General features: G+C 45.4%; 7 protein-coding genes, 6 long non-coding RNA genes and 2 pseudogenes across 23 annotated transcripts; 9 read left to right on the top strand and 6 right to left on the bottom strand.

Annotated features, from left to right (window-relative positions):
* Positions 1 to 5,040: 5,040 nt before the first annotated feature.
* On the top strand, positions 5,041 to 6,717 carry LOC105476442 (apolipoprotein A1). Its single transcript, XM_011732414.3, has 3 exons — positions 5,041 to 5,138; positions 5,311 to 5,467; positions 6,057 to 6,717. The coding sequence occupies exons 1-3, from the start codon at positions 5,096 to 5,098 to the stop codon at positions 6,658 to 6,660; spliced, it is 804 nt and encodes a 267-aa protein (XP_011730716.1). The 5' UTR covers positions 5,041 to 5,095; the 3' UTR covers positions 6,661 to 6,717.
* A 2,458-nt stretch (positions 6,718 to 9,175) lies between these two features.
* LOC105476443 (apolipoprotein C3) lies at positions 9,176 to 12,201 on the bottom strand. Of its 2 annotated transcripts, none has more exons than XM_011732415.3 (4): positions 12,123 to 12,201; positions 11,440 to 11,507; positions 11,181 to 11,304; positions 9,176 to 9,484 (listed from the first exon to the last, which is right to left on the bottom strand). In XM_011732415.3, the coding sequence occupies exons 2-4, from the start codon at positions 11,492 to 11,494 to the stop codon at positions 9,364 to 9,366; spliced, it is 300 nt and encodes a 99-aa protein (XP_011730717.1). In that variant the 5' UTR covers positions 11,495 to 11,507; positions 12,123 to 12,201; the 3' UTR covers positions 9,176 to 9,363. The 2 variants fall into 2 exon arrangements, with proteins under 2 accessions (XP_011730717.1, XP_011730718.1); XM_011732416.3 differs by having other exon boundaries at positions 11,181 to 11,301.
* A 4,377-nt stretch (positions 12,202 to 16,578) lies between these two features.
* LOC105476444 (apolipoprotein A4) lies at positions 16,579 to 21,133 on the top strand. Of its 2 annotated transcripts, XM_071075626.1 has the most exons (4): positions 16,579 to 16,708; positions 18,491 to 18,589; positions 18,942 to 19,068; positions 19,842 to 21,133. In XM_071075626.1, exons 2-4 carry the CDS (start codon positions 18,541 to 18,543, stop codon positions 20,971 to 20,973), a joined length of 1,308 nt encoding a protein of 435 aa, XP_070931727.1. In that variant the 5' UTR covers positions 16,579 to 16,708; positions 18,491 to 18,540; the 3' UTR covers positions 20,974 to 21,133. The 2 variants fall into 2 exon arrangements, with proteins under 2 accessions (XP_070931727.1, XP_011730719.2); XM_011732417.2 differs by lacking the exon at positions 16,579 to 16,708 and having other exon boundaries at positions 18,392 to 18,589.
* A 27,338-nt stretch (positions 21,134 to 48,471) lies between these two features.
* On the top strand, positions 48,472 to 51,717 carry LOC105476445 (apolipoprotein A5). 2 transcript variants are annotated; one of them, XM_011732418.3, is made up of 4 exons: positions 48,472 to 48,562; positions 49,187 to 49,267; positions 49,381 to 49,492; positions 50,014 to 51,717. In XM_011732418.3, the coding sequence occupies exons 2-4, from the start codon at positions 49,219 to 49,221 to the stop codon at positions 50,951 to 50,953; spliced, it is 1,101 nt and encodes a 366-aa protein (XP_011730720.2). In that variant the 5' UTR covers positions 48,472 to 48,562; positions 49,187 to 49,218; the 3' UTR covers positions 50,954 to 51,717. The 2 variants fall into 2 exon arrangements, with proteins under 2 accessions (XP_011730720.2, XP_011730721.2); XM_011732419.3 differs by lacking the exon at positions 48,472 to 48,562 and adding an exon at positions 48,606 to 48,698.
* Positions 51,718 to 53,079: 1,362 nt separating this feature from the next.
* LOC105476447 (ZPR1 zinc finger) lies at positions 53,080 to 63,213 on the top strand. Its single transcript, XM_011732420.3, has 14 exons — positions 53,080 to 53,274; positions 53,431 to 53,592; positions 54,013 to 54,103; positions 54,490 to 54,560; positions 55,217 to 55,303; positions 55,463 to 55,585; positions 55,945 to 55,992; positions 56,170 to 56,236; positions 56,643 to 56,713; positions 57,459 to 57,548; positions 58,045 to 58,155; positions 58,854 to 58,940; positions 60,818 to 60,883; positions 61,904 to 63,213. Exons 1-14 carry the CDS (start codon positions 53,104 to 53,106, stop codon positions 62,036 to 62,038), a joined length of 1,380 nt encoding a protein of 459 aa, XP_011730722.1. The 5' UTR covers positions 53,080 to 53,103; the 3' UTR covers positions 62,039 to 63,213.
* Positions 63,214 to 68,009: 4,796 nt separating this feature from the next.
* On the top strand, positions 68,010 to 93,218 carry LOC105476497 (BUD13 homolog). Of its 4 annotated transcripts, none has more exons than XM_071075623.1 (10): positions 68,010 to 68,184; positions 71,097 to 71,190; positions 75,831 to 75,915; positions 78,343 to 79,041; positions 80,619 to 80,836; positions 82,357 to 82,462; positions 83,108 to 83,246; positions 83,569 to 83,753; positions 84,290 to 84,371; positions 92,814 to 93,218. In XM_071075623.1, exons 1-10 carry the CDS (start codon positions 68,042 to 68,044, stop codon positions 92,905 to 92,907), a joined length of 1,845 nt encoding a protein of 614 aa, XP_070931724.1. In that variant the 5' UTR covers positions 68,010 to 68,041; the 3' UTR covers positions 92,908 to 93,218. The 4 variants fall into 4 exon arrangements, with proteins under 4 accessions (XP_070931724.1, XP_070931723.1, XP_070931725.1 ...); XM_071075622.1 differs by having other exon boundaries at positions 68,011 to 68,184; positions 78,292 to 79,041; XM_071075624.1 differs by lacking the exon at positions 68,010 to 68,184 and adding an exon at positions 68,330 to 69,022 and having other exon boundaries at positions 78,292 to 79,041.
* Positions 93,219 to 151,668: 58,450 nt separating this feature from the next.
* Positions 151,669 to 739,993, top strand: LOC105476451 (uncharacterized). Its single transcript, XR_011611091.1, has 15 exons — positions 151,669 to 151,750; positions 346,093 to 346,239; positions 508,653 to 508,859; positions 691,691 to 691,848; positions 705,765 to 706,204; positions 709,649 to 709,789; positions 709,907 to 710,009; positions 714,022 to 714,104; positions 727,634 to 727,868; positions 728,184 to 731,619; positions 732,648 to 732,766; positions 733,968 to 734,061; positions 735,938 to 736,089; positions 736,430 to 736,497; positions 737,770 to 739,993. It is a non-coding gene; the product is annotated as an uncharacterized lncRNA (long non-coding RNA).
* Positions 303,424 to 320,155, bottom strand: LOC105476448 (uncharacterized). Of its 2 annotated transcripts, none has more exons than XR_984083.2 (3): positions 319,958 to 320,155; positions 307,012 to 307,262; positions 303,424 to 303,639 (listed from the first exon to the last, which is right to left on the bottom strand). It is a non-coding gene; the product is annotated as an uncharacterized lncRNA (long non-coding RNA). The 2 variants fall into 2 exon arrangements; XR_984082.2 differs by lacking the exon at positions 303,424 to 303,639 and adding an exon at positions 303,894 to 304,196.
* LOC112425696 (small nucleolar RNA U13) lies at positions 508,647 to 508,736 on the bottom strand (annotated as a pseudogene).
* An 83,872-nt stretch (positions 739,994 to 823,865) lies between the features above and the next one.
* LOC139357600 (uncharacterized) lies at positions 823,866 to 848,393 on the top strand. 2 transcript variants are annotated; one of them, XR_011611087.1, is made up of 2 exons: positions 823,866 to 824,770; positions 847,009 to 848,393. XR_011611087.1 is itself a non-coding variant. In XM_071075621.1 (2 exons), exons 1-2 carry the CDS (start codon positions 838,015 to 838,017, stop codon positions 847,657 to 847,659), a joined length of 867 nt encoding a protein of 288 aa, XP_070931722.1. In that variant the 5' UTR covers positions 837,688 to 838,014; the 3' UTR covers positions 847,660 to 848,393. The 2 variants fall into 2 exon arrangements, 1 of the variants encoding a protein (XP_070931722.1); XM_071075621.1 differs by lacking the exon at positions 823,866 to 824,770 and adding an exon at positions 837,688 to 838,230.
* Positions 840,245 to 841,565, bottom strand: LOC139357601 (uncharacterized). Its single transcript, XR_011611090.1, has 3 exons — positions 841,394 to 841,565; positions 840,440 to 840,587; positions 840,245 to 840,328 (listed from the first exon to the last, which is right to left on the bottom strand). It is a non-coding gene; the product is annotated as an uncharacterized lncRNA (long non-coding RNA).
* A 22,737-nt stretch (positions 848,394 to 871,130) lies between the features above and the next one.
* On the top strand, positions 871,131 to 871,741 carry LOC105476498 (large ribosomal subunit protein eL15-like; annotated as a pseudogene).
* A 6,810-nt stretch (positions 871,742 to 878,551) lies between these two features.
* On the bottom strand, positions 878,552 to 899,525 carry LOC105481655 (uncharacterized). Of its 2 annotated transcripts, XR_011611086.1 has the most exons (4): positions 888,186 to 899,525; positions 887,894 to 887,962; positions 880,257 to 880,426; positions 878,552 to 879,731 (listed from the first exon to the last, which is right to left on the bottom strand). It is a non-coding gene; the product is annotated as an uncharacterized lncRNA (long non-coding RNA). The 2 variants fall into 2 exon arrangements; XR_011611085.1 differs by lacking the exon at positions 888,186 to 899,525 and having other exon boundaries at positions 887,894 to 888,177.
* A 136-nt stretch (positions 899,526 to 899,661) lies between these two features.
* LOC105476452 (uncharacterized) lies at positions 899,662 to 1,101,407 on the bottom strand. 2 transcript variants are annotated; one of them, XR_011611089.1, is made up of 5 exons: positions 1,101,329 to 1,101,407; positions 1,082,973 to 1,083,053; positions 1,025,525 to 1,026,502; positions 901,207 to 901,417; positions 899,662 to 899,987 (listed from the first exon to the last, which is right to left on the bottom strand). It is a non-coding gene; the product is annotated as an uncharacterized lncRNA (long non-coding RNA). The 2 variants fall into 2 exon arrangements; XR_011611088.1 differs by having other exon boundaries at positions 899,662 to 901,417.
* Positions 1,082,932 to 1,085,733, top strand: LOC105476454 (uncharacterized). The gene is made up of 2 exons (XR_984097.3): positions 1,082,932 to 1,084,129; positions 1,084,494 to 1,085,733. It is a non-coding gene; the product is annotated as an uncharacterized lncRNA (long non-coding RNA).
* Positions 1,101,408 to 1,102,975: the final 1,568 nt, after the last annotated feature.

The following is a 1,102,975-nucleotide window of genomic DNA, read 5'->3' as shown; positions in this document are numbered from 1 at the left end:
TGTAAATCCAGTACTTTTGGAGGCCGAGGTGGGTGGATCACCCGAGGTCAGGAGTTCGAGACCAGCCTGGCCAATGTGGCGAAATCCCGTCTTTACTAAAAATACAAAAATTAGCCAGGTGTAGTGGCGGGCACCGGTAGTCCCAGCTACTCGGGATGCTGAGGCAGAAGAATGGCTTGAACCCAGGAGGCAGAGGTTGCTGCAGCAAGCCAAGATTGCACCACTACACTCCAGCCTGGGTGACAGCAGGATACTCCATCTCAAAAAAAAAAAGGCAGGGCAGGGGTGGGATTTTCCTATAGTTTTCCCCTTTATCCATACGTGAACTTCCAAGGGCAGGATAGAGTTTCCAGCAAGTTTCCAGGCATGGCTAAGAGACAGGTGGTTGAAGGCTTCTATGAAGAAAGCTTACTGAAGCTGGAAACACCATCTGAGTTCACAGAAGGAAGAATGAGAGGTGGGAATTTAGAAAGCCTTCCAAACTGGGCATGGTGTCACGCGCCTGTAACCCCAGCTGCTCAGGAGACTGAGGCAGGAGAATGACGTAAGCCCAGGAGTTCGAGTCCAGCCTGGGCAACATAGCAAGACCTCACCTCTATAAAAAATAAACTTAACCAGGCTTAGTGGCAGATGCTTGTAGTCCCAGCTGCTCAGGAGGCTGAGGCTGAAGGATCATGTGAGCCCAGGAGTTTGAGGCTGCAGTGAGCCATGATCGCACCACTGCATTCCTGGAAAGAAAAGAAAGACTACAAGTCTGTGGAGGGGCTAGAAAGTTGCTGTAGGGCCATTTAGAGAAGAAAACAGCCTTCTCAAGAAGGGTCTTCTAAAACTCCTGAGTCTGTGTATGCTCTCAGGGAGGACTAGGTGAGTCTCTAGAACCAAACAGTGATAATACCCAGATCCCTTCCAGCAAATTGTAGCACCTATTGTAATAGATGCCACTCCCTCCTAAAATCAGCCAGGGTGCCTTTGGACCAGAGGGAGGGTGAGCTTTTGGAGGAAGCAGGGCACTGGCTCCTGGATACAGACTGGAGAGCTCAGCTCCAGAAAACAGGAGCCATGCTGACAGAAAACCATGTAGAGCATGATTTTCTTTCTGACTTTGTGCCAGCCTCACCCCACACCAACTGCAAAGATCAAGAATTCACAGGGCTACTGTGCTTCCCTCCTGCTGATCAAAGATGAGCTCTGTCCTGGCCTTAGTCTTTTCTAAGCAGGAGGGCAGGAGAGAATCTTGCATAGTTGGCTGCAGTGCCCCACCCACGGGTCTAACTTGGGGCTGCAGCAAAATTGCCAAATAGTGGGGGTGGGGGTCCTGTCTCCCCTGCTCAGTCGGCACCTCCCCTCCCTAACTCTCATTCTGGCTGACACCACATGCTCCCAGAAGAAATGTTCTGAGCAGGGGCTGGTATGAGACTGCCTCCCCTCCCAGGACCCACTCCTCCGTATGACCAGGCTGGTGACCCTCCCTTTAGCGTGCCAGTGCCATTCACTGAGAAAATAGGTGCCAGACCTAGCAGGGGACAGAGTCCTCCCGATACAGACGGACCAGTATGCTGGGACATAAATTGTGAAAGGAGTTGCTAATCTTTCTGTGCAAAATCCACTCCTGCAGTCACTGCCAACACTTTCGCACATGTCAGGGCATCCAGGGCCAGGACTTGGTAACCCTGTTCAGGAGCAGTCGCTCTGGAGGCTCCCAAGATGAGAGAGAGAAGTGGGTGGAAACAGGGGCCTACTTTGTGGGCCCCGCAGCCACTGAACAGTCCAACCCATGGCCACTGAGCACCTTGAACAATGCCTGGCTGGACCCTGAGTCTGAGTGTGTCATCAACCCAGTTTGTTGTTGTGAGTTTTTCCATCAGCTCTGTCCAGAAAGACTTCCTTCCTTTCCAAAACATTAGTAAAGGGGCCTTGGACGAGTTTAAGCCAAATACCTTGCAATAAAATGGAGTAGCCGCCCTGGTGAATAAGTATATTTAAAAAAGGAAACTGCCTGCTTGGTAAGATGCTGTTCAACAGCACCCCCTATCCTGACGCCTTGCAGTCCCCGAGCCAGGAAACTGAGAAGTCCCTGATCAGACTGCAAAGGCTGCAGGCTCCGCAAGGGTGCAAGGCCACCCTCAAAAAACTAGAAGCCAGGCCTCCCGATTCCCACCCCTGCCAGTGCTACATAGTTAACAGCTGAAGGATGCAGGGCAGCTCTGAGCTGCAGTTTTCCCACAGGCAAAAATCACAAGGGTAAAATCTGGCCTCCAGCCTTATAGGGACATTCTAAGTTGTGAAAGTGCTTTGGCCACTAAAGAACTGTGCAAATGTTAAATACTAGGTTTAGCCATAACAATCCTTTTAGTAACAAACCAAAGAGAAGGGTCAAACACTGGCAAGTATCTTGGAGTACAACCACAGGAGTTCCCCCATGTGCTGACTGGGGCAAACTCTACCCTCCAAAAGAAAAGATGCTCTCTTGGCCTGAGACACCTGTGAGCCGTCCCAGCAGGGGACCAGCCACCTTCCCACTTTCTAGAGCTACAGACAGCTGGGATGGCTAAGTAGGCAGTCCAGGCTGACGGCTCACCAAGGCCACCTCCCTGTCTACACAGTCCCACAGACATCTGGGGCCCCTTCAGTCCTGGGAAAGACCCATATCTCAGCAACTGCAAGTTAAGGTCAAGCAGAGAAATGTGGGATTGCTGCCTTCACGCCTGCTGCAGAAGCTGAGGTCTCAGGTCTGATACAGCAAGTGTACTGGGAATAAGGGAATACAATACCAGAAACTGGGATTCTAGAAAACACAATAGTTACTGTTTACTAAGTGCGAGGTACCTTTCTAACAGTTTTGCATATATGTTCAAATTTCATGCTTAAAACGATACAAATTTATTACCTTACAGTTAGGGAGGACAGAAGTCCAAAATGGGTCACACTGGGCTAAAATCATGGTGCCAGAAGAGCTGTGCTCCTTCTGGAGGCTACAGGGGAAAATCCTTTGCCTTCTCCAGCTTCTAGGGAAGGGCTGGCCATGCCCCTCAGCTCATGGCCCCCTTCCAGCAGTCACATGAGTCTGACCTCTGCTGCCATCCTCACATCTCCTTCTCTGACTCTGAGGCCCCGCCTCCCTCTTGTATAACTAAGGACCCCTGTGATGACAATGGGCCCACCTGGAGAATCCAGGCCAACCACCCCATCTCCAGGTCCTTAATCACACTGGCAAAATCTTTTTTTGCCATGGAAGGTAGCAAAGCCACAGGTTCCAGGGATGAGTATGTGGACATCTTTGGGGAGCGTTATTCTGCTTGCCACACAGTAACCCCTGCCGTAACTCTGGGCGATGGCATGTTCTATCATTATCTTCAATCAGAAACTGATGTGTGGGGAGGTGACGCATCATAACTCATCCAGGGTCACACAGCTAGTAAGTGGCAGAGCTGGGATTCAAATCTAAGGTTTTCTGGCTCCAGAATCTTCTCTGAAGTGAAAGGCATGAGGCCGACCACTCCCTGATCTGGTAAACAGAGATGTCAGGCTGGTTTGTAGTGTTAGGGAGTTTCCTGGGGTGATGGTACAGGGCACATGTCTGCCCTGCATCCTAAGTCCAGAGACTGGGTTCTAGGTCCAGCCTTGCGTCTAACTCCCTGAGAGATGAGAGCCTTTGGGCAAAGTCCCTCCGTGCTCTTCAGTCTGTTCATCTGTGAGATGGTGGCGTGGGAAGGGGCTGGAGTGATCTCACAGTTCTTCTCAGCCTGCATCACGGGCTCTAGGACTCAGGTCCTGTCAGTAACCTGCTGGGGGAGGTCTGGGCCTTCCAGGAGAAACCTGACAAGATGATGCTGCAAACACGAACGGACACACTGCACTTTACGTTCACAGGCTGTCTCAGGGGCCTCCAAAAACCCTGACCATTCTTGCCCCATTTTGCAGATAAAAAACTGAGGCTCAGAGAGATTACATAACTTGCCCACAATCTTCCTCCAGCAAGATGGAGGCCAAGTGAAATGAGAAAGGTGGTCTCCTGCCACTTCCTTACCCGAGGGTCTTCTCCCCACACCAGGGCTTCCCGAGGGCTGAGATCCAGTCTCACCTGTGCGTGATCAAATGTAAGTGTGAACAATGCGAAGGGAGACGTCTTCAATCTAAGGGGCTTCAATTCTGTAATGTAATTCTGATATTATGCCCTTTTTTTGTTCAAGTCTTTCCTTTTTGAAGTGATGGTCTTTACAATATCTTTACAAGACAGAATTAAAAGTTGGCAGCTCTGAATTAGTCTCAAGAGTGTTTTGATGCAAGAGGTCTCCGAAACCTCAGTCTGGGAGCCACAGAGCGCTCTCCCCTCTCCCCAGGTTTACCAGTTTGGGAGGCTTGGAGAGAGGCCTGGAGGACCTGCTGGGGACTAAAGAAGCGCACTGGTGGGAGGACAGGACGGGGGGGAAGGGGAAGGGGAGTGAAGTAGTCTCCCTGGAATGCAGGATGGTGGGGGAGGAGGTCTCCTGGGTGGAGGAGTCCCAGCGTCCCTCCACCCCCTCCTCTGCCAACACAATGGACAATGGCAACCGCCCACACACTCCCATGGAGGGGAAGGGATGAGTGCAGGGAACCCCGACCCCACCCCAGGGACCTGCAAGCCTGCAGACACTCCCCTCCCGCCCCCACTGAACCCTTGACCCCTGCCCTGCAGCCCCCGCAGCTTGCTGTTTGCCCACTCTATTTGCCCAGCCCCAAGGACAGAGCTGATCCTTGAACTCTTAAGTTCCACATTGCCAGGACCCGTGAGCAGCAACAGGGCTGGGGCTGGGCTTATCTGCCTCCCAGCCCAGCCCCTGGCTGGAGACATAAATAGGCCCCGCAAGGGCTGGCTGCTTAGAGACTGCGAGAAGGAGGTGAGTCCTGCTCCCTGCTCCGGGTGACTCTGGCTCCCCAGCTGGAGGGGCAGGCCCTGCTCCAGGCCGGGCTTCTGGGTACCTGGGGTCTTCTCCCACTCTGCGCCCTTCTCCTCACCTTGCTGCAATGAGTGGGGGAGCACAGGGCTTCCGCATGCTAGAGGCCCCCCACTCAACCAGCCCCTTCTTCTCCTCCAGGTCCCCCACGGCCCTTCAGGATGAAAGCTACGGTGCTGACCTTGGCCGTGCTCTTCCTGACGGGTAGGTGTCCCCCAGCCTAGGGAGCCAACCATCGGGGGGCTTTCTCCCCAAACCCCTGTGGCCCACCCTCCTGGGCAGAGGCAGCGCCCTCTCCCCCACCTCCAAGCTTGGCCTTTCGGCTCAGATCTCAGCCCACAGCTGGCCTGATCTGGGTCTCCCCTCCCACCCTCAGGGAGCCAGGCTCGGCATTTCTGGCAGCAAGATGAACCCCCACAGACCCCCTGGGATCGAGTGAAGGACCTGGTCGCTGTGTACGTGGAAGCACTCAAAGACAGCGGCAAAGACTACGTGTCCCAGTTTGAAGGCTCCGCCTTGGGAAAACAGCTAAAGTAAGGACCCAGCCTGGGGTTGAGGGCAGGGGCAGGGGCCAGAGGCCTGTGGGAAGATGTTGAAGCCAGACTGGCCGAGTCCTCACCTACTATCTGATGAGCTGGGTCCCACAGATGGTCTGGATGGAGAAACCGGAATGGGATCCCTATGCAGGGTCACAGCCCATGCCCCCTTGCAAAGGACAGACCAGGGCTGCCCGATCTGTGATCACAGTGCCACATTGTGCCTGCAAGTGTAGCAGACCCCTTTCCCTTCTTCACCACCTCCTCTACCCCTGCCCAGCAAGAGTTTGGGCTGTCTTCGGAGAGGCGAATGTGCTGGAGGCATAGAAGCGAGGTCCTTCAAGGGCCCACTTTGGAGACCGACGTAACTGGGCACCAGTCCCAGCTCTGTCTCCTTCTTAGCTCCTCTCTGTGCCTCGGTCCAGCTGCACAAAGGGGCATGGCCTGGCGGGGCAGGGGTTTTGGTTGAGCGTGTACTGGAAACGCAAGGCCACTGCACCTCCGCGAACAGGTGTTGCCCAGGGCTCACCCCGGTAGGCTGGGGCGCTAGGAGGCCAGCCCTCAACCCTTCTGTCTCACACCCCAGCCTAAAGCTCCTGGACAACTGGGATAGCGTGACCTCCACCGTCAGCAAGCTGCGAGAACAGCTCGGCCCGGTGACCCAGGAGTTCTGGGATAACCTGGAAAAGGAGACAGAGGGCCTGAGGCAGGAGATGAGCAAGGATCTGGAGGAGGTGAAGGCCAAGGTGCAGCCCTACCTGGACGACTTCCAGAAGAAGTGGCAGGAGGAGATGGAGCTCTACCGCCAGAAGGTGGAGCCTCTGCGCGCGGAGCTCCACGAGGGCACGCGCCAGAAGCTGCACGAGCTGCACGAGAAACTGAGCCCGCTGGGCGAGGAGTTGCGCGACCGCGCGCGCGCCCACGTGGACGCGCTGCGCACGCATTTGGCCCCCTACAGCGATGAGCTGCGCCAGCGCCTGGCCGCGCGCCTTGAGGTGATCAAGGAGAACGGCGGCGCCCGCCTGGCCGAGTACCACGCCAAGGCCAGCGAGCATCTGAGCACGCTCAGCGAGAAGGCCAAGCCCGCGCTCGAGGACCTCCGCCAGGGCCTGCTGCCCGTGCTGGAGAGCTTCAAGGTCAGCTTCCTGAGCGCTCTCGAGGAGTACACTAAGAAGCTCAGCACCCAGTGAGGCGCCCGCCGCCGCCCCCCTTCCCGGTGCTCAGAATAAACGTTTCCGAAGTGGGAAGCCGCTTCTTTCTTTTGGGAGAATAGAGGGGGGTGCGGGGACATCGGGGGAGCCCGGATGGGGCCTTTGGCCCTGGAGCAGGGACTTCCAGCCGGAGTTCAACAACTCCGTGCCCAGACTGGGCGTCTTAGGGCCAAGATCGACGTTGGAGGACCTGCTGGACGCCTGGCTGCTTACCAGTGAGGGAGTAGAGTCTGCCTTACCAAGGCTCAAGTAGAAAGGAAGTCACAGTGGACCAGGCAAAGCCACAGACAACCCGAGGCCAGCTGCCCTGAAAGGGACTCAGACAAGGCCTGCAGCCCTGTCTGGGGCAGGACAGGAAACAGGGTTGCTTTAGTTGGCAGCAGTGGGTTCCCCGTCCCCAGAGGTGTTCCGTACAGAGCCTTCTCCAGCCCAGTCGCTGTCAGCGGGGCGGGACGGAGCGGGGCGGCCTCAGGGAGTCACTGGGATTGGGGTGTGGCCCCGGGTGCAAGTGAAGTGCTTGGAGTTTGAGCGCCTCCTCCTTTATGAATTCAAAAACTTCTCGAACACTTCCCTTTTCTTCTCACAAGGCCAGTATCCCCCTCCCACTACTCCCATCCCACCCAGAAACAGCCACCGCTTCCTCAGGCACGGCAGTGTAAGCCAGCCCTCCACCCGCTGCGGCTCCATGCCATGCCACCGGCTCCATGCCATGCCACCCCCTCTTTCCGCTAGCCCTGGCAGAAGCTGGCCTGAGTCAGAAAAATCACCACCACCTCTTGCAGGTACATTTTTATTTCCGAGATGCTCTCATATCTGTGATCTCACTGCATCCTTCCTTCCTCCCATCCTGGCTAGATTGCCATCAGAGGCACAGCATGGATGAGGATGCTGAAACCTGGAGATGTGACGTCGCTTGCCCAGTGAACAGCAGGATGGGCTAGGCAGTGCTTTTTAGACCCTGCACCCCTGGCCATCCATGATTATTAAAAAGAGTGTGTGGGTCAGGCACGGTGGGCCTGGGCAACACAGCAAGACTCCAGGTAAAAAAAAAAAAAAAAAAAAAAAGAGTGTGTGGCCTGGCACTCAAGTTCACATGGGTGTGCAGGCATGCCTATGTATTGTCACGTGACCTCCCTGGTCACAGTACCTCCTTGCACTCATGTCTGAATGTCCCCACATGCATGCATGTGGCTTCACAGATCTGGGCAGTGCGCTTGTACAGCCTTCCCTACCCTCTCTCTGCAGGGCCTTTCGCCCACTCATGCAGGCCCTGGATAATCTGCCCATATCCATGTCCCCATCTCCAGTGTATCTTAACTACCCCCTGGGTAAAGGAGTGGGCGTTTTAGTTCCTAACCTTCCAGAGCTACAACAGCAGTCATCCAGCCAGGTCTGGGTGGGAACATTTTCCAGATACGGGTGCTGAGATCTCGGCCCAGAGAGAAGCCCTGGGGAATTTCCAGAAGAAAGCAGTCTCCAGGTGGGGCTGGATACACCGATGCCACTGAGATCTGTAAAGGAGTCCCTAACACCTGACACAGGAGCGACAAAACTGTTTTCTGCACCAACTGAGCAGAATACTCGCAGCTGACCTGGGCTCAAGGTCTGGCCCTGCCACGTGCTGGCTCTGTGATGCTGGCCAAGTGCCTTTGCCTCTCTGGGCCACAGTTTTTTCATCTGAAGAGTGGAGCCCTACTCAAGCCATCTGCAGCTCTGGGGCTCTCTGACCTAACATCTTTTGGGTGGTGGGGACACAAAGGAAGCAGCCTCTGTTGGGGGAGATCTTGTGCTCCTTTTTGGATCCCAGGACACCGCCCCCCGCCACTCCAGTCCAGGTCCCAAGGGCCCAGTCAGCTCAACTGTAATGATGACAACATTGATCAGGCATCTTTACACGCAGGTGCTGTGCCAAACGGTTCGAACGCTCTCTCATTTCAATCTCATGGCAGGCCTACAGTGGAGGGGATATGGTTGTATCCACTTTACATGTAAGAAACTGAGGCTGATACCAAGGGGTGGAGCTAAGACTAGCGCCTCGTTGCATCTTACTCTAACCTCTAGCGCATCCGGCCTCCTCCCCTCCCCTGTGCCTAAGAGGGCCAGGTGGCCTGGATAGGGGAGGTCAGCTCCACGGTTTTAAGTGAACACACACAGTCTCAACTCTGATGATGACTTAAGTACCAGGCATAGTGGCTGGCATACGGCACACACTCAGGTCATGTTGTGCAGCACCTAACAGTTTATCAAAGTATCAGCAAGCTTATTGTCTGGTTTGACCTTCCGCACAAACCTGTCAAGGAAGGCAGGGTACGGAAGGTGATTCCTACCTTAGAGATGGAGAAACTGAGGCCCAGAGACTGCCCAGCTACCAGAAGGTGGATAGAGCGCTGGACCCCAGGCCTGCCTGACCTGTAGTCCGTCCAGTGCCTACCCACAGAACAGCCTCGGCCCTTTCCCATACCCAGACACAGATGGCACACTTGTGACGGCCCACTCATAGCAGCTTCTTGTCCAGCTTTATTGGGAGGACACCCTGCCTGGAGGGGGGCCAGGCATGAGGTGCGGTAGGAGGGCACTGAGAATACTGTCCCTTTTAAGCAACCTACAGGGGCAGCCCTGGAGGCTGCAGGACCCAAGGAGCTGGCAGGATGGACAGGCAGGTGGACTTGGGGTATTGAGGTCTCAGGCAGCCTCAGCCAGAGTGGGTTTGGCCTCAGGGTTCAAATCCCAGAACCCAGATAACTTGTCCTTAACGGTGCTCCAGTAGTCTTTCAGGGAACTGAAGCCATCGGTCACCCAGCCTCTAAATCAGTAAGGGGAAGCAACAGAGCAGGGCATGAGAACTCCTTTGGAGGCAACTATGGGACCCACACCCATGTCCCCACTGGCTCTCCCTGCCACCCTCTCAACTTCACTGGACAACAGCCCTGAGACCTCAGGCAGGACTGCCCACAGCTGCCACCCTGGGAGAAGAGATGCCCTTACAGGAACCCCAGCACAAGTCGAACCCTGCCGTCTCCAGGTCACCTCAGATGTTTTTGCCCCTGGGCTTGAGGCACAGAGTGACAGGGTGGGGAGATGTGAAAGGTCAAGGCTGTCATTGTTTTCTGTGCAGACAGTATCCCCTGGAGTTGTACATCCTGGTTCTGAGCAGGGTAGGACAGAGGGAGGCAACCTCTCATTTGGAAAGTCATTGGAGGATTGATTAGTTGTGTGATCTGGGGCAGGTCACCTAATCGCTCTGAGCCTCAATTTTCTCATCTGCAAAGTGGGAAAATAACACCTACCCCAAAGCCGGTTCTGAGGATTAAGAATGCTTATAAACAACCTCTGCTATGCCAGCCAATGCCAGTCAGGGTGAGGTGGGGAAGGGAGTAGGGAGAGGAGAGGACCGATGGGCAGGGGCAGGATGGGAGAGGAAGGACACACTTCTGCTCACCCTGGCCCCAGGTCTTGGAACAAAGCAGAAGCACTCTCATACCCAGGCTAGAATTGGGCCAGGTGGGGCCTCCCAAGGCAAACCCCTAGCCCAGGGGTCCCCAGCCCCCAAGTCACAGATGGGTACTGGTCCATGGCCAGTTAGGAGCCAGGCTGCACAGCACAAAGTGAGTGATGGGTGACAGAGGAATACCGCCCGAGCCCCGCCTTCTGTCAGGTTAGGCAGCATTAGATTCTCACAGGAGTGTGAAACCTGTTGTGAACTGCGCATGCCAGGGGTCGGGGTGGAGGGCTTCTTATGAGAATCCAATGCCTGGTGATCTGAGGTGGAGCAGTTTCATCCCCAAGCCATCCCCGCTGACCCATGGAAAAACTGTCTACCACAAAACTGGTCCCTGGTGCCAAAAAGGTTGAGGACCACTGCTCTAGCCAGACCTTCAGAAAAGGAAAATGGGGTCAGGCGCAGTGGCTCATGCCTGTAATCCCAGCAATTGGGGAGGCCGAGGTAGGCAGATCACCTGAGGTCAGGAGTTCAAGACCAGCCTGTCCAACATGGGGAAACCCCGTCTCTGAGAAAAATACAAAAAGTAGCTGGATGTGGTGGCACGCCTGTAATCCCAGCTACTTGGGAGGCTGAGGCAGGAGAATGGGGTGAACCTGGGAGGCAGAGGTTGCAGTGAGCCGAGATCGCTGAGATCGCACCACTGCACTCTAGCCTGGGTGACAGAGGGAGACTCCATCTCAAAAAAAAAAAAGAAAGAAAGAAAAGAAAAGAAAAGAAAAAGAAAGAAAAGGAAAGGAAAATGGAAATGAGGGCTAAAATGGCCCACCCTAGAACTGCTCTGGGGAGAAAGGAGGCACCCGGGAGGAACGCAGTCTCAACTCTGTCGTCTCTCCCACAGCAGCCTGACAAAGGCCCTGTGAGGAAAGAGGAGGCCAAAGAGGCACAGGACCAGGGGAGGCTGGCACCTCCATTCCATTGCTGGGATCTCACCAGGGCAGGGCGGGTGGGAATGGAGGGAGCTGGCATGAGGGATGGGGAGGGAGGCCAGCGGGTGTACCTGGCCTGCTGGGCCACCTGGGACTCCTGGACGCTGGTCAGTGCATCCTTGGCGGTCTTGGTGGCATGCTGCATGTAGCCCTGCATGAAGCCAAGAAGGGAGGTGTCCTCGGCCTCTGAAGCTTCTGAGGAAACAGCAGGGCTGAGTGTGGTGGATCGGCCTCTAGGCGAGCCCTGAGCTCCTGCTGGACCACCCATTAGGACTGGGATCCCCAAGCCACCTCCATCCTGCCCCCAGCCCAGTCCCACCAAGTGCTTACTGGCAGAGGCCAGGAGTGACAGCAGGGCAGCAACGAGGAGTACCCGGGGCTGCATGGCGCCTCTGTTCCTGCAAGGAATTGTCCTGTGAGGGGCACCCCAGGCCCCCATGCCTCTGGACCCCTCCCTGGACAGGTGGCATGGCCCCTAAGGTGGGACCTGAGCTGGGTCTGCCAGAGGGAGTAGGGGCCTGCTTCCTGCTAATACGGGCTCTCAGAAGGGGGACTAGTGAGGGGCCCAAAGGGAGGTAGGTGGGATGGAGCAGAAAACCCACCAGACTGGACATCAAGGCACCTGCGGTCTGGACTGGTCTCTGTCCAGTGCAGCCAACATGCTGTGTGACTTTGGGGGCTTTCTGGCCCTCTCCAGGCCTCAGTTTCCCTGTCTGGGTAGGACTGGGCTGTCTAAGGCTTCCTCCAGCCCTAAGCCTGCAGAATGACGGGGAAGCCTGCACTTGGAACCATTTCCAGCCCCACCCCCTGTGTAGCTTTGGGCAAGTGACACCCCTCCCGGGCCTCCATTTTCTTCAGGTTATGATGAGGGGTGGGGGGCACCCGTCCAGCTCCGAGGCTTCCTTAGCTTTAGCAAGTGTTTCTCCAGGCTTGCTGGCTGGGCTGGGCAGGGAGCTCCTCTTGCTCCTCTTCATCCTCCTCCCCTCCTCTTTCCCCTCCCCAGAGGGCATTACCTGGAGCAGCTGCCTCTAGGGATGAACAGAGCAGGCAGGCAGGAGGGTTCTGACCTGTTTTATATTGTCTCCAGGGCAGCAGGCACTGAGGACCCAGGGCACTGGGCAAAGGTCACCTGCTGATCAGAGACCAGGGCCTGAGGCAGGGCGGCCAGAGGCAGCAAGCTGGCGGGAGAGTTGGGAAATCCCCAGGAGACTGTGTCCATGCTGCTGTCCCGCCAGCCCTGCAGCCCAGATGAGCTCAGGAACTAGGGGTGGGCCTGGGGTACCCCCATTCCTTCCTAGCTGACTGGCTCCCCAGGGAGAGACTGGTGAGAGGGGGAACGGCTTGGACATAGGCCAGGGGCCTCGGGCCCATCTCGGCCCTTCACACTGGAATTTTAGGCCCCTGCCTCCGCCAGCCCCAAGCCCTGAACACAGCCTGGAGTAGAGGGGTGAGGAACTTCTTCAGATTTAAGAACAAGTGGGTGGGTTGGGCTGGGGGGTGCCTGGAGTAAAGGCACGGAAGACCAGGCAGCAGTGGCTCCGGCAGGCCTGGAGACAGGGCTGAGCCCTCACAGCTCCTCCCAGCACATCCATCTGTGGTTTCAATCCGGGCAGGTGAGCACTGCTCACCCAGCAGCCCCCACTCGCCCCCACCCCTGTGTGCCCCACCACTGCCTCCTCCTGAGTGCAGGGCAGGGGTCGGTGGGGAAGGGCCAAGGTCACTCAGAGCCCAAGGCCTTTGTCCCTCCCTCCACCAGGTTCCCTATTTTGCCCTCTGGACCCACTGATAACATCCCCTGGGGGAGGAGCTGGTCTCATGGCTCGGGCCCTCCCCAGCCTCCACCAGGATTGATTCTCTCGTTCACCTTCCTGGGTTCCTCAGTGGGGTTGGGGGAAGAGCAGCCCTCACTGCCCCCTGGCTGTGGGAGCAACTGGGAGGAACAAGGTCTGGTGAGGAGAGGGCACAGAGGAGTTCTGTCGGGCGTCAGTGGTCCAGGAGGGGCGGGTGACCCTTCTCGGGGCTGAGATGTCCCCTGGGCCCACAGTGAAGCCGCAGCAGGGATGGCAGGATGAGGGGGCCTGTCTTCCACATGCTGAGACCTTGAAGCCAGGACATCTTAGGCTTAAATGATGCCTTTGGCACTTAATATGACCCAGGCCACAAAGATAACATCTCAGAACCTCAATTTTCTGAGGATAAAATGGGGCTAAAATACTGATTTCCCAGAGTGGCGCTGAAAAGGAAATGAGACAGAGAAGTACAAAGCAGCGGGACCACGGAGGGACTCACACCTCCCTCTCCCTCCCAATGTTGTGCCCTTCCCAGACAGCAGTCTGCAGGCGGCAGGAGCCTCTAACATAAAAAATAGAGCTCTGGCAGCAAGTCGTCCTCTCAGAAGTAACTAACACCACAGTATGAAATCAGAGGCCTGAGAAAGTGGCCCGGCTCTGCCCTCAGAATTCTTTATCGGTGGGTGAGACCTGGAATTACTCTGGTAGGGATTCACTCCTGGCTGCACACAGTGGCTCATGCCTGTAATCCCAGCAATTTGGGAGGCTGAGATGGGCGGATACTTGAGGCGAGGAGTTTCAGACCAGCCTGGGCAACATGGCCAAACCCAGTCTCTACTAAAAATACAAAAAATTAGCTGGGCATGGTGACACCTGTAGTCCCAGCTACTCAGGAGGCTGAGGCACGAGAATTGCTTGAACCCCGGAGGTGGAGGTTGCAGTGAGCCAAGATCGCGCCATTGCACTCCAATGACAGAGCTAGACTTGGTCTAAAAAAAGAGAGAGAGATTCATTCCTTTGACTTAAGACTTTGTTTTCTGTTAAAATGCAAATAGAATCCTGTGAAGTAGACATTAACTCCATTTTATAGGTTGTAAATCTAAGGCTCTAAGGGCTCCAAGTGCACAGCCCATTAGTAGTAAGGCTGGGAGCCTTAATCCAGGTCTTCACACACACCAGGCAAATACCAGACGGCCTAGAGCACTGAGACCCCTATAGACGCATCAGTCACATGCCCTGAACAAATCCGTCTCAAGTCTCCTGAAGACTTTGATGATGGGGTAGAAGGCGAGGAGGTGGTCACTGAAGGCTGCAGGCTTTGGTGATGGGGTAGAAGGCGAGGAGGTGGTCACTGGAGGATTTGGTATTGGGGACGCCCTTTCCTGTTCTGCTGTGGCCTGCTCCGTAGCCCCAGAGGCAAAGGCACAGTGGGGACCCAGATCCAGGCAGGGGCGGGCAACAAGGTCCATGGGCCCGGGCAGGCTAAAATGGGCTGGCAGGGTCCCGTGGCCCCAGATCCTCCAAGCCCTTCCACCTGTGCAGAGGGTATGGAGGAGCCTGGCCTCTCTCTCTTGCATGGCAATGGACCCAGGGAGGTCAGGACATGTGGGCAGAGAGACCTGGCAGCGTGCTGAGCTAGATGCAGCACACCTCCAGGAAGCCTGGTGCCTTGTCTCTTTCCAAGGGCTTGGTACCTGTGAACACCTGTGGCCCCTCACCAGCAGTCCAGCCTGCACCTCGGTGGGGGCTCTTTTGGTGGTCAGCCTAAGCTGCCCCTCTCTCTCATCATGGCACTCCTGGAATTAAGACTGGTTCGGGGAGAAGCCAGTGGTAGATGGGAGGAAAAGGGGATTTGACCATCTGGGGCCACAAATGGTCCTCTGGGGTTGGGCTGTTTCACCCTGTGTCCAGGTGAGGTTTAGTACTCAAGCCCCCGTGATCCGTGCCCTTCCTGCCAGTCTGGGCTGGGCAACCCTGATTCAGACCTGTTGGCCAGAGGCCCTTGTTCATCACACATCATCATGCTGGCAGTTCCTCCTAGTATCTCACCCAGATCCCTCCTATGGCAACAGGAGCTGTCCTTTAGTTCTGCCCGGGGGAGGGCCCCTTGAAGCATACGTGAGGCACATGTCTGTGTGACCTGCCTGTCCCTGGCTGAGTCTGTCCCTGGCTGGATCTGAGTTGTCTGCTCCTGACTCTGACCTCTGGACTGACCCCTGGTTTGATCCCTGTGTGACTGGCCAGGAGGGGTGGCCATAGCTAATGCTGAGCAATCAGCCTCATTGCCTCACCAATCATTACGTCTGTCAGTTGTACAGATAAGGAGAGGCTCGGAGAGGCCATGTCTCCCTTGAGATCACACAGGCCTTTCACGCCCACTAAGGTGGAGGCCCCTGACTCACAGGACCAGGCCCGGCTGAAAGGCAATCTGCTCTTCCCATCAGCTACTCGCACCCTGTAAGACTGGGCACAGGGGGCCCTCATTCTCTCCCTGCTCCCCAAAACAAATCCATCTACAGATCGATGCAAAACATGCCCACAGACTCTGGGAAGTAAATACATTCATTAACAGGTCACATCCCTGCCACGCTGAGAGGCAGCAGGCCCCCTCGTGAGTGTGGGTGCACGTATGGGCTGTGCCAGTCCCTGGATTCTTAGTGATTTGCATACTTCTGTGAATCCGCACACACTCTGGCGGATGCTATCGGAGATGCTCAAATGGTGCAGGCGCTCCCAGCATGGGTGCACCCAGGCGGGTGGACGAGACAGAAGAGCTCTGGACCTCTCACATGCTGGTGGCACCTGCTGCTCAGACTGTGAGTCCCGGAGGTCAAACTGCAGCTGAGGTGTCTTTTGTGACTCAGTCTCCTCCTCAACTCTGGCCTGAGGAAGGGACAGGAGCACTGAGTACTGATCTTTGCTCCCGTGGCAAGCTGGACTGTGCCTGATTCAGGAGCAGGGTTGGGACCAATGGGTTCCAGGGAGGTAAGCCTTGCAGGGGTAAGATGTGGCTAACATTCAGTGATCATTTTTACTATGTGCCAGACATTGTTGCAAGCATTATATAATTATCTCAGTGAATCCTCACAGCCTGGGAGGCAGGTACAGTGGTTATGTCTCACCAAGGCAACCGAGGCCCAGAGAGGTTATGAGACTTGCCCAAGGACACACAGGCAGTACGTGTTGGAGGCTGGATGCAAAGCCAGGGAGTGGACTCCAGCATCTGACCCCAACAGTCACTGAGAGATGGCACAGGCTACATCAAAAAGGAGGCAGCATGGTAGCATGGGGACCACTGCAGGGCAGCGGGTACCCAGCAGAAGAGGTGCCAGAGTCAGAAGGTCATTTGGCTGCCTTCAACCCTGTGAGACATCAAGCCACTTCAGGAAACTGAAAGAAATGCACACAAAGCAAATTTGAGTTAGCACAATTGTGGTCTACTCTGATGGCATTCATTTTTACAAATAAATGTAGCTCACTGTTGTCAGGCACTGCACTCACCGATAGGAGCCAATAGTGCAATGTGCTGGACATCACCTCACAGTCACTGGGAGTGGTGTGGTCTGGCAGAGGGACCCACACTGACGTGGTGTGTCACATTCTCAGTGGATGTCTGTATGTGATTATGCATGCAGCCTCATTTAGAGATCCGCTAGACATCTAAGTAGAAGACTTCCTGTGCACCACCACCGTTGCCCTCCATCCCCCAATGGGAGGTCCCCTGAGAGCCTCAGGTCCCGAGATTCTGCTCAAGCCAGCTGCTCCTGCCCAGGGAGTGTGACCGGAAGCTGCGGAGGGCAGGAGCTAAGGTTGGTCCCACCTATCACCCTGCCTCTGTCCCACCTGGTGCCCCTCAGAGGGCTGAGTCTCACTCTGCCACTCTCACTAGAAGAGGGAGCACTCTGCTACACTCCCTGCTTTACTCCAAATCAGGAACACAGTATGATTATCATAATAACAGTAACTATTTTTCAGAACTTACTCTGTGCCAGGAACTCTATAGGCAGCCCTCTGTATCCTTGGTTTCTGTGTCCATGGATTCAACCAGACTTGGATTGAAAATATTTTTTTAAAAATTGCATTTGTGGGCCAGGCACAGTGGCTCACACCTGTAAGCCCAGCACTTTGAGAGGCCGAGATGGGAGGATCACTTGAGGCCAGGAGTTGGAGACCAGCCCAAGCAACATAGCAAAAGCCCATCTCCATTAAAAACAATGTTTTAAAAAAAAGTTGCATCTGGGCAGGGTGCAGTGGCTCATGCCTGTAAGCCCAGCACTTTGGGAGGCCAAGATGGGAGGACTGCTTGAGGCCAGGAGTTGGAGACCAGCCTGAGTAACATGGTGAAGCCCCGTCTCTACTAAAAAATACAAAAATCAGCTGGGCCTGGTGGCAGGTGCCTGTAGTCCCAGCTACTTAGGAGGCTGAGGCAGGAGAATTGCTTGAACCTGGGAGGCAGAGATTGCAGTGAGCCAAGATCGCACCACTGCACTCCAGCCTGGGTGACAGAGTGAGACTCCGTCTCAAAAAAAAAAAAAAAAAGAAAAAGAAAATTGCACCTATACTGAACATATACAGACTTTTTTGGTGATTGTCTCCTAAACAATACAGTATAACCACCATTCACACAGCATTTCTGTTGTATTAGCTATTATAAGTAGTCTAGAGATTTAAAGTACATGGGAGGTTGTGCTTAGGTTATATGCAAATACTATGCCATTTTATATCAAGGACTTGAGCATCCATGGATTTTTTGTCCTGGAATCAATTTCCCATGGAGACTGAGGGAGGACCCTACTACCCACTTTGCAAGCAATGTCTTCTTTAATGTACTGAACCATCACATTGCTCAGAGGAGAGACTGAGGCTGAGGGCTTTGAATAACTAGACCAAGGAGGCACAGCTTGGGAGTGGGACATGAAGCACACTACAATTAACCCTTTCAGGATAAGGCCCTGTCCCCTGCACCCATCTGCCCAAAGGCTCTCCAGCGCCCCCTCCTCTTGGGTGTACCTTGACAAGAGACCTAGATTTTAGCTCCCTATGCTATCTGCTGCCCTGGATGGTCCCACTCTAGTGTCTGGTGCTCTGAGATGGAGTCAGCATTAGTGGCAGATGTGGAGATTGGGGGGAACTCTCTTCACTGGGGCAGACAGAGGAGATGTGGACTTTGCCCCCCATGAGCCTGGCACAAACCCAGAGCCGCCAGCAGAGCCTCGAGGCATCAGTCCCGGGCTCAGGGGCTCCTCAAGGTGTTTCTCTCACCGTTTTCCGCTCCCCTCCTCCTTTCCACGCTGAGGTTGGTAGTGGGGGTGCCTATGCACAGAACAGCCACTACTTCTAACTATCGCCTAAGCCCCGGTCTGCTGTCAGCTTCCACGTAGTCTCAGGGTCACAAAAGTCCAAGAGGCCTCTTCGGAATGTGTCACCTTCCAGCGTGGAGTCACACTGGGGAAGGAGGTGGGGAGGGCAGCCGGGAGGGCAGTGGTAGGGAGAGAGTTTAAATGTCTGGCTGGCTCTGAGCTTCAGTCAGTTCCCACAGCAGAGCAGGTGAGCTCTCCTGAGGATCTCTTCATCAGCTCCCCTGATTGTAGGGAGGATCCAGGGTGGCAGGAAACTCCTCCAGCCCAGCAAGGAGCTCAGGATGTTCCTGAAGGCCGTGGTCCTGACCCTGGCCCTGGTGGCTGTCACCGGTGAGTACAAGCTATCTTCGGATGGGGCTTTTAGGCGGCTGCTCTGAGTGGTGCAGGATGGAAGTTGGGCCAAAGCAAAAGGACACTTCTGAGTGCCCATCAGCCCCCAGCTGGACATGAGGTCTGCCTGGCTGCCAAGTGGCTCACGGGAGAGCTGGCCCAGTCCCAGTGGTGGGCCCACTGGCATTGGTGCTATACCAGTTTCACATAACCCTGTGGCTTCCAAAAAGCTAAGCCCAGACAGGGAAAATTGCAGATTGGGCACCCCCGCCATCATCCAGTCTGCAGCTCAGAGCTGGAGCAGAGGGGCCACAAAGAGACAGGGTCTCATGAATTCTCTGTTACCACCCAGGAGCCCGGGCTGAGGTCAGTGCTGACCAGGTGGCCACGGTGATGTGGGACTACTTCAGCCAGCTGAGCAGCAATGCCAAGGAGGCCGTGGAACATCTCCAGAAATCTGAACTCACCCAGCAACTCAAGTAAGAGGGAGTACAGTGTGCGGTGGTGACAAGGAGTTCTTAAAGACCATGCAATGTATTGGCAAGGGTTGAGCTTAGAGTCAGGAGCCCTGAGCTTAGGATACCCACTGCCCTGCCACTAACTGGCTGGGCCTCTGAACCTAGGATCCACATATGTAAACTGGAAGGTTGGATCGAATCATCCCTGCGATGTCCTTTTGCTTTGATGTTCTAGAGTTTGACGAATGGCCACATCCTATCATTTGGGCTCACGGAAGAAAGGGAGGGAGGAAAATGTCATGTGAGCTGATTTCTAATACGTTTCAGAAAGACAGGCCCCACTGGAATCAAGGGGAGGGAGCTGGGAATATTTGGGAGGCCCCTGGGCACAGGCAAGGAAAGCAGCACCTTGTGTCGCTGGAAGACCCCGGCAGAGGTCAGGAAGACAACATTCTGTTACATAACGTGATCCTATGTTGCAGCACACCCCCTCAGGGAAGGAACCCAAAGTCCCACCCTCTGCAGACAAGGAGGGGAAAGCAAACTGCTGGAGGTGACATGATGGGTAGATTCTGAGACAAAGTCTGTGGGAGATACCGAGATAGAAATTCAGTGTCATAACTTAGTCTGTGACAGCCATCCTCTCCAATCTGAACCGCCATAGGGAGGGTGAATTTGGTATCCCTGAGCACTCACCTGTCCTAGCAAGTGTGCATAAGGTGAGTGGTATACAAGCAAAGTCTTGCCACGTGAGTGCCAAGTGTAACGTGGCCTCCTTGTGCCCTTCCCCACAGTGCCCTCTTCCAGGACAAACTTGGAGAAGTGAACACTTACGCAGGTGACCTGCAGAAGAAGCTGGTGCCCTTTGCCACCGAGCTGCATGAACGCCTGGCCAAGGACTCGGAGAAACTGAAGGAGGAGATTCGGAAGGAGCTGGAGGAGGTGAGGGCCCGGCTGCTGCCCCATGCCAATGAGGTGAGCCAGAAGATCGGGGAAAATGTGCGAGAGCTGCAGCAGCGCCTGGAGCCCTACACGGACCAGCTGCGCACCCAGGTCAACACGCAGACTGAGCAGCTGCGGCGCCAGCTGACCCCCTACGCACAGCGCATGGAGAGAGTGCTGCGGGAGAACGCCGACAGCCTGCAGACCTCGCTGAGGCCCCACGCAGACCAGCTCAAGGCCAAGATCGACCAGAACGTGGAGGAGCTCAAGGAGCGCCTCACGCCCTACGCCGACGAGTTCAAAGTCAAGATCGACCAGACCGTGGAGGAGCTGCGCCGCAGCCTGGCTCCCTATGCTCAGGACGCACAGGAGAAGCTCAACCACCAGCTCGAGGGCCTGGCCTTCCAGATGAAGAAGAACGCCGAGGAGCTCAAGGCCAGGATCTCGGCCAGTGCGGAGGAGCTGCGGCAGAGGCTGGCGCCCTTGGCCGAGGACATGCGTGGCAACCTGAGGGGCAACACCGAGGGGCTGCAGAAGTCGCTGGCAGAGCTGGGCGGGCACTTGGACCGGCATGTGGAGGAGTTCCGGCTCCGGGTGGAGCCCTACGGGGAGAACTTCAACAAAGCTCTGGTGCAGCAGATGGAACAGCTCAGGCAGAAGCTGGGCCCCCATGCGGGGGACGTGGAAGGCCACTTGAGCTTCCTGGAGAAGGACCTGAGGGACAAGGTCAACTCCTTCTTCAGCACCTTCAAGGAGAAAGAGAGCCAGGACAACACCCTCTCCCTCCCGGAGCCCGAGCAGCAGCGGGAGCAGCAGCAGGAGCAGCAGCGGGAGCAGGAGCAGGAGCAGCAGCAGGAGCAGCAGCAGGAGCAGCAGCAGGAGCAGCAGCAGCAGCAGGAGCAGCAGCGGGAGCAGCAGCAGCAGGAGCAGCAGCAGGAGCAGCAGCAGGAGCAGGTGCAGATGCTGGCCCCTTTGGAGAGCTGAGCTGCCCCTGGTGCACTGACCCCACCCTCGCAGACACCTGCCCTGCCCTGCCACCTGTCTGTCTGTCTGTCCCAAAGCAGTTCTGGTATGAACTTGAGGACACATGTCCAGTGGGAGGTGACACCACCTCTCGATATTCAATAAAGCTGCTGAGAATCTAGCCTCAACTGGTTGCCAGATGACTCCTCCTTGCAGCTGGGAAGGTGGGGAGGTAACCATGACTGGGCAGAGCTTAGCAGCAGCCTGGCAGGAGACACCCAGGATTGGGGAGATGAGACTGCAGGAGAGGTAAGGGCAGGGTGTGCTGGAGGCGAGTGTACGGGGAGTCTTCTAAGGGGAGGCAGAAAAAGATATCACAAATTATCCCAAGTCAAAATATGCAACCCACTTATATTCATTTAGCCAACAAATATACATTGAATGCCTCCGATGCGCCAGTCATTGTTCTAGGCACCCGACAACCAGCAAACAGCGTTTTTGGAGCCGTGTGCCCAACTCTGCCTCACACTGAGGGGGACACCTGGAGGCAAGCAGGACAGGGTTCCTGGCCTTGGAGAGCTCACGGTACACCGAGAGAGATGGTTCCTCCTTGCATGAGATCTTCAGTGCCTTTACCTTATTTATGTGGTTTCATTGAACCCACCCCACCCCAGTTCCATTATAAAAGCAGTAAGGTTTATTTCAGAAATGTCTTGACTGCTAAACCTGTGGTCTCCATCCAGAATTGAGGAATGAGGCTTGGGGACCGAGACGAGTCCAGGGAGGAGAGGAGGAGTAGGTGCTGGAGCCTGCAGGGCCCTGCTCTGCTCTGTCCAGGGGCCTCCTGCCAGGTGGCCTGCCAGTTTGGGACCGAGTTTGTAGCCACTGGGGTTAGGGGCAGAGAGTCAGGGGGCCTGAGCAGTCTCATCAGCACAGCCAGCTGTGGGCAGCTGTGGGCAGCTGCAGCCTTGGCGCGGTCTCTCACCCCACCCTTAGAGACTCAAAAACCTCCCCAAGGGAAGAGCCAGTTCGAGCCTTTGTCTCAAAGGACTCCACATCCTGGCTGTTACCTCTGGACCCCAGCCCTGCGAGTCTAGCCACCTCTCTTTCCTCTCCACAGGGGGATGCAGGCCCTTCAGGGTTTTCCTGGAAGAGGCCTGGAACATGCTAAGGAGGAGGGGGACGGGCCCTGGGAGGGTGTCCTGGGGCCTCCTCCTTCCCTCTCAAGGTGCCCTCAGGGTGGTGGCCCCCTGCATGGTCTGGCCCAGGCCTATACCCCTCTGGCCTCTGGTGCTGGCCTGGTGGGAGGGATGGATGCTTGGGAATCAAACAAGCCTGGGTTTGAATCCTGGCTTTTTGACTGACTGCTGGGCGATGTGGGGCAGATAACTGAGCTTCTTTGGAAGACGTGGGTAATGACAATCCCCGGTTCACAGAGGAGTTGTGCTGAAGGTTTGATGGAGCAACGGAGTCAAGCACTTAACCTCAGGCACGGAGTAAATGTGCAATAGCTGGTGCTGCAGTAAACGCGACTTCCTCCTCCCGCTCACCTCCAGGCCACACTCTATTGATGAGGCCGCCAGAGCTGGCCAAGGGCAGACCCCTGGGTCTCCCCTGCCCCAGCTGCTCTGGCTCCTGCATACCAGGCCGGTAAGGCTGCTGCTGCCACTTTGATACCTACCCCCACTAGAAGCACAGGAACCTATGGGGAAACACCTTGACAAACCCACCAGGCGCCTGGAGGTTTACTGGATGCCTTTAGGAAAGGGCCAATGAGGCCAAACAGAGCAACGAGGCACCAAAAGGAAGTGAGATGCAGGGTGAGCTGGGTTTCAAGAGGGTCTGGAAGCTTCTGAGATGCTCTCAGACATCACCTGAGGGCTGCCTGGTTTAGGGCTGACTCCAGAACCCCTGGGGGCCTCAGTGTCTCCCAGAACTTGGTTCTTAATATGAACCCTTGGCCGTGCGCGGTGGCTCATGCCTGTAATCCCAGCACTTTGGGAGGCTGAGGCGGGCGGATCACGAGGTCAAGAGATTGAGGCCATCCTGGCCAACATGGTGAATCCCAGTCTCTACTAAAAATACAAAACAATTAGCCAGGTGTGATGGCGGGCTCCTGTAATTCCAGCTACTTGGGAGGCTGAGGCAGGAGAATTGCTTGAACTTGGGAGGCAGAGGTGGCAGTGAGCTGAGATCGCACCATTGCACCACTCCAGCCTGGGCAAAAAGAGCAAAACTCTGTCTCAAAAAAAAAAAAAAAAAGTGTGTGTGTGTGTATATATATATATTTATGAACCCTGGATGAGACCTGTGCACCTCTCCCACCACCCCCAGGGCCATCCTGCAGGTCTCTGAGGGTCCTGCCACAGTCCTCGTCCTCCTGGATAAGGAATGCCTTCTCTTTCCTGTACCAAGATGTCTCATCAGTCCCCTGGGTCACTGACCTGGCAGATGTCTCTTGGTAGTAACTTTTCTTTTGGCTGCTGCAAAGAACTGAATGTTTGTGTCCCCCTAAATTCCTATGTTGCAATCCTAACCTGTAAGGTGACGGCATTAGGAGAGAAGACATGTGGGAGGTGATCAGGTCATGAGGGGGAGAGACCTCAGGAATGAGATTAGCGTCCTTACAGAAGAGGCCAGCAGAGATCCCTTGCCCCTTCCACATGAGAGGACACAGCTAGAAGGTGCCATTTATGAACCAGGAAGTGGGCCCTCACCAGACACAGGGTATGTCGGTGCCTTGCTCTTAGACTTCCCAGCCTCCAGGACTATGAGGAATAAATGTCTGTTGTTTATAATCCACCCAGTTTTTGGTGTCTCGTTATAGTAGCCCAAAAGATCTAAGACACCCTCCCAGCCTCTGAAGCCCTCCTGTTTTGTTTGGGAAGTGTCTCGCTGATGAGTTTTGGTGGGAGTCAGAGGCTACCTCCATTACAGACACGAACAACTCCAGTTGCCTGCCTTCCAGCCTCCTTTACCTCCAGCATGGGACACAGGACCTACGATCAGCAAATCAGATGTAATTGCCCCAGACTGGTGCAAAGAAACAGGGGCAGTGGAGAATCTTTTCTGGGGTGGGCAGGAACAGTGTGGCAGCAACAGGCAGCTTGCAGCCAGGCTAGAGCCTCAGGCCAGGGACCAGGCGTGGCAGTGGCTGCTGGGCAAACTGGGCTGTCCCCATCCTGGCTCAGTGGTGACAGCACAGCCGTCCCCATCACTCTAGTTCTGTGGCATGAGCGTGGCCATGTTTCTCCCTCAGCTCCCCTTTTTCTTGTTTATTTTCCAAACCAAGTACTCCAGCTTTCCTAGACCTTTTCTCGAAATTCCTGGAAATGTTGACACATTTCATCTTCTGATTATATCTTCCAGAGGAGATTCCTGTGGCTAGCAATTAAGAACCTTGATTGAGGCCAGGCACGATGGATCACACCTGTAATCCCAGTTATTCAGGAGGCTGAGGCAGGAAAATCGCTTGAACCCAGGAGGTGGAGGTTGCATTCAGCCGAGATTGCACCATTGCACTCTAGCCCGGGTGAAAGAGCAAGACTCAGTCTCAAAAACAAACAAACAAAATTTAAAAACCACTTTGATCCACACACCCCTTCCCTCTTGGGGATGTTTCTCTTGCTTTGGGCCTTGGAAGACACACCCTCATCTCTGCCCTGTTCCAGTTGGTCAGTTGGTTTGTCTGAGGTACCCTTATTAGTCCTCATTAGGGTTGGTCCCATCTTCCTAGGAAAGCAGGCTTCCTCCTGTTCTGAGTTAGCAAGTGGACTTAGTCCCCTGTGGCCAGTCAGTCCCCTCTCCTCTCCAGTGGCTGAGCCGACTGCGGACCTGGGCAACAGGCTCTACCTACCCGCCTCAGAGATTCTCTAACAGCTGGTCTCAGATCTCCCATGAGGGCCTGAGTTCAAGCAAAACACTCTGGTTTGGTTTGGGGAATCTGTTTATTTATGGGAAGATGTCCAAGATATTTTATGAAAAAAAAAAAAAAAAAACAAGGTTTCAACTATTATGTACTTACAACCCCGTCAAGGAACACATGTGCAAATTTGTATGTGAATGGGTAAGGAAGTGAAAATCCTGTTAGTTCAACAGTTAGACCCAGAATACCTCCGAGAGAGGAAATGTCACTGACGGCGCACGCCAGCTGTTGACGAGGACACCCAGAGGAACTGGCTGGAAAGAGACCACAAGACAGAGAGATGAGGCCGAGACAGGCGGATCGCAAGGTCAGGAGATCGAGACCATCCTGGCTAACATGGTGAAACCCCGTCTCTACTAAAAAATACAAAAAAATAGCTGGGCGAGGTGGCGGGCGCCTGTAATCCCAGCTACTCGGGAGGCTGAGGCAGGAGAATGGTGTAAACCCGGGAGGCGGAGCTTGCAGTGAGCTGAGATCCGGCCACTGCACTCCAGCCTGGGCGACAGAGCGAGACTCCGTCTCAAAAAAAAAAAAAAAAAAAGACAGAGAGATGGAGTCAATTGTTCCGTGCATTCCCTGCACTGGCATTTGAGGTGGTAATGAAAAGTAGGAAAGGAGGGGAGGTCACAGAAGGGAAAATAGGGAATATATGAGGAGGTGAAAGCCCCCTGCAAATCATGGCCAATAAGAAATGCCTAGTGGCAACGGTTGTGGAGCTTTTCAACACAAGGATGGCAATGAAGCTGACTGCAATGCTGGTAGTGTGAGATGCTTTTAAAAACCGCCTCATATTACCATATTGACTCATGTAATTCTCATGATCAACCATGGCATCAAAGACACAATAGATGAGGAAGAGGCACTTCAGAATGGTGAGGTACATTACCTAGCAAGCGGTGGAATGGGATTTTTTTTTAACCAGCACTTTGGGAGGCCGAGGTGGGTGGATCACTTGAGGTCAGGAGTTCAAGACCAGCCTGGCCAACATGGTGAAACCCCCTCCTCTATTAAAAATACAAAAGTTGGCTGGGCTTGGTGGTGTGTGCCTGTAATCTCAGCTGCTCGGGAGGCTGAGGCAGGAGAATCGCTTGAACTCGGGAGGTGGATATTTCAGTGAGCCGAGATCATGCCACTGCATTCCAGCCTGGGTGACAGAGTAAGACTCTGTCTCAAAAAAAAAAAAAAAAAAAAAAAAAAAAAAAAAAAAAAAAAGAAAAGAAAAGAAAAAGAAAAAGAAAAAAGAGAAGAAAAGAAAAAGAAAAAAAGATTCATTTTAGGCTGCGTGTGGTGGTTCACACCTGTAATCCCAGCACTTTGGGAGGCTGAGACAGGTGGATTGCTTGAGCCTAGGAGTTCGAGACCAGCCTGGGCAACATGGCAAAACCCTGTCTCTACAAAAAATACAAAAATTAGCCAAGTGTGGTGGTACAAACCTGTGGCCCAAGCTACTCGAGAGGCTGAGGTGGGAGGATTGCTTGAGCCCAGGAGGTTGAGGCTAGGGTGAGTTGAGATCATGCCACAGCACTCAAGCCTGGGCAACAGAAAGATACCCTGTCTCAAAAAAAAAAAAAAAGAAAGAAAAAGAAAAAGAAAAAGAAAAAAAAAAAACCCCACCATTTTAGTATTACTTTTATAACATAAAATTTACCATCTAAACTATTTATAGGTGTTCAATTCAGTGGCATTAATTACCTTTACAATGTTGTGCAACCACCACCACTACTATTTCTGAAAATTTTTTCATCAACCCAAACAGAAAACTCTATCCATTAAACAATTGTGTAAACTGCTGCTATGAATGTGGGTGTACACATATCTGTTCCAGTCCTTGCTCTCAATTCTTCTGAGCATATATCCAGAAGTGGAATCGCTGGGTCACACGGGAATTCTATATTTAAATTTTGGAGGAACGACCAAACTGTTTTTTATAGTAGCGACACCGTTTCACATTCCCACTGGTGACACCCAGGGTTCCAATTTCTTCATAGTCTCTCCAACGCCTGTTATTTTCTGTTATTTTTTGGTTTTGTTTTATTTTGTTTTTAACAATAGTCATCCTGAGAGTAGTATTTTTAAAACCAGAAATAAGTAAGAAAAGAAATATTCCCCAGAGCTTCTCCAGGCTACAGTCTATGCCACCAGGAAAGACTGAATCATTGACACCCATAGGACAGCGTGGGCTGGGAGGTCCCTGTGGGCACCAGGGAGGGAGGTGTGTTTAAACTCCAGCCCGGCCAGCATCAGCTTACCCAACAGTCCCCCAGAGTCAGCACAGTGTCAGGCCATGATCTCCCTGGTCACCACTGGCTCCTCAGGTGACTTGGAAGTAGAGGACTCCCCTGTGGGTCTGGATTAGTGCCCCAAAGGCATGCTGACCAGCACTGGTGTGGGCCAGACTGAGATGCCAGCCACACTCCTATGCCCATCCCCAAGTTCAAAGGTCAGAAGTCCCCTGAGAACATCCAGGGTCACTACCCCTGAGGTCTCTGGTATACTACGTGGCCCTGATTAGGGCAAAGGGAAGCAATCTGAGGGCCACTCTCTTCCTGTACATACAGGGCCTTGCTGTTCTTGAGGGATTGTCCTGGCAGGATCAAAAGCAGCTCCTGCATGGGGACGCCGTGTCCTCCTGCTGTTATCATAGCACACCCTGTGCTCCCAGGAGGAGGCCATGGCATGTCCTGGGGACAGAAACAACAAGCTTACAGTTATCTGGGCACTCCCTTGTCTCCCATCTGAAAGAGTGCAGGGTGGAGTCATGGCTATCTTGCTGTGTGATGACAAGCAGCTGACAATGCAGGGACATAGTAGAAACCCCCGAATGGCCCATGTCTGAGGAGTGAGGGTTTGGTGAGCTGCTGGTTCTGAGATAATGGATTAGTGACATGGGGACAAAAGACCTAGGACCTGGAATCATAAGATCACAGGACATTAGGGTTGGAGGGAACAACCTTGTCTCTCAGCCCTAATTCCTTTGATATCATTTAACAAATGATCATAACTCTTGGCTAACAGCTCTCGAGCTCAGGCAGGCCATTTGTTTGTTCATCATTGTATTTGCAGGGTGTGGTAGCTAGCCCTCACGATGGTGGCTGATGTGTGATGAATAGGCTATTGTCATGGTATTTCACTTCCAAGTCTAGATCACAAAGGACATTGTGGCACCTACCTTGATTTCTCTTGGATCACTCATTCTGAGGGAAGATAGCTGCCATGTTGTGAGGACACGCAAGCAGCCCTGTGGAGAGGTCAACACAGGGAGGAACTGAAGCCCCTTCCTAACAGCTAGCACCAACTTGCCAGCCATGTAAAGTGACCCACCTTGGAAACAGATCCTCCAGCCTCAGCCAAGCCTTCAGATACAACCTCATGACAGACCCTGAACCAGAAACACACAGCCAAGCTGCTGACCCACAGACATTGTGAGAGATCATAAATGTTTACTGTTGTTCTAAGACACTGTTTAGGGTGCTCTGTTGTACAACAATAGCTTACTGAAAATACAGAGAGCCTAGCACAGCGCCTGCACATGGTCGTCACTCAACTGTATTGAACACTTCCACTGACAGCTAACTGTATCATCTCTCAAAACAATTCATTCCATCTTTGGGCAACTCTGTTAAAGATTATTAGAATTAAATTGGATCTTTCTCAATACAGCTTCCACATTTTAGTCTTATTTTTACTGCTCTTTTCAAAAATCATTAAACTGGAATTTTCTTAACATAGCTTCTATACTTTAATCTTACTTCTACTTCTCTTTCAAACCATAGAATAATTATTCCTTTATACATGCATTCTATGTACAGGAAATCTTCCCACAGACTCATTCATGAAATCCCAAACCGTATGGAGAAAATTGAGCCAGAGATGTGTTATACTTCACAGCTGCCTTGGGTTGAAGAATCTTGGTTGGTTTCTGAGAGGGCAGAAGTCTTGTCTATGCTTATTCTTGAATAGTCAGTGCCTAGCATGATGACTAGAACTTAGTAGGTGCTCAATAAATATTTGTTGACTGAATGAATTTAGCAGATCTTTTTGTCTTGCTGAGTTGTATGGTGTGTGTATATATCTTTGCCAGATAATGCTGAATTGTTTTTCAAGGTGATTGTACCACTTTATCTCTTCCAATCAAAGGACCTTCCTGGATGGAGCCTCTCATTTTCTTTTTTTTTTTTGAGATGAAGTTTTTGCTCTTGTTGCCCAGGCTGGAACGCAATGGCGTGATCTCAGCTCACTGCAACCTCCGTCTCCGGGGTTCAAGCAATTCTCCTGCCCCAGCCTCCTGAGTAGCTGGGATTACAGGCGACTGCCACCATGTCTGGCTAATTTTTGTATATTTAGTAGAGAGGGGGTTTCACCATGTGGACCAGGCTAGTCTTGAACTTCTGACCTCAGGTGATCCACCCGCCTCGGCCTCCCAAAGTGCTGGGATTACAGGCGTGAGTCACTGGGCCGGGCCTGGATCCTCTCATTTTCTTATCTTTGTTCTTCAATCTCTACATGCTCTCCCTTTCTGAACTATTTCTTTACTCTCTATGTAGTTTTTATTTCTGCTATCTACCTTTTTTTTATTTCTAAGAGTTTTTATTATTGTTATTCTGTGAATGTCTTTTTGTACTATCCTGTTCTTGCTTGATCAATTTAATCTTTTCATTCTCTGATGTTATTAATGGCATTTTTCAATGTTCTTCTTTCTGTATATTCTCCGTTTTCTCTAACTTCCTTTTTTAATATTTGTTTGTTTTGGGTCTCTATCTTTCATGTTAGAATCTCTCCTCAAATGACTGGTAATCTTTGGTTGCTTAAATTTAAGAGTGGGAGATTTAAGCTGGGCGCGGTGGCTCACACCTGTAATCCCAGCACTTTGGGAGGCTGAGGCGGGTGGATCACGAGGTCAGGAGATCCAGACCATCCTGGCTAACATGGTGAAACCCCTTCTCTACTAAATATTCAAAAAATTAGCCGGGCGTGGTGGCGGGCGCCTATAGTCCCAGCTACTCGGGAGGCTGAGGCAGGAGAATGGTGTGAACCCGGGAGGCGGAGCTTGCAGTGAGCTGAGATGGCACCACTGAACTCCCGCCTGGGTGACAGAGTGAGACTCCCTCTCAAAAAAAAAAAAAAAGAGTGGGAGATTTTAAAGGTGATTTGAAGCTCCAATACATGGGTAGTACTTATTGACTATGACTGTCACTGTAGGGTGATCCACTGAGATGTTTAGCTGGGGAACCCCCAATGTGAAAATTTTGGGGTCTTACCTCTTGAGCTGGTCATATTCCCCTAAAAAATGTCTTTCATTCTTCTGCCTGGAGGGTAAAGGCCTGGATAGCAGTGTCCCTGGGGCCAAGTAGAAGAAGCAGGAGGGGGATTCAACATGTCAGAGGGCATACTTTGATTTAACCCTGTTGCTAGTACAGGTCCCCTGCCCTCAACTCTGCCTGACGTTCAAGAGAATAAACTTCCAATCTTCCACTAAGGTGAGACAGGGAAGCTAAATCTCTAACTGCTCCTTAAATGGTTTCAACCAATCTTGCATGTTTTACGACAGCCTCCTCCATCACCTCTACTTTCAGTAGAAACTGGCGCCCCAGTTCAGGACAGTCATATATGGCTGTGTGAGCTGTGCACTGCATCATTCTGAGGCCACCTCTCTCACAGGGTAAACATGACAGATCTGTATATTTACTATGTCAAATTTCTGGCAGATGGCTGTAGAGTGTCTTGAGAAAGGGGAGGCTGTTTCTATTGCACACACAGGGGCGGTGTGGGCTAGCAGCAACCCTACTCTCATCTCTCCGCCTTTTGAGAATCCCAGCAGGGTAAATCAGGCTGGAACTCATCTCTTCTCACTGCCAGTTCATGTCCAGCATTCCCAAGGCCTGCTAAATCAGTTACAACTGATCCATTTGCTTTCTAACATCCAAAATTGTGCTGTGGTCTTTTCTTCCTCTCCCCAGTCCCATCTCTATGGATCTACATTTTCACCTTTTTTTTTTTTTTTTTTTGAGACAGGGTCTCACTCTGTCGCCCAGGCTGGAGTTCAGTGGCATAATCAGGGCTCATTGCAGCCTCTACCTCCCAGGCTCAAGTGATCCTCACACCTCAGCCCTCTGAGCAGCTGGAACTACAGGTCTGCCATATCTGGCTGATTTTTTGTATTTTTTCAGTAGAGACTTACCCAGGCTAGTCTCAAACTCCTGGACTCAAGCGATCTGCCCACCTTGGCCTCCCAAAGTGCTGGGATTACAGGTGTGAGTCACAGTGCCTGGCTACATCTTTTCCCAAAAATTTATTCATTATAATGTCAGGAGGATTTCAGGAAAAAAAAAGTGAAATAGATGCATGCATTCAATCTTCAATGTTTGTCTGGAAGTCTATACAAGTAGCATCGACAGAAGATTGCTGAAAGCTTTACAGTACATTCATTCCTTTGGAGTCCAACCTCCCCGGGAAGTCTTCAGTGTTATGGCAAAAGGTTTGTGAATAGGAATGTACTTGGCCAGAAAATGTTCTTCCCTCTAAAAATGTATCTTAAGGCCGGGAGAGGTGGCTCACACCTGTAATCCCAGCACTTTGGGAGACCCAGGCAGGCGATGGCCTGAGGTCAGGAGTTGGTGACCAGCCTGGCCAACATGGTGAAACTCCGTGTCTACTAAAAATACAAAAATTAGCCGGGCTTGGTGGCTTGTGCCTGTATCCCAGCTACTTAAGGGGCTGAGGTAGGAAAATTGCTTGAACCTGGGAGGTGGAGGTTGCAGTGAGCCAAGATTGTGCCACTGCATTCTTGCCTGGGTGACAGAGTGAGACTCCGTCTCAAAAATAAATAAATAAATACATAAATAATAAGAAAAAAATTATCTTAAGAAAATAATCATGGAATGCATGCTTTAGCTATGTGGATGTTCATCATGGTATTGTTTATAATAAAAAACTAAAAACAAGCTGGACACGGTGGCTCATGCCTATAATTCCAGGGCTTTGGGAGGCTGCGGTGGGTGGGTCACTTGAGGTCAGTAGTTCGAGAGCCTGGCAAACATGGTAAAACCCTGTCTCACGTGTGACAGTCTCTACTAAAAATACAAAAATTAGCCAGGCGTGGTGGTTCACGCCTGTAGTCCCAGCTACTCAGGAAGCTGAATCAGGAGAATGGCTTGAACCTCAGGAGGTGAAGGTTGAAGTGAGCCAAGATTGCACCACTGCACTCCAGCCTTGGCGATGGAACGAGACTCCATTTCAAGAAAAAATAAAAAATAAAAAATAAAAAAGAAAGAAAGAAAGAAAGAAAATATGTAATTGACTGAATCCCTCTCTTCACGGGTTTTCAGGAAACCCGAAACCAATGGTGAAGATCAACTCTGGCAACCTTGTCATCTCCTAGTGCTTCGATTGTGCTCTTCATCAGGTCATGATTTTCTGTGATTATTTCTATTGTGCTCTTCATCAGGTCATGATTTTCTGTGATTATTTCTATTTCCCCATCCTGTGGTCCTCTCTGCAACCCCCTCTCTTTTATCACCATTTCAATTTTCATTTTCAGTAGCCTCAAATCTTTGGTGATGAAGAGGAGTACATATAAACAAAACCCAAACAAATAAATAATGAAAATCTTTATCTGGGGTTGGCACACCATCACTATGTTGACTCAAGAATGTGTTCGGTACATTTTGTGGCACTCGAGTCCACGTCACTGGTCCCACCCCCAGCTGTTGCACCACCGGCAGGCATTTTTGACACAAACATCTAGCAGTGGGGCATTTCTCAGACCTGATGGATCATGCTCTGCACAGGGTAAATAGGTCGTAGTGGCAAGCCTGAGGACCCAAGGATGTGCTGTCCTGGCTATCACTCAGAGCTGGTTCTGCCTAGGCAGAAGACAGAAGAGGGAAACTGAGGGGGGTATGTTCATGGTGGGACAAGGCATGGTGGGACAGGAAGGAGAGGTGATGACTTGGCAGCTGTGCCTGGGCTTGGCTGTTCTTTCCCTGGCTGACCCTGAGCTACTGTTCTTGTACCCAGATCAGTTAACACATGGACCTGGTCCCCCTATATTTCATCAGGCCTCTTTCTCCCAAATCCTAAACCCCCTGGGGTGAGGGGAAGGGCACCTGGCTTTTTACCTAGGGTGGTGTTTTCTCCCAGCAGTAAGTGTTGAGGCTCTTTGTGGTATGGGTCTGGTCTTAGGAGCAAAGTCCTCTCTTTGCTCCCAAGCAGAAGATAGTGTACTGAGCATGGACTTTGGAGTCAGATAGACCTGGAATTGGCCCAGGGCAAGACCTTGGGCAAGAATCTCTCTGAACTCCAGTTTCTCTGTAAATAAAATGAGGATAACAATTCCAACCTTAGAGTACTGACTTGAGCATTACAGATAAGAAAGGTAAACACTGGGCACAAGGTAGGTCCATCGAGAGCTCATTGTCATTAAATCTTTCCAAACCCAGTTGGGCCGGATTGTGGAAGGCAGAGATCCTTGTAGGGGTGCCCAGGCTGCTTCCCACCCCCACGCGCTAGCCACACTGAACCCTGCATCATTTCCCCAACCCACTAGATGAGGGTTTGTGTCTTATTCTCTCCAAGATGTGGCAGGGTGCCTGACACACAATATGTGTCCCACCTCTCTGAGTCCCAGCCAGGTTGGCCTCAGTGCCAATTGCTGCCTTCATCAGCTTTAGAGGTGTGCGATGCATCATTGCTCTCTCTTCTGAACCCGCCATGCCTCACACCTCTGTCAGCCCTGGTCATAGCCCGAAACATAAGGCTCTCTAGCAAGGTCACTGCCTCCTACCCCACTCATCCTTCTGCACTGTTCTTTGCTTATTCTCTCTATCCAATATCCTGAGAACTATTCCCTCCCAGTTTTCCCACTGCCTCTGGAACACACTCCTCTGCATCTTCAGCCTTCCTAGGCGCCTCCTTCCACTTCCTGTCCTCAACTGGGCTTGGCCTTGGCTCAGGCTGCCCTGCTCCCTGGCTTCCCCTCAGTCCTCCTGCATGGAGGCTGCTGACTCTCAGGCAGGGATGCTGTTCTTTCCATATCAAGTTTGCTGACTGTTGTTCTTATTATTTTTGTTTTCTGCGATTCTAACAATTTTAAGGAAATGGTATTAAAATCTCCCACCAAATTTGTCAAGTTCTCTTTGGACTCAATGGCTTTTTGCTTTGTATATTTTGAGACTATGTTGTCAGGTTCAGAATTGTTTTTATCTTCCCAGTGAATTTCTTCTTCTTCTCCTTCTTCTCCTTCCTCTCCTTCTCTTTCTCCTTCACCTCCTTCTTCTTCTTTCTTTGACAGAGTCTTGCTCTGTCACCCAGGCTGGAGTGCAGTGGTGCGATCTCAGCTCACTGCAACCTCTGCCTCTCCGGTTCAAGCGATCTTCCTGCCTCAGTCTCCTGAGTAGCTGGGACTACAGGCATGCACCACCACACTCTGATAATTTGTGTATTTTTAGTAGAGACAGGGTTTCACCATGTTGGTCAGGCTGGTCTCAAACTCCTGACCTTGTGATCCGCCCCCCTCGGCCTCCCAAAGTGCTGGGATTACAGGTGCGAGCCACCATGCCCGGCCAAATTTTTTCTTTTATCGTTAAATAATGATCTTTATCCCTATCAATCCTCTCTATCCCTATCTATCCCAATTCTATCTATCCCTAGCAAAGCAAATAAGCTTTGCTTATTTGTTCTGATGTTACACTGCATACCTGCTTTCTTTTAATTACTATTTGTCTGGTATGTCTTTTTAAATTCCTTCCCTGGCTCCGCTTTTTAACCTTTCTCTGACATTATATTTTGGGTATGCCTCTTATAAATTGCAAATAAGTAGAGTTTTTATAAAATCCAATCCGAAAACAACAACAATAGTAAACTGATGTAGCACCTACTGTGTCAAGCATGTTTGTGTGCTTTTTAACCTAGAGTAATAAAGCATTATTTCCCACAGGTCCTATGAGGTAAGTATTATCATTATTTGCCTTTTACAGAGTTTGAGGCTGGGTGCAATGGCTCATGCCTGTAATCCCAGCACTTTGGGAGGCCAAGGTGGGAGGATCGCTTGAGCTCAGGAGTCTGAGACCAGCCTGGGCAATATAGTGAGACCCAATCTCTACAAAACATTAGAAAATTAGTTTGGCAGGGTGACACATGTCTGTGTTCCCAGGTACTCAGGAGACAAGGTGAGAGGATCGCGTGGGCCTGGGAGGTGGAGGCCGCAGTGAGTTGTGACTGGTGATTGCACCACTGCACCCAGCCTGAGTGACAGAGTGAGACTCTGTCTCAAAAAAAAAAGAGATAAATAAATAAATAAATAAATAAATAAATAAATAAATTGAAGCACAGAGAAGTTAAATAACTTGCTAAAGGTCACAGAACTAATAAGTGGCAGGACTTTGACCCAGCGGACTAGCCCCAGAGACAATGCTTTGTGGGCTCACTTAATCCATTTAATTTGATAGTGATTACTGTTTTATTATGCCATATTATTTTGTATTTTCATTTTACTATGATATTTCTTTGCTTCTTGTATCTTCCTGCTTGCTTCTCTGTTGGTTTTGTGTTCCTTTAAAGGCTAATTTCTTTTTCTTTTTTTTTGAGACGGAGTCTCGCTCTGCCGCCCAGGCTGGAGTGTGGTGGTGCAATCTCGGCTCACTGCAAGCTCCGCCTCACGGGTTCACGCCATTCTCCTGCCTCGGCCTCCTGAGTAGCTGGGACTACAGGCGGCCACTACCATGCCTGGCTAATTTTTTGTATTTATAGTAGAGATGGAGTTTCACCTGTGTTAGCCAGGATGGTCTCAATCTCCTGACCTCATGATCCACCCGCCTCGGCCTCCCAAAATACTGCGATTACAGGCATGAGCCACCAGTACCCGGCCTAAAATCTAATTTCATACCTTTTTAAAAATTCAGTTAAAAAGTTCAAACTGCACATAAAGAGTCAAACAGAGTCAGGTGCGGTGGCTCATGTCTGTAACCCCAGCACTTTGGGAGGTCGAGACCGGATCACTTGAGGCCAGGGGTTTGAGAGCAGCCTGGGCAACATAGCAAGGCTCCATCTCTCCAAAAAATTGTTTTTTAAAAAAGAGTCAAACAGATCTACAAGTTAGTTTAAAAAAGCAACAGTATCTCAACCCCATCTCTATTTTTCACTCTGCAAAAACAACTCCTTTCAGCTCTTTTTTTTTTTTTTTTTGAGACAGTCTCACTCTGTCACCCAGGCTGGAGTGCAGTGGCGCGATCTTAGCTCACTGAAACCTCTGCCTTTCAGGTTCAAGCAATTCTTCTGCCTCAGCCTCCCATGTAGCTGGGATTACAGGCATGTGCCACCACGCCCGGCTAATCTTTGTATTTTTTTTTTTTTTTGAGATGGAGTCTTGCTCTGTTACCCAGGTTGGAGTGCAGTGGCAGGATCTCGGCTTACTGCAACCTCTGCCTCCCAGGTTCTAGCACTTATCCTGCCTCAGCCTCCCAAGTAGCTAGGATTACAGATATCTGCCACCACACTCAGCTAATTTTTTGTATTTTTAGTATTTTGTAATTTTTGTGTTTTGTAGTTCACTACGTTGGCCAGGCTGGTCTCGAACTCTTGACCTCAGGCAATCCACCCGCCTCAGCCTCCCAGAGTGTTGGGATTACAGGCGTGAGCCACCGTGCCCGGCCTAATTTTTGTATTGTAAGTAGAGACAGGGTTTTACCATGTTGGCCAGGCTGGTCTTGAACTCCTGACCTCAGGTGATCCACTCGCCTCGGCCTCCCAAAGTGCTGGAATTACAGTCATGAGCCCCCTGCCCACCTGACATTGCCTCTTTAGAAAGAAGGGCAGTTCATCTTCACTGATTAGGGAGCTTTCTGTTATAGAATAACATCAGCTGAAATATATAAAAGAAATAGGAGAATTAGAACATCCTCATTCTGCAACTCTTCCAGTTGAAGTAATAATTAATTCAGGCAAAGATTTTGAATGTATACCACGTTCATCAGGTTGCCAAGGTATCTTAAGATGCCAAGGGATCCCAATTCTGTTACTTGCTCATTACAAAGGGAAATAGCCTATCTTTCCAACCAAGAGGTCTGCTAGTGACCACCTCACAAAGTGAAAAAACTAAGGATTGCTAATAGTGGGACAAGTAGCCACTGTGTACCTCCTGATATGACGTCATGTGAACTTCTCACTTCACCTTTAAGTATTTTGGCCAGGTGCAGTGGCATATGCTTGATATCCCAGCACTTTGGGAGGCTGAGGCAGGGGGATCACTTGAGGCCAGGATTTCAAGACCAGCCTGAGCAACATATCAAGACCCCCATCTCTACAAAAAATTAACAAGTTAGCCAGGTGTGGTGGTGCATGCCTGTAGCCCCAGCTACTCAGGAAGCTGAGGTGGGAGGATCACTTGAGCCCAGGAGTTTGAGGCTGCAGTGAGCTATGATCACACCACTGTACTCCAGCTGGGTGACAGGGCAAGACCCTGTCTCAAAAAACTAAAAAACCCCAACAAAACAAAACCAAACCCCAAAACCCCACAGCAAATTAGAAGAAAGCTGCGTAAATTAGAAGATGCTGATGTGAAATCCTGAGTCCATGGGTCAATTTAGGAGGGACCATCTGGAACGCAGGGAACCCCCAAAAGTCAGTTTCTTTAGGCCTATTTCCTTGGGCCAGCCAAATTTCTCAGGGAGAACGTTCCATTTTCAATAACGGGAAAGATGGTGAATTGAGGAGTCTTTAAAAAAAATTTATTTTTGAGATGGGGTCTCATTCTGTCACCCAGGCTAGAGAGCAGTGGCACGATCATGGCTCACTGCAGTCTCTAACTCCTGGGCTCAAGCAATCCTTCTGGCTCAGCCTCCTGAGTAGCTAGGACCACAGGTGCCACCATACCTGGCTAATTTTTGTAGTGTTTGCAGAGACAGGGTCTTGCTACATTGCCCAGGCTGGTCTCGAACTCCTGGGCTCAAGCAATCCTCCTGCCTTGACTTCTTGAAGCGTTGGGATTACAGGCGTGAGCCACTGCACCCAGCCTCAAAATTTAATGTCTAAAGTTTTCCTTAATTTTTCTTAGCACAAAAACTCTCAGCCCCAACAATACCTAGTTTTCTCCAAGCCAGAGTCCCACTCTTTTACCCTTTTCAGAGAGAATAAGTATCTGGCTTTCTGCTGCCTTGGGGGTACCCAGTCAAGTAGAGTTGAAGAGAGCAGCTGCTTCTCAAACAGACTCTCGACCAACTGCCATATGTCTAGTCCCATTGCCACCCACTCTTCCAGAAGAATGTTGACGCTAATGTCAGAGCGTTTGGAGAGTGTAGTAGTGAAAATCAGGGGCCTTCTTGGCTTTCTCCACTGCTGATTCAAAATTCACCTCAGGTGTGCCCGTCACCACTGTTTGACCATCTGGAAGCTTTCCAGCTTCCAAAATGTTGTTATTTTTGTCTCCTTTTCTATTTTCCCTGTGGGTTTATGCATTTTGTAAAAAGTGCACTTCAATGCCATGTTATTGAGATTTCAGAGAACAGCAGAGGATAATGCATGCAATCAATCCACCATCCTTTACTAGAAGTCAATGGGATGCTCTTTAGTGTCTTTTCCCCATATACTAGTTTAAAAGTTATCCATTCTTTCTATTCGTTTTATGGGTTATCCTTAAAATTTTAATATTCTTGTCTGATCTAACAAAGTCTAAAGATAATCAATATCCCTATCTTTCTCCTGAATAATGCAAAGGGTGCTGAATGCTTTAATTTTGATCTCTCCTTTCCCATTTCCAGGTTGCTTCCGTCTGATATTTTAGTTCCTCATTACTTTTAATACCTCCCCCAAAGTAGTCCCTTCATCAATAGATGTTTTTGAGCCCTCCCTACCAGGTGATAAGCACTGGTCGAGGCACTGGGAATAGAGTAGAAAATGAGATAAACTTGGCCAGGTGTGGGGTGGCTCACGCCTGTAATCCCAGCACTTTGGAGGCCAAGGCGGGCAGATCGCTTGAGCCCAGGAGTTCAAGACCAGCCTGGGAAACGTAGTGAGATCCTGTCTCTACAAAAAAAATACAAAAATTAGCTGGGCATTGTGGTGTATGCCTGTGGTCCTAGCTACTCGGGAGGCTGAGGTGGGAGGATCACCTGAGCCCAGGGTGGTCGAGGCTGTGGTGATTGCACCACTGCACTCCATCCTGGGCGACAGTGAGACCCTGTCTTGAAACAAAAACAAAACAAAACAAAAAATAAAAACCCCACAAACTAAACTATGTATAAATACATTTTTGTTAGGTAGAACTATATGAAATTGCCACTATTTGACCAACTTTTAGTGAAAACTAATCGCATAAGCATGTGTGTGTATTTTCATTAATGTTTTTTGGATTTACCTAAACATTTGCTAATTTAATTGCTCCCCATGTCTCCTTCTATCCCATTCCTTTTTTCTGGGCTCCGTTTCCTTTTCAGATTTTTAGTAGTTCTTTTCAGTGAGGATCTGTGAGTGGTAAACTCTCTTTCTCTGAAATTAACTTCTTCCTCTCAAATAATAGTTCACCTGAATGTAAGTCTTGGTTGGCCATTAATTTCCATTCAGTCTTTGGAAGGCACATTGATGCTAAATCAGTTGCCAGTTTAATCATGATTCGTGTGTAGATCATTAGTCTTTCTCTTTGGTTGATTTTAAGATATCCATTGCCTTCAGTGTTCTGCAGATTCACTGTGGTGTGTCCTCATTTGGTTGTGTGTTACTTTTTCCTACCAAGACTCAGGATGCTTCCTGCACCTGAGGATTCGGGTCACTCTTTCTTCAATTTTTGAAATTCCTCAGCCATCATCTTTTGAATATCGTCTCTTCCACAGTCCCTGTGTTCCCTTCACGGAAATCCTACAGGCATATATTGGACCTCCCATTCTGTCCTCCATGTCTCCTACCATCTATCCATACCCTCCTTTTTATATTCATTTTTTTTGAGACAGAGTTTTGCTCTGTGGCCCAGGCTGGAGTGCAATTGCATGATCTTGGCTCACTACAACCTCCGCCTCCCAGGTTCAAGTGATTCTCCTGCCTCAGTCTCCCAAGTAGCTGGGATTATAGACATGCACCATGACGCCTGGCTAATTTTTGTATTTTTAGTAGAGATGGGGTTTCACCATGTTGGCCAGGCTGGTCTGAAACTCCTGACTTCAGGTGATCCACCCGCCTCGGCCTCCCAAAGTGCTGGGATTACAGGCATGAGCCACCGTGCATGGCCAATATCCTCCTTTTTATTTCTCTGATTCTTTCTGTGTGATTTTCTCAGATCTACCTTCTAGTTTACTAATTCTCTCTCCAACTGTAGCTAAATGTGTTTTATATTATAATGACTATACTTTTTTTACTTCTAGATGTTCTATTTAATTCTTTTTCTTTTTGACAAATAGAACTTCTTTCAAAACAAACAAAAGGCCAGGCATGGTGGTTCATGCCTGTAATCCCAGTGCTTTGGGAGGCTGAGGCAGGAGGATTGCTTGAGCCCAGGAGTTCAAGACCAGGCTGGGCAACATAGTGAGATCCTTTCTCTACCAAAAAAAAAAAAAAAAAATTCAGCTGGGTGCTGTGGGACCACTCCTGTAGTCCCAGAAACTGCAGATTCTTGGGAGGTAGGGGCTGGAGGATTGCTTGAGCCTGGGAGATTGAGGCTGCAGTGAACTGTGATCATGCCACTGCACTCCAGCCTGGGTGACAAGGCCAGACCCTGTCTCAAAAGCAAATAAACAAACAAAGAAACAAACAAAAAAATGCTTATGCAGGTGACTACTTTCTTGCTGGGATAGTTTGAACACTGCATTCAGCATAAACACCTTTCTTTCTGAAATGTATTTGAGATATATATAGATTTAAAAAAAACCCATACCTCCATTAAGGCCTGGTGATAGCGGTAGAAACAATGTAAGTGGGTCCACAATCATATAGATGCCTTTGGTGTGTTCTGAGATGGAGTTCAGGAACACCAAGTAAAGACTGCTACCTCACAGTTTGCATCTGAGTTCTTAGAAGACAAGACTGAAGGAGAACAATTTGTAACAAGATTTACTTGGCCTGGGTGTGGTGGCTCATGCCTGTAATCCCAGTACTTAGGGAGACTGAGGTGGGTGGATCACCTCAGGTCAGGAGTTCGAGACCAGCCTGGCCAACATGGAACAAACCCCACCTCTACTAAAAATACAAAAATTAGCCAGGCGTGGCAGCATACACCTGTAATCCCAGCTACTCAGGAGACTGAGGCAGGAGAATCGCTTGAACCCAGTGGGTGGAGGTTGCAGTGAGCCGAGATCGTGCCACTGCACTCTAGCCTGGGTGACAAAGTGAGACTCTGCCTTAAAAAAAAAAAAAAAAAAAAAGACTTACTGTTCAGAAGAAGAAGTCACTAATGTTGTTTTAAAGAACAGGTCACAAGAGAAAGACTCTAGAAGATCTCACTTGGTGCATATCAAGTGACTATTTGAGACCCATATACTTGCTTAATCCAGGTGTTTAAGGCAAAGCTGCCGCTGCTGAACAGGAAGGAGTAAGGTACCCGCTAACCTTTACCAGTCTACATTTTAAAATCCTCCTTACTCCACATCCAGATTGAGTCAGCAATTCTTGGATAGTAAAAAACAAAAACACAAAACAAAGTAAAGGGGCAACTCTCTTGAAAATGCAGCTGTCCACAAACACTGTGATACGAAATGACAGTCAAGGAAAGAGCAGCACAAACAAGTTCACGTGGAAGGAATCTGTTCAAAGTCTTTGGATTTAAGCACAAGTTCCCTAAAAGCCCTTACTCACAGAAGAAATTAGATAATAAATATGATGGAATTCTTTAAGCTTTCATTTTGTTTTGGGTAACTCTGTTGCCCAGGCTGGAGTGCAGTGGCGTGATCACGGCTCACTGCAGCCTCCACCTCCCAGGTTCAGGTGGTCCTTCCACCTCAGCCTCCTGAGTGGCTGGGACTACAAGCATGTGCCACCATGCTAGGCTAATTTTTGTAATTTATTTTAGTTTTCTTTTTTTTGCTTTTGTTTTTGTTTGTTTGTTTGTAGAGACAGAGTTTTGCCATGTTGCCCAGGCTGGTCTCAAATTCCTGGGCTCAAGTGATCCTCCCACCTTAGCCTTCCAAAGAGCTGGGATTACAGGCATGAGCTACTGCACCTGGCCAAGAATTTTTTAAAAATCACTATCTGGCAAATCTCAGGATAATATTTGACTCAGGCAAAGATCATCAATGAATGATAAAACCATTGGGTGAAACATTGTTGCAGAATGGGATGCTCACAGGGCTTCAAAGTATTGCTCCACAAATTACTTATCAATAACTTGAAAAACCAGGCCGGGCGCAGTGGCTCATGCCTGTAATCCCAGCACTTTGGGAGGCTGAGGCGGGCGGATCACAAGGTCAGGAGATCAAGACCATCCTGGCTAACACAGTGAAACCCCGTCTCTACTAAAAATACAAAAAAATTAGCCGGGCGAGGTGGCCGGCGCCTGTAGTCCCAGCTACTCAGGAGGCTGAGGCAGGAGAATGGCGTGAACCCAGGTGGCGGAGCTTGCAGTGAGCAGATATCATGTCACTGCACTCCAGCCTGGGTGACAGAGCGAGACTCCGTCTCAATAAAAAAAACTTAAAAAACCAAACTGTACTAACCATGGAGAAATCTGGTTGTTATCACTTTAACTGAGTGACCAAACTTAGCATCACTAAATAGAGTGCAACCTAATGGTTCATGCCTCCAGCTAGGATGCAGTAATAAGGGCCAGATATCACTGAGTAAGTATTTTTGCCAAAAATGTTTAACCTTAATCTAATCATGAGAAAATAATCACTCAAATCCAGAATGTGGGACATTTTACAATATATCCTCCTTGCACTCTTCCAAAAAAAAAAAAAAATTAATGTCATGAAAACAAACAAATGGTAGGGTTGGGAAGAACTGTTCTAAATTTAAAAACTAAAGAGGGATAACAACCAGATGAGATGTATTAGAGCTTGAATTTAAAGAGACAGAAAAACAACTATAAAAGCATTTAGGGGAAAATTGGAATATGTAGCATATGTTAGATGACATTAAGGAATTATGCTAATTTTCAAAGGTATGATTTTTTTTCTTCTGTAAAAGAGTCCTTATTTTTCACTAGGTATGTTGAAGTATTTAGGGTGAAGTGTCATGTTGGCTATAATTATTTCAAATGGTTTCATACACAAAGCACATACCACATACACATATACATATACCTCTGACCAACCCAAATCATGTTCAACACTGAAACTGTAAGATGCCACCAAACAGGGAAGCATGAATGTGTCTTGCGTCTACCCATTGTATCAATCTAGGTTCAGTCAGAAAAACAAAAGCCACTCCATGTATTTCAGGTATGAAAGGCTTTAAAGAAAAAAATTAAAGGTTTATCCAACTCTTGGAAGGGCTGGAGGAGTGACCATCTTGGTTTGCAGTTCAGAAGGAGTGACTCTCAAATGCTCATTGGTAAGTGGCTACAAATGGGAAGCTCACCTTATTATGCCTGCAATATCAATGCATGCGATTCCTAGGAAGGTCATGCAGAAGCGCTTTAAACTCCAAGCCTGTCCATGCTCCTGTCTGCAACTGGCATTGAAACATAACGGCCTCTCCTTTTCCGTCTCACACTGGCTGACTTTAACCTAGGCTCATAGAGAGAAGGGATAGAAAATGGATTAATAGTTTCAAGTGTCCCCTCTGCATCTCATAAAAGACCTTAGAAAGGGCAGTGATAATGCCGATTTGCAAAAAGACAATCCAACGCAGTTGTATTTTACAGCACAGGCTCTTTAAGTTTGGGTTATCAGCAAAAACCCATTAGAGTATGAGAAATTTCTTTTTAAATTGTGGCAAAATATATGTAATATAAAAATTACCATTGCAGCTATTGTACATTGTAGCTAAGTATACAGTCCAGTCGCATTAAGTACATTTACACTGTTGTGTACCACTATCTAGCTCCAAAAATCTTTAATCTTCCCAAACAGAAACTTGTACCCATTAACCAATACCTTCTCCTTCCTCATTTCTCCTAGAAACCAGAATTATACTTTGTGTCTCTATAAATTTGACTACTCTGGGTACTTCATATAAGTGGAATCACAGTATGTGTCCTTCTGTGACTGGCTTCTTTCAGTTAGAATCATGTCTTCAGCCAGGTGCAGTGGCTCACGTCTGTAAACCCAGCACTTTGGGACGCCAAGGTGGGTGGATCACGAGGTCAGGAGATCGAGATCACCCTGGCTAACACACTGAAACCCCGTCTCTATGAAACATACAAAAAATTAGCCGGCTAAAAAATTAGCCGGCGGGCTCCTGTGGTCCCAGCTGCTCAGGAGGCTGAGGCAGGAGAATGGTGTGAACCCAGGAGGCGGAACTTGCAGTGAGCCAAGATCGTGCCACTACACTCCAGCCTGGGCAACAGAGCAAGACTCCGTCTCAAAAAAAAAAAAAAAAAAGAATCATGTCTTCAAGATTCATCCATGTTATAGCATGTGTCAGATTTTTTCTTTTCTTTTTTTTTTTTTTTGAGACAGAGTCTCTCTCTGCCACCCAGACTGGAGGGCAGTAGCACAATCTCAGCTCGCTGCAGTGTCTGCCTTCTGGGTTCAAGCAATTCTTGTGCCTCAACCTCCCGAGTAGCTGGAATTACAGGCATGCACCACCACACCTGGCTAATTTTTGTATTTTTAGTAGAGACGGGGTTTTACCATGTTGACCAGGCTGGTCTTGAACTTCTGGCCTCAAGTGATCTGCCTGCCTCGGCCTCCCAAAGTGTTGGGATTACAGGCGTGAGCCACTACGCCTGGCCCCTAATTGTCATTATTTAAGGCTAAGTGATATTCTGCTGTCTGTATACACCACATTTTGTTTATTCATTCATCTGTCAATGGACATTTGGGTTGTTTCCACGCCTTGGTTATTGTGGATAATACCACTGTGAACATGAGCATACAAATATCTGCTCCAGTCCCTGCTTTTAACTCTTTTGGGTATATGCCCAGAGGTGGAATTGCTGGGTCACAAGGTAATTCTAGGTTTAATTTATTGAGGGACTGTTGTACTGTTCTCCACCGTAGCTGCACCATTTTACCTTCCCAGCAGCAGCATCCAGCGGACAAGCGGTCCAGTTTCTCCACATCTTCACCCACACTTGTTACTTTTGGCTTTTATATTATTTTTTAAAAATAACATTCTAATGGGTGTTAAGTGGTCAGAACTGGTTCTTTTAGGAGAAGAGATAGAGGTCAGGGGGATGGCTCACACCTGTAATCCCAGCACTTTGGGAGGCTTAGGTGGGCGGATCACTTGAGGTCAGGAGTTTAAGATCAGCCTGGCCAACATGGTGAAACCCCATCTCTATTAAAAATACAAAAATTAGCTGGGTGTGGTGGTGTGCACCTGTAATCCCAGCTACTTGGGGGAGCTGAGGGATGAGAATCGCTTGAACCCGGGAGGTAGAAGTTGCAGTGAGCTGAGATTGCACCACTGCATGGCCTGGTGACACAGCAAGACTCTATCTCAAAAAAAAAAAAAAAAAAGAGTAGAGATAGAAAAGCATTGAGAACACAGCCTCAGCTCAGCTCAGTCTGCCATGGTGGGAAGCCATTAATTCTTCACTCTTGAAACCTTTTCTTCCTTGGTGTAGCAGAGGCTGCAAGTCACCTCTGCAACTTTATTCTTCCCTTCTTTCTCAGTTATAAAATCCCTGATTTTAGAAACATCTTTATTGAGATGTAATTCACATACCGTAACATTCACTACAATTGAATGGTTTTTAGTATATTCACAGATTTGTACAACTATCATCACAATCTAAGTTTAGAACTGTTTTCATCATCCCACAAAGAAACCCCACACCCATTAGCAGTTATTCACTATTTCCTCCCAACCAACCTCCCCTCCTCCCAATAGCCCTAGGGAAACACTAGTCTACTTTCTGTCTCTACCGATTTGTCTTTTCTGGACATTTCATACAAATAAGATTTTACAACATGTGGTCTTTTGTGACCGGCTTTTTCCCCCTAGCATAATGTTTTGCAGGTTCGTCTGTGTTGTAGCAGGTATCAGTACTTCAACCCCTTTTATTGCCAAGTAATATTCCATTATATGGATAGCTCATATTTTGTTTATCCATTCATCAGTTGATGGACATTTGGGTTGTTTCCGTTTTCTTGACTATTATGAATAATGTTGCCATGAATATTAATGCACAAGTTTTTGTGCAGATGTGTATTTTCATGTGTCTTGGTTTTATACCTAGGAGTAGAATTGCTGAGTCATAGGAGAGCTCCTCCATGTTTAACCATTAACGAACTGCCAGACTGTTTTCCAAAGAAACGGCACCATTGTACAATCCCACCAGCAAGGTATGAGGGTAGAATCCCTGATTTTTAACTGATCATTGAGCTCAGGCCCATTGAAAACAAAGATGACATTTCCTAACCTTCCTTACAAGTAGTTCTGACCAGTGGGATGGGAGAAGAAGTTAGGTTTTGTCTTTAAAAGAAAGAGTGGCCAGGCGCCGTGGCTCACGCCTGTAATCCCAGCACTTTGGGAGGCTGAGGTGGGCGGATCATCTGAGGCCAGGAGTTCGGGACCAGCTTGACCAACATGGAGAAACCCTGCTCTACTAAAAATACAAAATTAGCTGGGCGTGGTGGTGCATGCCTGTAATCCCAGCTACTCGGGAGGCTGAGGTGGGAGAATCGCTTGAACCCGGGAGGCGGAGGTTTCAATGAGCCAAGATTGTGCCATTGCACTCCAGCCTGGGCAACAAGAGTGAAACTCCATCTCAAACAAAAAAAGAAAGAAAAGAGGGTACACTCTACACTCTCTTCTCCTCCACCCTGCCCCCTTTCCAGTGGCTGGATGTGGACATGGTGGTAAGCTATCTTAGATCATGTGGACAAGGGAAACACATAGGGATATTAGAGCCTCTAGACAGAAGGAACTTAGGACCCTGGACAGCTTTGTGGAGCAGTGCTTCCATACCAGTGAAGTTTTGTATGGGAGAAAATACACATTTTTAACTTCTGTAAGCCACTGTTACTTTGGGTCTCTCAGAGCAGCCATATATAATTTAACTAATATATTTTCTTTCTGTGATTCTTCTTTATTTTGATTATACTTCTACTTCTTTGCCCCTCTTTTAGGAGGGAGGTGCTGCTCCAAGCACTAACTCAGAATATAGACCCTCTCCCTCTTGCAATTGTGCCAGCTTGGAGTTCTTTGCTTCCACTGTAGGTGAAGGAAGGAAAAAGTATGGAGAACTCACATCCACTCTTCATTATCCTCAAACAGAAGTAACCCATTTTCTTCTGCTCACAGCCCATTGGCCAGAACTAACTGTATGACCCCAATCTAATTGCAAAGGAGTCTGGGAAGTAGAGCACAGTACATGGATCTTTGGAAAGCGTTAATTTTCTCTGCCAAAGGTTTCTTTTTTTGTTGTTTTTTTTGAAATAGAGTCTTGCTCTGTCACCCAGGGTGGAGTCCAGTGGCCCAATCTTAGCTCACTGCAACCTCCCCCTCCCAGGTTCAAGCACTCCTCCAGCCTCGGCCTCCCGAGTAGCTAGGATTACAGGTGTGTGCCATCACACCTGGCTAATTTTTTTTTTGTATATATGCATACAAAAAATATGCTAATTTTTTGTATATATGCATACATATACATACATACACATATACATATATGTATGCAAGAATGTAACATATATGTGTGTATACATATACACACATATATATGTCCCTTGCAGCCAAGTCTAATTCTAACTAATACAAACTAACTCTAAAAATTAATATACATTCACCAGGGGATAGGCTATTTCAAGCAGAGGGAAGAGCCTGTATAAAGGCTCAGGGAATGCTGTGGTTTTATGTGGCAGCGGACGAGACTGGAAATAAGTCAGGATGATCCACAGTGGAGGATGAATTAAATGGGCAGGAGTGTGGCAGAAAGACCTGTTGGAGGCTATGAATGTAATCAAAGTGACAGACAACTGGTGCAATGATTGTAGTGGAAATGGAGGTGAGGAGATTGATTCAAGATGCATTTAGGACCAAGAATTGGGAGCTTGTGAACGTGTGTGTATGAGTACAGTAGATGGAGTGGGTGTGTCATCAGAGAAGATCTGAGCATTTGGGCTTGCTCTCCTCAGAGGCCCTGCTGGTGGAGTTCAGCCTTTCCCCATGGGGCAAATCCTACTTTCACTCCAGTTCCTGGGGCTCAGAGTCCCTGGCCCAGATGTCTCTTGCCATCTCATCTTCACCCTGCCTGGCTTCCCTTGCTTGTTCCAGGATTATTTCACAAAGAGGGACGTGGTTGGGTCTTTAACCCTGTGAATGCCAGCTCTCCCCAGGATGCCTGAGGAGCCTGTAGTGGAGCTGTCAGGGGCTGCTCAGGTTCTGGCTGGCAGCTGGACACTGTCCGTCTTGCCAGCTGGGACACAGTGCCTCTGGGTAGTTGTGTAAGAGAGGGGCCCTTGGCAGACATACAGGTTCTTCTCTATTGGTGGGCCAGCCAGCAGGTCAGTGGGAAGGTTAAAGGTCATGGGGTTTGGGGGAAACTGGGTGAGGAGTTCAGACCCATTCCCAGTAAAGCCTCTGGGAAGCACTTCTCTACTGAGGTAGCCCCTGATACCAGGGCACTCATTAACCCTCTGGGTGCCAGGGAAAAGGCAGGAGGTGAGTGCTGGGAGGCAGCTGAGGTCAACTTCTTTTGAACTTCCACGTGGTATTTACTCAGAGCAATTGGTGCCAGAGGCTCAGGGCCCTGGAGTATAAAGCAGAATGTCTGCTCTCTGGGCCCAGACGTGAGCAGGTGAGCAGCTGGGGCAGAGGGATGGGGGTCACAGTCCTAAGGCAGGGTATCGCAGGTGGCCTCAGGGGCGAGCCTGGGGTGGCCCCTAAGACGTCCTCTTGGAACACTTTGGCAGAGTTGTATCTTTGCCCTCGTTATGGCTCAGCGTTTCCCACCATGAAATGGGAGGGAGGGAGACAGGTGGGCAGGGGAGAGGTGGTAGAAGTGGCCTAGGGAGCTGCTCCTGGGGTCTGGGACCTTTGCAAAGGGGTTAGAGCAGCACGCTCCCTGCTACCTGACTGAGGTGGCAGGGGCACGCCCTCTCCCCATGTCTGAGGAAGACACCCCAGCCTCCTTGACTCACCTAGGTCAGTCCTCTTGAGCCCCAACAGCTCTGTACTCCCCAGCCCAAGGAAGGGTTAACAGGATTTCGGGCAGTTGCCCCTGGAGAGGTCCCCTGGGCAAGTCACCTGCACCATGTCCCTTCCTCTGCTTCTTCCCCTAACCAGGCCTCCCTCCACCTGTCTTCTCAGAGCAGATAATGGCAAGCATGGCTGCCGTGCTCACCTGGGCTCTGGCTCTTCTTTCAGGTGGGTCTCCGACCCTGACTTCAACGTGGGGGTGTGGGTGGAGGCTGGCCTGAGGGCCCTGTCCACCCTGGGGAGGAGAGCCCAGGCTCTGATTACCTAGTTCCTCTCCGCAGCGTTTTCGGCCACCCAGGCACGGAAAGGCTTCTGGGACTACTTCAGTCAGACAAGCGGGGACAAAGGCAGGGTGGAGCAGATCCATCAGCAGAAGATGGCCCGCGAGCCCGCGTGAGTGTCCAGGGGAAGGGGAGTAGGCGAAGGGAGGAGACAGCTGGACCATGCCATGATGCCCTGCCTCTGCTGCCTCAACCTCTGTGGCCGCTGCTGGGACAGAGGAAAGGAGCGGTGCTAGCTCTGCCCGCAGATCCCGGCCATCCTGGGCTCTTCAGCGCCCTCTGCCTGCAGCCCCCATCTTGACAACTCCATAGCTGTTGCCCCATTGCCCACTGAGGCGCGGGACTTGGGATCAACCGGGAAGACGCCCACTGCAGTCCCCAGAATCAAAGGATGATGTGGCGCATCTATGTTTATTTGTAGAGTGTTGTAGATCTGGATTTGCATGTGCGATGTGTTTGTGCTTCGTGCGTGAGGAGTTGTGACTGGCCAGGGTTAGGACAACAGCCCTCGACTCTGGGGCCAACGCCCTGAGTCCTTGGTTCCCCCAGAGGATCAGTGACCGATGACTTGGGGATAAAGGAGATAATGGGGGCTAGCAGTCTGATGACCTGGATATCTGTCCCCTTCCCCAGGAGCCTGAAAGACAGCCTTGAGCAAGACCTCAACAATATGAACAAGTTCCTGGAAAAGCTCAGGCCTCTGAGTGGGAGCGAGGCTCCTCGGCTCCCACAGGACCCGGTGGGCATGCGGCAGCAGCTGCAGGAGGAGTTGGAGGAGGTGAAGGCGCGCCTCCAGCCCTACATGGCAGAAGCGCACGAGCTGGTGGGCTGGAATTTGGAAGGCTTGCGGCAGCAACTGAAGCCCTACACGATGGATCTGATGGAGCAGGTGGCCCTGCGCGTGCAGGAGCTGCAGGAGCAGTTGCGCGTGGTGGGAGAAGACACCAAGGCCCAGCTGCTGGGGGGCGTGGACGAGGCGCGGGCTTTGCTGCAGGAACTACAGAGCCGTGTGGTGAACCACACTGGCCGCTTCAGAGAGTTCTTCCACCCCTACGCCGAGAGCCTGGTGAGCGGCATCGGGCGCCACGTGCAGGAGCTGCACCGCAGGGTGGCTTCACACGCCCCAGCCAGTCCCGCGCGCCTCAGTCGCTGCGTGCAGGTGCTCTCCCGGAAGCTCACGCTCAAGGCCAAGGCCCTGCACACACGCATCCAGCAGAACCTGGACCAGCTGCGCGAGGAGCTCAGCAGGGCCTTTGCAGGCACTGGGCCTGAGGAGGGGGCCGGCCCAGATCCCCAGATGCTCTCGGAAGAGGTGCGCCAGCGACTCCAGGCTTTCCGCCAGGACACCTACCTGCAGATCGCTGCCTTCACTCAGGCCATCGACCAGGAGACTGAGGAAGTCCAGCAGCAGCTGGCGCCACCTCCACCAGGCCACAGCGCCTTCACCCCAGAGTTTCAACAAACGGACAGTGGCAAGGTTCTGAGCAAGCTGCAGGCCCGTCTGGATGACCTGTGGGAAGACATCACTCACAGCCTTCATGACCAAGGCCACAGCCACCTGGGGGAGCCCTGAGGGTCTACCTGCCCAGGGCCATTCCCAGCTCCTTGTCTGGGGAGCCCTGGCTCTGAGCCTCTAGCATGGTTCAGTCCTTGAAAGCGGCCTGTTGGGCGGAGGGCGGAAGGTCCTGTGCAGGACAGGGAGGCCACCAAAGGGGCTGCTGTCTCCCGCATATCCAGCCTCCTGCGGCTCCCCCATCTGGATGCATTACACTCACCAGGCTTTGCAAACCCAGCCTTCCAGTGCTCATTTGGGAATGCTCATGAGTTGCTCCATTCAAGGGTGAGGGAGTAGGGAGGGAGAGGCACCATGCGTGTGGGTGATTATCTGCAAGCCTGTTTGCTGTGATGCTGGAAGCCTGTGCCACTGCGTCCTGGAGTTTGGCTCTGGTCACTTCTGGCTGCCTGGTGGCCACTGCTACAGCTGGTCCACAGAGAGGAGCACTTGTCTCCCCAGGGCTGCCATGGCAGCTATCAGGGGAATAGAAGGGAGAAAGAGGAGAATATCATGGGGACAACATGTGATGGTGTGTGAATATCCCTGCTGGCTCTGATGCTGGTGGGTATGAAAAGTGGGGGCCGTGATAGGAGAGGGCAGAGCCCATGTTTCCTGACATAGCTCTACACCTAAATAAGGGGCTGAACCCTCCAAACTGTGGGAGCTCCTTAAACCCTCTGGGGAGCATAATGTGTGCTCTCCCCATCTCCAGCCCCTCCCTCTGGACTCCCAAGCTGAAGCCTAGACTTCTGGCTCAAATGAAATAGATGTTTATGATAGAAGTTTGCCTGGTGTGACTCTCATTTGGACCATGTCTGAAAGCAGTGGCCTCACCACTCTCCCCAAAGCACACCCATCACCCACTCCATTCCCTTGCTGCTCTTTCTCATCGACCCCCTCCCAGTCCAGGTCTGTCAAAGGGGTTCTGACTGGGCTCTGCTTCAGGGATCCTGGCTAGACAACGCTATCTGTCACACCTGGTGGGAGGGCCTGAGTTACGGACCCTTCCTCCGCACCTGCACTATTCACTAGCCTGCTCCCCACAGGACAGTGTGCATGGAATGCAGGCTGTGTCTGGAAGACCTGTGGCCCTGGGGGACCTGAAATTCCTGAGGTGGGCTGCCTGCTTCCTTTGTTCCTGCTGTTCTAGAGTTTAAATGGCCTCTTTTTATGCTGGACTCTCTTCTTGGGACTCTCAAACTCTTTCACTCAGCAGCATCAATGCTCCCTATAGATCCCCTGGGAACTGAAACTGCGGTGTGGTGGAGGAAGTGGAAAGGGTAAACACAGTCTCTTGTCTTTGGACTGCCCTGTCCGGCCCCCTTTCCTCCCAGTTCAGCCTACTGTCCCAGGGTTCTCAGCACCTGCCTGTTCCCCAACCCCGTAGCACAGACCCCACACATATGTAGGCTCATCATGCCTGCAGGCTGGTCTTCCCTGACACCCTGGATGTTGACAATAGAACTGGGTTGTGGACCCAGCACCTGGAGAGAAGAAGTGCTAGAAAGGTAGAAATAATAAAAGGTGTTTTTGTTGTTGTTAGGAAACTGGAAAAGCATGGGTCAAGGGGGTGGGCTATGGTGGGGATGGGAGGAGGTGGGAGTGAAAATGAGGGCTGTGTACTTGAGGCTGGGATTGGGGAAGGTAGTGATGAGGACAGAATAGGGAGTGGGAAGGACAGAAAAGGACAGCCGGCTTCAGGGATTGAGAGAGGGGAAAAAGCTGAGCCACCCGGAGGGGGGACCTAGCACGCAAGCAGCATGTGGCCCAACACTGGAACCAAGCATCCCGGCTCCGGGCGCACCGTCTCAGGATTCCCCAGGGACAAGTCCGGCCCCTTGTCCACAAGGCTCTACCGACGTAAGGACCAATAGAACCCGGTGCGGTGGAGCTATTGTGAAGGAGCAAAAAACTGTCCTGGTTCTAAGAGGACGTCTTGGGGGAAGTGACGGCTGAGTTGAGGTGGATCTGGCTGGCGATGGAAGGTTCGAGCCATATAAACCTGGGAACCCGGAGCCTTTGACGACGTTGTTCCCCGAAGGCCCGGAGTCTGCGGACTCTTTAAGAAGGGAGGCGGGGGTGGTGGCAGCTGGCGGAAGTGACGGTAGGGGTGGGGCCGCTAGAGCGGCGGAAGTCGGAAGCAGAGGTCCAAATTGCGCGTGGTGGCCATGGCGGCGAGCGGGGCTGTGGAACCCGGGCCCCCGGGGGCTGCTGTCGCCCCCTCGTCCGCCCTGGCCCCGCCGCCCGCCGCTGATCACTTGTTCCGGCCCATCAGCGCCGAGGACGAGGAGCAGCAGCCCACCGAGATCGAATCGCTATGCATGAACTGTTACTGCAATGTGAGGCGGGGGGGTAGGGCTTGGGCCGGGACGAGCCGGGGGTCGGACCCAGCCAGGTGGGCCTTGCCGGGGACCCCGAGACGCACCCGGAGATAGTAGGGCGGGGAACGGGAGTTTCATTGATTTTTTTTCCTTCGCTGCTTTCTGCTTCACCAGGGCATGACGCGCCTCCTGCTCACCAAGATTCCCTTCTTCAGAGAAATAATCGTGAGCTCCTTTTCCTGCGAGCACTGTGGCTGGAACAACACGGAGATTCAGTCGGCAGGCAGGGTCCAGGACCAGGGAGTACGATACACTTTGACCGTCAGGGCTCCGGAGGTGAGAGGACCTTGGAGCAGGTACCTCAGTATTCTAGAGGGAGATTGGGGACTGGGGTCAGAGCTCGGGTCCAGGCGGTCTGATCTTAAATAAATCCCCCTATGTCTCCTAGCCTTAGTTTCTTTTGTAAAATGGTACTGGTGTTGTCATCAGCTCAGGTGAGATAAGATTTGTGAAAATGCTTCGTAAATGTCTGAGCGTATGAAATGAGCAGTAGTTGTTATGAATAGTATTCTCACCATTTGGACAGCCTGGCTCACACCACCTGTACTATTTGAAAGGAGCAGTCTGGACCCTGTGGAGCGGTGAGAGGGAGAGACAGCTGGGCTGGGGTCTGATGGAAAGGGGACAGTCTGGTTATTACTTGAGGAGAAGCTGTTCTGCAGCCTCTTTGTACTGAACGTATTCCTTTCTGCCCAGGACATGAATAGAGAAGTGGTGAAGACTGACTCTGCTACCACAAGGATTCCTGAGCTAGATTTTGAAATTCCTGCCTTTAGCCAGAAAGGAGGTAAGTTTAAAATCAGAGTATTTGGGCTATTCACATGTAGCCAGAATCTTACCCTCTTTCTTGCAAACCCCCTGGTGCCAGGTCTAATGGTTTGTGTATGGATTCTACCATGTAATCATTGTGATTTTCATTGGTTTATCATGAGTAGAAAGCTTAGGTCAAACAGCTCGAGATGGTAGAAAGTAATGGTAATACCATAGTGTGTTTATTATAGAATTTTAGCATCACTGTTATCAGGCATGAATGGAACCTTGCACCTGGCCTTCTCATTTTATGGATGAGGAAATTAAGACCCAGAGAGTTCAAGTGAATTGCCCAGGGTCATACAGGCACTTGATAGCAGAGCTAAGGCTAAGTCACACTTGTCTTTTGTTGTTGTTCACAAGCTCTGACCACTGTTGAAGGATTGATCACCCGTGCTATCTCTGGCCTGGAGCAGGACCAGCCTGCACGAAGGGTAAGCTGGGGTTTTCTGATTGTAGCGGCTCAAGGAATAATTGCTCATATGTGTCTGACTATAGAGTGTCCCATGTGTCTGAATAGTCTCTGACTAAATTTTGGAAACTTGCTGGGTAAGCATATGGTGGTGCTGGAGCTGCTAGGATGTTGCATATGTTGTAATTATTGTCTTTTCCACTTCCCTCTCTCAGTATATATTCAGGCCTCATCAGACAGACGATATAACGTTACCTCTGAAGAGCTTTTCCTAATCCCCTTGGGTTATCTGTGTTTCCTGAGTATTCTGTTGCATTCTTATATTTATTATGACAAGTAATATACTTGCATACTATAACTGCATACTATAACTGCATCTTTAGTTATTTGTCTCCTTAATTGACTGGGGAGTCCCATGAGAGGACTAATATATTTACTATTATATCTCTAACATGGCATGAATGGCTGGGCTAAATGGTTGAATGAATGAGAAAAATGAGGCTTGCATGTCACCACCCGTCAACTTCAGGCTTGTTTGCTACATCTCATTATGAAGCCTGAAGTTTCCACTCACACTGAGACAGGTGGTGACTTCCTAATGGAAGTAACATGGGCATGACGAGGGGCAGGGCATAAGTACACCACCAGGGCTGATGCTTTACTCTCTGTTCACGGCAGGCAAACAAAGATGCTACAGCTGAAAGAATTGATGAGTTCATTGTCAAACTGAAGGAGCTAAAGCAAGTAGCCTCCCCTTTCACTCTGGTGAGTATTGAGAGACTGGAGTTGCCCTCGATTAGGGGAGGAAGGACTATTAAGACTGCTGGGATTTTCCACTGTGGTGCCTGAGTGGTCTGATAGTAGGTGATGTAGGATTGTTTATGATTTCCTTTTGCAATGACTCTCTCTTCACCCATTTGTTAGATCATTGATGATCCCTCAGGGAACAGCTTTGTGGAAAACCCACATGCTCCTCAGAAAGATGATTCCCTGGTGATCACACACTACAACCGGACCCAACATCAGAAAGAGATGCTGGGGCTCCAAGTAAGTGGACTAAAGGATCCAGAAGAATGCTCTGGAATTATCGCACACTCTGGATTGCTTGGAGTCAGTGGAACTTATTTTGCTGCTGCTGCTCTGTGTGCCCTATCTCAGCTTGTTTGTGCTTCTCATCTTGCTCATGTCCAGGACTTGGGTAAACTTCACAGAAAGGATGGCAGTGGCTGTGATCCTATCTTAAGCCCTGTTCTTCCCTTGGTTGGGGCTTTACTTTGTGGTTTCTCTAACTGATGAGGTGGCACCTGACATAAGTGAGCCAGAGCATTTTCTTCCACTCCAGGGCAGGGTGTTGGGGACACTGAGTTATACCTGCCAACTTGCGATGTGCATCTTTGCCATTTTAGGAAGAAGCACCAGCAGAGAAGCCAGAAGAGGAAGATCTCAGAAATGAAGTGAGTCACATTGGCTACTGGTGAGGAAGGAGCAGAGCTGTGGGCTGAGACTGATGCTGTTCAGCATCTGTCTTCCTTGTCACCAACATAGATGACCACCAGCATACCAACTGAGTGTCTTTAGCCTGAACATCCCATCGGGGAGGGCTCAGCCTTTGTCCCAATGTTGTGTTCCAGGTGCTCCAGTTCAACACAAACTGCCCAGAATGCAATGCCCCTGCTCAGACCAACATGAAGCTAGTACGTATCTTTTGCCAAGCAGTTGGGTTGCTCTTCCTCTGACTCAGGCATGAAGATTATAATTAGGCTGGGAGCATCCCTTTCAAGGAAAGCACATACGTTATACCCAGTAATAAGGAGGATATTATCTTTGATTAGACTGTGTACCTTGGGTTTTATGTTCAAAGAGAAAATTAGGCCATGGTCACTAGACTGTGTGTATGTGGTCTGAGCCATGCCTTCAAATGTGTGAACAGGGATCGCCATGGGTTGGGAACTTGCCCTCTTCTGGAGCACTCTGTGGGCTGCCTCTTGTGAATATTTCCTGCAGTTCTGGGACCAGCATATGTTTGTGTGGGGTTTGGCTTTGTTTTTCCCCAGATGGTGGTCCTGTTCACCTGGATGTAGATTTCCTTAACTCCGTTTTCCAGAAATCCCTCACTTTAAGGAGGTTATCATCATGGCTACCAACTGCGAGGACTGTGGGCATCGGACCAATGAGGTGGGTGGGCACCATTATTTGGGAAGAAGACTAGCTTAAGGTTAACCCCCTTTTAACTATCATTCTTCCTAAATACTTCAGGACTTGGGGGCAGGGGGTGTAGAGCAGCTTGGGTCTTTTTCTTAGGTCTAGTGTAGGGTAAAGAGCCCTTGAAGGAACGGGAAGTAGCCTAGAAAAGAAAAGTTAGAGATTCTATAACTTGTTTAAGACATATTAAAGGTTGATGATATAAGAGAAAAGTCTTTTGACCCACTCCTCAGAGGTGTGGAAGTTCAGTGAGGCAGACTTAAGACTTCACAATGAAGAACCCAATAGAGCTGTCTGAAAATAGAATGAGCTGCCTTGGAGAATTATAAATTCCCTTCTCCTGAGTGTATCTGAGTATAAGCTAATTCAGTTCTTTAACCAGAATATTATAAAGGAGACACTCATTGGATGCAGTGGATGAAAGGACTGCAATAAATGCTTAAAAGTCTCTTTCAACCCCAAGAGTCAGGTTTTTTAAAGGTAAATTCAGAGTTTGTTGGCAGTTTGGGAGAGGTTTTGGCATGTTACCAGGGTTGGGCACTGCTCCTGGCCAGCTCTTGGTGTTTTTGGTTTGGGTGACTGCTGTTTAGAAGGCTCTTTCTTTGGTAGCTATTAGTGGGCCTAACTGATTGGAGGTCTAAGCCTACACTCCACGTCTCCTGGGTACCAAGATAGGCTCAGGTCTTCTCTCTGTTTCTCCTGACTGTTATCTATGCAGGTGAAATCTGGAGGAGCAGTAGAACCCTTGGGCACCAGGATCACCCTCCACATCACAGATCCCTCAGATATGACCAGAGACCTCCTCAAGGTAACAGTCAGCGTGGGAAAGTCAGTGTCCTCCTCCTAAGTTAGATAAGCTGTCTCTATCTAGGTGAAGCTGTCTTTTAGGAATAATGTTCAGGGCCATGAGGCATCTCCTACTTCCCTGGCTTTGAGGACCCCTGAGCAGAGGGGATTAATCCAAGATTGGAATTGCAGATGTAGAAGGTGACCTGTTAGCTCTTTCTGATGACTGGGTAGCTTTTTGGCCTCCAGTGTTTCTCTGGGTCCTCTTCTCTGTCCCCTAATGACAGGATACCCGACAGCTTGAAACTATGACTGAGTTTCCCTTTATTAAGTTGGATCCATTCCCATGGTTCAGATGGACAGGAGTGAGTCTCAAGCTTTAACAAGTGAGTCAGAGAAAACTGGGACAGCTGCCCTTGTCCCCAGTCTATCACTACTGGTATTAATTGAGCAGGAGGCCTCTGGTTGGCTTTCTTTGCTTCTGACTTAAAGCTTAAAACTGACCTCTCATCTCACAGTCTGAGACTTGCAGTGTGGAAATCCCAGAGCTAGAATTTGAACTGGGAATGGCCGTCCTTGGGGGCAAGTTCACCACCCTGGAAGGGCTGCTGAAAGACATCCGAGAACTGGTGAGTCACCTGAGTAGCGTGTAAACCATCTTTGAGCAATTTGGCTGTGTGAAAAAGGACTGGAAAACTTCAAACATCCTAGTTTTCGGTGGTGGTAACTGTGGGTTTCTTTGCCTTAAAGCTGGTTTAAGAGACTTAAATATTATTTTGGATTGTGAAGAGACAAATATTATTTTGGATTGTGAAGATAAGTTTATGGGAAATGTTAAATGGAAATTCCAGGCCTAACTTTGGGACTTCATAGTTATTTTGCGGTCTTGGAGAAGTCATTTATTTTACTGGAAAGTTAGGTGATGAGGGTCCTTCTAAGCACCTAAAACTTCCCAACATAAAAAACATACATGTGTTGACTTAGCCCAAATATTTATCTTCTTGATGAATTATTTCACTTGATTCTCTGTTGGGCATTTTGTATTTGTAAATTGTACTTTTTCTTTGCATTTCTTCTCCAAATTAGTATTAGAGATCACATTCTAAGAACATGTTTCGGTTTTTGTTTTACATTGCCAGTTTTGTTATCTTGGCACATTATCCCATAGACTCCTAGTAGCGACTGCCTTGGTTAGAAAGGTGGTGTGGTCTAAATGGAAACCAAGTTTCCCTGACTGGGCACCCACTGCCACCCCCTGCGTAGTTTATGGTCAGGCCTAACAAATATAAAGCCAGTATTCACACAATTTGGATATCATTTATTGCAGGTGACCAAAAATCCTTTCACACTGGGTGACAGTTCCAATCCTTGCCAGAAAGAGAGACTGCAGGAGTTTAGCCAGAAGATGGACCAGGTAAGAGGTCACTGGCCAGTCAGTACTTAGGGTCCAGTGAACAAGAGGCTGCATGCTCATGTCTTGCCACTTTTTGAACATCTAACCATCGTGTTGGGCATTCTTCTGGTTTTCTTTTTCTTTTTTTGTTTTTGGAAACAGTCTTGTTCTGTTGCCCAGGCTGGAGTGCAGTGGCGCAATCTTGGCTCACTGCAACCTCTGCCTCCCGGGTTCACACAATTCTCCTGCCTCAGCCTCCCGAGTAGCTGGGATTACAGGCGCACACTACCACGTGTGGCTAATTTTTTGTATTTTTAGTAGAGACAGGGTTTCACTATGTTGGCCAGACTGGTCTCGAACTCCTGACCTCGTGATCCACCTGCCTCGGCCTCCCAAAGTGCTGGGATTACAGGCATGAGCCACCGCGCCCGGCCCTGTTCTGGTTTTCTGTATTCCATGTCTTCTTTCTTGTTTTTCTCCCTTATTTTGTTAGAGCATCTCCTCCACTAGCTTCCTGGGACAAAGCACATGGGAAATAAAATTTCTGGGACCTTCCACGTCTGAACATTTCTTTATTCTGTTATCACACTAAAGTGATTATTGGCTGGGAATACGATTCTAGGATAGAAATAATTTTCAAAGACCCTGCACTACGGTCTTCCAGTTTGGCAAAGACATTGCATTACAGTCTTCCAGTTTGGCTGTTGAGAAGTCTGAAGCCATTTTGATTTCTGGTCTTTTATATGTGACCTAGTCTTGTAATCTCTTTGTCTTCTTTGATGTGAAAAAATTTCAGGATGTGCCTTGGAGTGGGTCAATTTTTACCCACTGGGCTAAGCACTTGGTGGATCTGTGGATCTTTTCAGTCTGGAAAACTCATGTGTTCAGTTTTAAGAAGCTTTCATGAATGATTCTATTGAAGATTATCTTTTTTCTGATTTTTTTTTCTGTCCTTTCTGAGAACTCCTGGATTTTAGATATTAGACTTACTTGTCTGGTCTTCTATAATTTACTTTTTTTTTTTTTTTGTTCTATTTTTGGTTTCTTGGTCTTTTTGTTCACTTTGGGAGATTCCCTCAACTTTATTTTTCAACCTTTCAATTGACGTTTTCATTTCCACGAAAACTTTTATTTTCCAAGGAGCTTTTTAAAAAATAGCATCCTGTCTTAAGGATGTAATATTTTTTTCTTCTTGAAGATTATTATTATTTTTTAAATTTTTTGAGCATGTAATTTATATAGCGCTTCTTGATACTGATGTTGGATCTTTTTTGACATTTTATTCTCCTTGCATCCTCTTTTTTCCCATTTGATTTCCCATCTTTCAATGTTAAGGGCTTTGCTCAGATGTCTGATAATCATTGTCTTCTTACAAGTAGCTGACTAAAGACCTGAGTAGGGGGTGAGCCTTGTTGACATGGGGCTTATTACAGGGGAATTTAGCTTAGTTGTTTTGTTGAGGTGGCCTCCAATGACAGAATTGTTAGGTCTTTCCTCTTGGGCTAGTCAGATTCCACTCCGTGGTTGTTGCATTTCCTGGCCTGAGGGTAAAGGCTTGGCTGGCAGTGTTCTGAGAGCTGTGGAAAGGGGGCTAGGGTGTGTATGTATTCTGTTTCCCATAAGCTTACATTCATTTAACCTCATTGTTCTTGATTCCTTTCCCTCTAGCTTCAACTGGGCCAGCACCCCCCAGTCCACAGCTTGCTGATGTTGGCTTTTCTAACAGTCCTTGTTTTAGATCCTTTCCCCTCTACTTTCAGAGCTACCTAATTTCACCAATTCTTAAAACTTTTGGGGATTCTGTAATATAAATTGGGTTGGCTCTTGTCTGGCAGACATAGCCCCTTTTTACCAGAGGTTATGTAAAATTTACTTGCTGTGTTCTCTCTCTCCTTTAGATCATCGAAGGTAACATGAAGGCCCACTTTATTATGGATGATCCAGCAGGAAACAGTTACTTGCAGGTATAGTAGACCTTCCCTGATGTTTCATAGAGATACATTTTCTGATCTTCCTTGAATATGTATCATTTCCCTAGAAACTGAAAGACTTGATTCTAAAAGGACTGCTTTTTACCAAGGAGGCGAAGTTAGAAGATACATAAGGGAGAAAAGAGGGGGGTGGGGGAGAGGATTTTTTTTTTTTAAGTGTATGTAAAGAAGGAAAAAAAGGGCCGGGCGCGGTGGCTCAAGCCTGTAATCCCAGCACTTTGGGAGGCCGAGACGGGTGGATCACGAGGTCAGGAGATCGAGACCATCCTGGCTAACACAGTGAAACCCCCTCTCTACTAAAAAAAAAAAAAAAAACTAGCCGGGTGAGGTGGTGGGCACCTGTAGTCCCAGCTACTCGGGAGGCTGAGGCAGGAGAATGGCGTAAACCCAGGAGGCAGAGCTTGCAGTGAGCTGAGATCCGGCCACTGCACTTCAGCCTGGGCGACAGAGCGAGACTCCGTCTCAAAAAAAAAAAAAGGGGAAGAAAAGGATACTCTGAGGCTCCTTTTTTACTGTATTCTAGCTCTTGTCCCAGTTCTGGAGTTTTCATTTTGCACATCTGATTATGGAGTGAGGAGAAATGGTGCCTCGTCCAGAGGCCAAGATAGGAAACTGATAGGCTTTAAGTTGACTGAGGAGATAGTCCGGTGATTGATGTGCCTTTAACATTGATTGAATGCTTACCATGGGTCAGGCAAAACTTCTAAGTTCTTTCCAAGATTAAGACCATTGCTATACTTTTTATAAGAAGGTGCAGATATTACAAAATAGGTGGATCGTTCCCTGATTCTGGGGCTGGGGTCTTCCATGCCTGGCGCATGTGGGCTCTGTTGCTACCCACTAGTTCAGTCTAGCCGTGGGAAATTGGAGGCCAATAAAAATAAGAAGAAAAACCCAAAACTCATGATGTTCTTGGGAAAGTGGGAATTGGAAGCTGCCTGCAGGGAGGGGGAGTGGCACGGTGGCACTGATTGTCTGTCCTTGACCTTGCAGAATGTGTATGCACCTGAAGATGATCCTGAGATGAAGGTGGAGCGTTACAAGCGCACCTTTGACCAAAATGAGGAGCTAGGGCTCAATGACATGAAGACAGAGGGCTATGAGGCAGGCCTGGCTTCACAACGGTAGCAGTGGGGGGCTCAAGGGCCAGCGTCCAGTGCTGCTGTTTCTGTAGGTTATTTATTAGTATCAGAAGAAGGCTGGGAGTGTCCTCCCCACCAGCCCTTGCCCATGGTGGGGAGGACATCTGGTCTGGGTCAGACTTTCTAAACAGCTTGTGATGTAAGTGTGAGCCTCTTGTGTTACTTAACCTTATTTTGGAAGTTTTGAATTGGCCTCGGAGGAAACCCAGAAATGAACCAGGGGTATGTCATTATCACTTTTTTCATAGCAAGTCCTTACCCTCCCTCCACTTAATGCTCTGTCCTCTAAGGTTAGAACTCTGAAGTTGGAGAAGGTGGAATAAAGTTACACCTGGAGTTTGGTTGTTGGTTTCGAGTATATAAAATACTGACTTTCAACAGGAAAGGAGTCTCCTGAGGGGAGACCAAGTCCAGCACAAGTGAAGGAGTTACCATTGAAATGATGACTTTCAAACAGCACTGGCCTCTGTATTGACCCTATCCTTGTTGATATGCTGTTAGAATTCAGCCTCCCAAAGAAAATTTTCCCGCGTATCCACTGTAATTTGGGGATTGCAGCTGGCATTTAATTCATTCCTGCAACAGATGCTTGCTTATCTATGTTATGCCAAGCACACCACAGAACAGAGGACAAAATAAATCTCTTTCATGGAACTTAAAGTCTAGTGGGAAAAACGACAGTAAACAGATGAGGAAAACAGTACATCAAATGGTGACTAGTGTCATGGAGGAATGTAAAGCAGGGAAGGGGCTGGGTTGTGCAAGGAAAGCGGGAGTAGGGAAGATCTTCTGAACAAGAAGGTGATAATTTGACATTTGGGCAAAGCTGAGGAGGTCAGGGAGTGAGCTGTGTGGGTAGCTGGGGAAAGAGATTTCCTGGCAGAGGGAACTGCAAATGCTAGAGCTGTGAGGTTAGAACCAGTGGGGGTGTCAGTTAGCCCCACTCTCAGTTACAAATGTTGAAACACATTCATTCAGAGACAGGAGGCTATCTGCAGTTGTTCCGAAAGTTAAGGACCAGTGAGCACTCTGCTGCTCGGGCCCTGGACTTCCCAGCCAGTGCTCTTTGCACTGTAGTCTCCTGCCTCTCATAAACAAAAGGTGACTCCTGCGGTGCAGACTGCAGGGTATTTGTTCAATAAAGACCAGTTCATTGATTAAGATGTTATCACAAACCTTACTGCTTTGTGTTGCAAACTTCGGGTTTTTTTTTTTTGGTAGAGACAGTCTTGCTCTGTTGCCCAGGCTGGAGTGCAGTGGTGTGATCTCGGCTCACTGCAACCTCTGCCTCCCAGGTTCAAGCAATTCTCCTGCCTCAGCCTCCCGAGTAGCTAGGACTACATGCGCACACCACTACGCCCAGCTAATTTTTTTTGTATTTTAGTAGAGACAGGGTTTCACTGTGTTGCCCAGGCTGGTCTCGAACTCCTGAGCTCAGGCAATCCGCCCGCCTCAGCCTCCCAAAGTGCTAGGATTACAGGCATGAGCCACTGTGCCCAGCCTATTGCAAACTTAACTCTGAAGAATGAGTTAGAGATGACTTAGCAATCAGACATCTACTCTCATTGCTCTGTTAAACTATTCTCATAGGTCACAAGTGATTTTCCAGTTGGAAAATGTTATCTCTTTCTGTCACTTTTGATAGTGGACCATCTCTTCTTAACCCTTCTCTTGGCTCTCCAGATACTGTACCTTTGGCTTTCCCTTCACTTTGAATCTTTCTTATTTGCACACTTTGCCTCCTCCCTTTTTATTAAATTTGTTTCTGAGAGTTCTGCTTTCAGACATCTCCCTGTATCAGATTCTTTGGCATCTTACTATCATGTGGGACTAACTTCCATACCTGTATCTCTAATTTTCTGTGAGGGTGAGAGTAAGGTGTTTGGAGACTCAGGTTAGCAAATGACTCATTCAAACTATAAAGCTTCAGTACTTTGAGCAAACTTCTCACAGGCAACTATTCTACCCTAAGAGATTATCTCTAGATATGTTTCCAGCTGGCTTGGGAATCTAAGTTTACCAGACAACCCTCTGATCTATCGTTTGGTCTCTAGACTTCCCCATAGTGTAGGTGTGCTCTGTTAAGATAAACTGCAGTATCAGGTTCATTTTCCATTGTGAAGGAAAAAAAATGGCACTCTGGCTTACTACTGAATCTCTTGTGAGTTTGATTGATGTGAGGCATTCTCCCAGAATCCACCTAGGAAATGATGACCTGAGTTTCTGAACTTGCAAAGACTGAGGACCAGATGCCAGACCGGGATAACCCAGCTAAGGTACTTCCTGCCCTTTGATGACAAGGCATTATTCAGTTTCATACCCTTCTCTTGAAGTATCTCTCAGCTCCTTTCTCATTTCATAAAGTGTGTCAGGATGGGAGCTTACATATAGTTAACTGAGTCTTGCTCCACAGGCCCTAGCATATGACACATGGTTAATAAAATCTGTTAAAATCCTCCATCCTAGATCAAACCCTATTAGGACACTAGGGGTAACATCTATAGGTAATAAGATAGGGAAAGGGTCTTGCTTTAAAGCCAGGGTAGGTGAGTCAAAGTGCCAAGAACATGTGGATTCAGTTTCACAGCCACGAGTAAAATCTAGGTGGAAAAGTTTTGTGATTGTGTTAAAAAAGGAAAGAGGTTCGTGCGTGAGGGCATGCCTCCTGCTTTCATGGGTCAAGTATGTGAAATGCAGCCATGTTCAGTCATTAGACCTGTGGACGAACATATAGGTAGGTACTGAATGTACGTCTGTGTCGTGATGAGTAAGTGGAGGAGCGAGGTGAGTGTTGGGAGCAAGTATGAAGGGCAGTTGACTTGGCCAACTGAAAGCTTTAATGATGGCAACACTTTCATTCTAACATCAGTCTATTTCCTTCTTTGTATACCTGGGGTATGTGCCTGATGCACACTGCAGAAAATGGTGCCTCTGCTTACATTTAGGGCAGTGGTGGTTAAGACTACTTGGCTTTATTCCTATTAAAAATTTTTTTTGGCCGGGCACAGTGGCTCACGCCTGTAATCCCAGCACTTTGGGAGGCCGATGTGGGCGGATCACGAGCTCAGGAGATTGAGACCATCCTGGCTAACATGGTGAAACCCTGTCTCTACTAAAAAATACAAAAAATTAGCTGGTTATGGTGGTGGGTGCTTGTAGTCCCAGCTACTCGGGAGGCTGAGACAGGAGAATGGTGTGAACTCGGGAGGCGGAGCTTGCAATGAGCCGGGATCCCGCCATTGCACTCCAGTCTGGGAGACAAAGTGAGACTCCGTCTCAAAAAAAAAAAAAACGAAAAAACACTTTTTTTTAAGCACTTCTTTTTAAGGCAAATGGCAGTGTTTCCAACTGTGAAGAGAAAAAAACTGCTTATTTTGTGTGTTCACCTCAGTTTAGTATTGGCACTTCCAATGCTTGTTTTCCTAGTCTGTAAAATGGGGATAATTAAGATAAATAAAATTATCCCCATTTTACAGGTGACAGAGCAGCGTCACAGAGGCTAGGTAACTTCCAGAAGGAAGCAGAGCTTTTTTTTTTTTTTTAGAGACGGAGTCTCACTCTGTTGCCCAGACTGGAGTGCAGTGGCATGATCTCGGCTCCCTACAACCTCTGCCTCCCAGGTTCAAGCGATTCTCCTGCCTCAGCCTCCTGAGTAGCTGGGACTACAGGTGCGTGCCACCATGCCTGGCTACTTTCTGTATTTTTAGTAGAGATGGGGTTTCACTATGTTGGCCAGGCTGGTCTCGAACTCCTGACCTCGTGATCTACCCACCTCGGCCTCCCAAAGTGCAAGGATTACAGGTGTGAGCCACCATGCCTGGCCAGAAGTAGAGTTTCTAAGAGGCAGGTGTCAAACCCAGGCCAGACTCTGAAACCTGAGCTCTGAATATTTTGAGCTCAACTCCACAGTGACTGTATTTGTTCTATTAGAGACAACTGCAGAGAGAGGCCAAAGCTCAGAGCAGGCCACTGGCACTGGCATCTGATCCTGCTTAACTGCCCTGCAGCGTAGGATGGAGACACTTGGGTCTTGTCAGGCTAAGGGATGGGGTAGGATGGCTAGTGGTGGAATTGAAGAAAACAAATGGGCAGAAGGTGGCTGGGTGGAAGTTGAGAGGGCTATCCTGGCAGTGTTCACTGGAGAAGTGTGAGGCTTTCTGAATGCCTGCTGACACCAGGGTGGGGCAGGGCTGTGCAGTGCAGTGCAGTGTGAGATACACCAAATTGGACTAGAAGCCAAGGCAGGGTTGTGTAGGGGGTACCCCTGGGGCCCTCCACCTAGTGAAGCCCTATCAGCCCAGTGTCCTCTCACCAGCCCTCAGAGCCCCAGCCAGTTTTCCTTTCTGGGCCTGTACTGCAACCCCCTCAACATGGCCCACTGGGTAAAAATTCATGCTTCAAGACTGATCCCCAAGCCTGTTTTATATTATATGAGTAAAGAATTTTTAAACACTTATCCCCAGATAATGTGTATTTATGAAGTATAGCCCTATCTGCTTGACTAATGTATTAAAACTGTCCTTTTTGACTCCTGGTCCAAGAAACTATTGTCTGCACTTCTGTGTAGTTGTGTATAGCATCCTGCAAATTCTGTCAGAAGTCTGTGTTTTCAGTAACACTAAAACTTCTCTCTCAAATGATACAAATTTTCAGCTTTAAGACAAGTTATGGGGAATGAATGTACAACATATTGACTATAGCTAATAATTCTGTATTGTTTACTTGAAGCTTGCTAAGACAAATTTAAGTGCCCCCCACCAAACTAGTACATAAATAAGTCTAGTGAAGGATGTTTTAATTAATTTGATTTTGGTAATCATTACACAATGTATAATTATATCCAATCATCACATTGTACACCTTGAATATATATAATTTTTGTCAAATAACCTTAATAAAGCTGGGAAGAAAACGATAAAAAAGTGACAATCTAACATATGATAAGGTAAAAAGATATTTCAAGAAATTTGGATGACCTCTTGCACCCCACTTTGCTAGCCTCTACTCCCAAGAGTCATGTTCTGGCTATGTGAAGTTGAGCAACTTCTTAATCTTGCCAAGCTTCAGTTCTTATCTGTAAAATGTGATATTGAAACGATTTGAGAATTGTGAGGGTTAAATGAGATAATTCAGGTAAAGCTCTAAAACCCCTGCCAAGAATAAAGTCTTTTCTTCCCCCCCAAAACTTGAGTATTAGAATTCATTCTCTCTGGTTTCTCTCTTTTGCTATGCTAAAAATAGATCCAGGTCCTTTTCATTGTCAAGATTTTAGTTTCCTTCAAAAGATAACTGCGAGTTACTTGTAATATAACACCAGAAGAGTTATACAGGTCTTAGAAACTACGTTTTTCATAGTAATTATGTTGGTTTGCACTTCCTGGCTTCCCTTCTCAGACGGTAGGTACCTGGAAGCCTAGTGGAGCAGATTCTCCCCACTTGAAGATACTTATAAAAATAACGAACATAGTTCCGATGACCATATGCCCACCATATGCCCAACACTGCTCTGCGCACTTCACACAGTAGTGTCATCTCAGCCTGTGACCATTCCGAGTTAGGTGCCGGGATTCTCCCCGCTTTGTGATAACTTGCCCGAGGTCGTACAGCTAGCCAGCTATGGAACCAGTATTCAAACTCGGCTACGCTGCAGCCTGTGGCCCTCCACTTTCTTGCCCGTGCTCTGCAGTTTAGGTAACCTCTGGGGGCGGGGTCTTTTGGGTCAGGTTGTGGCCTCACAGAACAGCGCTTGCTGCGGTTGGATGGATGGGTGGGTGGGTGGATGAAGAGAAGAAACCTGGTGGCGTCGTCCCAGGGCTGTGGAGCGCCCCGAAGGTGAGCGCATCCCCCGCGAGGGCACCTGCCAGCCGCGCAGTTCTCAGCACTCTCCGCCACTTCCGGCCCTGGCCCCGCCCCCTCGGGTGGCTGGCGTCCGTTACGCGTTGAGGAATTTTGTCCCCAGCGCCGACCCGTCTCTGCCCTCGCCGCTGCCATGGCGGCAGCTCCGCCGCTTTCCAAGGCCGAGTATCTGAAGCGTTACTTGTCCGGGGCAGATGCCGGCGTCGACCGGGGGTCTGAGTCCGGTCGCAAGCGTCGCAAAAAGCGGCCGAAGCCTGGCGGGGCCGGCGGCAAGGGGTGAGTTGGTACCGGCCGGGGCGGGGCCTGCAACGACTCGCCACCCCTCACCCTTCCCAACTCCGCCCTCGGTCGCCTGGCGACTCCTTCCCTCTTGGCGGGTCTCCCGGCTTCTCCGCCGACCCCTGCTCATGCCCAGGGCCCCACTCACATCGCTTGAGGCCCCGCATTGCCTCTGCCGCCCCGCTTACACCTCGAGCCTCTGAGCAGTAGCGTCAGTGCGTTAGAGCCGGGCTGTAACTTTGATTACTCTTTTCCCGCCTTGGTAGACTTCCGTCCTCTCCCATGGAGAATGAATATTGCGCCCCGAGAATAATGGAGCGGATTCAAAGCCTCTGTGCTTGAATCTTTAGGGCCCGGTACCTGCCTGTGGGGATTCCCAAATCCCAAGGACTTGGTTCTGAATCAGAGACCTTGGATCACCTCCTGTTACTCTTAGTAATAGTCCTACTAACAAGAGAAGTTAACATTTACATAATTATACTTTTCTTGCCAGGCAACATTATAAGAAATTTAAACATAAGTTTGTTTAAGCCTTACAACAGTACCATGAACTGGGTATTATTTTCAAATGGGAAAACTTTGTGGCCCAATATAGTGGGCCCTACCAAATCGTTTTCCACCCAGAACCACAGAATGTGACATTTAGAAATAGGGTCTTTGGAGATGTAATCAGTTAAGATGAAGTCATACTTGATTAAGGTGGGTGCCAAATACAAAATGACTGTTTTCCTTTTAAAAAGAGGGAAGTATGGATACAGACACAGCAACAAAGGAAAAACGACCATGTCTAGATGAAGGCTGAGATTGGATTGGATTTATGTTGCCAAAAGCCAAGGTATGCCTGGGGCTACCAGAAGCTGGGAGAGGCAAGGAAAGATCCTTCCCTACCGACTTTGCAGGGAGGATGGCCTTGCAGACACCTGGATTTCAGATTGCTAGCTTCCAGAACTGTGAGAGTTTCTGTTGTTTTATGCCACGCAATTTTGTGGTACTTTGTTACAGTAACCCTAAGGCACTAAGATACCCAGTGAAGTCACATTGTTCTAAAGAACTAGTCCATGTTGTTTTCTGGTTTGGTGCTTGCCTTATTATTGTCCTCGTCTTTCTGCTTCGCTGACTTGTGTGGATCCTTTGGAGGCAGTGCCATGTGATGAAAGTAGCTTGAGTGTTGGAGCAGCACTGGTCAGAGTTCGAATCCTAGCTGTGCCACTTTATAGGCTGTGTACCCTTGGGCAAAGTGTTTCATCTCACTGAACTGCAGTTTCCTTATCTTTAAAATGGGAATAATACTGAATAATAATGCTTTTATGAAGTGGTGGTTGTGATTAGAGGGATTGCATTAAGTGACCCTGGCTTTTTGAATAACTTCACATCATGGCAGTCATGGTTATTATTGGGGCTCAACTATAGTTTATCCATGTAACAAGCATTTATTGAATACACTGTATTCCAGTTACTGAGGATGCCTCTGTGAACAAAAAGAAACATAGTCCCTGTTCTTGTGGAGCTTATAGTTTAGTGGGAATACAGGCTTTAAGCAACTAATTACACAACTAATTGGTGTATTTTCTTTATGATAAATGCAATGAAAGTATTCCAAGAGTTTTTAACAAGAGTTCTTAGTCTTTTTTTTTTTTTTTTTTTTTTTTTTTTAAAGACAGAGTCTCACTCTGTCCCCCAGGCTGGAGCGCAGTGGCATGATCTCAGCTCACTGCAAGTTCCAACTACAGGGTTCACGCCATTCTCCTGCCTCAGCCTCCCAAGTAGCTGGGACTACAGGCACCCGCCACCACACCTGGCTAATTTTTTGTATTTTTAGTAGAGACAGGGTTTCACCATGTTAGCCAGGTTGGTCTCGATCTCCTGACCTCATGATCCACCTGCCTCAGCCTCCAAGTGTTGGGATTACAGGCGTGAGCCACTGGGCCCGGCCGGGTCCGTGGTCTTGAGTGAGTGTGAGATAGTGGGGGAATCCGGGAAGCAGTCAAGAAAAGTTTGCCAGACTGGGTGCGATGGCTCTCGCCTGTAATCCCAGCACTTTGGGAGGCCGAGGCGGGCGGATCATGAGGTCAGGAGATCAAGACCATCCTGGCTAACACAGTGAAACCCCATCTGTACTAAAAAAATACAAAAAATTAGCCGGGCATAGTGGCAGGCGCCTGTAGTCCCAGCTACTCGGGAGGCTGAGGCAGGAGAATGGCACGATCCCGGGAGGCGGAGCTTGCAGTGAGCTGAGATTGTGCCACTGCACTCCAACCTGGGCGACAGAGCAAGACTCCGTCTCAAAAAAAAAAAAAAAGTTTGCCAAAGGAAGTTAAATTTGTGTTAGGACCTGAAAAATGAGGAAGAGTTTCCTGGAATGAGGAAGAGTTTCCTAGCACTTTGGGAGGCCAAGGCGGGTGGATTGCTTGCATATAGGAGTTTGGGACCAGTCTGGGCAACATGGTTAAACCCTGTTTCTACAAAAAATTAAAAAAAAAAAAGTCAGGCACAGTGGCACATGCCTGTAGTCTCAGCTACTTGGGAGACTGAGTGGAGAGAATAACTTAACCCCAGGAAGTCAAAGCTGCAGGGAGCCATGATGGTGCCCCTGCACTCCAGCCTGGGCAACAGTGTGAAACCCTGTCTCAAAAAAGAAAAAGATTGAGAAGTGTAGATCAGGCAGAGGGAAGGAACTGCATATGTGAAAACTGATGTGGTAGTAACTTGGCTCCTTCCTAGGCACCAAAGGATGACCCAGGGAGGTGTTCAACCAAGGAAGTAGCAGTAGGAGATTAAGATGACCTTGAAGACAAAGACTGGACCATGCAGGATCCTGTAGGATTTTGAACTTTTATTTTAAAACCAATAGATAAGTGTTTTTAGGCTGGTATCCTAGAATGACTCTTTTTGATCTTCTTCTCATTTAGAATGCGGATTGTGGATGATGATGTGAGCTGGACCGCTATCTCCACAAGTAAACCAGAAAAGGAGGAAGAGGAAGATGATGGAGATTTGCCTGTGGTATGTATCTTTGGGGCTCTCAGGATTTTGAAATGAAGCAAGCTTCTCAATTTTTTTTTTTTTTTTCAGACGGAGTCTCACTCTGTCTCCTGGGCTGGAGTGCAATGGCGTGATCTTGGCTCACTGCAACCTCCACCTCCTGGGTTCAGGCGATTCTCCTGCCTCAGCCTCCTGAGTAGCTGGGACTACAGGCACCCGTCGTCATGCCCGGCTAATTTTTTTTTTTTGTATTTTTGTGGAGACGGGGTTTCACCATGTTGGCCAGGCTGGTCTTGAACTCCTGACCTCAGGTGATCCACCTACCTTGGCCTCCCAAAGTGCTGGGATTACAGGTGTGAGCCACTGTGCCAGGCCAGGCTTCTCAATTTCTTTTCCCAGCTCAGGGTAGATTTGTAGGGGGTTAGTTGAGAACAGAAAAGAGGTGACAGTTTCCAAAGAGCTGTTTAAAATAGTTTTCTTTGCTGATGCCTATACACCAACTCCTCTCTTTATGGAGGGCCCATCAGCCTAGAAATGAGACGGATCACAGAGAGAGGACTTCTCAACATCAGTGATAGAGTAATGATGTGAATTGGCTGTGGTTCAGTTTGTTGGAATCTTCCTTAAAAACAATGCTGAGGTTTGGCCGGGCGCGGTGGCTCAAGCCTGTAATCCCAGCACTTTGGGAGGCCGAGGCGGGTGGATCACGAGGTCAGGAGATCGAGACTATCCTGGCGAACATGGTGAAACCCCGTCTCTACTAAAAATACAAAAAACTAGCCGGGCGTGGTGGCGGGCGCCTGTAGTCTCAGCTACTTGGGAGGCTGAGGCGGGAGAATGGCGTGAACCCGGGAGGCGGAGCTTGCAGTTAGCCGAGATGACACCACTGCACTCCAGCCTGGGAGACACAGCGAGACTCCGTCTCAAAAAAAAAAAAAAAAAAAACAATGCTGAGGTTCAATTATAGGGAACTTTTTATTTGCTCCTTTTTTTCATTGATTTAACCAAACTTTCAAATTATATATTCTTGCCTAAGTACTGGAGATATGTAGATTAATAGAACATAGCTATATTTTAGAGTTTATACCCTGGAATGGAAAACAATTTCAAATAAATTTCAACAGTATGGTAAATGTTGGGGATATTTCACATATGTACCAAGTACCACTAGAGCCCAGGGGAGGTAGCATACTTTGTATTCTGTTGGGAGATCTCCTGAAAGATGTAAATACTGAGTTTTGAAGGATAAATAAGAGCCAGGTGGACAAAATCATAGGCAAATGACCTTCCAGTGGTTCATGAAACCATTGCTGAGAATTTCTGAGAAACAAAGTGGAAAGGAGAGCTGTTGATAGGCTGAATTCCACTAAAGGTGGTAAAGATGGATTCCAGATGAGTATTTAACATGAATTCCCAGCAAAATTTTAAAATAGATTATTTAAAAGAGGGCTTGCTAGTAATTAGAAGGGAAATAGTGATCTTAGGGAGCCAATTTAGTTTTGGTCAGAACAAATAAATATTAACAATGTTTGTTGTTATTTTTTAATTTTATGAAAGCAATGCATGTTTATTACAGAATATTTGGGAATTGTAAAAAGTTTAAAGTTTTTAAAAGAATAACCACTTATATTGTGACCATCCAAAGGTAACTGCTGATATTTGGATGCATATCTCTTCAGGTTTTTCTCTTTAGAGATTATACATGCTTGTGTTTTATTTTTTTGAACATAATTGGGATCATACTGTACATATGGTTTTGGAGTCTACTCTTCTGCTAAATAATATGTTTTGGATACTTTGGTAAGACCTTAAAATATTCTTTGAGTGTATGATTTTTATTGGTTATGTAGTAGTTTACTATATATATTTAATCTGTTCTATTACTGGATACATGAACTGTTTCCACTTTTAAAATATCATACATCATTGTACATAAATCATTTGTAGAAATCAGTTACTTTCTTTATTCCCATAATATGAAATGAATGGATCAAAGGGTATGGTTCTTTTTAGTTATATTCCCATATTGCTTTCCAAAAGGTGCTACCAGTTTACACTCCCACTAGAGGTAATGAGAATGCCAGTTTGCCTACGTCGTCAATATTATTATTATTATTTTTGAGACAGGGTCTTGCTCTGTTGCCCAGGCTGAAGTACAGTGGTGTGATCATGGCCCATTGTGGTGTGATCATGGCCCATTGTAGCCTCTGCGTCCCAGGTGCAAGCAGTCCTCCTACCGTAGCCCCACAACTAGCTGATACCAAAGGTGCGCACCTCAATGCCTGGCTAATTTTGTGTATTTTTTGTAGAGATGAGGTCTCTGTGTTGCCCAGTCTGGTCTTGAACGCCTGGGCTCAAGTGATCCTCCCGCCTAGGCCTCCGAAAGTGTTGGGATTACAGGTGTTAGCCACATGCCTGGCTGATATTAAAGAATTATTAACAAAACAAAACCAATAGCAAACCTATGCCGATTTAGCAAGTGAGTAATGGTATCCATTTCTTTTTTTTTTTTTTCCTGAGACGGAGTCTTCCTCTGTCGCCCAGGCTGAAGTGCAGTGGTGCAATCTCGGCTCACTGCAAGCTCCGCCTCCCGTGTTCACGCCATTCTCCTGCCTCAGCCTCCGGAGTAACTGAAACTACAGGCTCCTGCCACCATGCCCGGCTAATTTTTTGTATTTTTAGTAGAGATGGGGTTTCACCATGTTAGCCAGGATGATCTCGATCTCCTGACCTCGTGATCCACCTGCCTCGGACTTCCAAAGTGCTGGGATTACAGACGTGAGCCACCGTGCCTGGCCCAGTTTCTTCGAACACTAGTGAAATGAATCATTTTTTATATGTTCATTAGGCTTATGTTGTAGGTGTATTTTATCATTTGCCTTTTCACTTACTTCATAATAGTTTTTATTTATTATTTATTTTTTTTTCAGACAGATTCTCGCACTGTCACCAATGCTGGAGTGCAGTGGCTCGATCTTGGCTCACTGCAGCCTCTGCCTCCTGGGTTCAAGCGAACCTCCTGCCTCAGCCTCCCGAATAGCTGGGATTATAGGCGCCTGCCACCATGCCCAGATAATTTTCGTGTTTTTAGTAGAGACGGGGTTTTTCCATGTTGCCCAGGCTGGTCATGAACTCCTGGGCTGAAGCGATCCACCCGCCTCAGCCTCCCAAAGTGCTGGGATTACAGGAATGAGCCACTGCACCTGGCCATTTTCTTTTATGATATTGTCTTGCTTTTATCATGGCCCAAAAACCTAAACAAAGGAGACTTTAGTGCCACTGCTCTCTGCATTGGTTAAAACAGATCTTGATTATTGAATTCATTTTTGTAACTGCAAGATCACCACCACCACCACTAGTAATAATGGCAAAATGATTATGATGATTATGATAGCAGTGACAGCACAGGAATAACTAATAGGTGTAATTTATTGAGCATTTATCATTTACCACGCAGGGCTAAGCTTACATGAATTATCTCATTCGATCCTTATAGCAATCCTTTGAATCCCACTTTTACAAATGAGGAAATTGAGGCTTAGAATAATTTACCAAAGGTTACACAGATGCTAAGTGGCAGAACTGGGGTTTAGATCTTAATTCATCTTGCCTGAAACCTGTGCTTTTAATGCTCAGTGAGAGATCTCAAAACTGGGTTATATGAAGAATGATGGTAGGATTTTCGGAGAAGTAGAGGGCTGTTACGACCTGGATTTAAATTCCAGTTCTGCCACTTGTTAGCTTGTGATATTGAGAAAGTTACTTAACTTCTCTGAGTCAGTTTGCTATTCAGTAGTGTGGAGCCTTTCTTTGCAGGGTTATTGTGAGAATCGAGTTAGATTATATGAGTAAAACACAAAACACAGTACCTTGCACATAGTTGCTACTCTGTAACTAGGATTTATTATGCCATCATTCTTTGAAAATTTGTCATGTGGAAAAGGGATCAGTTGCATCAGAGGTCAGAACTAGAATCAATTCAAAGAAGTTATAGGAAGGTAGAGATGAGACCAGTAAAACTAAGAACTTTCTAACATTTTTGAAAAATGCAGTGGACTGCGTTGTAAGATAATGAGGTCCTTGTCAGGAAGGGATTGGGTGAGTGACCATTTATTAGGAATACTATAGAGAAGATTCTGATTCGTTCGGAAATTTGGAAGATAAGAAATGTGGTTTTAGCTCTTAAAGATTAATGATTCTGTGTACATCTCAGTGGCTGTTTTTGGTTGTATTCAAGAAAACCTATTATTGTGACTACCTACAACAAGAAAGGTTTCATAGAAACCCAAAGTCCTTGATTAGTGCTAGGCATGATGGGGGGCCACCTATGTTTTCACTCTTAATGTAGAAGTAAAAGTGTATAGGAATTTAGTGTTAGCTTACAAGTGGCTGTTGTGTACCTAGCAGGTTAATAAAAAGGTTTGTAATGAAAGAAATTAACCTTTGCGGGGAAATTGAATTATCCAACTAATACAGTGACAATCAGGTGCTTATGGAGCTAGCATAACTGAAGACCCCTACTTATTTCTTCATGACCATGTTGGATATGTGTGCGCCCTTAGGTTAGGAATCGGAATGGTTGTAACTTCAGGTTCTTGAGACAGTGCTTCTTGGCTGGATCCTGTGGATTTCCTCAGCATAGGAAATCTTTACTCCCACAGGTGGCAGAGTTTGTGGATGAGCGGCCGGAAGAGGTAAAGCAGATGGAGGCCTTTCGTTCCAGTGCCAAATGGAAGCTTCTGGGAGGTGAGTTCCAACAGTAGATAAATCTAAATCTCCATTAGTAGGGGAGGTCTTTTTTTCTTTTCTACACTTTTCTTTTAGAGGAATGCATAGTTTTTTTTAGCATGTCATTGATCCTGAAAAATAAAGCAGGAAAAAGGAAGCTGGACTTCTTCAGAAGTAGTAAGACATAGGAACTTAGAGACCAGATATTCCTCTTTCTCTTGTATTTTGGCATTAGGGTTACTGAGGTTGGTGACTAATTTGGAGGCCTGTGAGCACCCATTCCTCTTTGACTCAGAATAGGAGAGCCCTTGGTATATAGGCAAGACTTTGGGAGGAGTTTACAAGAAACAGGAACAGAATTTGGGGACTTTAGCTACCACTGTCCTCTTCCACAATGAAGCAACTCATTTCTGGGGGGGTCAAGGACCAATGTTTTTTGTTCTGTTTGTGTTAGTAAATTTCTCTCTTCTTTCCTTAAATATTGGTATTTTATAGTGCATTACCCTCCACCTGCCCACTTTAGACTCTTCCTAAGCTAATTTATAACTTAACTCTCTTGAAAAAAATTTGAGTCCTTGAGACTTGGATAAAAAGTGTTTGTGTGTCACATCTGTTTGAGCATAGACTGGTCTTATTTGCCATGATAGTCCCCTGTCTGGCACAAGGAGCTGCCTTTAATAAATATCTGTAGAATTGCTTAATTGCTAGTAGGCATTTGATTTTTGTAGCCTAACCAGAATTCTTTTCCAAAGAGAGTCTTGGCCGGGCGCGGTGGCTCAAGCCTGTAATCCCAGCACTTTGGGAGGCCGAGACGGGCGGATCACGAGGTCAGGAGATCGAGACCATCCTGGCTAACACAGTGAAACCCCGTCTCTACTAAAAATACAAAAACTTAGCTGGGCGAGGTGGCAGGCGCCTGTAGTCCCAGCTACTCGGGAGGCTGAGGCAGGAGAATGGCATGAACCCGGGAGGTGGAGCTTGCAGTGAGCTGAGATCCGGCCAATGCACTCCAGCCTGGGTGACAGAGCGAGACTCCGTCTCAAAAAAAAAAAAAAAACCAAAGAGAGTCTTTTGGTCTCCATATCTTGTTTGTCTAGGAAGACATACAGACACACACACACAGTGCTTTTCGGTATCTGAATGTTTAGAAAGTCAGTCACACACACTCACTCACTCACTCACTCACTTACTCCTTTTCTTCTGCCTTGCTTTCACTTCCTCATCCCAATCTGTTACTGGAAATACGTTTACCAATCTCTGACCCTTACTTCCTTCAGATTTACTGTTAGGCCCCCCACAGACATCATACTTTTCTCTGTGGAGTGGATTCCAATCAGATAGGCCTGTTCCCCAAAGTAAAGGAGTTGACTTGGTTTAATTCATTCATTTAGCAAGTATTCATTGGTTCCTGCCCAGCCTTTATTTTTATTTGGGCTATGGGGCTCAATGACAAGAGATAGAGGTAGAGGAAGAACTGGATTTTGAAACCGTTCCAGATGCTATAGATATTTCATTCTATGGTGCCTTTGAAAATGGAAGGTCTCAAACTTGTATTTTAACTTTAAAGATTTACGTATTTTAAAGATTGCATATGGACTCTGGAGTCAAATAGAGCTGAATTTAAATATTCCTCCACCACTTATTAGCAATATGACTTTGGGAAGTTAATCTTTCTGAGTATTAACTTCCTCATCTATAAAATGGAAATGACAATATTTATGTCCTAGGCTTATGAGAATTGAATCAGGTAATCTCTATAAAACATTGGCACACAGGAGGTGATTGGTAATTACTTGCTCCTTTCTTTTTTTGTGATTTTTTCCGCTCTCTAACAAAGAGCACAGTGAAATGGATTAAATAGTTAACAGCATTTGATTTTGATACTCACCGTTTTAGTCAATTTACCTTTTGAAAGAGGAGTGAGTACAAACTATAAAGTATCTAGGCAAAATATCAGTAGGAGCCACTAGCTGGGAACTCTGCACAAATGAGGTGTTAGAAAGAACATTGGACTGGGAGTTAGAAGACTTGGATTCTAGCCTGTGTCTTCATCTTAGTAGCTGTGACCTTGGGTAAGAAATCGCTCAGCTCCTCAGCTGAAAACAGAGGCTCTGTTCATAATACAAGGCTGCCCTGCTTACCTTAAAGGGTATAATATGAAAAATGTACTGAAAATGCTTTGCAAATTTATGACTTGGTAGGTGGAGGGGTTATTCTTAAGATATTCATGAGTGGTGATTTGCTGCCGCTAAGCAAGAAAACTGTGCAGGCCTTTTGGGCTTTTTGAGCAGTTCTGAGGTATGTGCTGCTGGAGCATGTCTTGAAACTGGGTGTGGGGGTGGACAGAGGGACAGAGCATTTGTGGGAATCTGACTCTTTGTTTTTTGTGTTTAGGCCACAATGAAGACCTACCCTCACACAGGCATTTTCTTCACGATACCCTAGATTCATCTCCTAGGAGAGTCCGTCATGATACCCCGGATTCATCTCCTAGGAGAGTCCGTCATGATACCCCGGATTCATCTCCTAGGAGAGTCCGTCATGATACCCCGGATTCATCTCCTAAGAGGGCCCGTCATGACACCCCAGATCCTTCTCCCCTCAGAGGGGCTCGTCATGACTCAGACACATCTCCTCCCAGGAGGATCCGTCATGACTCCTCAGACACTTCACCTCCAAGGAGGGCCCGTCATGATTCTCCAGATCCTTCTCCTCCCAGGAGGCCTCAGCATAATTCTTCAGGTGCATCTCCTAGGAGAGTCCGTCATGATTCACCAGATCCCTCTCCTCCTAGGCGAGCCCGTCGTGATTCCTCAGATATCTCTACCACCAGAAGGGTCCATAACAACTCCCCTGACACATCTAAGAGGACTCTTGGCTCTTCAGACACACAGCAACTCAGAAGGGCCCATCATGACTCCCCTGATTTGGCTCCTACTGTCACTCATTCCCTACCCAGAACCAAAAGTGGTAAAGCCCCAGAAAGAGCCTCTAGCAAGACTTCTCCACCTTGGAAGGAGTCAGGAGCCTCCCATTCGTCACTCCCAAAGAACAGCAAATATGAGTATGACCCTGACCTCTCTCCTCCACGAAAAAAGCAAACAAAATCCCATTTTGGAGACAAGAAGCAGTTTGATTCCAAAGGTGAGCATATGACTGTCCATGAGAGGGACATATGTATCCCTGGGAGCTTTCTTTTGGCCCTTTACTTGTTTTATTAGGTATGAGAATGGAGTTTCTTTGGGAAAGTTTTGAAAAGTGAGAGGCTGGGTTTGGGAGAGTTAAAGGATTATGGTGGCAGGAGGAAGGTTTTCATGTATCTTTTTATGTACTCACCCCACCCCATAGAAAAGTACAATTTATTTGTTGCAGAAGCTTTAGAATGTACAGAAGTGTATAAAGATAAAATGTGACACAAAATTCTGTCATTCAGAGGCAATTAGTGTTGTAGCCAGGGCCATCTTAGTCTTTTTTGGTTTGCCTTTTTTATATAGTTGAGTTCTGGCTATGTAGAACATTTGTATTGCATGTGCAATCTTGCCTGCTCTCCTTTCTTAACAGTCTTCCTCAGGCCATAAAAACATCTTTATGTTAGTATTTTTAATAGTGTTTCATTACATAAATTTAACCATTTTCCTAATAAAGAATGTTTTTGGTTATTTCTAAGTTTTTGCTTCTGTAATTCTATAATGAACATCCTTGTACATAAACTGTTGTCCCCATTTTGGATTATTTCCTTATCTACTTCTAGATAGATTTCCTGGAAATTCAACTACTTCTATATAGGTTTCTCAGAAAGCTGAGAAGTTGATGTACTGGGTCAGAAGATGTGGCCATTTTAAAGACTGTCGATACATATTGCAGAATGCTCTTTGGGAGGTGACTTGTGATGCTTATACAGTCACTAGAATTTAGGCCTGTGCAGTTAAATTTTTTATTCCCTCTTTTGTTCCCAGGAACTATTTTAATTTTAAATTAAAGCACTTTGTTATCCTTTAGTCCGAGGATATCAGAATATAATTCTAGGTATTTCTGACTTTTGCCACACTATGGAGAGCTGTCTTTCCATGAGTGGGGTTACTGACATAGAGGAGCGTGTGGAGATCTTACACACCAGTTACAGTCAGTGGTCACTTGGGAATAGAATGCCATCTTCTACCTATTGGTCTTAAAAGTTGTTTCTGACTTTGCTCTTCTCCTATGTCATCCATAGTTATGTTTAGGTTAATGATAATTCTTCATAGAAAAACTAAATAAATATTGTACATTAGCTTGGTAAGTTATTTTCTTAGATTCTTCCAAGGGGATTAAAGAACTCTTTGGCCAGGCATGGTGGCTCAAGCCTGTAATCCTAGCACTTTGGAGGCCGAGGCAGGCGAATCACCTCAGGTCAGGAGTTCAAGACCAGCCTGGCCAACATTGGCGAAACCCCATCTCTACTAAAAACACAAAAATTAGCTGGGCGTGGTGGCACACACCTGTAATTCCAGCTGCTTGGGAGGCAGAGGCACAAGAATTGCTTGAACCCAGGAGGCGGAGATTGCAGTGAGCTGAGATCACGCCACTGCACTCCAGCCTGAGACTCTGTCTCAAAAAATAAAATAAAACAAAATAGAAGGAATTCTTTAATTTCTAGGTTCTTCTCCCAGCCATAGGAGATTTCATGTAAGTTCTTCACCTAGGGGACATCAGAGTCACACAGATTCTTTGCTCCTATCCAGGTGACTGCCAGAAAACAACTGATTCAGACCTTTCTTCTCCACGGCATAAACAAAGTCCAGGGCACCAGGATTCCGATTCAGATCTATCACCTCCACGGAATAGACCTAGACACCGGAGCTCTGATTCTGACCTCTCTCCACCAAGGAGGAGACAGAGGACCAAATCTTCTGATTCTGATCTGTCCCCGCCTCGAAGGAGTCAGCCTCCTGGAAAGAAGGTCAGGATTTTCAGGAGCCATGTCCTTCTTTTTGTGTGACTCTTCTCTCTCAGTTTTATATATGTCCCAGATAAGCCAAGAAGAAGGATGTAGCTCTTAGAAGTGTAGTAAATCTTAGTTAAAAGGACCTTTGGAGGTCTTTCTTTCTGAAGGCAAACTGGCTATAACCCATCCCGGATGGACTTACAGATACCAGATTTCCCAAGTAGCTTCTGCTTTTATAGCCTCTTAATTCTACAATCTCATTTTAACAGGTCCAGAAAAGCTTCCTATTTTCTTAGGAATAAACTGGGGACTGTAATTTGCAGAGTGGAGTTTGGAGCACAAACATTGTGTCAAACGGATCATATGGCAAGATGCTTAATATCTCTAAACCTCAGTTTCTTTATCTGTAAATTGTGGATAATAGTAGTACCTACTGTGTAAGGTTGTTATGATAATTAAGCCAGTGTAAGTAAAACTCTTAGCACAGTGTCTGGGACAAAGTAAGTATCTAGTGTTAGTGATTTACTACTATAAATTGGACTATAGGTCTCTGTATCCAGAACTTAAGAACAGACACTTAAAATATGAAACCACTTCTTAGAAATCATGTTGTCCGAAAGGTCAGTGTTTTGTTTTGAATTCATGATAAAGCTTGATGAATTAGCCAAAAAACCCAAAAATCCATATGAACCCTGAGTAATTATATTGTAAAGAACATTGGTAGTAGTAAAGGAATCTTATTTGTGAATGGTTAAGAAACAGAATGATAGAGGCTGTGATGTGCATTTTTCTCCCCAGTGCAGACTTATCGGGTAAATCTTGTCTGTAGAAAACTCTGAGAAGACTGGTCCTGGCAGGGTAGACCAGCTTGTTCTTTACCCAGGGAGTGAAATTCTCCTCTTTTAGGGAAAAAAGAGGTCTCTGTTTCAGCTGGACCCCTTGACATTTTATATATCTGTTTAGTTCATGGACAACTTAATATTAGTCCAATTTGGTTGCTTAAGGATATCAGGATATACTGTGTGCTTCATTCGTGGGCTGGTTTGCTATCTTGATACTAAGTGGAAATTAGCAAAAAGTTTTCATTTGGTTAGATCTTTTGTTATTACCCTGAAATATATCCACAATTTAAGGATCTTAGGTTTGCTTGAGTTTGTACTGTAAATGGAATATTTTATCAGTGTTGGTCTCTAATGGAAGGCTTAGTGCTTTATACTGGTTTCTGATCAGATGACCTGAGAGAATCTTCATGTGTGCAGTTTATATTCTGAAAAGTCAGAAATGCAAATGTGTAGCTCTCCCTTTAATATATTGTTAGTTTGTGTTTCTGCTTACTCTTAAACTTGATGGTTTTGATGAAATTTGATTTTCTTTTATAGTTTTTGAATCCTATGGTAATTAATGAGAATATAAAGCTAGAGTTTGAGGTTTAATTATTGCTGGTCATCAGACACAAATGCAACTAACTGTGTACCCATGGAGCCTACTGCCACATCATCTCATTAATGTTGGATGCTCCCTTTTCCATTGCATAGGCTGCACACATGTATTCTGGGGCTAAAACTGGGTTGGTGTTAACTGACATACAGCGAGAACAGCAGGAGCTCAAGAAACAGGATCAAGAAACCATGGCATTTGAAGGTAAAAATATGAAAGTGCAGAGACCAATCCAGGCTCATTTTTTTTTTTTAATTTAGCTTATTGTACCTGGTATTTTAAACTTTTAATTGCTATCAAATTTCAGCTCTGGTTTTATGCATGGTTGTAATTTCTCAGTGAGTCCCAGTGTTTCTTTCCTTCTTGAAAAATGCCATTTCGCCCAGGCGTGGTGACTCATTGTAATTCCAGCAATTTGGTAGTCCGAGGCGGGTGGATCAGCTGAGGTCTGTAGTTCGAGACCAGCCTGGCTAACATGATGAAACCCCGTCTCTACTAAAAATAGAAAAAAACTAGCCAGACGTGGTGTTGCATGCCTGTAATCCCAGCTACTCAGGACGCTGAGACAGGAGAATCGCTTGAACCCGGGAGATGGAGGTTGCGGTGAGCCAAGATCGCGCCACTGCACTCCAGCCTTGGCAACAGAGCGAGACTCCATATCAGAAAAAAAAAAGAAAAATGCCATTTCTCAGGCCCAGTGCCAATATGCACCTAGATGTTGGTAGGAACTACTTTGGTCTGGCTGCAGAAGTTCTTATCCAGCATTAGAATCCCAAGTGGTTGATTTGATCTCTTAGAATGTTATTTCTGATTTTGATCCTGATATTTGAGTATAATTTTCCTTTGCAGCTGAATTTCAATATGCTGAAACCGTATTTCGAGATAAGTCTGGTCGTAAGAGGAATTTGAAACTGGAACGTTTAGAGCAAAGGAGGAAAGCAGAAAAGGACTCAGAGAGAGATGAGCTGTATGCCCAGTGGGGAAAAGGGTAAGGGAACCACTGAAAGGGTAAACAAGATGGCAGTGACTGGAACAAGTCATTTCTCTGCTCTTCTTGATCACTCACTTTCTTATTATGCCTTCAGAGCTGTTATCAGTAATGGGAAATTTGGTGTGCTGAATCTTCTTCCTAGGATATTGATATATTCCACACTTCCAGTGGATATTCTGGGAATTTTACCCTGCTCAGTATTTGCCCTAGGGTACTACTAGAAAGAGGAGAGTCTCCAAATTTAGCAGTATGGTCCATCTTGTGTAGAAGTGGAAATGTAATACAGGATAGCAAACACTCTTGGTTCTTTTTTGCCCAGGCTTGCCCAGAGCCGGCAACAGCAACAAAATGTGGAGGATGCAGTGAAAGAGATGCAAAAGCCTCTGGCCCGCTATATTGATGACGAAGATCTGGATAGGATGCTAAGAGAACAAGAAAGAGAGGGGGACCCCATGGCCGACTTCATCAAGAAGAATAAGGCCAAGGAGAACAAGAATAAAAAAGGTGGGACTTCTGGGAGGTGACTTGTGAAGAGAGAGAATCATTAGGATTCTGATACATAGCTGTATGCAAGGAAGGATTTCCCAAATAATTTAAATTCATTGTATTTGTGAGTTTAGATTCAACTCAACTGGTCTTTCTATGTGAAAATTTTTCCGGGCCAGGCACGGTGGCTCATGCTTGTAATCCCAGCACTTTGGGAGGCTGAGGTGGGTGAATCACCTGAGGTCAGGAGTTGGAGACCAGCCTGGCCATTGTGAAACCCCATCTCTACTAAAAATACAAAAAAAAATTAGCTGGACGTGGTGGTGCACGCTTGTAATCCCAGCTACTTAGGAGGCTAAGGTACGAGAATCGCTTGAACCCAGGAGGCAGAGGTTGCAGTAAGCCGAGATTGTGCCACTGTACTCCAGCCTGGGCAACACAGTGAGACTCTATTAAAAAAATAATAATAATAAAAAAAAATTCCCACATTGCCATCCAGCTCTGAATTAAATTATGTCATTAACTAAATACTTTTTTCTTACTCCTCTCTTTAGTGAGACCTCGCTACAGTGGTCCAGCACCTCCTCCCAACAGATTTAATATCTGGCCCGGATATCGCTGGGATGGAGTGGACAGGTAAGCCTGGGTATTTCTTAGGTTTTTATTTTCTCTTCTACCTGACTGTAACCTTCCCTAACCACTCGTAAGTTGCTCCACACTTTATTTCATTCTCTGCTTTAATCACAAGGTGAAAAATATGCACTTTGCTTGCTTCTATTTCTGAGGTCCACAAATCCTATTTTTCATGCTTGGAACACTCCTCTTTCTGTTTCCTTTTCATAACACTTTTTAAAGCTCTGTACAGACAACTCAGGTGGTTCAGATAAGACACCCTTTGTTTTGGACATTGGTTACTTTTAATGATATTTTCTAAGGTTTAGAGGGGTCGAGTGATGAGTCGTAGTCTGGAGCCTTCTATGTGATATGTCTTTAAAATGTAGCCTCTGAATCTTTATTCACTTTACGGTCTTAGGAGGCAGTCACTTTTAATGTCTCACGGTCCTCTACCACCTCATCTGTCTACCTACCAGCATCTGTACCCACATGCTCTAACTTCCTGTCTGTTATGATGGATGAACTATATTTGCTTCCATCCAGAGTCAGTTCGTGTACTTACGTATTAGATTCTATCTCCTCTTGCCTACCAAAGGACATTGTTTTAGTATCTAGCACAATAATTCTCAAACTTTTTAATTTCAGGATCCTTTTACACTCTTTTTTTTTTCTTTTGAGATGGAGTCTCGCCCTGTTGCCTGGGCTGGAATGCAGTGGCGCAATCTCAGCTCACTGCAACCTCTGCCTCCCGGGTTCGAGCGATTCTCCTGCCCCAGCCTCCCGAGTAGTTGGGATTACAGGCGCGTGCTGCCATGCCCAGCTATTTTTTATATCTTTAGTAGAGACAGGTTTTCACTATGTTGCCAGGCTGGTCTCGAACTCCTGACCTTAGGTGATACGTCCACCTTGGCCTCCCAGAGTACTGGGATTCCAGGTTTACAGGATTACAGGATTACAGGTGAGCCACCATGCCCAACCACTCTTGTTTTTTGTTGTTGTTGAGGCAGAGTCTTGCTCTGTTGCCCAGGCTGGAGTGCAGTGGTGCGATCTCCACTTCCCGGGTTCAAGCAATTCTCATGCTTCTGCGGCCTGAGTAGTTGGGATTACAGGTGTGCATCACCATACCCAGCTAATTTTTGTATTTTTAGTAGAGACGGGGTTTTTGCCACGTTGGCCAGGCTGGTCTTCAATTCCTGGGCTCATATGATCGTCTGCCTCAACTTCCCAAAGTGCTGGGATTACAGGCTTGAGCCACCATGCCTGGCCTACACTCTTAAAAATTACTGATGACCTCAAAAAGCTTTTGTTGATGTGGATTATATATATTGATACTTACCATGTTATAAATTAAAACTCAGACATTTAAAAAGTGTTCATTCTAAAAAATAATAAACTAATTACATTAACATAGTAACTTTTTTTATTATTATACTTTATGTTCTAGGGTACGTATGCACAACATGCAGGTTTGTTACATATGTATACATGTGCCATGTTGGTGTGCTGCACCCATAATTACTATATTTTTAAATGAAAAATAATTACATTTTCCAAGTGAAAAAATAGAAGGATGGCATTGATTTACATTTTTGCAAATCTCATTAATGTCTGACTTAATAGTAGGTAACTTGACTGCATTTGTCTGCTGTGATATGTTGTTCAGTTGAAGTATAGGAAGAAAATTTAGCCTCACACATAGGTAGTTAGAAAGAGAAGGCATATTATATTTCTTAATGTTAACACAAAAACTCAACAAGTGCTGGTTTCTTAAAGGTGAGCTATGTGGAACCTGAAACCAGATCAAAGAACTTTCATTACTGTTATATTAATTTTTTTAATACTTTGAGTGGATCTTTTACCCATGCATGATTTTATAACATCATGCATTGGTCATTTGTAAAATATTGGTTTGCTGAGTTTTTCAGACCTTCCAAATGTTGACATATTTCCACTATACAATATCAGAAAGTCACTTTTGTTAACATCATTTCTGGTCTCATCACAAAAATCTTTAAATAATGGGAAGTTAAAGAGTTCACAGTTTTTCAGAATTCTAATTTACACTTGAAAGTTTAAATGTTATCACTGGCATTTCCATTGCTTGAGCTGTTTCCATTTAATAGCTTAATTTCTCTGCTGAGATTTCCCATCTGTTCATTATGAGATATTTTCCTCTTCTTGAAAATATTTATGATATATAATTGGTGCTTTGAAGTCCTTCCTGTCTGCTAATTGCAACATTTGATTCACTACAGGATTGGTTTCTATATTGGCAGCTTTTTCTTAAGTGTGGATTACATTGCCCTGTTTATTTGCCTGTCTGGTCACTTTTTTAAATTGTTACTAGACATCATGAATGATACACTGTAGAGACTTTGAGTTCTGTTACACTGTAATGTCAGTTGTTTTCCTTCTGGTAAAGCTCACTTTGTACAATAGCTTTTTTAGAGATTCCATCAGATTTTGTACCTAGAGGGTCGTTCCATTTTTGCATGCAGTTTGATTTCTTACTTTCCAATCTAGATGCTTTTTGCTTCTTTTTCTTGCCCTGTTCCATTAGCTAGCACTTCAGTGCAGATGTCGAATAGAAGTAGTGAGAGCAGACATCTTTGCTTTGTTCCTAATCTGAGGAGGAAAACATTTAGTTTTTTACCATTAAGTGTGTTGTAAGCTGTAGGTTTTTTGTAGATACCCTTTACCGAGTTAAAGTTCCCTTCTATTCCTGTTTTGCTGAGAGTTTTGTTTTCAGGAATGTATATTGGATTTTGTTCAAAATATTTTCTAATTATCCTTTTGGTTTATTCTTTGCTCCATAGGTTATTTAGGAGTGCATTAATTCCAAATATTTGGACTTTTCTAGATATCTTACTGGTATTTACTTGTAATTTAATTCAATTTTGGTCAGATAGTATACTGTAATATTTTGATCTTTTGAAATTTGTTGGTCAGGCGCGGTGGCTCATGCCTGTAATCCCAACACTTTGGGAGCCCAAGGCAGATGAAATTGCTTGAGCCTCGGAATTTGAGACCAGCCTGGGCAACATGGCAAAACCCTGTCTCTACAAAAAAATATAAAAATTAGTTGGGCATAGTGGCACACGGCTGTAGTCCCAGCTACTCTGGAGGCTGAGGTATGAGGATCACCGAGCCCAGGGAGGTCGAGGCTGCAATGCGCTGTGATTGCACCACTGCACTCCAGCCTGGATGACAGAGTGAGACCCTGTCTCAAAAAACAGTAATACAAATGAAATTTGTTAGATGTGTTTTATGGCCCAGTATATAGTCTGTCTTCTGAATGTTTCGTTTGCACTTGAAGAGAACGTATATTCTGTAGTTATAAAAGGTAGTGTTTTATAAATGTCAATGAGGTCAAGGTGGTTAATAGTGTTTAGATCTTAGATCACCTATGTTCTGGGTTTTTTTGTGTCTATTTTTCTGTCAGTTACTATCAATTGTGGATTTTTTGTTTTAGCTGGTTTATTTTGTTTTTCAACTAAAATTTCCATTTAATAGCTTACATTTCTCTGCTGAGATTTCCCATCTGTTCATTATGAGACATTTTCCTCTTCTTGAAAATATTTATGATACATAATTGGTGCTTTGAAGTCCTGTCTGCTAATTGCAACGTTTGATTCACCACAGAATTGCTCTCAATTGACTGCTTTTTCTTCAATGTGTATTGCATTTTCCTGTTTATTTACCTGTCTGGTCACTTTTTAAAATTGTTACTAGGCATCATGAATGATTCACTGTAGAGACTTTGAGTACTGTTACACTGAACTTAAGTGTAACACATTCCTCTTAAGTGTGTTGGTTTTTATTCTAGCAGGTAGCTAACATGGCTGAACTCCAAACTGTCTCCTTTGCAGTGGACCGCAGCTACAATCTCTGCTCAGTTCTTTTAGTTTCTAGCTGCCATTTTTTTTTATTGGCCTGATGGTATTTTCTCTGCACATGTGTTGTTTAACAGTCAGCCAAGGATTTGAGTAGGGTTTCTATGTAGATTTTGAGGTTCATCCCTTTTGTAGTTCCTTCTCTTTCAAGATTTCCCTCCTAATTTCCTAGCTGTTCTGCCTACTTTGCACTAACTCCTCAAGCCAGTAAGCCTGTGACTTTCTGCCTTCATGAGCTGTACTGTTTGGGAAGTTGCCCTCTAGCAAATCTCTTCTCATATATAGACTTCATCCAGTTTATACTTACTTTTGGTCACTCTTCCACATGTACAAATACCTGTATTTCTTTACTTCGTCTAGGTTTCATAGTTGCTAACTGAGGATAGGTTAGTCTGCTCAGGTTACTCTGCAGTGTCTAGAATCTAACTCCCCACCTTATATGGGCCTAAGGCATTGTCTTCTGTCCCTCATGGTGCCGTCAAAATCCAACAGCCAGGTGTGGTGGCATGTGTCTGTAGTACCAGCTACTTGGGAGGCTGAGGCAGGAAGATCCCTTGAACCCAGGAGTTAAAGTCCAGGCTAGGCAACTTAGTGAGACCCCATCTCTAGAATAAAAAATTGTAAGGCTCTTTTTTCTGATATTGGCAGATGTCTATAAGATGACTATAGTTCCTCATCTTGTTAGATATCTTTACGGTAGCTGTGGTTACAGGCTAGCTTACTAGTTCCGTTTGCGGTTCACTACATGAACTGTAAAAAGTATGTCGGCTTTTGGTAGAAGGAGGATTTTTCAGAATACTCATTTGCCATACATATGGCCAGAAGTAGATCTTTTTATAGCACAACCCTACAGATGTTCCCTGCTACCGAGTTTTTGTTTTTTGTTTTTTAATTTTTAGACCCAAAACTTAGAATTCTCCCTGACCTAGTTTTTTACTAGTGTTTAATTTGTCTTCATCTTTCTCAGTTGCTTTTTTCCACTTCTTGTTCTGATTTTATCCTAGATTTCTCCTCTTATTTCCCTTTGTCACCCTTGCTTTCTTTCTGTTATTCATCTTTCATCATCTTTCCTAGTTTTGTCTCTATTCGGCCCACTGCAAGGGGATATTTCCAGAACAGATATATAGTATGTTACAGTTGGAAAAACCCGTGAGGTAATTACCCAGCCCCTATTAATTAAAAGAGAAACTGAAGCCCAATAAATAAGCAGTTTGCCTAGAGGCATGCAGTTTCCCTGAGAAAGCTGGAATTAGAATTCTGTTCCTGATTCTCTGGTCCAAAGCTCTTTCCACTGTGAGTTCTCCTGCAATTTGTTTTCTGATTCTGCTTAGGATTTGGTGTTTGTTATTCATATGTCCTTTGTATTATCATATTAGTATAAATCTCTTAAGACCTTATTACCAAGGTAAAAAACAGTGGTTTCCTTGGTGCTTTGGAGTACCATCCATGTTTCTATGGTTGGAGAGGATGCCATTTATAATAAACTTCCCTTCTTCTTCTTCTTTTTTTTTTTTTTTTTTTTGAGATAGAATTTCGCTCTTGTCGCTCAGGCTGGAGTGCAGTGGCATGATCTTGGCTCACTGGAACCTCCATCTCCTGGGTTCAAGCGATTCTTCTGCCTCAGCCTCCCGAGTAGCTGGGATTACAGGCGTGTGCACCACACCCAGCTAATTTTTGTATTTTTTTAGTAGAGACAGGGTTTCACCATGTTGGCCAGGCTGGTCTCAAACTTCTCACCTCAGGTGATCCACCTGCCTTGGCCTCCCAAAGTGCTGGGATTACAGGCGTGAGCTGCCATGTCCGGCCAAGTTTCCCTTCTTAAAGCCCTCCATTACTCCACTCATTCCTTAAGGGAGAGTCTTAGCATACATGTTATAAGTGTAAGTAGCTAGGTACTAGGTACTAGGGATTCCATGATTAATGAGAGATAGCCCCTGAGCCCAGGAGCTCACTTTCAGTCTAGAATAGAAGACAGACAATTTCAATGCTGTTTAGTTAATGTTACTATAGAAGATTTTCAAGATGTTTTGGGAGCACAAAGGAAGAGTAAGTTGAGCCTTAGGAGGATGTGATCAGGAAGTGCTTCCTAACGGATGAAATATGGGAGCTGAGTTTTAAGGGATATTGATAAACCAGCCAAGATAAGAAGGAAAGGAAAGATGTTAAAGGAAGAGGGTCCTATATGTGCAGAGTCATAAGGCTATGAGACACCATGGTGATACCAGGTGGTGGGGGTCCATAAGTAATTTGCTGTTGTTGGATAGCATGAAGTTTGAGATGGATGAGAGAGGTTGGCAGACCCTGATCACAGAAGGCTCTGGAAGCCTTTCTGAGGAGCTTGGTCTTCACTCTAGAGGTAAAGGGGAGCCACGGAAGGATTAAAAACAGCTCTGCAATTTAGATAGACAAATCCATTATAGCAGTAATGCGAAGGATTTGAAAGGCACAAGATTGGAAGTAGAACAGATACAAGGCTTTTGCAGTAGCTCAGGCTAAAGGTAATGAATGTCTGAACTATGACCTTCAGGCAGTGGTAGTAAGGATGGTTAGTAAGAGAATAGGAAGTGGGAATGTGGTTGGGGTGAGCTGGAGGGACCTGTTTGCTGATTTGGGGAAGAGGAAGGAGGAGTCACTGGATTTGGCAAGAAGGAATATCATTGATGACTTGAAAGGGCTAGTTCCATGGTATAGTGAAACAATGGCCAGATTCTAATGTATTAAGGAGTGAATGAAAAGTGAGGAAACAAATAGTGAATACAGGCTGTTTCAAGAAATTTAGATAAGAAGACCAAGAGAATGCATGGTAATTAGAAGGGGTTTGAGGACCACTCATTACCTCCTTGAAATTCACCCCTGTATTGTTTTCCATGACACCCTACTCCTGGTTCTTTTCTCTGATCATTCTTGGGCCACCTTTGCAAACTCCTCTTCCTCTGTGCGCCTCTTAAATCTTTCCCAGGGCCCCATCGTAATTTTTAGCTGTTCTCACTCTATGTGCTCCCTCTGGCTGATTCTTACCTAGTCATGTTTTCAACTATGAGCTATATGTACATGATTTCCAAATCAGTATTTGCATCTTGGTCTGGTGTATTTAGCTATGTGTTGGATTTCTCTATTGCTTTGGACTTGAGAGATTTCAAATGCATCGTATTTAAAGCTGAACTCATCATCTTCTGCTGTAGCCTGCTGCTACTCTTGTGCTCTCTAATTTGCCTCCTCCTTCTTTGTCCTTGTGTACCTAATCAATTAGTCCCACTAATTAGTCTTACTAATTTTGCCTGCTGTATCTTCTCTCTTCCATCCCTCTTTATCATTGTCTTCATCATCTGTTGCCTGGACCATTGCAGTGATTTTCCTGCCCCAGATCTCCTCCAGAGTGATCTCTTCGAAATGCAGTTTAAGTTCTTGCTTTAAACCTATCCTTTCTGGATGAAATCTAAGCTTTTTACCATGGCCTACAAAGCTCAATATGCATTGGCCTCTGCCTACCTTTCCAACTTTGACTCATGGCTGTTCCCTTTGTCATACTTCAGGCTCCAGCCATACCAGTTTGCCTTTGGTTTGCTGCACATACCAGGCCACTTCTTATTTCTGTGCCTTTGTTCTTGTTGCTCATTCTGTTCGAAATGACCTCCAGACCCTTCTGACCCTTCCCATCCCCAGCGCTGTAGTTAACACAAAGCCTTTACTGATCATTCTTGCCCAACCCTCATGTCACCTTTTTATCATACCTCCCCAAAGCTGATTAAGATACCCATTCTGTTTCCATGATACCCCATACGTATTTCTGCCAGAGTTTAAGCGGTTCTTTTAATTTATTTGTTTAAATGTCTGTCTCTTCCACTAGTCTGGGAGTTCATCAGGACAAGTGCTGTGTGATACTCATTTTCATGCAGTGCCTACCATGGTACCTAGTATATAAACAAAATTCAATAAATGTTTTTGTAATGAATGGATAAAATACAAGATGTGGACATCAGCTGAAAGAGAACTGGGCTTTTAAAGAGTGGCAAATGTTTGAAATAGCTGTCAGAGTGGGGGAAGGGTCTGAACAAGGACCAAGAAAAGGATGAATGAATGATATATTTTGTTCCTTTGATTCATTGCATATGCCTTAAATATTTTCTTTTCTTTTCTTTTCTTTTTTTTTTTTTTTTTTTTGAGACAGAGTCTCACTATGTCACCCAGGCTGGAGTGCAGTGGCACGATCTCAGCTCACTGCAGCCTCCGCCGCCCACGTTCAAGCGATTCTCCTGCTTCAGCCTCCTGAATAGCTGGATTACAGGCACCTGCCACTGCATCCAGCTAGTTTTTGTATTTTTAGTAGAGACAGGGTTTCGCCATATTGGTCAGGCTGGTCATGAACTCCTGACCTCGTGATCCACCCGCCTCAGCCTCCCAAAGTGCTGGGATTACAGGCGTGAGCCACCATGCCCTGCCATGCCTTAAATATTTTCATATGACTCCTTACTTTCCCCCCATTTCATTATATTATGAACTCTTCCCTTTCTTTTAAAATAAATGTCTCTTTCAGGGTTCTGGCTGAATAGTATATCTCTTTTGATTGCAGATCCAATGGATTTGAACAGAAGCGCTTTGCCAGGCTTGCCAGCAAGAAGGCAGTGGAGGAACTTGCCTACAAATGGAGTGTTGAGGATATGTAACTTTCCTGAGGCTGTGGGGGTGGCTGGGCTGTGGTAGTGGGCATAGGCAGCGAGATATCCAGTGGTAACCGTTGTCTGTGCTAATAATTGGAGCCCACAAATACCAGCAACTTGTTGAATGCCAGTTTTGACCACAGAAGAATATTTGAGACCTGATGTTTGGACTGAGGTACCTGTACTTCTTGGGTATGACAACCCCGGCTGTTGCTGGCTTTCAGAGGAAGCATTGATTTCTCAGTGTACCAGGGGTTGTTCTTGGTTAGGGTTTTTCTTTTCCTTTTTTAAATAAACATATATTTATTTTTTTTAAATTATTTTCTTAACTGGGTATTCTGTTTTGGGAAGAATACAGGCTAATATTGAACCTGTGGGGATTTGGGGGGTGGTGGTTGAATTTTTCACTAATCTAGAAAGCAGTGTGAGTAAAAACTTTTCTTAGTGATAGATCCTTCCTTTGAGAAAACAGGAATTAGTACTAAACTAGGCTCAGGAATAGACACACAGATATTTGGAGACATGGTGTATGATAAAGGTAGTGTCACAAGTTAGTAGAGAAGAGATGGATAATAGTGCTCAGAAAATTGACTTATTATATGGACAAAAATTAAGTTGAACCCTCATACCATATAAAACAAAAATCCCAAAGTGATTAAAGACCTAAATGAAAGATACCATGATATACAGCTAGTAGGAACAATTGGCAAATATTTTTGTGCCTTGGGGTAAAGATAAATTTCTTAAATAAGATCCCAAAGCACAATGCATAAGATTTGATAGCTTTGATTACTTTGTAATTAAAGGTTTCTATTTGGCAAAGCATCCCATAGGCAAAGCTAAAAATGGATATGGATTAGGAGAAAATATTTTCAGTGTCTAAAACTGACAAGGATTGCATATACAAAGGATAGAATATAGAAAGAGCTTCTGCAAATCATGAAGAAAAAGACAAATAAAAATATGCAAAAATATGAATAGGTAAAATCTAAAGAGAAAAACCAGAGTGGCTCATAAGTATATTACCTCACTAGTAATTAGAGATATGCTAATTAAAACACTGAGTTTCTACCTTACATCTTAGTTTGGCAAAAATAAGCAAGAGACTGATCTGATGGGGAATCAGAACTCATGGAATATTTTCTCTTCTCTTCTCTTTTCTCCTCTTCTTCTTTTCTTTCCTTTTCTCTTTTTTTTTTTTTTTTTTTTTAAAGACAGAATCTCACTCTGTCGCCCAGGCTGGAATGCAGTGGTGCCTCCACTTCCCAGATTCAAGCAATCCTCCTACCTCAGTCTCCTGAGTAGCCGGGACTGTAGGCATGCGCTATACAGTTTTTATTTTTTTAGTAGAGATGGGGTTTCACCGTGTTGGCCAGGCTGGTTTTGTACTCCTGACCTCAGATGATCCGCCCGCCTTGGCCTCCCAAAGTGCTGGGATGACAGGCGTGAACCACTGTGCCCGTCTACATGGAATATTTCAGCTGGTGTATTCATTTTGGAGAACAAATGAATGAAACTTACTGAAATTAATATCTAGGGAGCAATATTGCAGTTTTTAATAGTGTGGCTCTGAAGCTGTACTGCTTGAATTTGAATCCCAGCTATGTCATTTGCTAGCTGTGTAGCCTTTGGTAAGCCAGTTAACTTCTCTTGCCTTAGTTTTTTCATCTGTGAAATAGACATAATAGTACCTACCTCATAGGTTTATTGGAAGCTTCGAACAATGCCTGGCATATAGTAGTATCACAAAATTATGAGCTGTTATTATCACCGTCATCATTTTATCATCAAGTGGCGTAGCCAGCTTCCAAGATGGCCCCTAATGATCTCTGCCCTGTGGTATATAAGCCCTCGTATAGTCCCCTCCCACAATAAATAAGGTTGACCTGTGTAACCAATAGGATGTACTAGAAATGTGTGACTTAGGAAGGTAGGTCATAAAAGGTATTAAAACATCTGCCTTGTGCTATCTTGGATCCTTGCTCTGGAGGATGCCAGCTTCCATATCATGAGGACACTCAAGCAGCCCTCTGGAGAGGCCCAGGTAGAGAGGCACTGAGGCCTCACCAACAGCCAGCACCAAATTGCTGACTGTAGGAGTGAATCACCTTGGAAGTGCATCCGCCAGCTCTACTCAAGCCTGCCCTCAGGCTTACAGCCCTGATCGACCTCGTAAGAGATCCTGACCCAGAACACCCAGCTCCAGATTCTTGAGCCAAAGAAACTCTGAGATAATAAATGTTTAGTAGTTATTTATTTATTTATTTATTTATTTGAGATGGAGTCTCACTCTGTTGCCCAGGCTGGAGTTCAGTGGCATGATCTTGGCTCACCACAGCCTCTGCCTCCCGGGTTCAAGTAATTCTCCTGCCTTAGCCTCCTGAGTAGCTGGGACTACAGGTGTGCACCACTATGCCCGGCTAATTTTTGTGTTTTTAGTAGAGGTGGGGTGTCACTATGTTGGCCAGGCTGGTCTTGAACTCCTGACCTTGTGATCCGCCCACCTCAGCCTCCCAGAGTGCTGGGATTATAGGCATGAGCCACTGCGCCCAGCCATGTTTAGTATTTTTTAAAAACAGCTTTATTGAAATACAACTTATATACTACACAATTCATCCACTTAAGGTGTATTATTCAGTCAGTGGCTTGTAATATATCACAGAGTTGTGCAACCATCACCACAATTTTAAAACATTTTTATCATCTTATGAGTACAAGAAACCTTGTACCCATTAGCAGTCACTCCCCACTTTCCCCTAACTTTTCCAGCCTTAGGCAAACACTAATCTACTTTCTGCCTGTATAGTTTGCCCGTTCTGGACTTTCATAGTAAGATATGAATGGGACTCTCATATAATATTTGGCCTTTTGTGTCTGGCTTTTTGTGCTTAGCATAATGTTTTCAAGGTTCATCCATGTTGTAATATATATCAGCACTTCATGCCTTTTTAAGGCTGAATAATACTCCCTTGCACGGATATACCACATTTTATTTATGTGTCATTTGATGAACATTCAAGTTGTTTCCACTTTTTGGGTATTATGAATAATGCTGCTGTGAAAATTCATGTATAAGTTTTTGTATGGATGTATATTTTCCTTTTTCTATTCCTAGGAGAGTGAAATTGCTGGGTCATATGTAACTCCATCTTTAACTTTTTGAGGCACTGCCAAACTTATTCCAAAGAAATGTATGGGCGTTCCAAGTTCTCCACATGCTTGCCAACACTTATTATTTGTCTTTTTGATTATAGCCATCCTAGTGGGTGGGAGGTGGTATATCTCATTATGGTTTTGATTTGCACTTTCCTGGTGGCTGGTGATGTTGAGCATCTTTATATATCTTTTGGAGAAATCTTTATTCAAACCCTTTGCCCGTTTTTCATTTGGGTTATTGGTTATATATACACATACACAGGCACTCTCTTATGTAAAGGGTTCTTTATATATATCTTGGTTATAAGTCCTTTACTAGATATGCAAATACTTTCCTCATTCTGTGAGTTGTTATTGTTTTAAGCTGCTCAAGCATTTAGGGAAGGAAATTTGCATTTAGGGTGGGTAAGCAACAGCAGGTACAGTTATAAGCATAACAATTGTTACACAGCAACAGATAACTAATACTTTAAATATGTACATACTTCAAAGTAGTTCCACTCCTGGCTATATCCTTCAGAGAAATTTGCATAAATCCTTGAGGAGTAGATACAAGGATGTTTTTCTATGTATAGTTTGGGTGGCAAGAATTTGGAAAAAACTTAGATGTCCATCACTAAGGAAATTGATAAGTAAAATGTGGTATATACATATAATGGAGTATTTTTTTTTAAGTCAAATGCAAGCTGTTAGGAATTTAGTGAAATGATAGACTTCAAGTGAAAAAAAAAATGAGGAACAATGAAATTTAAAGCAAAAATCAGCTATGTAAATTAAACACATGAAGTGATATTATTTTATAAGGAGGATATATACCTTAATCAGTAGAATAGGTCTGTGGGAGGGAACAGAATGAGACTAGAATGGAGAATGAAGCAGGGAAAGGGAAGCGAAGAGGGCTTTGCATGGATGAAAGTGATCGTGTGTCATGAACTCAGGCCTGTGATAACTCAGTTCTGTGCACCTGAGTGCAGAAGCCCTGAGTGCAGCTCCAGAAGCAAGGTCTGCTTTCATGGAATTGACATTTAGTACCCATATTAGTTAGGGTAGACTAAACTGCTAAAGCAGACTCCAGATAGACATGTTTTTCCCCCCTGCTCACTCATGTAACATCCAGGTCGTTTCAGGTTGAGAAAGTAGGAGTGGGATACTCCATGAAGATGTTTAGGGATGAGGCTGATGCCAACTTCACTATGGCTTCCAAGGTTGCGTTGGGCATTACCATTTTAGTGAGTTGAGCAGAACTTGAAGGATTGCTTGGCAGATGTATGGGCCAGCTCTAGAAGCAGCACACACTTCTATTCATATTCTGTTGGTAAGAACCTAGTTACAAGGCTCCCTCTTAATGCAAAGGAGCCCCAGGAATATAATACGCATTAGGAAGAAGAGATAGATGGATGTTGTTGGACTCATAACATATTATCTTTGCCACATTATATACTTCTGAGACTCCTAAAGAAAGGCTGTCCATCCCCCAGCCATTTGAGACATACATGGATTTTTAAATAGTTTTGAGACCTGAAAATTCCGAAGGGAGTATCAGCTGGGGTCACTACCAAGTTAGGGATGTCTCTTCCCTGACTCTGGCCAGTGATTGTCTGAGAAGGGCTTAGGTAGGGAGATAAAGGGTAAACTGGAATTGTGTCGAGAGTCAGCGTTTATGAGATGGAAGTACTTTATTTTTACAGCTCAGGTCTTGCTATGTTGCCCAGGCTGGAGTGCTATGGCATGCTCATTGCAGCCTCAAACTTGTGGGCCGTGATCCTACTGTCACCTTCCCAAGGTGGCAGATGAGGCATTCAACTCCTAGCTCATTGTCACACCCCTTCTGCACAGCTAGGTTTTGTTTCCATATGGGTTCGGGTTTTAACTTCATTTTTGTGGAACCCCCACACTGTTTCTTAGGAACACCTCACTCTAAGAGGCTCAGAGGCTTTAGAAATCTTAAATCACTTTTTTTCCCTTAACAAAGGAATATATTATTTATTTATTTATTTATTTTTGAGGTGGAGTCTCGCCCTGTCGCTCAGGCTGGAGTGCAGTGGCACGATCTCGGCTCAGTGCAACCTCCGCCTCCCGGGTTCACGCAATTCTGCCTCAGTCTTCCGAGTAGCTGGGATTACCGGCACGTGCAGGAATGTATTATTTATTTTTAAGCAGAGATTGAGGTGTAGGGAAAGCAGTTAGATTCTATTTCAGGTGAGCTCTGTGTTTATTTAGAAGGCATTAGTGAACATTTAAAAACTCCACTCCCTCCAATTTCTCTGCCTTTAAGTGTGAGAACACAGCACATCTTGTAGGGCAGAGATCCCAAGCCTGTCCAGACCCTAAATGACTGTCATTTCCTAGGCTGTCTACTAGAGGGCAGTGTGATATGCCTTTTCTAGACTGGTGAAAACAGGGCCCTGTGTCTATACACACTTCATAATAATAGGCCTTAGATCTAGAACATAATCCTGTTTCCAATACGGAAAAGATTTTCAAGAGAGAGACCTAGTATTTAGGTTTTGATCAGAATCTCCCTTACTTGGGCTTTGGAAACCTTTCTCTACGTGGAAGATTTTTTTTTTTCCTTTTAATCAAATCAGACCCCTTTGCTCTCCTTTCTTACGCCTCTTCCACTTTCAAGTTTAGACTTAAGAAGCCATGAGCAATGTGAAAAACCTCTGGATTGTACACTTTAATAGGGTGAACTTTATGGTATGATAATTATATCTGAATTCAAAAATATTAAAACAGGCCAGGAATGGTAGTGCATTCCTGTAATTCCAGCTACTCAAGAGGTCAAGGTGGGAGGATCACTTAAGCACAGCAGTTCAGGACCAGCCTGGACAATGAGACCCCATCTCAGTGAAATAAATAAAATCAAAAAAATGTAAAAACAAAAAAGAAGAACCACTGAGCAGACACTCTGGCTCAGATAGAATATAATAGTAGTAATTGACTGGAATGACTCAGTCTCTCCTTTGTACCTGGATGATTCAGACTTCATGGTGTTGATCTTGGCCTTTCACAGCTTCACCCTTTCAGAAAACAAGGGCATGTGGGCGATCTTGGTGGTACGTTGATACTCAGGCGGTACCTGTGAGCCCACCCCCTTGGGAGGGGACAGAGAGCAGTCCGCTGAAAAAGGAGTCAGTCTTTCCCTCTCTGCATATCACATCCAGCGCCCTCTGTCAGCTAAGGAATTACAAGGTGTGTAACTTTATCCTGTCACGCGTAAAAATGCAATCTCTAGTGCTTAGTAAACAGGGCCTGTTTTCTTTATTTTCCTTTTAATAGGAGAGGAAGCATTTGTGCAGAGAGGTTAACATGCTCAAAATCGCTCTGAGTTGGGAAAGAGTCAGAATTTAAACAACAGATTCCTCTCCCTGCAGTTGTCACCCCCACCTATCTTTACCCCAGTAGCAAGGTAAGAGGTGAGGGGGCAGTCCAAGGGACTGTTTCCTGCCCAGAGCAGTTCGTAAGGGCTTCTCATAGCCTCTGCAAGGAGGTCCATAGCATACTTGAGGCTGAGTTCCCCAGTCCTGGAAGAATTGGTTGCTAGTAGTTTCAGTTTGGAAGTTGGCTTTGAAGATCCCAAGTGTGATAGAGGGGCACTCGCCCTTGACGCTTTTGTGTGTGTGTGTGTGTGTGTGTGTGTGTGTTTTCTTTTTTTTAATTTGGACAGAGTTTCATTCTGTCACCCAGGCTGGAGTACAGTGGCATGATGTCAGCTCACTGCAACCTCTGCCTCCTGGGTTCAAACAATTCTGCCTCAGCCTCCTGAGTAGCTGGGATTACAGGTGTGTGCCACACAGCCAGCTAATTTTTGTATTTTTAGTAGAGACCAGGTTTCACCATGTTGACCAGGCTGGTCTCGAACTCCTGATCTCAGGTGATCTGCCCACCTCACCTCCCAAAGTGTTGGGATTACAGGCGTGAGCTGCCATGCCCGGTCCCTTGACTCTTTTTACCAGAGGCTTGGGAGGAGGTAGACAAGACCTCTGAGAAGAGAGGAATGCCTGTTGGGGGAAAAAAATTATCATTTTAATTGCTCTGTTTCATTAAGTACTTACTGTGTGTCAAACATATATGTCTAGTGTGTACTTACATTACCTCTGTTGTCAGGGAGAGATCAGTCTGTGAATGGTTGCAGGTTAGGGAAAGCCGTATATCTGGGTCTCCCAAGAAAAGCGGGGTTGGGATATCCCAGCAGGATAAACTCTTCCTTGTTCTCCCCCATATACCCTGAAGTAATAGTTAGGACCTTCATGCTGATTACTTGTTGACAGAGAGCTTGGGCACTTTACCCTGGTCACTGTGTCCCCGTCAAACTTGACAGTACTATTGCCACCCAGGATGGCTGTCTCCTGCTTTGGCCGGCTCAGGTCTTCATGCAGGTAAGTAGTGGGCTGCCAGCCAGGGGCAGTTTCCTTCTGCACACGCTGGATATGTTTGCTGCATGGGGAAAAATTAATGCTGCAGGATGGAGCCATGCGAAGGGGCTTCAGGTGGTATTTAACATCTCCTGGGGCTGTTTCCTCCTGGGCTTCCAACTGCTGAAAAGCAACTAGCTTCTGCCGCTTCCCCTAGTGGGAAGTTCAGTTTGTTGGGGGTCAAGCGGGGGTGGGGGATCCTTCTGACCTTCCCTTCATTAATGGGGCTTAGTAGGGGAAGTCAGTGGTGATCAGTCTCCTAGAGTGAGAGGTCATCAAAAAGTAACTATCAAGTTACTTAACTTCTCTGAGCCACAGTTGCCTTATTTGGTTTTATTTTTGTTTTTTGTTTTTGATACAAAGTCTCGCTGTTGTCCCTCAGGCTGGAATGTAGTGGCACAATCTCGGCTCATTGCAACCTCTGCCTCCTGGGTCAAGTGATTTCCTGCCTCAGCCTCCCAAGTAGCTGGGATTACAGGCTCCTGCCACCACGCCCGGCTAATTTTTGTATTTTTAGTAGAGACGGGGTTTCACTATGTTGGCCAGGCTGGTCTCGAACTCCTGACCTCAGGTGATCCACCTGCCTCGGCCTCCCAAAGTGCTGGGATTACAGGTGTGAGCCACCACACCTGGCCACACAATTTCCTTATTTGTAAAATCAGGATAATGCATCCCTTTCTGGTTCTTGAGAGGATCTGAAATAAAGTTATCTAGCATAGTGTCTGGCATGTAGTAGGTGCTTAATAAATAATATCTTCTCTTAAAATAGATACTTAAAAAGCATGTCTGCTGCCTCAGTGGCACATGTCCCAGTCTCTGTTGACCCCTCTCTCATCTCATTCCTGGCCTTACCTGAACACCAGGGTTACTGTTCTCTGGCTGGGTTTGGAAAGCCAGTGTCTCTTGCTGGGTGGGACTGAGAGATGTACTATTTGAAGAAGAGTAGTCAAACAGGTGGGGATCTTCTGTCCCCTGGAGAGGGGGTGTCTAGAAGCGGGGGAGAAGTGATTGACTTGTTCCAGGGATTCTTGCCTATCTCATGGTAGCCTTCTCATGGTATCCCATTGCCCCCTGTCAGGGAAGAGGTGGGTGCTGGTGGTGGTGTCCAGACAAGACCTAGTTTGAATTAATTTGAAACTAGGTACATAAGAACTAGTGGTGGGGGTGGGGAGGGGTGGGGACTTCTCTGCATTTAACATTTAAGGGCATGTGGAATTTCAAAAGCAGTTTTCACCAGCATTTCATGTTTGGTGGTTTCTTTTGGCTTTGAGCATAGTGCTGGTTGGGGGCAGGGTGGCTTACAGTGAAGATGGTCAATGGTGGACTCCTGCATAGGTGGGTGGAACTCCATGTAGGAAAACACATTACCCCTGGGCTTAGTGCGGTTGCCACGGTGTCTATGTCTCCTAAGGGGCAGGAAAAAGAATAGTCTTTAGGAGCAAAAAAGGAAGATAATTGAGTCAGGGGTTTTGTTCTCTCTCTGCTTCCAAAGCTGCAAGGCTATATCCATAAGACCTTGAGGAAGCCCCTCCAGTTCCTCAGTGGGAGGGAAGAAGTTTGGCCCTCTGCACTGGCTGCATTTTGACAGAAGTAAAACTCTTGACTCAGCCTTCAAAGTTCAAGGGTGGGATACTGGGAGAGGATGGGCAGCTTTTTGGCTGTTAAGAAAGTCCCATTTTTGGCCAGTATAAAGTAGAGGAGGCAGAGTGGGGTGAGGTATGTGGGAGTCCTGTGGGATGGAGAAAGCAGGCTGCCAAGGGCCATGTTACCTGTGGGTGATGCGGAGAGGCTGTGGTGGTAATGGGGAGCAGATAGTGAGAACTCTGTGGGGAGGGCTATGTTTGAACCACTGAGGTCTGAGCAGGGCGAGGGCAGGAAGCACCCTGTGTTCTTTGCCTATCCACCCTGGATTAGAGGGAGGGGAGCAGAGAGCAGGAGCTCTGGGACAGGGAGGGGAGTGAGAGGGGCATGCCAGGTAGTGGGTGAGTAGAGGACTCTTATCCGCAGTCTCAGAGCGCACAGAGATGGCTGAAGGTGCCACTTTAAGTGATGCCTCCTGGTCATGCTGGGAGTAGCTTCTGTGCTCAGCCCCGTCTTCTGTCCCCCAGCTTTTGAGTGGGCACCTATGCTTTGGCAAATGGACTTTGGTTCAGAGGTTTGGTGTCTTAGGTTGCCTCGAGCCTGCACTGGCTTTGGGAGAGGAGGTAGAGGCAGCTGTGTCCCCAGCAATGGATGACTGTGGCCAGCAGTTAAGGGAAGGGTCCAACTCTGAATCTCCACTGTGTGTGCATGTGTGTGTGTGTGTGCATGCGTGCACGTGCCCAATCTCTGGCCCTCATCTCTGCTTCCCACACTCACCCCCCACCCACGTGCACACAGCAGGTGTTGTCCTGAAACCTGAGACAGAGGGGTGAGCTACATCTTGTCAGTTGTGTAGATCTGCCAGTAGCTCTACAGTGGCTCCCTTTCAGAACCTGGAATCACAAAATAAGAATCTCAGAGTTGGAAGATACCTTAAAGGGCTTCTAGTTATTCCACCTTCCCCATACCAATTAGTGTGAAAGTATTTCCATCAGTTCACTAGCTCAACTGCTGTTCCCCTCTAGTACCATGGAAATGCAGTGTTTATTCGATTAATCCTAGAATCAAAGTTGGAAAGTGCCTTCGACAAGAGCTAATCCTCACACTCACCCCAGTGCCAGGATCCCCTGGCAAAACACATTTATGTGACGTGCCGTTCCACTCACATTTGAATACTTTCTTCTCTGTCTCCCCTCCTGGGACATATGGATTCCATTCCTGAGCAACTCTAGCTTTTTTCCAGTTGTCTTTTCCCATGGCTTCACCATTTGTCTGAATTATCCAACTTGGGGCTTATAAAAAAAAAGACAAACTCTTTTCTATCTGACACAATTTTAGATGCGTTGGGATAAATTTTTCTCCCTGTGCTCTACCTGTTTCCCTTCCTGGGGCCACAGCATTAAGCTAATAGGAGGAGAGCCTTGCATTAAAACTTATACAGGAAAGGAAGCAGACAATCTTTTAAATAATAAGATAGTAGGAAATTTATCTTCATACACACAGTTTTTTTTTTTTTTTTTTTGAGATGGAGTCTCGCTGTGTCTCCCAGGCTGGAGTGCAGTGGCGTGATCTCGGCTCACTGCAAGCTCCGCCTCCCGGGTTCACGCCATTCTCCGGCCTCAGCCTCCCAAGTAGCTGAGACTACAGGCGCCCGCCACCACGCCCAGCTAGTTTTTTGTATTTTCAGTAGAGACGGGGTTTCACCACGTTAGCCAGGATAGTCTCGATCTCCTGACCTCGTGATCCACCTGCCTCGGCCTCCCAAAGTGCTGGGATTACAGGCTTGAGCCACCGCACCCGGCCCATACACACAGTTTTATTTTTGAAATTATTGTATTCTTATTTGTATAAATGTATGGAATACAGGGGCAATTTTGTTCCATGCACAGCTTGTGTCCTGGTGAATTCAGGGCTTTTAGTGTATCCATCACCTGAATAATGTACATAACGCTAATTAAGTAATTTCTCATCATTCACCCCCCTCCCTCCCTCTCACCCTTCCAAGTCTCCATTGTCTATCATTCCATGCTCTTATGTCCATGTCTACACATTATTATTATTATTATTATTATTATTATTATTATTATTGAGACGGAGTCTCGTTGTGTCACCTAGGCTGGAGTGCAGTGGCGCGATCTCGGCTTACTGCAAGCTCCGCCTCCCGGGTTCACACCATTCTCCTGCCTCAGCCTTTCAAGTAGCCAAGTAGCTGGAACTACAGGCGCCCGCCACCACGCCTGGCTAAGTTTTTGTATTTTTAGTAGAGATGGGGTTTCACCGTGTTAGCCAGGAGGGTCTCTTTCTCCTGACATCGTGATCTGCCCATCTCGGCCTCCCAAAGTGCTGGGATTACAGGCATGAGCCGCCACGCCCGGCCTACATTATTATTATTTTTGAGACGGAGTCCCACTTAGTCACCCAGGCTGGAGTGCAATCGTGCAATCTCGGCTCACTGCACCCTCTGCCTCCTGGGTTCAAACAATTCTCTTGCCTCAGCCTCCCGAGTAGCTGGGATTACAGGCAAACATCACCATGCCTACGTAATTTTTTTTCTTCTTTGTACTTTTAGTAGAGACAGGGTTTTGCCTTGTTGGCCAATCTGGTCTTGAACTCCTGACCTCAGGTGATCCACCCGCCTCAGCCTCCCAAAGTGCTGGGATTACAGGCGTGAGCCACCGTGCCCAGTGTGTACACATTATTTAGCCCCCACTTACAAGAGAGGACATGCAATATATGTCTTTCTGTGTCTGATTTTGTTTCACTTAAGATAATGGCTTCCAGTTCCATCCATGTTGCTGCAAAAGACCATGATTTCATTCTTTTTTTTATGACCGAGTAGTATTCCATTGTGTATATATACTACAGTTTCTTTATCCAATCATCCATTGATGGCCACTTAGATTGAGGTTGATTCTATATTTTTGCTATTGTGAACAGTGCTGTGATAGACATATGAGCACACACAGAAGATTTAATGGCGTTCATGGATACTTCTCCTGGAGGGCCTCGTCCCTCTCCTCTACCCTCACTTCAACAGCAGAACCAAGTGTGACAACCTGTGCCAGAGGCTGACACCAGAGGGAGAGGCAGGAGGAGAAAAGGATGCAGGACCCTAGGAGAGCCATAATATTGCCATTAGAAGAAAGCTGTTGGGCCCATTTGACTTTTTTTCCCCCCCAGTTTCTTCAACCATCCTTTTTAATGCATGATTTTGAGTCTGACACTGACTTCTCTGAACTCATTCCAGTTGGAGTGAGCTGGGCCATAATGTTCAAAGTGTGCTGATCACAGTACAATCGGTATCACTTCCCTCAGTGTAGACATTATGCGTGTATGTGTATATATGTATAGTGTAACCTCAAACTCCTGGGCTCAAGGGATCCTTCTTGCCTCAGCCTCCTGAGTAGCTGAGACCATAGGTGTGCACCACCATACCTGGCTAAATTTTAAATATTTTGTAGAGATGGGGTATCGGTATGTTGCCCAGGCTGGTCTCCAACTCCTGGGCTCAAGTGATCCTCTTGCCTCAGACTCCCAAAATGTTGGGATTACAGGCATGAGCCACCACACTCAGCTAGATATTCTATTTTATTTTATTAATTAATTTTTTTAGTGGGTTAAGGAGTGGAAAGTTTAATAGAAGAAAGCAGAGAGGAGAGCAGCTCCTTGCAAAAGAGAGAGAGATGTCTGAAAAAAGCCTAGATATCCTATTTTAATCAGTGTATTTAAGATTGGATTAGCTTTTTTTTTTTTTTTTTTTTTTTGAGATGGAGTCTCATTCTTTTTGCCCAGGCTGGAGTGCAGTGGCATAATCTCAGCTCACTGCAACCTCTGCCTCCCAGGTTCAAGCCATTCTCTTGGCTCAGCCTCCCGAGTAGCTGGGATTACAGGCACCCACCACCATGCCTGGCTAATTTTTGTATTTTTTAGTAGAGATGGGGTTTCACCATGTTGGCCAGACTGGTCTCAAACTTCTGACCTGAGGTGATCCACCTGCCTGCCTCGGCCTCCCAGAGTGCTGGGATTACAGGTGTGAGCCACCCTGCCCGGCCTAGATTAGCTTTCATATGACCACATCACACCATGGATTCCCACTGCACTATTTTCAGAAGCTCCTGTGTCTCCTTTACACTTATTGTGAGAAAGGAGATGGAGCCATGTTGCACCCATGTCTTTATTTGTGCAGTTGGTGTTTTGGAATCAGTATAGTTACCGTTAGCCTCTAGAAATCCTACTTTCTTGTTCTTCTATGCTTTCTCAGCATGAAAGTGGTAGGATGCTAAGCCTTGTCCTAGTTTGTCTTGGTGCAGGAGAGGAGGAGGCCGGAATGGGGGTTACTTGGGCCCAGTTACACTCCTGAGGCTCAGATGAGCCCGGCCAACATGGCCTCATGCTGGAGAGGACTTAGCTTCTGAGTCAATTTGAAAAGTCTTTTGATATGAATTAAAGAGAAAATGTGGGCTGGGGGCAGTGGCGCATGCCTGTAATCCTGGTGCTTTGGGAGGCTGAGGTGGGTAGACTGCTTGAGCCCGGGAGTTTGAGACCAGCCTGGGCAACATAGTGAGACCTTGTCTCTACAGTAAGTTAAAAGTTAGCTGGGCGTGGTGGCACCCACCTGTCGTCCCAGCTACGTGACAGACTTGAGGTGGAAGGATCACTTGAGTCTGGGAGGTTGAGGCTGCAGTGAGCTGTGATTGAGCCACTGCAGCCAGGGTGATGGAGTGAGACTCTGTCTCAAAAAAAAAAAAAAGTTGTTGCAAAGACAAAGCTACTATTCAAGCACTCATCTGAGGTGCTAGGAGACCCCCAGGCTTTGTGGCAGGGGCCAGGAGGGCCCTGTCTGCCCAGTTATACTTAGGAACGCAGAATTCAAACTCTTGCTACTGCTCCCAGGGCAGGATCTGCTTACCAATTCAGCCATTTTCTGAGTTTTCATGGCACTTTGAGGACAGTATTTATCATACTGTTTTGTGCGTTGGGAGTTCCTATGGCCAAAAACTGTTTCTTATTCATTTTCAAATCTCTAGCTCCTAACCCAAGGCATTACACCCCAGAACTAATAGCTATCATTTATTGAGTACTAACTTAGGCACTAAAAACAGGTACTCTCCATATATTAATCTCACAATGACCCAACAAGGTTAATGCTAATATTTCCATTTTGTAGGTAAGGAAACTGAGGCTAAAGACCACAGCTCTACCAAAGCCTCTGCTCTTTCTTCAAATGAATGAGTGAGTCTGGGGCGATTGCTCTGAGTGAGAGTAGGCTAGAGTGGGTTCAGGGCATGCAGGAGCCCCCACACAGCTCATTCGTGGAGGTGTCTAATCATCTAATCAGCTATGCTAATTGATTGTCATGTTTGCAATATCAGATGCATGCTTAATTAGCACATGAACCCTCCTGTCAGATATTCCTGGAGGGGCTCTGCGAGCCAACCCAGGCCCAGCCGTAGGAGCCTGCTGCTTTCATGGAAACAGGGTGGGGAAGCATGATGATCCCAGTATTGACAGGGATCCTGAGAACAGGAACGTCCACTGCTTCGTAGTGTGGGAAGCAGATTCAGGATGAAGCCCTCTCTAGAGGATGTGTCCAGTATCCTCTGCCTCAAGGCCCTTGGTTCATCGACCTCTTCCCTACAGCCTTTGGATTTTGCACCACTCTTTGAGGCCTCTGTGCTTTTTTCCAAGCTCCTGCTTCTGCCCTGGTCTTCCTCTCCCTAGCAAATCCTTACTCACCCTTAAGGGCCCAGCTCAAATGTCACTTCCTTTGTGGAGTTCTCCCTGGCTCCCTTGCTACTGGAAGAGTGGCAGGATCAAATGCTTCCTCTTCAGGCTTGCTCCTATAGTACTTGTACCTATCTGACTCTAATGTGAGTCTCTTCAAATTACAGTGTTTTTGATGTGTTTTTCTCCCCCTGCCAGACTTAGGGCTTATTCAAGGCAGAGACCACAGTCTTCAGCATCCGGCACAAAGCGCGGCCTGTACGAGACACTCAATACATTTAATTTGTTGAATTAAACTGAATGCTAGGTTGAGGTTTCATTGCAGGTGAGAACTGGGCAAGTGTAAACTTCTAGAACTCAGCAGCTATTTTATTAGTGATATGCAAAAATAGGTATGGCATCTTTGAAATCTTCCCAAGGATTCTGTGATCCTTATTTTTCCTTTTCACAATAATCCCCTCCTACATGGGGAAAGGGGGGATAAAATCCCAGTTTGGCCCCAGCCTGGGGAGAATCTTGGCATTAGGCTGGGGGGTCATGGTGGGAGGAGGCATGGGACTGAGGCCTAAAGGCCATCAACCAGACTGCAAGCTGCCTGAGTGCAGGGTGTGACTTCCGCTGTCTCCCACGCATCTGGCCACTGCTTCGCCTGGAGTTACTCAGGACTGGGGAATCAGGGGTGGGCAGCAGTGCAGAAAAACCCATCTGCGCCAGCCTGGGGCTCACTCTTCTCACTACCTCATGAGGCCATGTGGAGTGTGGACTGTTGCTGCTGTCCTGGTCCCCCAAATGCCACAACTGCTGACTTCTGATGTAAATAGTGTACATTTGTTTATTACTTTGCAGCGAATTTGCATTAACTTCTCTGAATGACAGACATATAGAAATTCCTTGCTATGACCTCACTTCCACACCCCAAAAAACCACAGTGGTCCCTATACCTCTGCACTCAGGGACTCCCAACCCAGGTGGGCAGAGAAAAGGGGGTTTCTGAGGAGCCTTGGATCAACCAGGCACCAGCCTAGGAGAAAGGGATCCAGGAATCCCACTACCCTGGAGCCCACTGCTCTGGCTTCTCTTCCTTGTCTCTGGGGATTGTGCGGGGTGAGGGCATGGGGGTTTGTGAAATGTCTTACTGATTTTGCAATTCAGGCTAGGGAGTCATTTGGAGAAAATCGGATGAAGAGTAGGGTAAAGGGGAAAGAGGGGCTTTGTGACTTAGGTGGGCTTTACGGGACAGGAAGCCACACCCCGAGCCTTACAAGGCAAGCTGGAAGGGGCTGCCCAGCTGCAATGGGGATGGACCCATGCAGACTGCTCAGTGTAGCCACCTGCTGGACACATGGAGCCATAGCGTTCCGCTCCATGCTTCTTACCCTGCTGCTGCGCCTGCTCTTCTTTCTTCCTTCTTTCTCTTCCTTCCACCTAGTTCCACCCCCGCCCCCACACCTGCTTTCCCTCTTCCCTCAGGTGTGACTACCAAGATGCATCTGTCTTGGCCCAGCGCTGGGGACTCTGAATTTCCTCCTTTGGTGATGACTGAAAGGGAGCAGCCACCTCTGGTTGAGGCCAGAGGGAAGGCTTTTCATCTCCATGCTCAGTCTCTCCACCTTCTCGCTTGGCTTGCTGGGACCCTGCACTTAGCTGCGATCAGAGACCATTGAATTTATTGTCCAAACTGGGATACTTCTGAGAGTGAAGGGTGTGTGTGCTTGCTATTAGTAATTATGCAGAGACAACAGGTGTAGACCAGAATTGTCCCAGGCCAGCGGGGACTCATGGTAAGCATAGTTTCCAGGGTCCCCCGGCCTCTTCGTCCCCGCATCAGGTGTGGAAGGCTAAGGCGGCCAGCAGAGGCTGCTGCGGCACTTGTTATGTGCCTTACTATCTAAAAAGCTCCTTTTGCCATGCTGGGACTGTGGTGGGTGAAGTTGGTTGTCATACAGGGCTAAGGTCCCCTGAGTAGTGATTGTACCAGAGAATGAAGCTTTGCTCACCTGGGCCTGGTGCACAATGGGATAGGAAAGCTGCCTGCTTCCTCTAGTTTGGGTCGGGTACACAGCCCAAAGTCCCTCGGCCTAGCTTCTCAGAAACTCCCCATCATCCTGGATTGGACTGTGCCTTTCCTGAATTCTGACACTTCTTGTTCCTGCCCCTTCAGGCAAAGACTGGACAAGCAGTTTCCTAGCACTGCCAGCTCTGAGGCTGGTGCCTTTCTGGGGGGATTATTGGCCTTCCTGGATACATTGGCGAGAGGGCTCATGGGTCGGCCAGAGGATGCCCTTGCCAGAGGGGACCGAAGGAATGCCTGACAGTTTTTCTGCCTTTCAGGGGGGAATTCAGACCAGCCTTGGAGTCCTGTGAAGGAGAAGTGCTCCTGGAATCTTCTAGCCCTTCCTCTTCCCACCCAGTTCTAACTGGCAGAAAGACCTCATTTCCTCTTCCCCATGTGGGATCCCTTGACCCCTCTTGCAGTTGGGAGACCTTGATCCTTGCGGGAGGAAGGGGTTGCTGTACCAGGATGGGGTCCCTCACTCCCCTGGCCAGGGGAAGCATGACCTGCTGAGCTGGAGTCTGGCCCCCCGAGCTGTTGTGGCCTGACAACCTGTGGTTGCTTGCCCAGTACCAGCCCCTCACTCCCATCTTCTCTCCCTGCTCACCGGAAGGGAGAGGCCAGTATCAGGCTTTCCAGGCTCCGTACTGGTGATCATACCATGGCAAAGGGCGGTGTCTCACACGTGCTGTGGGAGAGCTGCCCTGCCTAAGCAGAGAATTCTGGAGCAGCAGTGGGTATCCCAGGCAGCCACAGGGATTGCCATGGCAACATGCAAGGCAGCAGCAGCAGGAGACTGGATGGAGCAGGCCCTCTTCTAGGCTGGAGCTGAATTCCTGGGGTGGTCAGGAGAGGGCTGGAGGGCAAGAAAGAGATCCATAAACCCACAGGTGCCCCTGACCCAGGGCAGTGTACCTTTGCTCATGGCCCCTTGTCAGCGGAAATCCCACACTCCCTGGTACATGTCTGTTAGGCGACCAGCCTGGGCAGAGGGCCTGTTGGTGTGTGGAGAGGGGGAAGGGGAATCAAACTGAATGGCAGAGATTTGTTTTCTCAGTACCTCTGAAGAATAGAAATGGGTTTTAGGCTGTGCCAGCCTGCGTTTCTACCTGGGGGACTCTGAGCCATCAAAGTTAACCTAGACTAGTAACTGGAGATCAATTACTGACCTGTAATATGCTTTCCAACTTCCCATTGTAAAAAGCAGCCTATTTGGAAAAAAAATAAATGGAAGATAAATGGAAGTGCTTTCCTTGGTCTCTGGTGCCACCGAGTCAGTGTGATTCCCTCCCTCCCCAGTTGCCTTTGCCCACTCCTCACTCATTACCTCTACTCAATTAGCCAAGGTTGGGGTAACCCCTCAAGAGCCAGGATTTGGGTGAGAGGGGACTGCTGTCACCTTCTATAGGCACGTCCTCCTCCCAGCATGGTTCTCGGGAGTGCAGAGCAGGCCAAGTCCAGAGCCTGCCAACCTCCTCCCCACCCTCTCTCTCGCTGCCAAATCTGACTTTGATTAGCGTGTGGAGGGGGAGGAAAGCAGGAAAATAGAATATTAAAATCTTAATTCAATTTAAAACACTGTCATTCACAGGCATGCCAAACAGTGAGATGACTAATTATTATGCAAATGAGGCAGATAGAAAAGTGATTAATAATTGCACAAATTAAAAATTATTGTAAACATCCTGTGACGAGTGATAAGTCCGATGGAAAGGCGAGAGCGGTGGGCCGGGGAGGCCATGGCGGAGCTGGCTCCTGCATCCTTATTCTCTCATTAGAGGGATTTAATTAGTGCCTGATGATGGGGCTGCGTGCTGCCAGGGGTGGAGGAGTTGGTGGCCAGAGCCTGGGCAGTCTGTGCTGGATCCTTGGTTTCTCTCTGGTTCCTCCTCATTGCTCTGTGGCTGGGGCTGGAGCTGGCTGCACAGGAGGAGGGGTGGGTTGGGGCTGGGGAAAGGCTGGCCACCATAGAGGAGCAGGTGCTGTGCAAAGCTTCTCTGCCCCCTTCCACTGGCCTTTTGCCCGCTGCTACCTCTGTCATGCAAGTCCTCAGGTGTGGGTCAGGGATGACAGTGAGGAGGCCCCTGGGTGGGGAGCTGTGGGCACATCCTGATTCAGCTGGGCAGATTCTTTGGGGTTTAGTGAAGGGACACACGGGGCATGCCCCCGGTGCTGCCAGGTCCCAGGGAGGATGGACAGGTACATGATGCTGCCTGGGGCCTCACGGTTGCCTTGGGTCCAAGTTTCCCTGACTCTGCTGGGCACACAGAAACTAAATCACTGTCCTGAGCCAAGTAACTTGCCCTTACCCATGTTCAACCTGCATCCAAGTGCTTCGCAGCAGGGAATGCTTAGGAGCCACTTTGGCTTGGGTGGGCATGGCTGCTGCAAGGCAGGGGACAGAGGAGGCCGAGCTCCTCGGGCCCAGCAGCACCAGGTGCTTTCCAGGGCATGCAGTCCTCCTGGACTTCTCCCAACCAAATAGGGCAGCAGCTGACATATTCTTGACAAAACATACTGGCCAGCCACAGTACAGCTTCCCCCTGCCAGTCCCCAAGCCCTGGACTCTGAGCAGGAGGGGATGGGACTGGGTCAAGGCTCAAGGAGAGGTGGCTGATGATGGGAGATCCATCTCCCTGCTCTACCCCCAGTCACCATGGACCTTAGGGAGATGGTATTCCTTGTCCAGAGAGGACCACAGAGTAAGCTGGGAGGTCAAGAGCCTGGTGAAGAGCTTTTGCTATTCAGAGGAGCAGTGGATGCTGGAAATTATGGCAGTTGGGAGGACTTCTGGATAAGGTGAAGGTGGGGATCTGACCTTTGAAAGATGTAGAGGACTCAGAAAAGAGGGTTGGAGGTGAGAAACAGAGAGAATAGGGTTATCCAAGCCTGTATCTTCTCCCTAAGAGCCCAGATTTTCCTAACAGGGCTAAGAAGCTGTTTTCACAGGCCAAAGGCCCAGCCTGTGTGTCCCAGAATTTCTCTTCCTGACACTGTGGTGCACAATTAATTTTTTTTTCCTGGTGAGGGTTTGGAGGTGAGAAAGGTTTATATTGTTTCAGGACTCACACAGTTATCCCAGGGTTAATAGCCTGCACACAGCCTTGTCACCACAGTCACTAGTGCCCTTCTAGTCCCTTTCTGATTCCTGGAGGAGGAAAGTTCTTTCCTACTGGGACTGCAAGTCCGCCCCTCTGACTTCTGACTGACGCTTCCTGGACTCTGAAGGCTCTCCCTTCGCTGTGAACTGTTTAGCCATAGCTGCCAACCTTCAACAAACTGCCTTCTCCATCTCCTCTCTTGGCCCACTCCTGACTCCTGCCCTATACTACCCTGAGTCCCTCCCCGCTCCTGGCTTCTTATTCTGTTTTTCTTTTGTTTTGGTTCTTCTGGGGCTCTGCTGAGGCAGCAAACGGTGATGGGGTGTGGTACTGATTCTGTGTTTACCTTGGACAAGTTACGCCACCTCTCTGTTTCCTCATTGTTATAACTGGGAAAATACTACAACCTCATGGAGTTTTTCACTTACCCTTTCCCATCTTCATCCGTTCATTTATTCAATCAAGACTTCACTTCTACGCATCCAGTGCTGGGGATGCAAAGCTGCAGACGGTCTAAGGAACGCGAGCCCTGTTGGGAAGCGGATAAAGGAACAGCACGCGCAGAGGCCCGGAGGAGGGAGGACAATAGAAGGGTGGGGATTGGCAAGGGATTTGGGGTGGCAGGAGGACAGGCTGCACTGGGCAGTGATGGAGATGGAGGCCTTTTGTTTCCCGGAATTTCAATACAATTTTGTGGGCTCTGAGCAGGTAAGAAAGGACTGTGTTGGGGGGCGGCAGGCAGGACTAATGCTGTGTTTTAGAAAGACCATTTTGGCAGCAGTGTGGAGATGGGCAAGGCTGGAGGCAGGGTCCCCACCCAGAGGCAGCTGCTGCTGTCTGCAGAAAGACGATGAACTGCGGCCATCAGGTGTGGCTCAAGAGTCCCAGGAAGAGGAGAGAGGTTTGTCACGAGTCAGAAAAGGCAGGATGCAGCGTCTGAGTGACTGTGAGGGTGACCGAGGAGTCGTCTCGGGTGACACCTGGGTTTCTGGCATGGAGCAGTGCTCTTCTTTGAGAAGAAGGATCCAGGGAAGAAGAAGCGTTGATGATGGTGTTGCTTTGGGAATCTTGGGAATGACCACTGTGGATTTAGTTGCCCGGGATGGAGCGGGAATTGAATATCTGCTATTGAATATTTGATATTGAACATGCTGAGTTTGGCGCTGCATCTGCCCTGCCTGTTTTATTTCTCACTCTGACCGTACCTAGATCTTGAAAGGGGGCTTGACCCTATCCTGAAGCTTGGCCCTGACCTTCTGCCTTTCAACATTTTGGTTCCTGGGCACCTGCTTGCAGACTTTCTGAGATGAACTCCTGAGTTACTCAGCTGTGTCTACATTCATTCCCACAGGCTCCTGGTAGATTGGAAGAAGCCCCCTTTGACCCTATGGCATTGGACTTGGGTTGTTGTTACCTCTGTTCTGTGCCATGGGGAAGAAGGCTCTTCTCTGCTGAGTCCTAACAGGGAGATACTGGCTGTAAATCCTTTCTAGATCCCTCCCAGGTACCCATGCTCTGAGGCTACTCAGAAGGGGGTGTTGTTGCTGAGACCCCTGAGTCTCACTACTTCAGGTCTGTGCGGGCCCTTCTGACAACAGCCCTGCCTTCTATGTGCCCAGGCTGTCCCCTCACCTCGGGGGTGGAGATAAGGCCTGGGGTCTGAGTTTGAGGGGACTGACGCCTGGCAGGGCTCCTAGCAGTAAGGCGGAACTGCTTCCCTCCTCAGAGCGATTTTCCAAACCAGCTTCCCAGTCTTCTGAGGCCCCCACCACCCCTGGGAAGCACACATTTGTGGTTGCCAAACAGTCGAAGGGCAGTGGCTGTCTCTTCCAGGGCAGTGTGGGCCTGCTTCTGGCTCCCCAGGGAGGGCTGCACCCCCACCCACCTGTGCCCGTCATTAAGAGTAAGCAGTCCAGAGTGCAGTGCATGGTGGGACCCGTGAGGACCCCACCCAGAGCCCCTAGTGGTCCAGTGTCTCCTTTATGCCCTCCGCAGTTCTCACGGTGCCCTGGGAAAGTCCAGGTGTGTGCTTTTGCTCTCTGGAGAGCTCCTGGTCACTTTCTAATATGTCTCCAGCAAGTCAGCACTATCAGTGTTGCCCCAATATCTCTTCGGCAGAAACCCTGTCAGGCTTCTGGCATTCATAACTACTTCCCACAGAAGCCCAGGAACACTCCAGTCGTTCCCAGTGAGCTCCCAGCAGTGCCAGGTTGCTCCCAGACCTCACAGTGGGCTTTTAGTGATACCACATTGTGTACCCAGGAGCCCCTGGTGTTCCCCCAAGAATGTTCCAGCATGTTCCCGAGAATGCGCCAACACATGGCGTCAACATTCCACTGCTCCTGCAAGATTTCCAGTAGATTCCATTACTTCTCAAGCTATCTCCACCAATGCCACCGAAGTACCTAGAGGAGAATCCGCTGTCCTGCCCACCAGGAAGGAAGAGAGGTTCTTTGCCCACTCCTCCTGCAAGACGCCTGGGCTTTCCTGCTGTGGGAGGCTGGTAGGGAAGGGAAAGGAGTGGGAATAACATTTGTCGAGTAACGGCCGTGGTGCAATAAGCTGCAAGGTGGGTGGTATCCCCGTTTTATAGATTCAGAAACTGTTACCCAGAGAGTGGAGTAATTTTTTCCAAAGGCAGTAAATGGCAGGGAGCAATCAGAGGGCAGCTCTGTCAGGTCTGACTACATCCCTGCCTGTCCAGAGCCTGCAGAGACCCAGAAAGAAGGCAAATCCCAGGGCCAGAGACACACACAGTGGGGGCTGGGGAGGGTGGGCAGTGGGCTCTAGGCTCCTTCCTTCCCTCCCTACTTTGTTTTCTCCTTTGGATTGCAGGTATATTCGTTCCTGAGAAAGAAAGGAAAGGGGTTAGGACTGGTAGAGCCGTCCTGGTTTCTTTAGAGAGAAGCTATGGTTCCCAGGAACGTCTTGGCTCTCAGGGGACTGCAGGGGTCAGATCCATCCTCTCCAGTTTCACACGCCTACTCAGCTTCCACATTCCACATCCAGTGGCCCACCAGACCCACCCATCGGCCCAGATGACCCAGTTCCAGGGCTGGTCTCAGGGTTCTGGGCTCCCTCCTTGACCTCCCCTCAGCCCTGGGCATGGCCTCAGACTCCATCCAGGCCCTGGGTTGTGCATCTGCCTTCCTGCCCCTTGCCCACACTCGCTGCTGCTCTCCCACTAGCTGCCTTCCCTGGCATGGGCGACCTTGCTAGTGCCAGGGGACTCTGAACAGCACCGACTCAGCAGGTGGGGCGATGGAGCCGCTTTGCAGGTGGGGGAACGGGAGCAAGGCTGGTTCTTTCCCTTCCCTGACCCAGCGGGGTCCCTTTGCCCTTGGGAGTGTGGATAGAAGGGTAGGGAACTGGACAGGGAGGATGAGGTCCAGCGCCCTGGGTGAGGGCCCTGGTGGGGGGTGCTGTGCCAGGTGGCTTGGCCTCCCCAGCAAGGACTCTGCCCCTTGTTCCAGCCTGGTGAGGGGAAGAGGAAGAAGGGCTCTGGTGCTGTGTCGGGCAGCAGCCTCCCACATGGAGTCGGGAGGGGAAAGTTGAAATGCATCTTGGCTCCTGACCATCTCCTCCCCACCCCCACCACCACCCCCACCACGGCAGACATTGTTGGAAGGCATATTAATGGAGGGGTCAGGCAGTTTGGAGACAGACTGCCTAGGTTCATGTCTTCTATCTCGTTCTGGGTGACCTTGGACATATCACTTAGGGTATCTGAACCCCGATTTCTCCATTTACAAAATGTGGCTAATAATGTTACTTACCTGTCACATGGTAAATACTCAATTGAAAAGGCTAATGTGAGAATGCCATTTTCTATATGTACATGATGCTTCATACAGTCACACTGGTGCACATATGTGATTATGTGTGGACTTTCTCTGTGCTTTGCCCTTCTCCAGCTTTGCTGTCTGTCCTTGTTGCTTCCAGAAGGTTGAGAGGGAAGTGAGGGGTCTGCTCCTGACAACGCTGACTACTCAGGGGCTGAGTGCTGCCCACGAAAGTAGGTAGCAGAGGAGAGAGGACTTGGCCTAAGCAAGGGAGCCAGGGCCTTGCAGGGGAAAGGAAAAGGGGGCAGGGGGAAGGAGGACAGGGAGGGTGGCCGGGTATGGCAGGAGTCAGGGCATCTCAGAGGCATGAAGGAGCTGGGGTGCTGCCTTCCCGCTCGGGCTCACCTGTCCAGCCCCGACACTGTCCTCCACACCAGAGACCCAGCAGTGCTTCTGCTAAGGCCCCTGGCTAGGGGGTGTGGGCTACCTGCACCTACTGCTTGCCTTTGGGGGAGATTTTTTTTGGGGGGGGATTCTTGGCTGTCTTGGGTTATGCTCCTCCTTCTGGTGTACCCTAGGCAGGGAACAGTTCGGGGAGGATGGGAGGCTGCCGTGAGGGTTATAGATGGGTTATTTCCCAAACTCCGTGAGTCTGGGCCTCCTTCTGTGAAATCTTAGTGACAGGACACGAACCCAAGAACTGTTGGCATGTGGCATCCTTGCCTCAGGAACTCTTCAGCAAGTGCTGGAGTTCACATGGCCAGCCTGAGGGAGGGGCCTCTCCTTCTGTGTTCTCTCTGAGCCCCTACCCCTCCCTGCAGCCCCGTGTCCTGGCAGGAGTGGGTGGTAGTGTGGAGGAGGGAGGGGAGATGGTTCGCAATCTCTGGCTGCAGTGAATTTGGGACTAAGCATCATTAATGCTGACAGATGCCAGCCATACTTAATTGTAGAATAACAGGACAGTCTAGGGAAAAAAATCACTAAAAACATTGACTAGAGGCTTCAGATTTGTGCCTCCTCCCTGCACACCCCAATATGAGATAAATCTCTCTGCATTTATGGACTCTGAGCGTGTCTCAGCATCCCTGAAATGCTGGCAGGGCGGGTGGCTTGCTCTCCTTGCGTCTGGTTCCCTCTCCTCAATATCCCTGTAAAGTCAGGGCAGGTGGAGGAACATGGAGAAAGAAAGGACAATGATGTGCGCAGGGCCCTATTGTGGGGAGGGGGGCCGGAATCACCCCCACCACCGCAGGGATGGTGAAGAGAAAGGGTTGGGTTTATGAGCCTCTCTTCTCTCTTTTTCTTTTCAATTACAATGATACCTCAGGTAATTAACTGCTAATAACCTTGTTAATTTAAAATGGATGCTCTCCCTTCTGGCTCTCTCAGGGAAAGCTAAAGCCGCCAGGGGTCAGCAGGTTTAGGGGAGCAGGACGGGGTGGGCAGGAGAGGAGAGGATGCTGGGGGGAGGCCCTTGTGGTGGGCAGGCAGGGCTGTGGCCGGCTGTGTGGCATGCTCTAAGGGGCCCGGCTGATGTGGAAGTCCGGAGGTACTGGGATCCCTTCAGCCCCTCCATATGCCTGGACAATACCTGGATGGGTCATCTGGGCCCCCCCACCTGGGGAAGAGAGCCTGTGGCTCTCTCCAGCAAGGCTTTGCCATGGAGCAGCAGCTGCTCAGCCCAAGGCACCTCCCTGTTACGAACCACCCGGGGCCTTTGGGCTGACAAGCCTAGAAACCCAGCCTGCTGAGGGTCACTTCTCCCATCCCCACTGCTTCCCAGTCACAGGGATTGGAGATATAGTCAGGAAGGGAATAAACATCTCGTTCTGAACAGTTTAGACATGTGTCAAGAGTCAGGCATCTAGACAAGGTATCTGTGATCTTTTTAGTTCAAATATGTATTCGTTTGATGAACTTTTAAAGTCTAGCCCAGGTCTTAGTGATACAAAGCTGAAGAAAGATATGGTTCCTGCCTTCAAGGAGCTCATCGTCTCAGTGAAGTAAACAAATAATTACAACACAAACTGTGCAGAGGATAGGGGTAAAAAAACCCAATCTTGTAGGGTGTGGGAAGGCAGGAAGGGCGGCAGTCAGGGCGGCTTTCCAGAGGAGGGGTATTTAAACTGGGCACCGATGGAACAGGAGGAGCTCCCTAGGCTGCTAAGATGGAGTGGAGGAAGGCCCTTCCACCTGGAGGGACGGCAGGAAGCAAGAGAGGCCATGGCTGCCGGGAAATGGGCAGTAACTTGATAGGGATGAAACACAGGGAGAATGAGAAGGCAGCTGGAAAGAGAAGTGGAGCCAAGTCATGAAGGGTTGATAGGATTTTTTCCAAGAGGTGACCTCCCTTGCCCATGGGATCTTATCCCAGGCAGCTGGGGGGCCACTTCCTATGGCCTGGTGCCCAAGGAGGCTCCAACCTTGTGGGATTAGCTCCTAGAAGGTGTGGCAAGGAGATCCCTGTTCCCCTGCCCCTTTTTTTTAGAGGACAAGGGATTTTAGAGTAAAAGAATGAGTGTTGGGGTGGGAAGGGGAGGAGAACTGGAGATTTAGAGATAAATAGATCCCTGGTTTGGTTTTTCCAAGTGGCTTCTCTCTGTTCCACAGTGCTTTGAGACCATTTTGGAGCCTGAGTGCATGAGTCTTGGAGTGTGTCTAGGGTGTCTCCACCCTCCCAGGGCAAGCCACTGTTCAAAGTCGGGAATTTCTGTTCCCAGTGAGCTCCCACTCTGCTGCTATGGGTCCCTGAGCTCCGCCTGGCAGTGCCCACCATCCTTCCCCAAACCTCAGCTCCCGGAGGAGGCCTGGATGGAGGTGCCAGGAGGGACAAGAGGATCTCCAGAAAGCCCACATCTAAGATTTGGGGACTGAGACCACCCTCGCCACCCTCAGTGGTTAGAATCGTTCACTTCTGAGTTAGGTCCAGGCGGTCGGAGCCTCCATTCTCTTGTCCCATTCCTGTTGTTTCAATTTTTTTTTTTTTCAAGACAAACAGCCGCACAACTCCATCTCTTAATGAAACTGTTTGATGTTAATTAATTATGCAGCAGCCTCATTTGCATTCACAGGCTGTGGCTTCCCAGCTTCTCACCCACTCTCCTCTGCCAGGAGCCCTGTATGTGCCTCAGGCAAAACAGAGACTTGATAGCGCTAGTGTCTGCCCACTCGCAGGCAACCCTCCCAGTCATTCTGCCACATCTGGAGCAGGACACAGAGGCTGGCCCCCAGGCTGGCCGCTACGCTGGGGGCATGTTGTGAACCCTTGCATCAACCAGAGAAGCCAGGGCACTTGAGTATTATCTAGTTCCTCCCCTTTACTTACCAGCTGCTGCCCTTAGACAGGCATTAACCTTAACCTGGCTTCAGTTGCCTCTTCTGTAAAACAGGAATAACACTAATTTCATCTCAGTGGACCATGCCTTGCCTATCTTTGTGTCTCCAGTGTTAGGTACATGGAAGGGGCTAAAGAAGTGATTTTTTTTTTTAATCAGATGACCTCTTTGGATCTCTTTCAGAGGTTAACTCCAGGATTCTACAGGATCCCCACTTTTAGCAGGGTCCCCAGTTCCATCTGCTGTAACCATAGGCTCTCTGTGATGGTTAATGCTGAGTGTCAACTTGATTGGCTTGAAGGATACAAAGTATTGATCCTATGTGTGTCTGTAGCTGTGTTGCCAAAGGAGATTAACATTTGAGTCAGTGGCTGGGAAAGGCAGACCCACCCTTCCTCTGGGTGGGCACCATCTAAGCAGCTGCCAGTGCAACTAGAATATAAGCAGGCAGAAAAGTGTGAAAAGAGAGACTGGCCTTGCCTCCCGGCCTACATCTTTCTCCCGTGCTGGATGCTTCCTGCCCTCGAACACTAGACTCCACGTTCTTCAGTTTTGGAACTCAGACTGGCTCTCCTTACTCCTCAGCCTCCAGATGGCCTATTGGGGGACCTTGTGATTGTGTGAGTTAATATGTAATACTCAATAAACTCTCCTTTATATATATCTATTCCATTAGATCTATCCCTCTAGAGAACCCTGACTAATACACCCTCTAACTCTAAGTGGCCACAGTATTGACGCAGCATCCACTGTGTACAGAATCTAGTTCTCATCAAGGATACCCACGAGGGCCGTGCAGGGCACACCGCGAAGGCTCTGGAGGAGCCTTCCAGAGACATGGTGGGAAGGATGGTGGCCGCTTATGGCTTGAACACTAAGCACGTGGTGGAGCGATAAGGTCATGTCCTGTGCTGAGGACCACGGTCGGGGGAATGGACAGTGGTTGTTGAGGCAATTTAAGTGGCAGAGCCGTATGCCCTTGAAATCTCCGTAGGTGTCAGGCCAGGTGGGAGGAATCATGTTAAGAAGGCACCTGAAAGGGCAAAATGCACACTGAGTTACAGTGGATGGAACCTGAGCTGTCCTTCATGGCAGAGTAGAAGGTGGGAGGGGGTCGCCAGGCAGTGAATCTCAAGCTTTCTGGGGAGGTGCTCTTTAGCTACAGATCCCTTTCCTGGAAAATGTGCATGTGCACCTCCGAACCCCAAGTGCAATGAGGTCTGCTTCAGGCTCCTGGGTCTGAGGTAGAGGATTCCTGCCTGGTCTGGGCAAAGACATGTGGGCTTTAGAAAAACCAGACAGGAAGAGAGGGCCACAGGGACAGTGGGAGCCAGATGGCCTGCCCAGGGTCTGTGTGGGAAATCCGAGGGGACCTCCTAGGAAGACAGAACTCGCTGTGGGAGAGGTTTTGTCTGGAGATGGAGCACTGATCCTGGGACCGCGAGGGTAAGCAGGCTGCGACCTCAGAACACAGGAGCCAAAGGGGAGAGGGTCCTGACATGGCACTGGGGGCAGAGGTAGGAACAGCACCAGGCACGAAGAACTTCCAGCCCTTAGGGTGGTGGGTGGGGCCAGGCGGTGGGGCAGGGAGGCTGCTGTGAGAAAATCGCCAGACTCTGGTGTGAGAGGACCCATCACCTCCTTGAATTCAACCTTCAGAGGAATGTGTGTGAGAGCCATTATGACTCCATGCTATCAATAAGGAGACTGGGCTTGGAGAGGTTGGGAGTGAGGGGCATGGAGTTGGAGGAAAGAAAGGAAGATGTTACAGAGGCAGGTGCTTGTGGAAGGGCAAGTGCTGGGGCTCTGAACCGGCGTCTGTGTGATTCCTAGTGCTGTGCTGCTCACCTGGGGCCATCGGTGCCAGCTCTTCCATGGGCACTTGCACTCTGGCTGCCATTGTCTACCTTTACCTCACCAGTTGGCAGCCAGATTCCTCCAGACCAGTGATCAGAAAGGGCCTCTGTGTCTCTAGTCCCTGTTCACTAGGCTCTCGGGATCCTGCTCTTTCTATAGGAGCTGAGTTGGCAGGAGCTTGGCTTCTGACCAGCTGCTGGAGGAAAGATGGGAGTCAGATCTTCAGAAGGGTGGACCTTTCTTGGTGGATCGTGTTCAAGAAACCAAAGAAGAGAGGCAGTTTGAGTATTGGAAGCAGGTCCGATGGGGAGGCTGGGAACTGGGACTGGGTGCTGCTCTGTCACTCGCTGTCTGATTAGTCTTGGGTAAGTCACTTTTTCTCTCTGGTCAGTTTCTTAATTTGTAAAATGGGATAATTCATCATTCATCCACCTGCCTTTCTGTCCATCCATTATTCCATCTATCCATCCTTCCATCCATCCACCTACCCACCCAGCAACTATTTATTGAATGTCACCTCTATGCTGGGTACTGTATGTGGCATTGAGGATACATAGCGTAACAAGGTTGACATGATCCCTGCCCCTTGTGGATCTCAGATTGACCAAGGAAGAAAGATATTAAGTAATAATAACAATAATAATGATAATATAATACTAATGCCTGTCTTCTATGGCTGTTTGGGGACTAAACTAATGAGACAGTGTAGGAGAGGGGTTTTATGAGCATTTTCTTGCTAGGAGTTCTTATTGTCAGAAGTCCTGCCCAAGCAGGAGCTAGAGAGGCCTTCAGCTCTTTGAGCCTATGACAATGTTTAGTCCAAACAAACGTCCATTCCCTCTCTATTATCCACCTCAGCCAACTCCTGGAGCTGCTTTTCCTTCCTTTTGCCCCCTGCCTCTAGCTTCCTGCTGTGTCTTGCCTGCAGGAGAGAAAGGAAACCTCAGTGATCAGTCACGTCCCTGCCCTGGTGGAGGGGTGGGATGGGGGAGCTGAGCTAGCTGCTGCTAATTAGCACCACTGAACCTTGGCCAAGCTGGAGAGGCAGATAAAGGGAGGTGGAAGAACGGGGGCGGTACATGCATGGTCCTGTTGAGGGTGTCCTAGGCCCAAGATTCTCTAGGGACAGGCCCTGAGGTAACCCCTCTTCCATGCCATCCCTTGGCTGTGCCCAGCTAACATCACCCATGAACACACAGTGGAGAGGGTAGGGCTATATGGCAGTGCAGGAAGTGGATGACCCAGAAGAGAGGACCCTTCCAACTGCTGCCTTCCTTCTCCGGATTCAGGGGAGGTAGTCTCCCCGCCTTCTTAGTATTCTCATCTCCAGATCTCAGTGTGGGCTGTTGCCTCTGTATGGAATGCCCTACCTTCTTCATCACTACATTTCACCTGTCCTTCCAGACCAGAGAAGATGCCTCCTCCACCCAGTCTGCCCTACCCACTAGCTGGAAGCAATACCTTCTTTCCCTAAATGCCCACAGCACTTGGTTCATGCCTTGCTTATGCATGTATCCCACTCTCCTTTGCATCATGCATGTTGGGCATGGGTCTGCTCTCCCCACCATTCTTAGGGAGACCTCCACCTAAGTCCTCGCTTCCTACACAGTGCTTTACACAGTGCCTGATACTTAGTAAGTGCTCGGTGAAGTGAATCAGACAACGTAAGAGTGTCTCTGGGCCTCCTGGGTGTTCACGGGCCAGTTCTGAAGGTGCATGGAGGTATATTTCCATTTTATAGATGAAGGAATTGAGGGTCAGGGAGGCCAACTGGTTTTGCTCAAAGCCAAATAGCCAGTAAGAAGTGGAGACATCAGCGTGGGTAACATGGCAAAACCTTTTCTCCACTAAAAATACAAAAATTAGAGGCTGGGCGTAGTGGCTCACGCCTATAATACCAGCACGCCTATAAAACCAGCACTTTGGGAGGCCGAGGTGAGCAGGTCACGAGGTCAGGAGTTTGAGACCAGCTTGGCCAATATGGTGAAACCTCATCTGTACTAAAAAAATACAAAAATTAGCCAGGCGTGGTGGCATGCACCTGTAGTCCTAGCTACTTGGGGAGCTGTGGCAGGAGAATCTCTTGAACTTGGGAGGCGGAGGTTGCAGTGAGCTGAGATAGCACCACTGCACTCCAGCCAGGGTGACAGAGCGAAACTCTGTGTCAAAAAACAAACAAACAAACAAACAAACAAACAAAACCCAAAAATTAGCCGGGCATGGTGATGCGCACCTGTAGTCTTAGCTACTCGGGACTCCAGCCTGGGCGACGGAGCGAGACTCTGTCTCAAAAACAAACAAACAAAAAAAGAAAACCCAAAAATGAGCCGGGCATGGTGGTGCGCACCTGTGGTCTTAGCTACTCGGAGACTGAGATGAGAGGACAGCCTGAGCCTAGGCGGTCGAGGCTGCAGTGAGCTGTGATCAGGCCACCGCACTCCGTCTTAAAGTAAAAATAGAGACAGACTTCAAAGTCAGGTCTATGGGGGCAGTTTATTAATTGGGGAGACTTCTGCAGATAACAGGTTCAAACTACGAAATAATAATAAGTGGTAGAAACAACCAAACCAGCACCCCTTAAGAGAAGGATGTTCTGAGCACACTTCCGATCTATTGATTGGACGAGCCATAAGCATGCTGACTCTGTGGGACCACGGGGAGGTCATTCTGCCCAAGGGCTCAGTATTCTGGAAATGTTGTCTTGACTGGATTTCCTTGAGGTCTTGGGGCCCCTGGAACATTTCCTCTGTAGAGAAATTGCTCTCCACTGCTCTGCTTACTCTCATTGCACTATGGCTATGAACATCTTCTAGATCGACACTTTGGTTTTCTGTGCAGAATAATCTGGAATGGGTTGGAGGAATCACCAATGTGTTCTGCTGTCACAGACAGGCCCTCTGATAGTCAGCTCAACTAATGAGTTTGCTGAGAACTTACCATTGGTACCTCATTGCTTTGGTTAGTGTAATGCAACTTTCTTCTATGTGCATCCTGGGAGATTTGCATGGGCAAAATGGTCTCTGACATTTCGTGGTGGCTCAGTGTTTGACCCAGGAGCTCCCAAGACTTTCTTCTTCTTAATTTTCCAGGTGTAGTGGATGTCTGTGGTCTTTGTCTGCCTGAGATCCCTTACCCCTGTTTTTCAATGACCATATCCCTGCCTCCTCTAGGGCGCACTGACTGTTGCCCTATTCTAGTGGGGCAGAAGGACAGAGCTGTTACCTTATCCCAGGAGTAATCCTATGACTCAGACCTGGCTAACATGCCAATCCCACGGTGATTGGCCTTAGAATGTATATATGGCCCAAGGTGAGACAGTTGGAGCCCTGCCCTGAACTTTACCATGGGTGTGGAGGGAGAACAAAGCTCTCTCTCCTCTGAGATCTTAAGCAGTGACAATGTACGCCCAGAGCAACCTTTGGCCATGCTGGCCCAGGGGTCATTCTTTCCATGACCCTGCCCCAGGGAGGAAGCTCAAATTTAGTAAGACATAAGAAGGACACTGCAAAGAGAGCTGGAGAAAGGGAGAGAGGCCTGACAATACCATCTGACTTCTGCTTTACCCATGTTCTTTCTAGTTATGTGAACCCATACAGCTCCAATTTTACAATATCATTTTAAATCCATCCCCTGCAGCTGAATGAGTCCTGAGTAATGACCAGATAACACACACACACACACACACACACACATATGTATGGATATAAAACCACAAACAAAATAGGAAGGACAATTTCAGAATTAAGAACATCTATATACTATCACACCACTCTCTAAGTACAAAAAAGAACATCTAGGCCGGGCACGGTGGCTCATGCCTGTAATCCCAGCATTTTGGGAGGTCGAGATGAGTGGATCACTTGAGTTCAGGAGTCCAAGATCAGCCTGGCCAACATGGTGAAACCCTATCTTCACTAAAAATACAAAAATTAGCCTGGCATGGTGGTGCACACCTGTAATCCCAGCTACTCAGGAGGCTGAGGCAGGAGAATCACTTGAACCCATGAGGCAGAGGTTTTAGTGAGCTGAGACTGTGCCACTACACTCCAGCCTGGGTGACAGAGCGCGGAGGTTGTAGTGAGCTGAGACTGTGCCTCTACACTCCAGCCTGGATGACAGAGCGAGACTCCGTCTCAAAAAAAAAGAAAGTAAAAGAAAAAAAAAAGAACATCTATAAAATTGAGTAGATTTAGCTTTGTGAAAAATGTACTCTATTGCCCTTCTTTTTACTAGTGGAAACTTCATCAAGGGCAGACTCTGGTTGCACACCTGTGTTTGGGAACCACAGATTTAGTTAACCCTTTCTAGAGAGCAGGTTCACAAGGGGGAAGAGCTCAAGAGAAAATTGGGACGGTTGGACCTCCCAGGCAAACCTGGCTTCATACTTTGTTTCATGGGGCTATCTCTGCCCTAGTGACTACACTGGTGTGTGTGTGTGTGTGTGTGTGTGTGTGTGTGTGTGTGTGTGTAGAGAGAGAGAGAGAGGTCCAAGATCTCCCACCCCAGGCCCAGCCCCTGTCCCACCCACCCTCAGTGTTTGTCTCCTGCCTGCAGGCCTCCTGATTCCTGGGGTGCTCAGAAGAGCGCCCCCTGGACAACGAGTGTGCGGCCCCGGGAGCAGGGAACCTGCAGGAGGTTGATTCGGCTCAGCCTGGAGGGAGCCATGGGGGCTTTATCTTGCCATTAATGGTTTTCTAAATTGGTGGCAGTGGAGCACAAAACCCAATTTGCGCCTGGAGCACGCATGATTACTATTGTAATAACCTCAGCTAATAAGAATATGATGTGGGGCTAGGCTGGGAGAGAAAACACGTTTCTCATTAGCTTTTGATTAATTACTGTACATAATTTCGTAGTTGTGGTGGCCCGGGGGGTGGGGCGTTGCCATCTTCTCACCTCACCTTAACCCTGGTGGGCTAGAAGTCCTCTAGGGATTGTGGTATTTCCACAGTAGCTGTCAAGGGAGAAATCCCCGCCTCTCCTCTCCTCCCCATACCCTTTCTCTGTCTTCTCTCACCCTCCTGCCTCCAGCCCTCCCTTTCCCTGCCTTCTTAATCTCTTCTCTCTTCGCTCCCTCTCACCCCCGCTTAGCCTTGCCCTCACCCTCATGGGTGTCTCTGGCTTTGTGTGAGAGCCCACACTGTCCCTCTCGTTGCCAGGTAGGCAGGCTGACCTGCCCTGCTCTCTGAGCGCAGTTTGCCTGTTTCCATCAGCTTCTGTCTGCTCCTGCTCTGAACTTCCTGTGTCTGACCTGGATGTGCTCTCCTTGGCCCGCTGCTCCTGGCTCAGGTTGGTTTCTGGCCTGGTTCAGAGGCCCCTTACCCTTCTCAGGGAGCTGCTGTATGGTTTGAAATTGTTCTTGCCCCTTTCCCCCTCTCCACACTCAGTGAAGCCTCCTGGCCTGAGGCCTCTGCCTTCTCTCCTGGCCTCTGGCAGCCAGGCCCTGGCCGGAGGGGGGCCCTCAGATTGTCACATCTGGGACCCAGTGCTCCACAGGGCACTGGCTGGAAGCAGGTTCATTTTATTTGTGACTCAACCCCTTTCTGTTGCTCTCCTGCCCCTGCTCTGTATCCAGAACTGTGCTATGTCGTGGAGGACATAAGAGAAATGAATGCTGTGGATCTTGCCATTAGGCTGTTTTGAGGAGAAACAGAATGTAACACAAAGCTGTGTGCACTGAGAGCTAAGTGAGGGAGGCATTGAGACCAGAGGGGAGAGAGGCCTCTGCAGGCTGGAGGGCTCAAGGGGGGCTTCTGGGAGGAGGGGGCTTGCAGGAGGCTTTGACAGAGGGCAGATTTGGATTGACGGAGAGGTGTCGGGGGGTGGGTGGGAAGGAGAAGGCATTCCAGATGAGAGAGTAGCATGAGCACAGACCTGGAGGTGGGACGCTGGAGGCAATTCGGGAGGATGTGAAGGTGGCCAGTGCATTTTAAGTGGCGGTTTCTGGGGCAGATAAGCTAAAAAGAAAATCTGGAGTCTGACTCCCTTGAATGCCAGGCTGAGTGTTTGGGACATACATGGTATGCAGCTGGGAGTTCTGACAGGTCCGGGGGTGCAAGGTGATCTTATAGCAGCAGTTTGCTGAATGGATGATGGTAAGGTCTGTTATGGTCTGAGTGTGGGTGTCTCCAGATTTCATATGTTGGAACTTAACTCCCAAGGTAATGGTGTGAAGAGGTGGGGCCTTTGGGAGGTGATTAGCTCAGGAGGGCTCTGCCATCATAAATGGGATTCATGCCCTTAGAAAAAGGCCTGATGGATCCCATTTGCCCTTTGCCCCTTCTGCCATGTGAGGACACAGAGAAGCTGCCATCTATGAGGAACAGGCCTTCGCCAGACACCAGATCTGTTGGTGCCTTGATCTTCAATTTCCTAGCCTCCAGGACTACTGTGAGCAATACATTTCTGTTGTTTATAAATGACCCAGTCTGCAATGGAGGAATTGGTTAAAAAAAAAAAAAAAAAAAATTACTCAGCAAGGCATTTTTGTTGCAGCAGCAGGAATGAACTGAGACAATTCGTGTTCTATTGCTGCTGCAACAAATGACCACAAAATCAGTAGATGAGAACAACACAAATGTACTATCTGACTGTTCTGCAGGTCAGAAGTCCAGGTTTGCTTGACTGGTTTCTCCACTCTATACAAGACAGAAATGAGGGTGTCAGCTGGCTGGGCTCTTATGAGAAGGCTTTGGGAAGAATCTGCTTCCAAATTCATTCAGATTCCTTGTGGTTGTAGGACTGAGATCCCATTTTCTTGCTGGCCATAAGCTGGGGCCACCCTTATTGCCTAGAGGCCTCTTCTACTTCTTGCATGTGGGCCCCTACATCTCAGAGCCAGTATCAGTGCATCAAATTCTTCTCATGCTTGCAAGTTCTCTGGCTTTCCCTTCTGCCACATTTCTTTCTCTTTCTTTTCTTTTCTTTCTTTTCTTTTCTTTCTTTCTTTTCTTTTCTTTCTTTCTTTCTTTCTTTCTTTCTTTCTTTCTTTCTTTCTTTCTTTCTTTCTTTCTTTCCTTCTTTCTCTCTCTTTCTTCTTTCTTTTCTTCTCTTCTCTTTCTCTTTCTTTCTCTTTCTTTCTCTCCTCTTTCTCTCTTTCTTCTCTTTTTTTTTTTTTTGATGGAGTTTCGTTCTTGTTGCCCAGGCCAGAGTGCAATGGTGCGATCTCGGCTCACCACAACCTCCGCCTTCAGAGTTTAAGCTATTCTCCTGCCTTAGCCTCCCGAGTAGCTGGGATTACAGGCATGTGCCACCATACCCAGCTAATTTTTATATTTTTAGTAGAGATGGGGTTTCTCCATGTTGGTCAGGCTGATCTCGAACTTCCGACCTCAGGTAATCTGCCCACCTCGGCCTCCCAAAGTGCTGGGATTACAGTTGTGAGCTACCGCGCCTGGCCTCTGCCACATTTCTTTTGCTACTTTGTCTTTTGCTTCTCTCTCTGACTTCAGCTGGAGAAAGTTCTCTGCTTTTAAGGGCTCATGTGATTAGATGTTCCCACCTGGATAATCCAGGCTAAGTTCTGTATTTTAAGGTTGGTAACCTTAATTACATCTGTAAAACCCTCTTTGCCATATCATGTAACGTATTCACAGGTTCCAGGATTAGGGCATGGACTTTTGCGGGAGAGGCAGTATTGCCTACCGTATGAGGCAGGGCAGATTAGGCGGCACCTGCCATAGTCCTGATGAATGGAAATAAGGGCTAGAACCTGGGGTGTACTGAGAATGGAATGGCTTGGGCAGGTGCTGAGTCATTTCAAAGACAACTAGAGGATGATGATGATTGGTTGTGTGGGTGTGTGGGTGGGGGCAGGAGAGTGAGGGGAAAGGAGGAGTAAACCTAGAATCCAGCGAGGAAACGAGAAAAAACCTCACTGGTCACTCTAGGAGGAGGAGCTGGTTATTTATTTATTTATTTTTATTATTTTTTGAGATGGAGTCTTGCTCTGTCACCCAGGCTGGAGTGCAGTGGCGCAATCTTAGCTCACTGTAACCTCCACCTCCCGGTTTCAAATGATTCTCCTATCTCAACCTCCCAAGTAGGTGGGATTACAGGTGCCCACCACCATGTCCAGCTAATTATTTTATATTTTTAGTAGAGATGAGGTTTCACTACATTGGCCAGCCTGGTTTTGAACTCTTGACCTCAAGTGATCCACCCTCCTCGGCCTCCCAAAGTGTTAGCATTATAGGTGTGAGCCACCGTGCCCAGCCAAGGAGCTGGTTATTGAGGGTAGATGATGCATTTGTTACAGACAGGATGACTTAGGGATAACAGGAGAGTTCCTGCCAACCTGGAACTATCTTAGGAGCAGTTGAGGACACCAGAAATATCAGACCTGGTGATACAAATGTGTGAGCTATTCACATGGCAGCAATGATTTAAGGCTTGGGGAGAGAGGGTAGAAAGAAAATTGGGCAAGAGCCATAGGGGATGACCAAAGAAAAGGTAGAAAGAGGAAGAAGAGCTAAAGAGAGAGAGAGAAAGAGCAGGCCTAGGAAGGAGAGGAGCCAGGTGAGGTCCCGCCTGTGAGGCCAGGGAGAGCTGAAGATCAGATGCCTGGCAGGAGGGTGTACAAAGGCCATGAGCTGGTGATGGGATGGTTGGTGGTGATGGGAATGTGCATTTCTGAGTGCAGGGGCCAAGGGAGGGAAGGACAAAGAACGCATAAAAGGCTCAACAGGGCCCACAGGTGATATTTAGACAGAAAAAGTCCCTTCCCTTTCTTTTTATCTTTCTTCCTTCTCCTTCTCCTTCTCCTTCTTCTCCTTCTCCTTCTCCTTCTTCTCCTTCTTCTTCTTCTCCTTCTTCTCCTTCTTCTTCTTCTTTCTTCCTCGTCCTCTTCTCTTTCTTCCTCCTCCTCCTCCTCCTGTGTGTCAGCATGTAGGGAGAGAAGGGGCAGGCCTGAGGCATTGGAAAGCAGGGTAGAGGAAGAGACTGGCACAGCGGAGGGAGAGAGAGGCAATACAATTTCAGGGACAAGGCTCTCACAGGGGAAGGGGCCGATGAGGCTGAGAATGGAACCGGAAGCTTCACAAGGAAGAGACCAAGGGTGGATCCATGATCACTGGTGTGTAGTGCTGAGCCCATGGAGGACCTGCTGGTCTGGCTGGGAGGTGGAGGTTTGTACCCTGGCCCAATGCTACTTTCTGGCTGGAAGTCTGTCCCCAGGGCTTGGGAACTTGGGCAGGACTGGCTGGGTCTGGACCTCTGGGCATCTTAGAAACAGAACCCTTTGGAGATGGAGGCCGGCTTGTGGGGAAGGGGCAGGGACAGAGCCAGGCTGGGCAGCAGATGTAGTCGCTGTGCGGTCATTCCTATCCTGGGACTATCTTCTCTTCCCTAATTATCTTGGGGGGGCTGGGCCTCCACAGCACAGAGCTTCCGGTGGTGAGGGGATTTTTTTCAAGGGGACTTCGGAAAAGGAAGCATAAGAGTGCCCAGCCTGCCAGAGGCTCTGGGGGGAGCGGGAAAGTACCATCTCCAGGGCTCTTGGCTCCATCAGCACATGGTCATCCCTGTGCCCTTCCATGTGCTCCTCCATATGCCCAAGGCGTCAGTGAATTCCAGCCTTCCTGCCACTTCTGACATTCATGGGCCATTCTCTGGGGCCTAATTGCCTGCCAGAGCACCCTGCTTGGCACTCCCACCAGCCATTTCTCCTCTGGCACAGCTCAGAGCTGGCTCCTACTGTTTGCAGTGGCTCCACAGGTAGGTCCAGGATGAACTGGGGCAGTGGGCAGGCCCTCTCAATCTTTGTGAGCATGTGGTGGGGACCCTCCAGTGTGTACGTTTGTGTGTGTCCACACTTGTGTGTGTCCATGCCCAGCACTTGTCCACAGTTCAGCCCAGGCCTCAGCCCCCTAAGGGGACTTCAGGCTTGGGAGTCATGGAGGTGGCTGGGGGCTTTGGGTGGGTGGAGGGGGCGCAGAGGGGCCAGTGCAGTGATGGAGGCTCAGGCAGGCTGGCCCCATTGCTCAGCAGAAGGGCCGAGGGAGGATGCTGCAGGTGGAGGAAGCCCAGGGCTCTGCACCAGCCCCTCCCCACCCCCCCCGCCCCGTGTCCCCATGGCCACCACCACTGCCAGCCCTCAGGCTCCCTCAGCGGCCTCCTACCCTGTGAGGAAAGAGGAAATCTCGCCAGAGATCCATGTAAAAATAGATGTATCTCTGGATAAGCAGCGAGCCTGAAAAACAGCTGAGCCGGAGTCTGCTCCGCTGACAGAAGATCTATGTACCAAATTCCTCTTCAAAATCTATTTCTCCAGAGATTTATTCTTGTGGGGCTCTGCCAAGCGGGGGAAGTTCGTGGCATCGGGCAGCTGGGAAGCCCTGTGGGACCGCCCCCACCCTTTCCCTGGTGGCGATCTCCCAGCGTGAGCCGTGGTCAAATTAGGCAGGGCTGAGGGGCACTGGCCGGAGCAGAAGAGTCAATGCTGAAATGCAAGAGGGATTTGAATGGCAAAAAGGACATTCTCATGCATTAGCCCGGCTGGGTGGGAAGCGGAGTGATGCAGCAGGACACCCATCTTGGCGGCTGGAAGAATAAGTGATGGCTATATTTATGTTTCCATCTAAATGCATGGATCAAAGCAGACACTTTAATCTATTCAACAACAGCCCGAGGATTAAAAAGTTGCAGGCAAATCACACTCTTAAATTGGTAATATATTTTTGCTTGTCACTTGACAAATCATTTTAGAGAGTGACTCCAGGCCAGGTGGGGAACCTGGAAGCTTGAACCTGGCTCCCTAACCTGGAAGGGGCCCGAGCCTCATAGGGTGCGGCATGAATCTCATTTGCCCTAGCTCCTGTGAGCCAGTTGGGAGGGGAAATGGGAGCTAATGTGGAGTACCAGTCATGAGGTCACGTAGACATGCGTCCTAGCCTCCAAAACAGCCTGGAAGGTGACACTATAATAATCCCCATTTCACAGACCAGGAGACTGAGACATGTGGCTTGCCTGGGTCACACAACAATAAATGGACAGTGGGGGCTGGGTGTGCCTATAATAATAAATGGCACAGTGGGGGCTGGGCGTCTGTAATCCCAGCACTTTGGGAGGCCGAGGTGGGCAGATCATTTGAGGTCAGGAGTTTGAGACCAGCCTGACCAACATGGTGAAACTCCGTCTCTACTAAAATACAAAAATTAGCCCAGCTTGATGGTGGGTACCTGTAATCTCAGCTACTCGGGAAGCTGAGGCAGGAAATAACTTGAACCCAAGAGATGGAGGTTGCAGTGAGCTGAGATTGTGCAGCTGGACTCTAGCCTGGGTGACAGAGTGAGACTCTATCTCAAAATAAATAAATATAAATAAATAAATGGCACAGTAGGGTGCAAAGCCAGATGTTTTGACTCCAAGCGCAGTGACCTTGTCTCTCGATAAAACTGCTGGGTGAGAGAACAGTTCTCCTCACGGATCACAAGGCACAGCAGGGAGAAGCAGCAGCGGCTCTGCTGCTTGCTACGTAACTCCTACCAAGTTCCTCCACTTCTCAGCCTCCTCATCTGTAAAATAGGGCTAACGGTAGTGTCCGCCTCTGGAGGTGGTTGTCAGGAGGCCGTGCACCGCACACTGCGTGACACATGGTCAAAACCCGGGTTTGTGCTGAGCTCTGAAGGACATGAGCAGACAGAGAAAGGAACTGGCAAGCATGGCTTCCGAGGAATGGGTGAAGGAAGGTCCTTGATTGGGAAGAGACAGAGCTGCCTTCGAACACAGGCTGGGTGGTGCAGAGAAAGTCAGAGTGGATTTGTTGTGTGGCTCCAGTAGGGATGACTGGGTCCTTCAGGAGACCGATGGATTTCAGTGAAAGAGAAGCAAGGGGTTTCTAATTGCCAGCATAGGTGATTACAGGCTGCAAAGAAGATATAGCAGCCTGACCCGGGGGTGACATTTAGACAGCAGAAGTCCCTTCCCTTTCAAGCAGGAGAACCTAACATTCCCTGAGCAGTAGGGTCAGCTCCCCACAATTCCTGGTAGGGAACAAGAAGAGTTGGGTAGTTCAATGGAACTGAAGAATCTACTTTTTAAAAAAGGTGTTCTTTTGCCGGGCACAGTGGCTCACGCCTGTAATCCCAGCACTTTGGGAGGCCAAGGCGGGCGGATCACGAGGTTAGGAGATCGAGACCATCCTGGCTAACACAGTGAAACGCCGTCTCTACTAAAAATACAAAAAATTAGCCGGGCGTGGTGGCGGGCACCTGTAGTGCCAGCTACTGGGGAGGCTGAGGCAGGAGAATGGCGGGAACTCGGTAGGCGGAGCTTGCAGTGAGCCCAGATGGCGCCACTGCAGTACAGCCTGGGCGACAGACGAAGACTCCGCCTCAAAAAAACAAAAAAAACAAAAAAAGTGTTCGTTGAGTGTGTATGTCATGATTTAATCCTACAGGTTTATGCTTGGCTCAGATCCCCACTAACCTTAGGGTATGTGAGATGGGCATGGTGTTTGGGAGGGGGTCGAGTGGCAGAGGAGTGGCAAGGCCACGGGGTGGAAGGAGGCAAAGCCAGCCCTGGGCAAAAGGAAGAATTCCACCGCTGCCCAAGATTAGCCAACTGTGCAGCCAGAGCAGTGCCAGCCCAGGGAGGAATGGTGGACCTGGAGCTGGAGACTTGGGCTTCCATCTGACCCCATCTCTTAATATGTGTGTGTCCATCTGTAGGCCACATCGTCTCTCTGAGCCCGTCTCTCCATGTGGAACGCAGGGAGCTAATACCTGCTCCCTGCTCTCCTTTCAGAGGGGTTGTGAGAATCAGGGAGAAGCTGGCCTTGTTCCCTTGGACTTGAGAGGGGTGCCTTGGGCATCCCATGGCCTGGTCCCCGCCCCCACTCCCCGCCGCGCGGGTTCCCACCGGCTGCAGTCGCAGCGTCCCGGACCAGCCTGCACACCGACACCTGGCGCGAGCGCTGTCACGGCAAGGCCGCGGGTGGGGTGCGGGAGGGTGCGGCGCGGCCAGATTGCACCATCTGCCTGTGCGGAAGTGGAGCGCAGGTGTTGTGTTCGGGGCGCAGGTAATTGCTGACGGCTGAGCCAGCTCTCCCGGCTTACGGTCTCCAGCGGGCGCGGGAGGTGGCAGCCCGAGTGGCTCCCTGCCTGGACAGCGCTCTGCGCCTTTCTTACGCCTTCAGCCTCTAGTGAGCCTCACCCCTGCTGAGCAAGGGCGGTCAGGGCGGTATCAGATTCATTTTGCCAGCGTGGAAATCGAGAAGCCCAGAGGTTAAATCCCGGGCTCAAGGTCCTGGAGCCAGTCAATAGTGCGCCCGAACCAGCCCTCTGTGTCAGCGAACTCTTAATTCCATTTTCCTCTCGTGACCCAGCAGCGCAGGGCAGTTCGGGAAACATTTATGGAGAACCTTCTACGGGTCAGGGCCTGAGCTAGGTGTAGGGGTTCGGACGGGGGCTCTGGCTTTGTTCCCAAGAGGGTGCAATCTTAACTCTCCTGTGTGGACCTGAGGCTCCCAGGTGTACCCCACGCCACCATGCCCACCACCAGGGCAGAGAAGCAAGAAGTTTCTAATCACCAGCGTTGAGCAAAGAGGACACAGCAGCCTTACCCAGGGGTGACATTTAGACAGAAAAAGTCCCTTCCCTTTCTTTTTTCTTTTTCTTTTCTTTTCTTTTCTTTTCTTTTTTTTTTTTTTTTTTTTTTTTTTTGAGACGGAGTTTCGCTTTTGTTGCCCAGACTGGAGTGCAGTGGCGCCATCTCGGCTCACTGCAACCTCCACCTCCTGGGTTCAAGTGATTCTCCTGCCTCAGCCTCCCAAGTAGCTGTGATTTCAGGCGCCCACCACCATGCCCGGCTAATTTTTTGTATTATTAGTAGAGATGGGGTTTCACTATGTTGGCCAGGCTGGTCTGGAACTCCTGACCTCAGGTTATCCACCTGCCTCGGCCTCCCAAAGTTCTGGAGTCATGAGCCACTGCGCCTGGCCGTCCCTTCCCTTTCAAGCAGGAGAATCTAAAATTCCATGAGCAGTAGATCAGCTACCCACAGGTCCTGGTAGGGGCAAGAAGAGTTGGGTAGTTCTATGGGATCAAAGAATATAGTTAAAAAAAGAAAAAGGTGTTCTCTGTGTGTATGTCATGATTTAATCCTACTGGTTTCTGCTTGGGTTAGATCCCCACTAACCTTAGGGTATGTGAGGTGTTTCTCTGGAGCACAAGACTGGCTGGTTCAAACACCTGGTCATTAGCTGGGGCCAGATGCTTTGGATTCTGGTGCAAGGCCTTTCTGAATCCCGCCTCAGTCTACCTTCACAGCTTTATTTCCCCCTGCTCCTGCCCCAGCCCCTCAAGTCAGGCTACCTAGGCCCGTCAACTTCTGTTCTGCAGCTGTGCCTGGGACCACAGCGCCCTTTGCCAGCCCAGAATTTGGCTTGCCTCTATCTACTTACGCTTCTAGGCCTGGCTCCAGTGGGACTTCTTCCGTGAAGCTTTCTTTGATTCTCTAACCCTTCCTGATTCTTCCCGAGCAACAAATGACTGCCTTTCCTGTGCTTCACTGCTTTTGGCAGGTCCTTTGTGACAACCTGAGGCCTCATGGTATGGTTTCAAAGCTGCTCCTGGAATGCATCCTCACTAGCTTGTGGGCTCTTGAATGCCTGGGTCTGGGTCTTCCTCATCTATGACCTGCTGCCTCCCCCAGCATCATTCCCTCACCCAGGAGCTGCTCCAGGATTGAAAGGAGATTGTGTATGTGAAATTGTTTTGTAAAATACAGCGCAATGCAATATTGTTACCGTTAAAACTGAAAAGTGTTTATTGAATCAAAACCCTAGGAAATAAAGGAAGCTCATCTCAACAACACCCTATTTCTGCATTATTTTCATTAACCATGTAAAAGTACAATAATAATAATAGCTAACATGTATTGACCTTTTGTGCCCAATAAATATTATCTTTATTATAATAAGCATACAGACTTGTGTACGTGCTACACACACCTTTCAGTTTCTGCACATTAAGAAGTGATTGGCTGGGCACAGTGGCTCATGCCTGTAATCCCAGCACTTTGGGAGGCCAAGGTGGGCATATCACCTGAGGTCAGGAGTTTGAGACCAGCCTGGCCAATGTGGTGAAACCCCTTCTCTACTAAAAATACAAAAATGAGCCAGGCATGGTAGTGGGTGCCTGTAATCCCAGCTACTTGGGAGGCTGAGGCAGGAGAATTGCTTGAGCTGGAGAGATGGAGGTTGCAATGAGCCAAGACTGTGCCACTGCACTCTAGCCTGGGTGACAAGAGCGAGACTCCGTCTCAAAAAAAAAAAAAAAAAGAAGTGATCATTAAGACAATATTGAAAATAATGTCACGAATCTTCAAATGTGCTTCAAGAGAGTCTCAACCAAATGTCCTCCACAGTGTCTCTGTGACCTCCTGTTCTCAAGGGCCTATGTGGATGGAGTCTGTGGCTGTGAGGTGTCCCGGCCAGGTCAGGAGCTGACCCCCGGCCTAGCAAGATACTCCGTGCTTCTTACAACATTTCCTGCCTTCCTAGAGCAGTACGCAGCAGGCCTCTTGTCCTTGTCTTGCGGGGTGGTGGGTGGTGCACCCTCTGGGGCATGCTCAGTGGTGGGCACCACGGATGGGTATCTTAAAGAGGAGTGTGTGTCTCTGTACGTCTGTCATCAGCGTTTTTATTTCAAGTCTGAGCGACACATTTTTGTCCTTCTGGCATTTATGGAGGACACAAAAAAGAACGGCTCTGAGTCAATAAACAGAGAGGAAGTAAGGCCTCCCTCCATGATGGGCCTGGTTTACCAGGTAACAAGCCTCGGGGGTCATTGCTAGGGTTTTGTGATTTGGTTCCAGCACTGAATGGAACCACAGTCTTGTTTTTGAGTTGCTTCAGAAAGCTTGGGGTCCTCAGCTTCTGAGTTTTAGCATTTGGAGGTTGTGATCTGCATTTTGGGTGTGTGTCTGGGGGTGTCCCTGTGAGTACATAGGTGGGCATAGGTGTGTCAGGGAGATTTGGGTCTGTGCATGCGTACAGTGAATGGAGTACATGCCCCACCTGCACAGTGTTGGTACAATAGGGGGGTGCGTATAGATAAGGTGATTGGGGTGAATGCGGATCTTTCTGGGTGTCAATCTTATATGCTATGTGTGAATAAGCATTTATATGCAAGAGTCTGTTTTTTTTTGAGACAGAGTCTTGCTCTGTCACCCAGGCTGGAGTATATGGTACGATCTCGGCTCACTGCAAGCTCCGCCTCCCAGGTTCAAGCAATTCTACTGCCTCAGCCTCTCGAGTAGCTGGGACTACAGGCTCAAGCCATCATGCCCAGCTAATTTTTGTAATTTTAGTAGAGACAGGGTTTCACTATGTTGGCCAGGCTGGTCTCGAACTCCTGACCTCAAGTGATTCCCCGACCTCAGCCTCCCAAACTGCTGGGGTTATAGGCATGAGCCACGGCGCCCAGCCCCAGGGGTCTGTATGTTTGTTGTCGAATGTTATTAGTGCCTTGGAAGCTCCCTGTGCCACCCCAACCCCAAACTGTGACCCTTCCTTCATTGCCCCGGAGTTAACCACTCTCCTAACTTTTGTGTGAATCATTCCCCTGCTTTGTGTTATGGCTGTGCCACTTTCCTGTGTCTCCTCGGTGAAAATGGGTCCGGATGTGAAGCTGGGATGTGTTTGGTGTGAATGCGGGTCTGAGTTGTGTTCACAGTGGAGCCTGGATGTGCTCTGCTCAGCATGTGCCTCTGTTTGTGTGGATGGGTGGCAGAGGGATGGGGACGAGCGGCTGGGCTCTTCAGACAGGCCCCTGCGGACTTCGCATGCTCAGCTCCTGTGGCTCCTTCTGGCTTGGTTGCCACCTCTGGTCCCTGGTGGTTCTGCCTTGCTGGTCTGCAGAGAGATCAACACCCTTCAAACCAGCTGCCTTGTTGGCTGCGGCGCACTCCTGCAGTTACCATGGAAACCAAAGTAGGTCTGCTTCTGCCTGCCACCGGGTCCCTGGGCTAGGGCAGCTGTGGGCCAAAGCCACTGTGGTGAAAGCTGACTGGGGCGGGGGGAAGGGAAGAGGGACCTGGGGGACCCTTTGAGCCTGTTTCTCCTCACATGCTCCTGGGGGCTCTTTTCTGCATCCAAACACGGGGGCAGGTCCCCGTTGTCAGACAACTGGGATCAAAACAATCCGTGTGTAAAGGGCCTGAGCAGTTGACTTTTCCACACACATACAAAATCTCTTCCTGAAACAAATTCAAGACATATGCTAATTCCACATCACTGTGCATGTCATTTGTATACCATTAATTCTGTGCCTAAAATAAAGTGGCTTTTAGGAGAGAGTGCGTGAGATCTGATGGGAAGACTCAGTACATGTGTTTGTGGCCTGGTTTTATAATAGGCATCTGCTCAGAGTTCACTGCACTGGGAAAACTTAAACGTAACAGTGTTAAGCACTGCAGCGATCACAGATCCTGTGTGGTTTTGAAAAACAGAATAGCAAGCACAAACCTAGCTGTGTAAGCAAAGGGTGATACATTGTTAGGGAGACACATGAAAGTGGCACAGCCATAAAGCAAAGCACGGAACGATTCACACACAAGTTAGGAGAGTGGTTAACTCCAGGGCAACACAGGAGGGGCACAGCGGGGGAGCGGGGGCACACCGGGAGCTTCCCTGACACCAGTAACATTCCATGTCTTAACCAGGTGGTGGAGACACAGATGGGTGACTGATTGTTATCTTTTTTGTTTGTTTTTTTGAGACAGAGTCTCATTCTGTGGCCTAGGCTGGAGTGCAATGACATGATCTCCGCTCACTGCAACCTCCACCTCCTGGGTTCAAGGCATTCTCCTGGCTCAGCCTCCTGAGTAGCTGGGATTACAGGCACCCACCACCACACCCGGCTAATTTTTGTATTTTTAGTAGAGACGGGGTTTCACCATGTTGGCCAGGCTAGTCTTGAACTCCTGACCTCAGGTGATCTACCTGCCTCGGCCTCCCGAAGTGCTGGGATTACAGGCATGAGTCACCGCACCTGGCCCTGATTGTTGTCCTTTTAACTGTACTTACATGTTTGTATCCTCTTGTGTGTGTGTGATACATATGGCAATTAAAAATCACTGATTCTGAGCTTGTGACCTCTGGCTCAATGCGGGTGGTAAGAGGAGTTATGGGGTCAGGGAAAGAAGACAGGGTGGGATCTCATTGTTATGAGTTTTGGAGCTGCCTCTGGCACTGACTAGCTATGGGACCTTGGGGAAGCCACTCAGCTTCTTCCAGCTGCAGTTTCCTCATCTGTAACATGATGAGTATGTTGGAGTTATTTATTCAATTAAAAACTAATTTTGAGCTTTCTTTGTGGCAGGCACTGGGTTAGGAAAAAGACATTTACAAATGTCACCGCAGCACAAGCTAGAAAATGATGTGTGGGCCTGGAGGGGCCGGAGGCTCTGGGCTGGGAGAGAGACTGCCCACAGGGACAGTGGAGGAGGGCAGCTTTGAAATCGGTCTTAAAAGGTGGGCCACATTTCAACAGGCTGAGACAGGGCAGGAGGAAATGACAGAAGAGATGGCACAATGTTGTCAAAAAGTAAGCTAATTGGGAAGAGCAAAAATCTCATTATGGCTGGAGGACTTGAAGAACAGGTCTGGCTTAATCATTGGAGAGGCTCCTTTCAACTCTTTAACAGGAGAAACGTCCCCCAGCCTGGGCTAGGGAGGAGGACAACTGGCTCTACTGGGAGCAGGGTTGGAGAGAAGAAGAGGGGAGGTGTCAGGATGCTGTTGCGCCCCCTTGTCCTGGGTGCAGGAGACAACTTGCTCCCCAGGGCTCTGATGTTCAAGACCTCGGGCCCTCCAGACAAGCTAGGCTGTTTCCACCCTCCTGGCCTCTACGCTGGCCTGGCTGTAGAGATGGAACCCTTCCTTCAGACAAAGACCCTGTGGTCCTGGGTGCATGAGGACCCCCCAACACCCACAACAGATCCAGACAAGCCCAAAGCCAGTTAGCTGCCAGCATGGGTGTGTAGGGAAGCAACATTCTCTTGCAATTTCCTTGAAGTTTCCTGCCAGGGTGCCTTGGTAGCTGCTATACTATTACTTGACATCAGGCCTGGTGCCACCCTACTCTGCCCCACCACCTGCACTGACCTGACCCTGTCACATCGAGCATGTGGTGATAGGGGAAGGGGCCCTTGACATGGGACCAGAAAAGTGGGTCCACATCCCAGCTCCATCTGTTAGGAGGTGGGATGAGTCCCTAACCTTTTCTGACAAGTTTCAGGTGTCCTTGTTTGTAAAGTGAGAGGGTAGGCCAGTAATCACTTAGGAACTTTCAGAAAGTAGAATCATTTGCCCCTTTCGGGTGGAATGATGTGTTCATCTCTGACCCATGCCTGCTGGACACTTCTGTTAGGACACCATGCTGCTTTGCTTGGAGGAGATGGTGTTTCTCGCTGTTAAAGTGTGTGAAGTGGTTTATGTTGCAAGAGTGTAGTGTTAGGGCCCCACAACACCTTCTTCAAGGGGAACTCTTGAGTGATGGCTTGTCAGAGAGCCCTCCAGGAAGCAAGGTTACCTGTGTTTGATTGTTCTTAGAGCAAAAGACCTGTTGGGCAGGTCAGCTCTGCAAGCAAGCTGAAAACTACAGGCCACCTTAGCCCGTGGCCAGGAAAACCAAAGGAGAGGGGATTTTCCTAGACTGATGGACACACTGCAGCATTAGGGATGGAAGGGCCCCTGTCAGGACCAGAGAACCCAAGCAAAGGCGATGTCTACCACAAGGACCATGACTACTCCAAGGCAAGGATCTGATGGCCACCATTTATACATCCACTGAACACGTGGTCAGTACTCAGGATTTATTGAATGACTGTCTTTGGGGCAAGTGCAAATTCAATGTCATGGAAATTCTTGAATGTGGTGCTTCATGAAGACCTTAAAAGGAGTCTTGGTGGGTGTCAGAGGTCCACCATCACTCTTAGTGATAGACGGCATGGGTTTTGGAAATAGTTAATGGTCTGGGTCTTGTACATACTGGTGTGTAACCTTGAGCCTCTCTCATCCTAGTTTCTTTGTCTCTAAAATTGGTGCAATCTTCATTTTATATTTATTTATTTATTTATTTGGAGACGGAGTTTCACTCTTGTTGCCCAGGCTAGAGTACAATGGTGCCATCTCGGCTCACTGCAACCTCTGCCTCCCAGATACAAGCAATTCTCCTGTCTCAGCCTCCCGAGTAGCTTGGATTACAGGCATGTGCCACCACGCCCAGCTAATTTTTTCTTGTATTCAGTAGAGACAGGGTTTCACCATGTTAGTCAGGCTGGTCGCCAACTCCTGACCTCAGGTGATCCACCTGCCTCGGCCTCCCAAAGTGCTGGGATGACAGGTGTGCACCGCCACACCTGGCCTATATATATATATATATATATATATATTTTTTTTTGAGATGGAATTTCACTCTTGTTGCCCAGCCTGGAGTGCAATGGCGCAATCTCGGCTCACTGCAGCCTCCGCCTCCTGGGTTCAAGTGATTTTCCTGCCTCAGCCTCCCAAGTAGCTGGGATTACAGGTAACCTCCTTCACACCTGGCTAATTTTTTGTATTTAGTGGAGAAGGGGTTTCACCGTGTTGGTCAGGCTGGTCTTGAATTCCTGACCTCAGGTGATCCACCCACCTCTGCCTCCTAAATGCTGGGATTACAGGCATGAGCCACCATGCCTGGCCAATGGGTGCAAGGTTAGTACCTGCGTACAGCACTGTGAAGATTGCATGAGATGATTCCTATACAGTGCTTAGCACACTTTGTAGATTCCACAAAAAGAGTGCTTCCTCTGTGCCTGGTATCCAGGAGGTGGCAGTTGTCATTTAGGATGGCAGCAAGTGCTGGTATGGTTGGTGTGGTCAGTAGGCTGGAAGGGGTGTGATGTAGAGTGGGGGGGGGGTGAGAGAGGAATCTGCAAAGGAAGGAGGGTGGGTTTGAGGTGGGGCTTGTTTGTAAGTCATACTGAGGGCAGCAGGGAGTCCTGTGGCCTCATCAGGTTGGAGATGTGTAGAGCTGAAAATGAGAGAAATGAGCTTTGGTGAAGGAGAGAGCCATGTTTAGCACCAAGCAGGGCAGGTATTCTTTCCATCCATCCCCCATTTTTTTTTTTTTTTTTTTTTGAGATGGAGTCTGGCTCTGTCACCCAGGCTGGAGTGCAGTGGCACCATCTTAGCTCACTGCAGCCTCCACCTCCTGGGTTTAAGTGATTCTCATGCCTCAGCCTCCCGAGTAGCTGGGATGATAGGCACCTGCCACCATACCCAGCTAATTTTTGTATTTTTAGTAGAGATGAGGTTTCACCATGTTGGCCAGGCTGGTCTTGAACTCCTGACCTCAAGTGATTTGCCTGTCTTGGCTTCCCAAAGTGTTCGGATTACAGGCATAAGCCACCAGAACTGGCCACATCCATTCCTTCTTTATTAATTTATTCATTCAGCAAAGATGTATTGAGCATCTACTATGTGGCAGGCACTTTTCTAGGCACCAGGGATACAGATGCATACAAAAAGTCAAAACTCCTGCCTCCGAGAACTTACTCTAGTGAAATCCAGTGGAATAATCGTATCATTTGACAAATGTGTTTGGGATACCTGTCCATTGCATGTTTTTGCGTTTATCTGCCCTTTGTTTTTAATAAGACTCATTTCTAACCTCACCTGAGCAGGCTATGAAGAAAAGGGAAGATCTGTCCATATCTAGATGAGGAGATGGGAGTATAGGGACATTCATATCATGAGACTGGAAAGAGGGGACTTCTGAGATTGATACTAATGAGAAATTCAGGCCAGGAATTTAGCTGAGTAAGGGAATCCCTTCCTCCCTCAGACTCTCCTTTACCCAACTGGAAGCCCGTGTCTTATGGCCAACATGGTTATGGTGTGGCTTACTCCAGAGATTTTGTCCAGTTCTTGACCGTCACTAAACTTCCCTCAAGCCTGTGGGCCCTGCCTTGAGCCTTCTGCCTAAACCATCCTTACTTAGAAAAGAGCAGTAACATCAGAACAAGAGAGAACCACACGCAGCCTCTTGGAGACGGTCCCTCTCTCAAGGGTCAAGAAATAATCAAGGAAAGAGGGAAAGGAAGGGAAAAGAAAAGGAAGGAGAAAAGAAAGGCGGGCAGGCCAGTAGAATTGGCAATCATGATGCTATGGTTCAGTGTGATGTTTTGGTGCATTCTTGGTTCTTGTCTGCAAGGATGCTTTACTATGTGACTCAGAAGATCCTCCCAAGTTGTGGTACATTGGTCATTGACCACCGTGAGTGTGAAGCCCTGTCCTTGGGCTGCCAGAGTGTGCTGGAGACATGCTGAGCCTCACCTCTAGCCTGGCTGGTGGCCTGGTTTCTGGAACTCACTCAATTTATTCTTACATCTGGGCTTTGTCTTCCCATCCTGCCTTCCCTGGGGATCTTCCTTGTTCTCAGCCTTGCCAAATCTTACCTGCAGGAGCCCTGCCTTAGAGAGAACACAGGCTGACCGGGCGTGGTGGCTCATGGCTATAATCCCAGCACTTTGGGAGGCCGAGGCAGGCTGATCACAAGGTCAGGAGATCGAGACTATCCTGGCCAACATGGTGAAACTCTGTCTCTACTAAAAATACACAAATTAGCCGGGCATGGCAGTGTGCGCTTGTAGTCCCAGGTACTCAGGAGGCTGAGGCAGGAAAACTGCTTGAACCCGGGAGGCGGAGGCTGCAGTGAGCCAAGATCACACCACTGCACTCCAGCCTGGGTGACAAAGCGAGATTTTGTCTCAAACAAGACAAGACAAAACAAAACAAAACAAAACACAGGCTTCGGAATCAGAGGGACCCAGGTGTAAATCCCAGTCCTGCCCTTTTCTAGCTATATGGATTTGGGTGAGTCACTTACCTCCCCATCTCCCACTCAGCCTCTTGGTGCCTCTCACCTCTCTGCAAGTGAGAGAACCTTGCAGGCTGATGAGGTAAGGATCATAGGCCATGTGGGTTGTGCCTCCAGCACCTGGTAAGGTACTCAGCAGATAGCAGGATCCAGCCGCTTTGTTTCCTTTTAGGAAAAAGGCAGGATATGCGACCTTATTTTAAATGTAGCTACTGAAAGACCACCTTCTCCATGAAGTCTCCTGGCCCTCATCTGCCTCCATCCTCTCTAGCCCTGTGCTCTTCCTTAGGCCCCAGGGCCTTGGCGCACATCTTCCTGGAAGGTCAACTCCTGGAAGGGTTTACTCCAGTCCTGGGGCAGGTGCTTGGGAAATGTGTGCCAACTGGTGGATGGGGGCAGAGGTTGTGTGGGGGTGTGCAGGATGAGGGCAGATCTTGGGCAGTGGGCAGTCAGGACGGAATCCAGGCTGGCTGCAGGGTGGGGATGATGGGGGCCCTGCTGCTGCCTTCCTGACTCGCCCTCCCCCAGCCCATCTCATCTGGGGCTCCCACCTCTTCTCTCTGACCTTGTTTCTCGTTGGCTCAGCCCTGTACTGCTAACGAGCTGAGCCAGCTTGACACCCGCCTCTCTGATGTGCTGACTCAGTTCTGTGGCTCCCGCTTCCTCTGCCCTTGTTTGAAAATGCCAAGTTAATTGCTCTCCGGCTTTAGGCTACACTGGCAGGGGGCATGCCCCCCTTTTCCTCTCCCCTTCCCCATGCCTTGGGAGGGGCTAGGCCAGTGCCCCGCAGCCTCCTCCAGCCCTGGGGCCTGCCCTCCATGGACAGGGCAGCCAACAGGGTTGGGGAGAGGGACAGGAGGCAGAGAGGGGAATGGGCTATCAGTGTCCATTAGTGAGCAGTGGAGAGGAAGGGGAGGTGGGGAGAAGCTGGCACTCTTGAAGCCTGGTCTCCATGTTTCCTGGCCCTCAGGATCCAGAGATGGCTGCATGTGGGAGGGAGGGGGACTGTGGGCACTGACAGGTGGTCTCTCAGATCTGTGCCCAGAGCTGAAGGTCTAGAGAGGGTAAGGTAGCTAAGAGGGAGAGCCTGGGCCTCAAACAGGAGGGAAGGGAGGAAGGGAAAGAAAGGAGGGAGAGAAGGAGGGAGGGGAGGAAGAGGACGGAAGGGAGGAAGAGAAGTGGGGAGACAAGGAGGGAAGGAGGGAGAGAATGAAGGGAGGAAAGGAAGGAGGGAGAAAAAGAAGGAAGGGAGGAAGGGAAGGAGGGAGAAAAGGAAGGGAGGAAGGGAAGGAGGGAGAGAAAGAAGGAAGGGAAGAAGGGAGAGAAGGAGGAAGTGAGGAAAGGAAGAAGGGAGAGAAGGTGGAAGAGAAGGAGGGAAGGAGGGAGAGAAGGCGGAAGAGAAGGGGGGAAAGAGGGAGAGAAGGCAGAAGAGAAGGAGAGAAGGAGGGAGAGAAGGCGGAAGAGAAGGAGAGAAGGAGGGAGAGAAGGCGGAAGAGAAGGAGAGAAGGAGGGAGAGAAGGCGGAAGAGAAGGAGGGAAGGAGGGAGAGAAGGCAGAAGAGAAGGTGAAAGAGAAGGAGGGAAGGAGGGAGAGAAAGAAGGAAGGGAGGAAGGGAAGGAAAGAAGGAGGGAGAGAAGGAGGGAAGGGAGGAGGGGAAGGAGGGAAGGAGGAAGAGAAGGGGAAGGAATGAAGGTAGAAGGAAAAGAGGGAGAGACGGAAAGCAGAAAGAAAAGAAAGGGAAAGAAGGAAAGAGAAAGATGTAGAGAAAGATGGAAGGAAGGAAGGAAAGAAGGGAGGAATGGAAAAGGCAAGTATGGAAGGAGAGAAGGAAGGAAGGAGGGGAAGAGGGAATGAAGGAAGGAGGGGAAGAGGGAATGAAGGAAGGAGAGAAAGGAGGAAAGGAAGGGAGGAGGGGAAGAGGGCAGGAAGGAGGAAAGGAAGGGAGGAGGGGAAGAGGGCAGGAAGGAGGAAAGGAAGGGAGGAAGCCAATGGTGACTGTTGCACAGAGAAACTCTCATTTAATTCTTGCAAGATGGGCTGCAGATGTGCCACACAGGGGTGAGAGTCAAAATCTTTAACAGCAGTGTGGCGCCAGGGCTGGCTCATCAGGATGGACACCAGGCATGGAGCTGGGCAGGGTCCTAGAAGCCCCCTGAGCTGTGACAGGAGTTCACCTTTAGGTGCCGGGCGGTGGGGAGGTAGGGGCAAGAAGTGCTGGGTGGGATAGGTGTTTAGCAATCAGCGTGGAAGTATTTCAGCATTCTAACAATATCAGCTCCACAGCGGCAGGCTCCTCATCTGTTGTGTTCACAGGCATGTCCCCAGTGCCAAGAATGAGCCTGGCGCGTACTAGGGGCTCCATCCTTTGTTGAATGAATGGGTACAGGAGGATGCTGAATGCCAGTTTGGCACCAGTCCAGGTGAGGGAGTTACTGTTAGCGGCGAGCGGTGGAACACAGAGCTGGGTGCTGGTTCCATGAGTCAGATGCCACACCGAGGCCCTGGGGGTGAGGGTGCAGCTGGGAAGATGCCTGTCCTGGGCCTGCAGGACGGGAAGCATGAGGAGGGGCAGGGTCTGGAGGTGGCTCCTGAGGAGGCTCATTGGGGACCCTTCCTTCAAGACCTTGATTTTGGGGTTCCCCTTCTGGGGACTGGTCCCTGGCTGTACCCAGGCTGGCTGGCGGGCTTGGGATGCAGGGGCTGAGGGACAGGCAGAACTCCAGGGGGAGGCCCGGGAGGGTGCACACAAACTCGAGGTTTCTTATTATGAGGCAGAGAAGGGGTTAGAAAGGAAGCCTCATCCCCTGGGTGATCACGAAGGCAGAGACAGATGAGGAGTCTTCTCTGGTGAGGGGGTGGGCCCGGCCCCTCTGTACGTCTGTGGCAGGTGGAGCCTCCTGTGGGCACTCTGTTTCCAAGAGGGTTTTCTGCCTTCAGTGTCTTTGAAATGACCTGGGCAAGGTGAATGGGCCCTCCTGCCTTCTTTCTTTCTCTCCCCCATTCTGCCTAGGAGGACTGGGGTATGGGAGTGTGGGGGGAGGGAGGCGGTGGGGGAGCAGAGTGGGGCATAGATGAGGAGAAGATGGCCCAGGTAGGAGCTGCCCTCTTGGCTCTGCCCTCTTGGAGCTGTCCTCTTGGCAGGGCATAGATGAGAAGAAGATGGCCAAGGTAGGAGCTGCCCTCTTGGCTCTGCCCTCTTGGAGCTGTCCTCTTGGCGGGGCATAGATGAGAAGAAGATGGCCGAGGTAGGAGCTGCCCTCTTGGCTCTGCCCTCTTGGAGCTGCCCTCTTGGCGGGGCATACATGAGAAGAAGATGGCGGAGGTAGGAGCTGCCATGTTGGCTCTGCCCTCTTGGAGCTGCCCTCTTGGCAGGGCATAGATGAGAAGAAGATGGCCGAGGTAGGAGCTGCCATCTTGGCTCTGTTCTGCCTGAAGAGCAGCTTCTGTTGACCTCTCCAGAAAGGGTGGTGTTTTCTGATCACCTTTCAGCTTCTCAAACCGGGTGGGCTTTGCACAGACGGTGCAGCAGGAAGGAAGGAAGAGTGGATGAGAGAAGGAGCACGCAAGAGAACAGTGAAATTCCTAAACAGGTGGGACGCCTCCTGTGAATTCCAGACCCAAAAGTGCCCTGGAGGAGCGCTGGGAGTCAGGGAGCCCTGCTGGGCAGGGCCCGTTTCAGTGTCTTCCAGGGGTCTGGTGTTCCCACCTGTGGGTCCCTTGAAGGCCAGAGGGCCACACCAGCTGCCTGGGCGGCTGCCCCGTCACATGCAGCTCCTCTCTCCTCCCTCCCTGGGTCTCCAGCCAGCCCGCCGGCTTGATGAATTAGCCCCATAGATATTCCGTCGGGAAAGCAAACACATATCATATATATCTTTGACAAGTTATTATTCTCCCTTATCAGGATTCGGGTGCATCCCTCGCCCGCCATTACTCACGCTGCACACCCGCCCTGCCTGGTACTGGGCACTGAGCTCGCCAAGGTAGCGCCTGGCCAGGCTGGTTGCGTGCCCTGCCCTGCATCTGGGTTGGGCCGTGAGAGTGTGTGTCTGTGTGTGTGTGTGCATGCGTGAGCACATGTGGTTCCAGGCTGGAACCAGAGCAGGAACCACCCTATCCCTGCTTTGGCCCACTGGACTGACCAAATGCTTCTCCAGGCAGGGACTGGTGTGCCTCAAGATGAAACTGATGGTGTTCTGGGCCTTTCGCTCTCTCACTGGAGCCAGGACTGGAAGTTTTGTACCAGGGAATGCTCTGGTTTGGGCCTCACCCATATCCACTTACTGGGTTCCCCCTTGCCGCTAGGCCCTCTCCCGGCCTCCTGGCAGGACAGATCCCCCTGCCACCACCCACCAATGCCTGCGCTTCTTGGAGCCCACAGTGGCTCCTTCAGGGCTGTCCCCTTGGCCCATGTGGTAGGGGGCTCAGGGGCTGATGAATGAGATGTAGGTGAGTACCAGTGCTCTCAGCCGGGCTGTTGGGCTGTGATTTGTCATCGCTCACCCAGGACATTCCCATTTCCCCAGAGGCAGGCTCCATATTAACAAGTCCTCTACTTAGGAATATAAATGGGGCACTTGGAATTGCTCCTGACAGCCGGAAGACACGAATGCATTCAGGCCTTGGAGGTGGGAGCCGGAGGGGAGCAGGGGGAGAGCTTCATGCAGAGGTGCCCCCAGACCAGCTGGGAGGGCAGCACCCCATCAGCCTGATTCTGAGGTGTGGACCTCGGAGGAAGGGAGGTCCCTGCTGCCTGGCCTGGGGCTGGGCCGGGGATGGCTGCTCCTCAGGGCTGATGGACCTGTCCCCCTGCTCTTTCAGGCAGGACCTTCCACCAGAGGGACCTCAGCTGCTGTGCCCTGAGAGGCTGCTCCCCCAGCAGGAGTTTTCGTGCCATCACAGCGACTGCTGACGGGTCACTTCTACCAGCCCTGTTAGCTGTCCCGTCTCCAGCTCCAGGCTGTGCATTCCTGGGAACCTTCCCTACCCTCCCTTGGGCCACCTGCCTGGACCCTCATGGTGCCTTGGGTGAAGCAGCAGTGCTGGGAGAAGAGAGGCAGCTTCGCCGGGGCCGGCGTTGCTCTGGCTTCCAAGGCTGAGTCCTCAGGTGGACTTGCTGCAGCCAGTTGAGTAGGTTCCGGTGCCCTGACCCGGGTGACACTCTGAGGGGGTGGGCCCCAGAGATATGATGGTGTAATCCCTGCCTTCAGAGGCTCCAGTTCACTGGGGGGACGGCTGGGGAGGGGAGAACCGATGGTCTTGAAAGGTGTGGTGGGCGCTGAGAGGTGACCTTGGTACCCCTGGCAGGAGATCAGGAAAGGGAGAAACTGTGGACTGAGTGCCATAGTGCGGAGAGAGGGCTCAGTGAAAGCTTCCTGGAGAGGCAGAGTGCTGGGGCGTGCAGGATGGAGAGGAGTGGGCGAGAGCCTTGGAGGAAGGCCACCCGCCCAGTGTGGGGAAGTGTTCTGGTTATTGTCCCAGGGCCAGAATCCTGCTTCCTGGGGGCAGCTTCCTGCTGACTTCTAATGCCGCCTTCAGCTGGGGAGGGATGGGAGGCGGATGAGGTGAAAAGGATGAGATGGAGTCGGGTATGGCTTGGCCTTTTGGGGCCGCAGCATTCTGGCCCCTCAACTCCAGTACCTGGATAAAGTCTCCAAGCCTAGGGGCCTGCTGCCGTCTCAGTGGGTGTGGGTGTGCCCATCGGGCGCAGCTTTCCACTTCACCTGGGGCTCAGGCCCCCGGCACCTGGCTGGCCTGGGTGGGTGTGGAGGTGTCTGGTGCAGTTAGCTTCCTGGCCACTAGAGGGGAGTCCAGGCCCGTGTTTCTCTCCTTCCAGCGACAGTGGGCCCAGGCAGGGAAGAGGAGATCGGGGTGCGGGGTGCTGGTGCTGGTGTCCACGTTGGCGTTCTTTGTGCTGGGAATGAGGGTGCCTGTTCTGCTTCCTGTTAATGCCTGAACTGTCCAGTTCCAAGTTAGGGATGAAAAATCTCTGGAAATCTGGGAGCCCTGGAAAAAAAAGCATTATTTAAACATTTAATATCTACAATATTTTTCTTCTTCTTTTAGATACAGGGTCTTGCTCTGTCATTCAGGCTGGAGTGCAGCAGCGCGATTATAGCATACTGCATCCTGGAACTCCCGGGTTCAAGCCATCCTCCTGCTTCAGCCTCCCAAGTAGCTGGGACTACAGGCATGTGCAACCACACCCAGCTAATTTTGTTTTTGTTTTTGCTTTTTTTTTTTTTTCTTGTGGAGATGGGGTTTTGCTATGTTACACAGGCTGGTCTTGAGCTCCTGGCCTCAAGCAATCCTCCCGCCTTAGCCTCCCATAGCACTGGGATTACAGGTGTGAGCCACTGTGCCTGGTGACAATTCTTATTTTAGTCTCTTTTACAAAAATGGGTTCTGAATGTAGAGGACCCTGTAACGGGTGGTCAAAGTCACAGGCTTTGGTGTAGTGTAGACTGCCTGGGTGGAATTCCAGCTTCACTGCCTAGTGGCTGGGTGACCTTGGGCAGGTCAAATAACATCTCTAAGCCTTGGTTGTTCCCACTGGAAAATGTGGGTTATAATGCCTACCTCATAGGCATAAACCACAAGGGTCATTTAGCACACGCCTGCCATATAGTAAGTGCTCCAGTGTAGCTTTTTACTTTTCCTGATAAGCAATCACATTTGATTAAGATATGATGTGGTTTGGCTGCGTCTGAGTCCCCACCTGAATCTCATCTCGAATTGTAGTTCCCATAATCCCCGTGTGTCGTGGGAGGGACCAGGTGGAGATAATTGAATCATGGGCGCGGTTTCCCTCATCCTGTTCTCGTGATAGTGAGTTAGTTCTCACGAGATCTGATGGTTTTATAAGGGGCTCCGCGGCTTTTCTGGGCCCTCATTCTTCGCCTCCCTCCAGCTGTGTGAGGAGAGATGTGTTTGGTTTCCCTTCTGCCATGATTGTACGTTTCCTCCCGGCCCCGCAGAACTGTGAGTCAATTAAACCTCTTTTCTTTATAAATTGCGCCGTCTTGGGCAGTTCCTTTTTTTTTTTTTTTTTTTTTTTTTTGAGACAGAGTCTCCCTCTGTTGTCCAGGCTGGAGTGCAGTGGTGAAATCTCAGCTCACTGCAACCTCTGCCTCCCGGGTTCAAGTGATTCTTCTGCCTCAGCCTCCTGAGTAGCTGGGATTACAGGCATGCGCCACCACGCCTAAGTTTTGTATTTTTAGTAGAGATGGGGTTTCACATGTGGCCAGGCCGGTCTTGAACTCCTGACCTCAGGTGATCTGCCTGCCTCAGCCTCCCAAAGTGCTGGGATTACAGGCGTGAGCCACCATGTTTGGGCAGTTCTTTATAGCAGCGTGAGAACAAACTAATACAAGATGAAAGAGTAAAGGCCCAAATTTAAAGAAAAACACTGCTTTCCCTTCCATTAGCATTTTAAAGATACCCCCCCCCCCACTCCCTGCTACCCCCGGCCATGAATAAATTAGAAAAACTTCCTTCAACCCTGACATTTTCTAGGTCTTAATATAAAAATGAATGACTGCCAATTTGCACCTTCATTTATGTCTCACATTTCCTGAGGTGTGATTGTCTGCTGGGCACCCCAGGCCCCTCTGCAACTGAGTAGGGGCACTCAGGCCGCGGCTGCATCATAGGATGCTGGCACCAGGGAGCCCTCCAGCTCCCGGCTCTCCTCCCCAGCTTCACATTAGGATCATCTGGGCACCGTAGAAAAGACCAGTGCCTGAGCCCCACCCCCAGAGGTGCTTATTCACTTGGTCTGGGGTGGCGCCCAGGTGCTGGACTGATTTGAAGCTGCCTGGGTGATTCACAGAGCATCCAGGGTTCAGGACCTTTGCTTGGAAGTTTTCCTCTGGTGGCGGGAGATGCCCCAGCGTCTCCTTGCTGTGGGCTCACAGAATTCTGTACACATTCAGGAGGAGAAATTTGGCTTGGTGTAGGAAGGCCCACTGGGTCATTCGTAAGGGGGCCTTGGTTCTGGTCCTGGCTTAGTTGTTGACTCTGGAGAGCCTCTTGGTAAGCACCCTGTCCCCCGGGCCTCAGTGTCCTCATCTATCAAAGGGGATGAACAGCACCTGTTGCGCCTAAGGGTCATGTGACCTGGGGATCAGCTGCAGCAATACGACTGCTTCAGAAGGGTGTGAAGCCGAGATATCCACAAGTGGTTTCTCCTACCTGCCCTTTCAGAGAGGGGGGTGGGTTCGTTTGCGAGAGCTGCTATAACAGATCCCTCCGCACGGGGTGGCTTGAATGACAGAAATGCATGGCCTCATCGTTCTGGAGGCTAGAATCCAAGATTTCGGAATGAAGGCAGAGTTAGTGTCTTCTCTGGGTGGTGAGGGGAGGATCGGGTCCAGGCCCCTCTGCTTGGCTGTGGATGGTCTTCCCTCGGAGCATATCTCTGTGTCCACATTTCCCCTTTCTATAAGGACGCCAGTCATGTTGGATTAGGGCTCACCCTAACGACCTTTTTAAGTCATGACCTGAGTTTTAATAACCGGATTTTTGTTTTGTTTTGAAGACAGCATCTCGCTCTGTCACCCTGCCTGGAATGCAGTGGCACAGTCATGGCTCACTGCAGCCTCCACTTCCCACCTCGGCCTCCCAAGTAGCTGGGACTACAGGCATGGGCCACCACACTTGGCTAATTTTTTTTTTTTTTTTTTTTTTTTTTTTTTAAATAGAGATGGGGTTTTGCCTTCTTGCCCAGACTGATCTTGAACTCCTGGGCTTAAGTAATCCACTTACCTTGGCCTCCCAAAGTGCTGGGATCACACGCATGAGCCACTGCACCCAGCCTTAATGACCTGATTTTGATTTGATTACCTCTGTAAAGATAATCAAGGCTCTGTCTCCAGTGAAATCTGAAACCACATTCCTGAGGTGCTGGGGGTTGGGACTTCTGTGCAGCAATTTTAGAGGACACACTTCAACCCATTGCAGGGAGCAGGAGAGTGCCTGAGTGCTTAGCTCAGAAAAGAGCAATGCAAACAACCAGCAAAAGACACTGCTGGGGGTCGGCCCAGCTTCCCTCTCTCCCAGAGAAACCCTCCCTTACCACTCCATCTCCTCACTTGGGCCTCCCCGACTGACTTGCCTTCTAAGTATTGGGAGGGTGATGGGAGGTGTCAAAGTGTCATGTGACCCCGCTGCAGGGGCACCAGGCACCTCCCAGTCTACCTGGGTGGTACTTCCTGAGCACCGCTCCTGCACCGCATGGCAGTCAGTGGAGGGGCAGTCCTGAGGAGAGGGAGTGGGGTCTGCATGGTGGTGCCCTCAGTTACAAAACGGGTGGCCTGCTGGAGTCTGGGCAAGCTCTCGTCCTCGTGGTGGGTGGGGAAGAGGAGGGGCGGGAGCACCAAAGAGAAAAGGCCTCATGGAATACGCAGGCCAGGTGGATGGAGCCTTGTTCCTGTAATTGACAAGAGCAGGGGCTGCCTCCCTCCTGCCCCTGCCCATGCCCAGGGATCCACCAGGTAGATTGGCTGTGTGAGTGTGTGTGTGAGAGAGTGCGAGTGAATGTGTCTGAGTGTGTGTGTGTGTGTGCACTTTGTGTGTGTGTGGAGGAGGGCAGGGGGTTCAGGCCTGCTGCTGGCCAGGTGTGCATCCATATTTATCAGGGGAGAGTCCCTGGAAAGCAGCCGGATGCTGAGCACGTGAGGCAATCTGCTTGGACCAGCTGCTCTGCTCTGGCCAGCCACTGGGAGGAGGAGATTTGGGATGTCAGCCTAAACAGCGGTACCCTGGTCTGTAGTGTTTGCTGATTTCTAAGGTGTAAATACCTCTACCATGGCTAAGTTCAAGCTGCCAACATGAAGCTAACAGGAATTTCAGGAATTCCCTTGGTGTAGGGAAGAAACTGGCCCAGAGGTGGAAGGGCCCATGGTCACATAGCAGGTTGATGAGGGGCTCAGCTGGACGATGTTGCCAGATTGCACTAGAGTGTCTGTCTTCCTGGTGTCACCATTGATAATAGACGCTCTGTGACTGGGGGCAGGATGATGAGGGGTCACTGTGGGTGCCATCCAGCCTGTGCCAATAATGACACCTAAGGACACTACAGAGCACTGTGTAGTTTAGGAAGTGCTTTCTTACCTGCTCTTTCTAAATGTAATTTTCACAGCCACACAGCCAAGCATCTATTGTTACATTTTGCAGATGAGGAGACTGAGGTTCAGAGCAATGATATGATTTCCCTAGGGTCATATGACCAGTACATGGCTGTGCATTCACCCAAACCTAGGTCTTCTGAGGCCAGTCTTGTTCTTACCACTGGCCCAGGATGCTGAGGTCATCATGCCCTCCCCTCAGTGCGGCCTCTCCAGGGGCCCAATGACCCTCCATCTATAAGACCTAGAGGTGGAGGTGGGGGTGTGTGTGCCCTGTGCCTTCTACTCTATCAGGCATGGGAGGGTCTCATAAGTACCTGCTGCTGGGTGATCTGGTGATCTGACCCTTGGGCTGAGACTCCCCCCCACACTCCCAACAGCTGTCCCCACCACTCAGCCTTAACCCCTCCACCCCCACAACCTCCCCAAGCCTTTCTCTTCCAACTGCCCCTGGACCACACAGGTGAGGGAGATGTACATGCGTGTAGGGGTGGTGGTGGTGGTGTGTGTGTTTTTTTTTTTTTTTTTTTTTTTAATACTGTGGCTCCATTCCTGGAACAAGATCTCTTCTCTATCCAGGATGAGATACACATGGAGGTCTCAGAACTGTCTGAGTCTCCCAGGCATGGCCCAATGTGTGGAAGGGGACTACAGCTGGTTTGGGAGATAGGCCAACAGACAGACCAACAGAGGGTGGAAAAGAAAGACAGTGAGGAAAAGAGACATCAAGACAGAACGTATTAGAGAAATAGTAAAAAGCAGATAACCAGCGCTCATATGTGCCAGACATTGTGCTAAGTCTTTACTCTGTAACCCTCTGAGGTATATACTACTTTACCTCCATTTTACAGTCGATCCAGAGACGTTAAGTATCTTGCCCAAGGTCACACAGCTAGTGGGTGGTTAAGAGTATAACTCAGGCCGGGCGCGGTGGCTCAAGCCTGTAATCCCAGCACTTTGGGAGGCCGAGACGGGTGGATCACGAGGTCAGGAGATCGAGACCATCCTGGCTAACATGGTGAAACCCCGTCTCTACTAAAAAATACAAAAAACTAGCCGGGCGAGGTGGCAGGCGCCTGTAGTCCCAGTTACTCGGGAGGCTGAGGCGGGAGAATGGCGTGAACCCGGAAGGCAGAGCTTGCTGTGAGCTGAGATCCGGCCACTGCACTCCAGCCCGGGCGACAGAGCGAGACTCCGTCTCAAAAAAAAAAAGAGTATAACTCAAACCCATTATGTCTGTTCTCACCCATTACACTGCCAGGCCTTGCTGCTAAGGACAGGGAAGCCAGAGTGAGTAAGACAAGGAAATGGAGAGGCAGGAGATTGAGAAGCCAGGTGTCCATTCCAGCACTCTTATATGCCTGGGAGGCAGTTTAGGGTGCCATGCTTGAGAGGCAGTGCAATATACAAGGAGGAAAAGGACCTGGCAAGGAGTAGGATAGTTCTTGTCAGCTGTGTGACCTTGGGCAAATCACTGTACCTCTCTGGGCCTTGGATTCTTCAGCTGAAAGAGAATAATAATTCTGCCCTGTCTTCCTCTCAGGCTGGTCCTAATGGTAATAAGAAATGATGGATGTGATTATATAATTGTTTAATATTATATAATCCACCACTTGTCAGACACTGGGAATAAGAATGAGAACAGGTCAGACACCATCCCAGTTCTTTGTGGGGCTTCCAGTCTAGAGAGTGATACAGGCCCCTGCAATAGAGAGTGGTAGGTGCTAAGTCCAGGAAGTGACAGAAGTTGAAAGAGGGGCACTTAACCCAGTTTAGGGGGTCAGAAAAGGCTTCCTGGAGGAAGTGACACTGCAGCTGAGACAGGATGATAAGTAGGAGTTGGTTATGGCAAAGGTTTGGTTGGGGAACAAGGAGGGTGTTCCAGGAAAGAGCAGTGAGGATGGGAAAGGAATTGGATTCAGCTGTATAATGAAGCTCCTCCTCTTATTTGCCTAAAACACACCTTGGTCAAATTTTAAAGGTGGTCTTGAGCTCTAGTACTTGGATTTATGTCCAAAGACTTCTTTGCCTAACTGAAGGTGGTAAAACTCTTTTTCCTCTTCTAGAAGTTTAGAGTTTTAGCTCTTACATTTAGGTCTGTGATTCATTTCAAGTTAAATTTGTATAAGGTGTAAGATCTTTGTTGAGGTTCTGTCTTCTTTCCTTTTCTTTTTGTATATAATGTCAAATTGTCCATCACAATTTGTTAAAAAGGCTTTCCTTTCCCATTGAATTACCTTGGTACCTTTGTCAAAAATCAGTTGACCATATATGTTGGGTATATTTCTGGACTCTTCTATTTCATTGATTTATATGTCTATCATCACCCCGATACACTGACATAATTACTGTAGCTTTATAGTAAGTCTTGAAATTAAGTAGTCCAAGGCTTGAAAAAAAGACAGTTTTACCATCTCTTTCAAATCTATTATTCCTTTTTCTTGCCTTATTTCACTGGCTAAGGTTACCTGTACTATATTAAATAGAAGTGAGGAGAGCAGATATCCTTACTTTGTTCCCAATTTAAATAAAAGCACTCAGTCTTTCACCATTAAGTATGATGTTAGCTGCAGGGTTTTAAAAATGCCCTTTATGGATTTAAGAATGTTCTCTTCTATTCCTAGTTTGCTGATAATTTTTTTTTATATCACACATAGGTGTTAAATTTTTTCAAAAGATTTTTCTTTATCTATTGAGATGATTATATGTTGTATTTGTTTTTAGTTTGTTAATGATATGGTTTGGCTATGTCCCCACTCAAATCTGGTCTTCAATTCACCCACATGTTGTGGGAGGAACCTGGTGGGAGGTAATTGAATCAAAAGGGCAGGTCTTACCCATGCTTTTCTTGTGATAGTAAGTCTCATGAGATCTGATGGTTACTATAAGGGGGAGTTTTCCTGCACAAGCTTTTTTTGCTTGCTGCCATCCATGTAAGATGTTGCTTCTCCTTGCCTTCTGCCATGATTTTGAAGCTTTCCCAGACACGTGGAACTGTAAGTCCAATTAAACCTCTTTCTTTTGTAAATTGCCCAGTCTTGGGTATGTCTTTATCAGTAGCATGAAAACAAACCATCAGAAATCCCGTTATTAGGTGCACACACATTTATGATTGTTTTCTTGAGTAATTTACCTCTTTATGAAATGTCCCTCTTTATCCAGGTAATATTCCTCATCCTACAAACTACACTTTGATAATAATATATCAGTACTTTCTTTTGAACAATGCTTACATGGGTATGTGTTTTCCATCATTTTACTTATAATCTAGCTGTGCCTTTTTCTTCCAAGTGTTGAGTCTTGCTTTTTAATCCAGTTTAATCTGTCTTAATTTGGGAGTTTAGATCATTTATGTTTAGTGTAATTATGTACATAGTTGGGTTTAAATTTACCTCCTTGCTCTGTTATTTTGGCCATATCTGTTGTTTGTTCTCAGTTTTCTGTCTTCTTTTGGATTGAATTTTTTAAAAATTTCACTCATTTTATCTATCTGCACTACTGAAAACCAGTACTTTTAATTATTATCTCTTTCTGTTTCTTTCCCTCCCTCCCTCCCTCCTTCCCTCCCTCATATAAAGACCTTCTAACAGAGCTTTAGGGGATGAAGTGGGCTGCCTGGGGATGTGGTAAGGAAAATAATGCTTTAAAGTATGTCTCAACTCTTGAGATAAATAGCTACTTTCTGGACTCAAATGCCTGGCACAATTTATATAGCTCCTTCCTCTGTCTTCCTCTTTTCTGAGGTGTATTGCCACCTCAGCTTCTGGGAATCTTTAAGATGGCATAGGCTGTGTCTTTAAAGCCAGAGAAAGAGACCTAAATGTAAGATTTCTAGAGCTCTTGGACCCTCCCTCCATTCTGAGGGACAAATGTCTTTTACAGTGATTGCCAGGGAAGTGGGCTGTAGCATAGTGAAAAGATTCACCCTCTTTTCTTTGAAACAGGATGTAATTCTATCACCCAGGCTGGAGTGCAGTGTTGTGATCACAGCTCACTGCAACTTCGATCTCCTGGGCTCAAGTGATCCTCCCACCTCAGCCTCCTGAGTAGCTAGGACTACAGGTATACATCATCACACTTGGCTAATTTTTGAATTTTTTGTAGAGACAGGGTCTCCCTATGTTGTCTAGGTTGGACTTGAGCTCCTGGGCTCATGCAGTTCTCTTCCTTAGCCTCCCAGAGTTCTGGGATTACAGGCGTGAGCCACTGCACCCAGCCAGGACTCACCCTGTTGATAGCCACCCACTACTGGAGAATTATGAGACATTTATTACTACCCCAGTTACTTTCATCCCTGGAAGTAGAATGGGCCAGTACAGTCTCACAGTATCTCTGTACTTTTACTATGCAATGTTTATAACTGATATAAGAATTAGGACTATAAAGAAATAGGAGGTGAAATTTCACGTAGTGAATTCTCTATTGTGGTGATAGTCAAGTCATAGTTGGACAATTACTCATCAGTGGATGTTGCAGAGGAGTTTCTAATGATGGATGGGAATGTGAACTGGCCTAGGGGTTCCTAAATTTGAGCATCAGAATCACTTAGGAAATTTTTTTGTTTTATTTCCTTGAAGGTATTATATGCAAATGGTTTTAAGAAATCAAATAATGCCAAAAGGCTTATGACAAAATACAGTGGTTTTCTGTCTCAGCACTCCTCTCTCCCCAGTCTTCCTTCTCAGAGGAAATATCTTTAACTCTTTATCCTAATATTTATACACATTTTTATTTTTCTTCTTTTTTGTTTTTTGTTTTTGAGATGGATTCTCACTCTGTCACCCAGGCTGGAGTGCAATGGTACAGTCTTGGCTCACTGCAACCTCCGCTTCCCAGGTTCAAGAGATTCTCCTGCCTCAGCCTTCTGAGTAGCTGGGACTACAAGTGTGAGCCACCACACCAGGCTACTTTTTGTATTTTTAGTAGAGATGGAGTTTCACCATGTTGGCCAGGCTGGTCCTGAACTCCTGACCTCATGATCCACTGACCTTGACTCCCAAAGTGCTGGGATTACAGGCGTGAGCCACTGTGCCCAGCCACATTTTTCTAAATAAATATTGATCCCTTTTGATTCACAATTTCAAGATATCATTGACTTCTATTTATTATCAATAAATAGTTATAAGCCCCTATATAGCTATATTACCATTTATAATATACCAATATTCAGTATTTACATTGTTATACTTATGTAAATATTAATAACTGAACATTATAGTATACTTTATTTCTCCTGAAGTTAATAATTGCCCTGATTTTTAATTTGCTTGGTTTTATGTGTACCCATTTCCAATTCTTCCTATCTCCTAACAGGTTCTCAGTATGATTTACCACAAGGCCAGTTTCTCAGATAATCTGTTAGCTGCATTATGTAAAAAAATTAGAGCCATCCCTCCTGAAGACCTCCATTTTTTTTTTCAACCTGTGTTAATTACTCTCAAGGCTTGTTGCACCCCTATCATCTGGGTCTTTTCTTTGCTGTCAGTCTTGGGTTTCCTTCACCTCTCTCCTGGGTTGAATTCCTTGTTTCCAAATCTCACGTCTTTGTCTGTCTTATCAGATTAATGGTATAAATGCAAAGGTATGGTGATGATATTCCTATCTCTTGAGTCATAGTGCTCCAATATGAGTTGATTTTCTTTCCTGCGTTGTGAACAGTTGTCACTCTGGAGTCTTTTCTCACCCTTGTCCAGGGGATTCTCTTTGCTTCTCTCTATGCCTTCCCCTTTCTTGGCTTACTCTTTTGTTTTGGTAAGAGACAAGCTCTGTAGCGTCATGAAAATTATGGAAGAGAGAGAAATCTTTTGAGATCTTGCAAAATTGAAAAATCCAATTATTCTACTTTATAGTAGGTGATAGTTTGTATAGGTATAGCATTTATGGTAGCATTTAGTATTATTCACCAATATTTCTAGTTTTTCCTTTTCTGAACATATGACAGGATTATATACCCTCAGTTTCTTGAAGTTAGGCGTCGTGATGTGATTTGCTTTAGACAAAATGTGAGTAAAAGTGGAAGGTATTACTTGACTTTAAGAGATGATGTGTAATTCACCATGTTTTCTCTCCACTACTAACACACTTGAGATGCTGGAGGCTCTGTCAGCCTGGGTTCCTGAGCGAGAATAACAGGACATTTTTCTCCCAACCAAGTAGCTGAGCAAGAAACTTTCATTATTTTAAGACATTAAGACTTAGGGGTTATTTGTTGTCACAACATAATCTAATTCATCCTGACAGATATTAAGATAGACTTCCAGGCTGGACATAGTGGCTCACACCTGTAATCCCAGCACTTTGGGAGGCCAAGGTGGATCACTTGAGCCTGGGAGGAGGAAGTTGCAGTGAGCCGAGATTGTGCCACTGCACTCCAACCTGAAGGACAGATGGAGGCCCTGTCTCAAAAAAAAAAAAAAAAAAAGAAAAAAGAGAGAGAAAAAGATAGACTCCTAGAAATGGAATACAGTACTGATGAAACAGAAAGCTTAAAATAGATCTGTCCTGGCCGGGCGCGGTGGCTCAAGCCTGTAATCCCAGCACTTTGGGAGGCCGAGACGGGTGGATCACGAGGTCAGGAGATCGAGACCATCCTGGCTAACACGGTGAAACCCCGTCTCTACTAAAAAATACAAAAATCTAGCCGGGCGAGGTGGCGAGCGCCTGTAGTCCCAGCTACTCAGGAGGCTGAGGCAGGAGAATGGCGTGAACCCGGGAGGCGGAGGTTGCAGTGAGCTGAGATCCGGCCACTGCAGTCCAGCCTGGGTAACAGAGCGAGACTCCGTCTCAAAAAAAAAAAAAATAGATCTGTCCTAGGGGCTGTGCAGTGAACTGCAGGAAAATTTTATTGGTGCTTAGAAGATGGAAATTTATATTATGCAGTGGGAAATATTTATTACAATTGTGTGGACGTCAGATCACATTCTGAGAAAATTGTAACTGAAGATGAAGATATGGGAAAACAGTATGTTAGCAAATGTTTAGTTATTATTGACTGTGCTTGGCAAAGTATTATAGTAATAAAGAATGTGCTCAGAAAAGAATTGGCCAATATGCAAGCAGAAATAAAAGTGAATAGAAAGTTTCCAAAATCTGGAGGCCTTGAAATATTTGGGAGAGCCAAATATTGGGTTTGAGAAAAGAGGGGAGTCACATCTGGATCTAGTGTATACATCATGACACATTAGTCAGGGGTCCTGGACTTTGCGTTTGTTGCTATGACTAGATGGAACTTTTGGGTTGTTTTCCTAGGGGAGAGGGTGAGTGCATGTTGCTTGGTAAGGTGAGTGAGCCAAATATTTGGTGGCCAGAGGATGGAATGGTAATTCATTCATTCTCATCATTCATTCATCTTCATTCTCTCTCTCTCTCTTTCTCTCTCTCTCTCTCTCCCCACCCCCCCGTCTCTCTCTCTCACTTACTCACTCACTCATCAATCATCTATCTATCTATATCTAATTCTCTGTCTGGGTACATGGTGGAGTTACTCTTCTCTGATTCCTTGAAGTTACCTAAGTCTGTATAACTGACTATAGCCAAGGAATGTGAGCAGAAATGATGTGTGCCACTTCCTGTCAGAATTTTAAAAAATGGTTACATAGTAGTACTTATTTTGGGGGTACCTGTGATATTTTGATATATGAATATAACGTGTAATGATCAAATCAGGGTAATTGGGATATTCTTCACCTCAAATATTTTTTATTTGGGAACATTCAAATTCTTCAATTATTTTGAACCATACATTATTGTTAATGATAGTCACTTTATTGTACTATTGAACACTAGATCTTATTCCTTCTATCTAGCTGTATATTTTTTAAGCCAAAAATCAACCTGTCTTCAATTCTCCCTCTCTCCTCCCCTTCCTAGCCTCTGGTAACCACCATCAACTCTTTACCTCCATGAGATCCACTTTTGCTTACCCTTATGAGTGAGAACATGTATTTGTCTTTCTGTGACTGGCTATTTCACTTAACATAATGTCTTCCACTTCTATCCATGTTGCTGCAAATGACAGGGTTTCATTTTTTAAGTCTAATATTCCATTGTGTATATATACCACATCTTTATCCATTCATCTACTGATGGATCCTTAGGTTGATTCCATATCTTCACTGTTGTGAATAGTGCTGTGAGAACATGGGAGTGCAGATGTTTCTTTGATATACTTATTTTCTTTCTTTTGGTTGTATACCCAGCAGTGGAACTGCTGGATCTTGTGGTAGTTCTATTTTTAGTTTTTTGAGAAACCTCCATATTGTTTTCCATAATGGTTGTACTAAGTGACATTCCCACCAACAGTATACGTGTTCCCCTTTCTCCAATCTTTGCCAGCATTCTTATTTCCTACCTTTTTGATAATAACCATCCTCTCTGGAATGAGATGATACTCCGTGCTAGGAGAACCACTGCTCTCTTCAGAGCTGTCAGACAGGGACGTTTAAGACTTCAGAAGTTTCTGCTGCCTTTTGTTCAGCTATGCCCTGCCCCCAGAGGTGGAGTCTACAGAGGCAGGCAGGCCTCACTGAGCTGCAGTGGGCTTCACCCAATTTGAGCTTCCCAGCTGCTTTGTTTAGCTACGCAAGCCTCAGCAATGGCAGACACCCCTTTCCCAGTCAGGCTGCCACCTCGCAGTTTGATCTTGGACTGCTGCACTAGCAGTGACCAAGGCTCCATGGGCATGAGACCCGCTGAGACAGGCATGGGGTATAATCTCCTGGTGTGCCATTTGCTAAGACTGTTGGAAAAGTCAGTATTAGGGCGGGAGTGTCCCAGTTTTCCAGGTACAGTCTGTCACGGCTTCCCTTGGCTAGGACAGGGAAATGCCCTGACCCGTTGCACTTCCTGGGTGAGGCGATACCCTGCCCTGCTTTGGCTTACCCTCCATGGGCTGCACCCACTGTCCAGCCAGTCCCAATGAGATGAACCAGGCATCTCAGCTGGAAATGCAGAAATCACCCGTCTTCTGCATCAGTCACGCTGGGAGCTGCAGACCGGAGCTGTTCCTATTTGGCCATCTTGGAACGGATCTCCTCTGGTAGTATGTTTTAATTCATTGCTTTTTGTTTGTAGTGTGTTTATAGATTTTTGCTTTGTGGTTACTAGGAGGCTTACAAGTTATTTTAAACAGACAGCAACTTAAATTTGATCACAAAAATAAGAAAAGAAACAAAGGAAAAACTTAACAAAACTCTACACTTTAACTCTACCCTTGCTACATTTTGACTTTTGTTGTCTCAATTTACATCTTTCTATTTTGCCTGCCTCTTAACAGGTTACTGTAGTTATTATTTCTGATAGTTTTGTCTTTTAGTCTTCATACTAGAGATATGAGTGGATTACACACCACAATTACAGTGTTATTCTGAATTTGTTCACTTTTACTAGTGAGTTTTATAACTTCAAATGCTTGCTTTTTGCATCCTTTTCTTTCAGATTGAAGAACTCTCTTTAGCATTTCTTGTATGACGAATCTAGTGATGAATTCCCTCAGCATTTGTCTGTCTGGGAAAGACTTTCTTTCCTTTATGTTTGAAGGAAAGCTTTGCCAGGTACCATGTCCTCAGCAGTTTTCTTTAAAAACTTTAAACATGTTGTCCTCCTCCCTCCTGGCCTCTGTTTCTGGTGAGAAGTATGTTGCTAGAAAAATTGGAGCTCTTTTATGTATTATTTGCTGCTTTTCTCTTGCTGTTTTCAGGATCCTCTGTCTTTGACTTTTGAGAGTTTGATTATTATATGCCTTGGGGTATCTTATTTGAGTTGAATCTGTTTGGTGGTCCCTGAGCCTGGGTATTTACATCTTTCTTTAGGTTTGGAAAATTTTCTTATTGTTTCTTTGAATAAACTTCTTACCCTTGCTGTTTCTCAACTCCCTCCTGAATGACAATGACTTACATTTGCTTTTTGGCAATTATTTTCTGTATCTTGTAGGCATTTTAAATTCCTTTTCATTTTGTTTGTGTATTTTCCAGTAAACTGTCTTCGAGCTGACTGATTCTTCTGCTTGATCTTCATTCCGCTGTTGAGAGTCTCTACTGTATTTTTCAGTTCAGTAAATGTATTTCTCAGTTCCAGGATTTTTGTTTGATTAAAAAAAAATTATTTCAATCTTTTTGTGAAATTTCTGATAATTTTCTGAATTGATTTTTCTGTATTACCTTGGAATTCACTGAGTTTCCTTAGAATTGCTATTTTGAATTCTTTATCCGAGAGTTCATATATCACCATCTTGTTAGGGTTGATCACTGGCTCTTTGCTTTGTCCATCTGGGGAGGTCATGATTCCCTGTTTGCTGTTGTTTCTTGTGTATGTACATTTATGGATTTTCATTGAAAGATTACTTATTCTAGTCTTCACTGTCTCGCATGTTCTGGTCTTTCTAGTGTATATTTGCTTAAAGGTTCTTTGTAGATGCCTGCAAGTCTCCTTAATCCTATATTGTTGCCTCTTTTTGGCACTAGGTAGTGCCTTAAGCTCAGGTTTGCCTTAGCTCTCACAAAAGTTCAGAGCACTGCCCATTCAAATGTTCAGAGCACTGCTTCTCCTGAATGGGGAATATTCTGGCTTTGTGGGAAGGCTGGCAAGGAGTATATGCCCAGTAGGCCCATGGAGCGTGCCTTCTATAGCATGATGCTATTAAACAGCTACTCTGATTTGGCATCTCCTTTGGCTGAGATAAAAAGCAGAGTTTTGTGGGCTGGGGTTTCTAGTCCTGCCTGCCCTCTTTGTCTCTAGGTACCCTCAGGGTTTTCTCTCCCTGTGGGCACTTGTGGTGCTTCTGGTGGCTGAGGCAGGAACAGTTTTTGTGCAAGGGAACCCAAGGAAGTGAGGAAGCTGGCTGTCTGCCTTGCTTTCACTTTTTCTAGTGTAGAAAATGTGAGTCTGGAAGAAACGACCCATGCGTGGTGCCTGGCAGATTGAAGGAGGGGCATTGTGGATAGAGAAGTCTGTTTCTCTTGCCATCTACTCAGAGTGTTTCACTTCTCTGTCGTTCCGGGGATTGTCTGTCTCAGAATTGAATTCTGGGATAATGCTGGTGATAATCTTCATGCTGGATTTTATTTTATATATTTTTCGTAGGGGAGAATAAAGCCAGGTTGCATTGACTTTACCAATTTGGTGATATCACCTTGACAGAATTTTTAAGAGAGCCATTTGTCATGTTTCCTTTTCTACTGTGGAAATAGGTGAAAACTCCAACAGCCTGGGTCCCTGCTGAACTGAGATGCATGTGTAATGTCTGAGATTTTGGATTTGTCTGTTACTGTAGCATAACCAAGCCCATCCTGACTGATACAGAATTCTAATTTGTAAATTGTTTTTCTTCAGAATGTTAAACATATCACTCCTTTGCCTTCTTTAGTATGACTGTTGAAAAGTTTAAAACCCTTCTGATTCTTGATTCTTTGACTCTTTTTTTTTCTATTTGAATTTTATCTTTAACCTTGAAATTTCACAATGATGTGTCTTAGTGTTCATTTATTTTCATCAACTGTGCTTAACACATGATGCCCTTTCAGCTTGGAAATTCATGCTGTTTTGTTTTTGGGAAATCTCATGAGTTATTTCATCGATTTATTTTTCTCTATTTTTTCTTTTTCTTTTGTTATTGATGTTGAATTTCCTGAACTAGTGTTCTAAGTTTTTTACTTTTTTTTTTAAGAGGTGGGGTCTCTCATGTTGTCCAGGTTAAAGTGCAGTGGCTATTCACAGGAGCGATCATAGTGCACTGCAGCCTTGAACTCCTGGGCTCAAGTGATCCTCCTGCCTCAGCCTACCAAGCAGCTCACACTACAGGCACATGCTACTGCACCTGTGGCACACTTTTGGCTGCCATAAAAATATACTGGCTACTTTTTAATCTTATTTTCCACCTTTTTGCTCTATTTTTAAGGGTATTTCCCCAAATTTATCTTCTGTCTTTTGCATTTTTTGTTTTTGCTATCAGAAATTTCCAAGAGCTCTTTTCTGTTCTTTCAGTGTTCTTTTCTTATAGCATTCCATTCTTATTTTGTGGATGCAGTATCTTCTCTTATCTCTCTGAGGACATTGATTTTAACTTCTAAGTTTTCTTTCCTCTGCCTAGTTTTCTCCTCCAAGTTATTTTTTTTTTTTCTGTTTATTTGCTTTGGCCTCTATCTTTCGTATTAGAAGCTTTCTTCCCTCAAGTATCTGATAATCCTTGGCTGTCAGCTCACAAGTTACTCAGCAGGCTGAAGAGCTGATTATAAGCTCTGAACTTAAGGGGTGCTTGCCACCTTCAATGGGCTGTTGGTTGGAGAACAATGTCGGTGTTTTGGGTCCCTCTTCTTGGGCTGGCTGTATTTCCCAGATGGTACTTTACCAAACTCCTGCCTAAAGGATAAAGGTCTGATTGCCAGCATTCTGGAACCAAGTAGATGATCAGGGCTGAAGTCTCTGGCTCCCATATTTAGTGTTACACGCTAACTGGTTTCCATTGTTTATGGTCTGGTGCTCGCCCCCTCATTTGTGCTGTTTGGCCTGTAGAGTCCTTTTCTAGAGAATAAACTTCGAGTGTTCAGCCATGGGTTGGGTGGGGGGCAGTTGCCCAGCAGCATGGAATGGGGGAGGGAAGAATCAGCGAAGGAGACTGAGAAGGAGAGGCCAGTGAAGGAGAGGGACAGACGGGACAGAGTAGTGTCCCTGAAGCAAGTCATGCAGAGGTTTTGGGAAAGAGGGAGTGATCGCCTGTGCCCAACAGTCTGATGAATAAGATGGGGATGGAGAAGTAACCATTGGGCCTGGCAGCACAGAGGTCATTGGTGATCTCAACGAGTGATGTCTCCTGGAGCTCTGGGGATGAAAGCCTGGTCAGAATGAGTTCTAGCAAAAATGACAGGAGAGGAAGTTACGGCAGTGAGTGTGGAGATCTTTTTCCATTTGATTTATTTCTGTTTCAAAATAACCCTGTGAGATGGGCAGTCATCCCCATTTTATAGATTTGTAGTTCAAGAAACAAAGTCTGAGAGGTTTAAGTGAATGGCCTCATTGCTAGGTGCTTCTCAAAAAGGTTTTCCTCCAGTCCTTTTTATTTTAGCCACGCCCTCCCCAACCCTCATTCCAGAGGTGTCTGGAGCTGTCAGTTCCTGAGGCTTTTGTGGATTTTTACAGTCTAAATTGGGCTAATTCTCAGCTTTTCCTGTTGCTAGCTGTGGATTCAGCATTCTTAGGTCCACAAAGTCATTTATCACTTGTCTTGTCCCTTAGCTTTTCAGCTTCCATAATTTTGTGATTATTGTCTGAGCTGCCAAGAGTGATTTCAGGCCCCGGGAAGCTCTCCTGGACTTTGGACTCCCCTTCTTATCTCCTCTGCTGATTATTGCTCGTCTCTTCAAATTCTGAGGGCTCAGTCCTTGTACTTGTTCTCTTCTCTCTCCTCCTAGACAATTTCATCCAGTCCCATGGCTTTAAATATCTCCAAGTCTGCAGGACCCCAAAGTCTCTGCTCCTCACCATGTGGCTCTGCTGCTAGCCTTGAAAATGTTTGCCTAGGCCAGGCTACAAAATAGGCCACCTATCCCACTCCCATTTTTTTCTATCAGCCTCCACTGACATCCCCCCACCCTGCCCCAGACCCCCTCATCCTTTTCACTTCCTTTTCCCTGGGGCCAGGAAGGAAGAGTGTCTGCACAGAAAGCCTGTTGTCTCATTCTCAGAGTCCTGCTCTGATCACCTCCCTGGGGAAGCCTTCCGGGATGGCAAAGGTGCATTCCTGTGTGCACGCTTGCCGGGGTTCCTTGCACACCTGCTTCCCTGGCATCTGGTGAGGTTTGTGCCTGTGTGAGCTACTGCTTGGCCCTCCCCCTGGGGACAGACCCCATACAGTGTCACTGACAGTCCCCTCTTTTTCCCTCTAGTTCCTTGGACTCTTAACCCTATGGGTATTTGATAACAGGCATGGATTCTCTCCCCAGAAGTGTTTATAAACTCATTTTGCATCTAATTTCTGGGTTCAAGGACTCTCTGAAACCCCTCCATAAACCCCCTCATGATCTCTGGGTAAGAACCCTCAAGCTAAGTGAGACAAGTGTGGATCATGAGCACGTATGCTCCATTCCCAGTGCTTGCCAGGACTTGACTTGTAATAGGTGTTAGGTCAGTAAATGCGTATCCTGCGTCTACTATGTGGCAGGTGCTGCTCTACATACTGTGGACATAGCAGTGAGGACTGCAATGTTCTTGCCCCAGGGAGCTGGCATTCTAGTGGGGAGACCAACATAAATGCACAGGTACGTATGTTAGTGTCAGGAGTGCTAAGATGTGGGCAGAAGCCAGATCACTTAGGAACTTGTAGCTCACAGTAAGGACTTCAGACTTTGTCCGGAGCATGATAGGACACTGCTGAGCAGGGAGTGATAAGATCAGATTTTGAAAGACCATTCTGGCTGCTGTGTGCAGAGTGGGCTGTGGGGAATGGTGGAACTGCTGCAGTGGTGAATATTCAGAAGTCAAGCTGACTCACCTGGCTCAAAGGCTGGACACAGGCTGCCCTGCACACCCTGGGCCTTTGAGCAGCAAGGCAGTCAGGGGAAGGGGGCCTCCTGGCTCTGCTATAGCTCCCAGAATCCCCTATCACCTTCTCTCCCCTTACCAGACTCCTCCCTTCTCAGGCAAATGTCGCCAGGGTACCCAGACTGTTTCCTGCTTCCTCTCCCCACAATTTTTCTTCCTGCTTTGGATCTTGCTGTCCTGCCCTGGGCCTGTACTTTATGGATCTAGCTCTGTGCCAGGAATGCAGCAAGGGCCCAATCTGTAGTACTTCTTGATTGAATGAAGCATGAGGAGGAAAGTGAACTGGAAGCAATGGCTTTGGCCCCAGGCAAGTGGCCAGATGGCATTTCTTCCCATAAATGTATCTGCCTCAGTACATGCTGTCTATACCTATGGGGTTATGTATCTGTACTGGATACGTGTGTGTGTGTGTGTGTGTAGGGGCAATACTATGCACCTGCATGGCTCTGGTGAGTTCACCTTGGTGGGTCCCTAAGCCTCCCGCCCTGAGGTTAGGAAGGGGACACCCCCATCTCCCTGGCTGGGTACAGGCTCTGGACTCCCTTGCGCTGGGAAGGCAGTCTGAGAATCCCACTGTAGGTGGTGGTGGGACTGGCTTTGAGTCTAGGCTGCCACCTCACCCTGGGGAGACATTCCCAGAATCTGGTGGCACAGGGATCGTTACGAATGCTGATGAGCAGTTCTGAGGGACAGCACGGATCAGCAGGTGAGGGGAAGGATGTCTTGTTTGCCACTGGCCCCTTCTCATCTCCCAGGAGGAGGAGGACGCTGTATAGGCCATCTGCCTCTCCTGCCCCCTTGGCCCCTCATCAGCGTGCAGGGCCTGCTGCCTCAGAGAGGGCTCTTGCTGGCTTTGTGCCTTCAAGGCTGGGGGCAAGTCAGCTTTGGCAGAGAAGCAGAGAGGGGTGCTGGCCAGGTCCCTGCAGCCTTTCTGGGGAGAGTGTCAGGGTGGGAACGTGGGCCTCCCAGCGCCTCCCAGTATGTGTGCCTCTCCGCGGTGCCCTGGCCTGAGGAGGGGCAGGGAGGAGGACCTAGTGTTCTTTTATAGAACTTGTGTACCTTTACAAGTGTCAGCCCCCGTGCTAGGTCCCCCAAAGCTCACCATCCAGTAGGAGTGTTAGACCGGAAATAAATGAGTGGAACAAGGGAGAATGGCTTCGAGGGAGAAAAAGTATTGGGGGCCAAGAGGTGGGGGCACTTTGCCCTTGTTTCCTCAGGAGGCAGGGGAAGGGGAAAAGGAGTGTTCTTGGGGAAGATGGATAGACTTTTTCCAGGTAAAAAGAGAATTTCACCTGCACTGACCCAGAGGTGTGAATGCAGGTAGGGGGCTCAGGACTAAGAAGGTCTTGGGCTTGGTGGGGCTGGGACAGGGTGTGGTGGAGGGTGCAGTTAGGAGAAGGGGAGGAGCAGTTGGGGTGAGTTAGAGTGGAGGGCTTGTCCAGGTGTGACATGTATTTCCTGACAGACTAGGCAGTTTGGCCTATCTCTTGAGGACCCCACATCTTGCATGTTTGGAAGGAGTGACATGGCGAAATTTGTGTTTTTAGGATGAGCATGTTGGCTTCTTTGGGGAGAGGAGGCTAGAGGGGTATAATTGGAGGAAAGGAGACCAGGAGAAATGTCTCTTGAGTGGTCCAGGTAAGAGATGGTGGGGGACAGGGTGGAGGTTGAGCTACTGAAGAAATAACGCCCAGACAAACCTGGGAACTGGATGTGGCATGGCTTGTTGCCACCTTGCTGTGGGGCCAGACAGAGCTGGACTCTAGGGACCTTCTGGGATTGTCCCTGGGTGACGAGGTGGATGGTGGACTTATTCACTAAGAGGGAGGATGAGAGATTCCAGGAAGATGACGGTGAGCCCAGCTTTGGACAAGATAAATGGAAACACGCAGGTGCATGTGACCAGCAGGCAGTTGGCAATGTCCAGACCTAAGAGACAGGTCTGCAACTGTGGTGAAAGGGGCATCTGAGGTAGGGTGCAGATGAGAGTCCCAGGGAGGTAGAGGGTGGAGATGAGAAGAAAGAAGCAGAGGGTGGAAGTGGCTGCCTGGGAAACAACACCATTAGGAGTAAGGAAAGGAGCCCTCACAGGGGGCAGAGGAGGTAAAGTCGGAAGTAGGAGGGAAGCCTGGGGAGCACCAGGTCATGCGGCCTGGACAGCGACCTTGAGAAGGTGTCGCTGCCGTCCAACACCTCAGAAAAGCTAAATGAGAAAGGCCCAAATGAAGTCACTGTTTCTGGCGACCTGCAGTCCTTGGCAACCTCTAGAATTTCAAAGTGTTTGGACTATGGGAGACTGAGGGGGATATTTTATTTGGTTCTTCTCAGCAGGTGGTTTTAGAAGCCACTGTGTTCCCAGTGAGCTGTTGTGTCCTTGGCTGATAACACCCCCCACCCCCATGCCTACAACAGGGCTGTGTCTCTGGGTTCCAGGGAAAAATAAAAAGGATGAGAAAGAGCTGCTTCATGAGAAACTCTGCATGGCATTGGGGTGTGAGGCTGCACTGCTGAGAGGCCTCCAAGAGGGTCACCCAGTAAGTGGGGAGAGAGGAGGGGACAGAACCTGATGATGTTCCCCAAAGCAACATGGCCTCCTCTCCTCCCTGGCTACACATACTGGACTACACTTCCCAGCCTCCCTTGCAGTTAGATGTGGCCATGTGACTGAGTCTTGGCCAATGGGATGTGAGCAGATGCTGTCGCCCGGCCTTGTATAAGGAACCTCCCTTGTGCAATTCTAGCTCTTCCTCCATTTGCCAGCAGAAGGGAGAGGATTCTGGGGTCCTGGAGAAGGATGGAAGCCACAAGATAGAAGGAGACTGGGTTTATATGAATGACTGTGTGGGGCTGACTTCCTGCTGGGCGGTGCTGTGAGCACTAGATACACTTTTATTGCCTTCAGCCAAGTGAGATGTAAGTGTTTATCCATACAGCAGCTAGGGTCACCTGAACGGTTAAAGATTTTTCTCCCTTTTGCTGGCAACTGCCGTGCAGATGTGACACTTCAAGGCTTAAGAGCAGTGCTGGCCCTGTAGCGGTGGAGGAGACCGGAGGGGAGGTATCCCAGAGAAGTATTAGCGCCACCAGCAGATGGGGTGGTAGCTGATGCCTAGACCTGCACTTGTACTTGAGCACCTGCAGCACCTTTCTTGGGTATGGCCAGAAATACCACCATCCTCTAGGGACAATCCTGCAGTTACAGTGGGGCAGAAATGCAGGTTATTACTCTGTGCAATCCCTTTGCATTTAGTGTGTAATGTAGTAGTGCCTGGCACATAGTGAACGCCTATTCAGTGATATTTACGGCTCTGAGGCTAGTTGAACAGAGGGAACAGGTTACACTGGATGAAGTTCTGCTGAGTTTGTACCTTCTTTTTCCCTGTCTTTCTCTCTCAACTGTGGTTCAGGATACACTGTAGAACTATAAAATGGAAGCTGGGTGCAACCTTACAGGTGGCCTGATTTCTCTTACATGTTGTATGTAGATCAGGAAGTTGACACAGGTGATATTCATGACTCCAGATCTGGCTTTGGAGTTAGGCCAGGAGATGGCATTGTATCAGTGTCACCGCTGGGGCACAACCCAGGTCTTCTGCCTCTACAGCCAGAGTTTTCAAAATCAGAAAACTAACAAAATAATGATTTTTTAAAAAGAAAAAAGAAAGGCTGGGCACGGTGGCTCACGCCTGTAATCCCAGCACTTTGGAAGGCAGAGGTGGGCGGATCACGAGGTCAGGAGTTCGAGACCAGCCTGGCCAATATAGTAAAACCTCATCTCTACTAAAAATACAAAAAAAAAAAAAAAAAAATTAGCTGAGGGTGGTGGCGGGTGCCTGTAATTCCCAGCTACTCAGGAGGCTGAGGCAGAAGAATCGCTTGAACCTGGGAACCAGAGGTTGCAGTGAGCCAAGATCACACCACTGCACTCCAACCGAGGAGACAGAGTGAGACTCCATCTCCCCCCAAAAAAAGAAGGATATCAGTTATATTCAGTTATATTCTTAATGCCTAGAGAGACCACCATTGTTAACATTTTAATTTATATCCTTCCAGGCTTTTTTTCTTATGCGTGAATGCACCCAACACAATACATATCTAGAGTAATGTATATGCAATATTTATACTACATTTAGACTATACAATATATTCTGCATATTCTATATGCAGTATAAATATAGAATATACTACCTATAAAATGACAATGTTCTGCAGATACATGTAGTATACTACATAAAAAACAATAGTATATTACACATATACACATTAATAGTATATAATGTTAATAGTATACTACACAAACAATATATAATACATGTAGAATATGATATATTCTGTGTACACACATAAAATATAAAAGAAATTCATGCTGTATGTATTGCATTATAACCTGCTTTTTCCACTAAGATCACAAAATTATTTTCCACATTATTAAATACTATTTTTTAATGTTTTATATGGCTGTATCATTTAATCCTTGTTGTTGAACAATAAATGTTTCCCTGTTTTTGCTGTTATAAAGAGTTCCAAGGTAAATGTTTGCTATTGCACATTGATTTTTTTTTTTTTTCCCAGGGGCCTAAAGTCCTATACGTGGACTTCTTTGATCCAAAAGTAAGAAAGATGCTAACACTGTTGATATGCATAGACAAACTGATCTCTGCAAAGGCTGTGCTAATTTAAGTTCCCATCAGTGGTGAAGGAAGTGGCCCATTTCCTCATACCCTTGGCCAGGACTGGGTGGTGTCTTTTTTCCAAGGGTCCCTCTCATTCCTGAGTGGTACCAGGAGAAGGGAAGCAAGCCTTGTTCTGGGCCCTCATGTCTGTGCCTCCCTGGGGTGGGCAAGCATTGGTGGGAGGCCCAGGCTCAGCTGGAGGGCTGGCAGAGGAAGTAGAAAGTAAAGATGGCGAAGGTGGTGCTTGGAAGAAGGTGGGCTGGGAAGTCTCCCTGGGAATCTGGCCACCCTACTGGAGTTCTGGCTGTGGAGCCCGGGGATGTGGCCACATGAGCCTTGCTTTTGGCAGATGGGTTGGGCCAACTGAGTGCCAGAGATGGGACTGGGAGACAAGGTGGATGAGTGTGGAGAAAGACGGACACTACCAGTTGTTGGCTCCAGGAGCTGTAACAAAAGTAAATATTTGGAGGCTAGGATTGCTTAGCTTTCTCCTTGGAATCAGCAGACTCTCAGAGGCTGGGATTAATTTGAAGAAATTTACTAGCAGAGTTTGTGGCAGATAAAACAGTTTGCTTATTTCACACTTGTATGGCCACCTGCTAGGAACTGTTTGTTCAGTTTCGAATTCTTTAATTAAAATCAACATAAAACAGATTGAAAACATCCCAAGAAGGGGATGCTTGATTTGCTGGAGGATATTGCAGAAAGATGGAGCAAAGTGGCTCAAAAAGCGCTTCGTCACCAAGCAAGCGGGCGGCAGGGAAGTGCAGCCTGGCTAACTGTGGGATTCAAGTGTGTGAGTGTGTGTGCCAGAGGTCGGCAGGAAGTGCAGAGAACTTACGTGAGTTTTCTTCCCATTTTGGGCATTTTTCATGATGGTAGTGGGCTGAGGTGGAAAAGTGAGAGTTCCTCTTTGCTTCTACCCCTTAGAAAAGGCCACTTCCACGTTCAATCCCTCAACAAATAGTCATTGAATTCCTCTGTCAGAAATTGTGAATAACATGCAACCCTTGACCTCAAGAAGCTCAGGATTGGTGAGGGGGACAGGAAAGTGAAATAGCAATTTTAACCCAATACATGCTATGTGCTGCAGGAAGGGTTAATGCTGGGTGCGATGGGAGCCCCCAGTGCTGACCTGTGGAAGAGGCGAGGAACTCAGGTTAGATTTCTAAGAAGACATGACATCTACCTCAGCTGAGATCCAATGAGTGGATAGAATTTATTCAATTTAAAATGATGTATCAGTTAGCTACTGCTACAATATGCTGTGTAACAAACACCTACCATCTCTCAGTGGCAAATAACAATACCATTTATCTGGTTCATGTGTCTGTGTTGGTTGAGGGTCTGCTGATGTTGGCTGGGCCTGATCAGGCAACTCTGCTCCATGAGCCTCTTATCCTCCTCTGGGACCACCAGTCTAGCCTGGCATGATTCTCTAATGGTGACAGAAAAAGGAGAAGAGAGAAAGTCCAATCACACTTCTTCTAACATTCCATTGGCCAAAGTAAGTCATATGTCTGCACCCAAGGTTAAGGGGCAGGGAAACATATTCCATATATTTCACCTCTTTGGTGGGATAACACACACATACCCAGCTCTTCGGAATGGTGACCATTAATGCAACCTATCACATGTGGGATGGATGCAGTGGTGGTGGTGGGACGTTATAGGATGAGGGACAGCATAAGCAGTATGGGACTGGGCATGCTGGGCACTGTCTGTAGGAGCTTTGCATATGAGGAGGGGCTTGCAAGACTCCTGGAAGGGCATGCAGGAGGAAAAGAGAAAGGTCTTATGTGTTAGCACGATCTTTGGATTTTGTCCCCAGGGCAGTGAGGAAGCACTGGTGGGTTTTTAGTGGGGAGTGACATGGTCAGATTTTGCCATAGAGTCATCTCTCTGGATAGCTTCAGAGTGGAGAACAGAGTGGGTAGGACAGAGGTTTAGGGTGAGAAGACCAGTTAGGAGCCTTTCAGTAACCCAGGCTTCCACGGGACCTGATTTCATGATCAGGAGACTCAACTTGTGACCTCTTGTTTTTATAAAGCATTTTTCCTGGATGCTTGTTAAACTATAACTCATGGTATACTAGCTCATAGCAAAAAGCCCTGCTGCTGTTATAGCAAATGGAATCAGTGAAGACGGTTAAGGAGTAGGAGGCTTGCTGGTCCTAACACATCCCATTCACCTTGGCCTTGACTCAGTAACTGGTCCCCTGAACCTCACCATCATCTTTTCTCAGGCCCCACAGCTCTTGAGCAGGCGGAAACTAGAGGCTGGTATCCCGGGTAGAAATTGCTTCGCTTGGCCGGGCGTGGTGGCTCATGCCTGTAATCCCAGCACTTTGGCAGGCCGAGGCGGATGGACCACTTGAGGTCAGGAGACCAGCCTGGCCAACAGGGTGAAACCTCATCTCTACTAAAAATACAAAAAACTAGCCAGGCATGGTGACACACATCTGTAATCCCAGCTACTCGGGAGGCTGAGGCAGGAGAATTGCTTGAACCCAGAAGACGGAGGTTGTAGTGAGCTGAGATCACACCACTGCACTCCAGCCTGGGCAACAACAGAGTGAGACTCCGTCTCAAAAAAAAAAAAAAAAAAAAGAAATTGCTCCTCTCACTCTGAGATGATCTGTCTACACTCCCTCCCTTCCCCAAGCCCCACTCCCTTTGGGTCCAAGTGTTGCAGATGGTCTGCATACACTGCTGGGCACAGGGACTGCCTGTTGGAGATCTTGGGCCCTGGTGCCCTGTGGGGAAGGCCAGCCCCGTGGGCTCTCCCCAGTCCGCATTTCCTGACACCTGCTTTTAACGCCTGATTTTGAGCTAGCCACTTTATATTTTGCATCCATCTCCTACTGGCTTGGCATAGTGGGAAAGACACTGTAGTCAGAGTCCAAAGACCTGGGTTTGGATCCGACTTCAGCTCCCTGCAGGTCCTGGGATCTTGAACAAGTCACCGGAGCTCTCTGGGCCTCGGTTTCCTTGTTGTTGGTTGATCTCAGCTGGTAAAGTCGCCAAATGTGGCCATGGGTGTGAAAGATCCTGGAACCCTCTCACTCCTCAATTCCCTGCCCAGATACCCCCATGCATCCTGGAAATGGCAGCTGAAACCTACCTTCTCTTCCTGGAGGCCCCAAGCAGACCTCTGCCAAAGCTCCCCTGGCTTTAGACAACTCCCGTGGAAATGAAAGCCTCTCGTCCATGTGTTCTCTGTCTCTGAGCCCGCAAGCCCTGGCACAGAACTGGCAGCTCACAGGTAAATATATGTTGAATATGGAGGATAAACTCTCTCTAGCCTAATCTGGCCTGACAAATTCGCCCACTCCTCCTTTCTCTTCTGAAGATACTTCCTTCCCATGCCTGTTTCTCAGGACCAGGATTCATTCCCCAGGTGCTAGGCAGGCATGTGTTTAGATTTCCCTTCCTCCTAACCTGCAAGGACCTTCGTAAAGCACTGGCCCATGGGAGCACAGAGGACTGGTTATGGCTTTGCAGCTGAGGCCCAAGATTCAAGACATCTTGACGTCACTGCTCACTGGCTGTGGCTGGAGGAACTCACTGAAATCCTCTGAGCTCCAATATATGCATCTGGAAAACAGGGATGCTAATAATTTTTTTTTTTTTTTTTTTGAGACAGAGTTTCACTCTTATTGCCCAGGCTGGTGTGCAATGATGCGATCTCACCTCACCACAACCCCCTGCCTCCCAGGTTCAAGCAATTCTCCCGCCTCAGCCTCCTGAGTAGCTGGGATTACAGGCATGCGCCACCACGCCTGGCTAATTTTGCATTTTTAGTAGAGACGGGGTTTCTCCATGTTGAGGCTGGTCTCGAACTCCTGACCTTAGGTGATCTGCCTGCCTCGGCCTCCCAAAGTGCTGGGATTACAGGCGTGAGCCACTGTGCCCGGCCATGCTAATGATTTATGGCTATTGTTAACTGTCTCTTTTGAGCAGTTCTTGTGTGCTGGGTATGAAAACCGTCACCACCATTATCACAGTGCTGGGGCTGCCAGCTCTTGAGAGTTTGTTACGGTCCTGGCAGAGTTGATTTTATGAAGAATAGCTCATTAACTCACACAAACTCCCCCAAGACCCCCTTTCTTGTTTTTGGGTGCCTACCTGCCTGCTTTGGTTGCTGTGAGGAGCAAAGGAAATGATGTGTGTGTGTGCGCGCGCACACATGCGGAGGTAAAGGACGGAAAGTGGGGAGATAGTTATGAGGGGTCTGGATGGGCCCTCCTACCTTGTTTTAGGAGAAGCATCTCAAGTAACAGAAAACTGTTTGGATTCTGGAGTTGAAGAGAGCAGGGTTTGAATCCCAGCTCTGCCATTTTCTACTGTGAAGTTTTGAGCCAGACACTTAGGCACTTTGAGCCTCAGTTGCCCTATATGCAAAATGGGCTAAGATTCCCCACCTTGAAGATGAATGAGATGAGGACCATTACAAAGCAGTCAGCGGAAGGCAGGAAGCACATCAGACGTGCTACACGAAGCCACTTGTAAAGTGGTTAGCAGGTAGCCTAGTTTGTAGGACATACTCAAAAATGAAACTCACTTTCTGTGCTTTTATTTTTATTTGATCATCATCAAATGGCTTTTGAGACTAGGTAAAGAGGATTACAGTCATCCAGAGGAGAAACTGAGGCTCAGCAATGTCAAGTGACTTGCCCAAGGCCACACAGTGAGCAAATCACCAGGTAGATCCTGATCCCAGGCTTGTCTGACTCTGGGTCCTGTTCACCTCCAGCCTTGCTGACTTTCCTGACCCAGCCACCTGCCTCCCTGACACCTCTGTGCCTGCCTCTGGGCCTGAGGCAGTGGCTGGGACCATGGTGTCCGGTGGCTAGCCTGGACCCTCTGTCCTTGCCCGGCCCCCTGCACCCCATGCCCCCCATCACCAGCTCCCCAGACTCTGCTCCTCGGCCGAGGGGCACACTGCAGGGAATCAGCCTCCTTTGTGGCGTTGATTAGAGGCCTCCTCCTACAAACATCAAAGCTTCAATTAACGTGGGCCGCTTGCAACCCTCTTGCAAAACTCTGATAAGAATAGAATTTTCTCTTGGAAAATGGATTTTTATTTAGTTGTGTGTACTGTTGGTTAAATGACCTACTCTATACACTGGCACTGAGATTCTGCGGACAATTAGGGGGCTCGTCAGGAGCTGGTTATCTGAAGGAAACAGGCGCTGGGCTGTTTAGCTGTCTAATATCCTGACGGGGTGGGGGGCAGAGGCAAATTAAAAAAAAAGGCTTCACTCCTTCTCTAGACATGGGGAGTGGAGGGTGGTGTGCTGAGTAGGGGCTTTGTGGGGTGGGAAGGTGGTCCCTGCTCTCCTGGGAGTGTGGCTGGGTTGGTGGGCCCCAGCCTTGTTTTGCTGAGTGTGACAGTGTGTATGTGTGTGTGAGTGTGTGTGCAGGGTGTGCAGGAGTCTCAGATGCTGCTCAGAGCATAGCCTGGCCTCAAAGAGGACCCGGGGAGCTGGCTTGGCTGGGTGTGGAGGGGGCAGGATTGAAGAACACAGCAGAGCTGGGAGTACCTGAGCTGGAGGCATGGGAGGCTAAGGCTGGTAGGCCCCTGACTTTTTTCATAATCACTCCTCTTATTAAACTTGGCCTTCTTCAAGAGATGGGATGGGTTAATGTTCAGAAAATGCTGTCTCCTCAATCTCATGGCTTCCAGGGGAGGAAAAGAAGCACTCTTCCCCTGTCCAGGATCCCTGAGAGGCCACTGACTTAGGCCCCCATCAGGCTGCAATCTTTTTGGTTCCAAAGACCCTTCCAAAAAGGGAAGCCCTCAATTCCTTCCAACTCTCCTTGAGCTTCCATTCACCGACAGAAAAGTTCTTCCTGTTGTCTAACCATATTTCTCCAGCTGCACTTTAAGTCTGTCCTGAATGCAGATACACTGGACAGAGTGAGAGACTTAGGGTTAGGGGAGTGACCTGCTTGGGAGAAGGAGAGTTTGGGGTGGGTACGAGGGTGGACAGCTGGCTGGGGAAGGCAGAGTGCAGAAGAGCTGGTCGGCAAACTGCTCTTCTTCCTTGAGCTGGGGAAGTCTGGTGTAGCATGACTGTATTGATTCAATTATTCCCTACAATGTAATACTCTGCATTTGTGTGATAGCAACAAACAGAGTTGAAAGACATACAAAAATAAATGATCTGAAAGTTAATATGGCTGAATGGGCATCTATGAATTCGAGGAGAGAGGTTTTGTTTTACATTGTAAAATCAATAGCGTGCAGAACAATGTCCTAACTTCCCCTGGGGACCCCAGCGAACCCGCCCGTATCGATTGCCATGCAAATTAATTGAATTCATGAAATCCACATTGTTGAGTAATTGATGCTTCTTATAATTACCTCCAAGTTATGAGCTTTTAGGGGATTGCATTGATTCCTGGGCAGTGGGGAGGATGAGGGGAAGAGGCAGCTGCCTGGAACTGCAGCCAGTGGCTGTCCAGGTGGGCAGTGGGCAGGTAGAGGTTGACCAAGGCTTGAATCAGGGTCATTTGCCTGGTGGTGGTGGGAGGTAGGGGCGGGTGGGATCCTTATCTCATAGTTTGCTCACCCAGCCCAGGTGAGGCTGGGAGTTTAGGGAGACGAGCAGGTATCCCTGGACATTTGAAAGGCCCCCTGGTAGGAAGGCTGCCCTGGCATCTGGGGCTCCGTGGGGGTGCCAAGACTGTCTTCAGGGAGTAATAATAGCAAACATTTATTCAGCATTTATTATGTGCCAAGCATTGTTCCAAGTATGTTGCAGACTCATTAAATCCTATAAACAACCACGAGGCATGTACTATTGTTCCCTTTAGTTGTTGAAGAAATGAGGCACAGAGAGTTAGGTAAGTTGTCCAAGTGACAGAGCTGGAATCCTTGATCACAGGCTAATCCACGAATGGGCTTCAGGAGCCAAACCCTCATATCACATGAGCAGGCTGCACATTGACACATGCGTGTTTCTCAGAGGGAGAGTATGTAACTTTTATCAGATAATCACTGATTTAAATATCTGTTATATAAACATTGTTCCTGTTAATTCCTTATATTCGTACAGTGATGAGTGTTTTAATTCACATTCTTGCAGGACATACTGCGTGACCTTGGAAAAGTCACCTAACTTATCTGAGCCTCTTCTACAACTGCAAAAGCCAGAGGTTGGGATGGATGTTGTCCAGGTCTCTTTGAAGCTCTGGCATCTACGGGTGATGCAGGGCATTTACTCATATGGACCTCCCAAAAAGCCCTGAGCCAAGGAGATTGCTGGGCAAATGAGGAACCGTAGACACATTGGGGCTAGGTCTCTTAGGGAAGCTCATGCGGCAGGTTAGTGGCAGGGATGTGATGAGGACAGGCGAAGCCAGTCTCCAAGCCAGGTGTACCTCAGGCCTCTGTCTCTTGTCTTCCTAGAGACCTTCCATGGGGGTCAGCCAAACCCAAGGAGGAGTCTGGTGCTGGGTCCTGGAGCCTGCAGTGCCATCCCTCTACCTTGGAGCCACAGGGCAGCACAGCCGGGAAGAGCTCCCCCTCTCTATTGCTGCTGCGTGGGAAAGTTGTCTCCCCTTCCGTGCTCAGTGCTTTGACTTGCAGAATGAGTTGACTTTGGGAGTTGTGGCTGGAGCCAGGGGCCAGGGATGCTCTTGGCCACAGGGTGGGCAGGCTGGGTTGGAACCCAGAGGGAGGCAAAGGCTCCTAACAGATACTGTCTCCAGCAAAGTACTTGTGTAATGCCGGCCCTCTTCTTCCCTGGGCTTGGCAGAAGGTGAGGGCTGGCTATTCATGTCACCCTTCCTTCTTCCCAGGCTCAGCTTTGGAGCAGTTGAGGCCGAGCTCCAGAGAGACCGGTCTCCTGATTGGTGGAGTCTGGCCTGACTGAGCTGAAGCACCATGAATTACCATCCACACTAGAGACCTGGCCTTGTTCCATGTCCTTGCCAGGGCAGCCTGGGCTGGCCAGGTGGCACGCACAGCAGGGAGGCTGGGGCTCAGAATTCAAGGTGGCGGCTGGAGCATGGGGTAGGAAGCTTGGTCCTGTCTGTGGCTGGAGCTTATACCTGGCTCTTGAGGACTTGGTGCAGGGTGGATGAGGCCGTGAGCCCCTCGTTGGGCACTAGGCGTGGTTCTGGCTCTCCATCTCCTGGAAGCTTTGGGACTAGAAGGGCACTGACTCCCTACAGGGTAGCTGCCTCTGCAGAGGATAAGGTGTGTGGCATGCTCAGAGGTTTCTGTCACTGCTACAGCCTTCTTGCCAACCCCAGCCCATGGTGTGGAGGCTCCAGGCTCTGCTAGGGTGTCCTTCCTGGCAACAGTCATAGTCTTGAGAGGGGACACCTGGGAGGTTCCCTGACTCATCCAGGCCAACAGGTAGCCAGCTAATAGGCAGGACTCTCCTGCCTTGATCCCCGTGTCCAGATCAGGGGTTCCTGAATGACCTGGATGCTGATCTTCTGGACCCAATGACTCTTGAGAGATGGTAGGGATCTTACAGGATCATCGACCCTAACCTCCTCACCAAAATGAGGTTCAAAGAGGTCATCTGGCTTGTCCAAGGTCACATGGTCAGTAGGTATCAGAGCTGAATCTTCAGTCCAAGCTTTCTAACTTAAGTACAGGACTTTCTATGACATCAAAATAATCTCCCAGCCGCTAGCCAGCCATCTCTCTGGGCATCTCTGGTGTGGGGTGTTTATGTTGGTGGTGGGAAAGGTCCTCTCTATCCGCCAAGAGAATCCTAAGACTTCACAGGGGTCAGGACATGGTAGAAGGCTCCTGTCTTGCTGGCTGTGTCTTTGCTCCTGGCTGCTGGATCTCCTGAACCCTGAAGAACACAGGCTTCTAGACCTAGCTAGGACGCCTCTCTCCCTTTCTTCTTGGGAGAACAGCCCATTCTCCCTCTGCACACCCTAGGGCAGAGATGGTGCTATGGCAGCCTTAATAGGGGAAGTTGATGAATGCATCAGAAATGTGTATAATTAAGATTGAAAACTAATTGTGGGATGGTTGATGTTCTTCTCTCTTCTCTCTCCCTGCAGGAGAGGAATTCTGTCTGTATATACTGAGCCCCAAGGAAGGAATAGGGTGAGGTCTGGCATGGGGCCTGGAGTGAAAGAGAGCTGAAATCTTCCTTCCTTCCTTCCTTAACTCACCTACCCACCCACCCACCTACTCACCCATCTGTTCACCCATCCATCTATCCACATCCACTTATCTACTGACATATTCATCCACACACTCAGGCACCCATTTATCTACCCATCTATCCATCTACTAACCCGTCCATCCATTCATCCATCCATCCCATAGGTTCTTCCCCTATATGCAGTGGGCACTGATGTGGAAGGGGTACTAGTGGGTACAGAGGTGAACACTGGACAGAATGATGCAGCAAGTGATCAGGGAGGAAGACAGATTCTTGCCTTATGTCAGAACTTCCTGGGGTTTCCAGCAGTTAATTATTCAAGGAGAAGGCCTCAAAAAGAGCATAGACTTCCTTCTATAAAAGAAGTCAGGATTCCCATGTTGTTTACATTTTGTGCTACATGAGCATATTTAGTGTTGCAGGCCCTGGTGAAACTGTCATTGCCATAGTTATCCTAAGAATTTGAGGAGAGCCTACTGGGCCCATTTCCCTGAGACCTTATTTAACCCAACCCAACACAACCAAATGGATCCAGTACAGTTACTAGCCCTGTTTCACAGATGAGGAGACTTTGAGGCTTAGGTAAGCAAAGCAAACATGCCTCAGTGAGCAACCAGGGTTGTGATGAGAATGGAATGAGGTCAAGGCCAAGATTTAATATGCAAACAAGTTGGAAGATTGATATGAATCAGAAATAACCAGTGTGCTTTTAAAAATATTTCCTCTTAAGCTTCAGTAAAAATGGATTCTGCCTTTAGGGATGTGGGCCACATAGGAGTCAGAAGGCAAAGAAAAACAGGAGATTCACAACTGAACCTGCTTTCTTGACTCCAAGGGCTGGGTGGTACCACAACTTAAGGAGCTCTGACTTTGTGTGATGCTGCATGTTTATTTCATCATCTGACTTTTGTGTAATGAGGCTCTGCCACACTGTGAGAGTATTACCCCTCAAAGTTGGGTTTATTATCACCATTTCACAGATGAGAAATTGAGGCAAAGAGAGTCAAAGTCACTTGTGTTGGATAAACCAGATAAGTGGAAGACAGGAGTTAGAGGCCAGGTGAGGTAAATGCCTCCTTGTGCTTACTTCTACCCTGACCTGCCTGCTGGCCTAGGTGAGCCACATAGCTGTGTCTATGGGGGTAGAGCCAGGAACAAGGATGACCAACTCAATCTCACTGCCTTTCCTGGAAATAACTGAACAACTCAGAACCTGCCCATGCCCTACACAGCCAGGCCTGCTCTGAGTGTCATTCTGAGCTCTGGCTGTGGCAGGACCTGTTGATGCCCTGCCTGGGTCCCTATGTCTCATTTCCTCACCCCACCCCACCCACTGCCATGGGCACTGACTGGGCCACTGCTGTGGGTTTGATGCCCTATTGGGGGTTGTGACTCCAAACCTAGTCACAGGCCCCCGTATTAGCTATCCACTGTAACAAATGATCCCAGAACTCAGCAGCTTAAGACAACAATAAACATGAATGATCTCATCTAGTTTCTGTGGATCAGGAACTTGAGAGTGGCTTAGCTAGATGTTTTTGGCATGAAGTCTTTTGTGAAGTTGCAGTCAAGATGTTGGCTGGGGCTGCCATCTCATCTGAAGGCTTGACTGTGGCTGTGGGATCCACTTCCAAGATGATTGACTTGCCTGGCTCACAAGGCTTCCTGGCTACTGGCAGGAAGCCGCTGTTCCTTGCCCTGTGGACCTCTCCATAGGACTACTTGAGTGTCTCTAGGGCATGGCTTTCCCTAGAATAGGTGATCTGAGAGTGCAAGACAGAGCCCAAGAAGAAAGCAGCAATGTCTTTTATGGCCTAGTTTCAGAAGTCACTCTGTAACTTCTAGCACATTCTTTTTATTAGAAATGAGTCACTAAGTCTGGCCACATTCAAGTGGAGGGGAATTAGGGTTTTTTTGTTTGTTTGTTTTGGAAGGAACACTAAGAAAAATTGTGGACACATCTTAAAACCAGCATACTCTCAACTGTTCTTTTTGGCTGGTAATGGTAAGCCACCCAACTCTTAACTAGACACCAATCAGAGCTCCACCAAAGGCTCTTTGGGGACAGTTCCTCCTGACCGTGGCTCACAGCTGCTTCTGATCATGGGAGGTAAGGGTGTCTTAAAACCCCCTTTCTAGTCCATTTCTAGCCACTTCCTCTATTCTAGCTCACTGTTTTCTATTTATTCTTCATAACAATGATAGCTACCCTTAATTGAGTACCTGCTACATGCCAGGCATTGTACAGATATTATCCATAATCCTTAAATTCTGCAAGGTGGAGAAAGGAAGGTTCAGAAAAGTTAGGTGACTTGTGCTGGGCCACACACTAGTCCCTGGCAGACCCAGGGTCACCCTGGGCTTCCCTGGCCTGCCTGCTGCAGGCTTCTACTGCCCCCTACCTGATGAGCCTTCCCCTTGTCTCAGTCCTGACCTGTCGTCAGGACCTGGCTCAGGCATGGCTCCTTAAGGGAGGCTCCCTCTGATGGGCCCCTGGCTGGCAGTGAGTGATCCAGGAGTCGCTCTGTGTCACCATCTTGTTGTTTGTGTACACACCTCGTTTCTCCCACTAACCCATCAGTGTCTTAAGAGTACATGTTTGTCAATGGTCCCCATGTCCCCCAGAGTGCCCAGCAAAGCACCTGGCACATAACAGGACTCAGGATTTGGGACATGAGTGATTGGAATGGTCCCCCCGGCCAGTAGCTGAGATTCATTGCCTTTAGCAGGTCTCAGGGAAAGGATCAGAAACCCAGGCTCCCCACACCAGTCTGCTGTGACTGTTTCCTGCCTGTGCCCCGCTGTCCATAGCCAATGGCCCAGCCCCCCTCACTTCAGCATGGCCACGTGGGCTGGCTATTCCTGGCTGCATTGCTGCTGCTTGCCCCACTTCACCCCCCTTTCTCCTATTATAGCTCCCAACTCCCTGCTCTTTCTTCCCTAAATTGATTCTCAGTAAACTCTCTTTATTCTGACTTCTCAGGCCTCTTTAGGTTTGTTCCTGGAATCTTTTGTCCCTCTCCCTCTCACAGCTCATCCGGGTCACTCTCCTTGGCCTCTGTTCCCACCTGCCCCTCCCCGGATTGTGGGACCTGTTGCCACTCTCCTGCTTGTGTCCCCACCCCCTGCCATGCCCCTCCCTGTACCCATCTCCTTGACTTTTGTCTCCAAGGTTACCTGGCGACTTTGTCTATCTCCGCTCCCTCTTCTCGCCTCCCATTTCTGAGCAGTTCCTCCACGGAAGGTTGAGGGGGGGCCGGGGGTGGGCAGTGGGGAAAGATAGTCTTCTGCCTTCCCCCTTCTCCCTGGCCCTGTAACTGCTGGTCCATCCTTTGTCCCTCTCTCCTCCCCTCCCTGCTTTGTAACCTTCTCTTCGGGTTTTTCTGTTTGTCTCTTTTTCTCCTCTTCCCCATCTTTCTTTTTCTCTGTCTCAATTTCTACCTCTCTCTGAGTCTTTTTCTGATGTGCTTGATATCATTCTGTCTTTGCCCTCTTCCTCTCCAAATTCTTGTTTCACACTCACAATAAAGAATTATCCCAGCTCCAGTTCCCTGGGGGGCCCTCATCAACATCCCATCCTGTTCTCTTTAGGTATGGGTGCTGAACGGTTTTGCAGGAAGAAACTGAAAGTCTGAAGCCCAGTGCGGGGCTGAGTTCTGTTTAGGGCCAGGCATGAAGTGCTTCGGGAAGGGAAAGGACCCCACACAAGCATGTGTACCCCACTTTCCAAATATATGCCAGGCCAAAGGCAGACCGGAACCCCTCCTGCCTTCTGTGTGGCCAGGCAAGCCTGCACAGGCAGAGGCTGAGGCTGTGAGACACCCCCAGGTGTCAGGCAGAATGCCGTCGGTCTATGGAGGGCTCCCGTGGGCTGCCTGCCCTTGCAGTCTACAGGTGGACCTATTTCTATCACACCAGACAATGCTCAGAAAGAGCCCAGCCCGGAGCCTGGCATACAGCAGGTGCTGAGTAAGTGCATGTCTCCTTTCTGACTGGGGTCAGAGGGAGGTGCACAGGGCTTCTGGCCTCCTTGTCAGACATGATGCACCATTCTGGGAGAAATAAACCTTTTTTTCCAAGAACCTTTTGATGGACTTTTCCAGAAAAATTAAGAGAAGAATTTTTTTTTTCTTTTCAGAAATGTTCATTCCCCCTGCTGAAATTTTTCATTTTTCTGACTTTCATATCTGTACCTAAACATAGTAAATGGCTTCCATATTTTAACGTGATCATTACATCTTAATGCATCTTTATGTTCCTAAAGTAACAATGATTTCATAAAAGACCCTAGAAACAAGACCGTGCATAAATTTGGACCCCCTCACATTTTCCCCTTGGCCTCTATGTTTCTGCCCCACCCGCTTATGTCTCTAGACTACAGCCCTGGGAGATCAGGCTGATATGACAGGTACTACAGTCTCCTAAATATGGGAGTAAGAAGGGGATTCTCAGCTATGACCCAGCCCAGTCGGGTCCCATCTGTCCACCCAGGATGGTCAGGTCCAACCAGGCCCAGCCAGACCTCATCAGATCCAGTTAGGCTGATGGAGGCTTCAGCTCTTAGTGTCTTTCCTGGCCCCATAGAGGGATTCTTTCTGGCTTCTTCCCAGATTCCCAGGACAAGGTAAGGAATCAGGGTCAGGGATGGGATCCTAGCTCAGGTCCCTACAGGCATAGAAGGACAATCTGTACTACTCTGCCATTCTCCCCTCCCCTACAAATATTTGGGAACATATCTTTACTGTGTGCCAGGTTTAGGCCATCCTCCAGCTCCTAGGAATGCTTCTTATCTTCTCTGTTGATCTGTTACAAGTGCCTTTTCAAAAATGGATGTATAACTCACCTCTTCCTGGAAGCCTTCCCTGATTAACTCCATGCATCCATTCAACATGCATTTATGGTGTCTGCCACATGCCCTGGACTATAATGGACAGAGGGAATGCCTTGGTGAACAAGATGGATAAAGTTCCTGCCCCTATGAAGCTTGCATGGGAGAGACGGAGTAAACAGAAAAACAGGTACCATGGGTGACAAATAGGGGATCTTACCCTAGCTAGAGGGTCAGGGAAGGGCCCATCTCACTCTCAAAGGAGAAAAATGCTGTCTTGAGAAGGAAGGTCTAGTCCATCTTGGCCACAAACTAGTGGTGTGACCTTGGGCAAGTCACCTGTCTCTGAGCTTATTTTCCTCAACTGTGAAAGGGTCCCTTTCTGCTCTAGAATTATGTGTTTACTTAAAAGCAAATTTGCGAGGCGGAGCTTGCAGTGAGCCGAGATCGCGCCACTGCACTCCAGCCTGGGCAACAGCGTGAGACTCCGTCTCAAAAAAAAAAAAAAAAAAAAGCAAATTTGCTTTCAGACAAGTTTATAAAAAAATTATTTCTTGAGACTTGGGCATTGTAGAAAAATGTGAAATTCCAATTAAGCGTAAAGAAAAAATAATAGAATAATCACAATGAAACAGTCAACCTAACAAAATCATTCCCATTACCCACAGTTCCGCCTCTCAGACAACTGCTCCTGGCATCTTGGAAATCTCAGCTCATGCGGAAGCAGGTAGCAAACAGTCCGCTGAGGTCCCTGGAGGTGCGCCCTCTCCCACTCACCCACCTCCTTTGTCTCTGCTCTGACTCATTGCACACACCACGGGATGGAGTGGGGGACCCCGGCCAGCCCTGGGGCCCCTCGCCCATGGTTTCTTTGCAAGGGCAGAAGGTGCCTCTGTGGCTGCGAGACTGCTTTGACATCTTGTGCCACATTTGATGGAGAGGCCGCCCTGCCAGAGCATGCTGGGTAGACCCTCTCCAGGCTCAGAGACGCTGTAGCACCGGAGAATGGGCAGCTGGAGCGCCTGGGGCCCTGTCTCTAGCCAGGTCCACTCAACTGGGCGGGTGGGGATGCAGTGCAGCATGCGGTCAAAAGATGGCAGCACTGCACTACCTCAGGCCCGTGCTGCCGCGGGCAAAAGGAGGGTTCTGCCAGGCAGGTGTATGTGCTAGGGTCTGGTCACAGGGCTGGCCCTTTGTCATCCAAGGCTCTGGATGGGAACCAACGCTTTGGCTGGGCCTCCTGGAAGTCGGCGCTTGAGTGGCCTTACCCAGAGCAACAGGCAGATCACTGCATTCCAGAGGCCTTGGGCCCTGACCTCCACCCACCACTGAATTGCTCCCTAAGCCCCTAAGGTCATTTGCTGTTTCAGTGTGGAACGATCTGGGAGTGGGAGATGAAGACCCTGCCTCATCTTGGGCCAGCCCCTCCTGCATCTTTCCCCAGCAGATCTTCATTTGTGATACCCGAATGGGCTGGAAGAGGGGAGGAGAGGGGGAAGGGGCAAGGACGGCCAAGATCTCAGGCTGCAGTCTCACTTGCTGGGCTTCCAAGCCAAGTTCCACCACTTGTTTGCTGGGCTACCTCGAGCAAGTGACTTAACATCTCTGAGTTATCTCTTTTTTTTTTTTTTTTTTGAGAAGGAGTCTGGCTTTGTCGCCCGGGCTGGAGTGCAGTGGCCGGATCTCAGCTCACTGCAAGCTCCGCCTTCTGGGTTTACACCATTCTCCTGCCTCAGCCTCCCGAGTAGCTGGGAACACAGACGCCCGCCACCTCGCCTGGCTAGTTTTTTGTATTTTTTAGTAGAGACGGGGTTTCACCGTGTTAGCCAGGATGGTCTCGATTTCCTGACCTCGTGATCCGCCCGTCTCGGCCTCCCAAAGTGCTGGGATTACAGGCGTGAGCCACCGTGCCCGGCCATCATCTCTGAGTTATCTCTAAAAGAGGGTACAATGAAAATATTAGACTTTATTATTAGCTGTTTTATTGGCAACTCTAAAAGACCTAACCTCCCCTAGTATATTAGGTCGATCCAGAAGCATTTCTCTGTGGTCTTATTTTCTAATAGTCCCTGTGCTTGTCCTGTGTCCTCCTCTTAGGACCCCCACCCTCTGCCCATCTCTATTTTGTAATAACTCAGGGATACCTACCATTTATTGGGCATGGACACCGTGCTTGGCACTATGCTTGCCTTCCAAGGAACTCTTTGAGGTACCACCTTTTACAGATGGGGAGCTGGGGCTTGGAAAGATGGAGTTTGTTACTCAAGGCCTCACAGTAGAGCTAGGATCCAACCAGGTGTCCCAGTCCTGATTCTCTTCCTTCAGACCCCTTGGTCCCTACTCTGCCAAGCCAGGCTGTTTTCTCCTCTTCGGATACCAGTCAGGGCCCTGAGCCCCCTTCTCTGAGATTCTGATCCTGCTGTAAACCTTGGGTGCTGTTGATACAGCCGCTAAGCTCCAGAGGCAGGTCAGAACCTCGGCTGCCCTTGGGTGTGTGCCCTCCGTGTGGGGCAGGAGGGGGATGGAATAACTCGTAGAAGGCTGGTGCCCAGTCCTGCCTGGTGCTCTCCCACCCCCCGGCTAGTGCTGACTTGTTAGGCCGAGGGAGCTGACATCCTAACAGCGCCTGTCAGACTCCAATGAGTTGATGATGTGGAAACTGGTTATTAAGTGTAATAACAGTGGTTTGGTTTTTCCACGGTTCTGCCTGTAAGTGCCTAAGTGACAGCTGGCTTGTGCCAGGGTGCTGCATGCTAAGTGGCCTGAGGATGGGGCACAGGGGAGGGTGCGAGGGGCTCTTCTAAGGTTTTGGTTGGAGGGAGGCCAGGAGGTGCTGTTGCCCGTGCCTCTTCTGTAGGTGAGGCCTTTCAGCCCATATAGGACAATGGGCCCTGGCTTCTTGGCCCAGGCCTGGACTGGATGGAATGTGTGGATTCAGGACGGCAAACTAGGTGGTGATGTGTCCCCAAATCTAACTGGTCCTCATATACACAGTCCCCCTCACTGACCTTGTCCCCTGGACCAACAGTTTAAGAACTGCATTGGAAATCTGGAAACTTGGAGTTTAAACTTTACCCCTCATTGCTTGTAACCTTAGGCACATGGCTTAACTCTTCCAGTTGCCCAATGTTCACAATGAAGGGTTCGAACAGGGTTAATTTATTCATTTAACTACAAGTGTCAAACCAATGGACAATGGATAGAAACTTTCTGTTAGATGGATAAAGAAAACCTGGTAGATACATACAGTGGAATATTATTTAGCCTTGAAAGAGAGGGAAATCCTGTCATTTGCAACAGCACAATGAACCTGGAGGACATTATGCTAAGTGAAATAAGCCAGTCACATGTATATGACATATTAGAAATTGATTCCATGTATGTGACATATCAGAAATGGTTAAACTAATAGCAGCAAAGAAAACAGTTGGCTGTACCAACAGCACCCAGGGCTTGGAGCAAATTGTCAGGGGCTAGGGGAAGAGGAAAATGGGGAATTGTTATTCCATGCAAGTTTCAGTTCTGTGGGGTGAATAAGTTCTAGAGATCTGCTGTACAACATAGTGCTTATAATTAAGAATCTGATATTGTGCACTTCAGAATTCCTTAAGATCTCATGTTAAATGTTTTTACCGCAAAAACCAAACAAACCCAAAAGAACATGAGAAATTTTGGGAGGTGTTGGATATGCCTATTACCTTGATTGTGGTGATGGTCTCATGGGTGTTTGCATATGTCCAACTTCACCAAATTGTACACATTAAATAGGTAGAGTTAGTTGTATATCAACTATACCTCAACAAAGCTGGTAAAAGAAACTTGCTGTTAGACATATTTTGTTTGGCCTACACAGTGCTTTAAATTTAAGTGTCCACATTTAATAATCTAAAATTTCTAATAGAGATCCACACTTCTGACCTTCTTTCAAAACTGTAAGAATTGGTAACACTGGGCCTGCATGTCCACGTGGCAACAATTGGCCGTAACCTTTCTCCCCTCACACAGGGTTTATACTTTCCTAACTTGCCAGAGTCCCCACCACTCCCTATTGTATCCCCCACACAGGGGCTGAGTGCCAATGGCTATTGACTCACTGCATCTGATCCTCCCCACTCTCTTGCATTCAGTGCCTGGCCCTGCATTGGATATTCACTGAGGGCCCATTTTGTGCATGACATCATGCTTTTTACATCAGAAATTATGATGATAAAGAGCTTAGAAGAGGGCACTGGGACCTGGGTATAATGAGATCATAGACATCTCCAACATCATTTTCAGCTGAGAATTCTAGAATTCTGTAATACAAGAAGTCTCTGGCCCCTCTCTCCCTGAACTGTAAAAATGAACATTTTTACTAAGGGTGATCTCCATCTCCATGCTCAGGTTGGGAAGGGAGACTGTTCCCTTCCCCCTGTCCGCATGCCTTCATCCTGACTCTACAAATAATTTAGCCCCCTGGATGTGTGGGTGGGGAGCTCTCATAAGCTAGCCCTGTACTTTCTCTCTCTCTCTCTGTCTGTCTCTGTCTCTGTCTCTCTGTTAGTTTCCTCATCTGGAAAAAACACCATTGGGTTGTTGAAAAATTTGGAGTTTGGAGCTTGAGTTTTCCAGGCTACATACTCTATGACTGACCTTGGACAAGTCATTTCACTTCTGAGTCTCCTCTGCAACATGGGAATAAATACTATCATTCTTGTGTAGGAAAATGTGTTCTGGAAACAGGAAAGTACTTTACAAATGAACAACTGTTATTACTTTTATACATACAAACAGCAGAAGATATTTCCTCCTCCTCTGTATCAAGGGGATGGCAGAAGAATAAAGTGAAATGATATGCATGTCACTGCCTTGGAAGGGAAATTGTTCCAGTTCACAAGGGATTCTTGTATTGTGATTATTAATATAGTTCACCAAATGGTCTTGGCTGGGAGCCTGAAGGTATAGCAGCTGCAGGGACTCGAAGCTCTCCACCACTGTGGCTCCTGCCTGCCTTCTCAAGACAATATCCACGTTTTCCCCTTCTCTAGGCTGGCTTTCCTCTGTCCCCCAGAACCCAGCTCTGATAGTCCTTTTCCCATGAGTTCTCCTGGATGAACCCCACTCTTCCTGCACCCTCTACCACCCTTACTTTCTGGGTGCAGATGTCAAGGACTATTGAGTGCCATCCTGGAGGAGTTTTAATGATCACCTCATGATTTTGCTGATGGACATACTATTTTTTTGAGCCCCCATGTGCCATGTACTGAATTTGTGTGAAAGAGGAATAAGACATATGAAACTCTTGATCTTGGAGATAACAGTGGGGAGGAGACAGAGATAACACACAAGGGAGCAAGTGAGTACAAATGCAGAGATAATTAAGCAGTGGTAAGTTCCATGAAGAAAATAAGAGAGGCGATGTGCTCCAGAGTGCTTGGGTGGTGGGGAGTGGTGGTAACAGAGGGTGGTTATCTCTTCTTGGAGGAGCTGACATGTGAGCTGAGATGTGAAAGATGGAAAGGAGCAGCCATGGGGAAACGGAAGGAGATGCATTCCAGGTAGAGGGAATGAGGTTGGCTTGTCCAGGCTTCTTAACCGATGAAGACAGCAGGGAAGTGTCTTGCACGAGGCTGTGCAGCTAGTCATCAGCAGCAGAGCAGGACTAAAATCCTGTTCTTTGGGCATCCAGGCCCGTGGTATACTAATGCAACCCTTATTTCTTCTTTGCAAGCCAGGCCTCTATGGAACTCCTCGCCTGTCAGTCAGCTTTCCACACCCTAGCCAGGGTCCTCCCTGTGCCCCCATCCTCTGTCCAGGGTAGCTTCAAGCCTGCTCTTCCCCTGTTCTCCAGAGGTAAATGGTACAAGACAGGAACAGAGAGAAAGCAGAGTGGCTGAGTGGTTTCTGCCATTCACTGCTAAGCACAATAAACCCAGTGGAATCCCAGTCTTAGAATGGCCTCGTTTAATTAATGCTAAATGACTGTGGGACCCGTATGGATTTATACATTAGATCCACATTAACACCAAATCGTTTGATCACAAATAACTGTTAAAATAATGAACACAGGCGCTTTACAACTAGATTAGAAAGATGGCACTCAGCCTCCTGCCCAGCCTGGGGGGTCAAAGCTCCCTTCCCAGGATTCTGCCTCCTTCTCCTCCCTCTTGTTTGGTAAGCTGTGATTTCCAAAGAGCATTTATTGAGCCGTCCCCATGCCCAGCGCTGTGTGATGGGGGTGGGATGGGGCACAAACCCCCCTCTGGAGCTTGCAGTGTCAGTGAGGAGGTGAGCTGTACGCTTGAAAATGAAGCATATTACTAGAGAAGTATGTTCTGGGAATTTACAAATATCTCATTTAATCCCCTTGATATTGGGAGGTAGGTACTATAATCAAGTCTCAATTGGCAGATGAAAAACCTGTTTGTTACAGATGAGGACCCTGCCCCAGGTCACCCACTTAGAGGAGGCATAACTGGAAACAAAATCTACACTTAGACTCCCGACCCCTTGTTAATTCCACAGCATAGCCTTGCTTCCTAAAACAATGGACTAGAGAGCCTGGTCCTCGCCCTTGGGTAGACTTCAGGCTATTATGGCTGGGGCAGGCTGGCAGGCGGGTGGAGGAGGAGGGCTTTGAAGGGTGCCTGTAGGCATGTGGTAGGAGTGTAGGGGGCAGTGGATGGAACTGCTGGGTAGAAAGAGGAAAGGGGGTTTCTTCCCTCCCCTCCCTCACGCAGCCCCCTCTGTCCCTCTTACTCTCTGTGCTCAAACTTTGTCCCCACAGAGTATCCAAGTCCTTCTGAGTGGCTTCTCTGACACTCCTTCCTGAGAATCGGGTTATTCAGTTCGGCTCACGGGAGAAAGGTGTGCCCCAGCCACAGTGAGCGTGCTGCGTGCGCAGTCTCACGGCCCCGCTGTTTGCTCGGTCACACACGCATCCCGGGCTTCAGCAGGAGCAGGCAGTAGTGGGTGAAGGATGGCGAGCCTCACAGGAAGGAGGCACGATCAACCCCTCGCCGCGCATTCCCGCATTTCCGGAGAGGGAGGAGTGGAGCCCAGCTGCCCTGCTCATTTCTCTGTCTCCTCCAATCTCTGGAAACCTCACTTCCTACTGTTTCACCTGCCATGATTTTCCCCACAGGGGTCCTCTCTGGACAAGGGATGTTAGGAATGTCCCTGGGAAGGTTTGACAGTGGTCCATAGGAAGCTGTTGGAGCAGACTGGAAATGCTGCACGGTTGGGGAAGGCAGAGCAAAGATTGCCACCCCCTGTCCCTAAGCGATGGAAATGAGGTCATGGCCTGGAGGACACACAGGCCCGGTCCTGGGGTTTTGAGCTCCAGGAGGGGCTTGATAATCTGTCCAGTTTATTCCTGCCTCTATCCTTTGGCACAGGATTTTCCGTTTTTTGCAGCTCTGTTAGGCTAACTCTTATTTATGCCTTAAGACCCACGTCAGTCACCTCCTCCAAGAAGCCTCCATACTTCACTCTAAAGAATCAATCACTTCTTTTCTGCGTCTTTCTGGCACTTTGCCCAAGCAGAGCACAAATCTTGTATTGCGTTCATACATACCTGCCTTCCCCACCTGCCTTTTGGGTGGCTGTGTGTTGCTGCTCACCCAGATGGAGAGGAAGGACATCTCTTCTGGAGTCTTTCTGACCAGAGGCCAGCTCTGGCAAAGCCCAGACATTACCATTTGGGTGAAAAGATGCTGGGAAAGAAGAAAAACTGGGGACTAGGAAGATTTTTCCATTCAGTAACTCATGAACTGTTAGGGGTGTGTGTGTGTGTGTGTGTCTTGGACTCAGAAAGCCCTGGGGGCTTCCAAGGGGCATTGGGTTGGCATTTCCATGGGTTCATAGTCTGGGCTTTGTCCTCTTGGCTGGGCTGACCTGCCTGGCCACCTGCCAAATCCAGCTGCCTCCAGCAGGTGCCAGAAGAGCTGAGAGGACCAGGCCAGTTGGCAGGCGAGAGGTGACCCTGTTTAACCATCCACAGCTTGAACAAATGGGTACAATATTTTTGGTTCCTTTTCCCTTAGCTGGGGCATAAATCAACTCTCTGGAGTGGGATCAGATCAATGTTTTGTAATTGGATTCCAAAAATGGAGATGAACCCCGGGGAGCCTGAGGACTGACCACCTTCATAGGAGCTTGGCCCTGGTGGACCTGAGAGTGACGTGACCACCACAAGTGACCGTGCTGCTTCCAGCACAGTGCGGCTTGTTTCAGTGTGTCTCTGCTTTGCTTATTCTGGAACTTAGGCTGAACATTTTAGAATTGATTCCCTAGGAAACAGGACCATTGTAGGATGAGACTAGATTATGGAGGGTCTGGAATGCCAGGGTACACAGTTTAGATTCACTTAAGGCAAATAAATACCTGACATGCGTATCACGATTGTCCTCTTTCTTGCTGCTATAGGCTGCATGTTTATGTCCCCTCACTCTTCCTATGTTGAAATCCTAACCTTCAAGGTGATGGTGGGGTGGGGACTTTGGGAGGCGATTAGGTCATGAGGGTGGAGCCTTTATGAATGGGATTAGTGCCCTTAGAAAAGAGGCCCTGGAGAACTTCCTTGCCCCTTCCACCATGTGAGGTCACAGCAAGAAAGCATTGTCTGTGAACTGTGAAGTGAGTCCTCACCTGACACTAAATCTACAAGTGCTATGATCTAGGACTTCCCAGCCTGCAGAACTGTGGGAAATAACCATTGCTTAGGTCATCTAGTAGTCTGTATTAGTTTGTTATAGCAGTTACATAGTTTGTTTTGAGACAGGGTCTCACTCTGTTGCCTAGGCTGGAGTGCAGTGGTACAATCTCAGCTCACTGCACCCTCTACCTCCCAGGTTCAAGCAATTCTCCTGCCTCAACTTCCTGAGTAGCTGGGAGTATAGGTGTGTACCACCACACCCAGCTAATTTTTATATTTTTAGTAGAGAGAGGGTTTCACCATGTTGGCCAGGCTGGTCTTGAACTCCTGACCTCAAGTAATCCACCTGCCTCAGCCTCCCAAAGTGCTGGGATTACAGTTGTGAGTCACCGTACATGGTCGATACCTTTGTACAGTAAATCTGTACTTGTCCTCGGAGACCTATTTCAACTCAGGGCTTGAGCTAGTTATAACTGCCTGGAGTTGGCATTCAAAGGAAACCTCTGGGTCCAGGTTTCTCACATTCTTATAAAGAAACTGAGGGCTGGGCGTGGTGGCTCACGCCTGTAATCCCAGCACTTTGGGAGGCCAAGGTGGGTGGACCATGAGGTCAGGAGATCAAGACCACGGTGAAACCCCGTCTCTACTAAAAATACCAAAAAAAAAAAAAAAAAAAAAAAAGCCTGGCGTGGTGGCAGGCGCCTGTAGTCCCAGCTACTCGGGAGGCTGAGGTAGGAGAATGGCGTGAACCCGGGAGGCAGAGGTTGCAGTGAGCCGAGATCACAACACTGCACTCTAGCCTGGGTGACAGAGCGAGACTCCATCTCAAAAAAAAAAAAAGTGAGGTGGAGGGAGTTGCGTGTCCACCCCGGGGCCATCCTTAATTTAGTAGGCAGATGGGACACCAGTAAATCCTTGGACAGGGGAGGGCCATGATGGAAGCAAGAAGAAGAATTTGGCAACATGGAGCCACGTGTGCTGAAGGGAAAAGTGGGAAGCTGGGGGCAGGCTGGGACTAGGCTGAGGCAGGGATAATGTAAAGAAGCATCACTGTCAGGGACTGATCTTGAATTTACAAGATCCTGAGGGTGATGATTCCTTACACTTTGCCCCCTAGGTGCCGTACTTGTCTCACCCTAGTCCTGGCCCTGGCTGAAAGACCAGTTAGATGCTAACTTTTGCTGAATTCAGGCATCAGACGGAGCAGCGACAGCAGAAACACAGGAAACTGGTCAGAGCTGACAGGAATTGTGTAGGAAGAGTCATCAGGACTTGATGACATACTAGCCATCAAGGATAAGGGCAAGGGTCAACTTTGAGCCATGAGGTGACCGTGAGGATGGTGACGCCCTGACAGGAACAAGGTTAGGGCTTATCACTTGGGTTGTGATTTTGGCTTTTGGTTGAGGGTGCAATATTGGCCTATTCTTTTACTTTTTCATTAAATTTTTTTTAATTGGAGTCTAACATATGTATAGGAAAGTGTACAGATTGTACAATTGCACATTTCTGATTTCCAGAAGGTAAACTGAGTCACATAACTTATATCCAGATGCAAAAACAAAACACTAGAATCTCCCATTGTGTCCCTTCTAGTCACTACCCCACCTTCCAAGGGTAACTTCTGTCCTGACTTTTAACATCATAAATTAGTTCTGTACTTTGTATAAATAGAATCTTACAGTATATAAGGCCAGGCACAATGGCTCAGGCCTGTAATCCCAGCACTTTGGGAGGCTGAGGCAGGAGGATGGCTCAAGCCCAGGAGTTTGAGAGCAGCCTGAGCAACATGATGAAACTTTGTCTCTACAAAATAATGATAATAAAAAAAAAAATAGCTGGACATGTTGGGAAATCCCTGTAGTCCCAGCTACTTGGGAGGCTGAGGTGGGAGGATTGTTTGAGCCTGAGGAAGTAGAGGTTGCAGTGAGTCGAGATTGAGCCACTGCATTCCAGTTGGGTAACAGAGTGAGACCCTGCCCTGCCCCTCCCCTCCCCGCCCCCCAAAAAGAGAAAAGAGTATCTGACAGTATATATTCTTTTGCATCTGGCATATTTCACTCAGTGTTTGTGAGATTCATTCATATTCTTGTAATTGTAGATTGTTCATTGTCTTTGCTGTATAACATTTTATTTTGTGAAAAACTACCATGTAGCTACTCATTCAACTATTGATAGGTCTTTGAGTAATTTACAGTTTGGGGCTATTATGAATAGTGCTGCTCTGAAGGTTATTGTCCTTTTGGTTTTTTTTTTTTTTTTTTTTTTTTTTTTTTTTTTTGAGACAGGGTCTTGCTTTGTCACCCAGGCTGGAGTGCAGTGGCGTGATCTCGGCTCACTACAACCTCTGCCTCCCAGGTTCAAGCGATCCTCTCACCTCAGTCCCCTGAGTAGGTGGGACCATAGGCACTCCCCATCATGCCCAGATAATTTTTGTATTTTTTAGTAGAGATGAGGTTTCGTCATGTTGCCCAGGCTAGTCTTCAACTCCTAGCTCAAGCAATCCACCAGCCTTGGCATCCCAAAGTGCTGAGATTACAGGTGTGAGCCACTGTGCCTGTCCTGTCCTTTTGTAACAACATGTCTACATTTCAGTTGAGTATATGTATAGAAATGGAATTGTTGGGTCCTGGGAATGTGTGTGCCCAGCTTTAGCATGTGCTGTGCTGGCTGACTCCTGAGTGTCATGAGGTATATTAGAGCTGGACATCCAAGGAGGAGAGGCCAAGCTGGGCTTAGGGGCACAAGAGCTTCACTGTGGGAAGGATATCTATAAAGGACAAAGAGGGAGCGGGCAGGAGAAGGCAGGGACAGCCTCAGACCTCAACACTGGTCTGACCCTGAGAAAGGACAAAGGAAGGAGAATGGGATAGGAAGAATCTCAGGCCCAGTGCAGGTCTCAGAAGGTGTTGGCCAGGCTGATGGGTAGCATCAAGACAAAGTTGCCACTAGAAGAGGCCTGAACTAGTACCAACTGTGCTTAGCCCTTGGCTGAGAGCAGCCTGAGGGAAGCATGGCCTTAGCACTAATGTCGTGGTGGATCTAGAAGAATGGTAACCACACTCCCTGCAGCAGGAGATCTCAGCTGTTCATGTGCATGACTGCTGTGTGAGAACTGTGAACTCTGTGGGTGATTGACAGAGTACAGTGTAGTGCGAGGGTCTGAAATTTTGAATCAACCAGGCTGGGCTCAAGTCTCAGATCAATCATTTGTTAGCTGTGTGATCTCCACTAGTTGCCTAACCCTTCTGAGCCTCAGTCTCCACGTCAGTATAATGGAATTAATAATGACTAACTCATATGGTCATAAGAATCAAATGAAATAGTACAACTAAAGCACTCAATGTATAATAATCAATAAACAGTAGGACTTCATTATTCACATTTACTGAGCACCTTATTTCATTGAGTTCTTTGCTCAAATGTCACCTGTTTTAAGGAACAGTTCTAGGCTTGGAGGATGCTGCAGTGAGCAAAACTGAATGTACATTCTAGTAGAGGAAGATAGACAAAGCAAAATCTAAAATGTTTTGGAGAATTATAACTGTGATGGAGAAAAACCAGGAAAGAGGGAAGGTTCTATCCTGTGTTACTAGAGTGATTAATGAAGACTCCTTAAAAAGGTGACATCTGAGAGGAGAACTCAATGAAATAAGAGACCAAGCCATTCAGATGAATGGAGTGTGCATTCCAGGCAGAGGAAACTGCAAGTGCCAAAGCCCTGGGGTCAAAGCATGCTTGGCCTGTTAGAAGAACAGCACAGAGGCTGGTGGGCTGCAGCAGAGAGAGGGAAGGAGAGGGTGGCTGGAGATGAAGTTGGAGCTGTAGTGGGACCAGGAATTGCAGACTCTTGTGGGTTAGAGTATAGACATTGGATTTACACTGAGCAGCAGGAGAAGTCAGTGTAGCTTATGTAGGGTTTCCATTTCTACACATTCTTCTAACACTTGTGTTATCTGACTTAATTTTTCATGCCAATGTTATGGCCATAAAGTAGGATTTCCTTGTTTTAATTTGGATTTCTCTTATGAAGTGAGGCCAAATAGCTCTTACAAAAGTTTTATTCATTTGAGTTTCTGCTTCCATGAATTCCCTATTCATCTCCTTTGACTACTTTTCTGTAGGATTTCCTGTCTTGTTGATTTGTGTTTCTTGCATGTTATATATCGTAATCTTTAATGATTTTAGACTTTGAAATATTTTCTATCAGTTGTCACTTGTTTGTTAATTTTGTCCATAGTATCTGTAATAGGTTAAATAGTGTCTCCCAAGAATTCATGTCCACCTGGAACCTCGGAATGTGACCTTATTTGTAAATAGGGTCCTTGCAAATGTAACTAGTTAAGGATCTCAAGATGATGTCCTCCTAGATGTAGGGTGGGCCCTAAATCCCATGACTGGTGTCCATATAAGAGGAGGAGAGAACACACAGAGACACACAAGAAGGCCATGTGAAGATGGTGGCAGAGATTAAAGTTATGATGCCATAAGCCAGGGAATGCCTGGGGCCCTCAGAAGCTGAAAGAGGCAAGGAAGGATTCCTTCTTAAATGCTTCAGGGGAAGCATGGCCTGCTGACACCTCGATTTCAGTCTTCTAGCCTCCAGAACTGTGAGAGGATACATTTCTGTCGTTCTAAGCCACCCAGTTTGTGGTACTTTGGTATGGCAGCCCTAAGAAATGAATATAGACTTTGTTACTGCGAAGTGAGTGCTGCTGTAATACATACTTTTGAATTTCCTGATAGAAAAAGCCTAGTAGCATTGAAGAAGAGATTGTTGCTAGAAATATGGATGTTAAAAGCCATTGTAGTGAAGGCTTAGATGGAAGTGATGAGAATGGTTGAGAAAGCTTCTATCATCTTAGAGAATATATATAATCATATATATAGAAAGAATGTTGCTAGAAATAGGAACATTAAAGGTACTTCTGGTGAGACAGTAGAAGGAAATGAGGAACATGTTATTGGAAACTGAGCAAAGGTGATTCTTACAAGGTATCAGATAACTTGGCTGATTTATGTTCTGCTGCTGGGCGAAAAGCAGAATTCAACTTGGATATTTAGCTGAGGAGATATCTAAGCAAAATGTGGAGGGTGCAGCCTGGTTTCTCCTTATTGTTTATAGTGAAGTGTAAGAGGAAAGAGATAAATTGAGGAAGGAATTGTTAAGCATAAAGGAACTAGTACTTAATGATTTGGGAGGTTCTTGGTTTCTCTGTTGAGAAAGCACACTGTGGAGAGAGCTCCAAGGCAGTGGCTGTACAACATTTTGCAAAGAGATTAGGTATGAGACTCATGATTCCAATCAGCCATCACAGTAGAAGCCAGGAATAGAGGTGGGGTTAATTAGGAAGTATCTATGGATAATGCTTCTGTCTAATGACATGTATCCCCTTGGCATACACAGGAGACCCACAAAATTTTTCAGAATATTATACCAATAGGAACACGGCCAGCCTGGACTGACAGAGACTGTGAAATGAAGAAAAGCTGTCAGACTACTGGGATTCTATAGGCAGGAAACTAGTTGATAGAGCTGCTCAGCTGTAAACATGTGCTACTGTTAAAGGAAAAGGATGAATGACTGAGGACAGACCCACAGATGTGGAGGTAGAGGCCAGAGATGCAGGCACAGAGAACATAGAGGATTATTCTCAGAGCTTGAACCTATTGACATTTTTGCTGCTGGGTTTTGAACTTGGCTGGGAATGGTGACCCCTGTATTTCTTTCAATTCCTCCCTTTTGGGATGGGAATATCCATGCCATGCCTGTCCACCATTGTATTTTGGAAGCAGAAAACTTATTTTCTAGTTTCACAGGTCCACAGATGGAAGGGAACTTTTTCCCCAGGATGGATCATATTCAGAGTCTCACCCATACCTGATTTAGATAATTTGAGTTATGAGATTTGAGACTCGTTCAGTTGATAATATTTAAATGCCATTTTAGACTTGGAATTGCTGTTGGATTGGGTTAAGAATTTTGTGAATGTTGGGATGAGGTGAATGTATTTTGCACATGGAAAGGACGTAAATTTTGAGAGGTCAGAGGGCTGATTGTAGTGGGCTGAGTGCCGTCTCCCAATAACTTATGTTCACTTGGAACCACAGAATGTGGCCTTATTTGGAAATATGGTTTTGCAGATGTGATTTTAAAGGATTCTAATATAGTTTGGATGTTTGTCCCCTCCAAATCTCATGTCAAAATGTGATACCTAATTTTGGAGGTATGGCCTGATGGGGGAGGTGTTTGGGTCACGGGGGAAGATCCCTCACAAATGGCTTAGTGCCCTTCCTGAGGTAATGAGTGAGTTCTTGCTCTTAGTTCTTATGAGAGCTGGTTGTTTAAAAGAGCCTGGCATCTTCTTGCTCTTGCTCTGGCCATGTAACACACCTGTTCACCCTTCACCTTCTGCCATGATTGTAAGCGCCCTGAGGCCTCACCAGAAGCTGAGCAGATGCTGGTGTCATGCTTATATAGCCTGCAGAAAAGAGACAAAAGCCTCTTTTCCTTATAAATTACCCACTCTTGGTATTTCTTAATAGCAATGCAAAATGGACCAAACCATATTCATAACATGGTGATACGGTTTGGCTGTGTCCCCACCCAAATCTCATCTTGAATTTTAGCTCCCATAATTCCCACATGTAGTGGGAGGGACACAGTGGGAGATAATTGAATCATGGGGGCAGTTTACCCATACTGTTCTTGTGGCAGTAAGTAAGTCTTACAAGATCTGATGGTTTTATAATGGGAAACCCCTTTCACTTGGTTCTCAATTTCTCTCTTGCCTGCTACCATGTAAGACATGCCTTTTGCCTTCCACCGTGATTGTGAGGCCTCCCCAACCACATGGAACTGTGAGTCCATTAAACCTCTTTTTCTTTATAAATTACCCATCTTGGGTATATCTTTATCAGCGGCATGAAAACAGACTAATACACATGGATCCCAAGATGAAATCAGCTAGACCCTAAATCCAATCCTGGTATCCTTATAGGAAGAGAAGAGGACAGAAAGAAAAGAAGGCCATATAAAGGTGAAGGCAGAAATTGAAGTTATGCTGTCTGTTAGGGTTTGAATGTCTCCCCACGGGGTATTTTCAAGTCCTAACCCCTGGTACCTTTGAATGTGACTTTACTTGGAAATGTAGATGGTCTTTGTAGATGTAATCAAGTTAAAATGTGGTCTTTAAGGTGGGCCCTAATCCAATATGACTGATGTCCTTAAAGAGGAACAGAGGTACAGGGAGAAGAGGGCCATGCGGTGATGCGGTGATGGAGGCAGAGACGGCAACAATGAAGCTACAAACCAAGCAAAGCCAAGGGTCAGCAGCAGACACCAAAGGCTGGAAGAGGCGAGGAAGGGTTCCTCCTTAGAGGTTTCTGAGATAGCCTGGTGGCTGGCAGCAAACACCAGAGGCTGGAAGAAGTGAGGAAGGTGAGGCAGGATTCCTCCTTAGAGGTTTCTGAGACAGGCTGGTGGTCGGTGGCAAACACTGGAGGCTAGAAGAGGTGAGGAAAGGTTCCTCCTTACAGGTTTCTGAGACAGCCTGGCCCTGCTGGCACCTGGATTTCAGAATTCTAGCCTTCAGAACTGTGAGACCATAAGTTTCTGCTCTTTTAAGCCACCAGTTTGTGGTACTTTGTTACAAAAGCCCTAGAAAACGAATACAGCATCCTTTCAATTAATAGAAATCTTTATTTTTGATATAGTCAAATTAATCAATTTTTATCTATGGTTTTGGCTATTTTTGTTTTGTTTGTGAAGTCCATCCCTGCCCAAGAACATGATGAGAGCTTTATTCATTGTCATTCAATTAGGTATAGCATTTTACTTTCAGTTTTATGTCTTTAATCTATCTGGAATTCACTTTTGTATATGGTATGAGGTGGAGATTTAATACTTTTTTTTGGTGAACCCTCAACTAAATAAATTATCCTTCCTCTACTAATTTGTGACAATCATAAGTCAAATTCCTACATATACACAGGTCTATTTATATATTTTAAGTTCTGTTCCATTGGATTTATATGTCTGTTCTTGAGTTAATACCAAACTTTATAAAATCATATAGTTCTTCAGTATGTTTTAATATCTGATATAGCAAATCATCATAGTTTGTGCTTTTTAAGAAATTGCTTTAGCTATTTGTGAACTTTGAAACTTCATTTTTCTATATGGTAATTTTGGAATCAATTATCAACTTAGAGATGAGTAAAATTTCATTGAATTATGTGCAGATTTACAATTGGCTTGACCAAATTTAGGATCTAAATCTATACCTATCTGTCAATCTAGATTGATAGAAATATAGATATACAATTTTGACAAGACTATCTCACAAGCGGGTTATGTTCATCCTTCAAGAGGAATATAATGGCAATGTCTGATTGGCTCTCCTTTAATGATTTTAGTAGTCATTGATGATCAATGTCTAGATCAATTATTAGGAGTTGCAAAAAGGTGATTTTAATTTAATGTACTTTTATTATTGATTTTATTGATTTCTACCCCTTCTTTTCTGTGATCTTTTTTCAAATTCCTAAGTCAAATACTTAGCTCCTTTCTCCCCATCATTGCTGTTTTTTAAATATATGTAACTATAGTTAAAGCCATTAATTTTCCTTAAGTCTTGCTTTAGCTGTATCCCACGTATTTTGACATGTGGTGTTTTTACTGTCATTCAGTACTAAGTATTTTGTAATTTTCCCTATTATTTCCTCTTTAACACAAGTGTTATTAAGTAGCTTGGTTTTTCAGTTTTTCTACCTCTAGTATTAATAAAAACCTGTCTTTTTGTTATTGATTCCCATTTTTATTACAGTGTTCAGAAATAGTTGAATAATCCTTTGTAACCTAGTTCATGGAGGATTTTTTTGAATGTTTCGGGTGAGTTAAAAAATAACATACTCTTCATGTCTTAAGTCTAGTCCTTTATTACATTTCAGTTTAAGGTTATTAGTAGTATTGCTTAAATCTTCTATTTTGGCTCATTTTTGTCTCCTTGATCTGTTAGTCGCTGAGAGGGGTATGCTAAATTCCTTAACTATGGTTTTTTATGTATCTCTTTCCCCCCATAATACTGTCAGCTGTTGCTTTATAGTCTTTGAGGCCATATTATTATTAAACACATAAATATTCATGATCCTTATATCTGCCTGATCTATAGTTCTTTTACAGTTTATGACATCCTTCTTTGTCCCTTGTAGTTTTCTTCTTGGCCTGGAATTCTACCTGGCCTGATAACAAAATTGTAGTTTGATTTTTGCAAGGAATATCTTTTTCTTTTTTTTTTTTTTTTGAGACGGAGTCTCGCTCTGTGGCCCAGGCTGGAGTGCAGTGGCCGGATCTCAGCTCACTGCAAGCTCCGCCTCCCGGGTTCACGCCATTCTCCGGCCTCAGCCTCCCGAGTAGCTGGGACTACAGGCGCCCGCCACCTCGCCCGGCTAGTTTTTTGTATTTCTTAATAGAGACGGGGTTTCACCGTGTTAGCCAGGATGGTTTCGATCTCCTGACCTCGTGATCCGCCCGTCTCGGCCTCCCAAAGTGCTGGGATTACAGGCTTGAGCCACCGCGCCCGGCCGGAATATCTTTTTCTTTTTGCACTAGTAAAGTTTGAATTTAGTTTCAGTCAAAGAAAACCCAAATATCAATTCCCCAAATAAGGTGGAAGTTATTTCATAGAAGTCCAGAAGAAACCTAGCATTCGTGCAGCTTTAACATGACTGATAGAAGTTTCTTAATGAAATACAGGCAGGCATGAGCTGTTGTGGTGGCCCCATAAAAGTCCTTAGGGATCCAGGGTCCTTCCACCTTATCTTTCCATAATCTCAAGGTTATGTCTCTTGTCCTCATGATTTAGGGAGAAGGAAGGAAGAAGGGGAGGTAGAAAGGCATGTCCCATTTAAGAACAGTACCTGGAAGTTTAATAAAGTCATTACTGGCTGGGCACGGTGGCTCACGCCTGTAATCCCAGCACTTTGGGAGGCTGAAGCAGGTGGATCACCTGAGGTCAGGAGTTCGAGACCAGCCTGGCCAACTTGGTGAAACCCCGTCTCTACTAAAAATACAAAAATTAGCCAGGCATAGTGGTGGGCGCCTGTAATCCCAGCTACTCAAGAGGCTGAGGCAGGAGAATGTTGTGAACCCGGGAGGTGGAGCTTGCAGTGAGCCGAGATCTCGCCACTACACTCCAGCCTGGGTGACAGAGCGAGACTCCGTCTCAAAAAAAGTAAAAAATAAAAAATAAAAAAATAAAAAATAAAAATAAAGTCATTATCACTTCCATTGTTTAGAACTTAAGTCATAGGCCACTCCTAGCTGCAAAGAAGGATGGGAAATGTAATGTTTATTCTAGGAAGCCATGTGCCCAGCTAAAAGTTGTGTTCTATGGAAGAAGGGAAGAATGAGAATGTTAATAATTGACAGTTATCCATCTCTGCCATATCATCCCTTTATTTTTCAACTTTCCTGTAGATTTGTTTTTTTATTGAAATTTTTATTAATGTAACTGTAGATTCACATGCATTATAAGAAATAATATGGGGAGATCTCATGTACACTTGAACCAGTTTCCCCAGTAGCAACATTGTTGCAAAACTCTAATATAATATCACAATCAAAATGCTGACATTGAGACAACACATCAATCTCATTCCTTACCCAGATTTCCTCACAGTAATATGTGTGTGTGTGTGTGCACATTTAGGTGTTTTTTTTTTTTGTTTGTTTGTTTTTGAGACAGAGTTTCACTCTGTTGCCCAGGCTGGAGTGCAGTGTTGCAATTTTGGGTCTCTGATTCTCGTGCCTCAGCCTCCCGAGTAGCTGAGATTACAGGCGCTCGCCACTATTTTCGTATTTTTAGTAGAGATGGGGTTTCAACCATGCTGGTCTCTAACTCCTGACCTCAAGTGATCTGCCTACCTCAGCCTCCCAACACATTTAGTTCTTTATGATTTTGTCACATGTATAAGTTTGTGTATCCCACAACAGTCAAGACTTCGAATATTTCCATTACCACAAGGATCCTGTTCTTCTCCTGTGGCCATGCCCACTTTCTTTTTTTAAACTCTTTTCTTTTTGAGATGGAGTCTTGCTCTGTCGCCAGGCTGGAGTGTAGTGGCGACATCTTGACTCACTGCAACCTCCGCTCCCAGGTACAAGTGATTCTCCTGCTTTAGCCTCCTGAGTAGCTGGGACTTACAGGTGTGCACCACCACACCCAGCTGATTTTTGTGTTTTTATTTATTTATTTATTTATTAGTAGAGGCGGGGTTTCACCATATTGGCCAGGATGGTCTTGATCTCTTGATCTCGTGACCTGCCTGCCTTGGCCTCCCAAAGTGCTCGGATTACAGGCGTAAGCCATCGCACCTGGCCGTCACACTTTCATCCTCCCTCCCCAACCATCCCTAACCTGGGCATCCACTAGTCTGTCATTTAAAAAATATTATAACAATGGGATTGGATAGTGTGTAACATTTTGAGACTGACTTTTTCCACTCAGTGTCATTCCCTGGAGATTTATTCAAGTTGTTGTGTGTATCAGTTATTTATTCTTTCTTATTACTGAGTAGTACTCCATGGTACGAATGTACTGTTGTTTAACCATTCACCTGTTGAAGGACATCTGGGTTGATTCCAGGTTTCGGCTACTGTGATTAATGCTTTTGTGAACATCTGTGTACAAGCTCTTGTGGTGAATAGAAATTTCCATTTCTCTGGGATTATACCCCAAGAATGTAATTGCTGGGTTGTATAGCAATTATACATTTAGTTTTATCAGAAACTGTTTTACAAAGTGGCTGTACTATTTTACATTCCCACTGGCAATGCATGAGTAACCCAGTTCTCCACATCCTCGTTAGCATTTGGTGTTGTCTTTGTTTTCTCTTTTTAATCATTGAGAGGTATATGGTGATATCTCATTGTGGTTTAAATTGGCATTTCCCTGGTAGCTAATGATGTGGAACATCTTTTCCTGGGCTTATTTATCATCTGCCTGTCCTCTGGTGAAATGTTTGTGCATGTTGTTTGCCCATTTACTTTTTTAAAAAAACTGTTCGAGAGTTCTTTATATGTTCTAGATACTAGTCCTTTGTTGGATTGTGGTTTGCAAATATTTCTCCTGACCTGTAGCTTATCTTTTCGTACTCTTCACTTATGTTTTCACACAGCAAAAGTTTTTAGTTTTTATGAAGTACAATTTATGACATTTTCCTTTTAGGGACTGTGCTTTAGATGTCAAAACTAAGAACTCTTTACCCAGCCCTAGAATTAGAAGATGTGCTCCTTTTTCTTTTTTAACCTAAAAATTTTATAGTTTTACACTTATATTCTTGATCTGTTTTTAATTTTCTTTCTTTCCTTTTTTTTGGCGGGGGGCGGAGGGTGGTGGTGGAGATGGAGTCTTGCTCTGTTGCCCAGGCTGGAGTGCAGTAGTGTGATCTTGGCTCACTGCAACCTCTGCCTCCTGGGTTCACACCATTCTCCTGCCTCAGCCTCCTGAGTAGCTGGGACTACAGGTGTATGCCACCACACCTGGCTAATTTTGTATTTTTATTAGAGACAGGGTTTCACCATGTTGGTCAGGCTGGTCTCGAACTCCTGACCTCAAGTCATCCACCTGCCTTGCCCTCCCAAAGTGCTGGGATTACAGGCATAAGCCACCGTGCCTGGCCTCTTGAGTTAATTTTTGTATGATCAAGGTTCATTTTTGACTTGGAGATGTCCAATTGCTCCAGCATCATTTGTTGAGACGGCTGTTCCTCCTCCATTGAATTTTCACCTTTGTCAAAAATCAGGTGAGCATATTTGTGTATGTTTATTTCTGGGATCTCTATTCTTTTTCATTGATCTATGTCTTTATTCTTATGCCAATACTGCATTGTCTTGATTACTATGGCTATATTTGTATACAAATCCTTAGTATCAGATAGTGATTTCTCCTACTTTGTTCTTCGTCATAATTATTTCAGCTATTGAAGGGCCTGTACCTTTCTGTATAATTTTTATAATAGACTTGTCTATTGTGATGATTAATTTCTACATCTCAAATTGACTGGGCCATGGGGTGCCCACATATTTGGTTAAAAATAATTCTGGATATGTCTGTGAGGGTTTTTCTGGATGAAATTGACTTTTGAGTCACTAGGCTGATTGTCTTCACCAGTATGGGTGGACGTCTGATCCACCGAGAGCCTGAATAGAACAAAAAAGCTAAGTGAGGGAGAATTTGCCCTCTATGGCCGACTGTCTTCAAGCTGGGACATCAGTCTTTCCCTGCCTTCAGATTCAGACTTGGATTCAGATTGGAACTTATATTATCAGCTTTCCTGATTCTCAGGCCTTCAGATTCAAACTGGAATTTATAGCACTGGCTCTCATTCTCAGGCCTTTGGACTAGGACTGGAACAATGCTGTTGGCTCTCCTGGGTCTCCAGCTTGCTGACTGCAGATCTTGGTACTTCTCAGCATCCATAATCATATGAGCCAATTCTTTATAATAAATATCTGGTTTATTATAACTAGAGATTATATTAGCTCTGTTGCTCTGGAGAATTTTAATTAATACATCTATATTTAGAAAAACCTTGATGGGATTTTGATAGGAATTGCATTAAGCTTATAGATCAAATTTGGAAGAATTGACATCTTTACTATGTTGCATCTCCCAACCCATGAACACCGTATATCTCTCCAGTTATTTAGGTCATCTTCGATTTATTTCATCAGCATTTTGTAATTCTCAGCATACAGATTCTATACATAAGCTTACATAATTATTTCATTTTCTTTGGAGTGATTATAAATGGTATTGTGCTTTTAATTTGTTTCTGCATATTTGTTAGTATATAGAAATATGATTGATTTTGTGAGTTTTATCTTTTTATTTTTTTGGAGACAGAATTTCTCTCTTGTCACCCAGGCTGGAGTGCAATGGCTTGATCTCGGCTCACTGCAACCTCTGCCTCCCGGGTTCAAGCAATTTGCCTGCCTCAGCCTCCCAAGTAGCTGGGATTACAGGTGCTTGCCACCATGCCTAGCTAATTTTTGAATTTTTAGTAGGGATGGGGTTTCACTATGTTGGCCAGGCTGGTCTTGAACTCCTGACTTCAGGTGATCTGCCTGCCTCAGCCTTCCAAAGTGCTGGGATTACAGACATGAGCCACTGTGCCTAACCGTGTGTTTTATCTTTTATCAGTTTTGCTGAACTCACTTATTAGTTGTAGAAATTTTTCTTCTGTAGATACCTTGGGATTTTCTACATAAACAATCATGTCTTCTGTAAATAGAGATAGAAGTTTTATTTCTTCCATTTAAATCTGTATGCCATTTTTTTTTCTCTTGCCTAATTGCAATGGTTAGAATTTCCAGTATTATGTTGAGTAAGCATGATGATAGTGGACATCTTTGTCTTGTTTTGCTCTTAGGGGAAAAGCATTCAGTCATTCTCCATTAAGGATGGTGTCAGCTGTAGGTGTTTTGCAGATGCTTGTTATCAAGTTGAGTAATTGCCCTCTACTTCTAACTTGCTGAGTGTTTTTATATTAAATGGGTGTTGGATTTTGTTGAATGCTTTTTCAGCATCAATTGATGTGATCAAATGCTTTTTTCTTTTAGCTTATTAATATGGTGGACTACACTGGTTGATTTTTGAATGTTGGACTAGCCTTATATGGCTAGAATAAATCCCATTAAGTCATGATATATAATTCATTATATACATTGCTGAATTCAGTTTGCTATTTTGTTGAGGATTTTTTCAACAAATTTCATGAGAGATACTGGTCTGAAGTTTTCTTTTTTTGTACCATCTTTATTTAGTTATGTTATAGGATAATACTAGCCTCATAAAAATGAGTTGGGAAATTTTTCCTTCTCTTCTGTTTTTGGAAGAGGTTGCATAAAAGAAGTGTTAATTATTTCTTAAATGTTTGAATAAATTTTCCAAATTTTGGGTGTTTGAGTATCAGATGATGTTATGATTTTTTGTTTCAATCATTGAATATGACATGAAGCTCATGAAGAAAAGAATAGTCTTTTTGTATGTACTAATATTTCTGTCCTTTTGATGGTTCTTCCTTCCTGATGCTCCAAGATTCTTTTATCATTTCCTTTCCATTGAAAGACCTTCTTCAGTAAATATCTAAGTGTAGGTCTGGGGTCTGGTAGCAACAAATTATTTTAGTTTTCCTTTGTCTCAGAATGTCTTCATTTCACCTTCATTTCTGAAGGATACTTTCACTGGATATAGAATTTGCAGTTGATAGTTCATTTCTTTCAGCACTTCAAAAATGTCGTGCTGCATTCTTCTAGCCTCCAGGATTTCACACGAAAAATCCACTGTAATTTGGAATTGGTTTTCTCCTATTGGTAATGCATTGCTTCTCTCTGGCTGCTTTCAAGATTTTTTCTTTGTCTTTGATTTTCATAAGTTTAATTGTGATGTTTCTTGACATGGATTTCTTTGTGTTTATCCTGTTTTGGCCTTGCTTGGATTCTTGAATCTGTAGGTTTGTGTCCTTGACCACATTTGAAGAGATTTTAGTGTTACTTCTTTGAATGCCTTTCCAGCTTCACTCTCCTCCTTCTCCTATTCTGCAACTCTGATGATGTGAATATTAGACCTTTTGTTGCTGTCTCCCAGATTCCTGAGGTTCTGTTCATTTTTATTTTCTGTCTGTTTTCTCTGTGCATTTAGATTGGATGGGTGATATTTACTTATCTGTCCTCACATCCACTGATTTTATCTTCTGTTATCTCCACTTTATTGTTGAGCTCATCCAAGGAGTTTTTTTTTTTTTTTTTTTTGTTGAGACAGAGTCTCGCTTTGTCGCCCAGACTGGAGTGCAGTGGCCGGATCTCAGCTCACTGCAAGCTCCGCCTCCCGGGTTCACGCCATTCTCCTGCCTCAGCCTCCCGAGTAGCTGGGACTACAGACGCCCGCCACCTCGCCTGGCTAGGTTTTTGTATTTTTTAGTAGAGACGGGGTTTCACCGTGTTAGCCAGGATGGTCTCGATCTCCTGACCTTGTGATCCGCCCATCTCGGCCTCCCAAAGTGCTGGGATTACAGGCTTGAGCCACCGCGCCCGGCCCCAAGGAGTTTTTAAAAAATCCTATTCTTATGTTTTTTAAAACCTCAGTGTTATAGTCTGTATTATTATATTTTTAAGTTCTATAATGTCCATTGGTTCTTTTAATATATTTATACATATCTATGAATACATTTATTGTAAAGCTTCAGTCTTGGCTAAGAGTCTCTTTTTCCATTTGTTTCAAGAAAATTTGAGGCTGGGCACAGTGGTTTACACCTGTAATCCCAGCACTTTGAGAGGCCAAAGTGGGCAGATCACCTGAGGTCAGGAGTTTGAGACCAACCTGACTAACATGGTGAAACCCCATCTCTACTAAAAATCCAAAAATTAGCCAAGTGTGATGGTGCATGCCTATAATTCCAGCTACTCAGGAGGCTGAGGCAGGAGAATCACTTGAACTCATGAGGTGGAGGTTGTAGTGAGCTGAGATCATGCCACTGCACTCTAGCCTGGGCGACAGAGGGAGACTCTGTCTAAAAAAAAAAAAAAAAAAAAAAAGTAATGGATTGTTGAAGCATTTACAAAAATTGTTTTGTCAGGAAATCAACTCAAGATGGATCAAAGACTTAAACATAAGAACTAGGACCATAAAAATCCTAGAAGAAAACCTGGGCAATACCATTCAGGACATAGGCATGGACAAAGACTTCATGTCTAAAACACAAAAAGCAATGGCAACAAAAGCCAAAATTGACAAATGGGGTCTAATTAAACTATCTTTTGCACAGCAAAAGAAACTACCATCAGAGTGAACAGGCAACCTACAGAAGGGGAGAAAATTTTTGCAATCTACTCATCTGAGAAAGGGCTAATACCCAGAATCTACAAAGAACTTAAACAAATTTACAAGAAAAAAGCAAACAACCCCATCAAAAAAATGGGCAAATTATATGAATAGACACTTCTCAAAAGACATTTATGCAGCCAACAGACATATAAAAAATGCTCATCATCACTGGTCATTAGAGGAATACAAATTAAAACCACAATGAGATACCATCTCATGCCAGTTAGAATGGTGGTCATTAAAAAGTCAGGAAACAACAGATGCTGGAGAGGTTGTGGAAAAATAGAAACGCTTTTACACTGCTGGTGGGACTGTAAACTAGTTCAATCATTGTGAAAGACAGTGTGGCGATTCCTCAAGGATCTAGAACCAGAAATACCATTTGACCTTGCAATCCCATTACTGGACATTTACCCAAAGAATTATAAATCACTCTATGATAAAGACACATGCACACGTATGTTTACTGCAGCACTATTCACAATAGCAAAGACTTGGAACCAACCCAAATATCCATCAATGATAGACTGGATTAAGAAAATGTGGCACATATACACCATGGAATACTATGCAACCATAAAAAAGGATGAGTTCATGTCCTTTGCAGGCACATGGAGGAAGCTGGAAGCCATCATTCTCAGCAAACTATCACAAGATCAGAAAACCAACCACCACATCTTCTCACTCATAAGTGGGAGTTGAACAGTAAGAACACATGGACACAGGGAGGGGAACATCACACACCAGGACCTGTTGGGGGTGGGGGGCTAGGGGAGGGATAGCATTAGGATAAATACCTAATGTAGGTGACGGGTTGATGGGTGCAGCAAACCACCGTGGCACGTGTATGCCTATGTAACAAACCTGCACGTTCTGCACATGTAACCCAGAACTTAAAGTATAATAATAATTTAAAAAAATGTTTTGTCAGATATTCCCAACATCTGATTCATCTTAGGGTTGGTATTGTGGATTGCCTTTTGTCATTTGAGTTATGATTTTTCTTGATATGAAGGGTAATTTTTAAATAATTGTAACCTGGAATTATAGAAGACTCAGGGTCTTATTTAAACTTTTTCATTTTAGCAGGTGGTCACTCTGTTTAGGTTTCTCACACAGGCCTTGGTCTCTATCTGTGGGTGATTATTCCAATGGCAGGTGGATTTTCAGCACTTTCCTAGTGTTGTTTTGGTCCATTTGGTTTATCTGGTGCTGCTGGGGATTCTGCTGGTCCCTGCTCATGCTGCCTGAGGGGTAGAAGGAGTTTTGCAGGGCTGGGTCACAGGAGGGCTCTCCCGAGAGAAGGGGAGCCTCAGGTCTAGGAGGGAAGGAGAGTGCTTTCCCAGGGGTGTGTCTGTGCCACCCATCAATCACAAATTGGTGCTGACCTTACCTGTTGTTGTCAGAGGAATTCTGTTTGATGTTGGGGAGGAATGAGTCTACTTCCCTTCTTTGCTAGGTTGGGATTTGGGAAATGGTGGGTCTGATAACCTTCTCTTAGATGGGGAACATGAGATACGTTGCTACTTGTGATCTCCAGTCCTAGGTCATAGACCCATTTGCCTTCTCACCCCCTTTCAGAGTTCTCTTTTGGTTGCTTCTGGCATCATTTCCAAGGTTTATAGTTACATTTGGTGGGGACAAGGAAGGAAACGGTTCTACATCATGTTCTCCAGACTGAAGTCTGGATTTTGTTTTAAATAGGACTCTTACAGAAAATATATTGCTGGGTTTTGCTTTTTAAGATAATTAAATATACATATGATTTCCCATCTTTGTTATAATTTTGATTTATTTTAGTACTCCTTTCTGTCATCTTATTTCATGTCTCATAATTTTTTACCCATTCTCTTTTATGACTTTCATTAATTAGAGTCTGTTTCCTTTTTCTGGTTTCAAGGATGTTCCATCATCCCCACAGGATGATGACACAATCCTGCCTATTTTCCTGTGACTTGCAGCACTTCCCTATGGGTTGATGATACTTTCCTACCCCAGTAATGTCATGCATGGCCTAAGACTTGCTTGGCGAGTGGAATATGAATCAAAAAGATCTGTCCATGACATCTGAGTAGCCTTAAGTACCATCATGTGGTTCCTGCATTGCGCTGAGACAAGGCCTGTTCCTTTTTTTTTTTTTTGAGACGTAGTCTTGCTCTGTGCCCCAGGCTGGAGTGCAGTGGCGCGATCTCGGCCCACTGCAAGCTCCGCCCCCCTGGGTTCACGCCATTCTCCTGCCTCAGCCTCCCGAGTAGCTGGGACTACAGGCGCCCACCACCTCGCCCGGCTAATTTTCTTGTATTTTTAGTAGAGACGGGCGCGGTGGCTCAAGCCTGTAATCCCAGCACTTTGGGAGGCCGAGACGGGTGGATCACGAGGTCAGGAGATCGAGACCATCCTGGCTAACACGGCCTGTTCCTTTAATCCGGTCCTAGAATGAGAAGATACATGAGACACTCCGGCAGTGGCTGGCCTGCAGCCAACATCTGGATGAGAAGTAAACATTTACCATTGCAAGCCACTGAGATAGGGCAGCTTGTTACTGTAGCATGACTTCACAAAAGCGGACTGGTCAAAGTAATTCATTCTGTTTTTAATTTTTCTGGTGGCTGCCCTAGGAAGACCTCTAATTATATTTATTTTTCTTTATTAAGTTCTGAAGTAATTTTCCTCACCTGAATAAGGCAGAGACCTGTTGCCTTCATGGTGACTCTCACCTTGTCCCACCATGTTAGATTTGTTTAAAATCTTAGTTCTAGATTGTTGTGGATGCACTGTTGTTTTTGGTGCTTACATTTTTCTGGTTTACCTATATATTTTCCAGCACAATCCTTAATTTATTGATCTTCTTGCCAGAGTACTTCCTCCAAGACTTTTTCATAGAGAGTATTTTGAGATATCATCTGCCTGATACTAACCATTATTTTTGGACTTATTTTTAAAATGTAAGTTACTTGGATTAAAAAATCCTAGGTTTAAAGTTTTTTGCCTTGCAACACTGAAAATATTACTCTATTTCCTTTTTTTGTGTGTGTGTGTTCAGGATCAATGTTGAAAAGTCTGATGTAGATTTGCCGCTTGTTCATATGTAGTTTATCTGCTTTTTTGGGGGCAGGACAGAGTCTCACTGTGTTGCCCAGGCTGATCTTGAACTCCTGGGCTCAAGTGATCTTCCTGCATTAGCTTTCCAAAGTGCTAGGATTACAGGCATGAGCCGCCATGCCTGGTGAATCTGCTATTTCTTTTGGAAGTATTTAAAAATGTTACTTTTGCTTTTGATCTTAAGTTATTTAATAATATAGTTTAAAAAATTCATCCTGTTTGGTACATTTAAACATTTTCAATCTGAGCCCTTTCAACTTTCTCTCAAGGATGCACTGCCCAACACTGAGATGTTGTCACTCATTATTCATTAAAATATTTCCTTCCCTCTGTTCATTTTTCTCTCCTTCTAGGACTCTTACTAAACACATACTGATATTTTTACTTCTATGCATCATATCTCAACTGTTCTATTTTACAACTCTTATTCCTCTTAAAACACTGTTTAGCATCAACCCCATCTTCCACTTTACCTGTTTGTTCTTTAGCTGTGTCTATTTTGCTATTTAATCCATCTGCAGAATTCTTTATTCCAATTCTTTATTCTGTTTTCCACACTGGAATTTCCAATTGCTTCTTCTTTATAACTGCATGTTCCCACTGCAGGCCACCAATATCCTCCCTTATCTCTGATAATAACTATTATAAAATTATTTTAAATTCTTGTTCTGTTTAGTTTTTTACTTCCTTTTTTTGCTATAGTTTCTTAGGGTTTTTTTTTTGTTTTTTTTTTTTTGTTTGTTTGTTTGTTTGTTTGTTTTTAAAGTATGAATTGTCCTCCTCAGTTCATTATTTCCCCCATGCATGCATGTTTCCCAGAGTTATCTGCCACTTTGGCTGTTGCAGATACTAAAGGGCATTAAATGGATCCTGGGTCCCTGCTTGTGCCTCTCCAGGTGACTTTAGAGAATATGGGGTGGGGTGGAGTGGTTAAATACACCTCAATGTGCAGAACTGTGTAGTGTCCAGTCATTGACCATGAACCACCGTCATCCTCTTCCCCCTGCTAGGTGACCCTAGCCCCCAGGGGCACTGCCTTCAGTTTTAATCGTAGTCTTTATGGGGTGTGTGTGTGTGTGTGTGTGTGTGTGTGTGTGTGTGTGTGTGTGTTGGGTTGGAGGGAGCACTCAAGTTCTGACTTGCCTGCTGTACCTATTGTCAACTTCTCCCTCTACCTGGGCTTCTCCCTCTACCTGGGCTCCAGTACCACCTGGCTGTGACTCTACTGACTTGGCCTACTTGGGGCTTGAGCTGCTGTTTTCTGCCCCGTGGTGATAATACGCTGAGCAGAGGTCTCCTTCCCAAGGTGGTGTGGTTTCTACTGCAGCCATTTCTACCCATTCTCATGTCCTTGCTTTCACATTCTTGCCTGCACTTCTTTCTCTTGCTTCTGCAGTGACCACAAGGCTGGGCAAGGGGAGGGAGCTGCTGGCCCCTGACGTTCACTCCCTTTCTGCCGATGGGAAGTTGGCCTCTGACTTTGCGCTCCATCTCTGCTCAGCTGTGATTTTCAAGGGCTCCTTTGTCTCAAGTGGGATGTCCTTTCATAGGTGTGGGCAAAATCTTGGTGTGGACTCACTCTGAATCCAGAGTGCCCCACGTGGAAGAGTGGGGGTAGCTAGAGCAGGAAGGGGGCCTGTGTATTGTTGCCAGGCTAGGGCATCCCTGAGGACCAGCACAAACGCTGCGAGCATAAGCATCCTCCCCTTCACATGTCCAGTCACTTAGCCCTGAGGGAGTGGGACTCTGGACGCCCCCTGCTTTTCTACACTGGTGGGTGAGGCATGGGAGAAAGTGGATCTGAGGAGGGCAGGGGGCTGAGGAGACAGGTGCAGCTTCAGAGCTAGACCCACTTGAGCCCTACCCCCGCTCCTGCTTTACACTCAGTTTGGACGGGGTCATGGAGGCAGCCTTAGTGATGCTGGGGAGGTGAGAGGGCAGCAAGGAGCCTCCAAGACCCCAAAGGCAGGTGACACACACAGCGGGGTGGTTCTGTACATTCATTTCATTTATCTACTCACTGATAGGCTTGTTTGATCAATCTTTATTGAATGCCCACTAGGCACTGTTTTCAATTCAGGGATACTGCCATGAAGGGATAGCTGCAAGACCCTGCCCAGTGGAACCGGCAGTCTGTGAGGGGGTTGGGGGGTCCTGCAGTGCTGGGGGACCGAGGAGCAGTATCCTATTCCTCAGGGAGAGGCTAGTGAGAATCTTGATGTGGTGCTGAAGGTCGTGGGAAGGGAGACGCCTTGAACTGTTTTATAAGGGCACGGTGTATGTCTGACCTGTTTGTCCGCACCTCACTGTATGACAGCTGTTCGGACATGGAACCCTGACTGGCTGACCAAACCCTGAGGCAGAAGTACCTTAGCCCTGACTGAGAGAGCAGGAAGCTGTAGGCTTGGTGGGCACATGGAGGCGCTGGATCTCATCAGCACCTCCCCACCCGGGTCTGCCTCTGCCCAGAAACTAGACAGCACAGAGCCTTCAAAGAAGGGCATCAGTGGTTCCAACCTGGAGAGGAGGGGGCCCCAAGGAGGCAGAGCCTGACCCCCAGCCCTACTCCTCATGAGACCAGAGGGTCTGTGTGGGTTCTAGCCCTACCCAGATACTTCTCAGGTAGGGAGCCTCTGTGTGTCCTTGGAAAGTCTTTTAACCTCTTTCACCCTCAGTTTTCTCCTTGAGCCTCAAACGGGATGATCCCTGTATGATGCCCCATTCCTGAGATTCCCAAGTACAGTGAGAGACCCCCATTCTCATTCCTTCCCCCTCCCCTCCCCATGTTGGAGCCCCAGATGAAGCTGTATCACACTTTGGGGTGACAAACGATGGGCAGTGCAGTGTGAAGCCTCAGCTTTTCCATGCACCCTTCCTGCTGTTGATTTGCAGCTTGCAGTGGGTTGGCTGCCAAGTCAAGTAATCAGGAGGTAATCACCTGGTATCAGATGAATCCCCAGAGCTGGCAGCCAGGGCTGGAAAACCCCATTCCCGTGCCGCCTGCACCGTTCACAACCAGCAAAATAATCGTGTAAAGCAGGCTCGGATCAAACCCAGCCTGACATGGTGCAGTGTAAGAAGAGCTGGCACCCTAGTCTGATGTGGTTATTAGTGTCTTGCTTGGGGGCAAAGTTGCCCAGAGTGCCCAGCGTGCTGCGATTCACTTGCCTGTACAGATCCAGTGCCGTTCCTGAACCTGCGGGGACATCTCTGTCCTGCTTCCTTGCCCAGCAACCCCTGGTTTCCCTCTGGTTCTCCCCCATCGTCTGCTCCGCTGCCTCTTGCCTTCTCCCGTCTGTCCATCGTTGCTGAAATTCTCGCAAAGTGCTGATTTTATTGAGTGCGACAAGTGGCAGTTCATTAAAAAGTGGGAGCAGATGGGGAACGGATTGTGGAAGAAGATTAATGATGCACACAGACCACTAAATAGGGCCAGGTTTGGGAGTAAACACAATCACTTCGGCTCCCTCCGAGTGGGTAATCCTGCTCTGTCAGATCCGTTCTCGTTAGCTTGCTAACGTTGCAGGGCCCAGGAGAGTTAAGGAGAAGCACACTAGCCTGCTCCGGTGGAGGGGTTGTGCTCTGGGCCAGGATGGGGTAGGGAAGGGGTACAGAGAAGTTCCGTGAAGCAGAGGAGCAGCGCCCTTGGGGTTAAGGGGCCTGTCTGTGTATCTGTTATGAGAGTTGCGGGGGAACTGGCCATCTCTTTTAATGGCTCTGTCAGACCTGTACCTGGGCATAGGAGTTGGTGTATCCCACAAGGCGGGGTTTTCTTGTGAATCCCTAAGATTTGCCTGACTCCACCTAGAGATTCAGGGAACAGAGGCCTATCACTACCCCTCCTGTGAAAATCCTTCTCGTCCTCAGTTGTCCACCAGCTTGGCATGGAAATCTGGTCCAAGGCATCAGAGCCTTGGTTGCAGGAAGGAAACCTCCCAGAGAGGCAAAGGTGAGCTGCCTACCAAGAATCCTGTACTTAGAGTCCAAAAATTCCTTCTAGAGATTATGTTGTCTAGACACTTGCCTGGGTGGTTTGGGACAGAACAATATGTCACCATTCTATTCCAGGATGGGGGGATGTAGTTACAGAGAGAGGACAACACTTCCTTTGAATGGCCTCCTGGAGCTCGTGCATTAATATAATAGACACTTTTTGAGTACATATTATCTGATAAACTAGGGATGGCAATTAGCTGATATCTGTTTCACTGTCCTTCCACGCTTTCCCATGGCAGACATCACAAATTGATTGCAACGTTCTTTTCCATACAGCCAAGAGGAGTCCTCAGAATCCTTCTCAACTCAGCATTTAATAAGAATGAGAATTGAAGAAGGGTCACCTTCATGACACACATTTGTACACAAGGAAAACACTTGCTAGAAGATGTTCAACCTCTGGACCCCTCATCCTTTGCTGGAGGTGAGGGTGGGGAGAGGAGATTGGGAACAGCTACTCAGGCCTTGCCTTCCCTGTCTCCAGCTCTCCCCACAAGGATGGCACATGGAGTATGGCCAAGACCAGAAGCTGAGCTGGGAAAGCCTACTTGATGTCCTGGGATGGGAGAATTTGTCTCACCTCCTGTCTTTTCAGCCAGGGGAGCCCCTGCAGTGTTCTTCAGGGAAGGCTTCCTGGAGGTAGTGTGGGGATGTCTGACCTTAACCTCCTATCCTGTGCACCATCAGTGACTCTGGGCCTAGGGTCCCATTTGCCTGGTCTCTTCTTCTTGCTGGGTGTCTCCTGATGTGCAGTGTCAGCCTGTACCACTCTTCATTCCTCCACGCATGTGATAGACAGAGCCTGTTCTCTTCCCCTTTCACCCCTGGCTCAGGGGTTCTGGTCTCCAAATCCTCTTTCCCGTCCCCTCATTCCACTCACCCTCTGGAGCTGGGGGTTATCTCCAAAGCTTGACTCCAATACACTGGGAGGTGGGATTCCCTGGCTGTTGGAGGAGCAGGGTCCCCAGCAGCAGATATCTTTCTCTGGTTTTAGAACCAGGCTTCATCTTTACCCCAAAACCTCCTCTTTTCGGACTTCCTGAATTTTGCTCCTGGACTATTTATTGGCTCAGGCTCCTGTACTCAGTCTCAGAATTGTCTCTGATTCCCTGTGCTAGAGACTACTAGCTGCTCTTCAATACCCATCCCTCCTTTCTCCTTAGTAACAAATCCTGAATGTACTCAGGACATGGCGGGTCCATCCGAAAGACTACATTTCCCACCCTCCCTTGCAGCCAGTGCTGGCCATGTGCCTAAATTCTGGTCAGTGAGATGTAAGAGGGAGTGTTCTGAGAGAAAATGTGAGGGTTCCTTAATTGGAGCTGTCTCAGAGGGAGACTTTTGCCTCCTGCCCCCTTTCTTCCTCCTGCTGCCTAAGGTGTAGAAATGATGGCAGGAGCTCCAGCAACTGTCTTGGTCCATGAAGTGACCTTGGGAATGGAAGCCATACACTGGAGTGATAGGACAGAAAGTAAAAGAACCAGGGTCCATGTTAAGTCTGGACCCATCATATCAGTCCTGGCCTGGCTTTCTCCAGACTTTTTAGGCATGAGACGCTATCTTGGGTTTCTGTTATATTCAACCATACCTAATCCCAGCTGATATGCTCCTCTTTCTGCTTCGTGCACCCCTGTCTAGAGAGTAGTAAAGCCCAGCGAGCTCTTTCTCCAATACACCTAGTGCACTCTCCTGGCCATTCTCTCAGTTTTGATCGTGTCATTACCCAAATCAAATACCTTTCCTAGAGCCCCATTATCTTCTAAATATCAAGTTACTTCCTTTGGCAGCCAAGACCTTTCATCACTGGGTCTCAGCTTATCTTCCCAGTCATATCTCCTGCATCCTGTAGCTCAGCCAAGTGGATTTCCACCATCCCAGACACCCCTGCTTTTCTACCTCTCCTCCTTCGCTCTGTTCCCCAGCTTGGGTGCCTACTTCCTCAGTCTTGTCTACAAAATTCTACCCATAGTTCAAGGCTTATCTTAAAGTTTCTTTTTCATGAAGCCTTCCCAGAGCCTCCAGGCCAGGAGTGATAGTTCTCCCCTCTGAACTCCCATAGTAAATTATTTCTAGCTCTCAGGATCTACCTGACATTATTGTCTATGTGGTTGTTTTGATGTTTTACCAGACTGGAGTCCCTGTAGGCTGAGTTGAGTCTTGTTCATTTCCATATTCCCCAGACAGCCTGGCCCTGGGCCCACAAGCGGTAGATCTTTGGTAAATATTGGCTAACCAAAGTGATACTTACTTCCTATCTCTTGTCTCCGTCATGGGCAGGGCCCATGCCGCTATGCAGAAGTCCCTTCCTGAGGTGGTGGGGCTGGCCCAACTCCAGCTGCCACTCTCCTCTGCTCACCCTTCACTGTCACCAGGTGCCTGTTTATCACTGGCTGCCAGGAAGGGGGTGGGGGAGTAGGACCTGGACTGGCAGACAGACAGGTACTGCTGCCAGGGAAAACAGAGATGTCAGGTTAGCGTCAGGGAGCTGGGCTGCTCATTAGATCTGGTAGCTTCTGTCACAGGCTTGTTCCCCTGCGGTGACACGGCTCACCTCTCCCGACCTGGGCCCCACGTGCACATGCCGCCCCTGCCCCGTCTCTTGACAGCACTGACCTATCTGGTCGCTTCTTTCACTCACTAAGCCAAAGGCCACTGAGCATCAGGACCGTCTCCATGGAATACAAGGCCATTTGTCTTTTAGGAGGGATGGCTCCTCCCTGGTGGACAGCTTGTAGCTTTTTGTCATTCTGTGGCTGCAGTTGCAGTTGGAGGAGCCAGGGGAGAGATTACTGGCTTGTGCCAACCTTGGCCCTGGATTCCAGGGGTTTGGACCCCCTCGTGTTTGCAGCAATGAGTTATACCTAAGTGAAGTTTCAATTAAAACAATAAATCATTATCAGGATAAAGAGTAGTGGGGCCACAGGGGATTGAATCCAAGTTTGAATATGATAGGCCTATAAATTACAGCAATGAACAAAGCTGCTCATCAGGGCTGTGGGGACTAATGAGCGTGCACATGGACAGGGGTTTGCGTGGCCACAGTTGGAGGCTAGAACTTTTCTACTCTTAAGAGTGCAGTAATACAGCAGTTAAAGCACAGCCTTTGAAGTAGAACTGTCAGGGTTCAAATACCTGCTGGGCTAAGCAATAACTGTACTTGGGCTTCCTTAACTTTTCTGGATTTCAGTTGTCTTATCTGTAAAATGAGCATTCCTAGATTTCTCGTGCAGGTTGTATAATACAGGTAAAGACCTTAGCAGAGTTTCCAGCACATGGCAAATGCTTAATAAGCTGTGATTACCCACTGGAATGTAAGCTCCCAGAAGACAGGGATCTCATCCATACAGACCTTCTCAACATCCCCAGTACAACAAGCTGGGCCTACCACCTGGGAGAGTCAATTACTAGTTATGAGATGAATAAATGTGCATCTGGAGTGTCAGCTTTGCAAGGAATGGACAATGTTTCTTTTTTTTTTTCTTGTCTCCTATCTCCCTTAATATCTGCTACAGCACATTCATACAATGGATGCTTCATAATTAGTGATAAACTTAAGTACAAAGTATCCTTGCAATTTTGGAAGGTATCTTATCTATAATAAAGAGTGATAAAAAGATATCAACCAAATGCTGCCCCATGAGGATTTCTTGATCTTCCCAAGTTTCTTCTAGGTCTACAGCTAAGTCACCAGATGGTATCATGGGAAGGGTCCAGGACTGGATATTGGGAGATCTGGGTCCTATTCCCAGATCTTTAATTGTTTTACCATTTGGCCCTGGGCAAGCTGCTCCCAACTCTGAGCCTCGGTTTCCACACCTGTAATGGGAGGGGGTTCGTCTGGATACTTTCCCAGGTTTCTTTCAGTTTCAGCCTATGGGATTCTCATTTTAAGCTGCCAGGCTCCCGTCAGACCTAACTCTGGGCCATGTATGTTTCTGTTCGTGCTTTCGCTGGAACAGTGACCCAGGAGTGTCCTTTTACTTTGTGTCTCTCAGGGACAAACCAACTGTGCAGGTTGGAGAGGCGCTATGGAGGCGGGGCCTGGCTCCTCCTGAGCTGGATCTGGGGAAGACAGCTGCCATGGCAGGGCTGAAGGGGCACTGTTGGTGGTGACGGTGGGTTGTAGTGAGGGTCTCATGTTTCTAAACCACTCAGACCTGACCCCTGGGGCACCAGGGTAGGAAATCCACAACCAGACCTGTTGGCCCCTCCTTGCTCCCAGTGCTAGGGCACAGAGGGTGCATGTGTATAGTGGAAGGCAGGGGGAAGAAATCAAGAGCCAGCATTGTCATCGTGTTTGCCCCAGCCATCAGGACTGTTTTCTGTGCAGAAGTCTCATTGGAAAGTATCTAGGCTGGCCCCATTGAAAATCCCTCCTCTGTAACAACATGGCCCAACATACTATTCATGTTGCATGCTTTCCTTCTGCCAGCTCTGACCTTACCCTGTCGCTGGAGTCTGCAAACCCAAGGACACTTTCTTTGTGGAGTCCAGGGTTTTGCTGCCTGTGAATTCTACAGAAAGGATGTCTTATTTTCTCAAGTCTCATGGAATCACCTGTCCTAACTCAGTTATGCATACCAGAGGATGGGTGTGTGGCTGCGTCTCAACCCTCCCAGTTCCTGGAGATTTTGTGTGCCATGTGATGGAGCAGCTGTGAGCCTGGATGGGGCAGGGAGTGACAGAGAGCACCCTGAATGTCCAGGATCAAGCTGTGGCTCTGCTGTGTGACTTTGGGCAAGTCACCTGCTCCCTAAGCCTCTGTTTTATAATTGATAAAATAGGCATAGTGATAGATGCTTTGTAGTGTCCTCTTAAGAGCAGATGAGATAACGAGGATGAAGAGGATGTTGCAAGCTGTAAAGTGCTGGGCATGCGTTAGAGGTGGCATGGGGCTGATGTAAATTAGGGTCCTGCCTCCTGGGGATGGACAGCCCCCTTTGGAGAGATCAGCTCATTCCCACAGAGCTTGCTGTCCCCCAGGCAGATCGTTCCCCACCCCTAGAGCTCTCTGTTAACAGTTTAATCCACCTAATTGAAAGACTGCTGGATCAGGCAAGGAATTTATCAAAGGGAAGGAGAGAAGAGACTGGTGCCATTTGGCTCCCTGCACATTTGTCCTTTCAAATCCTTATAGATAATTCCATTTCTGCATTAGGATCAAGACTGGGAATTTGGATGAGAAGGAGAGGGAGGAACAGGAGAAGGAAAAGGCGGGGAGGAAGGGATGGAGGCTAGAGACTAGCAGAAGCTTATCAAGGCTTATGAGTGTGCTGGTTTGGGGCTGTCTTGGGTAGAGGGGCAGTGACAATGCAGGAAGAAGTGGGGGTGTAAGCAGGAAGCCTGCAGGGCATTGCTCAGCCCATATGGGACCTTGCTGAGAAGGCAAGTGGGGGTAACGCCGGGCAATTGCAGCTCCTCTGCCTCCCAGAGATGAGAAGGCTCGAACTGCCCTGGAGCCAGCTTTCGGAGATGCTACTTCCTGCACAGAAGTCAGTGTAACCCTGGGCACCTGCTATGTTCTTCTATGTATGTGCCTCCCTCAAATTTATAAGTGTCATATGTTGATACTTAAGCCCCAGTGTGATGGTATCAATAGGCAAGGTCTTTGAGAGGCAATGAGGTCATGAGGGTCCTACCCTCATGAATGGATGAGTGCATTTATAAAAGAGGCCTGACGGAGTTTGTTCATCCATTTCCCTTGCCACTTCTGCCACATAAAGACACAGCAAGAAGGCACCATTTCTCAGGACTGAATCTACTGGTGTCTTGATCTTGGACTTCTCAGCCTCCAGAACTATGAGCAATACATTTCTGTTGTGTATGTGTGAATGACCCAGTGTAAGGCATTTTATTATAGCAGCAGGAAGGGACTAAGACTCTGCCATATTCGTGGGGGAAGAGAAAGGCATGGTGGCAGAGGCCTGACAAGACATTCCTCTAGAAGGGCCCAGCCTCACATAGTGAATGAAGAGTGTCTGCCTTCACTGGGAAAGGAGTGAGGGGTATGGGCATTGGGAAAGGAACAGGATGAAGGGGAAATGGCAGGGAGGGAAAAGGTGGGGTCATACCACAATATGGTGGATGCTATTCGTAAAGTGGAAAATTCCATCCCCAAGCAACCCCAAGATAAGGTTATTTTTATATTTTATGATGGAAAAAACTGTGACTTGGAGAAATTTAGTACAAGCAAGTTGGGGTAGGCTGAGCCTTCGAGAGTGGGAGATGAGCGGGCCCAGCACAGACAGGACTGGGGCAGTCAGGGGCAGGGTGGGTGGAGTAGGACAGAGAGACAGTGGGGCTGGATGGGAAATTCTGGGAGGCTGGACTCATGTGTCCATGCATCCGTTATGCATCTGGAGGAACAGGCATGTAGGAAACAGGGAACAGCACTTTTCCTAGGGATCTTGCAGTCCAGGGAGAAAGGCAGATTGCACTCTGATAAACAGAATGTAGCATGTGAGTTAGCACTGGAGGGGGATGCACGAGTATGCACTGGGGGAATCCCGGGGGAAACTACTGATTAGTTTCCTGATGAGGGGTCAGGGCCAGGAAAGGTTTCACAGAGGAGGTGGCACTGCTCCTATTGAGAATGAAGAAATTGGTTCTCAGGGTGTTGATACAGGTCAATGATTTTCTAGGAGGAAGGAGTAACTGCCCTGTGATTCAATATATTATCACATATTCTCATAACAGCCAAGTCTTTATCCTGCCCACTTCACAGGGAAGTATTGAGGTTTAAATGATGTAACGTGGTTTGTGTCTCCCACTGGGAGGACTCCGTTTGAATGGGCCCTCTTGCAGGGGCATTGGTGCCCTCTAAGGGACTGTGGCAAACAAGAAAAGCATCACCACCTTGGACAGGGCCCAGGGGCTGGGGAAGGTCCAAGTCTCAGGTAAGACGTTGGAATCCAGGGCGATAGTCAGTGAAGCTCCTTTCCAAAACCCAGGGCCCCTGGAGTACACCATTATTTGTAAGATGATATAATTTGAGGTGCAAATGAACTTGAGCTGACAGACCACTGGGCTGATCCGTGACTGCTGTATTTGGAGACAGGTCTATAGCACAGGGGATTAATGTGCTACTATGTATGTGTGTGGGGTTGGGGGACTGCATTTTGTCCCTGTGCTCCCAAAGTTGTATTACCTTTGAGGGGCTGGGACAAGCTTAAGAGACCCTGTAACATGCAAATATATTAGCTAAGAGGAGATGTAGCACAGGTCAGCATGTTTTGATGGAGGGTTGATGAAAGGTCTGGATAAAGGGCCACTGTCCAGGGGGAGTGGGCTGGGGGGTGTTCCAGAGTAAGGGGCCCCATGGCATCCAAGGAACAGCAAGACGGAGCCAAGAGTGGGTGAGGGTGGAGGGCTCACTGAAGATAGACATGATAATGTTGCTTCCATGATCTGTGCCAGAGGTCAGGGTGGAATGGAAATCTTGGTCAATGAATTCTCCATTCCTGAAAAATTTATAAATGAGAAAGGTCACACAAAGACACATACATCCGAGGAGACCCCAGGAGAGAGGAATGAATGCACAGCTACGTACATATCACTAACTGCACAGGAATGAATGAAAGGCCTGTTTGCACTGTTATCTGCACATGTGCTGTTGACCAGACATCACAAGGTGGCATCTGAAGCTTGAGAATGATGATGATGGTGAGGATGATGAGGATGCTGGTTTTCAGCTTGCTGAGTCTTCTGTACTCTCATTTAATACCTCCCAAAATCATGTTAAGTAGAAAATATTCTTTCCATTTCTCAAGTGAGAAAACAGAAGCGCAGTGTAGATTAAACAACTTACCCCAGGTCATACTGTAAAGTAGGACCAGAGCTACTGCTTGAAGACCCCAGGTCTTCCAATTTCAGGTCAAGAGCTACTTTTACTGTACCTCAGAAAGAGCCAAGAATCTCAACAACTCCTGCTTCTATGGCCCAGAACCGCTTCTGCAGGTCATGTGGAGAGTCTGCCAATGCATTTGGGAGGGTTCCTCTAAAGGCACAGACATTGGAGAAGGATACACCTGGGTTTGAATTTTGGCCCCTCCTCTCAACGCTGTGTGATCTTGAGTAAACTAGTCAGCTTCTCTGAGCCTATATTTCATCAGCTGCAAAATGGGGATAGCAAAATTGATACTGCAAATTGTATAGAATAAAAGAGGAAATGACATATGAATGAGAGTGCTTAGAGTTACGGAGAATTCTATTTACTCTAAATGTCCAGAATATGCCCCATTCCAGTGGGAAGAGATTGACCTGGCAGTGGAGTGTCCTTCTTTGGAGGAACGCCACTGGAGGGGAAGTGGCAAGGGGAATTTGGTAGGGCTTTCCTGACGTGGGAGCCCGACCTCTTTCTGACCCAGGGGACCTCAACCCTGGAGATGCAAAGCAGGGCCTTATGGAGACATCCCATCTGGGCTGAGGCAAACTCCCACAGGCAGCAGCCAGGGCCTTCAGGAGGCAGTCTGATGAGGTTTTGTGCCTAGAACCCCAGGGTGGGGGAAGAGCCCCTCCCCGCCCTCCAGGTTCTACTTGGGGCTCTGCCTGCAGTTCCCTGTTGTCAGCAGGCAAGACATGGGGCAGCCGTGTGGGCACCGGTGCGTGCGAGGTGATTGCCCCTTTAATGTTTAATGTGCTGAAAAACCATTAGACCCCGAAATGGACAAGTTCTCAGTTGGTAACTTTAATTATTGTTAAGACTCGGTCACGCCTGCTTATTAGCAATTATGCATGGCGTCTCCCAGGGTGCTCTGGGCCATCTTCCCCTTCTTCCTTCTCCTGGGGACGGCAGGTTTACAGACCACTGCCTTCAGGAGGCTGGAACGGCAGTGCCAAGCACACAGGTGGTTCCCGTCACTTCCCTCTGTAGCTTGGGTTTGCTTAGGGCCAAAGAGGACCATCAGCATCTTCTGAGAGGAGAGGAGAGAGAAAGACCTTCCCACGCAAATTAGGAGGGTCAGAGGGATCATTGGATAGCACGATGCCCTTCACAAAGTATTTTGCTTCCATTATGTCATTCCTTCTATCACCCCATTTTTTAAAGACATTCTTGCCCTGTTGCCCAAGCTGGAGTGCAGTGGTATGATCTCAGCTCACTGCAACCTCTGCCCCCCAGGTTTGAGCAATTTTCCTGCTTCAGCCTCCTGAATAGCTGGGATTACAGGTGCCTGCCACCATGCCTAGCACATTTTTATATTTTTAGTAGAGATTAGGTGTTTCACTATGTTGCCAGGCTGATCTCAAACTCTTGAGCTCAAGTGATCCACCCACCTTGGCCTCCCAAAGTGCTGGGATTACAGGCATGATCCATTATACCTAGCCAACACCACCTCAATTTTATAGATAAGGAAACCGAGCCTTAGAAGCTTAAGTCATAGCAGTCACCTCTTAGAGGGGCTGCCTGGCCTACACCCTGTTCTTGCACAACTGGCCACCAAAGCCTTGGGTCTACCTACCATGAAAATCCTATGTGATTTCAAATCCTCGCCTGCCCTCGCTCTATTTTCGTAGCTCCCTGGACCAGGGATGGAGCTGGCCAGAGCTGGCCACTCAGAGGCTCTTTCCTGGAAATAGGGAGTTGGGACACTGTGAATTGGATGGTAGACCTGTGAAAGGATGTAGAAAAAGGAACACATCTGAGATCAATGCACAGAGGAAGAAAAAGAGAGGTTAGGGAATGGGGAAGGGTGGAGAGAAAGAGACAGAGAGAATGTGAAGGCCCAGAAAGACACAGAAAGCAGCCTTGGATCCCAACTCTCCACTCCCTTGTAAGGGCTGGCTGTACTCCCTACTCTCAGGTTCCAAGAGATACTCCCTTATCCTTCTGATAACCCCCACCCCCCACTCTTGCTTGAGATACTTTCCTATCCCAAGTCCCTTAGTAGAGCTCAGACCTAACGATGCTGAGGCCAGCCCTGGGGGTCAGCCGGAGATTAGTGGGCTCTGGTGTCCCCTCAGACTTCAGGGACCAGCTGGGCCCCAGGAGAACAGTGGGTGCAGATCTAGGATTGCAGTCTGAAAACAGCAGAATGGAGGCAGCCCCTCCCCACAGACCACCAGCAATGTCTGCATTCTGCAGAATCTTCCTGAAGGACCGCCTGTCTCCTACCACCGCTCGCCCAATCCCTGACACCCTAACACTGGGTTGTGTGCAGGTGAACTGCAGAGAAATGCCGTGTGCTGGCAGCCTGTCTCTCTCTCGACCTGATTTTTAAGGAGGGGAGGGGAAGAAAAAAAGCAGAAAGAAAAAAGTGAACATGAGTAATGGGCCTGGAATGAGGCATGCAAGATAACATTGAATAATAACACGTCAAAAACTACAAGATGTATTTTTTTTATTTCCCGGTGGAGTTTCCATTGCGCTAATCCATCACTGTAGAGCAGGCAAGATTATGTGTCCCCAAAAAAAACTCTGGGAGATAAATGTGAGTAAATTAGGGTTTATTATATTATTTGGGGTGATATAATTTCCAAGCGGGCCCTTATTAAATTACTTCCTCTGGTGCTGACACCTCCTGCCTCACGGTCTCTGCACCTCCGCTCCACTTTTCCTGTCTGAAGCTGCTTTGTATTTTAATGTCTCTCATCGTTTTTTGGTGGGGGTGGGTTGCCAGGGGGAGAGAGCTGGGAGGAAGTGCTGAGTCACTGTTGTCAGGCTGAGTTTCTTCCTTGCCAGGTTCTCTATGGTCACAGAGCCACGGGCTCACACATCCATGCTGGCAAAACATGGAGATACCCAGTCTGTACCCTCATAGATGGGGAAACTGAGACTAAAGGGAGAAATGCGGCTTAAGTCATGCAACTGGGTAGAGACAGAGTCAAGACTGGTACCCACGTGCTAACTTCCAGGCCAGTGCTCAGTCTCTGTGTGGGATCTTGTTTTGTCCGTCAGCCTTGGCTTCAGAGCACTTCAAGTCTAACAGCAGAGGCCCATGTAATTTTGGGGTCTTAGTCATCTATGAAATATGCACAGTGACCCAAAGAAAGATGTGAGAGAAGACCTCATATAGTCTAGGTTTGGCTCGATCAGAAAAGGCTGTACAACTCCAGGCAAGGGACTTGACCTGTCTGAGCCTTTATAGTAGGTACACCACATTTACAGTAGAAGGGCTTGGAGCAGATGAGCAATTTGCAGACTATGCTTTTAGCAGTGGAACCTCTTAAAAATGAAATTTTATGAAATGAACTATAACATATACAATATTTAAATAAGGAGTTACTCTGATTGAAGAAGGGGACTGTGGGGTGGCGAGGGGGCACTGATCCATCCCAACCCTCAGGATTCCTTCTTGCTTCTTACCCAGTTTGAAGCTACAGGCCCCAGTTTCAGCATCTGACCCTGATTTCACTGTGCAATGCTCTCCTTGCTTCCTCACTGAGACTGTGCAGTTTCTGGAGATGAGCTACCAGCATATCCTCCAGCCCTGACAGTCTCGGCAAATGCCATGTGACGCATCCACACAGCCCTGTTCTCTTGATCTCAGGAAGTGCAATCCAATTGAGCTGAACAATGGTTAAGGACATAGTTTTGCCATTTATTAGCCGAGTGACCTTGGGCCAGTTATTATTACTATTATTATTTTAGATAGAATCTCATTCTGTCTCCCAGGCTGGTGTGCAGTGCTGCAATCTTGGCTCACTGCAACCTCTGCTGGATTTAAGGGATTCTCCTGCCTCAGCCTCCTAGAAGCTGGAATTACAGGTGCCTGTTACCATGCCCAGCTAAGTTTTGTATTTTTAGTAGAGATGGAGTTTCACCATGCTGGCTGGGCTAATCTTGAACTACTGACCTCATGTGATCCACCTGCCTCAGTCTCCCAAAGTGCTGGGATTATAGGCATGAGCCACCATTCCTGGCCAAGTTATTATTAATCTCCCTGACTGTCTTATTTTTAAAGTGGGATAATCACAACTTTGACTTCATAAAATAGGTTTAAATGAGAAAATACATGTGAACAGGTAGCATGGTACCTCACATGCTGTAAGTTGTAGTTATTATCTTCATGAATTCTACCACATAGTTATTTTTTGGTGAGGCTCATATGAGATAAAGGCTTTTCAGTACACAATAGATGCTTAACATATTACTTTTTTATTGTTGCACAACTTACTATAAATTTACCAGTTTAAAACAATGCATACAAATTCATAGACACAGAAAGTAGAATGGTGGTTGCCAGGGACCGAGGAGAAGGAGACATGAAGAGTCATTTACTGGGTACAGGGTTTCCATTTGTAAGACAAAAAATGCTCTGGGGACAGATGGTGGTGATGGTTGCACAGCAGTGTGGACACTGAAGACTGTTGAACAGCGTATTTAAAAACGGTAAAGATGGTAAATTTTAGTTAGGTATATTTTACCACAGTGAAGAAAAAGAGGACAAAATGAAAACAGCATCAACAAAAAGTTACACGCCAATGTATGATGTCCCAGTTCTGTAACTTAGAAGTGTGGTATGGCTGAGAGTATCCATGAGGCTGAACTCAAGATGTGGGGCTGAGTTCCCATCTGGAGGCTCTGGAAAATAATCCACTTCTAACCTCATTTATGGTGTTAGAAGTCGTAGGACTGAAGTCCCCATTTCCTTGCTGGCTGTTGGCTGGTTGTCACTTTCAACTCCCAGAGGCCACTCTAGGTCCTGTCCACGCAACTCCCTCCACCTTCACGCCAGCAAGGTGTGTTGAATCCTTCTCATGCCTCCTGTCTCTCTGGCTTCCCTTCTGTGGCCAGCAGAATAAGCTCTGCATTCATTCATTCATTCGTTCATTCATTCATTTATTGAGACAAAGTCTCACTCTGTCACCCAGGGTGGAATGCAGTGGTACAATCTTGGTTCACTGCAACCTCCACCTCCCAGCTTCAAGCAGTTCTTGTGCCTCAGCCTCCTGAGAAACTGAGATTACAGGCACGTGCCACCATGCCTGGCAAATTTTTGTAGTTTTAGTAGAGACAGGGTTTCACCATATTGGCTAGGCCGGTCTAGAACTCCTGACCTTAAGTGATCCACCCATCTTGGCCTCCCAAAGTGCTGAGATTACAGGTGTGAGCCACTGTGCTTGCCAAGCTTTGCTTTTAAGGGGTTCAGCGATTGGTCAGTCCCATCTGGACAATCCCTGTCTCTTAAGGTGAACTGATTTGGGAGGTTTTATCTGCAAAATTCCTTACTGCAGCTCTGAGGTTCGTGTTTGATGATATACCCAGGGGTTGAGGAATCTTGGGGACTGACCTGGGTGTGTGTGGGGTGGGTGTGCTGTGCGAGCGGGAGCAGAGCTGGTGGACGTGGGAGATGCTGGAGCTCCCCACTGAGGGAGGAGCTGCTGAAGGTGTGTAGGAATAGGAGTGGCCTCTTGGGGCAGTTTAGGAAGAGAGGGAATAGGAGCCCTTTGGACCAGAGTAGCCTGAGAAAAGCAGAAATATACTTCTCCTTTTGCCTGCAAAAGAGGAGAATAGTTCCCTTCTCCCTTCACTCCATTACTCTTCATCCATAGTAGGTATTATGGAGTGCCTACGACGAGCCAGGCCTTCACTGGATTCCGAGGACAGAGTGGGGAACAACATGGACGGGACCCATCTCTTCCTGCTGCTAAGAGTTCCCGAGGGGAGAGATGAAGCAGAGGAGCTTCCTACACAGAGGGGAATGCAGTGATAGGGGAGTCATTGGGTGCTATGGGAGGTGGGGAGGGTCCCGTCCCCAGGTCCTGGTTTCAAGTGGATAGAGCGGGAGCTCCTCATCCTCGTTCAGGGGGCTGGAAGGTGGAGGAGTGACAGAGGTCCTGTGAAGGGCTTCTGAGGGCTCTCACGCAGGCCCCTTCTCCCTTTCATGCAGGAGGAAGGCCGGGCTGGCGCTGGGAGGAACCCGAGATAGCCCAAAGATCACAATTCTGGGAGATGGGAGCAGGGGGTGGCAGAAGGAAGTACAAAACTGTGTGATCCTCAGAGTCTGGCCCCTGGTGAAGAGCTAAGTGTCTTTTTGCTGACAGCTGCAGCAAAAGGTACAATCATTAGAAGGTGGCATTTTGCATTAAAATTGTCCCCATCAGCCAGTGACATTTTCTTGTTCCTTCTGGTCAGGAGACCTTTCAGTGCCACAGATTCAAATGACTCAGATGTCAGAATTTCTTCCCCTCTGGGAAAGAAACCCAGTGTAGCCACCCTGGGGTGGATGTACGCATTAGCCAAGGTTAAAAAAGCAGGTGAACCGGTGAGCATAGCAAGGACCACAGGCTGTGTGTGAGAGCGTGGAAGGAAGCATCAGCGCACATCTGTGTTTTGTGAAGCTGAACCATTTGTGCCTATAAGGATGACAAGCCTGGAGTATCAGTCCCAGCAGGCATGTGCCCTGCCAGTGCACTCATTCTGTGGAAAGAAAGACACACTCAGAGGCTCACGTGTGAGTATGTGTGTCAAAGAGAGGAATGAGCAAGCGTGCACAAGAGTGTGTGCACATGCGAGTGCAGGCGGGTACCTACTAGCGTCCGGGCACATGTGAGCTGCCTAGCTCACAGCAGTGGTTAGGTGCTCCACCTGAAGGGCAGTGGCTATCTACCCCTGTCCTTCCCTACTTCCATATCCTTCCCTGTCTCAGTAAAGGGCACCACACACACCCAGTTGTCAAGAGAAACCCAGGAGTCCTCCTTCCTTTCTTTCATCTAAAGTTCAAATGTCTCCTCTCCAGATAGGCCTTCTCTGCCCACATCAATGAAAACAGCTCCCTGTCCTCTTTGTATTTCCCATCACTGCACAAGCTTCCTTTCCTGGACACATTATCTCTATGGCGAATTATCTTGCTATGCGGGTGTGTGTGTGTTCATATCCTCCTGCCTCCTCCGGAATGCAGCTCCCTGAGGGCTGGGCTGTCTTTCCTGTTCACTTCTGTACACTCAGTACTAGCATGACTCGTTTCCTTGTGTTGCCCCAGGCTGACTTGGGGGAGTGGGCTAAGCATCCTTTGGTGCTAAGGATGCCATGACACAGAACAAATTGGCTTATGAGCAAGGGAGCTCCTTGTCACAGAAAGCGTTCAAATAGAGACAGAACGAACACTGTTACATCTCACACCTACAGTGCCATATTGTGGGACACAATGATCATCAAGACTGGTCCCATTTGGCCTCTCTGGCTTCACTGTTTTCTGATTGTGTCCTGTTCGTTCATGCCTCCCTGTCTGCTTGTGCTGTTATTATGCCTGGAAAGCCCTCCCTTTTCCCCTTGCTTGGAAACTCATTCTCACTTGTATTTGAAAAGTCATGCTCTATGAGGTCAGCTTCTACCCGTCAGACAGAACCAAGTCCTCCTTTGTCCTGCTCTTGGGTTTCTTTTGGTATGCTTGGCTGTAGCTCTCACCACTGTGGATATGTTTCCTTGTGTGTTCCTGGCAATAGGCCCAAACCTTCTATGGCCAAGGCCATTAGCTCAGCATCCCCAGGCCTAGCAAGGGGCTGTTATGGTACCCAAGGGATGCTTGGCAGTTGTTTGCAGCAGAAGCACGATGCGAGTTTTGGCAGGCAGATAAGATATACAGCTCACCTGGTAGACTCTTCTGCCCCTGGCCCATGCCTCTCAGCTCCTCTGATTTTGCAATCACCTGTTGGTCCTTTCTGGTGACTCTGGGCTCAGCTTGAGAGCCTCTCAGGTGTCGTCTCAGAAAAGATGTTGAACAGGTTACTGTCCAGATCCCAGATGAGCCTGAGTCCCAGCTCAGGCTACTGACTGAGAGCCAGTGCCTGGTGAGGAGCCCCAAGCCCGAGTCCCCCTCACAGGGCCCAGATGGATTGTTCTGGGGAGACCCCCGACAAAGAGATAACATCTTCTGAGAGGCTGGGGCTGGCTGAGGATAAAAAGGGTGAGCCCTAAAGATCCTCACTCTTGGTCTACACCAGAGATACAGAGAACAGAAGCAGGAGCAAGTGGGGGAGGGTAAGGGAGGGGTGTTCTAGGGGTGAATCAGCCTGGGCTCGTCCATGCTGAGCGTTTAGGGGAACTTGGGCCACCTGAGGCAGAGTGCCAGTGTTGGGGCAGGCTGGGTTCATGGGGTGCATGTCTGCAGCAGACAGCACTGGAGGGACGCTATGGAACAGCACCCTGAACCTGCAGTCGGGAGCCACGGGTTCCAGTCTGGCTCTACCACTTCCTAAGCATATAGCCTTGGGCAAGAGTCTCAAATTCATTCCAGCCTCAGTTTTCTCATCTGCAAAAGAGGATCCTAGGAATTTAGCACTATGTTGTGCACTAATGATTTAATCTTCATGGTGTCTCTGTGAGGTAAGCAGTATTATATTTCCCAGATGAGGAAACTGAGGCTTAGGTCACCTAATCTGCACCGAGCCACACAATTGCCCAGTGCTGGGATTTGAACCTGAACCGTCTAGCTGTGAAGCCCAGTTTTCAGCCACTGCTCCACATTGCCTTGCAATGCCTGTGGGGCCTCACTCCCAGGGTTGCTGTGACCAGCTGAAGAGATGATAGCTGATTACGGCTGAGGGGCCCAGCATAGTTCAAGTGCAGGACCCCTACTGTGTGGCCTTGGGCTGGGGACACCCACTTCTCCCTGGCACTGCTCCCCACCTCCTCCCAGCTCATGCTGGGCCACCCCTGGGGGCAGGTGCAGGCTGGTGCCCTCTCTGCCTGCTTCTGCTGCTGCTAAACTTTACACTGGGCTCTGTCATTAGCCCGACAACAAGCTCCCTGTTTGACTAGCCCTGTCCAAATTTGCTCGGTACGAGCAGGAGCCCATGGTAAGTAAACGGTTTTCTGTTGATATTTGAGCACTAATGAAGAGGCAGCGAGCAGGGCCCATTAATAACTGAGGAGATGATTGTGTTTGCAGAAGGCCCGTATACAGCGTGTCAGCCTGCCAGGCAGGGCCCGCCTCCTTATTGATTTCCCAATAAGCCGAAGCGGAGCTCTTGTTCTCATCCCAGGCGGGAGGCGTCTCTGTGCAGCCCCTGGGTTGGATCTCCTTTCCCTGGGTGCTGGAACCCTGGAGAGGCACTCAGCCTAGGTTTCAGGTAAGGGTAGGGTTTTCATTCATTCATTCATTCATTCAACATGCATGGATTGAGTATCTTTTATGTTTGGCCACTTTACCAACAGCCAAGTCCCTATCCTTACCTAGAAGCACAGCCTGCCTTTGACCTCAGTGGGGGGCTTGGTCCCTGTTACCTCTGGGCAGACACGTGGGCAAAAGCTGAGTCCTTGTCTGCTTGGACTTCGGATCACGCACCAGGTGGTACCTGTCGTCATATGTTGCCCATCAGGGTCCCCTGCAATCATTTTGAACTGACCAACTGCCTGGCCTGTGACAGGAGATGGCCCTCTGAATGGCCCTACGGGATGGCATCTTCTTCCTCATGTTGTCCCTTAACCCTGAGATCCAGCAGGCTCGGCTTGGGAATTTCTGGCTTTAGGTTGGGAAAAGGGCTGCCGGGCAGAGCGGAGGCCCACTTGTCCTCCCTGTTGGGAAACTTCCAGGTCCTGAGCCATGCAGGGAGATGCCACAGCAGGTCCAGGTCCAGGGCTCCAGGAGGGCTGCCAGGACCCCCAACCTGAGCCTGGTTGGGTGGGTAATTTCTGGTCTGTCTTGTGGAGGACATCAGGATGATCAAGGCCAATATCCTAGCTGATGAGCTGGTAGTCTGATAGAGGAGGCTGAACTGTAAGCAAATGATTGGAGAAAAAAATATGTTGAGAGGCATGAATCCAGGGATGTGGGAGCAGAGAGGGTGAAAGAAGGCAGGAAAGACTTCCCAGAGGAGGGGACATTTGAGCAGGTCCTTTAAGGCTGGCTGGAGGCTTATAGAAGCCACAGTGACTGCTCCCACTGGTGGAGGAGGAACAGGATAGTCTGCCATTGGCTGCAGTCTTGCAGCAAAGAGACCTAGACTTGTGTCTCCTGGCCAGGGTAGGTTTGTTGGGTAGGTTTTTTAACCCTGAGATCCAACAGGCTCAGCTTGGGAATTTCCAGCTTTAGATTGAGAGAAGGGCTGCTGGGCAGAGCGGAGGCCCACTTGTCCTCCCCATTGGGAAACTTCCAGGTCCTGAGCTCTGCAGGGAGATGCCACAGCAGGTCCAGGTCCAGGGCTCTTTCCTGTCTTCTACCACCCTCTTTGCTCCCATAGCCCTGGATTCATGCCTCTCAATATACGATTTTTTTTCTCCAATCATTTGCTTACAAGTCAGCCTCCTATATCAGCCTACGAACTCATCAGATAGGATATTGGCCTTGATCGTCCTGGTGTCCTCTGCAAGGAGACTTGTGTCTCCCGGCCAGGGTAGGTTTTTTCCTGAGAAAGCCCTCTCAGGAAGGTCCTTGAGTTGGGATTGGGGTCTCCGGATTGAGGCTGGGGTGAGATACTCCTGGAAACAAATCCTCCTGGACTGGGTGTTAGTGTTCACATCTCTTCATCTCTTCCCCCATTAGAGAACACATGGAAAAGATGAAGGAAGGTGTGGGGTAGAAGTCAGGAGACTCAGACGCTCATCCTAGTCCTGCCATTAACTGGGAGAGTGACTCCCTTCTCGGAGCCTCTGTTTCCTTGTCTGTAGAATGGAGCTGATAATACCTACCTCAAGGCATTCTGGGGAGAACCGACTGGAGTAATAAGTGACAAAAGCCATGCTGCTCTAAGAAGCTGTCAGTGCACTGAGAAATGCAACCTGAGCATCTGTATTTAACTTTGGTCCCTAAATAGAGACACATGCATTCCACACACTCTGTACCAATCCCCCCTCGCTACAGCCTTGGGCTCAGGGTGCATCGCTAGATAACAGAAGGGACTGTACTGCTGGAGCCCAGGGCCAGAATATAATGCTGGGGTCCAAGGAAGTGAGTGAGGAGGACTGAGGCAGATGCTGAGCTAGTCCTAAGGAAGCCTGGCTTGCATGGTGTCCTCTCTTATGGGACACAGAGGCAAGGCTGCTGGCTCGAGTATCCTCTACCAGAGGGCCCCTAGTGCTTGGGATCAAGGGGGCAATCCAGAGCCTCCTTGGGGACCTAAAAGAATTTCAAGAATAAGTGTCTACACTGGGTCTGCTCCCTTAGCCTTTTCTTCTAGCCCGGAAACTACCCACTATTTTTCTTACCCATTTTCAAGTTCCAGGAAGTCCAGCCAAGGGCTGTAGAGAGGCAGGCCTTCTGCTGGGCTGAAATCTCCAGATCAATGGGCATCTCTTTAGCCTATTTATTCTAAGGCAGAAGATGGGGTCCTGGCAGTAGAGACCTCCTTTCTACCATCCTCACGGCTACACTGCTTTGCACGCGCTACTTACTGTTTGTCACTGAGAGATGAAAAACACCAACCCCAGTGCCACCACCAATTCCTATCCCCCAGGCCCAGGACAGTAAGGAAGTTTGAAATGGAAGGCTGCTCAATTATGCATCTGGACCCCTTTCCCAGGATGGGGACCTGTCTCTCTCCTGGGAATCTGGTCTATACCCAGCAGAAGAACATCTTTGGTAAGAGGGAGAAAGTGACATTCAGTTACACTCGTGGTTCCCAACCCTGATTGTACTTCAGAATCACCTGGAGATTGCAGGAGATGCCCGGACCCCACTCCAGACCAACTGAATCAGTATCTGTGGGGTGGAGCCCAGGCATCTTTATTCTAAAATGTGGCCCGCAGCTGGGCATGATGGCTCATGTCTGTAATTCCAGCACTTTAGGAGGCCAAGGTGGGAGGATCACTTGAGCCTACGAGTTCAAGACCAGCCTGGGCAACATAGTGGGACTCCATTTCTACAAAAAATCAAAGATCAGTCAGGCGTGGTGGTGCATGCCTGTAATCCCAGCTACTCAGCAGGCTGAGTTGGGAGGATTGCTTGAGTCTGGGGGGTAGAGGCTTCAGTGAGTTACAATTGTGCCACTGCGCTTCAGCCTGGGTGACAGAGTGAGACTCTGTCTCAAAAAAAAAAAAAAAAAAAAAATGCCTAGATGGTTTTGATGCATAGTGAGGGCAGAGAACTTCTGAGTTGGAGAAGGTTTATCTTTTGGGTATTGTCTCTCCCGTCCTGCGGGTAGGACTTGCAGGATCTGAAGTCCCCTTTGATTTCCATCAAGGGGAAAATGGGATGAAACCTACTGCCTGAGTGCCTGAGACAGAGGTCAGGAGGAAGAAGCACCTGGACCCCGGGAGGGAAGAAGAGAGGACCCAAGATCTAAGAGGGGATGAGGGAGCAGAAGGATGAACCCCCAGATATCAGTCGAGGGGACTTGGTAGGGAGAGAGGTAGAGAGCTGCTTTGTACTCTCTTCTGGTCTGTGTGCGTGCTTGACTGTGATGAGAAGATTTATTTCTGAGAATGGGCCGACCTTCTTGTGCTTCCAGCTGCTAAGAGCACAGTTAGGGGTACATTTGGGGAGTTACCCTTTGGAATTTTGGATCTAACATCCAGGGCCCTGCTGCACTGCAGATGAACACTATTTATGCTGAGATTCTGTTCTCACACTGTCTAATTGCTGGACTCAGGGTACAGAGATGGAGGGAGAGTCAGTATAAGTTATGGAATGCCACCAGAAATCCCTAGGGACGTGGGGACAACCACACTGAGATGGGAGTTGTAATTTGAGAAAGAATTTCCACGTGAAGAGCCAGACTCCTAGGGCACTCAGAGCACTGAAAAAAAGGACTAACAAATTCCTGTGTGAAATTATCAGCTGGAAATTAAAAAAAAACATATAGCCTTAATGGACAAATGGACATCTAATTCCTGAAGAAGTTCATCTTTTTTTTTTTTTTTCTTTTTTCTTTTTAAAGGTTGGAGGAAGTCAGGGCAGAAATGCAGGAACTCATTCCTGGCTTTTGCCCTGCACCATGATCTGAGGCCGGACCTCCTGGGGTCCTGGCTGCTGATGTGGAACTGGATTTTGAGGGTCAAGTCAGCTCTGGAATCACTGGTACTAACTGCCAGTTAGTGAGAACCACTAGTTCTTCCAGAGACTGGAGGAGGGTACTAGGAGCATACTGCTGAGAATGAAAGAAAAATGGTTTGAGTCATAGAATCTGCATAGAAATGACACAGGGTGGCCAAGCTTATGTGTAGGGAGATGCCGCTGTTCAGGGCACACAAAGAGTAACTAATATGCCCCCTCACAGGAGCTGTTGGTGGACCCAGAGGCATGTAGACTCACGTGTTTGCGCAGTGCTGGTCCCCTGCCCGGAATGAACACATGGCCATGTGGGAGGAATGGCTTTCTCCTCCCTCAGCTTTTTACCGTGGCCCATTATAGAGGAACTCCAGCCCTTTTGGAAACAGTGATCAGAGCTGCTTCTGCTTATCCCTCCATGCTGTCAATTGCTCTCTCTCTCCCAGTGGGTAATGTGATAAGAAGGGGGGCCTGCACAGGGGTGGCACAGGCACCCTTCCTTGCTCTGCTGTCAGGGCTGCCCTGCCTTCAGGGAGCCTGCATTCTACCCATCCTCACTGGAGCAAGGTCTACCCCTGCACAGAAAAGACGTGCAGTTCTGAGTGCAACCGAGAGTATCAAAAGCCCAGCTGTGGATGGGGACCCAAGCTATGCTTGCCAATCCAGCCTTCTGGGTAACAAAGTCGATGATGGCTCCTGTTCCCATGAAAGGGACTGATATTTCATCCAAGCAGCAAAGAATGGCCCACTTGGGTTAGTGGAGAGAAAGCATTGAAGGAAAGGAAGGTGGCATGAGTGAAGCGGTGGAGGGGCCCAGAGAAGAGTACTAGCAAACAAGGCAGAAGGAGGGGCAGGAGGCTGGCCACCATGGGCCTTGGGTGCCATGCTGAGAAGTTCAAGCTCATTGGACAGAAATACGAGAGCCATGAAAGTTTGTTTATGACAAAAATCAGAATCTAAGATTCTGACAACCTGGCCACTGACTAGAAGGAAGGAGTAGGAGAGGTCATGGGGGCTGAAGGGTCATGGGGAAGTCGGTTTCAAGTGTGGTGGCCTGAAAGCTGCAGATGGCATTCTGAGAAGCTCGGGGGTGAGAAGGAGGAGGGTGGGGAAACGACAATGACCTTGGTGGCAGACATTTGGGGACTGAGCTGGTGTAGGACAGCCAGAGAGGAGGGTCCAGCAGAAGCCTTAGGAGGGAGGTTGGAGCCCTCTCATGAGGTGGAGAAGCCTGGGGTTTAGATAGGAGAGCCATCATCATTACGTGAGAATGGAGCTGTGGAGGGAGAGACGGCATGGTGGGAGGGGGCATCTGGAGATACGGTGATGAGAACACACTCACATGGGGCTCAAAGACAGAAAGAGGTGGTGAAAGGGGCAGACAGGGACGGCCAGAGGGGCAGGAAGCAGGAAAGCAGCCATGGAATACTGCCCAGATCAAGGCCTGGGAGGGCTCCAGACTCTGAGTTGAACTTAAGAAGAAGAATGCTGTTCAAAGTGAGAAATGCCACTCAGAAGTCAGAGAGGATGGGGTCTCAGATGGCTCTTAGAAATGGTCACTGGGGGGGTCATTGGTGTCCTCAGCTGTATCAATAGTCAGACTGCAGGGGCTTGAGGTACCAACAGGTGGGGAGGAAATAAATGGGCCAGGTCAGACCCCACTTGGAAGCTGGTAAGGGAAGGGGAGAGGGAACCAGAGCTCAGAAGTTCAAGGGAGAAGCAAATGTGTGTGTAGAAGAGTCTGGGAATGGAAGGATGTGTAGGTCATGGTTTCCTCACTGGACTCCCTCCTGGGAACTGGATGTTTCCCTTCCTCCTGGCAGGGGTTGAGACAGCAGCCACCTTACCAGGGCTCGATGGCTGGCCAGGCTGCTGATTGCACAGTGAGTGTGGGGATGATGCGATTCACCAGGAAGTGATTGGGCCTGCTCCAAGCCTGCTTCTCTTTATGCCCATGGCTGGTGGCTTCATTCTGAGCTCCTGGGAGGGGACCGGGTTCATTCCCTCCTATCTATGAACCTCTGTCCTTGCTACCTGGCCCACAGAGAGGCAGTAGTCCTAGCTCCTCACCTGCTGCTGCTGCTGCAGACACCACCTATGGCTCTGAGAGTGCTCAGGAAACCTGGTGGGGCCATGGTGGGTTTGAAAGGCACACAGCAATGCTCCTAATTAGAAGTACTCCAACTCACTCCCACGTATACTAGGACATTCCCACGTCCTCAAAATCATCCTTATACAAACTAGACTCCCCTGTTTCCCACTGATTAAGGTTCAAGCTCCTTAGCACAGCCAATGAGGGCCGGCACCATGTTAGCCCTGCAAATTTTTTTTCAGCCAGACTTGGATTTCTTATGTCCCTTGTGTCCCCAACTCTCCAGTCCTGTCAAATGTTTCCTGGTCCTTTGAACATCTTGCTATGCTTTTTCAGATGCTGAGCCCAGTGCCTGGGATCACCTTCTCCCTCTTGTCTCACAGATAACTCCTGCCGGTTGTTGAAGACTGATACGGTTTGACTGTGTCCCCATCCAAATCTCATCTTGAATTGCTCCCATAATTCCCACATGTTGTGCGGGGGACCCAGTGGGAGATAATTGAATCATGGGGGCAGTTTCCCCCATACTGTTCTCATGGTGGTGAATAGGTCTCACGAGACCTGATGGTTCTATAAGGGGAAACCCCTTTCACTTGGCTTGCTTTCTCTTGTTTGCCACCATGTAAGACATGCCTTTTGGCTTCCACCATGATTGTGAGGCCTCCCCAGCCACGTGGAACTGTGAGTCCATTAAACCTTTTTTTCTTTATAAATTACCCAGTCTCAGGTATGTCTTTATCAGCAATGTAAGAACAGACTCATACAAAGACCCAGCTCATAGGCCACCTCCTCTGGAGAGCTTTCCTGTTGCCCCCCTTTCCTTTGGAGATCCTATCATGGACGCTGTTGATAGTTTACCAAGTTCCAATTTCTTTTTTCTTTTTCTTTTTTTTGTAGAGGTGGGGTCTCACTATGTTGCCCAAATTGGTCTGGAACTCCAGGCTCAAGCAATCCTCCCACCTTGGCCTCCCAAAGTATTGGGATTACAGACATGAGCCACTATGCCCAGCCCTCATTTCTACTTCTAAAAATTCACAACAAACCCTGATTTGGTGTGGGTGCTCTCCACTCTCCCACACAGCCAGTGGCTTTAGGGGAACGTAGACTCCCCACGACTCCCGAGCTTCAGAGGTGAGTCTGATTGGTCCAAAATAAACCCAGTCCCCTTGCCAGTGACTGGTTCAGGAAGTGGGAATGTATCCTATATTTGGGCCAATAAGATGCACAAAATGTAGACTAGGGAGCTTTATGAAAAAAATCTTATTGCGTCTAGAAGAGAGCTATGGGAAGAAAAAAAAATCAACCTTCTTCTTTTAGGCTGTACCCTGTTAGGTCTGGAAGGCATGCCTCGCCAAACTGAAGGTGAAGCCAAAATCTGGAGGAAGGATCGAGGAAAGACAGAAGCCAGGTGTGGTGGCTCACACCTGTAATCCCAGCACTGTGGGAGGCCACAGCAGGTGGATCACGAGGTCAGGAGTTCCAAGCCAGCCTGGCCAACATGGTGAAACCCCATACCTACTAAAGATACAAAAACTTAGCAGTGCATGGTGGCATGGGCCTGTAATCCCAGCTACTCGGGAGGCTGAGGCAGGAGAATTGCTTGAACTCGGGAGGCGGAGGTTGCAGTGAGCTGAGATCGCGCCATTGCACTTCAGCCTGGGTGACAGGGCGAGACTTCATCTCAAAAAAAAGAAAGAAAAAAAAAACTAGGAAGGACTGGGGTTTCCATTCACATTGTCAAGCCCACGAATCAGTTACTCCTGCATCCTGTCTGACCCCTGGACTTCCTATTACATTAAATAACACATTTTCCTTATTATTTAAGTCAGTTTTGTTTTTTGTTGCTTGCAACCAAAAGCTTGCTAACTGATACAGTTCCAATAGTAGTTTTTTTCATTTTTTTTTCTTTCTTTTTTTTTTGAGATGGAGTTTCACTCTTGTTGCCCAGGCTGGAGTGCAATGGCATGATCTTGGCTCACCACGACCTCTGCCTCCCAGGTTCAAGCGATTCTCCTGCCTCAGCCTCCTGAGTAGCTGGGATTACAGGCACATGCCACTGCACCTGGCTAATTTTTGTATTTTTAGTAGAGATGGGGTTTCTCCATGTTGGTCAGGCTGGTCTTGAACTCCCGACCTCAGGTGATCTGCCTGCCTTGGCCTCCCAAAGTACTGAGATTACAGGTGTGAGCCACCATGCCCGGCCGCCAGTAGTAGTTTTTACATGCTCAGTGAGATCATGTCATATTCCAGACTGGGAGATTCTCACTGGGTCACATCATGTCTCTGTCCCTGGATCTTGGAATGCAGGTCAAATGTGAATTGAATAAGTGAGTGGATGGGCTCAGGCATTAGGGAGTTCTGCCCTGAGTCCGCGGTAGCACCAGTTCCCTCCCTCTTCAAGAAGTTTCAAATCCTTCACCAGCATTCTGTCCTTGCTCCCTTCTTGGTATGGCTGGCCTGAGATAGAGAAAAAACAGGCTTCAGGGGCTTTCTTGATGCCATGCTGTGGGCAGGCATCAGAGCTGGGGGCACAGGTTGGGATTTTTGGGTCCTGGACTGATACTTAGAATGTGCCAGGAACTGTGCTAAGGAGGTAGAGATAAATGGCATACAGTCCCCGCTTCACAGATTCAGTCTCCAGTCAAACAAGTCAGTAAGGAAACACAGGCAGAAGCGCGATACAGTTGCAACTGGTGTGAACCACTGTACAAACCTGCAGCATAAGCGCAACCACATTCTGAAATGTGGTTGCCTGCAACACCACCTTCCTGATTAGCAGCTAGCCTGGGATCTCCCTCTTGAGGCTCCCTCCTCCAGGCCTCTTGAACTCTTCATTGACCCTGGTAGCATACTTGGTCCAAATGGGGTTGCCTTCTTCCAAAGCCAAGTGCAGAGATAGCAGCAGCCTAATGGCCCAGCATGACTGGGACTTGCTGCAGTGCTCTGTACAGCCCATGGGCTCCAGTTCTCAGACCCTAAGACCTCTGTCAGACCACAGTGGGGTGCCAGGGGCTTCAAACCTTCAGTACTCATGGATCTCACTCATACCCTCAGGGGTTATTTCCAAAGTACAAACTCCATCCAGTGGTCTCTGGGCGTGGAGGATCTTCTGCGCCACACACATGGTTTGCCCAAACCAGTACCCTCCCATGAACTTCTATGGCCCTCTTTCGGGCCCAGATCACTCACCTGGACATCCTTTTTCCTTAAGATAACTGAGGGTCCTGAATTTTACAGGACATTCATTCAGCAACAGATCTCCCTGACCTCAAGTCTTAGAGAGCTCAGGAAGTTAGGCCATTCATCTCTTTCCTCCCAAAAGTCTCTGGGCTTTTTATGTAAATTGGGCTTCTGCTCCAGCCATAAAAAGGTAAGGTAAATATTGTTAAACTACTTAAAACAAAAAACAAAAACAACAATAGAATACTCAAAGCACAGATTTTGTTACATCTTGATCCTTTCAACCATGAATGCTTTCTAGCCTCATCTTTGCCTATGTAAGAGGGTTCGTCAGTTGACACTTGGCAGGACAAAGAAGATCAGCTTCACAAGGCAAGAGCCTATATAAGTGACCACTTATTATACGGAAGCGAGAGGTGAATTGTTTCCAAGATGGGCATGTAGAGTAAGGGGAAGGCAAAGGAGAAAGGCGTCAGAAAAGTGAGGCTGTAACAAGAACCCCCCATCCCCCGACATTTTATTATGAATATTCTTAAGCATACAGAGAAGTTGAAAGAATTTTTCAGTGAATACTCAACCCACTGCTTAGGTTCTACTGTTATCATTGTATGACACTTAATTCATCAAAACTATCCCCATCTGTCAATTAGCTTTACTGATTAACGGCTTTACTGCTAATTTTATTCATACCATAAAATTCACCCATTGTAAGTATACAGTTCAATGATTTTTAGTAAGTTTATACCTTTATGCAACTATCACCACAATCGAGTTGTAGAATACTTATTAATACTTCCATCACTCCCAAAGACTCCCTTCACGCCCGTATGCTGTCAATTACTACTCCTACTCCAGGCTCAGGGCAACCACTGACCTGCCTCCAGCCTCTATGTGTTTAACTTTTCTGGAAATTTCATGTAAATGGAATATGTAATACAGCGGTCCCCAACCTTTTTGGCACCAGAGACCGGTTTTGTGGAAGACATTTTTTCCACAGACCAGGGTGGGGATGGTTTCGGGATGATTCAAGCACATTACACTTATTGTGCACTCTATTATTACATTGTAATATATAAATTCTATAGCTCACCATAATGTGGAATCAGAGGGAGCTCTGAGCTTGTTTTCCTGTAATTAGACAGTTTGATCTGGGGGTGATGGGAGACAGTGACAGTGTTAGATCAACAGGGCATTGGATTCTTATATGCATGCAACCTAGATCCCTTACATGTACAGTTCACAATAGGGTTCACGCTCCCATGAGAATCTAATGCCCTACCGATCCAACAAGCAGGCAGAGCTCAGGTGGCAATGTGAGCCATGGGGAGTGGCTGTAAATACGGATGAAGCTTCACTCACAGTAGGTGCCAGCCCCTGACCACCTACTGTGTAGCCAGGTTCCTAACAGGTCATGGACCAGTAGGGGACCTCCGATATAATACATAATCTTGTGTGTCTGCTTTCACTTAGCATAACGTGTTTGTGGTCCATTCTCGTTGTTGCATGTAACAATAGTTTGTTTCTTCTGGTTGGTTGCTGAGTTCTATTCCATTGTATGGCTGTGCCACAGTTTATCCATTCACCAGTAAATGGGCATTTGGATTTTTTCCAGTTTGGGGCTAGTATGAATTATGCCGCCATGAACCTTCCTGTAAAAGTTTTTGTGTGGACATATGTTTTCTTTGCAAGATTTTAAAGGCTAAGTAGGAGCTGACCAGGTTTGTTAAAACCAGAGGGAAGCATTCCTGGTGGGATGCATGTGCAAAGACTCAGAAAATTAAATCCCTTTGTGTGTGCGGGGGATGGCAGGAGTTCAGTGTCAGGAGTGGGATAAAGAGGTAGCAGGGGCTGGACCACAAAGCCTGGGGCACTGTGCTCAGGGGAGGCAGGTGTGGATTATGTCTTAAAGGCTCTAAGGAACTTTGAGGAGTTTTATTGGAACCAACATGGTCAGAAGTGCTCTGTAGAAAGATCATTGAGTTGTAGCTTAGAGAATGGGCGAGTTAGAAAAGTATCGTAATTGTTAGGTGAGAGACACAAGGTTCTAAACCTGGTCCTGGTTTGGGGGCATGGGGGTTGGTGGGTGGATTAGATGGATTGAGACTGTGTGTATGTATGTGTCATCAGGCAGGGGAAGACATGGGGTGTTGCGGGGGCAGCTGAGTGATCCAGCCTTTCTCAGTTCCACGAACACCCCTTCTCCAGCAAGGAGGCAGCCCCAGTTCTCTTCTCACCAACCTGTGTGTGGCTCTCAAGGTTAGCGCCATGGGGGTCAGTGCTGTTTAAATGTTGATTACAGAGACGGTGGGAGCTGCTCAGATTCCTAATTAAGATTAAAGAATGTACCCGGCTTATAAATGGTTCTAGGAATGTATAATTTGATTAGCCTGTTTTCTCCGGGCACTTTAATTTCTGGATCAGTGAACGTGGCCTGTGACTGCGGTAGGGCTGCTTACCCACCACACGCAAAGTTTGGGGCCTTACAGGGCATTGGGAGCTGGGTGAAGAAGGGGAGATGGTAGGGCAAGACGAAGAGTGAGCTCTGGGGAAATAGGCCAGGCCAGAGTGGTACTTCCCTTTCTTCTCCTCTTTTTTCCCCACTTATAGAGAAGAATGAAGGATGTGCAGCTTCAGATCAAAAAGGACCCAAAATATTTACTATAAAATAAATGTGCTCACCTGGACCTCACTTACATTCATTTACTGCTACCCAAAGGCACAGAGACCAGGTCCTCCCACTCCTGCATCCAGTCCTCCTCCTTCCCCCTTTCTCATTTTGAGCGCAGCCTGCCAACGTTCCCTGCAGGACCCAGCCTGTAGGGCAGCGGTCATTTTAGGGATCATTGCTGGCATTCACAGGATGCTCCATTGTCAATCATAATTGCCATGACAACTCTAGGGCCCATTCAGCAGCTGCCCCTTTCCATTGGACCCTGGGCACTGCCAGTGAGGGGCCTGGTTGACAGCAAGCTCTGGTTGCCACGGGAAGTCATCTCTGCCCTGTGGGAAGCCTCCCAGGTGTCAGGGCAGTCACCTGCCACCCTCCTCACATCCCTTGTCCTCCTGCCCCAGGCCATATTATGATTTTTGTGGCCCCTTAGGCACTTTGGCTTTCATGGGTTCCTTTCTCCATTAAAAAAAAAAAAATCTCACTATGACTGCATTAGTAGACAGATGAGTAAGTTAATATTGTCTATTAAGACACTTTATTCTCTCTGAAAGCTCACTTATTTTCTTCTGATATTAAAAGAAATCAAAACATTTCCACAGGCTCCTAAAAGTGTTGTGGGCCCTTGGCCCTGAGCCTCCTGCAACTAGTGGATAAGGGGGTCTTGTTGTGTACTCCAAAGCTCCTGACAGGCAGCACACCTGTCTGCCCACTGGCCCAGTGACAGGTGGCACATCCTCCGGGGCTGGCAAGCCATGTGTGGCCCCTCCCTGCAGAAGTCCTCAGAGGAAGGCTGTCCGAGTTCTGCCCTCGGGCTGGACCTGCGGAAGAACAGGGTGCTTGCCACGCCACACAGAGTGGGCCATCAGCTCCCTAGCCTCTCTTCACCCACGCTCTGAGACCAAGGCACTCCTGTAGAGAGGACCAAACGTTCCCCCTCCACCAGTCCTGCCAGATGGCCCTGCTTCCCTGAGCTCCGCCTGCACTTTTACCTGGCTGACTACTGAGAGTTTCTGTGCAGTGCTCAGCTCTTGGTGGGCAGGGGTTCTCAAGGAGGGATTGGAGGAATGCCCTTTATCCAGACTGCCTGAGGAGTGGGAGTGTGTGTAGGTGTGTGTGTGTGAAGAGTGTGTTTAAACAGATTCCAGGGGCTCTAACCCAGGCTGTTATATCAGAATCTCTGACTGGGCCAGAAATCTGCCCTTTAAAGGGCTGCCCCAGTGATTTCTTGCTCTCTCGGGCTCATGAAAAGTTGAGAAGCCTGGTGTCAGCAAAGGGCATGAACTCAGCCTCCTAGCCTCTGCTTCCTTCTTGGAGACCTCCACTACTTGCTTCTCCAGTTCACCTTTGCCCGGAGTTCAGCACACATGATTGAACACCATATTAGGCATTACAAGGGTGAAAGAGGTTGGTGGGGTCCTACTCCTTGCTTTGTGGAGCTTATAAACTCTTTTCCCAGGAGGTGGGGCGTACCCTCCCCCAACTCCACTCTGCCTCATTCAAGAGGCTGGTCTTTGCATGCCTCTGAGGATGATGTCTGGACACGCAGCTCTGCCCACCAGCTTCTGAAGACAACAGGAAATGTCACTGGTTATGCGTGTTGTTGGATAAATGCCCAATTTCAGGAAAGCGGTGGTGAGCAACAGAGTATGGGAGGATTACATGTGTGTAAAGAACTACAGCTGCAGCCTCTCTGAGAAAAGTGGGCTTGGAGACATCGCAAGGAGTCTGGAAATAGCAAACCTGGGCTCTGGCCCTAGTCCTGCTAACATCTCTGAGCCTCAGTTGCTCATTAGGACCTGATCGGATGATACATATAAATGCACTTTGTAGATTGTCAATTCCACATCATTCATGGTTGTTTTTCACTGGGATGTGTTCTAAGTATTGCAGGAGTTATTCGAAGGGTATGTGCCCTCCAGCGCTGAGGGAGGAGCTGGATACCAATTGGGCTCTGCTTCCCACGGTAGTGGTGTGGGGACCCCTCAGGATCTGGGCTGTGTATTCATCATGCCTAATAAAGGCGGGAGAAGGGAATACTGTCTTGGTTTTACAAATTCTAGGGCAGTCTTCCTCTGAGGGCAAGGCCAAGATCTGCCAGAAGTACAGCCTGGCACAGCCACAACAAACTCTGAGCTTGGGTGTCTGTCTCCACAGTCCTTCAGCCCTGGCCCGGGCCTTACAAGAGACCTGGACTGGGCAATAGGGTCTTTGGTCGATGGAGGCTGCCTGGGGCAAACCCTGAGAAATTTAGGACGACACAGTGCTTAGGGAAGTCCACGCCCCGGAAGACTCGCCCGGGTCGCTGCGTGGGCTCCACTCCTTCCCCAACACCTGGGGGCCCTCCTGAGTGAGGCCTTCCCAGACGTCCCCTCTCCCTTACCTGGAGGGAAACGGATACACCTGCAGTTAGTTGTGTCTCGTGCCCAGCTGCTCTCCCTACCCCTTTCTGCCCTGGTGTCCCAGTTTTTGGAGGGCCTGGGAAAGGGATCTGAGTCAGCAGGGGTGGGTGGCGTGGTCTGGCTGCGGTCCAGGTGCTCTGCCCGGCCGCCGGCTGGCGAGGGGACACTAGTGGCTCCCCGCACCGCTCGGGAAGCGTGTTGGGACGGGGCTAATGATAATTAACACTTGGGGCGCGTTTTGTCTTCCAAGTGCTTTACAAACACGACCTAATTAGCCTGCGGGGAGGAGCGGCGCCATCGAAACGCTGTCTTTATTATTCAATTCCGTACCGTCTGGAGCAGGGCGGCCAGGCGCGTGAGTGCTGGCGGGGAGGAGGCGCTTGAGGAAGGCTCCGCAGCGTTGAGACTCGCCTTGCAGTTCGGCCCATTCTTACGCATGCCATTAAATCTTTGCTGCACAGGAGAATCGCTTGAACCCTGGAGGCGGAGGTTGCAGTGAGCCGAAATCGCGCCACTGCACTCCAGCCTGGGCGACAGAGCAAGACTCCATCTCAAAAAATAAACAAACAAAACAAACAAAATAAAAATCTTTGCCGCAATCTAGAGAGATGGGTAGGCCCTGGTGCTCAGAGACATTAACTGACACGTCCAAGACCACACAGCCGATACGGGGGTGCGGCCACTCCAACCTGGGTCCCGGACCGCAAAGTACCAGGTCTTGGTTACTTTTCCGGGGACTTCGCGGGCCCTACGCGGGGAGGTTCGGGGCAAACGCCCGGCTCGTGGCCTTCGGACGCAGGGACGAAGGTGGGCGGCGGCGGCGGCGGCGGCGAAGGCTGGCGGCGGAGCGGCGCGCTCCCGGGCGGGCGGATACTGTTGCCAGCGCAAAGCTCCCCTCTACACCTGAGAGGGGGGACAGATGTGCATCAATATTTATTCGGAACTCCCAGGAAACCTGGATGAAGTGTAATTATCTCAGCTCAATCAGCTCGGATTAGCATAACATCAAGTCACCCATCAGACGGAGGGTTTGATTTCGGGGATCAAAGCGACGGCTGTAGCCGCTGATTAATCGGGGAGAAGGGAGCGGCGAGAAGAAAGCGGCGCCGGCTCCGCGAGCCACAGCTGCAACGCTTTGAAGCGCCGGTGGTGCCAAGTTAGCTTTCCCGGCCGCCCCCGCCGCTCCCCGGACCCACTGCGCCAGCCGGGTCCGCGGGTTTTAGCGCCCCTCCCCGGGCTACGAGTCGCCGGCTCTAAAATAAACCGTGTCCTCTGCCCACCCGAGGATGTGTTGGGCGACTGTTTTTCCTCGGTCTAGGATCTGCTCCGAGGTGGAGGGGCGCTGCGGCGCTTGCCCGGCCTGGGGAGCTGGGCTGGACGCTCACGAGAAAGGACGATCCTTGGAGGTGTGCATTGAAGGCTGCCTGAGGCTGGAGTGGAGAAGTGAAATGATCGAGCGCAAGGCCTTCCCCAAGCTGGTCTCAGCTGACCTTTCCTGCCTCACCTGCCCCATCCCTTTACACCACACACAAGTGACTTACTTTCTTAACTCGTCAGGCTTTCTTGGTTCTGTACCTTTGTACAATCTGTTTCCCCAACTGGGATGCACTTCTGTCTCCTTCTGTTCCCAACCCACTCTGACATCCATAATAATCAACCCAAGCGGCATTTTACCCTGGTGAAGCCCGACCTCATGCTTCCAGTGGTTGGTGGTTTCCCAGGACTAGGGGAGCTGGAGGAGCCTTTGCTTTGGTGGGATGGATGGCATGGTGCTGTTGTGATTTGAATAATAGTCCTTTCTTCCCCTGTAGACTTTGCACTGCAGGCTGGGAGGGGCCCAGGGTTCCCGGAACCCTGGTTGGGCCCTGGAGAAAAGCACTTTCTGGGGTTTGGGGGTGGTGAGGAAGGACAGCTGGTTGTTTGCATTGTAATCAGTGTGGCTGTCCCGCTGACTTCCAGCTCTCCTTCCTAATTTGGGCTGGCTTCCCCCATCCTCTGGGCCGAGGGCAGGAACCCTGCCTTGCTTATGTTTGAGCCACCTTAGATGCTGCCCTTGGCACAAGGTGCATGTGGATTCCAACTCTTGGCCTCTGCTAACTCTGTTCACTAGGCCAAGGTACTGGACCTCCCAGGAACTCAGGCTGCTGCTTTGCAAAGGTCTTTGTGGCTGCTCAGTTAAGCTGCTCCCAGGGGAGAGTGCACCATCAATGTCAGAGCATCCTAGAACCTTAGGGTAAAAGGGAAGCTCACAGACCCCTTCCTCATCCACCTGAAAACCCATCTCCATCCTCTGCTTAAGGGGCTGCAGCTAGCCCACTTGAGAGCTTGCCCAGCATGGTGGGCACAGGAGGACTGTGAAGGCCCCACATGGCCACTCTCCAAGGCTTTCTCTGACTGATGGGATGACGGCACCAGAGTTCCCTTGCCAGCCCTTGCCAGCCCTTCCCATCCTCCTGTCTCACTCAGGAAACCAGACAATTGAATGTCCACACAGATGTGTAAATGAGACAGTAACAGCAATTCATAGTGCCCCTGCCAAAATTCACTGGCCAAAATATAAACAAAAATAAATTTGAATTTCAAAGCTTCTGCTTTGCAGATGATTTTCTCAATTTCACAGCTCAAATTTTCTGTAAATTACTATAAAAATGTCTACCCCTAAAACTTCAGTGATCTTTATCATAGCCCCTTGAAGTACCATAAAATCACTACACACGTGTACAGCATGTGACTATTACAGAGCCTCTCCCAGCCATTGTCTTGTCTGATCCTCCCAGCAACCTTTGAGAGCTAGAGTGATGTGCCCAAGTCCAGAGAGCCAGGTGAAACCAGGAGAGAATAGGTCTTCTGGTGGCTCAGGCTGGGATTCTTTCCATGATGCTGTGGAGCTGAGTAGTTTCTGTTTTACAGAAGATTGAACAAGGCCCCAAGAGGTGAAGAGACTCATCCAGGGTCTCAGACAAGTCACTGCCCATTTGAGCGTAGGATGGTGTTCTGCCAGTTCCTTCTCTCCTCCATACCATGGCATTGCCTTACGGGCTGGGGGGCAGGATCTCAAAGCTGATGCTTTCGTATCCATTGCTATTCTTCTTTGGAATGTAATCTCCTTGAGGTCAGGGACCGTTTCTATTTTGTTCCTTACCGTGTCCCAGAATCAAAGCTGAATGCCTGGTACACAATAGGTTCTCAATAAATAGATGTAGAGTAAGTGTAAGAAGGAGGTAATGAAAGACGAAGGAAAGAAGAAATGGAGGGAGGGAGTGAGGGAGGGAGGAAAGGAAGGAGGGAGGAAGGAAGGGAGGGAAGATTAAAGGATTGCCAGCCCTGGCGGGCGGCTGTGTCTTGAGAGTGGGTGGGCATGTGCCCAGTATACTGGCAGAAAGATGATTTATCTCTATTCCAAATCTCAGATCTGCAACATCGTGGGTTTTTCTCTCCCCTTTAATTAAGAACTAAATATAGATCTTAATTAAGACACTGATGAATTTAATTTAGAGTGGCATTAGGGCCCTAACTTGCAGAGCTCAGTGCCATGTTTGTATAATGTGGGATATAAGCTAAATGAGTGCTTGCTTGGTACCACCATAAATAATTCCCTGGCAAATCCCTTTTGAAGCATGGCTAAGGCGAGCCCGCTCTCGTCCAGAGGATGTTCTTGGATTCCCACTGCCTAGCCCCTTTTCATGTGTCCACATCACAAGTGGTCCTGTCTTGCCCCACATGCTCTGACTAATCTAGAACCTCCTTCCCCCATCATAGCTGCTTTGCTCAGCTCTGCATCTTTGTTCACACTGGTTCCTCCCTTGGGAAGTCCTTTTTCTGCACTTCTCATTCCAAGCCTGTCAGGAGAACTTTTTCCCTCCCTTTCAGTTTCAGCCCAAGTGCTTGGGTTTGGTGAGACCCTCTCTCCTCCTCTCTCCCTGTCTCCTGATCTCTAAGCATACAAGGCGTGAGCCCTAAATTGCCCCAGTTGTGTGGTTTCTGGCACTCTCTCTGCCACATTGCTGATAGTATTTATACCTGTCTTTTCTCCTGGGCACTAATCGGGGACTGAGTGCCAAGCATAGGGCCTGAACAGAGTAGGTGATCAGGAAGAGGCTGTCACTTCGGCTTCCATCCATGGAGCTCAAGGAACCAACCTTCTCATTTCAGTTCACTTCAAAAAATGTGTGTTGAGCACCTGTTGTATGCCAGACACTGTGGTGGAGCCTGGGAGACCCTTACAATTTATGCAGCGGGTCAGGGGCTGAATGAAGACACGTGGCAAGGGCAGGCAGGCCGTCTAATCATGCCGTGAGGAGGGGCAGAGGATGGTGTGGGCCTATTTCATCCATTGCCCACTCTCCCATCTGATGCCAAGAGAGCAAGCACAGCATGGTGGTTAAAAGCTGGTGCTCTAGAGTCTGGCAGTCTGGGGCTAGCCATGGTTATTTGGGAAAGAGGGTGGTTATGAGGCTAAATGAGATTTTACCCTCAGTGCAGTACCTGACACAGAGTCAGTGCTCAGTAAACAGTAGTGATGTTGATGATGGCATCCTATTGGAGACTGGGCAACTTTCCATCAAATGGAGGAGCAGGCTGTGTCATTCATGCTTTGTACAAAACTGGGGTCCAGAGAGTGCTTGGCCTCTCCAGGAGCTCCATGCTTTTGATCCACATTGTCTCTGGCTCTGGGCCCTTCCTCCACCTCTGTGCTTCTCACTTGTGAAAAGGTGAGTGATTTCACCCCTTCCTTTTGTCATCTCAGGTGACTCAGCCCCCTGGCACCTCCCCCTCTCTTTCCTAATCTTGAATTGGTGCAATTTCATCACAAGTGTCTCCAGAGCGGGGACTCTTTTTCAAGCACCTCCCCCTGCCCTCTGCAGTGCCAGCATATAGCTCTTTCATGTGGCAAATGGTAACTCTCTGTGATTTCTGTCTAGGAGGCTCTAGACCAGAGTTTTTCAACCTCAGCACTGTTAACTTCTGGAGCTGGATAATTCTTTGCTGGGGAGCGTTCTGAGCACTGTAGGATGCTTAGCAGCTTCCCTGGCCTCTATGCACTAGATACCAGTAGCACCCACCCCTAGTTGTGAAATCTGGGCATTCACCTCACCTCCTTAGCCTCAGTTTCTCACCTTCAATATGTTGATGATCATAACTCTAAGAGTTATTGTCAAGTTCTTAACACAGTGCTTGACACTTGGCAAATATTCAATAAGTATTAGCAAATATTCTTTGTAGATGCACGTTCAAACTCAACAAACATTTTTGCCTGCTTGCTATGTACTGTTAATAATTACTGAATACTCACTCTGTGCCAGGCACCATTTCAATGTATTGACTCTTTTATTTGACCTTAATAGGAATCCATGTGGTAAATACTATTCTTGTTATCCAGATGAGGAACAGAAGCACAGAGGGTTAAAACATTTGCTGGCAACTTGGATTCGAACCCCAGACCATGTGGCTCCAGAACCCATGCTCATAGTTGCTGTCCAGTGCCGCGACACCAAGCTGTTATTAGAAGCTTTCATGTTCATTTCATTTACAAGTTGCCAGCCCCCTCTCCAGAGGTGGCTTTTTTTTTTTTTTAGAACTATGCTGTCCAGTTTGGTAGCTACCAGCTACATGTAGCTATTTAATTGGAAATTCACTAAAATTTAAAAATTCAGTTCCTTAGTCACACTAGCCACTCTTCAGGTTCTCAACAGCCCTGTGTTCTTAGTGGCTAGGTATTGGACAGAGCAGATATAGGACATTCCCCTCATCACAGAGTTCTCCTGCACAGCTCTGTTCTGCAGGCTGTGGGAAATGAATTTCCTTCTCCCGAGAGTGTTTTGATGTCCCTTTAGATAATTGGTGTCAGCCAGTCAACGTCGTGCCCAGAGTTGTATAGCCACCAGAGTGTTCTGTTCATTTAACATTTATTAAGTCCCAACTATGTGTCTGGAATAGTATTTGGGACTGAAGAAATAAAGATAGATAAATGTGGTCCCTGCTCATAAATGTAGTTTATAATAGCATTAGGGCATTAACTCACAGAGCTCAGTCCGCATTTGTGTCATGTGGCTTAGGGGCTAAGTGAATGTGATAGGTGCTAAATTTGTGCAAGAGCACAAATGTCACGGTAGCCAGGGCAGGGGGCAATTAATTCAGAGTTGGGCCAGGGGTTTCCTGAAGGAAGGACCTGGGAGCGCTGCCTTGAAGGATGTATGGCAATCCTTGTGCCGTCAAATATTGGGCAACATCTTTGTGGTCCTAGAGATACTCTAACTCTCACTGCCTGGAATTTCTGCTGTAGAAACTGCAGGAAAGAGAGTTGAGATATTAGAGCAGGTCATCATTTTTTAAAGGAGAGCAATTGGTAAAGAAGTTACATCCCAGGTGAACCCAGGGATGAGCCCAGTGAGTGGGGCAGGAAGCCCAGAGACAGGAAATATCAGGGTATCACCTCTGCTTATACCTCTGGAGACTCCAGCATCCTTCTTTCCTAATCCCAATCTAAGCCCTTCCTCCCCACTCCCTGAAGCCCTCCAGACCCACTCCCTATCGTGTCAGCTGACCCTGCCCAATTGCCCATCTTCCTGCTCCAATTCAGCACTCCCCTAGCTCAGAAATTGCTTGGCGATATTGGGAACAATGAGGCCTGACTCTCTTAGTTCAGAGCAAAATGGCTTTTTTTTTTTTTTTTTAAAAATAAAAGGGTATTGCATTCCTCATGATGTATGGACAAGTCAGGAGAGCAGAGAAGGGCAAGGGCGGGAGGGGAAGGTGAAGAGTTGGACTCTAGGGTGGCTGGAGCCTTGTCAGGCAGGGAAGGTGGCAGATTCCGCTGACGCTTGGACTCTTGGTCCCACAGAGCCGGGCCCAGGCTGAAATGGGCTAGAGAAAAAGCCCTGGGTGTTTATTGGCTGGGAGGGGTAAGTCATCAGGACTGCCAGTGAGCTAGGGGCTGTGGAGAGCTTATTCTTTCTAGGGAAGCAAGAAAGGTGTGGAACTTAGCTTCTGTCTTGTCCTGTTGGACAAGAGTGAGGCAGTGAGATGGGCTGGAGTGAGAAGGTTTCCCTGGGAGCCACATTCAAGCCCAGAAACTGCAAGTGATTTGCCTAGGATCATACAGCACATCAGTGAGTGGCTCTGTTACTAGAATCCAGGAGCGTGTGTGTGTTTGTGTAAACGGTGTGAATGGTTCACTCGTTTTTATTGCTGAGTAGTAGTCCACGCTATACCTGTAACACAATTTATTTTAACCATTCACTGGTTGGAGGACATTTGGATTGTTTCTAAGTTTTGGCTATAAATGTTTATTTGTTTTTATTAACAGACTTCATTATTATTTGAAACGGAGTCGCACTGTCTTGCTCAGGCTGGAGTGCAGTGGTGTGATCTTGGCTCACTGCAGCCTCCACCTCCTGGGTTCAAGCTATTCTTGTGCCTCAGCCTCCTGAGTAGCTGGGATTACAGGCATGCACCACAATGCCTGGCAAATTTTTGTATTTTTAGTAGAGACAGGGTTTCACCATGTTGGCCAGGCTGGCCTTGAACTCCTGACCTTAAGTGATCCAGCTGCCTTAGCCCCCAAAGTACTGGGATTACAGGTGTGAGTCACTGCGCCCGCCCAACAGACTTTGTTTTTTCTTTTTAAGAGCAGTTTTAGGTTTATAGTACAGCTGAGTGAAAAGGACAGAGTTTCCATATGACTCCCTCCTGTCCTGCTCACAGGGCACAATCATTTTGCTGCCCTGAACATCCCCTGTGCTCCATCCCTCCCTCCAGAACCCCTGACAACCACAGATCTTTTTACTGTTTCTACAGTTTTGCCAGAGCTTTTTTGTTTGTATCTCTTTAGAATTTTCTGAGGGTTCCCTCTTGGATCTCTAGGCCCAACCATGCCTTACTACAGAGACTAGTTGGAACACAGGCCCCATGAGGAGTTAGTTGCAGGGGTGTGTGAGCAGCCTGCAGACGAACTCGAATTGCTTTCTTTCTAGGACGAACTCAAATTGCTGGAATAGGCTGATTCAGCCCCATTCCACTGGTTGAGCTGTGGCCTCAAGAGGGCTCGGTGCTCCAGGCCCTGTTTGGGGGTGAAGGAGAGCAGAGGCGAGGAAGAGTGGCCCTGTCAACTGAGAGCTCAGCTCTGGGGTCCTTTTCCAACCCCAGGCCCTGGGAGACCCCAAGCACTCAGCTCCTTTACAACCCAGCTCCGAAGCCAGCTGCCTGGTCTTCTCCCTCCTGATGCCTCTGGCTCAGCCTGGGGCTGCCTCCTGGCCTGCAGGCTCCCCTCTGAGTCCCACTTTTATGTCTAAGCAGACAGGAAAATAAGCAATTGGTTTTTGGATATTACATGAGCCGGCGAGAGAAACTTTAGTAAGGAAAAAAGCAGAGGGAGGGGTCTGAAGCTCTTAAATGGAAAACTACAAAAAGCCCACCATTTCCAACTCAAATGGAGACAGCTGCAAATCTGCTATGATCAGAGAGATAGTGCAGGTGACCCCAGGCCTTTGGGAGAACACTGGCCCAGCCAGCCAGGGCTCTGCCATGTCCCACTGGAGGGGTGAGACCAGGCAGGATTCTTCTCCTTCCCTCCCACCCCGGCTTCTGCGGACATCCTCTTTGTTCACAGACTTTTCTGCACCTCCACATTCACACTTTCAGGTGACTCTCAAACAACCTTGGAGGCAGGGCAGGCTGGGACTTCAGACCGTCAGGGGGCACACAGGATGTAGAGTGGGAGGGACTGCAGGGGGGAAAGTCAGCTACCTTCTTTTGCAGATAAAGGAACTTGGGGTGAAACGTGCTGTTTATGCAGAACAGGGGCCGCAGCTCCGTTTCACAGTGCCCAGGGCAGTGCCCCTTCCGGCGCTCGGGGAGATGGGGAGATGATTATGCATAGTGTTTTGCAGGGCATCCGGGTGAGGAAACTGGCATTTGGAGAAGGGGCTCTTCCTTGCCCAGGCCTTTGGACTCCTGGTTTGGCATTCTTGACTGTTCTGTGTTTTCTTTGTGGTTCTACCCATCCATCCCATTTCAGGTTGAGTAGACTGTCCAGATGAGGCCATTGGTGTGTGTGTGTGTGTGTGTGTGTCTGTGTGTGTTTGTGTGTGTGCGTGTGTGTGTGTGGTGTTTTTAGGGTGGGGAAGGACACGGGTTGTGGGCATGAATGACAGGGAGGAATAACTGTGACTTGGCAGGAGGAGGTGGAAGGTTAGGAAGGGCCTCATGGATCCTGCCATATGCTTGATCATGTGCCAGCTGCCCAGGCTTAGAAAATTCTCATTCAGAACATATGGCCCTGAGCAGCCACATGGATGCTGTTGTAGCCTCTGTCCTGCCTTTTCTTAGCCCCCTTCAGCTCTAGAGTCCAAGGAATGCTGGCAGATAGGCCCATGAGTCCCCATCTCCCCACAAACCTGGTATCCTATGAACAGGAGCCCCAGAGGGCTGAGAAAGGAGGATAGGTGACCCTATTTCTTTGACCCATTGCTGACCTGCTTTGAGGTCCGTGGTGGGGTTGGGACTTGAAGCTAGCAACTAAGAGGCACTCCTCCTCCCGCTGACCACAGAGAGGGGACATCTGTCCTGCATCTGATGGCACTGTACTTTTCCCAGTGACTAATTCCTGACCCAGTCTCTTGGATTCTCTTTAAGAAAATATTGGGAAATGTGAGAAAGCAGGAAAGGCTTAGGGTTATGGACAGAATGTTTGTATCCCCCAAAATTCATGTGTTGAAGCCCTTAGACGCCCACCCCTGCACCCCCAATGTAAAGGTATTTGATGATGGGGCCTTTCTTTGGGAGGTAATTAGGTTTAGATGGGGTCATGAGGGTGGGGCCCCCATGATGGGATTAGTGTCCTTACAAGAAGAGGAGAGATCCGAGCTCTCTCTTTCTCCACTATTTGAAGATAGAGTGAGAAAGCAGCCATCTGTAAGCCAAGAGGGCTGTTACCAAGAACTGAATCTTTTGACACCTGGAGTGTGCAGTTCCCAGTCTCTAGAACTGTGAGGAATAAATGTTGGTTGTTGACACCATCCAGTCTATGGTATTTTGTCATAGCATCCCGAGCTGACTAAGACACTTGGTGACCTCCTTTTGCTGGATTGTGGAGATACAGGATAGTCCTTGTCCCAGTTGTTTACACTCATAAAAGGATGTACACAAGTGCATAGGAATGCCATGTGAAAAGAAGCAGGCCACGGTTCAACACCCTAAAGAAGGTACCAAGAGGAGCATAGGTTTAGGGTGAGAGCAACCTTCTCTCGGCATGGACCTGAGTGGGGGCAGTTTGTGTCTCAATCCAATCTCAAACTATAGGTAAGAAATTTATAACTGGCAGTGGCAGGAAAGACTGTTCCAGGTGGCAAGAATGGCATGAGGAAGGCCACCAGACAAGAAATGGTGTTATATCTGGGAACTGGGTGAGGTATCAGTATATTTGATGCATGGAGTGTAGGCAGAAGAGGGATGATAGAGAAACCTTGGGCAGAGCTTGTGCCATGTCATGGAGGACCTGGAATTCTAAGTTTGGGCTTTGCTGAATTATCAGTGAGGAGCCGCAGATGGATTTTGAGCTGGAGATGGAATGATGAGAGCGTTGCTTGAGGACGATTATTGAGCAGAGTTGCACAGGATGGATTGGAGCGGCATCACAGGATGGATTGGAGCAGCATCGCATGATGATGGTAGTCTGGGCAGAGGTGGGTGGCCATGTGAAGAGGTGCAGGCTGTGTGCTGGGGAATCTTGGGTAAGAAAAAGGCTCCCTACCATCAGCCTGGCTGGAGACATGACCCACAATGTATATGAAAAAATGGGGAAAAGGTATAAGAAAAGTATGTAATGAATTGCCAGATGGGATATGGTCAAGTGCCAAAATACATGTTTTGGGCTGATAGAAAAGGATGAATCAACAGTGACTGGAGGGAAGAAATGGGCCTCTTGGACCAGGTGGGGCTTGAGCTGATTCTTGAACATGGGAGGATTTGAGAGTAAAAGGAGTATTGGTAAAGGAGAGAGGGAACAGCTCTGGCAGGGAACAGTGTGGCGGGAGTAAGGGTATATGATTAGACCCTGAAGACAGGGACCGAGGCTAGACTAGGCTGAGCTAATCATATTATTCCCGGATACAGTGTGTTATTAAACTCGGGACTCCTGGGGCTTGAAGGTTGGGGTCTTTAGGAAGGCCCAGGTGAGGGTCTCCAGCTCCTGCCCTCTGCAAAGCTCCAGATCTCTAGGCCCATCCAGCCAGGACCTCCACAAAGTCTTGAATAGGCTAGCCTCATCTCTTCTGGCCAGTCAGAAGCCAGAATTCTCACCTCAACCTCTGTGCTGAGACCGGGCCTTTCTGTGGGAAGCACAGAAGAGAGCCAGGGAAGGAACGCGGCCCGGGAGGCAGGTTCTGAGAAAGCCTGGGCTGGAGGAGTCAACGAAAAAGTCACACTTTTGACATCTTGTCTGATCCCCTCACCTGGTCCTAGGTCTCCTGGGGCCACAGGGGCCCCCAGATTTCTATGAGGAAATCTATATTTTGAGATCCAAAGGTGCAGTTATCCCTGGCACCCTGCCTTCCCTCCACTCTGCCCTTGGTGGCTTCACCAGGAGACTTTTTTTTTTTTTTTTTGAGACGGAGTCTTGCTCTGTCACCCAGGCTGGAGTGCAGTGGCGCGAGAGACTTCTGTAACATTCCCTTTGGTTGTTTCTGAAATGGGTCTTTGTAGATGAGAGACAAAAACTCAGTTCATGGCTGCAGTCCTGTCCTGATTCTGAAGCGCTGGGTGCAGGGGCAGGAGAGATGATGGGGAGCCATCCCTGCTAGGGGCACATCTATCCTGCACCCTCCCCTGTCTGAGGCAGTGGGGAGCCCATGGCAGTTACCATTCCACTTGCCTGGGAGGCAGCCCAGGCTGGCCCCATCTCCTCATCCTGGCCCAGGAATCTAACTCTAGACTGCTGGAGATGTGTGTTGACGGCTCCAGTTTTGATCTTGTGGGAGGGTCAAAGCTGTGGGGAAATGATCCAAGACAGGCAAAGGGATAAGGAGTATTTGGGGTCTGGTAATTTGACCCTATATCTCTCCTCTCCCTCAATCCTGGCATTTGTTCTGGTGACTGAAAGCTAAGTTTCTGGTCAGTACCTCTTAGCAGGGGCACTTGAGTGACTAAAGAGGAACTTGCAGCCTGGGAGGGAAGAAGTGCAATGTCACAGCTCCATATGCATGCCCCATGATACATGGCACCATTAGAGGGACCTGTGCCTCCTGACCCCCTGCCACACAGCCCACGGAATCAGGGCTACACAAACACTGAGCGGGTTCCCGTGTTGACTTTAAAGTGGGCACGTATCTTGGCACCTTTTCAGGAGGGATCTTTCCTCCTCTGCCTTTGCAAAGGCTTCTCTGCTGCCTTCAGTCCAAAGCTCATTCTTGGGTGACTCGCATGCTATTTACAGAATAGTCAGATCTGGCCACTCACTGCTTGTAAAGAGCTGGCACTTGGACTTCAACATGCTGGGATGAAATCGCAGCTCCACTGCCACTTAGAAGCAGGGATGGGGCATCGGTGGGTAGAGGGGTGGCTCCCCAGGGTGGGGATCAGAGCCCCCACCCTGCTCTGTCTGTGGTGTACAGAGGGACATGCTCTGGCAGTGGGGTAATTCCAGTGGGCACAGTCTTGTGACGGTTGGGCCCTGGAGCATATAGCATGAGGGCTCCCACAGACCCAGGACTGAGAGCCTCCTGTTGGCATCTTGGACACCAGCCCAGCGTTTCTGCATTCCTCACACAACCTGGGAGATGAAAGAACGAACAAACTGCCAACCCTCTGGCCCTAGGGCCTCTGAACTGAGGAAATGGTTGAATAATGAATGAGGCCAGAGCACTTCAGAGAGGTGGCCCTGGGGACTGAGTGGGCAGCAGGAGAGGCACGGACAGGTTGAGGGAGTGGCTGGCATGTGCAGAGATGCTGGGAGCCCGATGAGGTCGTGGCTGTGGCTTCCACTGCAGGTTAGGGCTATTGACTTGCACGGAGGAACGTGGCCCACGGATTGTGTTGCAAACCCTCAGACTGTCGCACATCTGACCTCCTGGTGCTGTTCCTATTGTACTTCATACCTTGATAGTTTGCGGAGCTGGATTTAGGCTGGATTCAGGGAGCTCCGCCCCCCCCGCCCTGCCCAGGATGAGGGCTGCAGAACAGGAAACTTACTCCAGGGCATCTGGGTGGTGGTATATACATGTGACTTCCAGCAGGTGTTGGACAAGGGCAGCTTGCATGGCAGTACCCAGAGGGAACTGAGGGTTCTCAGGACATCCTTGCCAGATAGTTGCTTGCTTTTGGTGATGAGACACTGTCTTCTCTTGAGGCTGCACTTTTCATTAAGCAGTTCAATATGAGGGTATTCAAACCTGTGACCTGGAGTCCCTGTGCCTCTTGTTTTGTCCATTGTTTTTATGCTTTCGGCATGGCCTAAAAGGGGCAGCATCTCCTACAACTCAGCAAGCAGGAATAAAGGAACACACCTGTGTTGAGGGCTTGCTGTGAGTCCGGGGGTTTTCTTGTTGAATTTGTATGATAGTTTGCCTGAGTTCTGGTATCACCCCTTTTGAAGAGGAGTAGACTGAAGTACAGAGAGGCCGTGTAACTTGACCTGAATCACACAGCTAACAATGGGTGAGCTGGATCCAGATTTATGTGGCTGAGCTAAGATTTGAATCTTGGTCCCTTTTCCTGCCAGTCTGCAGCTTGTGGAGGTTCTCAGCCTTCTATTGGGCATTTTGAGGGCCTTTCAGTCAGGTTCACTATTGGGGCAGCTTTTCAGGGCTTACCACTCCAGTCCCCCAGCTCTCTTAAGCCCTTCAGGGTATAAAGCAGGTACTACAGCATGTGCCAGACCGGGAGACTGCCTGGTCCTGGATCCCCTTCACAGGAATTCCTTCTCCCCTTTCCTTGCAAAGGCTGGTTGGTGCATGGGGAGGTTCTGTATTTGCCAGCTTGTTCCCAACCACCTTATAGCCCTTGTGTCTTGTCCTATGCAGGGGCACTTTCCTGGGCTTTCTCTCTCTGCTAACAGCAAGCATGCCACCGTAGCAAGCAGCAGATCCTTTCCACCTCCTCTCAGCTCAAAGCATTGAAGACAACATCCCTGGACTCTGATTGGCCCAGGGCCCTCCTGTGCACATTCTTCTAGGTGGCAATCCACCCTGCCATATAAGCAGAGCTCTCCCAGGCCTGCCCTGGCTGGTTGTAATAAATACTGGCCAGATCAAGGCCCAGCCAGAGCCCCTTTGCATAGAGTCCATTGCCTTGCCTGCTTTGCCAAGCACCTGCATTCCTAACTTGAAGAGCCAGAGTCAGGAGCACCAATTCTGGCCCCAGAAAGATGGTTTGGAGAAAAGGTTTGCAGCTTTAGTGTCAGCTAGCCTGGATCAACATGGGGCTGGGAAAGTCCTGGGAAATACTTCCGTGCACACACTGCATAGGAGCCTGGAGATAGAGGGAGAATGGGGCAGGCAGGGGGTAGACCCCTCCTCAAGGGAGCTTTGCTGAAAGTTTGAGGCCACTCTAGCCCCACTCGGGGGTTTTCCAGAAGTATAGTTCCCTGTTGCCCAGCCAGGCCCCTCTTCAGGGCTCCTTCTCCAGGCTGGTCCCTTGGGCTTCTTGCCTCCATCAGTTCTGACATCCTGCCTCCCTTGGGCTGGGCTGGGCTCCAGGCTGGACTGCACAGAGCAGAAACACCTCTGGGCAAGGCCATGTTAGAACAACTCTCTAAGCCTGGAGATTCCCTTCAACCCAAACGCACATGTCATTGCATCTCACAACAAATTTCACTGTCGTTCATGTTTTATTAGTATAAGTGCCTTAAAAGCAGATCAGAGATTCAACTAATTTGCTCATTAGTAAAAGGAAATTAGCCATTTGAGATCTGTTCTAATAAAATTAGCTTGGTGACAGCGCTTTGTTGCTGTGTTTATTAGATTGCCATACTCCCTGCATTTTAAAGGCCAGAGCAGTCATCAGCAACTCTTCAGGGCATTCTCCTAGTTTCTCTCTTCCTCTTTTTTGTTCTCCCTCTCAGGCCTGTGGAGATTGTTTTTCCCTTTCAAGGCTAATTGGGAAGGCCTGACCCAAATCTGCGCTCTATTCACACAATCCCAGGAGCCCCAGGAGTGCCCGTTCCCTCCCCTCCCCCTCTGCTCCCCCCTTCCCAGCCTCTCCCTGCCCCAGCCCCAGCTGCATCCTTTTAGGTTTTCCATGTTGCTGGTCCTTTAAATGAAGCCAGCACCTCCTTGCCATCCATCATCTCCCAGGCCAGTGACAGACCCTCAGCAGCAGCCCTCCCCACTCCTCTGGGTCTCCTTGCCTCATGGAACCTTCTGGATTATCCTCCAGGTGAAGAGCACCCTCTGAATTCACGCTTTGGCTTCACCCAGTTGCTCGTTCCCATCCACTGGAAGTGGCCCGCTGTCAGTGCGGTCAGATTCCGCATTTGCCTCCACCTTGCACATGTGTGCTGGCTGTCTGGACCTTGAATGGCATGGCCAGGAAGCTCATGAGGCATCCATCATGCAGCGAGCTGTCTGGGGTCCCGCCTGTGTCTGAGGCTGGGCAAGGAATGTGTGATCATGGGAAGCACCTAGTAAACACAGGAGTATATGATTCGCAGCATGTGCTGTCTATATCACTATGGAGATGATGGCTGGCACCTCTTGTGGAAGCATTTCATCCCACCTGATGTGTCCTCTTCACACCTACCATGGGCATTTACTCTGTGCCAGGCACTGGGGGTGGCCGCACTTTATTTGCCCTCCTCCGTGGAATCTTCTGGATGATATTAGAAACATGTTGTTCTCATTTTAAAGAGACAGGACTGACATTTGCAAAGTTCCCCAAGGGTTACCCTGGTTGTAAGCTGCAGATTAAGTTTTTTTTTGTGGGGGCGTGGGGAGGGACGGAGTCTCATTCTGTCACCCAGGCTGGAGTGCAGTGGCGCGATCTCCACTCACTGCAGCCTCTGCCTCCCGGGTTCAAGGAATTCTCCCGCCTCAGCCTCCTGAATAGCTGGGATTATAGGTGCATGCCACCATGTCCAGCTAATTTTTGTATTTTTATTTTTAGTAGAGACAGGGGCTTTGCCATATTGGCCAGGCTGGTCTTGAACTCCTGACCTCAGGTGATCCACCCACCTTGGCCTCCCAAAGTGCCGGGATTAAAGGCGCAAGCCACTGCACCCAGCCTGCAGAGTAAAAATTTGAACCCAGGCTGTGTGTCTTCAAAGCCCCTGACTTTCACCACTACGCTACATGGTGTGCCTGGCTGAATGTCTGCTGCCTGCCCTCACTGGTGTGTGACATGGGAGCTTCCTGAACATGGGTCTCTGCCTCATCATCTCTGTATTCCTCACAGTGCCTGGCACCGACGTGACATGTAGTGAGTGCTCAGAAACATCTGCTGAGTGAAGGTAGCTTGGGGAGAGATGATTAGACAGCCCAAACTAATCTGGGGTTGGAGGCTTGTTGCAGGGCATCCAGGATGGTCCAGTAGAACCTGGGCACTCTTCCTTCTCTCCCTTAGCTGTCAGCAGCCCCCTGCCCTAGCCCCAGCCCCTCTTTGCCCCTTCTAGATTCCTTCTATCCTGATACAAATCATTGGCTCAGACAACAGCGATGTGTTTATCCCACAGGATGTGACTCTGAATATTAGAATGTCAGAAGTGGCTGCCTTGGCAATAAGTTGCTGTCAGAGAGGAAATAAAGGGGGAGTTGCAGTTATTTAATTTGGAGCGTGCTGGCGACAGGCTGGGCCTGAGGATGCACTGCTATTTCCCCAGCAGCTGGGACACCTGCCCTGATTCTCATACTCCCTCGGGCCTGGGCAGGGACTGGTCTCACCTCCCTCCAGCCCCTGGGTTCTAAGTAGGTTCCTGGCAAGATCTCCCCTCCCTCTAGGGCTCTGTCCCCTCCTCTGCCTCTGCAACCCTAACCTGCCTCGGTGGCTTCAAGTCTTTCTCAGCCCTTCCAGTCCTCCGTGAGCCCTATGTTGTCACCCCTGCTCTCTGTCCTCCACCTCCCTGCCCAACCTCCTGTCTCCTGGCTCCCTTACGTTATTTCCTCACTCATTTATCCCTACCACTCCTGTGAGGTTCTTAAAGAACAAGGAAGTGGGGGCTCAGAAAGGCTGGGCATCTGGGTCTTCTGATTCCATAGGATGAGACTCTAAAGGAGGCCAGGAAGAAGGGTTCAACTGTCCCTGAGTGCCTCCCATGGGCTAAACTCTGGGATAGCAAGATGAGTGAGATGCTTGGTTTGTGTCCTGAGTGGGGGTGGGGTGGGGAGTGTGCTCTTGCTCACAGCGGTGGGGTGGGATTGGGGTGGCCAAAGAAGGGATGGGCACTGGCCAGAGGAGGCTGTAGATGGGGCCTTCCTGAGTGGTAAATACTTGGAATCTGAATCTCCTTTCCTCTAATGGCAGGTGAGTCTCCCTTCTTTTGTTTTGTTTTATAGCAACATATTTGAACTTAATCTGAGGAATCTGTCTCCCTAGTGTTGCATAGCTGCTGATGTCTCCACTCAGTTTTTTAAAAATCTTTTTATTTTTATCCTGACTTCTTAAAATTTGTCTCTATGTCTGATTAGCTTGGTGGTCATCCAGCAATTGGTCAGAGATGTGTGCAAATATATTGAGCCATCAATGTCCCATTCTCTGACTGGGGGAGCACCTTAAAAGTTCGGGCAATTTTCTAGTCTTCCTTCTTTTTACTTCCCACCAGGCCATTTCAGGTCTTCCTGTGTGTCAACCTTCCAGTTTGTCAGGAAGAGATACTTCTTCAGCTGCTCTGTGGCTCTCATCCAGGAGCTACCTGCTAAATTTCTGGTTGTTGTTGTTGTTGTTGTTTTCTCTGCTGTTTGTCTCAGTTGGGACTGTAACCTCAGTCCAGCAGAGCTACGGGCCCTGCCCATTTGCTTTCCTGCCGAGCCAGCAGTTTTTACTGTCGACCCCGGGTACCTACAAGCTTGAGGTCTTCTACTCCAAATCAAGTCAGCCCTCCTGCCGTCAAGATGCCCCCTGCCCTTTTTTTTTTTTTTTCCCCCAGTGGTTAGCCCCACCCAAGAAGAGCCACAAAAAGGTGGGGGTGGGGATGGGAACAGCAACAGGCTAGAACTTTGTGGACTCCTACTTTTCTTATCCAAAGTTCAATTTTTTTATGAACAAAATGAACAAATGCTTCTAGATGTTCTGCTTTGCCTTTGGTTGATTTCTGGATCCTCAAATTTTTTATATTTTTAATTCTTTTCTATTCTGTCCGGTTTTGTTTTGTTTTAAACAGTCTTGCTCTGTCACCAAGGCTGGAGTGCAGTGGTGTGATCTTGGCTTACTGCAACCCCTGCCTCCTGGATTCAAGCAATTCTTCTGCCTGAGCCTCCCAAGTAGCTGAGATCACAGGCACGTGCCACCACACCTGGCTAATTTTTGTATTTTTAGTAGAGATAGGGTTTCATCATGTTGGCCAGGCTAGTCTTGAATGCGTGACCTCAGGTAATCCACCCGCCTCGGCCTCCCAAAGAGCTGGGATTACAGGGGTGAGCCACTGCGCCCGGCCTATTCTGTCCAGTTTTATAGTTGATTTTGAGAAGAAGATTTGCTGACCTTTTCATTCCACCATTGCTGGAAATCCTGTTTTGATTCTCAAGACCTGGGTTTATAAACAGGTAACTCGAGTTTTATTTGCAAGTGATGAAGAACCCTCTCTACCTGTTCAGAGCCCACAGGCTTCTTGAAGCTTTTGATGACCTGACCTTTCCTTAAGGCAAAGCTAATGGAGAATTGCATGCTGTCTTGAGTCCTGACTGCTTCACCCAAGGACCTCTCCACCTCTGCCCCTTCCAGAGGGGGAACCAGGCCCTGCACCCCATTCGAAGACCTAGAAACCCTCCCTGCTAAGTCTGTCTGTTTACCCATCAGTCCTACCTATTCCATGCCACTGATTGAAATAGAGGGAAGTGATTTCTATCCAGGACCCCTGAAAGTGTGACCTTATGCAGCTTATCTCATGAGCTTTTCCTTTTGAAGAAGGACGTCAGTCCAACCCCTCCCTAGTGGAGGGGATGCTGCTTTCTGAGGAATCTCTTGTCCTCACTGCCGCCAGGACTCTCTGTAGTCTTTGGAGCAGCAGGCTCTGTTCTCCCTATCCTTCTTTCTAACATGGATTTAACTTCTCACTTTCTTGGTTATCATCCCTCTTTGCTCAGCTCTTGCTATTGGATAGCATCTAAATCTTCTAGCTTGGCATTCGAAAGCCTCATCATCTGGCCCAACTTACTTTCTAGCTGCAGCTCCCTTCACTACTCACCTTGCTTCAGCCCAGTGGAATTGCTTGCTGTTCTTTGGACTTGCCATGTTTTCATACCTCTGCACTTTTGCATATGCTGTTCTCTCTGCCTGGAATGCTTTGTCCCCTCCCTATCTGGTAAACTCCTCCCTTCATGGGCCACCCTAGTTGTCGCCTCATCTGCTAAGCCCCCTTCGATTCCCTGGGACAGAGGTGCTGTTCCCTCCTTCGTCCTTCTATTGCACTTTGGTTTGGTCTGGGCGATCGCATTGCACGGCCACCACCTGTTTACATGTCTGCTTCTCCCTTTTGTCTGCAAGGAATTTGGGGACAGGGCTGCCAAAGTCTGACCGTGCTTGACACATAGTAGGCTCCTCTTAAATGTGTGCTGAATGTCAGAATGACTGTCTATAACCTTTCCTGCCAGAAGTTCTCTCGATGGCTCTCTGTAGGCTTTGAAGTCTTTGGAGTATGATTTATAATCTGATTATATTCAAATATAGGATCTACATGACAACATTCAATTAAATTCAACTTTTAAAAACCATTTTGAGTGGCTTTTGACTTATGTATTATTCATTGTCAGTAGCATTGGAAGCCCCCTGCCGGTCCCCCCACCTGACTCTATATTCAGGCTCTAGAATTGCTTAATTTAGTTTTGTCCTCCTGTTGTGAATAGCTGTCTTTGGCACCTAAAGAAACAACCTCTCTACCTTGACCTCCACCTGTGCCCTTTGAGGCAGGGGTCCTGGTGCTCACTGCTGTCACCATGAACTTTTCTGGGGCAGGTGACATGCGTATGATGCACACACAAGTGTGTAAGAATGTTTGTATTTGGGAGGGGAGAACCTCATCAAATGGTATGGGATCAATTTGTTATTTTATTATTTCTTCTTTTTAATAACCAAATTACTGATGCTGGCAAGTATTAAAGATTAATCCTGTAAATTCCTCCCTGAGCCGTAGAGATCCCTTAAACAGGCCCATTCCTTGATGGAATACATTCCAGGAAAGAGGCTCCAGAATGAATTCTGCCCTGGTTAGTAGGGATACCTGTGACTTTGAACTCTTACACTGACACTTGTCCTGTCTGGTAGCTGAAGGGTGACAGCCTGGGAGGGAGCAGTGGGATATTGGTTGGGACCCTGTTCCCCTCCCGCTCCTCGAAGCCAGTGACCCCCAAGAGAAATGGTGAAGCTGCTGCTGACCAAAGCTATGACCTGAAGGAAAGAAAGCCAAGGGGATGCTCACTGAGTTGGGTGGGGGACTCCTGGGATTATAGCTCCATGAGGGCTCAGATACGTCATCCAGGCCACCCCCAACTTCCAGACAGGTCTAAATCCAAAGAGTTCCTAACTGAGAAAATTTATCTCTAGGTGTACAGATGGGTTAAATAGAAGACATCTTGGCCGGGCGCGGTGGCTCACGCCTGTAATCCCAGCACTTTGGGAGGCTGAGGCGGGCGGATCACGAGGTCAGGAGATCGAGACCATCCTGGCTAATACGGTGAAACCCCGTCTCTACTAAAAATACAAAAAATTAGCCGGGTGTGGTGGTGGGCGCCTGTAGTCCCAGCTACTTGGGAGGCTGAGGCAGGAGAATGGCGTGAACCCGGGAGGCAGAGCTTGCAGCGAGCCGAGATTGTGCCACTGCACTCTAGCCTGGGTGACAGAGCGAAACTCCGTCTCAAAAAAAAAAAAAAAAAGACATCTTAGCTGGTTCCCAGTTCTCAGAGAGAGCTGGATGGTGCCACGGTGCCCTGCAATGACCCACGCCATGACAGCTCTGGTGCTATGTCTGGCTCCTACTTGATTGTGAGCTCCTTAGGGCCAGAACTGTGTCTTATTTATTTTTATATTTCAGAACCTAGCACTGTGCCTGGAATGTAGAGGGGTTCACTGGAGATGTACTGAATGGAAGAAAGAATGTGTGGGTTGGGGGAGACAGTTCTGGTTGGAGGTAGGGACCAGACCAGAAGACTTTGACTCTATAACACAAGTGGGCACTGGCCTTCATATGTGCATGGTGACCCTTTCACTTGTGAGGGCACCAGGTGTGCACCCTAAATCCCCTCAAACACTGCTGCTCAGCATGTCCCATCATCCTCACAGCAGGTTAGAGCTGAGAATAGGGTCCCTGACTGGTCTAGAACGAGAAACAGGCCCAGTCTGGGTCCCAGCAGGAAGCAGATGGCCCATTCCAAAGGCTAATTAAAGGGTTCTGATGGCGATTATTCACAGAGGTGTAGGCAGGGCTAAGGAAAACCAGAGAGGATGGTAAAGCACCCCAGGGCATAGCAGTAGGGTACAGGCAGTAGGGAATATTATCCCCCAGGCCTGAAAGGCACAGGGAGAGAGCAATGACCTCCAGGTGATGGCTGTAGCTATAGGGGTTATGGCCTTAGGGGAATGTCTGGGGGAAAGAAGGGGAAGGATAGCCCTGCCTCTGTCTCCTTCCTCCCTCCAGTCTCTTACCATGTCTCCCCTGGAGAACTCACATGAATGCCTGGGAGCAAGGGATCTGGGGTGCTGGCATCCATTGAGGTGGGTGCCTGGGACACACAGTAGGGTGAAGAGGGTGCAGGTGGGATGGGAAGGGAACTGATCATATCTACCACACAAAACATGGTACAAGTTGAGAGTGTCCAGCTCAGTGAGTGTGTGTGAATCCACAGGCCTCATCTCACCTAGTGGCTGAGCAAGGGTGAAGGTGGGCAGGTGTGACTCTTGAATCTGCCTCAGAAATGCAGAACTACAAATGCAACTCCTTGACCACCCAGCTAACACCTGACCAGCCTTCCTGGTTTCTGATCCCACAACCCAATAGACATTTTCCCTTCCTTTTCTGTCTTATTAAAGACCATCTATCCCAGGCAAGACAGCCAGCTGGCTGTCAGTGAAACACCAATAGCCTCCTACTCTCCTAATCAATATTGGAGTGGAGAGAAAAACAATTAGTGGCTTTTTATCTTCCAAGAAGTGGGCTGTCTTTAGTACAGGGCAGAGGTAGAAAGCATCCGGCGAGGGACACCAAAGTGCTTCATAAATCAAAAGCTAGTGATTTCTGGGTCTTGTGGGATTCCAGGCCAGGGGTATTGATGGACGTTTGCATGGCTGTCTGGGTTTGATTGGAGTTAAGGAGTGGGACAGGAGATGATTTGAGGTCCTTGTTCTAAGGGAGTGAGTTGAGAGAGGGAGAGAGGCATTGGGTTCCAGGGACTGGCTTCACAGTTCCTGAGGGCGGCTTTTCTTGGCCCACCCCAGGCTTGGCCACAAGCTCCCAAATCTTAGAGTGTAGGCTCTTGGGCTTGAAGAATCTTAGAGATCTTATGGGCAAACCACCTCATTTTACAGAAGGAAACACTGGGGCTTCATGAATGCAGTGACTTTCCCAAGGTCACATAGGGTGTCTATCACAACATCACACACTCGCTAAAGAAATCCTTTCCATAAGCCTATGAGGTGGGCTGTATCCATCCTTTTCTACAGCTGAGAAGGTACAGACTCAGAGAAGCCAAGTAACTGGCTCAGGGCCACACAGCCAATTCGTGGAGAAGCCCAGGTCTGCCTGACTCTACAGTCCATGCCCTTCCACCAGACATGCTGAGATAGTCCTGTAGGGTCAATCTGGGGCCATCTTCTTATCTCACATCCTGTGGGCAGAACATAGATGCTTTATTTTGACAACGTCCAAATCCCATAGCACTAATTGCTATTGTCTGCCTGAAGTGGCATAGCTTTGTGTTTGGGTTGATGCATGAGGGTCAGCCTAAGGATAATTAATGGGATCCATTCTCCTTTCTGCTGCTCAATTGAACTCAATTTGGGTAATTTTCATTAGTCCAGCTGGAGGCCTTATCCCCTGCAGGGGTGGGAGGCTAATAGGGTAGTTGTACGGTGGAGTCACCTGGATCTCCCACAGCAGGGCAAGTGGGCTCATGTAGGTCATCCTTATGAGGGGCTGGCTAAGGCCGAAGTCCCCTGTTCTCTAAGGAACAGAAGGACCACCCTGATGGCTCCTGCTCTGTACACACACGTGAGTGTGCAGCAGCTGTGCCTCTCCCGTCTGCTCCTCCCTGGAGGCCTAGAGTCTTGGAAGTTCTGAGATGAAAGAGATCAACTTGCTTTCTATTATTTGAACCTTTTCTGCAGCTCTCTTTCTCCCCCAAACCCTCACCCAGTCTTTACTTGCACACCTCCAGGGACAGGATGCTCACAACTCCTACCCCAGAGCTTCTCTGGTATGCTCCCAGGTGCATTTCATGAATTCTTCCCAGCCTTAGAACTGCCGTGTCAGAGGGTCAGTGTCCCATTGCTGGTAACCTATGGCTGTGGGCAACTTCCTCCATTCCCTTTCCCCAGTGGACTGCACAGATCAGATCAACTTCTGTGTGAGCCATGATGTGGAAATTGTCAGGGAGCACTGCTGTATATCTTTCAGCCCCATCTTCTATGTCCTCAAACAAGACCCGAATCATTTTTTTTTCTACAGTTCCCAACAACAATCTGAGTGGCAGCCTTTAAGGGCAAAATGGTCAAGTCCATCCCATAGCAGCTCTTTAAATATTGAATTGTTGGTTCTTGTAAGTTTTCTACAGGCTAGATAAGCCCAATTCTTTAACACTTCTCCTAAGACATGATTTGAAGTCTGTCCCATTCCGCTCACTTGCCTCTGTCAAAATTTCTCCAAAGCCAACACTCAACACTAAACCCCATTCCTGGGAGGGGGAGAGGAAGGAAAAAAAGAAAGAGAAAAAAATAAACTCCATTCCCACAGAGTCAGACAGGACTGTTACCATCTTCATTTTGGACCTTCTATCTCCATGAAAGCAGCCCACGCTCTGTTAGCTTGGCTGGCAACCTCTTCACAATGGTAACTTAATGCTGTCTAGAGCCCCTAAGTCCTTTTCTCAAGGACCAGATGAGACCTTAGCCCAGGACATGCCCTTGGAGATACCTGTGGCCTTGGAGATACCTGTCAGAGGCTGTTACCACCCTCCACTCTGCTCCTAGTTCAGAAAAGCCAACTGGCAAAACTTTTCTGAGTGGTCCTCAGCCTTTTTCATCTGCTCCCAAGAAGAGAGAGAGAGATGCCACAAGGGCACTGTGGTCATGTCATATCCTGCAAGGACAGAGCTGTCTCACCTAGTTCCTGGTCTCTTGGTCTGTCCTTACTTACCCCTGCTCTTCCTGAGGTCCTGTCCTCTGCTCCTGTAGGTTCGTGCTCACTCTCCTTCCTGCTTCACCCCTGCTGGATGGATTCTTGCTTAGCTTTGGTGCTGCAGGGTTGAAGAGTTGGGGCGTGGGGGAGGATGCTGAGGTTTATCTACCCAGTGCTTGTCCTCCGTCCTTGAGTCAGGTCAAGTTGTCCAGCCTTCCACCTCTAGTTGGGGTGAATTGGTTCCTCCCAAGCTGGTAGTCAGATGCTAGGGAGATCGAGCCATCCTTACCAGCCTTCAGAGGATGCTCATGGCCCTGGTCAGGTGCTCTGCTGGATCTGATGGCTGTATGCTGGGTGCTCCCCGTCAGCTCATGTAATACCAGGGACTGGAGTCAGACAGACCTGGGGTGTAACCCAGGCTTCATGCTTGTTAGCAGTGTGTCCTTGGGAAAGCTACTTAACATGCCTGAGCCTCAGTGTTAAAATCTGTAATTTGGTATGTAATTTTCATCTGCCAGAGTTGATGTTAAACTTTAAAGAACTTGTCACTTGGCCCAGTGCTCACACAGGGCCATGCATGCTGTAAAGGCTCAATTGTTTTTATATTGAAATTTTTCTGCTAATAGTGAAATTAGCACTTTCCAGAGTGAGGAGAGCAAAGTGGGGATGACTTGGGAGGTGGGATGGTTGAGGCATGGTGTCCCCAGGGCTGTCTCTCTCTGAGAGTTGGCTCCCTTCCAGGGCCAGGCCTCCATAGCTGCTGCTGCTGCTGCCACTGCCACTGCCACCAGCGCTTCAGGTCCTGTAGAAGGGTCGACTCTTCCCCTGGCTCTAGTGACACTGCAAGTAAACAGCAGTTGTCAGAGTCGATTTAACGTTGATATTTTTATCACATATCAGGGCCTGGCGCCATGGCAAGGAATGACAGAAGCAGAATGCTAAATAATTTGCTAAATAATGTACACTCCCTGGGCTGCCTGAATGGAGCAGCTGAGGGAGAGTGGAGACTCTGGTTTGGCGTGCATTATTTGTGCAAGGGACACCTTTAGTCCCTCGTTCCTGGTGTCCCGTGCTGACAGCCTCCTGTGGGCTGGGTCCTGGGCAAGTGGAGCTTACCACAGAGCAGCAGATGAGACAAAGCCAGGGGTGTGCAGAGAAGGAGAGAAAGAGAGAGAGAGAGAGAGAGTGAGTGAGAGAGAGAGAGATAGATAAATAGAGGCTCAGGGTCAATAAATACTTGATTTGATTTGATTTGAAAGGAGGGAGGAGGGAAGCAAGGGAAGACAAAGAACCAGAGGAAGCAGTTGAATTAGAGACAGAGGCAGGAGGGAGAAAAGAAGGAGGCACAGATGGAGGGAGGTGAAAGGAGCAGGGAAACCAGGGGAAAGAGAACGAGGGAGAGGGGAAGTGGAGAAGAGAGAGATGGGCAGGGGGAACCATGGGAGAGCAGTGAAAGAGGCTTGGCCAGGGGTCCAGGGAGAGAGGGAGGGGGTGGGCAGAGATGAAGCAGAAGGGCAGGTTGGGGACCCCAGAGAGCTACAGCAGCAGTGTCAGGCCAGGCCAGGGCCCACAGGGTGAAAACACTGCCATTTTCAAACCTCCCCACTTTGCTCCCCATATCTGCTGATTTGTAGCCTCCTTCTGGGCACAGAGTTACTCCTCTGGGCTTTGGGAGAGATGGGGTGTTAAGGCTGTACAGGTTCAAAGCCCTCCCAGGTAGACTGGGCTCAGTCCACCTGGGAGCCAGGGAGGAAGAAAGTCCCACCTCTTCTCACCCTTACCCTGCCTGGGAGAGACCAGAGAAGGGGACACTACCCCAGAGTAGGGCCCCACTGGCTGCTGCGAACTCCAGGCCAACACAGGCCAGTGCCTGAGAGCACTAGCAGCACAACTTCCAAGGACATTGCATGTCACCAAGATACTTCCAGTCCTCAGTCTCTCTCTGGAAAGCTGCATTGGTCTCTGGACAGGTAGAGTGTCTTAGTCTCTCTAATTTCAGCATCTAGTGAGGTCCTTGGAATGCAGTAGGTGGTCAATGCGTGTTCATGGAATGAGTGAAAGTGTAAATGAACTGTCTTTCGGTGAAAGAAAGGAGACATCAGAGACAGAGAGAGGTTGAATGACCCAGTCCCACAGCACATTGGTGACAGGCACAGGACCCATAATCTCTCAGACTGGGGAGAAGGTCATCCAATGTCTCCATAACTACCTCTGGAGGCTGGAGGAAACTTGGACCCTAGCCCCTGTTTATAAATAAGATAGAAGAAGTTGGAACCCTGATCAATCCAATGTGTGGCTGAGCCCTTCTAGAAAGGTCTGAGTCTTTCTGCCTTCTCACTTTTTCTTTCTTCTCTCAACCATTTTCCCACATCTTCCTCTGCCAACCCAATCTACCAAGGAAATACTGTGACTGATTCTCATGGAAATCTTTGGCCAGGTCATTGCCATCGCAGTGCTCCTTCATGTCATCCTTGGCCACCACACAGACCAGGCTATGCTGCAGGCACAGTCAACCCTCAAATCCCAGTGGCTTAGCACAGCCAAGGGGGATTTCTTGTTGCATCACAGTCTGCAGCATGTTGGGGTGGCTCTTCTTGGATAAACTTCTTCAAGGGATGAATGATGCAGGGATCCTTGCCCCTTCTGTTTTCTGATGCTGCCATATTAACATGTGCTCTCTAAAGGAGCCTTTGAAGGGGAAGAGAGAGTAAAAACAAGCACACCTGGGGACTTATGCCAAGCTAGGAAGTGGCCTACCACTTCTGTTCACACACCATTAGCCAGGACTCTCTCAGATATCCCTTGTGTAGGTACAAGGAAGGCTTGGAAATGTAGCTTTCCTGTGTACCCAGAAACAGGCAGATGGTGTGGGATCTGGTGAACACATTGTACAGCTGACCCTTGAGCATTGCAGGGGTTGGAAGCATCAACTGCCCCTGAGTAGTTGAAAGTCTGTGTATAATTTTGACTCCCCCAAAACTTAACTACCAATAGCCTACTGTTGATTGAAAGCTTTATTGATAACACAGTTAACAGATATTTTGTATGCATGTGTATTATATACTGTATTCTTTCAAGGAAGTAAGCTAGAGGAAATAAAATGTTATTAAAGCTTGTAATCCCAGCACTTTGGGAGGGCGAGGAGGGCGGATTGCTTGAGCCCAAGAGTTCGAGACTAGCCTGGGCAACATAGTGAAACCCTGTCTCTACAAAAAATAACAAACAAACAAAATTAGCTGGGTGTGGTGGCATGCACCTGTAGTCCCACCTACTTGGGAGGCTAGGGTGGGAGGATTGATTGAACCCGGGGGTGAAGGCTGCAGTGAGCTGTTATAGCACCACTGCACTCCAGCCTGGGTAAAAGAGCGAGACCCTGTCTCAAAAATTCAATGCAATCAATTCAATTTAATTTTAAATATGTATTAAGAAAAATCAGAAGGAAGAGAAAATATATTTGCTATTCATTAAGTGTAAGTGGATCTTCATAAGGGTCTTCTCATCGTCTTCACATCGAGTAGGCTGAGGAAGAGGTGGGGGGTGTTGCTGTCTCAGGGATGGTGGTTCATCTGCAAGTTGTTTTCAAATGGTCACAAATCTCCGAAGTTGTGTGTGTGTGTGTGTGTGTGTGTGTGTGTGTGTGTGTTTCTTTTCTTTTCTTTTTTTTTTTTTGAGATAGCGTCTTGCTTTATTGCCCAGGCTGGAGTGCAGTGCCATGATCAACCTGCACCTCCCAGGTTCAGGCAATTCTCCTGCCTCAGCCTCCTGAGTAGCTGGGACTACAGGCACATGCCACCATGACCTGCTAATTTTTGTATTTTTAGTAGAGATGGGATTTCCCTATGTTGGCCAGGCAGGTCTCGAACTCCTGACCTTGTGATCCACCTGCCTTGGCCTCCCAAAGTGCTGAGATTACAAGCGTGAGCCACTGTGCCCAGCCCAAAAATTTTAAATATACTTATTGAAAAAAATCTGTGTACAAGTGGACCCACACAGTTCAAATCCATGTCGTTCAAAGGTCAACTGTATTGTCTCTGCCATCCTACATGAGACGTCATCTCTGCTGCCATCTTTCCTCTCCCCTACCTGACCTATACGTCTCTGTGGGGACTCTCCCTAAACTCTTCCCTCTTCTCCCCTGCCTCCCTAACCATTCCCTCTGTCCTCTGGTATCCCACCCCATGGTCCATAAATCCTCCTGCCTCTTCGACATTTCCTCTGAAAGTTCCCTCCACCTCCTGGTCCTAACTGGAAACTGGCTCTTCTGAGGACACTGTGTTTCACATTCACATGCCTCGGGGTTGAGAAGTGGGGCTGGCATCCTCCTCACATGCCAAAGCCAGGTCTGGGCCTTCACTCGCTCATAAGAAGCTTGGCTCCAGAAGGCTGGTGTCATCTCGTCTGGCTTTCTCTTTCCCTCTTACTGTGGTTGTCCACTGGCCTCTCAGTCAGTGCCTCATTCATGAAACACGTGGCATCTGCTCAGTCTTCACCATGTGCCAAGGCCTTCCTAGGTCCTGGGGACTTCAGTGCCCACATAGAGGATTCACCCAAATCCTGGCGAATCCGTCCTCATCTCTTCACAGATATATTGATCTCTCTCTTTTCTCTACTTCAGGCAGCCACTTCCACAGTGACATCTGGATCATATGGTCCAGAATTGCTTCCCCCTCTGAGATCCTACATTGGAACATCCTGCACATTGGCCACAATTTCCTATCAACCAAGTTCTCCTGCTCAGCTTCTTCACCTAAGTGTTTTTCTCACTGTCATGGAACATGCCTTGATTTCTTTACCTTCCCTGTCTTTACTTCTTTTCCCATCCAGTTTAAATTCTCTGGCCCATCATTTAGCCACTGTATTAGAGTTCTCCATAACCAAACTAATATATATATATATATATGTGTGTGTGTGTGTGTGTGTAACATACATATTCCTTATATATATGGTAAGGAATGGGCTCACACAAGAGGCTTATAGAGGCTGAGAAGTTCCCAGATCTGTAGTTGGCAAGCTGGAGACCCAAGGGAGCTTATGGGGTAGTTCCAGACTGAAAGCTGGCAGCCTCAGCTCCCTGAAAGAGTCAGTGTTTCAATTCGAGTCCAAAAGCTAGAAATAACCAATGTCTCATTTTGAAGGCCATCCATCAGGCAAGAATTTTCCTCTACTCATGGGAAGATTGCTTTTTTTGTTCTCTTCGAACTTTCAATTGATTGAATGGGCCCTGCCCGTATTAGAGAAGACCATGTGCCTTACTCAGCCTACCCACTCAAATGTTAATCTCATTCAGAAATGCCCTCACAGACACACCCAGGATAGTGTTTGACCAAGTGTCTTGGCACCCAATAGCCCACTCAAGTTGAGACATAAAATTAACCATCACTGCCACCCTCTTGCAATATCCTCAGGTACTGCACTCCACTGCTTCTGTCTTATGACCTGGAAAAACTCTAAACTCTGGATCAATTCAATGTTCCACTTTTTCTGCTGCTCAGTTTGGGCTGTTGAGTGCTGCTGGAGATACACATGTGCACATGGGTGTTTGTGCATGCACGTGCATGTGCACACGCGCATGCACACACACACACCCCCCACACTGTTGAGTACACTGGCTTCCTCAAATTCATGGCCTCTGGCTTCTCCTGAGCCTTCGATGCTCTAATAGTTTTTCTTTGATTCCCTAGGTAGCCATTTCTGCAAGAAGTTATCTTAAACTTTCTTTATTCTCCTTGAACTTTCTCAACACTCTATCCCGTTCCCCATCTTACCCCATCGCTGGGATCTTTGACACAATAGCAACCCTTAGATGAAAATACCTTAAACATACTTACCCCTACACCAGTTTCCCTGCACATGTACCAGGCCTTCTCCTGCTGCTTTCCTGTTCCAGTGGTCTCCTGCCTGAGACTGAGTTTTCTGATCCTTGCTCAGGGATTTTACCTCACACATCAATGAACTCATTCCTCTGCTGAAACTTCAAGCACTCCCTCCTCTTTCTGAATCCATCCACACATTGTTTAAGCATGATGTACATGCATGTACATCTCCATGCCATAGCCAAATGCACACCCTTCTCTGATTTTACACCCCCACCCCAGGTTATTGCCTCATCTCTCTTTGTTCCTTTACAGCCAGACATGTTGAAATGTTGTCATAATTTTCTATTTTTCTTTGCATTGAAATAATTTTCTTTCACACACTACTCTGTTGAGGTCACAGTGACCTGCACATGTCACCTGCCTGTTGCATTTAGTGACATGTAGAGGTCACAGGTGACCTCAACAGAGTGGTGTGTGAAAGATGATTCCAATGCTCTTGTCCTGCTTGACTTCTCTAGATCTGGTCAAACACCCCTTCTGGAAACGTTCTATTTTCCTTGCTTTTCATGATGCAGTTTTCTTCATTTTTTCTTCCTACCTCTCCCTAACTGCTTCTTCATGGTCTGTATTATAGGCCCCTTCTCCTCTCCCTTTCCTTACCTTTTTGATGTTTCTTAGTGTTTAGTTCTCTGCCTCCTTCACATTTACTCTGTGTTTGAATCTAATCCTGTGGATTTGATGATGATCTGTCAGGTGATGGTGCCGGCATCTTTCCTCTCCCCAGACCTCCTGCATGTCCTACTGTTTGCTGCTGCATATCTCCAAAACGTATCGTTCCCCTACCTCCCGATAAAGCTGTCCCTCCTGTGTTCCTTCCCTTGGTGAATTCATTCATTCAACACATACATACTGCATGCCAGGTGGTGAGCTAGGCTCTGGAACCCTCTACCTGGCTGCCAAGCCAAAAACTCTGAAGTCAGCTTCGACTCCTCTTTCTCTTCTTCTTCTTCTTTCTTCTTTCTTCTTTCTTCTTTCTTCTTTCTTCTTTCTTCTTCTTCTCCTCCTCCTCCTCCTCCTCCTCCTCCTCCTCCTCCTCCTTCTCCTCCTCCTCCTTCTCCTCCTCCTCCTCCTCCTCCTCCTCCCCTCCCTTCCTTCCTTCCTTCCTTCCTTCCTTCCTTCCTTCCTTCCTTCCTTCCTTCCTTCCTTCCTTCCTTCCTTCCTTCCTTCCTCCCTCCCTCCCTTCCTCCCTCCCTCCCTCCCTCCTTCCTTCTTCTTTCTTCTTTTTTTTTTTTTTTTTTGAGATGGCGTCTTGCTCTATCACCCAGGCTGCAGTGCAAGGGCATGATCTTGGCTCACTGCAACCTCCACTCCTGTGCTCAAGCAATTCTCCTACCTCAGCCTGCCGAGTAGCTGGGACTACAGGAGTGCACCACCATGCCTGGCTACTTTTAGTAGAGACAAGGTTTCTTCATGTTAGCCAGGCTGGTCTCAAGCTCCTGACCTCAAGTGATCTGCTCACCTCAGTCTCCCAAAGTGCTGGGATTACAGGCGTGAGCCACTGTGCCCAGCTGGACTCCTCTTTCACTCTCCATTTTCTAAAAACACCAAATCCTGCCAGAGTTACCTCTGCAGCATCTTTTAAGTTCTTCCCTGTTTCTCCACTTTTACTGCTTTCTGGACTACTATCTTAACTCCCAAATTGATCTCCCTGTTTCCAGTTTCCTCCCCTCCTGTCTCTTATCTCTGCGAAGGCCAGATGACCTCATCACTTTCCTGTCTATAATCTTTAGTAGATCTCCATTGCTCTGTGCTACCAGGTACCTACATACTCACCTGCCTTTGTAGGACTTCACCTCTGCTGTTTCTCCAGCCTCATCTCTCATGGTTTGTCCCTATCATGTCTATTCAACATCCGGGATGAGATATTTGGAGTCTCAGGCATGCCATGCTGTCCCCTCTGCCTGGAATTCCCTACCTTCCCCACTTTGCCTGCCAAAACTTTTATAGCTCAGATAACATCTTAGAGGTCTCTTTCCTCAGGAAGCCTTTTACCTTTTAAGACTGGCCCAGGTGTTCCGACCTAAGATCTCTGAAGCAACCTATGCTTGCTTTGTTATGAAAACCACCTCAATGTAATTTCACAACTGCTTTACTCACAGTTTCCTACCCCCATCATGAAGTTCCTTCTGGAAAGACACTGTGTGTTGGTCACCATTTGCATTCCCAGCACTTCACATAGTGCCTGGTGCCTAGCAGGTGTTCAATGTATGTATGTTAAGTGAAAGAGTGAGTAAGGCCATAAGAGAGGCAATGCACTAATTGAGCTAGAGCCCAGGCAGAACCACAGTAGACAAGGGCATCTATGGATAACGAAGGACTCTGAGGGCATGGCATGCAAATAAGACCATCACCACAATAGATGACTGCCTGGTACTTGTTGGGCATTATTGATGGTAGTGGAAGTAGTGCTGAGCTCCCGGTCGGAGAACCTGGATTCAAGTTATGTTTCTGCCATTTCTTAGCTACTGATGACTCATGGCAATTCCATTAATGTTTCCAAGCCCTTGGCTTTCTCATTCATTAAACGGGGACATTAATGCCAACTTAATAATATTATTCTCAGAATTAAATGGGGTGAGAGTTGTGGGAAGTGCTATATATTCTGCAAGTGTGATGAAGGTGTCCTGGGCATCTGTGAGAGACTTGAGCAAGCAATAACCTTAGGCTTGGCTTGGTCAGACACAGAAAGGAAGCAGCTGCCTCAGGGCAGCTGCTCTCTGGGGCCTGGGGATTGAGTCTCAGCAGGACAGAGTGTCAGCTGTTCTGAAGTGCCTGGGAGCACCACAGTAGGGAGAGGGCCACCCTGGACTCAGCTCCAGCCTAGACCCAAGCCTCCTGCCTGGGAATATGCCCCAGGGTATATCCCTGGGGAACGGGACAGCCAGATCAAGGTCCAGGTGGGAAGCCCTACCCCTCCGGGCCTGGCAGGCTCCCAGCCCCCTCCCCTGTGCTGCTTCTTCCTTCTTCGTGGGACCACATCTGTCTTTCCTTAATAATGTGCCCAGGACCCCAATTAGACCACCTCTGGGCCTAGAGAAGTACCCGAGCCTGGGCTGAGAGGTAGCTGGACATGGCAGGAAGGCTGTGAGCAGGAAAGCTGTGAAGAAGTGAAAAGACTTGGGTTCCAGCCAGGCGCGGGGCTCACGCCTGTAATCCCAGCACTTTGGGAGGCCGAGGCGGGCAGATCACGAGGTCAGGAGATTGAGACCATCCTGGCTAACATGGTGAAACCCCGTCTCTACTAAAAATACAAAAAATTAGCCAGGCGTGGTGGTGGACGCCTGTAGTCCCAGCTACTCAGGAGGCTGAGGCAGGAGAATGGCGTGAACCCAGGAGGCGGAGCTTGCAGTGAGCTGAGATCGCACCACTGTGCTCCAGCCTGGGCAACAGAGTGAGACTCCATCTCAGAATAAAAAAAAAAAAAAAAAAGACTTGGGTTCCTGTCCCAGCTCTGCTACATGTCAGCTTTGTGGCCTGGGAAGTTGCTTCTGGGCCTTTTCTCCATCTCAAGAATGATGTTATAAGCCCACCACGCAGGCTGTTGTGAGGACCAGTGGGGTACCAGGTCTGTAACAACTCCATGGATCATAAATGCTATGCAAAGAGGAAGGATGATCAGAGAGACCAGGCTTTGTAAAGGCCTCCATGGATTTAGTGCACTCGTCCAAAGATGAGTCCTGCTCATCCTGTTTCATCCTCAGCCCTCTACTGGCATGTGTGTGATGAGGGTTTCATGAGAAAGGATTTTAAAAAAGGGAACTTTCTGTCCTGTGTGTCCTCCAGTGTTGGGAATTCCTGAGCTGTGTCTGTGGAGGAAGAGGGATTGCTGCCTGGCTTCAGGAGGAGGGTGAGGAAGGGTGAAGCCAGAGGAGAGGGTGATTATGATCAAGGGGAGCCCAGGAGGGTGAGAGGATTGGGGTCCCTGTGAAACTGACCAGGTTGATGCCAGGGCTCAGCTGTGCCAGAGCTTTAAACTGATTGCTTATAGTTGAGTGTTTAAAGCAGTTTACTCATAGTGCCAACTGTTCTTGGATGATTTTCCCTAAATGTTTTCTGTTTTGTACTTGTGCCCGGAGGCAATTTTATCTGGTGGGGGCACTTCTGTCAATCTGTCACCATGAATGATTAGAAGAAAGGAGGAGAGAGTGGGCAGAGAACAAGGGGAGGAGGAGCCCATGTCCTCCTGGGGGCCTGGGGGACGTCTGTGCACACAGTCATGCAGATTGGCCATTGGTCAGTCCACCTGCTGGACTAAGAGTCCTTAAACTCCTTGATTGTGGCTGGATGAGAGTGCCCGAGAAATTGGGGCTGGAGTCTTTGCCCTCAGGGCACTTGCGATTGATGTGTACACACACACACACACATACACACCCCAAGAAGCTTGGGCACAAGCTAGCCTTACCAGCGATTTCCTACAGGGCACGATTTAGAGCAGTCTGGGAAGATTCGACATCAAGAAATTGCTCTTCCATTCTATTACCTGGAATTCCTTTTTCTGCAAGGAGCCACTTTGACTTTCCTTATATCTTAGTCAGGGTAGGTACTGACAGAGCAAGCCGCCTAGTCTGGGAGGTGGGCAGGCTACCAGCCTAGCTTCTCCCTCTTGGGTTCCTGACATAGCTGCTTAGATGCCGAGTGTCTGGCCACTCAGGGCTCAGAGCCAGGCCCAGCACAGCCTCTGGGCCAACTGGAGGACCTGCCATCAAAGGCTGGAATACAAGCTCCCGGAGGCACAGGCTCATATCGAGTTTGTTTAGTGCCTAGAACTGTGTCTGGCACACCATTGACACTTTGTGAATATTTGTTGGATGGATAAATGGATGAATGAAGAGCTTTCAGAACTCCCGAGTCAAGGTTTTACTTTATGAATGGGCTCTTTTAAAATGCAGATGCCTGGGTGAGAGGCAGGGCAATAAGTGGTCCGAAGTCATGAGAAGTGGCCAGGCTTTGGGTCAGACAGATCCGGGTTAGAATCTTAATTAACTTAGTTAGCCACAAAGTGTGTGACCTCAGTTTCTTCATCTGCAAAATGGGATAATGACATGTACCTCTTAGAGTTGTGGCATGGATTAAATGTGTGGGAACATGTAAGCTGAGAGTGAGAGGAGAAGGCACATGAGAAGCTCGAGCAGAAGGGAGACTAAAGAAAAGCAGCTTAATTTTGGGAAACTCTTGCTGCAAGCTGGTTTGGCAGGGAATCCCTGAAGTGGGACACTCACATCCTTGGCTGTCTCGGGGAGCCAAATCCAGCTCTTGTGTTCCAATCCTGAAGTAGTGGCGGGGGCGGGGTCTGGTCCTCACCAGGCATGGGGGCAGAAGGGACCAGCAAATCCTTAATTGGGACTGTTTATTCCTCCCCATTATGAGTCAGTTCCACCTTACTGCGGATGAGTTTGGGAGAGCCTGCTTTTTCTTTCTGACTAAAGGAATACAAGTTTTGATGAAGTAATGAGGACAACAGAGGATTATTTTGGGGCTTGGAGGTGAAGCCTAAGGAGGCTTAACCAGGGTGCCTCAAACCTGGGGAAAAGTATAAAAAGCAGATCATTGAGGATCTATTTTTCGCTAGACATACTTGCGTGGGAACTAGAAAATCAAAACTTAATAACTGCACAAAGTGCTTTGTAAACCTACACTATTTAATCTAATTACTACAAAACTCAGAGAGATTTTCATGGAAGACATTATTTTCCCAATTTGAAGATGGTGAGACTGCAGACCAGAGAATGGAGGGAGATCAGGATACAAGCTTGCTTTGAGGACACTCTCCAGTCCTTGGAAAATATATTTCTTGGCTGATGTGACTGTTAAAGCTAAAAGAACCAACTGGTTATTTCAGAGCTTTGGTCACTGAGATCCTTCCAAGATTGGTAAGGTTAAAACGGTTGTAAACAGTGGGGGCAGGTTCACCTCCAACTCTGCCAGCCACAGTGGAGGCAGCAAGAGATTGCGGTGGGGCGGAAGCTGGATCCTGCAAGATGTGGTGAGGGGCTGGAGCCAGATACTCCTGGTGCTATTACCAGGTCTGACTGTCCCCATGCTTGGGATGGCCTTGTGACTGTGTCACCTGCGATGGCAGGGTTGTCATTCAGACTCTGGGGTTCAGGACCTGGGATAAAGTCTGCGTGCTACTACCTGTTGCTGTACAGCCTTAGGGCACAGGCATCCGGGTCCTCACAGGAAGATGGCAAACTCTCTGGGTGAGTTTGTGTCAGGAAGTGAAGCTGGACAGGCAGAAAGGGCCAGACCAGGAAGGGCCTCTTCTGATCACAAAGATGTGTGGATGTTAGCTTGTAAGTGAACAGCCCAGGGTGTGCACCGTGTCATACAGGTGCTGAAGCCCGTGCATGTGGAATTGAAGTGAATAATAATGGACAGGAACAGCTGCATAATTTGTGCTTTCCTCTAGTGCAAAATGAAAGTGCAGGACCTCTTGTTCAGAAAGTGTTAAGAATTTCAGTACAGCCAGGCGCGGTGGCTCAAGCCTGTAATCCCAGCACTTTGGGAGGCCGAGACGGGCGGATCACAAGGTCAGGAGATCGAGACCAGCCTGGCTAATATGGTGAAACCCCGTCTCTACTAAAAAATACAAAAAACTAGCCGGGTGAGGTGGCGGGCGCCTGTAGTCCCAGCTACTCGGGAGGCTGAGGCAGGAGAATGGCATAGACCCGGGAGGCGGAGCTTGCAGTGAGCTGAAATGCGGCCACTGCACTCCAGCCTGGGTGACAGAGCGAGACTCCGTCTCAAAAAAAAAAAAAAATTTCAGTGCAGTGATAGTGGACCATTAATCAAAACGCAGCACTCTCTGAGTGTGTGCCCAGAGTGACTGCCCAGGTTAGACACCCATGAAGCCAGACCTGATCCTAGGGACGAGGGCTGTTGGGGCGAGGGCGGCTTCTCTCCTTCTGTTATTGCAGGCTTGGATTTGCCTGCAAGCCTTTTAGTTTGTTCTGGGGCTACAGAAGGCTAGAAAACATCTTCCTTGCAGACTTCCTTCCCTGAAAGGTCTGGGGCCTGGAGTCCGGGCAGAGGAACATGGGTGTTGGGGGACGAGGGCTGCCTGTGATAGAGCAGGCACAGAGGGAAGTCTCCCCACCTCCCACCCGGCACCGTTTCCTCCCCACCCCAAAGCCAGAGCAAGGTAATAGTTTTCGACACATTTCATTGAAATATAATAAAATATTTGCATGACGTTATTAGATAAATAAGGGTTGACTTGAGGCAGTGCTTATTGGGAAGTGCGATATGAAAATTCATTTAATATGAAAGAAAGCTTAAGGTTATGGTAATGGATTGATTGCAGATAGTATCTAATAACTCCATACAAATATATTTCAATCACAATATCTGTCGGGTTGGTCCTTGGCTCCAGAGGCATAAGGGGGTGATTGTATCCCCGACCTCTCTTCCAGGCCAGATTAGAATTAATTAATTGCTAATATTGTGACATTACTTTTGTAATTAAGAAGCCCCACCATTTCCAGTGGCAGCGAGAATGAAAAGTGTTCATTATTGTCTCAGATGAGGCAGTGGGGAGGAAGAGAAGCAGAAAAGTCATAGAGAGGGGGGAATCCAGAAAGGGAGAAGGTATTATTTCACTCTCTGGGTCTTGAGATTTTCTGTCTTGCCTGCAGAGTGGAGCCCTGGATAAGAGGCAGGGTCTCAGGGCTGGGCCACAGGCAGAGCTTTGGGCACCTGCACACAAGGTGTGCAAAGAGGCTATGCCTCTTGCAGATGTGCTGATCCCAGGAGGCCTGGCCCAGGAGCCAGCTGAGTGAGGGGGCTTGGGCAGGAGGGAAGCTGTGGCTATGACCAGGGTGGGGAAAGCAGAGACCATAGGTGGGTCATGGCTCATGAGCCAGCGACATGCCCCTTCCTCCCCAAATGTGAAATCCATTTGTCCTTGGGCAAGATGAGCTGGGTGAGGTGGTTGCTGTCACTTCTGGGTATCTGTAGAGGGGCTGGAGGAGGAGGAGAGGTGTCTGTCCAAGGCCCATATGCTGGCTGGTCTCCCAACGCATGACCCTGGGAGTTTGCTTGTCTTTTTGCCTTTTCCCTTCCTGGGGAGAAAATGGAAATAATTTCCTTTGAAACGTGACATTTCCTAATCCAGCGCCCAGCTTGGCTGACAGCAGGATTAGCGCGCACGGGCTGCCAAGCCTGGCTGGCCATATGCAGGCGCCTCCCATGGGGCTGCAGTGGCCAGCGCCAGCCCCTCCCCTAGCTCTTCTCCCATTCCAGTCTGATCTCAGCTGCCCGCTCCATCTGTGCATTGGGAACTGGTGGGCTGCAAGCCGTTCAGGCCCTTTCCTGAGCCTTGGATGGGATACAGGTTGTGGTGGGCTCTTTTACCCACCAGAAGCTGTCAGTGTTGTTAGCTCAAGGGAGAGTGATGAAGGCAGTAACCTGGAAAGCGGGTTCAAGACTTGGTTCTGCATAGATCAGCTGTGTGAACTGAGGCTATTCACACCCTCTCTGGGTGTTAGTCTTGTTATCTTCCAAATGAGAGTTTTGCAGTACGTTGTTGCTACCCCATTGGCTCCCAGCAGTCTCTGATTCTAGAGTCTTCCTCAAAGCACTTTTAGTAATAAGCACCAACCCAAATAATAAGAAACCAGTAGCTATTCATGGGGGGAGGCATTATTCTGGCTCTGCTCTCCTTCTCTGTTCCCGTCTCCTCAGGTGCCCGGGACTGGGGGCTTTTCCTGTGTGGTCTCTCCATCCATGTACCCGACAGCTAGCACTTCAAACCCTCTTGCCATCATGTTCCCAGCCGATTAGAGTACATGATAGTGAAACCCACAACGGTGTGACAGGTAGATCCTCTTTTCCTGCTTTTTACAGAGGAAGAAACTGAGCATCGGACAAGTTAGGTGACTTTCTCCAGTGATTAGCTCAAGCAAATTTGAACCCAGAGTGGCCCAGCTCCAAACCCCCTGCCCTTCCAGGCTGCATCTCATGTGTATGAACCATCCTCCCCCAGATCCCCACCTGAGGCCAAGTCCATGAAATCTGGGAGTTGGGCTATCAGCCCTAGTCTATCCTGGCTGTGTGTGTAATTTTTATTTTTATTTTTGTAGTGGGGATTGGTGTACTTCCTGTGGGGCATCCTAGCGTGCCCCTCAGCACCATAGCCGGGATCAGGCATTGTGATCTCCAAGACTGGGACCTTCGGCGGTGTCCCCAGATGCAGAATGCCTGAGCCCCAGGCTGTGTCCACAGATGGAAATGAGGGCTGAAAATTCAGATTGGACAGCTCATCAGGGAGAACCCCACAAGGAGATCTGAATAATTTTGCTGGGATGGAATTTTCTAGAGCAGATGCTCATCTCTTTTCTGACCCTGGGGACCAAGAGAAGGACCCAAGGGAGCCCAGGCTTTGGGTGATGAATAAGTGAGAAGAGGAAGATCTGTGAACTCTGGCCAGGACAGCTGGACCCTGGGAGGCCCTGGCCACCAGGGGCATGGAATTTCTTCCTTCCTCTGGCCTCAGTTTCTCATCTGTCCATCAGAGACTTGGCTTGGCTCTGAGAGTCTAGGGTCTTTCTGAAGCACTTCGAGGCCAGTGGAGGCCAGAGAGGTGCGGAGATCCTGCTCCCGCCCCTTCCCATGCCTCCTCACCCTGCCTTCTCTGCTGTGTGCCAATGTTGTAATGTGACTTAAAAGTTGAAGAACGTTTTCTTTAGGAGGCTGGAGTGTTTGTGGTGGAAATGAGGGAGGGGAGTTGAAGGGTAATTGTTGCTTTAATGGCAGGAGGAAAGAAGCGTACACAGCAAAGGGAATCTCAGCCCGCCCTTCCCGGTCTCTAACACAAACAGCCCACAATCCAGCTCCTTCACTGTGTTCAGAGTTACAGATGGGAGGGAACGCTTCTAGCGCAGGGCCCTGTGGTGGAAGGAAGACAGCTTCCTCATAGAATGCTTGTCTTGGGGGTGGGGGGGGAAGGTCCAAACTCCATGGGCTGCGAGAACGGGGTCCACTTCTGTGAGGTAGGTGTGGTCCACTAGGAACATCCATCCCTTCTCCTGAGGTGGACGTTTAACTGGCCTGCCTCTTTTGGAGGCCAGGGATCTTTGTCCCACTCCACAATCCTGTCTCTTTCACATTTGTCTGTCTCTCACCTTGTCCTTTCTTCTGTGTTGGTATCTCTTTTTTGGTGTCTCTGCCCCTCCCATTTTCCTCTCTCATTCTCTCCCTCCCCATCATCAATCTCCCCACCTCTGCATTAGCATTCACAACCTCCGGCACCAGCCACTTAGGCCAGAAAGACAGCTCCTTGGAAACACAATTGAAATATTTTTATAAATGACCAGCAGAGTTTGAGTGACATGCCCTTCTTAGGCTAAATAAAATTAAAGTTAAACCTTCTAAAATATACATGAGCCAAACATCCTCTGCACATTTCATTATGCAAATGCAGCTGTCCGGCCCTGCACAAATTAGCCCTCCTTTTGAAATTCACTGCTGCTCCTTCCCTTCCCTTTGCTTTCCTCCTTTTTTTCCCCTCTCTCTCTGGGTTTTGAGCGAAAAGGCTTTGTAATTTTAGGCCGGCAGCTGAAGTCTGGGGGAGAGGCAGGAGGCTGGAGGGTGGGAGGACCAATGAACTCCTTCTGATTTTCTCTTTGTCCCCTTTCTTCCCTCTCTTTCAAAGGAAGGCGATAGAAAAACAATGAGCACAGAATGATGCCAGGCTCACCCTTTCTCCTTCCAAACTGCTTTGCGGGGTCTGGCCGGGAGAGGTCAGTCTGGGGTTGGGAATAGGGGCTCCCGGGAGTGGGGGCTCCGCCCTCCCTCAGTTTGGGGGCCCTGGTTGCCGGCAGCCCTGAGGGAATGGAAGGATGAACAGACCACAGACCCACCTCCACCCCAGGTCCAGGCGCTCAGGCCCAGGGCCTGCATAATAAAGCATGTCTTTTCTCTACGGCCTGAATCCCAATGGCAACTGGAAAATTGAGCCATGTTTCAGATGTGTCCTTTCCTCTGTGCCCGGGCTGCAGTGTCAGGGAGAAGTTGGCTTTCTTGCAGGATTTGGCTTTCATGGGAGAGTCACAGACCTTGTCAGGGGACTGTGGAAAGGGAGGTGTGATTGGGATCGACTGGAGACAGCTACCCTCCCCAGGCCAGTGGACCACGTCACTGAGGGAGGACTGTGGTCCTTGTCACCTTCCCTGCCCATGAGCTGCCACAGAGTGAATTATCTCCATGAGAATAATTTACTGGCCCCCAACCCCTTAACAAGAAGATACATCAGGGAAAGGAACCAAAATAAGTTACATGCAAGTATAAATTACCTCCTAGAATCTCAGCATTTAGGTGTGTTTTAGAGGGTTTTTGGTTTCACGCTGTCAGTATAGGGGCTAAGATCAAGATTGATGTGGTAACTTGGCCAAGGCCACAGGCCTGACGAGAACAGGCTCCTGGTATAATGCTGTCTGAGTTCCTTCAGGCTGGTGTCACAGGACACCATAGATGAGGTGATGTCTAAACAACAAAATTGTATTTTTCACAATCTGGAGGCTAGAAAGTGCAAGGTCAAGGTGCTGACAGATTCGATGTCTGACAAGGGCCCCTTTCTGGTTCTGCTTTCTGTGTCTTCAGATGGTGAAAGGGGCTAGCTAACTCTCTGGGGTCTCTTTTATAAGGAAATGAATCCCATTCATAAGGATGGAGCCCTCATGACCTCATCACCTCCCAAGGACCCCATTCCTGATACCATCCCCCTGGGAATTCCGACACATGAAACTTGGGGTGGGGGGAACACAAACATTCCATCTATTGTTCATTCTCTTCTTTAAGCAGAAGCACCAACGACCAGGCACAGACAGAAGAAGGTGCGGGGGCAGAATGAGCTTCTGGGACAAATGTCAAGTGACCTTTCCCTGTCCCCAGATATGGTCCTGCCCTTCTTCCCATGGGTGTGGCCTTGCTTCCATCCAGCTTGTTCTTCACCCATTCCTGGTTATCCACCCTGAACCTCTGGGACTGAGTGTTGATTCCAGATGATTCCTCCCCCATCACATCTCCCAGTGATTCCAGGCGAGTCCATGGAGTGGAGGTTAGTCTTGCCCTTGCTGTCCTACTGCTTGCCTCCTCTTCCTGAGCTCGGTCCACCTGGAGGATCAGGCGTGGGGAAAGGACGGGGGCAGAGAAAGTGGTAGATGGAAGTAACTCCGTGTACTAAGTGTGTCACAACGTGGGAGACTGACAGCAGCCTTCCCTCCCATTCCAGGCTTCCTAGTCCAGACCCTCCTCTTTCATAAGCTTCCTTTACTCCCATTCTGAGCCATGCTTCCCTGTTGCTGGGGAGATTCCTCTTCAGGCTCTCTGATTCTTATCAGCCCTTTCTTACTCAAGAGCTTTAAATGTTCAGCCTGGCATCAACATATATTTACTGAGTCTCTACTATACGCTAGGCATTACATCAGGCAGAGGGAGCACAACTGATCCCTGTCCTTGCATAGTTTATAATCTAGTAGGGAAGAGGGATATAGGCATGTGGAAGGAGACAGTGTCGGGGATGGAAGCCTCTCGGGAAGGGGGGATGTGACAGTGTGGCAGACATTGGCTAGTTGTGTCAAAACCTTTCTTCTTCCTGGGACAGATCAGACTACGTGTCCCAGTCTCCCTTGCGGTGAGGTATGATTTTGTGACTGGTGTCTAGTTCTGTGCTGGTTAAGGTATTTTTCCTAGGACAGCAGCATCAGTATTGCCTGGGAGCTTGCTAGGAGTGCAAAGTCTCAGGCTCCATGTTAGACCCACTGAATCGGAATCTCTGGGAGTAGGGCCCAGGAATCTGTAGGCAAAAGTGTGAGAAGCTGTTTCAGCCAATGGAATAGGAGTAGAAGTGCGACTCTTATGTGGCCCAGTGGTTCTGAGGGGTTGCATTCTTTTTCCTTCTGTTTATTGGAAGGCAGGTGCGTAGAATTGAGCTAATCATTCCTGGTAGTACTTGGAAACTGTCATCATTCCTCTATGAAGGTCCCTATTTGTTTTATTTTGTGTCATTATTTCTTTCCATTTCACTCCCACCCCTATCTCCCTATCTCCAACTGCATCTCCATCTCTTGTAAGAAACAGACATATACATGTATATATATTTTGGTCTGTTTCTTACCTTTTCCACTCCACCCTGTTTTAAGTACTGATTCATGCTGCTGAACAAACATCTATTTCACTGCTTCTAGCTTGCTACATAGTATTTCAGCTTATGCATCCACTAAATACTGCTTTTGATTCCTCTCAGTTCTGACAGACACCCAGGTTGCCTCAAATTCCTGGCAGTGATGCACAGTTTCAAGCATGTTCTTGCGTGAATCTTGTGGAAGTTTATCTGAGGTTTGTCCCCAGGAGAGGGCTCGCTGGGCTGTGCTCAGTTTCCCTTAGAACTGCCAGTAGTCCTTTCAGTGGACTCCCCCAGCCCCCAACTCCCTGTGCCTGTTTCCTCACATTTTTTTCCAACACTTGGTGTTATCTGGCTTTCTAACTGTTGCCAGGCTGATGGGTTTAAAAGGGTACTTCACTGTGTTTTAAAAATTTCTTTCATTACTATGTGGTTGTGTATCTCTTCACATACCTGTTGTAGGGAAGGACTTCTTCAGATTTTACCATATGTGAATTGTCTGGTCATACTTCTGCCATGCCTCAGTTGTCTATTTCTTGTAGATTTGAAGGAGTTCCTAATATATGCTAGCTATGCACGTATTCTTTATCTTAGTTGTTGCAATACTTTTTCCTAGTTGGTCACCTGCCTGTTAAGTCTGTAGTACCCTTCAGTGAACAGAAATCCCCAATTTTATTCTAGTCAAATGCATTATTTCTTTTTTGTCTTATGGTGTGTACCTCTTGAGGTCTTATTACAGAAATCTTTCCACACCAAGGTCACAAAGATATTCTTTTTACATTTTCCTCCATTACCTTTAGAGTTTTACGTATCACATTTAGGGCCTTCATCTTCTGGGGTTAGTTTAGGTTTTATATAGCAGAAAGAGAAATGTAAAGTTTTTTATTTTATTTGTATGTTAAGCCAATCTTCTCAACACTATACACTAGGCAAAGCCTTTTCCTCCAGGGCTTTGTGATTTCACCTATGTCATATACTTGGTCTAAATATATACACACACATACACACACACACACCCCATCTATATATTTTGCTTCTAAGTTCTCTCTTCTGTTCTATTGGTTTGTCAGTTCACAGTTTCTGTGATCATTCTGTAGTTTTCTTTTAAAAAAGTTATTGTGGTAGTTATTAGAATGGTTCACAAACAGTTTAATTATTCTTTCAGGAAAATGGTAGGTTTGCACTTTCCTGTTCACTTGGAGTTAGATGTAACTATGTGACTTGATTTGGACAACGAAATGTGAGTCTAAGTGACACATGTCACTTCTGGGAGGAAGCTTTTAGAGCCAGTGTGTAATTCTCTTCCCCTGCCATGACAAACTCCATGCTCCAGGTTGGGCAGGTGCCGTCTGCCTGGATTGTGGAGTGAGGAGAAGCAGAGCAGATCCTTCAGGCAACCCACTGGGGACATTCAACAAGAGCAAGGAACAAATCTTTGCTTTTTGAAATGATTGTGCTTGGAGGTTTTGTTTCTGTACCATCTAGCCTGTCCCGACTGAAACAATTGCCATGGTTTGCACTATTAGCTGAGAGGGAACATCACTCCTCCTTGTTCTTCTTTTAAAAATTCTTTGTGGCTTTTGTTCTTCCATTTGATAACTTGTTTGTCAATCTTCTAAAAAATTCCAGCTGAAAAAAAATCCACGCATCCAAGCAGTTTTGAGCAAGAGCATGACAGAGGTGGGAGGGGTTTAATTGCTGAAATACAGAGAGATTTCATCTTCACAGAAAGCATCACCTTTTAAAGTACATATGAGGTGCCATATCCCCAGTGTCTTCACTGCCCTCGATTTATTCCAGCCTCCTGCTGCTTTTCTGGCTCATGTTTCCCCATCTTCCTTCTTCTTGATTTTGATTCTCTCTCACACTTCCTTTTACATGAACAATAAATTCCTCCTGGGTGTCTTGCAGGGAGCCTTTCCCCTTCATCCAAAGGTTTGGTGCTTTTGGTGGGGTGGAGGTGGGGTGGATTGGTGAGTGGGCTTCACCTTTTATCCCACATTTATCAAGAGAACCTTCCCAATAGTGACAGTTCTTCCCTAAGAGGAATTCTGATGCCAGCTGTTAAGATAATACAAAATTACCCACTTTATTACAAATAAAAGATGCAGGGAAAAATTACATAGCTATTAGGGGTGGGGAGAGGGGAAGGAAGACATACCTTCAGATAACATATATTATAAAAGAATACACTTCATGTAGATAAAGAAGTTAACTTTAAAAGGAATGACACATGTGAACTATGTATTTTAGTTACACAATTTTATGTACGTAAAAATGAAGTTATAGGAAAAAAAGAAATATCTAACCCATTTCTTTTTTAATTTTTTAAAATTATTTTTTGAGATAGAATCTCACCCTGTAACCCAGGCTGGAGTGCAGTGATGTGACCTTGGCTCACTGCAAGGTTCAAGAAGTTCACTTGCCAGGCTCAAGAAGTTCTCCTGCCTCAGCCTCCTGAGTAGCGGGGCCTACAGGCGTGTGCCAGCATGCCCAGCTAATTTTTGTATTTTTAGTTAAGACGGGGTTTCACCATGTCGGTCAGGCTGGTCTTGAACACCTGGCCTCAAGTGATCTGCCTGCCTCGGCCTCCCAAAGTGCCGGGATTACAGGTGTGAGCCACCGCACCCAACCCTAGCCCATTTCTAATCTTAAAAGTAATGCTAGAAATCATATACAAGCAAACGGACAGGCTTTTTTTTTTTTTTTTTTTTTTTTTGAGACAGGGTCTTGCTCTGCCAGCCAGGCTGGAGTGCAGTTGTTATGGGATCTCTGGGGTGTCGATTTTTCTGGTCAGATACCTCTGTGGCTGTGGTGTCAGTTGCCCAAGTTCTTGTCCTGTGTCCAGAAAGAATGAGTTATGCAGACAAGTGAAGGGTGAAGAAGAAGAATTTTATTTAGTGTTAGAACAGCTCAGAGGAGTGAGTAGCTCCTCTCTGTAGGCAGGTCATCCAGTGGAGTGTTCAGCTCTCTGCAGACAGGAGGCCCTAGAGACGATAGCTCTCTGCAGACAGGTCCTTCAGACATTTCCACAGATCTCTGAAGCTCTCGGTGGCGAGGGTAGCTCCTCTCTGCAGGCAGGTGTCTCTGCAGTAGAGGAGTATCCTCTCTGCAGCTGGTCTTCCCATTCTCTCTCTGCCCTCTTCATCCTCTGGTCGTCCTCTGCTCTGGCTGAGCCCATGGCTTTTATGGACCTCAGAGAGGAGGGAGTGATTGCTGATTGGTCCATGGGCGGCCATGGACTGCCTGGAAAAGGTACCACAAGTCCCCACGCTGGTGGCAGGACTGGCAGCCCGGACCCCAGCCTTCAGGCCCTTCCTGGTCTGAAGGTGGGGCCTTACTGGGGACTCATCCTCTTCCGTCCAGGAATCAATCTCTCACCTGCTATCATTCATGGCCCCAGGGGTGCCCGCGCTCCCAGATCAGAGCAGGCCCCAGGAGCGGAGAGAGGCCAAACAGTGGGAGCAAACATCCCTGAACCTATAGGGACGGGGATGGGGTGCGGAGGTCCTTCCTGTGGCCCCTGAGGGTGCAGGCTGCCGAGACACCTGGCTCCTGTGCCTGGGAGGGTGTGATGGCAAATCCTGCCTGCTTGTGGCTCTCCTGTAAGAGCACAGGTAGGCTTCAATCCACAGCTGCAGCTTGGGTGTCTGTAGTCCCGCTCAGGAGGGTGAGACTCCTGCCTACTCCGCAGAGCAGCAGGCCTGGGTCTGCAGGTGTGGTTTTGGCAGCTGCGGGGGCGCACGGAGCTCCTGTCCCGACTCAGAAGGGGCAGAGCTCCCGCTGGCTCCATGAAATGTGCAGACCCAGCCGCGCTTCCCACTGTGTCCTGCGATCACACCGGCATGATCATGGCTCACAGCAGTCTCAACCTCCCAGGCTTAAGTGGTCCTCCCACTCTGGCCTCCCAAGTAGCTGGGACTACAGGCATGCATCACCACGCCCAGCTAATTTTAAATTTTTTTGTAGGGATGGGGTCCCCCTCTGTTGCCCAGGCTGGTCTTGAACTCCCGGGCTCAGGTGATCCTCCCATCTTCACCTCCCAAAGTGTTGGGATTATAGGCGTGAGCCAGTACACCCAGCCTGGACAGGCTTAACTACTTAAAAAGGTAAAACTTCTATATGTCCAAACAATATAAGCAGGATTTAAGGGCAATCAATAAACTTGGAGACATTTTTTTTTTAATAAACATGACATGAAAAAGTCTGTATCTTTAATAAATAAAGCATTCATCAAATCAAGAAAACCCAGTAACACTCTTCAGAAAAAAAAAGCAATCAGATGAATAGGTAATTCCCCAAGGAGGAAATGGAATAACTAAATAACTAACATACAGGAAAAATATTCAGATTCATTCATAATAAACGAAAAACTCATTTTAGAAATCCTGCTGGAATTTTGTTTGAAATTGTATTGAGTGTATAGATTAATTTGGGGATAATTTTCTCTATTAATTTGGGTCTTCTGTTTTGCCGTTTGATAGTGTATAATTTTTCTTCATAAAGGTTCTTTGCATGTTTAAGTAGGTTAATTTAAAGTATTTTATATTTTCTATTGGTCTGCACTGTGACTAACACCTCATTTCTAGTTGAATATTGAAGTCGGGGGTTGTGGGGGGGTCCAGCCGTCTGCCTTGGAGCAGAAGATGAGCTTGGTGTCTTTTTGTTTTCCAGTTCACCACCTCCTGGCTGCCACAGGCTCTCACTGACCACTTTGGTGTTGGAGTACTAGGAGGGGGGAGAAGAGGGAGAGTTCTTACCTGAATGGTGCTGTCAAAGGATGGCCTTGGTGATTTTGTGCTGTATCAGCTTAGCCAGAATTAAGTTGCCGGGCATTTCTTTCCCTGGCTGATTCCCTGCAATCTCCCACCTGGGAGGGCACCAGAGAGTTCAGTCAGCCCCTGTTTCATGGAGCTGGGGCTGGGGACAAGAAGCTGGGGATCTGGGCCAGCGAGGGGGCGTCAGCTCCTCACTCTGCAGCAGTTGGGCTGCTCTGCTCCTGGTTTGCAGGTGTGCCCACTGCATGTAGCTATGAGGCTCAAGTCCCTGCACCCTTCACCCAGCCAGCGGGCCAAACTGGGCTGAGGCTTGCTGGGGAGGCTAAGCCTGGTCTTGGCTGAATGTTAGGACACTGGGCTTCTGTCACCCTCAGGCATAGCTGGGTCTCTGAGATAGAGCAATTCCCTCCTCCAGCTTGCAGAGGAAGAAAGCCCTCTCCCCAGAGAGCAGAGCCTCTGAACAACCTTGGCTGTGGATAGAACATTCTGTTGGAGTCACAAGGGCAGTGGTGCTTGACCACACTGTGAGGAGCATCAGTATCTCCTGTGCTGGTTTACATAGCTCGTTCTTTCTAATTATGAGAACAATCCTAAGAGATAGTGCTATTGAGACTTAGGGTGAGACACTTGTCCAGGGTCAAATAGCCAGCTAGTAAGTAACAACCCCACGGAAGTCATATCAAATCACATACCCACCAGCAAAAAGAAATCCTGGGTCTCCATACTTTGGCCTACACAGGAGTATTGAACTTACTGACTCTTGATCATCTGTTAGATGTAAAACGGTGTCATAATGTTAGCATTTCTCTTATTGTGGGAGAGGTCCAGCATCTCTTCTGGGGTTCAAGAGCAATCTCCTTTTAGGTGAAGGTCTGTTTGTACCCTTTATCCAACCTCTCACTGATGTATAGATGTTCTTTCTTCTTTCAGAAAATTAACTCTTTGTGATACGGTTTTCAAAGAATATTCTTCCATTTTGTCATTTCTTTTTTGGTTTTATTTATGCTGTTGACCACCTCATCAGGCCCCAACCAGGCAAATTCGATTTTCATGTGGGCAAATTAATAAACTTTTTTTTTTTTTTTTCCTGGCTCTGGGTTTTGTATCAGAATCAGAAAGATCTACCTCATTCCAACATTGTATTTGTAAAGTGATCTTATTTTTCCAGAATTTTATGGTTTTATTTTTATAAAAATGTCTATCTTTGATTCTTAAGATGATTTTGGTATAAAGTGTGTGATAGGGATCCAACTTTCCTTTTGTGCCTTCCTCTCAGCTGGCTACCCACTTGTCGGAATGCTATTTATGAAAAAATTCTGTCTTCTACTCTTTTGAAACCATGTGTCTTCGGGTCTCTTCTGTTTCATCAGTTTGTGCCTCCAATCATGTCATGTAGTGTTTTAAATATAGCTCTGTCACTTTCTAATATGCTTTACTATCTGGTAAGACTAGTCTTGATTCTACCAACTGTTAATTTTCTTCAGAAAATACTTTGCTAGTAATTCTTGCTTATTTCTAGAGGTTATTATTTATTTCAGAATCATCTTTTTAGTTCTCTTCCCAAAACATCCAAGCAAACAAAAACAAATAATTTTTTAAAAAAATCATCATCTTGTTGGTATTTGGGAGGCAGGACTACATAAAATCTATATACTAACATAAGGGGAGTTTGACCTGTTTTTGGTGTTGAATCTTCATAGGCAAGCGTTCTATTGGTGCTTAGTTGTGTTTTCAGTTTTTTTCACTCCTAGGTTTTCTGTGTTTCTTGGCTTGCATCTGTTGCTATTCTAAATGTACTTTTTTCTTCCATTATGTATTCTAACTGCTTGTTGTTTATATATATATTTCAGTATGTTAATTTTATAACCAGCCAACTTAATAAACATTCTTGTTGTTTGTAACTTTTTTTAGTTGATTATCTTGACTTTTCCAAGTAAGCAATCATATCAACTTAAAATGATGACATTTTTTACCTTCTCCTTTCCAATTTTCACACCACTGGAACAATGTTAAATAATAATGGCAATATTGTACCTCCTGGTCTTGTTTCTGGCTTTAATAAGAATGTTCACAGTGTTTCCCCAGTAATATTATTGTGATTATTGCACAAACTTATCTTTTATTATATTTTTCTTTTACTATATTTTTATTGTTTATTTTTTTAGAGACAGGGTCTCACTATGTTGCTCACGCTGAACTTGAATTCTGGGGCTCAAGCGATGCTCCTGCCTTGGCTTCCCAAAATCTTTTATCATATTAAGGAAGTATCCATTCATTACTATTTTATGAGGCCTTACAAAATCAAGGATGGGTATAAATTTTTCAAGTGTTTTTCCAGCATCTATGAGGATAATCTATGTGGTCTTTCTTTCTTGATCTATTAATAAAGTGAATTTACAAAATAATTTTTCAGTATACAATCATTCTTGAATTCCTAGAATAGTCTACTTGGCCATTATTTTTTTAATGTGCCACCAATTTCTGTTTTCTAATATCTTAGTTTTTTGCTGTTGTGATATTGTGATATTGTGATATCACACTTATGAAGTATGTGCTTTGTCACTTTTTGATGTCACTGTTATGCTATTTCATAAAAAATAATTGTAAGTTTTTTCTTCTTTTGAGATGGACATTCGCTCCTGTTGTCCAGGCTGGAGTGCAGTGGCACAATCTCGGCTCACTGCAACCTCTGCCTCCCAGGTTCAAGCAATTCTCCTGCCCCAGCCTCCCGAGTAGCTGGGATTACAAGTGCCCGCCACCATGCCCAGCTAATGTTTGTATTTTTAGTAGAGACGGGGTTTCACCATGTTGACCAGGCTGGTCTCGAACTCCTGACCTCAGGTGATCCACCCACCTTGGCCTCCCAAAGTGCTGCAGTTACAGGTGTAAGCCACCACCCCCCATCATAAGTTTTTTTCTCTTTGTGTACTCTGAAGGAGCTTACATAGCATCAGGACAACTGTCCTTAGTTTTCCATAGAAATTAATCTGTTAGACTGTTTAACTTTGCTATAGTTTTGGCAATTTACATTCTGTAAATATTTCCTTTTATCCAGGTTCTCAAATTATTCTGCATATAAGTAAGCAAAGGAATGTCACATTATGTTTTAAATGTTATCAGTTTCTATGGTTACTTTTTCATTAAAATTCTTTATTTGGGTTGTTTCTGTTTTCTGTATTTAGCTTGATAAGGTTACCTAATGATTTATCTATTTTATTAGTTTTAAAAAATAGAATCAGCTTTTGGATTTATATATTAATTCTTCAGTTCTTTAATTCATTTTATTTTGCTTTCAAATAACTAATGTCTTCTTTCTGCTTTCCTTAGCTTGACTTTGTTGTCTGTTTCTCTAACTTCTTGAGTTGGACGCTTAATTATTTTCATTTACTTCATGCTTGCTTATTTTCATTTTTACTCTTCTGACATAAATATCTTCATTAGGATTATTTTAACGGTATTTTTCAACTTTAGTTTTGACCTCCTCTTTGTCCCAAGTACTATTTGAGAGAAAAAATAAAAATTTCTGAGTGAAAAGGATTTTACTTTAAAATTCTAATTTTTGTTACATTATAATCCCAGAGTATTGTTTGTATAGTTTCTACTTTCCAGAGTTTATCGAGGTTGTCTTTTCAGCTAAAGATTTTCAGTGTCTTAATTTTCTGTTTTCAGGGTATTGAGCTGAATATATGTCAGAATGACCTTATGAATTAGATTATTTGGTTCTCTATATCCTTAATTATTTTGTGTTTACTTCTGTCATGGACTGGGTGGTCAACAGTAACCTCAGACTACTTATGCGCTTCTAATTCTTGTATTTCGTATGGTTTTACTTTAAGGAAGTTGATGTGATGGTATTTGAAGAATACATATTCTTGACTGTTAGACGCTCATTGGAGATGGCACTCATCATTATCAAGTTTTTATTTTTCTAATTTAATGCTCCTCTGCATCCTCACTTCCTCCCCCACGTTCCATCTTGTCAGCACTAAAATTGGTTCCTTGCTTTCTTTTTGTGTTTGCATGTTGTATCTTTGCCCAGTCTTCTGTTGTCAACCTAAGTAATTGTGTTGTAAAATATAGAAATGGGGGCTTTATTTTCTGATCCAGTCTGAGAGTAAATATTTTTAGTAGGTAAAATGATTCCATTCACATAAATTAATATGACAGACGTGCCTGGTCTTAACTATTTTTTCTTTTAAATCAAGTTTTATGTTATACTTTCTGGTTTTATTGCTGCTTTGGTTTTTTTTTTTTTGTAATCTTTTACTTCATATTCTGTTTTTATTTGGTTGATTTTTATGTATGTATTTCTTCTAATAATTTGGAAGGCTTGCATTCCCCCTTCCCCAGTGGTTATGATATCTAGCTCTATATTTATATCCACATCTGTCTATATGAAGATATAAATATATCTTTTTCCTCAATATCTGTTGACTACTTTCTATGAGAATGAATTACTATATTTCTACTTACTGTAATCTCCCCACCACCGCTTTTAGCTTATATTATTACCATTTTTCTTGAAGTTTCCCTTTTATATCTCTAAATACACGTGTATGTCTATCAATTTATTAGCTTTAAGTGAGCTCTCTAACAGCTATAAACAACAAAGTTATCAGCACATTGATACTACTTTCTACCTCCTCTTTTCTTCTCCCATTCACATTTTGTGAGTTATAGAATTGTTTACATTATTGAGGTTTCTTCATTCATTCATTCATTCGTTTATTCTGAGACAGGATCTCACTCTGTCACCCAGGCTGGGGTGCATGGCATAATCTCAGCTCACTGCAACCTCCACCTTCTGGGTTCAAGAGATTCTCCTGCCTCAGCCTCCCGAATAGCAGGGACTACAGGCACATGCCACCACGCCTGGCTAATTTTTTGTATTTTTAGTAGGGATGGTGTTTCACCATGTTAGCCAGGATGGTCTCGATCTCCTGACCTCATCATCCGCCTGCTTTGGCCTCCCAAAGTGCTGGGATTACAGGCGTGAGCCCCCGGCGCCCGGCCTATTGAGGTTTCTAACCTTTACATTTGGTTCTGTTAGTATAATCTCCACGTGGTTTTAGTCTTGGTCTTACTCTCATAATCATTGAATATTGATTCAATGTCATCCTCATTTCTTCTGTTGTGGTTTCTTCCATTAATCTTTTTTTTTTTTTTTTTTGAGACGGAGTCTCGCCCTGTAGCCCAGGCTGGAGTGCAATGGCACAATCTCAGCTCACTGCAACCTCCGCCTCCTGGGTTCAAGCGATTCTTCTGCCTCAGCCTCCCAAGTAGTTGGGATTACAGGCATGCACCATCATGCCAGGCTATTTTTTTTTTTTTTTTGTATTTAGTCAAGAAGGGGTTTCACTATGTTGGTCAGGCTGGTCTTGAACTCCTGACCTCAGGTGATTCGCCCACCTCAGCCTCCCAAAGTGCTGGGATTACAGGTGTGAACCACCATGCCTGGACTTCCATTCATCTTTTGATGGCCTTGAAATTATTCTCTTCTTTCTTCATGCTCATGAGATGAGTGTTTTATGTTTTTGCAAATTCATTAATGCTGCCTTTATACTTAATTGGTGGTTTGCCTGGATACAGCATTCTTATATTACACTTTTAATTTCTTTGCATTAAATAATGTGGAGTCATCTGAGGTTACCTTAGTTTTTTCTTTCGCTTAAAGGTAACTTGATCTTTTGGGCTGGATGCTCCAAAAGATTCTTTGTCTTTGAAGTCCACTATCTTTTACTAGACTTGATTATTCTATCCCATGATTTTCCTGGAATACAATAGACCATTTCAATCTGTAGATTCAGTTCTTTTTATTTTTGGAGAGTTCTTACAAATCATATTTTTAAGTATCTGTTCTCTTCACAGGGACATGAATTATGTATATGTTTGTTTGTCTTTCATGCCTATCATTTTATCTTTCATGCTTTTTTTAACTTGTTCATTTCTACTAATTTCTCTTGCTTTTTTCAGTTTTGTCCTGTATATTCCTCCCTATGCTGTCAGCAGTGTCTCAGTTGGTTTTACATTTTTCTTCTACTTATTTTCTGAACAATAGCATCTCATGATTTATATCACTTGCTTGTTTTGCCATATTGATTTTTTTTTTCTTTTTGTAAATAAGATGTGGTCTTGCTATATTGCCCAGGCTGGCCTTGAACTCCTGGGCTCAAGTGATCCTCCCATCTCGCCCTCCCAAAGTGCTGGGATTATAGGCATGAGCCACTGTGCCTGGCCATGAATACTTGTACCACTTATACCTCTTTTTTGCCCTTGTGGTTTATGGAGATAATTGCTTCATTGGGTTTTGAAATGTTCCGTGGTGATGTTTGTTCATCTTCTCCATGACACCATTTTTCTGGTGGGTGTGCATCTATGATTTATTTTCCTCTGTCTCTCCTTTTTTTTTTTTTTTTTTTTTGTAATATCTTTATTGTATAGATCCTATAGTTCCTTTTTGATCATGAATTTGTCTTGGACTGAAAGGCCTTCTTCCCTGGCCAGCTGTTTGCATGAAGTTCGGGAGGAAGGGGGCCGGGACATGTCCTTATTCTAGGCTACCAGGAATTCTCCTGTAGGGACATTGGTGTGCGTAAGGTCTTTTAAGCCTTGCTTCTCCTTGGCCAACTAGCGATGACAGTTTCAGATGAGCTCATGATGCAGAGCCTCTCTCCTCTATCCCACTTTATGGGTTGGCTGCTTCCTGCAGATGTGACTCTCTGTATGACTCATGATTCCGCCTCACCTTCTCTGTTTCTACTTTATATGAAAACAAGTTCAAGAAGGTCCCCACTGCCAGTCCACATGCCTGTTCTCATTATTCTTAACAAGCGAATGTTACTTTTTTGACCCTGGGGTATGGCACTTACCTTGGAGAGCCGTGTGCGGCCAGCTTTAGCTGAACTCTGTGCCGCAGCTGTCTTCTCCTAGCATCTTTCTGTGCCCCAGCTGAACTTCACTGAACTTCCCCATGTATTGTAGCCTGGGTTTATAGATCTTTGCTAGCTTTGTCTGAGATAGAGTTTGTTTCTTGGTCTCCTTGTTGCTTTTAGGTGATTTTCAAGAGAAGTGTTTTTCTTCTGGTGGAAACATCAATTTCTCAAAATTCTTCTTACCCAAACTACAATAAAAGCACTGTTACCTCAATGCCTAGCTCTATGTATCTTTTTAGTCTTTACTTTTACAAACAACTGACTAGTGTTCTTCCCATATTTATTATTCAAACTTCTGAGCCAATTTGGTTTATCTAACTAATAATAATCTTCCTTATGTGTATAGAACCTTTTGCCCTCATAGACCCTGGGCAGCGCTTGGACCAGATTTCTTCCACTGGTCAATTAGTTGTAGATGAGGGGTCTTCCGTTAACACTAGAGAATATAGCAGTTTTAGAGTGTCTTCTTAGCATGGGGCTATGGGTAAGGGTTTTTTTCCTATTTTAGGCAAAAATAGTCCAGGCAATGACTTGAGGTAAGAATTGAGTTTGGGGAGTTTGGGTTGGCTTGGGGGCTCCCAAGCCAAGCCTGGATGGAGTGGAACCTGCTGAGGAGTGGTGGGAGATGAGTTGAATGTGTAGAGGAAGTTTTGCCCTCTATATTCCTTCCTATGTAAAACCAAAAGAGACACTGCTGACAGCATAGGAAAGAATATAGAGGACAAAACTTCCTTTACATGGAAGACCTTGAATTCAATGCTGAGGAGTTTGGACTTAAGGTCATAGGCTGTTGAGAGTACGGGAAACTGGAGAGAAGTGACATGAAAAAAAGAGGGTTTTAGAAAGAGCTGCATGGTCACCTGTAGTCCCTCTGCTACAAGCTGAACTGTGTCCCTGCCATCCCAAATTCGTGTTTGCTTGTTTTGTCATATTTTAAATGAACATTTGCGCCTCAGAATGCAACTGTATTTGAGGATAGGGTCTTTATAGAGGTGATTAAGTTAAAGGAGGCCCTACGAAAGGCACCTAGTCCAATATGACTGGTGGCCTTATAAGCAGAGGAAATTAAGTCACAGACATGTACAGAGGGAAGACCACATGAAGACACAGAAGACAGCCATCTCCAAGCCAAGAAGAGAGGCCTCAGAAGAAACCAACCAAGACGGGGCGCTGTGGCTCATGCCTGCAATCCCAGCACTTTGGGAGGCTGAGGTGGGCAGATCACTTGAAATCAGGAGTTCAAACTGGCCAACATGATGAAACCCCATCTCTACTAAAAAAGTACAAAAAAATTAGCTGGGCATGGAGGCGGATGCCTGTAATCCCAGCTACTCAGGAGGTTGAGGCAAGGGAATTGCTTGAATCTGGGAGGTGGAGGTTGCAGTGAGCCGAGATCACACCACTGCACTCCAGTCTGGGTGACAGAGCAAGACTCCATTTAAAAAAAAAAAAAAAAAAAAGTATGACAACAACCATGTTGATGCCTTGATATCAGACTTCTGGCCTTAAGAATGGTGAGAAAGTAAATTTTTGTTCTTTAGGCCGCCCAGTCTGTAGTCCTTTGTTATAGCAGCCCAGCCCAACCAAACGAATATGCCCTCTTTCCCCCTTCAGCCAGAGTGAGTTTCCAAAGTGCAAAGCTGACCCCTGCTCTTCCCCACTAGGAGATAAGGCCCAGTGTGGTCTGCAGGCCTTTCATCATCTGGGCCCTGCCACCTCTCTGGCCTCATCTGTCACTGACACGCCAAACCCAACCTCATGCATTAAGCTCCAGAGATATCCAGCAGATCACATTTCCCTGGACAGAGCGTGCCTCTTTGCATCCCCTTCATTTCTGCGACGAGGGCCCTGTGGCTGACTCTTGGTCAGCTGTAAAGCCTGCTCAGACTTCAGCCCTCTGTACAGCCTTTTCTCACTCCTTCCTCCCCCTTACATTCTGTGCCTGGGTCATCTGTTCTGCCAGGCTCACTGATAGACTCACCCCTGTTTATATCCCTCTGTTAGAGAGTGAGTCTCTCTGAGCTTAGGCTGGACAAGAAGGTACCCAATAAACTTTGGTTGAATTGAGTTGTATTTTGGATCTATAGGGCCAAAATACAATACCTGTACACTAAAGAGAAAACAAAGGAGATGGACCTGGTTGCAATCTGGCTCTTGCTAAAGCGTTGCATGAGCAAGTATGTCTCCTGAAAGTGATTCTCTGCTCTCCTGACGTGCAGCTGGGTGTGTTTGTTGGCAGTGTACACAGCACAGCTGGTTGCTCAGCATCTCATTTCTACAGGACAAGGACATCTCTGATCCCTAGTCATGATTGCCCCAGGCCCGGCATAGTTCAGTGAAAGGCACTAAGGAGGCTTAAAGCATGCTTTGGGGCAGAGAACAGAGACTAAGTGTATTGTCTCTTACCTCTAAGAGGTGTGGGTTTGAATCATGACGCTGCCATTTAGCAGGTATGTGACTTAGGGGTAAGCTGCTTAACCTTACTGAGTCCTATTTTCCTCATCTGTCAAACGAGGATAATAATATCTACCCCGTAGTTGTGTTGAGAGGATTAAATGCAATTCTCTATCTTCCTGCCCATCTGCTTTTCTCCCTCTTTCTATCATCTCTACCTATCTATGTATTTTTCCATCTCTCCATCTATCATTCATCTATTACCTATCTGTAATCTATCTTTATCTATCATCTATCCTTCAATCATTCTATTTATCTATTATCTACCTACCTACCTTTTTTTTTTTTTTTTTTTTTTTTTTTTTTTTTTTTTTTTTTTTTTGAGACAGAGTCCCACTCTCTCACCCTGGCTGGAGTGCAGTGGCGTGATCTTGGCTTACTGCAACCTCCACTTCCTGGGTTCAGGTGGATCTTGTACCTCAGTCTCCTGAGTAGCTGGGACTATAGGTGCACACCCCCATGCCTGGCTAATTTTTGTATTATTATTTTTTTTTTAGTAGAGACAGGGTTTTGCCATGTTGACCAGTCTGGGTTTGAACTCCAGGCCACAAGTGATCTACCTGCTTCTGCCTCCCAAAGTGCTGGGATTACCGATGGGAGCCAACATACCTGGCCCCTATCTTCTATCTATCATCTATCCATCTATCACCTATTGTTTATCACTGATCTATCTATCTAGCTAGCTGTCTGTCTGTCTGTCTATCTATCTATCTATCTATCTATCTATCTATGCATCTATCAGAGTCTTTCCCTGTTCTTGGCACATACCGGTGTTTGGTAGATGTTAGTTTTATAAGTTGCAAATGGAATATTGTCTTCATTTCCCTAAGCTTAAATGACAGGGTTCAGAGAGAGAAGGACCTTTTCCAAGGCTATTTAGATTTTTGACCTGTGCCTCTACATCACCCACAGGCCCAGAGTAGCATCAACAATAATAATAGCAATTGCACACTTCATGGAGCACTTGGTAGCTCATAAAATGCTTCTCAGCCTACCATTCCATGATATGCACTCAGAAAGTCACTCAACCTCATGGCAGGAAGAGATGATGAGAGCAGTGGCAGCAGCTGCCACCATGCCATCCCAGGGCCCAGCTGCTGCCCATCTTGTCCATCACATTCAACTCTCCCTTGCCAGGAGGCCCGAATAGAGAAAACTCTCCCAGAGGCCAACTGAGCTTTCAAAGGTGTTTGACCTTGAGGGTCCTTTTCCAGGGCTTGCAGAGAAAGTGGAGGTGGCTGGGGCCTGGGTGTCCTCTCTCCACCTGCCTGAGACAGCACCTGCCTGCTTTGCAGATGTCGGTTCTCCCTGGCAGCCATCCCAGGCAGCTGGCCCCTCCCACGTGCCATCTCAGAGGCCCATGTCCTCGTTCACGGACCATTGGGTGCAGGCTGCTGCTCTCTCCTGCCTAATTGCCAGTGTCCTTGTTAACACTCTCCCTCTGCCTTTGTGCCTCACACTCACCCAGTCCTCCTGGTGCCCCCCATGAGTGACTCCCACTTGATGAACAAGATGTAAGTATACTAGTTATTAATCTTTCTACCAAGGCAATTACAGCCTCACAACATTCCTCCTTGGCCACATTGGCTCTTCTATGACAACCTTATCAGGTTAGCAATTTCAGATCTGCATTAAGTGTTCAGAAATCAATTTTCAGCTTATTTTGTGTTGCAAAGTTTGCCATGCCTGAAACCGCAATGCTAATTGAACAAGAGCAATTGATGTTTTAGCAGTAATTAAAGATGGTAATTATGACCAAATCTCCCCCATGGCCCTGCTGTGTTTGCTTTTGGACCTGTCAGAAGAGAGGGCGGGCCAAATCAATCTTAATACAGTTGGCGCTTCAGAAGTCCCCCAAGAAATGGTGTTGCACTCAGGGTGGGACAAGGAAGCCATGAGGGAAAAAGGGAATGGCATGTTTGGGGCTGTGAGGTGCCTGGTCATTTGGATAGTCAGGTAGTCATCAGTGGTGGCCAGTGTGGTCCTCTGAGTGCCTGGCCAGCACTGAGCTGGAAGTGGGGGTGGGTGGAAGGAGCATTCCAAAGACATAACAAGAAAATTCTTGCCGTTGGGATGCTTACAACATATCTAAGGAGAAAGGAAGTACGTGCATCCATGAAATAATTTCCAGATATTTGTTTTCGTTCATAAACATTGCAGAGGGCCTGCTATGTGCTGGGTGCTAGGGGAACAAAAATAAAAGGGCATCATCTCAAATGCAACCACAAACAAGCACAAATGACTATGATGTTTCTATCTTTTATCCAGGAATTGTTGCCCACCTATGCTGTGTCCTTTGAGACTGTTCAGCCTCAGGGAGGCAGCTAAAAATATAGGCAGATCTCTGGACAGGGGTCCGAGGGCTCCAGGCCTGATGCTACTGCTCCAAGCTGTGACCTTCCCAGTGGGGCCATCCATGGCTCCGTTCAACGTTGAGAGCAGAGTCTGCAGTGAGATGAGGGGCTCACCCGTCCCATACAAAACATCATAATCAGATCTGTACTGACCCTTTAAGTTCGTGTACCACGAAGTTGTTCCTGTTTATTTACTTCATATGTCAGGAGCAGACCTTCGTGCTTGGGGATGTAAAGATGGCTTTTGAGCAAAAGTCTTGGGTAAATACCAGCCAGGGCTGTACTTGTAGGCAGAAGGTTAATGTATTGAGGACCCATGTGATCCTCAGTCTCCCAGTGTAGCATAGAGAAGTACGCTTTGGGTTGGGTGCAGTGATTCACACCTGTAATGCCACATTTTGGGAGGCTGAGGTGGGTGGATCCCTTGAGGCTAGGAGTTCAAGGCCAGCCTGGGCAACATGGCAAAACCCTATCTCTACTAAAAATACAAAAATTCACTGGGCATGGTGGTCCCAGCTACTTGGGGGGCTGAGGCACAATAATTGCTTGAACCCAGGAGGTAGAGTTTGCAGTGAGCTGAGGTTGCGCCATAGCACTCCAGCTGGCACGACAGAGTGAGACTCTGTCTCAAAATTAAACAAACAAACAATAAAAAGACATACTTAATGCAAGCTTGGGCTGGGCAAGCGGGTGCACCGTGGGTTGTATTCCAGGAGAGGACTGCCGCCCCCTGCTGTCGTTCAGCAGTTTTACAGGGAGAACTGGAGAACTACTTTGCAAAACAATCTGAAGGCGGGTGCCAGCTCTTCAGGGGAAAATTATTCCAGAGCTGAGAGTGCCGGCTGCCCAGTGTTATAGCACTGGAAACCACAGGGAGCCACCAACCTCAGCCAGATCATTGCCAGGCCATCTAGAGGGAGCCACCAGGTCATCCAGTGGGTGTTCCTGTCTGCACTTCCACAATGGCTAGGATGTGGTGCCTGGCCACAGGAGCTTTACAGTCTAGTGGGGAGAAAGCCCAGTACAATGTCATGATGCAGCTATGTGGTTTAAAGGTGCAGTGGAGGAGGGCCTGGGTGGGTGAGAGGATTCTTGGAAGCTGTGTCTTTAAGGCTAAGTAGAAGTTGAGTCGGTTAAGGCTGGGAGGAATCCCATTCTCTCAGAAGGGCACAGCATAAGCATGGGCATGGAGGGCTAAAGCATCGTGTCATGTTGTGGGAGCCACTCAAGTGCAGAGGCTGAGGCAGGAGGTGTGAGAGAAGAGTCTGGAGAGGGAGACAGGGATCTCATCAGGGCATGTGAGACATGCCAAGCCATCTGGAGACGACGAATGGGGAGTCACTCTGGGGGTCACGTGGAAGGGGTCAGGTGTGCTTTTGAGATAGTTCATCCTGACAGTTGTGTGGGTGGCAGGGCAGGGACACACTGCCTGGCAGCTGCTCATAGCATGATTCTTGCTTCTTTATAGAAAGGCTAGAAAGATTCCCCGGACAAACGCTCTCCCAGCCTTTATACCTGGTCATATGCAGAGGGTTGAGGCAATTGAGCAGAGAGCCTGGCCCATGGCCCAGTGATCCCCATTGCTCCCATACTCAGAACTGCTGTGTTCAAGCCTCTGTTGGTGAGTTAGGAAGGGGCAGATACAGGGTGACGGCCACCTGCATAGCAGCGATGTTCAGCAATGTTGTGAAATAGAGTTTTCCAGAGATGAGAGAAAGATGAACAAGATTTCTGAACACAGAAATACCCACCAGATGGCCGGGCGCAGTGGCTCAAGCCTGTAATCCCAGCACTTTGGGAGGCCGAGGCGGGCGGATCACAAGGTCAGGAGATCGAGACCACAGTGAAACCCCGTCTCTACTAAAAATACAAAAAATTAGCCGGGCGCGGTGGCGGGCGCCTGTAGTCCCAGCTACTCAGGAGGCTGAGGCAGGAGAATGGCGGGAACCCGGGAGGCGGAGCTTGCAGTGAGCCGAGATCGCGCCACTGCACTCCAGCCTGGGCAACAGCGTGAGACTCCGTCTCAAAAAAAAAAAAAAAAAAGAAATACCCACCAGCCCTTGCCTGGCATGTGGCCTGTGTTGGCCACAGGTGTGTTTCAAAGCATGGCTATCATGCACCATTCACATACTCACATAGACCCACCAAAATGTGCATGCATGTAGATGACCTGCCTGAGTCTTCACACACTGAGCAACAGAGGCCCATACATTTATACACACAGCAATGTGCACAGAGAGGCCTAAAGTCATGCATTTCTGCATGCTCATGAACCACGACTCATGTGTATGCCATTTGCATCCATACCCAGGTACACAGGGTGGATATGTGTGCATGCTCTCAGCCCTGATGGGAATGTTTGCCCTCTGGTGCAGGTGGCATCAGTTTAAAATATGAGGTTATTTGGGGGCCAGACAGGTCTTCAATCAGAGGGCATACCTCTTCCAGGGGAGGAGATTGGGATGAGAATTGGGAGTGAGTGCAGAGGACGAGGGTGGGAGAGAAGCTGGGGTTGGAGCCTTTGGCTTCCTCTGTGGATCTGCACCATTCTTCCCATAGCCTGGGTTTGTGGGGGTGTTTATGCCCCTCAGATGGGTCTACCTGGTTTTCAGGGTAAGACCAACCTATGCTGACAGCCAAGAAAGGGCTGGCAGCTGTAATGGGAAGACATTGGTTCTATCCCCACAGTGATGGGGAGAGTGAGTCAGAGAGTTTTCAAGTTTAGAATTCATTTTGCCCAATCCCTGCTTGCACTGTCTAATGAGTAGACAGAAGCCTAGAGGCGAAAGTGACTTACCCAAGGTCCCACTGAAAGCCATGTGAGGATGCACCTTACTATAACCCTGAGGCACCCTCATTAGCAAACCATACATCATGGGCTGCAGGAGGCTCTGTGGGGTCTATGCAGCCCAGGCTTAGAGATTTTATCTGCCAGCCTGAGCTCAGATTCTGTTGGCAAGAATCATGTCACTCATAGCACACCTTGGTACAAGTTGAGAATCTGTGACCATGTGGCCCAGCCCCCTTACCATCAGTCACCCCAGTCTTGCTCATCTGATACATTATATGTTTGAGCTCCTATTTTATTGATCGATTGATTGACTGACTGAGATAGAGTCTTACTCTGTCACCCAGGCTGGAGTACAGTGGCGCGATCTCAGATCACTGCAACCTCTGCCTCCCATGTTCAAGCGATTCTTATGCCTCAGCCTCCCAAGCAGCTGGAATAACAGGCATGTGTCACTACGCCCAGCTAATTTTTGTATTCTTAGTAGAGATGGAGTTTTGCCATGTTGGCCAGGCTGGTCTTGAACTCCTGACGTCAAGCGATCTATCCACCTTGGCCTCCCAAAGTGCTGGGATTATAAGGCATGAGTCACTGCTCCCAGCTGCACTCCTGCTTTAAAAGCTCCTGACTCCAGTAGCCCTCTTCTCTCTCCCCTCCATCCTGTCCCCAGAGTCATATTTACTTTCCTAGTCAGGACCCTTTCCAAGAGAGACCTGCCCCCACCCCATCCCAATGCCCCGCCCAGCTGCCTGTGACAGCGTAAGCCTCTTTCCTTTGGTACCCTTTCAGGAATAGAGAGAACAGCTGGTCATTTCTTCCTGACGTTTTCTGATGCTAATCCTCCAGCCTGGTCCAACTTACAGACGTAAACCTTGCAAATACTTTCTAATCTCTGACTCTCTGGAAAATAGTATCAGTGGAGAAGAAATTGGGGATAGTGGGAGTTCCAACCGGAGGGCTGGCTTCCTCAATCTTAGCCCTAAAGCTGATTTTGTCTGTACCTCACTGGGACCCTGTTGCCCTTTCCTGACTGGGGCTGCTGTGGCAAGACCATGTGGAGCCCATTTAGGCAGAGTCAGGAGGGTGGGAGGCCAGGTGAGACCAGACGCCCCAGACTGGAGGTGGAGCTGGCTGCCCACGATGTGCCCAGAACCCCTGAGTTCAGTGCCTGCGGAGCCTCTTCTGTCACTGCAGACCCCACATTCTCCCCACCTCCCACTCAGCCAGCCTGTCTGTGTTCCTGAAGCTCCTTCCCTGGATGGGTGATTGATTAATTGATTTACATATTTATTAAAATGTATTTTAGTAGCATCTTTGCCTTTGATGCCAAATCTCATTTCCTATTGTGGGGCCGCTGACAGCCGGCATTGTAAATGCAAAGACACTTTACAAAACAATTTAAATAGCAATTGCCACCAGCTTAAAAATGAGCAAAACAGACAAATAAAATACTGATGAGGAAATTGGCAGCTTCAGGACAAGGAGGGCCAGGGGTTTCTAAGCAGCCAGCAGCTCCGGGTGCAGGGACAGTAAAGACCGTGTAATTGTCTCTTTGGCATGGCCCAGATTTTAGGTGTGGATGAAGTGAGGTTAACAGTCGCTGCTCTTAGAGCAAAAGAGGCCTTGCCCTTAAAGGAGACCTGTCCTTGGGGAACTTTTCTGAGCAGAGGTTTATGGATGAGGGGAGCAGTCAGGGTGTGGGCCCTAGATCTTTGCCCTGCAGTCTTGACTTGCGAGCTTGCATCTGCCTGGTCTGAGGAGCACTGTGGGCACTAAGTCTGGCCTGAGGAGCTGGGACACCAGCAGGCAGTCGGGGAAGAGTGTGGTCTGGAAATCCGGTCTTTGGATTCTGGCCCCAGCCTGGCCCAGGTATGAATCTTGGACAGGACATATTTTCCCTCTGGGTCTCTGCTTCCTCGTCGAATGCACTGGGTGGAAACGTAGAAGCACTAGCCTGGGCCACTGGAGACCTGACATCTAGTTCTGCTTGCTGCTTCCTAGCTGTGTGACTTCCAGCAGGTTAAACTCCCTCTCTGGGCCTTATCTGTAGCATGAGAGTGAGGGATGTGATGCTTCACGAGTCATTGTTTTTTCTTAAAATCTATGATATGGTAGGGGCCCATGATACTGTGTGGTCCACTGGTGGCCTGATTGTAGGGAGGGAGAGCAGGGAAGATGAGTGGGTATGCAGTGGCGGAGGAACCTGCCGAACAGGAGTCCAGAGCCAAGCCAGGTTTTGAAGCAGGGTCTGATCACACTGTTCCTGAGAAAGAGCGGAGCTGAAAGCTGTCAGAAGATGGGAGAAATCCCACAAGCAAGCAGGAGTTTGCTTATCCTCCTCGACTTCATGTGCACACTGTCCTCCGGTTGCCTTCCACCTCCCTGGCTGTGCCTTCCGAGTCTCTTTGGCTGCACTTCTGCTCCCATCCTGGGTCTGTCCCTCAAGATCCCTGCTGGTGCTGCCTTCCTGCTGCTAGATTCACTTCCTGCATGAGTTCATTTGTAGCTCTTCTTTTTTTTTTTTCCAAGTCACTCAAATTTTCATTCCAGCCTTGACCTCTTACCAGAATTGTAGTCTCATGAATCCAGCACCCTGCAGGACATCTCTCCTTAAATGTCTTGCTGTCACCATAAAATGTCTAGAACCAAATTCAGCATCTTCTCCCACAAACCACTGCTCCCCGCTCCACCCCCAACATTCTGTTTTTCAGGCATTCTTCTCTCTTTAGTTTCCTGTATCCAGACGGTTATCACAAGAAACCTTTATATGCTGTTTACAGTGGTTGAGGTGGCTTTCTTCGCATGACTACATTTCTTTTTGCAAGTATGTTCTCAGCACCTGTTATATGCCAGGCACAGGACAGAGGAGTGGACCAGGCAGACACAGACCCCTCCCTCATGGGGCTTGGGCTGCAGAGGTCGCTCTCCTTGCCTCAGGCCTCCAACTGGGCTGCATCGTCCCTACTTGCAGAAACATGGCTTGGCTTCTCTTGGGAAGCTTCTCGGGACTTCGAGTACAAGACTTAGTTCAAACCACATGATCCAGATTTTTTGGTCAAAAAGGTGGGGAACACCTGTGTAACTATAGCACTGTGCTAAATGCTGAGGATATGAAGATAGGCACCTGCCCTTAGGGAACTTGCAAACTGGAGGAACAATATTTCCACGGGGGTTACACAGCAAACCAAAACCACAATGTGAGATATTCACAAGGTAGTATTTCATTTGTTTGTCCATTCATTTAACAAACATTTGTTGAAGACCCAGACTGTGTTAGACATGTGCTGGGTGCACTGAATGGAGGGATCGGGGAAATAGGCCATGCCTTTGAGGAGCCCATGCTCTGGTGCAGGAGAAAGAGGCGTGAGCAGGGATGTTCATGCGGTGTGGATGTTGGAAGCATGGAATGATGTAGGGCCAGAGACGACAGGCCTAGGATGCGGAGGGCTTCCTGGAGCTCACCCCTGAGGATGGGCAGGCAGAAGTAAGCAAGTAGGAGATGGATGGGAGAGGGAGGGAGGAGCCATGGTCAAATGCTGGGGAGAGCAGGAGCTTGCTGTCCTGGTGACAGTGGTTCTGCCAGGCTGGCACCTGGAAGGACTTAAATTCTTCAAGTCCAGTGAGTGGTGTTGACTGTAAGTACAGAGGAGCTTAGCAGAGAACAGAGCCTTCCTGGAGAGATCAGGAAAGGCTTCCTGGAGGAAGTGGGCTTTCAACTGCACATTGGAGGGCAAGGAGGATTAGACAGGTGAAGATGAAGGAGAAAGGCACTTGGTTCTGAGGGGCTCCCTTTGCATTGTGACATCCAAGCCCTCTGTGTCCTGGCCCAGCCCACCACTGGTGTTCTTTCCTACTGACCCCCTTGCCACACCCTGCCTGGAGCAAACTGAGTGGTTTGTCACTCCTGTTCTTTTCAGCATCCATGCTTAGGCTCAGGTGGTCCCTTTGCTTGGAAAGTCCTTCTTTATGTTTCTGAATATGGGGACTATTGACAGGCTTCTTCCATGAAGCCTTTCCTCTCGCCTCCATCAGAACAAAAGTCTCTTGCCCTGCTGAGTGTCCACAGCACTTTTCTCTATGGTTGTGGCTCTCCTCTGCAGCTGCCACCTGCTACCTGTGTCATAGTTATCTGGGGCATAGTTCACCTCTTCTGTTGGTCTGCAGGCCAGGGCTTTTGCTGACCAGCCCAAGGCTCCCTGGGTCTGGCACAAGGTCCACGTGCAACCAGTGGTGGTTGAAAGAGAGCCCCAGATGCTGGGGGCCAGAGTGAGCCAAGATGTTGGGGGTGGGAGCCTGAAGGGACTTGATGGGTCTGGACATCCTGATGTAGATCCCGAGAGGACAGTAACTAGGGATGAATGGCTAGGAGTCTGTGTGAATTCTTCTTATGCACATGGGATGGCTTCTGCATGGGTAAGTATTATACTGGGTGACTTTCATGAGGAACGCCACCCCTGAGTGTTGAGAGGGGTCTCACCTGACAGGTGAGAGCTTTTCTGGTGTGCAAATCAAGCACCTGCCATTCTATCTGTTAGACTGGGGCAGTTGGCCTCTTACACTGGAATCCAGCCCCGAGTGGACAGCCCCAGTTGTGTAGAAAAGCTTAGCAGTGCCTTTTTTTTTTTTTTTTTTTTGTTTTTTTTTTTTTTTGAGACGGAGTCTCACGCTGTTGCCCAGGCTGGAGTGCAGTGGCGCGATCTCGGCTCACTGCAAGCTCCGCCTCCCGGGTTCACGCCATTCTCCTGCCTCAGCCTCCTGAGTAGCTAGGACTACAGGCGCCTGCCACCGCGCCCGGCTAATTTTTTGTATTTTTAGTAGAGACGGGGTTTCACTGTGGTCTCGATCTCCTGACCTTGTGATCCGCCCGCCTCGGCCTCCCAAAGTGCTGGGATTACAGGCTTGAGCCACCGCGCCCGGCCAGCAGTGCCTTTTTTGCTTTGGCTAGGAAGCAAGTAAGCTCTTCATTCATTCACTCATGCATTCATTTACTCATTCCTCAAAAATTACGGATAACGCGCAGGTGCACTGGTGCAGTGGGAGATAAGTTGGTGCCTGATGTTTGTTTTTCCTGTCTTTATGTTTTGTTTTCCTTAAACATTAAAAAAGTCTTTTTTAAATGCCAGCTTGCCTCAGCTGCATCAAGGGGAAGGGATGGAGTTTTAAGGGCAGGAGTATGCCCTGAGGACCAGCAGAGGGGAGTCAGGGGAGTCCCAGCGAGCGGGGAAACCTGGGCGGGGTGACTCTCGGACGGACAGAGTGGAACTGCGTCATCAGTCAGTCTTCTCACCTGAGATGCCTTCCTTAGCTCTTCTCCGTAGAGCCTCTGGGCACTGTGACTTTGTCCTACACAAGGGTCCCCTCTTTCCATGAGGGAGGGTGGTGCAGTGGTTAAAACCCAGGCTCTGGAGCTGGTACTCCTGGGCTTGCCTCTTCCCATGAACCAATTCGCTAACTTCTCTGAGATGGTCTCCCCAGGAGTGGGAGTAAGAATCATAGAGATGGTGTGTGTTTTGCCCTGACCTGGTGCACACCTCATAGTGGGCCTTTGATGAGTGATGGCAGTCATTGTCATTACACAGAGATGACAAAGACAGGAGGCCCTCTGTTGTCCAGAAAGGGAGAAAAGCAAAAATGCAAAGCTAAGCAGTATGGCCTCTCAGTCATAGGGGATGGTGGGTTTGCAAGTCCTCTTTTGCCTCCTGGACCATCCCCCGTGCCCTTAGTCACACACAGCTCAGCCAGGGCGGAGCCCTGAACATAAGGAGGGAGTTGTGTGGCCCATGGGAGATTTGAACCCACAGCCTTCACTTTGTTAAAACCGTAGCACATGGAGCTTGAGGGCAGCACTGGATGCCAGCCATCCCCTGCCCTCTCCCTGAGTGTGAGGTGCCCATGAGGATGTCTGGGATAGAGGATGCACCACTGGCCTCCTGCTGCCCCACTCCAGCTTCCTTGGGTGGGAGCTCCCTTCTGTTCTCTCCCTGGGACCATCATCCATGGCCATCCCCATGGAAACTGCCAGGGACCCTGTGGGGGAGGAAGAGAAAGATGAGGAGGGAGAATAATCAAGAATTATTTGTTTGGAGAAACAGAAAAAGGAATGGCAACGGAGAGTGGGAGGGAAGAAAGAGAGGAAGGCAAGGAGAAACAGAGGGGAGAGAGAAAGAGGAGGGAGAAAGAGGAGAGAGAGAGAGGGAGAGAGAGAAGAGTCTTTTCTTTGGGGAAAAATGGAAATTTAATCAGATCAGTTTTTATAGTGCAAATAGAAAATCAGTTTTAATAAAGCCAAAAGGAAATGCAAAACAGCCGCTTGAGATGGAGATTGTGTTAAACAGACAGCTCTTTAGGAGTAGCCGAGTCTGGGATGTTTATTGTGCACAGACAGAGCAAGGAGGGGGATTTCTGGCTGAATTTCAAATAGGCATCTGATTTGGCTTTGGGGGTGGGGAAGAGCCTCTCCTCGCCCCTCCTCTCCACCCATAGGCCCATCTGTCCAGGGAAGGAAGGCTCCCAAAGTGAGAGGAGGAGAGAAGGGGACAGTGGTACCACAGGGGACATCTCCCTGACCTGGAGCAAGAGCAGTCGCCTTCCTCTTCCTGTGGGGTGTTGCCCCCAGCACCCCCTTGTCATGATCCCAGGACTTCCGGCCGGTCTAGCCCACTCCCTCCTGCCCAAAGACAGGACTCTGCCCTCCATTGACACACCACTGTTTTTAGCTTCTGATTCTTAATTATAGTTCTGGCCCAGCTCTTGGCTTTATTGCTTTCATTTATTATAAAAAGACCAGTGTCTGTTTTTTGAAATGGCTATCTGGTCAAATCACAGTTGATAAGCAACACTGAGCTGTCTTTTTAAGACAGGCCAAATTTATCACACTTTAAAAAAAAAAAAAAAGGAAGCCTTCGATGGCCTATTAGAAAACTTCCCCCCCCTTTCCCAGAGTGACATTTTAGTAAAAGGCTTTATTTTCCCCCTCAGCTTTCACAAAGCCATCGCCTTGAAAGGGAGAGAGAGGGAGGGAGGGAGAGCGAGAGAGAGCAAGACACAGAGTACTTTTGAGGCTGTTCCATAAAATATATGGAGAGGGCATGGAAGATAACAGGATCTGCCCTAATGGGGCTGTTAGCTTAGGAGGAAAAGAGGGGGCCTCTGGCATGTGTTTGTCAGCTGTTATTTTTGTAATTAGAAGAGAAACTGCACTTTACATTTCAGAAACGCAGCTATTCGAGGCTACAAAGAAGATACGGGGGTCTGGGCCAGAAAGATAGGTTGGGAGGAGCAGGGGATGAGGGAGAACAGGTGGGACCGGGCTGGTGGCTCCTGAGGTTAATAAGCTCATCTGTCACCTTTGAGGCTGGCTCAAAACTAGACAGGAACCCTGCAGGGCCCCTTCAGGAGGTTCCCCAGTCCTGGCTGGGCAGCTGATGCCACCCTGTATTCCAAGAAGGGGCCGGGGTCAAGCTGTGGGCTAGCCAGGCTGCTGGGGGACAGGTAGCAGGGTCTTCTTGTGGCTGTGGAAGCCTCTGACCATCTGCTGGGACTGGGACAGGAACCGGGGCAAAGCCATTTCATGGACTCAGCTAGAAGCAAATGTTCAGCCCTTGCTCTTGTAGGTTTGACTTTAGAAAGAATGGGGGTCTAAGAAACGAGGGTAGTGCTGCCCCTCCTAGAGCGGGTGGCGGTGTCCGCAGAGCAGAGCCTGTGTCTGATTCATCTGCAGACACACAGCACCCCGGATAGTAGAGTGTTGCAAGGACATTGGCTGGTGGAAATTGGAGGTGGCAGGAGGCTCCTCCCCCGGCCACCCATGACTCGCTCCTTTCTGCCCCAACTCCTTTTATCAGCTGCAAAGACCATTCATTCCTCCTTTGCATCTTCCTTTCATGCTTTCTGTCCCCAGCAATATTTCCCTTCACTTCTTTCTGAACAAGATAGCTTTAATTGTTAAACAGCTCCTTCCTTTTTTTCCCACTGAAGTCTGGGTTTCAGAGGAGCATTGTGGACAGTGGCCTCCTGCCTGCTCTGCCCACGCCCTTCTCTGTCCTAGGGTGGACACCCACAGCCTGGTGCCACTTGAGATCTCCTTCCTCTCCCTGATGCTGAGCGTCTGATTCAGCAACAACGGGGCACCTGACATCTGGCTACTCTGGGACCCCAAGAAAGCTGGATTTGCAGGAACAATCGAGGGCCTGGTGGTGTAGTGGAAAGGGCTGGGGCTGAGTTAGAAACCCAGCACTACCACCAGCTGGTTGAGCTTAGAAAAATCATTTGACTTCTCTGAGCCTTGGTTTTCTCATCTGTAAAACGGCACAGTGTTGTTGGGAGGATTCAATAAAATAATGAGTGGAGAGCTCCTGCCACAGAGTGGAGGATTCATTAACGGCTAGTTCCCCTAGCCCTGCCTGGATGGAGGCAGGTGGGCTACATCTGCTCAGTGTGTTCTTCTTCTCAGGGGTGAAGGCAGCTTGTGTCATGATGGAGCTGGGCCTATAAGTCCTGGGACTCCCAGTCTAGTGTCCTTTCTGTCACTCTATGTGTCTTTCCGTCTTCCAGTGCCATCATGGGTAGGCCATTTTCCATTTGCCCAGGCCTTAGTTTCCTATCCCAAGTGGCTTCCCAAGTGTTCCATTTCTGAAAAAGTCTGAGTCACATAAATCCATTCTGGAATTCTCTGGATGCTCCGGCCTGTATGGTGGAAACCATGCCTGGAGGTGCTTCACCCTGTCCCAAAGTCATCATAGACTTGGATAACACAGCCTTGCAGACAGGTCTCACATTACTTGAGGACTGCGACTCTCAGCTCCAAGTGACGGGCACAGAGGAGGGGCACCAATTATCCTAGTTTGCCAGAGACTGAGGGGTTTCCCAGGATGTAGGACTTTCAGTGCTAAAAGTGAGGGAGTCCCAGGCAAACCAGGCTGAGTTGGTCACCCCAGGACAGGGCTTTGGGTCTGTGAATGTTAGTTCACAGATGGGACTGGTAAGTGAATAGACCCTACTGTGTGTGAGGTGCTGTAGCAGGTATTAGGGATGTAGTAATGACAGAAACAGGCTTTCCTTGAAGGCAGTGACAGCACAGGGGAGGAGCAGGTGTGTAGACAGATGACTTGCCCTGCAATTCACGGTAGGGAAACTGACTGAATGAAGCTTGTGCAAGACACCCAGGATGCCCAGAGGAGGCAGAGATGAACTCTGGTTTGGTAATGGTGGCGGGATAGTCAGGAGGGCTTCTCAGAGGAGGTGATAACTGAAGTGGGTTTTAAAGGCAGGGCTGGAGATGGAGCATAAGAGGCAGGGCTTGGAGAGGTATAAAAGGACAAAGTTAAATGTGGGAGCAAAATGGTGTGAAAGGAGGCCAAGAGGTCAGGAGGTAGCAGAAGCTGAAGGGTAAGCTTCCCCTGTCCTTGTGGGACCAGGCATGGGGCTGGGACAGGTGGTGGTGTGGCATGTAGTTTGGAAGGAAGGCCGCAGGGCCAGGAAATGGCCGGGAGGCCTTCCCCACCTAAGGATGGAGACATAATTTCGACTGTGTCCTGTTTCCATCTCTGCCTTCCAAGACCTACGAGAATGTTACAGAGTTGTCCATGCCAGGGCCGCTTGGCTCCCTGGCATGGCTGGGTGCCTGGCCCATGGCTGGAGGCCAGTGGCCTAGAGCCCAGGGAAGCCAGCTGGTGACAGGATAGAGTTGTCCTGGCTTTGGCCAGGCAGACCGGTGGGCTCTGACCCAGGCTGTGATCCCTGCAGGACCTCCTCTCAGAGATACTTAGCTCTGCAGAAAGAGGTGAAGATCATGATCTGGCTCTGCTGTGTCCCCTAGCTCTGTGCTTCCTTGCCTGGGTCACTAGCTCAGAGACTCTGAGGACCCAGCCTCTTTGCAGTGAGGCTGAGCTAAGTGACCTGGCCAAGGTTAATTCTACCCCCGCTTAGACCCTGTGGGCAGAGGGTCCAGGGTGATTAAGAAGCCATAGACCTGACTGAGTGAGACTGCGAACACTGGGCCTCCATTCGTAGACTAAACCTGGGGATGGGACTGGTAAGTGAACAGAGCAATGATTGATAGGTGGGCAAACCACGTTTATCCGTCTGACTCCTCTAGGAGAGAATGCATACTCTTGGTCCACCTTGAATCCTTTTTGGAATAAAACAGAGTATTATAAACAACAAATAGGTCAACCAACCAACCAATCAACCATGAAAACTTAACCAGAATTTTCAAAGCAAAATGCCAGGAAGGAACCTCAGGTGCCAGGTGCGCAAGGAGGACCCAGGCATCTGGTGCTTGCGCGCACCCCTCATCTCCCTTTACACAGTGGGAATACACTTGGCCTTGAGAGATTTGTTGGTGTCAGAGGCTCCCAAACTTTTCTCTCCTGACCTACAACTGTTTACCCATGAGTATGTATTTTTGGCTAGAAATGAATTTATGTGGGTACTTTTAAAAAAAAGATGAGATGAAGACAATGGTGACAACATAATAACGTAGATGGAAAGCGCATACTTAGAGCCATATGCAGCAAATGTGGGGGCCGATCTGGCCCTGTCACTCACAGCTGTGGTCAGCTTGCTGGGCCCCTCCGAGCCTCCTGTCCCTCGCCTGTGAAGTGGAACCGTTTGTCCCTAGGCCTCCCTTAGTAGGCTCTCCCCAACAGACTGCAAATCCTTGAGGAAGGAGGCCTCCTTTTTTCTTGTCTTTATATCCCCAGGGCCTGGCATAAAGTAGAAACTCAATAAATGTTAGTCAAATGAATGAATAAACGTTTGAATAACAAGAATACCTGCTCTACCGACCTCTCTCAGGATTATTGGGAGGATCAAATGAGATAATGCACATGAAAGCACTTTGTAAATTGCAGAGCACCATACAAATGCAAATCATTCACAGCTTTGGTGGAAATTATTATTCAAATTATTATTATTATTTTCACAGTAAAGGAGGACAGGAAGGAGAGGGCAATGGAATCAGTCCCTGATGGTGGAAGCTGGGGTTCCAGCCCTGGGTGCGGGGTGGCACTCAGGCTTGCTTGGGCCCCTCTGAAGCATCCTCCATTCTGATGCCCCACAGCGAGGTGGGCTGGGCTGCAGCTGCTTGGGTGGGGGCAGTCGTTGCTACCGGAATCCTGCCCAGTATGGGGACTGAAGCCACCAGCCCATCTTACCCTGAACAAAATGAATTAAACGCCAAGCTCTAAATGAAAAAGGGGCTTCTTTTCTCTGCTGCTGTTTATTGTTACTATTTTTTGTTAAAGGAAGTGCCAAAGGTGGCGTGTCAGGAAGGAGGTGGTGACAGAGAGAGAGAGAAACCGGGCACCTCGAAACCTGGGGTTCTTTCCCCTCTCCCCGGCTGAGCTTCTGTTTCCAAGGCTATTATCCCGCCTCTTCAACCCCTGGCCTGCGAGAAGGGAGGGCGAGACGGCTGGGCAGCCAAGAGACGCGGAGCAAAGGCGTGATTGATAATTGGCGACTGTAATTCTATAATTCATCTCCCTGCACCGCGGTGAAATTAAAAGAGTTTAGGTTCCCAAGCATAATGATCATCAATTAAACGCCGGGGAGATTTAGTGTCCTCATTTGAATTTTGTTTTATTTATTTAAATGTGTCTGTTTTATAGGGAGGGGTGCATGGGGAGTGGGAGCGGGTGCGCGCGGGGCCGGGGCCTTCTGGGAGGCTGATGCGGGCCCGGGCGCCTCCAGGAGCTGGGTCGCGCCGGCTGCCTGGGGGCGGCTGAGGGTGGGGCGCGGCCCGCGGGGCGGCGGGCTTTGTGAGACAGGGGATCCATCATCCCGGGCCTAATCAGTTAATACTGATAAACTGCCAGCAATAACTGCCAATTGCGCCGCGGTTTTGGAGCTGCCAGTTCATTCATTTAGGGAGTGCGGCGGCGCGTGGGGGGAGCGCTCCTGGCCCCGCGTGTTTCTGTCTGCTCTGGAGGGAGGGCCACTGCCGACTTCTGCGGGTGAGAGAAAGTGAGCACTGGGCAGCTCAAGGGTGGCCCGGAGTTTGTGGGGATGACTGTGGCCTGCGCCGGGCTGGGCTGGGCTGCGAGAGAGGCGGGTCTGGGTCTTGGCGTTCAGGACGGTACGGAGGTGACACCCGCTTTGAGGAGGAGTCGGGGGAAATGCTCCCAGCCAAGCTGTAGGACCTCCTTGTGCAGAACCACAAAAAGACGCCTTAGGAATCAGGGCACCTCTTGTGGCCCCGCCACTCACTGCCCAGCTGCGTGACTCAGTTTCCTCCTCTGGAAAGGAGCGGGCTGGGCTAGGAGGCCTCTAGAGGGCCTTCCAGCTCTGTGGCCTTCCTCCAGCCCCCTTTCCCTGCTGGCCTGGAGAAGGATGGAGAACACGCCCGGGTCCTCCCTGTGCACCTGTGAGTTTGGGGCTGGAGGCTCTCGGGGTGCCACGGCTCCCCATCCCATGGGCGCCCCTGCTCCCTCCCCAAGCTTCTGTCCATTTCTCAGGGTTGGTTCCTGCTGCATTTTCCTGACATTCTCTGATTCCGACTTCTCACTTGCAATCAAGAAACTAAAAATAGAGCATAAAGGAGCTCTCCAAGGGGGGTGGGTGGGGGTGGCAGAGAAGGAGGAAAGTGCTCTGGTTCCCCGTGGGAATGAGACCTCATCAGCTCTACACAGGGAGTTGGAAATCCAATCCAGACCATTGGCAAGGGGCGGGGTGTGAGGTGAGGAGCCTTCCAGATCAACCAAGTGGAAAGCTTGAAAGAAAATAGTGTGTGCGTGCACAGGAAGGGAGGATGGGGAGACAGCCCTGGGGTGGCTTTCTGGGCGTTTCTGGTGCTTGGGGGTGAAGCCCCTTGCATGCCCTGCACAGGGCCCGCCCCTGGGTTGGGAGAAAGTCCCTAGACCTGAGGGGTGCACAGCCAGCTCGAGGGCCTTGCCTTCTAGTTCATCTGCCAGGAGGGGGCGCCCTGTTCTAATGTTCACAAAGGCATCTTTTGTTCAAGCTGAGGCGCGGAGAAGGCTCGTGCGGGTTATGTAGGTATCCTCTTTGGCTTGTAGGCAGACAGGAACCCCGTCAGGGATTTCTTCTTGAGGACCTCAGAACCGTGTCTTTTGTTTTTATTTTTTTTTTTTTGAGACAGGGTCTCGGTCTGTCTCCAAGGCTGGAGTGCAGCAGTGCGATCTCTGCTCACTGCAACTTCTACCTCCTGGGCTCAAGGATCCTCCGACCTCAGCTTCCTGAGTAGCTGGGGCCACAGGCACAAGCTACCATGCCCGGCTTAATTTTGTATTTTTTTGTAGAGACAGGGTCCGCTATGTTGCCTAATCTGGTTGTGAGCTCCTGGCCTCGTGCAGTCCACCCACCTCGGTCTCCCAAAGCGCTGGGATTACAGGTGTGAGTCACCTTGCCTGGCCAACCACGTCTTTCAGATTGTAAGGAGTGGATTTGTTCAAACTTGATGACATAAGATGGGCAACTTGGAGATATTGGGGCTAGGAGTGAAAGCAGAGAGAATCTGGGCTCTCAGACAACTGTCTCTAGAACATAGGCACCCCATTCCCTGGGCAGAATCCCCTGGAGCTCAGAAAGGTGAGTGGATGTGTGTAAATTACTCAGCTGGTCTTGAGAAAGCAGCCTGATTCAGGAGTCTGGAGCCCCAGGCTGCAGTCCTGGCTGTCTATGCCCTTGGATATGCTGCCTTTTTCCCTCTGAACCTCAGTTTCCCCCCCGTCTAATAGGATGAGGTACATAAAAGCTCTTAGAGAGCAGGGAAGGTGCTCTATAAATGCCCAGGATTATGGTATAATGTGCAGCTTTTATGCATAAACCAGCAGCAGCCCACCTTATCTTCTAAGGGGCAGTGCAGAGGGAGGACTTTATCTCTATCCTCGCCTCGTGCTGCCTCGAAGGCCCCTTTTCTCCTACGAGGCTATCTTTAGGACCCATGATGTTTCCCCTCCTGGGGTAGGAAGGGAAATGGCTGATGTTAGAATCCCAGACTTGCTGGTTTTTATACCACCGATTCAAATCAAGATACTGTCTTTCAGCCTTCTCTCTAACTTGCTAAACTCATTCCGGTTCCCTTACCAAGCTGATTTCTATCGAAAGAGTCAGTCCTTGAAAATGTGGGGATTTCTCCAGCAAGGAATGACCATGAGGAGCCAGGCCATGCTGGGGTGGCCACCTACGCACCCTGATGAGCCCACACTGGGCTCCTCTCAGCCTCATCTGCAAGGCTGGCCCCTTCTAGTTTCTAATCGCTGTCCCATCCAAAAGGCTGAGGGCTTTCTGGATTGACTCGAGAAGAGATGAAGGTGACCCCAGGTCCCCAGGAATGCCCACCTCCCTTTCTGGCTCCATCCCTTTTCACCCTGTGCCTGGTCCCTCCACTCCAGGCTGTTTTGTTTGCCCTGAGGGGTTAGGTGTGAAGGGCTGCTCTGTGGCCCCCCCAGGACTGTCTCTGGAACCTTCAGGCAGAGTAGCAGGTGTATTTGGGATGAGAAACTCTGAGGGTCAAGGACCCTCCAATTTTCTGTGTGGAATCCACAAGGACACCAAGCCCAAGTGAGCATAAAGCCCAACAAAGGCTTTTTAAAAATTACCATGTGCTGTCCTTTTCTCTGATTACAAAAGTAATACATATTCATGTTCAAAAATTTGGAAAATACAGAAAAGCATAAAGAACAAAAGTTCATCCATATTCCACTACCTAGAAGCAGTCACTATATTTGAGGTGTATCACCTCCCTGTCCTTCCCCTTCTCACTGTCTCTTTATCTCTGTTTTTTAATAGGAGTCTCATGCATTAATACTGTTTTGTGGCTTAGTTGGTGACAGTGTATCAGGAGCATTTCCCCACCCAACAAAAGCCATTTGATGAGTGTCACTAGGTGTTTGGTGTGGGAAACATGGGACAGCAGGCTCTCAGAAGAGATCTCAGCATTGACAGACCTGGACTCTCTCCTGCTTCCAGTGGAGACAGAGGCCCATAAAATCCACTGGCTGGAGGGGTGGCCCTCGAGTCAGAGCAGTGTGCGACCCAGCCTCTCAAGGATGTGGCAGGACGTGTGCCAGGCTGATCTTGCCCCATCACCTGAGGCCCTGTCACTGCATCAGCCCTGTTACCCTCTAGGCTCTTGCCCTGGCCGTAGCAGGCCAGTAGGAGGTAGGGAGAGGGCTGAGGTGCCAGTCACTTGGAGGTTATAAAAAGATAACTCCAGAAGACAAACTAGAAATAACAGTAGAAATATAAAGGACTTCCCCATCAGTCACTTGGGGTGACAGTGGAGGCCAAGACCCCCCTCCCTCTAAAGGATAGGCTTAAGTAGTGATGGTAACAAGGAAACCAAGTCTGCTTTAACTGCAGAAGTTTAGTTTAGCTAAGCTGGGTATCCAAGTCTGGGGCCCTTGGCCTCTCCAAATCCTCAACAAGGAGCCAGAGATTCTTGGTTTGAAGACCTTGCCTGCACTCATTGCCCATCTTATCAACACAGCACACCAGATTCACCTTCCTTAATGCCTTCTGACTGGGTCATTTGACTCCTGGCTCAACAAGAGCCTGTCTCTACCTATCCAGACTTTTTTCTGTCTTCAAATTCAGCTCAAGGTATATTTTCCTTCAACAACAAAACATCAAATAACTGGATTTAAAAATTGGCAAAGGACTTGAATAGACATTTCTCCAAAGAGGATACACAATTGGTCACCAGGCATATGAAAAGATGTTCAACGTCACAAATCATTAGAGAAGTGCAAATCAAATCCACAGTGAGATTCCACCTTACGCCCACTAGGATGGCTACTGTCAAAAAATAAATAAATAAATAGCAAGTGTTGGTGGCGATGTGAAGAAATCAGAATCTTTATGCACTTTGGTGGGAATGTAAAATGGTACAGCCACTGTAGAAAACAGTGGCAATTCCTCAAAAAGTTAAAAATAGAATTACCATATGATCCATTAAGTCTGCTTCTGGTTATACATCCAAAAGCATTGAGAGCAAGGTATTTGAAAGATATTTGCATACCCACTTAGCAGCAGCGTTCACGACAGCCAAGAAGTGGAAACAATCCACATATCCATCGGTGGGTGAACGGGTAAACAAAATGTGGCCTACACAAACAATGGAATATTATCAGCCTGAAAAAGGAGGGAAATCCTGCCACATGGTGCAGCAGGGATAAACCTTGAGGGACATTATCCTAAGTGAAACAAACCAGTCAGGAAAAGACAAATGCCATATGGTTCCACTTATATGAGATACTTAGAGGAGTCAGATTCATAGGAACAGAAAGTAGAATCGTGGTTGCCAGGGGTTTGAGGGAGGGGGTCACGGGGAGGAGTATAGAGTTCCAGATTTGCAAGATGAAAAATTTCTGGAGATATGTGGCACAACAATGAGAAGATACTTAACACTGTTGGACTGTATGCTCAAAAATGGTGAAGACAGTACATTTTGTGCATTGTGTGTGTGTATGTGTGTGTGTGTGTAACCACAATTAGGAGAAAAAAAGATGCTCTTTTTACCTTCTCTGGCCAGCCCAGCAAGGAAAGAGCTTTCCCTTTCCAGAACCCCTAAAGTGCTTGCACTCTTTACTGCTGGGCCTATAAACTAACACACTACCTCTTCATGTATTCACATGTGGTCTTCCTTTGGGGCAAGTTGTTTGAAGTCAGAAATAAAATTTTTGCCTTTTATTTTCCCCATGGTACCTAACACAGTGATTTACATAAATTCAGCCAATTCAGTCTATCAGCTCAATTAATATTTGCTGATTGACTGAATTCACACTTCCCTTGATAAACTTTGGACGGTGGAGGGTGATGGATGATGATGCAGCAAATACAGAGAAAGGTAGGAGGTGTTAGTCCAAACTGCACCATTTTGTAAGCTCCCTGCTATTTTGCAGACTGTGGTCAAAGTGAAACATTTCACAGGGGTTTGGACTGGGAGAAACATCCTGCCTAACCACCTGACCACAAGGCAGACAAAGGCCCAGCTAAAGAAACATCCCTATCATATCTGGCTGGGCAAAGGTCCAAGGAACACCATGATGACATCTCCCCAGAACAAGAGCTAGAACTGCCTCATCATGGGAACATCTTACCAATATCCTGCAGGGTAGCAAGCCATGCTGCCCAGACCCCTCCAGCCCATACCTATAAATACCCCCAGTCTGTAAGTAGCGGTGGGCTCTGGCATCAGCCTGCATTTACTGTTGAGCCACCCTCTTTCCGTGTGTATGTGTGTGTGTGTCTGTCTGTCTGTCTTTAGCCCTTGCCTTCCCTTCAAAACCTTATAGGAGGCAGTGGGCCTGGGTATGAGTATTTTTCCATGCATTGCCCCTGAATTGTTTAGGCAGCTGCAGTCTACTTATGGTTGAATACACACACACACACACACACACATTTTGCCTGTACACAAAGACCAGATAGGGGAGTTGAGGAGACTTTGGATTCCTAATCTTGAGTTAGAGTTAGACCTGAGAAAATGATGTTGTGGACTCTTGAAGGTTTTAGACGGAAAAATGTTGGAAGGCATTAACCTGGACCACCCGGGACGTGTACCTAATTTTACTTTTCTTTAGAATTCCTAGAGAAACCCATCCACAACTCTCTTCAGGAACACAGATCAGTGTCTTACAATTCTTCTGCTGGCAAAGTTTCTTCTGACCTCTCACCTCCATCCCTCCCGCTGCCATGTAAACTTCTCTGCTGAAATGGAGAACATTCTCTTGCCACCTTATCCCTTGTAGGCTCTTTTAAAAATTGGACTTTAACAGAATAAAGATCCCTCACATTAGGTATCTGTAATGTTCTCTTTGTAGGGAGGATCCTCTGCTAAATTAATTGTCTGGTTCTCTTGAAAAGCAATCTTTTCCCCCAGTTCATGTTCCGTTTTTGACCTAACATGGCCATTCTTGGCCTTTTGAATGGGATTTGCTTCTAGTCGGGAATTAAATTTCCATAGCAACGCTAGCAGCCATCTTAAAAGTCCTCTCCCTGGCCCTATTTTAGTACTATGCCATCTTTCTCATACAGGCAGGTGGTTTGCTTGGTTATAAGCCATGTGTATATTTATTCTCATTTTAGTCAGGGCGGACGACGGCAATGGCAACTCAAACTACGAACAGGATGAACAAAAAATACACAAAGGAGTCTGCCTGCTTTTAGTTCCTGAGGGGCCTGGGCTCCTGAGGAAACATGGGTATTTACTTTTTAGCTTCAGAGCATTTTTTTCCATAAAACTGGGGATTGGAGGTTTTCATCTTATTTCTAAATCACCTGGGCCTTTTTCTCTAAGCGGGACACCCTGCTAAGCCCGACGCAGGAAAAAGGCCTGCATCTTAGCTTTTGGGATTTATCTGTTTGTTTAAAGTTTATTATTTATGGTGGTTTTTAAGTAAACCATAAGAAGTGTGAGTTTTTTTTTTCCCCCCGGAGCTTACCACTCAGCTCCCTTTCAGTAACTAGATGGATCTTTGTTGACTATGGAATCAAATCCAAACTCTAGAACATGACCCTCAAGGCCCTCAATGTGCTTGCCTCAACTTACTTACTCAGTCTTAACTCTGTTACTTTCTGAGGTTCCCCTGCCCCCACTGCCAAACAGGATAATAGCATGTTTTCAGAATACCCCTGACACTGTCAGCTCTCCGCCTTGTGCACCTGAACCTGTAGTACCCTTTCTCCCAACACACCTGTGGAAGTTCTTCCCGCTCTTTAAGGCAGGGCTTCCAAACTGGTGTGTTGTGAAGGGGGTTACAGCAGGATTCATTCCCTTTATCCCTGAGGGTAGCCAGATGGCGGGAGCCACCACGGAACCCCTCCTGGCCAGTGCTCCCATCCATGGCAGCATTATCCATGTGTCTGTCCCAGTGAGCCACCCAGCTGTTACCATTTTCTAGGAGTGCCATGTGATGAAAAGGGTGGGATGCCCTGCTTTTATTTATTTTTTTTTTTTGAGACGGAGTCTCGCTCTGTCACCAGGCTGGAGTACAGTGATGCGATCTTGGCTCACTGCAACCTCTGCCTCCCTGTTCAAGCGATTCTCCTGCCTCAGCCTCCTGAGTAGCTAGGATTACAGGCGCCTGCCACTGCTCCCAGCTAATTTTTGTATTTTTAGTGGAGATGGGGTTTCACCACGTTGGCCAGGCTGATCTTGAACTCCTGACCTCGTGATCCACCCGCCTCAGCCTCCCAAAGTGCTGGGATTACAGGTGTGAGCCATTGCACTCAGCCTGAAGCCCTGCTTCAAGGCTCAGCTCAATGCGGTCTCCTCCACAAAGTCTCTCCTAGACCCTCCAGCCAGGAGATTCTATCCCTGTCTTGGACACCTCCCCCAGTCCTTCTGGAGTGTCTATGTTCTGCTTTGTTTCAAGGGTATTCATTGCTTTTCTAGGCATCTTGCCTCCTTCCTCCCCCACTAGGGATTGGCAGCGCTGAAAATTCTGTTCTTGTTTAGCTACATGAAGCAGTGTCTAGAACTGTGTCTTGCATGGAATTGGGACTCCTTACATGTCCGTTTATTTGAAATCTAGAGCTTGTGTAACTGTAGGTTGTCTTCCAACAGCAACTCCCTTAGATGTACTGCTCTTATTCCAATGACCCCACAACTGTTCAAAATATCTCTGGAATTTCTTTTCTGGAAGTATTTTCAGAGAAGGCTTATGAGCCAAAGAATAAAACTAGTCTCTTTAGAATCAAACAACGTGTATTTCATTTTCATTTTGTTGTCATTATGAATCAACAATTTATTTATTTATTTATATTTTTGTTTGAATGATTGATTGATTGATTGAAATGGACGTCTTACTCTGTCACCCAGGCTGGAGTTCAGTGGTACAATCTCTGCTCACTGCAACCTCTGCCTCCCAGGTTCAAGTGATTCTCATGCCTCAGCCTCCTGAGTAGCTGGGATTACAAGTGCACACACCACCACGCCCTGCTAATTTTTGTATTTTTAATAGAGACAGGGTTTCACCCTCTTGGCCAGCTTGGTTGTGAACTCCTGGCCTCAAGTGATCCACCCCACCTCCAAATATTTGTTGCCCCTGGGCAAGAAGTATTTATTGAGCCCCAGGTACAAGGTGTTTTTTGTTTTTTTTTAATTAATGTAAACTACTTGTCTACCTTACTGGCAAGATTCGGTTCCAAATAAGTTGGGTCTTTTTCCAGAAATTGAATCTATCCTCAAAACATTACAGGTTTAGCATCTTTGAGCAGGTTTGCAAGGAATAAAAAACTGCAACAACAAAAAAAAACCAAACAGCAACAACAACAACAGTGGCCATGGCAACATCACTGGAACGTGAGGAGCCTTCCCAGGTGCCACCTTAAAAAGACAACATTAACTTGGATACATAAACTCTGGAGTGCTTATTAAAAAAACTGTCTCCCTGGCTTATGTCACTCTTTGTACAGATATGTATCATTCAGAGACCTAAGGGACATTGAGTGTGGATTGTTTTTTTAAGGAGCTTATATTCTAAAAGAGGATACATAATTCAAACACTCTTATGACAAATCTCACTAGAATTGTGTTGACACCTGAGAGAACCTCCAAACTCATAAGTCAATATGGTATGTTGTTAACATTATGTTATTTGGAGCCAACAGATGCAATTTATGTTGTGGCTGTGTCGCCCAGTTGGGATAGCTTGGATAGTTACTTAAAATCTCTGGAGCTCAGTATCCTTGCCTGTATAATGGGAGGATGATGTCTACTTTATAGGGCTGTTGAATATTGACTCTGGCACACAGCTATTCTGATTTCAAAGAAAACATCTACAAACATTTGGATTATTATTATTATTTTTCCCAGCCAGTAGAGGGCTAAGGAATAAATTGTTGTCCTCAAGCTTTTGGAGACTTACTTTATAGACTGAGTTTTAAGATGTTATCTGGTTCCTGTGAAGAGAATATTAAAGATTTGGCAATTGTTTGCTATAGAAACGATGGGAACTGGATCTCATGAAGAACTTCCTCTGAAGATGGTTAGGTGGAGGAATGGACGAATGGAGAAGACTGAGGAATTATTTATGGAGAAGCGGGGAGCCTCGTTTGTAGAGTGTATTAAAGCTATTCCTAATTTCTTCGGTTGGGACCTTCTTCTAAGCTGTGGGTTCTGCTTTAGAATACACTGTCACTCCTTCCCCAGGCATGGGCGCTAGAGCCTGCTGGTACAAGTTCAACTTCTCTAGAAAGCTTTCCCAGAGAAACATGATTACACTAATAGATATGGGCACTTTCTAAGTGCTAGGCACTGTTGTGGGAACTTCACATACATTTATTTAGCCCCAGGAGGTAGGTTTCTTAATGATCTCTGTTTTATGAACGAGGAAACAAAGGCCCAGAGAGGTGAGCAAAGTGACGAAGGTCCCATGGCTAGTTAGTGATCAAGCTTGGATTTGAGCCCAGGCAGTTGGGCTGCAAAGCACGCTGCCTAGTACCACCCAACATCCCAGCAGCCTCCACGCTGCTCAACCCCACCCACTTTAAGAATTAACAAGTGGGGCGTGGTGGTTCATGCCTGTAGTCTCAGCACTCTGGGAGGCGGAGGTAGGTGGATCACTGACCAGCACTGGCAACATGTCAAAACCCCATCTCTACTTAAAAAAACAAAAAACAAAACAAAAAAAACAACAACTGGGCATGGTAGTGTGTGTGCACCTATAGTCCCAGCTGCTAGGAAGGCTGAGGTGGGAGGATCACCTGAGACCAGGAGGCAGAGGTTGCAGTGAGCCAAGACTGCACCACTGCATTCCAGCCTGGGTGACAGAGCGAGATGCAGTCTCAAAAAAAAAAAGAAAAAAATTTACAGATTAGTCCAAATGAATTAATTACTTATCATGTTTATTGTTTGTCCTCCTTCCACAAATATCTAGGCTCCATGAAGTCAAGAATTTTTGTCTTTTAAAATCAACTGTTGAATCTCAAGTACCAAGAACAGTGGAAGCATATGAGATGCTTAATAAATATTTGTGGAATAAATAAAGTTGTTAATACATTGCTTTTTAAAAACTTTTTTGTTTTTTTTTTAAGCACATTGCTTTTTAGGAGTTCTGATCTATGTGTCTCTGGGCCTTCTGATGGTCCTGTTTTGTACAGGCGAATTTCAACCAGTGTTACTAATCAAAATACCAGCTCTTTTCCAGGGAAAAGCATATTCCCAGTCTGAAGCCTGTTTCCTGTGGGCACTTTTCTCAGTTAGAGACAATCACAAGCCTTGGAAATCAACTGGTCTTGGGGTTGTCATGGTAAATAGGGCCCGTAGATGTGATTTTTCTGGTGTGTGTTTAATGTTTTTGTAGTTGAGTGTCTATGGGTGGGATGTATGCTTCTCTTAGCCACAGTCCCCTATTCTTCCCGGTGAGAACAGACAGCTGTCCACTCATCCATTTCCCCTCCTAGCTCCTAAATGGGGCTGGATGATTCTAGTCCCACTCCATTATTTTTAGTTGAAGAAACTGATGCCCAGAGGTGGGGGTGACTTGCCTGTGGTCATGTAGCTGGCAGAGCCTGGCATTCAGCTCCCATCTGCCTCCCGGTCCAGTGTGCTTTCTCCTACACCATGTGCCGGGGCAGGAATACTCTGTCTAATTAGGAATGAAAGTGGATGTCGTTGTTCCAGAGGATAGGGAGTTTGGGGTGAAGGGACAAAGAAGAGTTGAATGGTGACTAGCACCTCTCCTTGTTCTCTGCCACCACACTGCCACTGTGCACATTGGCAACCCCTTCCAATGATGGCATTTTCAGCAAATGGGAGGGGAATAGTAGGTCTCTCTTTTTCCCCCCACCTCCATTGTAATTAGTTGTCAAAAAATTTTAGATGGAAGGGGGAGTGCTCAGGTCCTGATGAGATGATACAGCAAAGATTTCATTTCATCTTGAATTTGACATTAAACTTTAATAGTCTCAAGGACAAGAAGCCAAGAGATATCAGATGTAATGAGATAAAGCAAAGTTTCTCTGACAGCAAATTTGATCACAAATGGGCTCCGAGATTGCTTCTTTGATATAAATGAAACATAATTCATCTTCCAGTGCCCCGAATGGGCTTTCAGGCTGGGGACGAAGCTGGCATCTCTCTTGCCTGGCGCTGACAAGTGGCAGCACAGGGAGGAGGTGGAGGCTTGGCTGGACCCTGCAGGGCAGTTCTGCAGCTGGGTCTGGAAGAGATGAGACAAGTAGTGCTGGGAGCTGGAGAGCATCCGGAGGCTCAGCTAGGGGCAGGGAAGGGAGATGCCTTCCTCTCTGAGCTGACGTTTTGGCTCAGGAGGCTGTCCTCAAACTCAGAATGGCCATGAGGGTGTCAAACAGTGGGAGTCCCCTCACAGGGATGAACTCTGTGGGAAACTATTCTCCTGACAATTTCCTGGTTCGGGCATGATGGGGCACAGCCATTTATTCTTGAATGCACTGTTCACTCTTTTCTGGCATGTCTTCTTGAAACAGCACCTTCCTCTCCAAGAGTCCTGTGCCCGATGCCCACATTCACACCAGCAGGGTGCTGAGGTGCGGGTGGTGTCAGGAGGTCCAGGCTCCCAGCCTCCAGCAGCTCCCCTGTGTCTTCTCACTCATGCAGAAATGACCGTGTGAATGCCTACAAAGCCTGCTCACCACCTTTCTACAAGATTGCTGCCCTCAAGTCAGCCTTTTGCAGAAGTTCAGCTGGCACTGCTGGTTAGGTTCCTCAGGTTCTAAGGTCCCCGATTCCTCCTCCTTGGGTCATTATGATCCCTCCTCCTCAGGTCACAAACCTGTAGAGAGTTTAGGACAGATGCCTTAACCTGATGCCCCAAGCCCTCTACCAGTTGGTGCCTTCTGTCCCGCCTTCCGTTCCCCCTCCTGGGCATCATTATCATGGCCACAGCAGCAGGAAAGTGGCCTCAGGGCCAACCACACCCTACTCTGTGCTTTTGCTCTTGCAGTCCCGGCAGGAAACCCTTCATCCTGGTCACATTTTACTCACCCTCCTTCAACCTCTAAGGTTACATCTTCTGAGAAGCCATCCCTCCCCAGCTCTGCCAGCAGACAGCTCGTCTCCTCAGGGTTCCCAGACCCGTTTGTGGCTCTGAGTCTGTCATTACTGTCTCACTGCTATTCCTGCATATATGTGTCTCCTTCGCCAGAGCATGAGCTCCTTCAGCCATGCCTTATTGATTTCTGTACCTCCCTGGGTATGTCATGGTGCCCGGCGTGGAACATGTGTCTACTGAGGATGCATTCGATGAAATTGAATCCTGGCCGGTGACACTACCTTCTGTGCCAGGCTCAGTTTAGCAGATAGTCGTCCCCTGGGGTTGAGAGGATCAGAACACGTGCAAATACAGTAGTTTAAAATTAATAACTTTGTCCAAGTTTTTCGTCGTCGTCTTGTTCTTTTTTTTTTTTTTTTTTTTTTTTCGGAGACAGGGTCTTGCTCTGTCACTCAGGCTGAAGTAAAGTGGCACAGTCATAGCTCACTGCAGCCTTGGACTCCTGGGCTCAAGAGATTCTCCTGCGTCAGCCTCCTGAGTAATTGGGACTACAGGCATTGCCACCACACCTGGCTAATATTTTATTTATTTATTTTTGTAGAGACAGGGTCTCTCTATGTTGCTCAGGCTAGTCTTAAGCTCCTGGCCTCAAGTGATCCTCCCACCTCAGCCTCCCAAAGTGCTGGGATTACAGGTGTGAGCCACCACACTTGGCCCCAAATTCTTCTGGATTGAGTTTGGGATTGTGAACTCGAGACCAAATTTGAAACAGAAGATCTGCTGACATCGTCGTCTTCTTCCTGAGGGTGAATTTGAGAACTCTGGTTAAAGTATCTTTACGTTTCTCACCTGAAGACAGCCTGAACACCCTGGTGGGGAGGGAGCTCTCCTTGGAGAGGGGGTATTGAGTTTGGCATTACTTAGGCTGAACGAAGATGTGGCTGGGGAAGCTGGGCTAGAGTAGGGTATGCATGAGAGATAGGCTATGTCCAACCTGGGAGGCAGAATCAGAGCTGGGAAGCAAGACCTGGTATACTAATTCATGGGGAAGCTGAATGTGAGAGCTTTGGGTCCATTCAGAGCATAGATTCAACCCAAATGCCCATCAACAGAGACATGGATAAACAAATTGTGGTCTATACATACAATGAAATATTTACTCAGACATAAAAAGGAACAGGAAATGAAAGCATGCTACAACGTGAATGAACCTTGGAAATATTATGTTAAATGAAAGAAACCAAATGCAGAGTTTACATATTGTATGATTCCATTTAGATAAAATGTTCAGAATTGGGAAATCCACAGAGACAGTGGATTGGTATTTTTCAGGGGCTGGGAGGTGGGAGAAATGGGAGTAACTTCTTAATGGGTATGGGGTTTTCCTTTTGGGGTGATAAAAGTGTTTTTGAAAGTAGACAGAGGTGGTTATACAACATTGTGAACATACTAAATGTCACTAAATTTTTAATTTGAAATGATTAATTTTATATTATGTGAATTTCATCATAATAAAACAACAAATTTTTAAAATAACAAAAGGGAAATGCAGGTGTTGTCCTGGGGCATCTGGGTAAATTCTCCTGGATGCCTTTCTTGTCATCCTATGCCATTCTATGAAGCCACCCACACATGTGTGGGTGTCTACCAGGGTCGCCACTCTGCACATCTCCAGGGCACACCACTGGCATGATGGTCCATGTGGATGGAGCTTGGGGGCCCTGTGTTCACCCTGGGGTGCCACTGGGCCTCTTGCTGGGAGAGGGGTATGGTAGAAGCTCTGGGCCTGCCTCCTCTATTCATTTCTCCTCCCATAGTCATGATATGATTCATTTTCCTCCCTACAGCTGCCAACCAAGGGGGCTGACCACTGATAATTAAGATCTGGTGGGTGGAAGGATGGCCTCCCCCTCTATGGCATCAGTCTCTATCCCTGCTGTCCTTCCTGTCTCCCACCACAGTGGTCATTGCCAGCACTCTGGAGATATAGTGGGCAAGGGGGGGGAGAAGACCCTAGGTGATGACAGAAGGGACCCAAAGTCATTATTTTAATGGAGTCATTGGCTGTGCTTCCACATCTCCTTATCAATGTCATTAGAATTAATTTGATTGCATACTCTCCCTCTTCTGCCTCTCTCCTTTCTCATCACAAATGACTTTCCTATGCATATGTTACTCAAGGGGATGACAAGGTTCCACATGGCGGGCCTTCGAGGCAGTAATGGCAACTCATGGGAGCTCCTGCTCACACATGGCTGCTTACAGAGGCCTCCTCCTTCTGGTCATCAGCCTCTCTTGCTCCCAGGGTACTGGGATTGAAGAGGATCCTAAAGGACCTCTAGCCTTTGCCGGCTGGTATTTCCCAAGGGAACTGAGAAATCCTGCGTCTGCCTCCCATCAGTCACAACAAAATCTAGGGACAAGAGCTCTAAAGAATATTGCTTTGCTGTTTTATGCAGAATTCCTCAGCCACATGGAATTCTCCATCCTGGTATTAGACTTTTCTTCCCACCCAATGCAGGCCTTATGGATTAGAAGCTTGTGAAGCAATTTATAATGGTTGTGGCATAACCTGCCTGCTGTGTAAGGGTAGAGGTAAATACCATGAGTGTCAGAGGCTTTGGACTTTACCAGAGGCTGGCCTCGGAGGGAAGGAACTGTGAGTGGGGATGAGGATGGTTTGCACTAACAGGTTGCTGTCAAGTGGGTGGGGTCTCTAGTGGTTCTTGTCACTGTCTCCTTGGAGCTGGCTTCACTGACGCTACAAGGTGAAAGGGAAGCTTTCTGGATTCTGAAATAACTCCCGCTTTCCCTCACAAATGCAGTCTTCCCTGGGCAGCCTGAGAAGCCTGCCCCGTGTTGCCTTTCTGAAGCAGCTCATAAAAGGTCTCTGGTGTGTTTGTTGACTGCCAGTTTGGACTTCAATAGGGTTGGAAGCAAAGAGTACGTGGCAGCTGCAAACAGCACCCACATTTAGCCCTTTGGCTGCTGCACTGTTGTCGTTTGCCTGGCCTGATGGTCTTTGCAAAATCTGATGAATTTTGGAGTCTGTGGGTTGGACACTGCGAGACTGTACCTCTCTAGCAGGGCACCCTCTTGTTTGTGCATGTGGAGGAATGCTTTGGAGATGGCCACCTCCTCTGCCTTTCTAAAGGGATTGGTGTCATTCCTTGAGAGATGAAAGAGACTTAGACCATAAAACAGCGTGGCTGCGTGAATGGAACTCAAGAGAGTCAGGAACTTGTCTAAACCCTGCCTTGGTGTCTGTCTAGCTGTATGGACTTGGCCAAGCCATGTTTCCTTTATGGCTGTATTAGTTGGCTAGGGCTACAGTAAAAAAAATACCACAAATTGGGTGGTTTAGAACAACAGAGATGTATTGTTCCACAGTTCTGGAGGCTAGACATCTGCAATCAAGGTGTTTGGGAGGGCCATGTTCTCTGAAACCTGTAGGGGAGGGTTTTTCCTTGCTTCTTCTGGTAGTCCCCACATTCCTTGGCTTGTGACAGCATCACTCCAATCTGTCCATGGCATTCGCCATGCCTCTGTTCACATTGTTTTCCCTCTGTGCATGTCTGTCTCTGTGTCCAAATTTTCCCTTTTTATAAGGACACCTATGATATTGGATGAAGGCCCATCCTAATAATCTCATTTTAATTCGATTACGCTGTAATCAAATAGGGTCCCATTCTGAGGTGCTGGAGGTTTTCACTTTAACATATCTTTTAGAGGGGAAGGAAATTCACCTGAAACATGGGCCTTGTCTCCTTACCTGAAGAATGAGGGTTGACTTAGGGTCCTTTCTGTCATAGAACTTCTGTGACCCTGTGCCATTTGCCAGGCACTGCCCCCAACCTTTTTTTTTTCCAATGTTAAAAAAAAAAAAAAAAAAAGAAAAAAAAATCTAAATTCCCAAGCAGAGGAAAAGACAGGTTTTTCATCAGTGACTGTCAAACTGTAAGAATCTCCCAGGGAGCAGGTTACAACTGCAACATTCTGATCCTACTCCCAGAGATCCAGATCCAAGGGGACTGTGCAGGGCGGGAGGATCTGCATGTTCACAAGCTTCCCATGATTTTGTGCAGATGGTTCTCAGACCTCCGTGTGAGAAATACCACTGTAACTCTTGGTCCTTAGACTCAGATTCTGTCCTCCCTTGAGAGGTGGAGGGCTGGAGGAATGTAGCCCTTAGCGCTTTGGACCTACTGCTTCAGCCTTGGTCACTGCCTCATACAGAGACAGCTGTGGCAGGCGAGGACCTGGCATGGCTGCTGTCTGGGGCCTTCTTTCAGGTCCTAGGGAGAGAATTAAGGCTGTGTGAACAGGGCAGGGGCTGGAGGAGAGGTGGGCAGCCCCCATCACCTTAAGGCCTGTGACAAATACCTTTCATTATCACCGAGAGGAATAAGTCACGTTTTGCAGTCCCAGGTATCTTTTCTTAATTGGTGAGACGGGGCTGATTTATTTGTTAATTAACAGATGGAGCCGCATGCAGTAACGTGGTTTGTTTTATTTATACTTGACAGGGGTAGGGCTTCTAGAGAAGCTCCTGAGGAGGTAGGATCTGCCTGAAGGAGGGGCTGGGAGGGTGTTTGTGATGGAAAGGTATCATCCTCCTAGTGGGGGCACTTATGACTCTATCCGTCCCCCAGGTGTACCTCATATTCCTTTCCTGACCAGAAAATCAGTGCCACTTCCCCATGGGGTTGGCAAATTTGTTTGGTCAGGTGAAAAACCAAAGGTATTATTTATTAAAAAGCTCAACATGTTCATTCTTCCTTCCATTCCTTCTTTCTTTTTTTTTTAGAAAAAGGGAGAGAGAGAGAGAGAGAGAATGAGAGGGAGCTCTTCCATCATTTCTTTATTCCTTTCTTCCACAGAGACTGCATGTCTGCTCTATATCAGGCACTGTGCTATGTGCCGGGGAACCGTGGGGAACACCGCAGACACAGCCCTTGCTCTCAGAAATCTGTTGCTCTCCTCCAGACAGTGGGGTGACCCTAAGAGGCTGCTTTGTTTACCTTATTCCTCCATGCTCAGAGTGAGGGAAACGAGAGCCCATGACCAGAAGATGCTTTGTAGCCACCTGGCACCAAGGCAGACCCGGCCACACTGGATGAACATTTGGTAGGTGCCTCCTCTAGGCTAGGCAGGCTAGCTGGGGATAGTGAGGCAGTTCTGGGACAGTTGCAGTATAATTGGGAGGCTTTCCTTTCCCTCGGGGAGCTTCTGTGGGGCAGAAGCCTGAGCCTGCCTCTAACAGGTGTTTGCAGGCACCTGCCCTGATGTGGGCACTCCTGAGACATGCCTTCCCCCTAGCCCCATGACTCCAAATTCCAAAGGTCAGTACCAGGCTTCCAAGGTGTCCCTGCCGTTTGATCCATAGCTCAAATCCCCTTTAAAAGACTGGCCTGTCCATGGCCATGTCTGGGGTGAGTATCAGATACTGGTTTTACTTGTTTTATAATTATAATTTATAATTTAAGGTGTTTGTTGGTTTTCCAATTACGTTGCACCTGAGCACATTTAATTCTCTTAACAAGCCTTTGAGGTAGGTACTGTAATTACTTTCATTTTATAGATGAGAAAATGGAAGTATAAAGAGATGAAGGTCTCTGGGGTCCTCCAGTTGGTGAAGGGCAGAGCTAGGATCTGCTTCTGGAGCTGGTACCCTAAACCACATCCATGGTCCTCCTCCCAGCATCGTGTAAGCCTTGTCTACTGCCGTTCATCCATCCACCCATCTTCTATTCATGTTTTCTTCATCTACCTATCTATACATCTTTCCACTGTCCGTCCATGTATCTTTCCTGTCTCTGCCTCTGTCCCTCTCTCTCTGTAGCAAAATCTACCTTGTACCATACACTATGATGAGGTCTGTGGATCCAGAGAAGAAATGATACGTAACTGAGTGATCATTGCCTTCAAGGAACACACAGTACAGGATGATAGGCCTCTAGGGGGCTATGCTCAGGTTTTTAGGAAAGAAGGTTGGTTCTAAGTATGACTAAGCTGGAAATTAGAGATGATTTTCTCTAAGTTCTGGCTTCTAGTAATATTAATCTATTTTCATCTTATCCATGTACCACAATATCCACAAACTCTGCACAAAATTCTCTACACAGGAAGGCAAAAGTCTCATCTGAATACATATTTTTTTAGTACCTGGCACAGTGTCTGTCTTCTGAAAGCTCCTGGTAGAAATTATAGAGGAGGTGGGAGGCATGAAACTGGAATTATCATTATATTGCTCCTTTAGCAAAAGATGACCCTGGTAGAAAATCACAAGGGAAAATACGTGATGAAATTATTTTTCTATTTATGTGCAATCCCTAAAGCTGAAGCTTAGTTTTTTGGTCTTGATCAGTGAAGTGTCCATCTGGAGGGAAAATTGAACCTGGTTTCCTAGTATGAGATGCAGATTTTGTGCAATAGTTTCCTACTAGTGAAATGTAAACACAACTTTATTTGTTAATAATAATATGATGATGATTACTTCTAGCAAAAATAGTTAACATTTGTTGAGCATTAACACCATGCCAGACTTGTGCTAAGTGCTTTACATACATGATTTGACTTAATGATCACTAAACCCCCAATGGGTAGGTAATATCAGATCTATTTTATATAGATGGAAACAGACTTAAAGAGAGTAATAATGTGTTCCATCTAGCCCAATGCCTGCAATATAGTGGATGCTCAAACAATGTTAGTCCCCTTCTTGGCTACTCTCCTTAATAGTACATTATGGTTGTAGAAGCCTTGAACTTTCCTAGACACACCTGGAGTCCATTAGTATTTGCTGCCTATACCACCTCTTGGGTTAATGAGTTTTATAAGCTGACAACCAGCTGTGCAAAGCAGTAGTTCTTCCTTTCATTTGTTTTAAACTACCTATTTCAGGCTTCAAGTGGTGCCTCTGTAGATCCAGTGATTCAGGAGTTGATGAGCACATTCATGTTCATCTTTGATAGCCTTTAATCTTGCAACCATTTATTGTGCACCTGCTATGTGCCAGGCGTTGTGCTACTCTCTGTGGACACAAAGAAGAAATCTTCCCTGACCTTAAGGGGCATTTACTTAAAAGACTTTGATTACTGGACTTGGTAATATGGTTGTGAGGAAAATGGACTTTGGAATCAAGCAGGCAGAGATGATATATTTAAGCACACAGGTTGTGCACGGCACAACTCCAGGTGGTGCCATTCACATTGAGTACAGTTATGCACTGTGGGGTTGTGCAGTGCACGGCTTGCATATAGGCACATGGTGACCTTGCAGCTAGGGGTGGGGGTTGGGGGTCACAAGCAGGTTACTAATATTTTCTTTAAGCTTCTGTCTCCTTAAATGTAATATGGTAATCCTACTACCTTCCTCACAGGGTTGCCTTGAGGATTAAATGAGATCATGCATGCCGAGAGAAGATTACAGCGGCTGGCACATGGGAGCTGCTGAGTAAATAGGAGCCTTTATCATCTTGTCTTTCCAGATTCAAGAGTGTGCTTTGCTGTGCAGTGAGCTCTAAACAAGTCTGATCTTATCTGGGAAGGCTCAGGCCCATCTGAGAACATACACGTGGCTTATTGAGACCTTGGCGCTGATCAATAGAAATGGTGTTCTCAACGGCTGCTGGAAGGTTAGTAACCTCCTCTGAGATTCTGCTGCTGAAGTGGCTACACAGAGGTCTCCCCATCTCTTTCTTGCAAAGATCAGACATAATAACAATAGAAATTCTTTATTATTATCATGCAATAAATATTTGACATTTGTGCTTTGCCAATATCTTTGAACATCCTTCTTAGGCTTGGATAATTCATACAGATTTTGATAATCTTCCTAAGGTAGGGGCCAGAAGACTTGCATCTCAGCTCCCTTGCAGCTGCAGCTGGCTTGTGGCTGACGTTTGGCCAATTAGACTCATCTGTAGAGACTTGTTTAGAAGGTGGACAGTATCGGGAGCTTTAGGCAGAGGGGGATCATTTTTCTGGACAGTGCAGCTGTGGAGGAGTTTGGTTCTTTGAAGACAGTTGTGGCTTCTGACATCGAGTCCTGAGCATCATAGAAGGCAAATGGAGGGGGATGAATTCCCAAAAGAGCACCCCCAGTGAGATTGGGCATGAGTCCTGACTGTGTGGCTTTGGATGTAGCCTCTGAATTGCTGGGAGCTACCTATAGCCTTCAATAAATAGGGTTTTTTTTTTTTTTTTCCCACAAGAACTAGTAGATTGGATTATTTATAGCTAAGAAGGTTGACCGAGACTGTAGTAATAATAATAATATTTATAATATAACTAGAAGCCCCTCCACATCAGCTTTGGCAAAAGTGATTGGGGATCCCAGAACTCCTGGTGCCCCGGAAAGAATACCACTGCCCCACCCACCCTGCTATGCTCCCCCAGCAGTGGAACTTAAGTCATCAGGTGACGTAGTTATCTAATGACCCCTGGTGACTTCTGATTCCTTCAGGATTTTAGCCCCTGGCTTACTGTCTCTTTGCTCCGACCTCTCTCATATTTCTTGGTGATTTCAGTATCGATGATGCTGCCAGGACCCTGACGTCTCAGTTCTTTGACCTTCTTCTCCAATGTGCCTGTTCTCCATCCTGCCCCAGCCACTCACCTCATGGTCATGCCCTGGACCTTGTCATTGTCAGGAACTTCCCTCTTCCAAGAGATGCATATTAAGGAGTCTACTCTCTGACCCCTACTTTTATCCTTCTGGCTCACAAGCTCTGGTACCCTGACTCTAACAATCCTTCCTCCATTGACACGTACAATCCTTCCATCCAAATACCCTTGGGTGCTTTCTGCCCTTCTCCAGTCCCGCCTTTTATCCTTATCCAGCTTAAAGTCCATCGTTGTAACCACTCTTTTACATCCCCCTCAGTTCCTTTGCTCCTCCTGTCTTTATGTTCAAGGAACAAAACCCCAATCCTGATAATGCCCGACTGTCTGTTGACTCGGAGCTTATACTCGTGCAGCTGAATGGCTGGGGGAAAGTACATCATAATCTGTCTGATTTCATTTCAGCTCGGGCAGGTTCTGTTTGCTGCACCCACCCTCCCATACTTTCCCAGTCCTTCCTCTCTCCCTTTTTTCTCCATGGCTGCTTCATTCCTTTTGCCCTCCCCAGAGCCTCAGTGCCTCCTCCCTCTCCTCACTCTCAGTGACTTCACCTCCTGTGTCACCACCACCACATCTACCCCCTCCCTCCCATGCACCGGTGCCTGTTTTCTGACCTCTCTCTTGTCACCAAGGGTAAACTACCCATGCTTCTGGGCAAGGTGGGCTCCTCCATGAGTGTACCTGATCCCACCCCTGCCAGATTCCCAAGGGCATCGCTCTGCCATTCTCCCTGCTCTCTCCTGTATCATCAGTTTCCCCCTCTCTGCTGCATCGTTTCTCTCAGCATCAAACATACTGTTATTTCCCCTACCTTTAAAAAAGTTCTCTTGGCCAGGTGCGGTGGCTCACACCTATAATCCCAGCACTTTGGGAGGCCAAGGCGGGCGGATCATGAGGTCAGGAGATCAAGACCATCCCGGCTAACACGGTGAAATCCTGTCTTTACTAAAAACACAGAAAAATTAGCTGGGCGTGGTGTCGGGCATCTGTAGCCCTAGCTTCTAGGGAGGCTGAGGCAGGAGAATGGTGTGAACCCAGAAGGCGGAGCTTGCAGTGAGCCGAGATAGCGCCACTGCACTCCAGCCTGGGCTACAGAGCGAGACTCCGTCTCAAAAAAAAAAAAAAAAGGTCTCTCGACCCCACATCTCCCTTTAGCAAAACTCCTCAAAAGAGTTGTCCACATCTGTGCCTCCAATTCCTCTCCTCCCATTCTGTCTTCAACCCATTCTAATTACACTTCCCTCCCACCTCTGAAACTGCCATTGCCAAGAGCTCCAAATTGCTTCATCTAGTGGTGAATTTTTTGTCTTCATCCAACTTGACTCATGGCTGACATTGGACAGAGCTGATGACTGTTTACTTCTCAAAACATTTTCCTCACTCACTTTGCAGAACTTGACCTCTCCTGGTTTCCTTCTTTCCTCACCAACTGCTTTTAACTCCCTGTTCTCTTAATGGTGGAATGCCCCTGAGCCCAATTCTTGGACACGTTTTCTAAGTGATCTCATCCAGTTTCATGGTCATAAGTTCATAGCAGATAAGATGATTCTCAAACGTGTGTCTCCGGCCCTGAACTCCAGACTCATACTCAGTTGTTATTTGACATTTCTACCTGGATGCCTAAAAATGAAGTGCCCATCTGTCCCCAAACCTGCTAGTTTGCTAGGGCTGCTGTAACAGTGTTACAAATTGAGCAGCTTGAAAAAACAAAAACTTATTGTCTTATAGTTCTAGAAGCTAAAAGATCAAGGTGTCAGCAGGGCCGTGCTCCCTCTGAAGGTGCTAGAGAGGCACCCACTCCAGGCCTCTTCCAGCTCCTGATAGCTCTTGGACTGATGGCAGCAGCACACCAGTCCTTACCCGGTGCTGTCCCTGTCTGTGGGTCTCTGTGTCCAAACTTCCCATTTTTAAAAGGATATCAGTCATATTGGATTAGGGTCCACCCTAATGACCTGATTTTAACTTGTCTACCTCTACAAAGACCCAGTTTCCAAATAAGATCACATTCTGAAGTATTGGGGGATAAGACTTCAACGTATCTTTTTTGGGGGGTAAAATTCAAAGCATAACACTGCTCCTCCCACTTGATCTCATTTTGGTAAATGGCAACTCCAATCTTCCACCTGCTCAGGTCAAAAACCTTGGAGTCATCAGTGACTCCTCCTTTTCTTATACCTAAATATCCAACCAGTCAGCAATCTTCTTGGTTCTGCCTTCAAAATGTATTCAGAATCCAAACACATCTCATCACCTTCACAGCCACCTCCCTGGTCCAAACTACTAACTTTTATCATCTGGATGAATGGCAACAGCCTCCTATCTGGTCTCCTTGCTTCTGCTCTTACCACCTATAGCAGCCAGAGTGACCCTTTATAAATGTTATACAGTGTCTCTGCTCTGCTCAAAATCATTCCATGGCCCTCTGTGGTGTGTAGATTAAAGACCAATGGCCTGCAATGTGTTACGTGGTTCACGCGCGTCTTTGCTTCTCTGGACTCATCTTTTACCATTTCCTATTCCCTCCCTGTGTTCCATCCACTCTGGCCTCCTTGCTGGTTCAGCCTCAGGGCCTTGGCACTTGCTTAAAATGCTCTTTCCCTGGATAAGTATTTGGTTTGCTTCCTCACTTCCTTAGACTTTTGTCCAAGTATTCTCTTCTCTATGAGGTCTTCCTTGACCAACAAATGTAAAATTGCAACCCTTCCATCATCGCTTCTCTCGCTTTATTTCCTCTATAGCACTAAGCTTCATCTGACATACTATATATTTTTCCTTATTTCTTGTCTGTGTTCCCAACTTGAATGTATGCTCCTTGGGTACAGGGATATTTATCTATTTGGACCACGTTTGTATTGCCAGGCCTAGATCAAAGGCTAGATCACATAGTAGGTGATAGGAAATATTTGTATAGGTAATTGATTAATTGAATTAATAATAATTACTATAATAATGATGAACTAACAGTAATTAGTAGCATTTGAAGTATGGTCTCCATTTAGTTTATCCTCCCAGGAGCATGGTGGGGGAGATCTTATCCTCATTTTGCAGATGAGAACACTAAGGCTTGATATGATGATTCCTAGCAGGTAACATTACTGTTAGGTTGGTGCAAAAGTAATTACGGTTTTGCATTAATGGCAAAAAACTGCAATTACTTTTGCACCAACCTAATTGTATCAAAGCAAGACTTGGCTTTGGAATCAGACCATCCAGGTTCAGCTGTTCACCCTGCCTCTATGTGTGTCTTTAAGCATTTCCATAATTTCCTGAAGCCTCAGTTTCTTCTTTTATAACATAGGGATAATTCTCATGCCATAAAAGTGTCAGGAAAATTAAATGAGTTAATCCTTGAGTGGTGACTGGGAAGCACTTGATAAATGTTAGTTTTATTGTTATTATTCTCCTTATTTATTATTATTATTATATCCCACTGATGAAGCAAGAAATAAAATTGAGGGGAAGAGATTCTCTTTTGGAATCTTTATTTTATTTTGACATCAGCTCAGGATCCAACTACAGCCTTCTTTGGAGATTTGGGAGTTTAGGATTTTTGTTTTTAAAAGGCTCAATCTGGTCCAAATCTCAACAACTGGATGTTTAGTGTTAGTGTGTATATGTGTGTGTGTGTGTGTGTGTGTGTGTGTGTATGTTGCTTGTGCATGTGTATCTTTATTTTCCATTTACCTCGAAATTGATAGATTTCCAATTTAGAGCAAGGGGGGATCAGGAGGGAGAAGGAAAATGGAGCTGCCCATCAAAATTAGCAGGGAAGTGGGTAAAGGTCATTTGATCACAGCTTGGCTGTGCTCTGAATTAACCTGCATAACAGAGACTTGTTGAGTTTGCAGCTCTTTAAGGCGCATATTAACACCAGGAGGAAGGCAAGGAGACACCCTGAGAGAAGGTCAATTTGTGGCTGCTCAAATCAGCAGGGCTCCTGGAGAAACTTGGCTGGAGAAGCCAGCTCTGGGCCCTTGGGGTGAGGAGCAAGAGAGGAAAGTCCAGTTTATGGAGGAGGGGAGGCCCGGGTGCTTCTTGAGGGCAGCTTCTGTAGTCTGGCTAACCTATGAGAACCCTGAAAGTGCAGCTGGGAGGGACTTCATCCAGAGCTGGAGCTGCAACAGAGAACTGAAGAGAGGTAAGCACCACATCCAGCGGCAATTGCAGTCATTAATTGTCTGTGAGGAAAAGAATGGGAGGCATTTATATGATAAAGATGCTGGGAAATTAGAGGGAGCAGCAGTGCTGTTTACTGTTTTTATTTTATTTTTATTATCATTAAATTGCTTCAAGTCACCTGTAATTTTCTTAGGCTGTCACAATTACAAATCTTTGAGGATTATATAAGACATACACAGTCAAAAAGGTATAATTTAAACTTGCAGAGGTCTGAGGGCCTCAGCTCTTTTTCATTACCTCCCTGGCAGTTGGCACTAATGGGCTGAATTAAGTGACCCCCCAAGGCAGGTTCCAGTTTCCAAGCTTTGCAGTTTTGCCATGAACTTGGGCCATGGTGGACATCTGTGCCCTGGAGGAAGGAGGTATTACCTAACTGCATAATCCTGCTTTGCCCCAGAGTGGCTCTCTGTGGGTAAGTCGTTTGTCCTCCCTGTTTCTCAGTCTCCCCAGTTGTCCTGTGGGGATATTAGTCCATAACTTACAAGAGTGTGGTTTGGCTTATATAAGACTATGAATTCTGCGTTCTGGCAACAATTCTCTGACAACAGCTGGGTGTCCTGCAATTCTACTGGAGTCTGACACTAACTAGTGGGAGTCAGTGTCAGATCCCACAAGTTAAAGGGCCAGGTCACCAACGAAACCATCCTTACCTCAGATATCACTTGCAAATGGGGTCCCCAGTGCAGGGGAGATAAAAGTAACATCCTTTCCTCACTCATTGCAAGGTTCATGGCGGAGATCCTGTAACAAAAGACAGGTTGCTGAGAAAGAAGAGCATGCAAATAATTCAATACAAGTTTTTGCATGACATGGGAGCCTTCAATAATGAAGGTCCAAAGACCCAGGGAAAACTGTGTATTTTTATGGACAGTCATGCGGAAGTGTGATTGGAGAACAAAACGATGTGCTCCAATGGTAATAAACTAGGGGAAGCTTAGCGAGGCCTGTTCAGATTCTTCTTGGCATCCCTCTGTGATAATTCTTTCCTTTGAGTATAGGCCAGGGTGCCTGTCATGTGAGGGTCTTCAGGCAAGGAGGGAGGGAGAAGGTCAGAGAGTGACCTTCTCAGGTTTTATGGCCTGCTTCAGAGAAGAACAAGTGAGGAGCATTTCGTTTTCTGTGATCTGTTTCAGGAGGGAGGGGGTGGAGAAGGACAGAGAAACCTTCCTGCTTCTGCAGTTTTCTCAGTTTCTTTTAGCTTAAAATACTCAGTATGCCAAGATGCCATATTTTGGAGTAGTGTCTCCTGCACTCCATCCCAGCCTACCTGCACTTCTGTCTGACTTGGCTACAAATTCAGGTATCTGCATGAGTCTCCTTCAGGTTCAATAATTCTCTAGAACAACTCTCAGGAATCACTGAAAGGGTTGTGCTCACCATTACAGTTTTATCTTAAAGGATATAGCTCAGGAAAAACCAAATGGTCAAGGTAGGGGGATGGTGCACAGAACTCCCATGCCCTTTCCTTGTGAAATCGCCCTTCTAGCACATTAATATATTCACCAACCAGGAAGGTCCACTGAGCTTTGGTGTCCAGAGTCTTTATATGAGTTTCATTATGTGGGCATGATTGATTGAATCAACGGCCATGTGATTGAACTCAATCTCCAGTCTTTCTCCCCTCCCTAGAGCTGGGGGCTGGGGCTGAAAGTTCCAACTCTCTAATGCCACGCTTGGTCTTTCGAGCATGGCCAGCCTCTCCCTTGAAACTGTCTAAGGGCTCACCATTAGCATTTATAAACTTTACTATGGTCAAAAGGGGCTTGTTATGAATAACAAAATACATTCCTATCAGGAAATTCCAAGAGTTTTTGAAGCTCTGTGCCAGCAACTGGGGACAAAATTATCACAGCTTCCAAGTTGTGGTTTTCTTCAGAATCACTACAGAGCATGTTAAAAGTTCAGCTTCCAGGGTTCTGGTCCTCCAGGTGGTTTTGATACAGTAGGGCTGGGCTGGGACCCACAGGTCTCCATTTCTATCATTCCACCAGGTGATGTTGGTATGGGTGGGCTATGCGTCACTCATTGAGGAATGTTGACATGTAATGTACAGTAATATGCATGGAATTGCTCTGAAAGCTGTGCTGTTTTCCACAAACATTAAGCATTATCACTAGGACTCTCTCCTACTTTGAACAGATTTGATTGTTGGATATGTTTTAAGTGTAATCGTAATTAAATACTAGAGCTGAAGGATACTTGGAAGCCTTAGGTAATCTAGTTCCCTGGGATTCTTAGAAGTATTTTTAGGGGTTAGGCAAGATTGGAAGATGAAGTCAGAAATGGGGATGTGCAAAGCGTAATGGAGACTAGAGTTGGGCCATTCATAATGCTCCCTTAGCGATTCCTGCAATACTCCCCCTCATTTTCCCTCATTCCCTCCTTTTTCATCCCAATGATGGGTGAGCCCCACTTACTGCCTCCTCCCCATCTCCTAGGCTGATTATAAAGTGTGAAGCCTGGGTCCTCTACAAATCTGGGACCTCAGCTGTGACCTCAAAACTCTTGCAAGTTTCTAAATTGATTTCTTGAATTGTGGTTTTAAGACACTTCCCAGAGAATCACCTGGAGAGTGATAGTGAATTGGTATCTTTGCAGGATGAGCAAAGAAATTGGCATTTTATTTTGTTTTATTTTAATTTTTTTGAGATAGAGTCCTGCTCTGTCACCCAGGCTGGAGTGCAGTGGTGCAATCTCAGCTCACTGCAACCTCTGCCTCCCGGGTTCAAGCGATTTTCCTGCCTCAACCTCCTGAGTAGCTGGGATAACAGGTGTGTGCCACCATGTCTGGAGAATTTTCATATTTTTAATAGAGATGAGGGTTCACCATGTTGGCCAGGCTGGTCTTGAACTCCTGACCTCAAGTGATCCACTCGCCTTGGCTGGGATTACAGGCATGAGCCACTGTGCCCAACTGGAATTGGTATTTTAAACAAATTTTTAAGAACCCCCAACCCCTTTCCCTTAGCAGGCAGCCTTGCTTCTAACTTGTAGACAGTCCAGTGCAAGCTGGCAAGGGTTAGTGTACTGTCTGGCAGGTGGTGGGCTGTCGTGGAAGCTGATGGAATGAATGAGAGTATCAGTAAATTCAAGCTTCCTTGTCTCCAACGTTAAGTTCTTCTGTGTCTTCATTTGTGTTTCTACTCCGCATTCCATGTCCTGACCAAGGCCCCAGTGGGGCTTCTGGCCTTGTCCAAGATCCTGCTCTCAGTTACCCTCTCTCCTGTATTTTCAGTGTCTTTCTTTCCACTCGTCTCTCCACATGGACAGGTGTCCCCAGGCCTCCTTTCAAGATACCCTTCTGTTCTCTCTTTCTCTGTCTCTTTTTTTTTTTTTTTTTTTTGAGGTGGAGTTTCACGCTTGTTGCCCAGGCTGGAGTGCAATGGCACGATCTCGGCTCACCACAACCTCCGCCTCCCAGGCTCAAGCAATTCTCCTGCCTCAGCCTCCCTAGTAGCTGGGATTATAGGCATGCGCCACCACGCCCAGCTAATTTTGTATTTTTAGTAGAGACGGGGTTTCTCCATGTTGGTCAGGCTGGTCTCGAACTCCCGACCTCAGGTGATCCACCCGCCTCGGCCTCCCAAAGTGCTGGGATTACAGGCGTGAGCCACTGCGCCCGGCCATGTGTCTCTAATCAACATTGGTTTCTTTCCCTCTTAGATCAGTGGTATCACCATTCTCTCAACTTCCTGCATGCCTCACCTCTCTCCCTCTTTGCTACATCAGTCTGTGGCTGAGTCCTCCTGTTTTACCCCTGCTCTTTGTGTTGTATCCAGTTTCTTCTTTCCCTCCCCAGGTTCCTCCCTACACTGGGCCTTCCTTTGCTCACTTGAAGTCTTAGCTCTTTTCATACCATTACCTTGTTCAAGATGCTTCTATGACTCCCTACTCCCAGCAGAATTAGATCCCCAATCTTTTGTTGCCACAATTTGACTCCTGCTTCTCTCTCTTTCCTTCCTTCTTTCCTTCCTTCCTTCCTTCCTTCCTTCCTTCCTTCCTTCCTTCCTTCCTTCCTTCCTTCCTTCCTTCCTTCCTTCCTTCCTTCCTTCCTTCCTTCCTTCCTTCCTTCTTCTTCTTCTTCTTTCTTTCTTTCTTTCTTTCTTTCTTTCTTTCTTTCTTTCTTTCTTTCTTTCTTTCTTTCTTTCTTTCTTTCCCTCCTCTCCTCTCCTCCTCTCCTCTCCTCTCCTCTCCTCCTCTCCTCTCCTCTCCTCTCCTCTCCTCTCCTCTCCTCTCCTCTCTCTCTCTCTTTCCTTCTTTCTTTCTTTCTTTCTTTCTTTCTTTCTTTCTTTCTTTCTTTCTTTCTTTCTTTCTTTCTTTCTTTCTTTTTCTTTCTTTCTTTCTTGCCTTCCTGCCTTCCTGCCTGCCTTTCTTTTTCTTTCTTTCTCTTTCTTTTTCCTCCCTTCCCTTCCCTTCCCTTGCCTTCCTGCCTTCCTCTCTCTCTTTTTCTCTTTCTCTCTCTTTCCTTTCTTTCCTTTCTTTCTTTCCCTCCCTTCCTTCCTTCCTTCCTTTCTTTCTTTTTCTTTCCTTTCCTTTCCCTTCCTTCCTTCCTTCCTTCCTCCCTCCCTCCCTCCCTCCCTCCCTCCCTCTCTCTCTCTTTCTCTCTCTCTCTTCCTTCCTTCCTTCCCCTTCCTTCCTTCCTTCCTTCCTTCCTTCCTTCCTTCCTTCCTTCCTTCCTTCCTTCCTTCCTTTCTTTCTTTCTTTCTTTCTTTCTTTCTTTCTTTCTTTCTTTCTTCTTTCATTTGTTTATTTATTTTTTGAGATAGAGTCTTGCTCTGTTGCCCAGGCTGGAGTGCAGTGGCACGATCCCAGCTCACTGCAACCTCCGCTTCCTGGGTTCAAGTGATTCTCCTGCCTCAGCTTCCTGAGTAGCTGGGATTACAGGCACGCACCATGATGCCTGGCTAATTTTTGTATTTTTGGTAGAGACAGGGGTTCACTATGTTGGTCAGGCTGGTCTCGAACTCCTGACCTTGTGATCCACCTGCCTTGGCCTCCCAAAATGCCAGGATTATAGGCATGAGCCACCACCCCGGTCTCCTGCTTATCTCTCAAAATGTATCATCCACCACTCCCCTGAACTTTCAGTTTTCCAAAAATCCTAGATTCCTTCCCTCCTGGACCTGAGTGCTTGCTGCACCTTTTGCCTCCTCACCTGTAGCCTTGCTGTTTGCATCCCTGCTCCCTTTCATGTCAATCAGTTCAATTACATGGCCCCTGTTCCAGGAAGCCTTCCATCATCCCCGGGCATAAGATTATCCCAGGAACCTCCCTAGCTCACCCCTGCTCTTTCCTGTGATTTGTACCACAGTCTGCTTTCTTTGTGATTATTCAGATATGTGTCAGCTTCTGAGACTGTCAGCTCCTTGAAGACAGTAACAATATCAATAACACCAGGTCCAATGACACCTACTAAGAGTACCAGGTTCTTTTCATACAGTAACTTTGAAACTTATAACTGTACTCCAACTTAGTTGTAATCTCCATTTTAGAGATATAGAAACTGGGGCTTAGGAAGGTAAAGGCCAAAAAGCTGACAAGGATGAGATTCAAACCCAGACTGACTCCAAAACCCAATCTCTTTCAACTCCATAACATGGCTCCCAAGGCAAAGAAGACAAAATCCACATTTATTGAGCACCCTCTGTATGCCACTGCTGGTAGGGACCCAAAACTGGGCAAGATCATCCCATGAAACTATACACACACACACACACACACACACACACACACACACACACACACACACACACACACACACACAGTAGGTGCTCAGTAAATGCTAATTGAGAAATGGATGAACTCAGAGTCCACTCCATGCCAGTGCTTGCTTCCAGAGTAGAGGCTGAGACCTCCCACAGAATTGTGGAAGGGGCCTGAAATCTCATTCTGGCTCAGCCAAATGCAGTTCTGATGACCTGGAACAAGTCTCACAGCCTCTTCAAACCTCATTTCCTTGCAGTAAAATGAAGAAGCCAGATGACTTTTTTCTAAGGTCCTTCCAACTGGAATAGGTGAGGTGATGCAGGGGTCAGTGAGTTGTAAACAGGCAAGGCAAATACAAGCAGAAGTCATGATTTTAATACTTGAAATCCTTTCAGCAGCAAAGGCATTCCTCTGGTTTTCAGGAAGGTAGCATAGTTTCCTTTTAGAGGCCAAAGTTCCCAGCTTGCCTGGGCCATCAGGGACACAGGAGCAGAGGACAAATGGCCACTGCTTTCTGTTGCATATGTTGGGGGTGTGCTGCTCTGAGAACCCTCCTGTCTCATGGGGCACTGACTTCCGTGGTATCTGGCCATGCTTGGCAGAGAGTTAATTAATGTCTGCAGGGCGAGTTAGCAGAAATAACAATTGCTTTGATTAAGGGGGAGAAATGACTATGAGCTTTGCTTTAAGTAAAATGGACAAAGACAGGATAAGAAATCGTCCACTTCACCTCGAGTACTGGGGCCCACTGGCCTGGCCTTCTGTCCTGGCTCTGACCCATCCGGCTTCCCCCAGGAAATGAGGACCCCTTCCAGTTGTGCCTTATTTTTATTGTTATCCTAGATGCAAGGATCAACACTGCTGTGGACTTGGTGAATATGAATTTGGAGAGGAGCCCAAGATGACCAGGAGGCAGTGAATTAGGGCAGAGCTGATGCACCTGGGTGCAGCATCGGGAAAGACACACAGCACACCATGGAGAGTTAGTGTGGCTTACCCTCCCGAGGGCTGCTGTGTGCAGACTCTGCCCTCAGCTCTTCCCTGCATTTTCTCATTTGATTTGCGCACACATCCAAGGAAGAAGCATGAACCCTCTGGTTCAGGTTGCTCGGCTTGTGAGTAATTAAGCCACAATTCTAAGGCAGGTCTGTTTGTCGTGGGTGATAAAATGATTACCCATTACAATATTACCCAAATGATTACCCAAGACAACCTCCTCCAGGGCCAGTAGAATGCAAGGAGGCTGGAAAATATTGAGAACGAAAGAACAAAGAGGAGCCAAGAGCAATGAGCTTAAGAGGGGGAAAGGACTGAGTCCCAGGGGTGCTCACACTTGCCAGGCTGTCTGCTGGAAGCTTCTAAGGCTATTATTTGTCAGGCCCCTACTGTGTGAGAGGCATTGTGCTGAGAAGGATTGCAGGTGCCAGCTCATTTAATCATCACGGTAACTGTGCATAGTAGTTGTTCATGATGGTTGACTTTGTCAGTTTGACTGGGCTAAGGGAAGCCCAGATAGCTGGTAAACATGATTTCTGGATGTGTCTGTGAGGGTGTTTCTGAAAGAGTTAGCATTCAAATCAGTAGACTGAGTAAAGAAGATCACCTTCACCCAAGTGAATGGGCATCGTCTAATCCCTTGAGAGGCTGAACAGAACAGAAGGCGGAAGAAGGGGAAGTTCTCTTAGTCTCTGCTTGAGCTGGAACATCCATCTTCTGCCCTTGGACATTGGTGCTCCTGGTTCTCAGGCCTTCAGGCTTGGACTAAATCGCACCACCATTTTTCATGGTTCTCCACTTTGCATACAGCATATCAAGGGTCTTCTCAGCTTCCACAATCACGTGAGCCAATTCTCATAATAAATCTTCTCTTATATTTCTCTCTGTATATATGTAGATATCCTATTGGCTCTGTTTCTCTGGAGAACCAAAGTAATACAGTGTTATCTTGCACAGAAGGCGATTAAAGCTTGGAGAGCATAAATGCTTTGTACAAAGTCATGTCACCAGTGAGAGCTGCTAGAATTTGAACCCAGGTCTGTCCTACTCTGAAGTACATGCTGCTTCCACCATCCAGCACTGCCTCCCTCTTTGCAGAACATCGCAAAATGCTGCTAAGTCAAGCGTTGGCATAAAGCACATTCCTCACGTCCAAGGGGAGGGAGAAGGGAAAAGAGTGGGAGTGGAAACAGGAAGAGAGAATACTTGTTGAGTACTTCAAAGCATCTGCCACTTGGCTAGGTACTACACATGTGTTTAATCTCATTTAATTCTCACAACACCCGGTGGGAGGGGCATAATTGCCCACATTTTGCAGATGAGTGTACTGAGGCTCAGAAACAGCAATGGATTTGCCTAAGGTCACAGAGCTAGTAAATGGTGGACCAAGGATTTCTATCCAGATGGGCCCAACTTCAAAGCCCAGGCTAATTAAAAATATAATTTTGTGCTAAATCAAATAGCAGTTCATACTAGATTCTATTAGAGCCAAGCCATAGCAGAGGCCAATAATTAAAAGTAAGTTTATAGTTGAAAAATTTACAATTAAGGCAATCGTCAATTAACTTATTTTTCTGGGAACAGAGAAAGGTTTGCTGTTACTGAATTTTTGCTGCAGCAGAATCAGTAGCCTTGTTTCCAAACCATGGAGTGTGTTCAATAAAGCAAGTGTTAGAGAGAGCTGCTCAGGGAAGCTGACCCAGGCCGCATGCCCAGAAAGGGGACTGTTCGAGAGCCTTCTGGGCATGAAGAGCAGGCGGGAAGCACAGCCAGGTTAGGGGCTGCCTGGGAGAGTAGTTTTGGCTTCAGTCTCGACTATGCACAGTATCTGCCAGAAAAGATCATATGCTCTCAAAAAACAGAGACCAAGAGCAAACTAATGTGATCATTTCTCTTCCTTGCTCAGTAACCTTCAATGGCTCCCCGTTGTATCCCGAATAAACCCCACAAGCCTTACCGTGACATGCAAAGCTCAGCACAACCTGGTCCCAATTTACTTTTCTAATTTTATCTCCCAGTAATCTCCTCACATAAACTTCATGCTTAAGTTAAACTGGTCCACTTTTTATTCCATGAACCCAGTTCTCGGTCTTGGGTCTTGGGCTGTATCTTTTCTCTTTCCTTCCTTTCCTCTCCAAATCTACCTAGTAGATTCCTGCTCATTCTTCAAGTTCCTTTCCAAGGTACCCTCCTCCATGAAGTCTTCTCTGATTGCCCATCTAGAAGCAAACTCTCCCTCGGGTCATTACATGTACATGTGGCACTTATCGCATGATGCCTTGAATCGAGATTTTTTGTGTGTATATATCTCATTTTTCCTAGTAGGTTCGTTCTCCTTGTGGGCAGACCCTAAAGCTCACACCTGCAAGTGTAAGCATTAAACAATATCTAATGAACTAAAAGGTTAATGTCTTATCTATGACATCCTTGTATGTAATTAATGGTCAATATTTAAATTCAACAATTTAAAAAGTACCTTGAACTTGCTTAAAAGTTAGAGACTTGAAACATTTTGATAACTAGGCTGCTTGGAGTTCATAAGTGATATTTACTCACTCATTCATTCATTTACTCATTCAAAATCTTCAGTGTGGATTGATATATTTTGTTCTGAAGCTGTTGTCTGAGAGCCTGAGGATACAAGTCCTCCACGAGGTTGGGTCTATTAGGAACTGCAAATGCCACTGGTCCTCATTCAACCTACGGCTACAGAAAGTGGCCTTCGGAGCAAGATTCATGGCTTGCCAGGTATTCATCTCCTCCTGGGGTTGGGTCAAGCCACAGGAGAGAAATTGAAGGATGCTGCTATTAAAAATTCTTGGTAACAAGCCAGGTAATTTCTCTCATGTTTGGCTCCCACATTGTACTTTGTTCATGCCTGGAAGAAATAGAAACTCCCAACCCACTTGCCAGTTTGCCCAGCAGCACTGACACCTACCTTGTCTCTAGTATACTTGTACATTTGCAAAATTAAGTCAGCACCGGGGCAACTTGGATCAGTCACAGTCAGGTAGAAAGACGAGCCTACCAACTCTGGCCAAAAGCCAAATGCTGCTCAGCTTCATCATTCTCTGACAAATGTGGACTTACCTGGATTTTTTTTAAAAATCATCATTCTTTATTGGCCCTCACCTTTTGTGAAAGTTGGAGAAAAATCTCATTTTGAATAGCAAGCAAGAAGACATTCGTGCTGCGTGCTACATCTCTAGGCAGTATACACAGCGACTAAGAATGTGGGGCTTTAAGGGTTTGTTTGAATCAGCCCGTTATTAGCTGTGGGTTTTGTGGGATGTTTTTTGGCATGGTGGGGGTGGTGGCGGTTCAAGATTTTTGATCTTGCTGTGCCTTTGTTTTCTCATCTGTAAAGCAGGATTAATAATAGTACTGTATTATACTTCATAGCTGGCCTGAGAATTAGATGAGGTAAACAGCACCAGACAACGGGGAAGCACTCAATGAGTATTATCTGTTATTAGAATTACAACTGCCAATGGAAATGTAACAGGCTCAGAACATCTGCTATAACTGCCTTACACCCCCCATATTAGTCAGGGTTCTCTGAAGAAACAGAATCAATAGGATATATAGAGAAAGAGATTTATTATAAGGGATTATAGAGGCCAAGAAGTCCCACGATCTGCCATATGCAAGCTGGAGAACCAAGAAAGCCAGTGGAGTAGTTCTAGTCCAAGCCTGCAGCCAGAGGACCAGGGGAACTGATGGTATCTAAGGCCCTGACTGAGTCCAAAGGCCAGAGAACCAGGAGCACTGATATTCCAGGGCAGGAGAAGATGAATGTCCCAGCTAAAGCAGAAAGCAAACTCACCCTTCCTCCAGCTTTTGCTCTACTCAGGCCCTCAATGGATTGCATGAGGCCCACACACATTGGTCTGTACTCAGTCTCCTGAGTTAAAGGCTAATTTCTTCTGGAAACATCTTCACAGACACACCTAGAAGGAATGTTTTACCAGCTCTCTAGGCATCCCTTAGCCCAGTTATGTTGACATAGAATTAACTATCACACCCCCAAAGATATAAGCCTTGGTTCCTTTCTTCTTTTCCCTGAATGATTGCTCAACCAAAGCTCAACCCTGAACATGAAGATTTTTGGCACTTTTGGTTGAATGCAATCCTAATTCAAGCTTCCTTTGTTATTCAGGTGTATGCAATACACCTCATTTACTGTTTTCTTTCAGCAAGGTGCTGTGCTGGTCTGTGGGAAGTGTTAAGAATAGCAAGATAGTGGAGATAAGTCTTTGACCCCAGGGAGCTTGTAGTGTGGTTGGACTGAAAGAAAGGTGCCTGGTTTCTGTAAAACACCACCAAGTGTGAGCACTATTGAAAATCAGGTGCAAACCCAATGGCTGGATTATTGGCACAGAACCGGTATCACTGTCCTGCCTTATTTAATTATGGTTTCCTTTTTTGCTAACATCAAATTAAAAAATCCTTGCCATGGTAGTCTAGCAACGTTGTTATATTGTCATTCTGCAAATTATGTGAAAAGAATGAATAGTTTTGAGGGTAAGCTTCAAGTAAATTTATGAGCTTATGAACAAATTGCCCATTATTGCTTTCAAAAAAATTTAAATACTCAGTCAATTGACTAATTTCCAACCTTCAAAAAGGAATACCATCTCATGCATTTCTGGAGCTTTAAGGTTTATAAATCTTGCTGCCATGAGCGTTCCCTCTGAATGCTTCTAACCATGATGCTGTGAAGGTGGGAAGGGAGGAATATGCTCAGCCTCAGAGTAGAGATGTGGACAGAAGCTTGCAAGGTTCAATGTCTTGCCTATGTTCATGCACTGGGGGAACTGGTGAGGTTTTGGAACCCAGGACCCTTGACTTCAAATTCACTGTTCTTTTTGCTACGTTACTCTATAGTCATCAACTAGTTATGCACCATTTAACGAACGTTTAATTTGCCGAAAGTGGAAACAGATAACCTTGAAATTAATTCAAGTTAATGTTAAATGTTGCTAACTTTTTATTAGTTGAATGTTTCCATTAGCTTTTCCAATGGCTGCTTTTTTGTACCCCTTCACAGCGGTGAACAAAATTGAGTAAGTGCTCAATAAGTATTTATCGAATAAACAAATAGCTTAGCTGGCCCAGTTTGGCTGCAGGGTGGGGTTAGAAGGTTGAATCACTGAAGACAAAGTTGAGCATTTAATTCACTGTTTCATTTGTCAAGTATTTATTAATTCTCTATGTACTGCACTCTATAGAGTAGACTATTGCACACATGTGGCCCTTGGCAAGTATTTTTAACCTCTCTGAGCCTCAGTTGACTTGGCTTTTAAAATAAGGAATAATAATAGCACCTAACTCACAGGATTGCTATTAGGATCAACTAAGATGATGTATTTAAAGAGCTTGGTATAGAGCACGTGGTGGTGGATGCTCTGTAAATGGTAAAGATACTAATTATCCATCTCCGTGCTATATACTTATGTGTGGTTCATACCCCGTGGTTCCAGGGCCTGCAGTGAAGTAGTTTCTTGCACTCTGAATAGCAGGGAGGGAAAGCCACAGTTGACTTGTTTTACAGAGGAGGAGGGGAACAGAGACAAACTGTGGAGGCAGCGCTGAGTTCCCAAGGTCCCGACTGGAAAGGGCTCTCCTTCCTAGTTTTAGGGACAATGGGGAAAGGGACCCAGGTAGCCTGGTTGTTGGTCACATGCTACACTCCACGTGGGCCCCCCCACTCAGCATCCTTGGGGAATTCTGGGTGCTTGGGCCCTATATCAGATGTGTGTGCAGGGATGCAGGCACAGGAGCTGTGATACAGGGACACGCTAGGTTGGTGTCACTGAAAGACAAAGCTGACACGGAAAGGGTGCAGAGAGATTCCGTCTTCTTCTGCGGGTCCTCTGTCCCCTCTCTACAGTGGAAAGAAAGAGACCTGCCTGGGGCCCTGCAGGGCTCCTGCCTCTACCCTCTTCGACAGGACACTCCTGAAGCTGAGCACTGGGAGGGAAGGAGAAAGGCCAGAGTGCTTGCCTCATCTCCTGACAGATGGAGAAGGGGCAAGTGTAGCCACAGAGAGACCTTCCATTATCAGTCAGCCTAGCACAGGCTGCAGCCTGGGTGGGAAGCACTGGATGGAGTCACTCTAATGAATGAAGCTGCTGGTGCGCTCATTTACAGTCTGACAATCGTGCTGGCCCCACAGCAGCAGCTGCCGCCCACCCCTGTGGGTGGAAGCCACTTAGGAAGACAGCAAAGCAACCTGCCACCAATCTATCAGCATTGGCTTCCATTAGGGATAGGATGGCCAGGGAAGTAGGAGAAGGCCAGGGTGGCAGGGGTAAAAGAGACACAGCTCTGGTGACAGTTTCATTTTAACAGGTTTCCAAATCCCAGAGGGATTCTTGGGCAGACTTAATGGCCTGAGAAAATGGCTGATCACCTTCTGATAGTGGCAGCAGTCTTCAGCCCTCTCTCCTATGGAGAGAAAGAGCAAAGTGCTAGTATTCTGGTTGAATCTTATAGGAGTGTGTGACATGTATCATAAATTGTCCTGGCTATTCCCGAGGTTTATTTTCTTTTCCCCATTTCTGTGTGTTGGATGTATCCTATCTGTGTATTCCCAGCCTCTGTGTCTCCTGATCTTTCATGTCTATACCTAGGTTTTTCTTCCCTAGTTGTTTGAGCAGTGGCTCCCCACTAGGAAGGTGGTGTTACACACTGGAACAGTGATACTTGGAAGTCTGTGGGATTTTGATGGTCTCAGTGACAAAGGGCAGTTACTGGCTAACAAAAATCAATGTATAGGGACCAGGGATGTTAACATTCTACAGTGAATAAGACAGGCCACTCAACAAACACTCATCCCACCCCAAATGATAATAGTGGCCTTGTTAAAATATAGGGAGGGAGAGATGAGGATACACAGGTGATTGGGCTCAAGGGGAGTGACTCATGTTAATCAGATTCACAAAAGACTGATGAAAAATTGCAGAGGAGGCTGGATGTGGTGGCTTACACCTGTAATCCCAGCACTTTGGGAGGCCAAGGCAGGTGGATCACCTGAGGTCAGGAGTTCAAGACCAGCCTGGCCGACAAGATGAAACTCCCTTTCTACTAAAAATAAAAAAAAATTAGCTGGGCGTGGTGGTGCAGGCCTATAATCCCAGCTACTCAGGAGGCCGAGGCAGGAGAATTTCTTGAATCCAGGAGGTGGAGGCTTCAGTGAGCTGAGATTGCGCCATTGCACTCCAGCCTGGGCGACAAGAGCAAAACTCTGCATCCCCCCGCCCCCCCCACCCCAAAAAGAAAGAAAAATTGCAGAGGAGTAATTTACAAAGAAGCTGTTCCTTTTCAGTAGACAGAAATCTTCTGTCTGCTGTCTGGAGCACTCTTTAAACAAAGACATTAAGAAGAGTGAATGAGCAGTCCAAAGGTGAGCATGGATTAGGGGCTGTTTTTTTGAGGTGCAAGGTGAGGCCCCCATGAACTGATGACTCCCTTCTTACTGCTGCAAATACAGAATACCACTGTCAGTCTATGTCTCTCCCCATTTGCCAGTGCTGGATGAAAGCCAGTAAACACCTGCTCTTTAGGCTGCTCTCACTCGAAGACCTAGGTCACAGGGTCCTTGCTCTGGGGTTGTTCTTTAGAGGCCCCACTTTGGCCTTGGGACTTGGAATTCCCTGCTGGAACAGCCCCAAGCCCACTCCCAAGGCCTGTTTCCCAGATCTATCGAAGGTGTGTATATCCCAAGGCCCCAAGATGGCTAAAGATCGGCTGTTTTGCAGGGAGTAGGAAGACAGAACATAAACACATGGCCTGAGCTCTGGGATAAAGCCAGATCATTACAGCCTTTTCCCCAGGGAATCCCAGGATCTTAATTATGGTCACATCCAGTCTTCCTGGGAAAATGCCTGTGTTACCTTGATTGAATCTGGGGGCCATTCACTCACTAGACCTTGAGTTTCTCTCCAGCGACTTCTCAGAAGGTTAATCACATACATTTTGTTGACTTTTACAAATGTCCTTATCCCTTCTAAGGGTTCCCTGTGGCAGATGAGGGGTGGGGTGGGACTGAGTTCATGACAACTTCCCACAGTTAATACTACAAACCCCTGTGGTGGTAGCCACACTATTACAGCTCTGTTCTTATTATGTCTGTTCTTATGTCTATTGGCCCCAGTGTGGTGTTTCTTTTGTTTTCTTAAAATGTCTCTCCCTTTTGGGGACCAGGGGACACAACCATAAACTTATCCCATCAAGTTGTAAATTTGCAGGGTTGGTATAGCTTCCATATAAACATTAGAGGTGTTGATGTTTCAGGCTGCAGTTCTCGCAGTTTCTTTGATCTTTTACTGACCAGTAAATTATTTATTGGGTCCGTCATAAAGATAAACCAAAGCCTATAAACTGTATTTATAGTATCACAAAAGTCTCCCCTCCTACCTGGCATCTTCAGATGTAGATCATGGTCCTGATGAGAATGCAGCAGCCAGGGTATTTTTGTACCCTTTCTTCTTTCCTTTCAGCTCTTTGCCTTCTTTCCATGATTTTGCTTCATTTTTTTTCCCTTCCTTCTGTTTTTTTAAGGTCCAAGGTAAGGTTTTTGTGAGGCTTGTTGTGAACGCCTCAACACTCCTCCCTGGCCTCTGGGTGGCCACATCTCACCCCGGCCTGCATCCCAGGCGGTTCTCAGCTCCTCCTTCCAGAAACCTGGCATTCCCCAGGCCCCAGCCCATGGCTCCAGGCCCAACGGCAGATCCATTCCCCTGCAATCCATCTGCCTTGAAGGCCTAGACCACCTGTCAACCCCTGGGAAAATGAACTGTGCCTAAATCAATGGCCAGTTCCAACTGACACTTCGGGTTGTCAGGAAGGGAGTTTACTGCAGAGTGTGTGCGGGCGTGTGCGCCTGATTGCGTGTGCTCGGCAGCAGCGAGTGCCAGCCATTAAGCACCTCCTTTCATTTTATTTTTCCTTTAGCTGTTAACTAGCACCTTCTTCAATTAAAGTGGCAAGGCAGAGCAGACAAGGAAATCAGTGGATCTCTTCCCAAACATCAATAAAACAAATTTCTCTCCAGGACACCTATTTGTTATTTGGATATCAGACTGACTGTAATCTGTTTCCATTTTCCTTCTACGTGTTACCCGCCAGAAGCTAGAGGCTCAGCCGTGGAGATCCTGCTGTTTCCATTTGGCTGAATGAGGGGGTAGATTAGATTCCTATTTGCTATGCGGACGCTCCCATGTGATATCCATTAGATGTGTCAGGAGAGCCCTGAAAATGTGTCTCCCCTATTTATTTTGGGTGTACTGGGGTGGGATAGTGGTTGCAGGAGAGCCTTGGAAGATGCTGCCAGTTTCCTCGAAGATACCAACATGGCTTTCTTTCTCTCTCTGCTTGGTAATAAATCATGGCCCAAGTCATTTGTATTCCAGGAGATAAGGATGTCAGGAGCTGCTCCCTGCTGCTACACGAGGAGAAGAGGCTAAACCCTGGTCAAAGGTGAGCAGAGTGCCTTTGAGGCAGCACCCTAGAAAGTCTAGAGTATAAGGTTCTCTATTGTACAGATGAGGAAACTGAGGTCCTGAGAAATAAGGTAGATTGTTTCCATTCTTTCTTCTGTCTTCTTTTCTGCTGCAAATTCTCTTGAGGATTCTTCCAGCCTAGCCACCTCCTGCCCACCCACTCCCCACAAAAGCCAGGCATGGTTATGTCATTCCCATATGGATTTCAGCCAATCAGGAAGGCTGGCGCCTTCTGCCATTTGCATGGTTCTCCCCCACCCCTGGCCCCCCACCAGCTGCTGTGTTTCAGGTGTCCCCCACTTCAGGGGGATGACTTTTTTTTTTTTGAGACGGAGTCTCGCTCTGTCACCCAGGCTGGAGTGCAGTGGTGCGATCTTGGCTCACTGCAAGCTCCGCCTCCCGGGTTCACGCCATTCTCCTGCCTCAGCCTCTTGAGTAGCTGGGACTACAGGCGCCCGCCACCATGCCTGGCTAATTTTTTGTATTTTTTAAGTAGAGACGGGGTGTCACCATGTTAGCCAGGATGGTCTCGATCTCCTGACCTCGTGATCCGCCTGCCTCGGCCTCCCAAAGTGCTGGGATTACAGGTGTGAGCCACCGTGCCCAGTCTGGGAAGACTTCTTTTTAAAAAGACTGTTGTTTCCGGTGACACTGACAATCCTTCAGAATTGACAAGACCTGTCTCTGCATCTCCCCACCTGCCACTGGGCTCTCAACCTGGGGCCTAAGTGACTTGTCATCTTCTCTTGTCAGTCGCTGGCTCAGCTGGTGCTCCTGCTCATCCCTCCCCACCAGAGCCATAATCCTCTCCCTTTGATAACACAATCGTCTCCATGGCACTGAACAGCCCTCACGGCACTGCAGGGGCTCTTGGCCCATGGAGGAAGGTAGAAAATAACAGCAACAAAGACCTTCTTTAGAAAAGAATAAAGTCCATCTCCAGGTCTGCACCCACTCCCCTGCCTCTTCACCTTCCTCAGGAGAAAAACTGCTAGCAGAGAAGATACACAGAAACCAGGGAAAGGGTGGAAGGCCCTTAGACAGAGGGCTCTGTTTGCCACTGCTGTTCCTTCTGAGTGAGATTACTTTTTTTCCTATCTAAGCAGCATGCCAGAGAGAGCTGGCTCCTGCCCTGGCTCCTCAGCAGGACAGGCCCAGCTTCCAGAAGCTGGTGAGGAGCTGCTGGGCCTTGGGCTGGCCTCATCATTACCCCTTCTTAGGAGGCCATGGGACTTGGCTCTAGGAGGCAGGGAGCCGGGCAGGGATGGGAAGACAGTGCAGGGTTTGGAATTCCCAGCGATCTCTCTGCAGGGCTTATGACTCGGCCTGGAATATGTGCTCAGCTCACTCAAGTCAGTCCTTAGAGTTTTGTATGTTTTGAGGGTTCTATTTGATCCCCCAAGCCTCCCCCAAGCAGGGCTGCTTCTGAGGGTCTCTCTCTCCAGCTGTGTGGCCTGCCATGCCAAGAGTGCTGGGCCAGCTCTCAGGGCCTCAGGGTTGGCTCCTCCTCCTGCGCAGGGAGCAAAGTGGGGTGGAAATCCACCTGGATCTGTGTGGTCACTCACTGGCAAGAGAGTGCTCTGTAAGTTTCCTAAGCTTAGGTTTCCTCACCTGTAAAACTCATGAATAGTCTTACTTAATCTACATGATGATCACATTTGTTCCAGGACCACTCTACCCCCACCACAGATATTAAAATTCATGGATGCTCAAGTCTTGCCATGAGTCTTGCAGAACCCACAGATAAGAGAATTTCGCCCTTGGTATCCATGGGTTTTGCGTCCTGAGAATACCATATTTTCAATCCACAGTTGGTTGGATCCGACGATGAAACTCGCAGATACAGAGAACTGACTGCATAAGGAAACTAGAAAGCTCTCTGTGGAACCGTGTTTATGATGCTGTTGCTAATGAGTCTTTTGCCTCCTTGGGTCTCAGTTTCCTCATCTGTAAGGTGGAGGGTGACTCTGCTGACCTCCGTGTTATGATAGTGTCACTTGAGGAGGTGGACATGAAAACCCTTTTGCAGTGTGAAGTTTATGAGACACAGTCTCACTCTGTCACCCAGGCTGGAGTGCAGTGGTGTGATCTTGGCTCACTGCAACCTCCATCTCCCAGGTTCAAGCAATTCCCCTGCCTCAGCCTCACAAGTAGCTGGGATTACAAGCGTGCTCCACCACGCCGGCTAATTTTTTGTATTTTTGGTAGAGATAGGGTTTCACCATGTTAGCCAGGATGGTCTCGATCTCCTGACTTCGTGATCTGCCTGCCTCAGCCTCCCAAGGTGCTGGGATTACAGATGTGAGCCACTGCACCAGCCCTGTAACCTTCTTTTATACCCATGTGCCTATCCCTTAGGGGAGACCGAATAAGATAGAATTTGTTTTAAATGCTCAGAAATGGTTTCCAGGATGCCCAAATCCTTATTATTCCTTGCTAATCCCCAACCCCTACTTGCTTTGGCCTCACATATTCCCCAAACTCTGTTGTTGCATCCCTGCTTAACCCTCTGTCCCCAGGACAAAGTGTGAAAGTCATGCATAGCTGACAACATGACTCTTGGAGACCAGCCTCCCTCCATCCTCCTCTTTTGCCATTCTCCCATTCACAGCTCTAATGAACCTGAATTTTGACTTGTTAGAAAGTACCAGGCTTTCTCTGGCCTCTGGGCTTTTGCACATGCTGGTTCTCCTGCCTGCTAACTCCTACTAATCCTTCAAATCTCAGTTTAATGGCCACTTCCTCCAGGAATCCTTTTGCATTAGACTGCGTGTCCCTGATCCAAGCCCTAGCAGTGCATTTATTTCCCATTGCTGCAGTTGACTCCTTGCTTATTTATGTCTCCCACTTGACTGAACTCCACGAGGGTAGGGCCATGCCTTTTTTGTTCTTTGGTGTATTCCCAGCACCCAACACTGCCTGATGTGTAGTGCGTGCCCAAAAAGCATTTGCTGAAGCAAGGAATAGTAGGTGGGTTTAGGACAAATAAAAATGAGTGGGACTCTGCCTTAATCATGTTGCTTAGAGCTGTTCTATTCATTGAGTGTTTATTAAGTCCCCTTGTGATCCAGACTGTCCACTAAGCCCCGCAGCTCCTGGGCTGCAGACCTGCCCGCAGAGGTGTAGACACTGTGAGGCACACATCGTATCAAGCAGAGTAGGTAAGAGTGGGATGAGGCAGCTCTGGGTGCCTCAGCTCTGCTCTTGAGGCCTGACCTTAGACCCCTGCCACCCCCAGCTTTTTTTCCGAAGCCTAGACTCTCTCACGGCCAGGTTGACCTTGGTCATCCCCAGCAGAGGTGTCTCTGCCATAGCCCAGGCCTTTGCCTGGTTTCTGTCTTATCTGTGGATTTCTTGAGCTGAGCAGCATTGGTGTGGGAGGAGACAGACGGGACCACACCCAGCTAATCCTGCAAGGAGCTCCAGCCTGGCTCTGGGAAGTCCTATTGGAATATTAATATTCTGAGGAGAAAGCCAGTGATTACATTTTAGACTTGCAAATGGGCTTGGTAAATAGGCTTTGCTGAGAGGTGGGACAGACAGCTGGACCAGCAAGCAGTAACAGTGAGCAGCAGCACGTGGTGATTAAGGAAGAGATTTGCTCCCCAGAAAGAGGACTCTCCAGGGGCTGCTTCCTGGTGGGAGATCTTTTCAGTGAATTCATTTAGGCAGTTCTTGCCTTCCTTCAGAGGTAGAAGTCCCTGGGTATTGTTTTTTACTGTCTCTCTCTCTCTCTGTCTCTCTCTCTCTCTGAAGACCAGAGAAGAATAATATATCCAATGACAGGAGAGCACATACTCATAGGTGGGTGTCTGTTGAATAATTCATTCATCCATCCATCCATCCATCCATCCATCCATCCATCCATCCATCCACCCACCCACCCACCCACCCATCCATCCATTCGTTCCCTCAATAATATATATCATTGTACCCTTTCTGTTGGGTTCTGGGGACACAGCAGTGAGGAAGACATTCATTTGTCTCTCCACTCTTTCCTCCACACCGGGAGGTAGTCTGGGTCCAGAATATAAGTTAAAACACTTGCAGCTGCTCAGTTTGCCTTTATCAGACCCAGGTCACTTTCTTTGCCAAAGTCTGGCTAGCATAGTGGATATGTTGCATGGACACAGGTTGGGATGGCCTGGCACTCTGATCATCTTTGTGTTCCCAGCACCATATCACTAAAGGAAAGAACCCAAAGTGACACAGGGGCACCAGGCCCTCTGGATATTGCAGCACTCTTCCCAGCTCCTGAGGTGCCTGGTGCAAATGAGAAACCAGAACTCCTTCCTGGAGACACATCACTGCCACCTGCTGGAAAATGTTCACCGCAAATATTCGACTCTGCATGGTCACAGCGCAAATGGTGCCCCTTAGGTTTGCCCATTGCGTCTACTGCCTATCTGTGTGGCCTTGGTCCACTACTTAGAGTGATCAACTCTGCAGTCCCACAGGGCAGTGGCTGCTGCCAAATATCTCGAGAGAAAGGTGCACTGTTATGCCAAGCCCCAAATACCTGACAAGCCAATATCCATCTGTTTGCTATTAGCATGTATTTCAATAGTTCTATTAGATGAAAGATAATGGAGGGTAGAAATTTATATGATTCCAAGCTACATGTGAAAATCTGACAAATGCAAAGGTGGAAAGTGCTCTAAAAAAGTCTCATTTTCCTTCTTTCTTTTCTTTTCTTTTTTTTTTTTTTAATTTTGAGATAGAGTCTCACTCTGTTGCCCAGGCTGGAGTGCAATGGTGCGATCTCAGCTCACTGCAACCTCTGCCTCCTGGGTTCAAGCAATTCTCCTGCTTTAGCTTCCCAAGTAGCTGGGATTACAGGCGCGTGCCACCATGCCCAGCTAATTTTTGTATTTATAGTAGGGACATGGTTTTGCTGTGTTGGCCAGACTGATCTTGAACTCCTGACCTCAAGTGATCCACCCACCTCAGCCTCCCAAAGTGCTGGGATTACAGGCGTGAGCTACCACGCCTGGCACTTTCCTTCTTTCTTATCTATATCTCTCCTCTACTCCAAGCTGGGGACAGATGGCATCACCACTCAGACAAATGCAAAACCCTTGGCCAAAAACAATGCCCTACTCCTTTGGCCCCCAGTACTCACACATTCTTTGGAGAAACTTTTCAAATATTTTCATTTGAGGTTCATTGCCTTATAGTTTAAAGGATTAAATCCATTGCTTTGCTGACCACCTCCTCTGTGGACAAAGGCCTGAAACCCCTTTGTCCACAGAGGAGGTGGTCACCAAAGCAATGGATTTAATCAATAGGAAATGGAAACCTAGGTTTGCCTTAATGAATACTGAGGACCTCTATTTTCAACCCTACATGTGCTACAGTGTGTGCAAAGGTGTACACACATTCATAAGTGCATTCACACACTTGTTTGCACTTGTGTGTGTAGGTGTTGGGAGTAGGTGAGCCAGAGCCTAGCCTGGTGCCTCTTTCCCACTACATCAATAAATGTGGGTTGATGAAAATGGTGACTGGGACCTTCCCCTCCCTGAGTTTTGCAGGTAAAATAAAGGTGTCAGCGCTGCATGATTTCACTGGCTACCCTGAACCCAGTGGTTTTGTAAAGTGATCGGCGAGTGTCCAGGAGCATGTCTCCAGGGGTGGGTGGCTCCAGCTGCAAAGGCAAACAGCAGGCCCCCACATGGCAGGAAAGGGCTGGCCCAGGAGCTTGAAACAGTCAGAAACAACACATTCCCAGGCTGAGCATCCTTGCTGTGTTCTCCTTGGCCATGGGAGGCAGGGACTGGATCCCTTCAGCTGTGAAAGCTCTCGCCTGCTTTCTGCCTTCCCTTACATACATCATCTGTTCAATGCAGCTCAAGCTCCAAGTCAAAGCAGCTCTTGCAAACATGCTGAGCCTGGTGGTGGGCATCAGATAGAGTCAAAACTGCTCGGGGGCAGTGCTGGCCACCTTGGCAGTGAGACATGCCAGGCCACAGGCACAGAGGGCTCTGGGGAGGACCAGTGTGTTGTGATGCTGAGAGGCAGAGGATGCTTCACCTGGTCCTGGCTTGTGTCCATCTATTGATCCACTCAGGTGCTGAATAAATGCTCATTAAGTCCCCTGTGTGTGGGCTCTGCGTTGTGGGCTGTGGGGGATACATAGATGAATGACACATGATTCCAACCTGGAGAGCTTACGCAAGCCACCCCAGCACAAAGCCAAATGTGCTACCCAAATGCCACGGGGGTCTCAGGTAGCAGAGAGCACTCCCAGCTAGAGATTAGGAAAGGCTTCACAGGGAGCTGGCATTTAAGCTTGGAGAATGGCTAGGATATCAGGAGGTCTTAAGGATCTGCTGAGGACAAGAAGGAGGCATTTCAGCATTGGGCAACCACCGGGAGGAAGACAGGGAGAAAGCACATGGCATATGACAGGTCTTGAGGTCTGGCCACAGTGTAAAACTGGGGAGGGGAGTGAGAGAAGATGGGACAGGGAGGGTGACTGGGGACTGATTAGCAATCAAAGGAGTCATGTCAGCCAGGGTTGGTGTGGTAGGTAGAATAAGGACCCCAAAGAAGTCTGCGTCCTAATCTCCAGAACCTGTGACGATGTTACTCCCCATGGTCAAATGTACTTTGCAGATGTGATTAAATTGAGCATTTGAGGTTAGGGTTGGGGGCAGGTGTGTAACCCTGAATTATCCAGGTGAACCCTATATAATCACAGGGGTCCTCATGAAAGGGAGTTAAAGGAAGGAGAAGACCATGTGATGACAAAAGCAGAAATTGGAGTGATGTAGCCACAAGCTAAGGAATGCTGGCAGCCCATAGAAACTTGAAGAAGTAAGGAGTGGATGCTCTCCTAGAGCCTTCAGAAGGGACACAGTGCTGCCCACTCCTTAATTTTGACCCTATAAGAGTCATTTTGGACTTCTGACCTCTAGAAATATGAGAGGATAAATTTGTGTTGTTTAAGCCACTAAATTAGTGGTAATCAGTTACAGCAACGATAGGAAACATACAGTTTGAAACACTCTTCCAGCTGTTGTAATTTCTAACATAAGGTATTTCAGTTTTCTATCAGATCTTAGTCTCCTATATTTTAAGGGGTTTAAGAGTAGTGCTTACCTCTTAGGGTTTTAAGGATGAATCAAGATCACATATGTAAAGCACTGCATAGGCAATTTATTGTAGCCACTAGGACTATTATTATATTATTTCTGCAGGCCATGTGGGGCCCACCACCTCATTCTCTCCTTCCCCACTTTGCCCAGCCTAGCCTCCTTCCAGTACACTTTTCCCTTTTCTTACTCCTCCTGCAGCTCTCAGTGACTAGGCTGCTGGAGCCTCGCTGGGCTGTATATTTCAGGTGAAGGATACCACCAAGACTACCTACACATCATTTAAAATACAACGTGCAGGATTAGATACCTACTGATGGACCTGCCACAGGTTCACAGATCTTGATACTGATGGAATATTAACATTTTAAAAAGCTAAGCCTGGGCACAGTGGCTCATGCCTGTAATCCCAACACTTTGGGAGGCTGAGGCGGGCAGATCACTTGAGCCCAGGAGTTCGAGACCAGCCTGACCAACATGGTGAAAGCCCATGTCTACTAAAAGTACAAAAATTAGCCAGGTGTAGTGGTGCGCATCTGTAATCCCAGCTACTCAGGAGGCTGAGACATGAGAATCACTTGAGCACGGGAGGCAGAGGTTGCAGTGAGCTGAGATCATGCCACTGCACTCTAGCTTGGGTGACAGAGGGATACTGTGTTTCAAAAAAATAAAAAAAAATTAGTTGTATATTTTGTGGTAATCACAGATAATAAAACAGGTTCATTTTAAGTACGACATTTAATGAGTATAACAACCGAATCCTTGAGAGGTCTACACGTAGCTGGTGTGTCTAATTTCAAGTTTGGAAAGGTAGGCAGATTGTGTTAGAAGTTTGTCTCTGTAGCCGACCCAGAAACACATGTAGTTTTTATACACACATCTTTTTAACAGCTTTATTGCAGTATAATTGATGTGCAATAAGTGATATGTATTTAAAATATACAATTTGGTGGGTTTTGACATATTTATATACCTATGAAATTATCATCATAATTAAGTAATAAACATATTCATCATCCCCACAAAATTCCCCATGTCTCTGCAATCCATCACTTCTCCCTGTTCTTTACCGCTTCTTGCCCATTCTCCCCACAGGCAATCACTGATCTTCTTTCTGTCACTATAGGTTACTTTACACTTTCTAGAATTTCATATAAATGTAATTACACAGTATGTATTCTTTTTCATCTGGCATCTTTCACTTAGTGTAAGTGATTTATCCTGTGTTATTAGGTTGGATCAATAGTCTGTTCCTTTTAATTACTGAGTAGTATTCCATTGTATGGATACAGCACAGTTTGTTTATCTATTCTCCAGTTGATGACCATTTGGATTGTTTCCAGTTTGGACCTATTTCAAATAAAGCTGTTATGAACATTCATGGAAAAGTCTTTGTATGGATATATGCTTTTATTTTTCTTGGGGAAATACCTAAGAAAGAAATGGCTGAACCACATGGTAGGTGTATGATATTGGTTTGGCTCCGTGTCCCCACCCAAATCTCACCTTGAATTGTAATCTCTATAATCCCCATGTGTCAAGGGTGAGGCCATGTGGAGGTAATTGGATCATGGGGGCAGTTTGTCCCATGCTGTTTTCATGATAGTGAGTGAGTCTCACAAGATCTGATGGTTTTATAAGCTTCTAGCATTTCCCTTGCTTGGACTCACTCCACCCTGCGGCCCTGTGAAGAAAATCCTGGCTTCTCTGCCACGATTGTAGGTTTCCTAAGGCTTCCCCAGCAATGTGGAACTGTGAGTCAATTGAACCTCTTTCCTGTATAAATTATCCAGTCTCAGGTATTTCTTCATAGCAGTGTGAGAACTGACTAATACAATGTATGTTTAACTTTATGAGAAACTGTCAAACTGTTCTCCAAAGTGGTTTTTTACAGCCCCACCAGCAGTTTATGAGAATTTCTTACCAACACTTCACATGGTCAACTTTTCTCGTGTTATTCATTCTAATAGATATGAAGTGGTATCTCATTGTGGTTTTGATTTACATTTTTGTAATGCTTAATGATGTTGATCATTAATTTTTATTGCTTGTTTTCCATCCATATATCTCCTTTGGTAAATGTCTTCAAATCTTTTACTCATTAAAAAAAATTGTGTTATTTGTTTTATTATTAAGTTTTTAAAGCTCTATATTTATCCTGGATAAGTCTTTTACAGTTATATTCTAAGATTTTCTCCCCATCCAGGGCATATCTTTTCATTCAATAGTGTCTTTCAAAGAGCAGGAGTTTTTAATTTTGATGAAGGCCAATTAATTAACTTGTTCTTTTATGGGTTGTGTTTTTTGATGTCATATCTGAGAAATCTTTGCCTAACCCCAGGTCACAAAGATCTTCTTTTATGTTTTCTTTTAGAAGTTTTATTGTTTTAGATTTTACATTTAGGACTGTGACTCATTCTGAATTAATTTTTGTGTATGGTGGGATGTGTGGATTGAAGTTACATTTTTGGCTATGGACATCCAATTGTTCCAGTACCATTTGTTGAAGACTACTCCACTGAATTTCTTTTGCACATTTGTCAATGTCAGGGGGAAAATAATCTTTTCTTCACCCATTAGAAGGTTCACAGCTGAGGTACCTATAATAGCAGATTAACAAGAGAAAGCATAACGAGGTTTCTTTTATGATTTAATATGTTTTATGTGATATGGGAATCTTCAGAAATAAAGAGCCAAATGTCAGGCCTCTGAGCCAAAGCTAAGCAAGCCATCATATCCCCTGTGACCTGCACGTACACATCCAGATGGCCGGTTCCTGCCTTAACTGATGACATTCTACCACAAAAGGAGTGAAAATGGCCTGTTCCTGCCTTAACTGATGACATTACCTTGTGAAATTCCTTTTCCTGGCTCATCCTGGCTCAAAAGGTCCCCCACTGATCACCTTGTGACCCCCCACCCCAGTCCACCAGAGAACAACCCCCTTTGACTGTAATTTTCCTTTATTTTTCATTTCCTTTCCTTTACCTTTACCCAAATCCTGTAAAACAGCCCCACCCCATCTCCCTTTGCTGACTCTCTTTTCCGACTCAGCCCACCTGCACCCAGGTGATTAAAAAGCTTTATTGCTTACACAAATCCTGTTTGGTGATCTCTTCACACAGATGCACATGACACCAAAGAAATGGGAAACCTGTGTACTTTTATGCTTAGGTTTGGTGAAGAGCGGACAGTTATGCAGAAGTGTGATTGGATAAAGTGGGTATGATCTAATGATAATAAATTATGGACAATTTATCAAGACCTGCTTGTTCAGATTCTCCTCTGTGTCCCTGTGTGCTCAGAGATAAGGACATTGAGGCTCCTATGACCTAATTCAGAGAAAGGTCAGCTAACTTTTATGGCTGGCTTCAGGGGAGAAGGGGCAAGAAGAAGGTAAGAGTGACCTTCCTGCTTCTGCTGTTTTCTCAAATGCCAAGGTGCCATATTTTGGGAAAGCATGTTCTGCATGCCGTCATCAAAATTGTTGTCCACTGAGAAAGACTCTTAGCATGGCCAAACTTAGGCTTCTGAAACTTCTCCTAGGACCATGTGTGCCCTTCCTTGTAAAATTCAGTTTTAGCAAATAAAGCTGCCAAGGCAATTTAGCAAAAATCTCCCACCCTCTATACCTGATCACAATTCTTCACTCCCCACCCTTGTTATCTGATCACACTGTCCTGCCTTCAGCAGAAATCCTGTTAGGTTGGTTCAGCCGAAAATTCTCCTGAACTTTGTGTCTCTTCTTAGCAATTTTCCATCCACTGGCCCACTTTCTCACTGGCTATAAATCCCTATGTATTGTTATGCCCAGACCGTTTGTTCCCCAAGGAAGACCACCAGAGTCCAGAGTCAAAGCCAAGCGGCAAGGATCTTTACTACAAGTTTGAACTTGGTCCCTCCATTCCATAGCATACAGGAGGGCCTCGAACAATGCGAGTGCTTGCTTTTTATAGCCCGATGTAAACAGGATATGTAAAGTTACAGGGAACAAGGTAATTCTCTCGGTTACAGCATTACAATTGGTTAACATTATACATTTAGCATTCCTTATCGGAGATCTCCCAGGTGATGTTTTTCTGAAGTTTGAAAGAAATATGGAGGAATGTGTTTGTGCTGGACTCAGGAAGTTGGGAGATATATGGGGGATGTGCCTCATTCCTTTCAGTATCACTGGTGTATTCAGAATAGATCCCAGTGTTATACCAGGGTCTCTCTTCCCCTATTGCAATAGTGCTAAATAAAACTCATCTTCACCACTTTCACTTTTGTCCTGTTCTGGTTTTATTTTTTGGCACCATTGTTGGGGCACAGAGAACGATATCCCAAAGTGTGATACTTTGGCTTGCTGAGCACTTTTGAATTAAAGGAAACTGGAAGGCCTTAGAAGCTGCCTCAGAACCAAGGATTTTCTCGCCTTCTCTTGTTTCTCTCCTCCCACTTTACTAAATGTAGGGAGGGGTTAACTCTGGGAGTTCCCTTATCTGACTGAGGAAAACTTTTCCCAAAATAAATGCAATAGGTGGGCCATGGTGGATTACAACTGTAATCCCAACACTTTGGAGACTGAGGCAGGTGGATCACTTGAGCTCAGGGGTTTGAGACCAGCCTGGGCAACATGGCAAATCCTCATCTCTACCAAAAATATAAAAATTAGCTGGGTGTGGTGGTTCATGTCTGTAGTTCCATCTACTTGGAAGGCTGAGGTGGGAGGATTGCTTGAACCTGGGAGGTTGAGGCTGAGACTGCAGAGAGCTGTGATCATGCCACTGCACTCTAGCCTGGGTGACAGAACAAGACTCTGTTAATAAATAAATAAATAAATAAATAAATAAATAAATAAAAAGAAAAAAGAAATGCAATTGTCTTAAGATCCCCTCCCTGGGAATCTCATCAAATAACCAGGAAAAACTAACCACTGGAGAAGAGAAAAGACTAAAAATTGTCACCATACCCAGACAGATTTATCATCAATTCTTCTGAGAGATTACCTGGGAGACTCTATTAGCATAATAAGACGACCTTTGTTCATAGTGAAGTTCTACCCCTCACCCTCTCACCACCTCCTCCAGAGCTCAGAACTTTGTCCCAAGCCGTTGTCTGTTCTTTGTGCTCATTCAATTTCTCTGAAAATTCATTTACTATTCCTCAAAATTTCCTCCATCCCCAGTTTCCATCTTTCCTATGAAGAGAGTATTTAAGCCTCAACCACCTGGCCCTTCTTTGAATCTCATACTATGTATGGCTTCTGTTCTTATGCACGTTAACACATTTGTGTGTCTTTTCACTTGATAATCTGTCTATTGTTCATTTCAGCAGGCTTGAACTTTCAGAGGGGGAGGGAAAAATTACCTTTGCCCTAGTACCATATATGTGTGGATGTTAGAAATACTTTTATGTACTCTTTCAATTATAAAACAAGTAATGTATTTAAAACTGCACATTGCAGAAATTCTTAGATAATTTTAAAAAAGTTTTAGTCAACAAATGCTCATAAATAAACATAATAAACTTACCTGTCAACTATTTGTGTCAATATTTATAAAGGCACGATTGCTTTGTTTTTATTAATACTTTGGCTGGAATGAGTCATGAAAACCACACCTAGTTGAGCCTTGGGGAAACATACCTCAGCATTTTATAAATGCTGCACAGTAAAATTTTGATATTAAGCTCAGCACCTTTCCAATTCCTTTAACCCTCTCACTTCTCCGCCTCACTATTTGAATTATAGCTAGGGCTTTCTCTATGCATTGCCCTTAGGGTAGGGGACCATGCAGAGAGAACAAAGAGTCCCTTTCCTGGCTTTTGAGCTCTTAAGTAGCCTTTTGTAAATCTATTGTAGAGGCAATGGTATTGAGAGCCATGGATTTCAATTCTAAGGGCAAGGTGCTTGAGAGAAAAAAGGGTATTTTTGAATTTCAAAAGCTTGGCTTTAAATATCAAAAGCAAAAGCCAGAGGGCTCGGTGCATAGGTTTTATGTCACAAACCAGACTGTGAAGAACAGTCTCTTTCCCAGCCCAAAAAGAGATAAGATTTCAACTAAGGGGTGAGGTGGGGGTAGAGCAGGGAGAATTGAGCCTGGTTCAAGTTTAAACTGGTAGATCCCTGGGAAGAGGCTTAGGGTTCCATCCCACTGGGCCATGGCCTGGAGCGTAGACAGCAGCTCAGACAGGCTGGAGGGGAAGGGGATTCTCAAGGAGAAGAGCTATTGTCTTAGCACCCAGAGCATAGCCTTGTGTACATAAGGACCACACTTAAGCAGTGTGGAAAGAGAGGTCAGAGGTGTCTAGGCCTGATGAGTCCTTGGCAGCCTCTTAGAATCCTTATACCCGGCCGGGCGCGGTGGCTCAAGCCTGTAATCCCAGCACTTTGGGAGGCCGAGACGGGCGGATCACGAGGTCAGGAGATTGAGACCATCCTGGCTAACACAGTGAAACCCTGTCTCTACTAAAAATACAAAAACTTAGCCGGGCGAGGTGGCAGGCGCCTGTAGTCCCAGCTACTCGGGAGGCTGAGGCAGGAGAATGGCGTGAACCCGGGAGGCGGAGCTTGCAGTGAGCTGAGATCCGGCCACTGCACTCCAGCCTGGGTGACAGAGCGAGACTCCGTCTCAAAAAAAAAAAAAAAAAAAAAGAATCCTTATACCCTAGTATGGGGTTCGGAAAGAGCCTGGAATTCTTGTACTCCCCAAAAAGGGTCTGGTGGTGTCCATGAGGGCTGGTGACCTGGAAATGGCATTCTGATTGGGATGACAATGATGCAGAGTCCAGAGCTGACAGCAGGGTGTGATTGCCGAAACACAAGAAAGAGAGAACTTTGCCCCCTTCTCCCAATGCCAGCAGCCCAGAGGTAGCAGGATCCTGTTAGAGGTAGGAAAATTTTCAATACTAAAGAAAATGAAGAGTTGTGATTTTTGCTGAATGTTCCACAGTTCTGACGGGAAACTGTGTTTACAACTTAAAATGCCAGTAGGCCAGGCAGGGTGGTTCATGCCTGTAATCCCAGCACTTTGGGAAGCTGAGGCAGGTGGATCACCTGAGGTCAGGAGTTCAAGACCAGCCTGGCCAACATGGTGAAACCCCATCTCTACTAAAAATACAAGAATTAGCTGGGCATGGTGACTCATGCCTGTAATCCCAGCTACTTGGGAGACTGTGAGGTAGGAGAATCGCTTGAACCCGGGAGGCAGAGGTTGTAGTGAGCTGAGATCACTCCACTGTACTCCAGCCTGGGTGACAGAGTGAGACACCATCACACACACACACACACACACACACACACACACAAAAAAAAAAAAAAGAAAAAAGAAAAGAAAAAAAGAAAAAGTGCCGGTAGGATTTTCTATATATTTATTTATTTTTTGAGATGAAGTCTCCCTCTGTTGCCCAGGCTGGAGTGCAGTGGCACTATCTCAGCTCACTGCAACCTCTGTCTCCCGGGTTCAAGCGATTCTCATGCTTCAGACTTCCCAGTAGCTGGGATTACAGGCATGAGTCACCATGCCCAGCTAATTCTTGTAGTTTTAGTAGAGATGGGGTTTCACCAAGTTGGTCAGGCTGGTCTCGAGCTCCTGACCTCAGGTGATCTGCCTGCCTCAGCCTCCCAACACGCTGAAATTACAGTTGTGAACCACCGCACCTGGCCCCTATTTAGAGAGCTTCTTGACAGGTGGGACTAGAGATTGATCCCTTCAGTCCTTGTGGTGGTAGAGTGGGATCTGGCGGATGTTGGAGCCCCCATAGCAGCACCCCCAGCCTTGGGTAGCTTTGTCCATTTATCTCATTGTAGTATATAAATATTATCGTTTTCTCTTTGTGTTTTGATAGAAAGAATGTGGGGAAGTGACTTGATTACAATAGTCCTTCCTTCTCTGCGGAGGATCAAGTCCAAGCCCCCCAGTTCCAAGCCTGAAACCACGGATAGTACCAAACCTGATTGTATCAATTGGAACGTGTTTTCATTCATGTCTTCCACCTACAAACTTAATGCCTTTTCCATCTTAACTAAGAACTTATCATGCTCCATGGCCGTAACTTTTGCAATTTGAGGTGTGATATCAAAACTAGCATGAATTTCTTTTTCATTCTTCACAATTTCTTGGACAGCAGATTCACTCTTGCCATAGATCTTAGCAACTTCAGCATACATTTTTTTTCTTTCCTTATTAGATTGAGAACCCACAGGTTTTCACTTAAAGGAAGCACTTTATGGCTACTCTTTGGCATATCCAAATGGCCAGCATCACTACTTTTATGCTGTGGGGCCAGTATTAAGTAAAATGAGGGTGACTTGAACATTAGCACTGTGATACGATGACAGTTGATCTGAAAACTGAGACAGCTGCTGAGTGACTAACAGGCAGGTAGTGTAGACAGTGTGAATACATGACTGTATCCACCATATCTATCCAGACAGGACAAAGGGATGATTCACATCCTAGGCAGAATGGTGCAAGGTTTCATCATGCTCCTCAAGTCAGAATGATGTGCAATTTAAAACTTATGAATTGTTTATTTCTGGTATTTTCCATTTAATATGTTCAGATCTCAGTTGACGGTCAGTAATTGAAACCATGGAAAGTGAAACCATGGATAAGGGGGGGACTACTGTAGTTTTCTACTGCTGTGTAACAAATTACCACAAACTTAGGGACTTAGAACAATATCTCTTTTGTTTTTCCTTACATCTTCTATAGAATTGGAGTCAGGGCATGAACATTTGACCTTCGACTGGGTTCTCTGCTCAGGATCTCACAAGGCTGAGGTTAAGGTGTCTACTACACAGTGTTCTCATCTGAAGCTTGGCATCTCCTTCCAAGATGTTAACAGCATTTAGTTCCTCGTGGTTGTAGGACTGACATCCCCATTTTCTTGCTGATAGTTGGTCCAGGGTCCTTCTCAGCTCCTAGAGGCCACCCTCAAGTCTTAGTTATGTGGCCCTTTCACCACACAATAATTTCCTAGCTAAACCAGCACCAGAATCCATATTCAGTCTGCTTGTCACGAAAGAGTCTTATGTAATGTATCTTACTCAAGGGAGTGACTACCCCATCATATTTATAGGTCTTGCCCATTATATAAGGTGTACTTCAGGAGGCAGAATCTTGGGGGCTGTCTTAGAACTCTACCTTTCACAACCATCAAGCCATGGGATGTCTTTAGGGCCTAGATTATATCCATGGGCAAAGGGAAAACTGCCCCTGTGAAATAAATTATAAACGGACAGTGAGAAACAAAAATAAGTTATGATTATATCCTATGAATTATTCTTGTTCAGTGATCCAGTTACTTGCAAACTAAATGTTTTCACTTGGGGGTTGGTTTTCATGAGATTGCTAGAGCCAGTGAATTGTAAGTATCTAGTGATTCAATGAAAACAGGGAGGGCTGCAGAATTTCTCTACTGGATGGACTGCAGGGAGGCAATTTGGAGAGAATGGACAGGGAACTTTTCTTAAATCACAGTCTGTTTTCACTTGCAAGGTATGAGATCAGCAGCACTTGTTTTTCAAGCAGCAGTCATGACCCTGCTAATCAAAACAGGATGTAGCAGATACCAGCTAGGACTAGGAATTAAAATGCATTTGCGTAAGGAACTCCCATCAGCACCATGACAGTTTACAAATGCCATGGCAACAACCCAGAAGTTACCTTATATGGTTCTGGGAACTCCCCACCCATTTTCCAGAAAGTGTGTGAATAACTCATGCCTTAATTAACATATAATTAAGAGTGGGTATAAATATAGCTAGCCAGCAACCCACTAGTGCTACTCTGGTCCACTTTGCCTATGGGATAGCCCTTCTCTGTCTATGGAGTAGACATTTTGCTGTATACTGTTGTTCAAATAAACTTGCTTTGTTTCACTGTCAGCTTGCTCTTGAATTCTTTCCTAAGTGAAGCCAAGAACCCTCCTGGGCTAAGCCCCAAGTTTTGGGTTTGCCTGCATCACTTGGAGTTCATGCTTATTTGGCATGCCTTTGAAAGTCACTGTAGGAGCAGGTTTTAAAGCCATCCCTAAGTCGCCTTTTGGATAATCTATCAGTGTATATATCAGCTGAACTTTGGGGAAATATGCCTAACTCTTCTAGATGTGTAGATTAAGTTCTGGCCATTCTGGTATAGGACACTACTGAGGTTTACACACAGCATAGTGAAAAACATATCAGAATCACAAGTCTAAAGCTGTGGCTTCTAGTTCCAGATCTATCTGCCTGTGGCTGATTGCGTGACTTTGAACAAATTACTGTCCCTCTCTGAGTCTCTGTAAAATAAGAAGTGAAGACATAATGTTCTCCAAGGGCTCTGCCATGCCCTTGGTACCAAGGGCATCCTGGATTTTCCAAAGATCTGAAATAAGTGATACCCCGTACTGTCAGAACATTCTGAAGAGTACTTGTCTCTAGACAAATAAATGCTCATCCTAACACAGGCAGATTTGGCTCTTCTGTTTATGAGTTCTCTATAAAAAGATGCCATAGTCGTTTCCTCCTATCTACTCTTGTGCTCCACTGTCACCCATCTCACTCTCATCTCAAAGATGATTTCCCATTATCCCACCAATGCCACCTGGCCATCTTATGACACTGTGATAGGATGCAGTTGTACTACCATCTAAATTGGTACCTGGCAATGCAATCAAATTGGTAGCTGCCTAAGTTGGTTGGGCAAGTTCGAATAGGGGAGATTACTTATTTGACAAAGACAGTATTTTTCTAACCAACATTCCCTGAGTATCTTTTATACAAGGAACACTAGCTTAGGTTCTGATAGATACAAATATAAAATCCTGGTCTTTATTCTTAAGGAGCTTCTCATCTCAGAGAACAGTGAAGCAGAGCATCAGAATGAGCTTTCATGGCTCCCCAGACATATTTAACTCCACAGAGAGGACCATTCTCAGGAATTGCCATCCATTCTGAGGTTTATGGGAGCTCATGGTTAGCAAGATGGGCAGAGAACCTGGTCTTTAGTGAGTCACCTTTATTCCTGTGATGGCCTCTTTGATATGCCAACTTGACTAGGCTATAGTTCTCAGTTATTCAAACACTAATCTAGGTGTTGCTGTGAAGGTATTTTGTAGGTATGACTAAAATCCATAATTAGGTAACTTTAAATTAAGGAAATTATTTTAGATAATCTGGGTAGGCCTGGTTCAATTAGTTGAAAGGCCTTAAAGGCTGGGCTGCAGCCTCTCTGAGAGAAGAAAAAATTCTGCCTGTGGACTACAGCCTCAGCCCATACCCCGAGAGTTCTAGGCTGCCCTTCCTGATGGTCTGTCCTACAGTTTCCAGACTTGCCTAGCCAGACATCACTTATATATTATTATAGGACAATTCCTTGCAACATATCTTTTAATATATATCTCCTACTGGCTCTGCTTATTTAGTTGAACTGTGAGAAATGTAGATATTGGTACCAAGAGTGGGGTAAATGTATTTTCATTTTGCTTGTAGGATGGAGTGTGACTTTGGGGATCAGAGAAAAGACTGGTAGGCAGAGTGATGCTCCCTTCAAAGATGTCCACATCCTAATCACTGAGGCCTGTGAATATGTTATCTTATATAGCAAAGGGGAATGAAGCTTGCACATGGAATTAAGGCTGCTAATCAGCTGACCTTAAAATAGGGAGATTATCCTGGGTTCTTCAGATGGACCCAATATAATCACAAGGACCTTTAAAGGTAAAAGAAGGAGGCAGAAGAGAGGGAACCAGAGAGATGGTAGTGGGAGCAGGACTCGGTCCAATGTTGCTGCTGGCTTTGAAGATAAAGGAGCTGAGAGAAGTGGACAGCTTTTGGGAGCTTCAAAAGTCCAGGGAACAAATTCTCCCCTAGAACTTGCAGAAGGGAGCATAGTCCACATTTTAGTCCAGTAAAATGCATTTTGAACTGTAAGATAATAAATTTGCGTTGTTTTAAGCCACCAAATTTGTGGTAATTTGCACAGCAGCCACAGAAAGCTAATACAACCCCTAGTCTCCATCTCTTCCAGGAGTGGGTCATCAACTGCTGAGCCACTGATATGGTTTTGCTGTGTCCCCACCCAAATCTCATGTTGAATTGTAGCTCCCACAATTCCCGTGTTGTGGGAAGGACCTGGTGGGATGTAACTGAATCATGGGGGTGGGTCTTTCCTGTGCTATTCTTGTGATAGTAAGTCTCTTCTCTTGTTCGCCACTATGTGAGATGTGCCTTTTACCTTCTGCCATGATTGTGAGGCCTCCCCAGTCATGTGGAACTGTGAGTCCATTAAACCTCTTTCTTTTGTAAATTGCCCAGACTCGGGTATGTCTTTAGCAGCAGTGTGAAAACTGACTAATACAGCCACCAACATGCAGACCAGAGATTTGTTCTTTCCTTGCTGCCTCATAGGTCAGCAAGCCTGCCATCCACCTTGGCCTCATCCACCCCAGCATCTTCGGTCCCAGGCACTCAGTGCAGCCCTCAGCAATTGATGCAGCCCCATCCCACCCCACCCCCACAGTCTGGACAAATCTGGAAAGACTCAGAGTCTGCAGCCTGTCTGTGAGTGGCACCCTGTTCTTTACCCTCCCCCACAAGACAGTTTCCACACCAGATGCTCTGTCTATTTATAGTTTATTGATGCCCACAAGACAGTTAGAGAAATTATACAATGCTGCCTTTATAATTTTTTTAAAAGTGTTTCATTCTCTCTCCAAGTTTATGAGTCCATAGGGATAGCCTAGCTTTATAACCTCATATTATTATTTTGTCAATTGGTTATCTGAAGAAAATGTTTCCTCAGCTTTATCCACTTCCTCTTTTAGAAGAATGCATCAAATACAAGTTTACAATATTCTTTGGAAGAAATGTCTTCCTATACCCAGGGCCTAAAGAAAACCTGGCAACTGTCTGGAAGGAGATCAAGCAGGGGCAAAAGGCAATTTCATTTTCTTCCTTTTCCTCTTTCTTTCTTCATTCCTCTCTTCCTCCTTCCTACCTTCTCTCCCTCCCTCTCCCACTCCCTCCCTTCCTCCCCCTCCCTCCTTTTTTTTCTTTCTTTTTTCCTTTCTTCCTTCTCCTCCTCCTTTAACAAATATTGGTAAACTTCCAGCTTTTCTGACACTGTTGTAGGAATTGGTACTTGTATTAGTTTCCTAAGACTGCCATAACAAGTACCACAAACCAGGTGGCTTAAAACAGCAGAAATGTATTCTCTCACAGTTTTGGAGACCAGAAGTCCAAAATCAAGGCGTTGGCAAGGCCATGCTGCCTCTGAGATCTGGGTAGACTCTTTCCTTGCATCTTCTTAGCTCCTGGTGGTGGCTGGCAATCCTCAGCTGGCAGCTCTGTCACTGCAATCTCCGCCTCCACCATCACATGTCCTTCTCCTGTGTGTGTGTGTGCACGAGAGTGAGTGTCCGTCTTTGCATTGTCTTTTATCTGTGCAAGTCTGTGCCCAAATTTCTCTCTTCTAATAAGCATACCAATCATATTGGATTAGGGATTCACTCTACTCCAGTAAGACAACATCTTAACTTCCTATATCTGCAAAGATATGGAAATGTTGGTGGCTTGGATTAAGGGATAAGAGTGAGGCAGTAGGGAGAAATGGAAGTGGACAGGTTTGAAACCATGAAGGAGGTGGTGTGCCCAGAATTTGGTGGTTACTTAGATGAGGAGGTAAAAGAGGAGAAAAGTCAAGGGTGCCCAGGTTTCTAGCTTAGACAACTGGGCAGAAGCCAAAGCAGGAGGAGGCAGCTCCTCTCTTTCCTCTTCTTTCACCTACTGTACTTCAAGCATGATACTGAACATGTACATAGGGTATATCATTTAATCCTCATTTCTTTCTTAGTGGTGAATAAAAAAAGGGCGGATATTACAATCAATGGTATCTTAGATTTAATAAAATATAAAATTACCCCTTTTTGCAGATAATGAAGCTGCAGTTCAGAGAGATTTGTTACTATAGGTTGTCTCATTTAATCCTTGTTACACAGATTGTCTCATTTAATCCTTGCAACAACCCTATGAGGTGGTTTTATTAGCCCTTCTTCACAGACAAGGAACCATCCTGGCAGAATAACAATAGTGACAGTTACGATCCATTGAGCTTCTAGTTAGGCACTGGGCAATGCACTTTATGTATGAACCTCACAACCACCCAGCTAGGTATGTGCCCACCCCACTAGAGAGGTTCAGAAATGCCTCCCAGGTACATGGCTACAATCCCCCTTGGATCTCTTTGCTTCCATCACTTACAGGACAAAGCCCAGTCTCCTGGGCCTGGCACACAGGCCTCTCCAGGGCCGCCTCCAACTCTACTCATTGCTCAGTCATCTTTGCTTTGTATCTTTTCGTCCAGCAACACTGAGTCACTGATTCCTCAGAAACACTGTGGGCAGGATTAGGACTGGGAGGAGATAGACGAGGTCCCTAGAGTACAAAATTTAAGGAGGCACTCACTCATCAGGGTTGGCCCCTGAGGAGGAGAGCATCTTCTTGCCTCCCTTGGTTTCCAGCCCTGCCACATGGCTTCTCCACACTTTGGCTCTTATTTCTCCTCTTAGGAGAATCCTCTTCTTTCCCTCTTTCCAACGTCAATTTAGCTCATGCTCACCCTTCATAGTCAGCTAAGAGACGACCTCTTCCAGGAAGCCTTCCTTCCCTGACCACCTCCCACCTCTTGGGCTAGGATGAGTGTCCTTGCTTACCACTCCTATAATATCAGGTTTATGTATCTGTCATTGCCCTTCCACAAAAGAGGACAGTTATCTGTTGCTGTGTCTGTTTCCCCCACCAGACTGTGATCCTTAAGGGCAGTCTTATTTATCTATGTGTTCCCATCACTTAGCAAGTGCTTGGTATACAGTAGGTGATTATTACATTTTTTTTGTATAATTAACTCTTACCGGCTGAATTGTGTATCCACCAAACTCATGTTGAAGTCCCATCACCCAGTACCTCAGAATGTGACTGTGTTTGGAGACAGGGCTTTGAAAGAAGTGACTGAAGTAAAATGAGGGCTTTAGGGTGGTTCTAATCCAATTCGACTGGTATCCTTATAACAAGCAGAGGCTGAGTGCATTGGCTCACACCTATAATCCCAGCACTTTGGGAGTCCAAGGTGGGGCAGATCAGGAGTTTGAGACCAGCCTGGCCAACATGATGAAACCTTGTCTCTACTAAAAATACAAAAATTAGCCCAGCATGGTGGTGCACTAGTCCCAGTTACTCAGGAGGGTGAGGCAGGGAGGCGGAGGTTGCAGTGAGCCAAGATAGTGCCATTGCACTACAGCCTGGACAACAGGGTGAGACTCAGTCTCAAAAAAACAAACACACAAACAAACAAACACAGAGATTTGGACACAGACACACACAAAGGAAAGACCATGTAAAGCTGTAGGGAAACAATGGCCACTTACAAGCAAAAGAGAAAGGCCTCCAAAGAAATCAACCCTGCTGACACCTGGAATTTTAGACTCCAGAACTGTGAAAAAATAAATTTCTGTTGTTTCAACTACTCAGCTGGTGATATTTTGTTGTGGCAACCCTAGCAAACAAAGCGACTAACCAACTAACCAACTAACAGGTCTCCAATGTCATGCACAAACCTCATGTTGCTTAGATTGTTTCTATTTATTTCTTACCAGTATCTCTCTCCCTAATTGGTTGTCAACTCTAGAGGAAAGAAGTACATATTTGTATCTCTCCCACGCAGGACTCAGCCTCGGGTTGTTCATACAGTTGTTGCTCAAAATATGCTTCCAATTTCTGCATTGTTCAGAAGTGGGGATGGTTCCCGTCTGGCCACTGGGATAGTGTTCCAGCCTTATTGCATGAAAATCTAGCCAACCTGTGGGAGATGGTACCTGCGAGTCTCAAGGAGCCCTGACCTTGCGTCTGTCCAGGCTCTCACATTGTACTCATGCAAGGGGTCCGGAAGAGGGTCTGACCCTGGACTCAACACCATCCCATCGCCTGGCAGCATGGACTATACCTGTTACAGGGGTGAGACTGTTATGTCTGGGAACTTCTCAGCTTGTTCATTATTCACTTATTCAGAGATATTCATTGCAAACCTATTATGTGCTGCACTCTTCCAGGCACCTGGGATGTGTTGGTGAAGGAGACAGACTAGCTATCTTTGGGCTTCCTCCTGACGCTCACATTCCAGTGCAGTCAAGATCTTTAACACCACCGACATTCTAACAATAAACACAATTCCTGCTTTCACAGAGCTTCAGAGTTTACAGAGTGTGTTGATGCTCATCAGCCTACTTGATCCTCTCCAAAACCGTGGGCAGTAAGAATTATTATTATTATCTTTCACAAATGCTCACAATGACTTTTTTTCTCATTTTAACATTTCTGTCATCAGGGTGGGTCTTACAGGGGGTGGCATGCTGTAATTAAATTGGTGGCCCTTATTTTCTTTCTTAGTGTTAAATAAAAGAATGGTAGGTCTTACAGTCCGTGGTGTCTTAGATTTAATAAAATACAAAACTATCCCTGTTTTGTAGATGATGAAACTTTAGTTCAGAGAGATTTGGAGGCTTTTTAAAGTCATATGGCTATGTTGTCTTCTATGCAGGTAGAGGAGCCCTGGAAAGGTCGGTACTATGCACAAAGCTGCAGTGTCCCTGGTAGTGAGGCTCTCAGGGGATCCCTTTCCCAGGCACACCACAGCTGGCTGTTCACATTTTACTACAGGGAAAGGAAGCTCTACTTTGTCCCAGGATGAACTTCAAAGGGAGCTGTCCTTCCCTCACTCCATCCCACTCCAGGGGAGCAGCAGGAGCGTGACTAAGACCAGAGTCAAGCATGTCTGGGATCAAAAGAGCCCCCTTCTCTCCAGAGCACCCAGGGGGCTTGTGTGAGCTCCCTTTCTGGTCTGGTTTGAGTGATTAGTTGACAAAATACATCTGGGGTAGGAGGAGGCCTCTGTGATCAGTTGTCATCTCCTCTAAACACCTCTGATGCATTTTCTCTCTTCATAACCCACGAGGTGTCAACCCTTTGCCTGCATGATCTGTAAGCAAGGAAGGCATCCTATCTGGAGACAGAGACATCAAGAGGAGGCAAAAAAGAAGGAGGCTGCTGGAGGGAAAGTGGGAACTGGAAGTTGGCATTGACTTGTCTTTATCCCATGTCTGATTTTCAGAGCTGAACCCCTGACCCCAAAGCTAGGTACAGGGTGACCCCAGCAAGCACAATGAAAGCATTGCTCAGTCTCCAGCATTTTGTCCTACACACACACACATGGGTGTTTGGGTGAATCTCTTTCCTCCCTAGCTGGAACTCTCTGCCTGGTTAGCAACAACCATGATGAGATTTGCAACTTTCTCCTCGGATTTCCCATAGATGATATGACACCTCAAGAGGTTACCTTATTCATATCCATTCCTTCACTTCCATGTTATCTCTAGCCCATCATTGGCTCTAGAGTTCCTCCAGAAGAATTCACAAATTCCGTGTTCTGGTATTCAACTCCCCTTAAAATCTAGCCCTGATCCATATCCCCAAATGTAATAAGTGGTATTGTTTAATCTGAATATGATACTCCAGCAGAATACATTTTCTAACCGGACCAGAGACATGGCATGGAAAATTCTGCCTCTGTATCTTTTCTCACTTCATGCCCCTGCCAACAGTGCTTCCCTCCCACTGCAGCCTTTAGAGTTCAACTCAAGTTCCACCTGCTCCCTGAAGCCCCTTCCTGGGCTCAGCCTCCTGCTGGCCCTGCCCATGGCCACTGCTTGCCCCTCATGGGATGGGGAGCCACATCCTGCATGCAGGGCCAGAGCGAATCAATAAGTGAGGCGTGCTGCTCCAAGGAACCCCGAGGAGAGCCGCTGTGCCCTCTTTGCTAATTCCCCCTTGATGGCATGTGCCTGTGCTGATGACTTTGGTTATGTGCTTCAATTCCTGTTCCTGAAAGGGGGCTTAGAGCCTTGGCCCTTGCTTCCACCAATCCCCATTCTAGGGATGCATCCCAGTCCTTCAACATGAGCCTCCCAAGGACCACTTCCTCTCCATCTTCTTGGAACTATCACCTGGACTAAGGCTGGAGACAGCCATATACCACTGGTACCTACTGGTACCTGCTTGTTCACCAGACTAAGACTCCGCTGCCATTGCCTTCAGCTAGGTCAGCTTCCATAGCACCTACCCCACTGCTGGGCAGAAAATGTCAGCTCTCAGTCCCTTCCTACCATCCCCACCCAGCTCTCAGTGACTTGATCTGCTCTGCCAAACCCTGAGAGCCCATGAGGTTCTCTGACTGCTGCAGTTGACAGGGCTTCCTCTGTACCATTCTCTTGCATCTTAAGTGATGATTTTAGGAAGACCCTCTCATTTATCTGTGAATTACCTGGCTTATATATATTGGAAACAATACTTACTGACAGTGCAAATAATTGAAATCCTCAGGAAGTCCTTGCTGCTATTTCACTTGAAGTCCTCCTGTTACAATGACTCACTCCACTCTCTACTCTAGCTGCCACTTGTCCTTTTCTTTCTTGGGATTTTTCTTCTTGTCCCTCCAGTTATCCAAAATGAAATGTTAGTGGGTCAGGTGGGTTATTTCTCTGGGGCAGGAACTGAGATTTGTTCGTGTTTATGTCCCTAGTGTCTAGCATGGTGCCTGCTATGGTGCCTTCTAGTAGATAACTAGAAAGTAGCTGACTAAAATTGTGAAAATGAACTCAATAAACATTTCTTGAGCTCCTAATGTGTGCGACGCACTGTGCTAAGTATCTTAAGTTTCAGAAAAAAAAAAAAAAAAGCAAATGAAGTGTCTTTCAGGAAACTGGGCCAGGAGAAGGCATTAATGGGTACTCCCAATTAATTGCAAATGGGTGCCACATGGGTAGAAGTTTCAGTCTAGATGAGGGCTTATCAACTAGTGAGATAGAGACGGTAGTCTCAGAAGAACATGGGGTTTCTTAATGATCATTAAGACATAAATATAATATGCCCATTCTCTATGAGCATATAATTCTATGGAATTATATGGAAGATGGAAGCAACAAACCCTATGCTTCCATCTTGGAGAAGCTCGAAGTCTTCAATATTGGGACTGGTAGGACTGGGTTAGGAAAAGGCCAAGAGCTCTGAGCCTTGGAGGACTCCTGCTCCTGCCGGCCCCTAGAGGGACTGAGCTCCCAGCTTGTCGTCTTCCCTCAGGTGAGGAATGAGGGCTCTGATGGGGGAAGACAGCCTGCCAGAGGCTGCCTGAGTGGCAGCAGGCAGTCTTGTCAGCCATTAGCTTGCTGGAGTAATCCTCCAACCCTCGCGTCCTCTCCATTTGATCTGCCTGAGACCGCAGGAGATAGTCAAATGCTTTTGGCTAATATCATATGCACGCATAATTAGATGGCAGCAATTACCATCTGGGTTCCTAGCACTTGTTCCAACATCCAGGCCCTGGGCGAGGAGCTGGTGGGAGCGAGGCAAGGAGGCCTCCCCCAGCCCACCCGTCCTCTGTCAGACTCCTGGAGAGCAGATTGGAAGCCTGGAGCCTGGGAGCACAGCCCTGTGGAAGGCCAATGACGCTCAATGAAGAGCGACAACAGGCAGGTGGTAGAGGGAGTTGAGCCGTGACAGTGTTGCTGCCAACTCATGGGTTGGCATGCCATTGCGGGCCGGGTGGGTTGCCATGGGCATGGGGGATGAAGACTCATGGGCAGCCCTTGTTTCAGAGAAGAAGCCAAGAGAAGGTTTGAGAGTTCTCAGAGCAGTGATGGGGCTGATGAGACACCATCTGCCCCGCCCCTGGCACTGGGTTCTTCCACCTCCTCACTGTTGGCACTCCCTGTGGGTGCCAATGACACAGGCATATGCTTGGCCAGGTCTGGCTGACATTTTCCTGAGGCTGGTGCTCAGACTTCTTGGCTGGGAAGTAGAGATCGGGCGAATTGATGTGGCCTGGGAGGTGGGTCTTCGGGTGCAGAGGAGGCTGAAGAGAGTGGACAAGCATGGACCCCAAACCTTCAGATATTTCATTCTCTCACATCCTGTGGCTTAGGGAGGGTCCTGGGAGCAGCAGGGTTGGCACTGTCCCTTCAGCACGTGCTACCTGCTGTGCCTGCAGTTCAATCAGTCATTCATGTGCACGTCTAGCAGGTTCTGGCTGGCAGAGGGGAGGCAGCGTGGGGGCAAAGATCATCCTCTCAAAGGCTTTGGAGTGGGTGGGGCTGGATTTAAAACCCAGCTCTGCATTTCTCAGCAGAATGACTGAGGTCAAGCTCCCTAACCAATCTGTTACTCCTTCCGCAAAATGCAGTTGTGAAGGGGTGCCTGGCACATAGGAGATGCTTAGAATATGTCAGGTTGGATTTTTCTTTCCCTCTAGGTAAGGCTGAATATGTCAGGGAGTCTGCACTCTCTATAGTTTCTGTTCTTTCCTGATTGGCAAAGGGGTAAAGTGAGCCTGGAGAAGGTGGGTAGGGTGGGGTGGGGGCAGTGCTCTAGGACCAGCTGTTTGGTAACAGGAGACTGCGTGTGGTCCATTTTGGTTGAAAAACCTCCCTGCACGTCCAATGCCCTATTCTCTGCTACCTGTCCCAAGGCAGAACCTGAGCTCCTTCTTGTGCATATATATTTGTCTGTCCTGGCACCCAGGACTTGGTCCTGTTTGTATCGCACTTGCATTGCAATACAATCTCTTGCACAATTCCTGGCAAATATTACAACTTTAAGAAATGTTTGTTGAGTGACTAATTGTGGCCTAATTCAGGTCATCTCAGTATAGACCCACCTTGGGCTGTCAGGCGCAGATTAAGGGAAAATGGGAAGAAACCAAGAAGAGGCTAGAAGGAAACCAAGAGATATCTGAAGCCCAACACCTCACAGTAGAAAGAACATGAATTTTGGACTCACCTGGCCAGGGCTTTGAACCTAGCTCTGCCATGTAACAGCTGTGTGTTGTGTGATCTTGGAGGCAGTTACTTAATCACTGTGAACCTCAGTGACTGCATCACTAAGATTGATAATGATCACAGGGTTATTATGAGCATTAAATAAACAAACAATACAGTCTGCCACATAGGAGATGGTCCATAAGACGGTGGCCATAGTGACTGTAATTTAAGATATGAACAGAGACCTTGACCTTTAAAGATCTATCAAACCTCAATTCTTTGATGTTTGGAGACACGGACCTCCGCTGTGATTTTTTTGAGCTCCTTCACTTATCTTTCATGCTTCTGATGCCCCACTCCAGGCCTGTCTCTATCTTCTCTTTCACTGGTCTCCATGCCATCTGATCATGTCTGGCCTTTGGGGGTTTTGTAGACTTACTGAAGATTTAGGCATGGCGGGAATCAAAGAGATGGTTCCATTCAGTTATTGAAACCCAACCTCTGACCATCTGGCCAGCTCTTTCTCTCTTCTCTCTCTTTTCTTCCCTCTTCAGAGTATCAAGCAATTGCTAACCCTTGCCTTATGTAGAATAGTTCTATTCACTTCTAGAATTCTTGAGGGACTAATCTTTCATAACAGCTCTTAGGATGTTTGTCTTCAGGATAATTCTGGAGAATGAAGAGCTCCTCATCTGACTATTTTATGATTACGTGACTCAGCCATGTGGCTGGCTCCTGGTGAGGGCTGTGAGACACCCCATTTATAGGTTTCAAAAAGACTTGGGATGATGTTGGCTTTATTCATGTTGCTGTCAGTAGCTACAGTGAGCTGGGCATGGCACAGCAGTAGGGTGCAGTCAGGAATTAGTGCAGGAAGTCAGGTAGGTATTCACGTTGTGGGTGCAGTTGGTCCACCTAGGGATGCTGCCAGGAGATAAGAGTTCCAGGGAAGAGCATCAAAACTACTGGACACTATCAGCAGGGGTTGGCAAGGGCTAGGCAGGGGTACATGCAGGGCAGGGCCTTATTACCAAAGGGAACTGGAGGGGTAGGCAGGAAACCTAGGCTGAGGACCAAGTCTTCAAGTGAGCTTGGCCCATTTGAACCAGAAAAATAGCCCATTGCATTTGAACATGTGTATTTCTTGCACAAGTGTGAGTCTGTGGGGTTGCATTCTGATATTCTCATGATTTGAAGCTCCGCATGGTCATATGATTCCTTCTGAAGGATATCTGGTAGATATTCCCTACCTTAATTTTTTTTTTTCTTTTTTGAGATGAAGTCTCGCTCTTGTCCCCCAGGCTGGAGTGCGATGGCACGACCTCAGCTCACTGCAACCTCTGTCTCCCGGGTTCAAGTGATTCTCCTGCCTTGGTCCCCCGAGTAGCTGGGATTACAGGTGCCTGCCACCACGCCTGGCTAACTTTTGTATTTTTAGTTGAGATGGGGTTTCACCATGTTGGCCAGGCTGGTCTCCAACTCCTGACCTCATGTGATCCGCCTGCCTTGGCCTCCCAAAGTGCTGGGATTACAGGTGTGAGCCACCGTGCCCAGCAAAAAAATTTTTTTTTTTTGAGACAGTCTTGCTCTGTCACCCAGGCTGGAATGCAGTGTGCGATCTCGGCTCATTGTAACCTCCGCCTCCTGGGTGCAAGATACTGCTCCCAAGTAGCTGAGATTACAGGCACACACCACCACACCTGGCTAATTTTTGTATTTTTAGTAGACATGGGGTTTCACCATGTTGGCCAGGCTGGTCTCGAACTCCTGACCTCAAATGATCTGCCTGCCTCAGGCTTCTAAAGTGTTGGATTACAGACGTGAGCCACTGCGCCCGGCCTCCCTACCTTAATTATACAGCAAGAGGTAGGTTCTAGACAGAACCTAGGAGTTAGAAGGCAGGTCTTAGGTAAGTTGGAGGGTAACTCCATCTCTCTTCCTTGGATATGAACTTCCAGCATCCTGGATGAGCTGGAGAAAGCTTGCCTCTGGCAAGGGAGACAAGTTGGGGATCCATCCTGGTGGGGAGGTAACTTGTGAGGGCTCCAAGTTGAACATGAGCCAACTATAGGTCTTAAACCTGATGATGATCTGAATTTGTATTACTCTGTTTTCTTGTTTGTTTCTCCTGGGCATTTAGTAAGGTTTTATTGAAACATTCCAGTTTGATCTCAGTTACACTGTGAGAAAGAAAGAAAATGATCCCACACTTGGGACAGCAGGGTAAAGTGGGGGAGCATCCTGAACCCTGGGCCTCAGTTATTTCCAAAGGTAAGGGCAACCCAGGGTGCCATGGGATCTGGCTTCTCTTTCACCCAGAGTTTTCTCCATTGGAAGCTGTGAAGAATCCATTTTCCTTTGCTGAGGAAGATGGCCATTTCTTAACCTTTGGTGGACTCAGTCCATAACTGAGGGTCTGGGGATCCTGGGCACAATATTTATGAGTCTATGGCAGTTTGACCTAATTAATTCAGACCTGTCCCTTTGTGGACTGAGGCCTTAAAGCTCTCTGTGCTCACCGAGGTCCATCTTCGGAACCCGGAGTGGGGGCTGGGGGTAGCAGAGGCCACAGAAGCAGCCCTCATCTTCTCCCTGGCCACTCACCTTCAGTTCCCGGCATGGACTGGCAGCCTGCCCTTCTCTGGATTCTGGGTCTGTGCTCTCCGCCTGCACTGAGGGCCCTCAGAAAGGTCCTTCTCTTATCTCTCTGCCAGCAACGTGCCCCAGAGGCCCACACCAGCCCAGCCTGAGCTGACCTCGAGTGTCAGGGGGCCAAAGCAATGACATCTCTGCAGCGTGGAGCCCTTTTCCAAATAATTCATCACTACTCTGCATCCAATTAGGGAGAGCAGGCTGGATGAGACAATGGCCCAAACCCCTTGTTAAGTAACATCCTTAATTGATGACAGGGATGGTGGAACAGGGGTTTGGAAGCCAGCTCAGATTGTGTTTTTAAAATCCTCCTTTCTCCCGGGCTGCCTGCCAGAACTCAATGGCATGGCCCTCCAGGAGAACAAAGGGAGCTTTGAAAATCTTTCTCCCCCTCCTTCAAATGCTTATCTGAAAGGACATCTTTTTCCCCTTAGTTGCTACAATCATAAAAGCACAGGTGATAAACCGCTTCATAATCATCAATTGTGAAAGCTCCCCCCACTCCTCAAAATAAAAAGCAGGAATTGCAGCAGCAGCAGCAGCAGTGGAAAGCGAGAGAGACCATCTCAGTGCCCACTCTGACGCCTATCGAGGCTCCAGGAAGGGAGAGGGAAAGGGGGATGAACTTTGTTCAGTGACAACTTTCATCTCTGCGTCTCCGGCTGTTGAAATGTCAAGCCAGGGCTAGATAGGATCTCCTGACAGCAGCTGCTGCCTAGCTCTGGGGGACAGAGGGCTGGTAGTGGGTGGGAGGAGAACCTGGAAGTGAACTGAACATATCTTGAATTCTTGCAGCTGGTCTTGGTGGGACTTTGCGCCTAGAGAGGAAAGCAGAGGCTGTAGGGAGGGGCCTTGAGAGCCCGGGTTTCCAATGACCTTGAGAAGCGCTCTCTGAAAGGACAGGGGCTAGGCCATTTCAGAGGAGATGACTCTGTCCAGCTTTTAGGCTCCCATGCTATGACATTGTAGAAGTGAGGGGTAGTTAGGCCTGGGGTTTAGATAGGATTCTAGACCCCTGGGATCCCACATTAACTCGAGGTGAAACCTTTCTACTTCAGAGGCCATGCCCTGATCCCTCCACTTAGTTCATGTCACTCTGCTGTCATTCTTCCTTGTAATGCCAATACCACGAAAGACCATTTACAGCACCATAAGCTCAGCTTAATTCAGGAACATTTCAGATTTTTAAAGCTAGAGGAGATGATTTCTGAGCTGACCATTTTATTTTTATTTAATTTTTTTGAGACAGAGTCTCACTCTGTCACCCAGGCTGGAGTGCAGTGGCATGGTCTTGGCTCACTGCAACCTCCGTCCCCTGGGCTCAAGCAATTCTCCTACCTCAGCCTCCCAAGTAGCTGGGACTACAGGTGTGTACCACCACGCCTGGCTACTTTTTGTATTTTTTTGTAGAGACATGGTTTCATCATGTTGCCCAGGCTGGTCTCGAACTCCTGAGCTCAAGCGATCTGCCTGCCTCAGCCTCCCAAAGTGCTGAGATTACAGGCCTCTGAGTCACGATGCCTGGCCTCATTTTTTAAAAAATTCACATAGCACCCACTGTGAAGTAGCTACTGGTCCAAATTGCATACTTCTTAACTCATTTTATCCTCATGACAATTGAATGAAATGGGAGGAAAATGAGGTACAGAGAGGTTAAGTCATTTACCTAAGATCACACAGAAATTGGTAGAATCAGAATTCAAACCCAAGAACACTGGACGAAAAGCTTGTACTTCTTTGTTTGTTTTTTTGTTTGTTTTTTGTTTTTTTTTTTTGAGACGGAGTCTCGCTCTGTCTCCCAGGCTGAAGTGCAGTGACCGGATCTCGGCTCACTGTAAGCTCCGCCTCCCAGGTTCACGCCATTTTCCTGCCTCAGCCTCCCGAGTAGCTGGGACTACAGGCGCCCGCCACAGCGCCCGGCTGGTTTTTTGTCTTTTTTTAGTAGTTTTTTTTTTTTTTTTTTTAGTAGAGACAGGGTTTCACTGTGTTAGCCAGGATGGTCTCGATCTCCTGACCTCATGATCTGCCCGTCTCGGCCTCCCAAAGTGCTGGGATTACAGGCTTGAGCCACCGCGTCCAGCCAAGCTTGTACTTCTTAACTGCTACTCTGTGCGGGCCTTTGCTATGCTATGCTGGGCATTCAAGGATGAATAGAAGTTGCCAGGGTAGGCAATGAAAAGGAGAAGATTATCTTGCTGGTAGAAGAACAGGAGTAAAGGCAGAAAGGTATAAAAACCAGTTTGGAAATAGAAGAAAAGAACTAATTTCTGCTGAGTACCTATCTTGAGTCAGGCACTATGCAAAGCAGTTTAGATGTTTATTGTTTTATTTTCAGATTAGCCCTGTCAGTAAACATCATTTTCCTTTTTTACAAGTAAGGGAGTTGAGGCTCAGAGAGGTTGAATAGATTGCTCAAAGTCACATAACAACCAGGCGTGGTAGCTCACACCTGTAATCCCAGCATTTTGGGAGGCTGAAGTGGAAGCATCATTTGAGCACAGAAATTTGAAATCAGCTTGGGCAACATAGCAAGACCCGCTCTCTACAAAAATAAAAAATTAGCCTGGCATGGTGGCACGGTGGCTGTGGTCCCAGCTACTCGGGAAACTGAGATGGTGTGTCCAGAATTGGTGGGTTCTTGGTCTCACTGACTTCAACAATGAAGCTGCGGACCCTCGCGGTGAGTGTTACAGTTCTTAAAGATGGTGTGTCTAGAGTTTGTTCCTTCAGACGTTCAGATGTGTCTGGAGGTTGTTCCTTCTGGTGGGTTTGTGGTCTCGCTGTCAGGAGCAAAGCTGCAGACCTTCATGGTCAGTGTTACAGCTCTTAAAGGCAGCGCGTCTGGACTTGTTTGTTCTTCCTGGTGAGTTCGTGATCTCACTGGCTTCAGGAGTGAAACTACAAACCTTCGCGGTGAGTGTTACAGCTCACAAAGGCAGCGTGGACCCAAAGAGTAAGCAATACCAAGATTTATTGCAAAAAAAACCCCGAGCTAGACACAGAGTGCTGATTGGTATATTTACAAACCCTGAGCTAGACACAGAGTGCTGATTGGTGTATTTACAAACCCTGAGCTAGACACAGAGTGCTGATTGGTGCATTTACAAACCCTGAGCTAGACACAGAGTGCTGATTGGTGCACATACGATCCTCCAGCTAGATATAAAAGTTCTCCAAGTCCCCATCCAGTTCAGGAGTCCAGCTGACTTCACCCAGTGGATCCTGTACCTGGGCTGCAGGCAGAGCTGCCTGCCAGTCCCGAGCCAAGCCTGTGCCTGCACTCCTCAGCCCTTGGGCTGTCGATGGGACCCAGCGCCAAGGAGCAGGGGGCAGTGCCTGTCAGGGAGGCTCAGGCCACGTGGGACCCACCCACCGCAGGGGGCGGAGCTCAGACATGGTGGGCTGCAGGTCCCCAGTCCTGCCCCGCTGGGAGGCAGCTAAGGCCCCACGAGAATTTGAGTGCAGTGCCGGTGGGTCGACACTGCTGGGCGACCCAGTGCAACCTCCTCAGCAGCTGCTGGCCTGACTGCTAAGCCCCTCACTGCCCTGGGCCGGCAGTGCCAGCTGGCGGCTCCGTGTGTGGGGCGGCAGAGCCCATACCCGCCGGAACTCACACTGGCAGGCAAGCGCAGCCCGTGTTCCCGCCCATGCCTCTCCCTCCACACCTCCCTGCAAGTAGAGGGTCCGGTCTCAGCCAGCCCAGAGAGGGGCTCCCACGGTGCCATAGCGGGCTGAAGGGCTCCTCAAGCGCCACCAGAGTGGATGCCAAGGCCGGAGGCTGAGGAGGCACTGAGAGTGAGGGCTGCTAGCACATTGTCACCTCTCAATGGGAGGATCACTTGAGCCCAAGAGGTCAAGGCTGCAGTGAGCTGTGATCACACCACTGTTCTTTAGCCTGAGCAACTAGGTGATCATCTTCTATATAGAATTGATTTGATTTGAATATGGAACCAATAAAGATTTCATCTGACAAGGCCCAGCCCCTGTGTTTTCTGAATGTTCCAACACTAGTGTTTCCTTGTTGAGAACATGATTTGACTTTTAAGTGATGTTCAATTTTTCTAATGGTCTATGAACTCCATGAGGACAGGGTTGGTGTCTATGTCATTTGCCAATGTTTCTCCAATACTAGCATTATGCTAGGCACACTGTAGACTTGAAAATATTTATAAAATCAATGAATAGAAAATGCAAATTGTGTTGTAAACAGCTATTTAACACTTCATTTTCCCCCTATCCAATGTATATGTTATATTTTGCTAAGCCCAGGTCTCATTTAAGTGGCTGATCTCCACATCAGTACACATGAATGCTCCAGGGTCACCATTAGATGATTAAGGGGGACTCTTACTGAAAGAGGGGAGGGCTGCGTGGAATAGCTATAGCCAGGCTGATCAATGTCTCTGTTTGCCTGGGACAGTCCAAAGTGTGCACCGTTGCCCTGTTGAATAATTAACAGTGCCTCCTTCACTCTTGAAAGAGCCCCAGTTTGGAGGATAAATTATATGAAGACCGTAGGCCGGTGACTCCCCACATAGAGGTTGCTGTGTTTCCAGCACTATGAAAGTCTACTGGGGGAAGAGCAGATTCCAAACGAAGCCTGGTGGGTAGGAACACAAAGAAAATTCCAGAAATAGTCTCTTGCCTTTTCCCTAAACCCTCCACCTTCTCCCCTCAGGCTGGCTCTCCTTGGGATGGATGAGCACCTCCTGCTGATGGAAGGCAGGTGGCTTAGAAGACCTGGCTACTGTCCAGCCCTGTGGCTTTGGGCAATTCACTTCTGTGCTCTGGGGTTCAGAGTCTCTCTCTGAATCTGAAGATGAGAGGACTGGAGTTTGGTGGTTTTATACATGTACTCTGTGCAACCGCCTGTGTCCCCATGGGAAGGAATGAAAATAATATGTGAAACACCATGCTAGAGAATCAGATGTCTGGATGATCAAGAAGGTGGCATCTGCTGCCCAAGTTCTCAGAGCCTGCAGGGAGCAGAGGCCAGGATTGGGGCTCCTGGTTAGGCAGGCTCTGCAGAGTTGGGAAAATGTGCCCATCAGGGGAGCCCCTGCACCCTCTCCATCCAGGTGGCTTTTGGACCACCTGAGTGGCTCTGTGGGGAGATGATTACAGGCCTGGGGAGGGGGAAGAATTCACTGGCTGTGAAGTCTCCAACTATAATGAATGAAATAATGAGTCAATCAATTCACATATTCATTTATCACGATTTTGTTAAGTGAACTGGGGGGCCCAGCTTTGAACTCAAGGGGTCCCTGTCAGACAGTGCGTCTGAGTACGTGAGCATCAGGACTCCAAGTCTCATGTATCCCCTGCCCTGTCTCCCTGCTGTGCCCGCCTGGTGACCTGAGTCTTGGGGTTGGGGCTGACCGCAGGGAAGGGCAGAGCCAGGAGTGCTGAGAGCAGGAAGGGGAAAAGTGGGCTCCAATGCCTGTCAGGGCTGGGAGACACGGGAGGAGGCTAACTCTTCCTCTGAGAGCCTAGTGCTTTGTGGTTGGTACTCTTGAGGAGTAGCTACAGACTGTAGTCCATGTTTCCATCCAACTGTACCTTGCCCTCCCTACCTGCTTCTCCTCCTCCCCAGCTTCCAGCTTTTAAGGAGGCTCAGCCAACTCCCCTTTGCCCTCTGGAAGTCCTTTCTGGCATCTCAAGCCTGTGGAAGCTCTGGGAAGGGCCAGTTCCCTTTGACAAGTGACACTCTTCCCTCCTATTTCGTCACTTCCTCCCTTCTGATATTCCCAGACCCCAGCTAGGGACTCCCAGCATCCCAGGGGGTGAAGGCCCTGATCTAGGAGTGTCTGAGGAACAGGTGGGGGAAAGGGGACCTTATTGGTGGGGTGCCATGGACTGTGAGGAGTCTGCAGGTTGAGCCGCCCCATGAGGACCCACCTCTTGGGTGGCCTCAGAGGGAAATTCTGCCCTCACTAAAGGATGGCAAGAGAGATCAGGGGCAGACATTGAGCTGGAGAGGGCAGTGGGTGAATCTCAGATCCCTGAGGTCTAGGCCTGGTTCTGGCACAAAAGTGCTGTGTGGCCTTGGCCAGATCCTCTATGGTGAAATGGGAAAGACGATGATACCAGGGTTCCCCCTTCACTAGACTTCTATGGTGCTGTGAATTACCAGTCTCGGTGCAGCTTTGCCCCTTACCCAACTGGCTTGTGTAGAACAAAGAAAGAGGAGTCTCTGGGGCAGGTGGTGCTGGGTGCCCATGTGGCCCTAGTGGGCCAGGGACCTGGTTTTGAGTAGCTGGGGCAGGTCCGCAATGCAGCGGAATGTCTCTGAGGAGAGGTCACTCTGATGTCCCTGGCAGCTGAGATTAACTGCTATTCTCTTAGCCAAAATGCTGGGTGCCTCTTTTCAAAAGTCCAAGAGGCTCATTTGCATGTCATTTGCATCTCATTTGAACACCAACTCATTTAATGTTCAGCAACCACTGAGATTTCTTCCAAGCCCCTGCTTCTTGCTTTCCCCAGGTTGTCTCTCCCCCTCTCCCTCCCCGCCCACATTCTGCAGCTAGTCTAGCTGGGCAGGCCTGGTCCTTGTGGTCTGGGCCTCACTGGGTCCAGCCTTGTCCAAGGAGCCCATCCATTGGCTGTGGAAGGGAGAGGAGGCAATGGGGACCTCAGGGTGGGCAAATGTCCAACTGTTGCCAGGAAGGGTCGGCCTTCCCCTGCCCCTCCAGGACCCTTCCCAGGGCTTGGGCTTTCCAGAGCTTTCCCCTCAAATGCCTGAGACCGTAGCTGCTTGCAGCAACAGAGAGAGAGAGAGAGAGAGAGGAGAGCAGGCAGTATATGTTAACTGAGAGTGGGTTTATTATGCCCCAGGGAGAAAAAAGAAAACAATTAAAGAATTGATAGTTTTGTTTTATTTTGCAACCTGCGGGGCTCCTATGGAGGTCTGCTGGGGAAATCCTTGTGTGGGAGCTGGGGAGAGATCTTCTCTTCCAGGGAACTGCAAAGCACTGTAGGAGCTGCTGGGAGAATCAACATTGTATTAATGTAAGAGGGAAGCTCCTTCCACTCCCATTCCTCATCCCTGGCTGGGCTAGAAGCCAGCGCCATGGAAGACAAGACTGCAGACAGGCCTGAACTGCACCGTTGCAACTGCTGTCTCCTGAGTTCAAAGAGCAGCCTTACACCCAGAGCCACAGAAAATGGCTCTGACCGAAACCCCTCTGTGTACTAGGAGCTGCTGCAGAGGAGGTTAAGGGGTTTGCTCAAGGCCACACAGCTGGGACTGGAACCCACAGCTCCTGACTCTACCCCAACGCTTGTAGAAAGTCTCTAAGAATTTAGAATCCTGGTTCCCCATCTAACTGCTCCCCTTGTCTTGCCTCTTCTAAATGGAGCAGAAGCCAGTTAAAAGAGATGATATGGGTGACCCTGGCTGGCCCTCCTGACAACCGGAGCAGGTACCAACTGTTCAGATGCTCTCCTCCATCTCCTGATATCACCTAACACCTGCTGGCCAAGTCCTGTCTCTCCTCCAAAGCCCAGTGTAACTTCTCTCCTCCCTGAAGCCTCCACTGAGGTCTTAGTCCTCCCTGACAATTTGGCACTTTAAGGCACGCTTCCTAAAATAAGTGTGTTGTTCATCAGGCATCGTATGATTAGCATGCTTTTATCTGTCTGACCACAAGCTCATGGAGATCAAAATTCTATAGACTCTCTCACGTGCACACGCACGCGTGCACACACACACGTGCACACACACACGTGTCTCACAGAAGCCAATCCTTTACACCTCCTGGCTGATGGACCAGGGTGCCTCAGTTTCTACGTATGTGAGACCAGGAGGCGTGAGATACTAGGCTATGTGGCTCTGCCCATTTCCACAGCGAGGTCGGCCTCCCGCCTTGTGGGTGGTTTTGTTTCCTGCCTGTTCATCAAGCTGGCGACTGGGGGAGGGGACACTGGTGCAGCCTCAGACTATCAGTGGGTAGAGGACTGAAACCCCAAGTGGCCTCCTCTGGGCTCCCTGCAACAGTCTGAGCCCTGAGAGCAGCTGTCGGGCAGAGCTCATTATGGGGGATAATGCAAGCAGAGTGACAGGGAATATCTGTTCTCTCCCCACTATTACACTTGTCGCTCACGCTCTTCCTCTCGCAGGTGAGCTAAGGGGTTTGATTGCCTGTGTGTCAAATCTCTCCATAACAACCAGGCAAACGAGACAATCCGAGTGCTCAGAGCGATTTGGCTGGAAGCGACTTCCTAGCAAACCCCAGGGGTGGATATGGGGCAGGTCTCGGTGGGTGGCTCTGTGGTATGGCCCCCTTCCCCTTCCCAACAAGAGTGCATGACAGTAAGGCCACTTTCCTTTATCCCAGAGAACAAGGAGGAAGCCATTACACTCAGGCAATCTTGTTGCTGAGACAGAACAGACACTGGAAATGACTTAAAATGCTCCAGAGAGCCTGGTGCTAGAATGCCCCCTGCCTCTTCCTCAAGAGGTGTTTGTATCCAGCTGGGCCTCATCGATAAAGGGCTGGGAGTCATCAGGTTCACCTGTGGCTCAGGGTTTTTTTTTTTTGAAAGATTGAAGTTAGATCTGGAAGGGCTAGGGCTCCTGAGCTGGCCACACACAGAATTCCCTATGGGCTTGCTAATAACACAGAGCCTGGGCTCAGAGCTTCAATCACTTCTCTGTGGGTGAGACCCGAAAGCCTGCATCTGAACAGTCCATAGGTCAGGGGTCCCCAACCCCTGGGCCACAGACCAACCAGTAGTGGCCTGTAAGAAACCTGGGCTGCAGAGCAGGAGGTGAGCACATCAGGAGGGGAGTGGCAGGTGAGCAAGAGAATAAGGGAAGCTTCATGTGTATTTACAGCCACTCCTTATCAGTCACGTTACCACCTGAGCCCCGCCTTCTGTCAAATCAGCTGCGGCATTAGAGGCATTAGATCGCTGTAGGAGCGCAAACCCTATTGTGAACTGTGCGTGCCAGGGATCTAGGTTGCGAGCTCCTTAAGAGAATCTAATGCCTGATGATCTGTCACTGTCTCTAGTCACCCCCAGATGGGACCATCTAGTTGCAGGAAAACAAGCTCAGGGCTCCCACTGAGTCTACTTTATGGTGAGTTGTATAATTATTTCATTACATATGACAACAACCCTCCCCCAACAACACTCACCCTGGTAAAATCCTTTTGCCTTTGAATAGGGATGGAACCCTTGAATGTAATTTCACATATGAATATGCTCTGGCACAGATGGCCTTAAGACAGAAAAATTACTGGGGTGGGCCTCATTTAATTACATGAGCTGGGTCAAAATAGAGTTTTCTCCCACTGGTGGCTGGAGAGGACATGAGGGAGAGGCATGAGCAGAACTGATGAGCCCTTGCTGGCCTGCAGATGGAGGGACCCCCTTGACATGGGGTAAGGACAGCCTGTGGGAGTGGAGAGCAGCCCCCACTGACAGCAGCAAGGGAATCGAGATCTCAGTCCTACAACTGCAGGAGCTGAGTTCTGAATGACCCTGGAGGGGCACTCTTCCCCAGGGCCTCCAGGGAAGGGCTCAGCCTGGTTGACACTTGGATTTCACCCTCTGAGACCCTAAGCAGAGAATTCACTGGAACCTGCCCCAGCTCTGACTCATGAACTGTGAGATTAAAGATGGGTGTTGTTTTAAGCCACTAAATGTGTGGCAATTTGTTATGCAGCAATAAAAAATGAACACACTAAATCTAACATCTAGTCACCTGGCTTGGAATTTATCCTTCTTAATTTCTGGCTTCACTTGGCAGACACAATCTCCTTTCTTATCACTGGGGAGCAAGTCAGCCAAGTGCCCATCCTCTTTTCTTTTCAAATCTTTCAGGCTTTCAGAGACTTCCTACGCCACGAGTGAGATCCCACCTGTGGGCTGAGGGTCAACTACCTCTAGTTCTCAAGTAACTGCAAGAACAGTGATGACAGGTCAGGTGGTGTGGCTCACACCTGTAATCCCAGTACTTTGAGAGACCGAGGTGGAAGGATCACTTGAACTCAGGTGTTTGAGAGCAGCCTGGGCAACACAGACCTCATCTCTACTAAAAATAGAAAAAAAGCAGTCATCTGTGGTGGTGTGCACCTGTAGTTCCAGTTACTTGGGAGGCAGAGGCAGGAGGATTGCTTGAGCCCAGGAGATCGAGGCTGCAGTGAGCTATGATCATGCTTCTGCACTCCAGCCTGGGCTACAGAGCAAAATCCTATCTCAAAACAAAAACAAAAACAAAAAAAGAGGTCGAGGTGGACGGATCACTTGAGATCAGAAGTTTGAGACCACCCTGGCTAACATGGTGAAACCCCCGTCTCTACTAAAAATACAAAAATTAGCCAGGTGTGGTAGCGGGCACCTGTAATCCCAGCTACTCGGAAGACTGAGGCAGGATAATTGCTTGAACTCTGGAGGCAGAGGTTGCAGTGAGCTGAGATTGCACCACTGTACTCCAGTCTGGGTGACGAAGCAAGACTCCGTCTCAAAAAAATAAAAGCGTAGTGATGACTAGAACTTCCAGAATGATCTAGTATAGTGGTTCTCAACTTTTTCACCCCTAACTAATGATAAGAGTGGTGATAGTGATTAGGATGGTAAGAGCAGATATTTAATGCTTGTGTCCTATGTACCAGACAATGAGCTAGGTGGTTTCTCCATGTTATCTCATTTAATCTCACAGTGACCCCATGAGACAGATATTATTATGACTCCATTTTGTAGATGAAGAAACTGAGGCTTAGATAGTTAAGAGACTTGTACAACTTACTGTGAGTAGGTGGTTGAGCCAGGATTTGAGATTTGGTGCCAGAGCCTGTGGTCTTAGCAGACACGTAATCTCTCTGTCTTTCTCAGCACGATGTGCTCTATATTTTTAAAGATTTTGTCTACCAAACAAACTGCATTTATCAAGAAATAATTTGTTTTCCCATTTTTTATTAATCAAAGCCATGTAAGACTGCCAATCAGGGGTTCAGATCAGAGTGAGATTAGTAGTATTATCACACTGAGTTGATATAATTCCAGCCAAAAGCAGAGAAATGATGTCTCAGTTAGTAGTCTGTGCAGCCTTATCTTTGGTAAATGTGTCATTTCTGCTAGGCATACAGAAATATTAAAATAGCTCACAAGGCCCCATTACAACCTGTGGGAACCTGTAGGGGGTCTGAGGACTGAAGATTGGGACCACTGGTCTAGATCAACTGGACCCTCGTTATCTGCTCTGCTCAGGCCTCTGCGTCCCTGTGACCTGCCCAGATACTATTCCTCCTCAAAGAGAGGGCTGCATAATGCCCCTTCCCCCAAACCACCATCACTGCCAGAGACAGAGTAGATAGTGCGATACCTGCCCCCAGCCCTCCTCCCATGCACATAGGCACATACACACACACATGCACACATGCCCATGTGCAAACACACACATACACGCACATACAGCCAAGGACATCATTCTCTCTTCTAATAGTGTAGTTCAGTCTTAGTCTAGAAAATCGAGCTTTCTAATCTCACCTCATCCTAGATGCACAGAGATATGAACATATGTAAGAAAGGAGGGTTGTTCCTTACGTCCTGACTAGATATAATCTGAGTTGTTTCTTATACCATGAGTCTAGTACAGTGAGCCATTAAGTGTCATTCATTCACTCAAAATATATTTGTTTAACACCTAGGATGTGCCAGGCATCGTTAGGTATTGGGATTTATTGCAAACAAGGGAGACAAGGCCACTGTTCTCATGGAGCTCACAGCCTAGGAGGAAGCTGCATTAAGCAGTTATAGATAAGTGCAATGAAGCTTTCTGGAGAGGTGCAGATTCTGGGGGCATGAAGGCTGGAGGATTATAGCCTGTAGGTGGTCTAGGGAAGATTGCCTGGAGCTGAGACCTTAGAGTAGGAGAAGTCAGGTGGGGAGAATGGAGGGGTAGTGTGCAAGGCAGGGGACCCCAAGGTGGGAAGGAGCTGAGGCTGGAGGCATCGGGGCCTTGTGGGAGGAATAGTGCGACTGACTGAGACCCTGCAGTAGTGTTGTGTCTGAAAGGTGAGCCCTGCCTGAGGAGCAGGGTTCCAGGCAGCACCAAGAGGAGCACTGCTTAGGGCTGGCAGGGAGGAGTCCCTTGTTAGGGTTCAATCTTGTAGCTTGCCAATGCACATCATCACCCTTCTTCCATTCTTTCCCATCCCGGACAGGGAGCTAGTATCATATTCTGAGCCAGAAATGGTTATGGAAAATGACAGGAGTCTCTCTGGTGAGAGATTTAGCATATAGGAGAGTGAGAGTTGTGGGTGGGGTGTGCCTTTTGGTGGCTCCATAACAGAATGCACCCCTGGTGGGAAAGAGTCCTCCTGCACCTTGGAGAGAACCACATGAGCTTGGAGAAGCCAGGAGGATGGTCCAGGCAGGACTGTGGCTAGGAGAGTGGGCAGGCCAGCTCAGGCAGTGAAGACAGGCAGCCTCCCAGATGCACAGAAGTCACACCGAGCCACAGGAAGCTACAGCTGAGGGGAGGAGAGCCTCATGCCATGCAGGAAGGAAGGAGGCACGCTGGGCCTCCAGGTGAGCATCAGCATCATCGAGGCAGAAGAGTAGAAATACCTTGGTGGCTGGGCCGAGGTCTCTGTGGGCTTCATGCAGGCCTTTCAGGCTATGGCCCTGGGTTCCTCCCCTTTTCATCCTCTGAGCCTCCCCAGTTAGCCAGAATTCCAGAGGTTTCATTAGATGGTTTTCACCTGGTGTTCCCAGGTAACTGACCACCACAAGTATCTATGCACTGGGCAACAGTTGCCCAGGGGTGTGGGTAGAAGAGCCCTATCAGGGATGCCAACAGGACAGGAGAGCCAGAGGCTATGAGCCAGGGGCCCAGCTTGGGTGGGAGAAGTCCTTTACCTGCTCTTAACTGTGGGTGGCGGTCCAGATCTCTAGGCACAAGGGAAATGAGAAACATGAGTCCTTTTTCTGTGTCATCATAATGAAAATAAGCACTATTGGCTACATGTGTAGTCTGCTGTAAAGATGATAAGGTATTTCATAGACAGAATCAAATGTAAATTTATCTGCAAGTCTGCAAGTCTGTGAAGCAGACTGAACAGGCATCATTGTTCCCATTTGACAGATGTGGCTCAAAGAGGGTAAGCAACTCACTTAAGGGCACACAGCCAGTGAGTTCAGAGAGGAAGCTGGGACCTGGTCATGTCAGTTGACGTGAGGCAGAGGCTGTTTTTGAGACCTGAGGAGACACACATTACTACCAATCAGTGTCTGAGGGCTTGTGTTCATTTCCTGGGGCTGCTGTAACAAATTGCCATAAACTGGGAGGCTTAAAACAGAAATCTATTCACTCACCATTCTGGAGAGCAGAAAACGGAGATCTGGGCTTTGGTGGGGATGGTTCCCTTTGTGGGTATGCCTCTCCCTGCTTCTGGTGATTGCCGCTGTCTTGTTGCCTTGGCTGTGGCAGGATCACTCCATCTCTGCCTCCATCATCACGTAGCATTCTCCTAGTGTGTGTCTTTGTCCAAATTTCCCTCTTCTTATAAGGATACCAGTCATTGGATTGGAGTAGGTCTACCTAACCCAGTGTGACCTCATTTTAACTTGATTTGTGTCTGTAAATATCCTATTTCCGAGCAAGGTCATATTCACAAGGTGGACATAAATTTTAGGAGACTTTCAACCCAGTACAGGGCTAATCAGGGCAGACTTTGTGGGGAGGGAGATCTGGCCATTTAGGTGCAGGATGGTGGCATGCCAGAGAAGAGTGGGACTACAGGGACCCAGGGTTAACTTTGACACAGAGGCTCACGCTGTTCTCAGGAGCACAGGACAGAAGAAGGAAATTGGAAACCTATCCCCTCATTCCTGCACACACCTTGCCCAGCCGCAGTTCTGTTTTCCTGCCCCTCCCTCGACAATCCTGACTTGTATCCACAAACAAGGATGTGTTAGGATGGTTGATAATGTAATTATTATGGAACAACTCTGATTTATTGAGTGCTTACTATATGCCAGGTGCTGTACAAAGAACTTTACATGCATATTTCATTTAACCCTCCTAATAAGTCTGTGAAATAAGACCTGTTCTTACCCTTATTTGGCACTTGAAGAAACAAAGCCTTTGGAAGGCCAAGTCATGTGCCTGAGGTCATTGATGCAGCATGTGGTGTGAATAGGATTTTAGACCAGCTCAGCAGAGAACTGGGGGCCCAAGTCCTTAGATAGCCCTGACCCCTCCACCCACCCAACTCTGACCTATGCCCTAGAGAATAGAGGGTGACCTGTGGGGACCCAGAATGGGAGGAGTAGGGAATAGGGAAACTCTAAGGGACACAAAAGGGGAATGATGAGGTGAGATCCTCCATGCTAGAAGGCTTTGATCTATTTCTACCCAAGCAAACTGGCACCTCCCTTCTCCCCTTCCTCTGGGGCTGCCTGGAAACAGTGAGAGAAGGAAATGAGGCTTCTACCTCCCTGCTGTTTCCATGGGGCCTGGAGTGGTTCCCCACCCTATTTGCAAGGCCATAAATAATCGAGATGTATTACTCAGGGATTGCCATGGTAACATCTTCAGGTTACCAGGGATGCAAGATCCAAACAAAAGTATTCGATTAAATATTTCTGGCCACTAGAGGAATCCAGCCATGTAACGCTGGGATGTGGGGAGAGGAGGCGCAGCATGAAGGGCTTATTCCTTCTTTCTCCTTTCTTTTCTCAGCTTCCTCCTCAGATAATTACGACTCTGCTGGGTGGGCCCTCTCTCTCTCCTCTCTTATTCTGGGGGCCTTTCCCTGCTCTTGTGATAGAGGGTCCCCCTACATCCCATATCTCTAACAGAAACAAGGATCCTGAAGCCAGCTGTAAAAGAGAGGCCCTCGGCTCTCATAAACACACCCTCTTGTAATTGGCTTAGGATTGAGTTGAATGTCCAACTAAAGAGCATTCCCACATACATCATCCTTCCAAGTGGAATTAGCAGGCCTGAGAGTTGGTTTCGCCCCTGACACCAGGAGCATGATATAGGCCTGGCATTATGGTAGCTGCAGAGAGGAGAAACAGCAGTATGATTGATCTGGGTGCGGGGGCTCCTGTCCTGGTTCTGGGGGCTGGGAAGAGTGCACAGCAGGCATGATCCTCCCTGGAGCCCCGACCGGGAATGGCTCTGTCTCCATCCAGAGCTGCACAACCCCTATAAATATGTTTCTAATAACCGAGTGTGTTTGTTTAATATAAACTTGCTCTGCCCTCTAAGGTAGCCCGAGAAAGTGCCGAGTGAGGCAGAGTTTAGGAGGTGTAATTTAAAGTCATGCTGGCAGGCCTCGGTGTACAGCCAGGGAGAGGATAAATCTCTCTGAGTAGCCAAGTCGCCCTTTCTGTGGCTTCACTTCTAAGAGGTCATAACGGGAAGGGATCTCAAGAGTCACCTAGTTCAAGACCTTCCTTTGCAAGAAAGGTTGCTGAGCGGGAGGTAAGAGGACTTCCCAAAAACGTCACCCGACCAGTAAGCAAGCTCCTTTCTGTCTAAAACTCAATTTCCTAAACCAATGATTCTTCCCCTATTCCCCTATACAGGGTCCCAGCCCTGGAGGAGACTATCTGGTATGCACACAGTGTGAGAATCCGGAGGAAGGCGGAGGGCTGGGGAGCAAAGATACTCAGGGAGCCTCCAGGCCTACTGGGGACACACCTCAGCCCACCCAGCCTGACTGGTGCCTTGAGCCCTACTAGCCAGGTAAACAAGCCCTTCCTGCTCTCTGATATCTCCAGTGGATCGATAGGTACTCCTTGGGCAGGCTGGGCCTTGTAGACTGCTGATTAGCTTTCCCTTTCACAGAACAAGATTTCCCTTCTGGGGACCACTGTTCCATCCAAACACAGACTGGCTTTGCAACCAGACTCTTCCCCAGGCAGGATGTAGGAGGGGAACCTGGCCTGGGGCCAGATGATGGCCACCTCCCCAGCCACCTGCAGGTTCCTACCCAACGAGGGGTTAGCATCTCATACATTGTTTATGAAGCTTTTGTCTTGGGCTCAAGGTGAGCCAGGGAATCAGAGAGAGAAATAAATAAATAAATAATTCTAAGCAGAGCTGAGCTTAGGGACAGGAGGGAGGGCTGCAGGGGTTGTTTATCTTGGGGGCTTGCATATTTTATCACCCTGCAGTCTCATGACCCCTTTTCCCTCCCCTCCCCTCTCTCCTGATGTTGCTGTGATGAGAGTTTATATTATCCAGCACACACTGGTTTGTAAGTCTATTTACAACCCAGGCGTTGTTGGTTTGCATGAGAGAGAGAGATGGCCCATCCCCAGATTAGTGAAATTGGAAATAAATTGGTTGTTAAATAAAAGCCCTCTGTGGGATGTGACAGTGATGAATGAGGGATGGATGTGCCTGGGGAAGGGAGTGGTGGCTTTCTGGATTGAGACTGTTTGAAGCTGAAGTGGCCCAGGAGGCTTGGGTGGGAGCCTGGGAAGGGTTTGGGGCCTGAGGACAGAGAATGGTCAGGCAGTGGTGGGCCCTGAAATACATTTATAGAGGGAAATTGAAGGCTGAAGACTTGAGCACCCTCTAGAACTATATTTTATTTTCTTGTGGCTCAAATAGCACTTTTGTGTCTTTGATTTTAGAATTTTGCAACATATTTTTCTTACTTTACAGATGGAGGAAACTGTAGTGAAATCACTTGCCTGTGGTCATTGTCAAATAAAAACCAAATCTGGACTTAGTAAGGAAGGATTTTATTTAAAAGGATTGTTGCAGGGTGGGGAAAGTGATTATTGCAGTAGGGAGCTTCTCTGACCCTAAGATCTGCAGGCATCCCAAGAGTTAGGCGAACAGGGGTTTTTTTCATAGACAGGAGTAAACAGGCAAGAATAAATGAGGTGTGAGAAGGGGGATGAATGGGTGGCATGATCCCACAGGAATCTGAAGACTGTTTCTCTGAGGCCAGACTATTTTGCAGGCTCGGGCTGAGGGCGGGCCAGAGTTCAGAACCTGGAGGAAGGAGAGAAGTTTCACCAGAGTTTGGTTAACAAGCATTTTGTTCTTATTAGTCAGTGGGGATAAGCATTCAACTAATCATTTATGTGGCAAAGAAAGGGACTGCGGAGGGTCTGTGTCTGGCCTTGGCATAAGTAAACAAGACGGGGGTGGGGGGTGGGGCACGCATCTGTGAGTCCTATCTAAGTTACATGGAAAGCGTTTTTGTTTTTATAGGTACACTGTTTTCCAGAATAAAAAGTTGAGTGCATTTCCTAACCTTCACTGTTTTCTAGGATTACAGGGCTCAGATAAAAGTCAACATTGTCATCATGCAGTTGCACATTGCAGTGTTAGGGTAACTGAGTCCAAAGCTCACCTCACAGCAGTCAATAAGTCACGAGACAAGGTGTTGGGGCAGGAAAGTGACTTTATCTCAGAGAGCCAGCAAGCCAAGAAGATGGTGGAATAATGCCCTAAAGAACCATCTTGAAAGGCATAGACCTTGAGCTTTTTTTCATATGGGGAAGGGGGAGCAAGGAGGGTTGGAGGTCAGGAGGTGACAGGTGACCACAGATATCTGGGCATCAACAGGAGTCCAAGGGGTTTGCATCACTTCTTTGTCCTTGGTCAGGTCACAGTGCTCCTATAAATCTTATTTATTTATTTATTTATTCATTTATTTATTTATTTTTGAGACAGGGTCTCGCTCTGTCACCCAGGCTCACTGCAACTTCCACCTCCTGGTCTCAAGCAATTCTCCCATCTCAGCCTCCTGAGTAGCTGGGACTACACGTGTGCGCCACCGTCCTCAGTTAATTTTTTGTATTTTTATGTAGAGATGGGAGTATCATCGTATTGTCCAGGCTGGTCTTCACTGTTGGATTCAAGCAATTCTCCTACTCTAGCCTCCCAAAGTGCTAGGATTATAGGTGTGAGCCACTGCCTCTGCCCAGCCTCACCTAGAAATCTTTAGTGTAACATTATTACTTGCGTGTGTGCACTTCTTTTTTTTTTTTTTTTTTTTTTTTTTTGAGACGGAGTCTCACGCTGTTGCCCAGGCTGGAGTGCAGTGGCGCGATCTCGGCTCACTGCAAGCTCCGCCTCCCGGGTTCCCGCCATTCTCCTGCCTCAGCCTCCTGAGTAGCTGGGACTACAGGCGCCCGCCACCGCGCCCGGCTAATTTTTTGTATTTTTAGTAGAGACGGGGTTTCACTGTGGTCTCGATCTCCTGACCTTGTGATCCGCCCGCCTCGGCCTCCCAAAGTGCTGGGATTACAGGCTTGAGCCACCGCGCCCGGCCTGCGTGTGTGCACTTCTTAATCTCTTTGGAGGTTAGTTTTAGGAAAGAGCTATTATCATCCTTACTTTAAAGTTAAACTATAAAGTAAATTCCTCCCATTTTGACTACCAGCAGAAATGAGCAAAGACAACCTGTGAGTTTAGAAGCAAGATGGAGTCAACTGTGTTAGAGTTCTCTCACTGTTATATTCGGCCTGGAATTCAGACTCTGGCCTCCCAGAGACTTATATGGTTCTTCATCCTCTTACCTCTTTCATATCTAAACAGTCGTCTTTCTCTCCATTCTCCTCCTATTAAAACCTGCTGTCAAGAATAAAGAAGCCGGCAGCAGCCTAAACTGTCACCCTGCCCAGGGAAATTTGTGTTTAACTAGGGACCAGAGCTTTAACTTTTAGAATTGAGAAAGAGAGTCCTTTCCAGGATTAACTTGTCCTGACTTTCCTTTTCTTTCATCACTATCACAGGGTCACTTCTGCCTGAACTTGGGAGGGATAATAGATGATAAGGAGTTGGTTGATAACAGGTCACTGAAGCAAAGAATCTCAGGGCTGAATGGGAGGAAACTTAGAATATCTGGCACAATCTCCCACTATGCAGATGGGAAAAGTGAGGACCAAATAGGAGAAGGGACAGTAGCCAGGCTTGATACTAAACAAGGATCTTCCTATCTGTTCATGTTATGGAGGGAACAAAGGGGGCACACGACTCTCCTCCTCTCCCATGAGCACCAAGTCCTCCCTTTCCTAACACCCCACCTTCCCGCACAGAGTTCCTGGGTGAACCAGTGGTTATCAAATTTTAGCAGGAGTAACAATCACTCGGTGTGCCGGATGTGGATGCCTGCATATCTGCTGTCCTCCTAGATTATGTAGGAATGGATCCCAGTTATCTGCATTTTGCCTAGATTCTGATGAGGCTGTTTGAGAACCACACATTTTGGAAACACTGGCAGAGGACAGTGTGAGTCCAAGAAAGGTGAACAGGCCAGGTGCGGTGGCTCACGCCTGTAATTCCACACTTTGGGAGGCCAAGGTGAGCGGATCACCTGAGGTCAGCAGTTTGAGACCAGCCTGGCCAACATGGTGAAACCCATTTCTACTAAAAATACAAAAATTAGCCAGGGTGTGGTGGCGCACACCTGTAGTCCTGGCTACTTGGGAGGCTGAGACAGGAGAATTGCTTGAACTCAGGAGGTGGAGGTTGTGGTGAGCCAAGATCATGCCACTGCATTCCAGCCTGGGCCACAGAGTGAGACTCCGTCTCCAAAAACAAAACAAAACAAAACAAACAACAACAAAAAAACTAAATGTAGATAGAATGTCCTGGAGGCTCGGCCAGCCTGGGCAATCAAGGACTCTGTGGATTGAGCAGGGAGCCAGGCAAGCTTGGAGGTTGGTGGGATGGCGACCTGTATTTCCCACCTCTAGAAGCTGTTGATGGGTAGGGCAGCCCTCCTTTCTCCCCTTATTTCCTCCTCGTACCATCACAGAGATGGAGCCTCGGGGAGGGGAGCTGTTCTTCAGAGGAATTAAAGACTCTTCCCTGAAAGGTAACAAATTCCTCACTAATTATGCCATTATTTTATTATGCAGCCTTAATGAAAAAAAATACACAAACCACTCAAAGCCTAAAAAGAAGGCTGTATCCAGGACTTATCCAATTTAATAAATCCTCTCCATCCAGTAATTATTTCCTGGATTCTTTTTAATACAAGTGTGCAGTCGTGGGGAACGGTCTCTCTCTGGCTGTGGCAGGGAAGGGGGACAGGCCCTTGAGAGAGTGAGCTGCCCTTCCCAGCGCCCCCCCATGCCTGCCCTCTCCAAGTGGGTGCCAAACATGTATACCAGTCTTTCTAAATCATACCTGTCACCTTCCTCCTCCAGCCTGTCATATTCCTGACAGAAAGGGTATGAGGGAGGAGGACAGGTTAAATTCTGACCCTCTTCGTTGAAGTTTGGGGCTCATCCCTAAAAAGTTCCCAGGACTCTCCGTGTGGCCTGGCTCTGCCCCAGCTTTTATTCCATGTCCTCAGCCTTGCTCTCAACTAGCAGTTATAAGCCCCAATCCCCAAAGGTTTTGATGATACAATGTGGATGTGTTACCCCTTCAGAGTCACATATTTCGAATCAGACAGATCTGTGCTCACATTTCGGCTTGACTAAGCCCTGGTGTGTGCTTCATCTCTCTGAGTCTCTGCTGTCTTTGTCCATATAATGGGCATGCTGATACCTTCCTCATGAGGGATATTGTGTGGATCAAAGGAGGCGGCGGACCTAAAGGATGTAATGCAATGCTTGACACACAGCTGGTGACCATCAGGGAACCTTTCCCTCCATGCCTCCTCCCTCCCCCAGCTCCTTGAAGCCTTAGGTTGAATATCTTCAGGTGGCATTCATAATGGTGAATGAGACATTTGGGGCCATGGAGGCTTTCTTGGCTCCCCTGAATTTCCCTCAGTTACTTTGTCCCCCCACCCCAGTCTTGTGATGGAGCAGCTATACGGAGGGCTTAGACTCTAGAGGTTACTGGTCAGGAAGCACCTGGGAGATCTTGTTTTTCTGTCCCTAGCAGAAGGGCTGGGCCAGGAAGAGCTCACTGCATCCCTTCTCCATTACCATTGCCATGGAGACTGCCTGCAGCTGAATTCCTCAGCATCCTGACTAAGGCACAGTCAAATGTGCTCCCTCATGCAGGATGCTGGCCACAGCTTTGTCCTGCTAGCTGTGTACCCTGGTTGCACTAGGGTGGTGGTCAGTGTGAGAAGGCTGCTCCCACCCAGAGCCCCTGTGTCTCTGTGCTCATCTATTGATTTTAACCCCCTTAGTTGAATTTTGGGGCTTGCCCCTTGCAAGTTCCCATTATTCTACCTAAGACTTAAGACAGCATCTTCACAGGCATCACTTCTGGGCACTGCTTTGATGCCATATGGTCCTGGCCAGACAACCTGGACTTTGAAGTCATATGGACTCCATTAGAAGGCTGCTTCTGGGTTGGGCAAGGTGGCCCATGCCTGTAATCCCAGCACTTTGGGATGCCAAGGTGGGAGGATCACTTGAGGTCAGAAGTTCAAGACCAGCCTGGGCAACATAACGAGATCTCATCCGTACAAAAAACTAAAACAAACAAACAAACAAAACCCCAAAGAAACTTATCCAGGTGTGGTGGTGCATGTCTGTTGTCCCAACTACTCAGGAGGGTCATTTGAATTCAGGAGTTCAAGGCTGCAGTGAGCCATAGTTGTGCCACTGGACTCCAGCCTGGGTGACAGAGTGGGACCCTACATCTCCCTGTTGGGCGGGGGACGGCGGGGGGAAGAAGGCTGTTTCTGGGATTCACTAATGGGGTAGTTTTGGGCTAGAGTTACATGAACTCCCAGACCTCAGTTTCTTCACCTGTAAAACAGGCATACTAATAGAATATACCTCAGTGGGTTGCTGCGAGGCTCATCTAAGATGACATACAGGAAAGAGTTTTGTCAAACGGAAAGCACTGAATAAACGTGGGGGTGGGTAGGATGAGGCTAGCACTGCCTGAGCACCTGTTCTGTGCCCATGGTCATGTGAAACCTTTAACATACATTATTTCATTGGGTTTAAAACACCATGAGGTAGGGCTCAATTTCTGCACTGTATCTGTGAGAAAACAGAGGCTTAGAAAAGCTAAATAAATTGCCTGAGCTCACAAAGAAGAAAAGAGCCGGAACTTGAACTGTTACCAGCTCTTTCTTGATAAGAGCCTGTAAGAGATCACTGTTCTTATTGATACTGATTCATAAAGAAGTTTTTATTGAGCATTGTGTTAGTCAGGGCTCTCCAGAGAAACAAAACCAATAGGATATATTTGTGTATCTATGAAGAGATTGATTATGGGAATTGGCTCACATGATTATAGAGGCTGAGAAATCCTGAAATCTGCCTTCTGCAAGCTGGCGACCTGGAAAAGCTGGTGTCATTTAGTCTGAGTCTGAGGGCTCAAAAACCAGGAGTTCTCATGTTCAAGGGCAGGAGAAGATGATTATCACAGGCTCAAGAAGAAAGTACAAATTAGGCCAGGCTCGGTGGCTCATGTCTATAATCCCAGCACTATGGGAGGTTGAGGCGGGTGGATCATCTGAGGTCAGGAGTTCGAGACCAGCTTGGCCAACATCGTGAAACCCTGTCTCTACTAAAAATACAAAAAATTAGCTGGGTGTGGTGGCAGATGCCTGCAATCCCACCTACTTGTGAGGCTGAGGCAGGAGAATCGCTTGAACCTGGGAGGCGGAGGTTGCAGTGAGCTGAGATCACACCAGTGCACTCCAGCCTGGGCAACAAGAGTGAAACTCTGTCACAAAAAAAAAAAAAAAAAAAGAAAGAGAAAAAAGAAAGTACAAATTAGCCTTTCCAGGGCCTTTTTGTTCTATTTGAGCCCTCAATGGATTGGATGGTGCCTGCCCATGTTGGAGAGGGTAGGCCTTCTTTACTCAGTCTACCCATTCATCTCTTCCAGAAACACCCCCACAGACACACCCATAAAAATGTTTTGCCAGCTATCTGGGCATCCCCTAACCCAATCAAGTTGATCTATAAAACTACTATAAGCACTTGCTTACAGGAGGCTGTAAAGGACACTAGAACAGTATATGACAGGGTCTTCCTTGACTGTAAAGAGCTTACACTCTATTTGTGATATGGGAAAAATGAACCAGCTTTAGACAGGGCGGCTCATGACAAAGCCATGGATGGAGACAGGCAACATGAGTCTTACAAGGTCAGGAGGGTTTGCTCCTCCTGGGCTGGGGTCTTTAGAGAAGGCTTCACGGTAGGTGGGGACTTGGGCTAGGCTTTCAAGAGTGGCAAGAATTTGAAGAGGCAGAGAAGTTGGGTCAGCAATCCTGGTGGGGACTTGGATCGTCTGGAGAGAGCCCTAGAAATGTGCTGAATGGTGGGGAAGGAGAGGTGCTCTTAGAAACTGGCCATAGATTATTTTCCACATGGAGTTGCAGAGAGTTGGCTATTACTTACATGAATCAATCCGTAGCAGATGCAAGTGTGTACCCAGACCTGTCTCCCTATAGCACCTGCCTGCCTCCCAGGCAGCCTCACCTTCTTTTCACTGGAAGCCTGCAGCAGAGTGGGCACCAAACCACTTCTGTGTATTGCTCAGCTCCTGTTGTGTCTGCTTCTTTTCTTTGAAGCTGCCTATCCAATGGCTTCCAACCTGGCCCTCTTGCTCTTCAAACGTCAGGCTCTGATTGATCAAACTGGATATCCTCCAATGCAGGGGTCACAGGAGATGGTGTGTGCACCGCTGGGTCCTGGCCCAGCTCAACCGGGCTCCTGAGGGTCCTTGAAGCAGACTCTGGGACTGGACTATTCCCTGATGTCTGAAGCCCCGTGGTGGGGATGAGCAGAGTCAGACTTGGGTGTTGTTGGTGAAATGAGAGTAGATTTGGATAATTTGAGGGCTGGGATAGGGGTGAGGGTGCAGATAATGTGGACAAACTGAGAGTAGCCAGGAGTGGGGAGGGGTGGGGGGCATGCATTGCACATGTGCCTGCTTGGGAAAACAGATCTCCAGGCCTTCAACTTCTTCCTTTGCACTCATTTCTGTGCCACTTCAGGTGATGAAACAGGCTAAGGATCCCCATGGGGTAAACTTCTGCCCACTTTCATGAGTACTTAGTCTCAACTCCTAGGAGGGCATCCATGCTTCCTGAGCCAGATCCATCAGTTGTCATATAAGGAAGTTCTGAGTGTAGAATATGTACCTGTTGGCAAGTTCCATAATCACAACCTGGTCACTTAATTTGATGTGACTCAGACGAGTACATTAGTCAGGCTGGCTGACTTATTCCTTATGCCCTGATGTTTGGGCTACTCAGCCCTCATGCCTTTCTGTCTCCTGGGCAAATTCATTTTCAAAACACTCTCTTCCTTCTGGTTCTTTCTTTGGGCATCTCCCTGAAGCTTTGGCTTTTGATGCTTCCCTGCTTTCCATTCCAGACTCTCCAGTTAAGCATCAAGGCCTATCGTGGCCCCTGCAACCAAATATATTCCAGCAGGCCCTGCTTCTGCTTGCTCTCCCACTCCTGCGTTTAGAGCCTTTGTCGTTGGTGAAATAAGTTTCTTTGTTTCTCCTCCCTCCACCACTTTCTTGAGCTCATCCCTCTTTCTTTCTTCCCACTGGCCTTTTGTCCGGGTTTTCTCCTCTCTCTTTATGGGGGTCCAGCCAGACCTGCTTCTCTCCTTTGTACTCTGCAACTTCTTCTAGATTATCTCACCCTCCAAACCCCCATCAAATTTTCTTTATCTGGAGACTTCTTCCATGAGAGCGCTCCTCTCGTAGAGAGAAAGATTCATAAACTATCCGCTACCAGAATGGGACTATGTCAAAGTAACCATAACATACTTGGAATTTGGCATGGCCCTCCTGGAGTTGTATCTTAACCTAAGGAAATGGTGACCATTCTGGGCCAAAGTTTAGAGCCATAGATTGAAATCCTTGGGGAGGACATCTTCTGAGACTCATATTTCAGGTGGTCTTAATTTCAGAAAGGGTTCAAGATTAGGCCTATCTATTTGGTCAGAGTCTGTTTCTCCTTTTGTCTACCTTTGCCCTCCAATTTGGCCCTAAACCCTGGACTAGAAACCAGAGTGTGGCACACATTGATCTTCCCATAAGAGGGGCAGCCAGAATTCCTGGTACATTCAGTTCTTCCTCATCTTCTCTTCTCTTTTTTTTTTTTTTTTTTTTTTTTTTGAGACGGAGTCTGGCTCTGTCGCCCAGGCTGGAGTGCAGTGGCCGGATCTCAGCTCACTGCAAGCTCCGCCTCCCGGGTTTACGCCATTCTCCTGCCTCAGCCTCCGGAGTAGCTGGGACTACAGGCGCCCGCCACCTCGCCCGGCTAGTTTTTTGTATTTTTTTTTAGTAGAGACGGGGTTTCACCGTGTTAGCCAGGATGGTCTCGATCTCCTGACCTCGCGATCCGCCCGTCTTGGCCTCCCAAAGTGCTAGGATTACAGGCTTGAGCCACCGCGCCCGGCATCTTCTCTTCTCTTTACCACAGTCCTTCTCGGGTGCTCTTGGCATGGAGAAGGGATGGCTCTTCACTCTTTGAATCACCAAACAAACATTTAAAGTTGGATTCATGTGGCCCAGACTCCTCTTGACCTCCAACGTTCTCAGCCCCTTCTTTCTAAGCTCTTATCAATTTATCATTCTGTGAGTCCCACTATGATAGAAACCAAAGCCCCTCTTTTTCCGGGAAAGCCATTTGCATGTTTACAGACATTCTGTTATAGTTTCCAGTAAATTTGAAAGACATAAAAAAACTGCAAGAGTATTGTTGGGAGCCTATTTTATTGCCATGGCTTTAAAAAAAAAAAAAAAACAAAAAAAACCCCAAAGATAGTGATTCCATTAGTAGTTGAAAATCATAGTAGTACTATATTATTGCGTACACATTTTACTGCAACGGTAACTGTGTGCCACAGAGACAATAAACACACAATTGAAGAGCGGTTATTGGCAGGCCGGGTGGACAGGAGACAACACATCACACCTGCAGGGTCACGTGGGAATTGAGGTAGATGATTTTTTAGTGTTCTGAGAACTATGCTTTCTTTTACATGGGGAGGGATGTGGGGCATAGAACAAGCTTGAGACCAGAGAGATCTGGGTAGAAAGCCCTGCCTTGCCTGTTTCTAGCTGTAGGAAGCTGGGTGGTTCACTTAGCCTCATCAGCAGAATGGGGCTGATCCTACCAAGTTGTGAGGATTAAATGTGACACTAGATGTAAGGGTTCTTGTAAATAGCTCAACTGTAAATTCCACGGAGGCAGGGCCCCTGTCCATCTTGTTCTCCTCTTTCTTCCTAGCGCCACCTCAGTGCCTGGCATGTAATAGGTTTATTAATGTAGCTATTAGTATACTATTTTTGTTGTTGTTATGCTTCTTTCTTTTTTTTACATCACCGGAAGATAATCAAAGGCCTTTGATCTAGTTAATCCCCTGCCTCTTCTGCTAGCTGAACCAGCAACCCATCCTCCCCAATCCAGTGCCCTCGAGCCTGAGAGAACTATGGGGTAGCCAGATGGGAAACTGAAAGAAGACTTGAATAATAAAGAGAAAACCAAAAGGGCTTTCCCACCAACCCATGAGATTGACGAGCTCTGAGTCTGTGGATTTCAACCTTTCAGCAGAACATTTCTGAAGCAAATTACAATACTTGATTTAATAGTGAGGCTCCCAGATACAGAGCATGTCTCAGATAGGCCGGGGATTTGTTACTTGATTTATAGAAAAATGCTTTTGATGCAAATGTTTATTAGAGTCAAGTTCTCTTGAAAGGTGATATATGGCATTGTTACACATTAGCGTGAAAAGCGGTGTCTCTGGAGGGCCCAGATTGCACAGGGTCAGAGCTTCACATCTTCCATGGCTGGGAACATTGCTTCCTATTGTTCTTACCTGGCAGCTCTCAGGGTTCTTTATCAACTTTATGTCTCAATTGTCACACCTGCAGGGCTCCCGTCAAGCATTAAAGGTTCTTGGTTTGCAAGTGAGAAGGCGACTTTTGGCGTTGTAGGTGACTTTATGCTTTTTAGGTTGTTTGTTCTATTTATTGGAGAGAGATGAGCAAAGGTAGCCAACCTCAGTTTCCCAATCTGTAAAATGAGGAATGAAGATGGCATGCTCCATGCAACCACCTGGACTCTTAAAAACCAGGCACCCTGTTTGATTTTCCTTTCTGTCTCCAGTGCTATGCAGAATGCCTGGCACCTGGTAATGCCTACTCCACAGACTTGGATGAAATGAACGAATGAATGATACCATCTATGGGAGATTTTGGATAATGAAGGCCTGTATAATTTGTTTTCTACACGTTCAAAAAAGAGGATTCTATGAAATCTCAATGAAACTTCCTTCTTTCTTTCTTTCCCTTACTTGGCCCTTTTATCTTTGGATATGCCCAATGGATTAAGCTTCTAAACCTCGATGCTGCTGTGAGTTTTGAGCTCCTGCCCCACACCTCCCTACTCTGCCCCTCATTGTCTGTTTTTGAACCCCATCCCTTGTGGATGGAGTTGGCAAACACTATATAATTATATTGGAAATCACAGGTTCCCAGAGACTGGGGAGTAATTATGCCTAATAGAAATAAAATGAATTCCCAGTTGCCCTCTTTGGGGTGGATGACAGTCCGACCCTATATTTACCCTCTAATGATATGGCAATTACCATGTAATAATTACCCTGGTACTGGCTGGCACATGCCCAGTTATTAATTGGTTAATGGCCATTGTGCCATGCAGGGAATTGAGGAATGTGCCTGCTCCTTAATTTCCATAACTTAAACATCTTCAGCTTTTAGGGAGGATCTCAGGAGATAGTCACGTGGGGAGCTGGAAGGCACCGTGCCACCTGCAAAAGCATTAGGGTTCCCAGCTGAAGGTCTTTTCTCTAGGAATGCAAACCCAGCCCTCTGGGGAGTGGTGGCAGGAGGGAGCTACGCATTGGAGAAGCCCACTAGGGTCAGAATGAGCCTTTACTCCCTTCCTATGACAAGGGAAGGACTAGAGGTATTGGGGCAAGTCATAATTAAAGCCCAAATGAAATCCCATCTCATCCCTAGGTGTTAATTAAATCATTTATTCATCCAGTCTGTTTATTGAGCACACTCATAAAACAGTGCATGCACCTCCAGCCTCCTTGGTGCACATTGATTTTTTTCCTTCTCTGAACCTCTCCCTGGAGATCTTATTTGTCAACTCTGTTTTGTATGATCTCTTCATTGGCCCTGGGATCTTAGTCTTGCCTCAGAAAGCAGACTGGCAGCTTTTTGAGGGCAACGTTTGTCTAAACAACCTTTTCCTCTTCGTGATAAGCCCAGAGAAAGCACTTAACATACATGTTAAATGAATGATAGTTAGCAAGATAGTAGTGGAAAAGTGCATGAGTTTTGGGGTTAGTTAGACCTGGGTTCAAATTCCAGCTTTGTCACTAATAAGTGGTGTAACCTTGGACAAATGAATCACTTACCTTCTCTAAGACTGTTTCCTCACCCGAAAAATGGGAATAATAATAGCTAGTACATAGTGCTTGTCATATAATATGCAGGAGTCACCAAAATAGTTTCTAATATTATAGTAGGTACTATGTATTATATTTGCATATTAATGCATATCATATGGATATGTATGAAAAAATATGCATATAAATATATATATGCATAGAGAGAGATATATGGATATATATGTAATAAAAATAGGGTATGTATTTTCCTCTACTCTTTTTCTTTTCATTTTTTTTTTTTTTGAGATGGAGTTTCCTTCTTGTCCAGACTGGAGTGCAGTGGCATGATTTTGGCTCACTGCAACCTCTACCTCCCAGGTTACAGCAATTCTTGTGACTCAGCCTCCTAAGTAGCTGGAACTACAGGCACCTGCCACCACACCCAGCTAATTTTTGTGTTTTTAGTAGAGATGGAGTCTCACCATGTTGGCCAGGCTAGTCTTGAACTCCTGACCCTCAAGTGATCCACCCTCCTCGGCCTCACAAAGTGCTGGGATTACAGCCACTGCACTTGGCCCCTCTCCTTTTTTTCATGGGAGCAGAGGTAATGGGGGTTTGGAATCCTGAGTAACCATTATTATGTTTTTGGTTAATTTTTCTGTGACCTGTGAGTGGACAAATATTCTGCCTCAATCTAGAGAATCATTGGAGATCATTCAAATCCCATCGAGGGAAAATTACATTGAAGGTGCTGCACAATACAATTTTCAGACATGTTATTTCACTTAATCCTCATATTAAGTCTGCAAGGGGAAAAAATATTGTGAAAGATGGAATGCACCAGTTAATTAAGAAGATGATTTTATTAAGGCTATTTGCAATGGGGAGAGTGCTCATTAATGAGGAGTGTCTAAAAGAGAAGGAGGGGGACCAGGATTTTATAGGGGCAGGTAAGCAAGGGACCTATCAGTGAGTCTTATGGGAGTCATGAGAAAGGTAGCAGAGGGTCCTGTCTGAGTTGCTGAGGACTGGTGAGGTGGGTGTTATCTGGGAATATAGGAGCTGCAGCTTAGGCATTTTGGAGAACACAAGAGGGTTGGAGGGGTTTGTCAACCTTTGGGAACGCAGGGCTCAGATCAAGTTCAATGTCGTTGGTATCATTCTGAGGTTTGTAACTGAGCAAACTAAAGATAAGAAGAGAGGTTAAGTAACTTGTCCAACATCCCATGGCCAGTTTGAGGTGGAGCTATCTCAGAACCCCAGCCTGTCTGGCCCCAGAGCTTCCATCTTGTTGCAGATGCAATGGCTTTTTTTTTTTTTTTTTTTTTTGCATTCATTGATTCATTCAACATTGCATTCATTCATTGATTCATTCATTCATTTGCATTCATTGATTCATTCAACTTTGCATTCATTGATTCATTCATTCATTTGCATTCATTGATTCATTCATCGTTCACTGAGATGCGACTACATGCCGAGAACTGTTCTTAGTGCTGGGCAAACTTCAATGAAAAGATAGCAAGGGCCCTGATTGCATGGAAGTCACATCTGAGTGCAAGAGAGACAGACACTGAACAACTTAACATGTAAATAAAACAGATCACTTGAGATAGGGATTAAATGCTACAAAGGAAATACAACCGAGTGATGTGTTGGAGAGTGACTGGAGTGGGGAGTATTCTCTGAGGAGGTGACAGATGAGCGGAGGCCTGAGTGGTGAGAAGGAACCAGCCATGCACACAGCTCAGGGTGTGGATGCGGGGGGACTGTTCTGGGAGAAGGGAACATCAAGTGGGAAGGTCCTGTGTGAAGGAATGAGTGTGGCTTGTCCGAGGAACAAGCAGAAGTCCCTGCAACCGTGTAGATGGGGAGGAGAGGACTGGGCTGAGGTCAGAAAGTTTGGAAGTACCTGATCAGGGAGAACTTTGTGGGTCCTGATGAGGTGTTTAGATTTTATTCCAAGTACAGGGGATGAAGCCATCAGCAAAACAACCCAAAGGTTGACAAACCCCTCCAACCCTCTTGTGTTCTCCAAAATGCCTAAGCTGTGCTCCTATATTCCCAGATAACAGGTGGTGTGAGGAGAACGTTCTGATTGTGAGCATTTGTGAACTTCCAGAAAAGATATCCCTGGCCGATCAGCAGTTGGGCTAGCCTGTCAGCCACATGCTGTCCCTGCCCCCTGTGGTGCCCTGCTGACTGTGGAGGTGCCCTGCTGACTGTGAGGTTGAAAAACACAGTTATCCTCTCTGCCTACGAACCAGGGCCAATGGTCAGCCTCCTGCGGCTGGGCTTTCGCCAGCTTTGCTGGCCTTTTGACTCCTGCATCAACCTGTGAAATGTCAAAATGTGCTTACCCTATTGTAGATCCTCATTTTGCCTTCCGGTGTGGGTAGAGCTGGGATTATGATCCATCCCCTTCCTTAGTGATGAGGCATCCTAGGGTTTCATGGTGGACCTGAGATCCTACACCTAGTTAAAGAAGGACATTAAACTGGAAACAAGGTTTTGTGACTACTGGGCTGAGTGTCCCCCACCCCAGCCACTTTGGGTTCTGGAAACTTCAGGACAGGCTCACACAGGATTGTCCAAGTGTGTCTTTCAGCCATTTAGAATAATAGATGGAACTAGGAGATGCTCTGTATTTAGTGGTCTTTTAGGCCATTACCTATGAGCTATCAGCTATGATCTACAGTCAGTACTATTACCTGCTATAGCACTGCCCTCTATTAGCAACTATTATCACTACCAACTATTAGCCACCATTAGCTACTATTATCACCTAGCTCCTATTATCCATTATTAGCCACTCTTATCAACGATCTACTATTATCTACTATCAGCTTCTATTATCCTTAACCATTATCCAGTGTCTTCCATTTGTTATCTGTGATCTACTATTCGCTACCATCTATTACCTGCCATGTGCGACCATCTGTCAGCTACTTTTTATTCTCTACTGTCTGTAGTTACCTACTATCTACCAGCTACTATCTATTATTTAACATCCATCAACTGCCATCTAGCCATCATTCTCTATCTTTCCTCTCTACCTAAGCTCATGCACGATAATTAATAGAAATCTCAAGCCAGGACTTTGCTTACAGATGTCCTTCTAGGACAAGAGCCTCATGTCTGCCACCGAAAGTTTTGAGTGGCACTACCCATGGTGGCTTCCTGCATTCACAGCTAGAACCCTCACTACCCTGCCCAGTGTGCCTGGCTCATGCGTTCATGAGACTCTTGGCTACCACATCACAGATCTAGAGGGAGCTTTGACAGAAAGAATTAAAGTTCCACACTTGGGACTAGAAGAGAAACACCTTAATGACACATAGTTGGTTTGTCCAATTAAAAGTTGCACGAGGTAGAAGGCCGGGCGTGGTGGCTCACGCCTGTAATCCCAGCACTTTGGGAGGCTGAGACGGGCGGATCACGAGGTCAGGAGATCGAGACCATCCTGGCTAACACAGTGAAACCCCGTCTCTACTAAAAATACAAAAAACTAGCCGGGCGAGGTGGCGGGCGCCTGTAGTCCCAGCTACTCGGGAGGCTGAGGCAGGAGAATGGCGTAAACCTGGGAGGTGGAGCTTGCAGTGAGCTGAGATCCGGCCACTGCACTCCAGCCTGGGGCACAGAGCGAGACTCCGTCTCAAAAAAAAAAAAAAAAAAAAAAAAAAGTTGCACGAGGTAGAACGTCTGCTCCCACAGGAAGAAGAACTCAGAAAGATGTCCATGGATCTTGATGTTGTCCCATGGACAAGACAGATCAAAATAGAACTGATGAACCTGTTTCTCATTCCCAAACACACATGACCCAGCTGTATCCAAGCAGACATCAGGGACAGGCTTGGGAAGGTGTGGTTGCGCTGAAGCCAGCACAAAGGTGAGGGGTGCTGGATGCAGAAGGGCAAGAGGAAGAGCTCTGCTCCTGCAGGGAGCCTAATGGCCTGCAGGCCAGTGTGGGGGAGGGTATTCTCCCCGGGAGGCCTGGGTGCTGCCTGAGCACTGTCTGAGGAGGTAGATGGTGGTGTGGAAAACTCTGGACTTGCAGCCAGGTTGTGCAGGCTAAAGTCCTTGCTCCAGCAGCCAGTCGTGTGACCTTGAGCAAGTCATTTAACCTCGGGGTTTTCATGAAGGTAAGTGTGCACACCTGTGAAACAGGCTGCCAGGAGATGCATTCTGGGGATACAGAGGGAACAGAGCAGTGGCAGGCACGCAGGAACTCACCAGCTCTGAGATAACCCTCTGCAGGAGGAGAAGGCTGGGGAAAAATCCACCATGTGTCATAGCTGGAATAGTCATTAAAGAACATCTACAATGGGGCCTTTCAGGGTCAGGTGCAGTGGCTCACGCCTGTAATCCCAGCCCTTTCAGAGGTGGAGGTAAGAGGTTTGCTTGAGTCTAGTAGTTTGAGACCAGCCTAGGCAACATAGCAATACCCCATCTCTAAGAAAAAATTAATTAATTTAAAAGTAAAAAATAAAGTAAAAAGAAAAAAAGATTGGCCCTGTGCAGTGGCTCACACCTGTAATCCCAGCCCTTTGGAAGGCTGAGGTGGGCAGATCACTTGAGGCAAGGAGTTTGAAATCAGTTTGGCCAACATGGTGAAATGCCATCTCTACTAAAAATATAAAAATTAGGCCGGGCGCGGTGGCTCAAGCCTGTAATCCCAGCACTTTGGGAGGCCGAGACGGGCGGATCATGAGGTCAGGAGATCGAGACCATCCTGGCTAACACAATGAAACCCCGTCTCCACTAAAAATACAAAAAAATTAGCCAGGCGTTGTGGCGGCGCCTGTAGTCCCAGCTACTCGGGAGGCTGAGGCAGGAGAATGGCGGGAACCCGGGAGGCGGAGCTTGCAGTGAGCCGAGATCACTGCACTCCAGCCTGGGCAACAGAGCGAGACTCCGCCTCAAAAAAAAAAAAAAAAAATTAGCTGGGTGTAGTAGCACATCTGTAGTTCCATTTATGCAGGAGGCCAAGGCACGAGAATTGCTTGAACCCAGGAAGTGGAGATTGCAGTGAGCCTAGATCATGCCACTGCATTCCAGCCTGGGCAACAGAGAGAGACCCTGTGTCAATAAATAAATAAATTAATTAATTAATTAATTAAAAAAGTAAAAATACAATAGGGTGTTTCAGACTGCAGGTATGACCTCTTAGGGTAATAAAATCAATGAGTGAGCTGTGGTCAGCATTAAAACAAACAAAAGAGAATAAAACAGAAAAATTGTACAGTGCATCACATATAGTAAGGATAGGCTTTGTTTTGTGGAAAAAATATATTTACATGTGAACCAAGTTTGAAAACCGTCAACCTGGTTCGATTTTGGATTTTGGAGCTCAAGGCTTAGAGAGTGTAAAGTGCTGAACCAGGACAAGATTAGGCCTGAAGGAAGGAAATGGTGGCTGGGCCAAGGGCAAGACCTCCCTTGCTGTCTCCAGGGGAGGTGGCCATTTGAGAGCATTGACTCAGGGACTTCCTCACTTAAAGAGGGGAAGGCGAGTTCAAGGAGATTTCTAAATGATGAAATCAGAGATGCTAGGACTGCTTTGATGGGTTTAGAGAGTGTTCCTGTGTCCCAAGCAGCCTGTGTCCCAGGCAGCACGGGGGTTTACCTGAGGCTCCAGAGAATGAGCCCAGCCCCACCCCTGGCCCCAGGGGCCCTTCCAGTCTAACAGCATCCAGGACCAGCCTTCAGGACCAGCCTGGACTTAGAGTCATGCAGACTTGGGGTTTGAATCCTGCCCTGACACTTACAACTGGGTCAGATGTGCCATGTAATTCCTGAGCCTCAGTTTCTCTCTCTGTTAGTGGAAATACCTATCTTATGATTTTTTAAAATAGAATGTAATGAAAGAATCTAAAGGAAAGTGCTTAGCCCTTAAATGTTTTCAATAAATACTTTTTCTGGCCATGTCTCCTGCATCTCCCCCACGCTGTGCTCCCCGATTCTCAAAGGCTTCCATATTCATGATCTCATTGACTGTCTCAGCTAGCAAAGCCAGTTCTTACACAAATGGGTCAGTAAAGCAAATACATTTAGTATTTACATTTATGCAGGCAACAAGGCCAAAGTCCCTCACCGAGACAGCGATGACATATAGTGATCCCAGCAGACTTAGAAGCAGAAGCTTCTTCCAGAAATTTCCAGTACCCCTGAGGCCATGAGCAGTGTATGCCCTTGGGCCATCCTCCAAGAAGCTCTGAGGTTGGGCAGAAATGAAGGCCAAGTTTGGGGGGTGCTGATGTCTTTCTCCCTCCCTCCCTCCCTCCCTCCTCAACTTGGCTTGTATTAAAACCACTGACCAGGCAGATCCACTTCCCTCCCTGTCTCATGGACCTAAGATGAATCGGGCTAGGAGACCCATTAATGAGAAACATGATCTAAACCTGGAAAGGCTTTAATACTCTGGGGGAAAATATTGTTTTTTCCACATTTTAAAGAAGTGCTTCTATTATCTCCCTCAAGATAAATTCCAGCTATTTACTCACCGTTTCCTCTATGAAAAAAGCATCTGCATTCACTCGGGGCGTCTTTCTTGCTTGATAACCTCATAACCAGATTGTAGATGCATATATATCAAGATGCTTGTTACAGCACCTTCTCTCTCTCAGGTGTGAAGATAGATGGATGAGGATGAGTTTCATGTATTCAGAACACAGGCAACCTAGGGCCTTGCTTTAACAACAGGCTGATTCCCACATGAGTTTCCTGCCTGCTTGTATGATGCCATTTATTATAAAGTGACTGCACCCCCCGCATCCTGGCCTGGGAGCCAAGCTCTTTTAGAACCAGGTCAGCCACAAGACCTAGATTTTCTTCTTTGAACCCTCCGGGAACAGAGTGCAGACAGAGGTTAATATGGCTGTACCCATCTGGCCAGACCTGGTTTCATGTAATTTGTCACATTGTTCTTCGAATGTATTTGCATGTGCCCTATTTTCTGGTTGGCAATCATGGATACCGTAGCCGTATCCTTTCCTCTTGCCAAGTTCGTTCCTTATTCTCATCTTCTTTTTCTCTCTGGGAAGCTCCGACTTATCTTGCCCAATGTTATAGGCTACTGAAATCAAATCAAATTGTATATTTAATCAGTACAACTAGGAACCCAACTAGGTCTATGCAAATGGGAGTTTTCAATCCCTGGGCTCCTGAGGCTGAAGGTTCACCTCCTGTCTCCAGGAAGGCTTCACTTGAAAGGTTTGATAATTCCACAATGCAGAGTTCTGCTCATTCTTCTCCTCTTCCTTAGCTTTATTGAGGTATAATTTACATACCATAAAGTTCACTCATCTTGAGTGTACAATTCAATGATTTTTAGTATATTTACAGAGTTTTGCCACTATCACCACGATTTAACTTTAGAACATTTTATTGCACCATAAAGAAACTCTGTACTCTTAGCCATCAATCACACCCCAGCACTTCCCCTACTCCAGCTCTAGGAAACCACCAGTCTGCTCTCTGTCTCCATAGACTTTCTGATTCAGGACATTTTGTTTAAATGGAATCATGCAATATGTGGTCCTTATAACTGGCTTCTTTCACTTAGAATAATGTTTTTGAGGTTCATTTGTGTTGTAGCATTATTAGTACTTTGTTTCTTCATATTATTTATATATTTTTATTTAATATTTTGTTTGTCCATTCACCAGTTGATGAACTAATGAGTTATTTCCACTTTTTGGCTATTATGAATAATGATGCTATAAATTTATTATTATTATTATTATTTTTAGACAGGATCTCTGTCACCCAGGCAGGAGTGCAGTGGTGTGATCAAGGCTTACCGCAGCCTCAACCCCCTGGGTTCAATCGATACCCCCACATTAACCTTCCCAGTGGTTGGGCCTACAGGCACATGCCACCACACTCAGCTAAATTTTTCTTTCTTTTTTTTTTTTTTTTCAAGACGGAGTCTTGCTCTGTCACACAGGCTGGAGTGTAGTGACATGATCTTGGCTCACTGCAACCTCCACCTCCTGGGTTCAAGGGATTCTCCTGCCTCAGCATCCCGAGTAGTGGTATTACAGGCACCCACAACCACACCCAACTAATTTTTGTATTCTTAATGGAGATGGGGTTTCACCATGTTGGCCAGGGTAGTCTCAAACTCTTGACCTTGTGATCGGCCTGCCTCGCCCTCCCAAAGTTCTGGGATTACAAGTGTGAGCCACCGTGCCTGGCCCTCAGCTAAATTTTTAAAAAGTTTTTATAGAGATGGGATCTCCCTATGTTGCCCGAGCTGGATGCCGCTATAAATAGTCCCATACAGGCTGGGCATGGAGCTCATTCCTGTAATCCCAGCACTTTGGGAGGCCAAGGTGGGCAGATCACTTGAGCCCAGGAGTTTGTGACCAGCCTGGGCAACATGATGAGATCCTGTGTCTACAAAAACTCATAAAAAATTAGCTGGGTGTAGTGGCTCACACCTGTGGTCCCCGTTACTTGGGAGGCTGAGGTGGCAGGATCACATGAGCCCAGGAGGTCAAGGCTGCAGTGACCCATGATCACGCCACTGCACTCCAGCCTGGGTGACAGAGCAAGACCCTGTCTCAAAAACAAAAACAAAAACAAAAAAATTCCCGTTCAGGTCTTCATGTGGACATATGCTTTTGTTTCTTTCAGGCAGATACCTAGGAGTGGAACTGATAGGTCACATGTTTGCATACTCTGTATTCATTATAGTCTCTATATTTAACATTTTAAGAAGGTGCCAAGCTATTTTCCAAAATGGCTGCACTTTTTAAAGTCTCACTAGAAATGCATGAGTTTTTCCAATTTCTTCACATCCTCACCAACACTTGTTACTGTATGTCTTTCTTTTTTGAGACAGGGTGTTGCTCTGTCACCCAGGCTGGAGTACTGTGGTGCCATCATGTCTCACTGCAGCCTCAGCCTCCTGGGCTCAAGTGCTTCACATCTCAGCCTACCAAGTAACTGGGATTACAGGTGTGTATGCCACTACACCCAAGCTTTTTTTTTTTTCTTTTGTAGAGATAGGGGTCTCTCTTTGTTGCCCAGGCTGACCTGGAACTGCTGGGCTCAAGTGATCCTCCCTCCTTGGTCTCTCAAAGTACTGGGATTACTGGTGTGGGCTACCACACCCAGCCTGTATATCTTTTTGATGACAGTCAAAAAGCTGAAGGAAGAGGCCACAAGCCAAGCAATGCAGATGGCTTCTAGAAACTGGAAAAGGCAAGGAAACAGCTCCTCCCCTAGAGGCTGCCAACACTTTGGTATTAGCTCAGTGAGACCTGTGTGGAACTTGAAATGTTTAGAAATAAACACTTTTCTTCATATGTATAGTAGGTTTTAGGTGTGTCTTTACTAGTGTCTGTATATGTGAAACACTCCACAGTGACAGGCCATGGTGCATTGTTTCTGCTGAGCAAGATTCCTAAAAGAATGAGACCCTACCGAGAGTTTTGTCCCTGTGGTCTACTGTGAGGTCTCAGAAGTACATCGGACTTCGGGTGTCACAGTCATTTCTTTTCATGTTATTTAGCTTTGATGTCCAGCTCCAGCTCTAGGAAAATGCAGAGAGGGGTCACGGGGCATTGCAAGATGAATGGAGTCAGTAAAAGCCTAATTAAACCCAGGACCATCACGTGGTTTTTCATTCAAATCCTATCCGATAGCAACCTCTCTGAGCTTGGTAGCAGAGGTGAAAGGGGGATCTTTTTCCTTGCTCTATTACCCACTTTTTGTCCTGAACTGGACATCTAATGGCTGGATCTAAAGATCAAAGCGTCTGGCCTGTGAGCAAATGGCTGGCTTACGCCCTGGGGGCTCCTGTTAGATTGCCTGGGTGTACATGCAGGCAAGCCAGGACATGCTTCTCATCTCAAGGTCCTTAACTTTAATCATATCTGCAAAGTTCCTGTTGCCATGTGAGGTAACACAGACACAGGTTCTAGGGATTGGGGCACAGGTATAAAGTGGTATCTCATTGTGGTTTTGATTTGCATTTCCCTAGTGGCCAATGATGTTGAACATCTTTTCCTGGGCTTTTTGGCTATTCATGCACTTGTGAAATGGCTATTTAAACCTTTTTCCCACTTTTATATTGGGTTATGTCTTTTTATTAAATAATAACAATTCTTTATTCGGGGTATTAGTTTTTATTGCTGCTGTGACAAATTGCTACACATTTCGTGGTTTAAAACAACATAAATTTATTATCTGACCGTTCTGTAGGTTAGAAGTTTGACACAGGTCTCACTGAGCTAAAAAGTTAAGTGTTGTCAGGCTGTAACGGAGAATCTGTCTCTTTGCCTGCTCCAGTTTCTAGACATCGTCTGCATTCCTTGGCTTGTGGCCCCTTCCTCTAGCTTCAAAGCTAGCAATGTAGCACCTCCCTGATGCTGCTTCTGGGGTCGTGTCTTTTTCTGGCCATAACCTGGAAAGGTTCTCCAATTGTAAGGACTCAGTTGATTAGAATGAGCCCACCTGGATAAACCAGGATAATCTCTACATCTCAAGGTCCTTTAATCACATCTGCAAAGTTTCTTTTTTCTATTTTTTTTCTTTTTTTTTTTTTTTTTTTGAGACGGAGTCTCGCTCTGTCGCCCAGGCTGGAGTGCAATGGCCGGATCTCAGCTCACTGCAAGCTCCGCCTCCCAGGTTTACGCCATTCTCCTGCCTCAGCCTCCCGAGTAGCTGGGACTACAGGCGCCTGCCACCTCGCCCGGCTAGTTTTTTGTATTTTTTAGTAGAGACGGGGTTTCACGGTGTTCGCCAGGATGGTCTCGATCTCCTGACCTCGTGATCTGCCCGTCTCGGCCTCCCAAAGTGCTGGGATTACAGGCTTGAGCCACCGCGCCCGGCCTTCTTTTTTCTTTTGTTTTTTTGAGACAGAGTCTCGCTCTGTTGCCCAAGCTGGAATGCAGCTGCTTGTGATCTCAGCTCACTGCAACCTCTGCCTCCTGGGTTCAAGCGATTCTCCTGCCTCAGCCTCCCAAGTAGCTGGGATTACAGGTGCACGCCACCACGCCCTAGCTAATTTTTGTATTTTTAGTAGAGACGGGGTTTCACCATATTGGCCAGGCTGGGCTTGATCTCCTGACCTCAAGTGATCCGCGTGCCTCGGCCTCCCAAAGTGCTAGGATTACAGGTGTGAGCCACCATGCCTGGCCACATCTGCAAAGTTTCTTTTGCCATGTAAGGTAATATTGGCCAGGTTGTAGGACTTATAACATGGGCATCTTTGGGGGCTCATATTTTGTCTACCACATATGGATGTAAGTCCCTTGTCAGACGTATGATTTGTAAATATATTTACATATTTTCTTCCCATCTGTGGCTTGTCTTTTCATTTCCTTGGTGTCTTTTGAAGAGAGAAAGGTTTCAACTTCGATGAAGTCTAACTTATCAATTTTTTTCTTTTATCATTTGCACTTTTGGTGTTGTAACTAGGAAATCATTGCTTACTTCTAGGTCACAAAGACTTATTTCTATATTTTCTTGTAAGAATTTTGTAGTTTTTATTCTTACATTTAGACCTATGATTGCTTTTGCATTAATTTTTATGTATGGTGTGAGTTAAGGGTAGAGAGCCATCCTTTTAAACGTGAATGTCCAACTGTCCCAGCATTTGCTGAAAAGGCTATTCTCTCCCTCATTAAATTGTCTTGGCACCTTTGCCAAAATCAATTGGCCATAAATGTAGGGTTTGTTTCTGGACTCTCAGTTCTATTCCATAGATGTTTATGTCTGTCTTTATGCCTGTGCCATACTAGTTTTGTTTGTTTTTTTTTTTTTTTTTTTTTCTTTTTTTTTTTTGAGACAGAGTCTTGTTCTGTCGCCCAGGCTGGAGTGCAGTGGCCGGATCTCAGCTCACTGCAAGCTCCGCCTCCCGGGTTTACACCATTCTCCTGCCTCAGCCTCCCGAGTAGCTGGGACTACAGGTGCCCACCACCGCGCCCGGCTAGTTTTTTGTATTTTTTAGTAGAGACGGGGTTTCACCATGTTAGCCAGGATGGTCTGGATCTCCTGACCTCGTGATCCGCCTGTCTCGGCCTCCCAAAGTGCCGGGATTACAGGCTTGAGCCACCGCACCCGGCCTGTTTGGTTGTTTTGACACAGGGTCTGGCACTGTCTCCCAGGCTGGAGTGCAAGAGTGCAATCTCTGCTTACTCAACTTCTGCCTTTCTGGCTAAACTCTCCTCCCACCTCAGCCTCCTGAGTAGCTGGGATTATAGGTGCATGCCACCATGCTGGCTAATTTTTGTATTTTTGGTAGGGATGAGGTTTTGCCATGTCTTCCAGGTTGGTCTTGAACTCCTGGGCTCAAGCAATCCTTCTGCCCCCTAAAAGTGCTGGGATTACAGGTGTGAGCCACTGCACCTGGCCCCACACTGTTTCGATTACTGTAGTATACAGTAAGTTCTGAAATTGGTAAGTACAAATCCTCCAACTTTGTTCTTATTTTTCAAGAATGCCATGGCTATTCTGGATTCTTTGCATTTCCAAATGAATTAGATACACTGTGTCCATGGTTCCCTTGTCTATTACATCTTTATCATAGAGAACAATTTTGGATGTATCCATCTTGTCCATTACCCAACACATTAAAGGTTCCCAGGGAATAGTAGTCTAGTAGACTGAAGAGTCTATAAACCTCCAGGGAGGACACTGAGGACCCTCAGTACTATGTTTGCTGCTGGGCAAAGTGGAGATCTATCTAAGATATGAAGAGGCAGCTCAGGTCTAAGCTTAAGGCTCAGATCTCTCACCATAGATCCCTCTTTCCCAGCCCAAACTGAGGAACTGTACTCTCACTGTCTATCCCTTTGCTTTACTTTGAGCTATATAATTGATAATGATTGGGGCTGGCTTCATTCACTCATTTGTCCATCATGTGCCAGACATTTCCTCAATGCCTAAGATACATCTTTTCTTTTGAAGGTGGGAGGAAAAGGAAACACATATTATGGAGACGCCACTATACTTAGGCTCCTGTAGAGGCAACCAAATTCAATTCTAACAAGTCCATTAGCCCATGGGTCTAGTTCCTTTAGGCCTTTGGCTATTGGACAAAGCTGCAGAATTCATTTTTAAAGCTAGAACAGGGTCTGGATAATTCTATCTCCAGGCAACTAGTCAGGCCTCAATGTACTACTTTTCCTCTGTCTCTCAATGGACTATACTTTGGGGCAATTAGAAACCTCAGACTTGGTGAGGATGTGTATTAGTCCATTCTCACACTACTAATAAAGATATATCCAAGACTGGGTAATTTATAAAGAAAAAGAGGTTTAATGGACTCACAATCATGGTGGAAGGTGAAGCAGGAGCAAAGTCACGTCTTACAGGGTGGCAGGCAATAGAGCATGTGCAGGGAAACTTCCCTTTATAAAATCATCAGATCTCATGAGACTTACCATCACGAGAACAGCACAGGAAAGACCTGCTCCTGTGATTCAATTACCTCCCACCAGGTCCCTCCCACAACACATGGGAATTAGGGACTACAGTTTGAGATGAGATTTGGGTGGGAACACAGCCAAACCATATCAGGATGCATTTCTAAGTCTTCTTGCTCACAGCTACATTTTTGTCAGAGGATACATCCTTGTCTTGGGCAGATGATAATTAACAGACATACTTGAGAAATACCTGGAGGATTAGACTTTTCCTGGGTCCTGATCTGTTCTCTGTTGAGATTCTTACTTTTTGCCTCCACTTGCAGAAAATTGAGTTGGAGGTGGAGAATGTGGCTTTTCCAACTCTGCAAGCGTAATTATGTATAGCCAGACCCCTGGCAATTATATTGCAGATAACAAGCTAAAAGGGTCACCTCTTAGCAAATTCTCATTTTCGTCTCCAGCTGTGTTCAGGTGAGCCAGTTTTCAACCTTACTAAAAGCTGCAGAAAGTAGCCTTCACCCTCAAACACCTTGAATTTTTGCTAACAAATTCTGGGATGCTGAAGTCTTGGCAGATACACAATATGACTCTTAAGATTAAAAAAAGTCTATAGGAGGAGCCAGGTGCAGTGGTGTACACCTATAGTCCCAACTACTTAAGAGGCTGAAGTGGGAGGATTGCTTGAACCCAGGAGTTTGAGACCATGGCAAGACCCTGCCACTAACAACAACAATAAAAAAGGCTATATAGTTTAATCAACTGTTTTGCTACCTCAGAACAAGAGTGACCAACCTCCTGGCCCAAGATGCTTGATGTGGTTTGGCTCTGTGTCCCCACCCAAATCTCATCTTGAATTGTAATCCTCACGTGTTGAGGGAGGAAACTGTAGTCCCCCATGTCAAGGAAGGAAAGTGATTGGATTATGGTGGCAGTTTCTCCCATGCTGTTCTCGTGATAGTGAGCGAATTCTCACAAGATCTGATGGCTTTATAAATGGTAGTTTCTCCTGCACACTCCCTCTGCCACCTTGTGAAGAAAGTGTCTGCTTCCCCTTCTGCCATGATTGTAAGTTTCCTGAGGCCTTCCCTGTCATGTGGAGCTGTGAGTCAATTAAACCTCCTTTGTTTATAAATTGCCCAGTCTCAGGTAGTATCATTATAGCAGTGTGAGAACGGACTAATACAGTAAATTGGTACTGCAGTGAGTGGGGTGCTGCTATAAGGATACCTGAAAATGTGAAAGCGACTTTGGAACTGGGTAACGGGCAGAGGTTGAAACTGTTTGGAGGCTCAGAAGAAGACAGGAAGATGTGGGAAACTGGTCTCAGATGGAGATGAGGAAGTTATTGGGAATTGGAGCAAAGGTCACTTTTGCTCCAATTTTAATGAAATCTGGCATTTTAGTGAAATCTTCATTGCCTTCACCAGCATTTTAGTGAAATCTTCATTGCCTTCCCCTTTACCTCCTCATCTCCATCAATTGATGAGATCACATTCTATGTGGGTTTTGGGTAACAGAAAACACAAGCTGAACCAGCTCAATCAGTAAAGAAGATGTATTGCTTACCAAACTAAAGTCCAGAGATAATGGAGGGTATCACATATGGCTCAATCCAGAAAATCTTTTCCATTTCTCTGAACCACTGACCATTGTGTTGGCTTTTCCAGAAACTTGGATTCCTGGGATGCAAGGCAGCTGTAGTTATCTTAAGGGGTTGTAGGCCTGTGCCTGGAGAGCTTGAAAAACTACTGATGGCTGAATCCTATTCCCAGAGATTCTGGGGTGTGCAGCCAACGTTGAAAATCAATACTAATCTTGATTAGTGAAAATACTAATTAATAGAAATATTAATCTTGAGAAATGAAAAAGTATAAGAAGCATTATTCTAAAGCAACTGGTACTGAAAGGTAAAATTAAAAGAGTTTAAGATCTACCATATTTTATCAAGTCTAAGATGCCATTGATTGAAAGATGCACCATTACTTTATGTACCACTAAAAACGAAAAAATGTTTATTAGACTACAATCCTCTACCAGTCATTACCTGCATCCTGATTTCAGAGATAAAAATATGAAAAAAAGTGTGGTTTCTGAATCCATGAAATAAGATATATATCTCAAGGAGGATTGCCCTTTAAAGTAGTCACCCAGAAGGAGTAATTGTATAAAGATTCCCTTGAAGTTACTTCATTGAAAACACCTGTAGATTGTTTTTCCTTTGCCTTCAGAATCCGTTTTCTATTTATACAAGAAAATCATAGCATGTTGAAGCTGGAGGACACATTATAGACCATCCAGACCAACCCCCAGATCGATTTAATTATAGTTACACCTTGTTTTAGACTAAAAGTGGTATTTCCCAGCCTTAATCTCTTACTCTAGTCACCATTCTTGGCTCTGGATGGCTTTGGGTTGTTTCCAACAATCAAAACCACCCTCCAAGGTTGAAGATTTGCTACCAATGAGGCTATTTAAAGTCATGTGCAACAAGTTCTGCTGGCAGTTCCTAGAGTGGGAGCTGAGGAGGAGGGTAAGTAATGAAGCCGCTTTTGGAAACAGCCCATATTCTCACTTTGATGTTTATGTTATGTTATGTCATGATCAGTCACATGGCTGAGCTTTATTCCCCAGAGGAACGCTGCTAGGGCACCAGGTGGGCACACTGTGAATGAGACATGTGTGATGCCCACCCCTCGTTACTGGTTCTTCTTCAAATACAGGAAATCCAGTAGTGACTGGAGGGGAAGAACCTCAAATAAAGGACAATCTAATGTATATGAGATAGCTTGCAAGCCCATCTGAGGAAAGCCAGAGAGGCTTCGTTTTTTTGTTTTGCAGAGAAATTAAGATCCAGAGAGAGTAGGTGGCTGGGCCAGGGTCATACTAAGTTGGATTGGAGCCCAAGGCAGCACTGAGGCTCTTGCTTCCCAGCTGGCCTGTCCTATCTCCTATCTTCTTAATGCCTCATAGCATTTATGCAGCTCAGGGTTTGAGGGGATGCTGCAGCTATAAATTAGGCAGCAGGCCAAGGAAGGGGTTGGTCTTCCAAGCCAAGAGCACTTGAGGCCAGGGCTTACACAGCACGCTTAGCCAGCCAGCTTGTCCATGTGATTAAGCCTGTCTACAGCTACAGTATGGAGCACAGATCCAGGATCAAAGGTGAATCAACCATTTTCCTGAGGTCTCCAGGAAGTCACTCAAATCATATATTCTTTTTCATTTATAATACAGGTAGGTGATGAACTTGGCAATGATGGATTATGGTTGGGGGGTTAGAGGCTGAGCCAGTAATTTATGCCAAAGTGGGCTGGAGGAGTGCTCATGAAAACTTTTCACAGTAGTCTGAAAAGGCAAGGGGAGAGAACAGATCTGAGCGGCAACTGTGATTGGGCTTAACAGCCTCTCCTGCTCCCATCTCATTCACACACCAATGCAGTGGTGACTCTGACTGGCTTCTCTCTTCTCTCACTTGAGCTTCCTCTCCTTTACCTCCCTGCAACTCCTTTCCTCGTCCTCATCATCCTTTTCTCCAGTCTGTAATAAGACACCTTAATTTGCATTTCTAGCAAGCTTCCAGGTGATCTGTTGCTGCCACATTGAGGATCATGCTTTGAGTGGCCTTGGTCTAGGGTAGTGTGGTCCAAGTTCTCCAAGCATGGTCCTTAGACCAGCAACATAAGCATCATTGGAGAACTTGTTAAAAATTCAAATTCTCAGGCCAGGCACAGTGGCTCATGCCTGTAATTCCAGCACTTTGGGAGGCTTAGGTGGGTGGATCACTTGAGGTCAGGGGTTTGAGACCAGCCTGGCCAACATGGTGAAATCTCATCCCCACTAAAAATACAAAAATTAGCCAGCCGTAGTGACACATGCCTGTAATCCCAGCTACTTGGGAGGCTGAGGCAGGAGAAGCACTTGAACCTGGAAGGCAGAAGTTGCAGGGAGCCAAGATTGCACCGCTGCACTCCAGCCTGGGCAACAGAGTGAGACTTTGTCTCAAAAAAAAAGAAATAAAAAAATAAAAAAAATCAAATTCTCAGATTCCCCAGATCTACTGGGTCAGAAATCCCAAGGACAGAGTCAGAAATCTGCTTTTCCAAGCCCTCCAGGATGTTCTCATATAAGCTAAGTGATTGTCAACCCATTGAGCTCTAGTAGTAGTGTTCTTCAGACATGGTTAAACTCCAGAATCGCTGTTCTAAAAATTACTGGTGGCCTCACCCACCACCAGTTAACTAAGTATCTCTGGGCTTGTTTGGGCAAGTATCCTTTAAAAAGCTTTCCAAGTGATTCTGATGCACAATGAAGATTCAAACACAGGTATCTAGCCTAACAGCTTGCAGGTTCCGAACAGGTTCCGAGAAGGAAAGTGGCTTACCAGGGCCGCACAACTGCTGCAGCCTTCTGGAGCCCCTGGTTCCCTTGCCCTGAAGTTGCTATGTTTCTGGGCATGCGTGGGCTCTGTGGCTCCTGTGCAGGCCTTTGTTCTACCCTGAATTATGCCTCAGAGCACTGAGCCCCGACCTGCGTGCTCTGTCAGGTGGGGCCTAACCTTGCCGACAACCCAGGACCTGTTTTTCCGGACTCTGTGCTCTTCAGCTCTGCCCACCTATCTGTGGAGCACACCCTCCAGAAGGGGATTATCACTTCTGGGACATCATTTCTTTTCCTGCCTTCCCCAAGCCCACAGGTGAGATCCTGGGAAGGGGAACTTTCAGGGCAGACATGTTGGTGATCATTCCTAAGTTCTTTAAAGCCAGTGCTTCCTCTGAGGGTTTGGCTGGGACATCCTCCCCATTTCTCTGATGAAAGCTCTGAGGTGGGGAGAGGCTCACTCCGCTCAGCCATCTCTCCCTCACCTGCCTTCAGGGTGCTCTGAGGTGGGCCCTGTTGTGGCTTTACTTGTGTCCAATAGCCTCTGTCTCAGCAGGCCTTCCATAGGGCTGCAGCCGGACAGCAGAGGACCGGGGGCGGGGGCGGGAGTGGGAGTGGGGATGCGTGGGTCCCTGGAGAAGCAACTCTTGATTGTCTGAGGTTCATCTCCAAAGTCAAAAGTGCTCCGAAATTGATTCTGTTCAGATTTAAAGTGAGTTACAGTGTTGTTTGGTATTTTTCCCAAACCGTAAGCCAGTTAGGCTTCTTAATTGCCTTGAATTTCGTCTAAAATTCAAATAGTTTTCCTGAACTTACCCAGGGGACAAGGATGATGTTTGTGGATGTGAAGCCGACACGGGGACTCACATTTGCCATGGGTCATGGCAGTGAGGGAGGTACACAGAGCCTGCCCGGTCAATCCTGGGCCTAAGGTGTGTATGCTCATGTGCATGGGTGTGTCGCAGGCCGGGACACCAGGGGTGATTCCTTGGTCTGTCCACCTGCCCCTCGCTAATGTTTGGTGCTCGTGCCATGAAGGCAGCTGGCTTCCTGGCACCTGCTGCCTGGCAGATGGGCCTTGACCTTTGTAGCAACTAGCATGGTGTTAGGTAAACAAGACCCCCTGTCCCTTATACTCTCTTGCTCCTGCTGCCAAGGAGTTCTATTTTTGACAGGTTTGGGCCAGGGAGACTGGGAGAGTTGATGGCAGGGGCAGAAGAGTGGACACCTGCTGAATTGGAGGGGAGAGGCAGATGGCGGCTAGAAATACAGCCTCTCACCCCAGTCAGATTTGGTCTGTCCGCAGGAACCAGGGAGACTCTTGCCACCCCCAAGCAAGCCGTTCTGAAGATGCAATGGGGACAGCCGAGGTTGGCAGGAGAAAGGGGTAAGACCAGGGAGGTCAGTTCCACAGGCCCATCCTCCGTCCTGTGATTGTGAGAAGTGGGAGCGAGGCATCTCCTGACCACAGGGCCAGCTGCTTACAGCAGGGCCGGGCTGTCCCAGGCCCCCTATTAGTCTGATGGATGGCTCTTGTGCTGCTAATGTGGTTAGGGCAGGCAACAGCCTGGGGGGCTGGGAGCTCAGAGACCGGCCAGTGCAGGTCCTGCTGTAATCACATTTGCCTGTACACAGAAGGGGCACAGATTACCCACCCAGAAGCCCAGAGGACATTAGTGAAAGTCATTTAGAAATATTTTTTTGCATCAAGCTTTTCTTACATTATTATTATTATTATTATTTTAAACAATCAGTTTCCTGCCCAGGGCACACATGGAAAGGAGCAGCTCTAAGAATGGATTATGAAAGAATGGCCAGGGCAGGTTAACTCCCTGAAGCCCTGAGTCTCCTGGAGTTGGGGGGCTCAGCTCTGCAGTGGAGGGAGCACCCCATGCTTCCTGGCTGGTAAAACACTGAGCTCTTTTCTTCTACTTCCCAGGCCCGAATTGCCCCTCTTTTTTTTTTTTTTTAATAAACTTTTAATTTTAAAATAGCTTTAGTTTTACAAAAAATTGTGAGGATAGTAGAGTCCCTACATATTCCCATCTCCAGGTTCCTCTGTGGTTAACCTCCTACCAGAGTAGGGTAGGTTTGTCATAATTAATGAACTAATATTGACACATTATTATCCACTAAAGTCCATACTTAACTCAGATTTCCTTCGTTTTTACCCAGCTTCCATTTTCTGTCCGGGATGGCACATGACATTTAGTTATCTTGTCTCCTTTTGTTTTTTGAGACAGAGTCTTGCTCTGTTGCCCAGGCTGGATGCAGTGGGGTGATCTTGGCTCACTGCAACCTCTGCCTCCCAGGTTCAAGTGGTTCTCCTGCCTCAGCCTCCTGAGTGACTGGGATTACAGGCGCCCACCACCACGCCTGGCTAACTTTTGTATTTTTAGTAGAGATGGGGTTTCACCATGTTAGCCAGGCTGGTCTCGAACTCCTGACCTCAAGTGATTTGCCTGCCTCGGCCTCGCAAAGTGCTGGGATTACAGGTGTGAGCCACTGTGCTCTGGCCTATCTTGTCTTCTTGGGTTCCTCTTGGCTGTGAGAGTTTGTCTGTTGGGGTCTACGTGTTTCCTAAACAAAGGAATGAACACACAAGACAACATAAGACAAGACAAACATGGCGGCCGCCTCGAATGGCACGCTCTGCTTTATTTTATACAGTCGTTTGTGGAATGTTGCCAAGTCACAAGACACATTGTTGTTTTTCTGACCTTTCCCTGACTTTCTGGATTTTCAAGATGTTTACATATAAACAAGCCCCCAGGGTCTGCTGTTTGCAGCTGGCTCCTTTGTCCTCCCTGTTTACAGGGAAGGAACCCCTGCTTCGTTTGCAAGAGCAGGATTTATCGGGAACGTCTGGTTTGCGAGCACGTAGTCCTTTACATTGTCACTTATGATTTTTTTCTTTTTAAAGAAATTAATATATAGTTTACATATTATAAAATGTACCCTTTTAGAGTGTGCAGTTCAGTGGTTTTTAGTAGTCACAAAGTTGTGCAACCGTCCCCATTGTCTGATTCCAGAACATTGTCAACACCCCAAAAAGAAACTTTGTACCCTTTAGTAGTCATGTCTCATTCCTGTCTCCCCCTAGCCCCTGGCAACCACTAATCTACTTTCTGTCTCTATGGATTTGCCTTTTCTGGACATTTTATATAAATGGAATCCTACAAGATGTGGTCTCTTGCGTCTGGCTGAGCCAGCCACTCTTACACATGCTTTAATAACTTTCATTCTTGTCCTTAGAGTGAAGACAGGCTTCTACAGAAAACACATTCCAGGGACATAGGCACTACTTAACCATGGAATACTGAGACCAAATTCAGTTGTTTTGACCCTAAGACCAAAGCATTTTTCTGTTATCCATCTATCCAAGCCTTCATTCATTCAGCATTCACCCAGTATCCTGCAGGTGATAGATCGTGGGGATACAGAGATATCCCCAATATGTAATATAATAAACCCCAATCCTAGGCCAAACCGTCTCTCAAATTATTTTTTAAAGTTATTATTATTATTGACATTTTTAAGAGACAAGGTCTTGGTCTGTTGCCCATGCTGAAGTACGTGGTATGATCCTAGCTTATTGTAGCCTCAAACTGCCAGGCTCAAGTGATCCTCCCGCCTCAGGCTTCTTAGTAGCAGAGACCATAGGCACATGCCACCATGCCTGGCTTTCATCTCTCAGATTATTGCCATGTCTTTCTTGCTGATCTGCTCTGCCCTTGCTCTTCTGCAGTTTAGACTAACCCTGCCAGCAAGGTGATCGGGCCTTGTTTCAAACTGCTCAAAAACATTTAGGGGTTTGTGTTCGCGTGTGTGTGTGTGTGTGTGTGTGTCCTCTACGTTTTATTCAGAGTAAGAACCAAGGTCCTTCCAATGACTACAAGGCTCCCCTGACCAGCTGACTCTCTCTTATTGCTGTCTCTTGCTTACTCTGACTTAGGCATGCTGGCCTCCACACTTCTCCATATTCTGCTGGACATGCTTCCTAATCAGGACTTTTCCATTTGCTACTTTTTCTGCTTGGATCATTCTTCCCCCGCAAATATCTGCTTGGCTTGCTGCCTCACCATCTTCAGGTCTATGTGAAAATGTCATTTCAAAAAATCCTTCCCCTACCACCCTATTTAAAATAGCAACCTTCCTTTCAGGTTCCTCATTCTCTCTTCCTGCTTTATTTTTCTCCAATGCACTTATTCCTCTCTGATGTACTATATATTTTGCTTGTTATCTCTATCCTCTTGTGACAGGATAAACTCCATGAATAAAGGGATTTTTTTTGGAGACTCTTATACCTACTGCTGTAGTCTCAGTATCTACAAATGCACTTGGTATATAACACGTGCTCAATAAATAATAGTTATACAAATTATAAATTCTTCACTCTCCATCCTTTATCTCTCCATCCTTTATCTCCTTCAATCAGAAATCTCCCGGGAGTTAGCTCTAGTAACAAATATGTGGAGATGGTCCAGGGTGGAGACTCATTCAGTGGGACCCTCTCCAAGAGATAGAATTAGTATCATTTGGGAGAGAGAAAGTTTAGAAAGGCAAATACTGTCCTCTGTTCTTTTTTTTTTTTTTTTTTTTTTTTTTACTAAGGGTGTTAATCTTTGTTAAGTCCTATATAAGACTGTTAAAAATAATTTGTTCATCTATCTAGTCAATACATATTTATTGAATACTTATTCATTTACTAGTGTACTAGGTACTGAAGATACAATAGTGAACAAAAAGTGTAAAGGGTGCAACCTCTGCTCTTACGATGTTCTCAGTGTGGTGTAGGGGACTGACATTGAACAACTTATTCCACAAATAGCTTTTAAATTGTAATATATAATACATCCTCTGAAGGAAAAGGATAGAGTGCTATGAGAAGCTGACAACTAGGGAAACCGACCTAGTCTGGGGGTTAGAGAAGATAAGTAAGAGCTTTCTCAGAGTCAGAGCTGTCCAAAATGGAAAACAGGTTGCTTTACCGCTGAGTTTCCTTTGACTAGAGGGTTTAGGTGGAGTCTGGGAGACTCTTGATGGGATGTTGTAAAGTGCATTAAGCAAGCATTGGGTGGAGTAGAGGGAGAGCTTTGTATTAAAATAATAAAGGAATTCAATTGAATTTCCTGGTCAAATATGAAAAAGTCAGTTTCAAGTTCTCCCTTGGAAGTGAATTAATTCTACCAGTATTTTTGTGGACCCAAATAAGCATCCTTAGCTATCTGGTTTCATTTCAATCGAGTATACATGGTCCATGGCAAGAGACTGTGGGTGTACTAGGATGTTGGAGAGACTTATGAATACCAGCCCCTAATAATAATACCCTGTTATCTCTGTGCTGCTGGTTAATTCACTGCTGTGCTTTCCTATCCTTATTTCAGTTTAGACTAATAATGACCTTTTTGAACTAGGTGGTCCAGAAATTTCTATCTGAACTTTAACATGTGGGAGAAGTTAAGGCACAGAGAGGGATGCTGACCTTCATAAACCATGGTCTTCTGATTAAAAAAAAAAAATCCCTGTGTGTTTTTCTCTATGTATATGGTTAGCTATTGTGAAAATAATGCTGTGTAGCAAATCAACTCTCAGATTCAGTGGCTTAAAACAATAATTGTTTATTTTCACTCAAGGTTCTGCAGTTCAGCTGAGACACAGCCCATTTAGATTGGGTTCAGCTGGTTGGTTTTGCTTCTCACTTTAGATCTGCAAGTAGCTGGAGTGGCTCTGCTCACATGACTCTCATCCTCCTTTTGGGATCATGGTCAGTCCAGGGTGTATTCTTTGCATAATGAAGCCAGAGAGTCAAGGCTTCTTAGGCTTAGAGCTGGGACACTGTCACTTCTGCTTCATTATATGCCCAAAGAAACTCACATAGTCAACCCAAAGTCAAGGGGAGGGAGAATATACTCCACTCCTTCAGTGGGAAGAATTGCAGAGACACATGGAAAACTGTGTGTGGATGCAGAGAGGGGGTGAAAGATTGAGGTAAAAAATTGCAACCCACCCAATTTAATTCATTCTTTTATTCACTAATTTATTTTTCCACTCAGGTCCAAACAATGTGCCTGGCATTCTGTAAGTTGTTGAGGACACAAAGGTAAATATAAAATGTTTATTAGCAGACAGTTTTGGCAGAGCATGAGATGTGCTATGAGAGAGGCAAGCACAGAAAATCTTGAGAGCAGATACTTTCAAGGTCCATAATTTTTTTAAAAATAGGGAGCCAAGAGATGAATCGATGAAGGAAAAAAATGAAAACTGAAAAAATGTTGGTGTTAGTTTCACTTGTATTTTAACCAGTGAATCCAGTTATAGCAGACATTTAAGCTGGTTTATAGGTTGCAACAGCCCCCTGCTAGTTGTTTTGTTAACTCCTGTTTCCCTTTTAATATTACAGCAAAAAACAAAAAAACAAACAAACAAGAAAAACCCTCCTAGAACACTTGGTTAATTTTAAAGCAAAGTGTGGGGAGGAAGATGTGTGGCATCATTTATCCAAGTACATTTAGCAATGAATTTAAGAGGAAAGAATGTGTCTGGGAAGTGGCAGTGAATAAAAAGGAGATGTGGGGCAGGTCCTGGGAATAGTAGAATAATAGCATAATAATAAATACTACCACATATTGAGCTCTTTGTGCCAGGCATGATGCTAAGTGCTTTGCATGAGGTAAGTAGTATTAATAATCCTATTTTAAAGATGAGTGGAGTGGGGTCTCAGAGTAGAGCGAAGTGATCCAATTTCCTGGCTGAATGGTGAGCAGAAAAACGATGAAGCCATAGCCTCCCAGGTCAGCACCATGGACAGCAGACTCTCCTGCCTGAGAACCCGCGGGTAAGATTCTGCAGGGTGAATTTCCATAAGCAGAATAATAGAAATGTTTTGGAGCAGATTATTTATAACATACCCACCCTTTTCCCTAGAATGAGCTTTGATAACTAAGAACCACTTTTTTTGCTAAAGGCTTGATAGTGTTTGTTGGGTGGGAACTGGGGAGGGGGCAGTTTGGGATGTGAAAATTTGAAGACAGGATCTGGGAAAGAGCCATGTTCTTCTGCATAATAAATCAGCAGTGAGAGATTTGGAAGCAAAATTGGAGAAGGCAGTGAGAAACTCCCAGGGAATATGTGGATAGTTAGGAAGGAATAGTCCCAAGAGGAGACAGGGAATAGAGGGGACTTGGGGCTAAAAGAGAGAGAACTAGGGAAGTGTTAAAAGAAGAGTCCAACGGGGCATGTAAAGCAAATCTTCATCTTCTTTACCAAATGTTCAGTAAACCCCAGGCCACTGACTCACATGCAACTGGATTTATTTGGGATCTTGAAGCAGAGCCTGAAAGGGACAGTAAGATCTGTGTCCCACATGTGAAGCATGCAAATTAAGATTGACTGGCTGGAGAGTTTTTTCACTGGGTGTGGTATTGAAGACCTAGAGTTTCAGTTCCTGTGTTTCAGCTTGGTCTCCCTAGTCACCTTGTCTTTTGGAGGGCAGGAATGGTGCCTCTTCTACCTTCCTCCCTTCCATGGACTGGGACATTGGTGGGTACATATTACTACTCCAGACATACTGAAGAGTTTTTTTCCTCTGACTGAGTCCCATTCAGAAAAGAACCATGAGTTTTCCTTTGCTTATAGCAGTCAGAGTTCCAACAGTTTCCAAGTCATCAGCTTTTTATTTATTTATTTATTTTTTTGATGAAGTCTCACTCTATTACCCAGGCTGGAGTGCAGTGGCATGATCTTGGCTCACTGCAACCTCTGCCTCCTGGGTTCAAGCGATTCTCCTGCCTCAGCCTCCTGAGTAGCTGGGACTACAGGTGCATGCCACCATGCCAGGCTAATTTTCGTATTTTTAGTAGAGATGGCATTTCACCATGTTGGCCGGGATGGTCTCAATCTGACCTTGTGATCCACCTGCCTTGGTCTCCCAAAGTGTTGGGATTACAGGCATGAGCCACCGCACCTGGCCGTCATTGGCAATTTTAAGTAATCTTTCCCCTTGTTATCATAAGTGCACCTCAACTGGTCAGACCATGGATTTGAATTTCAGGCTCAGACACAATGGTTACAATGCTTATAGAATCAATATAGAAATACACTAATACCCAGAATGTCAGTTCTGCTTGTCCTAGGTCACAAGCAAACTCCCAACCTACCAACAATTTGACCTAGCAAGGGAAACATGGGATACACAGGGACGTCTGAGTGTGGAGTTCCCCATTCCTGTGGAGACAACTGCTTTTTTATCCCAATTCAGAGTCCTTAGGGAGCAATTGACCAAGAAGCCTCCACATCTACAGAAGCATCTTCTTTTACTTGGGTCTAGAAATGTGGTGCAAAACTGCTGGGTGTGAGGCAGTGGTAGTGAGATGTTCTCAAAGTCAGATGTGGAATCTCAATCATTGTCCTATAGAAACCACTATGAACAATGGCTAAGGGTAGTTGAAAAATGCATGGGGTATTTTATTGATCAAATAGACTTTTGTCACTAGCCTAGAAAGCTAGCCACCAATTTTGGTAGGCAGCATGGAAAAGTTACTAGCTTTGGAGTCAGACGTACTTGAGTTTGAATCTTGGCTCTACCTCTTACTCGCTATGTAACCTTGGGCATGTCCTGCTACCTCTCTGAGCCTCAGTTTCCTCACTTGTAAAATGGGGCAGTTGATATGTACTGATACTTAATAGTTTGTATGTACTGATACTTAATAAGTTTGTTAAAATAGGGGAACTTCAGGAACAAAACCCAGCAAATCTCAGTGACTTAACACAATAAAATTTTATTTCTTACTCATGTCACAGTTCAATGCAAGTCAGTAGAGGGACCTGGTCTGGCTCTATGCAGGCATTCGGGGACCCTGTATCCTTCTATTTAGTGGATGTAATTCCCTGGAGCTTGGGAGCCTTCTACTAGAGCCTCTGCATCAGGCAGGCAGATGGAGGAGAGAGGGCATGAAGGATTGAGCAGTAGGCATTTTTACGGGCTAGATTAGGAGGTGGTGCATATGATTTCCATCTATCTTCCATGCTCACATGGATGCACCTAATATTAGGAAGGCTGAGAAATGACTGTGTACCTAAGAGGAAAAGGTTACTGACTTGGTGAACAGCAAACCAGTGTCTGCCACTTCTACATTGTGAGGTTGTAATCAGGTGAGGTTGTAATAATAATAATAACAATAAATACAGATGGCGTGTCTTGATTCCATCAAGCACATCGCAGGACTCAATAAATGTTCTAGCAACATTGTTTATACGGGAATGTGAGTTTTGCATTTCAAACAAGCAGCTTTAGAAAGGACTTTCAAATCTCAAGTCATTTGTTTGGCGCGTGCTGCCTTTTTTGTCCTTGGCTCCTCAGGAATTCTGATTACTAGGCCATGAGGGGTTAAACTACCCTGCTCTCCACAGATACTCAACAGCTGGATATCTTTCCAAGGGCCTTCAGCACTCTCCCTCACTGCAGTAAATACATCTGGCATTCCCTATTCTGAAAATACAAGCAACTAGTCAATTGGAAAAGGCGTCTGCTGATGGTAGCATGACAAGCAATATCCAGAACTGCTTGTAATCTCCTTCAGACATCCGCTTGCTCCTACCCAGCCCCACTGAGCACAAAGGGGCTCCCATTATCTCCACAGCCTTCTGTTGCCAAAAATGCAGATGAACCCTGACCTGATAATTCCACTCAACATGCCCTCTGAGCAAAGAGCCTTCCTTATGTGTTTACCCTGCCAGAATAGCAGATACGTGGGGGCACAGGGAGCAGGCTTCCAGGAGGTGGGCAGCTGCAGCACAGTGGAAGACATCACAGATTTTGTCTTTGGGAACTGAAAGATTCAGATCTGCAACTCACTAGCTACATGGCCTTAGAAAAGTCACTTTACCTCTCTTGCCACAGTTCCTTCTTGGTGTAAAGAGCATGAGCCCATCCCTTCTTTATCTATGTCACAAGAGGTATTGGGACTTGAAATATGTACCTAAAATACATCTACACTGCTGACATAATTTACCTAACAAGGGGAGGGAGCAGCATGTTCCCAGACAGGTGGGTTGGGATACAGAGGTGAAAAGATAATCATCACATCTTAGGCCAAAAGGATCTGGTCTCTCTCCCATTTATGGGCAAGAGGTGACAGGAAGGACCTTATCTCTAAGTTCTCTAGCCTTATTATGGGATACCCTGGATTAACTTTTGTGGGAGAAGGCAGGAATGCACGGGGTCATAGCCTGGTAGGGAATAGTGATTCCTCCTTTCCCAGAACAGGATTTATGAGGGAGAAATGAGAGGATCACCCATTGAGGCCAAGAGACCTCAATCCCATATCACTGGGATCACGAGGATAATGACAGTTCTTGACATTTGTACCACATTTTATCATTTACAAAGCCTTCTTCCAGGCAACATAATATCACATTCACTGCACACAATAATCTTCATAAAACTGAGGTTCAGAGATGTTGAGTACTTTGCCCAAGATTCCAGAACAAGATCTGTATGATTCTAGGCCAGGCGTGGTAGCTCACATCTGTAATCCCAGCACTTTGGGAGGCCAAGGTGGGTGGATCACTTGAGGTCAGGAGTTCTAGGCCAGCCTGGCAAACATGGCAAAATCTTGTCTCTACAAAAATACAAAAATTATCCGGGCATTGTGGTGTGTGCCTGTAGTCTCAGCTACTCAGGAGGCTGAGGCAGGAGAATCACTTGAACCCATGAGGCAGAGGTTGCAGTGAGCTGAGATCATTTCACTGCCCTCCAGCCTGGGTGATAGAGAAACTCTGTCTCAAAAAAAAAAAAAAAAAAAAAAGAGAAAGAAAGAAAAAAAAAGATACGTGTGATTCTAAATTCTAAAGTTGTAGTTCTTCCCACCCATCCTTGTGCTGTTTTGCCTCTTTGTTCCTAGGCACACCTAACAGTAAAGTTTTTCTTCTACAGACTGGACATGGACAGATGCAAACTCTCAGATCTTTTTTGGATGAGAAAATAAGAATACCTCTCTGATTCTCTGTATTCCTAACTGTGCCTTGTACATGGTAAAGTGCCCTCTAATGGTTATAAGATAGAAGATTGAGAGAGCAAATGGGCAGGAAGTAGAGAAAGACTTGGGTGTTGACAAAAGTTCAGAAATGAATAACCACTGGTATGGTGCTGTGTGAGCTGAAGGAGGAGGAATTAAGAAAGTGGCAGACAAAGGCCAGGTGTGGTAGCTCATGTCTGTAAACCCAGTACTTTGGGAGGCTGAGGTGGATGGATCACTTGAGCCCAGGAGTTCGTGACCAGCCTAGGTAACATGGTGAAACCCCATCTCTCCAAAAACAAGCAAGCAAGCAAGCAAACAAACAAACAAAAACCAACCAACCAAACAAAAACCATACCAAAAAAAATTACAAAAATTAGCTAGGTGTGATGGCATGCACCTGTATTCCCAGCTATTTAGGAGGTGGGAGGATTGCTTGAGCCAGGGAGGTAAAGATTGCAGTGAGCTGAGGTCATGCCACTGCATTCCAGCTGGGGTGACAGAGTGAGACTGTCTCAAAAAAAAAAAAAAAAAAAAAAAAAAAAAGGCTCTCTCATATGCTGTCTGACATTCAGGAAAGTGAAATGTTAAACATGGGCCTTCCTTTTCCAAAGGGTAGAGTACCCAAATGGGCCATAGAGAAACTTAGAGGAGCTCCTAGTAAAGCAAACTCTCTGAGGGCCACAGGGTAGGATTAAAGCTTCACTCAAATGGGTCTGGGGCAGCTGGGTTCCTACTCTGTATAGAAAGGCTGATTAGACTCTGGACTCAGCCAGGGCAGGATGGGAGCCCAGGAGTCTTCTGTTGCAGTAAGTGGGACACAGGTTAGAAATTTCATGTGGGGCATGTGGAGCATCAACAGGGCAGTGATTCAGGAGAAAAAGCTCAGACCTGCTTCTCCTGGGATGGGGAGGAAGTCTGGCTCTGAGAATACAACATAGGGGCAGACCTGGGGGGCCTGAGGTCATTGCAAATGTAGGCAGCAACTACAGGGCCAACATCCACCCTGGTGATAGAAGGATGGTTGAGTCACAGCACGAAGACCCAGCCCATCAGCGGCACTGAGGGGAAGGGAGGACGGAGCTGTGATGGTTAATTTCGTGTGTTAACTTGACTGGGCTAAGGGATACCCAGGTGGCTGGTAAAACATTATTTCTGAGTGTGTCTGTGAGAGTGTTTCTGGAAGAGATTAGCATTTGAATGGTCAGGTTGAGTAAAGAAGATTGCCCTACTGATGTGGGCACCTAATTCACTGGGAGCCTGAAAAAAAAGTGGAGAAAGGGTGAATATACCATCAGCCCCCCGGTTCTCAGACCTTCAGGTTTGGACCAGAATGACACCACTGGCTTTCCTGAGTTTGCCAATGGCAGATCGTGGGACTTCTCTGCTTCCGTAACTGCATGAACCAAGCCCTCATGATAAATCTCATTCTGTATATCTACGTAGATCTTATTGGTTCTGTTTGTCTGGAGAACCCTGATGAATACAGAAGCCTTTGAAGAATGCAGAGAGCAGAGGGTTTTCTGAGTTGGCCGAATGGGAAGATAAATTTTCTGGCAGGTACTGTATGTGTGAGAGATGGAGAGACTTCCTTCCTGAGTCCACCGCAGGAATGAAGCATTGAGGGTGCTTCAGCTAAGTTGGGAGTGACTCACCTGCCGAGGACATGGAGTACCAGCCCCATGGTTCCGCCAAGGAGGAGACACAGGGCAAAGCTCCATGCAGGCTCTTCCTGCCTTGCTGCTTCCTTTGGAGGCCCTCCTGGAGGTGGGGTGTGTTGCAGGCAGCAGCCACTGCACAGCCACCTTGCCCTTCGGGATTCACAGCCCAGCCCATCCTCCCTGATGAATGTGACCCACCACCAAAACCCCATCAGCCGCCAAGACAGAGGAGGTCAGGCCCAGTGGCTGCAGACAATGGCCTTATCGGCTGCTGCTAGTGAGGGTATAAGCAGGGGATTGGATGGTATCATTCTAATTTACACGGGATTTTGTTTCTTTCCAGGTACTTAGCATGTGGATCTAGGTGATATCAAAGGCAGAGCATTATACAATAAGTAGGCTTAACCTCCATCTCACCCCCTCTCATCCTTCTGTCTCTTCATTGAGGCCACGAGGAGCTGCAGCTGGGGTTGCCATGGTGACCAATTAGGATTACTGAGATGTTCTAGCAGAGAAAAAAGGGAGTATCGATTTAGCTTTGACAGTGGGGCATCTGGGGACCAGGGGAGCCCAGGGTTTTCAGCATTAATAGGGGGCAGAGTGTGTCACCCTCAAGGCTGTCCTGGGGTTGTGTTGCTTGTGGGTTGGACAACATGTGTAGTAGAGGCCTCTGAATGACTGGAGCTTATGCAAAAGTGCTGAGAGGTGGGTGGGGGTATCAGGAGTGAGGTGGGAGTGATCCCATTCCAGTCGTAGGAGTGACTGATCCTTAAGGGAAATGAAATTCCTTGGCTCAGTTAGTGGGAAGCTTAGGTGCCCAGACAGGTTCACCCCAGCAGTAAGTTTCCTGTCAATTAAATATTTCCAGGTGGTCTGATGCACTGCCCTGCACTGGGGGTGTAGAAACTAGAGAGGAGTGCACAACATGGACCTTGACTCTCAGGAGCTTTGAATGGGGCAAAACACATGGTACTATCACATGTAAAATCAGGATCCTCAGATGATTATGAAACCTGAAGCCACGAGGACACGCAGGGTCCAGGAAGCCTTAGGGGGCAGATGGGGCTTGAGGCTGAAATAATACAGCTGTGTGGCTGTGGACAAGTCTGGGAACATGACTGAACCTGTTTACCCCCCTGTAAATAAAGGCTAATGATACACTGAATAGGAGGGTGTATTAGTCTGTTCTCACACTGCTATAAAGAACTGCCCAAGACTGGGTAATTTATAAAGGAAAGAGGCTTAATTGACTCACAGCTCAGCATGGCTAGGGAGGCCTCAGGAAACTTAGAATCAGGGTGGAAGGGGAAGCAAACATGTCTGTCTTCACGTGACAGCAGGAAGGAGAAGTGCTGAGTGAAAGAGGAAAAGCTCCCCTTATAAAGCCATCAGATCTCATAAGACTCACGGTCATGAGAACAGCATGGCAGAAACTGCCCCCCATGATTCAATTATCTCTATCTGGTCTCACCCTTGACATGTGGGGATTATGGGAGCTACAATTCAAGGTGAGATTTGGGTGGGGACACAGCCAAACCATATCAGAGGGTTATAAAGATTGGAGCATACACTGGTGAAGTGCTTGGTACATTCTAAGTGTAGGGAGCTGAGCTGAGAAGACCTGGGGAGAGAGAATGGGCAATTGGACAAGTATGGGGAAGAGGATTTGGAGACACAAGGGGGGAAGTGAGGCAGCTTCTGGATAGAGGAGGTCTCTAGTTGGGGACTAGACAGCACATGGTCAGAGTGAGAGGCAGAGAAGAGTGTTGGTGGCCACGGAGGGGGCTAGAGGAAGAGGGAGCAGAGAGGCAGAAGGACAGTTTGAAGCATGGAGAGGCAGACATCCCCAATATCATGAGAGGAGACTTTTTTCCTTTTATTCATCCCAAAATTCAGAGAAGTAGATTTGTCTACAGTTCCTGGGAAGTAAAAAGGGAGTGAGAGGAATTCACCAGCAGTTACCTCATCTCTAGGGAGAAAGGTGGTCCTGTCCCAGGGCTGGGTAGGCCCATGCTGAGTCTGAATTAGCTGGTCTTCTTGTCTGGTCTATGGGGCATCTTCTGGAATGGGCCTCCCTTTTGCCCTCTCAGGAACCAGGGCTAAACTAACCGAGTCCGAGCCTCTCAGGGGCTATTCTAGCCAGACCACACTCAGAGCAATCCCTGCTTCTGCTCCCGTCCTGCACCCCACAGATGCCCCAGGGCTCTTAATTAGAGCAGAGCAATGAAGAGGACCCAGGCAGAGCAGCTTCTTCCTCCTCCCTGCCCCCATCCCCTGCCTCTGTGGGATTTAATAACTGCCCTCCTTAAAGATCAGGAGACATGATTAATTCTGACTCAAGGATTATTAAAATGCTTCCAGCAAGCATCTGGCATTAAAAGTTTTAAATCAATTAATCTGTTGTTTGGGAAAGAGCGTTCTGGTTAGCACAGCTGCAAGAGGTCATTCAAGTTGCTGTTGGGTTGGGAGAGGCTGTGCTGAGGGAGAGCTTTGCCTCCCCTGGGAGTCAATGACACCCACTGGGCTCCTGGCACTTCCCCTGGCGCCCAAGCCCGGCTTCTCCCACCCAAATCATGTGTGTCCAATTTTTAAATGATTCTCTCTCCCATGCCCAGATAAAATACTCAATACCCAGTTAAATTTGAATTTCAGACGATAGTGTTTTTGTTGTTGTTGTTTTGTTTTTTTCAGTGTAGGTTTGTCTGAAGTTCACATTTAACTGGGTATTCTGTATTTTTATTTGCAGAATCTGGCAACCCTGCACCCACACCATGTTTTAAGTGATTGGTACATTCTAAGTGTAAGAGGATGAATTGAGAGGCATGACCTCCTAATTGGGGCAGGACCCTTAGACCTGCTTTTCACATATCAGATGTCCCAGGAAGGGTTGCTCCCTTTTTTCAGGTCAAGTGAGAAATTAGCAACATTGAATTCTGGGGCAACTAAGCATTTGTGGTTGGCAAAATCTCCATTGGATGGATAAATCATATGAGAAAACTATATTCTCAACCTATAATCCCAAGAGCATATATCTGGCATTGTTTTTAGCAGGTAGTTGCTCTGCCTTGCGGTCAGGGTACCCATAGCACCTTCCATTTGTCCTTGTTGTGATTATCTAACCATGAGCTCCTTGATGGCACACAAATATGTGTCTGGGCCATATTTGTGTCTTCAGTACCCAGCCCAGAGCTGGCACATGGCAGACACCTCAATATGAGTTGATAAAATAAATTCATGAGTAAATGAACCTTCCTTGTATTCTGACCAAGGTCCCTGAGTAACCAGAGTTGTCATTTATAAACCACAAAGTGTTAAATGTACAGAAAATGACCAGGGTTAGAATCAATTCTGAACCCAGTGCACCAGGCATTTGGACCATGGTCCAGGATCTGGAGGCTCAAATCTGGTGTAAATTCAGGTTTTTTTGCTAGTATTATGTACCTCAGCTAAGTCCCTCCACCTCTCTGGGCTTTGGTTTCCTCGTCTATAAATTGAGGGACTCATGCTTGGAGGTCTACAGCCTAGACATTCTGAGACAATTCCATCTGTGCCAAACTCTGCAGCCCAGCTTTGAGTGGATCAAGTTGAATGCTGCATCTTGGATCTAATCTGAGTCCCATCGCCTGGTAAGGTTATGCATGGTAATGTCCCGTCTTAGAAGTCCAGGAGAAGGCTCAACTGATTGCATGATGTCTGCTGGTCCACTCTTGCCATTGTCTGTTTTGGGTTTCAGTTGCCACTCTGTAAACAAGGACCAGGCTTGGCTGTCTAGTTCCCTAAGCAGGAGGGCAGAGGAGGGAAGCCCCACCCTTCCGGACTTTGCTTGCCATCCAGGTTTCCTTTGACCCTTGGCTGCACCTCAGATATTTCTTTTCCGATGCTGCAGTCAGCCCAGATTTATCCCGCCTCGTGTGTCTCATGTAAAATGCATCTCCCGACACTTTGCCAGGTTAAATGATTTAACAGCCGAGGCAGAGAGAATTAGGGGTCCAGGAGCAGGAGGCAATGCCTGCTTTTCAGATGAGATTGGAAAGGAGATGGAGATTGGTGGTGATGATAATCTCTTATTTTAATAATATAAAATAACTGTCCCACTGAATCAGAGTGAGCGATGAATTCTGTGGCCTGGGGTTAGAGACAGCCCAGCCTGGAGAAGAGAGCTGGGGGGATGTGGAGATGCCTTTCTGTGGCTCCCTCTCTCTTGTCTTTCTCTTTTGAAGATTTGTGCCAGCATCATCCTGTGATGGTCCCTGAACTGCCATCAATAAAAATGTGGGTAGCCAGGAAGACTGAAGGGGAGAGTGATGGATTTGGGGTGTGTGTGTGTGTGTGTGTGTGTGTGTGAGAGAGAGAGAGAGACAGAGAATGAATGAATAAATGAATGAGTGAATGAATGAATACAAATCTAGGGAAGCTGATCACCACTGTGGTCATTTTCCTTTATGATCTATTGCTAGGAGATACTCCAATCTGTGACCCTGGAAAGGGGTCCAAAGGTGAGGGTCTAGATCAAATGACCCCTAGGAGATGGGAGACTGCTAGCAGGGGCACTCAGTCACAGGAGGCTTGGTCTCATTCCAGAAAACCTCAGCAGGAGTGACCCACTCCTTAATTTGTGCCTTAATGGGCAAACACATGTTGAATCCCTATCGTGTGCTAATCTTCCTGAGGTTGACTGGGCCAGACCAGGGAGGTTCCACAAAGAGCCAGGTGGTGGGGAACAAACTCCGTGGCACATGTCAGCTCAGCAGGGCTCCCCTGCACAGTGGGCTGCTAATAGCTGAGGAGCTGCAGACCTGTCTTCTTCCCTGGGATTAATTCATTACTCCAGCCCTACTCGGATTCCGTCAGGTTCAAACGTCAGAATTTAATATGAAGCTAATGAGTCAAATGCTCTCTCTATCTCTCCCTGTCTGGGGTTCGCTCTCTTTCCCTCTTCTCTCTCTGCAAATCATTGCAGATGCCAGGGGTCATGTGGGGTGGAGAGGGGCCTTCCTCCCCTTCTTTAGTGAACGGAAAGCCTGGTCTCTTTACTGCACTTGTTTATTGTGAAGACCAAAGTGCTAGGATGATGGAAGCCCACTCCCGCCGGGGCTCCCTGAGTCAAAATCATGGGAGTACATGGAGAAGTGAGGAGAACTGATAACAGGGAGAGCCTGATTCCTTGCACTTGGAATCACTGCTCCTCATTAACCAACAACAGTTTCTGAGAACTCATTATGTGTTGGGTCCATGCTAGGCACTAAGGATACAAAGTTGAATGGGTTGATTGGTTCATTTTTTATAATAACTGTTTAGTGACTATGTAAAGAGGCAGTGGGGTATGGTTGTTCGAGTAGAACGCTCTGGAACAAGACTTCTTAGGTTTGGATCTGCTGCTCACTGGTTGCATTAACTTAGGCAAGTGTTTTAGCCTCTTTGCCTCTATTGTCTCATCTGCAAAATACAGATAAGAAAACCGCATTTTTGTGCAGTTATTATGAACATTAAATTGGTTGATACTAGTAAAGCTAGCAAATACTAAATAAATTTAGTTATTCTTCCTATGTGGTAAGAACTTAGGGTTCCAGTTTCTTATCTGTTTTTTTTTTTTTTCTGAGACAGAGTTTTGCTCTGGTTGCCCAGGCTGGAGTGCAGTGGTGCGATCTTGGCTCACTGCAACCTCCACCTACTGGGTTCAAGTGATTCTCCTGCCCCAGCCTCCTGAGTAGCTGGGATTACAGGTGTGCACCGCCTGGTCAGGCTGATTTTTGTATTTTTAGTAGAGACGGGGTTTCACCATGTTGATCAGGCTGGTCTCAAACTCCTGACCTCAGATGATCTACATGCCTTAGCCTCCCAAAGTCCCGGGATTATAGGCGTGAGCCACTGTGCCCAGCCGGGTTTCGGTTTCTAAAATAGAATGAGCCAACACTGAATAGCAGCTTACCTTATACCAGGCAATGTGATTTATATGCATTAACTTATTTAATCCTCACAACAACCTTATAAGGTAGGTCTCCTTATCTTTATTACCATTTTACACAAGAGAAAGCTGAGACTAAGGTCTGCTCTTGCTCAAGGGCACCCAGCTAGAAAATGAAGGAGCTGGAATTTGATCTTTGCTCTGTTGGACTCTGAGTCTGAGCTTTTGGCCATGATTTGATGTCTTGGGGAGACAGAACATCCATAATTACAGAAATAATATTATCTTGTAACACAGGTCCAAATACAGCACTGTGGGACCCACAGAGAATGATGTGGCCATCTCTGTTTAGGGAGGTCAAAGAGGGTTTCCTGGTAGAGGCTGAGTAAACATCCCTTCGGTGTATGGGGTAGGGCAGGCAGGAGGCAGAGGGGCCGGTGAAAAGCAGGGTGCATTTTGGACCCTCTAACTAGAATGGCTGGAGGGAAGGTGAATGATGGGGAGTGCCCAGGAATGAGCCTGGGAAGGCAGGTGGGGAATGCATCACACAGGGTGCTGTTGGCTGTAAATCAGACACAGGTATTCCGTGGGAACAACGGGAGGCCAGGAGTGTGAGGCTGGGGAAGTTGCACAAGACATGCACTGTGGAAAGCTCTTCCCTGCTGAACTGTGGAATACAGATGAGGGCCCGGGAGGCCTGAGGTGCGGAGGATGCTTAGGGCATTGCTGCAATTGCCAACTTGTTGCTATAAACAGGATGACTCCACTGTCCATCCAGGATACCTGAGGGTGGGTGTAAAAGGAAGAATGGGATTTACAGGTAAAAATGGAGGTCGTATCTGTTTCTGATCCTGGGAAGGGGACAGTATGACCCAGACAGGGAAAGAGGGTGTCAGCTCTCAAGACTGCCTGGAAGTAGATGAGTGAGAGGTGGATGCACAAGGGATGCAGAGCAAGTTTCTCTGGGAAGAGTATGTGTTAACTGACACTTAATGGTCAGCAAGCCAAGCATGCATAGCCAGGGGGCAGGCAGGTGAGAGGACTATTCCAGGTTCAAGTCAGGAGGGTCTTGAGCTGGAAGCAAAGAAAGCCTCTGTTGGGTTAATGCAGGAGGCACAGGCAGGGGCACAAGCAGAGGGCAGCATCCCAGGCAAAATGTGCTCTGCTGAACAGAGCTGGCAGTGTCAGAGTAGCAGCTTCAGTCAATGGGGGTAACTAGGGACCCACATGGGAGACCAGACAGGTTCAAGAAGGCACTGAGGATCCCATGGCACCCAGGAGAGGGCTAGCCTTTATCTGCTTGGAGAGAAATTCAAATATCTCTTAAGTATTCAGCAAAGAAAATCTTGAAATAGCAAGAGACCACCGCCTGGGGCCCTCACAGGCCGTGCCCAGCAAGTCAATATTTTACTAAGTGCTCAGTTTGCAACCAGAAACAATCACTCTGCAAACATATTTCTTTTTATAATTCTTGGTATTTTTCTCTTGTTTTCCTTGAAAAGTTTTTTTTTTTTTTTTTCACCCATCTTCAATCCCATTGTGGGCATATTTGCAGATCTAAGAGGGAGAGCTATGCCTCCATGGCTGGCTGGGGTAGCAGCCGAAGACTCAGTCAAGAAGAGTCAAAGCAAGTATCTGGAGCATGCAGAGAGGTGACAGCAGGGGTTGTTGGGCCAAGTGAGGAGGGATGTTGGCCATTTTCCATGGTGGCTGTGCCTTTGTGATAGGTGGGGTGCAGCTCTGATGGAAATAGTCAGATGGCCCAAATAAATGGAGACCCATGAAGGCTTCCCTGATCCTTTCTTTTTAGAACAGCCATAGCTGTTTAGTTAGAGCTATTCTAAAAAGCTCTGTGACTCATGCTTGGCCTTATGTTATAGTCATTCTTGCACATGGCTTGCCCTCTGTACTAGGTTGCAAGCTCCCTGAAGGCTGTTCTACTGTCATACTGCTGTTTTCAACATGGTGAGTTAGATCAGGGGTGGGTGGGTCCCAAGTTCAGGGTTCAGTCCCCAGTAAGGCAACACTTAAGAATGATCTCAACCAGAGATTCAAACCTTTTTACAAGTCAGCCCATCAAAATGAGAATCTTAGAATAGGGTTCACCACAGAGACCCAGTGATTCTACCTGGGGCACTCAGGGTGAGGATGGGAGGGGGACCTGGAGATTGGGCAGAAGGCAGGGGCACCTTGCTAGAGCCAAGAAAGAGATGATTTACTTTCCATCTCTATTACCCAGGTCACTGCAATAACCTCCAAATTGTATCTACTCTTCAGTCCTGTGGTCCCCAACCTTTTTGGCACCAGGGACTGGCCTTGTGGAAGACAGTTTTTCCATAGACCAAGGCAAGAGAATGGTTTCTGGATGATTCAAGTGCATTACATTTATTGTGTACTTTATTTCTCTTATTATTATATTGTAATAAATAATGAAATAATTATACAACTCACCATAATGTGGAATCAATGGGAGCCCTGAGCTTGTTTTCCAGCAACTAGATGGTCCCATTGGGGGTGATAGGAGACAGTCAGATCATTAGGCATTAGGTTCTCATAAGGAGTTCGCAACCTAGATCCCTCGCATGTGCAGTTCACAATAGCGTTCCCACTCCTATGAGAATCTAATGCCGCCACTGATCTCACAGGAGGTGGAGCTCAGGTGGTAATGCAAGCAATGGGGAGTGGCTGTAAATACAGATGAAGCTTTGCTTGCTCACCCGCCGCTCACCTCCTGTTGTGTGGCCTGGTTCCTAACAGGCTAAGGACTGGTACCGGTCCCCCAGGGGTTGGGGTCCCCTGCTTTAGTCTGTTCCTGATTCCAGTTATCAGCCAGTTGACTATCACTCTGTATCCCTCTCCATTTCAAAGTCCTTCAGTGACTTCTCATGGCCTCAGAGAAAAGCCCAGACTTCAAAGCCCTAGTTGACTCAATTTCCCCCTCTCTGCTCCCTCCACCCGTGCAACATTTACTGTTCAAGACTGTAGCTTATTTATAACTTTTCCCCAACTTATCGTACTTTACGATTTCCTGCCTGGACACCTTTTCAGAGGCCTCATCCTGTTTTTTTGCATATGCTCACCTACAGCCACTCCCTGAGCCCAATTGAAATCTTATCTCTCCCAGGAAGACTTTTTTTTTTTTTTTTTTTTTTTTTTTTTGTGGCTTCCCTGGCCCACATTCCTTTTTGGGCTAACATCTGGTGAGTGTGTACCATGTGCCAAGCACTTTATGTGTGTTATCTCATTTAGCCCTCTCTGTGGCTTGAGGACTTCAGCTCTGCCATTAATTCCAAAGGAGAAGTACCTTGTTCAAAGTTACATAGCTGGCAAATAGCAGAGTCAGTAGTGAACCCTGGTGCTTTGAAATCCCAAGTATTGTTCTTAATCCTGTCACATACAAAGTAATCTGTTGATCCTTTCACTTGCTATGTGAAGAATATATACCCTCCCCTCCCCTCTGTCACCTTCTGGTCACCAAGGACCATGGGTACTATGTGAAAATGTAGAGTTTGGGATTTCTAGTTTGGAGGCAGTGTGATACTGTAGAAGAATACTGAACTACAACACAGGAAGCCTTTTGGCTCTGGTACTGAGCAAGTCACCTAACCTTTCTGAGGCTGTTTTTTTCTTTGTTAAAAGCAAAGGATAGGCTGGGCACGGTGGCTCATGCCTGTAATCCCAGCACTTTGGGAGGCCGAAGCTGGAGGATCACCTGAGGTCAGAAGTTCAAGACTAGCCTGGTCCACATGGTGAAACCCCATCTCTACTAAAAATACAAAAAATTAGCTGGGCGTGGTGGTATGCACCTGTAATCCCAGCTACTCAGGAGGCTGAGGCAGGAGAATTGCTTGAACCCAGGAGATGGAGGTTGCAGTGAGTGAGCTGAGATTGCGCTATTGCACTCCAGCGTGGGGAACAAGAGTGAAACTCTCCCCCCTCCCCCTGCCCCCCAAAAAAGCAAAAGATAACTTTTATGACCTGGCCCAGTGAGGGTCAAATTAAGTCAAGTTTATGATAACACTCTGTAAACTGCAAAAGTAAGATGGAATTATTATTATTATCATTTTTATTATTACTTTTCAAAGGTGAATTATGTCTTGAATAGAATAATAAGCAGTTTGCAGACAGGGTGTCCTGAATAGCAAAGGACACAAGAGGAAGGTCTGCAAGCAGACAGTTAGAAAACTCTCGAAAGTCTATTGGAGTTGGCTAGATTTAGTCAACACCAGCAATCAGATCAAGAATACCTCCACTAGGATATCACACAGACAAGAATGAAATAAACTTCAAGGTATTTGTGAAGCTTCTAGTATTGGGCTATTCTGGGGAGACCCATCAATTTCATTAGAAAACTCAGTGGCATCCATGGTCCCAGGAGAGGTTAGAAAGCAGTGGCCTAAGGAAAGGGGTTTGGCCATGGAATGTGGCAATAGCTAATAGCTGAGAAGAGTGTTGCTTTGTTTCAGAAATGTAGGCATAGATGGGGAATCCTAGGGGTGACCGGGAATGGGGTCCCATGGCCAGCCTATTTGGAGCCCACCTGGCAGGGTCCTGGACAAGTTGTGCCCCAAGCTAGTGGGGCGTTTTCTAAAGAGGCAGCCTTATATCTACATATGGGGTCAGAACTGCCCAGAGACAAGACGGATATCCAGGGAGCAGCAAGTTCCCTGTCATAAGTGTTCAGGCACTGGATGAGCCCATCACGGGCTTCGTGGAAAGATTTTAGCATTATATATACTGCTGCCTGCATTTTCTTACACCTTTGAATTGGTTGTTTCTCTGATTAATGGGTTGAGCAGTGTGAAGCAGGCAGCATTACTTAGGTGAGTACGGGACCCCCAATTCCTCAACCTGTTGTGAATCCAATTTTGTATTTCTTAGATGGCTGCACATGTGATTGTTCCAGAGCTCACACTGAAGAGATCAACATGGAAGAGAACAGGTTTGAGCTGGGTCTTTGAGGCCATGTCTAGGGAGGAGAAAGTGGTCTTTGTGGAACTGTCAGAGCCAAGAGCAGACTGTGTTCCACAGAGCAGTGGACAGACCCAGACATAAGATGTTTTGACAAAAAGGGCTTTGCTGTCAAATATGTTTGGAAAATTCTGGGCGAGACAAAGTTAAACAGTTATTTTTGTTGTTGTTGTTGTTTATTTGCTTGTTTGTTTTACTTCTTTGCACCTGTGACTTTCCAAGATGGGAGCATGATATGCAGTATCTCCTGGTTTTGTTTTTTGTGTGCATGGAACCTTTTCTTCCTCCAAGGGGCATTCTCAGGGCTAATGCTCCAAAGAATATGCTAACATTGTCCAAGACAACTTGTCAGATGCTTTCTGTCTTTTCCACTCCCAGTCTGTCTCTCCTTTCATTTCCCCAACCCTTCTCTGCAGCCAGGATTCTGTAGGGAGACATCTGGAGCCTCAAGAAGACCCTTCCTCAGCCCCGTAGGATTTCTGCAAGTGGTATAGGTTTAGGCGTGTAATGAATTTAGATTTAATTTGCAAGTGAAAAAGCTTGCTTTCTTTTGTAGCTTACACCAAAGCTCAAACGTCTAAGCTTCCAGGGTTTAAGTCTAATTAACTGTATTTCACAGCTTATTTAAAGAAAAGAATGGAGGCATTAAAATTGTAAAATCTAATTTTTGAGTAAATCTTTCAGTGCAAAATTAATGTCGCAGTATTAGCGCCGCCTTGGCAATATATCTCTTGTCTTCGAATTTCAAAATGAGCTTTTACAAACATGAAATTATTCATTAGACTGTCTGGTAAAGAGATAAATAAGTGTCTCTTCAAATCCTCGATCTTCTCTTCTCTATTTAGCCAAAGACGGAGTTATTTGGTTTGAGGGGCCAAGAGGGTTGATCAGATTTCTGAATTTCGACAGGTAAGGAGAGAAGCAAAAAAGCAGGAGCTTTTGTCTGTCAAGGGAGTTGGGACACAGACAGTCCCTTCTCTGTTTCTTAGTCTACTGCTGAGGGATCGGTTGGCTTTGGGGATCAATGAAATATCTCAGCAGTCACACTGGAGCCAGGGGCAGGGGTCTGTTTGGGCAGCCGATTGGCTGAAACATTCAGATTCTCTAGTACCTTCAGGTGAGCATTTTCCCGTTCATTCTCATAAGTAAGTGATCAGCGTCCTGTCAGGCCCATCACTGAGGCATCTTTAACTTCTGAATTCTTTTCTTTGTCCCCATTGTTATGGTCCCAAGTCAGGTTCTCATTCTCATCTGCCACCTCTTTCCCTCCTGGGCCCCATGCCCTGGCCTCACTAGATGTGCCCAGTGTGTCCACAGTTCTGAGCTTTGCACAAGCTCTTACAGAACCCAAACCCCTTCTTCAACCACTCCCCCTCCCCACTAAACTACTGGAGTTCCTCCAGGACAGGGAAGGTATCCAGTTCTTTGTGCCCTTATTATCTAGCACAGCACTTGGTATACAGAAGGTGCTCACTAAATGTTTGTTGATGATGATGAAGATGATTAATGAAATATATCCAAAATGGATATTCAGGAACTTCAGGTTAGTGCTTTCCAACCTTTCATTTCACTTGGTAGCTGTTCCCTTTCAGCTGCAGTATGAGGCTGGTGGGGACCGGAATGGAGGAGCTGGGTGTAGGGGCGCCTCAACCTGGAAGAGGTCATTCCTGAGGGCTCACGAGGTATGGAAAGAACACCCTGGGTGAGAATTCAGCACCGCTCCCTACTCCCCAGGTGAATGTGAGCAAGCTGCTTCACTTTTCTGTTTGCTGACCTGCAAAATAGGAATAGAAATGCCTGGGCCACAGGAGTTCTGCAGAGGCGACGTGGAGATCGTCCATATGAAGTACCTCGTACTCTTGCCTGGTCCAAGCAGGCCTTCACAAATGGGTAGCCACTGTTTATGAACATTGTACAAGGATGGGATGAGGTTTAAGCATGCTAACATTTACATATCAGTACTAGCTTATTTGTGTGTTTATTAGGTCTTCTGTTCATTTATTGAGTCATTCAATAAATATGCGTTATCCTTTTGTACTGAGTATCAGGAAGCAAGCTAAGTGCTAGGGATGTGGTGCTGAATTAGGCACCCCCTCTGGCCTCCATTTCCTGCATGTCATTAGAATCAAGTATCATTTCTCATTTCCCTTGGCAGTGACCAGCCCAAGCTGCCAGGGTCTCTTGTCCAATCTATCTCAATAGCCTCCTAATCTGCACACCTCTATTTTGCCTTGTCCAATCCATTTCCCACAGAACAGACAGATGAACATTTAAAAATACAAATTGACCACATGACTGTCCTGCTAACACCCTCAGTGCCTCCTGGTTGCCCGCTGGATATGGTCCACAGGCTGTCACATAGCTCATGAGGCCTGGCAGTGTCCCTGCCGGCCCTTCAGCTCCATTTCTCCGCGCATCCCTACCGCATGCATACAGATGGTCCCGCCAGCCTAAATTTACTGCTTCCAGATCCTGGAGTCTGCCTTCCCAGAAGTTGCGCCCCCTGCCTGGAATACACTTTGCTCCCTTCTCTCACCACCTTCTGCCTCGTGTTCGCCTAACATCTACTCATCCATGTTTTGGTTTGATCAGTTCCTCCCTGGAGGCCTTTCATGACTCTGGATCAGGAGGTGCTCTTCTCAGGAGCCACCCCTGCACCCTGCACCTCTCCATCATGGCACTGCCTATGTTTTATTTATCTTCTCTCCCCACACCCATCCCACACTGTTATATTCAAAAGAAGCAGAAGGCAGACATCCAAAAAGTATTGAGAAATAATTTAAATCTTTTATGAAGTTGCTTGGAAAATGCCAAAGGGGCATTCATTCCTAACATACAGCAAGACTTTTAAAAACCTCTTTTCTCCCTCCCCCTGCTCTCTCTCAATACCCCACACAGTATGGCAGCATTGCTGCATTCTCTTTCCCCCAGTAAACTCTCCCAAAGCCATCCCGAACACAGTCTTTCCTGCTTTGATTTCTCTCACTCCGTTCATGCTTCTAGATTTTCACTCATAGATAACTCTTTACTTTCATTCTCGTTTTTAAATTTAAAAGTGAAAAATTCAGCCGGGTGCGGTGGCTCACGCCTCTAATCCCAACACTTTGGGAGGCTGAGGCAGGCAAATCACCTGAGGTCGGGAGTTTGAGACCATCCTGGCCGACATGGAGAAACCCCGTCTCTACTAAAAATACAAAATTAGCTGGGCGTGGTGGCGCATGCCTGTAATCCCAGCTACTCGAGAGGCTGAGGCAGGGGAATCACTTGAACCTGGTAGGTGGAGGTTGCAGTGAGGTGAGATGGCGACATTGTACTCCAGCCTGGGCAGCAAGAGCAAAACTCCATCTCAAAAGGAAAAAAGAAAAATTCAAATATTCATACAAAAACAAAACATAGTTTAAGACGAACACTCATGTACCTGCCACAGACTAAAGAGAGGTGAGCGTTTTGTACACTGGCTTAGCTCTCTGCCCTTTCTCAGCAGCCGGTCTGGTGGAGGTGGTTATAAACAGTGGTCATGCAAAGATCACAAACAAGGGAAGTGGTTGGTCTATGTGATAATAGGGAATGGTGGAGACTGTGGCAGACTAGACTGAATATGCCCTGCACAGAGGCTCCTTGAAGAGATGCCTCTCAAAAACAGGGGACTTGATTGTCCTGTTCACCTTGGTATTACAGCACTTGGGATGGGACCAGCCCCATGGTTAAACGAAAGCACGAATGAATGAAGAAATAGGGTCCTGGTATGACCAGATTTCCTAGTTCACCATGAGAGGCCAGGAATCTGAATCTGAATGAGAAATCTGAGATTTCTGAGAAATTCTGAGAAATCTGAGTCCAAACTGTTGGACGTTATCTCAAACATCTTTTAAAAACTCACTACGGGGCAGGTGCCCATGTTGGCAGGCATGATCTCTGACCCAAGCTTGCTGGGCTTCTTGAATTCCCTCTTTAGCCTCCCCGATTTCAACACTTCAGAAAGGGCAGGCCCAGAGATTGCCCAAACATCCATGGCTCCTTCCTCTTCCAAGGCAGAGGAGGTGGGGAGGAAGGCCAGGAATGCTCATAAGCAGATATACTTTGTCACTGCAACACTGTAAGTGTCAGGGGCGCCAGGGGCAGTCTCCTTTTTACTGGGAACCCCCAGTAATAGAAGGGTCTAGAACATTTTAGGTGTTGAGCACACATGTGCACAACGGGAGGGAGGCTGGGGTTAGCCTCCGTGAGCTCTCCAGCAAGTTCCCTCGGCAGGGGCCCCCGCTTGCTACCTGAAGAGCACCGTCCACCTGCGCCTTACCGGTGGGCATGGGTCCCGTGTTGCCAGGGACAACAGCTAGCTGAGTATAGAGCGACCCAGGGCAGGGTGGGGCGGAGTATGGAGTCTTGACGGTTCTAGTCCCAGCTCTGGTAACACTGGCTGTGCGACTCTAAAGAGGGTACATCCCCTTTCTGGCCTTGCTTGCCTGTGGGGTTTGCGCTTTCCAGCTCAAACGCCTCTGATTCCAGGCGGGGCGACAGCAGAGGGAACGCAGCAGGCGGGGTGTGGTCCTGCAGCGCCGCGTGTCTCGGCAGCGCCGCCTACAGGCAGGCAGAAAACCCATCTCTGGGGCGGGTGGCTCCCCAGACAGGGTGCGCGCTGTTTGTTTTTTTCCGAGAAATCTTGGTCCGATGGGAACTTCTTTGAAGTAATCACTTCTCAGAGCCAATTAGTGTCTGACTGCACTCTGAAATGAGCCAGAGGGGAGGCGGAGTGGGCTGATTGTCTTGCTGCGGCAAAGGCGGTGGGCGGAGAGTGCCTCTGCAGTCCTGGGAAGGGGCGCACATTGCGCGGGGTAAACAGGTGGCCTCTTTGCCTCGCTCAGTCCTTCACGCTTCTTCAGCAGAGTGTGAGCCTAGGAGCGGCTTCCAGGAGCATGGGCCTAGCAGGCCACCGGGCGGAGGAGAGCAAGAGAAGGCCTTGGAAGGCAGGGCCACTTTGGGGAGTGGGACTCTGCCCCACCCCAGCTCCGCTCCTTGTGAGCTGTGACCTTGGCAAGCTGCTTCGCCCTTCTCAGCTCCATTTCCTTCATGCTAAAATGGGAATACCTAACTGTCCACTTGACAGGCTCGTTGTGAGGATGACATGGGTGCCAAGACCCTTTGCGAAGGCAACAGGAGGGCAAGTTATGCATCTTCTCAAGCTTCGGGGTTCTCTCCTCTGTAGAAAGGGCTGCGGAGCAGGAGAGTGTGTATAAACACTTGATGTGTGGCATGGACTGAAGGACGATTAGCCTGTCTTGGCATTACTATTAACTATGCATACGGCACACAAGTACATAGACTGTGGCCCCCAGGGCAGGTTTCAAGTCTCTATAATGCGGGAAAACATCTCAGGGTACCACAGTGAAGTTTTCAGAGGGACGACTGAGTCGTGGGTAGGGGTGCACTGACGGCTGAGAGGGAGCAGGGCCGTTGCAGAGTGGAGTCCGGATGGGCTGGGCTTGGGGCAGGATGGGGAGGAGAGGGTCAGGAAGAAGCCAGGGAACCTATGGTAGAACCACCTGCTTGAAGAGTGATGGAATCAACATAGGGCTCAGAGGAACCTCAGAGAGGACCTTTTATGAAGATGCGAAGTGGGATAGAGACTTGGCATGGGACAATTTAGCAGCAGATCCAGGCTCAGGCTTGTACTCCAGACTTGTGGTCCAGGACTCTGTTCTCAGTCCCCACGAAGGGCACCTTCACTCCTTGGCCCCACTGAGGCTTCCCAGTCAGCTTCTCACAGTCACCTGTACCTTGTGGTTCTCCCTTTACGTGGAGTTGCCTCCCTCCTCTGCACACTCCCAAGGGTGGGCTCCAGCTTGATGCGCTCCCACCCTGTGCCTTGCTTCTTGCCCTGGCAGAAATCCTCCAGGGAGCTGATGTGGCTGTGCCTTTTCTGGCGCCAGGCGAACAGGAGCCTTCAGGCCCACTGTAGCCTGGTCTGGGATTCCAGAAACATTTAGAAGCCTTTGAAACCATCAACCTTGTAAGTTCGGATTCCCGAGAAGCAGGATAAACAAACCTGAGCCCAAGAGGAAACTCATTCTTCTTTCTTTCCTCTGCCTTTCAAACTCATCAAAGTCAAGTTCTCAAAGCTCTACTGTCTCACAAGTGCCTTCAAATGGGTCTCATTGTTTTATTTATTGTGCTTATCACAAGTGCAGGCAGTCTGGAGATTTCTGGGCCAGTGGAGACCTCTTTCAAGGAGTGTTGACATTTCTGGGGATCTGAATGGTCTTCAGTGTCTTTCTTTCCCTGGGCAGACCTGATTGAGAGAGGCGGTTGCTAATGGGGGTTCCCAGGTGGGTTGTTCCTGTAGGGCTTTCAGAGCCTGGCAGGCCTGGGACACTTCATCTGTATTCCTCTGACCAGAGCAGCCAGATCTGTGACCAGTCCAGATTGACATCCTGGTTCTACCCTCAGACCATCCAGGTGGGAGCATGTCCTGCAATGTAAGGCTCAGCAGCTGTACTGATGAGAGTTACTGTGATCTTTTACATGAAACAACATTAAATAAATATGAACCAAATAACTACTGTGTGTGTATTGGGGGTGGGAAAGGGAGTGAGCAGGACTGCCCCATGGTTTTCTATGGCCCACAGTCCACTATCGGAGGAGGAAGAATTTACCCATTGCTCTGCGACCTGGCAGGCTGGGAGAGGTGCAGTACTGAGGCAGAGAGAAAGTGCTGGCGGACGAGAGATGGATGCTGATGTGGATGGGAAGAGGAAGACCTCATGAAGGAGACAAAGTCTGAAGGTCAGCAGAAAGGCAAGCGAAGGATGTGTAAGGTGGAGGGGACTGAAAAGCAAAGGCAGAGAGGTGGGGAGTGCAGGTGAGTTTGGTGGGTGAATGGTGAGCATCCTGCTATTGTGGAAGAAATAGAGGGATAAGGAGGGGTAGGGGGAGATCAGGTTGGGCCAGGTTGTGGAAGGCTCACTTGCTTTGTAGGCAACTGGGATCCCCTTGCCAGTTTTGGTGGAGCATCCTTGGGATGGCTGTGTCCCTGCTGGGTGCACAGCATGACGCTGTGAAGGGATAGAATTAGATATGGGAATCTGGGCTTGGCCTTCTGGCCATGACTTTGCTGGACATCTGACCCCTCCCAACCTTCTGGATGTTTAGTAGAAGGGTGCACTGTGGTGAGATTAATCCTCAGAGCACACACCTGTGCCCTCTAGAATGGGCTCAAAGCAGGCCCACGCGTGCCCTCCCAGGCACAGTTGTAGGGCAGTAGTGGAGCCGAGGCCAGCGGTGTGATCTTGGCTAACCCCCACTTCTCTGAGTCTGGCTATCATCTTTGAATGTGGTCGATATTACTTTTCTTGCAAACATGAGATAATGTATATAAAAGTGCTTTGAAAGCTATAAAGCATTATACAGATGCAAAGTATTATCTCTTTTATTATCTTCTCATCTATTCTCAGCCTGCCCTGTAATTGAGCCAGGACCAAAGACCTCTCTCCTACCATATCACAGTGGATCTGCTGTGGAGGGCAGACTGGACATGTCTATGTTTCAGAAATTCCAGGAAGCAGAAGCCAGAGAGGTTAGGGAGTCTGGACTTGGTCAGGCAGCAGGGAGCAGAGTGGCTGAGTTTGCCCCAGGAAAAGATGCTAGAGGGAGATGACAACATTTTTTCATTGTCATCCTTGATGTTTATCATTGCTGTTGTCGTCATGATCATCATCATCATCTTGAAGGTCATCTTCATAATTCCCTGGACCCAAAATGCCCTGTACCCATCTTCTCCTTTTGAATCCTTTATTTCCCTTATTTTTTTTTTAAAGATGGAATCTCACTCTGTTGCCCAGGCTGGAGTGTAGTGGCACAATCTCAGCTCACTGCAACCTCTGCCTCCCAGGTTCAAGCGATTCTTGTGCCTCAGCTTCTGAAGTAGCTGGGACTACAGGTATGCACCACCATGCCTGGCTAATTTTTCTATTTTGAGTAGAGATGGGGTTTCCCCATGTTGGCCAGGCTGGTCTTGAGCTCCTGGCCTCAAGTGATCCACCCGTCTCAGTCTCCCAAAGTGCTGGAATTACAGGTGTGAGCCACCGTGCTGGCTCTATTTCTTAATTTTTAATGGCCTCTTCTGGGAAGTGTTTTTCAGTTTCCCTCGGTGGCGGTGGTCTCATCTTCCATAGAACTTGTTGGCCTTTTTTTTTTTTTTTTCATGGTGCTTTTTCTTCGTGCTCTGTATTTCAGTCATCTGTGGACATTTCCTCTCCTTCCTGTTGGATTTAAGCCCCTCAAGGGAAAAGACCAGGCCTTCTGGACTTTTGTGTCCCCTTAAATGTCCCTGCGAATGCTGGAGGGATTAAGAATTTATCTGTCTTCAGAAGCATCGGTGAGACCAGAGTGCTAGGCTGGGTGCTGAGGCATGTCCTGTAGGAGATACTTTCTAAGGCAGCCTCACGCTCACTCCGCTCTGCAAAATGTATGTCCTGCTGAGTTCAAGTCCATGGGCAGAGGGCTGGCAAGTCCAGGTCTTCCCTGTCAGCTGTTCCTGTACTTCTGCCTTGAGCCTTGGGCTGTTTCTTGGTGCCTGATCCGGTTCATTCCCTCTGCAGGACTGGGAAGTAAGGGCTGTCTGGACGCTTGGGCAAGGGAGAGAAAGGAGGCAGGAGAGGATGGAAGGATGGGGATGGGGAGGAGACGGAGGCTGTGACAGAGCGAGGGCGCCTGCTTTGCTCTGAGGAGTCCCCAGATTCCGCCAAACCCAGAGATGTAAAGGAGTCATTCTTCCAGCCTTCTTATTTCTGGCCCTTGGAGTCCCCTGAGCTCCTTCTTTGTTCTGGTGAAATAATGGCTTGTCAGGGAGACACGATTATTACTAATTACTAGATTGCTTTGTGCCTGTTGTTCTCAGACAGGCGAGGCGGGGCCTGTCTCTGGAGGGGCCTCTGGGTGACCTCTCCTGGAGAGGGAGAAGCCAGCACAAGGAGAGTGAAGGAGCAAGGAAGAGGGGCCGTCGTGCTCTTGTAACTCCTTGTTTATAGCCGGTGGCCTTTCAGGATGATGGCTGGGGAGTCTGGGTCGGGGGCGATGACTCACATTCACACACAAAGACAGCACATGCTGACAAGTACAGGCACCCAGGAAATCATTCACCCTCCCATTAAAACACCTGTGTGTGTAGCCATTACATGCTCAGCGATGCACACACATAAGTACAGTTTCTCAGCAAGCAGTGTACACAAACAGTAACCCACAGATGGACAGACACTGCAGGCCTGGCTAAAAGAGTTGGATACACACAGATACCCCTGTATACAGGTACGTGCAAATGTATAGCAATTTGGGGGTGATCACTGTATTTCTCTTCCCAACAGTTTCTGAACCAAGTGAAAAATAGACACATCAGGCAGACAGGGATCAAGATATTCCTCTATCTCATCACTTTTTTATGACACATATTTTCACATTTCTGAAATTGGGGTTTGTTTTACAATCAGCAGCTTGTGGGTTATAAAATGCACCCCAATTAGATTTGTCAGCATGTTAGCTTTATCATTAACGAAGTTGATTTAAAGACTTAAAGCTCCCATGGACTTCCTACCCTTGCCTTCTGCTTTGAGGTTGCCCAGAGTTGCAAGCCGATAATCCAGACACCTGCAGGCCTCCTTGCTCTCAGGCAGAGCCTGCCGTGGCCAGCTTACCTGTGGCTGAGGAGGAGAGAACATGAGCATTGTACCACTGATGCCAGCTGTGCAGGTGCCGTGACCCCGTCTTTTCCCAATCTTACCAATTAGGTAAGGAGAGAGCCAGGGAAGGGAGGCAGATAGAGAAGAGGGCAGAGGATTTCTTCCTACCTTGTACGAGCCAGGCAAGGACACAGGAAATGGTTTATGTCTGGGTACTGGTGAATGGGTAAAAAATATGTACAAAGACATTTACACACGATTTGCATATTTATGTGTATATTACCCAAAAGGACCAGGTGAGCAGGATGCACTTGTAAACAGTTAGACCTATGTAGTGTAGACAGTCAGGCATGCGCCTAGAGACCAAGGAAACAGACACACGCAGCCTCACACATATACACACATATACAGATCGTCATGTTTGGACACGTGTATTCAGGTGCCCATACTATGTATACACTCACCTCCTGGATGTTGGTCAGCATTATCCTGCAGGGAGCCATGAGCCACTTGACAGCAGAAGAAAGAGTACACAGATCTATCCTGGGGCCACTTTATGGAGTTTCCTAAGCCAGAGGACTGCGGTGGCTTCATGTTGGCAGGGTGATCAGCATCTAGCCTGTCACCAAGGCTGTTTCTTATAGCTCACAGCATGTGGCCAGTCTGGGCCTCCTAGCATGGTGCTGGCCTTCTGGGGGACCCCTGGACAGATTTGCCTGTCCCCTATGGTCCCAAAGCTTGAGAGATAGCCCCCCGCATTCCTTCCTACCTAAATCCCCCTTAAAACCTGGCCTCCGCAGGCTACTCTGGCAGGAAGGGATGCAAGCCATCTGGCTCACATCATCACCCAGTTGAGGAAGCCAAGTTGGCTCTAAGGGAAGCTCTGGTGCCATCTTTATTCTAATTCCTCAGACCCTGCCTATCTGCATAGATGGTACCATTAAGTAACTCACATATTGATTGCTGTCTATGTGCCTTCCTGTCATTTCTGCACTGTGTCTGTCCACTTATTAGACTGGAAGCACCCCAGGGACAGGGGCCACATCTCCTAATTTAATTGTCAACATTTATCAGTTGGTTCAGAACTGGCATTTAGAGGCCTCCTAGCCCCACCCCCATATTTTACTGATGAGGATAATGAAGCCCAAAGAGAGGAAATAATTTGCCTAGGGTTGACATAGCTGACCAGGGATGAGGACTAGCTTCCAGCTTCACATCTCTGTGCGTCCTCGGATTATGTGGTTGCCAGTGAGGCGTTCACCTGTGTGTGCTCTGTGTACATGTGTGGATAGTCCCATGATCTTAGGTATGGGTGGCTGCGTCCATGTGTTCCTGTGTATGTATTCCTGGGTGGGTTTCTATCTGTGTATATCCATGAGAATGCTATGCATTCTGTGTGTGTAAATGAGCTGATGTATCCATTTACATATACCTGATTGTATATCCACCATGGGTCCTGGTGCAATATCCAAATGCCCCTCTGTGTATATAAGTGTGTATGCCCATTCACAGACAACTGTAAGTGTATCTACAAGTCCACCCTTGTCTGCCCCAAGCAAGTATGTACTGACTGTGTACCCATCTATGTGCACTTACGTATGTATGTACATCCCTGTGTGTGCATTTACAATGTATACCTGACTGTGGATATGTAAATGCCATGTAAATGCTGTGTGTGTTTGTGGTAACAGATGGGTTGAGTGTCTGTTTCCTTATAGCTCCGGCATTTCCCACACACACGCAGTGTGCTCACCTTTGTGACTCTGGCAGAATGAGCCCTCCTACTCCATCCTTGTGGTCCCTGGGGGTAGTTCAGCTCCTGGTGCTGTCTGACTTATTAGTCACTCAACCGGCAGCCTGTGTCTTTCCACTCAAGGAAAGGTCACTTGGACCCCCGTGTGGGCTCGAATCATGTAACCTTTCATGTTTCCTCTCCTGTGGGGACCATTCAATTTCCAGCCTCTCTGGGGCCCCATTTATATGATGTCAGGTTGGGAGTGAGACTGTGGCCTGGTGCAGTCTTCCCGAAGCAGTGTGACTCCATGCCTAGGAGGTGGCTTGCTGGGTGGAAGCTTCTTTGGGCTTGGGTAACTCTTTCTTTCCCACAGTACAGCCTGAACCTCAGCATTATGGTCAAAGGCTTCCAGAGACTATTAAATCCACCCCCCACCATTATAGGGATGAAGGCACTAAGGCCCAGAAGGAAAGGGACTTAGAGATTACACATTTTGATGGCGAGAGAGCTTAGAGTGGACATGGCACTCTTGGACTCTCAACCCAGTTCTCTTTCCCTCATTTACATTGGGCTTCCTGGGGCAGATGGCTGGCTGTCTAGCAAGACTGAGGTTTCGCTTCTACAGTATGGAGCCCCAGGATAGGGCCTTCCATCATTCCCTGCACCTACATGGGCCGTGTGACTGAGCTCTGAACATAGAATGTTGAGGATGGAGGAGGAGGTGTTTGACCTATACCAGTTCTAGGCCTCATTCATGATGCCCTCCCAGGCATGGATTTCCTGCCTTCCCCTGCTTGCTGGCTGGAAGTTAGTGCCCAGGGTGATCATGGGGTAACCACATGTTGATGGCAGCAAAGTTTTATCAGTCTGGGTCCTTAATTGATTCCTTGAAGCATAGCACTTTCCTGTGAGAGGAAGAAATAAAACTTCAATTGGGTAGAACCACTGAGATTTTACGTTTATTTGCGTCAGCAGCTAGCATTATCTTAATTAATACACTGCCTCTTTCTTTGTCAGGAAATAATTCTCATGAAAAAACTCCCAAGTCCCTTCTCGCCGACCTTGTCTTCAAATCACAGGATGCCAAAGATTGGGGTCCCTCTTGATCCCCAGGAGCAGCTCAACCCTGGCGGGAAAGCCTGAGTCGTCATGGTGACTATTCCTGCAGTGTAGAATAAAATTAATGGATGTGCTCATTACAGCAATTCTGGCTGTCCTTTTAGCAAATTTCACTCTTCAGAAGGATCACTGGCTTTTACTCACAATGCCTGAGAATCATCATTTAAGATCGTGGATAGAGACAGCTTTCCCTGCACACATCATCTCTTCAGGCCAATGGCTTTGCCCCTTGGAGGATTGATCTATGTGACATTTGCTGACCAGGAGCTCATATTTGACTTTCTCTCATCAAGCTCCCTCCCAGCTTGGGACCCTTTCCTCTTCCCAAATGGTCCTGATAAGAGGTCTTCTAGACCCCAGCCCCATGAGCTGCAGCAGGGAGTAGGTTCTGTTACTGCAACCTGGGTTAGGCTAATGGTCTCATTAAGTGCTTCTGAGGATTTCCCCCAAGCTAAGCCCTCTAAGTTGGTATCTGTGACATTCTTGGAATTTCAGCTCTTCCAGAAGCAGAGGTGGGGTAGAGCCTATGAAACAACATGGTAATATGAGGAGGCCATGGGTCAGAAGGTCACCAAGATGTATTCAGTTAACAGAAGTCCTAAGCCACCAAGTAGGCTACATGCATGCATAGAAGTCATGCTATGCTTCTGCTCAAATACCTTCCATGACTCCCTGTTGCGAGGGCCAAAGTCTTAACTCTGTAGCTTATCATTCAGGTTGTTCACAACCAGGCTCCATTGTATCCCTTGTCATTTTCCCAATACAACCCCTCATGACAGCACCTGGGACCATTGCAGCTCCTCAATATGGTTGACTTTCTGCACCTGGGTTTGTTTATGCTTTTCCCTCCGCCTGGAATACCCCCTCTTCTTGGCTTGTTAGTTGTCTTTTAAGTTTTCTCTTTATATTTCTAGACGTAGCCTGTTGTCACTCCTGTGACATCTTTCCTGACTTTCACCCCAGCCTCAACCAGAGTTAGCAGCTCCCTCATTTAGGTCATGCCCCATCATAGAGAACTTACACATGTTTAGAGTTGGCAACTGTCTAGACTTATATAGGATGCGTGAGGTCAGCGAGCAAGTCTTAGCTACCATTGTGCCCCCAGCATTCAGCTCAGTGTTTGGCATTTAGTATGCATGTTCCTGTGAATACTGCCTGAGTGGTGGTGGCTCCTGCCAGTGCATCATGCTGGAGACAAAGGCTGCTCCAATGGGGCTTTGTCTGGGACAAAAGGACCTTTCCCTTTGCAAATATTCTCCCACACGCTTTGACCCCTTGGGCCCTTGGACCCAGCCTTCCCTGGTTTCAAGGTTTTCACCAGACCAGCTCTTCAGTATGGAGAAGGTTGAGGGGATTGAGAGCAGGAATACTTTTCTTCTTCTCTTTTTAGCCAACAGCTAGAGGGAGTCAGGAATTTCAGAGTGAGGGGAAACTAGAGGCCTGAGGTGGGTCAGCCTCAGAGAAGCAGCTGATGAACATCAGATACATGATGGGGGCAAGAGGTTGGGGGACAAGAGGTGGAATCAGTGAGTGGAATTTGTGTTTCATCAATTCTACATTGGTTCACATTTTAGCATCCCTGAAGTCGAAATGCATCTTACTATCAATGCCATCTCACAGTTTATTTGACAACATGCTTTTCTTTCTTAGTGATACATAGCGTGATGATGCATTTTACAAATGATGGCACCTTATATTTGATGAAAGAGGTCGCCACCTGTTAGCAAAGGTTGGGTCTGACGCATGGATGACTGAATAAAGTCAACACTAGAGTCATATTTGAATATTAGAAAGAGGAAGAGGCAGGGCCAGGACAAGGGTGAGGCAGGCAAGATGTCTAAAAGGGGAAACAGGAAGCAGGGGCTTAGTTGGTGCCTCCCTGCAGCTGTGTTGCTGTTAGAAGGAGGAGGAGAGCTTCCTTCTTCCTCTGTGAGTGCCCCCTAGGAAGTGAAACTTCAGAGGGGGGTGGATTATCTTCCCAAGGTCCGTCTTCAGTCTCCCAAATTCTAGGACTCATCTCCTTTACACTTCTCTTCCCAAAGACCCACTTTGGGTGAAAAAAATGAGGAAAGAAAGCAGGTGAAGGGGAGTTTATTCCTGGACCAAGGGGATAGATAGCTGATGGCTCCATAAAAATGTGAAAGTCAAGTACAAATCATTGGTTCTCAACCCTGGCTGAAAATTTGCATTACCTGGGGACTTTCTTTTTTTTTTTTTTTTTTTTTTTTTTTGAGACGGAGTCTTGCTGTGTCACCCAGGCTGGAGTGCAATGGCCAGATCTCGGCTCACTGCAAGCTCCGCCTCCCGGGTTCACGCCATTCTCCTGCCCCAGCCTCCCGAGTAGCTGGGACTACAGGCACCCGCCACCTCGCCCGGCTAGTTTTTTTTTTTTTTTTTTGTATTTTTTAGTAGAGACGGGGTTTCACCGTGTTAGCCAGGATGGTCTCGATCTCCTGACCTCGTGATCCGCCCGTCTCTGCCTGGGGACTTTCAAAAATCCTTTGCTCAAGTCTCAACCCAGAACAATGGAATCACTATTTTTCATCTAGGGTTGAGAATCACTGGCCAAAAGTATTTCTTAAATATTTAATAACTAAGGATTGCTTTCAAAACGCAAATTATATTGTGAATCCCTGAATTGGAGACATAATGCAGCTTACATTTGAGTAGCCCTTTCGGTTTGCAAAGCACTTACATGGTGTGATTATATCTGATCCTCTGTGGTGAATAGGCAGGTTGTTATCATCACCTCATTTTACAGAGGAGGATCTAGGATAAAAGGTCAGGAAATCTTGTAAAGGGAGATGATGTTCAAGCCCTGACTGATGGAGAAGATCCTATACTCGGCCAGTTGTCCAGGGGATTAATGGAGCAGGGCTGGGAAAAGCTAGTGGTTGGTGTTTGGTAAAAGAGAGGCAAGAGGAAAGAGTTTCAGGTAAGAAAAGGGACAGGAGGCAGGAGGGTGGATGACGGCAGAACTCATGTGCAAGGATGGGGACACAGCCTGCTAGACTAAATCGCTCAATAATAAGCTAGAAAACTGCCAAATGATTCCAGTGGATAGGAAACCATTTTCAGAATCAGCTGAGGGGCCTGGCTTTTGTCAAGGGCTGAAAAGACGGGACAGAGAAATGTCAAAATTTTTTCTAGCAAATCCATGTTGGTGAGAAAGGTGAAGTCAAGACTGGAAGCCAGAAGGAATACATCGTGATCCCAAATAGAAAGGACCTGGCTTTCCCAGGGACCTAGAGGAGTAAGAAGTAGCAGTAGGATGAGAGAGAAGAGGGGAGAAGCTCCAGGACCACAGGCAGGGTGTGCGGTGAGAGGGAGTGAAGCTTAGCAAAGCTCTCTGAGGAACGGACTGCTAGGCCAGGGCAGCATTCAGTTGGGCATCCTTGTCATCAGAAGCCCCTGTTCTTTATCTGGCCCCAGACTCAGCTGTGCAATCGCTCTTCAGGGGAAGAGGGAGGAACAGTAGAGGGGTACCTCGGCTGGAGTGTGGTCTCTCCAACTGGGAGATGGAAGCAACACAGAAACTGTCCCAACCAGCCCATGTGATGGGGTCATGTCCCAGGGGTCTATGCCTCTTTGCAGAGTACACAGACTATATGTCCTGTGGCAGCAACAGGCAGATCACTAGTTCCTTGGCGTAATAATAGGGTCATCTCGCAGGGCAGGTCCCAGGCCAGGTGTGGGTCCCCAACAGCAGGCATTCGCCACAGCACGTCCTTGCTCCACTGCCTTCCTGTCTTTGCTTTTTTTTTTTTTAAACAAATTCTGAATTATAATGGAAAATTTCCTTGGATGTAGTGTATGCCTGACAATCAAATCACTACAAAATCAATTCTTTGCAATCAATGTTTGTCTAATGAATTTTGCATTTCTAATGGCAGGACCTGACACTATCTGCTTATTTTCTCTTTTGCCCTTGGCTCCCTCCCTTGCCTCTGTGTTTTAAACAAACTGCACATCGGGCTGCAGGAGCTGAATGGCAGGTCTGTGGTGGTTTTTCTTGTTCAGCCTCTCCTTAATTTCTCCTCGCCCTTTTCCTCGGCATCCCTCACTGGGAAACTTAATGGGGTGTTTCTGGAGTAATTAGAATGATTTAAATAGACCTCTAACAAAGTTTGTCAGGAAAATCCCCACAACCTACTAGGGCTCACCCCATACATCTGTTATATCCTGGCCAAGGAAGGAGTGGAGAAGATGCTAGGAAAATGTAGGGGACCAGTCCCGTCTCCACCCCATCCCACTCCCCACACCCTCCTGCACCTCCCACACCTCCCGGAGCACACAGTGGTTTAGACGCAAAATCCTTTTTCATTTCAGACATTCTGCAGGCTTTCTGGGCAAAATAACACATCCACAAAATAAAATAAACATTGTAGGGGAGGCGGGAAAACAACTTCCAGACCAAGGCTGGTTCCTAAAGCCCAGACTCCAGGATGAATGAATGAAGACAATAAGGACTTGCAAATTAGTGCACTGGACGTGTGACTTGTGCGGGCTATGAGTTACATATTTAGACTCATTTTGGAAGGCAGAATAATATCAACCCTTTTGTCTCTCTTCTGAACCTGTGAGCATAATGAAGGGATTATCTGGTTGGGCCCAATGTAATTATAAGGATCCTTAAAAAAAGAAGAAGGAGGTAGAAGAGGTCAGAGAGGTTCCATGCAAAAGGGACTCAGCCTGCATTGCTTACTCTGAAGATGGAGGAAGGGGCCATGAGCCAAGAGATGCAGGCAGCCTCTGGAAGTAGGAAAAGTTAAGGAAATAGGCTTTTCCCTGGAGCCTCTGGAAGGGAACAAAGCCCTATCAACACCTTGATTTTAGACAGTAAGACCTGTGTCAGACTTCTGACCTCCATAACTGTAAGATAATACATTTGTGGCCAGGCACAGTGGCTCACACCTGTAATCCCAACACTTTGGGAGGCCAAGGTGAGTGGATCACCTGACCAACATGGTGAAACCCCGTCTCTACTAAAAAATACAAAAATTAGCGGGGCATGGTGGTGCATGCCTGTAATCCCAGTTACTCTGGAGGCTGAGGCAGGAGGATTGCTTGAACCTGGGAGGTAGAGGTTGTGGTGAACTGAGATAGTGCCACTGCACTCCAGCCTGGGCAACAAGAACGAAACTCCATCTCAAGAAAAAAAAAAGAAAAGAATACATTTGTGGTGTTCCAAGCTACTAAGTTGGTGGTGATTTGTTTTAGCAACAACAGTAAATGAATGCAGAAATACCCTTGTTTCTCAGATATCCTGCATCTGGCTGACATGGTCGAGGGAAGGCTGAGGCACATGGTAACGGAGTCTAATAGACCATGAGAAGTGCTGTATTTAATTAAGATATGTGTAAAACATGGTGAGAGCCCCCAAAAGGGACCTGGCAGGTGTGGGGAACATCTGAGCAACTCACTGACTAAGTCATTCATTCACAGGTCTTTGAGGCAGTCAAGCCGGTCCCCTCCTTCTGGCCCATCACCACCTTGGGGCAGGGCAAGTTTCTTCTCTCCACGCACCTCTCTTGCTTCTGCCCTCCACTCCCACCCCAGCTAAGAGCACAGGCTTTGCAGTGAATCAGGCTGGTGTTTGAATCTTGGCTCTAGCCTTATCAGCCAGATGATCAAGGGCAATTTGCTTAATCATTTGGAGCTTCATTTCTCCATCTTTAAAGGGTATATAATGACTAAAATCTGGAGATTGTTGTGAAGATGCTGTGTGTCAAGAGCTAAGTATGTGGCAGGGAGCAAAACTTGATAAATATATGTGTGAACACCCTATTAATGATGGCAGCATGCCTTAAGGTTTCTCATAGGACACCTCTCCTACGCTTCCTACTTCATTGAGAAAATGCAAACAGTCAAAGGAGGACTTCCACAAACTTGTACCACTGCATCTACCAACTACCAGCATCTGCCCATTCATGCGCTGCGCTTCCCGCATGATACTGTGGATGAACAGTCGGTGCTGCTCTCTGAAGCCAACTCCTCCCCCAGTGTGTGCATTCCCCCCGGCTCTCACCTCCAGTGGTTCTTTCCTCTCTTATACATCATCAGCTTTTAGCATTATATGGGACCATTTCAGTCTGATATAAACCTGCTGCTATTATGCTCCAATGGGAAGAAAATCCTTCTCTTGATCCCATTTCTCTTTTAACCTCTTGCCATATCTTTGCTTCTTTTTTCAGCAAAAGTCCTCAAGAGTTGGCACCAGCCAATAAGGCCTTCTCCCCACCACTGTGCTGAAACCATTCTTGTCAAGGTCGCCAGTGACCCCCTCATGGCTAGATCTAGTGGACAGTGTTCAGCCTGCATCTTGCTTGACCTATCAGCAATGTTTTGATTCAGGTGGTGCCACCTGCTCTCCCAGATGATCTGCCCAGATGATTCTCCCTCACCTCCTTTGCTTTCTCATCTCTTTTGTTAGGCCTCCTAATGGTGGCTTTGGTCATCTTCTCTATATGATCTCACTGAGTCTTGTGACTTGAAATATCAGCTGTATACTGATGACTGCAATGTTTACCTCTCTCCTGAACTTGAGATTTGCATATCCAATAGCTTCAGTGAGCCTTCTCTGACCTATTTAGAAGTGCACAACCTTCCTGCATTTGCCTGAATTCTGATAGACTTCTCAGGCTCAACCTGCCCCAAACAGAACCACTGACCCGCCCCCCGGCAAACCCATTCCAAATCTGCTCTAGCTACGGCCTTTTCTATCTCTGCTGATGACAACTCCAACCTTCTAGTTGCTCCTTAGGTCAAAAAATGTAGTCATCTTTGTCTCCTTTCTCTCACACACTTCATCCAGTTTACCAGGAAATATTCTACTTTTGGCTCTATGTTAAAAAAAAAAGAAAAAATATATATATATGGAATCTGACCAATTCTCATACTTCCGCTGCTCCCACTCTGGTTGGAGCCACCTTTATCTCACACCTGAGTCACTGTAGTACCCTCTTAATAGGGTCTCCCTGACTCTACTCTTCCTCTCATTCCCATTTGTATTAGTCTGTTCTCACGCTGCTAATAAGACATACCTGAGACTGGGTAATTTATAAGGAAAGAGGTTTAATTGACTCACAATTCCACATGACTGCAGAGGCCTCATGATCATGATGGAAGGCAAAGAGGGGCAAAGTCACATCTTACCTGACGGCAGGCAAGAGAGAGTTTGTGCAGGGGAACCCCCATTTATAAAACCATCAGATCTCATGAGACTTATTCACTACCACGAGAACAGTATGGGGGAATCTGCCCCCGTGATTCAACTATCTCTACCTGGTTCTGCCCTTGACACGTGGAGATTATTACAATTCAAGGTAAGATTTGGGTGGGGACTCGGCCAAACCATATCACCATTATAACAACCACAAGGACCCTTTTAAAGCCTAAGAAAGATCACATCGCTCCCCTGCTCAAAACTGCAGTGGCTCCGTATTCCCCTTGAAGTGAAAGCTAAAGCCCTCCCTCCTCCCTGCTTTTACCTTATGTGCTACTGCCCTCACTGTGGCTCATTCTGCTTTAGCTTCACTGACCTCCTTGCTGCTCCCAGATGAGGTTCTACCCTGGGGCCTTCGTTCAAGCTATTTCCTTGGCTGAAAAACTCTTTTTCAAGGTATCTTCTTGGCAACTCACATTTCCTTCAAGTCTTTGTTCAAGTCTCACTTTTTTCCTTTTTCTTTTCTTTTTTTTTTTTTTTTAAGATAGTCTCACTCTATTGCCCAGGCTGGAGTGCAATGGTGCAATCTTGACTCATTGCAATCTCTGCCTCCCAAGCTCAAGCGATTCTCCTGCCTCAGCCTCCTGAGTAGCTGGGATTACAGGCACCCACCATCATATCCAGCTAATTTTTGTATTTTTGTAGAGATGGGGTTTCACCATGTTGGCCAGGCTGGTCTTGAACTCCTGACCTCAGGTGATCTGCCCACCTCAGCCTCCCAAAGTGCTGGCATTACAGGTGTGAGCCACTGCGCCCGGCCAAGTCTCATTTTCTTGGTGAGACCACACTAACTACTTACTTAAAATTGCAACCTGCCCCATGCCCCGCACTCCCCGCCCTGCATTTGTAATCTGCAATGTCCGGGTACTTAGCAGTCCCTTGGTCTTTTGAATAAATTTGCCAGAATGTCCCTCTCTGAGACTTCCACACAAGTTTTTTCCTCTTTATTTTTTGCCATGGGTAGGAGATGGTGAGTGCTTACACAGTGTGGCTCTCAGTATTTTCTTCCTGCTGACTTTCTCTTCCTTGTATCCACAGGTACACCTGATTCAGGTACTCTGTCTCCATTCAGGGTGTGTTCTTCCCCTAACTGGGTGGTTGCTTCCTTAGAATTAGCAGGCAGTCTTGATAATGAACTGCTTGAAAATCTTATATAACTGGGCGTCCGATGTCTGCCCCAAAGAAATAGTCGTTGTCTCTCCTTTGATATGCACAGCTAAATAGGTCTGTGGAATTCCAATGCAAGGCTGGGTCCCTGATGAAAATTTTATCATTGTCATTACCTGTTTGCGCCCATAACACATTGGGAGCTTCTTGTGTCTAGGGCTGCTGTCTTATTCTCAACACCTATCACAGGCTCAACATGTGGTTGGCACACAATAAATTCTTGCAATAGAACAAAATCATGATCAACTGTCAACAAGCCTGATCATTGACCTTCTGGTGAGTAGAATTTGGAAACTTGGTAAGACCTTCTTACCTCCAGGAGGTTAAATTTGTTAACCTATGGTTGAGAGGTTTCTTTTTTCACAAGGGGGAAATTCCCATCAGCCCACCTTAATCTCAAGGCACACCCAGGGACAGTCCTGAAAGAGAGAGAGAAAAAGATGTGCAAAAGAGTAGAAGTGATCAGGCTCCTAGAAGGCATCTGGCAGTGGCAGGTAGCAATCAAGTGTATTGTGAGAGGGAGCTCAAGGTCCTCCTGGGCAGGAGGAAGGCTGTGGCTGGAAAGGAGCATTTGATCTTATATAACTTTGCTGTCAAAGTTAAAATAAAAATAACTTTAAAAAGTTATTTTATTTCATTTTATTTTAACTTCCGGGGCACATGTGCAGTATGTGCAGGTTTGTTACATATGTAAACGTGTGCCATGGTGGTTTGCTGCACCTATCAACCCATCACCTAAGTATTATTAAGCCCATCACACATTAACTATTTTTCCTGATGCTCTCCCTCCCCCTCCCCTCAACCCACAGGGCCCAGTATGTGTTGTTTCCCTCCCTGTGTCCATGTGTTCTCATTGTTCAGCCCCCACTTATGAGTTAGAACATGTGGTGTTTGGTTTTCTGTTCCTGTGTTAGTTTGTGGAGGATAATGGCTTCTAGCTCCATCCATGTCCCTGCAAAGGACATAATCTTGTTCCTTTTCATTGCTGCATAGTATTCCATAGTGTATATGTACCACATTTTCTTTATCCAGCCTATCATTGATGGGCATTTGAGTTGATTCCATGTCTTTGATATTGTGAATAGTGCTGCAATGAACATATGAATGCATGTATCTTTATAATAGAAAGATTGATATTCCTTTGGATATATACCCAATAATGGGATTGCTAGGCTCTGACCACCTTTTAATTTTTTTAAGTAAAAAAATTTAAAATCATCTAGGTTTGCATAAATCAATGTGCAAATATAGTAATTGGGCAGTTTAGAAATTTTAAATCTTATTCTAGATTCAGGGGTGCACGTGCAGATTTGTTACATAAATATATTATATGATGCTGAGGTTTAGGCTTCAGCTGAACTTGTCACACAAATAGTGAACATAGTACCCAGTAGACAGTTTTGCAATCCATTGTCCCCTTCCTACCTTCCCCCACTGTGGAATTCCCAGTATCTATTGGAGTCCCCAGTATCTATTGTTCCCATCCTTATGTCCATGTGTAGCTCCTGCTAACAAGTGGGAACATGTGGTATTTAGTTTTTGACTTCTGCAAAAATTCACTTAGGATAATGATCTCCAGCTACATCCATCTTGCTGCAAAGAACATGATTTTATTCTTTTTATGGCTATATAGTATTCCACAGTGTATATGTACTATATTTCCTTTATTCAACCCACCCTTATTGGGCACCTAGGTTGGTTCCATGTCTTTGCTATTGTGACTAGTGCTGTGATAAACATGTGAGTGCAGGTGTCTTTTTGGCAGTATGATTTATTTTCCTTTGGGTAGATACCAAGTTATGGAATTGCTGGGTCTGACTACCTTTTTAGAAAGAGCTCACCTGATTAGGTCAGGCCCACCCAAGATCACCTCCCTTTTGATTAACACGAAGTCAACTGATTGGTAAGCTAATCATGTGAGTGATACCCTACACTCAAGGGGAGGGTATTGAGTAGTGAGGTACACCTGGAATGGAGAGCTTGGGAACCATCTTAGAATTATGCCTACCACCCTAAGGCTCAGAGGACTTCAGTGACTTGCCCAAGAGAGACCCCATGGCCTGTAAGTGGCAGAGATAGAACTGAAATCCATCTCATAAGAGCCCATTGTAGTTGTGCTGCTGTAGGAGCAGTGGGAATGAAGATTAATGGTAGAGTTGAGATTTGGGGACACAGACCTTGAAACCTTTCCCCTTTTGGTAGGTAACAGCAACGAAGAGACCTTCAATAGTCCCACAGGCAGGGCTTGATTGACCATAGAGGCATGCCTTAGGGACCCAGAGAGGCTGTGTACTTATCTTTGGCTATGTTCAATGGTGTTGCAGAGGTTTAGATTCTAGAATCATAAGCTGTCAGGGTTTGCAAGGCACTCAGAGAATCAGCTAGTCCAGAGTTTCCAAATTATTCCATGGAAACTTTGTTTCAAAATGGCAATCATTATAAAAAGAAAAGAATTCATGGTGAAATAAGCTTGGAGAACCTTGGATTAAACACAGTAGAAGATGTTGCTTCCCTGTAGGACTTTTGTTGCCTTCCAGGTATTAATAGGCTTCAAGAATCCGTAAAAGGAGGAAAGTATGTTGGACCTCAGAACACTTCCTTGTTGTACGTAAATGGAGAGCCAAGGTTTGGGAGTGGATGCAGATACACTAGTCTAGGTAGTTATTGGTGGCAGTTGGACTGTGTGTTTTCTCAGGTCCACTCTCACTCTCCGAGCCCCCAAGGGAGATTAGTGGTTTGGAATGAGAGTGGGGTTCTGCTGGGGATGATGGCACACTGTTTCTTACCAAGGAATAGCAGATGGCCAGATGCTGGGGGCCTCAGGTTGAGGTGTGAATAATAGGCACCCCTTTTCAAATATAGCCTGGAGGGGGATTGCAGTCCCTTATGTGAGAATCGGGGCTGGCGGAGGGGAGGAGGAAGCTTGTCGTTGCTCTGTTACTGAATAAAGGGAAGAGAGCTGGCGCCTGTTTGTTTGATGGGAAGACACCTGCTCAGAGATTACCAGGAGATAAATGGCTCCGTGGAGGATCGGAATAGCAGACACCCCAGATGATCCAGCCAACATGAAATAACCCAGGGACTGGATTTTCTTTTGTTTGTTTTGTTTGCTTTTATTTGTGTGGTCTTGTTTTTCCTGATCATGGGCTTCTAAGTTTCAGGGGAGTAATTGGATGAGGATTGGGAGGCATCTGAGGCTCTGGGGCTCTACCTGGGCATTCCCGAGGAACTGTGGAGGAGCTCACTGTGGGGAGGGACCTGAGCCATTGTCTGTCTCGGAGGTGCAGGGAGCAGTCCCACCCACAGAGGGAGGGAAACTGCTGTGTTTCTGTTCCTTCCCAGAAGAGCCCTGGGAAAGAAAAAAGATGATCAATCTGAAAATTCAGCTCCATAAACAATGCCATAAAAATCACATCCATTTGCCGAGAAAGGCTCATGGCTAATGTGCCAAAACAAGGCTGTGCACTCACAGCATCAAACCCTGATCGATCTTCTTAAGGGGGCCAGGAGGCTGCCTCCCAGGGAGGATATATTCCAGCTGCTGTCTGAAGAACTAGAGGGATTGGCTGTGACCCTCAGCAGTCTCTGTCCCCTTCCTTGCCCCTGCCCCGCTAACCGTGAGTGGGATAACACTGTCATCAGAGACGAGACTGCATAGGACTTGAGGCAGGGACATGAGGACAGAGTGCCCTAGATGAGGTGAGGAAGGGGCAAGTAGTTGCAGAAAAACGCCCCATTTTGGGGGTCCAACAGACTTGGGCTCTAGTCTCACTTCTTTGGCTTCCTAGATCTGGGCATTTAGTCAAGTGCCTTACCCGTGTTAAAGTTTCCCCTTCTGTAAGCTCTACAGTTTGGCCTGTCTGCCTCATTGGGCTGTGGGGAGAGTTAACCCAAGGATGTGAGGTTTCTTGGTAAACTGTGTTTGAACAGGAAGAGGCATTTGAGGGCGACCAGCACAGGCCTTCATTTATAGATATGGAAGCTGAGTCTCAAACAGATGAAACAACTTGGTTCAAGGTCAGCCTGGGAGAGAGTGGTAAAATCATTATTATTATTTCTAAGCCAAGGCCCATGCAGAGTGGGATCCAAGGTAGTGTTTCCTTAGCACAAAACTTCACTGCTGCCACCAGGACATCTGACCATTCCCTCCCACCGCCCCCATCCCACTAGTAGAGTCTTAATGGGGCTCTGCCATGCCAAAGCGGCCTCTCTGCTGAAATAATGCTGGCAGCTGTCTGCTCTGGGAGGCAGAGGCATGAAGCGAAAGCAAACCCTTTTCCCTGGACCTGCTGAAATGTCACCCTTGGACATGGCTGTGAAGCCTCTCTTCCCAGGGGAGCAAGCCTGGTGGCTCTTGTAATTAAATCTCATTTCTGTCCCCCCTTGCTGTCCCCAAGGTACCTGGCCTTTTCTGGTTCTTGCTTATTGCTGGGGGGCCAAGACCATTCTGTGGGGTTCAGGTGCTCACCAGGAGGGTGCCTCTTCCCTCCTAGGGGAGCACTTGGGGCATCAGTCTGACTTGACTCTTACTGTAGGCTCTGCTGGGGTGAGGCATCTTCTGTTCCAATGGATGGATGTGGGGGCTCAAAGGCCCCTCTGCAGACTATGAAATCCCATTGATGCTCTATTCTTATATTTCCCATATAAAAGGAATACCTTGACTAGGTTCCCAAAAGGGTAAGGAAGAGAAGGAGATTTCTCGGAGACCTCAAGAATCTTAGAGTTGAAAGAGACCTTATGTGAAATCTTGTACAGGTTTTCACCCAGGACAGAGGCCCTGCCCACAGTGACCAGCCTGTTTGACAGGTCCGGTGACCAGCAGCTGTCTACCTCACAGGCTTCCCATCCCATGCAGGCAGCAGTTCTCATTGTTAGGAAGTTTGCTTCATTGAAACAAGCCTTCTGGGAACTTCTACACTTCCATCCTGCTCAGCCTTGTAGAGTTACAGCCTAGTCATAACCATCATTCAGTGGGTGTTTACTTTGTGCCTCTCTTTGTTTGGAGAGCTTTGCATATGTTAACTCATTTAACCTAGGAGGTAAGAAGCATTACAGCTATTTTATAGATGAGGAAAATGAGGTACAGAGAAGTCAAGAAACGTGTCATAGGTCACCCTTCTAGTAAATGGCACAGCTGAGATTTGAACGCAGGCACCCTGGCTCCTAAGCACACCTTTTAAACCTCTGAACTGCCAGCTAGGTCTCAGCTTCCCTCTCTTCAAGTGGCAGTCTCTCTCATATTTGAAACTGTCAGTTGTTCTCAGTGGAACACGTTGAATCTTTGCCGCTCTTTCTGAACCCTAGGTATCCTGGTCACTCTCCTCTGTTTGTTTTAAAACGAGATAGAGCATAACCCAGTGGTCCAGATGGGCCCAACCAAGGTGGAACATAGACAGGCTGTTTTTTTCTTCCTTCTAATTGTACCCTTTTAAGACTTCTTTCTCTTCTTAGTAGCTGTACCACCATATTGAGCTTGTGGTCAGCTCAGACCCCAAGGTATTTTTCTCATAGATCTCTGCCAAGCTAGAACTCTTTTATCTTGAACTTGTCCAGTTGATTTTTTGAACCTAAATGTAGGACTTCATACTTCACACTACTAGATTTCATCTGTGTGATTTTGGCTCATATTCTAGCCTGCTGAAATAGTGAGAGTCTTAGTCTGCCATGCAATTAATTTCTCCAAAGTTTATCATATGCAGATTAGGTAATCATCCTTTCTCAAACTTCATCCATGCCATTGGTAAAAATGTTGAATGAGACATAAGATGAGCCTTGTGTCTCTTCTCTAGAGAAAGATTTCCCATTGGGTGGCAGGAAATCACTCTTTTGAAATACAAATGTTTGTGATTTTTGTCTTCATAATTCTATATTAATCCTACATTGAATGCCTAACTATATTTCAGGCAGAGTGCTAGGCACTGAGCAAGCACAGATGTTCAAGTCAAAATCCTTGCTTTCACAAAGCTCCCCCCGGAGTTGGAGAGATGCACAAAGACAAACAATGATGCCATCTGAAGTCAGGAGTGCTGGGAGCGTGTGGGGAATGGGCCCTGAGGGGCATTTTTGATTTGATCATCTAGCTATTTGGGTACCATCATCATTTTAACTCAGTCATCCTCTCTACTTTGTGACTCATTCTCTGGCTTTATTTCCTCTGCATTTAGAATGATAACCCCAAATTCAACAGTGCCCCTGGGAGCCTGTGTGTGTAGGTGTGGAGGGCAATGGAGATTAGAGATAGAAAGGAAGGAGTGTTAAGTTTCCTCTTTTGAATCGATAGAAGGGGAGAGTCAGACACAGAATATGTTAGAGACAGGCTTTGGCTTTGGAGGGATTTCCTGGGTGATCCTGACACTCGTCATCCCCTAGAAGAGGAGAAATGAGGAAACTGATCTGTGAAGGGGGTGAGGCCTTTGCTTTGGAGGGGTTTCCTGGGTTACACTGATGCTGCTCATCCCCTAAAAGAGGAGAAATGGGGAAACTGAGCTGTGATGCGGGTGGGGGTCAGGGGTAAAATATGGGGGAAGATGGTTATTTTCTTGCTCAGCCCAAGTGAGGTTTTGCCCATGGCTTCATGACTTGACAGTTGTGACGTTCCTGGTCATCGAACACATTCATCTTACCAAATATACAAGTCACTCCAAAGACAACCCAAAGTGATTTTTGAATTGTTTGGGCCACAGCCCACTTTGACCTCTGTTGGCCCTTGTGCCCTTATTTCATGCTGGGTGACTGCTCACCCCAGGCCACCACAGACCACATCTGGTCCAAGAAGAAACCTTGATGGGAATGCTTTATAGTAATGTTTGCCCCCTAGCTCGGAAAGCCCAGCTGGGTGTTAGAGCACGGTAATTCATGCCAAAGGTTGCTCCTTGCAATTTCTCTTTTTCTCCCTCTCCCCCTACTTTCCTCCCCCAGTGGGAGAGGAAAAGCAGCTATGCTTATAGAAAGATTGATTAGTTAAGCAAGTCAATTATATCTCTTGCCGAGAGCAACTGTATATTAAGTAATGCAGCAAAAATGATTGTCTGCACAGATCCATTTTGTGGAACAGCTGTTCCAGAGGCCCGGAAAGAGAAGACGAAGGTTAAAATCCCGTAATAGTCTTCGCTCCCCATCTCACCCCACCCCATCATGCCTGGCCCTCCGGGGCTCCATTTATTATAAGATGGAATAAGGTTGGGTAATGAACATGCTGGCTGCCTGCTCCATTTTGCGGGGAAACTCCCCCGCCATGCCACGTGCTCCAGGGCCTCCAACAGCGCTGGCCCTTCTGCCCTCCTGCCTGGGGGAGTTAACTGAGGCCTGCTGACAAGTGGGCACTCTCCACCTTGCTCCCCGTTCAGCCCAGCAGCTCTGATACAGTGGAAGAGCTCTGGATGTAAAGTCTAGATGAGACCTGGATTCAAATCCAGTTGTTGCATGCCTGATCTCACTTAAGTCTTTTAATCTTTCTGAGCCCTAATTTTCTTGTTAGTAAAATGCAAAAATGCAAAAATATTTAAAAGAGATAATAAGTGAGGACAAAATTTGGGGTCTCTGACATATAGGTTAGAATAATGACTTAATGCTGGATGTTATTACATGAAACAAGGAGGAGATGGAGAGAGGGAAGTCCATGTATGATTTACTAGGTACTGGGCAGGGCCACCAGGTGGTTTAGCCAGAAGTATTGGAAAAGATCAGATATTCATATGCCACATGTAATCAACCCAAGCTCCTTTTTCCTAATCACTGAAGCAAATGGGTAGGTTTTGCTTCCCCCCAGTTATGCCAGCCCCTTCCTCTGGGTTACAGATACTGTTTTTAACTTCCATCCTGTAAGTCTGCCCTTGGTGTTTATTTTAAATCAGTGTTTCTTGTATACAGAGTGTGATTTGTAGGACCTCTCAGCCCCACAGCCGTGGCACTGGCAAGGAGTAGCCAGCCCCTTTGTCTCCAGTGGACAGCCCAGCAGCAGGGCTGATGCTCAATGGGCAGTGGGGGCATCTGGGGACACCTGCCCCTTCCTGAACTTGTCCACAGGAGTGTTGGGGCCAAGGCCAATGACTGCCTCTGTCTTCCTGACTGTTCTGGGGAGAGACTCAGCCAAATCGTGAGGTTGCAGTTTCTACTCCAGGTCAAACCTTTCACTCTTATCAGAAGACATTTCTCACCTCTTTTTTCTGTCTCAAGAGGGTACACCAGCTGGATCGAGCTTCCACCTGAAGTTTGTCATTGTCCCTTAATGCTTCTGGTAGAGTTCCTTCTCCCTGTTAGAAGAGAGCTGAGTTTGGAGAGGTAATGCTTCAGCTTTATCGCTGAGGTGTACCTCACTGTAAATGAGCCTATCGGATCGCCTGCTAGGAGGACATCCTGTTGAAAGAGCTTTGGGGTTGTATAGGTTAACCCCCTCATGGGGCAACTGAGGCCTAGAGAGGGGCATAACCCGGGGTGATATGGTGGCACAGTTGGAAAAGCCCCGTCTCTGGAGTCCTGGGTTTTCTTCTTCCATTGGGCATGCCTTTCTCCTCTAGGAGAGTCAGTTTTGACAAGGAGGAGGCAAGGGCAGGCTGGCTGTGTGCCACTGTGACTGTGCTAAGGGGGTCAAGTGCTTTTCCGATTTTGGGCACAGCAGTGTTCCAAGTGCAGTCACAGTGGCTGCTGGCTTCCAGGGCTGGCAGCCTGGATGGGCCCTCAGCGTCTGGGGCCAGGGCTCAAATGCAGGTCAGACCCAGGTGGCCCAGGCTCTTCTTGGCCTTCAGGGCTGAGGGACTCCAGCTTTCCTGATTTCTGAGCAGTTTCACTGATTCATCTTTCAACCCTCAGGCCACATGTGGGCAGTTAGCATAGAAATGGCTGTTTCCTGATCTGCTTGCCTCTCCCAGGTCCATAAATAGGAATCTGCCAGTGTGTGCACAGAGGGGTGGGTGGTGGAGGGTGGTGGTGATGCTGACAGTGACCCATATGGCCATCCAGCCTTGGAAACTAGGCCCTTGGCTGGCAGAGGTCTCCAAGCAGGTACAGACCAGGCGGGCATTGCAGCTACTTCAAGAAAATGGCCTGGGGAAATGACCACCTGGGCCCCACCTCTCATAGGATGCCAGGACTGAAAGAGGTCTGAGTGGTGAGTGAGTCCAGCTCATTGTCTGAAGCTTGAACCCCTTTGCCAACCGTCTTGGGAAATGATGGTGCAGCCCAGCCTGGCAAGACAGGAAGCGTGACCCTGGCCTCTCTCTGTCTATGTATCTTACACTGGAGTGAACTCAGGACTGAATGTTTGTTCAAATTAGGATCTAATTGGGTTAGGGCATCAAGTTCAACCTCTGGGACTTCCTTTCCCCACTCCTCATCCTATGCCAGGAGGAAAATACCAAATTGATCTATTAGTGATATTAAAGAGATTTTCTTCCTACTTCCCAGTTCTTGTTCCACCAGTATCTCCCAAGTGCCTTCTAAGAAAGGGCCTGAAAAAAGGCAGAGCCTTTAAGCACATGTTTTGTGAGTCTTCTTTTCTGTTGAGGGCGGGAATGTAGGTCACCAGGGAGAGACGGTGTAGGGGAAGATGAGGTCAACCTTTCCTACCAATAAGGGAGTGTCAGCTGTGGTGTAGAGACCCAGGCGACCAGAAGGGCAGAGAGGAAATGGCTTTAGGAACCATCTAGTTCAAGCACCTTATTTTACTGAGGAGAAAACCAAGCCAAGAAGGGGAAGAGGCCTTCCCCTGGTCACATGGTGAACCTGTGGTTTGGCTGGGGTGGGATCTAGCCAGGGATATCTATGGTTGACTGTAAATACTGGCCCACAAGTCACGCTGTGAATAGGGAAAAGGGATCTCCATGGGTGCCTGCTGTGTTTTGATGAGATTTCTAGCCCCGGAAGAGAGCTTCATGGGAACCAGGGGAGGTCCCACCGGCAGTGGGACTGTAGAATCTTGGAAGCATCTCCTCCCACTTCCTGAACCACAAATACTTTCCCTACCCATGCCTTTTTTTTTTTCCTTTGAGACGGAGTTGTGCTCTGTTGCCCAGGCTGCAGTGCAGTGGCATGATCTCAGCCCACTGCAGCCTCCGCCTCCTGGGTTCCAGTGATTCTCCTGCCTCAGCCTCCCGGGCAGCTGGGATTACAGGCACACACCACCGCTTCTGGCTAATTTTTGTATTTTTAGTAGAGATGGGGTTTTGTCATGTTGGCCAGGCTGGTCTCAAACTCCTGACCTCGGATGATCCACCTGCCTAGGCCTCCCAGATTGCTGGGAGTACAGGCGTGAGCCACTGCACCCGGCCACCCTACCCATGTCTTGATGTGTAAGATTCCAAGGTTGAATGTTTATTCCCTTAGTTTAATGCACCTGTGTTTTAAAAGGCAATGTGTAGCTGTGAGTGAGCTCTGTCAGATCCCTTTGTGAGTGCTTTTAGATGGGGGATAAGCAGGAGGATAGAGTGAGAGGGGAACCTGGGAGTGCGGAAGGAAAGCTGCAGAAGGGGAGTCTGAGGCTCATGAAGAGGGCTGGTCCTCCTTTTACAACGTTCCCCAGCCTCTAGGCCTGGAGCTGGGGTGAGATGACTGGGCTAGAAGTGTGGGGAAGGTGGGAGCATGGACCTGAGGGTAACATCCAGTGGGTGTTTGCTGTTACAGCCCTATCCAGGCCAGCATCAGAGGAATTGCTAGAATGGATGTATTGGCTTCAGAGATCCACCAGACCACCCACTTGTATCCTCCTGGGAGAGTTCACTTTCTCTACAGGATTCTTCCTCTAGCCTTTCCTGTGTGGTTAACTCCCTGGATGGCCTATACCCCATCTCTGCTGCCTGTTGTATGACTGAACTCTCCACCACCAGGGCGTGATGTGTTCCCTAATTGACAGTAAGACCTTGGGGACAGGTCTTACTTAGATGGCATATAAAATTTGTGAGGCAGGCAGCGGTCCCAGGGCCCTCCTGCCCCAGAGCTGCCCCTGGTGTCCCCTGCATGTATCCTCAGAACTGGTGTGATGTCACAGCCAGGCTGCAGGAGGAGTGCAGTTTGCTCTTCCGGTGCTTCCAGCCTCGTGGGCAGTCAGGCACACTGATTGTATAACTGTGGGGAGCAGGAATGAGCCACATGTGTGGGTTCAGGCTGAACTTCAAGATGTGCCCTTCAGATCTGAGGGGTTTCCCACAATGTATGGGTGATGAAGTTTCCTGCCACTCTTGATCTCTGGACAAAGGACAGTTTCTACAGATGTCCTCAGATAACTTTGCCATGAGTCTCAGCATCCCAGCATGTAGTCCAGGATATTGTCCCATCCTCTAGCCCAAGTCTTTGCAGCTTCTCTTATAGCCCCCCAAAATACAGAAGAGCTCCTATGGCAGGAAATAGAGGAATATCCTTGAAAATAAAGTATACACTTCCAGCTGTAGAGGCAGTTGGCATGGAAGTTGTTACTTGCCCTGGACTGCCCATAGTATGTGGATGAAGGTAGTACTGTGGAATTGAAGGGGCAGATTGTCCCACAGCAAGGAGTTCTGAAGTTTCTGAGCCCATGCCAAGTCCTGGCAATGTAACCTGTTCTGCTTGTACATGCCCATCTCCTCTAGCAATGGCTGGTAGCAAAAGTCTCTGCAAGGTGGTGGTGGGGGCCTGGCTGCACACCTGATAGAGATGCTAACAAATTGGCTGCCAGAGCCCATGGGAGTGCCTGGGAACGAGGCTACAGCACCTGGTCTAACTTTTTCCTTGTGATGAACCTGGGAGAAAGAGAAGGAGAGAGAGAGAGAAGAAGAGGAGGAGAGGAGAGAGAAGAAAGAGAGGAGAGAGAGGAAAGAGGAGAGAGCTGTAGCAAATAATGACCCTCTTGTACAGTACACTGAACAACTTGTCAGTGGCAGCACATTGCATGGACAGCGATCAAAATGGGGTGGGAAGTAAATGCTATCTCTTGTTGAAGATGGTTGAAGAGAATGTAGATGTCTGGTCTGGAGGCCAAAAGACAGGTGGGAGTGTTATAACCATCTTCTGAGGGCCTGTGTGTGCAAGAGAGGACATGCTTGTTCTCCATATTCCTAATGGGCAGAAATAGGACATGTGTAGAAGCCATAAGGGACATAGATAGCCTTGGGCTCCATGCAAGAAAGAGCTTTCTCCAGCTAAAGCTGACCAAGGGTGACCTGGGCAAGTTTCTGATCACTGGATTTAGGCCATTGAGCAGAGGTTGGGAAACTTCTCAAGAGGAGAAGGAGAGTGAGAGGCAGTTGGGGTCCGTACGGAGATGACTCCAACTGAGATGTGGCATTGGATGAGATGACCTTGAAGGCTCCTTCCAACTGTAAGCTTCTCAGGTTTGAGAAGACTTGGGTCACTGATGATTTAGCTTCCGGGCTGGGCTGGGGCTCATTGTAGCTGCTCTGGGCCTGCTCCACAGTGTGCGGGAGGTGGCAGATCCCAAAGGTGACTGGGTAGATGCAGGGTGAAAGTCTCATGAGATGAATGTTCTTTGCATGTGAGCCAGAGAGCCAGGCACAGAATCACAGTGACTGAGGGATTTAACTGAGTGAAGCTTCCCATGGGGAAAAGGAAAATTCCACCAGAACTGCCCCTTCCATACACATTCTATTGAATTTCTTGGGTAGGTTCACTTGCTGGGGTCTAAGAGGCTGGTAGATGTTCATATAAAGTGTAGTGACTTTGTAGTGAAAGCATTACTAAAGAGAGAGGGGCTTGGTTTCCAGTATCGCCTCTGACGAATCCTGAAAAGAGGACCTTGGACAAATTATTTTCACCCTATGAGTCACTTTAATTTTCTCATCTGTGAAATGGGGTAACAGTTTCTACCTCACAGAGCTGTGCTGAAGGCTAAATTAGGCAGTGCCTGAAAGGTGCAGTGTTTCATGGTAGCATTCAAAGGTAGTTAGTTTCACCTGTCCTAGGATCTGGGCTTTCTTATCTCCCTCACTGTCTCTTAGCTATCCCCTCCTAGGTCTCATTTACAGTGATATCCTTGATGTCCATCATGGGGCCTCCTATGTACTAAAGCCCTGTTGGTGATCTGACTGGCAGGCACCTTCCTTGGGTAAGATGCAGGGCCCCAGGAGCGATTGCTTACCTCTGGCTTGTTGGAAGATGAGCAGGCCAGGAGAAACCCAAGGTCATGGCCTGCCCTTTGCAGATGTGCCACAGAAGGGTGCAGGGTGATTGCTGGAGCGAGAATCCAGATGCTGGGAAAGGGAAGTGGGTGGGAGCAGGTAGAGGTTCTCATTACAATGCCATGTGGCTGAACAAGAACAAAAGCATAAAACCCTGCACATTAACAACCCCCTTTACTAGCTGGTGCTTAAATCTCGTATCTCTAGGCATGTACCTGTAGACTGTCAATATGCTCCCCTGCTCCACACCTGTACTTCTGTTGAGATCCGATGCAGCAGGTGAGACATTGTTTACCTACAGCTCTCCAGAAGTTACTGGTTCATCATGGTACTGTGGTCCCTTGCTTGGCACTGGGCAGCTTGGAAAACAATGGGCACTCCAGAGCAATGTGGAGCAAGACAAGAGAAAGGTGATCCAGAAAGTCACAGAGGATTTTTGGTAGTTGTCTCTCTCTTGCCACCCTTTCGTTCATGTAGTATTGGGCTTACCTGGATTCTGCACCTTTGAGTTACGTGGACACATCCTCATCGGCCCTCTGCACCCTCTACAAATTTTCCCAACCTCTTCTTGAGTGCACTGTCTGTCTAAAGCCAGAATAAGGGTCAGGGGATTGGACAAAGCTAAACTCTTGAGGCTAATGTGTTGATGCTCTAGAGACCCCTAAGTGAGTGGTACACAAGCAACAAATCCTGTCTTGGGTCACAGAGCTGAGTAGAAGCTTTTCTTAGATAGGACAAGCCCTGTGAGTTGTACTCACCACCCTACATCCACTAATACCTCTTTGTATGCTGTGATTTTTTCAGTGTCTCTTACATAGTGGCTATTGAACAAATATTGATTGATAACAAAAAGAAAATAATCCATTTTTTTGCATCTACCCTGGGTAAGGCATTTGCTATGCACTGTGTTTTACCTCATTTAATCCTTATAGTCGCTGAGAAGCAGACACCATTATATAGGCAAGAGAATAGAGACTTGAGACATCTCAAGGTCAAACAGTATTGCTCCAAAGCCCACACTGCTTCATCACGTCATCCTGCCCATTGCCCCTTACTCTGAAACTGCAATTAATTGCATCATGTTGTATTTTTTCCCAGATTTATCTTTTTGGTATTTCATTGAGCTCTTTTCATTTTCTGGGATTACCTCCACAAGTTTTGCATGTGGAAGCGTGATTATGTTTTCCTTTGAGTACTTGGCTCCTCACTGAGAGAGGGTTATGTGGTTGGAACCAACAGGTTTCCAATGACTTTTAAGAGATATTAGCACACCTTTACATGTCAATTATACTTTAAATATATAAATTATTCAACTTTATTGAAATGGCCAACTATCATCATTCAACATGAATAAATAGATTCTGGGAACAGCCTGATAACATTTTTACCCATTCCATAACTATTGTCACTTATTCCTTCATGTAGATCCAATCTTATCTCAGGACTTGAATAGAACAAGCTCACCAGTGATTTCTCCAGGGCTTGTGCATGGCTGGCACATGGAGGATGTTAGGACAGTTTGTGATGGAATGTCCAGTTCCTCAGCTATAATAGTCTTTGGTAGTCAGAACAGGATAGTTCCCTCCTTGGCTTCTAGTGCTGTCCTTGTCCAAGAAGATGGTTACTAGCCACATGTGCTATTGGGTTATTGAAATATGGCTATTCTGAATTGAAATGTACCCCAAGTATAAAATATACACTGGGTTTCAAAGATATAGTACAAAAGAGATGTAAAATGTTACATTAACTTTTTTATGGTTATTACATATTGACATAATATTTTTTTTTTTTTTTTTTTTGAGACGGAGTCTCGCTGTGTCTCCCAGGCTGGAGTGCAGTGGCGTGATCTCGGCTCACTGCAAGCTCCGCCTCCCGGGTTCACGCCATTCTCCCGCCTCAGCCTCCCAAGTAGCTGGGACTACAGGCGCCCGCCACCGTGCCCGGCTAATTTTTTGTATTTTTAGTAGAGACGGGGTTTCACCATGTTAGCCAGGATAGTCTCGATCTTCTCACCTCGTGATCCACCCGCCTCGGCCTCCCAAAGTGCTGGGATTACAGGCTTGAGCCACCGCGCCCAGCCGAAATAATAATATTTTGGATATGTTAGACTAAAGAACATACTACTGTATTAGTTTCTCCTGCTTCTTTTTGCTTTTAAAATTGCTTATGAGGCTGGATGTGGTGTTTCCCACCTGTGATCCCAGCACTTTAGGAGGCCGAGGTGGGCGGATCACCTGAGGTCAGGAGTTCAAGACCAACCTGGGCAATGTGGTGAAACCCCATCTCCACAAAAATACAAAAATTAGTCGGGCATGATGGCTGGTGCCTGCAACCCCAGCTACTTGGGAGGCTGAGGTGGGAGAATCACTTGAACCTGGGAGGTAGAAGTTGCAGTGAGCCGAGGTCGCACCATTGCACTCCAGCCTGGGCAACAGAGCGAGACTCTGTCTCAATAAATAAATAAATAAAATTGCTTATGAGAAAATGTAAAATTACGTATGTGGTTCACATTTGTAGTTGGCATTATATTTCAATTGGACAGTGTTGTTCTAGAGAATGCCTTAGTTTGCTGTCCTTGATCAATCCTCACATCCAGGTTGTTCCCAGATTAAAAGCCAAAGTGAAACATAAATTTTAGGCAGCAGCTTAATTCTTGTTTTTGTGAAGCATGGCAGGCGTTTCCCTAGTTAGAAGGTTTCTCAGGTGCCTTACTGACTCCTCCTACTTAACATCCCTTTCCAAAAGGAATTAAGGTCTTTGACCTGTGCTTGAAATTTGTTGCAAACTCAGCTAGTGGTACTTTTATCCATTAGCCAAAAGAGGTTATAGAAAAGACTATAGCATCTGAGAATGTCAACGCAAGGTTGGTCAAAAAGACAATTTGAGGTATGGTTATACTCAGATCAAGGCTGGATCAAGCTTAGGTGACCAAAGAGTAGACCAAAGTTAGGACCAGAGCCAATCAGATAATCTGAGCGAGGATCTCAGGGCCACCGTAGACAGCACCCAAGGGCCTCTAGTCTGGCCAGAACTCACAGCAGCCTTTTCATCTAAGGCAATAAGACTCTCTTCTCTCCATCTCCTCAACAATTCCTGTCCTGATACCTTACTCCCAGAGTTAAGAAGGCAAGAAACGGGCCGGGCACGGTGGCTCATGCCTGTAATCCCAGCACTTTGGGAGGCTGAGGTGGGTGGATCATGTGACGTCAGGGTTCAAGACCAGCCTGGCCAACATGGTGAAACTCCATCTCTACTAAAAATACAAAAATTAGCCGGGCATGATGGTGGACGCCTGTAATCCCAGCTACTTGGGAGGCTGAGGCAGGAGGATCACTTGAACCCAGGAGGCAGAGGTTGCAGTGAGCCGAGATCGTGCTATTGCACCAGCCTGGGCAGCAAGAGTGAAACTCTGTCTCAAAAAGAAAAAAAAAAAAAAAAAAAAAGAAGGCAAGAAACTTCTAAGGTAGGTTCTGATTCTCTGTGAAATAAGTTGCCCTTTGTCTTCTTTTAGAAAAGCCCTAGAGAAGGCTCAGGTATTGGTGGTCCATCTTCTGTGTGACTACACTTTCCATTGGGGCTTAGATCCTTTCTAGGTTGGTGGGAGGCTATGGTTCCATGAGTAGTTTCCTCTCTTTGGGGCAGTTGTTCTATGAGGCTGGACTCTTGAACAAGGCTTGGATCCCAGAGGACCTTTAACAAGGCATGAACACAGTCTCCATGACATTTTTTGGTGGAATCCAGCTGCCCTCCACCCAGTTATTGAGAAAATGTTCTCTAATAATCCATCTTCTCTCTGGCTGTATACAGATTATGCATAGCTTTTGCTATGGGTAATGTCTGCCATGCATAAGCTCTATGTTTATGAAATACTATTTGTTTTTCAAGTCTTTATTATTCAAACACACATAGGTAGAGGAAAAAGTATAATGAATCCCCATGGACTGTCACTCAGTCTCAGCAATTACCAACATATGGCCATTAAAAAAAATCTTTGTTTCCTGCTTCTCCCTACCCCCTGCTAGACATTATATTATTTCATCTGTAAATGCTTCAATTATGTGTTTCTTGGAGATAAGAACTCTTACTCTTTAAACATAACCACAATACCATTTAACCATCTGAAAATGTGAACTTTATTTTAGCTTTTATGAAAGCAATACATTTTCATTGAAAGTATTCAGACAATACCAAAAGGTACAAAGAAGAAAGTGAAAATGACTCATAAACCAACACCCAGGTATAATTACTGTTAGCATTTTGTTCGATATAGTTTTATATATTATGCTTAGTACATATTATTTATACAAACTTACATATATAGAATCATGCTATGGTTGATGTTTATAACCTTTTTTATTATTTTTGGCAAGTGTTTACAAAATTAAAGTATAAAATGCATACAAAGAAGTGCACAAATTACAAGTGTACAAGTCCACAAATTTTTACTGTCATTTAAACAACTATCATCCAGATCAGGAAACATTATTACCTGTAGCCCCAAACTTCTGTCATTCCTTTGTAGTCATTAACCCCATTAAACATAGCCACTATTCTGATTCCCATTGCTACAGATTAGTTTTGCCTACTTTTGAATTTTATACAAATAGAATCATGCAGTGTGTGCTCTTCTCTGTGTGACTTCTTTTGTTCCATTTTATATTTATAAGGTAAATCTGTGCTGTTGTATGTAGTAGCACTAATTCATTTATTTTTGTTTGTTGTGTACTACTCCACTGTGTGAGTATATCACACTTTGTTTATCTATTCTACTATTGATGGACTCCTCCTGCCCTGACCCAGTGTGTTGCTATTAGGAATGTTATTTGGTACACATATGCATGCATTTCCACGTATATTTTCTACATGACATTTCCTAAGATATATACTTAGGAGCAAACTTGTGGTTTTACCAACTTATGCTTATACCAGCAATCTATAAAAGTTTCATTTGCTCCACATCTTTGCCAATACTTGGTTATTATCAGTGTTTTAAATTTTTTTATTCTGGTGAGTGTGTAGTAATAATTCATTGTGGTTTCTTAATTTACATTTCCCTAATGACTAATGAAATTGAATGTCTTTTCATAGGTTTTTTGCATACACGCATATCATCCTTTGCGCAGTACCTATTCATATTTTTCACATTTTTCTGTTGGAAAATATGAAATATGTGTACTTCTTCCTACTGATTATAGAATTCCTTTATATATGTTGGACATGAGTTTATTCACAGTATATAGTGTGAATACCTTCTCCTACTATGTGAACTGCTTTTTCACTCTTTTTTTGAGACAGAGTCTCGCACTTTTGCCCAGGCTGGAGTGCAGTGGTGCAATCTCGGCTCACTGTAAGCTCTGCCTCCTGGGTTCACGCCATTCTTCTGCCTTAGCATCCCAAGTAGCTGGGACTACAGGTGTCCACCACCACGCCTGGCTAATTTTTTGTATTTTTAGTAGAGATGCGGTTTCACCATGTTAGCCAGGATGGTCTCGATCTCCTGACCTCGTGATCCGCCCACCTTGGCTTCCCAAAGTGCTGAGATTACAGGCATGAGCCACTGCACCCAGCCTGCTTTTTCACCCTTAAGGTATCATTTGATAAACAGAAGTTTTAAATTTTGATAACAGCCACTACCAATAGTTTTCTTCATGATTGTGTTTTGTGCCCTGTTTAAGAAATATTTGCCTACTCTGAAGCCATTAACATGTTCTGCCATGTTCTGAAAGCTTTATTGTTTTACTTTTCACTTTTTTGTTTACAACACATCCAAAATTGATTCTGTGTATGGTGTGAGGTAGGGGTCAAATTATTTTTTTCCGTATGAATATGCAGTTGATTAAACTTCATTTCTTTAAAAGACTATTTCCCATTGTTCTGTCATCTTACCTTTGTGATAAGGCAAATGACAGCACACATTAGTCTGTTTTAGGGTTCTCTCTTGTGTTCTGTTGTGCATTGGCTAACTTTGTGCCCTTTCCACAAGCATCTTAATTACAGGAGCTTTATAATCTATCTTAATATCTCATAGTTTAAGACCTCCAAATTTGCTACTCTTTCTCAAGATTCTCCTAGCTATTTTAATACTTTGCACTTTTGGCCGGGCGCGATGGCTCAAGCCTGTAATCCCAGCACTTTGGGAGGCCGAGACGGGCGATCACGAGGTCAGGAGATCGAGACCATCTTTGCTAACCTAGTGAAACCCCGTCTCTACTAAAAAATACAAAAAAACTAGCCGGGCGAGGTGGCGGGCGCCTGTAGTCCCCGCTGCTCGGGAGGCTGAGGCAGGAGAATGGCGTGAACCCGGGAGGTGGAGCTTGCAGTGAGCTGAGATCCGGCCACTGCACTCCAGCCTGGGCGACAGAGCGAGACTCCGTCTCAAAAAAAAAAAAAAAAAAAACTTTGCACTTTTACACAAATTTTGGATTCAGTTTGTCAATGTCTACAAAATTTTTTTAAAAGTTGAAAAATTTGATTGTAATGGCAATGAATTTTATATCAGTTTGGGGAGAATTAATGCATTTATGATATTGATTTTTTCAATCTATAACTATGTTGTCTTACCCCACCAATTCTGGTCTTCTTTAATTTATCTTAATCAGGCATGTTGGTTTTTTGTTTTCAGGTTTTGCACATATTTTGTTGTATTTATTTTAGGGTACTTATGTTTTGATGCTATAGAAAAGGATATTTTGTAATTTTTTTTTAAAAAAGTTTGTTGTGTATAGAAATACAATTAATTTTTGCATATTGAACTGTAACCTTATTTGACTTGGTTAAATTAATTTAACTGTATCAGTTTATTTGTACATTATTTTCAGTTTTCAAATACACAAAGTGACAGATTTATTTATTTATTTCTTTATTTTTCTTTTTCACATCAGATGGGAATGTGCCAACATCATAACGAAGTTCATCTCATACGAGTGTGAAAAGGCAATCATCATGCTTATGAACCACAAGATTATCCTATTTATTTATTTTCAATTATTTTATCCTCCTCTGCCTCTTGCCCTGCACTATATAAGACCTGCGATATGATGCTGAATAAGGTGAAAATGAACATCATTGCATCACTCCTGATATCAAGGGTAAGTCTTTCAATATTTATCATTAAGAATGGTATTTGCTGCCATTTTTTTGTAGTTGTCCTTTCTGAAGTTAAGGAAGTTTCCTTCTGTCATTAATTTGGTAAGTTTTTATTCCTTTCTAATTTTAAACAAGAACAGGTATTGAATTTTATCAAATGACTTTCCTATATCTATTGAGATAATTATGTAATTTTTTTCTTCTTCATCATTCTAATTGGTGAATTACAATCAATTACACTGATCAATTTCCAAGTAGTAAACAAACTTTGCTTTCTTAGAATAAGCCCAAGTTAATTGTAATGTATTGTTCTTTTTATAAATTGCTGGATTCAATTTGCTAATAATTTGTTTTGAATTTTTGCATCTATGTTTGTATAGGATTGGCATTATTTGTTTCTTCAATGCATGGTAGAATCCACTGGTAAAGCCATTTGTACTTGACTTTTGCTTCAAGTGTGATAGTAGGTGTAGGTTATTACAGATGGACTTTATCAGGGTGAGGAAGTTCTCTTTGATTCCCAGTTTTTTGAGGGCTTTTAAAATAAGAAATTATCATTAAATTTTGTCAAATGCTTTTTCTGTATCTATTGAGAGGATTATATCATTTTTTTTTGTCTGTTAGCATGGTGAATTATAGTAATTTTTGAATATTAAACCAACCTCAAGTTCCCAGTCATGATGTATTATCCTTTTTATATACTATTGTATTAGATTTGCCTAAGATGTCTGCTATTATTTGTATTTTTATTATTTCATTTTATTACTTTCATTGACTTGTTATAACTCTTTGTTTTGTCATTTTAATGTTTTCTTAAGGATTTATGGTATACATTTCTAACTTACTGCAGTCTAACTGAAGGAGGGGAGAGAGTCACATGAAAGATAGAAAGAACTTCAAAAATCTGCAAAGGGTCTTCTTTAACTGTTCATCTGGATACTACTAAGAGCATGCATTTGAGAAAACTACCTGAGGCCAGGGAAAGAAATACCTGAAAAGATTAGATAGGACAATCTATGGCTCTCATACTTGACTGATATGGTGCCTATTCCCACTATACAAAGTGGAAACCATAATTCATGGAGCATCAGGGACAGAATCCAGAAGTGTTTTGCCTTGGTAGTGGAGAACATTCACCCTAGAATAAATGATGCTCTAGTCTTATCTAACAAAGCTGAAAAGCAAGCTTCAAAAAGGTCAACCTGTTTTCAAATATTTTAACTGCATCTCAGAAAAAAATCTAAGGAATACTTATAGGAATACAAAAATATCCAGCACCAAACAGGATAAAATTTATAATGCTTGGCATCCCATAAAAAACCAACTGTGTAAAGTAGCAGTAAAATTATACCCATAATGGGGAGAAAAATCAATGAAAATTGATCCAGATGGTAGAATTAGTACAAAAGGGCATAATAACACTTGTTATAACTACATTCCATATGTTCAAAAAGCTAAAAGAAATATTATGCTATGTAAAGTGGAGGCATAAAAGATAACAATAGACTCAATTTGATCTTCTAGAGATGAAAACTGCAACGTTTGAGATAAAAAATACACTGAATAAAATTATGATAGCTTAGACATTGTACAAGAAAATATTAGGAAACCTGAAGACGTAGCAATAGTTTCTACTATTGCTATGAAATTATTTATTTTTCCTTGCTGCAAATTTTGCATTTTACATTTTGAGGCCATGTTATGAGGTGGATACACAGGTAAATGAAATACAGAAATAGAATAAGACTAAAAAAATAAAAAGAGAGAATTAGTGAGCTGTGGTATGAGTGAACTGTAACTGCTCTGGTCTCCTCTGACTCTTGGATCTATCCCCTCAATTCAGAGATCACTGGACTCTACCTGGGTTCCCCTCCTTGCACCACAGCCTGGAAACTCTCTTTAGGCAATGAGCCAAAGGCAGCTGTAGAGTTCACTTACCTCCTTTATTTCCCATCTCTCAGAAATCACTGTTCTTTGTTGTTTAATGTCCAAAGTTTTAAGAAACATTGTTTCATAAATAAGAAAGTAGAATTTTCTTAAAATTCTTAGTTATTTTCGGTAGGAGGGTATATCTGGTACTGGTTACTCTACCTTGGCTCCAAGTGGGTGTGAGGTATAGTATTTTTATATATTTTAATTAATTTAGGTTTATTAAGTATATTTTTCAAATCTTCTATATCCTTTGTGTTATTTTTATGTGCTTATTCTACCAGTTACTGGGAAAAATATATGAAATTACTTTTCCTTGCTCCAAGTTTTGCATTTTACATTTTGAGGCCATGTTATGAGGTGGATACACAGATAAAATTTTTATATCTTCCCAGTAGATTGATCCTTTTCTTATTATAGAATGTATAATATAGGTTTTTATATTTTTTTGTTATTGTAAAACATATTTCATTTTCTTTGTCAACTCTTCTTGCCTCAAAGTCTACTCTATCTAAAGATAGTATAACCATACTATCTTTTTTTGGTTAGTGTTTGCATAGCATATTTTTTTCCATTCTTCTCCTTTTGTCCTTTTTGTGGTCTTATATTTAAGGTGCATCACTTGTCAGCAGCCTATAGTTGTTTATTTTCATCATAGTTATTGAAAAGCAATATGAATATTTCCACGTTCCTGCTTGGAACAAAGAAAATTGGCATGCTATATAACAATGGAGCATTTCTCTTTTCCCCAGACACATTTGCTTCTCACATTCTAAGGATGACAGACCTTCACTTTTTTCCTTTGTAATGGAGCCATCTGCTCCTATTCAAAGGCTAAGTAAACTTATCTTACCCAGAGCCAAATACTTGCACTTCAGAGTAGAGACTTTTTCCTTTCTCTTCCTTGAGAAAATTTGTTTGCATTAGAAAAACAAGGTTCCTCTCCCTGTCTTAGAAGAGGACAGGGAAGGCAGCTGTATCTGTTTCTATGTAAATATCCATACTTATAATTTTGAGACTTATCTCCTGTAAAGCCACAAACCAGAAACCATACCACCACCCCACCACCCCACTCCCCGCCTTGCATGCACAGGCCTAACCATCTAGGGGTCTCATTGCCCCACCTCTCAGTGGGAGAATTGGGCATGGGAAACTGATGTAGTTATTGCTGTAAGTAATAATAGTCTTCTCCAATTTAGAAACTTTATGTTTGTCTTCAGGATAATATAAATATATGTAGACATTAAGATCTTATCAATAGTTTTACAATTTTTGTTTTCAATAGAAAGATTTAGTATTTTATCCTTTTATGTAATTACTGATATTTTGGAGCTTCAGTGCACTACATGTTTTCTATTTGTATCTTCCAGATGCTCCTTTTGTCCTCCTTTCTTTTCTTCTTTTGAGTTAATTCAGTACTTTTGTTTTTGTTTTTGTTTTTTTTGAGAGAGAGTCTTGCTCTATTGCCTAGGCTGGAGTGCAGTGGTGCGATCTCAACTCACTGCAACCTCTGCCTCCAGGGTTCAAGCGATTCTCCTGCCTCAGCCTTCCAAGTAGCTAGGATTACAGGCGCCCATCACCATGCCCAGTTCGAGTTAATCAAGTATGTTTTCTTCTTTCTTTCTTTTTCTTTCCTTCTCTCCCTCCCTCCCTCCCTCTCTTTCTCTCCCTCTCTCTCCCTCCCTCCCTTCCTTCCTTCCTTCCTTCCTTTTTTTTTTTTTTTCAGAGTCTCACTTTGTTGCCCAGGCTGGAGTGCAGTGGTACTCACTCTTCACTACTCCTACTTCAGCCTCATGAGTAGCTGGCACCACGAGCGTGCGCCACCACATCTGGCTAATTTTTGTATTTTTTGTAGAGAGGGGGTTTTGCCATGTTATTTAGGCTGATCTGGAACTCCTGAGCTCAAGTAATTCACTCACCTTGGCCTGCCAAAGCACTGGGATTACTGGTGTGAGCCTCCATGCCTAACCTTGTTTTCTTATTTCCATTATTGTGTTAGTTATATAGTTTTTTGCTATCCTTTTAGCGGTTATTCCTGAGATTACACATGCATCTTCAATAAATGGTAATAAATGGACAATTATTACTTTGATCACTTTTATCATTTCTACTGATAAGTTATCTATATATTATTGTTACTAAGTTGAAAATAATGTAGGTTTTTCTCTGGCTGCCTTAAGTGTTTCTCTTGGTTTTGGATTTTTGGCAGTTTGGATATGATATGCTTGAGTATACATTTATCCTGCTTAGGGCTGTCTGAAAATCTGTAGCTTGATGTCATTCATCAGTCTTAGAAAATTCTTAGCCAGTAATTTTCAAATATTGTTTATGCCACATTTTTTTTTTCTCTCCTTTTCCTCTGGGACTCCAATTACAAATATATTAGATCTTTTAATCGTCCCATATGTTTCTTACACTCCTTTCTATATTTCAATTTTTAAAAAATATTCTCTCTTGTTATAATCTGGGTATTGGGTCGGGCGCGGTGGCTCAAGCCTGTAATCCCAGCACTTTGGGAGGCCGAGACGGGGTGGATCACGAGGTCAGGAGATCGAGACCATCCTGGCGAACACGGTGAAACCCCGTCTCTACTAAAAAAATACAAAAAAATTAGCCGGGCAAGGTGGCGGGTGCCTGGAGTCCCAGGGGCTCGGGAGGCTGAGGCAGGACAATGGCCGGAACCCGGGAGGCGGAGCTTGCAGTGAGCCGAGATCACGCCACTGCACTCCAGCCTGGGCGAAAGAGCGAGACTCCGTCTCAAAAAAAAAAAAAAAAAAAAAATCTGGGTATTGTCTTCTAATCTATCATTCCAACCTCTTCCTTCTTTCAGTGGTGTTTGATCTCTTGTTAAATACAACTTACTAATTTTAGTTATACGTTTTTAGTTTTGGAATTGTAATTTGGTTCTTTTTATAGATATCAGGGTGGTTTTTTGGCTGAAATTTCCCATTTTTGATCTATTTCCTTATAGATATTTATCACAGTTATTTTAAAATCTGTGTCTGAAAACACCAATATTTGGTTCAGCTGTGAATCTGTTTCTATAATCTGTTTTTTGTTTTGGTTCTTAGTTATTTCATTTTATGTCCTAGAATGTCTAGTTAGTTCTTATTAAATGTTACACATTGTTATGAAAAATTGGTCTCTGGATGATGTTATCTTTTTCCAGTTAAGGTTTACTTAGTCAATTAGGGTGGGGGCAGGTCACCTGTATCTGAAGCTTGGTTAAATTCTCTGTGAAGGTTCATAAATTCCCACTTGCTTTTATTTTTTGGCTTTAGTACTTCATGTGTCCCAAATTAAAGCCTGAAATGTCTACCAGGTCTCCTCCTTGGTGGTCTTCAAGTCTCCCTAGCACTATAAGAGTGCTAAAATGCTCTTTTAAATTTTCTAGCCTCATAGGCACTTTTTGGTTAGGTTTCTCAGCCCCTCAGTTGCTGATTACAGATCACAAATGGCTTGAGAGAAATTGGCATTGAATATTGGGTTCACTTATTTGACCTCTTCTCTCCAGGATCTCATCTCCTCATGTCCTTGATGCTTTAGTAGCTTTGAACTTCTATTTGTCTCCTCAGCCACATGAGACTGTCTAAAACTTTGCTTGGCCTTACAGTATCTTAGGTCCTGTCTGATGCTTATCTTTTCAGTCTGAGCTGCTATATGTGATTCAGTGAATACACCAAGGGAAGAGCAATCATGAACGGAGGGTGCTTCTCAATTCATTTCTCTTCTTTTTGGAATTTTGGCTCATATGTCCTGACTGCTTTGGTAGATCTTCAATAATTGTAAAAACTTTTTTTTTTTTTCCCCTGGCTGGGCATGGTGGCTCATGCCTGTAGTCCCAGCATTTTGGGAGACCAAGGCAGGTGGATCATGAGGTCAGGAGATTGAGACCATCCTGGCCAAAATGGTGAAGCCCCATCTCTATTAAAAACACAAAAATTAGCCAGGCGTGGTGGCACACGCCTGTAGTCTCAGCCACTTGGGAGGCTGAGGCAGGAGAATTGCTTGAACCCAGGAGATGGAGGCTGCAGTGAGCCAAGATCACCACTGCACTCCAGCCAGGTGACAGAGCGAGATTCCATCACAAATATATATATATTTTAGCATGAGAATCTGTCTGATACAAGCCAGTCTATCACAGACAAGAAATGAAATCTTGTAACCTGCTTTTATGAAGGAGTTTGTGACTTTGTGTTAGACCTGGAGATTAAGGAGAAAAAGAATAATAAAAAAAAAAACATGAGGGAGAAACGTTAGGAAAAAATTAAGTTGCTTGACATCCAAGAGGCTTGGCATTGCTGCAGTCCACCTTGTTCCTCAGATTAGTAATTATATTTTGGTCTTGCCACTGGATTGGAAGGAACCTGGAAGATGTTTCCAGATATCAGAAGGACTCTACTGCGACTTTGGCAATAATGGAGGAAGGGTACAGGGGAACAAGGGCCAAGGGTATAAATAGGAACTGAAAGGAAACAAATTTTGTCTTGATCAAAAGGAAGTATTTTTAACAAAGATGGGTTAGAGTGAGGATCAATGTGAAATAATGCATTTCTTATTCATAAGGCACTCAAAGATTGGCTACCTGGGGTGAAGCCAATTGGCCAATAGCTCTATGGCTATTCAGAATTCAGACAGCAGTTGTAAGGGTCCCACACCTAGGGGAACATGAGGGGTCTTACAGACAGGCTCTCAAATGCCAAGTGCAGGGCAAAACACCACTAAGCTTTGAATCAGAGAGACTTAGAGTTTGATTTTGGCTCTTCCTTGGGCAAGTAACCTGACTTTTCTGAGCCTTAAATAGAGGAGATTAGAATATTGAATGTGGGATGGACTAGATGACCTAGTATATACTTGATCATAGTAGGTCAGGAGCTCAAGAAATACTTTCTTTTCTTTTTCTTTTTAAGAGACAGAGTCTTTCTTTGTCACCCAGGCTGGAGTGCAGTAGCATGATCATAGCTTACTGCAGCCTTGAACTCACGGGCTCAAGTGATCTTCCTGTCTCAGTCTTCCAAAGTGCTGGGATTATGGGCATCAGCCACCATGCCTGGCAGGAGCTCAATAAATGTTGAGCAAAGATGTGATCTACAGAGTCCCATCTAATGCCAGGATTCCATTATTTTATAAGTGAGGAAGCCAGTGTGGTGTGGTGGTGTGGTATAAAGCACACAGGGCTGGGATGCTATGTTTCCAGAGTAGGTTAGGAGGAGGAACAGAGAATACCATCTTTTCCATTCCCTCCTCTCACAATCCCGTGCTTCAGCCAACTCTACATGTCCTTGTTAAACTTACATGTTAAGCTGAGCTCCAACACAGAGCATAAGAGCCTAGAAGAGGTGGGGATGAATGAAGACAACAGGAGCTCTTTCCACAGTTGTGGGTATCCCTGCTTCATGCCCTCTAAGGGACTGCAGATGTGGTTTTGCAGAGCCTGGCATCTTGCCCTCCTGAGACAGTCCCAGTCTGCCCTGGGAAAGGTGCCAGTTAGGAGGTCATGTCCTGGCCAGTCCCCGCCTCCCTCCTCTCTGCGGCATTTCCCCAGCTCAGGCTGGTGCTGCCTCTCCCGCCATCACTGCAGACTGAAACAGACTAATCAGTGCCCCTTGCCTGGGGAGCTCAAAGCGGGCACCCTTCCCCCATTCCCATCCCCAAGCAGTGCTAAGAGTACTGCTCCCACCAGCCGAATCCTGCAAATGGTGCTACTAAATATTTCATTCGGGCTTAACAACTCAATCTGTCTGCCATTATCCTGAGGGCCCCCACAGCCCCCAGCCCCTTTCTGATTAACAAAGTAGTCGGCCGGGAAGATCTGCCGAAGCCATCACTGAAGGCTGTGTTAGCTGCTGCTCAGGGCGGGCTTGGGCAGAGGCGCAGCATTAAGCAGGAAGCATCGATTGCAGCATTAGCTGGCTTTTTACATTCCCAGGCAGACAATGCAAGTACCTTCAATTATCTTCAAAGCAACTGAAGGGAAGGAAATTGGTCTTAGATGTGGTAAATAGACTCCACAAAGTTCGCTGAAGCATGCAAAGATGTGCACACCATGGACAGAGAGGCCTATCTACCAGTCCCGCTCCATGGCTGTTCAGAATTCAGCCAGCCATCGCAGGGGTCCCATGCCTAAGAGAACATGAGGGGTCTCAAGGCCAGGCTCTCAAATGCCAAATGCAAAACATCACTAAGCTTGGAATCAGAGAGACTTAGATTTTGATTTTGGCTCTACTAATGTGTGACCTTGGGCAAGTAGCGTAACCTCTCTGAGCCTCATTTTCCTTAATAGCGATATGGGACTGGTAATATCTACCTTAGAAAGGAGCAATCCTGATTTCAGGGCTCTATCCTCTCGGATTGGGCCCTCCTTTATGTCCTCAAGCATCTTGTGCTGATCTCTGTCCCAGGGCATAGCACACTGTTGTGGTTGTTGGTTTTCACATCTGTTCTTCCTATTGGACTAGCAGTTGTTCATTCCTTTTTTAGGGAGAGGCCATGGCCCCGTGAAAGAGCTGGTGAAAGCCATGGACTCTCTCCCTGTGAACAAGCACGTAAAAATACAATTTGCCTATAGTTTCCAGGAACTCATAGGAACTAGGCTAGAATCCCTGTGTCAGTGTTCACACAGTGTATGGCACATACGTCACAGTCAGAATATGCCTGTTGGCTGCTTGCATAACTTCAAAGCTGCTTTCTTGCTCTATAATTTTGGAATTCAATTCTATCCCAAAAGAATTTGATGAGCACTTACTGTGTTGAGGGTCCTCGATTGGGTCCTGTGGAGAATGTGAGAACATGGGTCCTGCCCACGTGATGGAGAATGAGACACAGGCATATATAGGACATGTTTGCCAATGACTCAAGGGGCTAAGATTCAGCCATTTGAAAACTCCCTTACATGAAACAGCTCCTGGGAAAGGGTTTCATCACTTTCCCTTCCAGCCCTGACCTTGGAGATCCTAGAGGGTAGGCTGTTGGGACCGATTGTGGGAGAAGAGGCAAGAGTGTGTTTGGGATAGAGGTGTGTGGTAGGTATGGTAGATGGGGAAGAGAGTATAGTATGATGAGAAGGCCATTGGCACGTGTGATCCAGAAGCATTGCCACTACCCTTGGTGCTGGGGCAGAGAGTTGAGCGCCCAGCAGCCAGCACCTGCTTGCCTTTGTCCGGTACCCCCTGCTGAGTTAATCTATTCAGCAAGGACATCATTATGCACAGGCAATTTACATAACTCTGCCAAGCCTCTGATTGCAGGGCGCACAAGTGCCTGTTGGGGAAAGCTGCCAAGAGAGCATCCCTTTGTCCTTTTCAGACCATGGAGGGGGTGTGGCCTGGGGGGCTGGGCCTGGAATCCAGGATCTAGCAGAGCTGGCCAGGCCCCTTAGAGCCAGCTCTCCCAGGTGGAATCTATGAGAGTGAATTGGGACTCCCCACAGGCTTGTTTCGGGGGGATTAGCCTATTCCCACCCCATAGCCTGTTGCATCTTCTCTGCACTTAATGACTTAATTTTAAAAAGATAAAACCCCTTGCTGATATTTTTAAGGAGTTAAATAAGTACCAGGAATGGCCCCTGTTGGGGCTGTTTGGATTTGAAAAGAAAATACTGAGATGTAAAGATATCAATATTTAATTGTCTCTTGAAGCTTGCATTTTCAAGCAAGCAGCAGGGAGCCGAGAGTCCCTTTTAAATATGTGTGTGTGTGTGTGTGCGTGCGCGCATGCACTCACATACACATGTGCACATGCATGCATGCATGTGTGTGTGTTTAATTGAGGAGAAAGCTTCAGGAGCTTTGTGCATGTTCGCTGCTCTTTTCCTATTTAATTTTGCTCCCCACCACCTCCAGAGATAACAACAGAGGATGAATTCTGCTTTTGATTAATTCAACAAACAGGCACAGAACACCTGTGTGGATCCTCCTCACCCTTAAGGCATCTGCAGTCCAGTAGGGGTTATGTTCTTTACACAAATTGCCATGTTACCCATTAGACAGACTGGAATAAATTCTACAAAGGTAGGAGAAGTTTGTGGAACTGCTTCATAGAGCGGCTAATATGCCTTCAGAAGCTGGGTTGCTGGAGGGGCTCGCCCAGCCAGAGCCCATCTCTCCCATGTGCTTTGCGTAGTTCCTGGAACATGACAGATGCTCAATAAATCTGTGTTGAATGGTTGTTGGACTTCTTAAGCATTCCCTCTAGCTTTGTGGTCATTTCTGCCCATACTGTCTCCCCCAAGTGCTTGGCAGTTTCCCAGGAAAAGATACATACATTCCAGAGGAAGAAAACAGACCCAGAGTAGTTAATGGGGCCCTGAGAATGGGTGAAAGTCCAGGCTACAAGGGACTGAGCCCAGAGAGGAGTCATTTGCCCTGCTTCACACAGCACTATTAATGGAATTTGGGTTAGACCCTGGGAGGAGGTTCTTGGTCTCTTGATGGAGGGAGTTTGTGAAATGCCCATCCTGGGAGTCTTTCAGGGCAAGAGATAAATGAGATTCACAGGGCCAAGGACAAGAGGACCTCCTCATTTCCTTCCAGTATGAGGCCATCCTCTAAGCCCCTGTCTTTGCGCTACTGTAGTGAAATACCAGTGACTGGGTAATTTATACATAATAGAAATTTATTTCTCACAGTTCCAGAGGCTGGAAAATTCAAGATCAAAGCACTGGTAGGTTCGGTGTCTAGTGAGGGCCCCATCTCTCTGCTTCCAAGATGTTGGCTTGTGGCTGCATCCTCCGGAAGGACAAACACTGTGTCCTCACATGGCTAAAGGGATGGAAAAGGGGTGAAGCCACTCCCTCCAGCCCTTTTATAAGTAAGGGCTGTCGTACCATCCATGAGTGCTCTGCCCTCATGACTTAATTGCCTCCTACAGGCCCCATCTCTTGATACTGTCACATTGGTGAGTAAGTTTCAACACATAAATTTCAGGGGACATTCAGATGATAGCAGCCCTCAGCTTATAGGCACTGGAAAAGGCCTTGGATAGGGGCCTTCCAATTGGATAGAATTTGCATGTGGTATCAGTGGGGAATAAAGTGATGTGAGTAATAAAAACAGAAAAACTCAACAATTGGCCAACCATAACTTTACTGAGCTGGGTTGCTGATCGGCTTTTTTCCCCTTGGAGGATTCCAGAGACCCCAGGGAGATGCCAGGCAGGCCTCAGAAGAAAAGAGTGTAGTACCTGAGTGCGGATTACAAATATGAGCTAATATAAAGTAAAAAGCAATCTGGATGCACCCTCCCCTCACCCTCTGGGCAGAAATCTCCTCTCATGCCCAGAAGAAGGAAGCAACCAGAGTTTTGGAGAAAGCAAGAGGCTCTCAGAGAATCTCTGACTCCTTTAGCTGTGAGGATTGAGAATCACCCACCTCTAGGGAGCACCACATGTAATATGAGGAGAGCAAGCCCTCCAGCTGGGCTCCAAAAGACTCTAATCGCACAGGGCTGAACAGGGCTCCCTGGAGTTGGGCTGCATGGAGGCCCTGGGTGTAGAGTTGATGGAGTGGCCAAGAAGCCATTGAGACCATTCCACGTGCTTTAGGGCGAATCAGCACCCAGACCATTCCTGTCTCTAACCATCAAGATTTTATAGCTTTCCTCAATGACTTTGATGCTTCATCTTGCAGTGACTCCTGCTTAAATAAAGCCTGTTGCTTTAATAAATGAAAGACTGGTTCAATCTGCACATGGATGGAGAGTTGCCACTCAGTATCTTTATGTCAGGGGTTCTCAATTCTCAATCTCTAGTAAGTCCCAAACCTCCTAGAGAATATGTTAAAATCTATTGGCCCTCTTCTACTTCAAAGTGTGCGCGCGCGCACACACACACACACATATATATATGTACAATTTGGCATATAGCTTCAGGGCATTTATGGACCTCATAGAGCCCACCAATAGATCCCATTAATAATATACCTCCTTCAGAATACCATTTTTGAGATTTTAGGGCAATATAATGATGTTGAATAGCATTTTGCAGTTTGCAAATCACTTTCATAGTGCCTTCTGTTAATTAAGTTTCATAATAACCCTGTTAAGGTAGGAATTACTATATTATTGTCTTTATTTACAGATAAAGAAAACAAGCCTCAGAGGAATTATATCAGTTTCCCACAACTAGTAACAGAAGAAGTAAAAATTGGAATCAGGCCCTCTGCTTGCATTCCCATGAACTTTCACCTGGCCACACTTGTGCCTTCTCTTTGAGTTTTTTCTTTTATTTTTTTGAGACAGAGTCTTGCTCTGTTGCTCAGGCTGGAGTGCAGTGATGGGATCTCAACTCACTGCAACCTCCATCTCCCAGGTACAAGTGACTCTCCTGCCTCAGCCTCCCGAGTAGCTGGGATTACAGGCACACACCACCAAGCCCAGCTAATTTTTTGTATTTTTAGTGGAGAAGAGATTTCACCACGTTGGCCAGGCTGGTCTAGAATTCCTGACCTCAGGTGATCCACCTGTCTCGGCCTCTCAAAATGCTAGGATTGCAGGAGTGAGCCACTGCACCCGGCCCCTTTGAGTTTTTTTCTAACAATGGTTCCTGTGACATCTTTTCTTGTTTTGTGAGTGCATGATGGCTTGGGATCTGGGGTTCAGGAAAGAGAATGGTCTTCAGGAGTCAAGGCTGTTTTCTGAGTTAGTGATTGCAGTTGATATCCCTCAAACACATCTGTGACTCCTCGTGATGTTAGGGAGAAGCATGGCAGTCCTAGAATTCTAGGACTGGAGGTGACCCGTAAGTGGGTTAGTCAATTCTACTTCCTAGACCTCCAAATCCACAGGGAGGAAAGCATCTCTTCCATCTCCACACCTGCTGCATCTGAATGGCAAATGTAGCTATACCCCTGAAGAACTTTTAAAACTTTCTTTGAAAATAAGCAGTTCTCCTTGCCTGAATTTCTTAAATCTGTGGCTTGGCAGACAGTAGCGACATTAGAACAATTTTCCCTTTAATTCTTTTCCATAGATTTCCAAAGGAATTTTTATATTAATAATATCATTTGCTCAATTCAATTCTAATGAATATGGATTAATTTTCTGCATTATAGCTATTGATCTTAGGCCATTGACCTCAGGAAGGGAGAGTTGCGGCTCATAAATCCCTCTGTTCTGACTGAGGGTTCCCTGGGAGAACAGATAGGGAGGTATAAGTAGCAAGAGATGGAAAGCTAGAGTGGGTTGGCTCCAGAGGGATGAGGCTGGGGAAATGATTGTGAGGGGTGGAGAGAGATGAAGACCCTCTTGGTCACACTAGGCTCTGTCCAGATAATCCTACTTACTCTTCTCCACCCATGCCCCAGGATTTCCCATCCATTTGCTTAGTCTGTGCTTCCCTTCCTATGCCTATAGCCCTTCCTCTTCCTCTCTGACTTGTTCAAACTCTACCTGCAGTTCCAAACCCAGATCAAATGCCATGCTTTCATGAAGCTTTTTTGGTTATCTCCCCCATCTATTGATAATCGGAATTTCTCTCTGTTTTTTTTTTTTTACATTCCTATAGTGCTTTATCTCTTAGAACACTTAACACTTTCTGCTGGGTCCATGTCTTTTTTTTCTTTTCTTTCTTTCTTTCTTTTTTTTTTTTTTTGAGATGGAGTCTTACTCTGTTGTCCAGACTGGAATTCAATGATGTGATCTTGGCTCACTGCAACCTCTGCCTCCTGGGTTCAAGTGATTCTCATGCCTCAGCCTCCCAAGTACCTGGGATTACAGGTGTGTGCAACCACACCCGGCTAATTTTTGTATTTTTAGTAGACACAGGGTTTCACCATGTTTGACAGGCTGGTCTTGAACTCCCAACCTCAAGTGATCTGCATGCCTTAGTTTCCCAAAGTGCTGGGATTACAGGCATGAACAACTGTGCCTGGCTTATGTCTACACCTTAATTTCTGACTATAAACCTAATGAGGGTGAGCATACTGCCTATCTCTTTTAATACTATGAGCCCAACATCTAGCACAGACAGACTCATTGAAATACTTATTTAATGGGTGAAGAGTTTGGGATCATAGGGATCAGGAAGTAAACTCTTCCTTCTGTTCCCCAATTAGCTTTTCTTAAGTTTCACCATTCCCTGTTGAGTAATGAAGTGGTATAGATTAATGGAAAGATTGTCCTGTGAGACATTCTCATTCCCGTTAGATTTGCAGTATCAAGTTGCTCTCAAATGAAAAGAGCATAGCCTTCTGCTAAAAAGAGAAGGGTCTGAGCAGTGTTTGCCCTCTGTCCATTTTGCTCTGTAGTTACTGAATGGATGCATTCACTTATTAATGAGAGCACACTATTCTCACTAAGGCCCATCTCCCATTTCTCCTCTTATAAACTTCTTTCTTTCCTACCAGTCTCTCTCTTCTAGCCTCCTCTCACATCAGCCTCTACTTTTCCCTTTCTCAATCTTCCGCCTCCTTGGCCAGGTTTCTCCCATCCACTACTGGTAACTTAAAAAATGCAACGGTGCTAGTGGTGGTCATGATGATGGAGATGGAGGGTGTCTCCTCTGGTGGCAAAAAGGTACAAGCTTTGCCCTCAGAGTAGTGCTGACAGGGTAAGGAAAGGAAGAAAAAGTTGCATAGCTTTTGGGATATATTTTCCTTAATAGGAATGTCAGAATGGGTAGGGGAAATTTTGGGCTGGAAGAACATCCCAATATGGCTTTCAGATGTAGCTCCTGAAATACTGCTGTTTTCCTATGAGTCTCCAGCTTAAAATCTTTCTGGAAGTCTATCCTCTCAGCAGCAGAAAGTCAAACTCTTAGTGATCCATTCAAGGCCTGGTCCAACCTGTCTCCAGCTCCATCCCTTATTACTCAACTTTGATCTAAAGAGATGGTCCTGTCATGATTCCTAGAAGAGGTAGGTCACATAGACGCAGACACCACATGGTGTATGTGGAGCCACAGGCTGTTCTGATGTTGCTAGAGTATAACATATGAGATAGGGAGTGCTGTACTCAGGGTTGGATGAGATCTTGTGAAGAACGAAGTGTGAGGGCCAGATTCAAAGGTAAGGCTTCCACTTTTGTCTCACTGCCTCATCGTACAGTTCCCTTTTAAGAGACATATTAGCCAGGGTCTAATCAGGACACAGAAACCATACCAGGTATTGTGAGAATTTTAAACATAGCGAATTCACACAAAAGACTTTTAAATACCCAAGAAGAATTGCTTACTAACTGAAAAGGCAAAAGAGAACACAAGGGTATCATGGACTTAGCAACTTCAGGAAGCAGCCATCATCCCTAGAACCAGGGGCCACACAGAGCTGAGAGTTAAACCTCTGAGAAGGGGGAGCTGCTTGGCTGGAGCTAATGTCTCTGAGCTTGCAGAAGGGTCCCCATGGAGCTGAGACTCAAACCTTCTAAGGAAGAGGTCTACAACTGATAGCTCTGAGGAGGTACAGAGAGTCCGTGTTGGAAAAAGTTCAAACTGTATTCAACTGCTGCTATGAAACAAATTGCCATCACTGGGCAAATAAGTCTGACAGAAACAAGACTCCAACAGTTAGGACCAAATTCCCTACTCCTCTTCCAGCTCTTCAGTCTTCCTCCAGCAGCCTTGATTGACAGAGCCTCAGTTGATAGGGGCCAGTAGCCAAGCAGAAGCCCCAGCATCATAAAGCTGAATTTAGGAGGATGGGTTCAAATTGAAAAGACAATTGTGTGACAGGTTACTGCTTTGGATACTCAATATTTATGCAGTTCTTTCTTTGAACTTCTTACAACCATTAAAACTATCTTGTTCTTTTACCTAACAAGATGCAACCTTCTATTGTACAAAGAAAGACATTCTCATTCTTTCCTTCAAAATGAGGAGTTGCAATGGTTCAACAGTCATTGGATTCATTTTTGGGAGACAGTCACACTATCTACTACTAGGTCATGTTAATTCTCTCCTGAAAGGTAGTCACAGTTCCATCACCTGAATATTTTTTTACTTCAAGAGGAAATTGCAAAGTTAATCTCCAACAATGTGTATGGTAAAAAATAATAAGGGAAGAAAGAAAATAAAATAATACATACACACAGAAGGAAGAAAATATATATAACAGCTATAGTCCTTGTTGATATAACTGTTCATAAAGTGTACGTGTGTGTGTGTGTGTGTGTCTGCCTGTCTATGCATGTGCAATCTTCCTTTCTCCACTACCTGTTTTCTGTTTTCATCGTCCTCAGCCAGGACATCGGTTAGTCTGTATTTCAGTATTTCTTACTTGGTGGAATGACTCAAACCTTTATTCCTAAAGAGTCTGAATCCTTAGAGATCCTGTGTATTTTTGTTTGCTATGATTTCTACTAACTTTTAACTTCCATTAGCATGGAAGTAGTGTGGGATGCCCCACAGAATTCCCTGAGCTCCAGGTCTAGTCATTCCTGCAACCAGCTCTTGGATCAATTACTCCAACTAGTAGAGTAATCCCCTTTTCTTATCTGTTGATTCAGTGGCACAGGAACCCAAAATGGCCAGAGAGGAGTCCCAACTTCCAATTCAATGGAATCATGGTTACTTCTCCTAGTGGGAGCTTTTCTCCTTGGGATCCAAGATCTCCAAACTAGCAGAGCTCAAAGTTGCAGTGACAGGAGGCAAAAATTCTGTGAGTTATTAAGTGTAATGGTGAGAGGAACCACTTCTACTCTACCCTTTGATTCTAAGATCTATGTATTCCAGCTATGAAAAAATAGCACCATACATTGGTCCTTGACTCAAAGTGTATACTCTATGCTGTATGGCAGAACACCATTATTTCAGAGGGCTATGTCCTAATTGGAAGAACCACAGCTAAGACTTAAGTAGCTCATTTCACCATTATTTTAGGCCAGTTGTTTCTGGGTGATGAGGTATATATTAAGAGTGAATTCCATGGAACTGAGCCCGTTGCCACACTTCTTTTGCTGAGAAATGAATTCTTTGATTAGAATCAATGTTGTGAGGAATACCATGATGGTGAATAAGGCATTTTGTAATCCCACGGATAGTGGTGCTAGCAGAAGCATTACAAGCAATGACGGCCAATCTATAACCCAGAGTACATGTCTATCCCATGTCTAACTCTCTGCCCACTTCATGATGGAGGGAATCCAATGCACTCAACCTGCTACCAGGTGGTTGGTGGGTCTCTCTGGTAAATGGTGCCATATAGGAGGCTAGGTGCTGATTTCTGCTTTTGGGAGGTTAGGCATTTGGCAATAGAGATAGGCAAGTTAGCCTTGGAGAGAGAAAGTTCATGTTATTGATCCCATGAACAGCCTCTATCTATGCCATCATGGCACTTTGTACCTAGGCCCCCCGATCAAGTACTGGAGTGCCTAGGGAAAGAGTCTGACTGAAATCCAAAGAATATGTTACATGTTCTCCCTGCTTATTAAGAGCCTCATCTGCACTGGATGCCATTTGTTGAGCATTTGTATGGCACACAAACATCCTCCTAGCTTCATAGCTGGCACAAGAGTTATACCCAAATGAAAGGTCACTGCATCTACAAGAACAGCTCTCCCTCAACCTTTGCTTCTAAATTCTTCTAAGACAGTGGTAGTTGGTAAAGCCAAGCACAGGCTCAAACTCAGCAGGTGGCACCTACCCATCTGGCCCTCCTTGGGGAAGTATTTCTTCTTCAGGAGCTCTACTAGCACTGTCTGACTGTATAATTAATTTTCTTGGCACTTAGCTCTGGCTGCCTTGTGTTATTCTTCTTTACTTGCAAATACATGCTTAAGGACAAGTTTAAATTAATCCTCAAGGATGGTGCAGTATATACATCTCTACATCAACAGAGGCTTGCTATGTGGCTTTTACTCAGTAAATACCAAGATGCAGGGGAAAGAGTTTGGTATTTAGGATAAGAAGCCCTAAGTTTGAGGTCTCTTACATTCCTTCTCCATGTGCCCTTAGACAAGACTTCACATTCATCCCATCACCCCTAAATACAGTTTACCCAGCAATGTGCTACTGCTTGATGGTTTTTGCCTCCGCACTTTTGCTTATGTTGAACACTCTTTTTATGAAAGAAGATGCCTTCTTTTTTCCCTCATAGAAGCCACAAGTCCCACAATGCACAGAATTCCCTTCAAGGAAGAGGCTAGTCACAATCTCTGAAAAGACTCAAAATGAGAGGTTTGTAAAGCAAACTGCTATGTCTGTTACTTCAGCTGGTCCCAAAGTTGTAATTGATATTCCTCACCTTCCTCCAGATTTCTTTGCCCTCAGTGAGCATTCTGACTCATCTTGGTAGGGCCACCCTGCCTTTCATCCCTGAGGAGTCTAAACTTTTAGTAGCCTTTTTTGGGCTGTGGTTGCTATAATGCATATTTAGTGTTATCTCTGGGCATGAATGCACCAAGTGACATACCTGCAAACCCCTAGATACCAGACATTTTTCTCCCTATTCTGATTGTGTAGCAATAACTCCAACTCCTCATCGAAATCAGGGTGTGTTTTCCAGTTTTCCAGTTTTCCTTGGCCATATTTTTGTGGCCTATTGGTCCATTGTTACGAGTATTCCAAAGGAGTTAGATGATAGTCACAGCTTTCGGTTCAGCAAAATCTTTACTGTGTTTCCTAACACATGTATTCTGCCCCTGGGAACCTGGGCCTCTAACCTGGTTTAGTTTAGTGTCATGGAGTTAAGAAGGACAAATTCCTTATGTGGGTTACAGGAAGTGATGGTGAGAGTGACCATTCCTACTTCTACCCCTTGATTCCCATTTCTGTAAATTCTAGCTATTGGGGCTAGAGCACCATACATCAGCTATTATTTCAGCACATGTAATGCACCTTGGAGAATGTCATTCCATTGAGTAATGACCTTAGCTGGCAGTTTAGAGCTTCAACAGGTCAGTCCACTCTTTGACTGGACTGGCTATTTTGGGGTAATAGAGTACCATGTTAGATCAGTGTATCCCATGGTCATGGTCATGGTCATGGTCATGGTCATGATCCTATCAGTTCACCTTTTTTTGGGTCATAAAATGGGAGCTTTGGTCCAAAACAACATTGTCTGTGATATCATGTCTATAGGTCAGACATCTGGTAAGCCCTTGGGTGGTAGCATCAGTGGAGGTGTTGTAGGTACTATAGGCAAGGCAGGCAAAATCATCCAGAGTGACAATTCTGGTAAGGAAAAATTGGTGTAAGGGTCTGATGTAACAGAGTATCTCCAAGTGGCTGGCTGGTTTCTGGAAAAGTTGTGCCATATCAGAGTTCAGCACAGGTCTCTAATGTCGCATGTCAGGCAGTCATCCGTGGAAATAGCTCAATCAATCATGATGAGAGAGAACCCATGCTTTGGGGTCCATGTGTAGCTTCCATCCCTTTGATCATTGCTGCTACTCTGTTTATGGGATCATTGCATCCATACTGGTTGGCTGAGGAGATGGGCTGGCTGATTCCATAGGACAAATCTATGGTTGTTGAGCACTTCTTCAGTAGTAGATGATCTCTGGTGTGTATCAGGAAGTACAAAGGTCTTCATGCTTTATGCCTACTCCCGTAGGCCTATTTACTTTTCTCTTCACCAGACCTCCTTGCTCCTAATCTTCCAATTGTGTTCCTTCCAGCCAAGCCACTTGCCACTCAGGAGTCCAAGTATATACATAGCTCAGGTTTCTTTTCCTTCACCTCTGGTGAATGACAAAGCTTAATGTTCCCTGTCTGCCCACTGGGAATATTTACCACTGGCAAAATTTTCTTTAGTCATTCTTGAGTAGGGGTTTAATACAACTATAATTTTTGGCTAGTATTAACTTATTGTACTTTTTACAAACTAGCCTGAGGTCTTTCATTTTCCTTAGTTGGTCATATGAGGTATTAAATGTGAATTAGGGGAGAGGCATCTTTGAATAGAGGTGGGAAACATGGAAGTCTAGTCCACCTATTAACATACCGTGACATAATTAGAAATATATATTTGGTCTCTGTCCTCAAAGACCTGTCACAGAGCTTCCTGGCACAGAACTTCTAAGACCCTTGGAATCTCAGAACTGATAAGACTGTCTGTGTATATGTTAATGAAATGATGGTGGCTAAAAGCCACTAGATAGCTTCAGGGTGGGGGCTGGTGGCTAGAGGAATCAACCATGTGATTAAAGGGTTGGAACTTTCAGCCCCATCCCCAAACCTCTAGGGAGGGGAGAGAGGCTGGATATTGAGTTTAACCACCAAAGGCCAATGATTTAATTATCCATGTCTGCATAATTGAACCTCCATAAAAATCCTAAACAACAGGGCTTGGAGAGTTTCCAGGTACATCTGGAGAGGACGTGAAAGCTCTGTACCCCTTCCCACTTACCCTGCCCTATGTAATTCTTCATCTGTACCCTTTATAGTATTCTTTTTTTTTTTTTTTTTTTGAGACGGAGTCTGGCTCTGTTGCCCAGGCTGGAGTGCAGTGGCCGGATCTCAGCTCACTGCAAGCCCCGCCTCCTGGGTTCACGCCATTCTCCTGCCTCAGCCTCCCGAGTAGCTGGGAGTACAGGTGCCCGCCACCTCGCCCGGCTAATTTTTTTTGTATTTTAGTAGAGACGGGGTTTCACCGTGTTAGCCAGGATGGTCTCGATCTCCTGAACTCGTGATCCGCCCGTCTCGGCCTCCCAAAGTGCTGGGATTACAGGCTTGAGCCACCGCGCCCGGCCATTATAGTATTCTTTAGAACAAACCAGTCATAGTGAGTAAGGTGTTTCCCTGAGTTCTGTGAGGTATTATAGCACATTATTGAACCTTAGGAGCAAGTTGTGGGAATCCCTGATTTATAGCCAAGTGGGTCAGAAGTACTGAAGATCCGGGACTAGTGATTGGCATTCTGAAGTGTGGACAGTCTTGTGGAACTGAGCCCTCAACCTGTTGGGTCTGATGTCAATTCTAACTAGATAGCATCAGAACCAAATTGAATTCTAGGACACGCAGTTAGTGTCCAGAGAATTGAAGAATTGTTTTCTGGTGTGGGGGGGAAAAAAAAACCCACACATTTGGTGACGTAAGTGTTGTGAGTAGAGAAAAAAGAACTGTTTTTGTTTTTTTCCTCTAGTAATTCACTTGTGTCTTCTGGACCTGCTCTGGCTCAATCCAAAACGTGCTATGTCCATTATATGATGAATTTCTGTTGTGCCCACTCAACCTTATAGCTTGGTAGATCTGATAATGCCCAGATCCTAATGGACAACTCTGGTTACATAGTTTCTTGATTTTACACATGTCTCTAGGGCCCAGTAACATGTCAGGGGTCTCTCCAGTTGGTGCTTACAAAAGACGCCACAAAATAACCTTATATACCATAGATAACTCTCTCTGCCTCTGGTTTACGTGGCCTGAGTGGCATGACAGCTTGTACCCTCAGACAGCTTGTACCCTATGCTGCAAAGCCTGTTCTTGTTGAAAGCCTTCCAAGGCACCTGATAATAGGTCAAAGCAGTATTCCCAAGTACAGTTTATATCCCAAATGCATGCCTTTTTCTTAGTGGTAGGAGATGTTAGATATAAGAACTTGTCATTTATCTTAGAGACAATGTCTCAGCCTGTCCCAGATCACTAGAGTACTGAAAGCTTCACCTGTCTGACAGAATTCTCGATCTTCATGGAATTTTTCTCTTATTTGTTGCACTCATTTTCCTTAGTAGGCTATCTAGAGCAGGAATATTCAAAGTATGGTTTGTGAGTGAAGCTGACTTATGAACTATCTGTCCCCATTCTGCAGTGAGATAAATGCAGAAATTGAAAGGTAAGCTTTTAGAAAATTTTATAGCAACTTGACATTGTGGTGACATCTAAGTTCGTGGTGATAAGTAGATTTGTCTTACTTAACCAGGTTAGACGTACTTTGGCTGTTATTGAACTCACACAAGGAGTTCTGTGTAGTATACACTGTGTATTAGTCACATTATAATGTGATATTTTAAGGATAGTTTGTCAACTGTAATCTCAGCATGTAAAACCGTGAATCAGCTTCTTTTATTAAAAGATAATCTATGTTTAAGTATAGTTTCGTAAGATAAAGTATTTGGGATGAATAATGAAGAACTGAAGAATGATTTTGAAAAGATAGCATCACTCATATGTTAATTGCCATACTACTTACAATAGCAAAGACATGGAATCAACCTAGGTGCCCATCGATGGTGGACTGGATAAAGAAAATGTGGTACATATACACCATGGACTACTATGCAGCCATAAAAAAGAATGATATCCTGTCCTTTGCAGCAACATGGATTAAGCTGGAGGTCATAAGCCTAACTGAATTAATGCAGGAACAGAAAACCAAATATGGCATATTCTCACCTATAAGTGGGAGCTAAACATTGAGCACCCAAGGACATAAGCATGGGAACAGCAGACACTGTGGACTACTAGAGTGGGGAGGGGAGAGAGGGTGTCATGGGTCAAAAACCTACTTGTTGGGTACTATGCTCACTACCTGAGTGGAATATACCTATGTAACAAGCCTGCATATGTACCCCCGCATCTAAAATAAAAGTTGAAAAAAAAAAAAAAAGAAAATACAGCATCACTTGTTTCCTTTTGGGTAAAAGTTGAAAATGAATACCCTGAGATTGCTCAAAATGATTTAAAAATCTTTTCTTCCATTCCTGGCTACATGCTTCTTTTTTTTTTTTTTTTTTTGAGACGGAGTCTCACGCTGTTGCCCAGGCTGGAGTGCAGTGGCGCGATCTTGGCTCACTGCAAGCTCCGCCTCCCGGGTTCCCGCCATTCTCCTGCCTCAGCCTCCTGAGTAGCTGGGACTACAGGCGCCCGCCACCGCGCCCGGCTAATTTTTTTTTGTATTTTTAGTAGAGACGGGGTTTCACTGTGGTCTCGATCTCCTGACCTTGTGATCCGCCCGCCTCGGCCTCCCAAAGTGCTGGGATTACAGGCTTGAGCCACCGCGCCCGGCCATGCTTCTTTAACATTAGTTTCTCTACTGTGAGTGTTATGTCATTGAAATAAATCATAGAAATAGTTTAGATATGCATTATTCCTTGTGAGTAGGATTATCATCAATTTAATCTAGTTCAGATAATTTTATAAGCAAGAAGCAAGCATGCTTAAAGGTATTTAATATGGGGACAATCAATATTTTGCTCATAACTTTTTGTTTAGTTATAAATAAAGAATGACAAAATGTTTGGGCCAAGCATGGTGGCTCACGCCTGTAATCCCAGCAGTTTGGAAGGCACAGACTAGAGGATTTCTTGAGCACAGGAGTTCAAGACCAACCTTGACAACACAGTGAGACTTTATCTCTACAAAAAATAAAAAAATTAGCTAGCATAGTTGTGCATGCCTGTAGTCCCAGCTATGTAGGAGCCTGAACTGGGAGGATTGCTTGGGTCCAGGAAGCTGAGGCTGCAGTGAGCCATGATCATGCCACTGCAATTCAACCTACGCAACAGAGTGAGACCCTGTCTGGAAAAAGAAACCCAAAAAAACTTGTGAGTGTAATAGTGATTTTTAGATTACTAATCTAATGTATACATTCAGTGAACAAAGTGTACAGTTTTAAAATTATTTTTTCTATATTTTGATTATAATTTATTGAAATGTAACATTATGTATGTTGAATCTAGTACTTTAAAATCATTTTGTATGTCTTTATTTCATTTTTCTAGTAATTCATTTTTGTTGAAGTTTATAAAAGTGTCAGTCCATCATGAATTGAAGAATAAAATTTACCTTTTCTAAGAATGAAAAGCACTCATTTAGGGTACTTTCTACTTTAAATCACCAAGTATAATCACCAATATAGTGGGCTCCTTAATGGTCTGCAGAATGTCAAGATGTACAGGTCCTTATGGATGACAGTATGGCAAAGAGTTGACAACATAGCTTTTGGGAAACATTGTGCCAGTATACTGCTGTCCTCACCGTGTAAATGCACACTTTCAAAATCTTTTCTACTGATGGGAACCAAGAACACATTTGCCAGATCATTAGCTATATTCCTAGCTGGGTTGATCTAACCCTATATAGATACAACACCTGACACATCAGCTACATTTGGGACTACTGTTTGGTTAAGTTTAGGTAGTGTATCATTATCTGTCATAATCAGATTTTCTCAGGGCCAAGATAGATCAGCTGAAAATAGACATGATGCGAATTACTCCTATACCATATAAATTTTTGATGTTGGTGGTGACATTTATGCAATTCCCTCAGTTGCAACATTGTTTCTTATATACTATTTTGGCCGGAGGTGAGGGTAAGGAGTGTCAGGGGCTTCTACATGATTCTTTTTGCCTACCTTAAAAGCCTTACTTGACAGGCCAGGGAATCAACATATGGGTTCTGCCAGATGCCAAAAATGACCACAGGATGGCTTGATACACTCAGGGGACTTACTCTGGATGGGTTTGGCCCAGTCTCCATTTACTGTCTGGCTTTCATAAACCTCTACTCTAACCAGAGGATCATGATAGCATTTTGAGTTCCCTGGTGTCAGTCAGTTCAAATCCTATACCTAATGGTTCTTGAAAAGTCAAGGTATTTTCTTTTTCTCAGGGCACAGTTATCCTGGCAAATATTCTCATGTCACTGTTACCAGGGGAGGGTGTCCAGTTTCCAGGTTCTTGGCATCCTGAACAAAGAATTGGACAACATGTACAAACAAAGCAAGGAAAGAATGAAGCAACAAAAGCAGAGATTTACAGTCCCTATTTTCTGGGGTTTAAATACTCTCTAGAGGTTTCCCATTGGTTACTTGGTGTACACCCTACATAAATGAAGTAGTGGCTTGCAATAAGAGGCTGAAGTGAAGTTACAAAAGTTATACTCTATGCAATCTGATTGGTTGTGGAAAGCAACCAATCAGAGGCTAAAGTGAAATTACAAAGTTACACTTCTGTGCAAATGAAGACTTGACCCACAGTTAGTCTGATTGGTTGTGGGGGATTTGCAAAGGGAGTAGCCTCTGGTAATTTTTTTTCTTTTTTTCTTTTCTTTTTTTTTTTTTTTGAGACAGAGTCTTGCCATTTGTTACTTAGGTGTGGAAAGTTGGGGTTTTCCTTTTGATTTAGCTATAGAAAGCATGAATTGGCCTCAGGTTCCCTGCCTCCAGACTCTATTCTCCTGTCTCATCACTTTGGGGAAGGGCTGGGGTAGTAAAATTGTGTATATTTGTAGTGACATTGTAGGATCTTTCCACAAGGTGACCCAGACTCCACTTCATCTAAGAGCTCTGGACCTGCTCTAAATATTTTAACTGGGTGAGGGACTGTAAATTTCCATTGTGGCAACTGATGTTGGCCTTCTCCTAAGCTCTTTTTTTTTTTGTATGCAATCAGCATGATACTGTAGGTAGCTTTCTATTTCTCCATGATCAATTACCTTTACTACAGATACCTGCAGCTCAAGCCCCTCCCATAATGCCTCAGGTCTTGCAAACTATTTTGATAATTACACCCATTTTGCCTCTAATGGTTAAGCGCTGCCACCTGTCCTTTACTATGTAAAATTCTATGATCCCCCAATTGTATCACTTAGGGTTCAATCAGGGAAGTTGAACATGTGGGAGATGTATAGAAATTTATGACAGGGAGTTAGAATGCATGATGGTGAGGACTGAGTAGGCAGGTCTGAAATCTGCTGGGCAGGCTGTCAGGAAGGCAGGCTGGAACTCTCAGGCATGGCTGAAGCTGCTGTCCACACACAGAATTTTTTCTTCTCTCAGTGAAGCCTCAACCCTGCTTCAGTGGGCTTTCAACCAATTAAATGAGGCCTGTCTAGGTTATCTATTGCCATTATTTCAAGTCACCCGATTAGGAACTTTAAGCACGTCTACAAAATACCTTTACACCAACATGCAGATTAGTGTTAGATCAAATAACTGGGGACTTTAGGCTAGCCAAGTTGACACATCAAAAAGACCATCACAGACCAACCCTTGTTAACTTGGCACTCATATACATCTCCTTAAACCAAGCTTAATCTCCAAATAAAGATAATAACAAGGTTGTACTTTTCCTAACATGATACAACAGTCCTGAATACAACTGAAAACACATTGACACTTGCCCTAGAAAAGAATACAAAGTCCTTGGATGATGTTCACTGCTTTTGTCTTGTATCTTAAGTACTGAGATATAAAGCTAACTATTAGTACTATAACTTATGTTAGATGATAAAGACATAAGTGAAAAATATTTGGTGTGTTTATATGTATGTCTATATATATTCATAAAAATAAGGGAGAAATGCTCATAACTATGACAAGCCTTGTTTATTCAACTGTCACATGGTCATACCTGGTATGTAATCTACCTTCTTCTACCCAGTCCACATTCCTTTTGTCCTCCACAAGCACCTTTACTGGTTTTGGTTCTTTGCCTGCTGAAGTGACTCAAACCTTCATTCCTGAAGAGTCTCTGCTGTTAACAATCCTGTTTGAATTGAGTTGTAGTTTTCCACTGACTTTAATCACAGGACATGGGAGTACTAAGAGGGGCCCTAAAGGATCTCTTGTATTCCAGATATACTTTTCCTTATCTTCCTTGTGTAGCAACAATCCACATTCCCCTTGGCAATCAAGATTAATCACCCCAACTCATATAGTAATTTCCTTCTACTGATTCAGAGACATGAGAAGCCCAAAGTGACTGGGTGGCAGTCATCAGTTCAATGGGATCACTGTCGGGTCTATGGGTGGAAGTATTGTTATCTTTGGAGGTAAGACCTCTAGACCAGCAGAGCCTAAAGTTTCAGGGATGGGAAGCAAATGTTTTGCTATGAATCACTAGCAGTAATAGTTAATGAAGCCACTCCCATTTCCACTCTGATTTCTAGATACATGAATCCTGGCTATAGGAGAAACAACACCATATATTAAATGCTGATTTAGAACATATACAGCCTTCTGGGGGACCTTGTCCTAGCCCTGCAAGATATTGCCACCAAGCCAGCACTGTAAACCAAGTTTATGACAACACTTTGTCATTCTCCAAAATCCATCTCTCTTCTGCCTAGGTAAATTAAACGGGGGATATGGTGGGAATCACTATTCCTGCATCTTTCAAGTCCTTAATGGTGGCATTGTTGGGGCTTAGAACAAGATACTCTAAAATGTGGCACCTTGGTAAATGAGAGAATAACAGAAGCAAAAAGGTTACTCTTATTTTCTTTTACCTTACTCCCCTGAAGCATGTTCATAAAGAAATTCTCTGAATCTTCTCACCTGAAAGTAGGTCATAAGATTCTTATTCTAGAGGGTCTTACCCTATACCCAGAGGCCAAGAAGAATATGAACGGACAGGCCTTATTAAGTTTCCCCCAGTTACTACCATTAGGTTATACCCCCTTTTTGTCCAATTATGTATCTCCACAACCATCTACTTCTTTCATCAGACAGCATAAAAATATGCGGTTTTCCTGAGTCTTTGTGTCTTCATTTCTGAAGGCTCCTGTATTATGTACAACTTTGGTTAAATAAATTTGCTATGCTTTTCCCTTGTTAATCTGTCTTTTGTTATAGGGGTGTTAGCCATGACCCTCGAGATAGGTGAGGAAAAGGTATTGCTTTCTCTCCCCTGCAGCATTAATCTCTGTACTTCCTCAAGGAAAGTTGTATGACTTTTGGTTTACTATTTCTATAGGTAGATGCAGTTCTAGTGTCTCCCACTTGACCTTTCCCACCAAAATAGCCCTCTTTCCACAAGACAGGCGCCCAATACAGGCATCCTGCCAGTTGCTGAGAATGTCTGTTCCAATTTTGCATTCCAGAGCTGGGGAAATAACTACAGAATGGGTTCAAAGCTCCACTGGGCTCCCTCTAAGATAGGGATGAGCTAATAATTCTATTGATTACCTGGCTTGTATAAGCTCCTATTCTGATTAGTGGACCACAGTGACATTTTAGATCTTCAAGAATTAATGTCAACATAGAACCTATGTTTAGTAATCCCTGAAAGTTGTGACTGTTTCTTTCCCTGATGCAGCTACCTTGTTACATGACTGTAGATCCCTTTGGAGAAGGTCGGGCGGGGAGGGGGGGGGGTGAGGGGGTGGGGAACATTAACAGTATAAATTTTTGGCAACATAGTAGCATCTTTCCTTAAGGGGACCTGGGCTTCCTTTCATTCAGTGAATTCTGAGTCTATAAACTGTCTCAAATCTGAGAATTGACTGAGGGGCCATGACTATCTGTTTTTGTAATTCAAATTAGACTTCTGTTCACTAGACCTAGAATTCTTCTGTTTATATAGGTCAGGTAATAATTAGTGGACTGTACATCAATTTTTTTCCCTGGGGATGCCATGATCAACTACCAAATACCATAGGTCTGAGAGCCAGGCTGTTCTGATGACTGTTTTGACTCTATTGTCCATTACAGTAACCATGCCCACCTGGCCTTTGGAAAGACCAAGTGCCATCCTGCTTGGGTCCTGCCACCCAGGATCCCATCGAGCCACTAAATTTAGGGATCCCAGTTCAATGGTAGCAGTTCCCAGTGTAATTTCTGATCTACTGGAGAGAACAGTGAACTCTTTAAGGAAGCTATGGCTTCCCTCATGAGTTTTGTTTCTCACAGTCATGGGGGAAAATGTTTCCTCTGGACCCCTCCTTGATATGGTTTGGCTGTGTCCCCACCCAAATCTCATCTTGAATTGTAACTCCCACAATTCCCATATGTCATAGGAGTAATCTGGGGGGAGGTAATTGAATCATGGGAGTGGGTCTTTCCTGTGCTGTTACAGTGAATAAGTCTCATGAGATCTGACGGTTTTAAAAACAGGAGTTTCCCTGCACAAACTCTTTTTTCTTGTCTACCGCCATGTGATATGTGCCATTCACTTTCTGCCATGATTGTGAGGCTTCCCCAGCCACATGGAACTGTAAGTCCAATAAACCTCTTTCTTTTGTAGGTTGCCCAGTTTCAGGTATGTCTTTAACAGAAGTGTGAAAACAGGCCGGGCGCGGTGGCTCAAGCCTGTAATCCCAGCACTTTGGGAGGCCGAGACGGGCGGATCACGAGGTTAGGAGATCGAGACCATCCTGGCGAACACGGTGAAACCCCGTCTCTACTAAAAAAAAATACAAAAAACTAGCCGGGCGTGGTGGCGGCGCCTGTAGTCCCAGCTACTCGGGAGGCTGAGTCGGAATGGCGGGAACCCGGGGGGCGGAGCTTGCAGTGAGCTGAGATCCGGCCACTGCACTCCAGCCCGGGCGACAGAGCCAGACTCCGTCTCAAAAAAAAAAAAAAAAAAAAAAGAAGTGTGAAAACAGACGAATACAACCCTGGTGTAGTGAACAGGTCTCACATGATAAATTCACTCTAGTATTCCAGTCTTCCTCAGTCTCTGGATACCTTCTTCTATAGTGTACCAAAGTATTTTGGGCATTTCAGGTTCATCTAGTGGAGGGCATATTTGGGTCCTTGTTTCAGCCAACTAACCAACCAACCAACCAACCAACCTACTAACTAACGAAATTGTTAAAGGTCTTCTCAGCCCTTCAAGCTGAGCTTGCATCCAGAATCTCTGCTTAGTGGGCCCTGTTAAATCAAGTTTAGCCTAAAGTTTCCTCCTTACATACTTTAAGTTCAATCTAAAGGTTTCTCTGTACATCATGAACTGCAAGTTTTGGCCAATCAAAGGTGGTCAGCTGTTGAAACTGTTCAAATAATGGAAACACTGAGCTGTAACTAATCCAGCTTTCTCTGTACCTCACTTCCATTTTCTGTGCATCATTTTCCTTTTTCTGTCCATAAATCTTCCACCACATGGCTGCGCTAGAGTCTCTGAGCCTACTGTGGTTTGGGAGGCTGACTTATTTGTGAATTGTTCTTTGCTCAATTAAATTTTTAAAAATTTAATTGGGCTAACTTTTTTTTAAACAGCCCATATCGATAAATTCAGTCTGACCCAACTTTATGTTCCTTTCACCTTGATCCCACACTCTTAGTATTCATTCCTACACATATTCTCTAGATTTCTATCTGTGCAAAATAAAAAAAAAAAAAGTCACTTTTTTTTTTTTTTTTTTGAGGCAGGGTCTTGCTCTGTCACCCAGGCTAGAGTATAGTGACGCGATCATAGCTCACTGCAACCTCAAATTCCCAGGTTCAAGTAATCCTCCTGCCTTAGCCTCTTGGGTAGCTGGTACTACAGGCATGTGCCACCATGCCCGATTAATTTTTAAACATTTTATAGAAACAGGGTCTTGCTATGTTGCCCAGGCTCGTCTTGAGCTCCTGGGCTCAAGGGATCCTTCTGCCTCAGCCTCCTGAGTAGCTGAGACTATAAGCATATGCCACCAAACTCAGCTATAATGTAGCTGTTTTGATGTGTAGTGAACCTTCTTGTAGCTCATACTTTGTACCTTACCCTTTGAGGCCAGTTGAGAGCTGAGTCTATTATAGGTCTAGAAGCAAAGAGAATTGCCAGGGGTAGGTCCTGAGAAGAATAAGCAATGCCTTGTAAGGCAACTACTTTAGCAAAGATCATTAGCATTTCTTCAGGCAAAGGAGGGCAAACTCCTCAGGCAGTGGTAGAAGAGCTGCTTCTACAAAGAAGACTCAGCAGAGTTTAGGGGTACAAGGTCCTAATATTCACTGGGATCTGCCCATATCTCTCCATTCTAATTTTCAGGATCTTACTTCTTCCCAATTCATGCCATAACTTTACTGGAAGATGCCATGCATGGTTGGAAACACAATCTGTATTGTAATTCAGCCACTTGCAGGATAACATTCTGGGTTTGGATTTTTAGAACTCCCATCCCTGAGGCTACAGAAGATAAAGGTGTCTTTGAGGGAAGAGAGAGAAGTTTTCAGAATTCTATTCTAAGCTCAAAGGGAACTTTGCAGAGTTTTAGGCAGGGTAGCGACACGTATTGATTTACAAGTAAAAAAAAATTCTTTAGCCTCTGTTAATGATGACTCATAGGGACAAATGAAGAGATTATTGATGTAGTCCTCCCATCAGATGATGACTTGGACCAGAGTGGTAGCGGTAGAGATGAAAAGCAGTGAATCAATGTGAAATATGCTTTGAAGGTATAGTCATAAGGAATTGCTGGCAGACAGGCTAGGGGGTAACAGAAAGAAAAAAACCAAGGATATCTTCCAAGCATTTGGCTTGAGCAACTGGGTAGATGGTGGTGACATTGATCCACATGAGAAATATGACAGTTACAGGTTTGGGGATGGGAGGAATCAAGAGTTAGTATGAGAAATTTTTTTTTGACATTAATGTGTAGATGTCAAGTAGGCAGTTGAATTTTGCCACCCACATATCTACTTCAAATAGTCTTCTATTTTTAAATAGTCCATATTTAAATTTTGCCAAATTTACCACCAAAATATATCCTTTAGAGCAATTCTTTATTTGATGTAGGACCCAATCCTGTGTCATATAGTGCTTTCAGTCGTGATACCTTTTTAGTCTCTTTAACTGGGAGTGATGCTTTAGCATTTTCTTGTCTTTTGTGACATTGACAGTTTTGAAGATTTCTGGCAAGTTGTTATGTTGCATGTCCCTCAGTTTGGATACATATGATGATTTCCCCATGGTTAATTTCAGATTCAGCATTTTTGGCATGAGAAATATATAAATTATGTTGTGTCCTCCTCAGTGTATCATATCAGGAGGCACATGGTATCAATTTGTCCTGCTCTTGGTCTTACTTACTTTGATCCCCTGGTTAAGTATTATCCTCCAAGTTTCTCAACTGTAAGATTATCATTTCCTCCTTTGTAATTAATTAATAATCTATGGGGATATACTTTGAGGCTTTAAATATCCTAGTCCTCATACAACTCGCACCCAATGTTTTCAGCATCAATTGATGATTCTTGCTTGAATAAATCATTATTTTGATATTTGCAAAATCGTGACTTTTTAAATGAAATAATTCCTTCTATATATATTAGTTGCCATTCTACTGAAAGGGAGAGCTACCACACACCATTGAAATGATATATGTCTCTCTCACTAGGCTATGAACTCCCTGAGAGGAGGAGTTGTATTTTTATTAAACTCTAACACCAATGTTGTGTGGAAAGCTGATGCTCAATAAATATGTACTGAAACAAACAGTACTAAATTCACCTCCAAATGGGTAACAAGTTAAAAATATCTGCCCAGACCCAAATCAGATCTTGCACAGGAGAGAGCTTTGCAACCTATAACAAGCTTCCCAGATGTGTGCTGGGATCCTTGTTAGGGGCTCAAGCCCTGCCCATCTCAAGGCCACTTTGGCAGACCTACGACTCCCTAGCTCAGCAGGAGAATGGAAGTCAGTGGAAATGAATATGAAAATCAATGTCTAAGAAAATGGAGACAGCAACAGGATCTCTCTGGAGGCTTTACCTCCTTTTCTTCTCTTTGACATCTTCAAGGAAGGGCTGGGTGGGTGCTCAGCTTTGTTGATTCCATTTTCCCCAACTCTCCCTCCCCTCTCTGCCACACCACTCTGCCTATCTCTCCCACTCACTCTCCTCTAGAAAAGCAGAAACTTTCCTGCAGCTGTCAGGCTTCTTTCCCTGAAGAATATCTCTAATCGCCCCGCCTGATTGGGTCTCGTTAGCGGGCTGGTGGCATTGATTGTACTCAATCAGCATCCTCCTGCCCAGCTGGGAAAATGTCCCATTTGTTCCCCCATTTTATCTACTCTTCCTTCTACAACTATTTTACAGTTTTTCTGGGAGTTTAAAAAACCCAAGCCCCCAAATCAGAATTTTATGCTATCCCTGGTTGTGAGACTCTTTATGACTTTGCCCAAAGCTTTTCTACTTTCTCTGTCCCAGGGAATTTCTGGAAGTTTCCTGTGGGATCTCTGGGGACACACACAGTCTTCTCCGTAACCCTCACTTGTCAAGAATAGCATTTTCTTACCGTCATACCTAACAAAATGTATTTGCATAAATTAAATGAACTCATTTGTTTTTCACAACAATCCTGTAGCACAGATATTAGTATCATCACCACCCCATTTGGTGGACAAGAAAACTGAGGGCCAGGAAAGTAAAGGGACTTGCCTAGATCATACACCTAGGAGGGGGCAGAGATGAAACTCAAACCAAGCTACTTGGTTCCAAAGTATGGCATTATTCTTATACTCTAAGCCCCACACTTGGCCCTAGTGATGGCAGCCTCATCCCATGGCAGAAGGTAGTTCTGATTCTGGGAAGGCCAAGGTGGTATCAGACCTTCCTTGCAAAGCCAACAGAGGTCCCTGTGCCTAGAGGTGGAGTAGGCAGCCTCTTAGGAGTCCTAAAAGACCCTTCCCCAACTCCAAATCTCTCCTTTGCTGATCCAACACAATGGGGAGGCGTATGTTCACCTCATTCCTCTAAATGAAGGGATCTGAAGAAATGCACTCTAAGATTGGTTAGTTTAGCCCAGGTGGAGGGATAGAAGAAAGAGGAAAAAGTTCAGGTCATGACAGGAGACTCCTCTAGGCAGGGAATACCCAGGTGGTGCACAGAGGAACTTGAGTCCTTTTCTGCCTCTGGCGTCTGGTACAGAGTGCAGCGTCATGTGACTAATGGGCAAGAGCATGTTATCTCAAGACCTGGCTTCAATGTCTAGTTTTCCTGCCTACTGGGTGTGTCACCGTGGGCAAATCACTTATAGTATTTGCCTTGACTAAATGTAGTCTGGGGATTGAGGGAGTGGGAGCCAAAACTATCCTACTATCTCCCCAAAAGATAATATGTGAATGTGAGAAGTATAATAGAAATGAGATTCAGCATGTATACTGTGTACCACGTCAGAATTCTAAGTGTTCCATGGTAATGTGAAAAACTGTAAAATCTCCATCAAGGCTGAAAAGGAAAACTATGAGCATTTTGATATGATTCAACCACTCATGCTTTAATCTAGACAATTCTATACAGATGGCAAACTGCTTTTTTACCCATGTTCATGCTTGCAGGGTTTTGTCTTATCTGGTTTACTCCCTTCCTACTTCCCTTTAGATGTCTGATGTTTGGGTTGCAGCTTCTTTATTGGTCACTATTTTCATTTGAACATAATATCAAAACAAATATTTTTCCCCTTCAGTAATTTTTTTTTTTTTTGAGATAGAGTCTTGCTCTGTTGCCCAGGCTGGAGTGCAGTGGTGTGATCTCAGCTCACTGCAACCTCCACCTCCCAGGTTCAAGCAAGCAATTCTCCTGCCTCAGACTCCTGAGTAGCTAGGATTACAGGCATCTGCCACTACGCCTGGCTATTTTTTTTTGTATTTTTAGTAGAGATGGGGTTTCACCATGTTGGCCAGGCTGGTCTAGAATTTCCTGATCTCAGATGATCCACCTGCCTTGCCCCCTACAAAGTGCTGCTATTACAGGCGTAAGCCACCATGCCCAGCCAATCAATTCTTAACGCTCCCTAAGACTTCAGTATCATGGAAAGTGGAACTTGCTCCTACATCTCACTGACATTGAACATTTTAGCCATGGCTGCTGATACATTGTCTCCATTTCTTCATAAGTGAGATGGGAGTGAGAATATCTCTCATGAGGTTGTTGTGAGAATTTAGTGAGATACTGGGTGTGAAAGTGTTCTTTAAGAATAAAAAGCACTATACAGATTTAAGGGACTTTTTATACTTCTGTGTACTTCCCTACATGTTGTGTTTCATAATTGCTTACCTTCTCACTTTTACACAACTGTAGTTAACTGGAGGGTAGGGAGGTCTATCTTATTAATATCTACATATTGCATACTGTCTGAGACAGAGCAGGTGCTTAATAAAAATTAGATGGATGGATGATTGGATGAGTGGTTGGGTGGATGGATGGACGAATGAATAAAATGATGCTTGAGAATTAGAAGACAGTGGAGCTGAAAAGGGGTACAAAGTTCATTAAAAGCAATTACTGTTGTAATTTAATTTACCTCCTTTAGACTCACTAACACCTGTGAGGCAGGTATTATTATTCCCATTTTATGAATGAAGAATCGTCAGCTCAGAAAGACTCATAGCTTGTGAGTATCAGAGCTGGGATTCAAGCCAGATCCATTTCCAAAGCCCAGGCTCTTTCTACCATACCAGCACAATATCAGCAGTCTCAAACATTCTATCCTGAAGATTTCTGCTCCCATTGGACCTCAATGCGCCATCATTAGGTGGTTTCATGGTTTGATGATGTCCAGAGTTGAACTTCTCCTGGGGTCCAAGTTGTTTGTGCTCAGAGCTACATGGAAGAAAGGCAGGCATAGGGCCTTGGACTTCATCATCTTGCCAGGCATCAGTGGCTGCAATCCAGTGGGCAGTTGTTTCCCTTAGCTCTTCCTGAATGAGTTCAGTAATCTGAACACACCTGTGCAGTTAGATGGGCTCCTTGAAGGGTCAGACCCATTATCTGCTCCCCATCACAGCATCCATTGCTGGGTAGCTGGGCCCTAGGGCTGCCAAAAGGAGTAAATGTAGCCAGAGGTACTTGGTGCTGGTTGGGGACCAAAATTAAGACCTCTTTCATGAAAGCAGAGAAAGACAAAGGACTGTAGAAGGGCGGAATTTCCCGCCAACAACTTTTTGAGTCTCTAGATACACCTATGTCCTTCCAAATTATGTAAACCAATGTATTTGCTGTTTCGGTCATGTTCACTTGAGTTGGGATTCTGTCACTTGCAACCAAAGAACCTTCATTAATAAACTGCCCCTTACTAATTTTCCCACAGCATGTTGTCTATGCTTTGTTCTATTATTTATGTATATCTTTCTCTCTACTAGACTCGAAGTCCCTAGAAAGTATGGGCCATGTCTTATTCATTTCTGTGTGCCTCATACCCCTGTACAGAGGGAGCCTGCCACATAGATGGTGATCAATAAATGTATTTCAGTAATTACAATGTGTAAGTCTTTTATATTTGCAGACTTGTCTTGATTTCCTGTGGCACTTGTTAAGCACCTACTATGTGCCTATGCCTGTAGTAGGGGGTTCTACAGGGACGTCACATTATTTCAACTTTATCTCTCATAGGTCTTTCAGAACAGGCACCATTTCATGATCTGCTACCATCATTCCTTCTATCTTCCTTCGCAAAGTACAGAGAGTCCCCCTCAAGCCACTCAGCAAACACATAGTCAGAATATGATAAAAATACTTTGAACCTTTGTTTTAAAATCTTGTTAAATTTTCTGTTTAAAAATGTTTTGTTCACATAGTGATAGGAGGTCTTTTAGAAATCAGTTCTGAGGAGCAGTCTTCCTAAGGCAGTGTGTCTGTATTCAAAGCAGTTTGGAGAAAGAGCTGGTTGCTAGGGGCAACACTAACTTCTAAGGGGGGATCTTTGCATGTGGATATAAAACCAATGCCCTGGGACCCTGTAGAAAGGGGATCTTCTCACAGAGGAGTGAATAAATGGAAAGTGGCTGGGAAGCCCCAGGATCGTGCTGGTGCCCTTTTGGAGACTGGCAGGCTATCCGAGCCACTTGCATATGGCATGAGGCCATAACCTAAGCGCACAGTTGGCAGCTGTGCTCCCTCCAACAAGATTGCTTGGGAGGCTCATTCCGTGCCGTGGGGCAGTCCAGATTTGAGCTGGGGTGTTGTATCTCTGGTTACTCATTGTTATGGTATTTTACTTATTTATTTTATTTCTTAAATCACCATACAATAAATTTAACCACTTTCTCTTGATGTACAGTTTTATGAATTTTAACACAAGTATAGATTTGTGTTACTACCACTATAATCATGAGACAGAACAGTTTCATTATCCCCTGAATCTTCTTGCCCTATCCCTTTATTACAACCACACCTTCCCTCCACCTCCATCCCCTGACTGCCACTGATGTGTTCTCTGTCACTCTACTTCTGTCTTTTCAAGAATGTAGGAATAAATGGACTCATTTGAGACTGGCTTCTTGGCACAGTGCCTTTGAGATTTATACAAGTTTTTGTGTGTATCCATTGTTTGTTCCTTTTTATTGTTGAATAGTACTCCATAGTATTCACGCACAGTCGATCTTCATCGTTCCTGGATTCTACATTTGCAAATGTGCCTACTTGCTAAAATGTGTAACCTAAAAATCAATACACATGGCACTTCACAGTCAATTGCAGACATGGACAGAGTGGTGAAAAACTTGACATGCCTGATGCACACATTCCCAGCTGAGGTTGAATAAGGCAATACCCTATTTTCTTGTTTCAGCTCTTATGCTATAATAGTGTCCTTTTGGTGGTCTATTTAGTGAAACCGTTTTTTGTTTCTGGTTTTTTTTTTTTTTTTTTTGCATTTTTTTGCTTTTTGTTGGTGACTTCACCTTTAAAATGGGCCCAACCTGGGAGACTGAGGCAGGAGGAATCTCTTGAGCCTAGGAGTTCGAGGCTGTGTTGCGCTATAATCACACATGTGACTAGTCACTGCACTCCAGCCTGGGCATCATAGAGAGACCCCATCTCTAAAAAGAAAAAAAGGGGGGCCTGAGAATAGTGCTGAAGTGCTGTCTAGTGCTCCTGCCTTGCGGAGAAAATAGGTGTTTTTCGATGTTTTGTTCATGCATGAGTGATGGTGCTGTTGGTTTTGAGTTCAATGTTAATGGATCAACAATGCCTATTAAATAAGGTGTCTTTAAACTGAAACACACATTTAAAAAGGTTATATATTGATCAGTTGATGAAAATGTTGTAACCAGAGGCTTGCAGAACCTAACGTTTTATTTCCCCTAGGAACAAAGGTTCAGTATTTGGTAGTTCAGTGTGTGCAATGACTTTATAGAACGTAACTACCACAAGTAATGAGAACTGACTGTAACTGTGGTATTTATTTCGTGGAGCTCTGGGCTAGTTACACTGGGGTTCCAGTAGTATTTAAGACCCTGTCCCGGACTTCAGGGTGCTTCTAATCAGGTTGAGTTGATAGCTCTTTCCTAGCTATGCTACTTTTATTCTCTCAGTGTTTGAAAAGAGTGAAGCTGAGATTCCAAGTGCCCCAAGTACTGGAGAAACTGTTCTCTGCAGAACAAGGGGGAAAGAATGAGCTTGTTTCTCAGAAGAAAGAGAAGTAAAGGGCAAGAGAGAGGCAGTGAGGTCATGAGAGACTGCGTGTTTGCCATGGCCTCTGTCCCAGATGCCACACATTTCCAGGAATGTTTCTAAATGCAGGAAATGCTTGGGAGCATGTGTCTTTTGCGGAACCTCCAGGAGGGCCCAAGATTCATACCCTGGGCAGTGCCAAGCAGCATGGAGAGAGCATGGATGGGTGCAGAAGCAAAGACCACGGGAACATACAGCAACCAGTGGTAGAAACTTGTGCAAATTGGGGGAGACTCTGCACTCCTGCAGGCTGAGCACTGGCAATCTGGGTCAAGCTTACCAACATTTGGGGTGATGGGGTGGGAGAGGGAGGCCTCAGCTGATAATTGGGCTACACATAAAACAGCAGCCAACAGCCAGAAGACCAAAATCACTGACTACTACATTGTGCAGGACACAGCCAGGGATTATCGGAGTCAGATGTGGATGGGAGAGGTCCGGGAGGGCTTCATCTAGCATCCATGTTCCAGACTGAAAGTAAAGGTCCTTTCTTTCCCAGGATGGTGATAATAATAAGAGTAATACATAACAACTGGCACATGAAAATCACTCTTTAGTTTACCAGGATATCTTGCATACATTATTTCCGTGGTCCTTCACTTTTCTTCCAGACAGATGGTTTTTAAGTTTACGTAGATTATAAGCATAGATAAGACTGCCTGTGGGTTGTGCGTAACCCCATGGCACCAACAACAACACCGCTTCTTTCGAAGCTGAGGGTACACTGAAGTAAAAGTAACATAAGTGATATTTTAAAAAGGATAATCCTGAACGCATTCCAGTTTCTGTGTCTAGTTTATTGCTAATGGTAACAAGGGTACTTGCCACAAACTGGTGACTGGCGCATGGTGTTGTAATCCCAGAGTTAAGAACTCTGCCTTGTCTCTTATGATCACTACCACGAGTTTATGTAGGTCCTTAGCAATCATCATTGAAGCATTGACGAGTGCAACAGATCAGCATGGGCCTAAAGTACTTTAGAAAATACCCTTCTGGCCAGGCGCGGTGGCTCAAGCCTGTAATCCCAGCACTTTGGGAGGCCGAGACGGGCGGATCACGAGGTCAGGAGATCGAGACCATCCTGGCTAACACGGTGAAACCCCGTCTCTACTAAAAATACAAAAAAAAACTAGCCGGGCGAGGTGGCGGGCGCCTGTAGTCCCAGCTACTCAGGAGGCTGAGGCAGGAGAATGGCGTAAACCTGGGAGGTGGAGCTTGCAGTGAGCTGAGATCCGGCCACTGCACTCCAACCTGGGCGACAGAGCGAGACTCCGTCTCAAAAAAAAAAAAAAAAAAAAAAAAAAAGAAAATACCCTTCTACCCCACATACTAGGTTCTCTAGGTCTTCTTTGACCTCCTTGAAGGTCATGAGCTCGAATTTACCGGTTAGAAAAGAAAGTTTCCTGAATCCCCATTGCAGAAAATGAATAAAGCCGCCTCCCCAGCACCTGTACCTTCCGAATCCAGGGACAGTGCATGGGGAGTTGACAATGGCCCGAGGAGGCACAGACAGAGGAGTGCTCATTCTCTGGGCAACGGCGGCCCTGTCCTCGGACTCTTTGAGAACTCTGGGCGCGGTGGCTCATGCCTGTAATCCCAGCACTTTTGGAGGCCGAGGCGGGCAGATTACCTGAGGTCTGGAGTTCGAGAGCAACCTGACCAACATGGAGAAACCCTGTTTGTCTTCTAAAAATACACAATTAGCTGGGTGTGGTGGTGGGCGCCTGTAATTCCAGCTACTCTGGAGGTTGAGGCAGGAGAATCGCTTGAACCTGGGAGGTGGAGGTTGCCGTGAGCTGAGATCGCGCCATTGTACTCCAGCCTGGGCAAAAGGAGCGAAACCTCATCTAAAAAAAAAAAAAAAAAGACCTCTGAGGGTGAACCGGACTCGAGATGAGGGGGCACAGGAAGTGCTCCCTCTGTTGGAGGACACACTTCTTTTTCAGCCACTCCTGATGTTTCCCTCTGTGTGGAGGGAGCTCCCTTGGTGATCTCTTGGCTTCTCTCTTTCCATTACTCTCTCTGCTCCAGGGAAGGAGAGCAGACTTTTCTGATTGGGTGTTTGGGGAGAATACACAGGACGTGTTTAGCATATTCAGCTCAGCTCCTGCTGGTTTCTTTCCTCTGATAAAGGTGAGACTGATTGCAGAGAGTCCAGGTTGCCTTTCACCCATCCATGACATTGGTGGTAGCTGGGCAGACCCTTTGCCATCACCAGCACCAAATGCAGAGGCTGCCCGTCTATGCTGCCTGTGACGGTAAGGGTAAGGCCTCTGACTGTGGGGCTCAGGAGGCCCATTTGCTCTCTCATTCAGCCATATCCTCCAACTTAGCCACTACTAGCAACAAAAGTAGCCTTTCTCTGTCCCACATGTCACTGTTTGTCTTTTTTCTTGCTTTCTTAGAACATGGAGGGAAAGAGAGGTGCATTGGACAGTCCCTTGATAGAGAAAACCCAGGACTCTTTCCTACTATTCCACCAACCAGCTCTGTTTCTTTTTTCACACCTGGTTCTAAACCCACCTACTCCAGGCAGTCTCCCTGGATTAGCTGCAAGATTCTGAGACATGGCTTCACGGGATGGTAGGATATCAAATTCGAGCTTACCTGACCTGACTCCTTGCCTTTCTCAGCTGAGGGTATACTGAAGTACAAGTAATATAAGTGATCTTTTTAAAAGGATCATCTTGAATGCACTCTAGTTTCTATGTCTAGTTTACTGCTAATGGCAACAAGGCATTGCTACAAACTGGTGACTGGCGTATGATGTTGTAATCCCAAAGTTAAGAACTCTGCCTTGTCTCCTAAGATCACTACCTCTAGTTCAAAGGTCTTAGCAATCATCACTGAAGCACTGACGGATGTGACAGAGATCTGTTACTGAGATACAGAAGACAACTGGCTTCCCCTTAAAAAACCTGGGGTGATTTGGGGGAAGTGTCTTGACATCTTTGAGCATCAGTTTCCTTATGGGCAAAATGGAGCTAAATCATTTCTGCCTCTCGGTGTTGTGGTGAGGTTTAAATGAGATGGTGCGGGATAGTGTCTTGTCAATCTTAAAGCCCATGCAAATAGGATGGACTGTTGGCAGTGGCAGAGTAGGGCATGGAACCCAGGTTTTCCTGGGGTGGGGGAATCCCAGAGCCCCCAGCTTAGAGAGGCTAGGGATCTTTCCAGGACCCAGAGCAATGGGATTATAGAGCAGAAAGTTATGCAGTGTACTTGGGATCCTGGATCTCTGACCTGCCCAAGCTATGGTGTCTCGGGTGAAGTCTGGGGAGGGCTATTCACATAGGGACACCTCCCAGCCACTTCTAGAGGCTTCTAGAGGTGGCTGGAGGGAACAGATAAGAAGAATGGTACCCAAACAGTACAGTGTTGGGAGGGCCTGGAGAAGGAGACTGGGGGAGGCTGCAGGACTGCAGCGCCCTGTCTACAGGGGCTCAGAGAAGCCCCCACCTTGAAACCTCCCCCTCAGGCAGAAGTCAGGGTGGGCTTAAATGATAGCATCCCATCTACTCCGTCTTCACACACACTTACTCTGGACCCAACCCTGAGCCTGAAGGAACTGATGTGATATCCAACACTCTCCCCCAGTCAACCTCCACGCCCCAGCCAATCATCCCTCCATTTCCCCCACTTCCCAGCCATCTCCTGTGACCAAGGAGTGTGTAAAGTTCTTATAAAAAAATTACTGAAATGATCTTCTGTATGGAGATGAAGGACCCTAGCAAAACCATTGCTCCTTTCCGGGCCTCAGTTTCCTTTTTTCTGAAATGGAAACAACACTCTTATACAATCCTTGGTGCTTCGGTTCAGCAGTGTCGCTCTCAGAAACTTTTATTAAGGCTGATTTGTGCCTGGCACTATATGGAGCACTGCAGCTTTCGCTCCTCAGGAATGTGTGTGTGTGTGCGCGCGCGTGTGTGTGTGCGCGCGCACACAGGCAGGTTTTGCTCACATCAAAACTGGTTATATAAAAACCTGAGCTTACACTAATGATAAATTAGGGGATAATTATTCACTTTATGAAAGGATTCATGTTAGGATTCCCCTAGTGTGTTTATAATGTGATTCAATTTACACCATATTCAGCAACCATCTATTGTGTGAAGGGAGGCCCTCTCTGCATAAACAAGAGCGTGTGTAGGCAGTATTTTGAGCATTATGGAAGGAAAGAATTAGAGATACTGGAGAGGTCTTTATTGCCGATAACAATGAGTAATACTAGCGCCTGGGAACAAAGGTGACTGTGGATCACAATTTCCTTAGTCTCAGGAGCACTGCAGTGCCACACAGGGCTGGGGAAGAAGTCCAACTCCCTGCTCACGAGTCTGACTTTGGTTTCAGCAGCGTATGTGGGGGCTAGGAGTGGTCAGGGGCCTGGGAGCCAGGAGCTCTGGCTTTGGTGTCAGGACAAAAGCTATTTGGTTTATCTTCCTTGAGACCATTAGACTCGGGGCACTGGCGTGAGGCCAGCAGGTAAGGTTCTTAGGATGGGGTTCCTGGGGGAGCTCAGGGAACTGCTCAGCTCCTACCATTTTCCGGACATCCTTCTCTTTGCCTTTCTTTGCCCCCCTGCCAAGGCTGTTTTTCCAGTATCACAGGCTAGGACTGAATTCTGAGTTTGTCTTGTCCATTTCTTCATCTTGCTTAGGAATCTGCTGAGCCATCCAAGCAGATGAGAATCTTCTCTTTTGAGGCTCCGCAGGAGGCAAGTTACACCCTTTCCTCCAAATATCTCTTCCAGTTCCCTATTTTCATTACCACTAGAGGAAGACGATGAAGTCCAGGTTCTGGCACCACATTTTATTAGGCAGGCAACAGCACAACATCAGGAATTTGTAGTCAGAGAAGCAATATGGTTAGATGTGAGTTTTGTAGAGGTTCTGATGGGGGTGGGTGGGGACTGTGCAGGTGTAGGTGAGGCGTGACTGTTGTCAGGCTAGGGCCAAAGGCACTGGGGTGAGGGGATGGTCTGTGGACATGACACCCTGTGAAGACACATCTGGAAGGTCATAGGCGTGAGGGGCAGGGATCAGCCTTAAGATGCTTAAAGACTATCCTGATCCTTTGTGTCTCCACGCAAAAGCATCTCCATTCCCTTTGCTTGGCCCCAAAAGTAACCAGCATCTTTCTTCATTCTTGGGTACACATCTGACTCCTCGTCTTCCAAGCTGTGCTCATGCCAGGATCAGATTTGCCATTAGATTATGATTTCCATTGATATGTTGAGATGTGGAGTAGAAAATGCCGGGGTCCACCCTGTGGTTTTCTGGGGTCCCTGCCTCTCCAGCCCTGGTACCACTTCTGCCTGGCATCAAGGGTCCTGAAGACGGCTGGCTGGCTGACTCAGACCTGGGGATCCCCACTTCAGAACCCCCCACCCCTCCAGTTGGGTATCTTCAAAGGAATCTTTGGTGTCACAGACCAAGTCAGCAGGGGCTGGGAGGGATCCTGGAGCTTTATTAACTAATCTCTGGTACTTGAGTAATTTATTATGTTTAAGCTGGTGCCATCAAGTCTCTCAGCAGTGCCCGTGTGCGCTGGGAAATAAATTAAAGGCTGTCCAGAGATACTTGGATCATCTGTGTGATTGCTGGGCTGGTGAGATGGAGGTTTAAGGCTCTCTCTTCTTGCAAATTGGAAATTAGGAATTAATAAGACAGCAGGCCAAAGAGCGTCGGTGGTGGTGGTGACTTGGCTGCAGGGCCAGGGCTGGGGGAGGGAAGGCTGCTGCCAGTGAGGGCGGAAATGCAGATCCCAGCCAGAGTTTCCAGGGCACGGTTGGGCTAGATGAGGGGGCTCTTCCTGGGCCTGCACAGCAGGTGGCAGGGATTTTTCCAGCTCTCGAAAAAGGTTAAATGGGTAATGGAAAGAACCCTACCCTGGAAACCTGAAGACTTGTTCTGGCCCCAGCCCTGCCACAGTCCCTGTGTGACAATGAACAGCCAGCCCTCTTCCTTTGTCTGGGCTTCAGTTTCCTCATCTGCAACAGGAGGAGGTGGGACTCAGGGCCCACTTATCCATGAGCACAGCAAGCACACAAAAATGTTTTAATTTCTCTTAAAGTCAGAAGAGAAAGAATATGCTTTTAGGTTGAGGGAAATATTTTTAATATATAATATTAATACATTCATCTTGATACCAAAGCAGGTTATATATATATATATATATATATATAGTTTGTTGGTTTTTAAGAGTTCTGCTCTGTTGTCCAGGCTGGAGTGCAGTGGCATGATCTCAGCTCACTGCAACCTCTGCCTCCCAGGCTCAAGCCATCCTCCCACCTCTGCCTCCCAAAGTGCTGGGGTGCTGGGATTACAGGTGTGAGCCACCTTGCTTGGCCATAAAATAGGATTTTAATATGAATTTGTGTGTGTGGAGGAAGAGGCCCATGAAGATGAAGGTGCTAAGGGTCCCACGGAGCTCATGATGCAGCCTCTGTTAAATGAGAAGAATCCAAAGGCCCTTCCTGCCCTAGTACACTTGCCTTTCCCATCCATTTGCCAGCTTCGGCTTATCCGGGTTCCGGTGAGCTCCCGGAGCAGGGACACCTTCCTGTCAGACCGCCCTACTCCTGCGGTAGGAGTGGTGTGCACGCAAGGAGCCACAGTCAGTCCCACTGTGGGCGGTGGTGGGGCCAGGAGTATAATCCAGGCTTTGGGCCTCTCCATGGCCCCAAGCTGCTGCTTCCTGATGGATGTCCAGGGAAAGGGGCGTGTAAGCCCCCTGGGAGTCCGAATCCCTTCTTTCACAAGTCCCTCGGATCAGGCCCTCCCCGGGGGAATTCTGCCTCGGCCCTTGAACCCGATCCACCCCTACCTTCTGCTTTTCTGCCCTCATAAACTCAGCAGTACCTAGAAGGGCCCTGGGCAGGGCTCCGCGCCTTCAGGGTCTGCTCTGCTGGAGCCAGTGGGCACCCGTGTGTGGGGCCCTCGGCGTGGGACGGCACGGCCCTCAAGAGCCCCAGCCTGTAGTTGGGTGGCCTCACCACCAGGTGGCAGGCTTGCTCTACACTGATGTCTTGGCAGGAGCACTTACCTGGCAGTGGCCGCAGGGGTCGGAGGATGCCAAATCGGCCCGTGGCTGGGGGATTATTGAGGCCAGCGCCTGCGACTTCAGAAGCAGGGCGGAGATCTCTCTTCTCGGCGTGGGGCTCCTGCTGGGATTCTGTCTCCAAGGGCACCTTGATCTCCTAGAAGTGCCTCCAGGCCGCTGTCGGTGTGGGCCAGAGTGCGCCCCCTGGAGGACGGAGGGCTGAGTTGCCTCCCAGGGGTTTGGTGTATGTGCAGTTGGCTGGGCTGGCTGGAGGTCTGGGGACACGGAGAGGGACCTGATGATATCTTTGGAGGCATCCCAAGGACCCTGGTTCTGCACAGCAAGGTGACTCCCACCCAGCTGGCCCTGGTTTTAGGTATGATGAATGTTTGATTGTGGTGTCGGCTGCACACCCACCACCTAGACTATCCCTGCTATGGGCAGGGCCCCTTGGGAGGCCCACTGGCGGCAGGGCAGCCTGAGCGTCATCCTTTCGCCCATCCCTCTGACCAGCATGGCTGCGGCACTGTCCCTCCAGCACCCTGGGTTCTCCTCGAGGGGTCCCAGGAGCCGGGGCTCAGGCCACACTCGAGCCCAGGGCCGTGTCTTCCCCAGCAGCAGAACAGGAAAAGACCGAAGCCCTGGTCAGTAGAGTGCCAAGGAGAAGAGATGAGAGTGAGAGGTGAAAGACAGACATGGTGGCAAGCAAAAGTGAGGCGGGCCACGTCCCGCGGGACTCCCCGGAGAGGAAGTGTGAAGGCGTTAAGTCCTGGGGAAGAAAGTGGGAGGTCCCTGCCTCTGCCGGGCGCTTCTTTGTCTCAGGCAGCAGGAGCTCTCCCCAGGCCTGGAGTCCTCTTGGGGTTCCTGAGTGACATCTGGAATGCCCTGTCCTGTCACTAGCCAGCCAGGGCCTGAATCAGAACTGGTGACTCACATGCTTCTTTCTGTGGTGTCTTCGTGCCCTTCATGAAAGTCAAAAGCCCCAGAAGTCAGCCCTGGGCCCTTCTCTCTGTCTCTCTCACCTGCCTGTGTGCCCTCCTTGGTGTACTGGTTCCCAGCCTGCGCCCTGTCCTCCCCACTCTGTCCTGGTTGAGAGATCTGCTCTCTGCTCTTGTTCCCGAAATAATGATGACTTTTTTGTGCAGTGCTTTCTGTCCCACCCATTTCAATGGCATCCGATTTCGAGAGCTCATCTTTGGGACTGCATGTCCGCACTCACTCAGACCCTTCCTCGGAGGCTTCTGTGTGTTCTGGGGTCAAGAGGATCAAGCCAGGCCTGGATGGGGAGTCAGGTTCGGGTACAAAGTCTCCGATGGTCCCCAGGGCCTCTCACCCTTACAGATCCACCAGGACAGGTCTGGACCAGAGACTGGGAGAGATAGAGAAGAGGGAAAACAGAGAGAGCCACGCTGGGGAGGGGAGTTGCCTGGGAACAAACAGAGAAAAAGATAGTAGGGACATGCAGAGGAAAAGAGGAAGACAGAGAAGAAAGTATGTGTGTGGGATGGAGAGGGGGAGGGAGGGAGGGAGAGAGAGAGAGAGAGAAAGAGAAAGAGAGCCAGAAAGAGAAAGGAAGAAGAGACAGAATAGAATAACCAAAAAAAAAAAAAAGAGCGGGGGAAGGATGGAAATTAAATACATTACAAACTGTGGAAGGAGGAAAACCAAAGGAAAAAAATACAAAATACCCAAAAGACAGAAAGGATGAATGCAGAGGCAGGCACACACAAACATGGATGTGAACAGCTGTGTGCACACGAACACACACACACACACACACACACACACACACCCTGCTCTGGTCACTGCCCTGGTCCTGTGCTGATCCTGCCTTAGCATCTCTCTCCCTCTGACCTGCCTTAGGTTCCTAAGAAGGGTGTGGCCTCCTGGTGTTGCCTGTTCCCTGGCCCGCCCCCTGCCCACCCCCAGATTTCACTTAGGCTGGGATGCACAGCGGAGGCCAAAATCTTTATGCCTCACACTTGTCACCCAAAATTGGATCTAACCGCCTCTCTCCCTTCCTCTCTCCCTCCTAGTTTCCTTAGTAACTGACAGTTCCCCAGTGAATGCCAGGCCCCGGGTGACAGACCGCTGTCACCATCACAGAAGCACTTTCTCTCTCTCTCTTTTTCTCTCTCTCAACTGTCCCCCTCAAAACCACATAGACTCACAGACTTGGGCGGGGGTGTGGGGATGCCTGGATAGGCTCAGGGGTAATTAAAACATGTACCATTTATTCCATAACAGGGAGCAGAACTTTAATTACTCACTCTGAAGGTGAGGGCGTGAGCAAGGAGGTGGCTACTGGGGGGTTGGGGAGGGGGCTCAGAACGTGTCTGCTTTTCTTCTTTCCTTTTCCATTTGCCCAACTTGGACTGGAGAGGCGGGAGGTGGGTCTGGGAAAGTGAGGGGGTGCTGAGTGCGTGTGGGGGAGAAGCAGAGGGTGAAACCTGATTGTGTTCATTAAGGCAACACAAAACTGGGAGCCGTAATAATAATTAAATTAATTATAAAAGCAATTTGCTTTTGAAAATTTGATTTGACAGCTTACTAGTGGCTGCACTGATCTAGCAGCTCTGGCTTAAAAATAGTCAGAACAAAAACCAAGTAGAAGAACCATCAGCTAATTTTAATTAGACGCCAGGATTGGTAAACAAAATTCCGCACCACCCTTTCATTGTGGCTGACTTCGATTTAAGGAGATGTCGGGATTGATTTGGGGAAACGCAGGGGAAAGGAAGGTGCCTTTTGGAGAGGGCATGGAGACTCGGGGGGTCTGAACAAAGGCAGTGGCCCTGGGGGCTGGTCCCCCTGCTCCCCACCCATTTTGGGGATGTCGGCTCTAAGGGGTTTCCATGGCTCCTTCCTGTGCGACCTTGGTAGAAATGGCTCTGCCTCTCTGACTTGCTGCACTGGTGCTTTCTCTGTGTGTGTGTGAGTGTGTGCATGCACACCGATGTGTTGGAGAGGGGACATCACATTGACAACATCCACTGACCCCAGAGAAATTCAACCAAGGAGGGCAAAGAGAGCCTGTGTGGAGGGTTGGCCACAGGCTCTGCCTGCCAGGGCTCTAGGGTGCTTACAAGTCTTCGGAAGCTGACACATCTGTGGAAGTTTCAATGAAGACGGAAGGAGGGCTGGCTTCTGGCAGGGACAGGCTGCTGTCTCTTGTGGCCCTCAGGTGTCTGGGCACCATGCTGACCCCTGACCTCCAAGCCCCATCTTGACATCTTCAGTTCCCGTCCTCGTCTCCCCAGCAGTGCAAGGATCCTGCATCCACAGCTCATACCTCCGTCAAAGCACTGCCCTCCTGGTGCTGTCACTGTCAGGGCCAGTTCACTCCTCTTCCCTGTGGCTTGGAGAGCCCTCTCTACTTCCTACCTTGGGCATGGATTTGATTCATCCCAGGGTTCCACTGCCCGGCACAGTGCCCGGCATATAACAGGTGTCCAGTAAGTGTTGGTCAAATGGACCAAATCACCAGTCATGACCTTCCTAACTACCTCTTCCAGTTAACATTGCATTACCCTCCCTTCCTCTCTCATTGCCCTTCCATCCATTGTCTTCCGGTCTGCTGCATGCTGAGGACCCTCTCCTGGGCCACCCATCCCTGGGGCTCCTCTCCTTCCTCCTTCCCTTTGCTCCCTGTGCCCCTGGCTGGCACTGTTGTCCACCCCTCAATGCTGCTGCCTGCAGGGTCTATCCCACCTCTTGCTTTGTCCTTAGTGCTCACATCGGGGCCCCTGGCCGCCCTTGGGGTGCAGCACCATCTTTATATGCATCACTCTCAGGATGCATCACTTGCTTCATTCAACAGGGTTTCATGGAGACATCTGAGTTAGGCTCCTGGCTGGGTTGATACAGCTGGGGAGAGGGAGCACGGCGAGCATATCTGGACCCTGCTTCCTGCAGCTTAGGGTGCAGTGCCTGGTGAGGGCCCTCAGAGTCCCTGCCCTGCATGCTCCTGCTGCTCTGGCTCCAGCTTTCTAACCACCTATCACCGGAAGATCCTTCTGTTCTTTCAAAACCAATGTTGGAAACAAGACTTTTTGCCCGCTCTTATCTCTCTGGCTCTCTCTCCCCCACACACACGTGCATACATGCACTCACACGCACACACACGCACACACCACACAAACACACTCGCACACACATGCACTCATACGCACACACACATGCAATCACACACACACACTCACACATGCAGGTGTGCATGTGCGCGTGCGCACCTACACACATACACACACACTCTTCTCTCCCATCAGCTCTGTATCTCCGAGGCTCACCACACTTTTCGCACCCCCCAGGTTTCCCCAAAGGTTTGGGTCATCTTCCCCGGCTCCCTCTCCTGGTCTTCCAGGTGATAATCACTCAGCAAGCCTTGTGGCCTTTTTCTTCAGAATCCCCCTCCTGTCTGTTACTGGGGTGCCCCCTGCCTGTGTCCCTTGTAATCTGGGCACAGCCCCCAGACCCAGCTGGGTCCTCAGCCTCTAGGCCTTTCTTCACCACACTGCCAACATTTTAAGCTTGCTGTAGTTGAGCCCATCCATGCCCTCGTGTTTTCCTGATTATTTCACAGGGAGGCAGTTGTGTGAGCTTCCAGATGTCCTCAATCAGCCCCTCACTAAGTCCCCTGCACTGAGCCTGATGTGGGGCCATATTTGAGAAGATTCAGAGAAAGGAGGTGAACATACCCACACACTGATCAGCCGAGAGCCTAAGAAGCAGAGGAGTATGGGCTGCAGATGAGAAACGAGCAGGACCCTGGAGGAGGTGAGGGCAGGATTTGGGGTAAAGAGCAGAAGAGAATGAATGAGATTTTAGGGAATGGAACCATTTCCTCTGGAGCAAAAATTGGACTTGTGGTCTGACAAGAGTCTTGGAAATTGGGAAGGTGTTGGAAAGTTAGGGCTGCACTGATATCAGAGAAGGGGCAGGGGGGCCAGATCATCCTAGCGGCTGACTGTGGGAGGCAGTTCCCACTGCATCTCTGTGGCCCCCACCTGGGAAGTTCTGGCACCAGGGAGACTAGAGTGCGTGTGTGTGTGAGTGTGTGAGTGTGCGCCCGCACACGCACGCATGTAGCGGGTGGTTTGGGAAAGTGAGGGAGGGAAGCTAGACAGTTCTAACTTGACTGATTACAAGCTGCAAGACCTTGGACAATTACTTAACATTTTGTAGCCTCAGTTGCATCATTTATAAAATGAAGATAATTATAGTATCTCAAAGATTGTTGTGAGGATCAAAAGAAAGGATATGTGTGATGCCCCTAGCTGGGTTCCTAGAATGCAGTTGGTGTTTAAGAAATGTTGTGTGCTGCGGCTGTTATTCAACCCAGTGTCTTCCTGACATGAACACATTTTACTCCTCTGATTCCCTTCTTCCCACAATGGCAGAGTGTGGTGTGGCCGAGCTGGAGGGACCTTGGAGAGATGATCTAGTCCAACAGCCTCACTTCGTGGAAGGGGCGCAGACACCTGGGTCATAGAGGGGGCTTACCCAACCCTGCCTAGGAATTGGTTTGGGGCTGAGGCTGGAATCCAGGCCTCCTGGACTCCCATTCCAGTGCTCCACCTGGGATGTCTTGGAGCTTTGGGTTCAGGTTAATATAGAGTAGGATGAAATAGAAACTGCAGTGGGGACTCTAAATTCAGCCCTGCCTATGGGGTGCCCCACAGGTGGGGCAGAGGTGGGGGTATCTCTTCCTCTTCTGGGTCCTCACTCCCCAGCACTGTCTGAGCAGACCTGACTGGAAGGAGTGAGGTTCGCCACAGAGCACTGTCAGGCCCTGACAATGTTCCTGCTGAAAATCCTTCACATGTCTCTGCCAGTGCATGATGCATATGAGAACCAGAGAGAGAATAGTGCAAAGTTACCTCTCCCCCCAAAATCCCACCATATGTTTCAATACGACTGTCAAGAAAACACCATCCACCCGGGCCCTGCCCAGGCTCTGCCAGGAGGGAGGGGCAGGAACTGGGCTCGCCCTCATGGGAGGAAACTCACAGCCCAGTACCTGGCCTCACTAGGGGCGAATCCTAGCTCTGCCTTGCTGTGTGACCTTCCACCAGTTACTTCACCTCTCTGGATCCTATGTCCCTTATATGTAAAATAAGAGGATCGGAAAATCTCTAATAGCTATGATTCCAAGACTTTGGGGAATGCTTATTTCCTTTTCTAAAGGACATCTTGTGATTTGACCCCTTCGGTGTTTTTAGATGATAGTGTGGATAATCCTGGCAGTGTGGTCTATCTAGCTACTGGTGTCAGGAAAGAAAACTCATCTAAGGCTAGACCCTGCCTGGTGGAAAGAAGTCAGGAACCAGGGGAGTTGGTCACTGTGGCTCTAGGGTCTGCCCTTGACCCTTGTGTGAGGAACATCGTTTCCCACCTGTGAATAGGAACATCGCATCTACCTGACCTAACTCACTGTGAGAGCCAGAGAAGATAATGGAAAGTCTTTTGGAGAGGTTGAAAATTCATCGTATTTTATTCATAATGAGTAAGAGCCAACTGTTCCTCTGACTACATTGAAGAATGGGAGGAACAGGGCAGGCAAAGAGTGGGGTTGGCCCAGAGTCCTGAGTTACCCATTTGGGATCTTTGCTGTAAGAGCAGATACTGCCATGTGCCCAGGCCAGGAGCTCTGGCTTTTTTCTGGAGCTAGGCTGTAGGTGGTCAGGGGCCAAATCTACTGGGACCTGCCTGACAGGATGCCTCCCAGAACCTCCTCCTCACTACCGTCCAGGCACTTCCCAAAGTGCAACTGGGAGCCCTGTTTTATCCATTTCTGGACCCTTTGAGGATAGAGCTGTTGGTGACTGCTAGATGGTTGAACATCAAGACCCCGGCCTCCTGCTTCTCTCCAGCAGGAGGGAACATTCCCAGTGGGAAGAAGGCTGGGGCGGGACTGATTTCTTGGAACTGTATCACCTTCTGGTCCTCTTACACCCATCCCACCTCTCAGGTGGGGTTGGAGAGGCAGAGGGGAGGAGGGACTGGGGCCATGGTCATTCATGACCAAGAGCTACAGCCCAGCTAGTCCCCTTCTCTCAGGGTAGCTCAACCCTCTTCACCATCCTTGGCAGAGAGAGACCCAGTCAAATAGCTCTGCATCGTTCTTGTGCAGAGAGCTGTGTATGTGTCAGGAAGAATCAGAGGGCCAGAGTTTAAAGGAAGGGCAAAGAAGAGAGAAAATAGGAGTCAAGACAGAGACAGAAACATAAGAGGCAAAGTCAGGACCCCTTCGCCAAATGGATGGCAGGACAGCAGGATAGTCATGGACCAGAGAACAGCACTCTCCCTCATGGCCCCTTGTGGCCCAGCGTTGGGGATGATCCTGAGTGTCCCAGCCACAGAAGGCCCTGCATCGCTGAAGCTGTGAGGCACAGTGAGGGATTATCATTTCCTTTGTGAAGGAAGCTAGAAGCCCAGGCATGGGCTGAAATGGCACCAGCGACACTCGTGGAACACACCAGAAAGCTTTAGAATACAAAAGGACCTAGGATCAAGAGAAGCTTCTCCTCTGACAGTATTGGGAAAACTGAGGCTTGACATCTTCCTTTTCCCTTTGAAAGCTGCAAAATGATGTCAAACGTCCAAACAATAGACCCAGTATAGTGAATTGTGGGTGCTCCTCTCCAAAACCACCCCACCCTGCTCCTGCCCTCAGGATAACCATGGCTAGCCCCTTCCTTGTGCCATCTTTAAAACATGTTATTTATAAATAATAGCTAAATGTCCCTGGAATTTACCATATGCCAGACACTATGTGAAAGCTTTGTGTATATTATCTTTTTTGAAATTACATGTACCTCCCCTATGCATACGTACATACAGGTTTTCCTTGTTTGTTTTTAATATCGGACTATACCAAACATATTGTTTTGTGGCTTATGTTTTTTACTGAATGTGTCTTGGAGACCTTTCCTGTCAGTGTCCATTGCTCTTTGCCACCCTTTTAAATGGGCATCTAGTATTTCCCAGTGTGGATGGACCATGCTGTGCCTTCATAATTCCCTCATCTAGAGGTATTTATGAACTTCTACTTTTTATGATATAAACAATGCTTTTATATCATATGATATAAACATCCTTAGGCATATGTCTTAGTGCAGAATGTGTAAGGGTTTTATATGTTAATTCCTTGAATGAAACTCTGGATCAAAAAAGCATGTGAATTTCTTAGCTTGCAAGATCCTTGCACGTTTACCCTGAGCTTAGATGTTGGAGTGTTTTTTTTAGTTTGGAGGTTTAGCCTTGCCTGAATTGTGAGGGATAGAGATTAGCCAAGCTCTAGCCCTTCAGTTCTGCTCTTGGATTTGATGACCCATAGATGAAAAGCAAAGGGCTGAGGGCAAAGGTGCCCATTCCCACCTACCAGGGCAGTCAACAAAGGGTGCCTATTCCCACCCACCAGGGCAGTCAAGGGTGCCCCCTCAAGGGCCTGGAGGAGGCACTGGGCACTCTAATCCTCAGAAATCCTGCTGAACAGGGCCTGGGGAGCCAGTGGTAGCTCCTTTGCCAGAGGATCTTTCGATAACTACATTTGGAGGGCAGTGTAACCTAAAGCCAAAGGATAATCTACAATTAATTTCATCTTTGTTTGGAATTCATGAAATGATTAGATTTTTAAAGGAGATTGACCTACCCTTAGATGGTTGAATTTGACTGAGATTAAAAGGGTTTATTTGCGTCCTCCAAGTACATCCCTGACGTAGTCCCATGCCATGCTGGGGGAATGGGCCGGGGTGTGGTGTGGGTGAAACCCATAATGCTTGCCCATGTAGGTGCCCTGAGGACAGAGCCTTATTCATCTGCTTGTGATTATTACTGCATCTCCAGTGCCTGAAACAGCCTGGCACCCACAGTGGGTGCTCATTCCATCTTTGGTGAATGAATGCAAAGGCTTTGGGGGCAATATACAGTAACTGAGATCCCAGACTCTTAATTCAGACACAGACCCCGGGGACGAGCTGTGTGCTTCTGAACAATGGATTCTCTCTGAACCTCAGTTGCCTCATCTGTCAAATGGGAATAGTAAGAATCTCTGATAGTACCAACCTCATAGGACTGTTGTAAGGATTATAAAATAAAAATTTTAATACTATTAATTATTTTAATGACAATAAACTCTTATCCCAACTTCTCAAGGGGTTCTTCTCATTCCTTCTCTGTCCCACCCTACCTCATTTCTCTTGAGTATGGTAACAGTCCTAGAAGGTGGATTTTTTTTCTGCCTGTTAGAAGCCAAGTTTAGAGGGTTGAGCTCTTTAGACCAGTGAGGGTATAAAGCCATAGGGCAGGAGTGGTGGGAGGGGGCGATCATGGCTAGTGTTGCCATCTGCTTTCTGCAGAATGTCCCAAGCTCCCCACCCACACTTCCTGGTGCTCCTTGCCCCAGATTTCCCAGGGCTGTCTGCAAACTGGCTTTCCAGCTGTTGAGCTGGCCCCTTACTTGACTTTACTTACATTCTTTTTTTTTTTTGAGACAAGGTCTCACTCCATCACCCAGACTGGAGTGCGTTGGCACAATCTTGGCTCACTGCAGCCTCCGCCTCCCAGGCTCAAGTGATTTTCCTGCCTCAAGCTCCCTGGTAGCTGGGATTACAGGCATGTGCCGCTACTGCCTGGCTAATATTTGTATTTTTTTTTTTTTTTTTAGTAGAGATGGGGTTTCACCATGTTGGACAGTCTGGTCTTGAACTCCTGACTTCAAGTGATCCACCTGCCTTGGCCTCCCAAAGTGCTGGGATTACAGGTGTGGGCCATCGCACCAGGCCTACTGCTTATGTTCTAATCACTGGTCATTGGGGACCCCAGTTGACATTAATTGGTCCAAGGAATCTGTAAACAGGATGGGATGACTCCTCCCAATTCATTCTAGAAAACTGGGAGGAAAGAGTCACCATCATTGAGCCCTTAGCGTGTACCTCCTCTGAGGTGTGCGCATGAGGAGAAAAGTGAGTCCCTGAGAGTCTAGGTCAGGAACCCAAGGTTCCACAGCTGGGAGATGTCAGAGTCTGCACCTGGGTGAGGTGTGACTCCTGCCAGAGTGCAGAGGTTGCTCCCTGAGGCATGGTTTGCAGGGCACCAGCTCTTTCATCCCTGGCTGTCTTGTTCTGGCAGCCTATCTACCGGAGCTATGCATGGCCCTAGAAGAAGAGACGCTGAAATCTTATATAATTACCCAAATCATGGCTCCTAAATGGCCTCTGATTACAGCACTAAAGCCCCTTTCTGCCGTGCAGCCCTGGCTCTCCTGAATAGAGCTGTGACCACTTTGTATGGGATTTTTTTCTTTTAAAGTGAAGGAGATGGCTTATCCGCATGCAAAGTAGGTCAGAACCTTAGCAAAGATCTTTTCAAACACTTGGCTTTTTTGAAGTCCTGCTACGAAACTTCTTTTGTTTCTCCTGCCTTTGCCTCTTCCCTCCCGCCCCTCTCCTTTTTCCAAAGGCTCAACGACATCAAATGGTTCTGACAGCGACAGTGAGGGTTGCACATGATAAGCTCTATTATAAATAATGCCAAACTGGCCCAGCTGGGCCGAAAGTGCCAACTGCAGCCAGGCTGCCATGGCCCAGTGCCTCCCAGCCACAAGCACCTTTAGGGTATCATGGGCACCTGCCCAGCCTGCCAGAAGTGTGAGTGCCCTTGCCCTGGCTCCCACCAGCCCAGCGAGGGGAGGGGAAGGCTGAACTGGGATTGCACCCATGCCTGGGAGCCAGCGGTCTGAGTTTGCGTTGCCCATTATTCATCCAACCTTGCAAAACGCATTTGCTTCCACAGGAAATCAACCCAGATAGCTGATTAGTGCTTTGCCTCATGGTTTGCTATCTTGGGGGCTATTTCTCTCCCTTTTGCTCTTGCTTCTCCATCTCCCTAACCCCACCATCACCAATGACAGGCAGAAATCAGCAAGAGTGATGTAGGTATTAAGAATGTTTTCCAGTGGGATGATGTTGCTGAAGGTGGTCACACCCGATCCCACCCCAGACCCTAACGCCAATCTTGATGAGCAGGCAGAGTGAGCAGGCACTTCTGGGCCTCCAGAGATGAGTGAGGTGACTCTTTAGTTCCAGCAGGCACTAAAGGCTGCAGGGCCTGGGAGTGATGGCTCAGGGACCAGAAACTGAGTCTGCTCACTCTGGAGCTCTTTTCTTCAAACCTCAATGAGTTGGGGTAGAAATTGAAATGGATGTGCATACCTGTGTGCACGCGTGCGTGTGTGTGTGTGAGCGTGTGCGTGTGGGTGTGAGTGTGTGTGTGGGTGTGAGTGTGTGTATTTGTGAGCGTGTGTGTGTGAGCGTGTATGTGTGAGCATGTATGTGTGTGAGGGTGTATGTGCCCTCACTGAAGGATAGACTTGTGATTAATATGAATTTGCTCTTTGCACATGGTGATGGTGCCATCCAGGCATTCAGAGGGATTACCACTCAGAAGTGTCTCCTCTTCCCCACATTCCACCCTCTCAGGACCTAGCAGGAGAAAAGCCTCCATCCTATCCTGTTAGCCCTGCCATCTTTCTCGTGTCCAGTCTCCGCTTGGGTCCAAGGAACAAGTTATTTTCCAGGATGACTGGTGAATTTTGAGGCGTTTAGAGGGGATGTTTTTCTAGGTACTTCAAGGGATGAGTGAGGAGCAAGCCTAGTGATGTTTCTTTCATTCAATGAATAGTTATTGAGCACCTACCATCTGCCAAAATGCTTCTAGGTGCTGAGGGTACATCAGTGAACAGAAAAGTCAAACATTCATGTCTTCATGGAAAGTAGACTCCAGTGAGGGATACAGACAGTAAACTTGATACACAAGTACATAAGGATGGTGATTAAAACTATGAAAAGACGAAACAGGGAAGAGGGACAGAGACTTTGGAGGTAGCTGCAGTTTTGTGTACAGTGACCAAGAATGCTCCCTGAGAAAGTCATGTGGAAATACAAGCCTCAGGGAGTGAGGCGTGAGGACATCTGGAGAATGTGTTCCAGGCAGAGGAAAAGCAAGCGCAAAGGCCCTGAGGTCCCAGGGCATTTGGCGAATCAGAAGGAGGCACTTCAACTAGATCAGAGCAGGTGAGAGGCAGTGTACCAGTTGAGTTCAGAAAGGCAGTAGGTTGGAGGGGTGTGTATGTGTGTGCAGATTGTATGGGGCTTTGATGTAAGAACTTTGGCTTTTACCCTGAGTGAGATGGAAGCCCCTGCAACGCTCTGCGTAGAAGACTGTCGGGATCTGACTCACACTTTTAGCAGCAAGTGCTCCTCCTCCCAAGACTATTCTTAGGTTTCCCCCTCCCCCAGCCTTCCTTCCAGTTTGCAGCCCTTTGCTCCTGAGCTTGAAGAGGCTGAGCCAGACAGGAGGGGATCTTGAGTCCCTTTTTGCCCCAGAAGAAGACAGAGAAAAAGAAACAGAGCTCACGTCAGACATGTGGGCTTTGCTCACAGGGTTCCCATGCGACTTTGGAAATGACCACAGTGCTGTTCCATTTGCCACTCCAAGGATTTTGGAACTTTGAAGGCTGGGACAGTGCCAAGCTGGGGCCCATCTCTCCCAAGAGGCTTAGACACACGTCTGTCTGTCTGCATCTGTTCTCTTCATTTTCCCACCCTTCGGGGTGTCCGGCTTCCATCCTTCCTGTGGGTTCTCTCTAATGACTGTGAGATGAGGTATTGCACGCAGCAGAGAAGCCAGCAGTGTGGGCAGGTCTGAAGATGCTGGATTTCTCACCTCTCCTGCTTGCTCCCTCTCTTGGCGCCACCTCTCCCCCTCCCCTCTTCTCACTCCTTTGCAGAAGAGAATGACAATGAATGTGTGAAGATTGCTTGCTGGCTGGCGCTGCACTGAGCTCCTCCCTTCTCAACCCAGAAGCAAATCTTTCTTTCCACAGCCTGTCCTGCCATGTCTGTTGCTGGAGGTCCTGGCACCTCCCCTCCATCCCTTCTCTTGCTTTCCTCTGTCCACCGTTTGGAGGCCATTCCTGTTCCTTTTGCATGCAGTCATCAAGATTCCCTGGGCTGCTCTATGGGGACTGGCTGCATTGGAATGCTTAATCCATAATGGAACTGTTGAGCGGTGATGAAGTGAAAGCCTCCCAATTGGTGTTATTTATCCCCATAGAGAGGGCCCAGGCTTTGTAGTCAATTACAGAGGTTGTTTGCTTTTCAGACCTCCAAAATGGGTGACTCTGGAGATATCAATTTACATTCACATTAAGTTCATATGGCCCTGAGCTTGCCCTCTCCGTATGGGCAGGTGAAAAGGGGAACAGCCCTAGTATCTTTCCTATTGGTTTCCCCATCCCTTCTTCTGTCCTAGGAACTTCTCCTGTGGAACACAGACACAAGGGTCTCCCTTCTCTCAGAAGGGGGCCAGCCTCCACGGAAGGGGAGGCTTACAGCTGCCTTCCAGGGTGAGGGTGGGGTTTGTTTGCCTGTGTAAATTGCCTCTTGTTTTTGAGAGAGAGCAAAAAGAAGAGAGAAAATGAAACACTTTTGCCATCTCCTCGTTAGCTGGAGTCCCAGGTGAGCTAGGGAGCTTGCAGCTCCTTTTGTGTGGCTGGCAGTCTCTATGTAGCATCTCCATGGTGATGCTTTGAGGCTTCTCAGAGCAGGGGACGAGCCTCCCTCAGCAACATTCACCAGGCTGCTAGTATCAGGGGGAAGTGGGGAAGGGGGACCTGCTGGATCAAGGGAGGTCCGAGTTCAGTTGGCCTGGGTGCTGGTAGTGTATTCTTGCCTCTCTGCTTCTGCAAGCCCAACAGCAGCTTTAGGACCTGGTATCCAATCAAAGAACACATCCATAGTGGGACATTTAAGGTCTTCTAGAACCTGGTTCATGCTTTCTTTTCAGATTTGTCTCCTATGACCTCCTTACCCAAAGCCACTACTTCAACCTGGCCTGATCTCTTCACTCCTTGCGTCTGAAAGAGTATCTATTCTTACTTCTGTGCTCTGGCCCCAGCCGTGCCCCTTGTTCGGGACCTTTCCTTTCCTTGGTGTTTCTCTGACTTGGTTCCAGAGCCACCTTCCCTGGGAAGCCTTCCCTGATGCAGACCTGAGCACCCAGGCTCTTTCCTCTTCTAAATCCAGACAGCACCCTCTGCTTCTCCGGGTCTGACTTGCTCTAGGATCACAGGATGGCTAGTGTTGTTAATTTACTTTGCATGTGAGGGACACGTGGCAGAGCAGAGGGAAGATGCAGGTCCCAGGGTCGAGCTACTAGGCAACCTGTGAGTTTCAGTTTCTTCACCTGCAAAATGGGGATACTAACAACTTCTTCTAGCCTTGTCAGGATTATACAAAGTATTGTACATGAAGGGAAACGTGCTGGTATGAACTCTGGTGCGTGGTAGGTACAGCCCCTGCCCCGCTTTCCACTCCACCGCTCACTGAGATGCTATTACTTGCTCCTCTAGCTGTCTCATTTTCCTCCTTCAGCCCTTGGCACACACATATAATGAATAATTGGTTTCGTGTACTGATTTTCTTAATGTTTCTCTCAGGGCAGGGGTGGGTTGGATTGTAGGGAATGGACTTTGCTGGAAATGTTCATCACTGTCTCCGTGTGCTTAGCACAGAATGGGAACAACTGGGCTGTCAAGAAACATTTGTTGACCGACCAGCTGAACATGGATTAGGGCCTCTCCACCACCAGGTAATATGTTCCTGAAAGGCGGGGACTGCTTTTTACTTCTTTGAATCTCCACAGAGCCTTGTGTATAGTAGGTGCTCTACAAGTGGCTGGTTAGAGAGCAGTCCTTGGTTGAACATCATGTCATGTAAGAATGAATGACCACAGAGGGACTCTCCTAGATGATTTCCAGGAACAGAAGACAGGGACCCTCTTCTGTGGAATGGCTTAGGGGGAATCTGGAGTTTTGGAAGCAGAGGGGTAGACCAAATAAATCCCTCTGAGGCCTTTCTAATCCTCCAGTTTATGGTCCAGAGAAGCAGGAAGCATTTTGTTCCACCCCCCGGCACCAGATGGAGGGGATCAAGCCTAACCTCCCAGAAAGCTGGGCTAGAGTTAATTCCCATGAGCATTGCTGAAGTCGGGACAAACTCGATTTTAACTTAAGTGGAAATATTTTGTTTTGAGTTAATGTACATTGGATCTGGTAAACACACAGAGTATATTACTACGCACTCTGGAAATGTACAGTCCGATCAGCAAACAGATTAGTTTTAAGTGAAAAGACACTGGCAGACGCTTAAATTCATTGACTTGTTGAGAACGTCTAGATTTGGATACAAATGCACTGGAACGCTAAATCAGTTTGGTGTCTCAGCCCATCCGCACGGAGAAGCTATTGATTTTAGTTGATATGCATTGATTCCCAGAAAACAGGACGGCTTTTGAAAATGAACTTCCAGTAATTTCAGGGAGAAGCTGGAGCGTTTGTCTCCACGCGAGGCTGACTTGTTTTGTTGAACGTGTCTCTGCGCCTCGAAGGAATGGAGCAACAGACAAATATCTTCGTATGAATTAAAATGCATTGATTCTTGGAGGGAAATGATGGTCTCTGTTAAAAGCTTTTTGGAGATGTTAGCATGCAAGGGTTTGAATAAAGCCTTTGTTCAGCACCTTCCTCTCTGCCTTCTGTTCTCCCCCAAAAAGTGGCAGTTTTCAGAGTTCATCTGAAGTTGGAGTGGCATTGGGCAGGTGGGGTGGAGAGAGGAGGGTACAAGTTGCACTACCAATCCCTTCCTGCCCCATCAACTGCAATGAGTGTGAGCATGAAACTGCTGTGCTCCAGGAAAAGACTATCGAAAGTGCTCAATGTTGTTGATCTTACAACAAGGCAGGGACAGATAAGATCAGGTGCCCAGGTAGAAGAGGGAAACAAAGCTTCTATTGATAAAGAAAACAGGAATGGAAAGGAAGAGCCCAGGGGTCAGAGTGGGATGCAGAAATGAGGAGGGAAGGATGCAGTTTTGGTCCCTTGGTCAATGGCTTCTCTGTGCTGAAGGGGAAATGACTCGATGATAATAATCAAAATGATGCAGGAGTGAGTTATCTCGCTTTCTTACCACCTGAATGAGCTGGACATGAACCAGAGGTGTAATTTAGGCATTTCTCACCTTCATTAATGAATAGCTCCCATGGGGTGTGCAGACAGCAGAGCTGGAAAAATGATTACAGGAGTGAGGAAGGAAGCGATTGGCCCTGAACTTATTTTTCATGCGTTGAGACTCCCTGGATCTTTCTGGATTAAAGCCACTTAAGACAACTTTGAGGATGTTCATGGAGTTGACTTCTCTGTAGCCACTTCTAGCTCTTCCACAGTCCCCAGGACACCCTAGGTAGGTGATTAAATCCATCTGGGGTGTGTTTCTTGGCTGGGGTGGGGTAGAAAAGTGCTAAACAGTAACACTGTTCATGGAGGTTAAGTCTCCTACCTGGGCAACAGGAGGGAACACTATTGAGAAAGATCTAGAGGTAGGGCCAACTGTAAAGTTGCCTCTTTTCATCTCTGGCTGCATCTCTAAATCAAGAGTCACAGGTCCACATCTACTTAGCTCAGAGAGTAGATTTCTCTCCCCTTCTACTCCCCGATGCCTTTCCACTTGCCTCTACTCTGCTTTAGAAAGGGGGCTGCCTAGACTTGGAAGCATAGAATCAAAGCACTGGAAAGGATTTTATGAAGCTTTCAGTCCAACCCCCATCTGATGCTTCCACCTCTGCTCTGGAAGATCCTGTGCCAAATGTAGTCTCAGCGTGAAGTCTCTGGCCATAGACTGCACATCACCATCTGGGTGTCTTTCTCAAATAATTGCAGTCAACACAAAGTGCTCCATACCCCCATCAAGACCAACCCCAATGTGAATGAACCTCAACCCAGTGACTCTGGTTCTGTCCTCTGGGGCAGCCAGAAGGAGCCTCATTTTTCTCCCACATGGCTGTCCTTAGGCATTTGAAGATAGTTAGGACATCACACTGAGGCTTCCCTGCTCCAGGTAAAACATGGTAGTTTCTTCAGCCATTTCTCATATGAGGTGGTTTCATGTGATGGTTTCACCATACACTGCACCAGCTACATAGTTTATGGAGTTTCCTGGTGCAAAGTAAAAATGCAAGGCCCTTTGTTAAAAAATTATGAAGAATTTCAAGATGGTGGCAACAGACAGCATTAAACCACAGATGCCTTCTCAGCAGCAGCCACACAGGTTGCAAGCCCATGCAGGTGCCCCTGTCCATATGGGGCCTCTGTTTCCAGATTTCAATCAGCAGTGATGACTTCTAAGTGATTACCTTCTAAGCTTTGTCCCAGGGTTAGTTTGTCTAGGGCAGAAGCTGAGTGACTGCCACTTTTTCTGGATAGGCTTTTTTTTTTTTTGAGATGGAGTCTCACTTTGTCACCCAGGCTGGAGTGCAGTGGCACAATCTCGGCTCATGGCAACTTTCACCTCCTGGGTTTAAGCGATTCTCCTGCCTCAGCCTCTCGAGTAGCTGGGATTACAGGTGCCCGCCACCATGCTCAGCTAATTTTTTTTTGTGTGTGTGTTTTTAGTAGAGACAGGGTTTCACCACGTTGGCCAGGCTGATCTTGAACTCCTGACTTCAAGTGATCTGCCCACCTTGGCCTCCCGAAGTGTTGGGATTACAGGTGTGAGCCATTGTGCCTGGCTCTGGATAGACTCTTTAGTGTTATTGAAGCAATTGGTGATCACATTAGCTTTGCTGGCAGCCAGTGCTTACAGGTGAGTCACACTCAGCATAATGTCCACTCTAACCTCTAGGTCTGATTTATACCTGTCGCAGTTGGGCCATTTCTCTCCCACTCTTGTGCAGTTAGAATCTATGGTGATAAATTTTGCTTTGCTTATAAAATCTATCCCAGTGCCTAACCACATGAATTGCCCTTTAGGCAATTTATTCACTCATCCAAATCCACTGAGAAACGTTTACAGAGTGGCTGCTGTGTGCTGAGCATAGTGATAGAAGCCAGGATACAAAATTGAAATTGACCCTGGCCCTAAGGAGCTTATAGTTCAGAAAAGGTATTCAAACAATAATAACATGAATTAATAACTTAGTAATTCCTATAAGAGAGATGTACTATAAGAATGGAAAAAATGGGAAATTACTCTGGCTGGGAAGTCACAGAAGGCTTCATGAAAGAGGTAGCAGTTGAAGGGATCTTGAAGGATGAGTAGAAGTTTGACACATGGGGAGGGGAGGAGGCATAGCTCAGTTTCTAATAGGCTGGTTTCCTCCAGATGAACTCCCAGATCATTTCTTTTGTCCATTCTTGGCCCAGCAATTTGGCCCTTACGGCTCCCCCACGGATTTCCACAGCCTTTTCCATCTCTGGGGCCTTTCAGGCAGACCCCACTGCCTTGATGTGAAGACACTGCTGAAGTTTTTGCTGCAGTTTTAATTTCTTGACATCATCTGGGTGCGTTGGGAAAAATGAGATCTAATAATGAATGATTACAACTCTCAAGTTAAGTCTAGTTGGTTGACTAATCAATTTGGTTAAGTGAAAATCCATAGCAAATGAGTCGACCGCAGTATGACATTTCTCCATCCAATTTAAATTAAAATCACCAACCATAATAATTTCACAATTACTCAGGGAGGGCACACTGGAGACTTGACCCCCGGAGCAGAGAAATTGCAAATGCCGCAAAGAATGGGCTGAGAGCCGGGTGATGAGGGAGTCACTTAAGATGAACTCTGCCTGAACTGCTCAGCCTCATCAGTTCCCAGGGGTGGTGGGGCTGCGAAGGATGCTGAGCTGTAGTTTCCTATTCTTGGGTGCAGCTCTGCTTCTCTTCCCTAGGGAGGCAGGAATTCATCCCCCCGGCTAGAAAGCCCAGGGAGTGCTCTTTCACCAGGAGAGCAGGATCTCGCTTTTCTGGATAAGAGGGTTGGGAAAGAGGTGAATGTTATTCTTTCTATTTCAGGTTCTCCCAAATTTAGACTATAAGTTCCTGGACAGTGGGTGCTACATCTAGTTATCTTGGAATATGAGTGCTAATGCATGTTAACAGCTAATTAATAGGTTTTTGATAATGACGGTGATAATGACCGAGCAAAGGGAAAGGATTGTATTTTGTCTAATACGACAGATGTTTATCTGCTGAGCATCTCTGTTATACTGGGCATGATATTAGGTACCAGGAAGAGATGAATTACATATATAGCCCTTCCTTTCAGGAACCATAGTGTCTTGTGGCAGCCAGATAGGTAAACACTTAATATTAATACAAGGTAAAATGTCATTGATGTTCATTAAGTAACTTGAAGGATAAAAATGATTTTGATTAGGGAGTTTGATATGAAAATTTTGTGTGCTGGTTACCTCATCTGTAAAAGGCATTTAACAGTAGTACTACCTCAAAAAGTTGCCGTGAGACGAATGATGCCACTGAGCTGCAAGTTGTCCATCAGTCACTTTCTCTCCTTCTACAGTGATAGAACTCCCAAATGCTACTTGATCATACAGCTGCCTGGAATCAGGACTACATTTCCCAGCCTCCCTTGCTAGTGCAGCCACGTGGCTAAGTTCAGGCCAATTGAATGCAAATAGAAGTATGTGCACTTTCTAGGACGTGCCCTTAAAGAGAGGGCACGGGCTCTTCTTTACTTCCCTTCTACTAGCAGGAGTTCAGACATTGGCTGGAGCTGGAACAGTCACCATGGAGCATAAAGTAACTTTGGAAGTGGAAGCCAGGCAGATAGAGCAATAAGATAGAAGGGACCTAGGTTTTAAACACTATAATGTGCATAGTAGCCCTAGATAACTTACCTCTAGAGCTAAAATAAACACCTAACTTACTTAAATCACTGTTATGTTCGGTTTACTGGCACTCCCAACCAAGCTGAATTTGAACTAGTTCAAGTGAGTTGTTGCACATTAAACACTTAGAACAGTACTTAGCATAAAATAAGGGCTCAAAAATTGGCTAATAGTACTTTTAGTCCTTATTCCAAAGGAGATAGAAGATAAAGTCTCTGCCTATTGAACAACAAGGTGCTTGTCTTATTCCTCCATGGAAACTCTTGGCTCAGTATCCCAGCATCTTGCATTGAGGTCAAGTCCTGGCTCTTTGGCCCCTCCTCCTCCAACTGTCAACTCTTCTCATACCCTCTGCTTACCATCCTCAATCCCCCCACCCCTATACCAGACCTAAATTCTACTGTCACCATCTTAGCCATTACTTATAGAGAGAAGCAGCAAAGGCAGCCCAGGAGAAGTATGTGAGCCGGGAGTCAGGTCCTGTGGATCAATTTGTAATTTTTCTTGTGGCAGCAAGAGGAGCATGAGCGATGTGTGCACTAAATCCTGGCAATGGCAGCAGCACGGCAGCATGCCTTGGCTTGAATTATTTATCTTTGGGTTCCTTGGCCGAGTGGGATTGGGGCCGTGGGAGGAGGGGAAACAGTGGGTGCATGTAAGTGCTCTCCAGTGTAAGCCGTCCTGGGGTTTGGGAGCAGTGATGAGGCTGATGATTTTTTTTTCCTGTTGGTCCTCTCAACCATGGAATACCTTGCTATAGGAAAGGGCAGGGGAACTCTGTCTCTAGGCAGGTGGAGGCACTTCCAGCTACTGGGCAGATGAAAGTTGGAATCACTTCTTTTCATTGCTGGATCACTTATTAGAAAAATGTTGAAATTACTGCCTTAGAAATAAGGGGTGGTTCTTTGCCCATTTTGGGGTATGTATATTGAGAATGTTTAAGTGCGCATTTTGTCTCCAGCAGGGAGAAGGAGAGAAGGGAATGTGGAGGCTCTCCTGGCTGGGGAGGGTTCATAGTTATTAGATGAAAGTGTGAGTTTTATAGACATTTTTAGTGCTCATCAATATTTCCAAATATCTTTCCTTTTCTGTTCACATGAAAGAATTAGTCAGAATTAAGTGGCTAGTTCTGGCCGTGGAGTGTAACCAGGAATGACATGTAAGCACTTAAGAGTTGGTGTGTGTTTCTCCATGTCCCTCCTGCCCCTCCTCAACCTGCCCCTCTGCTGAATCTAGAGATGGTGATGTCATGATCTGGTGGAACTTCCATCAGCCTGAGTCCCTGAATGACTGTGTGGAGCAGAGCCCCATGCCCAACAGCATTAGGCATATAGATTAGTGAAATAAATTTGTTGTCCTAAGTGATTGGAATTTTGGAATTGCTAGTAACTGTAACACAAATTAATATACTCCAATGAGTCATGGCAAATCAAAGATACGTGTGTTTCTTCACTTCTACAGAAGGCTGGGGTTAGGCAACCAGAAATTTGAGTCTGAGTGGGCCACTAGACCCTTGTGCAAATGGTTTAGGCAGAGAAAAAGCCGATAACAAGTGCTGATATATAGAACTGGGGATGGACGAGCCTGGGAGTGATGCCAAGAGTGACACGGTCAGTTGGAGATCTGAGGATGTATGTGGGACAGATGACACTGTCATGCTGACATTCTGCTGTGGCATAAATCATGAGAGGGGAGGCTATGTTTGTGGTTTCAAGACTGAAGGACAATTCTCGAATCCTCCTTAGATCTTGTTAGGGGTTGAACCGTGTCCCTCAAAATTCATATGTTGAAGTCCTAGCCCCTATACTTCAAAATGTGACCTTATTTGGAGACAGGGTTTTTACAGAGATAATCAAGTTAAAGTGAAGTCATTAAGATGGGCCCTAACATAATATGACTGATGCTATGGACTGAATTGGGCGTCTCCAAAATTCTGACATTAAAGCCCTCACCCCTAATGTAACTGTACTTGGAGATAAGGCCTTTAGAGATGTAATAAGGGTTAAATGAGGTTCTAAGGATGGAGCCCTAATCCAATGGGACTGGTGGCCTTACAGAAGAGGAAAAGGCACCACAGATCTCTCTCTCTCCATGCACACACAGAGGAAAGTCTGGGTGAGGACACAATGAGAAGGAGGCCACCTACAAGCTAGGAGAGGCCTCACCAGAAACCAACCCTGACAACATCTTGATCTTGAACTTCTAGCCTCCAGAACTGTGAGAAAATTGATGCGTTAAGCCTTAAGCCCAGTCTGTGGTATTTTTGTTGTGGCAGCCCCAGCTAACTAAGACAGACTTTGATCTAGGGCTTGTTTCTTAAGATTCTCTCATTTTCTCAGAAATCCCCAAGTTTTCTGAGCCAGGCTAGGTGAGTCCTGTGTAGAACTTTTTGTACAGAGTCAGGTTTTTCTGAGGTGGATAAGAAAGAGAGGAGAGGAAAATAATGAAGATATGAACACCTCCTTGCACTTTTAACAAAATGCTTTTTTCTCCATTATCATACTGGATTCCAATTACAACCTTCTAAGAGAGGGATAATTATCATAGGCTTATAGCATTTATTCATTTGCTCAGCAATAATATTTGAGCATCTACTATGTGTTGGGGTTTTATGCTAAGAGCAGAGGAGGCTACAGTGCCTGCTCTCGAGTGGCTGAGGGAATTGAGGCTCTGGGAGGATGAGCTGCTGGCTCCATCTGACACCGCTAGTCAGGATTTCATCCTGGCTGCTTAGCTCTGTGCCCGAGTTCTTGGCAAAAAGGAGCAAAGCAGGGACTTAGGCTGCAACAAATGCTGACAGGCCCTTGCATTCCAGCAAAAACTGTCTCCTTTTTGTCCTTGGGAAGCTGAGACCCAGTGTCACACCCGGGCAGCATGTCCAGCTGTCCATTGCCTGCATTCCAGTCAGTCTCCACCTTCTTTTGCTGGCAGAACCTTCACTTTGTCCAGCTGTCCTGGACCCAGGTGCCTCAGGGAAAGCTGGCTTTGCCCATGCCCAAAGGATGCATCCCATAGGGAGCCAGCCAATCACACTAAGCCTATTCTACTTGTAATTCTAACCAGTGAGACACAGCCTGCAGGGGATTCTTAGAAGATTTCTCACCCTGAAATGGGTACATCCTGTATTTTTTATATTTTTTTTCATTTTTTGAGACAGAGTCTCACTCTGTCACCCCAGCTTGAGTGCAGTGGCACAATCTTAGCTCACTGCAGCCTCTGTTTCCCAGGTTCAAGTAATTCTTATGCCTCAGCCTCCCAAGTAGCTGGGATTATAGCCACACTCCACCACACCTGGCTAATTTTTGTATTTTTAGTAGAGACAGGGTTTCTCCATATTGGCCAGGCTGGTCTCGAACTCCTGGCCTCAAGCGATCCACCTGCCTTGGCCTCCCAAAGTGCTGGGATTACAGGTGTGAGCCACTGCCCCTGGTCTTTTTTTTTGAGACAGGGTCTCACTCTGTTGCCCGGGTTGGAGTACAGTGGTGTGATCTCAGCTCACTACAGCCTCAAACTCCCTTGGTTCAGGTGGTCCTCCTTCCGCAACCTCCTGAGTAGCTGGGACTACAGGTGCCTGTTACCACACCCAGCTAGTTTTTGTATTTTTTGTACAGATGGGGTTTTGCCATGTTGCCCAGCCTGGTCCTAAACTCCTTGACTCAAATGATTTACCTCCTCGGCTTCCCAAAGTGCTGCCATTACAGGTGTGAGGTACCACGCCTGGCTGCATCCTATTTTTTGAGGAGTATTATTGTGTGAGAACATGATGCTTAGAGCTTCTGCAGCCACTCTACCACCACAAGGAGAAAAGCTTAAGGACAATTGCCCAACACCCTTAGGATGGCAGAGCAGGGAGGGAAAGAACCTCTTGATATTGATTGACTGATTTGATGGGGCTTCTTCTTATATCAGATGATAAGTGTTCTCATTGCCTAAGCCCTTTTGGGTTGGGCACTTTGTTACTCACAGCTAGAAGCTTCCTGACTAACACAGGCAGAAACAATCAACCAGCTTGTGTGTACTAAGCACCCACTGCCTCCACCACTAACTCAGTGTCAAACCCTGCAGGTCTCATAACCTTTCTGAGTTTCATCTTCTCATCTGTACGATTAGGTAGAGATAAGGGTTTATTTCAGTTCTAACCCTTCAAATTTTACTCTGGATTGAGCACTGGGAGAGGTAGTCTGGGGGATGCAAAGACATAATAATATGGCTGGTGGAGGAGAATAGGAAGAGAGATTCCCCTTCCTCACTGTCTGAAGGAGGGAAAGTGTGTGTGAGGAAGAGCTACCTGAGAAAGGAAGCGTGGGCTGCCTGCTAGGAAAAGTGCCTGGGTTACACACACCTTGGGAGCCATTTTGGGATCCCTCATCTCACCGTCCTTTGACTGGTGTCAGGTAGCACTTGGTTTGCTCACAGCACTTTGTGCCTGCTACCTTGCCTTTGGCTGGACTGGCTCTTTCTGGAGGGATAGGAGTGGGGTGGCAGATTATGCTGGAGTTTTCTAAAACCAGAAAGGAGAGGGGAGATGGGAGTCTGTCCATGACCCTCATGTGGTTTTCTACCCAGTCTCAGAGATACCTTAGATCCTTAATTTCATGTGTCAACTTGACTGAGCTAAGGGATGCCCAGATAGCTGGTAAAACATTATTTCTGGGTGTGTCTATGAGTGTCTTTCTGGCAGGTGTAAGCATTGGAATGAATCCATGGACTGAGTACGAAGATCTCTCTCCAAGTGTGGATGGTGGTCATTCAATCTGTTGAGGGACCAATTAGAACAAAAAGGCAGAGGAAGGGCAGATTCTCTCTCTCTGCTTGAGCTGGGACATCCATTTTCTCCTGCCCTCAGGCATTGCCACTCCTGGTTCTTGGATCTTCAGACTTAGACAAGGACCTATACCATTGGTTCCCCTGGGTTCAGGCCTTTGAGCTTGGACTGGAACTCAGTCACTGGCTTTCCTGGGACTTTTGCTTACAGATGGTAGATTGTGGGACATCTCAGCCTCCATAATTGCATAAGCCAATCCCTCATACTAAATCCCTTTCTATATATTATTTATGTATATCCTACTGGTTCTGCTTCTCTGGAGAATGCAGATTAATATATACCTGCATCAGAATTTTCAGAATTCCTGGTTAAGGCAGGCTCCGACTTCCACCTGAGGCCCAGGGAATCAGCTGAGCTGGGTGCTGTGCCTTGCGCTTCTGTGCATGGTCATTGCTTATAACCTTCACAACAAGGCTGGAAGGTGGGCACTTATGTTACAGAGAAGGAAACTGTGGCTCAGCAAGGTTAGCTCTCTCCACCAAAGTCACATGACTGATCAGTGATGGGGCTGGGACTCATGCCTGGGATTTGTCTGACTCCTTCCCTGTTCTTGGCCTGGTATATGAGTGAGGTCTTGGATCACTGGGGCTGACCTACTTTTCTAGCTTGCTCTGCTACCCCTAAACCTAGGCTCAGGCAGCCTCAGGGATCCCAAACTCTCAATGCTCTTCTGGTCTTGGCAGGGGCTCATTCCTCTGGTAGGGAGTTTCTTCTTTCAACTTCTGCCTCTTTCTGTGAAATTTTACTTCTGTATTTTTCCAGTGCCAGTTCAATAGCTATCCTCGCTTTTAGGGCTCCTGTGACATGTACCTCCCCACTGCTTCCCTCCCTACCAAACCAACCCAACCCAACCCAACCCAACCCAACCCAAACCAACCCAACCCAACCCAACCCAAACCAATCTCTTTTCATTATATTTATAAGTCTTTGTATTCATTTATTTTCTCACTTAATATTCATCAAATATAATTGAGCACTTATTATGTGTCTAGTGCTAGAGAGAACAAGAGTAAACCTAAATAGACATGGTGACAACCCTCACAGAGTCATGGTCAAGTGCACTTCTCATATTGAATCCCAAATCTGTCTGTATATATATCTCATCTCACCAGTGCTGTGCTATTGATGATAACAAACCGGGTCTTACAATGTCCAGGACAATGTGTACCACATAGTAGGTGGAATAAATAATGAAATGGGGGAAAGGGCTGTGAAGCGTAAGGTAGGTACAAGGGAACATTTCAAGGAGGTCAGGCAGTTTGCCTTCTGTTGCTGCCCTCCAAAGAGACTAGATTGTCTAATAAATGGTTTTCCAGCCTGAGGCCCTAGAGAAGGCTGACATGCCTGAGGCCTGAGGCCAGCGCCCAGCCCAAGCCCATGTTGGGAGGATGCATTATGAATGCAAGGTGTGGGAAATAGAAATTATTAAACTCACAGATAGGGACAGAAACAGCTTTGTGTGGCTGCAGAGTTAGGAAATTATGCTGAAGCAATGCATTGCAAATCAGCCTGTGCTCGGCAGAGAGGGGCTTTTATTCTCCAGGTCCCAAAGTTCCTTCGGCAGCTTTTGTGTGCAGCCGCAGAGGCCCTTCTGGGAGGAAAGAGAAGCTGGTAATTTCGTGGCTGATTGGCAGACTGTCCAGAGCCAATAAAGATATTTGTTTTCTTGTTGAAGTGCTCACAAACCTCAATCTCAGCTCTTCAATTTTGTGTTTCTTTCTCCTCTTGTGATTCCCTCCTTCTTTTTCGTTTGGAGAGGAATGAAATGTGGGCTGGCTTTCTACATTAACGTGGCTTAGTGTGAGCCCAATGGGGACAGTGGGCCCCATCCTGGGGACCCATGAGGACACAGGACATTTGCCCAGCATACCTGGCCTTTCCCCCGGGCATCTAATTTGCTTTGGCACAATCCATGTAGATGAACTGTGCACCTTTGGTGCCTGGGAGAGCTTGACGTTTGCATTTTCATGAATCCACCCAGCATCCCTATGATGTTTGGCATTGTCTGCTCCACTTTAAGGATGAGAATTGGTGACTTGTCTGAGGACCTAGAGTTAGTAAATTGTGGCATTGGGATTTGAAGTCAGGTTTATCTGGTTCTGAAGTCTATGGTCTTAGATTTTTAAACGCCCCCAGTGGTGTCTCTTTCTAGTAGCATTCATGGCATTTATGCTGATGAAAAGTGCCCTCATTGGTGACTCTAAGACTGGGTTCTCCAACTGGTCAATCCTAAGTCAAAGGAACATCTTGAAATTTTAACGAAAGTATCTAAGTTTGAAATTGAAGGGACCTTGCAGACTGGAATTCATTCCCTTTCCTGCCTGGGCTCACTTTTTAGATAATGAAACTCAGGCCAGACAATTTAGGAAATGACCCAGGGTCACAGCTGACCCAGGAGTCTGCCAGGAAGAATCCTCACTCCCAGTTCAGTATCCTGTCCATTTTATCTGCAGTATCAATTAGGACTAGGTTTAGCTGTGAGTAACAGACACCCAAAAAACCAGTGACTTAACAAAGATTACTCTCTGATAAAAAATAAATCAGAAACAAGCAACTCAGATGTAAAATAAATCAGAAGCAATGTAGAAGACCACTCTGATGTAAAGTAAATCAGAAGAAGGAATGGTAGCTCTGCAACGTTAAGGACCAAGACTCTTTCTATCAAGTCACTTTGCCATGTGTAACTTCCTTCCCAAGTTCTTTTATGGTCCAAGATGGCTCCTGGAGCCCCAGCCATTACATCCAATGACTGGAAGGAGGAGGCCTTTTCCTTAAGGAAACTTTCTGTAGGTTTCATGCAAGACTTCTATCTCACTAGATAGAATTTAGTCTATGATCACACTAGTTAAATAGGAGGCTGGAAAATGTCATCTTTTAGCTAGGTGCCTGGTTAAAAGTCAGGATTCTGTTCCATTATTAAGAAAGCAGGAGACAGAAGTTACTGGGGAGCAACTAGCAGCCTTTACCATAGCTCATTAGTCTCTAAACGGATTGCCAACACCATACCTCCCGGTCTGCAGCTCTAGGAATCCCCAGCTGAGAGGAAAGCTTAAACCAGCAGGTCTTTACTACCAGAAAAATAAGTTTTTGTGTTTTGTGTTTTTCTCCTCTAGGTAAAGGCAGGACACTTTAGCTCTGGAAGAGTGGGCATCACGAGACTTTTTAATAGAATTCCACCTAGTATAATTTTTTGGATTTTGGTCCACTTCAAAGACATCATTGGTATAGCTTTGATGACTTCCTAGATTTTTTTTTTTTTTTTTTTTTTTTTTTTTGGAGACAAAGTCTCACTCTGTTGCCCAGGCTGGAGTGTAGTGGCATGATCTCGGCTCACTGCAACCTCCGCCTCCTGGGTTCAAGTGATTCTCGTGCCTCAGCCTCCTGAGTGGCGCCCACCATGACACCTGGCTAATTTTTGTATTTTTAGTAGAGATGGGGTTTCACCATGTTGGCAAGGCAGGTCTCAAACTCCTGACCTCTGGTGATCCACCTGCCTCAGCTTCCCAAAGTGCTGGGATTACAGGCGTGAGCCACTGCGCCCGGCCAACTTCCTGGATTTTATAAACCATGAGGGTAGAGGTTTAGGATAGACAAAGGAAGATGTGATGCATGTGAGTGAGCCAATGTATGCACACATATTTTTAGAAGGGAAGGGAAACCTCCACTCCACTTTTCCAGTCATGTCCCAGAATGAAAAAGCAGAAAGCCCTGATTTTGTTCATGTGCTGATTCTTCAAGTAATGTGGAGCCAAGGCTGCTTCTTTGAATGCCTAGAGGCAATTAGGGGCTTGGAATGAGAGAAACAGAATGTGGAAGCTGGGGAAGCAGCCTAGAGACAGTGAGTCCAACCACCTGCTTTTATAGATACAGAAATTGAGGCCCAATGATGTTGTGGGTTTCCCAAAATCTATGGAGCTGGGATCAGGATCCCACCTTTCTGATACCTAGGCTAGGGCTGTTTTGCCTATACTTAAGGCTATTTTGCTTTCTCCAAAATAGATTTGTATATGGTTCTCTACCTGTTTCATGTGTGCCACTATTGTTTCTCCAATGAAAGATCTGAACCCCTATTATGTTTAAAGGACTATGCAAGACTTTGGTGTAAGGAGGAGAAAAACATGAATAAGACACAACTGCCCTCTTAAAAGAATTTACAGCCTAGAGAGGAATGCAGATGCATTAACAGCTAAGTATAGGGCAAGACAGAAGGCACTAAGGGCTACATAGACATATGCTTGATGACTGCTGTGGAAAGGCTAATTTGGCCGAATGGGGGGATTGAGGAAGACCTCATGGAGGAGGTCTTTGAAGAAGAGAGAGATTGTGGGAAGAGGTAATCTAGAGTAGAAGAAAGCATGAATTGAGGCCTGAGAGTCACAATGCTACTTAATATCCCCTTGCTCTCCGTGCTATTATGGAATTTGGGAGGGCTCAATAGTAGGACCCAAAGAGGGAAAGACCACAAGGGCCTCTTCTGTCTCCAGGGTGGAGCTCTAGTCCTGCTAACTTGGGTAGTGTTCTTGGAGTCCTCACCCAGATCAGCTGAACCAGAGTCTCGACGGGTGGCACTCAGGTATCTGTCTTTATTTACAGCCCCCTAGGTGATTCTGATGCCCACTGGGGCATTTTAGAGCTACGAAGACGTGATTGAGCCCTGACATAGATGAGAAGAGGAGGGTATGGGGATTATCAGCTGAACTCCACAGTAGCAGCTTTAAGGAGAGGAGGCCAGGAGGGAGAACTGAGTCTCCAGATCCTAGGTGGCAGCAGACTAGCTCCCCACTATGCACATGAGCAGACAAGAACTATGGAAGAGGGAAGCATTGTCGAGGCCCCACAGCTGGTTACGGCAGGACTGTCATTCAGACTTCTGTCCTTCCCAGTCCCATCCAGAGCTACCTTCACCTCAGTATGTGGCCTCTCTCTGACTCTTGCTCAGTCCATGCTGAAGCCTTTGCATGACTGATGTGGCTTGGCTGTGTCTCCACCCAAATGTCATCTTGAACTGTAGTTCCTGTAATCCCCATGTGTCATGGGAGGGACTACGTAGAGATAAGTGAATCATGGGAGTGGTTTCCCCCATCCTGTTCTCTTGATAGTGAGTGAGTTCTCATGAGATCTGATGGTTTTATAAGGGACTTCCCCCCTTGGCTGGGCACTTCTTCTCTCCCAGCCGTCCTGTGAAGAGGTGCCTTCCGCCATGATTGTAAGTTTCCTGAGGCTTCTCCAGCCATGTGGAACTGTGAGTCAATTAAACCTCTTTCCTTTATAAATTACCTAGTCTCAGTTATGTCTTTATTAGCAGCATGAGAACAGACTAATACAAATATGAACAATGAGAAAAGGGCTTGGGTGACTGTGGGTACCTCTTCATTCGTGTGCAGGAGAGGTCTGGCTGTTCCCAAGAATGTGAATTCGAAGGTTGCCTGATTCTTGTTTCTTCTTAACATTCTTCTTGCTTTTGGGGCAGGCATATGGAGCTGGTTCTTCAGAGAAGAAATGGCTAGTTATGTTGGTGATGGTGGGTGAAGCTTGTTCCTCTGCCATGCATGTTTGGGAGTGGGGAGGGGACAAGAAAGGCAGTGTTCAACAGCTGAGAGAGCAAGGGCTGGTGGGAGGGGTGAGGATGGTCACCCCCTAGGAGCTAGCTGAATGTGGCAGAGATGCCCCATGGTAAAGGGACAGCCAGCAGCAGGCCTGGCCCTGATCTGCAGTTGGTTTTTGACTGTGGTAAAGGCATTGCTTGTTCAGTTGGCTTACCTTGGAGTCAGTGGAGTCCAGGCATGTATATTTCTCTTCTTGTACACTCCCATGAACCTCCATACCTCTACTTAAAAATCCTTTTATCAGCATTTAGTAATGTGCAATTGTATCTTCAGGGCCTGTTTCCTCTGACAGGTGCGGACCTTCTTGAGGCTCCAGTCTGTCTCCCCCTGTATTCTCAGTGCCTCACACAGAGCCCGGAAAGCAGCAGGTACTTGATAGATGTTTGTAGATAGTGTGATGGGAGAAACATTCAACTGGACCTCTGGGAGGCAGATTCTTACCTGATTCTGTCCCTGGCACTCTGTGGGATCGTCAGCAAATCACCTCTCTCTGTGCCTTCTGTCTCCCCACTGAAAATAAGCAAAACAAAATCTGCAGTGAGCATCCCAATCTGTTTCATAACACCGGAAGCTTATCGGATGGGACAGTTACCTGAGTTTCCAGGCCCTGGTTCTAATTCCAGCCCTGCCCCTTACTAGTACTCGCACCACTGAGACTCAGTCCTATAGGGGGTTGTGGAGATTAATCCACAGAACAGGTGGAAGGTGTTTGGGGAAGCTTTGACTTGCTGGACACATGGATGGTTTTCTTCATACAAGGCCAGAACAAACCAAGGACAGAACAAAAAGTCTATACATGAGAGATTTCAGACATTAGAACTTACCAAGAGATAGCCCAGTTGGATGTCAGAACTAGAGGTAAAAAAAAAAAAAAAAAGGAAATGGTACAACTGTAAGGAAGTGGCGGTGTCTAATTTATTGGGGAGCTGGATCAGAGCTGGTCTTATCTGGACGAAGGGACTAGATTAGAAGTCTCAGGAGGACTTTGTCAATCATTAGGGTCAATAGCTGAAAAAGTTTGGGGACAGAGACTTCTGCTCCTTTGCTGATTTCCCCGAAGCTCTGGGTAATGGTGTTTGCATGGCTGTAGATTTCCAGTGAACACCTGCTGAAGCCTTTGCCTTGGGAGAGGCTCCAGCAAAATCCGGGAGCTTTGGGGAAAAGGCTGCCAGGCTGGCAGCTTGGTTTGCTCCTTCCTGCATGGTCCCCCAGTCCTTACTAACAGAGAGACCAAGAACTCAGGTGTCCCTTCCAGGCCCTCCTGGCCTGCGAGGCCCCCTCTCACTACCAATTTGGGGCTTATCCCTCTTGGCTCTTGTGTGGCTTGGGAGGGACCCAGCCCTAATCATCTCAGCTCCAAGAGAGAAAAGGAAGAACATCTGTTAACACAAATGCTTTTCTAATTTCTTTTTAAATCTCACTCAGCATCTGCGTTAAACAAGGCTGATCGGCTTGTACAATATTTAATTTTGGAACCATTTCAAAAGGCGCTGGTAAGAGGGGAGCAATGGGGAGAACAGCAGCCTCCTAAATCTTTAATAGCGTGCTGGTTAGGAGCTTCCGCCGGGCTCCGTCCTAATCACACAGAGGAGAATAAGCAGAGACAGAATTTCTTAATAACAAATACCTTTGCAGCACCTCATTAAATCACTGCATTTCAGAGACACAGCAGGACACTTGGGTGAATAAATAGTGCAATCTCCTACTCTGAAGGATTTTCACATCTGAGTTATTTCTCCTGCATATGATCAGTTCCTTTCTCTCTCTGTCTCTCTCTTTATTTTCACAAATGATTTTAGCTGATGAGTTCAATTAATGAAGACATTAGAGGCAAAGTTAGAAAAGCACTTCTTTCCTCTCCCCCTTTCGCGTCTCTTCCTCTCCCCCACCTTATAACCATAGAGTCTTATTTTGTGCGTTTTTGCAGTTTAACAAACGTCACTGCCAAATGAGAGATGAGAGAAGGAGAGGGGGTGGAGAGGGACATGCTGGTTGATGTGAAAACAAAGCCTTCCCTGGCTGGGTGTTTATGAAGATGGTGATAAATGGGGCCGGGGAGGGAGAGGCGGGCCGGGATGGAGCAGAGGTGCTGCAGGGCCCTTGGCCACCTGTGGATACACATCCCTTGCTATCAGCAGCTGCACCTGATCTTCAGTGGGGCCTGCAATAGTACAAGGGACTGAAGAAAACCATGTGTTTTTTCAGTTGCACTTCAGTGTTTTTTGAGCACCTAATGTGTGCCAGGCCCTGTACTAGCTGCTTAGAATTAATGCTATCATCAAAAATCTAAGCCAGAGAGCCTCTTCTCACATTGTCCCTTACTACAGTTGACTCGATCAGTCTACTAATCAATTTATCAAGATTTTAATGAAGAGGCCATAAACTGGCAATCCACAGACTGTGTCCAGCTCAAAGACATTTTTTGTTTGTCCCAAATACTGTTGGTTATCTTTATTTTTTTGCTTGTTGACTCTTGTTTTAAATAGAATCAGTTGGCTGAGTGTAGTGTTTTTAAAACTGCGGTTTATAACCCCTTGGTGGGTCTTAAAATCAGTTTAGAAGGGAGCCCAAGTTGCCTGTGCTTAAGTTTTGCTTTTGGGAAAAATCTATCTCTAAGTTCATTCTTCAGTATATTTTCTGAGTCTTTCAATATATGGGGGATTATTTGCTCTTACTTTCATAAATAAACTCCACTTTGAGAACACAAATGGAATGGGATAAGTAGGATAAGATAAGATGGGATGGAATGGAATAGAATAGAATAGAAAAGAGAAGAAATAAAAGAAGAGAAAACGGTCAGTATGGTTCACACATGGCAAGGTAGGTGTTATTCCAGTTTCACATGTGGTGTATTTATGTGCTGGTCTGTGATCTAAAATGCATTTCTTGCTATGGGTCCCAGACAACAGACTGAAAAGCCTCTGTACTCATTTGAAATGCCCAGGACCAAACATTTGCCTTATTACAGAGCATCCCTAGACACATTTATCCTGATCCTGACTGTCTGAGCTTGAAGCTCACTTGGTCACATATTTCCTACCTGACCTCAGTGTTGGTGTCCAGTGGTACCCAGTGATGTGGCCATGAGTGGTGTCAGTGTCCTAAGCAGGTGTTCCTGAGGTTTGGAAATGGCAGGCTGTGTCTCCCTTGGATCTTGCCTGTTTTCCAAGTTCTGTTCTTCAGCATTCTCGTCAATTCTGTGAGCTCACCATTATCCCTCTAATAAAGTATTTACTACCAACCAGAGTTGGCTTCTGTGCTTGCAACCAAAAACTCAGACTGCCATGCTTAGAAATCAGGAGATTTCACATAAAAGTTTGAATCTCCAGTTTCCTTTGAAGGAAAAAAATTATTGTGTTAGGCCTGTGTTTCCCCACAGCAAACCTATAGATGGTGCATTGGTTTTGTGTGGCTGTGGTAACAAAGTGCCAGGAATTGGGTGGCTTAAGACAGCAGAAATTGATTCCCTCACACTTCTGGAAGCCAAAGGTCCACAGTTTGCCAGGGCTCTGCTCCTTCTGGAGGATGGATGGAGAATTTATTCCTTGCCTCTTCCAGCTTTTGGTAGCTCCCAGCATTTTCAGGCTGGTGGCCATGTCGCTCCAGTATCTGCCTCTGTCTTCACGTGGACTTTTCCTCTGTGTGTCCATGGCATCTCCCTCTGCCTGTCTTAGAAGGACACTGTGCTGGCATTTAGGGCCCACACTGATAATCCAAGACTCCTCATCTTGGGATCCTTAACATTATTACATTTACAAAGACGCCTTTCTCAAATAAGGTCACATTGACAGTTCTGGGGATTATGGCATGGCCATATCTTTCTGGGGGCCACCTTTCAACTCACTACAGATAGATGTCTGTAGTCTCATCCAGCCTGCTTTATTCACCCACATGGCCTCCTGGGCCTGCTACTATGGGAGTTTTTGACCTCTTAATCTAGCAAATCCCTGCTCCACACCCAGGCCCAGTGAGAAGCTGTAGAAATTCAAGGCATGGTTTCCATCCTCAGCAGCCTTGTCTCTCTGAACACAGATGCTCAGGGAAGGCTGGAGCGAGGATGAGGGCTGCATGGAGCTGGTGGGCCTTGTCTGGGCCTTGAAGGATTGAGAAAGTAGAAGGGGGTGGGAAGGAATAGCCTTCCCATGTGAATTGTGTGCTGGGCAATGCTCCAAGGTGCTAGGGAGATAGCAGTGAGCAAAATAGACCAAGTGTGTGCTATTATGAAGCTTCCATGCTAGTGGAGTGAAAAAGACAATAAACATAATCATAAAATGTCAGAAAGTCTAAGTGTGATAGAGAAAATGAAAGCAGGGGTATGAGTCCTGGGGAAGCATGGGTGATGCTATTTTCATAGTGTGGTCAGGAAAGACTTCTGTGATTAGGTGACATCTGAGCCTGGTCCTAAAAAAAGGGAGGGAGGGATCCACATATGTATTTCTGGAAACAGTAATCAAAGCAGAGGGATTAGCATGTGCAAAGGTCCTGAAGCAGGTGCTTGGTGTGTTCTGGGAACGGCTCTGGGGCCACTAGAGCTGGAAAGGAGTGGTCTAGTGGGAAGGCTATAGACAGGGAGCACTGGGGAGGGGGTTTTGGCCGTGGTAAGTGCTTTTAAGTGTTCAGGATCAAGTACACACTCCTTAGCAAGTCTTTAAAGCAGAGGATCATAAACATGGATGAGGAGAAAAAGGCTTCATTTTCACTACCCTCCAGCTGAGGTTTAGCATTCCCTTAATTATAAATGTAGGCACTGTCCCTAGCATCTAATTCACAGCAATTTGGGTAGCACCTGTGACTTTGTCACACATAGAAATCAGATTTTTTTTTTTTTGAGACATGGCTTCGCTCTTGTTCCCCAGGCTGGAGTGCAGTGGCGTGATCTTGGCTAACTATAACCTCTACCTCCCGGGTTCAAGCGTTTCTCCTGTCTCAGCCTCCTGAGTATCTGGGATTACAGGTGTGTGCCACCATGCCTGGCTAATTTTGAAATCACAGATATTTTTATATCATATTACAGTTATTACACTTATCTTGAAATATTGTTTTCTCTCAGCACTACTTCAAAATTATATAATTAGACCTGCCACCAGAATGTATTATTTAATGCATTAATAAAAAGCTCATATATCACTATATCACAAATTAGTTTTGAAAAAATATTTCCATAACTGTATTTCAATGTAATTTATTTCCTATGTAATCTTATGTATTTTATTTTATGCATTTAAAGACATAATTCTGGGAAGAAATCCAAAGGCTTCACCACAATCTCCAAAGGGTCCCTGGTGCGTGACAAGGTTAAAGGGCCTTTGCCTTAAGCCTTTGGAATGTGGCTCCTGCACACGCTTGGCCTCATATCTGGCTGCTTAGGTCCCCCCACTCACAGTGATGCTATCCTCCATCGGTACTGATCTACAGACAGCTTCTCCAAATGTGATGCCCTTTATTCCCCTCCAGTCTTGGTAAATGCTGTTCCTTGTGCCTTGAACACTCTTGCCTTTCTTTCTTTCTTTTCTCCTTCCTTCCTTCCTTTCCTCTCTCCCTTCCTTCCTTCCTTCCTTCCTTCCTTCATTCCTTCCTTCCTTCCTTCCTTCCTCCCTCCTTCCCTCCCTCCCTCTCTCTCTTTCTTTCTCTTTTCCTTCCTTCCTTCCTCTTTTCTTTTCTTTCCTTTTCTTTTCTTTTCTTTTCTTTTCTTTTCTTTTCTTTTCTTTTCTTTTCTTTTCTTTTCTTTTCTTTTCTTTTCTTTTCTTTTCTTTCTTCTTGTCAAGGTTTTGCTCTCTTTCCCAGGCTGGAGTGCAGTGGGGCAATCACAGTTCATCTCCTGTGCTCAAGTGATCCTCCTGCCTCAGCCTCTTGAGTAGCTGGGATTACAGGTGCACACCACCATGGCTGGCTAATTTTTAAATTTTTTGTAGAGACAGGGTCTGCCCGTGTTGCCCAGCATGGATTTGAACTCCTGGTCTCAAGTGATGCTCTTGTCTAGGCCTCCCAGAACATTAGGATTACAGGCATGAGCCATTGTGCCCAGCCATTGTTGCCTTTTTAAAAGTTCTGCTTCTCCTTCCAGTCTCAGCCTTGCTGTCACTTTCTCCAGGAAGACTTCCCTGATCCCCCCACTACCAGGTAGATGTGTGCTCAAGTAGACCATGGGCTTTTCTGCCTTTCCCATCAGTCCGTGAGCTTCCTGAGGATGAGGGCTCAGTGTTGATCTCCTCTGTCGTCAAGTCCAGTGCCTGGCACGAAGCAGGTGCTCAATATGCTCAAGAAATATTTTTGGACTATGAGAATGAGTCATCTCATTGAATCCTGAAACAATCCGTGATGTAGTTGGGATTCCTTGCATTTTGTAAGTGAAGAAGAAGGAGGTGGGGCTAGTGGGCTTGGAGCTGTGTGAGGCAGTGGGAGCCCAAGGGTACTGTGGGCAACACTGGGAGACTGGGCTGTGGAGAGAGGGTGAAGCCGGGTAGGCGTGGAGACTGAATCCGGGGCTAAGGACTTACACTTGTTGCAGTGGTCATGAGGGGAAGGCGAGGCCTGGAGAATGTCAACCATTTCCCCCTTCCTGTCCTCTGGGGAGGATGGAAGCGAACATTTGGTCGAACATTTGTAACAACACTTACTGCCTCATGCCCCAGTCTCTTCTTCTCTGAGCTTTGCATTCCTAGTTCTTTTTTGCCTTTTTCATCCAATAATCTTTTGTTTCTTCAAGTGGTGTAGGGTTCACATCTTGGTTTAGTAAAAAGGTCAGGAGGTAGATGTTGCCTTCTCTCCCTTACATTTATTATCTGTGTGAGTTACCCAAGTTGGTTAGACTCCAAGGATGCCTAACACTGGTAAGCTCTCTACCTAGACACATGGTCCTGGCCAGGCCCATCCTCAGTGACACCTGGCTCATCTTCATCCTCCTGGTCTTCACTCATCTTATGCTCTCTGCCCATGCTGTGGCCCGGCCCAGAGGCCGGGGATCCTCCCAGGCCAGCTTCCTGTCTGTAGAAACCTTACCCATCTCTCAAGGCCCAACTCAAACACCACCTTTTTTGAAGTCTGTGATACTGCATGACACAAGGCAAGTTATTTAACCTCTCTGGCCTCAGTTTCCTCATCTGCCAACATAGAATTGCTATGAGGGTCAAATACGCCAATGCAGGAGTGGGCCTTGCTCACAGCAGGTGTCTGCCACCAGTTTGCTTCCTCCCGTTCTTGGGTGTCTCAACAGGCTGGCCAGCCACTGTTCATGGAGCCCTGCTCACATCTCCGTTAACATGGACAGGTCTGTAACCACTTCTTCTCTCAGATAGTCCGTCCCCAGGCACATGCACTTCCTGCTCTCCTGCTTGCCTTCCTCTTGCTATGTCCCACACCGATCTCCTCTATAAATCTTTCAGCACCTTCTTCATAAGCAACGAGGCTGCAGGCCAGGGTCGCATCCACATCAAAGAGTTTCTCTGGGAGATGGAGAGGGAGCCATGGTCTTCTGAGGTGGCCAGGGGGCCTCTCCATTTGTCTGTGCCTGAGGGAGCCAGGCCTGGGGCTACCTGTCTTTATCAGGGCTGGTGCTCTGTGCAAACAGTAAATGCCATTGAGCAGGTTCTCTAAACACTGGGCTGGGAAGAGGACTTAGAGAAGAGGCCTGGCATGTACAGGGCACCCTTTGGGAGAGGCCTGTATCAACTTTGTTTAGGTTCTTGCACTTTTCCTTTCTGCATGGTAGGTATTATTGGCCCCCACTCTACAGACTAGGAAGCTGAGGCCTGGAGAGATGAATGGGTTTTCTCTAGGTCACACAACTTGCGAGTGGCACAGCCATTCTACAGACACACCAAATCTACATTGGTCTGCCTCCAAAGCCTAAGCTCTTCCATTGTGCCCCTCTGTCTGCATACTCCCTTGCCCAAGTAGGTAAGGTCAGGGAACTGCATTCTCTAGGGAGGAAGAATCTGCCTCACTCTATGGGAAGGCACCCAGAGATGCTGTAGGGTGACAAGTATTACAGGTTGCACAGCAAAGACAGACCAGGATTTCTGCGAAGGCTCCAGTCTTAAGGGACAAGAGTGAGGGATCATCTATATCCAACTGTAGTGGCCAAGAACTAGAGGAACCTCTGGGAGGCTGGGGCACTCACCATGCCGCAATGTATCTGTTCCCCTGACCCCCAACCAAGCTGCTCCCACAAAGTCTGGGATGCTGCCAGCATGTACTGGGAGGGGCTTCTTACATGAAGGCTAGGAAAGGGCCTTGGAAACATTTAGCCGGACTTGTGATTACTGGTTCTTATCAATAGTCTCACTCACCTGAATTCCCACACTCTTCCAACTCCCCAACTTCTCCTTCTTCGTCTTCTCATCCCATAAAGTGCCAAGAGGTCTGCAGACCCCTTTTTTCTCATCTTCTTCCTGTAGCCATGGTCTGAGATTGGGTGCTATGTAGTCATGAGTGTGGACTCTGGAGCCAGATCCCTGGCTGACTGTCACACTCCTTACTTGCTTTGTGACTTCTGCAACTGTTGCATACCTCAGTTTCTTCATCTGTCAAATGGGGATAACAATTGTGCTAGCTTCACAGCCTCTCCAGTTTAAGGTGGCTGTGCTTCAGCCACCTTGAACTCTGCCCAGTCCTGGTTTCTCTGCCTCTGTTTTGCTCAATCTGTATTCTTCCCAGAATACTCTTCTGCACCATGCTGCCCATCAACGTCCTGCCCATCCTCTTCTTGAAAGTTTGGTGCAGACGCCTCTGGAAGAAATACTGCCACCACCCTGAACCTGGTCCTGTGAGTCCCATAGCATATGCGATAAGCCATTGCACGCCTTTTCTTGATCTCCTTTTTGAATCTGAATATATGTCTTCACTGTAGCAGGCACTCAGTACTCATGTTCATGTGTTAAATTAAACTGAGGTCCTCTTACAACTTGCTGTATTTCTTCTAAGCAAGTGCCCTTTAATAAATAACAATTCTTCACAACTGAATATCGCTTTATGGTGGAGAAGCTCACTTTCACAGGCAGCATCTCAGTTCATCCTCAGAGCAGCTGTGAGAAGGCAATTGTGGTGGTAGCCCATTTTACAGGTGGGGAAAGTGTTTTGGAGATGTTCCTTATCTTGCTCAAGGTTACGTGGCTAATAGGTAGGGATATAGGACTTTGGACTCTGAATCCCACTTACTTTCCACCTCCAGACTTCCCACTGTCTTTGCCTTTGTTCAAGTGTAGACAATGTGAGCATCCAGACTGACTAAAAACATTTCAGAGTAACAGCTCTTGCCCTGAATATTGGTTGCATTGGTCTCCTTTTACTCACTCGTAAGCACCCTCTCTCTCGGGTTGATGAGAGAACATGGGTGAAGAAATGCTCCCATAGGAAGAGATGAGGGGCCTGAGTCCCAGACCTAGTGGGCAGTATGGTTATTTATGTATTTATTTAAATTAGAGACTGAGGTCTCACTACATTGCCCAGGCTGGTCTTGCACTTCTGGCTTCAAGCAATTCTCCCCTGTCAGACTCTTAAAGTGCTGAGATTACAAGTGTGAGCCACCCCACCCGGCCACTAGTTTAATGGCTTGAAGTCACACTGGCCTGGCTTTATATCCCACTCACTGTGCTTTCCTCCCTACCTGTGTGAAATGGGATGATGCTATATACCTTGTCTGGATGTGCTAAGCACTGAATGGTGTAATGTCTGTAAATCCTATGGCACAGTGCCTGGTACACCAGGGATGCTCACGAAATAGGAGCTAATAGTGATAGTTAACATTTATTGAGGATTGCTTTTGTACTAGAAACCCTATTATTTCCATATTTATCTCATGTGTTCCCCCAAACCCACAATCCCTTGCAAAATAATTACTACCTCTTTTTTTCACAGATGAGGAAACTGAAGTTCAACCTGTTACACAGTTACCAAATGCCACAGAGTTCTTCAGTAATGCCACAGGGGCGAGCCTGTGTCTGTTCATGGATGCGTCTCCACCTTTATACACCCAATACACTGCCCCACTGGGTAGAGTCAATACATAGAAACTGTTATTGTTATCATGGTGCCATCAACCAAATTAGGATGGCAGTTTTGATATGCTTAGCCTGCCAATGTAGGGTTAGAAGTTTGAGCTTGGCAGTGTGTTGCCAGGGGTGTGATAGGGATGGGGAGAGAGGCTGGCATTGGGCTATGGCCGTTGCAAGGCTGTGGAACAAGGAAAGAGAAGAAGCTACCTTTTCTCTCTTAGTGCATGGGCTGGAGGCAGAGCCCTGGGCCACTTGTGCCTGCAGTGCCCATCCTGATGGATGGGATCTGACAGAGTGTCCTCCTTCCCTCCCAGGACAGGGAATACAACCCCCAGCCAGCAGGGGACTGACTCCAGATGAGCTGCAGGCCTCAGGCAATGACAGACACTTTGTGCAAACAATGCCTCCTCCCTGGGGTCTCTACTTCCCTGGGCAGTTCTCTGAAACAAAACACAGCATGGAGCACTGAGCCAGCAAGACCACAGAGACCGTCTGCCCATGACAGCCCTAACAGTGGCATCCACAGCCAGCCTGCTCCAACACCATGCTCACATCCCAGACCCCATCCAATCTGTCCCCTCCACTGAGTTCAGGAGGGGCAAGGGAACTATTGGAGCTGCAGACTGCTTGGTGGTCCAGATAGAACACTGAAGAGATGGAAGGCTATTCTGGCTTTGGGTCTATTTCCTCAACTCTCCTACTATGATACAATTGCCCACTTCTTTCAAGTACTTAGAGATGGTGAGAGCTGGAGAAGCCTCACAGATTGTCTAGTCTAACATACTCATCAGGTGCCAAAGGCACCTTGGTGGGAACTTGAAATAGTGCTGTCACTGGATGGTCACAGTGCTGTGGGCTTGGCCAGCAGATGCTGCCTTTGTGAAATGTGGATAAGGTGCCCTCTCTTGGGGGATGCAGCCCTGTGCCAGGATGCACTGCTTGGTGAATGCCAAATAGGTGGGACTTACGCTCCTGTATCCCCTGGGCCCAGCACCCTTGCAGTAGGCAACCTGCACAAGTACACACAGCCGTCCTGAAACTCCTGAGTCCAGAGAGAAGTCCAAATCCTCAACGTGACCTACAGGTGATGTGCTAGCTGCCAAGTTTCAGCAAACATCAGTCTCCCCTCTCACTCACCTAGTACCCACGCTGGATTCCTTTGGGAGCTTCTTGCTGCTGCTGGGCCTTTTTGCACTGGTAGCTCTCTCTTCTTGGAACAGTCTTCCTGTTCTCACTGGGTAAACTGCTACTTATCCTACTGGTCTCAATGCAAGTGTTACTTCCGCAGGGTAGCTTTCTCTGACCTCTCGGACTTGGGTAGGACCCTATCGTGCATTCTCATGACAGATGGTTAATTATCATTAATTACTGTGTATCCAGCCTCCCCCTGCTCACTCCTGGACTGGAAGCTCCATGAGGGCTGGTACTATTTTGTTCATCACCGCATCTCTATCATCTGGAGGAGTGCCTGACACATGGTAGATACTCAATTAATAAGCTGTGTGTGGTGGTAGGTGCCTATAGGGAGGCTGAGGCAGGAGGATCACTTGAGCCCAGGAGTTCAGAGCTGCAGTGCACTATGTTTACACGTGTGAGTAGCCACTGCACTCCAGACTGGGCACCATAGCAAGACCCTGTCTCTATATAAATAAATAAATATTTGTTGCATGACTGAAAGCCTTGCTCTGATTTCCTCCCTCGTCCTGTGGGAAGCTTGGGACAGGCTTTGGTAACAGGAATTTCAAAAGGATGATTTTCCCCAGTGTGAAAATCCTCATCTGGGCATCTTGCATCCGATGTAGCTCTTCTATGCGCTCCTCCCAAAGGGGCCACTGATTCAGATCCTAGGTATAGACTCGTAGCTGTCTAATTTTTCCCATGATCTCTTGCCCTTTGCTCATTCAACAGTGTCTTGGGAAAGAAATTTCTGGCTGTCATGCTCAGGAAAACACAGAATCAGCACTGCCTCAACTTTTATTTTTAACCAGCGATTGATCTTGGTTCCAGCAGATTTATTTTCAGCATAGGGCCTGTGGGCCAGTGCTAATTTGCATGCCTAACTGCCCCCTGGGAGCTAAACCTCTCAGGTGATATCCTGACACACAGGGCTTTGTTGCCCTGACCCCTTCTCATCTCCTCTGGGGAAGGGATGGGAACTGCCCCTGTCAAATGCAGGGGGATCAGGCCTGGAATTCCATTACCTTCCCTGGGACTGAGACTTGGTTAAGGAGCTACATCCAGCCCTTACACCTTCTGAATTCATCATAGATCCAGATTATACTAGATTTAGATTCTGTTTCTTTGTATTTTATTCCTCCAACTCATATTTATTGAGAACTTACTTTAGAAGTACACAGAGCTAGATGCTAGACATAGAGGTGAGATGGGGAATGGAATTCCACGATGAATTCATCTTTGCCCTGCCTCGAAGTCGAAATCCAGAGGAAAAAGATTGTGAGACAAGTGTTTAGAATCAATGTGATAAGTGCTAAGTAGAAATTTTGCACGAAGTTTTGCAGGGAGAGGGAAGCTAGTTAATCTTCTTAGAGGCTTGTCAGGGAAGGTGTCATGTTATTTACGCTGCACTAAGTGCACTTAGTGCACATGTTATTACATTTGCACTAAGTCTCTGCAAGTCAAGATCTTGTAGGGATAGGAACATTCCAGGCAGAGGGAACAGCATGTGCAAAGGTATGGAGGCCAGAAGGCAGATGACAAACTTGAGAAAGAGCCTGTTCCATGTGGCTAGAACACAGAGTGCATGACAGCAAGTGGTGAAATATGAAGTGGGAAAGAAAGGCATCTCTGCTAGTCTGAGAAGCTTATGATCATCTCTGATTCTTTACACACTGCCTACCTCTCTAAACAGACTGAACGGGCCTTGAAGGGTGGGACTGTGTTGCTGCTGCTGCCTTGTCACTGTCTCATAGCTCCAGGCTCAGTGCTGTAGGGGCAGTAGCCAAAGGAAGAGCCCAGGCCTGGCTGGGCTAGCAGGCAGGTCCTTGTGGAGCCAAAACAGATCCTCCCATGTGAAGTTTGAAAGGAAGCATCTTGCAGCTCCATCTAATTACAGGGTAAGTAAGCGGGCCTCCCTCATGGTTAATTTGCTATGTGCCTTTATTGCCAGCAGAAGACAGATGACTCACGGAGGGTATTCCATATAGGCCTGCCAGTAATTGTCTTTATGACTTCATGAGCCTTTTATGGGCTCCACTGGGAAAGGTGTTTTATTTTTCTTCTTTTCACTCTCCATTTTCAGTCGGTAAATAACCAACTTTCTGAGAGCAGGAGGAATGTCAAGTTCAGAATCTAGGTGAAGCAATCCCAAGATAGGCCATGGCCATCAGAATGGAGGCTGGGGTCAAAGCAGAGGACAGAGAGAATAAGGACAAGGTGGCACACTGAAGGGTACATGAAGAGGGTAATGCCCATCAGTGATTAATATACACATCATCAAAATTTAAACATGAATAAATGTTCCTTTGCAGCAGATTTACTTTCTCAATGATGCTTGGCTTAGATTAATGATAATGTGAGTTTATGTTTCCAAAGTACACACAGACTGTTCTGCTTGAAGGGCTGGGGGAAGAAGGTGGGAGTGGGTAGATGGGGAAGAAATTTGTGGTGTCCCAAAAGAGTGTTATGTGGGAGGATAGTCACAAGTACTTTATATTTAATTAGCATGTAGTCTGTCTATATGTGCAAGAGGTGCAACAGTGAGATATTTGTTTAAATAGAATGAGAATGGAGAATGGAAGGGTGTTGCATGTCAGTGGCACTCTGGAGCTGGCTCCCCTTGGCTTTCAAAAACCAATTGTTACATTTTCAGGAATTTCGTGAGCTGTTTTACTTCATGTTGGCAATTTCAAATAAGCCATAGTGCGATTATTTACACCATGGTAATCGGCAAACACTACAAAGCAGAGCCCCACCCTCACTTAGCCGGTTGGTAAACATTTATCCACACACCATTGTTGTCACGTTCCATACCACTGAAGTGTTCAAAAGGGGGTGAACGACTGCCTGGCAGGATAAAAACTATGAGCTAATATTTATTGACCACTTACTATGTGGCAGGTACCGTTCTAAGCACTTCAAATGTATTTACTCATTAACCCTTTCAACTCCCATGGGGTTGATGCTATTCTAGAGGTTAAAACCATACCCTGAAGGCTGAGACTTAAGAGATGGAGCCAGAAAGGATGATTAGATTATATCCTCATTTCCTGGTTTTCCAGATGAGAAAACTAAGAGCTAGAGAGGTGAAATGGCTTGGCCAAAGTCAGTGGCCTGGAGGTCTGTCTCCTGACTCCCCAACCAGTGTCTGTTTCTCCTGCTCTTATTCTTCCAGCTTGCCATACTATAGTCCTGTTTAGATCCAGGCAAGAGCTGCACCCAAAGGCCTAAAAGAGGCAGCCCCCAGGCCAGAGTGCATGGAACGAGTCCAGTGGGCTCTGTTTGTGTTGTTCCTATGGCCTCTGTCACCCTCGCTGGGGTCTGACTGCTCTCTGCTGCCCAAGCTCCATCCAGGGCTGCCTCTCTTTCCAGTCTGCCATTGTCTGAGGGTCCCACTGGAAGCAATCCAGACTTCTGGAATAACAAGAAAAAATAAATAAAATAAAAACCCATGCCAGGGCTCTGCCTGTTAGCCCAGAGTCCTTAGCCGAGGGTGGAGGGGGTGAGCACAGGTGGGCTGAAACTCTCACAGCCCAATGATTAGCCTGGAGAATGACCGCTAACTACATAGGAGCTCAAGGGGAGTCCAATGTGGACAGGGTTGGGAAAATGACTCTCCTTGGGAGCTGAGGCTCTGCCGCTTGCTTTGCTGATTGCTTTTGGTGTGAAAAATGTGGCCCGAGTCAAGAAAAAGAGACTCAAGATGAAAATCCCTTCAATTCTTAAATATATAGGTATATTCTAATGTAGACGGCATTCTAATATGGTAAACATTCCAATGTAGACTATAGGATCAGGTAGTCCCAGAGCTGAAAGGGCCTTCAAGGATGCTTTCCCTGCCTCCAGACATCAGTGGGTGTTGCTGGCAGGCAGGGTGCTACAAAGGGACTGTGGTGCCAGGGTGTCTGGCACCTTGCCAGATAAATTCACCTTTTTTTGAGGCTCGGTTTCTTAATCAGTTGAAGTAGGGGGTTTCAGACTATAGGGACCCTTCCAGGTCTAACATTCTAGATCCTAAACAAAAGGGAACAGCATTTCAAAGATGGAATTACACACACACACATACACACATACACACACAAATTGACAAATAAGAAAAGCTTTCAAAAATCTCATTCAAATTGCTGGATTTGTCTATTAGTGAGATTTGTTTCTTTGCGTGTGCTAATTGGTCTTGGCATTAATTAATCTGATTTCATTATATTCTCTTTAATTTGTCAAGATATCATTTTGTTATTGGGTGATGGAACACTTTGGAGGATTGTTAGAATTGGAATATATTTCCCCCCCTTTTAAAGTTCCTGGAGAAAAGTCGTTATCAATTAAGTTAATTTGCATACACATTAGGTTAATTGTTTTAGTTTAGCCAAATTTGTGGAAATTTACATAGCAAATTGACCCTCCACATTTCACTTAAACATATGTAGCACACCGAGCAGTGTATTTTGAGTTGCTAATGAAACTGAGGTTATTTTACACGCTTCTTTTAGTAAAAGAGGTCTAATTAGACCAAGTAATTTTTTATTTCATCCGTAATTGCAAAACAAATAAGCTTCTTGGCATTTTTTTTTCTAGCGGCAGCATCACACGGACAGGGACGTTAATAGGGAAGTCATGTTTTCCTAATTAAGCCCGGTTTGATTCCTGCTCACTGTTCCGGTGTCAGCCCTCTCCAGCTTTCTCCTAGGTACTCTTCTGCCTGAGTTGCTAAGCCTCCTGGTATACCTATTAATAGAAGACTCCCCCACATGGAGCCAACTGAATTAAAAAATGTAACTAGGAAGGCAGGGTGGGAATTTTGACAGATTTGTTTTTAAATTTTTTTTTTATGCCAGAGAAGAGAAAGTTGAATTCAAAAGGGGGTCTTGCTTCTCTCCATCAGGGGAAGAAAAGAGAGAAAAATAGCTTTTGTTCTCCCCCAGAAAAGAAATTGGCATAACACATTGGTGGTGTTTGAAAAGTGACTCCAGGGGCTATCTTATTCAGTGCTGGAAAATGGGCTGTTGTCTCCTCTTCCAGGACTGTGGAGCAGTAGAGAGTTTGTAGTAATGTGGGATAGATGCAAAAAAAAAGAGGGATCTGGGATCTGAGCCTTTGCGGAGGGGAGGTGGAGGGGAACTTCTCTTGGCCTCTGTCCTAGAGGAAGTGGGAATTGTGGGTGAGGGGAGCCGCAGGAAGGGATGTTGGTATAGCTGCATGGAAGTTGTGCTCCTCCTGTTTCTCTGGATTACACAAAAGACACACAACAGCTTGACCCACTGCCTATGCTGGATTTGTTTTATTCTCTTCTGGCAAACATGATTTTGCTGAGTTGTAGGGGAGGGGCCTGGAATGGGCAATAGGTAAGATTGGGCAGATAGAATCAGAAGTGGGTGCTGCACCCTCAGAACAGAGTCAGGAGTCTTGGACTCCAGTCCTAGCTCAAGATCGCAAAGAGCGGCCACAATATCACTTCTCTTTGTGTCCCTACTCTTTACAATGTGAGTCTGCAGCTCTTCTCATCAAAAGGTAAAGTCTAGTTCCAGCCTCTTTGAATCCGGGCTGTCCTGTGACTTGCTTTGGCCAATAGCATGCATAAGAAGTGATGATATGCCAGCTCCAACCCTGGAAAGTCTTGCTTGAGACTTTCTGAGTTCACTCTCTGAGAATCCTGCTACCACCCAGACCAGCCTGCTGGATGAGATGGTGCCAGAAATGGGGCCCAGTTGCCCCCATTGCCCAGTTGATGCCAGCCGATCCCCAGAAGCAGTGCCACCTAGCTGACCTTCAGGGAGCCACGGATTGCATGACAGATCCCAGCTGAACCCAGCTTAAATTTCAGACCCACAAACCGCAAGCTGAATAAATGGTCGTTGCTTTTTAGCACTAAGTTCTGAGGGTGATTTGTTAGGCAGCTATTGCTAACTCATACAACCATTAATCAGTCCTTGGGAAAATTTCTCTTCATCCTTGAGCTTCAGCCTTCTAATTTGTAAAACCAGGTGGGAATAGAGAATCCTAATCTAAGTTTCCTCCAAAATGCCATCTTCCTATAGCTAAAAAAGCCTGGTATTTGACCAGAAGAGACTCCAGATAGGGCACACAAGGCTGTTATTGGGCACTAGGACACTAGGGGAAATGAGTTTATCAGCTCCTCTCTAGATGAGAAGGGGGAATAATATGTGCAAGGACGAAAGAGAGCGTTGTCTTGTCTTGGGACAAAGAATAGGAAAAGGAGGTAGTGTTGGGGCCCTGAAATGTCATCTGGTGAAGAGGTAGTGTGAGTGTGTGTGCATATGAGACATCTGAAGATGAAGTTACTGAACCTCCAGAGGACGGCGGAAGGGGTGTGCTTTGAATAACCATGAGTCCAATAACACTGTCTATGCAGCAGATTCTGAGCCTGACACATCAAGTTAGGGTACACAGCCTGCGGGCTGCAGGCCCAGCCATAGGTCCCAGAGGCCCATGCCCACTGGATGGTGTGGGTTAGTGCAGAAAGTGCCCAGCCAGCCTTTGGAATGGGGTTTCTCAACTTGTTTCACCATCATACATACATACCAGTACATACTGGACACTTGGATGGCATCCCCATGTTACACGCAATCCCTGCAGCGGTCTCTTAACACTTTTATTTACTGTTGAATAATATATTTAGACCATCAACTGGAAAAAAAAGTAAACAAAATGTGGTCTATCCATATAATGGGACGTTATTTGGTCTTAAAAAGGAATGAAGTACCCATACATGCTATGACGTGGAGAATCTTGAAAACATCATGCTAAGTGAAAGAAGCCAGGTCACAAAAGCCCACATGCTATATGATTCCATTCATAGAGAAGTCTAGAGCAGGGAAGTCTATATATAGAGAAAGTGGAGTAGTTGTTGCTTAGGTCTGCGGTAGGATAGGGGATGATAGCTAAACGATGTGGGGATTCTTTTTGGAATAAAAATATTCTAAAATTTTCTGTGGTAATGGTTGCATAACTCTGGGAATACATTAAAAATCATTGAGTCGTACACTTTAAATGGGTGAATTGTGTAGCATTTGAATTATATCTCAATAAAGCTGTTAAAAAAGAGTACACTTAGGAATACAATGATTAAGAATGAGAGGTACGGTGCTTAGCTTACATAATCGGGTCTTAGTATTGGTGAAATGAGCAAAGGGCCAAAGAATAAATGAAAAAATGTTTTTCCATGGTTACATTTGAATTTACCCTGATTTAATCCAACAAGTTATTTGTAAACTTTAATTTTTTGTTATTTGGGATGCGTTACTTCTGAAATACCTCTTCGTTCATAGAGACCTGTGGTTAAGACATGCTGTTCTGGAAACATGCCTATGATATAAAATTCCTGTTGTGGAGCTCACCTACTGCATTGCACCCCTGGATATCATGCAGGCTCCAGACAGGTCTGAACTTTCCCTGCACTCTTGGGTTTCTGGGAAGCCAACTGACCCCATGAGTTTTCCTCATCCTGGCCGCACCTCCACTCCCGCTCCTCCTCCTCTCCCACTGGCCCTCGCTGCTCAGGTTCCAGTATTCCTTGTGTTCAGGCAGGAGTCTGGCAGCTCCTTGCAGTTTCCCTGATGCTAAGCCAGAGAGGGCAGACACTCAACTGAACTCAGCCACCATGATCAAACGCTTGAGCTGGCAAGGCTGAGGCACTAAATCTTGCTATCAGAACCCTGGGCATATGCAGGTGTGGAGAGATGTGTGCAGGGTCTTGGACCAGGCAGGAGTCCTGGGTGGCTGAGTGCAGGGATACCTGGTCACTCAGGTCTTCAAGGCAAGCAGGAGATAAAGTTAGCTTTTTTTTTTTTTTTTTTCAAGCATCCTCTCACTTTTTCTTTCAGCATCCTTCACACACTGTCTGATCCTGTTCCCCTTTCTTCCCAAGTACCCTAGGCTGTCCTGGTTCCATGGCATTTTTGTGCCCACACCATTGACTTAGATGTAATTATTTTGTGTGTTTTCCATGACCGACTACATTGCTGGAGGGAAAGGCCACACTTATTTGTCTTTATATCTACTCAGTGCTGAACAGACTGCCTTGCACATAGGATTAATATGTGTTAAAAGTGAGTCACTTTTGAGCAAAGGGGGCTGGCCAGCATCATGGAGATCACACTCCACTGGTGTCCCCCTTCTTTGTATGCGTAGAGAACTGGTCCTAGGTGACAGAAACCTTGTGTGAGTTCAAATTCTAGATCCAGGCAGGAAATGGACACATGTGAACTGGAACTGGTCCTATAACACAGCAGTGGGTGGGGACCATGTGAGCAGCTGGAGAAATTGTGCTCTGCCTAAGACATCCAGAAACACATCTGAAAAAAACAAACCAAACCAAAACAAAAAAATCTCCTGGCCAAAAATCTATGTTTGAAGTCTCCTTTGCATGACTCTGTGACAAGGTCAAACTTGAACTCTCAAACTCCAGAGAAAAGGTGACATTTCTTGGAAGTTTTCCAGCAGTGGCAAGGTCAGGAGGCATAGCATGAACTTGGACCCAGAAGATAAAAATAGCTTTGACTGTATCATTATTAGCTGTGTCATATCCAGGCAAGGCATTTCAGATCTTTGTACCTCACTTTCCACTTATATGAAATGGGTGTACAAATGACAAAATAAGGTAGGTAAATGCATGTTGTAAAATGTAAACATTGCTATACAAAGGCAAAGTTCTAGGGTTCTCAGTAGAAACTCGCACAGCTTCTCCTAGGGACTGCAGGGGCCTCAATCTTGTCAACAGTTGAGGGCCAGTCAGTGTTGGGTGTGCCACTTCCCACCCCTGTGTGGTCCCCACCCCCCCACCCGCCGCCACTTGTCCTCTCGCTGATCCAGGAGCAAAGTAGAAAATGGCATTTCTGAATGAGGCTGACAGTTCACCAGGCATGAAAACCCACCCAGTTGTGACTCAGAGTTTTGGAGGCGCAGATAGAATTAAGGAAATGTTAATGTATTCGCATCGCTTTGCCTCCTGCCTACACAGGCATAAGCAATAAAGAGGGAGGATGGGGTGGGAGAGGGGACACGGAGATGGGGAGTTGTGTTGATGAGCTCTGGGGATGGGGGATAGGTGGGGACTGTAGGGTCCCAAGGCTGCCTGGCTGCTGCAGCTGGGGCTGAGATCCCCAGGGGACAGGGAAGGATGTGCTGGCATCTGGTCTCTGCCAAGCGAGTCTGCCACCCGGAATGCAGTATCAGCTTGGGCACAGGGCTAGAGCAAGTGGGGCCCTAGGGTGCATGTGTGTGCCCACGCAGGGGATGGAGGGGTGACAGGAATACAAGCTGGATAACCCAGAGCTGTCTGTGTTAGCCTTGGTGATGTGCCTTGTCAATGGCAAACAGCCATTTAGAATCAGTGTCTTTTCCAAATGAAGCCCCTGAATGTTGTATGCTTAATACGATCTATCTGTCTGTCTGTGCACTTACGCAGGGAGCTGGCTCCCCAGGGCACAGCAGCCAGTATGCTACCTCAGCACAGAACAATCCCGGGAGGCTGCCTCCTTTTCTCCCCCTCCTGCGGAGGGCCCCAGGACCAAGCCCCGAGGGGTTGGGATGAGTGGTTGCCAGTTTGATGGGTGTACGTGGAGGTATCTTGTATCACTGCTTCTGTTACTCGCTTTTCATTGCTGAATGCAAGTATCTGTTATAGCATTTGCCAGCACTGACTCGATGCCATTGTGGGCACCAGAAAGGCAAAGACATGGTGCTGCCCCGCAGGCTCACAGGCTACCTGTAATCAAGGCCTGTGACTCCTCGCAAGAGTCCTAGCACCTGGCTGTGGGAGGTGCCCAATAAATGTTATTGACAGAAAAAGACACCCTTCTTAACATGCAGCAAAGCCTCAGGGATGGTCTTTGTTCACTTCAATTATAGGACCACTAGGGGGACCCCCAGCTACCACTGGGAATGTAAGGTACTGAATCTTCTGGGTTCTAAGAATGAAGGGTGCGGCCGGGCGCCGTGGCTCAAGCCTGTAATCCCAGCACTTTGGGAGGCCGAGACGGGCGGATCACGAGGTCAGGAGATCGAGACCATCCTGGCTAACACAATGAAACCCTGTCTCTACTAAAAATACAAAAAAATTAGCCGGGCGAGGTGGCGGGCGCCTGTAGTCCCAGCTACTCGGGAGGCTGAGGCAGGAGAATGGCGTAAACCCGGGAGGCGGAGCTTGCAGTGAGCCGAGATAGCGCCACTGCACTCCAGCCTGGGCGACAGAGCGAGACTCCGTCTCAAAAAAAAAAAAAAAAAAAAAAAAAAGAATGAAGGGTGCTCTGGAATCGGTGCAGGGGTGGCTTCCCTATAAGGAGGGTTGGGAGTTGGGGTGTCAGGAAATGCCATGGTGTGTTTGCCTGGGGGAGATTCTAGCTTAGTCTTCCTTATGTCTGGCGCCCTCAGCATCATCCAACTAAAGCTCCACAGGAGGGCCCAATGTAGGGTCAGTGACCCCACGAATGGAAAGACCTTGTGAAGAGCTCTGGGCAAGGAGGCCTAGCCAGGGGCATGGAGCGGGCACTGGCTTTGAGAATCACAGGTGGGGCTCCTCCCTGCTTAGTGAGGCTGGGAAACCCTTCAGCATTACTTGCCAGGAAAAGCAATGCTCTCTCTTGCCCTCTCCTCCCCTTCTCAGGTCTTAAATGTTTTAAATGCCAGTCTTCACGGTTTGATGGAGAATTTTACACCAATGCAGAGTATTACCTAGTTAATTTGGCTAGAATAGACTGATTTTACACAGTGAAACTGTTGCCTCCTGAGCTAACACTTCCATGACCATGGGCTGCGCAGCCTTCTCTCCTGGAATCTAAGGAGCTGAGGGCCATCTGCAAATGGGCTTCCTGAGAGCTTCGTGGGAGGTTAGAAGACAAGAGGGGGACCCAGTCAGGTTCTGGGATTGCTCATTCATTCCTTCAGTCATTCATTTATTCATTTCCTTCTTTATCTAATAGCTGACTTATTCAGTATTTCTTAATTAAGTTCGTTTATTTTATTTATTCATCCAACAAACTTTTGTTGTGGGTCTGAGAGGTGCCAGATCCAGTGCAAGGTCCTGGGAATACAGAGATGCATAAGCCCCTGTCCCTGCCCTTTAGGTATTCACATGCCAAGGAAAGAGGTTGCAAACAGCAAAGGAGGCCAGATATTAAGGCAGGCTTCTTGGGGGGCTATGGCATACTCTGTGGAAGGGTGGAACTTGACTGCCCTTGAAGGACCTACACTAGGCAAATGTATTAGGATGTTGACTTGGCGATAGGATTGAAAGCTAAATACAGTAAGTGGCAAGAACCACATTCTAAAGAGGCACATCAACCACATGGACTCCTTCAGGGGTTATTAAGAGGCAGATCTGGTTCTATCACCACCTCCTCACCACTTCCTAGGACCCAACGTCCCAGGCTATGGAAGAAGAGAGAGGAGCAAACCATTCTTTCAGTGGAGACTGTTGAGACATTCTCACTCCCTCCCAGAGCCAGGTGAGGGGGCTGTACAGGAATTATTGATGGAGATTGGGGGTACCTATAGGAAGAGAGATTTACATCTCACTCCCAGGCAAAATGAAACATTGCAGTGCTTCAACTGGATTTGAGGATAGTGAGGGGGCTCTTGGGAGAGCTTGCTTTGTGTCTTCTGCTTGCTTTTTTCCTGGAGATTTCTGAAGTGGGAGTAGGGATGATAGGAAGCAAGAAGCAGAGTGGCTTGTTGAAACAGCTTGGACCAAGGCCACAAAGAGCTGTAGAGTAGTGAGCCTGGGAAGAAGATAGGGCAGTCTCCCTTGAACCTTAATCCTCCTCTGCTCTCAAAGAGCCCCAAAGAAGACCCAGAAGGTCATGGATCAGAAAGAGCAAGGAACAGAGGAGGAGGAGTTTCTGTGGGGCTGTCTAGGTGGCCACTAAACGAAGGGAGAGCCTTCAATTAGGGGTTGTGGGATAGACTTAGGCAGGGGGTCAAGGTAGCCATGCTGTCGCTTCCTGACATTATTATCAGCGCCAAGAGGGGCAGGTGACATCGAACACCTATGTAAGAAAATGTGTATCTTGTACACAGAAATCATCACATGGGCAGAAACACCAGCAGAAGATGAAAGCAGGCTGAGCCAATTAGAGATTTCCCTATGGGATCAGGCCACCAGTATTACAATCACTCCAGCCATTTCTCCTAATTTCCCTTCCTGTTCTCGGCACGAATGGCTCCAGACCCAGGAAAGTGACTAGGAGTATAAGGTGTCTGTCTATGAGTTTGTTAATGAGAGATTCCAAAGAACAAGTTGGAAGGTGTAGCTAGAAAAACAGATGTCGGCGATATGGTTTGGCTGTGTCCCCACCCAAATCCCATCTTGAATTGTAGGTCCCATAATCCCCACGTGTTGTGGTTGGGACCCAGTGGGAGGTAATTGAATCATGGGGTTGGTTACCTTCATGCTGTTCACGTGATAGTGAGTGAATTCTCATGAGATCTGATAGCTTCATAGGGGGCATTTCCCCCTTTTGCTCAGCACTTCTCCTTGCTTCTGCTGTGCGAAAAAGGACATGTTTGCTTCCCCTTCTGCCATGCTTGTAAGTTTCCTGAGGCCTCCCCAGCCACACTGAACTGAGTCAATTAAACCTCTTTCCTTTGTAAATTACTCAGTCTCAGCTATGTCTTTATGAGCAGTGTGAGAACCATCAGATTTATGCCCTAGTGAGTACAAACTGTATAAGACCCGAATAGAAAAGGGGGAAACACATTTCAGGCAGAGGTAAGCACATGGAACAGAATCACAGAGGGGCAACAGTGCATCACAGAGAAGTTGAGTAGTCTGGTGAGACTGGTAGGCAAGCGCATGGGGCAGGAGAGGATGTAGTGGTTGCTGTCACATGCTCCACAAAAGAACTTGGAAATGACTTCTAATATAACATCCTTATCTCAGCAAAGGGAGAACTTCACCTGGTCTTTGCACTTTGAAAGGCCCACTTAGACCCTCTCCCCTAAGAACACATGAGTTCCTCTGTTATTGGGTTCCCGTGTTCACCCCTGGCTTGGAGTGATCCCTAACCCTAATCATCCACACTCAAGACTAACCCTGCTCAGGCCCCAGAGAAGTGCTTCTACATGTCTCTTGCCCTATGTCCTTGAAACAAAAGGCAGCTGAGTCAGAATGCCATGAAAGTTTGTGGATTGTGCTGTTGCCCACAAAGGAGAGACAATGCTTTGGAGTGGGTAGTGGGGAACCAGGGATTGAAGCAGTGGGAATGCTTAGATATAAGACCAATTAATTACCTGTCAGATCCTTCCTCTCAGATAGCACGGGTGCAACAGAGTCTTTCATAATGGAGTATCCACAGTACTGAGCATCTATTTTCTTGTTTTCTTTGTGTTTAAATTCGTAGTTCTGGAAGTATTCACTAATTAACATGGTATTTGCAATAGTTGCATGTACAAACTTAGAATCATTTTGCAACATTAAATAACTTATATTTTTCTTAAATGTCTAGATATAACATGTATAACATGTGGTAAGACTGACACAGATTATCTACATTATGAATTTAGATATTGCTATCAGAAACAGTGATGAAAATAAACTACTTTATAATATTTTCTAAAATGATAATTTATCACATGTGACGACATTTCAATGTTTGGAAACAAGTAGAATTCAACGGTCATTTCTGAATACGTAGAAGCGTGGCTTTAAATTGTCTTTTGAATTTCTACTGCCTCAGCAGAGAAGTTTTTCCCAATTGAAGTTAATGAAAAAATGATTTAAGAACTACAACGATTCAAGAAATGTTGTCTAGGTTGGCATTGATCTCAATAGAATACAAATTATGTAAACATCTTAATTATAACAACATAATTAGGGATTCTGTTTAAATAAAGGCAAGAACAATAATTTTGGAGTAAATATATAATGGTTTCTGAATTATTTTATCTTTGTTTTATTACTCATCCAAACATTGTCAGCACCCAAACATGTGCAATAATTAAATTCATCTATCTTTGATATTTGCCAACTTTCAGTCATAATAAAAGAAATCCATGACTTTACACTTATATTTTGACAAATACATGAAAGTGTATTTGTCAAGGTAGGAGGATGTCTTAGTACGTCCTGGCTGTGATAACAAAATGCCATAAACTGGGTAACCTATGAACAACAGATTTATTTCTTACGGTTCTGGAGGCTGGGAACTCCAAGATCAAGGTGCTGGCAAATTCCGTGTCTGGGGAGGGTCTGCTTTCTGGCTCCCAGATGGTGGCTTCTCATTGTGTCCTCACATGGTGGAAGGGGAAATAGATTTCTTGGGCCACATTTATAAGGGCACTCATCTCATTTATAACGGCTCCACTCTTACGACCTAAACATTTCCCCAAAGGTCCCACCTCCTAACACCATCACCTTAGGGGCTAGGATTTCAACATATGAATTTTAAGGGAACACAAGCACTCAATTTATAGCAGAAGATAAACATATTTATCAAAGGTTGTTATCTTGATTCATACCTTTAAAATATTTAGACCTATGGTTTGTGGGCCTCTGTTTGCATCCTTGTGCTGAGCCCCTCCAATGCTAGGAGAAGACCTGTGCATCCCCTGGGACAATCGTGGTTGACTTCTCCCAATTTCAGCCTTTGAACTTACATCGTGGCCCTTGAAGTCACAGGAAGGGGTTTGGCAAAGGTCTAACTCCTCAATAGGGTGAGCATTGGGACTTAGAGAATTTCTTGTTCTCCTCCCTCATTTTATAGGTGAAGGAATTGGGTTAACAGAGAGGCTAAGTGTCTTGCCAGGGTCACCCAGCTACCAAAGCACTCAGAGGCCCTGGAATAGGGCTGGAGTAGGGACTGAGGTAGTGGGAAAGGGGGAAAATGGAGAGGAGCTGGCGTGGAGGCACCTGTACCTCAGCAGCTCTGAAATGCTTCAGTTAGCAGAGCTCAGCAGTGCCGATGCAGGAGAAGGGAGCCATGCTGGCCCTTTGTGTGCCCACTACCTTTGTGTGATCTGGGAGATGTTCCCAGCCCTTTCACTACTTTACTCTCTCTAAGCCTCGGTTTTCCCTATTGTGGAATGAGCAGCACGGACAAGATGATCTCTAAGATGCCTCCGAGCTTCCATGTCCTATGTCTGCGTGATTCCCCAGAGGCTGCAGGTTTGTGGAACCCCGAGGACTGAATTTGGCCTCAATCCGTGTTTCTCCTTCATTTCTAAAACCACATGCACTTGCTGGAACACTAACTCCATCTGGTCTTGATTCGCTTCTTCCTGATTTCACTCTCTGCTGGAAAGTGCTGCATCCTGCCTGAGGCACCTTAGGGAGCTGCTCTCACAAACTCCCTGGTTTTTCTCCCCTGAGGCTTAGCAAGTCAAGCATTGCCAAGAGCTCCCTTCCTTCTGCCCCAGCAGAGAGGAGCAGCCGCCGTCTGGGTGAGCAGGCTTTTGCTTTCTCCCCTGGGGGTGGCTGGCAAGCTGGAATCACCAGCTTACCTCCCACAGGCACCTGGAGGCCGCCTGTGCACTCCTTGGGAGGCTGCCCTCTCTCCCGGAAGTCCAGCTTTTGGAAACTTTGATCCCTTGTTACAATTGCATCTCCAGTGTGCCCACCCTTGTCCCAAGCTCTTACTCAATACTGTCCTCTTACCCTTCTCTACTCATTCTCTCATTTAGGCAGGAGGCAGTATAGTAGTTAAGAACCTGAACTTGAATTCAACTCTCCTGTTTATGGTGTGTGCAGTTGTCTCTGGGGTGATTTTCTTACCTACCAATTAGGCATAATAATTCTTACCTAAGGGGCTGTTGTGGAGTACAGTACTTGGAAGGGCCAGTCACGGTGGCTCATGCCTGTAATCCCAGCACTTTGGGAGTCTGAGGTGGGAGGATCACTTGAGGCCAGAAGTCCTAGATCAGTCTGGGCAGCATAGCAAGATCTCATCTGTTAAGGTTATTTTTTTATTTTATTTTATTTTTTTAAGTACAGTACTTGGTACACAATAATAAATAATGTGTCTTAGTCTTTGATCTGATGAACATTTGTGAAACATATTGTGTTAGTCTTCATTAATGTCCCTAGGTTTCCTCCAGATTTTATTAATAGCCCTTCACTTTCTTCTTAATACCTAAATAAAATAATCTGAGCTTCCATCCCACACACCTCTAGGGAGTCCCTCTCCCCCGTAGTTTTGAGGGTTCTCTGGGTGGCCTTGTGTTCTGCTGATGCCTTGTGGTTCTGAATTCCTGTCCCTGCCTCAGTTCTGGAGCCCTCTCCTGAGGTCTTGCTTTCTGCTTGATTTGCTATCTGCCCAGATTTGCCCAGTACGTGATCAAAACCTTCTGTCTTCTCAAGACACCATTAGTGTAAGTTGTGTATGAGTGACAATTTTTATAGGGCTTTTGAGAACAGAAGGGGATTATATGTCCAAGAAGAGAAAGAAATTAAAATCGAGTATTTGAAATGGTTTGGCTGTGTCCCCACCCAAATCTCATATTTAATTCCGATGTGTTGTGGGAGGACTTAGTGGAACATAATTGAATCATGGGGACAGGTCTTTCCTGTGCTGTTCTCCTGATAGTGAGTGAGTCTCATGAGATCTGATGGTTTTATAAACAGGAGTTCCCCTGCACAAGCTTTCTCTCTTTGCCTGCTGCTATCCATGTGAGATGTGACTTGCTCCTCTTTGCCTTCTGCCATGATTGTGAGGCTTCCCCAGCCATGTGGAACTGTAAGTCCATTAAACCTCTTTCTTTTGTAAATTGCCCGGTCTTGAATATGTCTTTATCTGTAGCATGAGAACAGACTAATACAGTATTATATGCCATTGTTTATAAAGGCATGGAGTTTGCTGGGTAAAAAGAAGGGAATTTGGGCAAGGTGAGGAATTCCAAGCAGAGGGAATGTGTTGTGCAAGGATCCTCTGTAGCCCACAGGGACAGTCGGCTAACAGTTCATCAAATCCATGGCCTCCTCTTCCTCCTGGGTTCTCAGCTGTCCCCATGGAGTTAGTTGTGAACTGGCTGAGGTCTAGTCATTTGCATGTGAGTGGAAGGGATGTGTGCCCCTCCCAGGCCTGGCCCATGAAAACCTTTGGGCACACTCTTTCTTGCAAAAGATTAAGACTGGGATGGTGACCTTTTGCTGACTAGGATGGTGGTCCCCAGGGAGTCCTTGTGGGATGTATGTTGGGGACAGCAGAGCTGTTGTTAGCCCATCTCTGGAAGAAATGAAGAGGACAACTGCTCTTATCAATCAGGAGCATTCATTGTGTTCTGTTCCATGAGAGAGGGATAAAGTTTTTAAATTTGAGCTATAATACATTTTGGGGTCTTTTTGTTTTTGCAGTTAGCATACCCTAACATACACCTCCAAACCTTTTTCTCCTTTAAACTCATCACTCTTGCAATTCATTGTGTAGTATCAACCTTTCTTGGTAGGTTGTAAGCTACACAAGGGCAGGGACCATGCCTTCATGCCTTTCTGTCCTCCATCTGCCATGCCTGGTGCACTGTTAAGTGCTCCATGATTTCTCTGGTTGAATGAAACCAAATAGACGCTTCTGGGAACACTGCACAGCGCCATCTGGTGAGCGTGGGAAGCAGTGTTGCCTTGTTTCAAAGCTTTGTTGTTTTTTGCAGAGTGCTTCTGTTCCTGCCCTGGCCCTCAACTTGCCTGATTCTGACTTCTGATTGTAACATATGCCCTTAGTCCAGGCTGTTTACATGCCTGGAACCTAGAGCTTTGCCTTGGCCATTGATTTCCTATGATGTTGGGCGGTGCATGGGCTTGCTGCCTCCTGTGCTTTCCTGAGCTCCCCGGTTCCAGGCAACTGTCTTGTAACAGTAACACTGTGAGATGCTGGCGTTTGAACCCTGGCTTCACCACGTATTAGTCATGCAACCTTCAGGAATTTAGGTAACCTCTCTTGTGCCTCAATTTCCTCATTTGACTAATCGGGATACTAAAAGTATCTATATCATAGGATTATTGTGAGAACAGAATGAGATAATACATGTAAAACACCTCGCATTTTGCTTGGCATATAGCAAGTGCTCAATAAATGCTGTTATTGTTGGAATTATTCTTGCATTTTTTCAGTTTATAAAGCAGTTTCATGAATTTCAATGAATAGCCCTCATATGACACTTGGAGAAATACATTATAAGTAAAATGACCATTCGACACTCAGATGCAAATATTGTTATTGATAAGTTTGAGGCATCATGCATATCTTTCACATGCTAAAACAGGAGGAGAAACTGAGGCCCAGAGAGGTTATGAAAGCTGCTAGTGAGTGGTCGAGTGGGATGCAAACCCAGGTCCTGGGTACAAAATCCCAGGGACTTATTAGAGTAGGGTAACTTTCATGCCCGCTTGGAGTTCTCCTGCTCAAGATGTCATTACCAAAGGTATTGTGGAGAAGGATCTTTATGCCCTAGGCAGAGACAGCTCACTGCATGTATGCATCACACACACACACACACACACACACACACACACACACACACTTACTCACACATGCACATCAGCACTTCTGACCTCTCTGAGTTCAGTGGTCAGGTGGTCTCAGTGATATTTCTGTCCCTGGCCAGTGTCCAGCTTGTATCAGTATTCTGCCCATCTGCAAGTCTTCAGCACAGTCCCATATTGTTACTTCAAAATGGGTTTCTGCCCTTATACCCACATCCTTAGAGCACCTTCTATTGATTTTCGTTAGCCTGCCTTCCCCAGCTGTAGCCCAAGTTCTGAACTTTCCTGACTGTTCTTCCCCCGTGGGTCCCAGTCCCTCTCATCTACTCCACTAAGTCACAGTTAGCTACGCTGACACCTGGGTCCCTGCAATTTGCTAGGAGGTGCTAAGGGGGCAGTAGGGAGTCATCCTACTAGACAACATCCTGGCTGGTAGGCCAGGTGAGTCTCTCAGGCATGGCTCTGGGAGGGAGACTAGGAGAGATGGCCTTAGCAGAGAAACCTTTCAAAGAGCTTGCCTCAGCCCATGCAGCTGCAAGACTGGCCTGGCCTCCACTACCACACACTCGTTAATCACATCCTGCCTCTCCTTCTGGGGTGCCAGGAAACAGACATCTCCTGGCTGAGGGTTCCTTTTCTGTAATAGCCTCTACCTTTGCTCTTCCCAGACTCCTGCCAGCTCCCTGGCCTAGCCTGTGGGGCTGGCTCATGGTATCCTTGCAAAGGTTTCTGGGGAGGGTGCTGCTCTAGCAACAAACAGCTGCCGTGGCTAATCCATTTGCTCTGTGCACTTGCAAGATACATAATTAAGAGTTCTGCTGAGGGGGGAAATAAAGCACACCATTAGATTTGTTTAGCATATTACGCCAGGTCTAGTGCCCGCCTGGGCTCCCATGCCACACAAGACATTAAGGTAAGACTTCAGAAACAGCCCCAAGGTTGCCTGATGGAATCCGCTCTGTGTTAATTCCGAGTAAATATTTGCTATTCAGGTTTTTATATGCTTTACCACCAGTGGGGATTTTGAAAGGTGGGCTCTCCCACCAAACACTATTCATTTAATTATCAGACCACTTAAACATAGAGTTCCTAAGGCTCTCCCCATTTGCCCCTGTGTCTGCCTTGCATTTTGTTTCCTTCTTTTTTTTTCTTTTTTCCTCTGGATCTTGCCTTATTCTTTCTGCCAGCTTCTCCTTTCTCTTGTCCCCTTCCATACGTTCAGTGTCCAGAGCTGGGAGCTCAGTCTCTCTCTGGTGGCATGGAATGAGCAAGGAATGGACACTGACAATACTGCATTAAGGAAGGGCCAGAGCTTTGATGTCTTCCTCTGAATCCTTTGCGAGGTGGGATCAGGTATGGTGCTGTGGCTGAGGGCCCAGAGAGGAGAGGGCCTGGAAGGCTCAACACAGGGCTGGAAGAGTTTGAAACTAAAGAGGAAAGAGCAAATAGAAGGAAGTTGGGGTCCAATGGGAAAGGGCAAGAGAAGGTTCTGAGGGTCTTTCTAGAAGCCAGCTGGTATGGAAACTCACTTTCAGGGACAGTAAGGTTTAATGCATAATGACCAGAGGAGTGGTGGACACCCTTATAGTACCCTGTGAAAGGTGCTATTCATGGCTGCCTAAGAGCCAGATCAAGAGAGCTTGCCCCCCACCAAGGATTAGAAAAGAAAATAAAACAACAACAAAAAAACTAACAAGAGAGGTTGTCCTTACATCTGCCACAGCATGGCAGGGATGCTGGGAAGGAGGGAGATAATGGCAGAGCTTAACCTGGCACCATCTTGGGAGGCAGTGGTGACACTCACACTGGTCTCTGAGCCTCTCAAAAGCAGAAGGACCTCAGAGGTCATGTTGGCCAATCTTGAGCATCAGTTCCCTCTATCCATCCGTAATAATGATGTTCCTTCCCTAATAATATGGGGCATACAACCCCATGTGGTTTAGAGTCCATTGTAGGGCAGTTCTGAGGGTTAGAAAGTTCTTCTTCACATTGAGACAGCATCTGCCTGAAACTCCTGTGCTCTACCGGTCCCAGGTCTCACTTTGGGGTATCCAGAGAGCTTGTTCAATCTCTCCACCTGTTATTTCTCACACATTTAAGCTCAGTCATCAAAGGACTTCTAAGTTTTTTTTCCTGGTCTCAACAAACCCCACTTTTCCCCTTCTTGATAATTATCATAGTTCTCACTATATTGTCAGTCACTTGTGTAAGATGTAATTTAGTGTTTCCCAATAGACTGAGGATTTCAGGAGAGCAGGAGCTCTGTTTTGTTCACTGCTATAACCCTGTGCCCAGCCAAGTGTCTGGCAAATTAGAGGCACTCAGTAGGTATTTGTTGGATGTGTTATAGACAACATTTGAATTCCTTTACTTTCCTTGCCTTCTGCCTACACTTTCTGTTTTCCTCTTAAGGTGTATGATCAGAGAAGACCAGAGTGGGGCTACTGCCTCCCACTTTACACCTGGTTGGCAAATTTTTTCTGTAAAGGACCAGGTAACGAAGTTTTACAGTCTTACTTCTAACCATTGAGCTCTGTCATTACAGTGCTAAAGCAACCACAGACAATATGTCAATAAATAGGCATGAATGCCCCATACAACTTTTTTTACAATGGTGGGCCAGATTTTTCCTGTAGCCCATAGTTTTTTGACCCTTCCTTAGTTCTAGGAATTTTTTTTTTTTTTTTTTTTTTTTGAGATGGAATCTCACTCTGTGGCCCAGGCTGGAGTGCAGTGGCGCGATTTCGGCTCACTGCAACCTCTACCTCCCGGGTTCAAACGATTCTCCTGCCAAGTAGCTGGGACTACAGGCACGTGCCACCATACCTGGAAAATATTTTGTATTTTTAGTAGAGACGGGGTTTCACCGTGTTAGCCAGGATGGTCTCGATCTTCTGACCTCGTGATCCGCCCACCTTGGTCTCCGAAAGTGCTGGGATTACAGGTGTGAGCCACCGTGCCCGGCCGAAGTTCTAGGAATTTAGTCCAGAATTTGATTTGCTTTTGAAAATAACCATATCAGAGAGCTCTTAGTGCCAACCACTCAACTGAGGAAGAGTGAGCAGGAGAGACCCCTTGGCCCCATTGTGGCAACAGCAACCTCCATAGCAAGCAAACAAAAAGGTTAACTGCAAGGCCTGTGACTTGTATGAGGTCAGGCTGAGAATGAAGCTGGGTGACTACTGGGGAGATCACTCCCTATACCTGAGGGCCTGTCACTGCTGGACTTGGTACTCAGCGTGCAGCCCAAGAGTGTAAATTCCATCCAAGCAGCAACCATGGCTGGACGTGAACATCCTGGCCCTAGTGGCAGCTCTAGCATTACCTGGGGAAGATCCTGACAGGGGACACTGTAAGCCACCGTGCCTTAACTAAAGCAACGGATCATGGTTAAAACTGTGGGATGTGGGCACAGAGTAGGGATATGTGTGCTTGTGAATTTGGCTGTCCCCTTTTGCATGTCTAAGATGTGCATGTAGAGTGTTCCTGTAAATTTGGAGCTACGGAAGGTGTGTGCTTGGATGCGTACATACTTCTGTCACTGAGCGCATCACATTCTGTTGTAAGTGTCTCAATTTTTCTTCCCGATTGGGGATCTCCTTGAGGGTAAGAGCTGCTCTTCTTCATTTGCAACTTTCCAGCACTTATCACAAGGTCTGATCCTTAGTAAGGGTTCATAGTCTAGTTTAGATTTAGTTAAAGTGTTTAGTTTAATTAAATTGAATTGAGAGTGGGTATTCAATAGCGCTGTGGTCTATTAGAGGGAATCATATCAATACATGGCTACATTTGCATGTGGAAATAGCAGGTTTAGGTGCAAGTCCCTGAGTTGGGTGTATGTAAGCAGACATGGTGTTACTGCCGGGCATATGCGCATGTACATGTAGATATGGTATTTGGGGGTGTCCATTTGAAATGTGCATGCAGATGAGAAGATGTTAAAATATGATCATGGGCCCAGAATTGGGGTCTTAGGTGGATACATATGATGTTAACATGCAGACAATAAAATATTGTGGGATGTTTATATGAGACATACAAATGGGGGTTAAGGGTTTATGTTTATGGGGTATAAGTATGCAGAATAGGATATAGCATGCATGTGTACTTGAGGTGTATACAAATATACATGAACTATACATTAAAGACCTAATTGCAGATGGGCTGGTGGGAGTGATGGTTTATGTAAATATTCAACAGATGTGGGGATTTGGGGAGAATATACACAGGGAATATGTATGTTGCGGGTATGCATACAGACATGGGCTGCCTATGGTGGATGTGTATGCCAGCGTGTGCATTGCAGACATGGCTTGTTGAGGCTGAGTGTATCTGGGATGTGTGCATGGGCTGTGAGAGGTGCATGTGCACTGGAAGTGTGCAAGCAGGCATTGGCTACTGGGGTATGTAAGCGATGGAGAGTGTGCTTGTGGAAATGGACAGTCATGAGCATATGTGTAGGACTGTGATTGTCGAGAGTGGGTGCACACTGCCAGTGTGGCTGCCAATGCGGACAGTTGAGGAAGGGTGTGCAACCAAAGGTGTGTCCATGTAGACAGTGGCATCGGCATCTGGAAAATTCTCCCAAGCTACGTACCCCGCTTTTGTTGGGCTGAAGCTCGTTCTGCGCTGCTGCTGTCCTTGGACCTTGGCCTCCTGTTAAGGGACAGAAGACAAAGCATTAACTTAGCAGAAGCGGCTGAACTTCCAAGGCTGAGATATTTCTGGAACTAGATGCCCAGGAAAATCACTAAAAATAAATAAATAAAAATGTTCCCAGGAACTCTTTAGCTGTTCAGCGAGGGAGGGAGGTGCAGGTTGGAAGGAGAGAAAGAGACCCTAAGCAAAATGAGAGAGAGAAAAAAAAAAAAACACAAGACGAGGAGAGGGAGGAAGAGAGCAAGTGAATGAGCAATTTAGTTGAGCCTGAGGCAGGAGTGGCAATGGCAGCAGCTAACGGGCTGACAAGTTGTGTATGTTTTACATGCCCATTAACTTGCTTCCTCAATAAAAATGCACAGTTACCACCATCCAGACATGCCACTGCTAGAAGAAGCCTGTCCGAGCTGCCTGACTCTAGTCTGTGGTCCCAGGGACAGCTCAGGCTGAAGCAGTCACTGTTAGGCAGTGGGAAAGAAGTCCCCAGCCTCCGAATGGGAGAAATTAGGCAAGGCCCAGAGGAAATCAGGCACCAGCATCGCCAAAAATCCAATCAGCTCTCCCTCTCTGGGATTTTTTTTTTGTACAATATTAGCCTCTCGGGGGACACCTTCTTGGGTTGGGAATGTGCAGTGTTTTTAGGGGGAGGAAAGGGAAGGAGAAAAGGAGGAGAAAGAGCAGGTGGACTGTTGAAGGTGGAGAAACAGGGGCCATAGAATGGAGACTCAGCTTTCCAGAATTATGGCATTAGGCTGGGCTCAGGCTGGCAACGAGCTTGGTTCCACCCATGACAGGTAGAAGCATGGATCTACAACTCGGTGTGTGCTGCTAGCTCTCCTGCAGAGGGTTAACCTCAATTTGCTATCTGGGACTGAATGTGCACCTACTGTGAGCCCCAGGCTGGTCTGGATACTGCGTGGCAAATACCAGAGAAGTGTGCGACATGGTCTCTGGCTTCTGTCCTCTGGAAGAGGACAGAGGAGAAGCAGGAAGTCCTAGAAAGAGCATAAGATTGGGGAGATTTGGGTTCTGTTTCTAGCTCTGTGTGGTCAGGGAAAGTGACTTGTCCTCTCTGGGTTTCCGTTTCTTCTCCTTCTCATTTGTCTTTTCTTATGTTTCAGATAAAAGATATACCCAGCTTACATAATCAAAATAAACACTTTATTTTTCAGCATTCAGGTTAACAATGGCATCAGGCTTCCCCTAGATGAATAGCGGTAGGAAACGAAAAGGTCCATAGCAATGTTTTCCAGAACAAAGGACAGCCTTTCCATGGTGAAGTTCAAGTCGCCTCCGTAACAGATATAGCAGGCGTCAATCCTGGGCAGATGACTCCATCACTCTGAGCCATGGTTTCATCTGTGAAATGGAGATCATGATGGTTCCTCACTTCATAGTCTTGTTGTGAGGATTAAATGAGATAATATATGGAAAGAAGTTAGCAAAGGGCTTGACACATAGTAAGTGCTGATTCAGTATGAGCTGTGATTATCATTAGATCCCAAGGCTCTCTGAGGCTCCTTCCAGGGATGTTCTGATCATCTGATGCTTGAAGTCAGAAAGCTTAAAGGGCAAGTAGGTGTCCTTCATATGCCAGCCCTGGCTATTAGAGGAGCCCACTGGACCTCAGCGATAGAGGCAATCTGCAGCCTGGGCTGGCTACAGAGGAAAAGAGGGAGGTGTTGGATTCCTGATCTGTACAGGGACAAGATAGAGAGAGGAGCAGCTGCTTGCCACAGAGGCACCGGCACAGAGCTAGAGGGGCATAAGAGCTTTCTGGGGGTGGGTAGTCATGCCTCTTCTCTTTTCACCCCAGCAAAGTCAGAGTCCTGGATTGGTGGTGTTTAGCCTTCTGTCCTTCCAGAGTAACATCCTCTCTTGAGCACTGTCCTGCCTGCTTATTACACAGCTGGGTGCTTAGGCTACCACCTAGAAGCCACAGTTGCCGCAGGGAGGGTGAATGGTCCCTACCCCCGTTCCTCTTGGGGAAGATAGTAGCAATAGTTGTAATAATATTATCAGTAATAGCACCACCACATTTATTTCATATATACTATATGTGGGACACTGTTCTAAGTACTTTTTGTATAGGAAACACATTTAATTCTTATGATCACCTTATAAGATCAGTACTGTTATGATCTCCTTCTTGTAGTTGAGAAAATGGAGGCACAGGAGTTAAGGAAGGTGCCCTGATCACCCCCAAAGTAATGAGCTCGAATCCCTCCTTCCCCTATGAAGGGGATCTCTTGCAAAAGACCATGTACTGGTCTCTGGTACAAGTCCAAAGGCAAAGTCCTGATTCAAGCCTTTTAAAAAAAAATTGGAAAGAAATGCATTTAAATATTAACAGTGGTTGATATAGGTTATGACCTCCCCTTCTACCTTTTATATTGTCTTTTTTTTTTTTTGACACTGGGTCTCACTTTGTCACCCAGGCTGGCATGAGTGCAGTGGCACGATCTTGGCTCACTGCAGCCTCGACTTCCCAGACTCAAGTGATCCTCCGCTTCAGCTCCCCAAGTGACTGGGACTAAAGGCATCAGCCACCACGTCAGGCTAATTTTTGTATTTTTGTCCGTGTTTGTAAGCAAAATATGTTCATTTGTAATGTGAAAAAAATTAAACTAAGTTTTATTGAAAGAGTGAAATTACTTCTGTCTTCTCCAGGCATTTTGCAGCTCTCTGGGGCCCGCAGGGGTGCAGGAAAAGCTGGACACTACCAGGGAGGCCTCTGAGCCCTGCTGAGCTGCCCCTCTGTGGGCCAGAGCAGCAAGTATGCTACATTAGATACCTCAGGCTGGGCCGAGCATGGTGGCTCACGCCTGTAATCCCAGCACTTTGGGAGGTCGAAGTGGGCAGATCACGAGGTCAAGAGGTAGACACCATCCTGGCCAACATGGTGAAACCCTGTCTCTACTAAAAATACAAAAAATTAGCCAGGCATGGTGGCGGGCAACTGTAATTCCAGCTACTCGGGAGGCTGAGGCGGGAGAATAGCTTGAACCCGGGAGGCGGAGGTTGCAGTGAGCTAAGATGGCACCATTGCACTCCAGCCTGGGCAACAGTGCAAGATTCTGTCTCAAAAAAAAAAAAAAAAAAAGTCTCAGGCTGGTTTGGGTTGTTTTCTGAAGTCAGAGGCCAAACTCAAGGCTCTGAGCTTGCTGTCACCTGAGGGAGTTTGCTGGGAGGTTCAGACCAGACAGCTTGTACTGTGGCCTCCTAAATAGGTTCATGTGTGAGAGAGAAGCCCTGGGAGCCTTCCCAAAGTCAGTGGAGGGAAGATGCAGAGATGGATTTGGAGGTAGAAGTCATCCTCCCATGTATTTCATCACTCCAGGGTCCCAAGCTCACTCCAGGGTCCTCACCCCAGGGACCACCTCTCTGTCCATCCCCACCATTGCCTGCCACTCTGTCTGATGCCAGATCTACCCCTCTCTGGGGCCCCTGGCAGGCATAGAGGGTCTAAGGACGGAGGAGGTGGGGGGAGCAGAGAGAGCAGAGAGAGGGTGCAAGCTCCTGGCGTGCTGGTTTGGGGTGCCAAGAGGGATAAGCACAGAAGCTAAACCCGGGCACCCCTGCTTCTTCCCCTGGCTGCTAGATCCTCCATTCAGACCCAGTTTCCTTCTAGAGAAAAGGGAGCTGTCAGAAGCACAGAGGAGATGCTCAAGATAAAGGAGTAAGAGGCAGAGTTGCAGAAGCAGGGCTGCCCGGCACAATCAGCATCCAGGGAGTCTGTCCAGATCGGCAGCTGCCGGGATCCTGCGGAGACCCGGCTTCTGCAACCTGTGCACGGGGCCGAGGGCCAGTCGCTCACCCTCCACCCAGCCAGCCTGTCCTCCCTGGGGACTGTCCTCCATAGCCCATCCTGCAAGGAGAGAGGACGGTGGCTTGAAGGGGCCAGCAGGGTCTCCTTTGTCCCCTTTGAGCCTCCAAACGGAGGTTGTGAGGGGCGGGGGCTCCCCGGCCCGGGCATTCTCTGCTTGAATGTGTAGTGTTTATTATGCCTGGTTAAAGATCATTAAAGCTTTTGTTGGGGGAGCTGACTGACAAGGAGAGTGGATTAATATTAGAACACCCTGTCACAACTGGTGGAAAGGCAGGATTGATTTTATAGGGAGTTTAGTCAGAGCTGCGTGTGAAGCCCCTGGGGTTGTTCTGGAGTGTATCCATCTCCTCCATTAGGAGGTCCCCACGGGAATATTCAGCTGCAGTGTTTATGACAACCAAAGCTGCATATCATAGATATAGTATTAGCTGCTTTTATTCAGCTGCCTTGCTCTCAATTGCCCAGGCTCCCAGTGGCTCAGGCCTATGTGCCCAGGCAGCTGCTCTGGCCAAAGGAGCAGTCCTGAGCTAGACTGGAAAAGCACACATGTGTGTGCACGTGCATGTCTGTGTCTGTGTGTATGTGCACAAATATGCATGCGCATGAGCAACATCCATGCTCATTCTGCAGTGGAGGAAGGGGAAGCTCTAGAGTCCCCACTTCTGGAGGATGGTTGTGAGCACCCTTTCCTGTCTTCCCTACACATCATCCAACAGGGCTCATAGACGGCCTCTCACCCCAGCCCAGAGGCTGAGGATACAGCCAAGGAAATGAGGTCTTTCTTTCTTTGACAAAAGTTAGAAACTGGAACTTGGAAAATTTGTATCTCCAAGAGATTGTTTGCCTAAGGATTCACTGAGTACTACTTTGAGAAGACACACCAGAGTGATGTCTTTAGACAAACGCCAGGCCAGGAGTCAGCTCTGCTACTTTTTAACTGTGTGACCTTGGGCAAGTCTGTTAACTCCCTGGGCTTGGTTTCTTCGTTGATTATACGGGGATAATAAAAACGGTACCTGCCTTACAGAGTTAAGTGAATGTTACAAGCCAAGTGCCTGGTATATAATAAACACTCAGTGCTACTGTATCATTACCTGGCTATTCCTATATTCTGAATAGGATTCAATTTACAAACCTTTAGTTTGAACCAAGCATTTCTGGAACACCTTTTTTGCAGAAAACATGTCCTGCCCATGGAAGCAGAAGGACCATGGGGGACTGTTCATGAGCCCTTTCCCCAGTTGAAGGCCCATGGAACATTGGGAGGAAGTCCTGACCCAAGTGGGAAGCTCCAGGTCCAACACTGTGCACTGGGATGGGGACCAGGCACTTGGGCTGCTAGGTCTGAAATGGCATAGAGTCAGGGCCTTCTAGTTCAGTCCAGGTGGACACAGGATTGGAGGCCAGCCTGACAGGCATTGGCCACTGAGAATAGATGCTGGGTCTAAGTCCCACCAGAACACAGATAGAAGAAAAATGTTGGATTGGTGAGCAGTAAAGAGGAAGCTGGCTATATGTCTGGGTCTCATGCAAGAAGCCAAGAGTCTGAGAGTCAGGAGTTCCAATCCCTGATCTGCCATTTAGTTCACTGTGACCTTGGAGAAGTTATTCTCTATGCCTCAGTTTCCTTGTCTTTAAAATGTATATAATAATAGTACTTACTTCATAGGGTTATTGTGAGGGTTAAATAAGGTAATACACACAAAGTATTTAAAACAGTGTCTGGCGATAAGAAACTCTCAGTGTCAGCTGCCAGCGTAGTAGCCATCTCTCAGTCTCCTCTGACAGACTGAGCTCCCCACGAGGGTAGAGACCTAGAGTCACAGTTTCTATGTCCACAAGACCCAGCCCAGGGGCCTTGCACATAATGAGCACTCAATAGATGTTTTTTGAACTGTTGGATCAAGTAGGATAAAGCATAGTCACACCTAGGGCAGTGGGGGGTGACCTGAAACTGCTAGGGTGCAGCAAAGCCAAAGATGAAAGACAAAGCAAGGCCAGATGCCAGGTTGGGTATTGTCAGGATTAACAGAGTTGAGGTCGGGAGCAGAATTGATCACAGGAACTTCGGTGTCTGATGAGAGCTTAGTGGTAGAATCAGAATCCAAGGGGAAAATCTGAAAGAAGGTGGCAGAGGGAGGTGAGGGAGCAAGAACCAAAGCCTAGGAAGTGCCCTTAGTCAGCCCAGAGAGAAGAGTTTTGGACACCATCCTTCTGACAGTGGTGGTGGGAGGCAGGTGTGGGGATTGTGATGCAGATAGGCTCTCAGTATGGAGCTTCCTGTAGGTTTGCAGTGACCCAGATACCCCAAACCCAGAAGGAGAGAACTGAAGTTCTGGGAGGAAGGGGAACTGCAAGGTGAGAAAAGCTAATCAGATTGCAGAGGTTGACAGGCAGGATGCGGAAATATAGGCCATCAGGATATTGTAAAACAAAAACCACCAACAACAAAACAACATACAAACCAGTACTGTGAGCCTTCCCTAACAACAAATATTACAAAATATTGTGTAAAATAGTTAAATAATAACTAAAAGTTCAAAGAGGACATTACAATATCCCAAATTCTACCTCTAAGAGATAATTATTATTATTATTATTTTTTTTGAGACGGAGTCTTGCTCAGTCGCCCAGGCTGGGGTGCGGTGGCGGGATCTCAGCTCACTGCAAGCTCCGCCTCCCGGGTTCACGCCATTCTCTTGCTTCAGCCTCTCGAGTGGCTGGGACTACAGACGCCCGCCGCCATGCCCTGCTAGTTTTTTTTTTTTTGTATTTTTAGTAGAGACGAGGTTTCACCGTGTTCGCCAGGATGGTCTCGATCTCCTGACCTCGTGATCCGCCCGCCTCGGCCTCCCAAAGTGCTGGGATTACAGGCGTGAGCCACTGCCCCCAGCAAGAGATAATCATTATTAACATTTTGGTTAACATCTGTTGGCAGGTGGAGGTATTCATAATCTGCATCAGTGTCCCTCCACGCCATCCTAAATGAACATGCATTCTAAGAAAAAAAAAAAAACTTGATTGGTTGGTTAGCAAATGCAGCTTCAAAGTGAGACCCCAAATCCTCTCCCCACTCCCACTCCCCCTCCCTAGTTCTAACCAGATTGCAGCCTTTAAGCCCCTCCTATCTGGAGCCAGCAATGCTTCAGGCATTTCTTTCTGTAAGACACCTACAGATTTGTGCATATGACTTTACATAAATGGGTTCAGACTTTGCATGCTATTCTGTTATCTGATTTTTTTTTTTTTTACTCCACAAAATGTCAAAGACATCTTTCCAAGTCGATAAGTACAAAGCTACATTATCATTTTTAATGATTGCATACTATTTTGCTGTTTGTATGTGTCATGCTTTCTGAAGCATTTTCCTATTGATTGACATTTAGGTTGTCACTAAAATTTTGCTACTATAAATAATGCTTCAACAAACATTCTCGTAGTTACATTTTTTCATACTTAAGCAATTATTCCCATGAGGTAAATTCTTAGAAATAGAACTGCTAAGTAAACAATCATGCATATTTCATATTTTGGTACATAAAACTGTCTTCCAGATAGATAGGTTCTTACCCTTCAGCCCTGCAAAAGAGTGTCCATTTCTTGATCTAGGTAACAAACTAGATTTTTGTCAGCTCTTTAAAAGAATCTTTGCTAATCTGATATGTAAAAACAATATCTCTTTTCTTGTCTTTGATTATTGTTGATACTTAATGGTTTTTATGTTTATTGACCATTTGCATCTCTTCTCATTTGTGATTTACCTGAATATTAAAAATCATGAGAAAAAGTATAAATATAAGAAAATGCCATATTATAGAAGGATTTTGATGTAAGAAAATAGTTATGCAATTCAAAGTGATTAAAGTACAGACTGCAGAGTATTACTATAGTATAATATTTTTCTTTAAAAATATATGGATATATGGTTATACAAAGACTAAAGGCTAAAATAACACATTCCAAAAGGTTAATGGAGATTATCTCTGGGTTGTACTTGGGAAATAGGTGTTTTGTTTTTTTTTAAGTGTTTACTCTTGGTTTCCAAGTTTTCTGCAATTAGAATGATTACTTTTATAATTTAAAAGCTCCCATGACACATTAATAAAGCCACAAAATATTCTTTATGTAATCTGTGTTACTCTACTGCTCCTTACCTGTAAACAACCATAAAATAATAGGTTTCTTGAGCTAAAAGGAACCTTAAATGTATATTCCCTTCTTTTCCATTTTCAAAATGAGAGAACTGTAGCCCAGAGAAGTTAAATGACCCAGCCAGCAGAGATGGGAGAAATGAAGTGATATCCTACAAGACAGCAGCAGAGGAGGTGAAAGACATCCCCTCACACCTCCATACCACTCCCCTCTTCTGCCAGGGTCCCACTTCTCTAGAGGAACAGAACTATGTTTAAATTGCAGAAGGATGAATTTGCTTGGACTTTAAATGTTAGCCCAGAATTGCTGGTAGAATGGGGTGTAGAAATCTGAAAGCTAGAGTCCTGAAAGACTAGGAGAGTGGGTGTCTGGTCCAAGCTAGGAACAGATCCTGCCTGAGATAAGAGGAAGACCAAGGTGCTTTCTGAAAGTGCAGGGATCTGAGGTGTTAGATGGCAGAGAAGGTGAGTGCACTCTAGCTCCTCCACCCCAGGCTGTCCATGCCTTTCTAATGGAGCCCTGGAGGGAGATCCAGGGGTCCCAACCCAGCATACTCTCTGGAGACTCCAGATACTCCCCATCTTCTTCCCTCCCCTCCTCTCAAGACCTTGGAACCGAGGTTTTGTTTTGCAATTTGTTGCTGGGTTTTTTCTTCCCTTTCTTTCAGAAGCCTGTCTGGGATTCTGCTCCACACGGAGGTTGGGAGAGCAGCACGCTGCCTCTGGAAATCTTGTTTCCCCTGCCACATGACATCAGTGGGTTATATTGCAACTTTCCACATGGCTGCCCAGACACAGACAGTTGTGTTTATGAAAATCCTCTTGATACCAGCTTGGAGCCTCCCTGACACTTGAGGCTCCTTCTTGGGCTGTGGTGTGTTCTGCTGAGAGGGGCAGCTGACAGAGCGGCTGTGGAGGGCCAGCTCTGGCCAGGAGCTCAGGGTAGGGGCTCTCCCTCCACCCCAGCAGGAGCATCTTGGCCTGCACAGTGCTCAGCTCACACTGGGAGGAAGGCTGCAGATGGACAGATCATAGAATCTGGGTCTTTCTGACAGTAGGGGTCAGTTGGGGTTGGACAGGGAGGGGAGCAGGTGATCTTTTGGGGAGAGACCTGCCTGGGGGTCAGAACCCCCAGTTTGACTAGTTCTGTTACTGGTCTGTAGTGTGACTGGATGAGGCATTTCATCAATCTTGGTGTCAATTCTTTATTTCAATCCCCTAAAACTGGGAAAATTATCCCTGTTTTTCCTCACCAACAATGGGGCTAAGGATACAATGACAAACTCTCAAGGACACATTTGGGAGAGGAGCTCAGAAGACTTAGGAAGGCCATTTATCTCTCTGAGCTTTAGTTTTCCTTTCTATAAAATGAGGGAGTTATGTTAGTTGGTTTCTAAAGCTCCTGTAGTTCTAAATAAAAAAAAAATGAAGCCATGGCTTTATGATTTTTTCCAAATCCCTAGCCACTAACACTAAATGATCCATTGGTTAATACCCAGGGATCAAAGTGACCTAGGAAGTCTTTTTTTTTTTTTTTTTTTTTTTGAGATGGAGTCTTACTCATCGCCCAGGCTGGAGTGCAGTGGTGCAATCTCTGCTTACTGCAAGCTCTACCTCCTGGATTCACGCCATTCCCCTGCTTCAGCCTCCCGAGTAGCTGGGACTACAGGTGCCTGCCACCACGCCCGGCTAATTTTTTGTGTTTTTAGTAGAGACGGGGTTTCACTGTGTTAGCCAGGATGGTCTCGATCTCCTGACTTCGTGATCCGCCCGCCTCGGCCTCCCAAAGTGTTGGGATTACAGGCGTGAGCCACCGCGCCCGGCCGACCTAGGAAATCTTAACTCTAAGTAGAACCTTAGAAGGGTGAATTTAGAGTAAATGGAGTGATTTTTAGTACCCTGCTCTTTTGCATGGTGGCCCTTTGGGCCTCAGTGTCCCTAAGTGCTCCCTAAAGAGCTGATGGTGGTGGTGGGGGGGTGTCTGGACCCTCCCAAACCTCAGGTATCTGGTCCCTCCCCCCTCAGAACCGCTGGTTCTAGTGGCCATCTGTGATCCGGGCCACCAAACATTCTCTCTGTGATGAATGTTTCTCTCCCCAGAGTATAAGTGCTGTGGGGCACAAACCATGCCTTGGGGTCTTTGTGTCCCTCATACTGTCATGCGCAGTGATCATTCATTCATTCATTCATTCACTTATTCCTAGGTCTTGGAAAAATTAAAAAGACGTGGCCTAATGAAAGTGATCATTCAGCAGACTTCCTGAGCCCCTCCCCACTGCTCCGCCCTGCCAGGTAATAAATGCTAACTAAGAGCATAGCAGCTTACATGTATCAAGTTCTTTTTTTTTTTTTTTTTTTTTTTTTTTGAGACGGAGTCGCTCTGTCGCCCAGGCTGGAGTGCAGTGGCCAGATCTCAGCTCACTGCAAGCTCGGCCTCCTGGGTTTACGCCATTCTCCTGCCTCAGCCTCCCGAGTAGCTGGGACTACAGGTGCCCGCCACCTCGCCCGGCTAGTTTTTTGTATTTTTTAGTAGAGACGGGGTTTCACCGTGCCAGGATGGTCTCGATCTCCTGACCTCGTGATCCACCCATCTCGGCCTCCCAAAGTGCTGGGATTACAGGCTTGAGCCACCATACCTGGCCTCAAGTTCTTACAATATACTTCTCACCATGATCCAAAGAGGTGTGCACTCTCATTATCTGCACTTTATAGTTAAGGAAACTGAGGCACAGGGAGGTTAGGTAACTTGTCTAAGGTCACACAGTAAGTGGTGGAATCCAGATTCCAACCTAGACAGTCTGACTTCAGAGCTCAGGCCCTCAGCCTCTGCATTAAACAGTCTTTTGACCCAAATGCTAAAAGAAGAGAGAAAAGGGGGGGCTCACTTTTTCCAAGGAGGTTTGGGAAGTGTTTTCTAGATGAGGAGCTATTATGATAGAGCTCTAATGCATGAACTCTTATTCAAAAACTTCAAGAGTTTGAAGTTTGGCCGGGCGCGGTGGCTCAAGCCTGTAATCCCAGCACTTTGGGAGGCCGAGACGGGCGGATCATGAGGTCAGGAGATGGAGACCATCCTGGCTAACACGGTGAAACCCCGTCTCTACTAAAAAATACAAAAAAAATAGCCGGGCGAGGTGGCGGGCGCCTGTAGTCCCAGCTACTCGGGAGGCTGAGGCAGGAGAATGGCGTAAACCCGGGAGGCGGAGCTTGCAGTGAGCCGAGATCGCGCCACTGCACTCCAGCCTGGGTGACAGAGCCAGACTCCGTCTCAAAAAAAAAAAAAAAAAAAAAAGAGTTTGAAGTTTTCTTCTACTTCTGACCTCGTCTCCGTTTCTTCCAAGTTCCTTTTCTGCCTCTATTAGGTTGTATGGTCTTATTGGCAGAGGCTTTCTGAAAATGTCTGGTGATCCTCAGTTGTCCACAGCTCTGGAGTAGGAAGACATTCTGCACTCTGCACACAGACGTGACTAGGGGCCTGACTTCCGGCCAGCAGCTGATGTGGCCTGCTCTACTGGGAGAGGAAGCAGCAGCAACCCTGCTTCTCTGTTTTTCTTTGCCTACCCCTTCCTCAGAGAAAAAGAGGTGGGGTCACAGAGGAACAGCTGGGTGACTCTCATCCTCTCTCAGGAGGACTATAACCTTGGTGCTTTTTGCCCTTATCGCCATGGGGGCTCCACCCCGTCTAATACGGTACCTGCTGGGCACCACTCTCAGGGTCTTGCAAAGCAAGGAAAGAACTGCTGGGCAGGGTTGAAGGAATGTCCAGGTCATAGCAGTTACTGAGAGGCCTGTGCAGAACGCAGGGGGCCTGAGCCTGGAGGAGACACAGGCCAGGGTGAGAGTCTCCATGGTTCTGCTCTCCCGGCACACCCTCCAGATTCAGTGGCAGTCTCCTCAGGTATGATTTAGAAGGGGCTACGCTGAGCAGTTGTCCTTTCCTAATGGGCCTGGGTCATAATTCTCAGCAACCCTCTCCCCCTCCCTTACTCCCACCCCCTCCCAGCGGCTACTGCTCTGAGACATTTAGGGCAGATTTAAGATCAAAATCAAATCAGATTCACCAAACAAGGTGTCACGCCAGGCAGGAGGGCTGGGGGCTGGGAGTTATAGCCTGGAAGGCCTTGTGGTTCCCTGGAGACTATTAAGCGAGTATATTTTATGGCCAGACACAACACCGAATGAACCGTCCATAAACCAATTACAGGAAACTTGCCCACACATTGCAGGGAGTGTCAGTGGGCGGCTGGGTGGGTAATGAGCAAGCGTACCCTTGCGGCCATCAGACATTCTTGAGGGTCGCACCTGCTGGTGGCACCCTGCCTGGCTCCCTCCTTAGGATGCGGCACCTCCCAGAGGACGACTCCCCAGAAAGAGTCAGCAGTGAGCTCGGCCCGTTAGAAACAGCGAGTTCTCAAGATTGATAGGATCCATCTTACCAAGGGAAAAACCGAAACTCCGACACAGGAAGAGTCCTTACTCTTACTTTGACTCTGCCTCTGCCTCAGGGCTCCTGAGGAGCAGAGCTGGTAACTAATGATGGGCCTCCCAACCCTAAGTCCGGTGCTTTCACAGCCTACCAATGCTCAGGCCAGAAAGCAGATTTCACCACAGATCCTGCCTGCCACACTGCTCTGAAAGTCATTCTTAGGAATCCTGCAGACCCCAGGCCCAAGTGGGGCCACCGCCGCTGACTGGGGCGGATACGATCGCCTCCATGCTGGGCTCGCATCCCGTGAGGCATACGTTTACCTGGGACCTCCTAGATAGCTCGAACCCAAGTCCTGGACCATTAGATCTGAAGAATGTCCCCCTCTCCTTACCAGAATGCGACCTGTCTGAAATCAGGAACTGTGTTGGTTCATCTCTACATCATTTAACAGGTTTCCTGGCACATGAGAATTACTCAGTGAATAGATGCTTAATAAATGAATGCATCTGAGTCACCCCCATCCATAGTTGCTTTCCAGAGAAGGAAGCTGAAGTCTGCAGAGGCAAAGTTACTTGTCCAAGGTCACACAGTAAAAATGACAGAACCAGGACTAGCACCCAGATCTCTATTTCCCCTGTCCTGGGCTCTCATCTCTGCAATGTGTGGCCTCCCCTCAGATACCCCAGGCAGGGCCCCTGGGGCTCAACTGAATGATCTAGAATGAATTCTCTCTTCCTTTCCTACAGGGAAAATGCAGTTGTACCATCCACTCTGGCTGCTGAGATCTCACTTTAGAATGGGTAGAATTTTAGAGGAGGGTGGATCTTCCTTTAGTGAAGCCCTGGGGAGGCCAAATGGCCCCCTCTCCCCTTTGCAGCCCCCATGGCTGCCCCCAGTGTCTCCCCTCCTCCCCTCCAGCTTTTCTGGAGAGTTTGCTCTGAGCTCCTGCTGGCCATCTTTGAGGACCTGGGAGAGGCTCAGGAGGAAGCAAAACCCAGGGGACCCAGCTGCTTCCCTGCCAGGTCCAGCTGCCCTGAGCGTTGACGGCTTGACAAGTGGCATTAGCATAAAAACCTCTGCAGTGGCAGCTGCCGGCTCTGTGCCAGAGCCCTGGGCGTCCCTGCTCAGTGCCATTCACTGTCACCGGGGGCGGGCACCTGCCAGCCAGAGGTGCATGGCTGTCTCTCATATTAGGCTCCCCAGACTCCTGGCATCTCCAGTGGGAAGCTCTCTCAGCACCCCGCAGCCTGCTCTGGCACCTCCAAACCTTTTCCCCAGAGGCAAATGACCCCCCTACCCTTGGTCCCCAGCACTTTCCCATCCCCAGGAGGGCCTCAGATGCCCCAGTCCCATCTGCTTTCCCAACTGAAAGACTCTGGTCTTGCAGCATGACTGGGCAGTTTCTCCCTGTCCTCCCACGCTTCTCTTTTCTAATTCCTCTTTCCCTCTGAGCTAAGATGTCCTATCTGCACCTCCAACTTCTTTCTACCCAGGGCAAGACAGGGACCCTGCAAAATACTGCTGGAGATGAGCACCTCAGTGTTGTTCAAGGGCAAGGAGATAGATGTTCCTGGACTCTATGTCCAACTCCCTCTCAGGCGATGAACATGCACGGTGGGTGGAAATGTGAGAGGCAACAGTGGCCCTTGTTAAAACAAATGGCAGGACCTCCAAGGTTAGCAGAAGAGGAGACCTGAGAAAGGGATGCAGGTAATAGTGGGCCAGAGAGAGGGAGCCCCGTGCAGGAGCCCCCCTGCTTCCTGTACCATGGCCAGGTTCTGCTGCCCCTTCTCCAACCTTTGTAATTTGAACATACAGATGAGGGCCTGAATCCCGTTTGCCGGGTTTCCATAGCACAGATTTTATAAAAACAAAGCAAAACTGGTGGGAGACTAAAGAGTAGCAAATACACTAAGCAAATGGCCAATGAGCCCCCCTTTGCCCTGATTACTGCTGGTCACCTGGGGTGTAAAGGTCCATTATTACTCATCTCCTCCTCCTCCTCCTCTTCCTCCTCCGCCGCCGCTGCGGCAGCCTCCCCCTCCTCCCTCTCCCCCTCCCCCTCCTCTCCCTCCCCCTCCCCCTCCAGCACACAGGGGCCTTCTCTTAGTTCCCACCTTGGGCCTCTGTGATTGCTCTTCCTTTTGCTTGGAACTGCACTGCCTCTGCTGCATGGAGCTCTGAGCTGCCTTCCAGAATTCTCAGTCCTGGGGAGCCCCTGGCATTCCTCTCACTGCTGTGATGCCTGGATCTTGTTTTTCATAGCATCTCCCAAATTATGAAACTATATACTTTTGTGCAAATAGGTTTCATGTTTTGATATACATATCAATAAATAAGTTCACTTTTCTTTTTTGAATTAGATTTTTAAAAAAATCAATATATACACAGAACTTAAAAATCAAATAACGTCATGAGGTTTTGCTTGAGGAAATCCATCAGGCCCTGATCATATCTCTTTCTGCCCTCCAGAGACAGCCACCTTCAACTCTGTGCTGTTTCTCTTATATTTAGATCCCTTAATTGAAACAACTCACTTTGACTTTTTTTCCCTAATACTTTATTACAAAAATTTCAAATATATAAAAAAGTTGAAAGAAATTGCAGTGAATACCCTTAAACCCACCACCTATTTTTTTTTTTTTTTTGATGGAGCTTCATTCTGTTGCCCAGGCTGGAGTGCAATGGTGCGATCTCAGCTCACTGCAACCTCCACCTCCCAGGTTCAAGGGATTGTCCCGCCTCAGCCGCCCAAGTATCTGGGATTACAGGCACCTGCCATCATGCCTGGCTAATTTTTGTATTTTTGTAGAGATGGGGTTTCACCATGTTGGCCAGGCTGGTCTCGAACTCCTGATCTCAGGTGATCTGCCTGCTTCGGCCTCCCAAAGTACTGGGATTACAGGCGTGAGTCACCACATCCGGCCTCCACCACCTAACTTTTACACTTAACATTTTGCTATATTTGTTCTATCACATATATTTCTAATTTACCATCCTTCCATCCATTAATCAATGCATCTTATTATCTGGTGCATTTCAAAGTAAGTTGCAGATATGAGTCCATTTCATTCCTAAATTCTTTGCTGTGCATATCATTAGAGTTCCATATTTGCTTGCAGTTTATTTTAAAATTTTTTAGGTAAATTCTGCATGCAGTGGAGTATGCAGATCTTAAGTGTAGCAGTCCACAAATTCAGACAAATGCATCTAACTATCTAGCCAAACTGCCACCAAAAATCAGAACTTTACCATTAGCCCACAGAGTTTCCTCACACACCTTCTCAATAAATGCCAACTGCTACCCACATAAAACAAGCAGCCACTGTTCTCTTGTTCTCTGTCTCTCTCGACTCTATTTTTTGACAAAACAATTTTTGACCTTATCTACTGACTTCCTATTATGGCATGAGCCTTAGCTCATAGCTCTACCTTTCTTCCCATAATATACTGATGTCACATTTTAAAAAATTAAGTCAATATTCTCCTATACAACAATAAGGAAAGCTGTTCACTCCTAAGACAGTGTCATACAATGATCATGCTTCCTTTCCTGTACAACTTGATGCTTTTGCCCTGTTTTTGGCTTCCTTTCTTTTCAATGCATGTCTCATTCTTTTTGATTTGTGATTCAACAGAACTGGAAAACCAGAAAACCTCTAACAATATTATTTGCCACATGAGCAAGTGCATCAAATAATCTATAACTTACTTTTTTTTTTTTTTTTTCTTTTTTTGCGGGGAAACTGCCCTGCAATCTATTGAGAGTGGCTCTGCTCTTGTCTGTTTCTGGGATTTTAGGTGCCTGTCATCTCTAGTGTCTGAGACGTAGTGATCATGTCTTAGACCTTTAGTGTCCTTTTCAATCTGCAGACCAACATCTTTCAGTTCGGGGAAATTTTCTTCTATTATTTCTTCAATAATTATCCCTTCCATTTTCTCTGACTCTTTCTAGAATTCTTAATGGTCAAATGCTGGACCTCTTGAACTGATGCTTTAATGTTCTCATTTTCTCTCCTGTTACCTGTCTTTCTCTGTCTCTCATTCTCTCTCTTTCTGTTCCACTTTTGGGGAAATTTCCTCTATTGTATCTTTCAAAGCTTTTATTAAATTTTGAATTTTGGCAATCATTTTTAATAGCCAAGAGTTCTTTCTTGTGCTTTGATTTTATATGTGGTAGTATAAATCTATTCTTATCTATCTATCATCTATCTGTCTGTCTATTTTCTTTCTCCTGCTCTTCCTTCAGGTGAAATATCTGCATTTATCTTTCTGAAAGTATTTATGATATATGTTTTTGAAGTTTTCTTCTACTTCTGACCTTGTTTCTGTTTCTTCCGAGTTCCTTTTCTCCCCCTATTAGTTTGTATGGTCTTATTGGCAGAGACTTTCTGAAAATGTCTGGTGATCCTTAGTTGTCCATATTTCAGAGTGTGGGCCATTAAAAAAAAAAAACCTGATTGGCAGCTCTATGGGCATGAATGCATCCCATGACTGATGAGCTACATTGTCGGGTAAATGGACAGAGAGCTGACTTGTTCTTTAGAGGACTCCCCCAAATCAGTACTATTGTCTACTCTCATAGGTTATTCTGTTTTTTCAGAGAAGAATTCTCTTGCCTCAGCCTGGGGCAAGGGATGGGAGTTGTGTGATATCCTGGCTGCTCCCCTTTACGAAAGTGCAACTGGGAAAGGGGGCTGAGAGTCTCCCTGCCCAGGATGTGGAACTCAGCCTCATTTTCCTATGTTATGTCCAGTACTGTATTCTCGCCTGCCGATGGGCGTGGCATCCTCCAGTCCTCTCTTACTCATTTCCTTTAGAGGCTGAGACACCCACCCTGCCCCTCGACCCACCCAGGTTAGGAGGAGGGTTCTTGCCTGACTGCATAGGCTGAGTAAGGGAACCTGGAGGTCTAACCAATGCCATATCCTACCTTCTGCCACGGCCAGTGTCCCTGACTCCCTCTGGTTTCCTGGGGATTCACAGGGGCCATATCATCTTTCTTAGACCCCTCCCTTCACAGACCTGACCATTTAAACATCCTTCTTTCTGTTAAGTCTGTTGTCAATCTTTTTTTTTTTTTTTTTTTGTACGGAGTCTCGCCCTGTCGCCTAGGATGGAGTAAAGTGGCGTGATCTTGGCTCACTGCAACTTCCAATCCCCGAGTTCAAGCGATTCTCCTACCTCAGCCTCCTGAGTAGCTGGAATTACAGGCACACACCACAATACCCGGCTAATTTTTGTATTTTTAGTAGGGACAGGGTCTCACCATGTTGCCCAGACTGGTCTTGAACTCCTGATCTCAGGTGATCCACATGCCTCGGCCTCCCAAAGTGCTGGGATTACAGGCATGAACCACCGTGCCCAGCTGAGTTGTCACTCTTGCATTTGCTTTTCGTCTTCCCCAAATTGGAAGACATTTTTTCTCTGTTGTTGTCATTTCTTCCATTCCTTTTTTCTGATGGAGTTTTAGTGGCTTGAATCTCATGTTAGTGTAATTTCAGGAGGGAACTGTGATAAATGATTGGGATTCTTTCCCATTGTTTCACCTGAAGTTTTTATTTATTATCTGCTTCCCCCGGTAGCCTACAAGAGCCCCACAGATGGAGACCCTGCCTGTTTTGTTCAGCATGGTTGTTCCAGCACCTAGCAGAGTGCCCAGCACATATGAGGTCTTAGGAAATAGATATCAGCTAAATTAAAAGTACGGCAGCTGGGAGGCTTTATATGCTCTCTTATTTAATGATGTTATTGAACTGGAGGCGGGGCCCTTGGTCTTCTCCTCTGTAAAATAAGGAGGCTGGGTGGGATCTGGGGGTTGCAGTTGTGGTTGGGAGGGGGATTATGCCTGTGATCACAGAAAAAGAATCACAGGTGGATAACCTCTTGGTTTCACCAACTCAAATATTCTAGAATTATAAAGATTGTCTGGACAGCTCCCAGAGGGGGTGGTCTGAAGGTCCTGGTGGCAGCAAAGAGGAAGGGCCTGGTTTCAGCCCCAGTGCCTGTCCCCTCGTCCTTGCCACACTCGCTACCCACAGCAGGGGTTTCTGTCTCGCCACTGGAAGGGAGAGAGAGTATGGCTGAACTGGACACCTCCTTCAGAGAAGGCAAGGAAGGGAGGAGGAGAGAGGAAGGCGGGGCAGCCTCAAGCCTCACTCAGCACTGAGCCCAATGCTGGCTGATGAGCTAAAAATATAACGACAGGTATCCCCCCTTCCACTGTCTTAACGTGGTTTTTAAAATAAGTCAGCCTCTTTCTAGTTCTCCCTTTCCACTGTCATTTATTTCAGTTTTTATCTCCACAACAAAAATTCTTTCCAACTTTTTTTCCCTCTCTCCCTCTAATGCTCTTCACTTTCAAATGCTAATAATCTCCAGCTGTAAAAGGCTTAGAAGTGGCTCTAGATTGTTTGATCTTTGGCCTGTGATCTGCTTTCATCTCTCTGCTTTCAAATGTTACTTTAGATTTACTTTAACCTATTAACATGCTTGGTATTCATGGACACGCACTCGCCAAACCGGCTTCCCAGCACCCGGGCCGCACCCCTTCCCCATCAAAACCAGACCAGGAAAAGTGAAACTCCGAGCTCCGACGGGAACTTTGCAGGAGCTGGAGGAGGAGGCCTGGGAGGCCGAGGAGGGCGGAGGGAGCTCAGGCAGGAGGAAGGCTGCGGAAGAGGACCGAGGAAGGGGGCAGGAGCGGGGGTAATAGGGTTGTAGCCGGAGAGAAGAGAGGCAGGGGAAGCAGCAGAAGAAGGCGGGAGAGTAAAGGAGGGAGAAAGGAGACAAAGGCTGAGAAAGGGAGAGCAGGGACAAAGAAGGATGGACAAGGCTCCGTGGTGAATGCGCTGCCTCCCGGCTGGTTAGACACTATCTAAATCTGCTCTCCCCGGAGCCGGAGCTGGGAATGGGGAATGGAGAGACGTTGAATTAGTGCTTAAGATTTCTTGCTCCTGCGTTGTGCTGGAATGTCTGGCGTGTTCGTTTCCACAGGAAACGCGAGGCATGAATATGGATGAAATTCCTCACTGAGACCACAAGGGTACGGTTCAATTATTTGCCATATAAAGTAGCACATGAGGATTCTTTGTGCTTGATCATTTCCGCTGTGTACGTCTGTGTGTGCGGTGTGTGTGTGTGCGTGCCCGCATGTGCTTTGGGGGTGCGTGGGGGCGGCTGGGGAAGGACCCCCCAACCTACCGCCTCCAGGAGATACCTTTGAAGGCGCTGTGTCATCTAGACCCTCACCGAGGGCTCCAGTTGCAGCTGAGCGCCTGGGGGTGATTTGGGAAGAGGAGCCCCCACATTTCCACCTTCCCCACTCCAACAGACACCTGTGTACGCCCGCAGTGTCAGCTCTGACCCTCCAGCCTCTGATCCGCCAAGGGACGGAGATCCAGAGGACTGTTACTGATATGAGGGTATTGGAAAACCCTGGCCGGCGCAGGAGTCATTCCAAGCCAGCCTGGTGGACCCGTTCGTCTGAGGCTGCTGCCGTGTTGGGGAATAAGCAGATGTCCCTGTCTCCCTGAGGGGAAGCCTGACCCAGGCATCCATCTGGATGATAGTGGCTTCAGCAGGAGGTGGCAGCGGGAGGATGTCTTGGCAGGGCTGTGAGGAACACTGAGGGAGGCAGAGTCCTCCTGGACAGTCTCCCATAGAGGAAAAACCACTGAAGCCACCGGAGAAGGGGTGGGTGAAGAAGCCTCACTTGGCACCAGAAAGTCTACAGTGCAAGTCCTGGGCTAGAGACTGAGCCCTCTAACCTCAGTTTCCTCATCTGTGAAATAGAATAGCAACACTCGTTATTTCAAAGGGTAGTTGTGATGGCAACAACAAGTCTATTAAGTATTATGATTATAATTAGTTGAGCACTCACCATGTGGCAGGTGCTCTTCTAAGTGCCTTATAAATATTAACTCACGTAATCCTCTGTTAATCCTCATTTAATACTCATTTAACCCTATGAGGTGGATACTATTATTAGCCTCATTTTACAGATAAGGAAATGGAGACACAGAGGGTTTAAGTAATGTGTACAAGGTCACACAGCTAGTGCTAATCATGTTCATTTTAGACTAATTAGGCTGCTGGGTCACTTGAATTCATCTATTACCTAATTTAATTCTTTCACCATCCCTCTGGGTTGGGAATCACTGCAGTCAGTTTACATAGCAGGGAACAGGCCAACTCCACCCAAATTAACCCAAGTTCTTTGCAGCCCAAACCCGTATCCCGAATATCTTGCTATGCTGCAAAGATGCTTTTCAATGATAATGAGCTTTAAAATGTCAGTTATGATTAGGGGATTTCTGCCAAATGGAAGAGTCACATTTGGTGCATAGAGGTCCAGGGTGCTAAGGGAAAGGTGGGCTTCCCAGGCCATCCTCTCTTTGAGACCTTCTGGAGGGCAAACTGGAACCTTTGTGATGTAGCCATTGGTTACTTCTGGTCCTGAACAGAGAGGAGAGGGAGAGAGGTTTCCTGGCTGGTAACACAATAGAATCAGCAAAGTGAGTTGAAGGACCAGGGACTGCCCACATCAGGGCATCACCTTGACTGAGTTGACCTCCGTGGCTGCCACCCATTCCCCACCAGCTTCTGATGGTGATGATGTTGGTGAGTGGTTTGCAGAGGCTGAGCAGAGAGGGGATCACTAGTGAAACTCACCCCGGGCCACCCTGGCCCACTGAAGCAGAAGAGAAATGTACCCAGTCTGCCGTGTGCCTGGAAACTCATAAGGTATTTCCACACCTATCAGCAAATTTCAACTTCACCCCAACCCTGCGAATGAGGCTTCCGTCTGCATCATCATTTTGCAGATGCTGAGAGTTTAAGTGACTTGAACGTGGTCACACAGAATATTTTCTTTACACCCCACTGCCTCCCTCAGCACTCAGCGGATATAGATTGATGACAGCAACTGAGTATTAGACTGGAAAGCAGCTTGGTGGGCCTCCTGCAGCTGAGATGCCAGTGACTTCGGTCCTGCTGAAGGTCCTGTTTCACCAGCCACTGGGTTTCCCTGGAGCTGGGCCCAGGTCTGCTTGTGACCTGGTAAAATCCAAGCTTAAAGCATTTCTCTTTTTTATTCTCCCTGAGCTCTGTCTCCTCCCAGCTTGCTTGGTCTAGGAGTGAACCCTGCATATCAGTTGCCTCTGATGAGACAGAATCAGGCAGAGTTTGCACTCGGCTCTTCTGCTTACTGGCTGTGTGCCTCCAGGTAAGTAATTTAGCTTATCTGAGCCAGCATTTCCCCATCTGCTTAAATAGTGGGGTGGTCCTAATGAATCCCAGTCTCTGGGGTCATGGGGCCCTGGAGGTGCAGTTCCCTTGCAAGGGGACCTTTGTAAATGCTGTCCTCTTGTACAGCATCGGGCCCCCCCTGGGAGGGGGTGGACATCACATAGTGCCCCGAAGTCTGGGGCTTTGGAGAAGGCTCATGCTGGCAACGAGGAAGGGAAGGCACTTGTATCCTCTCCTCTGCTGGCTCCAGCAAAGCTCAGACATTCTGCCACCTGCCCCATAAAACACTCAGTCTTGAACCCCAGGAGCACTTTCCATATGTGTCTGCCCTTGAACTGTGACTAACCTGGAGCACCCAGATTCTGCTGTGAGGTCTCTCACCTGCAATCCAGTAGCCAGCTCTTCAGGCTACTAGAAGAATCCTTCTGGGTTGCCTTGGGGTGTCCAGACGTGGGGATTCATTGGGGCTCTTGTTCTTGCTATTCTGTGGCATCCTTTGGTGCCAGCTCACCAGGGCCTTGGGAAGCTGGGAGGGTCAGGGGACTCTTAGGAAAAGTTCCCTGCTTCTTCACACCACCCACCAGCCCTTAGTTACTGGAAAGAGCAAATGCAAATGGATCCAAAGCACAATACCCGGAATACACTGCCACGCTTCCTAGGGGCTCACTCTAAGTTAAAGCTGGGCTCCTCCTGGGGGCTGACATTTTCCTTGGTTCAAACAACATCTGCGCCTCGCCAAGCTTGGCGAAAGGTGAGGGAGCCAGTTACTGCCACTGTAGACTCGAGTGAAACAGAATACCTAGCTACACTAGGTCCCTCCTACCTGGAGGGGGAGATGGGTCCACGCACACACTCACGCACATGCACACATGCATGCTTCCCCCACCACATGCAGGCTCACAGTTACCTCACACACACACACGCACACATGTGTGTTGACAAGTCCTCCTTACACACACACATGCATACTTAAGAGTACCTCAAACACACACACTTGCATGCTTACGGATCCCTTCACACTCGCAAACTCAGTGGGCACATTCACACTTATGTACAAACACACGTGCATGCCTTTTCAGGAACCTCAGGCCCACTCAAACATGCCCACATTCATGCATACCTGTGTCCACCTTGAACAACACACAGACTCTTGTGAACAAGAGAAGGGAGTTGGCCCTCTCCCCTCCACCCCCACCCCCCCGATTGGGCAGATCCAGCAAAGGCTGCTGAGAATTTGAAATAAAGGGCCATCTTCCCCTCCAGGCTCCAGGCCAAATCTCCAAATGAAATCAGGCCAGGGAGAAATGAACAACTGAGATGCACAAAACAATGTGAAGAAGAAGCTCTGAAAAAAACCGAATAATAATATAAAAAAAAGGTGAGAGTTATTTTTCAGCTCACTGGCTTTCTGAAAAGTAATATAAAGTTGGGCAGCCTCTTCTTGGAATCGACCTTTCTGAGCCGAGACCCAGGCCACACGCACATCTCTTTCCTCTCTTTCTATTACCCGAAATTTGTATGGTTTCATCTCCTCTGATTTTCTTTCATTTGTGCGCCTGTGCAAACCCCTTGTGTCAGGGGCTTGTTACTAACCTGGCAGCCCCGCCATGCTGGGAGCTGCTTCTCCCTTGGCCTCCTGCAGGGCTGAGAATTGAGAGCTGGCTCAGCTCTGTTCCCCTCGCTGCCCAGGAGGGGCTGTAGACCTCCTCCCTACCCCACTAACCTGGCCTCCCAGGCTTCTTTGTTTCTAAGAAAATTCTCTCATACATTTTTCACTCAACCAGGGCTGGAAAGGAGACGCTGGATGGGCTGAGGGGCCCAGGGTGCTGGAGCCCAGAGCCTAGCTCAGGGCCTGGTGCAGGTAGGAGCAGAACAAATATTTAGTGAATGCATGCAAAAGCAGATGAATAAGGAAGTGGTTCTGCCTTTTTCAGGGGTTGGAGGGAACAAGGTCCTATTGTAAAATTTCTAGGAAAAAGATTTAGGAAGGGGGAGGAGAATATTCTTAACGGTGATGCTGTTCCCTGAGGATGTAGTTCCTCCTCCTCTAGGAGTGACTTGAAGGAATTACAGAAAGGTGGCCCGTACACTTTTTCTCCCCTGTCACCTCCTGTCTAAGACACAACACTCATATGCACAAACACACAGGGAGAGAACCTCAAACACACCCACAGAGTACACACACACACACCCCTCAGACACATCTACAGAGTACACACACACCCCTCAGACACACCCATAGAGTACACACACACACACCCCTCAGACACACCCACAGACTACATACACACACATGCCTCAGAAACATCCACAGAGTGCACACACACACCCCTCAGACATATCCACAGAGTACACACACACACACCCCCCAGACACATCCACAGAATACACACACACACACACACACACACACCCCTCAGACATCCACAGAGCGCACACACACATACCCCTCAGTCGCATCCACAGAGTACACACACACAGCCTTCAGGCACACCCACAGAGTACACACACACACACCTCAGACACATCCACAGAGCACACACACACACCCCTCAGGCACTTCCACAGAGTACACACACACACACACACCCCTCAGACACTTCCACAGAGTACACACACCCCTCAGACACATCCACAGAGCACATACACACACACCCCCCAGACAAATCCACAGAGTACACACACACACCCCCCTCAGACACATCCACATAGGTACACACATGCACGCCTGAAACACAAATGCACGCACCTCTAACATGCACATATATACATGAACATGCACCCCTTAAACACACATGTGTATGCTTGTACCACAAACACATCTGCATAAGTGTATGCGCATGCACTCCTCAGGCATATGAGTGCATGCACTTTACACACATCCACATAGGTGCATGCACAGGCACCCCTCAGAGGCACATACATATATGCATGCATCTCAAACACACCCATGCAGTTATACACACATGCATCTCTCAGACACATACACGTGTGTGATCATCTCAAACACATCAACATAGAAACACACAGTCTTCAAGAGCACACAAACACATGTGAGCACACCTCATAAACATGCACACTCAAACCCATGTGTTTGGACATCTCAAATGGATTTTCACAGGTATCTACACGTACCTCTCAAATACGTGCAGACATACTGACACATCTGAAACATGTACACATATACACATGCACACAGGTGTATATGCACGTTCCTTTGCATGGGTGCCTTTTTGAGCAGTGCTAGTCTCTTTTCAGTCACCTGTGTCCACTCTCAACTTCTGCTTCCTGCCATGAGGACATGGGTACTTGATGATTTGCCTCCCTCTTGACTTTTGCAATGACAGAATCAAACATGGGGTGGCAGCCCCCTGTGACTTCTTTACAGTAAAGATGATTGAGGGATACCTTCCTTATCCCAGACTAGGGTACAATGGCTTCAACAGGACCAATCTGGTACGTGCCTTGGGTCCATTCAGGGGAGTTAGGAAATCTCTGTATGGATGTGCATTGTGTACGGATGGGGAAATGGGAGCGTGAGGACGTAGGTAAAGTACTTGAATCTTTTCTCCAGAAGAAAGTAGGAGGAGAGGCCGGGCGCGGTGGCTCAAGCCTGTAATCCCAGCACTTTGGGAGGCCGAGACGGGCGGATCACAAGGTCAGGAGATCGAGACCATCCTGGCTAACACGGCGAAACCCCGTCTCTACTAAAAACACAAAAAATTAGCCGGGCGAGGTGGCGGCGCCTGTGGTCCCAGCTACTCGGGAGGCTGAGGCAGGAGAATGGCGGGAACCCGGGAGGCGGAGCTTGCAGTGAGCTGAGATCTGGCCACTGCACTCCAGCCTGGGCGACAGAGCGAGACTCCGTCTCAAAAAAAAAAAAAAAGAAAAAAAAAGAAAGTAGGAGGAGATAGCTAACTGTGATGCCCATCCCTGTTGGAGCCTCTGTCCTGACTCACACTCAGGGCTCAAAGCACAAGTGAGCTGGATGAGGGGCTCATGACATGACATTAGTGGTGGATTGCTCAATGCCAACAGTACCAATAATGGACATTTGCGAATCCTGGGCTGTTTGGAGAAATGCTTCCTCCTTCATTACACTGTTTCTATCATCATAATCATCTTGTAATAAAAATGGGACAGGTATTAGCTAAAGGGCCTATTTTTATAGATGAGGAATCTGAGGCTTAGGTAAGGTGAGCAACTTGCCAAGTGTATTAGTCAGGGTTGGCTAATTGCTGTAACAAACATCCCCCCGATCTCAGTGGGTTAGCTCAGTAAGAGTTTCTCAAGTATGCCCTCTTCAGTGGAGTCAGCAGGGATGCTCTGCTTGATGCAGTAGGGTCTGGGACCCAGGCTGCTTCTGCCTGTGACTCTGCTGTCCTCAAGGTATTTGGAGTTTCTTGATTTGGCTGATCAATAGAGAACAGCAGGGGAGGGTTGTTTGTGGAATGCTTTTTCTGGGCCAGGCCTGAAGGCAGCGCACATCACCTCTTTTCATATTCCATAGGTTAGAATAGAGACACACAGCTATAGCTAACAACAAGGGATGCTGGGAAATGTAGTCCAGGAAGAAGAGTTGAATGCAGATATTGGTGAGCCCTGGCAGTTTCCAGCACACCCAGAATTACACAGCTAATGGAGGTGGAATCAGTTCTCAGACCTGGGTCTTCCATTCCAGTGGCTGTGCTTTCCCCTTCTAGCATGTTACTTTGAAGTATAAAGCTTTACCAACAGAACACTGCTCCTGATCTGTATTCTAGATCTGGAAGCCCTTACGTTTATAAGAATGTAATGATAATGACAGTAACATCTAATGATTTAGTGGGTTCCTGTCTGTTCTATTGTGTATACTCTCTCATTTCATTCTCTCCGCCATCCCATCAGGTATGTAGATAACACTACCTTCTCTAATCTACCTTAGAGAGATGAAGTAACTTTTCTGAGGTTGTGGGAGAGAGATTGTGAATCCAGGACTTCCTGGCCCCCATCTCCCATCTATCTCCTATGTTGCTATGGCCCCCACTGGGCATGAGGTTGGAGGTAGGGTGGATGGAGAGTCAGCCTTCTCTGTCCTGAAGGCAGACATTCCTGGTGAAACTTAAGTAATTCTACTAGTGATGTCAGGAGTGGGCAGAATCCTTGCAGCCCACTGTTCTGGGGAGCATCTGAAACCATGTGTGAGCCTAGGCCATTGTAGTTTAGTGTAGTTGATAACCATATTGCCTGGAATATTGGTGGTGCTGGGAATTGCTTTCTTTTCTTTTCTTTTCTTTTCTTTTTTTCTTTTTCTTTTTCTTTTTTTTTTGAGACGAAGTCTCACTCTTGTCTCCCATGCTGGAGTGCAGTGGCTCATTCTCGGCTCACTGTAACCTCTGCCTCCCAGGTTCAAGTGATTCTTCTACCTCAGCCTCCCTAGTAGCTGGGATTACAGGCGCACACCACCACACCCAGCTAAATTTTACATTTTTTAAGTAGAGATGGGGTTTCACCATATTGGCTAGGCTGGTCTCAAACCACCTGCCTTGGCCTCCCACCTCGGCCTCCCAAATACTGGGATTACAGGCGTGAGCCACTGCACCTTTTTTTTTTTTTTTTTTTTTTTTCCAATTTTGCCCAGGTTGGCCTTGAACGCATAGCCTCTTCTCCTCGTGCGCCAGGACAACCAGTTGGAGCCACTGCAGCTCCCTTGATTTCTCATTATATGACCTTGAGCGAAGGATCCTGGGTTAGGAGTCATGCTGAGACCAAACCATAATTAACTGTGTAACTTTGGACACCTCACTGAAAGTCTGTGGTGTTCAGTACCACCACCCTTTTTCCCCTATGAATTGAAGATTGTCACCACTATCATCATTCCAGACCTTTCAGGCTGCAATGGCCTCATGATTAGTCTCCCCAGCACCACATAACTCCTCTTCAAATCCTTCCTGCACATCCCTGACAGATTAATCTTCTCCATCGCACACATACATTTTCACCATGTCTTTCTTCTGCTCAGTAATTTCATGACCCTCTACTACCATAAAGCCCAAACTCCTTAGTGGAGCCCTTTCTTTCTACTCTGCCCCCAGGTTACCTGTCCAGATGACTCACCCTTCACTCCCCTGAGCACAGCAAATACTACTGCCAGCCTGTCCTTTTCTTTCCCCGGGGATCCTCATTCCAGAGGGGCTCTCCTTCTTGCCTACCTGTTTACACCTCTAAGATCCCTCTCTTACCACCACAATCATCTTTGTTCTCACGTCACTGCACTTGTACTCCATGCAGCACTTCCCTTGGACACTCATTTGGTGCTGGGGGCTTCTACAAATGTGTCTTATCTTCTTCACTAGATTGTGAGCTTCATGAAGGTGAGAGGCGAGTCTTGCAGTTCATACACTTGGATAGAACAGCCCTTGGACAAAAGTTAATGCATGAAAAAAATGATCAGAAGATGAGAGACTTTTTGTGATATGCAAATGAAAGACTTGGCTTAGAGGCCAGCATTAAAGTTGTTTTGATTGTTTTCTGTCAGCAAGCAATCAGGAGGCAGCTCCCACATCTTGGCTGGCTGGTAACCCTCTATGTCTATCTGCAAAACTATATAGATGAGATCTCAAATCAGAGCCTCATGGCACTTCTGGTGGTACTTTCTTTGCCTCCTGTGGGGAATAAGCCCAGGCCTCCAGCAGGCTAACCTATCAGGTAGAAGCAAGCTGGGCGTGTACATTTGGGGAGCTCCTCAAATTGAGCTCTCTTGGCTTTTCGCCCACACCCAGCCCCTCCACACCAGGCCAAACTGTAGGCTGAAGCCAGTGAAGAAAGTAATAGATTGGAACTAGGATGCTCAGGTTAAGTGGGCCGCTTTGTGGAGCTCATCCATAATCCTGCAGGAGCCCAGAGAACAATACGTTAATTAGAGCCGACGGCACCGCTCCCAGCAGCCATCCATCCTGCCTGTGTCTGCTGGGCCTTCCCCATGGACATGCCAGCCTACTCTATACTCTGCAAGAGATTTATTCTTTATCAATGTTATCTGAAAGAAAGGGAGCTGGTGGGGAGGGAGTGAGATTCCAAGAGAAACGGGATATGAAAGAGGCGGAGCCTAGCCTGCTGGCAGCTGACAAATGGATATGTTTGGGGGCTAGAGAGATGGGGTGTTCCCAGTTAGGAGGATAAGGCAAGTCTACCTGGTTGGGGAGGGAGAGAAGTCAGTCAGATGAAATTAGAAGATGTTCAGCAAATATGTCCAGCAAGAAGTGGCCCTGGCTAGGGTTTTAGGTTTGAACGTAGCTCACTTGGAGCCCCAGATGATGCGGGAAAAGAAGGTAGGGAAGAGGAAGGTCACTTACCTAGTGTCTATCCCAATGCTTGCACTCAAAAGCAAGCACACTGAAAAAGTGCTTGTTGAGTGAATAGTTAAATGCCGGGGGGTTTAAAGCCAGAGGGATTTAGGTCAGCTATCACGAGGAGCTCACTACCAATGAGCAAAGAGAAATACGAACCAGAGACCAAGAACGGGTCCTGGGATTTTTACCCAGGAGTTCCTTGAAAGAAAGGGAGACATATTTCATTTTTCCCGGAGCCTATTATCTGTGTGTCATGTAGATTTTGGAGAAAATGGGAGATGACCAGCCCTCCTGAAGTTAACATGGCAGCCTGGAGAGGAGAGAGAAGACCAAGGACAGGTTGGGCTGTGGCCCACTGACCAAAGCTCCGGACAGAATGATCCGGAGCCGAGTAGTGGACCCAAAGTCACTGCTGCATAGACTTATCTTGCAAAAGGCACATAAAAGGCAGAAGCTCCTTTTCTGTCCAAATGGAGAAAGTGAGGCTGAAGCGGGAAAGCGAGTTGCCTGAAGTCCCACAACTGGCTAATTCCAGAACCTTGCCGTCCGGTTGTGACACAGGGGCCATAGTCTGGATGGACCTACGTGGACCTCTAAGCCTGTCACCTAGAGGTCTTGTTACACATGCAGAGCCCAGAACTTCTGAATCCGAGTCTGCATTTTATCAAGATCTCGACATGGTTTCCACATACCCCAGTGTTTGAGAAGCACATTAACTAGATCATGTGCCTGGTGCCTAGGAGGCAGCAGGGTGTTTCGGGGAGAGAGCTAATGTGATGAATTGTAAGTTCTAGCCCTGCCTTTCCATTAACTGGCTGGGTGACTTGGGGCACATCACTTAGTCCCTCTGGCTTTAGTTTACTCATTTTTACATATAACATGATTGAGCAAGATCAGTGATTTTGAAGCTTTAGCAGTCCTCAGAATCACCTGGCAGAAAGGCAGATTCCTGGAGGCTGCCCCCAGGGTTCTGTGTAGGGCCTGAGAATTTGCATTTCCAGCAGTTTCCAGTTGATGATGGTCCTGCCAGTCTGGGGACCACACTAACTGCATGACCAGGTGACTTCTTCTAATATTCCTTCTGATTCAGATATTTAATGGGCTATCCCCCCTCTACCAAGTGTCTTCCATTGGTAAGAAGAATCTCTTGACTCCCCAGTGCAGGCCTCTTCTGAGTGGCACGGGCCTGTCCCTGTCATTTCTGCCTTCCCCTCCTGCTCCAGGCAGTTAATGCCATTTCTCCCACATACCCAGGACTGATGATCTAAGTCTTACAAAATGCACGGAAGGCAATACAGGCAAAGTATTATCAACAAGATTTAAGAAGAGTCCTGCAAAACACAGCAATAAAACCTGGAAATAACTATCCATTTCCTACCAACAAAACATCTCATTTCCGAGTCCATAAACGCTCCCCCCTCCAGATCCCCAGACCCATCTGTTTTGTAAGCATGTATAATTATTAGCAACATAAAGTCAGTTTCTATACCTAATGTAATCATTGGGAGCCAAAATAGTATCAGGTAAAGGAGGGGGAGAGAGGAGGAGGCTTGCTCACTGCAAACTCAGACTCTTTAAAGAGCGAGAAGTAGTCACATGAGAAGATAGGAGTTCTTTATGGTGATATTATACTTCCTATGGAGACTTTGGGGACAGCTTTGCCAATAAGACTGAGCTGGCTCATCTCAAAGCAAAGAGTGGTTTCCTGCCATGTCAGGTGAGTTTAGGCCCTGTTGGGAACGAGAAATTAGGATCACCATGATTCCTCTGCGGCCAACCTTCAGATTCTCTGGAGGCGTGGAGAGCATGGCCTTCCTTCCAGAGGCACTGCCAAAGTTAGTTCATGCCTTTCCTTCCCTTTGCAGTGCCTCTGGAGAGAACAAAGTTTGCAAAGGCACTCTGAGATTTTAGCCAGCTGGGGATTCCTGGTTCACAATGAATTCAGGACCATTATCTTTGTGCCCTGCCGCAGTGTCTTGGGGGAGTTAGCTGGTCACCTGTTGAATAGGTGAGTAAGTGAATAGATGGAGTGAGGTATGATTGCAGAAGGTACATATGATAGCAGGAATTGTTATTAAAGGTGAGGGAGAGCATATCCCTTCTCTTTGTATGGCTTATTTGTGACAGTGTATCGGGGTGGGGCAGAATGAAGACCAATGAGGCATTACAAAGAGGCTGATTTTGATTTATTTTGTAATAAGCAAAATAACATGTTGACCAGGAGAGCTTTCCAAATGCAGTGGTCCCCTTTGCATGGTGGTGAGTTCTCTGCCCTAGAGATTTTCAAACAGAGCCATGGCAACCCTTTCCCATGAGTCTTATCTAGGAGCTGGGTGTATTAGGAAGGAAGGAAGTGTATGTGGGTGGGGGTAACAAGAATATTTATTGAGTACCTACTGTGTGCCTGACTCTGAACTAATCTCATTTAATCCACTCACCAAACCCATAATGTAGATGCTCAAACCCCTATTTTAAAAATCAAGCAAGCTCAGAGATATTTATGTCAGTTGTCTATGTCACCCAGCTAGTAAGAAGTGCAGCTAGGATCCAAACCTAGGTCTGCCTACTCCAAGTTTATCTGTCTTCCACAGTGCCTTGAAAACACTGCGGTAAGCTTCAAATTCTTCAGTGCACTTATTGGAACTGAACTTGATGTGCCTGGCTGCTGCAAACACAGGCTGCTGCCACCACTGGCTAAGATGTTGTTGCTCCGTCTTCTGGATCCATCGCTGAGAATTCAAAGCTCTTGTAAGAGGGCCTGTGGTGGGGAGGACTGTTGTCAATGCCGTCGTCTTTTGCTTTGAATTTGTTTGTTAAGCTGCCCTAGCATCTTCCCCTCTGCAGATTTGCTTGTCTGCCAGAATCCCAAATCAACCTGATGGCTTAGGGATTTCACTCTATGATCTGGAAATCCATGTTCCTTCTTCCTCTTCCCCACTCCTGGGAGTGGGCTCCTTTCTTCAACCATCACACGGACCACATTCAGGGCTGATGGGGGGAGCGTTTCAGCTGGGTGGGGGCAGATGGCCGCATTGTTGTTAATGTCTAGTGATGGGAGAAGCCCAAAGGTGCTGGTGGTGTAGTCTGGAGACAGCTGGAAAGCCGGACTGACGTGCTTTCTGAAGCGTCGTGGCAGCCTTTGGAGGCAGCTTCGTGTGAGTGCATTTAACTGCCATCTTTGTCCCTTGTTCTCATGCCAGCCTCCTCTGGATGCCCACCAGATTCTTCCTCCCTGTGTGACTCCGTGCCCTATCTCTGTCTCTCCTTGGAACTGTGTGGCAGGGACTCCTTCCTTGTGTGATGGGGGAGCAGGCACTGAGGAGGGAAGAAGGGACAGGGCACAGCTAGGCTGCTGGTGCCGACCACCACCTTTCCCTTCTGAGCCCACCCCCTTCCTTTTGCCTCCGCTTGCTTTTGCCTCCAGTTCCTTACAATCCAGCTTGCCATCGTGCCGAGGCAGGCGCAGTGAGAGGAGGGCACCAGCCAGGCCTCTGGGAGGGCATCTGCTTCTGCTGATAAGTACCCCTGTCTTTCTCCTCCCCTTCAGCAGGGCGGAGATGCCCTCCCCCATGAGCCATGGAATTAAAACAGGGAACTGGGCTCTGGCAACTGGCCTTCTCCCTGGCACCAGGCCTGCGCTGTCTCCATGGATTTCTTTCTCCGAGAGTCACTGTTTCCTGATTAAAAATGATTTCTTCTTGCATAGCAAACTAAGACCTTGTCTGGAGTCCACCTCCAAATCAGATGGAAAGTTGGAACTCCAGGGGCCCAGGACACATCAATAGGAAAGAAAGACCCTGATGTCTGAGAATTCATTCCCCTCCAGGCCAGGGGGAGGTTTGAGAGCAGAGGGCTGCATGGAGGGCAAACCTGATCCTACCTGCCTCTGACCTGTAGTTTACCCATCTAGCCCAGCGTGAGAGTTGGCTAGGGTAGCCTAACAAAGCACCCCAGACTGGTGACTTACACAATAGGACTGTGTTATCTCACAGGTCTGGAGGCCAGAAGTCTGAAATCAAGGTGTCAGCGGGGTTGGTTCCTCCTAAGGGCTGTGAGGGGAAGGATTTGTTCCAGGATCTCCCCTTGGCTGCCGATGGCCATCTTCTCCCTGTGTCTCTTCATATAATCTTCTCTCTGTGTGTGTCTCTGTGTCCACATTTCTCCCTTTTTATAAGGACACCAGTTCTATTAGTCTGCTTAGACTACTGTAACAAAATACCACAAACTATGTGGTTTAAACAGCAGAAATTTATTTCCTACAGTTCTGGAGGCTGGAAATCCAAGCTCAAGGTGTTGTCAGGGTCAGTTTCTGTCAAGGACTCTTCCTAGCTTGCAGACAGCTGCCTTCTGACTGTGTCCTCACATGGAGTGGAGAGAGCTCTTGTCTCTTCCTCTATTTATAGGGGCATGAGCCCTATCAGATTAGAGTTGCATCCTTACGACTTCATTTAACCTTTACCACCTCCTCATGGGCCCTGTCCCCACATACAGTGACACTGGGAGTTAAGCATCTAATATATGAATTTTGGAAGAATGACACATCCCAAGTCCATTGCACCAGTCGTATGAGATTAGAGGCTACCCTAATGATCTTGCTTTAACTTAATGATCTCTGTAAATATCCTATCTCCAAATAAGGCCATATTTGGAGACCTTGGGAACTAGGACTTTGACATATGAGTTTTGGGGAGACAATTCAACTCCTAACACTCTGGGTCTTCTGGCTCACTGTAGCACCCTGGAATCCATTACAAAAGAGATTGGTGGCTTGAGTGTGTCTCCCTTCACTGACACCATCTGCTGGGTTTTCTGGGGGAAGAGGTGGGCAGAGTCCCCTCAGGAGCTGTGCTGAGGCTGAACCCCAGGGCACCCTAGGCTCTGCTCAGCAGCCCCACCTTGTGTCTTGCCAGCTCCACTCCCTGCTGCCATTCCTGCACCTGTGTTGTCAGCTTTCCCGCTAGAGCCACCACCACCCTGGCTGACTCGTCTCTGAACCATAGCCTTCAGCTGCTCATTTCAGGTCTCCTTGAGATATCTGGGCAGAGCCAGCTGGAGAGCGAGAAGGGGCATATTTTTGATGTTGCTGGGCATGGGGCATGTGGGGAGGGCACAGAAGTGGGAAAGAGGTGGAGGAGAGGAGAAGAGAGACCAGTGGCAATTAGATTCTTTCATCCCAAACTTGCTGTCACAGCCAGGAAGAAAACACTTATCCCACTTTTTCTTCGTAATAGGTTTATTCCAAAAACATTTCAAGCAAGAGAAATGCTGTTTTCTTTTAAATCTTTATTTAAAGTACACAAAGAAAAGAATTTTCTTTTCTAGGTTGAGTAGCCCTCATATCTTTATCATTCTCCCATCATTTCCAGCTGGAGATGGGGAATGCAGGCCGCTGTAATCAGGAGGCCCTCAGGTCGCACTGTAGCCCTGAATTGTGGAGCTGGGCAAGGCTCCTGGGAACCCTTCTCTTTGTTCCTTTGGGTGACCCACACACTGTTCTCTCAGTTCCTGCTTCGGATGAATTCCAGGTCTCTCCAGTGTGCTTTCCCTGTCTTGTCTTCCTCCCTCTTCATTCACACACCTCTTGGCATTATGGTGTGAAGAGAGCACAGGGTTAGGAAATAGAGAACTCGCCTCACTTGCCATTGGTCTAAGTGGGTGAGGCCAGAAAGGGCTTGTGGCAATGACGAATGTCCCATGGCTCCTTTCCCTCTGGGGACACCGCACTGGACCACATCTATGGAGAATGACCACATCACAGCCTCCCTGTCTCTGTCTTAAAATCATAGTCTCTGAGAGTTGGGAGGGTCTTTGGAAAATATAGAACTCACCTTCCTACTGTGCCCTGGATGGATGCCAGATAGTACCCCAGAGTGAGGAAGATAGGGAAGGCACACTGGAGAGGCCTGGGATTCATTCAAGTCAGGAACCCACATGCATGCCAGATAGGGCCTGTTTTTTTCTGCATTCGAGGCTGGGGCTGCTCCCTCCCTCTCCCAACTATGGCTCATCCTATGGTTGGGCAGCTCAGGGTGTTCAAATATCTTTTCCAGTGTTGAGTAGGATCCTTCCTGTATTAGTGAGGATTAGAAACAGGGCCAAGAGGGTGTGTGTGTGCATGTGTGTGTGTGTGTGTGTTATAAAGACATTTATTCTAACAAATTGGCTCACATGATTATGAAGATTGACAAGTCCCAAGTCTGCAGGGTGAGTCAGCAAGCTGGAGACGCAGAAGAGCTGAGGTTGTAAGTTCCAGCCTGGGTCTGAAGGCCTGAGAACCAGGAGGGCTGATAGTGTAGGTTCCAGTCTGAAGGCCACAAACTCGAGACCCAGGGACAGCCAATGTTTTGCTTTGAATTCGAAGGTAGGAAAAATCTGATGTCCCAGAAGGCAACCAGGCAGAAAATATTCTCTCTTACTAGGGGAGGGGGTCAGCCTTTTGCTCTATTCAGGCCTTTAGCTGATTGGGTGAGGCTACCCACGTTGGGGAGGGAATCTGCTTTGACTGTCTGCTGATTCAAATGTTAATCTCATCCCCAAACACCCTCAACAGAAACACCCAGAATCATGTTTAACCAAATATTTGGGCACCCTGTGACTCAGCCAAGTTGACACATAAAATTAACCACTACCCTTCCTTTCTATTGTTCCCCGCTTAGCCTAGTCTAGCTTATCTGGTCTTCCAGGGAGGGCCAGCCTCTCAAAGGGGCCCAGTGTCCAGCCCAGCCCACTGTTCCTGGGAGGAGGCCTGGGTGCCCCAGCTGGAAGATGCTTCAGTTCCCATTAGGTTGCCTCTCCCCATAGGGCACTGACTGGCTCCCCTTTCCTCAGCTGGGCCAGAGGGGTCATCTGCCCAGCCCTCCCACCCCCCAGCACATCCAGATGCTTGGCTGGCACATATCAGGATGCTCTGGCCAGAGAGGGTGATGCTGGTTAGCCTCTGCTTGGATCTATCTTAGAGAAAACAAATGGCTGTCAGGATAAGAGCCCTCCTCCCTGTCCTTCTCCATTCTTGGTAAGTCACAAGAATCACAGTGATTAAGGCCAATAAAAATCCTGGGACTGACCTCTGGAGGAAGGAAGTAAGAAAGCTCCTTTCCATCTCTGTTCCCCATGCCCAGTAGTCCCTAGTAGGGGCCTCCGAGATGGAGGGAAGGGGGTTACTTACTAGATGCCAGAGGCTCAACATACATCATATCCTATAAGCTGCACAAACACCTAGCATGGGCCAGTCAGTCTCATCTCTATTTTAACCACAAGGACACTAATGCATGGAGAGTTGACGTCACAAGCATAGAGTCAAATAGCTGCCAGCTGCAGGAGCCAGGATTTGAATCCAGCGCTGATGTATTCCAAACCCTCCTCTTTCTGCTACATCTTGGGTTGTTATGTACCTATGCAGGCTCTGTGAACTGTACTGTGTAAAGGCAGAGGGGCAATAATCAGCTTTAACATAATTCTAACAATGACAATGTAGCTCTGCCCAGCTGGCAGCCAGCAAAGGGCATCACTGCAGGTTTGACACTGCTATGTCATCTTCAGTAGCTAGTGAATGAAGAGGCTGGAGGACATGGCTACTGAGGGCTCCCTTTTCCAGCTCTGGGATCCTATGCATGAAAGCCTTTTAGCTGCCATAGGAGGATCTCCAGAGCAGGTAGCCTGAGATGCCTTCATTTTTGCAGCACCAAGGAAAGGGAGAAGTGGAGGAATGAGAGGCCTACCTCCCCAGCATCTCATGGTCTGCAGTCCCTCCCACCCTGTTCTGAGAGGGCAAGACCTTGCTGGCAAAGGAGGTGTAGACAGGAGCCTTTGCAAAGGGCACAGCAGAAGTGTAGCCCAGCCTCCTGTTTGTTTGGGACATAGCCAGCCTGTGTTCTGCAGAGACTGAAGAGGAGAGCAAACAAGGGGATTTTCAGATGGTCTTTGCCTGCTTTCTCCTTTGTTTTCCCTTAGAGGAAGAGGCAGCAGCTACCGGTCCTCTAAATATTGGCCTGGAGGGGTCAGGCACAGGAAGTTGGAGGGGGGAATGGCTTATGTGAGATGAGAAGACTGAAGTTGTATTAAGCTGAGCTGAAGAGTGATTGACTTGCGCCCTGCTCAGAGAAGCTCTGGGTCCTCTGGAGGGAGCGTGAGCTGACCTTTCTGGATCCCCTTGCTTCTCTTACAGTGGACTCTTTAATAGGCATTGTTATCAGTTTGGAGAGTCTTGGGGCTGGAGGGGTCTGAAGTTAATCACTCGGACACTCCTTGAATACCTGCAGAGATGGGAAACTCACTATCTTCCCAGGCAGCCCATTTCATCTTCACACAGCTCCTTCCTAGGCAAGCAGTCTCCTAGAATCTTCTATTCATCATTCCAGGGTCTTCAGAGCCCTGCAGCGTTTCTCCTCCTTGCTTTGTGGCACTGCGGACCATTCCTCTTTTCCTCTGATCCCACATATGCATTTTACGTGAAGCGCCATGACAGTCCTCTGAGAATGTGACCCAGTGCTCTGAAATTACGTGTAATTGTTGTTTCATTTCCTCAGCTGGACTGTGAGCTGCCTTCAGCAGGGACCAGACCGTCTCTATCCCACATATTCACTACTAGCAGCTGAGCAGATGGCAAGCGCTTAATCACTGCATGGTGGAAAGAAGGAAGGAAGAAAGGGAGGGAGGGAGGAGGGGAGGGAGGAAAGACTTGCCCTCATCATCTTTGTCTACCAGACAGTAGGTCCTCACCCGGAACAGGGTTCCCTATAGCAGTCAGCTGTTCCTGTCTGAGGGCTACTCTGGTACAGAAAACAGCTCTGGGCTCTGGCCTCACTACATGGGTTCCAGTTCCAGCCTTCGTATTTCCTAGTCCAGCAAGCTTGGGGAGTTGTTTCTGTGAGCCCCAGTTTCCACTCTGTAAGAGGGAATAATCATCACTCACCTCACACAGGGTTGTTGTGAGGATAAAATCAGATCAAAGGACCTCATGTCCTCTATAAAATGGGTTTCCTTAGGGATAAGGCCATGCTCAAACTGAGTTTCCTTAGGGATGGAGGTTTAGCATATGGGGAACCAGGATTCCTGCAATAGCAACGCCATTATTATGGGATTACTCTCTCCTATGGGTTAACCACTGAGGAGTTTCTTTGTGGATGTTGTCTCAGTGTATGGCTTCTAAGGTGGGCAGTTTGGTGATGAGGAAACAGAGGTTCAGAAAGGTTAAGTGACTTGAAAAACTAGAATTTGAACCTAGATTCCTAATGGCCTCTGACCCCAAATATGCTTTCCTCCACTTCAAGCTATTTCCCTTTAAGGCCAATATGGGCTGCGGGGGAGTAGGAGGGTCGATGTGGTGGTGGTGGTGGGTGTTGAACTCAAAGACTCTAGAAAAGACTGTTAAATCCCATGACTTTATGATTTTCCCATTGAACAGGGTAAAGCAAATACTTAAGCCTCATTCTTTTCCTGGTTTCACAAATATTTTCCTTGTTCTAAGTGACTCATTTGCGGTTGGATTCTGGTCTGCAACCAGGTGCTGTTTCTTTTTCAAGGAACCAGGGGTGTCTGTGTAAAGATGAGGGTTCCCAGGAGTGCTCAGTGTTGGGGAGTTGTGTGTGGTGGGGGGAATCTGGAAACCAGGTGGAACAAGGCAAGGAAGATGCAGCTTTGAGGCAGTAACCAATTGATCATTTGACAAACTTTATTGAGCACTTACATGTGCCAGGAGCTGTGCTGAACCCCACAGGGCTGAAGACACTGTGGGCTCTTGTCTCCAGAGAGTTACAGATCGGTGAGGACGACAGGATTCAAGGCAAATGGAAGCTCCTTACGCTTATGGATGGTCAGGGGAGGGGAGGGGAGGAGGGTGGTGGGAGGGGCGTGCTGTTGGGGAGAGAGGACCAAGTCTTTACCCAGGGGATGGTGGGCAGGGGGGCAGTACGCCCGTGTCCCTCTCCAGAATTCTCTACCTCAGCGGCCCCCTCAGGCCTGGTTCTCAGTTTAAGTCAAATAATTTTGGTCCCTAGTTGCCTCCTGCCTGCCACGTTCCAACTCAATCATTCTTTGAAATTTGGAGCTGTAGCTAAAACGCCTTTGCCCTGTAACAGGATTTTCACAGTCTCCACAGCAGCGGCTAACGTCGCTCATCACCTGCTGTTGTAATCTGCACCGCTAAGCCCTAGGCTAGAGGCAGAAAGCTTAACTCGCCTTGCTGCTTCGAGCTTGCTCTTCCTGGCATCTGAGCCATATTTCAGTCAGGGGAGCTAATCCGCCCCCCCCACCCAAATGCACACACAGAGACGTTTCAAAGGAAACACAAATGGCAGAGGGAGCTGTGGCTCTCTCTGGGAGGGGCTCTGAGAGCCAAGTTTCCAGATCTAATGGGCAACAGGAAGTGTGTCCTGGGGTCTGGGAGGAAAACCACTCTTCGTGCCTTCTCCTGAAGCATCTGGCGGGAGAGTTGAAGGGCTGATTTTTCTGAAGATTGTGTTTCAAGTGCTGGCCAGGCCTCAGTGTCCACATTGGGAGAGTCAGCTCTGTTAAAGGGAATACGTGAGTGAGCTGTGAGCAGGAGTGTGTACGTGTGTGCCTTGACTCGTTGTGCCTGATGAACTCAACACCTAGCATCTTTCCTAAAATCATAATCCCTGGTTTTTTTTTTTTTTTTTTCCTTCTACCTCTGTCTTAATACTTTATGCCTCAGAGAGCCAGAGCCCAGAGCACTTGGGAAGAGTGTTTGTCACATGGTAGGAGTTCACCAGCTGCTTGTTGAATGGGTGAGTACTAGCACTGGAGCTCAGCTTTGTTCCAGCTATGGTGCTGTGTGCTTAAATACGTGGGTATAAGTGGAAAAGCAAACTAGAAACAGGAAAAAGCTGTAAACTCCTAAGAGGGAGGGGCCAAGCCTGCATACAGGCATTCATTCATTCAAAACGTGTTGACGAAACCTAACATGTGCCAGGTGCTTGTTTTTTTTTTTTTTTTTTTTTTTTTTTTTTTTTTTATAGATGCTGGGGAGACAGCAGTGAAACATAGACAAAAATTCCTACCCTGGTTCTAGTGGAAGGCACTGGACCAAGACTGGGCAGTGAGCAGATTTTTGCTAAACCTAAGAAATGACTTTCTGAGAACTAGAACTTTTTAGCAATGCAATGTGTGGTCATGTGAGGTAGTAAGCTCCCTGTTTCTGGAAGAGTTTGATCAGAGGCAACGTGAGCATACTTGGGGATGCAGAGGAGGGGACAGCAGATTCTGTGGATGCCCATGTTTCCTTCCCTTATTGCTGCAGTGCAAACTGGCCAGCTTTCAGCAGCCAGCACCTGCATTTCTCTGTCCGAGAGCATTCTCTGTCCCCAGAGTCTGTTTTGCTGCCCATTCATCAACTGCAAACGCCAGGGAATTAATGCCCCACCGGGTAGAGCCCTCAAGTGATGACTGACTGGAGCTGGTACACAAATGTCCCAGTTCCCACGTCCCTTGGATGGGATCACACCGAGGCAAATGTTTTCCACTGTTTCTCAGAGTTCCCGGCAGGATTAAGTGTTGGTTCCCCACAGTGGAAACTTGCTGGATAATGAATCCTTCACCGGCTGCCTTCCCGCCCCAGTAGCCCCAGTACCTCTTCCGCGCTTCCTTCCTGATGATTCCTGATCTCACCTCCAAAATGGATGATTTGCATTTGAATCCTGGTCTCCATGTCTGCTTCTGGGAGACCCCAAAGGAAGACAAGGGGATCCCTACCCTGTATGGATGCTGGGACCTCTGAGGATTCCCTCCTTCCATTTCTAACACTTGAGAACTGCTGGACTCCTACTGGGCTTTGGAAATGGCACCAGATTCAACCCGGAACTCCCTGTCCCAGCCTGGGGATTGGGCAGAGGACATTTCCTACCCATATGAGACATCAGAGGATGCCAAATCTGCCTCCCTACCAGGTCAGGAGGTGCCTTGACAGCAGTCCACTAAGTCCCTTTTGGGATAAGCCCCGTGACTTCTGTGCTCCATCAGAGCGGAGCTGTAACTTCTGAACCCAGAACCCTGCATTAAGGTTTGTTCACGTGACCCTGCCTGATCTTTGCATCCCTTCAGCCTGTGCCAGCTCTAGCTAGGGCTGGGCCCCCAACCCCTTCACTCCCAAGGTCCTTCTGCTTCCCACAGATGTTGAGCCAGGTGGGGGCCACAGATGTTGAGCCAGACCAATCAGGCCTGGTCTATGGGCTTTATTATGACACCTGTCCAGAGAAAGTTCAGGGTATAGAACTGAGTGAACGGCAAGCTGGGCTCTATGTCTGCCCAGCCTGGCACCATAGGACACAGGTACAGACGATAAAACCACATTTTTGGGTGGAGGGGGAGGGACACACGTTGTTCAGCAGGTGTGGTGGACACTGTAGTACGCAGCCCAGCCCAGATCTCCTGTCAATGAAGAACATGTTGACCCGCTGCTGGGAAAGTCAGCAGACAGGCTTCCGCAACCCGTCTCTGCAGAGATCACTGCAGCTGCAGACGGCCTCGTGCCCGGGGTTGTGCCCTTCTGGGGTGGCCCACATCCACTGACAGATTGATGTGGGAATAGGAAGGCCTGGCCATCTTGGCTGGATTCAGGATGGCTCCCAGTGGCACTTCTCAGCTCCAGAACTCCTTGTGGAGTGCCAAGGCTGCCTTTGGGCTGCAAAAAGCTGGATTCGTCCCTCTACCCAGGCTCACTTCCTACCCTGCTTGACTACTGCTGTGGGCCCCATGCCACTTCTTATTCAACACCCTGCTGGCAAAACTCCTTCCATCTCAGGGGCTGCTCCCAGGCACCCTGACCTGTGACAGTGGGACATCATCCCCACCTACTCAGCTAAGCCTCTGCATCAGGCTGCCAAGCCCTATTCCTTTCCAAATTGTCATCCCTACAGCAAGCTCTGCCTACCTTAAAGAGTGAATCTTGAGCCCAGCCCAGCTCCTCCATTGGTCTTGGCAGGGGGATGTATGCGCTGGGGCTGGTGGGAGTAGGGTAGCTGCTTTCGGCAGGCCACACCCTCCCCCCAACACACACATGCCACCACAACTAAGTCATGTGCTGATGCTCCAGCCGCACACTCAGACACCTAGAAGGTGAAGCCGTCACGGGCCCCAAAGCAGCGTCTCTGGATCTGAGGTGCATTCCTGTGGCTGGGACTGCAACGGGAGCTCGCTTTATTAGATCCCATTATAAATGGATGATTTGCCATCTCCGAAGATAAATGGGAAACTTAATGCAGAGATATCCTGTCTGGGGAAACTGGAGAGTTATGGATGTTAGCTTTGTAGCTTTATGAAAGCACTCTCTTATAGAAACTGAAATGACCAAGATTAGATTGAATTAGTATGTACTGGTATGAGTTTTTCTCCCCCATCCATCTTGATTTTTTTTTTTTTTTTTAAGGCAAAAGATTTGCCTCCTGTGTGAGCATTTCATAAAAATGCAAATCCCGAGTTTGGGTTTGGTAATTAACAGGGTTGCCTCCTGGTGCTAACGAGGGTGCTGCCCAGCTGGGACTGTCTATGTAGGTGGAGGAAGCAGTGCCCTCTGCTGGCTTCCCTTGTGGGTGGCGTCTGCTCCCTCCCACCTGGGATCCCCTTGGTGCCAGGCGCTCCCTTCACCTGTCTTTGTAGAATATAGATGGATTACTGAGGCCTTCCGTTCCAACAGCCAGGCTCCTGGCCACCCCGTCCGAGGCTGGGGATGATCCATCCCATACAGACCCCAATCTCCAGCACAGCGTTCCCTCACCTGAACTTGAGACCTAGCTCCCAGCTGGGTGGCAAGGCTTTCTGCCAGCAAACAGCTGCATCTGATATATATGTTTGAGCACTTTTGATACCAACCAAAGGGCTAGGCACTGGAGGTGTTAAGATGTGGAGGTTGAGGTTCTTGCCCTTAAGGAGACCAATCTAATTGAGGGGAGAAAGGCAGATATAGATGATTTCCAAACTGGCACTGTCTGATTGCACTTTGTCTTGATGTATATGTTCTGTATCTTCGCTATCCAGTGTAGTAGCCATGAGCTTCCTGTGGTACCATGGAGATAATAAGAACGGGGATCTAGAGAGGAGTTCTAGGGTTGGTTCTTAAGCCAACCATCCTGCGATCTCAGGCAAATCACATCTGCGATTTGAGCCCCAGTTTCATCTTCTCTTATTAAAACTTGCTGGCCGGGCGTGGTGGCTCACGCCTGTAATCCCAGCACTTTGGGAGGCCGAGACGGGCGGATCACGAGGTCAGGAGATCGAGACCATCCTGGCTAACACGGTGAAACCCCGTCTCTACTAAAAAATACAAAAAAAAAAAAAAAAAAAAAAAACTAGCCGGGCGAGGTGGCGGGCGCCTGTAGTCCCAGCTACTCGGGAGGCTGAGGCAGGAGAATGGCGTGAACCTGGGAGGCGGAGCTTGCAGTGAGCTGAGGTCCGGCCACCGCACTCCAGCCTGGGTGACAGAGCGAGACTCCGTCTCAAAAAAACAAAAAACAAAAAACAAAAAACTTGCTATGCTTCTCTACAATATTAGTACCGAGAGACCTCATCTTCACTTGGCCCAACCTTTTCACTTGATGGAGGGAGGAGCAGAGGCTGTGACCTGCCTGATCTCATGGCTGAGGAAGGACAGAATCAAGCCCTTAACTCCTCATCCTGGCTTTTTGACCATAGCAGGCTGCTGCTGCGGTGCCATGGGGATCAAGTATGAGAAGAGAAAGGAAGATCTTTGGAAAGTCAAAGCTACCCAAGCCCCAGAGCTTTTTGACACCATAGTGGCTGGTGCAAGCACCCATAGAGCCATTGCAGGCTCAGGACCATGTGGTGAGGTTGAGCACACACTTGAAGCTTACAGAGCTAATATAGAAGAGACTTATTTGTGAGATTATGCAATACCCTAGGCCCAACACACAGATCTACAGTTGATGCCTGCCCCAAACTTCAGCATGATAAAAGAATTCTAAGAGTCGGGTTGTAGGAGGAGATAAAACATTGTGTGTGCCATGGGATACCAAATTTCAGGAGCCCTGAGAACATCAGAGCCTCTCAGATAATTTACTGGGGTTGGGGTTCACCTGTTGGATGCCCAGAATCCCCATTAGGTAGTGAGTGAGGTATCCCAGCATGACTTCTGAAGCTGAATTTGGGTCAAGGAGCTTTGCAGAGATGGAGAGGGGGAGACCTACGTGGAAATATAAGTGGGGGACTCCTTGTAATGAACTCAACTCCAGGAGGGGTGTCAGCACAGTAATAGAATTTGAATGAAGTATTGAGAGCTGGGTTGGGAGATAAGAGGGGCCAGGAGCAGTTAGTCTCAGATGGAGTCATTTAAAATTTAAAACACAGATTAAACAGCTTCCTTTTTCTGATGACAAGTACTGTGTCTATCCCAGGTCCCAGGGTGCTCCCTCACAGAGGTACAGAGTTCTGTTGAATGCAAGGACCCAGGCTAAGAGGCTTCCTTGGTTCATCAGCCAGCTCTGGACAAGGCCTGGGGCTGCTTTTCCTGCAGGCCCCCATCTTTTTCACGCTGTGGCCCAGGGGATCTTGGGGTCTCTACCAAGACCTACCAGCCCCAGGGCTGCCTCCATTGCAGGCTGTTCATGCTGGTGTGAGCTACTTCTCCTATAATGGAAGGATTCTTTGTTCCTCTTGCCTATTGGTTCCTTACTTTGAGGATGGGGAAGTGAAATCTTTCCTTGGATGAGATGTGCTTTGTGCTCTTAATACTGGTTTCTAGGTTACCTCCTGGCTGCAGCAGGAGCAGAGCTGGAAGAACCTTTGGGATGACCTCAGCCATCTCCCTCCCCATTGACAGAGGAGGTATTGAGGTCCCAAAAAAGGAAGTGACTTGCCAAGTTCACACAGCTAGTCAGCAGCAAGGTTGGAATTGAAATTTAGGATATGTAACTCATTCAATCTTTCATTACGTAGATTTTTTAAATAAATGCCTAGTATATACAAAGAACTATGCCAGCCAAGGGTAAAATGGAGAGTGAGAAGACATGGTCTACATTCAAGGAATTTGCCTTGGAGTATGGGAAGGTGAACACATCATCCTAGATTTTTACAAGTGGTATGAAGGAAAATATCTGGGTGATGATACAAAAGACAAAAGCAGAGTAGGGTGTTACTCTCTAGAAAGACTGGTAAGAAAAGACTCACCTGAATAAGCAATTATATTGAGCTTAGATAAGCAGGATCAGCAGGGGTCAGGTGAAGAGTGTTCCAGGCGGAGGGAGTAGCCTGCACAAAGCCCTGCAGGAGGAAAGTTTGGTATCATTGAAGAAACGAACAACCACCACCAAGATCAGCGTGGTTGAGCAGAGTGCGAGAGAAGGTGCTAGGAGATAAGGGTGGAGAATGAGGCAAGGGCAAGGTCGTGCAGTAGGCCTCCCTGAGTCAAGTGGAAGAATGCCGATTTTATTCTCATTTCTGCCATGCAATCCAAAAGTCGTAGCTGTGTTTGTTTAGGTGGCACAGTCTAGGGGAAGGCCAGGGGCAGAACACAGCCTGTGGCACAGTCTAGGGGAAGGCCAGGGGCAGAACACAGCCTGAAAATGCAGGAACTTAGCATGAGAAGGAGAGGGCTTCTGAAGACAATGGTAGGACATAGGGCGTGTAGAGCTGCACTCAGCCAAGGGAGGGGACGCTAAGTGGGTACAAGCAAAGAGGCCCTGGAGGAAGAGCCCTGAGACTGGCACACAAGGCTTTCAGGTGGCAACTGAGAAGGCAGTTTCACCAGAAATGACTCAGTATATCCAAGGATTGGGTCCAAGAGGCATCATCTAACCAGCCAGGGCCTTAACAGAGCCAGATGGAGGAAGCCAGACTCAGGCCTCAGCGTGAGCCAAGCATATCCTTGATTAAACTGAGTGTCTGTGAGCTACTTCCCTGCATGCTGCTGGTGCCCCCAGGAGTCCTGGCCAGGTGTTCTAAATAGCAGGTGGAGTGCGTGCCATGTTTCCACTCTCCTCACCTGGGAGATGGGCTGCAGAAGACGCATACGGCAAGGTGGCTGGGCCAAGCATGTTGCTCCCGTGGATGCAGCAGATAAGGAAGGTAGAGGAAGAGAATGAGTGGGTGGGATTGGAGGCTTCCTTCAGCTCAGATGGAGCAGGGTCTGCCTTTCTGTCTGCGCTGTCTTCTCTGGCCCTGGCTTTGGAGGTCTGAGGCCAAAGGATCAGCCTGCTTCCTGCTCCAGGTGAGTGTGACTGGCATGGCCCTGGAGACAGCCGCCCACCCTGGTTTTGCACCTCTGGTGACCATCAAAGCTGGCATCACAACTTGATTAACATAGTGATCTCTCACAGGGCCGTTACCTCCAATGAACGAAGTAAGGCATGTCAAGCACTTAGTATAGTGCCAGAGACCCTGGATGCTCAATTTAGCTATTGTTAGATTTACAATTTACTTGGTCAGGTCTCTTCCACTAATGCCATTTAGCCCCACTCCTTTGCCCTGGGTTGAGCTCCTTGACCTTCTCACATGACCTGATGTCCTCCTATCTTTTGAGAGCAGACAATATAGCACAGGGCCTTTGGTTCTCTGCTTGGTGCTGGCCCAGGGTGACCTCAGCCAAGTTACTTCTCCTCCCCAAGTCTGTTTTGTCATCTGTCAATTGATGTGCTTGTTCTAAATCAGAGCTCCCCACTAGGATGCTGTGTCACATTGCCAAGCCACAACTAGGTTACCTGTGTGTTGAGACGGCGAGTCCCTTGGCCCTTGAGATGCCTGGGTGGGTCAGGACAACCACTGGAGGGGTCTCCTCTAACTGCGTGTAGCCTGTGCTATTGACTTCAGCATGCAGAGCAAATATCATTTTTTCTGTGTGCCATAATGTAGAAAAGGAAAAGTTGAGAAGCCCTAGAAATCATTCCTGATATGCTAATATTCTGAGTCATCTCCTAGCTTCAAAACTGGCCTTTTCCAAGAAGTCTGCCCGCCCCCACAACATCGTTCAATGATATTTCTTCATCAGGGTCTTCTCAGCAGTTATGAGCTGTATTCGCTTGGAATGAATGAATGAATTTGTACTCCTCAATATGTGACCTGTGGGTTGTTTCCTGTAACAACAATGACAATAACAACAACTCCTCTCACTTATTGAGGACATGGGTGCCAGACAGCTCATGAAGTGCTTTGCTATTCACTCGCACAATAGTGCTGTGAGGGACACGTACACCTTTGTGTATGCACACATGGGAGACCTGAGACTTCGATGGTTGAATGCAGTTGCCCAAATAGGAAGCAGCTGAGTGATGACTCAGATGTGAGTCTGTCTGGTCTGATGTAGCCCATGTTCTTAAGCAGTTAAGTAGTATGCCTTGTGTGTGTGTCCTCTCCCCCAGGTAGACTATAGATCTCCCAAAAGAGAGAGTGTTTTCTGCATTCCTTCCATCTTCCCAAAGCTCAAAACTATACTCAGTAGTAAGAGCTCAATGATTACTGTCGCGCATGTTAGACACTTTGTTGTAAATTAAAAGTGAGAGGTAGAATAGCCTTCCCTGGGTCACAGGGAGAAGGCATAACTGACCGCTGGTGTTGCCTGGGTGTAGGTGGGTTTGTAAAATCTTACTGGTACTGTGGCACAGAAGAGCAATCCCCAGGTAGCTTGACTGCCATTTCAGGGTAAAAGGGTCCCCGAGGGAAGTCCAGAACTGGAGAACTCATATAGCATGTCCCTCAAGCCAGGTACCCAGCCCATGAGAATTGGTCCTGAGGCTTCCCACAGCTCCTCCCACAGTCCCGTCTTTTTCTGTGAGAGGGGAAAGTAAGAGGCAGTAATTGTCATCTAGGATTAGTGGGTCTTGGTAGCCTGGAGTGGGGATCACATAGCCAAGAAGTGGTCACTTGTGGCCCTGGCCTCCACTCTACAGCCTTTCTCACCTCTCCATCAGTGCCCCAGGACTGCATGCTCAACCCTTCTTCCTTGCCTCCTTCCTCAGGTTCATTGTCCTTATCTGGCCTTCCCACTGCTTGGATTCTAGTTGGGTTCTGTAAAGGACCTTAGCCTCTTGATGAGTTGTCTTTGAGTGGCCCTGGGTAGCCCCCGTCCCGCTCTTCTTCCTCCTGAACACCCAAACTGCACACATATACATGATGTGGTTAAGGATCAGACTGTCCTGCATTTGACTCTCTGCTCTAACTCTGATTAGTATGTAACCTTGGATAAGTTCATCAACATTCACTTAAGAAATATTTACTGAGCATCTACTATGTGCCACATACTATTCTAGGTATAGACATGTAGTGATACAGTGTGTAGTATAGAACAGGCAGGTGCATGCTTGTGAAGGTGGTCAAGTAAGGCCTCTTTGAGTTGAAGACTGAATGATGAAAAAGAGGTAATATGGAGGAAGAACATTCTATTGAGACAGAGGAAACAACTAGTGCAAAGGCCCTGGGGCACAAAAAGGGCTGACACATTCAATAGATTTATAGGGTGTTGCTGTATGGAGAATGAATTGCAGGTCATCAAGAGTGGCAGTCGGGACACCAGGGAGAAGGCTACTGCAAAGGTCCAGGTGAGCAATGATGAAGGCTGGGATATATTATATCTGCTCTCTGAAACTTACTTTCCTTATTCACAAAATGAATATAACAAGAGTACCTAACTTACAGGGTGGCCATGGAGATTAAATGAGTCAGTATTTGGCATGCAATAAATGGTAACTATTAGCATTAATAAAAAGAGTAATAATCATAAGCGTGGGCTCAGCTCTGTGAGCCCTTACAGGAGAACTGAACCTCCAATTAAGCTGAGACTTTTCCATTCAGCAGGTCAGGGATGCTTCCGGTGAGTCAAAGACCAGATACCAGCTGCTCCTTCTGACTCGCTCATCCCAGGTTCTTAGTAAAGGGCATCACTGGATGCTCAATGTGGACGGAGGCAGCCACTGCACAGGGAGGAGGAACAGGTGGCCTTGGGAGGGAGGGCAGCATCTTCTCTGTGTTATGGAAGCAAGCAGGCTGAGGAGGGGGAAGGCCCAGGCATCCCATACTCGATATGTTCCTGACCCCGACCTGGGAGAAATTCTCACCTCATCCAGGAAGCCTTTGAGTTGAGAAGAAAGAATTGAACTAGTGGGGGAAGCAAGCCAGGGTAAAGAAGGCAAGGAGCCAGGCTCCCCTTTTTTCTGACTTTCCATAACCTAGGGACGGGATGTGTAGTAAATAGAGGAAGAGAGGGGGAAGGGGTGAGGGGAATCACTTCCCATCTTTTCGATGAGTGGATAAGCTGAAAGAAGCTGAAGCCCCCAAGAAGGATTTGGTTAGATGTCCGCAACTGTGCAAAGATAGCGGCTGGACCCTATGGCACATTTCTGCTCGAATAAACAGGATCTTCTCTCGCAGAAATCCTTCTCTTCCAAGTGGTATTGGGGGTGAGCCTGCTGAGAGGTTGAGAGGGCTCTGATGACCTCCAGCTCCTGCCCCCATCTGACTGTCCTAGTTGTCTGCAATGGTGGCAAAGCGAAATTTTATGAGCTCTTCAGTCCTCAGGTCCCATGGGCTTTTGCCTTGCTCCAGACCATCTCTGATACACACATATATCTTGAAAAGGAAAAGAAAGAGAGAGAAAAGCTATTTTATTTCATTGCCAAACCATCCACTTTAAATACCCTTTTTATTACAGTATCTGCATAGTAATACTAATAATAGATCTTGTTGGCAGCTCTAATGAGGCTGGAGAATATAAGGTTTCCAATAAAGTTAATTGTTGCCTTTAATATTCTCATACATTTATACATGGTAAATCTTTAAAGGAGAAAAAACACTTCATTTCATCCCTGTTAAGCAGCCGGTCCTAGACTGGATGGAGACCAACTATGGTAGAGACGTGGGCTGGGAGCTTGACTGTCGGAAAACTTGGATTATGATCTCCAAACTTCCTCCTACCAGGAAGAGCATGAGTTTTGAATCTGAGAACTCTGGGTTTCCAGGTTGGTTTTGTCACTTCTGACTTTGGAGCTAGGGCCAATCACTTAACCTCTCTGTCTCAGTTTTTCAGTCTCTGAGATGGGATTTATGATAAATGTATATAAAGCCCAGTATAGTGCTGGCATATATGTGGTGTTCCATACATGTGAACTATTATCATTATTTTAAGCTATTAAATACAGTTATTATTTTATCCACTTGCTATGTGTATCATTAATTGTGAAGTAAATCAGGGTAGTGCAGTCATTGTATTTGAAATTCAGAGCTAACTAAAAGATCTTTCTGTTAATCGGTTTCTTAAGGTTGCTTAGCAGTAAGCGATAGATCAGGGTTAGAAGCCGGGATTCTTGATCTCCAGTAACTTTGGATAATCAGAAATTATGAGGCAGCCCTGATCTCCATACCCCACCTCCCCCCAAGTCTAGAGCATACTTGACTACTTCTGCCTACCTTAAATCAGACCCATGTCTACTGCCTGGGCCCTGGACTAATTGTGATTAAAATGCCGGGCTGGAGGAGGGCTACTTGCCCCCATCTTGAGACAGACACTCGTGATTCCTGTCCAACCTCTCCCAGTAGTCATAAATTTTCTTTGTTTTGACTTCTACTTGGAGAAAATTTTGTAATTTTTACAGTCACAAAGCAAAAAAGAATATATGTTTCACCATTTATTGTATTAGCGATGTCATATATTTTTGACAGTTTCATCAAATTTCTGACATTTATAATTTTTTTTTCCCTGGGGGGTGGGTAGAAGGAGCCGGTTTCCCATGCCCCACCCACAGGATCCTGGAAAAGGAGAGCAACCTGAGATGCCCCAGGTTAGGGACAAGCCTGTGTGACCTTGTGTTTCAACAAATGGATCACAAACAATGCAGCCCGCAGCTCTCTGGCCTTCCCCACCCAGTCGGAGTTCTCCGCTCCACATCAACGCCTCTCCCGCTGGCAAGTGGTAAGAAATACTATGTGACAGGATGGTTGCCATGGCAACCCTCATTTCCAGTTAAACAACCGGGCACTGATGAAAGGAGTCTCTTTTGCTTTGGTTACAGGGTTTGCTGGGAAGGGTGTGGAGTGCGTTTCTTCCTCTCTTGTTTTTCCCTTTCTTACTCCTCACTTTCCTGTCTCCTTTTCAGGGATGAGAGAGAGGCACTAAAGGGCCAGGCACTGCCCAGGCCCTAGAGAATGGGGAGTGTCGTTTCAGGCTGGACCAGAGGCAGCCGGGCTGGGAGCTGGGGGCTGGCAGCTGGGGGTTGGGGGCTGGGGGCTGGGGTCTGAGCGGAGGTCGCACCTCCTGTCCTTGCAGCCATTGTTTTCCTCCCAGCACCACGTGCCTCAGGTCCCTGGTTCCCCTGCCCTTCCAAAGAGAGGACCTGTTGGGGGAAGAAATGGGCTGGCAGAGGACCCTGTGTCCCAACAGGTGGTTGGGTAATTAAGTGAGCTTTATGCATACAACACTGTTTTGCCCGATGTAATTGCAGTTTCCATATAAATAATTCACAGGAAATTATTAGAGTGAGGACATCGCCCGCCTCCTCATAATTTGCTTAACCGAAATAGGCTCTTTCATCATCTGCGTTGATTTGCCTTAAGACCATGCACTCAGCATCCTTCATAGGCCTGCTCCTCCGAAAACGAGAATGCAGAATTTAATTAAGTTATGCAAATTGGGCGTCCCCTGCCTGGGGAGAGGCAGAGTGTTTGCCCACATGGCTGTGGGGTGGTGCAGGGAAGAAGGGGGGGCATGGTGTGCCCCAGGTGCCCAAACAGTGGGCAGCTGCTTGGGAAGGAAGCCCGCCACACAGAAAAATCGCAGCACCCCAATGGAGAGTTTAAGAGCTATACTCCTTGAATGGGGTAGAACAGTCAGAGCTTGAACTCTGGGGCCTGCCTCCTGGCTTATTCGCTGTATAACTTTGGGCAAATTACTTAACCTCACTAAACCTCAGCTTCCTTCTCTGTAAAATGAGGCTCATAAAGGCACCCATCTCCTGGGGTTGAGGTGAAGGTTACATGAGAGGGTCTCATTAATACGGTTCTGGCCATAGGGCTTCATAAGCATCTGCTATTACTGTTATTATTATTACTGTTACTATTATTATGATTGTTGTTGTTTCCATTGTGATTGTTCTCTTTAAATACATAAGGATCTCAGCTATAGCTTCCATTGCTCTTGATGGGAATATCTGCCTGAGTCTATCCTGGCCTGCCACAGGGAGGGTTAAATTTACGACATTCTCCCTAGATTATCCCATGATTTTTGGAGGAAATTGTCAAGTTATAGGGAAAAACCATGCATTTTGGAGCCAGACAGATCAAGATTGAAATCCCAGTTCTCCTGCTTGCATAGTGTGTGGTCTTGGGCAAGTTATTTTACCTTCATGAGCCTTGAGGGCCCCATGGATAAGATAGCAGTGGTGTTCTTGCTTCTCTTGGAATTTGTGAGGATTAGAAAGAATGTCTGCAAAGCACCAGGCACATGCCTGCCACATAGTTTGTGCTCAACAAATGGTCAAATGAATTTGAATCTAGGCAGGGCCTGCCTTAGGCTCCTCACTCTCTACCCTTCCTTTTTCTTAGTGGTGGTTCTTCCTCCACATCCCTCCTGGCGTCATTTCACTCGTACTTTTATTTTAAAGGATCAAAGGATTCAATAAACATCCACCCTGAGGTATAAGTGACTGATGAGCTTATACTTCCTGAGGGGATTGTCATTTTCTTGAGGGGACAAAATACCTAATTTTTCTTAAACCAAAGGTTTGGTGCTCTAATGGGGGCATTCTATAAGCCTGTCATAAAGCAGAGGGGTGCTCCAAAAATCTCTTCTGGAAAGTGATAGGTTACTCATAAGGGAAGCTCTGAGTCTAGGAACCACCCCCCACCTGCCCCCGATGGCTAGTGCCTCTCATGGATTCTCTCTTTCGCTGGGATTTAAGATTTGTTATGCAGTTAGTTGCTTAATTCATTTAACAAATATTTCCTGAGCACCTGCTGTATGCCAGGCACTGTGCAAATCACTGGGTTAACAGCAGTAAGCAAAACAGACATAGTTCCTGCCGTAATTGAACTTAAAAGCCAGTGGGAGTGACAGTTATGAAACAAATGTTAGCATTTCTAAATATAAATAGAATTACCCATTCTATAAGAGTATGAAGAAAATGAACAGGGGGCAATAAGAGTGAATAGAAAGTGGCTGAATTCAAATGGTGGGTGGATGGGTAATGGAGGTATCTCTGCAAGAGAAGGAAGAGGAGGACTAAGCTAGGAGAATAGTGAGAGGAAGGACATTACTGGCAGAGGGAAGTGTGTGTTCAAAGGCTCGGAGGCAGGAGAAAGACTGGTGCCTTTGAGGAACTGGAACAATACAGCAACTGGAGTGACTAAAGGGAAAAGAGGTGTTTGGTGAGGCCAGGCACAGTGGCTCATGCCTGCAATCCCAGCACTTTGGGAGGCCAAGGTGGGGTGGATCACCTGAGGTCAGGAGTTCGAGACCAGCCTGGCCAACATGGTGAAATCCTGTCTCTTCTAAAAATACAAAAATTAGCTGGGCATAGGGGCGCGTGCCTATAATCCTAGCTACTAGGGAGGCTGAGTCAGGAGAATCACTTGAACCTGGAAGGCAAATGTTATAGTGAGCTGAGATCATAGCATTGCACTCCAGCCTAGGTGACAAGAGCAAAACTCTGTCTCAAAAAAAGAAAAAAAAAGAGGTGTTTGGTGAAATAGGCAGAGGTCAGGAGTGGGAGGTCTTAGGGCAATAGGGAAATGCAGATCCCAGGGTCCCAATCAAAACGGCAGATCAAACTGGAGGCCCTTCAATAGCTAGGCCTTGAGTCCCAAAGAGGCCCCTTGACTCATCTTGGAGGAAGAAAAAAGCCGACTGCCAGCAGGAGAGATTGGGGAGACTTTTGGACTCAGTGTCAGAAAAGCCAGTTTGGTTCTGGCTCTGCTAATTGTTCTTTATGAAATTAACTGCTCTGAGCCTTAATGGCCTCGCCTGTAATGGAGTGCATTGTGTATTTCCCACTGGCCTCTCCTGAGCCACTTTTGAGCCTTCTCTGGCCTGCTCTGGGCACCAGGAGGTTGATTTGTATGGACTGCCTCAATGGGCTCCCTTTCCCTCTGGCTTGGCTAATGGGAAGTAGGAGAGGAATGAGGTTAAGATACGGACTTCCCTTGCTCTCACCCTACTGAGCAGTGGGTTGTCTGCATCTCTCTGTAAAAGGCCACTACCTCAGTTTCACGTTCACCTCCTGTAGCCACTGAGTCTGGGTGCTGGTAGCTGCTTTCCACAAGCTCCTAGCCTAGGAGTGGCAGTGTCTCCTTCAAACTGCTGGTCCCACAGTGCTGCACCATCCCTTGTCACTTCCTCTTACCCCTGCCCACATCTTTGACAAGAGTCACCACAGTGAGCATGATGGGTAATTTTCTATGCCAACTTGCCTGGACCACAGACATTTGGTCAAATATTATCCTAAGTATCTCTGAGAGTGTTTCTGGGGGAGATTAACATCTGAATCAGCGAACTTGAAAAGAAGGCTGCCCTCTTTAATGTGGTTGGGCCTCATCCAATCAGTTGAAGACCTGAATAAACCAGAACAGCTGAGTAAGAGGTCACCTCTCCTGCCTAACTGCCTCGAGCTGGAACAAGCCCTTTGCCCTTTGACTGCAGCGTAACACCATCAACTCTCCTGGGTCTCTAGCCTGCCAGCTGCAGATATTGGGACTTGTCATCCTCCATAATTGCACGTACCAATCCTTTAATAAACACCTCTCTCTGTCTCTGTCTTTCTCTTTATACATATATGTGTGTGTGTGTGTGTGTGTGTGTGTGTGTGTGTATGTCTATAGTCCTGTGTCACTTAACAACGGAGTTGCCTTCTGAGACATGCATTGTTAGGCAATTTTGTCATTGTGCATATATCATAGAGTGTACTTACACAAACCTAGATTGTTTACCCTATTGTATACCTAGGTTATATGGTATTCTCTGTTGCTCCTAGTCTACAAACTTGTACAACATGTTACTGTACTGAGTACTGCAGGTAGTTGTAACACAATGCTAATTATTTGTGTATCTAAGCATAGAAAAGGTACACTAAAAGTACAGTATAAAATATCCATTATAATCTTATGGAATGACTGTCATATATGTAGTCAATTGTTGACTGAAACATTGTTACGCAACATATGACTATATATATGTGGCCATATATAGAGTTATATATATATAGTCATATATATAGAGTTATGTCTATATCTATATATGCAATTGGTTCTGTTTCTTTGACCAATACAGTGTTTGACAAACATTTGCTGACTATTGCATACGACTTTATCATCTCTCAGGTCCCTGCCAGCTCTCACACATCAATTTAAGAAACAGACTGTAGAGGGGTACAGGGTAGCAGGTAGGAGGTACAGGGAAGCTGTGGCTGTCCTGGGGCTGGCCCAAGCCCCAGTGTCCCTTCATCTTCACTCTTTCTCTTCCTTCACCATCCCCAGGCTGTGACTGGGAAGGTAGAATATGAGAAGGGAAGAGACGAAACAATCTTCCCTACTGCTCCTGTATCTCTTCATGGATCCCTTTACCTTTTAAGTTTTATTAAAATATAATTGACATACAATATACTGATCATATTTAAACTATACTATTTGATGAGTTTTGACATATGTATATTTGAGATAATGAACATATCTATCAATTCCAAAAGTTTCTTTGTGCCCCTTTAAATCCCTCTCTCCTGCATCCCCCACCCCCAGTCCCTAGGCAACCACTGATCTGCTTTCTGTCACTATAGATTCATTTGCATTTCCTACAATTATATAAATGGAAGCTACAATATGCACACATTTTGTCTGCCTTCTTTCACTCAGCATAATTATTTTGAGATCCATCTGTGTTGTAGTGTATATCAATAGTTCATTTCTTTTCATTTCTGATAGTATTTCATTATATGAATATACCGAGTTTGTCTGTTCTCCAATTGATGGACATTTGGGATGTTTTCACTTTTTGGCTGTTACAAATAATGCTTCTGTGAGCATTTGTGTAGAAGTTTTGGCATGGGTATACAATTACACTTCTCTTGGGTAAGTACCTAAGAGAAGAATGACTGGATCATATAGTAGGTGGTTAAATTTTTGAGAAACTGCCATGCTGCTTTCAAAATTAGTTGCACCACTTTACATTCTCCCAGCAGTGTATAAGAATTCCAATTGCTTCACATTTTTGGCAACACTTGGTATGTTCAGGCTTCTTAATTTTAGCCATTTTAATAGGAGTACAGGGGTATGTCATTGTGGCTTTAATTTGCATTTCCCTAATAAGTAATAATGTTGAGTTTCTTTTCATATGTTTCTTTGCTTTCTGTATATTTTCTTTGGTGAAGGCAAATCTTTTGTCTATTTCTAAATAACATTGTTTATGTTCTTATTATTTATTTTTGAAGATATTTATATATTATAGATATGAATCTTGCACCAAATATATGGTTTGGAAATATTTTTGCTCAGTCTGTGGCTTGTCTTTTTATTCTCTTAACAGTGTCTTTGAAGAGCAATTTTAAATTTTGATAAAGTTCCATTTACAAGTTTGTTCTTTTATGCAGTTATATCTAAGAAGGCTTTACCTAACCCAAGGTTATAAAGATTTTCTCTTATGCCTTCTTCTAGAAGTGTAAAAGTTTGAGGTTTTATATTTAGGTCTATTACCCTTTTGAGTTGATTTTTGTACGTGGTGCATGGAATGGATCAAAATATGTAGTTTTGCATGTGAATATACAATTGTTCTAATACCATTAGTTGAAAAGATTTAAACTTCTTCCCCTGAATTGCTTTTACAAGCTTGTCAAAACTTAGCTATCTGTATATATGTTTGTGTCTATTTCTGGCCTCTAATCTGTTACAATGATCTTTACACGAATATCTCACTATTCTGATTACTACAACTTTACAACTCTTGAAAACAGATAATGCTAATCCTCTAACTTTGCTCTTCTTTTTCAAAGTTGTGTTGTCTATTTCAGGTTCTTTGCATTTCTAGAAATATTTTAGAATTAGTTTAAAACTTTCTACTAGAAAGCATGCTGAGATGTTAAATGGGATGGCATTGAATCTATTGATGAATTTGCAAGGAAATGACATTTTACTTTTAACAATTTTGAGCCTTCCAATTCATGAGCATAGTATGTATATTTCTATTTATTTGGGTGTCTAAAAATGTATTTAAGCAATATTTTAGGGTCTTTGGTATACATGTCTTTCACAACTTTTGCAAATCTTGCCCTAAATATTTTATATTTTCTGATGTTCTCGTAAATAATATTGTTTTCTCAATTTTTATTTTTGATTTATTGTTAGTATATTAAAATTTAATTTTTGTATATTTATCTTGTGTCTTTCAACCTTAATAAATGCATTTGTTAGTTCTAGTGGCTTTTCATAGATTTCATTGGATTTTCTACATAAACAATCATGCTGGCTGTACATGAAGAAACTTTTTCTCCTTTTTCAATCTTGATCCCTTTTATTTTATTTTATTTTTTCCTATTCTCATTACACTGGCTAGAACCTTCAGCACAATGTTGAATGGAAGAGAACATCCTTTCGCTGTTCTTGGTCTTGGTGATGTGTGTGTACGAAAGCATTAATCTTTTTTATAGATATCCTTTATCACGTTGAGGAAGCTGCTTCTATTCTTATTTTGCTGTGAATTTTCATCCTGAATGAATGTTGGATTTTGTTACATTCTTTATTTGCATCAATTAAATCATACAGCTTTTCTTCAAAATGTGTTTCTATGGTGAATTACATTAAAACACATATTAAATTTTAGATGTTAAACCAACTTCCACTTAGTCATAATTATTACCTTTTAAATATATTGTTGAATTCAACTTTCCAAAAATTTGTTTAAAATTTGTTTAATCTGTGATATTGATCTGAAGATTTCTTTTCTTGTAATATCTTTGTCTGATTTTGGTAACTGGGTAACATTGACCTTATAGAGTGAGTTGAGAAGTATATTCTCCTCTTCAATTATCTAGAAGAAGGTATAAAATTTGTATTATTTTTCTTTAAATATTTGGTGGAAATCACCAATGAACCTATCTGGTACTGAATTTTTATTTGTCAGAAGATTCTAACTACAAGTTCAATTTTTTGAATAGATTGAAATTCAGATTATCTCTTTCTTCTTCTTCTTCTTCTTTGTCTTCATCTTCATCTTCTTCTCCTCCTTCTCCTTCTTCTTTGTTTTTTTTTTTTTTTTTTTGGTGGATTCTTGCTCTGTCATCCAGGCTGGAGTGCAGTGGCGCAATCTTGGCTCACTGCAACCTCCACCTCCTGGGTTCAAGCAATTATCTGCCTCAGCCTCCCGAGTAGCTGGGATTACAGGCCCCCACCACCATGCCCAGATAATTTTTGTATTTTCAGTAGAGACAGAGTTTCGCCATCTTGGCAAGGCTGATCTTGGACTCCTAACCTCGTGATCCACCCGCCTTGGCCTCCCAAAGTGCTGAGATTACAGGTGTGAGCCACCATGCCCAGACAACCTATTTCTTCTTTAGTGAGAGTTGGTAATTTGAATTTTTTAGTTTATCAATTTTATCTAAATTCCTAAATTTATTTGCATGTATTGGCATATTGTTTATAATATGCCTTCATTACTCTGTAACAAGTGTGGAATTTGTACAGTTGCAATGTCTCTCATTATTTATATTGTTAATCTGTCTAATCTCTAGTTTTATTAATCAGCCTGGTTAAATTTTATCAATTTTATTGATGTTCTTAAATAAGCAGATCTTGATTTTATTGATTCTCTCTACCATTTTTCTGTTTTCTATTTCATTGATTTCTAATTTTTATTAATAGTTTTTTTCTACTGCTTACTTTGGGTTGAATGTACTCTTTGTTTTTAAGTTTCTTAAGGTGAAAGCTAAGTTCTCTGATTAGATACTTTCCTTTTTCCTTCTTTCCTAATGTAGACATTTATTGCTGTAAATATTATACCTTCCCCCTCCACTACCACCAAGTATTGCTTTAATAGCTTCCCACAGTTTGGTTAGATTGTGTTTTACTTTTATTCAGTTCAAAATATTTTCTAATTTCCTTCTTAAGTTACCTGTAACTCACAGGTTATGTAGAAGTATGTTATTTAGTTTATAAATATTTGGGGGACATTCTAGAGATATTTCTGTTATTAATTTTTAATTTAATCCAATTAAATTGATAACACATATTTTGTATGACTTGAACTCCTTTATATTTATTGATATTTGTTTGTGGTACAGAATACATTCCATCTTATGAAACAATCTTGCACTTGAAAAAAATTGCCTTCTGCTATTGTTGGGTAGAGTGTTCTATAGCGTTAATTGGGTCAATTTGTTTGATAATGCTTCTCAAATATTCTATACCTTTTGTGACTTTCTGTCTACTTTTTCTTTTCCTTTCTTTCTTTGCTTTTTTTTTTTTTTTTTTTTTTTTTTTTTTTTTGAGATGGAGTCTCGCTCTGTCACCCAGGCTGGATTGAAGTGGTGCGATCTCGGTTTACTGCAACCTCTGCCTCCTGGGTTCAAGTGATTCTCCTGCCTCAGCCTCTGGAGTAGCTGGGATTATGGGCGTGTACCACCACGCCCGGCGAATTTTTTGTATCTTTAGTAGAGACGGGGTTTCACCGTGTTAGCCAGGATGGTCTCCATCTCCTGACCTTGTGATCCGCCCGCCTCAGCCTCCCAAAGTGCTGGGATTACGGGTGTAAGCCACAGGGCCTGGCCCTTCTGTCTACTTTTTCCTTCAAATACTGAGAAAGAAATATTTGAATCTTTGACTATAATTATGGATATGCCCAGTACTTCTTGTAGTTTTATCAGTATTTGCTTTATGTCACTTGAAACTTTGTTATTTGGTACATAAACATTTAGGATTATTAGGTTATCTTAATGAATTGACCTGCTTTCCATTATGAAATAAACTTAAAGGATAATAGCCCTGGTAATATTTTTTGCACTGAAATTTACTTTGTCTAATATAATACAATCACTCCAGCTTTCGTTCTTTTTCACAGCTTTATAGAGACATGTTATACAGGATAAATTCACACACTTCAAGTGTACAATTCAATATTTAATATATTTACAGAGTTGTGTAGCCATTGCCATTATCTAATATTAGGACATTTTCATTATCCCCCAAAGACACCTAGTACTCATCTAGTAGCCACCCATATTCACTTCTCTTCCCACCCTCAGCCTTAGGCAACCATTATATAATTTGCCTATTTGGGACATTTCATATACCTAGAATCATACAATATATGGTCTTTGTATTTGGGGTTTTAAACATTGTTTTTTAATTAAAATTTTTATTTTGATATAATTGTAGATTCGCATGTATTTGTAAGAAATAGTACAGACAGATCACAGGTACCCTTTAACCAGTTTCCCCCAGTGATAATATCTTGCAAAACATTAGTACACTATCACAATCAGGCTGTGTACATTGATATAATCAACATACAGAAATTTTCATCACCAAAAGGATACTTTGTGTTGCCCTTTTGTGGCCATGTCCAACCCTATCCCCACCTCACCTTAACCTTTGGCAACCACAAATCTCTTCTCCATTTCAATAATTCTATCATTTCAATAATATTATATGAACGAAATTATGCAATGTGTAACCTTTTATGATTAGAATTTTTTTCACTCACCGTAATTCTTTGGAGATACATGCAGGTTGTTGCATGTAGGAATAGTCTTGTTTTTTAAAAATTCCAGAGTAATATTCTATGATACAGATGTACCACCGTTTAACTATATAACCATTGAGGGACATCTTGGTTCATTCTGATTTGGGGCTATTATGAATAAGGTTGCTATACACATTCATGTATAGGTTTTTGTGTGAGCATAACTCTTCATTTCTCTGCGATAAATACTCAGAAGGTCCAGTTGCTGGGTTGTGTGGTAATTGTCAGTTGGTTTTTCAAAAAACTGCTAAAGAGCTTTCCTGAGTGTTGGTACCTTTTTATATACACACTGATAATGTACAAGTGATCTCATATTTCTACATTCTCATCAGCATTTGATGTTGTATTAGTCCATTTGCATTAATGTAAAGGAATACCAAAGATTGGGTAATTTATAAAGAAAAGAGGTTTAATTGGTTGTCTGTTCTGCAGAGTGTACAGGAAGTGTGATATCAGCATCTGCATCTGCTGAGGGCCTCAGGAAGCTTACAGTCATGGCAGAAGGGGAAGGGCAGGAAGTCCCAGGCTTTTAAACAACCAGATCTCTCATGAGCTAATAGAGTGAGAACTCACTTATGCTCAAGGAGATGGTATTAAATCATTCATATGGGGTCCACCCCCATGATCCAATCACATCCCACCAGATTCTACCTCCAACATTGGGAATCACATTTCAACATGAGATCTGGAGGGTCGGACATTCAAATCATATGGAATTTTGTCATTATTTTAAAAATTTAATCCATTTTGATGGATATGTAGTGATATTTCACTGTAGTTTTAATTTGCATTTCCCCAAAGATTAATGATGTTGATTATCTTTTCTCGTGTTTAATTTCTATCTGTATATCACCATTGGTGAAATGTCTCTCTAGGTCTTTTGCCCATTTGCTAATTGAGTTTTTGTTTTTTTTACTATTGAGCTCTTTGAGTTCTTTATATATTCTAAATGTAGTCCTTTATTGCGTATGTGGTTTGCAAATATTTTCTCTCACTTTGTAGCTTGTCTTAACTTTTCACAAGATCTTTTACAGAGCAAAAGTTTTTGATTTTCATGAAATTTAGTTTGTCATTTTTTTTCTTTTCTAATCTTGCTCTGATATCAGGTCTGAGAACTATTTTCCTAGCTCTAGGTTTTCTCCTATTTTTTTCTAAATGTCTTACGGTTTTACATTTTACAGTTAATTCTCTGATCCATTTAGGTTGCTTTTTGTATAGATGTGAGATTTAGGTTGAGTTTCTTTTCTTTTGTCTATGGATGTCCAATTGCTCCAACACAATTTGTTGAAAAGGCAAATTTTCTTCCATTGAATTGCTTTTGCACTTTTGTCATAAATCAATTTGACATATTTGTGTGGGTTTGTTTCTGGATTCTCTATTCTGTTCCATTTATCTTTGTGTCTATCTCTCTTCCAATACGACACAGTCTTGATTATTGTAGCTATGTAAGTCTTAAAATCAAGTAGGCTTATTCCTTCCACTTTATTTTTTTTTTCAAAATTATTTCAGCTATTCTAGTTTCTTAACATTTCCACATAAATTTTACAATAATCTTATTGATATCTACAAAAATATGGCTAGGATTTTGATAGGAATTTATACCATTAAAACTGTATATTAATTTGGGGAGAATTAACATCTTTACTCATCTTTGTCGAGTCTTCCAATCCATGAACACCGATGTCTCACCATGTATTCAGATCTTATTGAGTTCTTTCATCAACATTGTGTAGCTTTTGGCATACAAGCACCATACATGTATTGTTAGATTTACATCTAAGAATTTTTTTTCATGAGTGATTGTAAATGATATTTTAAATTTTGATTTCTATGTGTTCATTTCTAGAATATAGAAATATTCTTGATTTGTGTATGTTTATCTTGTGTCCTACTACCTTGCTGAACTTATTAGTTCTAGAAGTTTTTTGTAAATTCCTTGAGATTTCTATGTAGGCAATCATGTCATCTACAAATATGGGCAGTTTTCTTTCTTTCTTTTCCAACTGTGTGCATTTTATTTCCTTTTCTTGCCTTATTACACTGGCTAGAACATCTAGCACTTTGTTAAATAAGAGTAGTGAGAGTAGATAGTCTTCCCTTGTATAGGGAGAAAGCATTCAGTAGCATATCATTTAGTATAGTGGTAGCTGGTTAGCTGTAGGGTTTTTTGTATTCTTTATCTAGTTGAAGAAGTTCTCTATTCCTATTTCTCAGAGTTTTTATTATGAAAGGACATTGAATTTTGTCATATGCTTTTTCTGCATTGATTAACATGATCATATGACTTCTTTAGCCTGTTAATATGGTAGATTACACTGATTAATTTCTGACTATAGAACCAATCTCGCATTTCCACTTGATCATGGTGCATAATTATTTTAATATGTGGTTGAATTTTATCTGCTAATATTTTTAAAGGAATTTTGTGTTTATATTCTTAGGAAATGTTGGTCTATAATTTTCTTTTTTGTACCATCTTGATCTGCTTTGGTATCTCAGTAATTGCATAAAATGTATTAAAAAGTGTTGTCTCCTTTTCTGTTTTCTGAATGAGATTGTGTAAATTAATGTTAATTCTATTTGACAAAATTCTCCAGTGAAACCATTTAGGCCTGAAGATTTTTTAGAAAACTTTTTATTATAAGTTCAATTTTATTAATAATTATGGGGCTATTCAAAAGATCTATTTTGTATTAGATGAGTGTGGTACTCTGTAATTTCCTAGAAATTGGTTCATTTTGTATAAGTTATAACATGTATGTGTGGAGAGTTGTTTACAGCATTTCCTTATTATATTTTTAATGTTTTCAGAGTTTGCAGTGGAATCCTCTGTTTCATTCCTATTATAGGTGATATGTGTCTTTTATACTTTGTTAGTCTTGGTAGAAATTTGTTGCTTATATTGATCTTTCCAAATAAACCAGTTACTCATTTTGTTATTCTGCTTTTAATTTCCTTTATTTCTCCTCTTATCTTTACTATTTTTTTCCCTCTGTTTTCTTTAAGTTTAATTTGTGCTTCCTTTTTTAGGTTCTTGAGGTGGAAACTTAGGTTATTAATTTAAGACTTTTCTTCTTTTCTAATGTATGTATTTAGTGCTGTAAGTTTCCCTACCAACAGTGCTTTAGCTACGTCTCACAAATTTTATCTTATATTTTTATTTTTACCCAGTTTAACAGACTTTTTAAAGATCTCACTTGAGACTTCCTCTTTGACTCACAGATTATTTAGAAATGTCTTATTTGTTTCCAAATGTGTAGTGCTTTTTATATTTCTGTACACACACACACACCACACACACCCAGATTACCTATATCTATATCTATGTGTATGTCTATATCTATTAATCATCTATCTACATAAAATATCAGATAAAGTATACTTCAGAGCAAAGTATATGTATGTGTATCTGTGTATGTACATGTGTATATTTATATTTTTGATATATACCAGTTTAAATATTTGTCTGTTTCTGTTATTGATTTTTAATTTGATTTCATTGTGGTCAGAGATCACAGTTTGTGCAACATGAATTATTTTAAATTTGTTGAGGTTTTTTTTTGTGACCCAGGACATGGTCTATTTTCATATATGTTCTATGGACACATGGAAAGGATATATATTCTGCTGTTGTTGGGTGGAGTGTCCTATAAATACCAATTAGATCCTGTTGTTTGATGTTGTTGTTTAGTTTTCCTATATTCTTGCTGGTTTTCTAGCTATTGTTCTACTGATTGCTGAGAATGGAATGTTGAAGTCCTCAAATACAGTGAAATATAATACTGTTTTTTCCCATTTCTCCTTCTAGCACTACTAGTTTGGCTTCATGTTTTTTTGTTGTTGTTGTTTGTTTGCTCTTTTGTTTGGGTCATACCCTTTCAGGATTGCTATATGTCTTCTCAGTAAACTAATTCTGCTATCACTACATAATGCCTCTTTATGTCTCTGGTAATATTCTTTGCTCTGAAATATACTTTATCTAATATTAAATAGCTCCTTTCTTAGCCAAGTGTGGTGGGACACATCTATAGTCTCAGCTACTTGAGAAGCTAAGGCAGGAGGATCCTTGAACCCAAGAGTATGAGGCTGCAGGCGGTACACCCAGGTGGCACAATTACAGCCTGAGTAAGAGTAAAACCCCGTCTCTAAAAAATAACCAAAACCAAAATATAGCTGCTTCTGCTTTCAATGGATTGTTTGTTTATATATCATTTTTCATTCCTTTACTTTCAATTGCCATATAATTATATTTAAAATGAGTTTCTTGAAGATAGCACATAGTTAGGTCCTGTTTTTTAATCCATTTTTTTGTGTGCTTATATACCATTTGTATTTAATGTGATTATTAATATGTCAAGGTTTAAGTGTGCTACTTTATTTTTATTTTCTGTTTGGTCTCTTTGTTTTTTCTTGCCCTGTTTTCCTTTTCCTGCTTTCATTTGGATGACTTGAATTTTTTTTTGAGAATTCTACTTTTATTTATTAACAGTGTTTTTAGTGTATCTGTTTGCATAGCTTTTCAAGTGATTGTTCTAGGTATTGTATCATCTATACATAACATAGTTCCTACTGATATTGAAATGGGAAAAGTTCCCTTGTCCTCCTCACAAGGCGTGAGACAGGGGGTGTGGCTCGCTTCTTCAGGGCCCTGCTGCTCAAACCTCTAGGGGAGCATATAGATGGGCAGACTGTGGGGCTCCGACCCTACAGCAGTGTCTGGGGGTGGATGTTTACAGCTCCTGAAGACCCAGGGGGCATGTGCTACTGTATGCTCTTTTAGTTTTGCCATCTGTAGGTGGCTTGTGTTAATCAGCTCAGTTAGGCCCTCTACTTTGTCGCAAGGACACAGGGTTTTCTGTATCCCGGGTTCTTGCCTTGGTGCACTTGAAGAATCGGATCACACTTGGGCTTGGAGAATGAGTGCAAGGTTTTATTGAGTAGAGGCAGCTCTCAGCAGATGGGGGAAGCCAGAAAGGGATGGAGTGGGAAGGTTTTCCCCTGCGGTCGGGCCACTCAGTGGCCTGGGCTCTCCCTACGACTGCCCCTTGATATCCTCTTAACGTTCAGCCGCTTGCGTCTTCTTCCACTGATGTGTTCCTCTTGATGTCCAACCACCTGTGTGTTCCTCCACTGATGTGCTCCTCTTCACATCCAGCCACCTGTGTGTCTGCCTGCTAGGGTGTTTGGGGTTTTTATAGGCACAGGATGGGGGTGTGGCAGGCCAGGCTGGTCTTGGGAAATGCACCATTTGGACAGGACAACAAAAATGCCTGTTCTCACCTAGGTCCGTGGGCACAGGCCCGGGGATGGAGCCCTAGCCAGGGTCCATGCCCCTCCCTTCCCCACTTCCGTATCATTTAAAGGAGCCATGCCCTTCCCTTTCCAGCACTTGTGTATCATTTCCCCTCTCTGAAGGGGTACATCTAGCTACTGTTAGAATATGGGTTAGCTGCTTCCTGCTGACAGAGGATGTTGTTTCGGGGAAAATGGCAGTCAGATTCCTCTCAGAAGTCTATCTAAGGGTTCCCAGCAAGAGGGAGCCATTGTCTGAGGCTCTGGTTGCCTGGCCTTTTGGAGTTTGATGGCTTCTAGGTGTGCGAGAAAAAAACAAGTTTTATAAGGTTAAGTATGCATGGGTTAAGCGTGTGTATTATACAAGAAATAATTTAGTGCCAAAGGTTACAGAGATAATAAGTGAAATATAGTAACAACCACATTGTACCCTGAGCTGTTTCACCCTGGTGAAAGGAATTAAACCTTTTATGGGAGCAGATAAACGTTAGAAGAGAGATGACTCTTCTTGCCATATCCTTAGATATTAACAGTTGTACCCTGGGAATTCTGGGGTTTGTGGGCTTTGCTCAGTGACCATTAAAGCTTTTGCCTCTTTCCTGTATTTCCTTTCTCTTTCCTGGGCCTCTTGTCTTTGTTATAAAACACCGAGGTGGCCACTTTCAGGAGGTCCTCCAATGTACTATCTGGTCCCAGGGCCTGTTCTTCAACTTCCTCCTGATGTCAGGAGCTGCCTGAGTAATAAGTTTATCCTCTAGGATTCATTGTCCCTCAACTGAAACAGGAGATGGAAAGGTGTGCTTTACCAAGGCCTCTCTTAGCCTTTCCAGGAAAGCAGAGGGATTGTCATCCAATCCCTGGTCGATCATGTACAACGTAGTATAATTCAGAGACCAGGTCTTAGTCCTGTGTAAGTCCTCCACCTGAAAGTGTCTCCTTTTCCAGGCTTCCGTCTCACCACTGGGATCCCACTTAGGGTCATTTACTGGTACTGCTTCTGTTCCAGTTGGATAATATTTGCCCCTTTCCCTGATGCTATATGTGATGCAAAGCTCATCCCCAAATCTCTCTGCTGCTTGCAGAGCAGCCTGTTTCTCATTGTCCATCAGGGTCTGATTCAAAACTAACATAACATCTCTCTAGGACATTTCATATATTTGAGTGAAATTCTGGAAAGCCTCTACATATCAGGGTCATCTGAAAACTTGCCAAGATCCCTCTTAATTTGCTTTAAGTTCTGTAGGGAGAAGGGGACCTGGACCTTACTGGTCCCAAATTCACTGGTCATCTGTTGGAGGGGCAAGAGTGAGACTGGGGCTTGTTTAGGGTGAGGATTTCTAGGATGGAGCAAGTGAGAGGCTGAAGCTGGATAGGGAGGTCAGGGAGGACCTGGAGGAGCAGGGCTGGAGGGAGTTGGCTCCTTTGCTGGGGGTGCCTTTGGAACTTGCATCTTTAATTCCCTGGGCTTACCCTTTGCAGCCTTCCCTGAGATGGCAAACAGGAGGGCTGAATCCATCCTACATTGTTGGGAAAGGTCTGGATTGCCTTGCAAGGTATAGAAAGCCTGCACATATGGGGCCTCAGACCATCTATCCTCACATCTACAGACAAGTTCCAACTGCCAGATGGTATCAAAATGAATGGTTCCTTCCTGTAAATCAGAAAGCCCTTCATGTAAATCATGATTTGGCCAAACCTTTGTGCGGAGGACTATGAGGTGCTTTTCCTCCAGATTCGGAGGGTCAAAGTAGTCCTAGATACACTCCAGAACAATGATTCTAGATACACTCCAGAACAATGATTCTAGATACACTCCAGAACAATGATTCTAGATACACTCCAGAACAATGATTCTAGATACACTCCAGAACAATGATTCTAGATACACTCCAGAACAATGATTCTAGATACACTCCAGAGGAGTATAGCTGGGAATGGTGAAGAGAACTGGTTGCCCATTCTGAAAGACAGGGAATAGAGGCATCCCTCATCTCCTTCCTTCTTTCAGCAAAAATTCAGGCTGTGATGGAGAGAGAAAGTGAGCATCCTCCCTTCACTCTCCACTTCTTGTGCCTGAGTCCTGGAGACCTTGCCAGGTGCCAGACCTGGGTACCAATGTGGTATGTACCCATGAAGCAGGGAAATTCTGGAGAATAGGAGTTTAACCGCCCTCAGGTCCCCTGGGCCTGTTTATGCCATGAAGCATGCTCCTTCCGTTGGGGGGAGGGGAGTCAGTCGTCAGGAATTGGTCCTGCCCACTTACATTGTGCTTGTTGCCTGGCTTTGGATCCCGCAGACCTGATTTTTCTTTCTAGGGCCTCAGCCTGAAGCTTATAATCGAGTTTGGGGCTGAAAAGATATTTTAGAGGCTGTTTGTGTCTGTTTAGAGTGTCTCAAATGTGCCCTGCTGAATTTGCAGTTCTCAGCCAGCAGGGATTGTTCCTCTGTTAACTTCTCTATCAGAGACAGAACTGGGAGGGGGAACCCTCTCACTTAGAAAAGGAAAAAAAAAAAAAAAAGATAAAAACAGTTAAAGGGGCAAAAAAGCTCCCGGACTAGCCCCGAATTGAAACGGGAAAAGTTCCCTTGTTCCCTGACAGGGTGTGCGATGGGGGTGTGGCTCACTTCTTCAGTGCCCCGCTGCTCAAACCTCTAGCGGAGGATGCGAATGAGCAGGCTGTGGGGCTCTGACCCCAGTGCAGTGTCTAGGGGTGAATGTTGACAGCCGAAGCCCTAGTGGGTGTGTGTTACAGGGTGCTCTTTTAGCTTTGTGGTCTGTAGGCAGCTTGTGTTAGTCAGCTCATTTAGACTCCTGCCTTATTGAAAGGACAGAGGGCTTTTTGTATCCCAGGATTATTGCCTTGGTGTACCGGAAGAACTGGATCACACATGGGCTTGGAGAATGACTGCAAGGTTTTTTTGAGTGGAAGTAGCTCTCAGCAGATGGAGGAAGCCAGAAGGGAGATGGCTTTCCCCTGGAGTCAGGCTGCTCGGCAGCCCGGGCTCTCCTCCTACTGCCCCAGACAAACTCTGCCTGGTTCTGCAGGTCGGAGGCCTGCTGGAGTCCCAGTGCCTGTCGGTATGTTCTGTCCAGCTGCCTGTGTGTTCCCGCGCTGATTTGCTCCTCTCAACGTCCAGCCAGCTGTCTGTCTGCCTGCTAGGGTCTTGGAGTTTTTATAGGCACAGGATGGGGGCGTGGCAGGCCAGGGTGGAAATGCACCATTTGGGCAGGAAAACAAAAATGCCTGTCCTCACCAAGGTCCATGGGCACAGGCCAGGAGGTGGAGCCCTAGCCAGGGACCACGCCTTCCTCTACCCAGCACTTCCCTTCTCGGTTCCGGTTCCGTATCATTTAAGAGGATCATGCCCTTCCCCTCCCAGCACTTTCCTTCCCCTGTTCTGTATCATTATGCTACCAGTTTCAGTGAAGTATAGAAAACTTAACTCTCTTTACACTTCATCTTTCCCTATTTGTACAATAATTACCTCATATAGTTCTCCTACATTTATTCAGAACATCAAGCAATATAATAATTTTTGCTTCAACTGTTAAACGTAATTTAGAACACAAGAGAAGGAAAGCCCATTGAATTAATCTATGTTTTTGCTTACTGTGTTCCTTTTTTATTTCCTGATATTCCAAGGTTCCTTCATTTTATCATTTCTTTTCTGTTTAGAGGGCTTCCTTTAGTCGCTGTTTTAGGTCTGCTGGCTGGGCACGGTGACTCATTCCTGTAATCCCAGCACTTTGGGAGGCTGAGGCAGGCAGATCACCTGAGGTCAGGAGTTCAAGACCAGCCTGACCATCATGGAGAAACCCCATCACTACTAAAAATACAAAATTAGTTGGGCGTGATGGCACATGCCTGTAGTCCCAGCTACTCTGGAGGCTGAGGCAGGAGAATTACTTGAACCTGGGAGGTGGAGGTTGCAGTGCGCCGAGATCGAGCCATTGCACTCCAGCCTGGGCAATAAGAGCGAAACTCTGTCTCAACAAACAAACAAACAAACAAACAAATCCGAGGTTTTCTTAGTTTTATTTTTTCTTAAAATACCTTTATTTCCTTTTCAAGCCCGAAAGATGATTTTGCCAGATATAGGGTATATATTGCTGGGCAATAGGATTTGGAGGATGGTGAAAATACATTTCACCCAGCACTTGAAACATATTATGCAATTTCCATCTGGCCTGCATGGTTTCTGATAAAAAACAAAACAAAACAAACAAACAAAAAACCTTGCTATAATTTGAATTGTTTCTCTACCATAGGTAAGGTGACATTTTCTTTGACTGCTTTCAATAATTTTCCTTTGTCTTTACTTTTCAGAAGTTTAATTATGGTGTGTCTTGGCATGAATTTCTTTTTTTTTTTTTTTGGATTTTCTCAGCTTCTTGAGTCTATAGGTTTATGTCTGCTGACAAATTTGACAAGTTTTCAGTCATTATTTCTCGGAGTGTTTTTTCACCCTTCCCACCTCTACTTCTGAGACTCTGATAATACAAATATTAGATCTGTTGTTATAGTTCCACAAGTCTCTAAGGCTCTGTTTATTTTTTTCAGTCTATTTTATTGAGTATATTTTTTGTAATTCAGTTTTATCATCTTATCAGAGAAACCTTTATTTATTTATTTATTTGTTTATTTATTTATTTATTTTTGAGACAGAGTCTCACTCTGTCACCCAGGCTGGAGTGCAGTGGTGCGATCTCAGCTCACTGCAACCTCCGCCACCCAGGTTCAAGCAATTCTCCTGCTTCAGTCTCCCGAGTAGCTGGTACTACTTGGTGCATACTGCTATGCCCAGCTAATTTGTTGTATTTTAGTAGAGATGGGGTTTCACCATGTTGCCCATGCTGGTCTTGAGCTCCTGAGTTCAGGCAATCCGCCCGCCTTGGCCTCCCAAAGTGCTAGGATTACAGGCATGAGTCACTGTTCCAGGCTATTTTATTTTTTATTGTTTACTTTAGGATTTCTGATACCCTTACGTCACCATAGGTTACTTTTAAAGGCCATTACACCACTTAAAATACAGTATAAGAACCTAACAACAGTATACTTCCACTTTGTCCTTCTACTTTTTGTACCATTATTGTCACACATTTTACCTATGTTATAAATCCTATACTTGATCACTATTATTTTTGTTTAGTCAATTACTGCATAAAGATATTTAAACAATAAGAAAATACTCACATATCTACCTACATAGTTATTATTTCTGATGGTTTTCATTTCTTTGTGCAGATCCACATTTCCTTCTGATATCAGTTTCCTTCCACCTAAAGCCTGTCCTTGCATATTTCTTGTAGTGTGGATCTGCTACTCACAAATTATTTTAGCTTCTTTATGTCTAATAAGTCTTTATAGTGCCTTTGCTTTTGAAAGATATTTTTTCTAGGTACAGAATCTGGGTTCAACATTTTTTCTTTCAGTACTTTAATGATGTTGCTCCAGTCTTCTCACTTGCCTTGTTTCTAGAGAGAAATCTACTGTCATCCTTATCTTTGCTCCTTTGTACATAAAATAACTTTTTTTTTCTGACTGCTATTGATTTTTCTCTTTGTCACTGATTGTGAGCAGTTTGATTTTGATGTGACTTGCTGCCATTTAAAAAAATGTTTCTTACACTTGGGGTTCATTGAGCTTCTTGGATCTGTCAATGTATAGTTTTTATCAAATTTGGAAAATTGTCCGTTGTTCAGATATGTTTTTCTGCTTCTTTTCCCAGAGACACCAATTACACATATATTAGGGTATTGGAAGTTGTCCCACAGCTTACTGATGCTCTGTACATCAAAACAGTTACCTTTTCTTTCTGTGTTTCATTTTGGTTTGTTTTTATTGCTATGGCTTCAAGTTCTCTAATCTTCTCTTTTGCAATGTCTAATCTGCCATCAATCGTATTTTGTGTATGTTTCAATGTACTTACTGAAATTTTTAAATCTACTTCAATTTAAATCTTTTATTTTGGAACTTCTACATCTCTGTTTAGTTTTTCAACATATAAAAGACAGTGATAATAACTGGCTTAATATTGTATGCTAATTCTGATATCCGTGTTAGTTCTGAGTTGACTCTAGTGGATTGCTTTTGCTCCTCCTTATGGGTTGTGTTTTCCTGATCTTTTGCATTCAGAGTTTTATTGGATTCCAGGTTAAGAATTTTTCCTGTTGACTATTGGATATTTTTGTATCTATTCCTAGTTACTTCATCTTGGCTAGAAGAGGAGGTCCCACTTTATCCTTTGAGATGCCACCAGCAGTTGGGCCTTCAGGAGGGGCAGAGCTGGGCATTAGGCATCTTCTCAGGTTACAGTAGGGGAGTGTGTTGGGCTGGTCCTCTGAGGATGCTCAGGGTTTATTCTGCAGTGCTGCAAGATGGCTTGCTCCCTCCCAGAATTCTCTTTCTCTGTCACACTCCATTGTCAGGACCATATTTTCTATGGCATAATGGCATCTTGTTTGGGGGATAAGGAAAGCAAAGAAACTTGAACTGATCTGCTCTATTTGCCTTAATTAATGACAGAGGCAAGAACCATTATTTTCTTCTTTACCAAATGTATTTTGCTCTCTTCTTTCTTCATACTTTTGTTCTTTTATAATGTTTATGCACTGATAATTGCATAATAAATAAGATAGGTAAATTTTTATAATCTCCTGCAGCTTATTTTGTAGTGAAGTCTGAATAGATGTCCACGTTCTAATCCCCAGAACCTATTAATTTGCTACCTCACATGGCCAAAGGGACTTTATAGATGCAATTGAGAATTGTGAGATGGTGACATTATTCTCGATTGTCCAGGTGGGCCCAGTGTAATCACAAGGGTACTTATAAGAGGGAGGCCAGAAGCAGAGGTAGAGGTGATGCAACAATGGAAGCAAGGGGCAGAGTTGGTTGTGGGGGGTGGCGGTTTAAAGATGCTGTACTGTTGGCTTGACGATAGAGGATGGGACCATGAGCCAAGGAATGTAGGCAGCATCTAGAAGGTGGAAAAGGCAAGGAAACAAATATTCCCTAGCACTCCCGGAAGGATTATAGGCCTTGATTTTGGCACAACAAAATTGGTTTCAGACTTCTGATCTTCAAGACCCCAATGTAATACATTTATGTTGTTTTAAACCACTAAGTTTATGGTAATTTGTTATAGCAACAATAGAAAACCAATATGGAGTCAAATATTAAACAAATAAATAGCTAATAAATTACAGGTAGTGCTTATTGCTGCAGAGAAAATCAATAGAGTATGAATGATGCAGTCATTGAGAATAATGGGTGTATCTGACAGTGCTGAGGGGACCCAGTTTGGATTGAGTGGTCAGGAAAGGACTTTCTGCAGAGGTGACTAATCTGTGTCCTGAAGGACGAAAGAAGCCAGATATGTTAAGCTCCCTTCTCTTTCTTTTCTGGTCCAGTTCAAACTCCCTACTTTCATTCTTGCCAAAAACACTAGAATAAGAGATAATACAATTTCAGTTTGCTTTTAACCTAGAGATTAACAGAAAAAAAGTGAATTTAATTTTCAGGAGGAAGTGTTCCAGTTCAGAAGGACTTTCTGGCTGAAGCTGATCGAACAAACACCCTGATATTCTTTGTACACCAGCATCACTCACCCTTGAACTTGGAAGACAGCTCACAGGGCAGTCAGTACAGCCTTGCAGCTTGCAGAGAAGAAGGAATCTTGGTAAGAAAATTAACTTGTCCACAGTTGCTCAGCTAGTTATCAGCAGAACAGGGCCTGGAGCTTAGAGCTGGTATCCCAGTTCTGTGCTTTCCTCTTTGCAAAACCAATATTAGTTTCAAATTGTTGGGTTGGGCTCCTGAAACCAATCATCTGACCAAGTCCTCCAAATGGCTTTGGGCATAAACAGCTTCATGGAGAAGGGAGAGAGGCAGGCCTGAGCTCAGAACTTTTGTAGAACCCAGGAGAAGGAGCTCAGGGCTGATAGCAAGGCTATCTGACAAGTGAGATGTTTGGTGAGTGCCTGAGCACCAATGCCACAATCCCACAGAAGGGGTAGAGCTGCTCCTACTGGCTCCAGGCCAGAGAGGCTGACGATGACAGCAAGGGTCCAGCCAAGATGGCCCATCACTGCCTTCGTGTAGCCACCTCCTGTCCTATGACTACAGATCAGTCAGTGAGTGGAAATGACCATTGAGAAGGAGAACTGGGTCAGGACTTCCAGTGCCTCTCCTGCCACCACCAGTGTCAACATGGAATGAGTGCCCTGAGCTGTTCTAAGAATGCAAACCCACTTCCATGAAGGTGACAGATACCCATTGAACTTTGTTCTGTACACAAGTATGCTAGGTCTAGCAGGTGGGAAAGGGAATGGGGTGGCAAAGGGATGAAAAGGAGGGTGGGATGTGGTAGGTGCCAGGGCTTATGAGTTTTCTGCTGCCCTTTAGACCATAGGGGCTGTGTGGATTCTCAGAGAATGCTGGTTAGGGAAATTCACTAATTTAGTCACTGGATGCTTATCAATTGGCTTTGGTACCTGGGACTGTGCTACACACATTCATAAACCTTAGCTTACTTAATATCTGTAACATTTCCTGCCAGATTTGTCCTTCTTGTCTATATCCTACACATGAGGCAACTGCAGTCTGGTGTGACTTGCTCAAGATAGTGAGATGCAGGTCTAGGTCCTCTGTAATCATTGCTACTCGCACAGAATAAGTGAGCGAATGAGTGAAGGAATGAATGGGAGACAGATATCCATGACAGCTAGCTTAGTGTCCAAATGAGCAGTGAGGGCTGAGGAAGGAAAGATGCCCATGGACGGGGTTGTCAGGAGAGGGTTGGCAGGGAAGAGAGCGATCGGCCCCTGCTCGTGCCAGGCTGATAATCTACTTGGCGAGAGAAGACATCCATGAAAAATGATGGAATAATTTATACCAATAAATACGTCAGGAAATGTGAATAGAACCACACACAAATTCTAGTAGGGGAAGAGAGAAAGATCCAACTTTAGGAGGTAATGATAGCCAGGGTTTCAGGAGGAGATCCTTAGGGAAGGGAGGATGTCTGTCGGGAGGAGAATGTGTGACATGTTTCCTGAAGGGGCAGGCAGGGGAGCACATTCTGTGAGGGAATGTTGTGTATAAAGCCAGGCCCTGGCATGGGGTGGGGATGTTGGGGCACAGCGCTGGGCATTGCACATCTGAACGGAGGGGTTGGAGGAGGAGGTGGCAGCTGGAGGGGGCACCGTCAGGCAAAGGGGACTAAAGCTTGCAGGGATTTGAGAGAGAACTGAATTGGTTGAAGCTGCCCAGAGAGCTTGTCCCTTTCCTGAAGCTCAGAGCTAGTGCCAACCCAGATTAGGCTGCCTAGACCCCAAGTGAATAAGATCCCTGTCTTGCAAGGAATCATATTTCTGAAGCACCATATTTTTTCCTGAGCATCTTTTATGGCTCCCAGCTCCCAGAAGCTGTGGTCCTCAGTTCTTAACTCGGCAGTTCTGTTCCCTAGGCTCAGGTCACAGTACACATCAAAGCTTTGCCTTCTGCTCTCACTCATTCACATTCTCTGATGCAGGTGCTCCAGCCTTTACTGGCTTCCTGGGTATGCGGAGCCTTCCTCCTGGGGAACCACTGCTTGACCCACCCTTTGCCCCCAACCCTCATCCCATGTCTATTTCCATCTGTCTTTCTGAATTCTACTCATTCTTTGAGATCTAACTCAAGGCCTGTCCCCTCTAGAAAGCCTACTCTGGCTTTCCTAGTTCAGAGTGGCCTCTACCTTCCTTGAATTCCCATAGAATTTGTTGTCCATGTAGCACCCTACTCTTGGGTTGTTCATTGTACTGCTGTGGGGAAAAGGTTACTAGGCTGGTAAGATCTGGCTTCAGAGCCCATGTGACTTTCAGTATGTTAGTAAACCTTTTTGTGCTATGATTCCTTTTTTGTAAAATAAGTGTAAATGGTGATTGTGTCATAAATCTGTTGTGAGGGTTAAGACAACCTAGTACGTGAGATATGGCTGTTCAGTACTTGGTGACCAATAAATGTTTGTAGAATAAATGTGTGCTTTTCTCCTCCCATCAGTGCCTCCCAAGTAAGGGGTTTCAGAGTATAAGGGGTCAGGCACTTCTTTGCATGCCATAGGGACCCAAAAGCCCAAACTGGGCCCAAAGGAGACGGGAGGGAGATCACTAGCTGACTTTCTTTAGTGTGCAGGCCAACAGGGCCCCACAATTTCCAGCCTACTGTCCCTGCTTTCCCTGACTCCAGCACAGGCACAGGCACAGGCACAGCACAGGTTCTAGGCTCACTGCAGAGTGCTGAAAAGCTGAAGATCACAGCCAGGGGTAATTACTAAGCTCCTTGGTGCTTTTGGTCCCAAAGAATCTGTCTACTGTCTTTCTCAGAGTTTCAAATAGTTTCTCAAGGATGCCCCTACCCCCAGGGATTTGTTCCCCTCTTTTGTTGGTCACAAACAGCCCTACTTTCCTAATGAGCTGCTGAGGAACTGTCAATTATGCATGCAAATAGAGAGGCCGGAAATTATTACTAGCCCAGAAATGAACGGAAGGAGGCAGCTTCCCTTAAACCTCCTGGGCTGGCCCCTGCCCTTTCCTGAGAAAGCTGGGCCAGGGGCAGGGCAGGGAGGCTGGCCTGCCTGTCCCCACAGCTAACAGCATTCAGGCTTTCTTCTTCCCACGCAGCCCTGTCTATTCCGAAGGTTGCCCCCAAGAAACAGGTCAAAACTGGAGGGGATTGTCCATATATATACATACTTTATTGTTTCTATGATATATTTCACAATTTCTCACACACACAAAGAAAAATGAATTAGCAGCTATTGAACATATGTGGTAGGCATAATTTCTTTTTCTAAAAAATAATTCTTCTTATTAACCTTTCTTTTACTTTATATGACTATATATTTGTGTCTCTCCAAAAATCAAGGGCAGTTGTTGCTCAATAAACCTTCACTTCATTCAATTGGGAAAAGAAAGAATATAACAGCCCACTGGGCTGGGCCAAGCAGAGCCAGGAGGTAGGCCTGGGATAGCTCATCTTCCCGTCCCACACCTCCCAGCACTTTCTCTCCTCAACCAAGCCCCCTTTCCTGCTTCCCAGGGACCACCTGTTTTTCACATTCTAAAACATGCAAAGTGTTTCAGTAAAATATTTGACCAGGACACCCTGTGAAGTAAAGATTAGGAGTGTGGGTTTTCAGTATCAGACTGCTTGGGTTTAAATACTATCTCCCCCTCCTATTTGATAAAGTAGCTCTACCTCTCCATGTGGCAGTTTCCATATTTGTAATAGGCAGATGTAGGGGAAAGAAAGAACTTTTCTTTCTATTTCAGGTTCATGGCTGAGGCTCCTATAACAAAAGACAGATTAATACATGAAAGGCATACAAATTTGTTTAATATAAGTTTTACATGACATAGGAGCCTTCAGAAATAAGGACTAAAAGAAATAAAGAAACCTGTGTATTTTTATGCTAAGTTTGATGAAGAAGTAGATCGTTGTGGAGAAGTAGGACTGGACAAAGGTGGTGTGAGCTGAGGGTAATAAATTGGAACTTAGCAAGGCTTGTCGTGTTCAAATTCTTCTGCATGTTCTTTGCATTTTAATGGTCTCTGTGTCATCAGAGTTAAGGATCTTCCTTTTCTTTGGGTGTAGAGCGGACACCTCTCACATGAGGGTTTTATGGCCTACTTCAGGGGAAGGTCAGGAAATTATTTCTAGGTTTTTATGGCCTGCTTCAAGGAAGAAAGGCAGTGGTAGGGGAAGCAGGTGTTTGACAGTGATATTCCTGCTTCTGCTGTTTTCTGAAATGCCAAGGTGCTATATTTTGAGGTAGTGTGTCTTGAGTCCCATCATAGACAATTGTAGCCCTACTTGGAGCTAATGGTACCTAGCACATAGTAAGCTCTCAATCAATGCCACAATGATTCAGTCACCTCCGATGGCAATCACAGCAACAGAACTTCACAATGAGCAAAGGCGCTCTCTTAACCCTCACAAAGACCCTGTGAGGGGAGATCTGTTGTTCCCATTTTTCCAGTGAAGAAACTGAGGCTCAAAGAAATTAGCCTGAGGCCACCAGGTAAAAGTCAAACTATCATTATTTGAGTCTAGAAATCCTGTTCTTTGCGTTAGAGGTGCTGACTACTAAACATTATTGTGTTGGCTCTGCCAAGGGATTTGGATTTTAATGGTGGCCAGAGGTCCTACGTTAATGGACAAAACTATGGATACCTAATCATAGAATCTTAAAATGTCACCTATGGGGATAGGTGAAAATGGGCAATGGCAGGTATTAAGTTGGGGAAGAGGAAATAATTTTGTTTTCTTTTATGAATAGCAGGGAGGAAAAGAGACAATTTTCCCTGCTTTTGCAATCATGATACACAGGCATAAACTCTTTTTGTTCTAAACTGATCCACAAAGGAAGAAATCTCAATCAGGAAAAAGGAGGGCTGAGGAGGTGGGACTTCAGGCCTGCAGGGTTCTAGTAAACCATTGCTCTTGGGTCTTTGGAATTTGGAGAAGCTTTAGGTAGTCTGCAGGTCTAGGGAGGAGCCTGAGAGGCGATTCTAAGCTGGAACCAACATCTACAGAAGAAGCCTTAAGGATCTGCCAGAAAGCTGAAGGCTGAAGGATGAGTCAGTCAAAGTCTTCAGCTACAGATACCCATGGCCAAATGCAAGAGGAAATGGGCTGAAGCAATTGCAAAGGGAATCCAGTTAGGATCAGGAGCTGAGAAGCCCTGGGCTGGCACTGGCTTTAAGCAAAGCTAGATTCAGGGGCTCAAATGGTGTCAAGTCTCAGTCCTTTTCCATTCCTTAGCTCTGCCTTCCAGAACTTGTTCTCAGACTCCTCAGGATGCCTCCCAGCAGGACCACCATAAGATTTTCCCTGATGCTAGCAGTCCTGGTAATAGCAGAAGATAACTCCTAAACATATCATCAAGGTTTGGTGAGGAGACCAAAAGCCACTTGAGGTATCTGGAAGACAAATGAATTCAATACAGGAAGTTAAACTTACACAACCATTGGAAGGGCTGGAGGAGCAAACACCAAAAAGGCAGCTGCTAACCTCCAGGAAATCTGGATGCAGGAATCTCACTGAGGCTGCCACTAGTGATCTCAGGTGCCTGTAGTGCCTGAGTGAGTGATTCACAGGAGAATGCCTGGAAGCCTGCAAATCTTCATGTAGCTGAAGAAAAAAATGGCTTATTCTTCTCTTCTATCTTTTACATCTTGAACAAGAGCATCTCCTTGGTGGACCCTTACAGGGACCAGGCTGTCAAGGGCATCTGGGAAAGATAATGTACTGGCTGTCTGCCCTGCATACCAGGAAAGAACTGACAATGGTGGGGACAGTACTGAGTATCAACAAATAGTCCCTCTCTCACCAGTTCTCTTGCAAAGGGTTGGTTGTGTTTTCTTGGCTTTGCCTGGATTAGGTGACGATCCCTGAACAAAGCTCTGGGCTAGGACTAAGCTTTCACATGTTTTAGAGGTTTACCAAGTCGCAAGACCCCTTGAAGGTGGGAACCGAGTCAATTGCATTTGAAGCACTAGAACTGAGAGCAGGGAAAGGTGTCTCCAGAAAGGAAATTTGGGGTATTGTTACTAAAAGAAGCAGGAACTAATACTCAGGAGCCAGGAAAACATTCACATTATAATTCGTGTCTTGAACAGACAATTCAAAAACTGACTTCAGGGCCAAATGGATACTGGTTCAAATACCCGTATGTTGTGGGCAAATGTCTTAAACTTCTTGGAGCTTAATTTCTTCCTGAGAGTAACGAGATGCTATCTACTTAATAGAATCAGTGTAAGACTCAAGAGTAATAACTGCCTATGCTACTACCTGGTACAGAATATGTGAAAAAAAATGTTCGTCTATCTTCTTTATCTTTCCTTTCTGTTTATTTACTAATTGATTCAATAAATATTAACTAGGAACCTACCATATCTATTAGCACTACGCTAGATGCTGAGAATCAAACATGAATATGATACAGTTTCTGATCTTTACTAGACCAGAGTCTAGGGGGTCACATAGTTATAACGAATACCAAAAAGTGTGTTAAGTGGAGTAATGCATTATAACATAAAGTCTCTCTATTCTGATGCAAGGAGATGTGCATTAAATGACATTTCACTAATATCTAATATCACCATTACATGCAACCAAGGCTATCTTGGGAAAAGTGGAGTTGCTGTCATTGCTCCGGCTTCCTCCTTATCCCTACCATGGCCCAGAGCTGCCTACAGGCAGCCAAGTGGATGGCTCAGTTCATTGTGATCCTTTCTTCTTTCTCCACAGCACACAGCATGGTGCTCTTTTCCACAAATAAGAAATGCAAGGCTGAGGATTCCTGAAAATCAGATAACTACCTGCAAGATAAACCAAGCTGGTTGTTCTTTTACCTCTGATTCTCTCCTCTGCTTGGTTCCCTCTCCCTTGGTTTGGACTATGCCTGGCTCCCAGGGATCTGGGAGGGTATGAGGTCAGGGAGGTTGCTGGGCTTAGTTCTTCCCTTGCAAGATAATTCTTAAGGCCTACGAGGAACAAATTTCAGGGTTTTAAGCAACTTGGTCAATTAGGGGTTAAGCTCCCAAGGAAAAGGTTCCTGGAGGCCCTGGCTGGCCTGTCTCTTCACTTAACAATGGCAAAGCTTCTTCTCTGCAGTAACCTTTGCTCTAATTGCACACTCGCCATCATTCAACTGGACTCACAATTCTTTGCCGTATAGGGAAATGACAAGAGACTGAAGGGCTGTGAAAGTTCAGCTCTTGGCTTCGTGGCTTTTTGCTGCAAATGCCACTCAGGCCCCTGCAGTAGCAACGTGCCACCATCGCTCCAAAGTCTAAATGCCCTGATAGCAGGAGTGCTGGGGGGTCAGAACTGTGGCAATGATGGGGAAGGATGGAAGAGAGCAGCAGGGGGGACCCTCTGAGGTCGTGGTTCCAATGCTCAGCTGTCACAGAGATGGCACTGAGAAGGGCATCAGAACCCAAACAGCACCTAGGCTGTGTCCAGATGTGGTGCTGCATTCACCCAAAGGTCTGACTGTGGGCAGGTCAGAGAGGGTGAAGGACCTGAAGCAGGTCCAGATAAGAGGAAGCAAAGTCAGGAGTGGATGGAAGGTGCCGGGCTGTCTCTTGAGTCTTAGGTGAAAATACCAAGGCTGGCAGATGGCAGGGTCTCCATTAGATCATCCTGGGGAAGAGGCTGAGCTAGAAACATCACAGGGAGAATGGAACAGCCAGTCCCAACATCCACTGGAGCTCCAGTGTAGGGCCTGCTCCTGCCTTTGCTCAGGCCTTCAGGACCTCCCGCTGAGGTGACTGGGCCCGCTCACAGGCTTGCAGTCTGGGCTTTCTGCTTCTGCCCTCGCTGCTGTCAGGGTAAGCTTCAAAAAATACAAGCAGAGCCATTCACCTTCCCCTAAATCTTTCAACAACTCTCAAAGGCCTAAAGGATAAGTTCAAACTCTTTGGCATGACCTTCTCGGGTCATCTCAGAATTGGCCTCAACCTAACTTTCAAGTCTCAGATTCTATAACATCCCTCTGCATGCCTTGGGCTCTGTGCAGCCCACTGAATTCTCCCTTACCTGAGCATGCCAGGCACTGTCCTTTGCTGGCATGGCCTTGTCTGTATCTGATTATCATCTCTTTTTTGCCCATGGGCATTTAACCTACGTTTCAAGTGCCTCTGAAAAGCCATCAGTAATCTCAGGTGAGAATTTTTGGCTTCTTGCACCTCCTGATTTGACTCTAACTGGAGATAGGCCCACCTCTTTGAAGTTGTAAGTGGATTGAGGTCAATGACTATGTAAAAATCATTTGGTGCTGTCTACTGTGCCCAGCTCAGTGCCAGGCTTATAGCGAGTGCCCAGTGGATGGTGAGGAAATGAACCAGAAGCCCTTGCTCGAGGTGAGTGGTAATGAACCACAGAGGTACTTCCAGGAAAGGCAAGGTAGTAAAAAAGCTGTGAAGAGTTGCGTGTCCCTTTTCTTTAACTATCATTATTCATTTGCCAGGCTGAGCTCAGCAGCCCTGCCACAGAGGGATATAAAGTTGGAAGCCTGGAGGCCTGTTCCAAATGGGCCCAGCTATTCTTGGGAGCTTTTTGTGTAATAAAGAGAGTCCCCCGACTGGCCCACTGACCTTTCCCCAGGCCTCCTGAAGGCTGAGTTATCGCCTTGTGGTGCATAGCAGAAGAGCCGCTTCCCTCCCCAGAGAAAGAAGTAAAAGCATGCGGGAGGGAGCGTAATAATAGCTTCCACTTATGGAGCATTTACAATGTGCCAGGCACTCTGCTAAGCATTTTTTGATATATCTCCTGTTTCATTCTTAGGACGCCTTGGTGAGTTAGGAATGATAAGAATGTGAGGCTCAGAATGCTTAGGTCACTTGCCTGAGATCACACAGTGAGGAACTGGTGGAGCTGGACTCTGGACCCTGGTCTTTCTGACTCCACAAGTCCACATTCTCATTAACTGCATTTTACAGTCAAGGGTTGGGACAGGGCATCTGCGGCTTTCCCGCTTTTTGGGAGGACCTCTGTCACCCAGAGGTTGGTTCCAGGGCTGTGGTTGGGCAGTTGGTTTGTGAGGGCCACTCTCTCCCCTGGGGGATCTGAGGAAGAGAGAGAGTGAGAGAGAAGCGTGGGGGAGGGAGAGAGCCAGAGGGAGAGGACAGAATTTATTCCGCTGATTATGCTGCTCATTCTGTTGGGGCAGCCTGGGTGACAGAAACATAGCATGCCAATAAAGAGTGTCTTTATGGCCCCACCGACCACAGGGGCTAGAGAATCTCTAGCTGGAGATAAAGTCAGGAGAGATGGATTAGACCCTGTCAGGATCTCGGGCAGCAGAGAAAGGAAGAGGCAGGAAGTTCAGATTGAGCCTGCGGAACTTGGGGGCTGTGGGGGACGTGGCCCATCATGGCGGCCGCTATTCATCATACGGGAGGCGGCCGCTCTTCCCGTGTGCGAATTCCTGTCTGCTAAGCCTCTGCTTGCCTCTTTCTAAGAAAACTCTAATGTACGAAGCGCATTCAAATCACCACATCTAATTACAAAAAAGAGAGTAAATCACCAAACAAAATTAGTTTTCAGAGTCCTAATTATCACCAGAAAGAGTAATTAATAAGCAAAACAGGAAATGACCCAGCCAACTCCTATAGCCTGCAAAGATGCGCTTCGCTCCTTGGTACACATTTGAGTGAGGAGTGGGCGGGATCTGCAGCACCAAAACTTCAGAGCCCCAGAGGGCATTAAACATTACCTAGAGCTGCACACATTCTCAGAAGTTTGCATGCCTTTCAAACTTGGTTTGCAAAGTTTCTAGGTCATTCCTTCTAGGCCCCTTTCTTTCCCAGGCCTTGAGGCCAGAGTAAGGCAGCAGAATTAGAATAAATAGACAGACCGTCCTCTCCTTTTCTCTCCCCCAGTGTAACAGGCTCTGGGCCAGAAACTCTCAAACCAATTGATAATAACAAGCTCAAGTTCAATGCCATTGGCTGTCTGGTGAGACCTCCCTGGCTTTTCTTGTCTCTGCTCTTCGGTTTGTATTTCTTTCTTTATTTATTCATTTTAATAGTAGCATCATATAAATAAAACACCATTACAAAAATGTCGCAGAAAGTTCAAAACTATTCATTATCCATTTCATACAGATTAAAATTGCCATCAAGGCTGTTTGGATTTGACTTGCGTTCTTTTCCTTCTAATGAGCCGGATAGAGAAGGCAAAAGATGCTAATTCATCCTTACATCTCTATCATATCTTGGCTTTTACTATATAAAGCATCAAGGTCGCATTCTGGGGAAATGTCTTTTTACCAAAGGTGCTATAATAATAATGAAGAAGCAATTTGTTTCAGCAAACTGCCTGCAGTAATGAGGCTTAATTATAACCATGTTATTAATACCGCTGCTTAAGGTAATTCACTTCTGAGCAGGGTGCAGAACAGTAAACTATAATTTAAACAAGAATCGAGACCTAATTTAAATCATCGGATCTACTGCGGAAAAAGGCAAACAGAGCGACTATATTCTGCACGTGATTTAGAGCTTCCCTTCAGTGCCATTTCCGGGCGACCTGGGTGACTGTCAGAGGAGCAGGGAACTGGGACCTGGGTCTGGGTCCTTCCACTCTTTCAAGAGGCTTGGTATGTGATGCAGTTGCTGGACCTGTATCCAGGTGCCTGCTGCCTCTTGATCTTCATCCCCATACACGTAGAGGAGGTTGAGAGGCCAGGAGGAAGGTCCTCTTCATCTCAAGGACATCTTCAATGTGCTCTTGCACACATTTAAATTCCCCCACTAATACCCAGGCCAGGCAGGATGAATGCCTCACCTAAGAACACACAGTTGGCTGCCAGGTGTGAACCAACATCTTCTGCTTCCCACACCAGTGCTTTTGCAGCAATATCAGCGTCAACTAGTGGTCTAAATGTCACTAGGCTGCTCTAACATGGCACTCAGGACATCTAACCCAACAATTCCAAGACCTCAGGTTGTTCCTCAGAATTTCCTGAGATGCCTGGTAGAAAATATAAGTCTGTGGGTCCTACCCCACCACCTAGATACTGATTTTTTTTTTTAAAGTTTGGCTTTGGACCTGGGGATCCATGTGTTTATCAAGAACCCTGGTTTTCCAGATGCAGCTGGTCTAAGGGCCCAAGCATATATTTCATTCATCTGCCCAGCAGCACCAGTACATTTAAAATATACACAAAAGTGTGTGTGTGTTGTGTTTTCTTGATTACCTCCTCTGAATTACATTTATTCATCCATCTATTCAACATTTGTAGGGTACCAATTATGTGCAAACCACAGTTTATGCACATCAGCTCTTGCTATTCGACTATGCTTTAATCCCTGCTGCTGTAGTTTCAATGAATTTTCCTCTTCTTAATGCAGAACTATATTCCATGTTTCTCTAAATAAAAAGAAACCGGAAATTGAGAACAGTCTTAAGTAGTGGTAGATACTATTAAAGACCATGTCTAGCTCTATGTTTTTTACCAATGCTCCATGCATGTTCAATGTTACCAAGGTAAAGAGCTGTCCTTTCTAAGAGTCTTCATCAATACTGGCTAACTAAGGCCTAAGAATTCCTTGGGCAGTAAAGGCCAAGTTAATGAGGCAGTTATGAATACTTTATCTCTGAGAACTTACAAAGGAAGGAGAAATTTCTGGAGTGGGGGCAATGAAGACACTATTTGTAGTTTTAACTCCATGATAAATCATAGGGGCCTCTGCACCCAGTCAGTGGTCTTTGACTGATTATCTAATTCCTGCCTATCCATTCTCCATCCAACCAGTCAATCAGCCAATCTCTTCCATTGTTCTAACTCAAGCCACTGTCCTTGGAGCTAGGAGGATGCAGGGCATGGTGAGCTATGAAGTGGAGAGAGAAGCCAGTAGCCTGAAACCCAGAGCTCACCAAGAAGTCATACCTTTAAAGACTATGGTCTGCCTTCAGAGCATGGAGCTCCTCATACTTTGCACTCTCAGCTCTTTCAAGCCCCATGCACAGAGGCAGGTACAAAGCAAAGCTAAATGTGGAACTGATCGCATTCAAATTGGACATCTTCTCTGAGGCAATTCTCCCCAGCAACCTTTCTCCTAAGTTCTGGATAACTTTTTTAAAAGGTTCACTGTTTTGTGAAACGTTAAGTGAGAAGGTAGGATTTCAAATGGGTCAAAGACAATAGAAATTCTCCTTTATTTTAAAGAAGGTAAAGGCCTTACTTTTTCCTAAGGTCAGCCTCCTCCCCAAAGCAACCCACTGAGGCCTGCCTCAGTTTACCTGCAGTATCACCCACACACAGTTCTTTGTCTCTGCTTGGGAAACCTACCATCACTCCCCTCCCTCTGCCCCCTCTGTTTTTTGTTTCTCTCTCACTTTTGTTCTTTTTAAAGACAACTCTACCCTCCTGGGTTTCCTCACTGGCACAGGAGCTCTGCAGAGCCAAATGACACCAAATGATGTCTCCAGCTGATGGTAATGATTGGGCTCTGGCTGAACCGCAAAAATAAGGCATAGAGCTGCAAGGCAGAGCCCAGACAGCACTGTACTGGAAGCCATGCGCTCTCTCTCTCTCTCTCTCTTTCTCTCTCTCTCACACACACACACTGCATGACACACATTTACATGCATGCACATATGCATGCACACATACAAATTCACAAACACAGACATTGATGCTGGTTTGTGTGTGCAAAGACATATACCCATGTGTTAATACATACAGACTCAGACATAACTTCATGCAGCAACGACCCTTACTTTCCCCTTAATTAACCCCTCCTTCCTTCCCAAAGTGCTGGATTCACCCCACCAGTTATGTGGGCAGGTGTCTGGGGATGTAGTCCATTTCAATCCTGGAGACACAGTGAACCCATCCAGATAAAAATGTCTGGAGAGTAGCTGATGGCCGTGGAGTGGGGGAGGAGCAGGAAGGCATGGTGTCTGCAGCATTTCCCTTAGTCGGGGGAAATAAAACCCTCCTCCGCCAGTGTTCCATTTCCTTGCAACCTCCCGCAGGCTGTTTCATCTCATATTGTGTGAGCTCTGAGGGGGTGTCCAATTTGAGGAACAATAACTATAAAGTCATTTGCAGTGTCCTGCTGTGGCACAGTGTCTGACTGACCTGGCTGAACACAACGCTAGCTCTGCAGAGCTGCCCCTCACTGTGGGCCTTGCATGCAGCCATTCCCCCAGTGCCCCCAGTCCCCAATCCCATGTCACTGGGGCCCAGACTCAAGTCCCTCAGAACCTTTCGTTGTGACTTGGGAATTTCAGAGGAAGACCAGGATGGGCTCACCCTGCACAAGGTACTAACAGGGCCAGGCAGCAGGTGGTGGGACACCCTGGGGTGGATGGGAGAAGGTACTTAGAGAAGCCCCTTCTCATAGCTTGAGTCTGGAGGCTGACTGTCCTACAGAAACCCATGACTTTTTGCTAGGAACTTCAGGGCTGCATTTAAAAACTCTGGAAATTGGAATCCCTTTTAAAAAGTCATGCTGAATAGTGTCACCTTCACAGATCAATTGGCCCATCACCTGGTCTTAAGATAAAATTGCCCCTCCCTGGGACAGAGTTCCTAGGAGGGTCTCTGCTCTTTGAAAGGACCACTCAGCCTTCCTGGGTCACTATTCTGATAAAAAAATATATATATATCTCTTTCATCTTATACGTTTCAAAGCACTCTCACATCCATTAGCCCATTAATTGATTCATTCATTGTACACATTTATTGAACACACAAGGCACTTCAAATCTTTTTAGAACAAGGCAGGATCTAGATAAATATATGCATACATATTGAGTATCCACAAAGTGAAAGTTGCTCTGATGGGCACTGTGGGGAGTGAGGAGGGTTTTATAGAGATAAAGGAAGCATAGCCTGCCAGGAGAGTCCCCCTCCTCAGATCTGTAAGTCAGAGGCACATCTACTATGCCGATTTCCCAGCTGTGTAAACCGAGGACCAGAGAGGTTAAAGGACTTGCTTATGGTCTCAAAATTAGAGGTAGATCTAGAATGCACCTCCTGATTCAAATCGGATACGCTCTCTGTTTATGCTCTCTCTCTTTTTTGCTTTCCAGAAAGTTCCATGTTCCAATCTCTCCTTCCCTACCTCTTTTCTTGACTTCTCTGGAACAAGCTATCTGAAAGAAGAAATAGTCACATTACAATTTTTTTTTTTTCTGGGCTCACGTGAATATTGCTCCAGGGACAAGAAGAAAAAAAAAATGTCTTCTCTATTTCCTTAAGAAGGTCAGCAAGACAGAGCAGTTACATTTCATATGCAGCCTCTCCAAGGACATTCATTTTCTCCACCAGAGCCCCAAGGTGGGCAAGGAGGGCCAGTTTTGTGCAGCGTCTGTTGTGTACAGCATTCAGGACAACGTCCACTTGGATCCCGGGCTCTCCTCACAGATGGAGGAGATAAAGGAAGGTCCCTCTCCTGGTCTCCCTGCCAGGGAGGCTGTTGCTGACAGAGGGTAAGGGGCCTCCCAGAGTCCTCCTCAGGTGGGAGCAGAAGGTTGGTATTGCTGACCTCACATAAGCTTTTACCTGAACTTGGGCTCTTGCCTGTCTTTGTTCTGAGGTAAGATGGTGTGTGTGTGCGTGTGTGTGCGTGTGTGTGTTTGGAGGATGTATGAGGCAAGTTCAAGGTTGCTGGCAGGAAGCGCTATAGCTATTTTATCTCTGTACATGTCATCTTGTCAAAAAATTCTGAGACTCTTCAAGTCCCAGGACCCTCACAAGTGAGGTCTCAATGTCAACCCACCAGCAGCTTGACTAGCTACGGGAATGGGAATGGAGTTGCCTGGGCAGCTGAGTGAAGTGCTGGCCTCCGGTGCCCATACCTGCTTGCCTGTGCCCAGGGGTAGAGCCTGGCTGTCAGGAGGGCTGCTGTGGGGGAGGCCTGGCACCTCAGGAGCCTCCTCTGTCACCTGCTTGCTCAGATCCTAGGGACAGGATGTCTTGGCCTCCTGTTCCTTGGAGTAGAGGGCAAGTTCTTGGTTGCAAACAAGAGGAAATTGTTCTGGGTGGAATAAATGGAAAGAAAATTTATAGAGGGCCATCAGGGCCAAGGGATGTTCAGGTGGTCTGGGAGAGTAAAAGACAGGGAGGACAATTATTGATTTTTAGCAGATGTCTGGCCAGGACATCACCCCTCTGCTACATGGGGCTGTCCTGCCTCTCCCAGCTATTCCCTATGGCCCCTGCTACTGGACACCATTCTCCTGTGTTCTCATCTCCAGGGCCAAGGGTCCTTGAGTGCCACTCTCTCTGTCTCTTACCCACCCAGAACCAGAGGCCCACATGGGAGCAGGGGATGGGTTGGGCTCAGCCCACATACCAGGGCTGGGGCGTGGTAGGGTCTGTTTTTTGGTTTTTTTGTTTGTTTGTTTGTTTGTTTTTTAGGGGAGTTTGGACAGGGAAAAAAGGCATATGTTCATCAGAGGAACGCTGAAGAATCTGGCACATCTTTTGTGGGGGAATTAATCAGAGTAACAAGGCTTAATAATGTTTTTCAAATAACAGGTTTTTTCCCCCTTTTTCCTTCCAGAATGTGATGGACAGATGGCAGATGGAGAATGAATGGGCTTAAATTACTGCAGGAGGGTGGAGAGAAGATGTGTGAAGGAGTTTCCTGATGGTGGTGGGTGGGCTCTGGGCCCCAGGGTGGGGTGACTCTGCAGCTGGTAGGCCCTCCCTGTGAAGAGAAAAGGGGATCTCCCCAGTGACTCCTTTTCCTATTGCTTCTCCTTAGAGACCTGGAGGCCCCTTAACTCTAGGAGGATTGGGGCAGCATCCTCTCCTGAGATACATGGAGGGGCATAATGATGGGAGCAGGTAGCAGAGGCTGAGCCTGGGGCTCTTCATCTGTGATTGTGCAGGAAGACACTAATGGGGCCTTTCCCTATTAGCCCTAAGGAATTAGACTGAAAGGAAACTCCTGATCTGAAATGGTGGCATTTGCTAAGTTAGAAAATGGAAGTACCACCCAGTCTGGGGGATCCCATAGGCACCCAAGAGTGCACCAAGCCACTAGGACTGAGTTCACCTGAGAGTCCCACCCTGCTCGGAATATGCAAACTTGGTGTCCTGTCCCTTTAGAGCACTCCATGCCTGGAAGTGCCACGGCCCACATGGAATGGGCCCAGCCAACAACTCTCAAGGAGCCCCAGCAACGAATGATGAGCATCTCCCCTGAACCCATCTCCCCATGCCCGGTGTTTAAAGTGAATTGTAACAAATATCTGATAAATGAATAAACCTGTAAATGGAATCAAAAACCTTATGAACTTGAAGGAGAAATAGGAGTCCCAGGTCTGTTAAGTCTAAATTGCATAAATCTGATAAACTCCCTGACAGTTTCTGCCAACGGCTTTTGAAGAGGAAGAAAAGGGGTGAGCAGAGAAATTGGGCAGAGGAGGGGGAAGAGTGAGGGGCAGGGGAGGCAGGCATGACTCAGTAATTAAGCTATCACCAGGAGTCCCCAGTGTTCCTTAGCTGGACTAATAAATGGATGACAATAGGAGTTCCTTGCAAGTCTGTCTGCTCCTATGTGTCTGCCCAGAGGACACCTTTAGAGAATGAGAGATTTGCATAAAATGGGGCCAAAGTCTCCTTTTGGGCCTTTCTGGACAAGGAGCTGAGGAAGAACTGTGGCATCCTGGAATCAGCTACTGGGCCTAGATGAGTTCAGCTGCTAGGATGGAGTCCATCTGGTTGGGTAGCTGGAGCTGGCGGCAGGGAGGTCACATTCAGGATGCGCTCAAGGGCTCTCGATTTGGCCTCTGCCACTTTTTGTTCTGTTGGGCAAATTACTTCCTGCAGTGGTTTTAAACATGGCCACAGACTTCTTTAACACTCATCCTAGTGAGAGGTGGTGGTGGTGGATCTGTGTCCTCTTCTCTTGAATCTAGGTGGCTTTGTGACTCCACTAATACAGAACAGTGGCATTGATGCTGTCTGACTTTTCAGGCTGGGCTGGAAAAGGTTGTGCAACTTCTGCCTGAGTTTCTTGGGACACTGTCATTGGGGGAAAACAGGCCCTATTTAGGAAATCCAATTGCCCGGAGAGTGGCATGCTGGAGAGGTGTTCCTGTTCAAGGCCATGCGCCACTGAGCTCCCGGCCAGTGGCCAACATCAACGGCCAGCCGTGGGAATGAACCTCATGAGCCACCGAGTCTCGCCCAGCCTTTAGATGACTGCGGTTCCAGCCCGTGTGCAACTGCAGCAGCTAAGTCACAGCTGCCTAATCAAACTCTCCGCAAATTTCTGACCTGCAAAATTACAAACACTGTAAAATTATTGTTTTAAGCTGCTAATTCAGGAGTAACTTGTCAATAGCAACCAAAACACGCCCCCTCTTGGGTTTCAGTTTTTTTTTCTGAACCATGAAGGATTACACTAGATCATTTTTAAAACCGTATTTTGAAAGTTTTAAATAGTAGATGAACTTTTTTCAGTTGTTTTTATTGTAGTAAAATATACATAAAATTTACCATCTTAAACATTTTTTTTTTTTTTTTTTTTTTTTGAGACGGAGTCTCGCTCTGTCGCCCAGGCTGGAGTGCAGTGGCGCAATCTCGGCTCACTGCAAGCTCCGCCTCCCGGGTTCACGCCATTCTCCTGCCTCAGCCTCCCGAGTAGCTGGGACTACAGGCGCCCGCCCCTGCGCCCGGCTAATTTTTTCTATTTTTAGTAGAGACGGGGTTTCACCATGGTCTCGATCTCCTGACCTTGTGATCCGCCCACCTCGGCCTCCCAAAGTGCTGGGATTACAGGCGTGAGCCACCACGCCCGGCCCATCTTAAACATTTTTAAGTGTACAGTTCAGTGGTATTGAATATATTCACAATGTTGTGTAACCATCATCATCATCCATCTCCATAACTCATTTCATCCTGCAAAACTGAAACTCTGTGCACATTAAATAATAACTCCCTCTTTCCCTTTCTCCTCCAGCCCCTGACATCCACCATTCTACTTTCTGCCTCTATGATTTAGACTACAGGTATCTCGCATAAGTGAAATCATACAATGTTTGCCTTTTGGGGCTGGTTTATTTCACTCAGCATGATGCTTTCATGGTTCATCCAGGTTGTAGTAAGTACCAGGATTTCCTTCCTTTTTAAGACTGGATAATATTTCATTGTATGATATACCACATTTTGCTTATCCATTCATTTGTTGATAGACACTTTTGTTTCTTCCGTGTTTTAGCTATTGTGCATTAATGCTGGTGTGAACAGGAGTGTACAATGGAAAGAACCTGCTTCCAATTATGTCAAATAGATACCCTGAAGTGGAATTGCTGGTTTGCATGGTAATTTTATTTTTAATTTTCTGAGAAACCACCACACTGTTTTTCACAGTGGCTGTCCCATTTTGCATTCCTGGTACCAGTGTATGAGGATTCCAGTTCTCCACACCCTCATCAACACTTGCTCTCTCTTTCTCTCTCTCTCTATATATATTTTTTACAATAGCCATGATAATGGATATGAAGAGGTGTCCCATTGTTGCTTTGATTCACATTTCTCTAATGATTAGTGATGTTGGACATCTTTTCAAAGCATTTTTTTTTTAAAGGAGTTCAAATGCATGAAAGGATAACGGAAATTAAACAATTTTCTTCCCTATTCTTGAGTTCTTCTCACCACTGAGAGGTAACTAACAACATATGACTGATTCTTCCAGAAATGTTTGATGTGATTACAACATAATTATATCTTTATAAAATTACACATAGAATTATATCATAGTTAATTTTTATAATTTCCTTTTTTCACTTACTAATACAGATTGGAGATATTTCCATATCAGTATACATAGGTCTACTTCATTCTTAATGTCTGCATAATTCCATGGCATGGCTGGGTCAACATTTACTTCTCTAGTCACTGTTGACTTTTCAGTTGCTTCTAGGTTGTTTGGTTGGTATTTTTTGCTATTGTAATACTACATTGACTATTATTGTGCACTTGTTTATGCTTTTGTAGGTCAAATTCCTAGAAGTACAGTTTCTGGGTCAAAGGATATATGCATTTACAATTTTGATAATTATTGCCAAATTTGTCTTTTAAAGAGGTGGCACACATTTATACCTTCACAGTGAGGGAGCTAGTATCCTGCTACCTTTATTATCTTTCAGGTTTTGTCAATCTGCTGGAAGAAAATAGTGTTCTGTTTTCAAGTTTTCATTTCTTTAATTGTGCAGTTGAGCATTTTTATATGCACTTTGATGATTTTTTATACAAAATTTCAATCATATGCAAAAGTAGAGAGACTATATCATGAACTCCCATAAGTAGATCACTCCAAATCAACAGTCATTACGGGTTTACCCCTTGTTTCAGGATTGATGATTTTTAATTTCTATTTTTCTTTGAATAGCTAATTTATATCCTTTGCCAATTCTGTAGAGCTGTTCATATTTTGTTTTTTTAAAAAATGGTTTGTAAGAGCTTTTCTTATAACAAATTAACTTTTTGCCATTATATGTTACAAATATTTTTCCTATTAAACTTGTGTTTTGGTATTAGTTTCTTTTGGTATACAATCAATTTTACTTTTTATATCAAATTTATCAATCTTTTAAAAAGATTTGTAGTTTTGTGTTTTCAATGATCTTCTCTATTCCAGGAATATAAAATAAAATAATAAAATACATCATCTGTATTTTCTTTCAGGATATCATATTTTACATTAAAATCATTGATGTATTTGGATTTTATTTTTGGTATAAGGAGTGAGATAGGGATCTAATTTTACTTTTTACATATGGTTAGACTACTGCTATCCAATAGAAATACGATGTAAGCCACACATATAATTTAAAATTTTCTATTAGCCGCATTAAAAAAGTAAAAAGAAACAGGCAGAAGTAATTATAAGATATATTATTTAACCCACTATATGCAAAACATCAGATCAACACGTTAGCTATATACAAATTATTAATGAGCTATTTTACGTTTTTTCATACCAACTCTTCAAAATAGAGTGTATATTTTGGACTGGTGGCATTTCAAGTGCACAGCAGCCACATATGGCCAGTGGTTACTGTACTAGACAGCACAGAATTAGACAATTCCCCCAAATAACGCTGATCAAGTCCTTTTTCTCCATTGATCTGAAATACCACCTCTATCATAGGCTAAATTATGTTTTATGTTTAGGCCTATTTCTGGTTTCTATTTTTTCCATTGAGCTGTCTCTCCCGTCCCACGCCAATAATGGACTATTTTAACTATGATGGTTTTAAACTATTTTTAATTCCATGTGGAGCAGTTTCTTTCTCTTATTTTTGTTTAGGGTTTCTGTGGCTCTTCCAGTTTAGTCCTTTCTCTAGATAGGCATTAATATCTAACATTAGATATTATCTAATACTATAATATAGATACTGTACTATAGATACTATCTATACTATAGTCTATATACTATAGTATGATATATGATACAATAATATAGATATTAATATTAGTATCTATACTATCTACTATGCTAATTAGTATAAACTATTAGTAGGTACTATACTAGTGTTTATTAGTAACTATATTATGGTATCATATATCATACTATAGTATAGATAGTAAACCAACCAACCAACCAATGTAGAAGCAACTGAAATAATGTTAGGCATTAATATCCAAAAACATATTAGTTTGAACAGCAAACAAACTATATTATGGGCATTGGTACGGGGATTGCAATGAATTCGGAGCCCAGGTGATTAATAAGGGTTCTTCCACTCTAAATCTCAGTGGCTGCACTTTGCTGCCGGCAGATGGAATGTGGGGGCTGGAAACAGTCCCATCCTGTGTGACTAGTGTGGTGGGCTCGTCTGTGCTGTGTGTGGCATGCGTGTCCCCACCAACCGCAAGACCTTCCGGCAGGTCCTTAATCCCCCATGCGTGGTGTGAGATGTGTGTTTAGAAATTATCCAGTGGTGATGGTTTAGAAAGTCCGACACTAAAACTGTTTTGCTGCTGGCTGGGAAGAGGAACTTGGGCTGCCTTCTGGAGGTAATTGTCTTGGAAGACAAAAAACTGAGGAGATGTGGGTAGGGAAGGAAAAAGGAGTGACAGGCTAAGATTGGAGGAGAAGGAGTGGAGAGGTGAGAAAAATCAGGGAGAAGGGAAGGAAAGGGGGAAGGTGAAGGATTGGAAGGAGAGGGAGGAAAGGAGGTGGGAAGAGAGGTAGAGAGTGGGGAGGTTTTCAGGACAGTAAGCTGGAAGAGATGGGGGCTGGGGGTACCCCGGGAAGGAAGAGAGAGCAGTAACTGGAGAGAAAAATGCTCAGTCTCCGGAGAGCACTGACAGGCAGGCTAGGGCGGTCTAGAGCGCTGACCCGTTCTCAGCATCAGCACCTCTTTTCAAGGCAGCCTCATGGCCATGATGGATCAGTTGACAGTAGGAACAAGGGCTCTGATCTACAGGAGGCTGCAGTGTCCCTAAGAGACAAGGTTAATGGTATGGGGCAGCGTGAGCACAGGCATGATTATCAGAATCCATTGTGCCTGGGGAGCTGGGCCAGGAGCTCAGGGCAAAGGCTGGCAATTCCCAGCTTTCAACAATGTCCACGGCTGGGGTATAGAGATTCTTTACCCTGAGACTTGACTGAACTGGGTGTGAGGGAAATAAGGATGAGGGATGGTGAAGTTGCATGAACACTGAGGAATAAGAGAGGAAGGACTCATCCAAGACGCTGGGTCCCTAGATGCCACTTGAGGCAAATGTCTTAGTGGTTGAAGGCACTGGGCTTCTTTCAGGAGGAGGGGAATGGCCTCACCCTCAAATAACCCTCTTGACTTTCAGAGTCACCTCTCTTGTTATGACTCTCACACCAAAGCGGGGAGTAAGGAAGGAGAGGCAGATTACCTGCCAGTGGCACCCAGGGAAGCTGAGGCCCAGAGGTACAATCCCACTTGTCCAGGGCCACCCAGGGGGCTGGTGGCAGGCCCTCTCCCATCATGGCTGAATGCCCTTGCCAGGTTTTTCTTGTCCCCGCTCTGTCTGGAGAAGCAGAAAAAAGGAATGTCAGGCGTTGACTCAAGAGCCACTGGATTTTCAAGGAGTCAGAGGGTCACAGTGAGTCGGAAACAAAAGGGGAAAAAAAAACCCACCTTCACAGCTGCCAGGATGCACAGCCTGTCTCCCTAGACTGCTTGCTCCTCATCACAACAGCGACAAAATGCTATTTTCCTTTCAGTGGTGTGCACAGGTGCCAATCCAAATGAATATTATTCACACACTTCAGTCCAAACACTGTGAAGTCTTCAAAGGTTGATTAAACCTCTGACATTGTTGCTTTACTTCCCCTGCACTCCCCGCCAGGTGAAGACCTCCCTCCTGTGACCTCAGCCCTCCTCCTTCCCTCTGCTTCTCCACACCGCCTGCCTTCGCACACAGGAATCCAGGTATCCTAGGAGAGGGTATGTCCAGTCTCGTTGGGAGGGGAAAGGGGAATGGTGGGGAGCCTGGCTTGGACTTTGGTTTGCTGAGGACTCAGGGAACAGGGCACAGTGAAGTCACCTTGCGTGTGATGGGGGCCAGTGGCAGGGGCACTTAGGGGTGGGAAAAGTGAGGGATTTGACTTTGATTACCCAGCAAAAATCCATTTCCTGCTAGTAATGACTGGCTGGTGCATATTGGAAATCACAGCCTCCCTGCTCTACTCTCCCCGCATCATTAGTCCCCAGTGGAGCGATGTCTCATTGGAAATCACACCTGGTGAAATGAGGCATGATGTGAAACTCTATGGACCTGCCTTCCCTGGGTAGCCTAATGGTGGCAACTCGGAGGCACCCAACACCGGCCAGGGTCCCTTGATAAGCCAGGAGATTCAGTCATGCTGTGGCATTCTTCAACTTTCCTTCATCTTATCTGTCATCGAGGCAGGCTGTGTACAAAATCTTAAAGCAGTCTGTACCACCTGCAATGCTTTACATAGTGCCTGGTGTCCAGAAGCACCCCACAGTTAAGCTAGCACAGGAGAATGACAACTTCAAAGATCAAGGGGCCCAATGGTCATGGAGTCTAAGTAGTATTTGTTTTGTTTGGCCCAGCATCCATTTCCCTTTCTTTTGGTAACAGCATCCCAAGTTTCCTTGAAGAACTACCCCTTTTCCATTCCAGTCCAGAGGTTTGGGTGGGATTCTCTGCATCCTTCGCCCCACCCTCGGGGGTGGGCATGTGACCAAACACTGGCCATTCAGCGTTTGACCCTAGGGACTGATGCAAGACTGCTATAGAAAGCCAAGTGCAATGCTGGGACTACTGATGAGAAAGAGGTGTGCTTTTCATCTGGAGCTGCTAAGGTGATTAGATGTAAGCCCAGGGTTACAGAGGACAATCTTGCCAGCACACAAAGTGACCACTTCAGTGGCTAATGTAAGACGAAAGAAAATGGGGACATATGTACAATCACATGATTTACAACAAATATTCCACCATCCTTCAGGAGAGGAAGAGTTGCACTTTTTAATTGATGGTGTGGGTTAATTGGATATTCATACAGAAAAAAATGAACCTTGATCTCTATCTGACATCATTCCCCAAAATTAATGCATGAAGGATCATAGCTCTAAATGTGAAAGCTAAAACAATTAAATTTATAGAAGAAAACAAGGGAGAACATATTCCTGACTTTGGAGTCATCTGAGTTTTCTTTAATAGGATATACATGAATATGTACACACACAACAGTAAACACAAAATAAATGTTAAGTTGGACTTTAGTCAATTAAGGGCTTCTTTTCATAAAACTATACCATTAAGAGAGAGAAGAAGCAAGCTACAGATTAGGACAAGATATTTTTAACTTATGTATCAGACAAAGGACTGTAATATTCAGAATATATGAAGAACTCCTAGAAATCAGTAAGCAAAAGATATAAAGTCCAATTTAAAAATGCTAATGGGAGTATAAATAGTGATCACTGCTTCAGAAAACTCTTTGAAAGTTCCACAAAGGCTAAACATACATAGGCTCTGTTTTTCAGCAACTCTACTCCTAGGTGCCCAACAGAAATGAGTGGTTTTCTTGACCCAAAGACATGCACATAGCAACTTTGCTCATAAGAGCCAAAACTGAAAACAGTCTATGTGTTTATGAACAATAATTTGTGGTGTGTGCATATAGTGGAATGGTACACAGCAATGAAAAGAACAAACATCAGAGGCACACATTTCACAATCATGATTTTGACTGAGCAAAGTCAGCCATGTAAGAATACTACCTTATCATCCCATTTATATGAAACCAGGGACAGGAAAGACTAAACAATGGTGACAGGAGTTAGCATAGTGGCTACCCTTAAGCAGTTGTTGTCTATGGCGAGGCAAAGAGAAACCTTATGGGATGTTGGAAATTCTGTAGCTTGATCTGGGTAGTAATTTTTTGTGTAGAAATTCATTGACATGTACACTTAAGATCTGTACATTTTGCTGTGTGTAAGTTATGCTCCAATTTTAAAAAAGGATAGTGAAGAGAGGGAAGGTGATTGATCTTGAGAATATATCATCTGAGCACCTGGATCCAGCCATACCTGAAGACAAACACCCCTGGACCCTTTAAGAGATCCCTTAATAGCCAATTAGTTCTCATCTCTTTTTTTGTATGAGTCAGCTTGTGCTGAGTTTCTCTCACTTGCTGGTAAAGTTGTCCTCAAAACTACCATCTCGCTGCTTCTAGGCCAGAGCTTTCCTCCTTCAGCAGTCAGTTCCCTTGTGGAGTCTCAGATACCTTTGATCATAGTCTCTGGTCCTCATTTGATTGATGTTTGTGTTATGACTGCCATGGGGACAGGGATTGTTTCTGTCTTTCTCACCATCATATCTCTAGTGTCAAGGCCACCAGGAGGATATGTAGAGTCCTGGGCACATTTTTTTTTCCCCCTGTGGGACCTCTGTCTATATAAGCAATTTGAGTGAGGAAGCCAGAACCATCCTAGTGGCAATATTTCATGGAAACCCATGGAAGAAATACTGTCAGTCAGAGGGAGCAATGTACTCACCAGTCCAGTCTCCTAGAATTGCTTCAGAGCATCTGGTCAACCGTGTGTGTGTGTGTGTGTGTGTGTGTGTGTGTGTGGAGGGCGGGGGCTGGGGGGCGGGGAGAGGAGTGGGGTTGGGTGTGTGGCGGGGAGAGGTAGGAAGAAACAGGAACAGGGCTCACATAGGGCTCAGGAGTCCCTACCTGGTCAGCACTGGCAGCATCAATAGGTACCAGGCACCAGAGAAGGGCCTGGAAAATTACCAGGAATGTGCTTCGAAGCATGAAGCCCTGAGGTGAGGGTCACTTTCACCCAAGTCTAAGGCTCAGACCGCCTGGAGCTGTGTAGTGTTTGGCACCTCAGAAGTACTCAATTCATGCCTGTTTGGAGGAATGAGTAAATGAAAGGTTTCACCAGGATTATATAACACATGGTAAGTGGTCAATGATGTAGGGTAGTTGTATTACTATGCCTGAGAGGCAGGAACCCTCCTTGCTCCCATGCCCCCCAGAGCAAAAGAGTTGGGCAACAGGGTCTTGTGACTCTGGCTTGAGTGCGTCAGCATCTCACAGGGTCAGGTTTGGGAATAGTCCCCATTGTGGCCCTGTCATAGAGGACAGGTTCCCAAGGAGGAACAAAGGGGCCTGAAAATCAGGCCAGGGAGAAAAAGAACATTTGGGGATTATTTAGCGCTTATTAATTGGTCACCTCGTTAGCAGCCCATCTGCAGTCTGACTCCAGCAAGTGAGTGGGTGAAAGGGAGGGGCCGCCTTGACCAAGACTGGCTTCACAGATTCAATAATAAGGACAGAGCAATTACCGGAACTTCTAGAGCCAATTCCCGTTAGGAGCATGCCAGGCCGGGCTTTGTCCTACGGAGAAGAGGAAAAGGTCAGTGTGCTCTGTAGGAGAAGAAAAAAAGAGCCCTTCACAGGGAAAGAGCCTGCCCGAGGGAGGGAGACAAAGAAAAGGAGGGCTCTGTGGAGGTGAAAAACTAAAGAAAGAATGACATTTGGAAGTTTCTCAGAATGAGGAGAGGAGAATAATGAAATAAAAATTACAAGGGAGAAGGCACCAGTGAACAAACCAGGAGATACCAAGGGAAAGGGCGCTGGAGGATCACTACTGTCCTGGAAAACAGCTGGCAGAGGCAGCCTGGCAGGGGCTTGTAACCAAGCTAATCACAACCTGCTTGGCCTCAGTTTCTCCATCTATAAATCGAGGGGCCATGTAGACTGGGTACCCACTGGACCTCTGGTCCTGTCCTGTTCTGGTGTGTAGAGGAGAGGAAGGTGAGGCTTAAAGGCACTACTAGGAATGCTAATTTGCTCCAGCCCATTTGACATGGTCTGGGGCATAAATAGTGCTGCTTCCCAAATGTTCCCCCACGTGTCCCAGCCCCCTCATACTAAGGTGGAGCCATGGAACTAGGTCTTGTCCATGAGCAGCTCATGTCATTTCTAGGCTGAAGCATACAAGAGCCAACAAATGGCCCTCCAGCTGTCTTCTCTTGGCCATAGTAAATTCCAAAGCCTGGATCCCTGAGTGACCAAGTGGAGCAGAGGCCTCTGCTGACCTATACGGACATGTATCATTAATGGAAATAGGCCTTTGCTGTTTGTAAGACACTGAGATTTGGGCTTGTTCTGAAGAGAAACAGGTGAGGGTCATGAGCCACCCTATTTGCAGAGAACAAGTGGCTGAAGTGTGGACTTGACGAGTGGAGGTCAAAGGCTGGACAATGTGTCTGAAACAAGCATGGTCTCCCCAGAGCCTGGCTGTCTATGCAGTTACTGGGAGTCCCTCTGCTTCCCTGACATCTACCTATAGTTGTTGGACAAATCCCCATTCACTGAGATGAAAGGATGTCTCTCTCCTTGATTGACTGGAAACTGAGGAACTGAAAGAGACACAGCCATCTTTGTGAGATCTGCTTGTGGATCAGCCCTCTGGGCCTGAGCCCATGGGATGGGGGAAGAGAGGAGTCTTTCCAAATCCAGGCATAAGTCACATCTAAGGATCTTTCTTTCATAGTGTGTGGTCTGCTTGATCAGAGCTAGACCTGAAGGGGATAGATGGAAATCATAAAACCAGCATTCTCCCTTCCTCAGTGCTTCAGAATGTCATGGGCGGGGGGTCCTTGATTGGTTGCAATGATTTTCTCTGCACATCTTGGCCACCCCACGAAGCCAAAGTGCAAGATTAGGCTTCCATGTACTCACCCTCCCCTTCCCTGGGAAGAAGCAAGACATCAACAACAGTAAACTCAGGGCCTGTGCAGACAGGCATTGGCTTTAGTCTTTGTGGGGAGGAAGTTTCTCCTACCTCCCCTCTGACTTTGTTTCACAAGCCATTTGTCATTGCTTCCCAGGGCACTAGGAATGGAAGTGAGTGGGTGTGGGGGATGGGAGGGCATTTCTGCAGGACAACAGGAGCGGTGAGTGCAGCGTGGAGCCCAGCACACTCTCTTCTTCACCCTAGCTTTCCTGCTGGCATTGCCATATCCCTCCGTCTGTTTCTTTCCGAACCAACTGTGTCTTTCCCTGGGCTCTGAGCATGGATCCAGGATCCTCTGCTTCTTTTTTGCCTCACTCCCCTCCACCCTCATCACCCACAGCAGTGGGTATTCATTATTTAAACAACCCATGCCTCTGAAGTCTTATTTATCCAACATCTTTCCACAGCATATGTCAAAATTTACGGTAAGAGCATTCATCCCATAATAAACATTTGGCTTTGCTGGTCTACCAGCGGCAGGGCTAATTAGGGAGAGGGATTCCCTTGTTATCTGAAGGGAGGTCAGATACAGCAATTACCATTGTTGCACAGCTTTAATTGTGACTTGGAGGCTAGGCCCTTTGGTGCCAGGTGGGGTGGAGAAATTGGCAGGGAGGAAAGGGGAGCCTTCCCCAGCAAGCTCTGGGAAGCCACAGCTATGCTATGAAAGGCAGCTCAGCTAGTTGGTTTCCTGGACTCCTAAGTCTCTGTATGCAATCTGAGCTCCCTGCAGGCTTTTCATCTTCCAAGCAGGGCCCGATCATGGAATATTCTCCCACCGACCTCTGTCTCCCCAGCCATCTCTGTGAGCATTCAAGAGGACGCTTCCACTTGAAAATCCTGTCATTATCTCAAACTCAAAATATCCAAACTAAATGGACACATCCAGGAATCAGAACCGTAGAATTTGAGAAGAAGCTTAAAGATCATTGGGTTCATCGTTCACCCCTTCTTCTGGATGTCTCTAGGTCAGGCAGTTGTTCAGCTTTGGTGGGTCACTCTCTGGACCCCTTTCCCTGGGGAGGAAAGAGATAAGTGCTCTGGTTTGGGCTGGGATTCTCTAGGAGCAAGGGCTGGCCATGGGCCTGGCTAGGCTGATTGCTGGATACTAGGTGTGCCATCCCACAATGCAATGCAAATTTAAAGGCAGAGAGGTCCAAGAGGCAGGTACAAGGAAATAGGCAGAGAGCCAGGCTCAGCTCTGAAGCAGAAGGGGATAAGATGGAACAGGCAAGAGCAATGGGGGTCAAGAAGACTGCCATTCAGGGGTCCCCAAAACCACTCTTAGCTTTAATAATTCACCAGAAGGACTCATGGAATTCAGCAAAGCTGTTAGACTCACAGCTACAGTTTATTAGCAAAAGGTTACAGGTGAAAATCAGCAATGGAAAAAGGTGCAGAGGCATAGTCCAGTAGAACTCCAGGTGTGGACTTCCCTTATCCTCTCCCAGTGGAGTCAGCAGACAGCTCCTAATTCCCTCACAAATGATGTTGGCAACACACACAAAGCGTTGCCAACCAGGGAAGCTCAACTGAGCCTTGGTGTCCAGTTTTTATCAAGGGTTGCTCATGTAGGCATGGAGCTCCTGCATGACTTACCTCAGTCTCCTGCCCCTCCAGAAGTCAATCTGAGACTGAGACCAAGGACCTCAGGTAAAAACGAAGGTGCTCTTACTGGGCAGATATTCCAAGGGCTGAGAGGCTAATTCTCAGGAGCTGGGCAAGGGCCGAACTTCTCTGTGCGAGGTGAATCCCTACACTCCCTGGGAAGCTATCAGAGGGAGGAGGCAAGGCCATGTTGGAAGAGTGGGCTCCAAGTGGCACAGAGGTCTAGGCCTGCCCCAGAAGCAACCCCCTGCCTCTCCACCCCAATTGCCTTGGGGATGGGTCAAAGAGACACCAGCATCAAGTACAGAGGAGTGCTTCTCCACCTGGGAATGGGCTGGTCTCTGAAGAGGAAGTCTGAGGGAGGAGGCTGTTTACAATGTGAGAGCAACACAACACCAGGGTGAGGAGTGAGAGGATGAGGAGCATGAGGCCATCAGATACACACTCCCAGGGTCTGAACTTTGTTGTTGAGGGGCAGCAATTATGGTGAGGGGCAGCAATTACGGTGAGGTGGGGTTTAAAGCTTGTGTTTTGCACTTACCAGCTTTGTCACTTAGGGCATGTTACACAGCCTCCTGGAGACTCATTTTTTCCACCTGTAAAATGGGGATGGTAACAGTTCCTGTGTAACCAGGCTTCAGTGAGGGGTGCATAAGGTGAACATGAGATAAATGGTAGCTATCTTTATCCTCACCATTAATACCTTTCCATGAGGCCAAGTGCTTCTTGAGATATTCTTGGCCTCTGTAGAGTTCTTTCTCGTATCGAGATGAAAACTGCTTTTATACAACTTTCTGTTACACTGTTCTGGCCCTCCTTCCTGATCTTCCATTTCTGTCAGTGGTATCACCATTTTTGTTCTCCGGGACCACCAGTTCTTTATTCTTTCATTTATTCCTTCACTCATTCATTCAATACATGTTTATTGATATTTTTGTCTATTGATATTGATACCGTGCTTAACGCTGGGTATAGAAGAGAAAATAAGATATTCCTAACTCCCAAAGGACTCATGGTTAAATGAGATAGCAAATAACTGCATAAAATAAGCCGTTAAAATGTTCTGGTTGGCAAGTGCATTGAGTACTTGGGGCATAAAGGAGGCAGTGATCTGTTTTATCTGCTCCTTCCCCTCCCTAAGGCACCTTCACACTTGTCTTTATTCCCCCCATGAGATAACTTCCAAATTTTCTCTTTCTTTTTTATTCTTGTTGCTATGGGTTCAAGAATTGTAAATGAATTGATTCTCAGGTTGGAACTCACAATAACTGCTAGTGATATCCTAGAGGATTCCAACGCTGCGTTTTGGCCAGTGAGACCAGATAAGACAGTCTATCAGAAAAGAATTAGAAAGCTGTGATCATGGAGAATACATTCTGGTGTCCTATAGCATTGTGGAATGACTAGAGTTAACAATAATACATAGTTCCAGATAGCTAAAAGGAGGATATTAAGTGATCCCAACACAAATAAATGCTAAATGTCTGAGATGATGATATGCTAATTACCCTGATCTGATCACTATACATCATGTGTATTGAAACATTGCTGTGTACCCCATGAATATGTACAATTATTATTTGTCCATTAAAAAATAAAATTAAAGAAAAAAAGCTATAATCATGATACAATTCAGCCTTCTGCCATTTGTGCACACCCAAGGCTCAGATTAGGCAGACACCCCGGCTACATACAAACCCCTTAAAGTGCTACCCACTTGCATGCCCCCACTCCCTGTTAAGCACCACACCTACTTCGTGACTCACCACCTCATGTCAAGCACACCCCATGACTCACAGTGGTCTCTCCCTTCCTGGAATAATGCCCACAGCAGGACTCGCTGCCTCACATCTGCTGTGTTGTCTTCATTTTGGATAATATTTTCGTTGGGTGGGACTTACCCATTTTATATCATTGGTGTCTCTTTCACCCATTCCCACCCCCAGCCTAGTGTAGGTCTGGGCTCCTGATGGGTGCTGACTGATTGATAGATAGCCATTCCAGGTGATTGTGAAGGCCTCTGCCTCCACCACACCTTCCATGTTGGAAATGCCTTGGCTACGTTGCCTCCAGATAAGGCACTTGCCTTAGTATCTCTGAAGGGACAATATGATGATTAGAAGAAAATGCCTATTCTCCATCTCTCCGTTGCTTGCACTCAGTCCTTTGTTGCTGCAACGTCTCTCTGCTACTTCCCTCCACATAACCCGAGAAAAAATGTCCAAGTGGATCTGGGAGCACTCCTAGCCTGCATGGTGCTCACTCTGTCAAGGCTGCCTTCATAGAGATGACAGCTCAGAAAAGAGTGGGGAGGGAAGTTTGGGGGCTCCTGCAGGGAGATGGGAACTCCATGGAGAAGCCAATATTCGACATATGTGACCTTCCATAATGCAAACATAGGAGGATGGGAAGGTTTCCTGGGACAGGACAGTGCAGCCCATGGGGAGCTGATCCTGGTGAGAGGGACTGTGGCTCTCCACTCCTTATGAAAGCGGGAAGGGATGAAGATGACTGGGAGGGCCTAACTCTTAAAATCTGGAACTAAGGTGCTCAGAACAGCGACAAAGTGAATCCAAAGTTTTGGAAGCTATCCTTCAGCAAATGTTTACTAAGCAGGGTTCAAGAAGGCATAAGAGAACTGCTGTTAAAAATCATCCATGCACCCATCCATCATTCATTTCTCCAGTAACATGTTCTGAACAGCTACCATGAGCCAAGAAAGGTGTTAGGCACCAGCACCACGAAGAGAAATACCATAGAGTCCTTGTTGAGGAGGCTGAGAGTCCATCAGGGATTCTGAAGCACAGGAGACAGGCAGGGAAGGAAGGAATGAACTTGGAGAGATTAACTGGAAGCAGGCAACCAAGTGCTTGGAATAGTAAGCTGGAGAATGTGGTCTTAGTTGCAGCTGGGGAGGCCCTGAGGCATTTAAGCGAGAGAAGGAAGGGTATGTTTAGAAAGGCTGTAGTGGCAACAGCATGGTGGATTGCTTGCAAGGGAGCAAGCTGAAGTCAGGAAAGTCAACAAGAAGAGAGGAGGAATCTAAAAGACTTTTGCAGTTAGAATTTATTTGAGGAATATATACAAAGCTATCCACAAGAAACTGTGAGCACTGAAGGAAACCACTCGGTTTCAGCATGGTATGGAAGCAAGACAAACTAGCAAAGAAGAATTGTGATCCCAAATGCCAGATGGAAGGAGGAGAAAATGCACTCACCTACTGTGAAAATTCACTTACATTGAGACACAGGAGAGAAAAGTGATGCTAACACCAGCTTTGAGGTCAGATAGAAAATAACTTGACACTAGTTGTGCAGATTTGACATACCAGTTGACCTCTCTAAGACTCAGTTTCTTTGTCTTTAAAATGGGTTCAAACTGTTTTGAGGATGAAATGAAGTCGTGTGTGTAACACTTAGCATAATGCCTAGAGTGAAGCAAGTTCTCAATAAAAGTCAATTGTATTTATTGTTAGGAATTAGTTGACAACAACAACATTTATTGTCATGGAGTGTCCTTTTTCTCAGAAGGCTGGGGAAGGAAAAGGGGAGTAGAGGGCCCTGTAAACAGCCTGGCTAATTGTGGGTTAGCCTGCTTAGCAGTCATAAGACAGTATTCATATTTTGGAGCTGAGCACCGCTAAATAGGGAAGCAACTCCTGAAGAATTAAGACACAACTGTGGAGTCTGACCTGGGTGCCTTTGTTTTGTGTTGCAGATTTTTCTGTCTCGACTTCTCTGACAGAAGATTGCAGTGTCTCCTGGCACACCAGGGGGAATGTGGCAGAACAGGAGGGGTGAACTTCAGTACTGTAACCAGGCTGGTACTCTAACACCAGCTTTGCACCTTGGTGGCAGCATGAGCACTTTAGTTAGAGTCCCAAGTTAGACTCTAGTTAGATGTCTCAGCCATCCCCCCCCCCACCTCTGTCACATGGTGGCTGTCTTTATTGAGGGGTGAAGGGAAATTCTCCTAAGAAATATAAAGCTCTTCTGGGGTCACCTTCTAAAAACCATCCAGAAGTGGGCGAGCCTATCCTTGGGACTTCTTTCTTCACTCAGTTGGCTCCTGCTCCTTCAAGAACTTTTGGGGACAGGATGAAAGAACTCAAGGCTCCGGGCTTACCCACCACAACTTTGTAACCTCGCTTTTGCCATAATGGTCTCCTTATGCCTCCACTATGAAATGACCAGGACTCTTATGTTTTTTTCTCCTCTCATTCCTCCTTTTTTCTCTTCAGTATAATCTCTCTTTATTGAGAACTTACAGTATGCTAGGAACTATGCTATATACCCATACTACATCTCATTTAATTCTTACATATCCCTGTGAAAGAGGTAGTCATATGAATACCATTTTATATGTAAGAAAACCAAGGCATAGAATAGTTAAATAAATTGTCCAGGATCTTCTAGTTAAAAACTGGCAGAGTCAAGATTCAGTCTCAGGTCTTTTTGATGCCCAAACATATATACTTTACCTTTAAAAGTGTGGCTCATGGATGCCTGGAGTTTCCTAGGTCCTTTACAGGGTTCTGTGAGATCAAAACCATTTTCATGATGCTATTTGCCTTTTTCACTGTGTTGACATTTACACTGAAGGCACAGCATCAACGATGGGTAAAACTGTAGGCTGCTTAGCCCAAATCAAGGCCGTAGCACCAAACTGTAATACTAAACATTATATTTTTTACTAGAACGCACTTGCAGAATAAAAAAAAATCACTTTTACTCAAGAATGTCCTGATGTGGCAGGAAATATTAAGTTTCTTAAATGTTGACCTTTGAGTACATGCCTATTTAATATTCTGTGTAATAAAATGGGAAGTATGCAAAAACAATTTGTGCTCAATATGTTCGTCTTGAGGAAAAGTACATGTGCATTTGAGTTGCAAGCTGAACTAGCCACTTTCTTAATAAAATACCCGTTTACTTGAAAGAATGAGTGACAATTTATGACTAACCAGACTTCAGTATTTGGAAAATATTTTCTTACAGATGAACAAAGTGAGACTGTCATTTCAAGGAAAATGACTGACAGTATTTGTTGCCATAGATAAGACTGAAGTTTTTAAGCATATTAGAATTTGTGAAAATTTGTATTCATATTGTATCAGTCACGGTCTAGTCAGGAGAGAAAAACCACCTTGCATTTAAATAGGGAAAGTTTAACATAAAGAATGAACTATTTGTAAGAACAAAAGAGAATTCTAAAGAATACCCTAAGACTAAGGGAGAGTTCCAATAAAGGAAGAAATTTGGGTAAGGGCTGGGAATTAGACTTCATTGGAGTTGGTATCATGGTAGCCCCCTGCATGACGGGAAGCTACTCTGGGCCAAAGCCCATCCACAGTGAGTAGGCCAGGCCTGGCAGACGGGAAACTGCTTGTGATGGTCAATGGAATTTGCTGGAAGCTGTCATGGAGGCTGGTGAACATGCTGGGAAGCCCAGCTGTGGCACACACAGCGTTTACCAAGAAGCCCTTCTGTGGTCCTAAGAGGCTGCCCCCAGGGAGGAGCTGCAATGGTGGGTGAACTTTCCATAAAGCCACTCTTCATGGTGCCAAGGAAAGCTGGTAATGGGGAGATGCCAACTCCAATGAACATGACATTACTTAGTATCCCATGCACTGCTGGGTACCATGCACCAAGGAGCAAGCTGAGAAGATCACTGGAAGCAGGAAGAAAAGCCCTTTCCTCCTCCAGTGTTCTTCCAGTGCTGTCTACTGACAAAAGTTCCAACTGGCCAGTAAGAAACATTCCAGTATTACAAACAGGAATGAAGGTAGCCTTGGAGCTGAGCAGCAATAATTTGATGGCTGGCATAGTCCACCCTTTTGTTTACACAACTTCTGCACACACTTGAACTTCTGTTTGACACTGAAACAACTGTCTTTCTACCTAATGAGTTATAGCTATCCTTTGAACTAGTGAAATGCTCATCCTTTTCCTAAACAGATGTATAGTCTCAAGAGTTATTGTATCCATTGCTGGGTATATTAACATCTCCTTAAATTTAGCCATGGTACTACTAAATAACACCTAAACAGAACATTATAAAGTTTAATCTTCAACAACTTGTGTGTAAAATGATGATGAGGGGCCTGGCAGCCTGGCACCTCTTCCAAGGTGGTTTCCCTTGGTTTCCCAGAGGAAGGCTTCCCAGGGAGCTCTCCTACGCAGTGTAGCATTTCTTTATGGGCAGTCTTACAGGAGGCACCTTCCTGGGGAGTTCCACAGGTTCCCTAGCTGGCTTACCAGTTAGCTCAACGACATTTCTGAAGAAGGCTTCCCTGTAAGTTTCATTAGGTGCCCTGGCAGGGGTTTCCCGTTTTCCAGTTCCTGTTTCCCAGCCTCAGCTCATTGACTATGGTCCAGCTTGGATCCAGGCAACCCAGAGAACTTCTCTGCCTTCCTGCAGGCTGTAATCGCACCTTCTCCAACGAGGTCTGAATCCCAGTGGCCCTTGCACTGGTAACTTCCAAATAGTTAAAGACTTTTCTGACGCAATCTGAGGTGATATGGACAAATGTGGATTTCCAATATTGCATCGTGAAATGTATCAACATTTGCAAGATCTGCATAACTCAGTGAACCAATATTTCCAGATGATCAATCCATGCTGCAAAATTCCATTTCAAGTGTAAGATAGATCAATGGATTTTAATGTAACATTATACGAAAAGGGTTCTCATTCCAAGCTGTAACCTTTAAGAAAGCACCATTTTTTGAGTTTTGATGTAATTTCCATAAATATCCACAATTATCAGAAAAGATTATTAAGCTATTCCTCCCCTTTCCAAATACATATCTGTGTTAGGCTGTATTTTTTTCATATGCTTCAACAAAACAGCCTATCACAACAGGGTGTGTTCAGAAGCAGGTACGCGAATCCAGCTGGTTTCTATTAAGGCTGCCAATAAAGAGATTTGTGAATGTAAAACAAGGCCACTGTTCTCACCAATTTTGTTTTGGAAAATTAAAAAACTCTTGTATATATTCACATATAATAGATATGTTATTTTTAAATGAATTAATAAATATTTTATAATTTTCTCTGTCTCTCAGGCTGGAGTGCAGTGGTGTGATCTGGGCTCACTGCAACCTCCATCTCCAGGGTTCAAGTGATTCTCCTGCCTCAACCTCCTGAGTAGTGGGGATTACAGGTGTCTGCCACCACACCCGGCTAATTTTTGTGTTTTTAGAAGAGGCAGGGTTTCATCATGTTGCCCAGGCTGGTCTCGAACTCCTGGCCTCAAGTGATCTGCCCACCTTGGCCTCCTAAAGTGCCGGGATTACAGGGGTAAGCACCACACCCAGCCACTTTTCTCAGTTTCAATATCCAGTACATTAAATATCAATAGACAAAACCTACACAAACTTGAGGTCTTGGGGCTTCAGTGTGAAGAAGTTCTGAGACTAAGATTCCCGGGAGCTGCTGTTCTGGACTAGAGTAACTTTCCTTCCAAAAGTGAGTCCTGTGAGCTTGAATGTGGACAGCAGCTAAGGGCTGTGGCACATCAGCCACAGGGGTGCCTCTGCATTTGGGGCTTGAAAATTCAAAGATACTTACATCCAGATGCCTAGAGAAGCTTCAACTCCCATCTCATTTTTACAGCACTGCACGTGCTCCCTGGCCTTTTGCCTTCTTTGATGTCATTACCTGCCTGAGCCTTTGCTGAACCTGAGCGCCGGTGATAGAGAAGTGCCTTTTGTTTTGAAGAAGCCTGCCCTGAGAGAGACATATCATTGACTTTGTAAGAAGGAGCTTGGGTTGGATTTGGGGAGCCATTCGAAGGACACCCTACATGAGCACTGGGACAAGCTGCTGCTCTGGGCAACATATCTCCCCCTTGCCACTGTGGGCGCCCCCTCTATTGAACAGAGCCTGCTGCTGCTTCTCTGTTCTCCCATCTCTCTTAAATTGTACGGTTTTCACTTTCCCCTGGTGGAGTGGAGTATCTCTGTATCTTGTCTGATTTCTTCATGCTAGACGTTGGGCAGGAGGCACACGTGAAATGAATGAAGACTGGTCACCCAGAGCTTTCAGGGAGGTGCTCACTACCCTGAGATGCCAGGAGCTCCTGAGAAGAGTGGATAGGTCTGAGAATGAACTCTCTGAATTGGAAATAAAGTACAGCAGCAGGCTGGCTTGTAATATCCAGGGGCAGGAGTGGCCCTAGGGAGGGTGCTTCCTGACTTAGGTGTAACTGTTTGAAACATGCCTTGTTGAGCAATGTTGGAGATGCTCACAGTCTGGCTCTCAGGACTGGGAAGACATAACAGAATCACTGAAATCTCCCAAGATTGTGCAGACCAGGTAGGTCACTGTCTTTTCTACTCATCTCAGGCTCTTTAAGGGCAAGAGCTACCTGGAAAAAGAGGTATAGGGAAGTGCATCCAAGCATCTGCAAGAGGGTGTCCTACTCAAACGATAAGGAGGAAGCAGTTTCGTGCACCCATACATTACTCAAACAACAGATGCCCTTCAATGTCTGGTGGGAAATGTCACTAAGAGGAGCCCTACTCTGTGCCTTCTGTCCCAGGTCCCAAGTTCCTTGTGAGCTCTGCCTCTGTGCCCCAGGGGAGGCTTCAGGCTGACCAGCTCAGCAGAGAGGTGAAAAGAAGAGGGAAGCCTCCTCAGTCACCTCTGAGATAAAAAGAAGAAAGAAAAAAATAAAAGAGAGGGGGAGAAAGAGAGAGAAAAGAAAAAAAATCAAAGACTAATCCTAAAAATTCTCCTTTAATCTTAGAGCTTCCAGACCTAGTTTCTCTTTCATCTAGGACTTCGAAGTTATCTAGTTATTTTATGGGTAGTGAAACCACAAGGCGAAGAGAGGGTGGTGGGGGGGAGATTAAATTAATGAGCAGGTAAGCAGGTTTATTATTTCGTCTGATCCTTCCTTCCTTCCTGCTAATTTCTCTGAGCCAATTTGGGAGGCAGAGCCTATCATGTTAACTCAGAGACAGAGTATTGTATCCATGTTCTTTCTGAAGTCATTTATCTGAAGGATATTAAAGATCCAATTTACATAGACATTATGGCATTGTGAAGAGGGTGTGTGCATGTGCGCAAATGAAAGCGAGTGAGCGAGTGAGAGAGAGAGAGCACGCACGCTAAGGTATCCATCCAAGTGGGCCCGTGTTTGTGTACATACTCAACCTCCAATGAGTGCCATCTCTCATGAGGCTCTCAGAGAAGTTTGCAATCACTCAGCAAGTTAGTTCAAGAAGTCATTGGGCCTTGACAGAAACCAGGCTCCAGGCAACAGCGGAAATGTTTATTAAATTTGTGCTTCAACCCTCAGGCTCCTGCATTTCCTTATCGTTGCTCCTAGGTTCACAGTAGAGGAAATAGGGCCCTCTTGAGCTTGATATCTGCTTAATTAAATGCCTGATCGTATTGACCCAGCCCATGCATGTGCCTGTGTAATGAGGCACGGGGTAGGATAGATGCAGAAAAGAGGTCAGTTTCCCAGGTTAACCCTCAGCTCCCAGGTTAACCCAATCCAGTAAACAGAGAGCCCTCAATTCCCCACAAGAAAACTGGGTGACCTGGGACATTCTATGTAATCTGGCAGCTGGGTCTGTCATTTTAATCCCTCATGAAACATAGATAAAAAACACCTATTCTTCCTATGATTCTTCTTTGTTAAAAGCACAGAATGAAGAGATATGCATAATAGCACGCTACAGAGAATTTAGCAAGAATGAGGGGATATGAAGCAAGTATAGTGGTTTGTTGTGAAGATTCTTTCAGCAATAGCCGACGTCCCTTTGCTGATGTTGGGCTAACCAAGGAGCCTTGTGATGGATAATCTGGCCTCCTAAGCAGACTTTCTCACCAGCCCATGCCAATGGCTAGTGCCAGCGGTCCTGTAAGGGATGCTGCCATTGTGAATGAGTGTGCTGTCATTCACCTCCAATGCTTCCATTCATTTATTGTGTATTAGTCTGTTTTCACGCTGCTAATAAAGACCTACCTGAGTCTGGGTCATTTATAAAGAAAAGAGATTTAATTGACTCACAGTTGCACATGGCTGAGGAGGCTTCACAATCATGGTGGAAGACGGATGAGGAGAAAAATCATGTCTTACATGGCAGAAGGCAAGAGAGCATGTGTAGGGGAACTCCCATTTATAAAACCATCAGATCTCATGAGACTTATTCACTACCATGAGAACAGTAAGGGGGAAACGGCCCCATCATTCAATTATCTCCACCTGGCCCTGCCCTTGACATGTGGGGATTATTACAATTCAAGGTGAAATTTGGGTGAGGACTCAGCCAAACCATACCACATTAGTTCTTCCATTGTTCGACTGCCATTCATTGATGATCTGGTACAATTGTTCATAGCCGTGACTTTACTTTAGATCACCTGTGAAGTTATAACACTCATGCCTGGGCCTATTCCCAGACCAATTAATTCAGAGGCTCTGAGAGTGGCTCCTAGCCACTGGTATTTTAGTAAAGCATCCTAGGCTGTTCTAATGAGCAGACAGGGCTAAAATCATTGACCTGGTATATGCCATACATTGTGCTTGTCCCAGAAGATACACAGATGAATAAGATGCTCTTAGCTCAATGCAAACCATCCCCCTAGTACTGATCACTCCTGGGAACATGGGGTGATTATATTAATATTTCTGATTTTGAAAAGCTGAGGATCAGGATGAGACCTAAACTTTCTGATGACCCCTCTAGATGATCTTCTCCATCTGCCTTTACTCATGAGCCCAGCTTGCTGGCCTCACCCCTGCTCTTCAGAATGAGAAGCACTGCCTAAGTCCCAGGTATCCCAGTGTGGCCTCTCTCCTGGTCCGGGCATCTCCCAGGTCACTGCCTGCAGCACAGTTGGTGAAGTTGGTTTGGTGATGGTTGGTCTGTTTTCCACCCAGGTTCTGGGCCAGGTCTTCCTGGAATCCGTGAGGAGACAATACTCTCAACAGTCATCTGCCTCATTTTTCTTTCCTCCAGTTGCTCCCAGAAGACTGGCTCCTTTCTTCCCTCTTGAAGCCTGGATTCTTGTTGGACCTGCAGTGAAGTTTATGGTTTGTTTCTGAAACAACTAAGCTCATTTGAAAAGGTGAAAAGCTGGCTATTCTTCTGTAGATGGATCCAGATCAAGTGATGAGCCGTGTCCTCTTCAGGATTTTATTATTTGGTCAGGTGACACCTCCTTCAGGCAGTAATCTTTCAAAGGAGGCCATTTTCCCACAAGATGCCTTTGTCCTGACGTCTTCCAAGCCTTGGTTATGTTTGCCTCCTCAGTAGTCCTGCCCTGAGCAGCTTGCACCCTGCATTTTTAGTTCTGTGCCTGTCACAAGTCAGAGAAGTGGTAGTAGCTTAGGTCAAGGAACAGGCTTATAGCTGAGATGAAAGTCAGTCTTCCCAATCAATTGTTTCTTCTGTGACTCCCTCTTCAGAGCTGGCTGCTACAATCGGATGAGGTTATGATGTTTTATCATCAAGTCTGTTAAGGATCTGTTTCTTTCTGCAATCAAAACTTTGTTCCCGTCTTCTCGGGGACTTAAAATACTGTCCTTGAACCGAGACGGGGCCCTTGCGCATTAAACACACTTGCAACTTCAAAGCTATGCATGTGTTGCCACAGAGGGTCCCAGGGGAGCGTCAATAAGAGACGTGCGTTTGCTGTAGTACAAAGAGAAGCCTCGCTTCTTGATGGAGTTGATCTGAGGGGTGGCGGTGCCAGAGGGGTTTGTTGTTTGTCTCCAAAGGAAGAGAGGATTAAGGGAGGAGAGGCCTAAACTCCAGGAGCTGCTGGCTACCTTCCCAAGGAGGCTCATGGTCTCCTACTGGGGTGGCAGTGAGGATGATGCCAAGACCCCTGAGGCACTACCGTGCCAGCTGTTTCTGTCCTTTGAATAATCCTAAAAACACTACCATTTGTATAGCATTTTTCCATGTGCTACCTCACTTGATGCTCACACTAGCTCTGTGAGTAGGCAATGCTATTATTTCAGGTGTCAAATGAAGAAATGGAGGCTCGAGAGGTCAAATTGCATGCCAGTGTTTGCCCAGCTAATATTAGACCTATGTTCTTTCTTCTTTCAAAAAGGTGGCAAGTAGATTTCAATACCTGATTGATTGATAGCTGTTGCCTAGAAGGAAGGCTGTGTGGAAAAGGATTTTCAGGTTGCACCCGGGCTCAGTGGGAAAGAAGGCTGCGTTTGATTGGTAAGGTCAACTTCCATTTTATCATTCAACTGGGCCAGTTTTGAGAGTGAGAGGAACTGGATTAATCATGATGCCTGAATATCTAGTATAAACTTGAACTGTCCTGGACAAACTAGGATGTTTGACACCTCATTAAGTAATCATGTGTGGTCAGGGTATTGGGCTGGGGTGGTGGGCAGGGACCACAGTGAACATGTCAGCTCTGTCTTATTTCTATGACTTCTATGAGGACTGCTCTTCTCATCCCATTCTCAAGGGGACTGGTTCCAGCCTTTTATTTCCTGAAAAAGTGGAGGGGAGAGGTCACAGAGCAGAGATCATTTGATATGACCACAATCTAGACCATAACATGTCCTTCCCACTTGTGCTCTCAAATCCCCACTCCCCTCATCTCCTGTGTGCATAAGGTGAATAGCTCATTTCATCAGCAGTGCTACCACCATCTTTAACCACTCACTCCCCACCAGCTTGAAGATGGCTCAAAATCTCTCAAAACCCCCTCTTGTGCTTATTTGACAACCGTTTGTTCACTGGTGGAATTCACTGCCAGACCCACATCGATTCTTGCTCTGACTAGTTCAACAGCCTCCTCGCTCCTAACTGCCTCCTATCTTGTTTTCTCCATTTCATTATGGTATTTCCAAAATTCTTAATCTAACTGTACCGATTCCTAAAAATTGTCTTTGATTTTTCACATCTAAAACCATTAGGCTCACATTTCCAGCCTTCCAGGATCACCTTCCATTATTTCCCCACACAGACCATATTCTGACTTTCCCAGATTATTCCCCATTTTTTGAATGCATACATGAAACAATTTTCAAGCCTCTATTCCAGTGTACTATTCCTGCTGTAGTCTCTTCTCTTACCTCTTCTTCTGCCTGATTAATATCTATCTACTTAACCCTTAAAATTCCACAACTCCTATTAAACCCTCCCCTGTCCCCAACCCCAAGCAGGACTAATTTCTGCATTCACATAGCATGTTTTCACTTACAGTATAGATACTGGCTTGCAGCTTTATTTCTCCTACTCAAAGGAGTTGCATGTTGTTTATTTCTAACATGGTGCCTGGCACAGTAGCCACCTAAATACTGTTTGAGTAAATGAAGAGGTGAATGATGCTAGACCCCTGGACAGAACTTCTTTCTTCTAAAATGTTGAGGCCATCTTGGAATTGCTCTTATGGTTTGGGTTCTAGGGACTGCTCTCATTAAAGGGACCAAGGAAGATGAGGAGGATGGTGGAATGAGTGGAGTAGACCAGCTTTGCCTGCTGTCCTCTGTGGACTCAAGGTAGAGGCCAGAGGGCAATGGGGTTGGGGAATGGTGGAGAGGGGGTGTGCATGGCCCACCTAACTTGCCAAGAACTCTCTGCTCTCTGCAGAGAAGTAGAAAGTGGGGAACAGAGAATGGAGAATAAGCTGGAAAAACAAGCTCCTTTCTTTACCTTCATGTACCCTGTACCTTACCTTAAGCTTTCTCTTCTGCCCAAAAGCTGTGAGTGACCTTCTTTGCCTGACCCTAGTAGCATTCACTCCTGCCTCTCCCCTTCTTCTGTGGCACTGGCCTTGCCATCTGGACGGTGCAGGAGCCTGCTCTCCCTGACCTTCCCTTCTCAGCTCCTTCCTGGAACACCAAGCTTAGTAATGTACCTCCCTTGTTTCCACCAGCAATCTCCCCCACAGTGATGTTGCAGAGGAGTGGAGTGGGGATGGGATTGGGGGAGGAGGGTCGCCTGGACCTCAGCCTGAAATAGCAAGTTCAAGGGCTCACAGCCCCTGTGAGCTGCCCCAGCCGCATTCTGAAACCCACTTAATCCCAGCCTCTTGCTGGGTGGAGGGGCTCTGCTGCAGCTTTGCCCTGGCCTCACCATTGACCCCTTGCTACGAAACTGTTTATCTGCCTTTCTCCTCTTTGCCTCGGCACATTTTGGCAGCCCAATTAGTGCCTTGCAGATAGTTTCTTGAGTCTGAGCAATCCTCCTACCCAACCTTTCCCCTGCCGACTTCCCTTTCCTGCCCTTGTAGGGAGATGTTTGACAAGCTCTTTTCCATTTCATCTTCAAGCAGGCTGACACGCTCAGAAGCTCTGCTGCTGGCTTCCAAATGAAAAGCGGGTTAATGAAGGCGTATTTTCCAGCTTGTTTTTAAAAGGGAAAACAAAAGAGAGAGAATAGGTATCCTAGTTAATGGTTCCTAATTGCTTCTTTTCCGAAAAGTCTTCAGCGTAAAACAGCCTAATTGAGAACTTCCTAATCTTGTGCTGGAGAGGAAGCAAGGCTGTGCCTTGCACCTTGTAACTCCCACTCATCCTTCAGACCCCGCTGGCTGCCATCTCCTCACAGGAGCCTTCCCTTCCCCTTAGACGAAGTCAGGTGATTATACTGGACACTGTGTGGCGCAGCCTAGAACATTCTGAGGGACAGAAGTGTGTATTCTGCCAGCTGCTGGAAGGGTTGTCTGCAGACAGCCCTCACCTGTCAGCCCTCTTCAGGAGTTGTCCTTATTGAAGGACCACCTTGTCCGAGGTCATCCTTCTTTCCTGGGGCAGCTTGCATCCAATGATTGGCCTATGCAAGGACATGAAGGCCTGGACCACTCATTTCAGCTTGGCACAACTCTGAAATGCTATTCCGGCTTGTGGTGGCATCAGCTGAGGCTGTTAATGAGACTGCATCTCAGCCCAACTTCTCCCTCTGCCCATTCTAGCTTCCTTCCTTCACACTTATCTCCAACTCAGGGTCTGCTCCCTGAGGAACCTGACCTGTAACAGTAATCCTCCTTGGCATTGTCGTACATCCTTCCTAATCCTCCTCATCAGTGTGCAGTCATATGTTGGGTGCCCAAAAAGGCATTTTAGGAGGGGCGTAATGCAATGAGGCCATTTATGTCTTTCAGTTTAGCAGAGATAGATGGATTTGATCTTTGCAGACTTCTCATGCCCTATTAATTCCTACAAAACATAATCTACCTGTCTACCTACCTATCTATTGTCATCTGTCTACCTATCATCTGTCTGTCTACCCATGCATCCATCCATCCATCCATCCCTTCCTCCCTCCATCCATCATACACCTATCTGTACTAGAAGCTGTAGGTGCCCCACCAAGACTCCCTTTACTGGCTGATGACCCCATGTCCCAGCTGCTGTAACTATTGGTGCATAACAGTTCACAGGTGCACCCTTTTCTGGAGCGCCGTCCTTGGCCAAATGGGAGCTGCTTCCCCATGGAGACTGTGCTCTCACCTCTCCTTCCCCAGTGGCAGACCTCAGCTGATGACTGACGAGCATGGGGTAAAAGGGCAATTCTCTTGCTTCAAGGTGAGACAAGCTCTGAGGAATTCGCACTGCAGCGCTACCTGCCCATGAGATCAGATTGGAGCTAGTTGTCAGCCAAGGGCACATTCCTCATTAGCTTTTCTTTTAGTGCTGTTTTGCTTCTAATATGGTTTGGCTGTGTCCCCACCCAAATCTCATCTTGAATTTTAGCTCCCATAATTCCCATGTGTTGTGGAAGGGACCCTGTGGGAGATAACTGAATCGTGGGGGTGGTTTTCCCCCATACTGTTCTCGTGGTAGTGAACAAGTCTCATGAGAGCTGATGGTTTTATCAAGGGAAACCCCCTTCACTTGGCTCTTATTCTCTCCTTGCCTGCTACAGCGTAAGACGTGGCTCTGCTCCTCCTCGTCTTCTGCCAAGATTGTGAGGCCTCCCCAGCCACGTGAACTGTGAGTCCATTAAACCTCTTTTTCTTTATAAACTACGCAGTATCAAGTATGTCTTTATCAGCAACGTGAGAACAGACTCATACAGCTTCCCTCAACCCCCCTCTTCAAGTATACCACCCTAAAAAAAAGCTTTAACAAGGGTCCTCATATCAGGCTCTGTTTTTTGAGGAGCCTGACCTGAGACATTTGGTATTGAGCATGGTCCTAAAAAGCAAACAAACAAAACAGAACAAAAAAAAAAAGCAAAAAAGAAAAGAAAAAAAAAAAAAAAGCAGACACCAAGTGTGGGTTTCTAGAACTGGATTGCAATGAAGCGGGTAAAGTGCTGATGGTTCCTGGCAGGCTGTAGCAGTGGGATTGCTAACACCTTTACCTAGGAGAACTGGAAAGGGGCTGTACCAGCTGGCCCAGTGTCTTGGGAATTGGGAAGATGTCTGCTAGGGCTGCCGTAATATCACAGACTAGGTGGCTTAAACAACAGAAATGTGTTTTCCCATAGTTTTGGAGGATGGAAGTTTGAAAACAAGGTATTGGCAGGTTTAGTTTCTCCTGAGGCTTTCTCCTTGGCTTGCAGATGGCTGCCTTCTCACCGTGTCTCCAGATGACCTTTCCTCTGCGCATACATCCCTGGTGTCTCTTCCTCTTCTTGCAAGCACACCAGTCATATTGGATTAGCGTCCAACCCTTATGACTTCATTTAAACTTAGGGACTTTAGAGAGGTGATTATCTCTAAATACAGTCACATTGGAGGTTAGGGTTTCAACATATGGATTAGGGTAGCAGGGTACAATTCAGTCCATAATAGGAGCTTAGGGAGATATCACTATACAGACCGTGGAACTGGGTGGGTTTTGCTAAGCACTACTGATTTGTTGAAGAGAGAAAATGGCAGGCTCAAATCTACTAATAAACAATTTAAAGCGGCCGGGCGCGGTGGCTCAAGCCTGTAATCCCAGCACTTTGGGAGGCCGAGACGGGCGGATCACGAGGTCAGGAGATCGAAACCATCCTGGCTAACACGGTGAAACCCCGTCTCTATTAAGAAATACAAAAAACTAGCCGGGCGAGGTGGCGGGCGCCTGTAGTCCCAGCTACTCGGGAGGCTGAGGCCGGAGAATGGCGTGAACCCGGGAGGCGGAGCTTGCAGTGAGCTGAGATCCAGCCACTGCACTCCAGCCTGGGCGACAGAGCGAGACTCCATCTCAAAAAAAAAAAAAAAAACAATTTAAAGCAAAGTACTAGGCGTTTAAAAAGACCTTCCATTCCTACAGACAGGGGCAGGCAGAGCTAGAAACCAGGCTCAGGGTGTAACTGTAGAAGTGGCAGAACTTCAAAGAAGACTGAATTCTCAGCCTAGGTGAGTCACCTGTGCTGACAGCGGGGCTGTGACACAGAAGGTGTGGGACACTGACACTTGGGATGGGACTATCTGGATAGCTGTGCTTGAGAACTGAATCCTCAGAGTTTCCTGGACCTTTTGGGCCTGCATAAATGGCCCACTGCCATTTCAAGCAAGCAGAGGACTCTGCTTGCTTGAAAATGATGCAGAGACCTTACATGAGGCCTTCTAACAGGCCAGTGCTTGCTTTCCTCTGGATTTGCCCCCATCTCCCCACCTGGCCACCAGATCACAAATTGGGGTCAAATCTCAGCATAGACAGACTGGGGAAGGGTCTGCTGAGGGATTAGAGGATTCTCTCCGAAGCTGCAGGACCTGGCTACAATACAGTGGGGCCAGGAACGAGGGGTGGATCCAAAGGACCTAGATTGGGGAGGGGGCCAGAATATAAAGTTGGATAGGGAGAGTTTTCATGGCAGGGCACTCTCCCATGACACAGGATAGAACATCCTGGTGAGGGCCCCAAGTTCTGCTTCTAATGCACTGCTCAGACGGCCCTTGGAAGCTTGGAGAAAACATTGGCCCACATTAAACAAAACAGAGTTGCTGGAACTGCCATGGTCAACTGGGCAGAAAGAGACTAAAAGGCTCAGAGAAATGGGCATGCTAGAGTGGGCCTGTTATCTAATACTAGGAAATCTACTCTCAAACTGTTTCTCAGGAAGGCCTGGAGGTCACTCAGTTTACTAGGGTGATTAGGAATGTGTCAGTGAGGGACACCAGTGTCAGCAGAGAGGTTTGGGTAGGATTGAAGCGATTGTATTTCAGAATTTCTACTAGGCTCCCTAGTAGAAATGGTAAAAATCCCAGCACAGAAGAGGCCAGGTGGTAGCATCTAACTGTCAGAAGCACGGTGGGTATAATTACTGTAAGGGGCAGCAAGGTTGCAGCAGCAGCTAGGAGAGCCCAGACTAAGAGATTTCTGGAAATAGTACATAAATCATGGTGTTCCTAGAGGTAAAATAGATGGGCAGCTAGCAAAGATACTTGTGTGTGTGTGTGTGTGTGTGTGTAAACTCATAAGAGATCAAGAATGAATGAACATAAGACCGTCTTCAACCTTTCTAACAGAAAGTCAAGCTGCCTTGCTAGTTTCCAGAACTGAGCCAGTTCTCAAACCCAGCGCTCATTGACCATTGATTAAAGGGGAGGCCAAGTTCCCACAAAGACAAACCCTGCAGTGCCATACTAAGTGGGCACAGTAGTGATTCCCCCAGTTCTATAGGTCCCCAAATGACCTATAGTTGTTTACTCACATAACCAGGCACTGGAAAGAGGAAATGCCCAGAGCCTTTTGAGGTCTGTTGGAAAAAAGTTCTGAGTTGATGCTGATATTTGGGGACACAAGCACAATTATGACACTCCTGTTAGAGAGGTCAGAGGGGACCTGGCGATAGATGGCGTTCTGGCCCTGGCATGTCTCAGAATGGTCCACCTAGTGGTCATTTCTCTGGTTCCTGAAATATAATTGGATTGGACATGTTTAGCAAGAGATACAACCTTTACATTAGTTCTTTGACCTATAAGAACTATTGAATAGGAAAGGCCAGTAGAATGTACTGAAAGTTTCCTCTCTTCACCAGGATAGTAAATCAAAAACCATGTCACATTGCAGGGAGGATGGCAAAGATTAGTGCTTCCCTAACTGGTTTAAAAGATACTGAGGAGGTGGTTCCTGTCATTGTATGGGACAGGGTTGGTGATAAACCCCAGAGACTTAGGGTACTGCCACATCATTGAAGTTTTTAAGGAATTAATAGCCTAGGGATAGCCCCTCCCCAGGACAAGTTATTACTCCTTGTACCTCCTATCATTAAGAAATAAGCATAACACTTAGTTGGCTTCTCTGTGTTCTGGAGGCAGTATATTCCACTCTTAGAAATTCTGCTTCAATCCCTTTATCAGGTGACAATAGAAGTTCCCTTACATGGACAGTGCAAGCTAGGTCAACCCACCAGGCAAGTCCCTTAGACCAGTAGAAACGCTAGCTACATGTGAGGGGAATCTAGAATAGGTGGAGGTAGAAGATCATGAACAGCAGTCATAGCCTTGGGAACATGCAGCAGGGCTGTGGTTTAATCTATTAACCTTTCTTTTGCACCAACCTAATGTGTCTCCAAGGAGACTGTGATCTGTCAGAATTCTGAGGATGCTGTGTCTGGGTGGCGTGAACTTAGTGAAAGAAGAAAGTAGATAGGAGCTGTGCAAAGGGTGAACTGCAGTAGACGCTACTGGTGCCCAACCCAGATGCTCTTCAGCCCCTGCAGATACTGGCCAGCTGGCTTGGGAGACCACAGTCCCTGGGAGTTTATCTCAGACAATGATTGACTGTCACATGCGGGACAAAGGTCCCCAAGGTGGGTCTAACTCTTGGGTGGGGGGCAGTGATTTAGAGTTCTTGGGTAGAGTTTGCCCATGGGATCAGAAGCAAGTCTAAAGCTACTTTTAGCTGAGACACATTTTCACTCAGCTCCCCGTCTCTCCTGCCTTCTCCTTCCCCCTCACTCCTAAGAGTACATCCTCCAATCAATCTTCCTCAATAAATCACTTGGGCAAGAATCCCTACTCAGGATTCGCTTCTAGACAATATACACATGTGTGTGTGCATTTGTTATTTTTAATACATAATACCTCTTTCTTCAATGCCACCATCCAGTGTACACCTCACAAATCCAGTTGTCACATTTGCACTCCCTGAATCGTGTTCATTGACTACGTGACCCACAGATATCTAAGCCCAATTTACTGTATGGTCTCTCATACCTCAGTTAACTAATTCCAATCTACATTTTTTGAAGGATGGAAAACTTTTCACTAGAAAGATTTTACCAGTTCAAACTGAGTCAGAGGAGTCGCATCACATAAATGAACTTCAACTTCCTGAATTTCATCATAGAAAGCCGGAGAGAGAGAGAGGGAGAGAGCCTTTTATTTACCTATTGTCCTCTCTTCCACAGTTCAAAATCAAAGAGAAATAAAAGGAATTAATTTTTTGGGTTTGGAGCTTCTGAGAGCCCAGCTCTTGTAGATTTTTAAGGATTTTCAAGGAGAATTTTGACAATACCTCTTTTTCCCTTGCATGTTTGATTTTAAAGCAGGCTTTCCTGCTTAAGGTAAAACTCAACTGTGATAAACTATTGAATTATTCTATAACCTAGACTCTTCATTTCAGAGTAGGCTTCCCCACTTTGGTCTGGATTAGTGAAGTTTGACTACATGTGGACAGCAAATGAATTGCAAATCATATGTAAATGTGTATAAATTAGCACCAGTTATTAGAATAATTTGCATTTACAGCTCTGTAATTAGGCAGCAGCCTGGGAGAGAAGGGCAGTGGGCAAGGGACCCAGGAAGCTGGGAAGGCAGCCCAGAAGTCCTGGGGTCCCCACCTCTATGTTAATGAGGCTCAGTTTTCCCTTCCCTAGGCCCCTTAGCACAAGACCTTGGGGATCTAAAACCTGTACCTTGGCTTTTGGATTTCCAGTTCTTGCTAAGATTCTTCACTGCTGCTGCTCAGGGGCCTTGACTTCTCCGGCTCAGTGTAGCACAGTGAGAGGTCAGGGGATTTGGAGCATCGAAGTCTTAGATCTATTGCTTTCAGGGTAACTTTGGCCAAATTACTCTCTGACCCTTAGTTTGCTCATCTAACAATGGGGTTTATAACAAAAACTTGCCCCCATTCTATCACCCAGTACTATGGGGTTCACATGAGACTCTGTATGTGACCCTTACTAGCCTTTACATGCATTTGTTATTATTATAACAGCTGAGTTCATCTAACTAACACATGGTGGATCCAGGATTTAAACAGATTTGTCTGGCTTCACATCACGTTTGTATCACTGTGTCCCATGGTCCCAGCAGGTAGCATGCATGAAGAACAGTTTATTCCCACACCATCCACTCTCCTGGCCCTGCCTGGCCTCCTGCCTCACTTGGGTGCAGATCTCTGGTGGCCAGGGATGGGCCCTTAATGCCTTTTGCACTCTATCCTTAAAACACTTCCTGGTAGAATGTACTTTGGTGAGTACCCAGCTCTTGGAGCCCATGTGTGTCTATAAGTTTATCTTCAGCATTTCTCTCGCTTTCCCTTTAGCCTGGAACAAGAGAAACAGCATAAAGCCCTTACCCACTTCTCTGCAGCCGCCCTTGGATAACCCCCGCTTTAGTTGAATGAGGGTAGCTACAGAGACACAGGGAGTTGGAAAGAATGTGTGATGAAAGCATGATCACCTACTTGCCTGTGGAATGAATCAGATAATATTTTTAAAGAAAATTTGCCACTTATTGTTATGAAAACACATCTGTGCTCTGAACCCAGCCTGGCAGATGCTCAGACGGGGAAAGGTACTGAGGGCTGGGGGTCATCCCCAAGCAGATACTAGAGAAAGATCACAGGATCTAGGTTAAGAATCAAATACTGGTTCCTGCTCTGGGAACTTGTAAGCCTTCTGAGCCTTCTTGTACCCTTCACAGAGTGACTGTGAGGATGAAATGGGATTTTAGATGTAAAAGGAATTTGCTGTCATTTCATTATTATCAAGAACATGCATCACAGACCAATCAGATCTTCAGTTCCTGCCCATCCCTTCATCCTTCAACACATATGCCATGTGCCAGTGGTAGAGAACTGCTGGTCATTCCAATAATCTTTATTCATGCTGCCATCTTCCCTCAATGGCTTTTCCTGCTTCATTTGCTTGGCCAGTGTCTACTGATTAATTCATTCAATGGTTGGATGTTTATTGAGTACCTACTATATGTGAACCACTATGATGGACACAGGTGACACAAAGGTTAACTAAAGAAAAATGGTTCCTGTGCTCATGAAGCCTATATTTTCTGAACCATTTAATACTCAGCTTAAATATGAAAGCCCTTTCTTGACATCTATTCTCCCTTAATAGTTTGAAGCACCCCTCCTTTTTGCCCTGCCAGTGTCTAAGGTTGTCTGTCCTAGTGCCTTTAACATTGCACTAACTCTTGCACATTCTACTCCCTCTCTCCTCTTGCCTTCTTCCTCTTCACTTTGCCTTATCTCTTTCCTTTCTTCTGCTGTCTCCTCCCTCCCTCCTACTGGTAGCCATCTTCTTTGTCCTTCCTTGGAATTTCTGAGGCCAATCCTTGAAATGAGAAGGTGACTACTTTCAAACAGATAAAAGAAAGCCCTTCTTTTCCCAGCAGATAATTAATTTCTGTCACTTGCTGGTCGTGGAACATAATTGAGGCCAAGGGCTTAAGAAGGCCCTGAGAAGGAATTAGACACATAGTCACACCAGGGGGAACGTATCACTCACTCTGCTTCCCCATCCCTGGAGGGTGAGGTCAGCGAGCCCTGCCCTGAGCTAGGTAGCAAAGAGCTTCTCAGCCTATTAAGGGGCCTGGCCAGGCACAGTGTTCACTTACCACATAGTGAGCAGAGGTAGAGTTTTCTGGCACCAGAGATGTGTAGTCAAAGGAACTTGCCACATAGTGAGCAGAGATAGAGCTTTCTGGAACCAGAGGTATGTAGTCAAAGGATAGATGCAGAATAAGACTGAAGTCCCAAATTCAAGTCCCAGGTCTGTCATTTTGCTAGCTAAATGATTCAGACACATTTCTTCACCTCTCAAAGTCTCCAGTTCCTTGAAACCCAGGGCTCCTGTGTGCTGCTTCTCCCTGGGCTGCGAGAGGCTCAGGAACTGTAGTAAGCTTGGGAGGGTGAGAGAAGAAAAAAGGAAAGAGATAAGGCAAAGAAGGGAAGGAGAGGGCAAGAGAGGAGAGAGGGAGAAGAGTGTGCTAGAGTTAGTGCAATGTTGACAGCTCCGCAAGTGTAGACATGAAGGACTGAGTGCTCTGTGGATACTCATGATATTTCATCTTTGGGCATAGTGAAAGGCTAGACACTGGAGAAGAGAGAATGTGTCCCAGAAACTTAAAGTCTGACATTGGTCTTGGCTACATGAAGCATCTTGCAGGCATAGGGTAATCTCAGGTGAGATCCTGGGAGCGGAAGTGATCTCAGCATCCCCTAGTTCCATGCCTGCATCCAGCACTAACCAGCTATGAGGTCTTGGCAAGTGCTTTTTCCTTTCTTGACTCTCAGTTTCTTTATCTGCAAAATAGACATTGGGGGTTGGAGCAAGGAAAATTGTACGTGATCATGATTTTGTAAAGCCTATTCCTCGGAACATCAGTGAAAAAATTTAGGGAAAAACAAATTCCAGGGGAAAAAAGAATTCAACAAAAAATTTGAGAAATGCTCCATAATATATACAGATAATCAGAGTGCAGATTAGCATATTGCATCTCTTGAAAATCCTATAATAGGGAGAACTGTTTTTATTTAACCTGGTTTGGTCCAAATTTTGCAGAGTCCTTTATTAACATCCTGTGGATATTGACACTACCAGGAACATGCCTTAGGAAACAATCTTTTGGGTTGTTATGCATCGAACATTTTGTGCCTCCACATAGCTCACAGGGCAATTCCATACAGACTGGGGAGGAAAGAGAGAGTTCAACCTCACACTAAAACTTGTCCAGTGGTTAGTGCTGTGCTGTTGTAGAATGTCCTACTGAATCTGTCTGTGAGCTCCATTCTCCTGATTATGTTTGACTATGTCAAGTGACATCCAGCCAGCTTTCCCTGAACAGGCAACATCAGACAGAGGGAGGGATGGTGGCAGGGGACCCAGCAGATAGGGATCCCCGAGTAGGTAATTGGGAGTGCATTGCAGCTGCAGGCATGTTGCTCATATTGCAAACTAGACCCCCAAGGCATTACGTGAGCTGAGTCTTGGGGAACTGGTAGCAGGTGTGTTAACCTGATATTCTACCTGTAGAATGCCAGCAAGGAGAGTGAAACTGTGCAATGCTACTCAGCATTTTCAAGAAAAATGCGTTGAGCAGTTAAACTGTGCCCAGCACCGCATTGATTATTGGTGACAAAGAGGTGACTCAGACACAATCCCTGCCCATGAGGTACTCTCCAGCTGGGGGATGTAGGGGGAATAGGCAGCAGCAAGTAAATAGGTAACAGCACCTATTCTCAAGCAGTGGTGTGCGGTAATAGCCTGGGAAGTTTGTTAGAAATTCAGGCGCTTGGTCTCTGCCCCAGATCTTGAAGATCAGAGTCTATATGGTGGAATCCAGGCATCTGTATATTATGATATGCGACTAAGGTTGGGGAATTACTGAATTACCTTGACAGGGTTAATGGGGAAAGCATGCACTTTGGAGTCAGAATGTCAGTGAGGTGATCCTGGACAAGTCCCGCTACCTCTCCAAGCCTGAGTTTCTTTATTGAAGATGCTTATGCATATGGAGGAGGATGACATTGGGACACCGTGTGTGAGGTACCTAGCACAGTGTCTAGCACCCCACAGTCAGGAAGTGGTGGCCATTCTTGGTACATTCTTGGTACATTTACTGAAGTACAGTAGAAACATCGAAAACAGAAAAATCACCCACTCAAGTCCACTTCGACAGGCCCTATCCCAAAACGCAGGAAGGAGCCAGGCTGGGTTCTAGACATTTCTGGTACCAGCTGGAGCAGGGCACGCTGAGTGCTGCGCATTGCTATAAAGAGATACCATTTAATTGCGGAAGGTGACATTGGGCCCAACACTTCAGCGCTTTTTACAAGGGGGAGTTTGAGACTTCTGGAGTTCGGCAGAGCTGCATGGCTCTATTTAGCCAAGATCCAAATTCCCGTTACAGCAGCGCTTTTGGTCTGATTCACACATTTAGTAGCAAAGCATTCACTTCCTTACAGCATTATTAATTTCCTGTGGGCATGCCTTATTGCCTTTGCTAGGTCCTTATGGCCAAGGTCTGAACATTTGACACCTCTTCTATCCCTCACCTAGTGCTGTGCAAACAATAGATACTCAGTAAAAATTTGTGCCTAATTGGTAATTAATCTGTTGCAGTGGGGAGGGCAGATGTCAGCTGTGGCTGTTTTGTCTTCAATTTGGGTTCATTTCCACCTTTAAAGAGCTTGTGCATTATTATATTATCATATTATGCAAACTAAATATTCTAAAAAGACTGATAGTTAACAAACAGACTAGTAGATTAGTGATTGCCTGTGGGATTCATCCTAATCAACCAGCCTACTTATCTGCCTGTGATCAGGGCCCCGAATCTTTATCATTCAGCTGACTGAAGCAACATACCAGGTTCCCAGAGGAGTAGAACGGGATTTCAATTACATATCCTTTTTTTTTTTTTATCACTTCACTGAAATAACATGGGCTCCCTGGCTCTAAATTGCTAAAAACCCATTTAAGTTAAGGAGACAAATAGACACTAATTACAGAGCAAAGAGGAGTCCAAAGCATCAAGGCGCTTGGCTGAGATGCCTTCCGTCACTTCCTCCAATGTGAAGCTGGAAGAAATTGAAGTCTCCTCCTCTCCTGCTTTCCCACTCTCAGGAACCCCTCCCCTCAAGGGGTAGGAGTTTGGGGGGCGGGGTACAAAAGAGCCATCTGTGGAGAGAAGTTTGGATGTTCCTCTTTTAGCCCTGGCAAGCTATTAACTTGAAGACCATGGCATCTGTTTCTTTTGTATAATAATCTGTGTCGTTGTCTACATACTTATCTATTTAGAGGCACCCTCAAATCCTAATCAGTACTGCAGCTTCCCAGTGAAAAGAGTAATAATACACAGGCATTAGGTGACCTGAATCCTGCCTGTTCCATGATCAAATGGTTATGTGACCTTCACCTTGGACAAGTCACTTCGCCGCTTGTGCTTCACTTTCCTCTTTTGTACACGACGTGCTGGTCAATATTTAAACAGCTCTCCAGGGGGGAGAAGCCCTTATTTGTAGTTTTGCCAATTTCCATGGTGTAAATACTCCCACCATAGCCAATTTCAAGCTGCCACCCTGAAGTTACTGAACCTGGAGTCGAGAAGAAAGGCACACAATCCACTCTCTGGGGGCTGGTGTGAGATGGCTTCTGCAACCACTGACTGAGATCTCTTCCAACTCTTACATCAAATGATAATGTGATGGCCATACAGAGCTCATTTAATCTCTCTCCCTCTCTAGATAGATACATATCTCCAGTTCTTGAAGGGGAAATTAATTGGTAGGTAACAAGAAAATAACCTAGCTTCTGTCTCTTTCAGACATGGGGGAAGAGTAAAGAAAGCAATATTTTCAATATGAGATAAAAAAATACAGGATTTCATTCATTATTTATATCAGTATTTAATGAATATTTAATAACATTTATTAATGTAATAATCATATTCAAACCTTCATTGAATGGAAAAAAACTCTGCTTTTGTGCCTTTGTGAAAGAGAAGGTGGAACATTTATTCCATACGAAAGGAGTTTGACGAAACACTTTCCCCCTCTCTATCACACTCAAGTCCATGTCAACAAATGCTTGGTGGCTGAGTACTGACAAAACTCCTTGGCCACGGGGGTTTTCCCTTTTCACAAATGGCAGAGTTCTGGCAATGAGGCACTGAGTACTAACCTGGCCATTCAAGATTCTCCCAACATACACTGTGTTGCCTGTCCCTCCAAGTATTTGCCCATTTCAAATGCCTCGTCCTCCAGCTTTACTGCAGGTCCTTCCCTACCTTCTAGAGCATCTTCCTGTGACCCACCATGGCACTTTGACCTTTCTTATGGCACATGGCTTATCCTGCCTTGACTACAGTCATTAGTACACTTGTCTTATTGCTAACCAGATTGTGAGCATCTTGAAGGAAGAGGTTAGGTCTTATTAATCATTTTTTTAATTTCCTGCAGTGCGCTTAATAAATGCTTTTGGAATTTTAATTGAATTTGTATGACTAGAAGGTGATGTCGTTCCATAATCTAAAGAGTTCTTTAAAAAATGAGTTCTGAAGTTACATTCTATTGAAGAATATGCAGGATAACAGTAGCCAGAAATGTTGGTGTGCAGAGGAATAGCAGACAACAAAACTCCTAGGATGCTTTGTGGGATGCCAAAAAATACTCCCTACCTCACATGCAATGGTTTGTTTGACATCTGACTTTACTTATTTCAAATAAGTATCCATCCATATACACATTTGTTAATCTTATAATTGAAATTAATTGAACAAGATATTTTCAACATCATCTTCTCTAAGCACATATAACATTCTAGGTGGCATGGGAGATATGGAAGTGGTACAGTATAGTCTCTGCCCTCAGGGAGCTTGGAGCTGGGGAGGTGGGAAAGATCAATATCCTTGACATATAAGTAAGTGGTCCAGGGGTAGTTAGATAATAGTGCACTTAAACCTTGAAAGATGAAGTAGAATTTAAGCAAGAAGAGGGAAGAGAGAAGGAGATAGAAACAGAGAAGCATAGGAGAAGAAATAAAGGAAGGAAAATAAAGGAAGAAAAATAAAGGTATTTTAGGATATGAAGGGGAAGATGGGGAAGTGGTGGGGGTAGAGCATCATGGGGAGGGGTCTTGACTAGCTGGTGTTAGGTTTTTGTGTTGGGAGATAGTATCAGAAGTTTGCCTGAGAAATAAAAGATGTAAGTCCTTGAACCCCTGTTGAGCTTGGATTTTAAGAAGCACTGGGAAGCCACCACAAGCTTCAGGATGAGGAAGTAGCACCATAGGGACAGATGCTGGAGGCCAAGCACTGGAGCCAGACAGCTTTGGCCAGCTGGGGTCAGAAGCCTCCAGTGGGACTAGTTAGGAGAACTAGAGATTCCCAGCTTCATGATGGCAGTGAGGATGGAATGGAAGAGATGGGGGGAAGGAGGAAGAAGGAAGCATCAAGACACTTTGGGCACTGGTCAAGCTATTTGACAGTGCATCACAGAGTGGAGTAAAAGGTGATGGGTGGGTAGCTGTTAAAAAGATGCGTGGGGTGGGAGTTAGAAACAAACCTCAAAGCCATTGAGAAACCCAGGAAGATCTGTGGGGCCAGCTCCTCTTTCTCTGTCTTTTTCTCTCTTGGACTTCAAGGTTGACCTCTCTCTCTGGCTCCTAGAATCAATCCTTCTCCCTCCATAGCTATTCCACCTCTTCTGTCTTCCATTGCATTTCGATGATCACTTACCTTTTCTTCTCTCTCAATAACTCCAACTTTTCCAGATCAACCATGACCCCACAGCCCGCCCACTGGCAAGTGACTCAGCTGCTCAATATGTGCCTCTTCATACTTCCACCAGAGGGGATCTGATTGACTCAGTGTTTGCACCTGTTACATTATGGGAACAACCACCAGGTCTTGGCTCAGGTGCCATCTCCTAGTCCCATCTGCTGTGGTCTGATGGTTGTGGTGACGATGGGGTGGGGCCAGAATCTGGGTCACATTATGGAAAAAGCCAGGTACTGTTAGGCAGGGCCTCAGAAAAGGCTGTAGGTGGGGAGCATCATGACTATTATCTCTACATAGTTTTGCATTTAGGGGATAAAGATAATGATGGAATCAAAATGACTAAAAATTCACAAAACTGGCTAGCTGGAAGAATAGAGTGGCAGTGACAAGAAAATAGAAAAATGTAGCAGGAAAGCAGGATGGGAACAAGCAAGTGATATGTTCATTTAGGGCTAAGTTGAATTTTATTTATTCATTTAGTAAATGTTTATCACGTGTCTACCATGTGTCAAAGCATGTGCTAGGTGGGGACTGAGGAATTAGTAGACTTAAATACTGAACACATCAACTGAATAAATTAAATCATAGTGATACCCACCATCTATGAAGCTCCTATAGTGTACAATGTGCTTTTTTCTTTTTTTTTTTTTTTTTTTTGAGATGGATTCACACTCTGTCACCCAGGCTGGAGTGCAATGGCACGATCTCAGCCCACTGCAACTTCCACCTCCTGGGTTCAAATGATTCTCCTGCCTCAGACTCCTGAGTAGCTCGGATTACAGGCATGTGCCACCACACCTGGCTGATTTTTGTAGTTTTAGTAGAGACGGGGTTTCACCATGTTGATCAGGCTGGTCTCAAACTCCTGACCTCAGGTGATCCACCTGCCTTGGCCTCCCAAAGTGCTGGAATTACAGGCGTGAGCTACTGTGCCTGGCCACAATGTGCTTTTGATATACCATCTCATTTAGCCCTCACAACCATCTGACAAAGAAGATATTAATTTCATTTTATAGTTGAGGACACTAAGGCTGGTGAGATTTGAACTTGAGTCTGCCTGATGACAATGCCCAGGTGCTGTACACTGGATTTTATGGATCTGGAGCTCCAGAGAAAGGTCAGGACTGTGGATGGATATTTGGAATCCATCTTCATAAAAGTGTTAAACATATCCAGGAGAACAAATTTATTCTCTAAAAGAAGCAGCTCAGATTTTCCTTTGAGGGGAAACCTATGTTTAAGGGGTAGAAAGAAGAAGAGGAACCTCCAGTCGACACATAAGAGCAGCAAGGGACTTAGCAGGGGAATGAGGATAGTGCAGAGCCACCTGGGAGGGGAATTCCAGAAGGAAGGGCAGCTGCTGGTGTCAGTGCCATAGATTCAGGAGACTGAAGACAAGGGAGACAAGTTCCAGGTCAGGTTGTTGTGAGGATTCAGGTGACCTGATGGATTGGGTGAGTCACTGAGGACCCATCTGGGCTGGCTAATGGCTATAGTTTTGGGGTTGACGAGATATCAGTGGACACCATTACAGATATGGTAGATGGAAGAGTCTCACGGTGGTTTCTAAGTGTGGTCCCTGGACCTGCAGCATCAACATCACCTGGAAACCCATTAGAAAAGCAAATCCAGCTTTGGGCCCAGCAAGTTATAGTTTAACAAGCCCTTCAGGTGATTCTGATGCAGTCTCAGGATTGAGAAACTCTGGTCTGGGAAGGACACAGTCTCTTCAGACTTGAATGTCAGATCATTCCAGGTGTATACTTTGGGAGGTACACAGACCCACTGTAGCACCTTCAGATGGTGAGAAGGAAGGCCAATTAAAAGAATGTCCAAAGAAAGGAGTACTCACCATGAGATAAAACACCAGCAGAGGAATGAAAGCTGCTACAAATAGGTATGGACTTTGATATGAACCAGGCACAGTACTTGGCACAGGGGATGGTGTGAGCAAGGCAAAGTCCCTGCCTTTACAGCGCTGACACTCCAGTTGGGGAGACATATAAACATACAAGAAGGCCTCAGGTAGTCAGGGTGTGTAATAACAATAAAACATCATGATGTAGTAGGAAAGGCTGGGAGTCTACTCCAGTCAGAGAAGGACCTGCAGAGTAAGTGACATTTGAGTGAAATCTGAATGCATCAAAGAGCAAGCCACAGGAAGGAACAGCAGAGAGAAGAGGGGTCTTGGTGGCAGGAGCTGCAAGTACAAAGACCCTGAGTCAGGAACAGGCTTGACTTGTTCAAGGAATAGACAGAAACCTCGTGTGGCTGGAGGCTGGTCAGGGTGGCTCTTACATGGGCAGCACAATCTCAGTTAGGGTCATATAGTCCAGAGTAAGGGTTTTAGACTCATGGTAAGTTCAAGATAGGAAGTCTATGGAGGATTTTAACAAGGAGAAAGACATGATGAAATTTCTGTTTTCAAAAACTTACTCTGAGGATTCAACTAAAAACATCTACACCAATGTTCATAGGGGCATTGTGCACAACAGCCAAAAGGCAGGAACAACCCAAATGCCCACAAAAGTGTGAATGAGTAAACACAACTGGTGTATCCATACAATGGAATATTATTCAGCTATAAAAAGGAATGTAACTCTGATACAGGTTGACATGAATGAACCTTGAAAACCTGAGCTAAGTGAAATAAATCAGACACAAAAAGAATACTATATGATTCCACTTATATGAGGTGCATAGTGTAGTCACATTCATAGAGACAAAAAGTATATCAGAGGTTAAAAGGGGCTGAGGAGAGAGAAATGGAGTGGGGGAGTTACTACTTAATGATTATCAAGCTTTAGTGTGGAGTAATGCAAAAGTTCTGGAAATTGCCTGTAGTGGGGGTTGCATAACAATGGGAAGGTACTTACTGAATTGTACACTTAATGGGTAAAGTAGTAAATTTTATGTTATATCCAGTGTACCACAATAAAAATGTATTACACGTAAGTTACTCTGGCTGCTGTGTGGAGAATTGGTTGTGGGGTGTCATGGGTGAAGAAGCAGGAAGACCAATGGGGCTGTCACATGATCTTGTTCAGATACTGATGCCTGGGCAAAGGAGCGCCAGCTGAAGGGGAGAGAAGGGGTGAATTGGAAGCCGAGAGCTGATTGGATGAGTTATGCATGAATGAGGTGAGGAAGGGAGGGTCTCGTGTGACCCCCAAGGTCTCTTCTCATTTTATTTTATTGTTTTGTCTTTTTTTCTTCCTTTTTGTGGAGAACAGGGTCTCGCTATATTGCCCAGGCAGGTCTCAAACTCCTGTGTTCTAGCTATCCTCCTGTCTCTGCCTCCCTGAGAGCTGGGATTACAGGTGTGAGCCACCACGCCTGGCCCCAAGGTCTTTTCTTGAGACACAAAGTACATGGTGGTGTCCTGATATTTCAGGGGAAACAGCTGAAGTGCTGCAGGGGGAAGAAATATTATGCTTGCTTAGTGCCACACAAGTGGCAGATGGGATTGTAAGGAGACAGGTTTGGGCTCAATATTAAAAAATAAACACAAAAATCTTTCAAATTGAGCCATTCTGAGCATGGATGAGGGCGTTTAAGAGCAGGGGATAAGACCCTCCTTAGAGAGGCCACCATGGAGAGGAGACTAGGACTAGGTGATCTTCCTAGTGGGGTCTCAACAACCCTCAGATTCCTTTATCCCAAGTATTTGGAAGCCTTCGGAAATGGGATTTTTGTTGCAGGTTGAGGCAGAAGTTAGATTACAGAGATGGGTGGTGAGGAAATGAGATAGTGGCTGGAGGCTGCTAATTTGAGATAATTGTCCAGAATATTGGAGCCAGGAAAGCCAACAGGGTTAAAGAGGGTTTTTCTGTTTTCTTTCTCATTCTCCTTCCCTCCCTCCCTCCCCCAGCTCTTTGCCCCCCTCTTCCTCTTTGCCCCCCTCTTCCTCTTCCCTCTTTTCTGAGATGGAGGAAAATGAGCTCACACTACTTCCTAAGAGGTCCCTAGGAGTGAGGTAACATGAGGATGGCTGGGCATTTTCAGTTAGAATTGGGACCCATGGAATAGTTCTTTCCTTCTAAGCTGCATCCCAGCTCAGTGTTCCCGCAGCCACTGCAGCAATTCTGACATATCATCACAGACAGCCTCCGTGGCTCAAATCACTTCCCGCTGTGCACCCATAACACACAGATTGGAGGTAACTTTACTCTAGAGAACCAATTAGCAAAGACCCAGGCTGGGTAATTACAGTTTGATAAGATCCTTGCAGCCGATATCCAGGGCAGATAAAGCGCTAGGAAGCCATTTCTCAGCAGGACTTGGGGGGAAACATAATGCAACTCACCTTCCTCCTTCCCTTCCTTGCCCTTGGACCCCACCCCTGCTTCTCTCAAACTTTAACTGGCCCCAGAGAGGAAAGGGATGAAGGGATGTAGAAAAAAGTCACTCAGAGACTCTGGAGTGGGCAGCTGCCCCTCTCCTAGGCCAGGCCCACTGCCGGTGGCTGCTTTCATTTCAGCCCTAAGAGGTCGCTGTTACTCAAAGCTGGGGAGATGGTACCAACTAACTAGAAGGAGAACTAAGGGCTTCCACCTTGAGTAGCAGATAAGGAAAGGGATGCCTCATACATGCCATCTGGATAGGCAGGCAGATGCCACAGTGCTGCTCAGGGAGGCCAGGGTCACCCTCCTCAGCCCCTCAGGCCCTCCAGGGTCTCTTGTCTCCTTCTCTCCCATTCCCTTTGGACTTGCGCAGGGGTGGTTGCTGTGTGCAAAGCCATTTCTCTTCTGCCTCCTATTCTAAGCCACCTTTTTGTCTACCTGAACCTCCCCAACCACCCCTCACTGACTTCCCCAGAACCACTGGTGCTCTCTTTAATCCATGGTCTACACCGTAGCCAGAGGGATTGTTTCCAGTGCAAATCTGATTCTGTTGTTCTCGTACTTAAAAATCCTTCCATGGCTCCACTGCCATTTAGATCATATGCAAACATGGCCTTGGCATGGCTGAATTTTTTTCCTTCATATTTTTCAGTAACAAAGCATTGCAGATCCTGTTGAAATTCACTGCGTGCCATTCTTGACTCCCATTTTCTTTTTTGAGGTCTTTAGTGGTGAACTTTTCTTTTGTGACTTTACATTTCACTTTTTAAATTAGCCAGTGGTGAAGTTGACTTAATTTTTGCTGTAAAGTTCTATGAGTCTTAACACACATAAGATGTATATACTGCCATCACAATCAGAACACAAAACAATTCCATCACCCCCCCAGACTCCCTGGTGCTGTCCGTTTGTAGTGACGCTGTGCCCCCTTCCCTAGCCCCTAACATGCACTGATCTGCTTTCCACCACTATAGGTTTCTTTTAAAAATGTGATAGAAATGGAATCATACAGTATGTAACCTCTGAGAGCCCTCCAAGCTGTTGCATGTCAGCAGTTTCTCTTTTTTATGGCCGAGTAGTATTCCATTGCATGAATGAAACATGCGATGAAATACGATTTTGTTTATCCACTGTTTTGATGACATGACATTTGTACATGTTGTTCCTTCTTCCAGGGGCATTCCCTACCTCCTCCTGTTTGCCTGCCAAACATATTGTCTCTGCTCAGAGATCAGTTTGTATGCCTCTTCCCCAGGAACATCCCTCAGACTCTAGACAGAGTTAAGTCCTCAATACTAGGTGCTCCTACTCACTCAATTTCTTTCTTGAACCAGATCCTTACACTTCAGGGTAGGTTTTGATTAAATCACTTGTCTTCTCCACCATTCTGTGAGTACCATGAGGGCAAATGTGCCATTCCCTGCTATGTTTCCATCACCTGACAAGTCCCAACATATACTTGTTGAATTAATGAATGTTATTTGCTTTTGTATCCTAGGGCCTAGTATTGTAGTAAACATTCAGCAAATCACAATGCATGTCTGATGAATTAATAAAGAAATGTCTTTGGTGTCCATCTCTCAATTGATGCGTACCTTCATTTTTTTTTTACACTGATCAGACCACTTTGTCAATCTTTCTGTATATTCTGAGCTACCGCTTTTTTCTTTCTTTTTTTTTGGCAGAGTTGCAAAAACAAATTGAGATAGCTTGTAATAATGACACACTACAATAAGATACAAATAGAAATTAATGATTGGGATGAAGTGAAATAAAGGAGGAATAAGAATAGGAGACCTAGGCTAGAACACAAAAATTCATGTCATAAAGTCTGAGCTTCCTAGCAACCAAAGACAAAGGGGAAGCCATCAGTAGCAAAGTTGGCATCGTCTGTTAGTGAAAATTATACCAGTTTCTCTGGAGAAGCTGAAGCTAAGGGAAGTTTCCCATGTGGAACTTCAAAAAGGGACGTAGAGATCTAACAGGCATTTTTTAAAGTGCCATTTTGACATTAAATGTAATAGCTAGACTCGTGGCTTTCCTTGAAGCATTTCTTCAGTGCAAACTTAAAACAGTATGCCTAAACACAAGTTAGGAGCTCTGCTTCCACAAGGAGTGAAAACCATTTGGTCCAAATATACAGCACTGATCGCCGGGCGTGATCCAGAGATAAAATTGAGTGTGCCTATAGGAGTAGATGGGCTGCAGGTCCTTCAGATAATCCTCCATGAATAATATTTCTTGCACCTGGGCTGTTCAGACAGCCAGCAGCTGAAAATTGGAGTTTATGTTTCCCAGCGAGGGTATAGAGGATCCTCTTGTGACATCAAGCACCCTAACCCAGGCTGTTGCCTGAGCCGATTGCCTTTTCCCTGGGTCTGCTGGGTCACCAACATAATACAGGTCATAGAAGAGAAACTGAGGTCTCCCCTGTCCACTTCCACGCCCCAGGTATATGCATTACCAAGAATTTGGTAATGTGTGTAATGCATATACCTGGGGCGTGGAAGAATTTGGTTCAGTGTTAGGAGAATTTGTACAAGAGAACTTTAGGAGAATCGCAGATCCTGAGATTAAACATGTTGAAGAGAATGTATCAGCTAACATTTGGATACAGAATGTGTTCCCATTTACACAGTTCTTTCATTGGTGTTCATAAGTGCAGGGCAGGAGGGAGGCTGGGCAAGGCTTACCATCACTCCCATTGTACAGGTGACAAACAGATACTTAGGAGGGTAAATGAGTTGCCTGCAGTCTCTCAGCATAATGTGTCAAAACTGAGACACTAGTTTTCCTGGACTCAAATCCTGTGTTCTTTGCATTTCGCGTTTAAAATATTAACATACTAGAATGCTACATGCTAATGTAGTGTAATGATTTCCTAGAATAATAACAGGGAGAGGAGACTTTTATCTTTAGATCAAGAAGAAGGAGTTTCCAACTATAATAAAAGGGATTTGGATTAGGCATTAGAGAAATACCTTCCTGGCCACTCTCCATTTACATCTCCATCCTACCTTAAATCTCTATCAGGGAGAGATGTGAGGCATAAGAACAGGCCACTGAGAGAGACTAAAATTTTCCCACTTATAACCTTTAAAAATGTGGGTACTGCTCTTGATCAGGAAACAATTTTGGGGTTGTCCTATTTAGAGACACCCATATCTCCCTTGAGTTTTCTTTTGCCTTCCTATCCTCCATAACCAAGCCTGGGCATCAATCTGGGGCACCTGCCAGTCATTTATCTATCCATTGAGCAATATGTGTTGTGCTGGACCATAACTATAGCAAAGTCTCAGTGGGAGATATGTATCCCCTCAGACAGTCCAGATAAAGAGGCTCTAAGGAAGGAAGTAGTTACAAAAGTATGAGCAGGCTAAGGGGACCAACAAGGCATGGCAAAGGATCAGAAACCTGCAATATCAGGAAAGCCAGGAGAAATGGAGTTACTGGAGCCCAGGAGCACTAGAATCATGGAAGAGAGGCTGTTTGGCAAGAGCTGTAGCAGCTATAGCTGTAGAAGGACCCTCCTGCCAGATTTGCAGTGTCAAAGCAGGGAAGGAGTGGCCTCCAATGCTCACACCGGACACACCCAACAAGGAACCAGTCATGAAGAGAGCGTGGGAGGTGCAGCTGGCAGAGGTCAGCCTCCTGGGGCCACAGCAGGCTGCAGAAGAGTGGAGCATGGACTGGAGGGGGCAGAGGGCAAATAGACGGCTCAGTAGGAACCAAAGCTACAGAGTCCCCGCCCTCCTCTGGCTTTCATTCTAATGAGGCAGCCAGATAATAGATATTTACACACAAAGGATATGGTGCAATAACAGCAGTGATGCATGCTATGAAAAACAGAGCAGCGAGAGCTGGAAGTGGGAAGGGGAGCTATTTTAGATGCAGTGGTCAGGGAGGCCTCTGAGGAGGTGAGGCTGCGCAGATAACTGAATGACATAAGGGACTGGTACAGGGGTCTTCATGTAAGGGCCTGGCAGTCAGATTCCAGTGAGGGGAGATAACCTCATCAGGGAAAAGTGAGGGGGATAAAGTGAATGCTGGCTCTGCAGAGCGTCCCCTACCTCCACAGCTGAGGGTACAGCCTGGACCCAGTCATATCCCCCAGCCCCAATGTGCGATGCAGAAACTCTAGGAGAGGACAAAGGGAGAAATGCCACCAAAGGTGTGCCCGACATCACTGGTGATGAGCGTGAGAGAGCCCAGAGCTCCTATCTCAGTTGGCTCAGCTCACACGCTGCACGCACAGCTCCCCACACAGCCATAGCAACAGATTCATTCTGAATGAGGCGGAAGCGTGTCAGTGCTGTGCGGGGGTTTCAGAGCTTACTCAGCGAGAGACAAGTGTGGGGAAAGAAGGCCGCCGTTACCAATTGCTAGGCAGTGACCCAGAAAATGCTTCAGACTCCCATGGCTGCTCCCCAAGAGTTGGAAGAGAGTGGCAGCTGGTGGACAGGTGGTGGAGCACCCACACTCAGCGATGGTTGTTCTCCACAGTGGTCTGGGGCTCAGGAGTGGGCTATAAATGGCATTGTGAGGGACTCACACCCACCTCCCCCTAACTCACGCACAGAGACAGTCTCTCTCTCTCTCTCTCTCTCTCTCTCTCTCTCTCTCACACACACACACACACACACACACACACACACACACACACACACCCCTAGAAGTGCAGGATTCCATAAGAGCATGTAGCAGAAACACAAAACAAGTATATGATGGTTCCAGGAAGGCTTCCTGGAAGAAGTGGCATTGAAGCTGAGACCAGAAAGCAGGTGAGTTAGCTGAGCAAAGAGAAGGTGCAGAAACATTCCAGGCAGAGGGAACAGTGTTCAGAGGCTCAGAAATGGGAGAGGGAGAGCAAGCTGGCCCAGGATTAGGAACCAAGAGAAGTTCAGAATGGCTAGAACAGAAAGTGGGAGAGATTCTGGAACAGATGAGGCTGGCTGGGGGTCATCCACATTCACTTCCTTGTCCCTCCTGTGAGCCCTCTACTGGGAAGATGACACTCTTATTTCCAGAGCAGTGTACAGTTTGCAAAGCGCTTCTGTGTCCATTTTTCATCAGTTTCCTTGTCACACTCATAATGGACAGCAGGGCTGGTACTGTGGACATGGGTGAGAACAGAGGCTTTGTGACATACAGCAACTTGTTCAAAGGCACACAGTTAAGAGTCAGCACCAACACACTGCACTCCTGACTCCTGCTCTGATACTTGCCTCACTGGAACCGTCATCCCCACTCATGTGGCAAATACAGCTGGGTATGTGGTCAGTGCAACCCGCACTTCTGCAGCCACCAGCCTGCAGGCTGGACCCTGTTAGAGTGAAGAACTGAACCCTGCTAGCCAGCCTCAGGTACATGCTCTGGGCATGCGCATGTGTGAGTGTGAGCATCCTCAGCCTCCAGGGGGCCCTGCCTGGCACTAGGTTCTGTTGTTGAAGCTTTGGTTTCTGAGTCCCATCCTGCTCCCCAACTTGGGCCAAGGGGTCCCTGGACAGAACCTCCAGCACTGTTTCCAAGGCACTTTCTCTCCTCCTAAGACGAGGTTGCAAGTCCTCCGGTCTTAGCATTTTGTTTCGTAGTGGCTTTGCTCTCTGGCAGTTTCCACGTCACCCAACTGCCTTTCATGCCACACTTCCATCACGCCTGCATCTTTTCTATCACGTTCCTTCTCCCTTTGTTCTGGGGCTTCTGTGATCTGCCCTGAGTGCTGCATCCTTTCGCAGGCTCTGCTTCCTTTCCCTCCCTCCGGTGCTAGGCTGCCCAGCCTCTCTGTTCCTCCTACTCCTTCCTCTCTGTCTCCATCCCCTCTGGGCCAGCCATCCTCCTATTTCCACAGCAATACCTCCCTAGAGAGAGATGCCCCAGACCCTAGACGAGTTGGCCTGGGGGGCTTGAACTTGCTTCCCAGACCTGTGCTTCCGGGAGTCTAGTGGATCAGGAGGCATCACAACTCCACTGCCTTTGAACAGGAGGGAAGGAGAAGGGAGGTGCACAGAGACTGAAGGAAAGAGCAGCTATTAGTCACCAGAGGGAGAGAAAGAAAAGGAATTGGTCCAGCAGCAGGGGGTCTGAGAAAGCTCATACAGCCCAAATCAGCCCTGAATTTAATAAGGGGATGGGAATTAGAAGCAGGCAGGGAAAGGCATTGCTGCTGGCCTGGCTTCTCCCCTCCTCCAGCCCAAGGGGAAGAAAAAAGGTGAACCTGCAGGCACCTGGGGTAGATACCTCTTTGTGTCTTTGAAAGCTGAGGGGAAGGATAATGGGAGGCAGAGAGAACAGATAGAGGCAGGTAGAGAAAGGGACAAATAGCTGCTCACATTCCTTCTGCGCTTTTTAGGGGCTTCAAACATCCCGTATGCATCCCCGTGAAATGGCACAGAATGCAGCATCCTTTGTAGCTGAGTGCTTTTCCTTCTACCCAATTCTTTCCCTTTAACATAGTTCCGTGACAGGAACAAATATTTGAATAAATTCAATAATAGTGGTGGCCACCTCTAGGTATCAGGCCTTGGATAGGTGCCAGGGATCAACGATGAATAAGGCACGGTTCATGCCCTGAAGATGGGCACAGTCTAGAAAGAGACAAAGACAGGTACAGTAACAATTCAATCCAGTTGACCATACATGTAAAGTCCTGTGGTGACCCAGCTCTGCCTAGAGGGTTAGGAACACTTCACAGAACATGGACTCTAAGCCAAGACTCAGAAAACAAGGGAGAGTTAGGCGGCCAGGTAGAGAAAGCGTGATCCCAGCAGTCGGAAGAACATTGCTCAAAACCTCTGAGCCATCATGGGTCTGGTGTGTTTGGGGAATGTAGGGAGATATAGGAGCAAGAAAGAACAAGCCAGGGGAGGCCAGCAGCTGATGTGCCCTTGGGGGCTCTGGTGGGCAAGTTGCAGTGGGATGGGAAGTTCAAGAGACACCTGGAATTCAGGGATAAAGGATAAAGTAGTCACCACCATCTTCCTATATGACTCCCAATGTGACTAAGCCACGCTTCTCAGCGAAGGTTCCAGAGAAGGGCGAGGGGACCAGGACCTTTGTTTAAGAGGTCTTAAAGGAGCCTGGGTTTTTTGTTGGCCTGGCTTTTGGGGGAGGTGGCAGGTGTTATGCATCTCCATCTAATAGTACCCTCCTCTCTGATTTTGCTTCTAGTCATGAAGATCTTCATTAACTCTCCCCCTCAACTCCCTCGCCCCAACACACACACGCTCCTTGGATAATGTTCATTTCCACTCATCTATAATGGCCTCAGGCCAGAGTTTATTTGTTCTCTTCCACCCGCCCCACCCTCATTCTGTGGCAGAAATGGGAATAGAGCCCTGAGGAAGCCCAAGGAAAAATAGTACAAAAAACCTTCAGAAGAGGTTTTCTTATAATGAGAATAATTTGGAAAGCAAATTGGAAAACTATATCAATAGTGTGCTTAAAATCCCTATCAGCTCCCTACTACCTTAAAGATAGACTGCAAACTCCTGGCACAGTCCACAGACTGGCCACCTCCTGCTCAGCCTCGTCTCCATCATCAGCCTCGTCTCCTGTCATCAGCCTCTCCAGACCCTCTCTGCATGCATGTCTATGCTCTGACACAGTCAAGCCACCAGCAATTCCTGGAATACCCCGTGTTTTCTACTGCTGTCATGACTTAGATCTTGCTATTTTCTCTGTCTGGAATTTCCTTCTCCAACGTGCCCTTCAGATTGACATTTCCTACATTTTCAGGGCAAGTAGATCCTGTTCTGGAATGGCTTGCTCAACCATGTGCCTCTTGCTTGGCTCAGTGAGAATCATTTCTCTGGGACACCAGTAGCCCCCTCTTACCACAACTGGAATATTCATGAACTGTGTAGTTTTATGTGTCTGTGTTGCTGCCAGACTGTGAACCTTCTGATGGCAGAAACTAGCTCTTCCATCTTTGTGTCCCCCATGCCTAGCCCAGTCTCTGGCATGGAGTAGGTTTTCAAAAAACATTTGGTGAAAGCATGGATGAGCCATAAACATTATTCTATCCCTCCACCTAGTATTTTCAATTTGAGAAATTTATTATTAGGAAATATTACAGAAGAAGGAAAAAGAAGTAAGTACATAGCTATTCATCGCAGGATTATCTTCATTAGGAGAAAACTAGAAGCATCTAAATGCCAACACTAGGGGAATTGTTAAGTGAGTTACAGACTATTGCACTGCCCTTAGAAAGAATAACTATTGAGACTAGTAACAACATAGAAAATGTTTCCCACACAGTCTACGGTTTTAAAAAATGGGATACAAATGGTATGTTCACTCTCATTATAATTATGTAAAAGTAAGAGCAAGGACTAAAAGATATATACAAAAAGAAAATTAGTTGTTGGTCTGGGTTTAACCGACTATTTTTTTCCTTGTCTAAAATTCATTTTAATACTGTTATAATAATATTTGTATGGAAAAATAATAACACTGATATGCGGGGAAACACCCACGCATTTATATGCGTATTTATATGCATGAGCCTTGCAATCCAGTCTCTGTCTTTAAGAGATGTTGACAAATATATTGTCCTTTTGCACAACAGCCTTAAAAACTCATAGATTGCCCTCAAATGCTCTGGCTTCTCCCATTATGACCCTGTGAACCATAACATATTCAAAATTCTTCAAGCTGTTTGTGTTTTCAGCTCACGATGACAGATTTGGATGATATCCTTTTAGCTTGTTCCTTCTAGGCCAATAAAGCCTTATCTTTAGTAAGTCTGCATCCGGTGCTTCCTACCGCCACCCTTATCACATTGATCACTCTGTAATTCTTTCCTGGACCTGCTCCTTATCTACTGCAGTGTTTGCATATCAACTATTTATCAAGTGCTTACCTTATGCCAGGTTGGGTGACCAACTAGCTCCATTTGCCTGGTATTATCCTAGTTTTAGAACTGAAAATCAGGCATCCTGGAAAACCAGTGAGTCACAGGAAATTCAGGATAGTTGTTCACCCTAGTACCGGGCTCCACATTATACACTGAAGTTAAGGTTATGAACCAGATGGACACACTCCTGTCCTCAAGGAGCTTACATGGTAACTAGTGGGAAATGACCAAAAATGTAACAGACAATTTGAATGTGCTGCTACAAAGGTTGGCTTCAACAACTATGAATGCATAGAATATAAAGCAAAGATTTTTGCAAATGCGTGTGGGGTGTGTGTGTGTGTGTGTGTGTGTGTGTGTGTGTCTGTCTGGGGCTAGGAATGACCTACAGAGGAGATGGTATTTGAAATGGACATTGAAAGGAATGTCGGTGCTTTTTCAAAGATATGAGGGACATTGCAAGCAGGTATCTTCTGGAGTCTCAGGTCTGGTCCTGCACAGCACTGTGTGTGGTTGCACTGGTACTTTCTTCAAAGGAAGAACAGTGTTCCTGTTTGGTTTCCAATACCCTTCTTTATGTGACCCAGCAGTTGGCCTTTTCCGACATCTGCTCACTGAGTTCTAGTCTTCTTAGACTGTTCTTGGTCATGTTTGCAGCTAGGTGTGCATAACCCGAGAATGAAGTGCGATTGCTCTCTCCTTGCTGCAAAGAGGCCTAGTGTGTCCTCTAGGCTTTCCCATACTAAACACCCACCCCAGGCAGCCCTGTCCTGGCTGTGCCTCCCTTGACTGACATCCACCTTCAGTGAGGGGTGGCGTGAGGGTTAGGGATTATTATAGGCCGAATTGTGTCTCCTCCCAAATTTTTTTTTTTTTTTTTTTTTTGAGGAGTTCCGTTCTGTCACCCAGGCTGGAGTGCAGTGATACGATCTCACTTCACTGCAAGCTCCACCTCCTGGGTTCACGCCATTCTCCTGCCTCATTCCCCCGAGGAGCTGGGACTACAGGCTCCAGCCACCACGCTGGGCTTTTTGTATTTTTAGTAGACTCAGGGTTTCACCGTGTTAGCCAGGATGGTCTCGATTTCCTGACCTCGTGATCCACCCACCTTGGCCTCCCAAAGTGCTGGGATTACAGGCGTGAGCACCGCGCCTGGCCTTCTCCCAAATTCCTATGCCAAAGCCCTAACACCAGTGTGATTATAGTTGGAGACAGGACCTATAAAAAGGTAATGAAGGTTCAGTGAGGTTATAAGGGTGACTTCTGAATCCGGTAGAACCAACCAGTGGCCTTATACGAAGAGGAGGAACACTGGAGACCTCTCTATCTCTCAGGAAAGGCCATGAGAGGGCACAGGGAGAAAACGTCAGTCTGCAAGCCAGAAAGAGAACCTGAGCCAGCCACAGAATTTGCCAGCATCTTGGTCATGGATTTCTAACCTCCAGAAAATAAATTTTTGGGAAGCCACCCAGCCTGTGGTATTCTGTGATGGCAGCCTGAGCAGACTAAGATGGGGATGCTTTACTACTTCCCAGGCGAAAGTCTGTTCTCCTTAAGTGAAGTTCAGCACTGAGGAGCAGGCAGGAGCCCAAACGTAGGCCATGGGTCCCTCACTGGGCTTTGGTATGGGGCCAAGCATGGAGTAAGTGAGTAATAAAAACTTATTCATGGCTGGGCGCGGAGGCTCACACCTGTAATCCCAGCACTTTGGGAGGCCGAGGCGGTTGGATGGCCTGAGCTCAGGAGTTTGAGACCAGCTTGGGCAACACAGTGAAACCCCGTCTCTACTAAAATACACAAAATTAGCCAGGCATGGTGATATGTGCCTGTAATACCAGCTACTCAGAAGGCTGAGGCAAGATAATTGCTAGAATCCAGGAGGTGGAGATTGCAGTGAGCCGAGATCGCGCCACTGCACTCCAGCCTGGGTGACAGAGCAAGCTTCCATCTTTAAAACAAAAACAAAAACAAAAAAACCTATTCATTTATTGAGAGGGGAGACCTTCAATATCAGGAGGAAGGACCTGGATCTTCGTTAGAAAAACACCATCAACCCTCAGGCACGTGGACAAAAGAGCCAGTGATGCCCACACTCCCTTTCTCTTAGATGCCTTTCCTTCCTCGAGAGTGGGGGTGCAGATCATTCCTTGGTAATGCTGTAAACATTTGTTCTAACCAAAGATCAGAGTCTACAGATGCCCCCATGTTCTAGAATCCAGAGATCTTTCCTTGGCCATTTGCTAGACATGTATTTGAGTTGTGAAATAATTTTATGGCATCTCATTTGATCCTCATAACCAGGCTTGGAAGTAGGGACCTTGCATTGATTTTTGCTTTACAGGTGAGAAAACTGAGGCTCAGAGGCCAACGGCCTTGTTCAAGGTCACACGTCCATTAAGTGAGAGACCTGGCCTCACACGTAAGTCTGTTTCCCTCCAAAGCCTGAGATTTTTCCTGAGCCATTCCCCAAGAACAAGTATCTCATCGCTTGAGCCAGCATAACGCAGGCTGCCCCTCCGACCAACTCCTGCTGGAGACCCCTCTCATTCCTGTCCTGTGGTCAGGGAGCATATTTCCTAGGGTGAGAAGAGAGCCTGGAGCTACCCATTCGACAGCTGCTCCTTTCAGTCCAGATTTGGTTTTTGATTTGTTTTCTGTTTGTCTTTTCTTCTGGGAAAGGAGGGAGAAGTGGAGGAGCCTCAGCCTTTTCTGAGAGCTCTGTGTTTATTTCTTCTTCTGTTGTGTGGGGATTTTAAATGATGAGGCTTTGATTTTTCTGCCTCCTTGGGAGACTTGTGCAATATTTTAAAAACATACTGGCTCTGGTATTGCATTTCTGCTTGATTTTGCCTGCTGAGGAAGCCAAGGGCCTCAAAGCTGAGTCTAGGGTTTTCTGTGACTGTCTGCGTTTCTTCTCCCCACCTTTTGTGGGGCATATGAAAGGCATTGACTCAGTGTGCTTTGCTGAAGTTTAAAGTGACAGCATGAGAGAGGAGAGAGAGTGAGGGGAAAGTGCCAGGTAGGAAGAAGGATAACTCTAGACCACTTGGCTTTGCCAGGCTCTGTTGGAGTACTTATGCTTGAACATACGAGTGTGCCCTCCTGGCTATGAGAAACCATTATGTGGTCAGAACAGGGGAAGGCAAGCGTGCTTTCACTTTTGCTCAAGTGCATACATTTGAGGGAGCTGACTTGGAACACAATTCCACGTATGCTCAAGCAGGTTGGGTAAGGAGAGATACGTCGATCATATGTACTTGGACATACAAGTGTGTTCCCACATCTATGCCAGACCTTGGGTGTGAAGACATCCATACAGCACACAACCACAGACTTCCTGTGGGCAAGTATGCAAATGTGTAGAAAAGATGTCAGATTAAACTGTGAGTGCCCACACATACGAAAACGATTTTGGAGGCTGGATAGAGCATCAGGAGGCTTTGATTCAAGTCACCAGCCTCCGCCTGGCTACTGTAGTATGCGTTTTTAAGCATACGTAGGAATGTGAGAAGATACACAGGCACACATCTATGTTTCTGTAGGTGTGAGCATATGAGCACAGCAGGGAGTGTCTTTGTGTTAGCATGGGTGCACACGCCTGAGTGTACACAGGGCTCTGTGAGCACGTGTGTAGAGGGACCCTGGGAGGAGAGGGGCCTGGCTGTGCATATGAGAATGTAGGGATACTCTCCTGGGTTTCGGTTCCTAATTCTGGAGAATTTATAACAACAGCAACAGCAACAACGACAAAAAGGATTGGAAGATGGCGTAACACTGCATACATTTCTGGAGCTTCAGGAACAGGCCTTGCGCCGGCTATGATTCCAGCAGTGTCCGTTACCATGGCTATCGCTAAAAAGACACTGCTGGCTCTTCTGTTTATTTTTAAATCCTCATCCCTTTGACACCCCCTTCTGAAACTCAAATCCCATTCCCTTGGTGCTTCCTTTCCTCTCAGATCAGAAGATGAGCCCAATTCCCTCCCAATCTCATGGGTGGGGAGCCGAGGAGGCAGCCAGCCAGCCCATCATTCTAACCCCCTTTCCCTCCCCAGACCTGGGGTGTCTCTAGGGATGACTAAGGACCCTGGGGCTCCTGGAAAACCAGAGAGCTCAGTGAAGATGGATGGCTTCCAGCCTGCCTTCAGGGGCTCTCCTGGCCTTGCCTAGGAATAAGTGGCTGCCAGGGTCTGGGAGAGGGAGGGGAAGGCTGACACAGAGTGGAAACTGTGGATTTCATAAATGCTGAGCCCACTGGCCCGGGCGAGGGAGAACGGGGAGACTGAGGAAACTACAGACAGCCGAGCTTGGCTCTAGCTGCTGTGGGTGGCCCTTCACACCTTCTCAAACACTCCCTTTTGGCCTCTTCTCTGTTCATGACCGGGTTTGGAGGAGGCTGGAGGGACTGGGGATTGCCGTGAGAGAGCAGGAAGGCTGGGCCACACTAGGACGCCTTCTCCTGCTCACAGGGCTTCTGCTTGTGAGCTCAGTCCTTTAAAGGCCCAAGTTTGAGTTTTCCTTTTGCACGTCAGCTAGTCAGCTTCAACTATGCTGGGCTGGAGAAACAGCCCCAGCCCCTGGGAGCAAGGGGCAGCCAGGAAGACAGAGGGGAGGCAGAGCCATGCACCAGCACTCCCCACTGCCGGTGATCAGCAGCAATGGGCCCTGCTCCTCCCACCAGACTCCCTGAGGGTAGGAGCTGTGTCCTTTTAGGCTGCATCCAACTCTGCCTCCACCCGCTCCTCTGCTGGGCAGTGTCTTGTCCCGGGCCCTGGTTGGGAGCCTGCAAACCTAAGTGCTTCCACTCGGGCTGGTTGTGTGCAGGGGCAAGTCTTTACGTTTCCTCAGCATTGCTTTCTTCATCTACAAAATGAGGAGCTTGGATTGAATTAGCCCTCTACTCCTGCACTGACATTTTGTGATTCTATTAACTAATTGAATTGGATGGACATTATGGAGAATGTTCAACAACAGGCTAATTTCTCTTTGAACATTCACCAGATCCTCAGCTGTGTCATAGCCAGGTCAGTAGAAAACAAAATACAAAATAATTTCACCTTCTTTCCTTTCATAGGTGAGCAGGTTTGCCAAGTCTTTCTTGAAACCTGCAGTGGAGAGTTTGGAGTGTCCCCAGTCCCATTTGTGAGTTTTCTGGTGGTTAGAATGCTTTGGTCACTAATTGTCCTTTAGGCTAAGGTGGCCATGGGCTCCCTTCCAAGGGAACATCTAGAACTGTTGGCTCCAGCTGTTCTGTTCCTTCTCTTTTGGGAGAGTAAAGAGGGAGCTATGGGAAAGATCTGAGTTTGAGAAGCAGGTCCTGGCTGCTCCAACAGAAACAAATAACAAGATTGTATCTTTGTCGAACAGAGGGTATAGGTGCTGGAATTCTCCCTCCAACTCCTGGCTTTCTAGGTCACCCTCTGGATGCTCTTTTATTTCTTTCTGATTGATAAGTATTATGTGTTCATTGTGTCACCTTGACATTTATATGTCGATGTCCTAACCCCTAGTCCTTCAGAATGTGATCTTATCTAGAAATAGAGTCTGTACAGATATAATTTGTTAAGAGGAGGTCACCCTGGAGTAGGGTGGACTCTTAGCCCAACATGACTATGTCCTTATACAAAGGGGAAATTTAAAATGGAGACCCACACAGAGGGAGAATGCCATGTGGAGATGAGAGCAGAGTCAGGGTGATGCTTCTACAAGCCAAGGAACTCCAAAGATGGCCGGCAAACCATCAGAAGCCAGGGGAGAGGTGTGGAGCCGGTTCCCCTAAGCCCTCAGAAGGAACTGGCCCTGCCAGCACCTTGATCTTGGAGTTTCAGCCTCCAGGACTGTGAGACAGTAGCTTCTGTCATTTAAGCCACCAAGTCTGTGGTATTGTATGGCTGCAGCTGTAGCAAACTCATACAATAAGAGATACAACCTGATAGAAAAAGCCCTGAATCTCAACCACTCTGTCTTCTACCACCCTCGCCCCCTCTGGCTTCAACCCACACCCCAGGACTCCACCCAAGTGCATTAGGCAAGGGCAATGTAATAGCAGGTAAAAATCCTCAAGGAAAGTGGTTTCTCCAGCCCAATTTTGTTTCGTAGCTACTACTATGGATCAGGAGGTCCTTCCTTCTATCCCATCTCAATCCCACCTGCTGCAGCTCCATTGCATTCTGTCTTGTTTGTCCTCCAAAGAGACAGTGATCGACTAGAACCCTCACTAACAGAAAACAATCCTTTGTTGTCTAAAAGTTACAGGTGGAATCTCCTTTCTATAATAGCAGACAGCTCCCATCCTCTGGTTCAAGGTAAACCTTCCACTCTCCGCTCCCAACCCAGGCCCAGGCTCTCAGTCCTACAAATGTCCCCACATGATGACCTTTTCTCTGACATCCCAGAGCAGGCCTGCAGGATCCGGCCTCCTCCTCCTAACCCCATCCCTCGCCCCATCCCTCCCCTGTCTCCTGGATCCCTCAACACAAGCCATCCTTCCAACAGACAGTGCTTGTTTGTGTGCTCACACATGCCTTGTCTGCAAACATAGCATGGAGAGAAGTCGTAAGGACTGAGATGCAGCGGCTGGGAAACTGCGGTGACCGATGAGAGGGCCTGATTGCTTGTGCATAGCTGCTGAAAGGGGTCTTGACATTTTAAGTGCTCGTCAGAGTGAGGAATGACAGCGGCAGACAATGAGACACTTCCTCTTTGCCTTTTGCTGGCTATTAATAAGTGTTTCTGATTCTGCAGATGTGGGAGAGATTCTGGGCCATTGGGCTGGGTGTGCTGTGTGGGTTTTTTTCTCACTTTGTCTTTCTCCCAGTCCCGTTTCCTCCTCTCTCCCCTGCCTCCCCCTGCTGAGCTGCCACTCTACTTCTCTCCCAGGCGCTGCCGGCTGTTTGTCTTGGAGTCAGATTTGTTAGTGCTCAGGAAATGGCATTAGGCAGCTGGACTCAGACCTGCTCTTGGCTCTTTGTTGGAATTCAATCTCTTAGTCTTCTGGCTTGCACTCACTGCCAAACCCCACTCACTTCCCCCAGGCTAGGAGAGGCAGGGAAGAGACACAGTGGGCTGGTGGGGAAGATAGAGAGGGGTTGTGAGTCTAGAATTGGGGAAGGGACCACCAGGAAAGGAAGCAAGAGGGACCATTTAGACAATCAGTGCAAGCTGGGACAAAGGAGCCAGCGCTGGGGACAGATGACTCAGAGAGAGCTGGGAGATGGACTTTCCCCTCCCTCCTTCCTGGAGCTGCCTCCTTCTCTCCCCTTTTTGTGTTCTCACATGCGCCCTGACCTCAGAGAAGCCAGCAGTGGCCATGTGCTCCTGCATTGCCCATACTTGGCAGGTGTGCTACCTTCTGACCTCGGGAGAATGTTGTCTGCTGAAGCCAAGGGAGAACTGTTTGGTATCCCAAGTTCCCCACCTGGTTCCTTAGGTTCTGAAATCCATCCTTTCCCCAAATTAGGGTAACTAACCATCCCCAGTGATCTCAGAATTGAGAGATTCCCCCGAGTGTTAAAACTGGGGCAGTTCCGGCCGGACACGGTGGCTCAAGCCTGTAATCCCAGCACTTTGGGAGGCCGAGACGGGCGGATCACGAGGTCAGGAGATCGAGACCATCCTGGCTGACACGGTGAAACCCTGTCTCTACTAAAAATACAGAAAACTAGCCGGGCGAGGTGGCGGGCGCCTGTAGTCCCAGCTACTCGGGAGGCTGAGGCAGGAGAATGGCGTGAACCCAGGAGGCGGAGCTTGCAGTGAGCTGAGATCCGGCCACTGCACTCCAGCCTGGGTGACAGAGCGAGACTCCGTCTCAAAAAAAAAACAAAAAACAAAAAACAAAAAAAACTGGGGCAGTTCCAGACAAACCAGGATGCTTCATCATCTTCCTCCAAATCTCACACATGACCCCAACCTGGCCTGATGCCCCTTCCCCAGAGACCCGTCCCTCGGCTTGAATTTCACTTCGATTGGACAGGAAGTGGGCAGTCAGGCTGATGCAAGTGGATGGGGTGAGGTGAGACAGGAGAGACTCTTCACACTGCAGGACATGGCCTCCTTGTCCCAGCAAAAGAGAACAGAGATATCCAGCCAAGAATGAGTGATCCCTAGAGATGCCTCTGGACCTATGGGGGAAAACAAGGCTTGAGGGAACCAAGCAAAACTAGGAGCAGTCCCCTGTCTTCTCTCAGGGTCCACCTGGCACTCTGCTCCCTGTGCCTTTGCCCCCTTCCTCTTTCCCTCCCCTAGTCAGCCCCCTCCAGCTAACCCCCCTCTTGCCTGGCTTCACTGGAGTCCAGCTCCAAAGCCTTATCCCAAGCCCGCAGCCTCTGGATCTCTTTATTCTGATTCAATTACATACACAATATGAGCTTTGCAAACAGAAAATTACACGCTGCAATAATTGAATTCCTTCCTGAACTTGAAGCTTGCTGGGCTGTGGTGTGGAGCTTCCAGATACCCAGCCTTGCCCCAGGGCCCCACCTTCACTTAGCAAAGTCATAACTAACATTTAAACATCATTTGATAGTTAATGGCATTGCCACCCCCACCATCTCCTTTGAATTTTACAACTATGTGAAGATATATATGTGTATCCCATCATTATTATTTATAATTCCCTCTCTACAAATGAGGAAACTGAGACAAGGAGTAATTATAAGCCATGCTCAAGGTTACAGAACAAATAATGGTGACACAGCCAAGATATAAATCCAGGTTTTCTCAGACAAATTTCATATTTTTCCCAATCTAGCCTGTCCCATTTCCCACCAGTTCTGACTAGCACATGGACCTGGTTCTCCTGGTCTCCATAGTTCAAGGATAAAGGGGATGATGACTTTTCTTCCTTCCCCCAAGCCTAGGTCCATGTGTTATCTCCAGTGCTGGGGACACAACTGATCTGTCCTCAACCACAAGCCAATGCTATTGTTTCAAAACCTGGGAAATGCTTACAAGCCAAGATAATTATTGAGCACTTTGAAGAGAATGTTTTCCCCCCGTTGGTCTACCAAACATTTTCCCTACAGGACCAACAAGGCAAGTACTCTCATTTTATCTCCCCTGCCCTTCCTTTACAATAAAACTAAACACACGGATTCCTCAGACATCTGCAGTAAATAAGCCTGTGACTTCTGTCACACTCGACAGCACGTTCACAAATGTTTATTGAGCATCTGCTATGTGCCAGCCATTTGTTACCTCCTTTGATCCTCACAATAAATTAGTGAAATAGGTGCCATTATTTCTCTTTTAGAGATGAGGACCTGGAGCTTAGAGCAGCAAAGATGCTCAGCCAAGTTCCTACTTCCAATAGAGACTGAACCCAGGTCTCCCAACTGCAGGGCCTGTGCTTTTAGCCAGTGTAGCACATGGTGGGTTAGGGACCCAGCTCCTCTCCCCATCCCTAGTTCAGACCAACCTTATCTTTGAACTGGACTATTGAATTTCCTCTTAATGGTCTCCATGACTTTGGTCTTATGTGCATTCAATTTGTACTCTATACTCAGCCAGTAAGTTGTTAAACAACTCCAACAAAGCCATTTCCAGGCTCCAGAAAAACGTCAACACTACAGGAAAAAAAAAAAAAAAAAAAAAAAAAAAAGCCAAAAAACTAAAGTTCAAGCTCTGTGGAATACCGGACAAGGTAATCTATGATTCCTGCTTATCTCTGAAGCCCTGTCTTCTGCCTCTTTCTTCCTTGCATTGCACTCTATGGGTGATGCTAAACTGCTTATAATTCCTTTACTGCAAGCACCAGGGGGTTTCACATTTCACTGTTTTTATGAAGACCTCCTCTTCTCCCTGGAGCGCCCTTCCTAGTTTGCTGGGCTTAGCTTACTGCTTCATCAAGGCTCAGCCTAGGTATCATCCCTCCAGAAAATCTTTGCTGTGTCTCAGGTCAGCTAAGTCTTCCATGCTGTGATTCCATAGTACTCTGTGCACTGCTCTTAGAGGACAATTACCTGGTCAACTGTCTGTGACTCCTAGCCCTGCTCCTCAATCCTGAACTGAAGGTTCATGACACTGAGACTGTAGATCATTCTCTCGGTGCCCCAGAAGCTAACACAATTCCTGGCTCGTGGTACTCACTCACTAAATATTTGTTGAAAGTCTTTAAATCACCGTGTTTAGCTGGATGACACTACATGCACAATCATATCCTCCTAAATACCTAACCTCAGAAGACTGTCTTTGGATCCTGATGCTGAATGTAAAAGAAAGTATTTGCTCACATGACGTGGAGTTCTGTGCACCCAAGGAAACTCTGTTTCTTAGAGCTGCAGTATAATTTTAGAATAAGAAAGTCTCCTCTTCCATATCAACCAATTTCTCACTGATTTCCTAGAGAATCCTAGAAAATGAGAAGGAAAGGTTGAGATGAGTGCCAAGTTCACCTGTTAGTCTGAGGCTACCCTGACAGGTAACAGACAGGACAGGGAAGACAATACAGTTCACAGACATTATGGTCATAAAAGGAAACCTGGGCAAAGGAAGACATTTACTATGTGCCTGATAAAGAAGATTCAATATTGCAAAGACGTCAGTTCCTACAAATGAATCTATAAATGTTTAATGTACTCCCAATCAAAATCCCAACAAGATTTTTCATAGAACTTGACAAGTTAATTTTGAAATCTATATTGAAAAATAAATATCAAGAAAATCAAGATAATTGAATGAAAAAAGGAAGGGGGACTTGCCCTCTTAGCTATCAAAACATACTCTAAATGTATCATATTTAAACAGTAAGATTCTACAATGTTGACTTCCAAATAGACAAACTGGTGGATAGACTAGAATGCCAAGCCCAGAAACATATTTGTTAGGCACATAATAGGCATGAGATATTTGTTGAATAAATAAGCAAAGGTGGCATTTCACATCAGTTGCACAATAAATGGGAGTGGAGCAATTGACTATTCATTGAGGAAAAAAAATAGAGGTAGATTCTCTACCTAGTATAAGCTACTAAAAATCAATTCCAAATAGCTTAAAAACCTAAATCTAAAAATATCCAAAATGTTTTGAAAAGACTACAGAATAATTTGTTTATGACCTCAGGATAGGAAGGGCCTTCTTATGTAGATGAAAATACGCAAAATATATAGAGAAGAGGCTGGCAAACTACTGCCCATGGGCCAAATCTGGCCCACCAAATTTTCTTAAATTGTTGCATTGGGACATAGCCACATCCGTTTGTTTATATATCGTCTGTGGTTGCTTTAGAGCTACAGCAGCAGAGTTGAGTAGTTGGTGACACAGACTGCATAACTCAGAAAGCCAAAAATATTCATCTAGACATTTACTGAAAATGTGCTGACCCTTGACAGAGTAAAAAGGATTGATAAATATAATGACTACATCAAAAATTAAAACTCACCAGTCACAAAGATGCCATGAACAAAGTTCAGACGGCAACATGCAAACTTAAATATTTGCAAGGTGTCTAACGGGATGATTATTGAGGTTATGTATATGAGGACTGCCTACAAATCAAGGAGTCATTCTAACATGAAAGACTGGGCAGAGGATATGAACAGGAAATTCATAGAAAATATTAATATGGCAAATAGAAACATGAAGAGATGCTTTGCTTCACTGATTTTATTACTCAAGGCCCCAGCAAGAAACAGAGGGCAAAACTAGATACTTTCAGGAAAGTATAATAAAGGAGTTGTTTATAAAGTTCTGGGCTGGATTTAAGCAAGGGGTGATACAATATCCTGTGGCCAGTAATTTTGTGATACATGTAATTTTGTTATATATATTTTAACATAATAGCGTGGACTCCACCTGCCCCCCTAAAAAAGCCATTAAAAAACCAACTATATGGTGTTTAAAATATTTAAATATCAAAATAAAGACAGGTTGAAAAATAAAGACAGGTTGAAAATAAAAGGTGTAAACTGCAAAGCATAAGCATTAAAAAGCTCGTGTGCCTATATTTCTTTCAAAAAATAGATTTCAAGACTAAAAGAATTACCAGAAATAAAGTCATTATGTAATGGGCCAATCCATTAAAATGACATAATAATCTTAAATGTCTATGAATCTAATAAAAGATTTTCAAATACAGGAAGTAAAAATGGACAAATCTAAAGGGAAAAACAGAAATGCACACACACATAGGGTTTAACATATTCCTCTCAGAAATTGATAGAACAAGCAGGAAAATATCAGCAAGGATATAGACGGTTTGATAAAGAAGGAACTGTTACCACCCCAAGGCTGAAGATGCCAGTCAAAACATGGGAGGACTCTGCAGGGGCTCTTCTGACAGAGCTGTGGCTTTGGGCCCAAGGATGCACCACCCTTGCAAGGCGGAAGAGAGGGAGAGGGAATAAATCCCCCAACCTTGTTCTCCTCCTACCCTCTGGATCTTCTATTGGCTAAATCCAACCAAGAACAAGGAGCCTGTTGATACTGTCCTGACAGGTCAGCTTCCTAGAAAATGGAATGGGGAAATGTGGAGAGTGAATCTAGAGGGCAAACTGAAGGTATGCAGAACACTGGTAATCAGGGAAATGGAAATCAAAGCAACAGTGAGAAACCTCTTTTCACCCACAAGAATGGTAAACGTTTGTAAAGTGTGAGTGTTGTGAAGCTCTCTCATACACTGATGATGGAGAATAAATTAGGACAGCTGCTTTGGAGTTCAGGTCATCAGTTGCCCTGAAATTTTAAATGTGCATGTACCACGACCCAGCAATTTCACTTCTCTGTATCTGGAGAAATAGTTGTACGACTGCACAAAGTGGTATGTACAAAGATGTCCCAAATTCCTATCAATTGATGAACAGATACATTGTATTACACTCAAATAAATTGTAGTCATATGACAAGATAATATGCATCAGTTAAAAAGAATAGGGTAGGCCTAATACATACTGTTTTGGGTAGTTCTTCAAAAATATTGAATGAAAAGTAGAAGTTGTAAAATTATATATAGTATTTTATTTATGCAAAACAATCATTTTTTAATACAAGTATATCTACTTCAATGTAAATTTATGGACAGTCTAAAAGAATATATGTCATGATTAGCAATGATTAGTCAATTATTTTTTATACTATGTATTTATTATTTGTGAGATTAGAAATTCACTGTCACTAATAACCAACAACAGCAAAAAAACAAAACAAAAACAAAAACAAAAAAGACAATCATTGGACCACAAGGCCGTCTCTTTCCCATGAAACTTTCTAGTTCTGTCTGTCAGAATTCCTCACCCTCTGCTCTCCAGGTACCATCTGGGCCAGGCAGGTCTGTTCTAGCATGTTCCACAGTCAGTCTTATACTAGAGTTCGTTGTTTCTGTGTCTGCTTCTCCCTCTGGACTGTAATCTCCTTGAGACTTGGAGCCGTGTCTGTGTCATGAACATTGTTTTCCTATCTTTACCCCTTTCTGGCAATTTCCCTGACTTAAGTCCAATCACAGGTTAGAGTGGTGCCCCCCAGGAGCTTTGCTTTGGAGTTCAGGTTATCAGTTGCCATGAAATTTGATGGCATGGTCAACTAACCCAAGTTGGGCCAATTAGGGTCCCTTCCTGGAAAATGAGGAACTGGGGTGGAGAGGAAGTTAGGTCTGCAATATGTCAGCTGCCATGTTTCTAACTAGAAGAAGCAGAGAAAGCTGTTATGGAGAGGAGAGAGAGAAGAATGAAGAGACATATGACAGGAGCAAAGAAATGAAGCCTGCTGGTGTTTGAAACTGATTCTGGTCTGCTTCAGCAACATCCTTGTACCTTTATATAAAGGACACCCCTGCATCTTTATAATAAATAGCCGTGTTTTTGACTAACACCTCCAATTGGTTTCTGTTGCTTGTAGCCACAAGAATTCTAATTAATAGTGAATCATAGTTTGCTTTTCGATCTCCCACTGCACCTACCACATAACACCCTATTTCATAGTAGATGCTCAATACATATTTGCTAAATTGGACAGAAGATGTCATTCATTCCTCCTTGCAGGTGCTCACCCAGCCTCTGTTTGGAACTTGCAGTGCTTCTAGCTCATCACCTCCCAAGACACCCCGTTCCACTAATGAGTAGCTCTGACACCTCCACAGTGGTCCCGTGGCCCTTCTTTATCATGGTAACTCTGTAAACATAGGAAGTCGTCTCTTTTCTGAAACATCCTCAGCTTCACCAGCTGTTCCCCATAAGGCACTATTTCCAGACCTTTCTTTCTCTGATAACAGTCCTCAGGACAAACTCCTGTTTGTCTCTGTCTCTCTTAGAATAAAGTGCCCCAAATTGGCTTTTCAGACCTCAAGTTCCTGTGGCCTGTGAGTGATAGGCAGAGCTGCAGGAGCTCACCGACAGACTCCACAGCACTGAGAATTGGTAAGGGGCTGAATTATTTTGCCGAGTATTTAAAAGAGAATTATTATCCATAGGTAACCAATTGGAAATTGTCCTAATGTAGAAACTCTTTGCTATTAAAAGTGTGTGAGTATGAAATTTGTTAATACCCATAATTTGGTTTGCTGATGTGAAACCCCAAGCATGAAGTGTTACTACAGCACAAAGCACACATCTCCCCAATCAATCCCACAGTCCCTTCATGACTATGAATCACTGACACTCAAGGGGCAGCTGGTGTTCCTCTAACTTGGAATTGAACTGCAGACTTTGCAACGTCAAGTGGCAAGTAAGACGGTCAGAGCATCCTAGAGCTGGAAGGATACCGTAGAAAGGATCAGCTCATCTAATCCCCTCATTTTACACATAAGCTACCTTAAATCCGTTCTGGAACAAGTGGGGCATTAATAAATAAATAAAATAAAGTAAATTTTACCTATGAGGAAGCAAAGACTCAAAGCAGTTAAGTGGTCAACCAAAAAGCATGCAGTAGGTTGGGAGTAGAGCTAACACCCACCCTTGTAGGTCCACAGTTCTTTGCTCTGCACCCACCCCACTGGGAAAGGAAATCAGCACACTGTAGGGGCAGCCTCTAGGTGCTAAGAGGCTTCTCATCTTCCCCTTGAGGACAGCAGGTATAGACCAAGGGCCATTTGTTAAAAGCCAGAAATCTAGGATCAGCTGAATAAATCAAAGCTTGCAATTAGGGAGCATACGTCAACCACACTGCCCACCCAGAACTGGTTTCCCAGCTGAGCCTCTTCCCCAAGGGCACCCAGGAAGTCAGATCAATATTAGAGTTAAATTCTTCCCTCTTCTTAAAGGCTGAATTTCTGGAACTGTAAGGAACAGCAATCGATTAGAACACAGTCTGAGCTTTATAGGCGTTTACAAATCTCTTGGCTTCTCCACAGACTCCTGAATCTCCCTTTATCCTGTGGTAAGACTTTAGGAGGCTGGAAGAGAGTTGTGTCTCAATGCAATGATCAGACAGAACATGCCACCCTCTTCTCTGATGACTTTCCCAAGCTCTAGCATCTCTGGTCTGTGGAAGATAAATTGATATATTTCACACTGGAAACAATCAAACCCTTCACCCGTAGTCATCACAGAGTGACCTGGGCAAAGCGAGAAGGCTTCAGGCTGTTTGCAATGTGCAGATGAACCTGAGGAAGAGCCTGGTCAGCCTGAGCTCCCCAGAGTGGCTCAAGGGTGACAGAGACAAGCCAGGTCTCTGGAGCTGAGTTTAGGTCCCTCAGGAATTGCAAAGATTGGAAATTTCATTTTCTCCCTGAAGAGTGAAAGAGACCAGAGGGACACTGTAGGACTTGAGGAAAACTTAACACCCCACAATGGAAGTGACCGACAATTGAAGAGATGACTGTAAGAGTCAGACGAATCTAGAAGGATTGGACAACATTTCAAGCCAGAGAGTTCCATCTATAGGAAAAGCCATGACTCTGGCCCCACATCAGCCTCATACCTCCCCGTTGCCCACTGGCACTTTTTTCCAAATAGGAAACCTCTTTAGTTGGTGGCTTTGCTTGGATGCCCAGTTTCCGATGCCTTTCAGAAATAACATTTATCTGGCTTTGAAGGTCTTATTCTGGGGACATTTCTTATTTTCCTTCTTTCTTCTTTCAAAAAGAGAAAGAAAAAACAGCAGCTTTGACTAGTCTGAGGGTGACACGAATGCCTGATTTTTATGCAATGTTGCAAGTGCCTTTCAGCAACACAATGGCAGGTTCCTTGACAATGTCATGCGTCTATTCAAAACAACCGGCATGCCAGTCAGAGGCCTGGGTGTTTGCACAGTGCTTGTTCTCTGTAGTGATAAGGCATGTTAGATTTTCCCATTCTATTTGAGAAATAATTCTGGTCTTTTTTTAAGTCCCCTGCTTTTTTGATTATTTTTTTCTTGCCTCTTTGCCGAACAATAGGACCTGTCCCTATTTGATTCCTTACGTGATGCTTGTGTGGTAACAACTTGAGAAAGAGAGAAAAAGAGAGTGGGGATGGGTTGGGGGTGCAGGGCACGGGGGAGAACGTGATGGCTTAACAGTCCCTGCCAGGTGCTGGCCACAAAAGGGCTGGCATTAAGGAGGGGATGGGAGATTAGCGCTGATAATTTTGCTTGGTCGATTTGTCCAGCTCCTTTTGTTGGAACCCAGGGTTTGTCAGAGGATGGGCTAATTATCAGACCTTCCATTTCCCCGTCTGGTCTACTGCAGCAAACACTCTCTCTGCCTTTAGCAGGTGTGTAATGCCAAGAACGGAGCGTCTGCTTCCTGCCCCTGCTGGAAGCATGATGGATAAAAACAAAAAAGGAGAGTAGGGACCGGGATAAGGGTTGGGAGGGCGTGAAGCCATCTTGCTTTGCAAATGGAGATAAAAAGGCCCCAACTGCCTTCTTACCCCACAGGATCCCCAGCTGAGATTTGCTTGTTCTAATTTTCACGTCTCTAAACAGATAGCCCTTCCCAACAATGGCTATCAGTCAGTGTTGGTTGTGTAGTAGCTACCCCGAAACTTACTGGCTTAAAACAACCCCCATTTATTTAGATCATGATTCTTCTGGGTAATTCCATCTGGGCTGGGCTAGGCTGATCTGTGGGCTCACTGACATACAGGAGGGTTGTCTGTGGGGCTGACTGGCCTGCCCAGGTGGCTCCACTCACACGCCTGGTGCAGGCTGAAGCTAATAGGGTGGCTGGGTCATGTGACTCTGATAATTTAGCAGGCTAGCCCGGGTGGCCAAGTTCCAAAAGCAGCAAGAGGGCAACACAAAAAGCACACAAGCTTTTCAAGCTCCTGCTATGTCTTTTGTGTTAATGATGGCCAACTCAAGTCAAGGAGTGGAGAAATTGACTTCTGAACTCCATCACTGCATCAGAAGCTAGAGAAAAAGAATTTGTGGCTATTTTTCCTTTTGTCTGCTCTAACTTGAATAGCCTCTTCCCCCTGTCCCCTTATCATCCAGGAAGACACACACACTAATAATAGGTTGAAAAAGCTTCAAAAGAGCTTCCTTTTTGAACCCAATACCCAATTACTCTCAGGTTGTTCATTTTCTTTGTATTTCTACTAATGTGTGCCTGCTGTTGTTTTGCTTTATACCCTTTTCACTTGGTAGAATTTCAGAGCTGGCCTAGCTTCCTCATTTTGCGGATGAGGAAACTGAGGCCCAGGGAGGCAAGATAATGTGTCTGATGCCACCCATCCAGCCAGTGGAATACCTCAGGTCCCAGCTCCCCAACTCTAAGCCCAGGCATATTGCTCCCATGGCCAAACATCTTATAAAGTTATCATGTGCCTTTCTTCCACCACACAAAACTAAATGGACAATGCCTCAAAGTTGTGTGTGAGGGTGTTGTGCCCTGCCTGTTACCTGAAAAGGATTCAGAGTGGTTTTCACACAAAAACATAATGCAAAAAGGAACAGAGGCTGTTGGAGGGATGCAGAAGCAGTATGTGTTCTCAGACCTCTGAAATGGATAGATTACACCACCCGGACTGCTTTACTGAGAGTTTTCCAGCAGCTGAGGCAAAAGAGAGAGATTCGCTGAGTTACACAGGTTTTGTCTTCTAACAAAAGAAAGCATACAAACTCACTTATTAAGACAATTCAGTTTTGCTAGCACAAAACTTGAGTAGATATTTACCAGATGTAACTTTGTCTACAGAACATCGAGCAGCATTTTGGACAGCGTTCTCCATCATAATCCCCACATCACATTTATTTGCTGTGCCCCTCATCTCCTGCCCCGCAGTGCCTGGCACGGTGTGTTGCCCACAGTGAGTGCCCAATCAATGCTGTGGGCTGATTGGTGTGTGTCATCAGCGGTTTTGACTCCTCACCAGGAGTGGAGTCTGTAGCCCTGGGTGAGTGAGCGGGGCTATTTGGAAGGCTAAATTAATTGATTTATTATCGATTGTACTACAAACCTCTCTCCAATATCTCTAGAATCCACAGCTTCCTCCATTGAAGAAGCATGTCAAATTCCATCTGGGTTTTATCTAAGCAGAACAGATTTGTAAATCGCTACGTAGACCAGACCGGAGTTCCAGCCCCCACCTTATTATCTACTCATGAGTGGCGCTGAGCGGATTCTTTCACTGCTCTGAATGCCTACCTGTTCATCTCTCATCCAGGTACTTTCAGGATCAATGGATGTGATATGAGCGCATCTCTAAGTGCAGTGCAGATGGAAGGAATCTTAGTGAGACTCTTAGACTCTCAGATCAGAGCTCAGCTAAACTTTCCCTCTTTAGTCTCAGGACTTGAATATCTGATTTTACTCAAATCAAGTGGTTGTTGGTAACGTGTATTAGAGGAAAAGGGAAGAGGCTAAAGAGTCCCCATGGGACCAAACTACCACTACCGTAGCTGGTATTTGTCTGACAGCACTTCGCGGGGTTAGAGGCCCCATCCTCCAGCCGCGGGACATGGTGGATGGCAGGTTCCTCCTCCACTACAGCCCATGTCCTGCACTGTCACTTGGTCTGGGGCTGTGCACCTCAAACTGATGTGCATGTGAATTCCTCGGGTCTTGTTACTATGGGGCTGAGAATCTGAATCTATCATAAGCTCTCAGGTGAGGCCAATGCTGCCGGTCCACAGACCAGCTCTAAGCACAGCTAGATATGGAAGAACCAGCACCACACTGATGGATGGGACTCATTATGCGGCCTCAGTGTGTCCAACTCAAAAGGCACTGTCTGAACAGGGAGTGCAGCTGTGGTGGGTCCTATATGCTCCTGCACTTCAGAGCAGGTGAGTTAAAGAGGGGCCTAGAATGTGAAGAAAGTGCTTTTTATCCTTGTATATCTACCATAACCCCAGGGTCTTTCTGGAATTCAGGATGTGATGAGGTAGGCATGAGGGTTATAATTTTCTATTCTGCCCTGGCTGTTCCACATTTAAGGTGGGAGAGGCGCAGACTGTTGAGCAATCTGTCTTCCCACCATGTTTAACCAACAAATGAAATCGCACAGGATGTACTCGCTACTAAGCACCTTCACATACGTTATCTCGCTTAGTACTTACTGTAGTGTAGATGTTTTTGCTAACCCCTGCTTAGAGGTGAAACAGACAGGCACAGAAAGGTCAAGCAAACATGCTAAGGTGGCTCAGCCAGGAAAGGCAGGTCAAGCTTAAAGTCTGATCCTGCTCTCTGAAGTCTACTTCTTTCTAAGACACTGCGTGAGCTCAAAAGTCAATAAGCCAGAGAGTGGCCCATGAGGAGCCCCTGCCCAACGGCCCAGCAGGCGGCAGCAGCCAGGGGAAAATCTACCTCTCCATTTAGAAAAGAAAGGACAGACAGTACACCAGCCCTGTGGTTCTTTCCCACTCCACGACAAGCTACCTAAAGCACAGCAAGTGAAGTCACACACCGAATGTCACCAGGGACAGAGAGGGGAGTATATTGAGATACTAATCAATTACTGAGGAAACTGACAGTCTGGGGGTTTTCACTGAAAAACAAGTTAAAATATGTCACTTGCCTTTTATTATTTTTTAAGAGTGCAGTTAGACACGGGGAGTTTAGCATGAATAACCTCAGATTTATGTGCCGATCAGATGGATCCTTAAACTTCCTAAGTGCCTAAAGTGTACACATTTTAACTTGAAAAATTACCAGGTTTGTCTAAAGAAAAATTTTCAAACATAAAACACGAAGCTCATTTGAAGGGAGAAATTCTCCAATGGAGTGAACCCAGCCTGTCATAAAAAAGTTAAGCCAGGCATAAAGGAAAATGTCATATGTGTGGGAAAACCAGCTGTCTCTCCTCTCTCCTCTTTTTTTTTGATTTTTGTAACCTCGATCAGATTATGGGAGAATATATGAATGTCTGAGGCGGGGCATCAGGAGGACCACAGGAAGTGAACCTTACTCCCCTGGGTAATGCCGAGCTCTCTCTTGGAGAATGCATTTTTTTTAACTTCTAAATAAAGCACTCTAGAGTGGCACATTTATAACCAGCAAAGAATTACTCAAATAAGAAACACTGTCAGCTATTTATTTTAAAAGCATTTTTCCTGAAGGAGAAGGGGAAAAAAATCTCTCCACTCTCCTCCATATGTCTTCAAAAGGTTTGTGGGTGAATTCTTTCCTGGCTTTATTCTTCTCCTTAGGAGAGGAGCCTGTCTCCTGGCCACAGGATTATTTCTGTCCCTCTTTCTCTCTCTACTCCCAGCAAAACAATCTATCCACCTTTCAGGTAAAAGGGAAACTCACGAGAGTGTGCTGGAGATGGGACATGTTTGAGTGTATGTTTGTGGGGTGCACAAAGGTTCTTTGTCAAATTCCTGCAATGACACCCAATCAGAAAGAAGGAAGAAAGGGAGAGAGGGATGCAAGGAGGGAGGAAAGGATACAAAATAAAAAGGAAGAAGCAGGTGCACCATGAGGACTTATTTTTTAAAACAAAGAAGAGGGGAGGCAGAAAACAAGAAGCGAATACGTTTTTTGTTTATTTGTTTTTTGAGATGGAGTCTCACTCTGTTGCCTAGGCTGGAGTGCAGTGGCGTGATCTCGGCTCACCGCAACCTCTGCCTCCTGGGTTCAAGTGATTCTCATGCCTCAGCCTCCTGAGTAGCTGGGACTACAGGCGCCTGCCACCGTGCCAGGGTAATTTTGTCTTTTTACTAGAGACAAGGTTTCACCATGTTGGTCAGGCTGGTCTCGAACTCCTGATCTCAGGTGATCTGCCCGCCTCGGCCTCCCAAAGTGCTGGGATTACAGGCATGAGCCACCACATCCAGCCTAAGAAGAGAAGAGTTTGAGAGGAAAGGGAAGATTAAGGAAACAAAGAGGAGCTCCCAGTCGACGGGAGCAACGTGGAACTGAGGGCTGGGTCCCAATCTTCCAGCTCATGCTGCCTTTGGAGAAGCTTTTTGCTTTTGCTAATTGTGCCTGAAGTGTGGACTCAAAGCCAAGAGTGGATGCCGTTCGGTGTTAAGCTGCTGCAACTCAGACTTGGTTGAGAACTTCCCTTTGCAGAAAGTCCTGTACGGAATGGGGTAAGCTGGGTCTGCACCATGGCCCCAAATGAAAGGAAACAGGGATGGACTTGTGGTCATGAAAACACCAGAAAGGCATACACTGGGAACAGAATAGAGAGTTACACTCTGTTGAAACAGCAATGGTAGTTGAACCAAGTTCTTTTTCTTCTTAACAGGTGTCACCTAGGCTGAAGTAGACACCCAATTAGCTGATGCCTTGCCAGTGTGGTGAGAACACTATGCCTGCCCACTTCCTGCTTGTCCCCTATCTCCTTCTGTTAGATTCCTGTCAATTTCTCAAATGTTCTCTATCATGTATCCCTTCTGGCCAGGACTGACCTCCTTCTCTAAAAGCTTTACCTGTGCTTCAGAACTGGCACCTTATCCCATTCTGGGCTATGTTAGTTATTTGAGTGCACACCCAAGGTCAAGGCTAGGCTGATTCATTTTTGTATTTCCCACAGTGTTTGGTGCAGAATAAGGGATCGACAAAAAGACTCAGGGAATTACTAACACTATAGCCAACACATTAAGGGCTACCAGAGGGCAGGCATTGCTTCAAGCACATTCTGTGTGTTCGCTCGAATTTTCACAGCAACCCTGTGAGGCAATGCTATAGTTGTCCTCACTTTAGAAATGAGGCTTCTGAAGTGCAGGGGTTGAACAATGTGCCCAAGGTCATTCAGCTTGTAGGTAACAGGGCTGGGATTTGAACTCATGTGTCTGGTGCTGGAGCGGTGCTTTTCAACCACTGTACTACATCCCTTGAAAGCCTCACTTGCTACACACGGTCCAGTTGAACAATTTAGTAAACATTTTTATCATGTTTAATAGTCCAACGATAAGGCCATTCATCAGCCTTAAAAATAATAATTATTTTTTGGTCATGTTTATGTTGTGCACTCCCACCCAACCCCTGCCTCTAAATGCACAACAAACCAACCCTGCATGATTCGAATGTGAGTCTCCTAGGCCCAACACTCTTTACTCCTTTTTACTCTGTAATGTTGGACAAGGATTCGGAACAGCACAGGAAAGATCAGTGTTCCAAACTTGTCACTTATTCACCTTGCAGATTTATTATTGAGAATTCAATGAAATGATATGTCACATGCCTACAAGAGAGCCTGGCACAAAACTACTCATGATGATGGCAATGGGACCTGCATCATAAGGCCATCACGATTAGCATCCCTCTGAGATCAGACTCCAAACCCATGGAGTCAGCCCATGTTGCTGTGTGCAGTGTGGGGCCTGGGTGTGCGTGGAGCTCTCTGATTCCCAGGAATTCTGAATCAGACAGACCCACATTCACATCCAGGCCACTGGTTTGTGATTTTTTTGTTGTTGTTTGTTTGTTTGTTTGAGATGGAGTCTCACTTTGTCATCAAGGCTGGAGTACAGTGGCTCAATCTCGGCTCATTGCAAACTCCGCCTCCCGGGTTCCAGCAACTGTCCTGCCTCAGCCTCCTGAGTAGCTGGGCCTACAGGTGCCTGCCATCATGCCTGGCTAATTTTTGTATTTTTAGTAGAGATGGGGTTTCACCGTGTTGGCCAGGCTGGTCTCAAACTCCTGACCTCAGGTGATCTGCCCATCTCAGCCTCCCAAAGTGCTGGGATTACAGGCATGAGCCACCATGCCCAGCCTGGTTTGTGCTCTTAAACAAATGATTTACCTCTCTAATCCACAGTTTCCTCACCTAAAAGATGGGGGCATGGCTGCAGCTCTCACATGGTTGCTGTGAGGGTGAAGGGAGATGGCATGCTTTAGTGGCTGAGGACAGACCCTGCAGTAGCCAGCGTTCAATAATGTCAATTATTACTTTTCGAGCCTGAACAGAGGGGAGGACACAGGAGGCACTCCATAGATGCTCATTGATCAATGAATTGGTTCCTTATAAAGCCTGGACTTGTGACTCTTCCTCCAAAGAATTACTCTTGAAGGAGCCAACTTTACTAAAGCTAGGGGTGGGATGCAGCAGCTGTCAGTGCAGGCTAAAGGAGGCAAGGAGAAGTTGGAAAAGGAGATAGTACAGAAGAGAAGGGACTCATCAAGGACACTCTGTGCATTGTCTTCGGTTTAGCCTGAGAGTAAGCACTTTCCGTGGGCAGGGGCTGCCCTGGCTGTGTCTGTTTCTCTGCCCTGCCAGTGACATGCGGAAGACACAGACGCAGGTGGCTGTTATCGATGCTGCTTCTCATTCACCCACCACATCTCCCCAAGACGAGCTGCTCTGGGATCTGCATTCCTAGCCTGGCCCTTCAATGTACATCCACCTCCTCAACTAAGAGAAAAACATGGACCATTTGCTGTCGCAGAAGTATTCCTGGTCAGGGAGTCGAATGATTTGAGTCTTTTGGACACTCACAGCTTCTTCAGACACTCACAGCTTCTTCAGACACTCACAGCTTCTGCCAGCCATGGGTCGCTTGTCTCTGCGCAAGAATAGCCGCAAATTCTCTGTCCACCTTATGAGGCTGCTAGAAAGCTCAAACAGGGTAACATAGGAAAGAACTTTAGAAGGTAGAAGAAGCCATTCAAAAGCTAATGCAAAGGACTGTAAATATAATCATTATTAGGGTATTACAATACTCAGTGAAACCTGTGGGCCTTATACTGCTCCATGAGCTGTTCAGCTGCCTCTCTGATAAGAGTATATGTAAGCTGATATAGGCAGGCTTAAAGCGGTCATCTTTGTGAAAAACTAAGGAAAGCACTGCAGGGAGAGGGAAGAGTATGTGCAAAGGCCCTGTGGTAGGGAGGAGCTTTGGATGTTCCAGACACTTGCAGAAGACCAGTATAGTGAATATTCACCATTTATATAGTGAATAGGGCGTAGTTGGAGAGAAGTGATGTATAGCAGGTGCTGAATAACATTTGATGAATGAATAAATGGATTGGTGAGTGAGTGGGGTTGCTGGAGGGGTCTTGGGAACCCCATTTGTCTGACCCTCTTCCAGGGGTTCACATCTCTGTAGCACCAGTGAACACTTCTGGTGGCCTCATCCCGAAGGATCTGGGGGGTTGTCTGCTCCACTGGCGGAGACCCCCCTCCAAGCTCCAGCAGCCCACCTGGCGATCAGACATCAGCTGGAAGTTCTGGCCTCTCCACTCAGCTGCCCTTGTCCATACTGCCCACTCCAAGAGCCTCTCCTTTCCTCCTGCTCTGTCTCCCTCAGGGGACCACTGCCCGTGTTTATGAAAACTGAACATGTCATTCAAACCAGCACCTCTGGCCTCACGAAGCCGAAGATCAGGAGCCACTATTTTTACCTCTCCTTTCTGTCACTGGACTTTACAAGCAAAGGCTGGTCTCCCCCTTGGCAGTTCCCAGAACCTCGCAGACAGTAATGAGTCTGGGGTTGGTGTTAAGCTCAGATGTCAAACAGAGTGGCCAGGGCCTCCTGAAACGCCGAGAGAGCCGCGAGCTTCTCCCTCTACAAGGTCAGCTTGTGTGTAACACTTCATTAAATTGCTCAAACACTGAGCCGTGTCTTTAACCAATACCTTTAATGTCATTTTCTGCAGACTTAATAGAGGAGCATTAGCATACCTGTCAAGTCTTCCCATTTAAACTTCGAAGCAAGTGAAGTTTAAAGTGCCTCCTTCAGCCCACAGTGGATTTAGCTTCAAACTTTAGTTTAAGAAAAGAAAAAAAAGAAAAAGAAAAAAAAAAAAAACCAAGAAGGAGAAGGAGGGGGAATCCTCTGTGGGGCCGTGTGACGAACTAGAGGATGTTATCTTCTTGCAACCTTCCGAGTCTCTCTTCCTGCCTCCAGGAAGTATACCTAGGTTAAGAACAGTGGGAGGCATGCCTCAGTGTTTACTATGACATGACCTTTCCTTGTCTCAGATTTACAGACTGAAACAGAGTCCCAGGAGGTCAATTAGTTCATTCCCCTGCCCCCTCAAATTCATGCTGCTCAGAGTAGGACATAAACCACTCTGGTTAGGCATAAAAACCAAGATAAGGAAGGTGATATGACCTAAATATTTGTGTCCCCTGCAAAATCCATATGTTGAAGTCTAATCCCCAGCGTGATGGAATTAAGAGGTGGGGCCATTGGGAGGTGACTAGATCGTAAAAGCTCCATTCTCATGAATACAATTCATGCCCTCATAAAAGAGACCCCAGGAGGCTGGCTAGCCCCTTCTACTGTATGAGGACGCAGCAAGAAGTTATAATCTATGAGGCAGAGAGAGATGCCTCACCAGACACAGATTTTGGACTTCCTAGCCTCTAGTACAGTAAGAAGTAAATTGCTGTTGTTTAGAAGTCACCCAGCTTATGAAAGTTTTGTTACAGCAGTTCTAACAGACTAAGGCAGAGGGGTATGGGGAGGATGCATTCTTGGGTGCAAAGCTAATTTGGATCATTTGGGATGAAACTCTGAGGCTCCTTCTTTCTGAGTGGCCTGGATTGTATGTGTGCACAGCTCAGTGTGTGTGGATAACTACATAGCTCTGTTCTTTGCCCTGGTGGGGGGAGGAAAAGGAACTACGGCAGAAGAGGAAGCCAACACGCAAGGGCTGGTGAGAGGGTCAGCAAAGGTCTTTCCATTTTTTGAATGAAGTTGCTGTTTTTTGGGTCAGCCCTGAGCTCTTGGGAGATAGGCCCAAGGAGTTAGCTCATACTAGAGCCTGCCCTCTGGTCTGGGACCCCCACATAAGGAGGGTGTCTTAGTCCATTCAGGCTGCTTAACAAAATACCATAAACTGGGCGGCTTGTCAACAACAGGAATGTATTTTTCATGGTTCTGGAGGTTGGGAAGACCAAGATCAAGGTGCTGGCAGATTTGGTATCTGGTAAGGGCACTGCTTCCTGGTTTATACACAGCACTTTCTTGTTGTGAACTCATCACATGGCAGGTGGGGCAAGGCAGGTTTCTGATTCTCTTCCTTTCTTTTTCTTTCTTTCTTTTTTTATTTGAGATGGAGTCTTGCTCTGTTGCCCAGGATGGAGTGTAGTGGCATGATCTTGGCTTACACTGCAACCTCCACCTCCTGGGTTCAAGCGATTCTCCTACCTCAGCCTCCTGAGTAGCTGGAATTACAGGTGTGTGCCACCACGCCTGGCTAATTTTTTTGTATTTTTTGTAGAGATGGGGTCTCGCCATGTTGGCCAGGCTGATCTTGAACTCCTGGCCTCAAGTGATCTACCCTCCTTGGCCTCTCAAAGTGCTGGGATTACATGGGATTACAGGCTTGAGCCTGATGGCTCGATCTTCCCAGCCTGATGGCACTAATCTTCCATGAGGGCTCCACCTTCATGACCTAATCTCCCCGCAAGGGTGCTTGGGAGTTAGGATTATAAATTTGGTGTGAGGGGAGTGCACAAACATTCAGTCCATAGCAGAAGCATTTATGAAAAACATAGTGATTAGAATGTTCCTTTAATCTGTTGGTGGTGGGGAATGTCCCTCTCAATACTCCATTATCTGTGGCCATGGAAGGGCAAGACCGGGACTGTGTGCTCTGTGATCTTGGCTGGACCAAAGAACAGGCATTCAGCCTTAGAAAATCTCATCTGTGAAATGGGTTCATCTATCAGGGGAAGATCAGCTCTCACAGAGCTGAGGGTAGAGTGGGCCTTGAGTACTCAGCATTAAAGGCTTGGCAGGAGTTAGGAAACAGGATAATGAATGTGCCTCTGTCATTAAACCACTAATCGTTAATTATCCCCCTAGACATCACATAATGTGCTACCCAGGCAAAAATAAAATTGCTTGAACTTTTCTACCGAGTTCTAGTTTTAAACAAATTACTTGCATCAAAACTATTTACCAAAGTGAGTAATTTTAGGTATTTGTCAGGCTTCATAACATGCTTTAATTAGTGCCAGCTAATAAAGTCCTCATGTAATTAAGCATACATACATCCCTTGTTGTTTTTCATTTTGACTTTTTGCTTACGATAATTCTTTGAAATGATTTGATGCCTGGTTTCCGGAATACATGTATGTGCATGGAGGTGTGTGCCTTTGTGTGCATATGTTTCCAGTGTCACTCCGTAATGAGATGCCATGCAATTAAAGCACCCACTTAATTATTAATGCTGCAATTAAGGCAAGAAGGAGGAGTTTCTCTTTCAAAAGTAGAAAGTTGATCCCTGGCTCCCAGGGCAATGGGAACTGGTGCAGACTGGTACTCTCACCCACTTGGTCCCAGAAGGCAGATCAGACAGTGTGACTTGTGCCTGGATGCCCTTAGGGAGCAAGCAGGTCTATAAGGAGCCTGCTGGTTTCCCTGACATGCTCCTCTTGAGAGGCTCCAGAGTGAGGATGGCAGTGGTGACAGTTCACTCCCAGCTCAGAAACCTGTCACTCGGAGATCAGCATTTTAACTACCCCCTGCCCCTCAAGAAAAAAATAAAAAATGAAAGAAGGACACCTTAATTTACCCTTCTGATTGGCTTGATAGCTGTCAGAGTGACAACCTGTCTCTGGCTGAAAGGGACCTGGTGTTAGTTCTCAGGCTGGCTTTGTGTGCGTTATATGGTTTGCTTGCTCCTGGAAACGGCAACACAGAGTGCTGCACTGCACCCTGGTATCTGCTCTTCCCCAGCTCCTGCCTCCCTACTCATTGGCCATGGTGTTCAGGGCTAGACAGGCCAGAACTCCAGATTTCAGCAGGGAGCCATGACTTCTCTTTCCCCATGCTTGATGTACCCAGTGAAAGCTCCCGGGCATAGATGAACCCATCCAAAAATATTCGACAAGATTGCCCATTGCCTGTGTGTTTGAGATAGGGCCACCCATGACTCCGGCACGTGGATGCCTCCAAGAGTTAACTGGTGTCCTACGTAAAGTCTAAGACTTAATTTCACCTTCACATAAGACTGTGCAGTCCTTGTACTTTCTTCTTCTCTCAGGAAATGAGTTTGATAACTTAGGATGACAACAACATCATCTGAGAAGCTGCTCTTCCCCAAAGGGCTAGTATGTTCCTTAGTCTTTGTAAATCCATGCTTTTTCATGTTTTGGTAAACATTAAAAAATCCCAGACCCTTTAAAAGCCCCAGAAATTCTAATACAACTTTCATACCTCACTGAGAAGCCCTCATATGTGATTGACAGTTCTTCTTCAGAGTCTCTTCATTAAGATTTTGTCAAGGTTTGCTGTCTGTGGTTTATGTTTATAAACTAGATATTTTGTGTGTTCTAAGTATATTTTAGGATTTCTTTGCTTTTTCAAAGTACACAATGCTTCCCTAGGGAATATGTATACCTTTCCCTGCCCTGCACGTCTCAGTTGAGGTACACTTACAATACATAGCTAGTAGCTACGTGGGACTATTGAGCACTTGAAATGTGGCTCAACCTAATTGAGCTGTGCTGTAAGTGCAAAATATACTCACAGACAGTATCAAACAAAGAATATAAAACATCTCAATAATTTTTATATTGATTACATATTGAAAGAATATTATTTCATCCATGTTAGGTTAAATAAAATACATTGTTAAAGTTAACCTAACCTGCTTGATTTTACTTTTTAAATGTGGTTGTAAGAACATTTAAAAAACATGTGTGGATCTCTGTATTTTTAATATTGGCCAGCACTGACTAAAGGATCATGACAGCTTCAGGCACCTATTGCAGCTGAGGGCAGACGGGGTTGCCGTGCCTTGACCTGGGTTTGGTCCAGCTCGGCTACTCATCTGCTGGCCTTGGACATATCTCTACTTCTCTGGGCCTCAGTTCCCTGAGAAAGTTGACTGTAATATGGCCAATGAGGTCTGGTCTGGTTGTATAGAATAGGATTGTTGTCTCTCAGGGTACCTTACAGAAGGGGATGGATTCTCTTCACTAGCTGTAGAGATGGAACCATCATTGCAGCAGAGAAGGGTCATAGTGACCTCTGGCACTTCTGATTGACTCTTGGTTGCCTTTTACCTTCTCTTCCTAGTCACCTGGGGAATTAGACTCGAGCTCCCAAAGGTATGGCCATGTGAACTTCAACCTCTCCACCCTAGTTCTCTCATTCCATTTTGCCAGGCCAAACAGCACCTGCGGAGGGACACACCTGTCCCGTCCTTTAACCCATGGTGATATGTCACTGATCAGCACAATTGGCTGTAATAGCTCCCCAGGTGGATTCCAGAGAGCAATGAGCAGAACATAAAAATCCCTTTATTATTGCCATTTCACTTTTATATACCCATCAAGCTTTCATATTTAATCTCCTACATCACAATAGCTGATCATTTTTAACATTTGACATTGATAGAGTGCCCACTGCTATTATTCTGACATACTATAAAACATTACACCCATTTGCAATAGAAAAGGCCAAGAATCAATACCCAGCCCCATTTTCCACTGTGGCTGTAAATCACGAAGCACCTAACAAATTGGTTTAAATAGAAGAAACTTCAGAACCAATGAATGGCCTGACCAATCCCCACTCCCTGTTAGAGCTGACAGGGACCTGGAGGCTGAGGGTGGGAGAAGGGAGGAGGGGAGAGAGGGTTGGAGGGAAGCCAGGCTGCTTTGTAAGGCAATCAAGATTCTTCAGGGACAAGAATTGTCCCTCTGTCTGAGACTTAGAGACACCTACAGAGAATAAGGACACCTGTCCTCTGCTCATGTCTGCTTCGGTCTTGACTCATAGCAAGCAGCCCCACACTGGGAAGCTGGTGACTTCCTAGTTCCTACCCCATCTTTCTACAGACTCAAAGACCCACTGTCAAGATTATCCGTCTATTTTGTCAGTTGTCCCATTCCTTGGAACAACAAGATGTTAAAATAAAATATCTTTTCTTTGGCTATTTAGTCAAATTGACTTCAGGATGAATTGATCAGATAGGAGTTAAGAAAAATCATAGATTTAGGCATTGCTTAAAATATGTAGGGTAAAAGGTTGGGCTAAATATTCAGTCATTATCTTTGTATTTGAAGTGAACGACATTTTAAAAGTCTAAAAGTTTAAAATATTCAGAAAAATTGTCATTACTTTTTATTCTTTGGGCATCATCTAGATCCAGTCTAAGGCTGTGATGATTTTGTTGGGCTCCATCGAAAGCTTCTTTCAGTCCAAGTTGCCTGATTGAAAATACATGAGCCTGTGGTCTGACTGAGGGCAGTTGCTGGGATGCTGGGATGTTCTAACAGCATGAGGACCTGGTTCCAGGAGAACAGAAGGGAAAAACAGCTTATTCATCAATTTATTTTCAATTCAGGACTGGATTTCTTACAGAAGCCTGGTATATGAGTGTACACATTTACCTGACTTTTCTGCAATAGGTACACTCCTAAAGTCACACATAGACCAGATTTTTGCAGAACAAATTCCTTTTTTTTTCTGTTAACTTACATTATCATTTCATAAATGATTTGCCTGCATTTCAATTAGCAGTGAGTGATTCTTTACATTATCTGTCTTACTCAACCTCTTAATGATCCCACATAAGATGAAGAACTTTTGTAAAAAGGGATTCTTTGGAAAAGGAACACACCCCAGTTATTGTGGATGATTTCAGTTCTATTTTGCACATTGGAATGACACAGGTGGGAGCTCACTGGAAGCAGATTTGTAGCAGTTCTTTTGCAAGCTTGGTCTAGTGCTAAGAACATCAGGTTGTGAGTGAGGAGGTTTGAGTCTCATCCTGCTATTTTCCAATAGTGTGAATCGCAGGGTAGATGAGATATATGACCTTTCTACACATTTGGTTTTTCATTTGTAAAGTGGGGATAATAATTCTTTATCTCTTTCATAAGATCCCCAATGAGGAAACGAGATAATGAAAGTAAAATAATTTATTATTACTGTTATTACTGATAAGGCAATAACAATAAGAATATATGATGAGAAAAGAAACAAGATAAACCATTTTTATATCAGTTCTATTTTATACCAGTGGCAGCAAAACACAAGAAACTCAAATCCAGGTTCCCCAGTTTTGTACCTTGAGAATTGAGAGTCAGAAAGACAGTCAGATCCGAGTGAATTTTAGAGGACCTCTAAGCCTCAGAAAATTTTTGACTTGTGCTGTGTATTGCTTTTTCTTTGAGTGATTTGGGTATACGTTAATGTATTTATTAACTCAGTCGAGAAACATGTATTGAGTGCCTACTCTGTGCCAGACCTTGTACTTCTTCCAAAATGTATAACAAAAGCAGACAAGATAGTGGCCCATGCCGATTGTCTATAGATGAGGTTCTTAAGCTCTCTGTGCATCAGACTCACTTCCCAGGCTCAACCCCAACCCTTCAAAATCAGAATTTATCATGGTGGAAGTTGAATGCCTATGTGTTGACAGATATCCCAGGTAATTCCAACATTTGAGCCACTGATTTATATGGAAACACCCTATCAATCAGCCATGACCAGGAACCGTGCTTCTCCCACCAACTGAAGTTTTCGGAGTGGGAAATTATGTTGAGATTCCCTATTTCTGGTTTTCCTAAAATGGGAACATGACTAAAGGCTGATGTTTTCAGCTGGTACGTGACCCCTGCAGGGATATGGATATGGGCCAAGTCCTTTGTTCTCAGCCTACAGTTCTGCTGCTGGCTTGCTCCAAAATAACCTAGTTTGTCTGGCATCCTGGACTGCAGCCCTCCTGTCTGTGGGCCCAGAGGATGACCCAGAAATCCCATTGTTCCTTTTATCATCAAGCATGGGTTGGTTCTCTTTGGACTAAGTCTCTGTTTAGCGGTTGAGAAAAAGGAGGGGAAAATCAAATGAAAAAAGGGAAGGAGGTCTAAGTCAGCTCCCTGGCGACTGAGCCACATTGTTCTCAGAGCTAAAGCAATACTCCAAATACTGTGCACTTCTCTTCGCCTGCAAAAAAGCTTTTCCAGAGCACTTTTCCCTCAGTCATCACGTGTGAACCACCTCTCAACAACCCTATGAAGAACCTGGGGTAGATGTCACAACTTCCGTTTGATGGATGATAAAGTTGAACTTCAGAGCAACGCAGTGACTGACTTTGCAAATTGAACAGGCACATGATCCCTAGGGTGAAGACAGTATCAGTTTTTATCACCTTTGTACCCCTTAGCATATTTCTAGCAATACAGGAGAACCTTGAAAATACTGTATTTGTTAAATGAGCGAATGAACAAATGCAAAAGAAAAGCAATCAGTTAGACCTGGACCGGCATCAGACTCTCTCCTCGGTTGAGGGGCTGATGACCTGGAGCTCTCTAGCTTCACCAAAGAAAACTGAACTGAGGACCTTCCCCTGTCTCCTGCTAACCCGCCCCACTGAAGTCTTATCATTTTCAATAATCATGTTGCTTCAAAGGTCACTGGAGTCTTTTGTAGTCTTCTCGTGGTGGGCCTTGAGTGGCCTTTTTGATGCCTGTTTTTACTTTTTGCCTGAGCCTCATTGAGGTTTGGCAAGCAACTTTTTACCTTGCCTTGTGGTCTGGACTTTCTGGATGGGGAGCTATTCTTGTCTCACACTTGCTCCTGATGATTTTGCAATATCATGATTTTCGTGAAATGAAAATGCATCTTATTCCCACAGAACTGCACAGAGTCCTTTGATGGGAGCCGATTTTGGTAGTGTTGTAGTTTGGTAGAGTAGTGTTGAGGTGAGATGGTGGCAGAGCTTCCCAAATGAAAAGGTCTTAGAGGAAAGAAAGCCTATCAGAAGGCACCCTGAACTGCCCTCCGCCAGGGGCATTCTCAGGCCAACCAAGTGAGAACCCCCATACATCCTCCCCTGGCCAGGAGCTTTTACTTAGCACTGAAGTCCATTTCTTGAGCTAAAATGTAAGTTGCATTTCTTCTTGCTCAATCCTCAGTGCATTTGGAGAACCTGCCCTGTATTTAAGCTCAGAATGCTGGAATACACAACTAAGCAAAACTGTAGAATATCGTTCCTGAGAGTGCCAGAAGGGAGATGAGAAATTTTTGCCTCTTAGAGTTCGGTGAGATGCAGTCTTGCCTAGAGGCAGGGGCTGGAGCAGGTGACCTCCTGCCTACCCTCGGCTGTATCCAATTTTCTGTGACATAAATCCATCTCTAGCAGCAAGTTTCAGATGGTGGGAGGACAAGAGGCAGGAGCCCAGATCCTGTCCTGGCAATGAGGAGGACAAATAAGTTGCAGCCATGGAATCATGCAGACCTCACTACAAAAGAGCCAAGGGGCCAGACAGTACTAAATAATCCTGTTTTTCAGCCACATTTGAGTACCCCAATCTGCCCTCAGTCCCCCCTTCCACTTGGCCCAGGTGGCCAGGACCCAGGCTGCCTCCTGTCCTGTCAGAAGTGACCCTTTGATATCTGATCTCCCATCTGCTGGGCTAGGCATGTGGAAGAGACAGCTGGCACAGCCCCTCCCGGGGGACTGCAATTAGGGGATATTTAATCCTGTCACCTGGTTCATTTACAGTGATGGATTTGGGCTGGAGCGCTGAGTGGCGCCAGGAGGATATTGGATTACCAGGGCCCATCCCCTTCACCCCTCAAAGAGAGCTGGCCCTCCCCTGCCCCTGCACCTGTCTTCCCTGGCCCCAAGGTGAGCCACCTGGCTCCCATGAATTAAGAGCAAGCACTTGCTGTCGGTCCCCTCCCCCAACTGCTGATATTTCACCTGACACCACCTGCAGATGTAAAACCATCCATGGGATTTTCACCCCCATGAGTGCCCTCTCTGGCCCCTGCTTATTTTGAAGGTTCTGACTTTCAGATTCTAGAACTCAAGGAGATTTCCAGTGACTCCTGTCTTTTCATTTTCCAGACTCTCGATGCTGGGAACTTTGCATTGATTGTTGTTTATTTTGGGGGTCTTTTTCTGAACCACAGTACCAGTCTAAATTTACCTAATTTGTCCGTCTTCAGGCTAGCCAAGAATACTGGAAGGAGATAAGATTGGGACTCAAAGACCCGGACTGAATGATTTTATCAAGTCACTTCCCTTCCTTGGATCTCCATTTGCTCATCAGTAAACTAAGCAGATTGGATTAAATGTTCTGTAAGGTGCCTTCTAGGTGAGGAAGAAGTTGGGATAAGTCATAAGGTGAGGAGTTTGGACTAGACAGTGGGAAATTCCCAGAGGGGAAACCAATGGGGTACATCAACAAAAGAAGATGCTTATTAGAAACGAATTCAATGTGGGATAAGCACTAGTGTATCTGGAATAATTTTGAGGTGGCCTCAGTGATTTTAGGTGACCCCTGTGAGCTAGTTTTAATCAGTCTTCTATCCACTCATCAGCCTGAGTTTTTAAGGAGCCCATACAAAAGAGGTAGCCTCAACTTTCTGGACTTTCCAGTTCGATAAATCTTAAAACACTCGTTAAGGATGGTGGCCAACCTCTCTATGGGCAAATTCCATGTTTCAGGAGAGGGGAGGAGTCTGCAATCACACAGGAAGTTCCACTGCTCTTAAGATTTTGCACAATAGCTGCCACCTCCCACGAGACAGGCCAGATATAAAGCCTTTCTGAGGATCAGGGGTCATCGCCATCATTTCTCTGATTCAAATGGTTCAATGGCTTCTCGTTAGACTTGGAATAAGATCCCAGTGCATTACCATAGTAACTAAGCCTGTGTGATCTGGCCTTGCGATCTTCTGTCTTAATTCTCCTCCTTAATGCCCTCTCACTCCCTCCGTTAGGCCAGTGTGTGTGTGTGTGCCTGTGTGTGCCAGCACGTGCACACATCTTAGAGTTCCCAACCGTGTCCCTGCCTCAGCAGTTTTGAGCTTGCAGTTCTCTCTCCCTGGAATACCCGTTCCTTAGTTCATGATACATTCCCTTACTGTCCTTCAAGTATTGGTTCAACTATTTCCACTTCAGGGAGATCTTCCTGGACCTCTCTCTCTGTGACATCACTGTTTATTCTCTTAGTAGTCGTGCCTTGTCTTGTATAAAATAAAGTTGCAGATTTTCTTTTTTTTTTCCCACTTGAATATAATCTCCATGACACCAGTTAAGTTTTTTCTTTTGTTTAAAATCATATTCCTAGAATATAATTTTAGCACCTAGAATAATAGCTAGCATATCATAGTAGTACAATAAATATTTGTTGAATCGATGAACATGGAGTTCCTATTGTAGGGTGAGGACTGAGGCTACATTTCTGGATGTCGTTTGACGAAGGCAGATTGTGATCTAGGCTTGAAGCCTCCTCACTGCCCACCAGCACCACCACCCCTAGCAGCAGGTGTCTGTGCTTCCCGCCTCCAACCCTGAGGTAGATAAACAATTGTCCCCCTTGCTCTACCCTCTGCTGACCTACTCAAGTTACCAGTTCCTAAGATGATCAAAGGGATTGGAACAAAGACTCGTAATCGAATGAGTTCTGTGTCACATCCTGGAAATGGGGGCACTTGCAGAGTGAGTACAGCCCCAGGAGAGAGCTCTTGAGAGCAGCAAAGCTGCTGCCTTCAAAGGGTTGATGTAAAAGCAAACGGAGAAGCACTTGAGGAGAGAGGATTTCTCTCCAAAGAGGGGAAGCACTTCAAGCCTATCACCCCACCCCTCTAGCCACAGAGATGAGTGTGTGCCTGTGTGTGTATGTGTGCACAAGCATGTTGGGTGTGTGTCTCCAACAGAGGAACAGAACATCTCTTGCAAGCAGTATGGGCTCTCAGATATCCTTGCAAATAGTCAGTGGCCCACTCCTCATCTCCACCCATAGAGTGGGGAATTCTGCGAATTTTGTTTATCTTGCCAAGGACTCCCATTAATTTCTTGTTTCTCCAGGAAGCTCCCCAATTAATGTCTCCTACCTCTATGTTTTTTCTGAAATCCATCAGTATCTGTCAGAATTTGAAAATGCAACTGCTTTTAGGTAGTTGGATACATCATCTTAAGACATGTTCAAAGGCATGTGCTCTGTTTTCTGTTCCATTTATAAGCTCCTTCAAGGCAAAATCTATATTTTGTTTTCCATTTGTTACCCTCTCCACAAGAGTCCTAAGACAGAATTTTCCTCAGTGTGCTTGTTGTTTGAATACATTTTTGTAGTGTGAGAACTGTTGGATGCTGATTTTATTTTACTCATTAATTTATTTAAAATATTTACTGAGGCCCATTATGTGGCAGGCACTGTGCTTAGTGCTTGAGATTCCTTGTTGAAGCTCACGGTCTGGGGCAGAGATGGAAACAGACACAAATAACTAGAATACAATGTGGTAAGTGCTATAATATAGGTACTGTATGCTCAGAGTGCTACAGGAACTCAGGAGGGAGCTTATGAAATAATTTAATTAATGTTCCAGTGTCTAAATGTGAATGTTTAAATAACGTCTTTCTTTTCTAAGTGTGTCCTGCTTTTCGTGGCGTTTTTTACTGTTTGTTATCTTACTTGCTGATTCTAGCGATCCCATTAATAAGCTTTCATTCCACAAACTCACCCTTACACAGAGTAGGTGTTCAAGAAACATCTCCCAAAAGACAGAATAAGTGAATGGATAGTCGATGTTATTAGCTCTTGTTGACAATTAGATAAACTAAATGTCACAGGGTGATTTGCCAAAGCTCATAAACACACATTAAATACCTGCTATATGAGGGCCACTATCTACTATGCTACCGCAGATAAAAGAAAGTACAAGACGTGTTTCCACCTCCTTGATCTTCCAGTCCTTTTGGTAAAACACGAGGTGAACCATGGGTTATTCAGTAATAATAGAGTAGACCAACAGCAGCTCAGGAGAACAGCTTGAGGCAGTGCATGGTTCACCACCGAGAGAACGGAGCAGACCAGGAGGACCACAGGAGGCAGGTGAGGTTGCTGGAGATTAGGGTGGTGAGGAAAGGCCTCACAAGTGAAGTGGAATATGAACTGGATCTTAAAAGATGGGTTGCTGTAAACTGAAAGAAAAGAATAGAAAAAAAAAGATAGAGAATAAAAGATATGTTCAAAGGAAATAAAATCCAGTAACCTCTGAGCACCTTGGCCAGCTCCAGATTCAACAGAGAGGTAGCCCGCAGCAGTTGTGTCCATCTGTTTCACCACATCTCAGCTCACGTGTACCTGCAAATTCTCCCCATACAGCTCTTCACCCCAGCCTCACCTGGCAGCTGCCCTGTGGGTGTTAACTTATTTCCAATCCATACCTAATGAATTGTTAAAAATAAAAATAAAAAAAAATCCTGTCTGGGTGTGGTGGCTCATGCCTGTAATCCCAGCACTTTGGGAGGCCGAAGTGGGTGCATCATCTGAGGTCAGGAATTTGCAACCAGCCTGACCAATATGCTGAAATCCTGTCTCTACTAAAAATACAAAAATTAGGTGGGTGTGGTGGCATGCACCTGTAATCCCAGCTACTTGGGAGGCTGAAATAGGAGAATTGCTTGAACCTGGGAAGTGTAGATTGCAGTAAGCCGCGATCACGCCACTGCACCCCAGCCTGGGCGAGAGAGTGAGACCCTGCCTCAATAAATAAATAAATAAATAAATAAATAAATAAATAAATTCCTGTATACTCAACTTTGTCACCAGTGCCCTAGACCTCCTGCTCTAATTAAACATTCAGCTTCCCCCTGGCGGTCAGGGCTTCCTCTGTGTCCTCTCCGTGAGCCACTCTTTTATTCTCCCACTCACCTAGTATCATCTACATAAGGGAGGGGCTGGGAGTCAAAGTCCTGCTAGTTCTCCACTTGTTTCTGGATCATTATTCTTTCTCTTATGTGGAAATTCCGCATCATAATTTGAGGCTAATGGCATCTGCTAAGACCCTTCTCTACCTCTATTCAATTGATGCCCTCTGTCAACCTCTGGTTCACTCTGTGAAAAATGATGACACTTCTGCTTAGGAATGTAATAACTATCTTTGGTGTGCCTTCCCAACCCTCGGTCACCCTGCTCTTCAACTACTGCCTGATACAGGAGTGTGGTCCAGAAACTGTTTATATTATGTAGCCCTGATTCCTTATCCCTAGGTCATAGGACACAGTTAGACTCATGACCCAGGAGGACGAATCCAATCCTTTCCCTAGGAGTTGGGAAAGGAGACCAAGAGGTTAGTTTCAATCTGAGATGGTCCCTTGAACAGAGGAACAGCAAACTGGTGAGCTGTATGGTAGCCATGTTTGGCCATGTGCACATGAAGTGGGGAGACCAACCTGAAGGAAAGTGGAGAAGAAAAAGGCAGATGTGCAGAGAGAGGCACGTGACAGCTTTCTAGTCCATTCTGAGACTCAACTGCTTCTCCTCCATGTCCTTAAAATATACCTGTGTCTTTGGAATAATCCTCACCTTCACTCAAGTTTAAGTAGTTTTGTTTCAAATTTTGCTTGTTTGTTTTTGATATTTACGACCAAAAGAACTTCGCTAAAAAATAAAATCAAAGGTGGATGAAGACAATTGCCATCAAGTTTTGAAGTTTACAAAGGTAGAAAGGACCAGTTAAAACAAAAGGGCACTTTTGCTCCCATTTGATTACTTATCTAATGGGAAGCACGGTCATTATGGAAGAAGAAGTGTGCCTTGTGGTTTTAGAAAAATGGTAAATCATAATCTGAAAATCTTCCACTAGAGTCATCCAGAAATGTTTAATATTTAAACAAAAACCATCTTGTTTTCTTTCTCAAGAAAAATGTTTTCACATGAATGAGAAAACTAGGACCCAGGGACTAGTTTGACTGATGCTGCAAATGCCCTGGAAAGGGTGGAATGGGAGAGATTTTTATCTTAGTAACCTTGTGTTCACACAAAGCGGAGAAGTGAAATTGAGATCTATGCATAAAACCAAGATCAACTCAAAATGCACACGCCCAGTGAATATGTGAAATGGGTAAAAGAAGTAACCTATGAGCACAGGGCAACCATAAAGAGGTTTATTTGCTTCTACCTGTGCTCTGGATGATAAAAGCAAGTGTTCTCGGTAAACTAGAAAACCTGAATCTACATACTACATTGGTTTGAGGTCCAAATTTATTAATTAACCCTGTTGTCTAGAAAGCCCAAGCTAGTAACTTAACATAAAAATAGGTTCCTGCTCAATAAAACCCTGGGAACTGCTGATTGAAGAAAATGTTATCTGCTTTGAAACTTTGCTCCCACGGTATGATCTGCAATGAATTTTTACAGGGAAAAAAATTTTACTAAATATGAGCTCACAATCATAATGGACAAAATACACATGGAAGTGGTCCACCATGACTGAGAATCAGCATATGCAACTAACAGAAAGATTTGAACATGAAAAACTTCACGTAATAGAAGGGCAGTTTGAAAGATTGTATAGAAAAATTGTATTTAAAATGAATAACTACCTTTAGAAAGTAGTTGTAGACTCTATGACATGAAAAATGCCCTATGAAACAGAAGAGACAAATTTGAAAAGGAACCAAATAGTAATAAAAATGCAAACTTTGAAACTAAAAGTTCAATGGAAACATATTGGAAATAAAGAGAAGAGAATAAATGAATTAGAAAGTGACAAGAGGTTTTAATCAAAGTAGGGTATAATGAGAGAAATAGATGTTGTCTTAGCACACTTTGTGCTGCTATAACAGAATACCATAGACCGGTTAATTTTTAATGAACAGAAATTTATTTGGCTCATGGTTATAGAGCTTGAGAAGTGTGAGACTGAGGGACTGCATCTGGTGAGGGTCTTCTTGCTATGAAATTCCATGGCAGAAGGTGGAAGGACAAAACAGTACTTGTGAGAAAAGAGGCTAAACTCATCCTTTTATCAGAAACCCACTCCCAAGATAACTAGACTACTCCCACAATAATAGCATTAATTCATTCATAAAGGCCGAGCCCTTATTATGTAATCACTTCTTTTTTAAGGTATATTACATGCATTTTATTTTATTTTTTATTTTTATTTTTTTCATAAGTTATTGGGGTACACGTGGTATTTGGCTACATGAGTAAGTTCTTTAGTGATGATTTGTGAGATTTTCATGCACCCTTCAACTGAGCAGTATACACTGCACCATATTTGTAGTATTTTATCCCTCAGCACCTCCTACTCTTCCCACCAAGTCCCCAAAGTCCATTGTGTCATTCTTATGCCTTTGCATCCTCATAGCTTAGCTCCCACATATCAGTGAGAACATATGATATTTGGTTTTCCATTCCTGAGTTACTTCACTTAGAATAACAGTCTCCAGTCTCATCCAGGTCACTGCAAATGCTATTAATTTATTCCTTTTTATGACTGTGTAGTATTCCTTCATATATATATATGTGTGTGTATACACACACACACACACACACACACACACACACATATATATGAAATGGGAAAAAGCAAAAAGCAATCTACAAATTCAGTGCAGTCCCCATCATCAAAAATGATGGTGGTATCAAAAAGCAAAAAGAACAAATCTGGAGGCATCACACTACCTGATTCCAAATTATACTATAAGGCCATAGTCAGACTGTAGTCCCAGCTACTGGGTCCAGAGATGGACCCTCATCTCTCACTGTATACAAAAATCAACTCAAGATGGATTAAAGACTTAAACCTAAGAAAAAAAATAATAAATATATATATATATATGTATCACAGTTTCTTTATCCACTCACTGATTGGTGGGCATTTGGGTTGGTTTCACGATTTTGCTATTGTGAATTGTGCTGCTATAAACATGTGTGTGCAAGTATCTTTGCCGAATAATGACTACTTTTCCTCTGGGTAGATACCTAGTAGTGGGATTGCTGGATCAAATGGTAGTTCTTCTTTTAGTTCTTTAAGGCAGCTCCACACTGTTTTCCACAGTGGCTGTACTAGTTTACATTCCGGCCATCAGTGTAGAATTGTTCTGTGTTCACTGCATCCATGTCAACACTTACTCGTTTTTTTTTTTTAATTTTTTTGAGTATGGCCATTCTTGCAGGAGTAAGGTGGTATTGCATTGTGGTTTTGATTTGCATTTCCCTGATCATTAGTGATGTTGAGCATTTTTTCATGTTTGTCGGTCATTTGTGTATCTTCTTTTGAGAATTGTCTATTCATGTTCTTAGCCTGCTTTTTGATGGGATTGTTTGTTTTCTTTTTTTCTTACTGCTTTGTTTGAGTTTGTTGTAGAGTCTGGGTATTAGTCTTTGTCAGATGTATAGATTGTGAACATTTTCTCCCACTCTGTGGGTTGTCTGTTTACTCTACTGATTGTTCCTTTTGCCATGCAAAAACCCTTTAGTTTAATTAGGTCCCAGCTATTTATCTTTGTTTTTATTGCATTGGCTTTTGGGTTCATGACCATGAAATCCTTGCCTAAGCCAATGTCCAGAAGGGTTTTTCCAATGTTATCTTCTAGAATTTTTATAGTTTCAGGTCTTAGGTTTAAGTCCTTAATCCATCTTGAGTTGATTTTTGTATACAGTGAGAGATGAGGGTCCAGTTTCATTCTTCTATATGTGGCTAGCCAATTATCCCAGCACCATTTGGTTGAAAAGGGTGTCCTTGTCCCACTTTATGTTTTTGCTTGCTTTTTGTTTGTTTGCTTTGTTGAAGATCAGTTGACTGTAAGTATTGTAAGTATGCTGGGTTCTCTATTCTGTTCCACTGGTCTGTATGCCTATTTTTATATCAGTACCATGCTGTTTTGGTGACTATGGCCTTATAGTATAATTTGAAATCAGGTAGTGTGATGCCTCCAGATTTGTTCTTTTTGCTTTTTGATACCACCATCATTTTTGATGATGGGGACTGCACTGAGTTTGTAGATTGCTTTTTGCAGTATGGTCACTTTCACAATATTGATTCTACCCATCCATGAGCATAGGATTTGTTTCCATTTGTTTGTGTCATCTATGATTTTTTTCAGCAGTGTTTTGTAGTTTTCCTACAACTTTCCTAGTTCTGGCCAGAAGGTTCCTTACCCCTTTTAAATTGTTACAAAGTTCAGCTAAAGATGTCCTTTTCCGGGTGGAGTTTCACCCCCTGCTCCTCTGGTCACCCTCCCAATGGATCCCTGTGGTGCCAGGCAAGAATGGCCTACTAGGTGATGCAGTGAGCTCCCAGGATCTTTCTGCTGCTTCCTCTGCCCCTGTATTTCACTTAGTTTTCTAAATTGACTCAGCTCCAGCTAAAGTCAGAAACTTCTGCCACAAACAGACCTTCAGCTTCTACAGTGAGGGTGTATGTTCAGGAGAGGAGGGTCTTCCTGTCTCATTTCCGCATTCACGGTATTTGGGGTGTCTCCCGGGTCCTGCAGGAGCAGTCCACTTCCTTCAGAAGGTGTGTGGGTCCTCTCGGGATTGCTGGTGTGTTCTTGCAGTCGATTTGGAGCTAAAATTCACAATGCAAGCTTCTGCAAGCTGCTCTGTCTGGAGCAGCAATCTAGTCCTGCCTCCTGTCCACCATGATCCATAATCACCTCTTAAATGTTCTACCTCTCAACACTGTTGCATTAGGGATTATGTTTCCAACACATGAACTTTGGGGAACAAAATCAAACCATAGCAGATGAAAAATAGAAAAATAGAGAATTGAATAATAAATCCTCAATAAACGCCCAATAGGAGTTCCAGAAGTACGGAACTAAAATAATGCATAAGAGGCAAAGTTGCCCAGAATTGATAACAAACTTAATTAATCATATTTTAAAAGTGCAATGATCTTGCGGAATAAATAAAAATAAACCCATAACTAGGCACATCATAATGAAACTGCCAAATGCCAAAGACAAAAAGAAATTTATAAAAGGAAACTGAGAGTTTACTATAGAAAATAATGTAATGTCTTCAAAATGCCAAAGAAAAATAACTGCCAACAAAATTTTTGCACCATTCTAAACTATCTTTCAAAAAGTGAAGGAGAAATAAAGATATATTCAGAAAAATAAGGGTTAATTGAATTTATAACTCCTAGAATCCTGTTGAGAGAAAAATTAAAGAAAGGAATTGAACCCAGAAGGAAAGAGCAAGGTGCAAAAATAATGCTGAATAAATAAACTGGTGAACACGGGGGCAATATTAGCAAAAATGGGTTATATAAAATAATAATTATAAAAATAAATCACTTGAGGACTACAAAAAGAAGGTGGAAAATAAAATAGTGAGAGATAATATCAAGTAAAATAGTTTGAGCATAATAGTTGGAAGTTAAAATGTTCAAACTTTCTTTTTTTTAGAGTAGAAATATTGATTAACTTTAGATTTTTCAAGTCAGCAGTTATGTTAAAAATGTAAAGCTAACCACAAACACATAGAAAATAGGAATATAATGCATAAAAGAAGGGAATTAAAAAGAAACGCAATCAATCAAATTAAAAGCAAGAGAAAGCAGAAAAGCCTGGGGAAGAACAAAACAATGAAAAGTATAATTAAATCCAAATATCAGTAAACACAATAAATATATATCTAATGCTATTTATCTACTCTAAAATATACCTTGGGACTTCTCAGTAAACAAAGATATATGGTCACTGTTACTAAGATATATAACCTACGGAAATTTATATCCAAGGACGTATAAAAAGAAAGGTGCTTATCCTCACTAGTAATCAGGAAATTCAAACTTAAAAAATCAGCTGTTACTTGACATCTATTTGATTTACAAAAGTAAGTGGTGGTGAGAAATTAAGAAACTCTTAAACATTGTTAGAGGAGTACAGCTGAAAGTAACTGGGCAATACAACTAGTAAAGTGGAAGATAAAGAAAATTCCATTCTGGCTGTAAACAACTGACAACATCAACAACTAGAAAACTGGACAACATATGTAAAACAACATTTTTCAGATTTTGAAGAAGAGACAGGCAGGATTATAATCCCTGAGAGAATGGAAACAAACCAAGGGAGCTGTACAATCACCCTGGCTTTCTTCATTGAAGCAATTCCTGACCTGTGAGCCAAAACAGCCTGATGGTTTTGCTGAGTTGAGAAGTTAGATATCAGAGTCCAGTGAGACTGAGGTGGCAAAAATTTACAAGACCAAATACTGAAGAGGGGAAGCTATGCAGATAAAGAGCTCCAGAAAACAGCATAGGAATTCCCTTGAGTCTTTGACTGAGAACTATACTCTTGATAAATGTATTTAGAAGACTAACAATTCTAAATGTTTATGCACCTAATAATATATTTCAAAATACACAAAGCAAAAGCTGATAGAATTTACAGGCGTAAGAGAGAAATCTATAATTATAGTCAAAGACTACATAATTCTGTCATTAATTAATAGAACAAGTAGACAGAAAATAGTAAGATTAAATTGCCATGAGAAGTATTATTAACCAACATAACCTAATTAAAATTTATACAATATTCTATCCAACAATAACAGAATATACATGTTTTTCAAGTGTATATGGAATGTTCATTAAAATAGATCATGTTTTTGGCCAAGAAAATAATAAAAACAAAAAATTTAAAACAATTTAAATTTTAAGAAACATATTATCTGACCATAATGCAATTAAAATAGAAGTCAATAATAGAGTGATATCTAGAAAATTCCCAGATATTTGGAAATTAAACACTATACTTTCAAATAACCAATGTATCAAAGAAGAAATCACAAAGAAAATTAGTAACCATTTTGGACTTAATGGAAATTGAAGCATAATTTTTGGTATGCAGATAAAATAAGTGCTTAGAAATACATTTATGGCATTGTTTATATTAGACAATAAAATGATTTCAAATAAATTACCTACATTTTTACTTTAAGAAACCAAAAGTAGAAGAAAAGATTAAACAAAAAAACAGAAGGGAAGAAATAATAATTATGAGTAAAAATAAAATTGAAAACAGTAAAACAACAGAGAAAAAAACAAAATCAAAAGACACTTCTTTGAAAAGATCAATAAAATTGACAAACCTCTAGCCGAACCTGATCAAGAACAGAAGATAGAAATAAACAATAACACAAATGAAAGAGAAAGCATCATACAGATCATACTGATATTAAAGAGATAATAAAGACATGTTTTGAACAACATTGTGTCAATAAATTTGAAAACATAAAAGAAAGTTAATACATTTCATGAAAGACACAAACTTAGCACACGCTCACTCAAAAAACAGATAACCTGAATAGCTCCCAACAACAACAAAAAACTAGTCTCAGATGATTACACTGGTGAATTCTACTAAACATTTGAGGGAAAAAATACCAATTCTGCACAAACTCTTGCAGAAAATAAAAGAAGAGGAAACACTTTATGAGGTCAGCATTATCCTTATACAAAAATCAAACATTACAAGAAAACAACAGACAAATATCCCTCACAAACTTGGATGCAAAACTTCTTGATAAAACATTAATAAATTGATCTAGTAATATACAAAAAGGATAATACATTATAACCAAGTGGAGTTTATCTCAGGATGCAAGGTCAGTAGAGCATTTACAAATTAATCAATGTAATCTACAATTCAATGAACTAAAGAAGAAGAACATTTGACCATGATAATACGTATAGGAAAACGATTTGACAAAATCCAACACCTATTCCTGATAACAACTCTCAGCAAAAGGGAACAAAAGGGAACATTCTCTAACTGATAAATGGCAGCTTTGAAGACCTATAACTCAGATCAGAAAAAGGCAAGGATGTCTACTCTTACTGCTCTTAAATATTGTGCTGGAGGTCCCCAGCAGTGCAATAAAGAAAAGGAAGCAAAAGCATACAATTAGAAGAGAAGTAAAACTCTTGAAATTTTCAGAAAATGTAAACTCCTATATAGGGCATCCTAAAGAATCCAAAAAGCTATTAAAATTAATAAGTGAGTTTAGCAAGTTTGCAGAATACAGATTTTTGAATATTAGTTGTCTTCTATATGCTAGCAATGAACAATTGGAAAGTTAAATTTATAAAAAGAGTACCATACATAATGCTAACATAAAACATGAATCATAAAGGATAAATCTAACAAAATATATACAATATTTTTATGCTGAAAATTATAAAAAATTAATGACAGTAATCAAGGAAGACCTAAGTAAATGAAACACATGATATTGTGTTCATAGATTGGAAGACTCAATATTGTTACACATCAGTTTTCCTAAATTAATCTATAGATTCAATGGGATCTTATCAAAACCATAACAGTTTCTTTTCTTAGCAGGTAGAGTAGGAATTAACAAGTTCATTCTGAAGTTTATATAGATGGGCAATGAATCTTTTGTGGTAATCAGTCCCCAAGATAACCTCTAATGATCCTGGTATTCAGGTTAGTCTCTGTGTGACCAATAGAATATGGTAGAACTAATAGAATATGGCAGAATTAACCAAATTTGGAGGTGACATACTATTAGGTCTACCATATTCTATTGGTCAAAAGACACTATTTTACATTTTCTCTCTCTCTCTAACACACACACACACACACACACACACACGCACACCTCATTCATTTTTGGGGAAGCTAGCTGCCATACTGTGAGAAGCCTTATGGAGAAGTCTAAGTGGTGAGACACTGATGCCCCTTGCCAACATCTAAGTGAAATTGAAAATAAATCTTCTAGCCCAATCAAGGCTTTAGATGACTGTAGTTTTGGCTGACATCTCTGCTTCAATTTTATGAGAGAATCTTACCTAGAAAAACCCAACTAAGCTGCTCTAAATTCCTGACTGACAAAAATTGTGAGATAATAAATGTTTGTTGTTTTAAGCCTCTAAGTGTTAGGCAGATTGCTATGCAGCCATAGATAACTAATATACTTAGAGCACAGAAAAACACACACAATTTTGTAAAAAAACAAAGTTAAAAGACTTATAGTAAGACTATGAGACTTAGTATAAAGAGCTACAGTAATCGATACCATGTGGTATTGGAAAAAAAAAAAATCCAAACATAGATCCACAAATATATAATCAATGGATTTTTACAAGCTTCTAATGTCGTGTGATGAAGGAAGGATAGTATTTTCAACAAATGGTGGTGGAATAATTTGACAGCCACATGCAAAACCAAAACCAAACCCCAAACCCTCAAACTATACCTTGCACCATATACAAAAATTAACTTGAAATCTATTGCATGGCTGAATACAAAACCTGAAAGCATAAAGCTTCTAGAAGAAAACAGGTGAAAATCTTTGTAAATTTGGGTGAGGTAAATATTTTTTTAGAGTACAAGAAGCGTGGCCGGGCGCAGTGGCTCACGCCTGTAATCCCAGCACTTTGGGAGGCCGAGGAGGGCGGATCACGAGGTCAGGAGATCGAGACCATCCTGGCTAACACTGTGAAACCCTATCTCTACTAAAAATACAAAAAATTGGCTGGGCGTGGTGGCGGGTGCCTGTAGTCCCAGCTACTCGGGAGGCAAAGACAGGAGAATGGCATGAACCTGGCAGGCGGAGCTTGCAGTGAGCCGAGATCGCGCCACTGCACTCCAGCCTGGGTGACAGAGCGAGACTCCGTCTCAAAAATAAATAAATTAATAAATAAAATAGAGTACAAGAAGCGTAACCTTTTTTTAAAGCCTGGTAAGTTAGACTTTCTCAAAATGAAGATTTTTATTCTTAGAAAGATACTATTAAGCTGATGAAAAAAAAAAACAAACAAAAAACCTCCAAGGCAATTTTGGCACACAAAAAATACAACTAGTTCTTAAAGGTCAATTATAAGAAGAAAATAACTCAACTGAAAGTCAGAAAATATTTAAACAGACACTACACTAAAGAAGAGATATGGATGGCACAGAAGCACATGAAAATATGCTCAACATTATTAAAAAGCAAATCAAAAGTACAAAGAGATACCCAACATACACAAATTAGAGTAGGCAAACTTAAAAACAAAAAATTAACTATACCAAGTGCTCATGAGAACGTGACTGAATTTCTCATACATTGGTGGTAGTAATGTAACATGGTACAGCCACTTGGGAAATAGTTTCCATTTTTGTATTAATTTAAACATACACTTACCATATAAGCCAGTAATTTTACTCATAGGGACCCACAAAGTAATCTACTGGGAGCCCTCTCAGGGCCCTGAAGAAAGCCACACCCTATGCACTTGGTAACAGGATGGCCATCTGTGGTTTCTGAAGCAGATCCTCATCCCAGTGCCCATTCTATGGACCAAGTTCCTGGAAACAGTGCAGTCCACCCAGGAACCAGAGAAGATCTATATCTGCTAGAATCTCTGGTAATCCAAACAACCATGAAATCTACTGTGGATGCATTATCAGCTACATGACTTAACTTAAATCCCATGTGACTGTGATCCTGGAGGAAATTCCATCAGCCAAAGGGCCTAGCAGGAGATGGCCTTAACCTGCTGAAACCAGTCTTTAAAGGTTGAAAGAGATAGTTGTTCCTTCAAATCCACATACTCCAACACAAGGTTACACAAATAACAAAGAATCAGGCAAACAGGATACTACCAACACAGACAAACAAACAAAACTAATAAAGTTCCAGTAATGGACTCCAAAGAAATGGAGATCTGTGAATTGTCAAAAAAAAAAAAAAAAAAAAAAAATTCAAAATAATCATATTAAAGAAGCTCAATGAGATGCAACAAAAGACAGAAAATTAAGTAAAATTAGGAAAACAATCATTAAGAAGTTCAATACAGTAATAGACATCATTTGAAAACAGAACCAAACAGAAATCTCGAAATTGCAAAACACAATTACAGAATTGAAATATTCAAAATCTAACTCCAAGGGGTGACTCAATTGTACAGAAGAAATAATTAGTAATTTAGAAGACTTATCATTTGAAAACAGCTAATTGGAGAGACAAAAATTAAAAAAGATTGAAAATGAGTGAGAAAAGCATAAGGGACATGAGACATCATCAAATATACAATTATACAAATTATGAGAATCCCAGAATAAGAAGAGTGAGAGAAAGAAGTCAAAGCTTATTTAAAGAAATACTGACTGAAAACTTCCTAAATTTTGTTGGACGGATATGGGCATTTAGATTCATGAAGCTCAAAGAACCCCAAGAAAGACAACTCAAAGAAGAATACTCTGAGACACATGAAAATCAAGTTGTCAAAAGCCAAAAGTAAAGAGAATCTTGAAAGCAGCAAGAGATAAAAGACTGGTCATAAACAAAGGAACACCCATAAGGCTATCAGCTGACTTCGCAACAGAAATCTTGTGAACCAGGAGGGAGTAGGATGATATATTCAAAGTGCTGAAAGAAAAAAACTGTAGAACATATATTCCTTTTAAATATGTATTAAAAATAAAGGGTGAAATATTCTTTTCCAGAAGTGGTAGAGTGTTTTCTTTCTTTCTTTCTCTTTCTTTCTTTCTTTCTTTCTTTCTTTCTTTCTTTCTTTCTTTCTTTCTTTCTTTCTTTCTTTCTTTCTTTCTTTCTTTCTCTCTCTCTCTCTCTCTCTCTCTCTCTCTCTCTCTCTCTTTCTTTCTTTCTTTCTTTCTTTCTTTTTTGAGACGGTGTCTGGCTCTGACACCCAGGTTGGAGTGCAATGGCTTGATCTTGACTCACTGCAACCTCTGCCTCCCAGGCTCAAGCCATCCTCCCACCTCAGCCTGCTGAGTAGCTGGGACCACAGGCATGCACTACCACGCCTGGCTAATTTTTGTATTTTTTGTACAAGTGAGGTCTAATTTTGTTGTCCAAGGTGGTGGTCTCAAACTCCTGAGCTCAAGTGATCCACCCGCCTTGGTCTCCCAAAGTGCTGGGATTACAGATCTGAGCCACTACAGCTGGCCAGAACGTGAATTCTATATGCAGCAGAAGTGCTTATTAGAATAAAAGAAGATATAAAAACGTTCAAAGACAAATAAAAGGTATGGGACACAAAAATCAAATAAAAATGAATAAAATACCTAAATGTAAAACATGAAATTATAAAACTGCTAGAAAAGAATAGGAAACAAAATCTTGAAATTGTCCTTGGCAATAATTTCTTAGATATCACACCAAAAGCTCAGGCTATAAAAGCTAAAATAAATATATAGGACTATGTCAGACTTCTGCACAGCAAAGGAAACAACTCAACGAAATAAAAAGACAACCTAAAACCGGGAAAAATATTTGTAAATCACATATCTGATGAGCAGTTAACATCCAAAATTTGTAATAAACTTTTACAACTCAAGACCAGAAAAGCAAATAACCTAATCAAAAAATGGGCAAAGGACTTAAACATTGCTCCAAAGAAGACATACAAATGGCCACAGGTATACAAAAAGGTGCTTAATATCACTAACCATCAGGGAAGCATAAATTAAAACCATGATGGGATATCACCTCACACTCATTAGGATGGCTATTATCAAAAACAGAAGAGATAACAAATGTTGGTAAGAGTGTAGAGAAAAGAGAATCTTAGTGTGCTGTTAGTGAAAATATAGATTGGTACAGCCATTATGGAAAACATCATGAAGATTACTAAAGAAATTTAAAATACAACCACCATATGATCCAGCAATCCCTCTTCTGGGTGTATACCCCAAAGAGATGAAATCACTACTTAAAGAGTTTGGATCTGTATCCCCACCCAAATTACATGTTGAAATGTGACCCGCAATGTTGGAGGTGGAGCCTGGTGGGAGGTTACTGAATCATGGGGAGTGGGGGAGATTTATCATGAATAGTTTAGCCCCATCCCCTTGATGCTCTCCTTGTGATAGTGAGTGAGTTCTCACAAGATCTGGTCATTTAAAAGTGTGTGTCTTGGAGATGCGGGCTCTTTTTTGGTTCCATATGAACTTTAAAGCAGTTTTTTCCAATTCTGTGAAGAAACTCGTTGGTAGCTTGATGGGGATGGCATTGAATCTATAAATAACCTTGGGCAGTATGGCCATTTTCACGATATTGATTCTTCCTATCCATGAGCATGGTATGTTCTTCCATTTGTTTGTGTCCTCTTTGATTTCACTGAGCAGTGGTTTGTAGTTCTCCTTGAAGAGGTCCTTTACATCCCTTGTAAGTTGGATTCCTAGGTATTTTATTCTCTTTGAAGCAATTGTGAATGGAAGTTCATTCCTGATTTGGCTCTCTGTTTGTCTGTTACTGGTGTATAAGAATGCTTGTGATTTTTGCACATTAATTTTGTATCCTGAGACTTTGCTGAAATTGCTTATCAGCTTAAGGAGATTTTGGGCTGAGACAATGGGGTTTTCTAAATATACAATCATGTCATCTGCAAACAGGGACAATTTGACTTCTTCTTTTCCTAACTGAATACCCTTGATTTCTTTCTCTTGCCTAATTGCCCTAGCCAGAACTTCCAACACTATGTTGAATAGGAGTGGTGAGAGAGGGCATCCCTGTCTTGTGCCAGTTTTCAAAGGGAATTTTTCCAGTTTTTGCCCATTCAGTATGATATTGGCTGTGGGTTTGTCATAGATAGCTCTTATTATTTTGAGGTACGTTCCATCAATACCGAATTTATTGAGCGTTTTTAGCATGAAGGGCTGTTGCAGCTGGAAACCATCATTCTTAGCAAACTATCACAAGAACAGAAAACCAAACACCGCATGTTCTCACTCATAGGTGGGAACTGAACAATGAGATCACTCGGACTCAGGAAGGGGAACATCACACACCGGGGCCTATCATGGGGAGGGGGGAGGGGGGAGGGGGGAGGGATTGCATTGGGAGTTATACCTGATGTAAATGACGAGTTGATGGGTGCAGCACACCAACAAGGCACAAGTATACATATGTAACAAACCTGCACGTTATGCACATGTACCCTACAACTTAAAGTATAATAATAATAATTAAAAAAAAATAAATAAATAAAAGTGTGTGTCACCTCCCATCTCACTCTCTTGCTTCTGCTTTTGCCATGTAATGTGCCTGTTACCCCTTTGCCTTCCACCATGATTGTAAGTTTTCTGAGACCTCCCCAGAAGCTGAGTAGAAGCCAGCATTATGCTTCCTATGCAGCCTGCATAACCATGAGCCAATTAAACCTCTTTTATAAAACAAATTATCCATTCTCAAGTATTTTACAACAATGTGAGAATGGCCTAATACAACTACCCTGTAAAAATATCTGTATTCCCATGTTCATTGCAGCGTTATTTACAATAGCCAAGATATGCAAACAACCTAAGTGTACACCAATGAATGAATGAATTTAAAAATGTGAAAAATATGTATATTTGAATAATATTCAACTTATTACTCAGCCTTAAAAAAGGAGATTCTACAATTTGCTAAATCATGGATAGACTTGGGTGACAGTGTGCTAAGTAAAATAAGACAGACACAGAAAGACGAATATTGCATCTCACTTTAATGTGGAATCTAAAAACAAAAAAGGTCAAACATATAGACATAGAGAATAAAACAGTGGTTATCAGAAATGGGGTGAAGGGGAGGAAATGGAGAGATGTAAGTCAAAAGCTACAAAGTGGCAGATATGTAGAATAAACAAGACTAGAGGTCTAATGAACAATTTGAGGACTGTAGTTAATAAAATTGTATTGAATTAGGGATTTTTGTTAAATAAGTAGATTTTAGCTGTTCTTATCACAAAGGGTGTAACTATGTGAAATGACAGACATTGTTAATTTGCTTCACTATAGTAACCATTTTACTATATACAAGTATGTTGTAAATCTTAAGTATAAATGATAAAATGTATTTAAAAAATGGCAGAGGGAGCTTATCACCACTAAACCTACCTTATAAGAAACGCTAAAAGGAGTTTTTGAGTGTAAATAAAAGGATACTGAAATAACAACATGAAAACATATGAAAGTATAACTCTTATTAGTAAAAGTAAATACATAGTCAAATTCAGAATACTGTAATACTGCCATGGCAGTCTATAAATCACTTTTAACTCTAGTTTAAAAGTTAAAAGACAAAAGTATTAAAAATATGCTATATTATAATAATGCATGAATGGATACACAATAAAAAAGGCGCAAATCATGACATCGATAGCATCAACTGTGTGTGGAGGGGGGAGAAACAAAAGTGTAGAGTTTTTGTATGCAACTGAATATTAGTTGTTATTGGCTTAAATTTGAATATTAAAACTATGTTTTATGTAAGCCCTATGGTAACCACAAGAAAAATACCTCTACCTACAAGATAAAGGGAAAGACATCAAAACATACCACTACAAAAAATTTAAGAAATTACACAAAAGATAGCAAGATTAGAAGAAAAAAATAAAGGAATTGCAATATAGTCAGTAAACAATTGGCAAAATGGCAATAGTAAGTTCTGACCTGTTAATAATTACTTTAAGTGTAAATGAATTAATTCTTCAATTAAAAGATAGAGTGACTAAATGGATTTAAAACAACAATAACAAAAAAAGGCTGAACAATATGGTACCTACAAGAGATGCACTTTAGCCTAAGGACACCCATAGATTGAAAGTGAGAGTTGGAAAAAGTTACTCCACATAAGTGTTAACCAAAAGACAGCAAGAGCAACTATACTTACACTAGACAAAATAGATTTTCAGTCAAAATCTGCCACAAGAGGCAAAAAAAAAAAAAAAAAAAAAAAAAATCACTATTTGATGATACAGATGTCAGTTCATCAAAAGGACATAACGGTTGTAAATATACATGCACCTAACACTGGAGCACCTGTATATATTAGAAAATATTAATGAACTGAAGGGAGAAACACACAGCAATATGATTATGGTACGGGACTTCAGTATCCCACTTTCAACAATGAACAGATCATTGAGACAAAAAATCAGTAAGGAAATACTATACTTGAATAACGCTATAGACCAAATGGACCTAACGGACATATAAAGAATGTTTCATCCAACACTAGTGGAATACATATTCTTCACAAGAGCACATGAAGTATTCTGCAGGATGAATCATATGTTGGCATACAATACAAATTTTAACAAGTTTAAGAAGATTGAAATCAACTCAAGTATCTTTTCTGACCACAGTGTTATAAAACTAGAAATTAGTAACAGGAGGAATTCTGGAAAATTGACACATGTGTGGAAATTAAACAAGACACTCCTGAACAATGAATAAGTCAAAGAAAAAAATAAAAAGAAAATTTAAAAATATCTTGAAACAAAAGAAAATGGAAACCTAATATACAGAAACTTATGGGATACAGCTAAAGCTGTGCTAAGAGAAAAGTTTATAGCAACACATGCCTACTTTAATAAAGAAGAAAGATCTCAAATAAGCAATATAATTTTATATCTCAAAGAATTAGAAAAAGAAGAACAAACTCACCCTAAAGTCAGCAGAAGGAAAGAAAGAATAAATATTAGAGAAAAAATAAATAAAATAGACACTAGAAAGATAATAGAAAAGTTTAAAAAAGTAAGAGTTGACTTTTTGAAAATATAAACAAAATTGACAAACCTCTAACTGGACTAATCACAAAAATTATAAAGGACTCAAAATCATAAGTAAAAAAGGTGGCATTATGATTGTCATCACAGAAATACAAAGGATCATAAGAGAATACTATGAATAATTATTCTCTAATTATCAATTACCAAGAAATTGATAACAGAAGAAATGGATAAATTCCTAGAAACCTACAACTTACCAAGAGTGAATGATAAAGAAATAGAAAATCTGAACAGACCAATAAATAAGGAGATTGAATCAGTAATCAAAAACCTCCCAACAAAGGAAAGCTCAGAGCCAAATGGCTTCATGGGTGAATTCTATTTAAAAAAAGATCCAAGGCCAATTTATTTCAAACTGTTTAAAAAAATTGAAGAGCAGAAAACACTTTCAAACTCACTTTAAGAGGCTAGCATTAGTGTCACACCAAAGCCAGATAAGGACACTACAAGAAAAGAAAATTACAGGCCAATACTTTGACTAATATAGATGCAAAAATCTTCAACAACATTCTACTAAATTCAATTAAACAGCACATTAAATGGCTAAAATACTATAATCAAACATAATTTATCCTTGAGATGCATGGATGGTTTGACATATGCAAATTAAAAATGTGATACACCATATTAACAAAATAAAGGATCATATGGTCATCTCAATGGATGCAGAAAAAGTATCTGACAAAATTTAACATATTTTTATGATAAAGTCTTTTGACAAATTAGATGTGAAAGGAATGTACTTCAACATAGTAAAGACTATATATGACAAGCCCATAGGTAACTCCATACTCAATGGTGAGAAGCTGAAAGCTTTTCTCTAAGAGCAGGAAAAAGACAAAGGTGCTTACTCTCACCACTTATATTAAATATAATACTTGAAGTCCCAGCCAGAGCAATTAGGTTAGAAAAAGAAATAAAAGGCATCCAAAATAGAAAAGAAAAAGTTAAATGATCTGTTTTCAGATTACATTATGTTATGTGTAGAAAATCCTAATGACTGCAAAATATCTATTAGAAGTAATAAACAAATTCAGTAAAGTTGCAGAATACAAAATCAGTATACAAAAATCACTTTAATTTTTATACACTAACAACAAACTGTTCAAAAAGGAAAGAAGATGTTTCTATACACTTTTGTTTCTATATACTAACAAACTGTCCAAAAAAGAAATTATAAAAAATAATTCCAATTACAATAGCATCAGAAAGAACAAATTATTTAGAAATAAATAAAGGAGATGAAATATCTGTACACTGAAAACTATGATATTGATAAAATAAATTGAAGAAGGCACAAGTAAATTGAAAGATATGTTCATAGATTGGAAGAATAAATATTGTTAAAATTTCTATGCTATCCAAAGTGTTACACAGATTTAATTCAATTTCTATCAAAACTCCAAAGGCATTTTTCACAAAAATAGAAAAGAAAATACTTAAATGTGTAGGGAACCATAAGAAACCTTGAAAAGCCAAAGCGATTAACCAAGAAGCTGGAGGCCTCATACTCCCTAATTTCCCTATATTACAAAGTTACAGTAATCAAAACAGTATGATATTAGCATAAAAAGAGATACGTAGACCAATGAAACAGAATAGAGAGCCCAGAAGTAAACTCATGCCTATGTGGTCAAGTAATCTTTGACAAGAGCTCACAATGGAGATATACAATGGGAGAAAAAAAGTCTATTTGTAAATGGCAATGGGAAAAATGGATAGCCACGTACAAAAGAATGAAACTGGACTCTTGTATTTTGCCATATGCAAAAATTAACCCCAAATGGATTAAAGACTTAATGTAATATCTGAAACTATAAAACTTCTAGAAGAAAACAGGAAAAAAGCTTTTTGATACTGGCCATGGCAATGAGTTTTTGAAGATGATATCAAAGGCACAGGCCACAAAAGTAAAAACATACAAGTGGGAGTACATCAAACTACGAATCTTCCACACAGCTAAGGAAACAATCAACAAAATGAAAAGACAACCTAGACAACTGATGAAAATATTTTCAAAGCATATATCTGATAAGTGGTTAGTATCCAAAAAATATAAAGAATGCACATAGTAGAACAGCAAGTCAAACAAAAAAAAAAAATAGCTGATTTTTAAAAAATGGGCAAAGGCTCTGAATAGACGATTTTCCAAAGAAGATATACGAATGCCAAACAGGTATATGGAAAGTTGCTTAACATCACTAATCTTCAGAGGAATGCAAATCAAAATCACACTGAGCTATCATCTCACACTTGTTAGAGTGGCTGTTCAAAAAGACAAGAGGTAAGTGTTGGTGAGGCTGTGAAAAAATGAAAACCCTTGAATACTGTTGGTGGGATTGTAAATTGATATAGCCATTATGGAAAAGTGTGGAAAGTCCTCAAAAATTTTAAAATGGAACTACCAGAAAACCCAACAACTTTACTTCTGGGTATATATCCAAAGGAAATTAAATCAGTATCTCAAAGAGATATCTGCACTCCCATATTCACTGCAGCATTATTCATAATAGCCAAGATATGGAAACAATCTAAATGCCATTGACAGATGAGTGAGTTAAGAATTAATATATATATTCATTATATCTATATTATATTTCTACATATACTATACCTATATTTTATATGTAATATGTAAGTATATAAGTAAGTATATAATATACTTACATAGTATATATATTATGTATATATTATATATATGCACACACATACATACATAATAGAATATCCAGCCATGAAAAAGAAGGAAATCCTGCCATTTGCAACAATATGGATGAACCTGGAGGTCATTATTCTAAGTAGGAAAATCCAGACACAGAAAGTTACTCAGTGATCTTACTTATATATGGAATCTAAGAAAGTCCGATTCATAATAACATGTTAAATGATGGTTGTCAGTGGCTAGGGGGTGAGGGAGGTTGTGAGAAATTAATCACAAAGTACACATTTTTAGTTATAAAATGCACTAGTTCTGGGAATCTAATGTACAGCATGGGTGGTGATGGATGCATTAATCAATTTGATTGTGCCAATCATTGCACAATGTATACATATATCAAATTATCACATTGTACATCTTGAATATATACAATCTTTATTTATCAATTAAATATTTTAAAATAAATTTTTAAAACATGAGAGAAAATCCTTGTGGTATACAATAGAATACTACTCATAAATAAAAAGAAGTGATCTATTTAACAACATGAATGAATCTCAAAATAACTATCTCGAGTGAAAGAAGCTAGACACCAAAATAATTAACACTATAGCCTGTTTATATAAAACTCCAGATAATTGGGATTGTAAACTAGTTCAACCATTATGGAAAACAGTATGGCGATTCCTCAAGGATCTAGAACTAGATGTACCATATGACCCAGCCATCCCATTACTGGGTATATACCCAAAGGAGTATAAATTATGCTGCTATAAAGACACATGCACACGTATGTTTATTGCAGCACTATTCACAATAGCAAAGACTTGGAATCAACCCAAATGTCCATCAGTGACAGATTGGATTAAGAAAATGTGGCACATATACACCATGGAATACTATGCAGCCTTAAAAAAGGATGAGTTTGAGTCCTTTGTAGGGACTTGGATGCAGCTGGAAACCATCATTCTTAGCAAACTATCACAAGAACAGAAAACCAAACACCGCATGTTCTCACTCATAGGTGGGAACTGAACAATGAGATCACTCGGACTCAGGAAGGGGAACATCACACACCGGGGCCTATCATGGGGAGGGGGGAGGGGGGAGGGATTGCATTGGGAGTTATACCTGATGTAAATGACGAGTTGATGGGTGCAGCACAGCAACATGGCACAAGTATACATATGTAACAAACCTGCACATTATGCACATGTACCCTACAACTTAAAGTATAATAATAATAAATAAATTAAAAATATATATATATGAACAACAACAACAACAACAACAAAAAACTCCAGATATTACAAACTAGTATATAATTACAGATAGCATGTCAGTATTTGCCTGTGAGGATAAGGATGGGGGCATACAAGGGAGCATGAGAAAACTTTTGGTTATGTTGAATATGCTTATTATCCTGATTGTGGCAATGGCTTTATGATTATATACATGTGTCAAACTTATCAAATTGTACACTTTAAGTAAGTGTAGTCTATTTTATATCAGTTCTACTTCAATAAAACTGATTTTTAAAGGCATATAAATGGCTAAGAGGTTCATGAGAAGGTATTCAAAGTCACTAATCATCTGGGAAACACAAATCAAAACCACAATGAGATATCACCTCACATCTGTTAAAATGGCTATTCAAAAAGACCAGAGATAACAAATGTTGGCAAGGATGTGGAATAAAGGCAATCCTTATATCCTGTTGCTGGGAATGTAAATTGGTACAGCCATTATGAAAAACAGCATGGAGAGTCCTCAAAAAGTTAAAAATAGAACTATCATGTGATCTAGCAATCTCATGCCTGGGTACATATCCAAAGGAAACAAAATCAGTATCTTGAAAAGTTATCAACACTCCTATGTTTATTGTAGCGTTATTGACAGTAGCTAAGACATAGAAATGACCTAAGCAGCAATCCATGAAAAATTGAATAAAGAAAATGTGATATATGCATACAACAGAATATTGTTTGTCAATAGAAAGAGGGAAATTCTACTTTTTGTGATAATGTGGATAAAACTGCAGGCCCTTACACTAAGTGAAATAAGCTAGACAGAGAAAGACAAATGCTGTATGGTATCACTTATATGCAGAATCGTAAGAAAAAAAAAGTTGAACTCATAGAAGCAGAGAGTGGAATGGTGGTTGCCAAGCAGCTGGGGCTGGGGTAGGAAAAAATGAGGAGATGTTGGTCAAAGCGTACAAACTTTTAGTTATAGGTAAATAAATTCTGAGGATATTATATCCTGCATGGTGACTATAGTTAATAATACTGTATTGTATTCTTCAACTTTTTTTAAAGAAAGGTAACTATGTGAGGTGGTGGATGTGTTAATTTGATTGTGGTAATCATTCCACAATGCAAACACATATCAAATCATCACATCATACATCAAACACTAAACATATATAATTTTATTTGTTAATCATACTTCAATAAAGCTGAAGAATTTTTATCTAAAAATACATAACAAAATGGGAAATAAAAGTTGCCTTGTATCATTAGTTACATGGAAAATGTAAATCACAACCACAATGAGGTAATATTTCATACTCATCAGGACCACTATAATAAAAAAGATAAAAATTTGCAAGTACTGGTAAGGATGTGGAGAAATTGGAACTCTCGTACATTGCTGGTGGGAATGTAAGATTGTGCTGCTACTGTGGAAAACAGTTTGGTGGTTAAAGATAAAGTTACCATATGACCCACCAATTCTATGCTCCTAGGTATATACCTCATATAATTGAAAACAGGAACTCAAACAAACACATGTACACAATTGTTGATAGCCATATTACTCTCAGTAGTCAAAATGTGGAAACAACCCAAACATCTACAATGGAAGAATGGATAAACAAATTATGATATATACATACAATAAAATATAATTTAGTTATAAAAAGGAATAAAGTACTAATATGTGCTGCAATGTGGATGAACCTCAAAAATATTATGCTAAGTGAAAGAAGTCAGACACAAAAGATTACATATTTTATAATTCCATTTATATAAAATGTACATAATTTGTAAATTTGTAAAGACAGAAAGCAGATTAATGGTTCCCAGGTGTTAGAGAGGAGGAGAGGAAGGGTTGGGGAAAGTGGAGATTAATTGCTTAATGGGTAGAGGGTTATATTTTGGATTGATTAACATGTTTTAGAACTAGCCAGAGGTAGTGGTTACACAACATTGTGAAAGTACCAAATGCTACTGAGTAGTACACTTTAAAATGTTTAATTATATGCTATATAAATTTTGCCTCAATTTAAAAACAACTAAAAATAATAAATAATTTTTAAAATAAAGGTATACAGATTGAAATAAAGGAAGTAATACTGTATTTGCAGATGACATTATAGTTTATATAGAAAGTTATAAGGAATTTACAATAAAATCTATAGAACAAATATGTGATTTTATCATGTTTATAAGATACAAGGGCAATATACCAATATTAATTACATTTTTATGTGTTATGAAACAATTTGAAAATGAAATAATAAATTGTATTATTAATACTAGTATAAAAATGAAAGCATGTAGGGATAAATTTAACAAAATATGTGCAATATCAGTATCTTGAAAACTACAAAATATTGTTGAGAGGGATTTTTAAAGATCTAAATAAATGGCATGACATACCATGTTCATGGATCAAAAGACTCAATAGTGTTAAGATGTTAGTTGTCCCTAATTTACTTTACAGATTCAAAGCATTCCTATTAAAGTCCTAACGGCTTTTTTTTTTTAGAAAATAGCAAGTTGATTCTAAAATTTGTATGTAATGCAATAAATCTAGACTTGTCAAAATATTTTTTTGAAAAATAACAGCTATGAAATATTTATATTATATGATTTCCAGACTTGTTATAAAGCTATAGTAATACACAGGAACTCATATAAAGATAGATTGTTTGGATCAATGGAGAGGAATTGAAGATCCAGAAACAGACCTTCACATGTATGGTAAATTGATTTTCAACAAAAGTTACAAGATAAATCACTGAAGAAAGAAAAGTATTTTCAACATATGGTACTGGGATAACTGGATATCCACATGAAAAAAAGTAAAACTCAACCTTCACCTAATAACCTACACAAAAATGAACTAGAAATGGATCATAGACCTATACATAAAAGCTAAAGTTACAATATTTCTAGACAAAAATCATAGCATAAAGTTGTCATGACTTTGAAGTAGGCAAATATTTCTTGAAAAAAACACAAAAAGCAAAAGCCCTAAAGAAAATAATTGCTAATTTAAAAATTTTTACCTTCTGCTTTTCAAAGTATATTATTGGCAAAATGAAAAGGTAAACCATAGACTAGAAGTAAATATTCTCAATACATGTATTTTACAAGGAATTTTATTCCAGATTATGTAAGGAACTCATTCCAGCTTAATAAGAAGAATATAATCCAATGAAACGTTGGTAAACATTTAAGATAGTTCACAAAGAATATATACCACAAAAAGATGCTGAACATCATTAGTCATAAGGGAAAAGTAAATTAAAGCCACACCATGAGATACTTTTATTATACATACTAGAATGATTAAAATTAAAAAGACACATTACCAAGTGTTGGTAAGGAATTGAAGCTAAAGGAACTCTCATACACTGTTGGTAGAAATAAAAAAACGGCACAAACACTTTGAAAAAGTTTGGCAGTTTCTTAAGAAGTTAAGCATGCCCTTACCATACATAAACTATGGCAATATCCTTTCTAGCCTCTATCTTGTGGACACATTAGACATTACTGTGTCTAGTAAATGTGCACAAGAAAACAAATTCAAGGATTCTCTTGATAGCATTGCCTGTAATAGTGAATAAATGGAAATAAACTGTTCCTTATTAGGGAGCTAACAAACTGTAGTTTATTCACACAGTGAAATGCTATACAAAAATTACAGTGAATAGACTACAGTTACATATATCAAGGTGGAGAAAGCTCATAAGAAAAAAGTTGAGTGAAAAAATTAATTGTAATAGGGTATGTATTATTTACACACATACATAAATAGTAAAAGCACAAAACACAAATGGACATTACACAAACTTCAAGTTAGTAGATATCTATGAGGTGAAGAGATGGGAGAAGAATGTAGGTGGGACATTATCTGTATCTGAAATGGTTTCTTTTAAAAAAAATAGAGATCTGAAGCAGATATGACAACATATTAATTTCAGTTTAATTTCAGTTGTAGAAACACAAGTGTTTATTATATTTTGAAAATTTCTCTCTGTGTGTGTGTGTTTCATAACGTAAAACAGGAAGAACCATCCTTAAAGAGAGGAGAAGGTCAGTCCAAGGAGTTTGGTTTGCTGAGCTCCACTCAAGAATTCATGGAGAAATCAAGTTCCATGTGGCTTCCATTGTGCCTTCCAGAAAAGAGCCAGAAAATACACCCAGGAGACCATGCCAGAGAGGAAGGTATAATATTCTGGAAACTGCACCCTCCTAGACTTGTACCTGCCACTTTCACTTCAGTTTCTGATGGCAATCAGCAGATTCTCAGAACCAAAAGGGCCTGCAGGATTGTCCTCAGAACATCAGTCAGGGACGTAAGGACTGGGAAGGCTGAGTTTCATTCTGCAGCCAGGTTTGGAGAGATAGCACCTGAGCAAAAAAGGGGATGGTCTCAGTTAATGAGGTGAGAGGAAACAGTATAATCCTGGTGTGGGGAAGAAGGAGAAGACATGAACTTAAAGAGGCCCTAATTCTACACAGATTACTGAGATGGCCTAATATATAACCACATTATCATAAGCACTTAGAGTCTTCTTCTGCATCCTGCCCTGTGTGAATATTTCAGAATTCTTTGAGAGCTGATCCAACACAGTAGCTCCTACGTTCCTTGACCTTCTTAATCCCACTGAACATTATTTCCATTCCTGTATGGCTGTATCTTACCTACATGTCATCATCTGGCTCTTCCTTCAGTGTGAAAACTTCAAACCTAGTGGCCCTTCTCTGCCAAAATAAGTGTACCAGGTCTTTTACTTTCTAATTCCCATTGAACTTGCTCTTCAATCCCACTCATGCCTCTAGGCTTGTGAATCCCTCATTTTCCTTTCATCTATCAACTACCTTTTAATTTCATTCTTCTACCAACCATAAAACCCACATTGATATCTTCAGTTATTCACTTGCAACTTCAACTCTTTTCTCCCATGTTCTTACTTGGCATTCTTTCCAAATTCATTCTGCAATCTATATTCTTTGTCCCTAAACATGTGTGGCTGAGAAGAGCCAGAGAAAATTTTATATCCATACAAACTGACATTATTGGAAATTTGTAATTTCCAATATGAAATGGTTTTCAATTCTGTTTAACAAACCTTTCCTTTGGCTTAGACAATTAACTGTCAATATTCCTTTAGAAGATATTCCAAACCCATCTTTCCTTAATCATTCTCTGAACCTGTAGCTTTCTACTTCACAAAGAATAAGAAGGTGTGAGTTAACTGTACCTGTGTCTAAACCCACAATGGGGTACTTTGTAATCTCTACAATCATATAACCCTCTGTTCAAGGTTTATCATTCCCATCTACTTTGGACCATTTTTCCTTCTCTCAGTCCTTCAGGATCAAAATCATTCTGTTTCCTGCCTTTATCCTTTTGATATATAAATATCTGCGAGGCTTTCCCATCTTAAAATCAAGCAAGCAAAAACATTTACAAAAAATCATCCACACTTCCCCATCCATTTTAAAGTGCTTCATTTCGTTTCTCATGGTCACGATTCAAATATATATGTTTTAAAAATTATAAAGTTTTCTAATATATATTTTTCTAATATAGAGATGTATTCTAATATATATAATTCATATACATGTATACATGACTGTGTGTGTGTGTCCTTCACTTCCGTATACCCCATGAGACACAGCTCATGGCTCTCAGTCTTTTACTACACCACTGAAAGTATTCTGGCAAGTCACCAATGACCTCCTATGTTCATATCCAGTGACCATTTTTCTGTCTTATTTACCTGTGCTTCCTACAATATTTGATACTACTGACAAACCTCCCCGCTTTCAAGGAATAATCCACTTCCTAGTGGTGTGACATTGTGATATAATAAGAAATATATACTTGGTCTCTACCCCCAGTTTCTGTCAAAGAGCTCCTAAAATCTTTGGAATTTCCTAGGCAATAAGGACTTCTTGTGTTTTAAAGAGGTGACTCTTGGTAAGTTCCTGGATGGAGGTTGGTTACCAGAAAGACCAAGTCCAGGACTAAAAGGTCGGGACTTTCAGCCCCACCGCTCGACTTCCAGGAAGGGGAGAAAGGCTGGAGATTGAGTTAAATAATAGATCACACCAACATCATGAAGCCGCCACAAAAATCCCTGAACTATAGGGTTCAGAGCAGTTCCAGGTTGTTGGACACATGAAGGTGCTGCGAGGGTGGTGTACGCAGAGAGGCTTGGAAGTTCTGTGCTTCTTCCCATACACTTTGCCCCAGGTAACTTTTCATTTCACTGTTCATCTGTGTCCTTTGTAATATGGTTTATAACAAACTAGTAGACATGTGTTTCCCCAAGCCATCCTAGGAAGTTATGGAACCCAAGTAGGGGATTGTGGGAACCCTGATTTAAAGCTGGAGGGTCAGAAGCAAAGGTCACAACCTGGGACTTGCAACTGAAATATGAAATGGGAGGCAGTCTTGTGGGTCTGAGTCCTTGACTTGTAGAGTCTGTGTTATCTCCAAGTAGATGGTGCCAGAATCCAGTTAAGTTGCAGGATATCCAGCTACACCTGGGTGTCAGAGAATTGGTTGAGAATGGGTGTGAGGGGGAAAAACCACACATTTTGGTGGCCAGGAGTAAACTATTGGTTGTTGAGTGAGAGTAGTAGAGTGGAGAAAAATGGAGAATATGGAAAAAGTTTTTCCATATTCACTTGGTTTCCTCCGTATCATGCTCCCCCAAAGCTTCTACTGTCTCTCTACCTTTGCACTCAGTGTCCTTTACTCAGGTCTCATTCAATGTTTGTCTCCTTAGTACTTGACTTTGACCCTCTTCTCTTCTCAATCTACAAACTCTACGTGGGTGAATGCAGTGACTGCCCCTATTCCCATGGCTTTCACACTACCTCAGTCCTGATAACTGTAAAAACTTGTACTGTATTTCCAATTCATATTTCCTTTCCTAAGCCCCAGGTCCTCATACATAGCCATTTGGTGGTCATCTACCATAGCAATACAAACTCAACATGTCTAAATCCATACCCTGTAGAATGTCTTTTCCTCCTAAATTCTCTGTTTTGCTTGGTGAAATTCCTGTCCTCTCAAATTCCAATTCCAGCAAGCTGGAATTTAACTTCTCCTTTTCCCTCCATGTACATCCAGTGAATAATCAAGACTTCTCTCAAGTATATCAAAGTATTTCTTGAAAGAGGCAGAAGAATTTAGTGGTAGAAAGAGGGTCACTTGAGCCAAACTGCATGGATTTGAAAGCTAGTTTTGCTACTTACCAGTTGTTGACCTTGGTGATGTTACTTATTTTCTCTGTGCTTCAATGTCCTCATATATGAAAAAGGAATGATAATAATAGTACGTACTTCATAGAGTTGTTGAAGATTTAAACAAATACATAAAGAGCATCTAGAAAGGAGCCCACAATAATCATTTTGTAACTCATTATCATTATATTATTTTCTTGTAATTTTCACAGCCACATATCAATGCAGATATCCATCATTCCCTCCCTCAGTCTTCTATCCCTTCTCTCCTTTCGAGAAGGTTTAGGGGTTTTGGTACTGAGGTCTTGGAGTGAGAGTCATCAGGACTGTCTCATAGCAAGCAGCAAGGCAGGAATCCGAAGGCACTCATTATTTGGCTCCTGAGTGAATGCAGACTGGGAAGCAAAAGAAGGTACAAAAAGATGGGAGGGAAACAAGAAGAACTGAGTCTGAAGGGAAGGGCTGGCCACCCAAATTGGACTGAGATAAATGAAGAATGTTCAGAGGTGGAGCTGGAGATGTTCCCAAGGCAAAATATGAAATTGAATAGCGAGAAAATATGTTTCAGAGAAATAGTCTCCTAACTCAGTGCTCTGCAATCCATGCTGTATATTAATATCACCTGAGGAGCATTTATGACCTACTGAAGCCAAGGTGCAGCCCAGCCAGATTTAATCAGAATCTCAGGATTGAGGTCTCAATACCATGATTATTTTTTAATTCCCCGGGTAATTCTAACATGTGGCATGTGGCTAGGGTTGGGAATCAGTGTCCTAATTTTGATCACTTACTTCTCTAACAGCATCTCTACCTGTCATATATACACACAGGCATTTTGCACTTGTTTTTGTTAAGGCAGAGCTGGTCATGACATTATCTAGTCTAAAGCTCTTCACGGGCTCTTCATAATTCTATAGGACAAAAAAAAAATTGCAATTCCATAGCATATAAAAAGCCTTTCCTGATTATAGCCTTCTCTAATTCCTCCTGGTTTTTGAGAGCCAATTGAGCATTTTTTTCCCCAGATTTGAGTTTAGTGATGTCACATTGGAAGTTTGAAATCAGCCATGATGGGGTATGTTTACACTATAGAAATTGGCATGCTAAAAATCAGGGTTCCCCCAACCCCACCCCAAAAAGCTGGCTGTTAAAATTTTACCACCTCATCACTGCTTTCTCTCACATTTTCCACATTGAAATGTTAGACATACTCTACTGAAATGTTAGACAACTTGAACTTTCTAGAACATGGCCTTTCAGAAGCTGTTCCTTCTACTTATAATATTTTTGTCTTTTTTTTATTAACCATGCACATTTCTATTACCCTTCAAGTCTCAATTGAAATATCACCCTCCCTGTGAATGCTCTCCCATCCACTCCAAGAAGAGTGGGTCTCTTCCTTCCCTGTTACTGCTACACATCATTGGTGTGATATTTAATGATTGTGTTTTGCTGCATGTAATAACCTGAATTGCTTGTGTACTTACATGGTTTTTTTCCCCATCATACTGTGAACCCCTTCTTGTCAAGGACCATCTCTCTGTCATCTTTGGATCTCTATTAACCTATTATAGTGCCTGGCATATAGTAGATACTCAATAATTGTTTCTTCAATGAATAAATGGGAGGATGAATGAATAAACCCATTGGAGGGGAATATTCAGAACAAAGAGCTTGGAGCAATACTGAAATGCCTCGTTTTGGAGGGCATTTAATGCCAGATTTGGACTTCATTTTATAGTAAATGGAGAACCACTGAAGTTTTTCTGACAAGCGAAGTGACCTGTAACAAGCCATGTTTAGGATGTTTAGACTGACAGTGGTGTTCAGAGGGAACTGAGAGAAGAGGAATCAGAGAAAAGAACTCTGGTCAAGGGGATCAGAAATTGAATAGGTGGAAATGTAGAGTCAGACGGTGGGCTCAGCAGAGGCACACCTACCAGTCACTGGCATCCTGGGGTGAGTATGGGGGAGAATTAATGTGATAGTGAGAAACCCAGAAATAATAACGAGAATTTGGTTTGCTTGCCCCGAAGAATAGAAAATGTAAAGACACATGATGGCTCTCTTCAAATCTTTGACAACTACTCCCAGGGGAACAGAAATTAGCCAATTTATTTCTGTATTCTGAGTTGCCCAGAGGTCAGATCTAAGACAAATATAAGGAAGACTTTTTTTAATCCATTAGACATGTCTAAAAATGGAGCAAGCTGCCTAAAGAAGTAGTGAGTACCTTGTCACAGGAAATGATCAAGCAGAGCAATTGGTAGGGTATGTTACAAAGGGAATCCAAGAATTAGACCAGGTAATTTTTCTGGCACTTAAGATTCTGCTGTTTTCTGCCGGATTCTGTCCCAGTGAATTTGAGATAACAGTGCAATTTTCAGGTACAGTGTCCAGGAGCTGGAGTTCCTGGACATAAAGCCAAGGAGACCTCTCAGGGACAAAACTGTACTCTGAGTGTTGGGTGCCCAAGCCCAGTACTGTTTACATTATACCATAGTTATCCCAAAGAAAACAGCCAGTGCCAAACAGTGTGGTGCTGTGTTGAGTCATCTCTGTGACTTTCCGAACACCAGGAGGGTGTCAGGAGGCCATGAAGAAAATGCCCTACAATAGCTTTCCTTCCCCTTCTTAGACTTAGAAGATGACCTCACTGTGTTTTCATCCAACAGTAGGGTGTTCCTCAAGTTCTCTCTTCTCCAGTGCAGGGTTTCTTCTGCCTTTACACCCTCAAAGGCCCTCTGTCTTGCGATGACATAGTCCTCCACATGTGTTCTTGGTCCCATTTCCTTTCTTCACCATCTGGGATCTTCCTCCATCTCTCTTGGTACCCAATCTTTTCTTTTTACTGGTTCTAAACATTTATAATTATTTTTATCCTAGAACAAAAAAGTTCCTAAAATTACTACTCAGCCTCTATTCACTCAAATTTGTAAAGTGGACGCTTTACTCTTGCTGCCCTTGACCTTGGCCACATCCTTGCACCTCACTCCTTTCTTATAGTCCAACTTAGACCCCAAGGTGCTTTTCTGAGAGACAACCTTGTAACACAGCAGAAACAGGATGTGATTTGAGATCAGAAGGCTCGGATCCATTTCTGGATCAGCCACTTACTATCCGAACCTCCCTTTCTTCATCACATTTGTTATGAGCCTCAGATGAGCTAATAGATGAGGAAGACGTTTTCTCCCCACGAATTGAAAAGCACTGTACAAATGTTAGTGTTAGTGAAACTGTTGTCACAGAGATGATCAGTGATGTCTTTCACCACCTGCTTCAAGGGCCTTTGCTCGGTTCTCCATCTCATACTGTCTTGGCCACATTTGAACTTGCTGTGCCCTCCTTTGTGAAACTCTTTACTTCCATGGTTTCCTTTTCATTTGTTTCTAAGAAATTAACATCTCATTTCCAGTTTCCTCTCTGGATTCTCTTTCTGCCTCAACATCCACATTCCTATAAGTTGTTTTCCCTTTTCTGCTGTTCCTCCTTCACTTCCAAGTGAAGGAATAATCACTCTTCCATGGATTCAACTATCTCTTCTAGATGCATAATCCATTCACATTTATCTCCCAAGTTATGGTCCCTGATTTGAAACCCTGCTGGATTTCTCCTCTGGTTTTCCTGCCAGGATCTCAAACTCTTTATTGTTGTCACAAGATAAATCAATGCATCTTTGTAGAGCCTCTGACAAAGTGGTTTGAGAAGGCCAGAGACTGAAATATTATTGGCCAGCCCTGCAAAGGAGTGCACTTATCATCAGGGACCATCTCCCAAATGCCAATCAGAGAGAACAATTCCTTTCATGTAAATTTTATGTTGTAAATTATAGTATCTGCATGCCAAGTAGAGGATGGTAATATTAACTCCCATGAGTCTCTGGGCATTGCTAAAGCATTTTATGAATTGACAACTCTCCCATGTTATCCATCTCTCTGGGTTCTAGATTCTTGGTTTTGGAAACTGTCAATGGCCAAAGTCTATAAGCTGAGCTCCTGGGTCCTTCCCAAAGCCTCCTTGATGGGTAAACAAGGTGATCATCAAAACAGTAATAAGACCAACTCTTACCAGATTTTTTTTTCCTGGTCTGAGCCAAGGGAAACCACCCATGTAGTCCAACTGGCCCAGAAATTCTGTCCTTTTAATATTTTGAGTTGTATTAAACTATAAAAAATCCTTTCTTTATATCATAGCAAATACATGTGATCTATCTGTGTTTCCCTCTACTGGTCTCTCTATGTTAGTGGTAGATGTTTAGTAAATGTTAGTTTTCTTTCCCTATTTCCCTTTTCTCTATCAGACTGCCAGAGCCATGAGGGCAGGGACTTAGTATTTCTCAGTTTTGTACCCCTAATGCCATGCCTTATTCATCCAGCCATGCACACACACACACACACATACACACACACACACACACAGAGTTAAATTGAGCTTATTTGTATAAAATATCTAGGTGGGTGGTGTGGGAATATCCAATTTTTAAATAGGATCAAGAAGGATAAGGTATGATGCCTTTTGCACTGACTGGTGGGGCATACTATACGTATAATATATCATGGTTGTGTCTGAATGTAGCACTTCTGATTCCCAACCTGTAGCTCCAGAGAACCTTCTCTAGTCTCATCATCTTGTTGTCTGACCCCTTAGGGTTGACCAGGACCCAGTCCCTACTTGCCCCTCAGTATGGCCAGGTAACTGGCAAATGGTGGTGTGCTGGAGGCGGCTCTCATAGGCTAGTGAGGATCCATTGTACACATCTCTTCCCAAATCTGCATGAAGGGATATCACGTTGGCAGCTTTAAACTGGCAATGTGGGAGTATTTACACCATGGTAACTGGCAACCACTGAAAATCAGGGTTTTCTTTTCCCCCAGAGAGCTGGCTGTAAAACATTTACTGCCACACCATTGTTGTCAACATTATTCCTTGTTCATCTCTTTGTATGACTGGCTTCTTCTAATCCATAAAGTTCAGCTCAGATACCACCTTTTCTGAGAGATATTTTTATTCCAAGTTACCCCCACTCCCTTCACTTTCTATTATATCATTCACTCTTTGCTTCAGAGGGTATATTTCAATCTGTAACTATCTTGTGCATGTATTTCGTGTACTGGTTTACTGTTCATCTTCCTCACTAGAAACCTTATCTTGTCTCATTCACTGCTGTATTTTCAGCATCCAGTGCAGGCTCAGGCACATAGTTTGTGCTTCAAAAATATCTGCCTGAAGAAAAAATAAAAACAATAAATGATTCTAACATCTCAGTCATCAAAGATGAAAAATACAATAGTTTATATACTTGCGTGTGTCTCCCAGTACATTCTGAGTGTTTCGAGTTTGATTTTCAACGTATTCCCAGGACCTAGCCCAGTGCCTGGAACATAGTAGGGGATCATTAAATTTTGAATAAATGTAACATTAGGGACCAGCCAACTCATGCAAGTTTCCCTGTAACACCCCAGAGAACTCCATTCCTTCACCTTCATCGACAAGATAAAAACACTACTGTTTTCTTCTGAGAAAGCAAAACCTCAAGGCAGGAGTTTGTCCTCACCAGCACTGCTGGAAAGACTGGGGTGGTATCAATTTATCTTATCCAACCTGTATTTTTCTTCTCTGACTGGGTCAGAGCAATTCATTATGTCACCCTTAGGCAAGTCCCCTAATGGGAATGAGAGAGGCCATGGCCCCGTCTCTTCCAGTGGGCTGCAGCAGAGATAGCTTTCCTTGCATGGATGAATAGCTGTAAGCCACCTTTGCCCCAGCCTCCTGGAGAAGGCAAAAGAAGTTTTCTAAATGTTTTCCTGCCACGCGGATCACTGAATTATGCATGAGGCCAAACCTAGGGAACAGCAAATCGTTGTGGGATGGAGGGAAAGTGTTCATCCAGAAAGGGAAATCGAAACCTTACTTGCCTCCTCCTCGGGATGGCTTCCCTCAATTGATAAGTAGTGTTATATTATTCCACATCTTTAATAGATTATCGATGCATTTGGCAATGATATAATCCTGGTGTCAAGAGTAATTCTTTCTTTTTAGTATGCTGCACTTACTACACTCAGGCGAGGCAGCTTGGACACAGAGCCTGGCTGGCTGATCCAAGTCAAATCAGTTAGATCCAGGACTTCTCTGGGCATTGATGAGCGGGATGAAAAAAAGATGCATATTCATGATTTGTCTCAAAAGCAGGAGAGACCATAAGACAGTGAGTCTACAGGAGTCTTCTGGTGATACAGGTGAGAAGGCCTGTTTCTTTCATCTTTGCATGAAAGATGCCAAGTATCTTGCCACCATGGCCATAGTACTCAATATAGGGCTGTGCTATCCACCAGTGGCAAGCAGTGCTGCTCTCAGCTGAAAAAATGGAAGGATCATCTTCATCTCAGTTGGTACTGCATTCCCAGCAATGTTTTCTCCCCTGTCTCAGTTCTTTTCCAATGGGTAGTCGTGCTTCTGGCCCAGAGGACGCCAGCCATTTCATAAGGCAGAAGTACCTCTAAATACCCCAAATTACACACTCAGGAGTGGAGTAGGGATGGATCTGGAATCTTTGGATATGGATCTTGGACAGACAACAAAATCCTTAAACTGAGCAGAGAGGGTCATCGAGGTCAGCTGCTTGCATCTCAAGAAATTCCAGCAAACCTTGAAAAGCAGAGGAGGAGCAGCCTAGTTAAAGATCTACCAGCCAGGCTTTATATTATTCAGAAAAGCATGATCTTGCAATAAAAAATTCTTTTTCTGGAAAGTCACAACCTTCCCACTCACCTCCTGTATAGTGGAATGAGTATTGGAATTGAAGTAAGAATATATATATATATATATATATATATATATATGTGTGTGTGTGTGTGTGTGTGTGTGTGTGTGTGTTGAGTACTGGATTGGCCATTTTTCAAAGCTATGTGACCTTGGTTGCTTAGTCTCTCTTAACCTTATTTATTCCACCAGTCAAATGGGAACAATTGTAGATACCCTACACTACGCACAGTTTTGTGAGGGACAAATAAAATGAGATGATATAAATGGAAGCCATTTGTAGCCAAGTGCTATATGAACTTCAGGGACATTTGATCTGCCAGCACCCTTCGCTTCTTCTAGGAAGTGTCCTCTTCTTCTTGGAAATGTTTATCTCCTAAAAGGAACCATGTGGTTTAAATAAAGGCTGCCATGTTGTTACTCCATGTTGGGTATCTTTCCAAAGCCAGGCCAGTCATGGCCACTCCTGTCCTAGCTGTCATCATTGAATGGGATGGCTCTGAGGTGGGCATCTAAACTCCAGTGAGGCATTCAGAACCCTTCCCCAAGGGTTTCCATCTTTCTATAAGAAGAGTGCGAAGCAGTTCTCTCTGGGGGTAGAAGCTGTGAGATGGGAGGCATGGAGGTTGTTGGTCGTTCTGTTCCCTAATGCACAGAGGAAGCCTGCTGCTGAGGGAGAAAATGAAGCTGCACAGAGAGAAAATGAACAGACAGAGATGAAACACAGAGTTACCACGATATATCTGGTTCAGATTTTCCTGTGGGTCCAAATGAATCCTTTCTTGTCCTATGGCTTGGAAGGATATTATTTCAGCATCCTTCAAATACGTTCCTCTTTTTGCCTAAGCCAGTTTCAATTTTATGTTTGTCACTTACAACTGAAAGAAGCTCCACAGAGAGGCAGTCATTCATTATTTTGGTTCTTAGTTCCAGGTGGGTCGTAGATCTCACATCCTGATCTCTCTGCCTTACTATTCACAGACCTCATTCTCCAAGGTCATTGCACTTGCCTTGTCCTTTATTCACACTGTGTGAGTTTTTCCCACGTTCCAGGGACCCTCCCAAGCTTCTGGGTCTGCATATACTCTAACAAAAACAATTGGATATTATCCTGAGGAAACTCACTCAAGTACCATGCCTATAAAAGCACTTGATTAGAAGGCCAAGTCCACGTATTTACTCTGATGCATCTAATTATTTGTTTTATTTTCTATAGCATGCATTTATGTAGAAATTGTCAAATATTTTGTGGAATGGGGTAGGTTAGGCTATAACTCACTAAAAATTGCTAAGTTTTTACTGTCAGCTTAGAACTATTGGGAAAAAAACAAAAATAAGACATGCCCCTGCCCTTGAAATGCGTATAGTCTTGCTGAGCAAACAACGAAAAGCTAGAGAACAAGTCAGAAAAATCAAACCTGGCAAATTATGAGACACAGATAAGTGTTTCAAACAATCACAGAAGGTAAGTCTTTGATAGACTAGGCTGTATAGGGTAGAATTCCTATGAGGTGTAATCTGTTGGAATTGTTTTGTTAGACCTACAGAGTATTTAATAGTTTTAAAATTGGTGCTCATTACTTAAAACCAGATTTCATACGTTGTAAAAACGTGTTTCTGGGCCAGGCGCGGTGACTCACGCCTGTAATCTCAGCACTTTGGGAGGCCAAGGCGGGTGGATCACGAGGTCAGGAGTTCAAGACTAGCCTGGCCAACATGGTGAAATCCCGTTTCTACTAAAAATACAAAAATTAGCTGGGCGTGGTGGCATGTGCCTGTAATCCCAGTTACTTGGAAGGCTGAGGCAGATAATTGCTTGAACCCGTGAGGCAGAGTTTGCAGTGAACCAAGATGGCGCCACTGCACTCCAGCCTGGGCGACAGAGCGCGACTCCATCTCAAAACAAACAAACAAACAAACAAAACATGTGTTTCTGGTTTCTTTTGATAAATGGGCGGACTTGATAACAATTCTCACTTGACAATAACCAGCTGGGCTGGAGTAGCTGCTCCCTTCTTCGGCCTGAGCGGGAACGCTCCAGTTACCTGACTGGCTTCATACCTTTGGGTTCCTCGGACTGGTTCCCAAAAGCATTTGAATTTGCTACCTGAGGCCCAAGTTGGAGCTCAAAAGGTCCCAGCTCCCCAGCAGCCGAAGGAGGAACTTCAGGACCAACACCTATCTAAGGTTGCTGCCTACCTTGACAAGCACCCAATTCATTATTTTAAAAGTGTCATTGAAAAGCATATCCCACACCGGCAGGTCTAGGCTGCATTCACCCACCACGCCACAGGTGAATTGAAGTCAGGGACAGGCTTCTCTGTAGGAACACAGAGGTGCAGGAAGCCTTCCTCAAGTCATCAGCTACCCAACACCCACCACTCCGAGCCTCAGATTTTCTTCAGAGCCTCTTCCTTCTTCTTCTCCTTCTTTTTAATGTCCACATTTTTTTTTCACTTTGTTGCATTTGAATGCAGATGATACAGAATGAAATTCCTTTGGCGGCTGTATGCGCGGGAGTGCGCAAAAGTATTTATGAATCCTAAATGAAGCTGGCTGCAGAGCCAAGGAGCTCCAGCAGAGCGCCGGCGTGTGTGCCCGCCGGAGTCTGATCTCTTACATGGGAAGCTGCGTTTGATATCTCATTTGTTGGCTGTGTTCCTCGCAAATCCGCGCGCTGTTTAACCCACTTTGCCACAGCAGAAAGAGACGCAGAAGAGGCTCGCTGAGCATGGGGAAGGCGGTCCCACAACAGTGCCCTGGAATGGTCAGAAAACAAAGAAAGCCGTGGGGCGTGTGGGACGTGCTGCCACCCTCTGGCTGGGTGTAGCACTGCATCCTGCTGGACCAAGGAAGTTCCCCCATCCCGTGGAGCCGGGGCCTCCCTGCTTCTAAACCTCTCTGAGGTCTCAGAATTGCAGGCGAGTCTGGACCGAGTTGGCTTTTATTGGGGCTCTTAGAAAAATCTGTGCTTTCCCTCTTTCTGGTTTCATAAGAAACTTCTCTTAGGCAAACCAAGATCCCCCTCCAACCTTGGCCTAGGAGAGACACAGCATGTAGCTGTGGCTGAATCCGCCGCTTTCTGCTAGATATTCAGCCCACGCATGACAAAGACTTTGGCAAAATGCTAGCAATCAGAAACCTGCTCTTCATAGACATAAAAGAGTCGGGACATAGGTCTCCCCAATAATGATAGTCTACATGCATTAGCATATATTTTCTTGAGAAGCGAACTACCAGAGTAAGTCCCTAAAAGCAATTCATTCTATTTACAGCTTTTCTGAAGCCCCCGAGAGGGAATCATCTTGGAGCACTGCAGATACCACACTGAAAATAGTGAAAAACATTCAATTTAGAAACAATTTTATCTTGATTTATCTTTTTTTTTTTTCCTTTGTGAGTCAGCCCACTGCTTCTGCTCCTTCTCTTACCTAAAAGTGGTTCCCTGCATGCCTCCTCCCCAGGTCATGAGGACAGGAATCGTGGTGTATCCCCACAATGTGGCCAGGGTAGCCAAGAAGGATACCCGATTTTGCCTCCTGGTGGGAAGGCCTCTGTCTCAGAACTGCAGAAGGATGAAGAGGGAGCCGGAAAACAGGAGCTGCACCAGGTGCAGCAGCAGCAGCACTGTTGCTTGCTACAATACACAGATTATTCTCCAGGAGGTAACTACAGCTCTTTAAAACACTGACAATGTGAATGTCATGTCCTATTACCCCATCCTCTGGGCTAATAATAAGATTTTGTAACCATGTCAACAGCAAGAGAAAGAGAGCAGGAAAGTATCCCTTTGATTACATAAAATGCCCAGGTACCTAGTACAGCCTTGTAAGTCACTCACTCATAGGTATGTGCTGCCTAAGAAAGGCATGAGGTGAGGCCAGGCCTTGCATCTCCAGCAAAGCCAAGGGTGCACCTGCAATCAGGGCTAGGTAAGTAGTAAGAACCTACTGTGTGCCCACAACGATGTTCAGAATCAGAAACAAACAGAGAACGGCCAGGTGCAGTGGCTCATGCCTGTAATTCCAGCACTTTGGGAGGCCAAGGCAGGCGGATCACTTGAGACTAGGATTTCAAGACCAGCCTAGGCAACATGGCGAAACCCCATCTCTCCAAAAAATACAAAAATCAGCCAGGCAGAGGTGCATGCCTGTAGTCCCCACTACTTGGGAGGCTGAGGCAGGAGGATTGCTTGAGCCCCAGAGGCAGAGGTTACAGTGAGCTGAGATTGTACCATTTGTACCACTCCAGACTGGGTGACAGAGCAAGACTCTGTAAAAAAAAAAAAAAAGAAAGAAGAAAGGAAAGAAAGAAAGGAAGGAAGGGAGGGAGGGAGGGAGGGAGGGAGGGAGGGAGGGAGGGAGGAAAGAAAGAGAAAAGAAAACCAGATAAATAAATAATAAAAATTCAGTTTCTGCTTCTGAGAGAAGTTAACAATTAAGTTAGAGATAAGCCCAAGTGTGGATTGTAAATACACTGGATTTAGACTCAGAAGACAGAAATCGAGATTCTCCCTCCTCCCTTAGCTGTGTGCTCTTGATGAGACAGTTTGTCTCCCTGAGCTTCGGGCTCCTCAGTTGCAAAATGTGGGTGATAATACCTAGTCCTACATGCCTCACACACTTCTCATGAGGATGAAATAAAAAATGCAGTCGTTTCTAAATCAATAGTGCAATCCTTTTTAAAACAAAAAAAAATTTGTATGTGAAACTCTAAAATGAAACACAGATCAAGAGCTGAGCTGCTGTAGTTAGAGGGGGCAGGGACATAAGTGTGAGGCTTATGTCCTGAGGGTGAGCCACCTCCTCAGCCTTTCTATGTTCCCAGAGTGGCCCTGGGGGCGCCCAGGAGTACCCTATAGCTCTGAGCAGCATAATGTGAGGACCAGAGAAGAAATGCTTTGAAATAATGTATTATTATAATTATCAAGAATAATACAAACTGGTCATTCACAGAGGTAATTGTAGAAATGGAGAGAAGGGAGAGATCAATGGGAGCTTCAGTGGTTAAATAGTAGTAGGACCCATGCTGCTCCATAGAGAATAGCAAGCATCTGGGTAGGCAGAGAGGAGTAGGGAGAGGATTCCAGTGGGGGGCATGGACGTGAGCAATGGCATGGACATGAGATGAGAACTCATGTGTGCTCTTCAGGGACAAGGAAAGAGCCAACCTTGTGAGAGCAGAGCCTGTGTGTACTGTGGTAGTGGGGTGTGGATGTGCTTAAGGCTGGCATCTTTAGGGTCAACATGATTCACATTGGGACCCCACAAGCAAGTACTATGGGAAGCCTGAACCAGGTAGGAGTAGGCTCGTGGGTGCCTGATTCTATTGTAGCTAGGCTAATTCATTGGCTTGAACTCTACCTGTTTGCTGGAGTCAAATTTCCTTCATCAAAGGTCATCTACTAACGACGATCCTTTGCTTTGGACTCTGTGATTCCTAATTACCGTCTCACAGCTCTCCATGTGTCCTGCTTGTCTCTGTCACTAACTGATGTAGATGGAGGTGTTTGCCCCCAGATGCAATGGAAGCATCCCCCTGAAAGTCCGTTTACTCAGAATTTCAAGTCTTCCTATACCCCCCATGGGACACACCCACTGAGGTACCTCTTTAGGTCCTTGTGCCCCTGGGAAGGGCTGTCCGGCCTGGCCTTCTCTGCTGAATCCTCTCAGTCCCCAAGGATGACTGACCTTCTCTGCTTGTCTCAGAACACCTTGTTGTCTTGTCCTCTTTGAAATGCCTGACAGCAGCAAATGCTTGGGTCTAAAAGCAAAATAATGAAATCAAATGAAAGCTCCCCAATTTCTCAGTTGCTTGTCCTTGGTCTGGTGTGGTGTACGGCATGCATTATTCAGAGAGAAGCAGCTGCATTACCTGAAGCAGAAATTCTGTTTTTCAGGCACCTGTCTGGAGGGATGGCTGGAGTGGAGCTGATGGCACTGCCCAGGAGCCTGGGAGTGCTTGGTGGTAGAGGAGAGTCCAGCTTTTGCATTGCATTTGAGGAGGTCGTCAAAGTAGCTGCCTAGTCAAGAGAAAGGTCACTTTAGTAAGTGAGCCCAGTTTGAGAGAAGGGAAGCCCAGACAGTCCAGACATCTATGAAGGGAGCCCGCAGGAAAGATTACAGGAGAACGTATGCAGACTCTCTGGATGAAGGGGCTTCTAGTTGTTCAGAAGACCCTCAAATATATGGCCTGTACTGCAAATCATCCCCCACGAATGCATCAAATACATGAAGATAATATGAATAGGATATAGAATATCTTCTAAATAAGAAAGGTATGAAAATCCATGTGGGTGTGTATGGAGTGAGAAGGACAGGGTCAGATTCATGGTAGTGGATTGTACTGTTGCTCTAGGATATTCACTTTTTCCCCTTGAGAGCATTGTGCACCCATGCTGCTTCCCTGTGGCTTGTGGTGGCCTTTAGAAAATGGAGTATATAGCCGGGCACGGTGCCTCACACCTGTAACTCCAGCACTTTGGGAAGCCAAGGCAGGCAGATCACGAGGTCAGGAGATCCAGACCATCCTGGCCAACATGATGAAACCCCATCTCTACTAAAATACAAAAATTAGCTAGGCGTAGTGGTGGGTGCCTGTAATCCCAGCTACTCAGGAAACCGAGGCAGGGGAATCACTTGAACCTAGGAGGCGGATGTTGCAGTGAGCCGAGATAGCGCCACTGCACTCCAGCCTGGCGACAGAGCAAGACTCCGTCTCAAACAAACAAACAAACAAACAAGAAAATGGAGTATATTCCACGCCCCCACCTCCTGCCCCTGTGTGCCAGCTCCCCACACCCTTGTCAAGCTTGGCCATGTGACTTACTTGGATTCATGGAATATGAGTCAGTTCAGAAGCTACAAGGAGTATGGTGTGTTCGGCCATTTCTCTTGCTCAGTTCTTTCTATCATCAGATCAGCAGGTCCCAAATTAGGGGCTGCCCTTTCAGCCTAAGTCCCTGAATGAGAAGACTCATGAAGCACATCTGCAGCTGCCAACATGCTCTGTGAACAAGAAATAAATGCTTGTAAGATATAAGCCACTAAGATTTTAGGGGTTGTTTGTTACCATAGCAAAACTGGCTAACATAGTTAATGTCAATCAATGATGAGGAAATTAATCATGTCTGCCTTGAGTTAAGCTTTTTTAAACTTGATTTGTTTATTTAATTGATTGTTGTCATCTTCACTTGCGGTGAATAGCATTGATAAATAAGAGGGGCTGTTTGCTTTAATGAATCCTTGGGGGAGTGTTGTTGATTTTTACAGAACACACATATTAGAATTTGACAGGTCCGGGCCGGGCGCGGTGGCTCAAGCCTGTAATCCCAGCACTTTGGGAGGCCAAGACGGGTGGATCATGAGGTCAGGAGATCGAGACCATCCTGGCTAACACAGTGAAACCCCGTCTCTACTAAAAAATACAAAAAAAACTAGCCGGGTGAGGTGGCGGGCGCCTGTAGTCCCAGCTACTCGGGAGGCTGAGGCAGGAGAATGGCGTGGACCCGGGAGGCGGAGCTTGCAGTGAGCTGAGATCCGGCCACTGCACTCCAGCCTGGGAGACAGAGCGAGACTCTGTCTCAAAAAAAAAAAAAAAAAGAATTTGACAGGTCCTATGGCTGGGCGTCTAGCTGGGTTTCCCTTCATTAGTGGTTGATGAGGTCTAAATGTAGCATAGACTTGGCCGTTTTCTGTCCTCAACCTGTGCAGAACACGTTCCCACTAGCCCTTCCCTGGAATCCTACCTACTTTGTGTGCACCGCCTTCTTCAACTCCAATTCAGCGACTATTTAATGAAGCTCTCAGTATGCCCTGGGTCTTGGGAGTGTATCTCCATTATCTCATTTGGTTCTCCCAACAATGATAGGAGGTGTTATTGTTGCCGTAGTTCATTTAGGTTGCTATAACACAGTGCCTTTGATTGGGTAGCTTATAAACAACAAAAATATATTTCTCAAAGTTCTGGAGTCTGGGTGGGAAGTCTAACATCAAGGCAGATTTGGGGTGTGAGGAACGCTCGTTTCCTGCTTCATAGATGGTGCCTTCTCGTTGTGACCTCACGTGGCGGAAGGGGCTATCTAACTTATTGGGGATTCTTTTGCAAGGGCACTCATGGCAATCATAAGGGCTCTACTCTCATAACTTCATCACCATCTCCTAATACCATCTCCTTGGGAGCTCACATTTCAACATGTGAATTTTGGAGGGACATGAAGATTCAGGCCATAGCAATTGTTACATAGCTTTTGAAGAAAGCAAGGGTCCCAAGGGTCACCCAAGGGCACAAAGTTGGTAAAGGGAGATAAAGACTTTGACCTAGATTTCTTTATTTTTAGCCTAGTGCTGTCATCACCACACCAAGCCACATGGATCGAAGGTGTTCTGTGTCAGCTTAGTTTCTAGGATCAAATTTGCCAAAGTCTCGGGGACATGGGTTCATGGGCTCGTGGTAGGAAGGTAGGATGGAAGACAAGACCCTTTGTACCTTATACATTTATATTACAATGTATATTTTATTCCCCAACATAAATTCATTTAAATTCTATTCCTAGGACAGGCAGTCCAACAAGTTATGAGACTGAACTCTAGGTAGGTCCCACTTTTTGGGTGGGACTTCTGTGTCCTCTTGGAAGAAAAGCATTAGTGAAATTAAAAATAGATACCTCTGGAAGACAGCCAGTCTCCAAGGGGACTGTAATCATTGAAGAACATTCCCACTTTCAATTCTCTGAGAGTGGCAAGGGTGTTGTATTAACAACAACAACAACGATAATAGAACAATAGCTGTTGTGTCAACAAATATTTTACAAAATGCTTTCATATAAATTGCCCGTCTGCTGCTTGAGAAGGCCACTAAGATCCCCTTAAATGTACCCTGTCACCAGGCTGTTGACTGCCATCTGTCTGGGACTCAAGAATTCCAGGAGCAATGATGTTGAACTCCCCCTACTGCTGGGGTACAGATAGGCAGAGGCAAAGAGGCAGGCAATAAAGAGGTGAGCTTGTCCTTGCATTCCCATTCTTGTTTGGAAGGATTGAAAGATCCTCTCCATGAGCCTAAAAGAAGAGTGTTGGGTAGAAGACTCCATCAATACAAATATCACTAAGGCCTGGGTTAATATTAGAGGCTTACTCTCAACATACTGGTAACGATGTGCTGGTTCTATTGCATAAAGTCAGAAATACCTTATGCTGACCCCAGGACTCCTCCAGCCCCTCTCAGATAGAAATCAGTAGGGGGCAGTCCTAGCAGGACTTCATGGAGTCATCTAATTTCCCTCTTGCCTCTAGAAAAATAAAATGCCCCCTTGATAGGCTGGGAAGCCCGGCAGCAACTAAAGAGGCCTTTCCCTGTCCCTTGTACCATCAATTGACTGAACTATAGATTTGCCCTGGCTTCTTACAGGGACTTAGGGAGAAAAAGCAGTAGTTCTCGGTTTGCCGCTATATGACTCCCATACAATTTCAGCTCTTGGGAAGTTTTTGTGGGATCCACTATTTTCTCCCCAGCCAGCTGAATTACAAACCCATCTCCTTTAGGACAAAGGGGTCCCAGCAAGAGGGTGTGGATGACCCAGCACATGCTCAAGTTCATCACTAAGAAAAGTAAGTCTAACACACAGCCATGGGATGGAAGTCATATCTATCTGAGAAGGGTCAGCATGTTCCCTGGAGTCTGGCCTCAGGTCCTGCAAAGGGAAGGGTTTGAGAATGGACCTTGGAACAGCCAGATTTCCCCACTCAATGCAAACGAGAGAAAGAGGGGTGGAACATCTTGCTGTCTCTGGTTGCTTTCTGAATTGAAGCACACAGCCTGGAATGTTCTTCTAGAGTGGTGCTGAGGGCCTGAAGAAATGCATGGGTCCTACTGACTGTGCCCTAGCCCCTCTCCTTGGTTTTTCTGGACTGGGGGTCCACCCAGTCCCCTTGTTCTAGGTTCTGAGTACATCTCCTTCTAAGCTTCGTCACCCTGACATCTGCATTCTGGCCCACCCCTGCAGACTGACACGGTCAACAGAAATGAGGCACGCTCTTTGAAGAGCTATGATTCTTTCCTTGTGTAAGCTGCTTTGAGATCAAGCAGAGAATCACACATAGACCTGGTTTGTGAGTGTCTCACATTCTGAAAGCCTCAGTCTCTGAATCCTGATCCCTTTCCTTTCCACCCTCTTGTTTCCTTGGAATCCCGGGGAGTAAACAGGTAGCTGTCTGTTATACTGCCCCCTGCCGCCTGGCCTGCTCCCGCTGGGGAACCCCAGCTCTGCCATACCCCAAGTCTCAAGCTCTCTTCTGAGGGTTTCTTATGCATGGGTCTTTGTGCCAAACTCACCCTAGGCCTAACCTATCCTCTCGCGACAGCTACAGGACCAGGAGCAGACCTCAGACCCCAGGGTAGCCAATTTCCAGCCCGCCAGTGGTCTGTGTGTCAGTCAGGTTTTAAACCTTCCCAGCGAGTGGTGGCCAGTCCCAGATGGTGACTAGCCACATCTGTCGTGCTCTCCTTCAGAAGTCTGAATGTAAGAGGTACAGAGATTTGGCTGCTGAGTTCCTTGGTGATGGTAGAAGCCAGAGAAGCAAATGCCGAGAGTCGCCCAAGCTCTTCTGTGGAGGGATTCTAGGTCAGGGACAAGGCCTGCTGCTGGCGGCATGATCTGCTGACCTTGTCTCAAAAGCTGGTTGGCCCCTGAGCGGCTCCCAGGCCTGTTTTTTCATCAGGCTGCATTCCTGTGTTCTTGCAACAATCTCAGCAGCCTGAGTATATTTCTTTTTTCTTGAACCTAAAACTCACACAGAGAGCATCGCTGAGAAACCTGGATTTAGAAGGAAGAGCAAAAACAACTCATCAGAGCTTACATGGGCTCCTGCCAGTCTATTTCTTTTTGTGCCCCCTGTGACATAATCTGGAGCCTGTCTGAGCAACCCATCTGGGTCAGGTTGAGGGGTACGTCTGGCCCTGCCTTGAAAGCAGTGATCTGTGGGAGGTTTGAAGGACAGCAGGGGAAGAGGCCTTGCCTCTGCTGTTGTGTAGCAGATCCAGAAGAGGTCAAAGAAGGCCAGCAGGGTGGGAAGGGCTCCAATCCAAGAAGATGGCCCTTTCCCCTTCTCCAGCCACTCGAAGCAGAGGAAGGGGAGAGGTGGGAGAGCAAAGTGAGGATGGTGAGAGTTGTGGTGGGGGCTGGGGGTGGATGTGGTAGATGGGAGAAGGGAATAGGATCCCAACCTCCCCAGGTCTCTGACTCTTGGCTCGGGCCCAGTCAGACAGTGGGGAGATGCATTGAGTGGGTGCCCAATGTCTGGGCTGTTCTTCTTGCCTCTAAATTTGGCTTCTAGTCTGATGTCCTCACTTCACCCTCTCTGCAGCCAGAGCTGAGTCCGTCCCCCCCCGCCCCCCGCCGCCGCCCCGCCCCTGGGGAAGAAAGGAGCTTTGTCTGCCCCAGAAGTCTAGCATGCACAGCAGATGGAGAGGCAGGGGCTTTGAAGCCCACCTCCTTCAGGAAGCTTTCTCCGCTTAATTGCAGCAGGATGCTCTTTATTCTAAGTTGTACCACCAGGGAATGTGAGTTGGACTGCCCGACCAGGAGGACAGGAGCCCTGTCAGATTTGCTTAGTGACTGTCCCGAATGCTTAACACAATGTTTAGTCCAGGGAAGGGACTCACTAAATACTCATGGAAGGAAGAAAGGAAGATATAATTTCTTTTTAAAGCCAAAGTGCTTTTATTTTAATACACAACTTCCAGTATGTACAGGTAGATAGCAATGAACTGTGATGGAGGAATGGGAGAGGGTCCATGACTCTGCATCTGGGCTCCCTTTGTTTCTCTGCCACTGTCTCTAAGGAATCTCTGCATCCACATTCAGAGCCAAACCCACCCATTTTTCCAAATAAAGAAACTGAGGTCCCAAAGGCCTGTCTAAGCCAGAACAGGCACCCAGGCTATTGTATTTGTGCTCTGTGGAGACGATGAATTCACACAGGGTAGGTGCACAGAAGCATTGGATGAATGAAGCATTGGAGGGAGGGGGCAGGAGAGGGAGAATTGTTGATTCCCAGGCTGTGTGGGCCTGGCAAGAGTCATGAGCAACACCTGTGAGGAAGGATGCTGCACCAGAATCAAAGGCATTGTATTTAAATATTCCCCAAGTCATTTTGTGTATTTAAGTCTTAATTCATCTCCTCTAAATCTCTCCCGCTACATTAATGTGACGACTTTGACAGAAGATGAATAACATTATTAAAGAAGCTTGTGAGCAAATTTCACTCATAAAAATCTCTCATCCACTCACGTGCTCTGCAGTGCTCACTCCATGTTTGTTTCTGTTGACTTCCCAGGTGTCTGCTGCGCTGGGCCTCGGGTTGCTGCAGGAAGTCTGTGGGAGGGTCAGAGGAGGGAGGAGGATGCATTTCACACCCACTCTTAAATCTTTCCCTTTCGTTAAGAAAATAAATACATCATTTGAACCAAGAGTCTCCAGGAGTGCCAAGATTCAGGCTGGAGAGAAGGAGAAGGCAACGCAGAGCCTGCTTCAAGAAAAGCCTCCAGCAGGTGCACGGAATGGGAAGCACACACAGCAAGTAACCAGGGAGGGTGTCCTCCTTGGTGACCCGCAACTCAGGAGAGAAGGGATCCTAGCTACAAAGTCATCTTCTGGGGATTCCTCCCAACTGACGCTTTTCAAAATGCTGGCACAGGCCCAGCTGGAGACAGCTTTGGAAGCTGCCATCACATCCTGTTCCTCCTCCCAGAGCCCTGCTTGGCCTCGCTGGCTGGGGATTTATGCCCCTCTTTGCCAAGCCGCCCTGATGAATCGCTTCCAGGATGGCAGCGAAGTCAATGGTATTCATCTCACCGATGTCTCAACCTTCTCCTTTAAATCACTGCTCATGTTGGCAGCCGTTTGTTCTCTCCTGACAGCCTGGCCCAGGCCTGGCTGCTCCATTAGTGAGACTCCCAGCCAGAGAAGAGCCTGCAGGGCTTGGCAGGGACTAGAGGAGCCTCTGCAACCTTTCCCTCAAATGCCATCCCTTCTTTACCTGGCCAAGCTTTCATTTGGTCACCTGAAGTCTGGGAAGCCAACCCTAGAGCCCTAAAGGATTCCCGTCAGGCACACCTCTCACCTATCACTTACCGTATTATATAAAAAGTATCTGTTGATATTACCAGGCTATTAGTACTTCTAGGCCATGGACGTGCATGCTTCCTCTCAGTATTCCCAATGCCTAGTGGAGTGCCTGGCTCATAATAGGTACTCAGTGACTGTTTGATAACAAACTGTTTAAATTGTGGAGTGGATACAACCTCTTTGGAAAACTCTCTGGCAGTCTCTGCTGAAGCTAACCATACCTATGCTGTATGACTCACTGGAGCTTATATCCAACAAAAATGAGGGCTTGTGTCTACCAAAGACATGTACAAGAATGTTCATGGCAAACTTATTCCTATAGGCCTAAACTAAAAACTGCCCAAATGTCTATCAACAGTAAAATAGCCAAATAAATTACAGCTATGTTTATTCAATGATTCGATTGCATTTGTGTTAATGCAGCAATGAAAAAGGACAAAGTACTATTCATACAATATGGATGAATTTCACATTTAAAATGTCAAACAAAAGATGCCAGATACAGAAGGGAATATAGTGTATGATTACATTTATAAGAAATTCCAAGACATGCAAAAGTTATCTATGATAATTAGAGGTCAGAATAGTTATCTTGGAGGGGTGGATAGTGATAGTGGTGGTGGTTATTGACTGGGAGGAGATATGAGGAAGCCCTCTAGGGTATTGGAAATGTTCTAAATTTTGATCTGGGTGGTAGTTATACAGGTATACATATACAGTATACATATGTAAAATTTTTAGATATACAGTATACATATGTAAAAATTCATTGGGCTATACACTTATTACCTGTATACTTTACTGTATGTAAGTTAAATCTTATTAAAGATGGTAAAGAAAATCTGAAATGGCTCTCAATCATTTTGTAATCTGTGCCTCAATGTAGTCTCACACTACTGCGTATCTAAAACTAAACAAAACTATTACATTGAGTTGTCTCTATGTTTAAGATTATGAAAACAATTGACAAATGCATGTGCATTTTTTTAACTACTCAAGAGAATGCCCTCTGGAAATGTTAAACATATCACTCCCCGCTTCCCAACACCCTGAGTGCAAATAATCACATTCAAGAATATTTACTTCTTAGCACAAAAGAGATTCATTGCTTCCCAAGACCATGTCTCATTAGAGTGAGATTATAGGAACTAAGAATTAGTAGCTCATAAAGATACAGGAGTTAGGAGGGGTAGGAAGCTGTCATAGAGGAGAAGCAAAGGGGGCTTGTGTCCAAGAACCTCAGCATCCTTGAGAGGTCTGAATTCAAGGTCTGTCCCAAGAAGAGCAAAGGGCATAGAACATCCCTTATCTTATCTCAGCTTAGTTCCCTGAAAACTAAGCCATGTATGCCCTGTGAATCAGATGCTCTTGGATATACATGGGGCTGACAGCTTGAACCACTGCAATCAGTTTGGGTGAAGACAGGAGCTATGTGGGAACAAAGGGGACAAGGTGTCAAAGCCAGGTCCAAAGACAAGCGCTGGCACTCAGGAATGGTAATAAATGGAGCAACAAAGCTGCCAACAGCTCCTTGGCCTTAAAGCTTCAGCCTGGGAGCAAAATTCAAATATCTCAAGAAAGAGATCTGATTGGCCCTGATTGAGTCAGTTGCCTGTCCCTAGACCTATGTAGGCTGAGACCGGAGAGCAAGACCCGGTATTTTAAATGGCTGCTCCTGCATTAAACATGGGGACAGTGGATGCTAGGTGCTAGTGAATGGGCAGTTTCCTTAAAGGCAGGACTGAGCAGAGGCAATACAATAAATAACCTTTATAAGAAACCTAGAAAGCAAGTGGTTCTTTCTTATCTACAGTTGTAGGCAGAATCAGATAAACATTATTTTCCCCTAACACTGTGCCCATAAGATACCTATACTTGGTTGATGTAATCTATATATTAACTTCTGTTATGGTGAGAGTTTGTTCATAGTTTGACCTTGTTTTGTTTCTTCAGTCTGTTTGCCATTTGGCACCCTGATACCTCAATCTTGTTGTTTTGAGAATTTCTTGCCTGGATCCAGCATTCATTTACTTCAATCAGCTCCTAGGTGTTGAGTCTGCATTCCAAACTCAAGGGTATGATGGTGGAAACTTGACTGCATATTGTTGAGTTGCTGATACCATCTTGGTAGGTGAGGAGTTTCTTCTTGGGTAAGCCATCTAACCTCTTTAAGTCTGATTTATCTTCAGGTACAAATCAAATAATATTAATGTAAAATTCTATCTGCCATCTTCATTACATCCCTTCATGTGATCCTCACAACAATTCTATGAGATGGGCAGATATTTGTTATTACAACTCTTTTCTTATATTTGAAGAAAATGAGACCAAGAGAGGTCAAAAGAGTTGCTCAAAGTTATAGATACCAGAGGTAAGTGGTAGATTTGGGATTCAAATTCAGGTCTTCTGATTACAAATCCTCTATTTGCCTAAAGATGGAATGTTGAGCCAAGCAAGTGACTTGTGAGATTCCTTCCAGATTTAAAATCTATGATTCTATGGAAGATAACAATATTAAGGCAATATTAGCTAACATTTATTCAGTGTTTTCTATGTTACAGACACAATTCTAAGCATTCTATACATGTAGCTCATTTTATTCACATAATAACCTCATGCTGTACATACTATAGTTATGACCATTTTATGGATGAGAAAACCAAGTCATAAAGAACCTTGCCCAAGGTTAAATAGTGAATAAGAGGTAGATCTAGAATTCTAATGCAGACTTTCTGGTTTCAGAGCCTGGGTTCTTAAACCCTACTGCCTCCTAGGGTGATAAGAGGTGGACAAGGGAAACTCCCTTTAGAATTCTCAAAACAATAGGGACTGTCTGCTCTGTGTCCCCAGGATTACATAGCAGAGCCTCATTGAAGGTTTGACAAATCCTACCAAGGGGATCCAGGGCTCCATGGGAGGGTGATATAGCACTAAACACCTCCAATAATTAGGATGAGAGGTGGTACAAGTTGAAAGGAGAGGAGAAAATGCACTTAAACAGCATACACTATGAGGAAGAAGGCAAGAAGTGCAGCATGGATTTGGTGGTTCCAACAGGATTTGAATACTCACTGTGTGTTTGAGTGTGGGTAAGTGGCCTAACACTGCTGAATCTCAAGTTCCTCATCTGTAAAATGGGAATAACAATAATCCCAGCCTCCTGGGTCTAAGGTGAGGATGCACATGAAGTACTTAGCACAGTGTAGAATATCCTAAGTGCTCAATTAATGTGTGGTAGCTAGAAATGTTAGATTGGATGAAAGATTAAAGCAAATGAAAATCCCTTGGCCATGCAGCCTTGTCTTCAAGGAGCTTGCATTCCAAGAGGGGAAGTAAGCCAGAAAAAGAGCATTTGTTGGGCATTCCTTTGTGCTTCTCAGAGCAAAGAAGTGCAGCTTGGAATGAGAACTGTTTCAGTCCAGCCAGGAGAGGTAGCAATGGGACCTGGAGGAAACTAAGACACCGAGTACTGTACTCTTAACACAAGGAAAGCGTTTCCCTCTCCATACCCCTGGATAAGACAAAGTCACATCTCTTAAGGAAGGAGCCTCAGTTAACATCCTGGTAACCAAGTTGGTTACCTTGAGCAGGTGAGTTACATTCTCTGATGCACAGCATGAGGATAGGAGAACAGGTACCTAGGGCTCTAGTCCAGAGCCTGGCACACAGGAGGCATGATGTCCCTTTTTAGGTGGCCGTTAGTATCATCAGCAGTGGAGACATTACAGTGATGCCATGAAACATCTGGGCCATCCCTTTCCCTAAACCGGAAGGGGCACTATACCTGCTGCCCTTCCCCATCCACCACAAAGAGTAAACCTGCTGAATCTTCCTTCCCCAGTGCTTGGATCTGAAACCTTAAGAAATTCTTTCTTCTTTACCCTACAACCCAGTAGGACACACCAAATATAGCAGAAATCGTACTGTAATTAGAGCCGGTTGAACTAGGCTTTGGGTAATTCACTCAATATCTCTTGAGCTTCCGTTTCTTCATCTATAAAATGAGAAAGACAATTTTTGAAAGGGTAGTTGTGAGAACGAAAGTAGATATCATTTGCAGAGATTGATGGTCAAGGTTACTTGAATCTGCCATGAATCTGGAGGGGTGGGCTTTCTTTACCTCCTTATCTCAACCCCCTGTGTGTCTTTCCTTCATGCCCTAAAAGAACATAGCACTGGCTGCATGCAGCATATTCTTGTTCTACACAATGGGCACACTCAGGGCTTGGCCTCCGCATATACACATGCACATATGTACACACACACACGAATGCATGGCACATGGGCATCTCCAGTTCATGCCCGCCTGACACATACGTGCACTGTACACAGACATCTCCAGTTCATGCATGTGCACACACACACACGCGCACACTCACACACGGTATGGCTGTCGTGTGGCGAAATAGCAGCAGGAGGAAATTCCCCCGTCCTCTCTCCCTATGTCGCTTTGTTCTGCCTGCACAGGCAACAAATTAAAACAAGAACCCCCCACCGCCCAGAGCTGCCTGGGCTTCTGCCACATCGGCTCTAATAATAGCCGAGCAGAAAGGCCCCCTGTCCGTCAGGCCCAGGAGCCAGGAGGCAGCGCTTTTCATTTGCAGCCAGAGAAGCGGCTGGGAGCTTTCGCTGTGTTTATTTGGTGTGACTTTGGGGCGATTATATATTGTTTCTTGTCCTCTCTCTAAGTGCTTCATCAGAGGTGGGGGGAGAACAAGGGGTGAAGGGGCAGTAGTGGGAAGGAAAGCAAAAAAGAAATTCAGCTTCCTGAGAAAACACACACACGGGGCGCTCCGTCAATGCAAGCACCAGCATACAGCAAAATTGAACTTTCCCTGCCTCACAGTGGTCTTTGAAAGCATTCAATTATCTGTCTGCACCTATAGAAAATGTTAGGGATTGCTTCCAGAAGCCTTTAAAAGGGTCTATACATAACAGAGGCGCGCGCACGCACACTCTCAGCGGCAGGCTGAAAAACAACAACAATCTATTCATTTACCTTTGAAAAAGCCAAAAAGGTATAAATTCTGCCTAGAAATCAATCTTCCTCTCTCTTTCTTTCTTTGTCTTTTGCCACATCCCTTCCCCAACTCTCACTCTGTCACATGTTTGTTTATTTATTTTTAAGCTAAGGCCACAGAAGGAGCCGAAGAAGGCAACGTTAATGCAGAGGAAAGAAGCTGAGTTTATTTTGCTGGAAACACTGGGTGCACTCAGGCAAAGCAAAGGCTCCTCAAACTGGTTCCCTGCAGGTCTCCCATTCAAATGGAATGCATTTTCATGGCACACCCACTGTGGCACAGTGCCAAGCACTGCAGTGGATGCCACCTTACTGGGTTCTCCAAATGAATCTTCGAAGTGCATGGTGTTCCTCCCACGTTGCACATAAGGAAAGTGAGGCCCTGTTCAGATCTTCTGTCTCCCAATCCAGATTTCTTCCTAACTACACCATTTTTGTCTCCTTCCTGGGCTCTGAATCACTGGAAGGGACACTATGGTAGGCTCAACGGACCATGTCCAAAGTTACCAACAGCCACAAAAGGAAGCTGGTTTGGTGGACAATGTTTATTAAAGGCTCAGGAACACTGTGATGAAAATAAAGATGAAGATGATGATGATCAGGATGAAGTATAGGGAAAAATACTGACTTAGAAGGTGAATGCCTTAGCTACTAATCTCAGCACGACTACTTACAGCTGTGTGACACAGCAAAAGTCACTTCACCTCTGTGTGTCTTCAAGAGGTTGGACGAGATCAATGGTTTATCCTTAGCTAGGTCTCTAAGGATACCCCTGCTCCCTGCATGGGCTCTGGGGTAAGTGGATGGAACTTAGGAATCTGTTTCTACCAGAGAAGCCCCTTTTAAAATACCAAGTTCATGTCTTGCAGTTCTGCACGATGGTTTGTTAGAAGAAAGACTCCTACTATTAACACGATGAGACCCAAAGGCTCTTCCTGTCAGAAGATTTCATGATGTGATGGTGTCATGGCATTCAGAATCCAAGATGCTCACGCCTCTCTCAGGACCTCAACACCACAGAAAGCAATGGCAGAAATAACTTGTGCCTAGATAAACAGCTTGGTGGTGGGCAAGGAGAGGCTGTACCCCTCATATTGCCACTGAGGCAGGCTGGGGAGACACAGCTGGTGAGATGAATCCAAGACAGGGATCTTGAAGGAGAGCTGAGGGCCTGAGGCTGGTGTAGCCATCAAGAAACAAGGGATACGTCAGTGAAGGGGTGACTGGAGTCACAGAAACTGGATGGGAACTGGAGAACTGGGTCAAAGTGGGGCTGGCTGAGAAGAAGCGGGGAAGATGAGGGAGCAGCGCTGTGTGTATCATGAGCATTTATTTGTCCACCTTTATGGGCAGGCGGAGCTCAGAGGGTCTGGCTTAGGAAGGTAGGGTCATGATGATCAAAGGGCCAGTTGTAAAGACCTGGTAGTGCATGCACATCTCACCCGTGTCCCACTATCCCCTGTGGACAGAAATCCTGGACAAAGCAGAGCATTCTCTGTTCCCAAGTGTGTTTTGTAAGGTGTTTAATGAGCCAGTCAATTCCAAATCTCTCAGAGCAGATGCAGTTCATTACATTTGTATGATCAAGGGTCTAATACTGAACCACAAAATCACAGGTTTGCAGCAGTTTGGCACCAAGAAATCTTACAGGTCAGTTAGCCCAACTCCACTACCATCCAAAATCAGGGCTAGATTTTGGGGTCAGCTTGCATTTGGAACACACATCTCAGAGCAGATGGGATGGGCAAGATGGACTGTTTCCCAAAACTGGGCCAGTACCTGGGAATGATCACCTGAAAGCGACACTCATAGTTCTCAGCTTTGAATTATTTTTACTCACACTAGTTTGGTGAGATTGCTGGGAGGACTGATTAAAACCCAAGCTTGTTCAACCCACAGCCTGTGGGCCACATGTGGCTCAGGGCGGCTTCGAATGTGGCCCAATACGAACTCATAAACTTTCTTAAAACATGGAGATATATATTTTTTTTAGCTCATCAGCTTTAATACAGCTCATTAGTGTATTTTTTGTGTGTGGCCCAAGATAATTCTTCTTCTTCCAATGTGGCCTAGGGAAGCCAAAATACTGGACACCCCTATTAATATAACTTATTTTGTTCATACCCATACATATCTAAAGGACTAATAGAGAAGGGCTTTTTTTTTCCTGGAATTGCATTCAGAAGACAATATCACTTTTAAGTTTTCAGACTTTTTATATCTATTGTGTGTAAGGTACCAAAGGTGTCTATCAGTAAGTATTATTAGTCCCACCTTATAGATGAGTAAACTGAGACCCAGGACACACAGTGACCTACTCAGTTATTCAATGAGTTCAGGGCCAAACTGGAGCTGGAGTTCAGTCTCTCTCTTACACCCAGCTTCCCTCACACAGCCCACCCCTCAGCAGCACCCCCATCTGCTGGGCTCCCTATTCTGACCTCCAGAAATCTTCCGACCCCAGGGCCCAGCTTTAAGCATTGGGGAACTAAGGGTAAACGAGAGAGTGACTTCCCCATGGCGTGTAACTTGTCGACCAATTTGAAGAGCATTTTCTTGGCCAGTGCTCTAATCCCAATGCTTGAGTAATGCCCTGAGACCACATCGATTGGGATCTGGGAAATTCCGACCTGACCGCAGCACATTGTAATGGCCTCTGCCCAGGTGACCTTCTCCCTGTCAGAAAATGCATCTTTTCTGCAAGCCCCCGGCCTACAAACATCACCCACAGCCAGCTTAGCCCAGACAAAGCACTTTGAAACGGTCCAGATAATGCATCGAGGGGAAAACTGTTTTCCAAGTGTGTAATTCGTCCACTATTAACCTGCAGCTGCGGGGATGGCCCTGCCTTTGATTCCTTTCTTCAACCAGGGCCACTCCTGTCGTGTCATGCGACGCATGCTGCATGGCGGTAGACAGGGAGCAGAGGCTTGTCATATTTCCTGAATGCTAATGACCCCCTGGCCAGCTGGCTGACACTCTGCTGGCTGCCTGGCTGCACTTCAGGCCTTACCCATTGTGGAACTTGTCTGCTACTTGGTTCTACCACGGAAGTTGTCCTGGTATTTGACTGAGTGGTGTGAGAGGGAGCTGGCAGCCTCTGCCATCTGGAGGAGTGTGTTCAGGATAGGACTTGACACAAGTACAAGGTCCTAACTCAGACACTCTGGGCTCCAGTTCTAGCTCCTGACACTGGGAGGCTGTGTGCCTTTGGGAAAATACTTTCCCTTTCTGGGCTTCACTTGTATTGGCTACAAAATAAAAGCAATGAACAAAGTCATTGGACTTTATATTTCCTAGATTCTGTTTTTATTTCCAGATGATTTTGTTTTGGATTAAGTGATGTGTAGAATTTAAAAAGGAAAAAGAGGAGGAAGAGAAGGGGGAGATGAATGCAGAAGGCCTGTGATAAATGATCCTAAGCACCAAAACATGTGTGCATGGGGTGAAAAAAGAGAGCATTTTCACCATTATCCTTTTTTTCTTTTTCTTTTCATTATTATCCTGGTCTCAGAAAGTTTTCTGACCTCCCCCTGAGCTAAGCTTGGCCTTGGGTTTGAGGAATCAGGCCTGAATAAAGAGGGCTTACAGCACTGGTGAGTGTTCACCAGGTGAGAGTGGCCTGAGAGGCATGACAATGAGGCAAGGGACAGAGAACAGGTGCAGAGTTGTGGCAAAGGTGTGGCACCACTGAAAGAACAAGGCTGCTAGGGGAGGCTAGGAGGCAGCATCAGTGACATTTTCCAAAGTAGTGGGAGGTGAAGGGTGAAGTCCTTTATAGCAGGATCCCCAACCTCTGGGCCGTGGACTAGTACCAGTCCGTGGCCTGTTAGGGACCAGGCCGCTCAGCAGGAAATGAGTGGTGAGCAAGTATTACTGCCTGAGCTCTGCCTCCTCTCAGATTCTCATAGGAGCACAAATTCCATTGTGAACTGTGCATGTGCGGGATCTAGGCTGCATGCTCCTCATGAGAACCTAACCAATGCCTGATGATCTGAGGTGGAACAGTTTCACCCCAAAACCACCCCCTGCCACCTGGATCCACGGAAAAATTGTCTTCCACTGGTTTGTCTTGGACTGACAAACCAGCCCCCGATGCCAAAAACGTCGGGGATCACTGCTTTAGAGGGTGTCTTCAGAAGGTGGGCTATGGAAGGAGCTATGATGAATATTCAGCCAATTAAATAATGGTAGTTTCAAAGGAGTGATTCTCAACCGCTGCCAAATGTGCAACATTAGCCCACAAATGTCTAGTGTAGGACTGAGAGTCTGCTTAATATAATAATCCAAGAAATCATGAAACATGGGGGAAAATCTGCTTTATTAATTTTCCAGGCCCCAAATAAAACATGAAAATCAGGAAATCAAAATTACACTTACATCCCCAAAGGAATGTGCCTCCTCAAAACTTGGGTTTGTGAAACCCCAAAGCTTGGGTTTTCAGCTAGTAATGACATAATGCATCTGTAGAGCTTCTAAAAAATACAGTGTCTAAGGCTCATGACCTAATGAATCAGAGACAAGGCCTTCCTGGGCATGGACCATAGTTTGCCTTGCCTGTTGAGTAAGGGGAACAGGATGCCATCCACTCACTCCTAAAACAATAGCGAGGACAACTATGGGACATGAAAACAGCTGCTTAAGAACTGTGCTCAATCGGGCCAGCTGTTTGTTCTACTAAATGTTAAATATTTGTTGAATAAATATTGCAAGACTAGACTGTGAGTTCCACTAGATTCTGCAATCTTTTAGTGCAGGGACCATGTCTAAGTCATCCTTGTGTCCCTAGTGCCTGGCATGCAGTAGATGCCCAATGCATGTTTGTTGAGCATGTAAATAAAGGAGTAAATGAATACATGAATGTAGAATGAGAACTCCTGTTGGAATAGAAAGAGCCCAAGCACTGGAAGCCTTCATTCCAATCCTGGTTTCGTACCTTTTTCGCATAGGATCTTTGGGCAAGTTGCTTCACCCATTTGAGCCTCAGTTTCCACATCAGAAAAAAAAATGGGGATAATACAACGTGCTTCATGAGGTTAAATGAGTTAATTTATATGAACAGGCATATGTAAGAGTTCAAAGCACTGGATTCAATTAATGTGAACGGGACAAAATTCCATCTGGGGCTCTGGTGCTAGACATCCGCTCTACTTCCCTGAAGCAGGAGGGTGCTACTTCCCCATCAGCTCCTAGTTTCTTCAGACCCCAGAGCCCAGAGAGATGCAGGAGAGATCAGGGACGGTAGCCGGGAAATAACCTCCCTCCAGTACATCAAAATCCTCACATAAGACCAGACTGAAACTGTTTTTAATTTTAAGTGACCTTGATAAAAATGGCTCATTTTCCTTTAAATTCATCATCAGACAAAATTGCCTTCTCCCAGAAGCTGTACACCACAAGTTTGGGTTGACATGACATATCAATGTAGCAAGACAACATAATTTAAAGGAGCCCTGTGGCTTTTACATTTGAGGCTGACTGTTTCCCAGCGTTTGAGCCAATGCTCAGAGAACAGCTGGGGGATTAGGTACTAACGAAAAGGAAATGATTTGAAATATCCATGCTATGCTCCCTGCAAATCAGAGTGCCTGTGACTTGGCAAGCTTCATCTTTCCTCCCCACCCCAGCCACCCCCATTGAAATGTGTCTCCATACGGGGCTGTCTGCAGAGCTGCTCTGAGATGTTTACAGCTCTCTCGCTCTTGGCTTCCTTGTACGTTTGTGTGATGAAGGTTTGGCTTTGTTGTATCAAGTGAAATCACAGAGCTGGATGTTTCCCTTGTCTGTCTGAGAAATACTGCAAATATTATATTAGGTTGTGCCTTTGCGCCCGATCGTTTATCTCGCCTATAGTTGTACCTTTTGGGGACTATCCTGGGTAGTGGAGACAGAGCGAGGGAAACAGAGGAGGCTGCAGCGTGTCACCTGGACAAGCCCCCACCTCTGGGCAGAGTTGCCTCTAAATTGTTTTAAGTAGAGTGGTCTGGCCTCTGGGGACTTTCTCTAGTGACTAGCTAGATCTACTTGTCCAATCCAGACTAAATTCCCTGAATCAACCAAAAGGCTTCCTCTCAGCCAAATCAATTCTCCCCATTTTTGTTTTCTTAAGTCTCTAGACTTCTCTTCTTTGGTGTACTCAATCCCAATATCAGTTTTCTTCTTAGCTGGCCTTCCCACTTGAGACAATTAGAATGAAAAAACAAACAAAACAAACAAAACTGTTGTTTTCTCCCAAATTTCTCTGGGTCATATCAGCTAAGAACAACTTATCTTAGAAGGAAGGTAACTTTCATTCTCTGAGGCTGGTACAAATGAGGTAAAGATAAACCATAAAGATGACCATGCTGTTAACCTGCATAGCCCGCTGGAGGAGTAGCGTTAGGAACTGAGACAAAGACTGTCTGATTAGGATTTGATTCTCGATGATGAGACTGAGCGAAAGCAGGAAGGAAAAATATTCATTCAACAAGCATTTTGAAGCTTCCAGACACGGTGGATCAGTATTGCCTCTGCATCTTCCTCAATTCTTCATCTCTCCCCATTCTTCTAGTGTCCAGAACAACAGACATGACAACTAAGCAGATAGACTTAGATCTTTTCCAGGAGACTGGGAAGGGGAAGTTGTGAAGACTTACACTTTTTTGGTGGTTGTTCTTATTGCAACTGCTTCTCTAACTAGAGTACTTGTACACCTGGGGGCATGCAGTGGCAAACTAGGCAGTTTAAAGTTATAGAATAAACAAGTTATATCTTCCTGAGGCATCTATTTTACTTGAAGATTTGGGGTTAAAACACTTTTATATTAAAACAAACATATGCATTATGGAATAGAATGCAGAATTCATGTGAATTCCTGAGATAAAATGTAAGACTTCAAAGAGATGTGCTGTGGTGGGGCTGCTTTGGGCGCTGCCCCCAGCCTCCCTGGAGGACACTCTCAGGCTCCTCCGCCAGAGGGAACTTTGCCAGGTGGAGACATTTGAAAGGCTCTGATATATCCCACCTCCAAGAATGGCCCAGCTTGTAGGCAGAGCAGTGCAGGGTGTCTTCTGAGCTCTGAAACCCATCGTTGTGGGGAGCCCAGGAACCAGGAAACAAACTAGAAGAGGGTGTTCTTAATAGCAGAAGGGCCTGGCAGGCTGCCGCAGGACAGCTCCAAGAACTTGCTCCGTGTTCGAAGAGGACTAAAATAGCCGATTTCTCCCAGTCATGGGGATGCATCACCCGGGGGCCTGTCATTTCCTTGGAAGAAGTGGAATGGATTATGGTTATTAGGAAAGAAGCAACTAACTCACTTTTATTGCAGGGGAACTTAGTCTCCAGCTGCTCCCAGGGGACAAACGAATTCATACGCACACCTACACACACACAGGCTCCACACACCTACCTGCTCTCCTCAGAACCAGCCGGAGAGGGGAGAGAGAGCAAATGTGATTAATGGGGCCACCCCAGGGGACTTGCTGGATGGCAAGCAAACCTGCAGGTACCACGGAGCCAATTTCAGTAACAGGTTTAAGGGAGCCCCGAGACAGAAGGAAATGCAGCTGACTCAGCTATTCCGGCCTCCTCTAAGTCCAGAGGGAGCCTCCGGAGGAAAGGAGTTGGAGATGACTGCAGAGATCGGTGCCAGGGGAAGCTTAACACTCACACCTCCGTTATAGCGTCAGAGCTGATGGAGGAGATGCAGGCATTGCTAAGGGATGAGGGAACTTACTCCACGCATAGAGGTAACTCTGGTCTCTGTCTTCGCCAGTGTCAAAACAAAACATGATACTAAATATTCCTAGAGTGCTTTATAATTTTCAGAGTATTTTCATGAATATTATCTTCTTAATTTTTATAGTAATTTTGTGAAGGGGATAAAAGAGGCTTGGAAAGCTTTTTTTTTTTTTTTTTCTTTTTCTGTTTTTTGTTTGCTTGTTTGTTTGTTTTGGCAGGTCATAGAATCAAGGCTGGATACGTGGACTTGGCCTTGAGGCCAGTGTCCTGTCTCCACTCTTCCATGTCATTACCAGATGTGATGGATGTCTTGGCAGTCAATGTTGCCAAACATTAAAATTGGGGACCAAGGAGAAGGTACAGGAGAGAAGGTTCTCTGAAGCTATGAAGAGAATGGCCAGGACCTGCTTCTGTGCTTCCCTCCTTGCTACCTGTGTGGTCTTAGACAGGTTCCTTAACCTCTCTGAGCTTGTGCAAAATGAGGATAACATACACATATCACAAGGATTACTAAAATAGTCTACGTTACATGTTTGGCACAAAGTCTAGCACATATGAAGTTATCAATAAAGATGAGTTGTTATTATCACCTTTTTTCTTTTTGAAAATAGAAAAGAAATTTTTCATTAGCTTAGGGAGGAACCAGAAAATCTCTCCAGCCCTTGGTATGTCAGAGATTTTCAAAAGACACTATTAATCCAAAGAAGGCAGCAGGAAAATTCTAAACCCCAGAATGAGTTTTGAATAAAATCATATTTGAACTAGTATCTGTTTACCAAAAAAATTTATATTTACACACACACACACACACACACACATACACACACACACACACACACACAGAGTTGACCCTTGAACAATAAGTGCTTGCATGTGAGCTGTGTGGGTCTACTTATACATGGATTTTCTTCTGTCTCAGCTACCCTGAGAGAGCAAGACAAACGTCTCCTCTTCCTCCTCAGCCTACTCAACATGAAGACACTGAAGATGAAAACCTTTATGCTTAACGAATAGTAAATACATTTGCATTTTCTCTTCATTATGATTTTCTTTTCTTTTTCTTTTTCTTTTTCTTTTTTTTTTTTTTTTTTTTTTTTTTTTTTGAGACGGAGTCTCACTCTGTCACCCAGGCTGGAGTGCAGTGGCATGATCTTGGCTCACTGTAAGCTCCTCCTCCCGGGTTCACGACATTCTCCTGCCTCAGCCTCCAGAGTAGCTGGGACTACAGGCGCCCGCCACCACACCCGGCTAATTTTTTGTATTTTTAGTAGAGACGGGGTTTCACCGTGTTAGCCAGGATGGTCTCGATCTCCTGACCTCGTGATCCGCCCGCCTCGGCCTCCCAAACTGCTGGGATTACAGGCGTGAGCCACTGCGCCCAGCCCATTATGATTTTCTTAATAGCATTCTTTCTTTAGTTTACTTTACTGTTAGAATACAGTATATAATACACACACAAAACATGTGCTGACTATGTTATTGGGGAGGCATTCAATCAAGAATAGGCTCTTCATAGTTAAGTTCCGGGAGAGTTAAAAGTTATATGTGGATTTTTGATGGCATATGGGGTTGATGTCCCAACCTCCGTATTGTTCAATGGTCAACTCTATATATACAAAATACATACATACATATCAAAAATGTGTTGGAGCTGTCTTCTCTGCAGTGCACATCATGGGCTCCCAGTCACTACAGCTGAATGACAGTGGGGAGGGGAGAGTTTCAGAGAATCTTCTTATGTCTCTTGCACAAAATAAGCAGAAAGACTCCCGAGAACTGTAGGGGAGGGTAGCACCAGCTGGAGGAGTGGGTCGGGCCTCCAGCCCGCTGGTGTCTGGTTGTGGCCTCTTCCGGAGCTCACCTGGCAAAGGTCTATATTGTTTTAACTCCAGGACTGCAGCAGGAGTGAACAAGGTCCTGTTTGTGACCTTGTACCCCTACTCACAGGGAGGGCCCCCATCTCCAGATGCACTTTGAAACCTTTGAGAATCATAGTATGTAAGGGACTCACACCGGAACTGGGAACTGACTTCTTTTACAAAGAAAGCAGCAGAGGCTCAGAGAGGGAAGACAATTTGCCCTGGAGCCACACAGCAATTTCTCATCTTTACCCGACTGTCTGGCATCCATGTGGGCTTCCTCAGGCACTGTCCACAGCTACGGAAAATCACTGCAAGCTGCAGGCGCGGAGCAGGGGGTCGAGCCACATCTGCTGCGCGGTCTCTCCCCGGCTCCAGGCTGAACGCCAGCCTCGGGAAAAGCGTGTTTTCTGAGGCTGCCCGAGTCCTTCACCAGGACTCGGGCACAATGCAAACAGGAGAACAATAGGGAGTGTGTGAGGGAGCCCAGCCGGAGAGGGTATTGATCATGTTTTAAAAAAGAAACACACACCGAGGAGCACAGAAAAACCTTACCAACGCACCAGCTGGCTTAGCTAATTAGCGCGGGTGAGCCGTGTCAGCCGCCAGCTCGGAGCCAGGAAGAAAACAATTCGCTCAACAAACAGAACATCTAAGGAGGAACAAAAAGAAAACAGCCACTGTCCGCACACCTCTGGAGAGTCCGTGCCGTCCAGGGAAGGGGGATGTGATGGGCTGGAGGTGGCACTGAGAGTGGGATGGAAGTGGGAAGTCAGGAAGAGGGTGGGGAAAATCTAAGCTCTGGGCCAGGGGAAGGGCCAAGGCAGCACCCAGCACTGAGCAAGGCATCATGGTGCCAGGCCTCAGCTGCCCGGCCCCGCCACCGAAAGAACTGCGTCGACCCTCAAAGCAGCTGCTCCAAGCACGCCTCTGTTTTGGGGGTTCTTTGGTACCAGGCACTAGGATTGCTGTTCTGGGGAGTTTACTTACCATGAAGGAAGCAAGGGGGCAGTGCTTGGGCAGAGCCTGCAGGCCTGAGTCCGGGAAGGAGGCCTCACCCACAGCAGGCAAGGCCCGGGGAGGTTGTTTGGTCTGTTGCAGATGAGAGGATGTCCAGGAAGTCCCTCAAGTTGAATTCATGTGACCAGTGCTGAATGCCCATACATGGGCCTGGCCTACAGTCTTCTGCTTGTGAGAGCTGTGGCCCCATGGACTACACCACCCGGAGGACAAGACTGGTGCATGCCGCCCAGGGAGGAGAGGGACATCGGACAATTTCGGCTCCTCAAATGAGGTGATGCAGGTTATTTGGGTTCCAAGCTACCAAATAGTGCAAAGAGAACAGAGGAAAGGCATGATAGAAGGAAAAGAGGGAAGAAAGGAGGGAAGGAGGGAAAGAAAGAAGGAGGGAAGGAGAGACAGAAGGAAGGAGGGAAAGAAGGAAGGAAGCAAGAAAGAGGGAAGGAAGGCAGTAGGGAGAGAGGAAGGAGGAAGGGAAGGGGGAAAGAAAGGAGGGAAAGAAGGACGGAAGCAAGGAGGGAATGAAAGAAGGAAAGAGGGAGGGAGGGAGAGGAAGGAAGGGAGGAAGTGCCTTCTTTGCATCATCTATTATACCTCAGTGATCTTCACAGTACCCAGTGGGATTAATATAATCATTCCATTTCCAAAGACAAAGAAATGGGGCACAAATAGGTCACACAGGGAGTAAATAAATGCGGCAGGTGGATTTGACGTAGCAGAACGCCCAAACTCAGGGACTCCTGACTATTCCGTTGGACTCTGCAGACAGGGTGGGTGTAAATGAAGTGAGCGACATTTGTACCCCTACAAAGGGCTGTGCACCTACCTCTCTGTCAATGCCCCCTCTTCCCTGCTGCTCAGGCTCCATTGCTTTTTTTTCCCACACAGACCAGGAGCCCTCTGATCAGAAAAAAGACTCACTCATGAGGTTAATTGTCTGTCTATTTCAGGATACTCCCAGGAGGCAATGGGATAGAGTGGAAAGAACGTTGAGACCAGATTTAAGAGACTGTGCTTGAGCCCAGCTGTCCTACTCCCTACTTGTGTGATGTTTAGTAAGTCACCCTATCCCTGTAGACTTCAGTTTCATCATCTGTACAATGGGTGTTCACTCACAAACTTGCTGTGAAGATTGTCTGTGACATTATATATACCAAAATATCAAGTCATTTTAAAACCATAAAGTACAAACATTATTAGGAAGTATCATATGATTAAGAGAGAATCCCAGAGAGTTCAACATGTTTTTCTCTTTGTATGTTTAACATTACACAGTGGATAGATCTCCAGTAATGCCATATCCAACATCAGAGTACAAAGATCATGAGGACATACTAGGGGTTTAAGGCCTTCTCTGGCTTATCAAATCACATTGCCTGATAATACCCTCCTTTTCTTTCTCCCATGAAGAAGAGGTCCTGAGCATGGGCTATGAATTAGGAGGTCACTTTGTGGAATCTTTTTCCTTAAGTATGGACTTGATCATGTTTGTAAATGTACATGTGAACGTGCCCACATTCATTTCCATCCATTTTTTGCTTTTATGTCTCAGTCAGTAGTTTTTGGCAATGCCTTTGCAACACCATGAACTGCAGACAGGAAATAAGACCCATCCATTTGTGCTGGTACAAGCTAAAGATTTTCTATAAAGTGCCCACATTTCCAGGCTGGGGGAATGGATTTCACTGCAGGAAAAAAAAATATTGTGAGGTGAGAGAAGTGCAGCAAAGGAAAATATTGGCCACTTTAATGATTTAGAGAAGCATAAAAAACCTCCTAGGCTGCTGAGATTTCATATTTCCCCTTCTGCCAGTAAGGGGGCTGGAGTGTGGGGTCTGATTTGAGCTGTTCTGTGAGAAAGCACGAGAAAGCCATGGCTGGCCCCTTCCTGAAGACTCTGTCACCTCCAATGAGGCCCTGTCTGACCCAAAGAAAAAGTACTGGCAGTGGGGTTGGGGATCAGGGAAGGGGTTTCGAAGCAGGAATAAAGGTGGACACGCCTCTCAGGTGGGACTCCCCATTCTGGAGCCCTGGAAGGCTCTAAGAGAGGCTGCTTCCCTGTTTTACAGATGGGACAATTAAGAGAAGACCGGAGATTTGAAGCGACTTTCCAAAGATCATCTTTCTAGTATGTAGCCAAACTGGAACCAGAACGCAGGCCTTCCAGCTGCCAGCCTCCAATCCTTTCTACTATATCCACTATTAATGTTGTTAGCATTATTGTTGGTATGATTACCATAACAAAAGGACCCTTGAACACTTTCTATGTGCCAGGAACTGTACTAACAACTTTACATACATCATCATTTTTAATTTTCATAACTGCTCTACAAGATATGTGTTATGATTCCCACAGTAGATGAGAAAACTGGGGCTCAGAGAGATTAAATGACTCACTAAGATCACGGATTTGAACCCAAATCTGTCTGACTCCAGAATCCATGCCAAAGCCACTTCCCAGTGGATATTTCTGAAGAGTAGAAAATGTGGGGACATAGAGTAAGAAATGCCACTTCTCAGAGAAGCTGCTCAAACTCACCAACAAAGAAACCCAGTCAAAAACAACTGGCTTGAGCAGTTCAGAGGATGGGGCTTTAGAGCAAAGCCCAGGATGGTTGGATGTAGACGGTAAACAAATGCGAAGCAGCCCTTTTCCTGTACAGTTGCGGTAATTTGAATGGCTTGCAGCGGTGAGTAGTGGGAATTGAGCTATTAATAAAAGGAGCCGGCAGAATGATTTACAATCAGACATTAATATGGAGATTTTCATAAACACAATAATTCACATCCAAGCAGAGTCATAAATGTAAAGTTGCATTAACTATTCTAGTTGGCATGGAATGTCACACGCAATGTGAAATTGAACATTCCATTGTACCGTAATAATGGACTAATGGAAAAACTTTTCTTAGGGAGAAGGAGGAGGGGAAGGGTGGGGAACTGGGGGACCAGATATTTTCTGTTTCCACCTTGCTTATTCCTAGAAGTAACTATCACAAAGCTCTGCCCTTACCTTATACTTTTTAAAAAATACACTTTTCATCTTGCAATAATTTTAGATTTCCATAAAAGTTATAAAGATAGTAAGTAGAGAGAGTATATCTTTCATCCAGTTTGCTCTTTGTTAACACCTTCCATACCCATGATATATTTGTCAAAACTAAAAGATTAACACTGGCACAATACTGTTAACTACACTCCAGATTTAATTTGAGTTGTGCCAGTTTTTCCATTATTGATCATTTTTTTTCTGTTTTAGGATCCCATCTAGGGTGCCCCGTGGCACCTAGTCATCACGTCTCCTTAGTCGCTGGTCTGTGACAGGTTCTCCATCTTTCCTTGTTTTTCATGACCTTGGCAGTTTTGAAGGGTACTGGTCAGTTATGTTGTGGAATGTCCTTCAATTTGAGTATGTCTGATGTTTTTCTCCTGTTAAAACTGGGGTTATGGGTTTGGAGAAAGCCTACCACCGAGCTGAATTGCCCTTCTCATCACATCATCTCGGGGGTGCATTATATCCATGTGACTTATGACTGCTGCTGTTGACCTTCATCACTTGGTTGAAGTAGATAGTGTTTGTCAAGTTTCTAATCTGTAAAGTCACTATTTTTTTGCCCTTTCCGTGTTCTTTCCTGTGGAAGCCAGTCACTAACTCCAACTCATATTGGGTGGGGAGTAGAAAGGAAGGCAGGATTCAGTTCTACTGCATGAGGGGAAGATAGACACATATATTATTTGCCCTCTACTTTTAAAACATTAGTTTTAGGTTGATCTCTCAATTTTACAATCAAATGTCCTGTCTTTCAAAGCAGATTATTTTGAACATAATTGGACTTGTTCTAGATCACCTCCTGCTGGAAGTAAACTCAAATCCCCCAAACTCTATGACCTTTTCTCAGTCCTGATCCTCTGTGATCTCTCTGCAGAATTTGACATTGTTGGCCAATCTTTCTCATGGAGAAAAACTCCCCCTGCTTCCCCTGCCATTCATTAGTCTCTGCTTTCTTGTCTTCCTTCATAACTCACTGCCTTTCCATATCTGTCTCTATTTCCATCTCAATCTCTGTTCCTTTTCTTCTTCCCTCCACCTACCATATGTACTGTCAGCGTTCTCTGTGGTCCTTTTTCACCGTTTCCCTTAGCAATCCTTCTGCTTTCTCACCAGTGTTTCCCTTAGCAATCTCATTCATTAGATGGTTTCAATCATCATTATCATCCAGAGGACTCTTAGACGGACGTCTCTACCTCAGCCTATCTCTATGGCTATAGTACCTCTATCCAAACTCTCTCCTGGCCACCTTCACATTCTTCTATGCCATAAACGCATCATCTCTCTATTAGTTAGTGTACTGTTTCAGCTGCTTTAACATAAGCTGAAATAACATGGACTAAACAATACACAAGGTTTATTTCTCTTGTGTGTGAAAATGTGAGCTGGTAGAGGTCTGAGGGCTATGGGAGTGGGAATAGCTCTGCTGGGGTCCATGCTAGTCCAATACTACCGCCTTGGATGTTGCCTTTGCCCACGTGGTGGAATCTGAAACCTGAATGCCACTTTCCTGTACAGACCTTCAGGAACTGGAAAGAAGAATGAAAAACAAGTAGCCACCCCCACCCCTGCTTTTTGTTTTAGTGGAAACAACCTAGAAGTGGTACACATCACTCTGTTCACATCTCATTGATGAAAACTTAATCACATAGCAATACCTAGTTACAAGGGAGCCTGAAAAATAAAGTCTCTAGCTGGGTGGCCAACTCTACAACATAGAAGGGAATGAATATTGGGACAATTGACAGTCTCTGAAACCACCATTTTGCTCTATTTCCTGACTCCTGTAACTCCTTTTGACCCACTTCTCCTCTAGTCTTCTTAATATGTGCTACTACATTGTTAATGTTTATGAATTCTCATTCTAGTAATCATAATTGCAAACTTAGCTATCTTTGATAGCTCCCCTTATTTCACTGTAACAACTTCCCACATGTTTAAGATTTCCTCTCCCTTCTTACTAACCCCTACACCAGTTCAGACCTTCATTGCCTCTCATCTGAGGTCTTATAATTTTTTCTTTATTTTTTTCATCAGCCAATGGGCAAAGGAAGAAGTCTTATGATAATTTTATAAATAGTCTTCATGCTTTTAGTCCCTCATTACTCTAAAGCACCTTTAATATGGCTGCTGATTAATCTTAGTCAACACAGCCCAACTCCTCAATCCCATGCATAAATCCTCAGTGGCTCCCTATCACCAACTCAATAAAGTTCAAGTTTCTTACCCCAGCCCTAAGCCCTAAGAGACTCTCTGGTCCACCTTCACTCTCTCTATTTGGTTCTGAATTATATGCATTCTCCCTTCCATGACAAATCCTGACCTAATCTCCCCTCCCTGTTACTATCATCATGATAGAATAACAGCTAACACGTATTGATTGCTTACTTTGAGCCAAACACAGTTATATACATTACTTCATTAAATACTTGCAACAGGAATGACATCAGCAAGATGGTGGAATAGGACTTTCTGGTGCTCATCCTCTCACAGAAACATCCGTTTGAATAGCTATACATGCATAATACCTTCACAGAGCTAAGGAAAGTAGGTAAGAGATTGCAGCACCTGGGTGCAGCACAGAGATTTTTAAAAGACACACTTGAGAGGGCAGGAAGGAAAATTTAACATTACCTGCATCAACTCCACCTCCAACTTCAGGCAGCACAGAGAGGTGCTCTCTGCTTGGAGGAGGAGAGTGAAGCAAGCACAGGATTTTGGCTCAGATCCCAACACTGGGCCCACCCCAGTCAAACCAATCATCTGACAGGTTCCCATGGCTCTAGATTACGGGCCAGCACCACAGACCAAGCCTCTTGGCCTACTTTTATGCCAGGCCAGCCCCAGCAGCCCCAGGCTGTGGACCAACTCCTATAGACTCAGCCTTCAGGTTTACCCTAGTGCTAGGCCAGCCTCCAAAGACTCAGGCTCCAGATCTGCCTCAAACTTCAGGCCTGCCCCACTGTCAGGCTGACCCTAGTGGCCCAAGGTTTACATCCCCAGCACCAGGTCAGCCCCCACAGACCAGTACTCCAGGTCAGGGCCCACCGGCCTACTTTCTAGGACCTGCTCAGGTCCAGGCTGGCCCCCACTGACTCAAGCCCACTGTGTCCCAGGATCAGGCTGGCATTCACAGATTCAGGCTTCAGACTTATCCCCACAGACTCAGGGTTCAGGTCCATCCCAGCTCCTGGTCAACCCTGGCAGACTCAGGTTTAAAGCCTGCCCCAGCATCACATCAGCCCCTGTGGACCTAGGCTTCAAATTGGCTCCTGTGAATACAGATGTTAGGCTCACCTTCATGGACCCAGGTCCCAGGCCAATGGCGCAGGCTACAGGCCCACGCCCTAGCAGACCCAAACTCTAGGACTGCCCCAGTGGATCTAAGTTCCAGGCTCATTGCCATGGATTCAGGCTCCAGACCTGCCCATCTGCTCACTCAGGCATCAGACCAGCCTGCTTAAGCCCCTAGCAGTAAGCCCACCTACAAATCATGTCAGATGGCTTGCCTATAATCTCTGGATGAGCTGACTTGTAAAGGTCTTTCCCTGATGACACCAGTTTCTAAAGACTGGAATAAGTACCTACATTCTCAAATATGCAAACACCAATGCATAGCCACAAATATCACGAACAATCAGGTAAACATGACACCACCAAAGAAAAATAAAGCACCAGTAACTGACTCTAAAGAATTAAGATTTACAGACTTCCTGACAAAGTATTCAAAATAACAGTCTTAAAGAAGCCCCATGAGCTACAAGAGAATACAGAAACAAAAATCAGGAAAACAATATACAAACTAAATGAGAGGTTCAACAAAGGGTACAAACCATGAAAAAGGACCAAAGACAAATTCTGGAGCTATAGAATCCAATGACCAATCTAAAAAATTTTATAGAGAGCTTCAACAGCAGATTTGATCAAACAGAAGAAAGAATCACTGAGCTCAAAGACAAGTCATTTGAAATTGCCCAGAGGAAAAACGGAAAAAAAAAAAAAAAAGAAAGAAAAAGAGTAAAGAAAGCCTACAGAAATTTTAGGACACCATCATGTAAACCAATGTATGCATGATGAGTATTCGTGTGAGGCTTGTCTATCCCTCACAGTACCAAATGATTCCCTAGTTATGATTCTGAAAGCAAGGAATTTAATGCTGACATACATCAGAAGCATATCACTGGTTAGAATGTTGCAGATTACATGCGTTACCTAATGAAAGATGACAAAGCTGCTTACAAGAAACAGTTCTCTCAATACATAAAGAACAGCATAACCCCAGACCTGATGGAGGAGTTGTATAAGAAAGCTCATGCTGCTATATGAGAGAACGCAGTTTATGAGAAGAAGCCCAAGAAATAGGTTAAAAAGAAGAGGTGGAACCATCCCAAAATATCTCTTGCCCAGAAGAAAAATCAGGGACCTCAAAAGAAGGCAGGTTTCCTCAGAGCCTAGGAGTGGGCTGCTGAGAGCTAAGTCAAGTAATTTTCTATGAGGATTTTTCAGATAAATACAATAAACCTACTGACCAGGCAGCAAATAAATAAATACGTAAATAGATTTTCACTAAGTCACATAACCAAACTCTCAAAAGTCAACAACGAAGAGAATTTTGAAAGGAACAAGAGGAGAGCAAAAATTATATACAAGGGAACCCTCATAAGACTACCTGTCAATTTCTGAGTAGAAACCTTGCAGACCAGGAGAAAGTGGGATGATATATTCAAAGTACTAAAGGAGCCTTTCTGTCTGGTGTCATCAGGTGAACCAAGATGAGTGCATACAAATACATCCAGGAGCTAATGAAGAAGAAGCAGTCTGATATCTTGCACTTTCTTCTGAAGGTCTGCTGCTGGCAGTACTGGCAGCTCTTGCTCTGCACAGGGATCCTGACCCCACCTGGCCTGATAAAGCATGCCAACTGGGCTACAAGGCCAAGCAAGGTTACATTATATTCAGGATTTGTGTGTGCCATGGTGGTCAAAACTGCCTAGTTCCTAAGGGTGCAACTTATGACAAGCCTGTCCATCATGATGTTAACCAGCTAGTCTCCTTGAAGCCTTCAGCCCACTGCGGAGGAGTAAGCTGGACACCACTGTGGAGCTTTAAGAGTCCTGAATTCTAACTGGGTTGGTGAAGATTCCACGTAAAAATTTTTTGAGGTTATCCTAATTGATCCATTCCATAAAGCTATCAAAAGAAATCCTGACACCCAGTGAATCACAAACCAGTTCACAAGCACAGGGAGATGTATGGGCTGACATCTACAGGCTACAAGAGCCATGACTTTGGAAAGGGCCATAAATTCCATCACACTATTGGTGGTTCTTGCCCAGCAACTTGGAGAAGGCACACTACTTTCCAGCTCTGTTGTTACCAATAATGCAAGTAAAGTTTGTAAAATTCCTACATAATAAACAACTTAAGACAGTCGTGTCTGTCTATAGGTGTTATTTGTGTGTTAAAACTAGTCTTCAGATTGTTTCATGAATGCTTTGTCAGATTATGAAAGTTAAAGTGCAGTAATGTTTGACAATGACTATAAGTGATGGTGTATCTTGTTTCTAATAAGATAAACTTTTTTTGTCTTTGCTCTATCTTATTAGGAAGTTATATGTCACTGTTTAAAACATATTGTGTGGTATAATAGGTTTAAAATAAATTCTTTAAAAGAGGAAAAGAAAAAAAAGTACTAAAGGAAAACAACAACAACTGCCAACTATACCTGGCAAGGTAGTCATTTAGAAATGAAGGAGAGATAAGGACTTTTTCAGACAAACAAAAGCTGTGGGAGTTCATCACCATTAGACCTGCCTTACAAGAAATGCTAAATAGAATGCTCCAAGCTGAATAAAAAAGGATGCTAATTAGTGAAACAAAAACGCATGAAAGTATAAAACTCAGAGGTAAGTCAATTTCATTGTAATCAACAAATCAAGTTTAATAGGAAAAAATCCTCACAATAATCCCATAATATAAATGATAGTTATAACTGTTGTACAAATGAGGAGCAGAGGTTCTGAAGTGTAAATTAAATTATCCCCAATTTTGTGATTAGAATGTGACAGAGCCAAAGTTTGGTCCCAACTTTGTGTGACTCCAGAACCTGTGTTTTTAGCTTGAAATGACACCATATTGCATCCTGCGTCTCTTCTCAGGTTGCTCCTTTTATCAGAAATGCACTTTCTTCTTATCGACTCATGGCAAAATCTTAACCATCTTTCAAGATCTGCCTTGCATGCCTCTTCTTCCATGAAGACTTCCCTAAAATGCTCAGTTGGAATTTATGCCTCTTTCCTCTAACTCCTATAGCCACATGTCTGTGCCTTTCTTTCAACACTTATCATCTCCTATCTCATATTATAGTGCCTTGTAGACATGTATTAATTTCTCTAGACTCAATCATGAATTCAAGAAAGTGAATAGTATTGGGCAATCTAGGGCATGTTTTTGTCCCCGAAGTGGAGCATTTATTACCTGGCCTCAGCCTTCACATCTAAATATAGTATCAAAACTATTTTTCATATATAACCCCTCTTCTTCATCCCTATTACTGCTTCCCTCATTCATGCCCTCACAATGTCTCTCCTGAACCACTACAGTTGTTCCTTAACTTATGTGCCTAATCCATTTTTAAATTCCTCCTCCGTAAGGCTTGCAGTGTAATCAGTCCCTATCAGTGGCTTCCACTGGTCAATGTGATGTACTCTACGCATCTTAACCTGGTATAGAAGACTCTCAGTATTGAGGATCATACCTACCTCTTATGTATAGCCTGTACTTGTCTTTTTATGATCTAGAAATATTATCTACACTATGCAAGGTTTCATACTTTCATGCCTTTCTCAGGCTATTGCATCATTCTGAATTGTTTCCCCATCTTTCTTTGTTTATCTTCATCAAGACTCATCTTGGGCAAGATGACCTTCAAGAAGCATTACCTGAATTCCACTTCCACTTTGGGCTAGCTGCTCTTCTTCTTTTCTCTCTTGACATATTCATATCTTATCATGCTCAGATGCATATTTTTCTTCATTGTATCATGTTAGTGGAAATTGTCTATTTATGTGTCTGTCTCATTCATCTGTGTGCTCATTTTTTAGGGTTAGCAAACATACCCTGGTCATCTTTGTCTTCCTTGCACCTAGGTTAGTACACATATTGAGTACTCAAATGTAGTAGTTTGTTGAACGAATCATAAAAATCAGTTATTGTATTATACCTTAATACAGTGATACCACCAGGGCCTGCTGAAGTTTACATATTGCCTATATTAAATGATTTCATCTTGCTGTTTCCCTGCAGTCTGTTTGCTGTCATTTCACACTGTGTGTGGTGAAAATACTTGCCTCTATCAGCTCCTGTTCCAATAGGATTTTATTGAATGTCCTTCTAATACAGGTCCACAGATACAGATCAGAAAATCAACATGGCTACAATAGTATTAGAACAAGACTACAATGATTCTGAGGGGATTTCACACAGGCTTCTGTGTCAGTAAATTTTGTGAATTTTATAAATATAGCAGCAACACCTGTTTTGATTGGTTAAATTATTTTGATCCCGTTTCTGGTTCTCAGTATGTTCTGGAGAGATGTGGCTCCAGGATTCAGATGACAGACCCAGAGCCAACTGGGATACACCATGCACCATTCTGCTCTTTCTTTGATTATGGTAATTTTAGTTTGACCAGGACTATTTTAGGCATATGCTTTTTGCATTCATGCATTTTATCGCATTTGATCCCCAGAAGATCCTTTTGCAGCTGATATATTATCCGAATTTTACAGGTAATAGAAGAGACACGCAAAAGGTTAATGGGCACATCTAAGGTCACACAGTCAGTAAGTAAATGAGTCATGCTGAAAATCAGATGTCTTCACTCAAAATCCAGTGTTCTTTCTTCTATCCCACACTTCGCTCCATATAATTTTTGTGTGAGAAAACTGTATTTGTCTAAACCACTGTTTTTTCAAACTACAGGTTGAAACTCACTAGTTGGTCATAAAATCAATTGAGTGAGGGCCAAGCGGCATTTGAATAGAATGGAATGGAATGAAATAGAATAGAATAGAATAGAATAGAATAGAATAGAATAGAATAGAATAGAATAGAATAGAATAGATGAGTATGACATGTCAGAGTGTAAGTATTGTTTCTTGAAACTTGTTTCTCAGGTCACAATGTAAAATATTTTTCCTTCCTTTCTTTCTTTCTTTCTCTGTCTTCTTTCTTCTTTCCTTTCTTCCTTCCTTTCTTTCCTTCCTTCCTTCCTTTCTCTTCCTTCCCTCTCTCCCTCCTTTCTTTCTTCTTTCCTTCCTTCTTTCCTTCCTTCCTTCCCTCTTTCTCTTTCTTTTCTTTCTTTCTCTTTCTTTCTTTCTTTCTTTCTTTCTTTCTTTCTTTCTTTCTTTCTTTCTTTCTTTCTTTCTTTTTCTTTTCTTTTCTTTTTTCTTTTCTTTCTTCTCTTTTCTTTCTTTGATGGAGTCTCACTCTGTTGCCTAGGCTGGAGTGAAGTGGTGCGATCTCAGTTCACTGCAACCTCTGCCTCCCAGGTTCAAGCGATTCTCCTGCCTCAGCCTCCCAAGCTGGGACTACAGGCACATGCCACCATGCCCGGCTAATTTTTTTGTATTATTAGTAGAAACAGGGTTTCACCATGTTGGCCAGGCTGGTCTCAAACTCCTGTCCTCAGGTGATCCACCCACCTAGGCCTCCCAAAATGTTGGGATTACAGGTGTGAGTCATCATGCCTGTACTAAAATATTTTTCTTATATTGGGTCATAGAAAAAAAAAAGCCTATTTTTTTAACCTCTTTTTATAAAACTGAAGTTGCCAAAGTGATCTTATCATTACCCAAACCACAGGAATATCTCAGTTCTCATCTTCTTTGATCCTTTGGTGGAATTTTATACTTTCCTGTACTTTCATCATCACAAAACGCTTGCCTTCCCTGGCCTCTGAGCTCTCCCTTTCTCCTGGCAGTTCCATCTCTCTAACAATCCTCATTCTAGCACCTAAACATTGATATTCCCTAGAGTTCTCCAGGACCCACTTTTCTTCTTGCTGTGTCCTCTTGACATAAAAAAAACAGCTTCAACCATTGTCTAAAAACCATTGATCCCTAGATCAACGCACCTAATCGTGAGTCCTCTCCCAAACTCCAGACTCATTTTTAGCTGTCTACTGAACACCTCCTTCTTGATATCCATGAATCTCTCAGAGTCAGCATGTCCACATGAATTTATTGTTATCTCTTCAAATATCCTCTCCTTCTATGCCAGTGGGGGACACCTTCTTTCACCCAGCCACCAAAGGTAATAGCCTGGGAGTCCTCCTAGAGTCCTCTCTGTCTCTCCTGCCTTGATATCCCATCGATTGCCAGATCCTGTCAATTCTGCCTCTGCTATACCTCTCGAAATTGTCCGCTCTGCCACTTTCTTAGTTCACAGCCTAATTATCTCTCATTGAACTACTGCCTCCATTATCTCCTCTTCCAGTCAGTATTTCACATTGCTGCCACAATTTCAAAAATGCAAATCTGACCAGGTTGGCTCTCTCTGTAAATCATCACAGAGTTTGTGCCAGTGTGGACTGACAAAGATGCATACTTCTCAGCATTACCTGCAAGCCCCTTCATTCTTCTCACTGCTGCTTCCTTGCCTCCTCCCCACTCCTCTCTCTCCTGTCTGCTCAGGTTCTCTTCTGTGCTGCAGTGGACATGCCAGGCTCCTTTGACCCTCTTGGTGAATGCACACACTGTTGTCTTCGCTTGAATGCTCCTCTCCTTGCTCACCCTCATCCACCTGCCAACATTCTATTTCAGGTGTAACTCTACTGCTGCCTCCTGGAAGGTTCCTCTTCCTCAGACTTATCTCCTGTGTTGATAATGTAGGATGCATCCATGGCTTTAGGACATTCCCTAAGTACTTTTTGCCTCTCAGATCATGCTCAATTATAATTGATTATTTGCATTTCAGATTCCACTGCTCTACTGTGAACATCTCAAAAACTAGAATTATGACTCATCCACTTTCCTATGCCCAAGGCACCAGCATATAGTAAGTGTTCAATAATATTTGTAAAATAAATGAAGTCTCAGTTCTGCCATTTACTAGCTATTACTTTGAGCAACTCCCCTAACCTCTTAAGCTTCATTTTCTTCCTCTATAAGTGGATAGAAGCTAATGATTGTTGAGTACTTCTATGCATCATGCCCTATATTGTATGTCTTTACATATGTTATTTTTCACCACAAACCTCAGAAATAGAAACGATTCCTCATCCTATAGGTAAAAAAAGGGAGAGAAATGAAGCAAATTGACCATGGTTTGGTCGTCAGAGCCAGAATTTGAACTTAAGTCTGTCTGACTCCAGAGCTCTTTCCACTACACCAAGCTGCCAATAAAATGGAGAAGACTATCGACCTCACTGGGATTAAATGTGATAATGTATGTGAAAGCACTTTGTAAACTGTTAAACGCCATCAAAATGTGAGATGATATTATTGTCATTAAGATCTGCGATGGTCTGCACATCATGGTCAGAATTTTCAGTAACTGATATTGGAAATCATTCAGTTGTAGCTGCCTGCTAGGGCCTATGGGAATCAGACACCTCTCTGGGGCTATTTCCGCAGCATACTTGCTCCCCTGCTTGTAGATGCAAATAAATAGCAGCAATGCAACAGGAGGCCCAGTGGAGCACAAGGATGCTGCATGCCCCAGGAGAAACAATGATGTGTATGCTTGTCAGTTACAGGTTACAGCACCCTATGAATGTCCTGCTGACACCATTGTGTTTTAGAATCTTCAGGCTGCTTTGTTGTTGCACCATCCCATTTAGAATCTTGGCGTGTGCTGAGGGTCGCGAACTGCACTGCTTTTAGCTGCTGCCACCAGTTTGTGAATCATCCTGTTTACAATCTTTCAGACGCTATCTGGGTGGCGCGCCTGCAGAACAGCAGTGATATATGGCATTGCCTGCGTCAGGGAGGTGACAGGGAACCGCCATGAGAGGCAAGATTCACAGTCAAAACATATTGCATTTAGCTGGCCATTTAAGTCACCCAAGGCCATCAGGTAGGTCCTGACAGGACAGCTGACCAAGGGCATATGATGGTCATGGGCCACCAGAGTTACTTTCTCTTGTTGAAGGTATGGATGGTGGAAATAAAGCCTTGCATTTTTACTGACCATGCAAACTGCCTGGGCAGTGGAAGGTTAGCTCCTTAATTTTCTCTTTCATCGTTTGAACGCTACTTAATTCCATGTAACATCATTGGCTTGTTAATGTCTCTTGTTTTTTATTGCTGCAAAGAAACATGCTCTAACCAATCTGGACAAACCATGCACATGTCTGTAATTTAATATCTGCTGACGCTCGTTGGAGACATTTTTCTTCAAGCATATTTTCCCTGGGTCTAGAAAACCTTTCTTGTGACTTGTGTCCCTCCAACATCCTTTTCCAAACTCAGTTTTCCTCTCAAGTTAATAAACAAACAAAAGCAAGAGAAGACTTTACAATGATTAAATGAAAAGGCTGTGTAGAGAGATTCCCCTGGATATGGAATCAAATTTTGAAAAAGTTTACCTTATTTCTTAGAAGCTATGAAATGTGATTTCCTCTAATGAGTAACAACTAATTAAGGCTTGTGTGTTAAAGCAAATGCCTCCCAATTTTATCCCTTCAGAGGCAGCCTCCTCTGAACGCTCTCAGCTTTGTCCCAGAAATGGTGGCCCATGTTCAATTTTGGAGTGCAATATGTGGGACTGAATCTGATTTAAACATTGCCAGCTCGCTCTAGAACATTCCTAATATACTGTGAAGTGCTAAGACATTTACAATAGTCTGGCTTTTCTACTGCAAGTAGATAATTAGTCACCCTTGTTCATCAACAATGTGTTTAGATATCAACTTATTTTAAATTTCTTTGGGGGCAGACACATACACACACATTATATATAATGCATATATATACACATTATATGTACGTAGAGACATTATATATTATATAATGCATATATATAATATATATACACACACATATATATATAAAATCCACCATCTTCTGGTGATAAAACAGGAAAGGGAGTTAATGTGTGTGTGTATAATGTATATACATTATATATAGATGTATATGTATATAATATCAGGTACATACATTATATACATAAAATGTATATATACATTTTATATATATTAACACTGATGTGTATATAAAATGTATATACATTAATGTTAATGTGCATATATAAAATTGTGTTTGTGTGTGTGTATACACACACACACACACACACACACACACCCCTTTCCTCTCTTTTCACCAGAAGATGGTGGATTATGGATCATCTGCAGGCCATGTTATTACCCCCTGCAGAATAGTCAGAGAGAATCGGATCAAGTGATAGAATAGACTTAATCGTCATCATTTTCATCCTAAGTACTTAACGTCCTGGCTTGCAGAACCTCTGTATTTACTGCGGAGGGGTGTGTATATGTGTTGCCATTTTAAAGATGACAAGAGTGAGGCCTGAAACACAAAGTAATTTTCATAGGCTGAGCAGTTCGTAAGGGTGGGAATCGAACCTGATGCTCTTGATTCTCTGTTCCAGCACTCTACACTGGTCCAAGCTGTTTCCAAACACTTTAGGGACAGTAAACATTTAGGGTTCTCTGGTCTTCTTGCCTCTGTCTTTGACCATTTCTGTTGTTTTGGGGAGCTGAGGGCATCTGGAAGGAACCAAATCTTATTACTCAGTGCCTAAGTTGTGCCCCTGAGATGCTGTAACTTACAGGAAACAGCGCTGAATTGAAACTAATAGCCCAGCATGGCTCACTGCAGTGTTCTGAACTTACCTACAGATTTGCTGTGGTATTACTTATGGAGATGACAGATTTAGTGTAGCTCAGCTTAATAAAATAGCATTTATTGGAATATCTGCACAATTAGAGCACACTTCAGCCAATGTGGCATCATACACATTTAGACACTGTTCTTTGGAGACTGACATGAGTTCCGGCAGTTGAAGAGCAGTTGGGATACAGGGAAGGTACCCTAAAAAGGATTAGGAGAAACTTCCCAGCTTTTAGGAGACAATTCTCCTTCATGCCCCATTCCACTTTTGAGGGAATATCTCCATCACAGGTGCCTATGTTGTATCAGGGTGTTCTAGTTCCTGAGCAGTCTCTGGAGACAAGTAGGTACAGTTGAACTTAGCCAAGCAAACTCACTTTTCACCTCTGTGATCCTGGACATGTATCCCCACCTCCCTGGGCCTCCCTTTCCTCATCTCTAAAATCTGGGAGTTGGGTTAATAATCTCCAAAAGGCTAGAATTAGAAGTCTGTTTCTTCGGGGTCATTCACTCCACAATCTAGGATGAAAGTAAAGCGTTCAGTCAGCATGACTTGGGGGAATCATCTCTGCATTTCACAGCTCTGAACTCCACCTAACCCCTGTCTGCCTCCCACTCCCAATAGCAGATATTACCTAGAACTACCTGAAGTCACTGAGTTCCCAGACACAGAATGCAATAGGAGTGGGATTGTGCCCTCAAAGTCTTGTCTTTCTTGAAAATGTCTATGGTAGTTTTCTATAGGGTCTCCATAAAATGGTCATGAGCCTAAAATGACTATTGAGGCAAATAGTTGATGGACTATTTGACTCCATTGAGTAACGTGCCAGATGGTTTTAGAGCTGTGTAGACATAGTCCTGGTCAAAACTGTTGAAAGCATTTGTGTAGGCAAGCCCAGCCTCAGTTAGTGTCACAATGACCAGCTGGGAAGTGAAAAATGTAACCAAACAATGGACTGCTTTCTTTTCATCAAGCCAAATAACCAGTTTTACTGATTTTCTTTTCCCACTGACTTAATTGTTTTTGCAACTGATATGACTCACTTCACAGATTGTTTCCAATCATACGGGTGCAGCCCGAGTTGTGGAGCATTGTGGTTACTGTTCCTTCCACCCCAGTGAGGTGGGAGTTGAGAAGTCCGGTGACTCACCACAGGCTACCAGCCATGTGATGGCGCTTCGTCACATAGTCCTTCTGTGTACCCAGCACTTTGCTGCGGACATGGAAATAAACAGATGCTGTGAGATAGCAACACACACACACACACACACACACACACACACACACACACACACTATATCAAGAAAGTATGGTCAAGATGCCATAAAACTCAAAGGGCTAGGCATCTTGAAACTTTGTAAATAGCCATTAACCCAGGACAAATTGGGCCCATTAATAAAGAAAAATGCCAATTTCATTGATTTGCCTGTCTTACAGTTCACTTGCTTCTTTTCTCGGTGTGACAAGCTCCACCTCCAATCATCCTGCACTCTCTAACGGAGAGGCTAGAAACTAGCACTGGCCTGAATCAGCTCTGTGGAGCCCAAACTGGAATGCATCTCATCCAACTTTGTGGAATGGAGTAGGAGTGTAGTTGGGAGCTTAATTGAGCAGATAAACTGGTCAGTAAGTCACAGAAGCCACATCTAAAGGGGTCATCAATGCAGGGAGCACCTGAAATGGTTATAGGGTGTGAGGGTCTGTAAGCGCCAAGACTTAGAAAAGGATGAATGTAAGGAACCAAGTGCTGAAATGGGTGAGCAAAAGTCCTACAGTGGGTCCTACAGAATGCCCGAGACAGGCAGCTGTTGATGGTGGCTAGTTTCCTACCAGCTCCTGGGCCTCTGGCTGAGGGCAAGCCAGTCCTGAGATATCAGAGTAGAGACATGGCACTATCATTTTGCAAAATGCTTTCTACCAATTCGTTTCTACTAAAGTTGAATATACCCATGCCCTATGATTCTGGCAATTTCACTCTTAGCTATGTAGAAATACATATGTATAACCACTAAAAGACCTGTTAAAGTGATCAGAATAGCATTATTCATAGAACCCCAATCCAGAAACAACTCAAATGTTTCTCAACACTGGAACTGATCATTGTGATTTACGTAGAAATAGGATAATATGCAGCAATGAAGAAGAACCAACTATTGCTTACAAACATATTATTAAGCAAAAAAGAGGTAGGTACAACATAATGTACTGTGTATGCGTCCATTTATATAAAGTTCCAAAAGAGCCAAAATGAATCTATGGTGATTTAAGTCAAGTGATCACTTTTGGAGACAAAGGTAGAAGTTGGCGGGTAGAACGGGGCCCAGTGGAGTGTGGGGAGTGCTGGGAATTTTCTATTTCTTGATCTAGGTGGGAGTTATGCTGGCGTATTTACTTTTTGTGTATATCGTAATCACATATGAATATTTATATTAATAAAAATTTTAGGCAGGTTATAAAAAGGGGGACAGGCAAAGTAGACACAGGGGTATAAAAGTCCTCTGTCACGAGGTGCATTTCTCACGGGAATAAGCATGACTGCACTGACCGATTATGCATATTTCGTCTTGCCTGGTGTCTGAGGGTGTTCAGTCCGTGTCGTCATCTCAGAACTTGGCTGAAAAACTGAAGACTGAGGGGAGGACAATCTGATGTCCATGCCCTTCACCTAGAGAGGAATGCCCAGAAAGGGGTGGTTGTGGCAGGGTAGGTGAAAGTACAAGTGCATGCTTGGCAGAGTAGGGAGAGTATAAAGGGGTACGGAAGCAGGGAAGGCAGGGACCACTGGCTTCTCACATCTGGACTGTGAAACCACCATCTGATGCAACACTTCTCAGAAGCACCCATGCTAATCTCCACCAGCTGACACCCCCAGCCACATCTGCACCACCCCAGCTAATCACTGCCCACAATTGCCTACACCTGTCTTCCCTCCTGCCCGCCCCTGCCACCTGCCTGCCTGCCACTTTCAGTTCCCAAGCTAAATCAATAACAAAGTCCTCTGAGGGCTACTGCCTGGCTTCTCTGTTGATGCCTCCTCCCCTTAAACCCACTTCCCCTCCTCCCCTCTCCAAGCCTGATCCATCTGCCCAAGCTCAGCTCTGCTTCGACAGGACTGGCAGGGTGGCTCTGGTTGCAGACAGCATGGCCCTCCCTGGCCTTAGCAGCTGCCGATGCTGCAGTTTAAGAATCACCATGTCTGGGGAAAGTCCATTAAAAGACAGTAGCAATGTATATTGTGCAGTGACCCTCTGGGCACCCAATTCCACCTTGTTAATGATCTCTTTGAAATAGCCAAGGCTGCGGAGGGAGATGTGGTTCAGAGGTCCCCAGGACTGTGTTGTTAGGACACAGCTGCACTTGCTCTGTTTGGACATCATTCAGGAATCGCTCTCCTGCTAATGGGGGCAGGTCCTCAGAGACCCACTCAGCCAATTAAAATGCTCTTCAGGAATGTGCTGAATATCCAGCCACTGGGCAGATCTGTGAATGTTTATCCTGGCAAGGAGAAAGCTAAAGAGGTAGCCATCTATTCCATGTGGAGGAACACATGTTCCAATGGCAAGTCTCATAACTGTTTCTCTTCTTAGGACACTCAGGTGAAAGTGACATATTCCAAACACACTCGCTGCCTTAACAGAGGTGATACACAATCCCCTGTAATCCAGCTGTGACTCTACCACTGCCCTCCCACTCAAGAAAGCAAACTGAAATGCAAGTAAAGCAAGAGAGATGTTACGATAAGCACTCTTTCAAATTTTCTCTATTTTACAAAATCCCCATGCCAGCAAGCCGGGCTTCTTACCTATTTAAAGTTTGAGAATAGGTTGAGATCATTTTGGCCCCAAGACCTCTAATCATTCGCTTTATCGGGTAAAACTGCGTGGGAGATTGGGTTTGCGAGAGTGCCAGCTATCCTGAGGGAAATCTCGGAGGGAACCAGCTACTAGATGGTTCAATTAGTCTTTCACCCCTATACCCGGGTCGGACGAGTAAAACATTTTACAAAATGTTATTTGTTATTGGTAACAAATTACTTGCAGTGTACCTCAAAACAGATGAGGCAAACTACTGTGTTTTGACACCTAAGCTAAGAACTGTTGCTAGGGAATATGGAAACCATTAGCTAACCACACTATAAGAAACACATTGGTGACAGGATATAAGGAAGAACTTCCAGGTAGTAAGACTTGAGCATTCGATAAAAGCTCAACAAACATTTAATGAGTGCCTGCTTGGTGCCAGGCTCTTTCCTAGACTTGGGGTATGATTGGTTATTGCAAAAGTAACTGGAATCTGTGAATATCTTTTTTTTTTTTTTTTTTTTTTTTTTTTTTTTTTTTTTTTTTTTTTTTGAGGCAGAGTCTCACTCTGTCGCCCAGGCTGGAGTGCAGTGGTGCAATCTCGGCTCACTGCAAGCTCCGCCTCCCGGGTTCACGCCATTCTCCTGCCTCAGCCTCCAGAGTAGCTGGGACTATAGGCGCCCGCCACCACACCTGGCTAATTTTTTTGTATTTTTTAGTAGAGACAGGGTTTCACCGTGTTAGCCAGGATGGTCTCTATCTCCAGCCTCGTGATCTGCCCGCCTCAGCCTCCCAAAGTGCTGGGATTACAGGTGTGAGCCATGTGAATATCTTTAAGAAAAATGTAGAAAATCACCTAAAGCAGAGATTTGACAGAAAATGGCCTGGGTTGATGACATTCCCAAGATATTTAATTCCCATTTCCTTCCATTCCTCTCCAAGCACTTAGGGATGATTTTGGGGCTATAGTCAGGTCTGGGCCATAGAGTCTGAGTCTAAGAAGCAGCTCTATCATGTGGTTCATAGTCTCACCTGCCTGGTCACGAGTTCTGTGAATTCATGGGCTTCATCCCAGAGAGGGGGTGAGAAAATGGCTCTTAAACGTGATCTTTCTGTGGAGGGAGGGTGCCAGTGCCCTCACTACCATGGCCCTGCTGATGGGAACAGTGTTGTCAAGGGTCCTAAACTGGAAATTAAGAGACGTAGATTCTAGCCCCACTAAAGCATAATAATTTTAGGCAAGACATTAAGGGTCCAAGGCCTCACATATCCACCCAACAATGAAGGCTTCAATCCAGGATGTTGAAGTACATTGCTGTTAAAACACAGACCCCTGGAAGCTGGAGAATACCATTACCCTAACTCTCCATGGGGAAATCTCACACTGTACCATTCTATTCTGTCCTCTCATGTTATGACAAAGTTCTGTCCATTATTTTTAAACCAGGAGCATACCTCCAAGCCCACTACCCTTCTGTGATACAGTCTTTCTGTCCTTTCCAAACTCCCACTCCCTCACATTTAATCATCCAATTATTTTCCCTTTCCAGAATTCTCCTTAATCTCCTAGATTAAGAAGAGTAGCATGTCCTCTCTGGCCTCATTTGTCTCCCTGAGCCTGTGCCCCTGGCCAGTCATTTCACCTGCCCTCAGCCAATCTGGAAGTTCCCACTCTCCTGACCCGTGAGTCCCTTGGTGCCAGAACCCAAACACAGCCCAGGTTCAACCTGCTGCCCTAGCAAACACTGCAGGAGAAAAAAAGTTATGGGTCCACCCACAATCTATAAGGTGAGCTGGGCCACCATCTCTTTGGGAACCATTTCCTTAGCTTTAACTGACCTTCCCATCAGAACTCTTCCACACCATCCTCATTTTCCTCAGTCTCTCCAATCTGCTGCTATCCCACACCCTTACTGTGTGAGTTGGCTAGGTCTGCTGTAGCAAATACTACAGACCGAAGCCTTAAACAACAGAAATTTACTTCCTCACAGTTCTAGAGGCTAGAAGTCCAAGATCAAGGTGTTGGCAGAGCTCGTTTCTTCCAAGGCCTCTCTCTTTGTCTAACAGATGGCTACCTTCTCCTAATGCATGTCTGTGTCCTAATGTCCTCTTCTTGTAGTGAGTCCTATTAGATTAAAGCTCATTCACTCATATGCCCTATTTTACCTCAATTTCCTTGTTAAAAGCTCTGTCTCCCAATACAGTCACATTCTGAAGTACTGGGGATTAGGACTTCAATATATAAATTTGGCAGGGGAGGGATGCAATGTAGCCCGTGCTACGTACCCTTAAATGACAACCCTGCTTTCTGTTTATTGGAAGACAAGAGCCATCTGATTTACCTTCCCCAGTTGCCCTGCTCTTTGCTCCAATGATTCCCAAATTCTCAGATGGCCTCTCTCTTTCCCTCTCTCAGTTCCAAGTTAGTTTGAGTAATAGCTTTTCTGGAAAGCTTTACCTAGCCCTTGGAGCAGAGTAAAACATTTCTTCCTCTGCAATGTCATTGTATTTTGCTTCCAAAATAAAGAAAACTAAGCTCTCTGGAAGGCCTACTGTGTGTTCATCACTGTGCTGGGCACATTAGCGCAATGTTCTTGTGTGATTGTTGTAGCAACCCAGGGGAGTGGCGGTTAAAGTTGAGAAAACTGAAGCCCTGGGAATTTACCTTCTCCTGAGTGTCTCAGTGGGTATGTGGTCAGAGTTACTATTCAAAATACCACAAATGTTTCTGTCCTAGAATCTAACAATTTTCTACTGATTCTTTCTACCTCTTTCTCTCCTACAGGGAAGTGGCCATAACTTGCCCTTTCTTTATGCAAAGTGCCCTCCCACAGAGGAACCTAGCCCATGCCTCTTGAATGGGTGAATGAATGAATCTTCTTTATTAAAACTAAACTTAGGAAGTCATGTTCTTGATCCCTTCTCCTCTGAGTCCTTCTCCAGACATTTTCCCCATCACCTTGCATCTTTAACATCTTCCTTTCCACTGACTAATTCTCTCCACCTTGGATACATCTTCTCTATTTCTCTTTTACTCTTAACACCTCTCTGTGCCTTGATACCTCAAGCTATCCAACTATCACTTTACCTCTCTTTCCCCTCAATCTAATTGAGACAGAAGCCCTTCTCTATGGAGATGCTACTTCAGAAAGTCCACTGTGAGATGTTGGCATTTTTTGATGCCACCCAAAGAGCCAGGTTTAGGGACCTCCAATCCATGCTCTGGGCCTCCACTTCCTTACCTCATTGACACTTGCAACTGGCTTTCACTGTCACCAACAAAATCACTCTTGCAAGGTTTTCAAAGACTTTCTAAATGCCACATCCTCCTTGGGCCTCTACAGCATTCATCTCAGATGGTCTCTCTCAGGATCCCTTCACTTTTGCCACAACTATCTCTCTGCTCTTCTTATTCTCTGTCTACTGCATTAGTTGCTTGTTGTCTTCCCATCTACCAGGTGGAAAATTCTCCAAGGTCTGATTTTCTTCCCTTCTCTCTTTTTTCTCCATATTCTCTCCCCTAGACAATTGTATTTAATTCCCTAATTTCAATTACCTTGTCCATGTAGATGATTGAGAAATAAATATCTCAAACCCCAGCATCTCTCTAGAGTTCTGGACTCAATTACCTTTGTTTTAGGAAGAGCTACACCTTTATGTCTGTCCTGGGTTCTCCCAAAAGCAAAACTTGAGGCAAGAAATGGGTGCAGGTAGTTCATATGGGAGGTGATCCCAGCATGTAACAGTGAGTGAGCAGGGAGAATTAGTCAGGAGCAGGAAGCACTGATGTGAGGAACATCATCAGGATCAGTGCTGTGGGCAATGGAGCCTCCATTCCACTGGGACCTCCTGAGAAGTTGACAGATGCTTTCAATTGTTCTTCTGAAGGACTGAAGGTGCAGCATTGATCCCATTCCCCGTTAGCTGGGAGTCTCCCAGGGCATTATGTCCCCTACACTCAAGCTAATCTGTGGGCAGTTCAAGCAATCTCCTAGGTTTTGAAGAAGGTCCTAGGGCACAATGTGGAAAGAAGCACAGAGGACCTCAAGGTGGGATTCAGGTCAAGTGCTGGGTGAGTCTGAGGCCATGTGGGACTCTCCATTACAGCTGTGCTGCAGTCAGAGGTGGATCAAAGGGAGATTGACACCATCAGCATCCTTTCTCCCAAGTCACTCAACCAAATATCAAAGCACAAAGCTGCAGTGACTTCTGACTCTTCACCCCTCATCTTAGTGTGTAGTTATTAGAACCATGTCCTATTTATTCCAAACAGACTTGCTTTCCAGCATTGTCCCATCATGGCTTTCTCATGATTGCCTTAGCACGAGCTTTTTATTGCCATGTTCTGACTCGTATCTATTAACTTTTATCTCTACTGTCTATCTTGCCCCCTTCCAAACTACCTTACACATAGATGCAAGATTATTCTTATCAAAGATAAATTTAAGTATCATAAACTGCTAAGAAATCTTCCATGGTTCCCAATGGATGGCCAAAATGTGTCCAACGTCCTTAACCTGGCATCTGATACCCTCTTTGTTCTGCCACTGTTTCATCAGGGCAAAAGTGTTATTCTTATTACCCACCTACCCGTATTTTCTCTCCAGGACTTTTGACTTCTTTACACTACTCTAATTTATTTTTGCATTTACATCTTTATTCTCTCCTTTCCCCCACATAAAATTTTCTAGATGGCAACATGCACTGAAACCATTCTAATCCCACCTGTCCTTTTAGGCCCATGTGTGTACAATATTTATCTCCTCTATGAAGCCCAAATACACATCTACTTCCTTTCTCCTGAACTCCAAATGCTTAATCTCTTCTTATCTTTTCTTCATTTATTATTATTATTAGCAACATGGTTGCATTTGATTTACCTTTTCTCTAGGTAGAGTGTGGCCAGCTCCTTGAGGGTATGGGTGATAGCTGCATCATCTTTGACTCTTCTGTGGCATCAAGCACAGTGTCATGCACAGTAAATGAAGGGAAAAAAGAAGGCAGGAAAGGAGGAAGAGAAGGAAGAGTAAATCTGATATCACACTGAGAAACAAGCTGCACAGAAGAACAAATGCTAGGAGCCAAGTAAGGGCCAGCATATGCTAACCAGCTCACCTCTCCAACAGACTCCCACCTCCTTGAAAAGGACTTTATTGTTGCTCATTATCTCACCTGCCCTTGCTGCTGAGCGCCCACCTGGAGTCAAGCGCCTTCTGCCTGAGACAGCTGTTTCTGATGTCTGGGTAAAGGTTGTGTAGACTTCAGCTGGGGAGAACTGGCAGGAGGAAGGATACCCTTTCCCAGTTACAGATGGCAAAGGTGAAAAATACATAAAGAAAACATGCCAACTGTTTCCAAACCACCCTTAGGTGTGTCAGCACAATGTCCACAACAACTAGGTGAAATGAAAAAAGATGTAAGTCAAACATGGTTTTCACTACATAATGTCGAATACTTGGTTTCACTAAAGTTGTAGCTACCCCAGACTGTCAGATTGCCTGAATCAGTCAGTATGTTTTCACTGTCTGTCTGTCTGTCTGTCTATCTATCTATCTATCTATCTATCTATCTATCTATCTATCTATCTATCTATTTATCTATCTATCTATCATCTATCTATCGATGAGTTTTAACCAAATCACCAGTGTCTTCCAGCACCATAGCAGGATCAATTGCTAACCATAAGTCTTCAGATATCCCAAATGACTGGTTGATTTGGTCAAACATGAGGCTGGACTCACCCATCAATGACATGACCAACTCACCTGTGACTTTGGCTTGGTGCCGAGTCAGCCTCTGTCACAGACTAGCCACACTTAATTAAATCAGCAGTCAGAAAGATTCCACTGCTTCTCAGTTCCCTGACCCCATGAATGGCAGAAGGCCAGAAATAGGGCCTGTGGGATTATTCATGAGCGACAGCCAATCACAACCACCTAACTTTTCCTCCTTACCTCATGTTCCCATTAGAATAGAGATAGGCTTTGATTTTTATTCCCTCAATATGCTTTGCTTAAAAACCAACTGGCCCTAGGAAACACTAGAAAGAGATGGGTATTATCTTCAAGGACATCCTATTTTCCCTCTTACATCACCTTTCCTCATTTTGGATCACCCATTCCAGTCTCCTGTCCCTGAAAGCAGTGTCACCTACTCTAATGTCAATTTTATAATCATACCTCTCACTCCTTTCCTGCTCCTCTTTTCCTTCCATCCAAACTACCTACTGTGTGTTATCATGCATCCATCCTTTCATTTATCCATTTAGAAGATAGATACTGAGCACCTATTATGTGCTCAGATAATGACCCATTGTGTTGGAGCTGGGATGCACGTGGTAATATGCTCCTTTTGAACATAATACCTTAATATAAAAGAGTGATCCAAGGGGTTGGATTACAGGCACTATGGCAGACCCAGAGATTGAGAGTCACTATATGAGGACAGACAGGATTTTAATGACTTTCTGAAATTAAAAAAGCAGTTGATCTGTCCTCCGCTCCTTCTTTCTTTGGTCAGAAGCCTGGCCTTTCCCTTGCCATTCAAACAGGACTTTGTGCAACATGAAAAGGATGAAGGTTCGCATTCTCAAGGACATTATGATTGATGGGATTCCTTGACTTACTCATCGTTATAAACTTGAATGAAGGACAGGACCATACAGAAAGTGGATTGGTCTCTTCTTCCCCTCCAGGAAAAGCAAAAAGTACAGCACTGCCCAGGCCAGCAGTCCCAGCCATAGCATCTGTTCGTGGTGTCCTATCTGTCTTGGAACCCAACGAGTCCACCATGTGATTGATGGTGTTCCACTTGATAGGGAACGGAACGAGCAATGATTTGTCATTCACCATAAAGTACTGCTATTTCATCTGCTCCCATTCCCTGGGACACAGCTCTGGCTGTTTGCTCTATGCATCAATTTATAGTTTATCCTAAGACTAATGATGTTGTGTTTACGAGGCAAGGTGGGGCTTTGTTTTTGTGTTCTACCAGCAGAGGATTACATTACTGATTGATCGCACGCGGTTGTCTGAGGCAAAAACATTTTGAATTGATACCTGGATTTGAACTACAATCAACTTCCTCGACAATTGCCTCTTGGTGCTGAATAGATCAAGGAGCTGCAGCTTTCTAATAGGGCCTCAAGGAGATTTTGACAATCCCTGTTTGAAGTGAACAGTTTGTTGAGGTGTATGGGAGGCAAATAGATCATCCAAAGGGCTGGTCTGTGGCTTTCAGGAGCCCAAGGACATGCTCTAAGACCCCACTATTCCAAACAGCTGAAATAGGCAGGAACAGCCGTTTGCTGGTATCTGTTGAACAATCAGTTCTCCTAAGCAGGGTGGGGGTGGGAATAGACCTAATTTGTAGCATTACCAATTTCTCTGGTGTAAATATTCCTACCATGGCCAATTTCAGGCTACCAATGTGATGTCACTGAACACAAATTTGGGAAGGAAGGCATACCAGTAGCTCCAACACACTACTCGACAAGAACTGGTATTTATTTATTATATACTGTCCTGTTCTAGGAATTTTTTTTTCTGATGAGAAAAGTAGGGTCCAGAGAAGGTATGTAAGTTACCCAAGGTCACACAGCGATAAAGTTAAGTCTTCTCATGCTGTGGCTACACTCTTTTTGTTATCTCCTGTAGTCCAGAGTGTGGAACTAGCAGGTAGTAGGGCCAGCTGGTTAACCCCAGGCTCTGATTTCAAGGCCTATGCTCCTTCCGTACACTATGCTGCTGCTACAAAGAATGGTAGGATTCAGGCTGTCCACGTTTGTCTACACTTCTGCCATTTAAGCCTGGTCAGTTCTGCTCTTGCCCAGCTTGCATTGGTGGGGAAATTCAAGTCTGCCTCTGTACTCATCTGACAATTTCTCTCAGCCCCAGGAACTCTAAGGAAAAGGATATAAGTTTTCATGGTGACTCCTGCCTGGAATCTGGAAAGAGACAAGATGACCCCTAGGAGATCCCAATCATAACAGTCCAAGAAGCCAATTCAACAACCAATTTGCCTGGAAATCTAAATGACTTCCCCTTTGGATTTATTTTCACCCCTTTTAATTTTCTACCCACTGTCTTTGCTAGTTCATTTCCTTCCTGAAATTCTGAAGCAAATGAGGCAGTGCTGGTGGGGGGGCATGAGCACAGGGCTGGGGCAGTGACCTGCCCTGTGCTCTGTCTGGCAGACTCTCGTGCAGTGCAAAACAGCAGGGCATTAATGGCTATTAATATCCACAGAGGAAGTGCCGAAAGGCCAACCGCATAATTACCATTTATTCATCATATCAACTGGTCTTCAGCTCCTTCCGGTGGCATGTCATATTGTCCTGGAGTGGGAAGTTTGGGAGGAAAGGGGAAACAAAGAGGAGGATCAGCAGCCCTTTCCCCACCACCCTCCCTCCCCTGCTGTGATGGGACTGGGGGTCAAAACGCAGGGCACTGTGGCTCTCTGAGCACAGAGGTAAACAGGAAGCTCTGGGCACGATCTGGGTGGTAGAGAGCAGTGGTCAAGGAGGGCAGCTGCCAACCAAGGGCAGCAATGCCAGGCTGTTCTACTGCTATCTCCTTTCTTAAGAATTGAGCTCCACAGCTGCAGAAGAAGGCTGTGTGGAGCAAGCAGAGAGGGGATGAGACCAGAGACTCTGTCTGCAATTCTCAGCTCCTGAGAAGTGAGTGGATTTTGGACTGCTCGTGAGTCCAAGTAATTTCCTAAGGATGCGTAAAAAGGAGGTTATCCAGCCACCCTTTCTGGCACTCACATTTCAGGTTCCTGGGGCACCCTGCTCCTTAATCCCATCCCCTGAGAATGGAGTACTTTGGTTTCTGGGGACTCCAAATCTGGACAGGGATGGTGGGGAAGAGATTAGTGTTGTGTTTTTTCTTTCCCCCTGGTACCAGCTTGACTGGCAGCCTGGGCAAAGAAGAGCCCATTCTAAATGCTCCCCGGGGTCCAGAATGGAACTCATTACATCAAACCTGCTGGTAGCCAGCAGCTCTGCTTTGTGAGCTGTGAAACAAATGTTTATCCACCACTCAGTGCGGTTCAAAGCTATTTAAGGAGCTCAGGGTGTTGAGCTGCAGGCAAGAGCTATGTGTGCAAGGCCAGCCCTGGCACCAAGTGCAGTGGGCAGATCTGGGGACTGCAGCCTCCAGGCTCCCCGGCTGCAGGATTCAACTGAGGGCAGAGCAGTCACAATGAAATGGCCACTTTCTCCTCGTTGCATTTTGTCTTTCATCTTAAGCCCTGTCCTGTCTTTCTCTCATTTCCCTTTCATTTGCCTTCCACGTTTTTATCTTTTCTCTCTCTCTCTCCTCCTTCTGATTGTTTCTTCCTCTCTATGCCTTTCTTTCTTTTCTTTAGCCTTTCTTTATTCTGTTCTCCATTTCCTTTTATTCTTTCATTTTCCACTTCTCTTCCCTCAGATAGGCCTGTGGCTCCCTCATTATACTCTAATATGCATTATTCTCTGTCTCAGTGATGAAATCCACAAAATGCACGGAAGAATAAAATAAAGCTAAAGCCTTTACCTGCACAAAACCACAATCTAAGGAAAAGTTGGCACAGTGTGAACCTAATGCGTACTTAGGGAAGGAAGAGAGGTCAGCAACAGAGCGTGCCCAGTGTAAGTTCCAGGAGCTTTTCTGGAATGACATCAGGTGCCGATAATTCCCTGACTATACGTGCCAGTGCCTCCATGTGGTAGCATCATGTGCAGTGTTTTTGTTTTTTAAAGAGCTGTGAAGATCACCAGTCACAGGTGAGAAAGCTGCAATCCACGACACTGGTTTCCAGAGTCTGGTGGAGGTGGCTATGGAACTTGTGTATGAGTCGCTTCTGTTTTAAGACAAGAGGTATTGGTGAGGATACCCAGAGAGTGCAGAGGAATGAGGGAAAGCGAGGTGGCAGTCCCCACCAGGGGCTCGACATCTACATTTTCAGTGATTCCTCATTCCTTACTTTACAACTATTGTAAAGTAAATGTTGTGTTCTGACTATCTACTACCGTATAGCACACCACCCCAACAGTAGCTTAAAGATAGAACCATCTTTTATTTTGCCCTGAAATCTTGGAGCTGCCTGAGCTTGGCTAGGCAGTTCTTACTTGGGAGGGTCTGTCTTATAGTTGTAGCCAGGGAGTAGCTGGGACTGAATTCATCCTTAAAGCTTCTTCAGTACATGTCTAGAGCTTGGGCTGCAAAGACACAGACAGCCAGGGCTCTCGGGCGTCTCACCTGTTGTCTGACGTCTCTCCAGGGTAGCCAGGGATCTCACGCAGCAGCAGAAGGCTCCCAAAGCAGGTATCCCGAGAGAGACCAGCAGAAGCCAAAGGTCTTTCCTAAGCCACCCTTGGAAGTTTCATAGCATCCCGTTCACTGCATCCTAATTCTTGAAGTCTGTCTCACAGTTTATCTCGGACTTTCAAAGGGAGGAGACCTAGATTTTGCCTTTTGATGGAGGAGTATCAAAGAGTTTGCAGACAGGTTTTAAAACCACCACATGTTGTTAAGCTGTTTTTTTACCACCCAAGGTTCAGGTAGTTATCCAGTCCTGCTGTGAAGTTTTTTTTTTTTTTTTTTTTTTTTTTTTGAGACAGAGTCTTGCTCTGTCGCCCAGGCTGGGGTGCAGTGGCCGGATCTCAGCTCACTGCAAGCTCCGCCTCCCGGGTTTAGACCATTCTCCTGCCTCAGCCTCCCGAGTAGCTGGGACTACAGGCGCCCGCCACCTCGCCCGGCTAGTTTTTTGTATTTTTTAGTAGAGACGGGTTTTCACCGTGTTAGCCAGGATGGTCTCGATCTCCTGACCTCGTGATCCGCCCATCTCAGCCTCCCAAAGTGCTGGGATTACAGGCTTGTGCCACCGCGCCCGGCCTGCTGTGAAGTATTGCAGTGGTTAAACACAGATGTTGCAGCCAGACTGCTGGGCTCAAGTCCCATATTCGTTGTGTACGAACACTGTGATGTTGCACAAATCACTTAATATTTTGAGAATCAGTTTTCTCATCTGTTCAATGGTGATAATATTCCTGACTCACAATATTGTTGTAAAGATTAAATTAATATATATTAAATACTTAAAATAGAGTCTTACATCTTGTTGGCATTCTACAAGTATTTGTTATTTTTATTTTTATTAGATTCCCATTTTATAGATGAGAAAGCTGAGATGCAGAGAGAGAGAGAACTGATTGGCCTCTGTCACATAACTGGAATTCGAACACAGTCCCAACAGATTCCAAAAATCCTCTCTGAGTTCCTGATAGCAGCACCTCTTCCCTCCTATACAGAGCTGCTCCCAACTTTAAAATCCCTGTAAGTCTAGAATTTGGAATTTATAGGCCCCCAGGCCTTGGAAGAAGGTCTCCCAGGAGCTAAACTCTGGACTTGTGACCCACCTTCACCCTCACCATTTAAGTCCAGTCACAAAGAACATGGATGGGGAAAGCAAGGTCCCTACTCTGGCCTTCTATGCACATTTCTGACCCTTAGGGGTTAAAAGGGTAGAGATGTAAGAGGAGATGGCCCCAAAATACAGAAACAGTACCTAATAACATTTGCAGGCAAAGGAAACAATACTGGATCTGACTTCAAAAGGCAGTTTTCTGAGACTCTCAGTTTTGGTTCCTGTCTCTGTAAAGAGAACTGTACTGTGCACCACGCGGTTTTTACCAGGATCATGTGAGAGCCTAAGGGAGAAAGTCCCTGGTGAACCACTGGGTCCTGGCCACCTGCCAGTCATGAATTGAGCCCAGCAGAGAGCAAGGTGATAGCCTTGGACAACTGCCCTGCTTAAGCTGGGACATGGTCAGAGCAGCCCTGATGTGGGGAGAGGGCTGTCCTTTGGGCTGTCGCAGCCTGGGCTGGTGTCCAGTCATGGTTTCAGATTGCCCATGGGCCTCTTTGACAGGCATGCACTGTCTGGAGCTTGGCCTGCACATTCGAAAACACACAGTTATGAATGCATGCAGTCTGCACACTGAAATGTGTCTCCCACATGCATCTACACACACATAAACACACACACTATCTTTGTCTGATGTCCACCCTATGCAGAGGTGCTTCAGATAAACACCTGTTGCCTCCTAGGCCAAGATGAGGGCATGGATGCCCCCACCCTACCATCTGAGAGCCCAGCATTGCCTGAGGTCCCTGAGGCCCTTGCGGGAGGACAGACCATCTTCTTTCGGCTTCTCAAATGCACAGCTTCTTCTCAGCGTCCACTGCCATGCAGCCTCCAGCCCCCATAGCCACAGGAGCCCAGCTCCTGGGTACGCTGCCTTGTACTTAAAACAGCCTCTCCTTGATCCCTTGTAATCTCCTGGCTTTTCCTCCTCTTTTCCTTTTTCTGCTTCTTTAGCTCCTCCTTTTCATCCTCTGCCACTGTCTCTCCATGGAAGCCTCCAAAGGGCATGTGAGCCCCTCCCCAAGGCCTGAGGAAGGAGCCCCTCTTGGTCCCCATGGAAGGGGGCAAGGGAGGAAAGGAGGTGGGGAGAGGGTCTCTGGAGTCTGGGGCACAAGCAAATATCTGAGCTGAAGGAGTGTCCTGCTTCCCAATTCCAAATCCTGAGAAGATAAACTGAAACACCAGAAAGCACAAAGCACAGTAGCTTAAAGGCAGCAACTTGGAGGGGGTGGCCTGACCTGGCTCCCTATCCTCACACAGGAGGATGGCCAGAGTGGGTGGGGCTCCCAGACATACACCCAGAGTGCTGCCTGTTCTCTGCCAGGAGGAATATTCTCCCTGAGTGAATATTCTACTCCCTCTAGCAGGCACAAAGCTCAGGCTTTGCCATGGGGTGAGAGTGTGGGGAGCGGGCTGGATAGAGAGCTGATGATGTCCCTGTCCACAGAAGCATATGCATGGCCCAGAGCTGCAGGATCCTGCCTGGGGGAGTCTGAAGCCCACCACCGAGTAACATTTCAGGGTTTTCAAATCAAGTCAATCCTATGGGTTAGCTAGGGCAAGGACCACCATGCCATTTGTTAGATAAGGAAATTGAGACATAGGACTCAGAAGATTCACTACAAAGTATTGCACCATGAGGTGGGGGATGAATGACCATTGACTCATCACCAAACTACTCTCTACACTAACTTCATGGCAATTCCTTGAGCTCTTCTCCTTTACATCCTGGGAAGTCTGCTTGTCAAGGGGCTCCTAGGGATAGAAGAGGGGATCACATTTGGTGGCTCTTGGCTCTTCCTGAGGCCATGCCTGTAAGCCACTTTCAAGGCTCTGTTGACTTTAGCATTAATGAAATGAGCTCTCCCATGCAGGGCATATGTGTTAGTCTGTTCTCACACTGCTATAAAGACATACCAAGACTGGGTAGTTTATAAAGGAAAGAGGTTTAATTGACTCACAGTTTGGTATGACTGAGGAGGCCTCAGGAAACTTACAATCATGGCAGAAGGGGAAGGGGAAGGGGAAATAAGCACTTTCTTCACCAGGTGACAGGACAGAGAAGAGCAAAGGAGGAACTTCTAAACACTTATAAAACCATCAGATCTCGTGAGAACTCACTGACTCTCATGAGAACAGCATGGGGGGAAACTGTCCCCATGATCCAATCACCTCCCTCCCTCGACAATTCGGGATGAGACTTGGGTGGGGACACAGAGCCAACCCGTATCAGCATGTGTTTTCTTTCCACCAAGTGCTTTTGCATTCATTATCCACTTGGTCCTACCACATTTTTGTGGAATTGGTTCTATTATTATTGCTTTACTTACTACTACTATTATTTCTATAGTGCTTCAATAAAAGAAGGCTCATTGAGTTTTGGGAAACTTCTCAGAGTCCTAAGAGAAGTATGTGACTGAGTTGGGCATTGAATGATGGCCCAAAGAGGAGGAACCCCTGCACGTCCAACACACACACACACACACACACACACACACACACAATGTACTTTGGTCACTCCTTGGCTTACAAGCCAATAGATCTCTCTTTAGATTTCCAGAGTTTTAGAAGCTGAATTTTGTCCACAGTTGAGTCATGGCCAGCTCCCATGAAGCCACATCATTCAGGTCATGGGGCTTGAAAGGCCAGGAAAAGCCACCAGTAGCCACTATCCTGCCCCTACAGCACACTTCTGCACATGCACACACAGACACAACCACACACACACACACACACACACACACACACACACACATACACGTCCAACACATACTTGCTCTGGACAGGTAGAAAGGCTCTTAGCTCTCTGCTGTTTTTTTCTGTTCTTGGGAATTTGGGCCTAATGAAATGGATGCATGCATGAGGAAGGCCAGAGTGTGGGGTAAGAGTAGAAACCTCTGGGAAAAGGATAATACCATTTCAGCTTGGGCTTTCCTAGGAATAGCTGGTAGGGGCTTTGGATGTGAACGTGAATCATGTTTCTACTGCTCAGAACCCACTGTGGTCCCTGCAGGAGTCTCCAGAAGTTGCCTTTAAGTTCCCTGAGCTCCCCTCTCATGTGCTTAAACTGTAGAAACTCTTTTAACCTCAGACAATAGAGGGAATTCTCCTTATAAGGTCCCTGGTCAATCATTATCCAGTCCCTGTTTAAACCCTTCTAGTAACGGGGCTTTCCCTGCCTCATCTCTGACCTATGTATGAGTAGGCATGTATGATGAATGACTACCAGCTGTTTCTCTGAACTTCTCATCCTGAGACACAAGGGGAATCCCCTCCAAAGTTCCCTCTGTCCAAAATTCTCTCCCAGGAGCCTCCTTCAGTTATGAGACATCCCACCAAGACATAGTTATAGCTCCACAGGGCTACCTCAATGTGCAAGGGAAGGACTGCAGAGTAAGGAGAAAGAAGAGAGGGGAAGGGAAGGAAGAGGAAGCAGACCTGCCTCCCTGTCCCTCGATGTCTTTTGCAGCTGGAACTTGTTGGGGGTGTGGAGGGTGGGAGGTTCTGCCACAGAAGGAGATTTTGCAGCCTCACATGATAATGAGCAAAGATGGATCATCTCCAAGTAGATCACCCCTGCTCACAGGTTCTTCTGGGAAGTGGTACAGTGCAGTGGCTGAGGGTGGGCTTGGGAATCACATGACCCTGGCTTGGAAATCCAGCCTTGCTGCTTACTTAGTTCTACAAATTCTCTGAACCTCAGTTGACTTCTTTGAAACATAGAAATAATACTACTACATTATGCAGTCATTGAGGATTAAATAAGATAATTAATGTAAAGTGCCAGGCACATGTTTTGAATGTAGAAGGTGCTCCATATGTAGTAATTATTATTATTAAGCCCAGAAAGCTCTGTCATTCAGGAATAAAAGACTAATAATAATGATAATAGCTACGTGCACTGGCTCACACCTGTAATCCCAGCACTTTGGGAGGCTGAGGCAGGAGGATCACTTGAGGCTAGGAGGTCAGGATCAGCTTGGGAAACATGGTGAGAGCCTGTTTCTATAAAAAATAAAAAAAATAGCTGGGGGTGGTGGCATATGCCTGTGGTCCCAGCTATTCGGGAGGTTGGTGTGGGAAGATCACTTGAGCGGGGGAGGTCAAGGCTGCAGTTAGGTATGATTGTGCCACTGCACTTCAGCTTTGGCAACAGAGCAAGACTGTGTCTCAAGTAATAATAATTAATACTACTAATAATAGCAGTGAACAATTACAAGATGTTTATGATGTACCAGGTCTTCTTCTAAGAATTATATCTATTAACTACTTCTAATAACAACAACCTTGTGAGGCCACTACTATTATTTCTCTCATTTTACAGATGGAAAAGCTGAGGTGTAGAGAGCTTTTAAAAACCTGCCCAACTCTATACAATGGGTGGAAGGGTATGGTGGACCCTATGTACAGCTGGGCAATGTTGGAAAATCCCTTCCTCTCTCTGGGTCTTAGTGACTACTTCTGTAAAGTGGGGGAATTGATCTATTAATATTTTCTGGGTTATCATGAGTATTAACTAAAATGGTGGGTAAAAATGGTCAGGCATGATGTCTGGTACCTAGTACCATTCAGTCTTAAAGAGGAAGACCATTCCAACACGTGCTACCGCATGGATAACACCTGAGGACATTATGCTCAGCAAAATGGGCCAGTCGCAAATGAACAAATCCTGTGTGACCCCACTTGCATGAGGCAGCTACAGCAGTCAAATCTGTAGAGACAGAAAGCAGAATGGTGGGTGCCAGGGGCAAAACCGGGAGTCGTTTGACGGTCACAGGATTTCAGTTTTGCAAGATGAAAGAGTTCTGAACACCTGTTTCACAACAAGATGGATATACTTAACACTACTGAACTGCACACTTAAAAATGGTTAAATGGTACATTTTATGTTATGTGTATTTTACCATAATTTAAAAAATATATGTGTATCATCTCACTTTTAAAAAATGTGATTGTATTTAGATATATGGCTACGGACATTTATACATGCATGAAAAGAACCCAAACGTAAAGTATTTACTCCAAAGTGTGGACAGAGCTTTTTGTGTGAATGGGAATACAGGTGATTTTCATGTTACATTTTTCATATTTCAATTTTCTATGTTTTCTTTAATGAGCATGTTATTTTGTCATAAAAGTAAAGTCATAGAGAATAAGAGATTTTTAAAAATAAATTAAAAAATATATATATATATATTTTTTTCCCACACAAGTAGTGTTAGGAGTTTGTTACGGTCTGAACACCTGTGTACCCCCAAATTTCCAAATTCATGCATTGAAATCCCAACCTCTAAACTGATGATACTGGGGCAGAGCCTTGGGAGGTGATTGTGAGCCTCAGATCATGCAAGCAGAGCCTTCCTGAATGGGATAAGGGCCCTTATGAAAGGGATTCTAGGGAACTTGCTCTCTCTCCGCTGTTGTGAGACTGCAATGAGAACGTGGCCATCCATCCGCCAGGAAGCAGGCCCTCACCAGACACTGGATCTGCTGGCGCCTTGATCTTGGATTCCCCATCTCCAGAACTGTGAGGAATACAGTTCCTGGGAGCAGGGGAAGGTGATTCTAGAATACAGGATAATTGACAAAAGAAGAAGTCAGGACTTAGGGCAGCGAACAATCAGAAACCAGATCTGGACAGGAGGAAGACAGGAGCAGCCCTCTTTCAGGCCTCTGGCGCTGCCAGGTTGGTTTAGAACTGGGGGCTGGGCCGGGCTCGGTGGCTCACGCTTGTGATCCCAGCACTTTGGGAGGCCGAGGCGGGTGGATCATGAGGTCAGGAGTTCAAGACTAGCCTCGCCAAGATGGTGAAACCCCGTCTCTACTAAAAAAAAAAAAAAAAAAAAATTAGCCAGGCGTGGTGGCATGCACCTGTAATCCCAGCTACCCCGGAGTCTGAGGCAGAGAATTTCTTAAAACCTGGAGGGGCGGAGGTTGCAGTGAGCCGGGATCGCACCACTGCATTCCATTCTGAGTGACAGAGCAAGACTCCATCTCAAAAAAAAAAAAAAAAAGAAAAAAAGAAAAAAGAAAAAAACAACCCAGGGGCTGCGGCATGGCAGCGTGCCTCCTCCAAGGGAAACTGGAGCTGCAGGAGGAGCTGGTGAGCCAGAATGAGGTTTTCTTTCTGGGCAAGGAAAATAGGACAGCCTTGGGGTTTTGAGGAGAAGGGTTCAAGTGAGGAAGGGACATCTTTAGTCTGCACCACAGAAGCACCAGGCACTTGTGTCCTTGAATCTAGAGAATCCAGAAGGTGGCTTCTGAACCTCCTCAGTACAGTGGGGAGAAAGGTTGTAGGTTAACTGGCATTATAGGAGAGGGGCTGGTGCCCTTTGGGGCAACCAGGCACTTACTAGGAGCTGCTGGCATGGAGCCTCACCAGGGCCTTGGTCAGATAGACACAGGCTCCAACTCACGCCCTTCCTCTCTGAGAGGTCGGGCTGTGGTGGGAATCAGGAAAAGAGAAGGGCCTTCTATCTGGGAACTGGCTAGGTCAGGATGCCTGGAGCACAGGAGGCTGTAGGGGAGCCCAGGCACCAAGCGGAGGAAGGGGCCAGACAGAGGCTAAGGTCTGAGGAGGGCCTGTGCTTGGCTCCCGAACCTGGTTCCCCCAGTAGCTTGGGGTGTCCCTGGAATGAATATGGACCGTGAATGAGATGGTGGTGGAAGGGCACGGTGGGTACTACATACAGCTGGGCAATGTTGGAAAATCCCTTACTCTCTCTGGGTCTTAGTGTGTTAACTGAAATTGTGGGCAAAAATGGTCAGGTATAATGTCTGGTACCTGGTAGGTGCTCAAATAAATGTGGATGTCCCCCTCAGGGGGTCTTCTCTTCTTTTTCACCTTCTGGGCACTCTTTCTCCATTTCCTGCTGGAACAGAATGCTGTAAGCAGAGAGACACTGCCTTGCAAGGACTTGGAGAGCCATTGGGAGAATCCTCACGCAATCACGAACATAACGAGGGGCAGTGCGCGAGCCCGGCATGCTTCATTCCTAATTGAGAGAAAGGGAAGGCTTTCATAGTTCAGAAGGCTAAGGAGGCAGGGGGATGGACTAAATGACCCCACAAAGCCCATTCCCTCCTTGCTCTGTTCAAAGTGGCACTTTTTCTTCTCCCCAGCCCCGCCCCAATCCCCACCGTGCGGGCAGCGGTTTTATCCATGCTGGACCAGCCCTCACTGCATTCTCACCTTTACTAGAAATAAGGAATAAATAAATACAAGGTTCCTGAAACTGTCTGTCTGAAGTTTAAAACAATACAGTGCAGGCCCCCTTCACCCGCCCAGAAACCCGAGTTCTTGTCTCTCCTTGCCCCCTCCTACTCCTGCTGCTGTCTTCAGCACACATTAAGATTCCTCTCCAAGGGCTGCTGTAAAGGCAGGATGGCAGGGGCGGTGATATAATAACGGACAGCAGGACCCCTGGGCAGGAGATTCTGATAGCCCTTTCACTAAGAAAAGCTCACTGAGAGAGCAGGGGAAGCCAATGCTTTTCCACCAGCCAGAGCCCGGCTAATTGCCACCGGGGAGAAGGGCAGAGTTCGCGCAGGTAACAGGTGTGCCTTGTCTTAATGAAGACTGACTTGTTTGCCCAGAGCTGCCTGCAGAGGTAAGAGGAGCAGGAGAAGGGACATGGGCTGCGTGGCTCCACGCTGGACTCCACCAAATTAGAGGAGCTGGTTTTGTCCCCTTTATGACCCACCCTGGGGGTGGACATATGGGAAGAAGGGGAGATAAATAGTATCCCCAAAATAGTGCTCGCCTAAGAGAATGGTGGCAACTCGATTATTTGTGGGTGGTGTATTCACTTTGCAAGATATCTCTGGCCTTGTTACTGTCCAGAAAAATTCAATTAGGAGATAGCAAGGACAGTGATGGGACAAGGGAGGGGAGAAATGAGGAGAGGGCAGGGCGAGAGGGAGAGACCATGAGTGTGCTGTGGGAAGGGAGAGGTGAAACAAGAGAGCTGGGGCATACACAGCTCCGAATGCAATTCAACAACAAGTGTTTATTAATTGTCTATTATTTGCCTGGCACTTTACTGGGCACTGGGGACATGGGGAAGAATAAGCACAGTCCCTGCCTTAAATCTGGCAGGGGATGCTGCCATGTAAACAGACACTGCAGCACAATGCGAGGTGCTGTAGTAGAGGCTGTCGCTGCATGTCCAGGGAGAAGAGGGAGAAAGATGGAGAGGAAGTCAGGAGGAGTTTAAAAAAAAAAAAAAGCCATATAGAGATCAGAGCACACTTTTGAGGAAACCATGAGGATGAATTTGAGTTCACCTGGTGGGGCAGTATCGGGGCAAAAGAGTTTGAAGGGAGGACATTCCAAGAATAAAAGATGATCAAAGGAGCGAATGGGCACAGTACATTCAAGGCAGAGTGGGTGGTCCATCGGGAGAGAGGGGAGCAGAGAGATGCCTCTGCAGAAGTCTCCTGGGACCAGAACATGAAGAACATGAACAATACCCCAAGAAGTAGAGCCTTTGTCCAGGAGAAACCCAGGGTTATCAAGCAGCAGTTTTGGGTGCTCCTCTCTTACAGAATTATGCTCTCTCTCCTCTAGTGCCACAGATAATCAAGGGTGGGCAGCAGCAAGTGGGGCTTACAAGGGGTTATTCATCTTTCTTCAGCAGCCTTTTGAGCACCTTTCCTTCTTCTTTCCATCTCAGCCTCATATCCTTCCACTAAGAGGCAAAATGATTTCAGATCAGGGCACAACGGAGGGAGGCACGAAAGCACAGAAAGATCAGGGGCTTGCCTGGGGGTGCTCAGTGTCTGCTCTGGGTCCAGCTTCCCTGTCCTACTTCTGACTCAATTCCTCCATCATCCAGATTTAACTGATGAAAACCATTAATCACTGAACTGGTCGAGGTCAAAAGGATGAAATTCTGGAATGACCAACCAACAACCGAAACCATGCCCATCCTGGATACCTTGCCTAAAGCTCAGCACAACAATGCAAAGTGGGTATCAGTTTCCCATGAGGAAACTAAACTCACAGAGATTATGTAACTTACTCATCATTACAGAGCTAGTGAGAGACTGAGTTGGGATTAGAAGCCAGGTATAGTTGACACGATGGCCTGTATTCTGTTTACCATCACTTCTCAGAACATTGAGAGTTAGGGGAAACACTGGGGATGGAGACTGGGTGGAGATGGCATCTCAGAATTGATCCAGTGCCAAGGACTAGAATCTCGTTAATTCCACTCTATGATGTGTTAGAAACAAGGGGATGGGAGAGGACAACATAGTTGTGTTAGTTTTGTGTTGTAATTTTTTTAAAAATCTCTGAGATGTCCCAAAATGTTGACTTTGTAAATTTGTTCAGTGAGGAGGTGGGTAAACACAAGCATTCGGAATGTGAACAGCATCATCCAGGCAGAACGCCCAGCAGGTTTGCAGAGGTAGATGTAAAACACTGCAAACAGCATGCGGAAGCAACCAGCTCTCCCTGAGAGGGAAGTACAGCCTCAGCATGGAACTGGAAGCCCCCTGGAAGGCCATGGCATGCTGAGAGGGAGGAGATACTCTGGCAGGCCTTCCAGTTGTCCCTTGGAGCCCTCCCTTCAGGAGGGCAAGGCCGTACAGTTCACAGCACACCCATTTCAAGCCTCAATGAGTTCAGTGAAATGCCATCTCCCCAGGTCAGCCTTTTACATTGCACCAGCCCAGTATCCCTGCTCGACTGCAAAGCATTAGCTAGGGCCCTGCCTCAATCAAACATGCTGCCATGGTGTGACAGGATGCATTCTGGGTAATGACGGACCAAATGTCAAAGACCTGGGAAGAGAGGCTTGCATTCTGTCCAACAGTGCACGGGAAGCTCAGGAGCTACTGAAGCATCCAAGAAGACATTGGATAGGCATCTGAATGGCATAGTGTACTGGAGTCACATTGGTCTGAGCTGGAATTCTGGCTCTACCATTTATTGGCTCAATTTCCTCCAGCCTCAGTTTACCCACTGGAAATGGGGGGAAATAAGGGTATCTATCTCACAGGGTTGTTGTGAGGAGAAGATCATGCATAAAAATGGTTTGCACAGTGCTCCATAAATGAGAGAGATAATGATGAGGGTGAAGGTGGTGGCGATGGCAGTGGTGAGTATATAAAGAGGAAGAGGAGAGTAAACACATTATTGACTCTGAAGGAGTTTAATAAGGGGCAGTTGCAATGGGCCAATCTATAGAACTTGCCATTTTGACAGCCCTGCTTCCATATGCAGAGCTAAATAGAGGAGTCTCTGGGAAAGTTATCCCACAATAAAACCCACCCAGCCCTTCCTACTTTCGTTGTGAGTCAGACACATTCTGCCATCTCTAACTCTGCCTATGTTCTCTCCCAGAACTCTGGACAGTGAGATACAATTCAGCCAATTAGAGCACTTCTTAATTGCTAGCATTTTGCAAACCACTGCCTTATTGGCTAGAAGGGCAATAATATCAAAAAGACCTCCTGGTGACTTCACAGTTGGGAAAAATAGATGCTCCTAAGTCATCTCTTCTACCCTCTAAGTATCAAACCCCTTTCTCCCCTGGGGAAATTTCTTCTTTCATTTGCTGTAAAGTGACTTCTGCTGAAGTGTGTGTTTTTGAAGTGGAAAATTGAAAGCACACGATTCATTCCAAAAGAAAACTGTTAGTTCACAGCTGAGAAATCACTTTGCCATTGGTCCAAAGGGTTGCTTCTCAGGTTTGAGGGGGGCAAATTTGTAACTCCACTTTCTCACTTTCTGACTACAGAACCACTCCATTGACAGACCAAGAGCCAGAGAAATGAAGATCGAAATAGCACCTTTATTCCTGATAATGTTAAATTAGAGGGTGTGCTGTCTGTCTGACCAGAATGACTTGCCAATCTACCCCTGAACTGATCTGATCCCCCAAAACTTCAGGCTTCCCTAGTGGAGGGCAGAGCCAGCCCCACAAATCTTACCATATGGCTGACAGCAGAGCTTGTGTGTTCTCCCAGGGCAGGCATATACCAAAAGAGAGGGAGAGGGAGGGGAAGAGAGTGGGTCATACGTAAACCCAAGTGACAAATCACTCCTAGCTGGGTCAAAAAGGGAGCAGAGAGGGGCCAGGTGTGTGGTGTCAGGAAAGTCCCTCTATAGGAAAACTAGAGAAGGAAGGAGATAAAAATTCCCCAGCTTTTTGTTCTCTTAACCAGCTGGGTTTAATGTTTAACCCCTGGACAACCAGGTATGTGGTCATCTGGCTCCAGGAGGGGATGAGCTAACTATCTGAGCAGGAGATTGCTCCCCCAGCATCAACCTCTGTTCCTTCCTGTGCCTTCCTGGGACCGTCCTAAGACACTGTTGATTTCACTTCTATAAGGCTCTGAGATGAGCCAGAACCGGTGTGTTAATAAAATCCAGTCCAAGGCTATGTTGTGTCTAAGACTGCAAGTTCAGAGCCTGTTATATTTCTAATCCAAATTGATGTCCAGCCACATGGCCCACTAACCTCATCAGAGGTTCTGTAATGAGGTTTAATAGCAGAGTGAAGATACTTCAATAATAAAATGCATAAAGAGCTAATAAAAAATGCATAAAGATTTCTTCAATAATAAATGGGAAAATAAGATGCCCCAAATTTGGATATAAACCCTTCCCATTATCAAATTCCTAGGGAAAAATTTAGAGATTAAAATCCCAAAGAGATTAAAGTCCAAAATCAAAGTATTTAGCCCTTGCAAATTAAAGCCCAAAGAAAGTCCAAATTGCCCAAGTTACATTTAAGTTCAAAGCAGTGGAGATCCTCCCCAGTTCCCCACTCTGCTCAGTCTCAGGCAGCAGCACTCTTGGTGTCTGAGCAGAGGGAGGAACTCCGTGAGTGGCTGGATCCTGAGTCAGTTGCCACTGGGGTGTATGTGTGTACCTCCTCAGCACCTCAGAAATGAGATCGTTCAACTCCAAGCCTCTCATGCACTCCCTTTTTTAACAGCCCAAATAATTAATAGCACATTAAAGCTTATCAAAGCTCTATCCTGACACCAATAAAATTTAGGAAACCAGGCATTCTGAAGCGCCTATAGCAGCTGTCCCAGGCAAAATTATGTTCCCAGCCCCGGTGCTCAGTTTTGCCAGAGACCATAGCAGAGCATCCTGGTACCTGAGGGAAGCAGGAAGCCAGAGATGATCTTGGACCAGACCTAACAGTTTCCCATCAGTGCATGCCAGTATCCCAGAGTCCATGACCTTTACCCATCAATCACAGGGTTATTCCTGGCACTGTTTTATTAACGCCCTGCTTCTCGCTCCATGGAGAACACCACCATATCCCCACATGCCTGGAATCTCCTCTGCTGGAATTGGCCTCTCCCTGCTGTCACCTGCCAGGCCAGGGCTCAGCACCTGAAATAGCAGAATATTGGCTGCTCCAGCAAGGAGCCAGACTGGGATGGAAATTTCAAAGGAAATATCCAGAAACTGGTTTCACAGCTCAAAACCCTTACTCTTGTCAAGGGTATTAAAAAAATAAGTGTGTGGGAGATTGACAGGAAGGTATTTGCGAAGAGGGATTCTTAGAGACAGCTGAGTTGTGAGTTCCACCTCCCTAAGGGGAGAGGCAGGTGTGACTATACCTTATCTCGAGTCTACTAGGGGCTCTTCTCTGGGACCACTCAGACAGCAGAGTGTATGTCCCCTGTAGTGTGGGAGAACGAGTGCCTGACATGTGACCTTCACCTGTAAAATCTGGGTGACAGCAAGGAAAGCAGAGGAGGTGGCACATGGATGAGTTGCTCTCCCCGTATCTGTTCAGGCAAAGATGACTAAGTGTTTCCTAGTGTTTGCATATGGGCTTTGCAAGCAAGAGAGCTGGGATGGTACAAAGTTAGGCCCTGCCCACTGGGCCGCACGCAGGGACAATAGGACCTCTGCAGATAGAAGCTGACCATTCAACCCCTGCCCTGCTGCAGGCACTGGCTGGGGAGAGAGAAACCAGCTATAACTTTGTATGAAGTTGGAAGCTTTGACCATTACATGGGATCGGGCATTCTAAATATGAGTTGAATCTAGATATGATTTCAGGTATCATTGAACATTTTATTTCCCCCCAAATGTTCCTAAAGGTCATGGATCTTTCCAAGTACATATTTGGGGTTAGAAGAACTTTCCTCCTTAAGTAAATGTAAATGGATAGTAGGAAATCAAAGAAAGTTGCTTTGTGATTTCATTTCACACACCAAGCTTGTTCAAAGAACAGGTCACAGTGGCATAGCACTCTTACAGATTCTTCTTTACTTAACCTGCAGCATAGTTATCTGTGAACACATCTCATCTCTGGCCAGTAGACTGCAAGCTTCTTGTAGACAGGTGTCTTCTTTATCAATTACAACTCCTTTCTGAATGTTTGGAACATGGCAGGTATTCAGTAAATGTCTAAGGATAAAAGGAAAACAGAAAGGAAGGGAGGATGGGGGGGAGAGAGAGAGAGAGAGAGAGAGAGAGAGAGAGAGAAATGAGAGAGTCAGAGCATCCATGAGACTCTTGTGCAGCAAAGATCAGTTCATCAATGGAATCAGAGTACTATGGGGCTAGAAATTGATGGGCATCTTCCCCACACACTGTCATGTATTTTTTGTCTTTGAAGTCTCTGCCACAGATTACCCTTTGGTCCAGACCTGCATATAGCCACTCACTGCTGGCCATTAGTCACAGGTCAGATGAGCAGAAATGCTGCTGGGCTAGTCTCGAGATTGCTGGCTAGGAGGGCAGAGTTCCTGGTACTAGGTCTGGGCATTCATGCCCGGAACTCTTCATTGCCTCATCTAGTAAGTGGGGATGGCACTGTCTCCTCTGCTGAGCTCTCAGGGTTATTATGTAGAGCATTTGGAAAGGGCAGGTTTCAAAAGTGATTGCCAGGTGCTGGCACCTGCCCCAGATTTCAGCTTCCCTTTGAAAGGCTGTCATAACCCACATAGGCTGGGCCCTGGGGGCTTCCCTCCCAGGCTGGGATCAGAACACTACAATGTAGACAGCCCAGGAGATCCTGGGCCAGACCCTTCCTTTCTTCATAACTGCAGCCCTCCCAATTTCGCCTGCTCTCCTGAGGACTAAGGGGTTAATGAGTAGGAAAATAAAAGAGATTTTAATGCCTTCCCTCTCTTTGCAATGCTGCCTTTTCCCTCTTTGACGCTTTGCCTTCACAGTCCATTCTATAACATGGGCTCCGAATGTGCACTGATGTTGTCCCGCTGCAGTTAGTGATGAAGCCACATCAGAGCCTCTCTTGATGTTGCTTCTCTAACCTGCAGTGTGCATATGAGACAGAGACAAAGAAAGAAGAAGAAAAGGGAGGAGGGGGAGGAGGAAGAGAGAGAGGGTAATGGAGAGGGAGAAAAATAGGGAGAGGGAGGGAGAGGACAAAGAGGGAGACTTGCCATCTCTCTATATTTTTAATTACATAAATAATACATGTTCATTGTAAGAAGTCACATAATAAAAGGATGTGTTTTTAAGTGAACGGTCTCACCTTACCTCTCTCCTTCCATCTTGAAGTAAGTCTGGAGACCTCCCTGAATTCTTATGACTTCCAATGTATTTATTTGACCCTGCAAATCCTCTGCTTCTCACCTAACCTCACCCCTCCTGTGTTCTCCTACACACACACACACTCACACACACACACACACACACACCCCCCACATCCTCGTCTCTCTGTTGCCTCACAAATCTCTCCCAGGCACATTTGTTCCATACCCTTCTATAGGCAAAGAGCCTAGTACATCAAAATTGCCAGCCTGGTCTAGAATCCATTGAACTATTCAATGTGTCCTTCACTTTGGAGAATCCTGAAATAGCCATCGTAAAATTCCCTTGGCAGCCCCTTCCTAAAGAGGAGGGCCTTCCTGCAGACACCATTAGGAAGGCTGTAGAACTGAGCGGGGAAGGTACCACTGTGAGACTAACATCAATGAAATGCGTCTGAACATTTCCAGAGCTGAGCAAACCATATGTCTTCATAATCTGATTGTGTCCTGGTCCCAGAGGCACCTCCAGCTTTATTGAACACCGATGGAGTTATTTAGGATCATAAATAATATTATCAGAGAGGGTCCACTGGGTAAACAGAGTCAGTGTGTAAATTGTTGGAGTGTGATATTGATTGTTCTTCACTGACTAATGAATTATTCTGTTTAAGAGCCCATAGAAATAGTGCATAGCATTTCAAGGCAATAGGGCCTTTGAAGGATTTTCTTGAAGAGCAGCTTCTATCTGGTAGTGTTGGCTGCCACAGCGGAGGGCCAGCACTTCATCAGCCACTGTGCCACCACAGGAAAATAACAGGCAACTCCATGGTACAGGGGCCCCAGAAGGAGTGATGAGGTCGAATGAGGGTGAGGAATCGAGACAGCTGCCAGATCCAGCCACATCCAGCCCCCTGCTGCTGCAGGTTTCAGATCAGATCTCCACGAAGTTCACAGGCTACGGATCTATTGTAGAAGTGCCCAAGATGTGGGTTCCAGAGTAGGGGCTTATTGACATACGACTTTGTGTATTGTCTATGAGCTATTCATTCTATGCTCTGACCTTCCTCAGTGACCTGCCAGTGGCCGACTGAGCCCATGCTTTTAATGCAAGGCTATTGGTGAGAGTTTCAAAAGGTGGAGGTTGCTGCTAATTTCTGTACCTGCCCCTGCTTTTAAGAGTATAGTGACTCTCCCGCCTACAAGTCTACATCTTGGCCCCTTTCCTTACTATGACCCTTTAACCTTCCCAGTTTCTACCCAGCTCTTGGCCCCTTGTCAGTCTTTATTCCCTTTACTATAGAATGTCTTTTTATATCTCCCCCACTCCACTTAACTGTTGGACTGCTTGTCTTTTTCTTAATGGCTTTTCTGAATTCTTTATATTTTACTGAATCTACTTGTACTAATCCTTTACTGAATCTATTTGTTGCAAATATATTTCTTCCCATCTGTGCTTTGTCTCTTCGCTTTCTTCATGTCATTGTTTTGGTGAACATACATTCTTAATTTTAATGTATTTACATTTATCAGCTTTTGAATTCATTATTAATGCTTTTTGTGTTTTGTTGAAGAAATCTTCCACCCCTCATAGTTACAAGGAGAGCCTCCTTTATTTACTTCTAAACGTTTAACAGCTTGGCCTTTTACATTTAAGTCTAGTTTTTGAAGAAATTATTTTTAGGATTTCTGCATTAGGATCCAATTTCAGTTATTCTTTATAAGTACAGGCAATTGTCCCAGCCCCAGTGTTAAGTTGCCCCTTATCTCCTCAGTGACCTGCAAGGCCACCAGTAAAACAAGTTTCTGTGGATATGTGGCTAGCTCTGTATTCTGATTCATTGGTCAATTAGTCTATCCCTATGCTAATGCCACTATATATATATATATATATATATATATATATATATACACACACACATACATATACATATACACACACACACACACACACACACACACACACACACACACATATATATATATATTAAAAAAATAGACAGGGTCTTGCTATGTTAGCCAGGCTAGACTCCAACTCCTGGTCTCAAGCTTTTCTCCCACCCTAGCCTCCCAAAGTGCTGAGATTACAGCTGTGAGCCACTGCATTCAGCTATAATACCACAGTATCTTAAACATCTACAGCAGTAGTCCCCATCCTTTTTGGCATTGGGGACTGGATTAGTGGAAGACAATTTTTCCATGGACGTGCAGGGCAGGTGATGATTTTGGGATGAAACTGTTCCACCTTAGATCACCAGGCACTAGTTAGATTCTCCTAAGGAGTGCGCAACCTGGATCCCTTGTATGTGCAGTTCACAATAGGGTTTGCGCTCCTATGAGAATCCAATGCCACTGCTGATCTGACAGGAGGCGGAGCTCAGGCAGTGATGCTTGCTGGCCACTCACCTCCTGCTGTGCAGCCCAGTTCCTAATAGGCCACAGACTGGTACTGGTCCACAGCCCAAGGGTTGGGGACCCCTGGTCTTCAGGAAAATCTCCTCTGTTTACTGACTTCTCCCCAGTGACTCTCTAGTCCAATCCAGTCCTCAAGACCTAACTCCTCCAGGAATTCTTCCATAATCCTCTATCAGCCAGTCCTCTCTCTCTTCCCCTTCTTTATCTTTACCTCTACCACTTATTTACAATTTATTACATAGTGTCATGTGCATATATCTCTGTCTCACACACTAACTCCTGTGAACAGGGATTATTTCTTTTACTTCTTTTTTCTCTGTTCGGCTCCAAACCCATCCCTAAAACCTCACACAGTACCAGACTTCCTATAGATTCAATGAATACCCGTTAAAAAGATCCAAAGGTCAATCTCAGCTTAGATCTTTAAATCTCAGTGGACTTGCCCATCCTGGCCAAAAAAAAAAAGAAAAACAACAATTTGGACCCTTCTGGAAACATTACACCTTAACCATAACTTATTTTTTTTCTGGCCTATTGGAGCAAACTCAGTGGAGTTAATGAGGCTGAATAAACATGGTGGAGGAGTGGAAACCACTTTCTTGTCGTTTCCACAGAAAGCTAAGGCAATCAAGTGCATTGGGCCTTATGCTGCAGAAGCAAACATCCACAGGGTTGGAGGTGGTACCAGGTCCAGTCTGAAGTCCAGGGCAACCTCTCCACATCGTCAGCCTAGCAGACTGACATCCTCTGCCAAACAGCAGAGGGGATGCTTGGAGCCTCTTGTACTTGCTGCCCCCACACCAGTTTACAAAACTGCCTTACTCTTCCTAGTCAGGCCTGCATCATGAGCCAGCAAAGGAGGCTACCAGAAAAAGGACATCCTGCAGCTAGGAATAGAACTGACACAGTGAAGTCTTGCAAAGCTCCCGAAGAGAGGAAAGCTTCCTGGCACTAGCTGATGCTGGTGGTGCTGCAATATAGATTCCAGCCAGGTGAGGGAAGTGGAGGTTTATACTGGTGTAAAATGTACAAGAAAAGGAAGGGGGAAGCAGAAGGAATAGAGAATGTACTTGGTGGTTGAGAAAGGACTTACCATACCTCTTCTTTCACTCAACAAATATTTTTAAAGATCCACTATATATTGGGGACTCTGCTAATTCTGAAGACTCAGGAATGAAGCAGACCTTAGTTCCTGTTTCTTTTAGAAGCTCACATCTTGGGTACAGCCTAGCCTTCTCATTTCCCTTCATGTCCAGAAAGCTGGAGCATAGCTAGATCCTCTGCTGTCAATGAGGAGAAGTGAAAACTGCCACCAACATTTCTACGTAGTGCCCCCACCAGAGCGGCAGCCGAGTACAACAGCTATGGAGTAAGTTGCTTAGCCCCAAGTCGTTTGCCTTTGTTTTCTGAGTTCAGCCTTCAAGTTAATTCAGAGCAAAAGACAGTTACTTAAATCCAGATATTTTATCTTAATGTGGGTAATTCCCATAATATCATACATTAAGATGTCTGATTTCAGCTGCCACCCAACAGGTGGCAGGGATGTCGTTTCAGATCTGTTTTATCGCTGCATGTGCATATGTTTCTATTTCGTTTATGGCACATAAGAGGCTGTCACCAAATTGGTCTCGCATTCAAAGTGTGGAAATAGAAGCAGTTAGATCCTGACCTTTATGTAAGGTAGGAGCTTTGTGCATTGAGTGCATGTGTGTGTGTGTGTGTGTGTGTGTGTGTGTGTGTGTGTATGTTTATGCCTGAAAGAAGGGAAGAGGCAGGAAAGAGGATATAATTGCCAACCCCCACTGAGGACCCATATAGTTCATCTGTACCAACGACAACTGGAAAACCAGATCTTAAGGAACCAATGGCCCATTGCATCTCAAAAGCCCCAACGAGGCGAACCTGGTGGCTTTTTGCCGAGCCCAGTTTTTCAGTAGTGAGAAGGTAAATTGCGAGGAGAGCACTTTTCTGCTCTCACCCCACCCAGTCATCTCAGCCAAATTAGCAACGCTTCACGGGGCTGTTTGTTTGGGACTGATTCTGCTGCCTCTGCTGTTGTTCACCAAGATAGGCTGGGAAGCTGCCAAGCGATTAAGCGATCGTGGTTAGCCTGTTACTTGAACTGCTTTCTTCTGGAATATTAAAAGTTTTACAGCCTCAAGCAGTGCACTTTGGCTCCTTGTAATTAATACCGATTTTGCCATAATATCTTATTTTTATGGGCATTATCTTGTTTTTCATGAGGTGAAAAAAGATCTCTGCAGCTTATGAAATATGTTATAATGTCTCGCTTCACACAATCATATTCATGTCATTATCTGGCCCCTCGAGCAGCTAATTTAGCCCACATGATACAGAGCAATATTTATTTTCCTACTGATTATTTGAGGGGCACTCTTTCTACCATGTTGCACATATGGGCAAATCAAGCCTTGATCACAAATATATCCTTCAAGTCTTAGCTCGCTGGCCATCTCTATCGACTTTGCCTGACACCTCCTAGCAAACCTGGATCCTCCATCTTCCTGACTTTTGTTTTTAATATGTATTTCCATTATAGATTTCAATACATTTTTTTTTGTATTTGTCTCCCCATAAGACCATGAGCTTTTGAGGATAGAACTCATATCTTCTCTTCTCTATAGATTTTGTCCCTACTTCAGAGCCTCACACAGTGTATGTGCTCAGTAAATATTTATTGACTGGGTGCAGTGACTCATGCGTATAATCCCAGCACTTCGGGAGGCCGAGGCAGTGGATTGCCTGAGTTCAAGAGTTTGAGACCAGCCTGGGCAACAAAGTGAGACACCATCTCTACAAAAAATACAAAAACTAGCCAGATGTGGTAGTGCACACCTGTAGTCTCAGCTACTCGAGAGGCTGAGGTGGGAGATCTCTTGAACCTGGGAGGCAGAGGTTGCAGTGAGCTGAGATTGTGCCATGGCATTCTGGCCTGAGTGAAAGGGCCAGACGCTGTCTCAAATGAATGAATGAATGAGTATGTATTAAATGATTGATCATAAGTTTGTTTAAAGTATTAAATAAGTTCATATAAGCAAAGAACTTAGCAGAGGACTTGACACAGAGCAAACATTCAATATATGTTAGTTATTATTATAGCAATTTATGTGTAGCCAAACTTTGTTTTTCTGCAATTTGCACCTCTTGGTCCTTGTTCTTCCCTGTGGGTTGTAAGCCAGTGTTGGTAAGCCTAAAAATGCTGCTCTCAGCAGGAACTAGCTGAGCTACCGTTACTGGCTAGGGTAGGAGCACCAGGCCCTGGAGGGTAGGGGTTGTTTGAGGGTGACTCATCACACTCCTTTGCACCGGGAAATGTACTCATGTTTGTGCAGAATATGAATATTTCCAAGGAATTTCCATAAATGCTGTTTTATTTGATCATCCTAAAAAGCTGGTGGTGTAGATGGTATGGTATCATTTTATCTCCATTTTATGGATACTTTCTGGTGTTCTGCCCAAGACTGTATATACTATGAAGGATAGAAGTGAAACTTGAATCCAGGATTTTTTACTCCACTGCAAAAGCCTCTAGACCTATGGCCCCCAATATCCTTTGAAATGGCCTTCATAGTGGTGGCTTCAAAAGATAAATAGCATCATTAGACCTAGTTACTCCAGAGTAGCCCACCCAGCATGATTCAGGGCAGAAAGGCTGCACTTGCTATCCCTTCCAGATAACTGAGGCAGGGAGCTTATCTTCCAACTCCATCTGCCCCTTCACTTTACGTTTTTGGTTCTGGCTGTGGCCCAAAGTCTCCCTGGTGCTGTCTTCTCTTGATACCTTAATACATTCATGGAGTTGACAAGCATAAAAGATGGAGTACCTCTCCTCCAGCTGTCAGCTGATTGACCTGCTGGGAGCCAGTGGGTCATATTACACTAGTGAATCAGGAGAAATGTTGTCTGGTGCTGGCATCACGGAGGGTCTTGGGGCATAGGGACTGCATTATTTTATAACCTCACCCTTGGGCAGAGAGAGCCTCTCCCTGTGCAAAGAAAGGATAGTTGGTCCTCCCACAGAATCACAGTATCCAATACGGGAGACTTCATGGTGTGGAGGAAAAAGCATATTCTAGTTCTATCATTGATTAATCACATTGGCTTGAGCAAATGACATTCCCACTTAGAGACTGAGTGCCCTCTTTAATAAAATGAATGGAGAAAGTTAAAAAAAAAAAACAGGTATTGTAAAAAAGCCAATGAGACAATGTACAAGAAAAAATTTCAGAAACTAAAGTCTATATAATGGAAGGGATTATTATTCTTGAAGCTGATTTCTATGACTTTCAAGTTATGTCTGTCACCCTCTTCAAATTTAACACGGCTATGACTTTTACACACTCCTTCCATGTTTTAGCAGCAGATCCACGGTGACTCAGTGGAGGTATGGTACATAAGAGGATGACTTGTTCTGTAGGATGGCTAGTGGCTGGGGCCAAGGCCATTCTGAATTTGGGCTGCCTGTCATATACTCCATGGAAGGCATGGATAGTACACTATCCGACCCAGTCATGTGGAGGCTGCTCAGAACCCAGGGCAATCTAGTGATCCTCCAGCTCTCAAATACCAATTCACCCAAAATCCGCATTCTTCATAAAGCCCTTGCCATTAAAAGAGTTTAATTTTTTAATCTCAATAACATCAGGTTGCATGTGTCATAGATATCAGAAATCAGCATTTCAATCACAGTATCACAGAATCTCAGAATTAAGGAAACTTGGGAGGTTATCTTTCCAATTCAACCCTAATCCAATTGTTCTATTTGGTTACATGTCTCTCCATGTCACAAACATGATTATAACTTTTCTAGTGGTGGAAAATGTTTCTTGTCCATCTTTGTGCCTCCCACAATGTGACTTTGTGTCTTCCATCACAGTCACTTGAACATACTCAATGCTAAATAGCTTCTTTTTGAATGAATGAATAAGTAAGTAAATAAATGGAGAATAAATGAATAAAGGAATGAACTTTTGTTGCATAGCTAATATGATTTCAGTTCAACTAGTACAGAAGGTCATTTATTTGTTAACAGGGACTTGAAACCAATGTACTCATTCAACAAGTTTGCCTACTGGATCATTCACTGAAGAAATGTTTATTGGGCACCTACTATATGCCAAACACTGTTCAAGGCACTGAGAGTTCATCAGTGAATAAAAAAGACAGGACCTGCTCTCATGGGGCTAACTTTCTAAAAGGGGGAAAACAAATGGGCCAATCTGATTGATGGGTGTTTAACAGAATAAGATGACTGACTATTTCACTACTGATTTAGCTATTTTAGCAACATTTAAGTACCACTCTTAAAAATTAATTTGTTGACATCTACATTTTCCAGATGCTCTTCTAGGCATTTTGGGGAGAACAAGATAGATTATATACACAAAGACATCAACATTTATGTGATGGGAGTGAGTAGCACAGTTGTCACAAACTCTAGTACATTTGTTTTAAAACACTACTTACAGATTTTTTTTTGCCACACCTATGTCCTGGGTTATTAAATTTTTATATTACACAATGACTTTATGAAGATAGTAGATCTATGTGTGAGCTTCTCAGATTTGTATTTATCTGTCCTTTATTTTAGGAAATGGTGATACTGACAATTACTGTTATCTGTGTGTGCGGCCGTAGCTGAAAAGACCATCCCGAGACCAACTGTCCTTTCCACATTGTGCACATAAGAAGATTACTCTTTGGTTTAGAAAAGAACGCTCTGTTTGCAAAATCAATGATTGTTTACTGCTTAACTTGGACTGTCAGCTCAGAGAACTCTTTGCTCCAGAACAGCCCCAGATGGTGCTTCCCGCTTTCCCAAGTCCTTCCTTAGCACTGATTCTTCCATGGCCATGTGCCTGGTGGTTCATCTGCTGCAGAGGCTGCTCAGCCTCCACTGGTTTTGTTTCAGGGCTGGCACTGGGGCTGAAGGTATTATTTGAGCTGCTCACTAACCCGTACACTTGGCTGTGTGTCTTCTGAAACCATTCTTTTCCCATCTAGATACTCACTTAACAGGTAAAAAAGGTTTTGCTGTTTCTTCCCATAAGCACTGCTTATTTTTATATAGAACCTCCTACAACTCAAGTGGATTTGTGTTTTACAAAGTCTAGGAATGGATTTTTTTTTGTGGTTTATCTGACATTTTTGGAATCATATAGATACATGTTTGCAAAATTAATACAACTTGAATAATATGCATAATCATAGGGAATATACAACAATATGTAATAATTGTTTCTTACGTAAGCAAGCATTTATTTTATGTATTAGTTGTTTGCCAGTCTTATCTCTCTCACTGAAATGTAAGATGGTAGGAAAGGAGACATGGCTTAGATGTATCCTTTTATTCCTAACAGGTAGCACAATATTCTGCACACAGTAAGTACTCATTGAGTATTTATTTAACAATGGATACATTTTAAAAATATAAAGAATGAAAAATGTTATTTAAAACACTGAGGCCCAGAGAGGTGTCTAAAACTCTAGCCTAAATCCCATGTGCTTGTAAACAAAAATTATAATTTTGACCAAAAACCAAGCATATTAATTTACTGCTTTAACCCTCAAACTATGCTATGAAATAGACAAGGCTGGCTTCTCTACCCTTCATGACAGCTGAAAAACGGAGGCTACAAGAGTGAGTTTATTTGTCCAAAGTCACACAGCCAGCTGGAGGCAGAGGCAGGAGGCAGGAGGAGGCAGCAGGTTCCTACTTAGTGGGCCATGTCCTACAAAATGTATGTGCTCACTAGATACTTGACTGATGATGAGCAGAGTATTTAATGGGCACCTATTATGTACTCAGCAACTTACAGGAAGCTTTGGGAGCAATACAATTATAAGACATGGTTCCTGCTTTCACGAACCTTATCACCTGGCTGGAAGGTTCTGGAATCCACAAGCAAATGTTTAAGTAGCCAGGTAAGGCAGAGAATGAGAAGGGCCAAAACAAACACGAGAGACCCTGAGCAGTGTAGAGCTCAGAAAGAGAGTAGACCAGCACTGGTGGCAGTAAATGAGGGATGGTACTAGTTACATCTCAAAGGAGTCGGGAGCATTGATTGCAACACTGAACGTGGCTCGGTCTGCAGGACTGTTGAGACTTACTTGATGCCTGGGAAAGAAGGGATCTTTGGCCTTGCAACTCTTCACTCGCCTGTCATCCCTGTTCCACAGAAAGACAGGCAGAGCAGCCACCTGAGCAGCCGGAGAAGTCATCCTCTCCCAAGTGACCCCCGTTTTAGGCACAAATGCTGCCTCCTGGGGCAGCAGTGGAGGGCCCCTCTATTAACAGGGCCCCATGCACTCAGGGTGTTACTCCCTGGATGAGCCTGAGGAGCAGAGACTGAAGGGACAGACTCGTTCATCCCCAGAAAGTTGCCCAGACCCTTTAATTAGCGTCCCCAGCTTGTTACATCTGCCACTGTTTTCCCCCAAGGGATACAGCCAGGCCTCACTTGCGCTGACTGTTATCTTTCAAGAGCTCAGAGCGGAGTGCTTTTTCAGTAACCTCATCAAAGGATAAGCTAGGATTCAGATAAGCTTTTCAAGGAGGAAGTCGGGGTTATAATTTTCAGAGACTTCTGAATGTCACCTCCAATTTTCAACTCTTCAGTTCAAATGCCAGTTTGGGGGAGCTGGGCAGCCTCAGATATTGAAATGGCAACCTCTGACCTTGGTCCTTCCACATTCCTGGTCATTTTAGAGCCCGGCAGATCCAAGAGTTGAAAGTGCTGGAGATGTCTGACTTTATAATAATTCTGCTTCTCAGAAGTGCAAATTACGCAGGAATTGGTGCTAAACTCTCCATTAACTACGGAGTCCAAGGAACCTTTAGTTTCCCAAATTACCTGTCAGTTTCTCCGTGACGCCATATAATTCTGTCGTTTAGAGGGAAAAATGGTTGTAATTTGAAATTTCAGTGAAATTTCTAATTGAATCTGCATTTAACTTTGAAGACTTAATGTTCCTCCATTTCAGCAATGGGTTGAGTCGCATTTGAAATTTCAGTTTCATCTTCCCCTAAAATCCACAGCTCCTTTCTCCTATCTCAGGCAGGAACACTCATTATGGCAGCACTGGCTGCTCATGTTTCATCATACAATCTTCATCCTGAAACAGGACCTTCAGAGGTCATCTAATCCATCCCCCGCCTCAGTACTGGGAGGGAAGATGTAAGAGCTAAGCTCAAATAAGGTTTAAAAAATAATTGCTTTCCCTTTAAAAAAAAAATCTCATAAATGATGATACACCACAATGATTCTTAGCAAAGAATTCTGGTAACTCCTAGTCATCATACTGATCAAGTCATAGAATATTTAGGTTTTGTGGTTTTCAGACATTCTCCCTGAGGAAACTTTGGAGCAGACATGATGACTGGGGGGGGGGGGGGGGGCGGTTCTTGATTTATTTTCTACCCTCATGTAAACGAGAAGAGCTCACTTACTATAATTAATTAACTTAATTAAAAGTGGAGATTTTCTGCTTGAAATGGTCTATTTGATTTCTGCTTATATATTCACTTAAAGGAATAATTCCTTAGCATTGGGAGAAAACAATGGTTTGAAATCTGCTGAATGGATATCACATTACATCTGAAGCAACTGAGACCAGATAACTTGATGTTGAACTCAATGCCATCGGCTCATTTATTCCACACATATTTATTGGAAGCTTTTTATGTGTCAGGCTTGTTCTAAGCACTGGAGTATAGCAGTGAAGAAAACAAAGCCCTTGTCCTTATAGAGTTTATATTCTAGTGGAAAGAGAGAGACAATAAGCCAGAAATCAGTGAATGTTGTGCCCAGGTAGTGCTAAAGGCTATGGAGAAAAATAAAATGGAATAAAAAGAAAGAAAAAAACACTTGGGGTGGGAGAGGTGTACTATTTTATATAGGATGGTTAGAGAAGGCCTTATGAGAAGGTAACATAATCTTACTCTGCATATAACCAGGAAAGGGGCATTTCAGCAGGAAAAAATGTCAAATAGAAAGGGCACAGCCAAAGCTGTGGCTGAAGTGCAGCGAACAAGGGGGAAGACTGAGAGAGGAGGTCAGAGGGGTCAGAAGGGCCTGATCATCTAGGACGCTATAGACTGGCATAGGTCACTTGGACTTTATTCTGAGTGAGCCATCGGAGTTTTAAGCTGAAGAGTGGTATGATCTGACTTAGTTTTTCTAAAGGATGGCTTTGGCTGCTGAGATGACTATAGTTGGACAACAATGGAAATCAGGAGACAGGTTCACCTCTTCGGAGGCTGTGACAATAACCCAGGCAAGAGAAGATGGCAGGGTGAACAAGGGTGGTGGCAGTTGGGGTGATGGAAACCTGATGAAGTCCTGGATATTTTCTGAAGGTTGAGCTGAAAAAATTTGCTGATAATTTGAATTTGGAGTGGGAGAAAAAAAAAAGAAAAGTGAAAATGACACCAAGGTTTTATGGACTGAGCAACCGGAAGAATGAAAGTGTCATTTTCTGAGATGAGGCAGGTTAGGGGAGAAGCTGATTTGGGATGGAAAATAAAAGTTTTGCTTTGGATATGTGCAGGTTACAATGATGCCTATTAGACATCCATTAGCCCTCAAACAAGAACAAACAATTTCTCCGGCACCAAGAAAGCATTTTTCTGCTATCCCCTTTCACCTTCCGGGAGAAATACAAAAAGTAAAATAGAGCTAATTCAAAGTTTTAACATGTCACCTTGTCTGCAGGTGGTAGCTCAACCATTAGTTGACTGGCCTACTAATTTCCTTTCATTGAATAATATATGCAAAGGGATACAAGCTCATTTTAACAATAGCGTATGCAGAACAGTAGTCTGCTGAAACTTGACCATCACAAACGTCTGCCTAAATCATGGAGAAAGCTTGCTATCAAAGTTGCAGATGGCACCCAGCTGGGAGGGATAGTTAATAACTCTGGATGACAAAATCTAGATTCAGAAGGCAGGCTAGAAAGATGGGATAGAATACAAAAGATGAATTTTATCAGAGATACATTTTGGGTCCCACCCTTAGTTCCAAAATGAACTGTGCAAATACGGAATGGGAGAAGTCTTAGTTTTCTAGACATTCGTGTAAAACAAAGCCATAGGGGGTTAGTTGACTGTAAGCTCATTATGGAATAGCATGGTACATGACTTTCAACAAAACTAATGTAACATTAATCGAAATGTAGTGTCCTGAATAAGAGAGTTAATCATCTCAACCTATTGTGCACTGAACTGTCCACACACATCAGGATAATTGTGCTCATTTCCAGTGCTGTATTTGAAATCGCAGTGAGCATCAACAGGAAGGTGCTTGAAACTTTCATGGCTTTCAGGATGTGTCTCTAGCTATTGCTTTGGGGAGACAAGCAATGAGAGAACTGGGTGAATATTTCTCATGCAGGGTCATCATCTCCTGGTGGTTATTCCTCACTTTTGATTATTCCAAATTGAGAATGTGAGCTAAAGCTTATCATAAGACCAAAGAATTACTCATTTTGATCCATTCTGAATACCATCTAGCCCACTTTTCTTACGCAAAAGACACTAATCCCATTGACATTTAAACAGTTCTTTTGTAAAATGTTCAGGTGATCAGCCCCAAAGCCATAAAATAGAAAGGGAAGGAGCGGAGAGAAAAAGGGAAATAGAGCATAGGTTCATCTAAGCTTACCTGTTTGCTAGCACCACACAGAAGGATGTGGCCCCACACATCCCATGTGGGTGCTCTCACTTTCCTGCTTTCACCTCTCCACTCATCTTCTTTCTCACAGTCCTTGCTGTTTAACTCCTCCCTGACCTGTTGTTTCTGTCCTGCATGCCTATTCTAGAAAAAAGAGTCAGTCCCCACTTTATTCTTGGCTCTCAAATTCTGCTGCCTCAGAAATTCTTCTCTGCTCAGTTTCTGCTGTCTCCACAATGTGGGGAGAAAGATAAATTCTGCGCTGCAAATTTGGTGGAAGAAGACTGGGAAGAGGTCTTGAAAATGAAATAGAAAGCACCACAGTGGCAATTTCCTTCCAAAGACTACCCGTGTTGCTTTCAAATGCCTGTTACTCTTACTATTATAAAATTGGCCCTTTTTATGGCAGAGATAGCTAGCTTCTATATTGGAGACTTGATGATGGCAACTAGCTGTCCAATTAGGGACTATAATTTCTTGGCCTCACTTGAAGCCAGGAAGGGCCATAGGACTAGAATTCTTGTCAACGGAGTGTGAGCAGGAGTGGTGTGCATCATTTTCAAATGATGGAGCTTAAGAAATAGGTGTATCTCCCACAGTCTCTCTCTTCCCATCTACTAGCTAAACGCAGAAGATTTTGCAGTCCTAGATGAGAATAAAGAGGCAAGATTGAAGGGTTCTGAAGCCTAATTACCATCCGGAGGGCTTCTAGCATAAAACTGTTAGGTAAATGAGAAAACACATATTGTGCTAAAGCCAGATTGAGGGGCTTATTTGTTTCAGCAGATAGTGTTATCCTATTACATTATTTCTTTGGAAGAAATAACTCTGGAACCATATGCAAATTGTTTGCTTCTCTAATCTCTAGGTGATGGGTAAAAGTGAAGGAGGACACTTGGCTTATACTGGGTCATATATCTAATGAGGAAACATTGAAGAAAGCTGGAATTAAGAAGCCCTGCTCTGTATATGTGTGTGTGTGTTTGGGGAGACGGTGGTGGTCATTGACGTAGGGGGCAGCACTACTCAATAGTTAGAAGCTACAGGAAATCCAACTCACTTCAATGAATGGAAAACCTTTCTAAATCTATGTATGCTCCATGCATTGTCTGGTTGCCTGCTATGTCCCAGGAAAAAACCTGGTGATTGGCAAGCAAATTGGTGCTCCATAATGTTTCTTTCTAAAAATTAATAACAGATATGTTTATTATTACATATCCATCAGTGTGGCTTTTAAAACTACTTGAAACATGTATATCATCCTAGAGACACAATATCTCTTAAATTTTAAAAATAATTTTTAAAAGTCCTTTTTGTGTCTGCCAACAATGAAACCTTGCTGTGAGGGAGTGATTTTTCCATTAGTGAAAGTTCCATGCAGAGTCTCAATGAGCACCCGGTGGAAGGTTGGGCTAGATAACCTCCCAGCAGATCTCTTCCCGTTTTTATTATCCTACATCTCAAAAGCTTTCACAGACTTTTCCCATCCATTTTCTCTTTTCATCCTTATAACAAATCTGTGAAATTATCATCCCACTTTTAGAGGCTGAAAAATAGATTTGATAAAATGAGGCATCCAAGGTCACCTTGCTATTTAGTGATGATGCTGGAACTGTAACTTTAATCACTTGATTCCTGGAACAGAGTTCTCTGGTGATTCTCAATTCTGGAAAAAGAAAAGGATGATGGGAGGTTGACAGAGAGAAATAGTAGTCTTTATTGAATGCTTGCAATGCTAAGTACTTTATATACATCTACTAAATAATCACAGCAACTCCGTGAATTACGATTAATCCATTTTATAGCAAGAATCAGATACTTAGAAGGGTAAGTTTACATAGCTCAAAGGTTGTAGACCTTGGGTTGGAGCCCATCTGTCTCACCCAAACCTTATACTCTTCTGCTCTATAACTACTAGCTTCCTGCCAGGTGCAGAAGAAAGCAATGGGGGTTAGGGTAGTTTATGAAAGACTTAACCAGGGAGATGGGACTCAAGCTGGCTGGTGGAATTATAGGATCCACTGGAGTGTCCTATCAGAAAACTGGCCACAACATATTTCTAAGGAGCAAGAGTTCACATATATTTTCTTGTGTTTTTGCCATTGCTGATAATCTCCAAGGAATCTAGAAAGGGAGCAAGGTTGGGGGAGAATGGAAAATTTATCTACCCGTGGCTTTCTGGGATTCACAGGTCATCCTCCTGGGCATAAGAACTCTGTAGGGGAAAATAAATCATGGTTGGGCTGAGAACTTGATGCTTACAAAAAAAAAAAAAAATCTCACCAGAGACAGCCAGGGCTGTCATTGATGGTTTGGGGAAGAATCATCTGAACTTTGAGGACTGCAGAGTAGACCCTTAAAGTGGCAGAATTGGACTATCTCCTGGACATTAGGCCTTAGAAAAAATTCCAAACAGTTACAATTTCCACTGCTCCATCCCTATAGTCATGGTTACCACTGTCCCTAAGCTCTGCTATTCTTTCTCCCATATAATTCGTATTTTCTCTGTCTGCAGTGCTGTCCACTTTTCCCCAATGATTTAATCTCACATCAGTTCCTTCACTGGGAGCTTTAATCTTGAACATTCTATTAATAAAGAAAAACAATTGTATTGAGTAGAGAGGACCTGTCTTCAGTGGAAACCCCTGTTTCTGCCCCCTCCTTCCCTAGACCAGCCTGCTGCTGCTCTAACTTATTTTCCTCTCGGTCAGATTCAGGGCTCTTCTCTCAAACATTGTGTCCCATCCATTCTGGTTAAACGACACTAACTACATTGTAAGTAATAGCTCGCCCGCAGCAATGTCGCTAACGGGTCTGTCTGTGCCTGGGTTATGAATGGGCTCGTCCTCAGCTGCAGTCACATGGCTCTGGGCTGGGAGCTCATCCCATCTTGCAAGGTCAGACCTCATCGGTTTTTGGACGATGGGAAATCTCCTAGGAAAACCTAGGATGCAGCCGAATGGGCTGCTCCATAGATAATCTCTCTTCTAGAAGGTGGTGCCTTTTCCTTCTCCCAGCCCAGAGTCACCAGTGCATTCAAAAGGCCAAGTCTTTAGACACCTGGATCGAACACTCAGGATAAACCCCAATTGCTACCTGCTGCCCTTAGATAGTGTATGCAAGGGAAATACTTAAAGGGTATCTTTACTTAAGAACATGTGTGAAAACAGCCTTATTTTTCATAGTCATCTAGCCTAGCAAAGCATCAGACATCGAGTCGCCAGTCAGGAAGTATTTGTTGACTATTAACACTAACAATAGTTTTATTTTATTGCATGACAGAGACTATGCTAAGTACTTCACACATAATAGATAATTTTATTTTACTTAATGCTCCTAGTAAGCCTATGTATTAGGTATTGTTATTTTACTACTAGAGTTCAGGAAGCTAAGGCTCCTGCAGTTTCCTCATCCTAAAGCCACACCACTTCTGAGAGGGGGAGCCAGCATTACAGACTGCCTCACTCCAAAACTCAGTCCTCTTAGGCACCCTATTATACTATTTCCTTAAAGGAAAAAAAAATTGTTCTTACCATCAGCTGTGTTTTAAAATCACTGGCATTTTAACATCTGCTCTTAAAAGTCTGATCCAAATGTTCCATACATAAATACATGTGATTGTGTGTGTGCCTGCATGCAAATATATGCACATCCAAGTTCATACTTAGGGAGAGGGGAATGATTCTGAAATGGGTTGGGGGACAAAACACCCATTTTCCCTCCTCAGCTCTGCTTTATGAAACCCTGCCCAGCCACATACCATGTAGCAGATGGTGACTCATGAGCCCCTAGACCCTCAGTCCCCAGTCCTCAGCCCTACTACTCCCCACTTCATTCTCAGTCATTCAGTATAAGATCCTTTAGATTGTCTTGTTTCAAACTGAACTTTCACCTTGTAGATTTGACAGTGGAACTGGACTTCCCCCCCGTTTTTTGACCCTTGTCATTCTCCAAGGACTCCTTCGTTGAGGTTTTTTCCCCCTACCAGGTTCAGGCACAGCCCTTGCACAGCTTCATACTGGCACGTAGGATCCCTGTATTCTTTCATTTATGAATCATTTGTCTAGCAGATATTAACTGAGCAACTACTATGTGTCTCTGCTCAACCCTAGAACACACTGGTGAACATAACCAATATAGAACTAGCACTCAGATTGCTCACTATCTACTACGAGGTATGGGGAGCAGATAAGTAAATAAGCAAACCTTATAGGTAACAGGGGAAAAATAACTTACGTTAACGCTTAGGCAGAACGTCTGAAATTGGAGAGCTCCCTTCTCTTTAGCAACATACCTTGATGGGCATATGATGAAAAGATAAGGCTCAGGGCCTGGCCTGCCAGGAGGAGAGTGAGTCAAGATATTGCTTTTCATTGTAAAGAGGAAATGTGAGTTCACCTGAGTAGACCTACTGGGAGGAGTCAAGAGGCAGTCATGGATATAAATAGAGAATACCACGAGAATTGGGGAAAATGAAAGAATCCATTATCCAGAAGAGGCAAAAGTTAGAGAAGTTGATGGTGATGGGAACATCCAAAGGACTTTTAAGACCAAGCTAGTTTTTGTTTTAAGTTCTTACCTGTGTGCTACCCCTCTGCCTTGCCTTATATCACTTAAGTAAAATATATTATACAAAATAGCTGTCGTTAGTGGTTTTGTGGAAATTGTTGAATAGGGCAACATAGATAAATTTCAGCTTCTTTATACCCCTTTCGATTGGGAACAGAGTGACAGGAGAATATGACACTGAGGGAGGGAGCAACCCTGGAGTTCCAGGCAGTGGTCAATAACAAATGGAGCAGTAGCACTGAGCAGAGCTGAGGGGAACAGAGAAGTAGCTTCAGATGTTCATGTCAGGACAGCCCCCCAAACACACACACACGCGTCCATTTCTGCCCAGATAGACTAGACCCGAAGTGGTTCACTCCTGACTGCACAGAAGAATCATCTGTGTGCCTTAAGACCTATGGATGTCCAACCCCAGGATTTCATTGTCCAGTTAAGACGCAGCCATCAGTATTTTTTGAGAACATGACCCCTTGGAGGGATATTCGACCTCAGTATAATGTGGTTAAGTGTCCAAGAGGCATAAATAAAAGAACTAAAGAACAGAGATGAGGTAATGGTAGATGGGAGTGACAGCTAAACTGAAAGCCTGGGGATTGAGTAGAAGTTAGCCAAGCAATGGAAAGGAGAGATGGGACAATGTCCTGAGAAGAGGAAAAGCAGAAATCAAAGCAAGAGTTCAAACTGTACAAGGAGCTCAGTAAGGCTAGAACTTGGCAGTGTTGGGGGAAGGGGTAGGGTGGGTGGGGACGTTTGTACCAATGGCAATATGTGAAACCAAAGAGATAAGAGAAGTCCAGATCATGCAGAGTCCTGTGTGCAATAAATGACAAACTGGATTCATCCCAACACCATCAAGCTCTGGAAGGCAACATGTCTTCCCTCTACCATTTCAATCTCTGCATTAGTTAACTATTACTGCATAGCAAACTACAAACTACCCTAAAACTCAGTGGCTTAAAGCAGTGGACACATATTATTGCTCACAAGCCTATAAGCCTTTTGGGTGGTTCCACTGAATTGTGCCAGGCATGGCTGATCTTGACTGGGCTCAAGTGTATGATTGTGGTCTGCTGGTGGATTGGCTGGGGGCTGGCTGCTCTAAAATGCCTCAATCATGTACCTGATCATTAGCTATTGGCTGTGGCGACAGAGTGACTGGGCCATACATCTCTTATCACCCACTAGGCTAACTCAGCCTTTCACATGGCAATGGCTTCTCCAAGACACAGAAGTACACAGAAATTCTCGGATTCCTGGTTTCTTGGTTCTTAGCTGACACACTATCACTTCTGTTGCATTTTATTAGCCAAAGCAAGTTAAAACACATCAGTCCAGGCCGGGCGCGGTGGCTCAAGCCTGTAATCCCAGCACTCTGGGAGGCCGAGACGGGCGGATCACGAGGTCAGGAGATCGAGACCATCCTGGCTAACACGGTGAAACCCTGTCTCTACTAAAAAATACAAAAAACTAGCCGGGAGAGGTGGCGGGCACCTGTAGTCCCAGCTACTTGAGAGGCTGAGGCAGGAGAATGGCGTAAACCCGGGAGGTGGAGCTTGCAGTGAGCTGAGATCCGGCCACTGCACTCCAGCCTGGGCGACAGAGCGAGACTCCATCTCAAAAAAACAAACAAACAAACAAACAAAAAAAACACATCAGTCCAGATTTAAGGGATAGAAAAGCAAACTCTTCCTCATGCTAGGAGGGTCAGCAAAGTCACAAAGCAAGGTGCATGGATACAGGGAGGGAAAAAATAATTGCAGCAAATATTTGCAGTTGATCTGCCATACCCCCATAACCCTCACTGTCTCCATAGATTTCCCATGGTTTGGAAGTGGGAGGGGGCTCAGGGACATGCTATCTTTCAGGAGAACACTAATTCAGGCCACAACTCATACTGACCAACCAGCCACAGGCAAGAGCCAAGCTGCCAGTCCTAATTGCTCTGTCCAGTCTTCACTTGCCATCGATTTCCTATTTCCCATCCTCTGAGTCTCCAATGTTGTTTTCCTTAACACCACAAACTGTTGGTTGCTTTGTGCGTCCCTCAGGCCTTTCTTTTACATCAGTGCACAAAGAAGCTGCAGCACTCCCCCAGGCAGCCAAGGTGTCAGGGCAAGGCCACTGATCACAGGCCCTGCTGGTGACAGGAGATAGGGATTTCCAAAGAAAAGCTGGGCCCTTGCTCACCAGTCCTTCTGAAAGATAGAATGCTGCCTCCTAGACCTCCCAGGCCTCTTCCTATGGATACAGGACTGTGTGATACAGCTTGTCAGAACCTGGCCAATGGGCCTCCCAGGCTCGCAGTGGCTACCACACTCTCAAAGCAGACACGGATGGCAAGTATGGCCAGACTCCATTTAGATACCGTGTCCAGTCTGGACTCTGCATTTGAAGAATAATGGAAAGATAAGAAAGGGATAATAGAAAAGAGAAATGGTGCCTTGCAGGATAGACCAAAGGGAAGATCCTCATTGGAAAGAGAGAGGAGAGAGACAGAGAGAGAGGAGAGAGAGAGAGAGAGAAAGAGAGAGAGACAGAGAAGAGACTAGGAATGATTTTAGTCATTGGTTTCATTTTTTAGAAGAACTAGTACTGGTAGGAACATGACTTCCTGTCTATCTTTTCTGAGGGAAGAGTGTGAAATACACACTTTAAAATTCAGCATGAAGCAATCAGGTTAGATGGAGTGGAGAAGTTTCTGTTTGCAAGAGATGTAGTAAACAGAACATGAGACAAGAGTTAGACACTGTCTCTGTCCTCAAGAAGTTTCCAATGTTGTTAGAGATTCCAGAGTAATGCACATAAGCTAATAAAGAATATAGACTCATGCAACATCACTGTACACACACAAGTGATCTGGCAGTGACTCTAATTGCAATAAAATTTTAAAGAAGGAAAAATATCTAGGTAAATCTTTGTAGAAGCAGTAGGACTTGAGCTAAGAGGGATTTGTACAAACAGAAGCAAGAAAATTACAATCCAGGTAAAGGAGCTGTGCAAACAAAGGCAGTAAGGTGACCAACTCATCCCAATTTGCTGGGGCATCTTCTTAGTCCTGGGAAAACTGGCACGATTAGTCATCCAAAAGTGAGCCACAAATCAGCATCATTTGTGGGAACAAGTTTTGACAAGATAGTAGGATTTAGTTCAAGGGCTATCTTGAGAGTGGAGGTGGGGACAAGATGGCCTCTAAAGGCTCCTCCCAATCTGCTAATGGTATCATGTCTGTCTGCAGAATATTTTTAAACTTCCTTGATTTTGATCATAAATACCTCACTGAGCACACATTGGTCAGAAAAGTTTATATTTTGGTTCTGTCAGGTGACTCAGAAGACAGTACTTTTCCTCAAGAGCTTGTAGGAAGACTGTTCTTAATACAACACAGTCATTTCACTTGAGAACACTTACCTTACTGCACCTTACACCTGGTACGACCTCAGTGAGTGCTTCCTGGATAGATGAATTATGGATGGATGAATGGATGGATGGATGGATGGATGGATGGATGAATGGGTGGATGGATGGATAAGTGAATGGGTGGATGAATGGATGGATGGAAGAATGGATGGACAAATGGATGGATAGATGGATGAATATATGAATAGATGGATAGATGGAGAGTTGTATGAATGGAAGGAAGGAGAGAAAGATGAAATAATAAATAGGCAAGTGGAACAGTGGCCTGGTGAGTGAAGTGATGGATAGATGAATGGATAAATTGAGGAACTGTAGATGAATCATGGCGGTTAAAGTAATAAAGCTCTAAAGGAGAAATCATATAAGTAGAAAGAAATTACAAATAAAACACAGTTGCATTTTCAATAATTTTGTGAGTCTGACATTCTAACATTGTCTTCCTACAGACAGATTATATAATCACACCACATCTCCCCACTACACACTCCATGGTTACCAACGCTTCCTTACCCAAAACTCTACTCTCTTCCCTTCTCTTTCTCTTTCAATTTTTTTTTAGATTAAACTTTAGCTTTAATTCAATCAGACCCACTAATGCTATGTGACTGTAAGCATGTCACATCAGCCCCTAGAGCCTTAGTAACTCTGTCCCGACAAATGAGGGAGTTGATTCAGATAATGCCTGGAGAACCTAATGCTTGGATCATCATCCTTATTATTTTTAAAACATGAAGAAATATGGCAGATAGCACAAGAATGATATTTTAAGAATATTCAAAATTTCCAGATTGAGAGCCAATAAAATAATCTGATACTTTCTATATACATGATGAAATGTCTCCTTTTCTTGTCATGTGAGAGAGAGATAGGGGGTTAGAAAGAAGTATGGGGAGAGGCTTTCCTCGTGGTGCTGGCTACAGGACCTCTGCCCCTAGTCTCCCTGAGCTGGAAAGAGGATGTGTTTTAGTCTTTGCTTCCACTCTGGCTCCATGTGGCTGGTGTGAAGTTGTACATTTTGCAGCTGAAGGCAGTGGGCTCCCCAGGATAATAGCAGCTGTTCAAGTGCATATTAGCACTCGAGATGCTTGATAAGAGGAATTAGAGTACCGCCCGGTTTCTTTATTTTTTATTTTTTGCCTGGCTGAATCAATAATTAAGTGCATTCTAATAGTGCAGTTTTGCTCGAGATTCTCATTTGGCTCAGGCATTAGGTCTAAATGAAATATTTAGTTGACAGGATACAGTTATGAAGCAAAACCACATTTCTGTCTGTATACTTTAATTTTTCTAATGATGAGAAACCACAGTCTGTCTTCCAACCCTGGCTGCTGCAGCTTTCCTGTCATTCCTTCTTCTAGAGAGAAGATAACAATCTCTCTTCCTTCTGCAAGAAAAATGAGAATGTCAGATCCTGGTGACCACCATCAGATGGGGCCTGGAGCAATGAGAAAAATCCTACTTTCACCAATTTTACCCCAATGCAAACAGACTCATCAGAAAGGCATGCGGAGACCTTTGCCTTAGGCACTGAGAAAAGAAAAGAAGCTGGGACTGTGTAAGATCAATACTGGGGGCACTGAGTGACAATATGGAAGGACCTAGCATCTCAGCCCATGGAGAGATGTGTAATGTATACAATGTGTAATGCATACAGTGACATCACGCCACGAGGTAGGGCATCAGTCAGGGAGTCTAGGCCACAGTGATGCTCCAATTGAAAAAATGAGTAGCTCATGACCCAGGGGACAAGTCTGTTCAGCACATGGCGAGCCTATGCCAGGGACTCAGAGACAGCTAAGCACAAAAGAAGGCATAGGAGATGAAGTCCCAGCTAGGCAGGCTACAGCTCAGGGTAAGCCTGCAATCTCATCTTCGCCACTGCCTTAATGTATGACACCGGGAAAGCCCCTCTACCTTGTCAGACCTCATTCCCTCAACTACTGATAAAGCACCATGACCTCAGAGCTACCATCCAGCACTGGCTCCTTAGGATTCTGGTTCCAGCAGGCAGGAACATTGAAAGGTCACCTCAAGCATGTTTCTGCCTCAAGACAATCTTCCTTTCATTCACGGGCATCACCTGACCTACAACCCTTCCACTCTACACATTCCTGTTGCACCTTAGGAAGCAATTCCACAGCCTTCTCTATTCCCTTTATTTCACATTCAAACAGAACCCACTCTAACATGTTTTCTCATATCCAACCTAAGCCCACTTACAGATGCCCAGCTCTTTCTTGAGAGAATATGTGTCTCTATGCCTCTAGTGGTCCTCTTAGTGTGCAGCACTATGCCATTGCCCCTCCAACTCATCACTGACTAGAGGAGGAGAAGAGCTCCAGAGAATATCAGCTTTGAGCCAAGTGAGCCTTCCGCAAGTGTTCCTGGGTTGCAAGGCAAGGTGGGATCAACATGAGTGCCTGGCCACCGAATAATAGAGACCGGAGTCACCCATGTTAGGCACATAATGGCTGCAGATCGCTAATTATTTGCACAGCTTGCTTTCCTGAGTGCCTCTATTTTAGATAAATATTTTGTATACATTTACTCTAGAAATTAGAAAAGGAGGGAGGGGTACAAAGGAAAAAAGGGCAAGCAACGTTGATCTTGAATCCAGGCTGGCTGGTTCGCTCTTGTAGTGTTTGAAAAGTCAATCCATTCATCTCCAGCAAAGTGGGCAATGCAGAAAAGTGATATTTGTCTAATATTTGCTCAGCTTATTGTGTCTCGCTGTGTATTCCCAGGTGCACTGGCTTTTGGAGAAAGTTAATCACTATGTCTTAAGACCTCCCTGGCTGTGCCATTTCTGAGCAAAAGGTGTAGAGATTTTTAAAATATCTATCTTCTTTTCTTTCTTTCTTTTTGGTTGTAGCTGGGCACAGGTACTGAGAGATAAGGGTAGGGGCAGAAATACAGAGGAGGGCAGAATTCTGGCCATGGAAGTTCTCTCCTGAGCATCTCTGTGGATCAGAGGCAAAGAGGTGCCCTATGGGAAGAGGGATCAGGAGCACAGCCTACGGAAGGAAAGGTCCTTAGGGTTGAATAGTTGCCATACTGGGAGTCATGGGAAAAATCCTCTGTGATATTTAGCACTTGCGATTTCTTTTTTAACCAACTATGTTGCATTTTGATCCCTGCAGTAACCCTGTAAGGTGAATAAGGCTGTTGGTATTATGCCCAGCTCACAGACCAACTGAAACCCAAGAAGATGAAGTGCATTGCTGGGGGTGGCATAGTGAATGATTCCCGACTAGTAAGAAAAACTAGAAATTAATCACTTCAAAGTAGCCAAATGCTTTTTAAAACATACTATACAAAGAGGACAAAAAGAAAACGAACATGTCATTCTCTCTCACACCCACTCTGCAAAGGGATTGTCTCCTTGGTACTCCACAAGTGTCATCCCTACCCCACAAAACCTACTGTATGCCAGCATTTGCTTGTGATCTAAAGAGAGCATAGACCCCACTCCTCATGATTCCTCCCAGTGGAGGAGTGTTACTTAGCAGAACATACCTGGCTCCTCTCCATTCTCACCCACTCTTCCCCAGAGAGGATTAGCTGCTTATCCACTTGATTTTAGAGGAGTAACTAGCTCTGTGGAGCTCAGCTCCTCTTACTTCCTTCCTATTTTCAATGAGTTTGCCAGCTCAGGGAAGCTGGGTGCAGAGGTCCTATGGCCAGCACCAAGAGGTAAGCCTTCCCCCATACTTCTTTCTAACCTATCTCTCTAACACATGAGAAGAAAAGGAGCCATGTCATCAGATGTATAAAAAATACAGGTTATTTCGTTGGTTCCCAAACTGGAAATGTTGGATAGTCCCAAAATATCATTCTTGTGCTATATAACCATCTGATATTTTGTCACATTTTTAAAATAATGAGGACAACGATCAAAGCATTAACAGGGTCTCCAAGCATTACCTGAATCAACCCTCTCATTTATCCAGACAAAGTTACTAGGACTATAGGGGCTGATGTGACATGCCAGGGTCACATAGCATTAGTAGGTCTGATTGAATGAAAACTCAAGTTTCATCTAAAGAATTGAAGGAGGGAGAGGGAAGAGAGTAGAGGAGTTTGGGGTAAGGAAGTGTTGGTAACCATGGAGTGTGTCATGGGGACAGGTGGTGCGATTATATAATGTCTGTAGGAAGACAATGTTACAATGTCAGACTCAAAAAAATCATCGAAAATGAAACTATACTTTATATGTAATTTTTCCATTCATCTTATGATTTCCTCTTTATAGCTTTATTATTTTAATCACTATGATTCATTTATAATTCTTAATTTGTCCATTCACATATCCATCATTCTACTCACCAAGTCACTGCTTCACTTGTCTATTTATTGTTTCATCTTTCTTTCTTTCTTCCCATTCATCCATTTGTTCATCTGTCCATCCATCCATCTGTCCATCCATCCATCTATTCCTCCATCCATTCATCCATCCATCTATTCATCCATCCATTTATCCATCCATCCATCCATCCATCCATCCATCCATCCATCCGTTTATTCATCCATCCACCCATATAGACATAAAAATAGACACTCATCCATCTATCCATCCATCTATCCATCCATCCATCCATCTATTCATCCATCCATTCATCCATTCACCCATCCATCCATGTATCTATTCATCCATTCATCCATCCATCCATCCATCTAAAAAGCACTCACTGAGGTTCTACCATGTGCGAAATGCTAATCTGGGTGCCATAGAACTTTAGAAGGTAAGTGTTCTCAGGTGTTAAGAACAGTCTCCCCACAACTCCCAAGAAAAGGCACTGTCTTCTGAATCATCTGGCAGAACACAAAATATGAATTGTTCTGACCAGTGAGTGCTCTGTTCTGCTTTCAACCCTCATAAAAGCTTAGTGGGGAAAGTCTCTGCCTTGGGAGCTGACAGGGAAGAGTTGATGCCTGACACCTACGATCAAACCTCCCTGATTCAAGCAATATCTGAAGGCCCATTGTTATCACATATTTACTGAAGTCATATCCTCAAACTAACCCTTATCAATAATCAAGATGATAGGTTTGACCTTTGTCTTCTGTCTCCTGGAAGGAAGAGAGTGAGGTTGGAAGAGAGGGAAACATTTTGTGGGCTCTAGAACCTCACCTCTATTCTGATATGCCTAATTTGATCAACAGGAAGGCACTGTCTCCTAATCTTTCTCTTCTCTTCTCCTCTTTCCCAGGGAACAAGAGCCAGTCTTCTGGGGATCCTGTCTCTTTCCTTCCACTGTCCATGACCAGCAGCTGAGAAGAGGCCCATTCATCAGCAGCTCTGCCAGCCCAAGTTGTTATTGCTTATGTTTCCTCTGACACTACATTTTCTCTGACTTGAAATATATGTCATGATTTAATCCACCTGGATGAATGTTCTGATGTACAACCATCTCCTCAATTCCACTGCCACTTTATGAAAATGCTCCACTAAGTCTGATAACAGGACAGCTTTACGTTTTGAATGCTTATGGCTTTATCAGATAAAATCCCAGTATAAAGAATTACTGGGAGTTTAGGCCAGTTCCAGATTAGGAGAGAAAAGAACCCTATATTGAAGCCATGTGAGTTCTGTTTTATATATAATCACAGAAAGCTTCTTGAAGATGGAAAGCTTGTGCGTTATAGTTACTCATGTGCCACAAAGGTGAAAATATGATGCTCTCAAATGAACCTGAGTTCTCAGCTCCCTCCCACTCTGCATCTTCCAGCAAAGCTAGGCTGAGCCTGCTTTTCTTGGGGCACAACTGAGCAGAAACAACATGGCTTTGGAGTCATCTGGACGTGGGTTCAAACTCTGGCTTTGCTATTACACTATGCATGATGTTGGGAAGATTACTTAAGCTTCCTGGAGCCTCAGTTTTCTCATTAAAATAGAAAAAACCTTGCAGCTCTCATGTACTATTATTTCACTGATTCAATAAAACACAGTAACTTACTTCATATGTTTGTCCTTTCCCTTCCATTTCCCATCAGATAATTTTTCATTCTTTTGTTTTCAATTTTTGGGAGATTTACTTCCCTTTGTCTTACAAATCTTCCATTGATTTTTTAAAAAAATACTGGCCACTACAGCTTTAATTTCAAAGAACTCTTTCTTATTTTCTCATTGTTCCTCAAAAATGATAATAATGATAACATCCCGTTTTTGTTTCTTTCCACATATTTTATGGGGATTTATTTCTTCTCATGTTTTTCTTCTGTTTCCTGGGTTGCTTTCTTTTCCTCTCATTTTTTTTCCCTGACAGTTTGGGCATTGCTTTTAGGGTTTCTCTAAGTGTCTGGTGATCTTGGGTAGCCCTTCAGCATGAGACATAAAAACCTTATGGGAAATTCCCTGTAAGGGATTATCAACTGTTGGGACCCAATAGCCTATAGAGCAGGGCCCAGCCATGTCCTTGGGGATCCCCAATGTCCATGCCTTGAAGTCTTTTTTCTGTGATCCTCTTCTCCATAGAACAACCTCAGCCTCCTGCCTGTGGCAATATGAGCAGGCTGGCAGAGTTGCAAGAATGCAGAAGAGCAGTAGCAAGAGAGGGGTTCAGAATATAGCAGTCACCTGATACCTTATTTCCCAGTGCATCTCCATAATCTGCCACTGCCAACCTCTCTGATCACTTTGCCCTAGTTCAAGCCCCCCAGCCTTTCTTCTCTACCTCACATTATCGGCTGCCTGCCAAAGGATGCTGTACCTGCCATTCCTTCTGATTAGAACGCTCTTCAGGAGCCTGGCACCTCATCCTGCAGTACTTGCCTCAGGCCACCTCCTAGAAAGCCTTGTTTGTCATTCTCTGTGCCTTTGGCCTGTTTTGGGGTATCATGACCATGGAGAACTCATCATCTTCTCTGATGATATTATGTATTAATCTATGGGTCCATTTTCTGATTTCTTCCACTAGAGTTAAAGCCCCTGGAAGGCAGGGAACTTGTCTGTCTTGTTGATCGCAGATGCAGCAGCATCTGAAACAATGTCTGGTGCATATTTATCATCTGAGTGAAGGACTAAAAGAATGATTAGTAGAAGACAATACTGAAAAGGCAAGTTGGGGCCCAGACTGAGTGGACTTGGGTGCCAAAATGGGGACTCTGAATTGTATGCCATAAGCAATGGGGAACCATCAAAGGGTTTTGAGAGGAGGGGTGAGGTCATCAGAGCTGACCCTCAGGAGGGGTAATCTGACAGGTCTGTGAGTTTGGAGTGGAGTTGGAAAACGGAATGGAGGCCAGGAGTCCAGTGAGGTCCAGCAGTGCTCAGGTGAGAGATGTAGAGGGCCATCAGGCAGGGAACAACCATGGGAATGACAGCATTGAGAGGTGGGTAGAAAGAAGTTGCAATCTGCCTTGCAATCAGTGCATTCTGGCTGCTCCCCGTGACGGCCCTGGCCTCCCTTGCCTCTTTCCTGCTCCTAACACCTTGTGCATGGCTTCACTCCCTAAGAACCAGGTATGGGGCCATGGGTGGCGGTTTTGGTTCATGTTTTCTTCCCTGGCTGCTGCCTCCGCCCAATTTCTGGTCAAGGAGGACCCACAGCTGTCAGTTTAGTGGCTGCTTCTTTCTTCCCAGGTTGATTTTAAACTTGGGGTTTGCAAGCCCTGGCCACAACAGTTGTTTTGAATTCCCCAAGGCAAATTTAGAACCAGTCGCTGAGTTCAGGCAGACAGAGGGAGGGGAGACACTGCGCAGGTTTTGCCTTCATTAATAAGTTTCCCTGACAGCAGAAGGAAGTCTTTCCAGTCAATTCTTTGTAGTCAATTCCTGATCATCGTCCTCTCGTTGTTAATATTGTTGTTAAACTCCCGAAGCCTCGCTGAGTGAAAGCTAATTATAATAATTAACAGAGAACTCCTGAACTTGTCAAACTGGTAATTATAAACCACGGGGACTTTTATCATTAATAGATGCCGTGGAAAGTGGAGGCACAGGGGTGCTGGCAGGGAGAGGCATGCAGGAGATGTTCCGGTCCTGAGCCAAATCTGCATGCCACCAGGATGCGAGGACATGGCTTCCCTTGGCTCTGTGCCCAACATTCGCTGCCTCTGCTTTCCTGCAAACCAGCCCCGAATCTCTCCACACACCCACCTTCTTACCACCACCTCGGCGAGGCCACCTTCCCCAGGCACACACACACTCTCTCTTACACACTCAAGCACTTAAATAGGATCAGTTTCACCATAGGGAGACTTAAATTTGTTCGTTCATGCATGCAATTGCAAATAAAGCTTAATACCTGTCTTCAAAGAATGTATAATCTGATGAATGAGGGGGAAATAATTTTAAGAGTTCTTTACAACACAATAGAGTTTTATAATTGCTCCAGTGAAGGCACCTATTAGGTGCAATATGAGAACAGGCATAAGGTATCTAGACCTGAAGAATAACCCTGATATCAAAACAATCTAGAAAATGAAATTCTACTTTTAAAGTAGAATTTAAAAAAAAAAAAAAAACATTTTGTAGTCTCTAAATGCCTTTAAGGACTGGATGAAAGTCACAGCCTTTCACTTGAGAAACGAGCTCCTTCATGCTGACATGCAAAATTGTTCCTGGAATTTCAACAGTCCACAGAGACCCCAAATTTTCATTCTACCTCTGTGGGAGATCTGTAGACCTCTATGCTAAAAGCTGCCCATTGTGTAAAGTACTGAGCACTTTGCCTGGCACTTAGGAGGCGCTCAACAAAATTCAGCTTTTATTAATATTATGAATACTTTATATTCTTGTTTGGAGGACTATATAAGAAGAGGTATTTGGAAGCATTTGGTTAGCTCCAGAGCAAGATACAGGGGGGTTATTGTTATCAACAAACACTGATTAAGCCTGGTCACTGTCTTGTTTGTGTACAGGAAGGACACACACATGAGCTGCCGTCCCCATTGTGGCTTCCTCTCCCACATCAGCACTGCAGAGAAATCCTCAGATAGCTCCTCTAAGGAATGATTCCACCTCTCCTCTCCAAGGCTGGCCTAGGGTGTCTTATGCTGCAGGTACTTCAGCGCTTTCCAGTGGAAGCCTGAAGAATAGCCTGGCTCCCCCTGACCCCGAGACTGTTGGTAGAGTTAATTCTGCTCTGATCCTGGGTGTTATCCCTCTCTCAGGCCGCTGAAGTGCTCATTAACAGAAACAACTGCATAAAGGTTGCTTGAAGAGGCTCTAGTACCTCCACCCCCACCACCCCCCTACAGACCACCCCAACTAAACCTGCAATCTGAACAAAAACCACTCCTCTGCTATGCAAACACATTTTCAAGACGAGGTTCCCCTAGGACCCTTTTCCAACCAAACTATCCCTCCCAAGTCCCTCCTAAATACAAATCTGGGAGCTGCCAAGAAAAACAAGTCTCTGTTGTCAGTTTAAATTGCATCCCTAGCTCAGGCCTCAGAGAATGAAGGGGACCTGGGGGCCATCCGAGGGACCCATGGTGGTCTGGCAGGAGGGGCAGCCGCTGACTGGCAGCCCGCTCCCTGTCCAGCTGTGCATGCTTTGAAATTTGCGGGCTTTTGCTGGCAGGGTGAGAAGGGCCAAATTAGTTCAAGAGTAAGGGCAAGGTGTGGGCCTGCTTCAAAGTCCCAGGCCAATTTTTATTTTTAGCCCAAGTTCAAAAATTGTCAGAAAAACTTCAGAGGCCTCTAGTCCAACAGCAGCTTTGGGTTTTGGCTGGAACAAGAAAGGGACAGACCACAGGCCACAGAGAAACTCTGAAAGGGGACTCAGAGGCCGGTCACCAGGACACCCTGGAGCCTCCCTGGGAGAAGAGCAGTGGCCTCTGTGGAGTGTTCAGGGGAAGTGGAAGATCAGTACCCCCAAGCTTCCCCCACTTCCCGACTAGTACTGTGTCTCCTTTGCATGAAGGGAGAGGGTCAGGTCAGGCTTTATCTGGGTTGCTTCTTGCCAGAACCACAAAAGACCAATTTCCTCAGCGAGAGCTTTTGTTTTCAGAAGGGGCCGCAGCTCATCCCAGGAGAAGCCATTGTTTCTGCAGAGGATTTTTAGATCAGCTGCTGGCTTCTGGCGCCCTTCTCCTGTGAGTTCTCCCGTTCTTTTTGTGCTGCCCTGCTTTCGTGGACATAAACAACAAATGGTCCTATTCACCCTGGAGATAAGATTGTGCTTCTCCCAAAGTCACTGCTGTCTTCTCACTGCCTCTGGAACTGTTTGAATAATGAGGCTCCTAGAGAATTTGTGTTGTTTTATCCTTTTCTTCACTGAGACTGGAGATTCCCTAGGCAGCCCTGGTGAGCAGTGCCTACAGGGGGTTACCTGGGGGTGGCTAACACAGGGCAGCCGCCCAAGAGAGCTTTTTGTTCCCTACGTTAATCTGGGTGCCACGGAACTTTAAAAAATGTTTATATATGCTGGTTTCTCTTCCTTTTATTTTTTAATTTTTTTCCTGCCAAGACAAACAATAGCTCTTACGCAAAGAATTCCCCACTCTACAGAAATGGTGGAAACCTTCAGCCTGTGATTTCTTTCCACCTCCTAGAAGCTGCTATGGCTTCAGTAAGACTTGCAAAGGGAACGGAGAGGATGTCAGGCAGAGTTGGCAGCCAGCTTATTATGTCAAAGTACTTCTCTTCTTTGGGATCTTGTCCACCCTCCATCCCCTGCTGGACTTAGAGCTGGAAGACCTGGATTTAAGTTACAGCTCTGCTGCTTACTAAGCCTGTGACCTTAGGCAAAGCACTTTAATCCTCAAACTTCATTTTCTTAGTCAGTTAGAGGTGGTGGATAATTCTGCCAACTTCATGTTTGTGATGAGACTTAAGTAACAATAATGGATGAAAAAGTGCTTTGTGAACTCAGAAGTAATATACAAATGTCAAGTACTGTGACCATTTTATTACTGCTATCCTAATGGTTGTTGTCATTATCATTATTACAATAATCTGTGGGTAGTTGGCTTCATGGTAAACAACCAAGTTTGTTTCCAGACTTAGATTTAAATCTTGGCCCTGCCATTTATTAGCTGTACGACCATAAGCAAACTACTACATGTCTTTGTGCCTTAATTTTCTCATTCACAAAAAATGGGAGCAATAAGGATACCACTTAATTCACAGGATTGTTAGGAAGTTTAAAAGATAAAGTAAAAGTAAAGTGCCCAGTGCATAGCAAGTTCTTAACTAACGTTAGTTTCCTTTACTTTTTACCTTTTATTAATCCCTTAGGCATCCCTTGAATGTTTATGAAACACCTATCATATGCCAGACCTTGTGCCAAGTGCTCAGGGTGCAAGAGATAAAGATTTGAGAAATGCATTGTGTAACTAAGGTGACAAACAAAGAAACAACAGCAATTCACCTGGCTAAGTGGTTTGTACAACAACCAGGAGAGAGCAGATTAATTCTCTCTAGGAGCTCAGGATGGCACTTGAACTAGACTTTGAAAAATGTGCACAGGATTTTGCCATCAGAGAAACAAGGTGAGGACATGTTAAGCACAGAGGACTTTGAACCAAATCTCTGAAGCACAGAGGTCTATGATCTATCAGTGGCAGGAGGTGAGGCTAGAGAAAGCTGGGACCAGATTGGAAGAGGCCAGGCAGACTACCTGAAGGGGCTGGATCTTACATGAGAACATTGGGAAGCCCCTAAAATTCTGTAAGCAGGGAGGTGATATGGCTAGATGTGCTTTTCAGAAAGGCTTCCTGGGGCATAAAGAATGGACTGGCACTGGAGAGGGAGGAAGGAGTTGGGTAACAATGGAGGGGAATAATTCAGAAGACAGAAGAGGCCCAAATTAGGTAACTGGCTTGGGAAAGGAAAGGTTTGGACTTGGTGAAATGGAGTTGTAGTAAAAAAAGGAATAGGAGTTGGGTGTCTGGTTGAGGAAAGAAGGAGGGTGGTGATGTCATTAACCTGGAGAAGGAACACTCAGCACAAATGATTCCCAGCTGTGCCTACTCTCAAACACAGAAAAGCCAGAAATAGGCTTGGCCCTGTGGCCAGCAAGAGGGTCCCCTATGATCAGATGAGATTAAGGGGCTAATATCCTCAACTCACTTTAAGGTTGAAAGAAAAAAGGACCTCCCTTAAGTCCCCATTTCTTTATGTGTTTTGGAGGACCCTAAGAAAAATGGGGGTGAATGTAATTGTTTAGGACAATATAAACATAAAGACTGTATTATTTTATAACTACCTTACAATTATAACTACATTGCATAATGTGGTAGAATTATGAATGTTCTAGTGTTTAAAAATTAATGGAACCATAGGTGATTTTTATTTGTATATACTTTTCTATGTTTTTCAAATCTTCTATCATGAACATACATAATTTTTATAATTAAAAAAGTTAACTCTAAAAAAAAATGTGCAAAAGACTTGAGTAAACACAGAAGAAGATAACCAAGTAACCAATAAACAAAAAGATCCCTACCTTTATTAGACATCAGGAAAATGCTATGTAAAGTCACTACACAATGCTATTACACATGTAGCCAACTGAAAAAATGAAAAAGATGGAAAATATCAAGTGTTGGCATGAATGTAGAACAAATGGAACTCTCATACATTGCTTGTAAGGAGTGTAAATTTATAGAATTATTTTGTAAAACTTTTTGTTAGTATATTTTATGTACACTATAGCTGAACATATGCAAACACTATGACCAAGCAATTCCACTCCTAAGTTTATATCCAAAAGAAATGCATAGGTATGTTGACCAAGAAATAAGTACAAGAGTGTTCACAGTATAACTATTTGTAGTCATACCAATCTGGAAATTATTCTAATGCCCATCAATAGTTCACTAGATAAATAAATTATGATATATTAACACAATGCAATATGATGCAGCAATGAAAATTAGCATTCTACAGCTATATGCAATAGTAGGAATGCTTCTCAAAGACATAATTTTGAGGGAAAGAAGAAAGACATTTATAGGAAGACAAAGCCAATCTATGCCATTTGAAGTCTGGATGATGCTTACTCTTGTGGAATGTATAACTAGAAGGGAGTATGATGAAAGCTTTTGGAGTCGTAGTAATGTTTTGTTTCTTACGGGTGCTGATTATACAGGTACATTTCTGGGAATTCATTGAGCTGTATGATATAGTGTATTTATGTTATACTTCAATAAAAACTCAAAATATATAAATATTAATCTAAAAATCAACTAAAATAGAGCAGCAGAAATAAGAGACTGTTGATGATACCAGTAATACTTAGGGGAACTCCCCGGTTCCCTAGCCTGGTTTTAGTGTCTACAGGTGATGGTAGAAGGAGAGAGCTAGGTGCTAGGAATTGTAACACAGAGGTAAAAGACATCTACACCAGCATTTCTATATCCATAAAGCCCCAGGATCTGAAAAAAATATATATTTCTTCTTATTGAGTATAAGAACAAGTACCTAATATTAGGAATGAAAAAGGGGATGATACTACAGATCCTATAGAACTAAGAAGAACATGAAGCTATTATAAACAACTCCATACCAATACATTTGCAACTGTAGGTTTAATGGACATATTTCTCAAAGAAAAAAAAAATCCCACAACTTACCAAAACTGATACAGAAAGAAAGGGAAATCTGAATAGTCCTACATACAATGGAGAGAACAAATCTATAGTTTAAAACGCTCACACACACACACACATGCACACATACTTCAGGTTTAGATGGCATCTGTAGTGAAATCTACTACATTTAAGGAAGAGATAGCAAAAATTTTACAAAAAAATTTCCAAACACTTGAAAAAGAGGGAATTCTCCCCAGTTCATTTAAAGCATTAAGAAACCTTGATATCAAAACCTGACAAGAATATTACAAGAAAGAAAAAGTGTAAGTCAAAGTTACTCACAAACCTAGACAGAAAGTTTATAAGCATGATATCATCAAATAAAATTCAAGAATATGTAAAAAAGATACCATAAGTTTATCAAAAATATGCAAGGTTGATTTAATATTTTAAAAGAGTGTAATTCAGACTGGGCGCAGTGGCTCACTCCTCTAATCCCAGCACTTTGGGAAGCCGAGGTGAGTGGATCATGAGGTCAGGAGATCAAGACCATCCTGGCTAACACAGTGAAATCTTGTCTCTACTAAAAATACAAAAAATTAGCCGGGTGTGGTGGTAGGTGCCTGTAGTCCCAGCTACTCGGGAGGCTGAGGCAGGAGAATGGCATGAACCCGGGAGGCAGAGCTTGCAGTGAGCCGAGATGGTGCCACTGCACTCCAGTCTGGGTGATAGAGCAAGACTCTGTCTCAAAGAAAAAAGAAAAAAAAAAGAGTGTAATTCAAAATATTAACAGAATAAAGAAGAAAACTAATATGATACTCTTGATCGAAGCATGGAAAGCAATTAATAAAACCCAACATCTACTCATGGTAAAAGCTCTAAGTGATATAGAAATGAAAATTATTTTATGAGAAAAGTTTGGGGAAAAAACAGCCAACAACAGTATTAATGAGAAATATTAAAGTTTTTCCTTTGAAGATGAAAACAAGACAAGGATGGACTTCTGTTAAAAAAAAAGGTACTGGAGTTTCTAGCCAGCACATCAGAGAACAAATAAAAATAAAAATTGTAAAGGGATAGTGAACACTGTCAATATTTACATATAATATTATTTTAAACAGAAAATCCAAAAGAATATATGATAATCATAATTTTTAAAATTATTTAGAAAGGTTGTTGAAAACAAGGTCAATATATAAAAACCAAGTATAAGTTTGTATAATACTAACAAAGAGCTAGAAAATAGATTATTCTTTAGATATTATAACCAAGTCATAATAGCATCAGAAAATATAAAATAGTAATAAATCTGATAAAAGGTATGAAAGACTTCTACACATACATATACCCCCCAAAAACCCTATAAAACATTGTTAGAAAAATAAAAGGATCTAAATTCATAAACATTAAAAACTAAATACTGCCAAAACATCAATTATCCCCAAATTGAGCTATATATTCACTTTAATATCAATCAAAATGTCAATAATTTTTCTTTCTTCCTTTTTTCTTTTTGAAATGGAAAATATTATTTTAAAATGTATATAAAAGCACAAATGGCCAAGAAGCTAAGACATTCCTTAGAGAAGAACAAAAAGGTAGAAGGATATACCACTAAACTATAATAATTAAGATAGTGTGACATTAGTACAATGACAGTTAAATAGACCAATGAGATGGAAAAGAGTTTAGAAAATACCACACATGTATGGACATTGGCTTCTGAGACTGTGGAACTGTGGGACTAGGACAATCTTTTCTATAAATAATATTGGAACACTCAGATACCCATATAGAAAAAATAAACTTGACCTTTATACCAGAGCATATACAAAAATTAATTTCAGTTGGTATTCATACCTGAAAGTGAAAGACAGCACTATAAAGCTTCTAGGTGATAATATAGGATATTATTTCTATAGACTTAGGAGAAAAACAAAAATTATTTAGAAGCACATTAAAGTACTAATCATGAAAGAAAAGGCTGTTAAATTAGACTACACTAAAATTAAGAACTTCTACTTATCAAAAGATACCATGAGTAGGAAAAAAACATGTGCTGAGATACAGAAGTTATTTGCATCCATATAAAGTAAGCAAAGAATCTAAAATATATGAAGAACTCTTACAAATCAATAAAAGACAGACAATTAATTAAAAAGTAGGTGAAAAGGGGACTTCACAAGAAAAGATATTTCAATGGCCAGTAAACATGTGAACATGATCAACCTTATTAGTAATCAAGGAAATGAAAACTAAAACCACAATGAAACACCACTACACATCTACCAGAGTAACTAAAACTCACAAGATTGGTAATAGCAAGTGGTGGCAAGGTCGCACAGTCACTGGAACACCCAGACATTGCTGATGGGACTGTACTTTGGTACAATTACTTGGAAAACAGCTTGGTATTACCTGCTAAACTTAAACTTACATATATTCCATGACCCAGCAGTTTCAATCCCAAGTAAATATCCAGCAGAAATATACACATGTGCATCAAAAGACATGTACAGGCCGGGCATGGTGGCATGCGCCTGTAATCCCAGTAACTAGGGAGGCTGAGGCAGGAGAATTTCTTGAACCCAGGAGGTAGAGGTTACGCTGAGCTGAGATCACACCACTGCACTCCAGCCTAGGTGCGCGACAAAGCGAGACTCCATCTCAAAAAAAAAAAAAAAAAAAAAAAAAAAGACATGTACAGGGATGTTCATAGTAATATTATTTATAATAACCCCAAAGCGAAAACAATCCAAATTCTAACAGTAGAATAGACAGATGAATGGGGTGTATTTGTACAGTGGTAAACTATACAGCAATGAAAATAAACTACAGCAGGATGCAACAATGGGTGACTCTCATGTATATAATAGTGATCAAAACAAGTCAAACACAAAATAATATATAGTATGAGTCTATTTATATAAAGTCCCAAAATAGGCAATATTATCTATAATCTTAGAAGCCAGAATAAGAGTAACCTCTGGATAAAAATAAGCCTCCAGAAGTAGAAAGAGAGTAGTGAGCGGGAGGAGGGGGCAAGAAGAGAGCGTTTCGGATGCTAGAGGTGTTTTATTTCCCACTCTGGGTGATGGCTCCCTAGGTGTCTGTTGCATGATAATTTGTGGAACTAGATAGTTTCGTGTTTTGTGTGTATTTCTGTATGAGTGTTATACTTCAATTGAAAAAACGCTTTAAAGAAAAATAAGCATAATGTCCAGGCTAAACTAGAAATAGTTTAAGCCCTCGGCTGCATAGGTAGATTGAAAAGGAAGGGTCAAAGGAACTTTGTGAAGGGAGGATAAATTAATGAAAACAAGGGTGTACTTCAAATAGCAAATTCACAGAAAATGGAACTTATTTTTTACAAAGTCAACACTCAACTTCCTTTTTTGTTGTTGTTGTCTTCATAAATCATGCAAAGCAGGCTGCCTGCCTTGGCAGTTTCATGCTAAAATTGCTCCACATACACACTCACGTGTCCTCCCCTATTTGAAGGTAAACAAGTCTCAGCCAAGACAAAATTGTAAAAGTTTGTAGGGTATTTCTTTTGTCTCCAGTTTCTTTCTGTAGCTTTGGTGTATTTTCATGTTCACTGGGCTTGCAGTCAGAACCTCAGGTACAAGTTCAAACTAAGTATCTCTTGTTTCATAGTCACTGGTCCTGGGAATAGTTACTTGACAGCTCCAAGCCTGTTTCCTTTTGTTTGCACAACAGGAAGAATACAAATGCCTGCCTCCCAGAATTGTGAACAGTAAGTGACACAAAGCATACACACACGCACACACACACACGCACACTCTCTTCAAACCTCAAGGTGTACACCTGAAAGGGACTGCTCTCCCTCCCCTCCCATCTCCTTGGCAATGCTCATTTCAGGTGTTGACTCTTTTAACCCCACACCCACCCCCCGTATCATAGCAGGGAAGACTCTGATATCAGTAATTTATATTCCAAGGATTGATTGATTATTCTCCAACTGGAGCTCAGCCAGGCGTTTGCATTTTATGCCTTTTATTCCTAATTGTGGCATGAAAGTCTTTTTCCCTTGTTAAAAGAATCTGAGACATCAGCAAGAAGGTGGAGAGCTCCGGGGGCAGGGAGGGGAAGCTTGAAATCACATTAGCTAGATTCTGCTGTTCTGAAGGTGAATCTGATTGAGCCCTTTTCAAGTGACTTTTATTTTGCTGGAGATGGAGTGTAGTCAGAGGGACTGCCCCCATTAAATGGCCCCTGCTCTGGTAGACTGGGTCAGGAAGAAGGCATGCGGTCATCTGAGGATATTGAAGTCCCAAGCCATGTAGATGATAAAAGAAAGTGAATCCCTCAGCCACTATTTTTAGGACCCAAAGCCTGCCTCACTCCGAGGGACGGCAGCTACGGTCCTGCCCTCCTACCACCGCTGACACCCCTTCTGGTTTGAATTCAGCTCTATCTTCTCCTCCAATTCTCCTAAACTTCACCTAATCACTGCCACCCCTTCCGTCTGTCCCATGCAACCCCGAGGACATTCAGCGTCATTTTATTTCACTTTTAAAGACTGTTCCTACCTTAAGCTCTCTCACCTGGTAGCCTAACATTTATTCCTAGACCTCATTTATAAAGTCTACATTTGGTTATAATATTTCAGAAATATGTTTTTGTAATATTTCTCCTTGGTTAACCAAGATGTTGCTGTCCTGAATATGTTTAAAAGAAAAAGGAAGTTGAAACAATACAGGAAGCTCAAGAGGTACTGGCAGGATGAATAGGTGCAAATTGCTAAGTACACAAGGATGGCTTAAAGGGCATATTGTCTGACCAGAAAAACCCAACTAGGTAGAGAGAGGGGAACTCTCAAGATCTTGTGTAGTCCAACAAAAAGTGTCTGAAGATATGACGTGGATAAATAGGTGCTGGGCTGAAACCAAGGGAGGCAGACTTTCCAAGATGGGATTCAGGTGGCTGCAAAGGGAGTTGTTTGACTCAGCACTGAGAGGCAGAACTTGGGCAGCCAGCGAGAAATGATGGGAGTTAACCAGACATCCAACTAAAGGAATACTATTGTGAAATAAGGCAGATGAGCTTGTTGAGCCGCTGGTTTCAGAAATGAGGAGATGCACCTGTAATGGATCCATCTAACTATAGCTTGGCCTGAAGAGGAGCTCACACCAGAGAGGTCATCTTGCACATGAAGTGTCTGGCTGAGCGTGGCAGAGCAGTAAGGAGGCAGGTAGGTCCAGAGCCTGCCTCCAAGACTTCAGAGAAAAGACAGGAGAAGCCCAATCCTCTGTGAGGTGTGAAGTGTGGAGTGAAATGTACAGGGCACTGTCAACTTTGTTGTTGGAGGAGGTGGCTGTTTATTGCCTTAATGAGAAAGTGTAGCAGATCTACTCATCTCAGAATTGTTCCTGCAAATTCACATTTTCCCCTACAACCCACAGAATATCTCTCCTTTCTCTTTTATGCCCTTTATAATACACACCTGACCTCTCAGAGCCCACCTTCCAGTTCAGGCCTCCTCCCCTTCAGAATATAAGAAGTAGAGGCATCTTTTCCAAGTCATCATGTTGAATGAAAATGGCTTCTTGCTACATTCACATTAAAATTTGAAAATGGAAAAGAAAAAGAGAGGAGAAAAAGTAGCTAAATTAGCAATGTTCACTCAGCATGATTTTGCTTTAATCCAGGCCTGTGAGCTTACCAGGGCTCAGAATAAACGAAAGCAGATGCGTCCATCACACGAGCAGATATATTACTACTAATCTGAGACAAGACAACAAAAACACATCACGCCTGGACCCCACACTGTTTCCATCTTAATCCACCTCTAATTGCACTGGGCATGCTGCCTGCACACCTCTGTCCTCTGATGCTCCTCTGGTTCCACTCACTTCCTGGAGTTGGCCAGCGCCAAAGGGGCCCTTTTTTCTGGAGCAGAGTTGGCATCTGGGATTTGTGTGTGTCTTGGAGAACAGGATGATGCAGCTAGTGTGGCAAGAACAGGACTCAGCCAAGGGCCAAGAGGTGTGGTTCAGCAGCAGGAGAGGGTTAGATGAGACAGTTTATGTGAAAGTACCTAAAGCAACCTTGGCACATAGTAAAACTCAGTAAATGTTACCTTCTCCAAATAGGAGCTACCATTATTCGCTGCCTACTGTGTGTCATGCACATTTTCTAAAATGTAAGTAATGCTTGCTAACTGTAAAAATAAAAAAGTCTAACACTAGAGAAGTTTATAATCAAAGAGTAAAAATTTCCTGGTTTTGCACACCTTCCCCCCAATGCCACTTCTCAGGGATAATCATTGTGGGGGAAAAAAAAAAAAATATATATATACACACACACACACACACACACACATAGACATATACACACACATACACACAAACACACTCTGATATATATAGATGTATAAAATATATAAATATATATTTTAACAATCTAGGTGTATTATATAATAAATAATATTAATGTGTAATATATATTCTATATAAGCTTATAACTGTGTTTGTACATATGTATGTGTATATACACATGTATATGTGTATACATGCATGAGTGTTTTTGTATATTGCTTTCATATTATATATACTACTCTGCAACTTTTTCAAAATTTAATGTTAAGGGGCTTCAAGGTGGCTGACTAGAGTCATCTGGTAAACGCCTTTTCCACAAAGAACCAAATAGTGAGTAGATAATCACACTTCAAATAGATCATCAAAGAGAGAGCACTGGAATTCAATACAGAAGTAACAGAAAACACAGCAAGTAAAAGAGTGGGGAGCAAGGCAGACTGCTCAGTATGATTGGCTGAGAGTCTGGAGAGGCTCTCTAACGCAGGGAAAGAGTAAGCAAGTGACCTCCAGTGATGTACATTCCAACCATGGACTCCTGCATCTTAGCTACAGGAAAACCCCTAGACCCTCACAGGCCCTGTGACTAACATAGGAAGCTGCCTGAAGACCATGTGAAGGTATTACTCCAGAGAGGGAGCTCATGCTAGGGCTCACCCCTTTCTCTCATGAAGCCATAAGCAGTTACAGCAAGGTGCCATATTAAAAGCCCAGCCCCCACAACACTGCATCCTGTCCAGGGGTCCAGTAGCTCCTGCATCTCCACATCTCTGGAGCCCAATTTATATTCCTTACCTGCAGCCACTGCTGCAGCTGGCTGCTGCCTCCAGAGCTAAAGCACTAGCCATTGGCAAAGATCCTGCTGCCACCAGCAGCAAAGTTGCCACGCATTTTCACATGCCTCAAATACAAACTCCCCGACTCGCAGCAGCTGCTGCTGCAGGCTATAGCAGCTGCGGCCAAAGCATAAATAAAGTGCATATTTCCCAGCTGCCTGCATATGATTGCTGCCATTGAGAGCAACACTGCCCTCACCAGTAGCAGGGCTGCAGTACAGCTGCTGCCACACCCACCTAAACAGTTTGCCTTGGGCCTGGGAGATGACCCCATCTTGACCTACCACAGACAGCACCTGCATGTACCACCAGTGGTCCTGAGGACAGATTTGCCTGGCCTGGTTCCATTTTCTCAGCGCACAAATATGCCATCCAGGGGCCTGGGGACTATCCAGCCTGATCCACCATCCTTGGCACCTGAGCAGTCTTTCTGGGGGTCTGAAGTTGGGATCACCTAGCCTTCTGCTACCACCGGAGCAGGCACCCCCCTACATGTGACACCTCCAGGCCTGGGGACTAGGCCACCTAGTCCATCACAGCTACTGCCAACACCAGTGCAGACTGCTTAGGACCCAGATTTTTGGCCTACCACTGCTACCTCCTTCACCCATGCCCTAACAGCACCTGAGTAGGTTGTCTGGAAGCCCAAGAATCAGCTGACCTGAACCTGCTAACATCAGTGGCAGAATATGCCACCCTGAAGCCTAAGGACAGGCACGCTCAGCTTGCCACTGCCACTACTGGGGCCCAAGGAGAGGCCCACCTGGTATCCATATCCCCAGAAAACATCACTACATCCTTCATCAACAACCACACCCTAAGCCACTGAGGAAATCACAGAAACCACTGATGCTGTTTACAGCCAAATAAATAATATGAACACTACACTACTGCATATACCCAGAATCAAAGCCAAAATGCCTTATCCAACTGAAATCATAGATACATCTTTATGAAAAATTGTCCCCTACAAAAGAAAAATTTTAAAAAATTCAAAAAGCAACTATTACACCAGATGCACAGATATCAACATAAGGACACAAGAAACATAAAAAAGCAAGGAAATATGACACTTCCAAAGGAACATAATAATTCTCCAACAACCAGGTTCCAATCAAAAAGAAATTTATGAAAACCTGGACAAGTAATTTAAAGTAATGATATTAAAGAAGCTCAGTAAGATAAAACAGAACACATAAAAACAATACCTCAGAAAAACAATTCAGGTTATGAATGAGCAGCTTAGCAAAGAAATAAATATCATTAAAAAGAGCCAAACAGAAATTCTGGAACTGAAGAATTCATTAAAAAAATACAAAATAAATTTGCAAGCTTCAACAATGGAATAAGTCAAGCGGAGTAAAGAATTTAAAACTTGAAAACACATCTTTTGAAATAACTCAGTCAGCCAAAAATTAAAAAAAAAAGAATAAAAAACAATGAACAAATCCCATATGACACTTGGGACACCATAAAGCAATTAAATATAGAAATATTTGGTGTCCCAGAGGTAAAGGAAAAGAAAAGGGTTAGAAAATTTATTTAATGAAACAATAGCTGAAAACTTCCCAAGCCTAGCAAGAGATTTAGACATCCAGGAAACATAGAGTTTTCCAAACTGAAACAATGTAAAAAGTCTCTGTGGTACATTATAATCAAGCTGTTAGAAGTTAGAGACAAAGAGATAATTTTAAAACCAACAAGAGAAAAGCAGTTAGGTCACTTATAAGGGAATCCCCATCAGACTAACAGATTTCTCAGCAGAAACATTAAAGGCCAAGAAACAATGGAATAATATATTGAAAATGCTTTAAGAATAAACAAAAACAAAAAAAGCTAGACAAAGATACTATACCCAGCAAAGTTATCCTTCATAAGTGAAGAAACAAAGTCTTTCCCAGACAAGCTTAAACTAAGAGAATTTATCACTACTAGACCAGCCATACAAAAAATACTTAAGGGAGGCCTACACCTGAAAGTAAAGGAATACGATCTACCATTATGAAAATGCAAGAATGTATAAAACCTACTGGTAGAACAAACACACAAATAAGGAAAAAAGTGAAATATTACCACAACAGAAAACCACCAAACCACAATTGTAAACAATAAGAGAGATAGAAATAAACAAAGGATATACAAAACAACCAGAAATCAATTAATCAAACAACAGGAATAAGCCCTTACACAGCAAAAATAACCGTGATTTTAAAAAGATCCAATATTATGCTGCCTACAAGAAATTAATCTTAACTATAAAGACACATACAGACTGAAAGTAAAGAAATAGAAAAAGATATTCCATATAAACAGAAACCAAAAGCAAGCAGGAGTAACTATACTTATATCAGATAAAAGAGAATTTAAGTCAAAAACAGTAAAGAGACAAGGAAAGTCATTATAACGATAGGATATAACAATTCTAAACATATGCACCCAACAATGGAGCATCCAGATATATAAAACATATATTATTAGATGTAAAGGGAGAGATAGGCTCTAATAAAATAGTAGTTAGGGACTTCAACACCCCAGTCTAAGCATTAGACAGATTCTCTATACAGAAAATTAAGATAGAAACATTGGATTTAAACTGCACCTTAGACCATGTAAACTTAACATACATTTATAGAACATTTCATGCAATAACTACAGGATACACATTTTTCTCAATGCATGGAATGTTCTTCAAAATAAACCATATATTAGGACACAAAAAAGTCTCCACAAATTTTTAAAAATCAGTCATATAAAGCATCTTATCAGATAACAATGGATTAAAACTAGAAATTAATAATAAGAGGAACTTGGAAAACTGTAAAAATATATGGAAATTAAACAACATTTTTCTGAATAGCCACTGGGTCAATGAAGACATTAAGGAGGAAATTAGGCCGGGCGTGGTGGCTCAAGCCTGTAATCCCAGCACTTTGGGAGGCCAAGGCAGGCGGATCACGAGGTCAGGAGATCGAGACCATCCTGGCTAACACAGTGAAACCCTGTATCTACTAAAAAAAATACAAAAAAACTAGCTGGGCAAGGTGGCGGGCGCCTGTAGTCCCAGCTACTCAGGAGGCTGAGGCAGGAGAATGGCATAAACCTGGAAGACGGAGCTTGCAGTGAGCTGAGATCCGGCCACTGTACTCCAGCCTGGGTGACAGAGCAAGACTCCGTCTCAAAAAAAAAAAAAAAAAAAAAAGGAGGAAATTAAATAATTTATTGAAACAACTGAAGACTGAAACACAATATGCCAAAACCTGTGGACTACAGTAAAAGCAGTGCTAAGAGTAAACTTTACAGCAATATACACTTACATCAAAAAAGTTAAAAAATTATAAATAATTTAATTATGCATCTCAAGGAACTAGAAAAGCAAGAATAAAACTCAAAATTCATAGAAGAAAAAAATAATAAAGATCAGAACAGAAGTAAATGAAATAGAGACTAAAATAATACAAAGAATCAACAAAACTAAAAGTTGTTTTTGAAAAGGTAAACAAAATCAATAAACTGTTAGCTAGGCTAAGAAAAATAGAGAATACCCAAATAAACAAAATCAGAAATGAAAAAGAAGACATTACAACTGATACCACAGAAATACAAAAGATTTTCAGAGACTACTATGAACAACTACACACCACTAAACTGAAAAACCTAAGGAAAATGAATACATTCCTGAAAACATACAACCTACCAAAGTTGAATCAGAAAGAAATGGAAAACTAGAACAGACCAGTAAGTAATGAAATCAAAGCAGTAATAAAAAGTCTCCCAACAAAAGGATCCCCTGTTTAATAAATGGTGCTGGAAAAACTGGCTAGCCATATGCAGAAAACAGAAACTGAACCCCTTCCTTACACTTTATACAAAAATTAACTCAAGATGGATTAAAGACTTAAATGTAAAACCCAAAACCATAAAAACCCTAGAAGAAAACCTAGGCAATACCATTCAGGACATAGGCATGGGCAAAGATTTTATGATAAAATTACCAAAAGCACCTGCAACAAAAGCTAAAATTGACAAATGGGGTCTAATTAAACTAAAGAGCTTCTGCACAGCAAAAGAAACTATCATCAGAGGAAACAGGCAACCTACAGAATGAGAGAAGATTTTTGCAATCTACCCATCTAACAAAGGTCTAATATCCAGAATTTACAAGGAACTTAAACAAATTTACAAGAAAAATACAAACAATGCCATCAAAAATTGGGCAAAGGACATAAACAGACCCTTCTCAAAATAAGACATTTATGCAGCCAGCAAACATGAAGAAAAGTTCAACATATCTGATAATTAGAGAAATGCAAATCAAAACCACAATGAGATATCATCTCACCCCAGTCAGAATGGCGATTATTAAAGTCAAGAAACAACAGATGCTGGCAAGGCTGTGAAGAAATAAAAATGCTTTCACGTTGTTTGTGGGAATATAAATTAGTTCAACCATTGTGGAAGACAATGTGGTGATTCCTCAAGGATCTAGGACCAGAAATACCATTTGATGCAGCAATCTCATTACTGGGTATATACCCAAAGAAATAGAAATTATTCTATTATAAAGATACATGCACACATATGTTTATTGCAGCACTATTCACAATAGCAAAGACATGGAACCAATTCAAGTTGCCATCAATGATAGCCTGGATAAAGAAAATGTGGTACATAGACACCATGGAATACTATGCAGCCACAAAAAGGAATGAGATCATGTTCTTGCAGGGACACGGATCAAGCTGGATGCCATCATCTTCAGTAAACTAACACAGGAACAGAAAACCAAACACTGCATATTCTCACTCATAAGTGGGAGTTGAACAATGAGAACACATGGACACAGGAGGGGAACAACACACACCAGGGTCTGTTGGGGGTTGGGGGCAAGGGAAAGAATACAAATAGCTAATGTATGCGGGGCTTAAAACCTAGGTGACAGGATAGGTTCAACAAACTACCATGGCTCACATATACCTATATAGCAAAAAAAAACATGTGCACATTCTGCACATGCATCCTGGAACTTAAAGTAAAATTAAAAATAAATAAAAAAATAATTTTTAGAAATAGAAAATTACCATTAAAAAAAGTCTCCCAACAAATAAAAGTCCAGGACCTGATGGCTTCATTGCCAAATTCTGCCAAACTTTCTAATAAGAACTAGCACCAATCCTCCTAAAATTATTCCAAAAAATTGAAGAGGAGGGAGTTCTCTCTAAATGAAGACAGCATTACCTTGATACCAAAACCAGACAATGACACAATAAAAAAGAAAACTACAAGCCAGTATCGCTGATGAACATACATGCAAAAATCCTCAACAAAATATTAACAAACTGAATCCAACATCACCTCAAAGAGAAAATACTCAATAATCAAGTAGAATTTATTTCAAAGATGAAAGAATAGTTTGAAGTATGCAAATCACGCAAATCAATAAATGTCATACATCACGTCAACAGAATGAAGGACAAAAACATATGCCAACTCAAAAGGCACAGAGAAAGTATGGGATAAAATTTAACATTCTTCCTGATGTTAAAAAAAAAAAAAGAAAAAACAAAACAAAACAAAAAACTCTTAACAAATTAGTCATTGAAGAAACATACCTCAACATGATAAAGATCATATATGACAAATCCATAACTAATATTATGCCAAATGGGGAAAAGCTGAAAGCCTTTCCTCTAAGAACTGGAACAAGATAAAGATACTCACTTTCACTACCTCTATTCAACATAGTACTTGAAGTCCTAGCCAGAATAATCAGGCAAGAGAAAAAAATAAAAGGCATCCAAACTGAAGAAAACAAAACAATGTCAAATTGTCTCTCTTTGCACTTGACATGATCGTATGTCTACAAAACGTGAAGACTCTACCAAAAAAGACTCTCATATTTGATAAATTCAGCAAAGTTGTAGCATAAAAAATCAACATATGAAAATCAGTACCATTTCTATACATCAATAATGGACTAGCTGAGAAAGAAATTAAGAAGGCAATCCCATTTACAATTTCTACAAAAAATAAAATACCTAGAAACACACTTAACCAAGGCAATGAAAGACCTCTACAGGGAAAACTACAAAACACTGATGAAAGAAATTTTAGAGGACATACATGGAAAGACAATTCATACTCATGGATTAGAAGGATTAATACCATTAAAATGACCATACTGCCCAAAGCAATCTATAGACTCAATGCAATCCCTATCAAAATACCAATGTCACTTCTCACAGAAATAGAAAAAATTATTCTAACATTTATATGGAACCAAAAAATAGTCTGAATAGCCAAAGCAATCATGAGCAAAAAGGACAAAGCTGGAGGCATCACACTACCTCACTTCAAAATACACTGCAAGGCTAAAGTAAACCAAAAGCATGGCATTGGTATAAAAACAGACACGACCAATGGAACAAAATAGAGAACACAGAAATATATCCATGAATTTACAGTCAACTGATTTTTAACAAAGGTGCCAAGAACATACATTGGAAAATGGACACCCCCTTCAATAAGTGGTGCTGGGAAAATTGGATACTCATGTGCAGAAGAATAGCACTGGATCTCTATCTGTCACCATACACAAAATCCAAGTGAAGATAAATTAAAGATTTCAAATGTGAAATCTAAAACTATTAAATAGTACATAAAAACCACGGAAGAAACACTTAGGGCATCGGTCTAGACAAATATTTTATAGCTAAGACCTTGAGAGCATAGGAAACAAAAACAAAAATAGAGAAATGGAACAATATTAAACTAAAAATCTTTTACACAGCAAAGGAAACAATCAGCAAAGTCAAGAAACAATTCTGTCGAATGAGAGAAAATATTGGCAAACTATTCATTCTACAAGGCACTAGTATCCAGAAAATATAAGAAACTCAAACATCTCAACAACAACAAAACGCAAATAATCCCATTTTAAAAATGGATAAGAACATTAAAAGACATTTTTCAAAAAAAAAAAACAAACATACAAATTGCCAACAGGTATATAAAAATTGCTCAACCTCACTAATCATCAGAAAAGTGCAAACAAAAATCACAATGAGGTATCATCTTACCTCAGTTTGAATGGCTATCATTAAAAAGACAAAAAATAACAGATGCTGGGGAGGATGCAGAGAAAAGGTAACTCTTATACACTGTTGGTGAGAATGTAAATTAGTACAGTCACTATGAAAAACAGTATGAAGATTTCTCAAAAAACTAAAAATGGGAGTGTCATGTCATCATCAATTCCACTACTGGACATGTACCCAAAGGAAAATAAATCAGTATGACAAAAGGATACCTGCACTATCATGTTTATTGCAGCACTATTCACAATAGCAAAGATATGGGATCAACCTAGATGCCCATCAATAGACAAATGGAATAAAAACATATTTATATACAATGGAATTCTATTTGGCCTTACAGAAGAGCAAAATTTGCAGCAACATGGATGGAACTGGAACTCATTATGTTACGTGAAATAAGCCAGGAACAGAAAGACAAATACGACATGCTTTTACTCATATGTGGGAGCTAAGGAAGTTGGTACCATGAAGGTAGGAATAGAATGAGAAATACCAGAGTCTGTGAAGGGTGTGTGTTGGATGCGGCATGGTGGGAAACAGAGGTTGGTTAATCGGTACAAAAATACAGTTAGATAGAAGGAATAAGTCTAATGTTTGATAGCAGAGTAGAGTGACTATCGTTAACAAAAATGTATTGTATATTTCAAAATAGTTAGAAGAGAGGACTTAAAGTGTTCCCAACACATAGAAATGAGAAATACTCAAGATGACGGACAAACTTAAATATCCTGACTTGATCATTACATTTTGTGTGCATGTAACAAAATATAGCACGCACCTGATAACTATGTACAAATATTTGTGTCAATAAAAAAGTAACGTCAACAATTTTCTATAACAATGCCCATAGATATATTTTACTGTTTTAACTACTGTATAGTATTCCATTGAGTCAATGAATCACAGCTTATTATTTTTAATTATGGGGCATGAATTTCACAGTCACGTACAGGATTATGCAGAAAATATTGACCCTCTTTTTCCATAACTCAAATTAATCTATATTTCAGTTCACCATTCTGTCTGGAGACAGAAAACATAATTGTGTCAGTTCCTAAAAAACTCACTTACCTCAGGGTTTGCTCAGTCATTTTAGACTCAAACTCAGTCAACTGGAATTTCTTTCTTTGGAACCCTTCTCCCCAGAGTGGCATATACATTCTGGGGCTCCTGTGGCATTATGGTGGGCACAGAGCCTCTGGTCTGTGGCCTGCCTTGATTCTACACCCATCGAATTGAACCTTATCTCTCTGGATGTTCATCAACATCTCGCCCACTGATAGATGTCCAGATGTCCTTACTCGGTCATGGTTCCCCTTCATTGACATTCAGACTCCTGTGCTCTTTCATGCTGGCTGCTGCCTCAGGCCCTCTGTCAGGTGGGAGTCAGCCCTGCTGCCATTTCCACCCTGCTGCTGCCTAACCCATTATGCTAGCTCAGGAAAATTTCCTCTGCCACCTCAAAGGCTACCCTGGGCAGAAAGCACCTGTTCTCTCTTCTCACAGATCCTCCAATCCTATCTGAGGTTTTTGCCATAACATCCTGTGTTCTGTGTATGAAGCCCCTGTTCTGAAACTTCCACCGCTAGCTCTCACCTGCTCTCCTCTCTGCCATTCTCTGGGGCTGCCATAGGCTCTCTTAGAACTTTTCAGGAAATACTGTCTTAACAATTATTTCTTCCCTGGTTACCACCATATCAGTAAATAATATCGTCATATATTGCATATCAATGTTTCTGACAATGATTGTATATACAACCGTGGTCCCATAAAATCATAATACCGTGTTTTCACTGTAGTCTTTATTTTTGGTTTGCTTTGTTTTTTATTTTAATAGAGATGGGGTTTTGCCATGTTGCCCAGGCAGGTCTCGAACTTAAGCTATCCTCCCACATTGGCCTCCCAAAGTGCTGGGATTGTCAGGTGTGAGCCACCATGCCTGGCCTACTGTACTTTCTCTATGTGTAGATATGTCTCAATCACAAATACTTATCGTATTATAATTGCCTGCAGCATTCAGTACAGTAACATGCTGTACAGATTTGTAGCCTAGAAGCAATAGGCTATCCCATATAGCCTAGGAGTGTAGCAGGCTATACTATCGAGAGGTTTGCGTTACTACACTTCTAGGATGTTCACCAAATGACAAAATTGCCTGCTAATGCATTTGTTAAGAGATGCATAAATGTGCATATACTTTTTATTTTGAATTATCACACTTACCAGGATCTATTAACCACCCTCCGATATGAATGATTAGGATTTCATCACTCTTAAACTACCCACATCCTTTCTCCCACTTCACCCCTCAACTTTTATTGTTACATATTTTTATGCTTTCTACTGGCTGCTTTTCTGACTAGATAATGTTCTTAGACATCTCATTCTTGATTTATTAGACACCATTTATTGACTCCATGTTGTGAAAGATGGGAATAATACTCCTCCTCACTCCTTACTCCTTCTACTTTTTCTTCTCCCTACACTTCCCAAGTTTTGTTAATTATATTATTATTTTAATGTTAGCAAAGTAAGCAACAGCTAAATTCCATTCTGTAACCATACTTCAGTTGTTTTTGCTTTTTTATGTGTTCTTTTATTAAACAAGTTGGTTCTAAAATTGAAATCAGTAGGTCACATTTACAATATTAAGGTTATGGGAATAATATTTTAGCGGAACCAAGTTGGGTGATCAGGACCAGAGAATAGGTTATATAACCAAGTATGAAAGTCTAAGACATCCTGTGCTACTTTCTTTCCACTTCACTTCTTTGAGTCATAATTATGCCACTTCTAAGGATAATACCATTATTTTTTTCATCATGCGATGTCCTCTTTCTTGGTTATTTTTTATTTTGCTGATTGGCCTGTTGAGTATTATTTTTATTAAGCATGCATGATCTTGCCTGTCTAAAAGGCTGTGTTCCATCCTAACAATTGAATGAGTTTGCCTGGTTGTAGAATTCTAGGTTCAAAATGTTTCCCCTTAGAATTTCAGATATTCTGAAACATTCAGATAGTTCCCCCTCAGAGATGCCTCCAATACATTTTAACATCCAGAGCTGCTAATAAGAAGTCTGATACCAATCTTTTTCTAATTCTTTTTTTAGGTAATCTTATATTTTCTCTGTGTAGTTCTGGAATTTTTGTTTTTTCACTTAGCCACAACTAAAATGTCATCAGATGTTGAGGTATGCGTCTTCCCTTCCTCCATCTCTTTTAAAACAAGAAATATGCCTTACATATGGTAAAACGTTCAAATCTTAAGGGTGACTTAAGATTCTTGTGCCTTACACAACACACAATCCAACCCATTTAATCACAACCCAGATCAGAATGTGGAAAATTTCTAGTAGTGTAGAAGGCTTCCTTAACTTTCCTTCTGTCATTCTACCACTAGGCAAGACCACTTGATCTGTACCAACATATATTATTTTTGACTATACGTAACTGCAATAAAAAGTATGCAGTCCTTTGTGCCTGACTGCTTTAACTTAAAATTATGTCAGTAAGATTTTTCTGTGTTGTGTGTGTAAGTAGTTTGCTTTTTGTCCATTGCTATGTAATATTCCATTTTACAGATGTACCACAGTTTATTTACCCAGTCACCTATTGCTGGGTGTTTAGGTTGCTTCCAGTTTAGGAATAGGAGTAAACCTGCAATGAACATTTTTATACATATGTGTTCGTGAACATAAGCACTCACTTTTGTTGGATATAGATTTAGAGATGCAATTGCTAGATCACGGGGTAAACAGACGATAAGTATTGCCAAATATTTCTGTAGTGCTTATTCACCCACCAACAATATAAGATAATTTCACATGCTCTACATCCTTGCTAAGGCTTGGCAATGTTATATTCTTTTTTAATTTTAGCCATTCTGATGGAAATGTAGTGAAAACTTTTGTGGTTTGATTTGTAGTTTTTGATAACTAATGATGCTCAATCCTTTGTCATGTGCTTATTCACCATTTGTGTATCTTTTTGTGAAATGCTTGAGGTTTATATCTTCTGCCCACTTATAAAATTTAGATTGTCTGTTTCTAATTGATTTGTAGGGGTTCCTAATATATTCAGAATATTAGTTTTTTGCTGGATGTTGTATTCCAAACTTTTTCTTACAGTTGAGGCTTGCCTCTTGCCTTTTTTTTTTTTTTAGATAGAGTCTTGCTCTGTCTCCCAGGCTGGAGTGCAATGGGATGATCTTGGCTCACTGCAACCTCTGCCTCCTGGGTTCAAGTGATTCTCCTGTCTCAGTCTCCTAAGTAGCTGGGATTACAGGTATGCACCACCATGCCGGGCTAATTTTTGTGTTTTTAGTAGAGATGGGGTTTCACTATGTTGGTCTGGCTGGTCTCAAACTCCTGACCTCAGATGATCCACCCACCTTGGCCTACAAATCGCTTCACTTTTTGATGTTGTCTTTTGGCAAAGAAAAGTTCTTAATTGTAATGAACCCTAACATACTAATGTTCTCTTTTTACATTTCATATTTTTATGTCCTATTCAAGAACTCTTTGACCCAGATACCTGTTTAAGAAGTCATGACCTGGACAAGAATATCTTCAATTTCTTCCCCCATATTATGATTGTTTTATTTTTACATTTATGTCTATAATTCATCACAAATTAATTTTTATCTACATTGTGAATTAGAGATCAAGGTTTATATTTTTCCATGTAGATATGCAATTGACTCAGCACCATTTATTGAAAATACCATCCTCTTTTCTTTGTGAATTGCAATAGTCTTTGTTAAAAAACAAATGACTATATAGATTGCTTTTGCAGGACTGTTTCTAAACTCTGACTTCTATACCATTAGTCTATTATTTATCCATATTCAAATATGACATTGATTACTATAGATCTATAATAAGCATGAAAATCTAGTGGTGTAAATTCTTTAACTTGCTCTTTTTCAATATTGCATTGGATATGTTAGGTAATTTCCATAGCCACATAAATTTTAAATAGGTTTGCTGATTTCTACCAAAAACAAAAATTAAAGTGAGGATTTGTAGTGCATCTATACCTCAGTTTAGACAGATTTGATGTCAATAATATTGAGTCTTCCAGTCCATGAACATGATATGTACTTTCATTTATTTAGACCCACTTAAATTTCTCTTTGTAATTTTCAGTTTAGAGATCTTGTATAGCATTCACTGGATTAATTTCCAGGTATTTGCTATTTTTCTGGTATTACTGTAAATAGTTTTTCTTTTAATTTTCTGCTATTTTTGCAAATGTATGAACATTTAATTGAGTTTTGTATATATAACTGGTATCTAGTAAACTTGCTTAAAGTATTATACCTAATACATTTAATACATTTTAAAAAATAGATTCTTGGGAATTTTCTACCAATCATGTCATTACTGAATAATGACAATTGTATTTCCTATTTTCCAATATTAGTTGCTTTCACACCTTATTGAAATAAAAAGGACCTCCACTACACTGTTAAATAAAAGTGGTAACTTAAATACACTTGTCTTATTTCCTATCTCAGGGAAAAGCATTCAATATTTCATCATTTAAGTATGATGATAACTGTAGAGTTCTTGTAAACACTCCTTAATAGTTTAAGGAAGCACCCTTCTATTTCTAGTTTATGAGGTTTTTTAGAAATTATTATCATGAATGGATACTGAATTCTATCAAATTTTTTCTGAAACTATCAAGATGATCATAATTTTTTTTCTAAAATAAGGTAATTTAGACTGATTAATTTCAAATGTTAAATCACCTTTATATTCCTGGAATAAATTATACTTAATCAGGATATATTATCATTTTACATATTAATGGGTTTATTTGCAATTTCTTGGATGTTGTTTCTGTATACGTTGGAAATAAATTTTTCTTTCTTGCAATGTTTTTGTCGGGTTTTTGGACAAAAGAAACTATAAAATGACTTGGGAAGTGGTCCCTCTTTTTGTATGCTCTGGAAAGCTTGTGTGAGATTGGTATATTTCTTTCTTAAATATTATAAAATTCACCAGTGAAGTCATGTGGGCCTGAAAGTTTCTTTGTGTAAATGCTCACAGTTACTCATTTCATTACTTTAATAAGTATGGAAATATAAAGAGCTTCTATTTCTTCTTAGTTGTATTTTGATAAGTTGTATTTTTCAAGAAATTTATCCGTTTTATTTAAATTGAAAATGATATTGTCATAATAATATCTCCAATATCCCCTCATTATCTTTTTTAACATTTCTAGGAATGTAATAACATTCCCTTTTTCATTTCTGAAATGGTAATTGTGTTTTCTTTCTTTTTGTCATGTTAATACTTACTGTTGGTTTATTAACTTCATTAATTTTTTAAAAGCCAACTTTTTAGCTTTATTGATTTTCTATTTCTATATCTGTATTCCTTGATTGATTCTTATTCTTAAACAAGTTTTATTTTATTTTCCTGAGGTTTAATTTTACATTATTTTTCTGATTATTGAATTGAAAACTTACATAATGCTTTTTAACCCATTTATGCGTGAGGTTGCAATTTTTTGAATTTTTGCAATCAGACCTTGGCAATGACCTTGAGCAGTAGGATATAAACAACTCCCACATGCTTAGTGTTCTAATAATGGAACACTAGGCATAAATAAGATTTAAGTATTCTGCTTTTCTAATAAATGCATTCAAAGCTATGACTGTTCCTTGAAGCACTGCTTTAGCTGTATTCCACAAATTTGATATGTCATATATTTATTACCATTCAGCTCAAATTATTATCTGATTTCCCTTGTGATTCTTCTTTGAGCCAAGAGAAACAAGAAGAGTTTCTTAAGAGTGTCTTATTCCTAAACATTTTCGAGCATTTGAAGTTTTTATAGTTATCTTTTTGCTATTGATTTCTACAGTGGTTAGAGGATATACACTGTATGATATCAACCTTTTGGAATTTTTTGAAATTTGCATTTGACTCAGAATGTAACCTATGTTATTAAATTTTCCATGTCTATATTTTTTTAAAGTATATTCTCCAGTTGCTAAAAATAGTGTCAATATTGTCAATTAGGCCATGTTGGCAAATTGTGTTTATGAAATCTATATCCTTACTAATTTTCTGTTTACTTTTTAAATGGGTTACTGAGAAAGATGTGTTAAAATCTCCAACCCTGGCTGATCTACCTCTCATTTCAATTTTGTCTTTATATATTTTGAAACTGTATTATTGAGTGCACACAAAGTAAGCAATATTTTATTACGATAACCTTTGTCATTATAAAATGTACCTATTTATATCTTACAATTCTTCTTATCTTAAAGTCTACTTTGCCATATTAATATAGTTATACTAGCTTTCTTTGAGTATTTACTTTGAATATTCTTTTCATTTTCAAAATTTAGTGGGCTTTAATGAAAAATATCATTTATAAACAGCACATATATGTGGTTTGTTTATCTATGATGACAACTTTGTCTTTTAATTATACTATCTAATGATTTGCATTTGTGTTATAACTATTTAAAGGTTTTACATTTAGTATAATTACTGACCTAGTCAACTTTAAGTTTGCTCCCTTTTAAATTAATCAAGTTTATATTTCAATTATTCTCCTTTTTTGACTTTCTTAGTTGTATCTTCTTTTATTCATTTATATGGAGATTTTAAAAAATATTCCATATTCTTTTAAATACCGAAGATTGTAATATTCATCTTTTATTTATTATGGTGTATTTAAATTAATACTCATACCACTTTTCAAATATTGCAATAAACGTACAACCACTTAACTCCACGGATTCCATCTCACTCCCTTTATGCTATTACTATCCTGTAGTTTACCTTTATATATATACACATTTTTTGTGAGATGGAGTTTTGCTCTGTCACCCAGGCTGGAGTGCAATGGCACGATCTTGGCTCACAGCAACCTCTGCCTCCCACGTTCAAGCAATTCTCCTGCCTCAGCTCCTGAGTAGCTGAGATTACAGGCACCCGCCACCATGCCCGGCTAATTTTTGTATTTTTACTAGAGATGGGGTTTCACCATGTTGGTCAGGCTGGTCTTGAACTCCTGACCTCGTGATCGCCCAGCCTCAGCCTCCCAAAGTGCTGGGATTACAGGCATGAGCCATTACGCCTGGCCTATATATGTTTTAAATTTGACATCCTTATTACTGTTGTTTCTAAAAGTCAATCTTTTTATTTACTCATTATTTTCTTTATTTTTTTATTGCTTTCTAATGTTTTGGGCTTCCACCTGATCACCTTCTTCAGCCTTTTATTTTCATTCAGTATTTATTTATTTATTTATTTATTTATTTATTTTTATTTTTTTTTTTTTTTGAGACGGAGTCTTACTCTGTCGCCCGGGCTGGAGTGCAGTGGCCGGATCTCAGCTCACTGCAAGCTCCGCCTCCCGGGTTTACGCCATTCTCCTGCCTCAGCCTCCCAAGTAGCTGGGACTACAGGCGCCCGCCACCTCGCCCGGCTAGTTTTTTGTATTTTTTAGTAGAGACGGGGTTTCACCGTGTTAGCCAGGATGGTCTCGATCTCCTGACCTCGTGATCCACCCGTCTCGGCCTCCCAAAGTGCTGGGATTACAGGCTTGAGCCACCGCGCCCGGCCTCATTCAGTATTTATTATAGTATAGGTCTGCTGACAATGAATTCTTTCAGTATTTTAAATGGAAACATCTTTATTTTGTTCACATTTTTAAAGAATATTTGGGATGGAGTATATTATTCTAAGTTGGCTGTTCTATTGATTGGTTTTAGCATTTCAAATAAGTCATTTCAATATCTTCTGACTTTTATAGTATATGTTTAAAAAATCAGCAGACTTATTGTTGCTCCTTTGTAGGTAATATGTCTTTTGTCTCTAAATTTTTTAAAATATTCTGCTTGCCTTTGACTTTTAGCATTTTTACTATTATGCATCTAGATGTAGGTATTTTTAATATTTTTCTTCTACTTGATTTTTTGAATTTAGAGGTTGATGTCTCTCATCAGATTTGGAAAATTATCCCTTGTTATTTCTTCAAATATTGCTTCTATTCCATTAAGTCCTCACTTCTGGCATATCAAATACATATCTATTACATATCTTTAGATTATATTCCACATGTCTCTTACACCCTTTTAAAACCACTCTTGTGCCAGGAGATGACTTCTAGACTTTTGCAAAACAAACAAACAAACAAAAAACAAAGCTCAAGTAAATAAAGGTGGCTTTACTGATTCAAGAAGACAGATAGGATTTTTGGGAAGCCAACACAGCAGGAATGTCCAGAGCACAGTACTGGAGAGGAGAGAGCTATCAAGAAGGAGAGCTTCAAAAATCTGCAGAGAGACATTCTTTCTTAGCTGAATACTAATTGTACGTACATTAAAGGAAATTCTATGAGGGTGGGGAAATTATGAGTTCTAGGTTTCTGAAAGCTAAAAAACTTCCAGAAATCCTACAGGGATTGGAGACATTCAAATTATGACCAGTAAGAGTGGGGAGACCTTTTTAAACACCCAGAATATTAAGTAGAGTCCCCCAGAGTCATGTTTTGCTAATAGGTAGACTAAAGATAACTATAGATTAAAGGCTGTACATGTAAAACTCTTTAAAAAGCCTCAAAAGGATCAAGCTGGTCAACAACTAATTTAGCTCCCCCCGCCCCCGAGAAAAATTGATTGATACTCCTTAAGACAATAACAAAATCCAGATATTCAACAGCATAACAATCACAATGTCTAACATCCAATCAAAATTAAATACCAAGAAGGAAGATAATGCACCACATAATTAAGAGAAATTTAATGACAAGAAGCAAGATAATGCAACCCACAGTCAACAGAGAAATCAGTTGACAGAATCAAAAATAATAAAAATGATAGAACCAGCAAACAATTTAAAACACTTTAAAAAAACCCTTAGGAATTTAAAGGAAACAATCATAATTAGGAAATTAATTGAAACCATAAAATATAATCAAATTGAACATTAAGATATAAAAAAGAAAATATCTGGAAAAGACTCACTGAAATATATACATTGAATCGATTTCCAACATGATAATACAATGAGGAAATCAACATTTTTCAACATATGATGCTGGAACAACTGGGTATCTGTTTGGATAAAAACAAATCTCAGCTCTTATCTCACAACACAAATAAATATTCACTTAAAATAGATTATAAAAGCACAAATTACAAAAGAAAAATATATATAAATATGACTCCATCAGAACTTAAAACTGTTCTATAGAAGACTCTATTATATAAAGAAAAAGATAAGCCACAGACTGTATTCCATTAAGTCCTCACTTCTGGCATATCAAATACATATCTATTACACATCTTTAGATTATATTCCACATGTCTCTTACACCCTTTTAATAAGCCACAGTATTGCAATAGTTGCAATACTGCAATTTACAATAAATATCTGTGAAAACACTTGTGTATAGAGTGTATTTAAAAACTCGTAACATGATAATATGAACAAAATGGTTCAATTTTAAAACATGGGCAAATGTTCAAACAGACTTTCATAAAGGAAGAAATACAATGGTCAATAACACTTGAAAAGATATTCAATATAATTAGTCATCAGAGAAATGCAAATTAAAAGTTAACGAGGTAATATTATACATCCATTAGAGCAGCTGAAATGTAAAAGTCTGACAAAACTAAGAGTTGCAAGGATGTGGAACAACTTGAATTCTCACAATTTCTAGCGGGAGTGTAAAATGGTACAACCACTTCAATAGTCTGGTAGTTTCTTGTTTAGTTAAATATATGCCTACCCCATGACCAAGAAATTCCACTGCTAAGTATTTATCTAAAAGAAATGAAAACATACCCACAAAAGACTTGCTCATGGATGTTTATATGTGCTTTATTCATAATATCAAAAACTTAAAGCAACCTATCAATAGGTGAATTATTGTAGCATATTTATACAATGAAATACTACTCAGCAATAAAAGGGAACAAACTTCTTATATATTGAACAACAGAGGATCTCAGAAACATTATGCTGAGCAAAAGAAGCCAGACAAAAGGATACAACATAACAGGCAAAACTTATCTACTGATGAAAAGCAGATTAGTGGTTTCCTAGGGTCAGAGAAACAGTAGGGGTCATTGTCTACAAAGAGTCCTACAAAAATGGAAATTTGGGAATAGTAGAAATTATCTACTTCTCTCTTAGAGTGGTGATCATATGAATGTAAACATTCATCAAAACTCATAAAACTCCACAATTAAAATGAGTTGTTAACATTTAATTTTGCATATAAATTATACCTCAACAAAACTGATATGAAAGTTAAAAAAATTCCTGACTACCTGGACATAGTCTTTCTTAGGCCTTGACTGAAAGTCTATGGAGTTAGCTAAGACACCTCCATTCTTACTACATCAGAATTTCAGTGTCCACGATCTAATCTGTCAGCAGCTTTTCTTTCAGAGTCTCTCCCCAAGCATGAATAATTTAGAGATTGCCCAAGAAACAGGGAATTTAAAAAAGATTTTTGGGATACCTCTGCAGCTCTCTCCTTACCTGTGACCCAATACTTTAATTGCCAGCTCTCCTGGCAGTCCTAAACTCTGATCCATGTCTTTTCTTCCTGAATAACCTACCTTCTAAAAAAGGAAATTTGGGAATGATAGACTACCTTCTAACAGGTAATCTATTCAGGTAGCTTCTACCTAATAAACTACCTTCTTCTTAATAGACTACTGCTTGGACTTCTGTACCTCAGTTTGGAAAACACCTTCAGGGAGAAAGTGAGTATAAATACAGGGCTCTCCTCACATGCATTTCCTCTTCCCTGGATTTTATCTCTGCTCTGCTTTTTTCTCCAATACCTACAAACAAAAGGTTTTATATATTTTTGTCCATTTTTATAGTTGTTTATGAAAGGAGTGCAAACAAAATACCAGCTACTTCATCATGATTGGAACTATAAACCCAGGTGTGTATCTTTTAAAATCTTTTCTGTTCACATTTAGGGAGTAAACAGAACTGACCTCAGAAGAAACAGAGATAATTAAGGGAACAGAAAATAGGAATAAGGTGTATCAGAAAAGCACAATGAAAAGGCAAAAAAGAAGAAAACTTGGAAATATAAACATTTTTGCAGTGTATGACTTTCTTATTTTCTTTTATTTATTTATTTTTTATTTTTTTTTAGACAGAGTCTCATTTTCACTCTGTTGCCCAGGCTGGAGTGCAGTGGCACCATCTTGGCTCACTGCAACCTCTACCTCCCAGGTTCAAGCAGTTCTCCAGCCTAGCCTCCCAAATAGCTGGGACCTCAGGCATGTGCCACAATGCCTGGCTAATTTTTTGATTCTTTTGTAAAGACAAGGTTTCACCACATTCCCTAGGCTGGTCTTGAACTCCTGATCTGCCCATCTTGGCTTCCCAAAGTGCTGGGATTACAGGTGTGAGCCACTGTGCCTAGCTGCAATGTATGTCTTTCTTCAGTTCTGGAAGCTATTCTTCCATTATTCTTTGATTATGCTTTCTCCCCTATTTACTGTATGCCTTCTGGAAATTCTCTTATATTCAGACCTCAGACCCCTATTCACCACATTTCTTAGACTTTTCCATCAGATTTTTCATGCATTACTTTTTGCTCTTCCACATTATAATTGGTTTTCTTGATTTTCACTGTTCAGGTACCCAATTTTGTCTTCAACTATATTCATTTTATTAATAGTTGTTTAATTGATTTTTAAAAGTTAACAATAAAAATAAATTTTTTTAGTCTCCTCTCTGTTTTTTGATTGCACCTTTTTATGTTTGCAGTAGCCGCTCAAATGTGTATAAAGTTCTATTCTGCTTCCTTTATCATCTCCATTTCATCTATGGTCAGTTCTGCTTGTTCACCTTGCACCTTCATTTCCTAATAAAAGTTTTACTCATGTATCTAGTAATTGTCTATTAATATTTATAAATGAGGAACTCTGTTCATTGGTTTAGTAAGCTGGTGTAGGTCTCATCAGCCTCATCCTCATATCTGCAGTTGGGTACTACAAAGACTGCAGATGTTGATTGGCAGAGTTCCTTGTAGGGATTTTAGTAAAGGGTAGGCAAGCAGGTGTGCTGGAAATGGGGGTCTTTCTGGATAAAGAGGGCTCTGCTCTAGAGATGGTGGGGATGTTCTCTTAAGTGAAGCTGCCTTTTCTTTCTCCCTACTCATGATTTACTCTGTTTTATATTCAAGTTGAAATACTCTCACCAGGAGGTCTTTAGACCCTATGGGTATTTCAGTTGCTCTGTCAGTCTGTATTTCATGGGAAGGTCAGACCCGTCTGTGATAATCTCAGTGAAGTCATGAGACGGAGTGGTGGATGGAGCCTCCGGGTAAAGAGCCTGGGCATTAGAAAACACAGTCGATAACTTCTCACTGCACAAACAGTTGATCAGCTCAGGGCTTTGCCTATTGCTCACAGACATAGGCAACACTGGGAAGATACCAGAATAGAAAGGATGAGAAAGCAAATGCTCAAAGTTCTATCATTTCTGTAGTGTAGCAGTTATCACACTTGCCTCACACACTGGTTTATATCATTTCCTCACAGGCACAGTTTCTGTACTCCCCTGATTTTACTTCTAAGGACAAATGGACCAGAGCTGTGAGTGGCTACAGATGTTTGACAAGAGTTGTTGAAGACAATGGTGGGAAAAAAAAAAAACATGAGCAGAACCTTCTCAGTTAATTTTCTATTTTATCTGCCTTCAGCCTAACTTGACTCCATGGCTTGATGTTTCCTTATGTAGTACTTACAGGTTGATTAGGGTGAGGGGAAGAGAGTGCAAGAAATCTGGGCATTTGGCCTGTTTTGACATCTTGGACAGCCCAGAGCTTCTTAAGAGGCAGTTGCTGAAGCAAATGCATCAGATTTTATCTGAAAGCCAGATGGACTGAGTTCAGTGGTTTTGGGACTGGGTTAGGACTGCTGGGACTGTGGGTAACCAATACCACAAAGAGTTCTGAGAAATAGCTCTATGCTTAAAATAGTCTAGGGTGTGTCCTGGAGTTGCAAAGTTGTTGGAAAAACAGCCTCAACAAATGGATAGAACCTAGAATTTGCATCAAGCCTGCTGTGTGTCAGGGATGAGGTGGGGTAGCTGGTTTACCTTTCTTTACTAAAGTCAATCCAGCCATGCAGTGGAGCTGGGAGAGATATGGAGGGTGGAAAGACTGAGCAATATACATTATTTGTTTCTTGCATATTTGGGCACAAATGAGGTTGTAGGGTCACAACTCTTTTAGATCCTTACAAGTTGTAGTGGACAGTTATCATTTTGATGTCTGTCAAGCAACTTGTTATTTTGTGAGATTCCCTCATGTATTTCGTCTCATTGTGAAGCCGACTTCACCTCCCTGCCACTAAGGAAGCCCAAAACGCCCAACCTTCTTTTTCCCTGTGTCTTGGCAGCCGCAGCACAGGCAGGTAAATAGGCTCAGCAAATCAGAAGCTCCTACCCTGGACCTTGACATTTGATGAAGTGGTCAGAATTCTATCATGAAGTTAGCAGTGACAGCAGCAGTTGTGATGAGAGCAATGTCCTGGCCAGACTGTCTCCCTGCAGAATGTTGACTGTATTTCTTTCTCCTTGGCCCACTGTAGGGACTTTAGTTCCTGTTTGTTAGCCAAGACTGGTCTTGTAGCCTGCTTCTGTCAATTCTGACAGCCTTGTAATAAAACATCATTTTGTTTAGGTAGCAAAAAAAAAAAAAGTTTCTTTTACTTACAGACAAAAGCATTCCAACTGACTGAAATTTACTTTCAAATTGAGAGGCAGCATAGCACACTGGTTATAAACATGGGTTCAGGAGACACGCTGCCTGGATTTGAATCTCCAGCTTTGTCACTTACAGCTGTGTGAACTAGCTTCTGTGTCTATCAATTCCTCAATTGTAAGTGTGGATAAAATAGTGCCATTCTCATTGGATTGTTCCAATGCTTAAAGAGTATATGTATTAAAATTGCTCAGAACAGTGCCTGGCATTTAATAGGCCATTGTATTTAACAGAGCTCCAATAAAATACGAGAAATCTGGGATGATTGTCTAGCTTAGGGAAGGCAAAACGCAATGAATGTTCTGTTATTATTCCAAGATAGAATTCTAGTTCATGGCACATAGTGGCACATGTTTGGTAGCACATACTTAATCAAAGTATTACTTTCGGTCATTTGAAATAAAGTACCCATTAAGGGCAAAGCTTGGGAGATTGTTTTTGCTGCCAATTCAAAGTCTACAGGGTAAGGAAGCTATTTAGCATTGAACAACATTTTTAAGAAATGATTCACTAAAATTTTTAAATTCTCAGACTTTCTATGGACAGCATGAAAGCATCTTTTCAGTCATATCTTTAGGATTGAGATAACTGAAAACCAAATTTAACAGAGTTTTTTTTCCCCTGCAGATTGTCAAATTCCAACATCTGTTGAATAAATCAACTCGTCATGTCTTTTCAGTTGGGCCCCTGTTCAGGAAAGAAGAGAACACTGAAACATTGGATTAGATATAAATGGCAGCATCTGGAGGTATCTTGGTACCTAGAACCCTTACACTTCACTGACCTTCCCTTGCCCATGTCTGAAGGAGTTACCCTACAACATAAAGCCAGCTTCCCTTTTGATCTACACTCTCTACACTATTTCAATCCCTTTTTTTCTCCAAACCTGTAATTAGATTAGATTCCATCATACTCCAAGGAAAAAGTAATAAATCAAATCAAGAAAGAGAGGACGTTAATCCCAAAAGAATTGCAGAACTTATTAATTTATATCTGCAGAAGTCTTTGGAATGTGTGTGTGAATGAATTTAGAGGGTCCTCACCAAATTGGAAGAAAAGTAACTTTAGATTGGACTGAATTTATCAATATGGATGAACTTGCCAGAGATCCTTGCTTTTGTGTGCCTGTTGGTATGAGATATGATAGTTTGTGTAACTAATCAATGTGCAAATGTGTTCAGTGCTGACCTCTAAACAAAACTGAGATACCAAGAAAAATTTGGGCATAATGTAAGTGAAGGAATTTTAATTTGGGGGGAATCACATACTTAGGGAGCATTCCCATACTCCCTAAGTCACCAGGGACTGCCCAGAAAAATCTCTTTTAATTTAAACCTTAAGACAGATATTGGTAAGTGAAGTAGGAGCATCTTTGAGAAACACTTTGGTGGCTGTTCTATGTAGTACAGATGGGTTGATAGAAGGTGCTGCAGCTAAAATGAGCTCCCTGATTTCAATGTTATGGATATATCCCAGGATGGAAAAAACACAAGCAGAGAAACTCGACTGGCAGAGACAGAATGAGATCAATTACTATAAGAGAAAAAAGTATAAACATAGCAAATAGAATGGTCTAAGCCACAAGATCATTGGGGGTGTCTGATTGCTCACAGGGTCCTTTGACTCTAAGGATGGGTTCCCCACTGAATTAGCCTGGATAGACTGGTTTAAGTTGTGTTAATGTAATGCCCCCAAAGTCTCAGTGACTTAGCACTGAAAAGTTTATTTCTCATTTACACAAAGTCGGCCACTGGTCTGAGTGACTCTCTAGGGCTTTTGATCATGCAGTGACCTAGTCTGCTTTAGTCTTGTGATCTAATTCACAGTTTCCATGGAAGGGAAAGAGACCACATGGGGAATTCATCCTTGCTCTTCCAGACTTCAGTCCAAAAGCAACACATGCTACTTCTGCTCACAGCCCATTGAGCAGAACTGGTCACATGGCACCACTTAACTCTAAGGGGGCAGGGAAATGGATGGACCAGGAGGACCACTTGTGAACATTACTTATTCTGCCATCCTTAAGGCCCCACTGGATGTATATAACTGCATAAGCAGAGACCTGACTTCAACTGCCACCACATTATAGTGACTGTGTCCCCTCACTCAATGTCCAGACTCAAGTCCAAAGACACAAAAACTCCTGAATGAAGGGAAGATCGGGTACATTTGAGGAAAGATCCTGTACAAATATCCAAGTCCATTCTCAGAATCTTCCTCCTATTCTTCTCCAGAGGTCCCTGTGGATATTTACCCTCTGAGAAAGGTAATTATCTAAACCTTGTATGCATATTGAACATCAGGTCTAAACTGATGCTACTGCCTGGGTACTCAGAACACCACAGTGATCTAACAATCAGAATGAATATTTGTTTTAGACAGGTGACAAATGGAGTTTTCACATGTGTCATTTAATGATGGTAGAACAATGGGACTCAAAATCATGTCTTAATTAACGGCATAAATATACCTGGGAAAAATCCTCTCCTGGTCTCCTTTACCAATGGAGGAAGAAGATGCGAGGGAGGGAGGTGAAAGGAGACAAGAGGGAGTCTCCACACTTTCTGTTTCCTACCAAAATAATAAATCAAAATAAAACCATATCCTTATGAGAATCATGGAAATCAGTGTTATCATCAAATACTTAGAAAAATACAGGAGTCATGATTCCAATTTACTGGCCCATTTTGTTCTGTGTTTTAGCCACTGCCATGGATAGATACGCATTGGAAAATGGCAGTGGATTGTTGTGAGTTTAATAATGTATGACTCCAACTACAGGTGCTTTTCCTTTCTAGTCTCCTTATTAGAACAAATCAGTACAGCCCTTAATATTGAGCATAGAGTTATTAATCTGACAAATGCTTTTCCCCACCTCAATTTCCAACAAATAGAGGACACCAGAAGCAATTTTCTTTTACTTGATGGGACAACTGTACACTTTTATGGCTTTCTTAGAGATATCTTAACTGTTCTTTGACCAGCTTCTCTCTTTTTCCACTTTGCCTGGAAAGAATGATGCACAAAGATTTAGGTGATTGCTAATGGTTTAGTCAAATGGTTAGGGAGTTGGAAGGAACAAAATTTCAGGATTGCTATGATAATATTGTGTCCCATGTGAAAAATAATCAAAATTTTCCTATTGCAGAGAATCAGGTGAACATTAGACTTCGTCTCCAGTCACTGCAGTCTTGCTTATGGTAAATAGAAGAGACCCCCATAGCTGTCCATGCTTGAATCCTTGGATCCTGAAAATACACTGTGTTACTTGACAAAAGGAACTATGCACACATGATTAAGCTTATGAATCTTGAGATGGAAAAGTTATCCTGTATTATTGTGGAAACCCAGTCTAATCAAATGTGTCCTTAAAAATGGAGAACGTTTGCTGGCAGAAGAGTCACAGTGATGCCACACAAAAATAAGCAGGAGAGATTTAAAGTGAAGAAAAAAAAAAACAAAAAAACGCCTCAGCCTATAAGCACTAGCTTTGAAGGGACAGAAAGAGGGCTATAAGCTCAGCAATGCAGGGGCCTCTGAATGCTGAGAATAACCCTCAGCTGACAACCAACAGGTGAAGCGGGGAGCTCAGTCCCACACCCTTCTAGGAGCTGAATTCTGTCAATACCTTGAAAGAGCAACGAAACAGATTATCTCCAAAGCCTCTGAGAAGAAACACTGCCTTGCCAATACTTCGATTTTGTTCAGGTGAGACCCAAATCAGACTTCTGACCTACAAAACTGTGAGATAATAAACTTGTATTGTTTAAGACACCAAATTTGTTGTGATTTTCTTATGGGAGTAATATAAAACTAAATCATTGCTGAATATTTTCATGAACAAAGTTAAGTTGGTGTTGATTCTATTCTTCAGAATATAGTGTATGTTCAGAATCAGTAGATAATACGTAGTGCTGTTTTGCAGATGGAACAGCTGGTCCATGCAACCAAGAGGTGATAGGAATGGGGACTAAGAATAAGGACTTTTTCTCATCAATGGTAGAAACCACAACCAACAACCCTACCTCTGATATGGTGCATAGTTCAAAGGGATCTGCTAGCTTCCTGGTAGCAGGTTGAACACATCAAACCCTTCTATTCTGAAGGGACAATGATTTACTTCTTGGAAAAGAAAGATATTCTGGATTAAGATTTTCTTTTCTTCTTAACATAATTTTGTCACATATCATCTGTAGTCTAAATAAATGCCTTGTACATCATTTTGACAGTCCACACAATGTATTTCTTATCAAATATTTCACTTTACAGAAAAGAATTAAAACAATGAGCCCATACGCATGGGGTCATTGGTCATATCATGTGCCCATCATCCAGAAATAGATGGCCTTATAGAACACAAATATGAACTCTTTGTAAACATCAGAGCCAGCTGTAGGACACTCTTGTGAGATTAGAGTACATCACGTAAGGCAAATTGTATGCTTTGAATAAGCAACAAATATATGGTGCTATTTCTTCCACTAATACACTTCCCACGTTGAAAATAAAGATGTGAAGTGGAGTGGCAAGGGGTTGTACGAGGCTCACAGCCATATCTAGTGAAGCTCTTGATTGCGTTTGTTTACAGTTCTTGTAACTTGGCTTTGCTTGTTTAGCACTTGGTGATAACAGTTAATATTCAGCAAACACTAGGTGCCAGGCTCTGTTCTATGTGATTTACTTGTAATAATCTATTTAGTCATGATAACAACTCTATGAGTAAAGTACTATATTGTCCACGTTTTTCAGATTAGGAAACTGAGTTCAGAGAATTGGATTGCCAGAATTTGAACACAGTTTATCAGTGTCCCTGGTCTTAACCACTATCCTATATTACCTCTCAGTGGAGGTATGTTTCCATGAGGAAACACAAAGTTTATTCCACTGAATTGGAAGTTGTGATGGCCTTCTGGATATTTTGGGTTTCTCACACTCTTGGGAGAACATGCAAAAAAATATTTTGTAGTGATAGATGGGATAGAGGGCTGCTGCTGCAAAAGAAGAGCCAGGAAGAGAAAGGAATAAAATCAGGGACTCTACTGGGACACTTCCTAGTGGCATCATTTGCAGTGGTAAAAGTTCATGGATATCTCTAGGCAGGATCATCAACAGCTCAGCTCCCTCAGAAATGAAGGCTTGGGTCATATGTGCCACCTCATCCAAGAAAGAATCCCAACGATCTGAGGCATTACCTAAGGTCAAAGGAAACATGAAATGGGTAAAAGAGAAGGGAAGTCATAAAAATTAACTACAGTGTCATAACTAACTATAGAAAAAACGGGTATGGTCTCCATCCGTATTTGTTTCCTTGTGGTATAATAAATTCCTCCTCCTTTCTCTCTCTTTTTTGTCATGATTTAATGTAATGTGCAGTGGTGATGTTGAACTTCTATAATATGGCTTGCCTAACACTAAAACAGCATAAAAAAAAATCCTGTACCTGAAACTGGAGCAAGAACTGCAAGATCTTAGGCTTCTCCCTCCGGTGAAAGAGTGGGTGCATTTACAAATGTGTGAAAGATAGTTGCATTTTATTAAGATATTTCCTTCCCCTCATCCCTCCCTCTCTCTGTCCCTCCTTTCCTTCTTTCCTTCCTTTTTTCTTTTGACAAGTTTTAAGATTTAAAGAAGAGTATATGAATTTTGGCCAGCTAAAGAGATAGACTACAGTGGAAACTCTTTTTTCCCTTCCTCTTTCCAATATCTAACTCCTCTTTCTATTGTGGAAGAATAATCTGTTATGTAGTATTCCTCCTCCATTACTGACACTGAAATACTAGTTTTTCCCTCTATTTCCTCAGCAAGCAAATCATAGGAACAACCCTAGACTTAGACAGTAAGTTACTTTACTCTCTCCTACCCCAGACCCTAAGTCTTGAAAAAATGATGCAAAGATGAAGGATGTCAGAATTTATTTACATCATTGATGACAACATACAGGCACTGTCTTTAATAATGACAATGAAAGCAACTAAATTTTTTTAAGAGAATGATAGTGGCATCTGTTTCCCCTAGGAAAAGGGCAGTGGATGGACAGGGACTGTGTTTGGTCCAACTTAGGAACGTTTGAGTGGAACCAGACAAGTGAAAAATGCCAACTTAGTGGGAGTGCTGACTAGTTGTTGGAGGAATCCCTGAAAACTCATCCTTCTTCATGACAGCAAGACTTGACCGAGATTTTTTTTTTTTTTTCAAACAAAAGCAGGGGCAAATTCAGAGTCATAAGTGATTTTCTATTTATTCAGTATTTTTGAAATAAAATGGTGACAAAAACTGAACAAGTTTTATTCTTCTCTTAATTCCCCCATTTTAAAAAAATGACCCTGTAACTAGGATATCAAAAGCAAAGAACTATGGAAAACATCTACAATAGAAGTAGAAATCCTGGTGCCCTAAGGAACACTCAAATATGTAGGCCCAAACCACCAACAGGTGTGAGACCCATGCACGTGTGCGGGAGGAAGGGAGGGAAAGCAACTTGGCTCCGATAGCCCTGAGAACACAAGACCCCCAAATGCCAATAGGCATGCACTGACTATGGAGGCCCAATAGGAGAACAGCCAAACAATGGGAAGGGATTCTGCAGGATCCAATTTGTGGGTGAGTGCAAGAGGACAGTGGTACGCTAATGACAGATGGTACTGACCCATTCTGGACCCTAATCTTTTAGAATGAACCAACTAAAACTTACTTGTGGCCAGGCATGGTGGTCACATATGTAATCTTAGCACTTTGGCAGGCCAAGGTAGGAAGATTGCTGGAGTTCAGGAGCTCAAGACCAGCCTGGGCAACATGGCAAAACTCAGTCTCTACACAAAAATACAAAAATTGGCCAAGTGTGGTGGTTTATGCCTGTAATTGCAGCTGCTTGGGAGGCTGAGGCAGAGAGATCCATGCAGTCCAGAAGGTGGAGGCTGCAGTGAGCTATGATGGTGCCACTGCACTCCAGCCTGAGTGACAGAACAAGACCCTGTCTCAAAAACAAAACAAAACAAAACAAAAAACCTTACTCCTCCGACAAAATGTCACACAAAGGAGAAACTTATGGGTGTTTCCTATCCAAATTGGGCAGGACAGGGATAATAGGAGCATAAGAGGGAGAACCTTCAGATAAAAGTGAGGGAGGGATCAGAAGACTCAGATCTCAGAAAGTACACTATCAGGAAGCCATATTTTTAATTGCTTTGTAAAACAACAGAGGAGGAAACTCTAGTGCCCCGAAGCTAGAAAATCTATCCTGGCTACCCTTGCCTAATAAACCCTATTTTACATTTACGCTGTAAGGTGCTGGTGCCACACGTCTGTGTCCCATCTGCAGAGCAGAGTTCCTTATATGCCATGCTATGGAGTTAGGGCTTCATGCTGTAGGCGACTGAGTGGTTTTTGAACAGGAACATGGCAGTAGTGGATTTGCAACTTTCAAATATAGCAAGTTGTGATAGATTGGACAGAAATGGTAGAAAGGAACCCACATCCACGGCCTGCACTTTCTGGTATGCCTTTCTGTGTTGCAGATGTTAGAAAGACTAACAAATTACATCTCTCAAGCTCCTTCATCTGGGTTTTGAGATTTAGGTTCAGCCAAGCAGGCCCACTCCTGTAAGATCTGGAAGGCAGAGGTAGGGGCTTCTTTCAGGCATTGACTGTTTTCTGCTGGCAGGCATGACTAAGAGCCCTGGGGTCTATGCGAATGTTCCTGAGTCCATTCATTAGCTTCTTGAATGCCAATATACTGGGCATAGGTCATCCAGTTTTTTCTTCAGGTGTGATCTTGCAAGAGTGACATGGCTCTTAATACAAGTTATAGTGGTGGTAGTACCCTGATCCCTGAACTTTACCTAAAATGGCATGTCCCTAAAACTAAGTATTCTAGGGTATTTCCCGATTCCTTGCCTTCCTGCTTGGGCAGAGGGAGCAGTTTCCTAGGATAAGTACTGTGGTATTTTGCAAGTCTTTCTAGAAGCCTAGCCTAGAACATGCTCCTTGAAATTTTTCAACATTATCAAATTATCCATATTTTGTCTATTTTTTGCTTTAAGAAAGATAACATTATTGCTGTCTTCTGAAGCTAAGCCAAGGTCTCTAGGAAATCAAAATTTGGAAAGTCAGGGAAGACTCCATAGTTTATAAAGGATGTGCACCACCTCTTAAAAGTTAGATAGAAATGGAATTGAGAGAGAGGAAGAGGGGTGAACATTTCAGATTGGAATGGTAGCTTTAAACAAATGCTGAGAGACAAAGTTATCAGTATTTCCGTATGGGACACCAAGGAAACCAGGCTAACCTGAACGAGGCTAGGTACACAGGAGCTATGGGCTATACGATTGTAGGAGGGGTGGGGAGAGATTATAAGGATCGTAAGAGCCAAACAGAGAATTTTATGCTAGATGGAATTTTATGCTAGAAGGGCAGTGGGGTCATGAGAGAAACACAAAGTAGAGAAAAATGAGAATGTTCGGAGCAGAGACCCAAGAGAGACAACTGGTTTTGGAAATTTTGAATGATTGCTGGATATCCCGATAAAGCTGATTCTCTTTTGCTTCTGTGGAAAAGTTAGACAATATGAGGCTCTGGAGCCATCACCTCTTTCACCTGTACTGGTGGTGGATGGTTCCTACCAAACATGATGCTGTTTCTTGCTGAAACCAGACTCGATCTCAGAATTCTTCTCACAGAGCTCCAAGCAGTCATTAACAATCAATAGAACTTGACATGAGAAATAGAATCTACTAGTTGTACGCAGTGTAATGAACGTTGTTCTAGCAAATCCTAACAATTATAAAAAATGTTAACTTCTTTTATTTATTCACATATTTTATTGTAAACACAATTAACAATCTCATTCTTCTCAGACACAACAATAATGATTTCAGCAATTGAACTCATAAAAGAGCAACATAGAGTTTTCCGTGACTAAATACAGGTTTCAGAAGAAATAAACAGATTGTGTCAATAGTCTACCCCTGTGACAGACTCTGAAATGTCTCTAATTCTTATAAACATTTCCATGCACTGTGTTAAGTTCAGAATAAGTGACATGTGTTTAGCATTATATGTTGTAAAAACTCTAAGATTAATTTCAAAAAGATCAAATATGCAGAGATGCATGTAATTCTTCTAAACATTCATTTCTTTCTCATCACCTGTCACTGTCAGTAGTTATAAGTGAATCAGCTAGAGGCTTGCAGTCATTGATTGTAGTGATTCCATAAAAGGCCTACTTAAACCTGGGAAGGTATACCTTACCCTTTCTAAATGACAGACTTGTCATCCAAAACTGAAGTTTGGAATTGGGTTCTTGGGAAAATAGATGATAAAATAATTTTTTTAAAAATGGGTTTTGGGGTCAGACTGACCTGATCCTAAGTGTGATGGAATTCATGAGTCATGTCAGGGATAATAGAATAGAGAAATGGAAATTTAAAATTTTTAAAGGAATATATCATTATAAGAGTACATACTGTGAATACTGAAGTAAGCAGAGTATTCTCACTAAATGAAAGTGTGGTGATATTTCTCTACAAAATGTCCTGGAGGGAGCTGAATACAGGCGACAGAGCTCTGCAAAGTGGTAATACATGGATCTTAGCATTTTTTCCTGAAAGTTGCATGTTAAACCAGATAGCCAAGCTCTCTAAAGAAAATTACGGCCGGGTGCGGTGGCTCACACCTGTAATCCCAGCACTTTGGGGGGCCAAGGTGGGCGGATCACAAGGTCAGGAGATTGAGACCATCCTGGCTAACATGGTGAAACCCTGTCTCTACTAAAAAAAAAAAAGCGAACACACACACACACACATAAAAAGTAGCCGGGTGTGGTGGTGGGCACCTGTAGTCCCAGCTACTCGGGAGGCTGAGGCAGGAGAATGGTGTGAACACAGGAGGTGGAGCTTGCAGTGAGCCAAGATTGTGCCACCGCACTCTAGCCTGGGCAACAGAGCGAGACTCCGTCTCAAAAAAAAAAAAAGAAAAAAAAGATTATACAGAGAGAGAGAAGCCTTCGAAGACCATTGATTATAACCCCCTCTCCATCTCCACCACTGTGGGCCTGGGCCAAGTCACCATCATCTCCCCCATGGACCACTGCAGTAGCCTCCTACCAGGTAGGTCTTCCTTGCATCTTGCCCCCCTCTACAAAGTACTTTTAAACACAGAAGTCAGTTCATGCCTCTGCTTAGGGCTCTCAGGTGGTCTTCACAGCATTTAGAGTGGCATTTTCAAACTTTAGTGGGGATCAGAATCACCTACAGGGCTTGTTAAAACAGATCTCTGGTCCTACTTCCAGAGTTTCTAATTCAGTAGGCATGGGGCAGGGCCTAGGAACCTGCATTTCTCACACATTCCCTGGAGGGTGCTGATATTGCTAATTGGGGACCACACATTTCCACCACTGATGTAGAGAAACACAAAGGTCCTTGCTGTGGCCTACAAGGCCCTCACAAGGATTTGGCCTCATGATCACTCTGACCTCATTCCTATTACTCTTTCTTTCACTCCATTCATGTCACATCTATCTCTTCTTCCTCCCTCTTCTCTGAGTATCGCCCGAGACAGCATCATGGCATACTCTTCACCTCCTTCAATTATTTGCTCAACAGACTCCTGGTCCATAAGGAGTTCCCTAGCATCCTCTTTAAAACTGTGTACAGTACCTGATCCCTTCCTAGCATCCTTACTCCCATCCCACAATCGGTTTTTTCCATAGCACTATCACCAACTGACATGCTTCTCTATTTGACTTATTTGCTTATCCATTTTTTATCGACTTACCCACCGGCTGGTGCAACACCAGAGCCCTGACAGGATAGGAAGCTCCTCTGTTGTGAGTAATCTGTTCACTACTATATAGCCCACACCTAAAAGAGTTCCTGGCACATAACAGGTGCTCAGTAAGTTTGTTTAATGAAGGAATAAATAAATCAGAGAGATAGAAGGAAAATTTAGATATGTTTACATAGTGTCATTGAAACCAAGCTAGAAAATAATTTCAAAGTGAGATGTCAAGATAAATAATAATAACTGCGGTAGGGAGTTGAGTAGGGTTTAAAACTGAGGACACGTCCTTTATATCTGCTACTGTTTCTATCTTGTTTAAGAAATTCTTCAATACCTAGAGGCCATGAGGGTGTTCTATTTTATCATCATCAATATAATTTATCAATATAATTTCAAAAATTCATTTTACTTCAAATATAGTGTCACAGGAAGTTGCTAAAAAATGTTCAGGGACATTCTTAGCTTCTTCACCAAGTGTCTCCCCATGAAAACATCTTTCCTAACTACAGTACAATATCACAATTAGGAAACTGACATTGGCACAATCCTGAGAGCATGTTCAGATGTCATCATTTATACATGTGCTCATATGTTTGCATTTATAATACATGGGGGTATATTTGTATAGGCCTACGCAATTTTATCACGTGTAGCTTCATGGAACCACCAGCACAAATGCGTACTCAGCTGTACCATCATCATAAACCTCCCTCTTGCTACTCCTTTTTAGCTACCATCTCTCTGCTCTGTTGTTATCTCTGGACAGCCGCTAATCTGTTCTCCATCTCTATAGTTATGATATTTTATAAATGCTATATAAGTGGAATCATGTAGCATGTATCCTTCTGACGATGACTTTTTAATCTCAATATAATTTCCTTGAGATTTACTCAAGTTGTTGCATTATCAATAGTTCATTTTTTTATCACTGAGTAGTAACCCATGATATGAGTGTACCACTACTTATTTAATATTCCACCATTGAAGGTCATTTGTGTAGTTTCTAGTTAAGAGCTACTGCAAATAATGCTGCTATAAATATTCTCATACAAGCTTACGTGTGAAAATCAGATTTTATTTGTGATAAATGCCTAAGCATGCAATAGTTGGGTCACACATTAAGTCCATTTTTCATTTTAAAGGAAATGCAAAGCTATTTTCCAGAGCGACTCTACCATTTTACATTCCCATCAGCAATGTATACATGATCTAGTTTCTCTACATCTTTGTCAGTATCTGATGCTGTCACTACTTTTTATCTTAGCCATTTTGATACGTATGTAATGTCATGTCATTGTAGTTTTAATTTCCTTTTCTCTAATGGCTAATGATGTTGAACATCACATATTTATTTGTCATCTGTATAGGTTCTCTGATGAAATATCTGTGCATGTCTTTTTCCCCTTTTCTAATTTGATTGTTTGGCTTTTTTTTTTTAGACGGAGTTTCACACTGTCCCCTAGGCTGGAGTGCAATGATGTGATCTCAGCTCACTGCAACCTCCGCCTCCTGAGTTCAAACAATTCTCCTGCCTCAGCCTCCTGAGTAGATGGGATTACAGGCTCCCACCACCGCGCCCAGCTAATTTTTGTATTTTTAGTAGAGACAGTGTTTCACCATGTTGACCAGGGTAGTCTTGAACTCCTGACCTCAGGTGGTCTGCCCGCCCCAGCATCCCAAAGTGCTGGTATTACTGGCATGAGCCACCACACCGGGCCTGATTGTTTGGCTTTTTAATGTTGAGTTTTGATAGTTCTTTGTGTATTCTAGATACAAGTTCTTTGTAGGCATGTAGTTAGCAAATATTTTCTTCCAGTCTATATTTGTCTTTTTGTATACTTAATAGGGTCTTCAGTGGTACAAAACTTTTTAATTTTGATAAAGTCCCATTTATTATTTTTCCTTTTATGCATCATGCTTTTGGTGTCAAGTCTAAGAACTCTTTGCCTGGGCTTGGAACCCAAAGGTATTCTCTCATGCTTTTTTCCTAGAATTTGGTCCGTGAGTCATTTTGAGTTAACATTTGTATGTAAAACATGTAGTTTAGGCAGAGGTGTGTTTTATACCTATGGATAGCTTTAGAACTCTTTATTAAAAGACTATCCCTTCTCCATTGATTGGTTTTGTTCCTTTTTCAGAAATTCACTGGGCATATTTGTGTGAATCTATTTCTGGGTTCCCTATTCCTTTTCATTGATTTGTGTGTCTATCGCTCCACACTTTCTTGAATACACTAGCCATAGAACATGGGATATATATCAAGTTGATAACCACTTAACATTGGGAAGAGGAATTTCTCCCTCTTCATTCATTTTTTCAAAATTGTGTTGGCTATTCTAGAGCTTTTCTATTTCCATAAATATTTAAATATGAGCTTGTGTATGTCCACAAAAAAAATTGCTGAGAGCTTGATAGGAATTTCATTAAATCTATAGATCAATTTATGGAGAGGTGCCATCTTTTCTATGTTGAATCATGTAACTCATGAGCGCAATATGTCCCTCCAAGTGCTCACATCTTTCATTTTTTTCATCAACATTTTGTAATTTTCATCACACATAGTCTGTACATGTTTTGTTAGACCTACATCTAAGTATTTAGTTTTCTTTGGAGCAATTATAGATAGTACTGCATTTTAAATTTTGGTTTCTACTTGTTCATTGTCAGTATGAAGAAATGCAATGATTTTTGTGTGTTAATCTTATAACCTGTGACCTTACTAACTGCACGTATTAATTCTAAGATTTTTGTGGGGTTTTCTTTTGTGTGTGGGTATGAATGGTTTTGTTTTTTTGTAGATGCCTTGTACTTTTCTGCACAGACTATTATGTCATTTACAAATAGAGACAGTTTTCTTTATTTTTTCCAACTGTATCCCTTTTATCTCTTTTTCTTTTCTTATTGTCATGGCTAGAACTTCCAGTGCTTTGTCGAATAAGAGTGATGAAAGTGGAAATCCCTGCCTTATTCCTGTTAAGAGAGGAAAAATATTCAGCTTTCTACCATGACTAAGATGTCAGCTATAGACCTTTTGTGGATGTTCTTTACGAGGCTGAGGAAGTTCCCTCCATTCCTAGTATACTAAAAATTTTTATTGTAAATGGATGTTGAATTTTGTCAATTGCTTTTTTGACATCAAATGATATAATCATATGATTTTTCTTCTCCAGCTTGTTGATAGGGTGGATTACACTGATTTTCAAGTATTGAAACAGGATTGCATACCTTGAATACATTTCATTTGGTTGTAGTGTATTATTCTTTTTATACATTGCAGGATTTGATTTGATAGAATTTCGTTGAGGATTTTTGCATCTATGTTCAAGGGATATTCGTGTATAGATTTCTTTTTGTGTGCCGTCTTTGGTTTTGGTATCAAGGTAATAATGGCTTCATAAAATAAGGTTAAAAGTGTGCACTTCTCTTTTGTTTTCTGGAAGAGAGTATGTAAAGTTTGTGTCAATTATTTTAATGTTTGGCAAAATTCTCCAATGGAATTAGCTGGGCCTGGAGATGTGTTTTGTTAGAGTTTTTAAATTACAAATTCAATTTTCTTAATAGTGAAAGGGCTACTCAGGTTATCTATTTTATCTTGGCTGAGTTTTGGTAATTTATGTTTTTTGAGAAATGGGTTAGTTTCTTCTAAATTGTCAAATTTCTAAGTGTAAGGTCATTTATGCTATTCCTTTATCATTTTTTAAATGGTTATAGAATCTTGTGATATCCCTGTTTAATTCTTAATATTGGTAATTTGTGTCTTTTTATCTTTGTCAGTCTTACTAGAGTTTTATCAATTTTATTATTTTGAAGAATTGGCTTTTTGTTTCTATTCTATTTCCATTCTATTTCTATTGTTTTCTTGTTTAAATTTTTTTTTGCTCTTGTCTTTTATTGTGGTAAAATATCCATAACATAAAATATCCCAGTTTAAGCACTTTTAAGTGTGCAGTTGATTTTTAAGTGTACAGTGAGTCAGTGAGTGTCCAGTGAGTGTCCAGTGTCCAGTGAGTGTACAGAGAGTGTCCAGTGAGTGTACAGAGAATGTACAGTGAGTGTACAGTGAGTGTACAGAGAGTGTACAATGAGTGCCCAGTGAGTGTCCAATGAGTGTACAGAGTGTCCAATGAATGTCCAGTGAGTGTAGTGGCATCACATGCACATTGATCTGCAACCATGACTCCCATTCAGCTCTGGAACTTTTTCATCTCCCCACACTGAAACTCTGAACCCATTAGACGCTAACTCCTCATTCCCCAGTCACCCTATTCCCTAGAAACCCTCACTTTACTTTCTGTCTTTATAAATTTCACTACTCTGGGTAACTCATATAAGCAGAATCATACAATATTTGTCTGTTTGTGGCTGGCTTACTTCACATAGCCTAATGTCTCCAAGGTTTATCCATGTTGTAGCATGTGTGCAAACAATGTAATATAAATACAACCAAATAATATTACTCTATGCACACTCTATGTGTTTCAGGTTTTTTTTTAATTTGTTAAGATTTGTTTTATGACCCAGGTTATGATCTATCTTGGTGAATGTTTCATGGCAAAAGAATACAAAAGAATACAAAAGAATATGTATTGTGCTGTTGAAAAGTGAAGTGTTCTATACATGTCAGTTACATGCTGTTGGTTGATGGTGTCATTCAGTCCTGTATCCTTGCTGACTTTCTGTATGGTAGTGCTATCAATTGCTGGAGTGAGGTGTTGAACTTCCCAACTTTCACAAATTCCAAGTTTTGTGGATTTTTCTGTTAATACTTCAATTCTATCCAGTTTCATTTCATGTATTTTGAGGATCTGTTGTGCGGTGTATATGCTTTTAGAAGTGCTGTATCTTCTTGGCAGGTTGATCCTTTAATTATTATGTAATATACTTCTTTGCTCCCCATAATATTCTTTGCTCTGAAGTCAACTTTATCTAATATTAACATAGCTATGCCTTCTTTTTTGATTAATGTTTGTATTATAAATCTTTTTCCTTCCTGTAACTTTCATCCTACCTATGTCAATATGTTTGAAGTGATTTTTGAGAGAGCATTTAGCTGGGCTGGGATATTTTGTTCTACTCTGCCTATCTCTAACTTTTAATTTCTATACTTATTTATAAAGTAATTATTGATATGCTGAGGATTGTTTGACATTTTGTTTTTCATTTATTCCTTCTGTTTCTACCGCCTCTGTTTCTTTCACCTTCCTGTGAGTTACTTTAACATTTTTAGTACTACAATTTAATTTACTTACAAAAATACTTGGTATATCTTTTTTATTTTTATTTTTATTTTTTGAGATGGAGTCTCACTTTCTCACCAGGCTGGAGTGCAGTGGCACAATCTTGGCTCACTGCAATCTCTGACTCCAAAGTTCAAGCCATTCTCTCCTGCCTCAGTCTCCCGAGTAGCTGGGATTACCAGCACATTCCACCACACCCAACTAATTTTTTTGTATTTTTAGTAGAGACAGAGTTTCACCATGTTGGCCAAAATGGTCTCCATCTGACCTCATGATCCACCCACCGTGGCCTCCCAAAGTGCTGGGATTACAGGCATGAGCCACCACACCCAGCCTGTATTTTTTTTTTTTTTTTTTTTTTTTAGTGGTTGCTCTAGGTATTACCTTTTACATATGTAACATCACAGTCTACTAGTGTCAACATTTTGCCACTTCAAGTAAAGTTTAGAAATCGTATTTCCATTTAAGTCCCTTTACTCCCCCCAATTTTAAAAATATTATTTATTTATTTATTTGTTTGTTTATTTATTTATTTATTGAGACAGGGCCTTACTCTGTGATGCCCAGGCTGGAGTGCAGTGGCATGATCTCAGCTTGGTGCAACCTCCACCTCCTGGGTTCAAGCAATTATCCCACCTCAGCCTCCCAAGAAGCTGGAATTACAGGTTTGCACCATCATACCTGGCTGATTTTTGTATTTTTTTGTAGAGACAAGGTTTCACCATGTTGGCCAGGCTGGTCTCAAACTCCTGACCTCAAGTGATCTGCCCACCTTGGCCTACCAGATTAAAAATATAATTGTTTCGAGTGTTTCCTCCATATATATTGAGTGTCATATCAGATGATAATGTAACTTTTATGATTGCTTCAATCATAAAATATGACTAAAGAAATCATGGGGTGAAGGACAGTCTATTACATTTATTTCCATTTTTGCTCACTCTGTTGTTTTTTTTTCCTTTCCGAAGGTCCTAGCCTTCTAGTATTGTTTTCTTTGTGTTTGGAGAGCTTTCCTTAGCCAGTCCTTAAGGATAGATCTGCTAACAACATATCCTCTTAGTTTTCCTTTCTCTGAAGATATCTCTACTTTTTATTAATTTCTGAAGGAAAAAAATTAATTTCACTGTCTATTTCATCAAGATTCAAGGTTGACACTTTCTTTCAGAACTGAAAAAGATGCCATTTCTTCCTGGCCATGTTGTTTCAGATGAAAAATCATCTGTCATTCAAATTGGTGGGTTTTTGTAGATAATGTGTCATTTCTCTCTGGCTGTTTTTAAGATTTTTTTCTTTGCCATTAGTTTTCAGAAGTTTAATTATGATGTTTCTTGATATGGATTTCTTTTGGTTTATTCTATTTGGAGTTCACCTAGCCTTTAGATCTATAAATTTTTGTCTTTCCTCAATTTGGAAAGTTTTCAACCATTACTCATTCTGAGACTCCAATGATATGAATGTTAGGTATTTGTTACATAAATCCTTAAGACTGTGCCTTTCTTCAGTCTATTTTCTCTCTATTGTTCAGATTGAATAAATTCTATTGATTTGTCAAGTTCGTAGATTCTATGTTCTGTCATCTCCACTCTGTTGATTCTACCTGGCATGTTTTTTTTATTTAAGTTATTGTATTTTGGGGGTCTATAATCTCTGTTTGGCTCTTTTTAAAAATAACTTCTGTCACTTTGCTAAGATTTTTCTATCTTTTCATTGTTTCAAAAAATTGTTATTGAATATTGGGACATTTTCATGAGAGGTACTTTAAAATTCTTGTCAAATAATCCCAACACCGGATTCACCTCAGCATCAGCATCTGTTGATTGTCTTTTCTCTTTCAAATTGTGGTTCTCCTGATTCTTAGTAAGAAGGATGATTTTTTATTGTATCCTGGACATTTTGGTTATTATGTGAAGTGACCCTTGATCCTGACTAAATATATGTTAGCAGGAAGTTACCCTTTTTAAATTTAGCATATGAGTTCTGCCCTACTTTTGTAGCTTTAATTCTAATAAAATTTTAGTTTTCTAAGCCCCCTGGTGATGTTATTCTGACCAGCTTTGTTCTTTTAGTGCTGTCATGACACTTGCTCAATGCCTGCCGGCACTGTCTGCAGTAAAGGTACTTCCTTTGGCTAACTGCTGTTGTTGTGGGACCTTTGGTGGAGGAGAAGGAGAGGAACACTTGGCCTGGGTCTCACTATGCCACTGGGTGGAAGACAGAGAAACGCGGGGCTTCAGGGCTGTTGCCACTGAGGGTGAATAGGATGACCTACCAGTGCTTTCATTGTATAATAGAGGCTTGGAAAGCCCAGGGCATCACTGCTGCCAAGGTATAAGATCACTCATTGAGCCTGGTTTGTGGAGCAGGGGCTGGATGGCCTAGGACTTCCTAGCTGCTGGTGCTGCCACTGCTGTGGCTACAGGGACAAGTAGATAAGACCATCCACTGGGGGGCTCTGGTCATGGAGCAGATATTGAGATGGCTGGGTCTTCACCACTGCTGCTGCTGCCAATGGATGAGTCCAATAGCAGGGTCCCCAGGTCCCCAGTTATGGAGCAGGGAATGAGTTTCCCCACTAGACCTCTGTTGTCTCTGTTGAGCTTCCACTTTCTTGGTCCTTTGGCTAGAGAAAGAACACTTTGTTTTTTCTCTGCTTGTTCGTTCTGGATTGTAAGCCTCTCCACTGTCCAGTTCAGTGGTATTTGGACCCTTAAAAAAATTAAAACCTAGGGAAATCACCACGTTGCCATTTCTCAAGTCCTGAGGTCTCTACCCAGTCTGCCTGTTTCTTTCCAGCTTTCAGAGTCCTTTTATCATTATCTGTTTAATAAATTTTTGTGTATTAAGTTATAGTTAGAGAGGAGGAGAAGGGAAAAGTGAATCTATAGCATCTTGCTCTGGAACTAAAATTCCAGAAAGCAATATAATTTTGACTGCACAATCAGGTCTTTAATCTATCTGAAATTGATTTTAGTCTATGATGTGAGATAGAAATCTAATTTCATTTTTTTTCTCCATAGATATTCAATTGTCTTGGCACCATTTTTGAGCAGTCTGTCTTTTATCAAATACTCTGCAGGGCTCACCTCTGTACTGCACAAGAGTCTATTGCTTGGCTTGCTATTCTAGGTAATTGCTCTATTTGACTATCCCCGCACCAATACATACTGACTTAATTATCATATCTTTATAGTAAGTCTTGATATACGGTGGTAACAGATATTCACACAAATGTTTTTTATACTTGTTTTGTATGCAGAAAACTTGTTAAACCCCTCTTGCTAAATTTAAAAATGTATCTATGGAATCTTTTTGGATTTTCTGTAACCTAAACTGATTATATCATAATGTGCACAGTTACATGATTTTTTAAATCATGACTTCCCCCAACCTTTTCAATCATTTTTAGGGAGTAAAGGAGGGAAGATTTTTTTCTGTGGTGGCCAAAACCTCTACTTCCATGTTGATTTGGTGAAAGTCGGAGTAGTGCAATTATTTTTCTTGTTCCTACTTTCTAAAGGAAAAGCTGGCTGGGCATGGTGGCTCACGCTTTGTACTCCCAGCATTTTGGGAGGCAGAAGTGGGAGGATCACTTAAGCCTAGCAGTTTAAGACCAATTTGGGTAACATGGAGAGACCCTGTTTCTACAAAAGATAAAAAAGGTTAGCTGGGTGTGGTGTTGCATACTTGTAGTCCCAGGTACCGCAGGGCTAAGGTGGGAGGATCTGCTGAGCCCGGGAGGTCGAGGCTGCAGTTAGCCATGATCATGCCATCGTACTCCAGACTGGGTAACAGAATGAGACCTTTTATCCAAAAAAAAAAAAAAAAAAAAAGAAAAAAAAAAAAAAGAAAAGCCTCTAGAGCTTCACTATTAAGTGCGATGTTTGTTACAGGTTTTAGCAAATATATTGTATACAACTAAAGAGGCTTTCAACTATTCCTAATTTGCCATACTTTTTTAGCATAAATAGTAAGTTTTATTAAAAAATAAAATAAAAGCTTAGAAAACACATGCTAGGCCGGGCATGGTGGCTCATGCCTGCAATCCCAACACTTTGGGAAGCCAAGGCAGGCAGATCACCTGAGATCAGGAGTTCGAGACCAGCCTGCCAAACATGGCAAAACCCATCTCTACTAAAAATACAAAAAGTTAGCCGGGCGTGGTGGTGGGCGCCTGTAATCCCAGCTACTTGGGAAGCTGAGGCAGACGAATCACTTGAACTTGGGAAGCGGAAGTTGCAGTGAGCCGAGATCACACCACTGCACTCCAGCCTGGGTGACAGGAGCGAAACTCCCTCTCAAAAAATAAAAATAAAAAAAGAGAGAAAGAAAACATATGCTATGCTAATGCTAGTCAAAAGAAAGCTGGAGTGCTTATATTAGTATTAAACAAAGTAGGCTTAATAGCAAAGAATAATACTATGGATAAAGACCATTATGTCATAATGATTAACGAGTCAATTTATTAATAGGATATAACAATCCTAAACGTGTATGTACCTAATGACAGAGCTTCAAAATACACGAAGCAAAGGTAGATAGAACTGAGATGAGAAATAAGCAAATCCACAAGCATAGTTGGAGATTTCTGTGCCCTTCTCTTAATAATTGAAAAAACAAGTATTAATAATATAAAATTAGCAATGATACAGAAGACTTTAAACAACATTATCAAATAATTTGACTTAACTAATCTCTATAGAATATTCTACTGAACGACAGCAGAATATGCCTTCTTTCCAGAGGCATATAGAACATTTATCAAAGTAGATAATATTCTGGGCTATAAAATGAGTCCAACAAAGTTAAAGGAATTCAAGTCATAAAGTACGTTTTCTAACCAAAATGGAAGTAAATTAGAAATCAATAACAGAAAACTACCTGGAAAATTCTCAAATATTAGGAAAGTAACATACTTCTAAATATCTCATGAGTCAAAGAACAAACAAAAAGAGAAAACCAACAGTATTTTGAACTAAATGAAAGTTAAATCACAACATACAAAAACCTGTGGCACAGAACTAAAGCAGTATTTAGAGGCAAATTTATACCATTAAGTGCCTATTTTAGAAAAGAAGAAAGATCTCAAACCCATGATCTCATCTTCTACCTTAAGAAACTGGAAGAAAAAAGTAGAAAAAAAGGAAATAAAATCAAATGATAATAGTGGAAATAAATGTAATACAAAATAATTTTTAAAATCAAAATTAACAGTTTCTTTAATATGTGTGTATATATATGAATAATTTGTAATATTATTTAATAATATTAAAATCAATAAGGCCAAGCCGATCAGATAAAAACAAAGCAAAACAAAAACAGAGAAGACATGAGCTACCAATATTAGTCATTAAAAAGTGACATCACTACAGAGTCTATAGATTTAGAAAGATAATAGAGGACAATTAAAACTCTATGACAATACATTTGATAACTTAGATAAAATGCAACATTTCTTAAGAGTCACAAACTACCAAAGTTTATTCAAGAAAAAATAATCTGAATAGTTCTATATCTGTTAAAGAAATTACGTTTATAAATAAAAGCCTTCCAACAAAGAAAACTCCAGGCCCAGATGGCTTCTTCTGTGGGTCCTGCTTCACACTAAAGAACACATAAGACAAATTCTATTCAAACTTTTCCAGAAAATTGAAAAAGAAGGACTACTTCCCAACTCATTCTATGAATCCAATGGTACCATGATACCAAATTCAGACAAAAACATTACAAGAAAAGGAAACTACAGAACGATACCTGTCATAAACATAGATGCCATAATTATAAACAACATTTTACCACCTAAAATAAACAATAAAACATCCTGACCAAATAGTTTGTTCCATGAATGCAAGTTTGCTCTAACATTTTTGAATGCATCAATACGATTTATCATATCAACAAACCAAAACAGAAAAACTAAATAGAGTTATCCCAATACACGCATAAAAAGCATTTGAAAAAATTCAACATCTCTTTCTGATTTTTTTTACAAAAATCTCTCAGCAAATTGATAATTAGAAGGTACTTTCTTCAGGTAAGGAGCATCAACAAAAACACCAGAATAATGAAAACACTGAATTTTTCCCTCTAAAATCAGGAAAAAGACAAGAATGTTCATTCTATCACTTCTGTTCAATAGTATATTGAAATTTCCAGCCAGGGAAATAAGGCAAGAAAAGCAAATAAAAGGCATCCAGTTTGCTAAGGAAGAAGTAGAACTATCTTTGTTCACATACAGCATGATTATTTATGCAGAAAATTTGGTATAATGTGTAAAACAAATTGTACAGGAACTAATAAGTGACTTTAGCAAGGCTGCAAATTGCAAGTCTAATGTACAAAATTTAATTGTATTTCTATATACTAACCACGAACAATCAAAAACTTATATACACACACACACTCTAAATGGCAAGAAATATGAAACACATAGGAATAAAACTGACAAAAGATATGCAAAACCTGCCACTGAAAAGTACAATGCATTGTCAAAATAAATTAAAGAAGACTTTAAATAAAAGAAAAGATGTACCTTGTGCATTGATTTAAGGGATCTATGCTGTTAAACTGCCAATTATCATCAGATACATTCAACACAATCCCTATTTAAAATCCCAAAAGGTTTTTTTGTAGATATAGACGAGCTGATTGTAAATGTCACATGGAAATGTAAACAATGCAAATAATCAAAATAAATTTTTAAAAGAGGAGCAAAGTTGGAAAGCTAATGATACCTGTTTCAAAATTCAATATAAAGCTACAGTAAACAAGATAGTGTGGTATTGGCGTCAGGATAGATGAATAGATCAAATAGGTCAGTGGAACATAATAGAGTCTAAAACTCTCGCTCACACACAAAACTGATTTTTTTTTTTTACAAAGGTGCAAAGATGATTTGGTGGAGGAAGCATAGTCTTGTCAACAAATATTGCTGGAACAATTGGATATTCACAAGCAAAAAAAATGAATTTCAATCCATATGTAAAAAATAAAATGAAATTTAGAATTAACGTAAAACCTAAAATTCTACCCAAAAAAGTAGAAAATTTACTTTTTTGGATGATTTTTTAAATTCTTTTGGACTGGATCATGTTTATTAGTAATCATCTTTAATTTCCACCATCCTCCGTGTTCTTCCCTATATCTCAAGAGCTGAAATTTCACTACAATCCTTAGACTCCTTGACACCAGTTTTTGAAATGTAATTTATGTTCTGCTGATGAAATACACTCATGTATGATTTGGAAAGCAGGGAGGAGGAAACGACCCTTTCTTCTTTGACAGTGATGACAGCTGACGTGTGGGTTGTGGAAGACATGAATGTTTGCAGTAGTTGAACACTGCATTCCATTGCCAGTCACCAGCTTCAAGATGTGGAAAAGCTGTAATATCACCATGTATTTTTTGCAATTTACTCTCTTCTGGGTAGCAATGGCAGCCTCTTGACTTCTGGATTGTGTTGTAGTGATGCAGCTAAAAGCCTACAAGCAGCCCTCTAACTTTTGTACCTCCAGTTTCACAACGATTTTGCAAGCTTCTAATTCCCAACATTAAATTATTTTCTTCCTGAAGTACTTTGCCTCTATTTTTCTGCAGTAATTCGTGACCAATACTATCTTAAGAAGACAAAATGTATGCTTAAATTATCTAGCCAAATATGAATACCTGTACCTTATCAGATAATATAAGGACCCTAGCTCCATTAATTACACTTTTAGCTCCATTAATTATGCTTTTAAATGTAAGTCACAGGGTCTTATTATTTTTTGTATATTCAATGTTCGTTTGGATTTACCCACTTATTTATAACTGAAAGGTTGTCTTTCTCTTGATTCCTTTTTGTATTTCAACCCTTCCATCTATAATCATTTTCTTTTTTCCTGAAATACATCATTTAGATTTTCTTTTACTGAGGGTCTCTTGATGACAAACTCTGTTTTACTTACATTTAAAAATCTTGGCTGGGTACGGTGCCTCACCCCTGTAATCCCAGGGCTTTGGGAGATGGAGGCGGGCAGATCACGAGGTCAGGAGATTGAGACCATCCTGGCTAACGTGGTGAAAACCCATCTCTACCAAAAATACAAAAAATAGCCAGGTGTAGTGACAGGTACCTGTAGACCCAGCTACTCTGGAGGCTGAGGCAGGAGAATAGTGTGAACCCGGGAGGCAGTGCTTGCAGTGAGCCAAGATTGCGCCACGGCACTCCAGCCTGGGGGACTGAGCAAGACTCTGTCTCAAAAAAAAAATTTAATTAATTAATTTAAAGTCTTTATTTTGTTCCCATTATTAAAAGATATATTTCCTGGGTATAGAATATTCATCAGCTATTAACTTTTGTCAATATATTGAAGATATTATTCCCCTGTCTTCTGACTTCCATTATTATTGTTGAGAAGTCAGCAATTAGTCTAACTCATTCATTTGAAGACAATCTGTTTGTCTCTTATAACTGCTATTAAGATTTCTTCTGACTGGGCGTGGTGGCTCATGTCTGTAATCCCAGCACTTTGAGAGGCTGAGGTGGGTGGATCATGTGAGGTCAGGAGTTTGAGATCAGCCTGGCCAACATGGTGAAAACCTGTTTCTACTAAAAATACAGAAATTAGCTGGGTGTGGTGGCACATGTTTGTAATTCCAGCTACTTGGGAGGCTGAGGTAGGAGAATCGCTTGAACTCGGGAGGCAGAGGTTGCAGTGAGCCAAGATTTTGCCATTGCACTACAGCCTGGGCAACAAGAGTGAAATTCCATATATATATATAACAAAAGATTTCTTCGTTTGGGGCATTCTCTGTTCTCACTGTTATGTGTTGACGTGTTTTCTTTATCCTGATTGAGATTTTTAAGGCTTCTTGAATCTACAGTTTCATATCATTCATTGTTCCTGAAAAATTCTTACCCACTATTTCTTCAAATATTGCTTCTGCCTTCTCTTTCTCTCCTTTCCTGGGAATCTGATTAAATATATGCTAACCTTTCTCACTATATCCAGCATACCACTTAACTCATCGTCTGCATTTTCCACCTTTCTGTCTCTTTATGACATATGTAGACTAACTTTTTCTGGCATCTTCCAGTTTACTAATTCCTTCCTTAACTGTGTTTAATCTGCAGGTTAAATTCATCCTTTGGTGTTTTTTTTTTTTTAATTTTAGTAATTGGAGTTTTATTTTCAGAAGTTATATTTTAAAAAACTCTACTGTGTCAATTTTTATAGTTTCCTGCTCATACAAATATATTCACACTTTTAAAAATTTCAAACATGGTATAATGAATGCTGTGCTGCACTGGACATTCCCCTTTCAGGAATAAGGGATTTATTTACTCTGCCGATGGAAATAGAAGTCTGACATTGTCCTTAGAACTAAAATCATTGGCCAATTTTGATTTCTGTTACCGTATGTCCATGATGACCTCAAAACAAAAGTTCAAAATTCCCTCAATTGGCCAATGCTGTTAGGGCAAAAAAAAAAATGTCTTCTGGGTTGCCTTTACCTCTCATATGTTTCCTTAAACAACTTTCCTGCTAATTCCATACTATCTTATTATCCATTTGATACTTTTAAAAGGATTTGTAGTTTTTTTCTCAATCAGTAATTAGGTCCAAATAACCCATATTTCACTGTATGAAATATACAAGAGTAGCAGAAAAAGGACTCCACTGGCTAGAATCTAGCAGTGGCTACTGCCTTGCTTTGTTCAAAAAGACTGTAACCTTCCTTCTGGCTCAGAAGAAAAGAGTACCCGAATGAATGAGTGATGTCTGTCATGGTCACAGGAGGTGGTATGTCACAGGAGGAGAAATCCTGTGACCAAATCATTTGAAAATCTTTTCTCATTCTTTGGGCCCCTAAATTTATTAATATAAGGAGCCATTTATCCCCAAAACTTTAACCAGTCCACTCACTTTATAAACTGCTCACCCTGAGTTTAAGGCTCTCTATGTTTTTGTGTCAACCTCTGTTTCCAGACTGTTTCACCACTGCACCATATATACTAAAAACCACAGCCAAGTAGACTCTACCTTCCCCTAAACATCCTCCGACATTTCCATCTCCAGTAACTTGACTCAAGGTTTCACTGTTTGGAATAATTACTCTTCATTTATACATTCAGAAATTCTAGACATTCTTCCAACCTAGATCCATTGCCACCTCCTCATAAGACTTTCTTTGTCTCCCTGTTGGATTCCTCCTTCCCTTGGTCTCTCAGAGCACCGTAAGTCTTTCCAGCAAACTTTGCCTTTCCCTGTTTGTTTTTATCCCATGCTAGTCAGGCCTTTGTTTAATCTCTGGTCCTATCCTGTTAGGTGGAAGAGGCTCAGTCAGGGACTGCCTGATCTTTGTAGTTAACATAGTTTGATACTCAATACATGTTTCCTTCCAGAGGAGAAATCTCTGATGAATGGAAAAAGTCATATTCCTCCCTGTTATTTGTCCTTCAGACTTTGGCTCTAGGGACTGCTCAGATTCCAGTGGCTAACTGTACATCCTCTGAGCTGCAACCACCCTCCCCCTCCCCAGGGTCCTGAAACAACTGTTCGAAGGGCACCATACTGAAGCACATAAGGTAGGACTAGGAGCTACACACCTGTTTTTTGGAGGTTAGGACATGTAGGCAGGAGCAGGGCATGCCTGGGTTGCTGTTGCCCACCAGTAGCAGAGCTGGCCAGGCCAAGCATAGTTGAGCATTTAAAATACATTAAAGGCCTGCTCCCTTTGAAGTTGGAAACTATCTCTATTTAATCAGAGAGAAACAACTTTTCAAAAGATTTTTTCCCCTCTTTTTTACCTTCAGCTTGCTGGCTTCTCCTGTGGTTAGTAGCATGAATAAAACATGCATATCCCAATTAAATCTTGATTTAATTTCACTTCTTTGCAAAGCTGATGAACTCGAGTGCTTTCATAAAGACACTGAGCATTAGCATTCTTTTGTTATGCACAATCCATTCGGAGGAACAAGGGGCTAAAAATATTCAGCTGCCTCTCCCCTGGCCTTGCCAAGCTCTCCGTGAGTTAGGGAGAAAGGAAAACACACAGGCACACACACATTTCCAGCCAGACTAATCCTCCCCGTGGACACCCCCTGGTAATTGTAGGGAATGAGAGCTCGTTTGACCATGAGTAACATCTCAGAGTTGGAAGGCAAACAGCATCTGCAAAAAGGACACTTTCTCGGGTGCTTCTTTGGTACTGTACCTGGAATAGTCAGTACCCATAGCGATTTAAGAGCCCTTCCCTTCTCCTGCTCCAGAGGAGGCCCCAGCAGCAGGAAGAAGCTCTGGACCCAGCTGTGCATCCCAGAGGGCTGACTGAGCTTCTTGCCATTTGCTTCTAAATCTGAAAAATACAAACTTCCCCTGAAGTTCGCACTCATCACTTCAAAAAAAAAATACTGTATTCATTGAAGACTGAAAAGAAGTTCATGAATGTGTTTAACTGTGGTTATTCCTGGATGATGGGATTATGGATGATCTTTATGTCATGTCTGACACTTTGTGGCACTTATGAACTCTCTTTAATAAGCATAAGGAAATTCTACAATCAGAAAAAGTTGTGTTAGAAAGATTGACACTTAATGACACCCCTCTACTATATACAGGGGGAAAATTATCTAAGATATGCTCTCTAACTTCAGAGAGGTTTTTTTTTATTGTTGTTGTTGTTTGTTTGTTTTCTTTTTTTGAGACAGATTCTCACTCTGTCTCCCAGACGGGAGTGCAGTGGTGCGATCTTGGCTCACTGTAGCCTCCAGCTACCGGGTTCAAGGGATTCTCCTGCCTCAGCCCCCCAAGTGGCTGGGACTACACATGCACGCCACCATGCCTGACTAATTTTTGTATTTTTTTTTTCATTAGAGACAGGGTTTCACTATGTTGGCCAGGCTGGTCTCAAACTCCTGATCTCAAGTGATCTGCCCACCTCGGCCTCCTAATGTGCTGGGATTACAGGGGTGAGCCACCATGCCTGGCCCTTCAGAGAGTTTTTAATCTACATAGGATAACTAATAATAGATGGGGTAACTAATAATAGATAGGGTAACTAATCATAAGGACTAAATATAGAGGTTCCAGTTCTAAGGTGCCCAGAGAAATAAATATTTCTGAAGGCAGTGATGGATAAAGAAGACTTTCCAGAGGAGGTGAGACTAGAAATGCTTGGGATCAGAGTTTGAGGGACCTTGGGAGACATTTAGACCAACTCTACATTTGGAGCTTACATCTCATCTTCATCAGCCTCACAGCATGAGGCTGGTTGAATATAGTCAGTTTCTGACCAGAAACTTGATGCTGTTTAAGTTAGTCTCTTCTACATTTGTTTTTCTCATACTTGGAGGTTCTTTCTATTTTTATTTTATTTATTTATTTTTAGAGAGAGGGGCTGGCTCTGTCTCCCAGGCTGGAGTACAGTGGGTGATCATAGCAGCCTCAACCTCCAGGGCTCAAGATATCCTCCTGCCTCAGCCTTCCAAGGAGCTGGGACTACAGGCACACACCACCATGCCTGGGTAAATACATTTTTTATAACATTTTTTGTAGAGATGGGGTCTCACAATGTTGCCCAGGCCTACTCAGAGGTTTTCTCACATTGATCTGAGCTCTGTTTCCCTGGTGGCTCTGGTTGGCCTCCTGGGGCCACAGACACCAGGTCTGCTGCCTCTCCCACTGTGATGATCCTTCATATTTAAAGTCAACTTTAACATCTTTTTTCTCTCTTGTCTTTATTTTTACTGTGGTTTTTAAAGCATACCTCAAATGTCATAACTTCCAACTGACAAAGGCTCTGAGGATGGATAAAATGTACACAAAATGGAAGAAATGGAACGGGTATTCTCAATAGGGAAAGTGGTATAAGCAAGACACAGAGTTTGAGAGAGGCCAACTGTGTGGACTGGCCCAAGAAGAAACCAGTCCAGCTGGGGCTGCATTGACCTGGGGACTGGTGGGAGATACAGGTGGAGAGGTAAGAGAAAGGCCACCTGGGGAAAGCCTGGATCTGCTGGCCGAGTCTGACTGTCCTCCATACCCCACATCCTCAAGAGTCTCTTTCACTCCAAGAGGAGCCTGGTCTGCGATTCAGGAGGCCTCTTGGTAGCCAGATGCTATTGTTTCATGAAAGCCCAGGTCCTTGTGGACCCTGCGGGGGACAGCCAGGGGCACAATGAGAAGGGGCTTGGTGCTTAGTTACTGCAGGTCTTTCCCTCAGTTGCCACCTTTGCCTATGATCTGACCAGTATGTAATACACAGCCAGCCTGCAGAGGAAGACTGTGGAGGTATGGTGGTAGGAGGAAGGTTCAGAGAGCGTGGCCCTGAGATACAAGTCGATTTCATGGTGTGTGCAGGGAGGATGCTGGGGAAGAGAAGGGGTCGCATGGAGCATCAAGCATCAGGGCAAGCAAGGGACAGAGAGCACAGGACAGGCCTATAGGTGGTTACCCCTGTGAATTCACCCCTCATTCTCCCATGCCTCCAATCTCCTGGTATTGTTGTGAATATCCACAGAACGGATTCAACAGCACCTGGACAGAGGCTGTATATACTCAGAATATGAAGGCAAAATGGCAAGGATGGCATTTGTAGGCCCTACAGCTAGAGTACAAGGGAGACAACCACACTGCGGCCCAGCCACCTTCTCTTCCCATACCTGGTTCTAACCTTCCTGACAAGAGGCCCTGTGTGCATGTGTGTAAATACCCCAGACTGCATAGCTTAGTTACATTCACTTTCCCTACCATCAAAATGTCACCCTTTGGGCCTAGGGATGGACACCAAAAGACCCTTGAAACAGGACTGTGCAGGCCCTCTGAGTGGGTTCAGAGCCATTTAAGGAGGAAACCTGGGGTGGGGCAAGGACCTAGAAATTGTTCTTATGAGAAGGGATATGAGATCCAAGTGGTCATGTCCCATGGGCACCCAAGATGTGGGGAGGGGTTGGACAGGAAACAGACCAGTTCTAGGACCCCTAAGCAAGGAGCCCAGAGCAAGGGCCCTGGTGGCACAGGGCTAAGGATGGTACTGATGACAAGTCTGGTGATCCTAAAATGGTCAAGTGGAAGGAGCAAAGACTTTGGAACCACACAGGCCTGGGCTCAAATCCTAGCCTTAACACTGACTTTCTCAGCCATTAATCTCCTTGAGCCTCTAGTTCCTCCTGAACAAATCTGAGAACAGCACACCTGCCTTGCAGGGTGGTTAATGAGATGGTATTGAAAAATGTATGCCAATAAACAATGGTTATTGATGTTTTTGACATAAGGTCACTTGTCAAGCAAAAGCCAACTTGAGGCAGTGATAGGGCAGGGTAACCCTGTGGAGAAAGAGAGACCATGGAGAGTAAGGAGGGAGAACTAAGTTTCCCTTGGGGTGAAAAAGCTTCTTGGATGGCTTTGGTAAGTCTGAATCTGTCCAGCACTGACCCTTGGGCCACAATTCACAGGCCTTTAAAATGGTTTTGTTTTATTTCATTTGAGTAGACTTCTGCCCACTATTCAGAGAAAATGTCTGATGCTGTTTTTTCAAATCTCCCAGATTGTCCACCACCTTCCTCTTGGCACAAGTCTAGACCACGCTGGAGCTTTCTCCCACACAGGCTTGTCAATTTGAGCCTCAGCACAGCTCACACCAATAAACAGGTCCCCAAGACCCAGGAGGCACACACTGTGGAGAAATTTACACACTCATAAAGAGAACATGCCTGCTAATATGTTTACAGGTCGGGGGTCTTTCTCCTGAATGCAGACAAGATATTGCTGCAGTAAAAGAGGAAATTGTTCAGGCTGATCTTCCAAGCATGGACCAAGGAGGAATCCCCAAGTCTTGGCTGACACAGCTCATAAATCTCCTGCGTTTCTGTTTGTCCCAACTTCTATCATTTCAAGCAACATGTGGGACTGTCACATTTTAAGAAAATAAATCAAATGAAATTATAGATTTGCCTTTGTGATCCTGATGTGCAGATTACATGTTATTACATTATAGATCTCACACCCTCAATGCATTTGCACTATGGTATGATTATTGGATTTTGATGTATTGCCAACATCAAACCCAAATAAATATTTTTCTTCACTAAGTGCTGCTGGGAAGGAAGGCAATTCTCAAATATAAAGCCTCTTTAGGTGGTTTAGTAAGAAATGAAAGGAGACCAATGTGAAAAAGAATAAACATGTTGTTGACACTGGTCTTCATGGCAGTTCTTATACATCTAGGTCCCCAAGCCCTGAGAAAATAGAAACAGAAATGGCAATGAAGCCTGGAACCTGCTCTTATTCTCAATATGATTCATGTGTTAACTGAACAGATGTTTATTCAACAATGACTAATATGGCTTGGCTCTGTGACCCTACCCAAATCTCACCTTGAATTGCAATAATCCCCACATGTCAAGGGTGGGACCAGGTGGAGGCAATTGGATCATGGGGGCACTTTCCCCCGTGCTGTTCTCATGATGGTGAGTTCTCAAGAGATATGATGGTTTTATAAGCATCTGGCATTTCTCCCACTGGCATTCATTCTCTCTCCCTCTGCCCTGTGAAGAGGAGCCTTCAGCCATGATTGTAAGTTTCCTGAGGCCTCCCCAGCTATGCAGAACTGTGAGTCAATTCAACCTCTTTTATTTCTAAATTATCCAGTCTTGGGTATTTCTTCATAGCAGCATGAGAATGGACTAATACACATACTATATGCCAGGCACTGTTTTGGGCATCAGGGGTGAGAAAATGAAGACAACATACGAAAACCTGTGCCCTAAAAGAGTTTGCAGTCTAGTAGAGGGAAAGAGAAAATCAATAAACAAGTAAAATACGTAGCATATCTGTGCATGATAAGTGCCTGAGAGAGAAATTAATTAAATCAGCAGGGTAGGGTGAATGTTTGGTACCAATTTTAAGTGAGTGGTCAGAAATGGTCTTATGGTGAGAGTGACAGTTGACAAAGGCCCAGTAGGAAGGAAGGCAGCAAAATCCGGAACTGTCTAGGGGAAGTGCATTAAAGCAAATTGAAAAGCATGTGCAATGGCCCTGAGGCAGTGGTGGTCCTGGGATTTCAGGAAGCAGCAAAAGGTTGGAGCTGAGTGGGGACAAGGAAGCAAGGGACAGTAGAGTGGAGTGTGGTAGCCAAATTGGAAGGGCTTTGCAGGCCACTGCAGTGACTTTGGATTATTCTAGGTCTGTTGTACAGTAATGGGCAAAACAAATGTCCCTGCTTTTCCAGTTTATGTTACGATTGAGAATATAGGGACATAAGTAACCAATTATGTACAGAGGAACAAGAATTCACTCTGTGGGGGGTATCTGAGAGGAGTTATGTGTGAGTCAACTAGAAGCTTCCCCCAGCCCACTTCTGCCATCTTCACTCTAAAGTGCTTACACCTGAGGAGCTTTGCTCATCTGAGAACAGTGCTCATAAAAGGGTCTGTAGGGGACAGCGTGGAAGGAATGGGTCCCTTTGAAGATGGGCAAGACGAAAAGAAAAGAGAGGGAGATCTTCTCCAGCAGAGAACCTGCTGACTGTATTTCACCCCTAGTTTCTACTGGAAATGCCAACTAGAAAGGCAAGAAAATGGAATGGCGGAAGGGGTCAAAGTGGAAGAAGGCAAACATTACAGTAGCATGTGGTAGGGTGAAGGGGAGGTCTTTCTTGGAGAAACATACAGGTCAAAACCAGCCCATAGTACCTGTGGATTGAAGCACTGTGGGTCAGACCATGGAGCTACACTACAGGACTCTACTCATAGGGGAAGCAGAATGGCCCAGAACAGGATAGACACAGGCAAGACCGAGGTGCCAGGCAGCCTGTGTGTAAATGTCAGCCGTGTAGGGTGTTATCTGAAAGTGCCAACTGTTAGCATCTGCACACCTGGTGAAAAGGTAGATTTGGGCTGCTGAGAGAGGGAATTTCATGCCTGTGGGAAGTTGAGTTAATGCTTAGGTCCCTCCTGTTAGAGAAAGGGAGCTCTTGCTCCTAGTCCATCCATTGCCAGGCAATATGAGCTTTAGGAGACCATCATCACTAATATCCTTGGACAATTTGCCTTTTTTCTCCTCTTGGAGTAAAGACAGATCCTGATCAAGATTACTAGGTCAGCCATAGTAGAAAGAAGACTAGTGATCCCAGAGTCATAAAAAGGTATAGACAACCTCATGGTAGAAGATACTTTGGGAAACTCTCTTGGTTTTTTTGGTTCGTTTTCTGTTTTGTTTTGTTTTGAGACAGGGTGTCACTCTGTCACCCAGGCTGGAGTGCAGTGGCATGATCACAGCTCACTACAGCCTTGACCTTCTAAGCCCAAGCCATCCTTCCACCTCAGTCTCCTGAGTAGCTGATACTACAGGTGCATGCCACCACATCTAATTTTTTAATTTTTTGTAGAGATTGGGTCTCCCTATGTTGCCCAGACTGGTCTTGAACTCCTGACCTCAAACAATCCTCCTGCCTTGGACTCCCAAAGTTCTGGGATTAAAGGTGTGAGCCACCATGCTTGTCTGAAAGCTCTTGTGTAGTAGAGAAAAGTGCAGTGGCCTGAGAGTCACTGGTTTTAGCTCAGAACAAGTTTTGGGACCTTGAGAAAAATCGTTTCAATCTCTGGCCATCCATTTCCTTGCCTTGAGAGCAAGGCTTTTCAAGCTCTACTCCTAGAAATCCAAAGGATCTGTTAGAGGTGTCCAAGGACCACTGTGATGGAAGTGGGGGCTTCCAGGGTGCCGTCTGAAGAAACACTGGAGACAACACGTTCTTTCTTCCAGAGCAGCACTGCTTTATATTTTGGGCTTCTGTGGAAGTTTTCATTTGAAGAGAGAGTTATACTAGGTCTTTAAGAAATTAGCATGAAAACTACTGAGCTAAATATCTCTGCTCTGACCTTTTTCTACCTAATCAGTCCAACTGTATCAATGCCTAATCTACCCCCATTCCTTTGCTGAGTGTCCCAAAGAAAGCAATTTCTTCATTCTACTATGTCATTAATTTCCTTGCTTTTCTGTCTAGTCTATAGTCTCATTTAAGCCTCTCAGGCTATAAAAGATGCTAAAATTTGCTGCAAAACAGCCATCCCTTCTGTCTGTTCCCTCCCTTCCATCATCATTCACTAGCTTTGACTCATCCTCCAACCCTCAGGAGAAAAGTCTTTTCTTTCAAAGAAGCCTTCCAGGTGCTCCCTCCACTCTCTCACTGACCCCTAGCCAGGGACTCATAATAAGCACTAAAATCATCTTTTTCCTTGTGTCTCCCTTACTAGACTATGACATTTTGGAGAGAAAAAAGTAAATTTGTCTTATTATCACTGTCTACCAAGGCCTAGCCCAGTAATCACCCTGGCCATTCGCTACGATGCTGCTGTTTGCTAGATACTGACCGCTGCTGGGCACTGGGTGTGGCATGTCACATGCATTGCTTTACTTTATTCTCACATCAGTCTTTGAGGGCAGGTGTCATTTTGTACATAAAGAAGCTGGTTTCAGGAGGCTTTAGTGGACTACTCAAGAGCACAGGTGAATAATTACTATCATCTCCATGTTGGCTTTTAAGAGATCTTCAAGAGTGTGATTTCATTATCTCTGCATCCTGCCATTCTCCAAGGTGAGAAAATCAGACCCATAGTGGTCCATGCTTAGGTGACAGCAGAGGGTAAAGGCTGATCTCCTTATGCTGATGTATGGCTGTGGATTGGATTTTAGTCTGTCAGTTCATGGTTCTCTGGAGAATAAAAGAGTAGAATAGAGAAATCCTTATGGAATTCAAAATGCACATACGAAACACATGAAATAGCCATGAAGACACTTCCAGAACAATATATCAACAATCGCCCATGAGCTCTCAGCAGAATACACAAGCACCTGATATAATACATATACCTCAGGCAGGGTAAGCCAACTAAATATTTTTAAATCCCTTTTAATAGAAGAGTCACTGAGGAATGGTTCAATTAAATAAACACTCCCTGAGGCTCCATGACGTGCACGGCGCTTTGCTCTACATTACAGGGTACAAAAGAGACCAGGGCTGCAGTCACCCCCAACTCCACATGAAGACCTCCAGCTCTGCATCAATATGCTAAATTGAAATTATGCCTTTTTGTGCCTCTCTTCCCCATGGAATACTTCTTTCTTAGGGCAGGGCTCATGTCTTATATACCTCAGTATTCCCTGGACCTACAGCACGTGCCGTGCAGAAAGCATGTGACTGAATCAGATCTCGGCTCCCAAGTCGCCAGTAAAAATAATCAAAATATAGATCAAGTTTATGCAAGAAAGAAAGTGATGGATCTTCCAGAGAGCTAGAGAGTTCTCTGGAAGCCCAGGTGAAGGGTAAATTGGTTCTGGCAGGGACAATGTCAGTAACAGAAACAGGAGACAATAGGCTGTCACTGTCTAACAGAGCAAATGGTAGAAGAAGGGGTGAGGCAGGGAGAAAGCTGAAGACTCAGTGAGAGGAGGAGGCTGAGGACAGGCTGGAGGACCCATCAGCAACCTTCTGCTGCGTCCTGTGCCGCCAGGCTCTCAGCTACCTCAGGGTCATTACACGTGCTATTCCATCTGCTGAAATACACTTCCCCCAGATAGCTCCAGGTTTTGCTGTCTCTCTTCCTACTGGGCTTTTGTCAGATGTCACTGTCATCCTAAGACTGCTTCTGACCACCCATTTAAAATTGAGTGAGGAGGGAGCATGGCATGTGGAGCCTGGCGCTTTAGGGAGGTCACCCTGGCCAACAGTGGGGAAAGGGGGCACAAGGCAAAGAGACTAAGTAGGGACACTGGTTGGTAACAGAGTACTGGAGGAGCACAGTCGGGGAGAAATGTGGAAGTGACCGGAGGACTGGAATCATGGTCAAATCAACAGGACTTGACAATTGACTGAGTGGGCAGAGAAGGAAGAAAAGGAGTGGGGAGAGAAAACAATGCTCAAAGGTTTAGTTCTGCCCACTAATTGGGAAAATTGTGGTGCCAGATGCAAAAGTAAAAAAAAAAAAAAAAAAAAAAAAAAGGCAGTCTAAACAGACTAATGAAATCATCTTTGCAAAAATTATAACAACAGCGAGGAAGTTATGACAGTGAAAGGGATCTGACCTAACTGACTCCATCTTGTTTCTAACCTCCAAGCTCCCCTTGTTTATTCCTGGGGACAGCTCGAACTAACTTTGGGAGGAACTTAGTTCATAGTTTAACTTTGAAACAAAGATGATAACAGCCCTTTCCCAAAACAAATTCCCTTCTTGCCAGGGGCCAGACTGCCTTTATAGGACTAACACATTAGCCATAATATTTGCAACTTCGCCATCTACTCCTGCAGATAATATCACTATTGTAGGACCTAAGATTGACTTTTTGAGATGTCTTTCCAGATTTTTGCATTTCTGACCACTGATGGCTCCATCTGGACTCACCAACTGGTCCTGTGGCTCCCACCCTGGAACCAACTCAGTGCAAGAGGACAGTTTCGACTCTATGATTTCATCTATCACCCAACCAATCAGAACTCCCCGCTCTTTGGCCTCCTACCTGCCAAACTGTCCTTGAAAAACCCTATTCTCTGAACTTTTGAGGGGACCAATTTGAGTAATAAAGCTCCAGGCTCCCATTAAGCTGACTTGGCATGAATTAAACTCTTTCTCTATTGCAATCCCCCTGTCTTGATAAATTGGCTCTATCTGGGCAGTGGGCAAAATGAATCCACTGGGTGGTTACACTAAGGTGAACAAATGACAAATTTGGTTTTAGGTAAATTTTGGTTGAACTGCTAGTAGGCCATCCTGACTTTGTAACTTACTAGCTGTGTTACTTTATGTCTCTATACCACAGTTTCTTAATCCATTAAATGGGGATAATATAGAACCTATATCATAGGGTTGTGGTGAGAAAGTTAAACATTCAAATGTATATATATTTCTATGTACGTATACACACCCATACCCAAATGCATGCCTGGCACACAGTGAGTGGCCAGTCAGTACGTTAGCATTATTATTACCTAGGTTAAAATGTCCAGCAGGGAGGCAGAGCTGCAAATGTGTTGCTCAGGACCAGAGCAATTCTTTGAAAAAAGAATCTATCATAAGATTGCTTTAAATAGAAACTCTCTCAGTGCTTTTAAGAGAGGGTTTACTCTCTCTCTGTCTCTCTCTTTTTTTCATTTTACTTGCAACCTTTCAGAAATCTATTTAGTGTATTAAGTGAGGCGCCCCTGTAGTTAAAATGAAACCTCTTCACTTCCTCAGTGAAGACATTCTTCGGGACAAATCTCCTTTTGAAAAAGTCAGTCTGGGCATAGAGGGCTCTGGAGGAAGGTGTGTCCATCCGAGGGCAGGTGGCTGAGTCGGGGAGGTAGTGCAGAAAGAAGGCAGGCTGTGGAGAATTAGATAGAAGCACTTTTTGGCAATTAGGAGGAACTGCCTATACCTGCGGGCAGCCACATGAAAGCCCATCCCAAGAGAAATTTCACTACTCCTGCCTCCATCTCACTCCATTCACAGTGACCTAGAAGTCTGGGTCTACATACAGGTATAAAGCCACTCCTAAAAATACAAGCATCTCCTTTATTATTTCATCCTCTGATAAAGTTCCCCCTTCTTGCTGTTGTCATTTGCTAATGTAAATGCTAATGTGTTCACCAATAAGTGCATTTAGGTAGAGAGGACTTCTTAGAGGAGGTAGCTTCCTAAAGTAATAGAGGCAGGAAGGGAGGGGACGAGTGGAGACCACTAAATCAACAGGGATGTTTCTGGCCTTTTCAGGAGCCTGCAGAAGCCTGAGCGCAAAGTAGGGGCAGGAGCCCAGGACCTGGGGAGGGTGTGAGGCTCCTGCGCCTCGGGAGGTCTGCTGGAGGCACCCCAAGGGTTAATGCCAGGAGGAGAGCCCTGCCCCAGGCAGTAGGGGTGGAGTGTGCTCTTCTGGGGAGCGCTACAGGAAATTGCCTAATAAACCAGCTCCAGATTCCATCTCTAGTTGCATATTTTATTGACTTGAAACTTTTTTTTTTTAATCAGTGGACTCCCAAAACCAGATAGGCTATAAAATAAATAAATATAAAAGAGTCTAACACTAAATGAGGAACAAATTACTCCTGCATTCCCCATCCCCCCCACTCCACCTCTCCCATTATCTCCAGCGACTCCCAACTCACCCAATCACAACCCGCCTAATAAACCAGCTCCAGAATCCATCTCTAGTTGCATATTTTATTGACTGGAAATTTTTTTTAATCAGTGGGCTCCCAAAACCAGATAGGCTGTAAAATAAATAAATATAAAGGATCCTAAGACTAAATGAGGAACAAATTACTCCTGTACTCCCCATCCCCCGCCACTCCACCTCTCCCATTATCTCCAGCAACTCCCAACTCACCCAGTCACAACTTGCCCTTTTACTACCAGCTCTCTCGCCCCACATGTGTAAGGTCTGATTGGCCAGGAAGGATTTTAAATGCGAGATGTGTAGGAAGAGGGGGTCAATTTATACCAGGAAAGTTTGTATCTGAGATGTGTATGATTTATAAGCTTTTTTTAAAAAGAAAAAACAAACATGACGACTCTTGTAAATAACAGATTTGCATATTAACTTTCTAGTGCAACATCCTTACATATGAATGAGTGAACAACATTAAGTTCCCATTCAGAAAACAAGAGCCCATTCAGAAAACAAACCCACTGGATTGAGGTACCTGATTTATCAAATTCAGCCTGCTCTATAAATCAGAATCCAGCTCCAGGACCCTATGGCAGTGTGACTCTCCACACCGCTCTGAGGTTTCTTCTTTGTGTGGTATCTCCCGCCTTCATCTTTATTTATTTCCAAAAGAAAAAAATGTTGCAACTGATTGAACAGACTGATTGATATGTCAGTGCTGAGATTTATGAGGCTGGGCACAGTTTCCAAGGCTGCCTCTTTATCCCGTCTCCATTCTGATGTAAGCTTGGCCCCTTACCAAAGATTTGCATATGCCATGTGCAGTCCTGTTCACCCTCTAAGCTGCTAGATCCCTAGTTGAATCCTCTCCTCCCCTGAATCTTTACTCAGACACTCCCAGATTATCCCTCCAAAGATTTTACCCCATCCTACAAATGACGGCTATGACAGCTGTAGCACCCAGAAAATAGGGTCTGTAAAGGGGCTTAGGGAACCTCATTTCACCAATGAGAACTGTGGTCCAGAGAGGTGGAGAAGCTAGCTCAAAGTCACACAGGCTGTCAGGAGCAAAGTGGAAACAGAAAAATGCATTACTGCTTTTGCATCCAATACTGTTTCTACCACGCCACGCTTTGTCGGGAAGCACTTGTTTCAGGGCCTTTGAAAGAATCTGGGCTCGGTGGAGGTTTCTGCAGATGAATGGAAGAAGGAGAGGCAGGAGCAGTGGCCTGAGCTACCAGGAATTGACGTTGAATAAGCTGGCACCTCCTTCCATCCTCCACCCTGATGCCTGGTGAAGATGGGTGGGGATGGATGCCCAGGAACTTCACTGCAGCAGGCTCTCTCCTTGTCCATGCTGTGGTAAGGGGAGTTCACCGTTCTTTGCACTGGTGCTAGGTCCTAAGCTAGCACTTTTTCACAAGTATTGTTTAGTTCCTTTGTCCTTCCTTATCTGCCCCTTCTCTAAGCTCCCACAGGACTTATCTATACCCCTCAGTAGGCCACTTAATCATAAACTATGGCACATAGTACCTGTCCTGCTGTTAAGCACTTAATCATATGCTGCCTTGTGATGTCTTCCATACCGTTAATGTGCAAGGTAGTGTGTTCATCATGTGGCCTTGTGCCTGTCTATATTGCCAGTGTCCCCAGGGCAGGGGCAATACAACTAATTTAGAGCAACGGATTGGCCAAAGCAGTTAAGAGCTGGCATGCCTCCTCCATCTCTCTCTGCCCCCATTATGGAGGGTTAAGAGACATGGGGGCTGGATGATGTAGCTGCACGATGGAGTAGGGTCTCCTGATCTGCATCTGACTTTGCATAAACAGTAAATAGCATCCACTGTGTCAAGGCACTGAGACTGGAAATTTGGGGATATATTTGTCACTGAAGCATATACCTTCACCTATACTGATAAATGAAGTTAGTTACTACTGCTAATCCCAGGCTTGCCACTAATTAGTAAATAGTCATTTCCCCACTCCTGGACCTCAGTTTCTTCATTTGTAAAAACAGCACATTAGACTATATGACAAAAATAATAACTACTATATATTTATATTTTATACTTGCTCTATTACAGGCAATGTGCCAAGTGATTTGTAAACATTAATACATTGAATCTGACATCTACTTTATGAGATAGATTTCATTGTCCCCTTAGAATGAGGAATCTGAATTGGGGTGGGACAGGGCAGGGGGTGTTAGGCAACTCTTCCAAAATCAAATAGCCACTAAGTAGTGGTCTGGAGTTTGAATGCAGGCGATGTGAACCTGGTGCCCCAAATTACAACCACTGTATTTTCTGATCACTCAAAATCTCTGAAGCATAACTCTTCTAGAACATCCAAATTGATCTGTAATTCTGTTTGTACACATATATTCCAAATAAAATTGTAAGGTATTTGAAAATGGGAGTGATGGGCTGCTGCTACTCATTAATATCCCCTCTTTCTGGCACCAGAGTCTAAAACAGGGTCAACATTAAGTAGATGTTTCATAATTTCTTCCTGAATTGAATTTTACAACCCTGAAGTCAACTCAGATAAATAGATCTCTTATTTTACAAATCTGACTCAAACAGCAGCATGGCACTAGGACTAAGACGATGAAAACCTACAGTCATTCAGCCTGACGATTTGACATGTGTCCTTCATTCCTTTGGCATACAATCAACATGCAACTGCTGTATAAAAAGCCCGATGTGGTAGGGGAATACCAGTCATAGCCTCTGCTCTCTGGGAAATTACAGGTCGGCCTATCAGTGAGTTTTACCTAAAGGCACCAAAGTGACACCTTAAGTCTCTAAAGTGAAGTGTACAAAGAATAATTGTCACCCACGTTATGTGAAGATGTATTGCTACACACAAGCAGTTGTGTGCTGGTAAATGTTGAACAACTGCCTCTCTATGGGGAAAACAAAAGCCCTGATGTATAGTGTTTGCCAATTTCTATGGTATAAATATTCATACTATGGCTGATTATAAGCTACCAATGTGATGTCACTGACCCCAGAGTTGGAAGAGAAATGTACAACTGGCTCTGGAGAAACCCATACCAGCAGGCTCCAGCACCCCATTGAGTACAACACATGATGGGCTTTTCCTGCCACCTCCATGGAAATACAAATCAGAGAACCCCTGGGAACTAGAGGAGTATAGATGAGCTCTAAGGGAGAACTGTCTCAGAGTTGAGGAATAGTAGACACTAAGGGTATATATGAAATTCTGTGAACAAAAGTTCTTGAAGGCAGAAAAAGAGAAGATTCTCACCTGTCTAGGCTGGTTTATGTCCAGGCCTGCCTGCAGGCAAATGGATGGGTCAGGTGACCTCTAAATGTCACATTAGCCTAAGGATTCTGTGATGCAGCAGAATTTGCTCCTAACTTTTTTCTGCCACTGGGACCACATCAGGCTTTCTATAGACGAAAGTCAATAGTACCAGTGCACCCTGTAGAATGCTATCCACAAACATCCCCTACAAAGTTGCTGACCTACTATTGAACAGGTTAATTGCAGCCAGTGGGGTGCTTGGGTGCCAGTGGGATTTCTAAGACTCTTGAGTCTACAACCCTGGAGAATGCAGACAAACAAATGGCAGCTCCTAACTCCTAAGGATGGCAAATGGGCCTGCATGGGCTGAGCCCTCTGGAAGGGTGCTCAGGCCCTCAGTGCACCTTGCCCTGCATGGCTGGCCAGCTCAGTCAATCACACTAACTCTACAGCTCTCCTGTCTAGCACACTACCCCTTCCTGCATATTCGTCATTCTCAAGGATTGCAACCGTGGTCCAGGGCTTCTCCTGGGAGTTAGCAGACAATGTCACAGACTCCTGGAATCTCACAGAGAGGGCAGGGCTCAGCCTGCCAAGGAGAAGAAAGGATGTGGATGGAAGCTGTTCATTTCCCATACACAAGAAGCTTTGAGAGAATGCAGACAAACCGTCCCTGAGACAGAGTTCTCTGAGGAACCACTGCCCCAACCAGGAGGGGCAGGCTATCAGGGAAGGGCTCTGGTGAGGCCTGCATCCAGCAGACTAAATGCATTCCAGAAACAATCTTAAAGGGCCCGGGGTCTACTTGTATTTCTAAGGGGTACAATTCCTACATGCAGGACTAATCATTCGGAGTTAACTGAGGAGCAAAAAGATGGGCTAATTTTGCGTGGGTTGAAACTCAGGCACAGGGTAACAAACAGAGCCCCGCCAAACGGCCTGGCAAGCATTATCATTGCAAGGGGCAGATGGAGAATTAGACACTCAAGTTCACCAGCAAGTTGCCTGTGAAGGCAGAATTAGGAAGCAGACACCTGATCCTTGGTTTACTGCTTACGCAGGCCCCAGTAAATAATACAAATGATGATCCATGGGAAGCACAGCTTTTCATGAAAAACCTGTGGGCTGCTCGGCAGTAAAAGGAAAGCTGGGCTCAGCACATGTCTGGCTTTCACTCGGATTCCCTCCCCTCTGCAATCAAAGGTTAGCACCTCACAGAGTCAAGTTTGCTTTTCTAAGTGTTGCTCATTCCCTTCCCCTGACCCTCTGTCCCCTCTAAACTCTCAACTTCTCCAACACCTGAGTTCTACCATTTATCCAACCATCCACCACTTGTGCGTCCAACCATCCATCCCTTACCCACAAATCCAGTGATTTAATTCCTGTTAATTAAAAGCCTGCTGTGACCCAGAATCTCTGCTAGGAACTGGGAAGGCTTTAGATTTAGTAGGGATTAAAAGCAGAAGCTTTGGAGTCATACAAACTGAGGTTCAAATACAACCTCTGCCACTTTCTAGCTATGTGGCCTTGAACCCATTACTTACCTCTCTAACCCCCAGTTTCCCTACTTGTAAACTGGGTATAGTAATAATACTCCCCATTTGGGATTATGTTGAATAGTATGTAAGATGCACAGGCACATAAAATAGTTTAGTGCTTAGAGACTAGCAGCTGCTTAATAGCTTGTTCTTAAATGCTTTGGAGAGAATGAGGTAACTACGGTACAGGCCCTGACCTCAGTGTGCTTATAGTCAAACTCCAGAGTCTGCTTGTCTGGTGGACTGGGGTCTGTGGGCTAGGGAAGTCAGATTGCTCACCCATTCATCTCTTATCCTGCTCCTCTACTCTCTTTCTCAGTTGCTTCACCCCTTTCACCCTCATTGGCTATGCTGGCTTTGTCAGTGTAGAATGAACTACGTTTCCCAGAACTCCCTCCATGTGGGTTTCCGGTTAGGCAGAACCATATGATGTTTTCCTGCAAGTATTGGAGGGCAGAAATGAAGCAGCAGTCATTGTTTTCACACTTAGTAGTTTTGAGTGGGAGCTGTGTTAGCTTACACATGTCTCTTCTACTATCATCTCTCTTTGGTGCTGGGCACCTGCTGGACATGTAACTGCTCCACCTTCCCCTGAACTCTTCTTCAGCTTCTCTGACTCTTGGGCCAGGTGTGTCTTTAGCTCTACGATGAAAGGCACTACCTTCCCCTGCAGTCTACCTATTTTGTCAAAGCTGGAGGCAGTGAGAACTGGCACAGACCCATCGGCACTCATGGGTTCCAGCTTTTCTTGGAGTTGAGCTCATCCTTGCTGTCCCAAGACAGGAGATAGATCTTTCTTCTGTTCTTGACTGCCTGCCCCATGGACTGTTGGCTCCAGCATCAGATGAAAGATAGCAGCCCCTCACAGACTGTTTAAGAAGCTCCCACAATTGTGTAAGGTCCAATTCCTATGACAAATCACTTAGGCAGTCAGGTGGGTAGGTAGATAGGTAGGTAGGTAGATACACAGATAGAGACATGGCTAGATATAAATATATATGGATGTATGTATAATGTATGTGTCTGTGTGTATATATACATATGCATATGTTTATGTATCTTCAAAAATCTTTGTTCACACATGTGTCAACCATTACATGTCTCTCCTCCCCTAGGGGTGGGGAATATCTTTAGACTGTCTCCTAAGATCGCATGGAGGGACTTAGGGAAAAATGCTGCTTATTACCTTCCCCTCTCCACTGCTCCCCACCACCCCCCCCCCAATACATCTTGGTACTCCTACTCTGGAACTGCTTTGATGACCTCTGCATCTTACGTCTTCCTTTGTCCTGCATAGAAAGGACAATGACGGAATCAGATCTTCAAATGACTAGCAATTCCCAGTGCTGGTCAAGAGATCACCATTCACAGGAGAAGGCAGGGGACCTCTCAAATGCTGCTCTCTCTGGCTCTTGGCCCTCCTCTCGTTTTGTTCTCCCCTTCTCCCCCTTGTTGATCTCATCTCTCCCAGCTTGCACATATCTATCTCCTGATCCAGGCTCTTGCTAGAGTTTACAATTTTTATTAGTGGAACTTTTTACTTATCTCCCAATCTCACATCCAAGTCAGATTATCTTTGTGACAGCCTTCTTTCTGTTCTGTTCAAGGCTCCGCCCATGGCACCAGTCTCCAGAGCTAACAACATTGGTGCCATCTTTGACACCCCCCTTCATGAGTGCCCCCTAATACACATGCATCGGATCCTGTCAGCTGCCTGTGGTCCTTCATGTTCATCTTCCTTCCCAATGTATCTCTCAGAGTGTTGTGCCAGACCCCTCTCAACTCCAGTAGGGATGACACCATGTTTGAGAGGCCAAAAGAAGAGACCCGTAGCCAGTGAATGAGACAAGGGGTTTATTGTGGACACTTACATGCAGTCCAGTGGTGGCAGGCTGGACAGGAGAAGTGCTACTATTTGTAGAAAGCATGCAGTTTATATAGTATTTTCACTTAGCACCTTCCCCCCAGAAACTTACACCTGACGACCTTTGTTTAACCCAAAACAAACAGCCTCAATCCTCTGTACGGTCTACATTCCATGAGATGGGCTGGGGTTTCAGATGCTCCTCATAGATAAGGAATGAATCTCCAGGTTGGTCACGCCCAGATTCTTCAGTACAGAACTCCAAACACACATTCTTCTTAGACCACAGGGTCATTCTCAGGGTTTGCCTAAGTTAGTTATTGCTGTCAGATGCATCTGCCATTCACAGAGGCACTTCTTCCTCCGCCATCCACTGCTCAACCCCAGGTTCAGCTCTTCCTTCCAGCTCTTGTGTTTTATTTCAACAGCTAACTGGTCTCCTTGATTCCTGTATCTCTCCATTCTTGTCCTTTGTATACCCTCCTGCCAATTTAGTCCTCCCGAAAGGCAACGCTGATCTTTTTCCTCTGCTCAAAACTTTTTATTCTCTCCCCAATTCTTATTGAATCATTTAAAAACTCCTCATGTTAGCATTCAAGGCCTTACACAATTTGGCTCCTACCTGCCCTCCAGCCTCATTTTACATTGCTCCTCAATGTGAGCCCAGTACTTCCACCCAGCTGGACTGTCTGCAGTACCTTGAAATGATCTACATTTTCCCACCTCCCAGCCTTTGCTCAGACCCTGGCCCCCACCACTCTCAAGTTTCCTTTCTTTGCCTATAAAATCTGACCCATTTTTCAAAGTGCATCTCAATTGCCACCTCCTCCAAGAAATCTTTTCTGACCTCCCATGTTGGCCCCCATAACATTTTGTCCTTCTCCAGTGGTACTCACCTCAACCTCTCTGCTTATTATCCATGTCCTTGTCTCATCACTCTGTACATGTTCATAAACTCTTTGACAGCCAGAATCATTTTGTATCCCCACAATGCCCAGGACAGTCACTTGCACATAAATACTTGTTAATTCAACCAAGCTGCTTCCCCCACCAACCCTATTCCCATTCAATCTCGCTTCATGTGTCAAGGTTGTTGATTTTATTACCAGGAAATCATCTGCATATTCCTGCCTGCTTTGCTCACCATGCTTGATATCTCAGATTTAGAGGTAAGTTAGACTTTAGACTGGCTTTTAAATATCCCCAGCTGATTCTACTACTGCAGCTGATGCCTGTAACATTTATTTATAACTTTGCAAAATTGGCTAGTGGTTAAAATATATAAACCCAAAGGGGGCTCGTGCATTTCCAATACATTAAGGTATATTTAAAACATGCTGTGTTTTATCGAGGCTTTAAAATACACATTACCACAGGAGCAGGGAGGACGGGAGCAGGGTAATTGGCTAATGAGAATTCTGAACAGTGACTGGAAATATGGCAGAACTGCCCTTTGAGAACTGTGCTCGCACCTATTAATGAACTTTATCCACGGCTCTAAAACACAGCCCTGTGTTTCAAACACAAACCCAGGAGGCTCTGCGGCATGGATGCTGTTGCATTAATTCACACCTAGTTACGGTGACTGGCACCAGCCTTCAACACTGGTCAGAAGAAAGCTGCTGCAAAGCCCGAGAATAATTACTAAGCCTGGATGTATTTGATACCAGGTGCCAGGTGTTAATACGGAAGGACTTGTTTTTCTAACTTGAAGCATGTGCACGTACCAGGAGGAGGAGGACAGGGGTGCGTGTAATTGTTGGGATGTTCACAGTCATAACTGCATACTGCGCACATGTTCATGTTCTGCCATTTAGGAAGGGCCATGACATAGGAGAAAAGGGAATTACATAGAAAACCCAGTGACCTTCAGGCCTGGACAGGAATCCAGATTCCAGACAGGGTCTCCCATAATTCAGGGCCCTGCAATGAATACTCACAGTGAGAGTAGTCCAAGTCTAAGCCCATGAAGACTGTGAAGACTTCACTGTTGATCTCATGTCCTAAAAAACAGCCATTCTCTTTATAATGGGAAGGGAGAGGCAGCTTCCCACGGAGCCTCTACATGTTGTTTATCCAGAGAAGGAATATCAAGCTAAATTGTGTAGCTGCAGTTGTCTTATTTGGAGCTGTTTGTTCTGCTTGCAATGACTTCTTTAAGCGCCCTCCCGCATCTATATGGGTAGGCTGCTGAACGCCTGTTTGTACATCTGCCTTGCACTTTGGCGGCAGATAATTACATTGGGGCAGGCACCTGGGCCAATTTGCTTAACTGATTTTCATTGTTGCAACTCCTATCTCTCTGCTGATGACTCCCAACCCTTTCTCCAGCCCATTTCTCTCCCTAAAGGGTTGGGCTTATATATTCCATCGTCCACTGGATGGACCCGTCTACCTGAACGTCCCACAGACACCTCATGCAACAAGTCCAAACATAACTTATCCTTCTCCCATACCTCCCAAATCTAGACACCTAGTTCTGGTGACTTTACCTCCAAATATATTAAAATTCATTCCCTCCTTCTCCAACTCCCATTTTAGACTCGTGGTCCAGACTCCTGCAACAGCCTCCCAGCTGACCTCCCTGCCTCAAGCTTTGTCTCCACGTGGATTTAGCATACTTGAATCTGAAACACAAGGTGGCTCTCCTTGAGTTGTTGTAACATGGATGCTTAAACTCCTTCCCCTCCTCAATGCGCCCCTAGCACTTACAAGCCCTTCTTCAGGCTTCAGCCTGTTTCTCCATCTCCATCTCCATTGGTGCTTCAGGCTCCAATAACACTGATTACTTGCACTTCTCAGCAGATGCAGCTCCCTATTTCCTTGTTAGTCCTTCTCACCTTCTCCACTTTACTAATTCCATCTCAGCCTTTAAGATTCCACTCAGTGATCACCTGCTAGGAGCCTTACCTGATTCCGTGCCTCCAGAGATTGGCTGAGGCCCCTTTTCTGTGCACCTGTGATAGTCTAGACACACCTCTATCACTGCACTGAGCACACTGTAATTCAATGATATTTTTAGGCTTGTTTGACCCAATAGACTGTCGGTAACTTCGCAATAAAAGACTATACATATTTCTTTCCTCTTTGTACCTCCAACCTTTGATAAAATATTTTAGAGTGAGTGTATGAACAAGTGAATGAATGATTAATTGTGCCATAGGTCTAAGAGAGGAAAAGGAGAATATGTCAATGAATAGGAATTTTAGAGGCCACTGGGCTCCCTGAATCTTGAAATTGTATTCTGGTGAGGAGACAATGTTCTTGAAACTTGCTTTCTGTGGTGATCCTGGAACCTGCCACTTCTGACCACATAAAAATTAGCCAGTTCATCTTAAAGCCTCTAAGGGGTACTTGTTCAGTACCAGCTGCTAGTCAAGTTGAGCAGTGTCTCCCGTCTCTATTACGATGCAGGGAGGTGGAGACAGGAGAGGTACTGGGGCAAGACAACACAGGCTCCATCACTAATTCTGCCACATGTCCTTTGGAAAGCTATGTGACCTCTCTGTGTCTCAGTTGGAGAATTATTCCTGCTACCCAGGCCTGTCGTGGGAATTGGGTTGACGGATGAAGCGCTTAGAATAGTGCTTGACACCCAGTAAATATTTAACAAATGGCAGCTGTTATTCACAGTAGACAACAATTCTAAAAGTTAGCGGCTCTTCCTCCTGTTAGTTGTATGTCCTTAAATCAGGATTTCTCAAGCTCTGCCTTATGGTCATTTTAGGCTGGATAATTCTTTGTCATTGGAGACTGTCCTGTACATTGCAAGATATATAGCAGCACCCCTGGCCTCTACTAACTAGAGGCCAGTAGCACTCACTCCCCTACCCCAGTTGTGATGACAAAAGAGTCTCCAGACACTGCCCAGTGTCCGCCTCCTGTAGAAAACTGCCTCCAGTTGAACTTTCCTTAGAGAAGGGGGTAACTTCTTATTGTTTTGGCTTTGTCATCTGTAAAATGGGGAAAATAGTATAGTTTCCTGACTGACACTTAAAAGCATTATTTGAATGAGGTGTTGATAATGGATATGGTATTGTTTTGAAAACTTCAAAGCGCTTTTCAAATATAAAAGAACTATTTTGACAGACTTCACCAACTTCAGTTTTTAACAGAAAAGCCAATATAGCACCTTTGAGCTACCATCCCTCCCCAGATTCTCCCATGGGGCCAATCTGCTTTTGAAGGTCAGGCAGAGGACTGGAATGGGAGATTGTTTCACCAGCATGATTGTGGTGGTGGCTGCCACAGAGGACCACAGATGAACACCAGTCTTGCACAGTCATGGACATAAGACCACAGTGGTATCTGCACTGGGCTGCAAAGTAGCATTCTAGAATTCTCCCTGGTATGCAGGCGGCTGTTGACCCTGGCAGATTTGGAGGCCTGGGCACCTCCTACCGCTCCAGAAGTCATGGTTTCCTCATCCCACACTGCTGTTGCTAAAGTTTACACTGGCAGTAACAACAAGTCAAGTCATTATTTTCACCTCAATTTAATTAAGATCACAGTACAAGGACCACAAGCAACCAAAACTTCAGAGCATCTACCAAGGATTTGCAAAGTTCAGTGCTCAAGTCCCATTGCCCCAGTGGCATTGGTGAGATCTTTATCCAGCAAGAAGTTCCTGAACCTGGTATGTGGTGAGAAGAGAATGCACCAAATATTTTGCACAACGGATGCAACCAAAGTCACATGATTCTCCCTTTATCTTCCCTTTTCAGGAAGCTTATCAACAAGAAGATATTACAGGACAGACACTTTTAGGCAAGTACCCCCAAGAGATAAGTGTTCACATCATAACCCATCTTTAGAGGGGCTCCTGCCCTAACAATGATCTCTGTTAGGTTATTCTTAAATGCTTAACCATCATTCCCAGTATATATCACTGGACAAGTATACTACTAGCCTGTGCTGGGCAGCCAGAAGCTTTGGGTCAAGCCCAGGTGACTAGCTCAGGCTGCTTTTGTCCTGGTATGCTTCATTTTTATGCTTTCAGTATCCCTTCCTTCAGCTTGACTTTGCACAGGACCATTCCATACACCTTCAAACTCCTCAACTTTGAATCTTAGAGAGCTTGGGGTCTCTATTTCCTTTCCTTTTCTTTCTTTTTTTTTTTTTTTTTTTTTTTGAGATGGAGTCTCGCTCTGTCACCCAGGCTGGAGTGCAGTGGCGCGATCTCAGCTCACTGCAAGCTCCACCTCCCAGGTTCATGCCATTCTCCTGCCGCAGCCTCCCGAGTAGCTGGGACTACAGGCACCCACCACCACACCTGGATAATTTTTTGTTTTAGTGGAGATGGGGTTTCACTGTGTTAGCCAGGATGGTCTAGACCTCCTGACCTCGTGATCTGCCCACCTCGACCTCCCAAAGTGTTGGGATTACAGGTGTGAGCCACCATGCCCAGTCTATTTCTTTCTTTTCAGGAGACCCTGGGGTCTTAAAAAAACTGGCTCAGCTGAGTGCAGTGTCTCACAACTATTACCCCAGTATTTGGAGAGGCTGAGGCAAAAGGATTGCTTGAACTCAGGAGTTCAAGACCAGCCTGGGCAAAATGGCAAAACCTCATCTCCACAAAAAGTACAAAAATTAGCCACGCATGGTGGCACATGCCTGCAGTCCCAGCTACTTGGGAGGCTGAGGTGGGAGGATCACTTGAACCCAAGAGGCAGAGGTTGCACTGAGCCGAGATCATACCACTGCACTCTAGCCTGGATGATAGAGTTAGACTCTGTCTAAAAAATAAAGAATAAAAAATAAATTGTCCCAGTTTCTCTCTAGAGATCTGCATACAGAGTCAGCTTTTATCAAGCCTATAACACCAAAAATGTGCTATGCACTTCAAGAACAATTTTTTTGTGTTACATTTGCAGAATCATGCAAATAATTCCACCCAAGTTTTCTTTATTGATTAATAGACTGGGAAGTGGCCCACATAATTTCTAAACTCCTCCCTCATCCCACATTCCTCCTGTAAGATAGTTCCACAATTAGCTTGAGGATGCCACTGTTCATATCCAGAGATGGCACCATCAGAACTGGAAAAAGCACTTTTAACCAGGCAGGTAATCACTTTGGGCCTCAGTTTTCCTGTCTGTAAAATAAGAACAACAACCCCAAGCCTGCTTGTTAGCATGGGAAACAGAGGAAGATGGCTCACTTAAATAGAACCAGGAAAATATTTGCAAAAAGCAAGGCCAGATGGGCCGTAAAAACCTTTTGGGGGGTCTCTAGATGCAGATGCAAAGACCGAAAAGTGCAAGACAGGGAACTGATAACAACTCTAGGTAACTCAGCTTTTTAATGAGGTAAACCTTCAGACAGCAGCAGAAACACTTTCACCCACAAGCCAGAGGCCTGAAATGCAGTGATGCAGCCTCCAATATTCTCATTTGGTAGTAACAGGGGTACAGTAAGGCCTTCCTGCTCTGTGCAGCATCATCCATTAGAAAACAAAAAAAGGTACAGTAAGTGCCACTGAGCTCCTCCATTAATTGCTAAGTAAGGGGGAAAAAAGAGAAGAATAAAGTGCTTTTACCTGCTTGGCTGGCTAATTAAAAGCTGCCTGAAGCCCTGCTAACCTTTTCCATTATGGCAGTGTTCATTATAAAGCCAGAAAGAATTAACTACACCGCATTATCAGATATCGGAAAATATTAATAGCAAAAGTGAGAAAGGGAAAGAAGGAATTTTGGGCGAGTTAATTAAACCACACGTCCTCAATGACTTATTAAGTGACTGGTCGAGCTTCCTGGAGCTTGGTGAGTCCCAGAGAGCAAGGCGATGTGTTCCTGCTCCTCAGGAAATGAGTTTCCAGCCCGTGGAACTATTTTTTTTTCTTCCTCTGTTTCAAATTTTTATTTCTTTCTTTCTGTCTTTCCAAATATTGCCAAGCGAGTTAAGTCCTGAATTGGGACCATCTTGGAGCCAACAGAAACAGGAGCTCACTGAGAGCTCTTAAAGGTCACTACTGAGGGATTGCTTTGGCAGTGAGTTCTCTCTATTGTTCAGCAAAATCCTTTTAGTTTTGCAACTGAACAGGTGAGAACATTTTATAATGAGGTCCCTTTGCTACTTTTGTAACCAAAGCCCACGAAGGAGTTCATGACAGGCCTGCCACCCCTATCACATTCCCTTCAACAAGGCCTCGTACAACAGTCTGGCACAGGGCATTACACTGGGATTTGCCCTTAGGGCCTTGAGAGCTGTTTGGAGTAAGCACAGTATCGACTCTCCACCTACAAAAGTGGTTAGGGCGCTGCTGCAGCTTCAGGAAGGCCAATGGAGTAAGGACTACTGTACTGGTAAATATTAGGGTAACTGAGATGAGCTCCTCGGCAATACTTTCAAGAGCTTAGTACAAATAAGCCATACTCACAACTCTGTCCTACATCAACTCTTTGCGTGAGTTTAACTGTGACCACAGGATGGATAAGATAAAGTGGGGAAGAAATAACATCTTCGATGGTGGAGGGAACAAGAGAAAGAATATAAGCATTTTCATTTAGCAAAAAGCAAAATTGATGATGAAGAAAATGTAGTATTGATTTCTTTTTTCTTCCTGCTGGCACTGGAACTTTAAATGAAGTCATAGAGCAATTGAGACTCTAACTTTGATTGGTTGTGTTTCAGCCTAATTTCATTTTAAGAGTCTAGTCTGCATGATTGGTGGTGACATGCGGAGGTTTCTCCTTAGGCAGAATAAAGTTATCAATTTTCCAACATGCCATCATGACGATGAGACATTGCTCCAGAGAGCTCCCACTCTGCACTTGTCATTGAGTTTCTTCCCTGGGCCATACTGTGACCCCAATAACAACTCTGCTCAGAAACTCAATGAGCAGTGCCACTTGCCCAAAGAGGAGCTTTCCAGTAAATGGGTGTGAGTGATGGTGTATCAAGCCATAGCCTACAAGGATTTAGTGGGGACAGGAAAGCTTTGGCTGGCATGTGGAAGAATGCCAAAATTGTTGCAGGGGCAGGGAGGGGAGGTTGGGCAGAATGGATAAAGTCATTAAAATGGATCCAATGGTCATGTCTCTTCCTACCATTGTCAAAAGCTATGTTTGCACACATAGCTTCTTGCATTTTGCCAGTCCACTCTCTCCGTTCTGCAGTCCGTGGGGGTACAACAGTCAGTGCAACAGAGCTTTCCCCTTGTGAGTTATGCATGTAAAACAAAGCATTTAGAATAGTACCTGGCATTTAGTAAGCACTCAATAAATGTTATTGATTCTTCAGCATCTTGCATCTTTATCTGGAACTTCTTGTGGGCTTTCAGTTCTTCAGATTTCCTGAAAGGAGAAATCTAGAGATAACATTGAGGAGGATATGAACATCAAATGTTGAATAATTCTTTAGAGATTGATTGCCACATTGAATGCCAAAAGCTTTTTTCCATATTTGGCAAAATTCTTAACCTTCTGTTTTTTAATCTATCCTTCTGGGGGTTGGGAGAGAGATAAGAATCAGCGTTTTGTGTTTTTTCCAGACTTGAGACCAAGGCTAAAGTCGGACAAGTTGCTTCCGGGAGTCAAACCTCTCTGCAGGGGTTCTGACTACTCTCTCTTTTCTTAGGGATAAACACAAACGGTGGGCTTCTTTGCCCAAAGCCCAAGAGGCATGCTTTGAGTTTGGACCATGTAACAAAAACCTTTGGAATTCAGTGACTGGGAACTTGAAAAGAAGTAGAAAAAAAGTTGGCCACAGGCCCTCTGTGTAGAAGGTCAGGCTTCCAAATATATTGTGCATGTTACCACTTCCTTATCTTGGCTTAATCTCTGCCAACTCTTTATTCCTCCTTGTATTCGTCTTCCAAGTACCGTCTTCCAAGCAAATCCCAGTTCAAGGTCCACCACCCTAAAAAGTCTTCTTTGAGTAGGCCCAGTCCTTGTTGACTTTTTCTCCTCTTAACTTCCTTAGTGTTATCTGAACTTCTCACATTTACCGCCCTGGATTATTCAGTCTATCACTCTCTTTATCCTAGAGAGTTTGACAGCCTCATGATGTAAACCTCTTCTCTGGTTCTGTTGGGCTCTGGAATGGTCATTAAAAAGTACCCCTCTGGTTGGGTCCATTGAGCTTTTGTTGTATTTTGTTCTTGTCCATATTACAGCAGGGATTGTATAGCATTTTAGTGAGTCACCCAGGTTGGTGTCCATTCTATTTGTGAGCATCTGGAAGGAAAGCATCATGTATTTATCTTTATATATTTATCATGCCAAGAACAAGCACATTCAATACATGTTTGTCGGGTCAATTTGAATTGAATTGAACTGCACTTACTTTATATCTACACAGGACCTAACCTGGTACTAGGCAGTCTGGACACTCACTGAATATTTGCAGCTGAGTCTGAATTAACTCCCCTATAAACTCCTCTCAGTCCCCTAGGATTATGCTGATGTTTCATGACTGCATAGTGAAGAAGTACGTGGTTTGCTGGGCTCCAATAAGCTTGCTCACCTAAGCATTCTGGCCACAAAACAGACAACCCTAAGAGCCCAGTGCTCTCCATTTCCCCTTTTGTCTCTGTAACTCAATTTACCTCTATATTCCAGGGAACCATGTAACTAGAAAGACACTAAAGATAAGTTTTGAAGGTCATGCCTAGGTTTCCAGGCATTCTATATGTAAGAGAATTTTCCCCAAATGCCTCACAATCCATGCAAAACATGAAAATAATCTATATATGCCACATTGTAAGTACAGTAGGTACTATCAACTTAATTTGTGACTTTGGATGAGCTATTAACCCTTCTGAGCCTCGTGTCTCTTCTTATGGGTTTATGGGGTTAAATCAGATCCTGGGTCCCTTCTACTCTAACAGTCATTTCTAATTCCCTTCTCTCTTGCCCTCTTCCAACTATTTTTGATGAATGAATACATATCAATATATTTTTAAATTTACTTTCTCAGGTCTCCATACAATATGACTAGTCCAGAATTTGCCCCCTGTGTGACCAGTGCTGGACAGTGGAGTAAATCAGCTCAGGGGCTTCTGGGCAAAAAAGGAAACAAAACAAACAAACAAAACAAAAAACTACTTTCCAAGATAAAACGGACAGAACCCAGCTTGAAGGAGGACCTGTTAGGCATCTAATGATAATGAGATGGTGAACATGAGGACCAAAACAACCCACCAAGGATGGTGGCGTGCCTGACTCCTCTGTGACAGCATAGAGCCATGGGGCCATCACACTTAAGGAATCATTAATGTCTTCATGGGTTTAAACTAGTATTAGGCAGGAATTATGTTAACTGCCTCCAAAAGCACCTCTGAAATACCCTTTCCAATTTCTAGTCAAGTGGGTTCATCAGATCATTTGCTTTATTCTCCTGGATCCGCTCCATGAGTCTAACCCCAACTTGACAAAACTCACAGGAATACACACACACACACACACACACACACACAAAATTTGTAAAGTGCTTTCTATTCTACAAGTTTCCATGTTGTTCAAAAGTTATCACATTTTTGTTCAAAAGTTATCACATGTTGTTCAAAAGTTATCACATTTGATCCTTCTATCAACCCTGTAAGATGTGTACTATAATTTCCCTTTTCATACCTGAGGAAACTCAAAGCAAGTTCCAATCACTTTACTAACTCCAAATACAATACACTCACACAACTCAATGACAAGTCAAGTCAGCATTCTACACCCCTCAACTTCAACAAAGCACCCCTGTCCCTTCCCCATCCTGGGGTCCAGGCAGAGAGTGAGTCTTCATAATCTCAGAGAAAGCTCAGAAGCCCATAAAGCTCCTTTAGGAGAACCATGTCAGAGATGATGCTTCTCCTGACCCTCGGTGCTCAGCAACCCTCAGTGGAGAGGGGTCAAAGACTGTCCCCCAGCCTGGGCCCGGAGAACCGGTAATTAATAGATGATCATGGAGCTAGACAAATGCAGACTGACAGCAGGCTTACCTTCCTTATAAACTGTGCCTTGGCTAACATTAGTTCTACAGCAAAACCCGGGCTTTGTTGACATGTCGTTTCTTTTCATTAATAAATAAGTGCCTGAAACAATTACACTTTAGGAAACTAACCTTATTTTTCTCTTTCTCTCTAAAAGGTACCAAAAATTAAAAGCAAGGATGCTTAAATCAACTGCAGTGCTTCTGGGCAGATGTGCCTAAATGCAATCCATCTAAGAGGAAAGAGTTTTTGAGGAAAGGGTGATCACTGGGCCTCTACATGCCACCTCTTGGAAGGCCCACCAGTGGGACAAGGATAGAACACACAGTTTGGCCATGTGACCCTGGCTGTCTGCACACCTCGGGATCCCACCACCCAACGGACATACATCTCCTGGAGCTACAGGTACAAGTCATTTTTTAAAAATTAATATAGTATAATGAAAAGATCGTGATGCTTTGAAATCAAGCAGTCCTGATTCTGAGTCTGGATTCCGCCTGTTAACTCTGTTTTGCAAAAATTATTTAACCATTCTGAATTATTCATCTATTGTTGAATAACAAAGTACTCCAAAACTTAGCAGCTTAAAATAATATGCATGTATTACCTTCCAGTTTCCGTGGGTCAGGAATCTAGATGCAGCTTAGCTGGGTGCTCTGCTGACAATCCAGAAGTGAGCTGGGGCTGCAGTCTCATCTCAAGACTTGACTGAGCTCACTCATGTGGTTACTGGGTGAGATTCAGTCCCCCTCAGTTGCTTGCCATACAGGCCTTTCCATCAGGCAGCTCACACCATGGCAGCAAGCTTCCAGAAGAAGCAGCCAACAAGAGAACAAGTTGGAAGTTACAGTCTTTTTATAACCTAATATCGGAAGTGCCATCCCACCACTCTTGTTGTATTCTGTTCATTAGAAGTAAGTCACTAGGTCTTGGACACACTCCAGGAGAGGGGATTACCCAAGGACATGAAAGCCAGGTGGCTGGATCATTGGGAGCCATGTTCTAGCTGCTTGCCTACCATGACTGCTGAACCATGCTCTTCAACTATAAGTGAGCATTATAGCAACTACCTCAAAGGGTGGAGAAGGAACCAAATGAGACAGTGTGAAGGCGAGTGCCTGGAAGAGTATATGGCACATAGGAGATGGCTGATAAAAGATAACTGCCCTCCCCTCCTCCTCCTGCTATGGAACCCTGATAAGTTCAGTGGTTCACTTTCAACAATGAAGGAAAGGGATGTGAGCAAGCAAGTCAGAGGATCTCAGAGACCAAAAATGTTGGCAAGGGGAGCATTTGAGTTCTCTGGACAGAGTCAAAGGTCAACCTTGTGCCCTGAGGCACAAGGTTGGAGGGAGTCCTAGGAAGGAGGCAAGAACCTAAAGCCAGCCTGGATTATCATGAGGGTATGAACGAGGACTGAGCTAAGGGCAAGGAGCCTCCTCTGCTTGGTGTGACCCAGGACCCCTGGCTCCCCAGCACAGGCCAGTCCTCCAGCCTCCCCAGTGGCCTCTGACAGCCCTGTGCACATTTCAGAAGGGCTGCATAATCATTTACGGATGTCCCTTCTTCCCCCAAGGTCAGTAGGCTGTGGAACTGGCTCTGAGCATTGATCACTCTCACTTTCCTTTTCTAATTCTCACCAGTTCATTAAAGATTGACCTTCCGGGCTTCTACAGCTACTGTGGATGTCCAGCCAGAGAGACCATTATATTTTAAAGGCTGTTAAACTGTCCAATGATATTTTAGCTTTTTTTATATATTTGATAGCAAATCATCAATCACTTTTGTAAACTTCCAAGTAAAAACGAGGAAGAAAAAGATGGAGAATTATATGAAATTATAGTGGAATGAAGCAGTTAAATTTCTCTCTATCAGTTGAGGCGAGGCGAGGTGAGGTGAGATGATGGTCAATTATCTTTTTCCACTCACTGATGGATCGCCAGCACCATTGAGGCTGTCAGCACCTGACTCATGACAAGCAGAGGGGGGCGTCAACATGACAAGAGAACTGGGAACACGGACCAGCTTTGCAGATGGAGCTGGGGCTTCTCCAACCCAAACCTGAATGCACTGGCCAGGAATATTAGCATGGGTCCTGACCATGTCCTAGGATACCCCCTTTCCCTTCTGACCACTGCCCCTATGACAGCAGCCCCCTCCCCCATTGTACTCCGAGAACGGCAGCGTCAGTCCCCAGTACCATGCTGGTCTCCACCAATCTGTCCAAGACTGACCTCATTATACTCTCACATGCCTTATCTGAGTTAATGGCACCATCATTCACCCATGCTATTTTACTAGAAACTGCATCGTTGTTGTCCCAAACACCTCCTCTTTCCTTGCCTCCCCCACCCATTAGTTTGTCTCTGAGTCTGCTATATTGTCTAATGCAATTATTTGTCACCTCTGCCACTTCCTCACCACCCCCATCTGCTGTTGCCTCACTCCAGGCATGTCCACTCTTTCTCTAATCAATTGAAAAAGTCTCTTAACTGGTTTCCATAGGTTTAGTGTCCACACACATACATAAGCAGTCATGCACGCACATTCACACACTTATATACACATTCACACTTAATCATACTGACTCACCCTCAGCCATACACACCCACATACACTCACATGTACACTTGCATAGTCACACACACCCACTCACGCACACTCACACATACACACTTGCTCCCATTCACACAGATACACACATACACTTACACATATACTCACATACTCTCACACTCTCATGCACGTCTCCATGCACCTTTCCAAGCTCATTTTGCTTCTTAAGGCATAGGGTCTGTTCGTGATTGCATGTCTTCCCTGCTCAGACTGCAGCAGCTCCCTCTTGCTCAGAGATGAAGCTAAGACCCCCCGACCTGGTACATCTGCTGCACGACTTCCCACAGTGCCCCCAACACACCTTCGCCATCATGCACAGAGGAGCTTGACTGTCTCTCATATGCTCTTTCTTATTTCTATGGCTTTTTTTTTCTGTTTGTTCCACTACCAGAACTTCCTTTCCCTTCTAGCCCTGCTGACCAACTTCTACCTACCATTCTTCAAGACTCAGATCGAGCACTGCCTCTTCCATGGAGTTTCTCCTGACTCCCCTGTAGCAATTAGCCAGTCTCCACCCTGGGCTCTTAAGGAACCATGCAATTCCTCCACTGCATTCTGAGTTTTGAAAATATATTCCCCCCTCACTAAATTATAGGATCCTTGTGCAAATAACAAGGCTTATTCTCTAGCAACTTATCATCCTAGGGGCAAGGGCAGTCTGAACGTATATTGAGTTAATGAATTGCCATGGACCATGGAGAAAGACAAACTTTTAGGTTAAAACATTGCTCTCCTACCTACTAGTTCTGTGACCTCAGCAAGAGTTCTGTGTCTCTGAGCTTTATTTCTTATCTATCAAATAAAAATTATTACTACACCCATATAAGAATAGAGTAAAACAATAAATTAGATTTAGAAAATATTCAACTGTTGGAAGGATGAGGAAAGGAAAGGTGTTTGAGATGAAGCTGAGATTTCTGGGAATAACATGAGTGAATTAAGTTTCCATGAACTAAGAGAGGGAATGTTAGGTAAGGAACAGTGCAGTAAAGAACCCAACACATAATAGGCATTCAAGTTCTACCTTCCTTATGGAAGTCTCGCAGTTAAAGAATAGGAGGAAATATTAAGCAGGTCCCTTAAATCTTATTTCTTTCAGTTACTACCTGTTTTCTGTTAATGACTTGGATTGATGCCAAGGCATATGGTTGGGGGCAAACACACACACTATATATATATATGAGATACATATTTGATTTCAGTGTCTCTTACAGACTCTAAGACAAACACACCAAGGGATCTGATCATCCCCCAAAGTGGCTGCTAACGTGCTTGCCTGGCACCACATCATGTGTACACACAAATATAGCTGCATAGGCAGGTAGAGAGTGTGTGCTGCTTCAAGCCAGCCTGTGCCAACTTGGCCCATGACACCAGGGACCCTGCTCTTGCAGGAGGGCTGGGTTTAATGCTCTCCTTCCCTGGGAAGCAGGCTCAAAGGGACAGCGGCTCATCTGGGGCCCCTACTTCCTGGCCCTGACACAGTTGGCCCTTCTCCCAGGTTGGGAGTTGTTGCCTGGGGAACAAAGTGTTGGAGAGCAGGACGTACCAGCTAGGATAGCATGGCCTACAGGTAGAAGGGTTGGATCAGCTGGGAATGGTTCTGTAAGCCAGGAAAAGATGTTCAGAGAATTCTAGAAAGTAAGGAAAGGAGAAAGAGAACACAGTCCAGGTACCAGGACTCAGGGACAGGAAGGAGACAGGAAGACCAGACAATTCTAAGAGCAGAGAGAACCCAGATATAACAGAACATTTGGCAAATAAACAATCCAAATGCAGAACGGGTTGGACTGGGCTGGAACAGAGTGGAGGATGCTTATCTGGGGGTCAATGTCAGCACAAAAATGCCAAGCCTTCCATAACAGTCTTTTTCTGCAAATCAGACAAGCCCTGCCTGAGTGGTGATGATCTGCAGGCACTGAACTGAACAGGAGAAAGGGCAGCACCCCTGCCCATGAGGGCAAGTCCCATTCTTCACAAGCATCATGATGAGTAGTTCATGTCAGTCCCCATTCATATCTATCACCCACAGGTATCAGCAGAACAACGGTACCAGAGGCGTTTGATTCCTACTACATTACAGCTTGGAATAAAGCAGCTAGGTTTTCTTGCCTGGTATCACTGTCCTAGTCACATCCTGTCTAGTAACACCTAGGCTAGCATAGAAGTTAAGGGATAGAAGATACTATCTAACACATCTAGTCCCACCTGCTTTTTTCAGACAAAACAAAGTTTTTAGAAGGGTTAAGTGACTGTTCAAGCTAATATGACTAGTTCGTGCTAGAGACAGAACTGGAATTCATTCTTTTAACACATTCAAAAGAAGATTCTCCTCATTCTACCAAATAATCAGCCTCATACTGTAGGTTGTCTGGAATTTAACTTTTTGGGGAAATTACTCTTTTGTTAGGAAAAAAAAAAAAATCACTGTAAGAAACATTTTACCAGTGCAAACCTAAGGCAATGGCACACCAAAATTCTTGAGGAAGATCCACCTGGGAGCTATGAGTAACCCAAATGCTGATGTTTCAAACTGAACCTTCAAGTGTCCTGTTTAGTTAAACACTTAGAGCAATTTATCCTATTTCCCTAGATATTTTGTTGGAAAATATTTCTTCTCAAAAATCTAAATTTCAGGAGAAATACGACTGAAAATTACTGTGGATTTCTGAGACATATCCATATTATTCTTGTATTAGCCAATAATTCGCTCCCCCAAAATCAGGTACGGAGACTGCAAGAAGAGATGTGGAGACCTTTACTTTGAAGCGAAGGGTAGAACTGGACTAGATCTGGCATAGCACAACCTAGATTAGACTGTTTATGTCAGCATAGGACATTATCTCATGCTTTATAAGACAGACTTTGTTTAATGCCTTATGAAACCATTGTATTGATATTTGAGGTTGTGTAGACAGACACAACATTGAGGGTGAGTTGAGATTTTCCCTGAATGTAATAGATACAGATATTGTCACCTTCAGTCATTCTAGGGCAAGGCTAATCTTGGGACAACAACAACAACAACCACAACAACAAACTAAAGTACAATAAATAATGCCTACCTTACCATTTAGAGAATTAGAATCAGTTGATCTGGAATCAGGAGAGTTGGGGTAGGCATGACACGTGCTACATGGAAGCAAATCAGCAGGTAGGCAGTATTCCAGCCCAGTGAAAGACTCTGGGGTTGGTTCATGCCCACAGAGTCTAAGGATAGCCAATGCTACAAGTAATGAACTTCTCTCATAGTCAAGGCTTTGGTGAAAGTTTATTAAAAGTCACAGTCTGACTTCATTTGAGCTGAAAGGAATTAGAAAACACTAAACCCCATATTTAAAAAGGAGGAGCCAAGAGAAGAATGACTATACCTCTTCCGGAAGCCAACTTTGGGTTTATCAGTGACAGCTTCCAGCCAAAAAGTTAGACCCAGACAGGCAATGATAGCAGTGGGATTATCAGAAATAGGGTCTCTAATAGTGCAGCAAAATTAAGAGGATCAAAGAGACTAGAGAAGAGCCTGAAGTTCTTATTTCAGAAGAGGAACAGTGGGGATGGGCAATTCAATTGGTTACTAATTTGAGGGGCAATTAGGCTAATGGGAAAAATATACCAGGCATTAAATTTATTTTGGCTGTAAGCAAGAGCAATCAACTCTGGCTAGCATATTACACTTTTATTTAAAAAGTAGGGTTGAAGGTTTTATTAGAAAGATCATTGGACATCTCACAGAACAGAAGTAAGAACAGGAAAATCAAAACCCAGGAAGGAAAAGCCAAAGGAATTGATGAAAACTCTGTATGAGGTGCAGGCACTTATATGGCTAGTTTCTAATTTCCAATCAACTCTGTTTCTCTCCTTTGCAAAATAAAAATTCAAAAAGGAAGCAATTGAAATTGCTTGAGCTATCATTAGGGCAAGAACGATAGAGATCTACCCCTGTGGGTAATGGGAGGGAGAAGATTTTCTCCCTTTCTATGTTGCACAGGTTATAATACAAGAACTGCTTCCTTCACAGAAATATTACCTGCGTTTTTACTCCATTTACTCCTGCCCCTTCTCACCTGTCTCCAGGAAGACAGTATTAGTTTTCTATCATTGCATAACAAATTATCAGAAACATAGCTATCTAAAACCACATGCCTTTGTTATCTTGCAAGTTTCTGTGGTCAGGAGTCCAGATACATTTTAACTGAATCCTCTGCTCCAGGTCTTACAAGGCTGTAGTCAAGGTGTTGTTTGGGCTGTGTTCTCATCTGGAGGCTCAATTGAGGAAGAATCCATTTTCAAGCTTATTTCAGTTGCTGGCAAAATTTATTTTCCTGTGGCTATATCCTGAGGACCCTGACTTTTCAATGGTGTCACCTAAAGGTGGCCCACATTTCATAGAGGCTGCCCCAATTCCTTGCCACATGGGCTTCCTCAACACGGTGGCTTACTCCATCAAGCCAGTGAGGGGAATCTTTCTCTCAGTGGATGACCCAGTCCCTCTTCTAAGAGATTTTACCTGATGAAATCAGGCCCATCAAGTATAATCTCCCTTTTGATTAACTCTAAACCAACTGATTTTTAACCTTAATTAGGTCTGCAAAATCTCTTTACCTTTTTCTTATTCTGTTGACAAGAAGCAAGTCACAGGCCTGCTCACACTTACATAGGGTGTGAATCCAGGAGTGGGAACCACTCTAACTCTCCCCACTTATCCCTCATGGGACAAGGTGTTGGACTGATATTTATGTCCCCAGAAAAGGCTTGAGAGAGTCAGAATAATAACAAAGACCCATGTGTGAAAAAGCAGATAGGCTGGCACATGGCAGAGCATGTCCATGACCACAAATATCCCAGCCTTCCCCCTTTGTAAGAAGACTTTGGGGAGTTTCCAGTTGCACGGAGTATGCAAAAAGGCCCTCTTACATGAATGCACACTCTAGAGGTTTGCCATAAAAGCTCTACTCTTTCCAAAATCAAGGTGAAGGCAAGACAGCCTCTTCCAGCTCCCAAGGTAAGTGACGTGCTATGTACTTTTTTCCTCCCTTATACTAACCTGTATGTATCAGGCCCTAGCAGCCTGCAACTACTAAACAGTTTTCAGTTCCATTCTACACCCAATTGTTAAGCATGGAGGAAACACCTTAGGGTGGTTGCTCAAATAAGAATTCTTCTCACTCCTTTGGCACCTGCCCTCCAAACACCAAGTGGTGTTTGAGGCTCTAAGTCATCACAACTCTCTCCCCTGAGGTCTGAAGAAATTAGAAAATAGAGGAATCAGATAGGGATCAAAATACCAGTTTTGTGAGTGGTAAACCTGAATAGAAAAACAAGGTTTGGATCTGGGGCCAACGTGCGTTTTCTTCCCTTCTCTCCTGAACTGAAATTCCCTACTTGGGCATAGACAGAGAAGTTAAACGACTGCTGGGCTGCCCTGGTGAATTTACTAGGAGGAAGAGATAAGAGTATTTGTGGTCTGAGTGCAGGCAGATGAGAAAGAGTGACAAACGATGAGAGAGAATGAGAGTGCACACGTCCAGATGGAGACCAAAGGCTAACTGACTCTACATCTCATTGGTTGTGAGTCCTTTCAGTAGGGACACGACCAGGGGAGAGGCTACTTCAGAAGAGCCAATATTTCTAACCAGCAGAGAATCTGAGGCACAGAGTGGGTGAGTGACCAGCTTGAGAACACACAGGAGTCAGAAGCCAAAAGGAGAGTTGGACTCTTCTTTGTGGCCCCTGGCTACACCACCCCCTTAATATTCAGCAGAGGTGAATTAACTCTTCACATCCCTAGGACCTCCCAAGAAACAAGCTGCTGATGTAAATAAGCCAGAGAACCAGGGGTGCGCGGGGCTCAGTTCCTGGGGCACCTCAGTTAAGACGGTTAATAACCACAGCAACATGATTTATTACTTAGCACTCTCAGGGAGCCCGCAATCACTGCAGGTGCTTCCCTCCCCAGCCCAGTTCCCTTCATTTGCATAGTTAATGGTTGTGTTATTAACATCTCATTAGTGTCAGGCCCAGGTGACCAGAAAGAAAAGCCCCTGTTGCTACTTGTATTTCAGAGAAAACCCCACCAGGACTGTTAACTCCAGGGCCTGGTGAGCCAGAAACAGGGGGTTCCTAAAATGGGAGTCACAACTCTTTTTTAATGACAAAGGACAACTCTAAAATCACATCAATACATATAATAAAATCTCCTAAATGATGTACCCTGAATATCATGCCACGAAGCTTGCACTTTACTTAGGTAATCTTCCTCCCAAAACCCATAATCCCATCTAGTCATGAGAAATACAGACAAAAATACTACCTTTGAGGGTCATTCTACAAGATGCCTAACCAGTAACCCTTAGTACTGAAAAAGTCATCAAAAGCAGGGAAGATTTGAGAAACAGTCACAGCCAAGTGAGGCCTCAGGGGATATCACCTCCCCATGTAATATGGGTGGGGTTTGGAACAGAAGAGGTACATTAGGCAAAACTAAGGAAATCTAAATAAACTACAGCTATAAGAGTAATTTCTGAATATTGGCCTATTAATTGTAGCAAATGTGCCATGTTCATGTGAGATATTACTAACAGAAGTAAATAGGCACTAGACACATGAGAACTCTGAACTATCTTCACAGTTTTTCTGTAAATCTAAAATAATTTTCCAGCCTGGGCAACATAGGGGACTCCATCTCTGGACACAAATAATAATAACAATAATAATAATAATAATAATTCACCAGGCACAGTGGCTTATGCCTGTAATCCTAGTGCTTTGGGAGGCTGAGGTGGGCGGGATCATTTGAGCACAGGAGTTTGACACCAGCCTGGGCAATACAGCAAGACCCTGTCTCTACAAAAATTAGCCAGGATGGCAGCGTGCACCTGTAGTCCCAGCTAATCAGGAGGCAAGAGATGGGAGGATCGCCTGAGCCCAGGAGTTAAGGCTGCAGTGAGCCACGACTGTACCATTGCACTCCAGCCTGGGTGATAGAGTAAGACACTGTCTCAAAAAAAATAAATAATAAAATAATAAATAGTTTGATTTTGTTTTTTAAAAAGGTCTCTTTCATGAACATGGCACATTCTGATATATGTTATATTGTTATTCAAACCATCAGTGGTGATCCTCAGAGGGATGTGGTGTGGTAGGTAAAAGTATCATTACATCTGTTTTACGACTAAAATAACTGATACTTCAAGAAATTAAGAGACTTGCCCAAGGACACATAGCTACCAAGTCCAAGAGCTTAGTTTCTAATTTAAGGCTTATGACTCAGAGGCTGGTGTCTTTCATCAAAGCAAATGTTACCATGTCAGGGAAGATAAAGAAGACAGTGTGAGTCTCTGGCTGATGGCCCAAGTGGCTGGCAGTGGGGGAGCTGAAGGAAGCATATAAGAGGTCAAGGTCAAGGTCAGCCAGTGGGTCACAGTCGTCTTTGTGGGTCCCCTTGGTCTCATGTTACCTCAAGCCTACGCATGAAAAAAAAAGCTCCCCTTTCTCTTTTTTAACCATTCTCAAATCTCCCCCACATCCTAGAAGTGGAAATACAATCCAGAATTCATTTGAAGTATTTTTGCCCAGCCAGAAAAGCACAATGACATAAAGATTCTTCTTTCTCTTTTCACCTGACCTCAAAACCTCACCCCACAGAATGTCAGCACCAGCCTTGGCCTAGAAGATTGTGGTTCAGGCCTACACAAAATGAGTCAATGGGTGACAAGGAAACTAATTCTAGCTCCATTTCTGTCTCTCGTGCTTTCTTCAAGCCTCTGCAGCTTTCAGATCCAGCTAGAATTAAATAGGAGCAAAAGAGGAAGAACTTTCTGTAATTCAGCTTGGCAAGTGTTGGGAGAGGGCTGATAGTATCTACGGGAGACATCGGTGATCAGGTTCTGTGGTTGTCCATGGAAGAAAATGGAGCAAGAGGAAGGAAAACATTTTGCATGGGGAAAGGACACTGAAGTGCTCCTTGTTTTAACACAAACCAATTGTTGACCCTTGGGCAAGTCATTTTTGACCTTGCTGGGACTGTTTCCTTTTCTGGAAAATGAAAGGTTTGGGCTGGGCAATCTGCTTCCTCTGAACTGAGGCATTCTCTGATCTAAAACAGAGTCTGGGCCGGGCGCGGTGGCTCAAGCCTGTAATCCCAGCACTTTGGGAGGCCGAGATGGGCGGATCACGAGGTCAGGAGATCGAGACCATCCTGGCTAACACAGTGAAACCCCGTCTCTACTAAAAAATACAAAAAAACATTAGCCGGGCGAGGTGGTGGGCGCCTGTAGTCCCAGCTACTCGGGAGGCTGAGGCAGGAGAATGGCGTAAACCCAGGAGGCGGAGCTTGCAGTGAGCTGAGATCCGGCCACTGCACTCCAGCCTGGGTGACAGAGCGAGACTCCGTCTCAAAATAAATAAATAAATAAATAAAACAGAGTCTGGGGGTTCTCATTGACTGGAATAGAAATGAATAGAAGTGTAGTCATTGAATCAGATACTCACAGTGCACCTGTTTTGATGACTAGAGACATCTCTGGTCACTTCTCCATAAGGAGAGAGATGCTCAGACAATCATTTAACTCACCAAGAGTTATTGAGCAAATGTCCACTGGTTTCACGATGCCACATTACACAGTGAATTAAAGATAAAGGGGATATTGGGGCATCAAAACATAATCAATTTTTTGAAGAGCTTACAAGTTACTAGCTCATCCCATGGAATCTAATCCCACAATTAATAACACATCGAGTTACCTGCTGTGTCCTAAGTGTAAACATTCTGTTGGAGATATACCATGTGGGCACACACTTGAGTGTACGTATATGTATGTACGTGTGCATGTTCCACCTGTCCTAACCCCTCTGTAATCTCCACTTGCCTTATCAGGAAAGATCTCCTGGAAGAAGTAGGACCTGAAGGATAAGAATATGTCCTCAGGGATGTACCGATACCCAGTGCGGCTAAAAAGCAATGGTAAATCTGACTCTCTGAAGAAGCCTTCATCAGACTTCGGCCAGGGAGAGTGGGGCTTAAATCAGGGTCAACCTGGGTGGAAGGGTCCTCACCAACTCCCCTGGCCTTGCTTAATGCCCTCCCTTGAGTCACGCCTTCCTCCTCCCTCCTGTCCACCTCTCTCCCCCTATTCTGCTCTCTGCATGCATTCCCTCCAACCCAGCCACATACTGCCTTGTCCCAGACTCTCCTAAGGACAGCAAATTACTCCTCTCATTTTTAAAAATGTAATCAACTGCATTTGATCCAGCAGGTGCTTTTGTCAGGATGGGTTTAAAAAAAAAAATAGATTGAAAAAAGTGGATAAAATATAAATTAAAAAAGAAGAATGGGTCTGGTTACAATCAATAACCTCAGAATTATTGACTCCTCTCCCCATTACACTGTGATGCTGCTGTAATCTTGCTGGCAGATTCTATAAAGGACGCATCTGTGCAAGATGAGATGTCCATTGTCAAAAGTTATAATTCTCTCCAACAGAACTCCCATAACAACAGCCAGACAGTTTCTGCAGAGCGATCTGGTGTCTGAGAACCACATGACATCCCTCTCTAAAACCCATTTTGTGTCTCTGCCCCGGGGCCATCTATGTCCTTAGCAAGTTGGCAGGAGAAAAAGAAGTAGAACCAGAAGCCGGACTTGGTCTCAGCCTGGTGACCTGTGTTCAGGCATTTCAGGCTTTCCTTTACCCTTCCGAAGCCCCTCCTGGATAGTTGTACCCCAGAGCTAAGGTCCTCCTAGAAACAAATGGATTACTCACCCCAAGGAAAAGCTGGAGCTAATCTCTGTTTCCTTGTACAAGTTCTCCAGCTGGGATTGCTATTCCTACGAATGTTTTGGCTGGGGGCAGAGTTCAGAGTTGGTTTCCAGAGATTTCCCCAGGAAAGGCCAGGGCAGGCGGTAGGCTTACATCAGCAGGAAAAAGTAACCTATCTGGACAAGGCCCCAGGAAGCCAGGCCTGTTGGCAGCAGGGCTCCAGACCCATCAGCAGTCAAGGAAAATCTCCAACCTGGAGCCGCTGACTCTTGCGGCCAGCAACCAGCTCACTGGGACTCCTTCTGAGCTCACTGTTCAGTCCCCAGAAGACAGCATGGCCAGAAGTGAAGGCCACTGGCTTGGGAGCTTCATGACTTTGACAAAACCCTCCTTCTCTGAGCCTTGCCTTCCTCACTGGCGGAGTGAGAGGGCTGGATGGGACAACAAGTGGCCCTTCCAAATGTATGACAAGTGACCCACTGGTCACCGACTCTCTCTCAGTCCTGGGTTGGGCTGGGGCTGTGACTTTGGTCACTTCGCAGCCTTCCCAATCCTTGCTGGCTAATACCCCATCCCTGATCCCAGAAAGAGCCCCTGCCTGGACAGAGGGTATTTGGGAGTCTCCCACCAATGCAGGAGAACCAGAAGGTCTGGGTGGGCCCTGCCCTCTGGGGCACTCTGTCCAAACTGAAAGCAAAGCTCTGCTGGTTTTGATTATGAAGATTTACAGCCGGGAGTGAGTTTCCTTGGCAATATTGTCTGCTGCCTTTATGAGCAGCAATTACATAGCATTTGGTACCTGGGAAGGCAACAGGCGAGAGCTGAAATGGTGAAATGCTCTATCACTCCGAGAAGCACAACGCCTTTGGTAATAAATATTGACGTTCATTAAGACAAAGCCAGAATTCAATCTGTGCTGGGGAATTCTCTGCTTCCGGCCTCAAGAATGGCCCTTATTTACAAGATGTCCCTAAGGGAATGAGACAGGCCGCCTCACCTTGCTCCCCAAGATACATTTTATTCAACCGACTTGTCCTGGGCAAATGTGTGTCTGACAAGCCAATTTGAAAATGAATTTGGTACATTTTTTGAGTTGATTATTTATTCTGAAAATGAATGCCCATTCTGGTGAGCTGACAGCTCTAGGGATGAGAGCTCTGTGCTCTGTGCTCACCTCCTCCCCCAAAGAAGCAGAAAGTATGTGGAGTTTTCCCAGGCATTGGGCTGGAGGGGCACCTCATCCACACTCCCCAGTGCCCAATCCAGCATACGTTCATCCTGCTGACCAAGCCAGAGTGCGAGGCCTGCGGTGGGGAGGAGTGGAGTGGGGTGAAAGCCCAAGGGGCTTCATCTGCTCCGCCCTCTGGCATGCTGCAGCTGGGCCAGAATTTGAGTCTCACGGCCCAGAGTCATCACGAGGTCCTAAGATAGGGAGACAGAACCCTGGGTCAGGCTGTGGGGTAGGAAGAAGGTTTCCTACCTCCATTTGATTTCTCAGTTTCCTGTAGCTTGCTTTAACTATGCTTTTTTTTTTTTTCTTTTTTTTTTGAGACAGGGTCTTACTCTGTCACCCAGGCTGGAGTGCAGTGGTGTGATCTCGGCTTGACTGCAACCTCCAATCTTGACTCACTGCAACCTCCGCTTTCTGGGCTCAAGTGATTCTCCAGCCTCAGCCTCCCAAGGGGCTGGGACTATAGGCATGAGCCACCAATGCCTGGCTAATTTTTGTATTTTTTGTAGAGACAAGGTTTCACCATGTTGCCCAGGCTGGTCTTGAACTCCTGAGCTCAAAGCGATTCACCCACCTCGGCCTCCCAAAGTACTGGGATTTCAGGCATAAGCCACCATGCCCAGCCCCCTTGCTTTCCCTATTGCCTCTGATACGTTTGATCATATTCAGAACCTCTATCCTGTCAAGATGATTTGTTTTCCCGTTCCATGAAAAGGTAACATGGAGGGACGTGCTCAGGGAGTGCACCCTCGCCGTCTCCCCTGGCTCTGTACTTCCTCCTCAGCCCTCCTGCCAGGGTGCTCAGGGGCCCTCACTTTCTGGTATAGTCCTGGAAGGCTTCATGCAAAAGGAACACCCCATCAGGATGTGGAAGAATAGGGAAGTTTGGAAGGGCAGAAAGACAGAAGAATTGTATTCCCCACAGGAGTAACTGCATGAACAGAGATGAGGATGCAGAGAGTATGTTCCAGAGATACTGAGTTGCCTGTGGTTAAAATGACATTGAAAGGAATCGGATCATGGAAAGCCTTGAATGCAAAGCTAAGAAGCCCAAACTCTAAATTTACCAAGGTGACTTGATTGCTTTGGTTCAGCAGTTTTCGAGTTACTTTTAGACCATGAGCCTATTCTAATGTCCTCTTGCCTAGAACCTCAATGTACAAAACAGATAAAGGTTAAGCTGTTCTGATTAAACACAGGAGAAGGGCCCTGAGTCTTACCCCTTACCTCACACACAGTCACCTGAGCTGCTGGTTGAAAATGCAGGCTCACGGAATCCCTCACTAGACCTACTGATGTCTATTCTCTGGAGGTGGTGTCCTGATATATGCATTTGTTTCTACCGTTCTTGGTGACTGGTACCCACACTGAAGTTTGAGAACCATGGCTGTAGGGCTTGACAGGGCATAGTGTAAAGACTGACAGCATGTCTTAATTTGCAAATAAATCTCCCACCTGGCTTGACTGTATTCCCTCCTATTTTACCGATCTCTCTGATGTGTAATCTGATTGTTCTGTGTCATACAAATAATCTCCCAAAGCATCATATGATGGTTCCTAGTACTGAAGCTGGAGAGGAGGGGGCTTGGAGGAACAGGGGTTATAAAAACTCGCCTACCCCAAAACTCCTGTACCTCATGTAGGGCCTCTGTGGCACTAGAAACCCCAGTTGTGGAAGCAAAGGTTTGTGAGCACCTTGGAAACCACACACCCACTCTCAACAATTAGTGTGAAAGGGGTCATTCATTTTCCGGCTCAGTGGCAAGAGCAATATGGTTCAGGAAGCTGAAATCAGAAAATCTTAAGTCCAAGATCTTCAGAGACCTGCTCTCTGCCAAGAGGGTCGGGGCCCGGGCCCAGGAGCTTCAAGGGGGGTACAGTGTGGACCGGGAGCCATTTTCCACCGCGCCAAGTTTCAAATCAACACCTCACCTCGGAAGGTACAGCTTCTGCCAGTTCAGTCATGTCATTGTTTCTGTTTGCCAAATGGGAGAGTGAGGGGAAGCAGCCCTGAGCAATTAAGTATCTAGCCTAAGGTCACAGAGCAAGTCAACGCAGGCCCTCCGAAAGCACCAGGTCCTCCTGCCGGATTCAGGCAGCAAGTGGGCAATCTGCCCTCAGGCTCCTGCCTCAGTGCACCTTCATCTTGCCTGGCTCAGCAGCCTGGGTTAGCTCTTCCTTGACTCCCACACACCTCAGCCAACTCATCACTGCCCTGATCTAAGCCTCCCCTGCCACCCCAGCCTGAGGCCTCTGGAAATCAGGAGACACCTGCACGGGTAGATGATGGCTGTCACAAAGTGAACTCAGAGAGAAGGAGGGGGAAGCCTTGGCATTCACCTTCCACTTCAGCTCTCAGCCCACTAATTTGGGGCAGTGATGGGAATACAAGTGAGAGCTATGTCACCCTCTAGCTATGCTACAGCTATAGGGTGACAGAGAAGCTGTTTGCCAAGCAGATGTAGTGTAATCGGACATCTATGGCTTTGAACGGACCCCCAGCACCATCACCTGCACCCATGCCTCCTTCCTTGGGGGAACTGCTGCTCTGCCATGTCAGTCACGTGATTCTAATGAGATGCCAGTCACCCCCAGTAGCAGCAGTCCAGGTCTAGCCAATATTGTTCCTCATTCACTTGGCTACAGCGATTCATCCAAGCATGGGCATAGGACCATGTCTGCCTAGTCAGAGTCCTTCCCTGGGATTTTCTTCAGTCTGAGTGTGGTAGATGGGGCTACAGATGTAAACCTTCCCTGATACTTGGAGAAGGCCCCTGTTCAGAAGAAACAATGAAGCCAAGCAGAGACATACAGAGTGTGCACATAGGGAGAAAAAAATCCTAATGGCATCATGTGAATCACGCAATCCAGTAGTAGCTGAATTAAGCTACTACTCAATTACATGTGCTGGTAAATCCCCAGTTACATGTGCTAGACAGTAAATCCTCTTCAAAAAAAAAAAAAAAGATAATTCAAATTACATTCCTGTTACTTGCAACCCAAGAGTCTTGATAAATACAATGGGTTAGCCATAGAGCCTGCTCTCACTACTCTCAGACATAGAACAAGTTTTAGCTTTTGTTTTCTTGAGATGGAGTCTCACTCTGTAGCCCAAGTGGAGTACATGGTGCTATCTCAGCTCACCGCAACCTCCGTCTTCCGGGTTCAAGCAATTTTCGTGCCTCAGCCACCCAAGTAGCTGGGATTACAGGTGTGTGCCAGTGTGCCAACACACCTGGCTAATTTCTGTTTTTTTGTTTTTGTTTTTGAGATGGAGTCTCACTCTTGTTGCCTGGGCTGGAGTGCAGTGACACGATCTCGGCTCACTGCAATCTCCGTCTTCCGGATTCAAGCGATTCTCCTGCCTCAGCCTCCTGAGTAGCTGGGATTACAGGCACCTGCCACTATGCCCAGCTAATTTTTTCTATTTTTAGTAGAGGCGGGGTTTCACCATTTTAGTCAGGCTGGTCTTGAACTCCTGACCTTGTGATTCGCCTGCCTCGGCCTCCCAAAGTACTAGGATTACAGGCATGAGCCACTGCACCCAGCCTAATTTCTGTATTTTTAGTAGAGACAGGGTTTCGCCATGTTGGCCAGGCTGGTTTCAAACTCCTGGCCTCAAGCGATCCACCTGCCTCGGCCTCCAAAAGTGCTGGACTTACAGGTGTGAGCCACTGCACCTGGCCATAACAAGCTTTTTAAATGGGCAGTAAGGGTCTTTTCTTGCCAAATGGAACAGGAGGAGGGAGCAGGTAGGTCTAGTCAGGAGCCAGCAATAGAAGGAACCAGTGGAGTTGGGGCCAAAAAAAAAAAAAAAAGTCCAAAAATATGCATATGGATTGAGGGCTCCAGGTCTAATCAGGGGCCCGATAAATGGAACTGAAACAACATCCTTATTGCTCATTTAAACTACTCTTACCAAGGTCAGCAGTGAGGACGTAAGCACTGAATCCCACAGTGCTCTCTCAGCTCCCACCTGTCTGCAGCCCACAGCCCTGATCCCACAGCCTTCCTTCGTTCAATGTTCCACTTCTTTGAATGGCAGACCCTGTCCTAAATGAGAGTCCCCATACTGCTGTGACCACTCTTGTGTCTCCTCAGATGGCTCCTGTTTATTCTCCCAACACTGAAGTGCGGGCACAGCTTGAGGTCATGTGCCAGGTATGACACAACACCTTCCAGCCTGAAGTTTTACAGAAGCCCCCTCCTCCCAGACTAGAATTGTGATCCCGAGTGCCTCTTGTGAGCTCCAGCGCACATTCCTAATTTAAAGACTCATCATCTTTCACCACATCCAGGGCCTTCTCTGACCTTCTTGGTATAGGCGTGGACCCACACCTGCCTTGCTAGCTCAGGCTCCAAATTTCAGAGCAAACAATGACTCTTTTCTTTCCTCCATCCTGCACAGCAGGATATCGTGGTCTGTAATTTCTTCTTTATTAGTGTCACTAGGATTCTTCCCTTGTTCTTTATTTTTAATTCTTATTTCCTTAAGGCCTTTATCACCTTGTACCTAGATTTCAGCAACAGCCTCTTCTTTGCTCTTTTCAAACATTTTATTCAACAAACATGTATAAGGTGCCTTTTAGGTATCAATCCCTATACAGTCTTCCTACTCTCGAATCCATTCTGTATACAACACCAAAGTAATCTTTCTCAAGTGCTACTTTGATCACATTATGCTGGGTCTCTAAAGTCTTCAATGGCTCCTCGTTGCCTACTGAGTAAAGCTCACACTCGTCAGTCTCGTATTCAAAGCCCTCCATAATTTGTCCCCAACCTACCTGTCTGGCCTGATCTCCTACTATTGCCTCTATACAGACTTTATACTCCAGACAACCTGATCTATTTGCTTTCCCTTGAATAAGCACTGCACTTTTACACCTGAGTTTTTGCCTAATCTGTTTCCTCTGCATGAAAGTGTTCCCAGCTTATTCTGTGTCTGCTCTTACTCATGTCTCAGAGCTCAGCTCAAACGTGACCGTCATCTTCTTCTCTTAGCATGCCAGCTAGAAGTGATTCCAATCACTTTAGACTCCTGTCATCTTTCGCTTTTAGCATTTGTGTGATATCTAGCATGTGATACCTTGCACTGTGGATCAATGACCCATGCTAGGATTCCCATCACGAGATTTCTTACCTGAAACATCTGCATCAGAATCATGAAAGTGCTTGTTTAAAATGCAGCTTATCAGGCTCTGCACAAGGAATCTACACTTCTGGCCTGTAACTTCAGTGATTCTCTTGTGCACTTAGACCCGAGAGCAGCTAGCTATCTTATGAGAGTGTAAGTTCCCTGAGGGCAGGAACCACATCTTACATGGCTTCATAAACATCAATACACTTAGACACTCAAGTTGAAAGGAAGTCCCAAGATCAGTGAGTTCACACCTGAATATCCTTTCAACATCATCACTAAGTTAAAACTTGCTAAACTTTACAGATTAGAAGGATGCGTGTACAGAAAATATTCATCAGGCTTGGACTAAGAATGCTGTAAGAACTTATTATAACATGAGAACCTAGCTCAAGGCTCAGAGCAGAAATTTTTCTTTAGTCTTGGTACCATAAACAGTTGCAGTTTTTATAAGCAATTTAGATTCATTTTTGTCTCCTGGATACTGAATTTTGTAAATGATCTCATTTCTCTCTTGTGTTGACCATGGGACTGCCTATAATAAACTCCATGGCCACTGCCAGCAGGTAACTAGGACTCCATGACGTCCACAGAGCCATTTTAACCTCACCCGTGACTCCACTGCCTCCTCCTAGCCTTACTTTCCATTTGCCTCTTTTTTGTTTTTTCTTTTTTTAACTTATTTTTAGTTACTTTCTCTTGCCATATTGTTTGCATCTTTGCAAAAGGTCTTCTGAAAGAAGGCCGTTTATAAGTAAATAAAATAAATTCATGAACCTGTGGGTGTGCAAATGTTTTCTGATTTTTTTTTTTACTCTGAAGGGAGAAATTAACGTGGAAAATTAGTCTTCAGATCAGCAATTCTGAGGGAAAGCTGGGCCAGAAAGAACAGATGGAGTAAGTGGTGCTCTGAGGTCAGAGTTGTAAAAAAAATTAGGACTTGTAGAGAAAACATGTATTCGGAAAGGATGATGGAGTTTTCGAACAGGAAGAGATGAGAGTGGTTTTAGAGTGTGATCATAAAAGGCAGAAAGCAAGAAAAAGCTTTTAGAGCAGGAAGAAGTACTTAAAACAGGGCTAGTTTCAGGGAACTAACCTTGGAGTTTTTACGCCCAGACAAGGTAGGGTCTAACTGCAGTTCCAAGGCCTCGGTGCAGAGGGACCCCACTTGGGTTTAGATGGCTGTGTGGAGGAATGAATTTAGGGCCTAGGGAGGAAGAATCTTACCTTCCCAATGGTCAAGGAACCTCAAGAAAAAACTCTGGTCCAGAATGGGAAGTTGAAAGCAAGATTCAATGAGAAGAGACGCATCTGATAAAGGACTGCTATCTAGAATCTACAAGAAACTCAAACAAATCAGGAAGAAAAAACAAATAATCTCAGTAAAAATTTAAAAAAACAGTGGAAAGAGGACACGAATAGATATTTCTCAAAAGAAGATATACAAATGGCCAACATTGCTAAACATATGAAAAAATGCTCAACATCACTATCAACAGAGAAATGCAAATTAAAACCACAATGAGATATCACCTTAATCCATTATTTAAAAATCAAAAACTATAGATGTTGGCATGGATCTTGTGAAAATGGATCATTTATACACTGCTGGTGGGAATGCAAGTTAGTACAACCTTTATGGAAAACAGTATGGAGATTTCTTAAAGAACTAAAAGTAGATCTACCATTTGATCCAGCAATTCCACTCCTGGGTATCTACGCAGAGGAAAAGAAGTCACTGTATCAAAGAGATACACCTTCACACACATGTTAATCATGGCATAATTCATCACTGCAAAGATTCAACCTAAGCGTCTATCATCTGATGAGTGGATAAAGAAAGGTGGTACATAATATACCATGGAATACTACTCAGCCATAAAAAATGAACAAAATAATGTCTTTTGTAGCAACTTTTGTAGAACTGGAGGCCATTATTCTAAGTGAAGTAACTCAGGAATCAAAAACCAAATGCCACATGTTCTCATTTATAACTGAGAGCTAAGCTATGGGTACGCAAAGGCATAAAGAGTGACATAATGGGCATTGGAGACTCAGAAGTGGGAGGATGGGAAGAGAGTGGGGATGAAAAACTACCTGTTGGGTAAATGTATATTACTCAGGTAATATACACTATGCACTAAAATCCTAGACCTCACCAGTACACAATTCATCCTATAACCAAAAACCACTTGTACCCCTAAAGCCATTGAAATAAAAAAAAAAATAAACAAAAACAAACAAATATGAAAAATAGTAGATGAAGAGAGGAGTAGAAACAACAGAAGTTTGCCCTATATAGGATGTCATGTTAAAATGAATTAAATAATATGGGTCTGCATATCGGTAACTTACCTAAAGTGCATGTCTTTGGTACATCAAGACCCTTCCCAGTGTAGTAATAAATTGTGGGAAATTTGAGTACTATAGAAGAGATGGAGATACAGGGGGCAAAACAGTTTTAGAATAAACTCTTGACTTCAGGGAGCAGGCAGTGGCAGGCTGTCATCTAAGTAGCATAGTAAATGGCTAGGCTAATGGGCTACCTTCCTCTTCACATTAGTAAATGCTGAACACCTTTGGGCTGACACAGCCCAAGAGCACAATGTTTCAAGTGGGCAGGAGCTAGCCTTTAGAACAGTCCCTGATGCAGCTTAGGATCCAGGGGCCCAAAATATCATCACACATAGAAAATAGAAAGATGTTTATTGGGTGATTGTTTACTTATTCATTCCACACTTATTGAATATTTAATGACTACTGAGCACCACGCTAGGGATCGGAAATATGAAGGATACTAATACATACTTCTTGCCCTTAATAAGCTCAACACATACTTCTTGCCCTTAATAAGCTCAAAGCCCATGGAGAAAATAATATGTAAATAAAGCATGACTGTGTGTGGTATGAGTAACGCTATAGTTAAAGCATGTGCAAAGTGCTACAGTATAGGTGGGATGACAGAGGATGGAACAATTAACTCTGCCCTGGGGAGGTGGAGAAAGGGGGCATATTTGACCAGGATCTTGAAGGATGAATAGGAGTTCTGCAGACAGAATAGAGAAGAGAATATCCAACAGTGCAATGGTCTTAAATAGCAGGGTATGTTTTCGGAACCCTAATAAATTTGGGGTGATTAGAACAGAGTGTGGAACAGCAGTAGCAAGAGATGTGGCCAAATATTTGGGGCTAGACTGTGAGGAGGCCTAATGTGTCATCCTAAAGAGGTTGAACTTTGTATTTTAAGCAGAACAATAATTTCAGACACATTAAAGAAAAGTAGCTCTTGCAGTAGTCAACACCAACTGCTGGGAAATTTCTAGGAACCTGATGTCTCCTGGGAGTCCACCCTTCAACAATCAGCAGAGTGGCAGGTTTCTGATGCTTTAGGTCCCAGGGGAGGTGGAGAGGCTTAGAGAGGGCATGCTAACTGAAAGGTCAATGCTGGGGGTGTAGGAAAAGGGCTGAGGTGGGCCCTAGAAGCCCTGTTTTGCCTGGCTGGGGACCAGCTTGAGCTGAAATGCTCCCCATTTCTGAAGGCCCAGTGTGGGCCTTCAATCTTAGGGCCCAGTCACTTCGCACAACAGCAAGAGTGAATTTGTGAGCCAGGAAAAAATGAAAGGCTGTAGTTCTTCCTTCGAATCAAGTTGTTATTGTTCAAATGCATTATTAATGATCAGGACTGCAATCATTTATAACACGGTCATCAAAAAAGCAGCTGTTACCATTTACACATAGCTCTCTGTGAGTATGTTATTAAGGTAATATTTTACCATGCATGCGACTTGCTCAGGGGCGGCATGCCTAATGCTTGCCTTGAACAGTTCCCCCACTCCCTCCTTAGAAGTAATCACTCCTTTCCTTTCTTTACAGAGATGCCAAATGCCAGAGAAGGGAAGCGGGAAGGGAGATGAAGACAAGGAACTCTGAAAAATGGAAGCAGAAACACAGGCTGTATTTTCCCCTATCCTTCTTTTCTTTGTTCCCTTTTTTCTCTTTTGAATGAAAAATAAAAATGCAGAAAACCTCAGGAGCCTCGTAACTTTCCAATTTTTATTTAAAAATAAACCTACTGCTGTGGCTGTCACTACTCCTATGCATGTAATGCAAGCTCGAGTCCCACTGCCCAATATTTATATACAAGAAGGTAAATGCTCTAAGGAGAAAAAATAAATCAGGTTAAATCCTACAAAAGGAGTAGGGAATTTGCCAAAAGAGAGAAGTGGGAAGCTGGCATAGTCCTTTGAGGACCCCCTGAGCCAGCAGATGGAGGGTAGGGGTACAGAGGAACGCCAGGAGTGTGTGTGGCCCATTCTGTGGCTTCTGAGCTTTACATCTGCCTGATGGGGAAGCTGATGGCCTAGTGGTGCAAGAGGAAGAAAAATAGAGGTATCCCCTGCATCTGGGACTCTTTATGTCTACTCTGGGCATAAAGGTAAGAAAAAAATGATGCCCCAGCAGCAGACATCAGATCTGCCCCTTCCTTTTCTCTGCTGGACCAGCCTCCTGAGCTTTCCTTCACCAATAAGATGGTCCTGAAAATTTGCATTAAGGATGTCAGAAGCACTTGCAGGGACCAGATGTGGACAGACTGCAAGAATGAAGAAGGGACCCAAGGCATCAGGGAACATCCTAGAGGGATTCATGACCCTTGGGGCAAAATAGCAGATAGAAATGCTGGATTTCCCTGAAGCTTTCACAGCTGAGAGGGGATCCTCTTCCTTTCCTCTACCCAGGAAAACAGGGGCATTACAGCAGGTTCTGAGGTCTGACCCTTGAGGTTGGTGATTGGGTATATAACGAAGAATGAGTTCATTGGACAAACAGTTGTACAGTGGCATTTAGGAGCCAGCCTGTTCTAGGCACTGGCAGGAAGCCGATTACATGTCATAGCAACCTCATCTGATCTGAAAGATCACGGAAAGCTGATGCAAGAAGCTATGCAAGTTACGAGCTGAAGGGTGAGTCAAAGATTAACTTGGCAAAGGGGAAAGAAAGAATAAAGCATCAGGAGTAGAAGCACACACAAAACTCCTGAGGCATGCAGGAGTGTGGATTAAGGAACCAAGGGAAGGCCATGCAATGGAGCTCAGAAAGTGAGGAAAGAAGAACATAAGAGGAGGCCAAGGAAATAGGAGGGACAGGTCACATGGGGCCTTGCTAAGGATTTTGGTCTACACCCTAGGAGCAATGGGAAACCAATGCAGAGTTCAGGATTTGAGTTAAAAAGAGCCCTCTGCAGTGTGGAGAATAACTAGAGGGGTCGGCATGTGTGGGGTGAGTGAGGAAGCTGGAATCAGCAGAAGACTATGACACTTTAGCCTGTGGTGGTGGCAGAGAATGAAGGCTGAGGAAGAGAGCCAAGTAATCATTAGGAAGTAAAATCAGCAGAGACCTTGTGATCAATTGGATAAGGGGGCAGAGAGAGAGGGAACCCCAGTTTCCTAGTTTGTGCAAGTGAGAATACAGCATTTCTATGCATGGAGGAAAGGAACAATGGAAGAGAGCCAAGACTGAGAATGAAGGCAGTGAATTCAGTTTCAAAAATACTGAGTTGGAGTTAGCTTCAAGACAGTGAAGTGGAGATTTCAGGTTTGCTGTTGGAAATACAGCTCTAAAGTGTATCGGAGAGGTCTGATTTGGAGGCAAATGAGGGAGTCTTTGGCATATGGATGACGATTAAAGCCAATTCCATGGGGAAGATCTCCTTTGGGGGAGAATATAGAGTAAGAGGAAGTGAGGGCCAAAACTTGAAGAGCCCCATTGTGCAGATGTCAGATAGCAGAAGAGGACAAACCTGCAAGAGAGACTGGGGAAAAGCCCCCAGACAGAAGAAAGGAATCCAGGAGCATTGGACTACGCTCTGGGAGAAAGAAGCATCGTCTCCCAGCGAACAGGGAGGAGGGCATTTCAACGAAAGAGAGTGGTCAGGAAGGTGGACTATCACTGCAAGGTCAAGGGAAATGAGGAGTAAAAAATGTCCATTAGATAGAAACATCAACCCAAGGTCACTGGGGACCCAAGCCATAGCTGTGTCTGTGCACATATTAAAGGAGCCAATGCATCCGAGGCACCCTGTGCAGCAACTGGCACATAGTCAGCCTGCAGTAAATGTCAGCTTTTGTTAAATTCACTCTTCAACATCTACACATCTAATATTCTCCTATTCTATTGAAGGTGCAAAAGAAGGAGACACAGGTTAACATCTTAACAGGAGAGCTTGAGATTAAACCCAGAGAACTTCCAGAGAGGAAGGGCTGTAAAATGCCTGTAAAGACTATTAAAGAATACGACAGGACTGTGGATAAACTTAGACTCAGGACAGATTCCTGTGTGGCGACTGAGACAGGACTAATGCAGCTCTTCCCTGAGGCAGGGGACCCACCCCAGTCATCAGGGTGGGTCATTTCTGCGCTGGGTGGCCCTAGCCCTTCCTCTCCTGCCCCCATGGAGACGAGAGCTGCCCTGTGAAGGAAAAGCCTCCTCATTTCAATGGCTGGGCAGCCCAGGTTAACATTAACGGAGTCCTCCAGCAGAAAGCACCCAGAGGACAAGCACTGAAAAATATGCTTGAAGGGCCAGCCGAGTGGCCAGGATTACAATGTGATGCCCGGCCTTGGGTCAGTAATGGGGAGGTATTAGTCATCTCTTCAGACCTCAGCTCCATTATTTTTGCTGGAAATGTGAGAACAGCTCTCACTAATAACGTGTGGAATCACTTCCAACTATTTGCCTTTCAAGTCAGCCTCCTCAGGTCGGGTGACATATCTCGTTTAACAGGGGGTGCCATTAGAGGGAAGATTTAACGTGTGGCTAAAAGCATTTGTAGCGAGAGCTGTGGGTGGGTTCCTTTTTAAGCTTCTGTGGCTGGTAACTTGCGTCTCTTCCCTCCGTGCTGTTGGGTTTTGTTATTGAAGCCTTTTTCTTTCCTGAAGGAGGTTGGTCATTAACTCTCCCCTTCCCGGAGGATACCCTGGCATGAGCAGGGCAGGTCGAGAGTTGAATCAGAAATCTTTCCTGTGCCAATCAGAGACTGCATGAGGTTCAGCAGGCTGGCATAATTATTCAAAGCTTCTTGCTGTCCTCATACAAATGCCCCCCTGATCGGGTGACCTGGTGTCCCTTGATGTCAAGGTCTTACAGCAATAACCTCAGCCTTGAAAACAGAACCACAAATTTACCAGCCCACATATCTACCGACAATATGAGTCCTGCCTCTTCTCGTGCCTTGAGAGGGCCAACAGTCATGTCAGGAACAGTGGAAAGAAGAGGGCTGAGAAACTGGAAGAAGAATTTGTTATTTTACTGAAACCTCCTTTCTTGACATTTTTCCCTGAAGGCTGGGACCATTTAAGGCCCTGATGAGCTTCCAAAATCTCTGTCCCAGGGTAATCTTCCCATCTCCCAAAGTCTCAACTTCTCTGAGCCTCTGATTCTTTGTCTGAACACAGAGAGAGTAATAGCTACCTATCAAATGAAAGGCTATAGTTAGAAGCACTGAGCACAGGGCTTTGCGCATGGGAGGGGCTCAATAAACACATATCACTTACATCATTTTTGGTTACAAGTTACAAGTCATAGAAAATCCAACCAAAGTGCCTAAATAGAGGGAATTTATTGGATTGTATAATTAAGAAATCCAGGGCTAGGCCTGGCTTTGGGAATCTAGTTGGTGGCTCAGGAAACTCTCTCCAGGGTTAAGTTTCTCTGTGGCCATCCCTTGACTGGGCTTCCTATGTCCTGGCTCCAGGTCATTCAAGGCTTGGTGGCAGCAAGATGACAGCAGCTGTATTCGTCCCAAGTCCAACAGAGAAAAGGCTGCTCTTCCCCTACCTCACCCCCCAACAATTCACCTAAGTCCTAAGCCAGACACTTACTGGGCAAGTTGGGTTATGGACTCATCCCTGAGCCAATCGCCAAACCTTAGGCCTTGGAATGTAATGACTCGGTTTACCCCTGAGTCTCAAACTCCACCTGAAGGGGAAAAATGAGGGACGGAGCCCCATCAAACTCAAGGTGCTGAGAGTTGCATGGAAAATATATCTCAAAAAAAAAAAAAAAAGGTATAGCTTCACTACCAAAAAAGTGGCCAGGGAGGATATCAGGGTGCCCAAACATAGAAATACCCACTGCAAATAATAATTTACCATCCTACCCCATGTGTGAGATACAGGTTATTTGAGAGTAATGTTTAATAAAGATATATCATCCAGGAAATCTCCATGAAGTCACCCTCAAAACTTTCCAGCGAAGTGCCCTCTCCCCATATATTAGTAATATATTGATTACACCCATTATAGCACTTTTCTCATCTGTCTTCTATTAGAGTTACTTACTATAAGGCTCTGTCACCTCCATCGCAATTAAGCTCCAGGTGGTCAAATACAGGGTTATTTTTCTCCTCACCCCACACAGCACAAGGCACACAGTGGGAAATCTGGGTGCTTCCTGACCCACACTGGCTCCCTGTATCCAGTTCAGCTCTGTTCTTCCCTTTCCTTCCCCTGACCACTTTGTCTACTTGGGGTTAGACTGGGAGGGACTAATGGATTTGATGAAGTCTAAGGTCAGAGGTTCCCCAACTCACCCTCTCTCTTGCTAGCATCTGCCTCTGTTACAGCTTCTCTCATGTTGTACCTTGGGTTGTTTTGCTGGTTTCTCACCATCAAAGAAGTTTCTGGGAGCGAGTAGGGCCTGACCTTTTCATCTCTGTTACCTTGGTGCCTAGAACAGTATCTGGCTCCAAGAAAGCACCCAGTTAAGTGGTATAATCAGTACGAGTGACTCTCACTCATAATCGCCCCTTAGATTCTCAAAGAAGAGCCTCATCTATTAGGGCTACTGAAAGGTAAGATTCTCAGCCCAGGTGAGGAGTTCGAAATCCAGAGGACTACAATGCAGAATACATAAACAGAGAAGGAACCGTAAAGCTCACTGTTGTTCCTTGCTCTCCATCAAGCCAGAGAAGATGCAGAGACAGTACAGGGAGCCTGACAGGCAACAAGGGGCAGACTGAGTTAGTACAGCAGGGGGCCTTCAGCTTGACTCAGCATGCAGTTGGTACCCATGGAGAAAGGAGAGGCAAACAATTAGTGGGGGGCTGGCAACAAAGACCCTCAAAGGCAGAAAAGCAAAACAGCTGTGGCTCTGAATGAGCAGCCTGGCAAACCATGATCTCAGTAGTGTCCTGAAGCCAAGAGGAACAGGCTCCACTCCCTGGGATGTGGGTTGGAAAGGGCCCGAGAGGAGGCCAGTAGCTCAGTCAGATGTGACTGGAGCTCAGGGGGCTGTAGTGCTAATTAGGAAACTAAGGCAGAGTCCCAGCACTAGGAATGGAACCACTTTAGTGGTGATCAAGGGAAGGGTGTTTGCCACAAACATACTGGATCCTGAATCTGTGGGCAGACATCTGAGTACAGCACTTCCCCTACCAGTAAAAGGGAGGTGCTAGTGCCCTCCTAGCCCAATTAGGGCAGGCTCCGTAGCTGGGTGGCGCTGAGCTTGTAGGAAAAGGCCTACTAGGCTGTGCCCTGCTGGGCTGGGCAAGCCAGGACGATGGCTGGACCAGGTGAGAAAGATTTCCTGCTGTATTTGCAGACTGAATATGTGTCTGGGGCCAGGGGCTGAGCTGCTGCCAGCACCATCTGACCTCAAGGATCCCCCTAGTCAACAAGCAGCAAGAACAGGAGACTCCAGAGGCTCCCTCAGCTTTGGAGATAGCTCTGCAAACAAAACTCAGTTTTTAGGGGTTAATCCTCAGCCCCAGGAGGAGGCAGTGGGCCTCCTCTGAAGGGCAGAGCCAGCAAGTGGGCTGAGACTAAAGGCAAGGCCCAGGGCTGCAGGCCTGAGATTAGTTTGGCAGCAGCTCCAAAGAGCAGCCCTTGAATCGCAGGGATTGTCTGAGCCCTCAAAAGCACTGGCTACCTCCCACCAGCCTAGCTAATGGGGCTGAGTTGCTGGGGCCATGACCTCTGTCTACCCGGTTGATGGTCTGCTGCTTTGAATCTCACTCCCCCAGCACCCAGCAGGACCAAGGACTCCGTCTAGCTTATGTGCATCATACCCTTACATGTTTTCAGCACCTACTATGCGCGCAGTATCACACCTCCCCCATCCGCCTGCCTCCTGCTACTCTCACCAGCACGCTCAGTCAACCCTTGGGCTAATTAGTGATTAGGTCTACCGTATGTATGCATGGTGGGGTGCAGAGATGGGGTAGCCAGCGGGTGATGGGTGAGGGGAGAAGAGAACAGGAGCTAGGAGGTCATGGTCTGACCTTCCTCCAATGCCCAGAATCCCTGAGTCTGTCTCTGGCAGCTGTGAAACAGAGGGAGCATGGGATCTGAACCGTGCCGCCATCTGGGAGGTCACACACACTCACAGACAAACCCCAGGAAGTAAACTTGGGCTGAAATACACCGTTTGCTGAAGAGCAGGGCTGGGCACTGGTTTCCCTCCATTCTGAATTTCTAGAAAGGGAGGGGTCTCCGTTGCCAGGCGGCGTCTGCCACCCCTTCCCACTGCGGCACCTCCAGCCCTCCACCCCTTCCCCTGGGAGACCCCCTGTGAGGACCCTCAGCAAACTTCTGCAAGGCCTGACGGGCGCAGGGTGGTGCGAACGCGTATCTTTCAGGCCAAGGGAGAGGCGACGGGAGTGTGGGCGTGGAGGTGCGAGGAGCGCGCAGCCTCCGCCTGCTCGGCTGTCTCCGCGGACCCAGCCGAGGGAGGAAGATAGCGCTGGGAAAAGGAAGGGGAGAAAGAACCTGAGCGGGAGGCGAGCCAGAGGCTCTTTTGCTCCTCCCAAAGCAGGGGGTGGCTCCACCGCGCTCCTCATGAGCCGGCAGCCGCCGCCGCCCTGCAACCGCTTCCCAGGACCCGTCAGCTCTGAGACTGATGACCCACGGCGGGGGTGCTGGGCGCGGGTTGCGCAGGCCACTGGCCGCGGGCTTCAGGCCCGCTCCTGCCGCCGGCTTCCGCGGTAATGACACTCTGCGGAGCGGCCGCCATCTCTTCCGGTACCTTCACTGGAGGAGGGAGGGGTGGGGAGAGCCCTCTGTTCACCCCTGCCCTGCCCTGGCGCTGGTCCGCCGCCGCCCGCTGCGCTCGCGCTGGTCCGCAGCTCAGCCGAGCAGCTCCCTTCATCTGGCCGCCTAGTCCCTCACTCAGCCGCGAGAGGTGGAGCTCCGGCGACCTCCGGCCTTCCCTCGGGGTCTGCGCGGCCCCTACCCCAAACCCGCCCAGGGGAGAGGCGTGAAGGGGCCGGCTGCGATGCAGAGGCGGGAAGCGAGGCTGGAGAAGGGGACGCAGGGAGGCAGGGAGTGGACCCCCAGCGTACTACAGGAGCCGGCAGGAGCCAAACCCCAGCCCGCCACACAGGTATCCCCGCGGACCACGAGGTGCCACCCGTCCCTGGTGCAGAAAAGACCAAGACCCCCAGAAGGGAAGGCCCAGCTTCCCTACCTCTACCTCCCATGCCAGGCGCCCAGCCTGCTCAACTTAACCCCAAGCTGCAGGTTAACTCTGCCCCAGCTTCTCCCCTTGGCTATGGGCAAGCTCCTCTTCTCTTCCCCAGTGAGAACCACCGCTCAAATTCCGAGGGCTTTCCTCCTTGGTGCTCAGAGCTCTCAAGATGGGTGATTCTTTGCCAGGGGTCCTTAGCTACCCACTTTGGACGAGGATGGACAGATGTTTTCTCAAGCTTGCCTAGAGCACAGTTTCTAAACAGATGAGCTCTTCTTATGTTCCCCACAGATTGTCTGGCCTACGCTCCTTTGAGGAAATAAAGATGACCGTAGCCAAGCTGCCCTGCTCTGCACGAAGGACCCTGGGCGCCCCATCCTAACTCTCCTGCCTTATGCTTGAGATTAGCATATCCACCCAGCAACTCCCCTGCCCCAGACTTACTTGACCACTGCAGTCCACACTGACTCTCCTATCCACCAGAACTGTGCACTTAAAATCTGCTGCACACAATCCCATACTTGCTTGAGTCTGGCTTTGTTCTCCAATAGTTTCAAATGCCTGTTTGACTCCCCCCGCCACCCCTACAGAGATAAGGTCATCACAAGCAGTAACTACTGCTTTGCTTGTTTTGATTCCCACAGAGCCGAGCATAGATTGATGTGGCATAAGTGCTCAATAAATGCCCATGGACTTGGCTAATGGATGGACTTGCAGGGGACACTGCCCTATCAGGAGAGAAAGGTGGCCTTAATCTCATAAGGTCCTATTTCCTGGGAGTGTCTCAAAAATCGGCAGAGTCATTCTCCCCCCACCATCCCTCCTTGCCTCCAGTCCCCTCGGCCTTCTGGATCCCCGTGGGTTTGGAGAGGCCGATGCTTGTGGCTCTTACCAACATCAATTTGCAGTCGCCAGGATGCAACTTCACCCTATGCTGCGTTCATAAATTAATCTCCTGGGATTAGATTCTGTGTTTTAGTAACACTCCTGAGGCATTGTATTTACACATTAATAATAAAAGAAAAAAAGTGAGACAAGTTCTGACAACTTTCAATAACATTCAGAAATAAAGTGCGAGGCACGGAAGTGTCCAAAGTTAATTAAAACCATTTGGTGCTGACGGGGGCTGGGGGTGTTGCCTGCCGAGCTCCGACAGGTGCTATTGCTGAAATGCAATTTCCCTGTCTATAATGTACCTGATGCCTGCAGAAAAGGAGAAACCGAAATAGACTGAACTGGCAGCGTGAGCTTGAATTTTCTGTTGTTTTGTTTTACAGTGCCATGGACACTGCCAGAATTTGTCAAAGGTCCTAGGAAGAAAAGGCCCTTTCGCCCCTCCCCTCAGTGAACAGATGGTGTGTTTGGACTGTTCGCATTCGCTCCTCATAGCTGGGGCCCTGGAGGAAGTTAAGGGGCGCTCCGTTCCCTGGGGATGAGACAGCAGCTCGCCTTTTTACTAATAGCTGTAAGAGTCTGTCAGACACTTACCTGACTAGATCTTCATCTCAGAGCTCAGAAGGGGAACAGCTCCAGAACTGAAAGAGAGAGAGCCTCTGGCAGACCCCAAAAGACAGCGTAAAGAGTGAAGCTGGGCTTCCCTGCCCAATCACTAGGATCACTTATTGCACAAATACCTGTATTTTAAGCTGCAGATTCTTATGAATGTTTGTATTTTCTTCATTTCCATTTAGCTTTTTTTTTTTTTTTTCAATTTTAGAATAGCCTTTCTCTAGATAACTGCAGGATGTGGGAGACGGAATTTCCTTTGTTTCTGTCTTGAGCCCAAATGGACAACTGAGTGTCAGGTATGACAGGGATAAAGGGAGAAACTCAGAAAGAATGCTTCTGTTTTGTTTTTTTGTTTTGTTTTGAGATGGAGTCTCGCTCTTGTCGCCTAGGCTGGAGTGCAGTGGCACAATCTTGGCTCACTGCAGCCTCCACCTCCAGGACTCAAGTGATTCTTCTCCTCAGCCTCTCACGTAGATGGGACTACAGGCAAGCGCCATCACGCCTGGCTAATTTTTTTTTTTTTTTTTTTTTTTGAGATGAAGAGTCTCGCTCTGTCGCCCAGGCTGGAGCGCAGTGGTGCGATGTTGGCTTACTGCAAGCTCCACCTCCCAGGTTCGCGCCATTCTCCTGCCTCAGCCTCCTGAGTAGCTGGAACTACAGGCGCCCACCACCACCACGCCTGGCTAATTTTTTTGTATTTTTTTTAGTAGAGACGGGGTTTCACCATGTTAGCCAGGATGGTCTCAATCTCCTAACCTCATGATCCGCCCGCCTCAGCCTCCCAAAGTGCTGTGATTACAGGCGTGAGCCACCGCGCCCGACCAGAGGAATGTTTTGGGTGCTACACGTGCAGCCCCTCATGACTGTATCTTCTCAGAGCTCTTTTCTTCACATTCTTGAGAGCTTTGAGTTTTGTTTATTTAAGGGACAAATGAATCTCTTCCCACTCCATGGGATTTCCCTTGATTTTTATATTGGGAGTAAAAAGATGAAGCATGAGACTTCTCAGCTGCATCTCAAACTGCATCTAATTCCAGCACATCTCTCTCAATCTTTGATTAAGCCTGTTCATCTAAAAGAGAGACACAGGGGAAAAATGGAAATGGGACTTTGGAAGAAGAATGACCATCCACATTCCCATCACAGCCTGAGATTTCCTACCTGATTGAGATTTTCAGTAGATAGCCCTAGGTCTAGTTTCCCACTTTGGTCCTGTTGCCTTTGGCTCCAATAGAGGACTTCCAAGTAACTAGAAAGATTTCACCTCTCTTTTGAAACATAATAGACAAATGGGTTTCTTTAGGATGAGGGCTGCACCTGGCTAGAGTCAATCTTTATTTTCCTAAAATAACCAGGATGAAAACTCAAAATAAAAAGAAATACCTCATGGGCAAAAGCTCTCCCAGTACAACTAATATAGACACTCAACATGGCTTCGTAGAAACTGACCCATCTCCCGAGTCTTATGTTTGCCAGAATTTCATGCCTATTTCAATTAAAGAAAAGTGATCTGATCTCTTCAGATGAAGGTGGGACTTGGAGATGCTGCTGCCTAAGGTTAACTTGCTAGAGAAAGGATAAGCATTCGGGAAGTGCGGGGATGCGGTACAAGGAAAGACCTATCAGCTAAGCAATGGCAGGATCCCTTCTGCCAGTGGGCTGGCTCAGGGAGTAAACCTCCCCAGAAGGAACTTTGTTTCTCTCTAGAATGAAAGTGGGCAAAATGGTCACCTTATTTGCCTGGAGTGAACCAGGTTGAAACTGAGAAGGCAGATGTGGGTGTTAAGCCAGATGAAGTCATATGTTATAACTAAACGATGTACCTGTAACCTGCCTGGTAGTTTAAATTGCACCAAGTAGTTTATTCATTCTCTCTAAACAGGTCATAATAAGTGTTAGTCTGTGATCCACTATGGGAGAGGGATTTCTGGAAAGAATAGAGCCAGTGGTACAGGATGCAAGGTCGTTATTTAAAGAGATGAATGTGGGCCAGGTCCCATGGCTCATAATTGTAATCCCAGCATTTTGGAAGGCAGAGGCAGGAGGATTGCTTAAGGCCAGAGTTCAAGACTAGCCTGGCCAATATAGTGAGACCCCCATCTCTACAAAAGATAGAAAAACTTAGCCAGGTATGGTGGCAGGTGCTATAGTCCCTCCCACCATGGGACTACAGCTCCTGTAGTCCCAGCTACTCAGGAGCTGAGGTGGAAGGATTGCTTGAGCCACGATCATGCCACTGCACTCCTCCCTGGGTGACAGAGCAAGACCTGACTCAATAATAATAATAATGCAACATAAACTATCTTTTACCTCTTGAATAATGAATACAGATGCCATGACTACATTTGTTTGTTGGGGACCAGGGAGGCTGGCAGTGAGAATTCAGGGTGGAAGTAGCCGTGTACCCAATACCTATTGTGAGATGTGGCCTGGGGAGCCCTGAGATTTTCTGGCCAGGCTCACTCACTACCCAGACACCCTCTTCCTACATGGCGAGTCCCTCAGCCCCTCCAAGGCTCACTTCTCAGACATCGGAGTAATCCACATCCTCTATCTTGAGTTATTCCTCACAAGACCTGCAAGTTTTCCTAGGAGGGAAGGAAGACAGGGTTGAACCCACACAATTCTCGAATCTAGAATTTGGAGGATTTCTAAACCACTTCTGTAAGTCAGCCCTTGAGAACTTGTAGGTTTTCTCATCATTTGCAGCATGAGAGTCTGGAGTAGACTGTTTGGATTTGACTTTTGGTTCCCTGGGCAATTTACTTAACCTCTCAGCTGTGTGTCAGTTTCCTTATCTAAAAAGTGTGGTTAATAATAACTGACCTCTCAGAGGTATTGCGAGGTTACTGTGATGATTAAATTAGGTGATTCATATAAAATGTTTAAAAGAGTGCCTGGCATTATTATTAATAGTAATAAGTTTAGCATAAGTCTTGCCTGCTGATAAGGAGCTGGATTGAATGACTACTTAGATTCTATTTCTTGGCCTTCTCTTCTCTGGACTAGGTGACCCCAACTTTCTCCTTACTTCTGAAAAATGTATCCCAGTCTGCTAAGGAAGAGAAAGCCCATGTGTGCACGTACACACATGCACCTGCACAAACATTTACATATAATTTTGGTCTTCTATACAGAATTAATAGAGCTACTAGATCTAGGAACTGACTTGAAAGAGAAAGGAAACCGTGCTTTTTTTTTTTTTTTTTTTTTTTGAGACAGAGTCTCACTCTGTCACCAGGCTGGAGTGCAGTGGCACAATCGCGGCTCACTGCAACTTCCACTTCCTGGGTTCAAGTGATTCTCCTGCCTCAGCCTCCTGAGTAGCTGGGACTACAGGCATGCACCACCACGCCCAGCTAATTTTTGTATTTTTAGTACAGATGGGGTTTCACTGTGTTGGCCAGGATGGTCTCGATCTCTTGACCTCGTGATCTGCTCGCCTCAGCCTCTCAAAGTGCTGGGATTACAAGCATGAGTCACCATGCCTGGCCAAAACACTGCTTATTACAATTTATAGGTTTATGTTCAAAAAGTTGCTAATCTTATTGCTGTGAATCCCTGCCATCTCTAATCCTGCCCACCTACAGGTACTGCAGACCAAATTACAGATTCAGATTTGCCCAGTTCCTGTTCCTGTCTTGACCAATCCTAGTAACTTATTTGGGGCCCAGCCCCATCTACAGTGGAAGGTCTATAATTGGCCTTGCTTCCTTAAGCTGTGTACCCAGTGGGCCCAGGACTAAGCCTCATGAAGCTTTTAGAGGCGCATTGAGATTAACCTTTCTCACCAGTGCTCACCTTGTCTTCCTAGTGACCATGGCTGGCTTCTGCCTAGTTCTAGAGTTGCACTCTAATTCTCTTCCAGGCTGTCGCACTGACCTACGTCTCTATCTGTTTTAGAACTTTCCAACTTATTTGTCCAATGCCAGTCCTTTTTCCAAATAAATTGAACTTTATCTTGATGAATATTTAATATTCAACCCACCTCTGGCCCTGGCTAGAATCATCTCTGAAATCTAAAGCTCTGCCACTACCTGCACCAGGAGAAGCAATGTGTCACCACCAACCTAATAGTGACCATCAGCTTTGCTGGAGTTATGCATTCACCAAACTGAATCTATCAGCTTTCCCGAGTTCACTGGGACACTGATTTGGACCAGACACCATCACTTGAGAGATAGCGTTAGCATCAGGGTGAACACCACCAGTACCTGACCTGCCTGTAATTAGCTTCCTCCTCTTTCCCTATTGACCCACAGATTAAGTTGCTGCATGCCCTGGAGCAACACCTGGGGGTGTGTCAACTGAAAACTAAGAAACTAAGTACTATACATGCAATTTGTCTATGTTCACTGCCCACTCGACGTTTCCTCTAGGATACTTGCAAGATGTATCAAACTCAGTAGTCCAAGACCAAACTCATGATCTTTTGCCCAAAACCATACCCGCCTTCCATTCTGATACTCCTCTAATCAGTTTTCCACACTGCAACCCAAGTGATCTTTTCAAAATGCAAATCTGTTCATCACACGCATACACACTTAAAACCCTTCATTAGCTCCTCTTCGTCCTCAGGAGAAAGGCTCATATCCTTAACACAGGCTCCCCATCCTGCATGTTTGGCCCTGGATGCCTTTCCAGCCTCCCCTGGCCTCACTCTCCCTCTGCCCTGATATACTGCAGCCACCAGGGTCATGTTAGCACTTAGGTTACTCTGCAGAGAATTCGATAAAGGTGCCCCTTCTGGACAGCCCAGTTGGAAAAAAGATGCCCTTTCCTCTAAGCTGATGCAGCGTCTCCTGGGCACTCTCACTTGGCAAGAAAAGCAGGACTGGATTTCGGCTCGTACGCTGCTTCCTCAGCCCAGCTGTGCCCCACTGGTCCACAGCACAGCCTGTGCTGGCCACATCAGTCACCTGCCTTCTTTTGGGTACCCCAAAATACACCATGTTCCCTCCTCCCGCTGGCTTTTGCTCTTACTATTTGCTCAACCGGGGATACTCTTCCTCTCTTTCTATCCAGCAATTCCCTACTTAACCCTCAGATCCCACCCAACCCTTACATCCTCAGGAAAGCCTTCCTGATTTCTGCTTGTTTCCAACCAGTTTAAGTTCCCTTGTGATACCCTCTCATCAGACAGAGCTCCCATTTCTCCTAATACTGATCTCATTTTGGAAGCCTACACTCATTTGTAGAACTAATGTCTGACACCCTCATTGTATTACAAGCTCCATTAGAGCAGAGACCATGTCCTTTTTATCTCTCTCCATTGTAGTCCCAGAACTTAACACAGGGTCAGGCACATAATAGTTGATCATTAAATATTCATTAAGCACCTACTGAGTGCAGGCTGCTCTTTAGTAGATGGTAGTGTCTGGACTTTATAATCAAAACAACTTAAGCTTCCCAGAGGCATGATTAAGCACGTCGAAGAGAAAAATATTCTGTTCCACTTAATTATGCATTTTTATTTAAAAATAGAAGTCTTTATTAAAACAACAAAGCATAAATATTAAAGAATGTATTTAAATAACTTGTGTAATTTAGTGCAAGCTTTAAAGGTGCATAAACACTGAAATGCAATTCAATGCCTTTTTAAATCGTTTTCTATCATTATCTCTTCTTTATCTAATCTTGTCTCTTAACCCAGCTTGGAGAAGTAATTCATTCTGACTCTCCTCATTTTGTCTCAAAACCTGCTAAGGCTTGTCCACAACTCCAGCATATTTCTGGCCTCCCGGGCTTTAGATCAGATTGTAGCAACAGCCTCTGCAGGTAGTTTGCGTCTTACTCCACTGTGGGAGAGCTCCCACAGTTTTAATGGAGAAAGGTCCTTCTCATGAGAGTAAACATTTTGGATATCTATCACTCTTTCTTGTTGCTTCTTATCCTGGTCCAGCAGAAAGAAGTCAGATCATTTAGTAATGCAAGAGCCTGGCTGCCATGCCACAACCCAGTGATGGTCATTCATTACCGTTTCCCAGAAGCTGGCTTTCAAACCTGCCTTTTAGAGAAACTCTTCGTGTAAAAACCTGCTTGTCCATCGTCAGGGTTGCTGATAAATAGCTTGATCTAGTTACCAGTTAGACACCTATATAACTGCAGTTCCTCAGAACTTAATGTTGCAAACAATTAAGGTGATCCTAGCCGGGTCTATGAAAGAACCAATAGTGTGGTCCTACACTAGGTGTGGCCACCTGCCCATTGGGGATAAATGGCTCCTGCCACCCAGGTGGATCTGCTTCTGAGCTTGAACCTCCCTTCAATCGGTTTCCCATGGCTGTGTGTTTACAGGTGCACAGAGAGGGAAGCCTGTGTGGTGGTGAAAGCTAGAAAATAAGAAGTCCATCCATTCACAGAGTTGCAAAGAGGCCATTAATGCTAAGCTTCAGCAGTGGAACACAGAAAACGGCATTAAAGGATTTACTTTTCATGACCATAATTCACAGTTAATGTACATTTGATGTTTAATGTATGAACCAGAGGTGACTTCAAACTTGCGGGCCTTTTCTAAATAGCGTTTTAATCTAAGTTAAAAAAAAAAAAAAAAAAAAAAAGGTTCATACACTCAGTCTGTCAGACAAGAGGGAGGGGAAAAAGGCAAAGCTAGGTGTGAGAATCCAAAGTGGGGGCAGGCTTTTGTTCAGTCTTTTATTGAGGTTTTACCTCTAATCTCTCCCTTTTTGATGCAATTTAAGATTAAGGAAATGAAAGGCATGGCTGACTGTGAACGGTTTTACAAACAGGACAGCCAAGGGGCCCTCAGAAGACAGTTTTGTAAGAGGCTTTGGGCTTCAGTCCCTAGGAACGATGAGGTGGGAGGTGCTGCAGGGCCCAAGTGCATGGGAGAGTGGCCCTGAAAGGGCTGGGCTGTCTGCAGAGAAACTGACCTTCTGCATCAAAATAGGAGGCAGTGGTGGTCACCACACAGCTCAGTGGGAATCAGAGTCAGGTGAGGGAAGCCAAAAAGCTTGATGGTCAGAGGAAGGGGTGCCGTGCTCTGCTGGGAGGAGCTCCCAGATTAACCATGCTGGGTCTAGGGTCTATCATGTGATGTTGCCTCTCAGGACAGCGGTTCTCTCATCCAGATAACAAGGTTCACAGGCTAAGTGATTTCCAATGGGCTCTGCTGAGGCCCTAAGGCACAAACACACCCTCAGGTGCTATGGCAGATACAGTAGGAGACCCACATGAAGATACCCTGGCCCTTGGCCCTCAGCATTTTTCAATAAGAGCAACTCCACTGTTTTATAATGAAGAGTTCCACATAAGATTTATTATACAGGGAAGTTTCCCAGTTAAAGATACAAACACTGAAAGGTAGAAGACCAGCTGATCCCCAAGATCCTTTCCAGATCAAGTCTAGAAGGGTAGATAGGTAGAAAAGTCACCTAAATGGGCCACCTCAAGGAAACAGTCCTCCAAAATGGGCAACAGAAATAAGAGTAGCAACTGACAGGTTACAAAGGTTGCATTGTTGGAGACCAACGCAGTGGAGGGGTCGAGAGTGTCTCTTTGGAGCCTGGTTTATCAATTTCAAGAGGATGATTTTCTTCAGCAATGCTAAGCTGCTTCAGGCCAGGAACAAAGTAAGCAGATAGTCGGGTTTTTTTTTCCAGCTGAGTTCAGTGGAGAGAAACAGGAAAAAAGGAGTTGAGGGTATCTGCAAGGGAATTGCTTTGTAGAGCTGGGATGTGAAAAGAAAGAAAGGAAGTGAGAGAATTTAGTGGAGTGCAGATGAGGGAAGAAAGTCTTTTGATCAATAAACTGTGCATAACTTCTAAAGTTCTCTTCAGCCCTCATCCCTTTATGTTTTTGTGATTCTATTCTATCTCTTAACATGGCTGGACAGTGAAGAATCCACCGCAGGAGAAGAGAGCCCATTGGAACTAGGCAAGTTAACAGGAGCTTCCAAATGGACTGATGGCCAGAACCCGTCAACAGAAACCTTGGAGCAAGCACTCCTGGAGATTCGTTGATTTGTTCTTTGTTCATTTATCCAGCACATTTTTGTTGAGCGCCTACATTGTATTTGACACTGTGGATTAAGGATCGTTAAACAGATAAGTAGGGACTGTGCCTTCACAACCTATTGAGAAAGTCAGCATTTGAACATTTGTTACACATGTGATGTGTGTTATCAAAGTGGAGGTGCAGACCATTCAGGGGGTGTAACACAGGGCACTCACTCATTCTGGGAGCACAGGGCCTTCTCCCCTGAGAAATTGCCTGGTTCTGAGGTCAGTGTGAGAAATGGAGAGAGGGGCTCTCAAATCAGTGTTTCCCTGTGTCTTCTAACTCCAAGCTGCCCTCTGCTCTTCTCCTTCTGCCCAATGCCAGCTCTGGTTTCCCTGTTTATCCAAGAAGAAGAAAGGGCTCCAAAGGGCTGTTGGAGTGGGGAGAGGGCAGGACCACCTGCAGCCTGCTCCCTCCCTGTGGAAGTCTCGCCAGCCTTGTGGAATGTTGTCTTTCCATCCGGCTTCTTCCACCTAATTCTTCAGAAGGGATTTGAAGGTCTTCTACCAACCGAACTTCCCCTTCCCTTTTAAAAAAATTCCCTTACTTAGATTGCGTTAATAAAACCATATCATCTGGATGAAAGGAGAAGATGAACCTGTTCTAGTATGTGAGGGACAAACCAGCCTTGAGTATTGTATGCAATTCTCATATTCAGAGAGCCATAAAACAAGACTGATTTTTAAGGAGGGTGACCGGGGGGTGAAGGAACTTGGAAGCGTGGCTCATGGAAGACATAGAGAACTGGAATGTTTCACCAGAAGACATAGGGTGGCATGACAACTCTGCTCCAAAGCCTGAAGGACTGTCCTAAGGAAGAAGACAAATGCCAATCAATGCCCCAACATAAGAGCAAAGATCAATGGGCTAAAGTTAAAACAACAGATTTTTAAAATCGCAATATTTTAGAAAAAGGAATTTTATGAGAATTGCTGGAAATGGAGTGGAGACCACAGGAGATTGAGAAGTGGTGAGTTCTCCACAGGAGAAATGCAAGCAGTGGCTCTACAGCCATTTAGCAGGGATGTTTTCAAAAGGAAGACAAAAATGAGGTAAAGTAATAGGCTCAGGCTCTTTAAGACACCACTCACACTTGGCAGCACATGACTCTCTGTGCAAGTCAAATTAATCTGGTTTCCATCCTAAACCTTCAGTCGTTGTCATCGTCTTTCCCAGATTGTCTCTACCAAGCCCTCCAGGAGCCCTTCAAGACCCAGTACGGGGAGGAATGTCTCTTTGGGGGCCCTCAGAGAGCCTCTCTGAGCTCTGGCTGTGTTCTGTCCACCACAGTGTCTGCCCGATTATGGCATCCTCGTTCTCCCCAGCTGAGAGCCACTGAGCACGCCGGGCCATCTATCCATCTCACTGTTAAGTGCAGAAAAGAGAAAAAGCCTAATCTCTTCCTACCGCCTCTCCATAGTTTGAGGCTTATTTGCTCTCAAACTTCAACTCTCGAGTCTTGCCTCCAGAAACCACTGACAAGCCACTGAGTTGCCTCAGCAGCACGTAAGTCTGTCAGCTGTAGAAGTTGATGGTGCACCCAGACTAAGAACTTGTGTTTCCAGCCTGTCTAAGATGGTTCCCACTCATATCACTTCAGGTGCAGCTCCCTCATACGCTACAGCATGTGGTATCTTTAAATGGCAAACTTTCCTAAAAAGGCAGAAAGCAAAATGGATTCAATCCAGGAGAAACTAATCCCGGAAAATCAAAATCTTCCACATGGGGGTGATGATAAACAGATGCCTCTCATCTCGACAAATGAAAGGTCACCGACAGACAGTGCAGAGAGTAATTATTAAATAACTTCTCCCATTTGTTCAGGATCAGTAGCGACCTCATTACCTGGATCCAAAGACAATATCTCTAAATCCTGGGCATGGATCCAAAAAGGTCATTAATAACAGGAGAGTCCCCAAATTTGCAGGAAAAAGGAAACCAGTTCTAATTACAGAAGTGAAGTCTTCCACCCCAGCCCTTTACATCAACAGTTTGCAAGTTCATAACAACAACATGGATTCCTCAGGCACCACTTACAGCCACTTGACCAACAGCAGCCTGGTTAAACCAGCCTTTTCTCTGCAAACTGGATGGGCCTTTGTATGTCATGGGCAGGGAATCAAGCTGACTTGAGGGTGGTTTTCTTATTGTCACTTCTTATAGCCTCAGGCCAGAGGCCAAGGACTGGAGCAGAGGCTCAGATTTCTGGCCCTTTGCCCGGATAACTGGACCTTAAGAAGAGCAAGGAAGGTGAGGGATAAAAGACTGCACATTGGGTACAGTGTGCACTTCCTGGGTGATGGGTGCACCAACATCTCAGAAATCCCCACTAAAGAACTTATCCATGTAACTAAGCACCATCTGTTACCCAAAAACCTATTGAAATTAGGAGGAGGAGGAGGAGGAGGAGGAGGAGGAGGAGGAGGAGGAGGAGGAGGAGAAGAAGAAGAAGAAGAAAAAGAAGAAGAAGAAGAAGAAGAAGAAGAAGAAGAAGAAGAAGAAGAAGAAGAAGAAGAAGAAGAAAAGGAGAAGGAGGAGGAAGAGGAGGAGGAGGGGGAGGAGGAGGAAGAGGAGGAGGAGGAAGAGGAGGAGGAGGAAGAGGAGGAGGAGGAAGAAGAGGAGGAGGAGGAGGTGGTGGTGGTAGTGAAGATTTAGGTCACCTCATGGCAAAGAGCTGCCTTTAGTCCCAGCCTTGACTCTCCAGGCCCCCTGGAATGAGAACGAACCTACCCTGGGGGTTTGGATTAGGAGGGTAGCTGCTCTTCTTACACCACCTTATTAACCTGTCAGTCAACAGGCACCTTCTGCTTCCTCAAACTGGCTTGAACCAGGAGTCCCACAGTCCCTAAAAGAGATTAGATTTTGCTTCCTATCAGAGGAAAGACAAAAAACCACAGCAATCTCATTTCCCTGCCTCCCCTGTTCTCCAGCTCTAAAGCAGTGTAGTATGGTAGTAAAACATGTAAGAGTTCGGGCTCCGGAGCCAGACAGAGCCAGTGTAAAGCCTGTCACCGCTAGAGGGCTTAGGCAAATCTCCAAGCCTCAGTTTCTGACCCACAAAATGGGCATAACAATTTATGATCTAAACAGGGACTCTGAGAATGAGAGGAAGGTGCCCTCAATAATTACTCTGAGGCAACAGGCACAAATCAGAAGGAACAAGCCATGATGCATAGTTACTCACTTGAGGAGGATCCTATGAAGATCAAATAAAAGAATATATGTAAAATGCTTATCACAATGCCTGCTGCTTGGCACATAGAAATCGTGCCGCATCGACTGGGTGTGGTGGCTCAAGACTGTAATCCCAACACTTTGGGAGGCCGGATGGATTATCCAGAGGCTGCTTCGATTTCCTAGACCCCATCTCACTTCCTTTTAGGCCTTTCACCATCCTCACTTCACACCTGGTGGTGCTGGCAGGTTGTGAGTCACTGGGGGCACGTGGGATGGCTACCTATCAACATGCAATGTCATAAAAGCAGAACCATTTTGGGCCATGGGGTGTCCTTGGGAAACAGGCTGACGTTTCCCATGTTAAGGCTGAAGGATCATCACACAGTCCGTCTCAGGGTTAGTTCAGTGAATGGATCCGATGAATCTGATGAAGCCCTGAACATCCCATTTCCACGTCACTCGACCCTGTGCTCAAGGGGCACCAGGCTCTATGCAGGGGCGGTCCCAAATGTACCTGATAATTAAAATAATCTCTGCCCTGGCTGATTGCTCCCCCCATTACTCTCTCCCATTACTGGAGACGCAAACAATAAATAATTTAATAACCCAGGTTGAGTAGACTCTGGTTCCAAAACAAAGTGTTTTAATTCTCTAGTGTGCCTGCTTTCAGCATTACTGTAATTCCATTTCCCTTCACTTGACTGGGCCTTTTGCTGCTTTTTAGGCTTCTCGTATTTCTCCCCAAGTTTTCCCCACGGGGCCCTGACAGCTGCATTATAGCAGGGCTGGGCAGCCAGCATGACATCACTCACTACTCCAGTCAGCAGCAGCAGCAGCGCAGTGGCATGTACTCATGAGCCGAGCAATCTGCCCTGCGTCTCAATGGCGATGGAAATCTGTCCATGTGGCTGAGGGCAGGACTGCTGCCCTGGGGAACCTGGGCCCTCTCCTTTCCCCTCCATCTTTCTCTTTCTCCTGCCTGCTTTCCTGCAATCTTCTCAGACCCGGTTATGGGGAAAGGCCTGAAAAGGGAAAAAGGCACTGGAGAGGGTGGTGGGAAATGGCCCCTATCCCTCGCCCTGCAGAGTTGGGTCTGACTCCTCATCATACTCTCATCCCGGTGCTGAAGAAAAGATCTCCCTGACTCCCAGCTTTGGCTGAGGCCTAGGAGAAGCCAAACCCCATACAGAGACCAGATTCTGCTACCTTTCAAAGGAGAGCCAGAACCATAGCATACTCTCACTCCGGCCAAGAGAAATCTCCCTGAGTGGCCCTCCCACCGCCTGCCCCCACCTGCAATCCTTCCACTTTTCCGAACAGCAGTAGAATATGCTGATGTGAGAGTCTGGTGCCCTTGCCTGAAGCTGAGGGGGGCCAGGGAGCAGCAGCTGCAGGGGAGGAGCAGGGGTAAAAGGAAACGCACCAATGGAGCTTTCGTTTAAATAAAGAGCAGGGAAGCATTGTGCTCCATTGATTACAATTTTTTTTTTCTGAATGTTGTGACATTTGCAGGAAGGCTAATTTATTCAAGCATGGAAATCTTTAAAAACTTAATTAAGTTATTTCTGTGATTTTCCATGCCTTATTGTTTCGAGTTCACATTTACTTTCATCCTTGTTAATAAAAAATAAGAAAGTGGGGAGGGGCTGGAGAGGGAAGAGAGAGAAATGATCTCAGAACCTCCCAAGACTAGATGCTTTCTAGATGCTCCATTTTCCTGCGCGAGGCTTCAGGGGGTCAGGGCAAAAGGGAGGCAAGAATGTGTCCTCTCATATCAGGATCCAAGTCAGGCTCTGTCTCCACCAAGATTGGTTGGGGATTAATGCAGACCCCTTGCCTAATCCTCCGGGCACTGTGGCACCTGTAGCAAGCTTAGGTGACTGTAAACCCTGGAATGATTTCATATAAAATAGTGCTGATGGCATAGCTGTGATGAGTCTCCTCCGAGGCAGACTTGGCTCTGCACTTTATAGGGTGTCATGCGGTAGCACGATGCGGGAGTTCTGGAGTCAAGCTTGAAATGCAGATAGCCAGGCCCAGTTCTCTATGAGGTCAGTTCCCAGAGCCAGATGTCTTCCCGGGCAGCTGTGGTGCTTAGAAATAAAAGCTTGGACCTCATCAAAGATAGGATTTTCTCCAGCCTCTGCCCCAAATCCCTAGAAGTTGTGCTCATTCCTTTCTTCTAAAGGGAGTCCTAAGAATGCTCATGTACCCTCACTCAATTACAGATTGCGTAATGCCCCTGCCTGAGCCACTGGAGACTGTGGATGACTAAGATGCTGGGGCAGGAGTGGGATAGAGCCAAGAGCAGACCAAATCAAGAACCACAGATGCGAGAATTCCCATTAGAAAATAAAGTCCGTGCTGGCAGGAAGAATATGCAGAAGCTATTCTGCAATAAACATTCATTTATACAAATACACAAATAATAGGTTTCTGTGGTGAAGTTGGTTCTCACCCTGGGATAAGTGCATCGTGGGTTGACTGGAGAGAGAGTGGGAAGGAGGGAGCACTGGGATTTCATGTGAGGACAGGGTATGGTTGGGGTAAAAGGAAGCAACACCTCTCAAGTGCCAATCCGGAAAGACTGAGAAGGTGGGACTTAAAGCAACACGGCAGGCTCGGACCCATCCGGCATCCAGGTTGCGTTCACTGCCTTCCTCCCCGGCTGTGCCTGGCTGAAGCCCTTCTGTAAGTGATCCCAACTCAGAGCACATGAGAACCAGAACTCTCTGCTGAGGGTCTCCTCGGGTTTCCTAAATCAGTGCTTTCACCTTCATCTCAAAACTACCTTATTGAGGAAATAGTCCCTACAGACATCACTGGAGTATCTCCCTTTGATTGAAAAGAAAATATTCCTATTGAACATATGGTGCCATGCAACCCACCCCAAACATTTAATGGACTCTGCTTTGTCCAGGACATCAGACTCGCATTCCCTGCTGGGGCCAGAACCCAGGTCATCTGTATTCTGATGACATTTGAACATATTATTTTTTAAGTCATTAGTCTCTGCCTGATATTGCGAGTCAAGAACTTTAATAGGAGAAATTTATGACTTGTCTCTTCCAATCAGCCTAAGAGTTCATGGTGGTGTTCAGTGCGCTATACTAATGGATATTGCTTTCAACTGGGTGTTGAGTTTAAAAAAACAAATCCCTCTCAAATTCATTAGCCTGTTCCTTCTGATCTATTAACAGGAGTGGCGGCCATTTCCCTCCACCCAGGCTGTCTGCTAACACAGTGGGTCTCTAGGTGTGGTCCTTAAGAGGCCTCCAGGTGGTCTGCCAGCTAATCCAAATGGAAAGTTACACAAAAGTGCCTTTTCTTAAAGTGCAATCTCCAGAGCAGATTTGAATCTACATTAAAAAGGCCCAAAATGAACATTTTCAAAATTATAAGCTCAGTAATGGTTATTTACCCAGGCAAAAGTTTCCCTGGGCCATTACAAGGTTTTTGTAGTAATAAGTGAGTACTAGTGAGGTGCCGGGAGCCTGGGCCCTTCTGCTGCTGAGGACTGGCAGTTGGGATGTCCGGGGAGCCCTGTCTGTGCAGGCTGTCTGGGCATCAGCCTTAAGCAAGGCAAACAAAATGTCAAGGTTCAGACAGAAGCAGCTTCAGCTGTCAGTCCATCCATTTCTTTCCAATAACAGGAATGCACAAAGAAAGAAAATAACAACAAGAAAAATAGATTGATGAAGATGGGAGAGGCATTCATCAACTGGTTTTGTAGAAACAGAGAGCTGGAAGGCTGAGGTCATCTGGCCCACCCGCCTCCCCCGAGCAGGCTTCTTCTCCCGCTCTTGTCAACACAACATGAACCCTGAACTCGGTGCCTAATGGCACATCGCCCTGGGCATGGGGCACAGCCTGCACACTCTGCACACTGGCGACCCAGACCCTGCCTTGTAAGTGCTTGTCACCTAGGGAAGGGAGCTCAGGGCTTCTGTGAGGGAAGGGAAAAAAGGCGACATTCAAACAAAAGACTCTCTGGGCATGTTAGCCCTTGGTTGAATTTCTGCCAGGACAACAAGGAATTGGGAGCAGAGGCTACCCCTCCAAGTCCATGGGAACCTCAATTATCTGAAGCACCCCTCTTTTAGTGTCTCTTGAACACACCAGTGCTCTTCTGCAGGTCAGTGGAAACCTGAGGTGCACTGTGTTGGGAGGCCTATTAGCACTCCGACACCATCACAGTCATGGGCCCCTCACTAGGCTGCTTGGCTCACAAACCTTCTGCTAGCCTGTTCTTCCTGCACATCCCACCTTGTCCCAGCAATGATTAAGCGTAGCTCCTCACATTATCTAGCCCTCCTTTGAGGGCCCTCCGCATTTCCCATGTATTGCCCACTTTTTCTGCTAGAATGAAATGGCTCTTTGTGTTTTTTCTGTCAGACACGTACCCTAAATTCTAGACTTCTGTACCCTAAATTCTAGACTTCTGTACCCTAAATTCTAGACTTCTACACCTTCTTGATCTCGTCCTCCTCATTCTCCCCATTCCTCCATTCAGGATGCTCTCAAACTTTAGCATGCATCAAAATCAACTGAAGGGCTTGTTAAAATGCAGAATGTTGGACCGGGCCCCAGAGTTTCTGATCCACGGGATCTGGGGCGGGGCCTAAGAATGTTCATTTCTAATGAGTTCCCAGATTGTGCTGATCCTGCCGGTCTAGAAGGATCGCTGCTCTATATCTAGCATGAGTCCCACATGCTCCTCTCCGGGAAGCCTTGGGCATGCTCGTAAGCTTCTGTCTGTGTTGGGTGCATCTCGCCCAAGGGGCCACACTCCCCTTATCTCTGCCACAGAATCTTGTCGGCTTTGCCTCTCCCTTGCCTTTGCACTCGCTGAGCCCAGCCCCTGCGGCTTTACAGGCTCCGGCCACTCCTGAGCTGCTGTCTCCACCCATGCATGTGGCTTCTTGCCTTTTGCTTTCTTCTCACTCCCTGTGTTTCCTCACATCCATCTCTGTCTGCCAGATTCTCACATCCAGGCTTCCTCTGGCATCTATCCATCATCCTCAACCATCTCACTGCGCAGATATTTACATTTCTAAAGCCCAGTGTGTTTTTATGATTCCTCCTACTTCAGCCAAACAAGGATTTTCCTCTAAAACATACTCACAGTTAGGCTATGGGGTTAGGGAGGGAGGACACCTTACCCATTTGGAGTAACCCCTTTCGAGGCTGTTTATTTATCAAGAAAAAGAGTGGTTTCAGCAGGGATGGAGAGCAGACACAGCAGTGCCATGCTTTTGACCACCTGTCCCACTCGGGGACAGACTAGAAACCCAACAGACGGGTTGGGTCCTATTGATCCTTTTTAATCGTATTGAGCTGACTTGGAAACTTCTCCCAGAGGCCTTATCGTGGGTATTTATTTGCAGTACTCAAGGACTAAGGAAAAAAAAATTACATAGTTTTTCCTAAAGCATGAACCCTTGGTCCCTGGAAAGCAGAATCATAGAGAATCATGTTGTGAGCATGGACTCTGGTCGTGGGTTTCCAGGTTTGAACCCCATCTCTGCCCCAACCACATATGTGATCGTGAACAAATACCACACCTCTCTAAACATCAATGTCCCCTCCTGCAAAACGGGCATGATGCCCCAGGGCAACGCCCAGAGAATTAAATGGGATGATATACCTAGCACTTAACACCTGTAGCTCACACACAGGACTCAGTAAATGCTATTAACATTAGTACCCTCTAGGTGTGCCACATCCTGGAGCCTCAGAATCTGGGTACAGAGACTGTACCCGGATTTGAGCAAAACCATGGATGGGTCACCTTCTACCCACGGACTGATCCCACCCCAGACTAGAGGACCCTGGGTTTTCTCAGTTAGATAAAAGCCATTCGCCATTTTGCTCTGAGCCATCAAATCCCCAGCACTTAACTTAAAAGCTTTGTGCTTTGGTTTTTGTCTTGTTTTGTTTTCTTTTGTTTTTTTAATAGAAAAAAAAAAATCCTATTCTTGTCTGTCCAGTGCTTTTCCAGCAAAACAGCAAGTCAGCACTAAGATTCTCCTTGGTCAGCACAATGTGTGTTGCAGTGGGAGGATTTGAGGGAGTTTGAGTAGGCCCTAATGAGAATGGAAGTTAGGGGTTGTCTGGGCACTAGCCAATTTCCTAGGTCTCCTGGAGATTCCTTGGGAGTAGTACTTCCTCTTTCCTTCTACATCCCTTCTACTTCCTGACACCCATGAAATTCTCTTGCAAGATAAGACAGAGGTCTCAAGAGAAGTCAGAGATAGGAAAAGCATTTCTTCCAGCCACAGCCTGGAGTCTGATGACCAAAAAGTGGCAACCCTCCTATGGACACTGGAGCCATTTCTTTGATGGTCTATCTTCTAGGAATTCTGTGCCTGTGGCTTCCATAGCAGGGAAAACATAGGTTAGATCACCACTCCCCCGACCGTCACCAGGGCACTCTCGGAATGTCCTGCCTACAAGGACTTGGCTCACTAGCCACAAGGAAGTACATACCAAGATCTGTTGGCCACTTTCCACCCTAAGGATGCCTCATTCTTATCTCTGCTGTGTCTCCACTAGCACAGCAGAATGTGATGGACAGAATAAGAAGCCTGTTGCCTTTTATCAGCCAGTGCAGGCAGAAGACTCAGAAGGGCTGGGGAGCACTTGTAATGCAGCAGTCCAAAATCAGGCCCTACAAAAACCTGGTGGTGCAAAGAACACAGAGAGTGAGACCAGACAGGTCTGATTTAAGATCCAGTCTCCACCATTTTGATGAATTGGGCAAGTTACTTAATCTCACTGTGCATCAATTTTCTCATCTAGGAAATAGGAATAATGACTCCTACTTCATGGAATTGTTCTGGGGAGTATATATGTTGCATAAAAGCACTAGCATGGGTGCTGGGTACAGACTAGGTACCCGAAACTCTACAGGGCTTGTCCAATAAATTGGGGCTTTTGTGATTATTTAAAATGGACTGCAATACTGATAAGTTTCTCTGATGCCAGAGTCAGAAAAAAAGGTCAAATTCAGCGCCCCAAGTATCTTTAGCTACAACTGGCCTAAGCAAGCTGGAAAACAATTCCCAAGTTATCCGGGCTGCTCTTGCTCCTGCCAGCTAATCCCTAACTGCATTTGTATTCCTTTGCAGCCGGCTGGCCTGTGCATATGGAATACATTTTCTTTGGGTGTCTCACCATTAGCGTTTTCATTTCTGCTTAGCGTCAGGGGCTTTGCACATCGCTGGCCTTCCAGAGTACTAAGCCCGTCTTTGTGTAGGCTTGCTTTGTTCTCTCATTTCCTGATCAGTCAGGAAGCATTTCTGGGCAAGAGCTTTTGGAGGGGGGGTTTTGCCTGGCAGCTCCATACACTATGAGTTTTGGAGAAGGATGAATCAAGTACCACCTCATACACAGGTCTCCTCTCTCCCTCCCTGTATACATGGCTACCTGTGGATTAGATACAGCCTTCTTTCCTCCCCAGGTTTTCTAATGCTCTCACATGTAGATCTGCTAAGCTCTGCTAATAAGCACAAAGAAATCAGCTGCCACGTTCAAAGCTTATGCTATCAGTCAGCTGAGCATCACGCTGAAAAGGCAACCTTCCACTTAAAAGAATATAATAATTCACAGTGCTGGCAAAGGTGCAGTGAGATGGGCGCTGTCATAGCCACTGATTAATGAGAGTGTAAATTGATATAACACTTCAGGTGGGGGGAGGTGAGGGGAGCAACTAACCAGCATATAACAAGAGCCTTTGAAACAGTGATTCCACTTCTAGGAAAGTGTCTCCTAAGGAAACAATCAGAAATGTGGTCAAAGATTATAACAGCCGGGCGCGGTGGCTCACGCCTGTAATCCCAGCACTTTGGGAGGCCGAGGCGGGCGGATCACAAGGTCAGGAGATCGAGACCACGGTGAAACCCCGTCTCTACTAAAAATACAAAAAAAAAAAAAAATTAGCCGGGCGCGGTTGTGGGCGCCTGTAGTCCCAGCTACTCGGGAGGCTGAGGCAGGAGAATGGCGTGAACCTGGGAGGCGGAGCTTGCAGTGAGCCGAGATCGCGCCACTGCACTCCAGCCTGGGCGACAGAGCGAGACTCCGTCTCAAAAAAAAAAAAAAAAAAAAAAAAAAAGATTATAACAATATAAAGATGTTCATTGCGGTAATGTTTACAATGGTGCAAATTTGCAGGAAATCTAAATATACAGTTATAAAGATTAACTAAATGTATATAAATCCACAAAATTGAATACTATGAAACTATTAAAGAAAAGATATTATAGAATAATATGAAAGGGATGGGAATAGGCTCATCATATAATATTAAATTAAAAAAGAAACTATAAAAATGCAAATATAATATGACTCTAATTTTATTTTAAGATATGTATGCACAGAAAAAAAAAAACAAAACAGATTGGAAGGAAATTCCCTAAAATATTAACAGTGATTACCTTTGTTGGTATGATTGTGGATAATATCCTCTTTTCTCCTGTAGGTTTTCTATATTTTCTTTAACAAATACATACTACAAATCAGAAAAGAATGACAACCATGTAAACAAAAGTGCTGCTTTCCTCTCCAGGGTCTGTGACCGCAGTGGAAAAGCTGGCTTGCTCCAAGGAACCATCTTGAACCCTGACCTCTTAAGGCACTGCAGGGGAGATACTATCTGGTCCCAATTGGCCTGGTCTGCTCCCTGACAACCCTGTGATCAAACCTGACCAAGCCTGGTTGTCCAAGTGGACAGAGCTGGCCTGGCCATGGTCTCCTGCAGCCCGGCACATTCTGGAGCCTTTTCTAAGCCTCCTGTTAGCAGGCTTTCCTCCTGTCTCTTAGGTCACTGCAGATTGATTCATCTCACTTCACTGTGGTTTACAATTTGCAGTTCTTGACCCTTACATTCTCCCCTGGCGCTGGAGCCATGTTTCTGCAATACCAACAAACCAATGGCAGCAAGCAGAGAATCGGCTGCAAGCCGTGTATCCTCATGGCCTCCCCAGCAGGCTCCTTGCCCTCTCACTTCCTTTCTGTCCCTATCCAGCATCCACACACAAGGCTGCTTCTTTAAGGAGCCCTATGGGGTCCTACCCAAGATATGTGGGGAAAGGGAAGGCAGGCCTGAGATTTGGCCAATGAGAATTCAATTCTGTGCAGCAAAGATCCTTATCACTAGTCAGACTAAGAAACAAGAGGCTTGACTGGAAGAGTCCACAAAGTCTGGGATTTTATACATTATATTTATAATATATATAAATATACATTATATTTATAGAACAAAGAGGTCAAAATTTCTGGCCCAGATTACCACACTGGGTGAATTCAACAAGCCGAAAGTCTGGGCATCTGATTTAAAATGGGCTGTTTGCAGAATAACCATTTTTATTATACAAACAATGTCAGCAGAAGATGCCCCTGGGAGTTAGCATGGCTGTCTCTCTATCCCTCTGTCCCTTATTGTCAGTCAGGAAAAACACAAATATTTTATCCACTCAACCTTCAAGGCCTCTGGCCACCTGGTTCCCACACCCTTATTTACCCAATTTCTTACCTCTCCTCCACATGGACTCCTGTCTGTAAAATCCACTATCTCCACTTCCTTCCTCTGACATCTTTTTTAATTGGTTCTTTCCCCATCCCCTTCCAATGTAATTATGAGCAACTAGACACAGAGTGAGGAAACCTGAATTCTCATCCTCTCTCTCCCATTTATTAGCTTAAAACCTTAGGCCAGGCCTGTGCACAGTGGCTCATGCCTATAATCCCAGCACTTTGGGAGTCCAAGTGGGGCAGATTTCTTGAGCCCAGGAGTCTGAAACCAACCTGGGCAACATAGGAAGCCCTCGTATCTACAAAATTAAAAAAAAAAAAAAAATTAGCAGGCCAGCCACAGTGGTTCACGCCTGTAATCCCAGCACTTTGGGAGGCCGAGGCAGGCGGATCACCTGAGGTCGGGATTTTGATACCAGCATGACCAACATGGAGAAACCCTGTCTCTACTAAAAATACAAAAAAAAAAAAAAAAAATCTGGGCATGGTGTCCGGTGCCTGTAATCCCAACTACTTGGGAGGCTGAGGCAGGAGAATCATTTGAACCCAGGAGGCAGAGGTTGCGGTGAGCCAAGATCACGCCACTGTACACCAGCCTGGGCAACAAGAACAAAACTCCGTTTCAAAAAAAAAAAAAAATTTTCCCAGCATCGTCGTGTATACCTGTGGTCCCGGGTACTTAGGGGACTGAGGTGAGAGGATCACTTGAGCCCAGGGGGTGGATATTGCAGTGAGCCTAGATTGAACCACTGCACTGTAGCCTGGGTGACAGAGTGAAACCTTGTCTCAAAAGAAAAAGAAAAAAGAAAAACTCATAGGCCAGTCACTAACTTCCCTGGGCCTCAGTTTTCTGATCGGAAAGAAAATATAGGGGTTGAACTAAAAATCGAAACACCTTTCCAATTCTCACATTCTATAGCACTTTTCATAGCCAAGTCAGAAGCCTTTTCTGAGTGAGCCCACCCCTAACTGATGATGCTCACAGGCGCCCTCTGCAGTTCACTTCACAGGTGGAGGAATCTACGCTAACTTGTTCGACATTTCCTGTGTGTATTCGTTTCTCTGTTTGTTTTATTTTGTCCAGGTACAAAATACCTTTGGAACAATGACTGTGTTTCCTCACAACCCCCATATACCGTGTCCAGAACACAGGAAACAGTCAGGAAAGGTTGTTAGCTCTCTGACTAATGTCTACCCCTCAGGCAGACATGAAAAGGGACTCATTTAAATTTGGTTTCCCTGCCAGAATTGTCAGGCCTCAGTGGCCTTGGGAAATCACCAAGGAGGAAAATCACCATTTATCCTAAAAACTCTGCAGTCTGCACAGGCTGCTATCACCTCCAAACCTCTGCCCAGCCCTCACACAGCAGCAGCACGAATTGCCCTGTCCTAACCCCCAGGGTCATAGTCATTCCTAGAGAAGAATGGGCTTCTGTGCCCTGCCAGACAGACTAGCTGGGATTGCTGGACACATTAACACCCAGAAACTGAATTCCCTACCACAGCCAAGCTGAAGAGAGGCTGACCTAGAGGTCAGATGCAGATGTGAGATGCATTCCATTCTGAGGGCAGCAACTGTCTCTGCTGTGTGAGCCTGAAGTGTCTCTTGACATCTCTGAGTCTCACACTCCATTTCTCTAGAATGGAGATCATAATACTTATCCTTGCAGAGTTACCACGAGACCTAAATGTAATCAACTATATGGTCCTGCTTTTAAAAATGTGAATATTTTACACTCTTTACCCATTGTTTTACTGGTGTCCAGAAGTATCTGGCCCAGTATCATCCTTCTTTCCCTCCCAGAAACACCCTCTTTCCATGAAGCTACTGTCAGGTGAGCTACACTGATGAGCGAGAAGCACTGGTCCTGATACACACAGTTGGAACTCACAATATATTTTCCCACTGGAACAATGGCATGTATGAAATTTGGGTGTTGGGGACAGAAATGATCATATTTCGTATTTTAATTATTGTGAGTTAGATTGATTTTTCAGGAGTTCCCTGAAAACCTCCCCCTGCATTTAACACTTTTTCTGTGAAAGGAAAACACTCCTGATTCATAATAACTAAGCTACAAGCAAATCTCTGGAAGCCCGCCCATCTGTAAGCAGCGTTCTACCTGTGTTAAATCACCTTCGGATGCAGCCGTTCTGTGCCAACCTGGTGGGCTAATGACACATTTGTGGATCTCAGCGTGTCTGTAATATCACAAACACAGGTGTGGTCTCCTGCCTTTCTCTGCAGAGGAAGGAAGAGGTGAATGGAAAAAGCGTGGCAACTTACTTGGCTCTCTTATCCTGCAGTAGGTGAGCCCTCTGCATGGGATCTTTGAGGGCTGAGAGCGCTCTTCTGTTAAAGGAACGTCTGCAAAAGACAAGACAAATACATTTGAACAATTTCAGAGTAGACACCTATTTCTCCACCAGAAGCAAAGCAGATCCCAGATCCTAAAATCAGGCTTGAGGAAGCAAGAGGAAGCATCCAGGAACCCCAAAGCAGGCAGTGGATTACCCATTGGCTCTGGGTAAAGCCAAGAGGGTTTAGAGAGGGATTTGCACTGTTTTGAGAAGCTTGCAGCTTCCTGATTCAACTCCTCTCCAAGGAAAGAGGCTCAGTAGACCAACCAAGCCACTTTTTCTCTCTTAAGGGATGAAGACCAAAGATGCAACTTGCCCAGCTGTCTGTTATGAACTAAATTGCATCCCCGCAAAATTCATATGTTGAAGTCCTAACACCTTGTACCTCAGAATTTGACTGTATTTGGAGACAGGGTCTTTACAGAGGTAATTAATGTGACACAAGGTCATGAGAGTGAGCCCTAATCCATTATGAGGGGCATTTATAAAAGGAGGAGATTAGGACACAGACAAGAATGCACGGAGAAAAGAGCATGTGATGACTGAGGGAGGGTGTGGCCATCTACAAGTCAAGGAGAGAGATATCAGAAGAAACAATCCTCACAACGCCTTGATTTTGGAGTCTAGCCTCCAGAGCAGTAAGAAAACAAACGGTCATCCAGGATGTGGTCATTTGTTATGGCAGCCCTCGAAAACCAACACACAGTAGAACAACACCAGAGGCAAATCAGAAAGAAAATGAGATGCAGACTCCAGCAGCCTGGTCTCCCAGTCAGGACACAAGCCAGACCTGGACGGAAGTGGTCACAGCACTTCTAGCTCCAAAATAGCCACTGGGCGGAGGCTCCTAGTTCCTCCTCCCTCCAACCCCATGCAGCCTGCTCTGTCCCCTTCTTCTCAGGCTCACTCAGTGCAGTGTCTGCCTGCATCCCTCTATCAGGGGCCTTCCTCTGCCCACAGAGGGAGTTATATACAAGCCCGAGGAATGAGGAAGAGAAGACAAAAGCAAGATGGAGCCTCACTGTCTGATTTTCCCAGACGTTCCCAGGAGGACCTGGTTATGCAGGGCGGTCTGGATTTTTAGTGCATACACCATTAGATGCCTCTTTCTTACTCTGCTTAGCACATCAGGTCTGTAGGTTCTGGCTCTTAAGGGCCATGTAGAGTCCAACTAAAAAGGGCAGGTGTTTGTTTTCCAACCCAATTTCCTTCTAGTGGCGGAAACACCAGCAGCCCTTTCCCTTCCCTTCCTTGCCCACTGACCTCCACTCTCTTCCCTGTTGTAGACAATGGTGTGTCTTCTATGAAATGCATTTCTCCACCAGTCATAGCACCCATTCTGAGACAATCACAAGCTCAGAAAACCCTAACTAAAGTAGGTGCTGTTTTTTGAATGCCTACCATGTGGCCAGCACTGTACTAGTCACTTTACTCACCATATTTCCAGTCCTCACAGCCACCCTTGCAGGTGGGAATGACCCTCCCTTCCTAAAGATGAGAAAACCTGAACTGGGAGTGGTGGCTCGCACCTGTAATCCCAGGGACTCAGGATGCTGAAGCAGGAGGATCGCTTGAGCCCAAAAGTTTGACGCTGCAGTGAGCTATGATCCCACCACTGCACTTTAGCGTAGGTGACCAAGTGAGACCCTATCTCTAAAAAAAAAATAAATAAATAAAAATAAAAATAAAAGATGAGAAAACCAAGGCTCAGGAGAAGTAACTTGTCCAGGGTCAGGCAGCTGGCTCTAGGTAGAGCTAGGACAGAAAGCGAGCTTTGGCTGACATATTTGCTTTGAACTTTTCACTCTGCAACTCTGAAGAAAAAAAGTACATTTACACTGTGAAAGTCTATACAATGAAAATTGGATTTTCTCCAATTCTTATTGATAATGGGAGACATTAAAGAGAAAGAGAGAGGGGCCAGACACAGTTGCTCATGTCTATAATCCCAGCACTTTGGGAGGCCAAGGTGGGCAGATCACTTGAGCCCAGAAGTTTGAGACTAGCCTGGGCAACATGTAAAACCCCATCTCTATTTAAAAAATATACACAAAAATTAGCTGGACATGGTGGCAGGAACCTGTAGTCCCAGCTACTCGGGAGGATTATTTGAGCCCAGGAGGTGATGGCTGCAGTGAGACAAGATCACACCACTGCACCTCAGCCTAGGTGAGAGAGCGAGACTCTGAAAAAGAGAGAGAGAGAGAGAGAGAGAGAGAGGAGAGAGAAATCTTCAACAAGCACAGAAATGCCATGACTTCTAAAACTAAGATCTGATCTGTAACTTAAAAACCTTCTGTCTGTTTTGCCTGCAGAGAAAGCTAAATTCCTGTGGCGAATGAAGCTGCTTTCCAATGCTTGCTGTAATAGCCCTCTGGCATCTTTCTTTCGTAACATCTAGCACAATTTGAAGTTACATATTGGGTGATTGTTTGATTAATGTTTGCCTTTCTGAAATTCTGAGGTAGCATCATCATATAACTTACAGTGTAAATGGGAACACTTTTGAAAGTAAAAGGAGATGTTATTAATAATTATTCCAGGACAAGAAGGAGACTGGAACATGTGGTCATCCTATGGGTGAAGCAGAGACCAACCCTGGTTTACTTGACATTGTAGTCCCAGTGCCAGATTCCATACTTAGCACATAGTAGATGCTCAATAAATAAACATGATGATTGATTTAACAATGTCTTTGAAATATTTTTCACTATTTTATCCCACCATATCTTTCAGGTTCTACTTACTGCAGCTTCTAACATATCCCAATCCTAGACATTCAGGGGTCCCCGTTTAGCCATTTTGAACATAACGTATATTGTCACAGCCTCAAGCTTTTATGAAACTGTCGCCTCTGCTCACAATGCGCTCCCCTCACTCTCCACCCATCCTTAAAAGTATTCTCCACTCAGATACCACCTCTTCTCTGAAATCTTCCTCCCATTTCCCAAAACACGTGTACACTAATAATAACAAACATCTCTAATAACAAACATGCCACTCCATTGTAGATATGTATGTTCCTTGTCCACCAGTAGACTGTGAGTTCCTCCAGGGACAAGTTTCACCCATCTCCCCAGGGCACATCCTAGGGCATGCACAGAGTAGACATAAGATAAATGCTTGTTGAAAGAATCAGATGAGGTTGGGAGTCCCCTTAAGTATCAACAGTCAAGAAAGATGAAAAAGGAGTGAACTTGGGTTCTGAAATAATCATGTCTATGGTGTTATGGCTACACAGCTACTCGCCTCCTTACACTGCATGGTGCTGGGCACATAGCAATCACATTATCAATCAATGTTATTATTATTAGCATTATCAGTCATTAATTTTCATGTACCCCTTCACTCTTGTCTTTCCGGACTTGTGGAACTCTAATGCCAAGTTTCTGCTATCTCCTCAATCTCAGTTCCTCATCAGCATTTTTTTCTATTGGAACTGACCTTCTCTCCTGCTTTTTGTCAGCTGAGATGTATTAGAGAGTCTTTCGTTGACAGGCAAGTCCTCCTGGCACTTCATCACACCATATTCTTCAAAGTGCCTCTGACGCTATGGCTGTTGCTGGACTCCTTGGATCCTCCATCTTCCCCTTTTGCCAGGCTGTTTATATTCTTTAAAGACCTTTCACGTAATGCCTGTGCTAATATTTACATCCTTGCTTAACTAGGCTGGCCTCTGCTGCCCTGGGCATTTCTTGACTCAAGCAGGATGGAATTACAATTCCAAGCTACTCAGTAGCTATTTCCCATTCATAGAACCACAGCATGCTAAGAGCTGGAAGTTGCTGAGTGTGCAGCCTACCTGGCGGTTAGGATATGACCAATGAAAGATGCGCTGGGTTTAGCCTAGTTGCACATAATACACAGTCTTTGGAAACTGATAGTCCTGTGTTTGGAGCAAAGCTCATCCACTCATCAGCTATGTGACCAGTAAATGATTTCATCTCTCCAGAGTCTTGTTTCCCATATGTATAAAAGAGAAATCCTTTTTTAATTGCTTCATGTAGATAATTACATGACAGTATTGTTATGAGGATTAAATGTGATAATGTATGCAAAAAGAAAGGCACATAATAATTGCTCAGTAAATGATATCTATTATTACAAAAAATCAAAAACATATTGCACACTTACTATATATAAAGGTGTGTAGAGTGCTAAACTCTGGAATTGGAGTAAGGAAGATAAAAAGAGGAAGATATAATCCCTGTCCTCCTCAAGTCCAAAATCGGAACTCAAAGCAAACTGTGATTAAGAGCTATAAGAGATACAGACAACTGGAAGCAAAAGGAGAAGATTCTGGAAGGGACAGAGTTGAGATCTTGGCTAGGCCTGAAAGATTGACAAGAGCCTTGGTTCACAACTATGATGAGAGAAAACTTTGCAGAAGCAATGATTCGTGCAAAATCTCAGAGGAAGGCTGTAGAATAACAAAAGCAATAGCTAATACTCAAATGAGGCACTTCTTATAACGCAGGCACTGAGCAAAATGCTTTATATCATCTCATCTAATCCTCTCAACAAGTATGCGGGATGAGGTAGGTGCTAATATTATTCCCATTCTGCAAATGACTCTGAGGCTGAGAAAGGTGAAGTGGTTTGCTCAGGATTGCAGGGCTAGTAAGTGGCAGAGCAGGATTTGAACTCAGGTCTGCATGACCCTGAAGCCAAAGCTCTAATTCCACAACTGTGTGTGACAGGTGGGCATGTGTGAGAATTGTGGGAAGATCAGGGTGGCTGGAGTATAGGTAGGGTATGTACACATGTGTATACGCATATGTGTGTGTATGTATGCACACATGCACAAGTTGGGGGTATGGTACAGAGGAAATTTGAAAGAGAGGGCTTCTAGAAGAGAGGTAGGGAAACTACTGGAGAAGATTCTGGAATCCAGGCTGAGGGCCTTACGCTGTTCTGGAGGCTGACCTCAGTTCTCCTCACTGCACTCTCAACCCCATTAGGCCCCAAGGGTTATTAATAATGGCAATGATCGTGCTAATAATGATAGTGTTAACAACCCCTGGAGGGAGCGTGGTGAGGCCGGGCCTGCAATGAACTCCTGCCAGAAAGAAAAGGCCTCCAACTCCCATTTTCTGGGCTCCAGGGCCAGGCCTAGGCCTCCAAATTGACTTTGACTTCACAGGAGAGCTCAGCAAATTCTGCAAAAGCAAAATACCTGCAGGAATATCTCTCCTTCTCTAGAGTTTTGGCAAACTTATTATCCCAATCAATATCTGAGTAATTACAATCCCTTGTGATCAAAGGGGTGTGTATTTCCCTTTCTTTGGCCTCCTTACAGGGCTCTCTTATCTGGAAAAAGATTTCTTAATCTACTTTCCCTAAATGCCCTGAAGGTCTGCGTGCCACTGCAGCCCCAGAATTCCCTGATTGCTTTTATTGTCCTTAACTGCTACCTGGCCCGGCTTGCTGGCAGCCCTGGCAGGAATCAGCCTTTTAGCTGGGGCCTCCCACTGAGCCCTCAAGGGAAAAACAAGGAGGTGGGAGCCAGGACTCTTGGGAACCCAGAAGAACCCAGGAGAGCCCCACATCCCGCTCCATCTAAGAGGAAGCAGGGAAGGCTGAAGGCTGGGAGTGAGGTCAGCCCACTCTTGCCCCTCTTATGAGTTACACTCACCACTCCTGCCAATCTTTCACCCTCTCACAAGGCCCCATCTCTGGCTGAGGCGGGAGAAAGGGGCGGTTGGAGAATTAGAAGGAAGTGGGTTGAAAGTTTTCCTTTAGGTCCTTGACAAGGACCCACAAGGTGAAAGAAATTTTTGTTCAGTTATCCCAGCCATCCTTCTACTCCATGAACGCCTCATCCATGCACCCTCCAGACAAAAGACCATCTATTAAGCTTGCAGGGCCCGGCCCCCAAGGCATGAAGATCAGCTCCCTAGCTCAGCCTCCCTGTGCCTCCTAAGTAACAACTGTGTTCTTATGTGGGTCAGGGTGGGTCTCCGTGGAGGGGGAGCTACGATGCAGAAACATGAAGAGGTGCTGCCACATGGCCAACTGCCTGCTTACTGGGAGCTCATACTGAGCATACTTACTGAGCATACTCAGTCTGGCCTGATGTATGATTTCAAGACCAGATCCTTTCTGACTCAATGATTTAAGAGGTTTCTGCACACCAGAGACCTAATTACCCCAAAGATTTCAGTTCTGTCTTCTCAGCTTTGCTTCCGAAGAGGCCCCTCCAAGAACACCACTAGGTTGGAGTCATTACTGTGCTGACCACTTGCAGGGCCACTTACTGTATTTTTATGAGGGGCGTACTGTGCTGTATGATACATTTCCCAGCAAAGACTCTGGAGAGGGGCTCTCAGTGACACAGCTGCTACTGCGGGGAGGGGGAAAATAATGATGGACTCGTGTAAACACACGTCTTCACACGAAGAGGGAGGTGTGGACCCAAGTGAACACAGACAACTGTCGCCAGGCCATGCACACTTAAGACACAGATAGAGGAACCAAGCGCATCATGGTAAGCATTCCAGAGGCCATAGGCCAGCCCCCTGCCTCCAAGCAGATTTGTTCCAATTTCCCCCAGATAGCATGGATCTCTACAACTCTGGGGCAGGCAATCTTACCGTTCCAATGGTAGGCTTTTCCAGTGTTTAACAGCCCTCCTCCCGTGGAGTAGTTTCCTTCTAGAATTAGGATTGTTCACACTGGTGGGGAACTTGGAGATCCTATAGACAAAACCTCTCATTTTAGAAATGGCAAGATCCAAGGGTCTCCATTCTCAGAGCAATCACTACACCCTGTAGGACAGACACTCGGCTTGGGGGCTTGGCAGGCCAATCAAACACTCTGCAAACTCCTTCAGCTCAGCTCAGAGCCAAGGGGGTAGCCCTCTCATCAGGTGTAGGTCCTAGTTAGGCTCATCAATGTTGGTAAGACAATGACAACCCTACTCCAATGTTGATGGATTTCAACTGTTTGTGTGTTTATAAGGCATATGGGTCCATCTTTAATTGGCAACCCAATAGCTGCACTTCAGGTACTTGGCAGGGAATATACTCTCGAACTCATTGCCGTGAAGTGTCCATCAAAAACTCAGCTGAGAGAGACCAACTATATGAAACATTGCCTGAAGGGGATGCAGTACATTCATCCCTCTAGAAATATTAACAAGGGCCCCAGGGTTTAGCCAGGTCAGCAGAGAGCTGTCTATCGGACCATATTCCTCTGGTCCCCTGTGGAGCTGCTTTTCTGAGCTGAATTTTGGCCTGTGTTGAAGGATGATGCTACAGGGAGCAGCCTCAAGGAATGAGGAGCCAGTCTACTGTGAGGGTGGTGAGGATGCTGTTCATCACGTAACACAGAGCTCTTAGGAAGGACTCAAGGAAAAGCTCTTTCTGGTTCAGCATCAGGAAAAGTTGGGCTCCTTCTGAACATTCTTTTTTCTTTCCTTCCTTCCTTTTTTCCTTCCTTTCTTCCTTCCTTCCTTCCTTCCTTCCTTCCCTCTCTCCCTCCTTCCTTCCCTCCTTCTCCCCTTCCTCCTCCTCTTCCTCTACCTCCTTCCTCTTCTTTTCTCTCTCTCTCTTCCCTCTTCCTTTCTTTCCTTCTTTTTCTCTCATATCACAGGCATTGTAAATTGTGAGACTGACTGGACTACCTTGTTCATATTGGCTGCCAGAAACTTTAGATTCTGAATCACAGCCTGCCAGTAGTAGGTGTTTAGGGGCTTCAAGTTCTGCATCCCTGGATTGGCCTCATTCGTGATCCCCTGTGACATTCCTTCGTTTGTTCTTCTGTTTTCCTTTCCCATTTCCTTCTAATATGTGTTATGGCACTGTGTTTCACATATCTGTGTAAGCCACCGTAATGCCACTTTGGCACAAGGCAGGTATAAGTAAGTACATTAATGAATTAATTAATGCAGCTCAAACTGTGCTGCACACAGAGATTATATTTACAAAGAAGTCCATTTACCAAGTTGGTACTGGAAGGCCTCCCAGACAATGTGGACCTTAAGCGAAGAGTCTTGAAAGATGTGTGAGATATAGAGAAACAGAAACAAGTGGAGAAATCATTCTGATCTGCATCCTGCCCCTTTCCATGTAAACAAAGCCTGCATCTTCTCACTCTTCTCTCAATACCAGTGGAGTCCATCTCCGGTAACTTCTAATCCAATTTAACATCTCTTTGTGAATCTGAAGGCACAGACAAAGAAAATAAGAATCATAAAATCACAGAAGGTTAGCACCTGGAAGAATCTGAGAAATCCTCTCAGCTGAGCCTTTATTTTAACAAGGGAGAAATGAAGTCCTAGACAAGACAAGTTCGACTTTCTGGATGATTTAGAGCAAGTTCTGGGTTGAGAACCCAGTATCCCTATCTCCCTGAAAGTCTGTGGTCTTTGCTGTATTCCATGAATCTAAATCATTTTATTTCCTTTTAGGAAGCTTGAGCTTTATGCTTATGTTAGCATGTATTGATCATCTATAAACTGGAGGAGCGGTGGGTAGGACTTCCACTGATATAGTTTCATCCTTTCAGGGGGACATTAGGGGATTTATGACTTTGGGCACATTTCTTAACCTCACTGAGCCTTTACTTCCTCATCTGTAAAATGAACATGATAAGAACATTTCCCTCAGGTTATTGTTAGTATTGGATGAGAAAATGCGCAAGAAGAGCCTGACAGATAGAAAACACTGATAAAGGTTAGTTGTGGTGGTGGTGGAGATGATGGCAGTGATGGTGGTTACTAGTTCCCCCATTTCGCAGAAAGGAGTAGCAGCCTGAGGGCACGTAGTAATTTAGCCAAGGAAACATGACAGGATCCCTGCTGTGTCTGCCCCAGAGCAGCACCTTCATGTTTAGATTGGTTGGAGTGTGAGAGAGCTTAGGCGCTTGGATTTCCAATTTCATTCTCTCCATCCTATCTCCACCCTATCTCTGGTCTCTTCCTGATCCCACAGCTTGCTTCTGCCCACTGACTAACTACCTCTCCATAGATACCATACGCCTAAATACCAATACCAAAATACCTAAATCCAGATTGACACTTGAGATAATAATCAAGGAAGGTTGCACCATCTTTTGGGGACTCTTCTATCTGGGACAATTTGTGTGAGATCCTGACCAGTGGCAAAGGAATAGGGACAAAGAAATTTTCCAGGGACCTTTTCAAGCTAAAGACTCTAATAATTCTATTTTCTTCTGGCCCAAGCTTAGGCATCTAAGTCTTGTTTGGGTACTGTTTTAGTGCACTTTGTGTTGCTCTAACAGAATATCTGAGCCTGGGCAGTTTATAAAGAAAATAGATTTATTGGCTCACAATTCTGGTGGCTTAAGAAGTTCAAGACTGGCATCTGCATCTGGTAAGGGCATCGGGTTACTTCAACTCCCTGCAGAAAGTGGAAGAGAAGCCAGCATGTACAAAGAGATCACATGGTTAGAGAACTCACTCACCCCACCACACACACACCCGACCATGGCATTATTCATGAGGGATCCGCCCCCAAGACCCAAACACCTACCACCAGTTCCCACCTCCAACAATGGAGATCAAATTTCAACATGAGGTATGGAAGAGACAAATATCCAAACCATAGCAGATGTCTTGGGTAGAAATGTTAACATCTGGAGCCCTTGCTGAATCTATACTTCAAGGTCTGCACAAAAAGCAACTTTCAGCTCTTGGCATGCTTTGATGCTATGAGTAGGAAATAGCTACTGAGTAGCCTGGAAAGATTGCAACTCCATCCTACCTGAGTCAAAGAAATGCCTAGGGCAGCAGAAGACAGCTAGTTAGGCAGGAATGTAAATTTTAGCATAGGCATTACATAAAACGTCTTTAAAAAATATGAACAGCATGGCCAAGAGGAAGATGGAGGATCCAAGAAGCCCAACAGCAGCTGTGACATCAGAGGTCTCTACCCTTACCTCACACCATATACACAATACAACCCAAAATGAAACATAGTCCTGAACATAAAACCTAAAACTATAAAACTTTTGGAAGAAAACATAACAGAAAACTTTTGTGACCTTAGGTTAGGTAAGGATCTCTTAGATGTGACACCAAAACCATGATCCATGGTATAGTGAATTTTATCAACTCTTAAAAACTTCTCTTTAAAAGACACTCTTGAAGGAATTAATAAATAAGTCACAGACTTGGAGAAGATATTTCCAAAACACATATATGAAAAAGGACTTAAATCTAGAATACACCAACAACTTTCAAACTCAACAATAAGAAAAAAACCAACACATTAAAAAAAATAAGCAATGAACATTTCACCAAAGATACATAAATAGCAAACAATAACATGAAAATATGTTCAACCTATTTATTAAAGAAATACAAATTAAGGTTGGGTTTGGTGGCTCATGCCTGTAATTCCAATACTTTGGGAGGCTGAGGTGAGAGGAGCATTTGATCCCAGGAGTTCAAGACCAGCCTGGGCAACATGGTGAGATCCTGTCTCTATTTTTAAATTTTTTTAAGAAAAAAAAATACAAATTAAAACTATAATGAGATGCACTGCATATCTATTTATATGGCTAAAATAAAAAGTAAATAAGTAAATAAATAAATAAATAAATAAATAAATAAATAAATGACAATACCAAGTCCTGGGAGAATATGAGACAACTGAAATTGTCTATCATTACTGGTAAGAATGCAAAATGATATAGCCATTTTGGAAAACAGTCTGGCAGTTTCTTATAAAGCTAAATACATACTTGTCATGTGACATAGCAATTGCAGTATTTACCAAGTGAAATAAACTTATGTTCACACGAAACCTATATGTGAATGCTTATAGAAACTTTATCCATAATCACCAAAAACTGGAAACAAGCCCAATGTCCTTCATCTAGTGAACAAGTACACAAACTATAGTACATCATAAGTGGAATCTACTCAGCAATAAAAAGAAATGAACTACTGACATATACAACAACATGGATAAATCTCAGATTTATTATGCGAAGTGAAAGAAGCCAGACTCAAAAGGCTATATATATTACATTTATAAGATATTCTGGGAAAGGCAAGCTATAGAAACAGAAAACAGATTCATGGTTTCCAGGGACTGAGGGTGGGAGAGTGACTGAAAGCAAAGGGACCCAAGGGGATGTGGGTGATTGATGAAATTTTTCTATATCTTCACTGTGGTAGTGGTTATATGACTTTATGCATTTGTCAAAACTCATAAGCTGTACAATAGAAAGAGTTAATTTTAATGTATGTAAATTATACCTCAATTTTTAAAATGGAAGGAGTTCTTTATTCTTGACAGAAATAACCTATATGATACACACTAAAAATTATTATCTACATTTTATAAATGAAGAAATGGAGGAATGAAGAGATCAGTTAACTTGTCCACATTAAAAACATTATAGCATTAAGAAGAGATTAAGCTGTGATTGGAATCCGGACTCTGGAGCTCCAAAGTCCATTATTTTAGCCACCAGACTATACTGTCTCTCACAATGAGGACTTCTCTTTATTCTTGGGTAACTTTGGCTCACCCACTCACCCACTGGATTTTAACCTACTTGAAAGGACAGTCTGAGTGATAAGCCTCTTATGTGTGTTTTAAATACATGAGAATTAGTCGAATATATTGTATTCTTAAAAACATTCAAACAATACAAGAGTATAGACAGTAAAGAGTGAAAGTTCCCTTCCATTCCTCCTGGCCCACTTTCTCCCCTACTCTTGGAATAACTGTGTTGACAAGTGTTGGCTAGCCTAGCCTTCAACTTTTTGCTGTATACGTCTATAGTTACATATGCACACCATATGCACTTCCAATTCTCCACTCAGTCTCCAGTGTAGCAACTGCGCTGGTCATGGGAGCGTGCTTCACTTGGAAACAAAAGCCACAGGTTCAAAAGCTACCACTTTTCCTTGCTTTGTCATAGACTAGCATAGATCCAAAGGAAGCTAGGCTACCTCTATGTACCTGCTTTTTAATTTCCAAAATATAAATAATACTCATTTTTAATAAGAATAGGTCCCTTACCACTTAGCAACAGTTCAGTAAATGCTGTTTAATCTAATCCAGGTAATTGAATTGTAATTGATGACAGCTAAGGCCATGACCACCAAGTCTCCATTCAGTCAACCCCCGTGAATGAGGGTGATTAGAACTTAAGTCTATCTGAATTCAGCACCTGTTATTTCAAAACTCCACTATACAATCCTGACAAGTAATCTGGATCCTTTGTCACTCAAAGTATGTAGGAATTGATGGGACAGGAAATACTTAGCCTGGAGAAGGAAAGATTCTTCAGGGATGTGAACATTGGTTTAAAATATTTGAAGACCTGTCATATGGGAAGAGAAGGCAGATTTGTTCTCAGTTGCTCCAGGGCAAAAGCTGGAATTAATCTGGATGCAAATTTTGTATTATGGAATAAAATTGTCCAACAACTATTAGCCAACAAAGGAGGAACTGCCCATGAGGCAGTGGGTTTCCCACCACTTTCCAGTAATCAACCTGAAATTGCATGATCATTTGTCAGGAGAGAGAAAGATGCCTCAGCTGGCAGATTTCGGGATTCCATGCTTCTCTGTACAGAGGTGCACATCCTCAGAACATATGTAGGTATATGCAAATAGTGGAAGAAGGGTATGTGCATTCTATCTACCTTTTCATCCTCCCCACTAAGGAAAAAGTTTAGAGGCCAATAATGGGGGCAAGTGGAATCAGATGCACAGAGGAACCAAGGCAATATGAGATAGATGGTTTTTCATCAGCTGGTCCTGTATGTAAGACGAAGAGCGAAAGGAGAGAATATCCTGCCCTCCAAAAATGCAGACCTATTTGGATCCTATTGGAGATCCCTTGGCAGCTGACACACATGCCCATCTGCCATGCTGGCACAGTGCCCTCGGCAAGGGGAGCTCTGCTTCCTGCTGGTTGGCATAGATGCCAGGTGGTTGCACATGCCTGCAGAGGGGGACCTCTGTCCCAAATAGTACGGGGAACTTGCAGCCCTCATACTCACCCTCTGCCCTGCTCAACCCCCACCAGCCCCACCAGGGGGCCTAGAGGTGCCCTGGAGTTGCAGAAAGTGGAAACAGAGAAGCTAAACACTGGAGAGTTTGGGGCTGCCAAATGAACAGGCCTTGCCACATCGAGCATGTTGTAGAGCCAAGACCACCCAAGGAACAACCAAATGGACTCTTGGAAGGAAAGGCCAAGGCACAAACAATACCAACTCAAAGGGCATCACAAGGGGTTCAGGCCCTTGAGAGAGAGATGGGGTGTTATAGGATGCCTTTGGCTCTGTCATTCTCCTCCAGGAATGAGGAGAAACAACTCGGAGGGAAGGATACTCAGTTTTCTCTACATCTGAACTCGGTGAGTTCATCCCTGTCTGTTGTGGGATGGGAGTGTCCGAGCCCATAGTCGTCTCTGCCTAACTGCATGCGAGGGTCTCCTCCTACGCTGGTGTGTGTGTATGTGTATGCGTGTGTGTGTGTGTGTTGTGTGTGTGTGCATGCCACGTCTGTGTGTGGGTTGCAGTAACTGCATATTGCTGATGCTGCAAAAGCACATAAAGGCTGGGCAGCTAATCCAATCATTCATGCTTCCCTTGTTCCTACTCTGGGATCTGATAGATAAAAATACCCAGGCAAATGACCAGTTTCATGGACTGTTTCCTCTTTTGTCAATACAAGGAATTGTGAGCTGTCATCTTGTCCCTCCTCTCCAGAGAGAGAACTCCAATATTTATGACCAGCTTTTATAACACTAATTGTATTTCTAATTGTTTTTCCCTCTCAGCAGCATTGCGTCCCTCACCCCGGTGACGACGGGCAGTTCTGAGGTTTATGAAGAGTGGTTTGTCACAAATGAAATTCAGAAGAGGTTGTGAATGAGGCGGCCACATTTCCTGCTTAGTGGTCCTCCTCTGTTCTGAAGCATGGGTTCTGGCTGGAGGCCAAAGTCCTACGTGTCCAACAGCAGAAGGGATGGGATTGGCTCTCGCCTCCCCTGCCCAGAGATGAGGAGTCAGGGATGCGATCAAGGACAGCTCCTTGGGCTGGGTGTCCTTCAATTGTAGTGCAAACAGGACCCTGCCTCAATTTCTTCCACGTAGAAAATCTCTTTCCTGTCCCCACCTTCTTAACTTGTTTCTTGCGTTTCCACTCAGCAAAAGGTCCATTGGCTTTTTATTTTTATTTTTTTTAAGGTCTGAAAACTGATTTTAGATTTTCAGATCAATGAAACTGCAGGAAGCAGAGTGGTGTAGTGGGAGGCAAATTTGACTAGGAATCGGGAAAGCTGAGGTCTACTCATTCAATTATTCATTTGCTCATTTACACATCAAACATTTATGGCGGCCTACTATGTGAGCAGCATTGTCCTACATTCTAGGAATAGAGAGACCCTAAAACCTCACGTCTTAAGCCACAGCTGCTTCTGTTATAAGGTGGAAGTGGACCACCCGAAACCACAGTCCCCAGAAGCACTGCATTCCACCTATATAATATTTCAAATCAGGACAGCTTGAAGAACATCACTGCTTATGTAAAGAAAGGTCTGGACAGAGTTGGGGAGTCTGAGTTCTAATTTTGCTCTGCCCCCTTTCAGTGCATGACCTTGGACAAATCCCCTGGACTCTCTAGGTCCCAGTTTCTTTATATATAGGACAGAAATAGAAGTAACTGTGTACCCCATGTTGATTTTGAGCGTTAGATGAGATACTATGGGTGGACACTATCTGTAAACTTTATATAAAACAACCCATCAAAGTAAGAAATGACTATCCGTAATAATCAGGGAGCCCTCGCTAACTCTTCCAGGCTCACTCTGCAGAGTTCAAAAATGAACACTGGGAAGTAATATTGGGGAGGAAGGGCAATACTGGCCATTTCCTTTTCAAAGGAGAGGGAGAAATCTCTTCTCAAGTAAATCCTTGGAAGATCTCCCCTGAGGCTTGGGTCAAACTAACCAGCACCCCACAAAAAGAGACACAAACTGAGTAATGTCCACAATAATAGTCAAGCAGATTTTAACTCGACGGTGAATTCACCCTACGGAGCCATCTTTGGCTACTGGTAAAACACACAACCCTGGGCTTGGGGAGCTATAAAGGTCACATAGCCCTGGATCTAGCATCCAACAAGGATCCCAGATAGCTGACCGCTGAGCTCCGTGGATGATCTCTGTAGATAAACTAAGACGAATAGTTGTAGGAATGGCTGTCTCTGAAGAATTGCCCCGAAGACCAGAGAGGAATATTCCTGAGCCAGGGAGGGCAGGTGCAAGGCAGCTGAGAGAGCCACTCTCTCAGCACCAAACTGGGCTCATTCTCTCCATGTTTCCCTGCTCTCTCATGTAGAGTCACTTGACTTTGATTTGTGACTGTAGTGGTACAAGAGGAAGAAATCCTACAAGGTGAGGTTAGGAAAGAAAATTAAAACATTGCAGTATGTTTGACGTAGAAAAGACACCAGATATCAGCTCTTCCAAGTCACTCCCTTGACAGATGCAATATGATGTGATCAAGCAGAGTGTTCGTGCTCGGGACTTGCATAATCTACAGGACCTTGGACCCTTGCATCTCTGAACTTCAAGCTTTACTTTTTCATTGGAAAATGATCGTAATAGTAATAACGACCTCTGGGTGTTGGATAGATGATATGCACTAATGCTATGCAAAAGTCCTTCAAGGAATGGTATGGCCTAGGGAAAAGCACGTGTGGCTTGGAGTCAAAGGACATGGATTTAGACACAGCTGTTTATCTGCTGTGTGGCCTCAGTTCCGTTATTTAAGGTCTCTGCGCTTCATTTTCCTTTCCTGTGAAATGGAAATAATGACAATGATGCCCACCTCAAGGGGCAGCAAATATCAGGAGAGATAATGAAAGCCCTCTATGAACTTTCCATTTCATTTCAATACGAGTGGTTACCCTTCTGATGAAGAGACTAAGGGTCAGGGAGGCCAGCTGACTTGCCCAAGGCCCACAGGTACTATGGAACCTGAGCCAGCCTCAGAATCCAGCCGAGCCCTGACTTCCAGGAGGCCTTTAATCCAATCTTGAGCCCCAGGGAGGAGCCTGGCTCCAGCTGTCAGGCCAGGCTCGCTGCATGGGCCTGCTGGTGGCCACCAACCCAAGTGCAGTGGGGGGAATTTTACATTGATTTGAATACCGCTGTTTGTATTTGCCTTCCCTTAGGAGTTAACTAGAGTCCTTCTAGCATTGATTAGCTCTATCTGGTTTCCTAATGGAGTAAACACAGGGCCCCTTGAATATCGACTGGAATTTAACAAATATACCCCTTACAACACCAAAATCGGCCACAGGACACGGTGTTTACACGCACAGGCCACTTCTGCTTGAACTCCCAGCTGGGATGCCTTGCGACTTCCCCTTGGGCTGCTGCTGCAGCCGCTCTGAACAGAACTCATGAATCAGTGGGACTGTTTATAGTTTTTCCTTTTAATTTTGAGGCAGGAGTGATTAATTTGAGCCTTGTTGAGGCAAGGGACAAATAAGTGCTGATAATGGCAAGACCTAAGAGGGGTTGAGTTCCTGCCAGGCCTGGGCCCCCCAGAGTGTCTCTGAACCAGTTGGGCCCACCTGCAGGCTTCTCCCTACACCCATCTCAGGGACCCCTTTGAGCAGAGACCTCGCAACCCTGCCTGGCCAATGCATGGAGCTGGGACCGAGTCCTTCATCCCACCCTCCACCTAAACTCGAATTTCTGCTGCTGCGAGTCACCAAGGTCCTCTCTATCTGCCCCTCTTCCCACTGCCTCTGCATTCAATCCTTGGGCTGTCCTGGACCCATCATCCAACCTCTCCTAGCACAGGCCTGCTCTGCCTCTCAGCTGCTTGCTCCGGGCATGGCCTCCTAAACTCAGCTCTGCTCTCCTAAGAAGATTGCAGCCGAGTTGAGGGGGCTGAAGGCGAGGGATCAGTCAGGTGAGCCAGGATGGTCCCTGCTTGGGGCTCAATTGCTTTTAATCCGCCCCACAGGGAAATTCCAGGTTAGGCTTGGGGCCTTTGCTCTGACCTCCCCAGCTTTCTGAAACCAATCTTTTTTTTTTTTTTTTTTCATTATGCCTTGGAGTTGTTGAGGGGTATGTGTATGTTTACCTCTCAGAATAGCAATAAAATAAATCAGGGGAGAAAAACGAAAGTCCCAGTAGCAACAGATCGGTTAGACCTCTGGCTTTAATGAAGTGCAGCTGGTCTGACAGAAAGAGCTCCTGCTCTCTTTTGGGGACCAGCCCCTTGCATCCGTCCTTTCCAAGCAAGACCTCCCTCCCAGGGCCTCCTCATCTCATCTGGAGCCGGAGCAGAGATCGGGGCCAAGCTGCTCAGCATTCCAGAGGGCACGAAGGTACCCGCAGCCTCCTTCTGAAAAGAGGCACAGCCTGGAGGATGAGGGAGGGGTGGGGACACCAACCTCTCAGCCCGTGCGTGCCCCAGCAGGGGTCCCCGGCCCTGTATGGGTTCCATGTCTCCCGGCTCCCAAGCAATAATCCACCCCCATGGCTTCCTAAGGAGCCGCACAATAGCTTTATTGAGCGGAGCTATAAATTTCAGCAAGGCCAACCCTGGGAGTAGGCAATTACCTTCCGAGGAGGCTCCCTCCGGACTGCCTGCCTCCCAAAACAAGAGGGCCTTTCATAACCACTCAGTTCCGGCACGGGCTGGGGACGGCCCGTGCACTGGCGGGTGCTGCGCACACCCCCTGCCCCCCATCTCATCATCCCCCACTCCCGCCGACCCTCGCACTGCAGCATCAGGAGGGCAGCAGGACCGGGCGCAAGTACTTGCTTTGAAGGAGACTGTTCGGATGGCTGCTTCTTTGTTTCCCCCAAGTTTTGGCCTCAGCCCAAAATCGAGTTGAGGGAAGGATGGAGAAGAATAAATAACTATATCTTGCAGGCCTTTTTAAAGTTACGACACACCAGGAGACGGGGAGGGGGGAGGGGAGGAGGGAAAGACCGGAGGAAGGACCTTTTCTTTCTTTACTAGGGGGAAATTGCTACATTTTCTAATAACAAGTAACTTGAAAACAGCTGAACCTTAAAACTTCAAACTTCAATCAAAGTCGTTCTCAGAGAAGAGTAGGTGGTTTGCAAAGGCTAGGAAATGTTTTTGTTTTTGTTTTGTTTTTAAACAATTGGTCTGGAATTAATCAAGATATTAATATCAGAAAAGGTAACATCGGATACAGGCTCTACCCAGGTCACTCAGGTGTGAAAAGCCCAGAGCTTCCGACCAGGGTCTGTTCCCAGGAGACCCGGCCTCTCTCCTTCCCCTTAGAAAGGCTCCTACCTTAGTGACAAGGCCTTGAATGTGCAGAGAGTAGACTCCTGTTCAAGACTCTCCTCCCAGCAGCCTAGCCACCCACGCCTCTTCTCCAAAGTGGCAGGCCAGCAGCGTGGGTGGGGACGCCTGTCCCCAGGGGCGGGGACCCAAGGGCTGGCAGTGACTGACAGCTCCAATCTACAAAGGGGCTTGTTTGATGGGAAACCAATGCTTGGGCTCCCCATGGCTGTCAAGCCACTCCCCAGCTCTCCCCTCATTTAAAGTAAAAACCCAAGTGTATTTATTCCCTGGTAGACCTGATACACTCCAGTACTCCTGCCAACTTGCTTTGCAACTTTGTACACAGCAGATCAATGTGTGCAATTTAGGAACAGAGAAATGAAGACTTCTGTGAAGAGGAGGGGGTGTGATTGGGGCTGGCAAAGGGAGGCCTTGGCTCCTGCTCACTGCTCCCCCTTCTCTCCTCCTAAAACACTTGCTTTCTCCCACCAGCCCATGGTGCCAATCTTTGCACCTTTAAAAGACAAGAAGGTCCTTTAGCCATGGACACAAAAGGATAACTCTTCCAACCTTAGCAAGGCAAGTAACTAGCACCTATTTTTCCATGTGCCTCACGTACAGAACATGACCATGGCCATAAGTTCACATAAAATGCCATCTGTATGTCCTGCCCTAAAGGGCATATCTAGAGGTCCCCAGCCCTCCCCGCACCCTCAAGGAGTTCCCAATTCCTCAGCAGACCTAAGGAGACTTAGGGACAGGTGACAACCGGCCGAACAAATACAGATGCTATTTACCTTCCATCCACTTTCCTGACAATTCTTAGAGGACACACACACAAAAAAAGTTTAGCTCAGTTCTGTCATGAAAAAAGGTTGCAGAATCTGCTGTCTTTAAGAAAGTGATTCTAACAGGCTTTGGATATTCTTTCTCCACATTCCCACCCTCTCCTATCCAGGAGATGACCCAAGGGGAGAAAACGGACTCAGCTGTGCCAGCTGGTGTTAAAACAACAAACCTGCAATTCATCTGTATTGCATTGGCCCCTAAGCTCCCTCAACTCCAAAGCAAGGCCTTTTGCCCACTTTCACACACACCCTCGGGCTGAACAGCGCTCTTTTTCCCACCAACATTGCCCTTGATGTTCATGCTCATCTGATTTTACTAGAATGGCAACACCAGGGAGAGGGGCATGGTGAACTCTGCTTTGAACTCCACACCCCTGCTAGGAAGGGCACACATGCCTAGTAGGGTTTAGATGAACCAGAAAGTTCTGTGCACTTGCTGAGTGCAGCCTCTGTTACATGCTTTATGCACTCTGCCAGATCCCTTTCCTGGTACCACCCACTCCCCACCTCACAAAAATTCCCCGAAAAAATGAGATTCAGAACACACCAAATTACATGATTTGCCTGAGATTGTACCGTGTGAATGGCAGTACTAGGATTCAAAATGAGATTTTCTGACTCTAAAGCTAGTGCTCTTTCCTTGAAAACAACAGGATATGAAGGAAAAAGGATAAGGAGGATGAGCTCTGGACCCCGACAAACCTGGATTAGGATCCTAGGTTAGATCTGTTTGCAGCACTTGCTAAAGGCATGGACTTGGACAATGACCCTTTCTGAGTGTCAGTTTCCTCATCTGTAAAGTAGA

The sequence above is a fragment of the Macaca nemestrina genome, chromosome 12, assembly GCF_043159975.1.
Source record: "Macaca nemestrina isolate mMacNem1 chromosome 12, mMacNem.hap1, whole genome shotgun sequence".
NCBI lineage: Eukaryota > Metazoa > Chordata > Mammalia > Primates > Cercopithecidae > Macaca > Macaca nemestrina.
The sequence above is the reverse complement of the archived record's forward strand: the minus strand, read 5'-3'. Positions and strand labels throughout refer to the sequence as shown.

Coding starts and splice junctions, on each gene's coding strand:
- LOC105476442 (XM_011732414.3), top strand. CDS start 5,096: ATGAAAGCTACGGTGCTGACCTTGGCCGTGCTCTTCCTGACGG. Junction 5,139..5,310: donor GGCCGTGCTCTTCCTGACGG/GTAGGTGTCCCC, acceptor TCCCACCCTCAG/GGAGCCAGGCTCGGCATTTC. Junction 5,468..6,056: donor GCCTTGGGAAAACAGCTAAA/GTAAGGACCCAG, acceptor CTCACACCCCAG/CCTAAAGCTCCTGGACAACT.
- LOC105476443 (XM_011732415.3), bottom strand. CDS start 11,494: ATGCAGCCCCGGGTACTCCTCGTTGCTGCCCTGCTGTCACTCCTGGCC. Junction 11,305..11,439: donor GTCACTCCTGGCCTCTGCCA/GTAAGCACTTGG, acceptor CTGTTTCCTCAG/AAGCTTCAGAGGCCGAGGAC. Junction 9,485..11,180: donor CAGGTGGCCCAGCAGGCCAG/GTACACCCGCTG, acceptor TTACTGATTTAG/AGGCTGGGTGACCGATGGCT.
- LOC105476444 (XM_071075626.1), top strand. CDS start 18,541: ATGTTCCTGAAGGCCGTGGTCCTGACCCTGGCCCTGGTGGCTGTCACC. Junction 18,590..18,941: donor GGCCCTGGTGGCTGTCACCG/GTGAGTACAAGC, acceptor GTTACCACCCAG/GAGCCCGGGCTGAGGTCAGT. Junction 19,069..19,841: donor GAACTCACCCAGCAACTCAA/GTAAGAGGGAGT, acceptor CCTTCCCCACAG/TGCCCTCTTCCAGGACAAAC.
- LOC105476445 (XM_011732418.3), top strand. CDS start 49,219: ATGGCAAGCATGGCTGCCGTGCTCACCTGGGCTCTGGCTCTTCTTTCA. Junction 49,268..49,380: donor GGCTCTGGCTCTTCTTTCAG/GTGGGTCTCCGA, acceptor TCCTCTCCGCAG/CGTTTTCGGCCACCCAGGCA. Junction 49,493..50,013: donor AAGATGGCCCGCGAGCCCGC/GTGAGTGTCCAG, acceptor CCCCTTCCCCAG/GAGCCTGAAAGACAGCCTTG.
- LOC105476447 (XM_011732420.3), top strand. CDS start 53,104: ATGGCGGCGAGCGGGGCTGTGGAACCCGGGCCCCCGGGGGCTGCTGTC. Junction 56,237..56,642: donor GACCAACATGAAGCTAGTAC/GTATCTTTTGCC, acceptor TCCGTTTTCCAG/AAATCCCTCACTTTAAGGAG. Junction 60,884..61,903: donor CAGGAAACAGTTACTTGCAG/GTATAGTAGACC, acceptor TTGACCTTGCAG/AATGTGTATGCACCTGAAGA.
- LOC105476497 (XM_071075622.1), top strand. CDS start 68,042: ATGGCGGCAGCTCCGCCGCTTTCCAAGGCCGAGTATCTGAAGCGTTAC. Junction 71,191..75,830: donor ATGATGGAGATTTGCCTGTG/GTATGTATCTTT, acceptor TTACTCCCACAG/GTGGCAGAGTTTGTGGATGA. Junction 75,916..78,291: donor CAAATGGAAGCTTCTGGGAG/GTGAGTTCCAAC, acceptor TTTTGTGTTTAG/GCCACAATGAAGACCTACCC.
- LOC139357600 (XM_071075621.1), top strand. CDS start 838,015: ATGCCTCCTCCCCAGGTCATGAGGACAGGAATCGTGGTGTATCCCCAC. Junction 838,231..847,008: donor CACAGATTATTCTCCAGGAG/GTAACTACAGCT, acceptor CCTTTCGTTAAG/AAAATAAATACATCATTTGA.